Below are 1,153,433 nucleotides of genomic sequence, written 5' to 3'. Positions count from 1 at the left end.
CTGTGACTTTCAAATAAATGCATTTAAAAAAAAACACAAATCAATAGAAGGAAAACTTTTAAAAATTGTAAATTGCTCATGTATGTATATTTTTATTCTTCACAAGGAAAACTGTACCAATTTAGTGTTAGCTCCTAATAGTTTGAAATTTACATTAGAGCATTTTAAGTCATAATTTGGGGCCAGCATTGTGGCAGCACAAGTTAAGCCACTGCCTGTAACTCTGGCATACAATATCTGAGTGCCAGTTTGGGTCCTGGCTGCTCTATTTTCAATCAAGCTTTCTGCTGCTGTGTCTACAAAGGCAGCAGGTGATGGCCCAACTAATTGAGTCCTTGTCACCTACGAGGACAGCCAGATGGAATTCCTGACTTCTGCCTTCAGCCTGACCCAAACCTGGCTACTGTGGTCATTTAAGGATTGAACCAGTGAATGAAAGATTCTCTCTCTTTCTCTTTCTCTTTCTCTTTCTGTTTCTCTTTCTCTTTCTCTTTTTCTCTTTTTCTCTCTTTCTCTTTCTTTCTCTCACTCTCTCCCCCCCCCATGTGTATGTGTGAGAGTGAGAGTGAGTGAGAAAGAGAGAGAGAGAGATGCTGCCTTTCAAATAAATAAATATTTTTTTAAAAGGTAACAGTTTTGTTTTTTTGATTTTAGGCTCTTGATATTACACATCCATGTACTGGGATGACCACATTTCTATTCTACGATTTTTATTACTTTTGTATTTGCAGACTTTCTATTTATTTATTTGAGATGCAGAGAAACAAGGACAGGAGAGAAAGGAGTCCCCTTTACTGATTCACTCCCTAAAAGCCTGCAATGGTTAGGATGAGCCAAAGCTAAAAGCCAAAAATGTAATTCAGGTTTCCCACTTGAGTGGCAGGAACCCAAGTCCTTGTGTCATCATCATTGTCTCTCAAGATCTACATTAGCAGGAAGCTGAAGTCAGAAGCAGAAATGGAATCAAGCAGATGTTCCAGTTTGGGATGTGAGAATCTTAGGATACATGCATGCTCATTGTTTTGAGAGAAAGATTTCCCATTACCGTAAACCAATGTCTTTCTTTTTCTATCTTCTCGAACGTTATTAATTTTACAGGTGTCTCTGCTTTTCAATTATCTTTATAATCTCACCTTTTCAAAATACGTACTTCCTAAGAGTGTAGAACATCTGAAAATTTTTGCTATGCTTCCACATTTGTGGACTGTAGATTCTGCGACATCAGGAATGTCTCTCCTGTTCAATACCCTGGCTCTTGGCAGTGTGTCGTTGGAGTGGATATCTTTTTCTCCCCTCCCCTCCTTCTTGACATGAAATAAAACATTGATATCAAACCATATCTACAGTATCTTAGGGTTTTTCTTGTTAAAAATCAGTGTATAATTCCAAGTTCTATCTCTGCATTTGCTTGTAAAGTGTGCATGTGCGAACCCTGCGCTTCTTTTATCTTTTACATCTTTTAGGTAGGTAAAGATTAATGGAATTAACACTTCTTTCTCATACAGAAGTGAGATGAACTGCTCTAAAATCTTCCTGAGGGCCCCTGGTTTAGGAGAGAAAGGAGAATCCAGTCCATTGAAGACGTGGCTTTCAGAGTGTTCCGTCCAAAACCATTTATTGTCTGTGTTATCCCTGCCACGGAGACCTGGGAGGGGCAACAAGGCAGGGCCAGCAAGCAGCGCTATTATGAGATAATTGAGAGCGCACTTAACCAATTTCTACTCCTCTGGCCTTGCTATGAATAGGAAGAGACAGCCTCTGTCAACAAGGTTCAAGGTGAAGGGTGCCAAAATGTTCTCTGGACTGAACACAACTGCCAACATCTTGCTTTGTTTTGACAAATTCTCATCTCATTAACCTTTGTAGTATCCAAAAGTGCTCTCTGTCTAGCTTAAGACATTGTTTAAAATAATAATAAATTTCTTATCAAATTAGGCGAGATGGGTTCATCCAATTATCTGTAACTACCATCTGCAGAATAACCTTGGTGAAATAAGATAAGTAACGTTTTAGGTGAAAAATTAGGTAAGTTTCCTAGAGCACTGAACTTTATCAGATGAGGTGCAGATTCTAATTTCTAAACAGGGGAGAGCTGAGGTGAGAAAGTAAGGTTAGAAGTACTTGGGAGAGATTAGCACTGAATTTTCAGGAATGAGCTGGGTATTCCCGTTATCAGGTGATACTGTAGGCCTCTGTACCTTTATTTTAAAGAAGGGAGTGAATATGACAACCCAGTCTCTATTCTCTCTTGGAGAAGGAAGACAGAAGTTTTGACATATGCTTAAAGTAAGAAAAAAAAAAAAAAGAAGCCAAAAGTCTTTAATCCTTTCTGCCTCCCAACTGCCGCAACTCTAGCATGCGTATATTGCCACCTGTGCATGGCAACAGGCCATTGCAATCCTCAATGCACTGGAAACTTACTAAGCTGCTGATGTAAGGGATGGGAGCAGTAAGGAAGAAGAGGAAATACGGAGCACAAAGAGTGGAGGCTTCAGCCAGGAAATCCACCAACACCCGCAAAACACAGACAGAATTTGATTTTTCCTTACAACACCGAGGGAGAAATTACCTCCTAGGAGAATTCCATTTTGCTCTTTACTCTGAGAGCAGTGATTGTTTAGTTAGTGTTAAGTCATGTAAGGTAGCTCAGTAATACATTTACTTTAGAGAAAATAGAAAAGAAATGCTTGTTAAACCAAGGGAATGACTTCTAGAGAAAAATAATTCCAGTTTTCTTCAATTAGACTTTCTATTTGCTGAGTGCAACTTTTAATTACACATTTTTTGTCAATAGTCAGCATTCTTTCACCCAGATTTTTAAGCACAGTTTAAAGATAACAACATACTTACTCATGGGAGTGACATTTTGTGGAGCTTAGCTTTACGCACATAGATTTTAGGCTAGATTTAGATGCGAGTCTGTTTTCAGTGGACAAGAACAATCATAGTTCATCTTAATTCCCAATGGGTTTGTCATGCATAGAATTGTCACATCGACCTGAAGAGCTTGCATTAAACTTGTCTGTCTGACTTAGCTAATCGATTAACATATAGCCATCCAGTTATGTGCAAAGTGTTATCCCTACTTTACTGTTATACTATTTTTAATTTCTGCTAACCTGTACCAGGGAGATGGAGGAACAAAAATAAGCAAAAGCTCCTCTGAGCTTTAAAATCTCACTTTCTAGAAGGAAATTTGAACATGTAAATCTATCATTTTAAAATGATGATACAAATCACTTATCTGCAAAATAATAGAATTGCTAAAAATGGAAAAGCTAACCCTGCTAAAGAGGGAAAAACATGAAAAGCATGTAATATCTATTTCCTGGTTTATTTTATTAGCTTCTTTTTTTAAATCTTTTTTTTTTTTTTTATTTTTGACAGGCAGAGTGGACAGTGAGAGAGAGAGACAGAGAGAAAGGTCTTCCTTTGCCGTTGGTTCACCCTCCAATGTCCGCTCTGGCAGCACACTGCGGCGGGCTCACCGCGCTTATCCGAAGCCAGGAGCCAGGTGTTTCTCCTGGTCTCCCATGCGGGTGCAGGGCCCAAGCACTTGAGCCATCCTCCACTGCACTCCCGGGCCACAGCAGAGAGCTGGCCTGGAAGAGGGGCGACTGGGACAGAATCCAGCGCCCTGACCGGGACTAGAACCTGGAGTCCTGGCGCCACAGGCGGAGGATTAGCCTAGTGAGCCATGGCGCCGGCCTTTATTAGCTTCTTGGGCATAGTCAATGCATAGACAAAAGTTTAAAAAGATGCTGTCTGAACACTGTTGGTTACTAGTTATGTATGGAAGGCATTTGTATACTTATTTTTACTATAAATAAATTCATAAACGATAAAAAAGAAACATCTTGTACACAGTGCCTCCCAAATTTCACTTTAATAAGCAGTGAGGAGCTCTGGATGAGATTTAAGCAGGCTATGACCAGCCAGGGTTGCATCAAAGAAAATGCACTTTGAATTGGGATACAGTTCAAAGAGACACTCAGAGAAGGAAAAGTGTTGCTTATGTTTGATTTTAAAGGTTTTATTTATTTTTTTGAGAAGTAGAGTTACAGATGGAGAGAAGGGGAGTAGGAAGAAAGGTCTTCCACCAGCTGGTTCACTCCCCTAATGGCTGCAACTGCCGAAGGCAGGCTGACCTGAAGCCAAAAGCCAGGAGCTTCTTCGGGGTCTCCCATGCCAGTACAGGGTCCCAAGCATTTGGGCCATCTTCTATTGCTTTCCCAGGCCATAAGCAGAGATTTGGATCAGAAGAGAAGCTGTCAGGACACGAACTGGCGCCCATACGGTTGCTAGCTCAGCAGGTGGAGGCTTAGCCTACTATGCCACAGTGCCGGTCCCTTATGTTTGATTTAAACACATGCTGTGAAGCTTTTGTCAAAGGAAAGCTTTTCCATGGGAAAGTTGCCCTGCTAGGAGTACCTCACCACTGGTATTATTTGATTCTACTCTTGGTGTTATATTAATAGCTTTAATCATGCATTATCTTAGATGTAAAAACAAACTGCAAGGAGCTTATGAAACATTAATTAGTATTCTTGAGTAATGGATGCTGCTTTGTTGTGTCTTTTAGAAGAAATTAAAAGTGTTATGTGTCCATATACTAGAGAAAAACTTGTAATAAAAAATAAGGCGTCAGAAGAAGAAGGATTTTCACACTAAGAGTCCTCTGGAGCACCAGTGTTCAGGCAAGGGCAGGCAGGAGTTTCTGTTTATGTCTTGGTTTTTAGCTAGAATCAATGACTAAACTAAGTTTTATTAGCATTAACAACTTATATTAAAATCCCTGTTGTTATTAGCTTTAACACAGTTTCATTTATTGAACTCGTGGACCAAGAACTATCTAATTTATAGAATGCTCATTTCATACTTCCTATAATTCAATGAAGCAGGTAAATTTATAAATGAGTTTTTATAGCCTAAAGAAGTTAAATAACCCATCTGTAACCAGTAAAATAGAAGTGACTAAACCCACTTATGTTTCTCTCCAACTGGCAGTTTTATCCTGACAGTGGTAACATTATTTAAGATGGAAATACAGAAGGAAGAGCAGCTTTATGGATGACATCGGATGGCATCTGTTCAACAGGGAATATAGAATCTACAGTGCTAAGCGACAAGTAGGTTGCTATGTGATAGGGAAAGTTGGCTATAAGAGACTGAAGCTTGAGGACAAGGTGTCTACTCATGACTGTGTTCCCGAGACTCTGAACTGCTTGTTCCATTTTGAACTTGGTGTGGCTGATCTGTCTGTGCCTCTGCCAATGTTACCCCTTCTGCATTCTCTATGCTCTCTCCTCCTCATCTGGCTCATGTTGATCACTTTTAGTGCTCATTAGACCCTTTGTCTCCTTAGTAAGACTTCCACAGTTCCTCAAGGATCAATGTGTTCCTGTTCTCTGGAGTCACTGTACACAGTGCCTGCATTCACCACTGTCTTCCTCACACTGTGATTGAGTTATTGTATTTGGACTATGTGTCTGTCCACCTTTCGTAGTTCAGAGTAAATCCTTTGAGAGCAGAAACTCTACCATGGGTATTTTTGATGGTCTGGGATTAGCCAATTTTCAGCCTCTGCTAGAATGCGAAAACCAAGCATCCCTTGAAAGGAAGGATGGTGTTAGGATGATGAAGGCTGATAAATTGTATTGAGAAGATGATTTGAGACAGTTGCTCTCTAAGATAATTTTTGTATGAGTTTGAGTGATTGAAAGGTAGACTTTGGTTTGATGTAAGAAAAGTAATCTGATGTTAAGGAAAATATGTATTATTAGACATTATTAAGGAGCTGCCTAATGATCAATTATCAGATATTTAGGTATAAGTGGCTAGATTATATTATTTACTATGCATTCTCCTATCACAAAGATATCCCATTATAGTATGCTGGTTTAACAAGAATGGCGTTGAGAACACATCCATTTCTAAGAATTTCTTTGGCTAACAGTTCCACAAGGACCTGCCCTTATGTGCTGTATCAACAGAAGCATAGATTCTGGCATGACACCAGAATTTCTGGTCAGTCATGTGTTGACTTGGCTCTGTGAATAGTAATCACAGCCCAGGGCAGGGAAGAAGTGGAAGATGCATGACACATTTATCTGAATAATGGCCCCAAGTCCCTGGCAAGCAAAATCAGCAATAATCTCTATATCAAACAAGACAGGACACAGTCAAGAGATTCTTTTGACAATAAGCTTTTCCTGAAAGGAATCCCCAATAAATCCTACGAATGCAGGCAGTGTGGCCATTATGAATAAATACAATGATCTGGAAGGTTAAACTAGCTGGAGTCATACAATCCAAGAAGTGACCTGTAGGAAACCCTACCAACAAAACTTTCACGCATGCAAGAAGGGATTTTGCTAATACTGCACATTGCTATAGACCCCATGGCCTTGGTTCCATGTCATGCCCGGACTGAAATCTTGGGCATTAGCAGGACAGTACCTGAACCTCTGCATCTGTTATGCAAGGTACTCAGTAAAAGTCCTCATGGCCATTCTGCCTAATCAAGAACAAACATCACCTCCCCAGTATGGATCTTCTAGTAACCCTGCCCATCACTTCAGGTAATTATCCTATCTACTCCTCACAACAATCCTGACTTAGTCCGTAATGCTACTTCCATATCAAAAATGAGGAAAGCAATAAAAAATTGTGCTATGGTTTGTGTGTTCCTTAAAGGCCCATGAATTAAAGGACTAGTACCCAATGTGAACCACGGGGAGACGGGGGAAATTTTAAGAGATGGAGCCTGGTGAGAGTTTTTAGGTCATTGGGGGTATGCCCCTGGAAAGCAGTTCTCATGAGAAGATTGTTATAAATGCCAGAGTCTGAGTGTAGCTACTTTCTCTGCTTCCTTTTCAATATGTGATCCTTTCTTCACAAGGGCTCTGCCATTCCCTTAAAACTTCTAATTGTAATCTCAACATTCAATTTATTCTCTACAATCTAAGGACCTGCTTACTTTGTTGTTACAGCAGACATAATAGAAACTTAATTGAAAAAAATTTACTGAGGTAATGATGGCCTTCTGCTCAAGGGACTTCCCACTGTACCACCAAGGGCTTTATGTTGCACAGGGAAGTCCTTCTAGAACTACAAGGGAACTGCTGATGGACAGATAGAACTGTCCCACAGGAGATCTAGGGGTATTGAAGTGAGTCTTGTCATGGCCCCTGACAGTTCCCACCGGAGGCTGCCAGAGTTGACTGGAGGAGCAGATGGGGGAAGGCAAGTGTCACTCCATTGCATCCAGGGAAACTCAACAGTAAAAGAGCCTGAGAAGGAGATTTTTATGGTTTGATTGGTATAGACCATGACCAATCAGAGTAGTGTCCAGGTAGGAGTTGGCATAGAGAAAGCTTCTAGAGCAGCAAGTGAGTGTGTATCATTGAATGGTCTAGAATAGGAGCTATTTAATAATCAGCAATTATTTTAACAACCAGTACAGCTGTCTGGTGGTATAGGCTGCCTCTCTACTGTGTAGGCTACAGTGTAGTTCTGATATGAATGTCTAGGTCTTCTTTATTAAGGAGCACATTAAATCCTTAGCTGGTCTCTCTTTTGATAGAGTCAAGATGTATTTTCTTCTAGGTTTGACTTCTCTGCTTTCTCGCCTCTGAAAAACAGTCTGACTGGCACCTGATTCTCAGTATTCTACATTCTACTGTGAAACTCACCCCGTATATGAATTGGATCACAGGAAAGCTGTACTAACCCCTGGTTTCCTTCTCTATTAATTACTAAGAAATGGCTCCACTCTCTTCAACTTGGACCTGCACCTTTCTATTTATACATGCTTAATAGGCACTCTTCTAGGTTGCAGATGTAGGGAGATTTAAATTCTGCTCCTTTGGCAGAGTGATGTGGAATTACATTGGGGGAAGGGAAGCTTCTTCTTTACAGTACAGTCAGAAAACAGATTCCTTCATCAAGTGAAACGTGACCAACTCTACACTTCCTACATCACAGTCTTAACAAACCGTGTGTCCCCATCTTTGCAACAGCTCAAGGATTTTTCAATTCAAATTAATCACTGCATTCACTTTCTGTTGTGTGCCACAACAGCAGATCGTTTACGGGACTGAAATGCCCTTTCCTACAGCAGGTGGGACATGTCTGTGTTCCTTCTGAGTCTCCCCCATACTTCCATGGTCTGTTTCTTCATTGAACTACCTTCAGTCCTCATTCCAGTACATGGGGTGATATCATTTAATTTTCCTGCTTTACAAAGAAATGTTCTTTCTGGACTGTGATATAAATAGCCAACTTGCTTTGGTTTTGTCTGTTTCTTGGCCAGTTTTATAACCTCCTTTCCTCTTAGGTTCTTTTGCACTCTGTGGTTTCTAAACAACTTCTCCCACTTCATTCAGCTTGAACTTTTTCTTTGGGACTCTCCTTTTATCCCCTTCTCTCCACTTTTGTGTTTAATATTTCTCTTTCAGGATTTGTGTCTGCTGACATTTCAGGACAAATGCCACTTTCAGGAATTCATTGCTGATTTAATTATTTCTATTTTATTTAAGCAGGCACTTAAGACTCTCCACTGATATTTTAACACAAGCATATCCATGAAATCAACTGGTCTTAGAGAGGATGTCTTTGTTGTTCTTTGTTTTTATCATGAATTGGTTGAACAGGGATTTCACTCAACTGCAGGGCACCAGGTCAGAGGGAAAAGTACAAAGAAAGTATTCCTCACTGTAAAGCCTCCATCCTTTGACCTTGTATCTCTCATATCCAGCCCATTCAGAAGCATGTCATACACAGAAATTTAGGAACCTGCAGAATGGGACCACATGATTCATGAATGCTTATTTACTCCCAATAACTGCTAAATGATGAGGTTATCAGTTGGAATATAATTGTATAGGGAAAGGTGATTTCTTTGCTTTCTTAAATGCCCCTGCCACATAGCCAGGTCCACATGCTGGAGAGTAAGTTCAAGTGTTTCTCTGCCAGAGATTCCATGGTTGAACGCCCTCACCATAGCCACACTCCAAAACATTTAGGCCTTTGATGTGAAAAAGTTTTTTGAAAGTTTTTGAGGCATTTGGGTTTTCTAGAACACTCACAGAGTCAGCAAGTTATATAATACTTAATGTGACATCTGGCCTTAAATTTGACCAGAGAGAAAAGAAAAAGACAGGTTGCTTTCTAAGAGACAGTTCTTTGGCCAGCAGGACAAAAACTTCTTTCCACTTCAATTTTGCTGACTATAATAAATGTTATATTAGTTGCAGCCTCCTGAAAGGTTGCTTAACAGATGAGAAACTAGGACGCAGAAAGGCAAAAAAAAAAAAAGGCTGTTTGTCTGCCTGCCACAGCCTCAATGCATTGTGTGGAAAAGCCCCTCTTAGCCTGGTGGATGCATCAAGACACATTGGATGCTCACAGACCTACATGCGCTGACTCAATTGCATTTGGCTTTCAGATTTTGTATCCTAGCCTACTTCTCCTTGACTACTGGAGTTCTCTCCATAACCCAGGCTGAAGTGCTGAGTAATGAAGTTATCCTCATCTACTGGACTGTGTGTGTGCTACCTGAGATTGCTGTGTTGCAAGAAGCAACAGTGGAGCACTGGATAAATTAGTCAGTAACACAAAATCCCAGAATGGAGTACACCCCCAAATGTGGGCTCCAGAATCAATCTAGACATCCTTGAAACTATGCTTGACAATTCTGCAGGAATATCTGAGTTCCTCTAAAGCAGAGGTGGGGAATATCCAGCCCATGGGCCTTAAGACCCATGAAATCATTTGGTCTTACCCTGCCAAGGCAGCCACAGATGCAGCTTGAAATTCAATAAATCTAATTTTTAAGTTGACAATTTTGTATGGCCTACGAATGATGTTATAAATACCTTAATGGCCCTTGGGAGAAGTTTCCCCACCCTTTGCTCTAAAGAGACAGGAAACCAAACATCACTTACCAGGTGACTCATTCAGCTTGGTCTGATGTCACTTGGAGCAATCTAACAGACAAATAATCTAGGGGGATCACAGATCTAATATATCTAATTCCCATATAATTCAGTAACCAGAACCCAAAATTTTATGAACAGCAATTTAGTCTGATTTAAAAAGAGTATGTATAATAGGAAATGATAAAAATGTAAAATGTTCTTAAATTGTAGTTCCCCTTCAATTATTTTCACTTTATCAACATTGGAACATTCTAGCTATTGAAAGCTTTTACCAAATTGAGCAGGAATGTATCAACTTCCATAAGTCAGAATCAACTAATAGTTAGAAAAATGACTGTAATTGTGACTATATTCCTTTTTAAAATACAGCTACCTTATCAAACATATTTATAAAATGTAACAATTTTATAGAACATAATGAGTTCTTTTGACATATAAGATTTGAAAAAGTAAGATCTTTGAGAAATCATGCAGATCAACATAAGTTTATGTCAGATTTATAATTTATAATCAAGAAAAATACATTTCTGAGTGTTATGCATAATTTTTTTGGCTCTGAGTTATTCTGCTCCTGTGAAATTATTTGTATAGTAAATCTCATCCACACTTTCACATTTAAGCCTTTGTGACCACAGGAAACTTTGTGAGATATTTTAATTATTTAAATTGTGCCTCCTCTACATCATTTCTTTTTTCTGCCTTTGATATGTGGTTATCACATGCTTTAAATTATTATTTTTAAAAAGGTGCACTTTCTTTAAGGTAATTAAAATGTCATTGTCATATAACTACATTGTTAAGGACATTGTTTTATGTTCTTATCACCTTTATTGGATGCTTAACACATACCATTAAAATGCTCAGAGGTTATCTTCTGTGTATATTTTTCTCATCAATTTCAATCCTAATGATCAACATACATTATGACTTGAACAGGAAGACAGAGAGTGTTTTACAATGTGGCTGTGAAGGGGAATTACTCTACATCATAATTAACACTGAAAACCACCCTGAAATCAGAAGTCCTGAAAAGATATAAGTTCTTTGTAGAATAATCTGTAAAGGTGATATGACTATTCTGTGAGCAATATTAGAGGAAATCTGTACCCCCACCTCATTTTACATGGAATGTAATTTTACAGTAAGAAATTGTCAGTGTACAATGTTGCTTTCTTCCCGGCTTCATCTTCTGCCTGGATCTCTTCACTGATTTCTTCATGAACCACTGTCTGTGATAACATACATACTCTGTGTGCACTGAACTCAAACAATCTTCATAATTCTTGTGATGCATCATAGTTCTCGTCAAGCATCAGCTATTAGCGCTTTACAGTTTAATGTCTACAGAAAGTGTTGAGGATACACAGGATAAACCTGGGGATTCTCCCAGTCTACTTACAGCTTCCAAACAGATCAAATGTGAAAAGTGCCATCAAATGTGCAGAGTTTCTCCAAGACACTACGGAAGGAGAACAGAATACTGCACCCTGCCTGAGAAGCATCAAGGAGGGCTTTTTGAGAGAGTCTGCCCAGTATGTGATCTTCAGGAATGAAAGAAATTGCATCCGTTGAAGAAAGCCACTGGGTGACTTATCTACAACAGATGACAGGGGAAATCAACCAATAAAAAAGACTGTGTATTTAACAAGGAGCATTTCATAAAAGAAATAAATGATACTAGAGAAATCAACTAAAATATTCAGTATGTAAGGTACCTCCCATGACCAGATATTTCCTCTTTTAGGTAGTGCTCAATGTTTTATTTTCCTAGAGAGTAATATCAAGCAAAGTCAGCAGTCAGAAGTGAATATCAAGGTGTTGATTTAACAGTTTTACAAATATTACTTCCTTATGTCTCTCATAACCCCGCTGAGGCAGATGTTAATATTATGCTTATTTTACAGCTGAGGTAACTGGGAAATAGGGAGAATGTTTAAGTTGCCTGTCTAGGCTGTGATGGTGGTTTGATTCAAACTCAAGTACTCTCTCTTCAGCCTCTCTTATTATCAAACAAAAGCTTTAAAAATTAACTTTCTTTTTATGAATACCATTCTGTGACTCACAGTCCTGGCTGCATGGTGCCTAGTGAGGAACTAGACCATGATGGAATAGATGAATGAAGTACCAGGACGGGACGGGCTAGGAACGACCTGGGGCTGGACACCAGTTTCCAGGATTGGTATGACTCAGGCAAGTTGGAAGGAACTCAGCATGATGAAAGCAGCTATGCTATGTGCCAGTGAAATCAATCAGAATTCCAGTGCATCCAAGCACTTGGCTTATATGTGAAGCAAGAGTGGAGTTTGATAATCAAGCAGCCCCATTTTGTGACCATCCGTGACCACAAGTGGCCTCCACCTTCTTTGCAGCCTCTTCGAAACAGAGGCCCAATACTTGTCTTAGGCTTTCCTTTGACACCTGGTAGCATCTATTTCCGAAGCCCTGCATAATCTATTTCTGTATTGCTTTCATTCTTTCACAATTCAGTTGTACAATCTTTCCCACTTCAGTTACTTATTTCTTCCTTGAATATGTTTTCTCTCCAAAGAGCAAAGATGGCATCCTACATTTTATTTTTCTTCTCAGATTTTTGTTAACCATGTTGTTGATACACTGAAATGGTATCTGGTGCATGTGTAACATAGGTAAGTATAGCTCTATGTGAACAGAGAAGGGGGGTAGAAATTCAAATAATGAAGACTTTTGCCCTCCTTCTAATCTTTGAGCATCTATCTTAGAGTGATGATGAGTGGGAGTAACTGACTCACGGCTTCCCTCCACCATGCTTAGCTTCTGATGACTATTTCAACAGGAATATCTCACGCTTTGCATGGGATTCCATGGATTCAAGATAAGTGGTTTTTCATACCATACACTTCCTCATCACCCACATTTGCACACAGAGACTAGTTCACTTGAACAACACCAATTAGACAATTTTCAACTTTCCAAATATGAATTTCAAAAACAAAACGTAATAATGCTGACCTAGGTTAACCCCTTTTATTTGCATTAGAAGCATACTTTATGGCTGATCTGAAGAAATGGTGTTCAGTGTACCACAGCAGTGTAGGCAAAATGACTATGGATGAGCCGGCGCTGCGGCTCACTAGGCTACTCCTCTGCCTTGTGGCGCCGGCACACCGGGTTCTAGTCCCGGTCGGGGTGCCGGATTCTGTCCCGGTTGCCCCTCTTCCAGGCCAGCTCTCTGCTGTGGCCAGGGAGTGCAGTGGAGGATGGCCCAAGTGCTTGGGCCCTGCACCCATGGGAGACCAGGAGAAGTACCTGGCTCCTGCCATCGGATCAGCGCGGTGCGCCGGCCGTGGCGGTCATTGGAGGGTGAACCAATGGCAAAGGAAGACCTTTCTCTCTGTCTCCCTCTCTCTCACTGTCCACTCTGCCTGTCAAAAAAAAAAAAAAAAAAAAAAAAAAAAAACTATGGATAAGCTAACACTGTGACAAGGGAAGTTACCACAAACTTAATTTGGTGAAATTCACTCTACCATTCATTCATTTTTAGCTTAACCATACTTATTGAAACCACAGTTGTTTTATTTTATGAAAAATATTTAGTACTTGGAATCATCTACTTACTAAGTAATTTATCTTCAGAGATTTTCTCACTGATCATCTAACTTTTAAAGGTTCTGCAGTTTTGGTACATCCATGCATACCTTTTTTGTCTTTGTCTACCATTTACAGTTCACACCCTGCTGACTGCTAACTGCCGTTGTGGGTTGGTTGCCCAGGTATAACAGTTTCTAATGGATTAGCGAGTCTCACTTACTGGTAAATTGTAAGCTTATTTTGCAAGATGTTATGCTACTCAGGGAATGGAAGTTTAGTCCAATGCTTCTGCTGTCATCCTGACATCCACAATTGATGTCCTGCCCTTTGATGGCCCTTTGAAGTTCCAATAATGCTGTCTTACTACTCTCAATATGCAGAAAGCCAGGAACTTAAACATAAAATGAAAAAGTAGCAAAAAAAATGCTACTAAATTACAAGAGCTAAAGTTCTTTTCTTTCTCTCTTTCATCTCAAGCTCAATTCCCAGAGTAAAAGTGTTACATTATTCCTTTTTATGAGAGTTGGCTTAATAATTAAATCCTAAAGCATACATGTTATCTAGCTAACAGTTCTGTTCGGTGGACCAACCAGATCCAGTTTCTCTGTTCTGTCAAAAAAATCTATCCTAACCCATAAATGAAATATCATTTAACTGAAAAGATAGATTTTCAGTTTTATCGCAGTCTCCATTGCCACTCCGTAAAAAGCAATTGGATCACTCCTTAGATCACAAATTTACTTTCTAAGGAGTATTTTGTCTGGCCTTAGGAGAAAATAAACACGAAGGCTCTCTATTATATTGTAATACATTCGCGTTTATAGAGTTGCTTCCTCATTTTTTAAAATGAAGGGACTAAACTACCAAGTATTTATGTTTCCTTCCAGAATTAAAATGCCATGATCACATGATTTGGAAATTCAGTTTAACATCCCTCTTTAAAACAAAAATAAAAGAACTCAAGCAAAAAGTCAAACTTGGTAAGCAAGGTGATTTTTTAATCTCAGTTATCTAGCAAACGTTCTCCTCCACTTTCATGGACCCTATCATCGTCTTACAGAGCTGCTGGTGATCTTTCTCCCACAGCTTTAAATCATCGCTTCTCTCAGAGCCACACAATTGTATGGGAAGGCTGAAAACAGGACACCTTCAGCTTACCAAGTGATCAGTTACCTAAGGTGACATTTCAGGAAACTGTGGATAGTTCTTCAATTGACATAGCGTTACTTATCTGCTCACTCCTTCTGGGGTAAGCTTGAAATTTTGCTGACCTCTGCTGGGTCTGAGAACTAAGTTTTCTTGTTGTTCAAAGTGATAATCAGTTTAGCAAAAGAAGTCAAAAAATTTTATTTATTGATCAACATATCCCTGCCTCATATCCATTTTAAGAGCAGATAAAGCAAAGATAATGCATATAATATAATTAAATCTTATTATAGTATAAATTATGTGTATGTGTGTTGAACAGTGACTTCAGCAAGCAATTTGTCTGCTTTAAGGATAGTTTTATTAAAGCAATCATGGGGCTAACATTGTGGCAAGTTAGGATAAGTCACCCACTGTGATGTCCACATCGTATGTGAGTGCTGGTTCAAGATCTGGCTGCTCCACTTCCAATCCAGCTCCCTGCTAATGTGCCTGGGAAAGCAGTGAAAGATGGCCCAAGTGTTTGGCTCCTTGCACCCGTGTGGAAGTCCCTGAAGAAGCTCCAGGGTTCTGGCTTCAGCCTGGCACAACCCTAGCCATTGTAGCCATTTGGACAGTGAAGCAGTGGGTGGAAGATTTCAAGATATTCTCTCTCTCTCTCTCTCTCTCTCTCTCCCTCTCTCTTTCTCTGTGACTCTGCCTTTCAAATAAATAAAATAAATCTTTAAAAAATACACACACAATCATGGCTATTTGTTCTTGTGTTTCTTAGGTTGCATTTTTACTGCAGTAATAGAATTGAGTAGCTGCAAGAAACCATATGGGTACAAAACCAAAATACTTACTACCTGCTCTTTACAAAATATTTTGCTAGGGCAGGCATTGGGGACAATGGTTTAGATATTGTTGGTAGGTTCAAGTCGTGGCTCCACACCCAGTTCCAGGTTTCTCCCTTCCCTGGGAGGCAGTGGTGATGGTTTAAATATTTGAATTCCTGTCACCCATGTGGGAGACCTCAATCGAGTCTCCAACCCTGGTTTTGGCCTGGCCCAGTCCACATTGCTGCAGGCATTTCCAGAGTAAACCAGCAGATGGGTGATGTCTCTCCCTCTCTGATTTTTTTCTCTGTTTTCCTCTCTTCAAAAAAAAAAAAAAACTAAATTAATGTAATTTTAAGTTTTCTGATACCACAACTAGAATGGTAATAATTTTGGCTTTAAAATTAATTGAAACTCTGAATTTACAGTGAGGAAGAACTCAGCTGCAGCAAAATATGTCATTTGTAAGGAATGACACATCAAGCATGTTTTATGCATGGCTCACATCGTGTACAGGAAATTGAACTTAATGCAAAATGCAGAAAAGTGGCAAGTAAGGAAAATCACGTGTGATCAAATCACTAATTCAGCTGACACCTTTTCCTCGAGTTGGCTACAAGAAGATGTTGACATCACCTCTGATGTTGCCGCTAACCGTTTTCTCCATACTGCTTAGAGGAATACCCTACACTTTCCAACCTGAACATCTGCTTGAGATTGTTCAACACCAGGGAGCCAACCCACTGCTACATCGTAAGCACCGTTTCAATAAGATTGTCAGCAGTCTCCATCACAGTGACGTCAAAGCCCTGACAATTCCACCTGCCTACGACCACTACATTATTTTAGCACCCAAAATAGGTTAAAAAAGTTGAGGATTCTTTCCAGCAGGATTTCATGGATATTTTACTAAAAACAATTTCATTTGCTATATAGTTCAGAGATCACATAATATAAACTATATCTAAAAAATAAATCTCATGGTTTAGTACTTGCTGTATTTCAACTTTCTTATTAATCAAAGAAATATATGACATTCCAGGCAGGCTCTGTGTCATAGCTGGTAAAGCTGCTGCCTGCAGTGCCGGCATCCCATATGGGTGCCGTTTGCAGACCCAGCTGCTCCCCTTCCCATCTGGATCTCCGCGATAGCCTGGGAAAGCAGTGGAAGATGGCCCAAGTCCTTGGGTCCCTGCACCCACATGGGAGATCTGGGAGAAGTTCCTGGCTCCTGGCTTCAGATCCGCACAGCTCTAGCTGTCGTTATCAATTTGGGAGTGAACCAGCGGATAGAAGGCCTCTCTCTCTGTCTTTCTACCTCTCCTTCTTTCTCTGTGTAACTCTGACTTTCATATAAATAAATAAATTTAAAAAAAAGAAATATATGACATTCAATCAAATTGACTAAATTGCTTGGAGCAATTATACCAAACTGTGTTGATATAAATAAAATAATCAAAATGCGACTACTTGTGTTCACATGTAATTTGCTTAAGATTAAAATGTACTTATAGTATTATCTCTAACCCTATTTTAATATTCCTTAATAAATACTTAATTTTATTGAGATAAGTTTTTTGAAGTTTTTTGGAGCACATTCTCTATGTAAGGATTGAGCAATGTTAAAATATCATATGGTGGTTAAAATAGTACCAAATGTCTGATTGTCAAATTGCATTTAAAAGAATTACCAGTAATTCAAATACACAGGCAATTATAAACACAGTGAAAATATGCAGAAGACCAGACCATCACTGCAGCTAGTATGATGCCTCATCCTTGGACAAGGAAGCACTGTGGTTCACATTTGGCATTCAGGGTTCCAAGCTAGAGGATACTGTTGTCTTAAAAGAAGCCATCTTAATTATAAAGCATCTCCAATTTATACCTTCATTAATTAGAAGACAACTTTGACATTTTCCAGGAGGCCATGTCCTGCTGAATTAATAAATTCTAGTATTGTTTACAATGTCACCTAAGTAAACCAAGTTACATAACTAAAGTCACTATGTAGATAAGAAATCTCTTTTTTTCTGACAATAAACACCATTCATATGTTTGTTGGAAATATTCATTAATTTATGCATAAGAAAATTTGATTAGACATTTTTATTTTGTAACCCTTCGGACAGAGAAGAGGAATAAAGTCCTACTATTAATAGTTTCCATCACAGATATTATATGTGAGTTGTGTGTGTCATTTTTGACACTGGAAATAATATTTTGAACAATTATCCAGTGTCAACAGTCACACTACACAACTGTAAGCATGTAACACTAAAGGTACTTGATAGGCATGACAGAAAACAGACATGGAAAATTATTAAAGAGCCATATTACAACCTACACTTAGCTCAAAGCATACATTTATTTTTGCCTTAGCATGTGGGAGTTAAGACTGCCAAGGTGATGAGTTGAGAGTGGGCCTGTTCTTACTGTTCTTTTTTTAACCTTTCTTCCTTTTAAAAATTTTTGTCTACTGTAAAATCTCTATGGCCCGGAGGATTAAAAAGTTTTACTTTGTATTACCTGAATAAAATTTCCTGTAAATTATTTCAAAATTTCATGAGTTATTTTTCATTTCAGGGAAAAATAGGAAACGTATTCACTCTTTTCTTAAGTTGACATAGGCAAAGATTTTTTTTTGTTTTAAAAATTATGAATGTAAAATGAAAGTCCTTAAAAGGTATACTAGTGAACATAAAGCTCCAAAATAAAGGGTACGGATTGCTCCAAAATGTGGATGGACCACGTTCCAATAAAGATTCTAAAGGATCACTAGGGCTCCAATGTCTGCCACTTACATGCATGAGGTATCCTTTAGCACCTGCGCAATACCATAGTATTTTCATTAGGGGAAATGCATATATCCAACCACTAGTTGGTATTGCATTCAACATGTTACTGATGTTAGATTACTTGATTAAAACTAACTAAATGATAAGAACATTTATTATCTCTCTTCAAAATTCTACTGGTGAATCAAGTCCATCCTTTACCTAGGGGCTTTCTACTCCTGATTCCTGACTTTTATCCTATAACTACTTCCTATAGGAGTTAAAACAATCCAGTCATAACAGCTTCTAGAGTTTATTCAAATGCAGAGAGGAAGGAATTTCTTTTCTTCATGAACCTACTTTTATCATATGGAAAATTTTAAAAAGCAGCCTAGTAGCAGACTTATCCAATTTCATGAACCAACTGGGTCTATGCTCATCTTAAATCATTTGTCATCAAAAAGTATTTATATTGCTGCAATTATTTTCCCAATCATAAAATTGAATGGTTTAAGACCTGAATATATTTTCATCCCCAATACAGTGAAATTTTGAAGTTCTGCTAAAAAGAATAAATAAGTGGATAGTTGTTAAAGACATGGCTAAGACTCTTCCTGCCACTGTTTGATTATTTACAATATTCCAGACAACTTGAAGTGCTTTACATTTTACCTATCTGGGTCATCAAAAATTCCATTAGGTATGTTCAATTTTTTATTTTCAAGTAGTACAGCTGTAAGGTGTGAATATGTTTATAAATAATGATGGTGCATGTCAATCTACCCTTATATACCTGTTAGAGTTCTCTGAACTATAAGTTATTGTAGTAGAAGCAGAAATTGGTGAGTGAGTCCAACGAGGGGCAACACTTGCAGAGAGGTTAACTTTGTACTTAAGATATTCTGGGTGAGTTTTTAGAGAAAAATACAGCTGTTATACCCTAAAATAAACTAGTGTGTTGTTCCAAAGTCAGAAAAAGGAATGCATAGCACAAAAAAGTTGAATTATAATACAGAAAGTTGAATATTTATTGGAAAGGAAATTTTATTTCTCATGTTCAAAGCTGGCTACGGTGTTATAGATTTATTAAGATTTTCAAAAATAAAGCCGGCGCCGTGGCTCAATAGGCTAATCCTCCACCTTGCGGCGCCGGCACACTGGGTTCTAGACCCGGTTGGGGCGCTGGATTCTGTCCCGGTTGCCCCTCTTCTAGGCCAGCTCTCTGCTATGGCCAGGGAGTGCAGTGGAGGATGGCCCAGGTGCTTGGGCCCTGCACCCCATGGGAGACCAGGAAAAGCACCTGGATCCTGGCTCCTGCCATCGGATCAGCGTGGTGCGCCGGCTGCAGCGGCGGCCATTGGAGGGTGAACCAACGGCAAAGGAAGACCTTTCTCTCTCTGTCTCTCTCTCTCACTGTCCACTCTGCCTGTCAAAAATAAAAAAAATAAAAAAAAAAAAAGATTTTCAAAAATAGCTTTAGTGTAACATGGATTTGATCTCCAAATTAGAATGGTGCAACTTACAATTTTTTGGTTTCATAATGATGCAGCAGTGATACACATTCTGTAGAAACAATGCTTTGAATTTTGATCTTTTCCCAGGCTAGTGATATGCAATGTGGTTCTCTCTTATGATGCTGAACGATGGCAGTGAGTCACAGCTCCAACTCAGTATCAAGATCACAAAGGGAAACAACCAATCCTCTTCAGTAAGCTGAGTCACTAAGCTGCATGCAGCAGATAGGTGAAGTAAATGCATACTCGACTGATCATATTTGGACTTACACTGAGGTTTCAAAATGGAACCCCATTCTAAGTGGTAGAATATTTGTAAATCAGACTGGACCCTGTTTTCTTGTTCAACTTTTCAATCATCATGAAATATTTTATTCTTCTACCTTCATTAAAACAAACTCCTCTCAATACTGCAATACAAACTTGTACATGAATATCTCTTTTATTTAGTTTTGACATTCCTTTTTTATGATGCCTCATCCTCAGGACCCTAAAGCACCTGACCTTTGACACAAACTTTCTCCATAAGGTTCAATTGGTTTTCAAAGAAGCAAGCAGGGCAAGTGGAATCTTTGAGAGATTCTCTCTCTCTCTCTCTCTCTTTCTCGCTCTTGCTCTCTCTCTTTTTTACTTCATTCAAGAAATTAATGGGGGCTGGCGCTGTGGCTTAGCGAATAAAGCTGCTGCCTGCAGTGCTGGCATCCCACATGGGCACTGGTTCAAGTCCCAGCTGCTCCACTTCCAATCCAGCTTTCTGCTATGGCTGGGAAAGCAACAGAAGATGCCGCAAGACTTTGGGCGCCTGCACCCATATGGGAGACCTGGAAGAAGCTCCTGGCTCCTGGCTTTGGATCGGCTGAGCTCCAGCTGTTGTGGCCAATTGGGGAGTGAACTGGTGGACAGAAGACCTCTCTCTCTCTCTCTCTCTCTCTCTCTCTCTCTCTCTGCCTCTCCTTCTCTCTGTGTGTAGCTCTGACTTTCAAATAAATAAATCTTCTTAAAAAATGAAACTTAAAAAAAATTAATGATCATCTCTTGTTCTGTGATGGATGATATTCATTCATCTTGAATAAAAACAAATGCAACAAATTTGAATTTTACTTGACCCTATGCCCCCCAGGAAACAGAGATAGCTAAAATAATTTCCAGCATTTATACTCTGAGAATAAGCTAACCACAAAGACTCACCTTTTCCCTTCCGGTAAGAATGGCCGTCCACATTCACCCCTAAGTCCTGTATTAACCTCTCTACATAAGACCTTGGGCTCCTTTCCTCATTAATAAATGATCTCCCTGTACAATCGGAATAAATTAGTCTTACCTATACGCTCAATCATGTCATTCACACTTCAAAATGGATGTTTTTTATTACTTTTACAAAAGGAGGTAAACCTGCTATCCACTTTCAGACAAAAGTATATAGCTGTGTGGTCACTCATTCTATTGCGAACTCTGTTTTCCTCCTAAAACTTCACTACTTTTTTTCAATTTTTGCTTACCAGTTCATTTTTTAACGTTTTACAGTTTGTTTATATTGTAGACAGTATATGGTTTGCTTTCATTACAAATTACTTGTCTCTGCTTAAAAAGTTAACCTACCATAGCTTATCTCTTGGAGTCTCCTTTTTCCCTTTTGTCTTTTATTATTCATGTTGCTGTAGGCATTTATAGTTCATTTAATTTTACTGCAGTGAGTAAAATGACAAAATTAGTTAACCTTTGTTCTGTAAATATGCATCTGGATCATTTCAGTTTTTGCCACCACAAAGAGTGCTGCTCGGAGGTCTGAAAGTCATGCAGCTCCTAAACATTGATGCAAGAGTCCTGGAAGCCTGAAAATGGAGTTACTAGTTTGCAAAATATAAAGAAAATTAAACTCTATAATAGCATCTTCAATGCTCTTTTCAAAAAGATGCATTAACTTATAATTGCAGTAGAAATGTTTTCAGATTTTGTTAATTAACTCACTGTCTATATTGGGATTATGTTCTTAATTTCTGTTAATATTAATACAGAATTGAGTGATAACACTGTTCAGAATTAACAATGCATTATGTAGAATTATATTTCAGTAGCCCACAAAATTAAAATATTCAACCTAGGTATCAATAGAATAATGTGTCAAAATCTTTTACCACCTGTTTTCAATGATAAAGCATTTAGGACTGGGATTTTGTCACTGATTAGTAGTACACTTTTATTTAAAAACTGGGCAAACCCCCCCCCCTTTTTTTTTTTTTTTGGTGTTGATATACCAAGTGTAGTTCTGGCATTGAGAGCATATCCATTTTGTTTACTGAACCTCCCAGAGTCCCCCGGTCATTCCCATTGTAAGGAGACTATTTCAAATATCATTTTGAATACCATCAATCAAATTCAGTGTCAAAAGGGCTGAAGGTAAGCGGTGGTCTTTCAAAATTTATTAGGGAGAAATATCCCCTTTAAATCACTAGAGATGAAACACTGGATAAAAGAGGTAAAACTGTCTTCCTTTGAAGCAAAACTGCTTCCTTCCCAAAGGGAGCAAATTATCCCAAGAACTCAGGTCAACAGCGTGTGGATGCACGCAAGTGTCACAATCTTCTTCCAAATCCTGGAAAGAGAGGAACACGGGGTTGAGGAGAATCAACCTGAAGAAGTAGTTCTGGTAGCTAATGGAGAGAGACGTAGAGAACAGGACCAGAAATGACAGATCACAGCTTTTGAAAGAAGGCAACCGGATCAGTAATCTCCAAAAATTCAGGAAGCAAGGCCGAGGTGCATCCAGGGCTTCCACAGTCGCCAGTGAGGGGGAGCTGCTTGCTTCTGCCCCAGCCTCAGCACGAGGAAAGCGTTTGCTCAGTCTCTGATTCCTGATGCTGACTCACAAGCTCAGTGCTCTGTATCTTTTTCCTCCAGTGTTGATCCACATCACTCTACTAACACTATCATCATCAAGGTGCGCTGTTGCTCCACGAGCCCAAGGAAGCCCTCAAAGGCCATCTCTTATCAGATCTTGCTTTTATATTTGATCTTTTTAAATGAAATTCTCCTTAACATACACTTCTCTCTTGCAATATTTCGTTGTTTTCTCGTGGCTTTCTTACTTTCCTCTCTCTTGTAATTACCACACAAAGGTTGATACTCATTAAATCCCATTCCCCATTGCTTCCTAGTGTTCCACAGCCAAACTCAAGTTCTCAACTCTCACCCCAGTGTATCAGTACCTTTATCATTTCCAGCTTCAACTGCTGATCTGCCTTCAGTAATTGGCTGTTCCACAGGCACCTCCAATTTAGGTAACTCAAGACCTCCTTTATGTGCAAATTTTGTCCTCAGGAATCATTCCATACTGAAAGGCAGCACCATCTACCCATTCTCCAGAACAGAAAACTAGGATAACCTTTATCTTTTTATGTTCTTCATCAATGTCATCTGGCCTTCTCCTAAGTCATGTTAAATCAGTTTCCAAATTCCCTGAAATAAAATTCCTTGTCCATGCACCTTGCCTCACGTCTGTTAAGCTAAGCACCATTTCAATATGTATTAATGTGAAACGGTTTTGCAGGTTGCCAAAGCCAAAATTGCTCTGAAACACACACACACACACACACACAAACGAAAAAGGTAAACAGGTTAGATTTCTGATTTTACTCAAGAGAAGAGAAGTCAGTGAGCTCATGCTGGAGACTTTAAGAAATCAGGTTGAGGGGGTGAGGGGGTGGAGGGAGATCAGAGAACATCTGTGTTTGCCAACCGGCTTTATCCAGAGCAAAAGTAAAGGACAGAGAAAGGTCTCTAAAGTGAGTGTTCCAGAGAAAGGGATCCAGAAGGTACAGTCAGTCAGGAGCCTGTGTGGAGCACAGTCTAGCTGGAGGGGAAAAGGGAGAGCTAACACAGTCAACCAGCTACAGTCTTGCCTCTGTACTGAGGCTGCCCTGTTACCCCCAGGGTATTTCCAGGTCATAAATCTCATCATGTCATTTGCTGGCTGAGAACCCTGCATGGGTTTCCCACAGCCTCCACCATGTATCACACTCTTCTTCATTTCTGATGTGCCATGCACTCCCACAAGAGCGCCCGCCAACTACAATGAAGTAAACGCAGTCCTCAGATGCTCCCTGCTTCCACTAAGTTCTTTTGCCCACTCTAATTTTTCTTGCTAGAACATTTTTTCATTGCTACCATTCCTGGTTAAATTGTAAAGATCTCCCAGGGCACTTTTCTTGGCTTTTATCGCAGGTAAACACTCTGTGACCTTACTAAAGTCCAAATGAAAGTCCACGGCTTCTCCTTTCCCTCTTGGCTTGGGGAGACAGAATACTCCTCCCAAGGAGATGTGAACATCTGCTGTGAACTTGGTGTTAGGCCCTGGGACAAAGGTGAGTATGATAACACCTCTGCTATCTGTAATTAGGGACATATGACAACAACAGTTGACTCATTTAAAGAAAAATGTAAGGAATAAAGAAATTTGGCCTTCTTAGGGAAAGGTGATGGGAGAAAGCAAGCCCAATTTGATATCTGAAGGAAAGTAAGACCTAAACATTCGCAAATGTAAGAAAAGCATTCCAAAGAGATGGTGCATAAGAAATAAAGACTTAGAGCCATTGCAAAATCAGCTGTGAATGAGGTGTACTAAGTAAATCACCAATTACTGAAAACATGGAGGTCAAGGTTATGTGCCATGAGAAATCAGTCTGGTAAGGAGAGTAGGTTTCAGTACAGAGAATGAATTTCAGAGGAACAAGAGTGGATGCTGGTATGTAGGAGGCAGTTATAATAATCTATGAAAGTGTTTATCAAGACAAGCTCTGAGGAAATATATTATAAGGAAACTTTGGTATTTTCAAACATGTAATTTGTAATTTTCATTTTGATTATATATCCAGAACCATCCTGATGACCACCGTATACCCAACCTCTGACATGTAATTTCAGAAGCTGCAGTTGTGATTAAAATGACAAAAAGAAATCTTGAAATAGTACTATTTTTATTTCCACAAGCTATGGGGAGAAATGTGGCATATAAACAACCAAAATAATATGTTTGCAGTAAGCAAAGTTCAGGTAGTAAGGTACAAGTGAAAGTTTCAAATAAATTCCAATAAAATAAAACAACTGGGAGAACAGTATTGCCTGCTCCCACATGGCAGAATAGATATGGGGAATTTCAGACACTCAATGGGGGACAGTAAAGTATAAACCCTGGGGAGGAGAGGGTGTGATTCAGTTTCAGTAAAGCATCATTTAGCAAATAAAACAATACCTTTAATTGCAATTGATTTATAATTTTATTTCTTTTTCATGTATAATAAATTTTCATCTTTGTTTTATGCAATTCATATTCATGAACAGTTTAAACCAATGGTTATGTGTTTATATATTTGTACTAGTATGTATTTGTGTTTTATTCACTAGTGTTATGTTTGTATGTATTTTATATATTGTATTATATATTTGTATTTTATATATTTGTATTAGCACAAACTTAAATTAACACAGGAAATGTTGTTTTCCTCAGTGTTTTAGGTCTACAAGAAATGATTTTGTTTTAAAGAGGATTAGGAGTTTGTTGCTTTCCAAGCAGAAGGTGAACACTGAAGTTTTCAGGAGAGGATACAGATCTGAATAGATCTTAGCTTACGAGTGACATAGAGTCACTACTTTAATTACGAATGAGATGCTCCCTCGCGTTCTGTCTCTTGGGGCACTCTTTTTCATTCTTTTCTTCAAGCCAGGCTATCTAAGTTAGTCTGCATTTATATTAACTGTGTTTTTTGTTAACCTAGATGTGGACAATTCACTCTGTTCCCAAAATCTTGCCAAATTTTTATAATAATGGCCTATATTCTAGCTCCTGATGCACCTTGGAATTGATAACAGAAAACTGTTTGATATTTACAGTCTGCGTTTAGAAATATTCATAGGAGTTTAAGTTGGGGCCAGCATTGTGACGTAACAGATGAATCCACCACCTGCAATGCCGGCCTCCGGTACAGGCACCAGGCCAAGTCCAGGCTTCTCCACTTCTGATCCAGCTCCCTGCAAATGGCCTGGGAAAGCAGCACAAGATGGTCCAAGTGTTTGAGCCCCTGCCACAAAAGTGGCAGGAGCTCCTGGCTCCTGGCTTTGGTCTGGCATTACTCAGGCCATTGCGCAGATTTGGGGAGTGAGCAAGTAGATGAAGGATCTCTCTCTCTCTCTCTCTCTCTCTCTAACTCTGACTTTCAGATAAATAAATAAATCTTTTTTAAAACGTTTAACTTCACAAATATGTAATTCCTCCATTTCACAAAAGTAACTTAAAATTCATCTTCAAAGGTAATCTTCTCTTCCCAAGAGACTGGCTGGAAGCTAGAACTAGCGACTAGGAGGGCCACCGTGTCAGTGAGCGCGGATCTCTGAGCTTCTTCCCAGCAAGGCTGACGTCAGAACAGCAGCCTCGGGCATCTTAGTTCTCATTTCCCCAGCAAAGGCTCTCTTGAGTTTCCCCCTCTTCACACCAAGCAAGACCTTGCCCACAGATGCAGAGCGCAGCTCCCCCCAGACACACAGAATCAATAACCACACAAGCCGCTTGTTAAAGATACAAAGTCATATCTGTCTGTTTTTTTTTTTTTCCATCTCTGCTATCTTTTGCCAAGTCTCACATATTTTATTTATGTCCTCATAAAAGTACCTTCAGCCACTATGGCTGGTCTGCCCAGCCTTTTGGTGAAGAACTGAATACAATGTGGCTCAGATCTGGTTATACCTCTATGGTTCACTTTTCATAAATCCTAGAACTAGGATGCCAAATAGGGCCAGAAATCTTAGTTTTCCCTTGGTATATTTCAAGACATAATATCCTGAACTATCCAGGTGACAGTAGAGAATAATATATAGCAGGGGCTGTAGCCCAGCCTGCTTCAGTGCAAGCCTTGAGCAAGCTTCTTTGGGTTACAGCTGTAACATGGCGATGAAAATAAGATTGTTTGCTTCACTGAGTTGCAATGAGAGTTGAATGTATTAGAACTTTCGTGAAAATTATAGACATTTCCTGATATATGATAAGTGTCAGGTCCACTATTATTGTCCCATGGTTTCTGTGAAAAGTGAGTTCCACAAAAGAAAGAAAATAATTCTTTATTTGTTCCCATAGATATCAAAAATGATCACAAAGCTGGACTACTCAACAATGGGGCAAGGAATCAGAGGGATGCTGCTTTACCTAATTAAAAAGAGAAGAATAACTTGCAAAAGAGCTTAAAGACCAGACCTTTACTACTTAGCAGTACAGGTTCTCACCACCTACTGAAAGCTGTGATAGAGTAATGCTAACGTAGTTAATAATAATTTTTAAAATGAAAATAAAACAAGAAACACAGAGCTCACAAAGCCCCTTCTGGACACAGAGCAGCACTGGTGCACTCCCTCCCCAGCACTGGCAAGATCTAGGGATATTCTCACTCTTACTTTGTCCTCGTGGTCACTTGAAATAAAATCACTCAATTTCCCAATGCCAACCATCTCACTTGCAGCAACGTGGATGGAACAGCTTGTTAAGTGAAATAAGCCAAGCACAGAATGTATCACACGATCTCAGTCATATGTGGAGTCTAAGAATGAAAGGGGTGACTGCTTCCAAGTTAAAAGCATAATGATGGAAGAGAGGAGTCAAGATGGCGGAATAGGAAGGGAGCACACTGATAGTCCGGGGAGAGATAGTTTAATAAAAGTGGAGATACTGCAGGTTCAAGAAAGAGTAGGGGAGGAAACAGCAGAAGAAACTCTTCCGGAACGCGTGATTCACAGTGGACCTGCATGGAGAGCGTGGGAGCCCACAGTTCAGGACATCAGTGGCAGACTCAACACACCAGAGCTGGAACGCGAGGTGCGCCGAACCTCAATAGCCCGAGACACCGACAGGCAAGCAGAGAGAGGAGACTAGAGGGAACGACCCCCGGAGGGGAAAAGTTCACCATGCTAACTGGAAGAGAGAGAGAGAGAGAGAAAAAAAAGGTGACTGGTACGGACACGGGTTTCTCTCTCTCCGCTCACCTCTCAAGGGCGAGCAAGACAAAGAGCAGGCGCCATCTTGGACATACGTCATAAGCAGAGTGACCTCAGGTCTGCACTGGCCCTGAGTCTAGCAGAAAAACCTGACTCTGGGCGGGGCAAATTAACAGGAGATTAGGACCTAGTAAATTTGTGGTGCTACTGAACTGAGACTGTGAAAAAAGAGTCAGTGGGGGAGAGAACTCATGGAATTCACGTGAGTACTCTCCAGAGACACTACAATTCTGTAACTTTGGCAACCCAGTGGGAGACTGAAGGAGAATTTGAGCCCACTCTGAGGGCAAAACAGATTCCCTGTGTGGTCCTTGGGAAAGAGCTTCTCATCTCTGGCTCCTGTGGGTATATCATTTGCCTGCTAACTACCTCCAACTTCGTTCAGCTGTGTGGAATTACTTCCCTTTTGAATCAAAAAAAGAAAGAGAGAGAGAGAGAGAGATTTACCACGCCTAACCTGGGAGTGTCACCTTTGGCACACCAAACAGAGCTCTCAGGCCACACCCATCTCATTCCTCTAAGGCTCCATCAAAAACAGATAGTCCACTTAATCTAGAGTCATAGTATAACAAGAAAAAAAACCACAGTGAAGAAAGCAAATATCTCCAATATGCCAAATAACAAACGGAAAAACCAAGGTAATAAAAACAAGGAAGTCACCATGACGCCCCCAAATGAAAAAGACACCCCAATTCAAGATTATGAAGATGATGATAGAGAAGAAATGCAAGAAGCAGATCTCAAAAAATTGATAAGAACATTAAGAAGTTCTCAAAAACAAATTCTTGAACTACAGAAATCCTTAACGGACAAGATAGAAAATCTCTCTCGTGAAAATGAAATATTAAGGATGAATCAAAATGAAACGAAACAACTAGTACAACAGGAAACTGTGATAGTGACGAGAAATCATAATGAAGTGAAGAATTCAATAGATCAAATGAAAAACACAATAGAGAGCCTTACAAACAGAATGGGTGAAGCAGAAGAGAGAATATCGGACTTAGAAGACAGAGAACAGGAAAGGATACAGTCAGACCAAAGAAAAGAAGAGGAAATTAGAAATCTAAAAAATATTGTCGGGAATCTTCAGGATACTATTAAAAAACCCAACATTCGGGTTCTAGGAGTTCCTGAAGGCATGGAGAGGGAGAAAGGATTAGAAGGCCTTTTTAGTGAGATATTAGCAGAAAATTTCCCAGGTTTGGAGAAGGACAGAGACATCCTCGTGCAGGAAGCTCATAGAAACCCTAATAAACATGACCAAAAGAGATCCTCACCATGACACGTTGTAATTAAACTCCCTACAGTGAAACAGAAAAAAAGATCCTAAAATGTGCAAGAGAGAAACGTCAGATTACTCTCAGAGGATCTCAAATCAGATTCACAGCAGACTTCTCATCAGAAACCCTACAAGCTAGGAGGGAATGGTGAGACATAGCCCAGATACTAAGAGAGAAAAACTGCCATCCCAGAATATTATATCCTGCAAAGCTATCATTTGTGAATGAAGGTGAAATAAAGACTTTTCATAGCAAACAGAAATTGAAAGAATTTGTCGCAACTCGTCCAGCCCTGCAAAAGATGCTTAAAGATGTGTTACACACAGAAACACATAAACACGGTCATCAATATGAAAGAAGGTAAAGGAAGGAAACCTCACAGCAAAAGATCACAGGGAATTCAGAGCATATATTAGAACTTATCTTTGGCAAATGGCAGGGCAAAGTTACCACATATCATTTGTCACATTGAACGTTAATGGCCTGAACTGTCCAGTTAAGACACCGATAGGCTGATTGGGTTAAGGAACAAAACCCATCTAATTGCTGCTTACAAGAAACACATCTCTCCAACAAAGATCCATACAGACTGAAAGTGAAAGGCTGGAAAAAGATATACCATGCCAACAGAAATGAAAAAAGAGCAGGCGTAGCCATCTTAATATTGGACAACATATACTTTACCACAAAAACTGTTAAGAGAGACAAAGAGGGGCACTATATAATGATTAAGGGATCAATACAACAAGAAGATATAACAATTATCAATGTATATGCACCTAACTACAGGGCACCAGTTTATCTAAAAGATTTGTTAACGGACTTAAAGGGAGACTTAGACCCCAATACAATAGTACTGGGGGACTTTAATACTCCACTCTCAGAAGTAGACAGATCAATAGGACAGAAGTTCAACAAGGAGACTGTAGATTTAAACGACACTATAGCCCAAATGGATCTAACAGATATATACAGAACTTTCAATCCCACAGCTAAAAATTTTACATTCTTTTCAGCAGTACATGGAACCTTCTCTAGGATTGACCACATACTAGGCCATAAAGCAAGTCTCAGCAAATTCAAAAGAATTAGATTCATACCATGCAGCTTCTTAGACCATAAAGGAATGAAGCTGGAAATTAGGAACTCAGGAATCCCTAGAGCATACAGAAACACATGGAGATTGAACAACATGCTCCTGAATGAACAATGGGTCATAGAAGAAATTAAAACAGAAATCAAAAATTTTCTGGAAGTAAATGAGGATAACAGCACAACATACCAAAACTTATGGGATGCAGCAAAAGCAGTGTTAAGAGGAAAGTTTATATCAATAGGTGCCTACATCAAGAAATTGGAAAGGCACCAAATAGATGAGCTTTCAATTCACCTCAAGGATCTAGAAAATCCAAAGCAAACCAGACCCAAATCTAGTAGGAGAAGAGAAATATTAAAATCAGAGAAGAAATCAACAGGATTGAATCCAAAAAAATTACAAAAAACAAGGAGCTGGTTTTTTGAAAAAATCAACAAAATTGACACCCCATTGGCCCAACTAACTAAAAAAAGAAGAGAAAAGACCCAAACCAATAAAATCAGAGACGAAAAAGGAAATGTAACAACAGACACCACAGAAATAAAAAGAATCATCAGAAATTACTACAAGGACTTGTATGCCAGCTGTCGCTCCCCGTCTTCGTGGAGGAACGACACAGGATCCTGGGCTGTTCTTTTGTCTGCTCGGCCCTCCACGGGTTTGCTGCTGGTTCTTCCTGGGTTGGCTACCGACCCTTCCACCTCCGTGGAAGGGCGGTTCCCCCTGCCACATTCCCCACTTCCGCGGGGGAGCGGCACACCGCCGGCCGGCTCTCTCGGGGGCTGCACAGGTGTTCCTCAGGTGTTCCCCTTAGAAGTTCCTCGTGCATGATAGCCAGAGCTATTAGGCAAGAAAAAAAAAATTAAAGGGATACAAATTGGGAAGGAAGAACTCAAACTATCCCTCTTTGCAGATGATATGATTCTTTATTTAGGGGACCCAAAGAACTCTACTAAGAGACTATTGGAATTCATAGAAGATTTTGGTAAAGTAGCAGGGTATAAAATCAATGGACAAAAATCAACAGCCTTTGTATACACAGACAATGCCATGGCTGAGAAAGAACTTCTAAGATCAATCCCATTCACAATAGCTACAAAAACAATCAAATTCCTGGAATAAACTTAACCAAGGACGTTAAAGATCTCTACGATAAAAATTACAAAACCTTAAAGAAAGAAATAGAAGAGGATACCAAGAAATCGAAAAATCTTCCATGCTCATGGATTGGAAGAATCAATATCATCAAAATGTACATTCTCCCAAAAGCAATTTATAGATTCAATGCAATACCAATCAAGATACCGAAGACCTTCTTCTCAGATCTGGAAAAAATGGTGCTGAAATTTATATGGAGGCACAAGAGACCTCGAATAGCTAAAGCAATCTTGTACAACGAAAACAAAGCCGGAGGCATCACAATACCAGATTTCAGGACATACTACAGGGCAGTTGTAATCAAAACAGCATGGTACTGGTACAGAAACAGATGGATAGACCAATGGAACAGAATTGAAACACCAGAAATCAACACAAACATCTACAGCCAACTTATATTTGATCAAGGATCTAAAACCAATTCCTGGAGCAAGGACAGTCTATTCAATAAATGGTGCTGGGAAAACTGGATTTCCACGTGCAGAATCATGAAGCAAGACCCCTACCTTACACCTTACACAAAAATCCTCTCAACATGGATTAAAGACCTAAATCTACAACCTGACACCATCAAGTTATAGAGAACATTGGAGAACCCCTCCAAGATATTGGCACAAGCAAAGAATTTCTGGAAAAGACCCGGGAGGCACAGGCAGTCAAAGCCAAAATCAACTATTGGGATTGCATCAAATTGAGAAGTTTCTGTACTGCAAAAGAAACAATCAGGAGAGTGAAGAGACAACCGACAGAATGGGAAAAAAATATTTGCAAACTATGCAACAGATAAAGGGTTAATAACCAGAATCTACAAAGAGATCAAGAAACTCCACAAAAACAAAACAAACACCCACTTAAGAGATGGGCCAAGGACCTCAACAGACATTTTTCAAAAGAGAAAATCCAAATGGCCAACAGGCACATGAAAAAATGTTCACAGTCATTAGCAATCAGGGAAATGCAAATCAAAACCACAATGAGGTTTCACCTCACTCCGGTGAAATTGGCTCACATTCAGAAATCTACCAACAATAGATGCTGGAGAGGATGTGGGGAAAAAGGGACACTAACCCACTGTTGGTGTGAATGCAAACTGGTTAAGCCACTATGGAAGTCAGTCTGGAGATTCCTCAGAAACCTGAAGATAACCCTACCATTCGACCCAGCTATCCCACTCCTTGGAATTTTCCCAAAGGAAATTAAATTGGCAAACAAAAAAGCGGTCTGCATCCTAATGTTTATTGCAGCACAATTCACAATGGCCAAGACCTGGAACCAACCTAAATGCCCATCAACGGTAGACTGGATAAAGAATTTATTGGATATGTACTCTTTAGAATACTATACCGCAGTAAGAAACAACGAAATCCAGTCATTTGCAACAAAATGGAGGAATCTGGAACACATCATGCTGAGTGAAGTAAGCCAGTCCCAAAGGGACAAATACCATATGTTCTCCCTGATCGGTGACAACTGACTGAACACCAAAAAGGAAACCTGTTGAAGTGGAATGGACACTATGGGAAACGGTGACTTGATCAGCATAGCCCTGACTGTTAATGAACAACTTAATACATTATCCCTCTTAGTAGTATTTTTTTGTCTGTTCTACTTAATATGACTGGTTTAATTCTGTAATTAATACACAGTTATTCTTAAGTGTTGAAAATTAACTGAAATGTGATCCCTGTTAAACATAAGAGTGGGAATAAGAGAGGGAAGAGATGTAGAATTTGGGACATGCTCAAGCTGACTTGCCCCAAATGGTAGAGTTAGAAACATACCAGGGGACTCCAATTCAATCCCATCAAGGTGGCATGTACCAATGCCATCCCACTAGTCCAAGTGATCTATTTCAGTTCACAATTGATCATAATGAAAGGACTAAGAGTCAAAGGAAGCACATAAACAAGTCTAGTACCTGCTAATACTAACCGATAGAATAAATAGAGAGTGATCCAACATGGGAAGCGAGATACTCAGCAGACTCATAGAATGGAGGATGTCCTAAACAGCACTCTGGCCTCAGAATCAGCCCTTAAGGCATGCGGATCTGGCTGAAAAGCCCATGAGAGTATTTCAGGCATGGAAAGCCAAGACACTCTGGCAAAAACAACAACAACATCAACAACAACAACAACAACAAAAAAAACCCTAATTGAAACATCTTCGTGAGTGAGATCCCAGTGGAAAGAACAGGTCTTCAAAGAAGGAGGTACCTTTCTCTGAAGGGAGGAGAGAACCTCCACTTTGACTATGACCTTGTCTAAACAAGATAAGAGTCGGAGAACTCAAGGGGCTTCCATAGCCTTGGAAACTAATGACTGGTGCATAGGGAGATTACTGATGCCATAGACAGGAGTGTCAATTTGTAAAGTCAACAACAGGAGTCACTGTGCACTTACTCCTCATGTACGATCTCTGTCCTTAATGTGCTGTACATTGAGACTTAATGCTATAACGAGTACTCAAACAGTATATTTCACTTTGTGTTTCTATGGGGGTGCAAACTGTTGAAATCTTTACTTAATGTATACTAAACTGATCTTCTGTTAAAAAAAAAAAAAAAAGAAGAAGAAATTATCAGTTCCCAACTTGACTCTCACTGGGATTAAACATGACAATAGGTCTGATCTGATTTCATCATCATTTAAAAAATCATCTATTATTTTTCACTTTATGTTTCTGTGTGGGAGCAAACTGTTGAAATCTTTACTTAATGTATGCTAAACTGATCTTCTGTCTATAAAGAGAATCGAAAATGAATCTTGATGTGAATGGAAGGGGAGAGGGAGTGGGAAAGGGGAGGGATGCGGGTGGGAGGGACGTTATGGGGGGGAAGCCATTGTAATCCATAAGCCGTACTTTGGAAATTTATATTCATTAAATAAAAGTTAAAAAAAAAAGCATAATGATGATCACCAGGAGCTGGGGAAGAAGGGAAATGTTGACTGACAAGTACTAGGTGAGGAAGAAGTGCTGGGTTCCATAGCATAGCATGGTGAATACAGATAATGATAATGCGCTGTACGTTTCTACTGGCAGGTAGGATGTGGGATGTTTATGCCATGAAAGAATGTTAAATGTTTGAGGAAATATGTTTACCCTGACTGTACATTGCATAATGTATACATATATTGAAACATCACATGCTACCCTTATTATGTAAGTTAGAATTCATAATAAAAATGTTTTTCAAAGATTAGTCATGGAGGCAATGTAATGAAGCTTCTTAAATCGATAGGAGACATGCCATAGGAGAAAAAGTACTTAAATTCTTCAGCACTCATAAATAAAATAATTTCTACAATCAAAATAAATCCATTCCATCCACAATCAACAAGCTGGAGAATCCTAAGATGATTATTTTAGTTAAATTAACTCCTTAAGAAATTTAATCTTATATTTGAGAATTTGCAGTAGCGGAAGTGGAGACATTTCTCTTTAAATAAACCTAGATTAATTAAGATGATGGGTACATAGTGAATGTTTGTATTTGATACAATCTATCCTAATCAAGAAGCATTGGATAAAAAACAAAAGCAAAAATGTATAATTGTAACAATATTTTAATATCCGAACTACTCTTTTGTTTTTCAAATTAATGATTTATTGCTTCCAAAAAGAGCTTAGAAGTATTGTGATTCTTACAAACATATGTTTGCGGCATTTAAAATGTTTCCTTAGAGAACCTCTCATTTCATGAAGGAATTTTTGGAAAGATTCCCGGAGCAGAGACCCAAGAGGCAGAGGTGCTGCAGTTAGACTGGTAGGCTTCAGAGCGGTGAGTACAGGTAGAATTTGCGTGGTGATGGTCAGAGTGCAGGGGCTCCACAGAGAAGGGGCAGTGGCCTCAACCAGCAGCACTGGAGCTGCTGAGGGAGAACAGGTTTCTGAACCAAGACAGGTCATGAGCCTGCGGTTTTGAGGGAGAGCTCCAGCCTGAAGAAATGGAACAACGATTGCCCCCTTTTGTCCGTTCCCTGTGTCTGATCATTTACTGGGGTTGCCATTGTCCACAGGAAATACAGAGGAGGGTCTCTGTGCAGGGGAAGTGCAGCCCTAGAGCAGCATGAGGACAGGACGGAACACACACGGGATGCCAAAGACATCCAGCACACGTGTCTCCCTCAATGTTTAAAAAGACGGGAAAGACATTTTGCTGGCAATTATGAAGACCTCTGTGTGTGGTTTTTGCTTAAATGCATGTGGTTTCAGATAAAGAGGCAGACTAGCAGTGAATTATTTTTAGGAAACCAACAGTTATAAGAATTTAGCTTATTAAACTAAAAAAAGTTTCTTCTTCAAGACCACATTCATACTTAGAAAGAAATTTAACTAATGAGGGGATGAAAGCAGGAATGAAGCCAAGAAAGGGATAAAAAGATTAATTAGTCCAGGTACCAAAAGATCTTTATTTTTTTCAATAGTCAGTTTTAAAGCTTCTAATAGCAAAAGCCCAGATTTTTTAAAAAGTGGAAGAGATCAACATCCCTCCCCCACAACTTCCCACCCATTGGTTAAAAATTATTGATGTTTCTTTGTTTTTCTCAATCATACTTTCTGGTTTTGTATCTGAATATTAACTTCCACTTAAATTTTTAAAGTGATTAAAAAGTATATATTTGATAATAAAACTGAAAATCTATTGTTTTACCTTAATAGTGCTTGAAGAATGTTTTGTTGTTCTTTGTGGAACTAGTAGCACAAAATAGAGAATTTGCACCACAGCACAATCTAGCTTCCCACAGTATTTACATTTTTTAAATAAAACAAAGTAGATAATGCCTTATCTAAAAGCAACAGGCATTAGGATTGTCAATGAAGTGATTTAGAGCTAAATAGGTTAGAATTTTACAAACTGATAACACTAAAAATTTGCCTACAAACACAAAATTTGCCTATAAACACATCTATAGACTCTAACATAACATTATTTTATTTCATTCAGCGTTTATATATACTTTTAAAATATTCCCTAACATTGTTAACTGGTTGATTGAAGTTGAAATTTATCATTGAAATGGATACAAAGGAGAGGACCCAGGATGACTGAATAATGAGAAGCCTCCCTGGCCTCAGTCACAGATGATGCCGGAAGAATAAAGGAGGGACCACATTCCCAGGGTACTGAGTGAGAAAATAGGCACATGGATGCCTCCCACCCCAGAACTGCCATCTTCTCAGGGTAACAGGAGAGGTGGTTGCCACCCCTACATGGTCAGCTTTGACTGAGGGAGATTCTAGGGTCCCCAGTGGCCGGGGGTGGGGGGAGGGCAGGAATGGCGGGGGTCTGGTGACTCCTTCCTTCTGTGGAAGGAGGCCACGTCTCCTCCAGCCCCTTCCCTCACCAACATCAGTCAGTGAAGTCATAGCTAAACCCTGCCCTGACTTGGGGAACAGTGGCAGTCCTGCTGCCAGAGGGCACCAGGGACAGGAATGGGGCGGCTTGCAGGGTGGAGGGTGAACCCTTTGTGACTGTGGGAGTTCTGAGCACAGACAATGAAGCTGGGAGTGTTATAGGCTACAACTGGGTTCCCTTGCACATGCCTAGTCTCACTGCAGAGACCGAGTTCCCTGCACACGCAGGACAGACCTTGCTAAGGAATCAGGGGCTACACAGGCAGAGGGGGTCGGTGCACAGTCCTGGTTGAGTTAGGTATACTGGCACCGTGAGCACTCTCTAGGCTGTGAATCAGCTGGTTCACCCCGGCAAACAGATGGCTTCGCTGCTGAATTCTACCAAATTTTTAAGGAAGAACTAATCCCAATTCTTAAACTCTTTGATACAACTGAAAGAGCGGGAACCCTTCCAAACTCATTCTATAAGGCCAGCATTATCTTAATTGCAAAACCAGAGAAAGATATGACAAAAAAAAGAGAACTATAGACCAATATCTCTAATGAACATAAATGCAAAAAATCCTTTACAAAGTGCTAACAATTGAATTCAATAATCCATTAAAAAGATCATCCAACCAAATGTTATTTATCCTAGGATGATGCAAGGATGGTTCAGCATATGCAGATCAATAAATGTGATTCATCCCATCAACAAAATGAAGGATAAAAACTATATGATTATCTCAATCAATGCAGAAAAAGCATTTGATAGAATACAACATCCTTTTGTGATAAAAACCTTAAAAGAATTGAATATAAAACAAACATTCTTCAACACAATTAAGGCAAGACATGACAAAACCACAGTCAGCATCATACTGGACAGGGAAAAGTTGGAAGTATTTCCACTAAGATCTGGAATCAGACAAAATGCCAACTTTCACCACAATTATTCAATATAGTTCTGGAAGCTTTAGCCAGAGCTATTAGCAAGAAAAAGAAATAAAAGAGAAATGAGTATGTAATATTTTTCCAGTGCCCTCAGAAACTTTGGATTTCACTCCAGAGATTATTGTAGCTAAAATAAGAATTTGTAAAAAATAATTTAAAAAAAACATGTGAAATAACATTGGATTTTGTCACATTTTTCAAAGGATATATTTGCCTACACCTCCACAGCATGTATTCAAATATATTGCTCTCTGCCAGTCATAAGAAAATCCAAGAGAGACATTATGCCCTAGGTTTCCCTATATGAATTCCAAAGAATTTGACTGCTATTGCATCCAAATAATTCCTCCCAAGAGAATCACTTATAATAAATAATAACATTGGGACAATATTATTAGTATGATAATAAACAACATATTGCATTAAATGTGTAAAAGGATTTTTTATATCTAAATATAAAAACAAACTCGTAGCTCTAAGAATGACAATGATCAATATAAAAACTCTTACATAAAGACAGTATTTAATCAAATTAAAATTTAATTGAATACAAAAGCATGAAAAATATGATATCATTAGAAAATAAAGAGCTGAAGATAGAATTAACTTACTCACCTGTGACTCTACAATGAGCATTGTAGCTATAGCCAGTCTTTCAAAAATTGTACTTGGAATTTAGTGGCAAAATGAAAGACTTGTTCAGAACTTCATCTTTTTCCTCAGTTGTCGCAAAGATAACCTGATGAGAGACTCATTTCTCCCCTCCCAGGGTGTTGCCATTATCCAGAACACATGGAATTCCAAATGCTTAAGGACAGCCTGGAACATGGTCTGGTATAGGAGAGCAGAATATGTGACCAAGTTTAATGGAAGCGTTAGAAATATACATAAAGAGCACGTGAACTTGACAGACTATCAGCTTGGTTCCAAAAAGCATTTTGTGGAGGTTTCAGCTTCTCTTTCTCTCCAACTCTGCCTCTCTATGATGTGCAGACGTCTTTGTTATTGCAAGGGGCAATCCCGTCCTCCCCTGCCCCACCGCCTGCCTTGTTGAGGAACAATGTTTTTTCTTTGTGATATTTGTGGAACTCTTTTACTTAGTGTAGTACTTGTATGTATACATAGTACTTGTATGTAACCTACCCAGATCCTCTTGTACAATTTCAATCAATTCTAGGTAACTTATAATACCAAATATAGTATAAGTGCTATGTAAATAGTTGTTATACTATATCATAATGAAATGAATATGTGAGCATCCAAACATGAATAAAGATTTTTATTCACTGAAAAATGTTAAATCTCTGAAGACATGATTCATAATACCTCAAAAAGAAAAAAATCAACATAAAGCATTATAAACTATAGAACGTAGAACTGTTAAGCCTTTTCCTGCCTATGCCTTAGAAACTCATTAGGAACAATTCTGTCAGACAACAGAAGGGCTTTCATCTGTATAAACATTTGTTTGTAAATACCTATAATTTATAAAGTAAAAAAAGAATTTGTGCTTTTAAGATATTACTCCAACAAACAGACTACTTGATTTAGACTTAAAAGTAAATGATGATAAAATTTTATAATTTATAAGCAATATTGCAATGTCTAAGAGAACTTAAGCTCATTATAGTTATATGAATATCGTTAAATTCTTTTTTAAACTTTTATTTAATAAATATTCATCTCCAAAGTACAGCTTTTGGATCACAGGGGCTTTTACTCCCCATAACCTCCCACCCACCCATAACCCTCTAATCTATTTTAAAAATTGTTTAACATCCAGGAAATATTCAATTTTAAATTTTCTGTTTTTAATTTTTTTATTTTTGATATAACAAGTGTAATCTACATTATAGTCAAAGATTTATTGCTTCACTAAATAAGAAGTTCAACATACAAAAAGCAAAAAGATCACGTAGTTAAGCAGAAATATAGGAGAAAGCTATAAACAATAATTGAATTGAAAAATGTGTTTCACTCATATACAGTAAATTTTAAAATAATCATATTAACAATTTGTTTGACAAAGATTTAAAACAAATTTTGACAAAACATGATGCAGGAAAACTGATACACATAGGCATCTCTCTTTTTTAAAAAATGTTATTTGTTATACAAATTTCATATACTCAGATTTAGGAACATAGTGGTACTTTCCTCCCTCCCACTCACGCCCCGACACTTCTTCCTCCTCTCTTGCCTATTCCCACTCTGAATTTTTACAGAAATCTACTTTTAGTTTACTTAATGATCACAAGGCTAGCCCTACACTAAGTAAAAGAGTTCCACAAATATCATGAAGAGAAAACATTGTTCCTCAACAAGGCAGGCGGTGGGGCAGGGGAGGACGGGATTGCCCCTTGCAATAACAAAGACGTCTGCACATCATAGAGAGGCAGAGTTGGAGAGAAAGAGCAGCTGAAACCCCCACAAAATCTTTTTGGAACCAAGCTGATACGTCTGTCAAGTTCACGTGCTCAGCCTTAGCAGGTGTTTGAGGTTTGCTCCTTCACAGTTCCAGGTTCCCTCACCCCTCCCGCCTGTTCTACAAGCTGTCTTTCCTCATGAGTGTTACAGATCCATGCTCTGACACTAGGCAGTTTCTTGGGGGAGGAACTTCAGCCACAAATACTAAGGGACACTGAAGGGTGGCATTTGCCTCGGTTCTGGCTAAACATTCCCTGCATCTCCTCTCGGTGTGCAGATCAGAGAACACAGGCTGAACTGGGTTCCCAACCTGTGCGGATCTTCCCTCCCAAGAGTCTCAGGGCCGTCTCTGCATCTCTGACACTGCAGTTCCCAGAGAATCCTCAATGCGAAGCCGTAACCTGCCACCTGGAAGCTGTGGGTCAACCAGGAAATGCACTTATTTGTCTGCTAATTGTCATTGTCTGATAAATGAGGTTAATAATACGATTTCACAAAGTCAACTGAGATTGTTTATGGGAAGCACTTAGGCTACAGCCGATGCGTGTATAACTATTAGCAGCAGTTTTATTAGAATTATTGCACTATATTGCAATTTTTTTTTAACATTTCTGACTCCCCAGTGATAGTGAGATTACAAAAGATGGAACAGACTGTGCTTTTATTTCCAAATTCCCAGTGCTTGATATTGGGGTATTTAACATTATTCATAAGTGAAGGTGTTGGTAAATTAGCTAAATAATTAGCTGATAAAATTATCTCCCAATTATAGAATGATGTGACCTGTTGGTAAGATGACCACTTCAATTGGACAAATGGAAATTTTGGTTGCAGTCATAGAAAGAGCTCAAAAACCTTCAATTTCAAAGTAGCTTGTAATTTTCTGCCTCTCTCAGGAGCAGAATATTCAGCGTAAGGTTCTCCTAACCTTACGATGCAATCAAGGATATTAAATGAAGGAAATTTTTAAAAATTGTGTGGGTAAATGAAATGATATCTATTTTAAAAAGGACAAACTGGTGTAAAGTTGTAGAATATCATTCATATCTACCTACCTATCATTCTAAATATTTTTCTCTAAACATAAAGTTTGTGTAAAGAACAAATTTCATTCTCATGGGATGCAATTGATTTTAAAGGATATACAGTCAGCTCCCTACACTCTTGGATTCAACCCACCATGATGGAAACTATTAGGAAAAACTGTATCTGTTCTGAACATACATAGATCTTTATTCATTGTTATTATTTCCTAAATGATATAGTATAACAACTATTTACATAGCACTTATACTACATTTGGTATTATAAGTTACCTAGAATTGATTGAAATTGTACAAGAGGATCTGGGTAGGTTACATACAAGTACTATGCCATTTTATATAACAAGCTTGAGCACACAAGGATTTTGCTATATATGGAGTGGGAGAAGAGTCCTGGAACCATTGCCCTATAATAAAGGAAGAATCTGTGTGTGTAAACACACATTCATGCATAGTATATGCGTGTATGGGTATATGTGTGTGTGTGTGTGTACAGAGAGAGACAGAAAGAAATACAATAGGTAAAGATTTTGAGTAATACTGAAGTGAAGCATAGATCTTAAAAGACAAAAACATAATGATATAGTGTGTAGGTATTCTACCTGGCAGACCCTATGACTGTAAGGGACAATAGGTGCCTTTTTCTCAGCAGGACGAATAAAAAATGTCCAAGTGAATAGCTTGCACATTTAGTGTCTGTATTTTGCTTTGCTATTCATAGCTTCACATTTGAATTACTCTTCATTCCTCCTCTGAAATACTACTGAAATGATTCTCCAAACTTTTTAGAAATAAGCAGTACTTTCCTTCTGATGCTTGATGGGGTTCTTTCTCCTGAGAAAGTCAACATTTTGAGAAGATGGGCCATATTTCTCTTGATTAATACTGTTCCTCCTATTACCTAGCAAAATATACATGGGCACTAAATAAATGTTCATTGAAGGAGTTAAATCTATCCTAATATTTACATTGGCATTTCTGCACTGTTGTTTCAAATTGAAATATGTATTGTCTTCATTTCTGTTTTGAGTAGACCTGGATTTTTTTTTTTATTTAGGTTGGGAATCAATTAAAATTAGTTGACTTCCATGTGTTTTTCTTCTAATATATATTTTGCCATTGACTTTTTTCAGTATTTAGAGCTACAGTCTTCAATAACACTTAATTCTTCTCATTGTCAACCAAGCCCCAGTTCAGATTATCAGCCTCAGAAAATTTGAATACAGTTCTAGGATGAAGTCAACATTTAACTGGGGGATTAGCACATTTATTATCTATATATTCTACTCTGAATTCTGTCAAAAATGGATTAACTTTTGAGAAAATTTAATTGATTATAGGTTTATAATACCTTAGCACAGTAAAATCATTTACATCATAGACCTCGTCATAGCATAATTTGTTTGGAAAAAAAAATCCAGGAAATTTCTGTTCTCAAATGTATCTCAACTGCACCTTGATGATAAACTATCTCAGAATTTTAAATATGTTTTTAAGTTTTTCATTTATGTCACATGTTCATTATTATTGTTATTTAATCCTAGTATGAGTAGTATGTTAAGTATTAATTTTTGGCAAAATGCCCTCTTCTATTCTTCCTTCTTACAATGGCAATGACATGTGTCCTATATTTGTTTAATTCTAAAAAAGGGCTCCCTATTTGGGTTTCTTTACTCACAAAATGAACAATCACATTTTCTAAAGATTTATTTAAAAGGTGAGGAATAAATTTGAGCAATGGTATTTTATCTTTTACTCCTTGAATCCTCTAAACCTTAAGCTTGCCCAGTAGTAAATTCAGGATTTAAAAATGTTCTTTTTTGGGGGGAAATGTTAAATCACTTTATATGCTTTTTATGTTTTATTTTATCTTGGCTACAAATATATTTCTAAAATGGTTTATGTTCTAGGAGATGCATTCTGTGCCATTATGACAGGCTTTGCATTATAGATGATGTGGAGTGAAAGAAAGCCAAAACAAATAAAAGCATAAGGGACTTTAAATGCCAGGGGAAATAAAGTATATGTAACCTCTGCATTTCTCTTTAGAAGGAATTCAACTTGGTAATAATGTTTTTGGACAACCAACAATGATTCGAATAGTAAAGACTTGTATTACACAGTCTTATCCTCAAAACTTTTTGTTTCCTTCTTGGCATAAAAGGAAAGACTTAAATAAAGTTTTAAATTATTCATTTAAAATTAAACACCAAAGAATCTACCATTGTTGGGTATTTATACAATTTTTACTTATACATCTGTATGTGTTGTGGTAAGTTTAGAAACCTATTAAAAATCAACATTATTACCTTCCTTCTTTTAAAATACTCAGTTTCAGAGAAAAATTCCCTTCTTTAATGTTCAATAGCACAAGTCCTGTGGTTCAATTCAGTAGGTTCATATACACTCAGCTTCCTTTAAAGTAAAACATTATGAGTGACTATTACTTACAAATTTTCTTAGCCTAATGTATCCAATCTTTTGAAGCATGTCAACATTTTTAATTAGTGTAGAGTCATCTATGATGTGAGAGGAACTAAACCACTTACTTTTTTTTTTCCAATGCAGAAATTCTAAAAAAGGATAAAAACATACAGTGGTTGTCATGCTCCCACTGCCTGACAGAATTCTTGTCATCTAAAACTCCTGCTTTATTTAGAATTTGGCCTATGATGGCACTTACAAAGGATAATTTATAATTTCTTTTATTTAATTGCCACTCTAAGGAAAAAGAATAAAAGATCACTTTCTCCATTGGTAAGTGGTAATTGCAAATACATTATACTCAATAATCAGTGGTTTTACTTCACTTAGCCATTTTTATCAATAGAAATATGGAATTTATTCTGTAACCAAAAGATTTTTAATTAAACAAAGGTTGAAATCAACTATGTTTGTATATATTTGTGTGTTTATTGTGGGGTGGGTGAGGTTGTGTGTGGGGGTGTTTAAAACATTGTGTTGATCTTTAACAAACTAAAAAGTGTGAGAATATCATTAAGGTTTTTGTTTGCCTGTTACACAGTTTAATTGAAATATAATTTCTATGCCAGGAAATTTACTCTTCTCAAATGTACAATTTAGTGGTTTTTAGTATATTTACGAAGTTGCACAATTCTGTGATTTTAAAATATTTTTTTCACCAGGAAAATGATCAAGAAGCAGGTTTTCTGTGCCCTCATCACCGACTTGTGTGAGACTGAGACAGAACACACAAAGGTAGGTGGGCTTATAATCACAGAGAGGCATCAAGGGACAACAGAAGCCTGGGGTCCATGACCATTCAGTCCACCAGGGTAAAGGAAGGCTGTCTGGGATGGAATGGATCCTATTTTTATAGAATTCCCAAATATGGATCCACTCAAGCAATGTGAAGCGAACAAATCACAGAACCAGGGTGATGGAAGAAAATAAGAGTTCATGTTGCCAGGTACAGAGCAAGGAGTTAGCTACTGTTTGACTCTCAAACTCTTTGAGGGAATTAATGGTGGTGAATCTAATGGATCACAGTGGGGGCTGAGCAGTGCACGATCAACACCCGCACAGGTCTCTGGTTGGTTGGTCTGCAGTGCTTGTCGCCTCCCCTTGATTCATCAATGTGTTTCTGTTGCTATGGCAAAGTGGGCTCTGGTCTTTCAGCAGTCCATCAGCAGATTGGGTGTTACTTTGATCAGTGCTGGAGAGTTTGTGCAGAGCTCTTAGAATAGAGTCTAACATCGGAAATTTTAACTATAGAAATGATTGAATTCTGAGCCTTTGTACTTCAGCCACTCCTACGTGACTCCCTTAATTTTAGAAAGTTGCTCTTGTGCAAGGAGTTGATTTGTAATTGTCAAAGGGAAAACAGAACTGCAAGCTAGGGAGGAGATACAGGGCCGGATGCAGTGGACATCAAAGGCACTAGGATAGAGGCTCAGTTTCACTGGCTGCACCTGTCCCACGTGTGTATAGTTGAGCAACTCGGGGAAGCGGCTCCCCTGGGGTCTCACACCAAAAGGCCTTGTTACGTGCTGGGCAAGAGTGTTGAAGTGCATCCTGTTCTTGAGAGGGCTGCAGCAGAACCCAGACCATTCTGGCCCGTCCTCCTTTATCTCAGGATGTTGCATTCCTACCACATTCTAGAAGTATTCTGGAGAGCTATCAGCAAAAAGGGAGGAGAACTGGTTCAAGGACACCTGGAGAGCTATCCTGCGTTACCCGCCAGCTCATCCTCCATCCCCACCCCAGACTTGCTTCTTGACCTCAGTGCTAAGCAACCAGTAATCTATGGGTACGTTCATTGTTGTCGCCTGTCTCTAAGAACAAATACAGTTGTCGCCTGTCTCTAAGAACAAATACAAAATGTGTTTTAACAAAATCTACATGTTATTGGTCAGGGTATTAGTTTTCTACAGCTTCGTAACAAACTTCCACACTTTTAGACTTGAAACAATGAAAATGACATAAGCTGCCCAGGGACCCTCTCTAGAGGATCTATGAAAAATCATCTTCCAGGATTCTTCAGGTTGTTGGCATAATGCAGTTCCGCACGGCCAAGGTCACTGTTTCCTTGCTGGTGGTGAGCTACCATCATCCTCACCTTCTAGAACCGCTCGTATTCCCTGGCTTGTGGCTTCTCCAAGCAAATTTTGCCCCTGCAGCAGCTCCCTGCTTTTCTCTTTGACTCCAACCTGAATATCTCCTCTTCCAAGAGCTTAGATGATGACATTGCGTTTACTCGGATAATCCAGTCCCCAGTTGCCTCATTTAAAGGTGATTAATTTAATTTGGTCATCAAAGGCAAACTTTGGGAATTGGAATGAGGACATCTCTCAGGGGCCAATCCTTTTTTTTTTTTAAGATTTACTTTATTTATTTGAAAGAGTTACAGAGAGATAGAAGCAGAGAGAGAGGTCTTCTATCCACTGGTTCATTCCCCAGATGGCCCCAATGGCCGGCGTTGCACCAATCTGAAGCCAGGAGACAGGAGATTTTTTTCTGGTCTCCCACATGAGCAGAGGGGCCCAAGGACCTGGGCCATCTTGTACTGCTATCCCAGGCCATAGCAGAGAGCTGGATCAGAAGAGGAGCAGCTGGGACTAGAACTGGCGCCCATATAGGATGCTGGTACGTCAGGCCAGGGTTTTAACCTGCTGTGTCACAGCACTGGCCCCTCAGGGGCCATTCTACCTGCCATAGTGAGCAGTTAATCTTACTTATCATTCACAGGAAGATGGCATACAGCATTGACTGAAACATTAAACTTAATGTGGTTATGCAATAATGGGAGGATTTTAAAAGTCAAAAATGGAATTAAGATGCAATGCATTTAATTATTTGAGCTAATTTTCAAGTCTGATAGCTCTGTCTCCTTGACACTAGTTTGATATAAATACATTTTAATAAATTCAGTCCAATTCATGGTTACTTCTTGGTCATGTTAAAGCTGAATGTTTAATAAATTCTCTGCTTCCTTCTCCGGGTCCCTTCCTATAGTATCCCAGTCCCACACACCTTTCCAGAGAGAATTTTATTGCATGTGCCAAAAGAATGGGACTCCAGGGCTGGTGTGCACTTTCTAAATGTTCTTGTCGCCTTACTTTTCCCCTGGCCTCAGATACTCCTCTCTCCGTAGGTCTTTGCTTTTCTGTCCAAGGCTAGCGGACATTTCATTCTAGCTCAACAACATGCTGGTGTGATCAGCGATCTCTGATCTCTCAGAGATGGCAGAAGTTGTATGATGAGGCAGCCACTTGGGCTGTCAGCTTAATTTCCCAGCTGGTTTCCACACTTTTCATGGGATCTGTGTAAAGCTTACAGAATCCATTGATTATAATTGCAGGCTACTGAGAAACCAGAGTGCTTGTGAGCTCCTGGGGAAGCCAGTCCTCAAATTCATGGGACTTCCTGTCTTGTCTCTTTCCCTCATCGTCTCAGCACTTACTCTGCAGAGGGTATACGAATCATGATGTCGGACAAATGCTAGGCCTTTGTGTCTGTAGAGCTTCCCTTCTCCCTGACCCTAGCAGCTTTTACGTGGTGGAAAACACATACAGTAGTTCTTACTCCATTTTTTTAAAAATTTGTTTGAAAGACAGAGTTGCAGAGAGTGAGAGGCGAAGAAAGATCTTCCATCAGAGAGTTCACTCCTCAAATAGCCACGACAGCCAAAGGCTGGGGCAGGCGGAAGCCAGGAGCTGGGAGTGTCATCCTGGTCTCTCCCATGTGGGTGCAGGGTCTCAAGGACTTGGAGCGTCCTCCATTGTTTCCCAGGTGCATTAGCAGAGAACAGGATTGGAAGTAGAGCAGCCAGGACTCGAACCAGCACTCATTTGGGAAGCTGGTGCAGCAGGAAGTAGCTTAACCAGTGCACCACAGAGCCAGCCCCATTCTTACTCTTATACAGTCAGCCAAATCCAACAAAGTTCAAGGCCGTGCCCTTTGAGTTGAATTTAGAGGTGGTTCAGGGCTAGACAGCAGGTGACTGAGAGCACAGTGACGTCTCACGGTGACGTCTCATGAGTGGGGCGGTACCTGCAGCCTCACCAGGCCGCAGAGAGAAAGATCATGCACCTGTGTTTTGAAATATGGTAACCCAACCATATAGGAAATATTTAAATTTTAAAGATTACTATAGCTTCTCTATTTGGAATAACAAACTTTTCAGAAATGTGTGTTTATAGTTACTGTATGTATAAAATAAGTTAATCAAGTAGTGTACAAATGAATTGTGATGGTTATATTTAACTTAAGCATTTTAATGATATTTTCAAGTATTGTTTTTAATTGGTTTAATTTAAGTGCATGCCTCCATTTGCTTTCTTTTCAAAAGTTTATTTTTTGTTTGTCTTTTGTTTAATTTGAAAGAGTGACAGAGAGAGAGAGATAGAGAGAGAGAGAATTTCCACCTAGTGATTCATTCCCCAAATGCCTTCTAGGACTTTTGAAACCTCTGCTGCTTTTATTTTTTAATTTATTTTTTTTTCATTTTCAATTATCTTTATATCCAGAAGATCAATTCAGTATATATTAAATAAAGATTTCATCAGTTTGCACCCACACAGAAACACAAAGTGTAAAAATACTGTTTCAGTACTAGTTATAGCATTACTTCACATTGGACAACACATTAAGGACAGATCCCACATGAGAAGTAAGTACATAGTGACTCCTGTTGTTGACTTAACAATTTGACACTCTTGTTTATGGCGTCAGTAACCTCCCTAGGCTTTAGTCATGAGTTGCCAAGGCTATGGAAGCCTGTTGAATTCGCCGACTTCGATCTTATTCCGACAGGGTCATAGTCAAAGTGGAAGGTCTCTCTTCCCTTCAGAGAAAGGTACCTCCTTCTTTGATGGCCCCATCCTTTCCACTGGTATCTCACTTGCAGAGATCTTCCATTTAGGACTTCCTTTTTTTTTTCCCAGGGTGTCTTGGCTTTCCATGCCTAAAATACTCTCATGGGCGCTTCAGCCATATCCGAATGACTTATGGGCTGATTCTGAGGCCAGAGTGCTATTTAGGACATCTGCCATTCTATGAGTCTGCTGTGTATCCCCTTCCCATGATGGATTGTTCTCTCCCTTTTTGATTCTATCATTTAGTATTAGCAGACACTAGACTTGTTTGTGTGATCCCTTTGACTCTTAGACCTATCAGTGTGATCAATTGTGAACTGAAATTGATCACTTGGACTAGAGAGATGGAATTAGTACATGCCACCTTGATGTGATTGTATTGGGATCCCCTGGCATGATTCTAACTCCACCATTTGGGACAAGTCCGATTGAGCATGTCCCAAATTGTACATCTCCTCCCTCTCTTATTCTCATGCTTATATTTAACAGGGATCACTTTCCAGTTAAAATTTAAACACCTAAAAATAATTGTGTGTTAATCAAAGAGTTCAACCAATAGTACTAGAAAAAAAAAAAAAACAAAGAGAAAAACTAAAATGGATAAAGTATTACATTGTACATCAAAAGTCAGGACAAGAGCTGATCAAGTCACTGTTCTCATAGTGTCCATTTCACTTCAACAGGTTTCCCCTTTGCTGCTCAGTTAGTTGTCACCGATCAGGGAGAACATATGATATTTGCCATTTGGGACTGGCTTACTTCACTCAGCATGATGTTTTCCAGATTCCTCCATCTTGTTGCAAATGACCGGATTTCGTTGTTTTTGACTGCTGTATAGTATTCTATAGAGTACATAATTTCTTTATCCAATCTACTTTTGATGGGCATTTGGTTTGGTTCCAAGTCTTAGCTATTGTGAATTGAGCTGCAATAAACATTAAGGTGCAGATAGCTTGTTTGTTTGCCAATTTAATTTCCTTTGGGTAAATTCCAAGGAGTGGGATCGCTTGGATGAATGGTAGGGTTATATTCAGGTTTCTGAGGAATCTCCAGACTGCCTTCCATAGTGGCTTAACCAGTTTGCATTCCCACCAACAGTGGGTTAGTGTCCCTTTTTCCCCACATCCTTGCCAGCATCTGTTGTTGGTAGCTTTCTGAATGTGAGCCATTCTAACTGGGGTGAGGTGAAACCTCACTGTGGTTTTGATTTGCATTTCCCTGATTGCTAGTGATCTTGAACATTTTTTCATGTGCCTGTTGGCCATTTGGAATTCCTCTTTTGAAAAATGTCTATTGAGGTCCTTGACCCATCTCTTAAGTGGGTTGTTTGTTTTGATGTTGTGGAGTTTCTTGATTTCTTTGTAGATTCTGGTTGTTAACCCTTTATCTGCTGCATAGTTTGCGAATATTTTTTTCCCATTCTGTTGCTTGCCTCTTCACTTTCCTGACTGTTTCTTTTAAAGTACAGAAATTTCTCAATTTGATGCAATCCCAAATGTTAATTTTGGCTTTGACTGCCTGTGCTTCTTGGGTATTTTCCAAGAAGTCTTTGCCGGTACCTATATCTTATAGAGTTTCTCCAATGCTCTCTGATAATTTTATGGTGTCAGGTCGGAGATTTAAGTCTTTAATCCATGTTGAGTGGATTTTTGTGTAAGGTGAAAGGTAGGGGTCTTGCTTCATGGTTCTACACTTGGAAATCCAATTTTCCCAGCACAATTTATTGAAGAGACTGTCCTTACTCCAGGGATTGGTTTTGGATCCTTGATCAAATATAAGTTGACTGTAGATGTTTGGATTGATTTCTGGTGTTTCTATTCTGTTCCATTGGTCTATCCATCTGTTTCTGTACCAGTACCATGCTGTTTTGATTACAACTGCCCTGTAGTATGTCCTGAAATCTGGTATTGTGATGCCTCCAGCTTTGTTTTTGTTGTACAAGACTGCTTTAGCTATTCGAGGTCTCCTGTGTCTCCATATAAATTTCAGCACCATTTTTTCCAGATATGAGAAGAATGTCTTCGGTATTTTGATTGGTATTACATTGAATCTGGAAATTGCTTTTGGGAGAATGGACATTTTGATGATATTGATTCTTCCAATCCATGAACATGGAAGATTTTTCGATTTCTTGGTATCCTCTTCTATTTCTTTCTTTAAGGTTTTGTAATTTTCATCGTAGAGATCCTTAATGTCCTTGGTTAAGTTTATTCCAGGGATTTGATTGTTTTTGTAGCTATTTGTCACTCCCCCTCTTCATGGAGGAACGACACTAAACCCTGCCCTGGTTTCCTATCTGAGTCACGGCACCATTATGTCGCTCCCCCTCTTCGTGGAGGAGCGACACTGGACCCTGGGCTGTTCTTTTGTCTGCTCTGCCCTCCCCGGGTTTGCTGCTGGTTCTTCCCGGGTTGGCTACCAACCCTTCCACCTCCGTGGAAGGGTGGTTCCCCCTGCCACTTTCCCCACTTCCGCGGGGGAGCGGCACACTTCCGGCCGGCTCTCTCGGGGGCTGCTCAGATGTTCCTCCAGGTGTTCCTGGTGCATGTTGTCTCTCTCCTCCTTTATAGTCCTTTTCCACCAATCCCAACTCTGCTACCCACATGCCAAGTACGCTGCTCTCCTCCAATCAGGAGCAGGATCAGCTCCTGCAGGTCATCACTCAGGTTGGCGAGAGACAGCTGCGTAGAAGCTGTTTACTCCTCTCCCAGCGCCATATTGTGGGAGAGCAGATGTATAGAATAAGTCTTAATTCCAGTAACAGTCTAGTCCGAGTTGCTCCCCACAGCTATTGTGAAGGGTATTGATCTTAGAAGTTCTTCCTCAGCCATGGCATTGCCTCTGTATACAAAGGCTGTTGATTTTTGTGCATTGATTTTATACCCTGCTACTTTGCCAAACTCTTCTATGAGTTCCAATAGTCTCCTAGTAGAGTTCTTTGGATGCCCTAAATAAAGAATCATATCATCTGCAAAGAGGGATAGTTTGAGTTCTTCCTTCCCAATTTGTATCCCTTTAATTTCTTTTTCTTGCCTAATAGCTCTGGCTAAAACTTCCAGAACTATATTGAATAGCAGTGGTGAGAATGGGCATCCCTGTCTGGTACCAGATCTCAGTGGAAAAGCTTCCAACTTTTCCCCATTCAATAGGATGCTTGCCGTGGGTTTTTCATAAATTGCTTTGATTGTATTGAGGAATGTTCCTTCTGTACCCAGTTTGCTTAGAGTTTTCATCATGAAAGGGTGTTGAATTTTATCGAATGCCCTCTCTGCATCTATTGAGATAATCATATGGTTTTTCTTCTGCTAATTGTTAATGTGGTGTATCACATTGATTGATTTGTGAATGTTGTACCATCCCTGCATGCCAGGGATAAATCCCACTTGGTCTGGGTGGATGATCCTTCTGATGTGTTGTTGCATTCTATTGGCGAGAATTTTATTGAGGATTTTTGCATCTATGTTCATCAGGGATATTGGTCTGTAATTCTCTTTCAATGCTGCATCATTTTCTGGCTTAGGGATTAAGGTGATGCTGGCTTCATAGAAAGAATTTGGGAGGATTCCCTCTTTTTCTATTGTTCTGAATAGTTTGAGAAGAATTGGAGTCAGTTCTTCTTTAAATGTCTGGTAGAATTCAGCAGTGAATCCATCTGGTCCTGGGCTTTTCTTTGTTGGGAGGGCCTTTATTACTGTTTCAGTTTCTGTCTTAGTTATGGGTCTGTTTAGGTTTTCTCTGTTTTCCTGGTTCAATTTAGGTAGGCTGCATGTGCCCAGGAATCTATCCATTTCTGATAGGTTTCCCTGTTTGCTGGCATACAAGTCCTTGTAGTAATTTCTGATGATTATTTTTATTTCTGTGGTGTCTGTTGTTACGTTTCCTTTTTCATCTCTGATTTTATTGATCTGGGCCTTTTCTCTTCTTTTTTTAGTTAGATGTGCTAATGGTGTGTCAATTTTGTTTATCTTTTCAAAAAACCACCTCCTCGTTTGGCTGATTTTTTGTAATGTTTTTTTGGATTCAATCCTGTTGATTTCTTCTCTGATTTTAATTATTTCTCTTCTCCTACTAGATTTGGGTCTGGTCTGCTTCGGATTTTCTAGATCCTTGAGATGAAGTGAAAGCTCATCTATTTGGTGCCGTTCCAATTTCTTGATGTAGGTACCTATTGATATAAACTTTCCTCTTAACACTGCTTTTGCTGTATCCCATAAGTTTTGGTATGTTGTGCTGTTATCCTCATTTACTTCCAGAAAATTTTTGATTTCTCTTTTAATTTCTTCTATGACCCATTGTTCATTAAGGAGCATGTTGTTCAATGTCCAAGTGTTTGCATATGCTCTAGGGATTCCTGAATTGCTAATTTCCAACTTCATTCCTTCATGGTCTGAGAAGCTGCATGGTATGATTCCAATTCTTTTGAATTTGCTGAGACTTGCTTTATGGCCTAGTATGTGGTGAATCTTAGAGAACGTTCCATGTACTGCTGAGAAGAATGTAAATGCTTTCTGTGTAGGATGAAAAGTTCTTTAGATATCTGTTAGATCCATTTGGACGATAGTGTCATTTAAATCTACTGTCTCCTTGTTGATCTTCTGTTCTGTTGATCTGTCTATTTCTGAGAGTGGAGTATTGAAGTCCCCCAGTACTATTATATTGGGGTCTAAGTCTCCCTTTAAGACCCTTAACAAATCTTTTAAATAAACTGGTACCCTGTAACTAGGTGCATATACATTGATAATTGTTATATCTTCCTGTTGAATTGATCCCTTAATCATTATATAGTGTCCCTCTTTGTCTCTCTTAACAGTTTTTGTGTTAAAGTTTATGTTGTCCGATATTAAGATGGCTATGCCTGCTCTTTTTTCATTTCTGGTGGCATGGTATATCTTTTTCCAGCCTTTCACTTTCAGTCTGTATGGATCTTTGTTGGAAAGATGTGTTTCTTGTAAGCAGCAATTAGATGGGTTCTGTTCCTTAACCCAATCAGCCAATCGGTGTCTTTTAACTGGACAGTTCAAGCCATTAACGTTCAATGTGACTATTGATAAGTAGTAGCTATGCCCTGCCATTTGCCAAAGATAAGTTCTAATGTATGCTCTGAATTCCCTGTGATCTTTTGCTGTGAGGTTTCCTTCCTTTACCTTCTTTCATATTGTTGACCATGTTTCTGTGTTTCTGCGTGCAACACATCTTTAAGCATCTTTTGCAGGGCTGGACGAGTTGCGACAAATTCTTTCAATTTCTGTTTGCTATGAAAGGTCTTTATTTCACCTTCGTTCACAAGTGAGAGCTTTGCAGGATATAATATTCTGGGATGGCAGTTTTTCTCTCTTAGTACCTGGGCTATGTCTCACCATTCCCTTCTAGCTTGTAGGGTTTCTGATGAGAAGTCTGCTGTGAGTCTAATTGGAGATCCTCTGAGAGTAATCTGACGTTTCTCTCTTGCACATTTTAGGATCTTTTCTTTATGTTTCACTGTGGTGAGTTTATACAACATGTCGTGGTGAGGATCTCTTTTGCTCATTTTTATTAGGGTTTCTATGAGCTTCCTGCACGAGGATGTCTCTGTCCTTCTCCAAACCTGGGAAATTTTCTCACTAAAAAGGCCTTCTAATCCTTTCTCCCTCTCCATGCCGTCAGGAACTCCTAGAACCCGAATGTTGGGTTTTTCAATAGTATCCTGTAGATTCCCCACAACATTTTTTAGATTTCTAATTTCCTATTTTTTTCTTTGGCTTGACTGTATCTTTTCCTGTTCTCTGTCTTCTAAGTCCAATATTCTCTCTTCTGCTTCACCCATTCTGTTTTTAAGGCTCTCTAATGTGTTTGTCATTTGATCTATTGAATTCTTCATTTCATTATGATTTCTCGTCACTATCACAGTTTCATGTTCTACTAGTTGTTTCATTTCATTTTGATTCCTCCTTAATATTTCATTTTCGTGAGAATGATTTTCTATTTTGTCCATTAAGGATTTCTGTAGTTCAAGAATTTGTTTTTGAGAACTTCTTAATGTTCTTATCAATTTTTTGAGATCCATTTCTTAAATTTCTTCTATCTCATCTTCATAATCTTGAATTGGGGTGTCTTTTTCATTTGGGGGCATCATAGTGTCTTCCTTGTTCTTATTACCTGGGTTTTTGCGTTTGTTGTTTGGCATATTGGAGATATTTGGTTTCTTCACTGTGGTGTTTTTTCTTGTTATACTATGACTCTAGATTAAGTGGACTGTCTGTTTTTGATGGAGTCTTAGAGGAATGAGATGGGTGTGACCTGAGAGCTCTGTTTGGTTCCTCAGGGTTAAGGGTGTGCCAAAGGTGACACTCCCAGGTTAGGCGTGGTAAATCTCTCTCTCTTTCTTTCTTTCTTTCTTTCTTTCTTTCTTTCTTTCTTTCTTTCTTTCTTTTATTCAAAAGGGAAGTAATTCCACATAGCTGAACAGAATTGGAGGTAGTTAGCAGGCAAATGATATACCCACAGGAGCCAGAGATGAGAAGCTCTTTCCCAAGGACCACACAGGGAATCTGTCCTGCCCTCAGTATGGGCTCAAATTCTCCTGCAATCTCCCACTGGGTTGCCAAGGTTACCGAATTGTAGCGTCTCTGGAGAGGACTCATGTGAATTCCGTGAGTTCTCTCCCCCACCGTCTCTTTTTTCACAGTCTCAGTTCAGTAGCACCACACATTCACTAGGTCCTAATCTCCTGTTAATTCACCCCGCCCCCCAGAGTCAGGTTTTTCTGCTAGGCTGAGGGCCGGTGCAGACTTGAGGTCACCCTGCTTATGACGTATGTCCAAGATGGCACCAGCTCTTTGTCTTGCTCACCTATGAGAGGTGAGCGGAGAGAGAGAAACTCTTGTCTGTATCGGTCACTTTTTTTTTCTCCTCTCTCTCTTCTAGTTAGCCTGGTGAACTTTTACCCACAGGGTCTTTCCCTCTAGTGTCCTCTTTCTGCTTGCCTGCCGGTGTCTCGGACTATTGAGGTTCAGCTCACCTCACGTTCCAGTGCTGGTGTGTTGAGTCTGCTGCTGGTGTCCCAAACTGTGGGCTCCCACGCTCTCCACGCAGGTCCACCAAAGTCTTAACTCCAGAGACTGATGTTTGCTCAAGTTTTACTGAGGCAGTTTGAGCTTCTTCAATTTTCCTCCTCCCCTTCCAGTGCTGGCACACAGACTCTGTGGCTCCGGCAGCTCCCATGGCTCCGGCGGCTCCCGTGGCTGAGCTTCCACGTGGTGGGTGACCTTGCTCTCTCCGTAGGTCCTCCGAGTCACAGCCACTAGATCCGGAAGAGTTTCCTCTGCAATTTTTTCCAGATCCTTTTCTATTTTTTTAATTTAATATAATCTATTTATTATAGTTACCTACTCCAATCTTTGAATTTATTGATATCTTTAAAATATTAGGTGATAATTGCTGCTAATACATGAATAAATGAAGCTTTCTAATGAATGTTATTATATTCACCATTAATGTTTGATTAATTGAAACACTCATGATTCCAAAGGAGGGCAGAAGCCAGGAGCTCCATCCCATTTTCGTAACTGAGTATCAAGGACTGAAGTACTTGAACCATCCTGTGCACTGCCTTCTAGCATACGTGTTAGCAGGAAGTTGGAGTGAAAACGGAGGAGGGATTCAATCCCAGGGACTCAGATGTAGAGTGACACTTAACTTGCTGAACCCCAAAACCTCTCTCATTTGCTTTCTTAATCTCTCTTTTCCAAAAATTTTGTCTCCCCAAATCAAATCTCTGTCTCTTCCTCTCTCTGTGTAACTCTGACTTTCAAAATAAATAAATAAATATCTTTAAAAAAAGGATATAGACTTGCTGAATGGATAAAAAAGAAGTCCCATCTGTGTGCTACCTATGAGAAACCCACATTAGGAGCTGGTGAGGTAGTTTGAGCTGCATTCCACAGAGCCAGAATACCATATGGGTGCCAGTTCTAGTCCTGCTTATTCCAGCTTCCTGCTAATGTGCCTGGAAATGCCATGGAAGATGACGCAAGTCCTTAGGCCGTGTCCCCAAGTGGAAGACCTGGGTGGAGTTACAGGCTTCTGGTATTGGCCTGTTCCAGCCCCAGGCATTGTGCTCATTTAGAGAGTGAACATGCAGATAGAGGATTCTCTCTCTCTCTCTCTCTCTCTCTCTCCCTGTAATTCTGCCTTCCAAATAAATAAATAAATGTTTTAAAGATATATGTGTTCGCCATTATAAATGCCATAGAATCCCAATTCTTTGCAATTTAGGAACTACGTCTATAAATCTTTCATTGTTAAGTTACTTTAAATTTTAGACTTGCCCAATACATTACATTGTGAATGCTTCATATGCTTTTATTTTTTTATAGCACAGCTTAAACCATTTCTTCTTCTTAAGTGTCTGAAATACATATTGCCTTATCTTCAATATAGCACCTGAATGCAATCCCAGTTTCTAGAATTTTCATATTCTATATAAGAAATATTTATTCTGGACCCTTCTAGGACTTTTGAAACCTCTGCTGCTTTTATTTTTTAAATTTAGTATAATCTATTTTTATAGTTGCCTAATCTACCATTCTTTCAATTTATTGATGCCTTGAAATATTTGGTGTTAATTACTGCTAACACATGAATAAATGAAGCTATCTAATGACCAAATATATTGCTATATTCACCATTACTGTTTGATTAATTGAAACACACATGATTCTAAAAGAGGGCAGCTATAATGCAGCATGAAATTAGGACCCTGGGAAGAAACATCACAGAAGCCACCAAATAGGTCACATTGAGAGTGTGATTTTTTATAAATGTTCCACACAGAAGCTGCAAACATACTAAATATTATCTGCAGTGGCCTAATGCTTGGTAATCATTGTCTTATAATTTAATCAAGCACTCACAGCATTACTGTGAGCTTAAATACATAATAAGTTTCAAATGTGCATTTAATTATTCTTGCTTCATTGCCATTTCACCTCTTTTTTGAGTCCCTACGAACTGGGATAAGAGAAAATGAGAAAATGGTAGGATTCAATGTCAGAATGATTTATCGTAGGACACATATTCAACTGAGAAACATTAAAGAATAAGAAGTTTGAAAATGCACATATTCTATGGAAATGAAAAACAGTAAAATTGAAATACTTTGCTAAAGAAAAAAGCTACTGGGGAGGGTTTTATGAAAATTTTTTTTACTGTTTTTTAGTAAGAATTATTATAAATAGAACAAATATTATTTTCAATTCTGTGGCTGAATATAGCCTCCATTAAACTAATTAAAACGTTGTTATTCACCAGAAAAACTATTTTGTATACCACTTGAACAAATATATATAATTCACATAATAAGCCCTTTCAAATTTCATTTGCTTTTAACTACGTAAATGCTGTTTATTTAATCTGCAATTAGAATATATTTCATACAAGATACTTAAAATGCATATAAATATAATAGAAAATATATATTATATTGGTCATTTTCAAAATGCATGCTTATAAATTCTAAGTATCCACCTGTTACCTAATCATAACTGGGATATTTTTAGGGTTTCTATTATTTTGCAGTAAAGTAAAGGTCTCCAAATCATTCCCCTGACAACATTGTAAACAGATTTTGTTCAGATTCCTATTCTTTTAAAAACCTCACCTCACTAAGTTCTTCCCTCCCAGCCTGTCTTCTCCCCTGCCTCTCTCCCTCCCTCCTCTCCTCTCTTTTCCTTCCTTACTTCTTGCCTTCCTCCCTCCCTCAACCTCTTCCTCCTGTTCTCCCCCGACCCTTCTTCTCTGCTAGTATTAGAAAAGTTGTCCTAAATGGAGAAAGTAAATCTCAGAATTGGGCCGGTGCCGCGGCTCACTAGGCTAATCCTCCGCTTAGTGGCGCCGGCACACCGGGTTCTAGTCCCGGTCAGGGCGCCGGATTCTGTCCCGGTTGCCCCTCTTCCAGGACAGTTCTCTGCTGTGGCCAGGGAGTGCAGTGGAGGATGGCCCAGGTGCTTGGGCCCTGCACCCCATGGGAGACCAGGAAAAGCACCTGGCTCCTGGCTCCTGCCATCGGATCAGCGCGGTGCGCCGGCTGCAGCGCGCCGGCCGCGGCGGCCATTGGAGGGTGAACCAACGGCAAAAGGAAGACCTTTCTCTCTGTCTCTCTCTCTCACTGTCCACTCTGCCTGTCAAAAAAAAAAAAAAATCTCAGAATTTACCAGACTTTTGAAAACCATGTTTGTAATACAACTGTGCTTAATACCGACAAGCTTGTGATTCTAATGTATCTTTTGATCTTCACAACCATACAGAACTGTATTATTTCTATCTGAAAATTTAAGAGACATCTCAAATTCAAATGTCCATGATGCATCTAAAATAAAACTTTTACTTTGCAAACTTTCCTACCTATTCCCTCCTTGCTCTTTTATGAAGGTCATCCAAGTGATTATTTGAGCTCCCCAAAAAACCTGGACATTGCCACCAGCCCTCCTGTGAATGATCCTGTTCATTGACAACCAAGACTTTTCCCAATCCTGTTTTCTTGGTTTACTCTTCACTCCGTGGTCTAGAAAACCAGACACCCACATTTCCATTCTAGCAACCAGAAGTTGCCATGTGAACAAATTCTGGGCAATAAAAAATTGGAACTAAGAAGTTTTTAGGTTTTTAAGGGTGGCCTATGTGACCTTGATCAAAAGGAATAGATACAGTTTCTGCCATTAAATCTTTCTACCTATACTTTCTTTCAACAATTGAACTTTATGCCTACAATTGCTATTGCTTTCTTATAACAGAAAGCAAGGCATACATGAGTAAAATCCCTCCACTGAAGATTTCGAAAGCAGAAAATTATCTTGAATTTTTGATGGTGCTAGTAAACAAGAAAACATCACCACCAAATGTTGATTGACAGATTTCTTGTGAAATGGAGAAAATCACAACCGTTTGTTGAGCCTCTGAGAACAGGTATTCTGTTACTTGTTGCCGAGGGCTCTGCCACCAGTGGTATTTCTACTTCTACTATGCCAACCTTTCCATTTCCAAAATCTATCCGTCACTAAATCTTTGTCAATTCTACCTTCAAAACGCATCCTTACTCCAAAACTCCCATGCATTTGAAGGTTACCTTGTTAGCTTCCAAACTAACTAGTCAATATTTCCACTCCTAAATTCTATGTACCTACTCTCCATTCAACTTGAAAAATGATGTTTCCCAAGATTATTGTACCTTCTGTTCCTATTACCTAGAATAAATACTCTTTTGTGGATTTTAACATGGGTGGATCCTTTTGATTCTTCACTTATTACAAATATCTAACCTGAATGATGCCTTATTTATTTGAAGTTGCCCTTCACTGTCAATCACAGATTATAACATCCTGTTGACTTCCTTCACAGCACTGAAGGTAATTTGAAGTTATTTTTTTATTTGGTTCTTTATTTACTGTCTTCCTGAAAGTCATCTATAAGCTCCTAAATAATCTTATTGTTACCGTTATATACCCAGTGCTTAGAATAACATTAATTGAGAGTAGACTTTCAATATTCATTTGTTGGACAAAAATATTAGTATATGGAAATACAATCATATCTAACATTCAAATGTTTTACTATCAAAAGTCTCACTAATACATTAATCCATTAATATTAAGTCTCTTCTCTTTGGGAAACATATTGAATTTTATATATTAATTAGAATTGCTAAATTCCTGCTGATATATTCCTGAGTAGAAACATATCAATATATTTATTTATTTATTATTGGTGGCAAGGGGGAATATTGTAAAATGATGCATTGTGATGATTTCCAGTGCTAAATTAATATTTTGCAATAAGAAATAAACACTGGAAAACTAATATGAAGAAAGATCTTCTTGGGACAGGAATGAGATGCACAATGTTAAATACTACAAACACAGTCTTTCTCAAGATTGATATTATAGGATATGACATCACCAGGAAGAGACTCTACCTGTGTTGTTTCCAATTCCAAATGGGGTGAACTCTACTGAAAGAAAGTTTAGCACACAATGAATCATGACTTCAAAAACTTCTCCCCTTGTTTGCCACATCTACTCTGTTTCATTCAGGGCTGGTTCTTCTGAAGGCTGGGGTCTAACTATTCATTTAATTTTTATTGTAGTATAGAAAACCTACTTTTCTGCTTTCTGATTTTATAATTCAATTGAGAATGTATTTATGAGAATAATTATAAATAATTTTATTTTGCACATTTTAGAAGTCCAACCAAAATATAAAACCTGATTCAAAACTGGATGAAAAGTAGTTCCTGAAGTTTTCTTGTTTGCATTTAGTCTGAATAATAATGTCACGGATTCTAAGTTTAAGAGGGATCACTGTTAGTGCAAGGTGTTGGTAGAGGTGACAACCATTCCAAGGTCTGAGAGAAAGGTTCATTCCCTAGAGAATCTACGCATAGTTACTCTATGGCATGATATTTGGCCAAAGGATTCATGTGTGCCTACTTTGCCAGTGACTTCAGTGCTTTGGCCTCTCCTCAAGGCCCTGTGCCCAAGGAAACTTGGAGAGGGAGGCAACACCTGTGACATTCTCTAGCCCCTAACATATCTGGAGTTATGCACTGAAGCTAATGCACTGACATTCCCTCTCCGTGCTTCACCATCCTCTGAGGCCTATCTCCCTCATCTCTAAGTGCTGTGGAAAATGCAGCTCTGTTTCTCCCACCCTTAATCTTTTCCGCCCTCCGAAGTTTTTATCACTTTGTCTTTCCATTCCAGATTCAGTTCAAGAGTTGGGCACAAAGTTGAACAACACAAACCTCTCCGATGTCAACATAAAGACCCTTCCTACACTTGCAAAGCTCTATTCCATTTTCCTTTAAATATTTCCCACTCATTTAATTGCTAAGCATTTTGGCCCCAATTGTTGAAATGCTGAACAACTCTCCTGAGCAAAGGACAGCCCCCTTTGTTGCAGAGGTAGTAGTTGTGCGTGCATGGTCCATGAAATAATACCCGTGATAATTTCTAAAAATCTTCACCTCATCTGTACGATTTATGTCATTTTGTATTGAAGTGAAATGGTACAATCATTTTATATTAGCACCCACATATTTACTACAAAGGTAGTCTTAACATTGTGGAACCATAATATGCAATACTATCTCCTGACCTGTCAACTCACAAAACATCCAAAAATTGCTGGATGGAATGGTTGTGTATTCTCATTGGGAAGTTATCTTTCCCCCAAGAATTCAGAAAATAAATGCCTTCAATGTCAGCCTGTTGTTTATAAATCTCCCAGGAATGGATTACACATTAACTCATCAATAACCATGACACTCAATAATTGCACCATTGCCTCAGAGGCAGCATCAGTTGCATGCTAAGTCCTGATTCTCTTTTCTGCTTTTTCAAACTCTTCCATCACAGTTCAGGATCTTCACAATGATTGGGATAATTTTTGTCTGCACATGAACTCATATTCCAGGCAGAACGGACAATCTACATTCCACTCGAATTTACATCCAAGTTTTTTTTTCTGAGGTCACCCTTGTGAATGTCCAAATACTAAAATATTTCTTGGTAAAGCCTATGAATAAGCATAAATTTTCATTATTTTACCTCAGATGATCATAAGGAACTTTCTCTGAAACCACAGAATCTGTTTATTTGATGGACTTGGACTTTGGGGGCACATTTATATCTTAGGGTGTGTTCAAAGAACGTATAAATAATTATATGCTGATTTAGGAAACGTATTCAGGGACATTTAATGTTATTATACTTCTTCCATTTGATAAGAACATGTTTTGGAGAGGATAGATCACTTCTTGGGGAAAAATAACTTTGTTACAAGATGTATAACTTTCTGTCCATTTATCTTAGATTGAAAATTATCTGGTAATCTATGGTCAAGCATTTAGAGTCCTCTAGAATTTTACAGTAAGCCAAATTCTCTTTTTCAAAATAACACTTACTTGAACACTAAAGAAAGTATTGCTTTTCTCCAAATTCCCAGAGGCCTTTCTTATAATTCTCCTATTAATCTTGTCATAGGCCTCAATATGCACCCAGTCTGCTTCAGACTTCAAGCATTATAGAACAGCTAAATATTCCCCTTTTGTTGGAGTAAGTGGCTTTCCTCATCCTGTGATAAATGAGTAGATCACCCATCTGGGGTTTGCATGTCTTTGAAATTCAAAGAGTAACACGGGTCCTTCTACCTCGTTAGTGGTGAGATCTTGTCCTTCACATTGAAGAGGATAATGCCTGCTTCGGCTTGGATATGACTTGCATGTCCCCAGGCTTCATAGGTAGAAATGCAGTCCTCATTGAGAGGTATTAGGACAGCACAAACATTCTGACCACAGTGTTCTGCAGTGGGGCCTCTGGGAAGTGCTCTGAATCATTAGGGTGTGGCCTCCATAATTGATCCTGAAGGCCTCACAAACAGAGGGAAACAGACACACAGACACATGCGTGCTCCTTGTGTCTTGTCACTGATGCCTGTGTCACTCTGGCACACTTTCTGCCCACCAAAAGCCATGACCAGCTGAAGGCCCTAGACCTCGCATCCCCAGAACCATGACCCAGGATAGACCTTTCTTACTCCATAAGTAGATTGTCTTGGGAGTTTCATCACAGTAATGCCAAATGAACTAATGCAGTCACTGTGTGCCCAGACAGCTTTGAAATGTAGCATCCATTATATTCAACACATAAAGCACTTGTCACTTTGTCCCGGGCTTTAGAAACTTAGTAGGCAAGGACAATGCCCTCGGAGAGAGCAAATCCATGGAGTGGCCAAACGACTTTGGAGTACAGAAGTATTAACTTTACATAGCCATAAGGCAGATACCTACAAGTGTATTATTGCTATCATGGGTAAACATGTAACACTTTCAGTAAATTGAGGGAAAAAAAAACTGACTTCACCCTATCAGTAGACTTGGACCAAGTCTCGGGGTGGTGAACGTGTTTAATAACAGAATCACATTTGTAGTAGCTGCAAGTGGAGCTGCTCCTGACTAGGTTTTGGGTCAATGGAGCTGTCATTAAAAACCTCACTGAGAAACTCAACCAGACTTTAGAGAAATTACCATATTTATAATCTGCATATCTCAGTGGTGTTTATTGATATGAACAAAAGAAAGAGATTGCTCAGTAGGTTACTTTAATTTGAATGTCAGAGAACTTTTCTGTTAGATTGAATCTTTGATCTAAAATCACAGGGAGCCAAAGATTTCTGAAAAGATACATTTTCAGACATTGCAAAGAAAAACAAAATAATCCCCAGAGACACACAAACAGATCTACTAGAATGGCTGCCATTACTCTGATAAGATGACAAAATTATGGTCATGGGATGTGTGGAATTGAGAAATAATCAAAGAATAATTAATGTTGGGGCTGGCACTGTGGCACAGTGGGTTAAAGCCGTGGCCTGAAGCGCCCGCATCCCAAATGGGTGCCAGTTCAAGACTGGCTGCTCCACTTAGGATCAAGCTTCTTGCTATGGCCTGGGAAAGCAGTGGAAGATGGCCCAAGTCCTTGAGCCCCTGCATCCATGTAGGAGACCCAGAAGAAGCTCCTGGCTCCTGGCTTCAGATCAGTACACTTCTAGCAGTTGCAGAGTTGCAGCCAATAGGGGAGTGAACCATTGGATGGAAGACCTCTCTCTCTCTCTTTCTCTCTCTGCCTCTCCTACTCTCTCTGTGTAACTCTGACTTTCAAATAAAAAAAGAATAATTAATGTTATGAAGAGTTACTCTACAGAGTTGTTGGCATTTTCCTTTTTCTCAAGTTAAGCGTGGGATAATTTATGTAAAATGAAGCACAGAAAACAATGTGAAAGAGATAGGTTAGCCAAACTGGTAAAGGTAAAAGGCTTATCCTCCTGAAAACCATCAAATTAGTCTCATATCACCTGATAGACTGTAGTAAACTCCAGATAAATGCAGCAGGCGTGTGAAGCAGAAATTAAGACACTGGTTGGAATGCCCACATCCCGTTACAGAGTGCCTGGGGTTAAGGTCCAGCTTCATTTCCATCTCTTGTTTCCTGCTAACGCACACACTGAGGGGCAGTTCAAGTAGTTAGGTCACTCCCATCCTTGAGCGAGACACAGATTGAATTCCAAGATTCTGGCTTCCTCCTGACCCAGTCCAGGCTGTTGCAGGCTTGTGGAAAGTGGATCAAGGAACAAAAGATTTCTGTCCTCTCTCTGTCTCTCTGTCTTTCCATCTTTCAAATAAAAAATAATAATTTAATGAAAAAATTTTTTAAAAATCCAGGTGGGCTAAGAATTAAATGAATTAATTGGAATAATAAGCACTTAAAACTTGTCCACTCATTAGCTATCTTCTAAGCTGGCTTGTAGCATTAAATTTTGAAAACACAATAATATTTCCTTCTTTAGCTAAATGATGTAACTATTTAAAAAAGATTTATTTTATTTATTTGAAAGACAGAGTTACAGAGAGAGGTAGAGACAGAGAGAGGCCTTCCATCCACTGGTTCACTCCCCAGTTGGCCACAACAGCCAGAGCTGCGCCAATCCGAAGCCAGGAGTCAGGAGCTTTCTCTGAGTCTCCCACACTGGTGCAGGGGTCCAAGGGCTTGGGCCATCTTCTAGTGCTTTCCCAGGCCTTAGCAAGGAGCTGGATCAGAAGTGGAGCAGCCAGGACTAGAACCAGCACCCATATGGGATGCTGGCACTACAGGCGGCAGCTTTATCCACTACGCCACAGTGCTGGCCCCAATTATATAACCCTTGATCCAAACCATACCTTACCCACTCCTAGGTTTAATTGTAGAATTTATCACCTACATAGAAAGACAGCCATACTTTCAGACTAGTTTTTGTTCTTGTTTTTGTTATCAGAAGTAGCCATCACTGGCCAGGATTTCTCTGCTTGAGATGTCCTTCTAAATACATAAAATACAGAAACAAAAACTAAGAATTTTGAAAAGTAGAATTAATTCAGTATTATATTTAATTCCCCAAAAATATATTTCAAAAATTCTATATGTAATCCAGAAACTAAGCAACTCTTGATACTCATTCTCAGAAAGTTTCCCAAGGAAAAAAGACAATTCATGTGTGGTTACATAAATCACAGTGAGATGCTGAATGGCTATAGTGTAGACACTGAAAGGAGAAGCAGTGGCCTAAATGCTTTCCCACTGGAATCACCCTGATCTCAAAACCCTGACGAGCAGCCACAGGAAGCACAGGTTGGACGCACTGCCAATGACTGCTCTCTCCTGGGTAAGCCCTGGGGCCCAGCAGCTCCGCCACTCCCTCCTAGGCGTAGAGACTGCAACGCGTGGTTCTATCGATTAAGCTTTCTTCCTCATTCTCACTGTGGGGAGAGCAAACATTTACTTTTGAACTGTATGTGATTTTTTTCTCCTAGACTTTAAAAGTGTGTAATTGCTTTCCAGTTTCAAATTTTACTTGCTAATGTTATGCATGATTTATTTTATTGGGGATTGAAGAGATGCAGAGAAACATGTGGGAAATAAAAAAGAAATTTTACTTGGAAATAATTTACATAACTATGCATTTTTTAAAAAAAGACTTTTGTTTGTGTGTTCCTAGTATGTGTTTGATGTTACTGTAGGTGGAGGAGAAGGGGAAATTTACCACTCCCATTAACACACACGGGGAAAATTTACCAGATGGTTCTCTACAACTGTGTGTTGTGCAGATCTCTTCATTGTGCCCTCCGTAATCTGATGTTTGTCTTATATTTTCCTAAATTTAGACAAATTCAAGTAAAAATAAATTATAATTTTTTCTTTAATTTTTTTCTGAACCCTAAAGTTAATGGAGGGAAATCAATTTGAACTTAGTTGCAATGAACCACACTGAATGAAAAAATAGCCCTGATCCTTGTTGAAACTGAAACATTGCTAAACTACTTCTAAACCTGTCACACTCAGACAACCTTTACCTAAAAGACTTATGTGAAATAAGAGCTACTCCTTCACAGTTAAAATCTTCAAATCATTTCTGAAAGTAAAGAACTCATCACATCATTTTTTAACTTCTTGTCACTGGGTTAAGAGTGCATTTTTCTATCTATTTCATGGCCATGCCTATCCTGTGGTACTTCACCTTGACAATTAAACTCTCTGATGTGGAACACGGTTAAATTCATTTTAGAAAATTGAAGTACAGCTCCATCTCTTGAATTTTTCTTATTTATCATGACAGTAATATCTGCAAAGACTTTCATCAACCTGGTTAAGATTCACCTCTATGCAGCCTCAAGTTTCTGTGGTTGGCCCTTATCAAAATATCCTTTAAGGTGTTTTCATATTCTCTTCTTTAATATTTCATTATCAACTGACAGAGCTGATCTCTCTATATCATACCAAATGTCTTTGTACTCTATAATTCTCTGACTATATAATTTCAAACTATCACTTAAGTTTCCAAAGCAGTTTGGTTTGACTTTAAGTCTTCAATTTTATGTGTTTCTCATCTCCAACCTTTCTTCAAGTCATGGCTACATGACTGGATTCCCAATGATGTCTGCAATGACTAAATTAGAAAAAAGTCATCATCTCAAAATAGAAGATATTGTACATAAAATGTTTATACAGGATAAGAAAGATTTATAAGCCAAGGTAAAATACTGATTCATTCATCTATTAAGCTTTTCTTAGTTCTTCTGTGAACTGTATATCACTGCTATCAGTCACCTTTGATTTACACACTTGTTGTCACTCATAATGACTAACCAGTGTCTATGTCACAGGTTAACAGGACAGCCAAACACATCATTTTGGCCATTTGGAACACCAAGATCAACTTAGTTTGTGTGACTAAGCAAAATAAAAACCCTGAATTGAAATTATAGAGAGCATTTACCATAACTAAATTAAAATCAAACAGAATTTCACAGGACCCCTCCAAAAAATAATAATAATACTAGCTAGTGAAGCTGACTCTAAATAAGCAAGCTGCAATTGATAGGCAAGGGAATGGCTGACCTATGTATTTTCTGGAGAATGATACTGCTATGGTTTGAACAAGATATGGCCCCCAAACTCACACAGGACTTTACATCCCAAAGGGCTAAGTCACTGGTATTTAGAAGGTGGAAATTTACTCCAATTGTCCTGTTTAGGAGGTAGGCTTAGTGGGAGGTCTTTGGGTCTTGGGGCCCAAAGTGTAGTTTCCTTAAAGAGTCGACTATAAAAATCTTATGTCTACATGAGAATTGAAAATAAAACTTGTTCTGTGGGAAAAAGAAGTTATAAATAAGCAAAGTGGGAAGACCAAAGATATCTCCATGGTGTTGTGCTAAATGTATGTATGGTCAATAGTAACAGACCACAGACAACACAAGACATGAGAAAGAGACATATGGATGGATAGATGGGGTGGGGGTACTTCAAAAAGTTTGTGGAAAATGGAATTAAAGACAAGTTGATGAAAAAATATTTTAAATCCACCTATAATTTTCTCATAATACATGGTTTCCAAGACCTCCCCTATATAGTATTTATAGTCACAAAAATGTCAAGTTAATAATATTTGACTTCAGTTATACACAAAGCTGCAAATTCAGAGTTCCAGCGTCCAGCACTGTCCCTCATGAGAGGCTGTGGCTGTCACCTTCTCTCTCCCCATCTTGTGCTTATGAGAGTCCCGATGGTTCTGGGTTCAAGGAGAGTCAAGGAGGCACTCTTGCTGGCTCTAATCTTGTGCTTCCCAGTCTTTTAAAACTGCTCTTCTCCAGGGAACCAACAACTTGGGTGAGGGGGGATTGACAATCATCAACTCCTTCACTCTGCCATCCCTCTGCATGGCTTCCAAGCTGCTGGTACATATTTCTGCTGCTGCTGTTTTTACTCTTTCTTCTCCTCTTTCTTACACTTAGTGTAATTTTTATAGCTTTCACAGTGCCATGCTGGACAACTCCATGCTGGCCTCCTCTTACCTGTGGCCTCAGTCCCACAACCTTTGACCTAACATGGTCAGAAAGTGCATTGCTCTATATCTTTTTCCTGTGAATGCAAGACAGACTGTCAGTTCTTGTGGTCATTCCTCAGATATGAATTGAACATTGGTTCATTGTGTCTTTGGAACTCAAGAAAACAAATATTGGGGAATTAAGGTTGTCCCATTGAAACCCTTCTGGGCTTTGGGTTGAGAGACAGTACTCACAGTAAAGTATACCAATAGTTTGTTTAAGAAGTCTTCCTAATCTCCAAGTCTTCTGAGCTTTTCCATACTCTGGCTGGCTTACAATGTTTGCAGAGAACACCCTTGCAAGTTGTGGGGAGCAACTCGGACTAGACTAAGTTACTGGAATTAAGACTTATTCTATGCATCTGCTCTCCCACAATATGGCGCTGAGAAGGGAGAAACAGCTTCTACACAGCTGCCTCCAGTTCAACCAATAAACTGTAGGACCTGCTCCTGATTGGAGGAGAGCAGCGTACTCGGCGTGTGGGTAGCAGAGTTGGGATTGGCGGAAGAGGACTATAAAGGAGGAGAGAGACAACATGCACCAGGAACATCTAAGGGGAGCATCTATCTGAAGGAACACCTGTGCAGCCCCCGAGACAGCCGGCCGGCGGTATGCCACTCCCCCGCGGAAGTGGGGAATGTGGCAGGGGGAACCGCCCTTCCACGAAGGTGGAAGGGTCGGTGGCCAACCCGGAAAGAACAAGCAGCAAACCCGGGGAGGGCCAAGCAGACGAAAGAACAGCGCAGGGTCTTGTGTCGCTCCTCCACGAAGACGGGGAGCGACACAAGTCTTGCAAAGATGGCTTGGGTACGCCTATCAAGTGTAGAATCCATAGTGCTGGGTTTCAATTGAGAGTGAAAACTAAAGAGGCTTCATCCTAACAACGTATTTATTTAAGGTACATAATGAGATATTCTGCCTTTTGGCTATGACTTTGTTGAGGTCTCAAGTACCCTGAAACAAAGATATTGAAAGAAACACTACCTACTGTTTAGTGGAATTTGTAAAGGTAATTAATCAGACAAAAAATTAACATTATCATCAAAACTCAGTGAGAGGTAGCTAATAACCTCAAGCATTGCAAGATTCTCTAATTGTCTATGTTGCTCTGTTTGATCACTGTGACTAAGACTAGCCTACTGCAAATAGTGCAACACTTGTACAAAACCAACCTATATCTCTGTTCCTATCCCTTTTCAATCGCAAGACTATAAATGACTATTTTGCTTTTGCACTCAGTTTTCTCAAGTTTACTTCAAATAATCCAAACTCTTTCAGTATTAGAAATTGGAATAACTTCTAATTCAACAATTAAATTTATAATTAACCCCCAAAATAGAGTTTTCTCTAAAATGGATGGGAAAAAAGAAATTTATGAAGTAAAATATTGAGTAACATGCATATTTTGCTTACGACATAGTATTACATATCCCAGCATTTTTCCTAGGCAGTGAATCATTGCTGCCAAAGAGCAGTATAGAAATTGAAAATTTGAAAAATGACAAAACATTATAGAAGAGAATCATGAGGTTAAGTGAACTGGCAAATCTAAAATGAAATCACCTCAATCTAAGTGACAGACACAACTTTGCAAAAAATGTGAGCATTAATTCTGAACAAGTGCTATTCATCAAATATAGTTTTATAACTTGCATTGTAAAACTTCATGCTTTCATGAATTAATTTTATATATTTGTATTATTCTATCAGAAGACATTAGCCCCCTCATAGCTTTGATCCCCTCAAATATCAAAAGGTATCTTTTTCTGCTTATATTGTGATAGAAGGTGACAAGTAACAGGGAACTTTTTTATTGGTTGACTGGCATCCTTAAAAGATCTCATCATGCTTTAAAGACATGCTGATTAAATAGTAGAGTGACACTGATGTTGAAATACTGTGAAAAGGAATTTCATTATGAACTTCATTTTGCAAAGATAGGATACTGTCGCTCCCCCTCTTCGTGGAGGAACGACACTGAACCCTGCGCTGTTCTTTCTTCTGCTGCTCGGCCCTCCCCGGGTTTGCTGCTGGTTCTTCCCGGGTTGGCTACTATCCCTTCCACCTCCGTGGAAGGGCAGTTCCCCCTGGCCACATTCCCCACTTCCGCAGGGGAGCAGCACTCCGCCGGCCGGCTCTCTGGGGGCTGCACAGGTGTTCCTTCAGCTAGATGTTCCCCTTAGATGTTCCTGGTGCATGCCGTCTCTCTCCTCCTTTATAGTCCTCCTCTGCCAATCCCAACTCAGCTGCCCACATGCCGAGTACGCTGCTCTCCTCCAATCAGGAGCAAGTCCTACAGTTTATTGGCTGAACTGGAGGCAGCTGTGTAGAAGCTGTTTTCTTCTCTCCCAGCGCCATATTGTGGGAGAGCAGATGCATAGAATAAGTCTTAATTCCAGTAACTTAGTCTAGTCCGGGCTGCTCCCCACAGATCCCCCTTTCTTTTTATTTTTTGGCGTTGATACGCGCCTGTCTTCGGTGTCCCGTGGCACACACTCTGCTCTACTTGCTAGAGTTGCCACAGGTTCTTACAAGTCCTATCAATCAGGCAAACCGAATCCGGGTCCTCTCTTCGCCATGTTGTGAGGAGGTTTTTAGGCGCTGATGCGTGCCTGTGTTCGGTGCCCCGCAGCGCATGCTCTGGTCGAGACTGCAGGGGCTTACAAGCCCTATCAGGCAAACCGAATCCAAGCCTTCTCATTGCCATATTGTGGGGAGGCTTATTGGTGTTGATTCGTGCCTATCTTCGGTGACCTGCAGCTCATACTCTGGTCGAGCTGCCTGCTGGTACTTATCGCCCTAATCAGGCAGACAGAATCCAAGCTCTCTCACTGCAGTGTTGTGGGGAGGCCTTATTGATGTTAATTCGTGCCTGTCTTCGGTGACCTGCGGCGCACAAGCTGCCAGCCACCGCAGGTGCTCATCGCCTCACTTAATCAGGCAGACCGAATCCAAGCCTTCTAATTGCCATGTTGAGGGGAGGCCTTTCTATTTCTCTATTTCTCTATCTCCGGGCATTCCTATTTCTCCCATTTTACTTCTATCTTCCAGCATTCCTATTTCTCTCATTTTACTTCTAAACTTCTGTTTCTCTTATCCTTGCGGCTTCCCGGCGCCCGCCCCGAGACTGCTTCTCGGCGGCTTCCCGGCTCTGAGCCGCTTCAGCCCGCGCTTCTCCGATCTGCGCGGCTTCCCGGCTTTGCGCGGCTTCCCGGCGCCTCGCCCCGCGGCAGCTTCACGGCTCTGCGCGGCTTCCCGGCGCCTCGCCCCGCCGGCGGGTTCCCGGCTCTGCGCGCACGCTCCGCGGTCTCCACGCACTTCACGCCCGCACCACGGCCTCGCGCCAGCCCCATTCCCTATCTATTCACGCCCCGTGCTCTCTCTGCACGCGGCGGCTTCCGTGAATGTTTCCACCACCACCGGCATTCAGTCCAAGTTCCCCGGACTAACCTGGCGAATTCCAACCTGGCGGCCCACGTCTCTGCTTCCGGTTCCAGATCTTCGCCTCTTGCTCCCCGGGGTGACTTGAAGAATTCCAAGGTGGCTTATGTCTCCACCTTGGCCTGCACTCGCGGCTTCATCCTCCCTAACATTTTTCTCTACCCGGTATGTTTCCTTAAGTTTTCTTCCAACAATATTCCTCTCATTTCTCCTGGCTTCTCCCCACAGTCCGTATCCGAGTCCAAGCCTCCTCCAGGTTTCACTTTCGCTTTCAACCTGCAGTCCGTATCTGAGTCTGTTTCTTCTTGCTTTCACTTTAAATCCTAACTTCTTTCCCACAGTCCATATCCGAGTCCAAGCCTCCTCCAGGTTTCACTTTCGCTTTCAATCTCCTAGCTTCCCTGCCATAGTCCGCATCCGAGTCTATGAAAGCTTTCACTTTCGCTTTCAATCCTAACTTCTTTCCCACAGTCCGTATCCGACTCTATGCCTAGGCTTTTGATAGCTTCTTCCGGCACCTATTCCGTCCGGCTTTTCCCTAGGCTCTTTGCTAGTCTCTATCTCCGGTATTTTCCACTTCTTCCCGTTTCTTCTCTCCTAGGTTTTCTATCCGTCCTAGGTTTCCTATCCGAGTCAGGTTTCCTATCCGAGCTAGGTTTCCTATCCGAGTCACGGCACCATTATGTCGCTCCCCCTCTTCGTGGAGGAACGACACTGAACCCTGCGCTGTTCTTTCTTCTGCTGCTTGGCCCTCCCCGGGTTTGCTGCTGGTTCTTCCCGGGTTGGCTACTATCCCTTCCACCTCCGTGGAAGGGCAGTTCCCCCTGGCCACATTCCCCACTTCCGCAGGGGAGCAGCACTCCGCCGGCCGGCTCTCTGGGGGCTGCACAGGTGTTCCTTCAGCTAGATGTTCCCCTTAGATGTTCCTGGTGCATGCCGTCTCTCTCCTCCTTTATAGTCCTCCTCTGCCAATCCCAACTCGGCTGCCCACATGCCGAGTACGCTGCTCTCCTCCAATCAGGAGCAAGTCCTACAGTTTATTGGCTGAACTGGAGGCAGCTGTGTAGAAGCTGTTTTCTTCTCTCCCAGCGCCATATTGTGGGAGAGCAGATGCATAGAATAAGTCTTAATTCCAGTAACTTAGTCTAGTCCGGGCTGCTCCCCACAGGATACATTGGAACTTGGCTTATTTTCCAGGGTCAAAGACAATTCCTGTTCTGAAATGATGTCCTGAGTAACAGGAGTAACAAAGCCAGTCTCACAAGGACTCAGAATATGCTGCTGTTTAGGTAGTGAGAATTTAGAAAAGTAGATGTCTGCTTCCAGAGTATACCTTCCTGATTTTTTCAATGAAGGCTGGAAGTTTTCCAACATGACCAAATCCTTTAACCCCAGATCCAATTTAAAAATCCTAGGGGCCAGTCCTGTGGCATAGCAGATTAAGCCATGATCTGCAGCACCGGTGTCCCTTAAGGGCTCTGGTAAGTCTCATCTGCTCCACTTATAATCCAGCTTCCTGCTGTTGCTCCTGGGAAAGCCCAAGTCCTCTCTCTCTCTCGTCTCTCTTACTCTCTCTGTAACTCTGATTTTCAAATCGCTAAATAAATCTTTAAAAAAAAATTCTTAAACTTCAGGTAACCCTGATAAATTTGAACACATTATATTTAAAGACATGATTTTTTTTCTTGGCTTTGGTTGCAACACAGGAAGAATAGAAACATGGGGATTCTGGTCACTCTGGTGGAAGATGGTGTTTTAATGGGAAAGGAAAGAAATTCAGAAAGGAACCTGAAGCCTTGTTAGAATATCCATGCTCTGAATATTCTGCATCCTTGCATTGGAATTTTGGATTCTACCACAACCTTGTTTGAAGCATGGCCAAAGCATGACATCAAAATGGGCCAGAAGACCATAGAGTTATCCATGCCAACTGTGGATACGGAAAATTGACAAACCTTATGCTTGAATAATAATCATCATTACCATCTAGCATTTATTTATCCATCTTTTAGAAGGTACTCTGAATTGTACTGAAATACTAAAAACAAGAAAGGGACATGGTCTCCAGTTGCATCCATTTTGTTGCAAATGATAGGATTTCATATTTTTACCACTATGTAGTTTTCCAGAGTGTATATAAATCATAATTTCTTTATCTAGCCTTCAGTTGATGGAAACCATTATATTTAGTGATATAAGCCACTCACAAAAAGTCAAATACCGTATGTTCTCTCTGATCTGTGCTAATAGAGTCCCAAAAAGGTGATCTATGGGTGAAATTAACACTCTGGGGCCAGCGCTGTGGCGCAGCAGGTTAAAGCCCTGGCCTGAAGTGCAGGCATCCCATATGGGTGCCTCTTCTAGTCCCAACTGCTCCTCTTCCCGTCCAAGTCTCTGCTATGGCCTGGGAAAGCAGTAGAAGATGGTCCAAGTCCTTGGGCCCCTGCACCCTCATGGGAGACACAGAAGAAGCACCTGGCTCCTGGCTTTGGGTCAGCACAGCTCTTGCCCTTGAGGCCATCTGGGGAGGGAACCATGGATGGAAGATCTCTTTCTCTGTCTCTACCTCTTTCTATAACTCTATCTTTATAAAAAAAAAAAAAGAAAAAAATTAATACTCTGTGATGTGATGATTTTGAATAGCCATTTTCTTGGCTGTGGAGGGACAAACTTTTTTGTTTGTTTGGATTTTTTTGTTTGTTTGTTTTTTCTTCATACTTATTTGTTGAACTCTACTTATTGTAGTATTAATTTTATGAGTATAAAGTTAACTGAATAAATAAGAATTGGAATGGGAGAGGGAGGAAGAAGAAAAGTGGGAGTACAGGACAGGAGAGAGACAGGGTGGGAAGAATCACTATGTTCCTAAATTTGTATATATGTAATTCATGAATTTCTATTCCTTAAATAAAATTTTAAAAAAATAAAGGGACATGCTCATAGTTATCACCAAAATGAGAATGAAATAAGGTGACATTTATGGTAACAATGCAACATTCGCTCTGCATCACATCTTCTTTGCCTAAAGTCTTCTTTGCTATATGTAACTTTAAATATGAACCTAAATATTTAATAATAAATAAGTTAGTCAATATCTGCCACAGAGGAGATGAAAGTAAATGAGTTCAGATGGATCTCTACTGTCAATTATTCACCACACTGGTTGGGCAAGGGCTTTGACAAACAGGCTGCTACCTGCCATATAAAGCCTGATAATTATAAAACTATATCCACAAAGCGCTTTCAGCTTAATACTCAATTACACTGTCAAATTCACATTAATAACTACCAATAGCACAATTTTTCTATTTATAAGTCAGGAAACTGAAAATCAGATCAGCTAAGTGTTATCTCCAGGGTTTAAGTGGTGGCTTTTGTCCTAATGTCCAGGATCGTTGCTTTATGTGCTATAACAACTTTATTCACTCGGTCAGTAATAATTTGTTGAGTACCAAAATATGTCATGCCAACTTATAATTGGAAGCAATACATATTTCCTGGCCTAAAATTCATGATCCCTGGAAAAACGTCCATAAACAAAGACTCTACAGCACAGAGGAGGGCTGTACTGAATGAGTGCACAGGCCAAGATATCTTCGCAGCATGACATTTGTTTTCCATAGCTGCTGTGACAAATGATCAGAAAAGTCGTGGCTTAAGTTTACGGTTTACTATCGTTCAGTTCAGTAGATCAGAATTCCAAAGCAGATTTCACTAGGCTACAGCCAAGGTGCCAACAGGATATATTCCTTTCTGGAGACACCAAAGCAGACTCCATTTCATTTCTTTTTCAGCTCTGAAGGCTTGCCCGCGTTCCTGGGCTCATGACCCTCTTCCTTCATCCTCCATCCAGACAGGGTGCATCTCCTCCATCTGGCTTCCTTAACCAGCAGTCTCTGATTCTCCTTCATCTTCCACTTTTAAGGTCCTGATGATGCTGAAATAGAGTATCCGTATCATAAGGTAGGCGTTAGCAACTTAATTCCATCTACAACCTTAATTCCTGTTTGCCACACAACCTAACATATTCCCAGCTTCTGGGAAGCAGGACACTAACACCTTTGGAGAAACAATTCTACTGCTAATTGCAGGTGCCAAGGAGAAAGGAAAGATGATGGAAGTGCTTTTGAAAACCCTTACCATGATTAGACCTGAAATATGATCAGGAATGATGCATTATGGGAGTTCTCAAGAGGGAGAAATCAACCGCTGGGGTTAAGATCTTGAACTGATGAAACAGCAAAATATTACAACTGACAAAGCCTCCCTCAAAGTCAACCAAACATCCTCCAAGTCTCAGAGCTGGGCAGAAAATGTTCATGACGTGCCTACGAGAAACTTAAATTGTATTAGTAGATAAATTCCTCGGCCTTTCAAACTTGTATTCAAGTTGAGCAAAGTAATTGACACACAAATTTGACCATTTGAGGGGTGGTTTTAGCAACCTGTCAGAAAATAAAATTTAACTCTTCATGTTGCAGTGTAAGCAGGTTTGAATTAGGGTATTAATCACCGGAAAATGAAAATCCTAATTTTATCAGTTGAAGAAGGAAACAGAGGACACAAATAGTTTGAGCGCATGATTTTTTTATTACAGTTTTTTTCTCTCGATGTCTTATTGGTCTTCCCAGTTCAGTGTCCAAAAGAATTCTTATAATTAAGGGAATACATGTAATATTTTTTAAAACTTTTTTGAACAAACTTTTTCAAAATGAAAAAATAACTATTTTTAACAGTCTACAGAGCGGAAAGAGAGAGAGGGGTGGGGAGAGATCTTGCATCCTCTGGGTCATTCCCCAAATGGCCACAATAGCCATGTCAGGGTCATGACTAAATCCAGGGGCCTGGAACTGCATCTGGGCCCTCCACTTGGGTGATTGGCCCACAGGCACTCCGACCATCCTCTGCTGCTTTCTCAGGCACATCAGTAGGGACCTGGATCAGAAACGGAGCAGCCAGGACTCGAACTGGTGCTTATATGAGATATCAGCATCACAGGTGGAGGCGTAACCAGATGTACCATAATTCCAGCCCCTATATTTACAACAGTTTTAAATTTAAAGAAAAAAATGGGTAGGTAGTGCATATATCTTGCATCAAGTTTTGTTTTGTTAGTAGCTTTCATTCGTAATACATTTGCTAAAAATCATCCAGGAATCTGCATACATTAGTATTAACCAAAGTCCTTGTATTATTTGCATTTCCTTAGTTTATATCTGATGTTCTTTTTCTGTTCTATACCTTTGCCAGGGTACCATGGTACATTTAGTCATCATGTCTCTTTAGGCTCCTCTTCAAATGTAGCTTTCTTTACTATTCTTTAAAAAAAAATGTATTTTGATATAATTTGGAGAGTTATAAGGGATACTGGTAAGGTGTTGCTAGGGTGCCCTTTTACTGGAATTTGTCCGAGATTTTGCTCACAGCTAGGCGTGAGTTGTCTGTTTTGAGAGGAAGAACACAGAGGCAAAGGCTGTTTTCGCAAATGTTACCAAGGTCATGTTCACCAGCATCATTTACCCCTGGTGATGTTGACTTTGATAATCCGACTGGGGAAGGATTTGTGTGATTTCCCCACTGCCCAAGTCCTCTCTCTCTCTCTGTCTCTCTTACTCTCTCTGTAACTCTGATTTTCAAATAAATAAATAAATCTTTAAAAAATACTTAAACTGCAGGTAACCCTGATGAATTTAAAGACATTATATTTAAAGACATGATTTCCTCTTCCCACTGTTCTGCTGTGTGTGCTCTTTGAGAGGAAATCACCATTCCCTACCCATCTTTCAGAAGCTGGAGAACAGGCTTCTCCTCCCTATATCTACATAAATATTTGAAATTCTGAGCAGGAGATTTGTAACCTCGACCTTTATTTGTTTATTTTATTAATTTCTGATTAATAGTATTATGTACCATAAATATGTATGCAGTTCAATGGGTTATGATCTAATGATATTTTATTTGTCTTGTTCAAACTATTCAAATGAATGTGTATTAGAAGAAAATCAATGTTTGGGGCTGGCACCATGGCGCAGCAGGTTAACACCCTGGCCTGAAGTGACGGCATCCCATGTGGACGCTGGTTCGAGACCCAGCTGCTCCACTTCCAATCCGGCTCTCTGCTATGGCCTGGGAAAGTAGTGGAGGATGGCCCAGGTCCTTGGGCAGCTGCACCCACATGGGAGACCTAGAGGAGGCTTCTGGCTCCTGACTTCAGATCGGTGCAGCTCCGGCCGGCTGTTATGGCCAACTGGAGAGTGAACCAGCGGATGGAAGACCTCTCAGTCTCTCTGTCTCACCTATCTCTATGTAACTCAGACTTTCAAATAAATAGATAAGTCTTCTAAAAAAAAGGCAGAAAATCATGCTTCTTACATATTTTGATTAAATTATCAGTAATGATACAATGCAAAGGCTACAGCTATTAGAGTTATGTGCTGTATAAAATGGTTTTATTTAGATAAATAATATTAGATATTATGAATGCATAACTTCTCTCCTCATAAGTATAGTATTTAAAATTGCAAATTTACTATTTTGCAGTCATAAAAATTCACTTCTTGAACAATAGCATACATATAATATTATATTCAAGGCCACATATTTGAATAATAAAAAGTCTGCTTCTTTCCCTGTCTTTTATTATTTGACAGCTGGATTGACTAAGTAGATTTAACTAGAGAAGTATTCTTTATATGTGAACTAAATAAAAGATGCTGAAAGCAAATAACAACAGAATTGCTTTTAGAACTCAAAATTCTCTGTAGGTGTATTTTCCAGATTTTAAATGATGTAAAGTAAAGTTATTCTTACCAAGATGATGTCCAAGGTCCACATCCTAGTTCAAAAGTACTTTGATGATATGAAATATATGGATTTTGTGAACAGGAATGAATTTCTTTTCTTTGCTTGATTTCATTGGTCAAATGCATGATTTAATATTCTGTGCAGCTGTGTAAAGAGGAATTGAATTCTCAATGCTTAATGACTTTAGCTAGTTTCCATCTGTCAGCTGATTTCAGGCCTATTCTCCAACTTCAGGGGAGATAGAAATTCTGCAAGCAGGCCCACTGCATGATGGATATTTCCTGCTAACATTTCAACAGCCTTAATGTACGCCTTCACATTCATGGGACAAGCACCACGGCCTAATGTAACCTCCTATTTTATGAAACAAGCCTGAGTTCTGCAGTCTTCCTATCCCTTTTCCAAAGGCAAACCTAACATTAAAAAAGGATAATGCTAAATTACACTATTGAGTCATCTCTTTGCTCAAGTAAAATGCAGTTTTAAAGAATGTCTTATTAAAAGCACAAGCAGATTGAAGTCTGACAAAACCCACATGGTAAAAACCTTGTTTGGTGAAATGGCTCATCCATACTTGCTTTCTGCCCCTCTGCAGAGGGTCAGCTCAAGCAATGGTCAGGAGTTGAGCCACTGGCAAAACAAGAAAATGCATCCTTCATGCCAACATCTTGACATTCTCGCTCTTGTTTTGTTTTGTTTTGTTTTGTTTTGTTTTGTTTTTTACAGGCAGAGTGGACAGTGAGAGAGAGAGAGAGAAAGGTCTTCCTTTGCCGTTGGTTCACCCTCCAATGGCCGCTGCGGCCGGCGCGCTGCAGCCGGCGCACCACGCTGATCCTATGTCAGGAGCCAGGTACTTCTCCTGGTCTCCCATGGGGTGCAGGGCCCAAGTACTTGGGCCATCCTCCACTGCACTCGCTGGCCACAGCAGAGAGCTGGCCTGGAAGAGGGGCAACCGGGACAGAATCCAGCACCCCGACCGGGACTAGAACCCGGTGTGCCGGTGCCACAAAGCGGAGGACTAGCCTAGTGAGCCGCGGCACCGGCCAACATTCTCTTTTTTAAGATTTATTAATTTTTTTGAAAGTCAGAGTTAGAGAGAGGGAGGGAGAAATCTTTTATCCACTGGTTCACCCCCAAAATGGACACAATGATCAGGGCTGGGCCAAGCTGAAGCCAGGAGCCAGGAGCTTCTTCTGCGTCTCCTACATGCAGAACTTGGGCCATCTTCCACCACTTTCCCAGGCACATTAGCAGAGAGCTGGACATGAAGTGGAGCAGCTGGGACTCAAACTGGAACCCATATGGGATGTTGGCTCTGTAGGCGGCAGTTTAACCTGTTGTATCACAGCACCAGCCCTCTTCTTGACATTCTTAACAGTCTCAGTAAAGGCCAAAATCCAATAGCATAGCAGAATATTTGAAAGGAATTATTTCTACCCAAGAAGTTAAAGTTGGCTCACCATTATAAAATTTCATATTTAGTAAGTTAAAGAGTTAATAAAAAAGAGTATTCCCTTACTTTCAAATAGGATGTCCTAGGCCCCCTCTTAATTCTTTCAAAAGTCCTGCATAACACTAAAATATTAAAATTCACCTTCCAACAGATTGTTCGGTGTTTCTCAATAAAATATCCCAGTTTTAACAAATTTTAGGCATTTTTGTTTGTTTTAGAAAGGGACTTTTGCATGATTTCCAAACTGAAGAGTTGATACAATATCTTTTAAAAGATTATAAAGATTAAAAACCAGAAGAATACAGAGAATTGTTTTCTTAGTATAGAAATAACACTAATTTCTCAAAGCCCACCAACTTCTGTGGATGGGAGCATAAAGTTTCATTGACCCACAGCTGACACGGTTTTGCAGCCCCTCTGTCTGGTTCCATCTCTCCTTCCCTTCCTACGCAGACACTCATTCACGATTTATTCTTTGGAACCCCTTGGATGGTTACAAACCGACTCATTGCTGGTAGATGCTGTCACTGAGCCAACAAGTCTCACTGGTATTTTTCATCCATTCCTACTGCTGTCCTAGGAACCTTATCACTTTCCACTGAAGACCAGCACAGGTAGCTGCCACTGACCTGCTGGCATAATAGGTACTGACTCTGAACTCTGCCCCGACTCTTCAGACACTGCTTGCTCACGCTTCATACATATGGGCCCAGAAGGACTCTAGATTCTGCTATTAACTCAAAAATTCTCAACCCTATAGTATTGCTGTGTGTCATTAGATAAGTCTAAGTCAAGCTGGAAAACTATATTAGAACATGGAAGAATTTAACAAACTTGAAATTTCATAAAGGAAATGAGAGATCAATGTGGTTCTATCTTTTAGAAAGAAGAATGAGAATAGATGAGTATTAACATAATCTAAAGTATTTATGGACTTGATTATGTAGCTAAATGTAGTGATAATAGTGTGTGATTTTGTGAGAAATTTATACTTTGGGTTTTTTTAAAGAATTTATTAATATGTTAGATTCTTCAGGGCACAGCAATGCATAATAATTATTACAATACAATTCTCATCAATTCTCATTTTAATGTGATATTAATTCAAAGACAACAGATTCAACGTAGTTCATAGATACATTTCAAATAATATAGGGGCAAGCGCGGTGGCGTAGGTGGTAAAGCCGCCACCTGTAGTGCTGGCATCCCATGTGGGTGCCGGTTCAAGACCTGGCTGCTCCACCTCTGCTATGGCCTTGCAGAGCAGTAGAAAAAGGCCCAAATCCTTGGGTCCCTGCACCTATGTGGGAGATCCATAAGAAGCCCTTGGCTCCTGGTTTGGAATTTGCAGCTCCAGCTGTTGCAACAATCCGTGGAGTGAACCAGCCGATGGAAGACCCCTCTCCCTCCTCCCCCTCCTGCCTCTCTGTGACTCGGCATTTCAAATAAAATAAATAAATCTAAAAAAAAAAAAAAAACACAAAGAATATGATATTTTCCTTCCTCTCTACTCCCTTCCTAACCCTTCTTTATTTCTTTCAAATTTTTGAAGTAACATATTTATATTATATTAATTTATATTATATATTGCTTTTTGGCCTTTTGGCTAAGATCAAGTATAATTTATATTGTAATCAAAGTCTTAATGGTGCGCTAAATAATTCAACAAGTAAAATGTCCATAGTTCAGCAGGAATATAGGCAAGGGCTATAAACAACAATCAAATGAAAACACATCCATTTCATTCATATACAGTAGATTTTAAAATAATTACAGATAATTATTACAGATAATTAAAACTATAATGATATATCTGTAGATACTAACTACCACAAATAAGAGAAAATCTGATTTTTTTTTTCCTTTTTGGGTTTAGCTTATTTCACTTAGCATAATGATCTCCAATTGCATCCATTTTGTTACAAATGTCAGGATTTCATTGACTTTCATACCTGAGTAATATTCTATCATGTACAGGCCGGCGCCGCGGCTCACTAGGCTAATCCTCCGCCTAGCGGCGCCGGCACACCGGGTTCTAGTCCCGGTTGGGGCGCCGGATTCTGTCCCGGTTGCCCCTCTTCCAGGCCAGCTCTCTGCTGTGGCCCGGGAAGGCAGTGGAGGATGGCCCAGGTGCTTGGGCCCTGCACCCCATGGGAGACCAGGAAAAGCACCTGGCTCCTGGCTCCTGCCATCGGATCAGCGTGGTGCGCCGGCCGCGGCGGCCATTGGAGGGTGAACCAACGGCAAAAGGAAGACCTTTCTCTCTGTCTCTCTCTCTCACTGTCCACTCTGCCTGTCAAAAACAAAAACAAAAAAAAAAAAAAAAAAAAACAAAACAAATATTCTATCATGTACATATACCGCAGTTTCTTTATCCAGTCATCAGTTTATAAATATCTAGGTTAGTTCCATATCTTAGTTATTGTGAATTGAGTTGCTTTGAATGCAAGTAACTTTATCATATGCTGCTTTCATTTCCTTTGGCTATATTGCCTATTCATATTATTTGCCCATTTCTTACCTGTAGTTTGTTTTGCTGATGTTGAGCTTCTTATATTTTCTGATATTAATTAAAGTAGGGGTCTTGTTTCAAACAACAGAAATTAATCCACGCATATATAATCCATTTCTAATCACATTATTTAATTAATATTTTCATTCTTTATTGACTAAATTATTACACAGCTATCTAACAAGGGTATTTTTAAAAAGTTAATGGACTTGGGGCTGGCGCCATGGCTCTCTTGGCTAATCCTCTGCCTGAGGTGCCAGCATCCCATATGGGCACCAGTTCAGTTCCCGGTTGCTCCTCTTCCAGTCCAGCTCTCTGCTGTGACCCAGGAAGGCAGTGGTGGATGGCCCAGGTGCTTGGGCCCCTGCATCCACATGGGAGGCTGGGAGGAAGCACCTGGCTCCTGGCTTCAGATTGGCACAATGCCAGCCATAGTGGCCATTTTGGGAGTGAACCAATGGAAGGATGACTTTTCTCTCTATCTCTCTTTCTCACTGTCTATAACTCTACCTGTAAAATAAGTTAAAAAAAAGTAATGGACTTAAAATATAATTCTGTTTTGGTGTAAAAAAATCAGTGTGTTCATGATATGCATTTTCTATGAATATTTTCAGTACCCTTATGTGTTTCCCTTTCTACTCTTAGGTGGTGTGTCAGAGTACTTTAATAAAGCTCTTTCAGGCTGCTATTTTGCCTTAGTCACTTCTTATCCACAATAAAATTTAAATTCTTAGATAACATGAGGCCCTTCTTGATACAGTACTCTCCTTTATACTCTTCTGGACACACTGCAGAATTTCCCATTTCCAGAATGTGACGCTTGCCTGTATATTGCTCTCTGTCCTTACCTGTCCTCTAAATTTCCTCTTGCCACTGTCTGAGCCCTATCTTTCATTATAAATGTATTGAAGCAATCATCCTTTCTGTGCAATGTTTCCTGACCTTTTCCTAACTCTGTGTAGATGCTTCTCTATTTTGCTGTCATTATCTCTACTGCAGTGTTTGTCAAATTATCATGAAATATGTATTTATTTGTTTTTTTTTTTTGTATTTGGGTATCATAAATTCTCTGATAGCTGGCATGGGAAAATGCTCAGAAATGTGTTAAAATTATATCACTATTGTTTTCTTCCCAACTCCAAATCTCACGTGATGAATATGAATCAACTGATTGGAAATATTTGAGAGCTGGATAATTCAAATCCACCTTTCAGCAGAAAAATATATACCTGGGCTCCAATAATTTGTTTCCCTTTGCATTTGTAACATTGGTATGCCACAATTATCAGCATTTTTCTTTCAATTCTTATTTTAGAACTTAATTGTGTCTCTTTGTTCTTTCACCATGTAAGGAATACAATTTCACCAGTACATTTTGAATAGAAACCCTCTTCTATTATTCAAGTTTTCTTACATCTTTCTTTTCTAAGCTGATCAGATTAAACTTCATATTTCTCATTTTTTCACTGAAAATCATTACTTTTCCCCATTGAAAATTATAAAGTTCTTGAAGTCCATGAAGAATCTGTGACAATATTGACTTCATCTTCTCAATAAACATTAGTAAGTGAACTTAATAATTAGCTGAATTCTGTAACCAAAAGATCTCCAAGAGGGAGCAGTCATGTGGCTCGATGGTTAAGATGCTCACATCCCACATCAGAGTGCCTGGCTCAAGACCAAAAGCTGTGCTTCTAATCCAGCTTCTGGACATGTTCTCCCTGGGAGGCAGCAGTGAGGGCACAAATACCTGGGTCAGTGTCACCCAAGTGGGAAACCCAGGTTTAATTCTGGGTTCCTGGCTTCAGCCTGGACCAGACCTGGCTGCTGTGGGTCTCTCTCTCTCTCCTCTCTCTCCCTCCCTCTCTCTCTCTTTGTCTTTCTTTCTCCCCTCCCTTCAGTCTCTCCCTCTCTTTCTAGTTCTCCTCTCTCTCGCTTCGTAACTCTGCCTTTCTAATAAATTAAAACAAAACAAAGTTGAAGAATAAAAAAAAAAAAAAACTGTGACTAAATGATCATCTGAACACTCAATATTTTTTAAAGTATGTATTTTTTTTTACTTAAAGTTTATTTTAAGAACCATTAACTTGGGGCCAGCACTGTGGCATAGCGGGTAAAGATGCTGCCTGCAGTGCTGGCATCCCATATGGGTGCCAGTTTGAGACCCAGCTGCTCTTTATTCAAATATTGTCAGTGGTATTTTAAACATTATATTTCTTATTCCTACCTCTTTTAAGAATATATAGTAATTTTGTTTATAGATAGGAATGAAAGATTTTGGGCTTTGCAAAGAGAAATTATGATGCACATGTTTTCACATAGCACAAAGCATGACACACATGCCCAACAAATGCATTTACAAAATAATGTAAAAGTTGAAGCTTATGCATGAGAGGAAATTCAGATTAGCACATAATCATGTGAGGTTTCCTGTCCTTAAACATTTTAAAGGACTCCATTACATGAGCCGTTCTTTGTTCAGGAACCAAGACAGTGGAGGGAAAAACTACTAAAAATATTATAGGGTACCCTGATTTCAGAAGTGGCAGCAACATTAAGAGGAATGTAAATCTCTTGGCCTCATGAAGTCCTCATTTTCAGAAGAGATGTGAAATGAAATATTTGCCTTACTTCAGGGGCTTTTATGTGCATGAGTTTTCATACTCATCAGAGATTACTGCAGAGTAATGAAATTCAGCTCTGATCATCTAGAAAAATAATTTGAAGTTAATAAAACTCTTATTTGAGTCAATTGTGGCAACTGAATAACCAGAGGATATTGTGAGACGCTTTATCTGAGCTCCCAGGTCAAGAGAGCACAGGTGCATTGCCAATCATAGAGCCATCCCTGACAGGTTGTTCCTCCCACAGGGCCAATGAGACCCAGGAGAGTTGCAGACTTGGCATTAGCAGGAACATTCATTCCTCCAATTCAGGAAGTCCAACCTCTACCATAGTGAAAACTGCTCTTGGGGAGACCACCGACGTTCCCGACTCTCATCTCGAGGTGCTATGGAAGACATCAGCACCTATCATGCCTGCTCTAAGCACTCCTAATGAAAGGAAACCCCAGTGGTGCAGTGGTCTGGTACAACACCAGCAGTAGCACGTGGCACTAATAGGCGTGCAGAGGCATAGCTGTTGTAAAGCTGACATGCCTAGATTCTGATGGCCTCTCACTGCAAAATTCTAATATTGATTTATTTAAGAAAAGACCTCTTAGATAAAGGTATATAAACTGACTTTTAATATCAACTGAGCAATACCAACTGAGTAAGTCCTTTTAAATGAACACATAGCATTTTTCTTCATTAATATCCTGACTCTAGAGAATCAGAGCAAGGAGGCCATGACTGCATGAGGCCCCTAGACCTTGATCCCCTGAACCATGACCACAGTAAACCTGTTTTCTTTATAGGGTAGCCTTCCTCAGATATTTTGTTACAGTGATTGAAGACAGATAAATACAAATTTCATTTACCAATAATGTTCAATATTTACTTGGAAGTATCCATTTTTTGTAAAATTTTGCCATATAACAATATCTTAACCATGTTAAATAATATTGGGGAAATTTTCAACATTTAATTTTGATATTTTGATGAAACATATATTGATGTTTTAATCAAAATAAACATTATGCTAATATTTGCAAAAAATTGCTACTGTACAACTATTATATGTGTTTCAAGCCCATGCTGGATGTCATAGAAATCAAGGCAAGTAACATACAAGACTGGCTCTGAAGGATTCTTTAATCTTGTCTTCACATGAGGTTCCAATATGACAAAATTATGATGAAATATAATGTTATAATATATAATGAATAAAATGAGACAGTGTACCATTTGTCTCTGTAGAATTTCACTAAGAAAAAAGCACTTGTGCTGAGGGGGATGCTCACAATGAATCTTAAAGAAATTCCATGAATTCAGCAGGAAAGAGAAAAGAAATTATCTAGAGTAAAAATCAGGCACAAAGGCATGAAGGTTTGACAGCATGTCGTGGCCTGGTAGCACGATGAATGCAGGATTGGTTAGCTTTGCAAAGGCATAGAGTATTACTTGCATCACGTCAGACTTTTATTTAAAAGATTTATTTTATTTATTTGAAGGACAAAGTGACAGAGAGAGGTAGGGATAAAGAAAGAGGTCTTCTATCTGCTGGCTCACTCCCCAAATGACCGCAACAGTCAGTGTTGAGCCGATCCAAAGCCAGGAGCCAAGAGCTTCTTCTGGGTCTCCCATATGGGTGCAGAAGTGCAAGAACTTGGGCCATCTTCCACCACTTTCCTAGTTGCATTAGCAGGGAGCTGGATTTGAAGTGGAGCAGCTGGAAGTCGAACCAGCGCCTATATGTGATGCTGGTGCTATAGGTCAGGGCTCCAGCCCACTGTGCCATAGCACCAGCCCAAGGTTAAACTCTTTAAAACTCCATTTTTATCACTTGTAAATGGGAGGTGTAAACTGATAATTGATCACTGAGTTTATAATTATTAAGGAATAAATTAGAGAAAATTAATGAAACATTTGGCAATCTTATATTTTTACATATTAATTGTATTTGTAATGGTGACCATGAATGCCTATGACACTGGTATCATTTTTGGTATTAGAAGTGGTCTTAGGAGTTCCATATGTTTAAAGCTTAGAATACTAGGATGTGAGGACATTTAGCAGCATTTGAGGAAGTTGATTTTCACCAGATTTATGTTTTATGGTGATCCATCTAAGTGATAGAGTGGAAGTGTCTACTCATAAATGCACATTTCACTAACTGTGTCATGTCCTCACTTCCCTCATCAAGTCATTAATAATGCCTTAATCCTAAGAAATGATTTGAATTTTTCCTGTCAGCCACCCTGAAATGAAATAACCTTAAAATATCCCTGAGACTGAGGAAGGGAGGTCCTATACTTGGAAACAGTTTCCACATCCTTCCACTTACTCAAAGCTGCTTGCAAATTAGTACAACAACTGTAACAACCCTTGTTATATTGACAGAAGTGCAATTTCAGCAGCTAAAATTATTTCAATATATTATCGCAGAAATGCATTCAAAATCATAACTATTTTGAGAAGGTATAGAACAAATAGAAAATTTGATACTGCTTTGTATGATCAATTAAATTAAACCTAAAACTTAAAATGTAAGAAGCTCTAACTCTGAACTGAAACATTCTTAAACATGAAATGAATTAATAAATACTTGTTCTGTATTTAATTTGAAGTAAGTTTGAAAGATGAATTAAAGACAAGATCAATGAAGCAAAAATGTGAATTGCACATTTATAATATTTGAGGCCATGAATATCATAAATATTTACTTTGGCATACACCACTGAAAAGAAAAGAAAAATAACTGTTGCATTTGAGAATTCAGAAGGAAATCATCTAAGAACTAGCAGTATTGACTTTCCGTGTGTGTACATGTGTTTACATGTGATTCTCAATTAGGAAAACTTGACTTTGCTTTTTGTCAAAATCATGTTATCAGAAATGGACCTCTATCACACTCATGCCTGTCATTTATCACTGTAAGAATGTGTTGCAGAGGGCCGGCGCCGCGGCTCACTAGGCTAATCCTCCACCTGCAGTGCCGGCACACCGGGTTCTAGTCCCGGTCAGGGCGCCAGATTCTGTCCTGGTTGCCCCTCTTCCAGGGCAGCTCTCTGCTGTGGCCAGCGAGTGCAGTGGAGGATGGCCCAAGTACTTGGGCCCTGCACCCTATGGGAGACCAGGATAAGTACCTGGCTCCTGCCATCGGATCATCGCGGTGCGCCGGCTGCAGCGCACCGGCCGCGGCGGCCATTGGAGGGTGAACCAACGGCAAAGGAAGACCTTTCTCTCTGTCTCTCTCACTGTCCACTCTGCCTGTCAAAAAAAAAATAAAATATTCTAGTCCCGGTTGGGGCGCCGGATTCTGTCCCGGTTGCCCCTCTTCCAGGCCAGCCCTCTGCTGTGGCCAGGGAGTGCAGTGGAGGATGGCCCAGGTGCTTGGGCCGTGCACCCCATGGGAGACCAGGAAAAGTACCTGGCTCCTGGCTCCTGCCATCGGATCAGCGCGGTGCGCCGGCCGCAGCGCGCCGGCCGCGGCGGCCATTGGAGGGTGAACCAACGGCAAAGGAAGACCTTTCTCTCTGTCTCTCTCTCTCTCACTGTCCACTCTGCCTGTAAAAAATAAAATAAAATAAAATAAAATAAGAATGTGTTGCAGGGACTTAAGAACTTAAACCCTCATCTGCTAACCAAGTGAGCATTAGCAGGAGGGTGGGGCAGAAGCAGAGGAACCTATACTCCAACTAGACACTACAATATGAATTGCAGGCATCCAAGAAGCGTATTAACCATATACTAAATGTCTACCCCTCAAAATGTTTAAATGTTTATCTGAAGCAAAGTAATGCTTCAGATAAAATAGAATAAACATTATTCAATTTGTATCTATTTCATATAAAATATTGTACAAGTTGACAAAATAATAAAACCTATATTCTGTGCTTAATATTTTAATATTATATATGACTGTCAAAGAAAAATATGTCTTTGTTTTCCTTAATTTTGTTTTAAATATAAGAATGTAAATAACATTTCATTTACTCTAGTATACATTTATTCTAATATAAATACATTTATTCTAATATAAATATATTTTATTCTTAAAATATAGCAAGATAAAGTTTAACTTCTAAAACATAAAATATTTCAAATAATTTAAAAGCCATTTATTTTAACGATCCACATTTTACTAGTGAATGAAGAAAAATGGTACTTATAATATATACCTTTTTTACATATGATAAAATTAGCATAATATGTGGCATTTTTCTTACTTTAATCACAATAGCTATGCTGGTTCCTCAGTTAAGCTGGCCATTTCTTTGATCCTTGTTCTATGATCTTTCATTTCAATTACAAATTATGTAGGCGAACTGCATAGAATTAAGTTCTGTACAAACTGGGTAACGGGGAATAATTTTTCAAAAGTATAGTAGGTTTCTTTTATTCAAGCATTTTTAATAATGTGGATATTTAATATAACATTGAAGGGCTTGACTCAATTGTCTTACATAGAAACCATTGCCTTAACAACTACAGACTATTCTATCACTTTAAATATACCCCAAATAATTTATCAAAATAGACCATAGTTTTGGGATATAATCCAAGTCTCAATAAAGTTGTAAGATTGAAAATTATATACAATTTGCTATAACAATGAAATAGTCATAATGATTTATAACAGACAATTAGAATATTCCCAAATACTTTAAAATAAGTACCACACTGCTAATAATATATAGGTACACAAAATACCAATTAGAAATATTTTCAAATGATCATGATAAAAACACAGCAAAGCACAACATTTGCGGTGTAGTTAGAACAAATTTTCAGACAAAATAGAAAACATTAAATTCATATATGTCAAAAAATGGAAAGTTAAAAATGAATGACAGAGTGTTGTTTGGTGTAGCCGTTAAGGCACCACAGGGGATAGCTGTATTCTACATTGGAGGGTCTGGGTCTGAGGTCTGGGCCTGCTGCCAATTGTAGCTTCCTGACTTTGTGTATGTCGGGAGGGAGCAGATGAAAGGCAGAGCACATGACTCAACGCTACATGCATGGCTTCATCCTGGTCCTGCCTCGGCTGTTGCAGCCATTTGAGGACTAAACAAGCAACCATTAGATGGAAGTGGACTGAACTAAAGTAAAAGGCTATGGATATGTTAAACTGGATGCAAACAACAGTAACAGAAAAAGTTTAGCTGCATATTTTGGGTTTTATTAAAATTCAAAAGTTTTAGTTATCCAAGAACGCCATTATGATAATGAGTAAATAAAAATTTAACCTTTGATATGGATATTTACCATATAGATATATAGATATAGACATAAACAGATATAGATAACAACAAACCACATAAAGAATTTGGATAAAAGAAATTTGAACAAACATTTCATTTCCCAGTGAAGATTACCAAAATAGTCATTACAATTATGAAAACTGTCCCTAACAACATGAGCTCTTCAGAGAAATATTAATCAAAACCACACTGAGCTAAGCAAATGGGAAGGCTGGTTTCTGATTTGATCAATTTATGCTCTCTGGATGTTGAAATTTCACAGTGTGTTCCATAAAATGTGCCAGCATTATTTGCTATTAAAATTTTTTAAAAATTAGAAAAACATATTAAGATACCTCTAAAGTCACAGTATAATGTTTAACGTTAACAAATGTGACAGTACCAAGGATTGATTAAAATATCAAGCAACTTAAAATCTCTTCAACTGCTCATGGATATATATATTAGTACAATTATTTTTTAAAACGATTTAGCAATTTTTCCTACAGTTCAATAGTCTATCCTATGACCTACTATCATTGTTCACCTAAAGACAAGTACAATAATGTTTATAGTAGCTTTCTCAATAATAGTAAAAAAACTATATAGATAACCAAAAATTACAAATAATATAATATCAGAGTATTTTATATTGAAATATTACACTCCAATAAAAATGCACAAACTACCCGTACATACAACATAGTTGCATAGTATAAGATAATGTTGAATGAAAGAAAGAAGACACACAAATATGCATCTGTATTATATGAGCTTCACAGATGTGCAGAACTACTCTACAGTGACAAGAGGCAATGGGCATTTCTGGGGAGTAAATATTGACCTGAAAGGGACATACAGAACCCGCCTTGGTATGTGTGTTTACTGTGAGGTTTACACTTAAGGTACATTTATGGATGTACACACTGTGTCATATTTGTCTAATAGCTCAATGAAAATAAATGGTGCGCTAGGTCTGAGTCTTATATTTGTCAGGGTTCTTCAGGGAGAAAGAGAGAGTGAGGTGTTAATGGATTTTTCTGGAACAGTTCTGCAGTCTGCTATCTGCAGTCTGGCAAACAAGAAAACCGGTGGATCAAAGGCCTGAGAACCAGGCTCTGGTGTCTGAGTTCAGAAGATGGATATTCATTTAGGTTTTTTTGTTTCTTTGTTTGTTTTTTGCCAGAGTGTTTTGGCTTTCCATGCCTGTAATACTCTCATGGGCTTTTCAGCCAGATCTGCATGCCTCAAGGGCTGATTCTGAGGCCGGAGTGCTGTTTAGGACATCTGCCATTCTATGGGTCTGCTGTGTATCTCGCTTACCATGTTGGATCGTTCTCTCCCTTTTTTATTCTATCAGCTAGTATTTGCAGACACTAGTCTTGTTTATGTGCTCCCTTTGACTCTTAGTCCTATCATTATGATCAATTGTGAACAGAAATTGATCACTGGGACTAGTGAGATGGCATTGGTACATGCCACCTTGATGGGATTGAATTGGAATCCCCTGCTATGTTTCTAACTCTACCGTTTGAAGTAAGTCAGCTTGAGCATGTCCCGAATTGCACATCTCTTCCCTCTCTTATTCCCACTCATATATTTAACAGCGATCACTTTTCAGTTAAGTTTCAACACTTGAGAATAACTAACTCAAAAGGCTTCCATAGCCTTGGCAACTCATGACAAGAGCCTAGGGTAATTACTGATGCCATAAACAAGAGTGTCAATTTGTTAAGTTAACAACAGGAGTCACTGTGCACTTACTCCTCATGTAGGATCTCTGTCCTTAGTGTGCTGTACATTGTGATTTAATGCTATAACTAGTACTCAACCAGTATTTTTCACTTTGTGTTTCTATGTGGGTGCAAACTGTTGAAATCTTTACTTAATATATGCTAAACTGATCTTCTGTATATAAAGAGAATCAAAAATTAATCTTGATGTGAATGGAAGGGGGGAGGGGGAGAGAAAGGGGAGGGTACGGGTGGGAGGGAAGTTATGGGGGGGGAGCTATTGTAATCCATAAGCTGTACTTTGGAAATTTATATTCATTAAATAAAAGTTAAAAAAAGAAGAAGAAGACGGATATGCTAGCTTGGGAACAGTTGAGTGACTTCGCTCTTCTTCCTGCCCTTATGTTCTACTGGGTCCTCAATGATTGAATGATGCCTGCTGGTGTTGATGAGAATGATCTGATCTTCTTTAGTTAGCCTATGGATTCAGACACTTATTTCTTCCACAAACATCCTCAGAAATAGACACACTCAGAAATAATTCTAACAGCCATATGGCCATCACTTAAATAAATCCAGTTGACACATAAAACAATTGTGGGTAAAAAACATATTTGTGAAATTTGAAAAATTCAAGCAGAAACAAAATTCAATCAACCTTCAAAATATCAAGCACAGTGTGGGGAGGAGACATCTATCATTTTGGCATCATCCCTCTTCTCCCACACTGACTTTCTGAAAGTCAATAACTACGGTACAAAGTTTGAAGGAAAGAAAAATGTGACCCATTGTGATGTACTTGATCATTATTGCTAAAAGCCTCAAGCACTAACTCTCCAATTTCATGTTTGTGAGGAAACAGCCAATCAAAATACCAAACTTACTCCATAGTTCTCAGCACTGTTCAGTCCTTTAACAAACACCCCTAATGTCTGAGCTCATTGAGTTCTCCTTCCACTATTGTACATTGATTGGAAACTGCCCTTCCACACTTATTTCTTTCCCTGAATCTTAATTTTCTTAGTCAGCTTCTCCTCTACTACACTGAAAAATCCAAAGCATGTAACATTTATGCAGTCATAGTTGGGGAGGATCAAAACCCAAGAAGCTTTCTGCAGGCTCTGGCAAAGATGGATTGTGGATAGCAGAATGTGTATAGAGGATATATCACATGATGAGTGAGAAACCAGAGAGAATGACTGGGCTCAAACTATTTTCTAGTGAGAACTAGAGCTTGCCACCAATAACCCAAGGACCCCCCACTGGGCTCCACCTCCTGAGGATTCAGGCATCTTCCGATAGCACCACATTGAGAACCAGACTTAACACATGGATCCTCAGGGAGACATTCAACATCCAAAGTAATATCCAAAGAATCGCAAAAAGAAATTTAAGGCCACATCTACCATAAATTGTGCTTCAGAGTTGGAAGAGAGCTGTCAATGCACACTGTCAATCCTGGATCTTTTCCTCGTATAAAATGTCTTTTTCTTTGATAATCCTACCATTAGGCTAACAAACAACAGTCAGTCTCTTGTATTCCACCATCTACTAATCCCTGGTAACTTCTGTTCATTGATTGAAGATCTTGGTTTTTGGATCATAGCCTTTCTCTCTTACCAAAAACCAAACTTTATTCTGGATAGCTTCAATAGTCTTATGAGAAATAGTCCCCGATTTCTTCCCAATAGCTAATAACATATTCCAGGCAACTGCAGTTAGTTTCTTATATTGTAATATATTGGCTTACCATCAAGTTGATATGCTCATGGCTGTAATTATAGTATTTAAAACTTTTTGATCTCTATCCATGGTCTACATTCTGAGTCTTCTGTTTCATTACTTAAGTATTAATAATACTGTTCTTTTGTCTTGTCAGAACTTTGGATTTTTTTCTCATTGATCAATTTTCTCAGAATCAATCAAACATTTATGCTGATGAAGGTGGGCCAGGAAGATGAAAGGGAGATGAGGGGTGGCAAAGGCAGTGGATTGGCCAATATATAGCCATTACAATGGCAAGAATACAGACAACCCAAATGCTGATAAAGATGCAGTGATAGTAATGCAAAATGGTTCTGTCACTTTAGAAGATGCACGTGAAGTTCCTTATAAAACTAAGCAAACTCTCAGCACACATACAACCTAGTAATCATGTACCTTGGTATTTACTGAAATGAGTTGGAAACTTAAATTCACATTTCACATTCCTGAAAAGGAATATTTATACAAGCTATATTCTTAATTGCAAAAACTTGAAAGCAACCAAGATATCCTTCAGTATGTGGGAAGAGGTAAATTCTGACAATGAAATATTATTCAGTGCTATTTGGGACATCTGCCATTCTATGAGTCTGCTGTGTATCCTGCTTCCCATGATGGATCATTCTCTCCTTTTTGATTCTATCAGTTAGTATTAGCAGACACTAGTCTTGTTTGTGTGATCCCTTTGACTCTTAGACCTATTAGTGTGATCCATTGTGAACTGAAATTGATCACTTTGACTAGTGGCATTGGTACATGCCACCTTGATGGGAATGTATTGGAATCCCCTGGCATGATTCTAACTCCACCATTTGGGGCAAGTCTGACTGAGCATGTCCCAAATTGTACATCTCCTCCCTCTCTTATTCCCACTCTTATATTTAACAGGGATCACTTTTCAGTTAAAATTTAAACACCTAAGAATAATTGTGTGTTAATTACAGAGTTCAACCAATAGTACTAGAACAAAACAAAGAGAAAATACTAAAATGGATAAAATATTATATTGTACATCAACAGTCAGGACAAGAGCTGATCAAGTCACTGTTTCTCATAGTGTCCATTTCACTTCAACAGGTTTCCCCTTTGGTGCTCTCTGGCCTCAGAATCAGCCCTTAAGGCATTCAAATATGGCTGAAGAGCCCATGAGAATATTTTAGGCATGGAAAGCCAAGACACTCTGGGGAAAAAAAAAAACCTAAATGAAAGATCTCTGCGAGTGAGTTCGATCCCAATAGAAAGAACAGGGCCATCAAAGAAGGAGGTACCTTTCTCTGAAGGGAGGAGAGAACTTCCACTTTGACCAATACCCTGTCGGAATAAGATTGAAGTCAGTGAACTCAAGAGGCTTCCATAGCCTTGGCAACTCTTGACTAGAGCCTAGGGAGATTACTGACGCCATAAACAAGAGTGTCAAATTGTTAAGTCAACAACAGGAGTCACCGTGTACTTACTTCTCATGTGGGATCTGTCCTTAATGTGTTGTCCAATGTGAAGTAATGCTATAACTAGTACTGAAACAGTATTTTACACTTTGTGTTTCTGTGTGGGTGCAAACTGATGAAATCTTTACTTAATATATACTGAACCGATCTTCAGTATAGAAAGATAATTGAAAATGAATCTTGATGTGAATGGAATGGTAGAGGGAGCGGGGGATGGGAGGGGTACAAGTGGGAGGGAAGTTATGGGGGGGAGCCATTGTAATACATAAACTGTACTTTGGAAATTTATATTTACTAAATAAAAGAAAGAAATATTATTCAGTGCTGAAAATAAATCATTTATCAAGCCATCAAAAAATGTGGAGGGAAGTTAATTGCATGTTACTAAATGAAAGAATCCAAGCTGGTAAAGGCAAAGCTATGGAGACAGTAAAAAATTCCATTGTTGACAGGGTTTAGGGTTAAGGAGGAAGGGAAGAAGGAATGAATAGGAGGAAAACAGGATTTTTAAACCAGAAAATCTATTTTGTATGATAATATAATAATGGATACATAATATTATACATTTCTCAAAACTCATAGACTATGAACTACCAGGAATAAACCAATATCAGCTATGGATTGTAACAAACGAATCACTCTGGTAGGGGACATTTATTATGGAGATGCTTTCTGCAAGTCAGTTGGTCTGCGGGACCTTATACTTTCCACCAAATTTTGTTATAACCACGTCTGCTCTAAAAAGTTATTTTCTGTTGTTAAAACATGCAGTGAAGGATGACAATGTGTACCAAAAATTTACAGGTTTCCAAATATAGTGTTGGAAAGATTAAGGATCATTGAATTTCTTAATGTTATATATGCCACCCTTCCTCAAGCTGAGCATCATTGTTCTTTCAAAAATTTTTAGTTCTTGGAGTTTTTAAATTCATCTTCATAAAAAATACCTTCCCAGCAGTGTGATCACCAGGAAGTACTTTTATAAAAGTTTCAATGATCTAATTCTAAGTTGGAGAAACACATGATAGTGTAACCTTGTGTCATACATCAACAATGCTGTCTACCATACTAAACTCCTTAATCAGTCTGTGGTAGAGAATACTCCTTTACCGTCTAACAAAAGCCATCTCTGAGCTTATTTTAGCATGAAATTCAATTCAGAAAGAGCATCTCTAAAAAGCCTAAGGAGGACAAGCAAACACAAAAACAGAATAGTTTGCTATTTTTGTGCAAGCTACAATGAGAAAAATGCCCCCAGTTCCTTGAGTGGAAGAACTATCTACTTCGCTCTTAAAGTTAAAAATGAACTGGTAACATCTATCTATCAGCACCAATAATTGCCAAGGAAGTCATCTCAAGTAAATTCAATGCACTAAAAATTTTGTCTCCTGTGTTTATGTGGGTGTCCTTATATCCTGTGACACTTTCACGCATTAATTAATTTATCAATATATAAAAAAATTCTTGTGCTTCCAGAGAGAAGAGCAGGATAGAGAGGTTCAAGTACTTACACACTGCAAAGCCTGCAAATACTGCCTTAGTGAGGTGAACACAGCTCACATCAACAGTCATAAATCAAGCTGAAAACATGAGCCCTTGATGTGATTTGATGAAAATAGCACTTTACCTCTTGTAGTATTCTTTCCAGAAACACACATTCCTTGTCTGACCACAAGAAAAACATCCAACAAACCCAGACTAAGAGTCTGTCTACAAAATATCTGACACCAACACCTCAGAACCAAAGCCATCATAAACAAGAAAAATCTGAGAAATGAAAGGACGCCCAGGAAACATGTCAACTAATTGAGTTGTGGTATCTGTAAAGAATTCTGAACAAAAGAAGGATTTAAGATACAACTATGGAAATATAGACTAAGCATGAACTATAGTCAACAATACTATACCAATGTAGGTTCCTTAATTGCTATAAATCTACCATAGTAATAGATTATAGCAATGAAAGACACTGTGTGAGAAATATACTAGAATTCTCCACACTGTTTTTGAAAATCCATCAATCTAAAGCTATTCCAAAATTTAAAAGTTAATTTTTTAAATTACTTATCCAATTTGATTGATGCATCAATATCCCTTCCTTCTAGAAAGAAATGTGTTTTTAAGAGATATTATATTCCTTGACAGTTACGTGAGAAATAATGGTTTGAAAACTATCCTTTACTAACATTTTTTTTCAACTTGTCTGAAATGGCTTAGATTTCATAATTTTTGAAGTGTGGGTGAGAGTAACCTTAGCTATTATTTCTTCATTTTCCAACTGCTGTTTGTCAATAGGTATGGTCCCAGAATCCCATCTGCTCTTGTCATGGAAAATGCATTGCACACCGGCTTCCTTCCTGACAACGTTTGAGTAATTGCCTCATGTTCTCTGGCAAGTTGTGAGACCAACAGTGAGTGAGGATATGTATCAAAAATACAAGGCAGAAAATGCACTTTAGTAGGGAAACTGGAATAAATGTAGACAAGTCAGAAGTAAATAGTGATCCTCTTATCTGTGACACTCTCACAAAGGTTATCTTAATATTCTGCCCAGCAACATCTGTGATTGATTCTAGTACAATGGTGGTAAATTTGAAAAGTGTATAAGTAAAGAGCAGAGCACAGATTACAGATAATTTCTTGAAAGTGGATGGTCTTGATTTCTTAAACCACATTAAAACCTTGCTTACTTTTATAAATTATAGCTTCATTATTTGAGTTTTGCTGAATTTAGGAGGAAAAACAAAGTCATAGACATTTACCAGTTTCACATGAACGAGTTCACTTCATACCATTGAATAATAATATAAATATTTATTTATGTAAATAGTAACAAGACATGAACAAAGAGACTGTGTAACATATTCAACCTGCAGTCATAAAACCTGGGCTTTGGTTCCTTTTGTTTCACTTATTAACTGTTTGACATGACTACAACTTTGATCTGTTTTTCTCTTACCTAAAATTTGATAGTAATACCATATCTTATTTATCTTAATGCTTCTTTAAGAATAAAATAGTAAATAATAATATTTAGGGGTATAATGAGTTAGCTATTCAACTGTCTACTTCTCCTTCCTTAATATGGCTGTAATTGACTTGGTTCTCATAATTTCATATCTACATCATTGAAACACTTCCTGATTGAGTTCTCAGCCACCTGACTCCAAATTGCAACTTAGTATATAGTTCAACAATATGAACTATTGCAAAACAGATCATCTGATAAAAATACTTCACTGATTTGTAAGATCAAATCCAGCCACCTTATATGTTACTCCGTGAACCCACCTCTGTGTACCCATTAAAATTTCTCGTATGTCATCGTAATTAATAGAAGCAAGAAACTGCCTATGGTACCACACCTTTGTGTCAGTGTGTTTGCTCTGTTTTTATTCATCTGCTAGGAATAAAGTTTTAGGTGTTGATTTTTCCCTCACCTTAGTCCTATGACAGGCTAAGAACCCATATTGTACACATGCATAGTTCATTTTTTTATCTTAATGATTTAACATTCATATAGACTAATCTGTTATCCTACTCATTCTAGAGAATGACATTCTTACTGTTTTTGAGAAACTAATACAATATCATGCAAAGATTCATATTTAATAAAGATGAGAGCTACAGTTAACATTTAATATTATACAGTTATTATATTTCACTTTTAATTTGGTGGGAAAATTCTCTTGTGTTTTGAAGTCTATGTTCCAGGTTATGTTTCTGAGGAGACTGTGTAGTTAGAATGTGTTATGCATTACAAATACTTCATTCAGATGATATATTGAATCCTAACTCCCAGCAACTTAGAATACGACCTTATTTGGAAACAAGGTCAATTATGTTGTAGTTACAATTACTATAAAAATAAATATTAAGCAACAAAAATATAACATATTACCTAAATCATTAAGTTAGCAATTATAATGAAGATGATGAGACTGAGCCACTAGAATACATTTGTGCATGGACTCTTTGCTCCCTAGCGGTGAGATCTCACATGTGTTTTAAGACTGAGTTCCCATTAATGGGACCTTGTGATTAAATTATAAATCAGAGAATACAAAAAGTTAAAAAGCTTTCATAATTATATGATCAAAATTTTCATCCCTTTATCCACTATTTTTTCTAAAGCTAGCTCTTTTTTATGCCCTTCACTCCACCCACAATTGATGTGGTGTGAATAGGCATGCCATTAGATAGGTCCACAAGGTTAAAAGTGGCTGCAAGGCTCAAAGGTAATTCTATACTCCTATTTGTCAATCCCATGATGCAACTGCTTTATCTAAGGAGGGTGGGATGCCACAAAAATATAAAAATTAGATTCCATGTAGAACTTGTGCAGGTATCACAAAAATCCCAGGTTGCTTCATGCCTGTAGAGGCACCATACTCTACCCCCTACATCATAAAATAGGCCAACATTGGGAAAAGGCTCTCTCTCCTCTCTCTGTCTCTGTCTCTGTCTCTCTCTCTCTTTCTCTCTCTCTCACCATAGAAAACAACTGGAGGTGATACACAGGTGTTTTCTCTCCCTCCCTGTCGCGAGCGCCTATTGTCACGTAGCTCGACAGTAGCAAGTGCGACAAACAACTTGCCAGTCACGGGAAAGAAAGGAGCACCAGGACACAAGATGACCGTTCCTATAAAAGATTTTTATTGCTTACACACCAGGGACACGCCAGGGGTTTATTACATCACTCCACTGCTTAGCTATTAGGATCAATATACTCATGTATGTCAATATACTTATCAATCTATACTATTTAATACACTTATCAATAAACTTAACACCACTACTTAATGTGACTTAACTATTTAACTTAGCTACTTAGCTTAACGTAACTACTTAGCTTAACCACTTGGCCTAATCACCTAACTTAACATAACTACTTAACACACTTATCAATATCACTAATATCACTATCAATAATGTCAATAATATCACTTATCATAACTTGTAGCTGCCTTTACACACTTGCTGAATTACTCAGCTTAACATACCTACTTATCTTAATATATATACCTAGTCTTAACAACATCACTTATCGGCCAGAAAATCAATATTCTTATACCATAAGTCACAACAAACACTACTAAAACAATCTTAAGTACTATCACAATGAACAATACAAGCACAGCAAAAGATTCAATACATAACATTGGTTTGCTACGTATCTAGGCTTGTATCACTGTCAGGAATGTGTTTCTCCTGTGGGGAGTGTCCAGTGTCCAGGTTCAACATCCCAGCAGGGACAGAACTTGGATCAGTTGCTTACAGGCAGCAGGAAGTCGTGGGAAGGCTATCACTCTGGGCAGTAGGCTCAAAGTTCCCAGGCTGATGGCAAGGCAAGAAGTTGGAGAGGTCCCCTGCTGAGAGGCCTGGTCTGGCTCTGAGGTCAATTCTGGCAGCGGAATGATAAGGACTCCAGGCAAGGCAGTGAGGCAGCAGCTCCACTGGTCAGACACGGCAGCAAGGCAGAAACACAGTGGCTCTGCTGGCCTCTTGATCCTGTTGTCACCTTGTGCCGCATAGCAAAACTAGTGGCTGGCTCTTTGACTTCACATGCAAGGAGATCCAGAGGTTCACTCGCACTGGTTCCATGCACACACACACACACACAGACAGTTGGGTATTACAGCTCAGGGACAGCTTTGTAGGTTGGCTTGTGCCACTACCTACTCCATGCAGAGTAATGGGCTGCCTCTTCATCTCCAGATGTGTGGAGATCCAGGGGTTCACACACACGGGGCCATGATCCCCGAGAGGATGGAGAGTGGTGCAGGGGCTCCCTTTTTATCCTCATTTCCGGCAGTCCTCCAGCTTGCCATCCTCCAACTTGTCCAGTCAATGCTGGTTCTTCCTTGCTTGCAGTTGGACAGTCCAGTCAATACTGTTCCCGCCTTACTTAAGTTTGAACAGTCCAATCAGTGTGGGTAGGAGGGTATTGCCTTTAGCGCCCTGTTATCTGACTGACCAGAGACGTCCGCTTGGTCTGATTAGGAGCGTCTCCCTCACAGTTGTTAGGCATTGCCTCCGCTCCTGACTTGTAACTCCACTTACTTTACTTTTATTTTTGTTGCTAGTGGCAACTTCTTAACTCAGTGTTTTACTGTGGAGTTTCCGCAGTTCATCTCCTTTCCAGGTAAGTGGTGATCTGTGACTCTTTTTGAGATTCCTGTGGGATTCCCCACACCCCCTACCTCTCCTCCCCTTGGTCAGTCCTTTAGGCCATTCATAACGGGCATGTCTCCACGTGGGACAGTCCACACTTACACATGTATGTATATTCATTTTCTCAGCTTTTTAATGAATTTTGTTATCACTTGACATACCTTATGTGTATCTATACTTAGAATGCTTATCTTTGTGTGAGGCAGGAACCTACACCATCTGGGTGAACCAGCCAGGAGTTTGAGAAAGCAAGACTGTAACCTCCAGAAGCTGCTGTGAGTAAGTGAATTTCAATCTCTCTCAGTTCCATGTGGCTCCTGGTTGCTAGTAAACCAATCTTAAAATCTTTCTCCCCTTCTCACTATATCTATCTAGAGTTTTGGGCAGTTGCAAATCTTCCTGCTTTTCTTTTTAATGCTAATGGTTACGGTGGCAGGTTGTTGGTGTTGAGGGAATCCTGAATGAAACACAGAGCATGCCAGCTCTTGGCCACCCTCTGATAGTGTCAGAATGCCCACAATATGGCCAAGGAGTGTCTCTGCAATTAGCACCCACCGCAAGAGGTGTCAGCTCTTAGCAGTGAGACCCCACAGAGAATTTCATGTGGACAACGTAGGTGTCATTTCAGGTTTTGACTTGAGTTCCTTCCACTTTCGAGTCATTGTAGTTTGTTAACTCTGCCCCTTTGCCTAATGGGAGGAAGAGTCTGGTACCAGGAGACAGAATCCACATCTGGCTGAGAAGGGCTGGACTTCCTCTTTTGGTGGAAGATTGACAGCTCCCCACCCCAACCTCACCACCTGTTTTGATCTGCCGTAGATTTACTTTCATAGTGTGTCAAGTAGAGGATATTCTTATCTCTCACCAGTTTTTGATGTCTAAATGTCCTTTACTTGGAAGCAATTTGCTATCATCTCAGCTAGCTTCTCCCAAGTTAATCACTCCTAAGTTTAAGTCATTTATTATAATGTTAATGAGCCCTGAGGCAGACTCCAGTCTGGATGATTTCCTACTGAAATAAAAGAGACTAAATCCTAAAGTCTGGGATCAAGGAATCCCTGGACAGCTTACACATGTGTGTCTGTCAGAATTCTGCTAAACGATAAGACTACATTTCCTCATTCGCATTAGCTCCTCAATAAAACCAGAAGCTAGAGAGGACTTTAATTGTTGATTTATAAGTTTCTTAAACATGGAGTTCTCTTTCCATGTCAGTCTCCCTGTAATAATTCTGCCTGTTTTAAAGCAAAATGGGGAATAGAGACTAGTTCAAGAGAAAATCCTGCTATTCCTCCATGAAGCCACTTTTAAAACTCAGTCAATTTCCTGGGGTGACCTATCCCATGCTTCAGGCCAGCTTTTATGACAAATATTCAAGTCTGTGGATGCTCTAAGGTAGCCATGAATAACCAACTAGCCCTAGAATATATATGGATAGAGCAAGGTGGACATATGCAGTAATTAATCTATTACATTTGTTCTAGCAGCAGTATGTTCACCAAGAGAGATTTCACAAAGCTTTATACCCAGGCTAAATGGTTCTATAATCTGGGCAAGGAAAACTGATCAACTCCCTATGTTTGGGAAACAGTAAAACATAATCTTCCTTTCCCAAGAGGGATTCTACCTACAATTTGTCTTTTTTCCAATTATGCTCATCCTGATTGACAAATTTGTTTCCTTAAGAATGTTCAGCTTTTTAACATGATGACAACCATCCCGGGGCCACAACCATGGGCAGTATCTGATAAAAATCTTCTGTCTTATGAGACAGCACCATGAGATGAGATAGGTATAGATTTCTATATCCAGGATACGTAACTCCTATGACCCTCATCAGCAGGAAGTAGACATGGAAGATGGATCGCCATCCTTCTATACCTCCTAAAGATTAATGGACAGAAATCAATATGGGATGAATAGGCAGCAGCTAATTGCTTGCCAAGCTGGAAGTTATTGCAAGGCCCAAATATACTTCAAATTTTCTGCATACCCCCTCTTGCAGGATGTCTATGTTTCATCAGAGACCTCAGGCGGGACACCATGAAAATATGAAAATTAAGCTCCATGTGGAACTTGTGGAAGTACCATAAAATTCCCAGGTGGCTTCATGACTACCGAGACACCACCTCCTACACTCTATCTCCTAAAAGGAGTAACACTGGGGAGAGACTCTCTCTGTTTCTCACCGCAGGAGGTGATACACAGGTGCTCTTTTCACTCCACCCCCACTGCTCCTCCCTTCAGGAAATTCTCCAGCCCATTCACAACAGCTATTCTCCATGTGGGGCAACCCTTTCTATGTGTACATGTGTGTTCACTTTCTTGTCATTTTAATACATGCTGCCATCCCTTTGCACACCTTATGCATATCTGAACTTAGAATGCTTATCTTGTGTGAGTCAAGAAACCAGAAAATATGAATGTACCCAAGCTCACATCGCAATGGTCTCATGTTATAAAGTGAGTTATCAGTTTTGGGGAAAATATAATTAAAACATTCTCTCAACTCAGACAGCCTCCCCACAAATGTAGAAGGAAAACATTTGTGTACTTGAGAAGCATTAAGCTAGAATAGGATGGCTACACAGGAAATCTCTCCTTTTGATATAGCCAAGCAGATACAACCCGTTACATAGATGCTATCAGGATAAGCAATAACTAGTCTTCAAGGAAGGGGACTTGTCATTACGGTAAAACTGTGGCAAACAAAGGTGACTTCAGTTATCTCACTTGAAAGAATTTCCACGCAGACACGGCAGAGAGCAAAGCAAGATTTATTTATTTAGAACCCTCTTGCCCAGCAGTCAGCAGGGTGGCTGCATGACAGGCAGACCTGAGAAACTGCGACCAGTCATCTTTTAAGCATGATGTGGGGCAAACAACAAAAACAGAACAGCTACTAACAGAGACAAAACCCACCAAAGGCTGCATTTGTCATCTTGTCTGTCTTATCTAGCTTGTTTACAAGACAAAAAAAAAAATTGGATGAGTTGGATCAGTGACTTCTTTCTGTTCTCAAGGTAAATGGGAACTCAGAAGGGTGGAATCACTACTTCCTTGCTATTCTCATAATAAAACTGGAAGGAGTAGAATCCAAAGGAGTGGGACCTGCACTTTTGTCTTGCTAAAGGCAGCTTTTGGAGAGAAGCTGAAGTAGGGATTTGACACTTTCATCCTGCTAAAAGTACTTTCAGGGGGAAGCAATCATCTTGCACCCTCTTTTTTTTAAGAGGAAAGTTTTATTGTTGGGTGGGAGAAGCCCGACAGGCCAGGGGAGAGGGCAAGAGAGTAAGAGAGAGAGTGGGTTTGGGGGGTAGGGAAGTAAGAGCAGCAGATCCCATCAGGGTAGGGGTAGAACTGAAACTTGTGGTTGGGCCATCTGGTCACTTCCAGCAATGGCAGTGGGGGCTAGAGCCTAGGATGGTGTCTGGGACGCAAATCATGGCACAGACAAGACCTGTGCCATTTTGCTAACATTCCCCCTTCTGTTTTTTATAAAGCAGGTGTTGTATGGGATTACATCAGCCCCCAAAGGGTGGAGGGGTGATGGTTTATCTGCTATAGCTGCTTCCTGCTTACTCAGGGCAACAAGTCTCAAGCTGATGGGGCAATGTCTCACGCTGCAATCTCCTGGGAGGGGAGCCGAACAAATCCCTGTAGCAGCATTTGGCTGATCGCCTGGTTGGTGAAGGCTTTGGTTTGCTCCATTATCACCTCCTGTAAACACAGAGACAGACAAGACAGTATAAAAGACAGGATAGGAATAGTAGCCACTGGTCCTCCTAGTGGCATTAAATAAGTACTGAGAGGATTTTCTAGAGGAGAGGAAATGAGGGGAGTTCTCTGAACCCTAATGAAAACCATTAGATGGATGTGGTTGTACCTGGCCTGATTGGTTAACACAATAACAACACTGTTAAGGTCAGTCAGCCTGTTCTGCAGCACCACGCCTGTTAGAGAGGTGATTTGGCTTTGGAGACCTTGGATGGTGTCAGCTGAGGTCTCAGTAGACCTAATGACCTCCTCTTGTAAGTGTTGGGGTTGATCAAGATAACATTGTAGCCCAAAGCTATGCCTGAGATCATTACTGAGGAGAGAGGTCCAGGAGCTGATCCCAGTCAAGACTGGGAGAAAGGATGTTCACCTCTTGGTGAGTAGAGGGGTTTGTCTGTAGAAAAATTCTAGACAATCATACAACGTTAAGTAGGGGAGAGGACCATCAGTACACATGGGTTGGGAGTAGAGCCATTGATATGAGAGTATGAGTACAAAGGAATGAGGCCCCAAGTGAGCTAGCAGGATCTAGAACCAAGGACAGAAACATTATTGGAGGACCTAAGAAAAGTGTTGCCTAAACCTCGAATAAGTTTTCCGATTAAGAGGCAAATAAAAAATGACAGAAGGGGCTTGATAATGATAAGATGGACTTTTCAATGATAAGGCCCAGACCTATCTCTCTCTCCATTTGGGGTTCATCATAAGGGAGGTGTGAACCTCCTTAGGTTCCCTATTGACTTCCATTACCTAGCTGGCCAGCTGAAGGCAAGTGGCATCTCTAACAGAAATTTACAGTTCTGCCTGCAATGTTGCTGACCTTGCTTGGTCGTCCCCTCCGCACCAGTGGTTACTTTGGAAGCTGGGCCGACTGAAGGGCTTTTCAGCTTGCAGCCAGCAAGCTCTGTGGTTCTGACCTGGGCATCCGTCGACTCCAGCACAGTTCTGTTTCCAGTGATCCAACTCTTGGCTGGCAGAGCTGCCAGGGCTCCCTATATTGAAGGACTAGACCTTTAGATCTTATAAAGGGGATGAGCAACATTTTTTCTGTAATAGCATAGCTAAAAGGGCTTAAATTATGATTCCATGGCTAGATTCACTTCCCTATGGGCACAGTAAACAGGCAAAACCTCCCTCTCAGACCAAAAAAAGGGAGATAAATTTTAAATTGAGGACATAGCTTTCCTCATGGGCATTGTCTACCTCACAGAAAAACCACTATCAGAACATGCCTGTGACTACAGACTTCTAGTTTGGGCCACAAAGATTCAAGACGGGACTTGAATACCCCCTTGACTTGCATCCTCTGGTCTGCTTTAACAAAATCCAGGAGGAAAAGAAAGCTAGGCATCAGAAGCAATGTGAAGATAGGTGGCAGGACAATTAAATGTAGCTCAGTACAGTTATCTTCCTTCAAGGAGACCCAACAGGCCAGTGCACTGCAGTGGCTTTGGATGTGGAAAGCCAGGACTTCAGCAGAAGTCAGCTTGCACCCTCTTAGACAGACTTCCCCTTTCCTCATTCCAGCCGACCTAACTGCCTAGTATTTCATCTGTCTCCCCAAACACAACTCATCCTGAATTTACTTGTAGCCATATTGTTAGCTGGTTGGCTTTATCCAAAGGGAAGCACACTTGCCCTGCCTTTATCACAGGAGGTGGTTCTGCAGCTTCCAGGAAGGTGTCCACTGACAGAATCCTGCCCTCCCACAGACCCTGGGAGAGAGGTTCCATCCCCTTGATGTCTACATTTCAAAGCGATGACTCCCAGGTCCTTGAGAAATACATTTCAGGGTCATAGAGCTGACAAAAGACCTATCTAATTTTCAAAAGCATTTATATTCATTTCAAAGAGATGAGAAAGTACTTACAAATTTTCTGAAGTATATGCTTTAAGAAAAAGGAAGGGCAAAAATATTGTAATCCATACGCCGTACTTTGGAAATTTATATTCATTAAATAAAAGTTAAAAAAAAGAAAAAAAAGGATAATTAAACCTCTCATTTTTAATTTTTATTTGTCTTTATATGACACTGAATTTTCAACTCCTTTCCCCAAATTGAATTTTTGTACTTACTCAAAAATATATTTATCATCATTTTGTTTTTAAACTGCTCTTATTATTCAAAACATGTAATAAAACACATTTTATTAATTAAATTCAATGCATTCAAATTATTTTTGCTATATAAAATTTAAATTTCACAAAATTGATAAAAAGAATATTTTTTACTAACCTCTTAATCTTATAATGCTAGTCAAATTATCATGTTAGAATAATTTATGGAGGTAGTAATGTATGTTTTATCTAACTCTTTATCTCCCTTATTGAGGCAGTACCCAATATTTGACAGTTCCTCGAAACATGATCATTTCACCTACAGGACCAGAAACTGAATTCACTTGGATAAAATCCTTTGCTCGGTATCCTGCTTCTGGAGGTCGAAACATGGTCATTTCACCTACAGGACCAGAAACTGAATTCACTTGGATAAAATCCTTTGCTCGGTATCCTGCTTCTGGAGGCAGGAGAATGCTGTGAAAGAAAAAAGAACCATGGGGCTGGATGTGCTCACCATGGCAGTCAGCGTCCGCCCCTAACAGGGACTGACATCTGCTGTCTCACAGCTACAGCCCTGGGAAGTCTTGGAGTTGTGTTCCTGGGGAGACAGACCAATATACCCACCAGTGCCGGACAGGACATGAAGAAAGGGCAACTCTTGTACACTGTTGGGCAGGGGGAAGGCGAATTAGTACACCCCCTGTGGAAAACTGTATGGAAGAGTCTTTCAAAAAATCTGAAGTAGAATTGCTATAGGATCCAAAATCCTGCTACTGGGTATGCATCCAAAAGTCATGAAACCATTATATCAAAGAGATACTTACTGCATCGTATTTATTGCAGCGCTATTCACAATAGTCAAATACAGAGTCAAAGTTCCCATCATCAGATGATGGATAAAGAAAATGTGGTAAATACACACAATTATTCAGCCATAAAAATGGAATCCTGACATTTACAGTGAGACGGATGGGACTGGAGAACATAATGCTAAGTAAAATAAGCCAGGCACAAAAAGACAGATCGTTCATATTCTCCCGCATATACGGAAAATTAAAGGACAAAACTCAACCTGAACATAGCATAGTGAATACTAGGGGCTGGGGATGGTGGTGGTGGTGGGGTGATAGAGGGAGTTTGGGTTATAGGTACCAAATCAGAGTTACATCAAAGAAGTAAGTTCCTAATATTACACAGCACTGTAGGATGACTATAGTTAACGACAGCCTATTACATAACTTATGGAAAAATAGAAGAAATGAACTCTAAGCCTCCAATCATAAAGTAAGATGAAAGAATAAGAGAGTTGCTACCTGATTTCATAAGTACACATTGTATATGATGGAACAAAGGCATAAGCCTCCACCATTCTCCCCCATTCACCGATAGATAAAAATCAGAATTTATTCCTTGTCTCACACCCTGTTGTCTTTACACCCCTCCCACCCCCACTCCCTGCCCCTCATTCTTCTTCCCCGGGTTCTGAAGCCAGGTGGCCACTTGAAAGACCAGTATGGAGGAATTCACCTCCACCTGCTGCCCCCTGACTCTACCCCTACCGCTAACCCACCTAAGATATAAAAAAGCCCAGCCTAAGGGGTCTATCAATCAGTGTGCACCCCAGCAGCTGGCCACCCGCCTCTGTAGATTTATTTTCTCTGAATAAATTCGGTCTGGCTGTAGGTTCACACCCTGCCTTCTCTCTGTTCCACACCTCTTTTCCTCACATTTTGGTGCCCCCTGTGAGGAGGCACCAACCTACACTCTTTTCCTTACAGTACAGATGCATTGAAATTGAAATGTCACATATAGTCTATAAACTTATACAATTATTATTAACAAAAACATTTTTAAAGACCAAAAGCTTGGTTTCTGTTACTATTGCTAAGTAGCTGTGTGTCTGATGCACCCAAATTGCCCATCCCTTCCTTCCTCCCTCCCACTCTCCCTCCCTCCTCCCTGCCTCCCTCCCTTCCTCTCTCCCTCCCTTCTCCCTCTCTCTCTCCCTCCCTCCCTTCCTTCCTCCCTCCTTTCCTTTTTCTCTCCCTCCCTCCCTCCCTCCCTCTCACCCTCCTCTCTCCCTTCCTCCTTCCCTCCCTCCTATCCTTCCCTCCCTCCCTCCCTCCCTCCCTTCCATTACAGGAGATGGCTGATCAAAGGTTCTTGTCTTTACACAAGAAGACTCTCAGATGTGAGGCAGAGAGCAGCAGTAACTATGTTAGCCAAGTTTAATGGGAAAAAAAAAAAAAAAAAAAAAAAAAAAAAAAAACACGTGAGAGACCAGGCATGCATCTCAGGAAATAACTGAGAGGCCAGTCTGCATTGAGAGTGGAATTTCTATGAATAGTGGACATGGGCCTCTCCCCTCCCTCTCTGGGATATACAATGGTGAAGGGTTTTCTGGACGTGGAGTTCATAAAATTCCTCCTAGGACTTTATCGGCATAGTGTTATTGCATCTATTAGCCCCTTGGCACAGGGTTGGAAAGATCTCTCCTAAGCGACCCAGGAAGAAGGCTGGAACCCACCTAACAAGAGTATCAAACAAGGGCAAGACTTCTGATGAACAAATGTTAGTCTGCTTCCAAGGCTTGCTTCTATATCTCTTCCTTCATCCATTTGCAAAAAAAAAAAAAAAAAAAAAAATCCATTTTGTTCTGCAGCCCCTCTCACACACACAGGCTAGAATCTACCTTGCTGCTGAACTCCCTTCCCTTCCTGCCTCCCTCTCATCCTCTGTTTTCATTTTCCTTTTCTTTTCTTTTATTCCTTCCTTTTTTAATCCTTTTTTTGTTTTTTGCTTGTTTTTACAGTTTGTAAGGAGAAATTAAACTATAACACAAAGCTTGCAGTGTTCTCTAAATTATGTTAATATCTATCACACTTTAAAATGTTCTTTATAATTTGATTCTCACCAATTTCCTCAGTTAGGCTTAATACAGGTATTTTGCAATGAAGCAATTATGAAATAGAAATTTCTAGTAAATACACTCATACCAAACATGTACCAATCCAGAACGTTTTCATATTAATGTGAGGACTTTGCTTTGAAAAACTATTAAATAGAGACATTTTTGAAAATTAAATCGTATATGAGGACTTCATCCCAAAATGAGGTATTACACAAGTATAAAATTAACTAATTGGGTTTATTACGGCAGCTGACGGTGGACACAGCGTGCAAGTGAAGATGTTTAACCTTGTCTATAAGCTCTGTGTCCTGCTGAACCGCCTGCAGCAGTGAACATAACTGAATAGAATAATAGGACTCCAGGGGAGGTTAGGACAGCCTGGGGATGAGTCCTCACATGAGACATGACTCATTTCTCCAGTACCAGATCTCCTAAATGTCTTACTAATTAACAGTGAGACCATCATATATCATGATCCGACAAGCACCTAGGGACCAGAGAACCACTTTAAAGAGATTTCTTAGTTCATATTGCAACATTAAACTCTTTATATTCCTCCTTTTTCTTAAATAAAGACATTATTGATATCATACAGAATGATATTTTAAATTTCTACCCTACTATGAGATTAAGCACTACTCCTCAGGGATAAATTCCATGATTCTCTGAAATTAATTTATTTTCAAAACTATAATTAACAGTTCACTAAAATCTCCAGCACCATTATCGCAATAGAACAGCTCCTCAAGTTCCAACTACATGCTCATAAAATTTTGATTACTTCTTGTAATCGTGCCATCTGGTAGCTTGGTTATAGCTGCATCTTAAAACTTACTCAGAATTGGCTGATTTTCGAAGTATTTTTCAGTATTCTGATAATTGAACATCCTAGTTATAAAAATGTAATTTTTTAGATCTTTAAAAATTAAACAGTAAATCACTTGTTCATGTATAAAATACTAACAATTGAGCTGGTTTTCTTAGTATCAATTACTATTATACACTACGATTAACACTGATTAAAATACCACTGAGTTTGAATTTAAAAAGAATGAATGTAGGCAAATAAGGTACTTGAAATATTGCAGTATCATCCTCTGTCTGACAATTCCATTGTAAAGAAACTTAAACCTCGGTGTCTTATTTTTAAGAAGCTTAACATTTGTTCTACTCTTATGTGTCACAAAATAGTAAGACTGCCTGTTTAAGAATCCCGGCGCGTCTTCTGCACCCCGTCCTGCTGTTGGCGGTGCTACTGAGCCAGTAGCTCACCCACGGATCCCTACAGCAGACAGGGGCAGGACTGAGAACCGACTCAATGTGGATGTTTGGTGAGACTGGCCCTCCCACGACTGGGGGAGAAGTCTGACGAGGGTCTTTGCCAGTTGAGTCAAAACTGCCCCTCAACGTGTTTCTGAGTAGAGCGAGATCTCAACCTCCCTGCCGCTAAACCACCCGACCCGGGAACCGAGCCTCATCCCTGGCGTGCAGCCAGCTCTGCCTCGGGTGTCCCCACAGCTGCAGCAGCCCCAGGGAGCCTGCGAAGGAAAAGCATTATCTGTGGGCCCATTGTGAGAAACACAGGATACTCGGGCCAATGGGATCCCTAAGAAGACAGAGATAAGGGCCCGAGGGAGACACAAATTATAAGAAACTATTTTCGATTTTGGAGTTTAAAAAAAATCACATGATTTGGGGACCGGCGCTGTGGTGCAGCAGGTTAAAGCCCTGGCCTAAAGCAACGGCATCCCATATGGGCGCCGGTTCTAGTCCCGGCTGCTCCTCTTCCAATCCAGCTCTCTGTCGTGGCCTGGGAAAGCAGTAGAAGATGGCCCAAGTGTTTGGGTCCCTGCACAGCATTGGAGGCCCAGAGGAAGCTCCTGGCTTCTGATCAGCGCCGATGTGGCCACCTGGGGAGTGAACCAGCAGATGGAAGACCTCTCTCTCTCTTTGCCTCTCTGTAACTCTGTCTTTCAAATAAATAAAACAAATCTTTAAAAAAAAAAATCACACGATTTTAATCTTAAAATACCCAAACAAAGCATAGAGTATTCGGTGGGAAAATGCCTCGAACCATACCAAAAAATGTGAAGATAACACAATAGGGGGAAGTCCTTGAACTAGGTAGGTGTGGCCTGATGACTACCATTATAACACTCTACCTGGGAGATCATGAGAAAATGAAATAATGCTTATAGATGAAAAATTAATCTTTCCATGTTATGAATTTATACAAAAAATCCAAAAGAAAGTAAATTTTTTTAATTTAAATACTTTGTTAAAATGGCATAAAATAAAAAGAAATACTACAACACGATGACAACATAAACTAGGATGTACTTAGAAATACATTTATCAGAGCCTTGGATCTGAATAAAAGTTAAAAGTGTTCTCTGAAGAAACAGAATAACATTCTCTGGATGCAAAGACAACATCATGGATGTGATCCCAAAACTCTATAATTAAACTCAATGAAAATTCAGCTAAAATCCTGACAGGGTTTTCCTGAATATAAAAACAATGTTCACTTATTCCACAATATTTGTTGAATAGCAACACTATGTCTAGCATTAAGATTGCAAAGGTAAACAAAACAGATGGCACCACCTCTGCCCTCACATGGTCTACCTTCTCCTAGGAGAAATACTCACTTTCTTTCTTTTTTTTTTTTTAAGATTTATTTATTTATTTGAAAGTCAGAGTCACACAGAGAGAAGGAGAGAGAGAGTCTTCCATCCACTGGTTCACTCCTCAAATGGCCAGAGCTGTGCCAATCCTAAGCTAGGAGCCAGGAGCTTCCTCTGGGTCTCCCACGCAGGTGCAAGGGCCCAAGGACTTGGTCATCTTCTACTGCTTTCCCAGGCCACAGCAGAAAGCTGGATTGGAAGTGGAAAAGCCAGGTCTCGAACCGGCATCCATGTGGGATGTCAGCTCTGCAGGCGGAGGACTAACCCATTTCACCACAGTGCCGGCCCCGAGATACTCACTTTCAAACCACATGGCATCACATAGCCTGGGGAGGATAAGTGCTATGAGGGAAAAAAATTAAGAATAGTTATTAAATAAAGATTGTACTGTATACACGTGGTCAGGGAAACAACTCTGAAGAAATACATTCAAACAGAGGCACCGGCGTAGTGTGTTGAGCTATTAAATTCTGTCGATCTGTGGAGAAAAGAATCTAAGCAGTGAGCGCTAAGGCCTGCAGTAAAAACGTTGTCCCTGAAGAATAGCAAAGCAGCAGGAATAAGGGGGGGGGGGGTCAAGGAGCAGAGTCCCAGACACAGCCCGATGCTACCCGTGTAAGGTCCATGTGAAGGGATGGGGATTCGGACTCTTACTCCACGGGTGAGGGAGGAGTCGCGTCTCTGAGGACAAGGGCGAGGGACTGCTATGGATACTGAGCTGTGTGGGCAGTGGCAGCTGCAGAGCACGGGTGAAAACAGAAATGATGAGAAGGCCCTGGACCAGCTCACACAGCCTTCGGGAAACTGTGGGTGATGGGGGCAGAGAAAGCAAAGTGACTGAGAAAGTACGTTGAGAAGAAGGCCAGCAGGCCTGGCTTGTGTTGCTCTAAGTAAAATAGAGAAGTTGAGGATGATTTTGTGTGTTTTTTTTTTTAATTGTATGTTTTGTTGAGAAGTATAAAATTCAGGAAATATCCAGGAGGAAAAATGAATTTGAAGCATGTTGAGGAAGCATTTTTCGACAAGTCTAAAATCAGAAGTTAGTGGAAAATTAAATAGGACAATCAGCATCACACTGGCTCACCAATAAAAAACAGACGAATGGAGCATCCTCCAGAATCCAGAACTAACACTGACTGTATATGACAATGTACTGTGCAGCAAATGTGGTATTGCAAGTGTGAAAAGCATAGTACCTTCAACAAACTGTGTTGTCACAATCAGATACCCATCTGCATAATTATAATTTGGAGCCTGTCTTGCACATTATTAAAAGTAAATCCCAAAAGGTTTAATTATTTAACTAAGGCTGGAGAAGATTTTCTTTACCAAGATTAAAAATTTATAAGTTGTATGAGAAAAGACAGCTTTATTTTTCCATATGTGTCTATCCTACAAACACTGGTATAAATACACTTTTTAATACTGAAAAAAATATTGAAAAAATAATCAGGAAAATTTGTTTATAATTCACGACCAAAAATGCGATTATTATTTAGATAGTACTTGACAAAATGTATGTGAAAATATCAATCTGCAAATAAAACAAAGGGCAAAGGATAGGAATGAGCTACTATTAATATTAATATTGGGTTGAGGCCCCAAAAAATAATGCAGCAGGAAAAAGATGAAAATCAATTAAATCAATTTCTCTCTCTCTCTCTCTCTCCCTCTTTCTCTCTCTCTCTCTTTCTCTCACCCCCTAATGCTGGAACACCCTTCTTCTCCTGCCCTTGGACATCAGAACTCCAGGCCCTCTGGTCTTTGGATTGCAGGACTCACACCAGCAGTCCGTAAGTCTCATGCTGGGAGTTACACGGCTGTCTCCCCGGATCCGAGGCCTGCGCACGTGGACTGAGCCCTGCTACCGGCATGCCCAGTGTCCCACAGGGAGCCAGCCCGTCGTGGAACTTCCCAGACTCTGTGATCCTGGCCCCTAACAGATGCCCTCTCAAACAGCTGTATCAACAGGAATAGAATTGGCTCTGTTGCCAGCGCCTCGGATCACTAGGCTAATCCTCCACCTGCGGTGCCGGCACACCGGGTTCTAGTCCCGGTCGGGGCGCCGGATTCTGTCCCGGTTGCCCCTCTTCCAGGCCAGCTCTCTGCTGTGGCCCGAGAGTGCAGTGGAGGATGGCCCAAGTGCTTGGGCCCTGCACCCCATGGAAGACCAGGAGAAGCACCTGGCTCCTGCCATCAGATCAGCGTGGTGTGCCAGCCGCAGTGCACCGGCCGCGGCGGCCATTGGAGGGTGAACCAACCGCAAAGGAAGACCTTTCTCTCTGTCTCTCTCTCACTGTCCACTCTGCCTGTCAAAAAAAAAAAAAAAAAAATTGGCTCTGTCTCTCTGGAGAACTCTGACAAATACAATGAAGTCCTTTTCTTTTTCAAATTCATTTTGTTGATTTGCGTCTTTTTTTATTTATTTATTTTTTTGACAGGCAGAGTTAGACAGTGAGAGAGAGAGAGAAAGAGAGAGAAAGGTCTTCCTTTTCCATTGGTTCACCCCCCAAACGGCTGCTGCGGCCGGCGCGCTGCACCAATCAGAAGCCAGGAGCCAGGTACTTCTCCTGGTCTCCCATGCAGGTGCAGGGCCCAAGCACTTGGGCCATCCTCCACTGCACTCCCAGGCCACAGCAGAGAGCTGGACTGGAAGAGGAGCAGAACCGGCTCCCCAACTGGGACTAGAACCCTGGGTGCCACCGCCGCAGGCAGAGGATAAGCCTAGTGAGTTGCAGCGCTGGCTGATTTGTGTCTTTTAAGGAACTTTTTTGCATTAATCAAAATTACAGAATTATTTGTAATACTCAGTTGTCATCTCTTAATTATCAGAAGTCTTATTTGGGCTTTTGTTATATCTTCTCTCTCTTGCTTCTCAGTGCCCATGTTTTTCTTCCATAATTTGAAAATATTTTTAACACCGGTTTGACTATTTGCTAATTTACTTTTCTCTTTTTTTTTGTTCTGGATTCTTATCTACTAATTTTCTCATGTTATGGATCATACTTTTTAAAAAATGTATAGTCCGATTTTCATCAATGCTAGACATTGAGGTTTCCTTGTTATTAGGAATAAACAATTTATTTTTTCTTTAAAGGGTTTAGGATTTCTGATGACTGGATAAAGAAAATGTGGTATATATACACTATGGAATACTACTCAGCAATAAAAAAAAGTATGAAATCCTGTCTTTCACAACAAAATGGATGCTACTAGAAACTAATATACTTAGTGAAATAAGCCAGTCCCCAAAAGACAAAACTAATAGAGTAATGTGATAATTAATAGAGTACAAAAAACAGTAATGTATATGAGTGAAATTGACATTTTGAATTTGATTATTGCTTACAGCCCTCATCTTTACTATTAGGAATAGTGTTCTTTCTTCTTACTATTTGTTCAATTCTTCACTTTGTATAAAGTTAAGCTTAGGATTATAAAATAAACTGAAAGTGTGTCATTGGAAAAATTAAAAGAATAAAAGACAGGAAGGAGGAGGGAGGGTGGAAGTGTGGGTGGGAGAGGGGATAGGGAGGGAAGCATCACTGCTCTCCTAAATCTATATATATATGAAATAGACTAAATTTGTTCACCTTATATAAATAAAAAATTGAAAAATACTGAAAAAACAGGACAAAACAAAACAAAAGACTTTAGGATCTCCACCCGATTAAACGGTAAGTTTACCTCACTTGGATGGTTTGGAAGCTTTTCCAAAACCTTTGGCTGGTTACAGAGGAGCGCTTCATCTAGGGGAGAAGGGCATGTGTCACCATCGATGGCGCTCCGGTACCGCTACAGCTCCTCCAGAACAGGTCACTGGAACTGCAGTGCTTCCCGCCCACCAGTTCAGACTCACGCGCTGCACTTGGGATCCTGCTCTGTTGTGGCAGTCCCGAATTTCCTCCAGGAAGAAACCAAGACAAAAGTGAGATGATTCTTTTTTAATTTCCTGTTTCTCAGGGATCACAATCCTAAACAGCTTGTCATCTAATGTCTAAGAAAAAGATTTCATCTATTTTCACAGATTTATGGTGGAACAATTAATTTTGTCTCTGATTCCTTCATGGCAAGAAATTCAAATAAAATTAATTTTTGTCAAGGACTACATTTAGGCTATAAGAGGGTTAGGCTTAACAAAGTTTAAAAAGTTCAATCACATATTACCAAAGGTGAATACCCTACTGACAAATTTCTTATTTTAGAAAAATATCAAGAACAATACATTATTTTGTATTATTTGATTTTGAGTTGGAAAATACATTTTGTGTCTACTCTGTATGATATGATTTTCAGTGAGACTTTGGGAAGGTCCTTTGTGTTTTCTACTATAATGAAAACATAAATAATGTACATATTCTTATTGGAAAGATTTATGTTCTGAAATTGTTGATACTGGCAAAGAACGCCATAGATATTAATAGCTGGGAGGGTATCTTTATACACAAATATTCTACAAAATACTCATTTATATTTCAAAATGTGCTATGTCCTAGGGAACATTAATGTAATAACCTATTTGTTAATACAGTACCTAATGAGGCCGGCGCTGCAGCTCACTAGGCTAATCCTCCGCCTGCGGGTTCTAGTCCCGGTCAGGGCGCCGGATTCTGTCCCGGCTGCTCCTCTTCCAGTCCAGCTCTCTGCGGTGCCCCTGAAGTGCAGTGGAGGAAGGCCCAAGTACTTGGGCCCTGCACCCACGTGGGAGACCAGGAGAAGCACCTGGCTCCTGGCTTCGGATCAGCGTGGAGAGCCAGCCACAGTGGCCATTGGGGGGGTGAACCAATGGAAAAGGAAGATGTTTCTCTCTCTCACTGTCCACTTTGCCTGTCCAAAAAAAAAAAAAAAAAAAGAAAAGAAAAGAAAGAAAAAAAATACAGTACCTAATGAAGCACTGTTCTATTTCCTCACTACTATGCAAAAGTCTCGCTTTGATTCTACTCAAGACTAAGCCATAATCGAATATCACTAGATAGTAGCTCACAGTCTGACTTCTCAGAGTCACAAAAGACAGGATAAAATCTAACAGTGTCCTCTTATCTAGCAGGTAATTTGTGGTGTGAGAGGTACTGTTGTGCTTATGGACTTTCACTCATCATAAGTCATATATTAAATTTCACTCCCCACAGCCTTGTAATGTATCGTATATGGGCATCCACTACAAAATCGTGAGATGTGTAACTCACTTTCTCAACAGTCAGAAATTGAGATCAAATATTTCAAAACCAATACATCGAAATACTCAGAAGCATGTTCATTGAGGATTATGGTAAATTGTAATATTTAATCTGTGAACCTCAATGTAATTTTGCCAAGAAAAAAAAAGTCTTTTGATTTGTAGGTTGGCCCATAGCATTATTCATAGTAGAAATTTCACTCCTAAATCCTGTGTGTATGATTTATGACAGTGAGAAAATATTGTTTCCTTTCAAAAGAATATTTTAAATGGTGAATATAATAGAAAGGAAATAATTTAGATTAGGGGATTCTATGAAATACTGGAGGAAATGACCATCAAGTTTTACGCAACCATTGTCATGTAACAATTTCCTTAAGGTTACATTTTTTTTCTTTACCAACACTATCCCTACTTAATAGTTTAATTTAGAATTATGTTTAGTTCATAATTCTGAACTTGATAAAATCTGGCTCATCCTAAGAAAGATTGCAAACTTGGGGGCACTGTTTACTCTTGGAAGAATCACTGGAACTTCGTGAACATATAAAACTCTCACATTCAGCAGTCAGAGTCGGGGGTCATAATCATATGTGTGACAGATTTGTTCCTGCCAGTGGGTGAGCCAATCTGCTTTTTGCTTACTGCAGTTTTATTTGCTTGCTGTGTTAATGTTCAGATAAAGCACATTAGAATGGCTGGGCCTAGATATGATAAATATGTGGATCATCAAGGTTCATTTATCATCTTGACAGCCAACGAGTCACAGCCAGCTGCAATTGGACAAAAGCACTTGCCACTATTGAATTGGACTTGAAATCTGTCTGCTATGATTATGAGACTCATCTTGAGTGCCTCTCTTACCCTGATGTTCTTCAGAAACTGGTTGGTGTTAAGGTGAAGTTGTACCAAGTTCAATGGCTGAGCAGTGTGGATGAGGGAAACCTTTTCAAGATTCTTTGGTAACTTGCACGTGATTTACTTTCCTATTAGAGCAATAAAATGGCTCTGTAGTCCTGCATTACAATTCTTTTCTATTTCAAAGAAGAAACCAAGAAAAAATTCAGCCACTTATTAACCTGTATTCTCACGTAGCTTAAGCAATTAAGGTAAAGAAAGTAAGAGATAAAGTCAGCTCAGATGTCTGTGGCACTTGCTTGCCCAGTTGTAAGGATTTTGATGCTTTCTAAAGCACACTCCTATTACGTTACTTCTCAGTTTAAAGCCAGTTGATTTGTATCCTTTCTTGAAATCAAGTCCAAGTATTAAGAAATCATGTACAAGATTAAGTTTTTCCACAGTCTGTTTCTTCATGAATTTCCTGAGTTATATGTTTTATTCACTTTTAATACATTGGGGATATCATTGTGATTTATTATCTGCTCTCTATCTACACCTTGGTTTATTTTCCGTTTTTTTCCAATTATTGTTTGACTGGTTTTCTACTTCCTCTTTACCATTTTGAAGAAATTCAAAATCTTATCCCTTGGCTCATCATTATTGTTCTCAACACACCTTTCTAATTTTTTTCCAATTGTCCATAGTACTTTATTAATATTTCTTTCATGAATCATATTATTAGACATCTTGTACCATAATATGACCAAAATCCTTGCTGAGAAGAGAACAGAATCAGTGCCGTTTCTCTGTATATATTATCTATAATCTAGTATTGTAAACAAAATAAACTAAAAGACAAGGGAAATTTTCAATGTTATTTCTTAGTTATAAATCATCAAGGCAAGCTCACTGGAGATTTTCATATTTTGTTTCATATCCTAGTTAGTACAGTAGTTAGCATTCTTGTAATATGATTTGATTTTTTTTTCCCTAGGTTCATTTAAGCTAAGTCATCTGAAGGCTTTTGTACAGTATGGGGAATTTTCATTAACATGTTCAACTTGAAAACTTTTCAATAAATTTGCATTAAAGCACTTGAAGGCAACTTTCAGTAATCTCTAGCTGGTTACTCACTCCCATTTTTGTCACTTTTAGAAGAGTATTTCTAGTCAACAGAATATTCAATGAGAAATTATAATGAAAAACACAAATTTTCCAGCATTATTATGGAATAATTGAGTTCCTCATTAAAAATATAAATAACAGGGCCAGAATTCGTTTAGAATTTGAGCTTTAAAACATTTTACTAATGAAAATTTGTCTTCTGACTGTGACTCTCAGTTCATATTTGAAGTATATTCCAGTTAAAATGTGTACTTATATCTGTGCTGTGTAAATAAGTGTCCTTAAAGAGCAAGTGTATGTAAATTTGCATTTTAGAAGACGCAGTGAATAAAGGAGTAGCCCACTTTTCCCTTTTATGCTTCTATAGTAATAAGAATAATACATGCTCAGTAAAGGTAAATTTTAGGTAATATTAATAAACCATTATGTAACATAGTCACAAAACAAAAAAATTAATTTCACATCAAACATTGTGCAAGGATGTAAAGCAAAGACAAGTTGGTAACAAAGTAAAATTCACTTACTAACAAAGACATATTTAAAGGTATAGATGAACAACTGATTTATGAGCAATTTTCCCAAAATAAGATTTATGAATGAATAACGACATTCATAAAGCCAACGAAGAGAAAAGGTGTCTGATTCTTCATGGGGTGTTGTTTTAGTGGAAGAACAGTTACTTCATGCAGATAAAAAGAGTCATATTTGATACCAAAAACTACCCATATGGCTTAATGCATGGTCCCAACTTTTTTCTCAAAGGACTACATTAGAGAAATAAATAAAAAGAGTTATATTCTTCTAGTTAGTGATAATGAAAATGTTTTGGTTGACATCATAATAAAATATTTACTAAAAACTTGCCATTGGTAAGAATGAGAAAACAAATGATAAGGCTAATATTGCTTCCCATTGATCATCTTCACCCCTTTTGATCCAAAACTCTTTCCCCATCACATAAGTAAGTTAGATTTTATCAAATTCCTCTGGTGGAACGGCCATGGTTTATCAAAGAGCAGCAATGTCAGCATTCCCATAATTAGTCAGGTCTTCCTAAATTGATTTACACTTCATTTGAATTCCATTTCCAACTTTTTATCATTTTATATTTGCAGCATCTTCATGTTTGTTGATTGATTTCCTCTTTGGGTTCTCTTGCATTGTAAAATACCAAACAGGCTTATAAATGGGAGATACTTGGGGCACAAATACACACTTTCCTGGCTGTGCATGGACTGAATAACAAGTGCATGGGGTCCCTCACCAACTGCACAAAAGAAGGGATATGACTGGACCCTGATCATGTCTGTGATTCACAGAGTGACAGGTGCACTGAAGAGCAGGCAGCACGTTTGTATTTTATGAGATTACTCACAATGAATATACTGTTCTAACTGAAATGCTGCAGAGGGACTGGGGTGGTTGAACTAGACAATGGTAACTAAAATGTGTGCATACAGGAAACATCTTTAAACTACTGAATGAAAACTGCATTTGTCAACTTAGAATTGTGCATCTGGCAAAATTATTTATTTCAGATGAACAAAAACTTTGCAAGCTGAAAGAAAATGGAAAAATATGCTGTAAGTATTGTAAAGAAAGTAAATGCAATCAACTGGTAACTCTACACTTTGTGAAACATCATTAAGAAAGTAAGACCACATATTGACTCTTCTTGTAAAACAGCTACAGCGAAGACAACTTACGCCCACCATATTTTAAGTATAAGCAATGCAACATGAACTTTTCAGGAAGACAGAAAATGATACCATATGGAAATCCGGATCTAAGGAGAAACAAAGAGACAGTGGAAGCAGGCATTTGGCTTAGTGGTTAACATGCATGCATTTCACATCAGAGGATATGGATTCACTTCCAGGCTCTAACTCCTAAGTCCAGGAGAATAACAAGATATTAAATAATAAGCTTATTGAAAATGAGATTATTACATGATCTCAACAATTCAGTTTTAAAAAGATAGAGTACCATATTAATTTAAAAAGCCAAACAACTATTGGAAATCCAATTTAAATAAAATGACAGTCATAAGTGAAAAGTGTAAGGATTATAGAATTTATATCCCACAAATATTAATCAAATCAAAACTGAAGTGACTATACTAACATAAGACAAACTGGGTTTCAAAATAAGAACCATTAAGAGGGATAGGGAGGCCGGCGCCACACCTCAATAGGCTAACCCTCTGCCTGCGGCACCAGCACACCGGGTTCTAGTCCCGGTCGTGGCGCCGGATTCTGTCCCGGTTGCTCCTCTTCCAGGCCAGCTCTCTGCTGTGGCCCGGGAGTGCAGTGGAGGATGGCCCAAGTACTTGGGCCCTGCACCCCATGGGAGACCAGGAGAAGCACCTGGCTCCTGGCTTCGGATCAGCACAGTGTGCCAGCTGCAGCGCGCCGGCTGCAGCGGCCATTGCGGGTGAACTAATGGAAAAAGGAAGACCTTCCTCTCTCTCTCTCTCTCTCTCTCTCTCTCTCACTGTCCATTCTGCCTATCAAAGAAAAAGGGGGGGGGGATAGTGATATGCTAAGGTAAATTAACCAAAATGCCTTAGCAATTTTAGATATGTATACCCCTAATGTTAAAGTTTCAAAGTGTATGCAGCAAAACCAGAGAGAGCTAGGGAAAAAAAACCTCATAAATAGGGGCACATATTTAAATTTAATAATTGATAGTCAAGTACATAGAAAGTAAGTAGGAATAGAGAAGACTCAGAAAATCCTTTCTTTTTTTTTTTTTTTTTTTGGTTTGTGTGTGTGTGTGTGTGTGTGTGTGTTTTAACTTTTATTTAATGAATATAAATTTCCAAAGTACAGCTTATGGATTACAATGGCTTCCCCCTCATAACGTCCCTCCCACCCGCAACCCTCCCCTTTCCCTCTCCCTCCCCCCTTCCATTCACATCAAGATTCATTTTCAATTCTCTTTATATACAGAAGATCAGTTTAGCATATATTAAGTAAAGATTTCAACAGTTTGCACCCACATAGAAACACAAAGTGAAAAATACTGTTTGAGTACTAGTTATAGCATTAAATCACAATGTACAGCACATTAAGGACAGAGATCCTACATGAGGAGTAAGTGCACAGTGACCTAAAACTCAACTTGACCTCATTGACATTTACAGAAAGCTCAATTGAATAAGATCAGAATATATCTTTTTTTCAAGTGTGTGGCTAATTTACTGCATTGGAACATATTACAGGCCAAAATTTCTCTCAGTAAAGTTAAAGGAAGAAAATTTTCCAAGCCATTGTATGCCTACACATAAAGTTAAAATATAAATCTACAACAAGAAAACAGGAAAATCACAAAACATTGGAAAATTTAACAGCACACTTTCAAATAATGGCTAAAGAAAGAATCCAAATACTTTTTCGTCTTGAAGATAAACGAAAATACAAATACAAAATATTTTGAATGTATAAAAAGGATGATTACATGGCAATGTGAAGTATTAAAATTTTATATATAATATAAAGAGCCACCGTTCTAAAAAGATCTATATTAATCAACATGCAACTTCATTTTTTAAATGTAAAATTTTAATTTTTATTATTTATTTGAAAGGCAAGGGGAGAAAGAGAGAGAGAAAAAGAGAGAGATTTTACTTCCACTAGTTCACTTCCCAAATGCTCTGATCCACTTCTCAACAGTTGGAACTGGGCCAGGTTGAAGCAAGGATCCCAGACGCCATCTGGGTCTCCCACATGAGCAAAAGAGACTAAAGAATCTGAGCCATCACTTGCCGCCTCCCAGGATTAGCCAGGACCTGGAATCGAAATGGAGCCAGGACTCAAACCAGGTGCCCCAATATGGACTATGGGCATCCCACGTGACATTTTAACATCCATGACAAATGTCCCATTCCCAGAACCATCTTTAGTTAATCTCATATTTTACATTAAGATGCTAGAAATATTATATAAAATGAAACCCAATAGAAAAGAAATGGCGAGGATTAGCAGAACCCAGTGAAATAGAAAACTGATGAAACAATGAGAAAAGCAAAATCTTAAAACAACAATGTCTTTTAAAATAGCCTCAAGCTTCATTGACGTCCTGGCCACTCCCCAGATTAATTTTTTTTAAAAAGAAAGGAGGCATAAGCTGTCAATACCAACAAGAATGAAAGAAGATGCATCACTAGAGGTTACAAACAAATTAATGATAAATTGAAAATATTATAAAAATTTTAGGAAACTAGACCCGGTTTTTTTATAAATAGAATAACACAGTGAAATCATGGGGGTTTTTCAGGAGCTTATATGTGTTTGGTATTTCACATTCATCAAATGCAACTCATCATGTTAACATTCTTTCAGCAAACACCAATAGATAATCTCCTGAGTATTCAGTACCCTTTCATGAAAAAAACTCTCATCAAATTAAAAATAAAATGGAATTTACTAAACCCGAAAAAACTACAGCTCAAAATTATACTTAATGTTGAACAGTTGAACACTTTCCCCCTAAAAAGCATGAATAAGAAACAAGATTTCACACTAATTTACTTCTTTCTTAGTTTGCATTGTTTTGGATGTTATAGACAGTGCACCTATATATGTAAGTAAACACACTCACACTCAAATACAACAGGTTTTCAAAAAGATCATGAAAAACTATTCATGGCTTTCAAAAACTTTTTGCACCAAAATACACTTATATTCTAATTACATTTCCAAGAATAAATGTCTTTTTTTTTTTTTAATTTGACAAGTAGAGTAATAGAAAAGTGAGAGAGAAAGATACAGAGAGAAAGGTCTTCCTTCTGTTGGTTCACTCCCCAAATGGCCACAACAGCCGGCGCTGCACCAATCCGAAGCCAGGAGCCAGGTGCCTCTTCCTGGTCTCCCATGCGGGTGCAGGGCCCAGGCACTTGGTCCATACTCCACTGCCCTCCTGGGCCACAGCAGAGAGCTGGACTGGAAGAGGAGCAACCGGGATTAGAACTTGGTGCCCATATGGGATGCCGGCGCCGCAGGCGGAGAATTAACCAAGTGAGCCAAGCACCAGCCCCAGGAATAAATGTCTTTATTCACACATGAAACAACAATGTATATAGAAATACCTAAGGAATTGACAAGGAAGTTAAAGAACTTATGTATGATTTTAAAGTGTCAAATGATAGATTATCATAAAAATTTAATTAATAAACAATGGGAATTGAAATTAAAATAACAATAATATTTTAAAATACGAAATGTGAACAAGAAGTCTAACAAAGTGTATTCAAGATAAGTATCCAGAAAATTATGTTTCTCAGGAGAAAGGTACCTAAGCATAGCCATGTATCAAAAGACTTAATATTTTAAATAGTAATTTTAGCTAATAAAATTGAATGGACTAATTTTTATTGATGAGGTAATTATAAAATTACTATGAGGCAAAGTGCCTGTGGTATTAAAGCACTTTTTAAAAATATTTCAACATTTATTAGAAACTAAAGCAATTAAGACATTGTAATATTGATTCAAGGCTAGACATATAATTCAACTGGATAAGAATGTCGCATATATTCTAAATCAACTATGCTGATTATGTTTAAAGAACTTTTTGAAGAATCCCCAGTGAACAGAAACATTGGACCAAGAGAAAAATATGACTTCTACTTGTAGGAAATAAAATAACAAAATTAAAAAGAACAGCAATAGAGCAGAAAAAAAATCCAGAATAAAAGCATGGAATGGTAATGAGACAGAAAATGGGAAATGAAGACATGAATATGAGAATGACAGGTATTCAGATAAAGAGAGAGATTGACAAGAAGCAGAATCTTAATAGCTGAGAACTTACCGAACATAATGGAAAAAAATCACATACATCTTCCAAAAATGCAGAGAGAAGGATACCCTTAAACATGGAGAATTCCTTTAGATGTAAATTTTCTTTACAAAAAGATCTCAAAATGACCATTTAAAAACAGTCTTAATGCCAGAAAACCATATTTTGGAGTATAACTGAAGTAGATGAGTGGTCCCTTTGAAGCAGAGGACTTTTTGTTTTAAAGAGCTTTGAGAGAAAAACTAGAACAACGAAGAATATAGCAACCCAGACTTTAAAAGTAGCAAAGTACCACAAAGAATATGTGTAGAAACTTCAACTCAAAGCTTGATTATACACATTCTGTTAATTTGCAAAAGCTAGCCATGATGTGGTTTAAGCAAGTTTTGATAGCCAAAAGACTGCAGTAACATAAATCACATGGTCTCACAGGAATTTAATTATACTAGTCAATCAGTCAGGGTCCCAGCACGGTTCCAGGAAGAAACTGTACAAGGAAAACAGCTTAAGTAGAAAGAATTTTAATACACCAGGTTTAAAGTAGAGGTTGGTACTTGAGAGAATTCAAGGGTCAGGTTGAATCTATTTTAGATTTAAAGAATGATAGCCCCTGTTGCAGCTATTTCATTCCTGCAGACACAAAGCAGAAATAGCACTAGACAATTTCGGAAATGCACAAAAGGTGGCCCAATGAAATTTCATTTACAAAATGGGTTAGGCGGCTTATCTGTGCCCACTGACCAGAGCTCGCTGTTGCCTGATTTGGTGCATCAATTCTTGTAAACTCCTGCCTTCCTACCTGGTCGCTGTGTGATCTTAGATTAGTTAATCCATCTTGCTTTGCCTCAGATTCCTCATCTGTGTAATAAAACCAGTGATGCTTCTTGCCTCATGGTTTTGAATTGAAATTTAGCTGAGCTAAAATGTAAAATTCTTAAAATATCTTTGCATTTTTTTAAAAAAATGTTGAGGTTGGTTAACCAAATGTCTGACAATGTTGAGGGCAGAGAACTCATTCTTAAATGGCTTTTTAAAAATTAAAGTGAAAAATAAACAACTTACTACTTGTCCCATTCACCTCCATTCAAACTTTTCTTTTCATCCAGCAAATGAAAGCACCCCTTTCACTTCTTGATTTCCATGACCCAACTTATTCATGGAAAACTTTATGTTCATTTGCTTGTTCTTAATGTAAGCTCATGTTCATGTAAATGAATCACTTATCTTTGTACAAGAGAATGAGATAATTATTTCTGGTAGAAGTAATACTACTTCAGTCTCAAAGGCAACAATTCTCTGCTCATTGATCCATGACCCAATCACACTTTAGGGAGGATAAAAGATTTATATTGTTTGATTCAAATTTTAGATACCAAACCAATGAAAATATGTTTCTCAAAGAGACATCAAATTTCATATGGTGCAGTACACATTTTACTAAACTGAAGTTCAGCAATGCGAGCGGACTTAGTGACAAGGTCAAGACTGAAACGTTCTGAGGCTGCTGTTCTTACCAAAAGCACCCAACAACCAAGGTTAAGATTTACAAACCCAGGTTCCACCAGGAAAGCAGTCACCTCAGCTGTCCTGAAACCGAAGCTGCATCTTCTCCATGTAAAATGACTTCTTGATTAAAAAAAAAAAAAAAAAAAAAAAAAAAGGTAAGTTGTTTAGTGTATACAAACACACACACACACACACACACAATACTGCGAGTTCTTCCTTACAAGTGGGAACTAAAATTTAAAAAACAAAAAAGAACAAAAAGAAAAGAAAGGTCTGTGTGAATCGGTATTGCTGAAAATATAGTTTTGTAAAACTTTGTTTTATAACTTTATCAAACCAATGTTATGCTTCTATAGTTCTAATCATCTGTGATTATTTTAAAATGTACTATATATGGGTGAAATGGTCATTTTTCCATTCAATTATTGTTTATAGCCATTGTTGATATTCCTTCTAAACTAGGGTCTTTGTGCTTTTTACTTGTTAAAATTCTTACTCAGCAAATTATAAGCCCTTTCGCTGTAACGTAACTTTAAAATATGTTATTTCAAAAACTAAAAAAAGACAGAAAGAAAGGGAGAAGAAAAGAAGGTGAGAGGGAGAGAGGGCATGGGAGACAGGGAGGGAGGAAGGCAATATCTTTATGTTCTTAGAACTGCATCTACAAATCCCATTGAATCTGTTAAAAACTAGTTAAAAACTAAAATTAAAAAATTATTTATATACAAAGAAAATATTCATACACATTCAATAGAAGTAAGCCATGTTCAATGCAGAGTGATGCAGAGAGAGCATTCCAAGTCCCACGACTGAGTGCTAATTTCTCCAAAGACTATAATGCCAACATCGACAGTCCTGGTTCCATAAGGCACTGCCCCCAGTCCTCACAAGGCATGCAAAGATGTGTCTGGGGTTTGTGCCTGGAGTTTCCAGCACCATGAGCTGGGAGGTGAGGAGAGAACTTCCTGAGGTTTTCTCTGGATATTTTTTACTGGCTGTAGCAGGTGTCAGCCAAAGGAGCTGGTTTACATAGAGTCAGTGAGTACAGCTCTGGGGCTCACGCCCAGAACTCCCGCAGCTGCAGGATCCAGGGGGTTTGCTCTCTGCCCAGAAAGTTGCCTGCCTCTGGCTCTGGTCATTGCTAGTAGCAGCAAAAACAGATCAGCTGTGCAAACCAATGGAGACCTGCACTCCATGATGGAGAGAAGGGGAGTGAGGCAACGTGGCATCCCTCCTCAGAGAAATAAACTTAATGAAAAACGTGTGCAAGACTGAAACATTATATGAAAGCTAAAAACTAAAAGTACTGATGAAAGAGATGGAAGAAAACCTGTTTTATTCATCATCTTAGTTCTCTGTATGTCTTGTGTTCATACATGTCTTAGTCCATTTCCTGCCGCTGTAAAAGAACACCTGGCTAGTTCTTTTTGGTCCAAGATCTGCTAAAACTAATTATGACAGAAATCAGAATGTAGGAATTAACTGTAATTGACTAAGACGGAACCTTTGGGGAAGGTGGAAATATTCTATATCTTGAGTTGCTAATTGCTATGCAAATGTATGTTATGGCTAGGCACTAAAAGAAATGGCAAAAAATCACTCCCTCCATTTTTTCCCTCAGTATTAGTTGTAGATATGTCAATTAATGACCATGCTTAAAAGACTTTTCATATTCTAATAAATTTAATGGATGTTCAGAAATGCTATTACTATATTGGTCTAGAACATGAAGGCATTTCAGTAAAAGGTACTACTAAGTAAAATTTTATATTATACTCTCTGCCTCTGTAATAAATTTTGAGTCTTTATATTTGAAATAAAACTCTACACACAGTAGAACATATAGCAATCTAACCTAAAGGTGTTGATAATGCATATTAATTCCTAATAATCTTGTAATCAATTGTAATGATCAGTTTACTGATGAAGCTAAAATGAGTTATTCTTAAAGCATTAACTATTGTTCTAGTAAGCTTAATAAAATTTTACTAGAGTCCAAAGGTAAATGTTAATTTATATATCACTCATGAAAGTAATTTTAATTAAATTAGCATTGAAATTTAACTTATTGGTGTTAACATTACTGATTATAAATCTCAGTTGAAATAAATTTGTGAGATAGTGACAATTAAGCAGGTCAATGATGGTGCTCATATACTAATGATATAGGATACCTTTCAGCTGTGATAAAATATCACATTAAGAGTTCTATTAGCTTTCATGGATTTTAAACAATATGAATTATTTCTCAAGATTGTATTATGTTCAATATACTATGATGTATGATCATTAACCAAGACTTTTTGATAAATAATTTTAAATGCTTCATTTCAATGCCTATTACTTAATCCTTAATTCCAGTTTCTAAATGTATTACTAAGTAACAAAGAATAAGGTAAAAACTGCACTTTTATTAAAACTATTTAAAAATATCTGATGCCCCAATACATTAGAATGGTCATGATCTTTAACCTGTAAAAATTTAGAAATGAAACTAGATTATGAATTTTATATGTGAAGCTAATTTCAGGAGATAATTTTCAGGAGATTTTCTTGGGAACTGCAGTTTTTGCTCTTCAAGGTATAAACAATTCAGTAAACTGTACTGTATTATGGAGAGTAGTCGTTACTTAAAATTGACAGGTTATAAATTTTCAAACATTGTATACTTCATTAATTGACACATTTTTTGTGTTTAGATTATGTTCAACATGTTTACAATATGTATACATTGTGGAATGCCTAAATCAAGTTAATTAGCGTGGGAATTATCCTATCTACTTATGAATATTTGTGGCGGAAACACTTAAAATTTTCTCTCTCAGTAATTTTTAAGAATACAATATGCTAGTATTAAAAGTAGTCACCATTGTAAATGTTAAACATATCTGCAAAATACAATCACAGAAGCATCTTGACTAGCACTTGACCAAACAATGAGGCTCCTATTAACTTGGCCTTGCCAAACTGACACCCAAAATGAGTCGTCACAATCACATAAACACACGTGTACTTGGAGGTTCTCATATGCATGTCCACAGTTAACGGAGACACTGTATTTTAAGAAAACCAGTGCCTTAAAGTTTAGGTCATCAACCTCTTTTATTATTTGTCTACTATCTCCGCTTTCAAGAATATAGTGTGATTAAAGTTTTAAATTTTCACTTACCATATCTTAATCAGCAGTTCTGGGTCAAAATTATTTGGATTTTCCGTAATGGGTGGCTAGAACAAGCTCTCCATTTGACTATCTCAGTATGTTGATCCAGTCCATAGACATTACTTTAACAATCCTGATGCTAGAACAAATCAATATTGAAACTAACTGTATCAGTCAAGGACCTACCTCCATTTTATTAATGTAGCCATCCTCTATAGAAATTCCCAATTTTTAGACTTGTCCTGTACTTGGAAAAATTATGCTTTTTTCCGAAGTTTAATCTTCACCTGCCAACTACAACCTTTCCAGTCTTACCTAATCTGAAATCACCCCTCTATATTACATGGTCATTTTTTCGTTTTGTTTGTAACTAAATTATTGCCATTGACTTTTGCCATATTGAAATGGCTCCCAACTTTAGGAAACAACCTCCCTTGACCTCCATCTCCCCTCCGTCAGCGTTCTAATTCTCAATTCTCTGCTGAATTCACGTCCTGCCTCCCCTTTTCTCTGTATCCACTCCAATCAGGCTTTTACCTCTAACACTGACGAAAATTGTTCTTGCAGAAGTCTTAAATGACTTCCACATGGCCAAATCCAAATCAGACTTTATCTCATTAACCAATCAGCAATGCAGAACAGAAGATCATGCCTTCTTCTTTCAAACCCATTTCCTCCAGGAAAACACACTCTTGATTTTCCTCCTGAAACACTGGCGTTTTAATTTTTACTCTTCAAGGATTTGTCATCTTACAGAACGCTAAATGTCAGTCTTTGTACTATTTAACTCCTCTACTTCTTCTCCCTTCATGGGTAATCTTGTATAGTCAGATCAGCTTAAATTTCAGATATAAATGAAATACATACTGAATACTCTATGAGAAGGAAAAGATGAGCACCATGGCTGAAGCTGTTCCATTTCGCTTGGCTAGCTGGGAAACAATGTAAGACCTCAATCAAATATTTTCTTACGTCTACTAAAAATATCTCTTGGTAAACGTAGTGATAATATTTACTAGGGGAAAAATAATGGGAATTCCTAATGTATAATAAGTTTCCAGCAGAAGATAGCAGGTCTGAAAAGATTATTTACTGCATAAGCAAATTGAACATTATGGATTTATAGGGAAATTGTTGGATGAAAAATGTCAAGTAAACTGCATAATTCATAGGTTGCAGATGATGGGTTTTAGATGAGAATGTCCCACAATGAAAATGTCTTTCTCTGTGACAAATAACTATACATCCAATGCTCAAATACCTGCAAATAAATTGCATCTAAAACAAAAATCTTGGAAATTACTTTGCCAAGAGTGATTTTAGGTGGCTTCAAACTTTTCCAAGTAATATGTTTTCAGCAATTAGTTGTGATCCTTTTATTATTAGTGAAGTTTGATATTGAGTAATTTCCACCAATTTCCTGAGTCCGATTTTAAAATTCAGTCCTTGCGTATCACTCCCATACTTATTTTTCAGCTCAAACCCTTTCATCAAAACCCAGAATCAATTGCTTAATTCATTTGGCTGTCCAAGGACCCTTCCATTTCAGCATTTTAAGAGTGTTACTTTGAGAACAGATCATGGGTCCTTTCTCATTTCAATGAATGTTCATTCCATTCACCCACTACTAGGACAAAAAACTCAAGTTCAGAATTCAGTCATGACATAACATATGTGCAAATTGCCTCAATCTCTAGTCTGAAGCATTGTGATTTCTCTCTACCTGACCTTCCTGTTTTTCTCCTTATTTTAGTAAGGTACACATTACTCGTGGAGCACCCACTGTGTCTCTTGTCCTCCTTACGATCAAATCCCCCAATAGCTTTCCAGCTCGTTTAGAATAGTTCTTCATGCCCAATAGGATGTACTTGCTATGACCACCTGGTGCCTCCATTACCAGCTGTCCTGCTGCTCACGCATGCAATCCCTGGGATCTACAAACACTGACCTCCCAGAGTTCCTTGAAAACACTTAGCTGGTTCACAAACTCAGTGTCTGCCTATGATGCTTCCTGCACCTGCCACATTCTTCTCTCAGGCACCACATGACACATTCTTCCAACTTCTTTGGTGCTTGCCAAGATACCCCTTCATTAGTGAGGTCTTGCCTGGTCACCCTTGTGAAATATCACAAGGTGTTCCCCTGTCATCCTCTCCTAACTCCCTTCTTTTTTCCCACAGCATTTCCCACCATCTGACATATCATCCATTGATTGTTTATTTCTCTCTCACTAACTTGAATAGGGGTTTATCATGCATCTAGTGTAGTAAGCTCTTAACATTTTTCGGCTGTGTTTTAATGTAATGAGAACCAATTCCTGGTCAAACTCTCAGGTATCTGTGAAGTTAGAGAAATTATCTCAGAGTCAGCTTTTTGACACTTTCTTCCACTTTTGTTTCTTTCTGGAGTAAGTAAAGATGCTTGCTTCATGTCCATCAACTGATGACTGGATAAATAAATTATGGTGTATATATAGTACAGGATACTACTCAGCAGTTTAAAAAATGAAATCCTGTTTTTGCAACAACCATGCAACTGAAAACCATTATACGTAGTGAAATAAGCCAGTCCCAGAAAGACAAACATCATATATTTTCCCTGATGTGTGGTAACCAACAGAGTACCTAAAACGTATGGGAGTGAAATTGATATTTTAAGATTCGATGATTGTTTACAACACTTGTCTCTACAGTGTTTTTTTTCTTCTTCATACTATTTGTTTGACTCTTCACTTAGTGTAGGGTTGATTTTATGAATATAAAGTAAGCTGAAAGTAGATCTTTGTAAAAATTAATAGTGTGAATAGGAGACGGAGGAGGAAGAATTGAGAGAGCTTGGGCAGGAGAGAGGATAGAGTGGGAAGTATCACTATGTTCTTAAATATGTATATATGAAGTACATGAACTTTTTATACATTTAATAAAAGTTTAAAAAGATGCTTGTTTGAAACTATTACATTTTGGGAAATAATATAAATTCTTGGTTTTAACCATATCAACCAAAAGTGTGAGTGTGTGTGTGTGTGTGTGTGTGTGTAAGGTTTATTTATGAATATTTTCTGTCTTAAAAACCAAATATGAGTCCATACTGTGCTCACAAATGGGGTCCAATGAAAGCCATCATGCAATGAACTTGGTGACTTAATGACCTCATATTCCTCCAATAGCTTGTGGGGATAAGTTAATCAGCTCAGGTATCTTCTCATTTATTTAGGTAAATATAAAAAAACACGTTCATTCAGGTGACTGACAGATATTACCAATTAGCCTCCTATATTTTATCCATTAAATAACAGCATTATTGAAATATAATTCACATGAAATAAAATTCACTTGAGTGTCCATCCTTAGAGTGGTTTTTATTATGTTCAGAGTTGTGCAATCATTACACTATCTTATTTAGAATACTTTTGTTGAACTTAAATAGAAATCCTTACAAACTAGCAATACTTCAACATTCCTTCCCCTCCCACAAGAAATAATATACTTTCCATTTTTGTGCTTTGCATATATTGAGTGTTTCATATAAGTGGACTCCAGTGTGGGACTTTTGTGATGGTTTATTGTCATTTAGCCTCATGTCTTTGGGTCCATCCATGTTGAAGTATGTGTCAGTACTCTGCCACCTTCTTAGTGCAGGCATGCTATTTACTCTGCCACCTTCTTAGTGCAGGCATGCTATTTGAATGGCTGTACCACTTATCGATTATGCATTCATCAGTTGGAGCCCACTTGGGTGATTTCCACTTTGGAGATATTATGAATAATGCTTATACAAACACTGATGTAAGATTTTTTTGTGTGGGCATATGTTTTACATTCTCTTGTGTATATTCTCAAGAGGGGATCTTATGATAATTCTATTTTAACACTTTCAGGAACTTGCAAAATGTCTTCAAAAGTGACTGTACCATTTGGCAATCTTACCAACAAAATATAAAGGATCCAATTTCTCCATATACTCAACACTGAATGTTGTTTACATTTTTCATGTTAGCCATCCTGGAGTGGTATTTCGTTGTAGGCTTGACTTGTATCACTCTACTGACTAATGATATTGAATATCTCTTAATACGAAATAAGAATAGTCCACTGTAATTTTTTCAAAGTCCTCCCAAGGATATGATGATATACTAGAGAGAATCCATGAGTCTGAGTATAGGCATGGGCCCAGTAACACAGAAAAGTACTTCTAGACTTCAAGCTTTCCGTCTAGATGTGACAGATTCCAAGTACTCCAACTGTTATGTGATTTATATTTTATTTTATTCCTTTAAAACTACAAATAAATAAGTGAATTTTAAGGCACTGTGAAATTATGTTCATTCTCATTTTAGACACATCTGCATGCTTTTAGAAACAGATTAAGGCAAAGGTTGAGAATCTCAGCCATGAAAAATTCTTTTTGTCATTTTCTTCTTTCCACCAAGGGAATAAGCTAATTCATCATTTGTAATTCTCAGTTATTTATTCTGAAGTAATGAAAGTAATCATGTGAAAAGTCCCCTAGGTAAAGGAGTTCATAAATTTAACAGAAGCAAGCAGAAAATTTCCATTAGTGTTTTCCATTGTACCTTTCAAGAATGCTTTTATTGTTTCCATGTGTTTATTATTTTAAGAGGTAAAATTAAGGCTTCTTTATTGGCATCTTCTCATTCATGGGCAACATTTACATGTGTAGATACTCAAGAAAAGAAAAAGAGTTTTGAATTTATTTTTATAATAAGTCTAAAATTGGAAATACTATTTAAGCCCTGGTATAGGTAAATATTAGACTAGATAAGATTTTTAAGGTCATGTTATACAAATTGATAAAAATCATAGCAAAGAGTATATAATGTAATAATTTTCATATTCTTCAATATTGTTTGTTATCAATAAAGCAGTTTATTTTTAAGTTGTAAGCTATAAAGTACTTCAAAAATGTTAATTATTATTTTGTTTAAGGAATACTGGAAAGAGAATTTTGAAAACTTTTTATAAAATGTGTATTTTAAATGCGTTAATGACAATTTTTAAAATCATAATTAAATTGGATTTCTAGACCACTGTAACTAGACACATGAATTTCTGTTGTAGTGAATACTGTAAAATGTAGAATAAGACATCACAACAATGGAGTAGCAAAGAGCCCGAGAGCTCCTTGGAATGTTGGTAGATTTATGCTTCCTGGTAGTTTTGCTGTGCCATGTTGAGATGGCAGAATGAAAACAAACAGAAAACACAAGAGCGAGAGCAGTGTCTCTGCTTTGGGGCTATCTTTAACGATGTGAGATAGAACCTCACCCTTGAGTGCGTAAGTTAGCACAAGACCACATTGCCCAGTGAGAATCACCCACGCCAGAGATTTTCCCACCGTGGATCTTTTCTACGCCATTCCAGGAAACAACCAGAGAAAGGCCTGGAGCGTCACCTTCGCTTCCCTGCTCTTTGTTCCCACAGGGGCCAGAAGCTTTAGTGCAGAGTGAGAGATGTGACCTCTAAGGGAGGTGTTGACCTCGTGCATCAAGACATATTTGGGTGACAAACAACTGCATGACATGTGCAGAAAGGGAGACGTTCATCAAGAATATGGACTGTACCGTTCTGGTTACCGTAAGCACTGCTGAGAATGCCTTGAGAAAAGCGTGGCATGAGGAGGACCTCTCCTTCCTGCTTTAATGAGGTCCTATTACCCGAGCGTTGGTGAGGAATTAAATCTACTCAGGAGCCCATGAGTAGATGACTGAACCCACGGTAATTGGGACGAAGGGATACTGGGCCAATGGATTTTTATCTCTTCATTTTTTTTTTCAATAGCCATGTAAGTTTGGACAATTTACTTATCCTTGATACATGTTTCCTTTCTCATTTTTCACACAGAGAGTTGTATTTATTAAGTTGAAATGCAACACGGAGTTTACTGAGCATATGCCTGGCCCATATGAAGTGTTCAATGAATATTAGCTATCACCATTTGTAATGCTTTGTATGTGTTTTCTGCATGGAAAAAAGATGTTCTCCTTTTATCAGAAAAAATAAATGAGGGAAGGACAACCAGACAGGCAGACAGGCAGAGTGGACAGTGAGAGAGAGAGACAGAGAGACAGGTCTTCCTTTACCATTGGTTCACCCCTCAATGGCCACTGCGGCCTGCGCACTACACACCACGCTGATCCAAAGTCAGGAGCCAGGTGCTTCTCCTGGTCTCCCATGAGGGTGCAGGGCCCAAGCACTTGGGCCATCCTCCACTGCCTTCCCTGGCCACAGCAGAGAGCTGGATTGGAAGAAGGGCAACTGGGACAGAATCCGGTGCCCCGACCGGGACTAGAACCTGGTGTGCCGGCACCGCAGGCGGAGGATTAGCCTATTGAGCCACGGCGCCAGCCCCCGTACCATTCTTAAATTATTTTTTTAATTTTCTAATTTCTCATCCAAAAATGGTTTTTATTTCCCTTTAATCTATGGTGTTTTCTAATTATGACATTTAATTTCTAAATTTCTCGCTAGGCACCATAATTATGATATTCAGTGATTTCACTTATATTTGTTACTTAAAGATTTATTTGAAAGGAAGAATAACAGGGAGAAAGGGAGACACACATACATACAGAGAGAGAGAGAGAGAGAGAGAGATCTTTCATCTGCTACTTGGCTACCCAAATGGCTGTAACAGTCAGGTCTGGACCAGACCAAAGCCAAGAGCTCAGAACTCCATCTGGGTCTCCCACATCAATAGCAAGCACTCAAGTAGTTGGGCCATAAGCCACCGTCTTCCCAGCCATATTAGCAGGGGGCTGAAATGGAAACCAAATACTTGGCACTTAAACCAGCACTCCCAAGTGGATGTTGATATCACAAAAGGAGGCTTAATCCTCTGCATAACAACGTAGCTTTATTTTAATAGAATTTAATTTCATGTTTAAAAAGTGTAACTCAAAATATTTACAAGATTTTAAGTCTGGAATCTAAGATTGGAAGGAAGGTTGAATGGTTAATATTTGACAGATTTTATCTCACACTCAAAGGGTTAGATTCACAGAGCTTCACCACTTCAGACTTTCTGTGACTTTCACTATATGTAGGTAAATGGTCAATTGTTGCAAATCTCTTATGAGTGATGTGTTAATTATTATTTAAAGTTTCCTGTTTATAAAAAAGAATTTACAGTAAGTTAAAAAGCTGTTTTTCAACAGCAATTTATATTTAATAATATGGTTTTCCACTTTAAAAATATGCTGTGTTTTCTTTCTTATTTTAATTCTGCATAATTGCTACAGCTTTTTTTCTTTTTCCCAGAAATAGCGTGTATAGAATTTTTTTTTGCTTTAAATATATGAATAAGCCATTTTCCCATCCAATAAATATTTATTTGTAGTTAGAGAATGCTAGATTCTACATTTCCTCTCAGAATTCAATATTCTCTTTATTTTTCCTAGAAACAATGATAATTCTTATTGCCAAATAGTGACCAACACGTCATTGTGTATTTTTCCTTTAACACATATGTATCTTGGTGTTAATATTTCTTTTGCCCAAGATATTTATTTTCTTTCTCATTTCTTCCCCACACTTCTTTAAAAATTTTTGTTCATATTGGGATTTCTGGACCTCTCATGTCTCTAAAGCTTTCTCTTTTTTAAAAAAAAATATTTATTTATTTATTTGAAAGGCAGAGTTACAGAAAGAAAGAGGCAGAGAGAGGGAGGTCTTTCATCCGCTGCTTCACTCCCCAGATGGCTGCAACAGCCAGAGCTGCACTGATATGAAGCCAGGAGCCAGGAGCTTCTTCCAGGCCTCCCACGCGGGTGCAGGGGCCCAAGCCCTTGGGCCATCTTTCACTTCTTTCCCAGACCGTAGCAGAGGGCTGGTTCGGAAGTGGAGCAGCCTGGACTCTAACCAGCACCCATATGGGAAGCCAGCTCAGCAGGCGGAGTCTCCACCCGCTATGCTGCAGCACTAGCCCCTGTCTTCTTTTTAAAATGAGTATCTGAAAGCATTCCTTAAAAAAAAAAAAAAAAAAAAAAAAAAGAAAAGAAAATCAGCTTGATTGTGGCGATGTTGTCACAGGTGTTTCCATATATCAAATTGTCTTCTGTGTTACAAATTAGCATGCTTCCCTTTCAATGCATTTTCAGGTTAGTCAGCTTAGTCCTCCTTTATGGTATCAATGCATTTATGGAACAATTTTATGTTTCAGCAATCATATCATGCTTTTAACTTTCAAGAATATAGGTTCTGGGGCCAGTGTCAAGGCTCACTTGGTTAATCCTCCGCCTGCGGCGCCAACATCCTATATGGGTGCCGGGTTCTAGTCCCAGCTGCTCCTCTTCCAGTCCAGCTCTCTGCTGTGGCAAGGGAGGGCAGTGGAGGATGGGCCAAGTGTTTGGGCCCTGCACCTGCATGGGAGACCAGGAAGAAGCACCTGGCTCCTGGCTTCTGATCGGAGCAGCACCGGCCATAGCAGCCATTTGTGGAGTGAACCAGCAGAAGGAAGACCTTTCTCTCTGTCTCTCTCTCTCTCTCTCTCTCATTGTCTATAACTCTACCTGTCAAATAAATTTTAAAAAAAAATTAAAAAGAAAAAAGAATATAGGTTATTCTTCACTGCAAAAATTATTTTCTCTAAGATCATATTTTTTCAACTGTCTTGAAAGGTATTCGTTGTAGTTACTTAAAAATTCTCTCCTTTTTTAAAAGCCTCTCCATTTCTTCTGGGCTAACTTTTGGGTCTTCTGTGCATGCGGAGTCTGCGGTTCTTTTCTCTTCCTCTCTGCTGATGAGGTCTACGTTCAAAAGTGACATTTCTCAGCCCATGGAAGCATCTGAGCTCGGGTACTAAATGAAAATTGTATTAGGTGTAGCTCAGAGAGCTTAGAGGGATCCATGAATGCGTATTTGGGTTTCCCATAGAGTTCCACAGCTATCTTTACTGGGATTCGAGAATGAGACTGGAGGCAGACTCAAAGAGCGATTAGTTCTCTGAGGGTGAATAAAATAATTGGTAACATTTCATTACCTCTGTGGCTTCTGGGGGCATTATTTTGTCTATCCTTTCCTGGGTCTGATTTTGTGATTATCTCAAGACGAGCTGCATATGGGACAGTAAACTACTCCCACTTTGTCAGGTAGTGTCAGTCTGATTCTGTGTGCTTTTATGGAACCAAATATTTTTCACTGGTGTTCCACCCTGCTGTTATCCTGGATTTTCACCACAAAGACTTTTTAACTTATTTTGTTATCTCGTTGGAACTGTGGAAAGGAAGGTTCACGATTATGTTCAAGAAGTACAGATTAAATACTTGTATTTGGTAGCTTTGATGTAGGGTGAAGTGCCATGCATTTCAAGACCTTGAAAATAGGTAAGATGACCTATTGCATGTTAAATTACAAAATAAATATAATGTAAGACGAAATAAAACTTAGACAAACATATAAAATAATGGCCTAAAGAGTAACTTTAGCTTTGTACTGTTATTGGTGTGCATTAACATATTGCAGCTGTCTCTGTAAGTCTTTATCTTCTTTATGAACTCCATAACAGTGTAGCACAATATTTGCAAATGTGGAGGCCAGTGAAAGACGTTGCTCCATGTAAACCGAATACAGAGCATCAGAGAAAACAAAAAGATTTAAAGTGCTTCAGGTGCATCATCAACACTAGTAGAACCATTTCTCAAGATCTCCTCCCCCTGAAGAACTGCTGCAATATCATTAAACATTAAATATTTTATCATTTAAAGATTTTTGACTCCCTCTAAATTTGCCCATGCAGTGTTTACCATAAAATATCTTGTAAAGTAGATGACAGGGAGACAGCACTTTGTAAATCATAGACAAGCTTTGTAAATTACTATGTTGGCATTATTTGTGAACAATTTAATATGAATGCAGAAGTGATGCATTTTAAATAATGCAAAACACTCAGAAAATTTCCAAGCACACGGTGATTTTTTTGTAAATGTTAAATACTGATTTTATTCCTTTCTTATTTTGTCAAATTATATTTCTTTTGATGCCTACTGACCACCTACCTACAAATTGTCTCTTCCTTCAGTAGTAAGATGATAAAAGAAATGTCCATGGGAAAATTATATAAACCATCTGTCCTATTTCATTGAAATTCTTGGAACACTTGGGAAAAAGACAGGTCTACACTGTTGTTCTGTATTTAAGACATTTGATTTCAAACATCAAAGGAGATTGATTTTGTTTTTTATGTATTTAAAATATAAATGAAATATACAATTAAGAGAAAAATACACACATATACAAAAAATATTTTAATATACTGCCAGAGTTTACTGACCTGATCTGAATTTGTATTGATTTTTAATTAACTAATTTTGGAGGCAGAAAGAGAAAGAATGAAACAGACATCTTCCATTTGTTGGTTCACTTCCCACGTATTTGCAGTAGCTGAGGCTGGGCTGAGGCTCAATTCCAGAGCTACGAATCCAATCCCAGTTTTCCAGAAAGACAATCACTGGAGCCATAGCTACTGCCTTCCCAGGTCTGTATTAGCAGGAAGATGAAGCCAGGTGCTGACCTCAGCATCATGAACAGGTAGCATCCATTAGTGTCTTAATCACTACACAAATGCCCACCCCAATCTTAATTTTAGATAGTGGTGGGTATAATTTATTTAGAAACATCACTTTATATGCAGAGTAACAGAACCATATTTTTTTTAAAGATTTATTTACTTTGAAAGTCAATGTTACAGAGAGGGAGAGACATTGAGAAAAATTTTCCATCTGCTGGTTTATTCCCCAGATGGTCACAGGGTGAGAGCTAGGCCAGACTGAAACCAGGAGCCAAGAGCTTCATCCAGGTCTCCCAATGAGTGGCAGGGGCCCAAACACCTGGGTCATATTTTGCTGCTTTTCCTAGGCCTTAGCAGGGAGTTGGATTGGAAGTAGAGTAGCCAGTACACAAACTGGTGCCCAAAAGGGATGCCAACATTGCAGGCAGTGATTTACCTGCTACGCCACAATGCCAGTCCAAAAGGCGTGTTTTAATGATCAAAACTTTCATCATGTTTTGTTTTACTACTGTAATTGGAAATGCAAGGTGGGGGCTGGTTTTATGGTGTAGTGGGTTAAGCTACTGCCTGCAACACCAGCATCCCATAAAGGAGCCAATTTGTGTCCTGACTGCTCCAATTCCAATCCAGTTTCCTGCTAATGCACCTGAGAGAGCAGTGGAAGATGGCCCAAGTGCTTGGGCCCCTGCACCCACATGCAAGATCTGGGTGAAGTTCCTGGCTCATTCTTCTACCTAAACCAGCCCTGGCTGCTGTGGCCAATTGGGAAATGAACCAGCGGATGGAGGGTCTCTTTCTCTCTCCCTTTCTCTTTCTCTCTCTCTCTCCCTCCCCCTGCAAATCTGACTTTCAAATAAATAAATAAATCTTCAAAAACTTAAAAAGGAACACAACGTAGATCTCAGTCTTTTATTGAGATGCCCATCATTAAACTTGGTTAGCGTACTTAGTGCTGCCATCTCTCTCACATCTAAATTCTCTCCTGCATGAAGACACGAAGACACGAACCTCTGAGCCGCCATCTCCAGTGATGCATTTGACAGTCAGACAGGAGAGAATGAGAGCCGTGGTACATCCTCAGAATCTAGCCCTGAGGAATGCTCCATGGCTAGCCTTCTATCCTTACCTCTGTATTGTCCAGTGGAAACCACAATCTCTTTGCCAACGTCTCATGGAGACAGAGGCTGCCCATTCTCTTTTAACCCAGCCATCTTGGCCTTTCCCTGCTCCGTCTCTTTGCCACACTAATGCAGGAGGAGTATCCTACAAGACTGCCCCTGCCCGTCCCTGCCAGGCTTGCCTGATCTTCCCACTCTGTTTGCTACCTGCTCTTTGTCACCTCAAATTTTGGGAAGTAGGGGGAAATGTTACACCTGTTCAGGAGCAAAGGCCCAACACCTGGTCTCAGTCCACCCTCCACACTGAAGGATGCCACATACCTCATTTCCCCTGTATCCTTTTCCACCATTTTGGAAAAGTACTGGCAAGAAACGGCCTTAAGATGACTTGTCCTAAATTGCTATGTTTTACCAAAGGCCAGGCCCCCTACAGGGCCGTATCTTACAACTCTCTCTTAACTTTTTTTCTAGACCAGCATGCGTGCACCCTGGTCTCTCTGAGCCCAAGGGTCCTCATTTGCTTGCTTTGCTAAATTATTGGAATTTTTCCACCCACCCACTTAGGATGCCACTGTTCTAGGTTGGGGCTGATATGTTCTTTGTTGAATCTCTAGCCAAAGGGAAATCACAATCAAGTTTTCAGAGCATGCCAGCACAGGGCCCCCTCCTTTGGGAAACAGAACATAACACAGTCTTCATCCAATGACAAGCTAGGTGACTAAGGCCCCTGCAGGATTGCTAAACTCAGTCCTTCAAAACTGACAGGCAGTTACGTGTGCTAACTGCTGCTTGAGGGGCATCTATGCCGTGCTCCAAGGCTGTTTTGGGGTCAATCAGGTGTAAATATTTGCTACTTCTTGGATGAGGCCAGACAACTCCAGGTCCAGGCTGAACAAGCTTGGAATTTCTAGGCATATGCATGGCAGTGACCCAGAGACTTCGCCCATTATCTTTGCCTCCCAAGGTCTGCATTGACAGAAAGCTGGAGCCAGACATCTAACATGGACACTATGATGTGCAATATGAGCTTTTTAACCAGTCTTTACCACCAGGCAAAAAGCCCACCCTGTCATAGTCCTAGATGAGTGACCTTCATTTGATTTTCTTGTGAAATATCTTTGTTAAAGCTACCTCCTGTGGCCTGAATACAGGTTTCTGTAGGAAAAACTATTCCTGCTTGCTTGCTGGGAATGCCAAAAGGAGTTATTGGGGCCAAAGACAATATTTCTGTCTTCTAATAGTAAACATATTTTACTAAAATAACCAAATATGGTAGCTTCTCTTTCCACACTCATATTGTATCCTCTGGCCTTCAGTATCCCATCACATCTTCCCTTCAATTCTGTTACATCAGTATCTTATGATTGCCAAGTTTTTGAGAGGAAGTGTGTCTTTCTCCTCAACATATCTTTCATTAATCCTATCGCTTGCATCATTCTACTTCTCCTCTTCTGATAGTAGGTGTAATTCTCAAACTACTTGCCAATTTGCATACTTTGCTTAAATTATTTGTCCAATACAAGATGAAATATTGGTGCCGGCGCTGTGGCTCACTAGGTTAATCCTCCATCTGCGGTGCCAGCATCCCATATGAGAGCCGGGTTCTAATCCCGGTTGCTCCTCTTCCAGTCCAGCTCTCTACTGTGGCCCGGGAGTGCAGTGGAGGATGGCCCAAGTCCTTGGGCCCTGCACCCGCATGGGAGAACAGGAGGAAGCACCTGGCTCCTGGCTTTGGATCGGCACAGCACTCTGGCCATAGCGGCCATTTTGGGGGGTGAACCAGCGGAAGGAAGACCTTTCTCTCTGTCTCTCTCTCTCACTGTCTAACTCTGCCTGTCAAATAAAAAAAAAAAAAAGATGAAATATTATAAGGACCCTGATTCCTGCTTAGGAGTTGATAAAATGTGCTATGTTTGCATTGGCAAATGCAGTTGAAACCTTGAAAAGCTGTGGACTTAGGGCAGCTACAATGAACAAATCTCGACACTTCATTGTGGAGTGTGTGTGCACGGCCGTGTTGATGGGACCACCACACACACACAGTTTTAAGCATTGGTCAAACAGGGTGCAACTCCCCCTGGAGTTCCTGCCTTGTTGGTGACATTGAAATGTGTGGGCATTGTTTGCTTGTTGGACTGGGAGGCACGAAACTCTGGAAAGTTCAAGAAGTACTGCTGAAAAGTTCAAGCCTACCCTGGCTGGGAACTGCTGTAGTGCTGGGAAGTCGAGCCCACCAGCACCGTGCCACCTTTAACGAAGACATAGAAAGTAAGCCTAAAGGGAAGGCTGCGCTCCGTGAAATGCTAAGAAAATGCTATGAGAAACTGCAGCCCCCGGCTGTGCAGAGGAAGCCCTGCGTCTGACTCCAATCATTTCACCAGGTCACAGTGGTGGGAAGCTAGTTTTTCTGCAGCAAACTGCCACTTGGCACTATGTGTCTTCAGAAGTCCTTGGGTCAAATGTTCTGCCCGCACTCTGCAGCCTCCCGTCTCCACTCCGAGCCACACACAAAGCCACTCTGTGTGATTACGATGGGCTTCTGGATGGACAGTGTTTTTCCACCTTCTTACCAATGCATCCTTACTTAGACTTTCAAAGTGGTTATTAAAATTATCAAGTTTTGGCTCTGCTTTGGCTGCTTTTTTGGTGGTTGGAGTCTTACAAAGTGCTTGCTTTGAATCTATTAGCTTTGTTATTCTGTTAGTAATTGCATTTCTCATTGTTACGGTTTGCCGGTGCTTTTATTAATTATTTCATTTCACTTCTTTATGTATTTTTGTTATTCTTTCCTGAAATGATTTAGTTAATTGCTCATTTATATCTTGACATACTTTGCATGACACAGTACATACCAATAGAAAATATTTTTCACTGGGGAAAACACATTGCTCCTATAATGTAGCAATTTATAAAATAACATACTTTCATTTTGAAATTTGCATGAAAAGATTAAAAACTCGTCCAAAGCTGAAATACTGAAAATCAGGTTGGATTGAGAAAGAAAAAAAAAATGCCACCCTGGGCTCAGTGATAGACACAGATAAGGCTGGGGCAGTGTCCATAGGGACAAGTGTCGCCTGTGGTCAAGCACAAGTTCAAATGTGTGACAGCCCTCCTGCATGACCAGACTTCCCTACCAAGAATACCCCCAATATATTTTGCTGTTTACAGATATTCCAGGGATCCTCAGCCGATTAGAATTTCCCTCCAATGCATTATCCTACTGTTTTGATTACCATGTTAATGCAATTGTCTTCTAAGTATTTTTATTTTAAGAAGCATGAGTCCTAATTCAGATTGTGGAGTCCAAGAAGCTACTTTCAGAATGAAAGCTGGTGCTTAACATAATTGGTAACGCAATCATGTTTCTTGAGTTATTTTATAACTGTGTGCCCGGAATTCACTATTATAAACCTATGAATTACACAATGGCAGTTTTGGACATTGTGCATGGCCATTTAGATGCCTCTTGGGAATGCCCACATCCCATATCAGAGCGCCCAGGTTCCAGGTCTGGCTCCAATTCTAATTCCAGATTCCTGCTAATGCATACCCTGGGAGGCAGCAGGTGTTCTTTGAGGAGGCAAGGTCCTAGTCACCCATACTGGATACTTGGATTGAGTTTCTGGTTCTGACTTTGGCATGGCCTAGCCATAGCTGTTGTAGGCATTTGGAGAGTGAACTAGTAGGTTGAAGATCTCTCTAAGATGAAAAATAAATAAATCAAAATTTATCAAAAAGAAACCTGTTTTCTCTCCTCTGGGAGTTCTGAAGTATGAATAGTGTTTATTTCTTAACAACTGCATCGAATCTGGTTGTGGAATAGAGAGGTGGATCTGTAAGCCCAGTTGAGGCTGATTTTCTTTTCTTTTCTTTTTAATTTTATTTATTTATTTGAGAGGTAAAGTTATAGTCAGTGAGAGAGAGAGACAGAGAGGGAGGTCTTCCATCTGCTGGTTCACTCCCCAGATGGCTCCCAGAGCTGCGCTGATCCAAAGCCAGGAGCCTTTTCCAGGTCTCTCATGCAGGCTAAGGAGCCATCTTGGGCCATCTTCTACTGCTTTTCCAGGCCATAGCAGAGAGCTGGATCAGAAGAAGAGTGGCCGGGACTAGTACCGATGCCCATAAGGGATGCTGGTGGTGCAGGTGGAGGATTAACCCACTATACTTCAGTGCCAGCCAGAGGCTGATTTTCAAAAAAGTCTAAGGAGAGTTCAATTTTTCCAGCTTAAAAATCAACAGAAGCCTTTGAAAATAATCGGAATAAATTCTGTCAGAGGCCTCATGTAGCCTTCAAAGAAAGCTAGCAGAGAACTCAGCTGCAGAAATTATTCTCTTGGAGCCACAATTCTGCCCTCTGAACACTATGTTGAATCCACTAAAAAAGGACACTATCATAACCTTGCCTTTTATTTGTTTTCATAGTTTCCATGATAATCTTCCAAACTCTAATTTTAATCCTAGTCTGTAACCTGTCATTATAAAAATTATCAAATTAGAGGTTGTTTAGCTCTCATCCAGAAGCACTGGCTGAATGCCTAACATGAAACTGAAAAACAAAAACTCAACTTTACGAAGAAAAATGGCACCTCTACTGATAATACAGATGGTATCTGGGCTAACTATACATCTGTGCACAATCTAACCCCATCAATACTTAATGTAAAGAATAATCCTGGTTCGGTTTAGTTGTTCATGATTTACCCCATGCTGTATCTGAATGTGGCCCTGAAGTTCATGCTTGGAAATTGAACGCCCCGTGCAACAGCCTGGAGAAGCAGGAGCTTCAACACGTGACTAAGTCAGGAGGTTCTGCCCCATGAAGGGGACAACATCTCTGTCGTGGAGTGTACTCATTATCACAAAGTGGGTTCGTTGCAGACATGAGTTTGGCTCTCTTGCTCTCTCTGTCATGTGCAACTATTCTCTTACTCATGGCCTTCTGCCATGGGGAGACACACCAAGATGGCTCTTACCAGACATGGTGCCTCAAACTTGGACCTATTTGCTGGTATCCAGAGCCATAAGACAAATACACTTCCATTGTTCAAAAAATACTCAGTCTGGGATATTTTGTTGTAGTAGACACAAAGGACTAAAATACTACATAAAGAATTTTAAACTATATTTCCTCTGTCCATTTTGAGTTTTAATAAGCAGTATGTCACTAAGCTTTTTACTCAGCAAACATTCTTCGTTGGACTCAGGTTATTTCTTGTGATTCTTCTACTCCTCTTCTTGTCTTAGGATCTCAGTAACAATGACCACTACTTTACACTGTGTTGATCTTGGAATGAGTACTGCTCTCTCCATGAGCACAAACTCCACCTGGAGAGTAGGGAAGCCTTGCGGAAATAAGGGAGAAACCACGTTTCTAGTAAATATGATCTGGTGGGTATGACCGCCTCTCCTCCACTGTGACAGCTCTCGTCTCATCCAGTATCAGAAGTTCGCTCTGTTTGGTCCATTCTTCGATACCTGTACAAATGCAGTATAGAATCAGTCCCAAACATGTTCTAATAAATGTCAACAATGATATTCTTAGAATAACTTCCAGAGTATGTCACAAACTGATGAACATGTTTCCATAATTTCTTTTGCTTCATTAATTTTTACCACAACAAAGAATGTTTGCATTAAAAATTCTTGTGCATAGCTTTTGTTAGCAGTTCTGGTTTTTTCTACTTTGCTATAAATGAAATAATAGGTAAAGTGATTGTGTGCTTTAAATTTCAACTTAGGTAGTCAGGTTCTCTTCTCTAAATGTTAAAACTAATCACATGTCCTATGCCAGAGAAAGTGGCCTGGTATGACTAGAGAGAGATACATCCAAATCATGGAAGAGACTCTGTATGACAAAAGAACAGATTTGGGTTGTTTTAATTTTGATATCAAGGACTGACAATCTTTAAGCAGAAGAGTGAAATATTTTTAAAAACATTACTAAAATCATCCTGGTTTTGTTGTGGAAAATAATTTAGGAGGGCAAGGGTAGCAGCAGAAAGAAAAGTAAAATGAAAAAAATATTTTCCAATTATTTGGATCATGAAAATATTTTAAATGAATCCATAATATTATAGGGGTCCTCTGAGTTGTTTTTTTTTTTTTTAATCAGTTATACTAAACTGCGTGGGGGCCAGTGTTGTGGCGCGATGGGTTTAAGTTGCCAGCTGTGATGCTGGCATCCCATGTGAGTGCCAATTCAAGTCCTGGTGGCTGCACTTCCAATCCAGCTTCATGCTAATGTCCTTGGGAAGCCAGCCAGCCCAAGATAGCCCAAGTTTTGGGCCCCTACAATCCACGTGGGAGATCTGAATGGAGTTCTGGGCTCCTGGCTTCAGCCTAGCCCACACCTGGCTGTTGGGGCCATTTGAGGAATGAAACAGAATATGTAAGACTGATATCTGTATATCTCTCTCTGTCTCTCTCTCTCTCCCTCTGTCTCCCCTTGACTATCTGTAACTCTGCCTTTCAAATAAATTAATTAAACCCTTAAAAAAACAAGAAAATTTCTTAAGTATCATACACTTGTTTTTAATAAATTGATTCCAAAGTAAATGTCTATAAAATTTAAGGATGTTAAAATAAACAAGTAAAATGGATTTAACCATGATTTATAACATATTTTATGCAAATTAATGCATTATTCTTCGATTCATGCACTTGGATATTAGTCTTGAGAACTTACCAGTGGAGACTTATTTTATTTTATATTTTTTACAGTTTTTAGCACTTATTCAGTGAGAGCAATATGCAGGAAATTGAGGGATTTAGGGAAAAAGAAGTCTAACAAGAGGGCTTTCTTTAGAGGAGAAAGAAGTCTAGAAACCAAGTTGGGTCTGTATCAGGCAGAGAGCAGGCTGGGAGCCACAGGGAGCCCTGTGCGGCCCGGAAAGCAGAGCAGCGGGCAAAAGGCCACATGCCTGGAGGAGAGGGACAACAAGGGCAGCCCACCATGCTCCAGGCCTTGTATTCACTTCAAAAGGGGAGTGGCTACATAGTCTGATTGGCAGGTGAGGGTACAGGTAACGCCAGATATGGATCATGAAAGGGGGCAGGGCAAGGGCGTGGTCTCCAGCTCACAAACCTAATCAGTTTAATCCTCTCTGCCTGCCTACATCATTCCCCCCTCAGAGATTCCTGACCTTAATCTTAAGGTAAAGTTGAGAGGTGTAGAATCATCATATCTTCTATGGCCGCTTCCTGCGGATCAGGGGCATAGGCTCAGCCTGGGGGATTTACTTTAAACTGACAGTGTTTATGGTATATAGTCATTCCTTGATAATTACTTGGATATAGTTGGTCTATCAAAAATAACTTCTTTTCTAAATAACTTGTGCCTCTAGTTGGTTTCTTCTGAACAACTTGTCCAAATGGTTACAGATAGGTGAGAACTTATTACATTTGAGGATTAATTTCAAACCAAAGTGTATCAGAAATGGTATAAAATTGAATAAGAGGATGGAGAAAGAGTTCAAATGAATTTCTTATTTTGTTAAAATTAAAAGAGACTTCGGGTGTAGAACTTTGCTTAATAAAGTTGAAACTAACAGGTTGGAAAAGTTCACAGTATGCATGCATGCTGGCTGTTTAAACACCAGGAAATAAACTTAGGCAAGGTTTGCTAGTTATGGAGAAAAATCAAAGGAAAAAGAGTGTTGCTAAAGGGGGCTCTCTCTTTTACTAGAATCCACTTAAAGTGATTGAGATTCAAGTGATTTTCAGCTTCCCAGGACTGGAAAAGCCAACTCTTTGTGAAACCCAAAGAAAAGGAGATATAATTTTCTAAAATTCATCCCAATTGTCCCAATCTAATTAAGGGTATCTCCTTCCTACTCAAGTCTGTAATTTCTCATGGCCTTAAGGTAAGTGCCACTAAACTGAAGGGAGAGAGAAATGTGTAAACACACACCCCAGTAAGTAAAAGAAGAGATTCATGGGGTTTACGAACTGTATGTATGATTAACTTAATGTGGAACTTGCTGACAGAAGTAGACATTAGCCTGCCACAGCTTGACGAAGTCGTACTGCCAAAGAAATGTCAAAGTATAAAAAACCCTCTGTAACTGTTTAATTCTTAAAGTTTGCCTCTGCCCCATGCCTCTGCAGGTTCCCAGGCAGCATCTCTCTACCATGAGCCTCAGAGCAGACCCTGGGAGACTGTGGACAAGGAAGAAAATCTAAGTCTAAGGAAATAGTCAAGTAAGTGATTCACACAGAGCAGAATGAGAGAAACCAAGGAAGCAGTGTTTGAGGACTGCCACGGACTGTGAGCTCACCTTTATATACATACATGTGTGTGCTCCCAATCCATCACCGTGCCGTGGGTGCCATAGTTAGTTTCCACACACTCGTATAAACCAATGACAGTTCACCCCTCCTATTCATGACCAACTAAACACAATGGGAAAAATATTTTAAAATTCTAATTACTTATAGATTCTGAAAAAATAATCAAAAACAGATGTGAGAACAAGTCAAAACTTGGAAAACTGATAGCATATGTGAATTTTCCCGTTATTTTTTTTTCTCAGCTTTGTACAAAGGGTAAGTCCCATTAATAGAGTGACAGAGGAGTAGTGATGGCTAAAGCTTCAAGAGAAGTTCTGTGTTCTGGTCACAGCAACCAGAAAACAAAGGACCTTGTAGTCCAGAGAGTGCAGGATACTCCCAGAGCAGTAAGAAGCAGCGAAGGGGAGCTCAGATTTTCAATATGACTATGTTGAAGTCTCAGTTTCACCCTGGAACTGCACTAATACAAAACAGATGCAAATCAATATAGTCAAGGCTTTGAGAACTGATGGTTATTTGAAACACAAGGCAAGTATTAGGTTAACCCCTGAATTATGCATGTACAGAATACACCAAACCAAAACAGCAAAGGCTTGTAGAACTGGGATTTGAATGCTGACAAAGTCTCAGAATCTTTATGAATACACTAAACACAACCAAACAAGCATAGCAAAGATTTTGAGAACAGATCAGAAACTTGAACTACCACCCAGAAAATGGAAGAAGAAACTGTATTCTAAATATGACTTAGTTGATTTCATGCCAAAACAAAAGCATAAATATTTCAGAGAGGATTATAACAGGATCCATAATCTTAATAGACTAAGCTTTCAAAAGTATAGGTTATAATCCAAAATTATTCATCGTATAGAAAAATCTCAAAGGAAAAGACAATCAAGATGTTCCACCCATGGATGTATAAGATGTTGGAATTGAAAGACCAAGATCAAAGAAAGTTATAAAACTATGCTGCATAAGGTAAATCAGAACACAGTAGAAATTAATGACAAAATAAAATTTTTCAGCAGAGAGACAGAATCTAAAAGAATTGAAAATAATATAAAAACTGAAAATGCAATATCTAAAATGAAAGAATCTCCAGAGAATCTCAATAATAAATAATAGAGAAAAACATCAATGAACTCAAAGATAATGTGAATGAAATTATGCCAACTACATAACCAAAAAAGTGAACAGAGACTCATAGGCGTGCTTAACAACACTGGAAGGTGTGATACATGTGTCACTTTTGAGATTAGTACAAAAATCTTACCTAAGGAAACAACGTGGGGCCACTGTTGTGGTGTAGCAGGTAAAGCAGCCACCCGAGATGCCAGCATCCCATACGGGCACCAGTTCTTTTTCTGGATGCTCCACTTCCATTCTAGCTGCCTGCTAAGGGCCAGGGAAAAGCAGCAGAAGATTGTCCAAGTACTTGGGCCCCTGCCACCCACATGGTTGACCCAGACGAAGCTGCTGACCCTTGCTTTCTGGCTGGGCCCTGGCCCAGTGCTGGCAGTTGAAGCCATCTGAGAAGTGAACCAGCAAATGGAAGATCTCACTCTCCCTCTCTGTAACTCTGACTTTCAAAATAAATAAATAAATCTTTTTAAAAAGAAGAAATAAGCAATAACCAAAATTTTACAAACATGGTGAAACACATTCACTTACTGGTTCAGCAATCTCAGTGAATCTTTAAAAATTAAATAAGAAAATCTGTATGCATTTTAATAAAACTTCCGAAAACCAAAACACAGCAGCCAGAGAAAATGACACTTTCTATACTGCAGAACAATCTTTAATGATCACAAACTTCTCATAAAATACATAGAGGCAAAGAGACAGTAGGACACCTTTAAGAAAAGAAGAAGAAGAAATGTCAGTCCAGACTTCTGAATCTATTTAACTTTTTAAAGGCTTTAAGGGAAAGTAAAATCCTATTACATAAAATACCTGTGAAGTAAGTTTCCCAGTCACTCAGCCACAGGTTCCTACATTTAGGATGTAAACATTTCTCTGGTCCTTTATTTCATCTACCGCATCCACTCAGGAGGACTATGTGTTGTTCTTGATAAAGGTAGAGCCGCAGAGGAGGTAGATAGACTTTTGGACTTAAACAGGGACGCAGCAAAGGAGCTGAGTGTATATGCAAGTGTGCATTTACACGATTTACTTTGAAATTATTTCTGGGAAAATATGGTGAGCAGAATAAGTTATAACTTGGCCAGCGCCGCGGCTCACTAGGATAATCCTCCATCTGCAGCACCGGCACCCCCAGTTCTAGTACCGGTCGGGGTGCCGGATTTTGTCCCGGTTGCTCCTCCTCCAGTCCATCTCTCTTCTGTGGCCCAGGAGGGCAGTGGAGGATGGCCCAAGTCCTTGGGCCCTACACCCACATGGGAGACCAGGAGGAAGCACTTGGCTCCTGGCTTTGGATTGGCGCAGTGCACCGACCTTAGTGGCCATTTGGGGGGTGAACCAACGGAAGGAAGACCTTTTTCTCTGTCTCTTTCTCTCACTGTCTAACTCTGCCTGTCCAAAAAAAAAAAAAAAAAAAAAAAAAAAAGGAAAGTCATAACTCAAAAAATATATGTTCAAAATTTTGAGAGATATTATTATTACAGGAGTTATTTTAGAGTATAGAGGTGTAAATAAATATCATGGTATAATGCTGCAAGTAGCAGCAGAGTCAGGATTCTCACTGTGGCCCTACGAGTAGGAAGAAAGAAGAGGGAGAGTGAGTGCCAGGATCTGTGATTCAGTAGAGGTGGCATCCATGGGATACACAGGGACTTCTGTCCATTTGAGCTTGACCTACCTGGGAGCAAACTGAGAGTTAAATACCCTGACTTCAGTTTCTCCCTTTCTTAATATTTTCTGCTAGTATTGTCACTGGATAAGTCCAATCAGATGCCAGAGAGAACTAGAGCCTGAAGAGGTTAAGTTCGCTGGGCAGAGAAAAGGTTGGAGAAGGTAGAGATGGATCACGGTGGGCAGGAGGTGTTGTATGCAAAGGTTAAGTGGAAAACATGAGTAGGATCAGTGGAGGGAGCGATGGACATTGAAAGTGTGGCAGGTGGGGCCGGCGCCACGGCTCACTAGGCTAATCATCCGCCTAGCGGCGCCGGCACACTGGGTTCTAGTCCCGGTTGGGGCGCCGGATTCTGTCCCGGTAGCCCCTCTTCCAGGCCAGCTCTCTGCTGTGGCCCGGGAGTGCAGTGGAGGATGGCCCAGGTGCTTGGGCCCTGCACCCCATGGGAGACCAGGAAAAGCACCTGGCTCCTGGCTCCTGCCATCGGATCAGCGCGGTGCGCCGGCCGCAGCGCGCTGGCCGCGGCGGCCATTGGAGGGTGAACCAACGGCAAAAGGAAGACCTTTCTCTCTGTCTCTCTCTCTCACTGTCCACTCTGCCTGTCAAAAAATAAAAAATAAAAAAAAAATAAAAAAAATAAAAAAGAAAGTGTGGCAGGTTTATGAAAGGCAGGTCCTGGTAGGAACAGAGATTATTGGAGTGAACTTGATCAGGGCTGGTGATTAGTAAATGGCATGCTTTAGTTTGAGATGACTGTATTTAACACAATCATACTTGCATTACAGCATCATGATGTCATTCTATACACTTAAAACAAATTTTTTCATGGTTTTTGAAAAAAATGTTAATATGATGTGTGAAAATGAATTCAGACATTCTTCATATTTATATTCCTACAAATATGTGTGAATAACTTCTGATGAGCCTTTAAATTTTCAAGTATTAACACATAAGATCTCACCTGCATGCTTTTTAAAATTATGATTATAAATTTCCAAACCTCATGCGTGCAACCAATGTATGGTTCATTGAAGCCCATTGGATTATCTGTTTCCCGGCTCATTTCTGACTTCAAGGCTGTTGTTAACTCTTCACCTCTCCCTCCAGAACACCTTGAGTTTTGTCTTTCCTGGCCAACTTTATAGATGTTTTCATGTAGAGAGTTGCTGTAATACCCTTGCCTCTCTTGGGGTTAATTTTCCAATAGACTTAAAATCGTATTTTCCTTTCAAATGCTTTTCATTCAACATTATCTCCATAGTTTCTTCAACCTAACTCACAATTTCCTCCTTAGTTCCTTGAAGAACACTCAACATAAGTTATCCTAAAAAATGAATTGTTTTCTTGGTTATATATGCCCTTCCAGTAGTTTCTCCACACTAAGCACTTCTCCAGGGCTCAGGGTAATGTGAAACATCAAGTTAGTTCAGTTTTCATCTTGAATCTTATTCAGCACATATATCCACCCATTGAAATCTCCACTTAGGCATTTATAGTAGGTAAAGACTAATTAAATCAGGAAATACTGCTTGCCACCCAATATGTCAGCCACATGCCTTAAAGCCTGTTACTGAGGAATTTCTTATACCCAAATATTTTTCCTATAATGAGTACTTGATCACTCTACAGCCTATGGGGAAGGAGTGGGGCATTTGTTCTCATGGATCCCCGGCGTGTGAGGATTTAGACAGGTTGGCGATGGATCAGGAACAGTTGGGAATATGATTTGAAAGAGTCACAATGAAAATCATTGTGAGTACAAACACCTACCTACAATTTTGCCCAAATCTGAAGGAACAAATCTTTCTTTCAGAACTTCTCTTTTTTTTTCTTTTTTCTTTTCTTTTTTTAAATTTTGTTTAAGGAACACAAACATCATACTTTACATATATACAAATTTGGCAACCTGGTGATTCTTCCCATCCTATCTCCTTCCCACCCATACCCCCTGCCCCAACGCTTCCTCCTCCCTCTCCCATTTCCATTCTCATTTTTTACAAAGATCTATTTTCAGCTAATTTTATACTCAGAAGATTAACCTTACACTCAATGGAAAGTTTGCTGAAAAGTATGAAGAAAAAGGAAAAATAATAACAAAAACAAACAAAGGAAAATGTTCCTCGACAGTTAAGATAAGGACAGTGCAAAATCAGAACTTCTCTTGAATCCTCAATACGATAACCCCCATTTCTACCACTCCATCATCCTCTGACACATGTTCCAAAGTTCTTTATCTTAACATGACTTTTTCTACTTCTTATGGAGACAGAGTTGCGAGCAAAAGTATATTATGGAAAATAACTAAAAAATAGTGTTTTAGAATTTATTTTCCACATTGACTCTAGTGAAAGGATAAATCCCAATTTTCATAATAAAACCAAAAGCTGAGATGCCTTACTCCTTTTTTATCATGTTTTCATTTGGAAGAACAAGGCTAAATGCATTCACAATTTGCTGTTCTCTTTAAGAAAGCAATAATGGGCTTTCAGAATCAAACTTCAGAATACACTTACATATTTAGTAACATTAAAGCACTCTGCTTTTCCATTCTAATTTAATGTCCCTAGTATAAGTATTACCCACATAAAAATGCTTAGATACTGAATATTCCTACATTAGTCATCAAATAAAGGTTCAATTAAATAAATGTTTACAGAATCCTATTATGTGACAGAGTACTCCTGGTGTTGATTATAAGGCAAATAAATCATTTACAAATATAAAAGATCTACAAAGGCAATGAAGAATATAGTAACAGGAAAGCATGCCCCCTCCCTTCTCCCCTGCTGTTATCAAATGTCCCTTCTTGGGCCGGCGCCGCGGCTCACTAGGCTAATCCTCCGCCTAGCGGCGCCGGCACACCGGGGTCTAGTCCCGGTCGGGGCGCCGGATTCTGTCCCGGTTGCCCCTCTTCCAGGCCAGCCCTCTGCTGTGGCCCGGGAGTGCAGTGGAGGATGGCCCAGGTGCTTGGGCCCTGCACCCCATGGGAGACCAGGAAAAGCACCTGGCTCCTGGCTCCTGCCATCGGATCAGCGCGGTGCGCCGGCCGCAGCGCGCTGGCCGCGGTGGCCATTGGAGGGTGAACCAATGGCAAAGGAAGACCTTTCTCTCTATCTCTCTCTCTCACTGTCCACTCTGCCTGTCAAAAAAAAAAAAAAAAAATTAAAAAAAAAAAAATGTCCCTTCTTACTGTCCTAGCTCCTTATGGTTGTTCTACCATTTAGAGACTTCAATTCTCTTGTCTGACTTGGAAACATTTTTCTAATCTCTGCTATTATCACAAAAGTTTGGCTTCATGAGTTTGTGTAGCGATTATTGTCATTCTCTTTTCTCTGAAGTTTTCCCAAATATACAAATACTATTGCATTTCTTTTTCTGATATCGAATAATTATGCTACACCTATGATGCTTCTATAATTAATATTAAGCTTATTTTAAACAAATAAAGGTTTCTATTCAGTGAAAACTATCAAGAAGTTGATGAAATTCATGATTTATCACCAAAGAATAAAAGGGATGTAGCTAACTTACTACAGTAGAATATCACACACATGTGTACCAGGAGTCCAGTTGATTCATTTATCTTACTGGCTTATCCCAGGGTGAATGAGCAAAACAAAAATGAAGGAAAACCTTGTCCTTGTATTCTCCCTACACCAGCCCTTTACGGAGCTCAGGGCTAGCATCCTAATGCACCTGTTTCCCCCAGAGTTAATGTGCTTAGAAGAGCAGTGAGACAGAAAGGGCATCAAATAGTCCATAGTAAGATACACACGTTGAGACTTTGGCCAAATTGCTTCATCCAAATTTACCTTTCTGAATTAGTTTGAAAAAATAATGATTTCCTGGTAAGGTTTGAGGAATAACTGAATGATGGCATATGTGAAGTATCCAGGGAAAGTGGGCATTTCATTAATGCCAGCTTGACTGCTTTTCCTTTTTCATTTCCTGAGGAAAGTGACACTAAGTCCATCCCTTACTCTTATAAATGGTGTGAGTTTTCTCTATGTTGGCAGTAAAAGCAAAGAAATGAAGAAGAAGAAGTAAAACATTGAGACAGGGAAAGATATCTTGAGGCAACAGCAGTGGCTGCTCGTTAGAGACATGGACCTGCAGCCAAGAACAGCAGCTAAGATGCGGGGAAACACACAGGCAGCAAAGCAGCACCCCACTGTCCAGAAACGCACCACTGCTGAGAACTGGCAGCAGCAATGACACCTTGCACTGTGGGCAAGACTGCTGTGGTCAGTAGTGTGGCACCCGTGTGTGATAGACACTGACTGGCTACCAACAGGGGGAGATTCTGGCTGACACGCAGAGATGGGGCCCTCTTGTTGTCAAAACTACTATTTGTATGAGCTTTCTGAAAGACCATGAGGAGCCTGGTGGTTCCCAGCACCACTGGGACAGATGGGGACGTGCTCAGTCTCTACTCTGTGCACCGAGGTTTACAAAGAGATTCCAGGGTATTGGAAGTCAATGAAAACTCATTTTGAAAAACTTTGCCTTTGCTAAACTTAATTTTAACCAGGGAAAGGTTCTTGGGTTTCTTTGGTCTGTTTCTGAGTGGATATTTGTCAGTTTCTCTTGATCACCATTTCTTCTCCTTTCATAGTAGTACACCACATTTTAATGATGGAATTAATGTCCACTGTCAGAAGAAACCAGGATGCTTCTCTTCTTTTATAGATGTTGACAGGATCAGATCCTGAAGCTGGGAAAAGGAAAAAGCAGGCTGTGACGTCATCTTGTCTATCTTGATGTTTGGCAAAACACCAGGCTTTGAAACCACAAAAGCCAAAGAAAAGGCCTTATCAAAGGAGTCAGAGCTGCTGTTCCTGTTCTTACTAGAGCAGGGCTGTACTTCACATTGGAGAGCACCTGGGTTCCACTACCAGGACTCACAGAATTCTACAGTCTCTGCTGATCTTTCCAATGCTATCTTTTCCAATGCTATTATATTTTCAATTCTATTTCATTTGAGTCAGCAAGGAAGAATGCATGCTTGGGTTAGCACTGTGGCATAGCGGGTTAAAGCCCCAGCCTGCAATGCTGGCATCCCATATGGGCGCCGGTTGGTGTCCCGACTGCTCCACTTCCGATCCAGCTCTCTGATATGGCCTGGGAAAGCAGTGGAAGATGGCCCAAGTCCTTGGGCCCTTGCACCCATGTGGGAGACCTGGAAGAAGCTCCTGGCTTCTGGCTTTGGATCAGCTCAGCTCTGGCCGTTGTGGTCATTTGCAGAGTGAACCAGCAGAATGCAAGACCTCTCTCACTCTGGTCTACCTCTCTCTGTAACTCTATCTTTCAAATAAATAAAATAATTCTTAAAAAAAAAAAAAAAGAATGCATGCTGTTTGCCTTAAACATACCTCCTCTGATGCACCCTTCAGTACGGACAGTGAGGAAAACTCCTAGCAGAAGCAGGCGGGTTAGGGAAGAGAGCTTGCAGACATACTGGAGACACCAATGATTGAAAAATCAGTGCCTCATGATACAACCAGTTAAATGTTTGGATTTATCTAATTATTAAAACTCTCATCTCAGTGTTACATGGATTCTTCTTCCCTGTGACATGTAAATCAGTAAAAACTTATAAAACTGAAATTAATAGATAATTTATGGCTTAGGTATAGCAGAACGTCACTGAATGTCTGAGGCAGGAACCTAATTGGAGTGAGGAGTGACGTGGATTTGTGAGGAAGAGGATAATTGAAATAGAGATGGAGAAATGACATGCTTGGGGAGGCAGTGCCAGCCGCAGGGAATAGGCTTAAAGGCACTGGAAGGTCCTGTATTGTTATAGATGGAACGGATTGGGATGGTTGGGAACCAGTGGGGGGAGAGAGAGGATAATGAAGACTAAAGACAGAAGAAAGCCTTCTTAGAGAAGAGATCTTCGCCGTGGGGAGTACCTCAAAGGCTACATGAATGAAAATACAAGGTCCTCCAGGAAATTTGAGGCACGATGTCTTTGGTTTTTGTAAGGTGGTTCACAGATTTGTTAGGTCTACAAGTGATCGCAGAAACATCTAAAACACCTTTTGGTAAATGTATGCCTTTTTTCTTCTGTGTTCAGTAGAAAGAGTCAGACAGGGTTTTTGTTTGTTTGTTTGTTTGCTTGACACTTCTAGGGATAGGAAAATATTACCTCATAGGAAACAGGTTGTTTCTCTACAAGTGAAATGGTAATTTCCTTGTGACACCTTTCATAAACCTATTCCAGTTTAATGCTTTAAGACAAGAAATCCAATCTATTTTTCAAACATTTCTTCCAAATATTTCCTGAGGATTCTTACTTAGTAGTAGAACTCATACACCTTTTAAATAGAGCTCTCTACACCACAGTCTGAGAGCGGAGCCACTTCACAGTTCATAGCATCTATTGTTTCCCATCTGAGTGAAGCAGCCTCTCCTCTCTCCCCGCCTCCTCTCTCTTCTTTTTCTCTTTTCATTTCCTCTCCTGTTGCCTCTCTGTTCTCTCCCTTTCTGTGAGTCTGTCACTCTTTCCACTCCTCATTTCTTCATGTATCTTCCATTTCTCTCTACCCTGCCTATATTCTTTGTATGTGAATGTGTGCCTTTTACGATGACTTTCCTATTCAGGAAAATCAGTTGCTACCCCATTCTTTGTCAGGAATGTTTCTTTTGTACCATATAAACTTCTGCATTCCATCTATTAGATCTCGTGACTTAGTGACACCCATGATTGCTTGTCCATGTAGATTCACATCTCAAGTTCACGTTATCTCTGACCCTCACGTTGTGCCATTCAAAGTCATGAGCATGAGTTCTGACATAGCTCATAATAATTTCCCCCGGGAACTGCCGAGGACTCCTTTCTATTGATTTCCTTTATCCCTCTACAGAAAAAGGTTTCCTGAATTTCTTCAATATTACAGATATATCAGATCCCTTTCCCCTTGCTCCCTTAAGCTTAAATTCCTTATCACAAAATCAATAAAACTCAAGGAAAATACATACTTTTTAAAAATCTTCAAAACAATTATTTGGCTTTATAGCAAAATCTATGTATTCTACACTAAACTGCACAAGAAAGCCAAATCCTGTTGCATACCTTGAATTTAAAACTCTGTCATCTAAATTTCCTATGTGAATAAGAAATTAAAATCTAACTTTATCCTCAGAACTTTTCTCATGGACATTTTATATTTCTTTTCACACTTTTATTTTGGTCTATAAAACTCCCACACTGATTCAAAATGTAAATTTTTATTGAGGATTTATTATTTTCAAGTCACTGTTCTAAATTGTATATTTGAATTAGACAAAATAAATATATTGTATCACACATGTAAGTAAATGATTGCACCAGAAAATATTAAATCTACACAATAATAGCAACTGATTTATTACACAAGTTAATGAAATTACTGATTTTTGTCTGAAGATGTAGAGGTGTCAAAAACAACTTCAGAAAGATACAAAATTATAGGTGAGATCTAGGAAGGCACAGTGATTAGATTCTGCTATAACATTATAGACTGCCCTCTGGGGAAAAAAATGTATCTTCAAGTTGGACAGGTCATGTTGACACATAGATATTTTCCATATATTCAACAGTAATTTTTAATTATCAAAGTACAAAGTATCTTATGATCCTTTAGGCTTAAGAAAAATGTCTGGGGGGCTGGCGCCATGGCTCACTTGGTTAATCCTCTGCCTGCGGTGCCGGCATCCCATATGGGCTCCGGGTTCTAGTCCTGGTTACTCCTCTTCCAGTCCAGCTCTCTGCTGTGGCCCGGGAGGGCAGTGGAGGATGGCCCAGGTGCTTGGGCTCCTGCACCCGCATGGGAGACCAGGAAGAGGCACCTGGCTCCTGGCTTTGGATCGGCGTAGTTCTGGCCGTTGGGGCCATTTGGGGGGTGAACCAACAGAGGGAGGACCTTTCTCTCTGTCTCTCTCTCTCGCTGTCTAACTCTGTCAAATAAATAAATTTTTTAAAAAAAGTTCTGTTTCCTAATTTTCTATCTTGGACCTGATGTTATGCCATAAATATAGAATGCTTATGAATGATTGGCTACTTTAATCATTTTTGAATTGACAAGCTTTCCTTTCTTGGCCTAAATTACATGTTATATACTTCCTCTGATATTTCTTTACCTTTGAATAGAAACTCATTCCAACTGACATTGGAAGTTCAGAAAACATGAGCCAAAAGCCATGACAGTGTTTCTTGCTCTCTTTTGGTTGCATGAACTACTGTTACTAAGAGAATATCGAAGAGAGAAGACATTGACAAATCAAGGATTATGAAACTGTGATGAGAAATTGCCTGAGTCACAACAGAATCAGGCCCTTGTCTGGCCCCCGTGTGGTCTATGAAAATCTCCTATGATGCATCCATTCAGATTCTCTGTCATTCCACCTTAATGGGTGGTCAGAACATCCTCAGAGGGAAAAAAAGTCCTACCATTGTCTGTTTCCTGTTTAGTTAGGCATAAAACATGCAATAGCCCATTTATTTCTTTAAGACCAAAATCCCTTTTCTTTTTAAAACATGTTGTGTACACCCTCTGTAAATTGCTCTTGTTTCATTTCATTTAGTAATCATGTTTGCGTCTTTACACAGCTATCTATGTTTAGGGCTCTGTTCTAGATGTGGGTCTGCTACAGAGTCAAAGACTTTAGCATAATGAGCATTCTCTTTCCCCTCTCTAAATATTTGTCCTTCAAATAGCTGAAGTTATAGGTAAAACTTTTTTTTTTTGAGATTCTACTTATTCATTTGAGAGTAGAGTTACAGACAGAGAGATGGAGAGACAGAGAGAAAGGTCTTCCATCCACAGGTTCACTCTCCAAATGGCTTCAATGGCTGGAACTGGGCCCATCTGAAACCAGGAACAAGGAGCTACTTCTGGGTCTCCCACATGGGTGCAGGGGCCCAAGCACTTGGACCATCGTCTACTGCTCTCCTAAGCCATAGCAGAGAGCTGGACTGGAAGAGAAGCAGCCGGGACTCAAACTCGTGCCCATATGGGATGCTGGTGCTGCAGGCGGAGGCTTAACCCACTATGCCACAGTGCCGGCCCCCAAAATTTGTAATGTGCTTTATATTGCTTTCATTCAACTGTTATTTGATCATCACATCAGTTATTGGAACATTTGATTTGTATTGGATACAGACTTCATTTTATCAAAAATACTTAAAATCCAAGGAGATAAATGACTTTTCAAACTTTCTTAGTTCACTGAGCTTGTAGGTTGCATAATTTGTTTGCAGATTCTTAATGAACTACTACAGTAGTACTAATATAGAACACTATATTAAACCTTTACTCATTATATAATTGTATGTTATAATTGGCAAATATTATATACTATTAAAAGACATCATAAAATATCTGTGAATCAACTAGATTAAGAATTTTCAATGCAATTAGTAATTTTTTAAAGCAGGTTTATTTATTTATTTGGAAGGCAAAGTTACAGAAACAGAGAGAAAGTGAAATCTTCTGGTTCACTCTCCAAATGGCTTCAATGGTTAGGGTGGGGCCCAGCTGAAGCCAGGAGCTGGGAGCTTCCTCCAGGTCTCCCACGAGGGTGCAAGGGCCTAAGTACTTGGGCTGTCCTCTGCTGCTTTCCCAGGCCATAGCAGAGAGCTGGATCTAAAATGGAGCAACCAGGGCTGGCGCTGTGGCATAGTGAGTGAGGCCACTGCCTACAGTGCTGGCATTCCACATGGGCACCTGTTCAAGTCCCAGCTGCTTCACTTCCGGGCCAGCTCTCTGCTTTGGCCTGGGAAAGTGATGGAGGACAGCCCAAGTCCTTGGGTCCCTGCACCCTCATGGGAGATCCGGGAGAGTCTCCTGGTTCCTGGCTTTGGATCAGTGCAGCTCCGGCCCTCGTGGCCATTTGGGGAGTGAACCAGCTGACAGAAGACCTCTCTCTCTTCCTTTTTTTCTCTCTCTCTCTCTCTGCCTCTGCCTCTCTATAACTCTGCCTTTCAAATAAATAAATAAATCCTAAAAAAAAAAAAAAAGTGGAGTAGCTGGGATTCAAACAGGCACCCATATGAGATGGTGGTGTCACAGGCAATGGCTTAATCTACTATGCTAACATGCCAGCCCCACATTAATAAATTATCACTTTGATAATTAGATTGAAATAAATAAGTTGCTTATATAAAATAGTTTATCTGTTACCTTAGTCGAAAATTGATGACAGTTGTGAGAGAAGTAAATGGCATATTTTGTCTGTGATTCAAGATACAATGTTCCAAGAAATTTGGAGAAGATAAATCCTCCATCCTTGCCAACATTTTAATACAGACAAAAATAGCAGTTTGTTTTATATAAACTATGAGGTGGGTACTATGTAAAGGTGTCATATTACCTAATATCAATGGATATCTCTGAATTATTGATAGTCAATTTCATTAGTTGGGAAAAACTGAAGCTCATGGAAGTTATGATTTTCCTGTCTCTAATATCCTTGCTGTTTCTATAATAAATAAGTTTTCATAGAGGAAATATGAGTGGCAGAGATTAATGATGTTTTTAAAAGAGAGAAGAAATTGAACATCATAAGTAAAAGCACGAAAGATTTCTTAAGAAGCTATTAGAGAGAGCAGGAGTGTTAAGGAGTTTATCACAGCCTAGACAGCTCTGCAAACACAGTGTCTACCGTGTCCTGATGTGAAGTCAGCCTCGGGGTTGTGGGACTCCGAGATAGAAGCTTCCCCATCTGTCATTCTCTGTGCTTGTTTCCTGTGTGTTCTGCTTCCCAACTAAAGAAAGATCTGCCCTTAGCTTGGTTCCCTCATATCTGCTATATTTTATAATATCATTCCATTATAGAAAAACCTCAAGATTCAAATAAAGGATCAAAAACAGAGACTATGTGTTTTATGAAACCAGACATCTGGGGCTAAAAACTAACTCCAGCTGTCCAGTTTTATTTTTCTCGATTTGTATGTCTTTGTAGGTATGTCAACGAGTATCCTATATTAATGTTTATGCCAATTGATTAACACAGGTTTTTAAATCTCAAATTGAGTTGTATTATCTAATATTTCTTTTATATCTCAAGCCTGTTTATTTAATAGAAACTCAAAATGGGGACCAGCATTGTGGCATGGCAGATGCAGCTGCCACCCACAAAACCAGCATTCCATATGGGTGCTGGTTTGTGTTCTTGCCACTACACTTCCAATGCAGCTCCTGGTTAAAGGCCTTGGCAAATCAGTGGAAGACAGCCCAAGTGCTTGGGTCCCTGCACCCACCTGGGGGACCAGAATGAAGCTACTGGCCCCTCGCTTCAGCCTGGCCCAGCACTGGCTGTTGTGGCTATCTGGGGAGCAAAACTGTGCGTGGAAGATCTCCCTCTCTCTCTCTTTCTCTCTCTCTCTCTCCCCCTCTCTCTGTAACTCTGGCTCTCAAAATTTAAAACAAAATACATGTTTTAAAAAAAGCCTTTGGAAATTTATATTTACTAAATAAAAGTTAAAAAAAGGTTTAAAAAAGCTATTCTCGATATAGGAAATTTATAGTTGTAAATATATCTAATTATAGATATTGTAAACTTAGAAATGTGATTACTGATGCCGTAAACAAGAGTGTCAATTTGTTAAGTCAATAACAGGAGTCACTGTGCACTTACTCCTCATGTAGGATCTCTGTCCTTAATGTGCTGTACATTGTGATTTAATGCTATAACTAGTACTCAAACAGTATTTTTCACTTTATGTTTCTGTGTGGGTGCAAACTGTTGAAATCTTTACTTAATGTATGCTAAACTGATCTTCTGTATATAAAGAGAAACGAAAATGAATCTTGATGTGAATGGAAGGGGAGAGGGAGTGGATAAGGGGAGGGTTGCGGGTGGGAGGGATGTTATGGGGGGGGAGCCATTGTAATCCATAAGCTGTACTTTGGAAATTTATATTCATTAAATAAAATAAAATAAAATAAATAAGTCAAAAAAAGAAATATATAAAGAATTTCAAAACTGATAAAAAGGGAACTATAAAAAAAAGAAATTTTTAGTACAAATATCTTCTTACAAGATTTGGGAAGAATGAATTATTACATTTAAATTTTAATAGTAAGTCATATTATAAATTAGAATGAATGTCCAATACATAAGTGAAATATGTTGGAGATGACCAATACACATCAAATTATATTTTAAGTACTATTTTATTGAGAGAGAATAGGCTGGTAAAACTAAAAGTAAGTTAAATTATATCTTCAGTAGGACAAAATCAAAGATAGTGTTTCAGTTTATATCCTTTAGTTATATAAATACACCCTAGAATGCTTTTGAAATATTTGAAAGAATGAGCATTAATATTAAAGGAAAATTATGCCTATTCAAAATGCTGGTGAGGCTAATAGGAAAGAAATTTAAATAGTGTAACAAAATATAGAAAACAAAGGAAACTGCATGAAATGCTATTTTCTACTAATGTAACAAGCAGTGATAATAATTACATTAGCCACAAAAGAAAATGATTATTGGATTAGATCAATAAGAAAAAAGCTAACAATGTACAAAAGAATATTTAAAACATGCACCAAAGAACTTATCCCACACACATACAATAAAACCAAAAAGAGATTAATTTAGTCATCTTTGCAAGTGTAAAAAAAGATTTCTTAACAAAACCACCAAGTAAAAGATTTCTCAAAATAAAATATTAGCATTGGATGATTTCATAAAGAAGAAAATTAATACAAGGATAAATGAGACGCAACTTTATGTACTGAATGTCAATGCATGAACATGTATATGATAAAACAAATTCAACAAGACAATTAAAGTATACCTGTGTGATAGGCCTGGAAACAGTGTTACTCTACCATATAGTATTCAGAAGCCACTCGGCAAGCTACTAATGCTCCTAGTACTAAATAACAACATGTAACAACAAAGTTATGTCAGTCTCTGACTCCAATGCTCATGTCTTCTGTTCCATGGAAAATTCTTACAGAAATAAATGTATGTGGAAATATCACAGAAAAAAAAATTCAGTTAACATACTCAACTTTATTTGGTGAAAGTAGAAAAAGAATGTACAAGAAAATAGATTATTAAATATTATAATGAAAATCACTTTGACAAATGTGCAAATTTTGAGAGCATTTATCTGTTAAACCTACTTTTTTAAAGGTTTATTTACTTAAGTCAGAGGGGAAGAGAGAGAGCAAGGTCTTCCATCCGCTGATGCCCTCCCCAGATGGTCACAATGGCCAGTGCTGGCTGCACCACAGTGCTGGTCCCTTTAATCCATTGAAATAGTTTGAAAAAATTACATTCTTATAAGAGATAATATCAAATTTTATGGGATTATAATTATATAAGATAGCTTAATCATACAGACTCATTCTCTGAGATGATGTAATAAAATTTGAAATGAACATCGGTTCATTATCTAAAGCCTACATTTGTTGTTTTCCGTTTCATAAATAGGTCTTGGATCAAAACAGAAATCACAGGGACCCGCGTTGTGGCACAGCAGGTTAAGCAGCACCCCGCAACACCGGCATCCCGTACCAGACTGCAGGCTCCAGACCTGACTTCTCCACTTCCCATCCAGCTCCCTGCCTACGCACCTGGTGAAGCAGCAAAAGACCTCCCAGTCCTTGGGCCCTAGCACTCAAACGGAAGATCCAGATGGAACTCTGAGCTCCTGGCTTTGACCTGGCCCAGCCCTGGCTATTGCAGCCAGGGAAGCAACGCATGGAAGATTTCTCTCTCTCCCCCTCTCTGTCACTTTGCCTTTCAAATAAATACATTAATAGAAAAGCAAAAAAGCAACCACAATCTCAGTTTTTTGAGTATTTAGCAGTTATTCATAATGAGGACATCACATCCAATATAACATACTCGGGATGGTGCTGTGGCACAGTAGATGAAGCCTGGCTTCTCCACTTCTGGTCTAGCTTCCTGCTAATGCACCTGGTAAAGCAGCAAAAAAAAAAAAAAAAAAAAATTTCACCTGGTACTTGGGCTCCAGCACTCAACTGGAAGATTCAGATGGAGCTCCTGGCTCCTGGCTTGGGCCTGGCCAAGCCCCAGTCCTTGTGGCCATCTGGGTAGTGAACCAGTGGATGGAAGACCTTATTTATGCATTTTCTCTCTCTCTCTGCAACTTTGATTTCAAGTGAATAAATGAATCTTTTCAAAAAGTCAACAAATATACTCAAATTTATCATAAAGGAAAGCTCATAGCCATAAATGGTTTTATTGTTTTAAAAGCTCAAAAATGTTATTTAAGCATATGGTTTGAAAGGCAATAAATGGAAAAATTAGTACATCTAAAGAAGAAATAGGAAAGAAGAATAAATATTTCTTTTCAAAACATTGAAATGTACTTTGGTATCTCCATCATTTTTCTTCTGAAAAGAGTTAATATTGTAGGCTATAAATACAGAGTAGAGAAGACAGCTGGAGGGGATGTTATTGTAACTCTATTAGAATAAGAATATGGACAGAAAAAAAAAACCTGTTAAATGCAAAAGTGCAGCAGGGAGAGTTGTCATTAAAAATCAACAAGAACACATTTCACTGTTGAAAAGTAAACCTGCTTGGCTCAGCCTCTAAACGTCTCCCATGTTAATGGATAGAGCAGAATTTACAGTGGAAAAAGACGCAACAAAATTGTTGAAAGAACGCATAGGACAGTTCCCGCCTCTTCCACCTGCTAGCCTACTCCACTGAATTCAGGAAATCTGGCATCCAGACATAAACAAAAAGGTCTCCTTTCCAAAAAACAAAACAAAACTAACTGATTGGGAAGAGCATAGACCACCAGTGTGAGGGCTCATGGCTGAGTGTAGCTCTCTTTATGCTGCCATTAGGGATATTGACATCATGATGTCTCTTCCAGGCTCTCAACTCAAAGGCAAGCACTACTACATACTTATATCTGCCAATCTGTCTTCCTATTCCTTAAACTTTAAAAACTATGTATATTATATGGAACAATTGATAAAGAGAATGTGGATATTTATCATGGAATACTACTCAGAAATTAAAAGAAGAAAATCCTGTAACTTGGAACAACATGGATGGACCTGGAGGTCATTCCGTTAAGTGCAGTAAGCCAGAAACACGTCACAAGACCTCACACATCTCTGGGATCCAAAGCAATTGACCACACAGAATTTGAGAGTCCAATACTGGTTCCCAAAGATGGGGTGATGCAGGGGGCCTGGTGAGTGGGGACAGTCAGCCAGTGGGCGCAATGTTACAGCTGGAGCGGAAGGACGGGTACCGGGGCCCTTCTCCATCGTGACCTTGCTCTTGCTCATGCGTCTCTGCAAACTCAGGCAATCATGCGAGGCTTCAGCTCGCAGTGCTGACCTGGCTCTTTCTGACTTCTTTTTTGCTTCCTAATCTGAAAAAAAATCTTTAAAGAGCACTGATTTCTCTTCAGTTAATAATGTAAAAAAATATAGTGTTGCCTTGATTAAATCACCGGAATGCTCAGTTCTTCAGGAATGGACTAATGTTAATCTGATTCCATTTTTCATGACTTTATGCAGTATGAGGGATTTAAAAATGTTCATGCAAAGTGGAATAGAAAGATAACTTTATTTTAGGGACTAGATACTCATAATATGTATTCCCCATAAACTTTTTGAGACATTTTTGTTTATGTAGAGATGTTGACAATATTTATATTAAAACTGCATGAAATGTGTCAGAGAACGTGTCACATAAGTGTTAATTAGAAATAAGTTACTAAAAATGAATGTGTTCATCTAAAAATAATACTTATAGTTGGAGGGGCAGAGTGAGCAGAGGAACGAAAACCATTTGTCTAATGAGAGTAGTGAAAAACATATAACAGCAAATGGAAAGAAAACTGTTCTAAAGTTATTTTCTTTGAAGCTTAAGGAAAAAGTAGCATTTCTTGGTGGGGAAAATATTGGGTTTGATTAGAGGTGTTAGTAAATTAATGTGTGGTTGCCTAAGAGACAACAAAGAAGAAGGTATCCATTACTAGAATAGATTATCCACTACTAGGATAGTCAGTAGTAGGAGATAATGGAATAAATATAACATAGGTCAAAGCAGAAAGAATTGAGAAAATGAGAAAATGTGTGATATAAAAGATAAAATCTATCATAGCCATCATTATTATAAGCATGAATTAAATCAATTACCTCATTATAAGTCAAAAAATGTCAAGTTGAATTGAAATGTAAAGCTCAGGCCAGATGTTTGCTCTAGCAGTTAAAATTCTTTTTAGAGCTTCCCTGTCCCACACCAGCATGTCTGAGGTCAATACTTGTCTGTCCCACACCAGCACGTCTGAAGTCAATACTTGTCTGTCCCACACCAGCATGTCTGAGGTCAATACTTGTCTGCCCCTACCTGCAGTTTCCTGCTAATACAGATCCTGGAAGGTAGCAAGTGATGCCTCAAAAAACTGGGTTCCAGCCATGCACTTGGGAGACCTGGATTGCATTGCCTGGCCCTGATGTTGCAGGCATTTGAGGAGCAAATCAATAGATGAGAGCACACTCTCTCTCCATATACAAATGAAACTTTTTAAAGGGTTCAAAATCATCAGTTCTTATCCTCATCAAAAAAAAAAAATACATAAAACTCTTCTATGTTCTGTTCAAAGGAGACACACTTAAAGTAAATAAAAGAACAAAGCTAAAAGATTTAGAAAAGGGATACTTACATGAGGCAATAAATGGCCAGGAAGAATGATATGTCTAAAAGATATACAATAAGGGTGAGAGAACTAAAAAGCATACATGATATTAAAGGACTGTGAAAGACACAGCAAATGATGAGACATTCGAAACACTGAATGTAACAAACAGTACAGTTAAATACTTAAGCAACTTCTATTAAAAATGCAAGTAAAACAAACAAAAAATAAATTATAGTGAAGGAACTTATTATCACTTTCTTAAAACTATGTAAACATAAGAAAAATACAGATTCAGTTTAAAAGATTAGTCATTGTACTATCACCCCTTAAGTACTAAAAATGGATTAAATATTTAAGTATAAAAATTTGCCATCATAAATATTTTATAAAGACAAGGGATGCTTTTGTGCCCTTGATAACTTCTTCCACTAGTCATCAGGGAAATGCAAATCAAAATCACAATGATTTATCACCTCACAATAGTTAGAATGGTATTATCAAGAAGACAGAAAACCACTGCCAGCAACACCCGCATCTCAAGGGGCACTGGTTTGAGCCCCAGCTGATCTGCTTCTGATCCAGCTCCATGCTAATGTGCTTGTGTGAGCAGAAGAAGATGGCCCAAGTGCTGACGCTCCAGTCTCCTGACTTTGTCCTGGCCCAACTCTGGCCATTGTGGTCTTTTAGGGAGTAAACCAGTGGATGGAAGATTTCACTCTGTCTCTTCCCGTCTCTGTGTGTAACTCTCCTTTCAAATAAATAAGTAAATCTTAAAAGACAAAGAAGAGGAGGAGAAGGAGGGGGAGGAGATAAAAAGAATGAGGAGGAAAACTACAGAAAGCAACAAATGTTGTCCACAATGTGGAGAGAGAACTCTCATACACTGTCAGTGGGAATATAAATTAGTATAGTCACTGTGGAAAACAGTGGTGCATGCAAGTTTCCTTAAAAAACTAGAAATAGAACTTCCAAATGATCCAGAATCCCAATACTGGGTATATATCCCAAACCATGAAGTAAGTATACCAAAGAGATATTCATTTTACCACATTATTGCAGCATTGTTCAAAACAGCCAAGCTATGTAATCAGCCAAGGTATCCATCATCACATAAATTAAGAGAATGTGGTATATGTACACAATGAGATACTATTCAACCAAAAAAATGAAATCCTATCATTTGCTGCAAAAAAGTTGCAAGTGGAGGACATGTTAAGTGAAATAAACCAGACACAGAAGGACAAACGCTGTATTTTCTCCCTCATATATGGGAGCTAAAGAAATACTCAATATGGACACAGAATATTGATTACCAGAGGCTTGGGGGTCAGGCATGGAAGGGACAGAGAGAGTAAAGATTTTTAAAAATAGAACATGTTAATAACAGGGGAAGCTGTGTGTGATTTATTGATTGTAACAAATATACTAACATACAATGTTAAAACTGGGAGTGGTGTGTAGGGGAACTGTTTACAAGACTTCACAATTTTGTTCAGAAAACTTGAAACTATTTGAAATAAAAAGTAAAAAAAAAAAGAGGTAGGTGTTCTGTATGATCATACTGTTGTGGGTAGGAAACTATGAACACACTTCTAAAGCTTCACCTAAAATGGAGTGGAAAAGCAAGTGCATTGTAGTACAAAAGATGTTGAAATTCAATCATCTGAAATCAATGAACATTTTCCATGAACTTTGTAAAATCCTCTCCTACACGTGGATTGAAAAATTTTTTGCACCACAATATGTTCACCTTTTGATTTCACTTTCCATGGACTTTTTGAAGCATTCTCTTAGTTTCAGTATATCAAATCCTTTTACATAAACAAAGATGGCAGCAGGGATACAAAAGGAAAAACAAATCTGTACACAATTCCTTTATGGAACTTTGTGACAAGATATGCCACAGAATCTTCAATGAGAGCAGGTACAGCCAGTCACCAACAGAAACAAGAATTTCAGGGGAGGTTATGTGTATTGGGAAACAACATGACAAACACTGGACTCTGATCTCCCTAACAATCAAGAAACCCAAATGGCACCCCTTCAACAGGAATTCAGCACTCAGAGTAGAGGGGTAAGTAGATCAATGTGAGAATGACTGATGAAATGACAGACAAAGAGGTAGAGGGTTAGCCCTCCCAAATTTCAAGTGATTGCATTAAGACTGTAGAGACGTGTGAGCACGGTAAGTGCCCTGGGGCTTAGCACCCTTTGAAAGATGGAGCCTGACCTTCAGAGAAAACTAATGGGGATGGAATAAAAATGAACTAGTACAGGAACTCTACCTGCTCAGAAAGAGGATTCAGATAGTGGTGAGGGACTGGAGTCTCATAAGTGTTAAGAGGTGCTACACGGAGAGACCATGTTTCGACTGCTTCACGGTACAAGAGAAGGTGGATATCAAGAGTATCCTAATTCAGTCTCTCCTTCAGTCAACCAAACAAATCACTGAAAAGGAGCACCAGAAAAGGACTGGAGTGGACTTTGTATGTCTAATATTTTGGATTTGATACATGAGGTGCTTTCAGTGGCACTCAGGGAGACGGGGTATAATCATATTGCATATTAAAGGGAGGAGGGAGAGAACCAAGAGCCACTTTCACTGGATACGTGGTATTGGAAATGCTGTCCCATCACCTCTGTCTTACTGTATTCTTTCTTTAATTCATTCAATAAACCTAGCCCCCCACCAAGCAGAGTGGATTACAAGGATAGGAAGCTTTGCAATCCATGTTGGAAGTTTCCTATCATAGTCTGTGCTCTGGCCCCCAGTGTTTGTGTTCCTCACATGCAAAATATGTTTGCCCTTCTGCAGACACCAGTATTTCTCATCCATGATAGTATGAGCTGGAAGTACGGAATCTTATTGTATGATACGATCCCTGGTATAAATGAGGCTTCTCAAGTGAAATTCCACAGGCATAGTTTGTTGACTGTAGATCTTTTCTCAAAATGTAGACATTGTCCAAATCTTTGAAACTACAGAAACAAGTTACCCACCTCCCATAGGTCCAACATGAGATCCTGGAACAACAGTAATACTGCCAGGTACAGCACGCATTCCTATTTGAAGAGAGAAAACAAAAAGCATGCAGAATGACTGGTTCATAATAATTCTGAAATCTAAACAGAAGAATATTGGAAGTTCCTGGATTGATTCTCAAGCTCAGAGGATAATTGTCCATCGTTCCTTTCTCTGCCTTTTACACTCATGAGTCTCACTCTGAGTCACCTTTACTTTTTTCTTGAAAAATATCAGTTATTTTGTAGCTGGGCTGTTTTGTCAGCCTGCTTCCCACCAGGAAAATACTGAGAATTCAAATGACTGTCTTCTACTGGACTCTCTCTGACAATATTTCTGCGTATGCAACTCCTTTAAGAATGCTTGGGTTTCCTATGAACCTCCATTCTATTCACATAAAATTTGCAGCCCTGTTATGAAAACGTGTTATAAAGTCTAAGGGGGTGACTATAAAGTTGTTGATTTTCTTTCTTTATTTATTTTTTGACATGTAGAGTCATAGACAGTGAGAAAGAGAGACAGAGAGAAAGGTCTTCCTTCTGTTGATTCACTCCTCAAATGGCCGCCACAGCTGGCGATGCACCGATCAGAAGCCAGGAGCCAGGTGCTTCCGCCTGGTCTCCCATGAGGGTGCAAGGGCCCAAGTGCTTGGTCCATTCTCCACTGCCCTTCCGGGCCACAGCAGAGAGCTGGACTGGAAGAGGAGCAACCGGGACTAGAACCCGGTGCCCATATGGGATGCCGGCGCTGCAGGCAGAGGATTAACCAAGTGAGCCATGGCGCCAGCCCCTCATTTTCTGAAATATTAAAATATATATTTTATAGTCTATCTTTACACCTCAGTGTTTAAAAACAGATTGTTTTCAGAAGACATTTATAAATTTTCATGTCATTGTGGCTGAGAGTATTTAAAACCATCAGTTTCCTGCAACTTTTTGTTTGAAAGTCCTCAACTTCCCCCAACCCTGTAATATTTTACTAAGTAACAATAAGAAATGGGCTACACTACCATTGTCTTATCCAGATTATGCATTTTTAGGTCCATTTTCTGGTTTCCACACTGCTTCATGGAACAGTATTGCTAAGTTTCCTGCCATTACATAACCAGAATAATCTTTCAATTTTCAGAAATATTTTCTTCACTCTAATGTAAAAGCTCACTCACCATGCTCAACATTTACAAATGGTGCATTCAAGGTACTTGAAGCCTTTACTAATATTCTCTGAGCCACTGATGGATTTCAAAGCCATTCTGAAATTGTTGGGGTTTTGTTAACACAACACCCTCTCCCCACACAGGAAAATCAATTTTGTTATCAATTTATGAATAAGTAATCCTAACAGTTAGCAAGTGGAAACAATAGGCGTGATTTTACAGCTCATCTTGCTTAGATAGGCTGCAGACACAAGCAGAACTTTCCAAGACAAGAAGAATTTCTGAGGCCGGCGCCGCGGCTCACTAGGCTAATCCTCCGCCTAGCGGCGCCGGCACACCGGGTTCTAGTCCCGGTCGGGGCGCCGGATTCTGTCCCGGTTGCCCCTCTTCCAGGCCAGCCCTCTGCTGTGGCCCGGGAGTGCAGTGGAGGATGGCCCAGGTGCTTGGGCCCTGCACCCCATGGGAGACCAGGAAAAGCACCTGGCTCCTGGCTCCTGCCATCGGATCGGTGCGGTGCGCCGGCCGCAGCGCGCCGGCCGCGGCGGCCATTGGAGGGTGAACCAGCGGCAAAGGAAGACCTTTCTCTCTGTCTCTCTCTCTCACTGTCCACTCTGCCTGTCAAAAAAAAAAAAAAAAAAAAGAAGAATTTCTGGGCGCAGGGCAGCACAGCCCAGTGGGCCAGTACTGGCTCAGCGTCTCTCAAAGCGTCTGGAGAATACGTCCTTCTGAAGGCCTGGCGGGGGAGATCCATCCTGAGCTTACCTGTCTGGATTTCAGAGAGCCTGTAAATGCCAACCCCAGGGTTATCCCTATAGGCCTATAGGATTGCTTCCTACTTGTGACGGCTGGGCTCCCGGGACGAACAATCCATCCGGGATGAACAAAGACAGAGCCACCGTCTTTTTATAACCCAATCCAGGAAGGATGTTCCATTACTTCTGCACACTCTAGTCATTGGGAGGCAGTCAACACGTCCACTCTACACTGAGAAGAAGGAATTGAGCAAAGCAGGATTCTAGTGGTGGGGATTGTTGGGGCTCATTTTAGAGGCCGTGTATCAGAGGAATAAAATGTTGCATACTTTTTTTTTTTTTTTTTTGGTGAGGGTAGAAACAAACACAAATCTTAAACAAAATGGCCTCCTGCAGAAACAGAAAACAGAAAATGGAACAGAAATGAGAGCCGTATCTCTCAGTGTACCTTGTTTGATAGATCTGAGTCTGGAAACCTGTAAATAGTTCCTTTTCTTAAAGATTTATTTATTTATTTGAAGGGCAGAGTTACAGAGAGGCAGAGGCAGAGAGAGAGAGAGAGAGAAAGAGAAAGAGAGAGAAAGTCTGTCGTTCACACCCAAAATGGCCAATCTGAGGCCAGGAGCCAAGAGCTTCCTCCGGGACTCCCACGTGGGTGCAGGGGCCCAGGGACTTGGGCCGTCCTCTACTGCTTTCCCAGGCCATAGCAGAGAGCTGGATTGGAAGTTGAGCAGCTGAGTCTCGAACTGGTGCCCATATAGGATGCTGGCACTACAGGCGGTGGCTTTATTGCAATGCCACAGCACAGGCCCAGAAACTTATAAATATTTCACAAAGAAAATCTCAAAGGAGAAGAAACTGCAGTCTGTCAACATTAATTTGAAGTGGAAATACCCTTAAAATTGGGAATTTTTCTTTTAAGATGTATTTCTAAAATACAACTATTTCTTTGCTTTGCAACTGTAAAGCTTAGAACCAGTAAAAAAAAAAAAATACTTTTAACAACTACAATATGGGAACCATATGTCATTCCCCATTAAAATGAAAAACAAAAATGGAAGAAAAATCATGAATTCCAGGCCTAGAATGGGAAATGTGCAAGATAAGTCTGGACTAACTTGAAATTCATCCCAGTTGAGGAGAGTAAGGTCTTTGGGTAAACTGAAGCAGCCCCTGCTGTTCCAAGATGGAATAATTCAAGCACCAAAAAGACTAATGACTGAGACAGATTGAAATGCTTCAAATGTACAAAGCCACATTTTTGATAATGATACTCCATAGGAAGGATGATTCATTTTGAGTTTGCTAGAACCCATCCAGCATTTCTGAAAACAGCTGATAAAGTTTAAGAATCATGGGCCTGTGTTGTGGCACAGTGGGTAATGCCACTGTCTGCAAGGCAGGGTACCAGTTCAAGTCCTGGCTGCTCCACTTCTCATCCAGCTCCCTGCTAATGTGCCTGGAAAAGCAGTGGAAGATGGCCCAAGTGCACAGATAATGCACCCATGTGCAAGACCAAGAAGAAGCTCTTGGCTCCTGGCTTTGCCCTGGCTCAGCTCCAGCTGTTGTGATCATTTGGGGAGTGAACCAGCAGATCCACAACCTCTCTCTCTCAAACTGTACTTTCCAGGTAAATATCTTAAAAAAAAAAAAAAGACAAAAAAAACCCCACACCCTTGTTATTCAAATAAAATACAAATAAATAAACACTAACAAAAAAATGCAGAACATGTTCTGCGTTTTTTATAGCATGTATTTTAGGGCAATTCTCTAGTTCTCAAAACAGAGTTTTTTTGTTTTGTTTTTAGCAAGATAACACCAGCTTGTAAGTTCAGGAATAAAATAAACTTAGCAAATAACTACTTTACAATCCTTATGAAATAATGCATTGGAAAAACAGTCATGAGTGGATACAAAAAACGGTTAGATTCAAAGTTGGTGGAAATTTTCTGTTTTATCTACGTTTTATGAGATGTGTGGGTCAAGCAGATAACACTGTAAACTTCTAATCCATTGGACAGGAGACATTTTGCCCCTTCAACATGACTTGGTAGTATAGACATACCATCTCTCATGAACTGCTTTGGGGAATAGAAGAATGTCATCAAATTGCCAAATACCACTAATAGTTAATGCAACATGTTGGCTTAAAGGAATATTTTAAATGATGTCATGAGGATACAAACTATCAAATCCAGAATCGGGAGCACTTACAATGCAAAAAACCAGTACTTTCAAGTGACAAAAATAGCATCAAAAGAGGGAGACACATACAAAAACTAATATCTCAGAACTTTTACAACGATAAGTAAGAAAATATCTAAATTGTATTAGGGTGATACAAAGGCTTTCAAATACATGAGTGCAGGCACAACCATTATAAAACTATTAAAAGGCACAGAGACCTACCTCGCCTGAGCATTATGTAAGCACAACAGTTGTTGCTGGGACAAAATCAATCTGATTTCAAAGAACTTACCTTTGACTTAGGGGGAAACATTGCTAGGTAAATGAAGATGGAAGTTGATGACCCTGGAAACTACTGTAGATCCACACCCATCCTGACTCTGTGGTTGGGTAAGGGAACATCTGTGAATCCCAGTCTTATCCAATGAATACCATGTACCACATTTGGTTGCAAAGAGGCTGAACAAAATGATGAATTTAGAGTACTTATAGGTCTAATACAGTTTTCCCATATCAAAAAAAAAAAAAAAATTCAGTAGCCATGTAGTAGATGAAACAGTAACAGAGGAGCAGAGCAGACAATACATCCGTCTGTCCCAGGCATTTCAAGGAGGGAATTACATGGACATAATGTAGAGTTTATGCAAATACTCTGGGAAAGATAATTAGAGCTCACTGCAGAGTAAGAACCCAGCGGAGTGGACTCGGCCATGTTCTTCTCAGTATTGGTACTTGGTATTTTGCATGGTGGGCAGCCATTTATCAACAAAACAAATGGCTCCACACCTGAGTGAATACGTGCTGGGGCCCTGATGGAGACTCCCGCTGCGGATGGGACCAACACTGCCCTTGGGATGCTCACTCGGTTGGGGCAAAGGACAGATGACCTTGTCCCTAGAGCTTCCACATTTCCCTCCCCCTCAATCCAGTTGTTTCCTTTCCCCCAATGTGATTATGTTCCAAAGAGGGCTTAGAAATTTCCTGTGAGAACCTGGAAAAGACCGCTAGCCGTCCTGCCTGAGCACAAAAACCACGACATTTTGAATATTCATTAAACTCCACAAATGAGGGAGTCGTACATTTTCAACCTTTAAGCAATTTTTTGTGTATGGTTAATTAGAAATATCCGTAGCTCCTAAGTACTAAATGTTCCCGACGAGGTAAAAAGCCACCTATGTCCTCCAGCGCTCTTTTTCCTCCTTGAATCGTATCAAAACCAAATTATTTCTAAAAACTAGAATGTCTTTACGATAGAGTCAGACCGCTTTTATCAGCCTGCCTTCCTGCACTGGGGGGGAAAGTTCTGGGTCCTCCTGTGTTTACAAGTTGAGCATCTCGCGCGCCCACGGCCCACGGCCGCCCGCTCCCTCCCCGGCCGCGGCCGCCGGAGCGCACGCAACCACCCGGCCGCCCGCCGGGGCGCTCGGGCAGGCTTCCTGCGCCGCGACGCGGGGCCGGCGGCCTCGCCTGCCGACTCCGCTGTCTCCAGCGGCTGGAGCCTTAGACACATGCGCACGATCGGCCTCTTTGTGTGCACCGGGAAGGGCTTGGCGTCGCCTCGCACTTCCGAGCGGGGCAAAGCCCCGGAACGGCCGCGTGGGCTTCGGGATACACGCGCGTTGTAAACACGGCCCCGGCAGCGCACCGCGGCCTCTCGCCGCCCCCACCGCCCTTCCCACCCCCAACACCGGGCCCACCTCGGGAGAGGCGCTCAGTAGGAGCCCTGTCCTTAGGAATCCCGCCCCGGGGCGCGCGGGCCGGCGGGGGAAGCTAGCCACCCCGCGCCCACAGCGATGCGACGCGCCCTGCGAGCATCTCCCAGCCCCGCCGCCCCGCGGGCCGGGGGGAGGGAGCCGGGCGGCGCATCCGCCCGCCCCCCGCGCCGGCCGCCCCCGCCCCCGCGCCGGGGAGCCGCGGCGGTGCGCTCCGGCCAGCTGTGCGCCGCCGAGCCAGGCGCCAGCCCGTGGGTGCTGCTGGGGGCGGCGGCGCGCAGGGGGCGCCCGCAGCTGGCGGCGGGGGCGGAGGGGCGGGCCGGAACGCGGCGGGCTGCGCGGCTCGCGGCGCTGGGCCCCGCTCCCCGGCAGCGGCGGCCCTGCCACCGACCCCGCGTCCCCGCGGGCGGGAGCTCGTGAGCGCCGGGCGGCGGCGGCGGCGGCGGGCTGGATGAGCGAACCCGGCGGCGGACGGCGGCTCTGGACTCCGGGCAGCGGCTCGCGCCGCGGACGAGCCCCACCGCGCTGGCCATGGCCTCCAACTTTAACGACATAGTCAAGCAGGGCTACGTGAAGATCCGCAGCAGGAAGCTAGGGGTGAGTTGCACGCTTGGCTCGCTCCTTTCCCTGCGCTCCTGGGCGCCGCCGGGGTGGGGGGCGGGGAGAGGTGACCCGCAGGGGGCCACTGGGGCTGGGAGGAACCGGGCCCACCCGCCCCGCAGCCCGCTTGTTGCTTGGCGGGGCGAGGCCGCGCACCTGCCCGCGGGGCTCTGCGGGCGGAGCGTGGGGCTCCAGGACCCCCCCTCCCCAAGTGCGGGGGGCTGGTGTGTGCCACCCGGAGAAGTGCGGCGCAGGGAAGGGGTGGTCAGTTCCACAAATGAATGCGCCTGGGAGGAGATGCCCAAATGAGGCGATCCACGGCGGCTCTCCAAAGTGTGCGCCTTTCGCCTGGAACTGCTCCGTGTGCAGACGCCCGTGTGCGTGTGCGTGTGCAGGATCACCATTTTCTGGTTCCCGCTTCCCAAGCCTATGTCGAAATTGTCTTTGGATGCCCTCCCAGCGCCGCGCGTTCCTCGTCCTTTGCCGGCGCCTTGAATGCGCTCGGAAGTGGTACCCACCCGGGCTCCCCAGCCCTCTGCGCGCGCCCCTCCGTGTGCACCTGCGCCCGCGCGCAGGCAGGTGTGCGTTCCCGCACCCGCCCGGACACGCAGCGACAGCAAAGTTTAGGCGACCTTTCGCTACTTTCTTGAAAGCCGCTCCTCTGGGGGGGAAGAAGCAGTTTACACACGCACACGCAACGCACACACGCGCGCACACACACGCCGGGGAACGGGTGTCCAAACTTCTGTGCTGACCAGAGTGGGAGGAGAGGGGCGCCAACGGATGCGGAGGACCTGGGCGTGGACGGGCGGGGCGGCCGCTGCTGCTCGCGCTCGGTGCGGGGTTCCCCGGGGAGCGCGCGACGCCAGGCTGCGACCCGGACTCGCCGAGTGGGGCTGCCGGCTGGGAGAGGAAGTGCCGGTTTTCCGGAGCCCCTGGCAGTCTTTCTACCTCGGTGTTGCCACAAGTTCCAGTTCTGTGGAGCCCCGGGAACCTGGAGGCGAAGTGGCCTGGAGCTGGACCGTCCCCTGCGCCCCCCGGCTGTGTGAATTGCAAACCCCAACTTGGAGAGGGCCAGAACTTCGGGAATTTTCAGGGGGGGAAGTAAAATAGAAGAGAGAAGCAATGTATCGTCAGCGAGTTGAACCGAGGCACAGTCGGCTTAGTGCGGACTCGGCAGAGGCAGGTGTCGGGGGCGCAGGCGAGCTACGGGCTGCGGCGGCTGGAGGAGCCGCGAGGGCACACGGGGCCGCCCCGGAACGCAGCAGGTCTGCCTCAGGCTGGGGGCCCGCAAAGCCGGCCTCGGCCCGCCCGGGTCGAGGGAGAGCAGGCGCGGGGCTCTGACCCGCAGCCGAGCTCCGAGGGCTTCTCCTCCGGCTCCTCTCCAGGGAGATCAGGGCCGAGCCACGTGGAGGCTGCTGGACACGCAGTGCCCGGCTGTCAGCGGGGTGCGGACCCGGCCCTGGCGGAGAAGGCCGCCTTCCCAGCTTGACCTTTGCAGCCCTCCTCTGACACCTCGGACCGCGGCAGCCCACGCGTGGACGCGTGCGTCTTCCTTGACGCGAGAGCGCTGCACCCAGAACCCCGAGCATCGCCTGGCTGCGCGCTGGGTCCCCGACTCCCGCAGGAGCGTTCCCTAGAGCCGAGCTCTCCAGAATTTTTGTTCAATGAAAGCTAAACAGGCCACCCAGGTCCAAGACAGAGCGGAGGAAAGGGCCTGGCGTGCAGCCGGGGTGACCGTGGCGTGCAAGACCTCCGTGTGTGTGTGTGTGTGTGTGTGCACGCACACCGACCGCCTGCCTGCCAGCCGCCCCTTCTCTCCTCCTCGCCCTTCACCGCCACGCCTTTGTGGAGCACCCTGCAAACAGCAGATTAGTCCTCTTCCATTTCTACAGCATTTCTACAGCTTAGGCGTCAGCCTCGAAGTTTGGTATTGGAGAGGTTCTGTTAATATCAAATCAAACTACTAAATTAACCGTAGTCTTTTTTTAAAACCCCAGAGACTTTTTAAAAATTACTATTATTCAGACTGTTCTGGTATTCAGCTAAGTTAATTCAGAAGGTGCAGCTTCACGAAGATGGTTTTGTGAAGCTTAAGTTCTGAGAGGTCCTCATAGGATGGGAAAACTAAACAAGTATTGTAAGTCTAAAAAAAACCCAAAATGTGTAGTCATAGCAACGCATATTATCTAAACCTGAACATTTTAAGTTCATAGTTACTAATGCATAATTCTTAATCCATGGACTCAAAACTGGTAACTTTTCCAGAAAAGGTATTATATGTTAACTAAGGATGCATGATGATTTTTGTATAGTTCATGCCCAACACTGCATTTCAAAATATACTTAACTTTTCATGGATAATTCTTAGATATTTTATTTATTACAGACAGAACTCAAGAAAACTAATTTGATAATATTCTAAAGAGAAGAATGCCTGGGGTGGGGCCAGTTGCTTAGACACAATTATGACACCAAGCGCATTTTGTGATGGGTTGTGTGGGGAGCAACTGGGACTAGAGTAAGTTACTGGAATTAAGACTTATTCTACGCATCTGCTTTCCCACAATATGGCGCTGGGAGAGGAGGAAACAGCTTCTACACAGCTGCCTCCAGTTCAACCAATAAACTGTAGGACCTGCTCCTGATTGGAGGAGAGCAGCGTACTCGGCGTGTGGGTAGCAGAGTTGGGATTGGTGGAAGAGGACTATAAAGGAGGAGAGAGACAACATGCACCAGGAACATCTAAGGGGAACATCTATCTGAAGGAACACCTGTGCAGCCCCCGAGAGAGCCGGCCAGCGGTGTACTGCTCCCCAGCGGAAGTGGGGAAAGTGGCTAGGGGGAACCGCCCTTCCACGGAGGTGGAAGGGTCGGTAGCCAACCCGGGAAGAACCAGCAGCAAACCCGGGAAGGGCCGAGCAGACAAAAGAACAGCGCAGGGTTCAGTGTCGCTCCTCCACGAAGAGGGGGAGCGACATAATGGTGCCGTGACTCGGATAGGAAACCTAGGCAGGGTTTAGTGTCGTTCCTCCATGAAGAGGGGGAGCGACAGGTTGTTCTCATGTATCCATTCCTCCTTGCAAATTAGTATTCAGTGTTTCGCTGGGTGATGGAACGAAAGCATTTCCTGCCCACTAGCCAGTGGGCCAGCCTTTGCAAGGGTGGTTCTGGGTTTAAGTGGTTAAGAGGGCCTTTGTAAATCTAGTGCAACCTGTTGAACATGGTCCCTTGGCCAACACTTTGGCCAAAGCAGTAAGTAGCAGAGTGATTTTGACTATTTTGAGAAATAAATAGAATCATTTTCCTGAATTTTACTACTGCTCATTAAAAATATTTATGAAATCATGAAGTTTTATAGATATTAGCTATTAAAGGTATAATGCTATGACTCAGTCATTTCTTTAAACTTTATGTTAAGCTTTCATTATAATGTATCAATGTCTCTGAATATATTGTTTTTCTTTTGTGGGACATAAAAGTTCTGATAATTGTTTAATTTCTCTAGCCATCTTATCTCTTGCATAATTGCTATTGTAATTCACAATGTCATGGTTACCAGTCTTTTTTCTTTTAAGATAATGTTACTTTAAAAACCTAGAAAAATAAATAAAGCAAAAGTCATGTTGCTCAGCATTGTTTATCTCCTGTTCTTGATTACCTCCTTTCTTCAGACCTCTGGTAGATTAAATTTAGTGTGCAAGGCATATATTGCAAAATAGTCTAACTCTTCTTGATATGCAGCCAAACTCAGAATTCAGTCACTGGCACCATTAATAACCTAACACCTTGCTTATTGTCTCTATAAATTTATAAAAAAGAAATTCAGCATTATGACATGATATCAGTCATCGTCATCAACATCGTTGTAATACTCTACAAAGCTGTAATTGGACTTATTTTAAAATCAGACTTCACGCCATTGTTTTCCAGGAATTCCATTTAAATCCATCAATGCAGATGTTCACAGGCACATTGTACATGGCAAAATAGTATTCTGTAGAGACCTAATTTCTATTTCTTATTTAAAAACCACGTGAGAGAGTGGTATGAGTGTATGTGAGTGCCAAAGGAGTGTCTCAGGGTAGGGGTGTGTGTGTGTGTGTGTGTGTATACATATATGTAACTGTGTACACACACATATCAAAATATACATACATTCGTATGCACACCCACATTGGTTTATACGTTCAATGTATAAATGAGTGAATGAATGCTCAGTCTGTGGATACAAAGTACCTAGGGTTCATCACAAGGTATTCCCTGGAGGAGGGGCGAGGGAAAGAGAGAGAGAGATCATTTGATGGTAAGGGTTATTTACAATAACCTCCTCTGTCGTTACAATTCATAGTATATTGAGCCAGTATTAGTCATTTTGCCCAAACTTGGCCACAGGGAAGCAGCGGAAAGTGGAGGAACATATTTGAAGTATTTAACGAGCACTGACTTTATGAGTTCAACTTCTACACAATGTTCTCGATTTGTTTTAAGAACTCTTTGTGAATTCTTCTGCCTCTTGCCCCCCTTCTCCCCTTGATTGAAACCTAAGGCACTTCCATGTCTGGCTGTATAATTATTGGTATTCTCTTGGTAAACACTTCTCTCTCATCCTTTTACAAGCAGCTTTGCTCTGGTGAAGATAGGTGCAAGAGTCGACGTTCAGTAGAAGCAGCTTGTGAAAGTTTACGCTTTTATAGGCACTCACTCATTAGGTCAGCATCTGTATACTTAAATTTGCATAGAGTTTTAAAAGCATTTAAAATGTCTGTGGTTTCCCACATCTAAAAGTTTTTTTTTTTTATGATGAGAAGCTATATTTGTGTGACATGCATGACCAATTTGCCAATAATTAAATGCAATAAATATACCTCAGATAAAATGTATATTTCATAGTTTGGGTTATCCAAAATTTTGAAAGAGCTTTCAGGACCATTACCTCAGATATGAATTCTCAATCATCTGTCGTGGGTTTAAGATGAAGAAGTTGTTTTTGGTGTGTTTGTCTGATTCGTTCTGGAATGTTGTGCATCCTGGGCATGGCTTTCTGAAATGAATCATTAAGACATTTATTTATAATTTGTCTCTTCTTCATTCTGTGTGCTTGTGGAATGAATGAAAATTCCAATTACTGGAGTTCTCTATTGTTCTAGACTTATATTCATGATGACTATTACATATATTCTTAATATGTTTACATATGTCACTTACTCCCGTAAATGTGCCTGCAAATATTGCTGATTCTTGGTATTTTAGAGTAGAAATAGGTCTTACATACCATCTATGCAAACCTTGTAATATACTACAATCCTTGGAACTTGTATGTTTGCACGTGTGACATATCAAGCACACAGAAAACTATCTACATTGGTGATTTTTTTGTTAAATACATATGTGTGCGTATTGAGCACACATCATCTTTGAATTTCAAATACTTAAGATCCAAGCAAAACAAACAAACATAAAAGTCATCCTATCTATAAAGCCAAAACCAGATGTGTGGCTGGATTTTGATGTCAAATGCTTATTCCTGTGTAGTAACTGGGGGAAAGCTGGTAAATCATGGTGAGATAGGAAAATGCACATTTCAGTTGTTATCGTGATAAATTTAGGGAAGACTGCTGGCAAGGTGAACTTTAAGCACTGCATTCCCTTATCGGTAACAAAGAGTCATTCATTACTTGCAGAAATCTTTGAAATGACTGATATTAGTAAATTGTGAGCAGTGTAGACATGTAGTGGTCAAATATCTGTAAAATCTGTATTCTATTCCCAGTTTCCTTAGATGTTTTTCAGAAGTTCACAATAGTGATTGATTCTTTGGATAAGTATGAAATAGCTTGAAGAGATCAGTTGACTCTGAAGCTGAGTGCGACTTTTTTTGTGTGTGATTTGTGTTGCTAAGTGTTGCTGTAGATGCATCTGTACGCTGTTGGGTGCCTGCATCTTTGGATTGTATCTGTTTTTACGTCAGCTTCTTAAGAACCATAGAAAATAAAATGCAAGTAAAAATAAAATTACCTGCATTCCCACTGTTTGAAGATAATTGCTAGGTTTACACATTTTGAAGTGCTAGTTTTAAGGAAAAGTAATTTTATTAAATGAGATAAAAGAATTAAAAGGGAGTATACTATAACTCTTTGGCCTTGATTTTATTACTTTTGCCTCACTTTACACTATTTTCTTTAAGCTCTTGTAACTATACACAGAGCCTACAAATTCTAGGAGAATATTTTCACTAACTTTGTTAGTAAATATCCATTAGTTTTTATTTCAAAATACAGAGAAGGATTATCCTCTGAGTAACTCATTTTTATATTGTAATGTCATTTCTCAATAAGAACATTGCATCTATCAGTCAAATTGGATAGAATAAGAAATGATATTTTATTATAAACAGAACAGAAATTCTGTTAATAAACTATTGTTTCCATGTGTGTTTGCAGTTATTAGTGATGGCTGTAATCTTTGAACGTGCACAAGATATTCTGTCTACTGTTTTTATTGAATTCATTGTAGTAACAACCTTGTTTCATTCTGGCTTAAATATAAAATTGCTGGGAACACAAACACATTGATGGCTCAGTTTAATTTGAGATTTCAAAAATAATGTGATTACACTACATTTTGGGAGTACCATATATCTCACAGTTTTTAAAGAACATACATATATATCATCTTACTTAATTTTAGCAGCAGGATTTTGAGAGTATATTCAGTTTTAATCCCTACTTTATGCATAAATTCAAATTAAAAGGAAATAAAATGAGTCAGAATTACAGAGATGTAAGTTGGATTTAAGTGTTTGTGTACACTCAAATTTAGGTTTTTAACTTCAAGTTTAGTGTAACATTTATATTTAATAGCTACCATTTTGCAATACATGCACTCAAGTGTTAACACAGTTAGGCATACTTTTCAGTCTTTTCTTCAGTTGGTAAGTTGGTGCAAAGCTAGTAGGATCATTCACTTCATTCAGTTTTACATTAGATTGCAGGAAGTGGTGCTGTGTTGTTAAAGAATTTATGCCACAATAAAGAAGTACTATACAGATACCATCACTTTGTATGGATACACTTTCATTTTCATTGATACAGATCCCAAACTCACCTAATACCTCCTATCAATAAAAAGTAAGTTCCAAAATTTAGCTAACAGTATCTAGTAGAATCTTCTTATTTTAGCATTATCTAAATTTATGGAAAATTATCTTTTATTTAAAGTGATTATATAAAAGATTATTTTATTCAATGAAAAGCAGGTTTATTTAAAGAAAATTCTAAGTTAGAGGCACTGTACAGAATTACTGGCACTTGGCAAATCAAAAAAGTGATATGTAGTGAGGTCGTTAGGCAGCAAATAGTGTGGCACCATTACCTGAAGGGCTGAGCTTTGGGTGCTACTGAACTGTTCCATCTCTACCTGAGAGACTGCTTTGTTGTTCTTTGTTTTGTTACTTACTGCCTTTTAAACCTTTATTTACTTATTCGGGAGGGAGACATAAAGTGAGGGAAAGAATGAGTCAGTAGATTGGATCACTCCCCAAGATGCCTGCAATGGCCAGGGCTGGGCCAGGCTGAAGCTGGGAGCTGAGACCTTAATCCAGGTCTCCAACATGGGTGGCAGAGACCCGACTAAGGGAGCCATCCCTGCTGCCACCCAGGGTCTGTGTTAGCTGGAAGCTGGAGTTGGGACTCAGAGCTGGAACCTGGAATAGAATCCAGAAACTGGGATATGTGACATGGCATCATAACTTGCAGGGCCAATGCTCACCCTGCTTGCTGCATTTAAGAGGGAAGAAACTAACATAAAACTCTTTAAGTGATGTACTGTTTAAATAAACTTTCTCTCACTTTTTAAAAATTGGCTAAATGCTGCTCTCTTACTTATGTGTGTAAAGACCAGTCCCTATTTTTTAACATGTGTGTATATATTTATAATATGTAACAATTAAATATAACATGTGTTTATTTCCCAATGGCATGTTAGTAACTGTACACACAAAATGGTTATCTTTCCTGACTACATAACAATACCATTTCTCACTCCCAAGGAAATATTCATAAAATGTTTTACTGTGGTGTAATGAGTTTTTATTATATTAATTGTTATATTTATTCTTTATTTGGGAAAGCAGATGAAATAATACAGTTGAAAAAATAGTGTACTTTCTTAAAAACTAATTTTTACAGAGAGGCAATCTGTTAGGTTCTATATGTACTGTTTGTATAATTAATAAATTTTCTCACATGCTACCCAAGAATAACAGCAGACTGTTTTTGTATTTGAACATGCTTTGAAAAATATATTTTTTGATTTAATTTCCTAGTAAGTAAGGTTACTTTTCCCTGAGAGCTTTAAAAATGCTGGGCAACATGGGTGGTAGTATCCCTGCCATTTACTTATGTTTTTGTAGACTCCATCACACTTTGAATTTTTAAGTATTAGCTGTGTCTTCTGAGCAAATGCAAACCTAGTGCCAAATAATGATGTTGAGTTTAATTGTAAACCACCAAATCTATTAAGTATTGTGTATACTCTTCTATAGTTTGAAATAATGACAACTCTTTAGAACTCCAAAAGCTATTTAACAAACATTCCATGGTTTCTGATACTTTGCATAATTACCTACATTACATATTGCTTTATTTAAAAAAAAATCACTTTCAACTGTGACTATTTAACTGGAGTCATCCACAGAGCTTTCTGTTTCTGCTTGAGCTTGCCTTATTGAAACGCTCTGGCTGGAAGAGAGCCTGGGTATGTTTTAAAGTCTCCCCAAGTGCTTTCAGTGTGATGCCTGTGTTGATAACCATTACTATGCAATAATGATTTTTTAGGAAATAGAAAATGTGTCACATGTTGCACTACTGTAAACTGCTAAGCTCGATGTTGTTAGTGCGAAGACTTCTGAATAGCCCTTTGGAGACATAAAGTTCGTTATTCAGTCAATCAGTCATGCAACTGTAACTTGCTGACAGTCTATGTTTGATAATTGAGCATACTAAAAGGATACATTGAAATTGCTTTGAGATAGAGAGATGCACTCTTTAAACACTGTGATGAACATAAGTTAAACTCTCCTGTAGACTCCAGTCATGCTTTCTGTCAGTTCACGTGACACATGACTGATACTTCACCAGCCACCAGGCTGCCCAGGAAGATTTCCTCCTTTTAATCTGTACATCCTAATCTAAGTATTAGAGTATTTAGAATACCATTGGTATTTACATTGTACCTAAGACTCACGAAGTTCTGAGTGATGCAATAATGATTTTCCTAGTTGGACTTTCAGTGCTTTAGATTTTATTTTAAAAGTCTGGAATGGGCAATTGGCATTTGGCACTTAACTCATAGGTTGAGGCACCCACATTCCACACCCCACCTATGTTTGACACCAAGATCTGAATCTGATTCCAGATTTCTATGATCGTATCTTGCTGGAAGTCGAGTAGCTGGACTCCACTCCTCAGCCCCCATGTGGGAGATCTGTCCTGCCCATCGTGGGCATTTGAGGAATGGATGAGCAGATCAGAGCTCTGTCTCTCTGATGGCCGCTCCCTCTCTGTCTGCATCTTGAATAAAAAATTATCTGAACTCAGCATCACATTTGTAGTTTTCAAAGGTTCTAGGTTCAGGTTTCTAGAAGACAGTGGCTACAGCACAACATTTGCTTCTGGTATCTAATAACTTTCTTGGGTTTTATACCTGAGGAAATAGGACATAGATGGATGGGTGGATGAAGGGGAGAGAACTGACACAATATGGCACGCACATCCCAAGTCCACACAGATGCTATGTGCTGTTGGATTTTACAGAGAAAGTGATCAACAGATTGAGAAAGTATGAATGTGTATAGGTGTATAAAAATCCCCACAAAGGAAAAATAAGTGGCTGGGTGGGTGTGAAGTGTTGACTGAAGGCCCAGAATAAGGGGGTATTCTGTGAATCTGTGGAATGGGTAACATTTTCATCTTCAAAATTACAGGATTGCAGAGAAGCGGGACTCATGTCAAGGAGCCCAGCTGGAAGTGAGTTGCGTTTTAGTATTCTGGAAAGTCATTGAGCAACTGTGAGGGCTAGCCATGGCTGAGATTCATTGCTGTGGCAGCATTCTGCTTTTCCTGCTCTGGGAACGAGTCAGCCTTCCTCCTGCTATTGTTTGCATTGAGAAATCAGATCAAGGTCTTGTTTGCTATTGAAAATTGTTAGTCTTTTTCCTCTGGTGGCTTTTGACATCCTTTTTTATCTTTGGCTTTTAGGAGGTTTGATATGATATGTGGAGGTGTAGTGTTCATTCTATTCATCTTTCTTGGAATTTATAGTGCTTCTTGATTCTATGGTTTGATATATCTCTTCAGTTTATTTATTTATTTATTTATTTTTACAGGTAGAGTTATAGGCAGAGAGAGAGAGAGACAGAAAAGTCTTCCTTACGTTGGTTCACTTCCCAAATGGTCGCTACAGCCGGCACTGTGCTGATCCAAAGCCAGGAAACAGGTGCCTCTTCCTGGTCTCCATGTGGGTACAGGGCCCAAGCACTTGGGCCATCCTCCACTGCCTTCCCGGGCCACAGCAGAGAGCTGGACTGGCAGAGGAGCAACCGGGACTAGAACCTGGTGCCCATGTGGGATGCCAGTGCCATAGGTGGAGGATTAGCCAAGAGAGCCACGGTGCCTGCCCCTCTCTTCGGTTTTTGAGATGTTATCTGCTACTGCCTATTCCAATATGAATTCTGTCTGTTCTTTCTCAACTTCCTTTTCCATGTATGATGTAATTTCTACCACATCTTGTTTCTCTGTTTTGTTTCTTCTATCATCACCTCTCACAGCTTCAAAATGGATGTTTTTTCTGACATTTCTTACAATTCACTATTTTTGAAATTAGTTCTTGAACCTATGCATTGTTAATCCATTTTGATTATTTTCTTTCTGGGTCTAGAATTTGCTGCTTCTTTTTTTATTTTTCTGTAAAAATAAAGTATGGGTTCTTCCTTTAGTCCTATTCAGTGGATTACCTGTGTATTTGCCCATCACTTCTAGTCTGCAGCATGTGGGCTGGCTTGAATAACTCAGGACTCGCTTAATAGAAATGGAGCTTCATCAGCTGATTGAATTATGTAATGGTTTCCTTGTATAGATCATTCGGTCACATGATCCTCCGGAACCCAACCAAACAAGAATTGACTGGGAGTCTTCCCTCATTTTGATAGCTACTCCATGTGGTAATTCTGATTGACAATATTTTTCCAAAAAAAAAAGTCATCTGTTTCCATAGTAGACGTAGTGGGGAGTGGGTTGATAATGTTGAAAGCAAATGAAGATATTTGAGTGATAGGACCAACTGCTGTGGTTGAAGGGGTATGTACCTGTGTCTAACATGCCTCTGAGTAAAAATGGTGTGGAAATGAGACAAGAAGCAATTGCAAGCCTGCACTCACCCTGGACTTAATAAAGAAGGTCAGATGACGTCTTCACTTCAAGAAGTACTTCCTACTCCTGTATGCATACTGCAGTCACAGGAGAGTGTTTCTGAGGGTCCTCCTTACTGTTTGTTCGTTTTAGTAAATAGCAATAACAAGATCTGTTCCCAGAGGTTCTGGCTTAATTGGTCTTTTGGCAAGAGGATTATTTGCGTCTGGTTTGATTTTAATCCTTCCTAGTGAATATAGAATAAAGTACTTTTTACCAAAATAATTTTCAAAGCAAGTTGTTTATCAATATGTTTTATGCAGAAGTCTGATGATCTGGGATAAAAAAAGCAATACTACGTCTCCATTAGTAACTAAGTAAATTACTGGTTTGAATGCCTATATCGTTCATCTGTCTTCTGGTTGTTGTTTTTTTTTTCACCCAGCACTTGAGTTTGCAGAGCACCCCCACGTTATGGATGATGAATGTAGCAAATGCCCTGCATTATGGAAGATGAGAGGCCAAAAATATTATTTTCTCATCTCTCTTGCAGTAAGGGCATGAGAACACAAATGACGCTTTACCAATTACATGAACCTGGGACAGACTACAGGTTAATGGCAACAGAGGCAATTCAGTGCAGGGATTTTTCATAGTAAACAACAGAGCTGTCATTTCTCCTGCATTGGTTTATGGATGCAAAAGAATGAGCAGTGTGAATTGTTTTGGTAACTATTCAAAGGCAACACCCTCACAAATCACGTTAATGATATAGGGATCAGCTGTGGTTGCTTAGTTTTGAATTTGGTTCTCCAGGCCTCACTCCCTAATTTGAAATAATGAAAAATTTAATAAATTCCTTCTGTCTAAATCCACCAGTGTCAGCCTCTATTGCTTGCAACTAATACTTGTTACTGATAGAATGGAATTATTGGAATTGACCCAATTAAATTTTACAATACCTTATATAATAATTGATGTTTTAGAGTAGTGAATATTAAATAATAATTCTTAGCAATATGTAAGCCCGATAATTCGTTTTGTATTGTAGTTAACCCTACCTGGAGCATGAAAGCATCATTAGAAATTCTTTCTTTCACAAGTGGAGATTTGTAGATGTAATCATCCATGCAGATAATACGATTTTTACAAAAGTTTATTTCCAAGGAAGGACTTAACGCAAACACAAACACACATGGTAACAGATGTTTGACAAGGATTCGTAACTAATTCAGTTAAGGAGGGATACCTTTTCAACAAATGTTGGAGCAACTAGACACCTTACAGGCAAACTAAATTAGCCTCAGCATAAACCCCACATCTCTAATTCAGAATATAGCAAAGATTTAAAAGTAAAACATGAAACTATAATTTTTTTTTTATTTGTGAGGAAGACAGAGACAAAGAGACAGGGAGAGCTCAGATAATTGGTTCACTGCCCAAATGCTCATGATGGCTCTGGGCCAGGTCTGGGGTCAAAGCTGGAAGCGGGAGACTCAATCCAGGTCTCCCATATTCGTGTCAGAAACCCCATTACCTGAGTCGTCATCTCTATATTCAGGAATTTGGACTTGAATCCAGACATTCTGATACGGGATGCAGGAGGCTTACTTAATGTCTAAATCCTGGGACAAATCCCTGCTTCTAAAGCTGTAAAACTTCTAGAAGACTGTAGAAGAAAATCTTGGAATAGTCAGAGAGCTATTAAACATGACGCCCACCTCTCGGCTTTCGCGCCACTTTCTTGGAACCTTCTGTGCCCTGAGAGCCAAGTGGAGGAAGAAGAGAATGCACAGGCTGAAGCGCAGAAGAAAGATCAGAGGTCCAAGTAAACTCCTGGCTTGTGCGCCTGTGATGGCCAAAGGAGCAGGAGGAGGAAGTGCCGGACGCCAGGACACTGGTTGCTGGACGACTTGCTACTGTCTACAGCTTATCTCCAAAGATCTGGAACTTCCATCACCAACAGTTCCCTGAAAACACCCTAAGACCCACTTTGCTGACACCAATACAGTCCCTGATGGATCTTTGCCCTGGGCCTGTGACCTTCTAGACTAATCCTGTTCTCAGTTGTGGCCGAGGGTAACATGTGCACAACAAATCATCTCTTCTGCTGTGTTAGCTGAAGAATAAAAACAACAAAATAATAAACAAAAAAAAGCAAACAAAAAAACTGCAATGCTGAAAGTATGGTCCACAAATAAGGAAAACTGATAATTTCATCTCATTAAATTAAAAAAAAAATTGCTCTGTGGGAAACCCTGCTAAGAAAATGAAAAGAGAAACTATCAACTAGGAGAAAATAGTTACAAACTATATAGCACTGACAAAGGACTAGTGTTTTAAAAAAACTCCCAAAATATATAGTACATTTTCTAAAATCACAGAAAGCAGTTCAGCTATAAATATGAACGAAGGCATGAGCACTCTTTCAACAGAGTGGAAGTGTGCAGAGCCAGTGAGCTCGAGAGCAGAAGTTGCCTCCTGAGCTGCCAGGGATGGGAACTAAAGCCACCGTGAGACACTGCAGCACACCTATTTGAAAGGCTGGAATGGAGACCGCAGCAGAGCATGACAACACCCAGGCTGGCAAGAATGCAGAGGCTGGGTCACTCACAGGTTGCTGTGGAAATCTGAAATGGTCCAGGCACTCTGGAAACAATCTGGCAGTTTCCTGAACAATCTACATGGGTGTCTGCCATACGGCTTGGCAGTTGCACTCCTGGACATTTACTCCACACAAATAGCAACTTCGGCTCAGACACAAACCTATGCATGAATGTTCACAGCTGCTTTGATTGAACTAGTACCAGACTGAGAACAAACCTGATGTCCATCACTGGGTGATTGGATAAACCATCCGTATTGTGCAGTACAACTCAGCAATGGAAAGGAACAAACTGTTGACACAGCAATGGTGACTCTCAATAGATATAGGTTGAGTGAATGAAAAAAGTATCATTTCCCAAGGGTTATTTTCTATGTAGTTTGTTTCTTACAACGTTCTTGAAATAGTGCAGTTATAAGAACAATAGATTGGGGCCAGCGCTGTGGTGCAGTGAGTTAAAGCCATGGCCTGAAGTGCCAGCATCCCAAATGAGCGCCGGTTCTAGTCCCGGCTGCTCCTCTTCCGATCCAGCTCTTTGATATGGCAATGGAAGATGGCCCAAGTGCTTGGGCCCCTGCGCTCACGTGGGAGACCTGGAAGAAGCTACTGTCTCCTGGCTTCGGATCAGCTCAGCTCTGGCCATTGCAGCCATTTGGGGAGTGAACCAGTGGATGGAAGACCTCGCTCTCTGTCTCTACCTCTCCTTGTAACTCTGTCTTTCAAATACATAAAATAAATCTTTAAAAAAAAAGAACAATAGATTAATAGTAGTCAGAAGTTATGGATAGCAAAGAATGAGTGGGGTGTTTGTGAGAGGAAGGTGGTTGTAGAAGCACAATAAGGAATAACTTGTAGTGATGGAAATATGCTATATCTAGACTGGATTTGTGTCAGTATCCTGGTTGTGACATTTGTTGTTTTACAAGAAATTATCATAGGGGAAAATTGATAAATTGTGTACATCATTCTATTATATTTCACAACTGCATGAATAATTATGGTTATCCCCCCAGAAGTTTATTTTAAAAAGGGCACAAAGCACAGCCACATTTTAGAAACACGATAAGCAATCTGTTGGGGTACAGCTATAGTGAGAGTAGTGTGGAAAATTAGGAATCTATCTTTAGGATCACTAGCCTGGATCTGATTCACGACTCTTTCAATTATGAATTGTGCTACCTATGGTAATTTTAAAATGCTTTTGAACCCCTTTTCATAACTGTAGAATGGGGATAGGAATGCCAACCTCTATATAATTTCTTCTCATTGGGTGAAATAATATTTATTTGAAGTATATTTCTTTGAGGGTCAAAAAGATGGGCAAAATACAAGATTACTAAAAAAAAAATATTAATTTAGACCTTGTAGAATTGGGGGCGGGATTTAGGATTGAATGCATATTCATAGAAACATTCCTGATGAATGCACTCCTCATTTCTGAACTATCATGTTGTTGGCTTAATGAACACATAATCACATTTAATTATTAATTAATCACACTTTTCAGCGTCCTTGCCTATAGCCACCGTATTTCCCTATGCTCTCCAGATCTCGACAGGGAGTGAAGGAAGTTAGGAAACAACCAAGGCCTCATAATGAGTGGGTGTGTGACTACTGGGCAGTCATAACGACACAGCAACTGTCTGAAACCTAAGCCATGGCACAGAAAATCTAACTTTGTGTTTTCACATAAAATTTAACTATCTGGAAAATATGTAATTATGCAGATATGACTTAACAGGATAGCTATTTGTAATGCCACTTGTGAAAATTGGGCAGAAAAAGTCTCTTTTTGAAACAGTGAGAATTCTACCCCTGAGAGTGAAAACTTTCATCTTCTACTTTGAGTTTTTCCCAAGAACGATCTGCAGAATTGGGAGCCACAGCTGGCTTCTATTTTTAAAAGTTTAGGGCTCCAGGATGCCCTGTTTCAAAATTCCACCTATTTAAGAACATGCACAGATCTGCTGTCTCTAGAGTGACTCATGTAGCTTCCCAGACGTGGCAGTTGGCTTCTCTCTCTGATTCAGGACATTCACGTATGACTGTAAGGGTGGTGCAAAGTCAAATCTGAGAAAACTATTATCTGAATGCTCCTTGGGGATGGATATTTCATCCTGGCCTAGTTTGAATGTATTATCCCACTTCCATATATTCTGTAAACCAGTTAAGTGTATCGGAGGGATATAGCAATTATACTATTTTTATCTCCTAATTACCAAAAATTCATGAAGATCAATGAGTAGCTGTTGGTGTTTTAGAAGAGTGCTATTTTTCTGTGTCTGAATATTTTTGGCATTTGCTTATGTACTTTTGAAACTAATCCATGTATTTGTCTAAGATAAATGAATTTTATAATATCTGATAAATTTGATGTGCTTTTCTAAGTATGAAGAATTATGACAGTTTTTCTCAGTGAGTTCTCAGGAATACATAAAGTAGGACTTGTATTTAATGTTGAAAACTTTAAAATAAACACAGTGGGGATAATTTTTTACCACCAGTCAAGAAATAGCTGCTTCTTAAACTTAGTAAAGAAATAATAGTAGACTAAGAAATATGAGTGAGGTAAAGCCCTTCCTAGCCTGAGTAGAAATATTTCATTTACTAACTGCAACTTATTCAAGGCTTGCTCTCTTTCAATTGAGGAATATATAAATGTTCCTCATTTTGCAGTTGCAACTTGATGTTCTCTGTGCAATGAGGTTTATATAAACTGCATTTGCCTATAGAACACCTTAATTCCCAGGAGCTGAATGGGTTGGACACTCCATTGACTCCACAAAGAGCAGTGCAGTTTCTGTGCCTTCCATGTCAAACTCCAGAGCCATGTTGGCTAAATTTGGAAAATATCATCACTTACAAGAAGGTAAATCTCAACACCATTCTCATGAAATTGCCTTTTGTGCCTCTGGTAAAGGATAGGTCACTTAGCTACATTCCTCCCCCAAAAGTGCAGGTAGCTATATTAATGTTCATGGTGATACATCCCTGGTCACAACTCCTTTTTAAATGATAATAAAATGTTGCAGAATACAAGTTACATAAAGCTGCAAATAAAAGCATGGAAGAAATTTCAGTATTATGCTGTCTGCTGGTCATTTTAGTATCTGAATAGAATGTGAAGGGGACACAATAAAATCACTTTAAAAAATGTAGTAACACCTAAAGTATTTGAATATTCATGATTTAATCTAAGATTCAGAATCGGTGATGAAGAAAGTCACTTTTGTTCTGCAATTAGACTGTACTTGGTATATAGTGTACTTGGTATATTTTAAAATATAGTGTACTTGGTATATTTTAAAATTAGAAATATTAAGCATATGTTTATATATGAATAAATTGAGGATGTGATCATATGAAATATATTATGGATGAAGGAGTGAAAAAGAAGCCCCCAAATGGCTTTGATACCAAGTCCAGAATTCATCATACAAGGAAGGACACGATTGCCAGGCTAGTCAGCACAAAGGCGAGGTCTCTTGTACAAAGCAGTCAGATTGCGAGTACAAAAGGGAAGTTTTGGGAAGGAAGTTCCAGATGCCACTCTGGTGAACCCATACATGAAGAGAAAGTGAAACAGCTTTGTTGCTGATGGGCAGGAAGTTTTAATGGTCTGGCTCGAAGATCAAACATGTCCTTAAGCCAAAACCTCACCTAGAGCATTCCCTGAAGTCGGTCCTAACTCTCGGCAGTTCTCTGAAGGGTGAAAGAGGGGAAGTTAGGAAGAAAAGCCTGAGGCCAGCAGACGTTCCTTCATGAGAGCTGAGGGAACCATCCCCATAACCTGACAGCGCAAGCTGAAGCAGTCATGTTGAGGTTGCGGTCGCAGCACAGTACTCAGAAGGTCCAGCAGAGCCAGTGGAATTCCAGTACACACGAAACAGCGCTGCAGTGGGAGAGGCTGATATCTAGGACTTCCACGCGGCGGGGAGTCCGTGATTAGCTGCAAAGCTTCAAAGGTCAGCTTGACCTCTTGTTGGGGGCTACCGCAGCTGAAGACTTGTTGAGAGACAGTGCTCACCACCATCTGAAAATCCTGGAGTCCTGAAGGAATACACTCTCTTGCAACCCGTGGATCAAGGAGTAAGTTCAAGTCTTATTACTTAAGAAATACGTTTTGTAAGGATAGACTTGCCAGGGATAGTGGTTCCTCTGATGGAACTGTGCAAAGTAGCCTTCTCAAAAGGACTCCTCATTCAAGATGCCATTAGGAACTTTTGTGATTCACGGGAAAAATTCAAAACATCAAAATTAACTGGCGTTCAGAAGAGATTGATTCCAAAACTCATGGGTGACTTTGAGAGGATCAAGACATTGTTGGAGGAAATGACAGCGGGTGTCATAGACATGACAAGAGAAGAAGAATTAAAAGCAGAGCCTGACTGTGTGACTAACTGGCTACAGTCTCGTGCTAAAACTTTCATTGGTGGCGAGTAGCTTCTTCTGGATGAACCAGTCAAGCAGGACCTTGCAATAGAATCTACTCCCTGTGATGGTGCCGTGAACTCTGCCGAAATGGCAGTAAAGGAAATGCCATTTACGTAATATTACGTAAGCTTGGTTGATAAAGTAGTGGCAGGGTTTGATGGAATTGACGTGAATTTTGAAGTTCTATTGTGGGTAAAAATTCCTTTTTCACACACCATTGCATCTGTAGGGAAATCTTGTGGCAAAGGAGGAGTCAACTGATGTGGGGAACTTTGTTCCTGTTTCAAGAAATTGCTGGAGCACTTGCACCTTCAGCAATCACTACCTGATCGGTGAGCAGCCACAAGGTTGAGGCAAGATCCTCCAGTGATAAAAAGATTATCACTTGCTGCAGCTCATGTTACTATCCTTGTTAGCAACAAAGTCTTTTAAATGAAGGGATCTGCGTTGTTTTAATAGACATAAAGCTATTGCAAACCTCATAGACTACAGTACAGTGTAAATGTAATTTTTGCAAGCACTGGGAAACCAAAAATTCACATGACCTGCTTTGTTTCACAGATCTGGATTTCAACCTGCAGTATCTCCAAGGCATGTCTGTATCAGCATTTTGGAATATTTTGGATTTAATTTCACCTCTTTGCAACATCACTTCTCTCTTTGCCTTGGGATAAATAACATTTTGCTGATTTGTGTTTGACAAAGTGAGAAGGTATGTTGGAGTTTTAAACCAGAGCAATTACTTGATTACATGCAACTTAGATGTATTAGTCTTGCACGTCTGTGCTCACACATTGAGACATGTGAAGGCACAGGAACAGTGTGGAGGCTGACAAGGTGGTGGTATCTTAATCACACCCTGGTTCCAATCTCCCTTGCCTGGAGTGCCGCACCTCCTGACCTTTGCCTGACTAGCTCTTCTCTGTCATTCAAAAAATATTTTGTTTATATCTCACTTCAAATTGCGTCAGCTGCAAGTAGTCCAGCCAGTCACCTAGAGAGCCCTCCATTTCTGGAGGGTGAAATGAGTTTATTTTAGTACAAACAAATTTTGAAATCCATGTATAGTTTCTTCACAGTACACATTTTTCACGAACTTTCTGAAGACCCCTGTACACCCTTCCATTTCCAAACCTGAATGCGTCTCCTGTGCTTCTGGCACCTGGCTCTCATATGCCTGGAGGGCCAGGAGCCCGCGCTTGTGCCCCCCAGACCCTTCCGCAGCCTTTCTTCTGCTAGCTGCTCACTCCCAAGCCTTCCGCCAGCCCTCACTGCAGGATTGCTCCAAAGGGTCTGCTTTTAAACATCTTCTTGCCCTTGGAATCTTTCATTCTCACGTCTCAAAAGACTTCTCAAAAGACATTTTAAACTTTGATCTCGCTTTCAGTCTCTTGCATTTACATGCCCAAATTTCTATGAAATTAGTCTTGCTTAATTCTCCTTTTACAGCTCAAGCCCATGTGTTTAAATAGAACGTATTTCCTCCTGTGTCAGCCATTTTGTCACATATAAATATTTCATTTCACATTGTAATTAGATATTTCAATTAATATTGCCACTCTGTTGAAAGTTATTCACTATCAGACATCAGGGGCAAAGCTGACTCTCCCCCCTCTCCTCATTCAGGACATCAAAGCAGATGCCATAACCTCAGAATGTCTGCTTCTGTGACTTCTTCCCGATCAAAAATTCTGCTTCTCTCACTTAAGGCTCAAGTGCTGCTCTGACTTTCCCATGGTCCTCTTTACTGTCTGCTCAGTTATCCTCGTATTCCTGCTAGTTTATTTTTTTTTCTAAATTTCAGTTTGAAATATGGAATCCCCCTTTTAAAATTTACCAGGATTCCTCATTATGTAGAAAAATAATTAAACACTGCTACTTCAAAGCTATCCACAAGACCTATCACTGTCGCAGTTAGTTTTTCTATACATTATTTCAAACACATTGGGAATTACACAGAATTGTATTACAGCCTTCCAGTGTACCCACATTTTACCAATATTATCCAGTACTTATTGTCTGATTTTCTAAAATTGAAAAATGCTGAGAATTGAGGATTCATTCGAACCTCTTCCTATTGTCACATTCAAGAGTTGTATTCAGTATTTATCTGAATTACTACATGAAGTTTGTTCATTTCAGTCCTTCAGTTATTCTCTGTTGCACAAATAAATCACTCTTCTTCTATTAATAGACATTATGAGACTTCACTGTTTTTTTGCTTTTAAAAACCATGCTTCAACAAACATACATATGTAATTCTCCTTGATTGCTTGTATGCACATTTCTCCAGGCTATGAGGGTAGAAGTACAGCTGTTATTTTTAAAAACATGTCCATTTTCACTCTACTAGTTTTTCAGATGATTTCCAAGAAATCCTTGCTGTTAATACGCCCAGAACCAGTGAAATGGTAGGGCCTATTTTACCACATTCTTAGCAACAATGCTATTATCAGATTTTTAAATTGTGAAATATTTCAGGCATACAAGAAGCATAATTTTTTAAAAAAGATTTTATTTATTTATTTGAAAAGCAGAGTTATGGAGAGAAACGGAGAGAGATCTTCCATCACCTGGTTCACTCCCCAAATGGGTACAACAGCCAGAGCTGGACCAGGCTGAAGCCAGGAGCTTCTTCCTGGTCTCCCACATGGTGGCAGGAACCCGAGGACTCTGCCATCTTCTGCTGCCTTTTCCAGGTACACTAGTAGGGAGCTGGATCAGAAGTAGAGCAGCTGCGACTGGAACCAGCACCCTTGTGGGATGCCGGTGTTGCAGGTGCAGGGTTTGCATGCTACCCACAATGCTGCCCCCGACAAAGCATACTTTTCATAAAATACACACAACTGTAGACCAGTAGTTACTTCAGAAGAAAATCCAGGTTTATAAATCTGCACAGTTTTTCTACATTTATACATTTGTATTTTCTTTAAATATTGCATGCTGTTGCTTTGCATAGTTTTAGCTATCTAATTCGAAATAAGTGTTTTGATGTATAGAGTCCCAGTTCGCTCATTTTCTACTTCTGTAAACTAATGCTTATTATAAACATTTGATAATTTGTTTTTCCTAGTGCAATATGTAATCATTGTATTAGGTTATGTGCTTAGAAGTGGATTCCTAGCCGGTGCGGTGGCTCACTAGGCTAATCCTCCACCTTGCGGCGCCGGCACACCGGGTTCTAGTCCCGGTCGGGGCGCCAGATTCTGTCCCGGTTGCCCCTCTTCCAGGCCAGCTCTCTGCTGTGGCCAGGGAGTGCAGTGGAGGATGGCCCAGGTGCTTGGGCCCTGCACCCCATGGGAGACCAGGATAAGTACCTGGCTCCTGCCATCGGATCAGCACGGTGCGCCAGCCGCAGTGGCCATTGGAGGGTGAACCAACGGCAAAAGGAAGACCTTTCTCTCTCTCTCTCTCTCTCACTGTCCACTCTGCCTGTCCAAAAAAAAAAAAAAAAAAAAAAAAAAGAAGTGGATTCCTAGAGCATGGGTTGGCCACATGTCTACTGCTGGTTTGCTAGATGCTCTGTGCAAAGTGTACCCCATATGCCATGTGATTCAGCACTCTTGTTCTACCTCCTTGCCACATCTAATAGTGTGCGCCTTATGTGCCTTATGGGTAATTGGGTGTTTTAATAGTCCACATTCAAGTTGCATTTCTCTGAACTTTGAACAAGTTCATATGTTGGCTAACTAGTTGATTTTCCTCGTTTGCAAAGTATCATTTCTAGTTCTTTGACTGTTTTTCTATGTGATACTTTCTTAATGGTTTATAGCAGTTCTATCTATATGTCTATATTTGAAATATTAATACTTTGTTATGTATTTGTTGTCATTTGTTGTAACAAATGCAATTATCTTCTCAATATGAATTTTAAATTTGATTATGATATTTTATGTCTTACTAATATTTTAAATTCTAATAAAATCACACTTATCTGTTCTCTAAATGGTTCATACATTTTGTGCCTTATTTAAGAAGTCACTAACTACTGTAACAAGCACACTGTTTTCCATTCTAATAATAGATATTCTACACTAATTATTTTCACATAGATCTTTAACTATATTATTGTTATTTTTAAATTTTTTTTGACAGGCAGAGTTAGTGAGAGAGAGAGCCAGAGAGAAAGGTCTTCATTTTTCTGTTGGTTCACCCTCCTAATGGCCGCTACAGCCGGCGCACTGCGCTGATCTGAAACCAGGAGCCAGGAGCTTCTTCCTGGTCTCCCATGGGGTGCAGGGCCCAAGCACTTGGGCCATCCTCCACTGCCTTTCTGGGCCACAGCAGAGGGCTGGACTCGAAGAGGAGCAACCGGGACAGAACTGGCGCCCCAACCGGGACTAGAACCCCGGTGCCGGTGCCTCAGGCGGAGGATTAGCCTAGTGAGCTGCGGCACTGGCCTAACCATATTATTAATCTCTATTTTACATTTTGAGTTTTGGATATATTCTTTCCCATACAGTTATCAACTCTATTAATTATTCTTATTCCTGAGCTTACTAAATAAGTCCAACTTCTATGCTTATATATATATTTTTTTTCAGTATTTTTGCTTTTCTGAATGAAACCTTTTTTTTTTTTTTTTTTTTTTTTTTTTTAATTTTTTACAGGCAGAGTGGACAGTGAGAGAGAGAGACAGAGAGAGAAAGGTCTTCCTTTGCCGTTGGTTCACCCTCCAATGGCCGCCGCTGCAGCCGGCGCACCGCGCTGATCCGATGGCAGGAGCCAGGATCCAGGTGCTTTTCCTGGTCTCCCATGGGGTGCAGGGCCCAAGCACCTGGGCCATCCTCCACTGCACTCCCTGGCCATAGCAGAGAGCTGGCCTGGAAGAGGGGCAACCGGGACAGAATCCGGCGCCCCGACCGGGACTAGAACCCGGTGTGCCGGCGCCGCAAGGTGGAGGATTAGCCTATTGAGCCACGGCGCCGGCCAGAAACCTTTTTAAAAAGTAGATTTCCTTGAAGTGGGCATTTGGTCTAGCAATTAAGGCCAGTTAGGATGCCTGCATCCCATATCAGGGGACCTGAGTTCAATGCCAGGCTCTGGTCCCAATTCCAGCTTCTTGCTAACGCATATCCTGGAAGGCAGTGATTATGGTTCAGGTAGCTGGGTTTCTGCCAACCACATGAGAAACCTGGATTGGTTTTTCAGGTGCTGGGCATTTGGGGAGTGAATCAGCTCTCTTCTCTTTCAGATAAATAAATACATAATTTAAATAACAAAAATCAGATTCTCTGGTGGGATTCAGCTGCTCTTTATAGGAATACTGTTGTTTCCACATCACTTTTATCTATCATTAAATCATTAACTGTATATTGATTACGTTAAAGATTTACCCTGTGCAGATAATGTGTGGGTATCCAAGCAAAGAGCCTTAGGATCTTCTTCCTAAATTACATCAAATATCTTGCTGAGATTTTTCATAAAATGTATTGAGCTTTTTTATTTGTATCGACTTTTTAAATTAGAAATGCAATTCTAATTGAACATAGAGGTTATGTGGCTCAGCTTCTTAATTTATAATTTCAGAAACCAGAGCCCATAAGAGTTGATTCAGATCATCTGTGCAGACCATTTTGGGTCTGATTTTTCTGAGGGAGACACAAGTGACTAAAATTTGTATGCTAATAGTAAACACGGTAGAGTATGAATATATTATTAAGGAATAATAAAGTGGAAAATACAGATAAGTCTATGAAAGTCAGTCAAAACTTAATTGTTTTTAAAAGTGTCAGAGGTTGTAATTTTCGTTAACGTTCACACTAATGTTTTTACTTTGTAGAATATGAGATATATCACATTGTGACTATTTAATACCCTTTCTTGACTAGTTGTCTCTCATCTTCCAGTCTAATGTCTTTAGCCTATTTTTAAAGTTGTATGCACTTTATCTAGCTTTTGTCATGGCCTCAACTTACTCTACTTTGCATTGCACTGCTGACTAGGTTATACAATGCAGGAAGTATAGTTTATACAGAGAAAAGAAATATATTATAAAACATAGACCACATAGTATATTTCTCTCCAATCCACTGCACTGCCTAACTCAGGGCATTCCTGTTTTTGATATTGTACACACAGTTGATCAGTTGAAACAAATGTATTTAAAATCCCATAGCTTATGTGTTTGTTTATTTATACAACAGTATTGATTTAGCACGCACTTTGTGTCAGAAATAATTCTAACCATTATCATAGACTTAATTCTTATCCCAGTTGCTCTTTCCTGTTCTTTAAAGAAAGATTCCTACTTTCAAATCTGGAGTTTGAGTTTTAAACGCAAATTAAATAATTGATTTTAAAAGTATTCATTGTAGCCCCAATAAAAAACTAAGTCTATAACCATAGAAAATCTTCATGTAAGAAGTGTCAGGCTAGACAGGTCAAAAACAAAGAAGACAATATATGTCTCCGAAATCTGCTTTGCTGGATAAGACACCAAAACTAATAAAATGCAAATTAATTGATGTCCCAAATTAATTAATATGTCCCCAAAACAGATAAACTTTTAGCAACCAACAAGCACTTCATTCTTTTATATACCCTAACAATTTTTAAAAATATAAATAAAAAGGATTAACTCAAACAAAATACTAGAATGCCAATTTGATGGTATGTTTTTGCCTCGATGATGAATAACTGTCAGAACTGTTGCCTTTTGTGGAGTCATCACTCATACGTATAAGCAGTGTTTCTTTATAGATACCCATAATAATATACAGAGAAGGCATCTGTGAAATGAGAGCTTTGGTGTGTTAGCTTTTGCTTTATGCATATGAATGGAGTCATAAGAGAAGATACAACATTACTTGGCCAAGTGCAATCTGGGATAAGAATACAGGTTACCTATTAAAAGTAGCCACAAGGTAATTCATTAATTGAGGACTTTGGAATTTTTTCTATTTGCTTCTATTATTATTTATTCTGTTTTTTTTTGTTTAAAACTTTTTTGGAATATATACCTACATTTCCTCCTGTGACTATAAGGAAATTGTGGGAGCATGTTAGTGTTCTGGATAAATCCCTGTTAATTGGAGATTTAATGAGATTTTATGACTTAAAAGCCTTTAAAATTTGGGGGTGATATGTGATTGTGTCCTATTTAACATATATTATAATGATTTATTTTGCTAAATGCTGTTTACCTAAAATTCTAGAATTTTAAAAGGATTTGTTTTCTCATATTTATTACACATAGATTGTTTATATTTCTAACAAATATATTGGAAATACTTTCTTACAATCCTCTTTGTGACATTCTGTGCTTAAAATATGTTGAAAAACCATAATTTATTCAACCAGAGTTGTGTTTGACACAAACAACTATATTCATGTTGATTTTGTTTCATGGGAAATATTGAATAGTTCTGTTTCTGTTTCTACACACACACACACACACACACACACACACACGCACACAGAGTCTGTGTGTCCTTATTCCCTATAAAGAGAACACATGCTTCTTTATTGCACTTAAAATTCAACGTCTGTAACTCTGTTGATGGTTGATGATTGTGTTCTCATTGTTGTAATTTTTGAGCTTTACCAGAAAAGGTAAAACCTGTGAAGAGAGAACCCATGGTTCCCATTTGGATGTAAGGTATGAGATTCATTGCTCTTATCTCTGAATTTGACGAGTAAGAAATAGGTTCAACTATGATTATGAAACATTCATTATTGCTGATTATAAAATACTGAAATATTGACATTTTAATCTGATAAAAATCTCATTTTTAAAACAAGATTCATAAAAATTATCTCAGTCCATAGATGGTGTTACAATTGCTTCTCTACTAAATTTGTAAGTATTAAGTGGACTAGGTTGTCTACCTTATTTTTACAACATTAAATTTTAGAATATTCATTAAGCCTGTGTCTTCATTCCAGCAATTCTCAAATGAGCATTACTTAATGACAAGAAAGTTGACTGTTTTTGTTTTATTTGGGTTTAAATTATATAATATTCTTTGTACTCCTTGACATTTTTCTGAGCAAAGGTCTCTTCAAAATACAAAAAAATTTCTTTGATTATAAGAATGAGCTGTTCATTATTTTAAAAATCACACAACATAGACAATTGTAGAGTGACTATGCTCACTAATAATCTCCCATCCTTACTCATTAAGACAATAAATTTTCAATCATTTAGATTGAAGTTATTTATGCTACTTTTTCTTCCTCCTAAATGGAATTCATTAATATTTTTTATTTTACAAAAACAGCAAGTAAGCCTTATTTTGTAGGGATTTTTCCATGTGGAAATAGATCTTTATATTTAATGCCGCTTGTCCTAACTCCATCAGTTAACATCATCAGTGGAAATTATTCTGGCAACATCAGGTTTATTTACTCACTGCCATGAAGGGAACCTTGGCGGATCCCTCACCAAACGAGGGAAGGTGGAGGCTTCTGACCATTATTTCAGGGAATGGTGAGTGCATGTGAAATGTTCCTGAAGCAGCACTTCTGACAGGCTCAACTAATGGCTATTTAAAGAGGCCAAGTTCATGTCCGGATTGCAATGTTAGGTTCTTTCGCCTTGGGAACTTCCAAGATGAGATACTTATGGAATGGGCACCCAGCCTCTGCACCTGACTTGGAAATCACCAGTGCTTTTGTGAGTCGCAGTGACTGAGCAACTGCAGGCATGAGTGGACGGTTTCCTTTTATCGGTATAATCTCAAACGTCAAGGTTTCTGATGGCAAACAAAGCTTTTCAGGACATACTCACAAGAGAAGCCTTTTGCTAGTCTTGGTTTTGTGTATCCTTGGGCTAAGTGGTGATCATTTAGTGGTGATCACTGTCAACCTTGGGTCTGGCTTTATCTTTTATTCCAGCCTAATGAAGTCAGGGTCAGTTTTTACAGGCCCAGATCACTTGCGCTTTTTCACAATAAATATAAGGGAAGACATATTGTTGCACCATTCCCAATAAGTGCAATGGTTGGGTCAAGTTACATATTTGTAGCTTTTTAATTTGCGATTAATTTAGATTACAAAGATGGTATAAGGACTATACAGAAAATTTGGCATATACATAATCCATCTTTCTCTTCTGTTAATAAATTACATAGGCATAGAATTATTATCTAAATTTTAAATGTTTTACTACACATATTAAAATAGCATCCCACATTTAAGCATATCACAGCTACTAAATTACAGGAGCCTATGTTACATAATAGCCAAAAGGAGTGAAACAAAAACAATTGGGGAATTACAGTTAAATAATGTGATGTTCCACAACATATTTATAGTTAGTGAACATTTTCTCTAAAACTTTTTACATGGGTTTTCATTCTGATTCTTCTGAAATGGGTAACATTTCAGATAAACTGATGAAAAGAGTGAACCTTTAATTTCATTGTTAGCATAATGCTGTGTTGAAAACAGAGAGGGAACAGATATTTTAGAAAGGTTTTCACATTTATAATTAATTTTATTCACAGTTTGACCAATTATATAATAACCGATGGCAACAGTAATATATTTGGTGATGTTAACACAAAGAAATCAGTGTTCAAAGTTTAAACTCTTCCCTTAAAAATAAAAAAAAGATAAGGAAAAATTGTTAATGGAAATAAAATTTTATTTCAACCTGAAAGCAATATTATTTTTAAAAATATTTCCTTAAGCAAAACTTATTTATGTTATTCTTAAAATATATAAAATTAATTAATTGAACAAAAGGATGGTCCCCTGAGATTTCACAATTAAGGATAGAATGTGCATATTTTCTGGCAAATTCAGGGTTCCTATATCAAGGCTTTAGGGATATAGATATGTCTGCTTGACCTGTGAGTATGTGGCTTGCTTCTTATAATGATTTTGATTATTGCAAAGTCACAGAGTGGCAATTTGTGAGAACTGTGGTGTAACTAAAAACAGAAGCTGCCCTTTCTCTTAATTAGTCTCATTAAGGAGCTTGATCTCATGCTCTGTAAAGGGCTTGGATCTGGTTTAAGTCAACATATTAGGAAGATTTGAATTAATTTTCAAATTAAAATGGAACAACCCGAGGTTCCTAAGAGATCTGTTAGCACTAGGTTGATCTTGATTGAACATTATCTGTGCTTGAGAACAAATGGTGACACAGAGGCTGGTGTGGTGATGTAACAGGTTACACTGCCACTTGCAGCGTAGGCATCCCACATCAAAGTGCTCCTTGGAGTCCTCCCTGCTCAGCGTCTCATCCAGCTGCCTGCTGATGTCTCTGGAAAAGCAGCAGATCCGAAAGGGCCCAAGTGTTTGGACCCCTGCTGCCCACTGGGAGACGTGGTTGGAATTCCTGGGTCTTGACCTCAATTTGATCCAGCCCTAGATTTGGTGGTCATTTGGGGAGTGAACCAGTGGATGGAAGATGTCTATCTCTCTGTCTGTACCTGTCTCTCTGTTTCTCTGCCTTTCAAGTAGACAGATCTTATAAAAAGTACAAATGATAAAACACTCTTAGAAAGCAAGTTCCACTGTTCTTCCTTTTGTTTTACTGAGATTCAGAGAAGTACTATTAAACATTTTATTGTTTAATTCAATGACAAGAACCTAATAGTTTGATTTCTGAGCTGTTTTCATTCAGATATTTTGCAAGAATCACCAGCACATTGGAGTAGAAATGGCAGGAAAATTTAGGGATGTGAAAATATTTTCTCTCAAATTTTTTGAGTTAATTGTAGTGCAACGAATACATATTTTAAAATATTTGTTTGAAAGGCAGAGTTACAGAGAGAGATGGAGAGACGGAGAGGGAGGGACGGAGAGCTCTTCTGTCTGTTCACTCCCAAAATGGCCACAACAGCCAGGGCTGGGCCAGGCCAAGGTCAGGAGCCTAGAACTCCATCCAGGTCCCCACAGGCTGCTTTCCCAGGCTCATTAGCAGGGAGCTGGATCGGAAGTGGAGCATCTGGAACTCGAACCAGTGCTCATATGGGGCACTGGTGTAGCAGACTGTACCATAATACTGGTCCCTAAAAACACATTTTGACAAAAAAACAGCCAAAGGTTACCTCCAATAGGGGTAAAACTCACATACATCCCAGCCTTGTTCAGTGCTTGAAAATATAATATAATCCAGTGAGTCACATGACTGGCTGCGCACTCCAGGTAGGACTGAATGCTCAGTATGCGTTCAGTTCTGGAAGCTTTGCTTTGTCCCACGTGTGTATAGGGATGAAGAAAACCCTGATATTCTTTTCAAGATTGGGATGTAACAGTTTGGGAAGAAATGTGCAATGCTTTTTTTGAGGAACTGTTTAAACATATAATCACTTCCCTGGTGCAAAAATCCTCAGAAAGCACATAGAATAATATGATTTTTTACGTGTAGTTTGTCATTTATGTACGTTTTCACTTCGTATTTTCTATATACTGTATAAAGGTCTGTCAGAGCATGGTCAAGGTAAGAATAATACATGCACTAATTTTACAGCACCAGCTACAGCCCGCTTTTCTATTCACATACATTTTCCATTGAGAATAATCACTGCACTTTTCATCATGCTTTTTAACTATTTCTTACTGACCTCTTAATTATTTTTGAACGTTAATAGGTGAGGTCATGCCTGGCTGGGGGTTGAAGCATTGGCAGGATCCGGAAGTCCTCATGCAGTGAGAGGAAATAAATTCTTTGGCCAGGCAGAGCTGTGTTTGAAAAATTTTCCAGTTTTTCAGTCATTCCATAAATACTACTTTCTTGTGTCCCTCCTTGCATTTTCCTTGATTAACTCTCCTGCCAGGTGTTCCCTGTGTGATCTTGGACACGCTGCTCAAACATTTTGCCCTTTAAACTCTTTTGATAATTTTTTCCATAATGCTTTTATTTAAAATAAATTTAGAAACAAATTTAGGAACATAGTGATTCTTCCCACCATACCTGCCCTCCCACCCTTCTTCCTCCTCCCTCTCCTATACCCACTCTTATTTTTTACTAAGATCTATTTTCAATTAACTTTATACATTTAAGGTTAACTCTATACTAAGTAAAGAGTTCAACAAACAGTATGAAAAACATTTCTCAACAGTGGAGACTCTTCATTCAAAAAATGAAGAAGATAATCGAGCCCATGGGAGTGTTGTCTCACTCAAATAAAGTGAAGAGGGCTCAAGTGTGCCCCACAGGATAATGTGCATGTGAAAGGTGTGCTGGGATTGCTCTTGAGAGATGCTTGTGAGAGAAGTGAACCAGATAGGATTCGTAGAAGGAGAAGCCAATCTAGGGTGGGGTGGCGACAGTGGCCTCAGCCTGCCCCAAGTGATCTTGAGCTGCAATGGCCCTTGGAAGTCATTGAAACTGAGGCCAGCATTGGGTTGGCCTGGTAAACAAACCAGTTCATGGAGTCTTGTAGCGCTCACAATATAAAAGTTCTGTACCTCTCTGGGGACACTTAGAAAAGGTATTTCCCTAAGAGTGTAGACATGAGTGGGAAAGTATTCCTAAGGCTGTGTATCTTGAACTGGGAATTGGCTTCAATAATCTGTGGATGGATGATGAAGTTGTAACAGATTCAAGCAGTAAAATCGGATTGCATTATTATCCTTCAGTTTAATGAATGTATATTTAAAATCATTGGCTTATTTTTACCCTAAAATATTTCCCAGTTTTTAAGTTTAAAAATGTATATTTGGGCCGGTGCCTCAGCTCAGTAGGCTAATCCTCTGCCTGCGGCGCCGGCACACCAGGTTCTAGTCCCGGTCGGGGTGCCGGATTCTGTCCTGGTTGCTCCTCTTCCTGTCCAGCTCTCTGCTGTGGCCCGGGAGAGCCCTGCACCCGCATGGGAGACCAGGAGAAGTGCCTGGCTCCAGGCTTCGGATCAGCGCAGTGCGCCGGCCGCAGCGGCCATTGGGGAGTGAACCAACAGAAAAGGAAGACCTTTCTCTCTGTCTCTCTCTCACACTAATTCTGCCTGTCAAAAAAAAAAAAATGCTTATTTGTACATAAGGAAAATGGTATTAATGTATTTTTGCATATTTCCTCTTCTCCCTTTCAGTTTGATTCTCATGAGATGTAGCCACTCTTTCTCTTGGTACATACATGGTTTTCATTAGATATATGGAAAGACATTAAAATAATTTATGATAATATCCTTTTATTCATGTCATGAAAATTAATAGCACAGTTTTAATTCTTATCTTTCTAATTTTTGTGTACTTTTCTGACTTGTTAGAGCTTTTTCATTTGTCTTGTGTCTCATAAGTATACTTCTTACACCTCTTAGAGCCACAGTTCTGTATTTAAATTCAGGTGCTTCACGACCATAGCCTCTCCATTCTTGAGGTGTTTATTTGATCCATATATGATTTGGCTGGATTCATCGTTAGATACTTGTTTTCAAGAAGCTGTTATGAGGGGCAGGCATTTGGCACAACAGTTAAGTTGCCACTTGCGACACTAGCATCCCAAATTGCAGTGTCTGGTTTAAGACCTAGCCCCTCTACTTATTTTTAAACATTTTTTATTAATATAAAGAGAACAGATTTATGCAATCCGGAGGTACAGTTCCTAGAAAGCAACCACATTTCCCCCACTCCTCTGCTTCTCCCAGCCCCCTCTTTCCTCCCCGCTCTTCATCAGTTTTTGCAAGCATAATTTTAATCTATTCTATATTCACAGGCTTAACTCACCTGTAATATTCAACAAGTAAAAAGTAAAAGGACCACGGTTCTACAGGAGTATAAACAAGGACTAAAAATGACAGTCATCCCCAAATGACCATTTCATTCCTGTGTATTTTTTGGTATTCTATATTAACTGTCACACATGAGAGAAAACATATAAAAATGGTTTATTTCACTAAAAGTGATGGTTTCCAGTTGCATTAATTTTGTTGCAAAAGGCAGGATTTCATTCTTTTTAATGGCTAAGTAGTATTCCATCACACACACACATATGGCATTTTTTCAACTTTTATTTATTTAATAAATTTATTTAATAATATAAATTTCCAAAGTACAACTTTTGGATTATAGTGGCTTTTCCCCCCATAACCTCCCTCCCACCCACAACCATCTCATCTCCCACTCCCTCTCCCACCCATTCTTCAAGATTCATTTTCAATTATCTTTATATACAGAAGATCAACTTAGTATATACTAAGTAAAAATTTCAACAGACTGCACCCACAAAAACACAAAAAGTATAGAATACTGTTTGAGTAGTAGTTTTACTGTTAATTCACATAGTATAACACATTAAGGACAGAGATCCTACATGGGGAGTAGGTGCACAGTGATTCCCATTGTTGGTTTAACAATTGACACTCTTATTTATGGTGTCAGTAATCTCCCAAGGATCTTGTCATGAGCTGCCAAGGCTATGGAAGCCTCTTGACTTTGCCAACTCAGATCTTATTTAGACAAGGTCATAGTCAAAGTGGAGGTTCTCTCCTCCCTTCAGAGAAAGGTACCTCCTTCTTTGATGGCCAGTTCTTTCTGCTGGGGTCTCATTCACAGAGATCTTTCATTTAGGTCATTTTTCTTGCCACAGTGTTTTGGCTTTCCATGCCTGAAATATTCTCATGGGCTTTTTAACCAGATCCGAAGCCTTGAGGGCTGATTCCGAGGCCAGAGTGCTGTTTAGGGCATCTTCCTTTTTATGAGTCTGCTGTGTATCCCGCTTCTCTTGTTGGATTGTTCTCTCCTTTTTAATTCTATCAGTTAGTATTAGCAGACACTAGTCTTGTTTATGTGATCCTTTAGACATTTAATCCTATCTTTTTGATCAATTATGAACTGAAATTGATCACTTGGACTAGTGAGATGGCATTGGTACATGCCACCTTGATGGGATTGAAACAGAATCCCCTGGCACATTTATAAGTCTACCATTTGGGGCAAGTCTGATTGAGCATGTGCTGAACTGTGTATCTCCTCCCTCTCTTGTTCCCACTCTTTTATTTAACAGGGATCACTTTGCAGTTAAATTTAAATGCTTAAGAATAATTGTGTGTTAGTTAAAGAGTTCATCCAATGGTATTAAGTAGAACAAAAAAATACTAAAAGGAATAAAATAGTAAGTTGTTCCTCGACACTCAGGACAAGGGCTTATCAAGTCATTGTTTCTCATAGTGTCCATTTCACTTCTACAGGTTTCCTTTTAGGTGTTCAGTTAGTTGTCACAGATCAGGGAGAACATATGATATTTGTCCCTTTGGGACTAGCTTATTTCACTCAGTAAGTTTTCCAGATTCCTCCATTTTGTTGCAAATGACCACATTTCATTTTTTTTTACTGCTGTATAGTATTCTATAGAGTACATATTCCATAATTTCTTTATCCAGTCTTCTGTTGAAGGGCATTTAGCTTGATTCCATGTCTTAGCTGTTGTGAATTGAGCTGCAATAAACATTGAGGTGCAGACAGCTCTTTTATTTGCCAATTTAATTTCCTCTGGGTAAATTCCAAGGAGTGGGATGGCTGGGTTGTATGGTCGAGTTATATTCAGGTTTCTGAGGAATCGCCAAACTGACTTCCATAGTGGTTTTACCAGTTTGCATTCCCACCAACAGTGAATTAGTGAGCCTTTTTCCTCACATCCTCGCCAGCATCTGTTGTTGGTAGATTTCTGTATGTAAGCCATTCTAACCAGGGTGAGGTGAAACCTCATTGTGGTTTTGATTTGCACTTCCATGATTGCTAGTGATCCTGAACATTTTTTCATGTGTCTGTTGGCTATTTGGATTTCCTCTTTTGAAAAATGTCTATTGAGGTCCTTGGCCCATCTCTTAAGTGGGTTGTTTGTTTTGATGTTGTGGAGTTTCTTGATCTCTTTGTAGATTCTGGTTATTAATCCTTTATCGGATGGAGGATCTCTCTCAACCCATTCTGTTGGTTGTATGGCATTTTCTTTATCCAGTCATCAATTGTTGGACATCTGGATTGATTCTATAACTTAGCTAATGTTTACTTATTTATTTATTTATTTGTTTATTAAGCTGCAATAGTTGCAAGAAACCTTGGGGTACAAATTTTCATATGTAGATTACATTTCTTTGGGTAAACTCCTTGGAGTGAAATGGCTGGGTCATATGGTAGATCTATTTTCAGATTTCTGAGGAATCTCCATACTGTCTCCCACAATGTGTGTGCTATATTACATTCCCATCAACAGTGGATTAGGGATTTGAGGAGAAAGGCTCCTCCACTTCTGATCCAGTTTCCTGCTAATGTGCACCCTTGGAGGCAGGAGATGATGTCTAGTAAGTCCCTGCCTCTCACATGGGAGAGCCTGATTCAGTTCCAGGCTCTTGGCTTAGACCTGGCTCAGCTCTGGCTGTTGCAGGCATTTGGCGAATGAACTAGTGGATGGAGAATCTCTCTCTGTATACCTCTTTGTTGTCTCTGCCTCTCTACCTTTCAAGTAAAATTTACAAAACAAGAATTAATAAGAGGAATTTCATAGTAGACATGACTCTTCTCTGAATTACTATACAGAATATCTGCTTGGTACATTTATATATAATATATAATATAATATAATATATATACACACACTTACACAGGATGACTGGAACCTGAGTGTATTTCTGGGATTACAGTCTTTTTCACAGAGACTCTTGTACACTTGTTTCATCATTTTCTAGCACTTACTGTTCCTGTGATAAATGTTGATCTCTCATTACCTCATTTTTCTATAAATTGATTTTATTCTTCGGTTTCTGGCTTTTTTAATACTTGGCTTTCTTTGATTATGAAAAATGTTGAACATGAGAGAGATTTAAAAATGGATTTATGTAGAGTTGCATTGTAGAAGACGGAAACAGCTATGCATTGTGGGATTGAAGCTGCAGCATTGTACCGAGCAGGTGGCCAGTGAATGTCAGTGTCTTCATGGACTTCAGATTTCACTGTGCAGCACTCAGTAGGCTAATTTAACAATCACTTGAATACTTTAAGTTTTTGAAATTACAATAGAAGAAAGTCGTTAAACTTTTGAAATCAACTTTCTGTATTGCCACATTCCTGGTAAATTTTGTGTGTTTTCATTTTCTTGGATTTCTATTAGTACCCATAGCCAAAGAGAGAGAGAGAGAGAGAGGCCAAAACTCCCTTAAATCCATACCAAATAAAGTTAAATTGACATTTCATTACAGTTATTATTAGTATAGTGTGTCATTGCCAAAATAGTATAAAGTTTGCCAAATATTCAATAACAGAGCCTTATTTTTCAATATTAGGTTATTACTCTGCTGTCCATCTGTTGTACAAAGATTGTATTTGTTTTATAGGCATTTTCCTTGAAAGGTCTCGTTATTTTATGATTTTGGAAACATTTTTGCAATTGAAGATATTGGAAGACAGCAGACTATAAATTCAATAGGATATGTTGTACGTAACATCTATTGTAGACACCGATTGGCTGATTGGCTCAAAGAACACAACCCAACTATTTGTTGCCTACAAGAAACACATCTCTCTAACAAAGATGCATGCAGACTGAAAGTGAAAGGTTGGAAAAAGATATTCCATGCCAACAGAAACCAAAAAAAAGCAGGTGTAGCCATATTAATATCAGACAAAATAAACTTTAATACAAAAACTGTTAAGAGAGACAAAGAGGGACACTATATAATGATTAAGGGTTCAATTCAATAGGAAGATGTAACTATTATAAATGTATATGCACCAAATTACAGGGTACTGGTCTATTTAAAAAATATGTTAAGGGACTTAAAGGGAGATTTAGATTCCAATACAATAGTAGTGGGGGACATCAATACTCCACTCTCAGAAATAGACAGATCATCCGGACAGAAGATCAACAAGGAAACAGCAGATTTAATTGACACTATTGCCCAAATGGATCTAACAGATATCTACAGAACTTTCAATCCTACATCTAAAGACTTCACATTCTTCTCAGCAGTGCATGGAACCTTCTCTAGGATTGATCACATACTAGGCCATAAAGCAAGTCTCAGCAAATTTAAAAGAATTAAAATCTTACCATGCAGCTTCTCAGACCACAGCTGAATGAAGCTGGAAATTAGCAACTCAGGAAACCCCAGAAGGTATGCAAACACATGGAGACTGAACAACATGCTCCTGAATGAACACTGGGTCATTCAATAAATCAAAAGAGAAATCAAAAACTTTCTGGAAGTAACTGAAGATAACAACACAACATATCAAAACTTATGGGATACAGCAAAAGCAGTATTGAGAGGCAAATTTATAGCAATAGGTGCCTATATCAAGAAATTGGAGGCCGGCGCCGTGGCTCACTAGGCTAATCCTCCGCCTTGCGGCGCCGGCAAAACGGGTTCTAGTCCCGGTTGGGACGCCGGATTCTGTCCCGGTTGCCCCTCTTCCAGGCCAGCTCTCTGCTGTGGCCAGGGAGTGCAGTGGAGGATGGCCCAAGTGCTTGGGCCCTGCACCCCATGGGAGACCAGGAGAAGTACCTGGCTCCTGCCTTCGTATCAGCACGGTGCACCGGCCGCCGTGTGCTGGCCATGGCGGCCATTGGAGGGTGAACCAACGGCAAAGGAAGACCTTTCTCTCTGTCTCTCTCTCTTACTGGCCACTCTGCCTGTCAAAAAATAAATAAATAAATAAATAAAAAGAAATTGGAAAGGTACCAAATAAATGAGCTTTCAGTGCATCTCAAGGACCTAGAAAAACTGCAGCAAACCAAACCCAAATCTAGTAGGAGAAGAGAAATAATTAAAACCAGAGAAGAAATTAACAGGATTGAATCCAAAAAAAAAACACTACAAAAAATCAGCCAAGCGAGAAGCTGGTTTTTTGAAAAAATAAACAAAATTGACACCCCATTGGCCCAACTAATTAAAAAAATGAAGAGAAAAGACCCAAATCAATAAAATCGGAGATGAAAAAGGAAACGTAACAACAGACACCACAGAAATAAAAAGAATCATCAGAAATTACTACAAGGACCTGTATGCCAGCAAACAGGAAAATCTATCAGAAATGGATAGATTCCTGGACACATGCAATCTACCAAAATTGAACCATGAAGACATAGAAAACCTAAATAGACCCATAACTGAAACAGAAATTGAAACAGTAATAAAGCCCCTCCCAACAAAGAAAAGCCCAGGACCAGATGGATTCACTGCTGAATTCTACCAGACATTTAAAGAAGAACTAATCCCATTTCTTCTAAAACTATTCAGAACAATCGAAAAAGAGGGAATCCTCCCAAATTCTTTCTATGAAGCCAGCATCACCTTAATCCCTAAGCCAGAGAAAGATGCAGCACTGAAAGAAAATTATAGACCAATATCCCTGATGAACATAGACGCAAAAATCCTCAATAAAATTCTCGCCAATAGAATACAGCAACACATCAGGAAAATCATCCACCCAGACCAAGTGGGATTCATCCCTGGTATGCAGGGATGGTTCAACATTCGCAAATCAATCAATGTGATTCACCACATTAACAGACTGCAAAAGAAAAACCATATGATTATCTCAATTGATGCAGAGAAAGCATTCGATAAAATTCAACACCTTTTCATGATGAGAACTCTAAGCAAGTTGGGTATAGAAGGAACATTCCTCAATATAATCAAAGCAATTTATGAAAAACCCATGGCCAGCATCCTATTGAATGGGGAAAAGTTGGAAGCATTTCCACTGAGATCTGGCACCAGGCAGGGATGCCCACTCTCACCACTGCTATTTAACATAGTTCTGGAAGTTTTAGCCAGAGCCATCAGACAAGAAAAAGAAATTAAAGGAATACAAATTGAGAAGAAAGAAGTCAAACTATCCCCCTTTGCAGACGATATGATTCTTTACTTAGAGCATCCAAAGAACTCTACTAAGAGACTATTGGAACTCATAGAGGAGTTTGGCAAAGTGGCAGGATATAAAATCAATGCACAAAAATCAACAGCCTTTGTATATACAAGCAATGCCACGGCTGAGAAAGAACTTCTAAGATCAATCCCATTCACAATAGCTACAAAAACAATCAAATACCTTGGAATAAGCTTAACCAAGGATGTTAAAGATCTCTATGATGAAAATTACAAAACCTTAAAGAAAGAAATAGAAGAGGAAACCAAAAAATGGAAAAATCTTCCATGCTCATGGATTGGAACAATCAACATCATCAAAATGTCCATTCTCCCAAAAGCAATTTATAGATTCAATGCAATACCAATCAAGATACCAAAGACATTCTTCTCAGATCTAGAAAAAATGATGCTGAAATTCATATGGAGGCAAAAGAGACCTCGAATAGCTAAAGCAATCTTGTACAACAAAAACAAAGCCGGAGGCATCTCAATACCAGACTTCAGGACATACTACAGGGCAGTTGTAATAAAAACAGCATGGTACTGGTACAGAAACAGATGGATAGACAAATGGAACAGAATTGAAACACCAGAAATCAACCCAAACATCTACAGCCAACTTATATTTGATCAAGGATCTAAAACCAATTCCTGGAGCAATGACAGTCTATACAATAAATAGTGTTGAGAAAACTGGATTTCCACGTGCAGAATCATGAAGCAAGACCCCTACCTTACACCTTACACAAAAATCCACTCAACATGGATTAAAGACCTAAATCTACGACCTGACACCATCAAGTTATTAGAGAACATTGGAGAAACCCTTCAAGATATTGGCACAGGCAAAGAGTTTCTGGAAAAGACCCGGGAGGCACAGGCAGTCAAAGCCAAAATCAACTATTGGGATTGCATCAAATTGAGAAGTTTCTGTACTGCAAAAGAAACAGTCAGGAGAGTGAAGAGACAACCAACAGAATGGGAAAAAATATTTGCAAACTATGCAACAGATAAAGGGTTAATAACCAGAATCTACAAAGAGATCAAGAAACTCCACAACAACAAAACCAACAACCCACCTAAGAGATGGGCCAAGGACCTCAATAGACATTTTTCAAAAGAGGAAATCCAAATGGCCAACAGACACATGAAAAAATGTTTGAGATCACTAGCAATCAGGGAAATGCAAATCAAAACCACAATGAGGTTTCACCTCACCCCGGTTAGAATGGCTCACATACAGAAATCTACCAACAACAGATGCTGGCTAGCATGTGGGGGAAAAGGGACACTAACCCACTGTTGGTGGGAATGCAAACTGGTTAAGCCACTATTTAAGTCAGTCTGGAGATTCCTCAGAAACCTGAAGATAACCCTACCATTCAACCCAGCCATCCCACTCCTTGGAATTTACCCAAAGGAATTTAAATTGGCAAATAAAAGAGCTGTCTGCACCTCAATGTTTATCGCAGCACAATTCACAATAGCCAAGACCTGGAACCAACCTAAATGCCCATCAACGGTAGACTGGATAAAGAAATTATGGGATATGTACTCTTTAGAATACTATACCGCAGTAAGAAACAATGAAATCCAGTCATTTGCAACAAAATGGAGGAATCTGGAAGACATCATGCTGAGTGAAGTAAGCCAGTCCCAAAGGGACAAATACCATATATTCTCCCTGATCGGTGACAACTGACTGAACACCAAAAAGGAAACCTCCTGAAGTGAAATGGACACTATGAGAAACGGTTACTTGATCAGCATAGCCCTGACTGTTAATGAACAACTTAATACATTATCCCTCTTAGTATTTTTTTTTGTCTGTTCTACTTAATATGACTGGTTTAATTCTGTAGTTAATACACAGTTATTCTTAAGTGTTGAAAATTAACTGAAATGTGATCCCTGTTAAACATAAGAGTGGGAACAAGAGAGGGAAGAGATGTACAATTTGGGACATGCTCAAGCTGACTTGCCCCAAATGGTAGAGTTAGAAACATGCCAGGGGATTCCAATTCAATCCCATCAAGGTGGCATGTACCAATGCCATCTCACTATTCCAAGTGATCAATTTCAGTTCATAATTGATCATAATGAAAGGACTAAGAGTCAAAGGGAGCACATAAACAAGTCTAGTACCTGCTAAAACTAACCGATAGAATAAATAAAGGGGAGAGTGATCCAACATGGGAAGCGAGATACTCAGCAGACTCATAGAATGGCAGATGTCCTAAACAGCACTCTGGCCTCAGAATCAGCCCTAAAGGCATTCGGATCTGGCTGAAAAGCCCGTGAGAGTATTTCAGGCATGGAAAGCCAAGACACTCTGGCAAAAAAAAAAAAAAAAAAAAAAACACAAACACCTAAATGAAAGATCTCTGTGAGTGAGATCCCAGTGGAAAGAACAGGTCTTCAAAGAAGGAGGTACCTTTCTCTGAAGGGAGGAGAGAACCTCCACTTTAACTATGACCTTGTCTAAACAAGATAAGAGTCGGAGAACTCAGAGGGCTTCCATAGCCTTGGAAACTCATGACTGGAGCATAGGGAAATTACTGATGCCATAGACAGGAGTGTCAATTTGTAAAGTCAACAACAGGAGTCACTGTGCACTTACTCCTCATGTAGGATCTCTGTCCTTAATGTGCTGTACATTGAGATTTAATGCTATAACGAGTACTCAAACAGTATATTTCACTTTGTGTTTCTATGGGGGTGCAAACTGTTGAAATCTTTACTTAATGTATACTAAACTGATCTTCTGTAAAAAAAAAAAAAAGAAGAAATTATCAATTCCCAACTTGACTCTCACTGAGATTAAACATGACAATAGGTCTGATCTGATTTCATCATCATTTAAAAAGTCATCTATTATTTTTCACTTTATGTTTCTGTGTGGGAGCAAACTGTTGAAATCTTTACTTAATGTATACTAAGCTGATCTTCTGTATATTAAGAGAATCGAAAATGAATCTTGATGTGAATGGAAGGGGAGAGGGAGTGGGAAAGGGGAGGGTTGCGGGTGGGAGGGACAGTATGGGGGGGAAGCCATTGTAATCCATAAGTCATACTTTGGAAATTTATATTCATTAAATAAAAGTTAAAAAAAATCTATTGTAATATGTATTACCTTTTTAAAACTATATTTCTTTTTCTTAATGATTTATTTCTTTGAAAGCCAGAGTTTATAGAGACAATGAGAGAGAGAGAGAGAGGGAGATAGAGAGAGAGAAAGAGATAGATGTTCCATCCATTGATTCACTCCCCAAATGGCACAATGGCTGGAGCTGGGCCTGTCAGAAGTCAGGAGCCAGGAGCTTCTTCTGGGTCTCCCATGTGGGGCAGGGACGCAAGCGCTAGGTCCGTCCTCCACTGCTTTCTCAGGCACATTCACAGGGAGTGGATTGGCAGTGGAGTAACTGGAACTCCAAGGGGTGCCTAAATGGGATGCCAGCATTGGAGGTGGTAGCTTTACCCATTAATGACACAGTGCCAGCCCCTAAACAATATTTCTTATAAAGAAAAATTTTCAAAGCTCTACTGAACTTACCCACAAGGACTCATTCAAGCAAGGTGACATAGATAACTTAAATTTACAAGGTATTTTTTAATCAGATAACTGTAGATATTTTGCCTCAACAGACCATACATTTGACAGTATAGCGACAACTCTAGACAAAAATGCATTCTTCATTTTTATAATAGAAAAACCAATGGCTAGGGGATATATAGAGTAATTGTTCATGCAACAGCTGTTGCATTGTGAAAAACACTACAGGTGTTCTGTGATACAGAGAGGTGGCTTGGTGGTACAGGTAAAACACTGATATGCATAATGTAACACAGAACGTGAGGTGCACCTTAAGGAAGATACCGTAAATTATTTGAGAGAAAAGAACAAAGTGTTCTGGCTTGAAGGAGGGCAGAGTTCAGAAAATACTTCAGAAATGAGATAACATTTAAGCTGAGGATTAAAAATACAGTTACCCTGGAACATGCAGAGGTAGAGTAAAAGAACAAAATAAAGGAGGATTTGGAAAACAGTGGATTATGTATAAATCCTGTATAATTAATCAGCCTTTCTTCTACTTTGTGTTTTCTGCTTTTTTTTTTTTTTAAGTCACCATTAATGCTGTCTTTGATTTGGTTTATTTTGTCTTCTAAAAATAGGGTCAGTTTGCTCGTCTTACAAATAATAACAGCAGTGCTTGGAATTTTTATGTTCTTTTTATTTCTAAAGATCTTTAATGCTTCTTAATATGTTTTGCAAATTATTTTTCAGCAGTAGAAACTTAATTTCTGTTTGCTACTTTTTGACACGTGCCTATTATCTTGAAGGCACTTACATTTTCCCCTCACAGTACAATACAGATCACAATGTTGAGTTATATGTTAGTGTAAATATTTTATTAATGTGTCTCTACCTCACCAGCTGTGAGTTCCATGAAGTTAGACACCATTTTCCTTTTTTCCTACTTACGGTCTCATATCACAAAGCTGACACTAAGCAGGTGCACAATAAATATTGTTGGATTAATATATATGTAAATTAAAACTGAATGTTCTTCACCCTAGTTTTATTTAAAAATGACAAAGATGACTCAAATAATGAGGATAAAAAACAGGTCACTCTACCTCACAATGATTACATCAGTGTATCCAGTGTCTGAATGAGTGTCTTTCAATTTTAAAATTTGCATTTATATGGCATCTGTACATTTCTGAGCATAATTTTCCAGGTTGTTGATTTGAAGAGAAATCTAAATGTGAAGAAAGATCTTAGTATTTGGAAATGAAATTTGACTACTTTTTATTTATTTATTTGACAGGTAGAGTTATAGACAGTGAAAGAGAGAGACAGAGAGAAGACATTTGACTACTTTTAATAACTGTGTCTAGCTGCTCCTTAAGAGATCTTGTGAGAGAACCTCAACATTGTGGTGTCTCGGTTTGAAATCCAGTCCAGCACTTACTGACGATGGGATCTGGGGAAATATGGCTCCAATTTTGTCTGAAGTTTTCAGCTTTCCATGTGCTGCTGGGGTTATGATGAAATGAGGTAAATAATGTAGTGTAACAACACAAGTGTTACATTACAGGGACCAGGGGACCCTGTTCCGTGACCCCAGCTGGTTTGAACAAGAGTTGCTCTTTCTAAGCTCCCCTCCCTCTGTATGTGCACACACACACAACATTTAGACATAATACATATACACGCGTACATATACACAAAAACACATACATACACATATACATATTGAGAGCATATGCATATTTTTGCATATGTATAACTAATTTTATCCAGTTTATCTCCAGTTTCAAAGCAACTAGGGAATAACATCAAGCAGGATATAAAAAATGTACTTTTTCAGATAACTTCGGATGAATTCAGGAGAATGGTTGGGTTCAGGGAGGATCAAGGTCAGCAGCTGATTCAGACTTCTTGAAGCCCTTTGATGTTGTGGAGGCATGGCACGCACCACTGCAGCCTTGGCCAACTCACTTGTAATGAGTGAATGGCAGCTGGAGAAAGTGCCCTGGAGATACATGGCTATGGCTGGAGATCTGAAGAGAGCCAGCAGACAGTGTGAATTGTGAACTGCTAGCAACTCACTCTGTTAACAATGGGGCCAAAGGGCAAAATATCCAGTTGATTCAACTTGAGGTTGTTTTCCAAGAATGTATCTCCCAACCACACAACCCCCACACAGGAGCTATGCCTCTAGCATGTTTTTGAGATTCATCTGTGTTTTAGCATGTATCAGCACTTCCTTTTTATTTCTTTTTGAATGCACATCTCTGAATGGAATCCTTGGACTATGTGGCGATTCACTTGTTCCTGTGCTTGAGGAAACTGTATCAACCATATCCACCCTTAAGACATAAAGTTTCAGTTTGTATCCTCACTAACACTTAGTAGTTTCACAGCTAGTATTGTTATCATCCTAGTTGATGAGAAGTGACATTTCACTGTGGTTTTGATTGTATTTATCTAATGACTAATAATGTCCAGCATCATTTCATGCCTGGTTTGGGCATTTCTATATCTTTGGAGGAATAGCTGATCAAGTCCTTTGTCTGCCAGGGGAGGACGATAGTAGTTTTTGTTGCTGTAAATCTGAATTGTAGATATTCTTTTTATGTTCTGGATACTAAACCATCATCAGATCTATAACTGACAAATCTTTGTCACACTGTGCAGGTTGTTTGTTCACTTTAATGCTAATATGTTTGATACACAATCTTTATTTTGAATAAGTCAAACATTATCTATATTTCTTTTGATATTCTTCTTTTGATATTACATCTAAGAACCCAAGACCAAACTCAATGTCATTTTGATGTACTCCATGTTTTATTCCAATCGGTCCATAGTATCCACTTCATATTTAGGTATTTTATCTAAGCCAAGCTTAATTTTCCATACACCATGAGGTTGGAATCCAGCTAAATTTTTTTTCAAGTGTATTTCTAGTTGTCAAAGCATTATTTATTATAGTGAATATTTTTATTTCAATGAATAATCTTGGCACCCTTGTTGAAAATCAGTTGACTAACTATATGTGCATTTACTCCTAGACTGTCTGTTTTGCCTTTTGATGTACATGCTACCATTATGCTGCCACTACACTGTTATAATTATTATAGCTTTGTAATACATTTTAAAATGAGAAGTCTGAGTTGTCCAACTTTTTTATTTATTATGATTGTTTTGATGATTCTAAGTTACTTACAATTCTGTATGAATTTGGGGTCCAGTTTTCTTTTTTTTTTTTTTTTTTGCTAAAAGCCTTTGAGATTTTGATTACAATTGCATTGCTTTTATAGTTCATTTTAGGGGATGAGGTATTTCCATCTTAAACATCATGCTGAGTGAATTAAGCAAGTCCCAAAGTGACAAATATCATATGTTCTCCCTGATCGGTGACAACTAACCAACCACAAAAAAGGAAACCTGTTGAAGTGAAAGGGACCCTACGAGAAACAGTGACTTGATCAGCCCTTGTCCTGACTGTTGATGTACAATTTAATACTTTATCCCTTAGTATTTTTTTTTCTACTTAATACTATTGGCTGAACTCCTGTAATTAACACACACTTATTCTTAGGTGTTGAAATTTAACTGAAAAGTGATACCTGTTAAATATAAGAGTGGGAATAAGAGAGGGAGATGTACAATTTGGGACATGCTCAATCAGACTTGCCCCCAAATGGTGGAGTTAGAAATGTGCCAGGCGGCCAGCGATGCAGCTCAATAGGCTAATCCTCCACCTGCAGTGCCAGCACACCAGGTTCTAGTCCCGGTCGGGGCGCCAGATTCTGTCCCGGTTGCCCCTCTTCCAGGCCAGCCCTCTGCGATGGCCCGGGAGTGCAGTGAAGGATGGCTCAAGTGCTTGGGCCCTGCACCTGCATGGGAGACCAGGAGAAGCACCTGGCTCCTGGCTTCAGATCACTGCAATGTGCCGGCTGCAGCGCACCGGCAGCAGCGACCATTGGAGGGTGAACCAACGGCAAAAGGAAGACCTTTCTCTCTGTCTCACTCTCTCTCTCACTGTCCACTCTGCCTGTCAAAAAATATTAAAAAAAAAAAAAAAGAAATGTGCCAGGGGATTCCAGTATAATCCCATCAAGATTGCATGTACCAATGGTATCTCACTAGTCCAAGTGATCAATTGCTGTTCACAGTTGATCACAGTGATAGGTCTAAGAGTCAAAGGGATCACACAAACAAGACTAGTGTCTGCTAATACTAACTGATAGAATCAAAAAGGGAGAGAATTATCCAACATGGAAAGTGGGATACACAGCAGACTCATAGAATGGCAGATGTCCTAAATAGCACTCTGGCCTCAGAATCAGCCCTTAAGGCGTTCGGATCTGGCTGAAGAGCCCATGAGAGTATTTTAGGCATGGAAAGCCAAGTCACTCTGGAAAAAAAAAAAATGACCTAAATGAAAGGTCTCTGTTAGTGAGATCCCAGTAGAAAGAACATGCCATCAAAGAAGGAGGTACCTTTCTCTGAAGGGAGGAGAGACTTGCACTTTGACTATGACCTTGTTTAAATAAGATCGAAGTCATCGAACTCAAGAGGCTTCCATAGTCTTGGAAACTCATGACTAGAGCCTAGGGAGGTTTCTGACGCCATAAACAAGAGTGTCAAATTGTTAAGTCAGCAACAGGAGTCACTGTGTACTTACTCCTTAAGTGGGATCTGTCCTTAATGTGTTGTCTAGTGTGAAGTAATGCTATAACTAGTACTGAAATAGTATTTTACACTTCATGTTCTGTGTGGGTGCAAACTGATGAAATCTTTACTCAATGTATACTAAATCAATCTTCTGTATATAAAGATAATTGAAAATGAATCTTTATGTGAATGGATTTGGAGAGGGAGCGGGAGATGGGAGGGGTGCGAGTAGGAGGGTTGTTATTCAGGGGGAAATAGCCATTGTAATCCATAAACTGTACTTTGGAAAGTTATATTTACTAAATAAAAGTTTTAAAAAAGATACTATATTCATGAACATGATCTGATTTCATTATTTTAGCATTGTTTTTAGTTTCAGTATGCAAGTCTTTCATTTATTTTATTCCTGAATATTATTTTTATGCTACTGTAAATATAATTGTTTTCTTAATTCAATTCTAAGATTATTCACTATTAGTGTATGAAAATGTAATTGATCATTATGTTTTTGCCAGTCGGCTAAATTTGCTTTAAGTTGTAATAGCTTCTGTGTGGGGGAGAAAGGTGTTTTAGGATTTTTCTATATATATGATTAGGTCTCCTGCAATAAAAGATAATTTTACTTTTTTTCTTATTTGGATGCCTTTGATTTTTTTTTCTTGACTTACATTTCTGGCTGAGAGTATTGATAGATTGTTGAATAGCAGTACAAAAGTGTTCATCATTCTCTTTTTCCTAACCTTAGAATGAAAGCTTCAGAATATTGCTAGCTGTGGGTTTTCATAGTTGCCTTTTATCAGGTTGAGGAAGTTCTCTTCTATTCTTTGTTTATTGTGTGCTGTTTTTTATTATGAAGGAGTTAGGAATCCATTTTCAAATGCTTCTGATGCTGATTTAGATGGTACTGCAGAGTCTTCCTTCAATCTATTATGATTACTTTACTTTGATAATAGATTCAATCTATTATGATTACATTACTTTGATTTTCATATGTGGAACTTTACTTGCATTCGTAAAAGTAAGTTTCACTTGGTCATGGTATATATTTTCAAATATTTAGTAGTGAATTCAGTCTGCTAGTAGTTTATTTAAAATTTTTTCATCTATTTTCATGAAGAATATTGATCTATAGTTTTATTTTCTTATTATGTCTTTATTATCAGGGACATTATTTTAAGAAGGAAGTAGAAATGTTCTCTTTTCTATTTGGAAGAGTTGAGAAAGTACTGGTGTCACTTCTTGTATGACAATGTTACAGAATATGCTAATAAAGTCCTTTGATTCTGGGCTTTTCTTTTGGGAAGGGTGTTGGTTATTGCTTCAGTCACCTGAACAGTTATAGTTCTGTTGACATTTTCAGTATGTGTACTGTTGACATTTGGCAATATGTGTACTTTTTAGACATTTGTCCGTTTCATCAAGGATCTCTGAAGTTTTGGTGTATAATCATCCATAGTATCTCTTATAGTTGTTCTTATTTCCTTAAAGTTTGTATTAATGTCTGTATTTTCATTCCCAATTTTAGTAATTTTAATCTTTTCTCCTTTTTTCTTAACCAATCTACCTGAAAGTTTGTCTATTTTATATTTTTTCAAAGAACTAACTCTAGGTTTTGTTTATTTTCTCTGTTGTTTTCTGTTATCTGTTTCACTTATCTCCACTCTAATATGCAGAATTGTCTTTCTTCTGCACTCTTTCAACTCTTTACTTGGCCATTTACAACTCTGCCTTAGCCTTCTCTTCTTATATGTCTGTTATCTGAAGATGAGCTAGTGGTGAGAGCTAAGGATATTCGCTGTTCTTTTCCAAAAATGTGCACATCCTTGGGCTTATTATTCTTCATCCCCAAGGACCACAGATGTTTTAAACATGCATCTCTTTTCTAAACCTCTCCACCCCTGGTTTGTTGTATGTTGCAGGTCCTGACTCATTATTTGACCCAGGCTTCTGTGTTTTTTTTTTTGTTTTTTTGTTTTTTTTTTTTGGAAAATGTTACCCCTGGCTTGAGAATTCTGTGGTTCAGATTAACTGAAAATTCTCAGGCTGGTCGTTCAAGGAGCCATCATACTGTCAGGACAAAACCAAAATTCTTGGATAATAGCATCTGCCTTGCTTTCTGTGGCACAGAGCTTTCCCTAGGATTGCGTTTTCTTCTGGACACCACCCTTCTGTAGAAGGGAAATGGTAAGCAGGTGACTAAAATGCCACAGTGCTTCTTACAACAATGCACAGCTCCTTTCTTCATTATGTTTCTGCCTGGTTCTTGTACGTTTTTGACTACATTCCAAAAGTTCCACAAAAGTTGACTCCGAGATTTTTTTTTTGCTGGTTTTTCGTTGCTTTTGTGCAAGGACGGTGTCTAATTATCTCACTCTGGTGTGATGCATCTCCATATCCCTTCTTAATGGTTGATTACAACATTCCTGATTTTTAACATTAGTATTATTATCATTTGGAAGGCAGATAAATGTGTAAAATGCATGTACACACCACACACACACACACACACACAGAGAGAAAGAGAGAGAGAGAGAGAGAGAGAGAGAGAGAGAGAGAGAGAAAGAGAGAAAGTGTGCACGCGCGCACCGTCGGTCGCATTCCCATTAACTGTTTCCTTCCCCGAATTCCTGCAGCAGCCATGGCTGAACCTGATGGAAGCCAGGAACTCAAACCAAGTCTTCCATGTGGGTAGCAGAAACCCAAATACTTTATGTGTAATTTACTGTCTTTCAGGGTCTTTACTGACAACTAAAAGAAAAATCAGGACAGAGCCAGAATCTAATCCAAGGTACTCTGACATGGAATGTGGTTTTCTTAACCAGTGTCTTTCAACCACTAGTTCAAAACTTGCCCCACCATGCTTGATTCTTAATAAAATATAACTGAATCCTTTGGGGGTTCTGAGTAATAAGAAAATGTTGTTATCCTTAAGTAAAACATAACAACCAAAGGTTTCATGATTAATATTCATTTGGCAAGTGTTGAGGGTCTAGTATGTCAATTGCTGCCTTTAATAAAGTAGAATATAGTGAAATGGAATCTCTTTATAAAGCAACAAAAATACCTGTTACATAAGCCTGGATACTTTGAAAAGAAAAAGAAGATATAACCAGACATGAAGTCAGGATTAAGCTATAAGATGGACTGTGTTTGACTAATCAGTTATGATCATCCCAGTACTAGCATTCATTCTTTTTGGTAAATGGTAAATATGTGGCCTAGTCACTGAAAGCCTTTCATTTCCAGATTTTCTTATTCCCATGAAGCTCTGCAAAGAGCTTTTTGCTATAGAATTGGGTACAAGGTAAGTCTGCTTTTAGTGTAGCCCATCAGTGAACAGTACTTTCCATCCTCACTGAAGAATATTCAAATTGATAACAGATATACATTAGAAACTTTTGCATCCCTGTGATAGAAATGGGATCCACCATGTAAGAACAAGGAATGAAGAGCTTTTTCTGAGTTGTAAACTTTGATATAAATGTATAGAGTAAAACCAACAAATAAAACAAGCAGATAATAAAACTAAGGATTCTGTGATTGATGCCGTGAATTGTTATGAAAGCAAGGAGATGATAAAATATTTAAGAATATTTTCTAAAAAAAGAATTTTAGTATAATAAAATATTGAAATACTTTAGTATTTGAAAGAAGAAATCAGGTAGTAACTAATAGTTCAAAAACTCCATTGTTTCGTAAATAATATGGAATTAACTATGAAAACAGTCATAGAACATTTGGAATCTTGCAGGTATTTCTGCTGAGTGGTTGCATTAAAACAAAACACAAATGAAGCTGAAATTAATATGCAAATGTAGGGAATATCATGGAAGAAGAAACTGTGACTAGCAGATATGCTTGAAAGCAGTAATTGTAACGCCTCACAGGATTGCCGCATATCCTGGAAAACTGTTCTTGCTGTTCAAAGCCAACTGATCTACACTGTTTCTAAAACAGTAAAAAAACTGTTACCACAATGAGAATCTGTAAATTTATTCTGTGTTTTTTATTATATAAATAGTGACTGAGTTATTTTAAATAAATGCATGTGTATGTATATATGAATGACTCAATCTTTAAAATATCTCAGCAAGTTATTTTCCCAATTGTGTGTTCTCTCTCTGATATTGTATGTGGCATATGAATTAAAACTGGGTGGAGTCACAGTTGTATGGTGACAGATATTTGATCAATGTGGTAATCTTTTTTTTACATAGGAATGTGAAATAAGATGCACAGAGACTCAGGATTTTATCTGACAGCAGTTAAGAAGCATAGAACATTTTGAGGGTAAATGTCACAGCATAAAATGTAAAATATTGGCAATCCTTCTCTTGTAGTAAAATTACCTGCAGCTGTATTGGCAAATGACTTGTCATTTATATTCAAAAAGCTAAATTATGGGCAATTGGAACTCATTTATCTTTTTTTAAATTCATGCAAATAATGACAACATTAATCTTTTCCCCAAAAAAGCATGAACAACCAGTTTGAAATGTTAATTCTCTAGAGAGACTTCTACTGGCTACAGTTTATCCAGATTAAAAAACAAAATTTAAAGAAAGAAATAAAAACTTCAAATTTGTTTGAAATAGCAGAGCTATAAGATTTCAAACTTGTTTGTACTATATACATACTTACCATTCAGTCATTGTAGTCAAAAGTCATATTTGTCACATCAACATATGCTGTTTTCATTACATTGAACTTTTGATTTATTCCAGCAATGCATTTTTTGCAATACTGAGTTTTAATATCCTCATTTACTTAAATTTTTATACATTCATTTTTCGTAGGTACCTTATAGATTTTGTTACATTTCTGAATCGAATCCTTTTCTCTGTTACATTTCTCTCTCCTCCTGCCTCACCCTCTGTGTGTATGTCTTAGCATTTTATTTGGAAAAGTTTTAAATTTAATCCCTCTATGTCACTCCATTTCTACTATTAATATCCCATATTAGCATCTTTGTCACAATTAATGAGCCACAGCCAGTTCCCCTTGTGTGTTTTTATTCAACACATTCTGTGTTCAGATTGTTTTTTTTTATTTTAGCTTCCACATATATGAAAGATTATTTGTCTTTCTGTACCTGCTTATCTCAATTACCATAATATCCTCCAATTCCATGTGTTTTTCAGCAAGTACTACTTCATTTTTTTATGTCTGAATTATATTCTGTTATGTGAATATACTACATTTTCTTTATCCATTCATAGATACCTTGTTTGATTCCAGATTTTGGCTGTTGTAAACAGTGCTACCATAAACATGGTGGAACAGATACCTCTTTTGATACAGTGAGTTCATGTCTTTTAGGTATATGCCCAGTAGTTGGATTGCTGGATCACATGGCAGTTCCATTTCTAGTTTAAGAAATCTCCATACCCTGGCTACACTAATTTACATTTCCATCAATAGCATATAAGTTCCCCTCATTTTCCATCCTCACCAGTACTTGTTACTCTGTCTCATTTTGATGATAGCCATTTTGACAAGCGTGAGGTGAGCATTTCTTCATATATTTGTTGGCCATTTATATTACTTCTTTTGAGAATTATCTATTCAGGTCCTTTGTCCATTTCTTGACTGGTGTTTCATAAATAAATTATTTTATGAAAGTCGCATGAATTTGTTGTATTTAAAACTAAATAATTTAAACTTCAGTAGCATCTATGATTAATCTTTTATGCTTTCTAAGGCTCATCAGTTTTCTTAAATGGTTTTCATTTTTTGTTTTTCGTAATTTCTTATCAAAGTTTCTTCTGGGTCTTTGGCCCTTCTATTACTTACTGGGCAATAATAATGATATCTTTATTGAATATTTAAAATGGGTCAATGTTCTTGACATTTTACGTTTTAAATAATTCAGTCTTCTTGTATGAGGAGAGCAGGTGGCTCAGGTTGGTGGCGGGCTGCTCTGTCTGCTTCGATGATGATTGTCGTGCAAAGCACTGTCTTCTGTTCCTGTATGTATACGCTCCACGACTAAGCTTCTGTCACTGTTGATGGAACTTTGCTGTCATTGACTTCAGTGGATAATATTCCATAACTTACCTTCAGTGAAGAATGCAAAAATACATGTGAAAGCAATATACTGACTGCATCTGGCACTTGTCTTAAATATACATATTGATATAAGATACAGATTTCAGATAATTTTTGCTAAAGAATATAACTCTTATATGTATGGACAAAGGTTGTTAAAGATGTTACTTTTGGGGGTGCATGTTTGGTGCGGTGGTTAAGATTTTGAGAGGCCATTTGAGAGGCCACATACTCTATTGGAGTGTCTGGATTCCTGTCCTGGCTCTGCTTCTTATTCTAGCTTCCTGTTAATGCACAGCCTGGGAGGCAACAGGTGATGGCTCAAGTGCCTGGGTGCGTGCCACCCATTGGGGGAGACCCAGATTAAGTTCTAGCTTCCTGGTTTTGATGAGGCTCAGACTAGATATTGCAAGTATTTGGGGAGTGAACCTATTGACGGAAGATCTCTGTCCATCTATCTGTTTCTTTCTGTCTCTCTGCCTTTTAAATAAGTAAAAGAATTTAAAGGGTAACTTTTCTACTAGTATGTTGTTTGTGTTTAAAAATTATTTTTTCTTACTTCTTTAATATCATTACAGATATTTTCAAAACTTAATTTATAATTAATCCTCTCATTCAGTCTTTTAAGATTTATTTATTTATTGAAGGGCAGAGTGACAGAGCGAGAGGAAGATACACAGGAAGAGAGTTTGATCTTCCAGCTGCTGGCTCACTCCCCAAATGCCTGAAACAGCATAGTCTGAGCCAGGCCAAAGCCTTGGGAGCTGGAAACTCCATCCATATTTCCCACGTGGGTGGCAGAAACTCAAGTACTTGAGCCTTGAGCCCTGTCTGCTGTTTTCCAGGCACAACAGCAGGGGGCTGGATCAGAAGCAGAACACCCAGGACTCAAACAGGCACTGTTATGGGATGTTGGTGTCCCAAGCAGTAGCTTAGCCTGCGGCTGCACATGCTGCCTGCCCTCATGGCTCAGTGACAGCTTTTTCAAGCTGGAGTCTGTGTGTCTCCTGAAAGTCTCTCCTTCAGTTTTTAAGCATGCCCTTACGTCTGGCATGGTATGCAAGGGACATACAGGAGAAGAGAAAAATTCTTATTTGCCAAAGGAATAATTAATAATATTGCAAAATGGATCATTGAAACTTCTTACTTAGCTAACCATAAAGTATCTGCCAACTAACCTCTTTCTGCCCCTTCTCTCCCCTTACTCTCCTCGGCGCTTGGATCCACCATCCTACTCTCACTTCTATGAGTGACATCAGATGTTACACAGGAGTGAGATCTTCTGGTGTGCTATGGCACAGTAGACAGTTGCAGGTGCATAGCTATAATGTGCTATGTGTTGTTCTAAAAAGGAAATAGAAAAGGGGATTTTTAATTTTTTCACCATAAAAAATGATAAATGTTTGAGGAGGCAAATATATTTACCTTAACTAGGCTTTATACAATGTATACATGTATCAAAACATTTTATGGTACCCCATAATTTGTACAACTTTTGTGCCAGCTAAAATTTAAAAAAAAATTAAATACATGATGAATGATAGAGAAGAAAACATTTTTCACAACTATTAAAGTAATCATTGAATTATTCAGGCACCATCAGCCATTGAGTGAGAAACAGGAAATGGGTCATTCACAATTTAAGTGGCAAAATTTAATGTCAATAGCAGGCCAAGAATATTTTTGTATCCTGATGGGATTCAGTAGCAATAAAGTACATATGATAATAAATCATATGCCATTAAAATATAAATACACTAATTTATACTGATATTAAATTATTTTTAAAGTTCTTTTTTTATTTGAAAGGCAAAATGACACAAAGAGGGAGAGACAGAGAGAGATATTCCATCTTCTGGTTTAGTCCCCAGTTGGCTACAGCTGCCATTTCTGGGCCAGGTTGAACTCGGGAGCCCAACACTCCACCCTTGTCTCCCACGTGGCTGGCAGGGGCCTGGACTTGGGCCATCTTCTGCTGTCTTCCCCAGCACATTCACAGGAAACCGAATCAGAATGGAGCAGCTGGGACTTGAACTGACACTCCGATAGCAGATGCTGGCACCGCAAACAGTGGCTTAACCTGCTGTGCCACAACACCAACCCCACCCTGTTTTTATGCAAGTAAAACTGAATACACAACAGTTTATTTATGCTTTCTATACAACTGCTAGATGATTCATTCAATGTATTTGTACGTGATACATTAGTGTTTCCACACACACACTGCAAATCCTATAATACAATCATTAAATATCAAGTCACACCTCATTTTTCATGGTCAGTGAAGCAATTGTGGCAAACACATTGACATCTAGAAAACTCATTAATATGAAAAATTTATATTAAGTCGCATGATTCTACTTTTATTGTATAATGAAACTACAGAATTTATTACTTTTTAACTTCTTCAGAACTGACAAAATAGCCGCATGTATCCTGAAAAAAAGTGTTGCCCTGTGTTTCTGTTTCATAGGCTTTGTTTTAAAAGCCCATGCTCTGTCTTTCCTGCATTTTCACCCCAAGTCAGACTGTGCTCACTTCTCAATCCCCAGAGCAGCACTGCTTCCGCTTCACTTTGCATCTTCAGCCTGTCTTGTTTTTGTGTGAGCGGAATGAAATTGTGTTTGTTGTCTTTGAGGAAAACCTTAGACCAGCGTCCGTTTCTCAAAGTGCCTTCCTCACAGCCTTGCTGCTAAGGCTGAGCTAGTGTTTGTGCAGTGGCATTGCTGTCATCGTCTTCACTCTCGCTATCGAGTGGTACTGCTACTGTGTCATCCCAGCATCTTCTCTGAGTTCTAATGCGTACTTCAGACATTCTTTCTCTCTTTCTCAGATATTTTATCACAAATCTTTTCACCCTCATCTAGATCCCAGAGGTGCACCCAGGAGCTATTTTTGTCTTCTACTAGTTTCTTTCCCCTTGTTTTGGCACTTTTCTGTTTCCTTTAGCTTCCGACCTGCCATCTTCCTCAGCACTCAGCAGACAGCGTCGCCTCCTACTGCAGCGCGGGGATGTTAGCTGTTCCTCAGCCTCCTGACAGGTGCCTGAGTCACGTACCCTCGTCCTCATCCAGGACACCTACTGGTTCTGTAATTCTCCCAAGTTGTCTGTGAACCACACCGCCTCTTGGGGGCACTGTTGAATCTCTTGTTACGCCTTCCCTCACTCCATCTCTCAATCGGCTTGCATTCTCACTGCTATAAGCATCTAGTTGAGACCATCTTTCAAAGTAAATTAAAAAACAATTTTATCCCACATCCCCCTCCAGCTGTAGTCCTATCTGGCCTCAAGGAGCAACTTTTGATAAGGATTTGACGTATGCCCATGTGGCCTAAGAATTGAAGAGGAAACAGCTTTAGTTTGTTTGCTTGCTTTAGTCACCTGTGACTTAGCCTTAGCTTGCAGACCAAATCATTCTGTAAAACACAGTCTGTATTCTCTCTTGATCCTTTGGGAATGGCTCAGAATTCCTTAATCTTTGCCAAGACCTGTAAAATCGTTTCTGATTTGCCTTCCGCATAGCTCTGTCCCTAGCACTTGTACCCGTTCTTCCTCCCGCCTGGAGCGTCTTCCACGCACTGTCCTCCCCTCATCTGGTCAGTTGCCCATCGTTTTCAACCACGCATTGTCCTCCCCTCATATGGTCAGTTGCCCATTGTTTTTCATGCAGGGAGACGTCTCTACCGCCTTCTAGAGGTCTTCTTCGATGTCCGCCTGTGCTTTCATACCTCTGACGTAATATATTATAATCACTTGCTTATTTGTCTGTATTTCCCCAAATCATAAAGGTCATGAAAATAAACATCCTGTGTATTTTTTAAACCATATTCCCTCAAAATCTAGAATAAGTTATGTCAGATGGAAGTCATCGTTGACCAGTGATTAATAAAATGTAGTCATTTGGCCTCTTGCACAGACTTTTAATCTGTGCAGTGTGTGTGAGTGCATGCATGTGCGCATGTGTGGCTGTGTCCTCAAGCTTCCCCTTGGGCTATGGATGGTCAGATTGTTTACAAAAGGTATCACCAGACATCAGCGTTCCATAAATGTTTTGATGACATTTTTGCTTCTTTCCATTTTGCTATTAACAATTCCAAATGTCATGGGTGTTTAAAGGTATATTTACTCAGACATACTTGTGAATGATAGAAATCCTCTGCACTGTTTGTGCTACATTTTCAGTCTTTATTTTTATAAAAAGCTTCGATGAATTGCATTGGCTTTAGAAAATGTTTTTATAGAGCATTCATGTAGGGTATTAGCTGATTAATCCTTCTGCTAGAAGATTAAGAAACTCTCAAATCTGTGCAGAATTCCACAAATCCAGATTAATAGCATTTAAGCCTTGGAAAGGTAGATTCTCTTGGGAGCTTGAGCAATTATTTTAACTGAATGCCCAAGCAACTCAAGCCATTAAGAATTGTCCTGCCTTTTACGTTCTTTGAGCCAGGAGGGATGACTGGCAGATTTGCCTGTTTTTCATTACCTTCAAAAGAGGTGTTTTGTTTTTTTTTTTTTTTGGTTTTTGTTTTTTTTCCTGGCCTGTTACTTTGAATTTGGTCTGTGGCTAAGCATTTTGGGATATTTTATCCACTGTTCTATCCATTTGGATTTATAACTAAAAACCATACATTGGGTGGTTTGTAAGCAGCAGAAATTTACTTCTAGAGATTGGGAAACTTCTGGGCTCTTCCTGTGGTGGATGGGGTGAGGTGTCTGTCTCAGGCCCCGCTCGAGGACACCCCCCACTTCCCAGGGCTGCTGCTTTGACCAAATCACGTCCCAGCACTGGCACTCTAGGGCTTAGGAGTTTGAGACCGAAGCCTGTGGTATACAGCAGTCTCCCACTGCCTGCCAGCCTGTGAGCACGCTTCATCAGCGCTCAGAATGTCGAGATGGAGGGCAGAGTTTTTTCATTGCTCTTTTTGGTAGCTTCTCCCATCCCTGCTCCCCTCACGAATGCTTTCTATAGGATGAGACCCTAACATTTTGTCATTAAACTATCTGGGACATGAAATCAACTTATTCCTGACTAAGACACTTCAGAAGGAAGTCTGCTGAGCCTTTGGTTCTTACAGGCTACAAGCAATTTGTCTTTTGTCTTGTGTGTTTGTGACTGTGTGTCTGTGTGTATTCATATCTGTATGTACATGTATGTGGCCCTGTGTCTTGTCTGTGTGTGCATGTGTGTTTGTGTTTGTGAACGTGTGTATTTGGGTGTGTGTCTGTGTATGCGTGTACGTGTCTCTGTGTGCACATGTGAGCTCACATGTGTTTGTGAATGTATGTCTGTGTGTCTGTGTGTGAGCACGTCTGTGAGTGTGCCTTTCCTTAGATCCCAAGCACCTCTGTCTTGTCAGATAATGATTAGCATTCTACTGACATCAGATAAAGTTTAAATTGCAATCATTGCAGTTACTGCTGTTTTTGTTAGAAAATAATATTTGCTGTAGACTTTTGTCATTACTTTGTCACTTAATTTACTTCTAATGTTTCTAGCATTCATAACTCATAACTCTGAACCTAAAAGCAGAAAGACTTGGGTCACCTAAAATGTTGGCAGTCTTTAAAGTGCACATTTTGTCCTGGGATTCAGACATAATTGTAAATTGTAGCACACTTAATGAGTATAATGACCTAACAGCATGCATGTTGTTTTCATAAACATGTTCACATAATGATAGACTCACTTTTGAAAAGAAATCATCTAATCAATGTGAATTCCAGTAATTTGTCACATACCCTGATGTAGGATTGACATTTTCTAAAAGCCTTTCTGGGTAAAAGCTTGTCTCGGGAGATTGTAAACAAGATGTACATCACAATGGGGGAGGGGAGGGAGGTTTATTTCTTCTGTGTAAATTTCCATGATTATACTCCATGTCCCTGTTCTTTAAAGAGAGACCTAGTCCCAGTGTTGTCTACATCTTCATCTTCAGGATGTGCTGACAGTTGGGTGACAGCAGTAAAAAGCAGTATGCTTTGATTTCATCATCTCCAGGGTAGGACAGAGGTGTTCAGGGAAGAGTTTTGCTATGACAAATTAATAAGGAGTAAATATTCTATATAAAACAGTGTAGATAATCATCTGTAAAATTCTGTGGCTCACATACTGTAGGTGGCTTATATTTGTCAATAAAATGTTTGCATTTTGCGCAGATTGTGAGCAGAGCCGAGCTGGATCCATGAGCAATGCAAGTGACAAAATATGCTGAACAGAGTTCAACATTATCTTCTAAAGTGAGTCAGGGTACTTCAGATTAGTCTGGGAAAGCTTTGTTAGTGGAAGGACTTGAGGGATGTGCCTGCAAGAAGACAATCAATAAAAACGAAACCTCTATTATTAAGTTCCAGACCACATTTTTTAAAATAAATGCTCTTCGAAAGTACTTCAGATTAACTTTTGTTTCAAATTATGTGTTTCCTTGCAGTGCCTTTATGTAACTTAATTGGTGGTTAGATACTTTTGTTAACAGAAGAAGTAAAACCGTAGTTCCTTCAGTTCAGTTCCATGTTCTTGAAATCTAAAATTTGTTTAACGCAATTGTGGGGAAAAGGTTGTTCATGCACACATCTGGAAACCGACTCCTGGGTTGTCTTGGCACAGTGTGGAATGTTTGCTTTCTCTCTGGATTGGCAAGACTTTAGTTTTCTTAGAATATACAAAGTTGAAAGCATAGATTGATGAATTTTCATCTTCATTTAGGTCAGAAGAGATTTAATTTATCTCTTTTTGGTTTTGTGATGTATCTGTAAAAATAAGCAAAAATCCTAACAAAATTATTTCATTATGTTGCTATTAAGGCATTGTGAAAGTTAGAATCGTGTCTATTTATGGTCTGCACTGTGATGCTTTCGTACGTGCATACATGTGAAATGGTTCTATCTAGTTCACTAAAATGTCCATCACTACACACACTCATTTGTTGTCCTGAAAACTCACATTTAAGATCTGCTGTTTTCCCAGTTCTCAAGGGCATGATATGTTCTTTCGTGCTGTTCCAAAGCTCTGTTGGCCTTATTTCTCCTAACTGAAACCTCATCCTATCCCACCACTCCCTCCCCAGCCCCTGGGACTCACCAGTCTACTCTATGTGTTTAAGAGTTTGACTTTTTTAGATTCCACATGAATGTGGAACGTGCATCACTGCTCTTTTTATGCCTAGCTTATTTCATTTGTTTGTCCTCCACATTCATCCATGTTGTTTCGAATGACAAGATTTCCTACTTTTTTTTTAACTATATTTAGTAAATATAAATTTCCAAAGTACAGTTTATGGATTACAATGGCTTCCTTCCCCCCATAACTTCCCTCCCACTCGCACCCCTCCCATCTCCCGCTCCCTCCCCCATTCCATTCACATCAAGATTCATTTTCAATTATCTTTATATACAGAACATCGATTTAGTATACATTAAGTAAAGATTTCATCAGTTTGCACCCGCACAGAAACACAAAGTGAAAAATACTGTTTCAGTACTAGTTATAGCATTACTTCACACTGGACAACACATTAAGGACAGATTCCACATGAGGAGTAAGTACACAGTGACTCCTGTTGCTGACTTAACAATTTGACACTCTTGTTTATGGCGTCAGTAATCTCCCTAGGCTCTAGTCATGAGTTGCCAAGGCTATGGAAGCCTTTTGAGTTTGCCGACTTCAATCTTATTCCGACAGGGTCATAGTCAAAGTGGAAGTTCTCTCCTCCCTTCAGAGAAAGGCACCTCCTTCTTTGATGGCCCTGTTCTTTCCACTGAGATCTCACTTGCAGAGATATTTTATTTAGGTTGTTTTGTTTTGTTTTGTTTTGTTTTTTTTTCCAGAGTGTCTTGGCTTTCCATGCCTAAAATACTCTCATGGGCTTTTCAGCCAGATCTGAATGCCTTCAGGGCTGATTCTGAGGCCAGAGTGCTATTCAGGACATCTGCCATTCTATGAGTCTGCTGTGTATCCCGCTTCCCATGATGGATCATTCTCTACCATTTTTATTCTATCAGTTAGTATTAGCAGACACTAGTCTTGTTTGTGTGATCCCTTTGACTCTTAGACCTATCAGTGTGATCAATTGTGAACTGAAATTGATCACTTGGACTAGTGAGATGGCATTGGTACATGCCACCTTGATGGGATTGTATTGGAATCCCCTGGCATGATTCTAACTCCACCATTTGGGGCAAGTCCGATTGAGCATGTCCCAAATTGTACATTTCCTCCCTCTCTTATTCCCACTCTTATATTTAACAGGGATCACTTTTCAGTTAAATTTAAACACCTAAGAATACTTGTGTGTTAATTACAGAGTTAAACCAATAGTACTAGAACAAAAAAAATACTAAAAGGGATAAAGTATTAAGTCACTGTTTCTCATGGTGTCCATTTCACTTCTACAGGGTTCCCCTTTGGTGCTCAGTTAGTTGGCGCCGATCAGGGAGAACATATGATATTTGTCCCTTTGGGATTGGCTTAATTCACTCAGCATAATGTTTTCCAGATTCCTCCATCTTGTTGCAAATGACCGGATTTCATTGTTTTTGACTGCTGTATAGTGTTCTATAGAGTACATGTCCATAATTTCTTTATCCCGTCTACTGTTGATGGGCATTTAGGTTGATTCCAGGTCTTAGCTATTGTGAATTGAGCTGCAATAAACATTAATGTGTAGACAGCTTTTTTGTTTGCCAGTTTAATTTCCTTTGGGTAAATTCCAAGGAGTGGGATGGCTGGGTTGAATGGTAGGGTTATATTCAGGTTTCTGAGGAATCTCCAGACTGTCTTCCATAGTGGCTTAACCAGTTTGCATTCCCACCAACAGTGGGTTAGTGTCCCTTTTTCCCCACATCCTCTACAGCATCTGTTGTTGTTACTATAGCCCAAATAAGATTTCCTTCTTATTAAAGGTTTAATAGTATTTCACTTTATGTGTATGCCAGATTTTCCTTGTCTACTCTTTCATCTATGGAAATATTGGTCAATTTCCAATCATAATGCTGCAATGAACATGGCAGTGCAAATATCGCTTTGATATAGTGACTTTATTTCCTTTACACACATAGAATTAAAAATTTTTAAAGTAAAAAACAGTAAAAGCTAGATGAAATAAAAGATGAGAATACCCCACTTATTCAATGATTAGTAAATTATACATGAGATATAAAATCAAGATTCTAAGAAGAAAGGAAGGGACAATGAAATAACTTTTTGGTGGATAATCTTAGTTACTTTTTTTAAGATTTACATATTTATTTGAAAGACAGCATTGGGGGAGGGAGAGGGAGGGAGGGAGAGAGAGAAAGAAATATTAAGAGATCTGCCATCCACTGGTTTACTCCCCAAATGGCTGCAACAGCTGTGGCTGAATCCAAGAGCCTGTAACTCCATCTGGATCTCCCATATGGGTAGCAAGGGCCCAAGCATTTAGGCCATCCTCAATTGCCTTCCCAGGAGTATTAGCATATAGCAGGGAGCTGGATAGGAAATGGAGCAGCTGAGGCTCACACCCACGCCCATAGGGGATGCAGGCATTGCAAGTGGAAGCTTAATGCTCTGTACCTCAGCAGTGCCCCTAGTTACTTTTATAGTGATACCTGGAAATGATGGTTTTTACTTTTTTTTTTCTTAAATGACAAAGGAAGAAAGACCATGAAGGCACTCAGTGCTTCGAAAGTAAATAGGTAATAAAGTCAAAGGGCCATAGCCTTCCTGATTTTATTATTTTGATGAAAACACAAGCTGTCTATAATAATGCATAATGCAGGACATGTTAGTAAGTCCATTAGCTTCTTTAATAATTTTATAAAGTAAAAGGAAAACCAGATTCAGAAATGGCAGAAAGAAAAGTGAGAACATACCCTATTCTTCTGTAGTTGATAAAAGAGACGAGATCATGTGAAGAACACAATTTTTAGAGTTACTGAGAATTCACGTAGATCACTGGACCACTTTAAATGAAAAAAAAAGTGAATCGTGTTAAATAATTACTTACTCTACCATGTATAAAAGTTGATAATGAACTAAAGGAAAAATTATTTTGAATCAGGACTGTGAGGTATGAGGTAGCCCCTCTCCATGAGAAGTAGGAAGAAGGAGTATGCATGTCTAGTCAGAATTCCAGCAAATTATATTTGGCTCATATATTGTATTAATTAATAATTTAGCATGACCTTTCTATAAAATTATCTAGATATTATGAATCATTTTATTTCTTATTATCCCACATGTAGTGAAGAATATTAGTGCTTTTTGAAAGAAAACACATTCTTTTGTGTGTCACAGGATAATCAGTCTCTACAGCAGAATAACCCGTAAAGTCTGTGTAAATATGCAGTTCCTGTATCATTTGTGTTCATTATGATTGTGAGGTGTGTTACCCATTAGCCTTGGCATTTGCAATTACTGTTATTGTGGTATCTGCGTTAGAGGTGATGAGCACCGTAGTTATCAAAGGGATCTAAGGGGGAGAGGAGCTCCTCAACTGTGCTATGGATAATCCCACTATGCCATGTGATAGGCAGTGACTTAATTTTGAAGTATTTTTTTACCTTTTCAATTGAAATGGAAAACCCCCTTGTTTCCTACTGTGTGCCTCATCATTAATTTGTCATTTATCCTCCTTAGGTGGTAATCATGACTCCTGTATCATGCTCTGGATTGTATTATACACCATTAACCATTATGTAATTGCAGCAACTTGATAACTTCTTATTAACAATGGAATTATTTTCCTTGTATACACTGAAGAAAGTTTCTGGATTTCAGGAGCAAATTATGATTACTTATTTAGCAAATAGAAATGCACCACTGAGCAGATTGTATCATTAAATTCTGCTCCACCTAGAATTTGAAACACATGGAATTTACAGCTCAGTTAAGCTTAACAAGTCAATAACACACACATAAATTTGATTGCCTTCTATGAATCAAGTCTTATGTGAGGTACTAGACAGCATATGCATCCTTGATAAGTGTATGGCTTGATGATGTATGGGTTTTCTACATATTTCTGTCAGTTTATCTGTCCTCCATTTTCTGGGCTCTGAGAAGCAGGGAAGTGGGTGGATACAGACATAGAAGACTACAAACCTTAAATGTTTCATATTTTGTGCAATATGCGGTAAGATCTGGGATCATGGTAGTTTTCAGACTTAGAAAATGGTTTGGTTATAGTTATAGATTTAAATGATTTAATTGCCACTGCACACAAGACGGGTGAGAGCAGACAGTCTGGAGTATAACAAGATCACCTTGCAGACTGTTAGGGAAATACAGCTCTGGATAAAAATGAGGTTTAAAAAAAAAAACAAAGGAAGAATATGACACGTTTTAGAGCGAGGAGCATCAGGATTCTATACCTATTTGAATCTTTGGGACAAAGTAGGCAGGTGAGGAATTTTTGGCGAGCTCATCTCTTGTATTTGATAGGTCAGAGGATAATGATGCTCCCTATTGAAAGAAGCATGAGTGTGTGCCAGAAGTGAACAGTTTGATGATGTTTATCCTACTTCAAAAGAACAAAGAAAATAAAAATGACATGGACAGCCAGAAGTGGGGGACAAGAGTCCAGTGAATCAGAACTAGAAATGATAATTGCTTCATTTCCAGCGTATGCTGAATACTGATAATTTCATACAGCAAGATTTTTCTTCAATTGATTTCTTATCAGTTCACTAATTAGATTATCAGATTTATGCACTCAACTTCATTTTAAATAATAAACTATTTTAAGAGCAAGTCATATTAATATTGTGTATTTGGTTTGCAGATTTAAAATCTCAGAGCTGGTAATCAGTTTTAATTTTGAAGCATTTATGATGTATGAATTACTCCAGCAAGTTGTATGGACCTGATGCTCATAAAGGAGTAGAAAACATAGCAAAGAACACTTTGATTCATTTAACTAGTAGTTGTTGACTTTGTCTATGTGCTGGGGTACAGTGATCAGATTCTGTTATGAGGCTTTCAGTTTTGAGAAGAGAGGCAGGAATCAAATACCTAACACATTAGCAAAGAAATAAGTGGAGGCAAATACTACAAAGGATAATTTTAAATGTGACACAGCAGGGATGAATGCTAGCTCCTTGGGAGTAGGTCCTCAGCAATGGCTCCTTGGAGAAGGCAGCAGCCCATGGACCAAGGGAAGGACATTCTGAGCTCAGGGAACATAGTTGGAATGTTTGAGAAGCCAAATGAAGCCAAGATGGAGGGTAGTGGGTGGAGGTGCAAAACTGGAATTGTCAGTAGCAGAATAGTCACGGAGGGCTTGGTAAGCGGTGGCATGCTGTTTGCATTTTATCCAACTTGTCTGAGAAGATGCTTGACTGTTTGATGAGAGAATTTGTCCTTACCTAATTTATACACTTTTTTTAAAGGTCAACATTGAGGTGGAATTGCAGGGAGTGGAGGGAAAGGGAGACCGTTTAAGATGCTTGTCTGCTATTGTATTGGAAAGTTCTAATCAGTATGTATTGAATCAATGAGTGAATGAGTGAATTGTCTTCTGCTTCAAGAAAATTATCTTTTGTTTTCTTCAAATAGAGAACAGTCCTTGGTTGAGGGACAAATATAGAGAAGCCGTTAAATCACCAGTGAAGCTTGCCTGTGCTCTGTCTGATGAATTCTGCCTTAACCTGTTTTCCTTGCGTGTTTCATGAAATCCAGTTTCTTATCTTGTTGCCTCCACTTTTCACATACGTTATATTCGATAGTGAAGATCAGTGTTATTATTACACTAATACACTTATTCAGCAGAGATTGTGGTCAGTGCATTATCTCATGTAATTTTACATAGATATTCTCATTTTACACAGAAGAAAAGCGAGACAAAACCCCAATAGGAAGTGGTTCCTCCTGTTCTTATTTAGGAAAAGCCAGAAACCAAGGTCAGCAGCCCATTGTGAACACTCTTTGCTTGAAGTGAAAGTGAAGTGGCAGAAATCAGTTGGGCATGCCTGATTATTTCAGGCTAGGTGAGTGCTACTGCTAACAGAATGGTACTCCATCCAGTACCTCCATGAGGAGAGTGCTCCAGGACACCGAATCCTTAAAGAAAAAGTGGCCCACAGGGGCCAGTACTGTGGTACAGTGGGTTAAGCCTCAGCCTGCAACAAAGGCATCTGATATGGGTGCTGGTTCGATTCCTGGCTGCTCCACTTCCAATCCAGCTTCCTGCTAATGCACCTGACAAAGCAGTGGAAAATGGCCCAAGTGCTTGGACCCCTACACCCACGTGGGACACTCGGAAGAAGCTGCCGTCTCCTGGCTTAGATCTGGCCCAGCTCTGGCCCTTGCAGCCATCTGGGGAGTGAACCAGCAGATGGGAGAACTCTGTCTCTCTCCCTCTGTCTCTCCTTCTCTCCCCCCCCACCACCTCTTCCTTCCTTTTTTTAAAGAAAGGTTTTTTTTTTTTTTTGACAGGCAGAGTGGACAGTGAGAGAGAGACAGAGAGCAAGGTCTTCCTTTGCTGTTGGTTCACCCTCCAATGGCTGCCGCGGCCGGCGCACTGCGGCCGGCGCACTGTGCTGATCCAATGGCAGGAGCCAGGTACTTATCCTGGTCTTCCATGGGGTGCAGGGCCCAAGTACTTGGGCCATCCTCCACTGCACTCCCGGGCCACAGCAGAGAGCTGGCCTGGAAGAGGGGCAACCGGGACAGAATCCGGCGCCCTGACCAGGACTAGAACCTGGTGTGCCGGCGCTGCAAGGCGAAGGATTAGCCTAGGGAGCCACGGCGCCGGCCTAAAGAAAGCTTTTATTTAATGAATACAAATTTCACAGTGGTTCTTCCTCTCATACCCGCCCTACCACCCCCACTCCCATCCCACCTCCTACTCCCTCTCCCATCCCATTCTTCATTAAGATTAATTTTTAATTAACTTTATATACAGAAGACCAACCCTATAGAAGTAAAGATTTCAACAATTTGTACCCCCCCCACACAAAGCATAAAGTACAGTTTGAAAACAAGTTTTACAGTTAATGTTCATAGAATCTTTAAAAGAAAAAATAAGGGGAAAAAGTGCCTTTGTGTCTCAAGTTTCTCAGAAAAGTCCACTACCTGTGTTCTCTGATCTCTCAGGTGCCTTGGAATTTGCACTTGTTACTCTCCATGGTCAGCCATGAATCAGGTGGCGTCCCCCTGCCCTGCCCAAGGTCTCTGGGACTGTGCATCCTAGTAATCATTTAGGCCCATAAGGAAGAAGATTCTTCAGCTGTTTATAGGCTTTCTCTTTAGTCATCTTTTCCAATCCCTCATAAAGATAATAATTTGAGAAAACACAAACATGCACACATACACACATGCACATACATTCATACTCATAAACAAAGACACACATACACACACATATGCGCACACCTACAGTTATACACATTCATACACACACAGTTTAATCCCATTATAACTTCAAAGAAACATTTTTTTCATTTCCCCACAGTTGCAAAGACTGGCTTAGAGGGAAATTACCAAATTAAAGAACATCCCTACATGAAGCAAAGAGTTAACGTGGGGCTTTTTTTTGTTCCTCTTCATGTGAAAGAATCTCTTTAGAAGACAAATGTTGGCATTTGCTTCTTTTGTTTTACAGCAATGTTAATATATGCAGGAGAGGGAAATGTATATTTTATATTTACCTCATATTGTAGAATAAAAATTTAACAAGTACAAACTTGGTTGGGAGAAGATTAACTTTTCTTATCTCATGTAACTAGTGAAGTCATCCTTTCTAAGGCGGAGAAAAACTTCAAAGTGCCATTTAATTATACGCAGTGCTTCCAAACAGGATATAGCATACCTAGCTGAATTGGGTTTCAGGTGAAGAACGAATGAATTTTGAAAATATTTCACACATACAGTTTTTATTTTTATTTGTTTTATTGGATCATCCTAGTTATAAACCTAATTATAAGACTCTTAATTAAAAGATAGAAATCCAGCTAATGTAAAGGTATTAAAATGTCTCAAAAGTCAGTTACATAATAACGATGACTAAATGGCGCTCCCTTACATATCTCCAGCAGATGCAGTGAGCATTTTGCTTCTGGCTTCCTTGGACACACGACTGTTTGCCTACTATGCATACTCTGCTTCTAGACCCACCATGGGAGAACGCCACATCCTACTGTGTAGGATGCAGGGAAGTTTGAATCCTTCACACATCACAAAAGAAAGAAAGAGATTCAAGATCACTGTTTCCGTCCCTTCTCTACCTAAATATTCTATAGAACTAAGTGTTTGAATATATACAAAAGCTTTTAATTGTATTTTGGGTGCTCTCACCACCAGGAAATATTAAATGCTTACAAGGATAAGCATGATTACCCTGACTACACATTACACAATGTATGCACACAGGAAACATCACACAGCACCCCTTAAATATGTACACTTTTTCAGCAGAACTATTTTTTTTTTTTATTTTTTGACAGGCAGAGTGGACAGTGAGAGAGAGAGAGTGAGACAGAGAGAAAGGTCTTCCTTTTGCCGTTGGTTCACCCTCCAATGGCCACCACGGCCAGCGCACTGATCCAAAGCCAGGAGCCAGGTGCTTCTCCTGTTCTCCCATGTGGGTGCAGGGCCCAAGCACTTGGGCCATCCTCCACTGCACTCCCAGGCCACAGCAGAGAGCTGGCCTGGAAGAGGGGTAACTGGGACAGAATCTAGTGCCCTGACCAGGACTAGAACCCGGTGTGCCGGCGCCGAAGGCAGAGGATTAGCCTAGTGAGCCACGGCGCCGGCCCTATTTTTAATATATTTATATATATATATATATATATGTGTATATATATATATATATATATATATTTGACTGCGTGTCTTGCAATGGAATCCGCTGGGGAAAACTAATCCTACAGCATCAAGAAACAGGGTGTTCCCTTCTTGTGCTGCCTTGGCTTTTAGCTTCTCATCCACCAGAGTTTGTCTGTCACAAGAGAATCCTGGGATCCTGTCCACCTGTTCCCCCGCCTTCTCTTTTCTTCCAGTACTCAAGAGAACTTCCTAAAAGGACTAACAGCCTCCCTGTCTCCCAATAGTAGCTTAATGCTTTGCTCTGGAGTGTAAAAAGGGCTTTTGAAAATGAGGAATGCTTTTCTTTCTTAATGCTACCAGGCTCTCATCACTCACTAAAACCTCAAGAAAGTCAGCTTTCAGATGGAGTGAATGCTTTACCCCAGGAAGTACAACCCGTCCAGTTGGAGACACACACTGTGCAAGGCCACTGCATGAACAAAAAAGGATTTTCAGGAAATGAAAATGTAGTGCCAAATGATTTTTACATCTTCTATTATGTTAATATGGACTGTATTATGTGTGTGTGCTGGGGTAGTGGGCTTTCATCCTCTTCCTGTCCATCCCCTCCCCTCTCCATCCTGTCCTCTCTCTCACACTCTCCTGCCCATTGTTTTTGTTCCCTTCTTATATCTTCTTAAACCATATAATTATATGTAAAGAATTATAAAGGCAACAACCCCCCCCCCCCCACAGATGGTTTTTTGAAAGACTACACACACCTGATGCTCAATTTTGAGTAAAAGGGACATTCTAGGCCAATCTAATTTTTTTCTTTTTCTTTTTTTCTTTTTTGACAGGCAGAGTGGACAGTGAGAGAGAGAGACAGAGAGAAAAGTCTTCCTTTGCCGTTGGTTCACCCTCGAATGACCACCGTGGCCGGCGCACTGTGGCCGGCGCACTGCGCTGATCTGATGGCAGGAGCCAGGTACTTATCCTGGTCTCCCATGGGGTGCAGGGCCCAAGCACCTGGGCCATCCTCCACTGCACTCCCGGGCCACAGCAGAGAGCTGGCCTGGAAGAGGGGCAACCGGGACAGAATGCGGCGCCCCGACCGGGACTAGAACCGTTGTGCTGGCGCCGCAAGGCGGAGGATTAGCCTAGCGAGCCGTGGCGCCTGCCAGGGCCAATCTGATTTAATTCAAATAAAATTTGTTTATTTTATCTAGACTCATTTAGGTAATAATATTCTTAGATCATTAAAGTAAAATTTGTTCGATGAGAAGCAATTTCAGTTTGACTCTTTATGTGATCCCTGTAAGATTTTTAAATAGTCCAAGTTCTTATTCATTGGAAAATGTGTCAAAACTTTTAAATGCCACTTTCCATTTTTGAACCAACTGATGTGCAGCTCCCTGGGGGAACTGTCTGTGCCTTCTTCTGTAGGAAATATTTGGCCATCGCATCACTAAAATAGTCCAAAGGCTTTCTGAGGCGACGTTTACTACTGTGTGTTCAGAGCGGGGGCAGTTCTTGTCAGAAACAGAAACTAATGCGCTCTTCTAATTCTTGTCAACAAGTGGAAATAATTTCTTTGAAATACCACAGCCTCTGATCCATCAGCAAAGACTTACGTTTAAAGGTATCACAGTGCTATCCTGATTTAAATGTATCTGTTACAGATATTATTTTCTAATGTTATTAATAGAAAGGTAATGGATTTCATAGGTACAGTTCTAAGAAGATAACCATCTTTTTCCTTCCCTCCATCTCCCTCCTTCTTTCCTTTTTTTCTTTAATTTTTGCAAAGACTTCATTTCAATCCATTCTATAGTCACAAGCTGAATTCACCACTAATCATAATAATCGACATGTAAAAAGTAAGAAGACCACGATTCTACAGAAGTATAAACAAGAGCTAAAAATGACAATCATAGCACAAGATATCTGTTTCATTCCTACACATTGTTGTACTCTAAAATGCCACCTATCAGATAAAACATTTATCTATCTTTTTGGTACTGGTTTATTTCATCAAGTGTAATTGTTTCCAGTTGCATTTATTTTGTTGTCAAAGACAGGATTTCATTCATTTTTATGGCTGAGTGGTATTCCATGGTGTATATGTACCACATTTTCTTCATCCAGTCATCAGTTGATGGACATCTGGGTTGATTCCGTAACTTAGCTCTGTGGATTGAGCTATGATAAACATGGGGTACAGATCACTATTTCATATGCTGATTGCATTTCCTTTCGGTAAATTCCCAAGAGTGGAATGCCTGGGTCGTATGGTAGATCTACTTTCAGATTTCTGAGGAATCACCATACTGTCTTCCATAATGGTTGTACTACTTTAGTTCCCCACCAACAGTGGATGAGGGAGCTTTTCTCCCACAGCCTCACCTGCATTTATATTTTTATTTATTTCGATATCTTCCATGATAGCCACTAACTGTGTTGAGTTGAAACCTCATTGTGGATTTTATTTGCATTTCCCTGATGGCTAGTGATCCTAAGCTTTTTCCATGAGTCTGTTAGCCATTTAAATTTCATCTTTTGAAAAATGCCTGTTTAGCCGGCGCCGTGGCTCAATAGGCTAATCCTCCACCTTGCGGCGCCGGCACACCGGGTTCTAGTCCCGGTTGGGGCGCCGGATTCTGTCCCGGTTGCCCCTCTTCCAGGCCAGCTCTCTGCTATGGCCAGGGAGTGCAGTGGAGGATGGCCCAGGTGCTTGGGCCCTGCACCCCATGGGAGACCAGGAAAAGCACCTGGCTCCTGGCTCCTGCCAGGATCAGCGCGGTGCGCCGGCTGCAGCGGCGGCCATTGGAGGGTGAACCAACGGCAAAGGAAGACCTTTCTCTCTGTCTCTCTCTCTCACTGTCCACTCTGCCTGTCAAAAAAAAAAAAAAAAAAAAAAAAAAAAAAAAAAAAAAAAAAAGAAAAATGCCTGTTCAGTTCACAAAATGCAAATGTCCTTGGACCATTTCTTAACTGGATTATTTATTTTGATGTTGAGTTTCTTGAGCTCTTTGTGGATTCTAGATATTAATCCTTTCTCAGTTGCATAGTTTGCAGATATTTTCTCCCATTCTCTTGGTTGCCTCTTCATTTTCTTCAGTGTTTCCTTGGCAGTGCAGAAGCTTCTTAGCTTGATGTAATCCCATTTATCTGTTTTTGCTTTTATTGTCTTTTGCAAGAAGTCTTTGCCTCTTCCAATGTTTTGCAGAGTTTACCTGATGTTTTCTACCAGTAATTTGATGGTATCAGGTTGTAGATTTAGATCCATTTAGATACTTTATTTAGATCCATTAGGTGCTTGATCCATTTTGAGTTGATTTTTCTGTAAGATGTAAGGTAGGGGTCTTGTTTCATACTTCTGCATGCATAGATACAATTTTGTTGAAGAGACTGTCCTTTTCCAGGGGGTGATTTTATCACATATGTCAACAATTATTTGTTTGTAGGTTGTGTGGATTAATTTCTGGGGTTTCTGTTCTGTCCCTTTGGTCTACATGTCTATTTTTGTGCCAGTACCAGGCTGTTTTGAATGTTACTGCACTCTAGTATGACTCACAATCTGATGTTGTGGGGTCTCCAGCTTTGTTTTTGTTGTTGAAGATTGGTTTAGCTATTCAGGGTCTCTTGTGTTTCCATATAAATTTTAGCATCATTTTTTCTAGATCTGAGAAGAATGTCCTTTGTATTTTGATTGGAATTGTATTGAATCTGTAAATTGCTTTCAGTAGTGTGGACATTTTGATGATGATATTGCAATCCTTGAACAAGGAAGATTTTTCCATTTTTTGTGTCTTTTTATATTTCTTATTTAATGTTTTGTAATTTTCATTGTGCATCTTTCACATACCTCATTAAATTTATTTCAAGATATTTAATTTTTTGTAGCTATTGTGAATGGAACTGATCTTAGAAGTTATTTCTCAACCATGGCCTTGTTTGTGTTTACAAAGGCTATTGACTTTTGTGTGTTGATTTTATAGCCTTCACCTTTACCAAGCTCTCTTATGAATTCCAATAGTCTTTTAGTGGAGTCTTTTGGTTTCTCTATAAATAGGATCATGTCAACTACAAACCAGGATAATTTGACCTCATCCTTTCCAATTCGTATCCCATTGATTTATTTTTCTTGCCTAATGACAGAAGAAAAAAAAAAAAAAACCTTCCAAATCTATATTGAGTAGCAATGGTGAAAGTGGGCGTCCTTGTCTGGTTTCAATTCTCAGTGGGAATGCTTCCAACTTTTCCCTATTCAATATTATGCTGCCTGTGGGTTACTCATATATTGCCTTGATTGTGTTGAGGAATGTTCCTTCTATACCCAATTTGATTAAGATTTTTATCATGGAAGGATGTTGCTTTGTATCAGATGCATTCTCTGCATCTATTGAGAAAAAGCTATTAAAATTCATTTATCTTAAAATCTACATATTATAAACAGTCCCAAATAATTTCTGAACCAGATAAATATTTTACTTCTGAGTTCTAGGTGGGTACATTCCCACTGGTTTAATCACATTGAGAAAAAACTCAGTTAATCACTCCTGAAGTGGTAATGTAAGTTAATATAATAGCAAATGTGTACCTTAGTATTTTAATCTAGTTAGCACAACAGAAAAAGCATTTATATAATATATTCCGTCATTTTAGATAATAAGAAAGCAGCTGTGGTTAACTAGAAGATAATATTGGAAACATTTTCACAGAGGAAGTGTGGGTCTTAGGAAGAGTACCTGGTTTCAAGGACATAAAGTAAAACTGAGCATTAAGATTAGATCCTGTTAGAAATGCAGTCACGGTGATTGCAAATTCCTAGTTAATATTTGGTAATTTGCCTTTAATTAGGTGGTAAAATACTTTGATGTAAAGGCATAAAACAAAGAGCGGACAGGAAATTGTGTCACAGAACTGGAAGATAATTTTACATTTTGGAGAAAGAAGCTCAGCACTGTCTATGGGGGTGAATCTTGCCTCAGACATCATCTGTGTGAACCCTCACCTAGATCACCCTCGCTTTACCTGGAGCTGTGTCCTTGATAATGCAAAACCTTTTTTCTTACTGGCATTGTACTGAGCTGTGTGTCTGCTTGAAAATTAATTGTTTACTTTCAATATACCAGTCCTTCTAATAAATATGCAACAGTTATTTCTATCCCATGCTAACTTGAAAACTTTTATTTTCTCCCTTCTATTGTAAATATGCTGATCTTTCAGTTTCACTAAAGAAACATAGAAATATGAATTATTTATCATAGTTCTCTAACATTTCAAATACAATTCCTTTATTTGTTTTTGTGACTTTATTATTGCTGTTTTAATCTATTTATCAATTATAAAGTAGATATATCTTTTAAACTTTTTTTGGCATGTTGAAATAAGGTTTTCTTCTGGATATGTGGCTATGTGTAAGATTTTTATATATGAATATTTCATGTAAAAATAAGAGATTTCTAGATAGTCCTAAAATCTTTATCTTGCGTTGAATGGAAGTACCTGAAAACATCATTTATGTTTGTCTTCTCAAGAGTAGAAGAGAAATCAGGGATCCTAGGAAGATAGTCACACATAATCATGCCTTCATAAGTTAGAGTCCCTGGAGGAGACTGAGGCACTGTCAAAAGGAGGGATTAGAGAAATCTTACTACAGGCATGGCAGTTCCCAGATTCAATAATATAAATTAGTGGGAGTCAAACAAGTCAGTCTTTCCCACCCCAAGCAAGACCTACAGGATGCGAGAAGGAATTAGTGACTAGCATTGGACTTGACTTTCAAGGAAAGGTTGACCATGGGGTTTCAGTCTTTAGGAGAGAAGATAGCAGGTAGCCTTGTGGTGCCCTCTGCCTGCCACGAGAGGGACTGAGGAAAAGGCATGCATTTCTGCCCCTTGTTTGCTCCAGTTCCTGGTTGGAGCTGTCCTTTGAAGTCAACATAAATGCACAACTAGAAGCACAAGAACTTGCTTATAGACTCCATGAAGATTAGTGTCCAGGACAGAGCAGGCCAGACAAGAGTGAGAGCAGAAGAATTCAGGTTGGCTAGGGGAATGCATAATATAAATTCAATATTTAGGGACACGGTGAAATATGACTTGGATTAGTCAGTTTATGGACACTTTATCTGAAGTCTTAATTATGTGACTACTGAATTGACTTGCATGCTAGGCTTCATAATATGCCACTTGTAGCATAGAAATCGTGTTATTTGTAAAGATGGATTTGGTGTAGTGATGGCTGTGTATTGTGGTGTGTCTCTTGGAATGCACAACAGCCATATGATGACAATACTAGTTGAAATATAATTTAGAAAAACATTCATTTTGCGTGATCCTATCAGCTCTTGAGAGTGAAAATAGTTTTCATGAATCCATTCTAAACCATAGCATCAGTTCCCAGGGTGTGGAGTCCAGTTCACCCTATTGGAGGGTGCGCTGAAAGTACGACTCATGGGAGCAAGGACATGGAGTCAGCATTGTAAAAGTGCTGTGGACTGAATGGTCTGAAGTTTCATCCACACCAAAAATTATGTTTTATGTTCCTTTTGTAATTAAATAAAAAGAAGCTTAGAGTAAGAGGGTATAAACTACATCATTCACTTTATTCAACAGATATTTATGAAGTTCCTGAATGCTCTAGAATTCTAATCCCTGAAGATGCAACAAACAGCATCCACTTCTCTGCTCCTCTAAAGCCCTGCTATTAGTTTTATATTTGAGTATAAGCTAGTGTGTATTGGTATAGGCTAATCTATATATGCTTTACAGTTCAAAGCTGACCCCAGTCCCTGTTTTTGATACATTTCATGTGGCTGTACATGATACAGTTAACTTTGGGGTGGCATTGGCACTGACCATCAGGTCCACAGCCAAGATGACAACACCACATGTCAGCATATATTTGACCTTGAAACCACATTTTGATACCTGCTATGTTCATTCTGTATTTGGCTTTCTAAAACATAAATGTGGAAAGGGAGACTGCTTTAGTATTTGAGGCTTTTACTTTAATTTCATTGAGCATAATATTGTCATAAAATTAGTCAATTATGACTGTAAGTAAATAAAGATTTTTGTTAGAAAATGATAAAGAAAACATATATTCCCAAGTGAGTAGTTTCACTAATATTACCTCAGATTGAGTGCACAAATATGTATGCTTCTCATGTATATAGAGTAACCTATAATTTGCAAAGCACACAGAATTCTCTTAGGCACCTGTACGCCATACTCACAGTCAACTCAGTGTGGTGGAAGAGAGACCAGGTTTTCCGAAATAAATTTAGCTGTATTTTCTGCAAAACCAAAAAAGAAAATTATCAGTCTTCTATTAACCCAGGACATTTGCTAGGAAGACCCTATCCTTTATCCCAAGGTATTTTCTTGTACCTTGAACACAAGTCCATGCGTTGGGCTGCAGTTTATAACCTGCTCTTGACCTAACTTGGACTTTCTCCCTGCCATGCCTCCCCTTCTTTGCTTTTTTCCTCTTTTTTAAAGAAAATTGCTGGGAAACAACCACTTTGAACTTTCTCTTTCCAATCTAAAGAGCTGAGCCAATAATAATAAATACCCTTGTTTCTCAGTTACAGTTTCCTCAGTCAGTCACACCATTTTCTTGGAGGAAGAAGTTTATTGTAGGCCACTGTAAGATTAAGGTATTTTTTTTTCTTTCTCAATCTACTAACACATACTACTCAGATAGCAAATATTGCTGTCACTTTGCTTTGTCTGTCAGTTATATACCTAGTTTGGGCCGTAATTCCAGTATTGTAACTGAGAAAGCTGTGTGTATTTTTAGCACAATGATTTTAATGGAATAATCTTTGAATTTACAGAACAGTCCTGAAGACAGTAAATATAATTTTATCATTCATCAAGTTTCTTCTCATGGTAGCATCTTACATTATCATGTGTACTTGTGAAAACTGAAAAGCCAGTACTGGACACTTTATTTAGACTTTTATGGGTTTTCCCACTGATTTTCTTTCTTGTTAATTTTTTTTCAGATGCCACTTTATGATACTAAATTGTGTTTAGTGATGTTTATGTTTGGTACTTGTCCTCAATTACAGAAAGACTACTAGACTGTAGTATCAGTTTAAATTAAGATAAATTAAGGCACACTTTGGGCCTTATTCAGTTTAGATATTTTGTCAGTCTCATTTTTGGCCATCTCTTATTGAGTGCTCAGCAGAGGAAATAATGCTTGTATTGTGATGGAAGGAAGAATGTAGATAAAAATGTAGATAAAATGTGTGCTGTCTATCCTCAGAATCTAGTAGTTCTATGAACAAAAGTAGAATAAACAGAGAAATGGATTCATCAGCTAGAGGGGGGAAAGTGGGACCATCAGATTTAAGTCAGAAAGCTTGGTACAGATAATTCCAGCAAAAAAATTAAAATATTAAAATGAAAGTCAGTAAGTTGTTCTGGGTGGCAGAAAGGACGGGAGAACTTGAGTATTAAACCCGGCAGCACGTGGTAGTTCTAATGGGACAAGCTGGAGTAGGGGTGCAGTAGGACTCCATGCCTTGCTCTCACCAGGAAATGCGTGATGAGCCAGCTGATAAACGAGGAATACAGAAGCATGCTTCTAGGGTTCTGGGATTGTGGGCCCTCAGCTTTAATTTTGCTACAGGTGTTTTTTAGTTTGGCCATCATAATGCATTTTGAGAGATTAATTATGAGTTCTTTGGATGGAAAATGATCCATTAAAAGTTAATGTCATGTAACATAAAGTCTTCCTACTCAGTAACATTGGCACAATTTCACCAAAAAAGAAAAAAAATGCCCTTTGTCACCTATGGTCTCAGAATGGAAATATTTCTTCCTATGAGGAGAAAAATGTATTTAAAGCTCTTAAGCAGAGATATAAAATAATTTATTGAAATGCTTAAAACCCCATGAAGTATTTTGAATGAAGGATGACAGTAGTGTGGTTAAATTTTTTTTTTTGCGTCTACTCATTCTCTTTTTGAGTATGTGGTAGTGGCCTGATTTTAATTTAATTATAAGAGCCGCTAATAAATTTAGATATAAATCAAGAGGGAGCAGGTCAATTTCAAAAGTTAATAAATTGGCATACTCAAAATTCATTTAATTCCTCAGCATCTAAACCAGGGAGGTGTTTTCGGTCCATTTGTTGACATACTGATATAGCTGGATGTCTTTCTACTAATCAAATATATATTGCGTGAAGTGGTAAAATACATATAATTTAACAGTAGAGCCAACTTACCTGGAAATAATTATAAACAACTTTAAGATAAATGTAAACCAGTTTTAAGTAATCATTTATGTGCTCTATACAATTTTAAATATGCTTATTCATGTGCGATTTATGAGGTTTAGGCTAACTAATGATACACCTGGGAAACTTTCATTTTTTTAATTTAAAAATTTCATTCACGTATTTGAGAGGCAGAAGGAGAGCTCCTACTTGCTGGTTTACTCTCCAGAAGTTCCTAATGCCCATGGCTAGGACCTGAGAACTTAATCCAAGTTTCCCACATGTGTGTCAAGACCCCAATTACTCGAGCCAACACTGCTGCTTCCCGGGGTCCGTACCAGCAGGAAGGTGGCCTCAGGAGCCAGAGAGGGACTTTGGTGCATCAGTGTGGGGCGCAGTCGTCCTAACTGGAGTCCTAACCAGTGTCCTTGGTGCTAGGCTAAATGTCTGCCCTTTTCCCAAATTTCATCCAGCTTCTGAGATGGTAAAATGTGTGTCAAATATATGAACGTTAATTCACTATAGCAGTGTTAAAATGCCTAGTAAAATTTTCACTTATTAGCTATATATACTTACTTAATTTATCCTATGAAAATAGGATATCCAATAGAACTATCTAAAATAATTTAAGATTTCTATAATTAAAGAGAGAAAGACAGTGGGGACGGGATACCAAGGCTGGGCTAGGCTGGAGCCAGGAGCCTGGAACTCCATCCTGATCTCCCATGTTGGAGTCAGGGGCTTAAGAACTTGGCCATCTTTCACTGCCTTCCCAGGCACAGTAGCAGAGAGCAGGGTTGGAATCAGCAGGTGGGACTCCAGCCAGTGCTCTGATATGGGATGCCAGAGTCACAAATGGTAGGTTAGCCTGCTGCATGACAGCGCCAGTCCTGATACCAGACTATTTAACAGTACTACCAAGTCTAATCTGTTTGAGTTAAGATGGATCTATCAGAGAAGGTGCTGGCGTCAGACAGCAGCTTTGTGTTGTATTGTTTGAGGGCATCTTGTTCTGGTAAATGTCTTAGCCGTGTGGGCAGGCAGCGTGACTTTGTTATAACTGAAGTCACTGCATAGTGTGAAAGTTCTAACCTAGACATCTAGGATTCTGTATGGAGAGATCCAAGTCAGTGGTATTGGCCATGGAAGGCTCTTACTTCTCAGGCACTGGAAATGGGTGGAGCATGTCCTGCATCAAGGAACCGTGCCTGGGGAAGGCCAAGGACCCTGAAAAGAACTCTTACAAGGCCTTGGGACGGCTGGAGAGCCAGGGGAGAAATTCAGCTTCCATGCTTCCAAAGTGGGAAGAGAAAAGAAGAGACAGTTTCCCCTTCTGCCCCTGTGTCTACTCCAATTCAGCAGAGAGGAGTGGAGACATCACACAAGACTGGGGACCCCAGCCCAGACCAGCACACACCCTCACCCAGAAGGCAATTGAAAGAAGTGGAAGGAAACAGCCAAGGCCCTTGTCATTCATGTCCCCCAAGGCCCTGCTTGATAGTGGAGAGGAGGAGAGACATCAGTCAAACATGAGGCGGGCTTTAAACGGTGCTTGGCTCAACTCTTCACAGTTAACAGTTACCAGAAAGCAGGGGCTCACCCAAGTGTTACTAATGAAATGGGATGTGACAGTTTTAACACGGCACATTGAGGGCAAGAAGTGAAGAAAAATTAAACTCAACTATGATTTTATGTCATGGAATTTAGAACATTAAATCCACTCGTTGTGTATATCTTGGAAAAATAATTCCATTCTTGGACTGAAGCTATCCATTGACAACATGGGGGTGTACATTAAAAACAGAAATGACAAAACAGGTTAACATTGCATAGCAGCATGGAAAGAAGCGATTTTAAGAATTTTAGTTTATGTAGCACACATATATCTCTCTGCTAGCTAGGTTCTTTCTGTTTTAAAAACTATTTTAGAAACAAATGAAATTTATGAAGCAGGATGACATCAAAGTATTATATAAGTAACATGAATAATTTAAGTGAACGAAGTGTCTGCCTACCTGCTCTTTTATGCTGTAGTGCAGCCCTGGAGTCCTGAGGTGGACTCTGTCTTCAGAAACTCACTCTCTTTACAAAATGAAATCTTAGAAGCTTCTTCCCCTGTGGCTGTGTTCGATGCTCGGAGGGAGCGGGCCTCCATCCTCGCAGTGTCTGAAGAGACTATGGAGTAGTCACTTCCCTGTTGACTTTCTCTGCTGCTCAAGTGTTCTGGTAAGCCCCTCTCTCCCCAGTAGCTGCAGTGCCATTCAGACTTCAAGACACTCTTCCCTCTGGCTTGTGACAGAGGTTGGGCAGGGTAGATGTGTTTAGCTAAAATAGGGCCTTGGCAGGATTGTAAACTCTACTCATGCTGGCCTCAGCAAAATGTAACAAAGCGAGGTGTTAGAAAGACCAGGATCATTGTATTTCATTCATGCTTTCCTGTAGTATCTCCTTTTAGAAATGAATTGTGTTCCTTGAGTAGTTAAATAATTTTTCTATCCATTAATCTGCATACCAAGTTAAGTTTGTTCATTGGATTTACTTAAATATTTTCTGTTTGTTAATTAATAAGCATATTAGCTACATAACAATTGAATTTTCTGTATCTGCTGTGTCAAAAATGAGCAACTTGAGGGATCCTACTTTTTACTGACATCTTTCTGATTTTAATATACATTTAATTGCTGTTCATCTATTTTATTAATCCCAAGGCCTGATCTTTGCCATAAAGGTAAATTAAATGTTCAGTAGGAAACTAAATCCCAAGATTGGGTGAAATATTATTCTTTTTTTAAGATTATTTATTTATTTGAGAGGTAGAGTTACAGACAGTGAGAGGGAGAGACAAACAGAAAGGTCTTCCATCCACTGGTTCACTCCCCAAATAGCTGCAACAGCTGGAGTTGAGCCAACCCAAAGCCAGGAGCCAGGAGCTTCTTCTGGGTCTCCCACATGGCTGCAGGGGCCCAAGTACTTGGGCCATCTTCCACTGCTTTCCCAGGCCATAGCAGAGAGCTGGCTCAGAAGAGGAGCAGCCAGGACTAGAACTGGCACCGCAGTTGGAGGATTAACCTACTGCATCAGGGCACAGGCCCCTGAAATATTATTCTTATAAGGCACTTTAATCAACTGATTTATGTGCAATCTGTATATTTGTTTTAAAAGATTCAACACCATTGATTTATTTGAGAAACTCACATTTATTTCATAAAAGAAACCCAAGCAAGTATCTGAGCTTTGTAAGTGGGAATAGGGATATTCAGCTTATTTATTTTTGGTGATGGGAACAAAACCTAAATTTAGAAGCTGCCTTCCTTTTATAGCTCAGTCCTAAATGCTTCTGGACACTCTGAGTCTCTGTGGTTTGTATTTGTTCAGTGGACTGCAGAGTTAACATGGCAGAGTCGAGAGGGGTTTTTAGGTGCCTGGAGTCAGGTGACACTGCAGCACTGCTCATCGGAGAAATGCGGAGTTGAGTGTTGAGGGCCTCTAGTCACATTCTGTCAACTGATCAATACTTAAATTTGCTCTAAGTGTGTTTTTGTTAAAGACATCTTATTTAGTGTATATCCTGAGTCATTAACATTGAACTCACAGCCAGCAGCCCTGTAGCTCATCCCTGAACCAGGCAAATCTAGTATGCATTTCTCCACAGGCACCTGACAGTGTTCTCAGGCTCAGGAACACTCGACATCACTGCTGCAGTACACTTGGGAGTCACATCAAACAGTGAAACCACCAACAAAAAGCACAAAGGAGAGAAACAGTAGGCCGGCGCCGGGGCTCACTAGGCTAATCCTCCGCCTGCGGCACCAGCACCTGGGGTTCTAGTCCTGGTCGGGGCACCGGATTCTGTCCCGGGAGTGCAGTGGAGGATGGCCCTAGTCCTTGGGCCCTGCACCCGCATGGGAGACCAGGAGAAGCACCTTGCTCCTGGCTTCAGATCAGCACAGTGCACTGGCTTCAGCGGCCATTGGAGGGTGAACCAACAGTAAAGGAAGACCTTTCTCTCTGTCTCTCTCTCTCTCACCGACTAACTCTGCCTGTCAAAAAAAAAAAAAAAGAGAGAGAGAGAGAGAGAGAGAAACAGTGGCTGATCAATAGACCTCCAGAAGGGACACATTTGTAGTGAGAGAAATGCAACGAGAAGACAGAGCTGGCCCACTGGGCGTCTGCTGCAGAACCTGCAGACCTGAAGACTCAACTTTCTCCCTACTCGGTGTCTGCCCACTAAGTGATGGGAGACGTTCAATGAGGATTGACTGTGGGACTAGAAACATGCATGACCAAGTACATGAATTTGCAAGTACATGGCGCCATAGCAGTACTCAGGTTCTCAGAGCACAGTGAGCCAAGGCCAAAATAGAGAATGTGTGAGTCTTTGCAGAGAGTGGTTCCAGTGGTTTTAGACATGTGGAAACTAATTTCATATATATATATATATAGATAGATAGATAGATAGATACACATATACACATATATACATGTATATATAAACATGTATGTACATAATAGGTTTAATTATAAGTATATGATCATATATATTTAATAGATTTCTGTATGTAGTTTTAGGAGTCAATTTTATTTACTTTATATTCCTATTTTATTTACACTTTTATTTGGTGTCATAATACTTTATAAAGTTTCTTAGAGGATAGGAGATACAAAAGAAAAATAAAAAAGTTCTCTGTCCCAGAAAGTAATGAGGCTCCATGGATGTGAAACACAAAGGTGAACATATGCAACTCTGTCCCATGGATGTGAAACACAAAGCAGAGGGGCTGTCGAGTGATGCTGCCGTCTCGTCCCCTCACTGCCAAGTCTGTGCCTGAGAAGAGAGAGCTGCCTGCTTTTGCATGCCTTGGTACTGAGGAGGAGTGAAGAAGTGGGTGTGAAGGAAGGCCTGCTTGGCTGTAGGCTCATCTGTTTTCTCCTTGTTAGGGAGACAGAACTGGTATTGCTGTAATCATGAAAATACCTGGTCAGCTTTAAGTGACCAGACAAAAATGCTTTTTGGTTTTGCTGTATTTTTAAACCAAAATCAATGATCTATCTTTCCCTAAACATGGTCAGAATAATCATTACATTTATCTATTTCTCTACCTCCTCTAGCAGAGAAAAAGTAATCCTAACAATATAATTTTGGGGAATATTCCAGTAACAGACTGTGCATTTTTTATTTTCTTCTAGAATGAAATTATCACAAAAAATGGGGAATTTTGTATATATCACAAGCCTAAGATCATCTCATAGTCACTTCCACTCATTAATTTCCAACAAATATTTAATGATGATCTTCTGCTTTTCAGACGTTGTTCCCTATGTAATTTTTCAATGATTTTTTATTAATTATGTGCTCCAGAGCTGTTTTATACATTTTAAAAGTCACTCATTTTCTGCTAAGGATCATAGTCATTATATCCTTATCTATATATCATCTATTGATCTGTCTATGCATCCTCCATCTATCTGAAAGATAATCTGTATAACACTTGGAAGAGGAGATAAATGTCTGAAGCAAATTATTAGATGAGTCATACTCTTGAAAAATTCTGCCAGATAGAGCACTGATGATCAACCCCTGGGTCACGCTGTCAAAGCACCAGGGGAATTTCGTTTGGAGAGGAGATTCTGCCTCTATGTATTTGAAGAAGTGAAGCTACCGTGTAACATAAATATCTTGGGTTAGTTGGGGTCCGTGCTGCATATGTTCAAGTGATGGAAGTCCCACCGTGCTGAGAGCACGTCATTAGAGAGAGGTGACCTCCTTGGCTGCCATCACAGAAGATTGAGAGACTGCAGGATCTTACGTGGACCTTTTATCAACTGAGCTGAAAGTAACACAGTCGCTGGTAGAGATTAGTCATGATCTGGCCCCTCCTAGGTGCAAGGAAAACATGGACAGGTGGTGTGCTTGGTGTACTCTCTCTGCCATACCCAGTGAGTGGTGCTGGGACTGGATGCTGCTTACCACTGGAACATGTCTTGTAGGCTAGTGCTTAGATCAAGCTGTCTCCCTGTAACTTGCTTTCAGGCAGAGCAGGCATGGGTGGCTTATTTTGGGGGGGTGTGACACTCCATAAAATACACCGACTTAGGACAGTTATCCTAACTGGTGTTTGAGTGGTATGCTTGGAACTCTAGACATACGCAGAGGTGCTTCGGAGCTATCTCATCAGGAAAGGGGCGCAGGAATACGGCCAGTCCCCAGCCTCTTCCCCTAGGAAGGCGATACCTTCATTTTTTTTGTTTCACTGAAATTATGAGGAAGGTTTTATTTCCTAAACACACACACACACACACTCTGCTACTGAGAATCATTTGAAAATCAGTGATAAGGGCAAGCATTTGACATAGTATTTAAGACAACTTTGGGGGCTCCAGTGCCCCATATTGAAATGCTTGTGCTCAAGTCCCCATGAGTTTCACATCCAGCTTCCTGCTACTGAAGACCTTGCAAGGCAGCTGGTAACAGGTAAACCATCAGGGTACCCGCCACCCACATGGGAGACCCAGATGGAATTCAAGGCTCCTGGCTGCCAGCTGGCCCTGCCCAATCTGTTGCAGGCATTTGGGGGAGTGAACCAATGCACAGAAGATCTCCCTGTCATTCTCTCTCTCTCTCTCTCTCTCTCTCTCTCTCTCTCTCTGCCTTTCAAATGAACTTTAAAAAATGAATAAAACTCTAAAAAAGAAAACCAATGGTACCTGATAGAAACTCACTTCATATATATCACAGAATTAACTTTAAGATTCATATAGTACAAAAGAATAAAATGTGAGGTTCCTGACAATCTAGCTTTTTGAAATTTCAACAGAGGAATATGGTAGTTAATATCATAGTGTAAATAAAATTTGCTAAGAAGGTAGTTTTTAGGTGCTCTTACCACACGTAGTAAAGTAGTTATATGATGTGATAGGTTAGTTTTCTTGACTGTAGTAATAATTTCGTTGTATGCATCACAGCATGTTATACATCTTAAAATAAGCAATGGGAATAAATATAAAAGTAACTGTTATGTTTATTTGATGTTGGAGTATATTAGCCATCAAATTCTAATCTCAAATTTGTTAATTTTTAATTTTATCAACTTATGTATGATAAATACAAGACTTAATCACAAAGCATAAATTTATAACAGTATTTCATAGTAATATTTATCATCACGGTAAAATTATTATAAAATTTACAATCTATAATGTAATAGACTATAATAGAAGAATCCAAAATGATAAACTTTTGGGCAGAAAAGTATGTCTTTTAAGATACAGAATGTCTTCCAGCAACAAGGAACAGAAGAATTGAAATAATGAAATCTTATTAAAGCATTTATAATACATTTTGAACAAGCTTTTACAGAGAATTATCCTTTGGAAAAATGCCACTTTATTCAGACTAAATACATGGTTTTTACTTCCATTTAAACTATGTTATGTAAATATTTGACAGTGAAGTATAAATCATTGACAGAAATTACTGAGTGCTATTTGAGACTTTGACATTTATTTCAATGATGAAATAATGTTTCCATTATTTAATATTTACGATATATTGAATTAAATATGGTAGAAAATAAATTAGTTAGTAAATACTGCCTCCGGTTTTGAAGAAAGCAGTTTTATGGTCAATACCTAGTAGAATGCTCTTATTTTTTTTCTCAGGTATGATTTAATGTATTCAATGACAAAAATGTCTAGAAGTGAACTCAGAATATATTATAAACAGAAATTCTGAGTAACGAAGTAGATTGATAACTTTGGTAACCAAAGACTCAGATGTTAAAATATATATGTATATACACATATAAGTATACAAATATATGCTTTTTTCTTTTCCATTTTGATCAATAAGCAATTGACCAATGCCTTTTCTTCTGGCAACCAGGAAAAAGGCTTAAATTGTCAAGGCCATGTGCTTGTGAAATTAACACATAAGAAATCTGTTTATAGCTTTCATGTCTGAACAAATCAAGGCTCTAAAAAATTAACGTTTTCTTAAATAATGCAAAATCATTAGACATAAAAATAGACACATGAATACCTGTTCTGTTTACCTACTGCTTCTACCGGTTACCCCAAAACTTAGTGGCTAAAAGCAATCGTTTTACTTTATCCAAGATTTATGAAGATTGAAAGGCCCTTTGCTAGGTGCCTTGTCCCAGATGTATGGGGTGTCAAGAGATTGGATGATTGATGTCCGTGATGTTGGGTTCCCTCAGTCAAGCCTGCCTCCTGGCTGTGGCTCGATGCTCCTCTCCTCTCCTCACCAGAAGCCCTACCTGGGGCTTTTCTTAGTGGAGTGCCATTCTTCATGTGCCACTGGTGCTCCAGAACAGAAAACAGGCGGTCTCTGTCCATGTAGTTCCTGGGATTGGGACCACTTCATTCCTTTAGTCTGTCAGAGAGGCTAGTCAAATTCAAGGGGTTGAAGAAGTAGCCCCTCCAGTTAAGGAGTGAATGCCCACATCATATTTACCAAAAAAATTAGGCAGGAGTGGAGATAGCATTGTGACTTTGTGAAATAAAAGTTGCTGTAATTCTTAAACTGAAACTGAAAAGTATATGTCTTAGTCTGTTCTCTGCTACTGTAAAAGAAGACCACAGAATGGGTACATTTTATAAACAGCGTTAGTTTATTTCATTCATTCTGGAACCTGGAAAGTTAAGATCTAGAGCTTCCTTGCTCCATCCCAGTAGGACAGAAGGTCATAAGAAAAGGCGGAGAGAGAGAGCAAAACTGTGGCAAACCCATCCTTTTTGTCTAGAACTCAGTCCTACAATAAAGACAGTCTATTAAAAGGCCAAAGCTCTCATAATCTAATCACCCCTCAAGGCTCCACCTCTTTTTTTTAAAGATGTATTTATTTATTTGAAAAGAAATAGAAGAAACATACAGACAGACACACACACACACACACACAGAGAGAGAGAGAGATGGATCTTCCATCGCTGGTTCACTCTCCAATTAGCCGCAATGGCCATGGCTGGGCCAGGCGGAAGTCGGGAGCTCAGAGCTTGGGTGCAAGGGCCCAAGCACTTGTGCCGTCCTCCACTCTTTCCCAGGCGCATTAGCAGGGAGCTGCATAGGAAGTGGAGCAGACAAGACTCGAATCAGTGCCCACGTGTGGCCCAACACCTGCACCACAGTGCTGGCCCACTGGTCCAGAGGTCTCAGCTCTTAACACCATCACCATGGAAACTACATTTCAACGTGACTTTGGAGGGGACACTCAGACCACAGCAACAGATACTTCAGAGAATTAAATCTTGCAGACAGATAAGTCAAACCATCAACTGACAAGAACTTTAAAATACCACATAATGAAGCATTTTCGATTACTGTGTCCCTTTACTGATCATCCTTAATTTCCTCCTGTTTGTTGTTACTGGAAATACTGAAGTTCTAGTGATAAACTCTAACTGAAGATTAGAAAACAGAGGGGAGAACCCCAGGTATGGCTCTCAGTTTGAGGAGAGAAGATGCTTATCTCTCACAGATTCTAGAATGCAAAATACATTTATGGGAATTGTGGAAACAAGTTTTATACTAAATGTTTTTAGCAGTTTTTATCCTGCCCACTGTGGTAAGAAGAAAATTCAGTAAAACCACTTTGGGTATGATTTTCTGTCCCATTGCAGACTTTGGAAATTTCAAAAGTTACACATACTACTGTCTCCCAAAACTAAGTTTTCCCTATAAATATGTGTTCTCTTTATTAAAATATGCCTGGTCTTCCTATGAATATGACTCATTCATCCTCTGTTGGTCTTAAATGCTACCTCTTGGATGAAAACCCCACATGAATCTGAGAAAATAGACTATTTCATAGATAAATGATCTGACTTCTTTTGCAAAGTATAGGACATTTCTCGTGCCTTTATTGAGGGCTCTAAACATTACATGCTACTAAGAACATATTTTTAATTAACAATAAAATAAGATATAAACTGAACAAGGTGTTGAAAAGATACACTCTCTAAAATATGGAGATAATTTGTAAAATATTAGGGGAAACACTTTTAAAGTGCATTAGAAGTATCATATAAAGAGTGATAGTAAGACCCAATAAAACAGTAGTTGTGTTTGTTTATTTATTTTTTACCTTGACAATGCAGTAATTTTCATACAAGTCTACTTTGTTTACCTTGGACTAGAAATCTGATCCAGATGGAGCCTTAATCTCTTTTGGGACCTTACATTGTGCACCTTCTAGAATTGAAGTGGGTGTTCATAATCTTTATTTTATTCATATCTTTTTTTAAAAAAAGATTTGTTTGTTTTTATTTATTTGAAACAGAGAAAAGTGGAGGGAGATAGAGAGATTGGTCTTCCATCTTCTGGTTCACTCCCCAAATGCAACACAGCCAAGGCTGGGAGAGGCTGAATCAAGAGCCAAGAACTCCACCATGGTGTCTTACATGAGTGGCAGGGGCTCACACTTGGGTCATCATCTGCTACCTTCCCATGCACATTAGCAGGAGGCTTAATGGGAAGTGGAGTGGCCAAAACCTGAACCAATACTCCGATATGGGATGTGGGCATCCCAAGCAGTGGCTTGGGATAAGTGGCTGTGCCACATTACCTGCCTCATATCCCTCAAATCAAATGTGGAAGTATTATAGTAAAACCTGAAAGTATTAATTTTCATTCAACACAAAAACCTGAAAGTATTAGTTTTCACGCAACACAGCTGGTGTTTGGGTATCTCAGGGTTAATTTTGAATTCAATAATGAGATTTTTACTGGCAAATCTTAAACTAGCTGCTGCATACATTTTTTCATAGCCCATTATGTTAAAGAATTTTGCTAAAAATAGCTTTGGTTTCATTTTAAAGCTTACATGTTGGTGAGTGTTTGCTGTAGAAATGCCATCTGCAGTTTATACACACCTGTTTTCTTGTTTGACATTTTGTCTTTTGTCTTCATTATTTTTCTCTCTCTTCTTTCTGTTCTGTGTCATTAATGATCAACTCTCTGCGTGGGGTTTCAGTGTTCACAGCTCTTTCTGTTAAGACACAAATGTAGGGAAGGGAGGAGCATGAAAGAGTAGGGTTCTTGCTGTCACAAGTGTCACTTGCTGTTCTTATCTTAGGAGATGCATGCTCTTTCTGATTCGTGATTCCATGACTATCTCAACCACGACACTTATAGAATGTGTGTATATATGTATGTGCATAATTATTACTTTACTAAAGTCTTCCAAACTACCTATAGATTACTTTTTCAATTTTTGTAAAGCTGGTGGTCATGAGCTGGTGATCTAAGACTGAAGACGATCTATTGCCTGGTTTTAGGAGTTCACTAAGACCAGAGGCTGTATTTAGAGCATTTAGGAAAACTGAGGCAAAAATCTGCCTCACTTCTGCACCCTGAATCTTTCAGGAACTGGAAGGAATCCAACTGATGTTTTACTTTCTCCCAGGTTTATAGGTTGATGTGACTACAGTATCTCCAATTCTTTGTGTTAATATGAAACTGCAAAAAGAGACTGTCAAACTTTAGTGCTGATTCTGGATGCAGTCATACTTCTGGGAAAATGATCTTTTCATATAGAAGTTATACAAGGAAAATTCTGGACAGAGTCAGGAAAGATGAAGTGAGTAGAGGCTAACAGGTTGCCTGAACGATTGGAAGGCCCTGGAGTCTGGAACTCAGCCAGGGTGAGGATAGGATATTACTCCACGCCCTCTTTGATGATCTGTGCCTTGCCGGTATCTTACGCAGTTTCAAGGAGCACCTAACTCTATGGCATTTGTAAATCAGTTCAGTCACTTTTTTAAAAAAGAAGATTTATTTGAAAGGCATAATGATGGAGAGGGGTAGAGAAGGAGACAGGGGGATAGAGGGAGAAAGGAAGAGAGAGAGACATTCCATGTCTCTTCCATTACACAAATGGCCATAACCTGGGCTGAGGCCAGGCCTGAAGCCAGGAGCCTAGACCTCCATCCAGGCCTCCTGCATGGATGGAAGGGGCCCACGCGCTTGGGCCACCTTTGCAGCTTTTCCAGGTGCATTGGTAGGGAGCTGGATTAGGAGTGCCACATCCAAGGCACAAACAGGTGCTCGCTCATGTGGGATGCTACATTGAAGGCAGTGGCTTAACAAACTGTCCCGCAGCACTGGCCTTCAGTCCAGTTGAACCACTGGCTGGGGTGTTGCATGAACACACTTCAGTGGCCACCACCGTAACTTGTATTTGTCTCCATTCTAGTGAAGCTGGCCTGGGGGCACCTCCTGACTGTTTTATCTCTGTGCGTTAGACAACTTCCACATGGTTTCACCAAAATTTCTTCTCCTGTCTGCATACTCTGTGCTCGGGGTTGGGGGGCGCAAATAGGCTAGATGGTCCCCACATACTGTAGTCAGCTCTGCCTGTCATGACACAACACCAGAGACTGATGGCTTAACCAACAGAAATTTAATTATCACAGTTTTGAAGGCTGAGATGTTCTGGAACAAGGTAGGTGTCAGCCACTCCCTGTTCCTAATGGGTGCAGAAAGCCCAGTTTAGATTTTCATGAGTCTTGTAATTTGGTTGCATGTGTTTTGGCATATCTTGTGCAGATCTTATTAATTCATACAAGTTAATGTTCCTTTAGAGGTATAGGGAGAAAGCAGCAATATATTTTTTTGCATATGTTACCGCTAAAATACTTCAGAGGGAGCAATTTGAGGCTAAGAATATTTTGGGGAAAAAATCTAGAAAGCCTGTCTCTACATAAATACAATTTCTAGACAAATGTTTGCATATCAGATGGAGTATTATAGGCTACTGTGTCATAGTTTTAAATATTCAGAGAACATGCTAATTAGCTCAAAAGTAGCTTCTTGGATTGCCTGAGAATCAGATTTCAAAAAGCAATTTTCCTATATGATTATATATTTCTATTTCAAGGGGCTAAGCACTTCTTAAAAAAAAAAAAAGACTTCCTGCTCCAGGGTGATCTGTGGGTTTCTGTTCATGATCACTTCCTCTTTTGATGAAATACCAGACCTCCAGCGACACCACTAGACAGCAGCTCCAGCTCAGAGCACCATCAGGAGTCTGCTGTGTCCACGTTATTTTTATCTGCAAACTTGATACCCAACAAGGGAAAAGAGTAGTTTCATCAACACTGAGTCACTGCATCTCTAACAGAATATTCTAAAGTCATGAACCAAGGAATAGTTTCCAAGGGGCCGTTTGGTGCAGTGGGTATTAACCACCTGGAATGCCCATATCCCTATGAGAGTGCCTGGGTAGAAGCCTTGTGTGTGCTTCCGATTTAGCTTCCTGCTTAAGTGCCTGCAAGGCAGAAGATGATGGCCCAGCTGTTTGAGCCCTGCCATCCGTGTGGGAGACAAAGACTGAGTTCCTGGCTCCTGGCTTTTTCCTGGTCCAGCCCCAAGTATTGTGGGCAGCTGAGGAAGAGAACCAGTAGATGGAAGAAACCTCTCTCCCTCTCTCTCTCATTTCTCTATCTCTGTCACTTGGTCTTTCAAATAAAAATAAATAGTTTTCATTTAAATTTCACACTTGTCTTTGGAAACTTGACAGTAGTAATCATGAAAAGAAGTTGTGAGTGAAAAAAGTGGTTCTTTCGAGTTCTTTTTTTTTTTAAGATTTTATTTATTTGAGAGAGAGAGAGAGAGAGAAATGTCTCCCATCCACTGGTTCACTCCCCAAGTGGCCACAATGGTCAGAGCTCAGCCCATCTGAAGCCAAGAGCCAGGAGCTTCTTCCAGGTCACCCACGTGGGTACAGGGGCCCAAGCACTTGGGCCATCTTCCACTGCTTTCCCAGGCCATAAGCAGAGAGCTCATTCCGAAGAAGAACAGCCAGAATTCAAACCAACATCCATAAGGGGTGCTGGTGCCACAGGCAGAGGCTTAACCTATTACGCCACAGTGCTGGCGCCCTTCAATTACTTAAAAAAAGATTTATTTATTTATTTGAAAGAGTTACAGAGAGAGAGAAGAGGCAGAGAGAGAAAGAAATCTTCCATCTGATGGTTCACTTCCCAAATGGCTGCGACTGCCAGAGCTGCGCCGATCCGAAACCAGGAGCTTCTTCCAGGTCTCCCACGAGGGTGCAGGGGCCGAAGGACTTGGGCCGTCTTCTACTGCTTTCCCAGGCCATAGCAGAGAGCTGGATTGGAATAGGAGCAGCCGGGACTAGAACCGGTGCCCATTTGGGATGCTGGTGCTTCAGGCCAGGGCGTTAACCTGCTGTGCCACAGTACCGGCCCCTCAATTAATTTAATTAAAGCTATTTTAGTGCATAGTGAAGCTAAATTTGGTGTAAGTTAACTACATAAATAATAGAACAGCTAATTGTTACCATATAACTAAAAATTACATTTTGGAGCATTAATGAAAACTGTTAAAAGAATCTTCAGTCTGCGAAGTGAGATACACAGCAGACACATAGAATGGCGGATGTCCTAAACAGCACTCTGGCCTCAGAATCAGCCCTTAAGGCATTCAGATCTGGCTGAAAAGCCCATGAGAGTATTTCAGGCATGGAAAGCCAAGACACTCTTGCAAAAAAAATGACCTAAATGAAAGATCTCTAAGAGTGAGATCGCAGTGGAAAGAACAGGTCATCAAAGAAGGTGGTACCTTTCTCTGGAGGGAGGAGAGAATTTCCACTTTGACTAAGACCTTGTCTAAATATGATCAGAGTCGGGGAACTCAAAAGGCTTCCATAGCCTTGGCAACTCATGACAAGAGCCTCGGGTGATTACTGATGCCATAACCAAGAGTGTCAATTTGTTAAGTCAACAACAGGAGTCACTGTGCACTTACACCTCATGTAGGATCTCTGTCCTTAATGTGCTGTACAATGTGATTTAATGCTATAACTAGTACTCAAACAGTATTTTTCACTTTGTGTTTCTGTGTGGGAGCAAACTGTTGAAATCTTTACTTAATATATGCTAAACTGATCTTCTGTATATAAAGAGAATTGAAAATGAATCATCATGTGAGTGGAAGGGGAGAGGGAGCGGGAAAGGGGAGGGTTGGGGATGGGAGGGACGTTATGGGGGGGAAGCCATTGTAATCCATAAGCTGTACTTTGGAAATTTATATTCGTTAAATAAAAGTTAAAAAAAAATAAAAAGAAAAAAAGAATCTTGAGATGAAATGCTAAAAGTGTGACCATGTTCATATTAATTTAATGCTTCCCCAAGTGAATCAACTACCTCCCTCTTTAAAAAAAAAAAAAAGCTTTATTTATTTGTTTGAGAGGTAGAATTATAGAGAGAGGGAGAGAATGGTTTTTGATCCACTGGTTCACTCCCAACATGGCCGCAAGACCCAGAGCTGGGCCGATCTGAAGCCAGGAGCTTCTTTTGGGTCTCCCAGGTGGGTGCAGGGGCCTGAGCACCTGGGCCATCTTCCACTGCTTTCCCAGGCCATTAGTAGGGAGCTGAATCGTAAGTGGAACAGATGGGACTTGAACCGGTGCCCTTATGGAATGCCGGTGCCACAGGTGGAAGCTTAACCTACTACACCACAGTGCTCGTCCCAACAACCTCCCTCTTGTACAATTAAAACAACAACGGAAAAATCTGTTGACTCTACTTAAATTTATTTTATTCTCTCTTTCATAAAATGAAAACATTGTCTTGAGGTCAATTTAAAGTAACAAAGTCATGAAATAAAATTTTTGAGGAGTTAATGCCTTGTGCTTGCATTCACATTCAGCTTTACACATTGAATCTGCTCGCTCCCAGGTGGGTTGAATTTTGCATATGGCACGCGGGCGTGTGCTCCTTTCTGTAGTTGATTGTATGGCAGTAGCTCTTATCCCTTTTTAACTGCCCAGGGAAGCTGCGCAGCTACTTGCCCAAGCAGTCAGTAGTGCATGAGGGCTTGGAGCAGGAAGAAAGGCCCTCAGCATGTGCCCCTCCTCTTGGGGGGGAGGCAACAGTGCGTCGTAGGAAAGGAAGCTTCTCGGCCTTTCTCCGCACTTTTACCTTCAGCACCCAGGAAAGGCGCGAGGAGATCTGGAGTGCAGGTCTGCAGAGCAAGTGCACAGGCTGTTGTCAGCTGCCAAGAGGCCGCAGAGCAGCAGTGACCGAGAAGCAGAGAGGCGAAGGTTACTGGGCAGCACATCCCTCGCGCTTCCTTAGGTGATCAGTGAAGGCTTGACTGGCTAATTTCTAGAGGAAATGTGTGAATTTTACACTGTGCTCTCCTGATTGGCTCAAACGCTCTTCACACCACAAAGAAACTCCATTGAGAAATTATGTTTCTCATCATTTCCTGACATAATAAATAAGCTTTTAATGCATTGTTAGCTTCTTCCTGGGGGAAAAAAGCTGTAGGCATTAAAAAGGTGTTTCCCAGCTACATTGAGCTAAATTTGAGGTTCTAAAGTGTTGTTCCATTGATAGCATTAATATATGTTCTTTTTAAGTCATAAATCTGATTATATGTTGGCAAAATATTTAGCTTAGTGCATTTCCTAAGGAAGAACCAAAAATCTGTGCTAACTATTAATTCCACGGGTGACTGAGGCTTTTCTAAATTGCAATAGTCATGTAGCAGATGATTCCTTTGAGTGAGACAGTAGCCTTGTATGTTGATTATTGTATCTGATTTTGAATTTATTTGCAATAGTGTGTTTCTGAACACACTCTCTAAATACATAAACTGTCTTTTTCTTAACCATGACATCGAAATATAAAAATCAATTTTTTTTTTTTTTTTGCCAACTGGCTAGACGACTCTCGTGAGTGTCAATCTGTGTGCAAAGAACAAAAGGAATGGGAAATGCAGGCATCTCCAAGTTGAGAACTCAGATAGTCTTATTATGGTTACATTTGTTTAGAAAGAGTTCACTTCCAAATCTGTCTTCTTACAGAGATAATCATATACCAGCAGCACATACAAAACTGAAGCAATGAGTGGTGTGAGTCTATATTTCTAATTATCTTATTTGGAGAGAAATATAACATGCAGAAAGACTAATGTGTTGCCTTACTGCAAATACGCAGTAGGAACTATAAAAATCACAGTATTGTTTAGATGACAGCGTGGTGTCTTACAATGTTTGATGTTAAACTTGTGGGTAGCATGCATAATGAAATATAATGTTAGACAGGTTGCTTCCCTGAACAGCCACGAGCATTACTTCCTCTTCAGGGGTCGTAGATACTGTGTCTACAAGTTGTAATTGTGTTATGTTGTAACTTTGGATTTTTGTAGAACTGGTATAGGAAATAGTCAAAGGTTTGTTTTCCTTTTTGAGATTATTTGGCTTCAAAGCAAGTTCTTCCATTTACTTCTGTGTTTCCTCCTCTTAAAACGAGAATAGTGATAGTACCTAGTTCATGGTGGCATTAAGAGTCCTAAATGAAGGCAGAAAATGATCGGCACAGTTAATGCCCAGTGAGCATTTGCCATCATGCCCATAAGAGCACCATGACGATGTTGCTACACTGTGCTCCCAAATAATTCTAAAGATCTTTCCAGTATCTCTGAGGTGGAGTCTGTATCCTTTTGAATAAATATAAAGGTATACACAATTTTAATATCTAAACTTTGAGTAGCACTTTGAAAGAGTACAGTTTTTAAAGAGTTTATTTAATATCCACTGTAAGTTCATAAGAAATGTGTGATGTGATGACTGTGCTTTTTGCTAAGAAGTGGAGGTGCATGCAAGCAAGACACAGCACGTCCCACAGCACGCAGCTGGTTGTGGCCACGGCACCAGCATCTGTCCATCAGTTGTTCTCAAGGGGTCCCGTGACTAGCAGCCTTGGGCTTACATGGGATCTTGTAGGAAATGGAAATTGTCTGCCCCACCCACACCTGCTGAATCCCAAGTTCTGAGAGTAAAATTCCAGAATCTGTTACATATTAAGCACACCGGATGATTTTCATGCATGCTGACATTTGAGAGTCATTGCACCAGACAAAGCAGTTACAGATGGTTATCTAAAAAATATGCCGCAGCCAGTTAGTAATTGTCAACTTTGTCAAATTCACAGACATGCATCTGTGACATCAACGTGTACTCCTGTTATAGACACTACAGCCAACTCTACATGAATAATCTGCTGAGTATTGCATGGTGAATGTATCTACAAGATCACTTGTAGCAAACAGATAGTAAATAATCCTTGTGTCTCTCTCATAATGATTCTTTTGAGATATAATTGGCAAATAAAATGTATATATTATACAGCAAGATGAGTTGATATACACACACGTAAAATGATTGTTAAAAATCAAGATAATTAAGACCTTCATCACCTCACATCATTTATGTTTTAATTTTTTGTGACTTTTTTTTTAAAGGATGCATTTATTTATTTGAAAGATGGAGCTACAGAGAGAGAAGAGAGAGAGAGAGAGCACTTTCATCTGTTGGTTCACCCTTCAAACAGCCTCAACAGCAAGGGCTGGGCCAGGCCAAAACCAGGAGCTGGGAGCTTCTTCCAGGTCTCCCACGTGGATGGCAGAGACCCAGATACTTGGGCCATTCTCTGATGCTTTCCCAGGTGCATTACCAGGGAGCTGGATAGGAAGTGGAGCAGTCAGATCTCAAACCACTGTCCACATGGGATGCCAGCATTGCAGGCGGCAGCTCAATCCCACTACACCATGATGCCAGTCACTGTGACTGATTTTTTTTTAAATATTCATTTTATTTATTTGAAAGGCAGTGTTAAGGAGAGAAGAAGACACACACACACACACACATACAGAGAGAGAGAGAGATACAGGTAGAGATAGCGATGATAGAGATGGAGGTGGAGGAGGGAGATGTGGAGGCGGAGGAGGAGATAGAGATGAAAGAAATAGAGAGAGCTTCTGTTCACTGGTTCATTCCTCAAATGGCCACAAAGGGCCTGGAACTCTATCTGGTCAGCTTGTGTTTCCTAAGCTGCAGGTTAACAGTAACCTTGTTCACCCTATCCCCAGGGTGGGCCCAACACCGTTGGAAATAGCAGATACTCAGTGCAACGTTGTTGAATTGCAAAATCAAGGGAAAGATATTAATTCTACTTGCATTATTTGCAAATTCTGGTGAAAATTAGGTCACGCATCAACCTGATGTTAAAAGTTTTTCTTTTACGTAGCAGAAGGCATTCAAATTATAATGTGTGATGCATTACTTTATTTAATACCTTCAGGAGAAAAATATTAACCTTCCCTAGATGTTTTGTGAATGCTTGTGATGCTTTAAAGATTTCTGTCCTACTGTGTGAATAAGAGGCTAGCATACTTACGAAATTCACTTTAATTGAAGAAATTAACTTAAAATAATGTATAATAGGATGTCTGTGGATTTCTAATTGGTTTTGTACAATTCAAATTCAGTTGTTTATACTCCTATAAAATTGGGTATGATAACATTGGCATTCTGAACGTTTGGGTGCTGTCAGTGAATTTTAAACGATATCTTAAAATGTATGATACCCCAAATGGAGTCACAAGGAGTTTATATTTTGCTACTTGTTCAGCCCACCTGTTCGATGTGAGTTTATGACTATTTTTAGATCCAGGGTAATTCTTCCAGAAGCTGCATTGGGCAGGGATGCCCATCTTCAGAGATGCATCTGCCTGGAGAACACAATGCCGACACTTGGTAGCTCTTAGAAAATACATACTGCCCGCCTGAAGGCGCATCTTCCCTGTGAGTTTTTAGGCTGCTCTCACAATGGGAAGAAGATGCTTAAATTTCGGGAGAGGTATGGCAAAGTAGCCATTTGCAAAGTCTTCCCTTGTCTAAGGCTTGATAACTAGAAAGCTTTGCCACTAAGTAACTGGGATAATTGATTCCTATGTTTATTATGTTATAGTGTTTTGAAGATTTCCTATAGCAGTAGTGCATGCTACATGTAAACTTTTATCCTACACAATTTTACACAGAAATATAGTTCAAAGTAAAATAATCAAGGAGATAAAGTTTCTCTCCAGAATTTAAAGCTTCAGGATATATATATATATAAGTGAGATAACAGATTTAGGCACACAGAAAAAAAACAACGATGAGCTGAGAAAGAACACTGATTATTTGTTTAATTCTTTAACTAATTGTTTTATCTAGGAAAATAGAAAACAGTTTTTCTCTCTTAAATAAATTAATCAATAGATGTGAGCCAAAAATAGTACTCCTTGTGGGAAATGAGTTAGAATTAATGTGATAGAATTAACCCAATCCAATCTACATTTCTCCCTATAAAACGGGCAATTTACATAAAAATGCTTAATTTTAGCAAAGGGCAATATTTGCTTTAAAATTTTTCTCTCCAAAATAATAGCTGTGGACGTCTACAAACAGTAATTTGGCAGGTGGATTTTATTTCTGATGCACAGAAATATAGTTACCCAAGTCCTCAGGTTTGTTAGGAGTGATGATTCTGGTATTTGTGTCTCCAGCCTGGACTTCGGCTGTGCACCCTGGAGTCCCCGCCCCCTCCCTGCTGAACATCTGCATTTGGACGTCTAATAGGCAGCTCCAGTGTGACAGCTTCAAAATCTAACTTCCTCTTGCCCTCAGTAAACCTGCTCTTTCTTCTAATTAATGGCAATTCCACACTCATAGGTTAAAATCCTTCTCTCTCTGTCACATTTCTAATCCCTAAGAAAGTACTTCAAAACACATCCTGAGTCCTAACTCTTTCATCCCTGCCACCTGCCCAAGCCACTCTTCGGGACTACTGACTTCTGTAATGTGGTATCCGTACAATGGATAACACCAGCGCCATCTGAATTCCTTTCTTCTCTTCATATTGTCCACACCCCAGCCTCATTTGCCTCGTACAACAGCTGGGATGAGGCTTGAAGATGGTATGTGAGATTGTGGAAGCTCTTGGTTCACAGCCTGCCTGTGGTTTCCATCACTACATAATATACTTCCCTTATGACAGCTTCCTTCATGCTGCTTAGACACATCACACAGGTGCCCAGATTAGAAGTTTTATACTTGCTGTTCCTGCAGCCTTCCTATTCTTCCCCAAGACAAGTTCTTGGCTTGGACTCTGTGTTCATGCAGTTCTGTGTTCGGATGTCACCCTCTCAGTGAGGTCTCCCTTAGCCATGTACCTAAGCTGGTGCAGTTGTCTACTCTCCTGGCTCACTTGCCAGAGGCCCCCTCTAACAGCTCATCTTCATGAGGCCACAGACTCTGTCTCCCCTGTTCCTGTCTGTAAATGATTGTACTTAGGGGTCCAACAATTCTTCCCTTCCTCAGTGACCTATCATTTTCGTTGCTCTTCAGTGACAGTTTGTTCTCCTTATGGGTAAGTTCTGCACCTGTTGATCAAATCAACTGTGAATCAAAACTCTTTGGAATAAAAAACTGTGTACTGTATATTTCTTTTTTCAATATTGTTTATGTATGAAATTCAGACATCTTCCAAAATCTTAACAAAATATTTTGTCAGGCATCGCTAAATTGAGTTAAAAAGCCAGGCTATTTGTTCATCCCAGGAAAGTGAAGCTTGTTTTTTCCTTCTCCATAGTAACATGTCCCCCAAAACTGTTCGTTTAGTATGTAAACTATGTCTTTGACTGCTCATGTTTAAATAAAATAATCCCCACAGGATTTTATTCCTGGATGAACACAAATTGTAATTGTACCATTGTCGAGTTTATCCGGGTGATGTGTACTTATGCAAGAACAAATGAATATGAAATACTTTCAGCCAGCGCCGCGGCTCAATAGGCTAATCCTCCACCTGCAGCGCTGGCACACTGGGTTCTAGTCCCGGTCGGGCCGCCAGATTCTGTCCCGGTTGCCCCTCTTCCAGTCCAGCTCTCTGCTGTGGCCCAGGAGTGCAGTGGAGGATGGCCCAAGTGCTTGGGCCCTGCACCCGCATTGGAGACCAGGAGAAGCACCTGGCTCCTGGCTTCAGATCAGCGTGATGCACCGGCCGCAGCATGCCGGCAGCAGCGGTCATTGGAGGGTGAACCAACGGCAAAAAGGAAGACCTTTCTCTCTCTCTCTCTCTCTGGCTATCCACTCTGCCTGTTAAAAGAAAAGAAAAGAAAAGAAATACCTTCATGATTTCCAATCCCTAGTGCAGAAACAGCAATGGAAGTCCTAGGTTTCTGCTGGTAATATTCAGTTTGATCCAACTTCCATGTCTGGATGGCAGTTTAATTAAATCAATATTGAAGCGCATATGACTAATGGAAGGATGATGATTAGATTGCGTTTTTACCCTGCGATTATTCTCCTAAGGGATTAGCACTCATTCTAATTTGTGTTTCAGGAACTTGTTATTATTTTAGAGTCATTTTACCTAAAATTTGAAAATCATTTGAAATGAACTAATCATAGTATTCTTACTAAGCACAGAAAGCAATAATGTAAATTTATTATACTGAATTGGAGCTGCTGGAAATTCCCTGTTTAATTCTTCATTACTCTTGCTACTGAAATTGTATAATATTGCTTTTAGGTACTATTGATTATTAAATTATAAAAATATCTTTAATCACTGAACAGGAAAACTTAGCACTCACTGTTAATTCCATCAATTTTTGCTTGAGTAAATATGGACCATGTATTGCATACGTATATTAAATTTTTGCTGATTGCTCCTTTTTTTTTACAATGACTTAGTTTGTTTATTTTATAATCATAAGCTTAACCTTGCACTAAGTAAAGAATTCAGCAAATAGTAAGAAGAAAAAACACTGTTAAAACACTCATGTCAGGGGCCAGTGCTGTGGTGTAGTGGCCTGCAGTGCCAGCATCCCATATTGGCGCCAGTTCAAGTCCCAGCCACTCCACTTCCAATCCAGCTCTCTGCTAATGCACCTGGGAAAACAGTAGAATATGGCCCAAGTCCTTGGGCCCCTGAACCTGTGTGGGAGACCTGGAAGGAGCTCCTGGCTTTGGATCAGCACAGCTCCAGCCATTGTGGCCATTTGGGGAGTGAAGCAATGGATAGAAGACCTTTTTCTGTCTCTACCTCTCTTTGTAACTCTACCTTTCAAATAACTATAAGTCTAAAAAACCACTCATGTCAAATACTTTTTAAAAAAAAAGTTTGAAGGAAACTAACTGTATTTTTGTTGTTTTTACATTTTAATACCAAATATGGATTCGGTTATGTTAATTCTGTCTGTGGTTTTCTGAATGACCATTAACAAAATTAATGTCATTGTTTTATTTTATACAAACAAATCTATATATCTGTATATGGGCCATAGTATAAGACTGGAGGTAGTTAAAGTAATCTTTACTACAGTGTATAGAAAGTGTTTCTGTTCTCAGCTGTTATTTTTAAGAAAGGAAATCATGTTAATGCTAGTTTGGTCAGTCATTTGGGGAAATGTGTTTAATAGCTAATTCCAATTTGTGGTTTTACATTATTTCAGTAATTTAAGTATCACTTTAATAAATTTTATTTATTATGTAAATTAGTTGAAAGGCAGAGGAGGGGTGGAGATTTTATCATTGGTTTGTTCCCCAAATGTTCGCAACAGCTCAGGCCAACCAGAAGATGCGAACTCGATCCTGGTCTCCCATGTGTATGATGGAGACCCAAGTACTTGAGCCATCACCAGAGTGTGCATTAGCAGGAAGCTGGAATTGGGAGCAGACAGACCCTGGCATTCCAATATGGCATGTGGGTGTCCCAAGCAGTGTCATAACTACTCTCCAAATGTCCACACTGGGAAATATACTTTGAAAGGAGCAATGACTTGAGTGAACAGAGGGTTCCATCCCTGTTGTTATTGTTTTCTTATTGTTTTCTTTACATGAAAATTATTTTCCTCATATCCTATAGCCCCATTATTACAGTGTTATTAGCTTAGAGTCATAGAACTCTTGAATACCTTGAACAATTTTCTCCCATATGATCTGCTGTTTGTATATATTAACACTTCGCTGTCACATATTATAATATTATTTTTTAGAAGTATATAAAATTTGGCACTAAATTCATATGTATAATATTGTTATTGTGTGACTATTTCTAGTCCTCCATCCCTTCTCTCTCTCTCTCTCTCTCTCTCTCTTTCTCAACCTAAACTTGCTTTGGAAGTTAATATTTAATAAGTACTTGCTTAGAAATTTAGAATGAATATTTGAAGCACTAGGGTATTACAAGAAGTAACATTCTCAAAGCACACAAAACCTTCCTTCAATTTTGTCATCCAGATGCAGAGACTCATTAAGCGAAATGGTTGCTGTTGTACACATGAATGGTCATTTTGTAATTTATTATGATTACTTTACAACACAATAAATAACAAGTAAGGAAAGGACATGGGATCATTGTTGGTACATTAAAGGACTTTCATTGGTAGATGCTATTAACAGTTAATGCAAATGAATCTCATCCCACATTTAACATGACAGTCAGTAATGTATCATGAAAAATATTAAACAGTTTGCTTTGTTAATTATAAAATTTAAGTATCTTAATAGCACCATTGAAATTGTACACCTCTTCTAGATAATGAAGATTTACAACAGTAAGTGGTTTCCAAAAAATAAAAGAGAGAACCCTCAGTTTTCTAGCCAATCTGACATTGAAGATGGATTTCTCTTTGGGGTTCAAAACTAGGTTTCACTCTCTGGTAAAATATGTAAGGGTCTTTGTATTACCTGAAAAACCTTCAAAAACAGGAAAGATTTTTGGCAATTATGCATTTTGATAAAAGTCTTCAGTCACAGAGCTATGCAGTGTGCAGTTCATTATAATGAGATTTTAGTTGGGCTAAATTCCTTAGCAATGAATAATTGTAACTCTTTTTTGCCAGATGATCAGCATATTTCATGGTATTATAAAACTGCAACATTACATGTTTATCCTAAAGGCTAAATTCATCAAAGTACAATTTATGATTTAAATGATACTAAGTGGCATTTAATACAATTTTTTTGTATATCACAGTATTTGATAGATTAAATGAAGTATTAAAAATATTAAAGTGATAGATCATTCCAAAGGATTAAAATACATATGACCTCTGGTTAGGTTTTATTCTAACTCTTCATAATGCATATAACTTACTGAATTTATATTTAAAACATTATGCAAAGCTAATTCCAGAGTCAATAGGGGCAATATCTTTTTGCACTCAGATTTATCCTCTTAAAATCTTCTAGAAAATATTTGATTACTTACTCATATTTATGCATTCATTATCGCAGAATTGATTTATCATTGTGATTTCTTACTGATCACATTGCGATCAAACTATTGATTCAAATTTGTAAGAGTGCAGATGAATGACAATAACATAGTAGAAATTAAGAAAAAAAGAGCAGGAATGAAGGAAGCAGGAAGGAAGAGACCACTTGACAATATTGTCCTCATTTGTGATGGTCTTGATACATTAATGATAAGCATTGCCTTAAATGAGGGGTTCTTCAAAAAGTTCATGGAAAATGCATGTGTATGTTGTATCTGTTTTCAGATATCCTCTATGTACAGAATTCAAGATGGGAGAAAGCAACATTCCCGAAAATTTTAATAGGATATTATGCTGTAAAAATCACTTGTGAGTGATTCCTAAAATATAATGAATAACCTGTCTGATTTATTCAGAAACTTTAAAATGAAAAATAGATAGTGTAATAACTCACAGAGCTCATAAGCAAGTAAGAGTTGGTTCATTAATTTATATTGTGAACAAAATCATGATTGACATCATCTAACCAGCAAGTGTATTACTTTCTCCCATATCTTTCATCTCAGAAGCACAGATAGCTATTTTTAGACCATTTTAATTTTAAAATCAGGCCATTTTCCTTGCTAGCATGACAGGTAAAGCCCCACCCACTATGCAGTGATCCCCATTTTCTTGGAAGACACTGACCATTGGCATTTTGTGCTTGGGCTTTGTAGGCATCACCTTTCAGTTTAACACATGGTTTTGCCTTCTTTCCACAGCATCAGATCGACAGGATATTTGTTAAATGGTCAGTGGCTTTATATCTGCTATACTGAGGTGGGATGCTCTTGGCTAAGGTTGTAAATTTTTTTTTTGACAGGCAGAGTGGACAGTGAGAGAGAGACAGAGAGAAAGGTCTTCCTTTGCCGTTGGTTCACCCTCCAATGGCCGCCACGGCTGGCGCACTGCACTGATCCGAAGCCAGGGGCCAGGTGTTTCTCCTGGTCTCCCATGGGGTGCAGGGCCCAAGCACTTGGGCCATCCTCCACTGCACTCCCGGACCACAGCAGAGAGCTGGCCTGGAAGAGGGGCAACTGGGACAGAATCCGGCGCCCCGACCGGGACTAGAACCGGTGTGCCTGCACCGCAGGTGGAGGATTAGCCTATTGAGCCGCGGCACCGGCCAGGTTATAAATTTTTAAACTCTTTAAACCATAGATTAACTTCAACCAATTCTCACTTTGAAATATACTGTTGTGGTTTCATTATTTAGAAAATGCTAATCAATTCTTGTTCTTCTGTAGCTTGGTAATTCCTGACAAAGTTTCTATTCCATGAAGTTGGTGAGAAACTTGCAAGTGTATTGCAAGCAGAGACAATATCTGGTATACCTTAGTGTGCCAATAATGGCCCAGGATGTTTTACAAAGAATGTTTCATCCAGGCATTGTTCTATATGATTTGCGTTTAAAAGTTACCTCTTTAGGATTTAAAATAAGACTTTATCTACTCAGAATGTCAGAAATACAAACACATAGCTGTGATATAAAAAATTGTGGTATTTCATCAATGAAAATAAATCCTTATTTCATAATATAGAAGGCCAGCCAACACTGCCTGAGGGAACTGAACAAAATTTGTATAGCAAATGAGCTGAGTCTTAAAGAATAAATTGTTATTTCACTCAATAAAGACAAAAGGAAAACACTCTTCTGGTGTAGGGTATATGCAGAGACATAAAACACTTCATGTGCAAAACCCAATGAGAAACTCATTAAGACTATTAGGCAATAATTTCTCTGAAGGCAAAGGTTTTTGGATATTGACATTTTATTCTGTAACTTAATATACCATCTTTTTAATCTTCTTTATTGTTGTCCTAACTGCCTTAGGTAATTTGCATTTTCACGTAAAAAGTACACTTCCTGCCTCTCCTTCCTAAATCTCCAAAAATATGGGAGTTGCATAATTTCAAAAAGCAAAAGCTTGAAGATACAATTTTTGAGTCATCATATTCTTCATTGTTCTGTTTATGGCTATGAACATGAAGGAGATTCTTGAAAATAAGTGAGACTTTAAAGAATATCTGAAATTCTTTTGTAGGTCATGGGCTCAAATCAAAGATTAACGAGTGGCATTAAGCTGCAGTGGATTATACACTTGTATTCACTGTGTAGATATAACGATTGAGTGGATGACATCTCTGTAAAACCATATGGGATTACCTGACTGCTGAATAAGGAAAGAAAACCTTTGTCATCTCACTTATGAATTATTTTTTTGGTTTTAGTCAGTTAACTCTACAATCCTCATCATTTTTTTCTAATTAAAAGAAAAGTCCTTGATTATGTTCATTAAAATTAAAATGCTCCAGGCTGTGTCTGAATGATTGACTGGAGTCAGGAAAAGTCTTTTTTGCATACCATGTCATTGGAAGTTATTTTTGGTCAATATGTATGCATGCTGTATGTGTTGACTAACTGAAACTAGGAATTGGATTGTTTGGCTTTTATGTATTTTGTTTTACAATATTGCTTTCAATTCTGTATGTTTAATCACCTTGTCCCTCACTTAGAAGTACCTGCATTAATTACAACATGTATTTGAGGACCATGTGATACAGCTTGCGTCTTTATTTTGTTTAATTCCCCTTAGCCTTTTCTGAGACACTGTATTTTGAGCAGTAAGTAGCATGCATGTGCAGATTCCATTCCACAGAACTGCTTTGATTATGTGAGCCTGGGCTGTCTTCGTCCTGATTTAACTTCTGCAGGGGCGCTCCACATGGGAGACTAGCGTTCCTCTGCATCTGCTTTTCACACTTTAAATGTCAGCAGCAGGAGACTGCCTTCCTTGGGGCAGATTGCATCTTTCTATGTCAGTTGGCAGGGTGTGTCCCTTAGTGCTCCCTCACGGTTCTTCATGCTGGCTGCTGGAAGCTTAGTCGCCGTTTGTGCATTCCAATGAGTTTCTCAATAATCTGGAGTCTGATTATTACTATCATAAACATTGCAAGAGTGACTTCGAAAGAAAGGTTGCTTATAAGCACTCTTTAAATTGAGAGCTTGTTTTCACTAGATTGCAGTTTTGAAAGAATATATTGTTAAAATTGTAGACTTTAACACCAAAATACCTAGAATGTTCCCCTCTGTCCCCTAGCCCTTCTTTGCTTCCTTCTTCTCTTCTCCTTTTCCGCTTGTTCTTCCTCCCTCCCGCCATCCATATGGATTGAGTTCTCTGCTCTTAGCTTTGGCAACTGGGCTGTTGAGGACAGTAGGGGAATGAATCAGGAGATGGGAACTCTCTCTGTCTCTGTCTGTCTCTCTCTGTCTTTCAAATAAATAAAATGTGAAATTTTAAGAAAACAGTTAAAAACACAGAAAGGCTAAATTATTTATTTAAGATTTTCATTGACACATAAAAACTATGCATTTTATGGCTACAGAGAACTGTGTTCATTGTGTAATAAACAATAAAGGTTATTAGCCTATGCACTGTCAGAAAATGTGTCATTGCTTTGTGGTAAGAACATTCAAAAACCTCTCCTTCAATTATTTTTCAGTAAATCAATTCATTTCAATTCACAAGGATGAAATATGGTAGGCCCTATCTAAATTGCTGAAGATACAATAAAAAAAAAATCCTCTTAACTCAGTTGTATATGTTTTCATTATTAGGAGGATGCTGAAACAATGAACAAAAAATGGAAAAATGCAATGGTTACAGCAGTAAAGATGCTGATTTCTTGAAAGACATCAATCCCTAAATACTTAGTCTTTAATAGGTAATTCTGGTCACTATGAGATATCTATATACTTGCCAAATGGTGTTCATTATTTTCTTATTTTACTCAAAATATATATAATCAAATTCCATTTAAAAATCTAGAATAGGTGGGCTGGCGCCGCGGCTCACTTGGCTAATCCTCTGCCTGTGGCGCCGGCACTCCGGGTTCTCGTCCCATTTGGGGTGCTGGTTCTGTCTTGGTTGCTCCTCTTCCAGTCTAGCTCTCTGCTGTGGCCTGGGAAGGCAGTGGAGGATGGCCCAAGTGCTTGGGCCCTGCACCCGCATGGGAGACCAGGAGGAAGCACCTGGCTCCTGCTTTCAGATCAGCGCAGTGTGCCGGCCGTAGGTCCATTGGGGGGGGGAGGTGAACCAGCAGAAGGAAGACCTTTCTGTCTGTCTCTCTCTCTCTCACTAACTCTGCCTGTCCAAAAAAAAAAAGAAAAGAAAAATCTAGAGTAGTACAACTAGATTTTCAATCATGAATCTGAGTTTCTTATTTTACTGTCACATGTTTTATGTAATATATATTTATTATAATATGTAGCCTGTTTCCCACAGATAATTCACGGAAACCCATAAGCGTGAGGACTGAGTCAGTGGAGTTCTGCCTCGCCCGTGGGAGACACAGAGGGAATGACAGAAGCTGACCAGGAGACCCATGTCCTGACCCAAGGAAATGTGTTTATTCAAGAAATATGTTTAGGAATGAGACAAAGTCACAGGACCTGAAATATTTGAGTGTTTTTTTTTTTTCAAATTTGCTTCAAGTTGACAGGAAGCATGTATAAATTTATTATTTCATGATGTTTCGAATTATATATACATTGTAGAATGGTTAAATCTACCTAATTAACATGCTCATTACCTCTCATAGTTACCATTTTTTGTGATGAGGACACTTACCAACTCTCATTATTTTTTTAGGAATACAGTATGTCCTCGTTAAGTACAGTAACCCTGCTGCACAACGGATTTCTTGAAATTATTCTGCTACCTAAGTGTAAACATATACCCTTTGACAAACTCATCCCCAGCCTGGGGTAACCACCAGTCAACTCCCTGCTTCCATGAGATCCACTCTTTCAGATTCCACATATGGGAGTAATTCTGTAGTGCTGATCTTGTACTCGGCTTGAATTTATTTCTATTTTTAATGAAAGACAACAGATAAAACATTTACCTCCACCGAAAAATAATTACCTTAACAACTTAAGAAACAAATCTAAATTCAAACTCTATAAAACTAGTTTAGTGTAAGGTGTATCACAGATGTGATGTGTTGAATTTATCCATTGTGTTTCTATATGATTTCAAAGCATTTTATTTAATGGCTATAAATGTATTCACTTTGAGGCACTATAGATATTGATCTGTCACCAAAGAAAGACCCTTCTATTTTTGTCTAGAAAGCCTCTTGATGTTATTTGTTTTGTTTATGTATTTTTGTAATTGCTTGGGCCTAGCTCTAGCATCAGAGAGCCAAGAAAAAACTGCTTCATCAGCACCAATAATGTTTCTGCTGCTGATGACCCCATAAAATTCCTTTTACTTAGAATAATTGTTACAACTGTCTGACCTACAGAGAATGCATGAGCATAATCTGCAAATGCATTAGGTAGACATGATCTAAAAGCCAAATATTGACTTAGAAATTGATTTAAACCTTTTTTAAGTGTCTGTGTTCATAGTCCCAAATGTTTTCCAACTTCCATTTCATATTTTCAGAAAGTGGACTAAGAGAAAAGATGTGTAAAACCATGCAGGTCAAGAGTGCAAATCGCAGCGAATTTCACCCAAGTGTGTGTCCTTATGCAATGACTTGTACTCTGGGTGGATGAAATGCTTTTTGTTTGTTTTGTGTTTGAGAGACATTAATTTGGTGGTGTTTGTCATTGCTTTAATCAAATTGGAAAATTCTGCATAGGAATTGAAGTCATGAAATGAATTAATTTTAGAAGTAAGAATTTAAGCATTCTGTGAGATTTAGCAACCTACACCTAAAATGAAAAGGCAGTATATTCCACAAGTTTTGTTGCATACTTGAAATATGTTGCATTAAACATTATTCAGCTTTCAAATGATAATTTGTGCAACTTAAAGCTTTGTTAGCAATAGTTTGACCGGGACTTTAGTGAAACATAGGGTGTCACTTCTGTAGTGGACACACTCCTGAATATAATGATGCATCAGGTGGCACAAGAGACAGGAGAATGTGGACAACAGCATGAAGTGTCTTCTAGATATTCATATAGCTTCTAAGCAGAGTGTAGACAACTACGGAAACCACAGATGTGCTAACTACATCTGCTGTCTCAGTTATTTATCTATTCAGAGACTTCAGATTTTTAACTTTTATTTTGCAAATATTACTTTGATATAGAAAATGCAGCAGCCACTAGAAACAATGATTTTATTTGTGTTATGAAGGATTTCAACCTAATTTTTCAGTCAAATGGTTAACCACCTAGTAGCCTGAAACTAATAAGATTTATGAAAATTAAAATTAATTCAATTATTTTCATTTTTGTTCTTTAAAACAATGGAAATGTTTTTCTTACATCAATTAGTATTGTTTATTTTTTTCTTCTCTTACAAATCATATACTCCTTCAGATTATTAGATCAGTCAACTTTAATTGCTGTGCTTATGAATTCACTAAAGAAAAGTACTTTTAAATAAATTAAATGGGGCCGGCTCTGCGGCTCACTAGGCTAATCCTCCGCCTAGCGGCGCCGGCACACCAGGTTCTAGTCCCGGTCGGGGCGCCGGATTCTGTCCTGGTTGCCCCTCTTCCAGGCCAGCTCTCTGCTGTGGCCAGGGAGTGCAGTGGAGGATGGCCCAAGTGCTTGGGCCCTGCACCCCATGGGAGACCAGGAGAAGCACCTGGCTCCTGCCATCGGATCAGCGCGGTGCGCCGGCCGCAGCGCGCCGGCCGCGGCGGCCATTGGAGGGTGAACCAACGGCAAAGGAAGACCTTTCTCTCTGTCTCCCTCTCTCACTGTCCACTCTGCCTGTCAAAAAAAAATAATAATAATAAAATAAATAAATTAATTAAATGAGGATTTTCAGTGAAAATAGTTCTTCATTTTCATAGTGGAGTGCATTCACATTTCTGGAGGATTTATATTTCATATTGAAGGCTTGAATGATCACTGAAAACCTTGAAAGTGGTAACTGGGAGAGAAAGACGATTCTGGCAGTGGTGAGGAGTAGGGTAAAGAAAGACCGATGAGTAAGCGTTCTAGCATCACCCTACTTGATCTGCACCTGCCTTGGTTCAGATATGCACTCGGCTCCCCACTTCCCTGTTTCAGACTACTCACCATGAGTAAAAATGTTGACAATTTTATTTCTGCAAAAAGCCACAAGGCAAATACTTCCAGGCTTTATGGACCGTCACCTCTCTTTTACAGCTCCTTCACGCTACCCTTGCTGTGTAAAAGCAGCCACAAACAATGCACAAATGAATGAGTTGGCTGTATTCTGATAAAAGTTTAATGGACACAGAAATTTGAACTTCATGTAATTCTTACCAGCCATGAAATACTCTTCTTTTTGACCATTTGAAAATAATAGCCAAACCCAACTTGGTTTGTAAGACATAGATAAATCTTTCCTATGCCCTGTTTTCACTGAGAAGCACTGATCTACAGAATTTAAAATGTGTTCATTATTAGGTGAGTATTTATAAAAATATCACTTTAAATCTATATGTCTGCTTACTTTATTAAAATTTTACAATTGCTTCATTGATACATATCTTACATACCATATAATTTACCCCTTTATGTATGCAGTTCATTGTTTTTAGTATATTCACAGGATTGTGCATTTGTCACCACAGTCAATCTTAGGACACATTTATCACCCTAAAAGAAGTGCCATAACCCTTAGTCCTGACTCCCCATTTCTCCCCAGTCTCCTCAGGTGATTCCTGGTTAGAGGCTTCTATTGATTTGCTTATTCTGGGCATTTCATATAAATGGAATCATACAATATGTCATCTTTCATAACTGACTTGTTTCACTGAGCATGATGTTTTTAGGGTTCTTTAGTCTTGTAGCACTTGTCAGTCACTCCATTCCTTTTATATTGGTGACTAATATTGCATGACATGAGTAGCCCACATTCTCATCATCTGTTATCATGTACGGGCATTTGGATTGTTCCCCTTTTTAGCTAGTATGAATAATACTGATAGAAGTATTCATCTGCAAGTTTTTGTGTGCACCTACATGTTAACTTGTCTTCAGTGCAACTCTAAGAGTCATATAGAAATTTGTCAAAATCAGCTCTTGTCCTGACAGTTGATGTACAATGTAATACTTTATCCATTTTAGTATTTTTTTTTTGTTCTAGTACCATTGGTTGAACTCTGTAATTAACACACAATTATTCTTAGGTGTTTAAATTTTAACTGAAAAGTGATCCCTGTTAGGAATTTGGAAAACATTATGCTGAGTGAAATAAGCCAGTCCCAAAGGGACAAATACCACTTGTTCTCCTTGATAGGTGACAACTAACTGAGCACCAAAAAGGAAACCTGTTAAAGTGAAATGAACACTAGGAGAAACGGGGACTTGATCAGCCCTCACCCTGACTGTTGATGAGCAACTTAATATGTGTCGCTCCCCCTCTTCGTGGAGGAACGACACTAAACCCTGCCTAGGCTTCATATCCGAGTCACAGCACCATTATGTCGCTCCCCCTCTTCGTGGAGGAACGACACAGGACCCTGCACTGTTCTTTTGTCTGCTCAGCCCTCCCCGGGTTTGCTGCTGGTTCTTCCCGGGTTGGCTACTGTCCCTTCCACCTCCGTGGAAGGGCGGTTCCCCCTGGCCACTTTCCCCACTTCCGCAGGGGAGCGGCACACCGCCGGCCGGCTCCCTCTGGGGGGCTGCACAGGTGTTCCCTCAGATGTTCCCCTTAGATGTTCCTCGTGCATGTTGTCTCTCTCCACCTTTATAGTCCTCTTCCACCAATCCCAACTCTGCTACCCACATGCCGAGTACGCTGCTCTCCTCCAATCTGGAGCAAGTCCTACAGTTTATTGGTTGAACTGGAGGCAGCTGTGTAGAAGCTGTTTTTCTCCTCTCCCAGTGCCATATTGTGGGGGAGCAGATGCATAGAATAAGTCTTAATTCCAGTAACTCAGTCCAGTCCGGGCTGCTCCCCACAGATCCCCCTTTCCTTTTATTTTTTTGGCGTTGATACGCGCCTGTCTTCGGTGTCCCGCGGCACACACTCTGCTCTGCTTGCTAGAGTTGCCCACAGGTGCTTACAAGTCCTATCAATCAGGCAAACCGAATCTTGGTCCTCTCTTTGCCATGTTGTGAGGAGGTTTTTAGGCGCTGATGCGTGCCTGTGTTCGGTGCCCTGCAGCGCATGCTCTGCTCGAACTGCCTGCAGGTGCTTACAAGCCCTATCAGGCAAACCGAATCCAAGCCCTCTCATTGCCATATTGTGGGGAGACTTATTGGTGTTGATAACATGCCTGTCTTCGGTGACCTGAAGCTCATACTCTGGTCGAGCTGCCTGCTGGTGCTTACTGCCTTACTAATCAGGCAGACCGAATCCAAGCCTTCTCATTGCAGTATTGTGGGGAGACTTATTGATGTTAATTCGTGCCTGTCTTCAGTGACCTGCGGCGCATAAGCTGCTAGCCGCCCGCAGGTGCTCATCACCTCCCTAATCAGGCAGACCGAATCCAAGCTCTCTCATTGCCATGTTGAGGGAGGCCTTATTTTTCTCCATTTCTCTATCTCCGGGCATTCCTATCTCTCCCATTTTACTTCTATCTGCCAGCATTCCTATTTCTCTCATTTTACTTCTAAACTTCTGTTTCTCTTATCCCTGCGGCTTCCCGGCGCCCGCCCCGAGGCTGCTTCTTGGCGGCTTCCCGGCTCTGAGCCGCTTCAGCCGCTTCTCTCATCTGCGCGGCTCAGCTTCGCGTGCTCCGCGGTCTCTGCGCCCTTCGCGTCCGCACCACGGCCTCGCGCCAGCCCCGCGTTCCCTATCTATTCACGCCCCGTGCTCTCTCTGCACACGGCGGCTTCCGCGAGTCACACAGCCCCAGCTCACGTTTCCGCCACTAGTATTCAATCTAAGTTCCCTGGGCTAACCTGGCGAATTCAACCTAGCTCACGCATCTGCGCCCTTCGGTCTGGCTTCCCGTCCTTTGCTCCCTGGACTAATCTGACGGATTCCAACCTGGCGGCCCACGTCTCTGCCTCTGGTTCCAGATTTTCGCCTTTTGCCCCCCAGGCTGACTTAAAGAATTCCAAACTGGCTTACATCTCCGCCTCGGCCTGCCCCCCGCGGCTTCAATTTCCCTAACATTTTTCTCTACCCGGTATGTTTCCCTAAGTTTTCTTCCAACAATATTCCTCCCTCATTTCTCCTGGCTTCTCCCCACAGTCCGTATCCGAGTCTGTTTGTTCTAGCTTTCACTTTCGCTTTCGACCTTAGATATTTCTCCCAGCTTCCCCCGTAGTCCATATCCGAGTCTATGCCTAGACTTTCAATAGCTTCTTCCGGCACCTTTTTCGTCCGGCTTTTCCCTAGGCTGTTTGCTAGTCTCTCTCTCTGATATTTTCCCACTTCTTCCCGTTTTTTCCCTCCTAGGTTTCCTATCCGAGTCACGCACCATTATGTCGCTTCCCCTCTTCGTGGAGGAACGACACTAAACCCTGCCTAGGCTTCATATCTGAGTCACGGCACCATTATGTCGCTCCCCGTCTTCGTGGAGGAACGACACAGGACCCTGCGCTGTTCTTTTGTCTGCTCGGCCCTCCCCGGGTTTGCTGCTGGTTCTTCCCGGGTTGGCTACTGTCCCTTCCACCTCCGTGGAAGGGTGGTTCCCCCTGGCCACTTTCCCCACTTCCGCAGGGGAGCGGCACACCGCCGGCCGGCTCCCTCGGGGGCTGCACAGGTGTTCCCTCAGATGTTCCCCTTAGATGTTCCTCATGCATGTTGTCTCTCTCCTCCTTTATAGTCCTCTTCCACCAATCCCAACTCTGCTACCCACACGCCGAGTACACTGCTCTCCTCCAATCAGGAGCAGGTCCTACAGTTTATTGGTTGAACTGGAGGCAGCTGTGTAGAAACTGTTTTTCTCCTCTCCCAGCGCCATATTGTGGGGGAGCAGATGCATAGAATAAGTCTTAATTCCAGTAACTCAGTCCAGTCCAGGTTGCTCCCCACAATATGTTATACCTCTTAGCATTTTTTTTGTTTGTTCTACTTAATACTTTTGGTTGAATACTGTAATCAATACACAATTCTTCTTAAGTGCTGAAACTTAACTGAAAAGTGATCACTGTAAAATATAAGAGTGGGAATAAGAGAGGGAAGAGATGTGCAATTCAGGACATGCTCAAGCTGACTTACCTCACACGGTAATGTTAGAAACATACCAGGGGATTCCAATTCAATCCCATCAAGGTGGCATGTACCAATGCCATCTCACTAGTCCCAGTGATCAATTTCTGTTCACAATTGATCGTAATGATAGGACTAAGAACCAAAGGGATCACAGAAACAAGACTAGTGTCTGCAAATACTAGCTGATAGAATCAAAAAGGGAGAGAACGATCCAACATGGGAAGTGAGATACACAGCAGACCCATAGAATGGCAGATGTCCTAAACAGCACTCTGGCCTCAGAATCAGCCCTTAAGGCATGTGGATCCAGCTGAAATGCCCATGAGAGTATTTCAGGCATGGAAAGCCAAGACACTCTGGGGGGAAAAAAAAAAAAAAAACCTAAATGAAAGATCTCCGTGAGTGAGATCCCAGTGGAAAGAATGGGTCATCAAAGAAGGAGGTACCTTTCTCTGGAGGGAGGAGAGAACTTCCACTTTGACCATGGCCTTGTCTAAATATGATCAGAGTTGGTGAACTCAGGGGGCTTCCATAGCCTTGGCAGCTCATGACAAGAGCCTAGGGTGATTACTGAGGCCATAAACAAGAGTGTCACATTGTTAAGTAAACAACAGGAGTCACTGTGCACTTACTCCTCATGTAAGATCTTTTTCCTTAGTGTGCTGTACATTGAGATTTAATACTATAACTAGTAGTCAAACAGTATTTTTCACTTTATGTTTCTGTGTGGGAGCAAACTGTTGAAATCTTTACTTAATGTATGCTAAACTGATATGTATATAAAGAGAATCGAAAATGAATCTTCATGTGAATGGAAGGGGAGAGGGAGTGGGAAAGGGGAGGGTTGCGGGTTGGAGGGACGCTATAGGGGAGAAGCCATTGTAATCCATAAGCTGTACTTTGGAAATTTATATTCATTAAATAAAAGTTAAAAAAAAGAAAAAAATATTTTTGTTAATGAATTTTCATTTCAATCCCTTGCAGTGTGGAACATATTTTGTATAATTTTAGTCCTTTTCTGAGACTTGTTTTATGGTCCAGCGTATGGTCTATCCGCCAGAGAAGGTTCCATGTGTATGTACTTGAGTAGAATATGTAGTTTATACAACAAGTTACTGAGAAAGCAAGAAATTGTATGTGTACACTAACCCATGTATATCTACCTATCTGTACATATTGCTGTATGTGACTGTATCCTATAATATGCTGACTTGAGTTCTTGCTGGTGCCTCCATATCTCATCCATTATCACAGGGATTATTCTTGCTTCTCTGTAGCCACCTGCCCCAGCAATGAGAAAGTTAGTCCCCCCACCCATCATTCATTGCTTAATTGTTTAATTCAAGTACACATGATAGTGTTTCAGAATTGGTAAGCTGTGCTCTGTGGACAGCAATGTTATCAATTAAACTGTGTTATCAGTTAGACTCAGTGCATTTGCAATTACTTTTCCTTTATGCTTATACCCTCTACTAATTTCCAAAGTTACTTAATTTATCACAAGCCTTCCATCCACTTGTGTGAGGTTGTTTCATATATTTGTAACAGGTAGTTATTTGGGCACATTCTGCCTTCCATCTTAGAGATGCATACTTTTAGCTAACATCATTTGGCTAATACTGATTGTACAAAAAAGGAGCCTACCAAAAAAGACAAGGACTGAGCTTTTCCTGATTTGACTTGATATATGTAAAAACTAGCGATTCTGGTTGTTTACCTAGCTGAATGGCAGTCACTATTTGTGAGCTTTAAACTTTGGTGGTAAGCATGATCCAGTGCCAGTGTGCCTTACAGTTGCAGAAAATGAGGCTGAGATGCTTCTCACACTGTCAGTTTCACTTCTAAAGATTACCTTTTAGGTGCTCTATTATTATCACAGATCAGGGAGGACATGTGGTATTTGTCCTTTCTAGACTGACTTATTTCACTAAGTATGATGGTTTACAGTTTTTGTCGCAAATGACCAGATTTCGTTTTTTTTTTTAAACCATTGTATAGTATTCCATGCGTACATATCCCATAGTTTCTTTATCCAGTCTTCAGTTGATGTCATATCTTTGCTATTTTGAATTGAGCTGCAATAACCATGGAGGTACAGATAATTCTTTCATATGCTGATTTCATTCCCTTGGGTAAATTTCCAGAAGTGGGATGGCTGGGTCATGTGGTAAGTCTATATTTGACACTTTGAGAAGCAATGAATTTGAACAACCTTTGTCTCAACTGTTGAGGAACATCTTTTTTTTTTTTTTTTTCAATATTATTTGTTGAACTCTTAACATAGAGTTAATCATATGTGTATAAAGTTAATTGAAATAGATCTTAGTAAAAATAAGAATGGGAATAAGAGAGGGAGGGGGAAGAGGGTTGGGAGAGTGGGAGGGAATGTGGGTACGGTGGGAAGAATAACTATGTTCCTAAAGTTGTAATTATGAAATGTGTGAGGTTTGTATTCCTTAGATAAAAGGTTTCTGGGGAGAAAAAATAGTGCAAAAAAAAAAAAGACTAAACCACACACACTAAAAAAATAAGGCTGAGATGCATAAAAGCATTTATGAATATCACGACAAATGGGTGATGGAATCAGTCCAGCATTCAGGCCATTTTAGAAAGAGTGATTTTCACTGTATTCTATTCTATACAATTATTGTGATAAACCTAATGCTAATATTATCTAATCATATTCCTTTCAGAATTTTAAATTTTCTAAAGTATGTAGATTTAGTACAAGCAAGGAAGTGAGTTTGAAATAAGCAAGTACTTAACTCTCCAATAGGCTTTAATATTAACATATCAGACTTCTGAGTCAGGGTGAAGTAGTGCAGGAGAACTTAGCTTTCTGTGATTGGCATTTATCCAGGACGTTCCCTGAAGTAAAGTCTGACTCTCCCTGCTGGTAAGGACACTTCTCCCAAGGAAAGTGCCAGCCTCGCCATTTAGACAGTGCCCAGGAACACTAAACAGTCCTGCCTTTCAGTATGTGCTCATTTAGGCTTTCTATTTAAATGTAAGGCTTAATAAAATCAGATCTCCCCACACTGAGTATCTATTGTTCATGCTATGTTTCTTGTCCCGTGTCTTGGTTAGGAATTAGTAGAACTGTCCATTTTAGTCTAACTGGAAGTGCTTCTGTTGTGCAATATCACCTTTTTCAAAAAAAAAAAAAAAATAAGTGTGGGGAAGAGAAAGCCAAAGTGAATTTCTATTGCAATTGCATGTTGAAAAAGCAAAACAGTATGGAACTGGCAGTATGAGAGGGATCAATTACTGAAGGGCATCAGTCTCTTTGTCTCACTCACTCGGTGTGTATGTACAAGTTTCCTCCTCACTACCTACAAATGAAGTGGCACAATGAACTTATATGGTAAATTAGGTTATTCACTGCCTAACATACATTGCAGTGGAACTCCAGGCACTACTGAAAACTCCGTAAATTCCATTTCAGCCTTTATTTAATAATTGAACTCCCTTAAACCTTTCCCTCTTTCACTCTCCGATTCAATTAATCAATAATTTCTCAATTACTTTATGACTTTGCTGCTGGCTACTTCTTTCAAATTCACATAGTCAGCAAGTGCTGTTTTATACCTTCAACTCTTTTCTTGACTCACTCGTCCATGGCATCCAAACTGTTCACCAGACAGTTTCTTGTGTCCACAACATCCACAATCTTCATTTTTTAATAAAATGAACATTTCCTTAGTGCATTGTGCCATCTGCTTGCAAAAGTATATGAACATTTGCCAACTTGCAGCTCTTCCTTTGCTAAATAAGGGTTGCAAAATAACATAATGGGTACTTCATATACACTCACTGCACCCAAATATCTCTTGTATTTTCTCTAAGTATTTGCTGAAATTGTTATTACTGTAAGAAAAGACCTCTTTTCTTACTTACTTATTAAAATCCAGCACATCTGCCCTTTACGATTTAATGTTCCCCTATTCCATGGAATCTTCAGTTGCAATCCAGACTATAATAAAACTTGTATTCTGAAAGTCCCATATTACCATGTTTTGGTACCACTATATTTAAGATTTCACAATTACCCGGTATTTCATATAATGTATAATAATAACATGCTACACACTACACATATGTTATCTCAGTGCAGCTTCAGTATACCACACGGGCATCCAAGAAGCCTTAGTCTTTCTTTGTCTTGGCTACTTGCTAGTTCAGTATCTTTGGGCAAGTCTGTTACCCATGACTCATTTGTCAGATTAGACTCACTATGTTTCCTCATGATGCCATTTTGGGAATGAATAAGATTGTGCATATGATTATATGAAAAGCATTCAGAATTGTTGCTATTAATATGATTACCATTTTGTAGAGTATGAAATTGGTGTTCAAATGATGCAATAAATGGAACAAGATCACCCCATTTTAATAAGCAATAGATTCAGGTCTCTAATTTCAAAGCACACTGCTTCTAAACATCCTGTTTGGTTGCCCATTCTGTATCCTTATTTTTCTAGTGACTGAGGAGCTGTCTCTTATATTGTAAGCACTAGACAGACATTAGTTCTATTTGAATGCGAATCTCGTTTTATGGAGCCAGCATTGTGGTTCAGCAGGTTATGCCTTGGCCTGCAATTCCAAGGTCCCAGATGGGCTCCATTCATGTCCTGGTTGCACAACTTTTGATCCAGCTCCTTGCTCATTTGCCTGGGAAAGCAGCAGAAGATGACCCAAGTGCTTGGGCCTCTGCACCTACCGGGGAGACCGGATGAAGCTCCTGGCTCCTGGCTTCAGCCTGACCCAGCCCTGGCCATTGTGACCATCTGTGGAGTGAACCAGTGGATGGAAGATCTCTCTCCCTGTCTTTCCCTCTCTGTCTCTGTAACTCTGCTTTTCAAACAAAATAAATAAAACTTAAAAAAAAAACATTTTGTGTGTTTTGTATGCTTTGTTTTGGGTAACATTTTGCACCCAGTAAGACAAACTGCTCTTAGTCTATACTTCAACTTGGGCCTATTTTTTTAAAGAAACTTTAATATAATTTTATTTATTTATTTGGGGGGTAGGCAAAGACTGAACTCCACATGTCTGAAGAGGACTATGAGCGGTTTGTTAAGGACGGGGTGAGCTTGTGTGGAATCTTGGAGGATATCAGACTGCAGGTTTATCCGTGTGACTGGGCCTCTGTGTTCATTGGTGCTGACACAGTTGGGTTAGACTCCTCCCACAGAGGCTGGGAGATAGAAACTCTGCCTTCCTTGATGACTGTGTTTCAGAAGAGTGGCTCTCAGGCCTCGGAGAAAGACACTCTAGTTCTGTAAAACTGCCAAGAGAGTGGGGGAAAATCTGCCTCTCAAAGAGAAAGAATTTGCAGGAGAAAAATTTATCAGGAACTCTGTTTTGGAGAAGGAAGGTCAGGGGCCTGTGGTCAGGAAGAATCCTGTTTGAACTTAGTCAAACTGAGGGACTTATTTTTTAATGTTTGCTTATTAATTTGTAATATATTTGGAATGCAGAGTGAGAGAGAGAGAATCTTCGTCTGCTGATTTACTCCTCAAATGATACAGCAGCCCCTCCTGAGCCCAGGCTGAAGCCTGAAGCACCATACAGGATGGCAGGAACTCCCACATGGATGGCAGGGGTCAGGCACTCCGGCCAGCATCTGCTGCCTCCGAGGACACATTGGCAGGAAGCTGGATCATCAGCAAAGGGGTAGCTGGGATTTGAACCACCACTCCATATGGCAGCGGGTGCCCGAAGCAGCAGCTTAACTCATTTCAACGCTATGCCCACCCCTGAGGGGGAACACCTAAGTCTTTTGTCAGAGCTCACCCTTGTCCAAGACAGAACCTGAAATCAGTGCACTCCTATGCCTCAGTATCGGCTAGAGGGCTTGTTAAAGCACAGCCTCGGAGATTCATGTGAGGCTGCACCTGCTCCTCTGTGGACCACACTGCCCCAGAAGCCGGTGCGTCATGGCTGGCTCAAGAGATTACTTCATTGCCCTTGATCTGGCTGCTAGACTTCACTTCTTATTCAGATTAGGGGGAAATTAATCATCCAGGTTACATGTAGAACCATTTCAATGGGAGATGATGACAATAAGTAAAAATGCTGTGAATGCTTTGGTGGGTTCTTACACATACCTCTACATTCAAGAAAATAATGTTAGCGTCTTAGTAACATTTTCATCCTTATTTTGGCTGAGCAGTATTGAAATACACAATGAAGTTTCTGAAAAATACAATAGCTGCTTTGTAGAACTTTTGCTTCAGAAATTACAACTGGCTAGTTTTTCCAAAGCAGAGTCTGCAACCAAGAGGTATTTTACTAATAAACACACACATCGGTTTATTTGAGGCTTTCCTAAGTCATGGACAAGGAGAGCCAAATCTGCCTCAGGAATTTCAGCACCTGCAGAGCGTTTTAGTTCGCACCTGCTTCCTTTTGCTCCTTTGTATTCTCACTCCTGTTGTTCTCATGTAAGCGCCATCAGTTCAGAGTGTAGGCCTCTGGGTATCACTCAGTCGTATTTCCCCCCTCTGACTTACTGATGCCATGGTGTTTCATTTTCATTGAATTATTGACATTTAGATGATCCTTTTAAAAGGACATCTCATAGATTTCTTTTAAAATGAGAAAATATGGCTGAGTATCCTGTCTTTTGCAACAAAATGGTTGTAATTGCAGATCAGTATGCTTAGTGAAATAAGCCAGTCCCCAAAAGACAAATATAATCTGTGTTCTCTGATTTGTGGCTACTAATACAGAGAGTACAAAAATAAGTAACTTGTATGACTGAAATTGACACTTTGAGTTTTGATTATTGCTTATAGCCCTTTGTCCGGTGGTTTGTACTACTTGTTGAATTCTTTATTTAGTGGAACATCAAGCTTGTGATTATAAATTGGATTGAAAGTGTGTCTTTGCAAAAATTAAAAGAAAAAGTAAGAGACAAGAGCAGGGCAATGGTCAGAAGAAGGGAGGGAGGGTGGGAAGTGTTAGGTTCAGGTTTTTTTTTTTTTTTTTTGGGGGGGGGGACAGGCAGAATTAGACAGTGAGAGAGACAGAGAGAAATGTCCTCCTTCTGTTGGTTCACCCCCTAAATGGCCACTACAGCCAGCACACTGCGCTGATCTGAAGCCAGGAGTCAAGTGTTTCCTCCTGGTCTCCCTTGCGGGTGCAGGGCCCAGGCACGTGGGCCATCCTCCACTGCCTTCCCAGGCCACAGCAGAGAGCTGGACTGGAAGAGGGGCAACCGGGACAGAATCTGGCACCCCAACTGGGACTAGAACCCGGGGTGCTGGCGCCGCAGGCGGAGGATTAGCCTAGTGAGCCGCGGCACCAGCCGTGTATATAGTTTTAAGAACCTAATACTGGCCGGCACCACAGCTCACTTTGCTAATCCTCCACCTGCGGTGCTGGCACCCCAGGTTCTAGTCCCAGTTGGAGCGCCGGATTCTGTCCTGGTTGCTCCTCTTCCAGTCCAGCTCTCTGCTGTTGCCCGGGAGTGCAGTGGAGGATGGTTCAAGTGCTTGGGCCCTGCACCTGCAAGGGAGACCAGGAGAAACACCTGGCTCCTGGCTACGGATCAGCACGGTGCACCAGTGGCAGCAGTGGCCATTGGTGAGTGAACCAACGGAAAAAGGAAGACCTTTCTCTCTATCTCTCTCTCTCACTGTCCACTCTGCCTGTAAAAAATAAATAAATAAATAAATAAATCTATATACACAATACATGATGACATGATGTGTTCCCTTTTATAAATAAGTGAGATGAAAGAAAACATAAAGCCAGCCCCCCAATGTGATAGTATCCGGAGGTGAGTTCCTTAGTGAGGATGAGGTTTGGAGGAAGCTGTGAGGATGGGGTCCCCAGGATGGGCTGAGAGCCCTTGGAAGGGGAGGAGAGGTAGTGCAGTGAGAGAATGCCTGACTGCAGGCTGCGAGGAAGGCCCTTCACAAAACTGAACCTGCAGGCAGTTTGTTCCTAGGTTTGCTGGCCCCCAGAACTGTGGGGAACAAATGTCTGTTGTTTAATTTACCCAGGCTATGGTGTTCTGTTATGGTAGCCTGAGCTAAGATAAGCTCTCTTTTCTATTTGGACAAAGAGCTCTGGTCCTGCCTCCCAATTTTACAGTGAATATCCTGGGGAGGAAGGACAATTACCAGAAAGCATGAGCAGAGTTCTCAATATCGTTTTCAGTCTACACAGCAAGACATTCTGCTTTTATGATTCTGCACGGGACAATATCTGTTAACCAAATGAGGGTTTTTTCATTTTATAAATAAAACAGAAGTTTTTTCTGCCAGTTCTCTGGTCATAATGTACTTATGCATTCAAAAATCTAATTGGATAAGTTAGGTAATAGTTTTCTAAATAACTTAGGTCATATTTTTCTCTTTTTTTTGAAGATTTATGTATTTTATTTGAAAGAGTTACACAGAGAGAGAAGGAGAGGCAGAGAGAGAGAGAGAGAGAGAGAGAAAGGGAAGAGGAGGAGAGAGTCTTCCATTTGTTGGTTCACTCCCCAAATGGCTGCAACAGCCAGAGCTGTGCCGATCTGAAGCCAGGAGCCAGGAACTTCTCCTGGGTCTCCCACATGGGTGCAGGGCCCAAGGGCTTGGGCCATCTTCTATGCTTTCCCAGGCCATAGCAGAGAGCTGGATCAAAAGTGGAACAGCTGGGACTCAAACATGAGCCCATATGAGATGCTGGTACTGCAGGCAGCGGCTTTACCTGCCAAGCCACAAGCACCAGTCCCAGGTCATATTTTTCTTTCAATGAATTCACTGCCAATAGCGTTAAGATATTTATGGAAACAAAATTGCTTTAAAAATCAAATTTCAATGGTAGTTAAATATTCATAAGAGCAAGGGTTGTTTCTCAGAGAGCAGCTTTATGAGAGGCCATCAATTTTGATGTCTTATTTGGGGAACAGAAACAGTCGTTTTGAAAAGTGACTATCTGGGCCGGCGCGACAGCTCACTTGGCTAATCTTCCGCCTGCGGTGCTGGCACCCCAGGTTCTAGTCCCAGTTGGGGCGCCGGATTCTGTCTCGGTTGCTCCTCTTCCAGTCCAGCTCTCTGCTGTGGCCCGGGAGTGCAGTGGAGGATGGCCCAGGTCCTTAGACCCTGCACCCGCATGGGAGACCAGGAGGAAGCACCTGGTTCCTGGCTTTGAATCAGCGCAGCGCACTGGCTGTAGCTGCCATTTGGGGGGTGAACCAATGAAAGGAAGACCTTTCTCTCTGTCTCTCTCTCTCTAACTCTGCCTGCCAAAAAAAAAAAAAAAGTGACCATCTGTGATACTCTGAAAGAGATAAGGAGGAGTAACAGTAAAATGTGTTCTTAAAAAAAAACTCCTGTTTTGTTACAGTGGCTCAACGTCTTATTTTCCTGCAGTAAAAACAGTTAACTACTGAAACAAAACACTGTCTTCTGCATGATATGGAATCAGCTTCAGATGGATTTTAAATTGCAAATTATGTATCTTTAAAATGAATTTATATATAATATTTCTCATTAATAACATGATTCCAGTACTAATTCAAAATTAGTTCTGACAAGTTTTCTACCTTTTCAGCCATTTCAATTGTGTCCTCATTATCCTTCAAAAATTATTTTTGTGTGGCCTGTCATGCCTTCTCCAATATCAAATAAGTCATGTCTAAGGTTCTGCCAACAGATTTTTCTATTCAATCAAATTGAGTAAAAATAAGCTATTAAGCATCATTAAACTGAGAAGTATAAAAACAGAATGATTCATATTATGCAAATATAATTATCAACCTGATACCTACAGAAAAGGAAATTGAGTAATTGTTTACTTAAATTACTAACATGGAAAATTCATATCAGAATATGTTATATATGAACAGTTATTTTTAATTCAGTATTCAGTAGGAAATTACATAAATTAATATAAATTATAATAAAATGAATTCTGCATTTTATAAATGTTGATCCTTAGTGCATTAACATTACTTATAGTGATACTACTGTGCAATAGAATCCCAAAACTTCTTGCTCCTATCTCTCTATAAGCCAGTAGCCATTAATCAACCTTCCCCAGTCCCCCACCCATTCCCTGCACAGCCTCTGGCTACAGCGATTATCCTTTCAGCTTCTATAGGATCTCTTTTTTTCTTTTTTTAATATTCCACGTATGAATGAGATCATGTGATACTTGTCACTATATGCTTGGCTTGTTTCACCTAACGTAATGACCTTGAATTGCATCCATGTTGTTGCAAATAACAAGACTAGATCGTTTTTGCTGTATTATTCCATCATGTGTAGGTTCCGCATTTTCTTTATCATTCACAGTCATTTAGTTCTCTGAGGTACAATGAAATGAGCTCCTAGAGGCCAGCCAGCCACTCTTTATTGCTGTGTGACCCCGTTGCTACTTTAAGGGCTACAAGAGATTCTCCTACTGCTTTCATACTCCCTTCTATCTCTAACCTTGGGTCCCCTTTAAAGACTTATCTGCACCTAGAGTAGTATCGCTTTATATTTAACCCAGAGTCAACTGATTAAGCACCTTTACTACAACTGAAACACTCCTTTAGCTTTGCAATATAACTAATCACTGGAATAGCATAGTTATGTCTACCAGCTGTACACAGAGTAATGAGGAGGGCATTCATTACACTGGGCATATACAACAGGGGTCCATGAATTTCGGAGGGGCAGCTTAAAATTATGCCTGTCATATAAATCGGTGCTTTTCTACCCATGAATCAATTAGAAATTATTTGCACTGGCTGGCGCCGCGGCTCACTAGGCTAATCCTCCACCTAGCGGCGCCGGCACACCAGGTTCTAGTCCCGGTCGGGGCGCCAGATTCTGTCCCAGTTGCCCCTCTTCCAGGCCAGCTCTCTGCTGTGGCCAGGGAGTGCAGTGGAGGATGGCCCAAGTGGTTGGGCCCTGCACCCCATGGGAGACCAGGATAAGTACCTGGCTCCTGTGCGGTGCGCTGGCCGCAGCGCACCAGCCGCAGCGCACCAGCCGCGGCGGCCATTGGAAGGTGAACCAACGGCAAAGGAAGACCTTTCTCTCTGTCTCTCTCTCACTGTCTACTCTGCCTGTCAAAAAAAAAAAAAAAAAAGAAGAAATTATTTGTACTTTCCTACCCTCCTGCATCAATAAGAAATTATTAGAACTGTATTCCTTGTTTTAAAATAATATGTATTTTGACAATTTTCAAACTCCTGGATAGCTTAAAGATACAGTATAATGAACACCTGCAAACACTTTTACCCAGACTCATCAACTATTAACACCTTGACCCTGTGCCCCGTCTTCCAAACTATGTGAACGCACCTACTGTTATACCATATTGCTTTTAGACACTTCTGTAGCCCTCTCTTCAAAACAAAGCTATTCTCCAACACCATGCCATTATCATACTTAATATAGTGTGTGGTGTGAAATGATGATATTTAATATTACATTCCAACATACAGTCTCTAATCACACCCAATGGTTAAAAAATCCTTTATAATTAATATTGTTTTTCCCATTATTCAGGGATCCATTCAAGCTCAGATATTGCTTGTATCTTAATATATCTCCACCCAGAAGAACACTCAGCCCCACTGCCTCTTGAATATTCTTGATAATAAATGCTTTGAGGAATCTAAGCCAGTTTCTCTGTAGAGCAGCCACATTATGGGTACCCAGGCATGTTCTCCAGTTGTGTTTCATTCAATGGTATTAGCATCAGCTGATGGCATGATTCCTGCTGAAGTCAATTGTTACATGTGATTTTATGCAGTAAGCTTTCTAGTTTATTAGTTCTTCTACTTTTTGATGTGACCTTTTTATGTAAAAACTTTTCCCAGTTATTTTCCTTGGGAGAGACAGAGGATAAACACATGGAAGATAGACAGACACGCATGCGACCTGCCCTCTAGTACTTTCAGACAATAACAACGTCAGCCTTTTTGGGCTACTACTTCTGTGCTGGGCGCTGGGCTAACTGATAGCTATCAGCTCACTGAGCAAGGAAGCTGTGTCTGAAGGCAACATTATAGTCTGCAGCACCGAAGGACAGAAAGAGTAAGTAAATGTCCTCCATGGCATTGCTGTCCAGCAGCAGTTTTAACCCAAGTCTCTGATTTATGTAGGGAGAGGTCTCACAGGTAGAGCTCCATTCTGTAAAACAACACTGTTTGGTAACAAAATAAAATGTAATGCTTATACAGCGACTCAGACGTGTGAGATAGTAATTATGCAAAACAGCTAGATGAATTTTCTGTAAGTTAACACTTTGAAGTTCTAGTGCTCTTCAGCTAGGCTCATTCACACTGCCCTGCAACAAATCTGAAAGGAGCATATTACGTGACGCTTGCCATCGGTTCTGCCATGGCTTGAGAGACAGTGAAAGGGTTCTTCCTTTTGCTCTTTCGTAAATATCGAATCACCCTGAGTTTCAGAGTATATCAATTATGTGAACAGTTATTTTCTCACTGAAAATTCTTGACTTTACCCTAAGCAGTTATTTCCACAAAAAAGCATCTAAAACTAAACTGTTTCTTCATTCCTGCTTTTACAATGTGGACATTTTATTGTGCAAAGGGAAATAATCATGTATGTTGTGAATCAGTAGGTTGGTGTTTTATAAACAAGGAAACAAAAACAGCTTCAAGTCGGAGGTGGTGTTTTATACATTAGAGACCGTGTTAAAGAAAGGAGCTTGCTGTGAAATACTTATATGCGAGTTCCCCTTTTCTTTCCCCAGTTCTAACAATAGGCGTGACAGCAATTACATTTGACGTGATAGGGGAGTATGTTCTTGGCTATGCATGAACATTGCCTAATCTTACTTTTTGCACCTGGGCATTAACAGGATTACAGTATAACTTTATTCCTTAGGTTGAATTATATGTTAGTTTGTTTTATAAAGGCGTATTTTCCTTGTATATAACTGTATACATTTTAGACACATAATTATTTCAAAGAAATCCTTCTCAATCCCAAGAGACTAAGTTCCTTATTGCATATGTGATTGTAACATTTTTAATGCTTTTATACTTAAAATATTTATTCAAGGAAAATGATTTTGCATACAGTAGAAGGTTAGAATAAACTAACATTGTTTTTCCCATATGAATAACACATTTTCTCAATACCATGTGAGTAAGCCTTTACAGTATTCTGAAATGTCAGCTCTGTCATATAAAAGCATCGCAAATAAGAGAGAACTTCAAAAAGTTTATAGAAAAATGGAATTAAAAGATGAGTTTATTTTTGGGCAAAAAATGTCAAAGACTCATATAGATTTTTCCTACTATGCATTATCCATAATTATTTGAAGTTCTCTGATATGTGTGTGCCAGTCTGTGTGCTCCATAATAGTTCACAGTATACCCTTTATCTACCTCTGTATCAAAACAAACTAGTTTTAATCACTCTGCCATCAATGTGAGTCTTCATTCCAAAAAGAGAAAAACCTTTATTTCATTTCCTTTAATATCTGCCATGATTTTACATGTGTAAAGTTATGCAAATTACTTAGTTGGAGCTTTGGATGAAATTGCATTCATTGATTAGTATAAGGAGAATCTGTGGGAATCATTGTTTGCTCATACTTAGATTTATTTCTATGCTTTAGGTTTTCAGTGTCATTATGAAAACATATTTTATAATTTTTCTATATATTTGCTGCTGCTGAAAAGGAAATCAATTGATTTCTGTACATGAATATTTTAGTCAGCTAACTTGCTGACTCTGTGATTCTCATGATTTTCTATGGATTCAATTGCTTTTTTAAAAATGTAAACTATGTAATTTCCATAAATAATTGTAGTTTTGCTTTCTTTTTGACATTTTGAAGCCTTATACATATAATTTTTTTCTTCTTTCTTGATTAACAGACTTGCTAGGAATTTCCAGAACATGATCCCACATATTCAGTATGGATGTTTATGGATATTCCCATGTTCCTTACTTTAAGTACATTACTTTTCATGGTTCTCATAAATAATAGTCTACTATTTCTTATGCTATATTAAAAAACAAAAATATAAAGATTTTAAGACTTCCAGAGAATAAAGTGAGCCAGAGTAGCATCATTCTCATGAGACCCCAGTTTCATCTTGAAACTTCAGGGTTCAGAAAATGCAACGTGCTGAACAGTAATTGTTAAAGTTGAATGGCCCACCCCATGGCTCACTAGGCTAATCCTTCACCTGCGGCGCTGGCACCCCAGGTTCTAGTCCCAATTGGGGTGCCTGTTCTGTAAATGAGTACAAAGTGTGCATGGAATGTGATTATTTTCATAGTTATGGTGATTTCCCATGGTAAAACTGTGTGGATCACTTGTCATCTTCTCTGCAATTTTGTATGTTTGAAATCTTTATAATTAGTATAAACATCATTTTATAAGAATTGTCACATCATTTTTTAAAGATTTGAGCAACATATATAGAGATGCAGCCTGAGTATTCATATTTTGATATATCCACGATACATCACAATATTATTTGTTTTAAAAGGGAATTTCAGCAGTGATTTCGTTCAGTTCCCTCATTTTACAGGAAGGAATAAGAAAATTCAAGTGACTCACTCAGTAAGCTGTCCAATGCCATGGGTTGCTTAGTGATTAAATAACTAAGGACTCAATTTAATGTCTTAAAGTCAATTCTAAGTTTTTCAAAATTATTCAGACAAAATAATATATACCTTAACATAAAAGATAATAGATTTAAATTCTATTAAAATAACACTAGATAAAATTATTCATTAGAAATAGTCTACTTTGATTTTGTAAAGACTTCCAAACCTTGAACTTCTTCTGTCTACCTCTGCTATTGTCTGGTTAATTCAAATTCACTTGTCTTCTCTTCCTCTGGGCAGTTTTCTTTCATAGAGGCTTTCCTCTTCAGACTATGTCAGCACCTTGAGAATATCATCATGATCCTTTCTTCAGGGATTTGTTTTACTATTTTTTTTAACTTTTTTAAAATAAGTATAAATTTCCAAAGTACAACTTTTGCATTATAGTGGCTTTTCCCCCCATAACCTCCCTCCCACCCAAAACCATCCCATCTCCCACTCCCTCTCCCATCCCATTCTTCATCACGATTCATTTTCAATTATCTTTATATACAGAAGATCAACTTAGTATATACTAAAGGGAAGATTTCAATAGTTTGCACCCACACAGAAACACAAAGTATAGAGTACTGTTTGAGTAGTAGTTTTACCGTTAATTCGCATAGTACAACACATTAAGGACAGAGATCCTACATGGGGAGTAAGTGCACAGTGATTCCTGTTGTTGATTTAACAATTGACACTCTTATTTATGATGTCAGTAATCACCCAAGGCTCTTGTCATGAGCTGCCAAGGCTATGCAAGCCTCTTGAGTTCACAGACTCCAACCTTATTTAGACAAGGCCATAGTCAAAGTGGACGTTCTCTCCTCCCTGCAGAGAAAGGCACCTCCTTCTTTGATGGCCTGTTCTTTCCGCTGGGATCTCACTCACAGAGATCTTTCATTTAGGTCACTTTTCTTGCCACAGTGTCTTGGCTTTCCATGCCTGAGAAACTCTCATGGGCTTTTTGAAATGACGTTTGCATGTTGGTCTTCCCACTAGAACTACAAGATCTTTCAAGTTGCTGTCCATTCATTACCATTTGCTCTAGTGCCTCATACACTGGTAAATATTAAGTGCTCCATGAATATTTATTTAACTGACTTAATTGCATTTAGGAATCTATATGCTTATTAATTAATCTAGTATATTTATTAACTAATCTATAACTTAACTAACCATTAATCACTTATTATGAGTAAGACACGTTGAAAATACCTGGATTACACAAATATGCAAAATTCTACTCTTCTGATTTTATGTGAACATGGAAACATTTATGACCTCTGTCTAACAAACATTATTTAAAGGTGTCATCAGTACCTGGCTAACATCCTGATAAAAATCTCTTTTGCAGAGGGTGTTCTCTTTGCTTTTATGTGATTGTAATAACTGTGTCTTAAAAGTGTATTGATAGCAAAGTCCAAAATGTCCAAGATATATCAGAGATACGGTTTCCAGTAAAAATAACCTTCTTAGAAAGTTCTCAGTCTGCTACTTTTCCCTAAAGATAGGATTCAAGGATATTTTTCACAAGGATTTGTATCTAAGCAGAGATTTAAAATAAAACTGTCATGCTCAATGTGATGTTTTATGGCTGTGACATATGAAAAAATATAAAGTTGCAGGGCTATCATTATTTTACTGATATGTAAGGCAAATAGCCTCATTTCCTATGTATCTGCTTTGTCAGAACAATTGCAGTTCGATAACAGAAATGTTACTTTGATATATGATCACCTATGTGGAAGATAAACATGAAGACTGAGGAGAGACATAAATCTTACAGGAAGTTCCATAGTGTGTAGACTACAACTCAGATTACATAACGTCCAATCTTTGAGTCATTTAAGTAAGCTATCCATTACTTTTTATCCCACTAAGAATATTTAAAATATTTTGGGACTCTAATGTTTCATATCTCTTTGACTACGAGAGAGTTATAATTATAATCTATGGTGTTCATTGTGTTTGCGTTTTCACATCCCATTAAGTCATATAAATATGTAAATATAATTATAGATGTATCATATACTTAAGACTTCATTATAAATAGCCTGTGTTAGATAATATTGCCCAACCCTAGGTTAATGTAAGTGTTCTGGGGGTGTTTAAGGTACACTAGGCTAAGCTCTGATGTTAGATAGGTTAAGTGTAATAAATACATTTTCAGCCTAGGATAGATTTAGTAGGACTTAACTGCATCATAAGAAGAGGAGCTTCTGTATCTGCAATTGGTTTAGCTTTTACCTTCTAGTATTTCTAGCTCTGTTCTCTTTTGTGTATTTCTACTGTCATGTAAATCGTAGAGCTGCCAAAGATAACCTTTGCTGCGACACTGATGGTCAGAAGCTGCCCATTATATTTCTCTGTTAAGTATAATGCTGATTCTTGGGCTCACTTTACTGCAAGAGGGAGGGAAGAGTATGTAAGTCACCTAGTGATATGTTTGTGTGTTTCTCAAACTGCTTGTTCCATGAAGGAAAATATGTTTCATTCTTCTTTATTATAAGTATGATTTTCCCCATCATCACTATGTATTTGCTACATAATATGAATTATAAATTAAGCTTCCAAGATTGTAACTTACTGAAATTTGCTCACATGCTCTGGAGTCATTCCTAAGTAGAAGCATCTACTTACCCCTTGAGGGACTAATTGATAATTTTTCATAATGGCTGAATAAGACTCAGGACAAGGAAGCAGGAGTAGGTGTCACAGGTGCACAGATGATGAACACTGTTCACAGAAATTGAATAAATAATTATGTAGATATAAAATAACCACCTCCAGTCATTTGTTGAAGTCATTTTCTTTTTTTTAAGATTTATTTATTTGAAAGGCAGAGTTACAGAGAGAGGAAAAGACAGAGAGATTGTCCACTCCCAGTTCACTTCCCCAAATGGCTGCAATGGTTGGAGCTGGGCCAGTCTTAAACCAGGAGTCAGGAGCTTCATCAGGGTCTACCAAATGGGTGGCAGAGTCCCAAGCACTTGGATCATCTTCTGTTGCTTTCCCAGGCATTTTAGCAGGGAGCTAGATCAGAAGTGGGACAGCTGGGACTCAAACCAGCACCTACATTGAATGCTGGCGTCACAGGCTGCAGCTTTACCCACTAAAGCACAATGCCAGTCACAGAGAACATTTTCTTAGATAGCAGTCCAGGGTTACTGAAGTTTATAGATACATTTATTGAGTTTGGAATCAGTGTTACTGGTTCTTTAGAAATGTAAGGCATGCATTTGTGTTTTCTTCAATGTATAATAAACCCTTATGGGACTATATTGTGAAGAAGCTATTTTACGTACGAAATTATACTTTCAGCAACCATGCACTCTAACAAGAGAAAGGAAAATTTCTATATGATGGTTTACAGAACAAAGAAGCATTTGATAAACTATTCTGTTTGTGACAAATAAACCATAAGGAAATGGAGACTTGGAGTCAGAAAAGCTTGACCCGCCCAAGAATTTCTTCCTTAAAAACTGTTATATTGATGGGGAAAACTAACAAGATTGACCAAATATCAGAACACCCAGAAAACACAAGAAAAGAGTATTGGCAAGTAGTTGCCAATCTCTATAGAGAGCTTCATTTGGAGCAAATGAAAGTTTCTCTCTTTCTCTCTCTTGCTCTCGCTCTCTCCTTTCTCTCTCTCTCCCCTTCTTTTTTTCTGTCCTTCTCCTTCTGTAACTCAGACTTTCAGATAAATAAAGTCTTTAAAAAAATGGGGAAATGATCCCAGAAGGCAGAATGGGCATGTGTGGAAGGCCTTGGATCGTAGATTTAATGAAGTTAGAAATTTTCTTTATTATCAACCAGGAGCTCCTAAATGTACCATAGAGGTTCAAAGCACTAATGTGATTGTTTTGATGATGATGAATAGAACAGAAGAATAGAGATGATGAATAGAATAGAATAGAGTAGAATAGAATAGAAGGGCCAGAGCTGTGGAGCCGTGGGTTAACGCCCTGGCCTGAAGCGCCGCATCCCGTGTGGGTGCTGGTTCGAGACCTGGCTGCTCCACTTCCTATCCAGCTCTCTGCTATGCCTGGGAAAGCAGTAGAAGGTGGCCCAAGTCCTTGGGCCCCCACACTTGCATGGGAGACCGGGAGGAGGCTCCTGGCTCCTGGCTTTGGATCGGCGCAGCTCGGGCCATTGTGGCCAGTTGGGGGAGTGAACCATCGGATAGAAGAGCGCTCTCTCTCTCTCTCACTCTCTCTCTCTCTCTGCCTCTCCTCTCTCTGTATAACTCTTTCAAATAAAATAAATCTTAAAAGAATAGAATAGAATATAGAGAAAGCAAAAATAAGAAGATTATTTAGTGAACTATAGCAATGTTAGTGTTCTAACAAATTTTGTATAACTTACTTTTCTGCCTGTGGGCCCCATTTTATAAGCTGCCTACCTGATTGCTTTTTGGTGTGCTATATATTATTTTGTACACTCTGAGCAGTAGGAAATCTAAGAACTTATTATACTAGTTATTATTCTTGGAAGTCAAGTAAATCTTTCATCCAGGTTGGGTTGATTTTTGTATGTGATGAGAGATAAGAGTCTAGTTTCACCCTACAATATGTGGACATCCAGTTTTCTCAGCACCATTTACTGAATAGACCATTCTTTCCCCATTGTGTACTTTTGGCACTTTGTCAAAAATCACTTGGCTATAAATGTGTGGGCTTATTTCTGTTCTCTGTATTCTTTCCTATGCCTCAGTGTTTCTGCCTTTAGGCCAATGCCATGCTGTTTTGCTTACTATAACTTTGAGATATATTTTGAAGTCAAGTGATGTGATACTTCTTGATTTTTCTTTTCTTAAAATGAAGATCCTTTGGCTATTTGGAGTCTTTTTGTGGTTCGATAAAACTTTAGGAGGTTTTTTCTGTTTCTGTGTATAATAGTAGAATTTTGATAGAGATTATAACCAAAAGCTATGAAACTACTAGAAGAAAATATTTGGGAAACTATTTGACATTGATCAAAAGAAGTGTTTTTCTATAGAAAAACCTCAAGAACTCAGATGACAAGCACAAATAGGCACATAGTATTTCATCAAAATAAAAAACTTCACTACAAAGGAAGCAACCAACATAATGAAGAAATAATCTATTTATTAGTAGAAAATATTTCGAAAATGTGCTGTATTTGACAAGGAGTTATTATTCAGAAATTATAAGGTACTAATTAGTCCAAAATAATTCAGTCAAATGAGGTAAAGTTATGAATAAACATTTGTTAAAATATGCAAATATCCAACAAATATATGAAAATTACTCAACTCCACCATTACAGAAATGCAAATCTTTGATAGTACTATATCACCCCAATTAGAATGGTTGATATCTAAAAGAAAAAAAAATAACAAATGCTAATAAGAATGTAGAGACTGAGGAACTATTATATGAATGTGTTGCTGATAGGAATATAAAATTAGTGTCATCATTATGGAAAAGAGTATAAGACTACTCAGATTCACTGAAAATGAAGCTCCCATATAATCCAGCAATCCCAGTGTAGGGCATATAGCCAAAGGAAATAAAATCAATATATTTAAGAAACATCTGCATTTTTAGGCTTATTGCAACACTATTTGCAATAGCTAAGAAATGTAATCAACCTCAATGTCCATCAGCCAATGAATGGATAAAGAAAGTGTGGCATATAAAGTAGAATACTATTCCCCATAGAGACGATGAAAGCCTTTCATTTGCGACAACAAATGGATGGCGCAACATGGATGGACCTTGAGGACATGTTAAATAATGAAATAAGCTAGCCACACAAAGACAAACACTGTATGATTCTACTCCTATGTTGAAACTAAAAGCTATCTCATACAAGTTGAGAGTAGGACAGTGGACACTGAAGAAAGTGGATGAATGAGAGATGAGGAAATTTGGTCAGTGGGTGCAATGTTACACTTAAATAGGAGAAAGAAGTTCCAGTGTTCTGTTGCACAGTAGAGTGAATATAGTTAACCATAATCCATTGTCTGTTTCAAAACAACTAAAAGAATGTTGTCATTTCATCAACATGATAAAAATGTAAGGGGATGGAAATGCTAATTATCCTGATTTGATCATTAGGCCATGTATATGTGCATATGTATAATGACTATGCATCAACTAAAAGAAAAAATTAATTAATTACTGATGCCACCTCATGGAAGTTATTTCCAAAACGTTTAATTTGGAGGAAAGCCTAGGTTAAACCATAAAATTATAGTAAAGTGGAACAAACATAGAGTCCCCAAATCCATTTATGTAGCTCTGAACAGCAACCATGCTGATTTGGGAAAAATAAGAGAAATAAAACTGTAACGTAGGAAGGAAACACTGCACTTTTTGCAGAAAAGTTGACTTTTTTTCCAAGTAATAATGACTTGCTTGAGACGTTTCACTTCAAGGAAGTTTTATACATTTGGAATCAGTCACAGTTTCTACTATCTCTGCCATGGGCTTTCAGACTTCTAAAGCTTTTGTGTCTCATTCACGCTAGGAGGTGAGAAGCATGGGTAGTTAACAAGATGGCAAGGGCATATACTCCCAAATGCCATTTCAATTAGATCTTGATTTTTTTTTTTTTTGAATTTTTAAAAAGTTCCTTGTTACTTCAGAAGAAGTCATTAAAGTGAGGCGGACAAAGTTTGCCCAAAGGAGTATTTTTTAGAACACTCTAATTTCTAAAGCTCACCTACATAATGATCTAGAAAGGATTAGTTTTCAAAGAACATCAGTAAACAAATTACAAAGAGAAGTTTATAAATACTAAAAATTGAGAAATGTTTAAAAAAACAAAGTAGGATGCTGATGTATTAAAATATATTAGTGACCACAGAAGTGTAATAATGCACATTCATATTAATGAAATGTTATAAATCAAAATTCAGCCATAAAAGAAATAACTGATATATTTCACTAAGATAAGATTAAAATTTCTAAATGAAAAATTAAGTTATAAAATCATGTAAAGTCATAATACAGAAATTATTCATAGTATATCTGCTTAATAAAGAATTTGAAACTCAAGTAAAACAGTAATTCAAACATTAATTTGTCATTTATTATTAATGGAGATATATAACATTGTTTGTTAATCAGCTTTTTTGCATTGTGCTTTTTTCTTTTGAGGGCTATTAATGCAAAATATTTTCCTATATTTCTTTAGATTTTTTTGCTTATTTTCTAGTATTTATAGGAATAACTCAATATAAGGATACTTCAAAATGTTCATGCCCCATAATTTCTTTATCCAGTCTACTGTTGATGGGCATTTGGGTTGGTTTCAGGTCTTAGCTATTGTGAATTGAGCTGCAATAAACATTAATGTGCAGACAGCTTGTTTGTTTGCCAATTTAATTTCCTTTGGGTAAATTCCAAGGAGTGGGATGCCTGGGTTGTATGGTAGGGTTATATTCAGGTTTCTGAGGAATCTCCAGACTGACTTCCTTAGTGGCTTAACCAATTTGCATTCCCACCAACAGTGAGTTAGTGTCCCTTTTTCCCCACATCCTCTCCAGCATCTATTGTTGGTAGATTTCTGAATGTGAGCCATTCTAACTGGGGTGAGGTGAAACCTCATTGTGGTTTTGATTTGCGTTTCCCTGATTGCTAGTGATCTTGAACATTTTTTCATGTGTCTGTTGGCCATTTGGATTTCCTCTTTTGAAAAATGTCTATTGAGGTCCTTGGCCCATCTCTTAAGTGGGTTGTTTGTTTTGATGTTGTGGAGTTTCTTGATTTCTTTGTGGATTCTGGTTATCAACCCTTTTACAGTTGCATAGTTTGCAAATATATTTTCCCATTCTGTCGGTTGTCTCTTCACTTTCCTGACTGTTTCTTTTGCAGTACAGAAACTTCTCAATTTGATGCAATCCCAAATGTTAATTTTGGCTTCGACTGCCTGTGCTTCTGGGGTGTTTTCCAAGAAGTCATTGCTGGTACCTATATCTTGCAGGGTTTTTCCAATGCTCTCTAATAATTTGATGGTGTCAGGTCGTAGATTTAAGTCTTTAATCCATGTTGAGTGAATTTTTTGTAAGGTGAAAGGTAGGGGTCTTGCTTCATGCTTCTGCACGTGGAAATCCAATTTTCCCAGCACCATTTATTGAATAGACTGTCCTTACTCCAGGGATTGGTTTTGGATCCTTGATCAAATATGAGTTGGCTGTAGATGTTTGGGTTTATTTCTGGTGTTTCAATTCTGTTCCATTGGTCTGTCCATCTGGTTCTGTACCAATACCATGCTGTTTTGATTACAACTGATATTATGGGACATGTACTCTATCGAATACTATACAGCAGTCAAAAACAACAAAACCCGGTCATTTGCAACAAGATGGAGGAATTTGGAGAACATCATGCTGAGTGAATTAAGCCAGTCCCGAAGGGACAAATATCATATGTTCTCCCTGATCGGCGACAACTGAGCACCAAAGGGGAAACTTGTTGAAATGAAATGGACACTATGAGAACCAGTGACTTGATCAGCTCTTGTCCTGACGGATGATGTACAATGTAATACTTTATCCATTTTAGTATTTTTTGTTCTAGTACCATTGGTTGAACTCTGTAATTAACACACAATTATTCTTAGGTGTTTAAATTTTAACTGAAAAGTGATCCCTGTTAGGAATTTGGAAAACATTATGCTGAGTGAAATAAGCCAATCCCGAAGGGACAAATACCACTTGTTCTCCTTGATAGGTGACAACTAACTGAGCACCAAAAAGGAAACCTGTTAAAGTGAAATGAACACTATGAGAAACGGTGACTTGATCAGCCCTCGCCCTGACTGTTGATGAACAACTTAATATGTTATCCCTCTTAGTATTTTTTTTTTGTTTGTTCTATTTAATACTTTTGGTTGAATACTGTAATCAATACACAATTCTTCTTAAGTGCTGAAACTTAACTGAAAAGTGATTGCTGTTAAATATAAGAGTGGGAATAAGAGAGGGAAGAGATGTGCAGTTCGGGACATGCTTAAGCTAACTTACCTCAAACGGTAGAGTTAGAAACATACCAGGGGATTCCAATTCAATCCCATCAAGGTGGCATGTACCAATGCCATCTCACTAGTCCCAGTGATCAATTTCTGTTCACAATTGATCATAATGATAGGACTAAGAACCAAAGGGATCACATAAACAAGAATAGTGTCTGCAAATACTAGCTGATAGAATGAAAAAGGGACAGAATGAACCAACATGGGAAGTGAGATACACAGCAGACCCATAGAATGGCAGATGTCCTAAACAGCACTCTGGCCTCAGAATCAGCCCTTAAGGCATGCGGATCCGGCTGAAATGCCCATGAGACTATTTCAGGCATGGAAAGCCAAAACACTCTAGGAAAAAAAAAAAAAAAAAAAAAAAAAAAACCTAAATGAAAGATCTCCGCGAGTGAGATCCCAGTGGAAAGAATGGGTCATCAAAGAAGGAGGTACCTTTCTCTGGAGGGAGGAGAGAACTTCCACTTTGACCATGGCCTTGTCTAAATATGATCAGAGTCAGTGAACTCAGGGGGCTTCCATAGCCTTGGCAGCTCATGACAAGAGCCTAGGGTGATTACTGAGGTCATAAACAAGAGTGTCACATTGTTAAGTAAACAACAGGAGTCACTGTGCACTTACTCCTCATGTAAGATCTTTTTCCTTAGTGTGCTGTACATTGAGATTTAATGCTATAACTAGTATTCAAACAGTATTTTTCACTTTCTGTTTCTGTGTGGGAGCAAACTGTTGAAATCTTTACTTAATGTATGCTAAACTGATCTGTATATAAAGAGAATCAAAAATGAATCTTGATGTGAATGGAAGGGGAGAGGGAGTGGGAAAGGGGAGGGTTGCGGGTGGGTGGGACGTTATGGGGGGGAAGCCATTGTAATCCAATTTCTGTACTTTGGAAATTTATATTCATTAAATAAAAGTTTAAAAACTGAAAAAAAATAAATAAAAAAACAAAAAACAAAACAAAACAAATGTTCATGCAAAAATAGAATTATTTTTTTGGTGCATAAAATTTTTTTGAAATCATATATATGTATAAATATATATAACAATTCAAATTTTTAAATTATTTATTTATTTATTTGTCATCTTTTTTTAAAAAATGTATTAGACAGATAGAATTAGAAAGTGAGAGAGAAAGAGAGAAAGGTCTTCCTTCCGTTGGTTCACCCCCCAAAAGGCCACCACGGCCAGTGCTGTGCTGATCTGAAGCCAGGAGCCAGGCGCTTCCTCCTGGTCTTCCATGCAGGTACAGGGACCCAAGCACTTGGGCTAACCTCCTCTGCCCTCCCGGGCCATAGCAGAGAGCTGGACTGGAAGAGGAGCAACCGGGACTAGAACCCGGTGCCCATATGTGATGCCAGCGCTGCAGGCGGGGATTAACCAAGTGAGCCATGGCGCCAGCCCAACAATTGAAATTTGATCTTGTCATCTGGATAATAAAAAGCAAAGGAAATTAAATGATTTCTTTTAATCTCATAGTTATGTGGAAATCAAGACTCCTTACTTGTATATGGAATCAACAAATAAAAATTGATGCAAAAACAATAATGACATCAGAAATAAAGACTCATATATGCTAATGTGTTCTGCTTTATAATAATTAAAAATTTGACAAACACCTATTGAAAAATAGATCTTTTAAATGGATTTGAAAATTAGTAAATATCAAGTTAGAAGAGACACTATTACCTATACCTTCAGAAATACCCACAAAATCTGGGAAATTTCTGAAAAACCAAATTCCTATGCAAAATATATGTGAATGGGATGGGAGAGGGAGTGGGAGATGGGATGGTTGCGGGTGGAAGGGAGGTTATGGGGGGAAAAGTCCACTATAATCCAAAAGTTGTACTTTGGAAATATATTTATTAAATAAAAGTTTAAAAATATAACCTTAGCATTTAGAAGTATAGTATTACAAATTATTGGAAGAATCATGATGTGGGGAACACATTGATACAATTGAAAGAATAGTGTTGATTGATCCTTTATCAACTACTGTTCATAAAGCAAAATAGATTTCATTGACTGACCACTGTACAAGCTGAGGAATTTCTTTTAGATCATTAAAAACATCTCACTTATAATTGGCAGTTGTTAAATTCATTAACAAATCTGGTATGTTGGGGCCGGCGCCGTGGCTCACTTGGTTAATCCTCCGCCTGTGGCACCAGCATCCCATATGGGTGCCGGGTTGTAGTCCCGGTTGCTCCTCTTCCAGTCCAGCTCTCTGCTGTGGCCTGGGAGTGCAGTGGAGGATGGCCCAGGTCCTTAGACCCTGCACCCACATGGGAGACCAGGAGGAAGCACCTGGCTCCTGGCTTCAGACTGGTGCAGCGCGCTGGCCATAGTGGCCATTTGGGAGGTGAACCAATGGAAGGAAGACCATTCTCTCTCTCTCTCTCTCTCTCTCTCTCACTGTCTAACTCTGCCTGTCAAAATAAAAAAAAAAGAATAAAAAATACTGGAATGTTTTTATGGCTAATTGAAAAACAGACAATAAGTTATAATGTTTATTACAAAAAATTCATATCAATCAAAACCATAATATATGTCCCTCATTTGAAACTAACATCTGAATACCATCATTAAATTTTAAAAAGAATGAATTATTAAAGGCATTCAATAATTCCATTTTAGATTTAAACATTTGATTCAAGGCAATTCAGAAAGCAGACAAACCAAGCTGATATACTAAATTGGAACAGAATTAACTGAAAATGTGTCACTTATTTGGGATTGGTATTTTGAATATGTTAGCGTTATGGATCTACCAAGGCAAAGGAGGCACACTAATTGGGGGATACCAGAGGAGTATGAGAAGTTATGTCAAGGAAATCAACGTCAATAATGTTTCACAAGGCAGATGTGGTTTATAGTGAGGAATTATTAGTAGTGGTAGCCTGAAGAACATCATTTAAGGGGAAGGCTGAATTTTGTAACTTTTTCTTCTTTTTATTTAACTTTTATTTAATGAATATAAATTTCCAAAGTACAGCTTATGGATTACAATGGCTTTTCCCCCCCATAACTTCCCTGCCACCCTCAACCCTACCCTCTCCCGCTCTCTCTCCCCTTCCATTCACATCAAGATTCATTTTCAATTATCATTATATACAGAAGATTAATTTAGCATATATTAAGTGAAGATTTCAACAGTTTGCACCCACACAGAAAAACAAAGTGAAAAATACTGTTTGAGTACTAATTATAGCATTACAGCACATTAAGGACAGAGATCCTACATGAGGAGTAACTGCACAGTGACTCCTGTTGTTGACTTAACAAATTGACACTCTTGTTTATGGCGTCAGAAACCTCCCTAGGCTCTAGTCATGAGTTTCCAAGGCAATGGAAGCCTCTTGAGTTCACAGACTCCAACCTTATTTAGACAAGGCCATAGTCAAAGTGCAAGTTCTCTCCTCCCTTCAGAGAAAGGTACCTCCTTCTTTGATGGCCTGTTCTTTCCAATGAGATCTCACTCGCAGACATCTTTTATTTAGGTTGCTTTGTTTTGTTTTGTTTTGTTTTTGCAACAGTGTCTTGGCTTTCCATGCCTAAAATACTCAAATGGGCTCTTCAACCAGATCCAAGTGTCTTAGGGGCTGATTCTGAGGCCAGAGTGCTGTTTAGGACATCTGCATTCTATGAGTCTGCTGTGTATCCCACTTCCCATGTTGGATCATTCTCTCCCTTTTTTATTCAATCAGTTAGTATTTGCAGACACTAGTCTTGTTTATGTGATCACTTTGACTCTTAGTCCTATCATTATGATCAATTGTGAACAGAAATTGATCACTTGGACTAGTGAGATGGCATTCATACATGCCACCTTGATGGGATTGAATTGGAATCCCCTGGCATGTTTCTAACTCTGCCATTTGGGGGAAGTCCGATTGAGCATGTCCCAAATTATACCTCTCTGTTCCCTCCCACTATTGTATTTAACAGCGATCACTTTTCAGTTAAGTTTCAACACTTTAGAATAATTGTGTATAATTACAGAGTTCAACTAATAGTATTAAGTAGAACAGAAAATACTAAAAGGGATAAATATTAAATTGTACATCAACAGTCAGAACAAGGGCTGATCAAGTCACCATTTCTCATAGTGTCCATTTCACTTCAACAGGTTTCCTTTTTGGTGCTCAGCTAGTTGTCACCGATTAGGGAGAACATATGATATTTGTCCCTTTGGGACTGGCTTATTTCACTCAGCATGATGTTTTTCAGATTCCTCCATTTCGTTGCAAATGACCAGATTTCATTGTTTTTGACTGCTGTATAGTGTTCTATAGAGTACATGTCCCATAATTTCTTTATCCAGTCTACCGTTGATGGGCATTTAGGTTGATTCCAGGTCTTAGCTACTATGAATTGAGCTGCAATAAACATTAATGTGCAGACAGCTTGTTTGTTTGCCAATTTAATTTCCTTTGGGTAAATTCCAAGGAGTGGGATGCCTGGGTTGTATGGTAGGGTTATATTCAGGTTTCTGAGGAATCTCCAGACTGACTTCCTTAGTGGCTTAACCAATTTGCATTCCCACCAACAGTGAGTTAGTGTCCCTTTTTCCCCACATCCTCTCCAGCATCTATTGTTGGTAGATTTCTGAATGTGAGCCATTCTAACTGGGGTGAGGTGAAACCTCATTGTGGTTTTGATTTGCGTTTCCCTGATTGCTAGTGATCTTGAACATTTTTTCATGTGTCTGTTGGCCATTTGGATTTCCTCTTTTGAAAAATGTCTATTGAGGTCCTTGGCCCATCTCTTAAGTGGGTTGTTTGTTTTGATGTTGTGGAGTTTCTTGATCTCTTTGTAGATTCTGGTTATTAACCCTTTATCTGTTGCATAGTTTGCAAATATTTTTTTCCCATTCTGTCAGTTGCCTCTTCCCTTTCCTAACTGTAACTTTTGAAGTACAGAAACTTCTCAATTTGATGCAATCCCAATAGTTAATTTTGGCTTTGACTGCCTGTGCCTCCCGGGTCTTTTCCAAGAAGTCTTTACTGGTGCCTATATCTTGCAGGGTTTCTCCAATGTTCTCTAATAATTTTTGGTTTTGAGTCGTAGATTTAGGTCTTTAATCCATGTTGAGTGAATTTTTTGTAAGGTGAAAGGTAGGGGTCTTGCTTCATGCTTCTGCACGTGGAAATCCAGTTTTCCCAGCACCATGTATTGAATAGACTCTCCTTGCTCCAGGAATTGGTTTTAAATCCTTGATCAAATATAAATTGGCTGGCTGTAGACGTTTGGGTTTATTTCTGGTGTTTCTATTCTGTTCCATTGGTCTATCCATCTGTTTCTGTACCAGTACCATGCTGTTTTGATTACAACTGCCCTGTAGTATGTCCTGAAATCTGGTATTGAGATACCTCCGGTTTTGTTTGTTGTACTACAAGATTGTTTTAGCTATTCGAGGTCTCTTTTGCCTCTATATGAATTTCAGCATCATTTTTTCCAGATCTGAGAAGAATGTCTTTGGTATCTTGATTGGAATTGCATTGAATCTATAAATTGCTTTTGGGAGAATGGACATTTTGATGATGTTGATTCCTCCAATCCATGAGCATGGAAGGTTTTTCCATTTTTTGGTATCCTCTTCTATTTCTTTCATACGATTTTGTAATTCTCATCGTAGAGATCTTTAACGTCATGGATAAGTTTATTCCAAGGTATTTGACTGTTTTTGTAGCTATTGTGAATGGGATCGATCTTAGAAGTTCTTCTTCAGCCATGGCATTGCCTGTGTATACAAAGGCTGTTGATTTTTGTGCATTGATTTTATATTCTGCTACTTTGCCAAACTCTTCTATGAGTTCCAGTAGTCTCTTAGTAAAGTTCTTTGGATCCCCTAAATAAAGAATTATATCATCTGCAAAGAGGGGCAGTTTGACTTCTTCCTTCCCAATTTGTATCCCTTTAATTTCTTTTTTTTTTTTTTTTTTTGCCTGATGGCTCTGGCTAAAACTTCCAGAATTATGTTGAATAGCAGTGGTGAGAGTGGGCATCCCTGTCTGGTACCAGATCTCAGTGGAAATGCTTCCAAATTTTCCCCATTCAACAGGATGCTGGCCGTGGGTTTTTCATGAATTGCTTTGATTCGTTTTTTTATTTTTTTTATTTTTTGACAGGCAGAGTGGACAGTGAGAGAGAGGGAGACAGAGAGAAAGGTCTTCCTTTGCCTTTGGTTCACCCTCCAATGGCCACTGCGGCCGGCACGCTGTGGCCAGCGCACCACGCTGATCCAATGGCAGGAGCCAGGTACTTCTCCTGGTCTCCCATGGGGTGCAGGGCCCAAGCACTTGGGCCATCCTCCACTGCACTCCCTGGCCACAGCAGAGAGCTGGCCTGGAAGAGGGGCAACCGAGACAGAGTCCGGTGCCCCGACCGGGACTAGAACCCGGTGTGCTGGCGCTGCAAGGTGGAGGATTAGCCTAGTGAGCCGCGGCGCTGGCCAAATTGCTTTGATTCTATTGAGGAATGTTCCTTCTATACCTAATTTGCTTAGAGTTTTCATCATGAAATGGTGTTGAATGTTATCGAATACTTTCTCTAAATGTATTGAGATAATCATATGGTTTTTCTTCTGCAATTTGTTAATGTGGTGTATCACATTGATTGATTTGCAAACATTGCAGCATCCCTGTATACCAGGGATAAATCCTACTTGGTCTGGGTGGATGATTTTTCTGATGTGTTGTTGTATTCTGTTGGCGAGTATTTTATTGAGGATTTTTGCATCTAAGTTCATCAAGGATATTGGTCTGTAATTCTCTTACAATGCTGCATTTTTTTCAGCTTTGGAATTAAGGTGATGCTTAATATGCTGGCTTCATAGAAAGAATTTCGGAGGATTCCATCTTTTTCGATTGTTCTGAGTAGTTTGAGAAGAATTGGAGTTAGTTCTTTTTTAAATGTCTGGTAGAATTCAGAAGTGAATCCATCTGGTCCTGGGCTTTTCTTTGTTGGGAGGGCCTTTATTACTGTTTCAATTTCTGTCTCAGTTATGGGTCTATTTACGTTTTCTATGTCTTCATGGCTCAATTTAGGTAGACTGCATGTGTCCAGGAATCTATCCATTTCTGATAGGTTTCCCTGTTTGCTGGCATACAAATTCTTGTAGTAATTTCTGATGATTCTTTCTATTTCTGTGGTGTCTTTTGTTACATTTCCTTTTTCATCTCTGATTTCATTGATTTGGGTCTTTTCTTGTTTTAGTTAGATGGGCCAATGGTGTGTTAATTTTGTTGATTTTTTCAAAAAACTAGCTTTTTGTTTAGCTGATTATTTTATAATTTGTTTTTATTCAATCCTATTGATTTCTTCTCTGATTTTAATTATTTCTCTTCTCCTACTAGATTTGGGTCTGGTTTGCTGCAGTTTTTCTAGATCCTTGAGATGCGTTGAAAGCTCATTTTTTTGGTGCCTTTCCAATTTCTTGATGTAGGTACCTATTGCTATAAGCTTTCCTCTTAACACTGCTTTTGCTGCGTCCCATAAGTTTTGGTATGTTGTGCTGTTATCATTTACTTCCAGAAAGTTTTTGATTTCTCTTTTAATTTCTTCTACGACCCATTGTTCAATCAGGAGCATGTTGTTCAGTCTCCATGTGTTTGCATATGCTCTAGGGATTCCTGAGTTGCTAATTTCCAACTGCATTCCTTTATGGTCTGAGAAGCTGCATGGTATGATTCTAATTCTTTTGAATTTGCTGAGACTTGCTTTATGGCCTAGTGTGGTCAATCCTAGAGAAGGTTCCATGTACTGCTGAGAAGAATGTAAAATCTTTAAATGTAGGATTGAAAGTTCTGTAGATATTTATTAGATCCATTCGGGCAATAGTGTCGATTAAATCTGCTGTTTCCTTGTTGATCTTCTATCTGGTTGATCTGTCTATTTCTGAGAGTGGAGTATTGAAGTCCCCCAGTACTATTGTATTGGAATCTAAGTCTCCCTTTAAGTTCCTTAACATATCTTTTAAATAAACCAGTGCCCTGTAATTAGGTGCATATACATTTATAGTAGTTCCATCTTCCTGTTGAATTGAACCCTTAATCATTATATAGTGCCCCTCTTTGTCTCTCTTAACAGTTTTTGTGTTATAGTTTATTTTGTCTGATATTAATATGGCTACACCTGCTTTTTTGATTTCTGTTGGCATGGAATATCTTTTTCCAGCCTTTCACTTTCAGTCTGCTTGCATCTTTGTTGGAAAGATGTATTTCTTGTAGGCAGCAAGTAGATGGGTTTTGTTCCTTAATCCATTCAGCCAGTCTGTGTCTTTTACCTGGACAGTTCAGGACATTACTGTGACTATTGATAAGTAGTAATTTTGCCCTGTCATTTTCCCAGAGATATTTTCTAGTATATGCTTTGAGCTTCCCATGATCTTTTGCTGTGAGGTTTCCTTCCTTTACCTTCTTTCATATTGATGGCCATGTTTCTGTGTTTCTGTGTGTAGCACATCTTTAAGCATCTTTTGTAGGGCTGGATGAGTGGCGACAAATTCATTCAATTTCTGTTTGCTATGAAAGGTCTTTATTTCACCTTCATTCACAAATGAGAGCTTTGCAGGATATAATATTCTGGGCTGGCAGTTTTTCACTCTTAGTACCTGGGCTATGTCTCGCCATTCCCTTCTAGCTTGTAGGGTTTTTGATGAGAAGTCTGCTGTGAGTCTAATTGGAGATCCTCTGAGAGTAATCTGACGTTTCTCTCTTGCACATTTTAGGATCTTTTCTTTATGTTTCACTGTGGTGAGTTTATACGTGTCGTGGTGAGGATCTCTTTTGGTCATGTTTATTAGGGGTTCTATGAGCTTCCTGTACTAGGATGTCTCTGTCCTTCTCCAAACCCGGGAAATTTTCTGCTAGTATCTCACTAAAAAGGCCTTTCTCTCTCTCCATGCCTTCATTTCTGCTAGTATCTCACCAAAAAAGGCCTGTCTCTCTCTCCATGCTTTCAGGAACTCCTAGAACCCGAATGTTGGGTTTTTTAATAGTATCCTGTAGATTCCCCACAATGTTTTTTAAATTTCTAATTTCCTCTTCTTTTCTTTGGTTTGACTATATACTTTCCTGTTCTGTCTTCTAAGCCAATATTCTCTCTTCTGCTTCACTCATTCTGTTTCTAAGGCTCTCTAATGTGTTTGTCATTTGATCTATTGAGCTCTTCATTTCATGATGATTTCTCTTCACTATCACAGTTTCCTGTTCTACTAGTTGCTTCATTTCATTTTAATTCCTCCTTAATATTTCATGAATGTTGTAACTTTGACAATGGCAGCGTGGGTGATGCACATGCTTTGATGTCCTATTAAATGCTTATTTACTTGCCTAAACCGAGAACTAGTTTCATTTCCCAGGTTTCATGATCATTGCTTAAATACCATCATTTGTTTAGTTATACATGTAAAAACTCAGATCCTCTCTCTCCCAAGCTCATATTGAAGTTACTGTGAAGTTCTAAATATCACTTTTAATGCTTTTCCTCTCAGGCTCATCTCCACTCTGTTGCTGGGTGAGCTGCAATTCTGTTTTCTGGTGTTAATGTACTAATTGTGTAACAAATATTGTTCTTTTTTCTTTTCTTTCTTTCTTTTTTTTTTTTTTTTTTTTGACAGGCAGAGTGGACAGTGAGAGAGAGAGAGACAGAGAGAAAGGTCTTCCTTTGCCGTTGGTTCACCCTCCAATGGCCGCTGCAACCAGCGCACCGCACTGATCCGATGGCAGGAGCCAGGTACTTCTCCTGGTCTCCCATGGGGTGCAGGGCCCAAGTACTTGGGCCATCCTCCACTGCACTCCCTGGCCACAGAAGAGAGCTGGCCTGGAAGAGGGGCAACCGGGACAGAATCCAGCGCCCCGACTGGGACTAGAACCCGGGGTGCTGGCGCCGCAAGGCAGAGGATTAGCCTAGTGAGCCACGGCGCCGGCTATTGTTCTGTTTTCACTGTTAATCCTTCTGTTCTAATGTCCTTAAACTATAATTTTCATGCTGTCACTCATCAATAACATTGACTGTTGAATCTGATTTTTGCCAAATCAGGTTAAAAATTCCGTTAAGATCTTCTCTGAGTTTTGTGTTTGTTCTTCATTTCCTTCCTAGATCCACTTTTCTCCTCTATTCTAGCTGTCCTCACTGTATCATAGGAAAGTGTTTGAGTTTTGCCTGTCGATTTTTGAGATGATTTAGGCAAAGCAAAGTCAAAGGTGACACCCAGATTTGAACTTCGTGTGACTACAAATATGACTAACAAATGTAGGAAATGCTGAATTCAGGAAACAAACTAAACTGGAAATGGTTTGAGCCTTAATTTGGCCCTGTGACTTTTACTTACTAGGCAAGATGTCAGTTTGAAAGCATGGCTCGAGGGGCCCACGTTGTGGCCAAGTGGATTAAGCTGCCACCTGCAACACCAGCATCCCATATGGATGCTGTTTTGATTCTGAGCTGTCCCACTTCTCATTGCACTCCCTGCTATAGAGCCTGGGAAAGCAGCAAAGGAAGACCCCAGTTCCTTCAGCCCCTGCACCTGCACGGGAGACCCAGGTAGAATTCCAGGCTCCTGGCTTCAGCCTGGCCCAGCCCCAGCCATTGTGACCATTGTGGGTATGAACCAGCAGGTGAAAGAACTCTGTCAGTCAGTCTGTCTGTATCTCTCTCTTCCCCTCTATAACTTTGCCTTTCAAATAAATAATAAGTCTTTAAAAATGTGCTTTCTTTAAAAAAAAAGGAAGAAAAGAGAGTGTGATCCTAGAGTAGATGTTTGGATTAATGTCTGTGTCACTGCTTGGAATGCACTCATCCCATATTGAACTGCCTGGTTCACGACCTAAATACTCTGCTTCTGATGCAGCTTCCTGCTAATGCGCATCCTGGGAGACAGTAGGTGATGACTCAAGTACTTAAGGAATTCAGTCCCTGCCTCTCATGTGGGTGACCCAGATAGAGTTCCAGGCTTGGGCCAGACTGTGTGTGTGTGTGTGTGTGTGTGTGGAGAGAGAGAGAGAGAGAGAGAGAGAGAGAGAGACTGTCTTTCTCCCTCTCAAATAAAATGCAGATAAATAAGGAGACCTGTGATGGGTGGGTCTGGTCTAATGGCTCCTCAGTTCCAGAAACATCCCAGCTGTGGACACCTTGGTGACAACTGCAGTCTTACAGATCAGAAGAGACTTGTGGCTCAGAAAGTCTAGGCAGCCAATAGTGGCCAACCTGAAATAACCAGTCACCTACTGACCTGGCACATTCCTAGTCATTAAGGCCACTTTCAAATTTGGATTCTATCTAACCTAAATATTTAGACTTCAGCTTCCTTAAGGACTTCTACCTTAAGGTGCAGAAAGAGTTAATGCTACTTGAAGTTCTGAATCTGATTTAAATCTTAATGAAACATTTGCTTCTTAGATGCATTTGGAGATTTTCACAAATGCATGAGAGATATTGGAGGAAAAATGCTATATAATGTGAAATATCATTATTCTAGTCATACTGTTCGAGAGTTGCCATGTTTAAAGGAAGCTATGTGTAAGGTTCTTGAAATTGGACATGTGTTGTTTTATTAATTTAGAAGTTCCAGGATGTAGAATTCTTCCTTTGATACTGCCATAATCAGATGGTTCAGAAATGCAGAAGATTGTGTGTTAGAGATTTTAGGCATCCTCTCTATTCTTACAATGAAACTCGCCTTTTAAATTTTGTAATCCAATATTCTATTAATCCAGTCCTTTCCTAGTTCTTGACCAAGGGTTATAGTTTGAAAAATTAAATAACTTATTATGGGGGTTATCTTTGCACCCCCACTTTTTGGGTTAAATTTACATAAATTCAGCTTATATCTTAACTCATCATGTCATTTTGTTAAGTAAGTGAGAGTTAATTAGCTATCTTTATATGAGAATATTTAAGGAAAACTGGTAGCCACCAAGGATGAATAGTCCATTTTATAATTAGGGGATCAGTTCTTAACACATTCACAGTGTTTTTAGCTCAATGAAACCAAGATCATTTTCTGGAATTAATTTTTTATATTTTTCAAAGGAAATATGGAGAACAGATTTTATGGATAAAAACATGTCCATTTAATCTAGGAAATTAATCCTACTGTCTAACATTTCTTACAGGTGTACTAGTGGGTAAGAATGCAAAATCACTATACTTGGTTTTAATTCTTGCTACATCATGATACTTTGGAAATACCAATTGTATTAAGTTTAAAGAACTAATCATCATGCATTGCATTCTGGGAAATAACCACAGCTCCAACTGACCACTCCAAAATTTTGTAATCATTTTTGGACAAAACAGTAATTACAGATTATCTAGATTTACTTATTTCCTTGATCATACATAAAGCTTTAAACATCAATCTCTCAGGCATCTATGAAATTCTGCTCTTTTGGACAGAGATTTTATTTTTAGTGTATAAGTAGACAGCAATCTTCAAACATTTTTAGACACTAATCATGCCTAAATGAAAGTTATTCATGGAAACTGCACTGGTGAAATTTCTCATTCTTTTCAATCCTATATGAGACTGAATAACATAAAAAGCATCTATGGGCAGAGGTAAATAAAATGAAACAAAGCATAAAACAAAAACAGGATGCTACGTCTAATTAATTTGAAAAACAATATATATTTTTTCTCCTTTATAAAATCAATTCATATTTTAAACCCTGAGTAAAAACAACAGCTTAATGTTGTTTAATCAAGTACTTAAGAAAGTCATTTCTAATGAAATTTTGATTTCTTTTTTTAAAAATTTCTTTTTAAATTTTATTGATGCGGGCCGGCGCCGTGGCTCAATAGGCTAATCCTCCACCTTGCGGCGCAGGCACACCGGGTTCTAGTCCCGGTCGGGGCGCCGGATTCTGTCCCGGTTGCCCCTCTTCCAGGCCAGCTCTCTGCTATGGCCAGGGAGTGCAGTGGAGGATGGCCCAGGTGCTTGGGCCCTGCACCCCATGGGAGACCAGGAAAAGCACCTGGATCCTGGCTCCTGCCATCGGATCAGCGCGGTGCGCCGGCTGCAGCGGCGGCCATTGGAGGGTGAACCAACGGCAAAAGGAAGACCTTTCTCTCTGTCTCTCTCTCTCACTGTCCACTCTGCCTGTCAAAAAAAAAAAAAAAATTTTATTGATGCATTTATTTGTATATTTATTTTTGAGAGAGAGAGAGAGAATGCTTCTCTCCATTGGTTCACTCCCCAGTTACTCAAAACAATGGGGGCTGGACCGAGCCAAAGCTGGGAGTGAGGAACTCAATCCAGGCCTCCTGTGTGGATTTTAGGGACCCAACTATCCAAGCCATCACATGCTGCTTCCTAGGTGCACATTAGCAGGAATTTGGAATCATGAGTAGAGCAGAACTTGAACCCAGACACTCCAGTGTAGAACGTGGGTGTTCTTAACAAGCATATTAACCAAATATATGTTAATTTTAAGGGTACAGAATAGTATTTCAGCACATGTGTACAGTATGTACTGATCAAATCAGATAATTAGCATTTCCATTTTATTATCATTTTTCTGTTTGGAGACTTGGAGTCCTATTCTAGTTGTTCATGAAATATATATTCATTATTGTGAGTTTTAGCCATTACAGTATGCCATGAAACACTGGGACTTACGCCGTCTATCTAACCTAAGACCCATCACCTAGCCTCCCTTTATTTCTCCTCCTCAACACCCTCCCCAGCCTCTGGCAATCACTCCTCTATGTTCTCATCAGTTTATCTTAGCTTCCACATATGAGGGAGAACATGCAGTGTTTTCCTTTCTGTAACTGATTTTCTTCAGTTAACGCAGTGTTCTTCATTTCCATCCATTTGCTGCAAATAACACGATTTCAATCTTTGCCATTGCTGAATAATGCTCCATTTCATATATATAGTTATTTATATATGTATAATTTTCTCTTTTTGCTTATTTGAGAGAAAGGCAGATAGAGATAGGTCTCATTTTTGCTGGCTCACTCCTCAAATGCCTGCAACAGCTCAGGCTGGACGAGACCTAAGCCAGAGTCTGGAACTTAATCTGAATTTCTAACGTGGGTGAAAGGGACCCAAGTGCTTGAGTCATCACCTGTTACCTCCCAGATACACAATAGCAGGAAACTGGAATTGTTAGTGGTGAGGGATCTCAAATCCAGACACTCAAACGTACTTTACCAAACTCTTTTATGAGTTCCAATGGTGTCTGAGTGGAGCCTTTTGGATCCTTTGTATATAGAATCATGTCAGTTGCAAAAAGGGATAGTTTAATTTCCTCTTTTCCAATTTGTATCCCTTTGAGTTCTTTTTCTTGCCTGGTGGTTCTGGTTAAAGCTTCCGGGACTATATTAAATAGCAATGGTGAAGTGGGCATCCTTGCCTGATTCCAGATCTTGGGGAGAATGATTTTTGCTTAAGGTTTTCATCATGAAAGGGTGTTGTATTTTATCAAACACTTTCTTTGCATCTATTGAGTTAGCTATATGATTTTTGTTCAACATGTGTACACAAATAATTGGCATAGATAGGATAGATAATATTTATACTCTCACATTTGAAAATCAAATCATAATTAGGAAAAGAATGGCCCCGTACAATAGAATATGCTGAAGTTTTCCCTGAGGAAATGCAAGATGAGTCAATGAAAAAGACAAAAAAATGCATTGCTTTAATGCATTGCACAGAGTAATAGAAACTCTTCTGTGGTTACAAAAACAAAATAACTGCTAGTTTCTGAGTCAATGGTTTTTAGAAAATTCATAAATTGAAGCAAAACTCTGAACTCCATTGTTAGCAAATGTGTTTGATTTTATAATATATGTATCCTTTCCAAGTTTTCACTTTTTTCTGAAAAAGACATTGATGTTATAAAATTTTCAAATTGGTTATTAATATTTCTTTTGTTTGGACAATCACTTCTAATATATATTAGGCTTCTTAAAGCAAAATATTGAAGAAATACAAAATGTATCACACTCACACTCACTGTGTGAGTCGTGCACTCTTCGGGAAAGCTTAATCTAGGCGAGGCATACAGAGTTGACTACAGTTTGCCAAGTTTCCAGAAGATTATTTCTTGGATGATTCTTGGATGAATTAAGCAGACATTTAAAAAATCAGTCTCCTGGAACTAATGAGGATTTAGTATTTACTGACTGAAAGGATCAGTTTCTAGACTTGACAAATCAAGTAGCAAATCAAGCAGAAAGATTCTTATGGATTTTTGCCTAGTAAGCAAGATGTCAAGTATTAGAATAGTTTGGAAAAGTAGTCTTCATGTTCTAAGAATTCAGTTTAGGACTTTGTAAATGTAAACTATATAAATATTTATTTTATAATATGTAATCATATATTAAAAATATAATCGATGTGGTAAGCATTTTATTTCATGAATATTAAATGTGAAATTCATATTATCTATAGATGACTTATCTTTTACAGAGGGAACAATAAAATTCACATTCATAAATTCTACTCTGTAGTAACCTGCTTGGAAATATTTAATTCCTAAAGGCATTTATATGTTACCCTTAAAGGATATTTTACATGTGTCTCTGTTGATAAAGTCTGAAATCCAGAAAATGCGTTAGGTTAAAAGGTTGATCAGTGTGGGCAGGAAGGAGAGTAGGATGGGAAGAATCACTGTGTTCCTAAATCTGTATATATCAAATGCATGAAATTTGTATACCTTTAATAAATTTTTTTAAAAACTGGTCAGCTCCTCCAGAACATCTACTTTACTTCCCCTTCTGCTTTCATACTTGTTTTACTGTATTTTACTTTTCACTTCATTCAGTTATTTTGTATTTGGTATTTGAACCTTTACTGAGAGGCCAGCTCCATAGGCACAAAGATGACAAAAGTTTGTTGGTTTTATTCACTGTTTAATGCAAGCAACTGGAAAGAAATGTACATGGCAAGTGGCAGATACTCAAGGTGTGTTTGTTGAATGAATAAATTACAAGAGTGAAGTATCCATGGAAAACTGGATTCGTATACTAAAGTGTATGTGTGCATATGTGTAAAGAAAGAGAGATCTTGTTCTACAAGGGCGTCCATCAGAAGTTAGCAGTGACCACACGTTCTCCCTCATATATGGAGGAAACTAAAAAGAAAAAAAAAAAAACAGACCTTCAATTTGTGTGAAGAGTAGTGATTGTTAGTGACTTGGAGGGGTAGGGAGTTACAGAAAGAGTTTGGAAAACAGGTGCCAGATCAGTCATGTCAAAGGAATATGTTCCCAGTGTTACGCAGCACGATGGGGTGACCATAGCACACAATAGCCTACCATAGATTTTCTGAGCAAGTGGAAGAAAGGAGCTCCCGGGTTCCAATCATAATGTTACCATCAAGCCAGCAACAGTACTGATTACCCTGCTGTAGTCAGTGCACACTGTATACATGTATTGAAATGTCACCTTGTAAGTTCATGGCATATGTACAATTGTTGTTAATAAAATTTATTAAGAATCTTAAAAAACGATATCGGTGCTTTTCTCTGAATGGTGGTAGTATTCTAAATTATTTATAAATATTTTAATAAGCTTTTTGGTATTATAGGTCATTTTCACATGAATAGGAAAAAATAGAATTTATAAATTATGATTTTAGATGATATTAAAAGATTTAAAAAAATTTTAATTCTATATAGTAATCCAAAACAAGGCTGTATTGATACAAAGAAGGAACAAATTGCTGTTCCTGCTGTCTAGTCAGTTCATGGTTCTCCAGAAAAGGTAGTAAAACATTAACTGGAGAACAAAATCAAATGCAATAAATGTTGTAACAGTTGTGCACGATGTAAGGATATTCTAAAGAGTAATTACTGAAAGTAAGTTAATTATCTCACACAAGAATAAAGAAACCTAAGTCATAGCTCCCTCTCTGTACATCTGCTGTTCAGTTGTGTATTTAATTATACTTCTGGTATGTTGCAGGTTAGGTTAGAGACCATATGACTGGAAGTAGAGTGCACCATCGAGATGGTCTGAGAGCACAAGTTTTGAAGCCAGAGAGATGCTTTAGAGTTTCGGTTGAACCTCTTGGTTTTGGGCTCTTCACCAAGTTACTTGAGTTAAACTGACTGGTCGTATTCTCTCTTCTGAGTCACGCCCAGAAGTATCCTGACTGTGTGAGAAGCCTCCAGTGCTCTGTCTCCCTCTTGGAAACTGCTCAACATGAGTTGAAGTATCTCCTCTCCTAGTGAGAACCCCACCTTTGCCCCTTTCTGAATCACCAGCCACACACTTTCATATTCACCCCAACTCTGGTTCAAAGTCTAGACTCTGTGACTTTTTTTAAAAAGATTAATGAATTTATTTGAAAGTCAGTTACGAGGCCGGTGCCGCGGCTCAATAGGCTAATCCTCCGCCTTGCGGTGCCGGCACACCGGGTTCTAGTCCCAGTTGGGGCACCGGATTCTGTCCCGGTTGCCCCTCTTCCAGGCCAGCTCTCTGCTGTGGCCCGGGAGTGCAGTAGAGGATGGCCCAAGTACTTGGGCCCTGCACCCCATGGGAGACCAGGATAAGTACCTGGCTCCTGCCATTGGATCAGCACGGTGCGCTGGCCGCGGCAGCCATTGGAGGGTGAACCAACAGCAAAGGAAGAACTTTCTCTCCATCTCTCTCTCTCACTGTCCACTCTGCCTGTCAAAAAAAAAAAAAAGAAAAAGAAAAAAGAAAAGAAAAAAGAAAAAAAAAGAGTTACACAGAGAGAGGAGAGGCAGAAAGAGAGAGGTCTTCCATCCACTGGTTCACTCCCCAATTGGCCTCAATGGCAGGAGCTGCGCCGATCCAAAGCCAGGAACCAGGAGCTTCCTCCTGGTCTCTCGTGTGGGTGCAGGGGCCCAAGGACTTGGGCCATCTTCTGCTTCCCTCCCAGGCCATAGCAGAGAGCGGGATCAGAAGTGGAGCAGCTGGGTCTCGAATCAGCGTCCATATGGGATGCTGGCACTGCAGGGGTGGTGGCCTTACCTGCTATGCTGTGTCACTGGCCCTGTGACTTGCAATTTAATGGATAAACTAAACCTATCAGGGCTTTTCATCAACTTGAGTACATTAGGTATAAGTACTTCTGAAGTCCCTGCACTTTAACCAAAGCTATCTGGTGTTCACCTGCTTCCTCATGGCATTCAATTTAATTAATGTTCATCCTAACGCCTTTCCTAGCACACTTACTACAGACTGCTATCTGCTATCATGAAAAATACTAGGGATGGTCAATTCCTTGGTCTCTATCTGTTACTCTATTTTTTTCTTCTTAAAAATAAAATCCCCAAATAAGAAAATGAATATAGGTTTTATAACATCTGTGTAAACTTCAACACATGTGGTATTTTTAAGTATTCTTAAAAATTGTGAATGAAGACAACATAGACAAAAAAAACATAAATTCCAGTTGGGCAAGTCTAAGCAAATCCTGGTAGACACACATAGAGCATTATTAGAACCCAGAAACAACCAACATGTCCCGTCCTACTCACATTGCTACCTTCTGCTACATGAACCACTATGCAATTCACAATGGAAGCCACTTGCTTGCTCTTTATACACCTAGAAACTTAGTAAAGCTAAATTTTCAGTGCATTGCACTTAATCTTGTTTGTTGGAGACTTTCCACGAAAGACAAGTGGTTTCCAGTGGAACCGTAACCAATTTGGCCAAGGATCAGGAGCAAGGTCTTAGTCATTGAAAATGCCCATAGTGTAAGCTTGCAAAAACTATCCCTGGATGAACTGACCGTATTTGTTTGTTTGTTCACTTCTTGTTTTGATACATTTCACTGGTATACAGCTACCAATAATCAATACCTATACCCCAGAGTGTCATTTACATATTATCTTGCCCTCAGAAGGGAACACAAATAAGACATTCGTGTACTGTTTTCAAATCTAGATTTTTTTTTTAAGATTTATTTATTTGAAAGTCAGAGTTACACAGAGAGAGGAAAGGCAGAGAGAGAGAGGTCTTCCATTTGATGGTTCACTCCCCAGATGGCCTCAATGGCCGGAGATGCGCCGATCCGAAGCCAAGAGCCAGGAGCTTCTTCCAGGTCTTCCATGCGGGTGCAGGGGCCCAAGGTCCTGGGCCATCTTCTACTGCTTCCCCAGGCCATAGCAAAGTGCTGGATAGGAAGAGGAGCAGCTGAGACTAGAACCGGCGCCCATATGGGATGCTGGTGCTTCAAGCCAAGGCATTAACCCACTGCACCACAGCGCTGGCCCCTCAAATCTAGATTTTTAAAATCTCTAGACAAAGCTTCTGTGATGCCCTTTTGTTGCTGTGGGTTCTCAGGTCTAAGGCATCCAGTGATCAGAAATTCCTCCAAGTTTACAGCCAAAATCTTACATGAATATTAGGTCAACAGCTTGTGATGAAACAGGCCCATTGAATCCAACTTCGGTTTAAGTTAGCATTTGTGAATGATTCTTTCTAAATAACATAATTGGAGCTGTGAAGTAAAGCCAAGAAATATGCCATAGGCTTCTCAGTAAATCTCAAATGGAAAAGGGTTTCCTTTGTGTAAAATTATCTTGAAAAAGAGAAAGCACTGAGGGAAGGAGATTGCCATGAGGTAGAAGGGCTTTCATCCCATGAAAGAGGATTAAGAGACTCTCTAATTGTGGCTGACTGGCTGGGTCATGCAGTGGAAAACTGAGGGTGTGCACCAGCCGGGTATCTGGGGGTTGCCGCAGTCTTGGCAACAGCATGGATTTTCTAGAAGGAGAAACTGAGAGGCAGTGTAGGGCCTAACTATGAGATGACTGGCATTTTAGGAGAGCTCTACGGTGATTAAATCATTGAGTTTCCCAGGATGGAGTGGCACCGCCTCCTGAAACCATGATGGGGCAGACGGGAGGTCACGGAGGAGGAGGACCGATTGCTGCCAGGCCAAGTGGGCTCTGCAGCCTGAGATGCCCTTGAAGCACCCTCCCAGCTCCTCCCACCTGCTGCTAGCGAAGGCCATTAATTTATGTGCCATTCTCTTGGAATGCAAATCAAAGTCAAGGTACAGAGTTTTATAAATGTGCTGCTCCTTCATGTACCCACAGAATTGGTATCTATCATTTATAAGCAAATAGAATTCATTCTCTGGCCGGCGCTGTGGTTCAATAGGCTAATCCTCCGCCTTGCGGCGCCGGCACACCCGGTTCTAGTCCCGGTCGGGGCACTGGATTCTGTCCCGGTTGCCCCTCTTCCAGGCCAGCTCTCTGCTATGGCTCGGGAGTGCAGTGGAGGATGGCCCAAGTGCTTGGGCCCTGCACCCCATGGGAGACCAGGAGAAGCATCTGGCTCCTGGCTTCAGATCAGCGCTATGTGCAGGCCGCAGCGCACTGGCCGCAGTGGCCATTGGAGGGTGAACCAACGGCAAAAGGAAGACCTTTCTCTCTATCTCTCTCACTGTCCACTCTGCCTGTCAAAAATAAAAATTAAAAATTAAAAAAAAAACTCATTCTCATGTAGAGCTCCAGTTCTAGGGTCTGCGTAGATTCTAGTCCACTACTGATTTCCAGTTAGATGAAGAGGATGTGGGGTGCAGATGACGTTTGGTGGATATACCCAAGCCTAATTCGACCTCATAAGGACACAAAATAACTCCCCACCAGGGCCCTTTTTTTAAATCTCATTCTTATTTAAAAATATTTTTGAAAAAATGTGCCTAAATCTGGTGAAGGAGGAAACTTTGAATTTATGAAATGATTCGTTTGCTACTTTAATAAGTTCAACTAGAGATCTGATCAAAACGTAACAGCTCTTCTACCACCAGATTGATTCTGTGTTATTTGCCCCAACAAATTATGTTGTAATCATGTTATTGGGAGCTTTTTCATTAGACTTGAAATATCAAACATATTTGACGGAGAAATTAAAGAGCGTAATGCAAAATACTTGATCAGTACTCTTGAAATTGTTAAAGTCATGGAAAAGAGAAAGATGAAGAACTCGTTAGAGATCAGAGGAGACTAAGGACACAGGCAACTAAATGCAGCTTGATAACAGACAGGATGCTGAAACAGGTCACGACAGGAAAACTGGTGGACTCTGAATCTGGTAGAATTTGTAATTTGGTTCCTGTTTTTACCTTTTGTTTGGGTATTTTATCAATGTTAAAGTCTTATTTTGAAAAATGTGTCGTGGTTACAAAGGATGTCAGTATCAGTAAACTTGCAAAAGTAGAAGCCAGGCCAGCGCCGCGGCTCACTAGGCTAATCCTCCGCCTGCAGCACCGGCACCCTGGGTTCTAGTCCCGGTCGGGGCACTGTTTCTGTCCCGGTTGCTCCTCTTCCAGTCCGGCTCTCTGCTGTGGCCAGGGAGTACAGTGGAGGATGACCCAAGTGCTTGGGCCCTGCACCCGCATGGGAGACCAGGAGAAGCACCTGGCTCCTGGCTTCAGATCGGCACAGTGCGCTGGCAGTAGTGGCCATTTGGGGGGGGGGGGTGAACCAACGGAAAAAGGAAGACCTTTCTCTCTGTCTGTCTCTCTCACTGTCCACTCTGCCTGTCAAAAAGAAAAGTAGATGCCAACTCACTGAATTATTTTTGCAATTGTTTGTAAGCCTGAAAGTGTTTCAAAATAAAAAAGATAATAAAATAATAATGGTAACTTAAGGGCCTCAGCCTGGTAAGCAGTCTATTACATCTGGTCTTTAAAAATCAATCTTATCTCTGTATGGTTTTTCTGTTAATGTAATAGCAAAATGATAAGACACTATTGAAAATCCTAAATCTGCTTTCCTTATTATATGTTATCAGATTCAATGTACTACAATATTGAGTGCCTAACTGAAAATACGTATGCTTTCTGGTTTGTGTTTAGCTCACTATTTAATAGAAAATAACTCTAGTTACAGTAGAGAATAGGTGTGTTTGCATGTTTCAGTGGTGATGCCCCAAGCTATGAGATGAAGTGAAAAAGGAAAAGATTTCTCTGTAGGAGAGGACAAAAATCTTACTACCGTGGATTTGGATAGCATTTCTGTTCACAAAAAAACTTTCTTGCCTCAACCAGGACTTTAAATTCATCAGTGAATAACTGGGAGACATCTCCTGGTAACTTATGTACGTCCTCCCTTACAAATAATATTCTTATTTACTTCCTTACAATCCCTCAAATTTCTGCTCAGATTCGTGTAATATTTGTTTTACTTCCACAATATTAATACTGCTACAACTATCAACATCAGCACAACCTCACCTTCACAGCTAAGTTTATAATTACAATTTTAATTCTACACACATATTTATTTAAAAATCTTGGCCAGCAGAGCTACTATTACAAAATACCGTACACTGGGTGCCATGAAACACAGAACATTGTTTTTTGCTGGAAACCGCAGATCTGAGCTCAGCAAGCCATCAGAGTCAGGTTCTGGTGCGGGCTCTCTCCCTGGCTGTGGGTAGGTCGCCTTCTCCCTGGCTGCTCACTTTGTCTTTCCTTGGTAAGAAGCTGAGGGAGAGAAAGGAAGCTCTCTAGCATCATCGTCAAGGCTGATCTTTCTGGACCTTGTTGAACACTGTCTCTCAGAAGCACTATCTGCATCACATTGGGAGCGAGGGCTTCAACAGATAGAGTTCAGGGCCACAGTGCAGTGCATAGCAGTGTCCAAAGCCAAGAATTCTAGGTAAGGGTGTGTGGACTTTGGAAGCATGTGTGCCAGTTGCTGTGTGATATCTCTTGTAATCCTCAAATAATAGTAAGTCATGGAATCAGCACTGATAATCAAACTGGTTTGATTCAAAAACTGTGATCTTATGCATTATAATGCCTTGACAAAGGTATGAGTTAGATTAGAAACTGAGTGAAGTTATTTCTTTTGTGCAGTTACTTAATGCTATCTGTTTTGTATTTCTGCACATCTACTGTGGCATGAGATTTATGCCCTGAATTTCTTCTTGCCATCATGTTAATCCTATGATCCAGGCATTATTCTCCCTGAGGTAATTTAAAGACACAAACTCAAAGAACTCTATAACCAGCCTGAAGTTAAATGGCTCTAAAAGGGGGCTGAGCTGAAATTTCACATCCAGGCTTTCTAGTTCCACAGTCCATGTTTGAGAAATCACTAATTTTTTTTTAATTTTTAAAAACTCTTGCATAGTATTTTATTTTTTGTGGATGTAGAACATTTGTTGTTTTTTTTTTTTTAAGATTTATTTATTTATTTGAAAGAGTTACACAGAGTAGAGGCAGAGAGAGAGAGAGAGAGAGAATCTGAAGCCAGGAGCCAGGAGCTTCTTCTGGGTCTCCCACATGGGTGCAGGGGCCCAAGGACTTGGGCCATCCTCTACTACTTTCCCAGGCTATAGCAGAGAGCTGGATGGGAAGAGGAGCAGCCGGGACTCGAACCAGTGCCCATATGGGATGGCGGCACTGCAGGCCAGGGCGTTAACCTGCTGCACCACAGCGCCGGCCCCGGATGTAGAGCATTTGTATCTGAATATTCTGACTCTGAGTTATAATTGTGTCGTTCGAGAAAAAGTCTCCATACATGTGGACTGATCATGCTGCACAAATTGTACTGGCTCTTTTCTGTAGGAAAAGAGGGTCTGGAAAATGAGCCAACCTTGGTGGAGAACATTTTGTGAGGTAGAACATGAGCCTGCCATGTAAGTCCTCCCTCCAGCTTGTAAGATACCCCTTTTATTAGCTGAGCCACTACATACCATGTCTGAGTTTGCACGGCTAGAAAGTGGCGTATCTACAATGTCGACACAAGTCTACCTGATTCCAAGCTGTTGATTTCAGTTATACCAAATATCTCTTCTTATATGTTTGCATTTTCTGCATCTTTTGCTACTAAAATATAAATGCATTTTATTTAAAAGTAGAATTCTATATTACCAAAGAAATTCACACAAAATGGAGTTAAAGCTAAGCAAACTATATACCTATATGATATTTCTAATCATTACTTGCATCTTGTTAGATGCTGATTCACTTTGGGGTAGGAGCAGTGAGAAAACAAGAAATAAATAAAGAACTTCAACATACTGTACTTAACACAAATGTGTGGGGAAAACAGCAGGTGCTCTCAAGGAGTGATTTCTCTCCTGGTTTCCAGATGATTAGGAACTGTTTGATGGTGCATCTGATCCCAGCAGAGGTGGAGAGATGGGTTCATGCATGCAGGCATTCAGGTTGTACTTAGCAGACCACCAGTGAGAAGCTAGAAAGACAGCAAGAGTGAAATCTAAGTCTGTGTTTATATTGCTATTCCACCTGTTCTGTCTTTTAATAACAGTCTTTATGTGATTGTACTAACAGTGTTTTTCACACAGAAAATACTGTCTTTCAGCAAATAGCAAACAATGCACACTTCAGAGGACTCACATCTGGCCTATATTAGTAAACAGCAGTGTGACAACTTGTAATTCAAGTAAAGATGCAAGAGAGAAATGTAGTTTTCTATGTTTCTGAATTTTCTTTCTATGAATTTCCTCATGACTATAGAGAAATTATACTCTATCAAAAAATAGGCCAAATTTTGAAATTTAAAAATTATGACTGGTCAAACGTTTGGCTTTGGGTTTCTGGTGCCAGTTAGGAGACATGCACCCCACATCAGAGTGCTGGGCTCAGTCCGGTTACCCACTCCTGGTTCCACCTTCCTGCTCATGGGAGACGTGTGTTGTGTTCATTCCCGGTGCCTGGCTGTGGCCCTGGCCAGCCAAAGCATTGGAGAAGTTAACCAGAAGATGGAAGCTTGCTCTCGCTCGCTCTCTCTTTGTCTACCCTTCTCACCCTCATTCCCTCTGTGCCTCTCAAAATAAATAAATAAAAAGTTGTTTAAAATTTTTAAAAACTTGGTGGCCAATCTTAGTTTCCAAATATTTTCTTCACTGGACAGAAAAGCTCACTATACTAGATTTCTTTCAGACAAACCTGTGGAGAGTGTGTGATTCTCTGGAAGTCTGGTGACAAACATCTAAATGTGTGACACTAATTACTTCTATAAAGTAAGGATAAGACCCAGAAATGGTGGGCTTTTTTTTTTTTTTGGTAAAATTAGTAGTCCTGATTTTTTTCAATGTTTTACATTTATATGAAGTGAACAAACCTCATGTATGTCCCATATACAGATTTAGGAGCATAGTGGTACCTCCCACCCTACCACCCCTCCTTCCCTCCTCCCCTCCCGGCATTCTTCCTCCTTACTTTCTTAATTTTTCTTTTAATTTTTACAGTGGCATACCTTCAGCTTATTTTATCATCATAAGCCTAACCCTCCACTAAGTAAAGGATTGCTTACTTAGTAAGGAGAAAAAAAGATTACTTACTTAGTAAGGAGAAAAAACATAGTAGTCCTGATTTTTTAACAAAGCTTAATAATCAGACAGATGTGGGTTCAGGTCCTGACATTATCAGTAACTTTATCATAGAAGAAAACCATACCTGTTTTACACAGTAGTTAGAATAAAATGCATACTAATTTTAAAATTTATTCCACATAATAGGTATTGAATAAATCCTAACTATTGTAAGCATCTAAATGAATGAGATATGCCCTTTAAAACATGCTTTTGTTATTTTTCTAATTGGTATATGAGCATATGTTTAAAAAACAAGCAACTAAAACCTGGGCTGGCATTGTGGCATAGTAAAGCCACTGCCTGCAACATCACATCCCCTGTGGGTGCCCATTGGAGTCCTGGCTGCTCCGCTTCTGATCCAACTCCCTGCTAATGCACCTGGAAAGCAGCAGAAGGTGCCCCAAGTGCTTGGGTCCCTGCACCCATGTGGGAGACCCGGAAGAAGCTCCTGGCACCTGGCTTTGATATGGCCCAGCCCCAGCTGTTGAGGCAATATGGCAAGTGAACCAGAGGATGGAAGATCTCTCTGTCTCTGTCTCTCCCTCTCTCCCTGTAACTCTGGCTTTCAGTTAAATAAAACAAATCTTTGAAAAAAAATAAAATCATACAAGATGAATTTTAAATGTGATATTTTATGAAGTATGGAAAACAGAGCATTAGCAAATGCTTATTTGCTTAACCTTATTCATCCAGTACTGGCCCAGTGTGGAAAGTCAATTGTCTGTTACTAGGATGGTGAGATAAGCACATTATATGATACTCAACCCACAAGACTGACGTATGTTACAGGTTACTGAGATGGGTCTGGCACTGTGGTGTACAGGGTAAAGCCACGACCTGCAGTGCCAGCATCCCATACAGGTGCTGGTTCTAGACTTTACTGCTCCACTCCCGATCAGGCTCTCTGCTATGGCCTAGGAAAGCAGCGGAGGATGGTCCAAGTTCTTGGTCCCCTGTACCCTCATGGGAGACCCAGAAGAAGCTCCTGGCTCCTGGCTTTGGCTCAGCTCAGCTCTGGCCATTATGGCCATTTGAGGAGTGAACCAGTGGATGGAAGATATTCTCTCTCTTTCTCTCTCTCCCTCTTCCTCTGCCTCTGTAACTCCACATTTTAAATAAATATAATAAGTCTTTCTAAAAAAAGATTATTGAGAGCAAAGCTCTAAATTACCTCATAACACAACCTTTTTACAACATATTTTATGTGAAATATTATACTTTTAATATTTGCTGTAATTTTAATTGATAACGTGCTTATCATTCAAAAACAAAGTCACTCTTTGCAAGATAAATACATTTTTAGAAATTATTACAAGTGGCTTAATTGAATACACAAACTCCTGATGCCAGGAAGCACTTATAGAGTGGTAGATAACAGAATCCCTATATTTGCTTGCAGATTTTTCGGCGATGCTGGTTGGTTTTCAAGAAGGCTTCTAGCAAAGGACCCAGAAGGCTAGAAAAATTTCCAGATGAAAAGGCAGCTTACTTCAGGAACTTTCATAAGGTAAGTCACAGCCCTGGGTGCCCCTGGGGCCAGACTGGACTCTTGACAACTTGTGGAGACATTGCTTTGATAGATGAAAAATGCACCAGGAAAAATTCATGGCCAGGATAAAATGTCCCTGTTCTGATAAAATGAAGAAGTTATTTTTCTCCTTTATTTTAATCATCTGCTGTAAATGCCAGTAGCACCTCTGCGGAAATGAAGGGCTCATCTTTATTACTACTTTGCAAAATGAGATGACTCATAATTCAACCAGATCATTTCCCAAGGTGCTGAGTGGGCATTTCCCTCTGTTCAGGTTAATTGTGCATTTTTCACTTTGATTTAAACCCTGGGAAATACTTAAGAGATAGAACTTTTAACAGAGAGCTGGATCAGAAGAGGAGCAGCCAGGACTCGAACTGGCACTCATATAGATGCTGGCGCCACAAGTGGAGGCTGAACCCATAGGTCACAGCCAGATTTTTTGTTTTTCTCTTCATACTATTTGTTGAACTCTTTTACTAAGTGTGGGGTTAACTATAGGATCGTTAACTAAATGGAAAATAAATCTTTGTAAAAATTGCAAGTGGGAGTGTGAAAGGGAGGAGGAGGAAGGGACGGAGCGTGGGCAGCAGGGAGGGTAGGGGGAGGTGTCACTGTGTTCCTAAATCTGCATATATCAAATACATGAACCTTGTACAACTTAAATAAAATTAAAGAAAAGGAACCTTTGAGGCTGGCTCTAGCAGTCTAATGACTATGTAATGCCTGTAGCATTTGCTGTGTAGTCAGCTCCTTAACAGAAAATGATCAGCTTACTGATGTGTTGAAATATAGCCTAAGTTCCATGAATGAATATCAGTTTCCTAATGATCAAAATGTAAAATATGATCAAAACATGATGCTAATATGCTGCCTAAATTTATCATTGATGATAACATCAGAGCACCATTATATATCCTATAGTAATACAGAGGATTCAGTATGGCCTGTTGGTAGAATCTTGAAATAAGTGGAGTAAAGTGATAACTCATTGGTCATAATACAGATCAGTTGCCGGGATAATGTAATGAACTTTTGGAATTATATTTTATGTAATATACAGTTCTAATTTATCTTTTTATTAAAAGTAGATTGTTTGACAGTGATGTGCGAACTAATCTTAGAACTAGCAATCATTTGTAATATATTTGAACCAGAGAGATTCAAATTTGAGTTTCCGTAACTCTCTGTGAGACATTCTATGTCTTAATATAGATTTACTACAATAAAATGAAAGTTTACATTTCTGCCCAGCCACTTCCTAGCTCACAGGCACTTGGTTTTCCCATGAGTGGATATATTTTAAAATTGTTTTATTACCTATCTCTCAAGATCGAGATAAGATGTCATAAAACAACCAGTACACTACTGCCTATTCTTTCTATATGAAAAATGATTTGTATTCTGTCTTCCTGGTATTTCTGTGGTATGATTATAAATTTGATTGTGATTCTGGCACTAGTGTTGAACCTGACTTACGGAGGAACTGCCAGGTGTGGAATGTTGACGGGATGAGCATACCTGTGTTCTGTGGGTCCTTGGCCAGGGCCCCTGTCTGCTGGAGTGCTCTCTTCAGTGCCTCTGGGCTGATGTTTACTTACAAATACAACTGGCAAAAGCTTAAAGAAGAGTTATGTTACAGTTGGGCCCAGCCATATTTTATCTGAAAAATGGACACACTTAAGTGTTCTAACGTACTGAAAAGCTTACTAATATGAACACAGACAAGGTGCCTGTCTGTTCCATTCCAGGCACTCTGCTCCTGGGTGGGGAACCAAGCAAGGTGCATGAGACAACTTTGCTTGAGTGTATGCCTTGTTGCCCTGTCAGAGCTGGTATTCTAGTGAAACAGAGACAGATAACTTCCGTTCAACATGGCATGTCCAGGTAGGGAAGTATACGTAGTTTTCTGTGAAAGCATTTTGCCCAATATGCAATTTAGGATAAATTTCTTAGCATAGATCTTATTTGAAAAGCAGTTCTAGCAGTGTTGATGGGTTAGTCAAATGAAAAAAAAAAATTACCACATCTGAAAGGCATCTTGAACAGTTCTTTTTTCTTATAATCTCTTTCCTTTTCTTACCTTGTTCACTCCTTTTTGTACAGTGGCAATCCATAGCAGTGCTCAGAGCGATAGGCAGTGCTAATTCCTATTTGTCTTAGAGATTATCTCACTGAAATTATTTGCCTTCTACTGTGAGCACTGCATTTCAAAAGCAGATGTCTTTGAGTTATTCTGTGAATTATCAAAGTAAGTACTAAGAGCCTGGTATAGACCTCCAGTTGATGCATATTCATTATTAATGTGATTATTACATAAGTATCATTGTTTCATGTACTAGGGATATAGTAATGGAAATAAAGATGGTAGCCTAGTCTAATATTGATCTTACCCTTTAATAATTTAAGACATAATAACCAAAGGCCATGGTAATTGTTCTTTTGGGGGGAGAGGAGTGAAAGATGTAATATTAGGAAGTAGTAGCAGGGAATGCAAAACTACTATAAATAGAAATAGCCTAAGAGGTAACTAGAAAAAAGTCATCTCTTAAAAGATTCAAAAGTATAGATGAAGAGCATTCCAGGAAGGGGAATGGAGAGGAGAAGGAGGGAAAGTGAGATGGCAGAGCGGGAGGAAGAGAAGCATAAGAAAACACATCTTCCCCAAAATTGAGGTGTTGGCATTTGATGTGCTTGTGGACTGAAAAGAAGGCTGTTGTGGCTGAAGTAGAAGGAGAAGTCGAAAGCACTGAATGATATCTCAACAATGATGGGAATATTAGAAGAGTTTTAAGCAGAGGCCTGGTGTTGTATGACTGGTGTTTTAAATGCCATTTGGTCTTTCTATTTGAAGTATGCAGAAGTGATCCCATAAAAATGTAATTATCCCATAGATGCTACTAAAAACTCTGGAAAACTGCAGACAAAACGGTCACTGAAAACCAGGAATAGTAAATAGAAGAGTGTCAGCTGTCCAAATGCATGACCTGCGCCTCCCTTTGCTGGCTGCAGCTTTCTGCTGAGGTCAGCAACACTCACAGCTGCTCTGCTAATGGCCATGGCAATTGCGGGACTCAACCTGCTGTTGAAAAATGTGCCTTTATTCACAGACCAAGGCAGCTGGCATCACGGGAACCTAGGCACTGGAAAGTGAAGAAGGGGTCTGTGGGAGTCAGCAGAGAAGGGAAGGGCGTAACTGTGTGCATCAACTCAGCACAACACTGTGGTTGACACTGGAACCATTTGTGAAGTGGAACCTGAAAATTAACTCGCAGCTCCGGTGTGAGCATGTCACCTGAAGCCAGAGCCAGAGCCACAGCCCACCACAGGTGTAGCAGTCGGCAGTTAAGTCAAGCCAAGACAATCGTTTTTTGAAACAAAACGGTGCTCACGAGACAGAACCCAGAGTACATATGACAGTCACAGTGTCCAACACAAAACCCAAATTCTTCAGCATGAAAAGCCTTAAAATGGGATGCAATCTAAAGGGAAAAGAAAACTGGCTGATGTTAAATCAGTTGAACCCAGATTTTGAATTACCAGATTTTTTTAAATAGTCATTATACCTAATAATGGATTAAATGAAGATACATTCATGCTTATTAAAAAAAAAACTCTCAGCAAAGAAATACAGATTATTTTAAGATCCTAAATGAGAATTTTAAAGCAAGTATTTTGTTTGAAATCAAAATGTTACTAGATAGGATAAATGCTAGTAGAGGAAATAGTAAATTTGAAGATAGAACAAAAAATTGTCCAAAATAAAAAGAGAAAGAAAAATATTATTTTAAAGGAAAGAGAACAACAGAGCCTCAAGAAACTGAAAGACAATTTCAGAGCCTCTGACATGGGGGTCATTGCTCTCTCCACTGCAGAGAAAAATGAAATGTGGCAGAAATAATATTTGAAAAAAAAAGACTAAACATTTTCCAAATTTGGTGAAAGAGATGAATTTACAGATTCGATAAGTCCAGTAAGCTTCGAGTGTGATATTTTCAAAGGAACATGCCAGGTATGTACAGCAATAAAATAGTTAAAACTTGAAATGCAAGAAAATTTGAAAAAAAAAACAGAGAAAAATGACAGCACAAATCGAGGGCAGTGAACTTCTCATCAGAAACCTTGACAGGCGAAAGAGACAGTGAATCAGCATCTTTAAGTGACTGAAGAAAATTTACCTTCCACCTGGAATTCTGTATCCCCCGACAAGTCCTTCAAAAATGAGAGTGAAGAGTCGGTATCTGACCGAGCAGATGAGCCCCTGGTTGGGATGACACAGCCTATTCCAGTGCCTGGGTTCAGGACTTGGAGTCTCCGGCTGGGCTTACTGTAGCATCTTCATTAAGATTACAGGAGAGCAGGATTTACTAGAAGCAAAACAAATGTGTAAGCTTAAGAACCAAGTTGTGCATGAGCAAACAGCCAAAAATATAAGGGCTCCAAAAGCAGAAGACTCAAACGCTCCATGAGGAAATAGCATCCAACAATGTGAAAAGGAACAGGTCCTGTCAACAAGGCTAAGCTTCTATACCCTCCAGGGGCATAGGGTTGTGTATGGGGTGGAGTCCAGGTGAATACCCAAAGAGGGCGAGGTTTGGGGTGGGGCTCGAGCACCACCCATTTCCATAGCCTTTTCAGGAAATATAGGAAGTGCCATGGCCTGAGGCTTGTGATGGGAGTGGGCGTGCCCCATGGTAATTTTATTATAATGAGTCATGGTACGTAGCCTGCGGCCCTGTTGTCTATTTCCAGCCAGTACTGCTTGCAAAGTGGCATCATTGCAGGCCTTGTGATTTCCACCTGATGCTCAGAAAGGGAGGCTCGGGTTTGGACGGTGCACAGATGATCTTTATTTATATAAGGTGAACAAATTTTTTGTATTTTGTATCTATAGAATTAGGAGCATAGTGATACTTCTCACCCTACCACCCTCCGTCCCATGCTCCAACTCTCCCTCCTCCTCCCTTTCCTAATCTTCCTTTTTATTTTTATAATGACATACTTTCAATTTCTTTTATTATCATAAGCCTAACCATCCACTAAGTAAATAATTCAACAAATAGTAATAAAAAGCAAAAAACAAACCTCGCTGTTCCTCAACAGTATTCCTACACTCTTAACTAGCTCAGTGATACTGATATTTGCTTCTTTATCCCTTTGAATGTAGATATCTTAATTACTGTGAAGCAATTGCCATGATGCTACCAAGGAAAAGGGACCTGCCCTTTTTATTGAAAAACTTTTAGTAAGCCCAATTCATATATAATATATGCGATGTGATTGTTAATATGGTAGATATTTTTGTGAGACTACTATGTCTAGTAAAAAGACACCAAGGTTTATAAGGTGAGATTGTACACTACTTGTTTGCAAACATCTTGACCTACCAAGACTAATATGAAGGGTAAATAAGACATACTTATTAAGAGTTTAGAAGAACATTTGGAGTAGCCAATAAATGCTGAGTTTTTTTTATTATTTTAAAATTTTACAGTTCAATGAAGTAAGATTTATAAATCCTATGCATATTGAAATATGATAATGAGTAACGTGCAGTGATGACTATGTAAGAGAACAGTGAAGTCACCCTCTGTCAATTAGGACTTTACAAAGGAGGTGCAGGGGACTTCTTAGGATTACTCTGCTTTGATAGAACAAAATCATCTAGCGAAGTGCATTCTATACAAAGTTACATTGTATGGTGACTTGCAGAGAAGTTGCTGTGTCTGCTGTTGGCAATCTCTGCAAGAAGGGCTACAGTAGAGGGCGATGAGCCCAGAAGAAGTGAATGACTCCAACTTCACTCTTAAGTTTAGTTCTTTTCCTTTCAGGGATGGCGAATGTTTTTTCTTCCAAGGGCCATTTGGATATTTATAACATCATTCATGGGCCATACAAAATTATAAACTTAAAAACTTAGACTGCTGTAGGTTTATTAAATTCCAAGTCTTACCTGCTGCTGCCTTGGCAGGGCCAGAGCAAATAATTTCAGGAGCCTCCTATGGCCCACAGGCCAAAGGTTCCCTACCCCTGCAGCAACAGAGTTCATGAATGGTTTAAAAGGATTTGTCATACACTCCAATATGTTCTGTTTGTTAACTCCAAAATAATTTCGACTGGTAATTAGTCAGTTATTTTTATATGCTCTAAAATACATTATGAAGCTCAATAAGATTAAATTAAAATAATCAGATGATTGATAGGCTTCCAACCAAAGTGAGGGGTTTATAATAAGCTAAGGACACGATTTTTTTTTTTTTTACTAACTTTCACTTTTTCTTATGTCCTGTATGGAGCACAGTATTATAAGCTTATGAGTATTAATGGCTTCATTTAGACATTTGATATGTTTACTGTGAGAGAGAACCTGCTACATAAATCAATTTTTATATGAAACTGCTAAAAAATGATATGTACATTTTTACTTCTTGGTAGAAAGAAATTTGAAATTCAAATCACTAGTTGCTGAAGAAGTTATTAAAAATGCATTAGAGTTGAAAATGTAGCTGTATATAATTGTCATAACAGATATTCAAAACAGATTTATCCCCAATGAAAACTGAACGAGAGCAATTTACATAGAACCAGCTAATAAAGTTTTCTTGATTTACCAAGCAGATGAAAAAGAAACAATTTATAGAAATTTTAATAAAATAAATATGAACATTGTCCATTGGGAGGAACATATAACTAAAATGTCTTCTAAGGATGAATGGAGATAGAATGATGGAAGTGTCAGGTATAAAAAGCACATGATGTCTGAAAAGGAGTACCTCTCATGTCTAATTCCACTAAAACATGACAGTGAAAGCATAATTTCATTCTGTGTGCTTTACACCTGTTTGATGTTAGCAGTATTTGTGTAAAGCAAACATCTGGGAGATGGAGCATGGATGAAGGCATCTTTGTGAAATATAGCTGTCTATAAAATAGCACACCGTTGGGTTTAGAAGTAAATGCTTGGGAAATATGTACATCTAACATTTATGCAAGGTTATGTTGAATGCCCTCATCCTGATTCCATGAAGAAAGGGCCCTAGGCTTGGGTGAGTGCGCATTGGATGTGATACGTAAGGTATCCAAAATCCTGGACTCTTGAAATACTCTGGAAGTTCCAGTAGTGACCATTGTTTATTTGGATTAAGGTATCCATTCCACTTGTTCATGCACTCATTAATAGATTCAGACATCTTCAGTCCTTGTCTGGAAAGGCTGTTTCTTGAGTATTTTCATTGTGGCCACACACATGGGCTCCTGGGGCAGTCACACCTTCCTTAATCCATGATCATTTATTTTTGGTTTTATTCCTATTGTTACTCACTGCTTAGGAAAGAATCAAAGAAATGGGATGTGAAAAGTTAGTTTTTAGAAGGAAAATGCCCAAGGCAGAATGTGCCAGCTGTGTAAAGCGTCTCTGAGTGGGTGACTCTAAAACCAGACGTCAGCCACAGAGTGTTAAGACCTTTAGATAGATGGGATCAGCAAAAGTCTGATCGCCAAATAACAGAGACCTTCCAGTGCTAAACATTACTTTGTGTCAGTTAAAATCTTAGAAAATATGAGATATTTCCAAAAAGAATAATTCTGTGTAGCTTGAAGATACCATAGAAAGTAGATTACAAAGGAATTGGCATTTTTATTTATAAGTCATTGCTTTACAGCTGTTATATATAGGAATTGGACTGTTATCTGTACGATTGATCTGGGCTTGACTTATGGTAGTATGATTTGTGTTAGTAAAATTACTGTCTTTATTTTACTTTTTTTCTTTTCTAAGCCAATAATCCATAATGGCACTATATCAGAAAAAAAAAAAAAAAACAGTGTAATTTAAACAGCGCAATTCTCTATCTGTAAGATGCACATAATTTCACAATGAAAAAGTGAAGTGATAACTATTTGTAAGATACAGTAAAATGTAAAACAACTATTGTTATGAAATTCAATTCTGTCTCAGATTTCACAATTTTGAGATCAGGAAAATAATTCATACCAATTTTAGAAAATGTTTGAGAGTGATTTGGATGACAAAGTACCTTATAATTTTAAATACATCATTTTTCATGATAAATTGGACACAATGAAAGAATATTTGGTACCACAACCTTGTTTTGACATTATTTCTATCATTTCTGAAACTCTTTTACATTTTTTTCATAGATTTTTACCCTGTATCCTTAATTATCACTTCAGAATATCATCAGTGAGCTTTTGGTTTTGAAAAATCATTTTTAATCTGTCAACAAAGTCTGCTGCATTGTACAATATCTGACATATGCAGCAGCAGGAATGTTTACTGCATAATGCTCATGAGGCTACATTGTTTTTCACCATTAATGGAAAATCACATGCCATACCCCAAGCGAAAGATACATATTCATTTACAATTTATATTTTGAGGAATATGTAAGCTCTGAAATTTATTCTTGAATACACCTCACTAAAAATATCAAAATGTAAATATTTTGTAAATTACAGGCTAGTTCATATTTATTTCAAATGTACCTAGTATTTCAATATGTTAAAGATTTTAAAGTTAATATTTCTATTAAGAAAACAGTGAAATTTTAAATGACCATTGAACAATCCTTGTCTGTAGACCAAGAGCAACCACTAAACTATGTAGTTGAAGACGCTGGTATGAGGAGACTACCATTAACAGAATTCAGTTCCTTGACTCTGTAGGACTAAGTTCCTGCTTTCTCTCTTCAAGGAGCTGCTCTTAGCAATGGGTAGCTGCCACAGTCCTTGAACCTGTGACTCTCCCTCTTCAAGCCAGCAGGGCATATCACATTCTTCTCCTGCCTTGAATCTCTGATTTCCTCTTCAGAGACTAACTGAATGAAAGTCAGCCTTGGGAAGGCTTCAATTGTGATGTCAGGTATGCCTGAGGCATCTCCTTTCTTGAAAGCACCATGTACCATAACCTACTTCAAGCATCTACAGCAGGGCACACCTGGAGTGGAGCTTAGGAAAGCTAATCAGCTTTATTTAGTTCTTTGTACCATTTGGAATTGATATGTATTAATGATTGCATCAATATTCATTTCTACTGTGTATCCTATACTAGAGGAACATGACTGTGTCCATTAGCTGTGTTATGAACCTTGTGAGAGCTGTTATATAACAGGCCATAGGCAGTCGGAAGTGAAGACTAATTCGAGCATGTAATTGTTAATAGTGATCGATTTGTTGGAATTCCAACTTATTCTTTAGGAAATGAGTCATCTTTATGACCTTCCTTCCCTCCCTCCCTTCCTCTCTCCATCTTTCTTGTTCTGATGTGGTAGAACTCAGCTACAAAGTTTGAGTTAATCATATTGCTCAATTAATGGATACTGTTATAACTGGTTTCTATAATATTAAATTAATCAATTTTATTGTTATTTCTTTATCTGATTCATCTCCCCTACTTCCCAGATATGAGTTTATGGGAAACTTTGTATGATCCTTATAAATGTGCACTGATTTATTCATTTTTCATTTGTGTTTGTGCAATTGTGTTATAACCCTAACTCTATTATTTTCATTCATGCTGTGTTACAGCTTTTAAGAAATATTTGATTTTCTTTCAGGTAGCCAGCTGTTTCATTCTGCCACTTTATAACCCATGATTTCCATCCACTGTGTTTTACTTTGCAATTTTCCTAGTGATAGAAACTAGATCACTGGAAACTTCTCATTACTTCAAAAAATGCTAGAACACTAACTTTTTTTCACTATAGTCATATTGTCCAATGTGAAAGAGCTTGGGGTGTATCTAAAATGAATAATGTAATAAAATATGTGAATTCTTAATTTAAATATATATCACCAAATGACTGTCCAGGATGTAAGGTCTGTTCTACAAAAGGGTTCCTGTAGTCTCAAGATCTCATTGGTATTTCTTATTGGCTTTTACAAAGCTGGTGAGTGTAACATGATATTCAATTGTGGTTCAGTATGCATTTTCCTATTCCTAATGAGTTTGGGTTTTTTTGTTTGTTTGTTTTGTTTTGTTTTGTTTTGTTTTGGATAGGCAGAGTGGACAGTGAGAGAGACAGAGAGAAAGGTCTTCCTTTTCGCCGTTGGTTCACCCTCCAATGGCCGCTGCAGCCGCCGCCCTGCGGCCGGTGCACCACGCTGATCCGAAGGCAGGAGCCAGGTGCTTATCCTGGTCTCCCATGGGATGCAGGGCCCAAGGACTTGGGCCATCCTCCACTGCACTCCCGGGCCATAGCAGAGAGCCGGCCTGGAAGAGGGGCAACCAGGACAGAATCCGGCGCCCTGACCAGGACTAGAACCCAGTGTGCCGGCGCCGCAGGCGGAGGATTAGCCTGTTGAGTCCTGGATTGTTTCTATACATGTTTACTAACAGGTTTTATTCATTCAGAATTGCCTGATATCATTGGTCTATTTTCTTCCTGGAGTGTCTATTTTTTTCTTGCCTTATGAAATTACTTTGTCTTCTTTAACAATGACTCTTACTTCAATTTTACAAATTAGTTTATCATCTTTACCATCTGTCTGTTGGTTCTCTAAGGATTTCTGCATAAATGGAAATCCAGAGCTTGGTAACACTCAAATTTGTCAAGGGTTGAAATTAAACTTTTTTATTATTTTCCAACCCTATACACTACAAAGTTATCATCTGATATTGACAATATTAAATTGATAATATTAGAATTATAGTTTTGCTTTTAATATCTTGCATTTCAAGTATCTGATATCCCTATATATATATATATATATATATATATATATATATTAGTTAGGGATTCTTTTTTTTTCAGCCTTAGAGAGCCAGTTTTCACAAAGTGGTTTATTTAACTTCCCTTTCAATTGGAAAACTAGAATTAAAAATATGTTTACTTTTGCTGCAAAAAGTTCTGGAAATCCATGCATAGCTTTTTATAATACATATTTTCCATGAATGTTTTGGAAAGAAATTTTGTATACCACACACACACACACACAAAGTACACACACAAGTTGGTCTCTGAGTTCTCTGTTCTCTGTGCTCTGTTCTAAACTGTCTGCTTGTTTGTTCTTATACCACTATGCTCCATTTACTTTAAATTACCATGTCATCATGTGTAACATTTGGTAGGACAAGTGTTCTGTAAACACTCAGTTGGATCTTTCTAAAGTTTTTGTAGCAATTTATCTAAGAAAAGGGGTGCCTCTACTTTGATTTCAATTTCTATTTTTAGGGTTGAAATTTCTCTCCAGCAAAATCTTTAGATACTTTTTTAGTTTTTCTTGTTAACATGAATGTACTATTCAATTTTCTGATATAGAATTATATCAATTGCTAGAATAAAGAAACCCTGTTTATTTTTCAAGTTAACTGTGTATCTGACAATGTTGCTGAATCCTCTTGTTGTTCCTAATAGTTTTTCTGTTGACTCTGCGAATGGTTCTATGTCAGTGACCATGGTTATGAAAGGTCCTCAAAGAGCTCATGGAAAAAGGACTGGGCATTCATTTCAAAAATATTTGCTCCAAAATAATATTATCTTTCAGTTTTTTTTTTCTACAACCTTTTTAAGCACCCTCATACACAGCATACTTAGAAAAAGAATCTGGCTTCAAGGTTGGTTGACTCTTACTCAGCAGTTAAAATTATGGACCTGTTTTCTCTATCTGACCTGTGTTGGCCTTCGATTGCCTCCATCCTCCTAGTGTAGCAGGATGACAGCTAAAACATTTCTGAGTGATGAACGGGACAGGTCTTGCAGAGAAGAGGGTTGGTTTCATCCTGAGGCTGGGTTCAGATCAGGAAACATTGTTGACCAGTAGCCACTAGAAGACTTCTGATCAGATGTACTTAGCTACATTTAGACTATACTCTTTTCTAAACTAATCACTTCCAGAGACTGACTCTTGGAATAATGAGCGTTACCCTAAAACAATAGTTGTGATATTCCATCAGGGCACTTGGACTGTATAACGGAGTGGTGAATAACTGAAAAGAATCCAGTTCTAGTAAGAAGGAAGGAATTGGAGCAGGCTGCTGAGTAGACGCTGAACGGTAATGAATAAAATTCATTCCCATTCTAACATAGTTATATCATAATTAGTCATTTCTAAATGATAAATTCATAATATAATTTAATATTTGAGATTCCTGAAGTCCTTCAAAGGTAAAATACTAAGTTTTAAAATTATTGATATGGAGCCTATTGTCATAGTTAAATAATGAACATGGGAGGAATGTGTTAGAGCTCATTCTGTCACATAGAGCTTTAAGGATGAATTATATTGATTTCTGCAACAGTGCACATTCATTTTTATCAGTGACAGAAGGAAAATGTAAGGAAGAAGCTGCAAAATGGATGTAAATTTAGTTGGAAAAATGTATAGTAGAATTTCTATGAAAATTTTATTATCCAGGTACTGAAGCACATTGTGTGTAGGTTAAGTAGTTAAGTCATCATGAAAATGTAGGAATCAAACATAAGTTGGTACATTCTCATTGTAATAACAAAAATAATCAGTAAAATTCTCATTTTCTTTTCTTACTCAAAAACTTATATTCTCTGTGATAATAAAGTCAAGTTTTATTGAACTCCTCACAGAATGTATATTTTATTTGGATGAATAAAAACCTTCACGTAATTAGGAAAACCACAGATTAGTAGAGTACCAGGATTAATAACAATTATTAATAAGGTTAATTAAAAAGAAAAGTTCAATCTATGTTCTAATTCATTTGAATCTACTTGGAAAATTGCAGTTTTTCTTTCACTTTTGAAAAGATACTTTGGTTGAAAAACATGGAGCACCTTTTAGGCCTGATTCTAATTTCAGTTGTCTTAAGTAAAACCAAGAGTCACTTGGAAACTAATAATAATTGTAATAAAACTCTTTTCACCTATTTGTACATGTGGTAAATAATGCAAATGCAATTTTGGAGTAGTAATATCAGAATTAAATGTTAACATTTAGTTTAATTTGCAAATTTAGACTGAGGGGAAGAATGTATAACATAGAAAGCATGACTTTTAAATTGTACAATTAATCTTTATTCTAAATGTTGCAACATTTTCAAGTAAAATCACTGAAAATTGTGGACTTAATTGGAGGAAATGTCACTATATTCTCCAGCCTATCCAAGTTATGTTCTTTCCGGCTACTAGAAGTAATGGCAGAACAAGAAAAATCTAAATGAGCATTTGGAACAGCAATGAAAGCAGCTTCTCTCTCTGATGTTTGATAGTGTGATTATAGCTCCTAAAATGTCTGAGGATGCCCTTGTATCAGAGGATAAAGCCTAAAGTAGAAACTCCTATTCTTCAATCTTTTACTCTCCCTTAAGACACAGAATAAATAAGCACTTGATAAACACACAGTGGTATCCTTTGTGAAAAGCATGGTCAGAACTTCAAAAGTACAAAGAAATAGATAAATCCCATGTCGAAGTCTAGCTCTGCAAAGAATTAATAAATGGCATGCATTAATGAAAGGATAATTTTTTACTTCTTGATTCCAGTCTAAGAACACAAACAGGTTTCATAATGAGCCAAGAAGTCACCTGAGTTCAGATGAAAATCTCAAGGTCTCAAGAAGAGGCCCACACAGGACTGACTTTCTAACTCTGAGTGAGTCACTCAAGGGAAGGCTTGGCCATTGGACCTGAAGAGTGACAGTGATTTTGACAGGAAGATGCAGGAACAGGGCGCTGCAAGCGAATTATTATGTGAAGTGCTGTATGACCTTGACATTGCATGCATCTTATTTGGGAAAATTGAAATCTTTTGTATATGGCTGAAACTTAGCTTGCACTCAATATTTGTGTAGAAAAAGATCTGATTGAATGTGCAGGCAGGAATTTAATTACTGGAAATCTCCAAGTCCTTGCTGAACAGTGAAAACTTCATTTTTGAAGGCGTTGATAAGTGACTTTAAATCCTCAAGGGCCAAGTTAAATGCTGAGTTTAGAAGCAGCATGGAAAGGTCAATGAAAGATGAGGAGTATGTAGGCTGATCGGAACTTAAAGGAAATATTTCAGGTAAAAGAGAGTGAGAGTTTGAACAAGTCATGAAATTGTGGCCGGGGGAGGAAAACATTGGAAAATATTCAAGAGGTAGAATTGCTGAAACTTTGTCAAATTTCATGTTTCTGGATGAGAGCCACATGTGAAACATGGGTCCCAGTGTGATCCTTGAAAACAACTCTCTTTTCATCACAATAGTGATGTCTTTAATTGTCTTTGTCATTCATTTTCATTTTCATTCTATTTTGGTGCAATGCAAGAGTTGGTAAAACCAGAACTAGTTAAGGCAGTGGCTCCAAACAAGAGTAGCAGTCAATGTATTTTTTGTTTTACAACCATGCAGTTGCCTAAGTAAGTAAACAAATAAGCTGTTTTATTTTCATTTTGCCTAAAAGTGCCATTGATGAGGCAGAATGCTGTTTATTGAATGTACACCCTCAAGTAATCCTTTTTCATATCCCTTTTGACAAAATGGGAAGAACTCCCAGAACACTCCCACAGGGTTGTGCAGTGGTCCTCTCCAGCAAAGCACCTGTATGATGGTGGAAGTTGCAAGCAAAATAGCTACTATTTTCCCTTTAAAGAACACCCATTTTAATGAAAGAGGAACTGATAAATTATGATCATTCAGATTTTGTTACTTGTCAGATATTTTCTCAAAAATGGACCAAATTTGCCATGTCCTCAAACCATGCACCTGACAGTGTTTATCAGAAATTGGAAAATGTGTTTTCAAAGTAACTAAAATTTGAGATATTTGTGTCTGAATTTTTAAGATTTTATTTAATAAATACAAATTTCATGTATACAGCTTTTAGGAATAGCGTGTTTCTTCCCCCCATTTCTGCCCTACCACCCCCAATCCCATTCCACCTCCTACTCCCTCTCCCATTCAATTTTTCATTAAGATTTGTTTTTAATTCACTTTATATACAGAAAACCAACTCTATATTAAGTGGAGATTTCCACTGTTTGTACCCACACAGACACACAAAGTATAAAGTACTGTTTGAAGACAGGTTTTACCATTAATTCTCATAGTACACCTCATTAAGGACAGAGGTCCAACATGGGGAGTAAGTGCACAGTGACTCCTGTTGTGGATTTAGCAATTAACACTCTTATTTTTTATGTCAGTGTGTGTCTGCATTCATAAGCTCAACAATTTTCCAAACCTAGGAATTTTCCTGGAGAGATTAAGGGTGATGGTGATTTTTAGGTATTATATAATGAAATGTATTGTACTTGGAACACCTGCATAACTCAGGTTGTTTTCTTAATATTATCTCAATGGCCAGTCCAAGATGGTACAAAACCATGAGTGGGTGAAAGATTTGTTAAATGTTGCAGATAGAGGTAGGCATTTAGCCTAGCAGGTGGGACACCTTCAGCCCATATTGGAATGCCTGGGTTCAAGTCCTGTTCCAACTTCCTGCTAATGTGCACCCGTGAGGCAGTAGGTGATGGTTGCATTTCTGCCACCAGCATGGGGACCTACATTGAGTTCTCTGTTCTTGGCTTCAGTGTCACCTGACACAACCTACTGGGGACAACTGGGGAGCAAACCAGCAGATAGGGAGATTCATTCTCTCTCTGTCTCTCTCTCTCTCTGTCTCTCTCTCTCTCTCCCCCCCTCTCTCCCTCTCTCTCTGTCCCCCCTCCCTTTCCTTCTCTCCGCCTCCATACTCCCCCCTCCCTCATTTTCAAATAAATAAAATGAATTTAAAAAACAGGGCTATGGATTTTACTGTAACAGAATAGAAAATGTTTTTGACATGATGTCAAACTCCCCATTGCAATAACCTTTTAAAAGTGTTTATTGGAGTGGGCATTTGGCTTGGAGGTTAATACTGAAGCACCTCGGTTTGAGTCCCAGCGTACTGCTGCTTTCTATCCTTTGAGGTAGCGTCCTTGTCGCTCACATGGGAGACCTGGATTGAGTTACCAACTCCCGACATTGGTCTGATCCAGCCCAGCTGTTGCAGGCATTTGGGGAGTGACCCAGATGATGAGAGATATTTTCTGACAATCTCTCTCTGTTTGAATAAAGAACTCATTTGTCAAGTTTGGAGGAAGAATCGAAGAAGAATATCCACAGTAGTCAGAAATGCTCTTAAATTTCTTTACAACTCTATGTCATGTGAGGTCTTATTTTCTTCATATGTGTAATTAAAACAATGTATTACAACAGGTTGAAATCAGATACAGACATGAGTTCCAAGGGTCTTCTATTAAGCCAGCCCTCAAGAGCTTTGCAAAGAAGTAAAGACACTGCCATTCTTCACACACAGCTATTTGGGACATAACTTAATTTTTAAATGTTATTTGTGTTATTATGAAAATAATTTATTATTACTTTTCGGAGTGGGTGCTGTGGCATAGTAAAGCCTCTGCCTGTGATGCCGACATCTCATATGGGCGCCAGTTCATGTCTCAGCTGCGCTAATTCCAATCCAGCTCCCTGCTGATGGGCCTCGGAAAGCATCAGAGGATGGCCCAAGTGCTTGGAGCTCTGCCACACATGAGGGAGACCCGGAAGGATCTCCTGGCTCCTGGTTTCAGCCTGGGTCAGCCCTGGTTGTTGTGATCATCTGGAGAGTGAACAAGTGGGTGGAAGATCTCTCTCTCTCTCTCTCTCTGTTTTCCCTCTGTTTCTGTAACTCTGAGTTTCAAATTAATAAATTATTATTTAAAAAGAAATAATTTATTGCTTTTAAATAAACAATAATGTACATTTTCTAATATTTCATATGGTAATCAATAACCAATATAAGCTACATGAATAATATTGGTGAGACAGTAAGGTTTGGCACTTGTCTGCTTTTTTACTTATTATTTAAAATCCAAATGTCATGCCTGTTAAGTGGCTGTAGAATCCATAAATTAAAATACAGATCTTCCTCCTCATATTGCCTTCATTCTTTTTCTTTCCATTATAGGGCTTGTCACTGTCCTTTTTAATCTTGTCATCTCAAACTAAATTATGATGTTCTACAGAAAAAGGTTATGTTCTTCATCTTTGGCTTGTCTGTACTTAGAAATTGCTCTTTAAAATAAAAATCAAATAGCATCAGTTAGCAAGGTCATCATTTAGGTGTGTTTATATCTTTGAGTTAATTTTGCCACTTACAAGACTTTAGTATTTTAAATTGTTGATCATGACACATTGTTCTGGACTTGAACAACGTGAATTGTTTTTTAAGATGTATTTGTTTATTTGAAAGTCAGAGTTACAAACAGAGAAGGACAGAGAGGGAGAGAGAGAGAGAGAGAGAGAGAGAGAGAGAGAGAGAAGAGAGAGAAATAGCTTCCATCTGCTGGTTCACTCCCGCAAATGACTGCAATGGCCAGGGCTGGTCCAGATTGAAGCCAGGGACCAGGAGCTTCATCCAGGTCTTCCACATGGGTGGTAGGGGTCCGGGTACTTGAGCCATCTTCCATTGTTTTCCTAGGCTTATTAACAGGGAGCTGGATCAGAAGTAGAGCGACTAGTACTTGAACCAGTGCCCATATGGGATGCTGGCATCACAAGCAGTGGCTTAACCCGCTATGCCACAATGCTGGCCCCATCCTGAATTATTTTCAAGTCATTTTTCCTTCAAATCAATTCTGCTAGTTTTGTATTATTTAAAGTAATTTATTTTAATGCTCTTATTTAACTTTAATCTATACTTTGTGCTTTTATAATTATGTGAAAAGTCATTATTTTAGAAATGTTGCTTTTTTAAAGATGCAATAATTTATTATATTTATTATGGAAAGCCTCTAGGATTTTACAGTCTTAGTAAATGTGGATAATTTATGTCACACTGACAGGTATTAGACTAATGAAACATTTCCATTTTAAAACATTTTAGAAATGATTTTCAAGCTTGTCCAGGAGCAGGCATTTAGCCTAGTGGCTTCGATGCCCACAGCTCACATCATCGTGCCCGGTTCAATTTCTAGTCATGGCTGTGAGGCTTCCCGTAACATTTAGGCCCTGGGAGGCAACGGCAATTGCCCGAGTAATTGGGTTCCTAACACCCATGGGAGATCTGGATTGGGTTCCCACATCCAGGTTCTGACCTGGGTCCAGCCCCAGCCATTGTAGGCGTTTGGGAATTCAACCAGAGGACAGGAACATGGAATCTCTCTGTCTCTGTCTCTGTCTCTGTCTCTGTCTCTGTCTCTCTCTCTCTCCCTCTCCTCTCTTCCCCTTAACAAATAATTCTGAAAAATGTCCTCATCTAAATAAATAAATAGTTTCCTTCTGATTGCTAAATCCACATGACCTTGAAAATGAAAAACAAATGAGAACAGGAGATTCAGATATATTAGATAGTGACAAATTTTATCAATTCACATCATTTTTAAAGCAAAATTTTGCACTTCCCACACATTTTCCTGTGCTGCTTTGTCTGTAATTTCTCAGGGCACACACTGCAGTGGGTGGCATCACACTGCTGCTCACCAGCAGATGCCACCGTGCGGTATTCTGGAAGCCACCAGAATAACGTCTGCATGTCCAAGCGTGAATTCTACAGAGGCCCAGACCCTTTATTTGAACTATATCATTATGTCAGATCCCCCAAGGTACTGCAGTTAGACAATGCCTACTGGTTCCTGTTACAATATCCATTTTGCATATGTTGTTGCTTTGTGCTGGAAGAGAACACAGAAGTATCTACAATATCTGTTCTAAGTAAATGAAAATGTTTGACAAAGTCATTCAAGTAGGATCATAAATATTTTCATGATATTACTTGGTAAACTAGGTATGCCATGTAACATATAGCATTAAATTGCTTTTAAGCCCACTTTTTAAAAGACTTTTTATTTTATTTATTTGAAAGGTAGAGTGTCAAAGAGATAGGGGGAGGGAGGGGGAGAGAGAGAGAGAGAGAGAGAGAGAGAGATAGCACTTTCATCTGCTGGTTCACTCTCCAAATGGCTGCAATGACCAGGGCTGGGCCAGGCCGAAGCCAGGAGCCAGGAGCTTCATCCGGGTCTCCCACATGGGTGCAAAGACACAAGGACTCTGCTGCTTTCCCAGGAGCATTAGCAGAGAGCTAATGTATTGGAAGTCGAGTGGCTGGGACTTGAACTGGTGTGCAGTGGAATGCCAACATCGCAAGCAGCAGCTTTACTTCCGATGCCCCAGTGCTGGTCTCATAGCCTACTTTTTCAAATAAATTCTTAAGTAACATATTCATTGCTTTTATTCTCAAATTGTGTAAGATACTTTCTTTTAACAAAATTAATATGTGAAAATAATACATACATCTTTTTAAAACATCAATTTACTATATTGGGCTAAAGTTTGATTTAAATGTTAATCAGTTAATCATTTAAAGTTCGAGTTAACTTTGAGAACAGGCTTTAATGTGTTCAAAATATCAACATGTGAATAATAGTTGTAAAAGTTCTCTTTCCTTGGGGTATAAGTCCTCAGAAATTGTAAGACATTTTTGTCTAATTTTTCTTTCCTGGAAAAGGCAATGAATATTTTAAATAGATGATAGATAGGTGACAAAAAGAAGGTTGAAAGATAGATAGATAGATTATTGCCAGAGGGGAATACACACATTTACATAAAAGTATTTTTATATAAGAAGCAAACCTCTTTGTAGTTAAATTAAAATCTTTCATGTTACGTATTTTAATTTTAATAATAATTTTAAGTGAAATCATTACAAGTAAGGAGAAAAGCAAATATTAAATCATTTTTCTTTTTAAAACTATTTATTTATTTGAGAAGCAGATAGAGAACAGGGGAGAGAAAGAAACAAACAGACATACTGGCTCTCATCTCCTGGTTCACTCATATGCCTGCAGTGGTGGGGACTGGGCTAGGCTGAAGGCAGGAGCCAAGAACTTAATCCAGGTCTCCCACATGGTAGCAGGGATCCAATTACTTGAGCCATTACCTAATGTCTTCTAAGGCATGCCTGAGCCAAAAGCTGGAGTCAGAAGCTGGGGCTGGGACTCAAAATTAGGCACTCTGTGCTGAGAATGTGGGCAGTTTAAGTCCTAATCATAAACTCTTGCCCCTAAAACTAACTTTCGAGAAATATGATAGAAGTATAGTTTCTATGTGGCAGAGAATAAAAGGGCTCTTTGGCTCAGCCAAGACAGCAGCCCTGAGTAATTGGCTGGTTCTTTTATGAGTCTAGAAGTCTAGGCCACTAAAGATTTTTGAAAGCAATTTTTTATGATCAACATCAACCCCATAAAACTGTGTCTATTTTACTTTGCAGATTTTATTTTACATGACATGGATACAATTTTTGGCCATGAGTTTACCATTTTTAACCACTTCTGTGTTCCCTTATCTTAATCAATATCAGAGGTCCCATCTTCAAAAACAAAGCAGAATCTGAAATTCAGACATCTATCCCATCTTATTAACTTTAATACTTTTGTATGTACGTGTGTGCAAATGAGTAACTGTAGTGTATTGTTTTATGAATAAAAGTTTGGAGTGACAGAGTAAGTATATATTGCAGCAAATTAAATATCTTTTTTTTTTTTTTTTTGACAGGCAGAGTGGACAGTGAGAGAGAGAGACAGAGAAAAAGGTCTTCCTTTTGCCATTGGTTCACCCTCCAATGGCCGCCGCGGCCAGTGCGCTGCGGCCGGCGCGCTGCGCTGATCAGAAGCCAGGAGCCAGGTGCTTCTCCTGGTCTCCCATGAGGGTGCAGGGCCCAAGCACTTGGGCCATCCTCCACTGCACTCCTGGGCCACAGCAGAGAGCTGGCCTGGAAGAGGGGCAACCGGGACAGAATCCGGCGCCCCAACCAGGACTAGAACCTGGTGTTCTGGCTCCGCTAGGTGGAGGATTAGCCTATTGAGCCGCGGCGCCGGCTAAATATCTTAAAATTGAATATTTGCTATTCCATTTACCAAATCATTAACTATCTAATAATAAGAATTGCTCAGTGGGAATTCATGGAGAAACTGACAAAAATACAGCACGAGGGGAAAATTTAACATACCTTTTCCAATATTCAACATATTAAGGAGAAAAAATATAGAAAATATACCATTTTGCAAGCAATTTTATGGCTATTTATAATAACCAAAACCTCAGTGTTTACAATAATAATGGGATTATAAATGACATAAAACAACTAAAAGTGACTTCATACAGTTTAAAAATCTAAAACTTCCTTTCTAATCTTGTTTTTGGGTAATGTGACGAGGTATTCTGAAAACCTTTCTGTTGCAAAACACCAGAGGCTTCATTCCATACTGAGGGGATGGGGAAGACAGTCTCCTGCCCTGCCAGGGCACAGAGAGATCTGTCCTCTCAGGAGGAAGAGAACTCCAGCATTCCCCATCCTGCCCCCAAATACCTGCTTCTTCGAGCAAATTTCATTCAAGTGCAGGTCTCCCTTCTGTTGGGCCCTCACTCAGGGGACTCAGGGGGGCATCGCTGAAACCTTTGTCCACTGCCCGAGCTGCTAAGGCTCAGTTCCACACTGAGTGAGGCAAGTCAGGAGGACCTGAGACTGATGCACCCACCCTCTCCCCAGCGCTCAACTCCCAAAGTCGGAAGCCTGAACATCATTGCCTTGAACCTCAGCCCCAGAGACATGGCTTAGAGATTTTGCCCTGAGAGAATGAATCAGGCCACAAAACATCGAGCTCTAAATCTTTTTCTGAATAAGCTGATTCCATATCCAACAATATAGGGAAAGATTAAGCCTTAGAGCACTAGCAAGAACCACGGAGGCTATGATGCAAAGTCTCGGGAGGAAACGGCAGATTTGTTGGAAATGTGAGTTACACCAGAGGTCAGCCAGTTTGCTGGGGAGACTCTGGGAAAGAGACCTCGGCATTCAGAAAAAGTCTCAAACAATGACTTCATTACTAGGACAGTAAAAGAGCCCAAATTGGATGGGATCGTTTGTGTTGTAGTGAGTTAAGCCGCAGCCTGGGAGGTGGACGTCCCGTCTGTGTGCCAGTTCATGTACCAGCTGCTCCACTGCTGTCTATGCACCTGGCAAAGCAGCGGAGGATGCCCCAAGTGCTTGGGTCTCTGGCACCTACGTGGGAGACCCAGAAGAAGCTCCTGGCTCCTGGCTTCTGTCTGCCCCAGCCCTGGCCATTGTGACCACGTGGGGAGTGAAGCAGCTGATGGAAGAGCTAGTGCTCTCTTGAGCTCGCTCACTCTTTCTCTCTCTCTCTCTGTCTCTCTCTTCCTCTGAAACGTCACCTTTCAAATAAATAAAATAAATCATTTCTTTAAAAGCATAACAATCAGCCTGCAAGTGGAGGAGCTAAACAGTTGGGTGTGATCATGGAGAGAGGAAGACCTAACCACTGTCATCTCACTTCCAGAAAGCTCCATGAACTCAAAGTTGATCAATGCAAAGTGATGTCCAGCTGCAGGACAGGCAAGTAGCTGAAAGTAGGAGAGAAATAGGATAGTTTCGAAGTGGCAGAAGAAAAATCACTCTTCACATGCAAAGAACGCGACTAAGATTAAAATCTGATGTCTCATCAGAAACACTAGAGACCAGAGGAAGTGGAAAATTTATTGAAAATTCTTAAAGAATAAAAAGCCAACCAGAAATCTTATTGCCAGCAAAGCTATTTCTCAAAATAAAAGGTGAAGTAAAGACTTCTCCAAACAGGGAAAACAGAGGGAGGCTGGGGCTAACAGAGTTGACTTACAAGAGATGCTACAGAAAGAACATGATCCTAGTCAAGCCAAAAAAGCAAAGAACAGCAGTAAAGTTAATTTTGACATTATCAAAGTGAGTATAAATGCCTACTTCTTCCTTTAACTGATTTTAAAGTCAGCTGCATAATAATTTGTGTTTAATATACTATTGGGTTTATAGCATCTAGAACTCAAAGAGATTTACCAATAACAGCACAAAGGTGGGCAAGGCAAAACTGTATCAGGCTAAGGAAATAACTGGAGATAGTAGCTCAAATCCTTAGGAACAAACAGAGAATCCAGAAATTAAAAATAAATGGCTAGGCCGGTGCCACAGCTCACTAGACTACTCCTCCACCTGCGGCACCAGCACCTCGGGTTCTAGTCCCGGTCGTGGCACTGGATTCTGTCCTGGTTGCTCCTCTTCCAGTCCACTCTCTGCTGTGGCCCGGGAGTGCAGTGGAGGATGCCCCAGTTCCTTGGGCTCCTGCACCCGCATGGGAGACCAGGAGGAAGCACCTGGCTCCTGGCTTCGGATCAGCACAGCGTGCTGGCCGCAACACGCTGGCCATAGCGGCCACTTTGGGGGTGAACCAACGGAAAAAGGAAGACCTTTCTCTCTGCCTCTCATTCTCTCACAGTCTAACTCTGCCTGTCAAAAATAATAAATAAATAAATAAATAAATAAATAAATAGCTAATATAAGAAACACAATAAACATTTAGTAGCTCTCCTTTCTTTCTCTGAGTTTCTTACACACAATAATATTATTTAATAATTATATCAGGATGACTGTCTGGCCTAGTCCAGTTCCCACATCAGATTGCCTGGTTTCAATGCCCAGATTAAGCCACTGACCCAAGCTTCCTGCTGATGCAGACACTGTGTCAGGTAGTTTGGTTTTATCATCCACATGAGAAATTTGAATTGAGTTCCTTGTTCTATTGCTTCTCGGCCTTTTGGCTAAGATCAAGTGTGGAGTTCCTTGTTCTGTGGCCAAGCCCCAGCCATTGTGGTCACTGGATAGTGAACCAATGAATTGGAGATCTTTATCTACCATTCTCTTTCTCTCTCTTTGCCTGCTTCTCAAATGAATTAATTAAAAATTTAAAAAATACTGTTATAACATTTATATATGCACAAACAAAAATGACAAAAGAGTACAAGAGCTATGTAAAAATGACATTTCAATATCTATTATATTTAAATCAGTATCATCAACCTGAAGTTGATTCTAATAAAATATTTATGATAAGCTCTGGAATGATCACTAAGGAATACAGTCAGTTCTTACTATTCATGGTGGTTATGCTCTATAAAATCTTGGCAAACACTGAATTAGCAAATAATAAATTAATGCCCTTGAGAGAGATACAGGTTTAGGTTCCTGTCCACCTCTTAGTCACAGCAATTTAGTCAATTGATTAATTCCTAGTTTTGTTTTATATGTATTGTGTGTTTCTGTTTCAAGATATCTGATTTAATATATTTTGTTGATTTGTTAACAACACTTGAGATAAACAACATTATAACTCATGCTAATTAAGGCTGATCTAACATGATTTATTTTATTTTTACTTGAAAGGTAGAGAGAAGAGTTACAAAGACAGACAGGCCAGCAGACTCTACTTCCATACTCTGTTTCACTCCCCAGATGACCGCAATTCCTGGGCTGGGCTGAGCCAAGCTGAGCCAAAGCCAGGAGCTTGGAATTCAATCCTGGTTTTCCAAGTGGTGAAAGGGAACCAGCGATTTGATTCATCACCTGCTGCCTCCAGGGTGCACATTAGTAGGAATCTGGAATCAGGAGACAGAGGCAGGTGTAATTCAAGCACTCCAACATGGAGGCAGGTTCCCAACCATGAGGTTGAATCAGGCCAATTGCTCATCCCTCTAGGACGGGCATCTTCCCCATGAGGAGTATTGCAGCCCCCTTGTATTCAGGAACACGGGACAGCACTTCAGCACTGCACATCAAAGACATTTTGAAAAGTGAACTCACCAACAAAAAAATCACAAAATGTGAAAAGCATGACCCTAAGCAGACCGTGGAAAGGACACTGGTCTGCTGTACAACTGAAATAAGAAGACGAGAGATTCTCCCTGTTCAACTTCCAACAGTGATGCGAATGTCTGGAGGCAGCATTTTTCACCTTTCTGTACATGTGCCTGCCAGTGACTGAAAGAGTGCCATAAGTATTGATTTGGGAGTTCCAAATGCATTTTAGCAAGTGGATCAATTCGCACACGTGGAAATCATGAATAATGAGCATTAAGTGTAATTCAAAAAAAAAAAAACCTGATAAGGTGCAGTTTTCCCTTGACAAGAGACTTTTACCAACTGTCTTTAGCCGCTATTCCGACACATACCCTTGCCTGTTTCCATTATAGCTTTAACTTGTTTTCCTTGCCTATGATTTTCGGTTTGTGTGCGTTTTTCTTAGAGGAGGTCACTATTTAAATCACATATTGCAATGTAAAATACATATATATATATATATATAATTACTGTATTCTTACCACATTAAACATGATTGAATCCTTAGTGAATATATGTAAATATGTGTATATATCAACAGAGACAGATTGTTGCAGACAGATGATAGATAGATAGTAGAGATAGATAGATAGATAGATGCAGTTGACCCTCTGAATCTGTAACTTTCACATCTTCAGATTTAACCAACAGTGGAATGAAAATATCTGTAAAAAATTATACCTATTCTGAACACATGGAGACTTTTTTCTTGCTATTGTTCCCTAAACTATGGCATTTCCAATTTATTAGATGTTACTAGTAATCTAAAGATGATTGAAAGTACACAAGAAGATGTGCATTTTGATTGTGCAAATTCTATACCTCTTAAATAAGACTCGAACATCTCCCTGTTTGTGTGTCTGTGGGCCCCTGCCACCCACTTAGGAGACCCAGATGGAGCTCCTGGCTCCTGGCTTTGGCCTGGCCCAGCCTTGGGCATTGCAGCCGGTTGGGGAATGAACCGGCAGATGAAGCTCTCCCTCTCTGTTTCTCTCTGTCTCTACATCTCTCTCTGTAACTCTGCCTTTCAAAGAAATAACTTTATAAAAACAGTGAATTTATCATAAGCTCTCATAGGATCATATATATGATATCATAGGATGCCAAACAAGAGCAAATTAATGGCCTGCTTGTTATATTCCTGTTAATCCTTCCTGCTTTCTGCTAACAACATTGATCTATAAATGATAAATATCATATGTGAGAAACAAAACCAAAATTTAGCATGCTGGGAAATGAGTTAGAAAAAACCTCATACACTACTATTGCAATGTTGTATTTGCAGATCAGTTGAGGAAATAAACATTTGCCCATTTCTGTTGACTATGAGAAACAATAAAAGATACATACATTATAGTGGAAGAACTTGTAACAATAAAGAGATAACGAGCTACAATATGTAAGTTGCCTAAATATTTATTAATTGCCAAATGAGTAAAGCACTGTTAACGTGATTCCTTGAGTCATGCATGGACCTTGGTGGGAAATCTGACAGTTGGGTCTGTGAGCGCTGTTTCAGTTTTCTGGGGAGTAAGCCCATCACTTACGTGTAATAACTCCAAACTTGGAGAATGAGCTTTCAGTAGACCACTGATGCCAGCTGCTTCATGGCTGTAATCCCACCAGGAATAAGCGAGATACGTGGGAGTTAACAGAGAATGAGATACTCAGTCTAATTGAGATTCAACAGAGAGTTAATTAGAATCTGCTCTGTAGCCGTGACTGCTATTGTTTTGGGGGATACAATTTTAATAAAATAGAGTCCATGGATCTATCCTACTTAATTTGTACACTATTTCAAAATGCAGCAAACAATATCATCTGCAGCCAAAACTGATAATGTAATGGAAGATATTTTCTTTCCATCTTTATTGATTTCTACCAGAGTTAATTAGAAATGAGTACAAATATCAGTTGGAAAGTGGCTTAAGACTGTGCTGATTTGTTGAAGCATCCAGTAGAGAGGCCATGGTATACACTAAGCAAATATTATTTTTTCTTTTAAGGTAACTGAACTGCACAACATCAAAAATATAACCAGACTGCCTCGAGAGACAAAGAAGCATGCAGTGGCAATTATCTTTCATGATGAAACGTCTAAGACATTTGCCTGTGAGTCAGGTAAGCAATTATGGGCCCATCTACTGCTTGAGGAAATTGGGTTGCTTCTGACACAGTGGCCCAGATGGATTAAGATCACTACTGAACGGGGTGGCATATGGTAATGAGAAGGTGCTGCAGAAGGAATTCAGCATATCAATTTCTACAGAACGTCTTTGGTGCTTGTTATTGTCTGTCTGTGTCTGAGTTTGCTCCCAGGTGGACAGAGGTCTCTGGAGGCTGCTTAGCAGCTTTGAGATTCAGTCAGCAATACTTGGGAGATGCTGTGAGGGCTGAGTGTGTGAGCTGTGTTCTGAGTGTAGCTGTGATATTTACATGGTAGGGCAGTGTGCTGCCACGCGAAAGTGTGACAGAGCACAACTCAAGTCTCCAGACATCACAACACAGGACTTTAAGTAATTGGTTGCATTTGCATTGTCTCAGTTCTACAAGTAAATACATTTCACAGTGAGTTTTAGCATCCACTTCACAAGAACCCTGGTATTATTGAGATGCAAGCAGCTTGTAGTTGAAATTTGCAGTGTGTGTCTTTATGGTGGCATCTGTGCTGTGTAGTGTATTGATTGCTTTTATCACTTTTTAAAGATTTTGGACAATGGAATTGTGCATTTATTTCGTAATGGATGTTAGTAAAAAAGTACTAGGGGTTTAAAAGATGTTAATTTAAATAATAGTGAAATCCTTTGAAGAAACTTTATTCAACATTTTTAAAAAGAAAATATAACCTCTGGTTTTATAAATTGAAAAGCATAGGTATAGCTAGTATAAATTTTTGTTATTCTAAAACTGATAATATCACTTTGCCTAGCTAAAACTGCTTACATACCCTGACCTGTACTTATCTAAGGTTTTTCTACACTGAATTGGAATTTATCAGTCTTTTTCTTTCCTTGAATGCCTTTATCCACCAGTCTTTCTGGCACATCTCTGTTCACTGACCATGCTTGACTTCTTCCTTTATTTGAAATTGACTTTTGGGATCTCTGTTAAATATAAGAGTGGGAATAAGAGAGGGAAGAGATGTACAATTTGAGACATGCTCAATCGGACTTGCCCCAAATGGTGGAGTTAGAAATGTGCCAGGGGATTCCAGTACCATCCCATCAAGGTGGCATGTACCAATGCCATCTCACTAGTCCAAGTGATCAATTTCAGTTCACAACTGATCATACTGATAGGTCTAAGAGTCAAAGGGATCACACAAACAAGACTAGTGTCCGCAAATACTAACTGATAGAATCAAAAAGGGAGAGAACGATCCAACATGGGAAGTGGGATACACAGCAGACTCATAGAAGGGCAGATATTCTAAACAGCACTCTGGCCTCAGAATCAGCCCTTAAGGCATTCGGATCTGGCTGAAGAGCTCATGAGAGTATTTTAGGCATGGAAAGTCAAGACACTGGCAAAAAAAAAAAAAAAAAAAAAATTAAATGAAAGATCTCCGCGAGTGAGATCCCAGTGGAAAGAACGGGGCCATCAAAGAAGGAGGTACCTTTCTCTGAAGGGAGGAGAGAACTTCCACTTTGACTATGACCTTGTCTAAATAAGAGTGAAGTCGGCGAACTCAAAAGGCTTCCATAGCCTTGGCAACTCTTAACAAGAGCCTAGGGTGATTACTGATGCCATAAACAAGAGTGTCACATTGTTAAGTAAACAACAGAAGTCACTCTGCACTTACTCGTCATATAGGATCTCTGTCCTTAATGTGTTGTTCAATGTGAATTAATGCTATAACTAGTACTCAAACAGTATTTTACACTTTATATTCTGTGTGGGTGCAAACTGATGAAATCTTTACTTAATATATACTGAATCGATCTTCTGTATATAAAGATAATTGAAAATGAATCTTGATGTGAATGGAATGGGAGAGGGAGCGGGAGATGGGAGGGTGGGAGGGAAGTTATAGGGGGAAAAGCCATTGTAATCCATAATCTGTACTTTATAAATTTATATTGACTAAATAAAAGTTTAAAAAAATTGACTTTGTGGAGTGCATAAAAATTTATTAATTGGTGATATAAATCCCCATTTTTAATTGAACCTATACCAACCTTGCTGACATAACTTACTATTATTCAAAATTACTTCTGTCTTCTTTTTCACTGTTTGAAAACTGTTGACCTACTTTATTTTCCCCCAGAGTTTTTAAATAATTATTCTTACCAAAACCAATATCAATCAGAAAATTGGTTTTTCAGAAAAGATAATTATTGTTACCATTTTGATTTTTAATTCTTCACTATTGTTTTATGTTTTTGAAACTGAACTGAGAAATGGTGTAGATGTATAAGTAATAGTAGAATCTGTTATTTCAGAAAATCTTATTTAGGTGTCTTTGGGAAAATATCAATGTAAAATTAATATTTATTTGGAAACTTAATATTTCAATATATCATTTTTTCCAATCTGATTACGTTTTTTTTTACTTTTAACTTCACAAACTTGTACGTACTCAAAATCCTTTCTTCCAGCTTTTTTTTGATTTTTTATAAAACTTTATTATTATTTAGAAATTAAGTTATATACATAAAACAATTAAAATTAAACTTTGTACAAATATTAAAATATTACCTTCACACCCACTGCAACATACAGAATACATACTTTACATATGTATTTGTCAAGTGACCCAAACTGAGTGCTGAGTGACATCCCACACAGAGTCAATTATGCATGTATTGTTTTAAGCCATTATGAGCGTCCCATTATGAAAAGGATTCCACAGTGGTGTGATAACCTTAAGAAGCCAGGGCAGGTGGGGGAGCTGCCACTCAACCCATGTCCCTCTCTCCTCCCTGCTCCGTAATCTGGGTGCTGTGCCCCACATCCTCTCCTGCTATGCTAGCCGCTTGGCAGAGGGCTCATTACTGGAGATCTCATTCGCAGTCCTGCCACGCTGCTACTGGAAATCAAGGGTCACTTCCCAGAAAAGCCGAGACTGTCACTTTTCGCTTTCTGGGAAACCAGCTACTGCATCACCAAGCCCCGACATCTGCCAAGCGAAATATTCACTCAGCCCCTCCTTGGGGCCCCACTAAGGACTGTCCCCATGCCAATAGCAAGGAGACCCAGCGGGTCCCTCAGGATAAGTACTGACCTTGCAGTGGTCCTTGGCCAGCACACCTGGAGTTGAACTGAATCTGACGTCACTTCCCATCCAGGCTCCTCTTGCCCTTGTTGGGGAGGGGGCAAGGGTGTAGAAAAGTTTGCAGCAAATTCCATTCTCTATACAATGATGTTCCAGGAAACAGGTCACACTGTGGTGTGGAAGCGAGTGGTTGAGCTGGGATGGGGATGGGTAGGGAGACGTCCAGGTGCCACCTGCCCTGTGCCACCATCCATGAAGCAGGAGGAGGATGCCTTTGTCTGGCCAGAGGCTCCTCCACACAGCTTCCAAGCTGGGGAAGGGGGGAGGAGGGCAAGGTGAATGGGAAGGGCCTTTTTGTTTATGCTCTGTTTGCAAATGGAGTGCTTGTCAAACACACTGGAGTGCCTTATAAACCAGACTCACCAAGTGGCCAGGACATGGCTCATGCTACAGTTCCCACCCAGTGAGTCAGGAACACGGCGAACAAAGCACAGATGTGGCAAACAACAGAACCCACCTGCTATACTCAGACATGGAATGACAGAAATTCTAAGTGATTTTCACCAGATGCTGGCCCTTGAAAATCACTAGAATACAACTGCACATCACCAGAATATAAAACCCACACTGAATCAGCTCAAGCATGCAAAGGAAAAAAAAATCCTTGTATAGAAGTCCTTGGTGCTGCCCATTTCTTTTGGACCAGGCTTCTGTTCCCCTGCAGGTGAGCCCAGGAAGGCATGGCAGCTGTCGGTTTCTCCCACCTGCTCCAGGCTCCTGAGGTGGCGTCCTTCAAAAATACACTGAGTTATCATTTCTGTAACCATCCTGTTGTACAGCTTCCTGCTCCCATCTAAGTGTGATTCAGTGTCTGTTAACTAAGCTTTCCCGCCCTCCTCTCCCCAGCCTCTGGTAACCAGCGTTAGAGTCTCACCTCTAAGGAATCCACTCAGTTAGTTTCCACACGTGAGTGAGACCATTCAACGCTTGTCTTCCTGTGCTGGACATGTCTCACTTAACATACTGATATCCAGTTGTTAGTCTTATTGCAAATGACACTATTTCATTCCTTTTTTTATAAAAAAAAGATGATTATAATCTTGAATCTCATATTACAGTAATAACACTATCTAATGTAATTTTATGACCTTTCTGATTTAGGTTGTCATAATCTAGTATTCACTTAACTTCCTATGAGTTTTCAAATTACCTGCAGTTGAGAATATTACAAAGCCTATGAGAATGAACCCATTAAATTTGTGTGTTGTAGGAAGTTGGGGAAAACATGTATAAGCAATTTTTTTCTAAGTTTGTTTGCTGCTTTATAACACTTTTGTAGCTCATTTGTCCTGAGATTATGTGTCACAGGCCATAGGACAGGCCACAAGTTATATCCCAATGGGCCAATGGAAAACAAAGTTTTTATTGATGTATTTATAATGAAAGACATGTTAATTGAGATTAAATAGACACTTTTAGACACTGGAGTTGAGCTTGTGTTCACCTCTTTCTAAGAATTCACTTCAGAGATGTTTGCCTCTACAGCGTATTGATGCTGATGCAGTAATTCAGAAACTCTCAAGCAGTGCGTGGATGTGAGCGCTGCCATAAATTATAAATGTGACTTGATGAATGCTGACCCGTGCACAGCAGAGGACCTTAGTGCACAGACAGTAGATGTGACAACAGCCGAGACATCCCCAAAACCCTCAGTCCTGGTGCTACGTAAGTCACAGCATCTCCTCTGTGCAGATGGCTTAGCACAAACAGAACACGCTCCTCACTGGGTCAACTTCACAGGTGCATCTTTAAAATTTATAGGAAGGTCATACAAATTTAGAATTTTGAAATAGAATCCCTGAGTACACCTAGCATCGGATAATTTTTTCTAATAACAGGAATCAGGTCTGTTGAAGAAATGCCTCGTTCTAGCACTGGGACATGAAACACACAAGTTGAATTCAGGGTCCTGTAGTGGCAGAAAGAGAAGAAGTACTCAGGGAAAAGGTTGTCGGGGGCACAAAGGCGCTTCCAGTGGGCAACACTGGATTTAGTTCAAGCAACAAAATAAAACAGTAAGAGATTACACCAACTTATTAAAACAAAAGAATGAGTGCATGATGATATAAAAATTGGTTGAATAAATAAATAAATGAGAGAGAATATACTAATCTCTCATGCAGAGGATTCTAAATAATACATATAGATACTCTGCTCTCAAAAACGTGGAGCCCCATAGCTCCTCAGATGTGGGCTGTTCATAATGACTTCCTTTCAAAGAGGACAGGATAGAAGTGGGTAGGGGAGGATAGAATGACCACAGTGGAGAAAATTGAAAGACAGGACTGCAGCCAAGTGACCAAGGTCAATATCCACAGTGACAAGTGGATGGAATCTGCTGTTCATATGGTATAATAAAAATGGCACTTTTACAGATGTGGTCTTCTTCCCCAAAGCGCACAGCCCCCGTGGTATCATAAGAAAAACATCTAATTTCAATTGAGGAACATTCTAGCAAATACCTGACCAGTATCCCTGAAAATTCTCAAGCTCACGAAAAACAAGGAAAGTCCAAGAAACTCACAGCCACGAGGAGACTAAGGAGATGATGCATGGATCCAATATGGTTCCCAATAGAATCCTCAACCAGAACAAAGGGCACCAGTAAAAACTGAGGAAGCATTAATAAATCATGTTTATTAATTAGTAAGAACATGCTAAAATAACTTACTAATTTTGACTAATCTATCACATTAATGCAGGATGCTAATAACGGGGACATACATGGGCTATGTGAGAACTCTGGATTATCTTTGAAATAAATCTTTAAAATGATACCAAAATAAGAAGTTTGTCTTTAAAAATTAAGGTGGGGAAGGGGTGGGCACGTTTGGCTAGTGTTTAAGATGCCCACGTACCCCATCAATTACCTGTGTTTGATTCCCTTTTCCAGCTTCCTGCCAATGCATACCACTGATAGGCAGTGGTGATGGCTCAAGTAATTGGGTCACTGCCACCCACGTTGAAGACCTGGCTTTAGGTTCTGACTCCCAGTCCAACTGCTGCAAGTGTGTAGAGAGTGAACCAGCAAATGGGAATTCTCTATAGATCTCTGTCTGATTAAAAATTATTGTAAGCCGGCGCCGCGGCTCACTAGGCTAATCCTCCGCTTTGCGGCGCCAGCACACCGGGTTCTAGTCCCGGTTGGGGCGCCGGATTCTGTCCCGGTTGCCCCTCTTCCAGTCCAGTTCTCTGCTGTGGCCTGGGAGTGCAGTGGAGGATGGCCCAAGTCCTTGGGTCCTGCACCCGCATGGGAGACCAGGAGAAGCACCTGGCTCCTGCCATCGGATCAGCGCGGTGCACCGGCCGCAGTGCGCCGGCTGCGGCGGCCATTGGAGGGTGAACCAACGGCAAAAGGAAGACCTTTCTCTCTGTCTCTCTCTCTCACTGTCCACTCTGCCTGTCCAAAAAAAAAATTACTGTAGAAGTTACATTAAAATATCAGTGAACAAGTCTCAAGTATAATGGAAATGCAGTGTATTATAAAGGATATATTTAAAATTAATAAGCAAAGAATGAATCTTAGAATAACTGTTATCAAAAAGTTTATACTTTTACATTGTCTTACCTCTGTATGATTTCAGACTGATGAACTGATATGTATCACTTCTTAACTAACAATAGACATCACAATACTAAAATCACTGCTATCATTCAGTGGGTTGATAGAAACTATCAGATATTTTTATAGTGTCATAAGCACTTTTTCAGTGACGAACCAGATTTAAAGTTGCAAGATGAGGGTCCTGTTATTCAAAACAGGTGATTCAGCCGAAGGTTGGAGACCTGGGAACTCTCTTCAGGGTCACTCTAGAACAATGCTCTGTGGCCAGCTTTGAAATAGTCATCCTGATTCTGCTGAGGAACCCCCAACACACCTGCGTGGCAAAGGCAGTGGTCCAAGAGGACTTCTTTCGCCGCACAGATTCATACAGCAGAAAACTGACATTGATGCCCCTGAGCCCACCACTCTGCCTTCCTGCCCTGCAGGGAGTGCTCTCTGGACATGTGTTACTGGTGTGTGAATGGTGTGAAACCCGCAGTTGAAATACTGCTTCAGTCATACCCCTGTCTCATAGCTGATGCCGCCATGTTGGTCTCTCCCATAGAGTTTGTAGCCTAAAACGAGGGTGTCTATAGACAACTTTATTCACTTTTTGTTGAGTCAAAAACTTGGAGTTGAGATGGATGTGTGAGTGAAGCATAGCTTTAGGGAAAATACTTTGTAAGTTAAATTGTTATACTGTTTTATTTTCAAGAGAAAAACATTTATAGAGAAATGGGACCATAATTGTATTTTAACTTAAAAAATTTCAAATATAGGTATTAAATTAGAGTTACCAATATCATTCTGAATTGAAACTGACAAGCAGTGATCTCACTAAATCAGAGTCAAATCTTTGAATATATGATTTAAGCTGAGTGCTGTCGGTTATTTTTAAGATAACCAGAGAATTTCCACATCTAGGACTTTGAATCTTCCCATTACAAGTGAAAAAAATGTTCATTTGAAATGCTTCCAATTAAAGCACTAGCATCAGTATAACCATAAAAGATAATTCTATCAATTTTAAAAGATTTCTTGAATGCAGAGAATCGACTTGAGACTGCTGCTTGTCATGTCTGGATTCTACACTCACGGTAGAAATCCACAGTTCTGGAATCTGAAGATTTTTAATGATGGTTTCATAGGACTTTTGAGAAATGAGGGGATCTTCATGAAGAGAAAATGCTGTTAACTTTCAAAGAGAATTTCCTGATGATGTGGCTGAAGCTAAATCCAATGTAAAAATAGAAGAAAGCTCTTATTGTCATTTGTAACAAAGAATTTTCAAGTAGTTTAACTTAGTTAGCTGAAAGTATTTGCTTTTTAAAACCACTTTTCACGTGTAAATATAGCAATCTGCTTGAAGCCAGTAATTAAAGTGTTTGAAAAATGGCATGCCTTTTTAATTGTCAACTTCATGTCACATCCTGGTGGAAAAAAGAAGCAACTTGTAATTTACAAACAAGAAACTTTATTATCTTTTCATGCATTTTTTTAAGGATAGCTGTGACTTCTCAGTAGTCCATTTCTGTTGATAAAACTTTATCTACTAGGAAAGTGTTGTGTCAAGGAGGCAATATACAGATTATTAATACTCAAAGAAATTGCCAAGGAGTGATGAGAAACCCGTATTTTAAAGTTTAAATATGTTATCTCAAAAATTATGAAAGGAAGGGAGGGAGGGAGGGAGGAAAGAAGAAAGGAAGAGGAAAGGAGGGAGGGGAGTACCATTATATTCTTAGAATTGTAACTGAGCTACATTGACTCTGTTGTCTTTGTATTAAGATCACATTAACGTGAGAATTGTGTTGTAGTAATTATCATGCATTTACTGTGACCCTGAGAATCTAATGTATTAGTAATTTCCTTTTAAAAATAGACTCTTATAGTGAAATAGAAAATTAAGAAAAATTTACAAAACTTTAGCATATATCTTACTTTAAAAAAGACAAGAAATTCTGGTGAGGTTGTGAATAAATTGGATTCTTTGTACATTATTCTTGGGAATGTAAACTATTGCTACAGCTGTGGAAAACAGTACAGAGGTTCTTCAAAAAGGCTACAAATAGAGCTCTTATATGATCCAGCAACCATCTTCTAAATGTTTATTCAAAAGTAACCAAACTTGAATTTTGAACAATACCTTCATCCCCAGGCTTATTGCAGCACAGTTCACAGTAGGCAAGATATGGAAAGAACCAAAATGTCCATCACATGTGGTAGATGCATACAACGGAATATTAGTCAGTGTTAAAGAAGAAGGAAATAGGCCAGCGCCGTGGCTCCACAGGCTAATCCTCCGCCTTGCGGCGCCGGCACACTGGGTTCTAGTCCCAGTCGGGGCACCAGATTCTGTCCCGGTTGCCCCTCTTCCAGTCCAGCTCTCTGCTGTGGCCTGGAAGTGCAGTGGAGGATGGCCCAAGTCCTTGGGTCCTGCACCCACATGGGAGACCAGGAGAAATACCTGGCTCCTAGCTTCAGATCAGTGCGGTGCACTGGCCGCAGCACGCTGGCCGCAGTGGCCATTGGAGGATGAACCAACGGAAAAGAAAGACCTTTCTCTCTGTCTTTCTCTCTCTCACTGTTCACTCTGCCTGTGAAAAATAAAAAAAAAAAAAATAAAGAAGAAGGAAAGTCTGCAATATGCAGCAACATAGATAAAGTTTGACAACATCCTACTAAGAAAAATAAGCCAGATACTCCAAAGTCATGAATCAAAGGTGGAATGATGATTGTCAGGCTGAGAAGGGGAAATCAGGAGTTACTAATTAACAGGTAAAGTTTCTGCTAAACAAGACAAGCTCTAGAAGTCTGTGATACAACACTGCACCTGTAGTCAACAATGATGTATCCTCTATAACATTTGTTGAGATGATAGATGCTGTATTTAGTGTGCTTACCACAATAAAAAAAAAGCTTTTCCAAAAATAGAAATGGAGTCATAATATTTATTTCCAGTGAATATGGAGCAAAAATGTAAGACATGTAAAAATTGCTAATGGGAATGTGAATTATTTCAATTATTTTTTCAAGAAAACTGACAAGTTCTATTTAATGAGTATGCATACCCTTGATTCATTGAGCTCTCTGGGAATATGTCCCATATAAACATACATAATAGTACATGAGGATGTAGAGTAAGGTACATTATGTATAATAGCAAAAATCAGAGGTGAATGCCTATCAAGTGAATACCTGAAGAAATTATGGTCTACTTTTATCATGCAATCTTATGTAGTCACCGGAAATAATTTTAATAAATCTCAAGATTTATATGAAGTTCAGTTCTTTGTACAAAATAACCAAGAGAATATATATATATATATAGAGAGAGAGAGAGAAGAGTTTTAACGACTGTTACCTAGGACGAAGGGAGATGGAAAGTAAATTATGAGATCAATGGAAAAGGAAGATGGAGGGAAGAACAAGCAGAGAAGAAAAAAAATATAAGAAAATAAAATTAATAGAACACCCAGAATATATTTTGTTTTATTTATATTTATATGGAATTATGAATATGTGATTGTGTGCCTGTGTGTTTTCCACTTTTTTGAGTAAGCCAGTCATCAGGAAGTACAAATTGAAATCACAATGAGGCGAAATAAGTTTATTTATTTATTTTTTAATTTTTTGACAGGCAGAGTGGACAGTGAGAGAGAGAGAGACAGAGAGAAAGGTCTTCCATTTGCCATTGGTACACCCTCCAATGGCCGCCGTGGCCGGCGCACTGCAGCCGGTGCACCCCGCTGATCCGAAGCCAGGAGCCAGGTGCTTTTTTCCTGGTCTCCCATGGGGTGCAGGATCCAAGGACTTGGGCCATCCTCCACTGCACTCCCTGGCCACAGCAGAGAGCTGGCCTGGAAGAGGGGCAACCGGGACAGAATCCGGCGCCCCAACCGGGACTAGAACCCGGTGTGCCAGTGCCGCAAGGCGGAGGATTAGCCTATTGAGCCACGGCACCGGCCATAAGTTTATTTTTTTAATAACAAAACCACCCAGTGCATATAAGGATGCAGAGAAACTGTATCGTATGGGTTGCTGATCAGAATTAAGGGAAAACTCTATCTTATACTCTGCTGATGAAAATGAAGAGTGGTGCAATCACTACGGACAGTTTGGTTGCTTCTTAGGAAATTCAACATGCAACATACAACCCAGCAATTTCACTCCTGGTCATTTAACCCAGAAAAGCAATGAAAACATAAGTATAATACATGTACTCACACACACACACACACACACACACACACACTTAAATGAATGTACATAGCATCTTTATTTGTAAGAACTCAAAACTGAAAAGGACAGATGCCCTTCAAGAAACCATGGTATATTTACAAACATGTAACACTGCTCAACAATAAAAAGGAACCAACAATTGACACAAACAGCAACATAGTCAAATCTAGAGTGAAATTACCCTTAAATTCAAAGTGCCAATTTCAACCTCTCTCTCTCTCTCTCTCTCTCTCTTAATTAGCATTTTCAGCCTCACTGCGGTATAATGGACAAAAAATTGAATTTATATAATTTGTACAACTTGGTGTTTTGATGTACATATAACCAAGAAAATTAACATATCTGTCACCTCATGTATTTGTCATTTTCTTTTTCTTGTATGTGTTTGATAAGATCCTTCTCAGCAAATATATGCAAAAAAACCTATGTTGACTCTAACATGTGGAGAGTGTAAACATTTTAGAAATTAATTTGTTTTACATTCATGTTAAAACTTTAAACAGTACACAACAATTATGTATTTGAACTTAAATAAATGGAGCCTACTCTCAAGTCTAGATGTTATCCAGTGACATTTAATAGAGACGTATATATTCACACACACACGTGCCCACACAAGGGTGCTTCAAAAGATTTGTGGAAAAAGGAATCAAAAGATAAGTTTATTTCGTGCAAAAATTGTTGAAATCCATGAACTCTTTGGCAACACATCATAAATGTGTGTGTGTTACGTGTTACTTCACCAAAAACACTTTTACTTGTTTTTTTTTTTTAAGCATTCAGATTTACTTTCCAAGAAATCCTTTAAATTTTTTGGATTTTTTTAATTTGGGGTTTCACTCTCTGCTTGAGAATCAGGACAGGGTTCCTCATGTAACAGTTCCATACTTCAAGTACTCACCTCAGATTATAGAGTTTTCCATGTTTGTGGAAATAGAGCTGATTTAATAAAAGCCAGAATGTAAAATCACTAATGGATCTTAATGTTAACCAGTTGTATAGTCAAATAGGACTTTAAGTTGTTGCAGACACAATTTATATGACCCAAAAAGAACAGCTGGTATAAATCCAGGACAAAAGAGGAACTCAATTTTATTGCATTTAAACCAAAGAAGGGTGTGGAAGTAGAAAAAATATTTACTAACTGCTGCCCAGAGCTATATGGTCTACTTTGGTTTCGAGTGATGTCAGTGCAGCACTTTTACAAGTAGTGAATTACTTTGAACATAATGGGCAACACTTCTGTTTATTGGTTGTTCAATACAAAGTGCAACTTGAAGGAAGTTGGAACAAAGTATATTTTAAGCTGTCTCAGTCACTGTGGGATAGAATTGCTGATTATAAGCATCTGCTTCTTATCTTTCCTGCTAAGAAATGTGGAAGAAATCATTAAAAACATAATGTAGTGGCCTTATGTGATCTGAAATGTGTTGGGATTTTGAAGTGCATTCTTTAGAGGAAGTGCAATGCTAGTGTAGCAATGACAGCGCAATGAAATTTAGAATTTCTAATGCTCTTCACAGACTAACGTGGAAGAAAAACAACAAATTTTAAGTTGCACCCTATCATAAAAGATTAAGTTATTTTTATAAAATTTGGGCATGATTTTGTCATGTCGGTATGACAAAAAACAAGTCACAGAAATAATTTTCAGCAAAGTTTGATACAACTTGATTACATTGCAGCGTCCAGGCTCTGATATATAATGATGTCAGTGAAACAGCAACTTTAGTCCCTACTAGGCACCAAAATCATAACCAAGTTTAACTGATTCAGCATAGGGTGAGTTTGCCTATTACAACATTCCATGGAAAGGGTCTTTGATTTGGGACATTGAGAACAACAGAGAAATGAGTTTCCCTTGACAGGCAAATATATAGCTTGATGAACAATTGATTTACATGTGTACAGCTGAGTATAACAGATAAAATACTGATGTATACTGGTTTGCTAACTCACTAAAGACTGTTAAATTCTAGAAATTAATGGCCTGAGAAAACAAATCTAGTACATAATCTCAAAATATTTTTCTTTCATCAACCACAATGGTTTACTTTAAAGTTTCACCTAGTGCTAATTTGTCTTCTTGCATCTCAACTTTGCAAACAGTAAAAGGAGCTATGACCTGTGTCAGTGCTGACCTCATCCCATCACACCCACCACGAGGCCCTCAGGCTGGACTGCCTCTGCTGGTCCTCCTGTCATCGCACACTGAAGCCGAGCTCACCCACGTGCCCCTCTCTAAGCCAACCAAGTATATTGCCCCCAAAGTCAACCAGGCTCCAGAAAGTAATTTTAGAGCTATTATACATGTATGAATGTAGAAGCCATTTTTTAAGTTTTATGAACAATTAAACACTTAGTGTCAGCTGGAAAATGGTTGATGTGAGGCGTCATCATCATTCCTTATTTTGGCACATTAAGAAAATGTACTTTCGCTCCATTTCCGGAATTTATATAGAGGATATTACCTTTGATGTGTCACTACAAAGTTTTACCATATGCTGCTGTTACACAGAATTATGCTTTCCTATGAAATCAAGCCATCTATAATTGGGTGCCAGACTTTTTGAAATCTTCAAAGCAGAAAAATGGTTTTGACTATTTATATGTAGAAAAAAGCACCTTCATTTGAAGTGTTGAATGAGAATTTAAGAAATACTGACTATGCGTCTTAAAGTAGCAACCCATCTCAATACACTAACAAGACTCAGTGTAAGTTTGTTGTTTAAACTTTCTAGGAAGTGTTTCAAGCAGTGACTATTAATAATGCAATTGTCTTCAAGACTATGTATATTTTTTGCCAACTTGTCCCTTATGTATCCATATATCTGTAAAAAAATTAATCTGAAACAGCTAACAAAGAAGTCTTCAAACAAAGTGCTCTGTTAGCACAAAATAGTCATTTGATAAACAGAACTTGTATTGGGTGGAATTGTATTCCCCAGAATTATATGTTCAACTCCCAGGATCCGTGAATGTGACCTGATTCAGGAATAAGGTGCTTCCGGATTCTGTCCCGGTTGCCCCTCTTCCAGGCCAGCCCTCTGCTGTGGCCAGGGAGTGCAGTGGAGGATGGCCCAGGTGCTTGGGCCCTGCACCCCATGGGAGACCAGGAAAAGCACCTGGCTCCTGGCTCCTGCCATCGGATCAGCGCGGTGTGCCGGCCGCAGCGCGCCGGCCGCGGCGGCCATTGGAGGGTGAACCAACGGCAAAGGAAGACCTTTCTCTCTGTCTCTCTCTCTCACTGTCCACTCTGCCTGTCAAAAAAAAAAAAAAAAAAAAGGAATAAGGTGCTTGCAGACAGAATTAAGTCAAAATGAGCTGATAGTCAATTAGTGTCAGCCCTAAATACAATGACTAGCATCCTTATATGAGAAAGGAGAGGGAGATTTGAATACAGAGACACTGAGGAGAGCTGGAGAGGGGAAAGCCATATGGGATGGGGAAGATTCAGCTAAAGCCGAAGAATACCGCGCATGGCCCCCACCCAGAGCTCCCACAGCCTTCAGAGGGACCAGCCCACCCGCCTCCTGGACTTAGCACCTGCAGCCTATGGAGCTCTGCAGGAATGACCTTCTGTTGCTCTGAACCACCAATTTGCAGTCATTTGTTACAGTAACCCTGGGAAACTAATACAGGGCTCTCTCTACTCCACCTTTTTAAAAAATTGCATTTGTAGAGGTCTTTAAATGAGTTCCAACAGAAAAAGGCACAGAAGAAATTACAAAATTCCTCCATTTTAAAGCAGTGGTTTGGGGAATGAGGGCAGGAGAATGGAAGTAGCTTTGAAGGGTCAAGAGTTTGAATTTTATTTTGAACACAGATGGAGCAAATTAAGATTCTTTCTTCTTAAATAAAAATGACCCTTTTTTGATTATCAAAATTATACAGACTTTCTGTCTCCAAAACTATAGCTAATTCTTTGCACTAAAAAATCATGCAATTCCACATACCTAAAATTAAGTCCCAAGTAAAATGCAATAAACATTTAATTAAATACATAGATCAGCTAAGACAAAAGAAAAGGTGTCACAAAAATCTAAATGAAGAGAAGACCTTCAAGGGAGTGAACTGGCAGGGGAAGCTGGGGCTTCTCTCCGTAATGACCCCGGAGTAGGGTGCATTTAACCACTGCAACCACAGAACAGCAGACATGGCTTCCATAGGTTGGGGAAACAGAATCGAATGTGTTCATTAGAGTTGATGAAAGGGGGGGCCTCCATTTTTATGGTCTAGGTGGTTAAACTGCAGCTTGAGTTGCTGGCATCCCATATTAGACTCCTGCTTTGAGTCCCAGTAACTCTGCTTCCCATCCAGTTTCTTGCTGATGCACCTGGGAAGCAGCAGATGATGGTCCACGTACTTGGTACTTGGGCCCCTGCTACCCACAGATGTAGTTTCAGGCCTTTGGCTTTTGCCTGGCCCAGCTATGGCTTTGGTAGCTATTTGCGAAGTGAACCAGTGGATGGAAGGTATCTGTGTGTGTGTGTGTGTGTGTGTCCCTCTCTGGCACCCAGCCATTCAAATAAACGAAGATTTATCTATTTATTTGTTGTTTATTTTTTAAACTTTTATTTAACAAATATAAATTTCCAAAGTACAGCTTTTGGATTACAATGGTCCCCCCCCCCTTAACTTCCCTCCCAACCGCAACCCTGCCATCTCCCGCTCCCTCTCCCATTACATTCACATCAAGATTCATTTTCAATTCTCTTTATATACAGAAGATCAATTTAGTATAAATTAAGTATAGAGTTCAACAGTTTGCACCCACATGGAAACACAAAGTGTAAAATACTGTTTGAGTACCAGTTATAGCATTAATTCACATTGGACAACACATTAAGGACAGAGATCCCACGTGGACAGTTAAGAGCACAGTGACTCCTGTTGTTGGCTTAACAATTTGACATTCTTGTTTATGGTGTCAGTAATCTTCCTAGGCTCTTGTCATGAGTTGCCAAGGCTATGGAAGCCTTTTTTTAACTATTATTTAATGAATATAAATTTCCAAAGTACAGAATATGGATTACAATGGCTTTCCCCCCCATAATGTCCCTCCAACCCGCAACCCTCCCCTTATCCACTCCCTCTCCCCTTCCATTCACATCAAGATTCATTTTCTATTCTCTTTATATACATAAGATCAGTTTAGCATACATTAAGTAAAGATTTCAACAGTTTGCTCCCACACAGAAACATAAAGTGAAAAATACTGTTTGAGTACTAGTTATAGCATTAAATCTCAATGTACAGCACACTAAGGACAAAGATCCTACATGAGGAGTAAGTGCACAGTGACTCCTGTTGTTGACTTAACAATTGACACTCTTGTTTATGGCATCAGTAATCACCCTAGGCTCTTGTCATGAGCTGCCAAGGCTATGGAAGCCCCCTGAGTTCGCCGACTCTGATCATATTTAGACAAGGCCATGGTCAAAGTGGAAGTTCTCTCCTCCCTTCAGAGAAAGGTACCTCCTTCTTTGATGACCTGTTCTTTCCACTGGGATCTCACTCGCGGAGATCTTTCATTTAGGTTTTTTTTTTTTTTTTCCCCCAGAGTGTCTTGGCTTTCCATGCCTGAAATACTCTCATGGGCATTTCAGCGGGATCCGCATGCCTTAAGGGCTGATTCTGAGGCCAGAGTGCTGTTTAGGACATTTGCCATTCTATGGGTCTGCTGTGTATCTCACTTCCCATGTTGGATCGTTCTCTCCCTTTTTGATTCTATCAGCTAGTATTTGCAGACACTATTCTTGTTTATGTGATCCCTTTGGTTCTTAGTCTTATCTTTATGATCAATTGTGAACAGAAATTGATCACTGGGACTAGTGAGATGGCATTGGTACATGCCACCTTGATGGGATTGAATTGGAATCCCCTGGTATGTTTCTAACTCCACCATTTGAGGCAAGTCAGTTTGAGCATGTCCCGAATTGCACATCTCTTCCCTCTCTTATTCCCACTCTTATATTTAACAGCGAACACTTTTCAGTTAAGTTTCAGCACTTAAGAAGAATTGTGTATTTTTTTTTTTGACAGGCAGAGTGGACAGTGAGAGAGAGAGACAGAGAGAAAGGTCTTCCTTTTGCTGTTGGTTCACCCTCCAATGGCCGCCGCGGCTGGCACGCTGCAGCCGGCGCACCACGCTGATCCAATGGCAGGAGCCAGGTACTTATCCTGGTCTCCCATGCTGGTGCAGGGCCCAAGGACTTGGGCCATCCTCCACTGCACTCCCTGGCCACAGCAGAGAGCTGGCCTGGAAGAGGGGCAACCGGGACAGAATCCGGCGCCCCAACTAGAACCCGGTGTGCTGGCGCCGCAAGGCAGAGGATTAGCCTAGTGAGCCGCAGCACCGGCAAGAATTGTGTATTGATTACAGTTTTCAACCAAAAGTATTAAGTTGAACAAAGAAAAAAAAATACAAAGAGGGATAACATATTAAGCTGCTCATCAACAGTCAGGGTGAGGGCTGATCAAGTCACCGTTTCTCATAGTGTTCATTTCACTTTAACAGGTTTCCTTTTTGGTGCTCAGTTAGTTGTCACCTATCAAGGAGAACAAGTGGTATTTGTCCCTTTGGGATTGGCTTATTTCACTCAACATAATGTTTTTCAAATTCCTAACAGGGATCACTTTTCAGTTAAAATTTAAACACCTAAGAACAATTGTGTGTTAATTACAGAGTTCAACCAATGGTACTAGAACAAAAAAAATACGAAAATGGATAAAGTATTACATTGTACATCAACCGTCAGGACAAGAGCTGATCAAGTCACTGTTTCTCACAGTGTTCATTTCACTTCAACAAGTTTCCCCTTTGGTGCTCAGTTAGTTGTCGCCAATCAGGGAGAACATACGATATTTGTCCCTTTGGGACTGGCTTAATTCACTCAGAATGATGTTTTCCAAATTCCTCCATCTTGTTGCAAATGACTGGGTTTCGTTGTTTTTGACTGCTGTATAGTATTCAATAGAGTACATGTCCCATAATTTCTTTATCCAGTCTACTGTTGATGGGCATTTGGGTTAGTTCCAGGTCTTAGCAATTGTGAATTGAGCTGCAATAAACATTAATGTGCAGACTGCTTTTTTGTTTGCCAATTTAATTTCCTTTGGGTAAATTCCAAGGAGTGGGATGGCTGGGTTGAATGGTAGGGTTATATTCAGGTTTCTGAGGAATCTCCAGACTGACTTCCATAGTGGCTTAAAAACTAATTTTTAAAAAAGAACTGATGAGGCTGGCACCGCGGCTCACTTGGTTAATCCTAGTCCCTGTTGGGGCGCCAGTTCTGTACTGGTTGCCCCTCTTCCAGTCCAGCTCTCTGCTGTGGCCCGGGAAGGCAGTGGAGGATGGCCCAAGTGCTTGGGCCCTGCACCCCATGGGAGACCAGGATAAGTACCTGGCTCCTGCCATTGGATCAGCACCGTGTGCCAGCCATAGTGGCCATTTGGGGAATGAACCAATGGAAAAAGGAAGACCTTTCTTTCTGTCTCTCTCTCACTGTCTAACTCTGCCTGTCCAAAAAAAAAAAAAAAAAAAGAAAGAACGAACTGATGAAAGGAAAACAATTCAGATGCCAGCCAAGCAGAATGACAGGTCATTGTGTACAGAGTAAGTTTCCATTTAAGAAAGCACCCACCTCACACCTGCCTAGCTGTGTGTGTGTGTGTGTGTTTTAATTTTATTTATTTGACAGGTAGAGTTACAGACAGTGAGAGGGAGAGACAGAGAGAAAAGTCTTCCTTCTGTTGGTTCACTCCCCAAATGGCTGCAACCGCCAGAGCTGTGCTAATCCGAAGCCAGGAGCCAGGAGCTTCTTCCCGGAATCCCATGTGGGTGCAGGGGCCCAAGGACTTGGACCATCTTCTACTCTTTCCCAGGCCATAGCAGAGACCTGGATTGGAAGAGGGGCAGTCAGGACTAGCACTGGCGCCCATAGGGGATGCCAGTGCCACAGGTGGGGGATTAACCTGCTGCGCCATGGGGCTGGCCCCAGCTGTGGTTTTTATGCCATCACTTCATGATTCCAGAAGTGGCAGCTGAAGAATCCATCTAGCACCACCCAGGCTTGCAGCTCACCTTCCGTGCCACATGTGTCTCAGAACCCCTACCTGCAGCTACTAAAATACGAATTTTTCTGTGAAGGTGACCAACATCACGAGTGAATAGGCATCTTGGGTAAAGTTAGAAAATAGACAAATAATATGTAATGATGACCACTGAAATGCTTTTTATAAAATAGACAAATTCATGAATTCATTGTCCATTGGTTTCTCATTGATGTAAAAGGCAAAGTGAGTTGCAGCAATTAAAGTGGATGATGTAAATTTGTATTTATTTGTGTAAAAAGATGCGCATCATACATTAAGTGAAAATTGCAGTTTGTAGTACATACCGTAGTTATTCTAATATGTTGCACATGTGTGTAAATTCTCACATGTATGCAAGTGCACAGGCATATGCACGCATGCGCATATGTACACAAATATGTCTGTGTCGTAAAATATAAAGTACTGAAAATTCATTATCAATGCTTTTGACTTGGTAGGAGGGTTTCTGTGGTGGTTCTTTATTATTTTTATACCCTACAATTAGTAGGTCTGTATTGATGTAATTAATTTATGTACTTTTTTAAAAAAATTATTTCTTTATTTGAGTGGTAGAGACAAAGAGAAGGAAAGACAGAGAGAGATCTTGCATCCTCTGGTTCACTCCCCAAAAAGCCACAACAGCCGGAGCTGGGCTGATCTGAAGCCAGGAGCCACAAGCTTTATCCCTAACCTGCTGCCTCCCAGGGTTTGCATTAGCTGGAAGCTGAAATCGGAAGTGGAGCCAAGACTCAAATCCAACACCATGGGATGTAGATGTATTATGCACAAAATACCAGTCCTGAGATTCACTCTTGATGTATAAATGATAATAACGTTACTTATCATTTATTCTATGCTTAATGTAGGCCAGACATTGTTCTTTTGATATCATTTCTTCATTAGAAACCCATGAGGTGAACTTGCTATTGGCTCCCTCCACAGAGGAGGAATCTAAACTCATGAGTATGCTGGAAACAACAACCTTGCTTCTAAAAGGTTCAGTATGAAGAAAGTTGTTAATACAATTCATCCAAGTAATTGTCTAAGGGAAAAGTACCATGTAATTTTACTAATGGATGCCAACTTTGATTAAATATATTTTAAGAATATAATTCAGGTATCAAAAATATATAAGGGTCTAAACCTAGTAAAATTTACCAAGATAGAAGTACACAAATATAACCTTGAGAGAAAAATGACAACTTCCTGAGGAATGGAGGAAGATAGACATGAATGAATAAATGTCCAAAAATGCAAAGCAGTGAACTGTGGGATTTAGTGCTCTGCTACTATTACTGTTTGCCTTGTTATTTTAACTCCTTTTATTTCTCTCCTCTGTTCATTACTCACAATGTGTCCTTGTTTTCCTTTTGTTTCACTTTTTCCTAACAAGGTAGGATTTGCAGGAATGTGTGTTTATTGTTCTGTTCTGGCTAGCAGGTGTGAGAAGCAGGGTGAGGTCAGGGTGAGTGCAGCCCAAGCTGGGTAGAAGGGGAGGGAGCAAGCTAAGGAGGGGTTGCATTTGGAAACACGGTGGGATCAGCAGTGGACCGGGGTTCTGAAAAGGTTAATAGAGTCTTGGAACCTAGACACTCCAGGGAGTAATCTGCAAGGGTAGGAGGTGCTCATCTGAGATTAAGATGTAGGAAAACAGTTTTAATGAGAGATGGGAACTTTGTTTATGTGAATATCTTCCTTACAGAAAAGTTAGTTCCTTATAAAGTATTAAAAAAATGATGCCCAGGGAATGTGTTTAGCTGGGCGGTTAAGATGCCAGCCTCCTACATCAGAGCGCCTGGGTTTGATTCCTGGCTCCTTCTCCAGCTTCCCACCAGTGGAGATGCTGGCAGTCAGCAGGAGTGACTCATGAATTGGGTTCCTGCCACCTGCCTGGGAGCTGTGGCTTGTGTTCCTGGCTCATGGCCCCATCTAGCCCAGCTGTCAGCTGCTTCAGGCATTTGAGGAGTGAACTAGTGGATGGGATCTCTCTCCGTCTATCTGTCTCTCTCTCTCTCTTTCCCTTCAATCTCTCCCCCTCACTCCTGCCCCCCTCAAAAATAAATAAATAAGATAATGCCTTCCACCTAGTAGACACACACACACACTAAGCCAGTTGTTGACTGCTATGTTTTCAAAGAGAAAAAGTGTATTTAATATAATTTAGAATGTATTTAATATAATACACTGAAAAGTTCATCAGTATATTTGTTGTGCTTGCTTCTTGGGAGGATCTAATACTTACAAAGAAACATATCAACCTAATCTGCAACTTCCAGAAACTTCAGGTACAGAGACAGATTTTGGGTTAACTTCCCTTTTACATTTTCAGTTTCCGCAAATCAAGTGCAGAATCCTGTATAGGCCCGCAGTGTGTAACACTAAGAAGCAGCACCACATGGGAAATCCCTTTTAATTTCCAAAGGAAAACTGTGTTGTGTTTCCTAGACATCTACGAACTAGCTTAGAAGCTTTACTTTTATGACTTTCTGCAGACTCTTAGGCAGGTCACAGATGGGTCACCTTTGTCTCCTGTGAATTCAGGTTTTGTGTTATGAAAGCACATCACATCGGCATCTCCAGGACTTCTTTGTTTTGATAACCATCATTTCATGTGCAGGATGTATCACAAAGCTGCCTCTTAATGTCTGCAGCCCAAAGCACCGTTTTTAGTGTGTCCCTAGAAATGCTTTGAGATATAAGCAATGGAATTTTACGTTTAAGTACGCTGTCGCCATTTGCTTCAAGCTATATTTTGCTGTCTTTAAATGTGCTACTGAAGAAGAAAGCAGTGGCTTACTAACTTGTACTTTTTGTTTATAAATAGGGAGGCAGATGTCAGCAGAAAATTAGAGTTAATGCAGGTCACTGTGACCTCCTTAGATAAAGAATTTGCAGGCATTAAATGGAAATTTGCAGAATGACATGAAGAAAATTGAAATTCAGAGATCTGAACAATTGATAGGTGCAACAACTATTATTGTCTGAGGGAAATAAATAAAACTTAAAAAATTACTGACCTTGAGATGGTTCCTACTTGGGAATTTCAGGAATGTAAGAATATATAGGAGTGTACTTGACTGGGAACATAAAAATAATAGATTGTGTCTGCTGCTGTCACTCCTGACTCATGTGAAATTGAAAAAATCCCATTTGAATTGGAATTGTCCTTTCACTATTTTCATACTTTGGTGGCATTTTTTGAAGATTTATTTGCTTATTTGAAAAGCAGAGAGACGGAGAGAACAGAGACAAAAAGAGAGAGAGAGCAAGACAGAAATCAGTCTTCCATCTCCTGGGTCACTCCTCAGATGGCTACAATAGGCAAGTCCAGGCCAAGCCAAAGCCAGGAGCCAGGAATTCCATCCTGGTCTCCCAGTGGGGGATCAGGGACCCTAGTGTTTGTAGTACTTTGCACTGCCTTCTCAGATGCACTAGGAGGAAGCGGAATCAGAAGCACAGCAGGTGGAAAGGAACCCCTCACTCTGCTCTGGGACGCTCACATTACAAGCCTGCCTGACCCACAGTGCTGCCCCTCCCCCCACATACTTTGTTTTTACACTATGGTAACTATTTTGGACACACTATGCTTTACAATCAGGGAAATTTTTCATTGTACGGGGGGAAAAAGATGATAAAATTCACTTAAAACATAAATTTAAAAAGCCTTAAATAATATTTTGTATTGTATAGATGATACTGACTCATTCTGTGCATAATCAGATTTTTAAGAAAAATGCTTCTAAGAAAGTAAGGCACTGTGGCATAGTGGAAACAGCTGAATCCAGTTCAGCCAGCTGTCAGCCTCATGACTCCAGGCACCTGCTAACTCCCACTAATGATGGTTACTGACATTTTTTTATTATTATTATTTGACAGGTAGAGTTACAGACAGTGAGAGAGAGAGACAGAGAAAGGTCTTCCTTTCATTGGTTCACTTCCCAAGTGACCACCATGGCCGGTGCTGTGCTGATCCGAAGGCAGGAGCCAGGTGCTTCTTCCTGGTCTCCCATGTGGGTGCAGGGGCCCAAGCACTTGGGCCATCCTCCACTGCATTCCTGCGCCACAGCAGAGAGCTGGACTGAAAGAGGAGCAACCAGGACTAGAACCCAGCATCCATATGGGATGCCAGTGCCACAGGCAGAAGATTAACCTAGTGAGCCACTGCACTGGCCCCCACTGACATTTATTGAATGCTACTGTGTGTGCAGGGGCCCAGATACTTGAGTTGGCACCCACTGCCACCCAGGGTGCACATTAGCAGGAAGTTGGATTAGAAGCAGAGCCTGAGCTTCAACCCTAGTATTCCAATATAGGATACAGGCATCCCCAGGGATACTTAATGGCTACCCCGTGTAGCCACTCCTATTTTGTGAATTCTTGATAAAGAGTAAGGAACAGTAACATTTTATTATTCAGGAGTTCTTAAACTGAATAAGCCTGAAAACAGTTCCGAAATTCATTTGTTTTATTCTTTGCCCCTGATGTCTCCCTCTTTGTCAAACCTATCTTAAAGTCAGTTTAAACACATTATTTCATTAGCACCACCCTCGTCATCACCATCAGTCATCTTTATCCTCGCCATCTCACAGGGCCACTCAGATTCAGGAAATCATGATAATTTGTATTTCTCTCCTGCCAGGTGAAAAAGACAAATACTTTACATAATTTTTAAAGGTAGCAAGACTGATGTCAGCATTCTGGTGTAGCAAATTACACTGCTTGGGAGACCTGGCATCCCATGGCAGCGAGCTGGTTCAAGTCCTGGCAGCTCCACTTCCAAACCAGCCCAGCTTCCTGTTGAAGCACCTAGGAAGGCATCAGAGGATGGCCCGAGTGCTTGGGGCCCTGCCACCCCTGTGGGAGATGCAGATGGGAGCCCTGGCTCCTGGCTTTAGCCTGGTCAGACCTGGCTGCTACCGTCATTTAGGAGTGAACCAGTGGCTGGCAGATCTGTCCCTCTCACCCTCTCTCTCCATCTCTGACTGTCACTCTGCTTTACAAATAAAAAAGATATTTTTTAAAAAGCCTAATAAAGATTTCAAGACTTGTAGTCACTTTTATAAAACCTGGCTGCAAGAGGACTGTATCAAACCAATGAGTGATCCATTGCTATTATCAGTAATCAGAGAACATGAAAAAGCAAACAAACTCTCTGCTGAAAGTTGTTTGGTGTCACCTTTCACAAATATGAAATCTCTCCCTTTAATTATTTTATCATCCCCTTTGATCCTAAACCACATAAAATTATCTGGTTCTTTTTAAGGGTGATTTTTTTTAATTCATTAATAGATTCCTAGGTGTGTTTTTTCTCTAACAATTTAATTTTTGTCATTCAGTATATCATAAATCCTCACTTTTGAATCACTTCATCACATATCAGAAACCGGTTCCTTCCCAGTTTGAATGTGTGCGATAGTATTTTGTACATTCTTTTACTTTATATTGCAAAAGTTACTGTCGCTCCCCCATTCGCAGAGGAACGACACTAGACCCTGCGCTGTTCTTTTGTCTGCTCGGCCCTTTCCCAGGTTAGCTGCCGTTCCCTCATTTGCGGAGGAACGACGCCATCCCGGGTTAGCTGCCGGCCCCTCCACCTCCTTGGAGGGGTGGCACCCCCTGCCGCTTTCCCCCGCTTCCGCGGAGGAGCGGCACACCGCTGGCCGGCTCTCTCGGGGGCTGCACAGGTGTTCCTTCAGATGTTCCCGGTGCATGTTGTCTCTCTCCTCCTTTATAGTCCTCTTCCACCAATCCCAACTCTGCTACCCACGCGCCGAGCACGCTGCTCTCCTCCAATCAGGAGCAGGATCAGCTCCTGCAGCTTGTCAAACTGATGAGGCAGCTGTGTAGAGGTTGTTTGCTCCCTCAGCGCCATATTGTGGGAGAGCAGATGCATAAATTTAGTCCTAGTTCCAGTAATTTAGTCTAGTCTCAGTTGCTCCCCACAAGTTACACTTAATCTTATGAGATATGATCTTTTTCCTTATATAGCTTTTCAGTTGTTTTTGAAGATCCATGGTATCTTAAGGCTCTTGCACTGCTCTCTCTACTGGGTGTCACCTACAAATTTTTGTTTTCTTGAGTATCACTGTTAAACTCACTAAAAAATATTTTGAAAATTGAGATACATTCCAGGGAAGATAAAAAAAAAAACAAAAAACTAGTTTTCTCAATCTCTTCCAGCATCGTTTGTGTCCATGTCATGTAGTTAAATGTTCAAAATGCCAAAAAGGCTGGAAAGCAACAGGGAACCTAAGAATGCTGTAAGCTCTTTATTAGTGTCAAAACCAAATTAGGATTCATTTTTAAGGTCACAAGTTGAAATTGTTTTATTAAATTTTCATGAGTTAAAATCCTGAGAGGAGTCTGTTTTATGGCCAGGGAGCAACTTTGTTATACAATTTGTCAGGGAAGTAAAATCTATGCCTTGATCAAGTTTCTAGGTAGTGCGTCTTGGGAGAGCAGCTAATATTAAATAGCCTTGGTTGAGACTTCTGCTTTCAAAGATAAATTTCACAGTAGCCCATAAATGTAATGAGGTCCTGTCTACATCTAACCCAGACTTGCACTGAATATATAAAGGCATACAGTCCATGTTTATGTGTGTAAATTGAAATCCTGAAGATAGGAAAAAGTTCAAGCCTACTGAAGTAGTGTTTTGTTTTATTTTGTCTTGTTTTGTTGTGTTTTGACAGGCAGAGTGGACAGTGAGAGAGAGACAGAGAGAAAGGTCTTCCTTTGCCATTGGTTCACCCTCCAGTGGCCGCCACGGCTGGCGTGCTGCGGCCGGTGCATCGCGCTGATCAGATGGCAGGAGCCAGGTGCTTCTTCTGGTCTCCCATGGGGTGCAGGGCCCGAGCACTTGGGCCATCCTCCACTGCCCTCCCGGGCCACAGCAGAGAGCTGGCCTGGAAGAGGGGCAACCAGGACAGAATCCAGCGGCCCGACCAGGACTAGAACCCAGTGTGCCGGCGCCGCAAGGAGGAGGATTAGCCTAGTGAGCCGCGGCGCTGGCCCCTGAAGTAGTTTTACTCCTGATTTTCACTTTATTTGAAAGACAGAGAAAGAGACAGGAAAAGATCCTCCATCTGCTGGTTCACTCCCCTAAAATGCCCACAATAGCCAGATCTTTTTCAGCTGAAAGCTAGGAACCCAGAACTGAATCCAGAGTTCCCATATATGTGGCAGTAACCCAAGTACTTGAGCCATCATCTGCTGCCTCCCATGGTAGGCGTCATCAGGAAACTGGAATCAGAAGCAGAGCCAGGGCCAGAACCAAGCACTGTGATATGGGGTGCAGGCAGGCCAGCAGGCTTCTTAACCACTGTCCCGAATGCCTGCCGCTGAAATAGTTTTTAAAAACAGGCACCTTGTTTGTTCTGTAGAGATTCCAACTCTGCTGTCAGTTCCTTATACCAGCAGCAGCACTTTCACCATTGACTGTGTGTTTTCCTTGAACCAGGCCCAGGACTCATTATTTATATAAGCTATTGGAACACCATCTGAGAATCTGATAAATTCCAACTCAGGCATTCTAAAACCTGGGCATTTTTTTTTCCTTTCTAAATTTTAGTTCATAAATGTTCTCTCTAGGAAAGAACACTTACTAACAGGCAGCTGATAAGCCAGTGAATTCTGAGATATGGAGAAGGAAATGTGACCTGCCCACCCTTCATTCCTGGATGGGGTAAAGGCAGAGCATCCAGGCTGCATCTCCCTCACTGGCCTGGACAGCTCCTGAGGGCACTGCTGCCTTCTGGGTACAATGACCTGGCAACGTTGTCTGAGCCTCCGTAAAATTGTAAATCCCTTCGTGGTTGCTATATGATATCGGAGATGACCCCCTAAAATCTATACAAAAATGTGGTCCCTTAAAGTCCCCCAGAAGTGCCATCTGGAGTGCCACATATGTTACTGGAACTTGGGGTGCCATATGATATCACCATATGCTTATTAATAAATCCCCAATATTAATAAGCCCAAGAGGGTTCTCGCCTAATATCTAGAGAAGAATTCTAAATACCGGCATAAATAAACAAGGCAGCATGGTACATTCTAGGTTTTTATTTAGTGAGAAAGATGCAGAGGAGAGTGAGAGCTTTATTTAAGAGAGAGAGAGAGAGGGGTAAATCTGGGTTCATACCAAGCACCAGAACCAGCCACGTGGAAGAGCATCTAGGCCAGGAAGCCTATGGTGGGTGGCCAGAAGGCCCCGTGCCCTGGAGGCGCAGGGCTGCAGCAAGCCCTGTCCTGGCAAGAGGCCAGGGAAGAAGAGCAGGGGCCTGGGCACACTGTGCCGCAGGCTTTTAACCCACTTCCAAAGGGGAGTGGTTAATTAACCTGATTGGCTGGTGGGCACCCAGGTGTGGCCAGGTAGGGGGATGAGGTCACACGGGGGCATGGCGAAGGCATGGTCTTCCAGCTCACAAACCTAATTAATTTGAACCTATATGCCTGCCTACTTCACATCCACATTGGCTTTTGCTGATTCCCAGAGAGAAGGATGTATGCGCCTTTCTGTCTTCCCTTCCTTAGTTGTCAATTCAAAAAATATATCCTAAATGGCCACCACGTAAAGGCTGGGTTCAAGACAGGAGCCTCCTGGAAGCCAACAGAGACATTCACGCAGCAAAGAGCTGTGAGCATGAAAGTTCACAGTTCTACAGGACGAGACAACAAATACGTAGAAAGTCTAATAACTTGATGATAAGTGTTGGGAAAAGAGTTGCAGATGGGTGCCTCCTCACAGGGGTACCAAATGTTAGCAAAAGAGGTGCAAAATAGAGAGGAGGCAGCGTACGAATTTACAGCCAGACCGAATTTACTCAGAGAAAATAAAGCCGTAGAGGTGTGTGACCAACTGCCTGCTTGTACATGATGGAGCGTGTGGCAGAAGGCCCCGACCCCAGGGGCTGGGCCTTTTTAAGGAGGGCTGGGGGTGGGGGTGGGGGTGGGGGTGGGGACAGCAGGCAGAGGGAGGGGAATTCCAGGAACTGGGCGAGGCCTTGGGAACCTGGAAGAGAATGCAGGGTATGAAGGCAATAGGGTGTGAGACCCATTTGAGATTCAAGGGCAAGGATGTATTCCAATCTATCTCTTGGGTAGTGAGCAAGAATGGCTGAGGCTCTGTCTTTGTCCCATCAATAAGTGCTACCAAGAAAATGTAAGCAGGAAAAGTGTTCCTAGCCGAAGGAAAGTCAACTTCCTCCTGTCATCCTATAGGAAGTAGTTTCAGGTGTTGGAGTGAGGTGCCTCCCCTCCCACAGAGTCAGGGAATTGGGGGAAGGGCATCTTCTTTGATTATCCCTTTCAAAGAAATGACTCCAAGGTGTTCGAGAAAGACAGTTCTGTGCCATAAAACCGGCAAGAGCCTTTTAAAATGATTTACATCACCAACCGGCACTTAAGAGCTACTTTGCAAAAGTGAAAGCTCTAAGGAAAGGGAGGGGAGGCCAGCTCGGCGGCTCAACAGGCTAATCCTCCGTCTGCGGACCCGGAACCCCAGGTTCTAGTCCGGTTGGGGCGCCTGATTCTGTCCCGGTTGCCCCTCTTCCAGGCCAGCTCTCTGCTGTGGCCAGGGAGTGCAGTGGAGGATGGCCCAAGGACTTGGGCCCTGCACCCCATGGGAGACCAGGAGAAGTACCTGGCTCCTGCCATTGGATCAGCGCGGTGCGCCGGCTGCAGCGCGGCGGCCATTGGAGGGTGAACCAATGGAAAAGGAAGACCTTTCTCTCTGTCACACACTCTCTCTCTCTCTCTCTCTAACTCTGCCTGTCAAAAAAAAAAAAAAAAAGGAGAAGATCTTCCTCTGGGTTAGATATCTGGATTCCTTGCAGGCTGCAGGAGGCAGTGCAGGCCTGGAAGCAGAATGATTCAGTCAAGTCCAGGGAGAGTTAAGGCCTCAGAGCTGAGTGAAGGTCTGGGCTTGGTATGGTGACTGGGCAGCAGAGGACGTGAGGCTGCAGTCCCATGGCACGATTCACACTTCCACAATTAAGAAAAGCAGGGCACAGGAGCAAAAAGGGAGACAGATAAGGGGTTAGACTAGCTGAAGAACTTCTGGGGGTGAGTGGTGGTCATGTTGGCAGCCAAGGAAAGAAATCTCACTTGGCAACAAACTGGAAGACAGAAGATACAGCTCCTGGTGACAGCCCAAAGGAAGGAATGGAGATACTGAAAATGGTTTTGCAGGTACATTTAAACCAAAATTGGAGCAAAATGCACAGGGAGCTGGAGAATGTGCCCACTGTGTAGGAAGACAGAGAGGACACTCTGTGAATAGTCAAGCCTCCTGATATCGGACTGTGGGTACCATACGCTATCAGCGGGTGCTTATTAACAAATTCCCAATATTAATCAGCCTGTCTGGGTTCTTGCCTAATATTCAGAGAAGAATTCTGAGTACTGGCATAAATGAACGAGGCAACACGATACCTTTGAAGCTTTTTATTCAGTGAGAGAAATGCATGGCAGAATGAGGGCCCTATCTAAAAGAGAGAGGAATCTGGATTCATACCAAGCACCAGGAGCCAGCCATGTGGAGGAGCATGTAGGTCAGGAAGCATGAGGCAGTGGCCTGATGGCCATGCGCCCTGGAGGCGCAGGCCAACATGGCAGGCAATGGCAAAAGGCCAAAAAGAAGGAAGAGGGGCCGGGGACTCCATGTCCCAGTCTTTTAATCCACTTCCAAAGGGGAGTGGTTAATGAACCTGATTGGCTGGTGGGCACCCAGGTGAGGCCAGGTAGGGGCATGAGGTCACATGCGGCGTGGTGAAGGCGTGGTCTTCCAGCTCAAAAAGCTGGTTAACTTCATCCTGTATGCCTGCCTACATCACTCCCAGAACATTTCTGTGGCCTTCAAGTACAAATATTCTGGGTGTGAAATCAGTCAAGTATGAGGGTGAAGCGTTTGTAAAAGTAGCAACCCTGGTATCCATAGAATTAATCTGTTGAGACAGCACTCTTGTATCAGCACAGTTTTCCACAACTTACATTTGTATGTAAAATACACAGATGAGACTTCATAAGACAGAAAAATTAAGATGCTCATTGTGGGGCCAGGGGCTGTGGCATAGTGGGTAAAGCTGCCTCCTGCTGTTCCAGCATCCCATGTGGGCTCCAGTTAGAGCCCAGGCTGCTCCATTTCCAATCCAGCTCTCTGCTATGGCTAGGAAAGCAGTGGAGGATGGCCCAAGTGCTTGGGCCCCTGCACCCACATGGGAGACCTGGAAGAAGCTCCTGGCTCCTGGCTTCAGATCGACCCAGTTCTGGCCATTGCAGCCTTTTGGGGAGTGAACCAGCAGATGGAAGATCTGTTTCTCTCTGCCTCTGCCTCTGTAACTCTGCCTTTCAAATAAGTAAATACATCTTAAAAAAAAGCTCATTGTGGCTTTGAAGTTGACTTTGTACGTAATGTACAAAAATGCTGCAGCCTAAGATGATTCCTCAAGAAATGATTTTTATTTCTTTGTAAATGATATTTGAAGAATGTTTTACCTCAGCATGGTGTGCCCTCGAATTGTGAGCTGTAGACTATTTTTGTAGAGTAAATATGCTTTGTGAGGGGACTTCAACCATTTGTGGAAAAATTGAATTAAAATTTTTATTTTGTTGCAAAAGGCTTTTGAAATGGATGCATGCCTTTTTTATTACACACATTTTGCATAAACTTTTTGAGATCTCTCAAATATGAAGAGAGGGTAGTTGAGTGGTCCAATAATTGAAGAATACAGAATTACATAGAATAAAGCCACTTTAATATGTTATGACATCTATATCTGTCCAAAGGCAAAAAAGGTATAAAATGCTACATAAACATGTTTTTATGTATGGATGGATATTTTAAATTCCTGAGCACATGTGTAAACTGGAGTTTTGTAGAAATGAATAAGAACAATGACTCAATTTATTAACTTGAGGGTTGCCTAACAGCTAGGTCTAAGTAGGATTATAATTCATGCCTTTATGCAGAAAAATTGTCTTAAGTGGATTGGTGTAGGACTGTGCTATGAGGAGTTGTCAATGCTGCTGTGAATTGTGGCTGGTCCTGGAACAGCCTGCAAGCCAGCAACATGAAAAGTGCTTACCACAGAGACCTGCTCCCCTGAGATACAGAGGGCGCCTAGCCCCTGCTGGGAGAGGTGATCAGATGACAGTACCTCCACTGAGTCTGGAAGGTTGAAAGATTTCACATCTCACAGCCAAGCAGAGAGAGAAAGAGTTAGGGTCCTGCCAGTTTGAGGATCAGGGTTCCTGCCAAATTAACCCAGCATCTGTTCTCAGAGTATCAGGCAGTTCCAAATCGATGCAGTAACTTCTTTTTTACGGTGTTTATAGCCTGGCATCATTGGAGCAGTCCAGAAGACTGTAGTCTTTTTTTTTTCTTTTTTTGGACAGGCAGAGTTAGACAGAGAGAGAGACAGAAAGAGAGTTATAGACAGTGAGAGAGAGTGACAGAGAGAAAGGTCTTCCTTTTCCAATGGTTCACCCCCCAAATGGCCACTATGGCCAGCGTGCTGTGCTGATCCGAAGCCAGGAGCCAGGTGCTTCCTCCTGGTCTCCCATGAGTGTGCAGGGCCCAAGCACTGGGGCCATCCTCCACTGCCTTCCCGGGCCACAGCAGAGAGCTGGACTGGAAGAGGAGCAACCGGGACAGAATCTGGCACCCTAACCGGGATGAGAACCTGGGGTGCCAGCGCCGCAGGCGGAGGATAAGCCTAGTGAGCCATGGCACCGGCCAAGACTGTAGTCTTTAGAGACAGCAAGTGGCAATGTTTCTGTAATTTGCTCAGTGTGTAAGAAGAGTTGAGATGGGGGTTCGCTAAAGTTTACGATAAGATATGAGACATAATTGCAGCTTGTTTTTGTTGATCATACTAAATGGCTATGTATTCATTGTATTACTGGCATGCTTCAATCCCCACGTATTGTATCTAATTAAAAGAGCAACATACTGACAGAGACATTTGTCCCCACATCTTTCTCTTTTTGCATCTATCACTTTTTTTGAAAGATGAATCTGCAATATAAATATATTTTTTATTTTGAGCTTGGTTTATTTGCAAGAAAGACAAAGACATGCAGAAACAGAGAGACAGAGAACTTGCGTCCTCTGGTTCACTCCCCAAATGCCTGGGCAAGCAGAATCCAGGAATCGGAAATTCAATCCAGATCTCGCATGTGAGTGGCACGAACTGTTTCTTGAACCATCACTGTTAACCTCAGGGGTATGCATTAACAAGACTCAAATCAGGAACTAGAACCGAGAATCACATTCTATCTGATGTGAGATGAACATTGTAATCAACATCTTCATCATTTTTTAAAAGAGTTATTTATTTGAAAGTAAGAGTTACACAAAAAGTGAAAGATAGGCAGAAAGAGAGAGAGACAGAGAGAGGTCTTCCATCCACTGGCTCATTCCCCAGTTGGCCGCAACCGCCAGAGCTGTGCTGATCAAAAGCCAGGAGCCAAGAGCTTTTTCTGGATTTCCCAAGTGGGTGCAGGGGCCCAAGGACTTTCTGCTTTCTGAGGCCACAGCAGAGAGCTGGATCAAAAGTGGAGCAGCCAGACTCGAATCGGGGACCACATGGCATGCCAGCACTGCAGGCAGCGGCTTTACATGCTATGCCACAGTGCCAGCCCCTCTTAATCATTTTTAGAAGCAGAATGGAAGCATGATTGAGAGTTGGCAATGAGTAACTAGTTAATGAAATTCAAATAATCTTATTTCTGCAGTCACCACTCAGGAGACTGTTTCCATCTTGAAGTCTCAGGACTCCACACCCCAGCCTAAGCCCTCTTCTGCCCTGTGGGCTCAGTGTGCTATCAGAGCTTCCACACGCTTTCAGTAGAAATGTCACATAGGTGCATTTGATAGTCAGCGTGATCATTTATTAATTATTTACTAATAGACGATACGAGTTTGCCCTGTACACATATTAACCTAGTACAAAGGCTAGGTTAATGCAAATGGCAAGTTTCCAGGAATGGCTTAAGAGGTCTAACTTGATCTTTGAAAAGGTGTTCGTTCCATAGCCATTGGGCAGTTTCTGAAGGTTCTGACTCTTTTTATTATACCATGCTTCCTTGGAGTTAAAAAGTGGAGAGAGGGGGGAAGAAAAATTAAAAGCAATTTCCCACCTTGTCAAATTTTAATTCCCTTGGATTTAAAAAAATTAGCACCTCTATGCTAAAATACATTTTACTTTAAAACTTTTTGCATGAGTGAGAAAGCTGTTATTTCTTCTCTTTCAGTCATTCATTATCCGCCAAATCAGAACACAAATAGACTGTCAGAATATAGCCAAAGGGCTGAGTTTAGAGTAGGAGGTTGCTAGTTACCATGTAAAGCACTAAAAAAATTGAAATCATAATAATAGAGGGTAGATATATGATTCTTCTTGAGGAAAATGCACCCCAAGTTTCACAAAGCATTAATCATTATATTCATTACTATTTTCAAAGCCCCAGGCATTATTTTGGATTTCTTTGTTCTCTGTTGAATGGTCAAATTATACTCTGACTGCATGCGTTGCATTGTATATTACAAACTTTTATTGAATTCCCATGAAATACTTTTGTAAAATGCTTTTGGTTTTGCTGAACACTTTTTCTGCTATTGGGGAAAATATAAATTTATAGACCTTTTCTTAAGATAGTTTCTCAAGAGTCTAAATAGTGAGTGCCCCAAGGAACTTTGAATGTTTAGAAATTCAAATACCTGAGAGGCAACTTGGCACTCTGAGGGCTCAAAATATCCAATAATCTATGTTTAAAATGTTATATTTGGTATTGGATTAGGATACCTTTATTGTCCAAGAAATTCTTCCAGTTCTATGTGGGTATGTCAACCTATGTCTACATTTTTAAAAAAGTGTGGCTCTCATTTTCCATTTAAGCACATTATGCTGCAGTTGTGTAGGTTCCAATGCCAAATAAGGAAGCATACAGAGGAGGTAGACAATGTGAGGAAACAGGAAGTTCTACAGATCCACTGGGGGTCTGGAACTCCATTGGGGGTCTGGAGAAGACATAATTGTTAATGTGGAAAACTGGTGTTTTCCTTGGCTTCCGGCCAGCATAATCCTAACAGTAATGTGAAAGTAGAATTGGAGACACTGGTAGACAATGTGTAACTGGCTGATACCCAGAGAACTTCAGTGCACAGCTTAGTAATTTATTACACCTAAACCAAAATGGCTTTATTCACTTGTTACCGTTCAGCCTTGGTTTGGCCAGCAGGATCACATACATCATTTTATTCCATAAACAGAACACACATTGCCCTCTCCTTCACATGTTGGGGCTTAATCCTTGCTGAGTGCAGGACTCACTCTACCAGTGCAGTGGGTGAGTGCATACCCATAAAAAAGGGAATGGTTCATCATACAACCACCTGACTTCAAAACTACCTCTAGGAATTGTAAGTGTGCACATCCTTTGTACAAATTGTCAAAACCCGAAGCACTAGTCTCTAGATTTTACATGGTTCTTTTCAAAAATACTTTAATCTCTATAAAACCCACTTACTTTAAAAAATATTTTTATTACATAAAGTGAACAAATTTCATATATTTCATATATACAGATTTAGGAGAGTAGTGATATTTTCCACCCTACCCTCGCTCTCACCCATGCTCCCTTCCTTCCTCCCTCTACCTTTCTAATTCTTTTAACAATGACATACCTTTAGTTTATTTTTAATAAGCTTAACCCTCCATTAAGTAAAGAATTCAATGAATAGTAAGAAGAAAAAACAAAAACACAGTTGCTCCACAGTAGAGACAAGTGCAGTAAACCATAATTAGTTCTCAAAATGTCAATTTCACTGATATATATTACATTTTTGTGCTATGTTGCCACAGATCAGGGAAAGCATAAGATATAAGTCTTTAGGGGACTGGCTTATTTCACTAAGTATAATGGTTCCAGTTGCATCCATTTTGTTGCAAAAGGCAGGATTTCATTCTTTTTCATGACTGAGTAATATTCTACACTGTATATGTGTCACGTTTTCTTTTTCCAGTCATCGGTTGATAGACATCTGGATTGATTCCATATCTTAGCTATTGTGAATTGAGCTGCAATAAACACAGTACAGAAAATTCTTTCACATATTGATTTCATTTCCCTTGATTAGATTCCCAGGAGTGGGATGGCTGGGTCATATATTAGACATATTTTCTGATTTCTGAGGAATGTTTAAAAAGTCCTCCACAATGGCTGTACTAATTTACATTCCACCAACAGTGGACTAGGGTATCTTTTACCTCACATCCTCACCAACATTTATTGTATATTGATTTTGTGTGAGAACCATTCTGACTGGGGTGAAGTGAAACCACATTGTTATTTTTATTTGCATTTGTCTGATGGCTAGTGATTCTGAGCATTTTTTCATGTGTCTGTTGGCCCATTTGCATTTCATCCTTTGAAAAATGCCTGTTCAAGCCCTTTGTCCATTTCTTAACTGATTATTTATTTTGTTGTTGTTGAGTTTCTTGAGCTCTTTATAAATTCTGGATATTAATCCTTTATCAGTTCCATAGATTATAAATATATTCTCTCATTCTGTCAGTTGCCTCTTCACTTTGCTGAGTGTTGACTGTGCAGTGGAGGAGCTTCTTGGCTGGATATAAGCCCATTTGTCTGTTTTTGCTTTGATTGCCTGTGCTTCTTGTGTCTTTTCCAAGAAGTCTTTGCCTATGCCAATGTCTTGCAGAGTCTACAAAATGTTCTCCTCCATTTTGAGTTGATTTTTGTATAAGTTGTAAGGTAAGGGTCTTGTTTCAGACTTCCATACATGGAGATCCAGTTTTCCCAGCACCATTTGTTGAAGAGACTGTCCATGCTCCAGAGAATGATTTTATCTCTTTTGTTAGATTAGTTGGTTGCAGATGCCTGGATTGATTTTTGAGGTTTCTATTCTGTTTTATTGATCTACATGTCTGTTTTTGTACCAGTACCAGGCTGTTTTGATAATAATTTTCCTGTTATATATCTTGAGTTCAGGTATTGTGATGCCTCTAACTCTGTTTTTATTCTTTAAGATTGCTTTAGAAATTCAGGTTCTCTTGTGTTTCCATATTATAGCATCATTTGGTTTATTTTTTTTTTTTTTAGAGGTGGAGTTACAGAGAGAGGGAGATGTGCGAAGAATGTTGTTGGTATTTTGGTATTTTGATTGTAATCACACTGAATCTGTAAATTGCTTTTGGTAGTATGGACATTTTGATATTAATTCTTCCAATCCATGAACATGGCAGATTCTTCCATTTTTTGGTATGTGTCCCCTTTAAAAAATTTTTAATGTTTTGTGATTTTTATTGTAAAGATCTTTCATGTCCTTAGTCGAATTTATTCCTAGTTATTTAAATATTTTGTAGCTATTGTGAATGGGACTGATCTTACAAGCTCTTTCTCAGTTATGGTATTGTCTGTGTGTACAAAGGCCATGGATTTTTATGTTTTGATTTTATATACTGCAACTTTACTAAACTCCCTTATGAGTTCCAATAGTCTCTTAGTGGAGTCTTCTGGTTTGTGTATGTATAGGATAATGTCATCTGCAAACAAAAATAATTTGACTTTTTCCTTTCTAATTTGTATCCCTTTGATTTCTTTTTCTTGCGTAATGGCTCTGGCTAAAAGATCCAGAACTATACTCAATAGTAGTGGTGAAAGCAAATGTTTTTATCTGGTTCCAAATCTTAGTGGAAATTCTTCCAGATTTTAGCCATTCAAGATGATGTTGGCTGTGGGTTTGTTATATAATGTCTTAATTATGTTAAGGAATCTCCCTTAACACAATTTGCTTAAAATTTTTATCATGAACTGATGTTGTATTTCATTAGTTGTTTTCTCTTCATCTGTTGAGATACTCATATGGTTTTTATTCTTCAAATTGTTAATGTGATGTATCATTTATTGATTTGCATGTGTTGAACCATCCCTGTGTACCAGGGATAAATATCCCACTTGGTTGGGGTGAATGATCCTTCTGATGCATTGTTGGATTTGATTTGCTAGTATTTTGTTGATGATTTTTTGAATCTACATTCATCAAGGATATTGGTCTATAGTTCTCTTTACTTATATCTTTTTCTGGTTCTGGAATTAAGGTTATGCTGTCCTCATAGAAGGTTTTTGGGAGGAATTCCTCCTTTTCCATTGTTTTGAATAGCTTGAGAAGTTGAAATTCATTCTTCTTTAGAAGTCTGGTAGAATTCAGCAGTGAAACCATCTGGTCCTGGAATTTTCTTTTTTGGGAGGGTCTTTATTACTAATTCAACCTCCATCTTGGCTATTGGCTTTATTTAGATTTTCCAGTTCTTCATGACTTTATTTTGGTAGAATGTCTGTGTATAGAAATCTATTCATTTCATCTAGATTTTCCAACTTGTTGGCATATAGCTGGCTGTAGTAATTCCTGATGATTTTTTTATTTCTGTGGTATCTGTTGTAACCCTCCTTTTTCATCTCTGCTTTTATTAATTTAGGTTGGCTCTTTTTGTGCATTAGTTTGGCCAATGATATGTCAATTTTGTTTATTTTTTTCAAAAAACCAACTCTCCATTTCACTAATGTTTTGAATCATTTTTGTTCTCAATTTAGCTTATATCCTCTCTAATTTAATTATTTCTTTTCTCCTAATTTTGGGTTTGGTTTATTCTGGCTTTTCCAGGTCCTTGAGATGCATTGATAGATTACTTATTTGATATCTTTGCAATTTCTTGATACAGGCAGATTACTATAAACCTCTCTCTTTACACTGCTTTTGATATGTTGTGTTGTCATTTTCATTCATTTCTAGGAATTTCTTGATTTCCCTTTTGGTTTCTTCTATGACCCACTTTTCTTTCTGTTCATTCAAGAGCATGTTGTTCAGTCTCCGTGTGTTTGCATATTTTTGGAAGTTTCCTTCCATTGTGGTCAGAAAACATACATGGTATGATTTCAACTTTTGATTGTTGGGACTTGCTTTGTGACCTAGCATCTGATCTATTCTACAGAAAGTTCCATGCACTGATGGAAAGAATGAGTATTCTGCAGCTGTGGGATGAATTGTTCTGTAGCTATCAACCAAGTCCATTTGATTCATAGTGTAGATTAGTTGTGTTGTTTGTGGTTTTTTGCCTAGTTGATCTATCTATTGATGCAAATGGATGTTGAAATCCCCCATTACTATGGTATTGGAGTCTGTGTCTCCCTATTACATTCATTAACATTGCTTTGAAATAGCCAGAAACCCTGGTATTGAGTGCATATACATTTACCATAGTCATGGTCTCTATTGAATTGATGCCTTAATCATTACATAATGCCCTTCTTTGTCTGTTTTAACAGTTTTTTTTTTTTTTTTGGTTAAAGTCTATTTTGTCTGATATTAGGATGGCTACTCCTGATCTTTTTTGTTTTCCATTACTTTTTCCATTCTTTCACTTTTAGTCTATGTGTATCCTTGTCGGTGAGGTGTTTCTTGAAGGCAGAAAAAATATGGATCTTATTTTTTAATCCATTAAGCCAGTCTGCATCTTGGAATTAAAGCATATAGACCATTTACATTCAAGATTTTTATTGATAAGGAACTACTTGGTCCTACCATTTTTCCATAAATATTCCTATCATTTGCTTTGTATTTCCTTTGTGCTTTTACTAGAAAATTCTCTGCCTTCACATCCTGATGATGATGACTATCTGTGTTTCTATCTTTAGCACATCCTTAAACCTCATTTGTAATGGTGTTTATCTTTACCTCTACACCTTTTAATCATAACTCACAATTAATTTATTTGAAAATATATATATGTTCAGTACATGATTAAACTTTGATTCATTATATACTTTCATTCAACTAGTAATATCTTTTCTTTACCCCATGACTCTTGAATAAATACTGTTTCCTATGACTGTAAATATTTGTCCTTGCAATTGAGAGAAGATATTTTCCTCTTAATGACCATGCAATAAAATGTAAAAACCTGCTGCACACTTTATGACTAAAAAGGCAGAATTTGTTCACCTGCTGTGGGAGAAGTATTGGCTCAGCTAATAAATGGATTGAAACTTTGACAGGGTAAAATTTGATGTTACATCTGAAGATACTACAAAGAGCTCATGAACAAAAGAATTACAAGATGAATTCTGGGAGGTTTTCATGCTAGTGGTTAGGACATTTCATGGTACACTTCTGATCCAACTTCTTGAAAATAATGTACATGCTTGGTGGTACCAGATGATGACTCAAGTACTTGGGTCACTGCCACTTTTATGGAGGATACACATGGAGTTGTTATTTGCTGTAGGGCTTTGGGGAGTAAACCAATGAAAGATGGCAGATCTTTCTGTCTGTATGTATCCCTCTCTTTCTCTCTGTGTGTATCTATCACTCTGCCTTTTAAATTAATATAAACAAATAATCTTTTAAAAATTAATCAGAAAGATGTTTATTTATTGTTAAAAATTTTTGGAATCCACACATAACTTCATAATACATACTTTCCATGAACTTTTTGAAGACTACTTGTACAGATGGATTTCAATGTTTTTACACCAAAATGAACTTATCTTTTGGTTCTATTTTCCATGAACTTTTACAGGACTCATGTATGATATGATCCAATCTAATAGGGGGCTGGTGAATACTTACATGTGTTTTCTAGGCTTTTAATGGAAGTATCTCTCCTTTTGTTGTGAGTTTTCCATTTGAGAACTAGAAATTCTGTTCACATTTTCAAAATTATTTTCTCATTTTCAAAAAGTCTGTGTTCAAGTAACTTCCCTCTAAAATGTTATCAAATAGTCTTTCAAGTTGTCAGGTTACAATATTCTATAATCTTATAGATAAGAACCGTATATCATATCCCAGTATAAATTTTAAAGATTAAAGTCATCTGGAGTCCCTTGGGAACTAAATGAGTGTTCAGTAGAATGTATAGTTTTAATTGGTAGCAAGATGTTTGAAATAATAGTCCTAGATATGTTTAGCTATATTAGAAATGTACAATGAACAACTTAATACATTATCCCTCTTAGTAGTTTTTTTATCTGTTCTACTTAATATGACTGGTTTAGTTCTGTAATTGATGCACAGTTATTCTTAAGTGTTGAAAATTAACTGAAATGTGATCCCTGTTGAACATGGGAGTGGGAATGGGAGAGGGAAGAGATGTATAATTTCGGACATGCTCAGGCTGACTTGCCCCAAGTGGTGGAGTTGGAAGCATACCAGGGGATTCCAATTCAATCCCATCAAGGTGGCATGTACCAATGCCATCTCACTGTTCCAGGTGATCAGTTTCAGTTCACAGTTGGTCATGGTGGAGGGACTAGGAGTCAAAGGGAGCACATAGACAAGTCTAGTACCTGCTAACGCTAACCGATGGAGTAAATAAAGGGGAGAGTGATCCAACATGGGAAGTGAGATACTCAGCAGACTCATAGAATGGCAGATGTCCTAAATAGCACTCTGGCCTCAGAATCAGCCCTAAAGGCATTCGGAGCTGGCTGAAAAGCTCATGAGAGTATTTCAGGCATGGAAAGCCAAGACACTCTGGCAAAAGATCTCTGTGAGTGAGATCCCAGTGGAAAGAACAGGTCATCAAAGAAGGAGGTACCTTTCTCTGAAGGGAGGAGAGAACCTCCACTTTGACTATGACCTTGTCTAAACAAGATAAGAGTCGGAGAACTCAGAGGGCTTCCATAGCCTTGGAAACTCATGACTGGAGCATAGGGAGATTACTGATGCCATAGACAGGAGTGTCAATTGGTAAAGTCAACAACAGGAGTCACTGTGCACTTACTCCTCGTGTAGGATCTCTATCCTTAATGTGCTGTACATTGAGATTTAATACTATAACGAATACTCAAACAATATATTTCACTTTGTGTTTCTATGGGGGTGCAAACTGTTGAAATCTTTACTTAATGCATACTAAACTGATCCTCTGTAAAAAAAAAAAAAAAAAAAAGAAATTATCAATTCCCAACTTGACTCTCACTGGGATTAAACATGACAATAGGTCTGCTCTGATTTCATCATCATTTAAAAAAAAATCATCTATTATTTTTCACTTTATGTTTCTGTGTGGGAGCAAACTGTTGAAATCCATACTTGATGTATACTAAGCTGATCTTCTGTATATTAAGATAATCGAAAATGAATCTTGATGTGAATGGAAGGGGAGAGGGAGTGGGAAAGGGGAGGGTTGTGGGTGGAAAGGACGGTATGGGGGGGAAGCCATTGTAATCCATAAGTCGTACTTTGGAAATTTATATTCATTAAATAAAAGTTTAAAAAAATAAAAAATAAAATAAAAAAAATAAATAAAAAATAAAAAAAAGAAATGTACAATTTCAGTAAGCCTTTTTTAAAAATATTTTAAGAACAACTTTTTTTTGCACTATGACTGCATACATTCTACAAATCCCCATACAATAAATAAAAAAATCTGATAATTGGGAATAAGACAAAACAAAAATTGGAATTCAGCCAACTCAAGAAGCAACAGGAATCTGTTTTTTTTCTCATACTGCTTTGGGCATTATTTGTAATGATTAACCATCAAAGCCATTCTGCTTAGAATCCATCCTCTGTGGCTTCCATTTAGTGCCCAAATGGGATGCCCTGGAGCATCACTGATTGTCGGGGTCTCAAGCCTGAGGCTGGCTGACCAGCAGGGGCCAGTACAGACACTCCCCAACAAGGCAAACGGGAAGGGTAAGGTCAACGGGTGATGAACACACCACAAACACCCATGAGTTCTGTCGAAGCAGGAACTGCTTTATTGAAGAAGTGTGCAGGCTTATAAAGCTTACGAAGGACATGCGCAGTAGGGGAGCCAATCAGAGAAAAGGTCACACAGGGATGGGTGGACCACGCACAGGGGCACCGTAAGCAAAGTATAGGGATCACGCACTGTCCATGTGTCCAGAACTAAAACAGACCTATCCCTGCAGGTGGTCTGATCTCACGTAGCTTAACCTCAGCAGCCGCAGACACGCCCCTCGAACATCTGCCAGGTGCCATATTGTCATGGAGATTTTAGGCAATGCCCAATAACTGATCTTGGCTGAGTGTCCTGCACTCAACAGCAGTGACTGGGCTTACAACTCTAAGTCAAAGAGATTCCTCATGTTCGGTCCAGGCCTGGATTTTAAGGAACTCAAGTTCCCCAGTCTTTTGTGCTTCTATGATTTTCATTGATTTATCAAAAACTATTATTTCAGTTAATAGTTTTCTTTCTCAAGTAGGTTCTATTCCCTTAGGAGACTAATAATAACTATAACTGTTCAGCATATACTATTTGTCACTATGTTTATAAGAACTTTATTTGAATTAAACTTGATTTTCCTCACAAGGATCATATGTTTCCTATTTCCTCCAAATTTATATAGGAGGAAGTGTGGTAAGGCACTTTAAGAAATTGCCGAAGTTCATATATCTAACAAGTGACAGAGCCAGAGTTCAAACCCAAAGTCTCCTGGGAAAACTTGTTCTGATAGCTGAATGCTGAGCTGCCTTAACACAGAGCTGGCTCTGTTTTGAAGAACATGTTCTGCCTGTGGCTTTCCATGTGTCTCTCTCACACTACTCGCCCTGCAACCAAGATGTAATGCATTATTTTGGCCACAATACAGAATTATATATCAAATTCTTATTTTGGAGATTTTAAGTTTAATCAGACTATTAAAATGCATTTTTCACTTCAACCCCATTTTAAACTAAGCAGAAACTACCTAATATGTTTTAGCTATTGAAATAGTAGCTAACTTAGAGGAAAAGCCACACCACTGGTATCCAGTGTGTCTGTGCTAAGTGGAGCCATGTAGTAGTGAGCACTTTATGCTGAAATTATTGAGAGACCATTGAACAAGTATGTTAATTCTAAATAAAACGTAAAAGTCCTATAGTGAACACTGAGTATGGGAGAGAGTATTTCTGATGGCAATTATTGACTCAACAGTGGCTTTAGGGTTAAGGAAACAAGAGAGTATAAATGTGGGAAGGTAACATATGAAAGTACTGCATGAGGAGACAGATAGAAAAATAAATTATTGCTGGTGGTTTCTATCTAATCATAATTTGAGGACTATATGGATTTTTCTAAAATCAAGGGAGGCCGGCGCCGTGGCTCACTAGGCTAATCCTCCACCTTGCAGTGCCGGCACACCGGGTTCTAGTCCCGGTTGGGGCGCTGGATTCTGTCCCAGTTGCCCCTCTTCCAGGCCAGCTCTCTGCTGTGGCCAGGGAGTGCAGTGGAGGATGGCCCAAGTCCTTGGGCCCTGCACCCCATGGGAGACCAGGAGAAGCACCTGGCTCCTGGCTTCGGATCAGCATGGCGGCCATTGGAGGGTGAACCAATGGCAAAGGAAGACCTTTCTCTCTGTCTCTCTCTCTCTCACTGTCCACTCTGCCTGTCAAAAAATAAAAAAATAAAAATAAAGAAAGATAGATTTTTGTGAGTTGGATTAACCACATCCCCCCACATCTGACAGCAGTAATTATTTATTTCAGGTTGTAAACACAGGGCATAAAATCTTAGCATGCAATTTTGTTACAGTTACCAAGATTTTCTCTTGTTAACTGGGATGAGGTGCAGGTGGAAGTGCATTGGGATCCAGAGTAGCTGCATGACCCAGTTCATGGCCTTTATGGAGATCTCCGTTTTAAAAATAGCCTTCTGGGTGAGTGTTTAGCTAGCAGTTAAGATGCCCTGCTAGTATGTATCAGATTGCCTGGGTTCTACCCTCAGCTTCTGTTCCTGATTTGAGCTTCCTCCCATGTTATTGCATCATGTTACCACATGGGAGACTTTTGTAGAGTTCCCAAATCCTGGCTTCAGTCTTGGCTGAGTTTTGGCCATTTGTTGGCATTTGGGAAGTTGAGACCCTCCCACCCTGCTTTTGTGTGTGTATGTGTGTTTCTGTGTTATATACCTCTCAAATAAATGAATAAATAAGTCTAAAAATAATATAAATAGCTTTTAGCATGACCATGACGCTGCTTGGCTATGGAGTACCAAGGGCCTATGTGACACGAGCTGCCCTCTGTGACCTGATGTTGATAAACCTGCCCAATCTGAAGGTGAGGAGGCCCAGAAGCAGTCCACATTACAAAGAAAACATTCAGGATCAATAATTAAGACAGTACAAAACAGGTGGCATGGGTGCCCTTCTAAGATCTCCTTAATACCCTAGCATGTCTCTCCTGTCCAATGCATAGATCTTTATGATGCATTCCCCTTGAACCACTAAGAGAGAAAGACACACACCAAGCACAATTTGCAGGTTAGCTAGCAAGATGTGTCTGTACTAGCCAGAAGTGGGCTTCGCCTCATTGAGCTTCACTCGCAGATGTCCCTGAGGGCAGTGATAAAGGAAGTTGGACTCTGGCTCTGCTCTGGGGGTAACTGTGGCTTGTCTGCTGCTTCTACTGGCTACTACTTCTTTTTCTCTTTTTCTTTTTTTAAGATTTTATTCATTTATTTATTGATTGATTGAAAGGCAAAGCTACAGAGGGAGGGAGAGACAGAGAAAAGGTCTTGCATTTGCTGGTTCACTCCCCAAATGGCCCCAACAGCCAGAGTTGTGCCAATCCAAAGCCCCAGGAGTTTCTTTTGGGTCTCCCACATGGATACAGTGGCCCAAGTACTTGAGCCATCTTGCATTACTTTCCCAGGCCAAAAGCAGAGTAGCTACTACTTCTTCAGCTATTTTACCATTCCTTGCAATGGCTAGTGCTTAGTATAAATCACATGGACACTGTGACTATGTCACATTTTGTGTACCATTACTGCAAAACATATGTATGTATGCAAATGAAGTCTGGTTCAATAAAGTGCTAAAAGTTAACAAAAAAATCAGAAAGGCAAAAAAGGCAGCCTAGACAGTGGGGGTAAGAAGATGAGAATTAACTTCAGTGGAATAGATAGTACATATATAGGGGAGGTGTATGTGTTGGTGTGTATGTGTCTTAAACAGTTTGTCTTTAGTCATAAATAACCGAGTTCCCTCTTCATCTCTGTGCCCCACGTCCCACTGTGGCATCAGGAGCCTCAAGGAGAGGGCACCCCAAGCATGGCCTCCCCCACTGGCCATTCACTTGTCATGAGTCTATGTAACAACGGCCCACTGATGGCAATTATTTAACAGTATTTTCAGTAGGAAAGAGGTCACAAGAGATGTTCAGGAAAATGAATTTTCACAGTCATGAGTTTGGGAAATACAATATAATGTGTCTCCTCTTTTGAAAATTCATTAAGCACATTTACATATTAAAAGCTTTAAAAGAGTAGAAAGAAATAAAAAGACACTTTTATCTTTATTTAATTCAGTAATTACCAAACTTATGAGCTTTCATAACTCCATTTTATCTTTGTTTTAAAAACTACCCCCTCCTTCTCTTGCAAATGTTTCATTCCCTTCTGATCATTCAAGAAGAAAGAAGTGATCATAATAACTTTGAAGTATCCATGATGGTATATTTGTAGTCATAGAATTGTAGAGTTCAAAAGGACCTTGGAGAATATCTAATCCACTAAATCTCAAACAATTTATCACCAAAACCATTTTACTTTCAGTTCTCCCCATATATACAAGTTTTGAAAAATGTATTCTATCAAGTACTTAGTGAATGATAACGGTTTTCCCCTTTTTTTTCCAGCAAAGGATTCTACAGCTGAATTTTTTAAATATTTGGTTAACGTTGAGTTGTGTGTTGATTTTGATAGCTGAATGATATTTTCAGCAAAAAAAATTCAAAGGACCTTGACATTTTAGTTGGCAACCTTCTAAAGTTTGTTTTAATGATTTCTTATTTCCAGAACTCCTAAGGTTGGGAAATTCTCATTTGTCCACCCCCAAATACTTCCTGGTCACCTACCTTGGTTTCCAAAAGTTGAACACCTTACCTTAGACCCACTGCTATTTAGTAGAATTCAGAACTCCTAATTCCCTGACCAATAAATCTTTCTATTGCTTCTGTTTTTCATAGCAGGGGCTGGCAAACATTTTCTGTAAATAGCAGATAGTAAATAATTTAGTACCTGAGAGTCTTATACTATCTGTTAAAACTATTAATCTTTGCTAGTATAATGCAAAAGCAACAATAGACAATGTATAAACATATGGATATGACTGTGTTGCAGTTAAATGTCATTGACAAAAAAAAAAAAAAAAACGGGCATCAGCTGGATTCACACTATGAGCTTTAATTTTCAATCCCTACCATGGAACACTTCACAGAACAGTTGCTTGAGTGTAAGAATTGCCTGTCTTTGAGACAAAATAGAAATCCCATTGTCTTGTTGCAGATTTTTCTCTCCACCAAATTTTTATAGCTATTTTATGTTAACAATCCTTATGCAAGAACAACAGTGTTCTAATCAATTGGGTTCATGTCCCATGACCCTGAAAAATGAGGAGCACTGACAAAGAAGAATTTGTTGAGAAAAGCAGATAAAGCTCCCAGCAGCCAGGAGGGGTCCCTGAAAGAGGAACCCATTGAGGGCTGATTGTCTAGGGATTTTTATAGGCTACAAAGAGGAAGTCCTCATGATTGGTCTGGGAGAACCATCAAGAAGTGACAGTTTTGATTGGTGAATTGGGTGAGAGGTAAGTCTTCAATCACAGACATAGCCAGATGTTGCCACAGGGTTACTTTGGTGGCTTCGGAGAGTAAGAGGGTGATAGCTGCCACCATTCTGAGGCATGTGGCCTCCCTATGGCCACCAGGTCCAGTTCCTTGCTGAGACACCCTTCAGACTGTTGCAGTAATCCCTTAATCTGGGTTAGTTACCACTGAAGTCAAGTCATCCCTTTTCTTTTTGCTACATATTGAGGACTCTGCTCATGGGGAGGCTTAAGCCAGGGCCTGTAGTAAGCCCTGTTTAAGTTGGATAAAGGCCTGTTGGGCCTCTGGGTTCCTTATTGACTTATGGGTCCCTGCCCTTTGCTATCCTTGATCAGTCAGTACAATGGATCTATAGTGAGCAGAATCCTATGACTCCCAGGAAACTTGAAAGCTGTTTAAGGATTTGGGAAGTGGAAAAGTGACTGTGGGTTTGATAAGGTTAAGCCTAGGTACTTTATGGAAGGCTGGCAGAGTTGGGTTTTAGATTTTGAGACTTCATAGCCTCTTTTTGCCAGAAAGTTGTGATGTGCCTTGCTACACCCTTGGGAACTCTCCTCAATTTTACACAGAAGAGGATGCCATCTATGTACTTTAGGACAGTAGTCTGTGGTTGGAAAAGCTCCAACAGGTCTTTTGACAAGCCCTGTCTAAACAAATGCGGGCTGTTTTGAAATCTTTATGGCAACAAAGTCCAAGTTATGAGAGTGGACTTGAGTTGAGGGGTCCTCAAAAGCCAATATTGGGAGTCAGAGTGTAAGGATTTAAAGAAAGGGCCCTGTTTAAGTTTAAAACTGTAAGCCATTTAGTCCTTTTGAGAATTTGGGATAGCAAAGCATTAGGCTTAGGCATCACCAAGAGAGTGAGGATCAAGATCTCTGTTCTCTGTTTGGGTTTGGATACCCAGAATTAGGGACTCACGCATGGTTTTAAGTGCCTCTGTGACTTTAAATTATCTATTATCATATCCAACCCTTGTCAGGTCTCCAACTTTAAGGGATATTGTTTTTAATGTGAGAAAAAGGAGAGATCCATAAGATGAATCCATACAAGTTGAGTAGTTAAGACACATCAGTATTTCTCTGGGTTTCCCAAGTCTGTGGATTAATATCTGTCTCAATTAGAGGTAGGCACAAGAGTTGCTCTGGGGCCATGAGAATGGTCATTCCCATCTGGTCTATGACATCTCTTCCTAGATTATGTGTAGGGCTTTCCAGCATAATCAGGAAAGCATGGGTTTTTTTTTAAGTTAGCCAAGTTACTTCTTAGGGACTGAGTAAACTTTCTAAAGCTTCCCTAAGACACATTTCATGGCCATACTATGGGAAGAGGGGAAACCCAGAATTGAAAGAATGACAGAAAAGTGGCTCCAGTATCTAAGAGGAAGTCAACTCCCTTCCCTTTTATAGTTAAGGCCACCCATACCTCCTGAGGACTGATGGTGTTGGGGTAGGAGACCATGAGAGAAGCTCTGGGTCCCATTCATCCTGTTGGGTCATCCAAGTAAGGATACTCAAATCCAAGAGGCCTTGGTCTCCACAGGCAGCCAACCCTCCAACGATCTGCATTGAAAATAGGATAGAGCCATGGGGGGTTTCTCTGGTGACAGGAATATGGACATTCTTTCTTGAAGTGCCCTGCCTGACTACAGCCATAGCACTCTGGGAAACCCTGGGGATGGCCATGAGGCTGCTCCTAGACTCCTAGAGTTGCAGCCTTTTTCTTATCCCTTCTCTGTCATTGTTGGATTTCCTCCAGGTTACAATTGTAGAAGCTTGAAGTGACATTCAGGAGGTTTTCTAATATACTCTCACGTCCAATAGCTGGGTTTTTAAAAAATTTTTTTTTAATTTATTTGACAGGTAGAGTTATAGACAGTGAGAGAGAGAGAGAGAGAGAGAGAGAGAGAGAGAGAGAAAGGTCTTCCCTTGTAGGTTCACTCCCCAAATGGCCATCATGGCCAGTGATGCACCAATCCAAAGCCAGGAGCTAGGTGCCTCTTCCTGGTTTCCCACGCGGGTGCAGGGCCCAAGCACCTGGGCCATACTCCACTGCCTTCCTGGGCCACAACAGAGAGCTGGACTGGAAGAAGAGCAACCAGGACTAGAACCCAGTGCCCATATGGGATGCCAGTGCCGCAGGCAGAGGATTAGCCTAGTGATCCACGGTGCCAGCCCCCCATTAGCTGGTTTTTGAAACTCTCTTCTAATATCTGAAGATGATTTAGTAGTAAATTTATCATGTAAGGTTGTTTATCCCTCCGTGGAGTTGGGAAGTAAGGAGGTATGGTTGACCAAACCCTTGCTCAGTCTTTCTAGAAGGGCTGAGGGATTATCTTCAGGGCATTAGTCCATCATAGATAGCTTGGAGTAATTTAAACTTAGTCCTGGGAATCCTCAAGTCCCTAGGACACTAGCAATGAAGTGTTTGCATTTCCATTTATCCACAGAATCATCTGGTGCACATTGAATGTGAGGACATTCCTGAGGAGCAGCCTGTTTTCCTATAGACTAAAATGGCCCCTGGTCTCCCTGATCAGATGCAGATATAAATGCCATGTAAAGTTTATCCCCCAAGGTCTCTGTTGCTTTAGGAGTAGCTTTTTGTTCAGCCTCAGTTAAGGTCTGTTTTAAAAGTAGTGTTACATCTTTCCAGGTGAGTTCATAGACTTGAGTCAAATTCTGGGAACTTTTATGTGTTTATCAGTATCATCTGAAAATCTACCCAAGTTCCTCTCTATCTGGCTAAGATTCTGCAGAGAGGAGGAGACCTGGACATGAGTGAGGTCACTGAACCCTATGGGAATCTCCTGGAAGGGTAACACAGAAGCTGGTGGTCAGAAGTCTTGCTTGATTGCAGGTAGTCCCATATAAGGGGGCCTCAGGGAACAGGAGTGATAGACTGATCAGTACAGACTCTGTGCCAGGCCCTGTGGCTGGTAGGGAGGGACAAAAAGGACCTTGAGGATTACTGCTGCAAAAAGCACCAGGTCTTCCTCACAGAATCGACAAAGTCTGACTTATCTTGAAGGGCAAAAAATCTCAGGCCATTTCCCTGCTCTGTGACTGAAGAGGCCCAGTTGGAAGATGAAGTTATACTTAATACTTCCCTCTGGGGCCAAGTTTCTGCATCCTCCAGCTTGTATCCTGGCTGTGAAGTGGTACAGAAAAAGACCAAGGATTCTTTCTTCAGTGTTTGAGGGTCCAAAGTATTGGAGGTCCCAAAGATGCACTCCAAGGGTGCATGCTTGCAGCAGATGGCTTTTGCCCATTTGAAACAAGAGGACAAGAAACAAAGATGTCCCTTTGTGTTTTTTGTTGTTGTGGTGGTGGTTTTTTTTTTTTTTTTTTTTTGTGTGTGTGTGTGTGTGTGTGTGTGTGTTTTGTTTGTTTTTGGACAGGCAAAGTTAGACAGTGAGAGAAACAGAGAGAAAGGTCTTCCTCCCGTTGGTTCCCCACCGAAATGGCCACTATGGCCAGTGCGCCACGCAGATCCGAAGCCAGGACCCAGGTGTTTCCTCCTGGACTCCCATGCAGGGGCAGGGGCCCAAGCACTTGGGCCATCCTCCACTGCCCTCCTGGGCCACAGCAGAGAGCTGGCCTGGAAGAGGGGCAGCCAGGACTAGAACCTGGCGCCCATATGGGATGCAGGCGCCACAGACGGAGGATTAGCCAAGTGAGATGGCCCTAATGTCCCTACATTTTTGCCTCTGCCCGTTCAAGTCCCTGAAGTTCCTGGGCTGTGGGAGCATAGTGCCCTGGATCCCTTAGCAGGAGGAGGTTGGGGAACAGGATTAGATGCTCCTATGTGCAATTCTACTTCTTGCCTTGCTCCTCTAGGATCCTGGCCTCATATCCTAGATCTCTAAGTCTTACCCATATATGGCATAATGCTATGGGGGATGGGCCCACTCTGGAACCATTTGTCACTGACCCCAAGGCAAAAAGTCAGACCTTTATATAATTGCAGCCTAAATTTAACATCATTTTATAACCTTACAGTGCATTTTATAATCCATTTACTCTGAACATTTTGACCAAAGCTCTGGGCCAGATCTAATCAGAGTTACAATAATCGCTTAAAAATAGATAATGCTAACCCTTTTAAAACTCAGTTCTCCCATACAATCAAGACTCAATAAAGACAACAGAAAACACATGAAACTTTCCCAGATGCATTAAATGCTAGCTACCTCGTTCATTTACAGCTCAGAAAAATATTGATTAAAACAACTGGCACAGGATGTCAACATATGATCCCCTTACTTAGGGCAGCCAACTGCATCATGGGACAAAGAGATAGAGAATCAGATAATCCTTTTGTGCAAAGCTGAAGAAAAAAAATTGTCAACAAAATGTAAACTGCACAGAAGGGAGGAAAAAGTCTTTCACGTTGCAAAGGGTTAATGAATTAAGGCCTTTCTTGCTAGCTCAGGTGGACAAGCCTGTGAGGGTAGTTGTAACCACTTTTAACTGGTAAACAGAGACCTGGTATTTTTAATTGATAGTGGACTATGGTGGAGTTTAGAATCTCTGGAGGAAAAAAAAAAGACAAAAGTGGTCTGTTTCACTCACCCTTCTGATGATCCTTGAGAGCCCCCAGGAAATATTACAGATTTTCCTTTCTGCGAAATTTTTACAGCTCTTTGATGTTATAATTCTTATGCAGGGACATTGGTGCTCTAATTGCTTGGGTTCATGGCTCATAACTACAAAGAATTAGGAGCAAGGACAAGGAAGAGTATGGAAAGCAGTAGTATAAGGCAGAAGTGGTTTACTGAAAGAAGCAGAGAAAGTTCCCAGCAGCCAGGAGGGGTCCCTGGAGGAGGGAGACATTGAGGACTGATTATCTAGCAGTTTTTAAAGGCTGTGGAAGGGCATTGGTCTTGGAGAGGCATTGAGACGTGATGGTTTTGTTTGGTTAATTGGGTGAAAATTAAGGACTTGGTTGACGTTTTTCAGGTCCTCTGAGACTCATCTCTGGATGGTGAAGGGGGGCTCCTTCTCTCCCTCTCCCTATCCCTTTTCTAGTTCTGATTTTAAATGAGGTCCGTAAATCTGTGTTTTCTTTGAATATATCATGTGGTTTTTTATAGAAAATTTGGGGAAAAATTTACCCAGGGTATATTTATTCTTTGCTTTATCATGTTGGAAAACCACCTAGGCGTCTTTTCAATATTAACTGATTAATAGTAACTTTCCCGATTGGTACCAGGTCAAGACTGAGTCAGAGAACCTAAATATGTGACCTCAGCTTGGTACAGCCAGTGAATTTGATTCACATCACTGACTTCTGATTTAGCTTATGACGTCGGTTCTTATATGAACTCTTAAATAATTCATTCCTGATCCATTTGTGTTCCTTCAATTGGAATACCTTAAGGAAGGATCCAGAATAATCATCTACAGGCCCAGATGCCTGTTTAAGAAAATGTACATGTATACACACATATATGTAAACTTTATAGAGAGATTTCCCAACGTATAAATAAATATATACACATACATGTAATCTCACAAGGGAGATGATGGCTATTTAGAAGCAGGATTTTACAAAAGAATTAAAAGATAATAGGAGCTGGTGCTGTGGCGCAGCAGATTAAAGCTCTGGTCTGCAGTGCTGGCATCCCATTTGGGTACCGGTTCTAGTCCTAGTTACTCCACTTCCTATCCAGCTCCCTGCAAATGTGCCTGGGAAAGCGGTAGAAGATGGCCCAAGTGCTTGGGTCACTGCACCATGAGGAAGACCTAGAAGAACCAGTGGATGGAAGACCTGTCACTCTCTCTCTCTCTGTATCTCTACCTCTCTCTATAACTGTGTCTTTCAAATAAAAAAAAATATTTTAAAAGGTAATAAATATCAGTATTCTGTTACGCAGTTGAGAAGGTACATTATTGTCATTTTATAATTCTGGGAGGTAAATGTTTCATTTTCATTATATGATTCAAACCACACTGCTGGTGAATGGAACTGAGATATAAATTCAGGAATTTAAATTTCAGCATTGTGATCTTTTTCGCACAGTCCACAAGGAAGGAGCGAAGGAATCATGGTACCAGAATCGTGAAGACACTTTTTATTGGTGTCCATCTCTCAGGGCTTCCTGATCAGAAGGGGATCCTAGACTCCTACGAGCTGCTTCTCCACTGACTTGAAACAAAGCCTGGAAAACATCTCTAAACCTCTTCCAGTCCTCTGACTCTCCCAGAGAAAATTCTTTACAGCACTGAAGGGCCCTCTGCAGCTCTAGAAATCGTGACCGAGAGTCCACACTTAGAGGGTGTGGAGGAGTCTTGGAGAGGAAAACTGGGTCAAGTAGGGGAGAATGGGATTCCTGGCGCTGAGCAGAGCTGGGCTCACCTGCGTTGTTGCTAAAGCCTTGTCCAGCTGTCCTTTTCATAGCTTTCTGCAGACCTGGTCAATTGCCCCTTAAGTCATTGCACAGACTTCTCCTTATTCTTACAACACCTTTCCTAACTACCCCTCATAAGACACTATAGAATTAGAATAAGATGCCTCCTTTGTTCTTCTTTTCCCAACAGTTAAGGCCCAAACAAAGCACAGTATCTAACATGAGGTAACTGAATGAATACAAGAAGGAAGAGGGAAAGAAAACAGAAAGACAATGGAAAGAGGGAAAAAGCTGAATGCCAAGCAAACATAAGACCCCAGCACTACTAAGTGGCTGAGCATATCTGATTTAGAATTCCCACACATTATATTCCTGTGCTTTCCTGTCCCTAAGCTAAACTGGATTGGAATTCTCTCACCCCCAGCTTCCTTGTACTCTGATTGTGGTAGTTGAATCATGGCCCTAGTAATTGATGATAAGAGTCAATTGCATGTTTTCCTAGGTAACCATGAGCACCTTAGTCTAAGGACCATTTTCTTAGCTTTTTTTAATTCTTTTTTTAAAGAGTTATTTATTTGTTTGAAAGACAGAGTTATAGAAAGGCAGAAGCGGGCCGGCGCCGCGGCTCACTAGGCTAATCCTCCGCCTTGCGGCGCCAGCACACCGGGTTCTAGTCCCGGTTGGGGCGCCGGATTCTGTCTGCCCCTCTTCCAGGCCAGCTCTCTGCTGTGGCCCGGGAGTGCAGTGGAGGATGGCCCAGGTGCTTGGGCCCTGCACCCCATGGGAGACCAGGAAAAAGCACCTGGCTCCTGGCTCCTGCCATCGGATCAGCGCGGTGCGCCGGCCGCAGCGCGCCGGCCGCAGCGGCCATTGGAGGGTGAACCAATGGCAAAGGAAGACCTTTCTCTCTGTCTCTCTCTCTCACTGTCCACTCTGCCTGTCAAAAAATTAAAAAATAAATAAATAAATAAATAAATAAATAAAAAAGAAAGGCAGAAGCAGAGAGAGAGAGAGAATCTTCCATCTACTGATTTACTCCCCAAATGGTTGCAACAGCTAGAATTGGGCTGAGCCAAAGCCAAGAGCCACGAATTTCCTCCGGGTCTCCCATGTGGGTGCAGGGTCCCAAGGACTTAGGCCATCTGCTGCTTTCCCAGGCCACAGCAGAGAGCTGGATCAGGAGTGCAGCACCCGAGACTCGAACCGGCGCCCATAAGGGATGCTGACACTGCAGGCGGCGGCTTTACCCACTACACCACAGAGACAGCCCGTGTTAGCTATTTTTAATTGGTTCTTCTGGCTCCCACCTCTGCTTTTTTATTTTTTTTTTCTGCACACACAAATGCTGGGTTAACCTACATTATAGTTCCAATAAACAAAAGTGTGTACTATGTCTATACTGCCTAACAGAGCTTGAAAACTTTGGCAGGACTCCATACCCTTTACATGCCACACAAGACATGCCTATTTGCCCTTATCCAGTACTGATCTCTTATTGCCAATATACTGAAAATTGTAATCCATGATCCTGTGCAAACTATAATCTCCATCTGTTTTCCTACTGTTTATCTTCTGAATTCTCTGTCTCTGAAAATGATGTCTCTAAATTGTACATCAGAGAGGATCTCTCTGCGTTGTAACATGTTTAGAAGTTCCTGCTTCCCATGTTTATTTAATTCTTACCTCGTGAGAGGTACAGTTATATGAAGACAGCACTTGGGAGTCTGAAAGATGGAGCTGCTTTGCTACACTCAGCCCTAAGCCTTAGACAAGTGGCGCATCCAATTGGGGCTTCAGTTTCAGTAGAAACTTACAGATCAGCTTGCTGAGTGACAGAGGAAGAGGATCAAACTCTGGGGGCCAGAGAGTCAGGATCTAAGGAATGAGAGGGAAGGGGCTCTCAGGATTATGATTCCCACTAAAGGAAGTAGCCGGGTATCTTCATTTGGTGTCATGGATAATGAGATGCTAAAAATCCTTTCATTACTCCAAGACAGCAAAAGATATATAACCATTTAGCAATCAGCTGTCTCTTTCAGAATGCTTTTCACAAGATGGTATAGTTCTTTCTTAACAGTGGATTCTTCACTTGCTTTTAGCATTGCCATTAATGGATTAAGAAAAGTGTATGTCTTCTCTACTTGCTTCAAGATGTTTGTGTTTATATTCATAAAAACTGCTTAATGATAAAATACATATGAAGTAAGGCTAATGCTGTTCCACAAATATTTTCTACTTAATCACCGACTCAACTTATTATAAAAAATGTTCAATGGGAAAATTTAATTGCATTTTTTAATATCTAAACAATAGCAATAACACCTCCTGCCAGCTGCCCACAAATCTCAGTTGACTAATGTCATTAGAAGAATTAGAGAAGAATTTAGATTATGTAGCCACCTATGGAGTTTTTAATTCCTTGAGTCTGAAACCAGATCTAGGAATTTCCATTTTTAAGCAAACAGATCCTTAAACCATGACAAAAATGCGAGCTTGTTTTCATTGTGTTTTTTAACACTTCACATAATCATGGCCTGACATGGAAGATCAGTTTCTGCTGCCCATACTAATTAAATTGCTGAAGAATCTCTGCAATGAGCATGATGTCTATAAGTGACTGTTATTTTAAAACATGATCTCTTGACTTGAATTTTCAACCAGCTCCTTAAAGATAACAGGTCCTAGAGATAGAAGATCCACAGTCCCCAAACAACTGACAGTTACAAGAGCCATCTTGCTGTGCACAGACAGCACATGAATATCATGGAAGGTGTTCTGCGGAAGAATGATCTCAGGGGGAAACTGTCTGCTCTTTTCTCCTGGCTGTGCAGAGATTCTGGTTAAGGATGTTGGGACAATAGGCCACTGTGTTTCATTTCATTAACAGTGTTTAATAACAACTGGAGTATTTTGCTTGAAGCATTATATACTTAAAAAATTTGTGTAACAAAGAAGTATAACTATTCATTTTCATTTGAACTCTGTAGTTTACATTTGGCAATATTTATTTCTCTTTCCTTCTTCCTGTCTCCATCCACATATCTTTCCTTTTTTTTTTTTTTTACCAAATCTGTTCAAGTAAATTGCACACATCGTATTTATTTCAGCATGTATTTTTTAATTAAAGAGTCCTCTCTTACATAAATATAGTACTATTATACATTCAATATAGTTTTTCGTAAGTTTTTCCCAATATAGGTCAATAGCTAATTTTTTAAAAAGATTTATTTTATTATTCTATATGCAGAATTACAGAGAGGCAGAGACAGAGAAAGAGAGAATCTTCCATCTGCTGGTTCACTCCCCAAATGGCCTCAATGGCCGGAGCTGGGCCAATCCAAATCCAGGAGTCAGGAGCTTCTGCTGGGTCTTGCACGTGGGTGCAGGGGCCTAAGGACTTGGACCATCTTCTGCTGCTTTCCCAAGCTCACTAGAGCAGGGAGCCGAATAGGAAGTGGAGCAGCCGAGACTCAAACCATATGGGATGCCGGCACTGCAGACTGCAGCTTTACGCGCTATGCCACTTGTTGGCCTGGTCATTACTGTTTTTATAACAACCCATTGCATTTGGCTGCCGTAAAGCAACATACTCACCTGCTTTTTTTCCTTTTTTCCCAGAATGTTGAAATTTTGGAAGAGTACAGGAACTTGACATTTACAATATCCACCAACCTGGATTTGTCATATTTTCCTTCTCCAATTAAACATGTTTTCAAGAATACCTACCTAAGTGCTAATCTGTCTCTCTCAGAGCCAGGTGTTAACAACTACACTTGCCAATGTGTTCCCTTACAGGGACTGATAACTTTGGTCACTTGGTTGCAGGATCTTGGCTAGATCCCTATGGTAATAGTAACTGTTTTCTTTGTAATTAATATTAGATTTTCACAAGTTTCAACCCATGGATCAAACACTTACTGGTTACTTTAACTGAGACATCCCATCATTACTTCTGTATGTTTTCACACAGCTCTCATATGTAAAGAAGAAATTTCCTTATTATACATGTATATTTTTCTGTGATTATTTTCTTATCTTAGTATTAGTATGGACTCATGGATTTTCATACTGACTGGATAATAAACTGTATATATTATTTTTAATAGGATTTTCTATTAAAGTGATCATACATCCAGATGCAGTTGTAAGAAAGAGAGATCCCACATTAGTAACATTTTGCAAAACTATGGCATATTATCACAGCCAGGATAGACAACTGGTATAACCCACCAGTCTGGCTCAGATTTTCCTGCTTCGCTTTTTATTCATTTGTGTGTGTGTGCTTGTCTATGCCTCTATAAACTTTTGTCACCTGGTGAGGTGTGTGTTTACTGAAACGCAGCCAGGGCACTGAACAGTCCCAACACCACAAGGGTGCCTCTTGTGGGTGCTTTGCACCCACGTGCACCACCAACTCATCTGCCCAACCCCTCCCCTGACCCTCAGCATAGGTCCTTCTTTTCTAAAACTTTGTCATTTCTGAAGGTTGTGTAACTCCGCGGGACTTGCATCCTTCCGTTGAAATCCACCCTTGTGTGATCGATGTTTGAGTCTTCCATGCTGTGTCTGCACCACTGTGTTTGGTACTTTCCACCCACAGAAGGACACCTGGCTTGCTTCCAGTTTGGGGCCTTTACAAATAAAGCTGATATAAATATTCATGCACAGCTGTTTTAAGTTTATTTATTTTTATTTATTTGAAAGGCAAAGTGATGGGGGGTTGTTGATGGGGGAAATCTTCTGTCCAGTGGTTGATTCCCCCAAATGCCAACAATAGCCTGGACAGGACAGGCTGGAGTCAAGAACTAGGATTCCATCTGGGTCTTCAATGTGGGTGGCAGGAACCCAACATCTGCGGCCCCCCAGGGTGTACATTAGCAAGAATATGGATCAGAATCAGAGGCAGGACTCAATCTCAGGCACTCTGATGCAGGAGGGGTGTGTCAAATGGCACTTAAACCGCTGCCTCATGACACCTACACCCATGTGCAGGATTTTAGGTGGGCTTAAGTTTTCATTTGTCTAGCATAAATTCTCACGAGTGGGTTAAAGCCCTGGCCTGCAGCGCCAGCATCATGCATGGGCACTGGTTTGAGTCTCAGCTGCTCCACTTCTGATATAGCTCCCTGCTAATGCACCCAGGAAAGCAGTGGAGGATGGTCCAAGTGCTTGGGCCCTTGCCCCCATGTGGGAGACCTGGATGAAACTCCTGGATCCTGGCTTTGGGGCCATTTGGGGAGTGAACCAGCAGCTAGATGACCTCTCTCTCTCTCTCTCTCTCTACCTCTCTGTGAGTCTGCCTTTTCAAATAAATAAAATAAATCTTTTTTAAAAAATTCTCAAGACATCAATTTCTGGTTCATTTGGTAGATTTTTAAAACTTTTGTAAGAAAGTGGCAGAATACTTTCCAGACTAACTATCCATTTTGCTTTTCTACTGGCAGTTCAGTTTTCTACATCCTTACCAGCACTTAGTGTTGTCACCGTTTATTAATTCATTTCAGCCATTTTAATAGATATGTCGTGATATTTAATTACATTCTTACTTTTGTGATATCAAACATATTTTCATGTGCTTATCTGCCATTCATATTTTTTTCTTCAAGTGTCTATTCATGTCTTGCCAATTTTGTTCTTGACTTTTTGTTGAGTTTTGAGAGTTCTTTGTATATAACAGGTATTAAGTAGTTTGCAAATATTGTCTCCCAGTCTATAGCTTGTATTTCATCCTTTTATCATGAAATTTTTTTTTTGACAGGCAGAGTTAGACAGTGAGAGAGAGAGAGAGAGAGACAGAGAGAAAGGTCTTCCTTTGCCGTTGGTTCACCCTCCAATGGCCACCACGGCTGGCGCGCTGCGGCCGGCACACCGCGCTGATCCGAAGGCAGGAGCCAGGTGCTTCTCCTGGTCTCCCATGGGGTGCAGGGCCCAAGCACTTGGGCCATCCTCCACTGCCTTCCCGGGCCACAGCAGAGAGCTGGCCTGGAAGAGGGGCAGCCGGGACAGAATCTGGTGCCCCGACCAGGACTAGAACCCGGTGTGCCGGTGCCGTTGGGTGGAGGATTAGCCTAGTGAGCCGCGGCACCGGCTATCATGAATTTTTACACAACAAATGTTTTTAATCCTTATGAGATTCAGTTTATCAGTTTTTGGTTTTGAGTCTGAGTTATTTTCTGGTCTAAGTTCTGAAAGATTCTTGTACTTTCAATGAGCGTGAGGTGTGAGGGTTTGGCCTAGGAGTTAAGACACCATTTGCTTGTGTCCACACCTGAGTGCCTGTGTTCAAATCTCTGGCTTTCTCCTAATGCATTCCCTAGTAGGCAGCAGGTGATGGCTCAGTCTGTTGAGTCCCTGCCACTCACATGCATGAGCCAGACTGAGTTTCCAGCTTTTGACTTCATCCTGTCCCAGCCTTGGACTTGCAGGCATTTGGTGAGTGAACAGACAGAGGTGAGATCCTTTTTCTCTACCTTTCAAATAAAATGAAAATGAAGAATTTTTTGAAAAAAAAATAATTTGGATGTATTTCTGAGGACCTATTTCTAGATTCTCTCTTCTGACTCATGTATCCATTTATCTATCCCCTGCGAAAACCATGCTATCTTGATTACTGCAGCTGTATTATGAGCCTTAATATTGTGTAGAGTGATTTTTTCCCCACTCTGTTATTCTTCCTTTGAGTTTCCTCAATGACTGGTGATAATGAACATATTTTCATGTGCTTACTTGCCATTTATATATTCTCTTCATTCTTCTATGCCTGTCTTTGGTCCATTTTGGATACTGATTATTTTAGCTATTGCTATTGATTATTTAGCTATTCCAGACCTGTTGACATTCATGTCATTTTCTGTGTCTTGAGTAACAGAGTATTTCTTCTCTGAACTTGGAACCTCTTGTCATCTGCCAGGATTTATGAAAGCATAACGGGTGGAATTGTTAGCTCTTAAGGAAGCCAAATGTCAGGTCCTTCATGATTTTTGACACGTATTTTCCTTTCTTATGTGAATGTTTTGGAAGGACCAATATCAAAACAGTTCACTGAAACTCTTCTCTGGAAATTATTACAGGAAATTTTAAGTGTAGTACAAACAGCTCTTGGGAATCTTTGATATAGTTTCCCCCAATGGTTGCATCTTACGTAAGTATGGAACAACACCAAACCAGGAATTTAATATGGGCACCATGTGTGTATGCTGACTTGTATTTTATCATTTTATTTCATGTGTGCGTTTCTACTTTCATCATTGCAATCTAGCTGTAGAATTGCTCCATCACCACTAAGGCATCTCTTGTGCTAATCTTTGATAACCACACCTGCTTCCCTTTGTGAACCATTCCAACTGCTGGCTACCATTGATCTGTTCTCCATCACACAGGCTTTTGAGGCTTGTGTTTCCACTCAGCCCAGTTTTCTGGACATTCATTCAAGTTGTTACATGTATCAGTAGTTCATTCTTTTTTATTGCCGGGTAGCAGTATCCCTGGTGTAGCTTTACCAGAGTTTAGCCAGGCTTCTATCGAGGGACAAGTGGGATGTTCATAATTTGGAGCTATTACAAATAAAGCTGAGATGAGAAGTAATGTAAATTTTTTTCCATTTTCTGGAAACAAGTTCTTATTTTTCTGAGATAAAACCTCAGGAGTGCCATTTCTGGATCATATGGTAATTATGTGTTTATTTTTTATGATGGAGAGACTGCGAACACTGTTTTCCAGGGCATCTATACAATTTACTTTCCCAGCAGCATACAGACTAGTCTGATAATCTTTGCTTTAATATGTGAGTTTAACCTTTTAAAGATCATTTCTATGTATAATGTAGTTGGTCTCTCCATCATCTTATTCAACAGAGTTACATCAAGATGTTCATGGGTAATGAAATTAAAAATAAAATCACTTTGGTACAAAATTTTTTTGGAAATCCATGCACAGCTGTTTGTTAACACACATTTTCCATGAACTTTTTGAAAACTTCTGTATGGATGGAGTTCAAATTTTTTCCACCAAAGTATACTTACTTTAATTTCATTTATCATGAAGTTTTTGGGGTACCCTTGTTTGATTGATATATATTATATATATATATATATATATATATCAACCTGTTTATTGCTGGCTTTTTTGTGAGTGTGTCTTTTTGGTGAGTAAGGAAGTTGTAATTAGAGAGCTTTTCACTTGAATTAAATTTTCGCTATTGTACCAAATGCTCAAAATCAGTCTTTTATCTGATATGTATCACTGTTGTTTAAAGCTTCTCCTCTGGAAGATTCCTGAGGACTGCATTTCCTGAGTTTTTTTTTTTTTTTCCATGTTTAAAATGCATTTCTATGGCTTTAGAGTTTTAAAAGTCTCAACGTTCTCTCCTCAATTATTTTGGAAATTTCCACCATTTTCTTATTTTGTATTTTGTGGGTGAAGAGTTTGAATCAAGTCTTTCTCTTTGCTTTATAAGTAACTTTGTCTTTTATGTCTAGAAGCTGAAAGAGCATCTTTTTATTTTTATAATTTATTTTTATCACAGCCGATCTAGATATTGACTATATTTTCAAATTTTGCCAGAGCACAATGAATTCTTTCAATACATATATTCAGGTTCCTTAGTTGTGAGCAAGTTTCCTTGGATTATTGTTTTAAATACCATTTCTGCTTTGTTATGTTGTTATTCTTCTTCTGGTGTTCCAATAATGAATCCTTTAATTTTTATTTATGTTTCACATTTTCCCACTTTAAATCGATTCCTTGGCATTGTTATGTAGAGTGTTTGTTTCATGTCTGCAATGGCCTGTTGAGGGTGTTTGATGCAGATATGAACATTCTGTTAGAGTTCTCCCCTGCTTACTGTTATTTTTTAAACATCATTGTCACCACTTGATAATTTTTTCTCTTTTTTAAATTCCTTCCTTTTATAACTGTGTATGGAATGGACCTTGTATTTATTTTTAAACATTGTAATTTCAAAAGCAAATATGGGTAAATGCAGAGACCGGGGTTTGAGTGGCTCATATAATTTGATTCATGAAGGACCCTCCTGTGGTTGCCTATTGGTGAAGGCGAGGTGATGGCTGTTCATTGTAATTTGCTTTGCTTCTCTGGGGACATTACTTTTCACTACTTGCTTACCTGTCTTCCTTGACCACCAAGACACTACTCTAAAGATAGGGAGATCATCAGACCGGCCCCTCTCACCTCATGCCTTTCATGGCCTGTCTTTTTGATTCCCAGGAACCAGGATTCTGTCCATCAGGTCTTGAACAAATTGCATTTTTTCCTCGCAGTGGTCCTCCTATATCCAGAAGTGAGTTGATCAGTATTCCACCTTGCTAACCAAGTGTTCCATCCTCTCCTTTCTCCATATTCTATCACCTGCATCTTTCTGTATCTGTGTAATCTACCATTGTCTCTGTGTCACTATCTTCAAGTCATCTTTATGTCATAATTATCTATCATAATCATATATCAATCTATCTATACATTTATGGTTCTATTGAATGTAAAAGTGTCTCCACCTCCATGTCTCTCCATCAAGTGGCTTTTTGTTGAAATTCCCTATTGTAATAATCTATATATCGTAATTATCTTTTTCTCAATCTATCATATTTCTGTTATAGTGTCTCTCTCTTCTCTCTGTTGTGAACTCCACAGCTGGTTTTCTAGTTCCGTATTTTTTTCTTTATGCACTTACAAAGTAAAGTTTACAGTGTGTTGTTTTCTGGTTACACCAGAACCATTGGTTTGGGAGGCTTTCACTATGCTGGTTGAGGGGTTTGTCTTTGGGGAAATGTGGTGAAACAAGGCAGCCATTATCATCCTACAGGACACCAGAAGTCCCAAAGCTCCCAGATTCTGAATTTCAAAAACATCATTTCCAGTGAGTAACTTAATAATTACACAAAAATGTAAAGTTGACAGATGTCACCAGGCTAAATGAGACACTTCAGATCTTAAGGAGAGACCATTGTTTGTGGGTTGTAGCAGGCATGTGACATATTATACCCTCAGTTCTTAAACATTCCACTATCTACTCCCAGTATTTCCAAGCATTTATGGGCAGAACACGGGAAAGAAAGCATGCAAATCCCTACTGAGTCTTCAGTAGTATAGGAAGCTTTGTTCCCTATTTATCTGTAGACTTTTCTGAAAACAGAAGTGTCATCGATCTGTGTGCCATCGGGATGGGAGCAGGTGACAGAAGTGGCAGCAAATTGGGTGCGAGGCTGAGAGAAACACCCTCTCCCAGGGCAAGCAAGGACCTTGCAGCTGTGTGAAGCAGGACTCTGCTCAGGAAGGCTGAAGTTTGAGCTTCCCCAGGGCCTGGCAGTGAATTTATTCCTTTTCAATTTGCTGCTTTATTTTAGAGCCAGCTTACAGTGACTAGGAGGCAGTCACATATTTGCTTATTTTAACCATCATCATGAAGCTTAGTACATCCTTTTTTGGTTATTTCTTATTAAAAAGTATGTTCAAAATTTACCTTTTGCATTTTATTACATGTTTGGAAAGCAAAACTATGTCATATCTTCTTAAATATTTCAACTCCTAAGTTATTTACTATAATAGTTGAGGTGAGTATTAAAAAGAAAATCGAAATATTGTGTTTAATTTCACAATATTTTTAGGTGCACACGAAGGTTATAATGGATTTGCATCTGACCAAAACAAAACAAACACAAGAAAAACACAATTTCTTTCTTGTTCTCATTGCAGAGGGTGTTTTCAGTATTCCACTGTTCAGAGTTCCTGTAAGTGAACTTTTACCAGCTAATTTAAAAATCACAATAAATGGCTTTTAATCCCTCTAGAATAAGGTCTAGGAACTAGAGGAGGTGAAGCTATGGGCGTGTGGCACTGGAGAGCCTCTGTCAGCTGGTAGGTGTCTTGGACTCAGCAGTCAGTCCTCAAGCTTTCTTTGGCTAAGTGCCAGCCCACTTTCTGCTCCTGCCTAGAGAAGTTTGTAGAAAATTATCTGAACAACCCCCTGTTCCCATCAGCAGTAAAAGAGCTCTTCATGCAATTGGGAGCAGTAGTAAATTCTTTTTTGTTTCTGACTCCTATGCAGAAGGTCAAATCCCTGGCCAATTTCAGTTGTAAAAATCAATGAATTAAGAGCAAGAACATGAGCTGAATCTTACACTAAAAGAGAATTCTTTGTTATTATTAAGCTCATAATCCCTCTGGATGTGCTGTTATTGGGGCACAGCATCCAGATGGCGTATTCTCCAGTCCTGAGCATTTCCCAGCAAGGAGATTTTCTGACTTCTCCTACTACCCACACAAGTGCCCTGTGGAGGGAGTCTGCAGATACACCCATCTCCAGGAACACGCACACCCCAGGCACAGGAGGTACGCTCATATTTTTTCAACAACTATCACTAACTGTCGCTCCCCTTCTTCGTGGAGGAACGACACTAAACCTTGCCTAGGCTTCATATCCGAGTCACGGCACCATTATGTCGCTCCCTGTCTTCGTGGAGGAACGACACAGGACCCTGCGCTGTTCTTCTGTCTGCTCGGCCCTCCCCGGGTTGGCTGCTGGTCCTTCCACCTCCGTGGAAGGGCGGTTCCCCCTGCCACATTCCCCACTTCCGCGGGGGAGTGGCACACCACCGGCCGGCTCTCTTGGGGGCTGCACAGGTGTTCCCCTTAGATGTTCCTGGTGCATGCCGTCTCTCTCCTCCTTTATAGTCCTCCTCCGCCAATCCTAACTCGGCTGCCCACACGCCGAGTACGCTGCTCTCCTCCAATCAGGAGCAGGTCCTGCAGCTTGTCAAGTTGGTGAGAGGCAGCTGGGTAGAAGCTGTTGCCTCCTCTCCCAGCGCCATATTGTGGGAGAGCAGATGCATAGAATAAGTCTTAATTCCAGTAACTCAGTCCAGTCCGGGTTGCTCCCCACAGATCCCCCTTTTTTATTTTTTGGCGTTGATACGCGCCTGTCTTCGGTGTCCCGCGGCACACACTCTGCTCTACTTGCTAGAGTTGCCCACAGGTGCTTACAAGTTCTATCAATCAGGCAAACCGAATCCGGGTCCTCTCTTCGCCATGTTGTGAGGAGGTTTTTAGGCGCTGATGCGTGCCTGAGTTCGGTGCCCTGCAGCGCATGCTCTGCCAGAACTGCCTGCAGGTGCTTACAAGCCCTATTAGGCAAACCGAATCCAAGCCTTCTCATTGCCATATTGTGGGGAGGTTTATTGGTGTTGATTCGTGCCTATCTTCGGTGACCTGCGGCTCATACTCTGGTCGAGCCGCCTGCTGGTGCTTACCGCCTTACTAATCAGGCAGACCGAATCCAAGCCTTCTCACTGCGGTATTGTGGGGAGACTATTGATGTTAATAACGTGCCTGTCTTCGGTGACCTGCGGTGCATAAGCTGCTAGCTGCCCACAGGTGCTCATCGCCTCACTAATCAGGCAGACCGAATCCAAGCCTCTCATTGCTGTGTTGTGGGGAGGCCTTTCTATTTCTCTATTTCTCTATCTCCGGGCATTCCTATTTCTCCCATTTTACTTCTATCTTCCAGCATTCTTATTTCTCTCATTTTACTTCTAAACTTCTGTTTCTCTTATCCTTGCGGCTTCCCGGCGCCCGCCCCGAGGCTGCTTCTCGGCGGCTTCCCGGCTCTGAGCCGCTTCAGCCCGCGCCTCTCTCATCTGCGCGGCTTCCCGGCTCTGCACGGCTCGGCTTCGCGCGCACACTCCGCGGTCTCGCACTAGCCCAGCGTTCCCTATCTACTTGTGCCCCGCACGCTCTCTCTGCGTGCGGCAGCCTCCGCGAGTCACACAGCCCCAGCTCACGTTTCCGCCACTAGCATTCAGTCCAAGTTCCCCGGACTAACCTGGCGAATTCCAACCTGGCGGCCCATGTCTCTGCCTCTGGTTCCAGATCTTCGCCTCTTGCTCCCCGGGCTGACTTGAAGAATTCCAAGATGGCTTCCATTTCCGCCTCGGCCTGCACTCGCGGCTTCATCCTCCCTAACATTTTTCTCTACCCGGTATATTTCCCTAAGTTTTCTTCCAACAATATTCCTCCCTCATTTCTCCTGGCCTCTCCCCACATTCCGTATCCAAGTCTAAGTTTCTTCTAGGTTTCACTTTCACTTTCAACCTGCAGTCCGTATCTGAGTCTAAGTTTCTTCTTGCTTTCACTTTAAATCCTAACTTCTTTCCCACAGTCCGTATCCGAGTCTATGCCTAGGCTTTCGATAGCTTCTTCCGGCACCTTTTCTGTCCGGCTTTTCCCTAGGCTGTTTGCTAGTCTCTCTCTCTGGCATTTTCCCATTTCTTCTCTCCTAAGTTTCCTTATCCGAGTCACGGCACCATTATGTCACTCCCCCTCTTCGTGGAGGAACGACACTAAACCTTGCCTAGGCTTCATATCCGAGTCACGGCACCATTATGTCGCTCCCCCTCTTCGTGGAGGAACGACACAGGACCCTGCGTTGTTCTTTCGTCTGCTCGGCCCTCCCCGGGTTTGCTGCTGGTTCTTCCCGGGTTGGCTGCTGGTCCTTCCCGGGTTGGCTGCTGGTCCTTCCCGGGTTGGCTGCTGGTCCTTCCACCTCCGTGGAAGGGCGGTTCCCCCTGCCACATTCCCCACTTCCGCGGGGGAGTGGCACACCGCCGGCCGGCTCTCTCGGGGGCTGCACAGGTGTTCCCCTTAGATGTTCCTGGTGCATGCCGTCTCTCTCCTCCTTTATAGTCCTCCTCCGCCAATCCTAACTCGGCTGCCCACACGCCGAGTACGCTGCTCTCCTCCAATCAGGAGCAGGTCCTGCAGCTTGTCAAGTTGGTGAGAGGCAGCTGGGTAGAAGCTGTTGCCTCCTCTCCCAGCGCCATATTGTGGGAGAGCAGATGCATAGAATAAGTCTTAATTCCAGTAACTCAGTCCAGTCCGGGTTGCTCCCCACACTAACAAAATTTAAAAACTCATCTAATTACAGGGAAGAAAAAGAGTAAGGTTATATTCATTTAACAGCAATTAAAATAAAGCCTTTCTCAAAGCTGTTGATTCTGTAGCCAATACCTCCTTTCACAGAAAGGGGTCTGTTCATCTGTGGGTTTCCAGGTTGCATCTTTTTCATTGCCAGGGCTTTCCTCACTTTTTCTCAGGTTACCAAAATTAACTTATCAGCATTAATAGATACCCTCAGAATCTGCAAAATTAATTTGTATTTCTATGAGGACATTTGTTACATGTCTCTTTTTTTTAAAAAAGTGGAGCCATTGAAACTCAAAGATTATATAAACAGAAAGTGCAAATGCAAAATAAAATCAATGAGTATATTAATATCTCTTGATGTAAGATCAGTATGCAGAAATCAAGGACTTTTCTGTAAAAACAGTATGTATTTAGAATAAGCAATAGAAAAATTACTTCACTTTAAATACCAAATATTCTCATAAGATTGCTTTATGTTTGAGAGAACTTCAGACAGTTCATGGAAATGAAATTATGGATAAGTTTAGGAGCCGACACCATGTCATCATGGGTAAAGTCACCACCTGCATTGCCAGCATCCCATATGCGCCCCCATTCAAGTTCTGGCTGTTCCACTCCAATCCAGCTCTCTGCTATGGCCTGGGAAAGCAGTAGAGTATGTCCCAGGTCCTTGGGATGCTGCACCCACATGGGAGACACAGAGGAAGCTCCTGGCTCCTGGCTTAGGGTCAGCCTGGCTCTAGCCATTGTGGCCATTTGGGAAGAGAACCAGCAGATGGAAGACCTTTCTGCCTCTCTGTCTCTGCCTCTCTGCAATTCTGCTTTCAAATAAATAAATAAATAAATACATCTTTTTTAAAAAATATTCACTTTGCGACAAAAACATTAAATCAATGCATATACATTTATATTTATACACACACATATATATAACTCTTATAGAATGCAAAAGATGTCAACACACCCTATGTTCATCTACCAATGCGATGTAATCTCAAGCCAGACCCAAAAAGATAAATATCATGTTTTCCTTGTTTTGTGGTAACTAATAGAGTACAAAAAATGTAATGTATATGAGCAAAACTGGCATTTTGAGGTTGGATTATTGTTTGCAGCCTTTGTCTCTACTGTTGAAGAATAGTGTTTTTTACTTCTGTTATTTTCTTCTTACTATCTGTTGAATTCTTTACTCAGTGGAGAGTGAGGCTTATGATTATAAAAAAAAGCTGAAAGTGTGTCACAGTAAAAATTAAATAAGAAAGGAAGAAGGAGGGAGGGTGGGAGCATTGGCGGGGGGTGGGTAGAGTCAGAAGTGTCACTGTGCTTCTAAATCTGTATCTATGAAATACATGAAATAGTTCACCTTCTATAAATTAATTTTTAAAAAAAGTAAAACTTGACCCACTGATCAATCTCTCGTGTGCCACTCTTTTTAGAGTCCCCTACCTGAGGTTTGATGCCCAGAAACCACAATGCAATGATTTCTTTATCCACGAGCTGGTACATGGGATTAACGCTCACTGCATATTGTCTATTTTTCTTAGATAAGATATGCCAAGGTGACAGGCAGAATGTTTGACAAGAATTTGTGAAGATTCTAGAATGTTTGCAAAATCACTATAGTTGCCTTCTTTTTTAAAAAATGGTTGCTTAATTTTATAAATTTTTTAAACCAGGGATTATTGCATCTCTCTGGGTTGAAGACCTTAAGATAGTTGTAAGTCAGGGTTTCCGTCTCCGAGCTAGCACCCAGGACTTGATGTGCCAAGATCCTGGAGAGATGGGAGCAGAGAAATCTTAGTGAGTGACTATGCTTTGCTCTGTGAGGTCCTTATCGCCAGTGTGCTAAGACGCCAAGGGGAAGTGGTGGTTCAGAGAGCCTTCAGTGGCCTCAGGATACTGAAGATCACGTTGGATTTCAGGATCCACCAATAAAGAGAGTGGGGAAGAGAGAGAGAGAGAATTTCCAAAGAGCTATACCCCAGGGATAAGGACAGACTGAATATAAGCCAATCTTTGTAAACATTGAATCTCAGATTTGAATCAACTAGTGCCAGACCGAATAAAACTGATATGCTTCTAACCACTTACATAAGGTGGCAATTCACCTTAGATTCACAAAGATAACATCATTCAGATCCTCAAGTTATCTCTGTAATTTTTTTTTGTACTTACTTTTAAGTATTCAATTTTATGTTACCAACCAGTCCAAGAGAAGAAGCCAAGAAAAATATAGTCACTAGAAACAAGACTATACTTATTCATATCAGAGTCATCCAAAATGGGAGTTAAAGTAACTGTGACTAATATGTTCAAAATATGAATGACAACAAAGAGAACTTCAGCAGAGAACTAAAATATAAAAAAATTAATTGAAGAGAAATTCTGAAACATTCTATAACCGAAATTAAAATTTAATAAATGGATTTAATATGTGTCAAACCCAGCATATGAAAGAGTACATTAGTAAACTTTAAAAATAGGCTATCTAAAATACACAGACTAAACAGAGAGGAAAACACCAAAAATTAAATGTGTGAAAGACGGATAAGCTGCGGTGCAAAATTGAACACAACTGTAATTGGAGTTCCAGAAGATGAATGGAGAGAAGAGTTGTACAAAGGAAATAATTGAAGAAAACGTGGCTGATAATTTTCCAAATCTGACAAAGAATGTGAAGAAATAAATCCAAGAGTTACTATAGACCAGCACCAGAGAAACACCTACACACAGGCCCACACACAAAATTATAAACTTCACTGAGGCAGAAATAGATCATTGGTAGTCAGTCAGTATGGATTAGGGCTTCCAGCTTGAATTTTTTGTATAAAATCTGTCTCTTGAAGTGCTCTGCCATTTTTTAAAAGGCATAGCAAGACTTGGCCTGTCACCGTCAGAAAGCAAAGAGAAAGGCTGCCATCTGTCTCAGCATTAGGTAGACAGTTCTCATCCCAACTAGGACCTGTCCCTCAAAGGAGTATAATAACCCAGTGGAAATGACTTGCCTAATGAAAGATTCCAAACTGATTTTAAGCTCAAAATTTGTTCAGAATCACTGCTTGCTATAGGGTTTTGAAAGGGCAAAGATGAAAGAGTTTTGCTGAGAAAGTTAAAGAATTTCAAGTCATGAGATTTATAGAGGAAAGAAAAGCTATCTGAAGATGAGCTTATAGTAAAACAGTACAAACTATATGAACAAATTAAAAAGAGGGAAAGTCAGCTGGCACCAAGGAAATAAATATATAAAAGGCAGATTAGTATCCCAAGAACTATAAATTATAAGAGACGCTTTTAAAAGACTATAAAAATATACTTTAAAAAACATAAGTAGACATGATATTCAAAGAGCATAATATAAAAATAGCATGTAAATAACATAAACCAACAGATCTTTGAGATATTTTTAAAAACCATTGAAACAGGGGCTGGCGCTGCGGCTCAGCGAGTTAACGCCCTGGCCTGAAGCACCAGCATCCCATATGGGTGCTGGTTCAAGACCCAGCTGCTCCACTTCCGATCCAGCTCTCTGCTATGGCCTGGGAAAGCAGTAGAGGATGGCCCAAGTCCTTGGGCCCCTGCACCCGCATGGGAGACCTGGAAGAAGCTCCTGGCTCCTGGCTTCAGATCAGCGCAGCTCTGGCCATTGCAGCCATTTGGGGAGTGAGCCATCGGATGGAAGACCTCTCTCTCTCTCTCTCTCTCTCTCTCTCTCTCTGCCTCTCCTCTCTCTGTGTAACTCTGACTTTCAAATAAACAAATAAATCTTTAAAAAAAAATCAAACAAAAGACACTGTAAAATTAGACCTAAACTATTGCTAGTTTAGAAGATAAATCCAAGAAATAGTTAAGAATGAGGATATAAACTATGGAGATATAAAAAACTTATTATAAAAAGTAAGACATGATACTAATACAGGAAAGACAGAATTAGACTATCTAAAGTACATCTGACAGGGATTTTTTGTAATGAAAGAAAAGAGTGGAGAGGAGAGAGGCAGAATTCAAAGCAATGATAGCTGGAAAAAAAAAAAAAAAAACAGAATTAAAGACGCGTATTTTCCAGAGGTACATCGAGCCAACAGTTGGACACATTGTGAAAATCAAAATCAAGTATGAATCAAAAAATCTTACAAGCAACACCAGGAGAAAAAAAAATCAGTCTACTCTTACAAAAGATGACAGCGGAATACAAAGTTCAATATTCAAATAATGGAAGACACGAGAAAAATGTTTTTAAATTGCTAGATAAAAATAACTGTCAAGATAAATTAACATTTGAGATTTAGAGTAAAAAGAAAGACATTTTCATAAATATAAAAGTGAGAAAATTTATTAACCTAGAGCTTTGCAGAAAGAAGTGCTATGCCGTCTGTGACAAGGAGAAAAAATTAAAAAAGGGAGTTTGGGGCTGGAGTCGGCTCTGCCTGTAGCTCAGTGAATTATTTCAACTCTCTGTGCCTCAGTCTCCACATCTGCTCAATGAATATGGATATCAGTAATAACAGCACTTGCATCAGGCTTGTTTTGAGGAGCAGACAGTCAGTACTTGCACAACCCTGGCACATAGTTACGAGTTAAATACATGCTGATTGAAAAACAAGTAAATAAGTTGCTAAAGTTAAATTAGCGTTGATTTAAAAGCCAAGGTAACTGTTTTAAGACTTTAAATGCATTAAAAAGTAGACATACACGGCCGTGCCGGCTCAATAGGCTAATCCTCCACCTTCGGCACCAGCACACCGGGTTCTAGTCCCGGTTGGGGCGCTGGATTCTGTCCCGGTTGCTCCTTTTCCAGTCCAGCTCTCTGCTGTGGCCTGAGAAGGCAGTGGAGGAGGATGGCCCAAGTGCTTGGGTCCCTGCACCTGCATGGGAGACCAGGAGGAAGCACCTGGCTCTTGGCTTCGGGTAGGTGCAGCACGCCAGCCGTAGCAGCCATTTGGGGGGTGAACCAAAGGAAGGAAGACCTTTGTCTCTCTCTCTCTCTCACTGTCCACTCTGCCTGTCAAAAAAATAAAATTAAAAAAAAAAAGTAAAGGCCCAGAATGATGGAAAGTAAAGGGGTGGGAAGAATGAATCAGATGTGGTGGGTTGAATTCTCTTTTCCAATTACTGCCTGCCTCTCGTTGTTAGGATGTTAAACCTTTCCTTCCACTCACTTGCTTCTGGCGCTGGAGCTTGGGAGCAGTGACACCTGCCATGGTCTGAGTGTTAGCAGCATCCTGGGGTCTTGGATTGCTGTTATCCTCTTTGCCATGAGCCTGAGCCAGAGGCTGCCCTTCCAGCCTGGTCCCAGGATGAGAAAGCCTGGAGCAGCATTGAAGCTGGCCTACATCCTACAAGGTCAGGAGCAAGAAAGAAGTACTTTCGAAATATGAGCCCTGTGAGAGTGCAGGGTCGTTTCTCACCAGAGCCTAACCTGAGCAGAAGTTGATTAATACAGAAAAATGTAACAGACAAAAGCTAACCAAAGCAGGCTTAACATTGTGAGAGTTTTGAATTTAAACCAGGTGTTAGAAATAGGCACTAAAGGCCGGCGCCACGGCTCACAAGGCTAATCCTCCATCTGCGGCTCCGGCACCCCGGGTTCTAGTCCCAGTTGGGGCGCTGGATTCTGTCCCAGTTGCCCCTCTTCCAGTCCAGCTCTCTGCTGTGGCCCGGGAGTGCAGTGGAGGATGGCCTGAGTGCTTGGGTCCTGCACACGCATGGGAGACCAAGAGAAGTACCTGGCTCCTGGCTTTGGATCAGCTCAGAGTGCCAGCCGCAGCATGCTGGCCGCAGCGGCCATTGGACAGTGAACCAACGGCAAAGGAAGACCTTTCATTCTGTCTCTCTCTCTCACTGTCCACTCTGCCTGTCAAAAAATTAAAAAAAAAAAAAAAAAGAGGCAGATAGTCAAAATAGTCCCCTAATAAAAACCACACACTGATGACTTCACAAGAAGTGGATTGTCCCAACACATGAAGGAAATGATAGACTTCCGGAAATATTCTCAACTCCTTCTCTTTCTGGAATTATGTGGGAAATATTTCCAGACCTTAGATACAAATTAAACCATAAGGGATGGAGTAATCCTCCGTCTGCGGCGCCGGTACCCCAGGTTCTAGTCCCTGTTGGGGCACCGGATTCTGTCCGGGTTGCTCCTCTTCCAGTCAAGCTCTCTGCTGTGGCCTGAGAAGGCAGTGGAGGATGGCCCAGGTGCTTGGGCCCTGCACTCGCATGGGAGACCAGGAGGATGCACCTGGCTCCTGGCTTCAGACTGGCGCAGTTCACCAACCATAGCTGCCACTTGGGGGGTGAACCAGCAGAATAAAGACCTTTCTCTCTGTCTCTCTCTCACTAACTCTACCTCTCAAAAAAATTTTTTTTTAATTTTTATTAATATAAACAGAATGGAATTCACGTAATTCATAGGTACAATTCCATATACAATATAACCATATTTCCCTCCCCTCTCTCCTTGCTCAATCCCCCCTTCCTTCCTTTCATTTTTTTAAAATTACTGCAAAAACATAATTTCAGCCCACTCTGTAATCATAGACTTAATGCCTCACCAACCGTAATATTCAACAAGCAAAAAGCAGAAAGACCACAGTTCCACAGGAATATAAACAAAAGTTAAAAACAACAGTCAAATCACAAGATGCCCATTTCGCTCCTATACATTTTTTGTAATGTATACTGACCACCACATATTAGAGAAAATACATACTTGTCTTTTCGGACTGACTTGTTGGACTGTTAGGGTTTACCTGCCATATGCGTGATTTGGCCGTTATTTTAAACTTTCAGGCCTCAGTGATGTCATCTGTAAAATTTGGAGCCCTATCAACTAATAGGGTTGCTAGGATACTTGACTGGGTTATGCATGTAATACAAGTTTCTTGCAATAGTACCTGGCCCGCTGCAAATATTTTTAAATAATCGCCATTGTTTTCACATTTAGAATGATGACAACAGTCACTACTGTTGTTACTGTTGCTCTTTCTTGTTTATTGTTTCCATTATTAAAGTTCAAGCTCATTTCATTTTAGAACAACATGGGAAGGACAACACAGCCAAGAGCTGGACTTATTCACAAATTCTCCCAGGTGCGAGGGGTCCCCGCGCTGTCCTGGATCTGAGTAGAAGCTTTCTGTACTCCCTGTTATTCTTTCAGTAATAGAAACAAAGCTTTTCCAAGCATCTTTTTTTTTTCTCAATATCATACAATACAGCACAAGCTAACACAGAAAACTCAAAATGCTTTATTTTTACGCATATAGCTTTCTTTTCCAATAAGGAAAGAAGTTCATGGTGAAACTGCTTTTCCAGTACTTCATTCTTCTCCGTATGCCTGGCTGAGGCCTACGGCGGCTGTAAGAGTGAGCCTGCACCTGGCGGTTTAACACTGTCCTTCAACACCCTGCAGCGGCACAGCGGGTCCCTCCAGGCTCACTGCAGGTGTGTCTGGCTCCCTGGGGAGGATGCTTTTTCCTATTCTAAGACATTTGAAAACACATTAAAACCAAGTAGACACAGTTTCTTCACACTGTACAATCGAATGGGAGAGCCATGGACGCACCGAACCCCTGGATCAGATTTCACTGCCAGACCTGCAAGGCACAGGGGCCTCTGTGTTCTCTGCTGCTGCATCACTCAGCCTCCTGGTGCGTGGAGGTTGCCTCCGCTTTCTGACTTGTTCAAGCACCACGCGCGTCTTTCCCATTACGTAAGGTGATCTAAAAAGTCCCTTCTCTCCACATCCACAAGCAATCTTCAAATCACTCAAAGTGTGAAACAGTAGCAGAAGCATAAACTGACCAAGAAACACTAGAGGAAGGCTTCATGCTGCTATTTTGCAAAAAACAAGGAAGTAATCACATAACAACATGTGTTTGCAAAACAAACATCTTTTTTTTTCTTTAATGTAGGAATTAATCCCCTGAGAAAATGGACATTACTCCCGTTTACCAACAGAATCTGGTTAATTAAGCAGCGCAGGGTAAAGTCAAGGGCACTGTGGACATGGGCAGACGGGTCATTAAATGCAGTGACTGGAACGGAGACTGGGGCCCAGGAGCACACACCAACTGCTGTTTGACAGCTGTGATGTGTTAGGAATGTCTAAGAGAGTGGCTAAGAAGGACGTGAATCTGAGTGGACCTGTGGTGATTCGTGAGGACATCACGTCTCTGAGTGTTGAGTCGATGCTAGCATTGGGGGTTGCTGGGTGGACAGTCTGAAATCCTGGTGTTCATGATGAGCAGTGAACTGTAAAACTGCTCCGTCCACGGATGCAAGTGAGTGGGGGCGGGGGGGTGCCCTGGGAGCTTTGCACCAGGCGCCCTGCAGAACCGTCTGTCTCACTTTAGGTGCGTCCTCAGGTCCATTTGCAGGAGGCCACGATGCGTGTCATAAACAAGCAAACCTATCGCTTGCTGAAAAGGCCCACTTCCCACTTTCCCGGAGGCCACTTTTCCCTCTGATTCTGGTTTCTGTCCTTCAACATCTGTGCCTGGCACCCCGTGATGTGCATCTCCTGTTCATGCTGGGGACACAGCCTCTAGTCAATTGCTAAACGTATTACCCTTCAAAGAGAAGTAGGGTGTCTATGTCTCTCTATATTTTATTTGAATAAAAATTAATGACTTTATATTTCCAATCATCTAGACATTTTTTATCTAATACATTTCCAAGAAGCTAGCCACTCTCTCTTATTCTGTTTTTATTAAAGTAGAACGTATTTGAATTCATTTTGTAAAACTGAATTAAAATATAAATGCAATGCAAAGGAAAAATAAAAGACTTACCTGAAATATGTGACTTGCTCGATCATCAGTCACACCCAGAACTCCAAATACACCTTCAAATCATGTCCTTACATGGCATTTTGAGTCAGAGACCTGAGCTCTACCCATCTGTGTCTACTCTGAGAAGCTATCCTCCTGCACTGAGCACAGAGATTAACAGTAAAAGAGGCAATGCGGGCCGGCGCCATGGCTCACTAGGCTAATCTTCCGGCTGCGGTTCTAGTCCCGGTTGCTCCTCTTCCAGTCCAGCTCTCTGCTGTGGCCTGGGAGTGCAGTGGAAGATGGCCCAAGTGCTTAGATCCCTGCACCTGCATGGGAGACCAGGAGGAAGCACCTGGCTCCTGGCTTCAGTTCAGTGCAGCGCCATTTGGGGGGTGAACCAACAGAAGGAAGACCTTTCTCTCTGTCTCTCTCTCTCACTGTCTAACTCTGCCTGTCAAAAAAAAAAAAAAAAAAGAGGCAATATGAATCTCTTTTCCACATTTGGTCTTCTAAATAACCCTAGAATTAATCTCGCCTTCAGTATTCTTCCTCAGATTCTAGAAGCTAATTATCTTCTTGAATCCCTCTTCTCTTGCATCCACCACAGCTGGCCTGAGACTTGCATTTCAATCCAGGTATACGTATATCCCAGAGACTTTTGGAAGACCTGCTATCAATGCGTTTATGACACTCTACCCCATGTCTAGTAAAGAGAGCTCTTTTTTGAAAATGTTTTTCTCCAACCCTAACTCTGGTCTCAGTAGTTTAATAATACCTCCTCTAAATTCTAGGTTATTTCTTCTTCATTTATTTTTCTCTTTTTATCTTAAGACTTTTGTTGTGAAATGTCCTTAAGCAAAAAATATTGAGCACAGGTTTTTAATTGATCCACTTCAATCAAAATTTTGCATGAGTGTGAAGTAATAGATTTCCAACGATATTTGTTTATAGTCAGTTGGGAAATCTGTACCTCTGCCTATAAAAAAAAAGGTAGTGACTGAAAATTAATTTCTTTGTTAAAAGATTTATTATATTTATTTGAAAGTCAGAGTTACACAGAGAGAGAAGGAGAAGCAGAGAGCGAGAGAGGTTTTCCATCTGCTGGTTCACTCCCCCAATTGGCCTCAACAGCCAGAGCTGTGCCGATCCGAATCCAGGAGCCAGGAGCTTCCTGTGCATCTTTCCTTGCGAGTGCAGGAGCCCAGGGACCTGGGCCATCTCTTACTGCTTTCCCAGGCCATAGCAGAGAGCTGGATCAGAAGTGGAGCAGCTGGGACCTGAACCGGTGCCCTTATGGGATGCTGGCACAGCAAGTGGTGGCTTTACATGCTAAGCCACAGTGCTGGCCCCTGAAAATTAATTTCTTGTGCCATGTTGATGAAATGCCATCCAGTTGCCAACTCACCAATGATGTTTAGCTATATTACACTTGTTGCTCTAAAACTGATCTTCACATCGAGTTAAAGTACTTGCTGCCATAAAAATACTTAGTGTGGGACAAGTGATTTTTTTTTTTTATTTTTTGACAGGCAGAGTGCACAGTGAGAGAGAGAGACAGAGAGAAAGGTCTTCCTTTTCCTGTTGGTTCACCCTCCAATGGCCGCCGCGGCCGGCAGCGCGCCGGCCGGCGCACCTCGCTGATCCGATGGCAGGAGCCAAGTACTTATCCTGGTCTCCCATGGGGTGCAGGGCCCAAGGACTTGGGCCATCCTCCACTGCACTCCCTGGCCATAGCAGAGAGCTGGCCTGGAAGAGGGGCAACCGGGACAGAATCCGGCGCCCCGACCGGGACTAGAACCCGGTGTGCCAGCACCGCTAGGCGGAGGATTAGCCTATTGAGCCACGACGCCAGCCGGGACAAGTGATTTTAAGCAATAGGATGGATCCAACCTTCAAAGAAACACTTATTCCTCCTACCTCTAAGAACATCTAAGGAAAACCAAAGGACACTTGATTTGAACCATCCCTAAACCATTTGAAATTACTTTATGCTCTGTCCTTGGAGCAGTGTTTCCGTTTTCAAATACCCTGCAGTTACCAACAATGCCAAGGAGGTGAAAGGTAGCTTCTAAGTACAGATCAGATTCTGCTACCACCTGTCACTCTTACGGATACAATGAGCCACTGGAGAGCTAACCAATTCCTTTGGTCCCAGGGCAACCCCTAATTGAAGCTATACTCTGTAGCAATTTTTTAGGGACCTCACCCTAGAAGTTCTACTCTGCTCCAAGGCCAGGACTTCCACCTCTAAGGGAAATAAGAAATCACATATCACTGAGGGTGGCGTCGAGGCATCGTGGGTAAAGCCAGTGCCTGTGATGCTGGCATCCCTTATGGGCACCAGTTTGAGTGCCACTTCTGGTCCAGTTCACTGTTATTGGCCTTGCAAAGCAACTGGAGATGGCCCAATTGCTTGGGCCCCTGCCACCCGTGTGGGAGACCTGGAAGAAGCTTGTGGATCCTGACCTCAGTCAGGCCCAACCTCTCCCCAGCCATTGTGGCCATTTGGCAAGTGAACCAGCAGATAGAAGATCTCTCTGTCTCTCCCTGTGTCTCTCTAACTCTGCCGTTCAAATAAATAAATAAAATCATAAAAAGAAAGAAAATAAAGCACTTAACTCTGAGTACAGAAAATCACCTGAGCCTAAAATCCACCACAAGTATGCAAACAGGTCCCAGCGAGAGATCATTAAATGGCCCATCACTGACTGTGACGGTACAGTCAATTGTGGAGAACCGCTAATTGGAAATTTTTTTTAAAAATACTGAAGATGTATTCTTCTAAGAATAATTGAAAGTATTTATGCCCCTTTCCCCTAGAAACTACAGAGAAAATTTAATGAAATGACTCCTTAGGGGGTGCTGGTGCTGTGGTATACCTGGTTAAGTCTTTGTTTGCAAAGCCAGAATCCCATATTGGGGCATTGGTTCAAGTCCTGGCTGCTCCACTTGCAATCTAGCTCTCTATACCTGGGCAATCAGCAAATGATGGTCCAAGTGCCTGGGCCCCTGCCACCCAAGTGAGAGACCCACATAGGATTCTGGGCTCCTGGCTTCAATCTGGCTCAGCCGCAACTGTGAAGCAGTAGATAAAGATTCTCTCTCTCTCTCTCTCTCTCTCTCTTTTCTCTCTGCCTTCCTCCCTCCCTCCCTCTCTCTCTCCCTCTTCCAGTCTGCTTTTCAAATAAACACAGTAAATAAATTTTTAAAAATTCTTTAGGGTTGGACAATATTTCCCAAACATTTTTGTCTGGTAAACCCCTTTATTCTCATATGTAATCTCCTAGACCTCTTAGTAATTTTTAAAAAACCAGGTTCACGTATTTGCATAGTATATGTTAAGGAAAAGATTTTTTTTGACAGATAGAGTTAGACAGTGAGAGAGAGAGAAAGGTCTTCCCTCCGTTGGTTCACCCCCAAAACGGCCGCTGTGGCCAGAACTACGCCAATCTGAAGCCAGGAGCCAGGTGCCTCCTTCTGGTTTTCCATGTGGGTGCAGGGCCCAAGCACCTGGGCCATCCTCCACTGCCTTCCCGGGCCACAGCAGAGAGCTGGACTGGAAGAGGAGCAACCGGGACTAGAATCCAGTGCCCATATGGGATACCTGTGCTGCAGGCAGAGGATTAACCAAGTGAGCCATGGCGCAGGCCCCCAGGAAAGGATTTTAAGGAAGAATATTTCCTTTTTTTAAAGAATGCTTTCTTCTACTTGTTTGTGTGTGTTTTTTTTTTTAATTTTATTTGAAAGGCAGAGACACAGAGACAGACTGACTGACAGAAGATTTGCATCTGCTGGTTCAGTCCTCAGATGCCCACAATGTCTACGACTGGGCCAGCTTAAGTCAGCAGTCAGAACTTAGTCCAGGTGTTAGGTAACCAGTCTGCTGCCCGCAAGGTTGCCCGATAGCAGGGATCTGGATGGGATACAGAGGTGGTATTCAATCCCAATCACTCTAGTATTGTATCCCAGTACATCCCAATTGGTGACTTAACTGTTGAGCCCCAGGAATATCTTATTTTTTTTTTAATCAAAATGTGATGAAAGAGTATGAAGCCAGAATAGTGAAGAGTCTACATTAATTGGGTTTGGTATTTTCTTTCCAGTTACATTCAGCTATGTCTTGTCAAATTGTCCTTTCCTACTGCTTAACCAAATCATGTTTGCCTGCTCCCTTTCTGGTCTTTTTTTAAAAGTCAGTCCCATTAAACTCAGACTTGTATCTCAGATTCAGTCGAGTCTCAGAGCTGAGGGAGGTGGGGCTTAATCTCAACATGATCTGCCTTCCCCGTGAATTCTGGCCTCTCTGGTGTGTTGAGTCTCGAGGAGAAAGTGGTGGAGAGAAGATGCGTCACCTCTGGTGAGCTAGCACAGCTGCCGTTCTCTGGGATTCCCCTGTGCCCTGTGTGGCAGCTCCGCTTCTGGCAGGACAGGTGAGCCCTTCGGAAAGTCATGAGGATACCTCAGTGCACTGCCCCTAGGACAAGGAGAGGTGCTCCTCAACCAGTGACCTCTGCTGGGCTCCGCTGACCTCTCTCTAGCGTTCGGTACCTGGGGAAGCCAGTACCCAGGGGAAGCCAGCGTTTCCCTGGACTGGGGTCTTCCTGCCAACCGAAGCATGGGAATTGATGCCACCCTTGGTCCCTTTGCAGTCACGCCCTTCATCCTCGAATTGGCGAGAATGCAGGACAGCCTGAGTGCAGCTCCAGTTCAGGAGTGAAAGCAGCAACCACCCCTTCTTACAGTCACCTCTGGAGAAGTTTTCTACCTCGCCCCTCTCCTCTGCGCATACACAGAGAGACACACAGAAGCACACACTCCTTGTCTTGAGGGATGGGAGAGGGAGTTCCACATCTTTGCCGTTAGAATTACAGAGAGGAGGTCACAACCCCTACTAAGCTACTGAATCAAAACTCTTACAATTGCCTTTGGTTTTTGTCATTGTTGTTTATTTCAATATATAAATGAGAAGGAATTGGAACCAGCAAAGCCAACTAGTCTATTTCCCAACCTTCTGGGTGTAGATATTTGGTCTGGTAACCCTTGTTACAATGTTTGTAGAACTTGGGGATATTTAGTGCCCTTTGTTTCAAAGAAGTAGCTTTGGCTGAATCCAAACACAAAAGAACAAATGCCACTCAACTATACTGTATGACTTTAATAAAATTTCTGAGTGGCGAAAATATGAAAATAATTTTTTAGTTTATCTCATCTAATAAGCTAAATATATAAAGAGGAAGTCATCAACAAATACATTTTTAGCAAAATGTTATGTGTTGTTTTGATTGGTGCAGAAAGGTAATATAAAATAAAGGTTGAAATGTAAAATATCCCTAATACATCAAAAATTTATACTAGCTAATTTCAGATTCTAGTGTTTGAAATTCTTGTAGCTTTCTTAGAATCAACAGTGGGTTTATGTTCACAAATTTCTGTATTTCATAAATTTCAGTGCCAAGAAATAATTTTAAGACCTACTGTAAGTAATTTTCTATAACTGCATATTATCTTTATTCCCATTGAGTGGAAAATTATCTGAGTATAATATTTATTATATGTTCTCATTTTGATACAGGCTTTTCAAAAGCCATCTTTATGAACTATACTCATATAATACTTATAATCATATAAAGAGCATGTTAATCTTAATGATCTTCTTTATGCAAATTATCAGAATAATTATGATTTTTATGCTACTCATTAATTACTTCTGGTTCAGTGTCAGTTGTACTTGTACTTCCTTTTTTGTGTATGTATAACTAGCAGAATTCCAGGTTGTTGGAGAGTTCAAAGCAGTGGTGCTGTTGTTCTCAGAGGTAAACAAATCCCATTCATCCCCTGCACCAGCTGCAAGAGATGCTCAGCCTGTAGGCACTCAGCACCTCTCAAATTGTGTATATGTAAAGGGAATGGGTATGGAAAACACTTTATTAATTTTTCATTCACTGACTGTCAACACCTGCTTCCAAGGGGGAGAAAATGCCATCTTTCCTTGTCCCCAGCGAAGCAGCTCGTGATCCAGCCAACCAAATGACCTGCACAAAGGCTCTGCCGGCCTCACTTCTCACCACCGAGCATCCATTGAATTTTTCTTCCTAAAAACAAATGCATTCACTCTTCCCCAAGAGACGCAAACGTATTGTCTCCTCCAATTCTAATGTCTAGGATTCTGGGAGACGCATGGTTGTACCTTCAGCAAGTCCACATGTTATGATCCGGAAATTGAAGACCCCACACTCTTTGCACACTTGTAGAATGACAGAGGGTAAGCACTGTGGCAGTGACCCCACCCCCACTACGTGGAATGGGGTCTGTCACTGGGTTAGCTGTCACGTTTGAACACTACAGGAGTGTCACATGTCCACTGTTATCTGAAATCCATGATGTTGCTTTCTGGGAGTTCCTGGTTTTCTGTTATCTAGCTTAGCTTGCATTTGAAGTGAGAAAAGCAGCTTACACCTTCAGAGGCTGAGAGACTCTCACAGGTTCCTCCCTCTCCTGGACGTTCCTGACGCCAGAAGCCAGTCGGACGTATTTGGCAGGGTGACTGTTTCAGAACCCAGGAGTTTTGTAATCTGTCTGTTTCCTTAGTTCTAGGTGGGAGAATCTACACCCACAGTTCTGTTCTGGAAATTGTTCTCTCGAATGCACGCCTCCTGCAGCTTCTTCATCAGCCTTGAGCTCTTCTCCCTGAGCCACGCTCCCCACAGAACAGATGCACTGGGCCTCTCACCTCTGGGTGGCTCTTCACTCGGAGACACTTTCTGCCTTTCTCGGAGGTTCTAACAAAGGGGACGCAGTGCAAAGCTTTATCACTTTTGTTGTATGGGCATGACTTGAAGTTGAGAAGTAGTGGCCTTCTCCAACCCTGCCAGGCTTTATTTCCCTTTAATCCAACGTACAAACAGGCTGCTTCTTTTTCTGCCTTGCCAGATGCAGCCTACAGTAGCTAATACATACTGGTAACAAAATATTCTGTTTTCCAACTCCTTTTCCTGATTCATATTATTTTATACCCATTACGCCAAGTTATTATGAATGACAAAAAAAATCTCATCACTGTGTAATAAGGATCAGTATCTTTCCCGTATCCAGTTACAATTTCCTGACCAAGACACTGATACGTGTTCTAAGTTTGGGAGATAGCATCACCCCATTTCAACTCGTTTCTTTCATCTTTTTTTCTTGAATTGGTCAGAAAATGACAGACTTGTAGCTATAAAAAAATCCCTAAATCTCAGTGCCTTAACCCCACAGGGATTTTTTGTTGTTTTTATTTTTGCCTCAGTTGCTTTTGGTCTGCAGAGTGGTTTTGTTCATTGTCAGCATCAGGGATTCAGGCTGATTCAAGCAGCATTTTTGTTACTTGCTATTATATCCCCATGTGGAGAGTGTTTTGCAAATAGGGTAACTCAAGAAATATAGAGTGAATTGCAAGATATGAGGTGGGAAGTAGGGAGTTATTTGATGACACAAGGTAACTGTAACTTCAAGGGTTCTTTTTAGACTGATTGAGAGAAATAAGTGCCCCCAGATACTCCAGCATCTCCTTTAGCAAAAGTCAGGAAGGAGAGATGGACTGCAGGATGCTTGCAAGAGGGACTGTGGCCATGCACGTGTGCATTCAGCTGAGGCCACCCTGTGAGGCCAGAGCTGCAGAGATGAGGTTTGGGAATATGTTTGCATTTGTGCAGGCTCCACTCCCATCAGTAGCAGCCACCTTTCTGGGTTCCTGAAAAACATCAGACCCCTCTATCACCTCCATTCTCACGGTAGCCCCATACCAGCAGCACGAGACTCTTGAAACGAATTTCAACATGCCCTTTCTCTCCGTCTGTGTCCATTACCACTCAAAGCTTGTATTACTAGCTCCTTCTCACACCTCTGTATAAACCCTGTGCCTGTTCCTTACACCACTAAAGTCATTAGCAAACAGTACCATCGGCACTATTCTTGATCTCACTCCAGCTGTTATACAGACAAATGACTTCTGTATTGAATTGTCTATACTTACTGTATGAATAATCACTGACTCCAATGTCTAACTCTTTTTCCTTGTTTTTCTTGCAACCATTCCAGCAGTATTTTGTTCCTGCAAGCCTAGTAGAAACTTTCCTTAAAAGAAATGACTTTGTTGGAGTCCTATGGTTGGTTTTTGGACCTCATTTCCTTTGAGCTTTGCTGGCACATGAAACAGGTGGTCACTTTCTCCTTGGAACATGTTTTGACCTTGTTACCAGCAAACCATTCTCTTTTTGGTTTCTTCTTACTCAATTAAATGTTCCTCAGCTGCTTTTCCTGGTGGCATCCAGATCTCTATTCATGAGAGTCCCAGGCCCTAGCTGGTAAATGTGTGTTTTTCTCTATCTACGCATTTTACTTGGTGATCCAGTTTGGTTACTTGACTATAGATAGACTCTCTATATTGTTGACTCCCACATGTAGAAGTCTATTCTGAACCTCTCTCCTGAATGCCAGAGTTCAAATTCGTTTATCCAACTACCTACTCATCTATCCACTCCAGCTGCTAATAAGAGCCTAAAGCTTATTTTCAAACTGGGCTCCTATTATTGTCCTCCAAATCTGCTTCTCTCAGTCTCCATCAATTCACCATGACAAATCCATTCTTCCAGTTCCACAGGCACAATAATCTGTGTTCCTCCTGAATTTCTCTCTTTCTGTCACACTGCAATTGCAAACCTCATCCTTCTCCTGAACACATCCTAAATCCAAATATTCTCATCACCGCTGTTCCCTCACCCACTGCCACAGGGGTCCACAGGCTGTGATGGCTTTTTCTGCTACCCATTTCCACTACTTCTTTCTGATCCTTTCTACTTCTCTGTAATGAAAATTCTATTTTCTTGCTTTTATCAGTGATTCTTAATATGTTCATTGGTGTTTGCTTTTCCTTTGGTACCTTGTAACTTCTCATTGCTGGGTTACTTATTACTTATCTTCATTCCACCCTTTCCATTTCTCCTGCTTTTTTGCACATTTATAGTCACAAGTTTTTAATTTCTGATTCAAGCTGATGTTTTATACCCTCAAATGCTTGTTCAAAATTACTCAGTTTTTTCCTGCTTCTTGTTTTGTGTGTGTGTGTGTGTGTGTGTGTGAGATGGGATGAAAGGTAACTTTTCTTTTCTTTTTTTTTTTCAAAACTCAGAAAGGCTTTCTTTTCTAGGCAAAACAGATACCATAAACATGTATCAAAACAGATATCATTAACATGCATCCAAACGAGAATGCAAGAGTTCAGTTTCACTGAGTTTTATAAAATAGAAAAACACACTTCAGTACCAGCTAAAAAGCAGAACTACTGAAGAATGACCAGAGCTTCTGGTGACATGGGCACCACGAGTGCTTGCTAAGAAGTCATTCGGTGTTTGCCTCATGTGAAATGCACAGCAAGAGCGAAGCATGACAAGGCAAATGGCAGGTGGGCAGTGTCAATGGGCTCTTGTTCTGATTTTAAGAACTTAAGTAGTCACCAGGTTATTTTACCAAAAATTTGAGTATCAAAGAGCACTTTCAAAAGTCTGAAATGAGCCGGCGCCGTGGCTCAATAGGCTAATCCTCCACCTTGCGGCGCCGGCACACCGGGTTCTAGTCCCGGTTGGGGCGCCGGATTCTGTCCCGGTTGCCCCTCTTCCAGGCCAGCTCTCTGCTATGGCCAGGGAGTGCAGTGGAGGATGGCCCAGGTGCTTGGGCCCTGCACCCCATGGGAGACCAGGAAAAGCACCTGGCTCCTGGCTCCTGCCAGGATCAGCGCAGTGCGCCGGCTGCAGCGGCGGCCATTGGAGGGTGAACCAGCGGCAAAGGAAGACCTTTCTCTCTGTCTCTCTCTCTCACTGTCCACTCTGCCTGTAAAAAAAAAAAAAAAAAAAAAAAAAAAAAAAAAAAAAAAAGTCTGAAATGTAGCAGAGGCCATGACCAAAGTTACACAGGAAGGTCAATGGGAAGTTCTAAGGTTGCTTCCGAAAGTTCATGAGATGTAGAATCAACTGTTTTTTGATCTTCAAAGAGTCCCTGAAAATGCTTTTTGGAAAACCCCTATATGAATTTCAAAGTTTCTATTATCACAAAATAAACATCTTTTTGTTCTATTTTTCCAAGAATACACCCCTTATTTGAATTGGTAGGGATTTATGCTATAGTTCTCTATAAATTCATATTTTCTTTGCTGATCTGTATTATATCAGAGAGTCTTCTAAGGCCTAAGTCTAATACTGTCTTATTCTTTGAGTTGAACGAGGCCTAAAGAAATTAAAGTTTACTTTATTTGCTATGGTGATGGGAAGGAATTGTGACTTCTCTTGTACTTGGCTACTCTTTTGCCTTACAGGACCCTAGATTTCCTACTCTTCCTTCTCTTCCTATCCTTTGCCCAATTGGTGGAGGGAGTTTCTTCCTCCTTTTTGTCTTTTTCCTGCTCAGAAGTTATGCAACAGGAAGACTGATCCTTTTAAGACCGCTGTGTCTTTTAAATCGCAGGTTGTATGACATCAGTCCTTCACCCAAAGTTCTTGAAAATCCCTTCCTTTTCGATCATTGGATCCATGCTGTTCATTTCCAGTATTTTTCAGATTACAGGTAGAGCTGTTCTTTCAGGTGTCTTCTCCAACCCCCTTCAGACTCTCCATCTAACTCCCATGATGCTTTTCTTGGGCAACTGTTGTGTACCCAACATTTCTTTTTTTTTTTTTTTTTTTGACAGGCAGAGTGGACAGTGAGAGAGAGAGACAGAGAGAAAGGTCTTCCTTTGCTGTTGGTTCACCCTCCAATGGCCGCCGCGGCCAGCGCATTGTGGCCGGCGCACCATGCTGATCCGATGGCAGGAGCCAGGTGCTTCTCCTGGTCTCCCATGGGGTGCAGGGCCCAAGCACTTGGGCCATCCTCCACTGCACTCCTGGGCCACAGCAGAGAGCTGGCCTGGAAGAGGAGCAACCAGGACAGAATCCGGCGCCCTGACCGGGACTAGAACCCTGTGTGCCAGCGCCGTAAGGTGGAGGATTAGCCTAGTGAGCCGCGGCGCTGGCCACGTACCCAACATTTGAATCTTGAGCTCTTTCCCCCCTCAATGTTAATAATCATGAACTTCCTGATTATTTAAATTATTAAACTTCAAGTAGATTTAATCATGTCCTGGTTCTTATATATATTCCTAATTTTTTCGTAGATCACTTCCTATTAGGTTTATTGCTTTGCTTGGAGACTTTCTTATTAGGGAAGAATAGAATGTCTAACCTTTGATTTGTTTTGATGTTTTATAGCTGATATAACAAATTGCCATACACATTAGCTTAAAACAACACAAATTTATTATTGTGTTTGTTCTGAGGAACTGAGCCCAGCAGTGGTTTCACCAGGAAAAATTAAAGGTGCTCATTCCTTTCTGGAGGTCCAGTGGATTAATGTGATCCACACTCATGGGAGTTGTTGGACAAATTCAATTCCATGTTCAGTATGGGCCCAGTCAAAATGTTTTTGTAATACATTTTGCTGTGTATACAGAGATAGTTTTAGATTGCTACGATTCTATACTTTAATTTAGATAGCCATGCGTTGCTGACCGGTTCAGATTCCAACAGGTAGCTTTCATCTTTCTGGTTCCCCTTCCACTCCCCAGTATCCTGAGAGTCCCACAGCCAGTCATCACTCCTAGGTCTTATGAGAACACGAGTGAAGTGAAGACTTCCATAGTGCCTCTTCTCCAAAGGCTCCCTGCTTGGTAACGACTCAAGTATTTTTGCCCCTGTCACCCACATGGGAGACAGGGATGGAGTTCCAAGACCCTGGCTTTAGCCTTTCACAGTCCCAGCTGTTGCAGGCATTTGAGGAGTAACTGATGACTAAAAGTTTCTCTCGCGCTCGCTCACTCTCACTTTAAAAAAAAATTGTTTAAAACTCAATGTGGCAGGCGCCATGGCTCACTAGGCTAATCCTCCGCCTTGCGGCGCCAGCACACCGGGTTCTAGTCCCGGTCGGGGCGCCGGATTCTGTCCCTGTTGCCCCTCTTCCAGGCCAGCTCTCTGCTGTGGCCAGGGAGTGCAGTGGAGGATGGCCCAAGTGCTTGGGCCCTGCACCCCATGGGAGACCAGGAGAAGTACCTGGCTCCTGCCATTGGATCAGCGCGGTGCGCTGGACGCGGCAGCCATTGGAGGGTGAACCAACGGCAAAGGAAAACCTTTCTCTCTGTGTCTCTCTCTCTCTCACTGTCCACTCTGCCTGTCAAAAAAAATTAAAAAATAAAATAAAATAAAACTCATTGTTTGGTTACCGTTTTCTTGTGTGAAATCTAAAACGTGTCCAGTAAACACTCTGCTGGCGCCTGTTCAGAGCTGCACAGATTGGAAAGCTCACCACTCCACTGCTGCCCTTCCTCCACAGAATTCCGCTGACTGTAAGGTGAGTTCCCGGGTTCTTGCCAGGGTACTCTTTTGTCTTACTCTCTTGTAACACTTTAAAATCCTAACCTCATCTCCAGTGCACACACGTGTGCGCGCACACACACACACACACACACACCCCGAGATTATTTGTAGGCACTGATTTCTATTCTTTCTGATTTTCTCGAAATTGTTTTAAGCTCTGTGTCATTTTCCAACCTCTGTATTAAAGCTTTTTGCAATGAATTCTTGTCAGGCAAAAGAGCAGTGCATTTGATTGTTCTGTCAATTGCTGCTATTTGTCATGTGTTACTTTGGAAAATAGGAAGGAGCAGTGTTCTATTTGACCATGTCTGAGAGTCTAATCTTAACTCCTCCAAGTCACAAAAGGACAGAAGTAACAGAATAATGTTTTCCATATTGAATCCAAAAATTTGATTTATCGTTCTGCTATTAAGTCAAGGAAAATAAGCTATGATTGTCTTCTTAAAAGATGGAAGAACGTGTGTAGTAACTCATTTCCTTAGCTCTATGAGAACTTTTTTAAGATTCTACAGTCATATCTATATTTAAAATAAAAATTGGATTAAATGTTTAGCACATAAAGAATCAAAGGCAGTTTATACAAGGTTCTGTGTTGGTATAAACATCCCTAACGTTTTTTTAAAGGTAGCTAGTAAGTGGATGGGTGATCTTTTTAGCATAAGTAAAGGTCAATAGAAAACCATGTTTGATACTGCTGCCTTTCTTCCCCTAATCAAACCTCCCTTTGATCTGGATAGCCAGCAGTGAACAGCAAACCTTAAAGCTTCACTTAAATGGAGATCAATAGAGACCTCAAGACATCCAGCACAAGACTGCTTCCCAAATGATCTGAATTTGTCTTCAGCTTCTGAAAATTAGCTGCAAATTACTTCTGCTTTCTTGTTTCACATTTACTTATCAGTTTGCATGTAGAGGCTTAGAAACACTAGATAAAGTAAGTCTCCCAGACACCTGTTTCTTAAAGTACATTGCCTAGGAAAGGTAGAAAAATAACTCAGCAATATAAAGGGAGTATGATAGAAGTGTCTACAGAGTGTATAGAAGTTTAAAGGAGTAATGTCACATCCAAAAGTGGGTCTGAAAAGCTAAAATAACGAGGTTATATTTGAGCCAGATTTTAAAGGATTCTTAATTGTAAGTGAATTTTGAAAAAAGGGAATAAATGAGAGACAAGCCATAGATGAAAATAAACTCATGTCCTACTTAGAAAGGTAATTGTTATCCCATCTCTAAACTCATCAATCATACAAATCTCACTTCAAATGGAAAAGCTCTTCTCTGTGGACTGAATGCACGTTGTTTCAATCTTTGCTGAAGCAAATGTTTGGGTTTTAAATGATTTCTTGTCTTCCTAATAACAAAAAAATAAGGAAAAACAAAAGTCCTTAAAATACCACCAGTGTCAGTTAAGTTGCAAGTAGATAGCCAATATTAAGAAGACAGACATCACAGATGTCTTATATTTTTAAAGCTTCATACGTTTTAAATGACAATGAGTAGAAGCTTCATATTCTCTATGTAATATTGTAGAGGGAAAATATTTTTCTTCCTTCAACAGCAAAACATGTATTAAGACTTTAATAAGCATGAAAATAACCATTATCACCAAGATTTAAAAAGTCTGTACAGAAGGTAAGAATTATATATAAGTAAGAATAACTGGTTTATACCAAAGACAAAACAAGATTGCATTACCTACATTTTTCTTAATAAAAGCTAAGCCCAATAATGACTAGATACAATGATTTATTATTTCCACACAAAACTAATCTTTCCTGGATTTGGGTTTTTAAAGAAACTCACATTCTTTTCCACAATGGATATAATAATTTATATTCCCACCGGCAGTGTACAACAGTTCCCTTTTTGCCACATCCTCATCAACACTTTGCCAATCTTACTAGAGTGAGATGATATTTTCCTATGCTTTTGATTTGCATTTTGGTGATGATTCATAAGGCTGAGCACTTTTTTCATGTACCTATTGGTCATCTGTATGTCTTCCTATGAGAAATGTATGTTTAGATATACTACCCATTTTAATTGGATTATTATGATTATTGTATTGAAGTGTTTTTTAGTCATTATATATTCTGGATATGGACCCCTTGTTAGATATATAGCTTGGAAATATTTTCTCCCATCCTTACTTTATCTCTTCACTCTGTTTATTGTTTCCTTTGCTGTGCAAAAGTTCTTCAGTTTGATGAAATCACTTTTGTCTATTTTTGCTACTGTATGACCCGTCAATCCCACTTCTGAATATAGAGCCAAGGCAAATGAAATCCATTTGTCAGAGACATCTGCATTCCCATATTTATTACAGCACTATTCACAATAGCCAGGAAAGAGAAAGAACCTAAGGGTCCATCCACTGATGAATGGATAAAGAAAATATGGTACATATACCCAATGGTACTCAGTCATAAAAAAGATGAAATCTTGTCATTTGCAGCAACATGCATGGAACTGGAGATGATTAAGCCAAGGACAAAAAGACAAGTATCACATGATCCCACCCATATGTGGAGTGTAAATATTAGGTAATCTTTTAGAATAAAGATATATAATGGTGATTACTTCAGGCTGGGGATGGAAGTGAGGAGGGAGGGATAGGGAAAGGTTGATTAAGAGGTATAGGTAGGTGGGTTAGAGCTGTATAGAGGTAAGAAGTTTCCAGGGTTCTATTGTACAAGACAGCGAATACAGATAATCTTTATATACTGTACATTTCTCTACTTAAAAATTAAAAGCTTGGGTTTGGATGTTTTCACTACAAAGAGATGTTAAATGATTGAAAGAATGAATGTATTTACTGTGATTGGATATGAAATTGTGAAAACAGGTAACAAAATATCACATACTATGCCATAAGCATATTCAATTTTTCTGTATCTGTTAAAATTTTTGAACAGTAAAAATCTAATAAGTAGCCTTGCTTTCATCTTACAACAGTCATTTAAAAATAACGCAGTTTTTAATTCTGCCATGTGACTTTGGATGATAGCGCATGAAAACATTTTTGCTCCACTTTTTTTTTAAACTTTTATTTAATGAATATAAATTTCCAAAGTACAGCTTTTGCATTACAATGGCTTCCCCCCCATAACGTCCCTCCCACTCGCAACCCTCCCCTTTCCCACTCCCTCTCCCCTTCCATTCACATCAAGATTCATTTTCGATTCTCTTTATATACAGAAGATCAGTTTAGTATACATTAAGTAAAGATTTCAACAGTTTGCTCCCACACAGAAACATAAAGGGAAAAATACTGTTACAGTACTAGTTATAGCATTAAATCTCAATGTAGTACAGCACACTAAGGACAAAGATCCTACATGGGGAGTAAGTGCACAGTGACTCCTGTTGTTGACTTAACAAATTGACACTCTTGTTTATGGCATCAGTAATCACCCTAGGCTCTTGTTATGAGCTGCCAAGGCTATGGAAGCCCCCTGAGTTCACCGACTCTGATCATTTTTAGACAAGGCCATGGTCAAAGTGGAAATTCTCTCCTCCCTTCAGAGAAAGGTACCTCCTTCTTTGATGACCCATTCTTTCCACTGGGATCTCACTCGCGGAGATCTTTCATTTAGGTTTTTTTTTTTTCCCCCAGAGTGTCTTGGCTTTCCATGCCTGAAATACTCTCATGGGCTTTTCAGCCGGATCCGCATGCCTTAAGGGCTGATTCTGAGGCCAGAGTGCTGTTTAGGACATCTGCCATTCTATGGGTCTGCTGTGTATCTCACTTCCCATGTTGGATCATTCTCTCCCTTTTTTCTTCTATCAGCTAGTATTTGCAGACACTAGTCTTGTTTATGTGATCCCTTTGGTTCTTAGTCCTATCATTATGATCAATTGTGAACAGAAATTGATCACTGGGACTAGTGAGATGGCATTGGTACATGCCACCTAGATGGGATTGAATTGAAATCCCCTGGTATGTTTCTAATTCTACGGTTTGAGGTAAGTCAGCTTGAGCATGTCCCGAATTGCACATCTCTTCCCTCTCTTATTCCCACTCTTACATTTAACAGCGATCACTTTTCAGTTAAGTTTCAGCACTTAAGAAGAATTGTGTATTGATTACAATTTTCAACCAAAAGTATTAAGTAGAACAAACAAACAAAAATACTAAGAGGGATAACATATCAAGTTGCTCATCAACAGTCAGGGCGAGGGCTGATCAAGTCACCATTTCTCATAGTGTTCATTTCACTTTAACAGGTTTCCTTTTTGGTGCTCAGGTAGTTGTCACCTATCAAGGAGAACAAGTGGTATTTGTCCCTTTGGGATTGGCTTATTTCACTCAGCATAATGTTTTCCAAATTCCTAACAGGGATCACTTTTCAGTTAAAATTTAAACACCTAAGAATAGTTGTGTATTAATGGTACTAGAACAAAACAAAAAAAATTACTAAAATGGATAAAGTATTACATTGTACATCAACCATCAGAACAAGAGCTGATCAAGTCACTGTTTCTCATAGTGTCCATTTCATTTCAACAGTGTCCATTTTATTTCAACAAGTTTCCCCTTTGGTGCTCACTTAGTTGTCGCCAATCAGGGAGAACATATGATATTTGTCCCTTTGGGACTGGCTTAATTCACTCAGCATGATGTTTTCCAAATTACTCCATCTTGTTGCAAATGACCGGCTTTCGTTGTTTTTGACTGCTGTATAGTATTCGATAGAGTGCATGTCCCATAATTTCTTTATCCAGTCTACTGTTGATGGGCATTTGGGTTGGTTCCAGGTCTTAGCTATTGTGAATTGAGCTGCAATAAACATTAATGTGCAGACAGCTTGTTTGTTGGCCAATTTCATTTCCTTTGGGTAAATTCTAAGGAGTGGGATCGCTGGGTTGAATGGTAGGGTTATCTTCAGGTTTCTGAGGAATCTCCAAACTGACTTCCATAGTGGCTTAACCAGTTTGCATTCCCACCAACAGTGGGTTAGTGTCCCTTTTTCCCCACATCCTCGCCAGCATCTGTTGTTGGTAGATTTCTGCATGTGAGCCATTCTAACCGGGGTGAGGTGGAACCTCATTGTGGTTTTGATTTGCATTTCCCTGATTGCTAGTGATCTTGAACATTTTTTCATGTGACTGTTGGCTATTTGGATTTCCTCTTTTGAAAAATGTTTATTGAGGTCCTTGGCCCATCTGTTAAGTGGGTTGTTTGTTTTGATGTTGTGGAGTTTCTTGCTTTCTTTATAGATTCTGGTTATCAATCCTTTATCAGTTGCATAGTTTGGAAATATATTTTCCCATTCTGTCGGTTGTCTATTCACTTTCCTGACTGTTTCTTTTGCAGTACAGAAACTTCTCAATTTGATGCAATCCCAAATGTTAATTTTGGCTTTGACTGCCTGTGCTTCTAGGGTGTTTTCCATGAAGTCATTGCCGGTACCTATATCTTGCAGGGTTTTTCCAATGCTCTCTAATAATTTGATGGTGTCAGGTTGTATATTTAGGTCTTTAATCCATGTTGAGTGAATTTTTGTGTAAGGTGAAAGGTAGGGGTCTTGCTTCATGATTCTGCACGTGGAAATCCAATTTTCCCAGCACCATTTATTGAATAGACTGTCCTTAATCCAGGGACTGGTTTTGGATCCTTGATCAAATATGAGTTGGCTGTAGATGTTTGGATTGATTTCTGGTGTTTCAATTCTGTTCCATTGGTCTATCCATCTGTTTCTGTACCAGTACCATGCTGTTTTTATTACAACTGCCCTGTAGTATGTCCTGAAATCTGGTATTGTGATGCCTCCGGCTTTGTTTTTGTTGTACAAGATTGCTTTAACTATTCGAGGTCTCCTGTGTCTCCATATGATTTTCAGCATCATTTTTTCCAGATCTGAGAAGAAGGTCTTCAGTATCTTGATTGGTATTGCATTGATTCTATAAATTGCTTTTGGGAGAATGGACATTTGATGATATTGATTCTTCCAATCCATGAGCATGGAAGAATTTTCCATTTTTTGGTATCCTCTTCTATTTCTTTCTTTAAGGTTTTGTACTTTTCATTGTAGAGATCTTTAATGTCCTTGGTTAAGTTTATTCCAAGGTATTTGATTGTTTTTGTAGCTATTGTGAATGGGATTGATCTTAGCAGTTCTTTCCCACCATGGCATTGCCTGTGTATACAAAGGCTGTTGATTTTTGTGCATTGATTTTATACCCTGCTACTTTGCCAAAATCTTCTATGAGTTCCAATAATCTCTTAGTACTGAGTTCTTTGGGTCCCCTAAAGAAAGAATCATATCATCTGCAAAGAGGGATAGTTTGAGTTCTTCCTTCCCAATTTGTATCCCTTTCATTTCTTTTTCTTGCCTAATAGCTCTGGCTAGAACTTCCAGAAATATATTGAATAGCAGTGGTGAGAGTGGGCATCCCTGTCTGGTACCAGATCTCAGTGGAAATGCTTCCAACTTTTCCCCATTCAATAGGATGTTGGCTGTGGGTTTTTCATAGATTGCTTTGATTGTATTGAGGAATGTTCCTTCCAAACCCAGTTTGCTTAGAGTTTTCATCATGAAAGGGTGTTGTATTTTATCAAATGCTTTCTTGGCATCTATTGAGATAATCATATGGTTTTTCTTCTGCAGTCTGTTAATGTGGTGTATGAGATTGATTGATTTGCGAACATTGAACCATCCCTGCATACCAGGGATAAATCCCACTTGGTCTGGGTGGATGATCTTTCTGATGTGTTGTCGCATTCTATTGGCGAGAATTTTATTGAGGATTTTTGCATCTATGTTCATCAGGGATATTGGTCTGTAATTCTCTTTCAATGCTGCATATTTTTCTGGCTTAGGAATTAAGGTGATGCTGGCTTCATAGAAAGAATTTGGGAGGACTCCCTGTTTTTCGATTGTTCTGAATTATTTGAGAAGAAATGGAGTTAGTTCTTCTTTAAATGTCTGGTAGAATTCAGCAGTGAATCCATCTGGTCCTGGGCTTTTCTTTGTTGGGAGGGCCTTTATTACTGATTCAATTTCTGTCTCAGATATGGGTCTGTTTAGGTTTTCGATGTCTCCTGGTTCAATTTAGGTAGGTTGCATGTGTCCAGAAACCTATCCATTTCTGATAGGTTTCCCTGTTTGCTGGCATACAGTCCTTGTAGTAAGTTCTGATGATTCTTTTTATTTCTGTAGTGTCTGTTGTTACGTTTCCTTTTTCATCTCTGATTTTATTGATTTGGGTCTTTTCTCTTCTTTTTTTAGTTAGTTGGGCCAATGGGGTGTCAATTTTGTTTATTTTTTCAAAAACCAGCTCCTCGTTTGGCTGATTTTTTGTAATTTTTTTGGATTCAATCCTATTGATTTCTTCTCTGATTTTAATTATTTCTCTCCTCCTACTAGATTTGAGTCTGGTTTGCTGTAGGTTTTCTAGATCCTTGAGGTGAATTGAAAGCTCATCTATTTGATGCCTTTGCAGTTTCTTGATGTAGGCACCTATTGATATAAACTTTCCTCTTAACACTGCTTTTGCTGCATCCCATAAGTTTTGGTATGTTGTGCTGTTATCCTCATTTACTTCCAGAAAATTTTGATTTCTCTTTTAATTTCTTCTATGACCCATTGTTCATTCAGGAGCATGTTGTTCAATCTCCATGTGTTTGTGTATGCTCTAGGGATTCCTGAGTTGCTAATTTCCAACTTCATTTCTTTATGGTCTTAGAAGCTGCTTGGTATGATTCTAATTCTTTTGAATTTGCTGAGACTTGCTTTATGGCCTAGAATGTGGTCAATCCAAGAGAAGGTTCCATGTACTGCTTAGAAGAATGTTAATGCTTTCTATACAGGATGAAAAGTTCTGTAGATATCTGTTAGATCCATTTGGGCTATAGTGTCATTTAAATCTACTGTCTCCTTGTTGATCTTCTGTCCTGTTGATCTGTCTATTTCTGAGAGTGGATATTGAAGTCCCCCAGTACTATTGTATTGGAATCTAAGTCTCCCTTTAAGTCCCTTAACAAATCTTTTAGATAAACTGGTGCCCTGTAGTTAGGTGCATATACATTGATAATTGTTATATCTTCCTGTTGAATTGATCCCTTAATCATTATATAGTGTCCCTCTTTGTCTCTCTTAACGGTTTTTGTGGTAAAGTTTATGTTGTCCGATATTAAGATGGCTACGCACGCTCTTTTTTCATTTCTGTTGGCATGGTATATCTTTTTCCAGCCTTTCACTTTCAGTCTGTATGCATCTTTGTTGGAAAGATGTGTTTCTTGTAAGAAGCAAACAGATGGGTTTTGTTCCTTAACCCAATCAGCCAATTGATGTCTTTTAACTGGACAGTTCAGGCCATTAATGTTCAATGTGACTAATGATAAGTGGTAACTTTGCCCTGCCATTTGTCAAAGATAAGTTCTAATATATGCTTTGAATTCCCTGTGATCTTTTGCTGTGAGGTTTCCTTCCTTTACCTTCTTTCATATTGATGACCATGTTTCTGTGTTTCTGTGTGGAACACATCTTTAAGTATCTTTTGCAGGGCTGGACGAGTGGCGACAAATTCTTTCAATTTCTCTTTGCTATGAAAAGTCTTAATTTCACCTTCATTCACAAATGATAGTTTTGCAGGATATAATATTCTGGGCTGGCAGTTTTTTTCTCTTAGTACCTGGGCTATATGTCGCCATTCCCTCCTAGCTTGTAGGGTTTCTGATGAGAAGTCAGCTGTGAGTCTGATTGGAGATCCTCTGAGAGTAATCTGACGTTTCTCTCTTGCACATTTTAGGATCTTTTCTTTGTATTTCACTGTGGAGAGTTTAATTACAACGTGTCGTGGTGAGGATCTCTTTTGGTCATGTTTATTAGGGGTTCTGTGAGCTTCCTGTACTAGGATGTCTCTGTCCTTCTCCAAACCTGGGAAATTTTCTGCTAATATCTCACTAAAAAGGCCTTCTAATCCTTTCTCCCTCTCCATGGCTTCAGGAACTCCTAGAACCCGAATATTGGGTTTTTTAATAGTATCCTGAAGATTCCCGACAATATGTTTTAGATTTCTAATTTCCTCTTCTTTTCTTTGGTCTGACTGTATCCTTTCCTGTTCTCTGTCTTCTAAGTCCGATATTCTCTCTTCTGCTTCACCCATTCTGTTTGTAAGGCTCTCTAATGTGTTTTTCATTTCATCTATTGAATTCTTCACTTCATTATGATTTCTCGTCACTCTCACAGTTTCATGTTCTACTAGTTGTTTCATTTCATTTTGATTCCTCCTTAATATTTCATTTTCACGAGAGGGATTTTCTATCTTGTCCATTAAGGATTTCTGTAGTTCAAGAATTTGTTTTTGAGAACTTCTTAATGTTCTTATCAATTTTTTGAGATCTGCTTCTTGCATTTCTTCTATCTCATCATCTTCATAATCTTGAATTGGGGTGTCTTTTTCATTTGGGGGCATCATAGTGACTTCCTTGTTTTTATTACCTCGGTTTTTGCGTTTGTTATTTGGCATATTGGAGATATTTGGTTTCTTCACTGTGGTGCTTTTTCTTGTTATACTGTGAATCTAGATTAAGTGGACTGTTTGTTTTTGATGGAGCCTTAGAGGCTTGAGATGGGTGTGGCCTGAGAGTTCTGTTTGGTGTGCCAAAGTTGACACTCCCAGGTTAGGCGCATAGATCTCTCTCTCTCTTTCTTTCTTTTTTTGATTCAAAAGGGAAGTTATTCCGCACAGCTGAACGAAGTTGGAGGTAGTTAGCAGGCAAATGATATACCCACAGGAGCCAGAGATCAGAAGCTCTTTCCCAAGGACCCCACAGGGAATCTGTTCTGCCCTCAGAGTGGGCTCAAATTCTCCTTCAGTCTCCCACTGGGTTGCCAAAGTTATGGAATTGTAGCGTCTCTGGAGAATACTCACGTGAATTCCATGAGTTCTCTCCCCCACCATCTCTTTTACCACAGTCTCAGTTCAGCAGCACCACAAATTCGCTAGGTGCTAATCTCCTGTTAATTCGCCCCGCCCAGAGTCAGGTTTTTCTGCTAGGCTCAGGGCCAGTGCAGACCTGAGGTCGCCCTGCTTATGACGTATGTCCAAGATGGTGCCTGCCCTTTGTCTTGCTCACCTTTGAGAGGTGAGTGGAGAGAGAGAAACCCGTGTCCGTATTGGTCACTTTTTTCTTTCTCACTCTCTCTTCTAGTTAGCCTGGTGAACTTTTCCCCCCGGGGTCATTCCCTCTAGTCTCCTCTTTCCACTTGTCTGCCGGTGTCTTGGGCTATTGAGGTTCGGCTCACCTCGCGTTCCAGCGCTGGTGTGTTGAGTCTGCCGCTGGTGTCCCGAACTGTGGGCTCCCATGCTCTCCACGCAGGTCCGCTGTGAATCACTCGTTCCGGAAGAGTTTCTTCTGCTGTTTCTTCCCCTACTCTTCCTTGAACCTGCAGTATCTCCACTTTTATTAAACTGTCTCTCCCCGGACTATCAGTGTGCTCCCTTCCTATTCCGCCATCTTGCCGCTCTTTTTGCTCCACTTTTACATATAGTTCATTTGACTAATGTAACTTTAATATAGTTATTCCAAGCTCTACATTTAGTGAAAGCAGTAAAACTTGGATCTAATCATTTAATCAATAGGCATCTGTTTATTTTTTTAAGATTTATTTATTTATTTGAAAGTCAGAATTACACAGAGGAGAGGCAGAGAGAGAGAGAGAAAGGTCTTCCATCTGCTGGTTCTCTCCCCAGATGATTGCAATGGCCAGAACTGTGCTGATCTGAAGCCCGGAGCCAGGAGCTTCTTCCTGATCTTGCACATGGGTGCAGGGGCCCAAGCACTTTGGTCATTTTTTACTGCTTTCCCAGGCCACAGCAGAGAGCTGGATCATAAGTGCAGCAACCGGGACTAGAACTGGCACCCATATGGGATGCTGGCGCTTCAGGACAGGGCGGTAACCTGCTTCACCACAGTGCCTGCCCCTAGGCATCTGTTTATTAAGAGCCTTATGTATAAAGACTTTTCTCTGATTCAGTGGGTTCTAGCAATACTGTCCCCTGATTCTGTAACAGAGACATGTAAAGAAACTGAATCCCAGGCAAGATCCATCTGTCTTTATTTTATTTTGCACTATCCCTGATCATCATTTCCCTTCCAATCAATAAACCCATTTATCATATAATTCATTCACTTAATTTAGTCTCTTATCTGCACTTGTCTCGTTATTTCCAAATACCTTTCAATTTTCCTTTTGGGAAGTACTGAATTTCTTTATTTAATCCTGTACATAATTTAAAAATTACTTGGGTTTCTGATGGAGAGCAAGGTTACCTACCTGAGTTAAGAATCTGAAGTTAGCTACAAGCTATTTGAGAAAGGCATCTTAATGAAAAATTCTTTGATCTTGAAGAGAAAAATATAGAAAACTGTATAGAACATTTTAATATCCTTATTTCCTCATAAAGAAATTTAATTCAGTACACAGTATGTATCAACTCAAAGGAGTGAAAAGAAAAACAAATGGTATAAGGTACTTTGTCTATAGAAGACAAATTGTTTAAATGCTGCCAGTTCAGCTTCTTGCATTTATATTTAATCTCAGTTCTGTAAATATCTAAGAGGAAGAGATGAAAAATAATTCAGAGAAAATACTAGTTAAATAATGATAAGACACTAGCATGCAATAAAAGATTAAAGCACTTCAATACATAAACACTGCCAAGAAAGAACAAATAAAAAACACATTTGTGTTTCTTTGAAAGATGTAATTATTTGAAAGGCAACTATCAAAAATAGATTAAAGAAACCAAATCCTTTTATAATATTCAAAAATTTGCAGCTTTTCTGCAGCAAAATTCTTAGACCAAGTGTGCCGATTACTCTACAGTCATGAAAAGAATGGACTGAGTGCTGTGCCCCACATTTCCTGCAGGCATTCAGGGCTCTCTGCAGCCGTCAGATGGTGCCAGTTTGCTGTCCTGCCAATACCTTTGCATTTCTGCCATCTTCCTCGATGCTCCTTGACCTGTTGCACACATCCACACACAGACACACACTCAAAAACACATGAAGGCCGTTGCAGCATCTCAATAGGCTAATCCTCCACCTGCGGCGCCGGCACCCCGGGTTCTAGTCCAGGTTGGGGCGCTGGATTCTGTCCCGGTTGCCCCTCTTCCAGGCCAGCTCTCTGCTGTGGCCCGGAGTGCAGTGGAGGATGGCCCAAGTCCTTGGGCCCTGCACCTGGCTCCTGGCTTCGCATCAGCGCGGTGCGCAGGCTGCAGCACGCCGGCTGCAGCGGCCAATGTGGGGGTGAACCAACGGAAAAGGAGGACCTTTCTCTCTGTCTCTCTCTCTCACTGTCCACTCTGCCTGTCAAAAAAAAATACTTAACATTTCAGTCTTTATTGTTGACTGTATGTACTCTACTTTTATTACTCTTATTATTTGTATTTTTCTATGCTACTGCATTACTAAGATGCTGAAGCGCTGTGGTTCTATCTTGACCTGCTGATGGAAGTCCTTGAGAGTCTCTCATTGCCTTGATGAGAGACCACTCCCCTTCTGTCTTACAGAAATTTACATTTAGTTCTGCTGGCAGGGTGAGCTCCAGTTTCACAGAAGCCTTCAATTGTATGATTGCTGTGTTTGTATCATTAAACCTAGGACAAAAAAGTTACCTGTGCATGGCCTGAACCTCTTGAAGGGACACCGCCATCAAGGTGCCCTGCCGTGGTTGACATTCTTCTTTTTGCCCCAGTAGCACCTTAAATATCCTCGTCTCCAGGTGTGGAGAGCTGAAAAGTACTATTAGGTAGAAGAATACAGCTGGGATGTTAATTGCCTGTGGTTTTATTTACTATTATAAATTGTGGAACTCTGAGAGAAATTCAAAACATTGAAAGGTGAAAGAAAAATTATAATAGTATCTTCCTTAGCAGAAATTCTGTGAATTTCTAACTATACAGTATGTAAAATGGTGTGAAGTGGCCTAACCAGTAATATTTTGCTTTGTTGTTAGAAAAGCTTTTTACTGTTTAAGAATTAAAACTCCTATACTGATAAAAACTGTTTTCAGTGGATGCAATGGTTGCCCTGGTAAATTTTTCTTTGAAACCTGGCATCCCATCCTTCAAGAAAAAAGTTGTTTAGTTTTGTTACTGAGGAAGCCCTGAGCCTCCCAAATGCGCAGTCACTGCATTAGTGGCCTGCTGGAAAGGATTCTTTTCAGGCTCCCTGAGGAAACAAGAGCAGCCAGTACCAGGCCTCAGACTGCCCGTGGAGGAGCCAGGCTCTCAGGAACCTCTGCCTGCTCCTCCAATCAGGTTGATTGGAACCAGCAAGGAGGCGTCCTGAAATACGCAAACCACGCCTTTTGTAAAGGAAATACCTCTCCCTGTTGGAACATGGGAAGCACTGTTTTTATTAGAGTGTCCTGTGGGGCACTTAGTTTGCTCCTTTGTCTTTGTTTTCTAACAATGTGTTTTGGTCTTGATACCAAATAAAAATCAAAATGACAAATTTGTCTTGACAGCTCATTGATCAAACCTATTTTTGAGGCTGAGGCCTTGTGACAAAGCACAGGAAGAAAACATCACCAGGTTTAATGGTGCTGACTGTTGAGCCCTGCTGTTGGTATTCAAATCCCTGGAGTCAGGAGAACCTGTCATAGGTAACTTTTTATGGAGAGTTTAAAATGTCAGGGTACAGGCTGGATTGTCATCCACAGAGAGCAACGAGAGATTTGAAGGAAATCTCAACTGTTGTGGCACAGATTTATGCTCCATGGAAAAGTCTGAAACAAGTTCTGAACTGGTTTCTGTACAGTGATTCTTGAGCTTGATCCAAAATATCAACCCTGGGGCCGATCAACAACACAATATGGAACACAGGAATGACCTCACCCTTGGCCACCTCACTTGAACACAGGAATGACCTCACCCTTGGCCACCTCACTTGAACACAGGAATGACCCTCACCCTTGGCCACCTCACTTGCTGTTCGGCCTATCAGAGTCAAATTCATTAATGTGAATGGAAGTGAAATCGGACAAGACCCCCTAAAATTTACACTAAAATGTGGCCCTTTAAAGTTCCCTAGAAATGCTATCCTGGGTGCCACATGTGCTACCAGAATTTGGGGTGCCTTACGATTTACCATGGACTTATTACTAAATCCCCAATATTAATAAGCCCAAGAGAGTTCTTGCCTAATATTTAGAGAAGAATTCTAAATACCGGCACAGATAAACGAGGTAGCATGGTACGTTTTAAGCTTTTATTTAGTGAGAAAGATGCATAGGAGAGTGAGAGCTTTATTTAGGAGAGAGGTGAATAGGGGTTCATACCGAGCACCAGGAACCAGCCATGTGGAAGAGCAACTAGGCCTGTATCTGGGCCAGGAAGCCTAGAGCACATGGCCCGAAGGCCATGCGCCCTGGAGGCTACAGCAAGCCCCCTCCTGACAAGAGGCCAGGGAAGAAGAGCCCTGCACTGGGCCACACCATGTCCTGGCTTTTAACCCACTTTCCAAAGGAGAGTGGTTAATTAACCTGATTGGCTGGTGGGCACCCAGGTGTGGCCAGGTAGAGGAATGTGGCCACACAGGGGCCTGGCAAAGGCATCAGGTAGGGGCATGAGGCCACACAGGGGCGTGGCGAAGGCGTGGTCTTCCAGTTCACAAGTCTAACAATTTTAGCCTGTTTGCCTGCCTACTTCATTCCCCCTCAGAGACTTCAGACCTTAATCTTAAGGGGATGTTGATGGGCGTCGAGTCTCCATCTTCTGTAGCTGCTTCCTGCTGATTAGGGGCGCAGACCCTGCCTGTTCTCGGTCTGGAAGTCTCTGCCTATCTCATCTAATGAGTTCACTTCATGAGCCGGAGCTCTCTCAGTCACCAGCATTCTCAGTGTCTCCTGCATGGTCATCATTATTCTCAGAAGCTGCTGGGTTCTGCGGGGTTCTTTTAGATATAAATGAAGGTCCATTGTCACTCTGGAGTGACCGTGGGAGTCCAAAGTATGGCACAATGTCTTTCAACACGGCTTTAAGCATCGCATGTGCTTTCTCCGTTCGGGTCGAAAAGGCCTCTATCCATCCTGTAAAAGTAACAATAGACTAGAAGGCACCTATAATTGCTTGTTGGGAGCATATTGGTAAAATCAACATGCCAATCTTCACCTGGACATGTTCCCCTCCTCTGCACAGGAGTCAGCAGGGGAGGTGGCCTTATGTGGCCAGGGTTATTCTGTAAACATAGAGGCCAGGAGCGAGTCACTTCCTTTATGACCGTATTTAGTCCCTTTCCTCCAAAAGCTCGGGAGACCAGTTGTACTAAGGCATCTCTTCCCAAGTGGGTAGAGTTGTGTATCTCCTTAATAATTTTCCATTAAGTGGCCATTGGTAGCATAATTCTATGATTTAGCACCCACCATCCATTTGTGTTTTTAGTATAGCATCTCTGTTGGGCCCATTCATTCTCAGGCTCTGTTTAGTGAGGTTCCTTAGCCGCTTCCACAGATTGACGTATAAGGGCCATTTCCAAACTCTCCTGTGTAGCTGCTCTATCTGCTAGTGCAGTTCTCTGGTTAACATAGTTATCTCCCTTCTGATGTCCCTTGCAGTGGATGACGGCCACTTCTAAAGGCTCCAGTACTGCCTGAAGTAGAGCCAGTATCTCTTTTCCATATTTAACAGGGGCCAGTAAGCCCCTCTCTCTCCAGATGCTGTATGTGTATGTAACACAAGGAAAGCATATCTGGAATCTGTAATATATATATATATTAACTCGCTGGCCTTTTCCCAGCTGTAAAGCCCTAGTCAATGCAATAAACTGCGCCTTTTGGGCTGAAGTATTGTGTGGTAGTGCTTGGGCTTCTATCGTCTGCCTTTCTAACTCCTTCCTTCAGATAGCTGCTGCCATCAGTAAACCATTCGGCATCTGGACTTTCCAGAGGCTCATCTCGTAGGTCTGGCCTACTAGAGTACACCTGCCTACTTCAGAAGCATGTGAAAACTTTTCATTCTGTGTGGATAGAAGATACTCTAATGTTTCAAGCAAAGATGAAAATCTCCATGAATGTAAAGAAATGGGGGGGGCAGGTAATAATAGTAAAATGAATAATAATCTAAGAAACATCTTTGTTTTAATTGGAACTTTTGAAAGCAAAGATACTTGTAATATCCTACACTAATTTTCTTAAAGGATAACTGATTTTTTTGATGTTTGCAAAAAGAAAAATGATCCATTGCAGCTCAGAATGAATTGAAGATAAAACCTTCAACCAACACAAATTAAGTCAAATTCAGGAAAATATTCACTTGCCTGATTTAGTTTGACATTTTTCAACTATTAATTTTTGCTTTTCTCAGCAATGTCTTCCCAAAATTTAAATCAATCTAGTTAGGAAACAAATGTTTTCAGATTGATTTGTAAATGAGAAAAGTACCGTGGACTAACTTAAAAGCACTTGAAAATATGTTGCCCACCAACAAAAAATAATTGTGGGGTCATTTTTCACCTCCTGAATATGTTTTTATTGTTGTCCTAAGGCAGATGTTTGACTGGCCAGTTGCTGGGAGAGGACCCTGGCAGCCTCCCTCCCCGTGCCCTGTGGAGCGTGGCTGACTCGCTGCTGTGTCTCCTTTTCAGAGCTGGAGGCGGAGGAGTGGTGCAAGCATCTGTGCATGGAGTGCCTGGGGACGCGGCTCAACGACATCAGCCTCGGGGAGCCCGACCTGCTGGCAGCAGGGGTGCAGCGGGAACAGAATGGTAAGGGCGGGCTTGCGTTCCACCGCTGCAGAGTACTCCAGTAGTTGCCTAGCAAAGAAACTGGGAAAAACCTCAGGAATGCTTTGTGCTCGTCACTTTTTCTAGAGAAAATAAACTGATCAGTTATGAAATGACTTTCCCATGACAAGGTGGCACCTGGAGAACATGCTAAGGGATAACTCAGGTCTCCCAACTTCTTGTCTCTGCCTTTGCCATTCAGGCAAATGAGCATCTATCATGTTAACCCCTGCATGTGAGGCTTTGGAAGTCTAGCATCCCTAAATATTCTTCTTGAGAACTGTTACAAATTTAGTGTGTATACCAACACATTTGACTTATCAGGTTATCAATAACTTTCAGGGGATTTGGTTAATACTGCAAGCACAAAAAATGCTTCAGATGGAATCCCAAGATATCACAAAATTGAGATTTATGTGTCTAACACTGTTTATTTATCACACAATGCTCCAGTTTAGCAGACATTTCCAATGTCTCAATAATTCATGCTGCATGTTTGTGCCCAGCATAGCCAGATAATCAAATTGACCAAATGTAATCATTATTCAGTGTGTCAATATGTGAGCTCATAATTCTCCTTTTTAAAAGTAATTATTAGCAACCCATGATGATCTAGCAGTGTGAGACTAGGCACATTTCAGTGTTTCTCATTTCTAAGTGTCAGTGTTCAGAAAGAATGAAGGATATTGGTAAAACACCTTTGCCATTTATTAAAAAGAAATTCTGGAATATAGATAGATTAGGTTCCACAGGTAAAAATACACTTGTGCACGGTCGCTTTGATAATTATCATCTTGTTACCAGTAACATTGTTATTAACAACCATTATTCTATTAGCCCATTCAGGTACTATTATTTGAGGGTTTTTGCTGCCATTCAGATACTGTATTAGTTTTTTGCTAAAAATAAAAAAGCAAGTTTTTTCCTGCTAGTTGACCGCAAACACACGTAAGCACTAAGCATCGCCTCCACGAGAGTTTTTAGAAAGTCTCAAAAGCTTTCCTGTTGCTCTCTTGCTGGCTTCGTCTTCCTGTTCCAGTTCCTCCCCTGCACTTGCTCAGATTTCCATGCCCTGAATTGTTTTCTGAGAACTATGCTAAGCGGAGAATGTCCAAGACCGCACTGCTTAAAATAAGCTGCTCGTTCACAGTTTAAGACAAGAAGGGGAAGCTCTTACAGATAGGGACTTCTCGACCACTACATAAAGGCAGTGTGACAAAGTGAGAAGAAAGCAGGTGGTGGGTGGAGCACCATGTGCTGTCCGTGCAGGGTGGATGCTTCCACTTCACAGATTGGGAGTTGTACACTGTTTCCGTCCATAAACACTCTTCTTAGATCTGTTTTAGCAATCCTGACTTTATACAAAAGAATACACGTGCTTTCAAAAATGCAGTGAACAAACCTGTAAGTAATTATTTAGCTGCAGCAGGTACAGAAGGTATTATTTAAATAGTCCCTTAGGCCGGCGCCACGGCTCACTGGGCTAATCCTCCGCCTGTGGCGCTGGCACCCCAGGTTCTAGTCCCGGTCAGGGCGCCGGATTCTGTCCTGGTTGCTCCTCTTCCAGTCCTGCTCTCTGCTGTGGCCCGGGGAGGCAGTGGAGGATGGCCCAAGTGCTTGGGCCCTGCACCCACATGGGAGACCAGGAGGAAGCACCTGGCTCCTGCCTTCGGATCACTCGGTGTGCCGGCCGCAGTGCGCCAGCTGCAGTGGCCATTGGGGAGTGAACCAACGGAAAAGGAAGACCTTTCTCTCTGTCTCTCTCTCTCTCACTGTCCACTCTGCCTGTCAAAAAATAAATAAATAAATAAATAAATAGTCCCTTAAAGGTACACAGAACCCCATCAGGAAACTGGCACTATTACTTCAGTATAATTGCAGAGAAACACACACACGTTCCCTAAGGATTCTCAATGGGCAGTGCTGAAAGACAGATTCTTAGATGGGGAAAGCTGTGGTCTGCATACAGTTTGGCATGGTCCCCCAGGAGTCCGTGAGCTGGGAGCCTGGCCTTCCATGTGGGGGTTTCGGGAGGTGGTGGTACGTGTAAGAGGCAGGAAGTATTAGGCATGGGAAGGGCTGCCTTCAGGAGGCATTGGTGAGGCTCTCAGGTGACCCTGGTTAGTTCTCAGGAGAGGGTTGCTATGAAGGAGCAAGCCTGGCCCTGCCTCTGTTTCCTGTCTCACCGTGTGCTCTCCCTCCTGCACATGCCCCCACTACATCACCATGTACTGTGATGTCGTGCAGCCAGAGGGGCCCTCACCAGAGCCAGTGCCCGTGCTGGTTGGATGTTCAAGGACCATGAGCTGACAGTTTCTTTACAAGGCACCCAGCCTCAGGTATTTCCTCATAGCAATGGTAAACAAACATGGGGAGGGTTTCCTTTTCCCGGAAACACCTTTCAGTTGAGGAAGGTTCTGCCTTTGACTCCCAAGGCCATGGATCCCAGCACAGCCCAGGGCTCCTCGAGTCTGTGCCCTCTTTCTTTAAAGTAGGAAATCTAGTTGATACCTTTCCTCTTCTAATTTTAGCCCATTAGAGCTAGCTGAAACTTACAAAAGTTGCCATTCAAATTACAGGAGAACAATAAAAACAGACCTCGACAGAATGTGGAGATTTCAGATTCTATAATTGCTAGCTCAGTAATCTACTTTAGATCTATTTATTTATTTATTCCAAAGGCAGAGTTCACACAGACAGACAGGGAAAGACAGAGAGAAAGAGGTCTCCCTCCACTGGTTCACTCCCCAGATGGCCACAAAGACCAGGGCTGGGCTAGTCCAAAGCTAGGAGCCTGGAGCTTCTTCTGGGTTTCCCACGTGGGTGGCAGGAGCCCAACACTTGGGCCATCTTCTAGTGCCTTCCAGGCACATTAACAGGGAACTAGATCAGAAGTGGAGCAGCCAGGACTCGAACTGGTGCCCATATGGGATGCTGGTGTTGCAGGCACCAGTCTTACCCACTATGCTGCAATGTTGGCCCCATGCTAGCTCAGTGATTTTGCTGTATGTGTGCAGCTGGGAAAGAATCCCACATGTAAATTGGCACACTTTCTTACATGCATGGGTCAATTTTCCTACTTCCTAATCAAGAAGCTTCCTCATACCTGTGATAATTCCATGGTAAGGGTCTCTGAATGCCAGCAAGCTGTACAACCTCATGGCCAAGAGACTAAGATTCCCTTTAACCAGTTTTGCCCAACTCCAATGTCGGGTCTGGTGGTTGCCTTGGACACAACACCTCCTCCCTGGAAATTATACCCACTTACCTAAAATATGTAGGGGAAGTATTCATTGTTCCAGCTAGCCAATTAAAGTCTTAAAAAGTAAAACCTGTCCTTCTACTGACTCTCAAACACTATTCAAGCATAACATTTTTAAATAAAATCATTAAATTCCTAAATGCTAGTTTGAAGTCATTCTTATGTACAAATTAAATTATTGATGAAAGATTAGTCATTATAGATTGAAGTTTTTTTTCTTTAAAGACTTATATTTTATTTATTCATCTGTTTGTTTGAAATGCATAGCAACAGTGGAGCCAGGGGATGAGACAGAGAGATGGAGACAGAGTCTCCCATCTACTGGTTTACTTCCCAGAGGCCTTTAACACCAGAACCAGGCCATGCCAAAGTGAAGAATCAGACTCCATCCAGGTCTCCCACTTCAGAGTGTTGGCCGGAAGCTGAATCAGAAGCAGAGGTGGGACTCAACCCCAGGCACTCTGATTTGGGATGCAAGCCTCTCAAGCAGTGGCTGTGCCATAACACCTCCTCAGAACGTTATTTTATTACTTTGTCAGTCATGTGTTTCGATTCAGCTTTAATGTTTTCTCCTAAGAGATAAGATAGCTGTGCATGCAGAGTTGCTGAGACAAATTACATTAATGTGACTGGTGGGATCCTGCAGTATTCTGTCATCAGGGAAACCCCCATGACTTGGTCTTGATCACAGACTTCGCTTGACATTCAAAATTGCTATTTCTCCTCTAGTGTTTTCCTGACTTCAGACAGCTTGGTCTTTATTTACTCTGAGATTAGCTAAGAATAGACATTTATGCAAATCATTTTCAAAGGTGAAAGATAATGTGTGTTGCTGAGATAAAAGTGTTATTGATTAAATTCTTTGCTGTAATCATCTTTATCTAGTGCTGTCAGATGCTTTCATATTGACTCAGAATCTGTGTTTAGGGGAAAGTTAGAAAGTAGAAGTTTCTCTCTCTCACTCATACACACACACACACACACTTCTTCTTAGACTTACGATCTAAGTGCATTATGCCATTAGTGATAATGCCATCAGTGCATTATGTATATATTTCATACTTCAACTACTTAACAACTTGTAGGATCTCCAGTTCTTTCAGTATTTAAGATGGTGTACACCGACCTTGGAAATTATTAACCAATGGTGTTATAGTCGGTTATTTATAAAAGATTCATGGCCCATAATTGCAATTCTGGAAAACAAACATCGTGTATTAATCATTAATAGCAAGAGTGAACATCACATTCAAGAAGTAACTGACTTGCAGGAAACTCCAGCATTTGCAGTTGGAAGTGCACACAGAGGATGTGTCCAGTGGGCTATTGATGCAAGAGATTTCCATCTGGCACCAAAAAAGTAACCTGGGACTTGTGAGCGTGCCTTTTTGTTCATGTACAGGTGGAAGGACTAAAACCTCGCTGAGGTAGACTGGATTCTTGTGAGACTGGCTCTGAACTGCAGATGGGATTCATGACTGCTCAGTGACTCTCCCATCCTCCTACTCTTGCAGCTGCCCAAAGCACATTTTCAGAACAAAAAATGGTAGTAGTGCAAGAGAAGATGCTCCAACTTGCAGTACCAATTAAGCCCCTATACATTTTGTATCTACTAACATCCTACTGGTTAAAGATTTCTGTATGTTGAATTTATGTCCTACAACTTTACTGAATTCTCTTATGAGTTTTAATAGTATCTTTGTGGAATCTTTTGGTTCCCCTATGTTAAGGATAATGTAAAATGCAAACAGGGATAATTTGACTTCCTCCTTTCTAATTTTTGTCCCCTCAATGTATTTTTCTTGCTTAATGTTTCTGGCTAAAACTTCCAGAACTATAGTGAATAATGATTATAAGATTAGGCATCCTTGTCTAATTCTGGATCTTAGTGGAATGCTTACAGCTTTTCACCATTCAGTATGATGCTGGCTGTGGTTTGTCAAATATTGCCTTGATTGTGTTAAGGTATGGTTCTTCTATACCCAAGTTTTTAAAGTTTTTCTCATGAAGGGATGTTGTGTTTTACCAAATGCCAAATGCTTTCTCTTCATCTATTGTCATAGTCCTGTGGTTTTTATCTTTGATTTTGTCGATGTGAGGTATCATGTTTATTGATTTGCATATGTTGAACCATCAATACATGCCTGGGATAAATCCCAGTTGGTCTAAGTGGGTGACCTTTTTGATATGTTGTTTACATTCAATTTGCTAGTATTTTTGAGCACTTTTGCATTTTTCTTCTTCAGGGATATTGGTCTGTGTTTCTCTTTCTTTGCTGTATCTTTGTCTGGTTTGGGAAATAGGGTAATATTGGACTCATAGAATAATTTTAGAAGGGTCCTCCTTTTCACTTGTTTTGAATACTTTAAGAAGAATCAGGATTACATCTTCCTTAAATGTTTGGTAGAATTCAGCAATGAAGCCATCCGATTCTGGGCTTTTCTTTCTTGGGAAATTCTTTGCTACTGATTAAATCCCAGTCTTGGTTATTGATTTGTTCAGGTTTCTATGTCTTTGTGCCTAAATTTTGGTAGATTGTATGTGTCCAGAAATCTATCAAAATTTTTCCCATTTATTTGCATATAGTTCTTTGTAATAATACCTAATTACTCTTTGCACTTATGTGGTATCAATTATAATATCTCCTTTTTCATCTCTGATTTTATTAATTTGGGTGTACTCTCCTTTGGTTAGTTGGGCCAACAGCTTATCAATTTTGCTTATTTAAAGAAACCCAGCTTCATTTCATTAATATTTTGTATAGATTTTTTAGTTCTATTTTATTTATTTATTCTGTAATTTTTATTATTTCTTTCCTCCTTCCAATATGGAGTTTGGTTTGTTCTTGTTTTTCTAGCTCCTTGAGATGCATTGTTGCAACATTCATCTGATACCTTTCCAATTTTTTTGATTTAGGTACTTGCTGCCATAAACTTTCTTCTTACTGCTTGTGCTGTCTGCCATAAGTGTCGATATGTTGTGTTTTCATTTTCATTCATTTCACAGAGTTTTTATTTACCTTTTGGTTTCTTGTATGACCCAGTGTTCATTTAGGGGCATGTTGTTCATTTTCTATGTGTTTGTATATTTTCTAGAGTTTCTTTTATTGTTAATTTCCACCTTCATTCCATGTGGTCAGAAAAGATACATGATATGATTTCAATATTTTTTAATTTGTTGAGACTTGTTTTATAGCCTGGTTTATAGTTCGTCCTTGAGAATATTTTATGCATTGATGAAAAGGATGTGTATTCTTTAGCTGTAGGATAAAATATTCTGTTATCTATTAGGTCCATTTGGTATGTTGTATAGATTAGCTCTGTTGTTTCTTTGTTTAATTTTTTAGTCTGGTTGACCTATCCATTGATGAAAGTCGTGTGCTAAAGTTCCCTGTCATTAGTATATTGCAGTTTATGTGTCTCTTTAAATCCATTAATATTTGTTTTATTAAACTGGGTGCCCTTGGGTTAGGCATATATCTGTATTTACTGTAGTCAAATCTTCTTGAATTGATCCCTCAATCATTATATAATGACCCTCTTTGTCTCTTTAACAGTTTTTGTCTTAAAATCTATTTTATCTCACATGAGTATAGCTACCCCTGCTCATTTTGATTTCCATTTTATGGAGTATTTTTTTTTACCATCATTTCACTTTCTGTCTGTGTGTATCTTTATTGGTGAAGTGTGTTTCTTGTAGGCAGCATATAAGTGAGTCTTGTTTTTATTAAGTAATTAGCCAGTGTGCATCATTTTATTAAAGAATTTAGTCCATTTACTTTCAAAGTTATAATTGAAGACCAATGATTTGGTCCTGTCATTTTCACATAAATATCCCTATTGTTTGCTTGACTCTCCTTTGTGCTTTTACTACCAGGTCTTCTGCCCTGGCATTCTTTTGTGATGCTGATTATCCTTCTCTCCTTCTGTATATAGTACCTCCTTAAGTATCCTTTGTCAGGTTACCTGGGTTGTGAAAAATTCTTTCAATTTTGCTTGTCCTGCTTGATACTCATTTCATCTTCATTTATGAATGAGACCTTCACTGGCTAAAGTCTTCTGGGTTGGCAGGTTTTTTTTTTTTTTCTTTTAGGACTTGGACTATTCTCATACATTATTTTAATTGAGAAATCTATTATCAGTCTGATAGGACTTACTTTAAAAGTGTTCTGGAATTTCTCTCTTCCAAACTTTAAAGTATTCTAAATTTGGCTGTAGTGTGGTGGTGAGGATTTTTTTCTGATCATGCTGATTTTGGATTATATATGCTTCTTGTATTTGGATGTCCATATCTTTCCCCATATCAAGTGAATTTTCTGCTGTTATTTCACTGAATAGGTTTTCTAAGACATTCTTATTTTCCATAGCTTCAGGAACTCCTAACACTCTTATATTTGGTCATTTATTTGATTGTATCCCTCAGATCTCAAACACTGTTTTGGTCTTTCTAATATTCTTCTTCTTTTTTTTTTTTTTTGTCTGATTGTGATATTTCAAAAGAGCTGTCCTCTATATTGGATATTCTTTCCTTTGCCATACCAAGTCTGTTGTTAAGACTTTCTATTAAATTTTTATTTGATTTTTTAACTACTTCATTTCTAACATTTATTTTATTTTTTCAGTGCCTCTATCACGTTTCAGAATTTCTCCTCCACACCATGTACTGATTTCCTTATCTCATTGAACTGTTTCTCTATGTTTTTGAGTAAGTCTACAATCATTCTTTTGAATTATTTTTCTGACATTTCACCAGTCTCCCATTCTTCACAGCCTAATTCAGTGAATTAATGTGCTACTTCTGTGGAGTCATATTGCCTTCCTTGTTCATGGTTTTGTGTTTCTACACTGAGCTTGGCATGTCTGTGAAATCAGTCACTTGTTCTATCTCCTGGTGGTAGAGCAGTGTGAGGGAGAATTTGAGTACGAAGTTGCAGTGGTTTCTGTCTTCACTATGATGAATCTGAGGTGTGGGTGCGAGATGGGGCTGATAGCCAAACAAGCAGACATGAGCCAGCATTTGGTCCTACAAAGATTGGTGAGTTTGTGGACCAAGAGAATATCTTACACTCAGCTGACTTAATCCTCTTGAGACTGCCCCACAGCAGGGCAGCGTTGAGAAGAGCCTCCAGAAGAGGGCGCTGCAGTGCAGACAGGGGCTCCCGGTGCTGAGGAATGATGTGTGGTCAGGGCACCTCCTCTCCAGAGAGCAGGACGACATGGAGATCTGGGCTTGTGAGTGGTTCTCAGGAACATAACGTACGTGCCCAAAGGGAGAGTCAACATCTGAGTGCCATCCTTGTCTTTGCCATTCACATTCAAGAGGAAATTTCTAATAATCCCCACTAGTCAGAGGAATGTTTTTACTTTTGCCTCTCATTCCTCTCATCCTCAAGAAACCAGAACAAAAACAAGGGAAATTATGCAGGAAAGATGGGCTGGGACCAGTGAGAAACAGACTACTGTGCCTTTCTGGATCCTGAACAATGGACCCGAGGTGGAAAAGTGGAATCTTCAATGTATATGACCCTTTAAAGTTCTCAGTTGCACCAGTCAGTTAACCTGACACAGCTGACAGTGAATTAGGCACTAAGGCATCAGCCTGGCATGCTGCTGGGGGCAAGAAGAAAAAATTTCATAGTTAGTTGAGAGCAGCGGTAGAAGAAAAATCACCCTTTGTCCTAAATTCCACCCTACTAAGCCTGGGTCTTCAAAGAAACCAGCTGCATTAAGAAATTTAAACAATGTTTCCCATAAATATTGGGTCTTCTGATCAAATTTGGAAAAATATCTGCTTGAATGTTCTTTCCATTTATAATCTTAGTTAATCTTTGAATTTATTTTGACTAGTCAGTTTTTGGTTTTTTGTTTTGTTTTGTTTTTCACAGGCAGAGTGGACAGTGAGAGAGAGAGAGACAGAGAGAAAGGTCTTCCTTTGCCGTTGGTTCACCCTCCAATGGCCGCCACGGCCAGCACGCTGCGGCTGGCGCATCACGCTGATCCGAAGGCAGGAGCCAGGTGCTTTTCCTGGTCTCCCATGCGGGTACAGGGCCCAAGCACTTGGGCCATCCTCCACTGCACTCCCGGGCCATAGCAGAAAGCTGGCCTGGAAGAGGGGCAACCAGGACAGAATCCAGCACCCCGACCGGGACTAGAACCTGGTGTGCCGGCGCCGCAAGGCGGAGGATTAGCCTATTGAGCCAAGGCGCCGGCCGACTAGTCAGTTTTATGAATATAGAGTGAGTTTTACTTTATGGAATCAATGACTAATGGAAACAACTAAGTGAAATTCAAAATTATAAGTAAATTATCCAGTTAATAGCAGCTTACACTAATCATTACACAACCAGTTTACATATATAAATACATGCAGGGGTCAAATCAATTTAAATTACTTAAGAATGCTTAATATTTTAATTAAAAAGTCTTAGCAAACATTTAAGTTTCTACTCAATGGAAGACCCTGGAATTGAAAATCTGGAAATCAAGAAACATAGAGGAGCCAGTGCTGTGGCATAGCAGGTAAACCCACCACCTGCAGTACCAGCGTCCCTTATGGGCTCTGGTTCATGTCCCAGCTGCTCCACTTCTGAACCAACTCTCTGCTATGGCCTGGGAGAGCAGTAGAAGATGGGCCAAGTTCTTGGGCCCCTGCACCCACGTGGGAGACCCAGAAGAAGCTCCTGGCTCCTGGCTTCAGATTGGCCCAGCTTAGGCCATTGTGGCCCTTTGGGGAGTAAACCAGTGGATGGAAGACCCCTCTGTCTCTCTTTGGCAATGCTTCTCTGTAACTCTGCCTTTCAAATAAATAAATAAATCTTAAAAAAAAAAAAAAAAAGAAAAAGAAAGAAAAGAAACAGAGAATGCAGTGGGAGTGGTTCAATGTCTAAGTCCTCATGTCACCAAAACCCTCAAGAATGCCTCTCTCCCTGTGGGGGGCTTTCCATTTTGAATCATGCTTGGATGTTAAGAGGAATAGAAGGTAAAAGTGTAAGCTCACCTCGCTGAGCTGAAGTTATTGTTAGATTTAATGCCCCTCCTTGATGACTTTTTGTGTGCATTGATCTCCTGGTTTCCAAATATTTAGGTGTAATACTTCATTCCACATTCCATCCTTTACTTTTGATCTAATCTTCAAACCTATGACTTCTAACACCTGGAACTCAGCAGGACTCTTCACTGTATAAACAGTGCATTGGCTTCTAAATCCCAAATGTGTTCTGAGAAAACTATCAGGCAGACGATGAACTTTGTTCATGTGGTCACAGGGCACCGAATGGTCACCATGTGTTTGATCATCTGATAAGTAAATTCCAAAACCTATTTTTAAAAAATAGTCTCATTTATTATGAGGGAAACCTTGCTCAACATATATGTCTGTAGTCCAGTTTACTTTTTTAAAAATGTTCCCACTTGTTCTACAAAATACGAGTTAATAAGAAACTGTTTGAAAAGCTCATCACTCATCTACTCATTAACTGGTGTCTTGCTTCATGTCAGAAACTCCCACTCTGATCCTTTGCCTTTTACTTCAGCCTCAGACTTGCCTTACCTCCACCCTGTAGGCTCAGACTGTTAGCTGTGCATTCATATGGCCACATACAAGTGTTTCAGCCAGCGACAGACAACATATACAGTAGTGGTTCCATAAGATTCTATGAAACTTTCCTATTGCCTAATGAAGTCTCAGCCATTGTAACATCCTAGTGCAATATATTATTCACATGTTTGTGGTGATGAAGATGTGGAAAAAACCTACTGTACTGCCAACCCTATAAAAGTAAGACACATGTAATTATGTATAAGACATACTACTTGGGGCTGGTGCTGTGGCTCACTTGGTTAATCCTCCACTTGTGGCGCCAGCATCCCATTTGGGCACTGGGTTCTAGTCCCGGTTGCTCCTCTTCCAGTCCAGCTCTCTGCTGTGGCCCAGGAAGGCAATGTAAGATGGCCCAAGTGCTTGGGCGCCTGCACCCGCATCGGAGACCAGGAGGAAGCACCTGGCTCCTGGCTTCGGATCAGCACAGCACACTTGTCGTGGCAGCCATTTGGGGGGTGAGCCAAGGGAAGGAAGACCTTTCTCTCTGTCTCTCTCTCTCACTGTCTAACTCTATCTGTCAAATAAAAAAAAGACATACTACTTGATAATGATAATAAATAACCAAGTCACCATTTTGAGTTTGCTACTCTACACTTTTGACATTATATTGTAGTGTATGCCTTCCACTTATCAAAAACGTTCTCTGTAAAATAGTATGTCTTAGGCTGGCAACAGCCATGCTCATCTTGGGTATCTTATATCTTGATTTCCCTTGTTCTCATTGTAATCTTTCATTGTTTTGTCCATTATGGCCTATATATATATATATATATATAAACACTAGCTAACCTCAGTCTGCCATGGGCTTTTCTATGTACGCTTATGTAAACAGTCTAAGAAGTTTGCACAGTGTTTGTGTGCTATTAAAAGTGCCTGACCCATTATCCATCATTAAGCAGCAATGATATTTGGGTTAGTTTTTGCGTTAAACTACATCTATTTAACAACTCATAGTCGAGAAGGGAAGATTTCAGTCTGTCTCAGGGCTGGTGACCCATTCAGTCTCCCCACCCTCTGCCTGTGGTCTCACTGCCCCTCTTCCGTGTCAGTTTTTCCTCAGTATACTACCCTGTGTCTCCAGTCCTGCATCTACTCTAACATTCCTACTTCCTTAGTGATATTTTACAATGAGTTTCACAAATCAATAGTTCTCAAAGTGCGGCCCCCAAAGCAGCAGTGTCAACACCTCCTAGGGCTAAGCAGAAATGTGCATTATCAGCATCTAACGCAGACCTGCGGTGCCAGAGATGATGGAGAAGGCCACGCTTAGCACAGTAAAGTTAGACAGTACAGACCAAAGAATGTTCATAAGTCTAAAAAGTGACGTGATTAGAGAGTGATTGAAAATGTGTGCCTGCTACAGTGATTTCACTAAGACAAACATTTTTAAAAAATCATTTTAGTGGAGTCAATTTTAAACACTGCATATTGAAATGATCTTTCCAATGAAAGCCTTAACAAATTTTAGTAAAACAATGTGTTTTATATTACCAAAGGAATAAAATAGTGTCTTTGAAGCAAAGGCAGAACGCTTCCTCATTCCAGTAGAATTCAATGAAGCATTGACAGGTATTGTGTATCCTCCTCTGCAGGTGCTTAGTTTTCTGAAGGATTAAATTAATCCACTTTTTAATTGAATATGAAATCCTTTGAGTTTGACCTTTAGGTGATAGTGGATTTTTGAATATTTGAAAATTAAAAATATTATTCCATTAGGTATGCACCCTGTATGTTGTAAGAAATAGCATCCAAAGGAAGATTGCAGATTTCTAAACCATAGCAGAAGGATTGAGTTGCTAGGTTAAAAAGAGAAGTAGAGGGACAGGCGCTGTGGCGCAGCAGGTTAAAGCCCTGGCCTGAAGCGTCAGCATCCTGTATGGGTGTCAGTTCTAGTCCTGGCCTCTCCACTTCCCATCCAGCTCTCTGCTATGGCCTGGGAAAGCAGTAGAAGATGGCCCAAGTCCTTAGGCCCCTGCACCCACATGGGAGACCCGGAAGAAGCTCCTGGCTCCTGGCTTTGAATAGGTGCAGCTCTGGCCATTGCAGCCATCTGGGGAGTGAACCAGTGGATGGAAGACTTCTCTCTCTCTTTCTGTCTCTATCTTTCTCTGTAACTCTGTCTTTCAAATAAATAAAATAAATCTTCAAAAAAAATAAAGAGAGAAGTATAAGGCAGGTGAGAGGACAGGAGCACCATAGACAAATTCTCCTGGTTTATATTGCATAGGGATAGCACCTCTGGTCAGGTTATTCAATTATTTTTATTTGTTTATAAACATGCCTAAATGATTTTGATAAGTAGAGCCTTATATTTTATAAGTATTATTAAATTCACTTATTTACCTCTTTCTAGGCTTCGCCAGTGTCTAGTATGATATTTGAGCTCTTTCCCTGTTTATTATCTTAGAATATTGCACACACGGATATTACAGTGAAAATATAGAGGTTCTTCCGTGTTCTCTGCTAAATGGAAGGTTTAACACACCATTCATTTGAAGAACACTCAGTGTCAAGGTTATTTTTTCCTGTATACTTTTTAAATATCAAACCATGGGCATGAATATCAAGGGTCAGCACAGCCTTAGGCAACAGTAGCACTGGTTAATGATGTTTATTTCCATATTTTGTAAGAAGTGTTATTTCAAGGCATTTTGGCAATAATTCCTTGGTTTCTATCTTCATTCTAAAACTTAAGTAAAAGAAAGAAGGTTGAAAATATGATTTACCTCCTCCCTTTAAAAAATTGTATGTTTTATTGCCATGTCTTGATTAATTAATTAAATAATTTCTTACCTGAAATGCAGAGAGAGACCAAGACACAGAGACAGACGGAAATCTTTCATCCACTAGTTCATACCCCTTTTGGGTATAAACACAACATCACTGGCTATGTCAGGACAAAGCCAGGAGCCCAGAATTCAGTCCAGGTCTCCAATGTGGGTGGAGCTGACCCAAGTAATTGGCCCATCATCTTCTGCCTCCTAGAGTTGGGACTTGAACCCTGGCTCTCAGACTGGGGGTTCAGACATTGTAAACGTCATCTTAACTGCCGTACCAAATGCTTACTGCTGCTTACATTTTTATAACAATGTAGTTCCTTTGCACAAGGAATGTTGCTGACCTATGATTAAATTCCAATGTGAAGTTGAACTTCATCAAATGGTCTTGACATGCATTGTCTATATACCTGAGCCACCACATGGGGTCTAGTTTTCATTTACACTCTTAGATGAGATCATGCTTCTTTGCTTTGTTACCTCTAATCCCATTGGAGTGGAATTATGACAGGAATTTGAGTGATGTATTTAATGTTATATGTTGATACTTGGTTGCACACAAGAATTTTAATGATACAGCTATTTGGGCTTTTTCTTTGCAGATGATTAGTGGAACAATGTTCTTTCTTCGTTTTTCAGCTACAAAATTGATCTCAATGTCATTTCTTTAGAAAATAAATGTAAAATCCATACATACTAACTTCATAGGTCAATAATCTAAGTAGAAAATCAAATCATCACATTATCTTTTGTCCCAAAATATCCAGATACATGATTATAAATATTGTCTTCATGGTTACTAAATTTTAAGCTGTCATGCTTAAATTAATTTAACCCACTTGAAATCTGAATCTTGATTTTTGGCATCATAGAATTTTTACTGGGTAAAATGCCTACCAGAGCAGAGTCTTATCACACAGAATATTCTAGCTCAGTACCAGAAAGCATTTAGCACAGAAGACCATGGCACTTTGATGGATAATAGCACATTCCTAAGCCTGTTCCTCTCCCAGCTGCAGCTGCACTATTACATTTCTCAAAATAATTAATTTGACAGCACTGCCTTTAAAGAAGTCTTCACAATTAAATTCCAACTCACAGAGATATATCCGGCAGTAATTCTTGAACTTTTGTTATCATGACCCATTATTTTTTTTTTGCAATTCCTCAATTCTTGCATTCTCTAGTCACCATGGTATATATTTATCTCCTCACAGTTAACCAATATTTATTGATCCCTTACTATAAACCAAAGGGACATTTTGCTGGGCACTTTATGGGGCATACCACATTCTTTACTTCCTGGAACTTGCAAACTAACTTTATTTTTCAAAAATGAAATGCATTGAATAGAACCAAGGGCTGCAGAATTTTAGAATAGCCTTTGAGATGCCCAGAAAGTTGCAAAGCAAAGTTTAGAATTGTTGCTTCAAAATCAGATTTTTCAAACACAGAATATCCAGACATGAAAAACAGTTCTGTATGTTTATTTCGCTTACCAAGACAATGCCTTAAGTTATGCAGAAGGTGTCAATAAATACCAGCTATTATCATAGGCTGAGTAAGACCATAATACAATTGTGTATAGATTAAAACAATTATTTTTGCAGTGTATAAATGCTAGTGAGTCAGTCGGAGCCTACATTAGATATCACCTGTCACAAAAGTGAATTTGAGTAAGTTCTTGCTTAACTAGAATAAATAAGGCATTTCTCACATCAGTTGTGTCTATGATGTCCACTTAAATTAGCTGAAACTGCAGAGACAACACCATCTGTGCAGAGACTGCACCTCATGTTTACCCTATTTTTCCATCATACAATTTAATAATTGAACTCTCACTATAGAGAATGCATGCCAGGAAAAGTTGAAAGTGAGTGAATGAATGAATGATTAAGAATAATGAATCCCTATGTTCATACATAGAATGGGAAGAGGGAATGTTTTGTGATCTACATCGATGTCACCAAGGGAGGCAACAATGCTTTCTGAAGTCTGAAGACACAAAAGTCAATGCAGAGCTGCCTTGGTCACGCCTCCTGTACTTAATTGCCTGCATTCTTTGTTTCTCTGTAGAACGATTCAATGTGTATCTGATGCCAACACCAAATCTGGATATTTATGGTGAATGCACAATGCAGATCACTCATGAGAATATCTATCTCTGGGATATCCACAATGCCAAGGTCAAATTGGTGATGTGGCCTCTTAGCTCGCTGAGAAGATATGGTCGAGACTCAACGTGGTTCACCTTTGAGTCAGGAAGGTAAGTTCTAACGCAGTGACCTACTGCAGGAGGAGGGGGCAGACTCCTAAAAGGAAGTTTCTCTCTGCCATTACAGACAATGGGATGACCGCAGGTTGTTTTTGTTGGTTTGTTTTATACAGAGTAGAAGTTAACATGTATATAATTTTTTCAGGTTCTTGTTGATACTTTGGATACAGTGGTGCTAATTCTGTGGCAGGTTAATTACCCCATTCAAAATGACTTCCTTCTCTTACAGTAACATCGAATTAGTTTCATGATTATTCTAATAATGTGATACACTTTGCAGTTTTATTACAATACGTTTTTTGCATGCAGTAAGATTTCCATGTTAAATGTGTCCCTGTTCACATTTGTTTCTGAAATTTTCATTAACAAATAATGTTAAATTTAATATAAAATTATATATATATTGCCACTCCGGTTTGAGATAAGGTAATGTATTTCTCATTCATACAGATGTTTATGTTAATAACATTAGTTAAGTTTAATATTAATTAAGAATGACTGAAGAAATGTTGGCAGATCCATAACTTATGAGACATGTAACTCAAATTTTAAACCTAGTCAAGAAAGGCAAATATGTCAGTTTCTTCAGCACAGCATATGGTTGGAACCCATAAATGTTTGAAGTGTACACTTGATTCACAGCCATTATTCATGAATATAGATTTAGACATGAGCCACAACCAATCAAATGTATGTCTTTATGCTGGGTCACTTTGTGACATTGTCACACAAACAAGATAAGCCTGCTGTTTGGGGGCTCCATATAAGAAAGAGATGTTTGATACATCAGTCTTCACACAGGTATATAATTTATCACATTCTTAAAATGCATCTGCAGTCCTAGAAGATAATTATGAGGTGTCACTGCATTTCATATAGCAATTTTAAAATTCATAATTTTCCTCTTAAAAACTGTTAAATATTTATTCAAGGTCAGATTCTATCACTGTCTAAGGTAAGTTGTGTGTCCCTTAAAAATCTAAGAAAAAAAATCCTGACCTGGATGATTTTACTAGTTGGAGCCAATTTGCAGTAAGGAAAATTGCCTCCACCACACTGATTTCTCTGCAAACTCTTGGATCTTGTGTTTACTTAACAGTTATGAAATCATTCAACTACCTATTTCCATCCACCTGGATGTTGAGAGTCTAATATCCACACTCTGGATAAATAATGAGGAGGAAAAGTTTTCATAAGAAAGTAAATATTTTTAAACATCTTCACTATTTTAAAAAATTTTTGTTTATGAGAAAGGGACTTTTTTAGGGGTTCACTGACCTAACAATCTGATACATTTATTTTACTGGCCTTAAAGTGACTATCCCTATGAAAAGCAACTGAATATTTTTTCTCCTCACTGGGCAAACTTTGAGATCCTCTCCTGGGCATCTTTGTGTGCATACCTAACATCTTTTCTTACGCAGAATAATTTTTCTTGTGTGTTCATCATTTCAATAGGTTTCCTTTTTTTAGAGAGTTTTTATTTAATAAATATAAATTTCATAGGTACACCTTTTGGAATATAGAAGTTCTTCCCCCCCCCCATACCTGCCCTCCCATCCGTATTCCTGCCCCACCTCCTACTCCCTCTCACATCTCATTATTACTTAAGATTCATTTTTAATTATGTTTATATACAGATGACCAACTCTATACTAAGTAAAGATTTCAACAGTTTGCACCCACATAGACACACAAAGTATGAAGTACTGTTTGAAGACAAATTTTACCATTAATTCTCATAGCACAACTCATTAAGGACAGGGGTACTACATGGGGAGCAAGTACACAGTGACTCTTGTTGTTGTTTTAACAATTGACACTCTTAATTTTGACATCAGTGATCACTCGAGGCTCTTGTCATGAGCTGCCAAGGCTATGGAAGCCTTTTGAGTCCACAAACTCTGTCAGTATTTGGACAGGGCCATAAGCAAAGTGGCAGTTCTCTCCTCCCTTCAGAGAAAGGTACCTCCTTCTTTGATGGCCCCTTCTTTCCACTGGGATCTCATTCACAGAGATCTTTCATGTAGGTCATTTTTTTGCCACAGCATCTTGACTTTCCATGCCTGAAATTCTCTCATGGGCTTTTTAGCCAGAGCTGAATGCCTTAGGGGCTGATTCTGAGGCCAGAGTGCTGTTTAGGGTGTTTGTCATTCTATGAGTCTGCCGTGTGGTTTCTACTCAAATAACAAGTATTCTTTCCTTTTCAGTAACTTTGCAGAATTTTCACCCCATTTGTACCTGTCCACATTAGTCTTTGTCAATTTCTTGTTCCTTTAATCTTTAATGAGAGTGAACTGAACCTGCACAGATGTTTGAATCAACATTCTCAACCAAAACAGCAAGTTACTCAATGTACAACTTGTCTTATTGAATAATCAACATGAATTGGTCTTGTACAATCTTGATTTTTAAAAGCTTTAAGACTGGGGCCAGGGCTGTGGCACAGCAAGTTAAAGCCCTGGCCTGCAATGTCGGCATACTATATAGGTGCTGGTTTGAGTCCTGGTTGTTGCACTTCTGATCCAGCTCCCTGTTAATGTGCCTGGGAAAGCAGTAGAAGATGGCCCAAGTCTTTGTGCCCCTGCACCACATGGGGGACTCGGAAGAAGCTCCTGGCTCCTGACTTCAGATGGGCTTAACTCTGGCTGTTGCAGCCATCTAGGGAGTGAACCAGCGGATGGAAGACCTCTCTCTCTCTTTGTCTCTACCTCTCTCTGCAACTCTTTCAAATAAATAAAGTAAATCTTAAAAAAAAAACTTTAAGATACATGAAAAACATAAACATATTGGAATCAATAAGGTCCATAATCTTCAAAGGTTTTTATTGTTGTCTTAGGAGATATTTTTCTCTTTTTTATTTGTTTTGGCAGAATAACATCTTAAAACATCAAATATCCTAATATCTAGAAATCATCTTAATACCCATACTCCTACGTGCTCTGGATATGAGAGCATTAGATTTAAATAAGAACTCTTTCACTTAATGCCTCAATCCAGGTCATTTGCAACCTCTGAGTTTCAGTTTTCTTTTCTTTTTTTTAACTTTTATTTAATGAATATAAATTTCCAAAGTACGATTTATGGATTACAATGGCTTCCCCCCCATATCGTCTCTCCCACCCGCATCCCTCCCCTTTCCCACTCCCTCTCCCCTTCCATTCACATGAGGATTCATTTTCGATTCTCTTTATATACAGAAGATCAGTTTAGCATACATTAAGTAAAGATTTCAACAGTTTGCTCCCACACAAACATAAAGTGAAAAATAATAGATGATTTTTTAAATGATGATGAAATCAGATCAGACCTATTGTCATGTTTAATCCCAGTGAGAGTCAAGTTGGGAATTGATAATTTCTTCTTTTTTTTTTTTTTTTTTTTACAGAAGATCAGTTTAGTATACATTAAGTAAAGATTTCAACAGTTTGCACCCCCATAGAAACACAAAGCGAAATATACTGTGTGAGTACTCATTATAGCATTAAGTCTCAATGTACAGCACATTAAGGACAGAGATCTTACATGAGGAGTAAGTGCACAGTTACTCCTGTTGTTGACTTTACAAATTGACACTCCTGTTTATGGCATCAGTAATCTCCCTATGCACCAGTCATGAGTTTCCAAGGCTATGGAAGCCTTTTGAGTTCACCGACTCTTATCTTGTTTAGACAAGGTCATAGTCAAAGTGGAGGTTCTCTCCTCCCTTCAGAGAAAGGTACCTCCTTCTTTGAAGACCTGTTCTTTCCACTGGGATCTCACTCACAGAGATCTTTCATTTAGGTGTTTTTTTTGTTTTTTTTTTTTTTTTTTTTTTTTTTTTGCCAGAGTGTCTTGGCTTTCCATGCCTGAAATACTCTCATGGGCTTTTCAGCCAGATCGGAATGTCTTTAGGGCTGATTCTGAGGCCAGAGTGCTGTTTAGGACATCCACCATTCTATGAGTCTGCTGAGTATCTCGCTTCCCATGTTGGATCACTCTCCCCTTCATTTATTCTATCAGTTAGTATTAGCAGGTAGTAGACTTGTTTATGTGCTTCCTTTGACTCTCAGTCCTTTCATTATGATCAATTGTGAACTGAAATTGATCACTTGGACTGGTGAGATGGCATTGGCACATGCCACCTTGATGGGATTGAATTGGAGTCCCCTGGTATGTTTCTAACTCTACCATTTGGGGCAAGTCAGCTTGAATAACCTATGCTTTTTAGCTGTGTTTGGAAACAATGAGTGAGTTAGTGTGTATAAAACAGCATACCACATAGTATGGCCATATATTGGCATTATTTTTTTAATATTTATTTATTTGAAAGGTAGAGTTACAGAGAGGCAGAGAGTGAGATTTTTTATCTACTGGTTCATTCCCAAATGGCCACAACGGCCTGAGCTGGGCCAACCCGAAGCCAGGAGCAGGATCTTCGTCCTGGTCTCCCATGTGGGTGCAGGGGCCCAAAGACTTGGGCCATCTTCCACTGGTTTCCCAGGCTATAGCAGAGAGCTGGACAAAAGTGGAAAAGCCAGGTCTCAAACCAGCACCCATATGGGATGCCGGCCCTGCAGGCAGCGGCTTTATCCCATATGCCACAGTGCCAGCCCCATAATAGCATTTAAGAAATCATGATCGCGTACTGTTTCTCAGACATTATATAATTTGTTAGACTCTAGTATCTGAATTAAACTGCTTGTTCAGTGTGAAGAATTCTCTCCATGGAGCACTCTGCTAAAACATATCCTGAGACCAAAGCACAGGACGTGAAAAAGGGAGTGAATGCAAGCTTGGGAGAAGCTTGCATTCAAATGCCAGAGAGATCCTTGTCAATCTGTGTCTAGGAATCGTCAGTGTCACTGGTGAGTCCAGAACTTGAGGCCCTATTTGTGAAAATGGGACCTGGTGCCTCAAGACTTACAGAATAAAGGAAATGTGGAATAGTCACATGCATGCTAACTGGTGCTTTGGGCATAGCTACAGTTAATAGATTCCTATCTCTTTGAAGAGTCAATAGGATATATTAAGAACCTGCTCATTTATAAGGTGTCATTCCTTAGATGAGTATGTACTCCAATATTGCTGTCCACTATAATAAATAAGGCCACTCATCACATATAAAGACATAAGCAATTCTCGAGTTATGTTCTTAGCAGGACCTGTTTAAAGAATTTCTAGACAAAGCTTGCAGACATTTGAAAGCTTCTTCACAATACAGTAAGTTGCTTTCATGGAAAGTGGTATCCGTTCATAAAATCTCTGTAAGTACAGATAGAGTGCACCCTTCCCCCATAGATGGTAACATTACAATGACGATTTAAGATCCATTTTCTTTTAAGATTTATTTGAAGAAAGAGAGAGAGAGAGAAAGAGAGAGAGAGAGATCTTCCATCCTCTGGTTTACTCCCTGAGTGGACAATAGCCAGAGCTGAGCCAAGCTGAAGCCAGGAGCCAGGAACTCCATCCAGGTCTACCACACGGGTGGCAAGGACCCAAGTACTTGGGCCGTCACCTGCTGCTTTCCCAGGTGCGTTAACAGGAAGCTGGATCAGAAGCAAAGCAGCTAGGAGTCCAACTGGCACTCTGCTATGGGATGCTAGCCTTGCATGTATGCCATGACGCCAACACTGAGATATTTCTACTTTGGCAGAGGAATCTGTTACATCAGTTTTGTTCTTTGCTATTTTATTCTTTGTCATTGAGGTTGGAGTCTGTCCTTCTATGCACAGTTTATTTTTATTTTTCCCTCTCTGAATTTTGGGTGTCATTTACCCTTTAATGATTGCTGTATTTATTATACTATTGTGCATCTGACTTGTAAATTCCAAGTTCTCTAGCGCTTGTTAAAGGGAGTCCAGGGCAGAGTGTTATGTTGAGGACTGACCCGAGAAGTAAAAGTGTGGGTCTGGCCTGGTGAGAGTGCTGGTGTTGAGATTGGGGACAGTTTAAAGGTCTGACTGGCAAGTCATCTTAGCATATAGGAGCCTATCATCTAAATTTTCCACATTTTATTTCATTAGCTTGCTACACAAAGCATATTATTTAGTATAAAATTTTAGCCATTCACTTATATTTCTGTGTTTACTGGAACGTTAAAATAGGATATGGCAAAATGCTCTTTTCTTTCTGCCAGACTTGTTCAGATGCATTGTTAAGTTCTGTTGTACCACCGAGATATAAAGTGAACAGCAGGGACGGCTCTAGATCACCTATTCGGGAGGAACATACCCTATTCACCCTGGTCATTAGAGTCATGCGCTGTGGACCAGCTGAGGGGAAGCAGTGCGAGTCCCCCTCAGTTGGCCCGACTATGAGGAATTAATAGTCTCCCCTCAACTCACAGCAATTTCCCTTTTACCATAATGATCATAAATTTGCATTTTAAGAATAAAAAAACAGCCAATTTGCCATGCAAGCTCATTTGCCCCTCAAAAACTAAAAACAAACAAAACCCCACAGAAGGTACCAGATCTGCAGAGGAGCTCATGGGATTCTTGCTTGATTTTGTGCAGTCTTACCCTATGAAAGGCAAAACTACTTTCCCAACTGCTGGTGTGGCATTTTCGCTTCATATAACCTCATAAATATTGTAAGCAGAAATCGCATTGAGTTCAAATGCCTGTAGGACAAAATCCAAGTAAGCCTCCAAACCGTTTTGTTTTTTTTTAGTAAAGTGTTCAACACCTAACACCCCATATTTAGCACAATGTTTAGTATCACAAGATTGATATTAAAATATATACTGATGTTAAAATTATTTGTCTCTGGGGTGAATGGTTGGTGTAGTGGTTAATGATACCTACATCCCATATCAGAATGCCTGGGTTTGACTCAAAGCTCTACTCTCTACTCCCTAACAATGCACACACTGGAAGCATCTGGTGATTGCTCAAGTACTTGGGTCCCTGCCACCCATGTGAGAGAACTAGGCTGAGTTCTTGACACCTGCCGTAGGCCTGGCCCAGCCCCACATATTGTGGGCATTTGGGAAGTGAACCAGCAGATGGGCGTTCTCTCTCTCTGTCGCTTTGTTGACTTCTGTGCCATTCAAGCAAATATAAATATATGTTTCACTGACTTTCATAGTTAGCCTCTATTTAGAAGACTAGGAAAATTCTAGTTATAGATTTTAACGACTGGAAATGTGAAATAATACTAAATATTTTTTTCTTTTTTTTTTTATTTGACAGATGAAGTTAGTGAGAGAGACAGAGAGAAAGGTCTTCCTTCCGTTGGTTCATCCCCCAAATGGCCACTATGGTCAGAGCTACGCCAATTCGAAGCCAGGAGCCAGGTGCTTCCTGCTGGTCTCCCATGCGGGTGCAAGAGTCCAAGCACTTGGGCCATCCTCCACTGCCCTCCCGGGCCACAGCAGAGAGCTGGCCTGGAAGAGGAACAACCGGGACTAGAACCCAGCGCCCATATGGGATGCTGGTGCCACAGGTGGAGGATTAACCAAGTGAGCCACGGTGCCAGCCCCAATACTAAGTATTTTAATGGTTCCTATGAGATGAGGGTTAATAGAAACAGTTGCTCTATAAGGTGTTAATATATGGTGTATTAAGGATTCTGTGATATCATAGTTAGCTTAATTCATCTTTAAGTCTTCCTTCACCAGAATATAGAAAGGAAGCTTTCCTCCACTCATGCATGACCAAGTAACCAAGTACATTTTAGAAAGAAGTTAAAAAGAGAAAGAAAAGGAGTTATAAATGGAAAGATAAACAGGGGATAAATGTGACTCAAAGCTTGGAAAATATATAATGTGGATATATAATGTAAAAAACACCTATCTATGTTAAATAGAATATTAATTATACAGATTGTGTGTTCCTTATCCTAAATTCTTGGGCCAGAAGTATTTCAGAGCTTTTCAGACTTTGGAGCATTTACCAGTTGAACATCCCAATCTGATAATCCAAAATTTGAAATTCTCTGAAATCTACAACTATTGCTTTAGATTTTTAAATTTTGTATTTTAGGATTAGGGTTATTCAACCTTTCTAAGGTACAGGTTAGTGCAGGAGTTTCTAAAGCTTTCTCACATACAGAGTCTAATTCTTCTGAAACAACCCTGAGTTATTAGTGCCCTTGGTTGTTCTTTTTTCACAAAATATTTTTATTTGCCATCAAGAGTGTTAGCAGCACACATTTCTCCATAAAGGAGTGGGCTGTTGTCACTCTAGAGTTTCCTTTTGAGGTATCTGCTCTACAAGTTTTAGGGTGGTTGATGCATAGTTTGTCTTCTAGAAGATGTTCGTAAGAGGTTTTGAGACAACAGATAGGACTCTTGTTCCCAAACAGTCCTACGACAGGTCTTGATTGAGACCTTTCAGAGTTGCAATTGGGGCCGGCGCTGTGATGTAGTGGGGGAAAGCTGCTGCCTGCAGTGCTGGCATCCCATGTGGGCAGTGGTTCGAGTCCTGGCTGCTCCACTTCTGATCCACTCTCTGCCATAGCCTGGGAAAGCAGTGGAGGATGGTCTGGGTCCTTGGGCCTCTGCACCCACGTGGGAGACCCAGAAGAGGCTCCAGGCTCCTGGCTTCAGATCAGCTCAGCTCCAGCCATGTAGCCAGCTGGGGAGTGAACCAGCAGATGGAAGATCTCTCTCTCTCTCTCTCTCTCTCTCTCTCTCTCTCTCTCTCCTTGTCTTTCTGTGTAGCTCTGACTTTCAAATAAATAAAACTTTTAAAAAAGAGTTGTAATTGATTAAACTGGAATATGAGTAAATTCAAATGAATCACCAACACTGAGATAAGTTCAGTAGAAGTGGGAAAATCTTGAACATGTGCATGTGGAGTGTCCTCATTACCACATGGCAGCAAGCTCTGACTGATGCTATTCAGAACAAGGTGACATAAATCATTATAAAATACACTTACAGCCGGCGCCGCAGCTCGCTAGGCTAATCCTTCACCTGCAGTGCCAGCACCCCGGGTTCTAGTCCCGGTTGAGGCGCCGGATTCTGTCCTGGCTGCTCCTCTTCCAGTCCAGCTCTCTGCTGTGGGCCAGGAAGGCAGTGGAGGATGGCCCAAGTGCTTGGGCCCTGCACCCGCATGGGAGACCAGGAGAAGCACCTGGCTCCTGGCTTCAGATCGGCGCAGCACTGGCCATAGTGGCCATTTGGGGGATGAACCAACGGAAGGAAGACCTTTCTCTCTGTCTCTCACTGTCTAACTCTGCCTGTCAAAAAAATAAAATAAAATACACTTACTTCCCGAAATGCTAAGTGTAAAACTGTGTGTATCTGAGAAATGAATGAATTAATCAATGAATAGTGTGATTGTTCTAATAAATCCAGGAGCAGTGAGTTCATGGGAGACGAGAGTCTCGGGGTAGAGTTGGTGACCATTTATCAGTCCAAGGGGGTATCAAATCAGAAGTTCCTTTCTCTCTCGGTGCATTTTGTCCATTTGATTCCAGATATCCTTTCTTGATAAGACTATTAATAAAGTTGGAAAACTTTCTGAAGGAGAATAAAAAGTCCTAAAAGGAAGGCTAAAACTGTCGTTGTATCCCTATAGACCAATTAGTGAAAAGCAATTCTCATTAAAGTATGTGTGGGTTCAATAAAAATGTATTGAACTTTACAGTCAATGGAGCAAAAACTAAGATCAGAGCCTCCATTTCTTGATAAGAACAGTTTCCTAAGGCATTTAATTAATGCTTTCTCCTGGGGGAAAGTTGGTCTTAGTATCATTATAGCAAGATTTACTAAATTAGAAAAGGGGGAGTTGGGAGAAGAAAGAACCTAAGTCCTTAAAGGTTTTGTCTTCACACTATTTTTTTGGAACTAGAGGAGGGATTTTGGGTAGACCTCTCTTTTTTTATATTGCATACATTGCTGGTATAAAATTTCACAGCCTTTCCTAATTACATTTATCATATAATTAAAGCTCAATTAACATTATGATTTTTATCTTTTTGTGACATCAGAAACCCCATTTATTCACTGAACTTAGTTCATTTTTCAAATACTACAGTAAGGACTAGAAAAGTGAAGATTGGGTAATACATAATCTCTCCCATTAATAGCTCAAAGGTACTGGAGAGACAGATAAACAAATGGTTAGGATAAAAACAGAAACACAGGAGGTTAAGTATTAGGAATATAGGTTACGTTATGCTGTATAATTTCAATGATAATAATAATATCAACCCCAAATCCCAAAGGCCGAACATAACGAAGATTTACTTCTCACTTAGGCTATATCTGATGCAGGCCTAGACATGCAGCTGAGCCTCAGGATTCAGGACCACGGGCTGCTGCAGTCTGGTGACCCAGACGTCTCAGTTCTCAGCCGCCACCTGTTGTCAGAGCAGTGGGAAAGGATTGGAAGGTTCTCCAGCAAGCACATTACGGATTGACTAGTGTCTCCCCAAAATCCATGCGTTAAAACCTTAACCCCCCGATATAACTCTGGATGGAAGTCGGGCTACTGTGGAGGCAAGAAAGGTGAAATGAGCTCATAAGGGTGAAGTCATAAACGAAACAGAATATGGGCTTTTTGAGAGAGAGAGAAAGAGACCATTCTGCCCCTATGCAAAGGAAAGACCATACCAACACGCAGTGAGAAGGTGGCCATTTGCAAACCAGGAGAGCCTTCACCCCAACCTGACCATGCTGTCAGCCTCATCTCGAGTCTGCATTTTTTATGAGAAAATAAGCGTCTGAAGTTTAAACCACCCAGCCGGCTATTTTGTTACAGTAGGCTGAACACAAACCATTCAAATAGTGTGTGTAGAAATAATGCGTGTTACTTCCAGACAAGCCAGAGCACTGGTCGCATCATCCCACCTAAACAGCACAGGAGCACGTGGACTACTCAGTGAGCCCGCCTGTCCGCCACAATCTACCTCTAGTCAGCCAGACTCCTGTTCGTGCCTTTTCCCTACACAGTGGCCACTGATTCTAGAGTCAGCAGATGATTTATAGCTGGTCTACCTCACGCCCAGCTGTGACTTCTCTTGGTCCTGAACGAAGGATCTAAAAAAATTTGATTTTGCGTCTGCCCACTCTTACCCAGTGAACAGTGGTTTAGGAGATTCAGGAAGCCTACCACCGCAAACACCCCCGTTCAGGGAAAGAGGAACTGACTCTGAGATACTTGCTTCTTAGATATCCATGAACAAGGGTGAAGGAGGATTCTCATTGCACTCTGGGAGGAGCTTTCTCACTGTGTTCTCCTTGACTCTGCCCTCTGTCCCTGGATTTCCCTTTATCCGTATCCTCCTTGGCCATGTCTGAAGCAGACATTGAGAAAATGTTCCCACTGTGTTCCAAGTTTCTCAGCCTTCTTTGTGCCCTGAGGGGCAACAATCACCTAATCAATTTTTTGCCCAGGTTGTTTTTTTCCAGTTAAAGATTATGTTGCATAGAGCACCCTGAGACTGCTTTTTACCTTGGTACACCTTAATCAACTGAGAGATTTTAAAAGCAAAAGGTGTGAAGATTGCACACTTAATCTGCTCTTCTCTTAAGACTTTAACTTGCAATTGTCACCTAAAAACTTTATTAATTTTATCTCCTGCTATTTGGTGTCTTAACATAGTCACTTTATCCAATTTTGCAGGGATCTGAAATCTTCAAATCTCTTTTGTTTCATTGCAAATTCTCAATTTCTTCCTCAGGCTTAATTTTATTTTGTTTTGCTTTGGTAGTAATAGTTTGCGAGTCAACAAAAACTATTGACATTTTCTTACCCAGTGTCTTCCACTGAATGTTGGGGAGATGTAAATTTAGAAAAAGCTCTTCTCAGTGCAGGACACTATTGACAAGTGTAAGAGGGAAAGCAAGCATTCTTATTATTGATTAAGGTTAAACCAGATGTTACAAAGACAGAAAGAAAATCTCACCCTTTTATATAGTGAAGCAGACACAACCCATCACATACGTATTTCCAGAATAAACAGTAACTTCACGGAAGAGAACAAGACGGCACCATTTGTCATAGGTAGCTCGTTCTGGTAATTGGGGTGGCCACCTGTATTAGCTGATTTGCAGAACATCCAGAAGGGGGCAAAAACTCTCCTACCTTATGACAAGAGGAGGTGGCTGGTTCTTGAGGTTAGGCTCCCAGGGCTGTCAGAAGCTGAGTGATAAGGATGCTATCTCCCTCAAGTTTACATGTCAAAGAGAGCTCCTGATGCCAGGAGAGAAGCCTTTCAGGGTCTTTAAGCTGACCAAAGAGCGATCAAGTTTTTGAAAGAATTATGTACATCTCAAAGAGAGAAGAGAGGGCTTACAGTTACAGGGTTTCTAAAGGAAATGTGGTAAGAAAAGTGATAGGAAGAGCAGGCTTTTATCCCCTCCCCATGTCTTAGCTGAGAGAATTAATCCTCTTGTTTTTAATTTGTTATTTGTTCTTACAACCTAGAAGCTCATGAGTCATGCAACTGGCCTACCAAGTTACCACAGATTTCACTATGAGGCAAGCATTTCACCAAATGTCTCATTGCCAAATATAATTTTCCCAGCTTCCATATTATTTTCCTTTATCCCTGGCTCAGTCATTGTTTCAGTGCCACATATTTGAGAGATATTTATTTATTACCACAGCATTATTAGAATTAAATAGATTTATTCTGAAATAAACACTAACTCAGTAGCTTAATGCAAAGGAATTTATTTCCCACTTACGCTAGCCCACTTTGGATCTGGGCAGTTATCCTGGGCAACCACAGTGATACTTGCTTCAAGAAATAAATTCTTTGGCTTAAATGCATCCCTTCTGTTCCCAGCTCTTTATCAGGAACTAGTCATCTGGCTCCCAGACTGCAATGGGTGTTGGGAAATGTAGGGGAGCAGGAGACATTTGGAGAACAGTGCTGTTTAGGCAAAAGGGGCAGCAAATCAGTTTAAGGATTTAGGGAAGGTTTAATGAAGCAAATGAGCTGCAATGAGGACCCTAAAGAATGAGCTGGATTATTGAAGGTAAAGAAGGAAGTTGGCACGTGATGGGGACATCAGAGCATTCGCAGTGGGAGAACAGGATGGGTGAAGGATGGATGTTCCATACTAGAGCTTTGCTGCTGGGGGTAGGGTAAGAAAGAGCAAGGGGGAAGTTTCTCAGAAAGGCAGATACAGCCTAGGACCAGGAATGTTCTCCAGGCCATACCAAACAAACAAAACTGGTCTTTGATATAAGTAGCAGATAGTTGCTTTTAATACAAGAAAGTAAGCATAGATTTAACTTTTAGATGTGTCTCTTTGGTGACTTCACGGAGGCTGTCTGTATAAGGAAATCTTTAAATAGTTTAATAATTGTTAATAAATAGAGTACATGGGTCATTGTTCTCCAGTATGAGAGTGAATCAGACATATGAAATGCTGTTGGGAGAATGAATAAGAGCCAAATGGGTGGAAGAATGACAGCTCAGACTGGACTTCTTTATCTGCCAGCCACTTACTTTCCCCATGACTCAAGCTACATCCTATTAACCTTTCTGAAGTTTGATTTCCTCATTCATGAGAACTTGGTAAAAATATATATTCTGCTGTGTCTACCTACAGTGCTGATATGAGGGTCAAGTGAAATAATGTGCTTTGAACTAAGGGCTTTGAAAGCTATCAGATGTAACAGATGTAAGAGATGATTAAAGTCGGAAATCACTTGTTTTAGTACACAGTACAGTAAAAGGCAATTCAGAAAATCAGAAAGGATGTTGTCCAACAATCAACACTCTTAGAAAATAGAGACTGTATTTTAAGAAATGTGGTGACTATGAACACACAGAGAGGCTATTTCTGGGAAAGTAGCACCTATGCAGGCAGCACATATATCACTGTTTTGTTGAAGTCTCTGAGACCATTAATGAAGCCTGCTTAAAAAGAGCTTTCAAAGCTAGCTAATGTGCACCTCAAGATCCATCGCATGATTTGGGGTTCACTTAAGTTCATGGTGCTGTTAACCACATGTAGAAATCCACCAATGAATCCTCGGGACTTAAGTGCTAAAATGATAGTTTTAAAGCTAGAGAGCTGTAGTCTTGTCAAAATTCTATACAAATGGAAATATTTGAGTCCTTAAGTGGTCAGAGGAATTTTTATCCTTGACTCCAAAGTTATTTTCTCATATTTTTATGGAAATAGTTTAGTTTTTTAAAAAAGAAAAAAAAATATGTGAGCTCAGCATCTGGTTTTGTTTGACAAAAGTGTGAACTCCCACAACAAATTCTAAGAGGTGAATCAAAATGGTGGTTACTTTTGTATTTACTAGGGTTTGTTTTTCTTGTTGTTGAATACAGTCTACATAAAGATTGTGATAGTATCAGCATCTTGATCTGTTAAAGATACACACCACATCACGTACACGTGCTCATGGTAGCATTTAATTCACAGTATTTTAAGCTTGCCTTATATTTCACTAAACTTTAAAGTTCAAATGTTCTGAGCTTTTTTAGCATTAGCAAAAAAGTGAAGACAATATGACACAATAGTGTTGTCAAAGAAATTGAAGCTGTGTCAAAATCAGCTTTTCAAAATGTATTTTCGCCTAGATTTTCATTATCTTAAGCCCCCATTTAATTTTTAATTACAAGTGTTATAATTATTATTCAATTCTTACAGTAAATCATAGCAAATAAGTTAACAAGGGAAAAAGCCTAATATTTTGAGCACTGGATATATTTCAAATATTGGTAAATTCTCATGTATTTTTATCATAAAAGTCATATACAGTAGGTATTCTGATTCTTATTGTCACAAAGGAAGGGAGTGAACCACAAGAATGAAAATAAACTTGCTCAAAAGCATGGTAGAACCAGTTCAAATCTAATAGTGCTGCAAAGCACTTGTCTTCTAATTATAAATTTGCTAATACTTCTATGGTGTCATGTATGTAACTCAGAGGACGTGATTTGTGCTTTGAATTCATTGTTTCCAGTGGTGATTACTCACAGATGATGAATAGACACCATAGTATCTTTTGGCACAAAAATAGATTAGATTATGAGAACAAAAATTAGTGTTAAATGTAGAGCAAAATGCATTTCAGCACTTCTGGACACTGGATTTCTTCATGAACATGTCCAGGTGGATCGTGGATTGCTAATTTCCTTAAAGCCTATTTAAGGCTGTTCTGTCATGAAAACCGAAACTGATTAAACTACATATGAAGTTGGATATTGTTTGTTCTTTCTTATTTTAGCATGAAGAACTGATGTAGATTAAACCTGCAGCCTTGTTGATTCAAACCGACTCCATTTTCACCTGACCCAAGGTTAGTTATTGCCAGAGATGCACAGATGCCAGGGTTACTGGGAGCACCAGGCTCAGCAGTTGCTGCAGGGTTGGATCTGCCCTCTGACTTTTTGTTTTTTCCAAGGTAGCCCCTAATTCCAGAGAAATACTGTAGCATTCAAGTGAGGAGGAAAAAAAGTTTGCAAATTCATTTTCCAAATACAGAACCTGGAGCATGGCCTTTATACAAAAACACTTCAAATTTCTATCATTTGAGAAGATCAAAGACAAATGCACAAAGCACATCCCCACCAATAGTGTATGAGTTCCCCTTTCTCCACATCCTAACCACTGTCTTTTCAACAATACCCATCCTGACAAGGGTGAGATGATATCTTACTGTAGTTTTGATTTGCGTTTCCCTGGTGGTTAGAGATACTGCACATTTTTTTCATATATTTGCTGACCATTTGTGTATCTTCTTTTGAGAACTGTCTCTTCAGATCCTTTGCCCATTTCTTAATTGGATTGGTAGTTTTCCTGTTGTTGAGTTTTTCAAGTTGCTGATATTGTCTGGATATTAATCCTTTGTTGAGCAGGTAGCTTACAAATATTTTTTTCCCATTCTGTTGTGTCTTTACTATATTGATTGTTTCATTTGTTGCACATGAGCTTGTGAGTTTGATATAACCCCATTTGTCTAGTTTCACTTTTATTGTCTGTGTCTTGGGGGATCTTATCCAAGAATCCATCACCTACAACAATGTCTTAAAATGTCCTCCTACATTTTCTTTTGACAACTTTGTGTCTCAAGCCCTAAATTTAGGTCTGTGATCCATCTTGAGTTGATTTTTATATATGATGAGAGATGGGATTCTAATTCATTCTTCTGCATTCCCAGTTTTCCCAGCATCATTTATTTAAGAGATTTTTTTTTTCTCCAATGTGTGGTCTGGGAACTTTTGCAAAAATTAGTTGGCCGTATGTACATGGATTAATTTCTGGGCTGTCTATTCTGATCTGTTGATCTAAGTGTCAGTTTTTGTGAAAGTACCATGCTAATTTAATATAGCTTTATAGCATGCTTTTAAGTCAGTTATTGTGATGTCTCCATCTTAATTTTTTTCCCTCAAGATCACTTTTGCTATTCTGCAATTTTGTGATTTCACATGAATTTTAGATTTGTTTTTCTAATTCCAGAAAAAATGTCTTTGGTGTTTTGGTAGAGTTTTCATTGAATATGTTGATTACTTTGGGTAGTCTATACATTTTAATGAAATTAACTCTTCCAATCCATGTGCAAGAAATATCTGCATTTTTAATGTGTCCTTGATGATTTCTTTTTTTGTTTTCATTGTGGAGATATTTCACTTCTCTGGTTATATTTATTCCTAAAAATTTGATTTTTTGTGACTAGAAATTTTATTACATTTTATTTTTCATATTGCTTCATAGCAAACCAATGTACTATGATGTATCCTCTGAATCATTTTTGAGAAGTAGCATCTACTTGAACTAAAAATTGGATATGGAAAGTAATATTGCATTATTCTTTAGAAAATATATTTGTTCCTTGAAATTCAGAATGATCTTTTTTCACGTGTTGTTTGTTTATCCAAGGAACTCCTTAATCTTCACATTTACCTTCTCTTCCATAGCTTGCTCTGTTTCAATCATTCATCAATGATGCAAATAACAATTTTATCCTGTGATGTGAGATCAGTGACAAGTCACATAGAAAAAGAAATGGAATATCTCTTCAGGTTGGAAAGAAGTGTTTCTGGATTTTAGTCCTTTGTGGATTCCGTAGACTAAACTATTCATGGCAGGTCCTGTGAAATTCTGTTTCTATAGAAATTCAGTTTATGGCAATGAATGTTATTTGTTTATTTTAAAGAGTGAAAACAACTCAAAATAAAATTAGAAGATTCTAATTTATAACTCTTCACAAAATTAAAAGAAAAGCAAGATTTTCCAGATGAAACAATTTCTCAAACATACAGTATATAAATAACCAACCAACCATTTGGATGTACCAATTACCTATGAATGTACATAAGAAATGTCTCCAAAAATCCCAAATAAATGAAGTGTTAAATTTTCTACTCTTCTTATTAAGGTAAAAATATCTTTAAAATTGTATAAGCTTTGACACCCACCAAACTTGCCTCAGTACCTACTCATTTTTGTATCTGTTGAATTATTTCGCTGATACGAGTGCTGGATTTGGGTATCTACCTTCCTCATACACCCCCCTGTTCAAGAAGAATCAGTAAAAGTCACTTTCAAGACAGGCCTGCACTGCTATTAATTCACCGTGAAGTCCGATGCTGCCTGTACCATGCAGGAAGGAAGCCCTGATCTGGTCTCTAAACCTCATCAGCACCCCAGTAAGACCATACAAATAAGTTGTAAATCAGCAACTTATCCCACCACAGAGAAGAGTTAAATCTGTGAGATCTGTTTCTCTCCCGAGAACCACTGGGAGGTCCACAGTGAGAGGAGGAGAGGAAACAGAAGGAAAGCTAATCCAATCTAATCATCTTGTAGCCGTTTTTCCTAGAAAGAGTTTCTGTGTTGCTGGAATACTTTTAGCAAAATGCTTCTAGTTCAGGATTAAAACTATGGTAAACAAACCTATACTCTGTAGACTCATGAGGCAAAGCTCCCTGGAGAACGCCTGCTTGAACTAAACATTTGGGATGTAGAACAGACATGTCCTAACTCAAACACTCCTTTTTGGGGGTACTAGCCAGGCACCTCGCTTGGCGACCTCATGTAATCTGAAGCAGAAAATGCACATCCAAAGCCAGAAGCAAGGTCCTGTGTGCTACCTTGCTGGTCCCAGACTCTGTCTGTGCCTCTTGGTTGTTTCTGTCAGTGACAAATTCGATATTTAGTAAAATCATTGTAATCAGTTTTCATTGACTCACTCATCAATATGCTCAAAACACGGTTGGCAAAGAATAAGTAAAATAATTTTAGAACAAAAACTGTGATTCATTAATATCCCTATTAATATCCTTATAAACTTTTACCACTATATCTGGATTAGAAAAACAATGAATGTCTCAAATACATGTTTGTCAATACTAATGTACCATAGTATCTGAATAAAAAGAGATTAGAAGAACATTTTGCAAGACAATTCACCATGATTATTAAATATTCAGCAGTATTTTCACGTGATAAATATTTTATTTACAGAATGACATTCTACAGAATAGAATGAGTGCACTCATCAATATGTAAAGAATTTAGATGCATGGAATTATGCTTTCATTGGCTCATAGAATTGTTCTAAAAGTACAAAAATCAAGAAGTATTTCATACAAAGAATATATGTACATACGTATCAGATTATTGGCATTTTTGTATTTTTATGATAAATGTAATATGTAAAATACATTCCTTAGGAAAAAGCATTAGAAGAACAACTGTTTGATGTCTGACCAAGTTGGCACTATTACATCATAGGTGTCTCACATTACTGTCTTGTAATGAAGAAGTTTAGACTAGAATATGATGTGAAGAAGAGAGTCAATACAAGTTGAAATTCCCTTGTGCAAGACATTTGACTTCTTTAAGCATCCATTTCTTCATCCGGAAATTGGAGATTAATTTTTCCCAGGCCGTGTGGTTAAGAATGAAGTGAGACGATACAGATGTAAATCAGTCATCACAGTGTCTGACATTGGGTAAGCACAGAGTGCATGAGAGTCACAAGTGCATTAGTTACTTCTGATTAATTAGATGTCTTCTGTAAGATCTTAAGGCAATATTGAACTTTCAGGACATCAGTGTTTTTTTTTTTTTATTTTAAAAGACAAAGTAGACATCAGTCCCAGGGTAGCGTGCACATTTGCTAAACTAAATAGCCTATAGCACGGCAGGTTCAGACTGCAGGAGCATCAGTCCTCTTCTTTCATGTACCCTGTCCTGGGTGTCAGAACTGTCAGTCAGGTTCGTTGTTAACCACATGCCTGCTGGGGAATGGGAAACTCAACTTTGACATTTGATTCTGTGGGTGAATGAATTCTTCCAGGCTTACCGTGTTTGAAATAAAGGGCTCTCTCAAGTTACACTTGACTGACCTGTGTTGCATTACTCTGTAAAGGGATTGTGTTTGAAACACATCAAATCAGGATCTGAATTGGTTGTGTTGGCAGTAACTCCTCCCCATGGACTTTCTATTTGCTTTCCTATTCCCATTCTGAACCCAATCTGCTTGTGCATTTGGGGATTTTTGAGGCATTTTTGAGGTATTTGGTGATTTTTTGAGGTTGCCTTCGTTATATCAGTGTTAAGAAAATTGGCAGAAACTAGTTCATTCATCAGAGAGTTGAGGAAGAAAAAAGATGCTAATTTTGCTGGAATTAGCAGCGTTATGTGTAAATATAAAATCTAATCAAAAGAACAAGGAATGCTTAGACAGCATCATTTCGTCAACTGAGTCCAGATCTATTCAAATAGATTCACTTATATTCTTCTAACTATGTTAAGCAGGCTAAGATCCTAACCTACTGCTCCTGGGTAGTCCAGGGTATAACGTAGACCCCTCCCAGATGGAAGTCTGCCTCTCCAAGAAGTATTCTTTTCTGCCGGCCAGGTCACTGATGGAACTGATTATTTGAAACCCACTGAGTCCATATTGTTCTGCAGAAGATCATTCTCCAGAAGTTAACTGGAAAATTTTAGCGGAGAATGTCACTATAGAATGAGAACTATTGGGTCATGTAGTATGCAGCTTAGTTCATTAATGAAAAACTGTAAATGTGCTGCAATGAACTACTAATACCAGTGCCTCTGTTTTCTCTTCACTATGGAAATGGTACAAATCTTTACCTGAAATCACTGGGGTTTTATTGTGGTTTGTATCTATTTGTACAGATTCTGCTGACCCTTTACTGTATCAACACTGTTCTTAGCATGTAACGATCTTCCTTAAAGTGTTCCTGCTTTATCTCAGGATCCTTACTGCCTTCTGAAGAAAAAATTCTGAGTGGGACTTAAGCTACCCAATGTTGCCTTAGCTAACAGACTCTGCAGAACTGACAGAAAAATGTCTTCCACTGGTTACCTACAGCCAGGAACTATTTCCTGTTGTGCTTTGTCCTAAAGTGTTTTGAATTATGATCCTTTTGCTAAAAATAGCTTTGTATTATTTTTAGTTTTCAAGTAGACACCCACGTAAGCAACCCTGTCCACCCTACACCAGCCTTTGAGAAATATTGATCTGGTTTATATCGCATGACAGGTTTCTACACTTTAGCATAAGCTCTTTCAAAAAAAATGATTGATTTGAAAGGCAGATTTACAGAGGGAAATAGAGAGAGAGAGCGAGAGAGAGAGCTTCCATCTGCTGGTTCCCTCCCCAGATGACTGCAACACACAGAGCTGGGCCAGGATGAAGCCCAGGTCACCTGTCATGCTCTGCTTTTCCAGGTGCATAAGCAGGGAGCTGGACCAGAGGCAGAGCAGCTGGGACTCACACGGGTGCTCATGTGGAATGCTGGCATGGCAGGGGGATGAGCCCACCCTGCCACACTGAAGACCCCAGAATAATGCGTTTCAGATTCTTTCATAATGTTTCTTATATAAGAATTCATTCATTTTTATTGCGATGTGAATAGTCCACAATTCCTTTACCTACTCACCAATGCAAAATTTTAACCTACCTTTCTTTCTTTTTTTCTTTCTTGCTTTCTTGCTTTCTTTTGAGATTTAAAAGCAAGATTTATTAGAGTCAGACACCTATAGCCAGAGTGGCTTGGAGGACGGCTCCAAGGGGGAAAGACCTGAAGGGGTCGCTGGTACTGTTTTTTATTTTTTTGGAAAGATTTGTTTTATTTATTTGAGAGGTAGAGTTATAGACAGTGAGAGGGAGGGACAGAGAGAAAGGTCTTCCTTCCATTGGTTCACTCCCTAAGTGGCCACAATGGCTGGAGATGTGCCGACCTGAAGCCAGGAGCCAGGTGCTTCCTCCTGGTCTCCCATGCAGGTGCAGGGGCCCAAGCAATTGAGCCATCTTCTACTGCCTTCCCAGGCCATAGCAGAGAGCTGGATTGGAAGAGGAGCAGCCGGGACTAGAACCGGCACCCATGTAGAATGCTAGCACCACAAGCAGAAGATTAGCCTACACAGTGCCTGTCCCGGTACTGGGGTTTTTAAGCACAATTTTGGGGGAGAAAAAAAAACTTGACATTCAGTCACAAGGCAGGGATAAAATCCATCAAAAGACATGATTTGCAATCTTTTATCCTGTCTGGTTTGCTCATAATAAAGCAAAGAGCCACCAGAAGGGTGGGGTACCTAATTTACTCTACAATAAACTGGGAACTCAACAGGAATTGCCACTCCCTTGCTATTCTCAGGATAAGTTGGAAACTTTCAAGGAGTGGACAGGCAGGCACTTTTGACCTTGCTAAAGAGTTTGCCCCCTTGATTTCCACTGGGACCACTCCAACTGCCTGTTAACCCATCTGACTCCTCACATTCCATCCCCCAAGAATAATGGACCCTAACTTCTGTTAGGGGAACTGGGTGATGACCTCTCTGGCTGCTTCATGCTGAAAAGAGGTGTCACTGGGAGTGACAGTCAAGACAGGGATCCAGCAGGAGGGGAACACAGCGCCACCTTGCAGGAACTGCTTCCATCCCAGGTTTCATGTGCTTGGCCATCTAGAATTTCAGTTTCAAGTCTGGAAAAAGTGAATCTAAGAAGCAGATTAAACTGACAGGGGCTAAAACAAAGGACAGAGTCATTATTAGAGGACCTAGGAAAGGTACTATCTAAACCACAAGCAAGTTTTCCCATTGAGAGGCAAATAGAAACTGAAGGGATCTGCTACTAATCAGGTAGGCTTTAAGGCCTGGCTACACATATCTATTTCTTCATGTGGGGAGCAGCTCGGACTAGACTAAGTTACTGGAATTAAGACTTATTCTATGCATCTGCTCCCCCACAATATGGCGCTGGGAGAGGAGAAAAACAGCTTCTACACAGCTGCCTCCAGTTCAACCAATAAACTGTAGGACTTGCTCCTGATTGGAGGAGAGCGGCGTGCTCGGCGTGTGGGCAGCCGAGTTAGGATTGGCGGAGGAGGACTATAAAGGAGGAGAGAGACGGCATGCACCGGGAACATCTAAGGGGAACATCTATCTGAAGGAACACCTGTGCAGCCCCCGAGAGAGCCGGCCGGCGGTGTGCCGCTCCCCTGCGGAAGTGGGGAATGTGGCCAGGGGGAACCGCCCTTCCACGGAGGTGGAAGGGACAGTAGCCAACCCGGGAAGAACCAGCAGCAAACCCGGGGAGGGCCGAGCAGACGAAAGAACAGTGCAGGGTCCTGAGTCGTTCCTCCACAAAGAGGGGGAGCGACATAATGGTGCCGTGACTCGGGTATGAAGCCTAGGCAGGGTTCAGTGTCGTTCCTCCATGAAGAGGGGGAGCGACATAATGGTGCCGTGACTCGGATATGAAGCCTAGGCAGGACTTAGTGTCGTTCCTCCATGAAGAGGGGGAGCGACATAATGGTGCCGTGACTCGGATAGGAAACCTAGGACGGATAGAAAACTTAGGCGGGAAGAAGTGGAAAAATATCAGAGAGAGAGACTAGCAAACAGCCTAGGGAAAAGCCGGACGAAAAAGGTGCCGGAAGAAGCTATTGAAAGCCTAGGCATAGACTCAGATATGGACTACGGGGGGAAGCTGGGAGAAATCTCTAAGGTCGAAAGCGAAAGTGAAAGCTAGAACAAACAGACTCGGATGCGGACTGTGGGGAGAGGCCAGGAGAAATGAGGGAGGAGTATTGTTGGAGGAAAGCTTGGGGAAACATACCGGGTAGAGAAAAATGTTAGGGAAATTGAAGCCGCGGGGGGCAGGCCGAGGCGGAGACGAAAGCCACTTTGGGATTCTCAAGTTAGCCCGGGAATGGGGGGCGAAAAGTTGAAACCAGAAGCAGAAACGTAAGCCAGATTGGGATCCGTCTGATTAGCCCGGGGAGCAAAGGACGGGAAGCCAAATCGTGGGGAGGAGACGTGAGTTGGGTTGAATTCGCGAGGCTAGCCCGGGGAACTTGGATTGAATGCTAGTGGCGGAGACGTGAGCTACGCTGTGTGACTCGTGGAGGCTGCCGCGCGCAGAGAGAGCGTGCGGGGCACAAGTAGATAGGGAACGCTGGGCTAAGTGCGAGACCGCGGAGTGTGCGCGCAAAGCCGAGCCTCGCAGATGAGAGAGGCGCGGGCTGAAGCGGCTCAGAGCCGGAAAGCCGCCGAGAAGCAGCCTCGGGGCGGGCGCCGGGAAGCCGCGGGGATAAGAGAAACAGAATTTTAGAAGTAAAATGAGAGAAATAGGAATGCTGGCAGATAGAAGTAAAATGGGAGAAATAGGAATGCCCGGAGATAGAGAAATAGAGAAATAGAAAGGCCTCCCCACAATACTGCAATGAGAAGGCTTGGATTCGGTCTGCCCGATTAGTGAGGCGATGAGCACCTGCGGGCGGCTAGCAGCTTATGCGCCGCAGGTCACCGAAGACAGGCACGAATTAACATCAATAAGGCCTCCCCACAACACAGCAATGAGAGAGCTTGGATTCGGTCTGCCTGATTAGTAAGGCGGTAAGCACCAGCAGGCAGCTCGACCAGAGTATGAGCTGCAGGTCACCGAAGATAGGCACGAACCAACACTAATAAGTCTCCCCCAAAATACGGCAATGAGAAGGCTTGGATTCGGTTTGCCTGATTGTTAGGGCTTGTAAGCCCCTGCAGGCAGAGCAGAGCATGCGCTGCGGGGCACCGAACACAGGCACGCATCAGCGCCTAAAAACCTCCTCACAACAGGGCGAAGAGAGGACCCGGATTCGGTTTGCCTGATTGATAAGACTTGTAAGAACCTGTGGCGACTCTAGCAAGCAGAGCAGAGTGTGTGCCGCGGGACACCGAAGACAGGCGCGTATCAACGCCAAAAAATAAAAAGAAAGGGGGATCTGTGGGGAGCAGCTCGGACTAGACTAAGTTACTGGAATTAAGACTTATTCTATGCATCTGCTCTCCCACAATATGGCGCTGGGAGAGGAGTAAACAGCTTCTACCCAGCTGCCTCCAGTTCAACCAATAAACTGTAGGACTTGCTCCTGATTGGAGGAGAGCGGCGTGCTCGGCGTGTGGGCAGCCGAGTTAGGATTGGCGGAGGAGGACTATAAAGGAGGAGAGAGACGGCATGCACCGGGAACATCTAAGGGGAACATCTATCTGAAGGAACACCTGTGCAGCCCCCGAGAGAGCCGGCCGGCGGTGTGCCGCTCCCCTGCGGAAGTGGGGAATGTGGCCAGGGGGAACTGCCCTTCCACGGAGGTGGAAGGGACAGTAGCCAACCCGGGAAGAACCAGCAGCAAACCCGGGGAGGGCCGAGCAGACGAAAGAACAGTGCAGGGTCCTGAGTCGTTCCTCCACGAAGAGGGGGAGCGACACTTCACATGGGGAACCAGAAGAGACATCCTAAGGGAGGTGTGGACCTCCTTAGGGAAGCCATCCTGTTGACTTCCATTGCCTAGCTGCCCTGAATAGAAGGTCAGTATAAAATAGGCAGGATCTTTAAAGGCAGATCCACAGCTGTGCCTGCAACGTTCCTGACCCTAGGCTGTCCCTGTGAGGGCAGTGGTTGTTTTGGAAGCTGGGCAGAGTGAAAGCTTCCATCAGCTTAGAGCCAACAGGATCTGTGACTCTAACTCAGGAGTCCTTTAACCCTTAGGCAGTTCCATTCTTAGTGACCCAGTTCTTGGTTAACAGATCAGCCAGAGCTTTCCAAAGGTGAACTTCTATATCAGCCCGAATCCCTGGCTTTTCACATCAAAAACCAACGCCATTTGCTGTTGACTAGCCTGTTGGATCTCTTTGAAGGCAGATCACTGTGTAGAGAAGCCACTGGTTAGACTGCCACCTACCTTTACATTGCTACTGCTGCCTAGCTTCTCCTCTTTCCTCCTGGTTTCTGGTAAAGGAGGCCAGAGGAAATCCTTAAGAGGATGCAAGTCAAGGGGGTGCTCCATCTCATTCTCAATCTTTGTTGGCCTAAGCCAGAAATCTAGAGTCACAGGCATGTTCTGACAGTGGCTTTTCTGGGAGGTAGATAATGCCCATGAGGAAAGCTATGTCCTCACTTTAAAACTCTCTCCCTTCATTTGGTTTATAAAGGGAGCTTTTACCTGTTTACTGTGCCCATGTCAAAGTAAATCTAGCTGGGAAATCATAATTTAAGCTCTCATTTTTGGCTATGCTATTGTTACAGAAAAATGTTAGCCATCCCTTTTATAATATCTAAAGATCAAACTGTACATCCTGGAGGGTGAAGATTAGTATAGAGTCAGTTTCCCATCTTGAAGAGAACAGAGAAATGAGGGAACAAGTCAGCCTTCCCAGATTGCTTACTGTCAATAACTTAATATCACATGAAAACACAGCAAGCAATTTTAACTGTTAAAGAACAACTTATGAAAGCATTTACCATAAAGTCCAACGCCTTCTATAAATTTCAAGACAAGAGTACGTGTATTTGGAAACATCGCTTAAATATCTAACAGAAGTGTAAATTATTTGACCAGCAAACCCAAGTAAAACATGTCAATGACTTTTAGTTTCTTTCTACCAACAAATTTAAAACATCTGATACAGAGATTTATTTAGGTCACGTGAACCAAAAAAGGTACCTTTGATTAATGTAGCAGTTTAAGTTTATGAGTGCTCTTATCTATGAGTAAACTGTCAATAAACAAAATTTTCCCATGTAGACATATGATACATAAACATGTATAACATACAAGATAGAAGAACAAAACAGTTTCAGTAAGTTTCTTAAAATCTAACTTTTAAATTACAATCAATCAATTAGAATTACTTCCTGCTCTTAGTAACCTGAATTAGCCATACTTTATCTCAGTTGGAACTTGTAGTCCATTATTGGCTTTATCTGCTTACAAAACTGTCCCAAAATATTGAATACAATAGAGGTCAGGGAAAAAGAGGTCCTTTGAAACCTAAAAGAAAACACATTTAAACACCGAACCAACAATGTTTTAACTTCATGAGCAGTAAGTCTGATTTTTAGTGTTTAGAAAATATGAAACTGTGGATGACAAAAAACTTTAAATAGCCAAGTTTAAAATTATAAATTCATTAACCAACAAGAAGAAGCACTTGCTTACTCCATACAGTATTTTGAAAGCACCTGTAAGATTTTATAAAAATACTTATCCTCTTTAGGCCTCTGGGCCTATCTCGTTAAGATGTCCATCATATTTGATAAAAACACAACAAGATCATTACATTATCATAACTTAAAATTCTGTACAATTCACTACTTGAAAGTATCTTTAATATAATCCAAATAGCCTTATTAGTTGGTATCTCTACAAGATGTGAGATGTACTTTTTGTTATTTCCAGGGGCCCAACTTGAAATATCAAAGTCCAAAGAATTTGGAGCTTTGATTTTCTTAGATGCCTGTCAATGAGGCCAAGAAGGCTTAAAATATCTGCTTGAAGTAGGATCTCTTAATGTAATGACATAATGTAAACCATATTTGATCATTGTTACAAAATGATTATTCAGGGAGGAGAAGTACAATTTGAGACATGCTCAAGCTGACTTGCCCCAAATGGTAGAGTTAGAAATGTGCCAGGAATTCCAATACAATCCCATCAAGGTGGCATGTACCAATGCCATCTCACTAGTCCAATGATCAATTTCAGTTCACAGTTGATCATACTGATAGGTCTAAGAATCAAAGGGATCACGTAAACAAGGCTAGTGTCTGCTAATACAAACTGATAGAATAAAAAAGGGAGAGAATGATCCATCATGGGAAGCGGGATACACAGCAGACTCATAGAATGGCAGATGTCTAAACAGCCCTCTGGCCTCGGAATCAGCCCTTGAGGCATTCGGATCTGGCAGAAGAGCCCATGAGAGTATTTTAGGCATGGAAAGCCAAGACACTCTGGTAAAAAAAAAAAAAAAAAAAAACCTAAATGAAAGATCTCTGCGAGTGAGATCCCAGTAGAAAGAATGGGCCATCAAAGAAGGAAGTACCTTTCTCTGAAGGGAGGAGAGAACTGCCACTTTGACTATGACCTTGTCTAAATATGATCGAAGTCGGCAAACTCAAAAGGCTTCCATAGTCTTGGCAACTCATGACAAGAGCCTAGGGTGATTACTGATGCCATAAACAAGAGTGTCAATTTGTTAAGTCAACAACAGGAGTCACTGTGCACTTACTCCTCATGTAGGATCTCTGTCTTAATGTGTTGTTCAATGTGAATTAATGCTATAACTAGTACTCAAACAGTATTATACACTTTGTGTTTCTGTGTGGGTGCAAACTGTTGAAATCTTTACTTAATTTATACTAAATTGATCTTCTGTATATAAAGATAATTGAAAATGACAAAAAAGATTGTTCAACTATTTTAGAATAAGTATATAGTCAAATCATAACTGTTTACAAAAAAAAAAAAACCTGAGTTGTTTTTAAACAATTAGAACTTAACAGACACATTAAGAAAACACAATGAATTACTTCAACAGAACACAAAATCTCTGTCTCTTTGGTCATCCCCAAGAATCAGAAATAAAACTTAAATATAAGAGCACAGAGAATCATCCCATAACTTAGAATAATTTTAATAGAGTCAGAACTAGGGGAGAGAAGATAGCTTACTGGAGCTGGCTAGAAAACTAACAGAGAGTCACCAATTAAACAAAAACTATTAAAAGGAGATGCTGAAGTTTTTAAACAGGTTTTTGCAAAACAAAACCTCATGGCTTTAACAAAGGATCAGATTCTATTCTACTTTCAAGCACCATTGAACTGTTTTCGTATGGACAATTTATGAAAACATGTTAGCAAACCCAAATAGCTTTTCCGTAGAGTATAAGGTGCTAAGAGTACCAAAGTTTACATTTGGACACATGTGTCTCATTTGCCTTTACCCAGTTTATTTCTTGTTTCACATAAACCCATGAATTCTGTTTTATTTTAATTGACAAATTCATCTTACACGTATTTATGTGGCACCAGGTTTCAGTTCATATATATGAGTTCTTGTTTGCTCTCACCTTTTTTCACAATGAGCAAAGTTTAGCTCATTTTGTTCCATAAATTCTAGAATCCAATGTAGATATACTGCTGAATTTTTACATAATGTAATATTTCTTGTCAAAAAGCTTTCATAACATAAAGAGTAATATGTGAAAGTATCCCTTAAATCTCATTTGTAATTATATTTCTCGGTAAAACATAAGCTTTTGAAATGAAAAATGGCATGGAAATGATGGAAAAATGAGAAGTTGTATTTTATATTGCACTAAAAAAGTGTTTAAAAACAATAAAACATAGAGTACACGGGTAATGTTTTTAACAGGCTTTATTATTATTCGGGAATGATGAGATCAGACTCAGGATATGATTGCCATTAATAGAAGCACTTTGTTACTCACAGTTCCCAAGAGAAAAACTTAGGCCAGGGTGGGCACGGGAGGCACTGAGAGAAGTACTCACAGCAGTCAGGAGGCCGAGGAGGGAAGCGCCAACCCACAGTTTCTGTGGTGGAACTGGTGAACCAGGAAAATCTGGTTGAGGACTGCCTTGTTTGAATAGCTCCAGTGAATATGGGGCCTTTGGGAGACCATTATTGTCTGGTGTCTGCCCGGGGTAAATAGGAGAAACAGAGTCCCAGAAGTGCGAAATCTCAATAAAGGAGGTGAGTGGAACTGTTGGCTCTGGATTGACTGCACCCTTGCAGGTGAATTGTTTACCATCTCCTGGGATTGGCTGTCCCATCAGAATCAGCAAGATCTAAAATCAGAATACAGAAAATAAAGAATATAACTGGTACAGAAAGATGTTCTCTAAGTATATTTCTTTAAGAAATGTGACTGCCTCAATGCTTTTGTAAAAATCAGCAGAGGAGCCAGCATTGTGGCATAGTGGGTAAAGCCGTTGCCTATGATGACGGCATTCCATATGGGTGTCAGCTTGCATCCCACCTGCTCCACTTCTGATCCAGCTCCCTAAGCAGCGAAAGTTGTCCCAAGTGCTTGGGCTCCTGCCACCCACTGTGGAAGATGGGAAAGCCAAATGAAGCTCCTGGCTTCTGTCTGGCTCCACCCTGCCCGTTGCGGCCATCTGGGCAGTGAACCAGGGGATGGAAGATCTCTGTGTGTCTCCCTTTCTGTATAGAACTGTATTTCAAATAAATAAGTAAATCAGCAGAAAGTTGCCTCTAACCCTACGTGGCACAATTCCATGTCCCCACATCGGATGGGAAAAAAGGCAGAGAAACTGTAGTAAACACCTTGAGTCTTGTAGACACTGTGGGGTGAGTTTGTCTCTTGCATTTGAAATTCACTGGCCAGCCAAAGTGCTTTTGGCTGGAAGGAATGGAAGAGTTTGGGGAAGAGCACCATGCAGTTAACTGAAAGCTGAGGGAGACACAATTTCTAAGCAGCAAGAGGACACACTGAACAGAAAATTCTTAGGTGAGTTGAAAAATAACAATAGAGTACCTTTATCAAGAAATTGGGAGGCAGAGGCTGAAAATAACAAGGTAGTAAAATTGTTAGGGAAATTGCTTCTCTACTGGTATAATAAGGCTCCTGTTAGCTTAAAGTGGGATGTATATCTTGTGTAGTGCCTGTCAGAGTGAGTACTCATTTTCTACTCTGTTAATTGCCTTACCTCTCCTAAATAGGAGAGAACTTGCTTGATGTTCTTAGACTAGTCATGAATTCTACCACTCAAATAAGGCCAATAATACTCACAAATGAATGCCTGCTTCATCTCCAGTCAGCTGAAGATTTGACCTGGATAAATCCTGGAAAGGAGAATCAGGACAGCCATCCTCACTGATGGATGAATACGTTAGATTCTGACATGAAGGAATACTGGGATCTCTGCTCAAAATCTAAATAAAACTATTGCAGAGAATACAACATGATGACTTAATGTGTTCCTAATATAGTAAGATCTTAATATTTCTGATCTTAGAAAAGGAAAGAGCATAGCTAAAATTGTTGAAGACAAAATGTAATCAGTATCTCAAAAATCTAGGCCTCATTTGATTTAGAACTGGTTTATATTAATTCTTCCCTAAAAACAGGCTTTACCGATTAAGGATGGAACCTTAATTTAGCAAGCACAGACTTGCTTGATGATGTTCACATATATGGACTTTATTATCTAATATCCATTATTAAGTAAACTATAACTATTTATTTCCCATATGTCATAGTTTTATGATCTTTTTAATAATCTCTTTATCTGCATATTATTATTATAATTAATTGGAATGATAAAAGAAGTCACAATAAAAATAATTGTTAGTTATAGTGAAGTATAATATAATGTTTATTTATGTATTTGTTATTTACTTATTTTTCTTGCTTTACATTATTATTCAGAAGTCAACCCATTTTTGTGGCCCAAGACCCTCCCAGTACATTTCAGCATTCTTTTTTTAAAGATTGATTGATGATTGATTGATTTGAAAATAAGAGTTACAGAGAAAGAGGGAGAACACAGAGAGAGATCATCCATCCACTGATTTACTCCCCTGATGGCCACAACAGCAGGGGTTGGGCCAAGCCAAAGCCAGGAGCCAGGACCTTCTTCTGGGCCTCCTAAGTGAGTGGCAGGGGCCCAAACCTGGGGTCATCTTCTGCTGATCTTCCCAGACTCATTAGCCAAGTGCTGGATCAGAAGTGGAGCAGCTGGGACTCGAACTGGAGCCCTTATGAGATGCGGGCATCTCAGGTGGCAGCTCTACCCACTCTGTCACAATGCCAGCCCCTCAGCAGTCTTTTGTACTCTCCTAATGTGGGATGTTAATTTTACTACAAAGCTAGTTATTTTAGTTCTTTTCAATAGTTACTTATTGTTGCCTTTTTTGCTGGTGAGACCTTGGAATTTTGATTTTATAACTTATTTGTCCCAAATATTTCAGTGTTTGTTCACATTAATTAATTCTGGAATTAATGGATTTTCAAAGTGATATGATTTATTTAATTGCAAAAATATAATCTTAATTTCTATTACATTTATTTCTCAAAATATTTAAGTTCAAGTCCCTATCTTAAGTTAAAGATAACATTTTGATAACTTTAAATTTGCTCAAATTTCCTTCACCTACTAAGTCATTCTGCCAGCAACTGTAACTCAGTGTGGGGAATTTATTTACAAAGGCAGGATCTTGGGGAAAATGAGCATAAATAATTTCAAAATGAAGAAAATGTACATTTTAAAAGGTTTTGATTATTTCAATAAAAACCTGTTAGACTAACATAAAATGTAACATAGAGAGACGAGACTATATAAGGAACAACAGGAATAAACAATGGACACTAAGAACAAATCCAAAGAAATACTAGGTCCAAGAGTTACCATATTCAGCCTTCAAAATAAATATGCTTACAATAAAGAGATAAAAATGAGATTTCATTATAAACTGAACTTTTATAAAAGTGAACAAATGAGAATTTCAGAATGAACAAATACAATGTTTTCATTACTTAACTACTGTCTGAAACTTGGTGGTATAAAATAAAAAAATTATTCTTTTTAGTAGTATTACTATTAACATAATCATCATCTCAATTCTCATATGACTGGATTTGGCTGAGCAGTTTCTTCTCACTTGGTTCTCACAAGCATGTACAGTCAGATGGCAACCAGGGGTGGAGTCATGCCAAAGGCATCCTTACCATGGATGGGAGAGAATGTCATCTCTATGTTAACCGGGAAGTGGGCTAGAGCACGGCACAGAGTCCCCTCCATGCAGCCCACATGTCCACAACAGTCGGGGCTGGGTCAGGCTGAAATCCAGAACCTGGAACTCCATCTGGCTCTCCCACATGGGGGCAAGGACCCATGTACTAGAGCCATCATCAGCGATCTCCCAGGGTGCACATTATCAGAAAGCTGCATCAGAAGTGAAGCCCAGACTCAAACCCACAAGTGCAGGATGTAGGCCATCCTAAGTGGTGTCTTAATCACTGCACAAAATCTGTGCCACTTCATGAACTTTTGAGTTAGCCTGTATCATTAATAAATGGCTCATATAAACACTAAATACTGAACTTCTAAAACAAAGCAAGAAGGAAAAGACAACTCAGTACAGAAACGAGCGAGTAACTTGAATAGGCACTGCACAAAAGTGGGTATCAAAATAGTAAAAATAGTAAGCCATTAAATCTTGTAATTACTAATAAATTTATAACTTCAAGTTAAATGAGATAAAATTATCCACACTTAATATTGGTTAAAATTAAAAGAACTGATAATATTTTAAGTATTAATGAGGATGTGAAACAACTAGAATTCTCATATGAAGTAGTAAGTAGTAGAAATTTGAATAATTACTTGTCATTTCTTAATAAATAGGAAAATACACATACTCCATAACCAAACAATTTCACTTCTAGATATGTGCCCAATAGAAATGCTATACATAGTCCCCAGTAGATATGTACACAGTATTTATGTATTTGGTAGGAGACCCAATATGGGAAAAACCTCAATGTGGTTCTGCATAGTATGGAAAAATGATTTAGCATAATTAAACAACATAATTAATAGCTTAATAAAAATTAATTATCAATACACAAAACTACTTGTATGAAAAAGTGTAATTTTTTTGACAGGCAGAGTGGACAGTGAGAGACAGAGACAGAGAGAAAGGCCTTCCTTTTCCATTGGTTCACCCCCCAGTGGCCGCTGCGGCCGGCTCACTGCAGCCGGCTTACCGTGATGATCCGAAGCCAGAGTGTAATTTTTTTAAAAAGGTTTTTTTTAAAGATTATTTATTTATTTGAAAGTCAGAGTTACAGAGAGAGAGGAGAGGCAGAGAGAGAGAGGTCTTCCATCCACTGTTTGACACCCTAGTTGGTCGCAATGGTTGGAGCTGCACCAATCTGAAGCCAGGAGCTAGGATCTTCTTCCGGGTCTTCCACGCAGGTGCAGGGGCCCAAGGACTTGGGCTATCTTCTGCTGCTTTCCCAGGCCATAACATAGAGTTGGATCAGAAGAGAAGCAGCCAGGACTAAAACTGGTGCCCATATGGGATGCTGGCACTTCAGGCCAGGGCATTAACCCACTGTACCACAGTGCTGGCCCCTAAAAAATATTTTTAAATTTATCTGAAAGTCAGTTACAAAAGGGAGAGAGAAAGAGAGAGAGAGAGAGAGAGAGAGAGAGAGAGGTCTTCTATCCACTGGTTCACTCCCCTTGTGGTCACAAGGCAGGAGCTTCATGTGGATCTCCCCCATGCATGGTAGGGGTCCAAGCACTTGGGCCATGCTCTGCTTCTTTTCCCAGGGCATTAGGAGGTAATTGGATAGGAAGTAGAGCAGCTGGGACTTGAACCAGTTCCCAAATGGCATGCTAGTGTTGCAGGTGGAGACTTTATCCGACACGCCACAATGCCAATCCCCAAAAAGCGTTAATTCTCAATGAACTAAAGAAGCCAAATCCAAAGGAATGAAGTTGCAAAATCAGCAACACTAAACTACAGTGTTATTAGATGTATAATGATATGGGAAACTAAAGAAAATCAAGTAAGCTGTTGTCCTAAACATCTGGTTACATCAGAGTGGAGTGGAGAGGGCAGGAAAGTGGAGTGCAAAATCCAAGGATGCTAACTATAATTTTTTACTATGGGGTAGCAGTTATACTATCACTATAGTTTGCTTTCTCCTAAAAGTCTTTGAGCAGCTAATTTATATTTTATTTTATCTTATTTTCTGTAAGCATTTCTCACAACTGTGGTTGAAAATGAAAATATGCCGTCGCCGCGGCTCACTAGGCTAATCCTCCGCCTAGCGGCGCCGGCACACCGGGTTCTAGTCCCGGTTGGGGCGCCGGATTCTGTCCCGTTTGCCCCTCTTCCAGGCCAGCTCACTGCTGTGGCCTGGGAGTGCAGTGGAGGATGGCCCAGGTGCTTGGGCCCTGCACCCCATGGGAGACCAGGAAAAGCACCTGGCTCCTGGCTCCTGCCATCGGATCAGTGTGGTGCGCCGGCCGCAGCGCGCCGGCCGCGGCGGCCATTGGAGGGTGAACCAACAGCAAAGGAAGACCTTTCTCTCTGTCTCTCTCTCTCACTGTCCACTCTGCCTGTCAAAAAAAAAAATGAAAATATTTAAATCATAATTTTAAAGAATGTGCTTTTCTCATACATCAAAACTTTCTGATTGTCATTTCAGAGCACTGAGATGTAGAACACATTGAGAAATGTAATAATTCTATTGTGCATATCTGCTTGTATTTTGCTATTATGATGTTAGGCCAACTTTCAAGTCATTACTTTTACCTTCCAATTTCTGAACTGAAAGAAATGTTTACTGAATAATTAGATTATGATAAGTGGTCATTATCAGGAAAATACATGTTTAAATTTCCCTTTTGATCATGTATGCTTATTTTAAATTTAAATTTGCTTAATTGAGACAATCAAGAAGTTCACAAAGAATTGCAAAGGTGATAAATGGAAAATATTAGCTCAAAATGCAGATCAGTTATAGTTGCTAGCACTGACACAGAATATCAAAGATGACCAATCTCTTGAGGGATGCTCAGTTATGAGTTCATATAGTTACAAGTCTTCCATCTAATTTTTGTCATAATTTATGTGAACATAATGCCTCATTGATCCACTTTTGTCTTCATACAGTCACAGAGTTCCGCAGCTGTCAGGTTCTGGTTTTTGAAACATAGTTAGCATGCTGATAGTATTATCATGTTCTCTTGAAAGACTATTTCTTAAAATCAAAGCCAAACTTTAAAAGATCTCCTATAAAATAGTTCAATAGTGACAAATTTAACCAAATGTAGATACTTTAAAATCTGAAGAAGTGGAATATGTGAATTCCTACATAAAGGACCGAATGCAACCAGAAAGGAGGGAATTTTTCTTTGGTTCTTACAACTATGTTATACATAGTCAGTCCCAAAAGTGTAATTGTAAGTGGAACCTTGACTTTCCTATCATTCAGGCCTTACCGTTGCGCATGCTCACTAGCGGGAGGGCTGCATGTAAGTTACAAGTCTTTCTTTCCTCAGGCTATAAGAAGAAGAACCTATCCTCGTGTCCTACCTGTGCTGTCACACAAATGACTTAAAAAGTTCCCTTTTTAACTCAATAGGTGTTACAGAATGCATACCTAAATACTTTTCTGAAAGTTGCTTCCTCCAGCCAGCAGATGAATTCATATCATATCCTGGATTCCTGAGAAATATTAGCTTCACCTCTTGAAGACATGTATAGCCTACATCAGATATTTACTTGAAGAGATATTATTTAATTTATTAATTTATTTATTTTTGGCTAAACTTGCCTTCAAGTAACAGGGGCTTAATGAATTACTTGGAAACATTCCAAGATAACGGAAACACTGCAGTAGACTTCACCAAAATCTAAAAAAGAAATAAGCATTAGGTTACCAATAAAAATGCACCTATCACAATGTAAATTATAAAACTAGAAATGGTTGCATATTCTAAAACAAAAATATTTTAAATTTACTTTCTGCATTCAAATTGTGCTGTGGTATGCATATACCTTCAGAAATATTCTTCAACTACAATAAGCATTTTCATCTCTGTGGCTTGACACCAGTCATCCATCAAAAAATGCTAATTACATTACTTGCTTCCTAAGCCTTCTCGCTTGGAAGGGATTTTTAAATGCAGTGGAAGCATTATCATGAATTGACTTAAAGTATGTATTTCATACATTTATTGATGAGAACTGAATACAGAGAAAATACCTTACTAAGGAATTATTTTTCTTGTGGTTTGAAAACACAAACTAAAAAATACAAATAAATAATGTAAGTAGTGCTGTCCTTTTAAATAGACATGAGACCAGAAGATCATTGAAAGTTTATTCTCTGCCATGTGAACTATGACTGTGCTGGATAAAACCTGTTTGATTTGTCTTTGAACAAAGAGGCTTAATTTGTGAGAGAATTTTCAGATTGCAAAGGGTCAGTTCAAGGGTATGTATGGATTTGGAATATTATAATAACTCAAGGGAAATTGAAACCTCACTCAGAAAAGATATGGTGCTATTTCAAACCTCTTTTCAATGGAGATCTTAATTTAATTCCATAATATAAAATGAAATCATGTGTTTGGGTCTATGTGCCACTTTTGATCACTGTCGAGGAGCTTTGATATTCTTAATCCTTTCTTCAGGGAAGAAAATGATGCTAATACTATTCACATTTACACCTTTGAACCTTTGGTTCATATTTATCAAAGAGGGTATTGTCCAAGTAAATTATTATTCTTACCTTCAGATGAGTGCCTTCAAACAGCCCGGAAACTCCTCATTAATATGGAGGGCATCTGCATTGCCTATAAGCCCACATTCTCAGCCTGGTTACCTTTCTCTTTTGATCTAATGCTAGGAGGACATTAATGATCAATTTTTAAAACATCTATATGTCCTCTCCCCAAACAGGCAACCCTTTGGTGCCTCTCCCTCATACTTAACAATAGACTGGACGGCTCATTGTCCAAACCAGCATACTTCATTTCTAGTTAACCAAACACCCAGTTAAAAAAAATGTAGCTCTTTACTCTTTCAGTGTAGTCACATCACAATTTTCTGGACATCTTTAAGGAATAAACACTTTGGAAGAATATTTGAGTAATGTTTATCGTCATATTCTGTTTGATTTTGCAAAGACTAACCCTCCTGTCCTAAACACAAGGCTCTGTGACCTAGTTTACAGCTAGATTTACTCTCTGATCAAGCCTGAAAAGCCCTTTTAACTAAGATCTGTCGTTCTTAAATTCTGTGTTCTCTCTCTCTCTCTCTCTCGACCATGATCCATAGAAATTATTCCTCTTTATTCCTCTTCTGCTATTTATTTCCCTTTTATGTTGTTGTTCTCATTATATAATTTTTTATATTTTATAATTTTAATTTATATGCAACGTGCAAAATCATCTTTTGACACTCATGGCCAACATCCCTTTCGAGACTTTTATGTTAGAAAATACCTCACTGTTTAATTTCCAATGTACAAACATTGTACCCTCAGCAAAATTGCCCCAGATTCTGCAGAGACTCCAGAAAGCACATTTTTGGTGCACATTTCTCTCCCATAATGACATTTATAATAATAATATTTTCAAAAATTTTGTATATTTTATGTGCAGAGAATGAGTCTACCAGTCATCCATTGCTACGTAACAAGTCACCCCAGAATTTAATGATTTAAACAGCAGCCATTTGTTTTCATGAGTTTCCAAGTTATCTGAGCAGTTCCAATGAACTGAACCTGGTCATACTTCTGCAGTCACTTAGCAGCTTGGTGGGCACAGGACAACTGAACACAGTGCCCCCTACTGTCTTGGTGGCTAGCTCCATAAGTAGCTGAGTACAACCAAGAAGCAAGATAGCATGCTGATAGCATGATCATTTCTTTTTTTAAACTTTTATTTAATGAATATAAATTTCCAAAGTACAGCTTATAGATTACAATTGCTTCCCCCCAATAACGTCCCTCCCACCAGCAACCCTCCCCTTTCCTGCTCTCTCTCCCCTTCCATTCACATCAAGATTCATTTTCAATTCTCTGTATATACAGAATATCAGTTTAGTATATATTAAATAAAGATTTCAACAGTTTGCACCCACATAGAAACACAAAGTGAAAAATACTGTTTGCGTACTAGTTATAGCATTAAATCACAATGTACAGCACATTAAGGACAGAGATCCGACATGAGGAGTAAGTGCACAGTGACTCCTGTTGTTGACTTAACAAATTGACACTCTTGTTTATGGCATCAGTAATCACCCTAGGCTCTTGTCATGAGCTGCCAAGGCTATGGAAGCCTTTTGAGTTCACCGACTCTGAAGCATGACATTTCTTAAAGTCAAAGCCAAACTTTAGAAGATTGCCTACAAAATAGTCCATCCATAGGGACAAATTTTTTTTTCATTTTCTTTTTTTTAAAGATTTATTTATTTATTTGAAAGTCAGAGTTACACAGAGAGAGAAGGAGAAGCAGAGAGAGAGAGAGGTCTTCAATCTACTGGTTCACTCCCCAATTGGCCACAATGGCTGGAGCTGCGCAGATTCGAAGCCAGGACAGGAGCCAGGAGATTTCTTCTGGGTCTTACACGCAGGTGCCAGGGCCCAAGGACTTGGGCCATCTTTTTCTGCTTTCCCAAGCCATAGCAGAGAGCTGCATTAGAAGTGGAGCAGCCGGGACTCGAACCAGTGACCATATGAGATGCCGGCACTGCAGGCGGCGGCTTTACCTGCTATGCCACAGCACCAGCCCCCAAATAGTGACAAATTTAACCAAATATAGATCCCTCATCATCCAGCAGGCTACCTAGTCTTGTTCACATGGTAGCAAGAGTCCAAAACTACAATCAAGCCCAAGTGCCAAATGCTTTCTAATTTGTAGATAGATTCCCATTGCCTAACTGACTCAGAGCCAAAGGACAGAGAGAAATGCCACCTCCAATGGGAGGGCCCTTGTCAGCACGTGGCAAGGGCATGCATGCAGGTGGGAAGCAGCATGTGACCATTTTGCATTCCCCAGAAATCGGTATTATGATCAAAGGGTGAACTTTGAAGTCAGATTCATGATGAACTTCAGGTGTTGTTATCATTAGACCCATCCTTGTTACCATTCATCATGGCAGCCTCGGGAAAGATACTGTTTTCTGCGTTTTGTGAATGAGAAAAATGAGACCTAGAAAGTTTACGTGGCTCGTTAAAAATTAACTTTAGACCCAGAAGGAACAACGTGACCTCCTTGGAGTTTACCTGAAGAGAGTTCAATGTGGGCATGGCATAAAGAGATGCGGGCCTGACTGGGGAACAGTCGCAGCATGGTGCAGCAAGACTGGCAGTGGAGCTGAGCTTGTGCCCCATCGCTGCTTCCCAGCCCCAGGCCTGAAGGCACGAGGAAGCCAGAACCCAGAGAGACTGTGAGTGCTTGGGAAACGAGACACTGTCCAAACGACAGAGCTGAGTGGAGGGACAGGCTGAGGGAAAGAGCCTCAGCTGCTCACGACAATCCTTCTGTTCTCTGTTAATGCCCCCTCTTTGGCCAGAACCAAAAGGCAAGCAAGGCTGGGATGGTAGAAGTCAGTGGGGTACCAGAGACGAGACAGGAGCGGACAGAAAATAGATAGCAGAAACAAACAAGCCAGCAGTACCTTCAGGATCCCCTGTGCATCCTTAGCAGTATAACCAGAGGAAAAGCCCTTCTCCACAGGGACTGCATTCAGGGCTCCTTTATTCAAGTAGAAGCTCCAAGTTGGAAAATACTGTGTTACTTCCTCTGGCTTGTGTTTGTATTAACAGCAGAATGCTTTATATCTGTAAAATAGAATTCAATCGTATATGTGTTAATTAACAAATATTCAGCACCGAAATCTACCATGGCAGTATAGGATCCTGAAAAACTAGCATTGCTCCATTGGCAAACAAATCTGGCTCTAAATGAGCCATACAACAACATAGAAACTGTAAAGAAATAAGAAATATTCACTTAAAAGGAAGTATGTCCTCTTCCTCTTTGTACCAAAGTAAATGGACAGATTTTAAAGAAAAATAAAGTCACCTAAATCCGAAATCTGAACCAGCCTTTTCGATTTATTCTGATGCTGATCAACTACAAATACTTCTCACGCTGCATTTCTATTAACTATGCAGAAAGCTGACCACAGGTATAAGAATGGATTATTTCACTTGCAGTTCTAACTACATCATTTGCATGCTCTGCTGACCAAGTACAATAAAACTTGGCATAGGAGGAAGACAGTGCAAACCCCAAGAACAAAATGAATTCCAAAAAAGGCACGATTGCTGGATCTAGACACTCCCAGCCTTCCACCGCAGAAGAAACAGGTGGGAATGTGAGGGGTGGAGACATGCCCAGTGTATTTCGTTCCATCCTCAAACTTTGTTTCTGTAGAAGCTGCCATTTTACCAGGGGAGCAGGCACAATGGCTCCTTTGATGGAACATACAGGAGGCTGCATGGGACCTGTCAGAGGTGTTGTGTGTCACTGAGTGGGTCACCCCCTGGGGACAGGAAACCCATCTCCAGACATCACCGAGGGAGGTGGCAGAGGCTGCGCACCCTCACAAGCACAGCAGGAGAGCATTCGCAAAGGAGGATGGTTGGGCCCTGCAGATATGCAGTGACGTGGACACGTCTCTCACAGTCGCTGACTCAGCCTTTCCCAGTGCCTGACCCTCCCAGCCGTCCGCCAAGGGGCACAGGGCAGATAGTCTCAGAGATGCAGGGAGGCAGAGATCAGGTGGCTTCTCCAAGGCTTCCTAGCAAAGCCCAGGCCCTTTGGCGTCTAAGCCCTGTGTTTCCCCAGGAGGCCTTAAGCCTCTAAAGGCATCATCTTAACTTTGCAAGTTCCCCTTAGCACTGTCTGTGAAACCCACAGCTTGGGTCTTTTAACCCTTGTCTGCAAACCCTTACCAACTCCTTTGATATAACCATAATTGACAAGAAACATAGGAAATTGGCTTAGCAATTCTCTCTTGTTTTCCGCCTTGCTAATTCCTTCTCCTCTTTAATTTTAGGAAAATAGCAAGGCAAATAGTCACTGGGAATGAAAATGTAAATCAGCCCTTGGACGGAGAATTTAATGTGAACTAGATACATATGAGTGGCCTTCAAAAAGTTCATGGAAAATGCATATCCTGAAAAAACTGTTCCTGGATTTCAAAAATAATTTGCACCAAAATAAGTCTTTACAAAATAACTTCACATTTAGAATTAGACATAAAAGCACCACAAGACTTTATATCATTGAGATTCTATAACTCATCATTATAATACACAATGAAAAAAATGAAAGCTTATAGATACTACTTTGCAGTAGAAATTCTTTTGTTCATAGAGAAGACAGCATTTAAAATGAACACTTCAGGGCTCGGCACTGTAGCATAGTGGGTTAAGCTGCCACCTTTGATGCTGGCATCCCATATGGCATCCCATATTCTGGATGCTCCACTTCTGATCCAGCTCCCTGCTAATGGCCTGGGAAAAGCAGCAGCAGATTGCCTAAGTGTTAGAGGGCGAGGGCGAGGGCGAGGGCGAGGGCGAGGGCGAGGGAGAGGGAGAGGGAGAGGGAGACCTGGAAAAAGCCCTCTCCTTCTCCCCTTCCCTCTCCCTCTCTCTTTCTGTCCCTCTGTGCAACTCTGACTTTCAAATGATAAATAAAGCTTAAAGGAATAGCATTAACATTTCAAGGATCCTTAACAGTAAGAAAACAGGAGCGATATTTTTTACACAGATAGCTTCATCCATGATTGGTATTTACAGTATACAGCTCACAGCTTTGACCATTAAGAAAAATAAAATAAAATGTATACTTCTTGAATTTCCTATTAGGCCTCCAGGGTAAAAAAGCATATTTCTCTCAACTATTTTCCTTACGGCATTTTCATTCCACGCTTTACAGTAGTTGATGCTGGACTGAGAACAATAGAAAGGATCCAGTCAACTCCTACCTCCCTTATATTTCCGGTGGGTGTTTCATCTGGGGCAAGGACAATAGCCAGGGAGGAGGCAAAGCCGTTGGCTCACTCTCTCTGCTCCCTACTTGCCCTGCTGCTTGTGAAGGGGGCTTTGAAGAGTCCAGAGGATGTAAAATCAGCTGGATAAAGTGCCTAAACCAGCTCTTGCGAACATTGTATGGAATGCTAAATTGGCATCATCTGCCACTTACGAATGGTGTCTCCTTTTCTCTTCCTGGTACTTTCTTGCATCACAAGGGCTTGCACAAACAACATTTCTAAATACTTGAAATTATCCTCTCCAGAAAATCCAAACTACAATTCTACTAATGCTTCTTAGTTTCAGAAGCGATTCATCAATGCCTACCATGAGCTTCTCAGCTCTCTTGGAGGTGTTTAATTAATAACTGAAGATATTCCTAGAAACATGGAAGAAATTTGAGTTCAGTGATGATGACGCAGTGAGCTGAAGAGAGTAGAATAAATACTACTGCAAGGAAGCACCGGGATCTTAGACAGGTGGTTTTCCAATTCGCCACCCACCAGTGTGCAGCCGCTACTTGGCTGGGCAGACTGTCTTGCATAGAATGAATGACAGATTATTGTTTGCTGAATAAATAAACAAGCTAATGAGAATTTGGGTTTGGGAGAAGGCTCTCTGGAGTCCTTGGCTGTCTCCCATGCTTGATGGATCAAAAAACCATCCTGGGATGCTTTAAAAGTGTTTGTTTCAAGTGTAAATATGAAGGAAAAATCACTGGGAGTGTTTATGCAAAATATGGATACTGTCTTTATGATGAGAAATCATATGGAATGCAAATATATAAAATGAAGTACACAGGGTATAAGACGAAGTAGAAAGAAGAGCTGAACTGCGGGAAGAGACCACACCTTCCCTAAACTGGTTTCCCCTTCCTCCACTTCTCTCCTTTCACAACTGAACATCTAACACTGTGATTGGTACCTGTGTCCTACGGCGTAAGTCTCTCAACAGGGAGAACTGGATTGTCTCCTTCGCACCTTGACCTGCCAGAGAAATGCAGCTGGTATCCCAAGCTGTGTGGGCCGGATGAGAAATGAGAGAGGAATGAGGGCAGGCCTTGTATTTTCAATTGGACAGTGTTTCCTCTCCTCGTCCTTCCCTTCACTCCTTTGACCTTTGCTGTCCTCAGCGCACAGCCATCTCAGTCCCTGGAAAAGGGCTGTTTTTGAATAATCACTTTCTCCTCGCACTGCTGCTGGTTTTTAGTTTGACTAGCTGAACCTTCCCACTCATTGTTCCGTCTTGTAACGTCTTGTTTTTGCTGCTTCTCCCCTGCTCCCTCTCTCATCCCATCATTCTTCCAGTGTCTTATCAAACATTGATGTCATCCAATACACTGTTTTTAGCCTGCTGATTCATACTCTTCCAATTTCCATTGTGAATAACAAAAGCAGACAGGACTCCAGTGCCCAACCACGCCTCGACCGTCCTTGGTCCTTGTGACCTTCCATACTTTTTCTCACTTTTTTTATTAATATATGTGTACCTTTTTATGGGGTACCATAAAGTATTTTAGCACAGTATACGGTGTAAATTGATTAAATGAAGCAATGATCATTTCGATTTTCTTGTGTTTTCTTTGTGTTTGGAGACTGTAACCTCCTCTCCTCTGGTTCTGTATTTAATACTTAAGGAATTGCTGTCAGCTACAGTCGCCTCTGTGCTGTGAACCCTAGAACCTATAACTTCTACCTAAATGTTTCAGTGCTCAGTTTCCAACCTTCTGTATGACCCATTCCACCTTCAAGCCTCTGGTAATCACTATTATAAGTTCAATTTATGAGAGAGAACATGTGGCATTTGCTTTCTCTGTCTGCCTTCTTTCAGTTAATATACCGACCCTTTATTGCTGGACCCTCTCTTACCCAACTTGGGGAACTTTAATGTAATAACTGTAACTTCCGCAGAAGAGAGGGCATGCGGCATGTCTCTCTCTGTGTCTGCATTATTTCACGTCCTTTATTGTTGGACCCTGTCTTAATCCAGTTGGGCCACTATCACAAAATACCTTAAACTGGGCGGCTCGGAAACAGCAAATGTTGCTCTTCATGTCGGTGACCTTATTTGATCTGTAAAATGTTTTACTATTCACTTGACCCCCCAAAAAACCACAAAATTATGCAAATCAAGAGGTTCAAATCTTCATGTGCACTTTAAGAACACAGGAGAGGCCGGCGCCGCAGCTCACTAGGCTAATCCTCCGCCTTGCGGCGGCAGCACACCGGGTTCTAGTCCCGGTCGGGGCACTGGATTCTGTCCCGGTTGCCCCTCTTCCAGGCCAGCTCTCTGCTGTGGCCCGGGAGTGCAGTGGAGGATGGCCCAAGTGCTCGGGCCCTGCACCCGCATGGGAGACCAGGAGAAGTACCTGGCTCCTGGCTTCAGATTAGCATGGTGCGCCGGCCGCAGAACGCCGGCCGCAGCGGCCATTAGAGGGTGAACCAACGGTAAAGGAAGACCTTTCTCTCTGTCTCTCTCACTGTCCACTCTGCCTGTCAAAAATAAAAATAAAAAATAAAAACAAAAAGAACACTGGAGAAACTTCCCAGGCCATCAAGGACGTGAACATCCAAAAAGCCACCAAGAATCTAAAAGATGTCACATTAAAAATGCAATATGTGCCAATCCATCAGTACAATGGTGGAGCTGGGGGGTGTGCCCAGGCTAAACAGTGGGACTAGGCATAGGGTTGGTAGCCAAAAAGTGTGTTGATTTTTCATTGCACTTGGTTAAAAACGTGGAGAGTAATGCTGCGTGCCAGGGTTTGGGTGTGGATTCTCTGCTCACTGAATATATCCAGGTACACAAGGTGCGCCACATGTCTGCAGAGCTGTTGGTCGGGTTAACTCATCCCGAGTTCCCTGTGCCCCTTGAGATGATCCTCACTGAAAAGGAACAAACTGATCCTAAAGCAGAAAAGGAGAATGCGCAGACGAGAAAGCTATCCCAGAAGAAACAGAAAATTATTATGACCCAGCAATAAATTTAGCATAAAATAAATGCAAATAGAAAAAAGAAACAACAAATATTTCTTTCTAGTTCTGGAAGCTGAGAAGTCACAGATCAGAGTGCCTGCGTTTCCAGGGTCTGGTGAGAACCCACTTCAATAAAACAGTGCTTCACGCTGTCCTCAAATGGTGGACGGACAAGCAAGTGCCTTGGGGGTCACTGGCAACAGCGCTAATGCCATTCAGGAAGATCTGCCTGGTGACCCAACTACCTCCCAGTGACCCCAGCTCCCAACACCATCACCTTGGAAATCAGATTTCAACACATGAATTGTTAGAGGGCTCAAAATTTCAGCACACCATGGATTTTTGCCTGATGTCATGGAAATCTAAATTGTTAGACCCCATTCAGGTATATACAAGGGTACTTCAAAGTGTTCCCGGCTGCTACACTTCTGATCCAGCTGTCTGCTATGGGATGGGAAAGCAGTAGAAGATGGTCCAACTCCTTGGGCCCCTGCACCGATGTGGGAGACCTGGAAGAAGCTCCTGGCCCCTGGATTCGGATCAGCACAGCTCTGGCCGTTGTGTTGTCTGGGGATTGAACCAGGAGATGGAAGACCTCTCTCTCTCTCTCTCTTTCTCTCTCTCTCTCTCTCTCTCTACCTCTGTCTCTCTATACATAAATCTCAAAAATAAATAAATAAATAATTAGACCCCATTCTGGTATGTACAAGAGTACTTCAAAGTGTTCATAGAAAATGAGAATTAATAAATAAATTTATTGTGGTGCACAAAATTTTGAACATCATGCAGTTTTTCCATAATGTGCATTTTATGAGCTTTTTGAAAACCTCTTATATTCATGGATTTCAAAAATTTGCATCAAAATGAACATCTTTTCATTTGATTTCTCTGGTGAACTTTTGGAAGTACCCTCCTGTCATTGTACATGCTCAGCATATAATATAATAGATTTTTGGTATGGGTGCTTTATCTGGCTTTTTGACAATGAGGAGAGCCTCTTCAGTAACACAGCTAATGTAACAGGATGCACTCAGTTCATTCCAAACCATGTCGCGGCCGTAGAGGCCAGGAGGGCTGTATGTGATGGATATTTCCAAAGATGTGTCAACAGAATTTTAGGAAGCATGTTTTCCTAACAAGTTCATGGAGAAACTGTAGATCTGACCAGAGAACTCTATAAATGTGAACTCACAATAAAAGGAGAACTTTGCCAATTAATTTTCATAGACGAGGGGGCGGAGCCAAGATGGCGGAATAGTGAGGGTGCGCACCGAGAGTCCGGGAAAATTTAGTTTAATAAAAGGGGAGTTACGGTAGTCGCAGAAAAAAGAACCAGGAAAAAATTGCACGGGAATCGTGAATCGGAGGACCTACTGGGAGAACAAGGTCGCCCACCGCGCGGAAGCCAAGTCGCGGGACCGAGCCGCAGAAGCCCCAGTGCTCCAAGGGGAGTGCATGCCACACAGACAACAGCGGGGAGACTTGGGACGCTCAGGGCTCCGAGTCCACACATCGGCGCTGGAAGGGGAGGTGAGCTCAATAACCCGAGACATTGGTGGGGAAACGGGGGTCAGAATCTAGAGGGGGGCCGGAAAGTGCAGCAAACTCACTACCGGAAAGAAGGAAAGAAAAAGCTTCGGGGTTTCTCTTCCCCCTAACCTTGCAAAGGTTACAAGGCTGCAACCCTTGAAGAATTCACAAGAGACAAAGAGCAGGCCTCCTCTTTGGATTTACATATCAATGGGGGAGAGTTAAGGAACTGAGTCACTACAATTCAGTAGCCTAGGCAACCCAGTGGGAGTCCAGAGGAGCCAAAGACTGGAAGCTAAATACCATCAATTCTGCACAGCCCTGCCCTGCGGTGTCACTTACCCCCTGAATAAATAAAATAAATAAGTAAATAAAAAGAGAGAGATTTACCACGCATAACCTGAGGGTGTCACCTTTGCACACCCTTAACCAGGAAGAACCAGGCAGAGCTCTCAGGCCGCACCCATCTCAAGCCTCCAAGGCTCCTCCAACAGCAGGCAGTCCACTTAACACGGACACAGTATAAAAAAAAAAAAAAAAAGAAAGAAAAAAAACGCACAGTGACGCAAGAAGAATAAACTATGCCGAGTAACAAACACAGAAATAGAGGGAGCAAGATCAACGATGACACTATGATGCCTCCAAATAAGCAAAACACCCCAAGCCAAGAGTATGAAGATGATGAGATAGAAGAAATGCAAGATACGGATTTCAAAAAATTTATGATAAGAACATTTAGAAGTTTTCAAAAGCAAATCCTTGAACTACAGAAATCCTTAATGGACAAGATTGAAAATCTCTCTCGTGAAAATGAAATTTTAAGGAAGAGTCAAAATGAAACTCAGAAACTAGTAGAACAAGAAAGTGTAATAGTCAAGAGAAATCAAAATGAAATGAAGAGCTCAATAGATCAAATGACAAACACATTAGAAAGCCTTAAAAACAGAATGGGTGAAGCAGAAGAGAGAATATCGGACTTAGAAGATAGAGCACAGGAAAACATACAGTCAAACCAAAGAAAAGAAGAGGAAATTAGAAACCTAAAAAATATTGTTGGGAATCTACAGGATACTATTAAAAAAACCAACATTCGAGTTCTAGGAGTTCCTGAAGGCATGGAGAGAGAGAAAGGATTGGAAGGCCTTTTTAGTGAGATACTAGCAGAGAACTTTCCAGGTTTGGAGAAGGACAGAGATATCCTAGTACAGGAAGCTCATAGAACCCCCAATAAACATGACCAAAAGAGATCCTCACCACGACACGTGGTAATTAAACTTACCACAGTGAAACATAAAGAAAAGATCCTAAAATGTGCAAGAGAGAAACGTCAGATTACTCTCAGAGGATCTCCAATCAGACTCACAGCTGACTTCTCATCAGAAACCCTACAAGCCAGGAGGGAATGGCGAGACATAGCACAGGTGCTAAGAGAGAAAAATTGGCAGCCCAGAATATTATATCCTGCCAAGCTCTCATTTGTGAATGAAGGTGAAATAAAGACCTTTCATAGCAAACAGAAATTGAAGGACTTTGTGGCCACTCGTCCGGCCCTGCAAAAGATACTTAAAGATGTGCTACACTCAGAAACACAGAAACATGGCCATCAATATGAAAGAAGGGAAAGGAAAAACATCTACCAGTAAAAGAGCATGGGAAGCTCAAAGCATATACTAGAAAATATTTCTGGGAAAATGGCAGGGCAAAGTCACTACATATCAATTGTCACATTGAACATTAATGGTCTGAATTCTTCAGTTAAAAGACACCGTTTGGCTGACTGGCTCACAGAACACAACCCAACTATTTGTTGCCTACAAGAAACACATCTCTCTAACAAAGAGGCATGCAGACTGAAAGGGAAAGGTTGGAAAAAGATATTCCATGCCAATAGAAACCAAAAAAAAGCAGGTGTAGCCATATTAATATCAGACAAAATAAACTTTAATACAAAAACTGTTAAGAGAGACAAAGAGGGACACTATATAATGATTAAGGGTTCAATTCAACAGGAAGATGTAACTATTATAAATGTATATGCACCTAATTACAGGGCACCGGTCTATTTAAAAGATATGTTAAGGGACTTAAAGGGAGATTTAGATTCCAATACAATAGTAGTGGGGGACTTCAATACTCCACTCTCAGAAATAGACAGATCATCCGGACAGAAGATCAACAAGGAAACAGCAGATTTAATTGACACTATTGCCCAAATGGATCTAACAGATATCTACAGAACTTTCAACCCTACATCTACAGACTTCACATTCTTCTCAGCAGCGCATGGAACCTTCTCTAGGATTGATCACATACTAGGCCATAAAGCAAGTCTCAGCAAATTTAAAAGAATTAGAATCATACCATGCAGCTTCTCAGACCACAGTGGGATGAAGCTGGAAATTAGCAACTCAGGAAACCCCAGAAAGTATGCAAACACATGGAGACTGAACAACATGCTCCTGAATGAACACTGGGTCATTCAAGAAATCAAAAGAGAAATCAAAAACTTTCTGGAAGTAAATGAAGACAACAACACAACATATCAAAACTTATGGGATACAGCAAAAGCAGGATTGAGAGGCAAATTTATAGCAATAGGTGCCTATACCAAGAAATTGGAAAGGTACCAAATAAATGAGCTTTCAGCGCACCTCAAGGACCTAGAAAAACTGCAGCAAACCAAACCCAAATCTAGTAGGAGAAGAGAAATAATTAAAACCAGAGAAGAAATTAACAGGATTGCATCCAAAAAAAATTACAAAAAATCAGCCAAGCGAGAAGCTGGTTTTTTGAAAAAATAAACAAAATTGACACCCCATTGGCCCAACTAACTAAGAAAAGAAAAGAAAAGACCCAAATCAATAAAATCAGAGATGAAAAAGGAAACGTAACAACAGACACCACAGAAATAAAAAGAATCATCAGAAATTACTACAAGGACCTGTATGCCAGCAAACAGGAAAACCTATCAGAAATGGATAGATTCCTGGACACATGCAATCTACCAAAATTGAACCATGAAGACATTGAAAACCTAAATAGACCCATAACTGAAACAGAAATTGAAACAGTAATAAAGGCCCTCCCAACAAAGAAAAGCCCAGGACCAGATGGATTCACTGCTGAATTCTACCAGACATTTAAAGAAGAACTAATCCCATTTCTTCTCAAACTATTCAGAACAATCGAAAAAGAGGGAGTCCTCCCAAATTCTTTCTATGAAGCCAGCATCACCTTAATCCCTAAGCCAGAGAAAGATGCAGCACTGAAAGAAAATTACAGACCAATATCCCTGATGAACATAGACGCAAAAATCCTCAATAAAATTCTGGCCAATAGAATACAACAACACATCAGGAAAATCATCCACCCAGACCAAGTGGGATTCATCCCTGGTATGCAGGGATGGTTCAACATACGCAAATCAATCAATGTGATTCACCACATTAACAGACTGCAGAAGAAAAACCATATGATTATCTCAATTGATGCAGAGAAAGCATTTGATAAAATTCAACACCCTTTCATGATGAAAACTCTAAGCAAATTGGGTATAGAAGGAACATTCCTCAATATAATCAAAGCAATTTATAAAAAACCCACAGCCAGCATCCTATTGAATGGGGAAAAGTTGGAAGCATTTCCACTGAAATCTGGCACCAGGCAGGGATGCCCACTCTCACCACTGCTATTCAATATAGTTCTGGAAGTTTTAGCCAGAGCCATCAGACAAGAAAAAGAAATCAAAGGAATACAAATCGAGAAGGAAGAGTCAAACTATCCCTCTTTGCAGACGATATGATTCTTTACTTAGAGGATCCAAAGAACTCTACTAAGAGACTATTGGAACTCATAGAGGAGTTTGGCAAAGTGGCAGGATATAAAATCAATGCACAAAAATCAACAGCCTTTGTATACACAAGCAATGCCATGACTGAGAAAGAGCTGCTAAGATCAATCCCATTCACAATAGCTACAAAAACAATCAAATACCTTGGAATAAACTTAACCAAGGACGTTAAAGATCTCTATGATGAAAATTACAAAACCTTAAAGAAAGAAATAGAAGAGGATACCAAAAAATGGAAAAATCTTCCATGCTCATGGATTGGAAGAATCAACATCATCAAAATGTCCATTCTCCCAAAAGCAATTTATAGATTCAATGAGATACCAATCAAGATACCAAAGACATTCTTCTCAGATCTAGAAAAAATGATGCTGAAATTCATATGGAGGCACAAGAGACCTCGAATAGCTAAAGCAATCTTGTACAACAAAAACAAAGCCGGAGGCATCACAATACCAGACTTCAGGACATACTACAGGGCAGTTGTAATCAAAACAGCATGGTACTGGTACAGAAACAGATGGATAGACCAATGGAACAGAATTGAAACACCAGAAATCAACCCAAACATCTACAGCCAACTTATATTTGATCAAGGATCTAAAACTAATTCCTGGAGCAAGGACAGTCTATTCAATAAATGGTGCTGGGAAAACTGGATTTCCACGTGCAGAAGCATGAAGCAAGACCCCTACCTTACACCTTACACAAAAATCCACTCAACGTGGATTAAAGACCTAAATCTACGTCCTGACACCATCAAATTATTAGAGAACATTGGAGAAACCCTTCAAGATATTGGCACAGGCAAAGAATTTCTGGAAAAGACCCGGGAGGCACAGACAGTCAAAGCCAAAATCAACTATTGGGATTGCATCAAATTGAGAAGTTTCTGTACTGCAAAAGAAACAGTCAGGAGAGTGAAGAGACAACCGACAGAATGGGAAAAAATATTTGCAAACTATGCAACAGATAAAGGGTTAATAACCAGAATCTACAAAGAGATCAAGAAACTCCACAACAACAAAACCAACAACCCACTTAAGAGATGGGCCAAGGACTTCAATAGACATTTTTCAAAAGAGGAAATCCAAATGGCCAACAGGCACATGAAAAAATGTTCAAGGTCACTAGCAATCAGGGAAATGCAAATCAAAACCACAATGAGGTTTCACCTCACCCCGGTTAGAATGGCTCACATACAGAAATCTACCAACAACAGATGCTGGCGAGGATGTGGGGAAAAAGGGACACTAACCCACTGTTGGTGGGAATGCAAACTGGTCAAGCCACTATGGAAATCAGTCTGGAGATTCCTCAGAAACCTGAAGATAACCCTACCATTCGACCCAGCCATCCCACTCCTTGGAATTTACCCAAAGAAGTTTAAATTGATAAACAAAAAAGCGGTCTGCACCCTAATGTTTATTGCAGCACAATTCACAATAGCCAAGACCTGGAACCAACCTAAATGCCCATCAACGGTAGACTGGATAAAGAAATTATGGGATATGTATTCTTTAGAATACTATACCGCAGTAAGAAACAACGAAATCCAGTCATTTGCAACAAAATGGAGGAATCTGGAACACATCATGCTGAGTGAAGTAAGCCAGTCCCAAAGGGACAAATACCATATGTTCTCCCTGATCGGTGACAACTGACTGAACACCAAAAAGGAAACCTCCTGAAGTGAAATGGACACTATGAGAAATGGTGACTTGATTAGCATAGCCCTGACTGCTAATGGACAACTTAATACATTATCCCTGATAGTATTTTTTTTTGTCTGTTCTACTTAATATGACTGGTTTAATTCTGTAATTATCACACAGTTATTCTTAAGTGTTGAAAATTAACTGAAATGTGATCCCTGTTAAACATAAGAGTGGGAATAAGAGAGGGAAGAGATGTATAATTTGGGGCATGCTCGGGCTGACTTGCCCCAATTGGTAGAGTTGGAAACATACCAGGGGATTCCAATTCAATCCCATCAAGGTGGCATGTGCCAATGCCATCTCACTACTCCAAGTGATCAATTTCAGTTCACAATTGATCATAATGAAAGGACTAAGAGTCAAAGGGAGCACATAAACAAGTCTAGTATCTGCTAACACCAACCGATAGAATAAATAAAGGGGAGAGTGATCCAACATGGGAAGTGAGATACTCAGCAGACTCATAGAATGGCGGATGTCCTAAATAGCACTCTGGCCTCAGAATCAGCCCTAAAGGCACTCGGATCTGGCTGAAAAGCCCATGAGAGTATTTCAGGCATGGAAAGCCAAGACACTCTGGCAAAAAGATCTCTGTGAGTGAGATCCCAGTGGAAAGAACAGGTCTTCAAAGAGGAAGGTGCCTTTCTCTGAAGGGAGGAGAGAACCTCCACTTTGACTATGACCTTGTCTAAACAAGATAAGAGTCGGAGAACTCAAGGGGCTTCCATAGCCTTGGAAACTCATAACTGGTGCATAGGGAGATTACTGATGCCATAAACAGGAGTGTCAATTGGTAAAGTCAACAACAGGAGTCACTGTGCACTTACTCCTCATGTAGGATCTCTGTCCTTAACGTGCTGTACACTGAGGCTTAATGCTATAACGAGTACTCAAACAGTATATTTCACTTTGTGTTTCTATGGGGGTGCAAACGACTGAAATCTTTACTTAATGTACACTAAACTGATCTTCTGTAAAAAAAAAAAAAAAAAAAAATTATCAATTCCCAACTTGACTCTCACTGGGATTAAACATGACAATAGGTCTGATCTGATTTCATCATCATTTAAAAAAAATCATCTATTATTTTTCACTTTATGTTTCTGTGTGGGAGCAAACTGTTGAAATACTTACTTAAGGTATACTAAGCTGATCTTCTGTATATTAAGATAATCGAAAATGAATCTTGATGTGAATGGAAGGGGAGAGGGAGTGGGAAAGGGGAGGGTTGTGGGTGGGAGGGACGGTATGGGGGGGGGAAGCCATTGTAACACGTGAGTCGTACTTTGGAAATTTATATTCATTAAATAAAAGATAAAAAAAAAATTTCATAGACGAGGGGGTGAGGGTGTTAACTATTTGAAACTGCATGTTTAGTATCCACAGCATGTGTCAGCGTTTTACACAACTTGTTAGAATTGGAGAGCCTTTATCTCTAATATTGCTCAATTTAAAATTGCTCTTTCCAGGTGTCTCACTTCGGTGCTACACAGTTTTCTTTCCCTGCTCCCAGTTTTTCTCAGTTTGATGCTTGAACACACAAAAACTTTTCATGACCTTGGAGTGACAGGAACCTCAGACCTTGGACTGGCTGGTCTGGTTGCTTCCATCCTGGCATCTGCTGGCAAGCAGCTGTGCTCCATGGCCCTCAGGAGGGTATCACTCAGTCCCCACTGTCACCACGGGTGTATCGCGGCAGTCCCCGCTGTCACCACGGGTGTATCGCACAGTCCCCACAGTCACCACGGGTGTATCGGGGCAGTCCCCGCTGTCACCACGGGTGTATCCCGCAGTCCCCGCTGTCACCACGGGCGTATCGCGCAGTCCCCGCTGTCACCACGGGTGTATCCCACAGTCCCCACTGTCACCACGGGTGTACCAGGGCAGTCCCCACTGTCACCACGGGTGTATCACGCAGTCCCCACTGTCACCACGGGTGTATCGCGGCAGTCCCCGCTGTCACCACGGGTGTATCACGCAGTCCCCACTGTCACCACGGGTGTATCGCGCAGTCCCCGCTGTCACCACGGGTGTATCGTGCAGTCCCCGCTGTCACCACGGGTCTATCGCGGCAGTCCCCACTGTCACCACGGGTGTATCACGGTAGTCTGCACTGTCACCACGGATGTATCGTGGCAGTCCCGTTGTCACCACAGGTGTATCTTGCAGTCCCCGCTGTCACCATGGGTGTATTGCAGTAGTCCCCACTGTCACCACGGGTGTATTGCGGTAGTCCGCACTGTCACCACGGGCATATCGTGGCAGTCCCCACTGTCACCACGGGTGTATCGCGCAGTCCCCGCTGTCTCCACGGGTGTATCTTGCAGTCCCCGCTGTCACCACCGATGTATCGCGGCAGTCCCCGCTGTCACCACAGGTGTATCGCGGCAGTCCCTGCTGTCTCCACGGGTGTATCGCGGCAGTCCCCACTGTCACCACGGGTGTATCGCGGCAGTCCCCGCTGTCACCACGGGTGTATTGGGGCAGTCCCCACTGTCACCACGGGTGTATCGCGGCAGTCCGCACTGTCACCATGGGTGTATCGCACAGTCCCCACTGTCACCACAGGTGTATCGCGGCAGTCTGCATTGTCACAACGGGTGTATCTTGCAGTCCCTACTGTCACCACGGGTGTATCGCGGTAGTTCCCGCTGTCACCATGGGTGTATCGCGTCAGTCCTGCTGTCACCACGGGTGTATCGGGGCAGTCCCTGCTGTCACCACGGGTGTATCGCGCAGTCCCCGCTGTCACCACGGGTGTATCAGGGCAGTCCCCACTGTCACCATGGGTGTATTGTGCAGTCCCCACTGTCACCACAGGTGTATCAGGGCAGTCCCCACTGTCACCACGGGTGTATCGCACAGTCCGCACTGTCACCACGGGTGTATCGCGGCAGTCCCCGCTGTCACCACGGGTGTATCGCAACAGTCCCCACTGTCACCACGGGTGTATCGGGGCAGTCCCCGCTGTCACCACGGGTGTATCGCGCAGTTCCCACTGTCACCACGGGTGTATCGCGCAGTCCCCGCTGTCACCACGGGTGTATCGCGACAGTCCCCGCTGTCACCACGGGTGTATCGCGGCAGTCCCCGCTGTCACCTTGGGTGCTGACCCCTCCTGTAGGGCCCTTGTGCCATTCGCTTCTCCATTCCGGTCCTGCATGGAGGAATTTCTGGGTGCCCTACACCAATATTTAGGCACCAGTGGCCACACTTTCTAACCCTTCCCTCACCACTTCTCAGTCACCCAGGACCACAGACAACAGAGTCATTGCTTAAATCAACTCCTAGCTTCCCTCTAGTCGTGATTTACGGAAAATTGATACAGTTAACTAGACCCAGCTTTTGGAAATTCGTAAAAATCTGTTGGGCTAGTGACTCAAACCCTACTCTCAATTTGAGAAGCAAAATACAGACTGCATGTTTATTTTGCTATAATATTTCCCAAAGTTAAATAAAAACTCTTGCTGGATTAGGGGGAAAGTGCACAGTGTTTTCTTGGTAGGGAAAAGTACTTAATATACTGACAAAAAGTTAATCATCATACCAAATAGCTCTTCTACCTGATTACTGAAGTCCACCTGTGCCTACAGCCATGTTTGGGGAAGAGAAAACGGCTCACTGGCTCTGGTGGACAGGATTTTTCTTACTTTCTGTGTTGTCCATTTTCTGTTACTATCACAAAATATCTGAGGCTGGGTTACTTTATAAGGAAGAGAAGCTGATTAAGCTCAGAATTCTGGAGGTTCACGTGTACAATACTGGCATCAAATCAGCTCTGGGGAGGGCCTCCTAGGAGTGGCTCCAGGTGTAAACAGGTGGAAGAGTGAGAGATCACCTGGTGACACAGGAGCCAGAGCAGGGGGAGGGCCAGCCTTGCAACCTCCCTCTGGGCCCTTCCTTGATGTCCCCACCCCTTGTCAACATTACCACACTGAGGACCAAGCTCCTGACACATGAACCCTCAGGTGCATATTCAAACCATATCCAATACTAGCTCCATCTTTGTGTAAGCTGTCTCAGAGGGAGAGTCCAGGGGAATCTCAGCAAAAGAGAATTTGATGATTTGTGCTCGTGTCTTTTTAAAATATGATTTTAAAAATATTACAACTCCCATTGAAAAATAATATAATCGGGGCTGGTGCTGTGCCATAGTGGGTAAAGTGGCTGCTCCACTTCTGATCCAGCTCTCTGCTATGGCCTAGGAAAGCAGTAGAAGATGGCTCAAGTCTTTGGGCCCCTGCCACCATGTGGGAGACCCGGAAAAATCTGGCCTCTGGCTTCGGATCAGCACAGCTCTGGCCAGTGTAGCCATTTGGGGAGTGACCCAACAGATGGAAGACCTCTCTCTCTCTGCCTCTGTCTCTCTGTAACTCTGCCTTTCAAATAAATGAATAAATCTTTTAAAAAGAGAGAAAAATAATATAACCAGAAAATAAATAATATAGTACCTGATTCATGTTGACCAACAAATAAGCAAAACCTATTTTTGCTTATGTAAATCATCAGTATGATGATATATTTAGAGAGGTTTATTTATTTATTTGAAAGGCAGACTTACAGAAAGAGAATGATACACAGAGAGAGAAAGAGATCTTCCCTCCACTGGTTCCCTCTTCAAATGGCTGCAATGGCCAGGGCTGGGCCAATCTGAAGCCAGGAGCCCATCACTCTGTCTAGGTCTCCCACATGAACAGCAGGTGTCCAAGCATTTGGGCCACCTTCTGCTGCTTTCCCAGGCATATTAGCAGGGAGCTGGATTGGAAGTGGAGCACCCAGGACTCAAACTGGTGCTCGTATGAGATGCTGGCATCATAAGTGGTGACTTGCTGCACAACTATGCCAGCCCCCAAAGTACAATGTTAGCTTTCCTATTTTGGTTATAATTGAAAATTTTGCAAAATAATGAGTTAAGACACTGAAAGGATCTTTTTTTATTTATTTATTTTTTTTTATTTTTGACAGGCAAAGTGGACAGTGAGAGAGAGAGACAGAGAGAAAGGTTTTCCTTTTGCCGTTGGTTCACCCTCCAATGGCTGCCGCGGCTGACGCGCTGCGGCTGGCGCATCGTGCTGATCCGAAGCCAGGAGCCAGGTGCTTCTCCTGGTCTCCCATGCGGGTGCAGGGCCCAAACACTTGGGCCATCCTCCACTGCACTCCTGGGCCACAGCAGAGAGCTGGCCTGGATGAGGGGCAACCGGGACAGAAACAGTGCCCCGACCGGGACTAGAACCCGGTATGCCAGCGCCACAAGGCGTAGGATTAGCCTATTGAGCCACGGTGCCGGCTTGAAAGGATCTTTTAAATAACCAAAAAATACTTTAATTAACTCTACTTAAAGGAAAAAAATAGGATTTTTCAAACCGTGATTACTTGTTCTTGTACTCTGAGGGAATATAGTGATCTTATTTTTAGGTCCTTCTTAAAAATAGCAAGGATATGCACAACTTTTTTAATTCAGTGACGAAATGTTAGTTGCATTTTAAACCGTAGCAATTTCCTAACCATAAGCTTGAGTTGTTATTAGTCCATCCACAGGAAAATAGATTTTCATCTGTGTCTGCAGCTGTTCCATACGATATACACACAGACTCCTTCAAACAATTTAAAAATAGAACAAGTGTGGATGAGCTGGGAACATGAGAATGTATCAGTTATCTGTGCTTTTTATTATTATTATTATTATTTTGTCTACTCAGATGAATATACTGACACCATAAAATCATTTTTCAAAAAAAGTTCCTCTCTTTACAATTAATTTTGCTTTTTCATATCACATGCTATCCTGTAGTAAGCACATGAATAATTTTCAAGTCATTTAAGTTAACAAACATTCATGGAGTGCACTGGATGCTTTTTGTCATCGACAAAGAGGTTTAAAGATATTGAAAACCCTAATCTTCAAGGGGGATCCAGTATATGTACTTTTTTTTTTTTTTGACAGTCAGAGTGGACAGTGAGAGAGACAGAGAAAGAGAGAAAGGTCTTCCTTTTACCATTGGTTCACCCCGCAATGGCTGCTGTGGCCGGTGCACCACGCTGATCTGAAGCCAGGAGCCAGGTGCTTCCTCCTGGTCTCCCGTGGGGTGCAGGGCCCAAGCACTTGGGCCATCCTCCACTGCCCTCCCGGGCCACAGCAGAGAGCTGGCCTGGAAGAGGAGCAACTGGGACAGAATCTGGCGCCCTAACCGGGACTAGAACCCAGGGTGCCAGCGTCGCAGGTGGAGGATTAGCCTATTGAGCCGTGGCGCTGACCCCAGTATATGTACATTATATCCTACAGGCAATAAGGAAGAATATAAAATTAACTGTATGACCTTTAGATTTTTTTCTATTAATACATTAACATATAATCTAACCATGTAATAATAACTGTCATGGTAATTTGTGGACATGTTTTGCAGTTGTTAGGGAACAACTGAAGTCTTGTGATAACTTTTCGTCCTCAGTGAAATGTCCAGCTCTGAATTTTAGAGCGTATTTTGCATGGATATCTTTTCAAGTGTCTGTTAAAGCAGAACTTCAGACTGTTTTGGTGAAACTCAGTTGTCTCTCTGTCTCAGGGAAAAACAAGAGAGGCAGGTGTTTGTTGCTTGGGACACCTGCATCCTGTGTCAGAGTGCCAGGTTGGAGTTCCAGCTCCTCTGCTTCTGATCCGGCTTCCTGCTGTGACCCTGGGAGGTGGCAGGTGATGGCTCAGGAGCTCAGGCCCCTGCCCCCGTGTGGTTGGCATGGATTGTCCTCCAATCTCCTGGCATTGGCTGCTCTGTTCTGGCTTTTGACGGCATTTGGGGGGATGAACAAGCAGATGGAAAGTATCTCTACCTATCTCTCTCTGACTCTCTGCTTTTCAATTAAAATGAAAATAGTTTTTTTAATATCAAAGAAACGCTAAAAGGAAATTTGGAAGTAATAATTGAACCAAGTAAAAAACTTGGAAATATCTGAAAAGATAAAGATGTAGTTTAATTACTATGGTTGTGACTCTGTCAGCACTGGGTCATAGGGGGAGGAATCATAGATTTTTGCAAGACATGTGTACCTTAGAAATCATTTAAGTTAATTCTTTCATCTAAAAACTTAACTTTATAGAGCACCACGTGACATTTAGTGCAACTAATTTATAGCAGAGCTTGGACTAAAATCAAGATTCCCTCCAAAATTTGGGTTTCTCAACTTCTTTAGGTGAAATCAACCAAGAACAGCCACCCTGTCACTGAGCATTTGAGATCAAACATTCGCACAAAGGACAGAGACAATGTTCGGGGATACCTTCTTCCCCACAAAGGATTTGAGATAAAGTTGGGTCTGCAGGGAAGATTTGATTCCAGTCACTGACCTTCATGGGCTTTTCACTGGGTATTTGTCTTGGTAACCTGCCTTGGCAAGGGGAGAGAGAACCTTGAAAATATTTTATCCCAAGTTACAACCCGAGCTGTCTCTCTACTACAGAAAGTTCCATAAGGACAGAACTGTGCGCATTTCTCCGCTGCTCCAATTGATGGGTGCAGTGTAGCTTAGTGATAATGAGTTAACCCTCCAAAACCCCAGTGGCTGCAGTCAGGCCAAATATGAATGAACCTGGTCAAATTTTGTAACATCCTTAAGACAGTGCTGCAGGGCCAGTGCCGCGGCTCACTAGGCTAATCCTCCGCCTTGCGGCGCCGGCACCCCGGGGTTCTAGTCCCGGTCGGGGCGCTGGATTCTGTCCCGGTTGCCCCTCTTCCAGGCCAGCTCTCTGCTGTGGCCAGGGAGTGCAGTGGAGGATGGCCCAAGTGCTTGGGCCCCGCATCCCATGGGAGACCAGGAGAAGCACCTGGCTCCTGCCATCGGATCAGCGCGGTGCACCGGCCGCGGCGGCCATTGGAGGGTGAACCAGCGGCAAAGGAAGACCTTTCTCTCTGTCTCTCTCTCTCACTGTCCACTCTGCCTGTCAAAAAAAAAAAAAAAAAAAAAAAACAGTGCTGCAGAGGGAACCGGGGCCTTGAGGTTACTGTAAGGCTCTAAGACATAATGCACATAACCTCGCCTCTCACTGTGGGTGTCCAGAGTCTGTTCCATGAGCGCTAGCTGTTGTTATGATTGTCATTGTTGTTATTTCAGTATATTGCAAACCACAGCTCTGCAAAGTGGACCAGATGCCTGTGCTACACTGGAAGGAGTTTAAGGGTGTACTTATCTATAAGTGCATATGCTGTGTGTGTGTGTGTGTGTGTGTTTAGACCACAAGCGAGGCCCTAATGATGAGCACAATATTTTATAAGTCTAACCATAAAAGTGTTCTTGCCAAGTGACAGAGACTGAGCTAGGCATATTATAAACACCAAACTTTCAGGACCGGCACCTTGGCTCGCTTGGTTAATCCTCCGCCTGCGATGCTGGCATCCATATGGGTGCCAGATTCTGTCCCGGTTGCCCCTCTTCCAGTCCAGCTCTCTGCTGTGGCCCGGGAGTGCAGTGGAGGATGGCCCAAGTGCTTGGGCCCTGCACCCCATGGGAGACCAGGAGAAGCACCTGGCTCCTGGCTTCGGATTGGCGTAGTTCTGGCCGTAGCAGTCATTTGTGGGGTGAACGAACAGAAGGAAGACCTTTCTCTCTGTCTCTCTCTCTATCTGTCAAAACAAAAAAAAATCACCAAATTTTCATGACAGCCTTGTGAGAACTCTGTAAAACCTTGCTATAAAATGTGATGTGTTAATTTAAATGCATTCAATTAAGTTAATAAATCAGTAGTATTGTTCTCTCTCTCTCTTTTTTTTTCTCACTACGGAAGAGGTACTGTGAACAGTGTCTTCCCATTCTTTTGCCTTACCTGTTTTCACTTCACCCCCGTGAGACAATGCCAACTACCACCCTCACGTGCCTTAGTCACCATGCTGAACGATATATTCCTTGATCTTTTCCCTCCTATCTAACTGCAGTTTTGTCCCACACATATTTTATACAAATGTTAGCACACTATATGTGTTGTGTCCACCTTGTCCTTTCATTTGGCAATAAATTTTAGACATACAACTATTCCAATAATAATGTTAATAATAATGGCACATATATTTAATGAATAATGGTGTTACTGACATTGTTTTAGGATTTACATACATTAATCCATTTAATGCTCGGACAGTCCATTCAAAAAGGAAATAAAAGTACTGACATCAGACCTATGTAAGGATTAGAAATGGTCAGTGTCGTCAGTGTCAAGTGTTTGCCTATTTTTATTTGCCTCTTGATATGATGATTTCTTTCTTTTCTAAAAAAAACTTTTCACAGGCAAATTTATTATCTGTCTTTTCTTTTACTACCTTTTCATTGGAATCCTGACTTAAAATGCCTTCCCCTATCTGAGTTTATATAAGAATATGGGAATTCTATATTTTATTCTAGTGGGTATTGCTTTCTCTAAATTGTATTCGCAGAGGTGGAGATACAGATTGAAATTTGTTTCCAAATAGCCTGCACACAATGCAGTTTATTAAAGACTCCAACTGTCCCCCACTGATTTGAGATTATACTTTGATGGCATATTTAACTTTCACAGGAATTGTGCCTATTTATGGACTTCCTACATGGTGGCTTCAGTCTGTATTTTGCTCAGTTTCTTTTTTTTAAATTTTATTTAAAGAATATAGATTTCCAAAGTACAGCTTATGGACTACATTGGCTCCACCCCCATGGCTTCCCTCCCACCCGCAACCATCCCCTTTCCCGCTCTCTCTCCCCTTCCATTCATATCAAGATTCATTTTCAATTTTCTATATATACAGAAGATCAGTTGAGTATACATTAAGTAAAGATTTCAACAGTTTGCACCCACACAGAAACACAAAGTGAAAAATACTGTTTGAGTACTCATTATAGCATTAAATCTCAATGTACAGCACATTAAGGACAGAGATCGTACGTGAGGAGTAAGTGCACAGTGACTCCTGTTGTTGACTTTACAAATTGACACCCTTGTTTATGGCATCAGTAATCTCCCTATGCTCCAGTCTTGAGTTTCCAAGGCTATGGAAGCCTTTTGAATTCTCCGACTCTTATCTTATGTACACAAGGTCATAGTCAAAGTGGAAGATCTCTCCTCCCTTCAGAGAAAGGTACCTCCTTCTTTGAAGACCTGTTCTTTCCACTAGGATCTCACTCACAGAGATCGTTCATCTTTCATTTTATGGGCTTTTCAGCCAGATCCGCGTGCCTTAAGGGCTGATTCTGAGGCCAGAGTGCTGTTTAGGACATCTGCCATTCTATGAGTCTGCTGTGTATCTCGCTTCCCATGTTGGATCACTCTCCCCTTTATTTATTCTATCGGTTAGTATTAGCAGGCACTAGACTTGTTTATGTGATCCCTTTGATTCTTAGTCCTTTCATTATGATCAATTGTGAACAGAAATTGATCATTTGGACTAGTGAGATGGCATTGATACATGCCACCTTGATGGGATTGAATTGGAATCCCCTGGTATGTTTCTAACTCTACCATTTGGGGCAAGTCAGCTTGAGCATGCCCCAAATTGTACATCTCTTCCCTCTCTTATTCCCACTCTTATATTTAACAGGGATCACATTTCAGTTAAATTTTAACACTTAAGAATAACTGTGTATTAATTACAAAATTAAACCCGTAGTAGTAAGTAGAACAGACAAAAAAAATACTAAGAGGGATAATGTATTAAGTTGTTCATTAACAGGGCTATGCTGATCAAGTCACCGTTTCTCATAGTGTCCATTTCACTTCAACAGGTTTCCTTTTTGGTGTTCAGTCAGTTGTCACCAATCAGGGAGAACATATGATATTTGTCCCTTTGGGACAGGCTTATTTCACTCAGCATGATGTGTTCCAGATTCCTCCATTTTGTTGCAGATGACTGGATTTCACTGTTTTTTACTGCGGTATAGTATTCTAAAGAGTACATATCCCATAATTTCTTTATCCAGCCTACTGTTGATGGGCATTTAGGTTGGTTCCAGATCTTAGCTATTGTGAATTGAGCTGCAATAAACATTAATGTGCAAACAGCTTTTTTGTTTGCCAATTTCATTTGTTTGGGTAAATTCCAAGGAGTAGGATGGCTGGGTTGTATGGTGAGGTTATATTCAGGTTTCTGAGGAATCTCCATACTGACTTCCATAGTGGCTTGACTAGTTTGCATTCCCACCAGCAATGGATTAGTGAGCTTTTTTCCTCACATCCTCGCCAGCATCTGTTGTTGGTAGATTTCTGAATGTGAGCCATTCTCATCGGGGTGATGTGGAACGTCATTATGGTTTTGATTTGCATTTCCCTGATTGCTAGTGATATTGAACATTTTTTCATGAGTCTGTTGGCCATTTGGATTTCCTCTTTTGAAAAATGTCTATTGAGGTCCTTGGACCTTCTCTTAAGTGGGTTGTTGGTTTGGTTTTTGTGGAGTTTCTTGATTTCTTTGTAGATTCTGGTTATTAACCCTTTATCTGTTGCATAGTTTGCAAATATTTTTTCCCATTCTGTCGGTTGCCTCTTCACTCGCCTGACTGTTTCTTTTACAGTAAGGAAACTTCTCAATTTGATGCAATCCCAATTGTTAGTTTTGGCTTTGACTGCCTGTGCCTCCCAGGTCTTTTCCAAGAAATCCTTGCCAGTACCAATATCTTGAAGGGTTTCTCCAATGTTCTCTAATAATTTGATGGTGTCGGGTCATAGATTTAGGTCTTTAATCCATGCTGAGTGGATTTTTGTTTAAGGTGTAAGGTAGGGGTCTTGCTTCATGCTTCTGCACGTGGAAATCCAGTTTTCCCAACACTATTTATTGAATAGACTATCATTGCTCCAGGAATTGGTTTTAGATCCTTGATCAAATATAAGTTGGCTGTAGATATTTGGGTTGATTTCTGGTGTTTCAATTCTGTTCCATTGGTCTATCCATCTGTTTCTGTACCAGTACCATGCTGTTTTGATTACAGCTGCCCTGTAGTATGTCCTGAAATCTGGTATTGTGATGCCTCTGGCTTTGTTTTTGTTGTACAAGATTGCTTTAGCTATTCAAAGTCTCTTGTGCCTCCATATGAATTTCAGCATCATTTTTTCCAGATCTGAGAAGAAGGTCTTCGGTATCTTGATTGGTATTGCATTGAATCTATAAATTGCTTTTGGGAGAATGGACATTTTGATGATGTTGATTCTTCCAATCCATGAGCATGGAAGATTTTTCCATTTCTTGGTATCCTCTTCTATTTCTTTCTTTAAGGTTTTGTAATTTTCATCGTAGAGATCTTGAACGTCCTTGGTTAAGTTTATTCCAAGGTATTTGATTGTTTTTGTAGCTATTGTGAATGGGATTGATCTTAGAAGTTCTTCCTCAGCCATGGCATTGCCTGTGTATACAAAGGCTGTTGATTTTTGTGCATTGATTTTATACCCTGCTACTTTGCCAAAATCTTCTATGAGTTCCAGTAATCTCTTAGTAGAGTTCTTTGGGTCCCCTAAATGAAGAATCATAGCATCTGCAAAGAGGGATAGTTTGACTTCTTCCTTCCCAATTTGTATCCCTTTAATTTCTTTTTCTTGCCTAATAATTCTGGCTAGAACTTCCAGAACTATATTGAATAGCAGTGGTGAGAGTGGGCATCCCTGTCTGGTACCAGATCTCAGTGGAAATGCTTCCAACTTTTCTCCATTCAATAGGATGTTGGCCATGAGTTTTTCATAGATTGCTTTGATTGTACTAAGGAATGTTCCTTCCATACCTAGTTTGCTTAGAACTTTCATCATGAAAGGGAGTTGTATTTTATCAAATGCTTTCTCAGCGTCTATTGAGATAATCCTATGGTTTTCTTCTGCAGTTTGTTAATGTGGTGTATCACATTGATTGATTTGCAAACATTGAAGCATCCCTGCATACCAGGGATAAATCCCACTTGGTCTTGGTGGATGATCTTTCTGATGTCTTGTTGCATTCTATTGGCCATAATTTTATTGAGGATTTTTGCATCTATGCTCATCAGGGATATTGGTCTGTAATTCTCTTTCAATGCTGCACCTTTTTCTGGCTTAGGAATTAAGGTGATGCTGGCTTCATAGAAAGAATTTGGGAGGACTCCCTCTTTTTCGATTGTTCTTAATAGTTTGAGAAGAATTGGAGTTAGTTCTTCTTTAAATGTCTGGTAGAATTCAGCAGTGAATCCATCTGGTCCTGGGCTTTTCTTTGTTGGGAGGGCCTTTAATACTGTTTCAATTTCTGTTTCAGTTATGGGTCTATTTAGGTTTTCTATGTCTTCCTGGTTCAATTTAGGTAGGTTGCATGTGTCCAGGAATCTATCCATTTCTGATAGGTTTCCTTGTTTGCTGGCATACAAGTCCTTGTAGTAATTTCTGATGATTCTTTTTATTTCTGTGGTGTCTGTTGTTACGTTTCCTTTTTCATCTCTGATTTTATTGATTTGGGTCTTTTCTCTTCTTTTTTTAGTTAGTTGGGCCAATGGGGTGTCAATTTTGTTTATTTTTTCAAAAAACCAGCTCCTCATTTGGCTGATTTTTTGTAATGCTTTTTTTGGATTCAATCCTGTTAATTTCTTCTCTGATTTTAATTATTTCTCTTTTCCTACTAGATTTGGGTCTGGTTTACTGTAGATTTTCTAGATCCTTGAGGTGAATTGAAAGCTCAACTATTTGGTGCCTTTCCAATTTCTTGATGTAGGCACCTATTGATATAAACTTTCCTCTTAACACTGCTTTTGCTGTGTCCCATAAGTTTTGGTTTGTTGTGCTGTTATCCTTATTTAATTCCAGAAAATTTTTGATTTCTCTTTTAATTTCTTCTATGACCCATTGTTCCTTCAGGAGCATGTTGTTCAGTCTCCAAGTGTTTCCATATGCTCTAGGGATTCCTGAGTTGCTAATTTCCACCTTCATTCTGATGTGGTCTGAGAAGTTGCATGGTATGATTCTAATTCTTTTGAATTTGCTGAGGCTTGCTTTATGGCCTAGTATGTGGTCAATCCTAGAGAAGGTTTCATGTACTGCTGAAAAGAATGTAAAATCTTTAGCTGTAGGATTGAAAGTTCTGTATATATCTGTTAGATCCATTTGGGATATAGTGTCGTTTAAATCTACTGTCTTCTTGTTGATCTTCTGTCTCGTTGATCTGTCTATTTCTGAGAGTGGAGCATTGAAGTCCCCCAGTAGTATTGTATTGGGATCTAAGTCTCCCTTTAAGTCCCTTAACAAATCTTTTAAATAAACTGGTGCCCTCTAATTAGGTGCATATACATTGATAATTGTTATATATTCCTGTTGAATTGATCCCTTAATCATTATATAGTGCCCCTCTTTGTCTGTCTTAACAGTTTTTGTGGTAAAGTTTATGTTGTCCAATATTAAGATGGCTACGCCTGCTCTTTTTTTCATTTCTGTTGGCATGGTATATCTTTTTCCAGCCTTTCACTTTCAGTCTGTATGGATCTTTGTTGGAAAGATGTGTTTCTTGTAAGCAGCAAATAGATGGGTTTTGTTCCTAAAGCCAATCAGCCAATTGGTACTTTTAACTGGACAGTTCAGGCCATTAATGTTCAATGTGACTAATGATAAGTGGTAACTTTGCCCTACCATTTGCCAAAGATAAGTTCTAATATATGCTTTGAATTCCCTGTGATCTTTTGCTGTGAGGTTTCCTTCCTTTACCTTCTTTCATATTGATGACCCTGTTTCTGTGTGCAACACATCTTTAAGCATCTTTTGCAGGGCTGGACGAGTGACAACAAATTCTTTCAATTTCTGTTTGCTATGAAAAGTCTTTATTTCACCTTCATTCACAAATGAGAGCTTTGCAGGATATAATATTCTGGGCTGGCAGTTTTTCTCTCTTAGTACCTAGGTTATATCTCGCCATTCCCTCCTAGCTTGTAGGGTTTCTGATGAGAAGTCAGCTGTGAGTCTAATTGAAGATCCTCTGAGAGTAATCTGACGTTTCTCTCTTGCACATTTTAGGATCTTTTCTTTATGTTCCACTGTGGGGACTTTAATTACAACATGTTGTGGTGAGGATCTCTTTTGGTCGTGTTTATTAGGGATACTATGAGCTTCCTATACTAGGATTTCTCTGTCCTTCTCCAAACCTGGGAAATTCTCTGCTAATATCTCACTAAGAAGGCCTTCTAATCCTTTTTCTCTCTCCATGCCTTCAGGAACTCCTAGAACTCGAATGTTGTTTTCTTTTAATAGTATCCTGTAGATTCCCAACAATATTTTTTAGATTTCTAATTTCCTCTTCTTTTCTTTGGTCTGACTGTATCCTTTCCTGTTCTCTGTCTTCTAAGTCCGATATTCTCTCTTCTGCTTCACCCATTCTGTTTTTAAGGCTCTCTAATGTGTTTTTCATTTCATCTATTGAATTCTTCACTTCATTATGATTTCTCGTCACTATCACAGTTTCCTGTTGTACTAGTTGTTTCATTTCATTTTGATTCCTCCTTAATATTTCATTTTCACAAGAGAGATTTTCTATCTTGTCCATTAAGGATTTCTGTAGTTCAAGAATTTGTTTTTGAGAACTTCTTAATGTTCTTATCAATTTTTTGAGATCTGCTTCTTGCATTTCTTCTATCTCATCATCTTCATAATCTTGAATTGGGGTGTCTTTTTCATTTGGGGGCGTCATGGTGACTTCCTTGTTTTTATTACCTCAGTTTTTGCGTTTGTTATTTGGCATATTGGAGAAATTTGGTTTCTTCACTGTGGTGCTTTTTCTTGTTATACTGTGACTCTAGATTAAGTGGACTGTCTGTTTTTGATGGAGCCTTAGAGGCTTGAGATGGGTGTGGCCTGAGAGCTCTGTTTGGTGTGCCAAAGGTGACACTCCCAGGTTAGGTGTGGTAGATCTCTCTTTCTTTCTTTTTTTGATTCAAAAGGGAAGTAATTCCGCACAGCTGAACGAAGTTGGAGGTAGTTAGCAGGCAAATGATATGCCCACAGGAGCCAGAGATTGGAAGCTCTTTCCCAAGGACCACACAGGGAATCTATTCTGCCCTCAGAGTGGGCTCAAATTCTCCTTCAGTCTCCCACTGGGTTGCCAAAGTTACGGGATTGTAGCATCTCTGGAGAGTACTCATGTGAATTCCGTGAGTTCTCTCCCCCACCGTCTCTTTTTTCACAGTCTCAGTTCAGTAGCACCACAAATTCACTAGGTCCTAATGTCCTGTTAATTCGCCCCACGCAGAGTCAGGTTTTTCTGCTAGGCTCAGGGCCGGTGCAGACCTGAGGTCACTCTGCTTATGACGTATGTCCAAGATGGCACCTACTCTTTGTCTTGCTCATCTTTGAGAGGTGAGCAGAGAGAAACCCGTGTCCGTATCGGTCACTTTTTTTTTCTCTCTCTCTCTGTCTTCTAGTTAGCCTGGTGAACTTTTCCCCCCGGGGTCGTTCCCTCTACTCTCCTTTTTCCACTTGCCTGCCAGTGTCTCGGGCTATTGAGGTTCGGCTCACCTCGCGTTCCAGCACTGGTGTGTTGATTCTGCCGCTGATGTCCCGAACTGTGGGCTCCCACACTCTCCACGCAGGTCCACTGTGAATCACTCATTCCGGAAGAGTTTCTTCTGCTGTTTCTTCCCCTACTCTTCCTTGGACCTGCAGTATCTCCACTTTTATTAAACTGTCTCTCCGTGGACTATCAGTGTACTCCCTTCCTATTCCACCATTTTGGTACCTCTATTTCTTTCTTTAAGATTTTGTAATTCTCATCATAGAGATCTTTAACGTCCTTAGTTTATTCCAAGGTATTTGATTGTTTTTGTAGCTATTGTGTATGGGATTGATCTTAGCAGTTCTTTCTCATCCATGGCATTGCTTGTATATACAAAGGCTGTTGATTTTTGTGCATTGATTTTATATCCTGCCACTTTGCCAAACTCCTCTATGAGTGCCAATAGTCTCTTAGTAGAGTTCTTTGGATCCTCTAAGTAAAGAATCATATCGTCTGCAAAGAGGGATAGTTTGACTTCTTCCTTCCCAATTTGTATCCCTTTAATTTCTTTTTCTTGTCTGATGGCTCTGGCTAAAACTTCCAGAACTATGTTAAATAGCAGTGGTGAGAGTGGGCATCCCTGTCTGGTGCCAGATCTCAGTGGAAATGCTTCCAACTTTTCTCCATTCAATAGGATGCTGGCCATGGGTTTTTCCTAAATTGCTTTGATTGTATTAAGGAATGTTCCTTCTATACCCAATTTGCTTAGAGTTTTCATCATGAAAGGGTGTAGAATTTTATCAAATGCATTTCTGCATCTGTTGAGATAATCATATGGTTTTTCTTCTGCAGTTTGTTAATGTGGTGTATCACATTGATTGATTTGCAAACATTGAAGCATCCCTGCATACCAGGGATAAATCCCACTTGGTCTTGGTGGATGATCTTTCTGATGTCTTGTTGCATTCTATTGGCCATAATTTTATTGAGGATTTTTGCATCTATGCTCATCAGGGATATTGGTCTGTAATTCTCTTTCAATGCTGCACCTTTTTCTGGCTTAGGAATTAAGGTGATGCTGGCTTCATAGAAAGAATTTGGGAGGACTCCCTCTTTTTCGATTGTTCTTAATAGTTTGAGAAGAATTGGAGTTAGTTCTTCTTTAAATGTCTGGTAGAATTCAGCAGTGAATCCATCTGGTCCTGGGCTTTTCTTTGTTGGGAGGGCCTTTAATACTGTTTCAATTTCTGTTTCAGTTATGGGTCTATTTAGGTTTTCTATGTCTTCCTGGTTCAATTTAGGTAGGTTGCATGTGTCCAGGAATGTATCCATTTCTGATAGGTTTCCCTGTTTGCTGGCATACAAGTCCTTGTAGTAATTTCTGATGATTCTTTTTATTTCTGTGGTGTCTGTTGTTACGTTTCCTTTTTCATCTCTGATTTTATTGATTTGGGTCTTTTCTCTTCTTTTTTTAGTTAGTTGGGCCAATGGGGTGTCAATTTTGTTTATTTTTTCAAAAAACCAGCTCCTCATTTGGCTGATTTTTTGTAATGTTTTTTTTTGGATTCAATCCTGTTAATTTCTTCTCTGATTTTAATTATTTCTCTTCTCCTACTAGATTTGGGTCTGGTTTGCTGCAGTTTTTCTAGGTCCTTGAGATGCCTGAAAGCTCATTTATTTGGTGCCTTTCCAATTTCTTGATGTAGGCACCTATTGCTATAAACTTGCCTCTCAATACTGCTTTTGCTGTATCCCATAAGTTTTGATATGTTGTGTTGTTATCCTCATTTGATTTCTCTTTTGATTTCTTGAATGACCCAGTGTTCATTCAGGAGCATGTTGTTCAGTCTCCATGTGTTTGCATACTTTCTGGGGTTTCCTGAGTTGCTAATTTCCAGCTTCATTCCGCTGTGGTCTGAGAAGCTGCATGGTAAGTATGATTCTAATTCTTTTAAATTTGCTGAGACTTGCTTTATGGCCTAGTATGTGATCTATCCTAGAGAAGGTTCAATGCACTGCTGAGAAGAATGTAAAGTCTTTAGATGTAGGATTGAAAGTTCTGTAGATATCTGCTAGATCGATTTGGGCAATAGTGTCGATTAAATCTGCTGTTTCCTTGTTGATCTTCTGTCCAGATGATCTGTCTATTTCTGAGAGTGGAGTATTGAAGTCCCCCACTACTATTGTATTGGAATCTAAGTCTCCCTTTAAGTCCCTTAACATATCTTTTAAATAGACCAGTGCCCTGTAATTAGGTACATATACATTTATAATAGTTACATCTTCCTGTTGAATTGAGCCCTTAATCATTATATAGTGTCCCTCTTTGTCTCTCTTAACAGTTTTTCTATTAAAGTTTAATTTGTCTGATATTAATATGGCTACACCTGCTTTTTTTTGGTTTCTATTGGCATGGAATATCTTTTTCCAACCTTTCACTTTCAGTCTGCATGCCTCTTTGTTAGAGAGATGTGTTTCTTGTGGGCAACAAATAGTTGGATTTTGTTCCTTAAGCCAATCAGCCAATCGGTGTCTTTTATTTTTATTTTATTTTTTATTTTCATTTTTTTTGACAGACAGAGTGCACACTGAGAGAGAGATAGAAAGAAAGGTCTTCCTTTTTGCCATTGGTTCACCCTCCAATGGCCGCCGCGGTCGGCGCACTGCGGCCGGCGCACCGCACTGATCCAATGGCAGGAGCAAGGTACCTATCCTGTTCTCCCATGGGGTGCAGGGCCCAAGTACTTGGGCCATCCTCCACTGTACTCCCTGGCCACAGTAGTGAGCTGGCCTGGAAGAGGGGCAACAGGAACAGAATCCGGTGCGCCGACCAGGACTAGAACCCGGTGCGCCGGCGTCGCAAGGCGGAGGATTAGCCTAGTGAGCCGCGGTGTCGGCCCAATCAGTGTCTTTTAACTGAAGAGTTAAGTCCATTAACGTTTAATGTGACTATTGATACATAGTGACTTTGCCCTGCCATTTTCCCGGAGATATTTTCTAGTATATGCTTTGAGCTTCCTATGCTCTTCTACTGGTAAGTTTTCTTCCTTAACCTTCTTTCATATTGATGGCCGTGTTTCTGTGTTTCTGAGTGTAGCACATCTTTAAGTATCTTTTGCAGGGCCGGAAGAGTGGCCACAAAGTCTTTCAATTTCTGTTTGCTATGAAAGGTCTTTATTTCACCTTCATTCACAAATGAGAGCTTGACAGGATATAATATTGTGGGCTGGCAGTTTTTCTCTCTTAGTACCTGTGCTATGTCTCGCCATTCTGTCATAGCCTGTAGTGTTTCTGATGAGAAGTCAGCTGTGAGTCTAATTGAAGATCCTCTGAGAGTAATCTGACGTTTCTCTCTTGCACATTTTAGGATATTTTCTTTATGTTTCACTGTGGTGAGTTTAATTACAACATGTTGTGGTGAGGATCTCTTTTGGTCATGTTTCCTGGGGTTCTATGAGCTTCCTGTACTAGGATGTCTCTGTCCTTCTCCAAACCCAAAAGTTCTCTGCTAGTATCTCACTAAAAAGGCCTTCTAATCCTTTCTCTCTCTCTATGCCTTCAGGAACTCCTAGAACTCAAATGTTTTTTTTTTTTTTAATAGTATCCTGTAGATTCCCAACAATATTTTTTAGATTTTTTAGATTTCTAATTTCCTCTTCTTTTCTTTGGTTTGACTGTATGTTTTCCTGTGCTCTGTCTTCTAAGTCCATGAAGAGAGGGAGCGACATAATGGTGCCGTGACTCGGATAGGAAACCTAGGAGGGAAGAAACGGGAAGAAGTGGGAAAATACCGGAGAGAGAGATTAGCAAAGAGCCTAGGGAAAAGCCGGACAGAAAAGGTGCCAGAAGAAGCTATCAAAAGCCTAGGCATAGACTCGGATACGGACTGTGGGAAAGAAGTTAGGATTTAAAGTGAAAGCAAGTAGAAACTTAGACTCAGATATGGACTGCAGGTTGAAAGTGAAAGTGAAACCTAGAAGAAACTTAGACTCGGATACGGACTGTGGGGAGAAGCCAGGAGAAATGAGAGGGGAATATTGTTGTTGGAAGAAAAGTTAGGGAAACATACCGGGTAGAGAAAAATGTTAGGGAAATTGAAGCCAGGGGGGCAGGCCGAGGCGGAGACGTAAGCTAGCTTGGAATTCTTTAAGTCAGCCCGGAGGGCAAAAGGCGAAAATCTGAAACCAGAGGCAGAGACGTGGGCCGCCAGGTTGGAATCCGTCAGATTAGCCCGGGGAGCAAAGGACGGGAAGCCAGACCGAAAGGCGCAGACGCGTGAGCTAGGTTGAATTCGCCAGGTTAGCCCGGGGAACTTAGATTGAATACCAGTGGCGGAAACGTGAGCTATGCTGTGTGACTCGCGGAAGCCGCCGCGTGCAGAGAGAGCGCGCGGGGCATGAACAGATAGGGAACGTGGGGCTAGCGCGAGGCCGTGGTGCGGGCGCGAATGGGCGCGGAGACCACGGACTGCGCGCGCGAAGCCGGGAAGCCGCGCAGATGAGAGAAGCACGGGCTGAAGCGGCGCAGAGCCGGGACGCCGCCGTGGGGCAAGGCGCGGAGAAGCAGCCTCGGGGCAGGCGCCAGGAAGCCACGGGGATAAGAGAAACAGAAGTATAGAAGTAAAATGAGAGAAATAGGAATGCTGGCAGATAGAAGTAAAATAGGAGAAATAGGAATGCCCGGAGATAGAGAAATAGAGAAAAATGAGGCCTCCCCACAACATGGCAATGAGAGAGCTTGGATTCGGTCTGCCTGATTAGTAAGACGATAAGCACCTGCTGGCGGCTAGCACCTTACCCGCTGCAGGGCACCGAAGACAGGCGTGTATCAACGCCAGAAAATAAAAAGAAAGGGGGATCTGTGGGGAGCAACCTGGACTAGACTAAGTTACTGGAATTAAGACTTATTCTATGCATCTGCTCTCCCACAATATGGCGCTGAGAAGGGAGAAACAGCTTCTACACAGCTGCCTCCAGTTCAACCAATAAACTGTAGGACCTGCTCCTGATTGGAGGAGAGCAGCGTACTCGGCGTGTGGGTAGCAGAGTTGGGATTGGTGGAAGAGGACTATATAGGAGGAGAGAGACAACATGCACCAGGAACATCTAAGGGGAACATCTATCTGAAGGAACACCTGTGCAGCCCCCAAGAGAGCCGGCCGGTGGTATGCCGCTCCCCCGCAGAAGTGGGGAAAGTGGCTAGGGGGAACCGCCCTTCCACGGAGGTGGAAGGGTTGGTAGCCAACCCGGGAAGAACCAGCAGCAAACCCGGGGAGGGCCGAGCAGACAAAAGAACAGCGCAGGGTCCTGTGTTGTTCTTCCACGAAGACGGGGAGCGACAAGTCTGATATTCTCTCTTCTGTTTCACTGACTCTGTTTTTTAGACTTTCTAATGTGTTTGTCATTTGATCTATTGAGCTCTTCATTTCATTTTGATTTCTCTTCACTATCACACTTTCCTGTTCTACTAGCTTCTGCATTTCATTTTGATTCCTCCTAAAATTTCATTTTCACTAGAGAGATTTTCAATCCTGTCCAATAAGGATTTCTGTAGTTCAAGGATTTACTTTTGAAAACTTCTAAATGTTCTTATCATAAATTTTTTGAAATCCGTATCTTGCATTTCTTCTATCTCATCATCTTCATAATCTTGGCTTGGGGTGTTTTGTTTATTCGGAGGTGTCATAGTGTCATCGTTGATCTTGTTCCCTTGATTTTTGTGTTTGTTGCTTGGCATTGTTAATTCTTCTTCCCTGACTGTGAGCTTTTTTTTTTTTTTACTATGTCTGTGTTAAGTGGACTGTCTGCTGTTGGAGGAGCCTTGGAGGCTTGAGATGGGTGTGGCCTGAGAGCTCTGCTTGATTCTTCCGGGTTACGGGTGTGCAAAGGTGACACCCTCAGGTTATGCATGGTAAATCTCTCTATATTTACTTATTTATTTATTTTATTTTATTTTTTATTCAGGAGGTAAGTAATACCACATGGCTGAGCAGAATTGATGGTATTTAGCTTCCGATCTCTGGCTTCTACCCAAAGAGTCTGTGCCAGCTCAGTTTCTCCTGCGGACTCCCACTGGGTTGCCTAGGCTAATGAATTGTAGCCTTAGCTCTCCCCTTTTGTTATGTATTTCCCGAGTGGGGCCTGCTCTTTGTCTCTTGCTGGCCTTTGCAAGGTTGGCGGACAAGTGAGAAACTTGTTTATACCAGTACCCCCCCACCCTTTTTTTTTCTTTTCTTTTCCTTCTCTCCTGTAGTCAGTCTGGTGAACTTTCCCGCCTCAAAGCCCGCTTCCCTCTAGATTCTGTCAGCCGTTTCCCTGCCAATGTCTCCGGTTACTGAGCTCACCTCCCCTTCCAGCGCCGATGTGTGGACTCAGAGCCCTGGGCGTCCCTGCTCTCCCCGCTGGTGTCTGTGTCACTTCCACTCCCCTTCCCACACTGGCCTTTGCTCAGTTTCTTAGCACAGATCAACGTCTGACCAGAGCTCCTGGAGAGTAACCAATCTTCTCAAAGCTGATTTTTTTAATAAAGGAAAGTAGGTAGCATTATTAAATGACACTAAAGTACAAACTCTTAACAGAATAAAAGTATTAATTGACTTTAACTTCCCTGCAAAAGAGCTGTGATTTTTTTAATTTTAGTTTTAGTTTTTTCGTTTTAACACAGTGTAGTTCATAGATACAATTCTAAGAATATAATGATATTCCCTTCCTCCCTCCCTCTGCCTTTCTTTCTCTTTTTAGTTTTTGACAGTATATTTTTTAATTTACATTACAACCAAGGGCTTAATTATCCACCAAATAAAAGTTTAAAAAATAAAACTCAAAGTCTCTGGTTTACCAGAAATATAGACAAGGGCTATAAACAGTAATGAAATGGAAAGATGACCATTTCATTCATAGCATATTTTAAAGTAAATACAGATCATTAAAGAATTTCATTACTTTCTATAATTACACGTTGGATTTTAAATCCTGAATAGAAACAGAATTGGGTGTTCAGGAATTGATTCCCACTCTACTCCACTGTGAGAGTTTAAAATTTCTGTGTGGGGTTTGTGCCGTGACAGCGGGTAAAGCACCACCTGCAGTGTCGGCATCCCACATGGGCTCTGGTTCAAGACCCGGCTGCTCCACTTCCAATCCAGCTCTCTGCTATGGCATGGGAAAGCAGTAGAAGATGATCCAAGTGCTTAAGCCCCTGCACTCACGTGGGAAACCTGGAAGAAGCTCCTGTCTCCTGGCTTCAGATAGGCCCAGCTCCGGCCATTGCAGCCATTGGGGGAGGGAGTGAAGCAGTGTATGGAAGACCTCTCTCTCTCTCTCTCTCTCTGCCTCTGCCTCTCTGTAACTCTGCATTTCAAATAAATAAATAAATAAATCTTTAAAAAATTTCTGTGCACATGAAGGGTAAATATTTGGTTATCAAATATGCACACAATACTGCAGATGTTACAGTGGGAATGAAATCATACAGCTATGAAATGGACAAATTTGTCAGTGGTCAATTAATTCATCTGTAGCAGAATTTTATCCAGAGATTTACAGAGAATTGTTTTATAGTAGCCATTTTTACTTTGTGAGAGTGAAGTGTCTCTATAATTTTTGTGTTGGTAAATTTCTTTTGCTTGTCACTTGGGAGGATGCCTGGCACTTTGAAGTCACCTCTTCATAAAAAATGAGGCTTGAGGCTTAAGTGCAGGAAAAGGAGGGCATGGTCCAGCAGTCATATGGTCGTTTCGCTTTCTCCAGCTAAATTGCTCCAGTTCACTGTCAGCTGGGGCTGTTTCCCTCCTTGAAGGCAGGAATGAGAGTGGAGCGTCTGATGTAAAGTTCAGTTTTTTACAAGGTCTGCATCTGCATACTTTTTCATTCTTCCTTATTTATTAGTTTGCAACAGAGACAAGACTAACTCTGCTGTTATTTCAAGTGCTACTGGCAGCGAGCAGTGATGGAGGATAAAGTTAGGACAGTGGCAGATTCCCCAGGAAAATGGAATTCACAAAACAGCCATGTAGGGAAAAGACGAGGATGCTTAGATTCTTGGTGTAGTAAGATACCTTGATGCTCTACCATGTGCAGCTGTCTCCAGTGGAGGGCCCCAAGACCACTCTCAAGCTCAGTGGTTCTCCGTAAGAACTGTAAAACCCAGGAGATGCTGTTACACACACAGTAGGCTCAGTGCAGTAAGAGTACAGGTAGAGTCAGCATAAGGAGATGGCACACGGGAGGGAGAGCAGGAGAGGCCAGCACTGCTGCGGTTCCGTGGGGACACTTAACCCTCCCGGCAGTGGTGACTGCCAGCACATGCGAGGTGCTGTCAATCAGGGGAACTTCCCCATACTTTGGGGCCCAGGGTTTTTTATTCGGGCTCTCCCTGTAGGCACGCAGCACCTCCAAGTCCCACCTCAGTCCTCAGACTCCACCCTCCGTCCGCGTAGAGGCAGGCACTTAGTCTAAGTCACATTGTTGGGATCAATTTTGCTGGTCAAATCCTGCAGCGTGGCCCACGGCCTCAGTCCTACAGAGACAGACTGAAGGTTTCAAAGGCTGGGAAGCGCTGTTCCAGGTGCTGGCTGGGGGCCCTTCCCGCAAACAGGGCTTTCCTTGCCTTGTGCAGGGTTAGAGGAACCTGGGCTCAGCTGAATTCCCTTGCCTGCCTGTGATCACATGTGTTACTTTATTAAGTTTTTTTTAAAGGGGGAAAAAATCTAGGACAAAATCTTGTAGCTCCAGTTTCCCAGGTGAGGAGCCAACAGGTAACACATTTCCCCATTGACTGTCCAGTTACCTTCTTCATGGCTCCATACCGCCCCCTGGTGGCAGATCAGTGGTTGTCTCCCTCCAACATCTGGAACGCCTTGGGGTAATGGACCATGACATTTTCCACTCCTGATTTGTAGTGCCTACTTGAAACATAGGTGGTAAATCTATATGACGGGCTGTGTCATAGTGATCGAAGTTTGTGCTATGACAGTCTTTTGAACCCTATACTGTTAAAGTTCCCCTTATATCAAAGTGTCAAAAAAAAAAAAAAAAGGAAATAAGTGTGTCAGTCCTTCTCATCTCCTGGAATTTTTATGAGTCTCTAGGCTGTTCTTCAGAGTGGAGCAGGACCTCAGAGATTATATTCTTCAACAGTTTATTCTACTGTTTAAGTTGTTAATCTCTAATTTATTTGAGAGGCAGGCAGACACAGATATACAGAAATATAGACAGAAACTCAGAGGAGGGAGGAAGAAGAAGTAGTGGGAGTGGAAGAGAGAGAGAGAGAGAGAGAGAGGTCCCAATCCAGGGGCTCACTTCCCAAAGGCCCTCCTGGCACCAAGAACTTAGTTCATGTCCCCCATGTGAGTGACAAGGACCAAACCACTTAAGCCATAACCTGCTGCCTGCTAGAATGTGCGGGATCTGAACCCAAACACTGATAAGGGATGCAGGCGTCCCAACCAGCATCAAGCAAATATATTAATATTGCACAAGTATATTGTTAAGTCTGAAGAAAAACATTTGTTACTGTCTGTAAATATCAACAGAATTCTAGTTTGGAGTCAGAGCAAACACACATCCTCTATGTTATCACTTTTTCACAAAATAAATGCAATTGAAGAATGTGGCAAGAAAGACTTAAGTGAAATTGCCCCTTTGTATTAGCTCTTCCCAAATTAAGGGAAGGATTCTTGTGGTTATTTCCCCCTGTTTGTCTTATTTCACCCTTTCTAGCCTTTGATTTCATATTTCACAGTCTTTTAAAAGCTGCATAAATATGACTTCTAGTTTGTCCTCATTTGGGTTCCATGTGTCATCTCTCACTCCCTTTACTGAAATGGTTCCCTCAGGTTTGCGACTCACAAACCACCCTGCGCACATGAGCCACACGGAGCCTTGAGATTCAACTGTCAGGGACAACCTCCCAGTGACACAGGTGCAGCTCCGCTGTGGACCAGTCCTTGAAGAGCCATCAAAAGCAGCTACACCTGTGTTTCCACTTGTCATCTTCCCTGGCATTGACTTAGGACCACACATTCTAGACAGATAAGAAAAAGCCTGCATAGCTGTTCCCTAGCAGCCCCCAAAGAACACCTTTTAAACCACAACCAGAGAAACATCCACTGTTTATCCCAACCTGGCTGATGGCTGACAAAGTCATCAGCATGAGCCCATGGTGCTGACGACGTTTGACCTTCAGCTTGGCTCAGGTACAGACACTGAAGAAGGAGCACCTTCTGCTTAAGATGTCAATGCTTTCTGTGTGATATTTTTAAAATGTGTTGTTTCTTGATTAAAGGATAAAGTTTATAGTTTTTATATCAGAAACTGGAAAAAAAAAAAAACTCTTGTAAGCGTTCAAACTGCCCCTGGGCAGCTGTCAGCCCCAGGAAATGGACAAGCCCTGGCACCTCACACGCAGGGACAAAGCATGAAGTAGCATTTGCGTGTTCGTTATCTCATTTCCCAAGGCTAGCAGCCAGTGCGGTTCCCAACGAGGAGCCCTTGCGACGTAGCAATGGCGCCGCCGCTGCTGCTGCTGGATTTCCTTGCTCCTCTGACTCAACAAAGCAAGCTCATTTGTTTCACTTTGTGAAAACTCTTCATTTTCCCCCCAGATTTCCATTTCACGCTGTGTGAATTTTATTAAGATCTCTCTCACAGAAGCTAAGTGCTGGCTCGATGAGGCCCTACGGGATCCCAGTTGCAGCCTCTGTAATGTCTGGAGCCTCTTGAGACTTTTTCTACTGAAAACTCCTTTGAGACCAATAAGGAAGAATCCAGAATCTTTCTGGTGTTTGAAGAAATAGTGTGGCCTCATGAATATGCTAATATTGCAACCTGCGAACCTTTTGAGGTTAGACCTTGAAAGCCAGCAACCTAACAATTATGATCCAGTATCTAAGTATTGATATCAAATTGATTTTGAATGGTTCTTTCTTTCTGAAGGCATTCAATTATTTTTAAAAGCTGGTTTAAATAAATGATAGTTAAAAATAAGTTTTTTAGGGCAGGCTTTTGGCACAGTGATTAATAGATCACTTTGGGCAACAGGATTCCTCAGTGGAGTTCTTGGGTTCATTTCCTGACTCCGCTTCAATTCTATCTTCCTGCTAATGAGCACCCTGGGAGGCAGCAGGTGATGACCCAACCTCTTGAGTCCCTGCCACCCACATAAAATATCTGAATATTGCGTTTGGGATGTGAACTAGCAGATGGATGATCTCTGGTTCTCTCTCTCTCTCCCTCTTCCCCCCTTCCTCCGCCTCCCTCCCCCTCCCTCCCCACCCTTGTTTTTCAAATAAATAAAAATAAATTATCCAAAATTAAAAATATATTTTTCATTTCAGGATAAATCCTTGTTAATAAAATTTGTCTATAATCCTTTTGTCTAACAACTTGTTAGTGGATTTTTTACAATAAAATTACTTCATAAAAAGATAATAATTAAGTAATTAAAATAGTTTGCATACTGATTTTCCTCTTGGATTTACATAATAAAAATTTTAATACTGTTTGTTGCATAGTAGTTGCTGTGCAGTAGTCATCTGAAATACTGTATCATAATAGTGTAACAGGGGGCCAGCGCTGTGGCATAGCCAGTAAAGCCACCTCCTGCAGTGCCAGCATTCCATGTGGGCACCGGTTCAAGTCCTGACTGCTCCACTTCAATCCAGCTTTCTGCTATGGCCTGGGAAAGCAGTAGAAGACGGCCTGAGTCCTTGGCCCCTGAACCCGTGTGGGAGACCCGGAAGAAGCTCCTGGCTCCTGGCTTCGGATTGTTACAGTTCCGGCCGTTGTGACCAATTGGGGAGTGAACCAACAGATGGACGATCTCTCTCTCTCTCTCTCTCTCTCTCTCTCTCTCTCTGCCTCTCCTTCTCTCTCTGTGTAACTCTGACTTTCAAATAAATAAATAAATCTTTTTTAAAAATAGTGTAACAGTCTGTATCATAATAGCAGATGAAAATGGTATTAATCCAGCCTTTTCGCTATAGTGGATATTTAGATTAGTTGCAAACTTTATGATAAAAATGGTGAACATTTTGACCACTTAATAAGCAACACTGTATGTATTTGTTGCATCAACTCTTTTAACGTTCAGAACAACCTAACAACTTGGTCTTATCATCACTGCTGTTTTAGTAATGTGAGAAGGAATTCTAGGCAGGTTGGACAGCTTGCCCAGGGGTACATGTGGTAAGTGCAAGAGTCAAAGTTCAGGCCGAAAATTCTCATAGTCAAATAGAGTCTCCATTATACTGCGCTAGACTATACTTTATACCAAGATTTACTTAAGAATTCTGAGAATTAAATGAAATATTTGGCTTATGAATGCAAATCCATAAAGTTAAAAAATGTGTAAAACTAAAAATGCATTCTCTTTGATTCCAATAAGTATAAATTACAGATTTATCCTGAACTCTTTACATTTCAAGAGAGGTTGAGTCACATGTGCTATTGCTCTTGTATCACAAACATGAAAATCCTTAAACCACTCTGAGTAGTTGTTTCTATTTTTAAAATATTGGTAAGGTACACAGTATCACTTTTACCTGTTCCTTAAACTGTCTTGAATGCCTCACCTGTAATGATCCAGATGTGCATGGATTTCCACCTCTGTTGCATTTTTGTGCGCCATTTGCCCCGAGTCGGTTGTGTGGTCCAAGACCAATCTGCCTCACTAACTCCTGTGGAATTCGAGGAGGAGGGAACCCAAGGGCGAGGGCGTCTTTTACGTGGAAAACTGTTCCGCACTTCAGCACGTGAAGACCCATCTCTTTCCCTGTCTCTGTTCTCACAGAATGTGTGACACGGGAGAAGGACTATTCACGTTTCAAACACGGGAAGGAGAAATGATCTATCAGAAGGTCCATTCTGCGACACTGGCCATAGCTGAGCAGCATGAAAGATTAATGTTGGAAGTGGAGCAGAAGGCCCGGGTAAGGCTGCCTCCGTGGTACCCTAACAGCTTGGGAATGAAGGTCACTGAGGTCCAGTGTGCAGCGTGTATATGTGGGTCCTTCCGTGTCAGCACCTCGGTGTCCACCCCTCCCCTGGCCCAGAAGGCCCACCCCAGTTACCCTACCTCCACGCCCAACCTCTTGTCCCTGTAATACCTACTCAGTATGTCACAAAAGCTGTTATCTGTGGCCACTGTGAGCCCTGCACTCCCTGTATCTATCTATGTATGAGGGCTTCCCTTGGTTACCCAGAGAAGAGTGGAGTGTGTAGAAAATGAAATAAGAAGCAATTTTGTGCGCATATTTCCACCCACAGTTGAACATTTGGAGATTCCACTGTGCACCCAAAATAACCAGGAAAATTAAGCTACTACCAAAAAGAATCCTGCCTTTATTTTAATCTCTGTGTTTATCCTAGGTGCTCTGACATTCCTAACTCTTTATTTCCATTTCAGAGCCAATAGTACAATGTTTAGCAACAGAATAATTTGTTTGATGTTCTGTCCTGGGACTGTACAAGAGTACTCAAGTCAAGCCAAGAAATAATTTGGTAAAGACTGAACTAACGAATTTTACTACTAGCTGAAAAAAACGATAAACTTTACTACTAACTTGTTTGAATGCAAACAATGGAAAGGTGATTGCTATCATCTTAACAGATGAATATTCCCTCTTTCTTCAAGATTTACAGATGCGTTACAGTCCCCATCTGAATGAGTAGTGGTGCTTGGGGAAATGCCCACCATTCTCCTTGGGAAGCATCAGTATGTCTATGGCAGTTCTGGATGATAGAGTTTTATATTGAGTATTACATTAGTTTCAATGTTTAAAATTTTACATACTATTTTGAAGTAGAAAAGAAAATGTCTTTGAACAAAAGCAAGGTTGCTCTTAGTGCATACTCGTAATCCAGTTCTAGTTTTTTCACTGCTACATTATACAGGTCTATCTTTGCATCTAGGATGTGGCTGAAGAGCCTCCCTAACACTGTTGGTGGACAAGAGAAAGTCAGGCTTATCCGGGACACTGTTCCCTCCGTGAGATGGATGAGCAGACAGCATTAGTAGGAGTATTCATATGCAAGTGAAGACTGATTAAGAATCATCAGCTGGGAGGTTGGAATGCTTCATATTCAAGATAATTTGGGTCAAATTCAAGCTTTGCAACAGTTACCTAATTAATAGACCATTTTTCTAATTAATTCATGTAGGTGAAAAATATAACTATCAAATTTAAATGATTTCAAAGCCTTGAACATTCATTATTATCCCGTATTTACAATCGATTAGGGCTCATTTTCAATGAAAATACTATTCAGAAGTGTAGTTTCTTTTACTTGTAGTTGTTCTAAATGGGCAAATGCTCATGAGCAAAGTGATTTAAATTATATGTTCATAAAGTAAATTCCAAAAGCTTTTGTGCTACCATAACCATGTGCCCTAAAGAAGAACAAGTAATTTGTGTCCTGGGCTTGCATCCCAACACTGCCACTTACTGGTTGTGTAATCTGGGACAAATTAGTCACTCTGTGTCTTGTTCTCCTGTACCTATAACATGGAACTGTAATGGTTGTCATTTAGTTGTTAGGCTGTGTCTGCATTAATCTATAGAAAGGGCTGAGAATTTGACCAGGCACATAGAAAGTACCATGAATGTGTTCAATGCTGTGATGCTGGTGTAGGAGTGATTTTGATCATAAGATTCACAGTCTTTTATTGTTATTCTCAACTCTGGCTGCATAATACCTTTCACACTCTTTCTTTTTTTAATTTTTTATTTAGTAAATATAAATTTCCAAAGTACAGTTTATGGATTACAATGGCTTCCCCCCCCCATAATTTCCCTCCCACTCACACCCCTCCCATCTCCCACTCCCTCTCCCATTACATTCACATCAAGATTCATTTTCAATTATCTTTATATACAGAAGATCGATTCAGTATATATTAAGTGAAGATTTCATCAGTTTGCACCCACAGAAACACAAAGTGTAAAATATTGTTTCAGTACTAGTTATAGCATTACTTCACATTGGACAACACACTAAGGACAGATCCCACATGAGAAGTAAGTACACAGTGACTCCTGTTGTTGACTTAACAATTTGACACTCTTGTTTATGGCATCAGTAATCTCCCTAGGCTCTTGTCATGAGCTGCCAAGGCTATGGAAGCCTTTTGAGTTCGCCGACTTTGATCTTATTCAGACAGGGTCATAGTCAAAGTGGAAGTTTTCTCTTCCCTTCAGAGAAAGGTACCTCCTTCTTTGATGGCCCCGTTCTTTCTACTGGAATCTCACTCACAAAGATCTTCCATTTAGGTCTTCTTCTTTTTTTTTTTTTTTTTTTTTCGCCAGAGTGTCTTGGCTTTCCATGCCTGAAATACTCTCATGGGCTCTTCAGCCAGACCCCAATGCCTTAAGGGCTGATTCTGAGGCCAGAGTGCTATTTAAGACATCTGCCATTCTATGAGTCTACTGTGTATCCTGCTTCCCATGATGGATCGTTCTCTCCCTTTTTGATTCTATCAGCTAGTATTAGCAGACACTAGACTTGTTTGTTTGATCCCTTTGACTCTTAGACCTATCAGTGTGATCAATTATGAACAGAAATTGATCACTTGGACTAATGAGATGGCATTGGTACATGCCACCTTGATGGGATTGTATTGGAATCCCCTGGCATGATTCTAACTCCACCATTTGGGGCAAGTCAGCTTGAGCATGTCCCAAATTGTACATCTCCTTCTCTTATTCCCACTCTTATATTCAACAGGGATCACTTTTCAGTTAAAATTTAAACACCTAAGAATAATTGTGTGTTAATCACAGAGTTCAACCAATAGTACTAGAACAAAACAAAGAGAACTCTTTCAAGAATGTATTGCAATCTTGTGCCAAAAACAAGTAATCACTGTTAAAGTCACGGAGACCAGGCTCTGTTCACCATGATCCCAGGAAGTCTAAACTGGATGTGTATACCACAGGTGTGTGGGTCAATGCTCAGAGATAGAAGGAAAGTGCAGCAGATGTTCAAACAGCAGGCTCAACAGAGAAACCCAAATCAGAGAGAGTCCATCACTTGGTGCATATATGTAGATGAAATATTTTGTTTAATTTAAAAAACAATTTGATAACTGTGCCTTTCTGTGAAGGTTACTGCTTGTGAAAATTACTGCATACCTCAACCATCTCCAAGGTGAGCTGAGTATGTGTGGTTCTCAGCTTGTGTTGCCTCAGCTCGGCTGCCATATTCCCAAAGGCCAGGTCATAGAGAAAGGTGTCCAGGTGTTCTGTTTCAAGGACTTCCTCCATGTGCACAGAACTTTAAAAAGAATATCCAAAAATATGAAATCGCACTTAACTAACCTCTATCTATTTGCTGATTTAAAATAAATTTTTATTTACTTGGAAGGCACAGAGACAAAAAGAGAGAGATTTGTCTCCTACTCACTGGTTCACTGCCCCAAATGCCCACAAAAGCCAGGGCTGAGCCAGGCAGAAATGAAGATCCCAGAACTGAATCCAGGTTTCCCACATGAATGGCAAGGACTCAAGTGCTTAGGCCATCACCTGCTTCCTCCTTCTTGCACATTGGCAGGAAGCTAGAATCAGAAGTGGAGCTAGGACTCAAACCCAAGCACTGCAATATGGGACACAGGCATCCCAACTGGCATCGCAATCAGTACTAAATGCCCTCCTTCATTTGGTCAAAGTTTAAAAATGAAATGAACTTATGCCAGCAGGTTGAGCTGCCTCTTGGGACAGCTGTGCCCCATATAGAGTGCCTGGCACAAGTCCCAACTTCCTGTTAATGTGTCTGGGAAGTAGCAAATGATGGCCAAAATACTTGGGTTCCTACACCCATGTGTGAGATTGAGCTCCTAGCTTTGGCCTGTCCTACTTCTGGCTTTTGTGGATATTTAGGGAGTGGACCAGCAGTTGGAAGAAACCTCTCTCTCATTCTGTGTGTGTGTGTGTGTGTGTGTGTGTGTGTGTGGCTCTGCCTTTGAAATAAGTAAATAAATCTCTACAAAGTTGGCCAATGCCACAGCTCAATAGGCTAATCCTCCACCTGCGGCACCAGCACACCAGGTTCTAGTCCCGGTCGGGGCACCGGATTCTGTCCTGGTTGCCCCTCTTCCAGTCCAGCTCTCTGCTGTGGCCCAGGAGTGCAGTGGAAGATGGCTCAAGTCCTTGGGCCCTGCACCTGCATGGGAGATGAGGAGAAGCACCTGGCTCCTGGCTTTGTATCAACGAGGTGCACTGGCCGCAATGCACTGGCTGTGGCAGCCATTGAAGGGTAAACCAACAGTAAAGGAAGACCTTTCTGTCTCTTTCTCTCACTGTCCACTCTGCCTGTAAAAAAAAAGTAAAATAAATGCTTCTGCTTAAACTATAAATAAATATATATATATATATATAAAATTATAGGCAAAGTATAATTTGGGACTTGGAATGATACCAAAAACTCTTTCTAAGGTATGAAAATGTTGCATTCCATTTATCATGCATACTGCAAAATAGGATGACAAAAAAGTTGGCTTTCTAGTTTTAAAAACCAGTCATGTGAGATTAATATTGATCTGATAAAAATGTTTATTTATTTAAATGTGATTGAAAAGATTTTATAGGAATAAATTACAAAAGAAATATGTAAGCAAGGAATGACCAAACAGTTCAGAAAATTATAGCATTTACTTTCATCCTTTAAAAGGAAGATAATTTAAGAGTATTTCTAGCTTTATAGAAAAACAAACCTGAATAAGATATAATGTGTTTTACTTTTTTTTAGATTTTATTTATTTGAAAGGTAGAGTTACAGAGATAGGTAGAGACAGGGAGAGAGAGGTCTTCCATCTTCTGGTTCATGTCCCAAATGGCCACAATAACTAGGGCTGGGCCAGGCTGAAGCCAGGAGCCAGGAGCTTCTTCAGGGTCCCCCATGTGTATGCAGGGGCCCAAGCACCAGAGCCATTCTCTGCTGCTTCCCAGGCCATTAGCAGGGAGTTGGATTGTAGGCAGAGCAGCTGAGACTCAAACCAGCGCCCATATGTGATGCCGCTGCTACAGGCCAGGGCTTTAACCTGCTACGCCACAGTGCCAGCCCCAGACATAATGTTTTTACAACCACTTCCACCACAAAAGAAATGCTTCCATATGATCTTCAACTTCATATATTTATAAAACCTTGTTTTGTGCTTGTTTATAACTTTCCTCTTGGGGGGCCACATGAATAAGTGTATTTTGATATATCTCTGTCATCTACACTAGGCCATATCTATTCTTGCTTGAGGAACCTGCTATCTGGAAAAGTGTCCCAGGGTTGTAAATGATTCTGTGCATCTCCCATTAAACAATACTAACAAAGAATCATTAGTTGGTAAGGCAATTAAAAAAGCAAATATTTTTTAAGATTTATTTTTATTTATCTGAAAGGCAAGAGTTACAGAGAGAGAGCACACTTCCATCCCCTGGTTTACTCCCCAAGTGGCTGCAACAGCCAGAAGTGGGCCAATCCAGAGCCAGGAGCTAGGAGATTTTTCCAGTTCTCCCAGATGGGTGCAGAAGCATTTGCGCCATCTTCCACGGCTTTCCCAGGCACATTAGCAGGGAGCTAGATTGGAAGTGGAGCAGCCAGGACTTGAACTGGAGCTCATATAGAATGCCAGCTGTACAGGCAGCGGCTTAATCTGCTGTGCCACAGTGCCAGCCTGGTAAGAGAATATTTTGATTTCCCTTACTGTGAAAGATAATGAAGGAGCCAGTGATTACTGCTGGAATCAATTAAGATGGCTTTCAGTGGAGGTTAGCTATTTATCGGCAAGAGTTTTCCATGCCTTAAGGTAACTATGGGCAAGACATCACCACCAGAAAATTTTGATGTGATCATGAAAATACTGATTGAGTGGATGATGATGGAGCCCCATTGGTTCTTTTTTTAAAAAATATTTATTTATTTTATTTGAAAGGCAGAGCTACAGAGAGGCAGAGGCAGGGGAAGACAGAGAGAGAGAGAGAGAGAGAGAGAGAGAGAGATAGGTCTTCCATCCGCTAGTTCACTCCCCAGTTGGCCTCAAAGGCCGGAGCTGCACTGATCCAAAGCCAGGAGCCAGGAGCCAGGAGCTTCTTCTGGGTCTCCCATGCCGGTGCAGGGGCCCGAGGACTTGGGCCATCTTCTTCTGCTTTCCCAGGCCATAGCAGAGAGCTGGATCGGAAGTAGAGCACCCAGGATTAAAACCAGTGCCCATATGGGATGCCGGCAATGCAGGTAGCAGCTTTATGGGCTGCACCACAACGACAGCCCCCTCATTGGTTCTTAAAGAATGAAGCAGCTCATTGGAAGTTCCTCAGTCAATCCTCCTTAGAGAATGACTTCTGTAGCATAGGCAGACAGCTTCCATGTAAAGTTACAGCCCCTCACTCTCACATCCAAGTGACAATCAGGAAGTGCTCTGACAGCAATCCTAAGAAGCTCCCAAATGTACTTAATTTCTTAACCCAAAACCAGTCTCCTTTTAAAAGAGTTTTGCATTCGTGGGTGCATGAGAGAATTAACCCAGGGTAAAAAATTTTAAACTGGAATTATTTCTGATAGAATATTAACATTTGAGTAATTGAAGGAATGACTGTAGATGGGTATGTAAACAGAATGACATCTCTAGAATTCATTTCCTTTTCACAGAGATGATTCTGGTTCTTAGAACCAACAGAGTTCCTCAAATTCTTTTGCCAAATATACTCTGCCATGCATGTGCAACTTCAAAGAAAGCTTTGACTTTCTTTGTAGTAAGAGCCGTTTATCCAAAACTGCATTGCAGATGCTACCATGGGATTTAGTCTGTTGAGTCTGAGTTTCAACTAAAATCACCATAGACAGTAAGGCTGCAAATGCCCTAAATTAATTGAATGTGGGTTTTCATCAGTCCATGATGCACACAATATGGATGAAGTTCTCTTTTTAAATTTTCTTTTTAGACTGTTAAGCTTTATAAAGTACCTATAAGTAAAGAGCAGCTGAGAAAACACAAATGAATGAAAAGAAAACCAGCTTATTTGGCTATTTTTTAAATAAATGGAAGGGAGAATTTTCATTAGTAATTGCCAGCTTTCGAACATCACAAGTAATTTAGAAACATGTGTGTAGGCGTGGCCATTTTGCCCAGCTGTTCAGATGCCAGCTGGGAAGCCTATGTCCCATACCCGAGTGACTGGATTGAGGATTCGAGTAGCAGTCTCTTTCCAGTTCCAGTTCCAGCTTCCTGTTAACGCGCATCCTAGGCAGCAGGAGATGGCTCAGGTTTTGAATTCTTCCAGTGTGGATGATCTGGATTGAGTTCCAGGCTCCTGGCGTTGGCCTGGACCATCCTTGGCTGTTGCAGGTATTTGAGAAGTACACCAGTGGATGGAAAATGTCTCTCTATCTCTGTCTCTCTGTTTCTGTGTCTTTCAGATACATTGTTTAAAAAGAAGCATGTGTATATAAACAGCCTCAGGTAGTAAAAATTACATTGTATCCCTTTTAAAAAGAGCAATTAAGGTGCTCATATTGTCCTAAAAATCCTGTTTCCTGGTCACCAGAAAAACCGTGTATATATTTTAAGGACAAGTAGCATCAGTGCTGTTGAAATACCACCAAGAGGGCAAAATTGCATCTAATGCCTTCAAAACACCATCCGCAGGATTTGCACAATGGGCTGCTTTCTGAGCTGTCAATCCTGTGGTTTTCCTAAACCAGGCTAGATAGTAACGAGCATTTTCAGAGTCTCACAGAAACTCCTTTTTTTTTTTTTTTTTTTTTTTTTTTTGACAGGCAGAGTGGACAGTGAGAGAGAGAGAGAGAAAGGTTTTCCTTTGCCGTTGGTTCACCCTCCAATGGCCGCCGCGGTCGGTGCTGATCCGATGGCAGGAGCCAGGAGCCAGGTGCTTTTCCTGGTCTCCCATGGGGTGCAGGGCCCAAGCACCTGGGCCATCCTCCACTGCACTCCCTGGCCACAGCAGAGAGCTGGCCTGGAAGAGGGGCAACCGGGACAGAATCCGGCGCCCCAACCGGGACTAGAACCCGGTGTGCCAGCACCGCTAGGTGGAGGATTAGCCTAGTGAGCCGCGGCGCCGGCCCAAAAACTCCTTTTCTTAAAAACAAATACATGTTTGCTCTCTCTGTTATTTGCTATTTTACATGCTACATTTCCTATTATTAGAAATACATGGAATAAACTCAAGTCAAATTCAAATATTTAACAAACTAAAAAAACTATTGTTCCAACAACCATAAACATTTTGAACAATACCTATTTTACAATAAATTATTTTACTTCCTTTTATAATACAATGGTAAAGGAAATTTCTGATAAAAGCAACACGGATTTGCTCCTGGCTGCCCACATTACCACATAAAAATGTGTCACACGAGGTCTGCATCTCAGAGGGAGACAAAAGGAAGAGAAACATAAGAAGAGAGGACAGATAGAGAGGAGAGCTCACTTTGTGTACAATACATTGAAGTAGTGGCTACAAATTAAGTAAATTTGCCTTTCTACAGTTATACTTATCATAAAGTGCATCAAACTATTGACTAGTGTCTGCCTATGGAAATGTTTCTTCTAAATGGCTTCATGAACTGCATGAAAAATATTTCCATGACGCACATGTTTTCCATATTTTTATACCTCCTAAGTCAAATGTTAGTTACAGTTTAATCCGCAGCACTACTTTTTCGTAGTGCTACATAAAATAATGCTTTGTGTTATAATTGATGACATCTTACAGTCTATAAAATATGGTAATACTTTTTATAGCCAGAGACCACACACTCATTTATCATTTTTGAAAGAGTAAAAAAGCCTTCCAGAAGTATTCTATTCTCAGCATTTGGCTCCCATTTCTGAGAAAACATTCTTCTTAACCACATTTTACAGGAATCTCTATCAGCCATGAAAAAAATAATAACCCATGCTCCTACCCTAAAAATACAAAGAATTTGGATGTATCACACTCTTATGAGGAGTATACAGAAAATTTTAACAGTTTTTGCAACTTCTTTTCTGGATATATTTTGAGTGTATTTCTGAATATATTCTGGGAATGTCATTTGAGACATTCTAAGAAAAGTTTCAATGTGTGATTTGTGATTGAAAGTGGCATATAATGTCTAATATATAAGAATAACTGCAAATAAATTCATTATTTGAAGTTCTATTCATGATCTACTGCTTAATATTATCAATAATAATCATAAAACAAGAACTTTCATCATCAGTGAGAATGGCTGAGATCCTGTGGGGAATTCATTTGCGTATTTGTGAAACTTTTCCTCATTGGTGGACATTGATCGTAATGAGCCAACACAAGCTCAATTAAAATAAATTACTAAGCTCAGTGATGAAGTGGACTGTGATCCAGCTTAACCAAGTTGCTTACTGTTGTCCAGTACCAGAGCATCAAGAAAGCATAGTCTTCAAACAAACAAAAACCCATAGAAGAAAACACACACACAATGAGATGAAAATGACGAGAAGACAAGGTATGATTTGTCTAACAGAAGTGTCTGATAGAGGTGTCAAATGGAAATTTTAATTTATTTTTTTAACTTTTAATGAATATGAATTTCCAAAGTACAGCTTATGGATTACAATGGCTCCCCGCACCAATAACTTCCCTCCCATCCGCAACCCTTCCCTCTCCCGCTCCCTCTCCCCTTACATTCACATCAAGATTCATTTTCAATTCTCTTCATATACAGAAGAGCAATTTAGTATATGTTAAGTAAAGATTTCAACAGTTTGCACCTACGCAGAAACACAAAGTGAAAAATACTGTTTGAACACTAGTTATAGCATTAAATCACAATGTACAGCACATTAAGGACAGAGATCCTACATGAGGAGTAAGTGCACAGTGACTCCTGTTGTTGACTTAACAAATTGACACTCTTGTTTATGGCATCAGTAATCACCCTAGGCTCTTGTCATGAGCTGCCAAGGCTATGGAAGCCTTTTGAGTTCACCGACTCTGATCATATTTAGACAAGGTCATAGTCAAAGTGGAAGTTCTCTCCTCCCTTCAGAGAAAGATACCTCCTTCTTTGATGACCTGTTCTTTCCACTGGGATCTCACTCACGGAGATCTTTCATTTAGGTCATTTTTTTTTTTATCAGAGTGTCTTGGCTTTCCATGCCTGAAATCCTCTCATGGGCTCTTCAACCATATCTGAATGCCTTAAGGGCTGATTCTGAGGCCAGAGTGCTGTTTAGGACATCTGCCATTCTATGAGTTTGCTGTGTATCCCGCTTCCCATGTTGGATCATTCTCTCCCTTTTTGATTCTATCAGTTAGTATTTTCAGACAGTAGTCTTCTTTATGTGATCCCTTTGACTCTTAGATCTATCAGTGTGATCAACTGTGAAGTGAAATTAATCACTTGGACTAGTGAGATGGCACTGATACATGCCACCTTGATGGGATTGTATTGGAATCCCCTGGCACGTTTCTAACTCCACCATTTGGGGCAAGTCAGCTTGAGCATGTCCCAAATTGTACATCTCCTCCCTCTCTTATTCCTCCTCTTATATTTAACAGGGATCACTTTTCAGTTAAGTTTCAACACTAAAGAATACCTGTGTATTAATAACAGAATTCAACCAATAGTATTAAGTAGAACAAACAAACAAAAAAAAATACTGAAAGGGATAAAGTATTAAGTTGTTCACCAACAGTCAGGGCAAGGGCTGATCAAGTCACCGTTTCTCATAGTGTCCATTTCACTTCAACAGGTTTCCCCTTTGGTGCACAGTTAGTTGTTGCCAATCAGGGAGAACATATGATATTTGTCCCTTTGGGACTGGCTTGTTTCACTCAGCGTGATGTTTTCCAGATTCCTCCATTTCGTTGCAAATGACCAGATTTTATTGCTTTTGATTTCTGTATAGTATTCTGTAGAGTACATATCCCATAATTTCTTTATCCAGCCTACTGTTGATGGGCATTTGGGTCCATTCCATGTCTTAGCTAAGTGAATTGAGCTGCAATAAACATTAATGTGCAAACAGCTTTTTTGTTTGCCAATTTCATTTCCTTTGGGTAAATTCCAAGGAGTAGGATGGCTGGGTTGTATGGTGAGGTTATCTTCAGATTTCTGAGGAATCTCCATACTGACTTCCATAGTGGCTTGACCAGTTTGCATTCCCACCAGCAATGGATTAGTGAGCCATTTTCCTCACGTCCTCGCCAGCATCTGTTGTTGGTAGATTTCTGAATGTGAGCCATTCTCATCGGGGTGATGTGGAACCTCATTATGGTTTTGATTTGCATTTCCCTGATTGCTAGTGATATTGAACATTTTTTCATGCGTCTGTTGGCCATTTGGATTTCCTCTTTTGAAAAATGTCTATTGAGGTCCTTGGCCCATCTCTTAATTGGGTTGTTTGTTTTGTTGTTGTGGAGTTTCTTGATCTCTTTGTAGATTCTGGTTATTAACCCTTTATCTGTTGCATAGTTTGCAAATATTTTTCCCATTCTGTCGGTTGCCTCTTCACTGACCTGACTGTTTCTTTTACAGTAAGGAAACTTCTCAATTTGATGCAATCCCAATTGTTAGTTTTGGCTTTGACTGCCTGTGCCTCCCAGGTCTTTTCCAAGAAATCTTTGCCAGTACCAATATCTTGAGGGTTTCTCCAATGTTCTCTAATAATTTGATGGTGTCGGGTCGTAGATTTAGGTCTTTAATCCATGCTGAGTGGATTTTTGTGTAAGTGGTAAGGTAGGGGTCTTGCTTCATGCTTCTGCACGTGGAAATCCATTTTACCAGCACCATTTAATGAATAGACTTTCCTTCCTCCAGGAATTGGTTTTAGATCCTTGATCAAATATAAGTTGGCTGTAGATGTTTGGGATGATTTCTGGTGTTTCAATTCTGTTCCATTGGTCTATCCATCTGTTTCTGTACCAGTACCATGCTGTTTTGATTACAGCTGCCCTGTAGTATGTCCTGAAATCTGGATTGTGATTCCTCCAGCTTTGTTTTTGTTGTATAAAATTGCTTCAGCTATTCGAGGTCTCATGTGTCTCCATATGAATTTCAGCATCATTTTTTCTAGATCTGAGAAGAATGTCTTTGGTATCCTGATTGGAATTGCATTGAATCTATAAATTGCTTTTGGGAGAATGGACATTTTGATGATATTGATTCTTCCAATCCATGAGCATGGAAGATTTTCCCATTTTTTGGTATCCTCTTCTATTTCTTAATTTAAGATTTTGTAATTTTCATTGTAGAGATCTTTAACGTCCTTGGTTAAGTTTATTCCAAGGTATTTGATTGTTTTTGTAGCTATTGTGAATGGGATTGATCTTAGAAGTTCTTTCTCAGCTGTGGCATTGTCTGTATATACAAAGGCTGTTGATTTTTGTGCATTGATTTTATATCTTTTATATCCTGCTACTTTGCCAAACTCTTCTATGAGTTCCAGTAGTCTCTTAGTAGAGTTCTTTGGATCCCCTAAATAAAGAATCATATCATCTGCAAAGAGGGATAGTTTGAGTTCTTCCTTCCTAATTTGTATCCCTTTAATTTCTTTTTCTTGTCTGATGGCTCTGGCTAAAACTTCCAGAATTATGTTGAATAGCAGTGGTGAGAGTTTGCATCCCTGTCTGGTACCAGATCTCAGTGGAAATGTTTCCAACTTTCTCCATTCAGTAGGATGCTGGCCATGGGTTTTTCCTGAATTGCTTTGATTATATTAAGGAATGTTCCTTCTATACCCAATTTTCTAAGAGTTTTCATCACGAAAGGGTATTGAATTTTATCGAATGCTTTCTCTGCATCAATTGAGATAATCATATGGTTTTTCTTCTGCAGTCTGTTAATGTGGTGTATGATATTGATTTGCGAACATTGAACCATCCCTGCATACCAGGGATAAATCCCACTTGGTCTGGGTGGATAATCTTTCTGATGTGTTGTTGTATTCTATTGGCCATCAATTATTGAGGATTTTGCATCTATGTTCATCAGGGATATTGATCTGTAATTGTCTTTCAATACTGCATCTTTCTCTGGCTTAGGGATTAAGGTGATGGTGGCTTCATAGAAAGAATTTGGGAGGATTCCCTCTTTTTCGATTGTTCTGAATAGTTTGAGAAGAATTGGAGTTTGTTGTTCTTTAAATGTCTGGTAGAATTCAGCAGTGAATCCATCTGGTCCTGGGCTTTTCTTTGTTGGGAGGGCCTTTATTACTGTTTCAATTTCTGTCTCAGTTATGGGTCTGTTTAGGTTTTCTATGTCTTCCTGGTTCAGTTAAGGCAGGTTGCTTGTGTCCAGGAATCTATCCATTTCTGATAGATTTCCCTGTTTGCTGGCATACAAGTCCTTGTAGTAATTTCTGATGATTCTTTTTATTTCTGTGGTATCTGTTGTTATGTTTCCTTTTTCATCTCTGATTTCATTGATTTGGGGCTTTTCTCTTCTTTTTTTAGTTAGCTGAGCCAATGGTGTGATTTTATTCATTTTTTCAAAAAATCAGCTCTTCTTTTGGTTGATTTTTTTGTCATGTTTTTTTGGATTCGATCCTTTTGATTTCTTCTCTGATTTTAATTATTTCTCTTCTCCTACTAGATTTGGGTCTGGTTTGCTGCAGTTTTTCTACATCCTTGAGATGTGTTGAAAGCTCATTTATTTGGTGCCCTTCCAATTTCTTGATGTAGGCACCTATTGCTATAAAATCCCCTCAACACTGCTTTGCCGTATCCCATAAGTTTACTTCCAGAAAGTTTCTGATTTCTCTTTTGATTTCTTGAATGACACAGTGTTCATTCAGGAGCATGTTGTTCAGTCTCTATGTGTTTGCATACTCACTAGGGATTCCTGAGTTGCTAATTTCCACCTTCATCTGCTGAGGTCTGAGAAGCTGCATGGTATGATTCTAATTCTTTTGAATTTGCTGAGACTTGCTTTATGTCCTAGTATGTGGTCAATCCTAGAGAAGGTTCAATGCACTGATGAGAAGAACGTAATCTTTAAATGTAGGATTGAAAGTTCTGTAGATATCTGTTAGTTCCATTCGGGCAATTGTGTCGATTAAATCAGCTGTTTCCTTATTGATCTTCTGTCTGGTTGATCTGTCTATTTCTGAGAGTGGAGTATTGAAGTCCCCCAGTACTATTGTATTGGAATCTAAGTCTCCCTTTAAGTCCCTTAACATATCTTTTAAATAGACCGGTGCCCTGTAATTAGGTACATGTACATTTATAATGGTTAAATCTTTCTGTTGAATTGAACTCCTAATCATTATATAGTGTCCCTCTCTGTCTCTCTTAACAGTTTTTGTGTTAAAATTTATTTTGTCTGATATTAATATGGCTACACCTGCTTTTTTTTTTTAGTTTCTGTTGGCATGGAATATCTTTTTCCAACCTTTCACTTTGAGTCTGCATGCATCTTTGTTGGAAAGATGTGTTTCTTCTAGGCAGTAAATAGATGGGTTTTGTTCCTTAATCCATTCAGCCAGTCTGTGCCTTGTAACTCGAGAGTTGAGTCCATTAACATTCAATGTGACTATTGATAAGTAGTAAGTTTGCCCTGCCGTTTTCCCAAAGATATTTTCTAGTATATGCTTTGAGCTTCTTATGATCTTCTACTGGTAGGTTTTTTCCCTTTACCTTCCTTCATATTGATGGCCGTGTTTCTGTGTTTCTGTGTGTAGCACATTTTTAAGAATTTTTTGCATGACTGGATTTGTGGCAACAAATTCTTTCAATTTCTGCTTGCTATGAAAGGTCTTTATTTCACCTTCATTCACAAATGAGAGCTTTTCAGGATATAATATTCTGGGCTGGCAGTTTTCCTCTCTTAGTTCCTGGGCTATATCTCGCCTTTCCCTTCTAGCTTGTAAGGTTTCTGATGAGAAGTCAGCCGTGAGTCTAATTGGAGATCCTCTGAGAGTAATCTGACGTTTCTCTTTGCACATTTTATGATCTTTTCTTTATGTTTCACTGTGGTGAGTTTAATTACAACGTGTTGAGGTGAGGATCTCTTTTGGTCATGTTTATTAGGGGTTCTGTGAGCTTCCTGTACTAGGATGTCTCTGTCCTTCTCCAAACCTGGGAAATTTTCTGCTAATATCTCACTAACAAGGCCTCCTAATCCTTTCTCCCTCTCCATGCCTTCAGGAACTCCTAGAATCCGAATGTTGGTTTTTTTAATAGTATCCTGTAGATTCCCAACAATATTTTTTAGATTTCTAATTTCCTCTTCTTTCCTTTGGTTTGACTGTGTACTTACCCGTTCTCTGTCTTCTAAGTCCAGTATTCTCTCTTCTGCTTCACTCATTCTGTTTTTAAGGCTCTCTAATGTGTTTGTCATTTGATCTATTGAATTCTTCACTTCATTATGATTTCTCGTCACTATCACAGTCTCCTGTTCTACTAGTGGCTTCATTTCATTTTGATTCCTCCTTAATATTTCATTTTCACAAGAGAGATTTCCTATCTTGTCCATTAAGGATTTCTGTAGTTCAAGAATTTGTTTTTGAGACTGTATTAATGTTCTTATCAATTTTTTGAGATCTGCTTCTTGCATTTCTTCTATCTCATCATCTTCATAATCTTGAATTGGGGTGTCTTGTTCATTTGGGGGTGTCATAGTGTCTTCCTTGTTCTTGTTTCCTTTGTTTCTGTGTTTGTTGCCTGGAATTGTGGAGATATTCTTTGGTTTCTTTGCTGTAGTGGTTTTTCTCATTATACTATGACTCTAGATAAAGTAGACTGTCTGCTTTTGATGGATCCTTGGAGGCTGTGATGGGTCTGGCCATAGAGCTCTGTTTGGTTCTTCAGGGTTAAGGGTGTGCCAAAGGTGACTCACCCAGGTTGTTTTCTCTCTCTCTCTCTCTCTCTCTCTCTCACTAGCGCTCTCTCTCTCTCTTTTTTTTTTTTTTTGACTCAGAAGGGAAGTAATTCCGCACAGCTGAGAAGAATTGAGGGTAGTCGATGTACGAAATCTGGCCCCTGTGGATATTATATTCGTCTGCTCTACCCCAAGGACCACACAAAGTGTCTATGCAGCCCTCAGTGTGGTCTCAAATTTCTCTGCAACTTGAAAGGCAGAAACACAGTATGTGTGTAAGGGAGAGAAAGAGAGAGAGTGTGTATGTGTTTCCACCTGCTGGTTACTTCTCAAATACCTGTAACAGCCAGAGGTAGGTCAGATGAAGCCAGTATCCAGGAATTCGTCTGGGCCTCCCACATGGGTGGCAGGGTCCCAGGTACTTGAGCCATCACCTGCTGCCTCCCGGGCACATTAGCAGGAAGCTGGATCAGAAGCAGAGGTGCCAGAACTCAGTCCATCACTCCCATATGGGATACAGATATCCCAGCAGTGGCTTACCCCACTGAACCACAGCGCCTGCCCCAGTAATAATTTCTAGCATTCTTCTGAAGCTCAGCTTCTTTCATACTGCTTGAAAGTATTTAGGTTGATATATAGTTTAAAATATACAATAATAACAAATAATAATAATAGTAATTTAATGAAAATACACCACAAAGTCCAATTAAAATGGCATCTAGCAACTTCCATAAAATGTGAAAAATCATATTTCTTTTGTTATCTTGGTACAGATTCAGTGAATTATCTTCTAAATCCTTTTCATTTATTTTGAATAAAATGAAAGATTAAGTATGAGATGTCCTCAGTTGAAAATTAAGCCAAGTCTGGGAGAAACTGATTGCCCATAAACCTTCAGAATTTCAGAGCACTCGTTGAACAAATCCAAGCAGTGCCAAACATGGCTGGCAGTCTCTGGGGTCTCTTTTCCCATACACTTTTCAAGTTCATGAGCTCTTTTCCAAGAACAAATAAAACGAAGTGTTCTCAACTGGTAGTACACTTGTATGCACTTCTTTATTAAACAGAATGGCATTTTTACAACTGGCATCCAGTCTACTTCGTGATTCCTGCCACTTGTCCCTTGGCAGTGCTTTTTGATTCCAATGAATTTCCCTACCCAGTCCCTCTGGTGTCAGTCATACCAGGGAACACATTGACATATGCACCAGCTGGCATTTCTTTAAGAGAAAGCTGTGACTGTGCTTCCCTAGCTTTTGTTATACATGTGTACTCACACACACACACACACACACACAGCCTACACACAGCATTGCTCACCTGCCTCCTAGCTGTCGCTCACCTTTCTCCACTCACCCACATGGACCAGCTATTTTCTATGTTCACTTTGGGGGGTTTTGTACTTCTATTTGGCTCTTAGGCTTATAACCAAATACTCATGTGTCTCTGCCTTTACTGTCATTCCTTTGATCACTCAATTTTGACAAATTTCTGTGTTTTGACCAAATACTCACATAGGAATCCCTAGCCTAACAGCACTAACAATGTACGACCCTGTGCTTCAGGTGTGACAAGTGCTATATGTCTCACTCTAAATGCACATAGTACATAATATTTATAACAACACTTAACATAGATTACTGTAGCTTAAGCTCAGAGATAAGGAGAAACTGAATTTTTATTAAAAAAAAGTTTAAGAACCTTTCTAAGGTCAGATGACTAGACAGCTATGGAGTCAATATTTAATATCAGCCTACAGCAACTCTGTTATTCTGTTGCACATACTGTGCTGTTCTCTCTTTAAACATGGGGAAGAGGCACTTGCATTCCTGCCCTGGTCCTGTGGAATTGGCTCATTTGTGTAAGTCTCATCTTGTGTGTTCCCTAGAGAAGGAAACAATAATTTACTTTACGATGAGTTGCAGTGAAGAGAGAAGAAGATTACAAGCTGTGAAGCTCCGGGTCATTGTTCAATGGCTGTGTCATTGTGAGCCTCCGGGCTGCATTGTCATTGTCTGTGAAGTTCAGGTGGCATATTTTTGACAAGTTACGTGAATATTCAGAGAGGCAGCAGATGAAACCAGTTTGCACATTGCCAGGCGCATAGAGAACGGATCATAAGTGCTAACTCACAAATGCTGCATTTCTTCTCTCCTGACCGACAGACCTGTGTATGAAGTGGTAACACAACTTTAAAATTTCTAGACAAGCAGTAGGGAGGTACAGAGCAAAAGTAAGGCGATTTTGTTAACAGTTTTTTATATCAGTGTATTTTATGCAAATGAACACAGATAGCATTACTATTCATTAAGGGAGAGACGAGGTGTCAATACAGCAAAAGGAGAGTACAAAAGGCAATAAAATGAACTAGATGACTTTTGGTAAAAGGAGGAAATGTTTCTGGGAGCCAGTATCTTCATAAAAGTCCCAGCAGTGGCCAGGCCCTTCCTGCCTTTCCCAGCAGCTCGGGTCCTCTCAGAGTCTGGGCTGGATCAGCATTCAAATCTAAAGAGCAGTAGACTCAGAGCCCAGAGAACTGTGTTTTATTAGAGCCTCTATGGATGGAATCTTAAGCAAATACTGAGTTTTTCTGGATATTGATTTTCCTTCTACAACAATTGATGGACTCTGTAGAAGATGTAAACCTGAGTTACTTGGTCTGTCCACGTGGTTAGCTTGGACTTCCTCACACCATGGCAGCCCTCCATGTGGTCAGACTCACACAGTGACTCAGAACAAAGGAAGGGAAGAAGGAACTGGTTCCACGGTCTTAAAAGTCATGCTTAACAAGAGATACAGTGTCGTGCTCCTCGTATGTTGATGGTCAAAGCAGTGACCAACCAGCCCTGATTTAAGGAGTGAGAATACAAACTCTGCCTCTGAAAGCCACGCTTTTCAAAGAATTTGCAGCGATCTTCAGTCTTTCAGAAAATAATGAAAGATTTAATACTACATAAGATGCAAATTCTTTTGAAAGGCATTACATAGAATTTCCTGATGTCCCAAAAAAGCAGAGAAGTGTGGAGCACAGTTCTGTGTCTAGTATCAATGCTTCCACAGTATATTTGGCTTTAAGAATGTCAACTAATTTCTCAACGCCTCACCTCCTTTCCTTTTAAAGGGAATGTCATCCCTTTCCAATCTTCTTGGAATTATTTTAGAATTTAAATGAATAACATAAGTGATTTATGGATTAGGTTCCAGATAGAATGACTAAAGGGATATAAAAATATAAGCTACTTGAATTGGGCTGAAATTAAAGAAATATTATCTGTATGTTGGAAATGCCCAGTGACTTGTACTAGCCCATATGGAGGTGAAACAGAGAAGACAGAAACAGTTGATGAACAGCACAGTTTCTTCAAGAAGAAGCCCAGGCTTCTTTGGAGATTATTTACCTTTTTATCTGGAAGAGCAGGAGCTAAAAGATGCAGGTGCAGTTGAACATTGGGCCAGGGAAGAACTTTAATAAGTAGAGTTAACAACTAAATTAAGGAATAGAAAAGCAAGTTATAGAACCAAAAAACAGGAAGTTTTATGTGTCAAACAAAACATAATTTTCGTGTATAAAAACTACTTTAATAAACAATGCACAGCCGGCGCCACGGCTCACTAGGCTAATCCTCCGCCTTGTGGCGCCGGCACTCCGGGTTCTAGTCCCGGTTGCAGCACCGGTTCTGTCCTGGTTGCCCCTCTTCCAGGCGAGCTCTCTGCTGTGGCCCGGGAGTGCAGTGGAGGATGGCCCAGGTGCTTGGGCCCTGCACCCCATGGGAGACCAGGAGAAGCACCTGGCTCCTGCCATCGGATCAGCGCAGTGTGCCGGCCGCAGCACGCCGGCCACGGCGGCCATTGGAGGGTGAACCAACGGCAAAGGAAGACCTTTCTCTCTGTCTCTCTCTCACTGTCCACTCTGCCTGTCAAATAAATAAATAAATAAATAAATAAACAATGCACAAAGAATCCAAGCAGACATTTCTCAAAAGAAGACATACAAATGGCAAACAAGTTCATAAAAAATGCTCCATGTTGATAATCATTAGGTAAATGCAAATTGAAACCACAGTGACATATCAGCTTATGTCTATTAGAATGGTTATTATCAACAAGAAAATATTAACAAGCATTGGCAGGACGTGGAGAAAATAGAATCCTTACACACTGTCACTGTTGGTGGGAATGTAAATTATTATAGCCATTATGGGAAACTAGATAAGTTCTTCAAAAAACTGAAAATAGAATTACCATGTGATCCAGCAATCACTGGGTACTTAGCCAAGATTTGAAATGAGTATGACAAAGGGAAATCTTTAAACTGTGTTAATATCAATGCTATTCATAATAGCCAAGGTATGAAGCCAGCCAAAGTGTTCATCAGCAAATAAATGGACAAAGAAAGAGTGGTGTATTTCACAGAGGAATACGGTTTGGTCTTTAAAAAGAAGGCAACCCTATTAGTTGTGAAAAAATGGGTAGACTTGGAGAACATTATGCTAGGTGAAATAAGCCAGAAACAGAAAGAAAAATGCTGCATAGTGTCACTTATATGTGGAATCTAAAAAAATCAAACTAACATAAGCTGAGAGTAGAATGGTAGTTACTGAGGCTGGGGAGTGAGGAGAAAGGGGAGATTATGGTTAAGGTATACAAAAATCTAAGACAGGAGGGATCAGCTTTTTCCTTGGGATGTTTTGTACAGCATGATGAACATAGTCAATGATTATATTTTAAAATTGCTAAGAAAATAAATTTCAAATGTCCTCATCACAAAAGTATTCATCAATAAGTTAATTAGCTTGATGTAATCATAAATCATAGCCTCACAATGTACCCATAAATAAATACAATTAAAATTTATTGATTTATGATAAAACATTTTAAATAGTACTTAAATATACAAAATCATGCAAAATAGTCATTAGAAATCAATGCTTTCTCATCTTAATAGAGTAAACAAATGTTGATAGAACAAATAAATGTTGAGAGAACAAAATATACATTGATGAGTGTGTGTGTAGATTCTATATCAATATATTTTCTATATATATATATATTCTATATCAATATATTTTCAAGTACCCATAAAATATATACAGAAATTGATCACATCTTCCATAAAAAATTTAAAAATAAACTTCAACCTATGGAAACTGCTCAGCCCATGCTCTGATTATATGACTAAATGAACACTAGTATTAAAACATGTATAAAAGTCAATGCTTAATGAAATGCACAAGGAAATATTTTATATATAAAAAGGAACTAAGACTATAATAATAAAATTTTGGAAAACAATTATTTTATTTATAAAGATACTGGGAGGTGGACTAAGTGAAAATGCAAAAGCAAATGCCTTCTTTAAATGAATAAGATTATAATTGCAAATAGTTAACATAGGAAGATAAAGAAGAGTAAGAAAACAAGAGAAGGAGCAGGTGGACATTAAGACAAGAGCAAAACATAATATATAAGAAAAAATTGAAAAATATAAGTTCTTTACACAAATGAAAGCCCAAAGTCTTTCTAAAAAATAAAAATATAGAAAAATTGTCCAAAAGTAAATATAAGTAGTGTCTGTAAATTGGAGATACAAAAGGCTTTGTAAAAACAGGAAAAATTCTTCTTAAATTCTAAAAGAATTTGCTGCTTTTATATAAAAATGTAAATACCAAGGAACTTTAAGAGAATTGATGACTCTTTGAGAAACAGTGGTGATAATTCTTATCTACACTCAAACTGAAGTCCCTAGATGGAATTCTGACCTTTATTATTTTATTTTTATTTCTCAAAACCCCTTAGTACTCATATTGGGATTTGTTTTTGTTTTGTTTTGTTTTTAACTTTTATTTAGCAAATATAAATTTCCTAAGTATAGCTTATGGATTACAATGGCTTTTCCCCCCCATAACTTCCCTCCCACCCACAACCCTCCCATCTCCCGCTCTCTCTCCCATTCCATTCACATCAAGATTCATTTTCAATTATCTTTATATACAGAAGATCAATTTAGTATATATTAAGTAACGTTTTTAACAGAACATAAAGTGTGAAATACTGTTTGAGTACTAGTTATAGCATTAATTCACATTGAACATCACATTAAGGACAGAGATCAGAGATTGGGATTTGTTAATTTTAGCATCAAAAGAGCATCAAAAGAGTGGATATACTAAAAAAATTGGAGACATAATGGGATGGCCCCTTGGGTTACTCAGGGCCCATGTAATGGAGTCTGTGCTAGACAGCGCAACAGAGGAACTTCCGTAAGTCACTTTACATTCAAGGTATGGGAAGAGCTGAGCCAGTGATCAGAGATTAGAAAAGCAGGCAAGAGTCTACCACCCCTGCTTCCATTGCCTGCAACAGTTTAATGGATGCTGGCAAAAAAACGTGAAAGACTTTTCAGTCAGAGACAAAGACTTTAGGACACAGCAAGCATCGTGAATTTCATGTCCATCCGACTCACTGTTCCGTATTCCCGTGGGGCCATGTGCAGCTGCCCAGATGGACACTCAATGTGGACACAGCTGGAAACCTGGCTTCAGGAGGTTCCCAGTCTTATAAGATGGCTGCTAGCAAACCTTGCCAGTGTTTGTCCTAGAAGACATTATCTGCGTTTCCCTGGTCAAGGAACAGTGTGCCCTCTGGCCTGGAAGAAGACACCATATTTTCAAATTCTCTGTGTAATGTAAGCGTACTTGGAAAGATAGTAAGGGACAAAAGCCGTCACAGGAAATGCTAAGTCACGAGTGACTCAGGAGGAATTGTTTTCTGAAATTGCCCTTTCAACCAAATGTGTTCAAATGAGTTTTATAGTAAGGAGAGATGAAGATTGCAGCAGGAAATGGCGTTGCGAGCTCCCTCTGACATCAACTACAATTTCAGATGCTTACAAATAAAAATTAAGTTTGTTTATTTACTGCCTTAATGGGAGTGAGTGGAGGCAGCCAACCCTTGTTTATTTATTTATGAGATTCCTCTCAATATAAGGCTTTTTTCTTTGGGTTGTTCCTTTTCATCAATTTGAGGGTAGCATAACCCTTATCCATAAATAAATAAAATAAATAAATAAATAAATAAAATTTTAGCGTGTGTCCTATGGCACACTTTGAGTCTAAGTCATTTTCCTAGGATGTGGGATTTCTGAGATTTGTGGATGCAGTTCTCAGATAGAACACAAGCATTCTCATTCCTCTCCAGACTTGGTTGAGCTGTGGTCTTTACTTTTTCCAGATGCTAACAGCAATTTCTGATTCACTGCTTAGTATCTCAGTGAACTGACTGCTACCTCAGAAAAATGGAACCAAGAGTCAGGTAGAACCAAAACGATAGATGATACCACAGGTGTCTCCAAACCTGAGTGCACTGCCTCCATGTCCAGTGGATGCTTGTTACACTGCAGATCCTTTCCAAATCCTGCCACGTGTGAGAGGAAGAGCAGGGTTTCTTGCCAGCAGGAGACCACAGGTAACTGCTGAGGGAGTTCTGGCACAAACATTTGCAGAATTTTGAAGCTCATTGAAGAATTTTCCACTAACTCTACATAAAGCACAGCAGATCCTCATACATGATCTAGAAGATGTGGATCCATCCTAGTCAACTTCTTAAAATACAATAATTGCGGCCAGCGCCATGGCTCAATAGGCTAATCCTCCGCCTTGCGGCGCCGGCACACCGGGTTCTAGTCCCGGTCAGGGCGCCGGATTCTGTCCTGGTTGCCCCTCTTCCAGGCCAGCTTTCTGCTGTGGCCCAGGAAGGCAGTGGAGGATGGCCCAAGTGCTTGGGCCCTGCACCCCATGGGAGACCAGGAGAAGCACCTGGCTCCTGGCTTCAGATCAGCACGGTGCGCCGGCCACAGTGCGCCGGCTGCGGCGGCCATTGGAGGGTGAACCAACTGCAAAAAAAAAAAAGGAAGACCTTTCTCTCCGTCTCTCTCTCTCACTGTCCACTCTGCCTGTCAAAAATTTTTAAAAAATACAATAATTGCTTACAAATGATGCCACGATATAATTTTCTCTTTTATATATGTGAAAACAGATTTTTCATTAGATATTTATTTGCAATATAAATATAAATATGCTTTTTTGGTATATACAATTTTGCGATCCTGAAAGCCCTCCTTGTTAAGTTGTTGTATTATATATAGTAATTAAGAAATTTGTATAGTATTTTCAAAGTTACTGTTATCTTAGTGCTTTCAATTGTTATAATATTATAACACTTAAGGGTAGTTTTTGTATATCCTTTTTTAAAATATTATTTATTTGAAAGAGTTACACAGAAAGAGAAGGAGAGTCAGAGAGAGAGACAGAGAGAGAGAGGTCTTCCATCCACTGGTTCGCTCCCCAACTGGCCACAATGGCCGGAGCTGTACCAATCTGAAGCCAGGAGCTTGGAGATTCTTCCAGGTCTCCCATGTGGGTGCAGGGGCCCAAGGACTTGAACCATCTTCTACTGCTTTCCCAGGCCATAGCAGAGAGCTGGTTCGGAAGTGGAGCAGCCAGGACTGGAACAGGCACCCATATGGGATGCTGGCCCTGCAGGCAGTGGGTTTACCCACTGTGCCACAGCGTCGGCCTCGTATTTCCTCTTGTTGAACCTTCCCATCAAGAAAAGTTTTAGCAGGAGCTTAAAATCAGAACCAACAAAGTCTTCTAATAAAGTGTGTGAAATACTGTCACATTGTTTAGTCATTGTGGACATCAAGAAGACCAAAAAGACTAGTTTATAACATACTGCTGTGGCATAGTAGATGAAGCCTCCACCAGTGGCATCAGCATCCCATATGGGCACCAGTTCCTGTCCTGGCTGCTCCACTTCCGATCCAGATCCTTCCTTATAATGGCCTGGGAAAGCAATGGAAGACATCCCAAGTACTTGGGCCCCTGTACCCACAATGGCACACCTGGAAGAAGCTCCTGGCTCCTGGCTTCAGATCATCTCAGCTACAGCCATTGCAGCCATTTGGGGAGTGAACCAGCAGATGGAAGAATTCTCTCTCTGTCTCCCTTCTCTCTGTAACTCTGCCTTTCAAGTAAATAGATAAACCTTTTTAAAAAATAATATGTTGCTTAAAGTTAATACACAAATTAGAAGTCACCGGATAGCTCAGAGAGATCCCACATCATTTGTTAGATTGTCCATGGCCCAGATACTTGTACTAACTTCCTAGAGCTGCCATAACAAAATACCACAAATAGGGTGGATAAACAGAAATTTATCTTCTCACAGTTTGGGAGAATCAAAATGCAGGATCAAGATGCTGGCAGGATTGTTTGTTCTAAGATCTCTTTCCTTGGCTTGCAAATGGCCACCTTCCTGTCGTGTCTTCTTCTCTGGGGTCTCGTACAAATTTTGGAATTAGGATTAGATTTTGGATTAGGATTCCACTTTAATAAACCCCTTTAACCTATCTTAGCCTCTTCAGAGGCCCTATCTTCACATAAAGTCACAGCAGGGGGTTGGGGTTCTCCCTATGAATGTGAGAACAATCCAATCCATAGCAGTACACAACCCTTGATTATGAGATAGCCAAGACACACTGGACAAGATTTGTATCTGTGGCAAAGATCCTGAGAAAATCTGTGATCAGGTACAAACACAAGTATTCCCGTTTTCTGCAATTAAATGTGGAGGTAGAATGAAGGAAAAGCAAAGAAACAAGTGAGGGTAGAGACGCTGCTGAAGGCAAACTAGCACTGGAAAATGGGGATGAGTGAGAGCTGGAGAGACGTGAAGAGCAGACGGCTGCAGGGACTCAGCTGGAGATGGCTCACAGGTGTTCTCCTCTTGCCTCCGTTTCCAGCAAACAAAATGCGTTTGCTCCATTCCTGTGGTGCTTAAGACTAACCATTTGGGAGGCAAAGTATTTCCCAGAATAAAAAAGAAAATTCATTTTTGTCAAATTTTGGAAAGACTTATTATAAATAGATCTATTATAAATATTAATAAACAAATTATATTAGAAAAAAGAATGAAGAATGGTGAATACTACTGTAGACAGAACTATAACTAATATGAGACTCATTATATGGAGAAATTGATGTTATTAATGAGATTGCTAACACGAATTAAAGATTTATGTGTTTAATTAAGTTTATGGTTCATGAGGGAAATTGGCTTTAAAGACAAAAGCCCTCTTTTTTCAGTAACAATTTCATAAAATGAGCCTTGTCTGCACTGCCTTGCAGCAGATGAGAATATTTTACATATTCTCAACATGCGTAGTCCACCCATGAGTTCTGCCCTGGCGAGGTGGGGAAGTGGAAAAGTGCAGAGCACATGCTGGTAACAAGCATCCAGATTCTGAGAGCTCTGCTCTGTTCCAGCCCAGAAACGTGTCTTTTCTCTCTTCACTTCCCCTGCCACACCCAAACTTGAACATGTCAACTACAGGATGCAGGAATGGACAGGAAAATTTTGAAATATGTTAAATATAGAAAAATATACAATTGGGTTGCCATATTGCTGTTTGGAGACATCTTTTTTTAGTGTAAGTATATGTTTTATTTTATTTAAGTTTTATTTAATAAATATAAATTTCCAAAGTACAGCTTTTGGATTACAGCAGCTTTTTCCCCTGTAACCTCCCTCCCACCCACAACCATCCCATCCCCTACTCCCTCTCCCATCCTGTTCACATCAAGATTCATTTTCAATTATCTTTATGTACAGATCAATTTAGTAAAGATTTCAACAGTTTGCACCCACACAGAAACACAAAGTGTAAAGCACTGTTTGAGTACTAGTTATAGCATTAATTCACAATTCACATAGTACAACACATTAAGGACTAAAAAAAGAAAAAAGAAGGAACTTCAGCAGTGCCAGATTTCGATGTGGCACTTTCATGTTAAGAGAGCAGTTCTGGAAATGCCTCCCTAGAAAAGGATAAGTGAAGTGTGTTCAAGCTCCCCCACTGCACCTTCTGTTAAAATGTAGACAGACCTTAGCCTTCTGCAGGGTCAGAAGACCTTTTACATCACGTCAGTTGGAACAGGCATCCTGATGTAAAGAGTAACAAGATTTGAATCCAATGCTGGATGCAGAAGTCTGTGAGATACTCATGGGAAGAAGCACCGAGCAGAGTTCACACTGCAATGAGCAAAAGAGGACAACAGGGCTGTACCCAACACAGTCAAGGCTTTGTCATGCCCCACTTTCACAGAGTCAGGAATTAAATGGGGGAAATGTAGAATTTTATTTATTAGGGGATTGTCCATTGTCTGTCAAAACGTGAATTCTTGCTCAAGTTGTGTAAGGGGAATGTATACTAAGATGCAATAAAGCCGTTTCTGTGTGTTTTAAAATCCTGGTGTGACTCAGAGATGAGAACAATGTGAACTATTGTTTTACATGAACTGGTGCCCGAGCCAGTGATCTGATGTGGCATGGGGCTCCTCAGCTAATTCTAAAATAGATGCTTCAAGTAAGACAGTGTGCCACACTTTCATCACAGTTTCTCAGAGAAAACGCTGTTTTAATATGCATAAGGTTCTATCCCAAGAGCAGCAGAAAGCTACTAGAGGCAGTAGCCGCTGGGTAAGGGTGTGAGGAGGTGTCAAGGAAGAGGCTCAGGGGACTCCAGGGGCCGAAACACTGTGCGACCTGTGCCTGGCACCTGTCTGGGGCACCAGCTTCTGAAGAGTTTCTTGCAGTCTCCTTTTGAGCTATTTACCATGCTGAATGCTGCAGAAAGCTGAGAGTAATGCAAGTAATCCTCGTCTGTAGGAATGCAAACCAGGGCTATGAGTCTGTGCTCCTGAGGAGCAGTGGTTTTTAGTCCTTGTTGATTTAGTCCTTGTTGATTTCTTTATTTAGTGGTGGATTAAGTTTCTGATTACAAATTGAAAGTAAGTCATTGTGAAAATAAGTTTCTGATTATAAATTGAAAGTATGTCATTGTGAAAATCAAAAGAAAAATCAAAGGAGGAAGGAGGGAGAGAGGGTAGGATGGGAAGTATCATTATGTTGTTAAATCTGTATATATGAAATACATGAGATTTGATCCCCTTATATAAATTAAATTGTTTAAAAATTCCAAACTCTGACTAGGAAAAGTGTTTTTAAAGTACACTTTCAGAACTCAGTACCTATTATGTTACTGTCAGAAAGATTTCAAGTCATCTTTATTATAACCCTGTGTGTCATAGCAATGGTAATAAAGTAACTACAGTTAAATGCAAAATCAAAGCCAAAAAATGCAAACAAATTTATCTGTGGAATCCAAGTGATTATGGCCTGAGATATCTGCCAGCAATGCAGATTAGTGATAAGCCATTGGAATTCTCCTTAGGATCATTAGTACCACCTTAATGTTCCCCTTTTTTTTTTTGATTTTTTTAACTTTTATTTAATGAATATAAATTTCCAAAGTACGACTTATGGATTACAATGGCTTCCCCCCAATACCGTCCCTCCCACCCACAACCCTCCCCTTTCCCACTCCCTCTCCCCTTCCATTCACATCAAGATTCATTTTCGATTATCTTAATATACAGAAGATCAGCTTAGTATACATTAAGTAAGGATTTCAACAGTTTGCTCCCACACAGAAACATAAAGTCATCTTCTGTAAAAAAAAAAAAAAAAAGAAATTATCAATTCCCAACTTAATGTTCCCTTTTTAATAAGTTAGATTAAACTGATTCCAAATATTTATCTATGAGAATTAACAGTAAAACTACTAGTCAAACAGTACTCTATGTCTTGTGCGGTTGTGTGGGTGCAGTCTGTTGAAATCTTTGCTCAGTATATACTAAGTTGATCTTCTGTATATAAAGATAATTGAAAATGAATCTTGATGAGGAGTGGCATGGGAGAGGCAGTGGGAGATGGGATGGCTGTGGGTGGGAGGGAGGTTATGGGGGGAAAAGCCACAACAATGCAAAAGTTGTACTTTGTAAATTTACATTCATTAAATAAAAAAGATTTATATTTATTTATTTGAGAGGCAGAGTTACAGAGAGGGAGAGACAGAAAGAAAGGTCTTCCATCGCTGATTCACGCCCCAGATGGCCTCAACCACTGGAGCTGGGATGATCCGAAGCCAGAAACCAGAAGCTTCTGGGTCTCCCACCCACATGTGTGCAAGGGCCCAAGCACTTGGTCCATCTTCTACTGCTTTCCCAGGCCATAGCAGAGAGCTGGATAGGAAGAGGAGCATCTGGGACTTGAACTGGAACCCATATGGGTTGCTAGCAGAGGCTTAGCCTCCTATGCCACAGTGCCAGCCCCGGAAAATTATTTTTACTTTTAAAAAAAGTTATCCTTTAAACAGGAAACTCTGCAGGTATCTAAAACGCATTCTATTATGTGTCACCCAGATTAAACCCTCAACATTTAAAAGGACAGATGTCAGTTTCATATTTTAAATAAAGCCTAAGATATGTTTTCCTTTTTTTTTAGCTTCAGACAAGCCTGACTGAGCCCATGACGTTATCCAAGTCGATCTCTCTTCCTCGTAGTGCGTACTGGCATCACATCACTCGTCAGAACAGTGTTGGGGAAATCTACAGTTTGCAAGGCAAGTAACCTTAAAATAATGAAGTTGCTTCAGGTGCACCAGGAGTCATGCAAATCACTGTGTATTTACACTGCTGCATTTTCCTCCATTTCCATTTGTCAGCTGTCATCGGCCACAGTGGGAGCTTGGCAATTTACAGTGGCTTTTTAAAAGCTATCATTTCATACATCAAGGATAAAAAAAAATTATTCTGAACATTACTGTGAGGGCCGAGGACCCAATTTGGCACAAGACTTTGACTAAAACATGATACAAAGCGCATTATCACAAGCTAAAAGCTAATGCTGAGGTCTGTTTCATGCTGTGTTTTAAAAGGGGTTTCTTTCTTAGCATGGTTTTTCCTTAATCAGATTAAGTATCAGTTGAGAAGGCTGACTTCTGACTCCGCAATAACCTGCTGCATAGACCTAATCACTAAGGTTTTAAGGTTTAGCCAAGGCCTTGACAGAGATAGCATATGGAGAAGAGATTGTAGGGTAGACGAGGTCAAGTGTAAACACTTTCTTTGCTTCTGTGTATTTCCTAACAAAAAATGGGCGAATAACGAGTATTGAGTTGGCTTGGCAGGTGGATAAATTAATAGGTAGAAGGATGAGTTCAACATCAGCAGAAGCCTCACCATCAATAGTTGTCTTCCTATTCCTTCCCTTCTGATTTAAAATGAATTTCCTTATCCTTCAAATAAAATATTCAGTTAGAAGCAAATAACTAAGAGCTGAACCACACTGGGGGAAGCCAGAAGCTAAGAATAAGACTGAAGCATACATACCTGAAAGCAACTTAGCGTCCAACAAAAGGAATTGAGCACCACAGGATGGAATGTGATAGGTGTCCAATATGGTCAGGAGTGAGCAATTGTGACCTTGAGCATAGCTGAGCATTCAGAATGCTTTTTTCCTTTAATTCTCTAGCTGTTGCACACAATAATAATGCTAGGTGTTTAAACAAAGAAAACAACCTCTCTTACAAGCAAACTGAAGTCACGTGAGGATCTTACAGCAGCAGTATTTCCTTTCCAGTGTTTCAGTCTTATGGTAATGGAATTTGATTGATGACAATTAATGGTTGAAGATATAAGCTGCAAGGAAAAACAGTGAAACAATTTTAGTCACTTACTGAAGGCAATTTAGGTTTATTCTGTAAAGGGCCACTTATATTTATATTTTCTATTAACAGATTGGCTGATTTCAAAGATAGCGGTTAGCTTTTTGTGTTATTTATTCGTATGATAAGATATTTACTAGAGTAAGGATTAGAGGACTGAGAAAAGCAAGAGTTACTTATTTGACAATTTCAAGAATCAGAAAGAATGGTGAGGGTCAGGTGTCTGGCCTGGTGGTTAAGATGCCAGTTAGGAGATCAGCGTCCTGTATCAGAGTACCTGAGATCAGCCTTGGCTCTGGCTCCTGAATCCCACTTCCTGCAGACTACGGGAGACAGAGGCATTAGCTCAAGTAGTTGGCTTCCAGGCATCCATGTGGGAAACTTGGATTGCTTCCCACTCGTTTTTTTTTTAAGGATTTTATTTATTTATTTATTTATTTATTTATTTATTTATTTGAAAGTCAGAGTTACACACAGAGAGAAGGAGAGGTAGAGAGAGAGACAGAGAGAGAGAATCTTCCATCTGCTGGTTCACTCCCCAGTTGGCTGCAATGGCCAGAGCTGTGCCAGTCTGAAGCCAGGAGCCAGGAGCTTCTTCCAGGTCTCTCATGCAGGTGGAAGGGCCCAAGGGTTTGGGCCATACTGCTTCCCAGGCCATAGCAGAGAGCTGGACCGGAAGTGGAGCAGCCGGGACTCAAACTGGCACACATATGGGGTGCTGGCACTGGAGGCGGCGGCTTTACCCACTATGCCACAGTGATGTACCCCCCCCCCCACTTCAGTTTTCACCCAGCTCTAGCTTTTGGAGACATTTGGAGAGTGGATCAGTGGATGTGCGCACTCCCTCTTTCTCATAAATTAATATTGTTTTTCATTTTTTTAACATGAGAGAGCAAGATATGAGCTTCTCCTACTTTTGCTTCTCTCCACAAATGCCAGTGACCATGTACCCAAGTTGCTTGAGCCATGATCTTATAAAATTAATAATACCTACTCCTATGATTAGAATTAGAGAATTGGCTACCCATATTTGGTTATGTCTAATTGAACATAATCATATACATTTAAAATTGATATTTGTTTGAGGAAAACTAAGACTATATTTAATTGGGAAAACGAAAACCGTCACAATTTCCAGTGAAAAAAAAAAGGTGAGATGTTAATATAAATAGTTTGGGAAGATGTTGAAAAGCTGTATAATGATAACTGTGGATTTTGTCAAACATGTTAATCTGTACATACAGAAAATAAAACACTGTTGCTCTCATTTGGTAGTATAAGTCACATGCTTCTCACAAGGGAGTAATAACATTTAGACTACACACACCTCATAAACAATGTGTGTGTCCAACAGGAAATATTAGAATGAATTGAAAATATGAAAATATTGCCAAACTCTTTGAAGGACAATATTAAGTTACCTCATCAAATACATATAATAATTGATTGGAATACTCTGATTTATCTCATTAATATTAATTCTATCAAATTTAGAGCTTGAAATTGCTTATTAATTACAATGAATAACTTACTTACATGGTCTCATATCACATTCCTTTCTGGTCAGTTGGTTATTGTCTGTGCAACAGCAAATATACATCGACTTAGGTAATTACTGTAAATCCAATATGCAGAGAAGGTATTCAGTGTAAATTCCATTTTACTGAAATGCTGTGGGCTGACTTGTTGCACTACATTCTTCTTAGACCAGCATATTATAACACTTCAACTCCCTTCATTGTATTGTCGCATCATGTATGAGGGTAACTCAGAAGAGCTGTGGCTGGGTGGACATGTAGCCTATCAGTTAGGACATCACTTAGGATGCCCATACCCCAGATTAAAGTACCTGTGCTCAATTCCTGGTTCTGGCTCCTGGGCAGTAACAGCGATGGCTCCAGTAATTGGGTTCCTGCCACCATCCCAGGATACATGGCTTGTAGAGTTCTCCCCCTCTCTTTCTCTCTGTCTCTCCTCCTCTCCCTTCTCCTCCCCTCCCCTACCCCTCCTCTCTATCCAAAATAACCAAGACGTGAAACCACCAAGGTGTCCATCAATAGATGAATGGATAAAGAAATGTGGTATATATACACAGTGAAGCATTAGCCTTAAAAAGGAAAGAAATTCTATCATTTGTGGAAAAATGGATCAATCTGGAGGACATGATGTTAATGAATAAGTCAGACAAAGAAAAGTACATACCACATGTTCTTCCTCATATATGGATTGCTTAAAATCTCAACTTAAAAATGGAACAGCATTTACTAGAGGCTTGGGGGGGTGTTGAAGGGGGATAGAGAGAGTTTGAATAACATGAGTGTTAGATTGAAAGAATAAGTTCCTCATGTTACACAGCATAATGAGGTGACTATGGGTCATAATAACCCAATGTATGTTTATTAAACAAATAGAAGAAAAGAGCTCCAAGCTTCCAGACATAAAATATTGTCAGTGAATGAGAAACTGTGATTTACCCTGACTGAATCAGCACACATTTTATACTTGTATTGCAATGTCACACTGTAGCACAAAAATATGTACTTATTGTGAAATAAAAATAAAATATTTGTGTAAAATAGAATTAAAAGGTTTATGTTGGTGCAAAAAATTTTGAGATCTATGCATACAAAGGATCTTCAGTGAGTTCTTGGAAAATTTGTAATATGTGAAACTAACCATAGGCTTCAAATTTTGCACCAAGATAAGTTTATTTTTTAATTCCATATTTCCACAAAGTTTTTGAAGTACCCTCATATGTAGTAATATAATATCAATAACTGTATATCCAGATACATAGATAACATATAAGTAGATACAGATATAAACTTAGTGATACATTAACAATGATGATTTATTTAATTATCCTTTTGTCTTGTTGGAGTGGTCAAAATTAAACAGAGGACAAGGAACTCAATAACTTTTTACTGGGGCTATGTACTAATGGATCAGGACAGAACAAAACTACTAAAACAAGGAAGAAATGAAAACAGGAACAATGAACTTCAGCACCCTTCCATGCATGTACATATTTGTCCCACAAAACTATATTTAGAAGTAAGGTTCATTTGTGTATCACTTTCCATTGTGCTCCATGGAATGGCATCACTTTTTTTGATAAACAGGAAAATACACTTAGCCAACTATCACCATCAATGTTACAGTAAAAGTAAAAACCTTGTAATGCAGGTGTTACATCGCAGAGTTAACTCCAGGACATTGAGGAATGTAAGTGCATCTTTGTAATTTTCTCATCATACTTTTCATTCTGACTGTGAAGCTGAAATCAATATGAATTAAATTCAGGAGGCTCCACTCAATAGATAAGGGGAGGATTATATCTATTTAAGGTTTAATAGATTGGGAGTCATTAGTAAGTGGCACAAGAAGTAGAATTGAAAAAAAAATCGTCGTGTGAAAACAAATCCATTCTGTATACTAAGCCTTACCTGTAACTTTGACTGCCAGTTACCCTCAAAGCTTCACACTTAGCTCAGTTTCTCTGTATTTGCTCTGTCACACATTCTGGATGCAGTCTTAAGTGCCAGATACTGAAATCCTGCATCTACCTTAATATTTGGAGAATAAGTGCCATAGAATTTGTTCCTCTCTTTGGGCTACTCCCAAAAGGGTGCTCTGACAGAACGAGTTATTATAGTTTCCCTATTGTACTCCTGTAATCTGAAATTAAAGAGAAGCACTAATTAGCTTTCAGCAAGTGCATATTATTCCAAGTAATAGTCAGTTTCTGTTTAAAATCTCTACCCAGATGTGGTTTGCAATTGGTTGAATATGCTACCTCTTCTTGCAGAAGTGGTAAATACTTTTCTTTTCTCTTTTTTGACAAATAAGAATGATTGATATGTATTATAAGATAATATTCTATTTGCATTTCTCTAACTTACTTTTCATTTATGAATCTTTTCATCTTCAGATTTTAATATTAAAGTGTTGTTGTGTTCCATTGTGAGAAAAGGGGTCATTTTTCCATCCTTATTCTTGTTTCTTCAATTTCTGCATTTGTTTTTAGGTATTTGTGGAAATATTTTTTTTTCCCTCCGATTGCTTTTTTCTTTGAACTATGTCTCTGTGGCTTAGTGGATTGTCTGTGCTTTTAGTGAATACCCAGAGGCATGTGCTGGGTGTGGCCAGGAAGCTCTGGTTAGTGCTCCAGGTTGGAGAGAGTATCTAGGGTGACACCCATTTTGGGCATGGTCTCCTATTTTTATCACAAAGGCGAGTATGATCACCTCTGTTGGAATAATCACGCACTCTCCTCCTCTCTTCTAAGGTGATCAGTGCCCGGATGTTAGTCCACAGTGAGCTATACTCATACTGCACGAAGGATCTGTGCAGCACCGATTCCATTGCAACAACCCACCCCAGGCAATCAGGGAGCTTTGTTCATATGGAGCCACTCACAGTGATTGCCCAGACACCTGGATACACCCTGCACCCTGTCCTGCAGTCAGAGTCCCCACAGCCTCAGCACACAAGGTTCCCATGGTCTCAACACACAAGATTCCCACAATCACGTGGTGCAGAGGATCCACTCCACACCACTAGACTGTCCATTCACAGAGGGACAGAGACATTCCCAGAGCCAGCTGCCTGTGGGTGCTCCGCCTAGGCGATTTAAGCCCTGGAACCTGTAATATTTGAGAGGCTGAGGACACCTTACAGTCCTATGTGAGTGCCCAGCCTGCTGTCAATCCTCCCAGCCGGACTCAAAGTCAGTGGGGAACAAAGTTTTTTCCCTCTGGTAAAATCCATGGATCACACACATGCACAAGAGCTGCCAGTCGCAGCCCATTCTCGTTTCACAATGATGTTTTCTTCCAACTGGTTGCTGCTGCAGCTAAAGCTGACAAGATGATGTCTTGTGTCGACCAGTTGCTGGGCACGTGCACAAGAACTGGCACAGCTGCTACGTATGTCCAACATGGCCCCTCCCTCTCTCAACCAGTTTCGGGTACCATTGTAGGGGGATGGAGAGGGAAATCTGCCTCTTTTTTTCCGCTAGGTTAGGAGGTACCTATCCTGCATATGACTCCAAGCTGGGCTCAGACTAGGCTCTCCCTGCAGCTGTATCACCAGTGGCAACAGCTCCCATAATCTGATCTTGCCTCACTCCTCAAAGCTGGTGCTCTCTCAGGCTCTCAGCTGCTGGGGTCCTGTGTTGTGTCTGTGCTCCTGCTGCATGTCCACACCCTCCCTGTGGATCCAGTGCCCTTCTTCCTTCCATACAATCTCCACGGTGGTCTTCTCTCTGACTCTCCCTGAGAGTGCACTCCCTCCAGTTTTTTTACCATCTTCCCCTAGCCTAGAACAGTACATTCCCCCTATTCTGCCATCTTGGAATTCCACTCCTTTTCACCATCTCTAGTATGTCACCAACATACTAGAGATATGATGGCTAGACTTTGGGAAACCTAACTGCTAAAGGGAAGAAAATATGAGTATGAATTCTACACGTTCATCACTTAGAAGTGAATGCTTCCCAGGGCAGGCATTTTGGTGCAACACGTTAAACCACTGCTTGGGATGCCCACATCCCATACTGGAGTGCTGATTCGAGGCTCCTTTGCTTCCAGTCCAGCTTCCTGCTAATGTGCCTGGGAAGCAGTGGCCAAGTACTTGTGCTCCTGCCACCCATGTGGGAGATCCAGATAAGAGTTCCTGGCTTCTAGTTTCAGCATGGCCCAGTCATGACTGTTGCAGGTATTTGGAGAGTGAACTAGCAAATGGAAAATCTCTCCCTGTAACTCTCCCTTTCAAGTAAATAAATATTTTCTAAAAAAGAGAAGTAAATGCTTTTGATATAGTATTTGTTTTAGTATTGATACAATTATGATTTTACTTCCAAGGCCTTGGAAAATGTGTTGGAAGCATGATGAACATTCAGAAACTCAAAAAGGAGAGAGAGAGAGAGAGAGAGAGAAAGGGGGAGGGGGAGGAGGAGGTAAGAAAAGGGGGAAGGGGAGGAGAAAGAACAGAAAGTATGAGAGAAAAAAAAAAGCATAGGGAGAGGAGCTGGTGCTGTGGTGTAGCGAGTAAAGTCGCCACCTGCAGTGCCGGCATCCCATATAGGTGCCGGTTCGAATCCTGGATGCTCGACTTCCAATCTAGCTCTCTGCTATGGCCTGAGAAAGCAGTAGAAGATGACCCAAGTCCTTGGGCCCCTGCACCTGCATGGGAGTCCTGGAAGATGCTCTGGCTCCTGGTTTCGGATAGGCCAGCTGCGGCTGTTGTGGCCAATTGGGGACTGAACCAGTGATTGGAAGACCTCTCTCTCTCTCTGCCTTTCCTTCTCTCTCTGTGTAACTCTGACTTTCAAATAAAAATAAATAAATCTTTTAATAAAAGCATAGGGAGGTGAGATTACCAAGATTTTCTTATATTAGGACTCTCATCTTGGTTTTGAATCACTACTGGACATATTTAGGTGACAGAAAATATAGTGAATTCTTTAACTTAACAGTTTGTAAAGATGACAATGCATGTTTTGAAAATGACAAATTACTAAAAACCTCTGATGGTACCAGGTGCACTGCAGGCACTCAGTGAGTCTTTATTGAATGTAAAAAAAATGAATGAGCAATGCTTTAATGGGACACACAGTGGCGATGACATCTACACCAGTGCTCCTCCGTGAGGGTGGGCTTAAGGAGCAGCATCCAGTCCCACCCTTGGCCCAGTTCAGGCAGCCCATGTTCATCTGTGCATGGCTGGGTCTTGATCAGCATGTCTGCTCCTTGCCTTAGGTACCTGCTACCACTAGTCTTTATTTTGGTAGGCAAAGGAGGTGCTGTGAAATCCTGTGGAGCTGTTCCTCTAACCTGGTTAACTTCATTTATGTCCCTCTCCACCTACTGCTTTCACGCTGCACCTATTTCCTTATCAATAAACTGAAATGATGAGAAGGAGAGCCAAGAATGTGAGCTGAAATTGGTCCCAGTGAGCACATTTTTATGGGGCTATGTACTGTGCTTAAACCTTCTTTGATATATGTCATTACTTACTTTCACACAAAATTATATGGGATACACTTTGGTTCATACTTTTAACAGCTTGAACAACTTCACGCTTTGAATCAAGGATGACTGGGTATCCCTTTATAAAGGTGACACCTTCTGGAGTCCTGCGTTCCCTAGCACCAGTTAACACCCAAGTGCCAACACCGCATTGTCTACTTCCCTTCGCCCTCTGTGCATCTGTAAGTATGCTGCAGACCACTGGTGTCAGCACCGAAGCATACCTGATTACACAGGAGGCATTTATTGCTCCCAGAAAGGGCATTTGAGACTCCAGTTTCTCAGGACAGGATGCAGACAGCAATTAGAATTAGAGATAACCTTCAGGAACCAGTAAATAGAGCTCCGCCTTGGATTAGCGTGGTGAATCAAAGGGTTTATTTACTCTACTCGGCTGTGACCACCGTCCTTCATGACTACCCATCAGTGTCAAGTCTGCATTGGGTATCATTTGCTTCCATCAAGATGTTCTACTTAAGTTTTCCACGATATGATGCTTTGCAAATTGCAAAGTGAATAAAGTTCTTCTGTAGCAAGTTGAAAAATTACAGAAGTTTGCAAAGGAAGTGAAAAGGAACCTGGATGCATTTGAGCTGCCCTCTTCCCAGCATTTGGTGTGTGCATTTTCAGGTGTGTCCATCATAACAAACTCCCTGCAGGCGCAAGCCTACTCTTGGCAATTTGGCAACAGTCCTGAAAAGCATGAGCTGTTTCCTAAAAAGAAATACTTTATTAAACTTTATTTATGAATAGTTAGGACATGTCCTTTCCTTAAGAAAAGGAAGTCAACAGAGGAATTCAGTTTTCAGGGCCGAATAAGTGAATTAGCTGCTTCCCCAAATGGACGTCATAAAAAAACACTAAACTTCTGCACTATGAAAGCTTCGTCACATCCTGCAGTCAGTCGATCACCCCGCCCCCACCCAGATCTGCTTCTTCCACTAGATTGTAAGGTGGTAACTTTACAAGTGATTTTCTTAGCCACATAGCTGAGCCAAACTTTGAGACTCAGTTGTTGTGAGAAGCCACTTTCCATAATAAGTTGACATCTTGAGATTTGGAGCCAAATAACTTGAATTTAAGTATATTCAACTACAGCTGAGTTACGTGGTTTGGGGCAATTTACTTAATGTTTCTAAGCCTTATTTTATTCATCTCTACCTTGCAGATAATAGTATCTGCCATGGTGATTAAATAAGATCAGCCATATAAGCTACAAATGTTCAATAATATTAACTATGGCAGATACATTAAATTAAATTTACATAGAGGTGTTTCTTTTGCTGGCAGAAGCAGGTATGCTACTCTATTCCAATTTAACCTGGTATTTTCTTCAAAAATGTTATAAAGATTCTACCATGAATAAAAATTTGTTTGACTCTAAGGTTCTAAGGACTTTTAAAAATCAAAGAAATGATTTCTACTTCTTAAAGTTCTAGAAAAATTAAATCTAAGCCCAATACTCTGTTGTTAATACAAGAAAAAATATTCAGTCTTAAGTCTTCCTTACACCTTAGACAAACCACTTCTCCCGAGCTTTACATCACTTCATCAGTAGCATAAGGGACACCAGAAACCCTTCTTCAGGTTTGTGATTTGCAAGCCCCAGGAAGGATTTAATTCTGCTCAGTACGGAGGAGGTGGCCCCTCCCACCCACCATCCACCACAACTCAGTTTTGCGGATTTGCTTGCCCTGACTGCCGGGAAGCATTTCCAAGAGGCCTCCTTCTCCACTGGGCACCACCCTCTTTCCTGATGTGGACATGCTTTGCTTGAGCCAGGTGTGCCCAAATCTGTTCTCTCAGATGGTGCATTCTACTGGCCACTGCAGCAGTAAAGGAGCATTTAGATTGCTAATTAAGTTCTCCTGACAAGGCACAAAGCAAAATCAGACGACTCGCATTGGAAGATATACCAAATCCTCCATTGTATCACCTTTACAAGATATATAAAAGTAATTACTGATAGGTAAGGAAGTTTGCAGATGCTACCATGGGTTAGTATAATCCACCTATACTATACTATACTCTACTATACTATACTACTCGTTAGAATAAATTGCTTCACCCTCTTTAAATTAAACCTGAAATTAAAATTTCTATTTGGCCTCTAGATTTTTCTCCAACAAGCATATAATATACAACATATTATTCTACAATAATTCTACTTTTATTGAATATTTTATGTATGTATATATATATATATATACATTCCATTTTATTCAGAAAGGAGTAAACACAGAACATATCAGTTCAAAGGGATTAATATTGCCAGAATAGTTAATACAGATATTAACATAGGCAGATGCTCAGATGTCTTTGTCATATGTATTTGCAAGTGCACACACACACACACACACACACAAGCACTGGTTCATTGCTATCTCACTCTCAATTGTGTCATTGTGTCCCTCAAAATAATTTCTGCTTCACAATTGTGAATGACATGTATAAACCTAAGGGGAAAATGTTTAAGTCTCTTTCTTCTCCCAACACCTCTGCTTCCTGTTCTATTTTTTAAGACCTCATCTCTAACTCTGGTCCTGCAGCCAGATGTACCCTACCTCTAGGTATGGGCTGCATGAATTTTGTACATTTTCCCTTTATTTTCCTGTGTCTTTCAGACAGGCAGTGTGTTTTCTCAGAGATTTGACAATGATTGGAGAATAAGATGAGAAATATCAGGAAATTAGCATCATTTTAATTCTACTGTTCATGAATGAACCACAGAGTTGATGTAGATTATGTGAATATATTCTCTGAAGATGTTCTTGCTCCTGCCCCATAATCTAAAATAATAGATGCTGATGAAAAGTGTGCTCCTGCAAACATCCCATTTCAGCACTTCAAAACTTGGAAGTATAGTTTTATAAGAAGAACTTATGTAAAGAATTAAAGCCTTGTGTTTACATGCATTTAATATAGAAGAATATAGTTTGGATGTATCCTTAGAAATTTTTGGTTGTCATTACTATGTTATATTGGCTTCATCGAGAGTTTAAACCCTTTGTTTTATCATTCATAGTATGAGAAGGGGAAATTGGATATCAGATTTTCAATGACGCAGTATGTTTTTACACGTACATTCAATGATAAAACATGCAGGATTTTAGAACAAAATCTCCTACTGACAATTTAACTCTCTGGCAGATACTGCACATATCCTTTCGTGCATCAGAAAATCCCATTCTTCCAAACAGATTAGGAAAGCTTACTGTAAACGGCCCTGTCATACCCATCTCAGAATTCTGTGTATGCTTGTAAAGGGTGCCAGCTGCGAAACACCCTGCACTTGTATCTGCACAATAGGAGCCCCCCTGCTACCTGAGGCTTTTCTTTGAAATAGTTTTTCATTCATGGATTTCTTGGTAAAATACTTTAAAAGTTGTCAAAACTTTCACTGGTAAAATATACCATTGTTCTTAAATTCATAAAAAGACCACTTTTTGCTAAAAAAGAAAATAAATTGTAGCATGACCAGTTTTATTATTTAAGCATGTCTTTAACATTAACTTTACAGTTTCCTTGGGGATGAATTAAATAAATTGAAACATGTAGGAAAATGGAAGTGACCGTGTGTTATTTCCCAATCTGCTTACATCCTTTATCCCAGCTCTGCATCCACAGTGAGATCCTAAGAGTCAGAACGTCATCCTCGTTCACAATTGAACCATCACCCAGTTTCATTGACCCACGTGTGGTCTCTCCGGTCAGTTAATGTTTGATGGTTGACCCTTTACCCGGTTTCTTTTTTTTTTTTTTTTTTTTTTTTTTTGACAGGCAGAGTGGACAGTGAGAGAGAGAGACAGAGAGAAAGGTCTTCCTTTGCTGTTGGTTCACCCTCCAATGGCCGCTGAGGCCGGCGCACCGCGCTGATCCGAAAGCAGGAGCCAGGTGCTTCTCCTGGTCTCCCATGGGGTGCAGGGCCCAAGCACTTGGGCCATCCTCCACTGCACTCCCTGGCCACAGCAGAGAGCTGGCCTGGAAGAAGGACAGAATCTGGCGCCCCAACCGGGACTAGAACCCAGTGTGCCGGCGCCGCTAGGCGGAGGATTAGCCTAGTGAGCCGCGGCGCCAGCCTCTATACCTGGTTTCTAACGGAGCTGGGGATAGTCTGAGTAGAAAATGAGGATAAGCGTAACATGTTTAAAAGTCCTTTACAGGGAAGACTGAGGTGTTTTATTGACAATCTCTATGACCAAGATATTATGCTAGGAAATGTTACAAATACAGTCTCAGGTAAACCACACAAGCTCCTCAACAGGGACGTGGTTATGAGTTCAGCTGTCACAGATGGGGAAAGGCAGTATCAACGTGGCTCCCGTCTGGTGATCTGGTCACGCTGTTCGTGATGTTTAATCTTCCCAACAATTCAAAATGTAAGTGCAGTTATTATGATCATTTTATAGATCAGGAATTTGAGGAACAGAAATATAAAATAATTTGCCTCCGGACAAAGAGCAGGGCTATCAGCGCGGGTTGTCTTCATTTTCCTAGTCAGTTTGCTCTCTGTAATTGTTCTGGGCTGGGACAGAGCAGGTATGTTCCCTGATCGTCATTCTCCTTGAAACATAATCAAGGTTTAAAAGAACTGTTCCTCTGAACGCAGGCAGCTCTCTCCAAAGTGCAGTAAGTGAGGCAGCCCAGCTGGGGGCCCTCTGGACAAGTGGTGGAAAATATGGGTTCTACACGGTTTGGGCACTGCTTTAAAATTCCATACAGCAGCCTCTCCTGGAATGATTTAGAGCGCATTGTAGAAGTGCATCAACCGGGTTAACTGGAGGATTTCCATTACTTTTCAAGCTTTTTAGCTAGGCTTTACAGCAAGTTCAAATGTGTTCCTTACTCATCCCAATTTCTTTATAAATGTCTCATTTTAGAGATTTCTTTTTCAAAAAAAAAAGAGTTTAATTTATTTATTTGAAAGACAGAGTGACTGAGAGAGAGAGAGAGGGAGCAACAGAAAGATCTTCCATCCAATGGTTTACTCTTTAGATGTCCACACGACATCACCTACTGGCTTCCCAGGCTCATGAGCAGGAAACTGGTTGGGAAAGTGAGCAACCGTGACTTGACCCAAGACTCCAATATAGGAAGTTGGCATAGCAAGAGACAGCTTAACCTGCTGTGCCACAATGCCAGCTCCCATTTTAGAGATTTCAAAACCACTTTCCTAGGAGAAAATCCTTCTTACTTTGCTCCGTGTGCATCAGTTTCGTCTCTGCTTTAGGCTGAAAGGTTGAGAGCACCATTGTAACTTCATGTAACTTCCCTCACAAAAATTCTCAGCCCTCAGAATGACTTTCAATGTTGCTTGAATAAACCATGTTTTTCTTGCATTGAAAAGTGATTTTTTTAACTTTATTTTTTTTAAAGATTTTTTATTTATTTGAAAGTCAGAGTTACACAGAGAGAGAAAGAGAGGCAGAGAGAGAGAGAGAGAGAGGTCTTCCATCTGATGGTTCACTCCCAATTGGCCGCAACAGCTATAGCTGTACCAATCTGAAGCTAGGAGCCAGGAGCTTATTCTAAGTCTCCCATGCCGGTGCAAGGGCCCAAGGACTTGGACCATCTCCTACTGCTTTCCCAGGCCATAGCTGAGAGCTGGATTGAAAGTGGAGCAGCCAGGTCTTGAACCAGCACCCATATGGGATGCCGGCACTTCAGGCCAGGGCACTAACCCGCTGCACCACAGCACCACCCCCCTTTTTTAACTTTAGATAGTCTAATTTCTTAAAATCTCAGAAAATTTAAAATGGATAAGTACACAAAGTTTTACTAAGGTTAATAATCACATTTATAAACTGTAGAATAAATATACCTTAGTTGAAAAAGCTCAAGACATAAAGAAACATGTGAATAAAAGTATTGTATTCAACACTAGTACTGCCATACATTGTTAACCTTTTAGAATGAGTGTAGATCAATATAAAATTCATCTGTATTTATAAAATTGAGACCATACTTCATATGCATTTATTTTGGTGTTGAATATATTAGAAACAAACTCTAATTTATATGGTAGTTGAGGACTGCATGATATCTCATGGAAAAGGCTAATTTATTTAACCATTTCTCTATGGTTCAGCAAAACCATCTCTATAGTATTTGCTGGCTGCCAGTGTTCGGAAGGGGGTTAGTCAGTACAGGCATGTACAACTCATTCTGATGAAATATTCTTATAAAGTCTGCATAAGATGTGACACCAGGTTCTTCACTCCTATTTTAATTATCATGGTTATTTTTTAAAGGTAAATTTGACTTCTCTGAAGCATCAACATTCCAGCACTCACATTGTCGCTCCCCCATTCGCGGAGGAACGACACAGGACCCTGCGCTGTTCTTTCGTCTGCTTGGCCCTTCCTGGGTTTGCTGCTGGTCCTTCCCGGGTTGGCTGCCGATCCTTCCACCTCCGTGGAGGGGCGGCTACCCCTGCCACTTTCCCCACTTCCGCGGGGGAGCGGCACACCGCTGGCCGGCTCTCTCGGGGGCTGCTCAGATGTTATCCGGATGTTCCCCTTAGATGTTCCTGGTGCATGCCGTCTCTCTCCTCCTTTATAGTCCTCCTCCGCCAATCCCAACTCTGCTACCCACACGCCGAGTACGCTGCTCTCCTCCAATCAGGAGCAGGATCAGCTCCTGTAGCTCATCAGTCAAGTTGGCAAGAGGCAGCTATGTAGAAGTTGTTTACTCCTCTCCCAGCGCCATATTGTGGGAGAGCAGATGCATAGAATAAGTCTTAGTTCCAGTAACTTAGTCTAGTCCGAGTTGCTCCCCACATTACATGTTAATTTTTTTTTTCTGTAAATAAGCTTTCCTTGACATAGTTATTTTCATTAATATTTAAAAAGTGCATTATAATACAACAGTATTAGCAGGAATTTTATTTTAATAATCCTTAAAATTTCAGAATTCTTTCATGAAGGTAAAATGTTGTTGAATTGTCATAATGGGGTATACTACTGTCACTTAGTCCTACTATTTATGGTAAAATTACCCTTTGGGTTGTATGGACATAAAATACTTAACATAGCACTTTCTCGCCTGTCATTCCTTAGCAAAGTTCTTCACTTCACCCACCTCTTTAATTCAGGTTTGCAAGCTGACAGTCATCGTCAGTTCTTTGTTGCCCTGACAATTGACCTAGTTCTGTTCCATAAGCATAAATGCCAAAGAAGCACTGTGCCTGGTCTGGGCAAAGGTGAATGAGAGGCGCTCACAGCTGTGCGTCTGCCTTGTCCTTTACTGAGGTCCACATTTCCAACAACTCAGTTGTCCGTCTGCAATGCACTTGCTCAGCCTGCTCCCGCCCTTTCTCATGGTTTCCCACCTGCTCTCTTTCAATACCCTCCAAGTGCTGGCTTCAGTTCTTCCTTCCCTTTAGAGTCAAGGAGATCTTCGTGATGGACAATTCTTTCTCCATTATTCTTCTGCTAAAAAAAATTCCAATTGCAGAATGTCGACAGAATTTAACCAACTAATGCCTTGAATAGTTTTTCACTAACTTGAAATCTATCAAAATGAAGATTCCATGTTCAAACAAGGGAGCAAAATTTTCTCTTTGATAAAAACAGGAAACAGAAGCATACTTCTTAGATTCATAACAATATCTGATAAATGGAGTAAACTTTGCACTGAGATTTAGTAGAAGAGACTAAAATCTGGCACAGATCTCCACAGTCTCGGTACAGGTTGTGGAATCAGTGAAGTGTTCCCAGACTTATCAATAGGGTGTCGTTTTAAGGAATTGTACAAACTCACAGGAAAGAGGGGAAAACTGAAAAACCAGGCCCTGGGAAAAAGAAGAACTGAGCAAACTCCAAGATGCAGGGAGCAGCCACGTTCTCAGAGCATGGTAGCTCCGGGCATGACTACTGTCTTATGCTGCCGTATTCAGTAAGTGAGACCCAGGGCCTCCCCAAGAGGTGTAGTTTGACTTATTAGGTTATATGGCTTGTAGGGCTTCTAGGTTAAATGCATGGGCACAGCGGCTTACTTCCTCCAGGGCCTCAGCCACAGGACGTTTCTGGGGTGAGTTAGAAAGAAGGGGAAGAATGGTGGGTTTTGCAGTATTTAACAAAAGACCATCAAATGGCAGAAAACATTGATCACCCCTTAAAGATCTTGGAGGCTTCAGGGACCACCCCAAGCTGCAGACCTGTCCATTATCTCGATCAAGGCAAGACCCGGCCTGTCACAATGGAGCACCAGTTTTATGAGAGTTTTTTTTTTAAGTTTTTATTTACTTAGTTGACAAGCAGAGAAACACAGGGAGACACAAACAGAACTCACATCTGCTGGTTCACGTCCCAGCTGCCTGCTGCAGTTGAGGCTGCACGAGGCGGAACGAAGGAGCAGGGAGCTCTCTCTCCTGGTCTGTCTCCTCTTTTACCGTTGCTTCCACCCCATCGCATTCCTGCCTCTGGTTTTGATGTTTCAGGTACTGAGAGGTCCAGATAAGAGTGAATTAATCTGGTCTTTCTCTGTATAAGCTCCCACCTGCTCACTAGATCCTCCGAGTAGAAAACAGCATCGCTTTCTGCAGTCTACCTAGCATAATGTCTGTGAAGCCTTAGGTGATGGATGCCATCGCAGTGAAAAGCGGCTGAGTGCTGGAGAGAAGTGTCAGTGCTGCTAGGCTTGCTACTTATTAATACTTAACATCAGACTGCCTTGTTTCAAAGAAATTGTGCCACAGAGAGATGTGCTCAGGTCATTTGTCTCTGATGTATATGTTTAATTTATTGCCATATCATAGTTAATTTGACTTCCTATTTAGGTAGCTGTTAATTGATTTTCTTGTGAATATGCAATGCCTACAATGTCCTTTAAACCTTTTCTGTCTTGTGAATAAATATTTTGTGTAGTTTTCATATATTCCTATCCTTGTAAAAAGTAACTTGAATCCAACTTTAGTATTCTATTTATTGTGTTTTGTTGGGAAAAGAAAATATTTGATGCTGAATTATCTGCATCAGTTTATAATTATATAAATAATTAGGCATGAAAATAAGGACTTAGCTTCACATGTGAAGAAAACAAGTCTGAAAAGAGAATTAGGAATTAGGAAGATTATATATTTCAGTATCATAGAATATAAAGTTTTGGTGGACCTAATTTATCTTTACATGCAGAATAGAATATTAAACAACCCGTATCTTCTACTGTGTGTGAGAGTTATTACGCAGTTGAATCCTCGGTTCAGGCAAATTATGAAATGGAGTTAGTATTTTAAATGCAGTTCATAGAGTCCTGATATACATGAGTGCCTCCCTAAGTGACTGGATGAGAAGAGCTCTGTTTCTGGTCTCCTTGTATTTCAGTGGACTTGGAATGTGAACATTTACCGGCTGTCCACTGGACGACTGTGTGCCATAGCCATGGGATTGCTTAATGGAGCCCACGAGAGCTCCGTTGATATCTCTGTTCACTGCATGGCAGGCAGCCATTTGTTGGGCTTGCCCTGTATCTTTGTGATACATGCGATTTCAGCTACCAAGGGAAAGACTCTGAAAACAGTTTCAGAATTCTTACGGATCTGTTTGTCCCCTGAAGATTTTCCAGAGAAACTGTCAGAGGATAGTTTTTCTTGACTTTATTTGTGCTCTTAAATAGGAAAGGATCTTTTTCTTCAGTGTTATATAAGGTTGTTTTTTCCCAAAGAAAGAGTGGAGAGGATTTAGTTGGCAAGCTTGACTGTTAGATGTTTTCTCCTACGACATTTCCTAGATTTCTTGAAGAAAATACTCCCGTGGTTATGTAAGCTGTCACTCATCCTCTGCTCATGTCACTTTTACATGCAAAAGCTCTAGTTTTATCATCAGTGCTAACAAAAATCACATTGTGATGAGAAGTAAGTGTCACTGATGTCGTGTTTACATACAATGACACGGTTTATTTGTCACCTAAATATATGATTTTGCAGAGAAGGTGAAACTGTTCAGCGTAAAACTTTTGTAAAATACTCTGACTACTACACAAATTCTTCTCTGAGTAATTGTCTTGACTGCAGTTGGAGAAGCTAGGCTTAAAGGTACTTTTAGGGGCTGGCACTGTGGCGCAGTGGGTTAATGCCCTGGCCTGAAGTGCCGGCATCCCATATGGGTGCCTGTTCGAAACCCAGCTGCTCCACTTCAATCCAGCTACCTGCTATGGCCTGGGAAAGCAGTAGAAGCAGGCCCAGTTGGGCCCCTGCACCCACATGGGAGACCCAGAAGAAGCTCCTGGCTCCTGGCTTTGGATTGGCACAGCGCTGGCTGTTGCAGCCAATTGGGGAGTGAACCATTGGATGGAAGACCTCTCTCTCTCTCTCTCTCTCCCCTCTCTCTGTTTAAATCTGACTTTCAAATAAATAAATAAATCATTTTTTTAAATGTACTTTTAAAATAGTCTCCCCTGGTTAATATAATAATGGTAATTTAAATTAAATGTTTCAGATATGGGGCCAGTGCCGTGGCTCACTTGGTTAATCTTCCGCATGCGGTGCCAGCATCCCATATGGGCACCAGGTTCTAGTCCCAGCTGCTTCTCTTCCAGTCCAGCTCTCTGCTGTGGCCCAGGAGGGCAGTGGAGGATGGCCCAAGTGCTTGGGCCCATGCATCCACATGGGAGACCTGGAAGAAGCACCTGGCTCCTGGCTTCGGATTGAATCAGCGCCGGCCGTGGCGGCCTCTTGGGGAGTGAACCAACAGAAGGAAGACTTTTTCTCTGTCTCTCTCCCTCACTGTGGCTCTACCTGTCAAATAAATAAAAATTAAAAAAAATAAAAAAGTTTCAGATAAAAGTGATTGAAATCATCATATCAACTTATGCAAATTAGCTTGGAAGGAATATTTCTGAAATTTTGGATTTTCTTCTATCAAAATAAATCAGTGAAGTACCAATAGCCTTTTGATTCACATAACTACCTTGATTTTTTTTAATTTTTTAAGACGTATTTATTTATTTGAAAGGGAGAGTTACAGAGAGGCAGAGGCACAGAGAGAGAGAGAGAGAGAGGTCTTCTATGCCCTGGTTCACTCCCAAAATGGCCGCAATGGCCAGAGCTGTGCCGATCCGAAGCCAGGAGCCAAGAGCTACCCCCAGGTCTCCCACACGTGTGCAAGGGTCCAAGAACGTGGGCCATCATCCATTGTTTTCCCAGACCACAGCAGAAAGCTGGATCAGAAGTGGAGCAGCCAGGACTCAAACCAGCATCTATACAGGATGCCAGCACTGCAGGCAGCAGCTTTATCCCCTATACCACAGCACTGGCTCCCCTACCTTCATTTAATATTTACTTTCTAAAAGAAAATTTTCTTATTTAAGTAAACATATATTTTATTATTTTTGGAAATCTTTTATTTAATAAATATAAATTTTATAAGTACAGCTTTTGGAATATAGTGGACTGTGGGGAGCAACTGGGAGCAACTCGGACTAGACTAAGTTACTGGAATTAAGACTTATTCTATGCATCTGCTCTCCCACAATATGGCGCTGGGAGAGGAGGAAACAGCTTCTACACAGCTGCCTCCAGTTCAACCAATAAACAGCAGGACCTGCTCCTGATTGGAGGAGAGCAGCGTACTCGGCGTGTGGGTAGCAGAGTTGGGATTGGTGGAAGAGGACTATAAAGGAGGAGAGAGACAACATGCACCAGGAACATCTAAAGGGAACACCTGAGCAGCCCCCGAGAGAGCCGGCCGGCGGTGTGCTGCTCCCCCGCGGAAGTGGGGAAAGTGGCAGGGGGAACCGCCCTTCCACAGAGGTGGAAGGGACGGTAGCCAACCCGGGAAGAACCAGCAGCAAACCCGGGAAGGGCCGAGCAGACAAAAGAACAGCGCAGGGTCCTGTGTCGTTCCTCCGTGAAGAGGGGGAGCGACATAATGGTGCCGTGACTCGGATATGAAGCCTAGGCAGGGTCTAGTGTCACTCCTCCATGAAGAGGGGGAGCGACATAATGGTGCCGTGACTCGGATAGGAAACCTAGGAGGGAAGAAGCGGGAAGAAGTGGGAAAATACCGGAGAGAGAGACTAGCAAAGAGCCTAGGGAAAAGCCGGACGGAAAAGGTGCCGGAAGAAGCTATTGAAAGCCTAGGCATAGACTCAGATACGGACTGTGGGAAAGAAGTTAGGATTGGACGTTAGGGTTGAAAGTGAAAGTGAAACCTAGAAGAAACTTAGACTCGGATACGGACTGTGGGGAGAAGCCAGGAGAAGTGAGAGGGGAATATTGTTGGAAGAAAAGTTAGGAAACATACCGGGTAGAGAAAAATATGTTAGGGAGGATGAAGCCGCAGGGGCAGGCTGAGGCGGAGGCATAAGCTAGCTTGGGATTCTTCAAGTCAGCCCGGGGAGCAAAAGGCGAAAAGCTAAAACTAGAGGCAGACACGTAAGCCAGGTTGGAATGCGTCAGATTAGCCCGGGGAGCAAAAGACAGGAAGCCAAACCAAAAGGCGCAGACGTGAGCTAGGTTGAATTCGCCAGGTTAGCCCTGGGAACTTAGACTGAATACCGGTGGTGGAAACGTAAGCTAGGCTATGTGATTCGCGGAAGCTGCCACGCGCAGAGAGAGCGTGTGGGGCATGAACGGGGAGAGCACACGGGGCGCTAATAGAGAGAACGCGGGGCTAGCGCGAAGGCCGTGGTGCGGGCGCGAAGGGGCGTGGAGACTGCGGAGAGCGCGCGAAGCCGGGAAGCGGCTCAGAGCCGGGAAGCCGCCGCGGGGCGAGGCGCCGAGAAGCAGCCTTGAGGCGCGTGCTGGGAAGCCGCGGGGATAAGAGAAACAGAAGTTTACAAGTAAAATGAAAGAAATAGGAATGCTGGTAGATAGAAGTAAAATAGGAGAAATAGGAATGCCCGGAGGTAAAGAAATAGAGAAAAATAAGGCCTCCCCACAACACGGCAATGAGAGGGCTTGGATTAGGTCTGCCTGATTAGTAAGACGATAAGCACCTGCGGGCAGCTAGCAGCTTATCCGCCTCAGGTCACCGAAGACAGGCACGAATTAACATCAATAAGTCTCCTCACAATACGGCAATGAGAAGGCTTGGATTCATTTTGCCTGATTGGTAAGGCTTGTAAGCACCTGCAGGCAGTTCTAGCAGAGTAGAGCATGCGCTGCAGGGCACCGAACACAGGCATGCATCAGCGCCTAAAAACCTCCTCACAACATGGCGAAGAGAGGACCCAGATTCGGTTTGCCTGATTGATAGGGCTTGTAAGCACCTGTGGGCAACTCTAGCAAGCAGAGCAGAGTGTGTGTCGCGGGGCACCGAAGACAGGCGCGTATCAACACCAAAAATAAAAAGAAAGGGGGAACTGTGGGGAGCAACTGGGAGCAACTTGGACTAGACTAAGTTACTGGAATTAAGACTTATTCTATGCATCTGCTCTCCCACAATATGGCGCTGAGAAGGGAGTAACAGCTTCTACACAGCTGCCTCCAATTCAACCAATAAACTGTAGGACCTGCTCCTGATTGGAGGAGAGCAGCGTACTCGGCGTGTGGGTAGCAGAGTTGGGATTGGTGGAAGAGGACTATAAAGGAGGAGAGAGAAAACATGCACCAGGAACGTCTAAAGGGAACACCTGAGCAGCCCCCGAGAGAGCCGGCCGGCGGTGTGCCGCTCCCCCGCGGAAGTGGGGAAAGTGGCAGGGGGAACCGCCCTTCCACGGAGGTGGAAGGGACGGTAGCCAACCCGGGAAGAACCAGCAGCAAACCCGGGAAGGGCCGAGCAGACAGAAGAACAGCGCAGGGTCCTGTGTCGTTCCTCCACGAAGACGGGGAGCAACAGTGGTTCTTCCCCCTCATACCTGCCCTCCCACCCCTACTCCTTCCCCACCTCCTACTCCCTCTCACATTTCATTCTTCATTAAGATTCATTTTTAGTTATCTTTATATACAGAAGATCAACTCTATACTACATAAAGATTTCAAAAATTTTCACCCACACAGACACACAGAGTATAAAGTACTGTTCGAGTACTAGTTATACTGTTAATTCTCATAGTACAACTCATTAAGGACAGAGGTCCTACATGAGGAGCAAGTGCACAGTGACTCCTGTTGTTGGTTCAACAATTGACACTCTTATTTATGATATCAGTGATCATCCAAGACTCTTGTCATGAGCTGCCAAGGCTATTGAAGACTTTTGAGTCTACAAACTCCGACCTTATTTAGACAAGACCATAATCGAAATGGAAGTTGTTTCCTCCCTTCAGGGAAAGGTACCTCCTTCTTTGGTGGTCTCTTTTTCCACTGGGATTTCACTCACAGAGATCTTTCATGTAGGCCATTTTTTGCCACAGTGTTTGGCTTTCCATGTCTGAAATGTTCTCATGGGCTTCTTAGCCAGATCTGAATGTCTTAAGGGCTGTTTCTGAGGCCAGAGTGCTGTTTAGGGCATTTGTTATTCTATGAGTCTGCTCTGTCACCTTCTTCCCATGTTGGATCATTCTCTCCTTTTTAATTCTATCAATTCTTATTAGCATACACTGGTCTTATTTATGTGATCCCTCTGACACTTTATCCTATCTTTATGATCAGTTATGCACTTAAAATTATCACTTTGACGAGTACGATGGCATTAGTACCACCCAGATAAATGGGATTTGGAGTCCTATGGCAAGTTTTTAGCTTTACTCTTTGGTGTAAGTCCGTGGGAACGCGCACCAAACTGTACATCTCCCCCTCTCTTATTTCCACTCTTATTTTCACAGGGATCAATTTTAAATTGGATTTAAACACCTAAGAATAATTCTGTGTTAAGTAAAAGGTTCTACCAATGGTATTAAGTAGAAAAAGAAAATACTAAAACGAATAAAATAGTAAGCTGTTCCTAAACAGTCAGGACAAGGGCTGATCAAACATATATATTTTCTAATAAAAAAAAAAAAGCAGATTTCAGCAAATGAAAAGAATTCTTTGGCCAACTTTGTGGTACAGTAGGTTAAGCTGCAGTTTGTATGCCAGCATCCCATATCAGAGCACCAGTTTTGAGTCCCAGCTACTCTGCTTCTGATCCAGCTTCCTGTTAATGTAGATGAGAAGGCAGTGGAACATGGACCAAATTCTTGGGCCCCAGATTCACACCCACATGAGAGACCAGGATGAAGCTATGGGCTCTTGACCTCAGCCTGGCCCAGATCTGCTTGTTTTGCCCTTTGGGGGAGTGAACCAGTTAAGGGATCTGGATTGGAAGTGGAGCAGCTGGGACAGGAACCAGTGCCCATATGGGATGCTGGCATTGCAGGAGGCAGCTTTACACGCTACACCACAACACCAGCCCCAAATCTTACTATTTATGGAGTTTGGCAAGCCATTCATTTGTGATATAGAATTAGCATAGGAGAAATAATAAATCTGAAAGGATGACATAGAGAACTGTTATGACGTATATAACTATTATGGCCCACAGTTAATGTAACTTCTTAATTAATGTAAAAATGGAAGAATTATGGAGAGAATAAATGCAGAGGCTAGAAAGAGTGGATGTTTTGAAGAATTCAGTTATTCTTTCTCTGTCCATGACTGGGGAGTTTTGAAAATCTGGAGCTATCTGGCAATTTCATGTCTAAGATTTTCAAAAGCTCTATACATCTTCCTGAAGAAACTATCTTAGGAGTTAGCTGTACAAAGGTGAACGATCAACTTGTGTTTTATCAAATCATTGCCCCAAAATACTAATTTTGAAGACACATTAAAACAGATCATAGATGGTTTAAAATGCAAGCTTTCTGTTCATTCCCACTTTCTACTCCAAAGTATAGGTCCTCTTTTTGTTCGCTATTGGTATCCAGACTCTCATTCCAGTAGCCACCTACGTGCTGTGTCGCTCATGCAATTGGGAGGAATTAGACAGCATGCTGATTACAGCAGGAGCCACACTGGTGGCCTAAATCGTGTGTTTCACTTGCTCAATCAAAGGCACTGATTCAGAGATGGACACTGAACCAGGTAGGGACCTAAGCCTGCATCTGACACTTTTGCTCGGCAGCAATCCTCCTCACCCACCTCGTCTACTGAGAAACCAGATAGCTCCTACCATGCTTGCTGGCAGCCGTTCTGCTGCCACAGGAGGGGTCCAGCTACCGTGAAGTTCTGCAGTGCCTGGCTACTGTGACATGTGGCTTCAGAGCACTGGAGTTCTGAGTAGTCCAAAGTGAGTGGGGTGTACTATCAGTGTGATACGTACATAAGAGCTGAAGAGGTCAAGTGACGGGTTGAACTGATAATATTTTGGAGAATTGTGTTAAAATATGCTATCGAAATTAACTCTACCCTTTCCTTTGAAGAATTTTTCAAAGACTTACTTATTTGAAACTCAGAGTTACAGAGAGAGGGAGCAAGAGAAAGAGGGAGAGTTCTTCTGTCCCCTGGGTCACTCCCCAGAAGGCTGCAATGGCCAGAGCTGAGCCAAGCCAAACCAGGAACCAGGAGCTTCTTCCAAGTCACCCACATGTGCAGCAGGGGCCCAAGCACTTGGGCCATCTTCCACTGCTTTTCTGAAGCTACTAGCTAGATGGATCAGAAGTGGAGCAGCCAGGACTCGAACCAGTGCCTATGAGGGATGCTGGAGTCACAGGCAGCATCTTTACCCACTATGCCATAATGCCTGCCCCCACCCTTTCCTTTTAAAATTTTCCTATTCATGAGCCACAAGTACGTTGGACATCACATGTGTGGCTCACAGATGGTCTGTCTGTAGTGTCCAGCAGTGTTCAGGAGCAAGCCACACGCTAGTGACATCCTTGAGTGGCCACACCAAGCAACCCTGAATTCCACCAACCTCTGCATTTCCTACAGACGTTTTCAAGACATCTCTTTATTTTTGAAATCACTTTAGGTTTGTATCTCTCACTATTTACAATCAAAAGTGTCTAGAGTAATACTTTATAATTTTATGTTTAAGTACTTGATTTATCTGAAATATATGAAGATTTATTCTAAATTTCAAGATTGTTACAACTTTTAATTATATTTACTATTGCAAATAACATAAAATTAATTTAATGCAATCTTGTGTATTAATTTATGTTTAAGATATGTGCTCAAAAGTGATGTATTTCTACCATATTGTTAATATTACAAGTATTACTGTCACAACCGATTACAAAATAAGTTTGATGTAAAATTATATGAATATAAGTGGATATCATAAAATCTATATTATAAAGAACTCTGTACTTCTGAGACATGAAATTAATCAATTTGAAGTTAAAAATTAAACTTTTAAATGAATAGTTAGTTTTGCCCTTGACAAAACATCCTGCATTTTTTATAGGTTTTGTTATATATAAAAATTACTGTCACAACATTAAAATGTCAAAGAGCATATTTGATTTTATAAATCCAAAATGAAGTATCATGCATTTGTGTCTTATTATGCATGTAAGATTGTGATTAATTTCAAAAAAGTGCATGTAATTAAGTGAAAATGCTATTAGTCATCACTTTATGATGAACTACATTTTATTCCTGTCAAAAAGTTCATTGGTGCATCTAATTGTATTTCTAAGATATTCCTGAACACCTATCAAATATGACAACCCAGTTATTCCTAGGGGGAAAATGTATTTCTACCAGATAGATCATTCTTGCTTTTATATAAAATTTTCACATCATGTTTTTGAAAAGTTAATGGACATTCATCAGATTTTTATTTTCTTGGTCATGGGTCATTGACTTTAAGAAATGCAGGTAAATTGACTTCCCTATTATGTTTGTATAATTATAAATCCCAAAGTCATAAATCCCAAAGTCATAAATCCCAAAGTCATAGAAACTATTATCAGCATGTTGCTGCTGAAAATGCAATCCAAACCTGATTCCGTGGACAGTAAGGCAAATCTCTAAACTGAAAACCATAATCTCACCTTACTCACTGTAATTGAAGTACATTCAGTGTTCTTTTGATGGGATGGCAAATGACAGGCTTTGGTAACTTGCTTTTCCTGTTATTGCTGTCATACAGTATATGTATCTTAGCTAGTGCTTCCGTTTCACAGAACTCTAATGTTTACAATGACAGCCCAATATCAGCAATGTCTTGTAGATGTATTAAAGGAGATAAGATTACCTGTTTGGAGCTAAAAACTATAAAGTTCATTTTGACAATGTCTTCGTGAGTATCTCTTTCATCCACTGGAATTTTATTAACTATAATATGTAGGTCAGCATCTAAGTGTTTTGGTCGAACTAAAGCATTTTTATATGCTGGAAACAAGTTCTATTGACTCTGTTTTGCCTAGTCAGCTATAATTATTTCTTCTGACTATATGATTATGATGGTCTCCATTCAGATTTTAATTTAAAAAAAGTTAGTGACCCTTGCAGCAAAGGCCACTGTTGTCCAACAAAGAAAAGAATATTCAAATAAAAAACATGGAAAAGTAAAGACATTAAATAAAAGGCAGGTTTTGGTCTCCTAAATTGTGCAAGTTATTGGTAATTGGGAAACTTCTTTCAAGAATAGTTATGATTAGTGCAAGGTTATGAAGATCTAGAAATCTCTAGAATTCTCCATTTTACAAAAGACTTGAAACGCATTCACAGCCTTCTTTTTAATCACATTGCTCATTTCTGCATATTTCTGACATTTCTTTCCTCATTCTTGATATTACTTTATTCATTACATCACTCGTTTCTCAAGGTTTGTATCGTGTTACCTCAAATGCCTTTATGTACAGTTGCTAAATATGTGTTAATCAAATATGATAAAATACTTTTCCAGCTCATTGTTAGAAGAATAAGCTCTCTGAGTCAATCCCTGAAACTAAGTTATATACACTCAGATACCTAAACGTCATTTAAAATATCTTCAGGATAAAAAAATAGAACTGGGGAATTTAAAACTTTTAGTTCCAAGATTTCACATACACTCCACAAACTAAAAGAGAAAAAATATTTAGTAAGCTTCATAACCTAGGTACTTGAATATTTTTAATGCTTTTATATCTATGGTGATTATAAAAACTACTGTTGAGGCCGGTGCCGTGGCTCACTTGGTTAATCCTCCACCTGCGGCGCCAGCATCCCATATGGGCACAGGGTTCTAGTCCCGGTTGAGGCACCGGTTCTTTCTCGGTTGCTCCTCTTCCAGTCCAGCTCTCTGCTGTGGCCCGGGAGGGCAGTGGAGGATGGCCCAGGTGCTTGGGTCCCTGCACCCGCATAGGAGCCTGGAAGGAAACACCTGGCTACTGGCTTCGGATTGGCGCAATGTGCCGGCCATAGCGGCCATTAGGGGAGTGAACCAGCGAAAGGAAGACTTTCTCTTTGTCTCTCTCTCACTGTCTGTAACTCTCTCTCTCTCTCTCTCACTGTCTAACTCTGCCTGTCAAAAAAAAAAAAAAAACCTACTCTTGAGTACATATTGATGTATACATATAGCCATTTTTGATACGTATGTTTAACCCTATCCTGATGTCCAAACTTAAATTTTTCCCAACTAATTCTAATTATTGCTTTCTCTTCTGATACTTGAGCCAGCACCACTGTCCATCATTGGCTCACCTCTAAGCTAGTCTCTGTGCTACTGAATAGTACTCTCAGTATTTCTATAAGCACTGTCGTTTGTGAAATTTGTGAAGGTTCCCTGACTTACCTTGCCTGTCTTGTTTCCAGAAACTAGGATCAGCTATTTTTTAGAAAAAATTTTTCCCTTGAGTAGGGAATAGTTTTACAGAACAACTGGCAGGGTACACATTAGACTGTTGTAAATGATGGCAAAATGGTAATTTAATAAGTGTATGAAGTAATAGAATTAGAATTTTCTCTCACTTGTCTCTCTCTATCACAGAAATGTGTCTTCATTTATTTCTTTTCTGGTTCAACTTTTTTCCATTAAAACTGCTAATTTTAGTATACCATTTGTGATATAACATGATACAAATATATTTCTTCAGTGTTGCACCATCCCAATTACATAAAACTAGTCAAAACTTTTGGAAAATATTCCCACATATGAGATACATGTATTTTAAGTTCATTTTTCTACAAACAATTTGAAGTGCACACATCTCTTTATTTAAGCATATTTCAGCTTGTTGGGAATAAAATGAAAGCAATTTTAAAGCATCGTCTTACTAACAGATAGCTTGTGTGCTTTGAAATATCCTGGTCTAATATGTTCTGCTCCTGTGGGATAGACAGAAGAAAGGACACCAGCACATGGCAGGATTACTCATGTCCACTTCCCTTTTATTTCTTCTTCAAGAACCACTCTAATTTACTGTCAGAAGAGGCTCAAGTGTGGGCATACCTGTCCCCATTGTAAACCTTGAGCATGCATTAGAATCAACACCAAACCAACCAGACCCATCAGAATGGCAAACATAAAAAACACAGTATCAACTATTGTCAAGGATGTGGAACAACCAACACTCTCATGCTGTGTTTTGTGAAGTAGAAATTGACACAGCCACTTAGGAAAAACGGATCATCACTGTCTAAGAAGGCTGAACCCATGCATATTCAGTGATCCAGAAGTTCCATTCCCAGGCTTATAATCAACAGAAATTTGCATATATTTATTTATAAAAGATATGGAAAGAATATTCTTGGCAGAACTATTCATAATAGACAAAGGTGTGCCTAATCCTAATGTCCACTTACAGTGCAATGGATAAATAAACATGGCACATTCAAACAGTAGAACCCAATATAGAAAGCAGAATCAACAAACTACAACTACATGTAAACACGAAGACAAATAACCTTATTGAGCAAAAGAACCCACATATAAAATATTACACATTGGCCGGCGCCGCGGCTCACTAGGCTAATCCTCCGCCTTGCGGCACCAACACACCGGGTTCTAATCCCAGTTGGGGCGCCGGATTCTGTCCCGGTTGCCCCTCTTCCAGGCGAGCTCTATGCTGTAGCCAGGGAGTGCAGTGGAGGATGGCCCAAGTACTTGGGCCCTGCACCCCATGGGAGACCAGGAGAAGCACCTGGCTCCTGCCATCAGATCAGCGCGGTGCGCCGGCCGCAGCACACCAGCCGCAGCAGCCATTGGAGGGTGAACCAACGGAAAAAAAGGAAGACCTTTCTCTCTGTCTCTCTCTCTCACTGTCCACTCTGCCTGTCAAAAAAAAATTACACACTCCACATTTGCATTTATATACAGTCACAAACAGAGCAAGCTAATCCATGACATGACAGTTAAGGTAGAGTTTTTCTAACCGTAGTGTGGGCAGCAGTTACCAGATGATCTGCGAGGACCACTGGCTTTCTGGCTATATTCTGTTCCCTGGTTTGGGTGATGCTGTGGAAAGTCATTGACCTACACTCAGGGTTGTTCACTTTTCTATATCTAAATTATACTATAAAATTTACAAAAAACAAACAAACAAAAAAAAAAAACAGTAGCTCAGCTCCAGGATTCTTAGTTGAGGTTGGACCTTGACTTGGCCATGTTTTGTTTTAACAAGTGTGAGATCCACTGTCACAGACTTAGCAAAGCACGCACTGCCCTGCACTGCCTCACCCCGTGTGCCCTCAGATCAGGGGCCCTGGCTATTCCTCCACGTCCCCCAGAAGATGTGAGAAAAACATCTTTTCTTTTCTTTTTTTTTTTTTTTTTTTTTTGACAGGCAGAGTAGACAGAGAGAGAGACTGAGAGAAAGGTTTTCCTTTGTCGTTGGTTCACCCTCCAATGGCCGCCGTGGCCGGCGCCTTGCAGCCAGTGCACCGTGCTGATCCGATGGCAGGAGCCAAGTGCTTCTCCTGGTCTCCCATGGGGTGCAGGGCCCAAGTACTTGGGCCATCCTCCACTGCACTCCGTGGCCACAGCAGAGAGCTGGCCTGGAAGAGGAGCAACCAGGACAGAATCTGGCGCCCCGACAGGGACTAGAACCCAGAGTGCCAGTGCCGCAAGGCAGAGGATTAGCCTAGTGAGCCAAGGTGCCGGCATCTTTTCCTCTTTTTTTTTTTTTTTTTTTTTTTTGACAGGCAGAGTGGATAGTGAGAGAGAGAGACAGAGAGAAAGGTCTTCCTTTGCCGTTGGTTCACCCTCCAATGGCCACCGCGGCCGGCACACCGCGCTGATCCGGTGGCAGGAGCCAGGTGCTTATCCTGGTCTCCCATGGGGTACAGGGAATCATAGCTAACCTCTGATAACTGCAGTCAAAAACTTGTTGGCTCTTAAGATCTATTTTCAACATTATTGCAGAATTTATCTCTGGCTTATGTAGCTATATGACAGTAGTTGCTTCCTACATACCCAATATATATGTCCTGTTGTTACCTGTATGACATTCTCTGAACACTGGGCCTTAGTTAAGACTCTTGATAATTTGGCCCTCCATGTAACCCCAGCAGGTTTTACTAGTCAGAGGAAACTTGGCAAGATCCATTCGTCAACCTTTTACTTGTGTTTTTCTAATTTTCGTATTTCCATGTGAAAGGAAAATCATTTCTACATACTTCATTTATGTACTCCATAAATATGTACAATTATTGTGTGTCAAAAAACAATCTAATTTTAAAAAGGATTGTTTCAATAAATGGTACTGGCAAAATTGGATAGTCAAATGTGGAAAAATGAACTTAGAACCTCATCTCTCACCACATATAAAAATCAACTCAACATGGATCCTAAATGTAAAATCAGAAGTTATGAAAGCATATGTTCAGCCAATTTTCAGATAAGATCCTGAAAGCACAGGCAACAAAACCAAAACTAGACAAATGGGATTATATCAAACTCAGAAGTTTCTGCACAGCAAAGAAAACAATCAAGAGTGAAGAGCCATTTGACAGAATGGGAGAATATATTTGCAGGTGACTTGTTTGACATGGGATTAATATTCACAAACATAGAAGTAACTAAAAAAATTCAACGTTTAAAAAAGCAATTCAGTTAAGGAATGAGCAAAGGCTCTCACTGGCATTTCACAAAAGAAGAAATATATTTTATTTTTATTTTTTGAGGGCAGACACACATACAGAGAGAGAGAGGAGAGAGTTCCTATCAGCTGGTTTACTCCCCAAATGTTCACAACAGCCCAGGGATGGGCCAGGTCAAAGCGAAGAACTGGGAACTTAATCCATGCAGGAGGCAGGCTTCCCAGAGTCAGGAAAATGGAGTCAGGAGCCACGGCTTGGAATAGAACCCAGGCATCTGATGTCGGATGTGGACATATTAACTCAAGGCTAACTGCCTGCTCCCTGTCTTCCACTTCTGTGTACTCCACTCTTAAGAGTGAATGGGATTCTAGAGCAACCAAGGATAATCTAAGTCTGTTCTATATTGAACTGAGTGCCCCAATATTTTTCACACAAAGCGGGATTAACAAAGTCACAGCATCAGTGCACTGCTGGTTGTATGTGCAAATATCACTGAGAATCTGGGACTCTCCTAAGGCTTCCTCTCACTCACCCAGACAGCTCTGTAGTTCACAAACAAAGCAATGACTGATTTACTTGCACAGTGTAGTCAGAATTTATAAGCATAAATGGGAAGAATTGTAAAACAGAAGAAATTAAGGAGCTCAGTCCCATTTTCATTGTGTAGACTCATCAAAAGTGTAGAATTCAAGTTTCCAATGTTATATAGCAGATTTAAAAAATTAAGGAATAGGTGCATTAAGATAATGTCAAGCATGTGACTCATTTAAACTTGGCAAGTAAAGCTATCCAGTGGGTCCTGACTGATCATTTGGAAGCCCGGCAAAAGTGGCTGGCATAAAACAATATGCATTAGTGTAATCAGAATGTGTAAATTGTAATCATAATGCCACTTAAACATACCCACGTCAGTAACAGAATCACCCGGTAATGAAGGCAGAATGCCTGATGATAAATAGCTATATCATTTACTTCTTCAATATGTTCCAATCTATAAATGAGCAGCATAAAAAAATTGGTTAAGCTGCCCCATGTTTTCTTTCACATTTAACAAGGCTATCTCATGAAATAATGGAAGTGTTTTCCTTGGATAACTAAAGTACAGAGATAATGTGACTCATTAAAATACAATAGAGTATACATCACTCCAGCTCATTTTTAACATGGATGGTGTTCCCAATAAACATTTCCCTAAAATGTTAAATTAGTGACATTTATTGCAGTTCCTTAAGGATGAATAATGTCTTAATATTACTTTTTTTAAAATGCTGTCAAATAGAAATAACCAAGACTATATATTTGGATTGCAAATATGATGAGTCCAAGTATGCATGACCATGGTGAAAAATGAAGGCAGTACAATTTTGATCCCCCTAATTTTGAATTCTTTCTTTTCCAGTACTTATCCATTGGGTTTATATAAATCATTAAATATTTTCTAATGAAATAATGCATGGTAAATGTGTGTGTGTGTGTGAGAGAGAGAGAGAGAGAGAGAGAGAAAGAGAGAGAGAGAGAGAAATCTGGCTTTAAAATAATTGGAGTCCTGTATTTCCCTTTACTTTTGTTTTATTCTATTTTGTTCTTTGTATACCAAAATTAAATGCTTACATTACATTGGTAAAGCTTCCTAAATTCTCACAAAACAACTATACTCTAAACAGAATGGATTTTTGATCATATATTGATCAGGTGTATGTGTATATTTGTGCTATAACCACAATTTAAAAACAGAGAAAACTATATTATCTCTGTAAGTTGTAATAGTTCAACACAAGATAAGAAACTGCTATAATTGACTTTAATTGTACTCTTGTTTTATATTGTGGTAAACAACTGAACACATGGAATTGTCCATGTTACTTAACATAATATTTTTTAAAGATTTATTTATTTATTTGAAAGGCAGAGATACAGAGAAGAGGGAGAGGTAGAGGGAGAGGGAGAGAGAGAGAGGGAAAGGGAAAGAAAGGGGAGAGAGACTCCATTCATTGGCTGGGCCAGGCCAAGGCCAGGAGCCAGGAGCTTCTTCTGAGTCTCCCATATGGGTGCAGGGGCCCAAGTACTCAGGCCATCCTCTGATGCTTTCATAGGCACATTAGCAGGAAGCTGGATTGGAAATGGAGCAGCCGGGACTTGAACCAGCATCCATATAGAATGCCAACACTGTAGGCAGAGGCTTCTACGCCATAGTGCTGGCCCCATACCTAACAACATTTTAATAAAACTTTTTACAAGAGTACTTGTCAATATTCTTTCAAAATTATATCAATGTACCAATCACATCCTAACAGATTAAATATAGGAAATACAGTGTTTTACAAATCTAACTATGGCTAACCATTCAGAGTTCAGCTGGAAGTATTTGAGTCTCGAGTTCTGAATAAATTTTTTTTCCAAATACATTTTAAGTGCTTTTTCTTCTTAAGTTGAATTTCTGGCAGGTGTCCTGCTACCAAACCCTCTACACCACCGTGAGGTCCTTAGGGGAGACTGCAGTCTGATCTCAGGGGATACTCACTCTTTCTAGAAAACAAAGATATCCCTTGCGACTCCCCATGCACGTGAATGAAAAGGCACTGCAGATTCCTCTTTCCACTGCAGGGAAGTTACAAGATAAGAGCCTCAGAGACGACGGAGAGGCGCTGCTGAGCTCCCAAGTCCTCTATGACAGAGATTTTCTCAAAGGGGAACATGTCCCCTATTCTAGCGGAAACTTTAGGCACGTCTGCCATTTAAAAACAGTGTTTTTGAGAACCACTGAATAATAAAATTTATAAAATGTTTATAATTAATTCTGCTATTGCATTAAAGAAAGATTGTAAGGCTTTTTAAATTTCTAAAATCTATAGGAGATGGGCCGGTGCCGCGGCTCACTAGGCTAATCCTCCGCCTAGCGGCGCCGGCACCCCGGGTTCTAGTCCCGGTCGGGGCGCCAGATTCTGTCCCGGTTGCCCCTCTTCCAGGCCAGCTCTCTGCTGTGGCCAGGGAGTGCAGTGGAGGATGGCCCAAGTGCTTGGGCCCTGCACCTGCATGGGAGACCAGGAGAAGCACCTGGCTCCTGGCTTCAGATCAGTGCGGTGCGCCGGCTGCAGCGGCCACTAGAGGGTGAACCAATGGAAAAGGAAGACCTTTCTCTCTCTCTCTCTCTCTCTCTCTCTCACTGTCCACTCTGCCTGTCAAAAAATAAAAAAATCTATAGGAGATGTTCAGATCCTAGTTTTCAGTCATTGGCAATATTTGAAATAATGCACGGTTGGAGTCCAACTGTGAACCTTATCCTAGGATGTAAGCAAATCTCTCCCAGCAAGAATAAGATCACTTGATCCTTCAGGCTTTAAATTACAACATATTACATGCTCTTCCAGGTTTTTTTGTCCTAGATCACTCAGGTAAATAATCTTTCAGGAAATAGTAAAAACCTGTGCAAATTACAGAAAAATAAGAAACAATTGTTTCCAGAGAAAATTAGTATGATCTATTAAAATATAGACTGCATGACTGAAAATGAGAAAGTACTTAAAGACAAAATATATTCATCTTTATAGCCAGCCATCTTCTATGAAATATTGAAATAAATATCCAATACATTAGAAACAGTTAGTTGTATCATCACATTACTTTGTATTTATTAAATCTCCTATTTTTGGCAAAAAGAAAATAGCACTACAGTATTAAGCAGTTGTGTCATTTGTGAACTGTTTTGCAGACAGGAAGCATAACTCATCACAAGGTTGACTTAAAGCTCTCAGGTGAATTTTCAAATTTTGACTGTAATCTTTGGGTTACAGTTTCTAGAAGTTTAATACAAACACAAAAACATCATTTTATTTAAAATAGAATCAGCATATAAGTTTATTATCTACAAATGCAAGGCACTATCCCAGGCATACAATATTTTCTACCTATCTTAAATCCAACAGGTGGCACAGTCATAAATCGATAATGAATTCAGGCTGTAGACAGCAGAGTCCAGCTGACTGATCCCTGCACGAGATTCTCACTAAGTGGCGTCCTGCCCATTCCACACACTGCCAGAGCCCACTTTGAATTTGTGGATAGGGTTGCCTTGGCAAACATTGTTCACAAAATAGTGTTTTATTTTAAATACAGTGTCTTCTAAAGGGCATGTTAGACTATATGAGGGCCTGCGGAAGGATATGGAGGTCAGAATTAAATTATTTAACTGTGCAGGTGCAGGTAACAGCAAGAATTTAAACCCAAGTTTTCTGAGTTTCTCCCACTACTAGAGAGAAAAGGGAAGATTTCTGAGAAGCATTAACAGTTCCCAACATCTTTACCTTTTCTGGGGGAACATAAGGAATCAAGGAAGAAATTAAATTTCCATGGTTCCTTGAAAAAAAAGAAACATCTATACTAAGAACTACAGGACTAAAACTCAGTGGGATTGAAAGGTAAAAGCCGCTCTCAGTGAAATTGAGGCATTTTCTATGGTTTTGCTGAGATGCTGTGATATCATGGGCATTGAATTTAACCAAATGCCATCTCATGTTTAGCACCCCCAATATGCCCACCACTTACTGGTTGTGAGTAGTTGTATTGACTATCCAGAGATACGGCAGCTTAGTTCCTACAAAAGTAGCTCCTTCTTGTAATGTTGTGAGCAAGCAGGGCCTCCCTGGCAGAGATTCGCATTCATGCCATTAGCCAACGAAAAGCAAGTTTCCAAACCTACCAAATACATTTTTGCATCATTAAGACTTTTCAGCTATAAAATCTAATACTGTGTTTTTTAGAATGAAGTGGCACTGGGGCTTGGGAAAACTGGCAGCAGTATCGGTCACGTGTCATATTTCAGGAACTGACATTTCAAAACAGGTAACTAATAATTTGAGGAATGTTTTCATCTTCATCATTCCCTATTTTTTTTTTTTGACAGGCATAGAGGACAGTGAGAGAGAGAGAGAGAGACAGAGAGAAAGGCCTTCCTTTGCCGTTGGTTCACTCTCCAATGGCCGCCACAGCCGGTGCGCTGCGGCCGGCGCACCGCGCTGATCCGATGGCAGGAGCCAGGTGCTTCTCCTGGTCTCCCATGGGGTGCAGGGCCCAAGCACTTGGGCCATCCTCCACTGCACTCCCGGGCCACAGCAGAGAGCTGGCCTGGAAGAGGGGCAACCGGGACAGAATCCAGCACCCCGACCGGGACTAGAACCCGGTGTGCTGGCGCCGCTAGGTGGAGGATTAGCCTGTAGAGCTGGGGTGCCGGCCCATCATTCCCTATTGACAGATACGATGTAAAGGGCACCACTGTGGGTGTTTGGACACTTGGGTTTTTATTCCACTCTGGTCATCCATCTTGGAACAACCCTGGACAAGCTGATTACTCTTTGGGCTGTACGGTTCTCATGTAAGATGCATACCACATGGTTAAAGGTCATCGAGGCTTGAAAATGCTGAGCTCTTCAATCTCTTCCATTTGGACTATGTTTTACCACAGTCATTGAAATCCTCATTCAAAACACGGGATGAACGGTCCAAAGGTATTTCTACAAAGCTAAGAAGCTATTTATATAGTAGACATGGACATTTTGTGAATCTTAATAGGGATACTCTAAAACATAGCATAAACCAGTGACCAGAAAAAGTTGACAGAAAAGACAAAAATCTCTCAGAACAGTGCTTAACGCAAGATCAGGGTCCAATTCTCTGATGTTTGTATTCTTTAACAAATGTGTCCTGAACACCGACTGTGTGTTATTCAAGGTGCCAGTGACTCTTTTATTACAAAGTTCGTTTTCATTATACAGACGGAATTCGCTGAGTGACAGGCTGTGTGGAAATGTTATCCACTGGGCCGGCAGGATAAATAGGATGCATTGCTGCACTGAGAGTAGTGATCTTTAATGAGAAACTTTATCTGCTTTGAGCCACCTCCTAACAAGTGGGAAGGAGAGCAACAACTCTATGTATCTGCCCAGCGGATTTTTCCTCTGAGTAATCACGCTGTGCAAGCAGCCCTCAACCGTGCAGGCAAGGAGCTGGCCACGGGCTGGTGAGCTGCAATCATCCTGTAACTGAGGGCCTGGGGCTCTCTCTAGAAGAATGAGCTTTCTGCCTGAGTGTTTCTTCAGAGAAGAGAGAAATGAAATGTCGCAGCAATTATCTGGGCCGTAGACAGGGCAGGGAGCGCTGGCTGTGGCCCGAGTCTCAGTTACTGGATTAGGCAGAGGTGGCTCCCAGCCACTCCTGTCACTTTGAAGGGAGCTTAGAAACAGTACGGCGGCAGGAATGAGGAGTCCTGAAAACACACAAATAAGCCTGACTTGCTTTGTAGGAATGCCTGGGGATCCACAGTCACAAAGAGTTCCTGTAAGCCCGACTGCTGTTAGCCCACATGATGAAAAATTGCCGCTGAGAATTTGCAATATCAGCAGAGCCACCTCTCATTCCCGTACCCTGCAAGTCTAATCAATTTCTTATCAATATTTGTGAGTCCAACACATAGGTCTGACGAAAATAGCCTTGTGAGAGCCTAAGAGAGCTTGGGCACTTTCTCTGGAAATTGCACTTGTTGATCTAGTAATTTTGCAGAAATTAATCTCTAATTTCCAGTTCTTCACTCTGGAAAGACAAAATTGCTATATTTATCAGGAAAGAATCAGATACCAGTGATTGATGCCTGTACAAAACTACCACAGCTGATAGGACATCTCAACCGAAAGGAGAAGTTATAATTTAAAAATTCACTGCCCTGAAATAGTTCTAAGATTCTTTGAAAAAAGAGATGTAGGCTTTTTATGGGAATGAACTTCCATCCTCACTGTAGCCAGATAATTTGCTCACTGCAAATGCATATAAAATGTGGAAAACACAAGACAAATGATTAGGAAAGTGTATCTCACAGCCTTAATTTCATATTTTAAAATTCTTGTTCCACTTATCTGAGATTACTACATGCTATATAAGCTGTGTCTCATTTACTGGGGTGTCTCTTAAAAGTGGCTTCCTTTCATTTAGGAAACATAGAAAGTTGTCAGAATGGTGCCTCAGGATGTGAGCATCTTGAAATGACATTAACCTTTACAAAATACCTCTATTCATTAAACCAGAACATAAAACAGAAGCAGGAATCTATTTTGCTAGTGCTAGGGAAAATGGCTTTAATGTACTGTGTAATTCTGAATATAAACTTGATATAAGAAACTGCTATTGTAAATATCTTCCCATAGGTTAACTTCTACCTCTTCTGTTAATACTTTTTCAAGTATTGTCTTAACAGCATGTAATTTTTTGCTCTCTTGGACTGCCACAACATTTCTTTCTCCTTATGATTTTTTTTTTTTTTTGATAGACAGAGTGGACAGTGAGAGAGAGAGACAGAGAGAAAGGTCTTCCTTTTGCCGTTGGTTCACCCTCCAATGGCTGCCGCGGCCGGCGCACCGCGCTGATCCGATGGCAGGAGCCAGGTACTTCTCCTGGTCTCCCATGGGATGCAGGGCCCAAGCACTTGGGCCATCCTCCACTGCACTCCCTGGCCACAGCAGAGAGCTGGCCTGGAAGAGGGGCAACCGGGACAGAATCCAGCACCCCGACCGGGACTAGAACCCGGTGTGCCAGTGCCGCAAGGCGGAGGATTAGCCTACTGAGCCGTGGTGCCGGCCATCTCCTTATGATTTTTACCACTCTACAGTAGTTATTACAGGGATGTTACACAGAATTTAGGTTGAGGTGCCCCTTTCATCCTTCACACTGGCTATCACTTAGTGTTTTGTTCTCTTGTCAGATGTTTACAAAGGCAGGCAACAACGTGCTGAAATGCAATTTTTGTCTCCAAATCTGCTTCTTCAGATTTTTACCAAAGTTTATACTCTGAAGTTTTATATAGATGCGCATGAAAGGCCAACTTGATTAACCTATGTTTTTCCATACAATTTATTTTTTATAATTGCACTTAATTCACAAACCTTTAGTCCAGGTCTTTGAGTTCTGAAAATATACTCATTAAGCAACCACCTAAAATGAGATACAGAATTTACATTGCCCAAAGAAAGTTCACTTGTGTCTCCTTCCAAATTTCCATAGGATTCTGATTTATAGCACTGTAGAATCTCTTAAGCATATACTTGGACTTCTATAAATACAGTCCCACTATGCATATTATTTTGTGTCTGAATTCCTTCACTCAATGCGTTTTTGAAATATATATTGTTGAGTTGTTTAGTACTTTATTTCTTCCTACTGTTGCTCCATTACTGTCTGCAACATTGAATGCTATTCCATTGTGTGATTCCACTACTATTTGTTTATCTTCCCTCTTTTTCATCATCATATGGATTCATGCCAGTTTCCATTATCATTAATAAGACTTCCAAAAGCAACCTTGTGCAGGTTTTTGTGAAATATGTTTTCATTTCTCCTGGGTAAGTAATTGGAGAAGAATCACAAGGTAATATGTTGGATATATGTTTAACTTTATAGGACAACCTCAAACATTATTTTACATCTCCACAAACAATGTATTAGAGTCCCAGCTGCTTTTTCAACATTTAGTAGCATCAGTCTTCTCAGTTACATCCACTGAAACAGTTGGCAATTCCAGTTACCTCACTTTCTATTTAATATTTGGTATTATTGGATTTATTAATTTTAGCAATTCCAGTGTTTTATTTATCTCACATTTCACTTTTCATTTGCACTGATGTGATGAATTATAATGTTGGATATATTTTCATGTGATTATTGTCATCTCCAAAATGCACATTCAAGTCTGTCACTCTTCAAGATTTGGTTTTGGGTCTTGTTGCATTTATTTTTCAGGCATTCTTTGTTTTTCCTCAGACAAGTTATTTCTCAAATATACGTATTGAAAATTTTGTCTAATTTCTTTATTGTGGCTTTGCTTTATGCTTTCTTAATCATGTCTTCATTTTGAAAATGCTTAATTTTACATTTTTTTTAAGATTTATTTTATTTATTTGAAAGTCAGAGTTACACAGAGAGGTGGAGACAGAGAGAGAGGTCTTCCATCCGCAGGTTCACTCCCCAGATGGCCGCAACGGCAGGAGCTGTGTCGATCTGAAGCCAAGAGGCAGGAGCTTCATCCAAGTCTCTGATGTGGGTGCAGGGGCCCAAGGACTTGGGCCATCCTCTTCTGCCTTTCCAGGCCATAGCAGAGAGCTGGATCAGAAGAGGAGCAGCTGGGACTAGAACTGGCACCCATATGGGATGCTGGCACTGCTGGCCAGGGCGTTAACCTGCTGTGCCACAGCACTGGCCCCTAATTTTACATTTTTTATGATTTGTGCTTCCTTAAGTCTTCTCAAAAAAAAGTTATTTGCTCAAGAAGGTGACTTCCTGTGTCTTCTTCTAGAAGCTCCACAGTCCTTGATGGTCTTTGGTCCATCTCAAATCTGTTTTTCTAGATGGAGTGAAGTCAGGATGCAGGCTCATTTTTTTTTACCAATATAAATATTAACTTGTTCCAACACAATTTGTTTCATAGAATTTGTTTTTCTGACAACTGATGACATCTTAGTAAAAAATAAGTTGATGGCTTTTTACTATGGTTGAGTGAATAATTAAGATAATCAATCCTCCTGCCACTAAACTAACTATAATTACATAAACTTGAAGAGAAAAAATATTTAACACTCTAAAAATAAAGAAAAGCTATATAAAAATCTGAGAAGCATTTATGTTGAAATATTGCTGAGCCTGGGGTAAGAACAATAAGAATCTGCGGCATTGTTTCCTGTTCTGCTTTCATTTGGCGTTCTCTGCCAGGTAGTTTAAAATCTCAGTGGGCAGTCAATGACTGTACTAGACCAAGCTCAGGTTCATGGCGGAGACTGAGCACATCTCAGCAAAGAACAGCAAGGCCTGTTACCCACACACTCTTGGCTGACCTGAAGCTGTATGATAAGCAACAGAGAAAGAAAAGAGCCCATTACAAAGTAAAATCCAAGACAGACTTGGAAACAACCTGACCTTTTTTCTTCCTAGCTACACATATATCCACCCATAGAGAACAGAAGCCTCATTAAAGTAAAGTGGTTGAGTACTACCACTGCCCAGTTATTGATGATCACTAAGCTACACAGCAACATAGGCAACCTCTAGGAAGCCATTCAATAACAATTGGTGTCCTTGAACTTTCCATTAGCACTTTTAAGTATCCATACTTTTGATTCAACCATGTACTGACAGAGGTTATAAGAACATTGCAATCCTGCAGAATATTTTACTGGAAATGACAAAAAATCATCTGGAAAATAATGAAATGGAGAATGGGAAAAATACTGGGGCCAGAAAACAAGCTACTTTGTATTTTCATGTGACAGAAACAAAATAGTAATCTTTACAAAGTTAAGAAGCTGTCTAGGGGCCAACACTGTGGGATAGAAAGTTAAGCCTCCACCTGCAATCCCAGCATCCCATATGGTCACAGGTTTGAGTCTTGGCTTCTCCACTTCAAACCAGCTCCCTGCTAATGTACCTGGGAAAGCAGTGGAAGATGGCCCAACTACTTGGGTCCCTGCACCCATGTGGGACAAATGGAAGAAGCTCCTGGCTCCTGGCTTCAGTCTGGCTCAGCTTCACCATTGCAGCCATTTGGGGAGTGAACCAGCAGATGGAAGATGTATCTCTCTCTCTCTCTCTCTCTCTCTCTCTCTCTCTCTCTCTCCTCTCTCCTCTCTCTTTTTTTCTCTCTGTGTATCTCTACCTTTCAAATAAATAAATATTTTTTCAAAAAAAATTATCTATACTTGTCTTCTTATATAACTTCAAGAAATTACATTAACAGAAAGTAAACACTAGAAAAAGCTTTAGGCCTGCCTAAAGCTTGTGAAAATTACTATTAAAATGGAAAAAAAAAAAAACTTCTACTTCAAAATGAGGTAAATGAGGTTAGTAAAATAATTTATGATTAGAAAAACATGAAAATTAGGCAGCATAACTAGAGAATTAGAAATAAAAGAAATCATTTTTGAAGAGAAAATTAAAAGAACGTAATAGAAACTAAATAAAGCAGATAATATCTTGTGAAAAAGAAAAGATAAAAAGGAAAAATTTTAAGCCAAAACCAAATAAAGATAAAACAGACAATGTCTTATGAAAAAGAGGAAAAAATTTAAACCAAAATGAAATAAAGAGATAAAAAGTGTTAGAGAGTGAGATGAATATTGAAGATAGTAAAGGAATATCCAACATACAGAAAATAGGATCCTTGAGAAAAGATAATCAGGAGTGGGTGTTCAGCTCAGCAGTTAAGACAACTGCCTCCTACATTTGGATACCTGTGTTCATTACCCAGCTTCTGACGGCAACTTCTGATAATGCATTTTCCTGAAGGCAGCATTGGTGAGTCCAGTGATTGTGGGAGATCTGGATTGCATTTAGAGCTCCTGGCTTTGGCATCAGCTCAGCCCCAGCCATTGTGGGCATTTGGGAAGTGAACCAGAAGATGGAGCTCTCTCTTTCTCTCTGTCTCCTCTCTTTTCTCTCTCTCTTTCTCTCTTTCTTTTTCTCTTTCTCTCTCTCCCAAATACATACATAAATATATAAAAGATTGTCAAAGAAAATATAAAAAGTAACCTATAAAAAATTCCAAAACTTAAGAACTATGATAATGTTTTATTTCTTATATTTATATGAAAGAAAATTTGAAACAATACACAGAAATCTACTCATAACAACCAACAAGGTGAAATATTTTATTAAAATTACTACACCTTTAAATAAAAGTCCTAAAATAGGCAAAAATAATTTTTTCAATGGTACATGTTTTAATGGTACATGTAAAAAAATTAGATTGCCTTTCAAAATGCAATATTTTTTACAGAGGAAGATAAGCATATTTTAACATACTTCAAAGCAAAGTTTTACCTACATATATATATATATATGTAAAAGCACATAAAAGGACTTCAAAAAATTAATGAAAGATGGAATTAAAAGCTAATGCACATTTTCCATTTACTTTTTGAAGACCCCTGTATAATCTCCAGGAAAAATGACTTTCAATTATAAATGAAACTGGCAACCTGGAAAAATTCAGGGGCTGTGGTTCCTGTAATCCTTTAGCTACTGGAGGGCAAGATTTAAACAATTAAAACGACAAGAAAGACTGAAATACAATCACTGGTAGTGACTTGTTTTAATAAAAGCAACTAAATGGGAGTAAAAGAGGAAAACATATATAAAGGCAGCTTGGTTTGATGATGTAAGTTCAATACAACATTTTTAATGGCTGGAAATAAGGGTAGCATGTGAGAAAAAGCTTTATGTTACCAACAACTAAAATTCCTGCTGGAAATATCATATTTTTGGCTGTGGAATATAGAATATGGAATAATACAGAATTGTAGAATGTTCTAATTCCAGCATCCACTGTCTCCATGAGAACCAAGATTTATAGTCTGGAAGAGAGAAATTTGTGTCTAAATAAATACTTAGAAGTCTGTGCATTATTAACAGTAAATAATATAAGAAGACAAATAGAGCAGTTTAACCATTGTAAAAATTGGCTTGATTCATTGAATAGCATTTGTGCTTTAGGATATATTTTCAAATCTCTGTGTAAGTTTAGGTTATCTAACATGCCAGAAGTTAATCTTACCAAAGTTTAGGAGAAAATACCGTTTTTATTTTTTGTTTTGTGTAACTTTGAAATTATTAAATAAACTAAAATATTAGTGTCATGTTATTATTTTCAGTGTTACAAAGTTTAGGCTTTTTTGCCATGCATATGTCTGCAGGTAAGATAGACAAGAATTTTCACTTAGAATACATTGTTTAGCTTGAACGCATTCCTACTATTATTCTTACAGATAGAATGGTTTTAAAACAAGACCAACTTTGGACAGTAAACTAGGATGACAATATTGACCTGTAAATAAGAAATTAAAAAAAGTAAACTTAAATTCAGTGCTGTCATGATTTTTGCTATTATTATTCCCAATTATTACTACTATCACAAATATATATACCTAAAAACAAGAAATTGTAGTGAGTTAAAATACTTCTTCACCTGAGACTATGAATGCTTTTACATTGGTTTTCCATAATCCATTTATAGTTAACAAAATTAGAAACACTTGATTTTTAAGGAATTTCTTGATACATTAGATTCTCAGGGTCACAGCCACAGCAAATTCGTGATTATTACAACACAGTTCTCATCAGTTCTCATGTTAATGTGATATTTATACAAAGGAAGAGATTCACTGTAGTTCATAGAGGCAGCTTTTTTTTAAAAACTCCAGTCTAAATGCAGACTGGGCTCTCAGTTCTTAACCCTTTTTACATTTATTTATGTAGTTGAAAGGTAAAATTAGAGAGAAAGACAGGCAGGCAGACAGATCTTCAATCCACTGGTTCACTTTCCAATTGGCTGCAGCCATCAGGCTTTGTCAGGGCAAAGCCAGGAGCCAGGAGATTCTTCCAAGTATCTGACGTGGGTGCAGGGGCCCAGGGACTTAAGACACCTTCCACTGCTTTCCCAGGCACATTAACATGGAGCTGAATCAGAAGTGGAGCAGCTGGGACTTGAACTAGTGTCCACATGGGATGCCTGCACTGCAGGCGGCAGCTTAACCCACAGTGCCACAGCACTGGTTCCCACAGATAAAGTTCTAAGAATAAATATAGTGATACTTCATTTCTTCCCTTTCTCCCTCCCTCCCCCTTTCTTTATTTCAGTTTTTGAGATGATATATTTTTACTTTACATTGTAGTCAAAGGTTTACTGCTCCATTAAACAAAAGAGTTCAACAAGTAAAAAGTAACAAGACCATGATTGTTCTTATTTTTAAGATGTTTATTTTCAACAGCAATATTCTGAAAACTAGCTGAGAAAGGAGATTCAGTATTTTAAATTTGGGAACATCTAACCTTATTTTTAAATAAATACAGTCATTAACTCTGACTTGCCTGTAATCCAAAAATCCAATGAACGGGCCATGAAAATTGCATATCATCCTGAAACCACTGAAATTATCCAGTGTTGGAAAAATGAAAAAAAAAAAAGTTAAAAAGAAGGAAGTGTTTCTCCATAAGTTTCCATATAAAGAGAAATATGCATTTACTCCTTTAGCATTGCCTGATGGGCATCCATGATTATGAAATAGCCCTAGCTAGTGAGTAAACTCTAGAATGAAATTACTTTCACAACAAGTTCTGGCCGTGGGATATAACATAGTGGTTTTTACATGCAGAATCAATATGCAGAGTAATTAGGCTTCTCTTATTTGTGGAAGACACAGCGTAATAAATCTGAGGTGTGGCTTTATCTGAGAATCAATCATTTCCACGGTGCCCTCCGTGACCGAGCCAATCTATTAGTTATCTCACACTTCAGTGGCCCCAGTCTCAGATGCCATCAGCTGAGAAACCCTCTAAATTTAACCACACAACTTGATTCTCCAAGCCATTTGACTTTAATATAAAGGCAAATAAAAGTAATTATAATAGCTATCTTTCAAGGGGTGGGAATTGGTTCCCAGAATATACGATTTTGAGGCATCAAATAGAAATCAGCAGGAAAGAAACATTTGCAGTTCAGCTTATCTCCATGGAGTTATTTTTACTATTTTTGTTTTCTTTATTTCTTTTATTTCTATAAAGTCACAAAAATAAGGGCCGTTCAATTTGGCTTTCCTTCTCTATTGCACTGAAACATACATGAAACCTGAAGCCATGATGTATGGGTTTCCCTGATTTCAGAGTATTTTAAATCGCTTCTCGGCTTTTTGGCTAAGATCAAGTGATAATACAGTATTTTAAAATATTCCTTTAGATACCTTACTTTCCAAATTGCCTCTCACTGAATAGAATTTTTTAAAATTTTTTTATTTCAGTTAGCTTCTCCTGTTCTCCATTATATTTTCAAATTGTTTATAGCAAAAAGGCTACATTATTCTACATTTATTTTGCTTCTACTTAGTTTCTCTTTTCAGAAACCATTAATGCTTCAGAAATTACTCATGTTTTGGGGAAAGATATTAGGTGCTAGGTAATAAACTATATCTGGTACACATTTTGGACTGCATAATTTGAATATTATAAATTCTCTAAGAATATTTATTTAAACAATTTACTATTTAAATCAGATATACTTCATTAAAATATGTATGGCTATTGAAAAAAATTTGGAAAGAGAAAAGAGAACCAAGTATAAAATGAGAAATTTTAATTTAATTTTAAATACATCTTCCAGAGAAAAATGTGTTGGCATTTTGCTTTAAGCATAAGTCCAGTCTTTTTCTTTAGTCTGATTTTCTAAGTCAGTCAAGTCATGCCTTCATTACTATTTTCCAGTTAGCCTTGCCTTAGCAATTTGTCCTGGGCCTTTTCCCACATAACTAGTGTTCTTATACAATATCATGTATAATGTCTCTATGGTATCCCCTTCAGTTTGTCTGTAGCTTATTGAGATAATCAGTCAAAGTTATGCTGCTTCCTATTTTGTTTTCCTTTTGCAAAACAACAGAAATTAATTTAATACAGTTTTACCCAGTCACATAACTGTTTTTCCTAATTCCAGGTCTCCTGTCTATGACTTGCTATGGATTCATGTTATTTGTTGCAGCAAGTGCAAGTTTAATAAAATTGACTGTCAGGACCTGAGGATTTGACACAATGGTTAGGCTGCCAGTTAGGGTGCCCACACCCTAGAACAAAATGCCTGGGTTTGCATGCTAGCTCTGCTCCTGAATCCAGCTTCCTGCTAATGCACACCTTGGGAGGTGATGGCTCAACGACTTGGGTCCCTGTCACTCATGTGGCAGATATGAATTGAGTTCCTGGCCGCTGGCTTTGGCCTGGCCCAGCCCCAGCTTTTATAGGCATTTGAGGGGTGAACCAGCAGATGCTTTGTCTCTCTGTTTTTCTCTATCTCTCAGTCTTTCAAGTTTAAAAAAAAAAGAAAGAATGACTGCTACACCTCCAGTTTAAAACCCATTAATGATTCACTGTGGCACTTGTGTGAAAGTCTAAGCTGCTTTCTGGGACTCCTGAGGCCCTTAAAACTTTGTGCTCCGTTGTCTTTCTACCCCAAGCTGGCCAATCTTCTCACACACCCACCTCCTCCCCGGGTGCCAGCCACAGTCGTCCTGATCTCTTCATTGCTGAATCATTATTCGCTTACTCGCATTAAAACATCCTATGTGTTCTTTATTGCCTCTGCACCTTGACACAGCCTTTTTTATCCACCCCAGCTAAAAAATAATCGGGATATCTTTTTAGCTATAATATTATAGTTACACGTTATAGCTAAATACATGATTTAAATAACACTGGGGAAGAAAGCAAGGAAAACTCAAACTTCTGGTCTCTTTTTAGAACCTTTCTCTGGGAATCCTTTATAATACACTATTCTCCTCTTCCTTGTACCTGCACCATGGCCGGACCTGGCCAAGGGTGCTCTCATATCATCTGGAACTCCCCCGTCACAAGACACATCATGCTTTATATGAATCTATGTTTAGTTGTGCAGTTTTCTACATCTACAGCGGATCACAGCTCCATAACAGTAGGCACTGTGTCCTCTCCTCCCTGTTAAGAGCACCCACAACAATAAGTACTTACCCAAATAAGACTCACTGCAAATTTCTAAAAATGATTATGTCTGCTTTATTGAAACAAAAATTTTAAATGGAATATTTTTCTATAAAAATGTTTAAGCCCAGAAAGTAAGAATTTATTTAAGACACAGTCCTTGAAAGGTAGGAAGATGCATAGAAATCTGAGGATGTGATGGATGGAAAGGAGCTCAATGGAAAGCAAATTTACATTGGTCACGTTCAGAAAAAAGTCAATGCCAGATGGACTTTACCTGCAGATGTTAACAGATGAAGCAAGATATGATCGCCAGATACCATGTGTTAACCTTTATGTGAAAAGTCTTGATGATGGCATTGGCGATGGACATCTCTAGAGTTTTCTCCATTTCGTACAATCACTAGTGCAAAGGTTATGATGGAGGGTGGTTAGATCAAAGAGGTTGGTTTTCTGTGTTTCTCCTCCCCAGAAGCCACTAAAGCAGTTACAGAAATGAACAGTAGAATTTGGGCCACCAAGCCCTTATATGTAGCGTTAGCTCAGTGCAAAGTAGAGCGCCAGGCTCACCTCTCTAACCATTACATGCAGAGAATGGCAAGAGTAGGAGCTGTACCCAGCCCTGTGATAAACCCTAACAAGCCAGCGCCTCCTTGAGGTCACTTCATGGCAGCTATCCCGCAGCCTCAGAACCATGCTGCACACAATCCTCGTAGCCAAACTGCTCAACTAAGACCAAGTTCTTGCTGGACTTCTTGGTGTGACAGACCTCATCCATTCCAAAGTGTGCCCACTGCTATCCACCCAGCCTCTCCTAGGCCACCACTTAGTATATGCCACCGGCTTCCTCACAGGTTCCACAAGTCAAGATCCAACAGTATGCTGCTAAGACATCAATGCAGACAGTGGGCCCACATCCTGCAGCTGCTGCTGCCCACACTGCTCCACCATACAAGCATGCTGCAGGAGTTCACAGTCCTCAACAGCATCTTAATGCACAGCCGTAAGTTACCACGCAACAGCCTGCTGTTGATGGACAGAGTCAGGAACCTTTGTCTGCTTCCATGCTGGTATCTGCCCCAAAGCAAATGGTGGGTGAATGTTTGGTTCCTCTTATTCAAACCATGCACCATAGTGTTGCTGGCAGAATCCCTGGCACGTTGCTGGATACTGATGACTCAGAACTTCTTCACATGCTTGAGTCTCCAGAGTCTGTGCATTCCACAGTTGATGAAGCTGTAGCTGTGCTACAAGCCTACCAACCTAAAGAGGCTGCCCAGAAGCAGTGAACGGTGCCACCGATGTCCCAACTGCTTAGAACCAATTGGGAACCATGAAAAGATGCTCGTGCTTCACCAAAGAAAAGTATCTAAACATCGAAAAACTTAAATATGGTGGAAAAAGCTGCAAAATATAAAATAAATTTTAAAAGGAAAGGAAACTTTGAATCTTAGGTATCAAGCAAACTTCAGGTCTAATAAGCTTAATGCTAGTCCTATATTACTTGTTGATTTTAAAACAACAAAAACAGTAAAATATAAAAACAAGTTAATGTTTTATAGATCTTAGAAAAAAGAATTTTGAGCAAAGTACAAAAATTTAAAGCCTTCATTTCTTTAATTTTGTAATTATTCACTGTGGAATAGCTCAGAATGTCAGTTGTGTTTTAAAGAACAGAATTGATAACTGAGCAAGGAAATATAATTTAGACTATAAAATCTTGCTTTAATAAAAATTCTTTAAACAAAAATAAAGCAATCTGCTTTGCTTTATTATTAGTAACATCGATGAATATGGGATAATTAGTGGCTGTCAAAGAAATATAAGATCAAAAGATTAAAGGTCAATGTTTAAGAGTCTGCTTGGTTTTATTATGTGATGTTTAATATTTTTGTGCTAATTTATCTGATTACATATCATTCTTTTTTATTTCCCAGCAGTATTTTACTATATCATTAACAATTTGTCCAATTTAAAGTATATTGTTGAATTAACATTTCTAGAAGTTTCCATGTATATTTGGTAATCCATGGTCATGATTTTATGAAATGCTCCTTTGTTATTACCATAATGCTAGAAATATTTTAGACATCTGATGACCATTTTCTGATAATTAAATAGGTATTTTATTCAGCATTGAGAAAATTCCCCATGAATACAATGTAAAACTACCTGCAGATGAGAATAATATATCAAACACAAGAAAACTAGATAAAAAGGCACCAGGCAGGAAAATATGACTCAGAATATGACAGAGTCTGTTACTCTTGATTTCCTGATGAAGAAAATTCCAAAGGAAGGATTCAGTGAGAAACCAAAAGTTAGAGACAAAATGACTGTGATCTACTCTGCAGAAGGGGTGCAATGCAGACAGAACAGAGGGAAGACTCCAAAAGGTATTTTTTTAATTCTCCACAGATCTGCCTCGTTCTCCACTTCATGTGAGTTTATTCATGAAACAAAATCATCCATTCAAACAGAACCAGAGGTAATTCAATCTAGAAATGTCAGGAAGAAGCCTGGTTTTCTCTGATCACAATTTTTCAAGTTGCTTGTCTACAGGAGACTGTATTTGTTGTTTTCACTTTGTGGAGGAAGGTTCAGTTTCATGGAACTTGACTAGTCTCACGGAGAAGTTGTTTTCTTAGAGACTATGAACGAGTAAGACTTTTAATTTCCTAATAAATTACCCCAAAGCGGCTTAGATTTCTAAGCAGGTCAGTTGCTCAGATAGATGAGGTAGATTGTATGCTGTTGTGGTTTAGACAATTTCCTTTCAGTTGTATTGACAAATGTTCAAATCCTCAATCTACTTAGGTATTGAGAAGGAACTTTCATAATCCATGAAAATAAAAAATATGTAGACATACAATCGTCAGTTATTACTGTCCTTTTAATTCTAATTAAAAATAGAATTTCAAAAGAAATACTGAAAAGTGTTACACACCGTACAAGCTAAAGTGTTACACACTGTACAAGCTCTCCTTATTTTGTCTTTCTAAGTCTGTTGGCAACATAGACTCAATCTGTGATTTTGCTTGCTGACCTGCACACTGTGAGATCAGAGTTTTTTTTTTGTTGCCGTTATTTCTGTTTTCAGATTATGACTGGGATTACGCCACACAGACTGAGATTCAGTACCAAACCAGTTCAACCCCTACCCAACTACTTTGTAAAACTCCCCAGAAAATCTTAAACCACCCTTTTCTTTGTATTTGCAAGCCTGCTTGCTCCGTGGTCTCCGATTTTGGCACAAACTGCCATTGGCTTCCAGTGCTGTGTGTGAGTTTGAATTTTCTCCGACTTTGACTTTGGTAGAAGTATCTGCCAAAGGAAGTATCTTCAGGGCTCAATAAAAATAAAGAATGGAGGAGTTTAGCAACAGGGGAAGGATGAAAATAAATTTCTGTTCAGAAAGGAAGATGGAGTCCTTGTACTGTGGAAGCAAGGACAGCGCTTGGGAGCAAGCTGTATTTCACATAATTTCACAGTCTTCTGAAGGAGAGGTTTGAAACCCACTCACTTAACAGCTATTATGATTAAGTGCCATCAATAAGCCAGGAACTGCACCGCACATAAAGAGACACAGTTCCTGCTCCTGGAGTTTATAATCTAACAGGGCATACAGACTGCTGAGACATTAAACTCATCGTGAAGATAGTATTTTCATCTCAGAGGGTGAAAGTTCACGAGCACTTATACAGGTGGTTTTATTTCCCCTTTATAGCCTTTTATGGAGGGTGAAGATGGGAAGACAAGGGTATGAAGGTCGTTGCGAGGTTCATGGAACAAGTGAATAATGAGAAGTAATGATGCAGGAGATAAGAATATTGATGAAATAATCCATGCAAAATAAAATAGATGTGGTCCTTTTAACATATGCATAGCCACATGCAAAATAAGTATAGCCATAATTTTATTGAACCTGTTTCTACAGTTCAGTATTCTTCATTCAGTATTCCGTATTCCGTAAAACCATTACACTGGTAAGAGGCCTCTTGTGCATGTGTGGGGAAACAAAACAGAAAAGCAAATAAGCCTTAGTATTCCAGATCTTTTCCCAAACATACCCTGATCTGATATAAAATATATATGAAAGTGCCTCAAAAAAGACCATGGAAAAATGCAGTTTTAAAAATGGGCTTCTTTTGGGCCAGTACCGCGGCTCACAAGGCTAATCCTCCACCTGCGGCGCCGGCACACCGGGTCCTAGTCCTGGTTGGGGCGCCAGATTCTGTCCCAGTTGCTCCTCTTTTTTTTTTTTTTTTTTTTTTTTTTTTTTTGACAGGCAGAGTGGACAGTGAGAGAGAGAGACAGAGAGAAAGGTCTAGAAAGGTCTTCTTTTGCCGCTGGTTCACCCTCCAATGGCCGCCGCGGCTGTCGCGCTGGGGCCGGCACACCGCGCTGATCCGATGGCAGGAGCCAGGAGCCAGGTGCTTTTCCTGGTCTCCCATGGGGTGCAGGGCCCAAGCACCTGGGCCATCCTCCACTGCACTCCCGGGCCACAGCAGAGAGCTGGCCTGGAAGAGGGGCAACCGGGACAGAATCCGGTGTGCCGGCGCTTCTAGGCGGAGGATTAGCCTAGTGAGCCGCGGCGCTGGCCTCGGTTGCTCCTCTTCCAGTCCAGTTCTCTGCTGTAGCCCGGGAGGGCAGTGGAGGATAGCCCAGGTCCTTGGGCCCCTGCACCTGCATGGGAGACCAGGAGGAAGCACCTGGCTCCTGGTTTCGGATTGGCGCAGCGCGCCACCCGTAGCAGCCATTTGGGGGGTGAACCAACAGCAAAGGAAGACCTTTCTCTGTCTCTGTCTCTCTCTCTCTCTAACTCTGCCTGTCAAAAAAAATGAGCTTCTTTTGGTGCAAAAAATTCTGAAATTATGAAATTTTTTTTATAATACACATTATCCATGAAATTTTTGAAAACCCTGTATGTATAGATTTCAAAAATCTTTCCAACAAAAGAAACTTACCTTTTATTTTCATTTTCCGTAACCTTTATCTACTTATTTATTCATTTATTTATTTATGCATTTTGAGAGAGAAAGCATGACGGAGACAGAGCCTCTCATCCAGGGCTCACTCCCCCAGTGCCCTCAACCACCAGTCACAGAGCAAAAGCTTGGATCCAGAAATTCAATCCAGGCCTGTTTCGTGGGTGGCAGCAACTTGAGTACTTGAGCCATCACCTGCTGCCCCCAGCCTACGCATTAGCTATAAGCTGCAGTTGGGAGCAGGGCTGCGACCTGAACCCAGGAACTGTGGTATGCATTGCAGACACCCCAGCTGGATGGACAACTGCTAGCTCCACATTTTCAAGATGGTTTTAAAGTACGTTTGCATCTGAGAATGTCTGAAAATTTCGGATAACATAGGGTACACATTTTTTGAAACTTTGAGCAAAGCTTTGGGAGTCTAACTGAAACTTTGTGTAAATGTATGAATAATCCGTATGTGTTTAACATGGTAGTTAAGACAGCAGCTCCCCATGCCTGCGTACTCTAGCTTCCTGCTACTGCAGACCCTCGGAGGCAGCGGTGATGGCTTAAGTAAATTAATTGCTGCTATCCATGTGAGAAGCCTGGGTTCTGAGAAACCGGGTTGCATTCCCGGCTGGTGGCTCCTGCACCAGCCCAGCCCTGGACCTTGCAATCCTTTAGAGAGTAGCAGATGGAAGGGCTTTCTCCTCTTCTCTCTCTCTCTCTCTCTCTCTTTCAAATAACTTTTTTTGAAAAGGAAAACTAATTTGAATTGTATCTGCATTTTTCAAAGAAGTTTTTCATCATATTATGAAGGCAAAAGATATAATAATTTATATTTCTTATTGTGTGATAATATTATGTGTGTGCCTGCATGTCCATTTGTGTAGGGGGTACATGTGTGTTTAAGTTACTATTGAAAGATCAAAATAGGTTACGCATCATATTGTTTGCTTTATCTTCAAAGTTTCTTGGGCATATTTCCAAGTTTTAAACTGAAATTTTTATTGTATCCAATTAAATGCCTTTCTTATCTGAGTACTTTTTAATCCTTTAGCCTAGTAGGGTCTCAGAGAGAATTACTTGTTTTATTACAATTAGTAAAATAAATTATGTCATTAATGGTATCCATGCAGTTTAGAAAATTAGTTTTATTTATGTTTTCTTAGATGGCTTTGCTGTCTAGAAATTCTTATCAGAAGGTAGCTGAATAAAATATAAAAATTCTCAGGATCCTGTTAATTCTAATTTTGGATTCATGCTGTATGTTGAATTTTAGCCCATTCCAACTTTTATTAATGCAAAAGGTCAAATACTCAATTCAAATGCACTTTGGAATGTCTGTGCTAAATGCCGCATTAATCTCACTGTAATTAATGAGCTTCCTTGTATGTATTAAACAGGAAAATAGGATTATTTCCTTCAGAACTCATGAACCTTGCAAAATAATAGATAAGAAACATAAATTTTGCAGCGGCTGCCCTGGTTAGAAATAAACTGTAAGGTCCAAAAATCCATTTTGGTTTGATTTTCTGTAACCCAAAATCACAGCTTATATGAATACAATTTATCAATCACTGTGGTCCATTATCATCAGCCTTAAGGGTCAATATTTTACCAGGCAGGCTGGGTAATCAGAAATTCATGCCACTGGGCTGGGAATTATAGAACATCATTAGGTTAAGTGGCAAGCTTATTCAGGAATTGGACTGCATGCAAATAGGTTGTTGTGCCTTTACAAATTTCTAAAATATAAACACTTGCCAGTCAAATCCATCATATATTCAAATAGAAAATAAAATCAATATTGAATTCATTTCAAGCCTTATGCAGACTGAGTCAGGAGCTGTTAGTGGGTGTATTATGAGCACCCTGCATTTCAGTTGCTCATTGTCAGAAGTATGAAGTGACAGTTTTATTTGCAGTTTCCTGATCCTGACCGCTATTGTGACTGAAGCACAAACTGTTCAGTCTTAAAAAAAGCTGGTAGTCCTCAGAGTGTGGTCCCCAACTGATCAGCATCGGCATCTCCAGGGAACTTGTTAGGAGTATAAGTCCTTAGGTTCCACCCAGACCTACTGAATCAGAAATTCCAGGAATAGAGCCCTGGCATCCACATTTAGCAAACCACTGGAAGAGTCTATGCATCCTTCAGTCCCAGACAACGTGGTCTCATTTTCTCAAAGCAGTCGGCTTCATTTCCCCCTTCTTGTGAGTCACAAGAATACAATGACTGGACAGCAAAGTTTTAGGAACTTCAGGTCTCCTGACTTCCCTAAGAATACCTTACTACCATGTAAATCCCCTTGACTATGTTATCTCTCAAGATAAAGTAAGTATTTCTTAGGCATCTCCTATGTGGCATACTAAGTTTGACTTCTTACCTAATTTCATGAAGAGCATACAAGCAACAAACAAATATGCACAATAATATACTTAATAGAATTTTAAAGAATAATACTCCTGTAAAGAAAAATAAAGTAGAGTTAAAGGAAAATGAGATACAGAGCATGCAGTTTTAAGGAGAGCTGTCAGAGAGACCCAGCCTTTGAAGGTGTTTCTGTGTTTGTCATTCCAAGGCTATGCACTTTCCCTCATGGTTTTTGTCTCGGTAAATCAATTCAGTTGCAGAAGTTTTTCATCCTATACTGTGTTCCAACAACTAGCTGTGCCTCAGTTAATAATAAATATCAGGATACTATTGCGCCATCTCTCTGCCATCAGAGACGCTTTTGTGATTTAAAAAAAAGTACCACACTTAGTATGATTTTGCCTTAAGAAGAAATTACCATCTGAATGTGAAGAACCGTCACACCCAGATGACTGAGACACTGACAGCAGACTACTGTCAGCTCTCCAGGGTCCTAAGGCAAAATCCAGCTGTCCTTGGATGAACAGCTCCTAGCCAGCATCCATCCTATAGGGCCTGCAAGATTGATGACCAACACTATCCAGTGTGAAGCACCAGAATGAGTAAGCCCTACTTACTAGGTCATCATGGTGTCCTACATTCTTGTTCTTGCATTGACACATAAAGAACAAAATTGCAAGATACAGAGATGACACAGAGGCATGCATTTCACTAGATTGATAGGATAAGGTAGCATCATCTTACACAGCAGACAGTGCCAAGTGCAGCATCTACATCAAGGCTACGTGACTTCAAGTCTTGTTCCTGTACCATGGGCACTACATGATTTTACAGATGAGGAACCTGAAGCCTGAGAGACGTTACAAGACTCAGGGAGTTTCATAGTTCATGATTGTTCCTATCAACTGTCATTTCAGTTGGCAATACAGAGGGGCCATAGTAAGGGGAAAACATACAGGTAATTAAGTGAAGTTATCTTCTGGAACTGAAAAGGTAGCTGGGATGTTAGAAATAATGATCAGTGGGGCCGGCGCTATGGCGCAGCGGGTTAACGCCCTGGCCTGAAGCGCCGTCATCCTATATGGCTGCCAGTTTGAGACCCAGCTGCTCCACTTCCTATCCAGCTCTCTGCTAGGGCCTGGGAAAGCAGTAGAGGATGGCCCAAGTCCTTGGGCCCCTGCACCCGCATGGGAAACCAGGAAGAAGCTCCTGGCTCCTGGCTTCGGATTGGCACAGCTCCGGCTGTTGTGGCCATCTGGGGAGTGAACCATCGGACGGAAGACCTCTCTGTCTCTCTCTGTCTCTCTCTCTGTCTTTCTCTCTGCCTCTCCTCTCTCTGTGTAATTCTTTCAAATAAATAAATAAATAAATCTTTAAAAAAAGATATAATGATCAGCGAAAGGCTGTGCAAAGGCTAGGTACATTTATTTTGGTGCAAAAAAATTTTTTAAAGATTTATTTACTTGAAAGTCAGAGTTACACAGAGAGAAGAGAAGCAGAGAGAGAGAGAGAGAGAGAGAGAGAGAGAGGTCTTCCACCTCTGGTTCATTCTCCAATTGGCTGCAACTTCTGGAACTGAGCCAATCTGAAGCCAGGAGCCAGGAGCTTTTTTCAGGTTTCCCACGCAGATGCAGGGGCCCAAGGGCTTGGGCCATCTTCTACTGCTTTCCCAGGCCATAGCAGAGAGCTGGATAGAAAGTGGAGCAGCTGAGTCTCAAACTGGCGCCCATATGGGATGCCGGTGCTTTGGGCCAGGGCATTAACCCACTGTACCACAGCGCTGGCCCCGTTGTTTATTCATAATACTTACTTTCCATGAGCTGTTTGGAACATCCCTCACATGTGAAAATATTGTGTGTCTAAAAGTAACATATATATATATATATATATTACTACTTTGGTCACTTTGGAGTGACCAATGTTGGGCAAGACTCTGGCAGTCAGAGGAGGGGTAGGAAAGAGGCACAAGGAGAAAGTAAAGAAAAGCCTAGGAAATCGAGTTTGGAGAACTTGAGAAAATCAATGAAAATAGAAAAGTAGGGAGGAAATACAGAGATCAGTAGTCATAAACAAAAGCCAAGTGGCAAGAGGAGTGAAAGAGGTAGGTAGACCAGATGTTCCTGACCTGTGGTACAATAATAGATGTGTCCTGTTGGCCTTGAATAGAGGGGGAGGGTACAGGGAGAACAAATGTTCTATGGGGCACACCCTTTTTGGGCAGCATGCAAGGAGCAGGGTTAGAGTGACCAGATAGGAGAACAAAGTCAATTGTAGGGGCAGGGAGGTAATCCCTCATCTCTGGCATTTTTTCTGATTTCATGTAGTCAAATCTGGTACCCATAAGGATGAAAGGGGAAATGAGGCAGCTCCCTCTGATCCCTTTCATGCAAGCACAGCTTAGGTGCACTGATCAGAGAGCCTCGGAGTGAACACACCTGGGAAAAGCAAGGCAAAGCTGGAAGAACACAGCACAAGGAAGAAAGCAGGGAGGCAGGCAGCCAGACATCAGCAAGCCAGACACGATGCTCCAAGGGGAAAGTGCAAATGGAGCAGATATGCCTTTGGGGTGAGATTGCGGAAGGTGGGACAAAGAGAGATTAGCGCCTTTCCTCACCTTTGTGTGACACTGGCTCGCTTGTCGTGACACATTTATGTTTCTTGTTTTATTTAAACTCATCAGACAAAAAATTAAGAACAAAGCAATAAAATATGATAGAGGAATGTACTGAAACCCGCACTGAGGCAATTAATGGGGCTATGAATAGAGCTTGACACACCTGTGATGTTAATGTGATTAGTGCTGCAAATATTTATTTATGCTCAGGCTGTGCTTTGACATAAGGATAGAGCTGCAGAAATAAATTATTAAATAAAGCAAATGAAGTGGCAAGTGACAGTCCTCATAACAACTGCATTTTCTTTATCCTTTATATATGTGTATGTATTTTATGTTGAACCCTATGACACTTTTGACATTTTACAATTGTGATCCACAAAGTGCAATTTCACAAGCTTCAATCAGGTAAATGGATGGTATGTATATGAGTGAATAGATCAGAGAGACATTTATATGTAATTTGAAGTTTTTAATATTTGCATAAAATTGATTATTTGGGTTTTATTTTCTATTTCATTGATTAAATACATTTATAGGAGAAATAACCTTGTGTTGTAAGCTTATCCATGAGTTCTCTAATATTTATGGAAAATACTAGTTTCAATGGATATGATTGTGCTTCCCAAAAGTAAACCATTATGATTTAAGAACAGATTAGGAGTAGAGCCAAAAATATACATTTTAAAGTCAGTATTACAAAGAGATAAATCTCCCAATTAGTAATATTTTAAAAAGTTAAAACAGTTTCATGTGGAGGCCCTCTCCACTCCCATTACTTCTAATTGGTTGAAGAATCAAATTTCACACGCAAAAGGTCTATGGCATTGCCAGGCCTCTTTCCAACTCCCCTGAGCTAATGGGCATTGAAATGACAGCAGCTGCTCCTATATTTCTGTCAATAGAACCTACCCTTTCATGTCTCTTGCACAAAAACCCAGATAATAGGAATGGTGCATAATGGAATCTGTGACCACACATATCATATCAAGTAGACCACAATCCCTATGAAAAGACATAGTGAATTAACTACAGGGCCTTATTTACATGGTAGAGATTGTTCTGTGACTTGAAAGGTTAGAGATTTATTTCTTGCAGTATCTTCCTCCAAGGCAACACATACAGACAACTGATATGTGCATAACATTTTCAAGAGTAAGTACTAAGTGAAGAACACCATATGTATTACCCATTGTAAATACTTTTTACTTACTATAAACCATGCAGTAGGCATTATGTTCTCTGTTTTCAAAACGCAAAACCCGAAGACTTAAAGTAAGTTCCCTTTAAGAAAGGCAAATAGGGTTAAAACCCAGATCAGTGTACGTGAAAATCCTGTGCTCTATGTTGGACTTTGTTTTAGAAGTCAGTTTTGAAGCTGCTGGCATTGGAACCGTGAACACTAGGCTAACAGGACAGAGGAGGAGGCTACAAGCAAAGCCTGTTAGCAAGAACTGAAGAGAGACGTCTCAGTTAAAAAGCCAGCAACATCTATCAGTAGCAACTTGAAGGAAAGCCCAAAAAGAAACATTCTGCATTTAACGCTTTATATGAAGAGCAGAATTCTCACACGTTCCTTTGGATAGTCAGTAGAATGATAGTATCAGCGAACACTAAAGGATGGGGGAATTAAACTTTAAACACTCTATCTTCTAACAGTTTTTGCATAGTAAGTATTACTTCTTTTAGACCCCAACTAATCTGTTTCTTTCTACTTTCTTGTGAAATACCTTATGCAACTGGAGGAGCTGTTCCATACATGTTATGTTTTACTTGAACAGTTCATATGCTGGCCAGTGCAGTTGATCTGTTCAGATGTATCCTGCCATTACTCTATGAAAAAAATCCATCTCTCTTCTTAATTAAAAAAAAGTGATAAGAATAATCCCTAAGGATCTTTGGCCATAAAGTCAATAACTGAAGTATTTACCAAAGTCAGCCCTTGCTTTGGGCTGCTCAGGCTGTCATAACAAAATACCGCAGGCTACATGGCTCAAACAGCATACATTGATTTTCTCATAGTCTGAAGGCTGGAAGCCCAAGATCAGGCTGCTGCTAACGTGGCTGTGTTCTGGTGAGGGCTCTCTTCCTGGCTTGCAGAGCAGATGCCTTTTCTCTGGGTCCTCACAGTCCTTTCCCCTGTCTCTGTAGGTGGAGAGGAAGAGAGACCCTTTGCCTACACCTTCCTTCCTATAAACTCACCAGTCTCACAGGATTAGGACTCACCTTTATGACCTCGCCGAACTTTAATTACCTCCAAATAAAGTCAACAGGGGCTTGGAATTCAACATGTGAATTTTGGGGAGGGAAACAGTTTAGTCCAGATCAATCTTCTGATAGTTGAGTTCCGATCAGCATCCCAGTAGTCACATGACAGAAGAAATGTCAGCACCATGGACAGGCCCTCAGGAAGCCAGGCTGGGAATCCAGGACAGGGTCAAAGCTGCTACCCACTGGCAGGTTTTCTTCACCAGGAAGTTCTCAGAGATACTCCTGAGGTCTTTGAAGTGATTGATTCAGGCCCTGGCAAGTTATCTAGGATAATCACTGAAGAACTGATGACTATAGCCTTGCCTGGTTCACAGATCAAAAGACCATCAGCATATAAACCCTCCTGTGACACTGGTGGTGCTGACAGTCACCAAGGAAAAGCTGGAGCCACTTACAGGCTAGAGTGTTAAATGGCCCCTGGTTGCCTCCTAAGGAAACAGTGAAAAGAGTGAGTCGTGACCTGGGCATCTGCATGATAAGCACAAGTATTTGCAGCAGCCTCCAGTTGTCACCAGCAGAACCTGGGGGATAATTCCCCTCCGGCCCTTACAGGCTATTGAGACAGTAACAGCAACGTCATACATGTCATACATACTGACAAGAAGGACAACCAAAGTCTCACCCACATATATGGAAGTTTTCGTTTTTGCTGTTGTCATTGGTCTCTGCAGAGAGTGTCTTCCTTTTCTCTAGAAGCAAGGACTACTCTCACAAGTACAGAAAAGTATTAGGCAGCATCATGTCCCCAAGAGTAAAGTCTTTTTTACTCTTACTGTCTTCAATGAATTACTTGTAAGCAATATCAATAAATCTAATCAATGCATTATCTTAATTTTAGTGTAATATTTATCTATTTTAGCATGTATTTCTCTCAATGTATGAACAGGATGTATATAATAAACCAAAGCAGAGAGACAGAGAGAGAGAGTTGGTGCTGAAGTGAACATGTATTGAGCTGATACAGATGGTAGCTGGAAAGAAAGGACCAGTCCTAGTACACCTAGTACAAGTTCCTGCAGTCCCCAGCAGCAAGGCTAAGCAGCAAGAAAAGTCTGCTGGATGTGAGCTAAGCCTTTTCATAATGAAAATTTGGCAAAGGGAGGTGTAATTGTTTACACTGAATATACATTGTCTGTAGATAAGAGGAATGGGGTGATTCTGAGTTGGGAAAGCTTTGGGTTAAGGAGGCACAAGAAATACCCCACAGTTTGTGGTAAGGAAAAAATATGAGGGGCCTTCAAAAATTTCATGGAAAATATATATTATGAATATGTATATTATGAAACATGCATGGATTTCAAGATCTTTTGCACTTAAATAAGCAAATATTTTTAATTCTTTTTTCCACAGTTATTGAAGTACCCTCGTGTCTGTCGTTTTTGCATTGATTGGGGTTGTAAGATGGTGGTGGCACCTAGCTGGTAAGGAAAGGATTTGAGTTAGGGCTTAAATGCACTTCAACAAATGTGAAGTTGCTCTCGTTCCTTCTGGCCTATAGCTTATTCACTGGCTGGCTTCACCTGTTTCTCCTCCCTTCCATCCTCCTACTGGTGTAATTAATTTAGGACACCTCAGAATTTTTCTCTTATCACATACACTCAAGAAAAAAATATAGGCTAAAATATTTCATCAGTGTCATTTTCAAACCTAAAATGCTTCACTGTCCATCAAGCAAGCTCCAATTTCATTCCAGCACACACAATCACAGAGATGTAATGGGACTTCAGGCAATAGTCTTTTCTTGTTATTCCAGGAATGCTTCCTATGATCATCCTAACAAACTTTGAGGTGCACAACAAAGTGTTATGTATAGGTACAATGCTGTACAACAGATCTCTAGATCTTATATTGTAAAACAAAAACTGTAAACTTGCTAAATGCAATTCCCATGTTACCCCACCTACAGCTCTGGGCAAGCACCATAGTACTCTCTGTTTCTGTGAGTTTGATGATCTTAGCAACCTCTTGGAAGTGGAATCATACAGTTTATGTCCATATATTCCTGGCTTATTTCACTTGGTCTGATGTCCTCAAGATTCATCCACATTGTAGCAAATGGCAGGATTTCCACCCTTTATAAAGTTGAATAATATTCCACTGTGTGTAGATGCAGTATGTTCACATTCTCTTCATCTAGTCATCTGTTGATGGACATTCGAGTTGTTCCTATGTCTGTCTATTGTGTATAATGGCCAAGCCATGATCTTAGCAATCAACTAGTTTCCTACAGTAATTTCTATGCTAATATTCCCAATCAAAACTACCTGAATGAATAAAAATCACTGTGCTTTGATGTTTCTGTTATAGGTTTTCATATATGCAGACTTTATTAATCTTTTGAAAGTAGGAATTGTCAGTAGGAAGCAAAAGGCAGATACCATGCATAATTTTGCAACTCATTAAGGAGTTTTTCCCAATAATACACATGTCAGTGCACTCAAGCAAGAGTTAATAATCCATGCATGGGATTATCTCCATAGGGTACATGAATTAACACAAAGATTGAAGAGTAGGAAAGATGTTTAACTTTAAATTCAGTTTTTATGTCATATATTTCCATTCAGAAATTTAAATTAGTATTAATTTGTATTGTAAGTTTAAACATGCAAATGCAATATGTAAACATCAACAAACATATCATTATTAAACCAAAAAATCAAACCATTCAAAAGTTTCTGAATATGAGAAGACCATAATCATTGACTAGTTACTATATTACCACATTTTTGTCAATAGAATCATATGCCAAGGCCAGCGCCACAGCTCACTTGGCTAATCCTCCACCTGTGGCGCCAGCACCCTGGGTTCTAATCCCGGCTGGGGCTCCGGATTCTGTCCTGGTTGCTCCTCTTCCAGTCCAGCTCTCTGCTGTGGCCCGGGAGTGCAGTGGAGGATGACCCAAGTCCTTGGGCCCTGCATCTGCATGGGAGACCAGGAGAAAGTACCTGGCTCCTGGCTTCGGATCAGCGCAGCGCACCGGCCTCAGCATGCTGGCCGTAGCAGCCACTTGGGGGGTGAACCAACGGAAAGGAAGACCTTTTTCTCTGTCTCTCTCTCACTGTCTAAATCTGCCTGTCAAAAAAAAAAAAAAGAATCATATGCCAAGCATGCCATGAACGTCATGTGTGGTGCTTAAAATGGTCTAGCATCATGAGGTAAGTTAATGATTGAAAGGTGTCAATAGCACAAGCATATCTACTTCTCCAGCTGCAGTTCAAACCCTCTGCATCACTCTCCCTAGGAGGCCACATTTCTCTACTTCCCATCACACATTCTAACAGTCAGTAACAGGATACTTTAGAACACACAAATCTGCATCTTTTCTGTTCAGTTTAACTGTTACAGGGGACAAAAAGAATCATTTTAACAAAGGAACTCTGATAAGAGATATGTTCACAGTGAATCATCCTCTGAATGTTAACCATCACAGCTTGTAGACTATTTACCATATAATCTCTTTATTTTCCATCTTTAAAAGTACCCTATTGTGGAATAGCAATAGTCTCTTAGAGTAATTTTAAGGGACAGCAAATCTTTGAGAATAATTTTCCTTATTCAGAATTAAAACATGCTTCCCTCGTTTCAACAATGGGTCTAACAGGATCAAAGCTTGATTCTAAAACCGCAGGAATCATCCATTTTCTCTGCTTTGTGTTTCTTCTAAAATAAATGTTTCTTTCTTCCTTGAGAAAATCAAATGAGTTCTCTGATTTGTTTTCATTTCATCTTTATGTTGACAGCATGCTGCTATTTTAAAAAGTCTTCTAAAGAAGAGATTCCCTCCAATAAGACAATAGCAGAAACAAAAATGTGTATGTCACGTAAGAAACAATGTGAAACAACTCTTTTCAGATGACTGAACTGACTTTACTGAAATTAATTATGATTAATAGTCTATTCAAATCCTGTGAATTTAATTAGTAAGAGGACCACTTACCTAATTTTCTTTACCCCAATGAACCAACGTTGTCTACACTCATTGTTTCTCATGTCGTGGAATTATTCAGCTCTCACTATGAAACCATTCAACTGGTCCGCTAGGATGTAAATTATCTCACTGAGGCATGATGTGCATTCAGATCAAGAAAGGATTTCACTGAAACTTAGTAAAACCTGTCTAAATAATGAGTAAATGTAAAATTCAACAGAACTATGAAAGCACTGTTCTTATAATGGGAACCACTAAGTATCACTATTTATTAACATCATCAAGTATTGTGAAGGGCCTAAGATTTTACTCTCCTTGCAAGTTAGCAATTTCAAGGATGCTAATTAGTAGAAGATATGAGATTCCTGAGTCAGAGGCAATGGAAAGCTTATTACTCATAGCAACAGCACTAACTAGAATATCAACATTTGTGATGGTTTCCTGAGTCCCAATTCCCATAGGCCAGTGCAAAGAGAGTCAGTTGGCACCTGCAAATGAAGTAGGCTGTGCTACACAAGAGGACTCTCAAGTTCCGGGAAGCCCAGTATTTTAGAATGGAAAAAATCCATCCTGTCCTTGCCGCAGAGGGAGACACCGTTGTTCTGGGCTGAAAGAAGTAGAGCGCCCTTTGCTCCAGAGGGGGATGTTATCTACACACTTCAGTCCTACATTTTCACAAATTTTTAAAAATTATTTTATTTTAATTTATAACTCATTTTTAACAAATTCAATGTGATCTGTAGATACAATTCCAAGACATGATGATGTTTCCTTCCTTCCTCCCTTCCTCTCCCTTTCTCCTTCCCACAAATATTCTTAAAAAGATAGCCCAGAACAAAGGCCAGTGTTTTTGCTCACAAAACATGCAGAAATTCAAGAGAAGCACAGAGAATTGCCTACCAACACTTTCACAGCACAGAACAGATCTTATTTCCTCCTCTTCTTACTAAATCCACATCTGTCTAGATTGTATTAAAAAGCAATATTTTAAATCATCACATGTGTTGGGGTCAGTGCATAATAATAAAGCCAAAAATAATCATTTCTTCATTCTCACATTTGTGTGTACTGCATTTATTTGAAAGTCATATTTACCTGCATATTCTTATCAAATTTTTATTTTTAAATTATTGTCATTTCCCCATTAGTTAGGGCCAGGTCATATAATTAAATTACTTTGATTTAACAGATAATTATTGATGATCAAAGATGTGCAAGAAAAGATCTGAGATAGCTGTACATCTCTCTACATTCTGTTCTATTTGTACACACACGAGTGAGCTGCTGCATGCATTTTTAATAGTTTTATTCATTAATATTTATTGAGTGCCTGCTGTGTGCCTGGCATTTTCAAGTTTCAAAAGACACAAAGGTAAATAGGCTTCCTCTTCTCAAACTTGGTGTAATTTCATGGGGGAAACGCAAAAGTAAAGAGATGGAGGTGAAGAGGTACATAGAAAGTGCAGAGACAGCACAGTGGCATGGCCCCATCTCTGGCTGGGCAGGATGCTGGGAGGAACGTGTAAGGCTTCACAGATGAATTCTTTGTTTTTTTTTATTTGACAGGTAGAGTTACAAACAGTGAGAGAGAGAGACAGAGAGAAAGGTCTTCCCTGCATTGGTTCACTCTCCAAATGGCTGCTACAGCCGGCACTGTGCCAATGCGAAGCCAAGAGCCAGGTACTTCCTCCTGGTCTCCCATGTGGGTGCAGGGCCCAAGCACTTGGCCCATCCTCCACTGCCCATCCGGGCCACAGCAGAGAGCTGGACTGGAAGAAGGGCAGCCTGGACTAGAACCCGGTGCCCATATGGGATGCCGGCGCCACGGGCAGAGGATTAACCAAGTGAGCCACGGCACCGGCCCCCACAAGTGAATTCTTAAAGAAAAACATAGGGATTCATCTGGTAAGACTTGAAATCCAGATGGTTGAGGATGGCCTTCCTGGTAGAAGAGGAAGTCTATTCCAAGGCTGAGAGCGCTTTCTTCCTCTGGGAACCATTGTAACCTGAGATAGTTGTTAGAGCAGAAGATGTGAGGGAAAGATTGGAAAAAGAGGAAGGTGGAACAAGCACAAACCACATTTCCTTGGGAGACAGCTATGAGGATAAAAGAGTTTAGGGGAAACAATATGATGAGACGGTCATTCTCTAGGCTTTGTCTTGAGCCATTATTTGCAGGGAAAAAAAAGATGTTTTCACACAGATACTTACTTGAGAAGAATGATATGGATGAATTGTGCATGTGGTAATTAACTAAAGAACCCCAAAGTCACACCATTGGCACCACCATTAAGAACCTTGAACACTGTGCTAGGGGACTTTTCATTTCCACTAAAATGGTACGGGAGGAGAGATCATTAGATGTGCACCATCATTTTGATAAAGAACAGATTAGGGAAAGTGGATGCTGTTGGCAGTGAGAGCAGTTGATTGGCTGTAGCCACAAACCCAATGAGAAAGTCAGGGCAGACTGTGAGCATGACACAGGAGGACGGGATCCACAGGACTTGATAACGGCTGGTCTGAGGGGAGATTCTGGGAAAACAAGAAGACCAGATGGCCCCCAGGTCTTTGACACTGGCTGTTGATGGAAGGGAAACACGCAGTGCCAATGAAAGTGCTGGGGAAGAGGGAAATTGGTTAGGGAAGAATGATGGGCTCAGTTGTGAAATACTGTTTTGACATAATATCCAAGTTTCTATTTCCTGATTATGTCCTACAGTTCAGTTGATGAATGCCAAATTGGAGAGGAAAAAGGGCTTTCATTAATTTAAAAGTCACTCATTCTTTGTCAAGAGATGGTAGAGAATGTTACAGGTATTAGAATTTAGTTGCTGGGAATATGTAATCAAAGTCACCAAAGAAACTCACTTTCTCTTGTCATTCTCTGTTCTGTGGGAAATTTTTTTCTTCAGTTTATCAGAACCTAGTTGTTTACTAGATTAAACAGCATGCAGACACACATTTTTGAATAAAAGGTAAGTGAATAGGCATTATTAACACAATATATTGAGCTCTGCTATGTCCATTGCTCTAGTTATATTAACTCACTGAATCTTTGAAACTCTGGGATCGTTACTGGTATTATTCCCATTTTACATATAGAAGAACCTCGGGGTTACATTACACAGTCAAGGCTCAAACTCAAGTCTACCATCTGCCAAGGTGTATTCTGTATCTTTCCTGTTTCCTATGGAATTACTCTTCAGAACTTCCCAAAAGTATACTGATCTGCCATCCCAGTGCTGTTCCTACAGCTGTTTGTGGCCATTTATATTGTCTATATCATAACTTAGCTGCAGTCAAAGTCTGGGAAGTCTGTACATCTGGCATAATTAATAATGGTGAGATATAAGGAGCTTGGGAGCTATGCCACTGAGCGTGGTGGCCTTATTTACAAACACTAATAAGTGAAATTTTGTCTGTGGTCATCAAAGTACTTCTAGATCTCTGAGAGACCAGTGTCATCAGTTATTCAAAGCAGAGATCCTGGAAAACTTTTGCTTTGATAATCATGTATCAAACTTCTCGATAGATGAAAAATCTTTGTCAAGTAAAACAAATTTTTTGATAAGTTTTCAAAGTCACCTCAGAAGACCTTAGACTAAATGCAAGCTGAATCTTATATCTTTGTAGAGTAAAACTGTACTACTTATGTGAAAAACTCATAGTAAATTTTAACCAATTTCATTATGTCCCTCATACTTCTTTTAACTGAGTTGTAGGACATAAACAGATGTTTCAATAAATCTTTAAGTAGTTCAGTTTGAAATGTTTGTAGTTTAAAAGCTAAATATCTGAGTGTTGGCCGGCGCCGTGGCTCACTAGGCTAATCCTCCGCCTAGCAGCGCCGGCACACCGGGTTCTAGTCCCGGTCAGGGCGCCGGATTCTATCCCGGTCGCCCCTCTTCCAGGCCAGCCCTCTGCTGTGGCCAGGGAGTGCAGGGGAGGATGGCCCAGGTGCTTGGGCCCTGCACCCCATGGGAGACCAGGAAAAGCACCTGGCTCCTGGCTCCTGCCATCGGATCAGTGCGGTGCGCCGGCCGCAGCACGCCGGCCGCGGCGGCCATTGGAGGGTGAACCAACGGCAAAGGAAGACCTTTCTCTCTGTCTCTCTCTCTCACTGTCCACTCTGCCTGTCAAAAAAAAAAAAAAAAAAAAAAGCTAAATATCTGAGTGTTTAACTATAGAATAGTTCCCTTTCCTCTTGGCAACCACATTAATGAACTTTCACTTCATGTCTTCTCCGCTAGTCTTGTTATGCTTCAACATAGTAAGTGGTGGAACTGGAATTCAGACCAAGTCGTCTTCTTTCGCAACTCACACTGCTCCTTTTTTTTTTTTTTTTTTTTTTTTGCCAGGCAGAGTTAGACAGAGAGAGAGAGACAGAGAGTTATAGACAGAGAGAGAAAGACAGAAAGAATGGCCTAATGGCCGCTACGGCCGGCGCTGCGCTGATCCGAAGCCAGGAGCCGGGTACTTCCTCCCGGTCTCCGATGTGGGTACAGGGACCCAAGCACTTGGGCCATACTCCACTGCCCTCCTGGGCCACAACAGAGAGCTGGACTGGAAGAGGAGGTACTGGGACAGAATCCGGCGCCCCGACCAGGACTAGAACCTAGTGTGCTGGCGCTGCAGGCGGAGGATTAGCCAAGTGAGCCACGGCGCTCACTGCTCCATTTTATTGACTGGCACAGATTGCCTGTAAACTCCACAGGTATTCAAAAGAATTTTCTGTCTGCTCTGGTGAAGTGCTCAATTAAGTTTTTGTAAAGAAATCACTGTTATCAAAAGCTAATATCTTTTTTTTTTTTTTTAACTTTTATTTAATGCATATAATTTTCCAAAGTACGACTTATGGATTACAATGGCTTCCCCCCCATACCGTCCCTCCCACCCACAACCCTCCCCTTTCCCACTCCCTCTCCCCTTCCATTCACATCATGATTCATTTTCGATTATCTTAATATACAGAAGATCAGCTTAGTATACATTAAGTATGGATTTCAACAGTTTGCTCCCACACAGAAACATAAAGTGAAAAATAATAGATGATTTTTTTAAATGATGATGAAATCAGAGCAGACCTATTGTCATGTTTAATCCCAGTGAGAGTCAAGTTGGGAATTGATAATTTCTTTTTTTTTTTTTTTTACAGAGGATCAGTTTAGTATGCATTAAGTAAGGATTTCAAAAAGCTAATATCTTAATAGTAACTACAAGGAATAGAATACAAACAAATTAAAAGTAAGCAACAGAAATAAATGATTTCTACATCAACTAGAATAATAAATATGACTTTTATTATGAAGAATTTCTGTTTGAATCAAATCAAACCATCTTCAAGGCTCAAAGTATTATAAGCTATATTGTAGCTTATACTTTCAGTGTTTCAGTGATGTTAACCCATTAGTCTTTTCACAGCTGTGGGTGACCATTACATACAACTAAATGATACCAAGTTCTCTCATTCAATATCTAAGTTTTAAAAATATGAGAATGAAAAATTTGATGTCCATTTCTGAGATAAACAGAGTTCATAGTTTCAGGTGTAAAAGTCCCATTAGTAGCAATAGGTATATGTGCATGTATTATTCTTGTAAATGACAGAAAGAAGAGGGGGAAAAAGAGGAAAGGGAAGAAAAACTTTTGCAAATTAAAATTAAAGTAGAATTTTTTATAATTTTGTAGGTCTGAAGGTGAGATTAAGTCAATCATAAATCTTCCCACAAAGTAAAGCAGCTAAAAAGAGAATGAAGCTAGACAAGGTTAAAAAAACACAAAACTGGGGGCTGGCCTTGTAGCATAAGGGATTGAGTGGTTATCTGCAATGGCAGCGTCCCAGATGAGTGCCTGTTCAAGCCCTGGCAACTCCACTTCTGATCCAGCTCCTTGCTAATGTGCCTCGGAACACAGGAGAGGATGGCTCAAGTGCATGGGCCCCTGCACCCACATGGGAGATCTGGATGAAGCTCCTGGCTTTGGCCTGGCCCAGCCCCAGGCATTTCAACCATTTGGGGAGTAAACCAGAAGATCCTTCTCTGTCTCTCTCTCTATATAACTCTGCCTTTGAAATAAATAAAATAAACCTAAAAACAAATTACAAGATCAGAACAGTACTTGAACATATAAATAATACAACAGGGGTAGACCATGGGGCCTAGGGGAAGGAAGGAAGAGAAAGAAACTGGAAGGGAAGTAATTAACAGAGAATTATAATACTAATTGAGAAATATTTCCTTGAAATGAAAGACCTTCTTTGTTTCTTGATTTAGAAAAAAGATAAGTAAAGAGTCTTTGGGAAAAATACACTCACCAAGCACATTGTGAAGCTCATAATACTAGGAACAGAGATAAGTCCTCAAACTTCCAAAGAGGTCAAAACCAGGTTACATTCAAAGGATCAAGGTCAGTGTAAACACTTCACCTCTGTCTCAGCAGCAGCTTGCTATGAATATTAGATTAGTTAGCACAGATGGGGCCACTTGCCACAATGTAGTTCCCTTTGCTCAGTACACCACCACTCATTTAATACACAGTTCCAGTAGTAGGAACAGTTACGATTGTTGTGTTACAGTCGAGTAACTCGAGGGACAAAGTAGTTAAAGAACTTAGCTAGATGTCGCCCAACAGTAAGTAGCTTGTTGGAATTCACATTATTAGCCATTACGCAGTATAGGAATCTTTAAGTTAGTGCATGAACCAATATAAATCCCCAATGAATAAAGAGTTAAAGATAGTAAAAGAAATTTGTGAAAACATAAGAGAAAATATTTTAATATTGTTGTCATGAAGAAAACATTTTTATCAAGACACACAAAACTTTTTATCAAGAAAATACAGATTTGACTACAAAAAGGGAAATATATTTCAAAAAAGGAACTAAGCAAAGAGATTCTACTTTTTATACTTCAACTTGTAATAAAAAAGATTTCAAACCTCTAATAACATCCAGATCTATCTAATGTTAAGAAAGAATATTTATACCCTCTAAGTGGAAATGTAAATTAAGGCAATGCAATCTGACAACTTATATCAAAAATCTGTGGCATGAAACAATTATTAAATTTAAGAAAAACTTTTTTGATAATTTTAAGGATGAAAAATTGCATGTCATATTTAAACTAAATATCTTAAACCAAATTCTGTAGTTTCACAAATATAAATATCTCCCAGAGAAAAGATGAGAATAACAATTTTTATGTTCACATTTACAGAACTGTGTGTTACTTATGTTTAGATTTTTTGCATGTTAGTCATACCTCAGTAAAGCTAGGGGAAAAAAAGAATCTTATTACATAAACAAAAGCATCACATTCATTATTATAATTTAATGTCTCTTTGTAGGGCTTATTTTGAACTCTGAATTGTATTCTCCCAAAATACATAGGTTGGATACCCAACCCCAAGTATTATTGTTTTTGGAGAGTGTATCTTTACAGATGTGATTAAGGCTACATGAAGTCATCCATCTGGGCCCTCATCCAATACAACTGATGTCCTTATAGAGGAAGAGATTCAGACGTAGACATGTGACATTCTAGGGAGGACAGAAAAAGATGGCCATGTGAAACCCATGGAAAGTCTCTCACAAGCAGAGAGGCCTCAGAAGAAACTAATCCTGCCAACACTTTATCTTGCATTCCTCCAGGTCTCTAGGACTATGAGGAAATAAATGTTTGTACTGTTTTGTTACAGCATCCTCACCAGATCAAGACGTAACACTACTTGTCTGAATTGAGATTTGTTCTTCAGCAACAGTCAAGTCTGTGGGATTGAGCTGTGAAAACTGATATTTCTTCTCCTCGGAATCTGTGCTTTATTCTAACATGAGATGTGTTTGAAGAGCTTTGATGAGGAAATGTAGCAAACTGTTAAGAACAACACCATGGCTTTCCTTTCCCAGAGACTTAGATCTGACTCCTGCTCTGTCACCTACTTGAGTCATTAAATGCCTCCAGGCTTCCATTTTATTTTTTCCATGGATGGCATGAGGATGTGTCTGCAAGGATATGGGTTGTACAAAGAAACAGAACTAAGAGGATACCTGTAGATATAGAAGAGATTTACTATGGGAACTGGGTTACACGATGATGGAGGGCTACCAGGCCCTGCTGTCTGGGGGCAAGAGAAGGAGGACCAGCTCAGAACAGAGAGAATTCCCTTTTTCCTTTTGGTTCTGTTGAATGGATCAGGTGATGCCTACCCACACTGGTAAGGGCAGATCTTGTTTCCTCTGTCTGCTGATTTTAATGGGAATCTCTTCCAGAAACACCATCGCAGACAACACTGAGAAATAATGTTTTACCAGCTATCCTGACATCTTTTCTTCCAGCAAAGTGAACACATAAAATTAATCACAATAAGCAGCCTCACTATATAAAGTTGATATGAGGATTCCTAAAAGCACTATTTCTAAGCTACTTAGCACACAGTTTGTGTGAAATGTGTGCTCAATGAACAGTGGTTATTATATTACTTTTTTCCCAAATTACTCTCTTTACTCCCTGTTGGCTCAATGTGCTGAACCTGAGCCTTCATTCCCCTAACGCAGCTACTAAAAGTCATGAAACTACTGGACTTCTGGAATCCTCAAAGGCATTTTTGGAAGCCCCTAAAGAGAGCACAAAGATCAAACCAAAGCAAAGTCTGGTTGAATCAGAACTAAAACAAATTGAGTAGAATTCAAAAATAGCTTTTAGGAGATGTTGAGTCACTTCCAGGTCTAGTCTGATTTCAGCGAGATTCAAGATTAGCATACCGAGCCACAGCCACAGGGTCTGCGCGCCAGTGCAGGAAGGGGAGTGCATGTCACACAGACGCCAGCGGGGAGAGTTGGGACATCCAGGGCTCCGAGTCCACACATCGGCGCTGGAAGGGGAGGTGAGCTCAATAACCCGAGACATTGGTGGGGAAATGGGGGTCAGAATCTACAGGGGAGCCGGAAAGTGCAGCAGACTCACTACCTGAAAGAAGGAAAAAAAAAGGTTGGGGGTTTCTCTCTCCACCAACCTTGCAAAGGTTGCAAGGATGCAAGGCTTGAGTTTGCAAGAGACAAAGAGCAGGCCCCCTCTCTGGATTTACATAACAACAGGGGAGAGCTCAGGAACTGAGTCACTACAATTCAGTAGCCTAGGCAACCCAGTGGGAGTCCAGAGGAGAAACGGAGCCTACACAGACTCTTTGGATAGAAGCCAGAGACTGGAAGCTAAATACCATCAATTCTGCACAGCCGTGCCATGCGGTATTACTTACCCCCTGAATAAATAAAATACAATAAATAAATAAATAAATAAATAAATAAATAAAAAGAGAGATTTACCATGCATAACCTGAGGGTGTCACCTTTGCACACCCGTAACCAGGAAGAACCAAGCAGAGCTCTCAGGCCACACCCATCTCAAGCCTCCAAGGCTCCTCCAACAGCAGGCAGTCCACTTAACACAGACATAGTATAAAATAAAAAAAAAAATAAAAAAAAAAAACGCACAGTGACGAAAGAAGAATTAACTATGCCAAGCAACAAACACAGAAATCAAGGGAACAAGATCAACGATGACACTATGATGCCTCCAAATAAACAAAACACCCCAAGCCAAGATTATGAAGACGATGAGATAGAAGAAATGCAAGATACGGATTTCAAAAAATTTATGATAAGATCATTTAGAAGTTTTCAAAAGCAAATCCTTGAACTACAGAAATCCTTATTGGATAGGATTGAAAATCTCTCTCGTGAAAATGAAATTTTAAGGAAGAATCAAAATGAAACGCAGAAACTAGTAGAACAGGGAAGTGTGATAGTGAAGAGAAATCAAAATGAAATGAAGAGCTCAATAGATCAAAAGACAAACACACTAGAAAGCGTTAAAAACAGAATGGGTGAAGCAGAAGAGAGAATATCGGACTTAGAAGATAGAGCACAGGAAAACATACAGTCAAACCAAAGAAAAGAAGAGGAAATTAGAAATCTAAAAAATATTGTTGGGAATCTACAGGATACTATTAAAAAAACCAACATTCAAGTTCTAGGAGTTCCTGAAGGCATGGAGAGGGAGAAAGGATTAGAAGGCCTTTTTAGTGAGATACTAGCAGAGAACTTTCCAGGTTTGGAGAAGGACAGAGACATCCTAGTACAGGAAGCTCATAGAACCCCCAATAAACATGACCAAAAGAGATCCTCACCACGACATGTGGTAATTAAACTTACCACAGTGAAACATAAAGAAAAGATCCTAAAATGTGCAAGAGAGAAATGTCAGATTACTCTCAGAGGATCTCCAATCAGACTCACAGCAGACTTCTCATCAGAAACACTACAGGCTAGGAGGGAATGGCGAGACATAGCACAGGTGCTAAGAGAGAAAAATTGGCAGCCCAGAATATTATATCCTGCCAAGCTCTCATTTGTGAATGAAGGTGAAATAAAGACCTTTCATAGCAAACAGAAATTGAAAGACTTTGTGGCCACTCATCCGGCCCTGCAAAAGATACTTAAAGATGTGCTACACTCAGAAACACAGAAACACGGCCATCAATATGAAAGAAGGGAAAGGAAGAACACCTACCAGTAAAAGCATGGGAAGCTCAAAGCATATACTAGAAAATATCTCCGGGAAAATGGCAGGAAAAGTCACAACGTATCAATAGTCACATTAAACATTAATGGTCTGAATTCTTCACTTAAAAGACCCCGATTGGCTGATTGGCTCAAAGAACACAACCCAACTATTTGTTGCCTACAAGAAACACATCTCTCTAACAAAGAGGCATGCAGACTGAAAGGGAAAGGTTGGAAAAAGATAATCCATGCCAACAGAAACCAAAAAAAAGCAGGTGTAGCCATATTAATATCAGACAAAATAAACTTTAATACAAAAACTGTTAAGAGAGACAAAGAGGGACACTATATAATGATTAAGGGATCAATTCAACAGGAAGATGTAACTATTATAAATGTACATGTACCTAATTACAGGGCACCGGTCTATTTAAAAGATATGTTAAGGGACTTAAAGGGAGATTTAGATTCCAATACAATAGTAGTGGGGGACTTCAATACTCCACTCTCAGAAATAGACAGATCATCCGGACAGAAGATCAACAAGGAAACAGCAGATTTAATTGACACTATTGCCCAAATGGATCTAACAGATATCTACAGAACTTTCAACCCTACATCTAAAGACTTTACATTCTTCTCAGCAGTGCATGGAACCTTCTCTAAGACTGATCACATACTAGGCCATAAAGCAAGTCTCAGCAAATTTAAAAGAATTAGAATCATACCATGCAGCTTCTCAGACCACAGCGGAATGAAGCTGGAAATTAGCAACTCAGGAAACCCCAGAAAGTATGCAAACATGCTCCTGAATGAACACTGGGTCATTCAAGAAATCAAAAGAGAAATCAAAAATTTTTTCTGGAAGTAAATGAAGACAACAACACAACATATCAAAACTTATGGGATACAGCAAAAGCAGTATTGAGAGGCAAATTTAATGCAATAGGTGCCTATATCAAGAAATTGGAAAGGTACCAAATAAATGAGCTTTCAGCGCACCTCAAAGACCTAGAAAAACTGCAGCAAACCAAACCCAAATCTAGTAGGAGAAGAGAAATAATTAAAATCAGAGAAGAAATGAACAGGATTGAATCCAAAAAAAAAACACTACAAAAAATCAGCCAAGCGAGAAGCTGGTTTTTTGAAAAAATAAACAAAATTGACACCCCATTGGCCCAACTAACTAAAAAAAGAAGAGAAAAGACCCAAATCAATAAAATCAGAGATGAAAAAGGAAACGTAACAACAGACACCACAGAAATAAAAAGAATCATCAGAAATTACTACAAGGACCTGTATGCCAGCAAACAGGAAAATCTATCAGAAATGGATAGATTCCTGGACACATGCAATCTACCTAAACTGAACCAGAAGACATAGAAAACCTAAATAGACCCATAACTGAAACAGAAATTGAAACAGTAATAAAGGCCCTCCCAAGAAAGAAAAGCCCAGGACCAGATGGATTCACTGCTGAATTCTACCAGACATTTAAAGAAGAACTAACTCCAATTCTTCTCAAACTATTCAGAGCAATCAAAAAAAAGGGAATCCTCCCAAATTCTTTCTATGAATCCAGCATCACCTTAATCCCTAAGCCAGAGAAAGATGCAGCACTGAAAGAAAATTATAGACCAATATCCCTGATGAACATAGACGCAAAAATCCTCAATAAAATTCTGGCCAATAGAATACAACAACACATCAGGAAAATCATCCACCCAGACCAAGTGGGATTCATCCCTGGTATGCAGGGATGGTTCAACATTCGCAAATCAATCAATGTGATTCACCACATTAACAGACTGCAAAAGAAAAAACATATGATTATCTCAATTGATGCAGAGAAAGCATTTGATAAAATTCAACACCCTTTCATGATGAAAACTCTAAGCAAATTGGGTATAGAAGGAACATTCCTCAATATAATCAAAGCAATTTATAAAAAACCCACAGCCAGCATCCTATTGAATGGGGAAAAGTTGGAAGCATTTCCACTGAAATCTGGCACCAGGCAGGGATGCCCACTCTCACCACTGCTATTTAACATAGTTCTAGAAGTTTTAGCAAGAGCCATCAGACAACAAAAAGAAATCAAAGAATACAAATTGAGAAGGAAGAAGTCAAACTATCCCTCTTTGCAGACGATATGATTCTTTACTTAGAGGATTAAAAGAACTCTACTAAGAGACTATTGGAACTCATAGAGGAGTTTGGCAAAGTGGCAGGATATAAAATCAATGCACAATAATCAACAGCCTTTGTATACACAAGCAATGCCACGGCTGAGAAAGAACTGCTAAGATCAATCCCATTCACAATAGCTACAAAAACAATCAAATACCTTGGAATAAACTTAACCAAGGACGTTAAAGATCTCTACGATGAGATTTACAAAATCTTAAAGAAAGAAATAGAAGAGGATACCAAGAAATGGAAAAATCTTCCATGCTCATGGATTGGAAGAAGCAACATCATCAAAAGGTCCATTCTCCCAAAAGCAATTTATAGATTCAATGCAATTCCAATCAGGATACCAAAGACATTCTTCTCAGATCTAGAAAAAATGATGCTGAACTTCATATGGAGGCACAAGAGACCTCGAATAGCTAAAGCAAACTTGTACAACAAAAACAAAACCGGAGGCATCTCAATACCAGATTTCAGGACATACTACAGGGCAGTTGTAATCAAAACAGCATGGTACTGGTACAGAAACAGATGGATAGACCAATGGAACAGAATAGAAACACCAGAAATCAACCCAAACATCTACAGCCAACTTATATTTGATCAAGGATCTAAAACCAATTCCTGGAGCAAGGACAGTCTATTCAATAAATGGTGCTGGGAAAACTGGATTTCCATGTGCAGAAGCATGAAGCAAGACCCCTACCTTACACCTTACACAAAAATCCACTCAACATGGATTAAAGACCTAAATCTACGACTTGACACCATCAAGTTATTAGAGAACATTGGAGAAACCCTTCAAGATATTGGCACAGGCAAAGAGTTTCTGGAAAAGACCCGGGAGGCACAGGCAGTCAAAGCCAAAATCAACATTTGGGATTGCATCAAATCGAGAAGTTTCTGTACTGCAAAAGAAACAGTCAGGAGAGTGAAGAGACAACCGACAGAATGGGAAAAATATTTGCAACCTATGCAACAGATAAAGGGTTAATAACCAGAATCTACAAAGAGATCAAGAAACTCCACAAAAAACAAAACAAACAACCCACTTAAGAGATGGGCCAAGGACCTCAATAGACATTTTTCAAAAGAGGAAATCCAAATGGCCAACAGGCACATGAAAAAATGTTCAAGATCACTAGTAATCAGGGAAATGCAAATAAAAACCACAATGAGGTTTCACCTCACCCCGGTTAGAATGGCTCACATTCAGAAATCTACCAACAACAGATGCTGGCGAGGATGTGGGGAAAAAGGAACACTAACCCCCCACTGTTGGTGGGAATGCAAACTTGTCAAGCCACTATAGAACTCAGTCTGGAGATTCCTCAGAAACCTGAATATAACCCTACCATTCGACCCAGCCATCCCACTCCTTGGAATTTATCCAAAGGAATTTAAATTGGCAAACAAAAAAGCGGTCTGCACCCTAATGTTTATCGCAGCACAATTCACAATAGCCAAGACCTGGAACCAACCTACCTGCCCATCAATGGTAGACTGGATAAAGAAATTATGGGATATGTATTCTTTAGAATACTATACTGGAGTAAGAAACAATGAAATCCAGTCATTTGCAACAAAATGGAGGAATCTGGAACACATCATGCTGAGTGAAGTAAGCCAGTCCCAAAGGGACAAATACCATATGTTCTCCCTGATAGGTGACAACTGACTGAACGCCAAAAAGGAAACCTCCTGAAGTGAAATGGACACTATGAGAAACGGTGACTTGATCAGCATAGCCCTGACTGCTAATGAACAACTTAATACATTATCCCTCTTAGTATTTTTTTGTGTCTGTTCTACTTAATATGACTGGTTTAATTCTGTAATTATCACACAGTTATTCTTAAGTGTTGAAAATTAACTGAAATGTGATCCCTGTTAAACATAAGAGTGGGAATAAGAGAGGGAAGAGATGTATAATTTGGGACATGCTTAAGCTGACTTGCTCCAAATGGTAGAGTTAGAAACATACCAGGGGATTCCAATTCAATCCCATCAAGGTGGCATGTACCAATGCCATCTCACTAGTCCAAGTGATCTATTTCAGTTCACAATTGATCATAATAAAAGGACTAAGAGTCAAAGGGAGCACATAAACATGTCTAGTACCTGCTAACACTAACCGATAGAATAAATAAAGGGGAGAGTGATCCAACATGGGAAGCGAGATACTCAGCAGACTCATAGAATGGCAGATGTCCTAAATAGCACTCTGGCCTCAGAATCAGCCCTAAAGGCATTCCGATCTGGCTGAAAAGCCCATGAGAGTATTTCAGGCATGGAAAGCCAAGACACTCTGGCAAAAAGATCTCTGTGAGTGAGATCCCAGTGGAAAGAACAGGTCTTCAAAGAAGGAGGTGCCTTTCTCTGAAGGGAGGAGAGAACCTCCACTTTGACTATGACCTTGTCTAAACAAGGAGAACTCAGAGGGCTTCCATAGCCTTGGAAACTCATGACTGGAGCATAGGGAGATTACTGATGCCATAAACAGGAGTGTCAATTGGTAAAGTCAACAACAGGAGTCACTGTGCACTTACTCCTCATGTAGGATCTCTGTCCTTAATGTGCCGTACATTGAGGCTTAATGCTATAACGAGTACTCAAACAGTATATTTCACTTTGTGTTTCTATGGGGGTGCAAACTGTTGAAATCTTTACTTAATGCATACTAAACTGATCTTCTTTAAAAAAAAAAAAAGAAGAAGAAGAAATTATCAACTCCCAACTTGACTCTCACTGGGATTAAACATGACAATAGGTCTGATCTGATTTCATCATCATTTAAAAAATCATCTATCATTTTTGACTTCATGTTTCTGTGTGGGAGCAAACTGTTGAAATCTTTACTTAATGTATACTAAGCTGATCTTCTGTATATTAAGATAATCGAAAACGAATCTTGATGTGAATGGAAGGGGAGAGGGAGTGGGAAAGGGGAGGGTTGTGGGTGGGAGGGACGGTATGGGGGGGAAGCCATTGTAATCCATAAATCATACTTTGGAAATTTATATTCATTAAATAAAAGTTAAAAAAAGTAATAGATGTTAAAAAAAGTTAAAAAAAATAAATAAATAAAATATAAATAAATAAAAATTGAAAAAAAAAAAGATTAGCATACCAGTACTAGACATTCCTTAACACTTTCTGGCCCCCGATGCACTGTGGTAGGAGCCTGCAGGGACCTCGCTCTGCACCTCAAGTTCTTTGTTCCATTTGCTCCTCCACCATCCATGCCTGAGTCTGGAGTCGGCCCACTCCTTCCTCTAGTGGCTAGAAGCTACTCGGGAAGGAAGGCAGCACCTTCACTGCCTCTATGTAGGCCTGATTGTTTCTTGTTTCCACATTTCTACTCCAGGCCACTCCCTTTCTCCTGAAGATATTTTTTTGGGGGTGTGGGGGATCTTATTTATCTTGTTTGTTTGGTTTTATTTGCCTTGTTTTATCATTTAAAGGGTCATTGCTCTTTCCATTTTCCCCAGATTTGCAGAAGCTAATAAATTAACAATTTCAGATCATCCTCAGGCCCTTCACTTTCAGACAGTGACTATCCACACTTTGTAAGTTTGAGGATCCTCATGCATTCCTACAAAAACAGCTTAGTGTGTATGATATGTCAAGAATAACCTGTATTAGTAAGAGTAGAAAGCCAAGGCTAGCAGACAGGGAGTGCTTCGTGGTGAGTCTGCGCCGGCAACAGCACCAGGCGTTGCTCAGGAGGAGGGAACAGGCACAGCGTGCTGCTGTCCGCCTTTGCTGCTGTGCATGACGGGAGTCTCTGCTCCTCTCTCAGGTTGTTATTTTCAGCCGCATTTCTGCTCCTTCTAGTTCATTACTAGTTTCTTTTTTTTTTTTTTTTAATGATACAGCAGAGAAATTTACCCTTAAAGTTAAAGTGGTTTCACCTTTAGTGTTGTGTTGCGCTCCCATGACTGGGGAGGAGAGCTACAATTTTAGAAGGAAGAAAATATTCTAAGTGTTTCGATAGCCAATATATTTCCTTATTTATGAAGTGGGACTATATTTCTCGGGCTTCTGTGAAATACTTCAAAAAGTTCAAGAAAGCATGGAATTAACAGATAAGCTTATTTTGGTGCAAAAGTATTTCAAAATCCATGCAGTGTTTTCATAATATATTTTTTATTTATTTATTTTTTACTTTTATTTAATGAATATAAATTTCCAAAGTACGGCTTATGGATTACAATGGCTTCCCCCCCATAACGTCCCTCCCACCCGCAACCCTCCCCTTTCCCACTCCCTCTCCCCTTCCATTCACATCAAGATTCATTTTCGATTCTCTTTATATACAGAAGATCAGTTTAGCATACATTAAGTAAAGATTTCAACAGTTTGCTCCCACACAGAAACATGAAGTCAAAAATGATAGATGATTTTTTAAATGATGATGAAATCAGATCAGACCTATTGTCATGTTTAATCCCAGTGAGAGTCAAGTTGGGAGTTGATAATTTCTTCTTCTTCTTTTTTTTTTTTTAAAGAAGATCAGTTTAGTATGCATTAAGTAAAGATTTCAACAGTTTGCACCCCCATAGAAACACAAAGTGAAATATACTGTTTGAGTACTCGTTATAGCATTAAGCCTCAATGTACGGCACATTAAGGACAGAGATCCTACATGAGGAGTAAGTGCACAGTGACTCCTGTTGTTGACTTTACAAATTGACACTCCTGTTTATGGCATCAGTAATCTCCCTATGCACCATTCATGAGTTTCCAAGGCTATGGAAGCCCCTTGAGTTCTCCGACTCTTATCTTGTTTAGACAAGGTCATAGTCAAAGTGGAGGTTCTCTCCTCCCTTCAGAGAAAGGTACCTCCTTCTTTGAAGACCTGTTCTTTCCACTGGGATCTCACTCACAGAGATCTTTCATTTAGGTGGGTTTTTTTGGGTTTTTTTGTTTTTTTGTTTTTTTTTTTTGTTTTGTTTTGTTTTTTTTTTTTGTTTGTTTTTTCCAGAGTGTCTTGGCTTTCCATGCCTGAAATACTCTCATGGGCTTTTCAGCCAGATCGGAATGCCTTTAGGGCTGATTCTGAGGCCAGAGTGCTGTTTAGGACATCCGCCATTCTATGAGTCTGCTGAGTATCTTGCTGCCCATGTTGGATCACTCTCCCCTTTACTTATTCTATCGGTTAGTATTAGCAGGTACTAGACTTGTTTATGTGCTCCCTTTGACTCTTAGTCCTTTCATTATATATTTTTCCTTGAACTTTTTGAAGACCCCTCCATATGCACACCCCGGGGAGAAGGTAGAGAAGGGGGGGTGAGTGTCACCACCAGGTATAAGGAAATATGATGGCTCCTCCCACATTCTCACCATCATCTTAATAGAAAGCTAAATAATATATTATTTTCTACTAAAGTAAACATGAATAAACAATGGAACAGAAACAAAAATTTAAGGGGACTTTAAAATAGATCAATAGCTATGAAAAGGTATATTGAATTTAAATTGTAGCAGCTCTTCCCTCTGACCCCACAGGCTACATATTCTTTAGGGAGTGATCTAGACAGAAAGTTTAGGAAGTATCTAACTTCAGGCCTTGTGCATTGGGACAAACGGATCTGTAACATTAAGTTTTTAATTTAAGTCACAGACTTGATTTTTTTGTTTTATTTTGTTTTACATTCATTAACAGTGCCTAAGGGCATAGATCAAATGAACATTGAGAAATTGCTTAGTTATTTCTCTTTTGCTCTCATATTCATTGTTGTCAATATCAAACATTTATAAAGTCTTCATATACACAGTTCTGATTGAGGCATGGGTGTTAAGATTTAGCTATTTATTTGAAAACCAGAGTTACAGAGAAAGAGAGGGAGAGATTGAGGTGTGCTATTTTTACGATAAGGTTAAGTAACATCATTTGTGAACTGTCTGTAAATAAATGGTTGGAGTAAAAAATTGTCCTTAATTTTCAATAAGACTATGGAACACTACAGATTCATAGTGGAGGTGAGGCAAGTGATGTTGACTTTGAAGGAGAATAATATTCAAAGCACATTACCATGAAGAACAGCATAGAGAGATGGTAGAGAAGGAACAGACATTGAACAAAAACAATGAGAAGAATATTGACCCATTCGATGTAGGAAGAAATAAGATAACTAACATATATTGCATACCTACTGCCCATTTTTGATTTAATCCCCTGAACACCTTAGGGTTCCTCGGTGCAGGAAAATAAGACCCAAAAAGGTGCAGTGGAACCCAAATGTTTCAGAAGTCTGTAGGGGGCCGGCGCTGTGGCTCACTTGGTTAATCCTCCACCTGGGGTGCCTGCACCTCGGGTTCTAGTCCTGGTTGCTCCTCTTCCAGTCCAGTTGTCTGCTGTGGCCTGGGAGTGCAATGGAGGATGGCCCAAGTGCTTGAGCCCTGTACCCACATGGGAGACCAGGAAGAAGCACCTGGCTCCTGGCTTTGGATCAGCGCAGCTTCTGCCATAGCGGCCATTTGTGGGGTGAACCAACGGAAGGAAGACTTTCTCTCTGTCTCTCTCTCACTGTCTAACTCTGTCTGTCAAATAAATAAGAAAAAAAATAAAAAAGAAGTCTGTGGTAGTGGTGGAGGGTTTGCACACACTGTGTGTGTGTGTTGAGTGTCGTTGATTGCTGAAGTGCCGTGTGCAGTTGGGTTGCATGGTTCTTCAGAGCTCTGCTGGCTTCCTTCTCTGGCCCTGTGTAGCACTGGCTGTGTGGACCTTCATTTGGGGTCTGCTATTGTCTGCCCTTGTCCAGTCATCATTTCCACAGCAGCTCGGAAGCTCCATAAGCCAGGGACCATTCTTTCTATTCTGTGTCTTTTGTCTGGGGTTTTAAACTCTTTTAGTAGATGACTAGTAAATATTCTTCATGGGATTGACTTGTTATGCCCAAGATTCTAGGAGAAAAACTTGTGTGTTCACAAAGTCTCTTCTGAAATCTCAATTGAAGTCATAGCTTTCAGTCCACAAAAAAATTGTGAATTAACAATGTGCCCCAGAATGTTTCTCCTGCAGATATTTCTAGATCTTTAGTTTCATAACACAGTGGGGTGACTGTAGTTCCTAGTGATATATTCCATGTACAGAACTGGAGGAGAAAACCTGGTAGGCTCCAAGCACAAAGAAAAGATAAAGCAATGGAAAGCCGGGTTGCCTGGTCTGATTGGTTTATGCTGTGTTTATGTGCTAGTAAAAAATATTTAATAATTTTAAAAATAAAACATTTAAGAATAACAAGATAAAAACAAGGCCAGGAACATGGTCTTAATATTAGGCTTTCCAGCTGGCTTATGCTGACAAAGGCCAGTATCCACACCTACAGGAATTGTGAATTATTGTCTGGAGTCAGTGATAGGATAAGGAGACAAATGTTGAATTTTTAAGTTCCTTTTCTCATATCAGATGAGTGTATTAGAGCTTTGTCATATAAACATCGTGTCAAAATGCCACCTCCTTGGAGAGATCTTCGCTGGCCACCCAAGTTAACAACCCTGCTTGGAGACGCCGTGACCTCGCGTCTGCTTGCTAGGGTGACAGCGTTTAGCACAGTTTAATGCCTGACTGAATACTCCAAAGAGCCACATAAGCTCAGTACTTTCATCACCATCCAGAGTTTGCAGATAAGGAACTAGGAATCCAGAGGCAAACCCCGGGCCCTGGAGTCCACTACAGGCTGGTCAGCAGTAGAAGCAACCTGCAACCTCCAACCTCTCACCCCGCTCCTCCCTAACCTCTGGCCCAACCCCTAAACACCCCTCCCCCTTGACCCTCTCTCCCAACCCTTCTACTAGCTTCCAACCTCTCCCGACCCCTGCCCAAACCCTCCCTAACTTCTAACCCCCTCTAACCACCAGTCGAACCACACCCCTATCCTCCACTAACTTCTCACTGACATCTAAACACTCCTTAAACGCCCCACTAACCATTTCTCTCTCTTCTCTCCTAACCTCTCCCCCAGTCACTCTGCTAACCTCCAAGCACTCCCCCAACCTCTTCCTAAGCCCCTCCCCCAACTTCTGACCTCTGCCTAGCCACTCCTGTAACTCCTCGCCCTAACCTCTCCCCTAACCACAGCTCTAACTTTAACCTCTCCCCTAACCACAGCTCTAACTTCTCCCCTGGCCTCTCCCCAGTCCTCTGACACTCTGACCCCTCCCTTCCTCAGCTGTCAGCTGCTTCAATTTCCCTTCTTACAGGCGCAGAGGCCCACGGGAAAGAGATTTTAGCAGAATTGAGCGAAGGGGCTACTTAAAAAGCTGTGGGCTCACTTGGTTAATCTTTCACCTTGCGGCCCCGGCATCCCATATGGACGCCGGGTTCTAGTCCTGGGTGCTCCTCTTCCAGTCCAGCTCTCTGCTGTGGCGCGGGAAGGCAGTAGAGGATGGTTCAAGTGCTTGGGCCCTCCACCCGCATGGGAGACCAGGAAGAAGCTCCTGGCTCCTGGCTTTGAATCGGCACAGCGCTGGCCATAGTGGCCATTTGGGGAGTGAACCAATGGAAGGAAGACCTTTCTCTCTGTCTCTCTCACTGTCTATAACTCTACCTGTCAAATAAATAAAAAAAAAAAAAAGCAAGCTGTGGGCTACTTTAAGGAGGAGCCAGTAAGGAGCTGTGATAAATGCACAATAGGGGAAGCGTGACCGCCCTCAGGCCTGAAGGCTCAGAGAGAAAATGGGGTTACAGGGTCCAGGGAGAGGGAAAACGGCAGGCGCTGTGGTGGCAGAACGTTCTGGAAGCTCAGAAGGACTGGGCTGGCTGTGCCCGCTGCAGGAGGGGAAGGGGAGATGCCTGCTCTCCCTTTCCCCTGAGCAGCTCGTGCTGAGTCAACCAGAGAATCAAGCAAATAGCAAATCGAAAATGACCTGAATCTAGAAAGCCAGACTTTCCTCTGGACATTTTTAAACGTTTCTTTCTCAGTTCCTTTGGGTTTCCTCCCCGTATCCCAAGCTTCTCCCAAGCTTCCCACACTGCAAGCACATTTTCGGAGTCACCAGACACAGCTGACAATGTCACCACGCTCCGTGTGTGACATTCAGGACAGGGCCGCTGAGGGCTCCCACAGGGAGAGCTCCATGTTTCTGTGTTCACAGATCGTGGTCTCTGGGTTCCGCGCCCCAGAGAGCAGATGAAATACAAATCACACTAAATGCCTCTCTTCCTTTGGGTAAAATATAAGCTCCGAAAAGACAGAAAGGCTTTTCTTCTCTCCCTGCCAAGCTCATCCATTAGATGCAAATCATTCTCAAGTAGGAAGAATAATTACTGGTTAACAAAAGGACGCAGAGGCCGCTAGGAGTTCAGCTGAAGCCGTGGCATGAATGCTTTTCTCCTGAACTGCTAGGGTTCTGATTGGTTTCCAGTAATCACTGCTGTTTGGTTTCGTTGGAAAATTGCTCAACACAGTGTGGTAGCTGTGTGACCAAAAGCACAGATGGAATTTTCTTTAAATATATTTTGCATAAGATTCAATTTTAGGTTATCTTAGTAACCACCAAGGTTGGTCATTTCGATAAACCACATCATGAAGTGGATTTTATTATAGGGATTCACAAACCCACTAGGATAAACCAGAGCTGCTGAGTCTATCATTGTAAAAGCTTTTTGCTGATAATTGATGGTTTGCTGGTTAAGATACTATGTAGTTTGATTTTAAGAAAGTGTGTAATTTGCTTTTATAAACTGAAAGTGAGTGAAAAAGAAAAGAAAGTAGCTTATAGGCTGTCCAGTGAAAAGAGCTTGATTGGGAAAATCTTTTCCAATTCTGTTCCAAACATTGCAGAATAGAAGTTGGAACTGTCTAGAGCATTTACCTACCCTACACCCAAAAATCTTGGCAAGATGCATTTGGGGAAAACTGAGCATTTACCAATTTTATAACTCATTAAGTTACCAAAACTTCTCAGTGTTTAGCAGCTTGCTTACCTTGAGCTCAATATGGAGGACTTGAAGGTTTCTGCTGTTTATTGTTTTGTGGTTTTATCCTATCTGTTTCCTCTCCTGGATCTGTTTCTTAATACGGCTCTCCTGTCTTCCTCCCTAGGCCATGGGTTTGGCCCGGCAAAGATGTCCCGGGCGCAGACGTTTCCCAGCTACTCCACGGAGCCCAGTGAAGAGGCTCAGCAGCCTTTGTCACGGTCCAGCAGCTATGGATTCAGCTACAGCTCAAGCCTCATTCAATGACACCCAGAGAGCCAGTGCTGACCAGAGACAGTCTGTCCTGGACCCGCCTGTAGGGTCGTTGCACCCTCTGCCTCCCGGAAGACCTATTGCAGTACAAACTGACATGGGTCGGATCTAGCCCCAATCCCATTGGAAGGTTAAAAACTGGAGTTCTACTTCCTTGGTTCAGTGGCTAAGTCCTTTATTTATTGAATTTCTTTGGGGGAATCTATGTTTTACAACAGTAGAATCGAACAGTCATTTAAATAAACAAAATTCTTTGGGTCTGAGAGTAGCGGGAGCCTTGGCTTGGGGAGAAGCTGCCCACCCTGGGTCAAGCCAGAGTGGTGGGTGCCCACTCGTGCCTCATGGATCTGTCCTCCATGAGCACAGCCTCTGTCCTTAGACACAGTGGTACAGGCTCTGTGGCTTTTAAAGTTTTGACAGGGACAAACCCAGTAAATACTACAAATGGCATCGTACTCTCCATATAAATAAGCCCAGTGGCAATTAAGGGGACGCACTATTTAGCAGGGCCCTGTAGCTCTACTCTGTGTGTGTGTGTGTGTGTGTCTGTCTGTCTGTGTAGACAAATATAGATATGGATACCACCATATCCATCTATATATAACAAGTATATATTAAACGTGTGTTGAGGGTGACAGGACATGCTCACTTAAGTTATTGAAAACTGTAATTTGGTACATTAAAATTAAGGTTGTTATGTTGAATAGCTATTTTTAAAATAGTGCTGTAAAAAAGGCTTCTTATTAGCAAATGTATTCATGTAGTTCAGTCTACTCCTAAGACAATTGTAAGCAAAACTCAGAAGGCGAATGTTGTGAATGCAGAGGAGCCAGTCTAGCTGCCCCACCTGTCATGTTGTTGGCTGTCCGTCCGGTCAGCATTCTCTTGTTGCTGATGTTCTTCCTCCAGCCATCCCTCTGAGCTACGGAAGGAAGATGCAGTGTGATCACTGATCAGCTTCCACTTAGCCTTCAGAAAAAGGAGACACTCCAAATGAGAAACCGTTAACAAGGAAGTAAACGTAAACTTAGAAAAACGGCGCAGTTATTCTGCAGTCAAGAGGAGAGTAGATGAGCACAGGACTGTAGATGTTTACATTTAAAATTTCATAGATGCCATTCTCAGAGAGCCATCAGGGGCCTGTAACTTCATACTGGGCTTTATTTTTTACTTTTACTGGACACAGGTTTTCTGGGATTATAAGAGAAATTATGAGTTTTTTTTCATCCCTACACTAAGGAGAAATCCATAACATTTCAAGGGAACTGAAGAACTGAGTGAAGTTTGGCTAATTTAGGTCAACATAAATGTCTGCCTTTAATTCTGAAATTTACTCAAGTGAATGTAAATATTATTTTGCCTGAGTTGCTGGATGCCGTGCACCCAACTGGTTCTCTCTTGAATCCTCTCTGGTGGTTTAAACAACAGTGAGCCTGGCCCATGAAAGCTTGATTCTTTTCCTTACTAGGAAAATTTTTTAAACTCTCAAAGTTAGTCTATTGAAAGGGTACCTTTTGTGCTGATCTTGGATAAGATTTTTTTTCATCCCTATCTATAGCTTGAGTCCAGACTGACAATTCATTTCCCTGAATGACTACTGGATCAAAGTGGTTCCAGGTCCATCCTTGGTAAATGTGCACTTAGAGCAAGTACCTAGCCTCTTGGAACACTGAGATAGATATGAAAACCCCATCAAGACACTAATCTTAAGAGTTAACGTGGCTGCAAAAAATAATTATCCTAAGCTTCCAGAGATAAAAAGAAAATTATCCAAACTCTCTGTGCTGTGAATTTCGCTGACATAGCAGAGTAACTGGTGACTGATTCCCTGCAACCTACAACCTTCCCTAGAATCCAAGCTTTCAGGGTTACACACCCCTGAATTTCTCTAGCACATGGCATTGGCCATTGAAATGCTGCTAGTCAAACACACCAGAGCAACTCCCAGCTGAGACCATGTGAGCACAGTTCCTATCGGGGCCCCCTCAGAGCAAGCCTCTCCGGCCCCTCAGCCGAGCTGTGGCTTCCACACCGTAAGTTTACACAGTGGACTTATGGTGATAGGCCCTCAAGGGCCCCACTTCACGTCTCTGCTTTATTAATGTGCGGAAAGCACAGACAGCGAGTCCAAGGGGGATTCTGCTAATTAGATGAGTCTGCTCTTGTGTCTATTTGTGGGAGACAAACAACTGCAGGAAGTTGCTTCAGGAACATCATGTGGTTCCTTCGTTACCAGGCAGCACAACGAAGGAGGCACCAAAGACCAGGCATAACCTTGGGCCAGTTGTTCATTCTGAAAATAATGTCATAACCCTTTCTCATTACAGTGAGAATAAAGCTATACAATATCTCATGGTACATTTTTGTAGCTTAATTATAGTATACTCCTCCAAGCATATTTACAACTGCAGCAAAATCAAAGCTGCTAAACAAACAGGAGAATTTGCATTAATCTAATATACTTGGCATGGGCAGTGTTTATTATAATAAGAATTGCAAACAGATAAATCTTCTACAAAAACCAAAGATGGAAAGTTACTGTACCCATCACCTGGGACTTGGTAAGATCAATTCCACTGGATCAACCAGAATGGTCAAGGACGTGTGCTCAACCCACCTGAATGTGTAGAAGATGCCACTACCCTTTGCAAGTCATGCCCCCTCCCCCAGAGTATGTACTCTGTCTATAATATTTGACACTTTTTCGTCGAGAAGGAGGGATTGTTATGAACCAAAGACATCTTTTGGCTCCTTCTAAAAGTGACTCATCTGGGGTTCTATCCAGATCTGTACAGATGAATGAAAAGATTGATGATGAAGAATCCAACATAAATAATAAAGGCTCTTCTGACAACAGAGAAAGCCTGGAGAACGTACACATCTCACAGAAAGATTACATGAAGGGATTAATTTTGTGTCCCTAATTGTTTCTGATAATTAATGTACACATAACCAACACATGACATTGTGCTAAAAATGCAAAAGTAAACATGACCTAATTGTTTACTATTCTGGTGGGAGGAGCAAAAAGCATATCTTTCACTTGTTCAACAAACAATAAGCACTGAGAACTAATTTATTTATACAGGTTGCAAATATTATGAATCAATAGATTCTGGCAAACTGCCACAATTTGAATTTAATGAAACAAAAGTATACATTTACTTGTATATTAGGGAAGATGCTGTTTGATAAAGCATGTGAAATAAAGTGAAATACTTATTAAAATTAAGCCTCACCTTTTTCACCAGATAATAACTAGAGTACTAGTTCTAGTATCTTGTATATTTCTTCTCTGTCTTCATTGGGCAATTATGTTTTAAAATCATCTCTCTCCTATAAAATGGTCACCCACTAGTTCTTTCTGTCCCATTTAGGAAGAGTAGCCTGCTAAATAACTTTGCACTCTTAGTAGTAGCTTCTACAGATCCAATTTATTGCATGTAGTATCTTTACAATAGCTATCATACACATCATAAAAATTAATGTAAGCCCCTCATTCTTTGGCCAATATCTCAGAAAACTGTTTACAAGAGCATGAAGACCCTACTTCACAAATTATTTGAACCATTTATGAAAATCAACCATTACTGCCACAGTAAAAACAGGCTAAGGCAATTATATTCTTATAGAAAAATTATAGTCCACTTTTGGCTATTACAACACAGCACAATAAATGGGCAATGTACATTCAGTAGGGCTGAGCACTGGGTCCTTGACACTTCATGTTTTGTAATGAATATTATACTTAAAGTGTTCAAGGTGAAAATTAAACATTTAACCCAGTTCTATTAACATGTTTATCAACACTTTGCAATGTAAAATTACTTAATGGTACTTTATAATCTCCCAACCACAGCCTTCTCAAAATGGGTACAGTTTTGTCACTGGGTATGCATTAATAGTTATAATATTAGACCACACACATTAATTTCTAGCCAACAAATTTGTGAAGTATGTATTTGTTGGCTATGAAATTTTGGAGTGCAGATTTCCTTGGAAAGGTGAAGAAGGAAGGTGGTGACCAGTCAGGTGGACTGCAATTTAGATAAAATGATGAAGAACCCAGTGAAATGTCCAGAGTAACCATGCTACTTGCTTGGGATTCTAACCCTGATTCTGCATCACAGACTTGGCCTTCTTTACTCTTGTCACCTAGTCCTAAGTATTTAATTTGAAGAAGATATCAGTTGTGTCATGGCTTGACATAACCCCAAAAAGACGTTACCAAGAAATATGCTTCTTTTAGTTCAATGAAAAAAAAATTTAACACAAAGAGTATGTACCAAAATCTCCATAGTAAAATATATCCTCAGTAATATGAGAATCATTTTTGTATGGCCAATCTTATTTGCGTTTCATAGTGAAACTATATTACCAGTGACCTACACTGGGGTCGAAATAATCGAGATCAACAACCTCACATACGCATTCTCTTTAGACATAATTTAAAGACTGACTACCTTGCTTTGGAGAACGACCACAAATCCTTCCTCATTTCTACAGTTATCCCGACAGAGGAGGCTCTAGTCTGTAGTCTGTCATGGGCATAACTTGAGATCTTGGGCACATTTCTAGACAGGTGGAATATAGTTCTGAATATAATATTAAATGTCATGCACGATAAAGGTCCTTCTTTATGTGCTTCTCATGGGAGGGGAAAGCTGAAATCTAGGGATGCTGTAATTTGTTTAAAGGCAAAAAAACAGCCAGGAGTAGTTTCACCTAGTCCAGGCTCCTGACCCAGGGATATTTCTTTGGCTCCATCTCATCTCCCAGTTAAATATAGCAGGAATTGAGAAACGCCACATGGTTTTGGGATAAATAAGCCCTTGTACATTTAAGTGCTTTAAAAGACTTTCAGATTATTCTTGCTCTTCCTAAATTCATCACCAACTCTGTCTATAGAGAGGCTTAATGGGGCTGTTCATCAGCATTGTTGTAGGTCATGAACAATTGGCATACACTCTATTACTCTTCTGTTGTCAGCCTGTTCTTTGTTAGAATTTCAAATCAGTATATTATGGAGTAATAGTCAGACAAAAACACTTAGATGTTTGTGTTTTTCAGTCCTGATAATTCATCATATTGGTGTCATTGTTTATGGCTTTGTCACAGTTTTGTTAGATAATTGCCACGGCTACTTTTTTTTACATGTGAATTTTGAAAGCTTCCATTTTCAATAGAAATTTTGGAATTTTTGCATTGAAATACCTTATACGTCAAGGTTTTCCTTTTGAACCTCATTAGACAATTATTTAAATTAACTGGGTTTAGATAAATAGGTTATAATTACTAACTTACAAGAAAACCACATTTTACTTGTAATTTTCAGATGCTTTTCCCTTATTTTGAGATTTTAACATCTTGTAAATATTTGAAGGAAAGGAAAATGCATTTGTAGTAGAAGTATACATTTTTGTTTTGTTTTGTTTTGTTTTAACTTTTATTTAATGAATATAAATTTCCAGAGTACGACTTATGGATTACAATGGCTTCCCCCCCATAACGTCCCTCCAACCCGCAACCCTCCCCTTTCCCACTCCCTCTCCCCTTCCATTCACATCAAGATTCATTTTCAATTATCTTAATATGCAGAAGATCAGCTTAGTATACATTAAGTAAGGATTTCAACAGTTTGCTCTGTTGAAGTATACATTTTAATAATTATGTTTAAATAGTAAGTTTTATTTTAATTTATCTTCTATGCTGCTTCCCTAAGTCCATGTCCCACATTCTAGTTGTCTGAAGAATGAGCAACTTTAAATTTTTAAATTATAATTTGGGGCCAATTTCAGTAGTTGATTCATTCACTTCCTCAGTATTCCTTTAGGGTGATTTTAGGCTTAGAGCACAAAATTGACCCTTTCTGTAGCCACAGAATCGCGCATCCAATGGAGCAAGTATGTATTCTGTAGTTGTGAAAACGTTGGGATTTAATTCCTACCTTAACTCACTCAGGAGACCTACAGTCTCAAAAGAGTCATTGATCATTCGTCATCTAAAATATAAAGACCCAAATTCAGGCAAAGAAGATTGAGATGATCTGCAATTTTTTTAAGTTCCTGCAGGATTACTGTAAAAGAAAGCACCTTAAGAGAGTTTTTATGGTAGTTCCACATTGTTGACTGTTCAACAGAGCAACTGAAAGGCAGTCAAATGGAAGAACAAAATTGTGATAGTATCTTGGTATAAAACATCAATCAGAAATTAACATAATATGGGTCATTATGAAATAATTTGACCAATCATATCCACATATCATATTGCATAGTTCAGGAAACAGTGTTTACTCCTGTCATAATAAACATACGCACATAGCAGTTGGCAGCGTGGAGGCAATGGAGAGCTTCATTTTGGCGAAGGTCTACAATGGAGTATAATCCTCTCCAGTGATAACTCTTTCGTTTCAGTTAAAGCAGAAAGTGCACAAATGATCCCAACAAATCAGTCTATTTCCTGACAGACGAGCCAATACCAATCCTTCCTGCAGGCAGCCGAGAACCTCAGTACTGCAATGGCTCCCCGCTCCCTTTCACCCGGCCTTCTCCACACACACACACACACACACACACATTCATTTTTGACCCACTCTGTGTGTTACACTGACGTTACCTTTTTTTTACACAGAATTATCCCACCTTGTAAAGCTCTCTCATCCCTGTGACCCTCTAAACTATATTAATTATGTGCTATGTTTGCTTCTTGTAAATCTTTATTTAATTAATTTATATATACTTTGTGAAGTCTTATACTGTACATTATAAAGGGATGTAATTTGTAGTTGATCAAATACAATGTTTATGATTGTTTTGATGAAATTAATTTTGGACATTAGGCTCTTGTTAAGAAATTGAACACCTATTATAAATTCGCTTCTATTGAAAAATATATGATCTGGCATACTTTCCTTTTAGTTACAATTTATTCCAGATAAATAAAAACTTGGGGACATCTGTACTTAAATACTAGTTGAACTACTTTTTGGAATAAAATGCAAAGGAATAGCTGTCTCTGGAACTGAAATGTGAATTTCTGGCAGAACAAAATATTGCAACAATGAGGCAATAATAAAATTAGGAAATTAAATTATTTTAAAATCTGTCTGTGTGATTTTTTTTCCCTTGGTAGAAATACAAAACAGAAGAATTCTCTTCTTCTGGATTTATACTTTTTATATATTATTCCCTAATAAATAAATCTATCATATATATCTTCTCCATAAATGATTCTAAGAAATTTACAAGTGATATTCTACAAGGAATGCATTTTATACCTGTGTAATATTGAAATTTTTCCCATCACTTAAGGTAGACATTTTTTAAAAACACTACTTTACACCACAACTTGCTTTACACATGAGTTATTTAATATTATTAGTGCTGTAATATTATGATTTCCTTACATTTTTGTTATGTGATGTAATGTAACTATGTAATTAAACAGAATTATGACAATCATATTCTGCCAACCTCTAAAATGTTATTTATTCATTTACTTATTAGTTTGTTCTTTTCAAAATAAAGTAAAAGTAGGTCCTTTATTGAATGTAAGGTTACTGAGATTTTATGTATTTCCAGTGTTTTCCTAACCCTATCTTATAATGGAATTTAATTCTTTTATTTATTGATTTTAAAGATTTATTTTATTTATATGGAAGGCAGCGTTAGAGGGAGGGAGGGTGGGGGGAGAAAGAGAGGAAGAAGATCTCCTATCCTCTGGTTCACTCCCCAAATGAGCTGGACTGAAGCCAAAAACCAGGCGCTTCTTCCAGGTCTCCCACATTGGTGCAGGGGCCCAAACACTTAGGCCATCTTCCACTGCTTTCCCAGGCACATTACCAGGGAGCTGGACTGGAAGTAGAGTAGCAGGGACTCAAACCAATGACCATATGCGATGCCAGTGTCACAGGTGGAAACTTCAACCACTGTGCCACACCACCAGCCCCCAGAATTCAATTCTTATTAAGCTGACTGTGGTTTTCCAGTTTCATAGAATGTTATTGATAATGGCAATAGAGATTAACATTTTTATTTTCCAGTGAAAATATACTTGGAGGGTTTAAGCGACTTGTTCATTGTTAAACACTTGACAATAGCCTTTTCTCCATCATTCTGCTCACTTCCTAATAACCAAAGGACATTAGTGAAAATGAACTTTGGGTGGGCAAAGATTCAACATAAAAAGAGAAGTGCATATCCTAGGACTATCGTTCAATGTGGTACTCAATGGCCTCCTTCGTTACTTTCCATTCCACGAGACAGGGGCTTTCTTTTAGATCTTTCTTGGGTTTAGATCTTCTAGAAGTACTGTCATAGAATCCATTTCTTGGTTTTTATATAGTATTTTAATATATTATTTGGTTTACTAGATTAATTTGCTACAAGAATTTTTCTTTTTAGGTACATATGCCTTTAAGGAGAATGATAATATCAGAGAAGTCAAAATAAACTCCTGAATCAAGCAGTCAATCATGTTAAGACCCTGGCCTTCTGGGAGACGGACCAGCCAAAGTCACTAATTTGTAAAAGCAGTGAAAAATATATGAGATCTTGCAGTTCCATGCAATGCAGAAGTTTGAAAAATGCTCAGGAGTGGCCATGGTGATGAAAACACCCATTCTTTAAAAGTTGAATGAAATGCAGTTTATTCTAACTGAATGTTTTTGTTCCACTTCTAAAACAAATTCACGGCTTAAATTGGTGGATTTCCATTCCCTTTTTGTCACTAGGAAAATCACGAGGATTCTATTTGCCAAAGAAAGTGGCTTTAGGGAGAGTGCAAAGGTGTGTATAACCTCTGAAATATGAGTCACGAGACACAGTCCTAGAGCAATTACTTTGCTGTTTCTGTAATGTACAAAGAAAATCTGCTATTTTATTTTCAAGCTATTCAAGAAATATACTTATCTAATTTTGATAGCCACATGGGGAATTGTTAAATATTTTAGCATATTATTTTCAAGCTATTCAAGAAATATACTTATCTAATTTTGATAGCCACATGGGGAATTGTTAAATATTTTAGCAAGAACAGGATAGAATATCTAAACACTCGTGGAAAGATGAATTGTCCTAATATCTTGTTATTTGAAAGCATCAGGATGCTGATTTAGTTATGATCTCAAAGACCACTGAGTGCTTCCCACTTCCAAAACATGAGTAAAGGGCATGAAATGTTTACTGATCTTTGTTCTCTTCTCCTCTAATTCTTTTTGATACATATCCATGTCAGGAGGGAGTTCTGACATCCAATGGATACATGGCTTTCTGTGGGGATATGGAGATGGCAGAGAAATAAGGGTGTAAAGGAAGGCCAGAGAGATCATCCTCACTAGCTTCCCACATTATTTTCTCAAAGCTGTCTCTGAGTTTCTCTCCTCCACCTACTCTTCCCCTCCGTCTCTCTTTTTCCCTCCATCTCTCTCTCCCTGATTAGACATAAAATTATCAGACTCCAGAATTATCTCTTGTCATATGAATTATTTAAATTTTTCCCTGTATTTGAAAGGCAGAGAAGGAAAGAAAGGCAGAGAAATCTTTCATCATCTGGTTCACTTTCCAGATGCCACCGCCAAAGTCAGGAGCCCAGAAATTCATCCAAATCTCCCACATGGGTGTCAGGAACCCAAGTAAGTACTACACTTCTTCTTCTGCCTACCAGGGTGCACATTAGCAATAAACTGGATCAGAAGCAAAAGAGACAGGACTTGAGCCAGACACTCCAGTGCAGCTGCAGACAGCCCAAGAAGCAACAGCTGAACCAAATGCCTGCCCCTGAATTCTTTAAATTTGTAGTCTCTGTTTTTAATCAGGAAATTTGTTAGATACATTGTCTAACCTCTAGTCATTTGAATTCTATACATGTTTCAAATCTCCTTTAAAAAATCCTTCATTCCTCCCTTGACAAATTTGCATATAAGACAAATACAAAATTATCATCATTTGCTATATATGTATAAACTGCAGACATCTCTTCTAAAAATCTTACGTTCTTCAGACTACTTTTAAGTTTTGAGTATAAGGTAGCCAAAGGGAAGGGATAAATATCATTTCAAATTCAATTTTACAATCATGAATTAAATATAATAGCTAGGAATTAAAAAGAGAGTAAGATGGGGCCAGCACTGTGATGTAGTAGGTGAGCCTCCACACGCAGTACCAGCACCCCATATGGGTGCCTGTTCAAGTATGCGCTGCCCCACCTCCGTTCCAGCTCCCTGCTAATGGCCCGGGAAGGCAGTAGAAGATGCCCAAGTGCTTGGGCCCCTGAACCCCGGGGGAGACCTGGAGGGAACTCCTAGCTCCTGGCTTCAGCCTGGTCCAGCCCAAGCCATTACAGCCATTTGAGCAGTGAACCAGCAGATGGAAGACCTCTCTCTGTATCTGAAACTTTGCCTCTCAAATAAATAAATAAATAAATCTTTGAAAAAATAAAAGAAAGAGTAAGATTTGGTCCCTCCTTTAAGGATCTCTCCGTCTAGGGAAGAACATGCCCAAGTCATAAGCAGGTGTGCTTAGTCTCCTCTTATTCTCTGAATAGCCCTTGAGTTCCATTTGGCTTCATACATGTCCTTGTTATAATACCTACTAAAAATCGTATTTTAGGTAGCCTGCTGCTTATATGGTTCATAGTTTTGTTATGTTTTTTAACAAATCTAGTTATATTTGAGAAAGCTAAATAGTTTGACATTACCACCCCACCCAAAGAAAGAAATATCAAAGCTACCACCCAGAAATGCCCATGTCAAACACTGTGGGTTATTACCTTGTTTGCAGCAGCATACAAAGATGCTACCAGGAATGTATTCTGAGTGTTCCACTCAGCTCGCCTCTCTAACCTGTCTTCACCCCCACGTCTGAAGCTCTTTCTCAGTAGTGAGAAGGGATGGCATTCCCAACTGAACTTGCATAGCTCATTGACAGATCAGGATGTAACTGAAGTGGAATTGCTTCCAGTTCAGAATTTACAAATAGGATGAGTCAGCATTCGATGGGAAACAATGTCCACTGTTATTTTTAATATTGTGCACAACTTAGACTGCTTTGGGCTGACATTTGATATCTCAGTTAAATTCAAGAACTCACTTAGTACAAAATGTTCACTTAATCATGAACAAAATGTAACTCGATCCTTCAGGAGACATTTGTACATTCTGACTCTTCAAGAGGTGTAGAATTCATGAGTAAATAAATATTGTACTTCTAAGAGATGTTACTGTGATGCTTGATGTTATAAACAATAATATTTTGATGCTATCTTTAACCATGCATTTAAGTGGGTTTATGAATGGGGTTTGGAGCATGATATTTAATCTATGAGAATACTACGATAACCCAAATAGTTCCAATCACTGCTGTTAACCACTTAGTGAGAGAAATTATATTTATCTTTTTCATTCCTTTCTATGTGTGATATTCTCCCTGTAGCTTAAATGACATTTGAGTCTTACTGCTTGGGTGTTTATAATGCTTTTTCCTAACTTGGAACAGATAGTAAAATTCTTTTGGCAGTAGTGGGTTTCTTTTGTTTTGTTTGTTTTGTTTTTTGCTTGTTAGCATAACCAAATAGAAATGTTAACTTCAATACTATTTCCACTAACCTGTAAAGAAAAGGAAGGTACATCTTAAGAAGAAAGAATTAAATGTTACATTTACAGTCTCTGCAGTGTTTTGAACACATGACTATATAAAGTGAACAAACAATGGAGTGGGTCCATATTTTATGTTAAAATGAATCATATTCATAAAAAGATACTGTACTCACAAACATTGAAGCATTGAAGGTGCACAGGATATGTAGAAACCCCCGCCCTTTGTTTTGTTCATCTTTCTGTCATGTATTCTTTATATTAATACTTAATATTAATATTTAAGTATATACATAACACTTGACCATGCTATTATTTCTTTTTTTAAACTTTTATTTAGTAAATATAAATTTCCAAAGTACAGTTTATGGATTACAATGGCTTCCTCCCTATAACGGCCCTCCCACTCACACCCATCTCCCGCTCCCTCTCCCATTCCATTCACATCACGATTCATTTTCAATTATCTTTATATATAGAAGCCTTTTGAGTTCACCGACTTTGATCTTATTCAGACAGGGTCATAGTCAAAGTGGAAGTTCTCTCCTCCCTTCAGAGAAAGCTACCTCCTTCTTTGATGGCCCCGTTCTTTCCACTGGGATCTCACTTGCAGAGATCATTCATATTTAGGTCTTTTTTTTTTTTTCCAAGAGTGTCTTGGCTTTCCATGCCTAAAATACTCTCATGGGCTCTTCAGCCAGATCCCAATGCCTTAAGGGCTGATTCTGAGGCCAGAGTGTTATTTAGGACATCTGCCATTCTATGAGTCCTGCTTCCCATGTTGGATCGTTCTCTCCCTTTTTGATTCTATCAGTTAGTATTAGCGGACACTAGTCTTGTTTGTGTGATCCCTTTGACTCTTAGACCTATCAGTGTGATCCATTGTGAACTGAAATTGATCACTTGGACTAGTGAGATGGCATTGGTACATGCCACCTTGATGGGATTGTATTGGAATCCCCTGGCATGTTTCTAACTCCACCATTTGGGGCAAGTCCGATTGAGCATGCCCCAAATTGTACATCTCCCCCTCTCTTATTCCCACTCTTATATTTAACAGGGATCACTTTTCAGTGACACTATGAGAAACAGTGATTTGATCAGCCCTTGTCCTGACTGTTGATATTCAATGTAATACTTTATCCCTTTTAGTATTATTTTTGTTCTAGTACTATTGGTTGAACTCTGTAATTAACACACAATTATTCTTAGTTGTTTAAAGTTTAACATGCTATTATTTCTCTGGCTTTCTTATCCAGGTCTTCTAATTCTCATTTGACTTTTGTGAATCTAAACCTTAAAATAAATTGAGTACATGTGATAGGTGAAACACTTCCCTGTGACTCATGTTTCATTTGAACGGAGTTCCTAAAAAGGTTATAAATCTGATGCCTCAGACTGACAGTTGACTCTGTAATGAGTGAAAATTACTGGCAGTTTATCTTCTTCGGCTTTTGCTAATTGGGTAGACCTGACACACTGTCGTCTTATGGGTTAAGACGTAATTCCTCTTTGTTATCTTTTGCTTCCTTTTTCAACTTAAAATTTTTTAAAATTTTTAAAAATTGGATTTGTTGCTGGCGCCATGGCTCAATAGGCTAATCCTCTGCCTGTGGTGCCGGCACCCTGGGTTCTAGTCCCGGTTGCCCCTCTTCCAGGCCAGCTCTCTGCTGTGGCCCGGGAATGCAGTGGAGGATGGCCCAATTCCTTGGGCCCTGCACCCACATGGGAGACTAGAAGCACCTGGCTCCTGCCATCGGATCAGCACATTGCACCGGCCGCAGCACGCTGACTGCAGCGGCCATTGGGGGGTGAACCAACGGTAAAGGAAGACCTTTCTCTCTGTCTCTCTCTCTCACTGTCCACTCTGCCTGTCAAAAAAAAATTGGATTTGTTAAACAAGGTTCATGTTTTTCATATATACAGATTTAGGAACACAGTGATATCTGAAAATTTTTATGAAGCCCAATTTTGATTGTAGCATTGTCAGCGTAGCAGAGTAACTTAAACTTTTAAACTTAAATTTGTCTTCTACTTTTTATCTCATATTCATTTTACACATTTTAAATAAATTATGACCAATTTATATATGCCATAAATATGATATAATTGGTTCATAAAATGGGCCAAAGAGTAATACAGACCAAAATTAGATGGGAGAGAAACAAGTGTCACACCACCCTAGTGAATAATCAGGAAAGGCAGGACAAGAAAGAGGCCAGAAGTAAAAGTACCACACAACATATGATGAAACTTCAAACTCTTTGAGACAAAATGAAATGAAAAGATAAATTTATGTTGGAACAAAAAAAATTTTGACATTGATGCATAGTTTTTTACATGCATGCACTTTTGTAGGCATGCACTTCAAAAATTTTGCATCAAATAAATCTATATTTCAATTTCATTTCCCACAAACTTTTTGAAGTACAACAACAACAACAAAAATACAAAGCTAAAAGGCAAGAAAAGGCATGGTCTGAAAGGACTGAATAATTGTTCTAACACTTGTAACATCCTGTTCAGAATTACCAGACAGCTTATTTTTGGTCACAGGCTGAATATCCTTTATCTGAAAGGCTCAGGAGCAGAAGTGCTTTGTTTGAGAGATTTTCAGATTTGGTTTAATTGTGTATATTTTATGAGTTTGGCATCCTTAGTCCAAAAATTGTGAAATGCAAAATGCTCCCAAACCTGAAACTGTTGAGTGTCACGTCAGCAACTGCAGCATCTCACATTCTAGATTTTCAGATTAAGGATGCTCAATCTGTATTATGGGGGAAAACAGACAGTAAGGAAGAACGATGGCAATTTGGATGCAGGGATGGATATTATAAGAAGGAATCATAAATAAATGGTGGAAACACAGTAACAGAAATGAAGAATGTGTTTGATGGGATCATCAATAGACTTGGCATAGCAGAGGAAAAAAACTGGTGAACTTGCAAATTGGCCAACAGAAACAAACTAAAATGCAAAGAGGGGAGAAACACAGAACATCCAAGAACTGTGGAATAATTTCAAAATGTGTAACATGCACATAATTGTGATCCAGAAGGAGAATGTATCAAAAGAATATTTGAAGCAATAATGTATGAGAACTTCCCTAAGTTAGTGAAAGACTCCAAACCACACAAAAAAGGGGCTCAGAGAATATCAACTGGATAAATACCCTCAAAAAGAAGAAAATATAACAGCACAACAAACACTAGACCACCGCTGAAATATATGCTGAGAGAAAAATGCAATAAATAAAAATGGATAAAAAAGAAAACAAATGCAATAGTAGAAAAGAGTTATATATATGAAAGATACTAGTTCAACTATGTCAATAATCACTTAAATTGGAATGGTCTAGATATACCAATTAGAGGACAAATATTGTCAGAGTGGATATAAAAAGAGACACAAATAGGACAAGGAAAAGAAATAAAGGGCATAAAGACGAAAAGGAAGAAATAAAATATATTGTTTCATAGAAGATGTGGTTAATAATGTGGAAAACCACAAAGAATGACCCAAAAATCTATTTTTTTTTCCTTTTTGGTAATACATTGACCTTCTACCATGTTACTGTGAAGTGAAAGGGAAAAAAAATTTTTTTTTAATTTATTTATTTATTTGAAAGTCAGAGTTACCCAGAGAGAGAAAAGAGGCAGACAGAGAGAGAGAAAGAGAAAGAGAGAGAGAGAGATTGATTTCCTTCTAATGGTTCACTCCCCAGATGGCTGCAACGGCTGGAGCTGTGCTGATCTGAAGCCAGGAGCCAGGAGCTTCTTCCAGATTTCCCAAGTTGGTGCAGGGGCCCAAGGACTTAGGCCATCTTCCACTGCATTCCCAGGCCACAGCAGAGAGCTGGATCAGAAGTGGAGCAGCCAGATTCAACCCAGCTTCCATATGGGATGCAAGCAGTGGCTTTACCCACTATGCCATTGCACCGGCCCCAGGGAAACTTCTTTTTTTTTTTTTTTTTCAGGGAAACTTCTAAGAGCTCTCTGTGAGGCTATTTCCACTGGGAACCTATTACCTCCATGGTCCTGAAACCAATACAGAGTGATGACTAGAACTGCAGTTAGCCAGCAAGATCATCATTCGGGAAGACCTGAACGTGTAGCACAGTAAGGACAAGCTGTAGCTCTCCATCTGCCCATCACTTGTAGACTACAATGACCTGCCGGGGATAATGAAAAGTATTCCACATATATTTTCCAAGTCTCAAATAAGTCTTAGTTTGGCTAATTCTAATCCAGACCACACAGAAAAGGATATTCCAAGAATTTTGAATTCCTTTCTTAATCGAACTGACCTAACAGTCTGGCACACAATTTCTCTTGATGTAGTTTTTTTCAGTTGTCATTTAAGATAATATCTATTTTGTCACCATAGATTTCATAATTAAATGACAAAATATAAGAAATTGCTTTGAAAATTATAGCACATACTATACACACTTTTTGTCAATAGCCCAAATTTATTCCAAGACTACCAATTAAGAGTGCTGACATAGACACTAACATATTCCTTTATTTACCAGTCTATTTAAAGATTATCTTGGATGTATGTAGACTCGTCTGCAAATAAAGTCAGGTATTATACAGGGCCCTGATAAAAATGAAAGACGAGTTTTATACCATAAAGAGATTTGTCAATTGTACAAGTTCTTTAGGAATCTTGGAGGGATTACCACATTGTATATTATTTGGAAAGTAAGTCAAATGTCAAAGGTTCTGAGGAAGATGCAGGGATAGGGAAGTTGCTTGCTGCTCAAGTCCAGGAGAAGACAGTATAAGAAAGTGGAAAGAGTAAGGTCTCAGGGAAGAGTTAGTGAGAAAGCAGCAGAAGAAATCCTACATAAATTGGAGGAACACAGTGGACCCACGTGGAGGGTGAAGACACGCACAACTTAGGACCCCACCAGTTGAGAGCCCCCACACCAGCATTGAAGAGTAAGGTGAGACCAGACTGCAGCAGCCCAAGCCACTGGCAAAAAAAGCTGCAGGAAGAGCCTAGAGGGAACCCAGCTTGGAGCCCCATGGGGGATAGTGTACCCACCAAACCAGAGGGGGAAAAAACAAACGCCAGCGGGGGTACATTTTCTCCATCCTGGATCATCCAGCAAAGACATCCTATAACAAGCTGACAGAGAGCAGGTGCCATTTTGAACATATGTAACAGCTGCACCAGCTCGTGTCCATGCCCAGCAACCAGTGAAGCAGAGACCCCTGAGGGTGCTAGGTGCTCATGACTGTAGGAGGCTTGTGTACTGGGAGGCTGCATGGGAGGATTCAGGGTGTAGCTAGGACACTGGGAAGTCACTATAGGAAGCTCCACACAATCAGGGCTCCCTCGTTACCTGACGAGAGACATTGCTGGGGAATCTGAGCTTACACTGAGGACTGCACAGATCCTTTGTGTGGTCCTTGTGGCAGAATGGATGAATAACATACTTATGGGGGCTAGTATCCAGGCACTGATCTCCTTTGAGGAGAGGAGCTCAGCTAAGTCTATGCCAGCAGACAAGAAGAAACCTCCCCTTTAATTAAAAAAAGGAGATTTACCATGCCAAACCTGAGTGTGTCACTTCCGACAAGCCCTTCACCCTGGAGCATTGAACACAGCTCCCTGACCACTCCCACCACTCGATCTAGGTATTCCCTGAGAGCAGGCACTCCACTAATTCAATCAAAGTCCAAAGATAAAAGCCACCAGAGCAAAAAATCAAAGAATAGAAACCAATAAAGAGCTGGTGTAGCCATGCTAATATCAGACAAAATAGACTTTACCACAAAAACTTAAAGAGACAAAGAAGGACACTATGTAATGATTAAGGGATCAATTCAACAGGAAGATGTGACCATTATGTCTATGCACCTAAATACAGGGCATCTGGCTATTTAGAAGAAGTGTTAAGGGATCCAAATGGAGACATAGATTCAAATACAATAGTAATGGGGGATTTCAATACCCCACTTTCAGCGATGACAGGTCAACCAGACAGAAAATCAGCAAGGAAACAACAGAGTTAATTGACACTATAGACCAAATGGACCTAACAGATATCTACAGAGCTTTTCATCCTACAGCTGCAGAATACACATTCTTCTCACCAGTGCATGGAACCTTCTCTAGGATTGACCACATACAAGGCCATAAAAAAAAGTCTCAGCAAATTCAGAAAAATCGAAATCATGCCATGCAACTTCTCGGACCACAATGCAATGAAGCTGGAAATCAGCAACTCAGGAATCTCTAGAACATATGCAAACACATGAAGACTGAACAACATGCTCCTGACAGTGGGTCATACAAGAAATCAAAAGAGAAATAAAACATTTCTGGAAACAAATGAAGATGACAATACAACACATCAAAACTTATGGGATATAGCAAAAGCCGTGTTAAGAAGAAAGCTTATAGCAATTGGCACCTACATCAAGAAATTGGAAAGGCACCAAATAAATGAGCTATCAGTGCATCTCAGGATCTTGAAAAACAGCAAGCCAAACCCAAAACTAGTAGGGGGGAAAGAAATAATTAAAATTAGAGAAGAAATCAATAAAACTGAAACAAAAAAATTTAAAAGATCAGCAAAACAAAGAGTTTTTGAAAAAATAAACAACATTGACATACCATTGGCCCAACTGACCAAAAAATAGAGAGAGAAGATCCAAATAAATAGAGATGAAAAAGGAAATTTAACAGCAGACACCATAGAAATAAAAAGAATCATCAGAAATTACTATATATATATATATATATATATATATATATGCCAACAAACTGGGAAACCTAGAAGAAATGGATAGATTCCTAGACACATACAACCTACCTAAATGAGCCATGAAGACACAGAAAACCTAAACAGACTTATTACCAAGATGGAAATTGAATCAGCAATAAAGACCCTGCCAAAAAGAAAAGCTCAGGACTGGATGGATTCTTGCTGAATTCTACCAGACATTTAAAGAAGAACTCCTTCTCCTTCTCCTCAAGTCATTCAAAATAATTGAAAGGGAGGGAATCTTCTCAAATTCTTTCTACGAAGCCAGAATTGCCTTAATTCCTAAACTCGAAAAAGATGCAACAGAGAAAGAGAACCATGGACCAATTTCCCTGATGAATATAGACACAAAAAACTTGACAAAATTCTGACCAATCAAATCCAACAGCACATCAGAAAGATCGTTCACTAGGACCAAGTGGGATTTATCCTTAGTATGCAAAGTTGGTTCAACATTTGCAAATCAATTAATGTGATACATCACATTAACAAACTGGAGAACAAAAACCATATGACTACCTCAATAGATGCAGAGAAAGCATTTGATAAAAATACAAGACCTTTTCATGAGGAAAACTCTAAGCAACCTGGGTATAGAAGGAACATTCCTCAACACAATCAAGGCACTTTATGACAAATCCATAGCCAGCATCCTATTGAACGGGAAAAAGTTGTAAGCATTCCTCCTGAAAACTAGAACCAAACAGTATGTTCACTCTTGCCATTGCTATTCAATATATTCCTGGAAGTTTTAGCCACAGCCATTAGGCAAGAAAATGAAATCAAAGAGATTTATTTGGGAATGAGGAAGGAAAACTATCCCTATTTGCAGATAACATGATTCTATATAGGGGATCCAAAATATTCCACCAAGAGACTATTGGAATTCATAGAAGAGTTTGGCAAAGTAGCAGGATATAAAATCAATACAAAAAAATCAATAGCCTTTATATACAAAAACAATGCCATGACTAAAAAAGAACTTCTAAGATTGATCCTATTCACAATAGTTACAAAAAAATAAAATACCCTGGAATAAATTTAACCAAGGATGTCAAACCTCTCTATGATGAGAATTACAAACATTAAAGAAATAAATAGAAGAAGATACAAAAAATGGAAAAATCTTCAATGTTCACGGATTGGAAGAATCAAAATCAACAAAATGTCCATTCTTCCTAAAGCAATTTACAGATTGTGATACCAAACAAAATACCAAAGACATTCTTCTCAGATCTAGAAAAAATAATGCTGAAATTCATATGGAAACACAGGTGATCTTGAATAGATAAAGCCATCTTATACAACAAAAACAAAGCTGAAGGCATCACATTATCATATTTCAAGACAAACTACAAGGCAGTTATTATTAAAACGTACGGGTACTGGTAGAAAACCAGATGGATAGACCAATGGAACAGAATAGAAATGGCAGAAATCAATTCAAGTATCTACAACCAATTTATATTTGACCAAGGAGCTAAAACAAATCCCTGTAGCAAGGACAGTCTCCTCAACAAATGGTGCCAAGAAACTGGACTTCCACATAAAGAAGTATGAAGCAGGACCCCTACCTTACTCCTTACATGAAAATCCATTCAAAATGGACTAAAGACCTAAATCCAAGATCCAATACCATGAAATCACTAGAGAACATTGGGGAACCCTGCAAGACATTTGCACAGGCAAAGAGTTCTTGGAAAAGACCACAGAGGCAAAGACAATCAAAGCCAAAATAAACAAATGGGATTATATCAAGTTGAGAAACTTCTGTACTGCAAGAGACACTCAGCAAAGTGAAGAGGCAAGCAACAGAATGGGAGAAGTTATTTGCAAACAATGCAACTGATAAAGGATTAATAACAGGAATATATAAAGAGATCAAGAAACTCCACAACAAAACAAACAACCCAGTTAAGAAATGGGCCAAGGACTTAAATAGACATTTTTCAAATGAGGAAATCCAAATGGCCAACAGACACATGGGAAAATGTTCAGGATCATTAGCCATCAGGGAAATGCAAATCAAAACCACAATGAAGTTTCACCTCACCCGGGTTAGAATGGCTTTCCTACAGAAATTAACAAACAACAAATGCTGGTGAGGATATGGGGGAAATGGTACCCTAATCCACTGTTGTTGGGAATGTAAACTGGTAAAACCACTATGGAAATCAGTTTGGAGATCCTTACAGATCTGAATATAGACCTACCATATGACCCAGCAATCCCACTCCTGAAAGTTTATTCAAGGGAAATGAAATCAGTAAATAGCAGAGTTATCTGCACTCTCATGATTATTGCAGCTCAATTCACAATATCTAAGACATGGAATCAACCTAAATGCCTGTTAATTGAAGACTGGATAAAAAAATTATGGGATATATACTCTATATATACTCTATGGGATACTACACAGCAGCAAAAAAAAAAAAAAAAAAAAAAAAAAAAAAAAAAAAAAAAAAAAAAAGAAAGAAAGAAAAAAGAAAAGAAATCCAGTCATTTGCAACAATATTTGGCAACATTTGGAAAACATAAGATTTAGTGAAATGAGCCAGTCCCAAAAGGACAAATATCACATATTCTCCCTGAGAACTAACTTATCATTCAAACAAGGATGATAATTAATAATGGAATTATCCCAGACACTGATCACTCTTATCCCCCAAACCATACCTTTTCTTATACCTTACAATGTATTTAGTGCTTTGAATCTGGAAAGCTGTAAAATGTAAACTGCCCTTAAGGATTTATAAAATTGCCTTAGAAAATATGGCCATTAATTCTAGAAACTACTGCTCTGCCTATTGTATCATTAATAATAGAGTTTAAAAACAAATAAGCTTGTTTTGAGATTTTAGACAAAAATCACAAGAACTCAAAGACTTGACTAGAGTAATCCCAATGAACAGACTGAGAAAATATAATTTATGCAAAGGCCTGAATGTGAAGGTAAACACTTTTTAGGCCTCATATTTTAATAGTAGCTAAACGATAATGTTTTGATTTATATCATTTTATGTTTTTTAAACATACTGCTATCAGTATTATGGAAAAAAGATGAATTTTTTACTCATAGTTTGGCATCTTGGAGCCAGCATTGTAGAGTAGCTGGCAAACCTGCAGCCTGTGAGGCCAGCATCCCATTTGGGTGCTGGTTCAAGTCCTGGCTGCTCCACTTCTGATCCAGTTCCTTGCTGGTGGGCTGGGAAAAGCAGTGGAAGATGACCAAGTGCTTGGGCCCCTGCACCCATGTGGGAGAGCCAGAGGAAGCTCCTAGCTCTGGGCTTCAGCCTGGCTTCAGCTGAGCTTCAGCCTGGCTGTTGCAGTCATTTGGAGAGTGAATCAGTGGATGGAAGATCTCCCTCTGTGTGTTTTTACCCCTCTCTCTAACTCTGTCTTTCAAATAAATAAATCTTTTTTTAAAAGGCAATAATTTAGCATTTCTGCTTATACTTTATAAGCATTTTTATCCTATCAAATCTTCAATTTTCCCAAAGTTTCATACAAGCAATAGTACATTATTATAAACCAAGAAGAAACATTTTATTACAGTGATCACTAATTACAGTGTGGACTCTCCCAGTTTGTTAAATTACTAAAATTCAGCTATGATTTTTATTTAATACAGTCCTATATAAATCAACATAACTTGGACATTTATAATTTTAAAAATCTTGCAAAGTTATTTTTGTTTTATCTCTTAAATTGATGGTCAATTCATTTTAAATTTATATGGATGAACTTTTAGTAAAAAGCTGAATGAATTAACTTAAAATGTTCAATAAAGTTGAATTTTTATTAACTGAAAATTACTATGCGTCTATCTCTCATCCATAAGCATGATTACAAGTTAATGAAATTTCTATTCTATTTCCTCAGCATACATAAAGGCTTGTGGATCACTCTGCTGAAATATAGCCAATACATAGTCATTAGAGATTAATAAGATGTGTTCTTTTGCTGATAAAACTGTGTACCCTATAATGTCATTTAATAAACTTACCTGCCTTATTATCACACAGTAATTTACTTCAACTGTTTAATTTAAATATTTAAATAATAGCATTTAAAGGAAGCATAGATTTGCACTTAATGTTGCATTAAATATCAATGTAAATTACAATTTTTAAAAATCTTAAGCAACATCTTGCTTCTAAAGAAGCATCTTGCAAAAAAAATTCAAAAACCTAATTAAGTCTAATTCTGACCTTTTATTCTGTGGTTCTGTTTTGATCTGCTCTTTTATTAACAACCAGAAAAGTAGGCACAAATGATGGTGGTATGGGGAGAGTAAAGAAACCATTGTAGGCAGATTCCAAAACTTCAGTGAATTAGGCATAATATTCAGGAGATGACAATGCGAGTGCTCTGACAGACACTCAGAGAAAGGAAATGAGCTAAGGCAGCTTCCTCAGCCTGACACTGCTAAACATTCAGTAGGAGCAGCAGAAGCGGGTAGAAGACCCTCAGAGGACCTAGGATGGTGCCAAAGTCCTGGAAAACCCTTGAACTCAGCAGAGAACAAATATGTAGAAGAGAGAAGGAAAAGTGTAAATGGCTTTCATTAATACTCTGAGCAAGAGTTAGAAATGTAAACACCCATGGAAAGAGAGCCTCCAAACCTCCTGGAGACTCTCCAGCCCATGGACAGCACCCTCGTGGCTATGCTGTTCTGCCCTCAGGAATCGTTTTCTGTGTTGAAATGGGATTTCCACTTCTCCATATCACAAGTGTAGAAATGGTTTCCTTATCACCTGTATGAATTGTTAGACTATTCTAGAAAGTAATACTTAACTTCCGCTGGTTCACGCCCCAAATCGTTGCAACAGCAGGAGCTTGGCCAATCCGAAGCCAGAAGCCAGAAGCTTCTTCTGGGTCTCCCATGTGGATACAGGGGCCCTAGCACTTGGCCCATCTTCTTCTGCTTTCCCAGGCCTTATTAGGGAGATAGATTGGAAGTGGAGCAGCCAGGACTCGAACTGGCGTCTATATGGGATGCCAGCACTGCAGGGGCAGCTTTACCCTCTAGGCCACAGTGCTGGCCTCAGGAAACATTTTTTTAAATGATGCTTATGTCACTATCAAACTGATAAACTTAGCTACAGAATATTTGGCAGACTGGCAGATCATTTCCTGATAAATTGCCTTTCAACCTTTGTATACCAATATATCCATAGAAACACTTCATGAATACATACATAAAATCTTTACACAAACATTTAAAAATGAGAGTTTGTTTTTGCACATACGTAAGTTTAACTAGGAAACAGTCATTTTTATTATTTTTCTTTCAACTAGGAAATATTCATTTTTATCATTTTTCTTTTAGACAGTTTACAAAAACCTCACAATTTCTATAATTCACAGGCATGTGGGCAATCATATTTTCTGTAAATCACAGAATAATTGCACTATTTTGCATGTATGATATTTAAGGCTCAAATAAAAATTTTCACTGACTAGCTCAAAACTGCACACTACAACCTAGAATCTGTTCAGATAGCATGAGAATTTTAACTATGTTCACTTAATATTTTCATGAAGCTACAGCTTTGGTAATTAAATACAAGTTTTAATCAATCATTTTAAAATAATAATCTTTTAGAGATTTTCAGAGATAAGTGATAAATCTTCAGACATGAAATACTCACTGTACTCAAAAATGCTAATAATGGTTTCAAGGTCTCCAGGACATTTTTATTTAGTTTCAAAAATACTTGCTGTGGTTTGCCTACCTCTAGAATTTTTTTTAACAATCTCAGATGTGATAGGTATGATCTTGAATGGCTTTGACTATCAGTTATGTCACTAGGACTGTTTTGTCCAAACCGTGAAGCAGGAGAAATTCCCCTTTGTATCTTCCTATTCTTTGACTCCTTTGCCCAACCTCCTATTTACCCTTCCCCTTAAAATTTCTACCCTACCATCCTATATTGCCACTTCTCTCATTCTTTTTCATGTATTAAAGTTTTATATACTTATTTTTTAAATTGAGTTATGCTTCAGTGCCTGAACCTTTTGAAAGAATTTATGCATTAAAGATAATTCTTAAAAGTAGAAAAAAATATCAAAAATGTTATTTATTTTTGGTCCATCTTCTACATTTGCTCATAAGGTTAGGCCTGGGATGGTGGCAAGAATTCTACTTAGAATGAGACATAAATTTGAAAAGAGGAAAGGAAGTGATATTGCTGTCTTATTTGTCTTTCTCTTGGGTATTCATTTATTTACTGCCAAGTACTCTTCTAAACTATTTTGATATAGCAGATTCCAGAATGGGGGAGGGAGAACTAACCTAGACCCACGTATATTCACAATTTAGGAGTTGGTAAGAGACATCTTGCATTCTGTGTTTGTTGGTAACCTCCTCAACATTGAGGCTCCCTTTCCCACTGAATTGTAAGCAATGTACCTTGACTACAGCTATTTCATCCCTTCTGGGCCTGGTACGTGCCTTGTGATGGACAAATACCCAAATCCATTTGCGATTCTGGAGAAGCAAGCCCGTTACCAGACAACAGGAAGAATGTATGAATTACCAGGAGTTACTGGCAGCCCTCTGGAAGCCCAAGAAGAAAGTCTGTGAGAGTTATGCCTACATCAGGCAAGTGAGCTCTGCACTAAGGAAGGGGACCCAGACACTAGCTCATGTCCACACTTAATTCCAGACACAGTTAAGCCCTAGTTAATGATCTCCCCTAGATCATTCTGGTACATGATTCAGTACATTTTCTTTTACATACAAGCTAATTATTACAGTCAGATTTTCTGAAGCATTTCTGTTCATAACATTCTCTAAATGATGCAACACTTTTCCTGTCAAATGGAAGAGGTGTGATGAGTTGGTATCCATGGGAGATGCTGGGTGGTGGGAGGAAGTTGTATGAAGGTCCATGCATTTAACAGTCATCTTGAATTTTCTCAAGCAAAGGGAAAAGCTTAGACTCTAATCTTCGGTCTGCGAGAAAAGGTTGGGTAGTTGACATAAATATCTTCTTTTGCACTGTCCAGTGGCTGACTGGTAGAAGTATGACTTCTATAGTTCTTGGCTGCCTAGAAAGACAAACAGCAGAAGGTATGGATAATTCACTGCAATTCAAAAACTAGTAAATATATATAAAATGTAAGTCTCTCCTCAATTCAACCACACTACAGGAAAAACATCCATTAGAAGTAATTTTGTGAAACATTTTTTTCATGATATAGAACTTCTGTCAAAACTCATATTCTCAATTTGCAAGAGTATGAAAGAGAAGCAACAGAAATCTAATCTACGCTGTGTCTTGATCTACTGTGTTATGTGTTACCTGATTTGATGTAGAAATCCCTTTCCCAGTGTTGAGCTATTGAAATGCCAACAATTATTTTTATTTCCATATGTAAAGTATATTATATTTTCTCACAGTGAATATCCATTAAATACTGTTATGAATGTTTTAATAAAGGTTTTTAAAATGCATGGTGCCCAAGCCTTAAAAAAAAACAAACTAAAAGCAATTTAAAAAGAAACTGGCATTCTCTTTTCAAGATGATGTTATGCAATCATTAATCTTCTCTCCCCTGATGAAGTCACTTTGACCATCTATATGTATTTATGTGACAGAAAATAAGCAAGTGTAAGAAAAAAGAGAGAAGAGGGTAAGAAGGACTTTTGGTGAGTAGTTTGGAAATTTGGTGTTCTCAAGGAGAAAGTAAAAGGAAAATTCAAGTTTCATTGTTCCTTATATAACCTGTGTGAAAAACACAGAAGAATGAAGTAGGTTCAACTTACTTTCTCTTTCACATTCCGAATTACTCTCTATTTGTTATCATCCTTCAAAAAATCATTATTCTACAAAGGCCTGGAAAAGTTGGATAGCTAATGTAGACAGCTGCAAAATGTCTTTCCTCCCTCAAGTTTCAAAACAATAAACGTGGCTTGAATGCACGAGCGGCTAAGGACAAAAAGGAATAAAAAATACAAGCAATAGAACACTGTTTTATTGCACACTGAGGTGGCAGATGAATAAAGGCAACTTTTTGATTCTGCAGCTGATGCCAAGAACCAAGCCATGAGTTAGGGAAAAAAAACCATTTTGCAAAAAATAACTACTTAATAAAAGAAAAAAGTTAAAATGATAAATTATTAAGAAATCTGAAGCACACACATTACATTTTCAGATTTTTTCCTCAAATTTTAGTGCTTGATTTTTGATCATGTAGAATTCAAGTGCAAGAAATGAAGTGGAAGAGAATTTGGTGCAGTTTTGGATAGAACTTGAGGAAATATTTGTCTTGGTCAGTTTGAGCTGCTATAAAAAAAAAAAAAAAAACAAAGACTGGGTGGCTTAAACAGCAAACATGTATTTCTCACAGTTCCAGAGGCTGGCAAATCCAGGATCAAATGTCTGCTGATGGCACACTTCTGGGTTTGCACAGGACCATCTTTCCGTATCCTAACACAGCCCAGAGCAGACAGAAGCAACTCTTAGTCTCTTCAAAAAAGGGCACGAATCCGGTTCTTGAGGGCTCCATCCCCATGACATAATCCCCTCTCAAAGACCTCACCTTCTATGGGGAGGGGAGAAGCAGGTAGAGGCACAACCACTGCATCTATAGAAATACTTTGTAAAATCTTATAAACAGAATGTGTTAAGGAGAGATTACCATCCCTACAGTAGAGACAACGAAAATGGGCATCTCTCTTATCTGCAAATTCAGAAGGAAGCATCTACTCTTTTAACTAATCAGTAAGTAAACAATAAAGTAAGGAGGAAATTTTTATTGTTCATCAACTCCTGCAGCCCACTGAGAACGGTCTTTGACTTTTTAATCTAATTCAAACAACCATTAATTAATAACTTAATTCAAAGGTAATGATGATGATGAACGCCATGCATTGTGTCCCTCTATTTCTTTAGTGTACTTCTGAGTCTTTTATATAGCTCAATTTAATCCTCAAAACAATGGCATGATACATAAATAACTATGCTTTGTACTGGGTTCAATAGAGCCTTCCAAAACTCTTGTCCTTCCCAGAACCTCATTATGTGCATTTATTTGGAAATAAATCCCTTCAGTTAAAATCAGTTAAGATGAAGTTGTGCTGGAATAGGGTGAGTTCCTGTCCCATATAACTAGCATCTTTGTAAGAAAGGAAGAAACACAAATACACACTAGGGAGATGCTATGAGGACAAGCAGAGATTGGAACCATGTGTCTATAAACCAAGGACCACCCAGGATTGCAGGGTGCCACCAGCAGCAGGACAGAAACATGGTGCAGGAAACAACCCTCCAGAACCGTGAGAAAATGGATTTATGCTGTTTTTTTTTTCTTTTTGACAGGCAGTTAGACAGTGACAGAGAGAGACAGAGAGAAAGGTCTTCCTTCCATTGGTTCACCCCCCAAATGGCCGCTACTGCCAGTGCACTGCGCCAATCTGAAGCCAGGAGCCAGATGTTTCCTCCTGGTCTCCCATGTGGGTGCAGGGCCCAAACACTTGGGCCATCCTCCACTGCACTCCCAGGCCACAGCAGACAGCTGGACTGGAAGAGGAGCAACCAGGACAGAATCTGACACCCCAACTGGTACTAGAACCCAGGGTGCCGGTGCTGCAGGCGGTGGATTAGCCTTACAAGACGTGGCGCTGGCCCAGATTTATGCTGTTTTAAGCCACCTGTCACACATCCCTAGGAAACTCACACAGATTTCAGTAACACATAGTATTGACTGTTATTATGTCAGTATAATTGCTCCTTATGTACATTAACATAAAAAGATAGTTTCAAAGGTATCAATAATAGGAAAATAATTAAGAAAAATAACTGTTTACTCAAGTAGTTGACAATTGAATAACTGGCAACTACATGCCCAAGTTATTAAAGGAAGAATTTAAAAAAGATCACTAATTCACTAATTGCAAAATCAAATGACTTATAAAACATTCATGAATCATAAAAGTGAAAAAATGATAGTTCTGAGTGTACTCACCTTATTCTGTGTATCCCTAGATTTTTCAAATAGAACTCTTTTCTGTCTCCTTCTCCTCCTGGAACAGAGATTATTAAGACATTATACACCAACACTAGCATTATTTTGAGTATTCTGTACCCTTCCAGACCCTCAGAGTATATTCCAATTAAAGTGGCTGTCCACAACTGCCTTAGGCACACATCTAACATTCTAATGACCTCAACTTCTTTCATCTTCCCTAACTTCTCCATGTGCTCACAGACCGTAAGGACAACTATGTGACATCCAGCCAGTGTTCATTAGTAATTAATCTCAGTGATCTTGCTAAATAACAATTCATAGTTTGTTATAGAAATGGCTTGGCACCTTCTTCAACCTCAAACTTAGATATTTTTCATAATTCAGATATTTTTAAGTGATGACTGTGATTTCTTAGATGACGATGATAATATAGTTAAGCTTTACAAAATCTGCCAGTATTATCATCATCTATACAGATTATTTAGACTTCTTTGAATCTGTACTTAACAGGTTGGGAAACCGAGGCATGGAGAGGAAGAACAATTTGTGAATTGGCACGGTTCATTAGTGGCAGTGTTGGGAGTTGAGTCCACTGCCCTGCCCCGTCACTAATCAGGACTTTCTACATCTGGAATCACTTCGCTGAGGCCAAATGGCCATGTGGAACCACCCCATTCAATCAACTCTCCACAGCGCCAAGGAAACCTATGACGACTTAACTTTAGCAAGAATATTAAACAACACAAGAGAAGAGGAAGTGAGCTACTGTAACTGAATGTCAGAGATGAAATCACTGCGTCCGAGTTCTGTGTGTGAGAATAGTTATGGGGAGACAGTGACTATTTCTGTTTCACCTTCCTAAAGAAAAGATTATCATTAAACAACAGAGTAGATGGGCTAAATGCAAAAATGCCAGGTTCCTTTAAAGATGAAGCTGCAATTCTTTTACAGAAATCTTGAAAACAAGGTAGTGTCTCTCTCTAAGGAACAGCTATTTGGGTGATGGATGTTGACATTGCCTGTCTCTTCTAGGCTCCCTGAAATCCTTTCAGCTGCCAACATCATCTCACCTATTCTGTGGGCATGTTTTTTTTCATTTATTTATTACTTAAACAAATTATTTCTTAATTTACTTACTTATTCTATGTGTTAATTTAACAAATGTCTACCATTTTTCTCACCAAATTTCTTCCTACAAACAAAAGTGTCAGTCTATAGCTTAAATTTTGGCTCCTTTCACACCTACCAGTACTGTACACCTCTCCCGGCCATGTTCATCTACTCATGTAGTTGTTCTTATCTTTACATGAAAACAACACAAAACAAGTACAGATAAACTGCTCCCGATGTTGCAGGACACTTATGCCACTAGGCTAGGCACAGAGGGTGAAGCAAGATAGTCAAGCCAGCCCGTCAAAAGCTGCAGGATTTTTTTAAATAGTCGGACATTGTTTGAGGGTCATTATTGAAGCCCTTGATAATTTTTCAGAACATTTCCATGCGAAGTAATAACCACAAATTGATACTAGCTACAAAGTAGAAAGAATAAGTGGTTTTTCCTTCATGATGTTCGTGCATGATTATACATTCAAGTCCACTAATCTTTCTATCATATTTAACCAAGTGGGACAATGTACTCTGCAGTTCAATTTAGGTATTCACATAAAAAATGATGCATTTTCATGAAGCAAAATCCATCATGTCCAACATCTGTGACCCTCCAGAGGTCTGCTCTGTCACTCACTCTCTCTTAGTCATGTTGCCCATGTCCCTGTGTGCTCTTCCTGCCATCTCTGCCCTCAGCACATTTTTTACGAACCAAGGTGAAGCAGCAGAGAAATTTTCAGCGACAATCACCCCTTGGCTGTTTACTTCAATTTTCTAATTTCTGGGCAGGGAAAGACTTGAGGGCAGCCTGTCATGGCAAGAAAGGTAAAACAACTGTCTTGTGTTTCAATTTAATTAGACAAATGCTTATTGAACATCCATTATTTGGACAGATTAGTGTTAAATGCTATCAAACACTTAAGAATGAATACAATAGAATCCCTGCCATTACAAATATTGTAGAAGGGAAGACAAGCATGAAAGTGAGTAAAATACAAATCAGGATGTGGGTAGCAGTAGATAGAAAAGTACAAGGTGAATTTAGAGAGTGACATCATGTCTATTTGCAGGGGCACAGAGAGAGGACAGACCTCTGAGAGGGGACAGGTGCTCTGCACACTGAATGATGCACAGGACTAAGGTCACATATGAGGGAACATACTTTGGTAGCATAACAAATGGGAAGAGATTTGGGTGTGCTGAGAGAATAAAAGTTGTGGTTTTAACAAAATTTGTCAACATTCATTGTAGTTAGATAGAAAATATGAATAAATATTGTGCTAGGTCAGAAAGTAGGGTAGCCTCAACAAACAGGTTAGTGAGTTTTAAGATGACTCTAGTCGCAGTGAGAAGATGAAATGTGTCCAACAGACAAATGACATGCTCAGTTAAGTTTTTAGAAGAGGAACCAGGAAAAGTCAGGAGATCTGAAAACAGGAGAGCAGACTGCTGAGTATCACTAAAGTCAAGAGTGGTAATAAGAACCTTCACAGAGGTAGAGTGCAAAGGTATGGAAATGAAATAGAAAAATGTGCTGAAAATCCTACTGAAAGATATGTGTGTGTGTGTGTGTGTGTGTGTTTATGTTCCTGGGAGAGAAAAGTGGAAATGAATATATTTATTTACTAAACAAATACATAATAGTGTCTATAATATACCATGTGAATAAAATATAAAAAATCAAAAGCATAGTCCCTCCCCCTGGTTAAAATAGCACTTCAGTTGGAACATTGTATAAGCAGTAATTCCAACCCAATGTGTTATAGCTAAGAAGTCCAACAAACCTAGACAAGTGGGCTGATGAACATAGGAAAGCTGGAGGAAGAGAGGGTCAACCAAGAATATACTAGAAATTTTGCAACTGTACCACAAGACAGAAAAAGGCAGGAAACTCTAGCAGAACCCAAGAGCTACCACCATCTATATGGAAGCCCCTTCCAATCCCTTCTTCATCAATAATACTTAATAATAGCACATAGATTGCTTATTTCTGAAGACCTATAAACACTTTAATTACATTGTTTGAATGTGAACATTACTGCATTTTATTGACCATTTTGTACAATGAATATTTGGTGAATGAATAAATTAAGGCACCGTCACTGACAAACCTTGTTCCCCTTCTCTGAACCTCTCTCTTCCTCCCTCATGCAAACACACACACACACATGCACACACACACCCCTCAGTGACAGCCACCTCAGACAGAGGTAGGAGAGAATGTAGAGGTATCAGAGGAAAGGGGCGAATGGTCAGCCCCTACTAACTTCCATGACTGCTCCAGATCTCCCCCTGTAAAATCACCAGTGCTACTTCTTCTTTGTGAAAGAAAAGTACTTTAAAGAGTATGCAAATGCTAAGATAGCTTGATAAGTTGTTGAGTTATGGATGGGGAACCTCTAACATTAGAATTACTTAGGGTAAACAACATTCAGAGGATGTTATCCGACTCACCTGTTGTAAGAAATGACAATGATGGTGGTAATTAGAATAACAAACAACAACACAACTGTCCCTCCAGCCACGAAATGGACATATGGGATATCACTTTTACCTAGGAGAAAAAAATATATATAGTAAGAATTAGGAATCTAACTAAATCTGGGGAAAAAGATAGGAAAATGAAGAAAGTTTATGTTAATAATTAGAGCATAATAATGAAAACCAAAGAGAACAATCAAAAGATAAGATAAACTAAAGGAAAAAGATGTTTTCTTTTAGAGTCTCCTGAATATTTGAATCCTTACAGACTTCTTTAGTTTCTTGATTGAGTTGGGTTTAACACTTTAAGATGAGTAAGAATACAAGGAGATTTCAAAAAGTTTGTTGAAAATGAAATTAAGAGATGTATATTTTATTGCAAACAATTTTGAAATCCATGCATACTGAGGGACTCCAAAAAGTTCTTGGGAAATGTGTACTATGGAAAGAATATACATATATTTAAAAATGTTTTGCACCAAAATAAACATAACCTTTTAATTTTCTTTCCCATGTACTTTTTTAAGTACCTTCATAAAAAGGGCACATTTTCAATAGCTACAGCTTGATTCCATTAAGTCCCTCATCACAAATGCCAAATCTTCTGTAGAAAATAAAGCTATTTGGGGCTGGTGCTGTGGTGCAGTAGGTTAATCCTCTGCCTGCAGTGCCAGAATCCCCGGTTCTAGTCCTGGCTGCTCCTCTTCCCAACTAGTTCCCTACTAATGGACTGGGAAAGCAGTGGAAAATGGCCCAAGCACCCACGTGGGAGACCTGGAAGAAACTCCTGGCTCATGGCTAGGATGAGCTCAGCTCTGATCATTGGGCCATTTGGGGAATAAACCAGCAGATGGAAGACCTTTCTCTCTCTCTCTCTCCTTTTCACTGTCTCTAACTCTACCTCTTTAATAAATAAATAAATAAATAAATAAAAATCTTAAAAAAAAAAAAAAAACTATCAGCCGGCACCGCGGCTCAATAGGCTAATCCTGCGGCACCGGCACCCTGGGTTCTAGTCCCGGTCAGGGCACCAGATTCTGTCTCGGTTGCGCCTCTTCCAGTCCAGCTCTCTGCTGTGGCCCAGGAGGGCAGTGGAGGATGGCCCAAGTGCTTGGGCCCTGCACCCTCATGGGAGACCAGGAGAAGCACCTGGCTCCTGCCTTCGGATCAATGCAGTGCACTGGCCGCAGCGCACCAGCTGTGGCAGCCATTGTGGGGTGAACCAATGGAAAAAGAGATCTTTCTCTCTGTCTCTCTCTCTCACTGTCCATTCTGCCTGTCAAAAAAAATTTTTTTAAAAAACTATCAAAATAGCACAAAATGATAAATCAAGTATATTTATCATAAAAGCCTAGAACCCTGATGCTTATAAGGATAATTTTGCTTGATTTTACTCAATTTGAGTTAATGATAAAGAATAATCAGGAGAAACATGCCATTCCAATTCAGTGAACATGAGATTTATAATCAACGAGGAATGTGGAAATTTTATCCTGGGCCTTTCACCGTTGAACTGACTGACCTCCAGACAAATCCTCAGGCTTCCACGCACAGGTCTCTCTCTGCATCTCTCGAGTGTTGACAATGACACAGTTCAAATTACATCACAGACTGTGGTAAGAATCTGATGAGTCACTGTACACAAGAGCAATGAACCAGAGGACACAGCCTGCACAGCCCGAGCCCAGCGGGGACAGAGATCATTTTGCCTTTGCTGCTTCCTCCAGCCAGCCCCCTGCACACTTCACCCTTCGCCCGCCCGCTGTGAGATGCATCCCAGGGAGAAGCAGTCCCATCAGTATCTGCTGCAGGAACACAGGGGACTGAATGGAGGCTGAGGGTTGTCTTTATGGCTCGCTCGCTCTCTCTCTCTCTTTCTCTCTCGGAAGAATTGTGCCAATCTCCCCTCACAAGGAGAGGAGAGACAACAACACAACTTGGGAAATGTGTACTGAAAGTGAAGCTTGGACATTTGTTCCATGATTTCCAGGCTGTCTGGAATCCCATTGCACCCTGAAAATCACATTTTCAGCCAATGTTCCCCACTTTTCCCTCAAGTTGTTCTTCTCCTTTCAAAATCTATATTTAGCTGCACTATTTTGGAAGAAAATACTTGTAAATTATGAAACTGATGAAGGATTAATATCCAGAATCCATGAAGAGCTCAAGAAATTCAACAACAGCAAAACAAAAAATCCAGTAAAAATGGGCAAAGGTCTTCAACATACATTTTTGAAAAGAGGAAATTCAAATTCAACAGACACATGAAATATTGTTCAGGATCACTAGCCATCAGGGAAATGCAAATCAAAACCACAAAGAGGTTTCACCTCACCCCAGTAAGAATGCCTCTCATATAGAAATCAACAAACAATAAATTCTGGTGAGGATGTGAGGGAAAAGGTTCCCTAATCCACTGTTGGTGGGAAGGTTAACTGGTGCAGTCACTGTAGAAGGCAATATGGAAATACCTCAGAAAGCTGAATATAGACCCACATATGACCCAGACATCTCACTCCTGGGAATTTATCCAAACAATATTAATTGCAGTTCAATTCACAATAGCCAAGATATATAATCAACCCAGATGTCCATTAACTGATGACTGGATAAAGAAATGATAGCATAAATACATTATGGAATACTACTCAGCAGTTAAAAAAATGAAATCCTATCTGTTGCAACAAAATAAATGCAACAGGAAACACTATACTTAGTGATATAAGCCAGTCCCAAAAAGACAGATACCATATGTTTTCTCTGATTTGTAGTAACTAAGAGGACCTAAAATGTAATGTAGTAGATTGAAATTGACATTTTGAGATTCGATGATCATTTACAGCCCTCGTCTCTGCTGTTGAAGAACAGTTTTTTCCTTCATACTATTTGTTGAACTCTTTACTTAGTGTAGGGTTAATATTATGAATATAAAGTAAATTGAACATACATCTCTGTAAAAATTAAGAGTGGGAATAGGAGAGGAGGGCCGGCACTGTGGCTCACTAAGCTAATCCTCCGCCTGCGGTGCCAGCACACGGGGTTCTAGTTCCAGTTGGGGCACCGGATTCTGTCCCGGTTGCTCCTCTTCCAGTCCAGCTCTCTGCTGTGGCCCGGCAGTGCAGTGCAGGATGGCCCAAGTGCTTGGGCCCTGCACCCACATGGGAGACCAGGAGAAGCTCCTGGCTCCTGGCTTCAGATCAGCACGGTGCGCCGGCCTCAGCGGCCATTGTGGGGTGAACCAATGGGAAAAAGGAAGGCCTTTCTCTCTGTCTCTCTCTCTCTTTCTCTCTCACTGTCCACTCTGTCAAAAAAAAAAAAAAATAGGAGAGGAAGGAGAAAGAATGGTGGGAATGTGGGTGGGAAGGAGGGTAGAGTGGGAAATATTACTATATTCCTAAATCTGAATATATGAAATTTGTATACCTGAAATAATTTTTTTAAAAAAAGAAGCACAAAGACAAAAACAAGGAACTCAAAATGTGACCTACTCATTCTTTCAGAAACTTCATTGCAAAGGGAAACTGAGACAAATCATAAGTGTCACATTTATATTTGTTTCAGCTCAATTCCACATGTAAGTGAGATCATGTGGGATTTGTCTTCTGCGTCTGGCTTTTCCCCTTAGCATGATGTCTTCCAGGTTCACACATGCAGTCACACACCACAGGATTTCCTTCTCTTTCATGGCATAAAAATGTCCCATTGGGCTTATATTTCACATTTCCTTTATCCATTCTTCTGCTAATAGATACTTAGGTTGTTTCCATATCTTGATTCCTCCTTAAGACTTCATTTTCTCGAAGGAGATTTTCTATCTTGTCCAGTAAGGACTTCTGCAGCTCAACCATTTGTTTTTGAAAACTTCTAATTGTTCTTATCATATATTTTTGAAATCCCTATCTTGCATTTCTTCCATCTCATCATCTTCATAATCTTGGCTTGGGGAGTCTTGTTCATTTGAGGGTGTCATAATGTCTTCCTTGTTCTTGTTTCCTCGGTTTCTGTGTTTGTTGTTTGGCATTGTGGAGATATTCTTTGGATTCTTCTTCCCTCACTGTGGTGTTTTTTTCTTGTTATACTATGACTGTATTAAGTCTGTTTCCATAGCTTGACCACTGTGAACAAAGCTGGATGAACACAGGAGTGAAGATATGTTTTTAAGATATTAATTTCATTTCCTTTGTATATATATATATATCCAACAGAGGGATTGTTGGGTTATAAGGCAGCTCTATTTTCAATTTTTTATCAGCCTGCATTCTGTTTTCCACAACAGCTGCACTAACTTACCTTGCTACCAACAGTGTATAAGGGTTCCATTTTCTCCATATCCTCACCAATAATCATCTTTTTTCTTTATGGCTACATAAATTCTAACAGGTTAGAAGTGATGTCTGATTATGGTTTTGATTTGCATTTCCTTGTGACTACTGATGATGACCATCTTTTCATATATTTTTCAGCAAGTTTTAGTCTTCTTTTGAAAAATGTCTATTCAAGCCCATTGCCCATTTTAAAATCAGTCATTTGGTTTTTGGAATGAAATTCTGTCATTTATGATGGCATGGATATACCTGAAGGTTATTATTCTGAGTGAAATAAACCAGACATAGCAAAATAGATTCCCTATCTAAGTGAGATCATGGAGTATTTAAGCCAAATGCATAAAAGCAGAGAGCAGAATAGTGGTTGCCAGTGTTGGGGGGAGTAGAGAATGTAGAAAATGAAGAGATATTGGCCAAAGTGTTTCAACTTTTGGTGGTAAGATGAATAAGTTGTTGGCATCTAATGCACACATAGGTTAGGATGGATGTACTAACTTGACAAAATGTGGCAATCATTACACAATGTTTACGTATATCAAACCATCATGTTGTATACCTTTAATATACTCAGTCTATATCTGACAACTACATATTTTAAAACTTTTTATTTAAAATTAATTGCTTCTTTATACTTTTTTATGTTTTCTAAATGATGTGTTACTTTTGAATTAGGAAAAAACTAGTGAAGAAAAAAGTCTGCATTAAAATAGATTACTGGGGGCTGGTGCTATGGCATAGAAGGTTAAGCCTCCACTGGTGATGCACTGGCATCGCATATGGTCGCTGGTTCAAGTCGCAGCTGCTCCTCTTCTAATCCAGCTCCCTGCAAATGGCCTGGGAAAGCAGTGGAAGATGGGCCAAGGGCTTGGGCCCCTGCACCCATGTGGGAGACCCACAGAAGCGCCTGCCTTTGGATCTGCCCAGCTCTGGCCGTTGCAGCCACTTGGGGAGTGAACCAAATGGATAGAAGACCTTTCTCTCTGTATTCCCTCTCTCTGTCTGTAACTCTGCTTCTCAAAAAATAAATAAATGTTTTTTAAAAAACAGATATTTATACCAAACTTTAGGGTTGGTATTTTAAGTGTAGAATGTAGAAACTTTCTTTTTAGAAATAGACTCAGTTCCCAAGAATGATAATGACATTCTTTATAGTGCTCTAAATTACATGAATTTAGAAGTAGAATCCTATTGAAATAAGACTGTTTATGTCATGTTGCTCCATTATGAATCCAAATTTCAAATACACTATTTGATATAAAACATGTTACCTACTTTTAACCTTTTCTAGTAGTGTTTGGCCTGATGGAATCAGATCCATTTATTTATTTTTTCAACACATAATATTGCAAGGTTTGTTGTGTACCTGGTACCATAGATATAGAATGGTAGGTAAAAACAAATTTGATAACTGATTTCATTGTTTTGAAAAATCCTAGGTAATTTAAAACAGGCTTGAAACAAAGATTTCTGCTTAAGCAATCTGGATAAAGCTTGGGGGTCAGATAGGGATTCAGTCCCAAGACATCCCAATCTAGACTGTTCTACCCAACCTAAGTCAAAACTACTTCCCACTCTGCCCTCTGTCACTTTATCCCAGGCTCTTGTGTGATCATACATTTTGCTGGGGCCTGTATGGCTGGAAAAAAAAAAGTAAAAGCAAGTAGTTATGAACTTTCTGGGGTGTTAATAAACAATTCAAATATTTCCTTTTTTCCTCAAGTCCTACTAATAGATTCTAGGTTGAATAATGTCAGTTCTCAAGCCCTTCTCCTAAAGAAAGAAAAATTATTGTCTGTTTTTAGCAGCTACTTTTTTGCTGAGTTTTTTGACTTACATCCCAATGTTGTGTTGATTCATAGGAGGACAAAAATGTCTTGAACCATAAAGCCATTATTTTTCCTTCCGTCACAGAAGATAAATACAGTTAAAACAATTTAAAGAAGTCAGTGAAATTTATAAATGAGTAATTTACTCCAGGCCTGCAACCCTCCAGGCTATTTCTGCCATTGACAAGTATTTATGGATGAGCAGCAAACCCCTAAAAATGGCTCACGATAGAAAGCTGCCAGGTTCTTCCTCAGAGTCAGGCAGGCAACAGCAGTCGGTAATTGTCGCTCCCCCTCTTCATGGAGGAACGACACAGGACCCTGCGCTGTTCTTTCGTCTGCTCGGCCCTCCCCGGGTTTGCTGCTGGTTCTTCCCGGGTTGGCTGCTGGTCCTTCCCGGGTTGGCTGCTGGTCCTTCCACCTCCGTGGAAGGGCGGTTCCCCCTGCCACATTCCCCACTTCCACAGGGGAGCGGCACACCGCCGGCCGGCTCTCTCGGGGGCTGCACAGGTGTTCCCCTTAGATGTTCCTGGTGCCTGCCGTCTCTCTCCTCCTTTATAGTCCTCCTCCACCAATCCTAACTCGGCTGCCCACACGCCGAGTACGCTGCTCTCCTCCAATCAGGAGCAAGTCCTACAGTTTATTGGCTGAACTGGAGGCAGCTGTGCAGAAGCTGTTTACTTCTCTCCCAGCGCCATATTGTGGGAGAGCAGATGCATAGAATAAGTCTTAATTCCAGTAACAGTATAGTCCGAGTTGCTCCCCACAGGTAATGTCTATTGTTTATCCTTTATTAGAGTTTGAGGTAGAACTAGGGAGTGAAGAAACTGAGAAGGTTAGAGTTTAAATAACTGGGCCAAGAAAAAAATTCTCTAGGAAAGGAGCTCAGATCCCAAGCCCCTAGTCAGCCCCTGGTAAGACAAGTCAGCACCAGTTAGAATGATTCTCGCTGTCTTACCTCATTAGAAAGAAGAGCGAGGATATTAGATCTCATTCTGTGTGCAGATGGGCTAGACACAGTGAGTGAGTTCACACAGAGTGGATGTGCCTGATTCAGCTCGATCACTGTATGATACAAATAGCCAGCCTTCACCTCAGATTAGACATTGGTGTGTTGCAAACCCAGGGAGTGAGAACGAAAGCCATGTGGCCTAGTCCTGTCTTCCAATTTCTTTCCTGGAAGATCTCACATAGGACACTTAATACATTAGATTTTTTTTTTAAGGTAGCTCAAGGATTTGAATAAAATACATGGAGGTGCTGTTAAATATTTTAGGCACCATATGTTCTTAATAGAGCGTGTTCTAGATACACTTACATTTGCTGTACAGACCTTTAAAATAGGGTTAAATAAATAACTATTTCTATCTTTTCACATTGAAAGGTCATGTTGAAGTGGTCACATGTAAAAGAGGATGCTCCCTCCCATGGCTGGATTCACCTTCCTGGGGAAGGGGCGAAGGTCTTTAGAATCACGATAGCTTTGGAAAACTATGAGAAACGATGGTCGCCCAAAGCGTGTCCATCTTTCCTGGATGTCTGAAGTGGGTATTTATATGGTAATATTACTACAAGTTCTCAATGTGAACTTTCTGTAAATCAGTTTTATATTAATTGTATGTTAGAAACCTTTCCTCATTTCATAACAAGAAGGTCCTAGGAAATAAATGCTTTTCAGAGGATTAAAAGACCATGACATGAACCACTCATCCTTCTTCTGAGGGAATAGCAACTCCTCTTCCTCAAAATAAGAGCATCAGATTATAACTGAGAAACACAAGACACAGAACACCTAAATAAGTTTCTCGTCATCAGAGAAACCAATCAAAGAACCAATCAAGTTTCCAACTGGACGTACAAGTGATCCCACCATCTGCCTCTCCTGATAGAAAAGGGTTCCCCAGATGACCTAAGAACTTTCAAACTTTCTGTCAGTTTAGGAAGACACAATCCAAGGCAGAGTTCTGCCTACATAACATGAGATGACTGTACCATTTACTGGCAGCATAAGGCCAGTAATGGCTATGGCATTGACAGCAGTTGGTGTAGGGCAAGGGTATTTAAAGTCCACAGAGGAGGACAAAGGGATGGTGACTGTCTCTGATTTGGTACATTCATTGAGAAAAATGTCAAGACCGAATCCATTTTATTAACTGCTTCATCATTTTACCCAACTATATCCTCGACTTCTGTTATACCTGTTGAGCAATTACCTCAATTTTTATTGAAACACACTATTGAAAATGAAACTGTATAGAAACACCATAACTGAGAATGTCAAAAACTGTGTATTTTGCTCATTTTCCTAGTAAATTCTTGTACAAAGTACAACTAGTGACCTGGGGCCTGTAATCCTTTGAACCACATGTTTCCAAGGTTGGCTCCCAGCTGGCAAGGGGAAACTTGGATTTTTGAAGTCTTCCTATGACTATCCAACTGACCAAGTACTTTATTGTGTCCCAACAGTTTATAGGGCTTATTTATGCTAAATACCTGCTTTTCTCTTGGTATGAGTCAGTCCCTCCGACTCGGCCCAGGAGCTTTTTTCTTTTGCTGATTTTACTGTGGGTCCTTTTGCTGCAGGTAATAAATCACAGCCATGGTGGGTACTTAGCCTAGTGGTTAAGATACCCATGTTCCAAATCAGAGTACCAGGGCTCAGTACCAACTCCAGCTCCTGACTCCAGCTTCTGCGAACATGGACCCTGGGAGGCAGTGGTGATGTCTCAAGTAATTGGATTCCTGCCACCCACGTTAGATACCTGGATTCAGTTTCTGGCTCTTGATTTCAGCCATTGCAGGAATTTGAGGAATGAACCAGTGAATATAAGCTCTCTGTCCCTGCCTCTCCCTCTCCCTCTGTGACTGCTTTTCAAATAAATTATAAATCCTAAAACAAAAACAAAAACAAAAACAAAACAAAACAAAACAAAAAAAAAAACAGATCTCTAAGAGTAAATAAACCCAATCAGGATTGAAAGACATTTTATGACTCAAAAGTGAGACTGTGTACATGATGCATATTAAAATTAAACTTATCCTTTCTCTCTGTCTCTCTATCTATAACTCTACCTGTCAGATAAATTTAAAATAATTAAGCTTTCCTTTTTTTTTTTAACTTTTATTTAATGAATATAAATTTCCAAAGTACAGCTTTTGGATTACAATGGCTTCCCCCACATACCGTCCCTCCCACCCACTACCCTCCCCTTTCCCACTCCCTCTCCCCTTCCATTCACATCAAGATTCATTTTCGATTATCTTAATATACAGAAGATCAGCTTAGTATACATTAAGTAAGGATTTCAACAGTTTGCTCACACAAAAACAAGAAGTGAAAAATAATAGATGATTTTTTTTAAATGATGATGAAATCAGATCAGACCTATTGTCATGTTTAATCCCAGTGAGAGTCAAGTTGGGAGTTGACAATTTTTTTTTTTTTTACAGAGGATCAGTTTAGTATACATTAGGTAAAGATTTCAACAGTTTGCACCCCCATAAAAAAACAAAGTGAAATATATTGTTTGAGTACTCGTTATAGCATTAAATCTCAATACACAGCACATTAAGGAGAGAGATCCTACATGAGGAGTAAGTGCACAGTGACTCCTGTTGTTGACTTTACCAATTGACACTCCTGTCTATGGCATCAGTAGTCTCCCTATGCTCCGGTCATGAGTTTCCAAGGCTATGGAAGCCCTCTGAGTTCTCCGATTCTTATCTTGTTTAGACAAGGTCATAGTCAAAGTGGAGGTTCTCTCCTCCCTTCTGAGAAAGGTACCTCCTTCTTTGAAGACCTGTTCTTTCCACTGGGATCTCACTCGCAGAGATCTTTTGCCAGAGTGTCTTGGCTTTCCATGCCTGAAATACTCTCATGGGCTTTTCAGCCAGCTCTGAATGCCTTTAGGGCTGATTCTGAGGCCAGAGTGCTATTTAGGACATCTGCCATTCTATGAGTCTGCTGAGTATCTCACTTCCCATGTTGGATCACTCTCCCCTTTATTTATTCCATCGGTTAGTGTTAGCAGGTACTAGACTTGTTTATGTGCTCCCTTTGACTCTTAGTCCTTTCATTATGATCAATTGTGAACTGAAATTGATCACTTGGAATAGTGAGATGGCATTGGTACATGCCACCTTGATGGGATTGAATTGGAATCCCCTGGTATGTTTCTAACTCTACCATTTGGGGCAAGTCAGCTTGAGCATGTCCCAAATTATACATCTCTTCCCTCTCTTATCCCCACTCTTATGTTTAACAGGGATCACATTTAAGTTAATTTTCAACACTTAAGAATAACTGTGTATTAATTACAGAATTAAACCAATCATATTAAGTAGAACAGACAAAAAAACTACTAAGAGGGATAATGTATTAAGTTGTTCATTAACAGTCAGGGCTATGCTGATCAAGTCACCATTTCCCATAGTGTGTTCTGTCCTTAGTGTGTTGTACAATGTGAAGTAATGCTATAACTAGTACTGAAACAGTATTTTACACTTTGTGTTTCTGTGTGGGTGCAAACTGATGAAATTTTTACTTAATATATACTGAATTGATCTTCTGTATATAAAGATAATTGAAAATAAATCTTGATGTGAATGGAATGGGAGAGGGAGCGGGAGATGGGAGGGGTGTGAGTGGGAGGGAAATTAAGGGGGGGAAGCCATTGTAATCCATTAACTGTACTTTGAAAATTTATATTTACTAAATAAAAAATTTAAAAAAAAAATAATTAAGCTTATCCAAGATAGAGCTTGTTGAATCTACCTCATTGGCTATCATGGATTTGTGATTTGATTTCTAATTAATGATTTTGTTCAAATATGATAAAATAAGTACTAGGATCCTAGAAATAAAAGTAAACAGGAGTAGCTTTGGCTAGTCTCCTACTCTAAGACTCAACTTCAAGTGTTCAGAGTAACAACTTGAAGCTTTCCTAAAAGTCACTCTGTTCCATAGACTTGTGGTCAAGGGCTGGAAATCCACACCAGATGGTTCCGATGCTGCCGTTCCACATAAATGGCTTCGAGAAGCACTGCTCTACTCCACCAGATACAACTCCCTGGAGAGCTCGGGAAGCCTTCCAGTTGTCTTCTCTTCCCTCTCTCTTTCTAGACCAAATGGGAAATTTATTATCTGTCTCTCTTTGATCCTTTGAAACAAGTGTAAATATTTTAAAAAGCTAAATAATCCTTGGTCAGCTTTATGACTGAGAAATGCCTTCTCATCCCTTAGATGTAGCTGTTGTGTAAGACAGAGCCCCCACTTCCCAGTTTCCATGGGAGGGTTACAGCCCCTCTTCTGCAGGCACGACTCCAAGGTGCAAAACCACCTCCTGTCATAAAGACATGAGAAGTTTGCTTTTCCTTTGGGCAAAGGTAATTAGCTAAAATGATGGTCACCCCAATGACCAAGTGAATCTAAGATGAACAACATAGGACAAATGTGTATCAAGCCTTGTATTGTTACCACTTACCCTTAGAACACATGTGTAGTTAATAGTATCTATTGGAATATTAGATGGCGAGATTTCCTTTTGCTTTTGCTATCTCTTGGTGGATTGCCTGTGATATATAGTGCATTATGATTTAATGCATAGTCTACAATAAAAGTGATTCTCTTCTACCTTTGTGGAGTAGTTGTTTCTAATTTTACTTCCTCAGCACGTTGTTGCTATTCCTGCTGTTAATTGAGATATAATTCTATATTACATTGTTACTATTATCCTTATCCTCAAGTATATACTAGGAAATATTTCAAATACTCTCCTGAAACAATGATAAACAACCTGCTGTCCACATTTTGCAGTAAGAAACCCATTGAGAACACCGAACCATTTAAGTATTTTATATATTTAGCTACACAATGTAGAATTACACAAATCTGACAGAATAAACGTATTCATAATGCATTAATTAGATAATAAATTTGTTTTTTCTTGGGAGATTCTGGAGGTTAAGCCCTTGGTGCTGGCGCCGCTGCTCAATAGACTAATCCTCTGCCTACTGCGATGGCACCCCAGGTTCTAATCCCAGTCGGGGCGCCGGATTCTGTCCCGGTTGCTCTTCTCCCAGTCCAGCTCTCTGCTGTGGCCCGGGAGTGCAGTGGAGGATGGCCCAAGTCCTTGGGCCCTGCACCCACATGGGAGACCAGAAGCACCTGGCTCCTGGCTTCGGATCAGCACGGTGCACCGGCCGCAGCGGCCATTGTGGAGTGAACTAACGGAAAAGGAAGACCTTTCTCTCTCTCTCTCTCTCTCTCTCACTGTCCACACTGCCTGTCAAAAAAAAAAAAAAAAAAAAAAAAGCCCTTGGTGTCTCCAGCGATAGATGAATGAGTATTCTGATTGCTAGTTTTTCAGCTTTCATTTTAATAGTCATTAAATCATTAAAGTATATTGTACAAAAACAAGAGGAAAGCAGGATTTGAGAAGAAGGTGAAGGAAGGATCTTTAAAAAGAAGGCAGGGGTGGGGGCGGGGACAGCATTGTGTCATAGCGAGTAAAGCTGCAGCCTGCAATGCTAGCATCCCATATGGCACTGTTTGGAATCTTAGCTGCTCCACTTCTGATCCAGCTCCCTGCTAATGCACCTGAGAAAGCAGCAGAAGATGGCCCAAGTGCTTAGACCTCTGCACCTACATGAGAGACCTTGGAAGAAGCACTAGGCTCCTGGCTTCAGCCTGGCACAGCCCTGGCAGTTAAGGCCATTTGGGGAGTGAACCAGCAGATGGAAGATTGTTTCTCTCTCTTTCCACCCCCTTCCTCTGTAATTCTGCCTTTCAAATAAATAAAAGCAAATCTTACAAAATTAAATAAAAATAAAAAGAAGGCAGAGTATGGGTGGGAATTCTAGCAGATTCCTGGGAACTTGTTCAAGGGAACAGACTTTTTCATAAGGAGAGAATCTTGTGGAGGAACTCGCAAAGGGATGGCAGCAGGTGCTTTACAATACCCAGGATGCATGTACCAGCTGAGCTCTCACCTGAACTCTCCAGCAAGAACTTGGATCGCCTTTGCCCAGAGGCTACTCCTATCCCCTGCTTTCATCTGTGTTCTGCTGCTGGAATAGAATACCACCTACCAGACAATTTATAATGAACAGAAATTTGCCTCATGGTACTGGAGGCTGAGAAGCACACTATCAAACAGCAGGCTTCTGATGAGGGCCTTCTTGTTACATCATCCCATGGTAGGAGAAGGAAGGGCAAGAGAGGGTGAGAATGAGTGGGTGACAGACACATGCAGAGAAAGGGAGAGAGGGAGAGGAAAAGGGAGAGGGAGAGGGAGAGAAGGAGAGAGGGAGAGGGAGAGGGGGAAGGAGAGGGAGAGAGAGAGGGAGAGGGGGAGGTAGAGGGAGAGAGGGAGAGGGGGGATGGAGAGGGGGAGGGAGAGGGAGAGGGGGAGGGAGAGGGAGAGAGGGAGAGGGGGAGGGAGAGAGGGAGGGAGAGGGGGAGGGAGAGGGAGAGAGGGAGAGGGGGAGGGAGAGAGGGAGGGAAAGAGGGAGAGAGGGAGGGGGAGAGGAAGAGGGGGAGAGGGAGAGAGGGAGAGGGGGGAGGGGGGAGGGAGGGGAGAGGGAGAGGAAGAAGGGATGAGTGAGAGAGGGAGAGGGGGAGAGGGGGAGGGGGAGGTAGAGGGAGAGAGGGAGGGGGGAGGGAGAGGGGGAGGGGGAGGGAGAGAGGGAGAGGGGAAGAGGGAGAGAGGGGGAGGGAGAGGGAGAGGGGGAAGGAGAGGGAGAGAGGGAGAGGGGGGAGGGGGAGAGGGGGAGGGAGAGAGAGAGAGGGAGAGGGGGAGAGGGAGAGAGGGAGAGGGGGGGGAGGGGGAGAGGGGGAGAGAGGGAGAGGGAGAGAGGGAGAGGGGGAGGATTGGGGGAGAGGGAGAGGGGGAGAGAGAGAAAGCGTGCCAAACTCATTCTTCCATCAGTAACCCACTCTGGTGAAAACTAACCTATTCCTGAGATGACAGCTTTAATCTTTGCATGAAGTTTGAGTTCTCAAAACCTAATTAACAGGGCTGACACTGTGTGGCACAGTAGGTTAATCCTCTGCCTGCAGCGCTGGCATCCCATATGGGTGCCAGTTCTAGTCTCGGCTGCTCTTCTTCTGACCCAGTTCTCTGCTATCACTTGGAAAAGCAGTAGAAGATGGCCCAAGTCCTTGGGCCCCTGTACCCACATGGAAGACCTGAAAGAAGCTCCTGGCTCCTGGCTTTGGATGGGCCCAGCTCTGGCCGTTGCAGCCATCTAGGGAGTGAACCATACAGATGGAAGACCTTTCTGTCTCTCCATCTCTGTAACTCCACCTCTCAAATAAGTAAACAAAATCTTTTAGAAAAGCACAAGCAAATCTAATTACCCCTTAAAGGTCCCAACACTGTTGCACTGGGGACTACACCTGTAACACATGAACTTCGAGGTTACACACTCTGATCATAGCATCCCTTAATCTGTTTCTGGTGTGGATTCCACTTCAACCAGCACCTCCCCTCCAGACCCTAACACCTGCTACCTGACTTTGCTTACCCCTCATATTTCTGCATGGAAACCCTGCATCACACAAGTCTGTGATACACAAATGCCCATGAGAAGTCAGTAGAGAAGAATGTCTCCATAGCACACCTGTAATGATGTGGCCCCTTGAATGAGTTGAGGTAACCAGAGCTGGAAGAAAGTTGTGGGAAATCATGTTCCCATTCTTTAGTCTGCACTTGTTCTTCATGTGGTTCAGCTTAAAACATATTATTTATAAAAACATCCTAAAAGTAAGAAAACAAGACTCTGTAATTCTACAGTCACCAGCTTCTGTTGTGAGGGAACTGTTGATAACAATGGCATTTTTCATCCACTTGGAGCAGAAATATAGTATAGAGGTTAAACGCAAGAACCCTGAAACCAGTCTGCTGGACTCTGAATCCCAGCTCCTCCACCACAGAGCACAGAATGAGTTACTTAAAGGCTCATATATCTCATCTGTAAAAAGTAGGAGAATAAAAGAGTTGTGAGAAGAAAATGAGTATACATAAATTTTTAGAATGGCGCCTGGCACATATAGAAGCACTGTATATATGTTTACCCAAGCAGCCAAGACAAAGCCCTGTGACACCTAATTCATACATCTCCTACTTGTAAATTTTTCCTGGGAGTTCTTAGAAAACCTCAAAATTCCAACAATATGGTATAAATGTGTTTCAAATGTCACACAGGTCTTTTCAGCAACCTTTAGGCTATTTGCAGGTGTATTCTTTTCCACTTTAGATCATTTCATGCATAAAACTCACTATGTGCCTCACAAAACATATGAAAACCAATACCTGTGTATAATAAATAGGATCTGTTGAGTTTAATTATCCATCTGATATCTCCTTTTCTAAAGGAGCCAGTGATATTTAAAAATCCCCAGAAACAAACTGCAAAACTGATACCTCTATTCACTGGATGAAGGAAGACAACAGTCAACATAAAAGCAAAGTAACCTGTTTTCTTAATGTACAAAGGACTTCAAATAGTTTGTGGGAAAATGGAATTAAGAGATCTGGTGTAATGGCAAGATGGCGGAATAGGAAGGGAGCACACTGATAGTCCGGGAAGAGACAGTTTAATAACAGTGGAGATACTGCAGGTTCAAGGAAGAGTAGGGGAAGAAACAGCAGAGGAAACTCTTCCGGAACTAGTGATTCACAGTGGACCTGCATGGAGAGCGTGGGAGCCCACAGTTTGGGACACCAGCAGAAGACTCAACACACCAGCACTGGAACGCGAGGTGAGCCAAACCTCAATAGCCCAAGACACCGGCGGGCAAGTGGAAAGAGGAGACTAGGAGACTAGAGGGAACGACCCCGTGGGGAAAAGTTCACCAGGCTAACTAGAAGAGAGAGGAAAAAAAAAGTGACTGATACAGACATGAGTTTCTCTCTCTCCACTCACCTCTCAAAGGCAAGCAAGACAAAGAGCAGGCGCCATTTTGGACATACATCATAAGCAGGGCGACCTCAGGTCTGCACCAGCCTTCAGCCTAGCAGAAAAACCTGACTTGGGGCGGGGGTGGGGATGAATTAACAGGAGATTAGGACCTTGTGAATTTGTGGTGCTACTGAACTGAGACTGTGAAAAAAGAGACGGTGGGGGAGAGAACTCACAGAATTCACGTGAGTACTCTCCAGAGACGCTACATTTCGGTAAACCTGGCAACACAGTGGGAGACTGCAGGAGAATTGGAGCCCACACTGAGGGCAGAACAGATTCCCTGTGTGGTCCTTGGGAAAGAGCTTCCGATCTCTATCTCCTGTGGGTATATCATTCGCCTACTAACTACCTCCAATTCCGTTCAGCTGTGCAGAATTACTACCTTTTGAATCAAAGGAAGGAAGGAAGGAAGGAAGGAAGGAAGGAAGGAAGGAAGGAAGGAAGGAAGGAAGGAAGGAAGGAAGGAAGGAAGGAAGGAAGGAAAAGAAAGAAAAAAAGAAAGAAAGAAAGAAAGAAAGAAAGAAAGAAAGAAAGAAAGAAAGAAAGAAAGAAAGAAAGAGAGAGAGATATTTACCACGCCTAACCTGGGAGTGTCACCTTTGGCACACCCTTAACACTGAGGAACCAAACAGAGCTCTCAGGCCACACCCATATCAAGCCTCTAAGGCTCCATCAAAAGCAGACAGTCCACTTAACACAGTCATAGTATAACAAGAAAAAACACCACAGCGAGGGAAGAAGAATCCAAAGATATCCCCACAATGCCAAGCAACAAACATAAAAACTGAGGAAACGAGAATAAGGAAGACATTATGACACCCCCAAATGAACAAGACACCCCAAGCCAAGATTATGAAGATGATGATATGGAAGAAATGCAAGATACGGATTTCAAAAAATTTAAGATAAGAATAATTAGAAGTTTTCAAAAACAAATGCTTGAGCTACGGAATTCCTTACTGGACAGGATAAAAAATCTCCTTCGAGAAAATGAAATCTTAAGGAGGAATCAAAATGAAACACAGAAACTAGGAGAACAGGAAAGTGTGATAGTGAAGAGAAATCTAAATGAAATGAAGAACTCATTAGATCAAATGACAAAAACATTAGAGAGCCTTAAAAACAGAGTCAGTGAAACAGAAGAGAGAATATCGGACTTAGAAGACAGAGAACAGGAAAGGATACAGTCAGACCAAAGAAAAGAAGAGGAAATTAGAAATCTAAAAAATATTATTGGGAATCTACAGGATACTATTAAAAAACCCAACATTCGGATTCTAGGAGTTCCTGAAGGCATGGAGAGGGAGAAAGGATTAGAAGGCCTTTATAGTGAGATACTTGCAGAGAACTTCCCGGGTTTGGAGAAGGACAGAGACATCCTAGTACAGGAAGCTCATAGAACCCCTAGTAAACATGACCAAAAGAGATCCTCACCATGACATGTTGTAATCAAACTCACCACAGTGAAACAAAAAGAAAGAATTCTAAAATGTGCAAGAGAAAAATGTCAGATTACTCTCAGAGGATCTCCAATTAGACTCACAGTAGACTTCTCATCAGAAACCCTACAAGCTAGAAGGGAATGGCGAGACATAGCCCAGGTACTAAGATAGAAAAACTGCCAGCCCAGAATATTATATCCTGCAAAGCTGTCATTTGTGAATGAAGGTGAAATAAAGACCTTTCATAGCAAACAGAAATTGAAAGAATTTGTCGCCACTCGTCCAGCCCTGCAAAAGATGCTTAAACATGTGTTACACACAGAAACACAGAAACACGGTCATCAATATGAAAGAAGGTAAAGGAGGGAAACTTCACAGCAAAAGATCACAGGAAATTCAAAGCATACATTAGAACTTATCTTTGGCAAATGGCAGGGCAAAGTTACTACTTATCAATAGTCACATTGAATGTTAATGGCCTGAACTGTAGAGTTAAAAGACACAGATTGGCTAATTGGGTTAAGGAACAAAACCCATCTATTTGCTGCTTACAAGAAACACATCTTTCCAACAAAGATGCATACAGACTGAAAGTGAAAGGTTTGAAAAAGATATACCATGCCAACAGAAATGAAAAAAGAGTGGGCGTAGCCATCTTAATATCAAACAACATTAACACAAAAACTGTTGAGAAAGACAAAGAGAGGCACTATATAATGATTAAGGGATCAATTCAGCAGGAAGATATAACGATTATCAATGTATATGAACCTAATTACAGGGCACTGGTTTATTTAAAAGATTTGTTAAGGGACTTAAAGGGAGACTTAGACCCCAATACAATAGTACTGGGGCACTTCAATACTCCACTCTCAGAAACAGACAGATAAACAGGACAGAAGATCAACAAGGAGACAGTAGATTTAATTGACACTATAGCCCAAATGGATCTAACAGATATCTACAGAGCTTTTCATCCAACACAGAAAGCATTTACATTCTTCTCAGCAGTACATGGAACCTTCACTAAGATTGACCACATACTAGGCCATAAAGCATGTCTCAGCAAATCCAAAAGAATTAGAATCATACCATGCAGCTTCTCAGACCATAAAGGAATGAAGTTTGAAATTAGCAATCAGGAATCCCTAAAGCATATGCAAACACATGGAGATTGAACAACATGCTCCTGAATTAACAATGGGTCATAGAAGAAATTAAAAGAGAAATCAAAAATTTTCTGGAAGTAAATGAGGGTAACAGCACGACATACCAAAACTTATGGGATCAGCAAAAGCAGTGTTAAGAGGAAAGCTTATGTCAGTAGGTGCCTACATCAAGAAATTGGAAAGGCACCAAATAAATGAGCTTTCAATGCATCTCAAGGGTCTAGAAAATCTACAGCAAACCAGACCCAAAACTAGTAGGAGAAGAAAAATAATTAAAATCAGAGAAGAAATCAACAGGATTGAATCCAAAAAAAAAAAATTACAAAAAACCAGCCAAACGAGGAGCTGGTTTTTTGAAAAAATAAACAAAATTGACACCCCATTGGCCCAACTAACTAAAAAAAGAAAAGACCCAAATCAATAAAATCAGAGATGAAAAAGGAAACATAACAACAGACACCTCAGAAATAAAAAGAATTATCAGAAATTACTACAAGGACTTGTATGCCAGCAAACAGGAAAATCTATCAGAAATGGATAGATTCCTGGACACATGCAACCTACCTAAATTGAACCTGGAAGACACAGAAAACCTGAACAGACCCATAACTGAGACAGAAATTGAAACAGTAATAAAGGCCCTCCCAACAAAGAAAAGCCCAGGACCGGATGGATTCACTGCTGAATTCTACCAGACATTTAAAGAAGAACTAACTCCAATTCTTCTCAAACTATTCAGGACAATCGAAAAAGAAGGAATCCTCCCAAATTCTTTTTATGAAGCCAGCATCACCTTAATTCTACACCGGAAAAAGATGCAGCATTGAAAGAGAATTACAGACCAATATCCCTGATGAACATAGATGCAAAAATCCTCAATAAAATTCTCGCCAATAGAATGCAACAACACATCAGGAAAATCATCCACCCAGACCAAGTGGGATTCATCCCTGGTATGCAGGGATGGTTCAATGTTCACAAATCAAACAATCTCATACACCACATTAACAGACTGCAGAAGAAAAACCATATGATTATCTCAATAGACGCAGAGAAAGCATTTGATAAAATACAACACCCTTTCATGATGAAAACTCTAATCAAACTGGGTATGGAAGGAACATTCCTCAATACAATCAAAGCAATCTATGAAAAACCCACGGCCAACATCCTATTGAATGGGGAAAAGCTGAAAGCTTTTCCACTGAGATCTGGTACCAGACAGGGATGCCCACTCTCACCACTGCTATTCAATATAGTTCTGCAAGTTTTAGCCAGAGCTATTAGGCAGGAAAGAGAAATTAAAGGGATACAAATTGGGAAGGAAGAACTCAAGCTATCCCTCTTTGCAGATGATATGATTCTTTATTTAGGGGATCCAAAGAACTCTACTAAGAGAATATTGGAACTCATAGAAGAGTTTGGCAAAGTAGCAGGATATAAAATCAATGCACAAATGTCAACAGCCTTTGTATACACAGGCAATGCCATGGCTGAGGAAGAACTTTGAAGATCAATCCCATTCACAATAGCTACAAAAATAATCAAATACCTTGGAATAAACTTAACCAAGGATGTTAAAGATCTTTATAATGAAAAGTACAAAACCTTAAAGAAAGAAATAGAAGAGGATACCAAAAAATGGAAAAATCTTCCATGCTCATGGATTGGAAGAATCAACATCATCAAAAGGTCCATTCTCCCAAAAGCAATTTACAGATTCAATACAATACCAATCAAAATACCAGACATTCTTCTCAGATCTGGAAAAAATGATGCTGAAATTCATATGGAGACACAGGACACCTCGAATAGCTAAAGCAGTCTTGTACAACAAAAACAAAGCCAGAGGCATCACAATACCAGATTTCAGGACATACTACAGGGCAGTTGTTATCAAAACAGCATGGTACTGGTACAGGAACAGATGGATAGACCAATGGAACAGAATTGAAACACCAGAAATGAATCCAAACACCTACAGCCAACTTATATTTGATTAAGGATCCAAAACCAATCCCTGGAGTATGGACAGTCTACTCAATAAATGGTGCTGGGATAACTGGATTTCCATGTGCAGAAGCATGAAGCAAGACCCCTACCTTTCACCTTACACAAAAAATCACTCAATATGGATTAAAGACTTAAATCTACGACCTGACACCACCAAATTATTAGAGAGCACTGGAGAAACCCTGCAAGATATAGGTACCAGCAAAGACTTCCTAGGAAAGACCCTGGAGGTGCAGACAATCAAAGCCAAAATTAACTGTTGGAATTGCATCAAATTGAGAAGTTTCTGTACTTCAAAAGAAACAGTCAGGAAAGTGAAGAGGAAACCAACAGAATGGGAAAAAATATTCGCAAACTATGCAACAGATAAAGGGTTGATAACCAGAATCTACAAAGAAATCAAGAAACTCCACAAAAACAAAACAAACAACCCACTTAAGAGATGGGCCAAGGACCTCAACAGATATTTTTCAAAAGAGGAATTCCAAATGGCCAACAGAAGACACATGAAAAAATGTTCAAGATCACTAGCAATCAGGGAAATGCAAATCAAAACCACAATGAGGTTCCACCTCACCCCGGTTAGAATGGCTCACATTCAGAAATCTACCAACAATAGATGCTGGCGAGGATGTGGGGAAAAAGAGACACTAACCCACTGTTGGTGGGAATGCAAACTGGTTAAGCCACTATGGAAGTCAGTCTGGAGATTCCTCAGAAACCTGAATATAACCCTACCATACAACCCAGCCATACTACTCCTTGGAATTTACCCAAAGGAAATGAAATTGGCAAACAAATAAGCTGCCTGCACATTAATGTTTACTGCAGCTCAATTCACAATAGCTAAGACCTGGAACCAACCCAAATGCCCATCAACAGTAGACTGGATAAAGAAATTATGGGACATGTACTCCATAGAATACTATACAGCAGTCAAAAACAATGACATCCAGTCATTTGTAACAAGATAGAGGAATCTGGAAAACATTATGCAGAGTGATTTAAGCCAGTCCCAAAGGGACAAATATAATATGTTCTCCCTGATCAGCGACATCTATTTTATCAAATGCTTTCTCTGCATCTATTGAGATAATCATTTGGTTTTTCTTCTGCAGTCTGTAATGTGCACCAAAGGGGAAACCTGTTGAAGTGAAATGGACACTATGAGAAACAGTGACTTGATCAGCTCTTGTGCTGACTGTTGATGTACAATGTAATATTTTATCCATTTTAGTATTTTTTGTTTTGTTTTGTTCTAGTACTATTAGTTGAACTCTGTAATTAACACACAATTCTTAGGTGTTTAAATTTTAACTGAAAAGTGATCCCTGTTAAATATAAGAGTGGGAATAAGAGAGGGAGGAGATGCACAATCTGGGACATGCTCAATCGGACTTGCCCCAAATGGTAGAGTTAGAAACATGCCAGGGGATTCCAATGCAATCCCATCAAGGTTGTGTGTACCAATGCCATCTCACTAGTCCAAGGGATCAACTTCAGTTCACAATGGATCACACTGATAGGTCTAAGAGTCAAAAGGATCATACAAACAAGACTAGTGTCTGCTAATACTAACTGATAGAATCAAAAAGGGAGAGAACGATCCAACATGGAAAGCGGGATACACAGAGGACTCATAGAATGGCAGATGTTCTAAAAAGCACTCTGGCCTCAGAATCAGCCCTTAAGGCATTTGGATCTGGCTGAAGAGCCCATGAGAGTATTTTAGGCATGGAAAGCCAAGACACTCTTGGAAAAAAAAAAAAAGACCTAAATATGAATGATCTCTGCAAGTGAGATCCCAGTGGAAAGAACGGGGCCATCAAAGAAGGAGGTACCTTTCTCAGAAGGGAGGAGAGAACTTCCACTTTGACTATGACCCTGTCTGAATAAGATCAAAGTCGGCGAACTCAAAAGGCTTCCATAGCCTTGGCAGCTCATGACAAGAGCCTAGGGAGATTACTGACGCCATAAACAAGAGTGTCAAATTGTTAAGTCAACAACAGGAGTCACTGTGTACTTACTTCTCATGTGGGATCTGTCCTTAATGTCCAATGTGAAGTAATGCTATAACTAGTACTCAAACAGTATTTTTCACTTTGTGTTTCTGTGTGGGGGCAAACTGTTGAAATCTTTACTTAATATATACTGAATTGATCTTCTCTATATAAAGATAATTGAAAATGAATCTTGATGTGAATGGAATGGGAGAGGGAGTGGGAGATGGGAGGGGTGGGAGGGAAGTTATGGGGGGGAAGCCATTGTAATCCATAAACTGTACTTTGGAAATTTATATTTACTAAATTTAAAAAAAAAAAAACATGAAAAAAATTAAAAGGTGAATCCTTAAATGCTGGGGAAAAAAAGAGAGAGAGACCTGTGCATTTCCCATGAGCTTTCAGAAGCACTGCTGCATTTGAGAGTCGGTGTATGTGCATGTGTTGAGGACAGGTGTAAAGCCGCCCACACGATCATGTGTGTATTCATTGACTGTTTGCCATATGGCAGGTTGAATGATACGCTCACTGCTCCTCCTAACAAAGATTCAGATAGCTCAATTCACAAAGACACACACATACATACACACATTAAAGAATCTACTCTAATGTTCAACACAAGATGTGGAGAGCTCAAGGCACATTAGCATCTGGACAACTACGTGGGCTTGCAGTTTTTCTGTATTTCTGAACTTGCCTCCTATGTGGACCCAGTTTGAAGATCACTTGGCCTTCAGGTCTCTGAGTGTCTCTGGTCTGAAGCCGCAGAAAAGACCCCAGCCCATATCATGTAGTCTTCTCACCTCAATAACTACCCTTCATTAGGTCCATGTCCATCATCATCATGATAGGGTTTTTTCTATTTCATTCACTATTCAGCATTTTCCACCAATCCAGAAGAGAGGATTAACATTTTAACTTCATGCATGTGAAAGGAAGATTATCTTCTTGTGAGTTAACCAAAACAACACTCATCTCTAAAAGATTATGAATAATACTATGGCTGCTTTGAGTCCTGACAAAAGTGAAGTACATTGAATTAAAGCTGGAAATAAATTTTAGAGAGGCCAATGAAGATTGCAAAAATATTTATTCTACAGATTTTGTACAAGAAAAATATATTTCTCTGCTGAATAAATGCCTCTAGAAATCTCTGAGTCATTTCACTGTAAATAATGACTTTTTTAAAAAAAAATCATGTTTTATTTATTTTAAAGGCAGAGTTACAGAGAGAGGAGGAGGAGGAGAGAGCGAGAGTGAGAGAGAGAGAGAGTGCAAGCCCTCCCATCTGCTGGTTTACTTCCCAAGTGGCTACAGTGGCCAGGACTGGGCAAGGTCAAAGCTAGGACCCCAGAGCTTCTTCCAGGTCGCCTATGTGGATGCAGGGGTCCAAGCATATGGGCCATCCTCCACTGCTTTCTTAGGTGCATTTGCAGGGAGCTGGATGAGAAGCGGAGCAGCTGGGTCTTGAACCAGTGTCTGCATGGGATGCCAGCCTCACAGGTGGAAACTTAACCAAGAATGTCACAAAACTGTCCCCTAAATAATAAAATTTTAATAGAAATTGGTGAGTCAAAGGTTTATCTCTATAAGTGACAGATCCATATTAATTCTCTATTTCCTATCCTTTTTTTTTTTTTTTTTTTTTTTTTGGACAGGCAGAGTGGACAGTGAGAGAGAGAGACAGAGAGAAAGGTCTTCCTTTGCCATTGGTTCACCCTCCAATGGCAGCCGCAGCCCGTGCGCAGCAGCCGGCACACCGCGCTGATCCGGTGGCAGGAGTCAGGTGCTTATCCTGGTCTCCCATGTGGTGCAGGGCCCAAGCACTTGGGCCATCCACTACACTCCTGGGCCATAGCAGAGAGCTGGCCTGGAAGAAGGCAACCGGGACAGAATCTGGCGCCCCGACCAGAACTAGAACCCGGTGTGCCGGCGCCGCAAGGAGGAGGATTAGCCTAGTGAGCCGCGGCACCGGCCTATTTCCTATCCTTTTAAAAAGCATAGTCCCCGGTAAATTCCCTAGTTACCTTTAAGCATTTGTAGAGTCAAGACAGTATGTTTGAAATACTTTAGAAGTTAGAAATCTCCCTCTGATGAATTAATGTGTACTACTTGAAACTAGAATTTCTATTAGAAATGAAGTATCATTAATCTTACATGAAGAATTTTTTTTTAATTTTAAGTACTTTTCTATTTGCCTTTGGAGAAAATTTCAATCACTTATGTTCAGTTTCTAATCAAGCTCTAAGGGAAAACACAAGCAGTTACCAATTCACAAGTGCTTTGGGAATGAAATTCCATCATGACGAAAAGGTACAAATGGTCATTTTGCAGCTGGAGGCACTAAAGGAGTCTCTTAAGTCAAGGCCACTATACATGTGTTTTAACTGGAAAGAAAATCGTACGTTTGTCTGAATTTGAACCCCTACCAGGGTTTCAGTTATGAGGGAGAGAAAAGCTCCATGGAGAGGGTTTGAAACTCAATCTAAGAATGACAGCCCATAGCAAAATAACAATTACTGGGTTCAGTAGCTTTGTAATTCTATCAGCTCACACTGTCTAGGTAATGTTCAATTAGAACTTGCTTTATTTACATGAGATAACAATATACACTCAATAATGTTCCTTTTATGATGGTGTCATCAAATCAATTTAATGTGTGACCTCTCAGAATTTCCTGGTCACTGATATTAACTCGTCACTATTTTTCAATTTAATATCTTACATATGTATATATATATATATATATATATATGTGCAAAAATATAGTATTTTTTTAATGATGGCAGGCAAACATTCTAAGATTTTGTGCCTCAGGAAACATGGATAAATCAGTATGTGTGGCCTGAAAAACAAATTAACTGACCAGTTGTGTTTTTTTTTTGTTTTTTAATGCATTGTCTCGTAAAAGAACTGATTTGGGAAGACGCAACAGCAAAGTAAAGATGCAGTGGCATAATAGGCCATGATTGGGTAATCAACTCACTTGTGATGCTGGAAACAGAATGTTTCATCTGGATGCCCAGTTATTGCCCAGAATTTTTAAAACAAAACTAAATTGGGCTGAAAATTGTGGTTGATCTGTTTCAGTCAAGGCTATTTTAATTCATGGGTAGTGACACCAGTGCTGTGGAATTCTGGGTGTGTGGTTCTACCATAAATTAACTGCCATGGACGTTTTATTCTCCATGTAGATTAAGATAATAAGACATTGATCACACTATGTCATGGGGACGGACACATCTGTCGCACAGTGCGTACCAGCTCAGACGTTCTCCACATCTGCAATCTTCACATATGTTGTAAATTCACAGGAGTAGGATGGGCACTTCCTGATTCACAAGATCCTTTTAAAACAAACAAAAACCATGTCTTGTCTATAGCCTGCAATTGTTCTAGAATCCAAGTTAGTTGGGGGCCAGTGCTGTGGTATAGCAGGTAAACCTGCCGCCTGCAGTGCTGGTATCCCATGTGGGCACCGGTTAGAGTCCTGGCTGCTCCGCTCTGATCCAGCTCCCTGTGTGACCTGGGAAAGCAGTAGAAGATGTCCCAAATCCTTGGGCCCCTGCACCCACGTGGGACACCCGGAGGAAGCTCCTGGCTCCTGGCTTCAGATGAGCGCAACTCCTGCTGTTGCAGCCATCTGGGGAGTGAACCAGCGGATAGAAGGCCTCTCTCTCTTTCTCTGCCTCAGCCTCTCTGTAACTCTGCCTTTCAAATAAATAAATAAATCTTTAAAAAAATAAAATCAAAAAACCAATTTAACTAGGAGCAAATTCCTTCAATTTTAGCAGAAACTAACAGCCAAAGAAACAAATGAAATATATTTCTCTTCTTCAATATTCTCATAGTCAAACTCAGGAGCACAGAGTGTCAAAGTCAGTAAACTTTACCAGGCCATATACCGACAAGATTGACAAACCTTAGAACACTTTCTCCTCTAATCCTGCCTCTTCGTCAACTTAAAGAAGATGTATGGGAAGATTCTCTTGTGTGTGGCATCATGATTTTCTAGTTAATGTTCTGCAATCTAAATTTGCAAACCCCCTCCTCCAGTTCTAATTTATAAAACTCATAATTGGCTAGCAATTATTCACTATTTATATTACAAAATATAAAGAAAATAAAAGTTAAAAAAGAAATATGTTCCTGAAAGCCACAAACAGGTTCGTGAAAATTTTCCCCACAAACATTGCAACAGTCCTTCTGAAAGTTTAGTTTCTTTGATCAGCAACACTAAACCTCAGGTGTTAAGTACTGATGAGGAAAAACTACAAATAATTCAGCTACTAAACATAAAATGGAAATCGGCATAACCACTACCAGAGTAAAGACAAATATTAATATAACTAATTGATCAAGAACACTTGTTAAACATATTCTAGAAAGATACTTTGGCCACTTTAAATAGAGGTGCCATAACCTAATCTGAAGTGAGAATAAGAGTCTAGCCATTACACAAGAAGATGTAGTTATTAAGTAACTTGAGGGTAGTAATTGTCAAGCCACAAAAATTTGAGTAAGATACTTAATGATTTAGTGTTGAAGAAGTATTTTGGGCTAATACAGGAAAAACATGAAGGAAGAAAAACTTGACCAAAATTTTACAGGAAAGAAGGTGATCATGGTAAAAAAAAAAAAAAAAAAAAAAAAAAAAAAAAAGCCATCTAGGGAGAAGAGACAATCCTAAAGTGTGAGTACTATGTCAAGGCAGTAGCAAGCACAGACTGAGATTAAAATCACACTGCCCTCTGACCTCTACCCTTGCCTTGGCCACCATCTTGCCCAAACAAGAGGAGTTAGGGGTTGTGGCCCAATGCCCACGCCAGGTCCAGGAATTTCACATATGAATTAAAAACTTTTCCAAAAAACAGAAGGAGAGAGAACATTTCAAACTCATTTTATGAGATCAGCATCACCTTGCTACAAAAACCAGAAGAAACACAAGAAATTATGGACCAATACCCTCTTAAACAGGGATGGAAACTCAACAACAAAATACTAGAAAACTGAATTGAACAGCATATTCAAAGGATCCCACATTGTGATCAAGTAGGAACCTGGAAGCAAGGATGGTTGAGTAAGTTTAAATCAAGAAAAGCAATACACCATGTTAACAAAATAATGTAGAAGACTTCACAATTAACTCAATGACAGCACAAAACGCATTTAGCAAAATTCAGTATGGTTTCATGATCTAAAACTCTCAACAAATTAGGTACACAAAGAATTTATGTCAATACAACAAGGACCATAAATGGAAGGCCCATAGCTAACATCATAATCAAATATAAAAACTGAAAAGTTTTTCCTCTAAGACCAGGGACAAGACCAAAATGCCCACTTTCATCACTTCTGCCCTGCATAGGCCTGGGCCAAAGCAATTGGCAAGAAAAAGGCAGAGGCCTGGAGGGATTGGGAGGAGAGACAGGCATAGTGGGGGAAGGCACTTAAATCAGAAAGAAGTAAAATTACATGTTTGCAGATCATAATATGTATAAAACCCTAAAGACCCCACAACAAGCTGTTAAAACTAATAACTGAATTCAGTAATGTTGCAGGATATAAAATCAATATACAAAAATAGTCATGTTTCTGTGCACAATCAAAAAAATGAAATTCAGAAAAAAATCTCATTTGTAATAACAAAAAGAATAAATTTAGGAATAAACTTAGCCAAGGAGGTGAGACTTATTCACTGAAAACTGTAAAATACCCCGCTCTTTCCTGAATACTATTTTGCCGTCTTTTTTTTCTTTTGCAGGGGAGGGTGGGGGAATCCTATCATTTGTAACATGGATGAATCTGGAGACATTTTGCTAAATGAAAGGAGGCACAGGAAGACAAACACCATATAATCTGATCTGTGTGGAATCTTAAACTGAACTTCTAGAAACAGAGTACTACGGTGGTTTCCAGAGGCCTGAAGAGGAATGGGAAGGGGGAGGAGAAGAGGTAGAACAAAGGACACAAAGTGTCAGTGGATCCATTCATCTATTGCACAGGATGGTGACTTTATTAAATAGTGATGCACTGTATGTTGATTTCAAAATTAATAAGAACACATTTTAAATATTTTCACTGCAAAAAAAATGGTAAGTATGTGAGGCGACAGACTTGTTAAACCACCTGATTTAACCATTTCGTATTGTAAGCATATATCAAAACATCACATTGTACTCTATAAACATAAAGAACCATTTGTCGGCTGGTGCTGCGGCTCACTAGGCTAATCCTCCGCCTGCGGCGCCGGTACCCCGGGTTCTAGTCCCGGTCGGGGAACCGGATTCTGTCCCAGTTGCTCCTCTTCCAAACCAGCTCTCTGTTGTGGCCTGGGAGTGCAGTGGAGGATGGCCCAGATCCTTGGGCCCTGCACCCGCATGGGAGACCGGGAGGAAGCACCTGGCTCCTGGCTTCGGATCAGCATGGTGCGCCGGCTGTAGCGGCCATTTTGGGGGTGAACCAATGGAAGGAAGACATTTTTCTCTGTTTCTCTCTCTCACTATCTAACTCTGCCTGTCAAATAAAAAAGAAGAGGAGGAAGAGGAAGAGGAAGAGGAAGAGGAAGAGGAAGAGGAAGAGGAGGAGGAGGAAGAAGAAGAAGAAGAAGAAGAAGAAGAAGAAGAAGAAGAAGAAGAAGAAGAACTACTTGTCGACAAGAACTAAAACAGAAAGAATCAACACTGCTTTATTTAACCGACCTTATTCCATATTAATCCATAATTCAGACTCTGCCATTTGCCTGCATTCCCTTCACACAATTTCCGACTTCCCCACGTGTGTTCTGTGGCATTGCTGTGGCCTGTCTGCCCCTACTTCCTCAGCTCTAGTCCTCAAAGCCTCGTTGAGACGTGGTGATTCAGCATACTGTTCTAGTTGGTGGCAGAACATTGTAGAAGGCAACAAGTGGCCGGCTCAGTGGCTCACTAGGCTAATCCTCCGCCTTGCGGCGCCTGCACACCGGGTTCTAGTCCCGGTCGGGGCACCGGATTCTGTCCCAATTGCCCCTCTTCCAGGCCAGCTCTCCGCTATGGCCAGGGAGTGCAGTGGAGGGTGGCCCAAGTGCTTGGGCCCTGCACCCCATGGGAGACCAGGAGAAGCACCTGGCTCCTGCCTTCGGATAGGCGCAGTGCGCCGGCCGCAGCACGCCAGCCGCGGCGGCCATTGGAGGGTGAACCAATGGCAAAGGAAGACCTTTCTCTCTGTCGCTCTCTCTCTCTCACTGTCTACTCTGCCTGTCAAAAAAAAAAAAAAAAAAAAAGAAGGCAACAAGTGAGCATACTTCTCAGAAGCAAACAAAAATTGGTCCAAACTCAGTCTCCTTCCACTAGAGTTGATTTCATAACTTTGTTCTCATTCGTTTTGTTTTTTTTTTTTTTTAATTTGACAGGCAGAGTTAGGTAGTGAGAGAGAGAAACAGAGAAAAAGGTCTTCCTTCCATTGGTTCACCCCCGAAATGGCCACTACGGCTGGCGCACCATGCTGATCCGAAGCCAGGAGCCAGGTGCTTCCTCCTGGTCTCCCATGCGGGTGCAGGGGCCCAAGGATCTGGGCCATCCTCCACTGCACTCCCAGGCCACAGTAGAGAGCTGGACAGGAAGAGGAGCCATCAGGACTAGAACCTGGTACCCATATGGGGTGCCGGCACCGCAGGTGGAGGATTAACCAAGTGAGCCACGGTGCCAGCCCCTGTTCTCTTTCCTTTTACAATGAATAGGCTCGGTTTAACCCAGAGTTGTCTAAGTGCTACTTAGACAAATTCTTTTGGTGGCACTTAAAATACTTCTCACATAACTAAAGAAAATCCGAAGGATACCGAAGACCAAAAATAATTTTTGTCTTTCAATAAACACACATCCCTGTCTCTATGATCTAGAAAATTTCCACATTCAGACACGTCAGTCTGTTATTATGAGGGTGCTTCAGAAAGTTAATGTAACTTAAAAACAAGTTTATTTTGGTGCCAAAGATATCTGAAACCTCTGCATATGTGCTGGGGGGCCAGTACTCAGAAAAGCTCATGGACCATACATATCAGGATAAAACTACGCATGATCCTGCTTAATCCATTTTCTCTCTGTTCAAATCATAGCCAGGCTCGGCTATGACACATTGCTTGGCATTGTGTAATCTCTTGCTTGACCTCTGACCACCTGCTCCTTATTTAAAGGTGAATGTAGGCAGACAGAAGGGAAGGGAAGGGAAGAAGCTGTGCTTCCTGTGTGCCCATGTCTGTGTGTCTATGAGTTCTGAGTCTGTGTGCTATAGGCGGGCAGACAACATAAAGTTGATTAGATGTCTAAGCTGGAGACCATGCCCTCCACCACCCCCACCATGTGATCTCATGCCCCTAACTGACCCCACCAGTATACCCACCTGCCAATCAGACTACATAACCACTCCCCCTTTTGGAATAAATAAAAGGCCTGGAACACGGTGGGCCCACCCTTGTTGCCCCGAGCCTTTGGGGTGCGCGGCCCATTGGCCTGCTCTCTGCCTTTGCTTCTCTGCAGGGCAAAGCTCCCTGTAGTTGCTCAAAACCACATGCCTGCTCCCCGTGGCTCGTTTGTGGCCTGCTCTCTGCCTGGTATGGACCCAACTTAGCTTCTAGACTTCTTCCCCCAATAAAGCCCTCAATCTCCTGCACATCTCTCTTACTGAATAAAAAGCTTAAAAATTCACCATGTTGCCTGGTCTATTTGAGCCAGTATTCAGAATTCTTTTCTGAATACATGGCAAGAACCCACAGATTATTAATATTGAAAATTATTAATAAGCTGGCCAATAACGTGGGCGGATGTGCTAAGAACCTCTTTTTGGGATCCTGTACTAAATTCTGTAAAAGGAGCTGCTAGGAACCAAGAAAGTAATATATAGCAGTTTATAAAAGTTGTGTCACAATCACCTTCCCCTTGACAGTTGAAATAAATTAAATCTGCTCCCCATAGTATCTCTCCCTCTCAGATTTAACCTCTACATTGATTTTTGACCAAATAGCCTTAAGACTTGAAATAATCAAACTGCATCAGAGAAAACACAAATGATGTATTTTTATTTCTGATTTTTACACTCAATCTTAATCATTGAAAACAGGAATTAAGCCAAAACATATACTCAGCAGCTGTCACTTTTTGTCAATTAGGACTTCTCACTAATAGACACAAAGTCTAGCTGATAGACTTTCAATCTACCAAGTGAACCTCAAAAGCCACTCTGCTCAAAACACACAGACACCAACATGAACACTGACAGTGGCTACCATCACATTCAGTCACACCCATTCCATTGGCAGATTCTTGACATTGTTTAAAACATATGTACAAAGAAACAGTTCTGTACAAGAACTTGATCATGTTTGGACAAAAATGAACTTTTTATTAGTTAGTAAGAGTAAACAACAAAACCTCCTAAAATTGTTATTACCTTCATTTTAAGTTATTTGCATGATGTTTATAATTATTTTTTCAACATATAATGGACAATATCTCAACACATATGTGTTTGAAATTGATCCTATAAGACATTTTTCTGGGTAGAACATGCTCTTGATTTGGTCTCTAAGAAACAGGTTAGTGCCTTTTTTTTTTTTTTTTTTTTTGACAGGCAGAGTGGACAGTGAGAAGAGAGACAGAGAGAAAGGTCTTCCTTTGCCATTGGTTCACCCCCCAATGGCCGTCGCGGCCAGTGCGCCTCCACTGCACTCTGGGCCATAGCAGAGAGCTGGCCTGGAAGAGGGGCAACCGGGACAGAATCTGGCGCCCCGACCGGGACTAGAACCCAATGTGCTGGCGCCGCTAGGCGGAGGATTAGCCTATTGAGCCATGGCACCGGCCCGTTAGTGTCTATTTTTACACTTTCTTTGTCCTGGCCACTTCAAAAAACACTTCCATAATGCAATGTTTTTAAATAAATGTCTTCTATGTCTGAAGGAATGGAGTCAACACTTAAAATGATGTCCCTAATTTTTCCTTCCCCAAATAGTCTATCAACCATTCTTTTGCATTAAGTTCTAAGTCCAGTGTGCATCTCACCCATGGCTCCTACTGCCTTTAAGAAGAACAAGGGCTTTATGTGGTCCAAGGAAATGGTGTATGAAAATTGCCATCTATACAGAGTTCTAGGAGGCTGCTGTTTATTCACAACCTTTCCTTCACATCCAATGCAAGAAGAAATACCCACATGCAATGTAAGCAGAGACTGTGAAGGCACAGTGAAAGACTAAGAAGCTTTGGCTCTGAAAGTCTACACACAGACACCGGCATTGTGATGCAACAGCTGCTTGGGATGCCTGCATCCCTATCACATATGCTGGCTCAAGTCCCAGCTACTCCACTTCCAAACCAGCTTCCTGCAGATGTTCCTGGAAAGCAGCAGAAGATGGCTGGAGCCCTTAAGTCCCTGATATCCACACAGGAGACCTGGATGGAGGTCATGGTTTCTGGCTTCAGCCTGGCCCAGCTCAGCAGTTACAGCCATTTGGGGAGCGAACCGCCAGATGAAAGATCTCTGTGTCCGTCTCTCCCTGTCTCTGTCACTCTGCCTTTCAGCAAACTAAATAAATATTTAAAAATAAATAAAAATAATACTCTAAACATGGGCCAAAGTAAATCAGTTAACACATAAGACAGAGAGGAAGGACAAAAGGAAGGGAGGGAGAAGAAGGGAGAACAATGTAAAACAAAATCTCCATCATTAGTACAATAAATTCTTTCCTCTCACATGTCCTTGGTGTGAAGAAGCTTGCCCCTAGGCAGAAATGGGACAAACTGAGATGGCCTTGCTCCTAATCAGCAGCAATACGGGCATCTTTTTGGACCTCCATGTGGCCTCTCCACTTTTTCACTTCTGGATGGGGGAGAGAAATCCTTTTTTCTCACTGCAACACAGGGGTGGACTCAGGTTTTCTGTGCCCTGACTCTTTACACAATTCAGGGCTTCATTACAGCAAAGAGACAAATCACTAACAGAGTTAGTGGAGTCTCTGCTCAGGCAGAGCCCTGAAAGTCTGCTTTGTCAGCCTGGTGACTGCCCTGAAGGTGAGTGAGGGAAGCAGGGCTCTGATGTGGCAAACAGCGTTAATGAACACCTGCCGCACCCCACACAAGTCAAGGCTGACACAGGACCTTCCACCCAGCACAGTCTTGTTACTGCTGGGGACACCGAGATTCCAACTCCTTGTCACCACCATCAAAAATCTGAACGTAGGGGCAGGAGTTTGGCTCACTGATGAAGACACCATTTGGATGCCTGTACTCCACATCAGATTGCCTGGAATGGAGGTGGCTCCATTTTCAATTCCAGCTTCCTACTAATGCATGCCGTGGGAGGTAGCAGGTGTTGGTTCAAGGAGGGGGGTCCCCGCCACCCCCATGGCTCAGCCCTGGCTGTTGCAGGCATTGGCAACATTTCCCTCCAAAGAGGGAAGTGCTTGCTTTCTCTCTCTCTCTCCTCCCTTTCTCTCTCTTTAACATAAACAAACATATTTTTTTAAAAAGATTTATTTATTTATTTGAAAGTCAGAGTTATAGAGAGAGAAGAAAGGCAGAGAGAGAGGTCCTCCATCCGCTGGTACACTCCCTAAATGGCCGCAATGGCCCGAGCTGAGCTGCGCTGATCTGAAGCCAGTAGTCTGGAGCTTCTTCTGGGTCTCCCACGTGGGTGCAGAGGCCCAAGGACTTGAGCCATCTTCTGTTACTTTCCCAGGCCATAGCAGAGAGCTAGATCAGAAGTGGAGCAGCCAGGAGTTGAACTGGTACCCACATGGGATGCCAGCACCACAGGCAGCAGCTTTACCCACTATGCCACAGTGCCAGCCCCAAACATAAGTTTTAAATATTCAAATAATTGGGTTGATGGAAGTTACATAATTGATATATGTACACTGGAATAAAACATGTTTTTCAGATCCTCGTTGAATTTTTTTAATTTTGAAGTGTGGCAGATTAAAAATGAAAATATTTTTATGTTAATTCTGTGATTGATGGGCTAGTGAGATGAAGAAATGTTAAATACTACAATTTAATAATGGCCAACTTACCTAAATTCAACCATTAAAAATATAGTGGAATAACAGAGTTACATTAGAGAATGTACTTTTAAAAAATATTTATTTATTTGAAAGTCAGAGTTACAGAGAGAGAGAGATAAGGAGAGGCAGAGTGAGAGAGAGGTCTTCCATCCACTGGTTCACTCCCCAACTGGCCGCAAAGGCCGGAGCTGCGCCGATCTGAAGCCAAGAGCCAGGAGCTTCTTCTTGGTCTCCCATGTGGGTGCAGGAGCCCAAGCAATTGGGCCATCTTCCACTGCTTTCCCAGGCCATAGCAGAGAGCTCGATCAGAAGTGGAGCAGCTGGGACTCGAACCAGTGCCCATAAGGGATGCTGGCATTGCAGGTGGCGGCTTCACCCGCTATGCCACAGTGTCAGCCCCAGAGAATATACTTAATACAAATAGCTCCCTGCTAATGTGCCTGGGAAAGTAGTAGAGGATGGCCCAAGTACTTGGACCCCCATACCCACTTGGGAGACCCAGAAGAAGCCCCTGACTCCTGGTTTCAGTCTGGCCCAGGTCCAGCTGTTGTGGCCATCTGGGGAGTGAACCAATGGATAGAAGATCTTTCTCTCCATTTCTCTATAACTCCAGCTTCAAATAAATCAATCTTTTGAAAAGAAAAAAATACAGAACAACTGAGACAAATCTACAGTGATTAACTTCTGCCAGTTTTTGATATCAGAAGATGTCTGTCACTCACCATCAGTTATGGTCAATCGTATCACAATGGTTTCATTTTCTCCTGTGCTGGCGTGGAAGCGGCAGCGATACAGCCCTGAGTCTGAGACTGAGGCGTGTGGAATGGTGATGGAACTCCGCCTGCTCCCCCGGCTGCAGTTGGTCAGTATTTGCCTTTGGTACTTGGAGGCATAACTTCTCCCTTGGAGCAAGTTGCATGAAGTTAGGAGGTCTATCTGATGGGGCTGGACCTTCTCCCATGTGACTTGTTGCACTGGCCACTTCATCTGAAGCTGATGGGTGAGTGTGATATTTTTTCCAGATTCTGACATGATGTGACTACTTGGTAGCACAGCAATCTCAAAACTATCTGAAAAGAAGTAAATGAATAGACTTAGGTTGAATTTTTGGAATGAAGGTGGAAGTTACCCAAAAAGTTCCTCTGTAGTGACTGGTGATATTACTTGCTATAGCTCATCAATTGTAGATGATATCTTTATATCATATTTTTATAAGAGAAGGGAATTTTTAAAGGCTAGTAGATGACTAGACGAGAGGATACAATTGTTCACACATAGTCCTTTAAGAATTCCTTGGTTAACCATAGAAAGAGAAACATAACCGAAACCCTTGGTGCTTTTCTCAGTTGTGATCACAGGAAGAGGTTCAATTTCGCAACAAGACTGCTCTGCACTACTGCATGAGTGGTGACTCCCTTCGGGTGTCAAATTTGCAGCTAAGATTTTAATGACCATGAAGAAGACACCAATCATGTCACTGGATGCATGCAGGAAGTCATTTTTAGATGTCCAAGATTGCCTTCTGTATAGGTAGGGAAGGGGCCCACATTCAGTGTGAATTCCTGGTACCAATATTCTTCCACCTTCCCACCAGCATTTCTGGAATTACCAGCACAGGGTACTGCATAAATCATCAAATATCTCAATTGGTGGTTCCTAGAGTGTGTCCTGGGAACCCCAGGAGTGGTCCAATACCTTCCCAGCAATATTAAGATGTTACTGATGCTCTTCACTTTCATCCTCTTGTAAGTTTACAACAGATCTTTCCACAGGCTTTGATAGCCAATGGGATGTTTGCTTAAAAATTCTCGGGTTTCAAATTCTGCTCCATGTTAATTTCTAATACAGTGAACACCAAAGATAACATACATAAACAAGTAGGGAAATTTTGGGGACCTCCATAATTTTCAAAAGTTATAAAGGGGTCCAGACACACACACACACACACACACACACACACACAAATAGGAACCTGATCTGAAAAGTAAACTTCAGGAGATGGTTCTCAAACTTAAGTTAGCCCAGAGTGGTATCACACAGATCTGTTTTCTAGTGAATACGTCTTCTGTTGTCTGATAGCTGTGCTGCTCCCACAGAGAATTGCGACCTACTGTTTAAGGGGAGAGGAGGCTGAGCATGAGGATGTCAGAGAGCTCACGGCACTAGAGGAGGGTGGAAGAGCAGAAGAGCATCTGTCACTTCATCTGTGCCCCCACTGCACTTGGGGCTGGCTTACAACCCAACGGAGGAGGGGAGGGAGGGACAGCAGAAGACAAAAAAAGAGATACCACATTTGAAAGACAGAGATTGAAATTGAAACCAAAATCCAGTATGATTCCCCATCTGTGTGTCTACTTTAATGTAATGCATACTATAATCGGGTTTTATTCCTCACCAAAGACCAACTTCTTATCTTTGACAAGTGGGTTCATGTGTCAAAATTTGCTGTAAAGAGAGAAACCACTGCCCTGCAGTTTTCCAGTTGGCACACAAACAACTACTGACCACAGTTAACCCCACCTAACAACCACACAGAAGACATTTCATCTCATGGTAATAAGCCAACACAAGAAAGGAAAGAGAGATAATCCACAAGAAAATGAAAACATAAGAAAAGTAAAATTTTAAAGGAAACAAAGGAGAAATTGAGATTTTTTTTTTAAAAAAGAAGACAGGGAATGAAAGATGTGAGACAGAGCATAAAGGATTAAGGACAGCCTAAAGAAAAAGCCAAATCAGCCACTGGCTCACTGTGTTGGGAAATCAAAAGCACATGAAAGAAATGAAACAAAGGAAAGAAACACATTTTCATGCAAGTTACCCTGGACCCCGGAAATAAGAGGCAGGCGAGAGTTTTAGGACAGCCCTCAGTGCCCCTGCTCACCACCGTTTCCTTTTTCCTGTCCCTCTACAAGTTGCCCTTACACAGGTAAGCTGCCCTGGATATCTGGTGATGCAGACAGAGTCCCTCTCTGCGGAGTGTCTGCATTTTCACAAACGACGAAACTGTGAGGCAATGGAGAAAATGTGCAGTGATGAACGGCCAGGCTTTGGGGTCACGAATGGAGCTGCCTTGGGAGGAGGATGATATGGGGAGGTCACAGCTCTGGCTCCAGCCTCACACTAGAATTGAAAGAAGTACAACTGCAGCCCCAGGAGCAGGGGGCTTGCAGCAGAGTTTCCCCCCATTCATCTTTTCTGGCAAACAGAGTAACTGGTTGGCATGAGAGGAAAATCCAGGCTTATAACAAGGTCTGAAGAACCTGCCTTGTATCAGTAATTGCCCATGGCTGCTTGGATCCCCCAATCCTTCTGCACAACGCTGAAAACTACCAAGAAAACCCCACACAAAGAAAAGGCCCCCATCATCCTGATGCACTTGGAACCGGAAAGTGAATTAATTTTAAAAAGGGACCAAATGTTACAGTTAATAGGGAAAACTGTGACTCAACTTTAACCCTCCAAATAAAAACTAAAGTAATACAAATTAGTTTAGTCTATACTTATTAGAATAAGCATAGAACAGTGTGTTATTTTTACATGCTTTTCATTGCAGGATATCCTCCTGAAATACATGACTTTTCCAAATGACAATAGATGACTGTTGAAAATTATTTCAGGGGCCAGTGCTGTTGGCGTAGCAGGTAAAGCCGCCGCCTGCAGCACCACGATCCCATCTGGGCACTGGTTCAAGACCCAGCTGCTCCACTTCTGAGCCAGCTCTCTGCTATGGCCTGGGAAAGCAGTGGAAGGTGGCCCAATTGCTTCGGCCCCTGCACCCACATAGGAGACCTGGAAGAAGCTCCTGGCTACTGGCTTCAGATTGGCTCAGTTCCTGCCATTTCAGCCATTTGGGGAGTGAACTAGCTGATGGAAGACCTCTCTCTCTTTCTGCCTCTCTGTGACTCTATCTTTCAAATCAATAAATAAATATTTTAAAAAAATTATTTCAGTGCCTTATTGCCTTTTCCAAGCACCAGTTAGTACCCAAGTACCCCAGGCATTTCTGGTTGCACCTGTGCCTCCCGCACATTTCCTGGCTGCCCTGTCTACCTCCACCATCCTCACTGGTAAATGGCACTGCATGAGGTTTGAGAAGCTCTGCAAAATCACCCAGCACCTTCCCAAATCCCTTTACCACCAGCTTTGTAAGCTCAACCCTTTGTATAAATAGACCTTTTCATACAACTTGACCTTAGCATCTAAAATCATGCTTGGCATAAGAAACAGATGTTAACTTTTGAATGAAAAATGAATTTGTAATTTCACTTTTCAGTCAATACTCAATAAATTTCCATTTAATCAGAATATTTAAATCCATAATAATTTTAATATTAAAAAGAGGTAAAAATATTTGTCAGAAAAAATGAATTGAAAGTGCTGGGGAACAATCATCAATGTCTGCAAACTTTGCAAAACTGTATTAACGTTTCCAGAAAGTCACCATGCAAGTACTCATCTTGTCCAAACTACCAAACCTGGAGCTGATCAGGCCTCTGACCATGACTACTGGCCTCCAGAACCACATAAAGTAGAGAAATGTGTTGAACAACACCAGGGTTTTGGCATATGGAAAACTCAAAGTGACAACAACAAACAAAAATGAGAGAGAAGGAGGAGGAAGAGAGGAAGGAGCTTGTAGTATAAAAGATTTAAGAGACACATTAACCAATTACAATGTGTAGAACTTGTAGAGTTCATAGAACTGGAGACACATGAAGACACATTTAATAATTTTAAGGAGTCACTGTTGTTTTCCTGAGAATGAAATACATGAATTTACATTTGAAATTATATAACATGACATCTGGAATTTGCTTCAAAATGATCAAGGGAAAGAGGAAATGTGAGACATACAACACAACAATATGATCCCAACCGTGTAGCTGGTGCAGCTACTTGAGGGACACACAGCACCTGTTATACCATTCTTTCTCCTTCTGTATATCTCTGAACTTTCATAATAAAAGATTTTGAAGTATTTGTACAGTAAGATTGGAGAAGCAAGAGAGCTAACCCTGAACTGAAGCTCCTGCTTTTTGAGAGACTCCCAATCTCTAATCTCACAACAAAACAGTCAGATTGGAATTAATGCTCCTGTGACACAGATGGAAAGAAACAATCTCAAGTAGGCTTCCGAAGGCCCAAGCTTGCAAGCAGCAGGATCAGAAATGAAACACGCGTTGGGCTCTAAAGCCACCTCTACACCCTCTACACCCTCCCTTGGATCTTCAACCTCTCCTTCCATATGGACTCTTCTTTTATGTTTGAGTAGGGTCTTTCTCCCACCCAGGAAAACCATACTTTGGACCCTTATAGGGCCATCAGGTCCCACTCTTTCTCCCTGTTAGTTTAAAGCTCTAGAAGGAGTAAGTTCCTCCCCGACTCTACCTCCCCCTTCCTCATGGGTGCTTCAGAACTACCAAGCATCCGCTTCTACTATTCCACCCACACTGCAACTGTCGCCCGTGCCCTTGACCCTGAACACTAGACATTCAGCCCTCCTGGAAACTCCACTCCGTGGGCTCTGTGACAGCGCATTTCCTGCCCGACTCCTTTTAACCTCCCTTCACTCTCTCCTCTTGCACTGCTGGTCCTTTTAATGTGTGTTGTGACCCCAGGATCTCATTGCTCCTCCCTCTCCATGCCCCTCCCTGGATGGTCTTATCTGATCTCATTGGCCAACCATCTGTCTCGTGCAGGTCAGGTACAAAGCAACAGCTCCTGTTCAGTCAGACCCTCTCCTCAAGCTTTCTAGTAGGAGACCACAACTTGTTACTATGATGTTTAAAATAAATGAAAAACTCAACAGCCCAGATTTGCCGTAAGCCAACTGAAGGAGCACTTTTATTACCATAGCTGAGAAGTGATGATGGTAGTAGCCACACCATGGATGTGCTCAACTGAGAACTTACAAACAAACAAACAAAAATTCTAAACAACAGCCCACATAAACGCAAAATATTGGCTGCATGATGACTAAGAAAGTGTTGTAGAGTGACCTGAGCTAAAGCTCTGAACAGTAAGCAGGCCGTGGACACAGATACCCGGATTCTCAATTACAAGAGGCCACAAAGTCCAGAAAGATGAAAAATAGCACTTTGGAGGGGCTCACAGGGCAATCAGTGCAAGGGATGTACTGAGAACAGAGGTGCAGGCCCAAAAGGCTGAATTTCCCTTGGAATCCTGCCATCACCACACACACAAAATACTGAAAACGTCAGTTGCGGTGGGCAGTGGACTGAAGTGTCAGGCAGTTTCGGAGCAGAGACAGAAGCCTTCACCCGAGACGTACCATGCACGCTCCCACCCAGCCTGTAACTCCCTGTGATGTGCTCACTGCAAACACAGAAGGTGACGAAAGCACTGGATAGCATTTCTCTAAAAATCTGCAGTGCCTCCCATGGCCAAGTCCAGGGTATGATGGGTTGAACTGTGTCTCCAGATTCATATAGTAAACTCCCAAACCCCAGTACCTCAGACCATGATCTGCTTTGTAAATAAGGTTGCTACAGATGTAACTAGTTCAGATGAGGTCATCCTGGTGCACAGTGCACCCTAATCTGATACGACCAGTGTCCTTATGCAACAGGGAAGTTTGGACAGGGACATGAACACTGGGAACACCCTGTGAACATAAAAGCAGAGATCAGGTTATACTCTTGCTGGCCAAGGAGCGCCAAGGAGCCCCCCAGAAACTGTCAGAAGCTTGGGGAAGGCCTGGAACAGACACTTCCTCACACCCCAGAAGGAACCAGTCCTCCCAACCCCTTGATCTTGGACTTCTAGTCAATAGCTTTCTGTCATTTAAGCCACTTAGTTTCAACAGTGCTGGGATCCTAAGGCAGGAGCAGGGCTTGATCAGGACACTGCCGGCAAGTCTGGACCTCACAGGGACCAAGCAGCAGCAGCAAGGCCACCTGTCAGGAAGATCAGCTGTCTTCACAACCCTTCTCTCTCATACTGCCATTTTCTGTCCTTCATTTAAAGTGCAGATAACAGGTAAAGGAAGCAAACAAGATAAAAAAAAATAAGCTAAAAGACTGCTTGACTGAAAGGCTCAGATAAAGCAGGAAGAAGGAGAGCTACAATCAAGAGATAAAAAGACAACCTGACAAAGCCATCATGAAGGCAGGCTGAACAAGGCCATGTGTTTAAACAAACAAACAAAAAAAAGGAATCAGAATCAGGCAAGCATGCCCTGCATGGCAAATCGGAGATTTAGCCCAGAAAACACACATTAAGGAAAGGTTGCACCATCCCCAAAGTATGATGTCCCTGTCCAAGCAACAAAAGAGCAAACAACTCACAAGGCAGTGCTGGGAAGATTTTTGAATCAAATCACAAGGTTCAAAGCCACTGCGGAGATCACCTGTCCCCGGCCCCAGGTGCCCAGGGCGCCTCCCACCCAGGTACAGGGAGCTCACCATGGCTTGAGATTCTCTGTCTGTAGGGTAACCATGGATCTCCCTCTTGTAACTATGGCCAGGTCCAAATTGTTAGAAAATAGTCTCCAGGCAGGTATTAAGCTAAGATATGGAGACACTACTTGAGAAACCCACATGCCACACTCAAGTCTCTGCTTTCCCCTCCCAGCTCCACACTGGAGTGCCTGGATTCTACTCCCAGCTCCACACTACAGTGCCTGGATTCTACTCCCAGCTCCACACTCGAGTGCCTGGATTCCCCTCCCAGCTCCACACTACAGTGTCTGGATTCCACTCCCAGCTCCACACTCGAGTATCTGGATTCCACTCCCAGCTCCACACTGGAGTGTCTGGATTCCCCTCCCAGCTCCACACTGGAGTGCCTGGATTCTACTCCCAGCTCCACACTGGAGTGTCTGGATTCCACTCCCAGCTCCACACTGGAGTGTCTGGATTCCCCTCCCAGCTCCACACTCGAGTGCCTGGATTCCACTCCCAGCTCCACACTCGAATGTCTGGATTCCCCTCCCAGCTCCACACTGGAGTGTCTGGATTCCCCTCCCAGCTCCACACTCCAGTGTCTGGATTCCACTCCCAGCTCCACACTGGAGTGTCTGGATTCCCCTCCCAGCTCCACACTGGAGTGTCTGGATTCCACTCCCAGCTCCACACTCGAGTGTCTGGATTCCACTCCCAGCTCCACACTTGAATGTCTGGATTCCCCTCCCAGCTCCACACTGGAGTGTCTGGATTCCCCTCCCAGCTCCACACTGGAGTGTCTGGATTCCACTCCCAGCTCCACACTGGAGAGTCTGGATTCCCCTCCCAGCTCCACACTGGAGTGTCTGGATTCCACTCCCAGCTCCACACTCGAGTGTCTGGATTCCACTCCCAGCTCCACACTGGAGTGTCTGGATTCCCCTCCCAGCTCCACACTGGAGTGTCTGGATTCCACTCCCAGCTCCACAATGGAGTGTTTGGATTCCACTCCTAGCTCCAGTTTCTGACTCCAGCATCAATGCAAATCCTAGGAGGCAGTGGTAAACACTCGAATAATTGGGTTCCTACTACCCTTGTGGGTGACTTAGGCTGAGTTCCTATAATGAATGGAAACTGTGTGTGTGTGTATGTGTCCCTTTCTGCCTCTCAAATAATCAATAAGATAAAAATATAAAATAAACCCCCTGGGGCTGGTGCTATGGCGCAGCAGGTTACGGCCCTGGTCTGCAGTGCCAGCATCCCATATGGGCACCAGTTCAAGTCCTGGCTGTTCCACTTCCAATCCAGCTCTCTGCTATGGCCTGGGAGGACAGTGGAGGATGGCCCAAGTCCTTGGGCCCCTGCACCCATGTTGAAGATCTGGAGGAAGCTCCTGGCTCCTGGCTTTGGATCGGCATAGCTCCAGCCATTGCAGCCATCTGGGGAGTGAACCAGCATAAGGAAGACCTCTCTCTCTCTCTCTCTCTCTCTCTCTCTCTCTCTGTCTCTGTCTCTGCCTCTCTCTGTAGTTCTTTCAAACATATATACATACAAACAAACCCCTTGAATGAGTCCTTACTAGGTGGCAGCAATAAATATGTGCAGGTGTTAACCACTTAGTCCCCACAGATCAGTCACCCAGCGGACAGGGAAATGGCAAAGATATCTTGCCTAGGTACGAGACTCATAGGGTCACACCAAAACCATCCCTGCCATCACTTCTCCCTGTGAAGAGACCACAGTGACACTTTGAGTTTTCCTGGCTACCCTGCAATAGGACTAGTTTTCACTTAGGCAAATAGGCTATAAGGAAACCCCTGCTCTTAAACACCTTATTTTCTGATGCCTTAAATCCTATCATTAAAAATCAATTTCTATACTTGTCCTAGTTGAAATGTATACAGTAATTTCAATTCCTGGTAGGCACCAACACATTACTGTGAAATTGTCCATTAGATTGTTCTCCAAGTGAAAGGAAAGGAAGCAGCTTCCCACAGACGAGCAGCCCAGAGCAGACCTGCTGCAGCAAAGGAGGGAGCGAGGGGCAGCAGCCAGCCTTGCAGAGCTGCTGCAGTGGACGGCGGTGGGGCAAAGGCAGAGAAGCAGTGAATGCCTGCAGGTGTGCAGGGGTGTCGCTCCCCCTCTTCGTGGAGGAGCAACACTGAACCCTGCGCTGTTCTTTCGTCTGCTCGGCCCTCCCCGGGTTTGCTGCTGGTTCTTCCCGGGTTGGCTACTATCCCTTCCACCTCCGTGGAAGGGCAGTTCCCCCTGGCCACATTCCCCACTTCCGCAGGGGAGCGGCACACCGCCGGCCGGCTCTACTCGGGGCTGCACGGGTTCCCTTAGATGTTCCCTGGTGCATGCCGTCTCTCTCCTCCTTTATAGTCCTCCTCCGCCAATCCCAACTCGGCTGCCCACACGCCGAATACGCTGCTCTCCAATCAGGAGCAAGTCCTACAGTTAATTGGTTGAACTGGAGGCAGCTGTGCAGAAGCTGTTTACTTCTCTCCCAGCGCCACATTGTGGGAGAGCAGATGCATAGAATAAGTCTTAATTCGAGTAACTTAGTCTAGTCCGGATTGCTCCCCACAGATCCCCCTTTCTTTTTATTTTTGGCGTTGATGCGCGCCTGTCTTCGGTGTCCCGCGGCACACACTCTGCTCTACTTGCTAGAGTTGCCACAGGCTCTTACAAGTCCTTTCAATCAGGAAAACCGAATCCGGGTCCTCTCTTCGCCATTGTGAGGAGGTTTTTAGGCACTGATGCGTGCCTGTGTTCGGTGCCCTGCAGCGCATGCTCTGCTCTGCCTGCAGGGGACTTACAAGACCTATCAGGCAAACCGAATCCAAGCCTTCTCATTGCCTTATTGTGGAGGAGACTTATTAGTGTTGGTTCGTGCCTATCTTCGGTGACCTGCAGCTCATACTCTGGTCGAGCTTTGCTGGCGCTTACCGCCTTAAATCAGGCAGACCGAATCCAAGCCTCCTAATTGTTGCATTGTGGGGAAGCTTTACTGATGTTAATTCGTGCCTGTCTTCGGTGACCTGCGGCTAGCCGCCCAGGTGCTCATCGCCTCACTAATCAGGCAGACCGAATCCAAGCCTTCTAATTGGCATGTTGAGGGGAGGCCTTATTTTTCTCTATTTCTCTATCTCCGGGCATTCCTACCTCTCCCATTTCACTTCTATCTTCCAGCATTCCTATTTCTCTTCTACCTCCAAACTTCCGTTTCTCTTATCCCTGCGGCTTTCCGGCGCCTCGCCCCGCCGGCGGTTCCCGGCTCTGCGCCGCTTCAGCCCGCGCCTCATCTGCGCAGCTCGGCTTTGCTCGGCTTGGCTTCCCGCGCTCCGCGGTCTCCACGCTTAACCCTTTCGCGTCTGAACCACAGCCTCGCCAGCCCCGTTCCCTATCTACTCACGCCCCGTGCTCTCTCTGCACGCGGCGGCTTCCGCGAGTAACACAGCGTAGCTTACGTGTCCGCCACTAGCATTCAATCTAAGTTCCCCGGGCTAGCCTGGCGAATTCAACCCAGCGTACGTCTCCGCCCCACGGTTTGGCTTCCCGTCCTTTGCTCCCCGGGCTAATCAGACGGATCCCAACCTGGCTCACGTTTCAGCTTCTGGTTTCAACTTTTCGCCCCCTATTCCCGGGCTAACTTGAGAACCCCAAAGTGGCTTCCGTTTCCGCCTCGGCCTGCCCCCCGCGGCTTCAATTTCCCTAACATTTTTCTCTACCCGGTATGTTTCCCTAAGTTTTCTTCCAACAATATTCCTCCCTCATTTCTCCTGGCCTCTCCCCACAGTCCGTATCCGAGTCTGTTTGTTCTAGCTTTCACTTTCGCTTTCGACCTTAGAGATTCCTCCCAGCTTCCCCCCGTAGTCCGTATCCGAGTCTATGCCTAGGCTTTCAACAGCTTCCTCCGGCACCTCTTTCGTCCGGCTTTTCCCTAGGCTGTTTGCTAGTCTCTCTCTCCGATATTTTCCTGCTTCTTCCCGTTTCTTCCCTCTTAAGTTTGCTATCCGACCTAGGTTTCCTAATCCGAGTCATTTCTTCCCTCCTAAGTTTCATATTCGTCCTAAGTTTCCTATCCGAGTCACGGCACCATTATGTCGCTCCCCCTCTTCGTGGAGGAGCAACACAGGACCCTGCGCTGTTCTTTCGTCTGCTCGGCCCTCCCCGGGTTTGCTGCTGGTTCCTCCCGGGTTGGCTACTATCCCTTCCACCTCCGTGGAAGGGCAGTTCCCCCTAGCCACATTCCCCACTTCCGCAGGGGAGCGGCACACCGCCGGCCGGTTCTCTCGGGGGCTGCACGGGTTCCCTTAGATGTTCCCCATAGATGTTCCCTGGTGCATGCCGTCTCTCTCCTCCTTTATAGTCCTCCTCCGCCAATCCCAACTCGGCTGCCCACACGCCGAATACGCTGCTCTCCAATCAGGAGCAAGTCCTACAGTTAATTGGTTGAACTGGAGGCAGCTGTGCGGAAGCTGTTTACTTCTCTCCCAGCGCCACATTGTGGGAGAGCAGATGCATAGAATAAGTCTTAATTCGAGTAACTTAGTCTAGTCCGGATTGCTCCCCACACAGGGGGGCACCTAGGAAGAGGGATTGCAGACAGGAAGTGGTGGGCTTTTCTTCCCTCCTTCCCTTCCTCACTCCTTCTCTCCGGTTCCTGCCTTTCTGACTTCACCACTCACGCATCCGTTCCACAAGGTTTACTGAATTTTGATGGAAAGACAAAAGAAGGCACTGTTCTGAGTTAGGGGAGAAATACACAGGCAGGGGATTGTGCTATAAGGATAAGTCCTCCATGGAATGCACAGAGGCTCTGGAAATTCCTCTTAGGGGCCCTGGGAGAATGAGCCATGCTGATGACTGTGCCAAAGGTGTCAAAGGTACTGTTAAAGAGTCTCAGACCACAGCCAAGAGGAAATGTGTTTCGGTCCCCAAGTTGAGATTCCCGGCCGCCTATGTGCACTCACTGCATGTAGAGCATCTACTTGAATTTCAACCTCCTTCCTCTCCTTATGTTTCCTGCCCATGTCTGTTTATTTTAGTATCCATTTCGCTACAATTCTTTTGTATTTCCAGTGTTTCCTAGAGAACAAATAAGTAGCATTTCTGACGTGTAGCATTTGAAAATGGCTGAAAAGCAATTACTATGTTAAAAATGGGAGAAAAAAAATGAGAAATCACATACACACACACACACATGCCCCACAATGTATTATACACATATTATATACATGTATATATGTGGAATTACATACTGCAACTTCTATAGAAGGAAAAGATTTAATAAAGTTATGAGAGCATGGTTTTTAATATACCACTCAGAAAATCAGGGCTCACAATTTTTACCAACATGATCCCTATCCAATTAATTTTACTCTGAAATATTGGAAAATTTTTCTGCAAACTTCTGCAGGCAAAAGACCTGACATATGAAATAGAAGACATTTCTCTATAAGAAAAGTAAGCTCTCTGGTCTCACTCAGCATTGCATAAATCTCCAGTCAGTAATGGTGATAGCCTTAAAGAAAAGCAAGCTAAAAATTCACTCTATGGGCTCTCTCCTCAAAATTTGAATTTGAGCCATATCTCACTTAATAAAATACCTGATGCTAACTGGACACAGTTAAGAAACTCTCGGATTTCTTGAAGGGCTTAGACTTCCAGAAAATATTTGTGCTCTCTGTACAGGATCAAGATAGGTGATGAATGGAAATAATTCAAAGAGAAAAACCCCAGTTTGGGGTCTCTCCATGCAAATATCCTGCAAAACAGGAAAGTTGCAAAGAGGCCAGGCTGGACATGGACACAGCAAATGCTTCCAGGGTCCATGCAGGCCCTGGGCTCTCGCCCTTATTAGGCACACCAGCATCTACAGATTCCTCTCAGAGCAGCCAGCCCTGCCGCTCTCTGAGGGAGGACTGCCCAGGGCCACCGGCATCTGCAACCCAGAGTGGCTCTTATCCCATGTCCCATGTAGGATGGCCTCAGGGGTCTCCACCAGATTGGGCTGGGGCTCACCTCCCTGGACTTTGTGCCTGGCCCCTTCCCTTCCCCAAAACTTCCTAAGGTGCCCCTTGCTTCTGGGGAGAGCAGTCCAGGCAGTCACAGTTCTGTAACTTACCAAATCGTGATTGGAACCTAGAGATGGGACTTAGACCCGTGTGTCTAGAGGAGCGGCCCCGTGAGGCCTTGGGAACATCTGGATTACAAGCTAGTGCTGGTTCAAACCTCTGTCTGTGACTCTCTCATGCTGTCTTACCTCTCTCGCAGGACCTGCCCACAGCAATCTCTCGGCCCCCAGGCCTGCAGCTCCGACTTTTTTCCTTTCACACTTTTCTGTAATTGTGTCTAACAAATTACTATACTTGCAAAGTACAAACTGCTGTGTTTTCTATTTTTTGTGGATATATCTTTCTTTTCTCAATTATGCTGAACTCCTTGCAGGCAAAAATAATTCCTGAAGTAGTTATTTGTTTCTGTTACTGCTGCATGGCCCAGAAGTTTTCAAGGTATTTATTTTAATCTTGGGGAAACCATTATGTTGTACCTTGTGCGTATCTGCTGATCAGTAACTTGTAATGCATTTCTTTCATCCGTATAGGTTTATAAGCTGTATCAGAGCAACTCACAGAACAGAAAGAATGGCTTCTAAACCAAACAGAAGGAAATCGTGAGACTTAGTTACTAGTTTCCCTATGCTTTTCTTTCTTTCTTTTTTTTTTTTTTTTACAGGCAGAGTGGACAGTGAGAGAGAGAGACAGAGAGAAAGGTCTTCCTTTACCATTGGTTCACCCCACAATGGCCACTGTGGCTAGCACACCACACTGATCCGAAGCCAGGAGCCAGGTGCTTCTCCTGGTCTCCCATGCGGGTGCAGGGCCCAAGCACTTGGGCCATCCTCCACTGCACTCCTGCGCCACAGCAGAGAGCTGGACTGCAAGAGGAGTGACCGGGACAGAATCTGGTGCCCCAACCAGGGCTAGAACCCGGGGTGCCGGCGCTGCAGGTGGAGAATTAGCCTAGTGAGTCGCAGCGCCGGCCTCCTATGCTTTTCAACTGAACTAGGAAATGATCAGCTAAATGAATGCACTACTTCTAACCCTAGTCCCTTGCAAACCACACTGCATACAAAACTACACAGCTGAACGCACATCTGACCTTGCTCCATGTCTACTTCTACAGGTTTAGAAGCTCCCTTCTATGACTTCAGGACATTCTTGAGCAAAAGCCGGCATGATTTCATCTCTGCCCTTGTCTGTGGCCTCATCTCCCACTGGTTTCCCCGGGCTTCTTGACACTGCATTGGTCATCCCTTGTCCTGGAGCATCTCATCAGTGCCTTTCACCCCCTTCTAAGAAAACTGCCATTCACTCTGCTAAGCATGGTTTTGGTACCACCTACTTCGAAGAAACATTTTCTTACTCATCGCAAGATAAGCTGTCTGCTCCCTCCTCTCTTATTCCTGTACCTTCTATGATATCGTCTTTTATTTGTTGCATTTCTCCCTGCACTGAGAAATTATCAAGTCCTTAAAGATAATGTCCCTCCGACATGTCTAGGCTTAGCACAGTGCCAAGCACATGAAGATGCCCCATAAATTCTGTGGACTAAATGGATGAGAAACCATCTCCAGAAATGACAGTGTGTCATAAACCAGATCCTGTGTGAGTTCAGGTCTTCATTCCCAGGTTTGCCAGATGGAAACTCACACAGAAGCTGTCCCCGCTGGTACTGCATCCCCCTGAGCTGCAGCTAGCTCTGCAGTATTTATGGTTTTAATACCATCTCCGCAAAGAGCTCCAGGTGCTTTTCAAACCACAGAAAGATAGGCAGTAATTCTCACAACCCTCCGAGGTAGGAGAAGCTGAAATTATTTAGCTCAGTCGATAATGAAGTTAAGTGAAAAATATAACAACACCGAAAAACCAGTGTGAGTGGGGCTGTTGGCTCGGATAGTCAAAATAACCAGACCTTTCCAGAAAAGAGACAGAAAGAACTGACAGCAAGAGAGAAACAAGGAGTTGTCCATGTTTTATTTTGAATGTGAAAAGAAACTTTATATGTTTATAAAATAAATAGGTATGGCCGTGTAATCAAAGGAAACAGTAATATATTTAGCTTTAAGCATGGTAAGAAATGTTCATAAGTCAATCCCAGGAAACAATGCCATTGTTAAAAGCACAGTATGCAAATATGGCTATGAAGCATTAGTTGAAATGGTGAATGTTGAAAACTATCTAAATGTTAACAACATAATCAAGGTAGGTAAATTCTGAAAAACAAAGTTGGCAGTAAGTCATCACTGAAAATGTTTATAATTAAACATGCAAAAGCAGGGGTGGGGGGGTCACCATTGTGGCACAGTGGGTTAAGACTCCACCTGCAATCCTGGCATTCCATATGGGTGCCCCTTCAAGTCCTGGCTGCTCCACTTTCAACCCAAGTCACTGCCAATGCATCTGGGAAAGAAGCAGAAGATGGCCCAAGGATTTGAGCCCCTGTCACCCACATGGGAGACCCAGATGAAGCTCCTGGCTCCTGTGTTTGGCCTTCCCAGCTCCAGCCATTCTGGCCATCTGGGGAGTGAACCATCAGATGGAAAATCTCTGTCTCTCTCTCTTTCTCTCTTTATTCCCCCTCCCCTGCAACTCTACCTTTAAAATTAAATATTTTTTAAAATATACAAAAATAAGGTCAATGATATCTACACATTACTAACAGTCAAAAACTGTCTGTGCTTTTGAGTAACAGCTGGGAAGGAAACAGGAGAACTAAACGGTATCCTGAGCTTTTTCTTTTATTTGTTTTCAAACTTCAAAATCTCTGGTGTGGTTTTGACATTTTTGGTGTATTGTGCTAGGTGGGGCGACCTTGGTGACTCAAGTCCAAAGATGAGTACGGAAAGGACAAATAGGAGTGAACAAAGGAGAAATGTGGAAAGCGCCCCATAATCCAAGTGGTGGATGTCAGTGTCCCCAGTGACACTGTGTGGGTATCAGGAACACTTCTGTGATGTGGTGAGTAAGGCTTCATTTCTGCAGGGTTCTTTCCCGAACCCTAAATCCTAATGTAATCATGAGAAAAAGTTAGACAAACTCTAGGGAGGAACACTGGTCAGGAAACCAGGCTAGAACTCCTTGACTCATGAGTTCATCAAAAACAAGGAGGGTCCACATTGTGGCGTATCAGGTAGAGCTGCTGCCTGCGATACCAGCATCCCACTTGTGCACCAGTTCATGTCTTGGCTGCTCCGCTTCCAGTCCAGCTCCATGCTAATGGCCTGGGAAAAGCAGCACAAAATGGCCCTGGGCCCCTGCACCAACATGGGAGACCTGGACGAAGCTCCTGGCTTCTGGCTTTGGCCTGGCCCAGTGCTGGCCATTGTAGCCATCTGGGCAGTACACAAGTAGATAGATTCTCTCCCTCCCCTCTTGTCCCCCCTCCCCCTCCCCTCCCCCTCCCCCTCTCTGAGTAACTTTGACTTTCAAAATGAATAAATAAATATTTAAAAGAAAAAGAGAGATAGAAAAACAAGGAGATACAGAAGCTGTCCTATCCATAGGAGACTGGAGAGAAGGACAACTCAACTCAATGTGGTGCTTTGAAGCAGATCCTGGGACTTAAGGGTGTGGATGTAATCTTCCATTTGATTATTGTTTATAGCTTTTGCCTATATTCCTAAATAAAGTCTGAAGCTTCATTAACAATGTTAGAGATGCTAACAATGGGGAAATTGGGCAAGGAGATCTCTCTTATCTCTACAACTTTTCTGTAAACTAAAAATATTCCAAATTAGAAGTTCATTAGAAGGGAAGGGTATAGGATTTGGGAGCATATAAGAAAGAAATAAGACAGGTGACAGGGAAGGAGTGTTTTTGCAACACCATCCTGAGAGACATGAGGAAAACTGAGTAAATACCATGGGATGCCAGTCCCACAACAAAGTCACTTGGGAGAGAAGGATCATAATGAGCTATCATGGTGGAACTAGAGCCATGGATATCGAATGGAGTGTTTTTTTATGTTAGTTAGCTCTGCAAACTGGTGGACAGAAAACGAGGTTATCTGAAATGGACCAGTATTTTGTTAGCTGAAAAATACAAGAATCTCTGTGTCCCTTGAGACAGGTCTACACTGACTACACTTTTTTCTTTTTTTTTTTTTTATTAGGCAGGCAGAGTTAGTGAGAGAGACAGAGACAGAGAGAAAGGTCTTCTTTCCATTGGTTCACCCCCCAAATGGCTGCTACAGCTGGCACGCTGTGCCGATCCGAAGCCAGGAGCCAGGTGCTTCCTCCTGGTCTCCCACGTGGGTGCAGGGCCCAAGCGCTTGGGCCATCCTCCACTGCACTCCCGGGCCACAGCAGAGAGCTGGACTGGAAGAGGAGCAACCAGGACTAGAACCTGGCGCCCATATGGGATGCCGGCACCACAGGCGGAGGATTAACCAAGCGAGCCAGGGCGCTGGTCCGAGTTAGCCCTATTTCTTTAAAGAGAGGAATCGATGTCAGAGAAGTCAGAGAAAGTGTCACTGCGAGGGGGTTGTTTGCTGGAGAAGCAGAAAGAACACAGTAGAAGAGCAAAAGCTACAGAGCTTCAGTGCCCTTTCTCCGAATGCTGACATACAATGAACTGGAATACTGAGCTGTTAGAGTCTGTTAGCCCATCGTGTCACTGGGATTATCTTCTTCTTTTTGTTAGTTGGAAACAAACAGATTGAAAGTGACTCCTAAAATGTTGCTCCAAACTGTGTGCAAAGGGTAACCCTAAAGGCAAAGGTCATAAAGCAGGGCCAGTCACTCAATACCGCACTTGTTCCTTCAGAGAGCTGACAGTCTTTCTGGGATTGATGAGAATACAGATGTTCCTGTAAGTTTAGGGAATCACCCAAGTCAGCAAAAATGAGGCCCGGATTCTCAGCGGTAATCTGAAGCAGCTCTCTCCTCATCACTCTTATCTGCCACTCATGTTAATTTATCTTCTAATCGCTAGATTAACATAAAGAACTGAATCCTTCATCATGTTTTTTTAAATTGTTTTTAATTCTTTTTTTCAGAATAGAGTAAAATATACTCATTATATGCTCTTTGCCCACCAAGAGATATCTCCTAATCAAATTTCCTGGCTGTAAACTTAACTTTTTGTTCAATTGAGTGCATTAATTTCTTCATTTTCTTATGACTACTCAGATTTTTTAATTTCCTTATTTAAACCTAAAATGCTAAAACCCTATTCTGGGAAGAATATTTGCAAATCCAGGAAACCTCAAAATCAGCAAGACTGTCATGAAGCCAGTGATTGACAACATTTTAAATAGTGCCCATTCTATGCTTTTTGTTTCTTGTTATCAACATGTCTTTTTCTTCCTTTGTCTTAAGAAAGCATAAATAAACTCTCTAAGTTTTGAAACAAATGTCTAACCTATATAATTGCTTAAATTCATGAACATAACACGCCTCTCCATGAGGGCTAGAACAAATGTCACCCTGATGTGTTGAGGTTTAGGTTACACTCCATGATCCTGATCAAGAAGGATGATGATGATCTAATCTTCAGATCTGCTCTAATAATAGCCATACTTTCTTGACTACTTATCTGCTTGTCGCCATGTTAAATGCTTTGCATAAACTATTTAACATTTACAATAATCCAGTGAGGTATGGATTCTTACATCATTTGATGATGAAATTAGGACAGAGAAGACACTCATAACAAATAAGCTGTATGAGTATTTCTCTCTCCTCAGCTGTAGATGGGAAAAGACACACTGAAACAAGAAGCCAGCAGATGGAGAACATTTAGGGAACTAATCACAGCAAACAATGACTTAAGGCTAGAATAGGGAACTCCCAGACCTACACATCGCTCTGCTCAATGCAAGTAGAGGCAGTAGGAAGGAGCACCTCAGCGGGCAGATTCCTGGACCACCTGAATCAGGTGTGTAATGAACCAGGCTGGAGATGTGCCCTCAGACCTGCTGGGCCCAGCACCCAATGGCAACATCCTTCTGGAATGTCAGGGCATCTTCTCTGTTCTACCCTTGATCTTTCCAAACACCAGTGGGGAGCAGGGGAGGGGAGACGGAAGGAGGAGGAGAAGGAGGAGGAGAAGGAGGAAGAGGGGGAGGGGGAGGAGGAGGAGAAGGAGGAGGAGGAGGAGGCGGAGGGAGAGGGAGAGGGAGAGGGAGAGAGAGGATATCACGGATATCATGGAAAGGAAAAAGAACATGGCAACATTATGGAAAATAGATTGGCAGAGCTTTAAAAACAAAACAAATATCCTTGATTGAGGCAATAAATGTTTCCAGAGAATTTGTTACTGACATAGATTGGATTATTTTGCCATTGAAGTTTCTGATTTCACAAAGAGAATAAAGGACTGCTGTGATAACTTCTAGAAAAAAAAGTGAATGTTTTGCTGTCTAAACATGCGGTACTTTATCTAAGTGAAAAACTGCCCAAAACAACTCTGGAATTTCATTAATCTATGTTTATGCACTGAAGCATGAATATTCAAAAAGTAAGTGGGTCACTTTACAGCAAATTTAGTAAATATATATCTTGCCTTTCAAAAAGGTGGCAGTCTCTGCCACTTACCATTCCATTCAAAGTGTGGGTAAGTGGCAGCAGCGGTGGGAAGGACGGGCAGTGGCTCCCTTGCAAGGACAGACCTCACAGGCAGGCAGGAGCCAGTGTGGGTAGGACACCCCTGCAGGGCTCAAATGTCCTGGTCCAGTGATGGACCTGCAAGTGCTAGAGAAATCTCAGACATGCTAAGGGAACCAAAAAATTACGGACCAGTTCATAGGAGAGTGAGAAAAGGAGAGACGTGCCTTACGGAAGTGAGAGGGAAAATTGGCCTCCAGCCCCTTTGCTGTCATTTCTATTGCTCCTGAGGAGGGCTCCTGATACAAAGTGACCCCTTCACTGAGCCATTTCCAAACTCGGGAAGGCTGTTTCATGGAATCCTACTTTCTTAGCATTATTTCACAGAAGTGATCTAAAATGTCAAGTATGTATATTAGCATCCAGGAATGTGGTTTGTGTATGTTACATCAGGACATGAAAATTTCTAGCTCTGAACTTCTTTCCACACAACATTCCATACAGCACCTGCAGAACAGCTATGTGACTTTCAGCATATCTGATGAGTTTGATAAGACCTTCTTTGGTTGCTTCCAATCAACTGTCTCCTATGAGTGTCACTGGCAATATGAGAAAGAACAAGAGGATCTTTGCTCAAGTCCACTGCACTACTAGAAGAGAAACAATGCACACCCTATGCCAATAAACCCATTCTGTGCATGGAGCAAAGGCAGAAAGTCTTTTCACATTTTTATTTGAACTTGTGGTTGGCAGTTCCGTGGGATGGCTCTGCCATTTTCCAGTTTCCACACTGAAGAGTCAGAGTTCTGCATTTCTGCTGGGTCCTCTATATTGCTGTTTTAGAAAAGCATTTCTACTGGAGGAAATTGGAAACAGAAGGAATGGCAAGACAGACCAGCCTTTTGGCCCTTTGTCTAATTGGGAATGACAACCAAAGCCATTTCAGTGCCATTCAGCTGTCACTCTGTAACTCCCAATAAAATAGAAATGTCCGTGCTCTAACGTAACTAACACACCATCAACTGAAGACCTACTACACTTAAAGATACTTAGAGTTCTGGGCCAAACTGAACAGCCCTCAAAGGATTTACAATAACATTGTAGTAGGTCTTGCCTCATGTCCAATTTCATTGGTGCAAGGAAAAAATAACTCCACAAAATGTTTTTGAACTATTTTAGCACACCCTGGCTTTCTTGGAATTCTGCTCCTATTATGTTTAAATTGGGGGAAGATTTCACTCTGAAATGCTAGAGCTTTTCTAGGAGTTGTTCATTTTGGAAACATCATCATTGATGACAATGACATTCAGAGTAAGTGACTGTGTGTGGAGTCACAGTTCATGGTAATACTAAACGGAGGTGAACATATTTCACCCCTTCATTTTGTCTTCTGACATAATAGTGCCTGAATATTTATATACTGAGATGCATGCCATCTTATTTAAACTGCTTCTTTGTTCTTTCTTCTTTACACAACACTTAGAGCGCATATTTATTCTTCTGAAATTATACTTGTAGTTTTCATCTCTAAATATGATTTCAAAATAATTAAGGGATTTATAAGGTGTTTAATATGAAAGAGAAAATTGGACCTGATAGAGTTGAGAATCACTGCTATTTGCTTTAATAAGTGTGTTGTAGAATAAATGGAAATGCACAGAAATGCATAGACATTTTAGAAACTGATAAAGAGTCTGTAGGATGTATTTTAATCTGATAAATGAATCTCATATAAGTGTAAGTGAGCACAAAAAATGTTTATGCCCAGCTATCCATTTGCTGGAATTCATTAAAATTATAAACAGGAGAAGCAAAGATGAAATAGAAAAAACAGAATTTTTTCCAGATTACAGTGAGTTCTCACACACCCTGTGTGAAGTTAGGTCAGAAAGAGCTTAGAGAAATAAGCTTTCTGAGAATTGGTATGTCCTGTTGCTACATGTCATTTTTTAAATGCAGAAACTAATTGAAATGGTTACTTTTGAAATATTTAAACTCTACATTTGCCATCCTCTCTGGCTTTTTTATCTCCCTATAAACTCTTTCTCTAAATCAGGGATGACTTCCATTTCCCCTGCATGTTACACACTTTCCTCCACCGTCTGCAATTTAATTTCCACCTCCATAATTTTAAATATTTTAAAGTCATCATTTTACACTCTCCATTTTCCTCTAAAATTGCCTTCAGTAATGGCTTCCTAACTCCATTATCTTGAAATTACATTTATCACATTTATGGGTTTGCCTTTTAAAAGCAAAACAAAACAAAAAACCATAAAATGGGAGGGATCTGAGTCTAATCACAGGATGTGCCTGAGCCAGTGGTAGTGATTACAAATATACTCTAATGTGCTTCAATCAAGGTGAGCTTTATCACTGTTATGCTATTCCATTCCCGAGGCATATTGCTGTAGAGTAATAGTTAGGAGAACAACGCATCCTTTTTGCCTGTCAATACATTCAATTGTATTCAACAGCAAAAATAATTTACTACCAGGCTGAAATTAGACATTTAAACAATGCATATAAATAAGTCACTGATGGCTTAAGCAGCCAGAAATAACCACCAAGATGATGATTTGTGATTTCTTTATGAAATGCCAAAACAAAACTAAAAACTTCACTGCATATTTCAGGAAAAAATAGATTTGGTGCAGTTACTTATAAAAACATATAAGATAAATAAAACAAACCCAATTTTAAATAATAGAATTTAAGGATATGCTAGCCCTGGGGAATGATTTAATGTCACTGTCCATCTATTCATCCCCATTTTCCATTTCTTACAGAATAATTGAGATCTTGAAAATGAATTGTATCTTGTTTAAAAAATTAAAAATAAAAGCCAAAAATAGGCTGTCAGATTAATTCAAATGAAACATTTTCCAGAAAGCTATGACTCAAAACATTTATTTTCTTAACAAGCAACAGTGATATATCAGATTCATAGAGTAATAGAAAACATATATTTTCCTGATGTTCAGACAAGAGCCTAAGCACAAAATATTTTGTAATGAGTCATTGGGCTTAAGATCTTAGCTTCATCTTTTATAGTGAATAAATGGCTCACTAGACTGTAAGCCTCATAAGGGCATGAACCATAGTTTTTAAAAACTTACCTGATGCATAAAAACTATATATTTTGATGGAATACCATGTGGTGTTTTGATGGATGCATACATTGTGTTATGTTCAAATCAGGGGAAACATATCTATCTCCTCAATCATTTATCATTTCTTTGTAGAGAAAATATCCACATCTTTTCTTCTTGCTTTTTAAAAGACATTATCTATGTCCATCTTACTGTGCAATACAACACCAGAATTTCTTTTTCCTATCTAACTATGACTTCGTACCGATTGATCAAATTTTCCCCATTGTCCACTTACCCCTACTCCCCCAGCCACTGGTAACCACCATTCTACTCTGAATTTCTATATAATCAACTTTTTAAGATCTCAAGCATGAATGAGATCATGCTGTGCTTGTCCTTCTATCCCTGGCTTATTTCACTTAACATACTGACAGCTCCATCCATGTTGTCACAAATCACAGAATTTTCATTGTAACAGTTAAAACATGTCCCATTGTGTATACATGCCACATTTCTTTATCCACTCAGCAGCTGATGGACACTTAGGTTGTTTTCATTTCTTATCTATTATGAATAGTGCTGCAATAAACATGGAAGTGCAAATGTCTCTTCAACAGACTGGTTTCACTTCCTCTGGATAGACAAGTACATTCAGCAGTGGGATTGCAGGGTCATACAAGATGAACCAAACTTTTCACATCTTTTGTGTGTAAAAGAACATGCCCTGGAATATTTTTATACACAATATGCACAACCAATGAGTGCCTATTCTCATCAATGTTGCTATAGGCAGTGTTGAAATAACTCTATCTTCCTACATATAAGTTCTGAACCTTTTGCTACATAGTGTCCCTTTTTTAAAAAAGATTTATTTATTTGAAAGGCAGAGAGGTAGAGGTAGAGGTAGAGGTAGAGGTAGAGGTAGAGGTAGAGGTAGAGGTAGAGAGGTCTTACATCCATTAGTTCACTCCCCAGATGGCCACAATGGTTGGAGCAGCACCTATCCAAAACCAGGAGCTTCCCCTGGGTCTCCCACATGGGTGCAAGGGCCTAAGGACTAGGACCATCTTCGATGCCTTTCCCAGGCCATAGCAGAGAGCTGGATTAGAAGAGAAGCTGCCGGGACTAGAACTGGCGCCCATATGGGATGCCGACGCCACAATTAGCCCCCTGTGCCACAGCGTTGGCCCTGAGTTCACTTTTCTAAATTGTTACTTTTACCTGTAGTTCATCAACCAAAATTCAAGATTACTGTGAGTTATGTGTATAAATACATCTTTAATTTCTCATACCACTTCTTTTGGTGAGAAAATTCATTCAAAATGATCAAAGAGTGAGTCACCAATCTAATAAATAACCCAATGATCACCATCTTTTGAGACAACAAGGAGAAGGCTCAATGAAGGAAAATACAAGAGTAGTTTGGATTTACTCTACAGAACAGCAAATGAGCATTATAACTGCCAGCAGCCCTTGAATCAAACCTTGGAAACAAGTCAAATGCTCACTAAGCCTGACAAAGCAGTATCAAATGAAATATGAATGTAACATGCCAAGCCAAACACAGAGAACAGCAACCCCAATGCAGTTCCACATATCACATAATATTCACGGTTTTCAACACTGGGGTGAGTTTATGTCAATTAAACAAATCAATATTTAAAGGTCTTTTGTAAAAATATTTTGGACAATAAGTATGGGATACAAAGGTGAGCAAGGTGTATGTCTGCCTTGAAAACAGTTTGCAAAAAGAGTCACTTGCTTAAATCACTAATTCTGTTTTAAAAATATTTAGTAAGGGCCTGATGTACAGGACTGAAGGAGATATGAAGGACAGAGTGAATAATGGGACATGCACAGCCCCATGAAACCTACAAAGAAAGCCACACAACAGCACAGTTACAATGCACATTGGGATAGGAACTTTGTGAGGGGACGTGATCTTGGCGGAGTCATATCCCAGGTAGAGGAGTGAAGTCTTGACTTACAGAACAAAACCACAGAAGTAGCAAGGATCACGTACAATTACAGACATCCCTGCACAAATGGGGGATTCACTAGAAATTCAAATAGAAGGTGGAAGACCTAGATGTTGGCAATATGCAGACTTAACTTTATTGATTGAATGTTTGGGGCAGGATGGTGACAACTCTTGGGAATGGGTGGGTTGCTGTGCTCTAACTGAACATGGAGAGCAAAGGAGGGGGCAGAAGGTCACAGAACTATCTGGAACCTAGAAATGGGAAGATGAAGGAGAATTTAAGAAGTAAAGTATCCACTGAGAGATCTGGCTGCTGAAATTAGATAAAAGAGCAAAAGAAAAAGAAATGTCAACCATAGGAAAAAAGTAAAAACTCAAACAAAATGTTGGGACAAGTGAGGCTTTAACCACCACATCAAATGAATCCTGCATATTATCTCAGCTAATCTGCCACTTTGTTACTCAAGGACAACCAAGAACTGGCTGTCCCCTCTGTTTCCCTTATGTTCAAGGTGAGAATATGAAGGAAACTCGGGCAATTCGAACATTCCAGGAAAGCCGTCAGGGAGCTTTTTTCAGACACAGGAGGGGAAAAAAATGACCTTTAAATAGCTAAAAAGAATATGAAGAATATTGCAAAGGAAGCCTAGAGCCAGAGAATTTTATCACCTAAGACAAAACATTTCATTTTCACCATAATATTTAAAGGATCATCTGGGAGGTAGATAAAACCATTCACACAATGTCTAGTATCAAAAGAAAGCTAATAACTCTACTTTTTGGAAGAACTAAGGGCAAGAAGATTATATAAATTTTAAGAATAAATAAATGCCAAAGACAGAAAGTGTATTATCTCTGTGTGAAATAAATGGCACTAGGCAAAGCCCATTTTCTTCTTATTTCACTGAACAATGCAGGATATGCTTATTAAGTCTGACAAAATGAATTGTTTATCACAACTGATTCATAACTACTCATAACAAGATATGTAATTTACTGAATTGTACCAAATATGGAATCAGAATTTTAAAAATGAAGTTCTTTCACAGAAGTGTCTGTTAGCTACCTAAGGAACCGAGCTCTGCCTTCTTTCACTATTGTTCTCATCATTCCACTGAGGCTCAAACCCAGAACTGGAAATGGGGAAAATGGAAGATTATCTTAACTGTTTTGCTTACCTTAGGAAAGCTATTAAATAAAATTTCTTTCTTTCCATTCACTTATTCTGATAAAGCTCACCTGTCTCGTTGTTTTTCTCATTTATGAATATCATTTCATGTTTTTTGAAACATGGGAGTTTCCCATAGAAAGCACATCCCCTACTATCTCCAAGTGTCCATTTAAATGTAGGTAATATGATGCTTTCTGCAGTTTATAAAATATAACCACTCCTTTTCTCAGCAATGCCTCCCTTTCTCCATTTTTATGCCTCTTCTTTTTACTTTCATGAAAGATATGCCCTCTGAATATCTTTTTCCCTGGTGCTATGCATGATTCTTCTCTCACAAAGAAAACATTTTTGGTTCATTCTTCTTTATGGTGTTATTTTTTGCCAACTAATAATAATGATATTTAAAATACACTAAGTATTGTAACCTGATGAGAGGTGTGATAAATAGTTCCCAGGGAATGCTTCATTGAATCTCAAAAACATCCTACATTTTGTGCAACATTATTATCATGTTAAACACATTGTAACAAAAGTCCTGGCTAGTGGAGGAAAGTCAGTATTTGAAACCAGGGATTTGATTCAATTTCCTAACAGAAAGAATCAGACTCCTTCTACAGGTGTAAGCGCCAGAAGAACAGATGTGAATCATGCAGCACACCATGACTCCTGAGATGATGACTACAAACCACTAATTCTAGAGTTCTTTATGTAAAATTGCACTGTAACTCATACAGTATAATTCACTCCTGTGTCTGTCCCTTCCCCATCTGCATATAACTGGTCACTGCTATCTTAGATTGTAATTCCTGTCTTCTGTGCTGAGGCAATAGAAATTTCTATCCAATCCTTCTGTGAGAGGACAATACTGTGTTTAGAGCTGGTAAACACTGGCATGAGAGTGGTTTTGAAGGGGAAATACGGTAACAAAATGGTCAAATTCAGCAAAATGTTAGAGAAGATCATGTTGCAGATCAGTACGGGACGCTTGAAGGTTGTGCTGGATGGAATCCCACTAAGTCTTTCAGCACCAACTGCTCAAACCTTGCCCCATAAGCTCTGGCCTTTTTCAAATCTTGTTTTTTCATTCATGAAGTCTATATTACAGTCTTTATCTGGAATCTGACCAATATAAAGTCATTACCTTACCTCTGCAGAATCAAGTCCAAAAATAATTAAGAAGAGTAATGGAAAACTTGTAAGAAAATGACAACCTTGATACAAATAACACATCAGATTCAGAATGGAAAAAGGTTAATCAAAAAAGATCAATGGCACTTTGTGTCTTCATACTTTAAAAAAGTGGTACCATACCACTTGTAGAAGATAATCTACACAAAAATCATATCTAAATAACAACTACCACAGAAACCTTAAAATTTTACATTATACTATAGACCACCTAGCTAATACCATAAAACCAATATGGAAATATTATGCCAAATGAGGTAGACTAAAAAGTCCCACTAGGAAAGGTGGTGGTTGACTTTTGCATTCTATTCCCCCACTGAAAAATATACAGACGCAGTACATCTGGATTACACATATAATGGATTCCTGAATCCACAGAAGCAAAAATATATTGAAATTTATATTGCATTGAAGAATGAAATAGATACATACATTTTATGCACTTTGAAACACCTGCCATGATCAAATGACTAAAAGCAATTCTGACTAGAAAGGCAAGTCAGAAAGCCCACTGGAAATTTTGCATAATTGCAAATGGAAATGACAACAAAATGCAAATATTCTAGTTCAAAAAAAGGTACAGTTAAAAAGGTAAAAATCCCAAAAGAAACCCAAAACCACTTAAAATTATATTTCTGAAAGTCCACAGGAAATATATGCTAACAGAACCAAAGGGTTAGGTGTGTAAGATAAAACTCCTCGTGGTAAACTGGCAAAGTCAAAAAGGGTCACAGTAGGATGACAGCATTGCAAACAAAACCCATAAAGACCATTCAACTGGGGAGAGTTATATACCCCAGAGTCAAAAATGATTAATGAAGTCAAAAGAGTATTTGGAAAATATATTGCAAAAGACTCCAAAATAAATGCTGAAATGTTTTTCAATACGTCAGAGAATAAGGGAGTCAAAGAAACTTGAGAGCCTTTGAAAACAGCAGGTACAACAAAAATTTTTCAGTGACTAAAGATACAATCCCCAAAATGCTTATGGGACAATTTTGTTCCATCTTTATGGACGAAACTAGTCAAGAATTTCCAAACTTTTCCATCAGAACAGAGAGGTAATGTATATTTAAGAAATGATGAGCCTTAGACTTAATTCATTAACTGGACAAGACTACCTTGCCTGAACTGGAAACCACCTGCTCTGCAGGAGTATGAGACAGTCTACCTGCCACAACACACATCCAATAATTGCAAATGGTTGCAATGCCTTAGGACAAGTATCATTTCAATGGGTTCTATCCAAAAGGGAACTCTAGTTAGGTCATGAAATTAGACTCATTGAGTCTTACTCCTTTGTCAAACATACTGGGAGAATGTTCTTGTATTTAATACTTAAGGTATAACCCAATGCAAACTAGGATAAGAATTGTTGCATGATCTCTGCAAAGAAAAAGAATGTGTAACTCACTGCCTAGACCATCCTACGTAGACGAATCATACAGCAAAGGAGAACCCAAAGACACACCTGGTTGAGATGGTCAAACTCTTTTCTCCACTTACTATTCACAGATACTCAAAGCCATAGTCCCCTCTCAAAACTGACCCTTTCTCATTCTCTCCAGTGTTTAAAACTGGGTGTCATTCTGAACTTCTCTTCCCCAAAACATTTACCCAATTAGTTGCTGGATTCTGTCAATTCTTCTTTCTAAATATATCAAATTTGCACCCTGTACTGTATCCCCATCACCTCCACTAAAATCCAAGTTGCACCTGCACTACTAAAGTAGACTTCTAACCAAACTTCTTCATGCCAATCTTACCCCCTTGGAACCACTCTCCACAATGCAATCATTCTGATGCCCTTCTCCTATTCATTAACCATAACCTTTCAACACAGGTGATATGCTATAAATCTTCATTACCATCCAGAATATATTTCTCTTCTTGGAAAGTATTCATGACAGGCTGTTCTGCTACACATAATAGTGCATGAAATCCACGCCTTTCCTGAGTACTGATCAGGGGTTAATGCTAATGACTTTCTGAGGCATCATTTCTCCCCTCCTTTCATCTCCATTATTTCTCTGTTTTATTAAGTATGTCTCCTAAGTCCGAACCACTGTTCCACACACCATATTCCATTCAATGGAATGGGTTATGGTCTATCTTCAATCAGAAGAGGGGGCAGTGAGGGAAATGGGCATGGTAAGTACTAGGTGCATGCAAGGAAAATTAATTACCCTCAATAAAAACAAGATCACAAACACAGTCTGAGAGAGTAAAGGAGACAGTGATTCCCAATTTTATTGTTTTAAATATTTATTTGGAAGTCTGAGTTGCATAGAGAGAGGGAGAGAGGGAGAGAGGGAAAGAGGGAGAGATCTTCTATCTGTTGGTTCACTCCCCCGATGGCTACAACAGCCAGGGCTGAGCCAGGCTGAAGCCAGGCCCCAGGAGCTTCTTCCAGGTTTCTCACATGGGTGGCAGGACACAAGCACCTGGGCCAGCATCTGCCATCTTTCCCAGGCCATTAGCAGGGAGCTGGATATGACTTGAAGCAGCCAGAACTCAAACTGGCACACATAAGGGATGCTGGCATCATAGGTGGCAGCTTAACCTACTATACCAGGACACTGGCCACATGAGTCCCAATTTTAGTAAAGAAGCAAGGCTTCTTAAGCTGTGACTTGGAGGATAACTGGTATTTGGAATTAAAGTGTTTATAGGGGAGAACAACGCTAGCAAAGACATCAACATTCATAAATACATAGGATGCTTAGGGAATTAAACTTAGCAGTGGGGTAAGAAATTAACCTAGGAATTAAGACACCCACATTATAGAGCCTGAATTCAGTTCACAGCTCTGGCTCATGACTCAAGCTTCCTGCTAATGTGGACACTGGGAGGCAGCAGTGATGACTCAAATAATTGGGTTTATGTCAACCATGTAGGAAAACTGGTTTAAGTTTCCAGCTCCAGGCTTTGGACCTGAGCTAGCCCCAGCTGTAGCAAGCACCTGGGGAGTGAACCAGCAAATAGGAACTGTCTGTTTGGCTGGCTGCCTTTCAAATAAATAAACACTTTTTTTAAAAAAAATAAACACAGTTTGGCTGAATATACAAAAGCAAATTTGGAACGTATGCAGGGACTAAGCACTAAGATGGCTTTGAATAGCACTTTTAAGTATTTAGGATTAATTGGGTAGATTAGGGTTGCAAAAGCAAATTCCCAGATGGTCCAGGAAGATAATAGAAATGAGTGAATCCAGAAGATATTAAAATGAGGAATGGAGGTTGTGGGGAACTCTAGAATATATTATACATAAAAAAGCAAGTGCCACTCAACCTGGAAAATGTTGCCAACAGAGAAGCAGATCAACAATGACTGGATGATCAACTCCATCCAGATGTGTCTGAGTATTTTCAATTTTCCAAAAATGCAGCAGTCAAATGGGAGGGTATTAGGGCACTGGTTTGCAGCACTGATGTGGTTAGAGAGGAGACACTGGGTCTAATGGTAATGGAATCCCTCTCCATGTTGATTTCTATAGGAAGCATCACTCCATCAAGTCACTTCAATGCATTAAGTTCTTTTTCTCCCTACACTTTCCAGTTTGTCCTCCTTATATTTTTTACTGTAGTTTCTAAAACTCTGTATTAATATTATATACCTCATAGGAATATTGTGAGGATTAAATTAAATAATCCAGGTAAAGCTTTTAGAACTTTGCTTGGGATGTCAAAAAGTAGACATTGCATGTGGAGTAGCTACTAATGTGAAAGCTCATGAGCCAGAGCTCTCTGCATACATTTGCACCCATCCGTTCCTTTTCCACACTTACATCTCCGATCTGATTTCTCTCTTGGGCTCTGACTCCAAACTCCTCCTGCCTATAGTGAGCTTCACTTGGATGTCTCAAACTCAGCCTCAGCCCCAGCCCAGGTCTGCCTCTCACCTCATTCTCTCTAGTTCAATAAATCATAGCATCACCTTCCCAGGATCCCAGTGAAGGCCTGATGCCTTTATTCTATTCCACATCACTACACCATTGTCCTATTCTATATCACTGTATTAAAATCCTTCTATTTTATATCCAATGTACAATGAAATATAAGTTCTCAACTCTTTTTGTGTAGTCAATTGTCCGGGCTCATTTCTAGAAAGGCAGAGGCTCAGCACACTGTCACACCTGAAAGTGACTGAGAAAGAAGGATGGGCATCTCTTTTCTGCCCTGTGGACACAGACAGCTGGAAATGCAATCTCACCAAAGAATCCAAAGTTGGGGCATATTTTATTTCTGGGAAGATAATGAGCTATATTAATCAGATAAGATGCTTGGGTAAAAAAATCTGGATGGTGAGCAATTTTTAAAATACAAAAATATGAGAATCAATAGTGCTGTGAACTAAGGTTGCTACCCTGTAGACAGAGATAAATGGATGGGTACAGGTAAAATGTGTCTACTATCTTTGAAAAAGACTGAAAGGAGAACAGATTTGAGGAAGGAGTGGATTTATGTTTTAGAAAGCAATTTACAGATTCAATGTGATCCCAATTAAAATACTGATGACATTCTTCTCAGATATAGAAAAAAAGACATTAAAATTCATACCAGTGATATGGCATAGTGGGCTAGGCCTCCCCCTTCTGTGCCAGCACCCCATACGGGTGCCAATTCAAGTCCCAACTGCTCCACTTCTAATCCTGCTCTTTGTCTGGGAAAGCCGTGAAATATGGCTCAAGTGTTTAGGTCCCTGCACCTGCATGAGAGACCCAGAGAAGATGCAGGCTTCTGGCTTTGGATTGGCCCAGCTCCAGCTGTTGCGGCTGTTTGGGGAATGAAGTAGCTGATGGAAGACATTTCTCTCTGCCTATAATTCTGCCTCTCAAATAAATAAAATCTTTAAAAAAATTCATATGGAAATAGAAGAGACCCCAAATAGCTTAAGCAATCTTATACAACAAAGGGGGGAGACTCCAAGCTGTTGGAATAGAGAATGGCATACTGCTCTGGGCTAGGGCTAAATACCTTTTCTAAAAGGTGTGTAGGAAGTACATTCTCAGGGAGACTTAGAAAAAAAAAATTGCAGTGCAAATTCTATGGAAGGAAAACGAATGCCATGGATTGGTATGGAAGGTATGATGCACAGCACAAACACAGATATGACACAAGACCACAGTAGCCTAGAGCTGAAGGAAGTGCCAGCTTTGGAGAGTAAGGCGACATCAGATTGCAGCAGCCCATGCTACTGCTGTTACAGTCAGCGGGAGAGAATTGCATGAGTCCGGCCTGGAGCCCTAAGTGGGATAGGGTACCAGCTGACCCAGTAAAATAGGTGCCTGGTAACTGGCTGAGAGAGGGCAGGTGCCCTTTTGGGCATAAGCAGCAGCTGCCTGCAGGAGCTCTCGTGCACACAACCAGCAACTGGCTGAGACAAGATGCCGTCTTCTCAGCAGGACCCAGCACATACCAGCAACCGGCCTGGAGAAGGCAGTGTTCAGCTGGCTGCTCTCGTGCATGCGTGTGACCCAGAGGTTATAGCAAAGAGAAAAATCCACGTTCCCCACTGACCTTGAGTCTAGCTGGGAGGACTGACAGGAGGCTGGGCACCCATGTAGGACTGTGAGGTGCCCCAGCCTCTCAACATGTCACAGGCTCTGGGGCTCAAACTACCGGGACAGCTGGCTCTGGGAAGGTCTCTCTCTGTGGATGGGACACTCCTGTGGGCACAGCAGATCCTATGAAACCTGAGACTGTGGGAACACTGTGAATGCACGAGAGGGTACAAGGGAATAACTGGATGTCTGGGAAATCACTCTGAGTGGCTCACAGGCTCAGAGCTCCCTGATTACCTTGGGTGATCACTGCAACAGGATCCATAGCCACAGTGAGGACCACGCAGATCCTTTGAGCAATGTGGATGAGTGCTACACCCACTGTGTAATACAGACCTGGCCACTGACCACCTTGGAAGAGAGAGGGTGAGGGTGTGCTTATGTCAACACAGGCAATTGTACCTTCCCTTCTGCTAAAAATAGATCATACCACGCCCAACTTGGGTGTCACCCAGGATACTCACCTCACCCTGGAACACTAACCGGAGCTCCCTGGACACACCCAGCACGCATCTCTGGATATTCACTGAAAGACCAGGCACTCCACTAAGCCACAGTGGGTTTTTTTAAGCTTTTTTTATTATTTAGTAAATATAAATTTCCAAAGTACAGTTTATGGATTACAGTGGCTCCCCCCACCCATAACTTCCCTCCCACTCGCACCCCTCCCATCTCCCGCTCCCTCTCCCATTCCATTCACATCAAGATTCATTTTCAATTATATACAGAAGATCGATTCAGTATATATTAAGTAAAGATTTCATTAGTTTGCACCCACAAAGAACATAAAGTGTAAAATAATGTTTCAGTACTAGTTATAGCATTACTTCACATTGGACAACACATTCAGGACAGATCACACATGAGAAGTAAGTACACAGTGACTCCTGTTGTTGAGTTAACAATTTGACACTCTTGTTTATGGCGTTAGTAATCTCCCTAGGCTCTAGTCATGAGTTGCCAAGGCTATGGAAGCCTTTTGGGTTCGCTGACTTCGATCTTATTCCGACAGGGTCATAGTCAAAGTGGAAGTTCTCTCCTCCCTTCAGAGAAAGGTACCTCCTTCTTTGATGGCCCCATTCCTTCCACTAGGATTTCACTCACAGAGATCTTTCATTTAGGTCTTCTTTTTTTTTTCCAGAGTGTCTTGTAAGCCACAGTGTTCTAAGATAAAAGCCATCAGAGGACAAAACCAGCAAGTATGTCCACAAATGCTTAAAAAAAGATGCGAAATTCAAGAACCAAGAATAAGGAAGAAAACATGACCCCCTAAAGGAACACAAAACAATTCAATATAAGAATCTGAAGATGAAGAGATCAATGAAATGTCTCAAGCAAAATTCAAAAGATTAATCACAGGATTACTCAGAAAAAATGAGAGGCAAATTTATGAATTAAAGAATTCCATACATGACATGAATAAAAAGTTCTCCCATGATTGAGGTTTTGAAGAGAAATCAAAATGAAATATTAGGAAGGAAGAATTCAATATGTCAAATAGAAAATACAGTGAAAAGCCTTAACAACAGACTTGGAGAAGCAGAAGAAAGAATATCTGAGCTAGAAGACAAATCTTTGGAATTTTTTCAGTCAGACCATAAAAAAAAGAAGAAGAAATTTGAAAAATTAAAAAAAAACAGTGTGGGAGATTTATAGGATACTATCAGATGACACAACATACAGGTCTTAAGAATTCCTGAAGGTGCAGGAAAAGAGAATGGATTAGGAGGCCTATTCAGTGAAGTAGTTACAGAACATTTCCTTAATTTGGAGAAAGAAACAGACATCCAAGTACTCAAGGCACATAAAACTCCTTATAGACATGACCAGAAAAGATCTTCAACATGATACTCTATAGTCAAACTTTCAGTGGTAAAAAAATAGAGAAAATATTCTAAAATGTGCATGAGAGAAACACCAGATTACTTTCAGAGGATCTCCAATTAGACTCACAGCTGACTTCTCATCAGAAACACAACAGGCTAGGAGAGAATAGAGAGAGACTTAGTCCAAAGAGAAAAAAACTGTCAACCCAGAATACTGCATCCTGTAAAGCTCTCATTTATGAGTGAAGGATAAAAAAAAGACCTTCCATAACTAACAGAAATTGAAAGAATTTGTCACCACTCATCCAGCCTTACAAAATAAGCTTACGGATGTGCTAAACACAGAAGCTCAGTAAGATAATCATTATGAAAGAATGTGAAGGCAGAAAACCTCCCAGGAAAAGTACAAAGGAAGTCCAAAGCAAACAATATTTAGGAGAAAATGGCAGGGCCAAGTCGACATTTATCAATAGTCACATTGAATGTAAATGGTCTAAACTCTCCAATTAAAAGATATAGGATGGCTGGCACCACAGCTCACTAGGCTAATCCTCTGCCTGTAGCGCCAGCACACCGGGTTCTAGTCCCGGTCGGGGTGCCAGATTTTGTCCCAGTTGCGCCTCTTCCAGTCCAGCTCTCTGCTGTGGCCCGGGAGTGCAGTGGAGGATGGCCCAAGTGGTTGGGCCCTGCACCCCATGGGAGACCAGGAGAAGCACCTGGCTCTTGGTTTCGGATCAGCGCAGCACACCAGCCGCAACGCACTGCCCGCAGCGGCCACTTGTGGGGTGACCCAACAGAAAAAGAAGACCTTTCTCTCTGTCTCTCTCTCTCACTGTCTAACTCTGCCTGTCCAAAAAAAAAAAAATATATATATATATATATATAGGAGGCTGAACGGATTAAAATAAACAAGACCAATCAATTTGCTGCCTACAAGAAACACACCTCATTAACAAAGATACTTGCAGACTGAAAGTAAAATGATGGAAAAAGATATTCCAGATTAACAGAAAGCAGAAACAAACAGGTATAGTCATCCTAATATCAGACAAAATAGACTACAACATAAAAACTGTTAAAAATAAACAAAGAAGGGCACTATGTAATGATTAAGGGATCAATTCAAAAGGAAGATATGACTATAATAAATGTATATGCACCCAATTTCCGAGTGCCTGGCTATCTAAAGTAAATGTTAAGATCTAAAGTGACACAGACTCTAATACAATAGTAATGAGGTAATGAAACATCCCAATTTCATCAATGGATGATAACCTAGACAGAAAATCAACAAAGAAACAGAGTTAATTGACTCTATGGGCCAAATGGAACTAACTGATATATATAGAACCTTTCATTCCACAGTTGCATCATACACATTCTTTTCATTTACTAGACCATAAATCAAGTCTTAGCGCATTCAAAAAACTCAAAATCATATCATGCATCTTTCCTGACCACAGTGGAATGAAGCTGGAAATTAAAAACTTAAGAATCTTGAGAACATATGCAAACACATGGAGACTGAATAATGTGCTATTGAATGAACAGTGGGTCCAGAAGAAATCAAAATAGAAATAAAAAAAATTTCTGGAAATTAATAAAGATGACAATATAACATATCAAAACTTATGGGATATAGCAAAAACCATGTTAAGAGGGAATTTTATAGCAATTAGTGCCTATATCTCTGAGCAGAGAGTAACACGAGGGATCAAGAGACAGGCAGAAGATCCACAGAAAGATAAGGACATTGTGAGCACCAAGAAAATGAGAACCAGAAGGCATTGTGACAATGTTTAGCGATGAAACTGAAGCAAGGAAAATAAAAAGTTAGTTTAGTGAAAATTTTAGTATAACTTTTGCTATCTATGTAAAATGAATTCTGTAAGTAATGCTATTGATCTGTTTAAGAGAAATAAGGGTGTAATTTTCCAGTTCAGTGATCTTCAGAAGATCATGAAGGGGATTTCTGGATCTCCTAGAGTGATAAACATTTAAGAAGTGCAGGGTGGGAAGTGGGGTTGGGGCCACGGTGTGGCCTCTGCATTACAAAATAAAGCCCTGGGTGTCCTCATTTCTCACTGTGAATCTGTAGGGTCCTGAACTGTCATTGTTGCCACACTGAAGTCGCTTCTGTTTGTTCATGTCCTTTATCCGAGTGTGAGAGGCAGATCTTCCATCCTTGTAACCGTAACGCTGAACAGTCTCAGCAAATATTAATAGTGGATAAATGACAAGAGTAATGCAATTTACAATGTTACAAATGATATGATAGGGATGGGCATTTGGTCCCCACTGTAGGCTATTGGCCATCTGTAAAAAATCTTTGGTGTCCTGTCCCTTTAGAGAATAAAAATGATTTGAAGGAAAAAAAAAGTGGAAAGGTACCAAATAAATGAGCCATCAGTGCATCTCAATGACCTAGACAAAGAGCAACAAATCAACCCAAAAATTAATAGGAGGAAAGAAATAATTAAAATTAGATCAGAAATAAAAAAAATTGAAATAAGAAAAATACAAAAGATCAGTGAAATGGCTGGTGTTGCGGCTCACTAGGCTAATCATACGCCTGTGGCGCTGGCACCCTGGGTTCTAGTCCTGGTCGGGGTGCCAGTTCTGTCCTGGTTGCTCCTCTTCCAGTCCAGCTCTCTGCTGTGGCCCAGAAAGGCAGTGGAGGATGGCCCAAGTGCTTGGACCCTGCACCCGCATGGGAGACCAAGAGGAAGCACCCGGCTCCTGGCTTCGGATCGGTGCAGCGCGCCGGCCGTAGCAGCCATTTTGGGGGTGAACCAACGGAAGGAAGACCTTTCTCTCTGTCTCTCACACTAACTCTGCCTGTCCAAAAAAAAATCAGTGAAATGAAGAACTGCTTTTTTGAAAAAAATAATCAAAATTTGATACACCATTGGCCCAACTACCATCCCCCCAAAAATGATAAGAACCAAATCAGTATAATCGAAGATTATACATACCACACACAAAAAAAAGAATCATCAGGAATTACTACTAAGGGTTATATGCCAACTAATTGGAAAACAGAAGAAATGGATGGATTCCTGGACACATACAATCTACCAAAACTGAGTCATAAAGACATAGAAAACCTACACAGACCCATAACAAAGACAAGAGATTGAATCAGTAATAAAGACCCTCCCAACAAAGAAAAGCCCAATAACTGGATGGCTTCACTGCTGAATTCTACCAGGCATTTAAAGAAGAACTAATTCCAATTCTTCTCAAGCTATTCAAAACAATTGAAGGGAGGGAATCCTCCCAAATTCCTTCTATGAAACTAACATCACCTTAATTCCTAAACCAGAAGAAGATATAACAAAGAGAACTATAGACAAATATCCCTGATGAACATGGATGAAAAAATCCTCAACAAAATAGTACCTAATGGAATCAAACACATCAGAAAGACCATTCTTATGCACCAAGTGGGATTTATCCCTGGTATGCAGGGATGGTTCAACAATCACAAATCAATCAATGTGATACATCACATTAACTGTCACTCGCTCCGCAGGCTCGCGGAGGAGCGGCAACGGATTTGCTGTTGTCTCTTTCCCCGGTCCTCCCCGGATTAGCTGCCAGCCAGCTCTCTCAGGGGTTCCTCAGGTATTCCCCCTGCATGTTGTCTCTCTCCTCCTTTATAGTCCTCTTCCACCAATCCCAACTCTGCTGGCGTTCTCTCCCCACGTGCTGAGCATGCTGCTCTCCTCCAATCAGGAGCAGGATCAGCTCCTGCAGCTTGTTAGTCAAATTGGTGAGGCAGCTGTGTGGAAGTTGTTTACTCCCTCTCAGCACCATATGGTGGGAAATCAGATGCATAGAGTTAGTCTTAGCAGTTCCAGTAGTTTAGTCTAGTCTCGGTAATCTCAGTATTTGTCCTCAATATTTATTTGTCCACAGTCTTAGTACTTATTTGTCTCCCAGGCGATGGGCCCTGCCATGTTACGGGAGATGGGCCCTGCTCCCCACAGATCCCCCTTTCTTTTTATTCTTTAAGGCGTTGATGCACGCCTGTCTTCGGTGCCCCGCGGCGCATACTCTGCTCTACTAGAGTTGCCCACAGGTGCTTATCGCCCTACCAATCAGGCAAACCGAATCCGGGTCCTCTCATTGCCATGTTGTGGGGAGGCTTTTAGGCGCTGATGCGTGCCTGTGTTCGGTGCCCTGCAGCACATACTCTGCTCTGCTCTGCTAGAGCTGCCCGCAGGTGCTTATCGCCTTACTAGACAGACGGAATCCAGGTCCTCTCATAGCCATGTTGTGGGGAGGCCTTTTTTATTTTTCTCTACTTTATTTCTCTCTATCTCCGGGCATTCCTATTTCTCTCTTATTTTACTTCTATCTCCAGGCATTCTTATTTCTCTTATTCCCACGGGTCCCCGGCGCCCCGCCCCGCGGCGGCTTCCCGGCACCACGCGGCTTCCGTACCCTTCCACTTCTCGCGCCCCGCCGCTTCTCATGCACGTTCCGCAGTCTCCGCGCCCTTCGCACTCACCCCGCGGCCTCCATGCTCCGCGGCTTCTCCAAATCACGGCCTAGCTTACGTCTCCGCTTCGGCCTGGCTTTCCGTCTTTGCTCCCCAGGCTAATCTGATGAATCCCAACCTAGCTTATGTCTCTGCTTCGGCCTACCCCCGCAGCTTCACTTTCCCCTAGCTTATATTTTTCTCTCCCCAGTACTTTTCCTAGCTTTCTTCCAGCAGTATTTTTCTCTCTATTCTATTTCTCTTTACCTCTCTCTAAGCTTTCTTCCAACAGTATTTCTCTCTCATTTCTCCTAGCTCCTCCCTGCAGTCCATATCCAAGTCTAAGTTTTTTCTAGCTTTCACTTTCGCTTTCAATCTTAGATTTCTCCTAGCTTCTCCCCAGCACTTTCCATCCGGCTTTTCCCTACACTCTCCTTAGTCTCTCTCCAGTATTTTCCCGCTTCTTCCCTCCTAGGTTTCATATCTGAGTCACGGAACCATTTGTCGCTCCCCCACTCGTGGAGGAACAATACCGGACCCTGTGCTGTTCTCTTCCAATCAGAGGATGAATCGGCTCCTGCAGCTTGTTAGTCGAATTGGTGAGGCAGCTGTGTGGAAGTTGTTTACTCTCTCTCAGCACCATATGATGGGAGATCAGATGCATAGAGTTAGTCTTAGCAGTTCCAGTAGTTTAGTCTAGTCTCAGTAATCTCAGTATTTGTCCTCAGTATTTATTTGTTCACAGTCTTAGTACTTATTTGTCTCCCGGGTGACGGGCCCTGCCATGTTATGGGAGACAGGCCCTGCTCCCCACAATTAACAAACTGAAGAACAAAAACCATATGATTATCTCAATAGATTCACAGAAAGTATTTGATAAAATACAACACCCTTTCATGATGAAAACTCTAGACGAACTGGTTATAGAAAGAACATTCCTCAACACAATCAAGGTAATTTATGACAAACCCATGGCCAGCATCTTATTGATTGAAAGCATTCCCACTAAGATCTGGAATGAGGCAAGGATGTCCACTCTCACCATTGCTATTCAATATAGCCCTGGAAGTTTTAGCCAGAGCCTTTAGGCAAGAAAAAGGAATCAAAGGGATACAAATTAGAAAGAAGCCAGTCAAACTATCACTATTAGTAGATGACATGATTTTATATATAGAAGAACCAACACACTGCACTAAAAGACTTTTGGAACTCATAAAAGAATTTGGTAAAATGACAGGATATAAAGTTAACACATAAAAATCAATAGCCTTTATAAACACAGATAATGCCATGGCTGAGAAAGAACTTCTGAGATCAATCCCATTCACAGTAACTACAAAAAATTAAATACCTTGGAATAAATTTAACCAAGGAAATCAAAGATCTCCACAATGAGAACTATAAAACATTAAAGGAAGAAATAGAAGATGAAATAAAAAATGGAAAAACCTTCCATGTTCATTGATTGGAAGAATTAATATCATCAAAATGTCCATACTACACAAAACGATACACAATTCCAGTGCAATCCAAATCAAAACACCAATGACATTCTTCTCAGATCTAGAAAAAGTGATGCTAAAATTCATATGGAAACATAAGATACCCTGAATAGCTAAAGCACATTTGTACAACAAAAACAAAATCAGAAGCAACACAATACCAGATTTCAAGACATACTATGGGGCAGTTATAATCAAAATAGACTGGTACTGCCAATAAAAATAGATGTGTGGACTGATGGAACAGAAATAGTGACTCAAAAAATGAATCCATGAATATACAACCTACTTATCTTTGATCAATCCATGCATATACAACCAACTTATCTTTGACAAAGGAACCACAATCAATCCCTTGAGGAAGGACAGTCTCTTCAACAAATGGTTCTGGGAAAATTAGATCTCTATGTGTGGAGAAATAAGACCCCTGCCTTACACTTTACACAAAAATCCCCTCAAAATTGACCAAATACCTAAATCTATGACCCAATATCATCAAATTACTAGCGAACATTGGGGAAACTCTGCAAGGCATTGACATGGGCAAAGACTTTTTGGAAAAGAACCCAGAAGCACAGTCCAGCCAAAATAGACAAATGGAATTACATCATGCTTAGAAGCTTTTGCGCTGCAAAAGAAACCCTCAGAAAAGTGAAAAGGCAACTGACATAATGGGAGAAAATATCTGCAAACTTTGCAACAGATAAAATGTTAATATCCAGAATCTATAAAGAGCTCAAGAAATTCAACAAAAACAAAACAAAACAAAAATCCAGTTAAGAAATGGGAAAAGAACTTGAACAGGCATTCTTCAAAAAAGGAAATTCAAATGGCCAATAGACACATGAAAAAATTTTCAGGATCACTAGCCATCACTGAAATGCAACTCAAAACCACAATGAAGTTTTACTTCATCCTAGTTAGAATGGCTCTCATACAGAAATCAACAAACAATAAATGTTGATGAGGATGTGGGGGAATAGGTACTTTAATCCACTATTGGTGGGAATGTAAACTTATTCAGCCACTGTGGAAGACAGTATGGAGATACCTCAGAAAGCTGAAAATAGATCTACTATATGACCCAGCCATCCCCCTCCTGGGAATTTACCCAAAGTAAGTGAAATCAGCATATGAAAGAGTGATCTGTACCCCATGTTTATTGCAGCTCAATTCACAACTGAGCTAAGACATGGAATCAACCTAGATGTCCATCAGCTAATGACTGGATAAAGAAATTATGGTTTGTATATATACATTATGGAATATTACACAGTGGTAAAAAAAATAATGAAATTCTGTCATTTTCAACAAAATGGATGCAAGTGGAAAACACTGTACTTAGTAAAATAAGCCAGTCGGCACAAGACAAATACCACCACATGTTTTCCCTGATCTGTGGTAATTAATAGAGTTCCTAAAAGGTAATGTATAGGAGTGAAATTAGCATTTTGCGATTCTATGATTCTTTACGAAGCCTCTCTGGGCTTCCACTGGAGGTTGGAATGAAGTGGTCTTTTCATACAGGAGTTGAGTACCTAGGTTATGGATTACTTTGAACTTGAGGCTTCATGGAGTTGTATGCTATGGAAGTTAGCCTATAAATCCACAGGAAGACTGACTTTTATTTATAACGATACTCAAGAATTTTCTTTTTTTCTCTTAGTTTTGTGGGGATGTTGGTGAGGGCACATTTATTTCAGTTCACCTGTCCCTTAAATAATATTCCACAGAGTTCTCACTACACACACACACACACACACACACACACACACACACACTGCCATAACCATCCTCAACAGCATCAGTACCTGTCCTGTGCAACCAAATTATAGCAAGCTTCAAATTGCACTGTCACTGACACTTGGGCATGAGATCAGGGTGGGGATATTTATCCTGTGTCCTTCTAAATTCAGAGTCCCGAGCGTGTGATGAACACTCAATAAATACTCGTGGAAGTAAAGAGGAGAAAGAGATGGGAAGGAGGAACTTGCAGAGGACTGAGGAAGGGGAACAGAGATGCCGTGAAGACTGCATTGTGGAGGCCACCCTGGAGGCACTGCCCTGCTTTGGTCAGGAGTGCACTCTCCCCTTTGCCTCCCCTGCTTCCTCACCTCCCGTTATTTCTGCTTCCTGCCTCTAAATCATCCTACATGATATTGCTAGGGTAATGGTTCCAAATCCTGGCTGACACCTGACTTCCACTTGACAAACCACCAAATAAATCTATAACTTCTATCCTCTGCTCTTTCCCTAAGGTTCTGTCCAAGCACATTTTCTGTATGTCTCAAATGCTAAGAGTGTTTCCCTTCCGTGTGATGCTTTCTGTGTCTTCTTGAAGTTCCTCTTTCCACAATTACTCATCTTCACCCACCCAAACCATACTGACACTTCAGGGCATGGGTCCCCCAAACCGGAAGTAATCCCTTTCATCTCTCAACTCCTAAAACCTTGTTTTATTCCACTGACCAAGTTCCACCCTACATTATGGTTACTTCGCCCACATGTTAACATGGTGTACAAGTCCATACCTCCTCACTTACATTATAAATTTCTCAAAAACAAAGACTTTCTCATTCATTTATTCTTTTCCTCACAGCAAGCAATAAATGTCCATTCAAAGAATTTAGAAAAGAGTGTACATTGATTTTTAAATTACTATTATGAGCATTCATCCAAAAAAACAGACTTACAAACCTGAAAGTATCATTTAAGCAGCAATGTTTTATAATTTTCCTTTGATTCAATTCTGCCTTTTTAACTGAAAACATAATAGACTATGCTAAAAATAAAAATTCAAACGGAGTGTCAGCTCAAAGAAACACAGGGCCAGTAGTTGGCAATGTTTCCATCTTTGTTCATTTTTTGTTCCTTTTTTAGGAACCATTTCTAGGATTTAAGAAAAATAGAAGAAAAAAAGCTATAAGCCCTATGTTGAATGAATGCTTTTTATTTTATTTCAGTAGACGACTACGTTACTTAAAAGGTAATAGAAATTTGAGAAATCTGATGTCAGGGGTGTCATTTGTAGACTGTACTAACATTGCCTATCTCAAAGACAATTGAATTCCCTGCCTGTTTCTCAGATGAAAAATAGTAAATGCCAAATTGTATCCTCCAGTGTGTAAATAAAAATAAATGCACCGTACACATTAGTGAAATCAGGTATATGATCTAGAATTTCCTTTAATCTCAGGACTTTATATGCTGTGAAGGTAGTAACTCTATACACACAGAGGATACAACACACACACACACACACACATTCACTAAACTATTCTGGAAATGTCAGGCGTTGCTGACATAGAGAATTTTATGTAACCTACCAAGAAATGGGACAAACACGTGCTTAAGGGCCAGTCTGCTAAACTGAGAATGTTAAATTTCTCCAGTATTCGGCTAATTGAACAGAGCATTGAAATGCTCAGAGTTCACACCCAGACGTCACTCCTGTTGGCCATAAGCACTTCACTTGATTTAGCAGGCGTAATGCACATAGCTACTTACATATTTGCTAGCACGTGTGCATATTGATTTTCTCCCTTAATTTTTAGAAACGTTCTTATATCAATCCTCTATGAAACATAGGTCTCTCTTCCTGGGAAGATTATGAAAAAGACTTTTTTTTAAAAAGTAGGTTGGTTAAATAGCTGAAGTCAGGGAAAATTTTCTCACAATGAGATTTATTGGATTGTGAACAATCTCTCCAGGGAAGTGCCAGAGGCCCCATCAACTGAGTTATTTAATTAAAACTATTCCAGAGTAAGTAGAAGAGATGTTGCCTCAGGGAGTAATTTTGCATTGATCCCTGAAGGATTGACTTGATGGTCTTAAAATTCTTAACAGTTTCAAAATCTTCAATGCCTTCAGAAATAATCTCCTACCATTTTCTCAAAGGAAAGGAAAAGCTATCCCTTCTGCAACCTCCAGTCCCTATAAACCACCACCACCACCACAACACTGCAAACAGAAGCAAAATCCAGCAATGAAAAGCACAGCTTAGAAACCAAATCTTTTTTATCACAGCCAAAGAAATTGTCACAGGACAGCATTAGCTCAAAGAGAAAGCAAACAAAGGAGCCCCAAACATCCAACACACTTATTTTCTTATTTTGTTTGTTTGAACCTCCAAAACCCAGCATTATTATTTTATAAAATGCAACATGTAATTTGACTTTTGGTCAACAATGAGATCTGTCAAGGGGTCAACTCCTTGGAAGCTTCTCTGACACCTGCCTACTAGTCCTGCTGGGAGGTTTCCAAGAACAAGAGGTGGAAAGCAAGCTTGGCATCTGTAGTGCTCAACCTGCGATGAGAGGATTTTAAAGAACACAGAAGCCTGGGTGGTCCCAGGGAGGAGTCTGAGGTGTGGGCTGAACACGTTCCATGGTTACTCTGCTGGCCACTGAAGACTGTAGGATGCCAGCTCTTACTCACGGGTGCAGCCACAATCCCCACCCTACACAAGCACCCACACACCTCCCACACCCACCAGAAGAGGAAATGTGTTCCAGATACGGTGGCTGGCAGCGCAGTGGGGAGGCAGTTGTGGTAAACAGCAATGGGAGAGGTGTGAGCTGTTGTGATCACAGAGTTAAAGGAGGAAAAAACCAAGAACTGAGGGGTCTCCAGTTATGCTAAAAAACATTCAGGGTTCTTAAAAACTGTTTCAAAATTTTAGCTGTTGCTCATTCTCTAGCAATTCAGTCAAGTTTCCCTTACTCTACAGTCATCTTAGAAATAAAAATATCTGCTAACAGAAGTTTGTGTTAGTAAACAAAATAGCTACACATGAAGATTTCCTGCTCTGGGTTGCTTGAGTCCATTTTTTTTTTTTTTTGACAGGCAGAGTGGATAGTGAGAGAGAGAGACAGAAAGGTCTTCCTTTTCCGTTGGTTCACCCTCCAGTGACCACTGCCACCAGCGCGCTGGGGCTGGCACATCACACTTTTAACAAGTGTCAGGTAAAAGTTTCCTCCTGGATTTGGCTACAGCTAACAGATATAAAGACCAGGTTGTCCAACCACGCATACAAGTAGCATAAATGGAGAGGTGACTAGGTATCAGGACGAAAAAACAGAAGGCATTACTCAAAAAATAAATCATGGGGGTCGGTGCTGTGGTATAGTGGGCTAAGCATCTGCCTGTGGTGCCGATTCATGTCCCGGTTGCTCCTCTTCCGATCCAGCTCTCTGCGATGTCCTGGGAATGCAGTGGAAGATGGCCAGGTGCTTGGGCCCCTGCACCCACGTGGGAGATGTAGAATAACCTCCTGGCTCCTGGCTTCAGATCCACCTAGCTCTAGCTGTTGCAGCCATTTGGGGAGTGAAGACCTTTCTCACTGTTTCCCTCTCTGTGTCTGTAATTCTACCCCTCAAATAAATAAATAAAATATTTTTTTAAAAAAAGATATTAAAAACATAGCAAGGCCGGCGCCACGGCTCACTAGGCTAATCCTCCGCCTAGCGACACCGGCACACCGGGTTCTAGTCCTGGTCGGGGCGCCGGATTCTGTCCCGGTTGCCCCTCTTTCAGGCCAGCTCTCTGCTGTGGCCAGGGAGTGCAGTGGAGGATGGCCCAGGTGCTTGGGCCCTGCACCCCATGGGAGACCAGGAAAAGCACCTGGCTCCTGGCTCCTGCCATCGGATCAGCGCGGTGCGCTGGCCGCAGCATGCCGGCCGCGGCGGCCATTGGAGGGTGAACCAACGGCAAAGGAAGACCTTTCTCTCTGTCTCTCTCTCTCACTGTCCACTCTGCCTGTCAAAAAACAAAAAACAAAACAAAACAAAACAAAACATAGCAAAACAAAATGAAAAAACAAAGCATGTACCTTGCCTGTACGTTAATTCAACTTTATCCTGCATTTGAGTGCTGAATTCAATTACATGTATTCATAGAGCAATATCTTGTTTTAGAGGTTTTTTTTTTACATTCCTCTCTTTGATGACAGAGCTTTACCCCAAAACCTGAAAGTTGAATTTCAAGGTGACTGGCGCACTTAAGTGTGCTCCTCCCTGGGCTCGGTCCCCCAAAATTAAGCCAATTAAAACAACTTTGGCAGGTTTCGGTAACTATCCTCCTTCTAGATCCCCAGTACCTCACCCTCGAGAGTGCAATGACCACAAGCTTGCTTCCCAGCAGCTTCACATGCTATTTATCACCTACCTTCTCTCTGTATTACTATATTTCATTAAGGAGTGAGATCTATAAGTCTCTAAAATGTTTCTGTCTAATCTCTTGACCACTTGACTCTTTGTTATAGAGACTATTTAATATATTTGCTCTTTCTTAGGATGAAAAACTGCTAAAAATGTAACACACAGGGTCACATAAAGTTTTTAAAATTTGATTTCACTTATACAAGTTTCGTATATTTCATATACACAGATCTAGTAACATAGCGGCACTTTCCCCTCAACCTCCCCCCAGCCCACACTCCAACCCTTCCTCCCATTCCCTCGCGGATTAAGGGGAAAGCTTTTATGGCATTTCTGAGATTGCTACTATGGGCCTCAAGAGAGTCAATGGTTTAATTCTTTAACAATATATTTGAAGCAGTTTTTCCTTATTTCTTATCCCACTTCAATTAAAAGCAATAGGGATGCATTTGATGGGCACAACTTGATGACGAAACAAGCTGGTGACCCTTGGAAAAAGAGGCAAGATTGATCGTTTCTCTGTGGCCCTTTTGTCCCTTTGTGGAATTTCTTTTCACAGGTAAAAGCCTTTAAGACCAAGTCCTGACCTCCATCACTTTGCACCCATCACTAATATACAAAGTAGTGCCATTTTCATGTTTGTTCATCTTTCCTTCTGACTTTGGGATAGGCAAAACAAAAGTACGCAAAAGCTAAAGATAAGTCATAAACTATGATTACATAACATGAGGGGATCTTCAAAAAGTCCATGGGAATGTGCATTATATTTTTTCCTGTAATTCTTTTTTTATTTATTTTTTTTAACTTTTATTTAATAAATATAAATTTCCAAAGTACTTTTGGATTATAGCAGCTTTTGCCCCCCCATAACCTCCCTCCCACCAGCAACCATCCCATCTCCTACTCCCTCTCCCATCCCATTCACAACAAGATTCATTTTCAATTATCTTTATATACAGAAGATACTATATATACTTAGTATATACTATGTATACTAAGTAAAGATTTCAATAGTTTGTACTCACACAGAAACACAAAGTGTGAAGTACTATTTGAGTACTAGTTATACCATTAATTTACATAGTACAACACATGAAGGACAGAGATCCTACATGGGGAGTAAGTGCACAGTGATTCCTGCTGTTGATTTAACAACTGACATTCTTATTTATGGCGTCACTAATCACCCGAGGCTCTTGCCATGAGCTGCCAAGGCTATGGAAGCCTCTTGAGTTTGCCAACTCTGATCTTATTTAGACAAGGTCGTAGTCAAAGTGGAAGTTCTCTCCTCCCTTCAGAGGAAGGTACCTCCTTCTTTGATGGCCTGTTCTTTCCACCGGGATCTCACTCACAGAGATCTTTTATTTCGAATTTTTTTTTTTTTTTTTTTTTTTTTTTTTTTTTTTTTTTTTTTTTTTTTTGCCACAGTGTCCTGGCTTTCCATGCCTGAAATACTCTCATGGGCTTTTTAGCCAGATCCTAATGCCTTACGGGCTGATTCTGAGGCCAGAGGTGCATTATATTTTTAATTCCATTTCAATTCAACTTGTACATCAGGTCTCCTAAGTAACATGGTTACTTCATGTTCTGCTTTATCACATTCAACAAATTGGAACAAACCAAGCCATGGATTATAAAGCAAAGTAAATTATATTAATTTGTTGATCAATTCTATTTGTTCAAGTTTAGAGGTTTTGTCATTGCTATAATGCTTTTCCAGAAAATGAAAATTATCTTTCCAAAATAGGTTAAATTAGAACAAAAGCTATTTTCTAGATAACTTTCTAAAGCAATTTTCCTGGAATGTTATTCCACCACATCTCAATGTCCATATACTCTGACTTACCTCATTCCGGGTAAAGTTCAAATTCCACTTGTTATGGATTGGATCTATCCTGAATTTCCTAGTTAAAAGTAAATTCTATCCTCTGAATTGCAACAGCCCTTAAAATTTTTGGCCTTAAATTATACTTTATGATACACAACTTTCATCTCCCCTAATACTCTACATACTGTGGAGAGTTAGATCCATGTATTTCTGTCTTCCAAACCACTGGGCTTCAGAAGTTACAGGTTCTCAGTGAAGACTTAATGGATGAATTAATGGATGAATTCACTTCCCACAAATCAGCATACCAGTGTATGAAAGCTGGAACTGAGACACTGCTCTCTTCCCAGCTTTAAATCAAATTCAATCCTGACATTACCCCTGCATCAGAAAACAAATATGTTGATCCTGCTGCTCCCACCAAGATACAGAGGTCGGCACGGTCTATTGAATTTCTTCTGTTCTGGGATCCTCAGAACTGCCTCTATGCTGGGATCTTCCAGTGCCAGAAACCAGCAACATACATGTGAAAGCATGAGCTGCTGTGTCAACTGCTAGAAACTGGGTGAAAACACATGGCCCTAAAGGAAGCAGAGGTGAAAGACCTTCTAAGAATGAGCATGGACGACACATAGAGCCTCATCCAACTCCAGAAGATAAATGCTTCCAGGGAGACGATGAGAAACACCTCCATGCCCAAGTTGATATAAGTGGACAAGAATATAGAAGATCACAAAGTCAGACAAATATGAGAAAGACCCAACACAAGCACCTAATTGTGTGGAGCAAGAATTCATAGTCCTCAACTGTATGTGTGTGCTACATGCATTTATGCCCCAACAATAATTCATCCATTCTGCATCTCCCTTCTTCCCCATCCTGCCTCTCCCCATATCCCCATATCCCCTGTGTTCTTTATCATGAATATCCTTATACACCTAGATGTGACCATCATCCAAGATACGGCTTTTCCATTAGCACTTTACTAGTTAATCATTTTTTTCAGACATACTGGGTGATAATTCATATGACTACAAAACTGGTATTTCCAATCCTAACCCTTCTTCTGGTTTATCATCCCCTAATTTCAGCTGTCAGCTAACCAAAGGCTACCTGAAAACAGAATGCAAATGAAGCCAGATCTACTCCCTCTCTTCCAAACCAAGGTGGTCTCCTAATTTCCCATCTAGTGATACAAAATCATCTTTCTGCAGATATCAGATTACAGACATTTGAAATCATTCTTGAAGCTTCGCTCTCTTTGAGTACCAAGCCAAATGAGACTATCTTTGAGCTTCTCAAAAATCACAATTGTATCTTCATTCACCATTTTTATTAGAAATCTAGTAGATTTAAGAGGAAACTTTTTAAAGTATTTTAAGACAAATTGAAAATAAAATTTCTATATATGGAGAAACACCATACTTTGAATACCCTTATGGCCTCTCCTGATCTTCCCTTCTGCCCAAGCTGCAGAACTCTGCTTTCTCTATGGTTTGCCACTATGCTATAAATAACACACTTAGGTTTGCATGTTTCTAAAGGAATTATACCCTGTGCATTTTCCTGCAACTTGCAACATGATGTTCCAGGGAATTATCCCTGTAGATAAGCATAGTGATCACTTAAGCGCCCTCAGTGATTCAGAGCATTCCACTGTATGAATCATCCCAATGTATTTGCACATTCTACTAATGATGAGTATTTGGTGTGTTACAAAAATTGTGCTACTACAGATGTGATAGCTAACTTTATTGGCCTACTTAGTGGGTGATATTGGATGAGATTTATATATATATAATCATAATATATATATATATCAGTGAAATTTTTAAACATGTTTATTTATTTGAAAGTAAGAGTGAGAGAGAGAGAGAGAGAGAGAGAGAGAGAGAGAGAGAGAGATCTTCCATCCACTGGTTCACTCCCCATATGGCTGCAATGGCCAGGGCTGGGTCAGGCCAATATCAGAAGTCAGGAGCTTCATCCACATTTTCCATGTCGGTGGCAGGGGCCCAAACACTTGGGCCATATTCCACTGATTTTCTCAGGCCACTAGCAGGGAATCAGATCAGAAGTGGAGTGGCCGGGATATGAACTGGTGCCAGTATGGGATACTGGCATCACAGGTAGTGGCTTTATATGCTATGTCACAATGCTGGCCCCTACCAGTGAATTTTGAGCAAGAAGATTGCCTTTCATTATGTGGTGGGTCTCTTTCCGTTACCTGAAGTCCCAATAGAACAAAATGTCTGGCCTCCCCTAAGGAAGAGAGAATTCTCCAGTAGATGTCTTTGGACTTAATCTGCACCACTGGGGCCTCCAGCCTGCCAACCCACACAGCAATTTGTACTTGCCAGTCTCTAAAACTACATAAGCCAATTTGTTATAATAAAAGTCTCTGTGCATACGTCTATATCCTATTGGTTCTCTTTCACTGGAGGACCCTGATTAATACAACTGATATATCAATTTATACTCCTACCAACAGTTCATAAGTGTTCCAATATACAGAATTCCTCTTGTCGACCCCATTCTTGAACTGTTTCCCTCCTATAAGGCTGCAACTAGTTTAGTCTTTCAGGTAGTGAAAAAAAAAAAAAACTGGTTTATTGTGTATCTCACAGAGGAACCCTAAGGTCTACATTACAGAATGAAGTTCAAACTCCATGAAGCATATGAAGATCTGGGCTGCCCAACTTTCCAAGTGTATCACTAACAATTTGACTGCTCCAATGGGCTGAAATTTCCTTCTTTAAATACACATTCTGCTGTAGGAAGACCATATATGAGACTCCCACGTATCATTCACTGAACCCCTTTGCTGGTGTGGGCAGGAAGAAGGTCCCACCCTCACGCTCTTTCGTTCCCCCTTGACGCAGACTCTCAGGCCACTTCTGGCACTGAAAGGCCTGAGAACCCTGTGGAGAACCACATCCTTCTCAAACCCAGCGCCCCAGTCAACAGGGCCATCGCCCGCCCTGCATGAACTTCACAGTCCTGCTGCATCCTCCCTGCCATCTTCCCCTCTGAGATTCCCTTTTGTCTTCATTCTCTCTCCTCCCCTTAACCCAGCTGCTCTACCTTTAAAAATCCTTCCTAATTCCTCACGGTCAAACATGACTTTCCATCACCCTGAGCCGCTCTGATTCATTTTGATGGGGACACTTCTGGCACTTCCGAGACATTGACTGGGTTCACCCTGGTGCTGCGATGTGAATCAGCAGACTGGCAACCTTGGATAAGGTAGCTAATGACTCCGAATCCCACTGCCTTCAGATACCTGATGGGAAACGTTACCTCTCTTGGTCCTGAGTAAGTATTAAAGTATCAATTACTCCACATAGTTGTCACCCAATGAATTTAGGTAGCAGAGTACTTTGAGTAGGTTGTAAGTGTAACTACATTTCCTTTAACTGACTAGAAGGGCCAGAGACACGTGGATGACAGTGACGTTTTCCGTGACCCCACTTCCTGCCCAAATCCCACCATGAAAGGACAGATTTTGAAATGTTACCTCTATGTCACCTCAGCATATTTTTCTCTGATAGATAAAATAAGGAGAGCCATTATTACCATTAAATCCCCTACACCCATTGCTAATTAAGAAACATCTGTTGTGAAGCTAACATAATTTTAGAATCATTTTTGTATTAATAGCACCATTTGTGCAGAATAAGATGTCAAATCTGCTCTTCAGCTTCAGGCTGAAATCTAAAGGGGTAGGAGGAATGACAAGTGTGAGCGTCGGTGTCTTCCCCTTGGAGGGCCCTAGTGGGCTCCCGTGTTCCCCAGGATGTCATTTTACATCTAGATACCACATTCCCTGATGTAAAACATACGAAGCTGAGGCCATGGAAAAATACTGGGCTCACTACCCTTCATTGCCCTCATCTGTAAAATCAAAGGAATCTCTATATCCAAGTGTATACAGAGGGTTAAATGCGAAAATCTATGAAATGAATATGTAAGATTCTTTACACATAATAAGCCATCAGTAAACAGCAGAAAAAAACAGGAGATGTGGCTCAATTCATTTAGCCTTTTGAAATTCTTACAAACAATTATAGAAACTAGAATGTCTGGATTTCTGGTCCTTTTTTGTTAAACAGATCACCAATTCTCTATTTACATAATATAAAAATGAAATAAATATAGATATTGGCATGTTATTAATACAGCACATAAAATTAAGTACTTTTTTAAAAAAAGATTTATTTATTTGAAAGAGTTACACAGAGGAGGAGAGGCAGAGAGAGAGAGAGGTCTTCCATCTGCTGGTTCACTCTCCAACTGGCCGCAACGGCCAGAGCTGCGCCAGTCTGAAGCCAGGAGCCAGGAGCTTCTTCAGGGTCTCTCATGCGGGTACAGGGACCTAAGGACTTGAGCCATCCTCTACTGCTTTCCCAGGCCACAGCAGAGAGATAGATTGGAAGTGGAGCAGCCAGGTCTTGAACCGGCGCCCATAGGGGATGCCGGCACTTTAGATCAGGGCGTTAACCCGCTGCGCCAGAGCGCTGGCCCCAATTAAGTACCTTAATACATGGCTTAAACTCACTATCGTTCTTGTTTTAAAATGATGAAGCCCTCCAAATATCAAAGTAAGGTAGACCACCCACATGGTCCATTACATCAATCTGTTCTTTCAAAGTATAAGTGATCAGAAATAACAGCAATGATATGACTAGATGCATCATGAAGAATTAAACCCGAGGAAGAATGGGTTCTCCTCTGTTGACAGGAAACTGACTGAAACACCCCACTGGTTTTGAAAAGCTCTCGTGAAGTAGGATGTCCTCTTTCCTAAATAGAAAAAGCAAAAACCCCAGGTGATGAAAAAAATAATAGAATATTGCCCATGGTGAAACAAGATTTAAAAGTCCTCCTTGGTGTGGCCACCATCACTTCCTTCTCTACAGTTTGGTTCCATCCTCCATCCTGAATTTCTGGAAAAGGTCAAGCTCCCCATTTTCAATTGAAATCAATATCCGATCTGCAACCCAAACTGCAAGTGCTTACCATGCGAGGCAGAGAGGGGAAGCCCATCTCATTCTAGCCTTGAAGGCTCAGGCCTTGTGTCAAATAGTTCACTGTATTTTAAGACCCTTACAAATTCTCTCCTTCATTTGCATGACTGATCAGAAGTAGACCATAGGGACCTGCATTGTGGTACAGTGGGTTAAGGTGCTGCCTTCAACACTGGTATCCTATGTAAGTGTCAGTTTTAGCCCAGCAGCTCTGCTTCTGATCCAGCTTCCTGTAATGCATTTGGGAAAGCAGTGGAAGATGGCTCATTCCTTGGGCTCCTGCCATGTACATGGGAGACTCAGATGGAGTTCCAGGCTCCTGTCTGGGCTGGTCCAGCCCTGGCCTTTGAAACCATTTTGGGAATGAACCAGTAGATGGAAGATCTCTTGCTATTCTTGTCTTTCCTTCTGTCATTCTGCCTTTCAAACAAATAAAATTAATCTTCAAAAAAGAATAAGTGGACTTCACACTGAAAACTGTCAAAGATCAGTTTAATGGAAGATTGCACATAACAACATGTAAGAAATTGAGTTGCAAAATGCAGACTTTAATAAATATGTGTTTAGAGAGAGCTTGCCAGTTGATGCTCTGTGTCAGCCATACCCACAAAATCAACCTTGCATTAAGTTATACCCACTGGAAATGGGAGAACTAGTCGTGGATAAACCTTTCTTATTTCCGGAGCATTTGATATTCCTAGCACTAACTGTTGTTAGAGAATACAGACTCCGTAAAAGTAAAGTACGACATCTGACAACATAGTGTTCCACTCTACACACCCATGGGGTATAATTTGAGAGATAACAAAACAGAGCTGGTTCCAAAATATTCCCTGTTTTGGGCTGATCCCTAAAAATTTTATCATTAGCCATGTTGTCTCAAAAGAACAGAATATGATGATGATGATGAAGATGATGACGACGACGACGACAATGATGATACCTAGTATTCTCTGATTACCATGGGCCAAATTCGTTAAGTATATTATCCGTAAGTCATATAAGAATGAGAATAGTATTATTAACTCAATTTACTCTCCAGAAATCTGACGTTGAGGGAGATGCAGCAACCACCACAAGTTTATATGAAAAGTAATGCTATAAAATCCAAGTTTTTCCAATATATCACACGCTCCATGTTGCCACCCCTGGAAGGATCAAACCACAATCCAGTAGACAGAGCAGAAACACTCCAAGAGACCATTAGATTCTTTCCGCCAAGACAACTGACAATTTCTGAAGAAATATCCTCTCTAGCTAAACTTGGATGAGGCAAAGGGTAGAGCCAGTGTTTGAATGCGTCCCAGGAATCACTAACTCTGGATTAAATGCTGTAGAAAGGACCTGGATGTTCAAGTGGAAGGGAATGGAACACACTGTTGAGATAAAGCACCGGAAGGGAGGTGTTCGGTTCCTGAATCTACATCAGTGTAACCTAGACTCAGATTATCATGAAGACAACATAAAATCTGGGCTTCAAATTTGGGAGATGCTTCTGCTCGAAAAGAAAGCACATTAAAAAATTAAAATTTATTCATAATATTACTTCTTTAAAACAATAATATAGAATCTAAAAGTGGAATTGGAAAAAGCCACAAAAATGGGATGAAACATTTTGTAGCTTTACTCAGGCTTTCTATAATCAAATGCCGTAGACGAGTAAAGAGGAAAATAAAACTGGTCCTTACCTGACTGCACCACTTGTAACATCTTTTCCCAAGATCCAAGTGGAAAAGTGTGAAGAAAGCAGGAATAGGAGCCAATATCAGCTTCAGAGGCATTATGAAAGGAAAGGGTCATATCATTGGATGCCATTGTTGAATTCAAAAAGGAAACCCTATCAGCATAGGGCTCTCTTATGACCACACCATAAGTAGGGTTGAAAATGGCTATGGACTCTTTCTGGAGTCCATTGATCTTGAACCACTCGATCTGGGTCAAGTTGTCCGTTGATGGATACACACATTCTAGAGTCATATTCTTGGCAAATTTAACAGTCGTGTCCCAAAATATCTCTTCACATAGAGCTGAAAGAGATGTCATCACATAAATAAAGTTATCTTCAGTGACAAAGACATTGAATAAATATCTTGACCAAGCAGGATGTTAAATTCATGGAAAAAGCTAATGATTTCTAATTTTTCCCAAAAAAATTTTTTCACTGCCGATAATTGGCATTTGTAACTTTTAGTTTTCCTTAACAAGTGGGAAACTATTTAAGTCAACTAAAGTGCATTATAAATTCTGACCATGGCACACTGTAAGACCAGAAAAAGGAGCAAGCTTTTTAAATGAATACATAAAGATTATCTTTACCTTTGTATACAAAAAGAGTAGCCAAGAGGAAAGCAGGATAATCCATCTCTGGAAACTATTTGGGAGGTGGTCTATAAAAAAAATTTGTATAATGCTACATGCAGAGGCCCAGCAAGACGCACCACTTCCTTCCTCTCAGATATTATCAGTTGTGTCTTCTTTTTCTGAAGTATGAACACAGGAAAAAGGTCTTAGCTTCAAAGACAGGTTTGCTCTTGTACAAGAGTGGGCAGATTTGAGTTACTTCTCTCTCGGGGAAACAGTTTATTTCAAGGCCTCATTTTCTACAACGATTCATTCATGCAACAGACATTTATTCAGCATGTTCTTTTCCCAACTCTGCTCAGGCAATGAGGACACAATAATACATTAAAAACAAACAAAAAACTTGCCATCATTCAACTTGCATTCTAGTGAGAGGAGACAAAAACTAAAATAAAGGTGAAAAAACATATATGGTAAGTAAAAGATGATGAGTACACGAGGAAAAATAAAGCAGGGGAGTGGAGATAGGGAAAGTGGGGGATACGGGAGGTGAGGGGGTAATGTTTCCTTTTAGGTAGAAAGTCCTAACTGGGAAGGTAAGGTTGGGCAGATACCAAGGGCACAGGATAGGGGCCTTGTCGCTCTGGGAGTGGAATCTCCACCCAGCACATGGCCTTCCTTCCATGTCTGCGCTTTGCTGACCTCAGGCATTTGTTTGGGGTGATGAACAGACCACTGAAGGTTCCATGGTAGCCTGGGGCACGCAAAAAATCACCATCAAAATGAAGGTGTTTTTCCAACATTTATTTAGAAATAATTTCAGAGTCACAGGAGGTTTCAAAGACAATAAAGAGTTCCTAGGTACCCTTCATCCAATTTCCCCAACTAGTCACATCTGACATAATCACAGTACAATATCAACAAATGATTTAAAATTTTTAATGTTATTTTATTTGTCCCTATTTATTGGATAAAGTGAGACATACAAACAGAAAAATAGACTTCTCCCATCTACTGGTTCACTCACCAAATGTGGCTGGGCCAGGCTGAATCCAAGAGCCTTCAAACTGGGTCTCCCATGGAGTGGCAGGGACACAACTAACTGAGGTGACACAACTGCCACCTCATAGGGTGTGAATTAGCAGGGAGCTGGAAATGTGAGTGGAGCTGGGACTCAGACCCAGGCACTCATATGGGATGCAGTTGTCCCAACCAGCATCTTAACCATTATACCAAATGTCCAACCCTCAACACATGATTGATTTCTTCCTTCTCTTCTAAAATAACAGTTCAAATTCTTAAGCCCTTGTTAGGAACATATTAACATAGCAGTATAAAAAGATTATTTCCATGAAAAGAGGAATTGTAGGGGCCAGCGCGGTGGTGTAGCAGATAAAGCCACTGTCAAAAGTGTAGCATCCCATTTGAGCGCCGGTTCTAGTCCCAGCTGCTCCACATCCAATCCAGCTCTCTGCTATGGCCTGGGAAAACAGTAGAAGATGGCCCAAGTCCTTGTTCCCCTGCACCTGTGTGGGAGACCTGGAAGAAGCTCCAGGCTCCTGGTTTCAGATCAGTGTAGCTCTGGCCGTTGTGGCCATCTGGGAAGTTAACCAGCGGCTGGAAGACCTCTCTCTCTCTCGACCTCTCTCTCTGCCTCTGCCTCTGCCTCTGCCTCTCTGTAACTCTGCCCGTCAAATAAATAAATAAATCTTTTAAAAAAGAGGAATTGTATAAATGCACTTGGTCCCAATGAAAGTGTCAAAATAAAGGTAAATACAAATTGAAGAGAGGAAGAGTAGGACCCACAGAGTTGCCTGATGCCAACTCTGAATTTCATATGTGATTCAATCTAAATATTTATCAGTAGGTGTCAACTACTCAACAATAGTATGCACTGTGGGAACTTTCTCAGGAAATCTGAAATTAACAATGAATTAATAGAACAAAGTAATGCATACATATAGCAATATACTGCCACTTTATGTTTCCACAACATTCTATGTTTTTAAGTTTTTACATCTATGATATGACTTGAGCCCCTAATTGTTGTATATATAGTCGGTAGAGGGATCTGTTACCTGTTTTGTAAGTAATTCAAGGAAACAATAGCCCTACATTTTACTGAGTTATGCTAGGTCCATTTCTTAGTCATTTGGGAACACAAGCAGGGGGAGTATCATCTCTTCTCACAAGTCATGCATAATAGAGTGGGCCAGATAAATAAAGTGATGTATTATAATAAAACCTGATGATTTCTACACAGATTATTTGAGTTTTATGGTACCCAGAGATGGAACAGTGCATTTTAATATATTTGAAAGAGGTTTCATAGGAAAAGTGGGAAAATTTTGAAAAGGAGATAGAAGTGTGACCATATAGTCTTTTCAGAAAGTAGTGGGATCATAGTATAGGAAATGGGGAAGTAACCAAAAGCAGTATGACTATGGATTGAAAGGTGCCTTGAATGATACACATGAAAGAAGTGAAACTTTGCAATCAGAAATCATCGTGTCTCGCTTATGTTTGTAAGTTCAACACTGAACATAATTCTATTTACGCAGCTTCCGAAATAAAAACCTACCTATGAAAAAATTTAACCAAACGGTGGAAGAGTTTATAGTGAGTAACAAAACATTGTTAAAAGAAATTCAAGAAGACATACTTAGGAAATATGTCTGAAAGACATCGCATGCTTATGAACTGGAAAATTTAATATTGCTAAGGTGAAATTTTCAGTGGTCTTTTTTTACAGAAATGGAAAACTGATCCTCAAATTCATATAGAATTTTAAAAGGCCTGAATATCCAAATAAATCTTGAAAAAAATTTAGATGATTCACAGTTCTCAATTACAAAATTTAGTATGAACTCACAGTAATAAAAACAGTGTGGTATTGGCATAACAACTGGCAAAAAGACCAATGTAATAGAGGTGAAAATAAAAAAATAAACCTACATTTCTATGGAATGGGTGCCAAGACCATTCATTTGGAAAAGAAGTCATCCTAACAAACAGTACTGAAATAACTGAGTAATCTCAATCAAAAGAACAAAGTTGGACACCTACCTCCCATCACATACAATGCTTAACTCAAAATGGACTGAGTTAAAACTATAAAATTCTTAGAAGAAAACAAGGCAAGTCTTCATGACCTTGGAGTTAGCAATGAATTATTAGCTATGGCATCAAATAGTATATCGTAATCAAAACCAAAAACTTTTGTACATCAAATAATGCTTCTTAAGAAAGTCAAACAACAGCCTACAGAATGGAGAATATACTGCAAATCATACATCTGATTAGGGTGACATATCTAGAATATATAAAGAATTTTTACATTTCAGAACCAAAAGAAATAACCCAATCTAAAATAAGAATGACAAAGTAAAAATGGATATGTATTTCTCTAAAGAAAGTATACAAACTGCTAACAAACATATGAATAGATGGTGAACATCACTAGTCCTCAAGGAAATGCAAAGACGAATCATAACAGAAATCACAATAAAGTCACCAGGTTGGTTATAATCAATAATAAGGAAAATAACTAGAGAGGAGGATACAGAGGAACTGAAACTCTCATACATTGCTGGTTGGAATATAAAATAGTAAAAAAATAAAATGCTGCAAAAACTAACTCGTTGATTCCTCAAAGAACTACTCAAGAATACCACATGACCCAGCAATCCCACTCCTTAGCATATATTCAATTTAAAATGTACTCACAAGAATACTGTACACCAACGTTCACAGTAGCATTATTAATAACAGCCAGAAACTGCAGGTGTTTACAAACAGATGAATGAACTAAATTCCTGTTTATCCACATGGGGGAATACTATTCAATCATTAAAAGGAGTGAAGTATTAACTCACGCTAAAAACATGAATGCTTAGGTGATATGAAAGCAGACAGACACAAAAGGTTACGCATTTCAGGATTCCATTTTACATGAAATACCCAGACTAGGCAAATCCACAGAGACTGGGTAAAGTGTGCTACTGGTGCAGGGGGGAAGGCAAGAGAGGAACAAGGGGCAGAGCTGCCATCTGTGACAGGATACTGCTGGGATCCTGAAAGAAATCTGGTGTAACGTGCCATCCTGCACACTCAGGAGCTCCTGAAACCAGGCCCTAAGCAGACATCTTCCCCACAGGAGTAAGGAGTCAAGGACGTGGGAGGAGACGTGGGAAAGAGGACCTGATGGTCATGACGTGGCGTCACCTCTTCATTCCCGGGGCACTGGAAGTGCACTTGCATTCTGGAATTGAGGGAGCTGGCGGTCACAGATTCAAACGAAAGGTCCAGAAAGACTGGTGGCTGGAGATGGAGTTCAGCGGCACAACTTTGCTAAGGATAAGCCCTATTTATCAACATCTAACCAAAGACAAATAGAGACTGCACTTGAGCTATTTTTGTTGTGTTGGCAGCCATTTTTTGCATGATTTATGAAGGGATTTTGGCTTGAGGTTTCTTACTAATAGAGCTGTCTGTATAGAAGAGCTTTGTCTTCAAGGAAGTCATTAATCAAAATATTACTGGAATCCTTTACTATTAAAAACGTCTCAGCTAGCCACATGTGCGTGCATCCAGTTCAAAAGCTTGCCTCTGAATGCAGACTGGTAGATGACCTGAACTGAGAAGCAACCTCAGACAATGCTGTTTTCCTTCTCTTGGGCTGTCCATGAGGGAAGAAACTTCAGTATCTCCTGAGTTTCCCTGCTTCTGGTAATTTGCAAGATTTTCTGCTTTCCCAGATGCATCTACTGTTTCTGAACATTGGAAAGATTCTGATATCCACTCAGTTACGCCTACCCCAGCTTCCCCAGCCCAGGCTGAAATACTTGATACACACGCTTGGACAAATATTGACGTTCTGGGAAGCAGAGGACGCAAGACAGAGAAAACGGAGAGCCTGTGCTGAACTCAGGACAGACGACAGGAAGATTACAGGCGTGAGGTCCTTTGTTGCCTCCCCTTTTCCCCAGATGCAAGGGTTTCACTGTGTGCCTGTTGCTAGGATGCCCTGTTACAAGGCTCATTTTCCCAGGAAGACTCTGACAAAAATGTTACTCCTGCTCCAGTGACTCTCAGTGAGGGACATGTGGTCTCCTCTGGACAATGCCATCCTCAGGACCTTGGCTAGTCATAGACCTGCCCCTAGAAGTTCCACTCCCTGAGCGACAATAAAAACCCTCCTGCGTTCATAGCCATCTTCAGCTGAGGTTCAGCAGGGATCATCTAAGACAGCGTTCTGCAAAGCATGGCCCAAGGGCTGAATACAACTGCTGTCTGATTCTGATCTCTGTGACTAGCTTAGTTGGAACACAGCCATGTTTATCTATTTTTCTACGTGATTTACATGTTCTTTATGCTGTTTTTTTTCCATAATGGTAGAGGTAAGTGGGATATAGTCATGACAGATGTAATATGGCTTACAAAACCATACATATTAACTATGAACCCTCTTCAGAATAAAGTATGACAGCCCTTGTGTAGGAAAATGAATCTTCACACAGTATACATTTAAGTTCATCCTTGCTCAGTCTTTCTCGGGATAGGGAAGGTTAAGGCTGATATCCCCAGAAAGTTAGTTCAATTTTCTTCTTCTCAAGGGCTACATTACCACATATATTATAAATACAATTATAGAAATAGAGAGCACAATAGGTTTTAAATAGCATCCTGTCATTAAAAACCATGCCCATCATTAACATTGCAGGACACACAAGATTCTCACAGAGCACCAACTATCGAACTCGTTATAGCTGGTCCCTGTGGCTCCCTTTTCCTGCTAGGTCTGCTTGTCATACAGTTTTATTGGTGACCCCTACCGTTTTGCACACTGTTAATTTAAAATGTGTGGCTCAGCCATGTCCAGTCCCTTTTCTGAGAGAGGTACTAACCTTGAGATGTGACTGCTGCTTGCTCTACTGTTGCCGGACCTGTGTCTTGGTTAAGGCCTTCCTGTTTCCTGTGGCCACTTTGCTGACTCCCTGTCTCTGCCAGCTCTCTCCTCTTCTGGTCCTTAATGTACACAGCGGAGAGCTTCCATGCTCCTCTCTTCACCAGAGCTTCATCAGGTAGCAGCTGACGCGAAGCACTAATTCTGTATGAATCCAAGAAGTCTTCCACCTTCTGGAAACATCTTTACCATTTCAGGGACTCACTCATCCCAAGCTCAGGTACAGTTCTGTTCCCCTTTACCACCTTAGATTTGACAATTCGAAAGGATGCACTTCTCTTCCTCTGTTCTCTCTCACTACATGCAAAACCTTGAAGTTGGTTTCTTGGCGTTTTCTTCCCCTTTTTTTCTGCCAATCAAAGCACCTCATACTCAGTAGTCTCTTAAATTCAGGAAGCTTTCTTATCTTTGCCCATATCTAACCATATTTCTGTTTTACCTTCTAGACTTATTCTCTCCCTCTCTCCTTCTCTCCCTCCCTCCCACTCTCACTGCCTGTCTCCCATTCTCTGACAGAAAAAGCACCCAAGCTGGTGTTTCTGGATTACTATCCTCACATGCTTAGCAGCTTGTGCATCTTAGAACCATCTTAATTTCTTAGCTGTATCAGAGGCCATCAAAGTTTGTTCTATTTATTCCTTTAATTGACTAGGTTTCAGAGGGTGGTTAAACTACCATGAACAGTCACAGCTGTGGCTTGAGATTGTGCAATTCTTAGAAATACTAGGAAGTCACCCCATGTGACAGATGAGAAGGCACATACAAGCTCCGACCTGCCCTGCACATTTAATCATCACCAGGTACAGGACTGCAGTCAACACACACATGTCTGAAAGCATGGAATAAAATACAACAATGCCATTTATTTTTTAAAAAATATTTATCTATTTATTTGAAAGTCAGAGTTACACAGAGAGAGGAGAGGCAGAGAGAGAGAGAAAGGTCTTCCATCCGATAGTTCACTCCCCAACTGGTCGCAATGGCTGGAGCCAGGAGCTTCCTCCGGGTCTATCACATGGGTGCAGGGTCCCAAGGACTTGGGCCATCTTCTACTGCCTTCCCAGGCCATAGCAGAGAGCTAGATTGGAAGTGGAGCAGCCAGGACTCAACCCGGTGCCCATTTGGGATGTCAGCTCTGCAGACAGCGGCTTTACCCGCTAAGCCACAACACTGGCCCCAACAATGCCATTTAATACACAAAGGCTTACAAGCACTTACTATGGACCAGCGTAGTTTTATCAAAACACCTTTCTGACTCATATTACTGCTTTTACTGCCTCACTGTCTTCCACAGAATATCCAAACTTCCTGTTGATTTACAAAGCCATCATGATTAATCTTTGCCATTTTTTGCAGTCTTGTAACTTAAAATGTTTTTGTTCACTCACAGCCTACACTCTAGACCTGCCAAATATTTTCTGTTTTAAGGACCATGTTCTGATAGGGTGGGGCCTTTGCACATTGGATTCCCCTTGACTTGACTTGTCTTACTCCTCTCACAGACACTAGTTTGTAGCTCAAAATCCTTTATAGGATAGTCACCTTGGTCTTCCCAAAAGTGGGTCATATATTCTCCTGTGAGTTCCCTGAGAATCTCAAAGAAATCCTAACTGAAATATTTATCACCTGCTATTGTGATTGGCCATTTATCCACTGTTTTTCTTATTATAGCCCAATAACCCTTCAAGGCACAGGTAAAATGTCCACTTCTCTACACTTGGAACCTTACATAGTGTTTGCTTGTGGTAGGTTCTCATTCCATATTTGTTAAATGAGGCTAAAACAATGACTTCCCTCTGTTAGGTTTTATGGCATGTATCATTTATAGTAGTCACAATCCAAAATTCCATCTTGTTTCCAATGTGTGGTTTTTATTTTGCCATCCTATTTACCCAGTGAATAAGACAAAAGAGGCATCTAGATCCAAAATACACTGATTTGGCAGGACAAACCCAAAGACATACTTTCCTTTCTTGGGCAAATTTTCCTTAAATGACCCAACCAGCTCTAAAAAAACTTCAAATGGCCGAAATTGTCACTGTCTACCCACATGATTTACAATACATTGAATGTCAGCATCTATTGTAATAATATATGCTACGTACACGCATCGAATCTAGCTGTTTTGCTTACTTCCTGATTCCAAATTCCACATTTACATAGGCCAGGCACATTTCCCAGATTACTCTTTTATAAAAACTTCCTAACTCAGTATACATAAACCAACACACATACCCCACTGCCACCATCCTCACCCTCATTATCCACCATGTTCCATAAGAGAGTCATGGTTATTACTATTTAGGAAGGCAGACTGGAGACAGTTTCTGTTGTTCTATCTATAGGGGTCCATCCTAAGCTGGTTTCTTTGCCTTTTTCTTGTGGGCTGTTGAACCCTTTAATATAAAAAACCCCAACAGTTACATTCTATAGAGTCCGAAGGAGCACAGGCTCCCCCTGTGGTGGTCCCAGGGATAAAACATTACTCTCCCTAATGTGAAGCTACAGGATCTTACTCGGCAAATATGTGGAATGTTGACACATTCCCGAATTACAAAAAATAAAATAAAATAAAGCCATTCTGAGACCAAGGCGTCTGCTCCATGCCTGCAGAGCCCAGTCCTCCTAAATGTCTCAATTAGGAGAGCAACTGGAGGTGATGGTGCAAGAACGGGTATGGCAGGGTGAAGACCATCTGCCCTCACAAAAGTAAACAAGATTCCTCCCTAAGTATCCTCTCATCTTTCATGACCCTTATGAACAAGACTTCTTCAGCAGCTTAAAAGCAAAAATACCTCTTTAACACTGCCACTTGTTGACAGAAATAAGAAGCACTGCAAATACCATCACATCACAGCACTGGTTAGAGCATGACATTAGCTACCTCCAAGGTTACCACGGCACTAGCTCACTGCTCAGAAAAGGGTAAGGAAGGGTAAGGAACAGAGCATTTGTCCTGCTTTTCTCATACAAATTGCATTTCAGGGTGACTGGAGTTCTCGTTATAGGAAAATTCAGCTACTAGGAAAAAATAATCAGAGATAATTTTTAAATTACTATCTTGCAATCCCTATTAAAATAACAGATCAAGACGATTATTAATATGCATTAAAACCACTGGGTGAAAGGTTAATGTGGAACTTTACCATGAAAGGTAATGCTGATTGACATCGTCTGAGCCCTAAGCTCTCTAAAAACGGTCCAGCCAGGCTGCTAATGTGACAAAGGAAGAACACAGCGCCACCCGGCAGGTATTCTCACCAAAGTGGCTGAGCCCAAACCCAGCCAAGCCTCCAGAAGCAGCAGTGTGTAGAATAGGAAGGCGATGCAAGACTAAGCCAAAAGGCACCACAAGGAAGCAATGAACTCAACACAGAAAGCAAGAGCCACTACAGAGAACAAATGTTAAAAAAGGGAATGGGGAGATGGGGATGGGTGTTTGGCCTGGCAGTTAGAACATTGCTTAGGATGCCCACATTCCACAGCAGAGTAACTGGCTCAATCCTTGGCTCTGGTTCCAGCTTCCTACTAACGCAAACTATGAAATACAGAGGTGATGGTTCAGGTACTGGGTTACTGTAACCCACACTGGAGACCAGGATTAAGTTCCCAACTCTGGGCTTTGACCTGGCCCAAATCTATCTATTGGAGACAGGGTTGAGAGCCAACAGATAAGAGCTTGTGTTTTTCTCTCTCTCTCTCTTTCTCTCTCCTTTCTCCTTTCTCCTTTCCCTTCTCAAATACAAAAATTTTTAAAAAATAGGAACTGTAAACCTTAAAATTATTTAAAATATATTATTTATATATAATCAACCTAAAGAATACACAGAATCAAATAAAAATAAAAGAAATAAAACATCTAGCAAAACAATTTTCTAAAACTTAATAGCTTTATGTCATATCCAAAAGTAGAGCAAAAAACTCATAGCTATGTATTTGGAAGGCACTATACCACCAATGCTTAGCTATGTATTTGGAGGCAAAAGTATGCATGGGGGCCAGTGCTGTGGCTCAGCAGGTTAAAGCCCTGGCCTGAAGCGCCAGTATCCCATATAGATGGCCAGTTTGAGACCAGGCTGCTCCATTTCCAATCCAGCTCTCTGCTATGGCCTGGGAAAGCAGTAGAAGATGGTCCAAGTCCTTGGGCCCCTGTACCCATGTGGGAGACCCAGAAGTTCCTGGCTCCTGGCTTTGGATCAGCGCAGCTCCAGCTGTTGCAGCCAATTGGGAAGTGAACCATCGGATGGGAGACCTTTCTCTCTCTCTCTCTCTCTGTCTCTGTCTCTGTCTCTCCTCTCTCTGTGTAACTCTGACTTTCAAATAAATAAATCTTTTAAAAAAAATGCATGTGAGTGGGAATATTTGCATTTACCCAAAGTATTTGTAACAATTAAGCCAAGAAGCATGTGAAAACTGTCAAAGGAAATAAATTTTGAATAAATGGAGGAGTGCGTTATGTTTCTGTATGGCAAAGCCCAATTCTGAGAACAGATCAGTTTACTTGGAACTTGTAATCTCTTAAGGCTCTTTGCGAGACACTTTTGACCATACACTACACAAAGGCCTCTGGAAGAAGTTGGTCAAGCAGTACTTACCCTCATTTTGTACTTAGTATGTTTGCATCTATTAATGTTCACATAATAAGCATGTTCTTAATTAGTACATGCTCTATTTAAATGCCTAAGAATAGCGAAGCACATTTAAAAAAAAAAAAGAAAAAATGTGCTGAGCATCCTGTGCCATCAGATATTAAAGTGCATTGCAAAGCTGCAATGGCATTTTATTCTGTTACAACCAAGATTCAGAAGAAGGTTTAAAGAACTGTGGACTTCCAACGTATTGTGAGAAACTCCCAGGTCAGTAGGGAAGGAACTGTTTGGCTGATGCTCATCCCCTGGGAAACCTGAAGCCAGCTACCACTCCACCATGGTGGTCTTGGGCAGTGCAGCCTCTACACACCCATTTCAGGGCCGGATACTCCCCCTCAGTACCCTCCCTTATAGTGTGGGTTTGGGCATGGGTCCCACTCCCTGCCTAATACATTTATGGAGGTACTTTAAAAAGTTCATAGGAAATGGGGTTAGAAGATAATGCACTTTTTCCATAATTTTTTAAAGTATCATCATATTCCTTGAAATTCAAATCAGAAACAATGAACTGAAGCTGGGCAATACGGGTGCATCCTGAAATGAGGGTTGCAGGGGCTACAGCTCCACTGAGTCTCCAAGAACCCCATACACACTATACGGCAGTGTGGGAACCTACTGACGCCATGTGAGCAATGGGACACAGCAGTGTTTGCACCAAGCCAGACTGGGCCCACTGCAGGCAGTGCTGCGGATACGGGTGCAGCCTGATCTGCATTCAGCAAGCATCTGCCCCAGCCCACATTCATTCTGTGACCTCGCCCCTATCCTTCTACAAAGCTTCTTTACAGAGGCATAGGTAAGATTTTTAAAAAGTGCACATACCTAATGTACACAACTTAATGAGTTTGCAGATAAATATACAGCACACCCACAGTACCATCACCCTAATCAGGGTCATAAATATCCATTACCTTCAAAATTGCACCAAAATAAATTCACCTTTTAATTCCATTTTCCTTCAACTTTCTGAAGTTCTTCATATATATTTTGTGTTGGTCTTACATAAATAAATATCCCAAAACCAGGCAAAATGTGACACTTTTCCAACATAAAAAAATCTAACAATGTGACATGGAAACATATACTAACAAAGCAAAAAGGCAAGAGCATCTTTATATGATATTTTCTAAATGTAGCAACTACATAGGGGCCGGCACTGCATCATAGTGGGTAAAGCCGCCACCTGCAGTGCCGACATCCCATATGGCTGCCGGTTCAAGTCCCAGCTGCTCCTCTTCTGATCCAGCTCTCTGCTACAGCCTGGGAGAGCAGAAGATGGCCCAAGCCCCTGGGCCCCTGCACCCACGTGGGAGATCCACAAGAAGCTCCTGGCTCTTGGCTTTGGATCAGCCCAGCTCCAGCTATTGCCAGCCATTTGGGAAGTGCACCAGCAAGTGGAAGCTTGCTCGCTCGCTCGCTCTCTCGCTCTCTCTCTCTCTGCCTCTCTGTAACTCTTTCAAGTAAAATACATAAATCTTTAAAAAAAAAAAAAGAAACAACATAAACTATCAATGACAAATCTCAAATACTCCAAGAGAAAAACAGACAATAGATGTTCGATATCAATTCACAAAAGGATTACTCACAGCAATATGTTAAAACATGTAATCTCTTCACTAGTAACCAATGGAAATTAAAATCTTGACATACTAGTTTTTGCTTATCAAATTGGCAAATACATAAACAAAAAGAATGATATTTACCATTGTTAATGAGCAAATGGAACAGACTGTCAAATGCTGTCAGAGACAGTGATGAATTGGTACACACATTCTATCTGCATATAGGAGATAAGTTGTATAAATTAAATTTCATATCCTCAGACTCAGCAAAGCCACCTCAGGATATTTGTCCCATGGAAGGGTAAATTTAACAAATTTAGCAAAGATAGAAACCTAAAATCTTTAAATGTATTCCAGCATATTTTTACTAGAAAACTTGAAGCAACTGCATGCCCATTTCTAGTGGACTAACGGAGTTATGGTAAATCCATTGATAGATTCAGTGATGTGCAGACCTATTCTTAAAGAAATTTCTACAATACCCTAAGTAAAGAACTTTACACAGCACGCATATCCTCATGCAAATAAGACAGTAAACCACTGTGAAAATTACCACCTGGAGGAGGAATCCACACCCTCCTCCTTACCTGGTCTTAGCACTGCCAAGGGCCCAGCAGGCTTCATATACTACTCTCAGGGCCCCCCTCTTCATCATCTATTTTTAAATTTCCCTCTCTTGATGGTCTTAAGGTTTCAAGGAAATAAGTGCCTGCACTTACCTCGTAAGGGCTCCAGATCTTAAGTACTGGGCACCAGAAAGGGTAAAGTTCTTTGGGAATTTTTTTCTAAATGAAACCAGGAAGCAACGGCCAGTACAGCAAGATGGACGGACAGGGGTTTGCAGACATCTACTATCTGTTTCCTGCAGACCAGTCCCCTGACGAAGCTCATTCCCTTGTCCTCTGCATTCCACATCTCTGTGCTGCCACCATTTGATGACATTGCATGCCGCATATGGCTACTTAATAAGCAACAGCTGCCATCCTAGTGTGGGCTTTGCAGAGACTTGAGTCCAATCCTACTCCTTCTCTCGGCAGCTGTGGGCCTCCAGTCCTCAGTCTGCCGATGGCAGCGGCCAGGAAGGTCAGCCCACACCTGTGTTACCCTTGGCCAAGAGTGCTCTCCCTTGGCAGAGTTCTTTTGACACCCTAAGTGTTGAAAAGATCATTTTTGCTTCTTGTATTATCAATATTGCTGCAACCCAGGTTATTAAAGAAGTTCTTACTTTCCACAATGCCAGAAAATCTGTATGTGTCTAAGATAGGTTGTTCATATAATTTTTACTGTACATTTTTTAACCTTGTTGCTTGTTCCAACCTTTTTGTTGTTCCCATTCTCCTGGAACCCTGAGAAAATGTTTGTCTCCAACTGTGCAAATATTTTATAATGGAAGTATTTAGTTAACATTAACACCACTGTCATTATTCCTGTGCCCACCACCTTAGCAAGGTGCCTGACTAAGGGAAGGCCTCTAACCTCAGCCACACAAATGCACCACATGCCCTGGAATTTGAATCAAGTGCAAATGTAGTTGAATGCATTTGGGTCATGTCTTTTGGGCTCCCAGGGCCATTGAAATATACGCCTGTTGAACTGATGTATTTGTTAACAGCAATCTATTTCACATTCCAAAGTGTCTTGATGTGCAGAGTAGACTCCATGGCCACTCTCAGACCCACCTTAGTGGGCAGTGGTTTTGAAGTCCAAAGTCCCAGGAAACCCTTTAGTTCTAGAAAAACCAGGATGCACTGGTCGTCACTGCTATGGTAGTGACTAAGAAGGCCTGACTGCAGCCCACCTACTGTACTTCCTACCAAGAAGCAATGGCCAGCACAGTGACATGGATGAGTAGAGAAAGCACCCCTCAGTCAGGATCACCCTTACCTGACGCTTCTATCAACGCTGGCTTCCAAGGATGCAGGACCAGAGTCTCCACCCTCCTCTTCTTGGTTACATTTGGCCTCCTTGAAAACTTGCCTACCTTGTCCCTAAAACTATGAGGTACTAGGAAGGGCAGGTGGGCCAGCCAGAAGAGCCCTTCTACAGCTTGCTCTCAGGGCAATGGGAGCCCACCCAATTTTATACATATCAACCCTGAGGGAGCAAGCAGCAGTCACTCTGAAAACCAAATGATATCCTAAGAAGCTTCTTTCTCATCGCTACATATAAAAGAAGTCAGCTCCTTGTACAGTAAAAGTAGGTGAACAAATACACAAATAATTCCAGTTCTTTCCAACCTGATACCCTACTTTATGTAAAATTGTGCATTTTGTCTTATTTCTAAGTGCTTTGTTCTGTCTCTGGATCCTCCGATTGGAATATGAATTCCTTGAGAACAAGGCTGCCTTGTTCACTGCAGTATGAAAAGATGACCCATTGTGCTGGTTTGCCTGGGACCAAGCAGCTGCCCAGGACACAGGTCTTTCAGCGCTAATGCCAGCACAGTCCCAGGCACATCTAGGTGTTGGCCAACTTAGCTGTATCTCCAGTGCTAAGAGCACTGCCCAACATACAGCAGCTGTTCTCAGAATTTGAAAAAAGAAAAGAAGAGGGGTAGGGGCAAAACGTTCAACATCTTCATAAATGCAAGTGTTGGCTCACAGGGAGAGTGTAGGGCTTGTTCCTAAGGTGTTCTCGCTTCATCCCAGGAGACAGGTCGCTGTAGTTGACCAGATGTCTTCTTCTAGGTTGTCTCCTGTATTCCAGGGCTGGAACACTGGATGTTGCATTTATCAGAATTCCTGCCAGCAGGATTCCAATCCAGCTGCTGTAAACAAAAGGCACTTGTATGAGATCTAGAAATCAAGAGAGAAGCAGGATTTAATTTCTGTCAAGCTGACACCACACTATTTAAACATAAATTTATGCCATTTAAACATAAATTCAGCTGGTGTGAAGGCTTCACACCTACACAATGTAACAACCTTCTTCTTGGAGCCTTCCCCGAAATCCCCCTGCGCGGGAGATGGAGAGGACAGTGTTTGGGCCAGTGGATTCTTGCAGAGTTGGAAGATCCTGGAAGCCTTGCAACCCGCCTGATATCAGGAGACCCCTCCAAGTCTGTGCCCTCAGGCCACAGCCAAATCCTCCTCTTAGATCCCTGTCTGCTTAGATGTTTAGGTTTATTTCCATATTCCTAACTGATACCTTAGATCTAATACCTTTTGTTCATGAATGCTAGAGAGGGAAACCTGAGTGAGGATGAACGCTTCCCCGGGAGTCCCAGCCCACAGCTCCTCTCACCATGCCAGGAGTCTGAATCATCAGGTCCTCTTCATCTTCTTTACTGGGACAGTGGAGAACATTTTGGGACAGTGTCCTCAGGAAGGTAAAAACAGGAAATGCTGTGGCTTCCTGTAACTCCTTTGCCAGCAAGGGGAAGCTTTAAAGATGTCCTGGTATCTCATGGGCCAGAACTGAGATCATCCATTTTTGTGTTTTACCTGCTGTTAAATCACAAACTACCGCCAAGCTTAGTAGCTGAAACAGTTCTGTGCACTGGCTCTATGTCCAGCTCTGCTGCTCTGCTCTCTTACCTCTTTCTCTTCGTCTCTGTCTTCTAGAGTGGTTTCTGGTCTTGTTCTTGCTCTCTCTCAGAATAATTTTGAGGGGCCAGTGCTGTGGCGCACTAGGTTAATCCTCCGCCTGTGGCACCCGCATCCCATTTGGGCGCTGGTTCTAGTCCCGGTTGCTCCTCTTCCAGTCCAGCTCTATGCTGTGGCCTCGGATAGCCTCGGAGGATGGCCCAAGTGCTAGGGCCCCCGCACCTGCATGGGAGACCAGGAAGGAGCTCCTGGCTCCTGGCTTTGGATCGGCACAGTTCCAGCCATTGTGACCATTTGGAGAGTGAAACAACAGAAGGAAGACCTTTCTCTCTGTCTCTCTCACTGTCTATAACTCTACTTGTTAAATAAATTAAAAAAAGAAAGATGGAAAAAATTTTAGAAAAAGAATAATTTTGATATTTAAGTTTCTGCATTCATTCTCTGTATGCTACTCTAAAATATTACACAAATTTAGGGTTTAAAATAACATGGATTTTAAGGCAGAAGTTCAACAAAGGTCCCACTGAGCTAAAAATCCAAATAGTGGCTTGGCTACATTCCTTCCTGGAGGCTCAGGACAAGAAACTCCCAGTCTTCTCCAGTTTCCAGAAGCAGCCTGTTTCCTTGGGTCGTGGCCCTTCCTCCATCCTGGAGGACGGCAGTGCCACATCTCCTACTCCTGACTCTCCTCTCTGGCTCTACTTTTTCTTTTTTTTGACAGGCAGAGTGGACAGTGAGAGAGAGAGAGAGACAGAAAGAAAGGTCTTCCATTTCCATTGGTTCACCCCACAGAGGCCGCTGCGGCCAGCACACTGCAGCCGGCGCACGGCGCTGATCTGAAGCCAGGAGCCAGGTGCTTCTCCTGGTCTCCCATGCGGGTGCAGAGCCCAAGTACTTGGGCCATCCTCCACTGCACTCCCGGGCCACAGCAGAGAGCTGGCCTGGAAGAGGAGCAGCCGGGACAGAATCCGGTGCCCCAACCGGGACTAGAACCCGGTGTGCCGGCGCTGCAGGTGGAGGATTAGCCTAGTGAGCCACAGCACCGGCCTCCACTTTTTCTTTTAATACTCTGTGGTTACACTGCCCCCCCCCCCAATGATCATGTTAAGCTCCTCACCGCAAGGTTCATGGCAAAGTCCCTCTTGCCATGAAAGTTCACATCCTCACGGTTCCAGGACCTAGGACGTGAACATCTTGGGGGGGAGCAGCGTGATGCTGCCTGCCACACCAACCAAACACATTTATTTTCTTCCCTCTTTCCAAAAACATTCCCTAGTGCTTGACATAGAAATGAGAAGAATCATCTGCGAAAACTCCCTTGCCCGTCATGTAGCAGTGCAGCTTCCTGTCCTGTGGCTGAAGATGAAGAAGTCATCTTAGGGCGAGCAAGTGAGCGAGCGAGCGAGCGAGAGATCTTTAAAAAAAGAAGAAAAAACTTTAAAGCTGAGTGATAGACACACAAACACACACATTTAATATGTTAGTAACAGAAGATATATATTCATTAGGATATTGCTTGGTTATATCTGTTTAGACTTATTATTCCCTGGTAATGGTATTCTGAGCTGTTGGTTCCTCCCAAAGGTTAGTTAGTACCCAAGGCAAGAAAATAGAACAAAATGAGAAATAAGATAAAAACAAAATTGAGCTAAACTCTAACTCAAGGTAAAGTCCTTGATTATATATGCAGAGTGTGTTAACTTTTATACATTTAGCTTATTTTAAGTCATTTTACCAGGTTTCCCATTTCCTTAAATCTTCTTGGCTCAAGTGCAACCACATTTTTCCTCTTCTCGCTTACCTTAATTTATGCACATTGATTTCTCTAGGGACTTTTTTCAATTCTTCCTTCTTGTATTGTTTCTCTTTTTCATTCCAAGCACCAGCATGCCTTTCTCTTTCTTAATTTCCTCTCAGAGGAGCTATTCCACCATTTCAATGCCCTAAATAAAAAGCTGAGATGTCCTCACATTCAAAGTTGCATCTCAGGCATAATTGTCCTTGTATCACAACTGTATGATCAGGTTGTTTCTTCACCAATATTGATAGGGTTTTGCACTTTTGCATAAACAGACTGAAATTCTTTATTTTCTTGAACTTTTTAAAACCAGAAATTAAAAGACCTATCATTTTTTGACCAGAATGGTAAAATCCTCTGGCTTACCCACTGATACGCAGGCAAGTTCATTCATGGGAGCTACAAAAGCCCCTGCCCCAGTGCCAGGGCTCAGCCTTGATGCCAAGCTTGAATTGTCATTTTCAGCCCTTCACATTCAAACACAAAATACTGAAGATTCTTCATAAAAATATTCATAACAGCAACTTTATCTTCCCTACCTCTATTCTCATGAAACTGGTCCTCAAAACATTCACTGTGGGGCCTGAGGATTACCTTCCTCTAGCTCATCCTACAGTGGTCAGTAGGTCCACTTCCTCAATGACGGCTTTCTGAGTGATAATCTTGAAAGTCAGTGTTTTGCAAATCATCTCACTCAATTCTGCAACTATCAATGCCCCAGATGATAATTCCTGAGCATTTGCTATGTGCCTACCACTTCTCTAGTGCTTCACACATCTTTCTTTTAATTGTAGGAACTGTTACTATTCTCACGTTTACACTTGAGAAAATTGAGGCATAGTTCTTTACCCAATGTCCATCTAGGTAACATGCCAAGAGCTGAACTCAAATAGGTGACTGTAGAGCCCTCACTCTTACCCTCAACACCCTAGTGCCCACCCACAGGAGTTGGGTTTTTGTCCCCACTCAGTAGATAATGAACTGAGCATCACAGCAGCTAGCGGGCCCCCTAAAGTTCCCTGGGTGTCGCCACAGTGTACCTCCTTCCTTCTGTAACGCTCCCCAGACCAGGAGTGCTGATTAATAAAGTAAATGATTTCCCAAAGCGCATCCAATTGCTACAGACCTTCTAGAAGATGTGAGTTTTTATGGATAAACAAGACTGGGAAACTCAATATCCGTTAGTTCCACTTTTAGAGATACAGATCTCTCTCTAGACAACATATTAAGACTCTGACAAATCCAGAAGCAAATCACCTTATTTATCTTGGTTCATCCCAGTGTTTATAAAACTAATTTGAACATGAAATCATATTTTTATGCATCATTTGTCAACATATACTACAGAGCACACTTTGGAAAATGTTACACAAATCTAAACACCCCACCTTTGTTTACAAAGTCTTACACAGTCTACTCTCTTCTTCTTTTTTTAAAAGATTTATTTATTTATTTGAGAGGTAGAGTTATACACAGAGAGAGAGAGAGAGAGAGAGAGAGAAAGAAAGGTCTTCCGTCTGCTGGTTTACTCCCAAATGACTGCAACAGACAGAGCTAGGCCAATCTGAAGCCAGGAGCCAAGAGCTTCTTCCGGGTCTCCCACGTGGATGCAGGGGCCCAAGCCATCTTCTACTGCTTTCCCAGGCCTTAGCAGAGAGCTGGATCAGAAGAGGAGCAGCCAGGACTAGAACCAGCGCCCATATGGGATGCTAGTGCTGCAGACAGGCTTAGCCTACTATGCCACAGCACCAGCCCTACTTGCTTCTTTACCTGCTTACTGTCACCTCTCATTTGAAAATCAATGTAATTCATGAAAAATCGTGTAATTATATTAGTGGATACAGAAAAAGAACTTGACAAAATCTAACACCTGGAACCAGCATTGTGATGCAGCAGGTTAAATTGCCACTTGTGATGCCAGAATCTATCAGAAACCAGTCGGAGTCCCAGCTACTCTGTTTTCCATCCAGCTTTCTGCTTCTGAGCCTGGGGAGGCAGCAGAAGATGGCCCAAGATGGGAGATCAGGATGGAGTTCCTGGCTCCTGGCTTCAGCCTGGTGCAGCCCTGTTGCAGCTATCTGGGGAGATAGAAGATCTCTTTCTTTCTCTGTCCTCTGCCTTTGAAAATAAACAAATCTTAAAAAACAAACACAACAACAAAGCAGTTCCTATGTTGTTTGGTATTTGTAGAGGTATATGATCAGAACAAATTTCTAGAAGCTGAAGCCTGAAGCAGAAACTCCACCCCAATCTCCCACATAGGAGGCAGGGACCCAGGCACTCGGGCCATCATCTACCACCTTCCCAGGCATGTTAGCAGGATCAGAAGCACAGCAAGTGGGACTCAAACTGGAGTTCCCATATGGGATTCCGACATCACAAGCAGCTTAACCTGATGACCCATAAGGATAGCCTTGTAGGAACAGGTTTTAGTACATTTGGCACTATTTATGATGAGGAAATCAAATATAAACCCACACACACAAACACACATTTGATTAGTTTTGATCTCATAGAAGTGAAAAGTAAAATGATAGTTACCAGGTGCTGAGTGGGGACGGGGGGTTAGGGAAATGTTCATTAAGTTGTAGTAGTAGTTCTAGTGTTCTACTGCACAGTATGTTGACCATAGATAATGTTATACTACTATGTATTTCCTAGAATAAGAAAAAACCTACAAGGTAGGATTTTTGATGTTTTTACAATACAGAAGTGTTAAACGTTTGAGGAAATAGGTATATTTACTCTGACTGGACTTTACACAAGGTCTGGAACATCATGTGCTACGTCATAGTTACACACAATTCTTTTATGTCTGTTAAAACTCCTTAAATAAAAGGATAGATCATGATCTAATCATAATATTTACATGTAGTAGTTGGAGGAATAAGAATTTACTAAGTATAGCTCTTTATATGACACATGAAAAAATTAAATGAAAGCATAAAATAAGTAAAAAAGAATTGACCACAGAAAAATAATGGACTTGAGTATACATCAAATAAATAACTGTATAGAAAAAAAGAACTAACTCAAGTTACTTTGTACAGTTCTCTGTATATCACTAATACCGGGGCTATACTCTAAGCACCAAAATAATTGCAAAAAAATATCTTGAGCTTAACTTAGTAGTAAAAGAGTACCACCTTACTATTGGTAGTAGCACTCACATAGTGATTCTAAAACTGTTCAGTGGCAGGATAGAGGAAATGAGTAGATCGATTTACTCTGGTGTTACGGGGAACCGGGGACTCACTGTGGGGAAGACATGCAAATGGAATGGGGAAAGGAGAGGAAGAACTCTGCTACTGAACTAAAACTGAAGTCACTGGTATAAACTCATGAACTTATATATATTTATGTATGTGTGTACGTGTGTGTATACACACTTACATATTTCCTGGCACCACCCCCCACCATGGCTTGGTTTCCAGATGCATTCCTCTGCAAGAGAAACCAGAGTCCCTTGTAGAAACTGCTGACAGAAAATGCAAGACCACTCTGCAACCTTTGTTGGCACAAAGGAACGCAAAGCAAAGGCCGGGTGCGAGCCATGCCAGTCACCAAACATTGCCCTCTCTCCGCAGCGGCTCTGAGCAGCAGCTGCTTCTGTTTCACCTGCCGCAGCGTTAGCCTGGCTTCCTTTCCCTCCCCACCTCTCAGGAGGCAACCCAGAGGCACTCCACATCCTTGACCCTTCGCCTACAACTCGCAACACAAGTTAAATGCTTAACATCAGGCCGCACTAACACTTCTCACTGTCCTGCCCTTCTGTGTGTGTGGCTGTGTGAACTCTTCATGCAAGCATCGACAAGGCCCAGTACAAGCTGCACTTGTGGTCCACCCACAGCAGACAAATAAAGCACGTTGTAGGTAGGTTTGCCGAAACTCTTTCTGTCCACAGCTGTGTTAAAATACCTTTCTAGAGTGCTCGCTTCGGCAGCGCGTATACTAAAATACCTTTCTAGAGCATATTAGAAGTATGACACATGAAGCCAGAGCAGCGTTCCAGAAACTCACTCCTCTCTCTGCCTCTGCCCGTGCTCTGCTGCTCCCCAGAAACAACCGTTTTCAAATCTTCTGGTGGTTTATATTTAAATGACATATTCCTAAAAACATGTCCTTTCTGTTACATCTTGATTTCATCTTTTTTTTTTTTTAACAGAGTTAGACAGTGAGAGAGAGAGACAGAGAAAGGTCTTCCTTCCGTTGGTTCACCCCCCAAATGGCCGCCACGGCCAGCACTGCGCCGATCCGAAGGCAGGAGCCAGGTGCTTCCTCCAGGTCTCCCATGTGGGTGCAGGGCCCAAGCACCTGGGCCATCCTCCACTGCCTTCTTGGGCCACAGCAGAGAGCTGGACTGGAAGAGGAGCAAGCGGGACTAGAACCCAGTGCCCATATGGGATGCCGGTGCTGCAGGCGGAGGATTAACCAAGTGAGCCAGGGAGCTGGCCTCGATTTCATCTACCTTAAACATCATTGCTTTCCTCCCTTTAGCATATTGTCTCTCTTGCATAGCTGAGAGACAAATTTACTCACATTCAGAAGAAAGCAAAATGGTGACAGTCTGATTGCTTTGAAGCCAAAACCTGTTCATCCTTATCTGACACTCAGGAAATGTAACTTTACTTGTTCAGAAAATATTTGTTTGATGATCTGCAACAAATGAAGATTTTTTTTTTCACACATCCACATTCACTTCCTCTTCTCCCTATCCTACAAATACATTATTTAAAAAAAGATCATCAGTTCTGGCATCTTCATGACTACATAAATGCTGACCAGTCCCGTACTGAACAATTTCTTCAGACACCCACCTCTTCTCAAACATGGAAGATCCCATTCTTTGGTCCATGGTGGCCTCGCTATGAAGCCCTATGCCCTGGATTCCCCCTGAAAATATCCCAACTTGGTTTAGTGGTCAAGCACTGCATTTGGAACAGTGTGATCCCCACTGATGACAGGGAATGGTGGCACTCCCCAGTGACACAGGCAGCAGCCAACAGCATCTCTCTGAGATGCTGGTAAGTGGATCTGTTAAGCAGGAATGGGATTTCAAATATCTGCCCTCATTATTTTATTGAAGATTTATTTATTGATTTGAGAAAGAGAGAGAGAGAGAGAGAGAGAGACAGAGACAGAGACAGAGTCTGTCTTCCATCCAGCTGGTTCTCTCCCCAGATGGACACAACAGCACTGGGCCAGACTAAAGCCAAGAGCCAGGAACTTCCTGCAGGTCTCCCACATGCCCTCACTATTTAAGGAAATCTGATATGAGACATAAGTTAATTCCTTCCCTTTTGTGTTGTCAATAGATGAAAGAAAATAGTCCACACCATTTTATGTGAGTTATGTAGATACGGTGTTATCTTTATTTTGGAGTTTCAAGTACATTAGTAGCTTCATGTATTTGATTACATAATTGAGAATTGAGGCTTCTTTTACTTTATCAACCCACAGACTAGGATGAGTGAATTATCTGAGTCTAATCATCTAAGTCCCTCAAAGGGGAAATGAGAGTAGGAAGTGAGAGGCCATTATTGAGAGTGTTCTAGGAGCCACACTTCCAATGTACACTTCGTTATGCTCTCATTTCGAGAAGTTCTGTACATACAAGAGGGCAAAATCGGTGCCCATTTAAGAGCTAGAAATATTTTAGAAGAGGGTCTAAACACAAACCTCTACCAGTATATTTGATTCTTTCATTATTTCTTAATTCTCACAACTCCTTATAAAATCTGTGAATAAGAAGATCCAAAAAAATTCTCTAAATCCTATCTAGGAACCCTCTGGCAGTCCCTGCACATTCTGCTGCATTGCTGTATGTCAGCTGAGTGAGTGATAATTCCAGAGGAAAGAGAGGAGGCAAATGCCTGGCTGATTCTAAAAGTTACTGCACCGGCTGTGAAGGAATTCGGGGGGGTGATGGTGTCCGGTTTAAAAGAAGTGAGAAATCATGTATACGAGGGGAGAGAGTAAAGGAGCTGTCAGGAATGAGAGAAACCATTTACAGGTGGACCTGGGGTCTTCCCAACAGAGGTGATAAGTGAAGGGGTAATATGACATCTTGGGGGAAGTACATAGAGGAACAAGAGACGAAGAATACTGACAGTAAAACTAAACCAAAAATAACACAAACCAAACCATAAACCTCACATTTCTAAAGGGTCCTTGAAAGCTCGGAAGACACACTTTACAGTAAGTTCAAATTCTCAGAAGTCAGAACTGGGCCATAGTAGGATGGAAGTAAAAGAGCTACACCAGATGTTGTCAGAAATGTTCTCAATGTAGCCAGCATTCTATAACTAACAACTAATCATACTACCACTCTTCTGTAAGACACAGCACCAACAGGGTATGCTAAATAAGATCTGCAGTCTAAATAACACCATTTACCCAATTTTAAATGCTGGAAAAATATTAAGGCTCCATAGGACATGTACATAAATATATAGAAACATACCAAATTCAAATAAATGGAATATGTTATCTACTAAATCAAGCCAAGGGAAGGAAAGTAGTAACTATGATCAGAATACATGGGTCCAATAATTCTCTGAGATAGAAAAAACAGATCTGCAGTCATTTTCTTTTTAATTGAATAACTGTATTACCTTGATCTCTGTTTTTGTCTGCTCCACACAAGTGGGAAACAGACTTCTAACTTTTGTCAGTCTGTAGTATAGTAGCCACAATTCGAATTTTTCAGTAATTGAGGTGGTGATTAAATATTTCTCATCCTACTGTCAAATTAGCTTGAGAACCACTTTTTTTTTAACTTTTATTTAAAAAAAATATAAATTTCCAAAGTACAACTTCTGGATTACAGTGGCTTTTTCCCATAACCACCTGCCACCATCCCATTTCCCACTCCCTCTCCCATCCCATTTACACCAAGATTCATTTTTGGCCAGTGCCACGGCTCACTTGGCTAATCCTCCACCTGCAGCTCTGGCACCCCAGGTTCCAGTCCCAGTTGGGGCGCCGGATTCTGTCCCAGTTGCTCCTCTTCCAGTCCAGCTCTCTGCTGTGGCCCAGGAGTGCAGTGGAGGATGGCCCAGGTCCTTGGGCCCTGTACCCGCATGGGAGACCAGGAGAAGCACCTGGCTCCTGGCTTTGGATTGGCACAGTGCGCCGGCTGCAATGCACTGGCCATAGAGGTCACTTGGGGGGTGAACCAATGGAAAAAGGAAGACCTTTCTCTCTGTCTCTCTCTATCTAGCTCTGCCTGTCAAAAAAAAAAAAAAGATTCATTTTCAATTATCTTTATATACTTTATATATATATACATTTATATACTTTATATATGTACATTTCACTTCAAAACAGAATATCAACTTAGTATATACTAAGTAAAGATTCAACAATTTGCACCCACACAGAAACACGAGTATGCCGTTAATTCACATAGCACAACACAGAAGGACAGAGATCCTACATGAGGAGTAAGTGCACAGTGACTCCTGTTGTTGATTTAACAATTGACACTCTTATTTATGACGTCAGTAATCACCAGAGGCTCTTGTCATGAGCTGCCAAGGCTATGGAAGCCTCTTGAGTTTGCCAACTCCAATCTTATTTAGAGAAGGCTGTAGTCAAAGTGGAAGTTCTCTCCTCCCTTCAGAGAAAGGTACCTCCTTCTTTGATGGCCCGTTCTTTCTACTGGGATCTCACTCACAGAGACCTTTCATTTAGGTCATTTTTTTTTTTTTTTTTTTTTTTTTGCCAGAGTGTCTTGGCTTTCCATGCCTGAAATACTCTCATGGACTCTTCAGCCGGATCCCAATGCACTTAAGGGCTGATTCTGAGGCTAGAGTGCTGTTTAGGACATCTTCCATTCTATGAATCTGCTGTGTATCCCACTTCCCATGTCGGATTGTTCTCTTCCTTTTTTATTCTATCAGTTAGTATTAGAAGACACTAATCTTGTTTATATGATTCTTTTGACACTTAATTCTATCATTATGATCAATTATGAACTGAAACTGATCACTTTGACTAGTGAGATGGCATTGGTACATGCCACCTTGATGAGACTGAATTGGAATCCCCTGGCACATTTCTAACTCTACCATTAGGGATAAGTCTGATTGAGCATATGCCGAACTGTACATCTCCTCCCTCTCTTATTCCCACTCTTATATTTAACAGGGATCCCTTTTCAGTTAAATTTAAATTCCTAAGAAGAATTGTGTGGTAATTAAAGAGTTCAACCAATAGTATTAAGTAAAACAAAAAAAGACTAAAAAGAATAAAGTATTAAGTTGTTAACAGTCAGGAAAAGGGCTGATCAAGTCATTGTTTCTCATAGTGTCCATTTCACTTCAACAGGTTTCCTTTTGTGCTCAGTTGTCACAGATCAGGGAGAACATATGATATTTGTCTCTTTGGGAGTGGCTTATTTCACTCAGCATGATGTTTTCCAGATTCCTCCATTTTGTTGCAAATGACTGGATTTCATTTTTTTATTGCTGTATAGTATTCTATAGAGTACATGTCCCATAATTTCTTTATCCAGCCTTCTGTTGATGGGCATTTAGGTTGATTCCATGTCTTAGCTATTGTGAACTGAGCTGCAATAAACATTGAGGTGCAGACAGCTCTTTTATTTGCCAATTTAATTTCCTTTGGATAAATTCCAAGGAGTGGGAGTGCTGGGTTGTATGGTAGGGTTATATTCAGCTTTCTGAGGTTTGCCTCCTCTCTTATCTCTGGAATTGTCATTTACTCAGTCGACATAGCAGGAATACAGCAGAATGTACAAGGATTGCCAAAGGGTTCCTGGATTGTTTTTTGAAAAATAGACAAAATTGAGGACCATTTTATTATCAGAAGGACCCAACTTGTGGGAGCCACTGGGTATCTAAGCTGAGGATGAGCAGAGCATGGATCAGGATCAAGTGATGGGATCCAAGTAAGGACGTCTGTCGACAAGAGAAGCCCTGAGTGTGCCACCGGGGAGAAACTTCTGCACAGGAACATGGTGTGACCCAGTACTGGGTACAGAGCCCAAATGACAAGGTGTTAAGGCGGTGTTAAGTAGTTTGTGCTTCTTGCTATCAATCTCTCTCTGCCTCTTGGTATCTTTGCTAAACTCCTATTGTATATGAGTGTGTGTATTTGTTTAAATACAAACTCAAATTATGCTATTTTTCTAGTTTCTGAAGTTATTCACATGTAACCATAGGCTGAACTACTTTTAGGACGTCTTCTGAGCCAACATTAGCTATAAGCTAAGTGACCCTCTGAGCACTACAGGTTATGCTTGGGTATAGTCACTTGCCTCAGCCATTGCAGTCTCTTATCTTGGTCATATTGCCTAACAATTGATGTGTATATATATCTGTTTGTCCTGCCCTTATGGCAACTCCATGTTTTGTACCTCTGGAGCTCAGGCTTGAAACACAACAATCGTTCAGTAACTGTGAATTAATGTATGGCCAAACCTGAAACATGCACAGCAACTTAGCATATAGCAATGTTTTGGAAATTTTATACCATGATTCTCAGAATTCCAGCTATGTCTTAATAACAATAGAACCTGGGGCCAGCGTTGTTGCATAGTAGCTTAAGCTACCACCTGCAACATCAGTATCTCATATGGGCACCAGTTTGAGTCCCAGCTGCTCCACTTCTGATCCAGCTCCATGCTAATGCACCTGGGAAGGCAGCAGAAGATGGCCCAAGTCTTGGGCCACTGCACCCATGTGGGAGACCCAGATGAAGCTCCTGGCTCCAGCCTGACCCAGCCCTGCCTATTATGGCCACTTGGGGAGTGAACCAGTGGATGCGAGATCTCTCTGTGTCTCTCCTTCTCTCTATGTAACTCCTTCAAATAAGTAGATAAATCCTAAAAAATAAGAAAATCTGAGAGTTATTTTTTTCCTCAATTATGCTAACAGATTAAAGGATTTTTATTTTTTTTTTCATTTGAGAGGCAGAGAGGAGAGTTCTTACATTCTGGTCCACTTCCCAAATGCCTGCAATGCCCCCCCTGTGCCAGGGGGTGGGGTTGTTCTGCTGAGATCTAACAGAACTTGTACATACTGTTTGTCAGTTCCAAGGAAACCACCCCGAGGGCTGGCCGGAAGAGACAGGGACTTATTTTACTCACAGGTGCCCGATGTTATGGTAGACAGGCCTAATCCACGCATGGTCAGAGCAGCTCTCAGTGTTCCACAAGAACGGCGTTCCAGCTCTATGACACAAGCCACTGCTGTGTCAGTCAGTCTTTCCCACCAGACTCCGTAAGATGTTTACGGCGTGGATGGGAGTTGGGGGCGGTGCTGACGCCCACCACCCCCAGGCATGGGCGAAGGGCAGTATTCCGAGACTTCCCCTGCTTGGGAGCAATGCTGGGAGCTGAAGCAGGGAGCCAGGAACTCCATCCAGGTCTCCCAGTATGAGTGACAGGAAACAGTCACGTAGGCTCCCACCTCAGCCTCACAGAGTCTGAAACAGCAGGAAGTCAGGAGCCTCAGCCAGGTACGGACCCTGCTACTCTGGTATGGGATGCAGGCCTCTTAATCGCCAGGCCAAACGCCGACCTCAATTTTTTTTTCAAAAATAATTTAACTAAAAAAGTTGGTAACTAGAGCTCTTTTTTCAGAAGCCTACATTTTTCATCTTTCTTATTATTCAACCAAATGAGTTCTCAGTTTGCTTCTATGTTCCACATCAAATAATGTTTTTTTTCCTATGCTGTTCATACGTACCTGAAATAATCAGGTATTCTTAAATAGAGTATACAGAAGAGAGTTACAGACTACACAGGTATATTTTATCAGGTTTCATTCTGTGCATTTGTGATATCAACCTTTTTAAAACCCAACATAACATTATATAGTTTGAAAAGGTAAACTAAAAGATCAATTCTACAAAAATCAATGCATGAAATAACAAACTCTAAGTGACTTGTTTTATAGTTTGCAATTGAAAAGGAAACAGACACTTCTACTATGGGTGAACAGAAATAAAATGCCCCCAAAGACTCTGCCCAGGCCCAGAGCACAAAGAAGTGGGATGTAGCCCACCCCTCCGTCACTGGAATCACCCTGGGAGAAGACAGGAGACGTTTCTTACGCAAACAGCTGAGAAAATCAACAAAAGGCATCTACTAGACGTGCTGTTGGAGCTTGGATATCATGACTGCCCTGGAATTTATTTTTTAAATTAAGTTTTTAATTTAATTTTCCATGATATTTTTAAAAAATATTTTTATTTGAAAGGAAGAAAGAGAGCAGGAAAGAGAGAGAGAGAGAAATCTCCCATCCTCTGGTTCACCCTCCATGTGTCCACAACTGCTGGGGTGAGCCATACTGAAGCCAGGAGCCCAGAACTCCCTCTGTGTCTCTGATGGGTTGGCAGGAACCCAAGCACTTAAGTCATCACCAGTGCCTCCTAGCAAGTGCATCAGCAGGAAGCCAGATTAGAAGCAGAGCAGCCAGGACTCAAACCAGGCACTAAGACATTGGTTTGGCCATCTAATGAGTCCAGAGGATGCCAAACGAGAAGTGTGTGCAAAGGAACAACCACGTGGAGAGTGAGGAAGCAGAGACAGCAAGCATGCTAGCCATCAGGTCAATGTTGTCTCTCCTTATAAAGGCACCTTGACTTGATCATGGGAGCTCCAGCCCACCAAGGTGATCCAGTCTAATCCTTTCCCAAATACCCCACCTTCAGATTAAGATACCTGGATTAAGTTTCTGACTTTGGGGATGAAGTCTGTTAATACATGGGCCTTTGGCGGGGGGAGTGCCCACATTATTACCTATTCTACAGTAGCTTTGAAGCTAAGAAAATCTAACCCCCCCTCCTTTTTTTAATACATCATTCACTTTAGGATTTTTGTCTATTCTGGAGATAAATGGAATGATAATTTTCCACTTTTATTCCATCTTGATTTAGTTTTGGCATAATGGTTACAATGACATTACAAGTTGGTATACTTCCCTCCTTTAATCTCAAAAGAATTTGTATAAAATCAGGAAAGTCTGTTATTTGAGTGTTTATTAGAATTTGCTTGTAACAACACGTTTTAGATTTTCTTTGTGAGAAGATTATAATTATTGCTTCAGTTCCTTTAATAAGAACAGGACTATCAAAGCTTATTATTTTAATTATTTCTAGTAAATCATATTTTCTCAAAAAATTGTGTATTTCCTTTATACTTTTCAGGTTTAGTCATACAGAACTACTAACATTATAGTAATATCGTCACCATTTTTTAAATTTCTTAAAACAATTCATTAATTTTGATACTTTCTTCTTTTATGCAGATTTAAAACTAAAAAACGTTTTTGAAGATAACAAAAAAAAGGCAAAAGAACATTCATGTTTGCTGCATCCCATAGGTCTTCAGGCAAACTGTTTTCATTATCATTCTGTAAATTTCCACTGTGGATACTGCTTTAACCATTGGGGTACTTAGAATTATGTCTTTTAATTTCAAGGTATGTGAAAATATTTATCTTTTTGTTATTAATTTTAACTCAGTTACATAGTGGTAAGAGTTTTTAGTCTATGCGGACCTATTCTTTGAAATTTATTGAGCTTTCTTGGTTGCCTAATACTTGATCAACTCTGAATCTCTCATGTAGACTGAGGAATAAATGTGTTTTCTCTAATATTTGATACAGAACTCTGTACATATTCATTACAGCAAGGTTATCAATTATGATTTTCAGAATTGCTACATCCCTTTAAGTTTGTGCCTGCCTGGCTATCAGTAATTCAGTGTGCTGAAACCTATTCCTGCGATGGTAGATTTACTCATTTATCTTTGTACTTCTGTCACTTTTTGCTTCATGTATTTTGACGTTATTTTATCAGATGCATGCATGTTTAAAACTGCCATATCTTCTTGGTGAGATGAGTCTTTTATCATTATAGCAATTTTTATCTGTATTTCATTTATTTTATCATAAAGCCAACTGTAGTCTACATTAATATCAGTTGGTGATAACTAAAGTGGCAGGGAACACAAGAACCTAACAGAGAGTGAGACCTACCGGTTGTCTCAGCTCCTTGTAGGCACAGGGGTTTTGTTGCTGCCCAGTTTGCCCACGAGCACACTTAGGTCTGCCAGGGGCTGATTCTTTTCCCCAAGGTAATAGCTCGAAAAAGTGGCCTTTCAAGACCTTCTGTCTTCCCTCACAGGGACTTACTGGGCTGTCCCTGCCCATCAAAGCTACAGCCACCACTCCCAACACATAGGTTTGCAACAACTCTCCTGTGACCCAGGTGGAAAGACTCTCATAATTCTCCTTCCTTCTAGGAGGGAATTTTTGGAGAGGGATCAACAGTTCTGATAGCTCAGCACCTTGGTCAATCCCAGACCCCATATCCTTAAACCACTTCAAACCTTTACATTATACACAGCTAATGCTTTTCATGTTGGATCTACCATATGTGAATCTGATTCCTATTTAGAGCTTCCTCATTTGAGCCAAACAGAATCACCCCACAGGAGCTGTTGTAGCCTCATTCTTTCAGATGGAGCTGTGTGTTCTCAGTAGCTGCTAAGAAAAAACCATGACAGGTTCAAGGTGATGCAGTTACAGTTGTTGTTCATCGCAGCGGCATTTTATCAATGTGCATCGTGGGAAGCTGCTCTTTCCTGGCCCCTCCCTTCCTGTGCAAAGAATGCAGTGTTCACCCGGTCCTGCTGCTGCCAGGAGCACCGGGAACAGGCCCAGGTGGGGGTTGACAGCTCATCTGTGGATCTGTGCCTTCGACACAGCGTGGGGGGTGCAAACTGGCTTCTATTTTTTCCCATGCTGCTGGAGTGAGTGGCAGCTTATACAATTTTCAGATCTTACTGATCTATTTTTTTTTTTTCAAGAAGCTGATAACTATGCTGCACTCCCAAACAGAGTATCTCAGGCAAGATCCTAGTAAGAACGAATCCCAGGAGTCAGCATTGTGGCACAGTGGGCGGAGCCGCAGCCTGCAGAACCCGCATGCCATATGGGTGCCAGCTCAAATCCCAGCTGCAGTCTACTTCTGAACCAGCTTCCTGCTAATGTGTCTGGGAAAGCCGCAGATGATGGCCCAAGTGTTTGGGCCTCTGCACACATGTGGGAGACTCGGATGGAGTTCCTGACTTCTGGCTTTGGCTCAGCCCTGGCCATTTGCTGAGTGAACCAGCAAATGAAAGATATTGCTGGGGCTGGCGCTGTGGCATAGTGGGTAGGACTGCTGCCTGCAGTGCCAGTGTCCCACATGGGTGTGGGTTCAAGTCCTGGCTGCTCCACTTCCAATCCAGCTCTCTGCTGTGGCCTGGGAAAGCAGTGGAAGACGGCCTAAGTCCTTGGGCCTCTGCACCCACATGGGAGACCTGGAGGAAGCTCCTGGCTCCTGGCTTCAGATCAGGGCAGCTCTGGCCGTTGTTGCTACTTGGGGAGTGAACTAGAGGATGGAAGACCTCTCTCTCTCTGCCTCTGCTCTCTCTGTGTAACTCAGGTGTTCAAATACATAAATAAATCTTAGAAAAAAAAAAGAGAGAGAGATCGCTGTCGCTCGTTCACTCTCTCTCCCCCACCCCCTTTCTCTGTAACTCTGCCTTTCAAATAAATAAATCTTTAAAAAAAAAAAATGAACAATGAGTGTTTCATGTTGGTGCTATGTTTTTAGATCATAGCCAAATTACTGACTTTTCTCTCTCTTTTCTACTGAACTAAAATATAGTTTAAAAATTTTGAAGTGTCTTTTAAAATTTATTTATTTATTTGAAAGAGTTACAGGTAGAAAGGGAGGTGGGGGGGAGAGAGAGCGAGAATCTTCCATCTGCCATTTCACTCCCCAAATAGCCGCAACAGCAGGGGTCAGGCCAGGCAGAAGTCAGGAACCTGGAGCTTCGTTCAGGTCTCTCACAAGGGTGCAAGGTCCAAGTACTTGGGCCATCTTTCGCTGCTTTTCCCAGGCCATTAGCAGGGAGCTGGCATGGAAGTGGAGCAGCTAAGACTTGACCTAGTGCCCATACAGGCTGCCAGCATCACAGGGGGCAGGTTAACCTGCTGTGTCACAATGCTGGCCCCGCTAACCGTCTTAAAGCGGCGCTTCTTCCTGCTTCTTTGTTTGCTCTATAGAATGTTAGGAACCCTATTCTCAAAAAGCAAGCATTCATGGTTCTACATATTTTGACAAAGTCAATAGAATTATGAGCTTAACATGAAATTCTGAAGCTTTTTCTAATAAAGCACTTTTCATATCATCCACTCCAATAAATTGTGCTCCTGCCTCGTTCCAGGCATCATGAGAAACAGGGATTTCCATGCCGAATGAATCCAAGGTCAAGTCTTAGGGAGATAATGGGAACAATGGCTGTAGACAGATCAGCGTAAACATGAGCAAAAGGGCTCAGTGATGTAAAAGGTTGAAACACACACACACACACACACACACACCCCTAAAACAGTTATGGAAACTCAGGACACAAAGAATTTCCCCTCAGCTGGGAAATCTGACTCAACTTCATGGGAGAGGTGACATTTCAATGTGGCCTTTTACAAAGAGCAGAAGAGGAAATGCAATGGTGGGTGGAGGCACACTGGGGAGGGAAGGTGAAGAATTAAACCAAGGAGGACAAGGAAAGGACAAAGATAAGCAAATCAGACAATGTGAGGAAAGGAGGAGGGTAAAGATGAGTTCAGAATAACCTCCAAGCAAATACACCAATTCCCAGACCACCTTTTCATAATAGTGAGCCAGGCAAGGAGCAACCACAAAGACAAAGGGAAGTTCAAAATTTCAAGAAATTTCAAAAGCTCATCAAATAGTACAGCTTCTCATCATTGATCACCATAGAATGGATTTGCTAAGACTCCATTCTCCAATGAAAACATACTCGGGGGCTGACGTTGTGGTGCAGCAGGTTAAGCCACCTCCTGGCATCACACTTGGGTGCCAGATCCTGTCCAGGCTGCTCCACTTCCAATCTAGCTCCTTTCTAATGTCCCTGGGAAAGTAGCAGATGATGGCCAAGGACCTCGGCCCCTGCCATCCACTTCGGAGACCTGGAAGAAGCTCCAGACTCCTGGCTTCAGCCTGGCCCATTTCGGCCATTTGGCGAGTGAACCAGTGGATGAAAGATCTCTTTCTTTCTTTCTCTCTCTCTCTCTGTGTGTGTGTGTGTGTGTGTGTGTGTATGTGTCTCCCTTTTTCTCTCTGAAACTCTGCCTTTCAAATAAATAAATAAATAAATCTTACAAACAAGAACAGAAACAACCATACTGGGCAGTACCAGAGCACATGTCCAGAGCAGGTGAGTGGCAGAGATGAGTGGACTCTAGTAGGCAATCATCATACTTAATGACACAAGGTTGCACTTGTTCTTAAACCATTTATACCACTTGGACTCATATTCCAATTCTACATTTGGTAAAACATTAATGACAGAAGTGAGATGAAAAATAAGAACTAATTTAAATGTTTTACAAACAATTGGTAATGAGGAGTCACCCAAATATTGCTGCTAAATCTGGAATGGGAACTTAAATACAAAAGAAATCAAACACATTGAAATCCTACACTGTTTCCCAGAAATATATAAAGCTATTACACATTAGTCAAAAAACATTCCTTTAATTATTTAAGGAAATGGTGATGCTAACTACCCTAATTTGATCATTATTCATTGTATACATGAATAGAAGAATTACATTGTGCCCCCACAAAGAGACAGAATTTTGAAAAGGTCATAGTCAAGAAGAATTTCTGAAGAAAAGAGTAAAAAACAGAGAAGAATCCGGAAGAGGTTGGTTTGGATTGCCCAATAAGTGCCCTACTAGTTTTTGTTCCACATTCAAAAACTGAAACTGAAAGTTGTCTAAATGCATAACATGTGATTTATGACCAAAAAAAAGAAAAAAAGTACCAGTAAAGGAACTACATTCAGAAGAGGCCTGTGCCCTTAATCAAGATTGGAGAAGAGACACTTTTACACATTTGAAATAAAGTGTACATTTTTTAAAACTTCAGTTAATCTTATTTCTTAATTTACCAGCCAGTTTTAATGCTGAGTGTCTGCTCAGATCAATTGCTCTGTCTTCCCAGCCTGCTAGAATTCCTGACAGCTGATGCCTCTGTTTCACAGGGGTAAGCTGCACACAGCGCACTCAGTGTCACACTGGAAAGTCACCTTCCTGATGCTGAAGCTCTACACACAGCCAAGACTGATCAACAGTCTAAACGCAGATTGAATAAACTCAATAAACATCTAATCTATTTTTTATTTAAGGGTATTTTAGTTTTTCATCTCTGTGACAAAATTCCTCAGATTATTAGTTTTATAAAGACAAAAGAATTTATTTGGGCTCACCATTCTGGAGGTTCACAGTCCAAGATCCAGTGGCCCCACTGGTTTGGCATCTGGTGAGGGCATTAGTGCTGGCAGAATCTTGAGGTGGCAGACAGCATCCAATGGAAAGAACAAGTGCAGAAAAAGGATCATATGGCAGGCCAGGAAGCAAAGCGAGAACAGCTGTGCCTGACTCGTTTATATATTCAAATCTCTCATGTGAACTACCTCCCAAGGGCATGCCTGAAATAACCTAAGGACTTCCCACTAAGCCCAATTCTTAGATACCAAAATTGGATGACATTTCTACCTTCTTAGTCCCATCAATTTATGATCTTGAGATTTAAATACATGCATGAGATCGGGAGCCGTATCCTAGTCGAACCATAGCAAAGAAAATGTACTTTTGCTCCTCATTATATAGCATTTTTCTCTTAAATCAATTGGAAAACTGGCCCAAGTAATAGAGCCTGGTAGCTGTCTAGCCAACCCCACCTCCCTTTGTTTCCTAGCAGGAACTGTTACTGAATATGGCAACAGTGTGCAGGAAACAACAATTCTTAGCCTCCTTTGCAGCTGGGAGTGACCATGTGCAATGTTCTGTCGGAGATATGAGTGCAAGTTGTTGAACCAGTCTTTTGGACAGACTCCTTAAGCAAGAAACAGACAGTGGGATAAGTGCTTTCCCATCTTTCTCCTTCCTTGTGTTCATAAGGACATTTACTGAGGAAGTGTGCAAAGAGAAAGGTAAGCAATTGAGGAAGCTGTTAACTATGGACAGCCTACCTGTGGGTTTCCTCAATGTGTAAAACAAAGCAAACAAAACACAGAGGGGGAAAAACCTTCCTTACTGAAGCCACTATTATTTTGGACTTTATACCCTAAGAAATATCATAGCTATTTCTAACAGATTAAAAAAAAACGGTTACTTTAAAGCAGGTATTATAATGGATTCTTTGCTAACCAATCTTTATGAATAAGATCATAAAACACTTATACATATTGTTTCCATTTTAAAATCTGTTTCTTTCCATGGTAAGCCAAAAGAAGAACATTCTGATAAAGAACTCGAATAAATAACGTTTTGGAATTTACACATCACTGTGTGCAATCTGCTACCAGCATGCTGAGTTCCACTGCCCGGAAGAACCCAAAAGGGACAGACAGTCCAAAGGCACAGCCATCAGCAGAGGTAAAAACAAGTGTAGGGAAGAATTCTTCTACAAGGTCTATGTTAAAGCACATTTTTTTTTCTCTTGGCTTTCATGCAAAATTAAAGAGAAATTTATTGAGCTTTTGTGAAACATTTTTCTAAAAATGATTTTTTTTTCTGAAGCAGATTTTCAGGCACAGAAAGGAGCCAATGAAATGTGAAGATGAACTAGATGGGAACATTTAAAGCAGTATCACACTGAGATCCTCCTGTGCATTGCTGCCAAGTCTCAGAACTCCTGGGGTCTGGGCACAGCCTTTTCTACATCTTAGCCTCCAGGCCCAGCATACAGTCCCACATGACTTATTACTGGAGTTGCATAAAGAATGTCCTATGAGGAATAACTTCTAACTTAGAAAAATAAACTCTAATTTCCCAAAAGTAAGTCTCCTAATTCACAGGAACAATAGCATTTTATCATCTAGCCCTTTTGTCAACAACAGAAAGAAGAAAATAGCGACTTCCAAACTGAAGGGTTCTTTCAGCTAAGATATTCTTTTGGCTCCTAAGATTACTATTTTTAACTTTCCAGTTTGATAAGTCAAATGGAGAAAGAGCAATATTTGGCCAACTGACATTCCATTAAGCTAACTTGAAAAGCAGAATAAAACACACCAAATGACTCAGGTATATTACAAAATTCAAAAGGTTCATGAAGGGGCTGGCGCTGTGGCCCAGCGGGTTAACGCCCTGGCCTAAAGTGCCTGCATCCCATATGGGCACCAGTTCTAGTCCCGGCTGCTCCTCTTCTGATCCAGCTCTCTGCAGTGGCCTGGGAAAGCAGTAAGAATATGACCCAAGTCTCTGGGCCCCTGCACCCACGTGGGAGACCCAGAGGAAGTTCCTGGCTCCTGGCGTTGGATTGGCGCAGCTCCGGCCATTGTGGCCAATTGAGGAGTGAACCATTGGATGGAAGACTCTCTGCCTCTCCTCTCTCTGTATAACTCTTTCAAATAAAAAATAAATCTTTTTTAAAAAGGTTCATGAAAAAAATTAAAAGATAAAAATTAAAAAATGCAAACCTTATTTCTCAACATAAGCTCCATCAAGTTCAAGACACTTTAGGAAGCACTGATATCAGTCATTTTGCCCATTCCCAAAGAACGGAGGGTCACGTGAATTTGTGTCAATGCCATCTTTTTACATGATTAATTGAGGAAACTTGGGCGCTCCTTAAAGATTGTATTTTTTAAGATTAGGAAAGAAAAACCTCAGGAGGAGCCAAACCAGGAATGTATGATGGATGCCTAATGATTCACCATCAAAATCTTCTCAAGACTGCCTATGGTTGGTGAAAGGAATGAGCAAGGGCATTGTGGTGGTGGTGACTCTCTCATGAAGCTGTGGCGGACTTTCTCAAAACACTCCTAATAAACACATGTCACCTTTCTTTGGTCCTCCAAAACTTCAACAAAATGCTTCTCTAAAACACCATGACCTCTGCTCCGACAGTCTGCTTTTGCTTACGCTGAACCACCTCTGCTTCTTGGTAGCCATCGCTTTGTGCTCTGTCTTCAGGACTGTAATTGTAAAACCATGTTTTATTTTCTGTTAGTTCTTCAAAGAAATGCTTCAGGATCTTGATCCCTCTTGTTGAAAACTCCCATTGATAAGAGCTGACATTGTGGCACAGCAGGTAGAGCCATCACTTGACACACTGACATCCCATATCAAAGCGCTGGTTCAAGTCCCAGATGCTCTGCATCTGATCCAGCTCTGTTAATGTGCCTGGGAAAGCAACGGATGACAGCCCAAATACCTGGGCCCTTACCACCCATGTGGGAGGCCCAGGTGGAGTTTCAGGCTCCTGGCTCCTGCTCCAGTTCCAGCCATTGTGGCCACTTAGGGGAGTGATGGAAGGTGTTTCTCCTCGCTCTCTCTCCCTCTCTCTCTCATATGTTGCCTTTCAAATAGATACATTTCAAAAAAAAAAAAAAACTTCCATTGAAAACTCAGCTTTTTCTGAAGCTGACCTAGTGCAATAGTTTCTGCACTCATTGAATGGAAAGTTTCTTCAAATTTTTCAGTCAGAATTGTTGAACAAGTTGAAATTTCTATGGTATTGGCTATTATTTCTGCTATTTATTGTCAGGGCTGTACAATTATCACACTGTTTAATTAGGGCACAAACAATTTTTTCCTTGCAAACTGATATGGAAAGCCACTGTAGGAGTCATCTTTAATACCATCTTCTCCCTTCTTAAAATGACTCATCCATTTATAAAATACTGATTTCTCTGGGGCATTGTCACTGTAAACTTTTGGTAAAGCATCGATGAATTCAGCAGCTTCACCATAGCTTTGATGTTTTTTCTTGCTTCGGTTTTAGAATTCATGTTGCTGTGAGCCATAGGGATTTTTGTCAAACTCTGTAGTTCTTAGTGCCTCAAACTAGATCTTGTTCAGACGTTTTTCAGTAGTAAATAAACTTTGTTCCTCTGAGATGACATTGTGAATAGTCACAGATTCCCATACAATACAGTTATGTGGTTTCAGGAATGTTATGACAAGGTTTTATTACAAGAATTAATTTATTTTGGTGCAAAGAAATCTGGAAGTCCATGCACTGCTTTTCCATAATATGCATTTCCGTAAGATTCCTGAAAACTCTTCCTACCTACCCTGTGAGCAGTGCTTTGTAGGACTTATAGGTTCTCAGAAAGGACGTGGCACTTATCTCCACCACCAATCTTCTCAGGACTGCGGTGCATCTCCTCCAAGAACCTGCGATCCTTTGGCATTTCCTTCCCAGCACCTTCCCCTCCATGAGGGAATGTTTTCAAGGAAACAGAAGACTTAATATTTTATTTAAAGTTAGGTGATTTTTAAAGAATTTTTGGACAGTGCCGCGGCTCACTAGGCTAATCCTCCACCTAGTGGCGCCGGCACACCAGGTTCTAGTCCCGTCGGGGCGCCAGATTCTTTCCTGGTTGCCCCTCTTCCAGGCCAGCTCTCTGCTGTGGCCAGGGAGTGCAGTGGAGGATGGCCCAAGTACTTGGGCCCTGCACCCCATGGGAGACCAGGAGAAGCACCTGGCTCCTGCCATCGGATCAGCGCGGTGCGCCAGTCGCAGCGCGCCGGCCGCGGCGGCCATTGGAGGGTGAATCAACAGCAAAGGAAGACCTTTCTCTCTGTCTCTCTCTCTCTCACTGTCCACTCTGCCTGTCAAAAAAAAAATTTTTTTTTAAAGTTAATCACTGACAAATCTAAGGGACAATTAACTATGGTCCAGGTCCTGTGCCCTGTGCTCAGTGCTTGCACCAACTCCACAAGTTAGCATCTTTACCCCCACCCCAAGTAACTGAACAGAGCCCCAAACTTGAAATTGGGTCCCCACAAGCACACTGGGGTAGCCAGGCCAGGGGACTCCAGCACCCTCTACTTTTTTTTTTTTTGCCAGGCAGAGTTAGACAGTGAGAGTGAGAGAGCCAGAGAGAGAGTTATAGACAGTGAGAGAGAGAGAGAGACAGAGAGAAAGGTCTTCCTTCCATTGGTTCACTCCCCTAATGGCCACTATGGCCAGCACTGCACCAATCCGAAGACAGGAGCTGGGCACTTCCTCCCGGTCTCCCATGTGGGTGCAGGACCCAAGCACTTGGGCCATCCTCCACTGCCTTCCCAGGCCACAGCAGAGAGCTGGACTGGAAGAGGAGCAACCGGGACTAGAACCCGGGGTATCGGCACCGCCGCAGGCAGAGGATTAGCCTAGTGAGCTGCGGGGCCGGTCCAGAGCCCTCGACTCTTAACCGCTTTCTTAAGCTCTTTCATTTATTGAAATAACTACAGTTATCTTTGCTACCATTCTGTAAAATCTAAGGAACATGATGGCTCAAGTAGGAAGCTTGAAACTTCAGCAACTTGAGAAAATGGGGGCACAGCCAAGGTGCAGCCACAAACACTAATGATGGAAAATTACTGCAAGTAATGAGTTTACCACCACAAAGGAAATTGGTGACCTGGAGTTAAGTAAGCAACATTCTGTTTTCACTTGATTCTTTACAGAACACCAAACAAGAGTACATCCATTATTCACCTTCAAATGTTTTTAGAAAGAGTAGGAAAATACTTCAGCTAGGTCTTCTAACTATCCTTTTATTTATTTCTTGTTTTCAATATTAATGGCCACTCTCTCCCCCACCTTGCTCAAGGTCTTCAATCCAGAAACCTCACCATCAATGTGTAAACTTAGGTTCCACATGGAAAGCTTTTAAATGCTTCCACACAGACAGACATACACTAACCCAATCAAGTAAAGATGCTAGGAAACTGAAAAAGGAGATGATGTGTACAAAGTAGTCAATATAGGCCAGCGCCGGATTCTAGTCCCGGTTGCCCCTCTTCCAGGCCAGCTCTCTGCTGCGGCCCGGGAGTGCAGTGGAGGATGGCCCAAGTGCTTGGGCCCTGCACTCGCATGGGACACCAGGAGGATGTACCTGGCTCCTGGCTTCCGATTGGTGCAGCATGCCGGCCGTAGCGGCCATTTGGGGGGTGAACCAGCAGAAGGAAGACCTTTCCTCTCTCTCTCACTGTCTAACTCTGCCTGGCAAAAAAAAAAAAAAAAGTAGTCAATCTACTCATATCCTGGGCACTTGTCAACACTGGGACATGTGAGAGAGAACCAGATGCAGGTGCTGATTCTATCACCAAGTAAGCTTACTGATAGTTTCATGTTCTAGGTTGTTGTCAGAGAATTAACCAGTGTTTTTCAATTTATGCTGAGCACACCTGAGGAAGTTGCGAAGAATTCTACTGGACACATCCCCGAGACTGTCCCAGGGGTCCAGTTATCTGCATTTCACCAGCATCCCAGAGATTCAAATGCTGCTGCCACCAAGGTGGATGCATGCCAGCTGCTCACACAGTGGGTCATTTACCTCAGGTGACTTCTGTCTAAGCATCTTCCACACGGGTGGACTGGGCACAACATGAAGAGGCCCAGCTGTGAAGACCACCACCCAGGACCTGCACCGTGCAGGTCTCTGAGTTCAGTCCTGGACACCAACAGACCCAAGTTTAAGCTTTCCTGAAGCCGTTGCCATCTCCTTTACCCGTGGTCTGCAGTCCTACTGGCTTCAACAGGTAACATCCCTTCCAACGTTAGTGCATGTGTTGCCGAAGCGAGCACAACAGGTAACATCCCTTCCAACGTTAGTGTATGTGTTGCCGAAGCGAGCACAACAGGTAACATCCCTTCCAACGTTAGTGTATGTGTTGCTGAAGCGAGCACAACAGGTAACATCTCTGAGTGGTTCTGATACCTGCATTACAAATCCTCCTATGATACTACCATGAATGCCAGGAAAAATAATTACAGCTCCTCCTGGTCCAAAGAGAAGGCACAGTGTACTCAGATACAGAAACCAACCCAGCCATGAATCATAAAGGGAAGGATCATTTCGCTGGAGAGAGCAAATTTTTAGTAGAAAAATGGTGGTTGTCTTTTAAGATCAAAATACAAAGACATATATTTCAGTGGGGAAAAAAATAAAAGACAGCATAGCATAGTAATTAAAAACATTTTAAAGATTTATTTTAATTGAAAGGCAGAGTTACAGAGAGAGGGGAAGACAGAATCTTCCATCTGCCAGTTCATTCCCCAAATGGCTGCAACAGCCAGGGCTGGGCCAGGGCAAAACCAGAAGCCAGTAGCTTCATCTGGGTTTCCCACATGGGTGCAGGGGCCTAGGGCCTTGGGCAATGCTCCACTGCTTTCCCAGGCACATTACCAGGAAGCTGGATTGGAAGTGGAGCAGCAGGGGTTCAAACTGGCACCCATATGGAATACCAGTGTTGCAGTCTGTGGATTAACTCACTATGCTACAGCAATGGCCTCAGAAATTAAAATTTTTAAAAATCAAGGCTTATTAGCAGTTATCCTGGGTTCCAACCACAAATACTTACCAGGCACAGACCATGAGCAATTCACTATCCACTCTGACCCTCTGTTTAGTTATCTCTAACACAAAGATAATAAAATTTTAGAGGAAGACAAAGTGAATAGTAAAAGTTTTCAGACTAGTACCCAAGACTTAGGATAAAGAATTCCTAAGACTCCTGCTCTTAGTATTGGTGAATACTCCAGAACACTGGTATGATTACTGCTTCAAATTAATTTGGGCTAGTCATAAAAATCTGGGCTTCCTAGAATTTTTCAGACCTCTAGTCACTAATTCTCAGATACCACAAACTACCTGCTGTTATTATACAACACACATTTTGTCCTAATCCATCCCACTTAAATAACATCACATGGCTTATTCTGACATTAGCAATTTCCTATAACCACTTAATAAAAAAGATGTTTTTCTCTTCTCTTGTGAACCATAATCCAGTTAGAAAAAATAATTTTTCTAAAACACTTCTCTAAGTAATGTGTATCTCTGTACGTGTGTGTATTCGCTTTTACTTTTCTTAGACACAGTTTTCTCTTCTTTCAGAAGTGCTGGGAGAGACTCTGAAAGTGACTGCTACATGCCGAGATGCCTTTTCACACGCGCGCGAGGCCAGAAGAGCTTCAGATTCTGCAGCTGTCCAGTTGAGCATCTCTAATCTGAAAACTCATAATCTAAAATGTGCTGAAATCTGAGAGCTAGTTTGTTCTTCCTGTGCTTTTCACAAGTATAGCAATACCATTATACTAAGTTTAGTACTACACTTTTTCATTATAATTTTTTTAACATTTGCCACACTGACTTCAAATGTAGACATTTACACATATACACTGTTTTTTCTTGACAACAGAGATATCAATATCAGCATGAGGGATTCTTGACAATGATCATAACATGGGGAAAGAAGAATATATTGTCATTTACATGGTATGATTTATGAAGCCCTATTTATAACTAAATACCAAGTAAGATCACACTAAATTATTATACTCTGTATATATTAACTTCTATAAATAAGAGAAAACATGTGTTTCTGGCTCTGGCTTCTTTCATTTAGTGTAATGACCTCCAGTTCCATCCACTTTGTTAGAAATGTCAGGGCTTCATCCTTTTTTATGGCTCAGCAATATTCCATCGTGTATATATACCACGTTTTCTTTACATAATCACCAGTTGACGGACATCTAGGTCAATTCCACGTCTCTGCTACTGTGAACTGAGCTGCTATAAATGTGCAAGCACAGGCATCTCTTTCAAATGCTGGTTTCATTTCCTTTGGAAATATTCCCAGGAGTGGAGCAGCTGGGTCATTTGGTAGATCTATTTTTAGTTTTCTGAAGAAACTCCACAATGTTTGCTGCAATCTGCATTCCCAACGGTGCATTAGAGTATCTTTTTCTCCACAACCTCACCAGCATTTGGTGGTGGTGGTGGTGGTGGTGGGGTTCTGGATAATAGCCGTTTTAACTGAGCTGAGGTGAAACCTCACTGTAGTTTTTAATTGCATTTCCCTGATGGTGAGTGATCCTGAGCATTTTTCATGGCCATTTCTATTTCATCTTTAAAAAATGACAGTTCAGGTGTCTTTCCCGTTTCTTAACCAGATTGATTGTTCTGTTGTTGCAGAGCTCCTTGAGCTCCTTGTATACTCTGGATATTAATCCTTTATCAGATGCATGGTTTGCAAATATTTCCACCATTCTGTCTGTTGTGTCTTCTACTTTGTTAGTGTTTTTTGTGCAGGAGCTTCTCAGCTTGATGTAATCCCATTTGTCGACTTTTGCTTTTGTTCTAAATTTAAGAACGGTCACATTGATACAAATATAAGAGTAAGATAAATATAATTATAAATCAGTGCTCAAAATGTTTTTGATTTCAAAGCATTTCAGATTTTCAGATTAGGGATGTTCAAAGTCTACTTGAATTGATTCAGGTTTAGATACTGGGTTCAAAAATGCATGCTGGTTAGAGTTACGCACTGAAGTACTCTACACAGCTTGTTCCTCCTATATTTTTCATGATGTTTGGATTGAGCTAGAATTTGAACCCAGGCCTATAGGACTATAACTCTTCTTCCTCTTTCTTAACCACGTAGTCTTTCAGAAGCTCTGAGGTAAAAACTGTAAATAGAACTGTTTTACAAATGATTTAGAAAAAAGTTATAATCACTGAAAATTGCACGAGGAAGCTACTCACAAATTTATACACTTACACAACTATATTCTTTCAAACAAATGCATGCTGAAGGCAGTCCAAAGGTTTGAAAACCAGGGATTTGTATTGACAAGGGCCAAATTTCATGGCAAAATTTTTTAAAAAGAGTAAAAACAAAATGCAATACTTTTCTCCAATTCTAAAAATTAATATTCATAAGGTTGATAAAAGTCTTCAAGTAGTAATTAGTGAATTTTCAGTTTCTAAAAATATTTTTATTAAATAACTTAAATAGGATTTATACAAAGAAATTGCATAGAAAAGGGTAAAAAATGTTTATGTTCCCAGAACTTTCTATCCCCTTTTTAACATCCCGTCAGCTGCTATTACTTCTAGAGAGCTGCCCCAAGTGAACAGATTCGGTGTCACCAATTCTACTTCTTCCAGGGGTGCCCGTTCTGTTTCTCATAGGAAACGAAGGACGTCAACACCTTGCAGTCAGCATATCTTCAGGAGACAGTTGCTACACAGCGCTGGCTTCAAGTTTAGTTCCCTGTTGGTGGCGGTCAGTTTTAGGGAGCATCTCTTGGCACTTAGGAAGAGTTAAGGTGTTGCACAAGGTTTTCAAGACATTTCAAATAATAGGCATTTAGTGAGTTTTCTTCTGAGTTTGAGAAAGCTGAGAAAGAAAAATAAGAGTATAAAACTACTAGTTTCCTAAAATCAGCATTCCACTTAAGAGTGGCTACACACAAATATATCGATTTATATATAAAATTCCATACATATTTAAGCTCTTAATTTACGAACATCGTAAAGATATTTTACACTTAAAAATCAGGAAACTATAGAATTTGTGTTTATTTCTAATTAATGGTTTACCCAAAAGAGTATTTTAAAAATATACCTCCATAATAGGTACTAGCTAAATAGATTATTAACTACAATTTCAAATGAATGCCATTACTTTTTAAAAAATGTCTATCCTTCCTCAAGCACAAACTTCAATGTAACTCAATTATATACAACCTCTAGAAACTTATGGTCACAGATAAAAACAAACCAAAACTTCTCTCTCTTAAAAAAATCAGACTATAACAATACAGATTAAAGATCAATAGATCCATTACAGTAAATACACAGTTTATTGTGGTGAGAAAAATATGATTCAGAAAATGCTGAAAACTAGTATCAGCTAAAACGAGTAAAGCACTTTGAAAAGAACATCTTCTCTCATACCATGACCAGATCACACAAGGACACAGGGGTAATGACATCTGTTCTTGGAGAACCAAAATTTGACACCCTTTTGCTAAATCAAAGTTTTTTGTTCAAGGTTAATGCTAATTGGGTCCAGTTCTTATCACCTAAGAACACATATTAGCACAGTGGTAGCCACTGGCAAAAGAAATTTAATAAAGAAAAAAAAATGACTTGGAGAAAGATCAAACACACATTTTAAGAAACTATTATATCTCAAACCATCATCTATAGAAATTTATTATTTTAATGTTACAAAGGAAATCAAGAAACAAATATTGGCACATTTTACAATGTTTTAACATTTTGGCAAAAAATTTCCTCAAATCCTAGCAAAAGAGTGTAAAAACTATCATTTTGCTACAGCTTGTCCAAATATTTCAATAACCAGAGAATTCACTTAATAGCCTCCAAGTTTAACTGTAATCTCTCTAATAAAACTTACCTTTCTTTGCTAAAGAATATGCTTCATCCACTCTTCTTTTTATTGATGGATTCCTCAAAGTTGTTTTCGCCTAGAGATAATAATGAACAAACCAAATATTAGATTTATTCACACATGTTAAGGACTGGGATATCAGAATATTAATTCTGCCCATTGCTATCTATATAGTCTTAAACAGGATATTATAAAACATAATAAACTATAGAATTATGTGAGCATGTTCTATTGTGCCATCCTATAACGCAACCATTCTACACATCCTGAAGTCTCACCCATAACCTTTCTTATCTAATTTGATTGTTTCTCTACTACCCATGTTCCTTCTTTTTTTTTTTTTTTTTTTGACAGGCAGAGTGGACAGTGAGAGAGAGAGACAGAGAGAGAAAGGTCTTCCTTTTGCCGTTGGTTCACCCTCCAATGGCCGCCGCTGCAGCCGGCGCACCGCGCTGATCCTGGCAGGAGCCAGGAGCCAGGTGCTTTTCCTGGTCTCCCATGGGGTGCAGGGCCCAAGCACCTGGGCCATCCTCCACTGCACTCCCTGGCCATAGCAGAGAGCTGGCCTGGAAGAGGGGCAACCGGGACAGAATCCGGCGCCCCAACCGGGACTAGAACCCGGTGTGCCGGCGCCGCAAGGTGGAGGATTAGCCTATTGAGCCACGGCGCCGGCTCCCATGTTCCTTCTTCTCCTTTCACCCCTAAAATCAATTTATTGTCTGAAACTTTAGTTTCAGTGTTTAATAGTCTTTTATAACTCAGATTTGAGAATCTCCAGACTGATTTCCATAGTGGCTTGACCAGTTTGCATTCCCACCAACAGTGGGTTAGTGTCCCTTTTTCCCCATATCCTCGCCAGCATCTGTTGTTGGTAGATTTCTGTATGTGAGCCATTCTAACCGGGGTGAGGTGAAACCTCATTGTGCTTTTGATTTGCATTTCCCTGATTGCTAGTGACCTTGAACATTTTTTCATGTGCCTGTTGGCCATTTGGATTTCCTCTTTTGAAAAATGTCTATTGAAGTCCTTGGCCCATCTCTTAAGTGGGTTGTTGGTTTTGTTTTTGTGGAGTTTCTTGATCTCTTTGTAGATTCTGGTTATTAACCCTTTATCTGTTGCATAGTTTGCAAATATTTTTTCCCATTCTGTCGGTTGTCTCTTCACTCTCCTGACTGTTTCTTTTGCAGTACAGAAACTTCTCAATTTGAGGCAATCCCAATAGTTGATTTTGGCTTTGACTGCCTGTGCCTCCCGGGTCTTTTCCAGAAATTCTTTGCCTGTGCCAATATCTTGAAGGGTTTCTCCAATGTTCTCTAATAACTTAATGGTGTCAGGACGTAGATTTAGGTCTTTAATCCACGTTGAGTGGATTTTTGTGTAAGGTGTAAGGTAGGGGTCTTGCTTCATGCTTCTGCACGTGGAAATCCAGTTTTCCCAGCACCATTTATTGAATAGACTGTCCTTGCTCCAGGAATTAGTTTTAGATCCTTGATCAAATATAAGTTGGCTGTAGATGTTTGGATTGATTTCTGGTGTTTCAATTCTGTTCCATTGGTCTATCCATCTGTTTCTGTACCAGTACCATGCTGTTTTGATTACAACTGCCCTGTAGTATGTCCTGAAGTCTGGTATTGTGATGCCTCCAACTTTGTTTTTGTTGTACAAGATTGCTTTAGCTATTCGAGGTCTCTTGTGCCTCCATATAAATTTCAGCACCATTTTTTCTAGATCTGCAAAGAATGTCTTTGGTATCTTGATTGGTATTGCATTGAATCTATAAATTGCTTTTGGGAGAATGGACATTTTGATGATATTGATTCTTCCAATCCATGAGCATGGAAGATTTTTCCATTTCTTGGTATCCTCTTCTATTTCTTTCTTTAAGGTTTTGTAATTTTCATCGTAGAGATCTTTAACGTCCTTGGTTAAGTTTATTCCAAGGTATTTGATTGTTTTTGTAGCTATTGTGAATGGGATTGATCTTAGCAGTTCTTTCTCAGTCATGGCAGTAAGCACAACAAACATTCCAAATTGGTCAACAAACATGTATTGAGTGGCTACAGACTGTCGAGTCCTGTGCTGTGCCCTGGGGACCGCTGGGTGGACAGGACAGCAGCACCTCTCTCCTCGTGTCGGGAGAACCACCGGCACAGACAGGTTGGCTGACAGCACCACTTCAGGAAGGTTGTCTACCTTGGCACTTGCGCTGTTTAATCACTAGGCACAGTTACCTCTTAGGAGTGATTAAAGACGAGAGGCCAGAGGAAGAGCAGACACAGTACCCACTTGGTCTCGGATTCACTCTGGGCAGACCGTACATGGAAGCTCCTAAGAACTGAGCAGACCTCAAAGCTCAGTGCTGATGTGCACTAGGGAAGGGGAATCCTATGACTGCATAAAAGTTCATCATCTGGTTTTACTTCAAGATGCATTTTTCCTTGACATAAATTTTAGAAGAAATGATCTTTCCTAAATTGTATATGGCAAATCCATTTAAATTACAGGAAAACTAACTTAAAACAGAGATACTCTTCTGAACTGAGACATTCAGTGAAAATAATTCAATAAAAATATTGACTGATAATTTCCTAACTGTATGCATGAACAAAGGAAATGTGTATCTGTGACTTCATTTGTGTTTATTTTACTAATACTCTCCTGAAATGGTTGGCAGTATCCTGGTCACTTGCCTGCCAGGTATGTCAATGATTTAAAAAACTGACCTTCTGATAATTGTAAATTAGAGCCCAAAGCGCAGCTGCTCCAATCCTCTGAGCATTTTGATTCTCACTTTCCAGACAGGCAGCTAGCACAGTAATGACTTTTTCTAAAAATAAACACATTAAAAAGAAAGTCCAGTTCCAGACATTACACTGTATTCTTACCTTCAACTAGTTGAGTTCCCACATTCCCCCACTAGAATATATATATAAAAATGGTATCAGTAGACCATGGCAAACAATCTTTTATAATTCCTAATACAATGAGAGGCCAGCTTCAAAACAACTTGATTTCCTGACAGGTAGTAGAATGGTCAGAGAAGCTGAGGAGCCTACATTTTGTAGCACATTCAACAAAGGCACATTCATTTTATAACTCTAAGAATGCAAAAATAAATACACACTTACATTAACTACTTTTTCAATTACGGCTCACAATTCAGAATACAGGAAAATAGATTTGCTATCACAAGAAATCATAAAGACCATTATACAAACATACCAACAGTATGGCTGCCATATACAACAGTAATCAAGAAATACAACACAAGTTGTATGGCTGCTGTATAAAACAGTAATCAAGAAATACTATACCAGTTAAATCTTCTCTCTTAAAGATTCTTATTTATTTGAAAAGCAGCAGAGTTACAGAAATAGAGACAGACAGACAGACAGACAGATCAGGATCTTCCATCCAATAGTTCCCTCCCCAGATGGCTGCAATGACTGGGACTGGGCCGGCAGAAGGCAGGAGCGAGGAGCTTCATCCAGGTCTCCCATGTGGGTGCAGGGGTCCAAGCACTTGGGCTGTCTTCTACTGCTTTCCCAGGCAAGCAACTGGGATTCAGACTGGTACCCACATGGGATGTCAGCATTGCAACAGTAGCTTTACCTGGTACTCCACAACTCAGTCCTCTAAATCCTTTTAAAAAGAACATTGGGGGCCAGCACTGTAGCACAGAGGGTTAAGAGTCACCAGCTACACTGGCATCCCCTATGAGCAACAGTTCATGTCTCAGCTATTCCACGTCAGATCTAGCTCCCTGCTCATGTGCCTGGGAAAGCAATGGAAGATGGTCCAACACTTGGGCCCCTACCACCTACAATGGAGACCTGGATGGAATTCTGGTTCCACCTGGCCCAGCCCCAGCCATTGTGGCCATTTAGGGAAAGAACCAGTGGATGGAAAATCTCTCTATCTTACTGTAAATCTTCATTCAAATGAATAAATATTTTTCAATTAATAATTTTTAAAAATTAGAGTATTACAAATTATATCTATCTATTTGAAGAGAGAGAGAGAGAGAGAGAGAGAGAGAGAGAGAGAGAGAGACAGCTCCCATCCAATGGCTCCCTCCCCAGACGTCTGCAATGGCCTTGGCTAGGCCAGACTTCCGGAACCAGGAAGCAGGAAACTCAATGCAGGTCTCCTACATGGGTGGCAGAGTCCCAACAACTGGAGTCATTACTTGATGCCTCCCCGGGTGTGCATTAGCAGGAAGTTAGAATACAGAGCAGAGCCAGTGTCAAAGCCAGGCACATGGGATGTAGGCATCCTAAGCAGCCACCTTTACTACTACACCAAACACCTGTCCCACAGCCATGTTTGCGTCTATGTTTGCCTGTGTGTGTCAGAGGAAAAGGTGATTTAAAGTCTTATCAATAAAAAATATATGCCTTTTTATATTTTTCACAAAACTAAAGTATAAAATAAAGACATTAATTATCTACTAATTTTACATGAAGATTCACAGAAGTCTATTTCCAACAAAATGGTCAAGAAGTTTCAGTATAATATTTGAACATATTTTATTATTATTTTTAAATATATTAAATTGTATCAAACTATTTCCCTCTAAATTATGTAATTTTAAAAACTTGTTGCATCCCTAAAGTTGAAACATTACTGGGAGCTCTCTCTAGATGCATACATTAGCCACCTCCAGCCTGAACACAATGCGTAAAGTAACCTGCTGAAAACAAGGCCTGATTCTGCTCACTGGTGAGAGAGGACTTCAAAATGTTCCAAGAAGAAGGGAAGTAAAAGGGAAGGTTACTTTGGTGCAAAAATTTTTGAAAACCATGCATATGAGAGATCTGCAAAGAATCCCCAAAAATGTGTCTTTGAAAAACCTATAGATGAATCTCAAAATATTTTGTACCAAAATCAATGTATATTTTAATTCCATTTCCATAAATGTTTTGAAGTACTCCTGTACATATTTTAACCTCCAAGTTAATATATATTACAGTTTGAATAAATACTAGTTGCAGAAAATATTCCATAACTTAACTTACTTAATTGATTCTATTTGTTGTTGTTTTTTTTTTTTTAATTTAAGGAATTTTACATACTTTACAGGGAAAAAAGCTGCACAGTCACATCCATTGTGCAGTGGGAGCACGGTATGACAGGTGGGTGTGCATGCAGCAGTGCTCCTACCACAGGGCGCCCCACTGCCTCAATGCCTCATGTGCGCTGTCTGGTTCTTGGACTACCTTGTATCACAACCTATCTAGAACTAGCTCATAAAAATCATTAGACATATTTTAACGTGGGAGGTAAAAAGTGACACCTAGTACTCATTAGGATACATCATCAAGTGGGAAGGTTATTTCCTTTGTGTTCATCTGAGTACCACCAAATTTTCGCATATTGTACCAAATACTCAGAATATATAACCCTTGTGACCTAAGTAGGTTTATATAACTCCTTATGGATGCTGGTTTGAGTCCTGGTTGCACTAGCTCTCTGGTAGTGTGCCTGGGAAGTCAGTGGAAGATGGTCCAAGTCCTTAGGCACCTGCCCCAATGTAGGAGACCCAGAAAAACTCCTGGCTCCTAGTTTTGGCCTGGCCCAGCCTCGGCCATTGCTGCCATTTGGGGAGGGAATCAGCAGAGGGAGGCTTGCGCCTGCTTGGTATCTCTCTCTCATCTGTAACTCTTTCAAACAAACAATATATAAAAAAATTTTAATTGTGTGTGTATGTGTATGTGTGACAGAGAGAAAGAGGGAAAGGGAAGAGAATCAATATGGCAGCACCCTCTCATAATGCAAGTGAATTAATTTTTTTAGTCATATTTTATTGTGGAAAATTACATACAAAAAAGCACATAAAATACAGTTTTATGTTTGAGCTCCCAAATAAATGTATAAATAAGACAATATATATCAGTAAAATGCAGTTAAATAATTAGGAAAGGATGAGTTTTATATATTTATTAACTTTCTTAATAAAAACTGTCTAATTATAAGCTCAGGGATATGTTCTAAGTGGTCTGAAGTCAGCTCTAGTGAGAATATTTCCACCACAAAAATCAACAAACACTAAATATCAAAACTGATTCAATGGTCAAGCTGAAAGAAATTTGTTTAATGAATAGACATGTACCTCAAAAAGTTTGTGGAAAGACAGAATTAAAAAATAAGTTTACTTTAGTGTAAAATAAAAGACCTTTTGAAATCCATGCATTTTTTTTGTAATACACTTTTTTTTTTCATGAATTTCTGGGGAGTTTATTACACAACTCTCTACTTTGGTATGCCTGCAATTTTCTCTAACAGAATATTTTTAAAAAGAAAGAAAATATGAAGAGGAATCTCAAAAGAAATCAAGTCCCATCTAAGTGACAGTGTGGAGATCAGTCTTGTGTCATCGCAAGTTAAACAGCCACTTGGGACACTGGCATCCTTCTGCTCCACTTTGGATCCAGCTCCCCTCTAGTGCACCTGGGAAAAAAGAGGAAGATGGCCCAAGCACCTGGGCTCTTGCCACCCACATTGGAGACTGTGATGGAGTTCTTGGCTCCAGCTCCAGCCTGGCCCAACTTCAGCCATCATGGCCACCTGGGGAGTGAACCAGCAGATGGAGGATTGCTCTCTATGTCACTGTGCCCTTCAAATAAATAAATGAATTTTTAAAAATAATAAATGATAGGACAAAGAAATTATTTTAAATTTCTTGGGAACTGTGAATTAGATTTGGTAACCACAAAATCTTTAAGAAATTAAACAGAACAGAAAAATAGCAGAACGCAGCCTTCTAAGTACCGTTTTGTAAAGTATTTTACATTATATATGCATGTGTGTACTCAATGAAAACTTTTTTTACTGTTATTGATAAAAACAAGTTTGAAAAACATAGACCTAATAGATAGAAACATAGCTTTGTGCCAACATAATTTAGTAATGAATTTTAAACTACTGAAAAATACACACAGGAACCCAAGTATCCATAGTAAGAAACAGATAAACAAATGGGAGAAGGAAAAAAGGTTTTGACTACCATTAATGTCAAGCGCTAACTGGTAAATGTGGAGAGTGCCAGAGTCGGCAAATTAAAAGCAGCAGTGAATGCTAAGTCCAGGAGGAAATGTTGGTGAGAAGCTGTGGAATTATAATTCCATGGTCTCTAGGCATCTAAAAAGCATCCAGGGGAGAACCTGGACAATATTTTGTCAGGATGATCGAAACATCACCACCATTGTAGGCAAAGGATACGCTGTGCCTCTATGTATGTCACTCTGAGGACACAGCATCCCTCACGTAATAACTCTACCCCGGCACACAGTACCTGAAGCTACTGACTCAGAAATAACGGACAAACTCACATGAGAAACACTCCAGTTTTTAAAAGACACAGAGGCAAGGACTACCACAATACACACTTTCCCATGAACCTTTCAAGGACCCCTTACATATTCATCAAAGGAGTTAGAAATCACTTTAACAGTACATTATTATCATCAAATTTAATGACAATAAATACATTTATCTGGAAAAAAGAAGATTGGGATGCAATTCCTTTTGTCATGTCACTACTGAATGCCAACTATAAATTGGCTACTGATACTAGAGTTTAGCCAAAATCAGTGAAAGTACTCTGTGAGAATAAATTAGCCATAGAGAACTTAAATAGAGTACTGCTTATCATACCACTATCTGTGTGTTGTACACTCTAGCAAAATTTATATATATAAATATAAATGAGGGTTTATAAAAAGTTTGTGGAAAATGGAATTAAAATATTAAAATGTAAGTTGATTTTGGTGCCAAAGAATTTTTTAAAGATATATTTATTTACTTATTTGAAGATGTATTTACTTACTTATTTGAAAGGCAGAGTATGCAAGTGAGAAGGAGAGGGAGGGGAGGGGAGGGGAGGGGAGGGGGAGAGATGTTTTTCTATTTGCTGGTTCACTCACTAAATGGCCACAACAGCCAGGACTGGGCCAGACAAAGCCAGAAGCCTCCAGGAACTCTGCCCTGGTCTTCCACATGGGTGGCAGGGATACAGGTACTTGGGCCATCATCCATTTCTTTGCTAGGCACGTTAGCAGGGAGGCAGATCAAAAGCGGAGCAGCCAGGATTTGAACCAGCACTCCGATGTGGGGTGTCTGCATTACAACATCAACTCCAGTGCGAAAAACTTTGAGATACAGGAATAATGGTATTATAATATATATTATCCATGAGGTTTTTAATGAAAAAATTATGCATGAATTTCAAAACTTGAATCCTTAATTTCATTTTCCCACAAAGTACCCTCATATATGCTACCCCTTCATTCTCTTAGATCTAAAACACTCTGTTCTTAACAGATTTTGGTAACAAGTTTTACACCAACTTCAAAAAAATGAAAAACTATTCCCTCTTTGTCTTCTCTCTGTAACAGGCTATGTGTGTCTAGAATTACTTTTTCCTTAGTATTTGGGAGAATACACTGGTGAAGTCATGTGGGCCTAAGATTTTCTGTGTGATCAGATTACTGATGAATTCAATGTCTCTCATAATTGTTGTAATTTTTGGTTTTCTATTTCCTCTTGAATCAATTTTTCTACGTTGCCTTCGTCAGACACACTTAATTTGTCTTTTTAAAAATTTTCTGCAGATTCTCTACGATGTGTCTAGGAAATAATTTATGTACCTGTTTAGAATCACCTGAGTCTATAAATCTGCATTTTAGAACTTAAATTTTGTTAGGGGTTGGAGCTGTGGCACAGTAAGTTAAGCAGCAGCCTGAATATCAGCATCCCATTTCAGAGTGCCAGTTTGAGTCTCAGCCTGGCTAACTCCATTTACAACCCAGCTTCCTGTTAATGTGCCTGGGAAAGCAGAAGCAGATGACCAAGTAGTTGGCCCCTGCTACACATGTGAGAGACCAGGATGGAGTTTTTTGGCTTCAGCCTGACCCAGCTTTGGCTGTCGTGGCTATTTGGGGAATGAAGCAATAGATGGAAGACTTCCTCTGCCTTTCAAATAAATGAATAAAATGAAACTTAAAAAAGAGTTGTTAGCCATCATTTATATATTTCCTCCCCAAGTCTTTTTCTTCTCTGTTCTAGGACTTCACTAAACATACACCTAGACAATCTCAATGTATCTACTACGTCACCCGCCTTTTAATCTTTTAATTCTTACACATTAGCTCCCTCTGCTACACTCTGGGTGTGTTTCTGATCTATCTTTCTAATTTCCAAATTCTCTCTTCTGCTATATTTAACTTTCTGTCTGACATGTATAGTGATTTTTGAATTTTGCTTACTAACATCCTAGAACAATGTTGTCCAACAGAACTTCCTATAATTACAAATTTATAGTTGTGCTGATAGGACAGCCACAACCACACACAACTAGACTCATAAAATGAATTATTTAATTATTTAACCAATTTATTATTTAAAATAAATAGCTACATGTAGCTGATTATCATATTGCTAAGGGAAATTCTGTTTGGGTCTTGTTTCAAATCCTCTAATTTTCCAGTTTACTATTCCCTGAAATACTGTCAAACTATCAGTTATTTATCTAAACATGACATTAGTAAATTCATTTTATAGTATTAGTGCCTGAACGCTGGGCACATTAGTCAGTATTTTTTTCTTCTGCTGGTTCTTATTCACGTACTGGTTAACAATTCAGGAAGGCTCACTTGGCTAATCCTCTGCCTGCGGCACTGGCACCCCGGGTTCTAGTCCTGGTTGGGGCGCTAGATTCTGTCCTGGTTGCTCCTCTTCCAGTCCAGCTCTCTGCTGTGGCCCGGGAAGGCAGTGGAGGATGGCCCAAGTGCTTGCGCCCTGCACCCGCATGGGAAACCAGGAGAAGCACTTGGCTCCTGGCTTTAGATTAGCACAGCGTGCCGGCTGTAGCGGCCATTTGGGGGGTGAACCAATGGAAGGCAGACCTTTCTCTCTGTCTCTCTCTCTCACTGTAACTCTGCCTGTCAAAAAAATTAATAATTCAGGAAAATTATTTGTATAGGACTCCTGAGGGTTAGGATGAACTTAAGACACAGCTGCTGTCTCTTAGCTTATCCCTGCCTTAAAAACCCACTGATGTCAGTTTGTAGCTGTCAGGGAAGCTCCTTCTCACCAAAACTTTGTCAATGTGCTTTAAGTTAGTGAGGGAGAGAAAGCATTGCTGCCTACAAGGAAATAAATCCAAAGGAATCTACAAGGAAAATGCAGGCTTCTTCAGTTCCCTAAAAGCTTGCCCTTTTTCCAACTCTCCCAATGGAAGGCATTATTTTCCTTCTGCTAAGCACCCACAGGCACTGTCAGTTGAGTATGACCTCAAAACAAGGTCACAGTCCATGATTACTGTGCAGTTCTGTGGTGCCCATTCTAATATTTTTCTTTCTTTTCTTTACAGTCACCTGAATAAGGGTTGGGAGACCAATTCATGCTTCTCCTAAGACGACAGTTTTTTGGAGGTTCAGTCTAATATATCAGTTAAGAATCTCCAACATGCAGGGTCTTGACTTCTGTTTGCTCACCACGTGGCACCCCTTCTCTTCTGCAATGAAGTGTCTTGGAGATTAAACAGCTGCCTTCCTACTAGTCCAGGCACAGGCTTTCAATCTAAAATCTCTTCAGGTCTCTATTTTGAGGTGAATTATAATAGAGCTTCTTAGCATTTGTTTGTTTTCAAGGGAGACTTTAGTCTGACATGACCCCTAACAAGGACAGTTCTGGATCTATTTTTAACAGGAAAGTCGTGTAACCACCAAAATTGGAAGTTTGGATGCTCCTGCTTAGAGGCAAGCAGCCCGACCTTTAGATTTTTAAGCCAGCCAACTCTGCTAATGTCTCCTGCATGGATCCCCAGGTGGAAAGGGAGGCAATGCCTGTTAACAACCCCCAACAGCTCCTTATAGAAACTGCACAGCTGCTGTCTCTTAGCTCATCCCTGCCTTGAAAACCCACTGATGTCACTTTGTAGCTGCCAGAGAAGTTCCTTGTCACCAAAACTCTGTCAATGTGCTTTAAGTTAGTGAGGGAGAGAAAGCATTGCTTTGTACAGGAAATAAATCCAAAGGAATCTACAAGGAAAATGCAGGCTTCTTCAGTTTCCTAAAAGCTTGCCCTTTTTCCAACTCTCCCAATAGTAAAATTGTGGTACGCAGTCATCAAAGACAAAATTATTCTGAGAAAGGTGAATAAATATATGAGAAACTATTGAATGGCTATTATGTACCTGTAATGGAAACAGACAATTCATACACTGTGTTGCAGCTCAGAGGTAAGGCCTATAGTCATCCACATTTTACAAATGGGAGGATTCAAAGCCGATACCGTAGAAGAGAACACGACAGGCAGGCTGAAGCGGATTTCCAAGCAAGAGACGGCAGTGTCAGCAAGGAGTTATGAGAACACAGAGTAAGATCCACTGTTAATTTAATTCAAAAGCTGACTGGACTTTAAAATTTTTTCACATAATATTCTGGCAATTTAGTGATTATCAAAAAGCTAGAATCACTACTATATGCCTAACGATGTAAGCAGAATCACTGCTATTCACTTGGAAAACCATGTGTTTTAGAGAAAAAAGATAAAGTGAAAAATATGAAAGGAAAAGAGAATGCATACATCTTATATATCTAGCATGTAGCAAAAGTGATGCAAGACATTTAATGTGTTCATAAACTGATTCCTACCAAAATCAAGAAAAAGAAATGTTACAGATGAAGACACTGAGTTCAGGGAAGGTATCCTAGGGACACTTAAGTGAGCACACATGAGGCTGGAATTCAACATATGTGGGGGCCTACAGCCACCTCCATTTTATTTCTTATTCTAAGACAATGTCTCTTAAAAAAAAAAAAAAAAAAGGCAATGTATCCTTATGCAAGTGTTTGACACAGCTGTTAGGAACCTACTTGGGGGACTGGTGCTATGGCGCAATAGGTTAATCCTCCGCATGTGGCGCCGGCATCCCATACAGGTGCCGGTTCTAGCCCTGGCTGCTCCTCTTCTAATCCAGCTCTCCACTCTTTCTCTCTGGGATAGCAGTGGAAGATGCCCAAGTGCTTGGGTCCCTGCACCCAAGTGGGAGACCTGGAGGAAGTTTCTGGCTCCTGGCTTTGGATCGGCAGTGAACCAACAGAGGGAAGACCTTTCTCTCTGTCTCTCCCTTTCACTGTCTGCAATTCTTCCTCTCAAATAAATAAATAAAATCTCAGAAATAGACAGATCAATAGGACAGAAGATCAACAAGGATACAGTAGATTTAAACGACACTATAGCCCAAATGGATCTAACAGATATATACAGAACTTTCAATCCTACAGCTAAAGATTTTACATTCTTCTCAGCAGTACATGGAACCTTCTCTAGGATTGACCACATGCTAGGCCATAAAGCAAGTCTCAGCAAATTCAAAAGAATTAGAATCATACCATGCAGCTTCTCAGACCATAAAGGAATGAAGTTGGAAATTAGCAACTCAGGAATCCCTAGAGCATACACAAACACATGGAGATTGAACAACATGCTCCTGAATTAACAATGGGTCATAGAAGAAATCAAAAGAGAAATCAAAAACTTTCTGGAAGTAAATGAGGATAACAGCACAACATACCAAAACTTATGGGACGCAGCAAAAGCAGTGTTAAGAGGAAAGTTTATATCAATAGGTGCCTACATCAAGAAATTGGAAAGACACCAAATAGATGAGCTTTCAATTCACCTCAAGGATCTAGAAAACCTACAGCAAACCAGACCCAAATCTAGTAGGAGAAGAGAAATAATTAAAATCAGAGAAGAAATCAACAGGATTGAATCAAGAAAAACATTCCAAAAAATCAGCCAAACGAGGAGCTGGTTTTTTGAAAAAATAAACAAAATTGACACACCATTGGCCCAACTAACTAAAAAAAGAAGAGAAAAGACCCAAATCAATAAAATCAGAGATGAAAAAGGAAACGTAACAACAGACACCACAGAAATAAAAAGAATCATCAGAAATTACTACAAGGACCTGTATGCCAGCAAACAGGGAAACCTATCAGAAATGGATAGATTCCTGGACACATGCAACCTACCTAAATTGAACCAGGAAGACATCGAAAACCTAAACAGACCCATAACTGAGACAGAAATTGAAACAGTAATAAAGGCCCTCCCAACAACGAAAAGCCCAGAACCAGATGGATTCACTGCTGAATTCTACCAGATATTTAAAGAAGAACTAACTCCAATTCTTCTCAAACTATTCAGAACAATCGAAGAAGAGGGAATCCTCCCAAATTCTTTCTATGAAGCCAGCATCACCTTAATTCCTAAGCCGGAAAAAGATGCAGCACTGAAAGAGAATTACAGACCAATATCCCTGATGAACATAGTTGCAAAAAATCCTCAATAAAATTCTCGCCAATAGAATGCAACAACACATCAGAAAGATCATCCACCCAGACCAAGTGGGATTTATCCCTGGTATGCAGGGATGGTTTAATGTGCGCAAGACAATCAATGTGATACACCACATTAACAGACTGCAGAAGAAAAACCATATGATTATCTCAATAGATGCCGAGAAAGCATTTGATAAAATACAACACCCGTTCATGATGAAAACTCTAAGCAAACTGGGTTTGGAAGGAACATTCCTCAATACAATCAAAGCAATCTATGAAAAACCCACAGCCAACATCCTATTGAATGGGGAAAAGTTGGAAGCATTTCCACTGAGATCTGGGACCAGACAGGGATGACCACTCTCACCACTGCTATTCAATATAGTTCTGGAGGTTCTAGCCAGAGCTATTAGGCAAGAAAAAGAAATTAAAGGGATACAAATTGGGAAGGAAGAACTCAAACTATCCCTCTTTGCAGATGACATGATTCTGTATTTAGGTGACCCAAAGAACTCTACTAAGAGACTATTGGAACTCATAGAAGAGTTTGGCAAAGTAGCAGGGTATAAAATCAATGCACAAAAATCAACAGCCTTTGTATACACAGACAATGCCATGGCTGAGGAAGAACTTCTAAGATCAATCCCATTCACAATAGCTACAAAAACAATCAAATACCTTGGAATAAACTTAACCAAGGACGTTAAAGATCTCTACTATGAAAATTACAAAACCTTAAAGAAAGAAATAGAAGAGGATACCAAGAAATGGAAAAATCTTCCATGCTCATGGATTGGAAGAATCAATATCATCAAAATGTCCATTCTCCCAAAAGCAATTTATAAATTCAATGCAATACCAATCAAGATACCAAAGACCTTCTTCTCAGATCTGGAAAAAATGGTGCTGAAATTTATATGGAGGCACAAGAGACCTCGAATACCTAAAGCAATCTTGTACAACAAAAACAAAGCCGGAGGCATCACAATACCAGATTTCAGGACATACTACAGGGCAGTTGTAATCAAAACAGCATGGTACTGGTACAGAAACAGATGGATAGACCAATGGAACAGAACTGAAACACCAGAAATCAACCCAAACATCTACAGCCAACTTATATTTGATCAAGGATCTAAAACTAATTCCTGGAGCAAGGACAGTCTATTCAATAAATGGTGCTGGGAAAACTGGATTTCCACGTGCAGAAGCATGAAGCAAGACCCCTACCTTACACCTTACACAAAAATCCACTCAACATGGATTAAAGACCTAAATCTACGACCTGACACCATCAAGTTACTAGAGAACATTGGAGAAACCCTTCAAGATATTGGCACAGGCAAAGAATTTCTGGAAAAGACCCGGGAGGCACAGGCAGTCAAAGCCAAAATCAACTATTGGGATTGCCTCAAATTGAGAAGTTTCTGTACTGCAAAAGAAACAGTCAGGAGAGTGAAGAGACAACCGACAGAATGGGAAAAAATATTTGCAAACTATGCAACAGATAAAGGGTTAATAACCAGAATCTACAAAGAGATCAAGAAACTCCACAAAAACAAAACCAACAACCCACTTAAGAAATGGGCAAAGGACCTCAATAGACATTTTTCAAAAGAGGAAATCCAAATGGCCAACAGGCACATGAAAAAATGTTCAAGGACATTAGCAATCAGGGAAATGCAAATCAAAATCACAATGAGGTTTCACCTCACCCCGGTTAGAATGGCTCACATACAGAAATCTACCAACAGATGCTGGCGAGGATGTGGGGAAAAAGGGACACTAACCCACTGTTGGTGGGAATGCAAACTGGTCAAGCCACTATGGAAGTCAGTCTGGAGATTCCTCAGAAACCTGAAGATAACCCTACCATTAGACCCAGCCATCCCACTCCTTGGAATTTACCCAAAGGAATTTAAATTGGCAAACAAAAAAGAGGTCTGCACCCTAATGTTTATTGCAGCTCAATTCACAATAGCTAAGACCTGGAACCAACCTAAATGCCCATCAACGGTAGACTGGATAAAGAAATTAAGGGATATGTACTCTTTAGACTACTATACCACAGTAAGAAACAACGAAATCCAGTCATTTGCAACAAAATGGAGGAATCTGGAACACATCATGCTGAGTGAAATAAGCCAGTCCCAAAGGGACAAATACCATATGTTCTCCCTGATCGGTGACAACTGACTGAACACCAAAAAGGAAACCTGTTGAAGTGAAATGGACACTATGGGAAACGGTGACTTGATCAGCATAGCCCTGACTGTTAATGAACAACTTAATACATTATCCCTCTTAGTAGTTTTTTTGTCTGTTCTACTTAATATGACTGGTTTAATTGTGTAATTAATACACAGTTATTCTTAAGTGTTGAAAATTAACTGAAATGTGATCCCTGTTAAACATAAGAGTGGGAATAAGAGAGGGAAGAGATGTATAATTTGGGACATGCTCAAGCTGACTTGCCCCAAATGGTAGAGTTAGAAACATACCAGGGGATTCCAATTCAATCCCATCAAGGTGGCATGTACCAATGCCATCTCACTATTCCAAGTGATCAATTTCAGTTCACAATTGATCATAATGAAAGGACTAAGAGTCAAAGGGAGCACATAAACAAGTCTAGTACCTGCTAACACTAACCGATAGAATAAATAAAGGGGAGAGTGATCCAACATGGGAAGTGAGATACTCAGCAGACTCATAGAATGGCAGATGCCCTAAATAGCACTCTGGCCTCAGAATCAGCCCTAAAGGCATTCCGATCTGGCTGAAAAGCCCATGAGAGTATTTCAGGCATGGAAAGCCAAGACACTCTGGCAAAAGATCTCTGTGAGTGAGATCCCAGTGGAAAGAACAGGTCTTCAAAGAAGGAGGTACCTTTCTCTGAAGGGAGGAGAGAACCTCCACTTTGACTATGACCTTGTCTAAACAAGATAAGAATCGGAGAACTCAGAGGGCTTCCATAGCCTTGGAAACTCATGACTGGAGCATAGGGAGATTACTGATGCCATAGACAGGAGTGTCAATTGGTAAAGTCAACAACAGGAGTCACTGTGCACTTACTCCTCATGTAGGATCTCTGTCCTTAATGTGCTGTGCATTGAGATTTAATGCTATAACGAGTACTCAAACAATATATTTCACTTTGTGTTTCTATGGGGGTACAAACTGTTGAAATCTTTAATGCATACTAAACTGATCCTCTGTAAAAAAAAAAAAAAAAAAAAAAGAAATTATCAACTCCCAACTTGACTCTCACTGGGATTAAACATGACAATAGGTCTGATCTGATTTCATCATCGTTTAAAAAAAATCATCTATTATTTTTCACTTTATGTTTCTGTGTGGGAGCAAACTGTTGAAATCCTTACTTAATGTATACTAAGCTGATCTTCTGTATATTAAGATAATCGAAAATGAATCTTGATGTGAATGGAAGGGGAGAGGGAGTGGGAAAGGGGAGGGTTGTGGGTGGGAGGGACGGTATGGGGGGAAAGCCATTGTAATCCATAAATCGTACTTTGGAAATTCATATTCATTAAATAAAAGTTAAAAAAATAAATTAAAAAAAATGGACATAAAAAAAAAAAGAATCCACTTGGGAACTCCTATATGTTGTATCACAGTGTCTGGGTTCAGGTCCCAGCTCCACTCCTGATTCCAGCATCCACTAATGCATACTCTAATAGGCAGCAGGTGATGGCTCAAGTATTTGGGTCACTGCCACCCATGTGGGAGATCTGAACTGAATTTTGGTTTCCTGGTTTTGGCCTGGCCTGGTCTTGCTGTTGAGGTTTATTTGGGGAGTTAGCCAATGAATGAAACATACACCCCACCTCTGTTTCCTCCCACCCCCCACCTTTTAAATAAAATAGATAATTAAAAAAAAAAAAAAACTCTTCACATGAAATTCACACAATCCTTACAGATATAGCACATGGCTGGCAAAAACAGATCTTTCCAATTCTTTTGGCTTCAAAATTTTTCCGAATCCTCACCAGTCCTTGCCTCCATCTGTCCTACATCTCAGAACATTGAGTCTCTGTAAGGCCAAGCTTTCCCTCTGGTCTTCCTGGGACCTGAACTCTCCTGCCAGCTCAGAATTTCTCTCAATCATCAAATATTTATTGAGTGCTCACTACTGACTGGCACAATTCTAGGTGCTATGGATAAACATAAACAAACACCGCTTGTTTCTGTAAGAGTTTATGTGCTAGTGCTGGAAGTCTAGGAATGAACACAAAAACTGTTTCACATGGTGATTAATGCTATGGGGGGGGGGATAAAGAAAAGAGTGAGAGGCAGAGAACAATGCTGCACTAAGTGGTAGAGGCTTCAACTTTACTAGGTTAATAGCAAGGTAAGTGACACAGCAGCATTTTCTCAGACACAGAGGAGGCAAGGAAGAGCAGAAAAGAGGAAAGAGAAGTGGGGTCAGAGGGCTCCTCCCACACCAGTGTGTCCACTGGGAAGAGAAGTGAGGTCAGAGGGCTCCTCCCGCACCAGTGTGTCCCCTGGTAGGACACGTTTGTTAGAGAAGTGGGGTCAGAGGGCTCCTCCCGCACCAGTGTGTCCAATGGGATTACACGTTTGTTAGAGAAGTGGGGTCAGAGGGCTCCTCCCACACCAGTGTGTCCACTGGGAAGACACGTTTGTTAGAGAAGTGGGGTCAGAGGGCTCCTCCCGCACCAGTGTGTCCCCTGGGAAGAGAAGTGGGGTCAGAGGGCTCCTCCCGCACCAGTGTGTCCACTGGGAACAGAAGTGGGGTCAGAGGGCTCCTCCCACACCAGTGTGTCCACTGGGAACAGAAGTGGGGTCAGAGGGCTCCTCCCGCACCAGTGTGTCCACTGGGAAGAGAAGTGGGGTCAGAGGGCTCCTCCTGCACCAGTATGTCCACTGGGAGGACACATCTGTTAGAGAAGTGAGGTCAGAGGGCTTCTCCCGCACCAGTGTGTCCACTGGGAGGACACATCTGTTAGAGAAGTGAGGTCAGAGGGCTTCTCCCGCACCAGTGTGTCCACTGGGATGACACGTTTGTTAGAGAAGTGGGGTCGGAGGGCTCCTCCCGCACCAGTGTGTCCCCTGGGAGGACACGTTTGTTAGCCGCGGGAGGCTCAGGGCAGCTCAGGAAAGCTGCAGCCATGCTTGCCTCACTTCTACAGCCCTGCCTTCCATGGTGCCTGGGTTACAAAGAGTGCTGGAAATTTTTTATAAAACTGTTTTGTTTGTATTACATCAGCTGGTGTGATCACTGCCTCACCTCCTCTCTGCTGAGGTGTCAATACCTATGGGGAGCCCACAGTGGCTGCACACCCCACCCACACATCTGCAAGAACCACACAAAGGATCTGTGCAGTCTTCAGTGTATGCACAGAACCCTCTGCAATGACCCGCCCAGGCACTTGGGGAAATCACAGTGATTGCCCAGAGACCTAGCTACACTCAACACACTACCAAGTCGTCACAGAATTCCCAGTCACAGCACGTGGGGCTCCCACAGTCATAGGGAGCAGGAGATCCACTCAGCCCTGCAGGCTGCTCTGTCCTCGGAGAGACCCAAGGCATTCCCAGAGCCCGCTGCCTGTTGCTGTTCTGCCTTGAAGTCTGAGTATAGGCGCCAGTGATATAGACAGTAATAAAAGAGTACAAAAAATGTAATGTATCTGAGTTAAACTGACATTTTATGAACTGATTGTTTTTTACAGTTCTTGTCTCTACTGTTGGGGAACAGTATTCTTTTCTTCTTCTTCTTCTATTTGTTGAATTCTTTACTCAGTGGAGGGTTAAGCTTACGATAATAAAATAAACTGAAAGTACGTCACTGAAAAAATTAAAAGAAAGAATAAGAAAGGAAGGAGAAGGGAGGGTGGGAGCGAGGGCAGAAGGGAAGGAAGAGTGGGAAGCATCACTGTGATACTAAATCTTCTCATGAAGTACCTGAAATGTGTTCACCTTATACAAATAAAACATTTTAAATACAATCTATTAAAAACTAAAAGATTGTTTTGTGTTCACCTGAGCCAAACAGTCCATTAATAACTACTTATGTGTGCATCTATGTGGAGTCTAATGTGACTACTTACCATTAGCCAGGATCTTGGGCTTATTAGCAGGACTAAAGCAAATATTGTGAAAGATGAGAAGCGGTATATAAGGACTGCTCTTGTGCTTGTACTGGCTCATTTCAGTCAGCAAGTCTAAACAGCCGTCAAGCCTCAGGATCATCTGCTGTCCATCCTCTCCAGACGACATGTTCAGGAGAAGCTTCAGCCAGAGAACAGTCAGATTGCTGAGATGTTTATTTCCTCCTTTTGGCAATGTTAGGGAGAGAAAGTTCTGTAGGAAGTTACTCTGTGGGTAAACAGAGAGAGTGTTATTTTCCTCCGGAGTCTTCTTCATTATCTTCCTAGTCCCTTAGTGACCAATTAACTACCATTCTGATACATTTTTCACCAACTTTAATTTTTTTCTCCCTCCTAATACTTCCTAAATGCTCCATATATATTATTTCTGAGTGGATGTGGGAAAGGTAAAGAGAAAAACACATTGTCCAAATTTTAACTCTTGCTAATTCTTTCCTGATGATGGCTAAAGTAAACTATAGTGAAGTCTTAATTATTTAGGATTTTAGGATTGATAATTCAGTTTGGAGAACTGTATCCGGCCTCTTGAGTTTTCTCTTTTTGTCTGCCTTCTGGCAATTTTGCTACTCATTAAAAGCTATCCTACTGAGAAGAAAAAGAAATAAACCTCAAATCAATCCTGGATACTAGTTAACAACTCCAATGTTAGGGTACCTTGAATCATTATAGCTACAACATTGTTTTTTATAATCTGTGGTACATTTCATGTAGCAGTTTTTATATAGCAGTTGTTTATCATTGCAAATAACTTCTCATAGATACATGTCATTCTGATATATTTATAAGAATAGTAATACAGACAATACAACTCTCCTACTTGAACTGTAAGAGTCATTTCAATCTCCCAATGAAGTCTCTTCCACAAAAATCTCACCTAACCCTAAACCATATGAAAGATAATAGGTTACTGCATAGAATAACCTACATGAAAACCAAGTACAAAAAGACTACATCCAGTGCAAGCCCATGATAGTATGGAAACTGTAGTTGGTCAGGTATTTCAGAAATGAGATGCAATCACTTAACATTTGTAAGTACACAGAATAGTTCATTTCTCTCTCTCTCTCTCTCCTTCTCTTCCCCCACCCCCACCGCCTCCCTCCCTCCAACAATCTACTCTAGTTTATCTCTTGGATTCTCCAAACCTAAATCAAGATATTGGCCATAACTTATAAATTTAATACTTTCACATAAAATGATTCTGACTCTAAAAACTACAGAAATATTAGAAATATTACCCAAGTAACAACTGTAAAAGTGCATGACCACTGAACTGTACTCACTGTCATTTATACCTACTTTTCATCTCTCAGCCCAGACTGATGCTTTTTCTAGATTCTTCCTTTTCTTTTCTATTTGGCTACCATGATCGTGGAAATTTTAAGCTTGACAATGGTGATAAAATATATAGGTCAGTGCTTTAAAATGTAAACGTGCCAGGGCAGCCCAGTGGCATAGCAGGTTAGGCTACCACCTGTGTCACCAGCATCTCATATGGGCAATGGTTCAAGTCCTTGCTGCTCCACTTCCAGTCCAACTCCCTGCTGATGTGCCTAGGAAAGCAGCGGAAGATGACCCCAGTGCTTGGCCCCTGCACCTATATGGGAGACCCAGAGGAAGCTCCTGGCTCCTAGCTTCAGCCTAGACCAGCCCCCCACAGTTGTGGCCATCTGGGGAGCCAATGGATGGAAGATCTCTCTCTCTCTCTTTCTCTCTCTCTTTCTGTAACCTTGACTTTCAAATAAATAAATCTTAAAAAAAATAAAATGTAAATGTACTGTGGGCATTCCTTCTCTTTGCTGGGCTTAAAGATGATTTTAGGTAATTTCCTACTAGGCAGAATATATATAAATTCACCACTAGGAAGAAATGGAATATTTAGAACCTGAGTTGTACAACAAACTAGCTACATTTTCCAGTATGTGTAGATGAGTAACGGACAGGTATGACTGCAAGTAACCAGGCTAATTCTCACTTAACATAGTAAAGGGAGTCTTCATTAAATCAAAGGAAGATGACTTTGTAAGCATATTGTATCAAAATATTTTAAGTATAGTACTAGAGCCATAGATTGTGAATTGAAGACACCTTATCCCAATTATTGTAAAATTGGAAAAAAGACATAAAAAGAGAAGAAGTGTCCAGGTCTAAGTACAAACCAGACTCAAGATTAGCACTGACATTCCATTTGAGGGTGCCCGCTCTGCTTTCTACCTTTCATTTTGAGAGGCAGAGATCATACACATCCATATCAAAATGACTTCTCTGTACATGCACGTGAATACACAGATATGTATATGTAAATATAAGTACATTCTAATATATGTGTATATGGGACACACACATATGAGCATTGGTCTGAAGAAAACTGTGTGCTATGTGCTGGTAGGTAACAACTGTTCCACTGGGGGTAGGAGGGATCTCTGATCTGTAGCATTTGTGGATTACATGATGTGAACATTCTCACCACTACTGCTTTCAAGGCACAATATTGTGAAAACATAATGATGGCACTCGTGAGGCAGTGGGAGCTGGCTCTAGCACACAACTGAAAACATCCTTCCTAAGACAGACCCATCTTTCCATTTCCTTAGTGAGAATGATCTTTCCACTTATTTTGTGATTGCACTGAAAACATCTTTGGGGAATTCAGAAAGATCTACCAAAGGAGACTCAATTTTCATAAGTAGTGTCAATTTTTGCAGTTGATCTGGGCCTTCACATAAAATAAATGGAAGCATTCAAATGACTATCACTAATAAATAACAATAATCTGATAACATCCAAATGTCAAGGAACGTCCCCAATTATGGCTTCTGTTTATACATTTCTAAACCTAGACCCTGCACACTGCACTAATTTAACTCCTTCCATCTATTTTAAGTTCCATGTTAGAATCAATGATAAGAAGTCTTGGAAATGAAGTCCCAGATAACTAATAAAATTTCATATTATGTCATAAAGAAGTTAAAGGCCTAACTAGAGGAAAAGGGGCTGTGATTTCATAAGCCATTTTATCAATGTAAATTGAACTGAAATTGTTACTGCTCAATTTGGTCTGTTAAAGGACCAAATATACTACTTTTATGATCTCCAATAAATGTAAGCCAGCTGTCTTGCTAAAACCCTTGCTTTTGACAGAGACGAAATAATCCAAAAACTAAGAGGATAAACTAAAAAGAAATGGCATGATCATCATATTCTAGCTTCTGTCATTTTCCATGTATCATCTATCAACTGGCTTTAAGCAAAGCAAATCTCTTAAACCTTTTACAATCCTTTAAAATGTCTTGAAATCATAATAAATTAATTTTAGAACTTGAGTCCTAAATTTTGATTGGTGGAATTATTTTAGGGGCTATCTACTTTATGATATGTAGGAGAGACTAAGAACATACCTTCTGAATGACTCCTTTGCAGTCATGAGACAAGGCCAGGTTTGAAAGAAACATGAAAACCATCTGCTGAACTGTGGTGTTCTCGAGAGGCACCTGGGAAGCCAGCTTTAGGATGCACAGCATCAGAGAGCTGCTGGGGGCTCCTCTGTGTGCAGCCTGAACAGGGTGCTGTCCGTAACTTGACCAACAGAGAGAGCTGCAACCTTCAAAAGTAACAGCGCATGACAACCTTTTTCCAGTGTCACCATTCAGTTTAAAAATACCAAGCGGTAAAGCATATCTGTCTATCAAAATGACCTGGTCATTAACCTGTGAACCGCCAATTAACCCTGAAGGCTAACGTTGATGTCTACATTCATTCAACCTAATACATTCACTGTGCTCATGGAGGGCCTAATTTGTGGGGAGCAACTCGGACTAGACTAAGTTACTGGAATTAAGACTTATTCTATGCATCTGCTCTCCCACAATATGGCGCTGGGAGAGAAGAAAACAGCTTCTGCACAGCTGCCTCCAGTTCAGCCAATAAACTGTGGGACTTGCTCCTGATTGGAGGAGAGCAGCGTACTCGGCGTGTGGGCAGCCGAGTTGGGATTGGCAGAAGAGGATTATAAAGGAGGAGAGAGACGGCATGCACCAGGAACATCTAAGGGGAACATCTAAGGGGAACACCTGTGCAGCCCCCGAGAGAGCCGGCCGGCGGTGTGCCGCTCCCCCGCGGAAGTGGGGGATGTGGCAGGGGGAACCACCCTTCCACGGAGGTGGAAGGGTCGGCAGCCAACCCGGGAAGAACCAGCAGCAAACCCGGGGAGGGCCGAGCAGACGAAAGAACAACGCAGGGTCCTGTGTCGTTCCTCCATGAAGAGGGGGAGTGACATAATTAACTCAACAGAACATTTTTAAGACATCAGGTTTCTTTCTTTCAAAGTAATAAGCATAAGAGATTTTTGATAGTTTCTAATGCCATATAAAGGCCTCCACAGCAGTTAAGATATGGAAGGTAACATGGTCTAATGACTTCATTTTGTAGAAGAAACTGAGGAACCTACCATCCCTGAGATACAGGGAGCAGTACAAATACTGCTTTCCACACCAGGTAGACAGAGCTCAGAAAGCCAGTGAGTCACTCAAGGTCACACAGCTCACAAGCACAGGACCCAGCAGACACATCTACTGCCCATCCAGAGTCTAGTGTTTCTTCAATAAATTAGGTAACCACATGAGATTTATTCAGGGAGAAAAATAATCATAGAAGAATTAGAAATGTAATTTGAAAAAAAAAGAAATTTATTTTATTTACTGTTCAATCAGTAAGACTATATTGTAACATAAACTTAAGGCATAATTCACTTGTAAAGTTCACATAAGGAGGTCAGCTTAAGTATAATTAGAATAGAAACCAATATAATATGCAAAATAAACTCAAAGATAAGTAAACAAATAAAACATAGTGATCTTTCTTGTATTCATAACTTTATAGCAGTATCGAAATACCAAAGTTTCCATTAACTGTTACACAAAACTGACATTAAATGATGCAGTTTTGTTTAGAATCAGATAGGAAAATAAAATGTCTTTGTCAATTTTATATAACCTAACCATTTCTAATATTCACAATGATTTTCAGTATGAAAACAACACAAATTAGTTTCAAAAGACTTGTATTAAAGTGTATATTTCCCTTGCTTAATTCTTAATGACCAATTCCTTGTTCCTCCTAACTCCCCTATCTCTGAATAACAGACAGAACTCAGTAAAGGAGGACAAGGCACAGACAGATGCCACTGGCTCCTTCTCATCTCCCTTTAGTGCTGATTTCTCTTCTTTGATCAGCTCCAACAGGTGATGTACTCCAGAGCTTAGAAATGAGGCTCTCCCTCTGTGTCTAGGTATTCTCTCTAGATAAACTCAAAGAGCCCCATGGCTTCCAGTTAAATGCAATCTCTTCGGACAGTGACTCCCAAGGTAGGCAGCCTTCAAAACGGCTCCAGTGGCCTTGCCTCAGACCTTTCCCTCCCTGAGCCAGGCCTGGTCTGTGTGACCGGAAGACAAGAGTGCGGTGTGTCCCTCCTGCACTGGATGACAGCAGACTATAGCCCAATCACTCAAGAACTTGCCTGCAGGGAAGCCAGCCTCCACAGTGCAAGGGAGCCTGTGGAGAGGCCTAGTTGGCAAGGAACTGAGGCTGTCAACAGCCATCCTTTACCCACCCCCACCCCCCAAAACAGGCAATGCACAGCCCAGTCAACACCTTAACTGAAACCTGTGAGAGAATCAGAGTATGAACCACTCAGCTAAGCTGCCTCAGACTGGTGAGTCACAGAAACTATCAGACAATTCGATGGCTGTAGTTTACAGGTGCTTAGTTTTAAGTACTTTGCCATTCAGCAATAGATAACTAATAAAACTCCCAACACTTTTATCTTCATTTTACCTCTCTGCTGAATTCAACTCGAACTTGGTATTTTCATTTTAATGAACAGACACCTCATATTTAACATGACCAAACTGAACTCGTGGGTTCTTCTTTTCCACATCAAATCTTCCCATATATTCAAGCCAGTTTCTCCCTATTTCCTATCTAGTGACTCTCCCATGTCAAGAAACACAGACTATTTGTCTGCTCTTATAATACCTAGAATAAAGTTCACCTGTGATCAACATATGCTCAGCATCCAAAAGAAACACTTCACAACAGCCATTAGTTTTTCTAATCCACATTAACAGCACTATGTAAAATCAAGATTTCAGTTTATCATTAAAAGAAAATACTGGATTATCTTACCATTTGGAAAATTTGCAGTATAGACACAAAGTAGCTGCAAGGCAATTTGTATCAGTGAATCATCCATCAAAAGCCAAGGCCAGAGAGAGTGCAAGACAGGGACAAGGTGAGCACCGAGAGCTGCTTCCTGTAGCGGAAGGAAAAAGTGACAGATTAGTGTGAAGATATGAAAATATAAAACTGAAATCAGATCCACATAGAGTTGTCACCAAAATAAAGGAAAACTGAATTTATCTTTGTTCTGATTGGTGTGAGAGGCACCAAGGTTCTGCAGATGGACTACTGCCTCAGGTTCAGCAGGCTTGTGGCGAGGAAATCTCAGGAAATCCCTTGAACACGAGGGGACTAGGACATGCCGCTTATGTGAGAAACGTAGAAAATTAATGCTGTCGTGTATAAACAAAGCAGGAGAGTGAGAGCTCACAATACGAATACACACTCTGATAAATGCTCTGCTACAGTCAAGCAATGGCAACTTGTGGTTAAGTAAAATCCTTATCAGCTCTGAGTAATCCTCTCTCACCCTGTTTCACCTCCTTCCTGCGCATCAAAAGTAAATTAGTTTGTCAATAATTTAAAAATAGTAAAATTCAGTTTAAATGTTATGTTAAATAAATAAATTCTTAACTCTTATCACAGATTAGTTACTACCAGGGCAACATATAGATAAAATACTTGAGTCCAGCAATATCTTTTTTTAAATAATTTTTATGAGCCGGCGCCGTGGCTCAATAGGCTAATCCTCCACCTTGCGGCGCCGGCACACCGGGTTCTAGTCCCGGTCGGGGCGCCGGATTCTGTCCCGGTTGCCCCTCTTCCAGGCCAGCTCTCTGCTATGGCCAGGGAGTGCAGTGGAGGATGGCCCAGGTGCTTGGGCCCTGCACCCCATGGGAGACCAGGAAAAGCACCTGGCTCCTGGCTCCTGCCAGGATCAGCGCGGTGCGCCGGCTGCAGCGGCGGCCATTGGAGGGTGAACCAACGGCAAAGGAAGACCTTTCTCTCTCTGTCTCTCTCTCTCACTGTCCACTCTGCCTGTCAAAAAAAAAAAAAAAAAAAATAATTTTTATGTAATTAATATTAACAGATTTAGGAGCATGGTGATACTTTGAAGTGGCCAAGGCAACTTCCACTGTCTGACAAGGTCACAGCAGGATGTCTGCCTCCACAGGGCTTGAGAACTACAAGCTGCGGTCCTCTTGTTGGTTTTAGATTTATTGATATAAGAAAGCCAGAGTTTCCTGGTGATCTCGCGGCTGATCTCTATATTCTTGGAAATCTGCGAGAAACGAGCTCTGCTCAAAATGACCTCACTGACGGTTGAGCTGTTTGATGGACTAGATCCTCCTAGAGTAATTCAACCCCTTCTGATGCTTCAGTTATCTACAATAAAAGCCTAGCGGGAACTCCAAACTGTAGGGTGTATGAAATGCAGTTAGACCTGATTTAGGGACAAGAGGATCCTTGGCACTCTTCAGTCTCCTGCCATAATCCACTTAGAGCATGTCTTATCATAGACTAATGACCTGTAAATACCTTAGTTTGTGTGGCTTGGTGGAAAGAACATAAAGTAATTACCAAAATCAGGGAGCGAGTCTTAAATGAGCTACTAAAACTAAATAGTAATGAAGGGTTATGGAAAGGACATGTGTAATGAATGGGTTTGTTTGAGCAGGGTGTTAATGGTTACTAGTAAAATTAAAAAAAGGTAGATGTTCCAATCTTAGTAATCAATTGTTACAAGTAGTTGTTCTGATTCTTTGCAAAATAACCACTGCGTTTTTTGTAATGGGTTATTGTATAATTTAGAATAATTTTGTGTCTCTGTTCTATTGTATCTCAAATATTAAGTAAATCTTTAAAATCAAAGAAATTGTTACATGGCTATGGAAATCAGGATTAGGTAGGAGTTACACATAACATAAGATCAGTGGTTTAAAGTGGATGGGAAACAGACTTTGTTATTGTAAGGAAGAATCATTAACTGTTAGGATCACTAGTGAGCAGACATTTGCAGAATTTATGAGAACAGTAAAGAATGTGTAAAATGAACAGTGGATGTACCTTAGGGTATAGATATAAAGTCTGGTGCTCCCTCATCGGAGCCATGCCATCAGCCTTGCTGTGTGTCTCTCCTCGCCACATGGATGCCTCCCAACCTTCGGGAACTCCTGGACCTGCTGGAGCTGGCCTCCAGCAATACTTTCCACCCTCCCTCTTCCTCCTTATTCTCTCTTTTAATTTTTTACAGTGATATACTTTTTTTTTTTTTTGACAGGCAGAGTGGACAGTGAGAGAGAGAGAGAGACAGATAGAAAGATCTTCCTTTGCCGTTGGTTCACCCTCCAATGGCTGCGGCGGCCGGCGCGCTTCGGCCGGCGCACTGCGCTGATCCGATGGCAGGAGCCAGGAGCCAGGTGCTTTTCCTGGTCTCCCATGGGGTGCAGGGCCCAAGTACCTGGGCCATACTCCACTGCACTCCCTGGCCACAGCAGAGAGCTGGCCTGGAAGAGGGGCAACCGGGACAGAATCCGGCGCCCCGACCGGGACTAGAACCCGGTGTGCCGACGCCGCTAGGCGGAGGATTAGCCTAGTGAGCCCCGGCGCCGGCCACAGTGATATACTTTCAATTCATCTTAACCCTCTACTAAATAAAGAATGCAACAAAAAGAAAAAAAAAAAAAACCTGTTCCACAACAGTAGAAAAAAGGAATGTAAACAATAATCAGTTCTCAAAATGTCCATTTTGCAAATATATACTTTTTTTGTACTCTATTGGTGACCACAGATCAGGGAAAACATATGGTATTTGACTTTTGGAGAATGGCTCACTTCACTAAGTATAACTGTCTCCAGACAGGATTTCATTCATGTTTATGGTTGAGTGGTATTTCACATTGCATAAATAATCATATTTTCTTTATCCAGTCATAAGTTGATGGACATCTAGGTTGAATCCATATCTTAGCTATTGTGAATTGAGCTGCAATAAACATAGGAGTATAAATAACTCTTTCATATGCTGATTTCATTTCCTTTGGGCAAATTCCTAGAAGTTGGATGGCTGTGTCATATAGTAGATCTATTTTCAACTTTCTGAGGAATCCCCATATTATCATCCACAATGGCTGTACTAGTTTGCATTCCCACCCACAGTGGGTTATGGAACCTCTCCCCACACATTCTCACTTGTATTTATTGTTTGTAGATTTCTGTATGAGAACCATTCTAACTGGAATGATGTGATTTTTATTTCTCTGAAGGCTAGTGATCTTGAGCATGTTTTCATGTGTTTGGTGGACATTTAAACTTCATCCTCTGAAAAATGCCTGTTCATATCCTTTGTCCACTTCTTAACTGGATTGTTTGCTTTGTTGTTGTTAAGTTTCTTGACCTCTTCATAGATTCTGGGTATCAATCCATTGTCGGTTTCATGGTTTGTAAATATTTTCTCCCACTCTGCTGGTTGCCTCTTCACTTTGTTCAGTGTTTCCTTTGCAATGCTGAAGCTTCTTAACTTGATGCAATCACATTTGTCTGTTTTGCTTTTGCTGCCTGTGCTTCTGGCATCTTTTACCTATGCTAATGTCTTGCAGAATTTCCCCAATGTTTTGCTCTAGTAATTTGATAGTATCAGGTTGTATATTAGATTATAGATCCACTTCGAGTTGATTTTTGTATAAAGTGTAGCTAAGGGTCTGGTTTCATATTTCTGCATGTGGAGATCTAATTTTCCCAGCACCTTTTTGTTGAAGAGACTGTATTTTTTCCAGGGATTTATTTTAGCCTGTCAAAAGTAAGTTGGTTGTAGATGCATAGATTGATTTCTGTTATTCTACTGGTCTACATGTCTATGTTTTTTTGCTGGTACCAGCCTCTTTTGATTATAACTGCCTGGTAGCATGTCTTGAAATCTGGTATTTTGATGCCTCTGCTTTGTTTTGGTTGTTTAAGATTGCTTTAGCTATTTACAGGGCTCTTGTGTTTCCATATGAATTTTAGCATAATTTTTTCTAGATCTAAGAATCTCATTGATATTTTAATTGGGATCACATTTAATCTGTAAATTGCTGTGAGTAGTATGGACATCTTGATGATATTAATTCTTCCAACCCATGCACATGGAAGACTCTTCTACTTTTATTTTTTCTCTTCTACTTCCTTCTTCCATGTTTTGTAATTTTCATTGCAGAGCTCTTTCATCTCCTTGGTTAAATTTATTCCAAGGTATTTAAACATTTTTTTGTAGCTATTGTAAATGGGACTGATCTTACAAGTTCTTTTTTAGACATGGCATTGTCTGCATGTATACAAAGGCTATTGATTCTTACGTGTTGATTTTGTATCCTGTCACTTTACCAAACTCTCCAATGAATTCCGATAGTCCCTTGGTGGAGTCTTTGGTTTCTCTAATTTTAACATCATGTCATCTGCAAACAGGGATAATTTGAGTTCCTCCTTTCCAATTTGTATCCCCTTGATTTCTTTTTCTTGCCTAATAGCTCTGCCTGGAACTTCCAGGACTATATTGAACAGTAATGGTTGAAGTGTACATCCTTGTCTGGCTCCAGATCTTAGTGGAAATGCTTCCAACTCTTCCCCATTGAATATGATGTTGGCTGTGAGTTTCTCAGATATTGCCTTAAATGTGCTAAGGAATATTCCTTCTACTCAATTTGCTTAAGGTTTTTTTCATGAAAGGATACTGTATTTTATCAAATGCTCTCTCTGCATCTATTGAAATAATCATATGGTTTCTAGTCTTTAATCTGTTAATGTGATGTATCATATTTATTGATTTATTTATGGTGAACCATCCCTACATACCATGTATAAATCCCACTTGGTCTGAGTGAATGGTATTTCTGATATATTGTTGGATTTGATTAGTTGGTATTTTGTTGAGGATTTTTACACCTATGTTCATCAGGGATATTGGTCCTTAGTTCTCTTCCTTTGTTGTATTTTTTCCTGGTTTTGGAATTAAGGTGATACTGACCTCATAGAGGGAGTCTAGGAGGATTCCCTCCCTTTCAATTGTTTTGAATAGTTTGAGCAGAACTGGAATTAATTCTCGTCTGGTATAATTCATCAGTGAAGCCATCTGGTCCTGGGCTTTTCTGTTAGGAGGGTTGTCAGGAGGGAGCAATATCTTTTTTAATGAACAGGACTTACTGGGTTATATGCAGACCTATGCGCACACACGTGAATGCACATAAGTACACACACCTATGAAATGTAATGGGGTATCAAATGGCAGACCAGGTGGGAAGTTACTCCCAGTGTTCAGCTTTCTCCACAAGCTTTGATGCCATTCTCAGTGTTCTTTCCCAAGGTCTTTCTCATGTCACCATTCTGTGTAAACTTGGCACACACACCGCTATTTGCAGCAGATAAGCTTACATGCTATTTCATAGAGAAGAGAGCAGCAAATTACATGCAAATCCTATCTATCCTGCCCTTCTGTCCACACAATCTCTAGTTTCATCCATTCATCCTTCCTGCCTGCCCAGCAGTGAGCACATGCATTCCTCTTTTTGTCACAGATTGATACATCCTCTGTGTTCTGCATATTCCCCTTCCACCTCCTAGGGGTTCTTTATCCATGGATTATTTCTTTTCTTCCTGTTTCTTTAATAACTGCTTGCCAACTGGTTCTTTTTCCATTTGTATTTAGGCAGTTTAAATGTTGAAAAACAAACACTCTAACTTCCTTTAATGCTATGTGCTCTAAGTTATTAATGGCTTTTCATGACCAAGCTTCTAGAAAGAGCACTCTTACTGCTGTCATTTCTCCACCTTACATTTAATCTTCAACTAACTCCAATTTATCTCTGTCCTGATGATTTTATTGAGGCCACTTCAGCAAACACTCATGCACTGTGGCATTTACTACAGCTCTCTTTTTTCTTTATTTGCATGCTATTGCTCTGTACTGAATCATCTCCAAATTATGTCTTCAGCACTCTCCTTGGTTATTTTCTGCTTTCTCTGAAATAAGTATTTCCCAAAGATGGGACCTAGGCTTTCACTATACATTCTCTTGGGAAATTTCAACCACAGTCACCGCCATAGCAACATCTACATATTCCTACTATCCCCAACCTACATGACTCTTCAGAGTCCCAGATTCAAGTGTTCTGCTGACTACAAGTGTCCTCAACTAGACCTCCCTGTAGAGAGGCTGCCTAAGTGCCTCTCCAGGTGGGACACACCCCCTGAAATTAGAGGCATAGCCTGCTCAAACAGGCTGGGGCTGGGCACACCTACCCCAAAGGAATGTGCAGCATGAGCAGCAGGGGGCTAATGGACAGGAATTGGTACCTGGAGTATTTTCGGAAATTTGTAAATTTGCATGAGCTTCTAAACAGGCCTGTCTCTGAAGATTTACAACACAGCTCTAATCCCTATGTTAGTCCACCAGACCGAATTTCTTTTCCCAAATCCTGAAGTGGATGTATAACCTTGCCTATGTGCCTGCCGGCTTGTAGACTTGCTGGTACCCTCTAAATAAAAGTGGGAGCACATAGCTATCCAGTGGCGTGCTCTTAGAATGGACACTCCCATGTCCTGTCCCCTCATCTGAAAAACCCCACACGTCCCAAAGGGATCTCCACTAGTATCTGCACAACTGAGCACCTGTCTCTCAAACCTACGCTCGACTCTGCCACGTGATCTTGCACTGGGAATCACTGGATCTGGAGTCTGGAAGTCATTCCACATTTCTGTTTTCTCCTCAAGACATCGAATCTATGCTCCACTTCCTTCCCTTTCCTGCTTGCCAAGGTTAAGGTCTTTTACCCGGCCTATCACAGTCCTTTCCTTCTATCCATAAAAATGTAAACTCCATGCTTGTAACTAGTAGCCAGGTTGGCATTTCCTAAATCTCTACACGTAGATCCTGTCTGGGAAGTATTTCACAGTATTCCCTGAGTGAAGGATCATCAATGAATATTGACTGTACCAAGTCACAATGATACGATTTGGCATTATAAATTCAGTAAACACCTCTATTTTGAGAAAAAGTTCATAAAATTCATATACTGGGAATCTTAATAAAGTATATAAATAAATACTTCCATCAGATTGTTTCAAAATATAAATTGTTAGTCATGAGTCTTGTTATTTAACATAGCCTATGGAATCTGTGTTTAGCATGTTCATGTCCCAGACATATTTTTTCCAGTTTTACTACAAGTAAGGGCCAAAAGCTAAGGAATTAGAAAACAAAGAAGCTTCTATAATTTAACTTTGCTTTACTCATTTTCCACAGTACTTCCACATTAAAGAATTAATCCAGTGCTTCAAAAGTGTTGTACCAATACAGATCAAGCAAATCAAAATGATCAAAAGATTCTATCCTATGCAGTACTAACACAATAGTTTAAAATGACAGCACTCATGCTTACAGAAAAAGAAAATACCTCAATGGTTTTCAGATGGGGAGCTCTGTACCTGTCACAGGGAGTCAGCAGAACCATTCTAGGCAGCAGCTATAAATACTTTCTACTCTGAGGCAGGAAACATACTCATCTTCTCCCCTTATAGCTACAAATACCGCTACTTATGCTTCTAGAGAATAGCTCTGAAAAGGCCCCTTTAAAGAATCTACCTTATAAGGCACACATTCATTCATCCTAATTACAAAAAGACACATTTAGCAGAAGAGTACAGAATGAAGCTGAAGTCTGTGAAGGTGAAGTTTCAGTGATAAGATTAAGGTTAAACACTGATGTAGCCGAGAAATGTAAACTGTATTGAAGCATAAAGAAATCTGGAGCATCTATGTCTCTGAATTAATACTGAGCTTAAGTACCAATTGATTGTTTAATCTAAAAAAAAGAAAAGAAAATTCTAAGAGTTTTCCATTTTTTCTAATTATCTCATATAAAAATTAAACTACTTAATACCAGCACTGTTATCACAATTTTGAAAAGGAGTTCTACTTACTTTACATTCTTCATTTTGGTAAAGACAGTTTCTTAGGAGCTGCATGGTAATGCTCAATTCTTTAATAAAAGCATCCTCCTGTTTAAACAAAAAGCAGTGAAAAATGTGAACACAGCCACACAGAGCAACTGTATCCCCCTGGTGGCATAGCACAATGCAGCCATGCTCTAAGATGCCTGACCACCGTAACTGAGGGGCTGACAAACTAACAGGCTCTGAGCGGTGACCATTTCTCAAGGAGACCATCCACCACGTAGAAGCTATTTCTGTTCTATCAAGCACAGAGGAACTCAAGCTATATAATAGCCTCCATGTTTCATCTCCATAAAGTGAAGCAGTACTGACTGGTCTTCAATCATATCAGGTGTTGACTGACTTTCCCAGTGAAAGTCAGGGCCTCTGGCTAAAGAGGAAAAAGGAAAAGAGGCAAGAAAAGAAACTGACAAACACAATCAATCCCCTGCATCAATTAAATTGTTAGATAAGGCTTTGTCTTAATATCTTATCAAATGCCATGGACATAGAGTGTTGCTATAATGAATGGTCTTCCTATACACATTTACTATGTGTATGAGAGTACTTCAAAATATGGAAGATAAATTAAAAACTAAGCTTATTTTGGTGTAAAAAATTAGAAATCTATGCTTAGGTTTTTCACAATATGCATTTTCCCTGAACATTTTGAAGAACCTTCCTATGTATATATTTATACATATACACAAATTTATTTTCTGAATAATACTGTGTGGCAGATCTTACTAACTACCGTTATTATTATTATTAACCACAGCTATGATATAACTATGTTATTACAAGTTCATCTGAATATAAGTTTAATCATGAGCCCAACAGAGTCAACACCAGAAAGATATTCAAAAGTCTCATGAAGAGATAAACAGAGACTTGAGTACCAGCTCTATAACCACTCAGATACAAAGGCAAATTCTGGCTTCATCGATCACCAGTTGTGTGACTATGCTGTCGTGAGTGTTTGTTCATGAGGTAATTAATATGAAATATTTGAACACTACCTGGCATATAGTAAACATTTAATAAACTGTAGTTTTTATAGCTCTCATTCTCTCATGAGCCCATGTTTGTACTAAGAAAAAGATCTTACTTTGGAGCATAAAAAATTCATGCCACAGTATTATCTGCCCATGTAGGTATTTCCAAATATTTATGACAAATATACATCAGGAAAAATATCATTTAAAGATCTTCAAGTGAGAATTTAGAAAAATAAAAGCCAACCACCTGCTACTGTAGAAATCTCTTTAATTTTTCTTACTGTATATATCAGACATTAATTTGAAGCCTGTACCCATTTGTAGGCACAAGGGCACTGGAGATAAGTTCTCTATATACAGCCATTCCTTTACCCAGAATTTCAGAATTCACAGTTACCTTTTTTTTCAGTGCTGCTTTTCCAGGCCTCAGAGAATCTAGGTTCAGTTGTGCATGAATGTGCTTCATCTGCTCCATGCAGTTCTCTATGAGATTAGCTAAAAGACAAAGTCTGCAATTGTCAAAAGGATACTCCCTTTCCAAATAAGTGAAAACCACATATAACAGATTCTCAACAACAATAACAAAAGAACTTTATACTCCTTTCTTTATAAAGATTATTTATTTGAAAGGCATTGTGATAGAGGGGACAGTGGGGAGGTAGGGAGGTAGGGAGGCAGAGAGAGAGAGAGAGAGAGAGAGAGAGAGAGAGAATGAATCTACCATCCACTGATTCAGTCCTCCAAATGGCTGCAATGGCTGGTCCAGGAAGAAAACAGGAGCCCAGAACTCCATCCAGGTCTCCTACATGGGTGGACCCAAATACTTGGACCATCCTTCACTGCCTTCCCAGGTACATTAGCAGAGAGCTAGACAGGAGGTGGGGCAGTTGAGACTTGAACCAGTGCTCCAGTATAGAATTCCAGCATTGCAGGCCACAGATTAGCTCACTGTACCACAACGTTGAATCCAACACTTTTTATTTCTGACTTGCTTCATTTTAACGTTTTCACAGTGAAAGATTACTGAGAGTAAACAAAAAAGTGAACTGAAATGATGTTTTCAGTTCCTGGTATGATACTCCCCAAATCCAACTGACGTTTTGAGGCATGTATAATTTGTTTTAGTAGCAAATCACAATTGAAGTTAATGAATTTGATGATGCTGTTATTCCATTTTAATTGTCAGACCTGTGTTTCCTGATGTCAAGATGGGAAATTACAACACTCTAGAAAGGAAATTTATATGAAAATATAGGATCATCTGATGCTGTCATTTTTAACATCAAAACTGAGTGTTTCTTTGTCCTCAGGTATGCAGTGTATGTTTGTGGGTATTAACACTAAATTATCACAAAACTAAGTAACGTGTCACTTTATTTTCGCTGTTGTAATACGCACATAGAGTAAGTATCATTACATATTAAATAAGTAACCTGATCATAATCTGTTTTATTTTGAAAGTACTGCTTGGGCATTGGCATAGCAGTTAAGATGCTGTGGGGGATGCCTGCATCCCACATCAGAATGCAGAGTTTGAATTCTGGCTCTGTTCCTGATTCTAGCCTCCTGCTAATGCAGATCCTGCAAAGCAATGTTTGATGGCTCAAATGCTTGAGTTCCTGCTACTACATGGGAGACCTGATCTGGCTGTTGGCCATGGCCTGCTCCAGAACTGGCTTTTGTGGGCATTTGGGGAATGACCAAAGGAATGAGAAAGTGTTCATTCTCTCTCAAATAAATAAAATAAAATACATTTTAAAGAACTGATTAACACACTAGATTCTCAGAGTCACAGTAAATGCATGATAATTACTACAACACAATTCTCATGTTAATGTGATGTAAATACAAAGAGAATGGATTCAATGCTATTCACAGAAACAATTCTAGGAATATAATGATACTTCTCTTCCTTCCCTTGCTCCCCTCTCTGTTTTAGTTTTTGGGATAACATATTTTTAATTTACATTAAAATCAAAGGCTTGGGCCAGCGCCATGGCTCACTTGGTTAATCCTATGCCTGCGGCACTGGCATCCCATATGGGTGCTGGGTTCTAGTCCCGGTTGCTCCTCTTCCTGTCCAGCTCTCTGCTGTGGCCCAGGAGGGCAGCGGAGGATGGCCCAAGTGCTTGGGCCCCTGCACCCGCATGGGAGACCAGGAGGAAGCACCTGGCTCCTGGCTTTCGGATCAGCGTAGCTCCGGCCGCAGTGGCCATTTTGGGGATGAACCAATGGAAGGAAGACTTTTCTGTCTCTCTCTCTCACTAACTCTATTTAAAAAATCAAAGGCTTAATTCCCCACTAAACAAAGTTCAACAAGTAAAAAGACCCTAGTTCAGCAGGAATATAGTCAAGAGCTATAAATAATAATCACATCAAAAGATGACATTTCATTCACATACAGTACATTTTAAAATAATCACAAATCATTAAAACTATAGTAGTATATCATTCTTAACCATTGATTTGACAAAGATATAAAACAAAGTTTGATAAAACTATATTTGCAGTAATACTAACATATACAGGCATATCTTTTTTTGTTTTCTCTCTTTTTTTTTTTATTTTAGCTCCCACATATAAGAGAGAACATACACCTGTCTTTCTGTGTCTGGTTTAGTTCACTCAATATGAGGTCCTCTAGTTGCATCCATCTTGATGCAAATGGCAGGATTTCATTCTTCTTTATAGCTGAATAACATTCCATTATTACTCACACACACACATATTCTTTATCCATCCATTTAATGACAGACACCTTGGTCGAACAAATTTTAAGAAAATTTTCTATATAATGAATGTTTACTCTGTTTCCATATGGGTAAAAAAACTATTGTTCTAGTGACACTGATATTGTACCATACATTCTCTAAATTTGATTCCAAGGAAATTAAAATGAACTAAAAGCAAAACGTGAGTTGACAAAATGCCATAAAAAGTACCTGACACGCCTGTGACTCACCTTTCAAAGCATGTTCCTGTGCTCTTCTACTGACTGCCAGAAGTGACATCAGTGCATTTGCAGCAACTCTTTTTAGGACATCGTTGGAGGATTTTCCTTCATAGCACTGCAGAAATATACATCAAACTGCCTTGAAGACAAATCTAATCTGGAGCAAAACTATTGTGAACAAAAAAACTATTCTACCTAAAAGGTGTTTGCAGATTTCAACTGTCACGTGAAATGCATTAAAATTTGGTAAATCACTTGAGAATTTGATAAATCATCTAAGAATGCTCTTTCTGAAAAAACTACATAAAATAATATGAACAATATTAACAACCATTCTCAAATAGGTCTACAGAGGAAAAAGCTTTATTTCTTTATTTAGCATTAACAAATACAAGCTCATGCATTCAATCAAATTTGCCAGGCTATAAATGTAAATATGTGTAACTTATTAAAACACGTCCTTAGAAAACAGTTAGACTGGGGTCCAATTCCTACTTTCTCCTCCTGGGGATACATTCCCATCCCTCTATTCCCACTTAACATACTCCTGTATCTCAGGAGATGTGGTTCTCTCCATCTCTCATTTCTATAGTAACATGTATCTGTCATATAACCTACTCTCCTCCACACCCCCACCCCCAACTCCCACAGCAAGATCTAGGTGTAAGCATTGGGGTGCAGCAGGTTTATGCTGCTGCCTGGATTGGCCATATCCAAGATCAGAGTGCCTAGTCCAAGAGCTGGCTGCTCTGTGCTTCTGATCTAGCACACAGCAGATGATGGCCCAGGTGCCTGGGCTCCCGCCACCCACGTGGAAAACCTGGATGGAGTTCCAGGTTCCTGGCTTTAGTATGGCATAGCCCCAGCTGTTGAGGGCATTTCAGGAGTGATCAGCAGATAGAAGAGTTATCTGTCTGTCTGTCTGTCTGTCTCTCTCTCTGTCACTCTCTCAAATAAATGAATGTCTCTTTTTTTTTTTTTGACTCTTACAGAAAGCAATTTTTAATTTTGAAAATACTAGTATTCATTTGTGGGCTGGCGCTATGGCATAGCAGGTAAAGCCGCACCTGCAGTGCCAGCATCCCACATGGGCTCTGGTTCAAGTCCCAGCTGCTCCACTTCTGATTCAGGTCTCTGCTACGACCTGGGAAAACAGTAGAAGATGGCCCAAGTCCTTGGGCCCCTGCACCCATGTGGGAGACCCCAAAAAAGCTCCTGGCTCCTGGTTTTGGATCAGCATAGCTCCAGCTGTTGTAGCCAATTGAGGAGTAAACCAGCGGATGGGAGATCTCTCTCTTTCTCTGCCTCTCCTCCTCTGTTTAACTCTGACTTTCAAATAAATAAATAAATCTTTTAAAGAAAGAAAATACTAACACTCAAATATATTTCTTTTACAATGAATTTATGAGTTAGAAAAAATTTTCATTATAAAGTTTCAAACATATACAATAAGTACAGAAACTGAGTAACAAATCCATTCTAAGATTTTAAAGAAAATACTAGATATCATAGAATGTTCTATCAATATATATAACCATAATGATCATCATTCCTAACATAATTAACAATAATATTTTGGCATCAAGTAATACTGCTCCAAATTCACATTTTCTCTTTTGTGTCAAAAATGTCTTGCAGTTGGTCTACTGGAGTCAGGATAACAGGAATCCTCATGTGGCACCTGCAGCCACAGCTCCTCCGTCTAGAATGGCATCCTCTGCCCCATGGCTCCAGCAGCACTGTTTGGTTGCTGTTGTTCCTGTGTCCCTGGCTTGCTGACCAAGCCAGACCACTCCTCCTATAGAATGCCCCACATTCAACATCTGTCTGCTTGCTTCCTCAGGATGCTTCACTGTCTTCTCTCTTCTGCATTTCCACCTACTGCATCTTTTAGCTCTAAAGCCTTGACTACATTTATGTTCAATATTTGGCAGTAAGATTTCATTTAGCTATATGCACATCATTTTATAATTTCCAAGAACTCATGAATTACATAAGATTCTAGAAGCTTCTCATTTGTAATTATTAGATAAATTCAAATTCATAACTTTTTATTCTGTCAGTAATTTTCAAGATGATCTGACTTCACAATACCTTTATTGGCCAGCGCCGCAGCTCACTAGGCTAATCCTCTGCCTTGCGGCACAGGCACACCGGGTTCTAGTCCCGGTCGGGGCGCCGGATTCTGTCCCGGTTGCCCCTCTTCCAGGCCAGCTCTCTGCTGTGGCCAGGGAGTGCAGTGGAGGATGGCCCAAGTCCTTGGGCCCTGCACCCCATGGGAGACCAGGATAAGTACCTGGCTCCTGCCATCGGATCAGCGCGGTGCACCGGCTGCAGTGCGCTGGCCGTGGCGGCCATTGGAGGGTGAACCAACTGCAAAGGAAGACCTTTCTCTCTGTCTCTCTCTCACTGTCCACTCTGCCTGTCAAAAAAAAAAATAATAAAAAAATAAATAAAAATACCATTATTAACATTAAACGTAAGGCTATATAGTGTTACATAAAATATATACAGCCTGTCTAAATGCAATTCCACTCAGAATTCCTGTGGGGCCTGTGCTTGAAAATATGACAGTACAGAGGCCTGCACGGAGGCCTTTCCCTGCCACGTGATCAGGACCAGGGGCATCTTGGACACCTCCAATCAGGCAGGATCCCATTAGTCAAGAAACTATATCGTAAACACCCAGATCCAGAGATGCTTGTCAAAGATCACACTGATTGCGACCACGAAGATGGAGGCAGAAAAGGGTAGGGGCTGTAAGGTGCTGAATACACGTGGAGTGTAGCACATCCACTGCAGTTACCCAGGAGACTCCTAGCTCATTTATAACTGTACTCTCCACCATTAAAACAAAAATCTTTTTAATATACTTATTAAATTTCCATGTATTAGTAATTTCAGAAAAATCAGAAAAATAAAACGTAGTAATACATATGCAGCAATTAGTGAGGAAAAGAGGTAAAACCTCTAAGGAAACAGCTGTATGCACAGATTCCCTCTTGAATTCCCATTAAAATTACAGAAATGGAATTACTTACACACACACACACACACACACACACACACACACACACAGGTCTGGAGACTAAAAGGCAGGCATACAGGTAGCCAAAGTGCTAGCCTGAGAATGCTGACTCGTTACAGGAGGAGTGGGGAAAGCTACACTGAACGGCTGAAAGCTGAGGAAGCTTAGCACCAGGGGCTCCTGGAAGCAAGGGAGTAGGATTGTCTGGGAAGGCCAGATTCTGTGTGCTACCCACCAATTCCTGTGCAGCCAAGCCACTGCTCTTCCCAGGCTCTTGCAAAAACCTGAAGGCCTATTTTCTGGAGAAGAGAAGTTAGAAGGATTCTGAACTGACAAAGACCAGGCACATTGTGGGTTAGGGTATTCAACTGAAAACAGGAAGGATTAAAACTACAAAACACGTTGTAGTTGGGTTTCCAGCTCCAGACAAGGGATCAGAAAACTCTTCTCTAGCGAATCTAAAAGCTCCAGAAGGCAGGCCCACAACAAAACCCTCACAAGTCCCCCTCGCACAGTCTAGCTTACAACTGCCAAGCTCAACTCACATGCTCAGAGCTGTCAACTGCTTTACGTCTCCCAGTCTTAAACTGAGCTGACAACCAAGACTTATCAAGCACCTAGTGAGAAAATACACTAAAGCAGACAAAAACAGAGAGAGAACAAAGATTATGTAGACAGAAGAAAACTTAATAGAAATTACAACTCACAGAGGACCCAAAGTGGAGAGAACGTCCACTAACTATTTAAAAATATGGATTTAGAGGTGAAAGAGCAAACAAGAGGGCCCAAAACAACTGATAAAATATACATCCTGGGCAGTACATAAGAAAAACTTAGAATAGTAGAGAAAAGGGAAACAGTTTAAAAACTTCCAGGGAGAAAAATAGCAGGAATTACAGTAGCTTCAGAATGTCTACATTAACACTGAGAGTTAAAGAAGGTGATGATTTCGAAATTATGAAGTAAATGATTTCCAAACCAGAATTCTCATTAGCCAAAATATTAGTAAGGTATAATGGCAAGTGGGATAAAGACATCTGGAGTTCAATAAAATCCCTCCTGTACACCTTTGTTGTTAAAGATATTGGACAACAGACTGCACAACAATAGGAGGGCATCAAACCAAAAAGGATGATATGAGGAAAGGCAACGGAACACAGGAAGCAGACTAAACATAGCAGAGATGTCAAAAACCCAAGACCAACGTGAATAGAGATCACAAAATGACACTGGGCACCAAAAAAATTAGAAGGAATTTGGAGGGGCCGGCGCCGTGGCTCACTTGGTTATTCTTCCGCCCGTGGCGCTGGCATTCCACATGGGTGCCGGGTTCTGGGCCTGGTTGCTCTTCTTCCAGTCCAGCTCTCTGCTGTGGCCCGGGAAGGCAATGGAGGATGGCCCACGTGCTTGGACCCCTTCTCCCACATGGGAGACCAGGAGGAAGCACCTGGCTCCTGGTTTCGGATCAGTGTAGTTCCAGCCATGTGGCCATTTGGGGTTGAACCAACAGAGGGAGGATCTTTCTCTCTGTCTGTCTCTCACTGTCTAACTCTGTCAAATAAATAAATAAATAAATTTTAAAAAAAGAAGGAATTTGGAGAGATGTTTTTCCAGTAGATGAAACCATGTAAGTTCAGAATTTTGAACACACTGAGAGGGCACTGCCTACTGGCAAAGAAAATGGAGCTTACAACTGATAAGACAAAACTCAGCAAATTAAAAAGTAACAATGACTGCTAAGGAAAGCAAAAGCTGTGCAGGAAAAGAAAGTAAACATCATCTGCAACATGTGTTTTATAAATATATATACGAACAGTATTTACTTAACATATATTATTATATATAGAAAAATAAACATGTTATTTAGACACAAGGGAGAGAAACTATAAAATAATTAGCTAAATGAGGTATAAGTGGTCACTTCTGAGAGGAGGAAAAAGAGGAATATAGAAGTTCCCTACTTTGGGTAAAAGCTTCAGAATTGTTTGGTGCTCTAAAATGCATGCATGGTAAAACTGATATGAAAAGCCCCAAACCAACAACAACTAAGACTGATTAATAGGAAGTCCACATACTTCACACTAAGAAAGGCCAGGGTAAAGGATTTAACTCCTGTGTGTGTGTGTGTCCATCCGTGTGCACGTCTGACTTTCTGGAGACTGAAAAGTGGTCTGAATTTCCGAACACAGAGCACATAGATGTCATGGAACTGTGAAGAGCCTGGAGGGAGGAAGGCTAAGAATTGCAAGTGAAGAAAACTAGCTACCAGATGATGAGACAACCACCAATCAAGAGGACACAGGTAATATGTCTTCTTTCAACTGATTTAAAAAGAGAGAGGATTCAATGAAATGTTTTAAAGCTTATACTCTTTTTTTAGACCTTCCATACATATGTAATGTAAAGAACAGATTTTTTGGGGGGTAGCCAGCATTGTGGCACAGCAAGTTAAGACACTGCCTATGATTCCACCATCCCATATGATCCCGGGTTCAAGTCGGGACTGCTCTGCTTCCGACCTAGCTCCCTGCTAATGTACCTGGAGAAGCAGCGAAAGATAGTCCAAGTATCTGGGTCCCTGACCACTGACTAGGAGACCTAGGTAGAATTTCAGGCTCCTTGCTTTTGTCTGGCTCAGCCCCAGCTGTTCCCACTATTTGAGGAGTGAACCAGCAAATGGAAGATCTCTCTCTTCCTCTTCCTCTCTCTATAGTTCTCTCTCTTGAACATTCATCAACACATAGTATCTCAAATAAGTAAGCCTTTTCTTCAACAGTTACTCTTTAATTTTACCATTTGCTAAACTCAGGTACAAAACACTCACATATTTCCTAAAATATGACTTGAGAATTTGTTGTTTCTTTACATTTCTATCTTTATATTAGACTAAATATAAGGAATAAATTAATTCAATATATCAATTACACAGTCTATTACAGAGAGGTTTTCATTAGTTTCATTATCTACCTGTTTTTGAAATGAAACATACTGGGGCCGGCGCTATGGCACAGCAGGTTAAAGCCCTGGCCTAAAGCATGGGCATCCCGCCGGTTCTAGTTCCAGCTGCTCCTCTTCCGATCCAGCTCTCTCCTATGGCCTGGCAAAGCAGTAAAAGATGGCCCAGTACTTGGGCCCCTGCACCCATGTAGGAGAACTGGAAGAAGCTCCTGGCTCCTGGCTTCAGATCGGCACAGCTCTGGCCATTGTGGACATCTGGAGAGTGAACCAGTGGATGGAAGACCTCTCTCTCTGTCTCTACCTCTCTCTGTAACTCTTTCAAATAAATAAAATAAATCTTAAAAAAAAAAAAAAAAGAAACATGCTGTGTATTTCTATAAACTAAGGAAGATAAAAATCCTTTAAGTAAAACAGGTTCAATATTTTATGGACAAAAGACAGATAATAATTTCTTATAAAATATTCAAACCCTAAAACCAGCTCAAAATGAATTTATAAAATAAACTTACACATATTTATGACTTAAGTATTTATAATTTCCAAATGTATCCCTTATAAAGTAGTGCTATGAATCAGTCATTGAAAAGATACTCTGCTAAGCCATTTAAATGGAAATTCTAATGTAATAAGTGATTAGTAGGATGGAAAATTTTAGAGGTCACTGAAATTTAGTAATAAAGTAACACAATCCTCTCATTTTGCATTTCAAGAACTAAATCTCAAAAGGTTAAATGATTTGCCTAAGGTCCAACATCTAATAATATTTTTTGATACAGTCTTACACAGAATTTAAATATACCTTTAAAGACATCAATTTTAGAATAATATTTCTTCTGATAATTTAAAGACTGTAGTTTATTTTTTAAGATACAACTCTTAGCACAACTCCTAGCCTACACAGACATCTGAGTAAATAAGACACATATACTATTTATGATAATGTGTGGCTATTTAATGTATTCTAATATTTTAATTCACGTATCATCTTCCTTTAGGGAAAGAAAATACACTGCTTGCAGCTTCATAGGCTGACTGATAACTGCCCCACTTCACACTGGTATATGTTCTCTTGCAAGTGTGCCATATGTGCCACTCCTCTCTTCACTTTTTGCACTTGGAGCTAACTAACCTGTATTCATTCTACTGTATATATAAGCAAGAAGAGTCTGGTCTATTAGGAAACACAACTTAAGTAACTGTTTAATGTACCACTAACCACGTGAAATATATCTTTCGTATTTTGGAAGAAATGGAAATGAAAATGAGCTAGTCATTAGGAAAATTATGGAGATATGCTGTGGCTACAGAATACCTTATTTTCTTTGGCCAAGAAAGTAATATAAAAATATCATAAACAGTAATTCTTATAATGAATAGGATTACAAAGTATTAGATAAAAGTAAGGGCAAGGTAAATTTCACAAACTGTTATAGCATAGAGTTTTCCCTATATACACTATTAAAAGCTAGCACATGGGGCCAGTGCTGTGGCATAGCAAGTAAGGCTGCCACCTGCAGTGCCAGCATCCTATATGGGCGCTGGTTTGAGTAGTCCTGGTTCCTCCACTTCCGGTCTGGCTTTCTACTATGGCCTGGGAGAGCAGTACAAAATGGCCCAAGTCTTTGGGCCCCTGCACCAATGTGGGAGGCCTGGAAGGAGCTCCTGGCTTTGGATCGGCGCAGCTCCAGCCATTGTGGTTATCTGGGGAGTGAACCAACAAATGGAAGACCCCTCTGTCTCTCTGCCTCTCCTTCTCTCTGTGTAACTCTTTCAAATAAATAAATAAATTAAAAAAAAATGCTAGCTCATGGGGGCCAGCATTGTGGCATTGTGGGTAAAGCTCACAGCTAATGGTCTGGGAAAAGCAATGGAAGATGGCCCAATTGTTTGGACCCTGGCCACCTATGTGAGAGACCCAGAGGAAACTCCTGGCTCTTGGCTTCAGCTGGCCCAGCATTAGCTGTTGCAGCCATCTGAGGAGTGAACCAGTGGTTGAAAGATCTCTGTCTCTCTCTGTACCTCTATCAAATAAATAAATAAATACTAAAAAAATAAATAAATAAATAAATAAATACTAAAAAAAAAAAAAAAGCTAGCATATCACCATCACCTCACATGGATATTTGGATCACAGCACCACTCACAAAGGGAAAATAGATGGGAAATGAAATAGCCCTAGGTTGGCCTGGCTGGCAGTCTTCAAATTTCATAGGTTCAGCAGGCTTGGCTGCAGGAGCCACAACACTCATGAAGAACCAGGCTCCCAGAGTTATTTGGCATTCTGGCCTTGGCAAGGGAGGGCAGAGTGAAGAACCCTTCCTCACTGAGAATACCCCGTCCTGTCTTCTCTGAGGAAAGACATTTAAATTCCCTGAAGAAGAAATCATGTGGGCCGGTGCCACAGCTCACTTGGCTAATCCTCCGCCTGCAGCACCGGCACCCCGGGTTCTAGTCCCGGATGGAGCACTGAAATCTGTCCTGGTCGCTCCTCTTCCTGTCCAGCTCTCTACTGTGGCCCGGGAAGGCAATGGAGGATGGCCCAAGTGTTTGGGCCCTGCAACTGCATGGGAGACCAGGAGGAAGCACCTGGCTCCTGGCTTCGGATCGGCGCAGCACTGGCCACAGCGGCCATTTGGGGGGTGAACCAACGGAAGCAAGACCTTTCTCTCTGTCTCTCTGTCTCTCTCTCTCTCACGGTCTAACTCTATCTGTGTTTAAAAAAAAATGCTGGTTCAAGCCCCATCTGCTTCAGATCAGCTCCCTGCTAATGTGCCTGGGAAAGCAACAGATCACTCAAGTGCTTGGGTCCCTGCCACCCATGTGGGGAACTCAGTCGGAGTTCCTGGCTCCTGGTCTCAGTCTGGCCCTTCCCAGCTGTTGTGGTCCTTTGGGTTATAAACTGGTAGGTGAAAAATATTTCTCTGCCTCTTCCACTCTCTTTCTCTCTGTCACTCTACCTTTCAAATAAATACACATATAATATTGAAAAATATAGAAGTAATATTTATAAAAAAACAATGTTCAATACTAATGTAGGTAACATTTCTAGTTTTGTTTAAATTGTTAGTCAAGATAAAATATAGTTTAGTGATTTTACAAATTTCATGACTAAAATTCTTATTTCATTTTTTTGGATTGTAAAAATAAGTTTACAAGACAAAAATAGACAATGGGGTTTGGAAAGAAATTATTTGCTCACAGTGTACAAATCAAGTCCATCTTCTATATACTTCACTACTGACAAAATTATATGGCCACTCACACAAAAAAAATGTTGCTTAAGATGTATTTTCACAAAGAGATAATCTTTCAAATGTCAATTTGAATTATACCTTCATTCATAAAATATGCATATTTAGTCATGACTTGGAACACTTTTAATAAACTGCTGGATTTAGATTATTAAAATTTCAATTTTTACATCATCTTCATCAGGGAAACTGGTCAACACCAGGACATCAGACAGGAGAGGAGACAGTTCATTTATCTTTGTATATTTCTACATTTTTTTAAACAGTCATCACAAACATTAATTATTTTTTAATTCAAATGACTGAAAAAAATTTACAAGACTGAAAATCAATTCATTTAAATACTAAACAACAGTTACAGACAATTAAGAAACGACATACCTGAAGAATTACTTCATTAAATCGTTCTAGACGTTTCAGATTTTCCTGAGTTGTATCAAGAAGTGAGGTGATTGTTGGACTGGGGGATGAACTTCTTTTACCCTTATCCTGGAGATGTCGTTTTGCTTCTTCAGTTAAAAGAATAGAAAGGAACTGCAGGCCAGCAGTATATAGAGTAGGGCTTGTGAGAGACAAGTCCACACATTTGCAGAACATATCTAAATGAAAAAATAATTTCATTTTGTATGTTTGAATATTAATATTGGTTTTATGACTTTCTTATTTAAAATCAAGTAAAGCTATCAATAGGTTCAGTGTAAAAAGACTGACTCTAGTGTTTAAAAATATTAACTCATATTTAGAAAACATACTGAGCTAAGCAATCTATTTAATATTCAGTACATGCTGTTTCTTTTTTATTTGAAAGACAGGATGTGTGTGTAGGGGAGGTCTATAGACACCTATATACACAATATCTACTAATACACAAAACAGGAGGATTGCTTACATGTAAATGGGTATTAATTTTTTGGTGTCTACTGGGATACATGAAGTCTCAGGAATTTTTTTTAAGGTTTTTTTTATTTATTTGAAAGGCAGAGTTACAGAGAGAGAGAGACAGAGACAGAGACAGAGTGAGAGAGATCCTCCATCTACTGGTTTACTACCCAAATGGCTGCAATGGCTGGGACCAGGCCAGGCTGAAGCTAGGAGCCTGAACTCCAGATAGTTCTCCTACATGGGTGCAGGGGACCAAGGACTTGGCCGATCCTCTGCTGCTTTCCCAGGTGCATTAGCAAGGAGCTGGATTGGAAGTGGAGCAGCCAGGAATACAACAGCTGCATATGGGATGCCAATTCCACAGGCAAAGGCTATACCCACTATGCTACAGAGTTGGCCTCAAGAATTTGTAACTTTAAAGTTTTGATTTTAATATTAACCTTAAAAAATCTACTATATTCTTGATCATCTAGAAAAAAATCTCATGAGTATGATTATGTCTCTGTTTTCAAACAAGTTAGTGTCAGGCTAATCCTCTGCCTTGCGGCGCCGGCATACCGGGTTCTAGTCCCGGTCGGGGCGCCGGATTCTGTCCCGGTTGCCCCTCCTCCAGGCCAGCTCTCTGCTGTGGCCTGGGAGTGCAGTGGAGGATGGCCCAAGTGCTTGGGCCCTGCACCCCATGGGAGACCAGGATAAGTACCTGGCTCCTGCCATCGGATCAGCGCGGTGCGCCGGCCGCAGTGGCCACTGGAAAGTGAACCAACGGCATAGGAAGACCTTTCTCTTAGTCTCTCTTTCTCTCACTGGCCACTCTGCCTGTCAAAACAAAACAAACAAACAAACAAACAAACAAACAAAAAAAACAAGTTAGTGTCAAACAGTATTTAAGACTGACTTAGGGGGCTGGCACTGTGGTGTAGTGGGTAAAGCTGCTGGCTGTTGTTCTGGCATTCTATATAGGCGCTGGTTTGAGTCCCAGCTGCTCCACTTCCGATCCAGCTCCCTGATATGTCATGGGAAAGAAGTGGAAGATGGCCCAAGTCCTTGGGCCCCTGCACCCATGTGGGAGACCGGGAGGATGCTCCTGGCTTCAGATAGGCAGGCACAGCGCCAGCTGTAGTAGTGGCCATCTGTGGAGTGAACCAGTGGATGGAAGATCTCGATCTCTTTCTCTTTCTCTCTCTCTCTCTCTGCCTCTGCCTCTCTCTAACTGCCTTTCAAATAAAATAAATAAATCTTAAAAAAAAAAAAAAAAAGACTGACTTAGATGCCATGCTGCCATACAAAGATTTCATGGTAGAACAAGAATGCATTTTTGGAAGCTCCTCAAAATTCCTCAAGAAAAGCACCCTGGTATCTCCTTGCAGTGGCACAATTACAGGATTTTGGAGAATTTCCATATTTAACTGGAGTAATGACTGTCAAATCAAATGCGACAGCATCTTCTTACCAAGCACGGCCGCCCAGTTCTTAGCCAAAGCCATGGTGACAGAAGGGAGACAGACAGCACCAGCTTTCCTCAGAAGTGTGGCCAGAAGGTTAAACAGCTGTGTCCACGTATAATGAAGAGTCGGTATAAGCTCTACATCTATAAAATTGATCAACACATTTCAAGTTATTAACACAAAGACAGATAATCCTTTAAAATACAAAACTCATCACATTTTATCACACCTAAGAGGGTCACATTCACCAAATGAATTTCAGCACTATACAAAATTTATTTCAATTAATCACTCTTTTCCCTTCCCTCTGAAAGATATCTCCCTTCCACCCTCCTACAAAGACACACTCACAAACACTCCCTTTACTAAAGCACACCAGACAACAAACACAAGTGTGGCAAACTGAGCTGTACTTGGTAACTTAAGAACTGCATACTGGGAACATTATAAACACATGTCACTGCACTATTCCATGAACATAAGGTTTCTCCTATTTGCTTTATCCACTCTAGCAGCTTTGTGCAGGACTGGAAAGGAAACATTAAGGGCCGAGGTTAAGAGAAAATAAATTATTTTTTGAAGAACCAAAAAGAGTATTACCCCACATAGAAAACTATGATACAAAATGTGATTCTGCAGTTTTGTCTATGACTAAGAACATATTTATTAACCTTTCAGATAAGGACACCCTGTGCTTCCTTTGTGTCTGGGTAAATGGCAGCTGGAGAGTGGGGCTATCTACTGTGAAACTCCCTGACTACGTCGCCAGCAGTCGTCACCTTTTGCACACACGCATTCCAAGTGGCATCGTAACTGCCAGTCTGAAGAGCTACCCCGAATATTGTTTTTGTTTGTTTGTTTGTTTGTTTGTTTATAGGCAGAGTGGACAGTGAGAGAGAGTGACAGAGAGAAAGGTCTTCCTTTGCCGTTGGTTCACCCTCCAATGGCCGCCGCGGCCGGCTTGCGCTGCGGCCGGCGTACCGCACTGATCCAAAGGCAGGAGCCAGGTACTTATCCTGGTCTCCCATGGGGTGCAGGGCCCAAGCACTTGGGCCATCCTCCATTGCCTTCCGGGCCACAGCAGAGAGCTGGCCTGGAAGAGGGGCAACTGAGACAGAATCCGGCGCCCCGACTGGGACTAGAACCCGGTGTGCCGGCGCCACAAGGCAGAGGATTAGCCTATTGAGCTGCGGCGCCGGCCCGAATATTGTTTTAATGTATCAAAAGATAAGCTGATAGAATGAATTTTGTGTCATTCAAAATTATTTATTCAGAAAAGAATATTTTAAAAACTTAATCTCTTAAAAAATATTTTGTGAACTTTCACCTTATGCTACATATGAAAAAACAACTTTTAACTTAACCAGTTGCTAAATATACATCCAAAAATTGTTGGAATATTTTATTTCCAGCACTTAAAATACTTGATGGGTTAAATAACTTTCAGATAACTTAATAATAAAGTATATACAATTTTTTTGCTTAATTTTCAAAGCCCTATTCACACACAAGCAAGAGAATGGAAAACACCCAATGGAAAGCACCCAAGGCAACCAAAAGGAGCCCACACGTCTAGTACCCCTCTTGTCACATGACTTTGGGACCAAGCAAGTGATCAAGTCTTCAGTTGAAGTTATTTTTCATCACTGTTTTAGGCACTAACTTCGACAACTTGTGTATCTTCCATTAACTCAATGTCAATACTTCAGGGATGCCCAAGAAAATCCAACCAGAGAAATGAAATGCTAAGTGGTAAGATTTTATCAGGTATGGATGAGTTTTGGGGGCCCCAAACCACTGTAATATCTAAGAATTTTTCACCTCATCCGCTTCTCCCAATAAATAATTTTCACTTCTTGTTGACAGTACACAGTCTAACCTAACAAACTTGGGCTATTACTGACACAGATTTTCCAAGCGACAAGACTCTGCACCTCTAGAACTAGATAACTTCAACAATGCTGAGATGCTAAGTACTAATTTACTGGATATCAGAACACACTTAAAAAAATCAAGCTAACATTGTAATAGAAAGAACTAAAAAGAATGAATGGGAAAACAAGGAAAATTATCAAATGATCAATTGCTTCTTTATAAAATATTATTTAAACTTTCAATTATATTTGATTTTTTATTAATATCCTACATTGATTTTCCACTGGGATCTCGCAAAGATCTTCCATTTAGGTCTTCCTTTTTTTTTTTTTTTTTCCCCAGGGTGTCTTGGCTTTCCATGCCTAAAATACTCTCATGGGCTCTTCAGCCAGATCCCAATGCCTTAAGGGCTGATTCTGAGGCCAGAGTGCTATTTAGGACATTTGCCATTCTATGAGTCTACTGTGTATCCCGCTTCCCATGATGGATCGTTCTCTCCCTTTTTGATTCTATCAGCTAGTATTAGCAGACACTAGACTTGTTTGTGTGATCCCTTTGACTGTTAGACCTATCAGTGTGATCAATTGTGAACTGAAATTGATCACTGGGACTAGTGAGATGGCATTGGTACATGCCACCTTGATGGGATTGTATTGGGATCCCCTGGCATGATTCTAACTCCACCATTTGGGGCAAGTCCAATTGAGCATGTCCCAAATTGTACATCTCTTCCCTCTCTTATTCCTACTCTTATATTTAACAGGGATCACTTTTCAGTTAAAATTTAAACACCTAAGAATAATTGTGTGTTAATCACAGAGTTCAACCAACAGTACTAGAACAAAACAAATATTTAATTTTATCTGTTACTAAGAATTATACTCAACTTTTTATCATAGAATATCTTCCAATAATTTAGGACCTGAGGAAATTTTGGCATTATATGCTAGGTTGAATTATACATGTCACTGCAAATGATTTATTAGGGTGTCATTTGACCTTAGCCACAGTTTATAAGTTTAATTAATTCCCAAAACTCACTGTGCTTTCCAACATGACAGAGAGCTTTGCCCTCACTTAACCTGGAAGCACAGGGATGGCCCTTTATCATATGACACACTTGCCTCAAGTGATCTCCTGGAACAACTTAAAAGCATCCAAACCACAAAACACATCACCAAATGCTTCCAGAATACTGGCAAAACAAACAGAAAACAAATAAGTAACTTTGAACTGAATGTCTGGAAAAGAGTAAAACTTTCTTCCCTCAACATTATTCAATCCCTCCTTAATCTAAAAGAATTAAGGTTGCCTAACATACCTTTGGTGCATATGGTAAGAACGCCAACAGCATTAGTGATGAGAGGTTTCAGAATCTTGTCCTGAATCACAAGGTTGGGATCTACCAACAAACATGACTGCAGAAGTCTGGACAAAGAGGACAGATATTCCAGGAGAAAGAAAACCTATTTGAAAAAGGAATAAAGTACAAAGAACATACCATATGAAAAGCCTGTTTCAGTGATACAATATTTAATTTTTCTATGCATGATTATAAATCACTTCTTTGTAAGGTAGTAAAATTATCAAAAATAATTGTGCAGACATGAAACTAATACATGGCAGGCAAAGCACTAATTTTTCTTTCATTTTACAAGCACATAATGGTCACATTAATACTTTCAACTATAACAACATGAAACAAAGCAAGATTTTTTCAACACCAAATAATATGGTCCATAGAGATAAGCGAGCCGTAGAGCAATCCTGCAGTCAGTCTCTTTCTCTCTCTGCATACACACACATTTTTCCCTCTTTCTAATGTGTACAAGAGAGTCAGAGACACTTCTACATACAGGCTGTATCTCTAATGTTAATACTCTCAGACTGGGGCCGGCACTGTGGCACAGCGGGTAAACGCCCTGGCCTGAAATGGTGGCATCCCATATGGGCGCCGGTTCTAGTCCCAGCTGCTCCTCTTCCAGTCCAGCTCTCTGCTGTGGCGTGGGATAGCAGTGGAGGATGGCCCAAGTCCATGGGCCCCTGCACTCATGTGGGAGACCCAAAAGAAGCTCCTGGCTGCCGGCTTCAGATAGGCGCAGCTCCAGCCGTTGCGGCCATCTGGGGAGTGAACCAGCGGATGGAAGACCTCTCTCTCTCTGTCTCTACCTCTCTAACTCTGTCTTTCAAATAAATAAAATAAATCTTAAAAAAAAATACTCTCAGACTATTTCAAAAATAGTTCTTCTGTCCTATCTCTCTTAATGAAAATATACTTCCTTTATTTAACCCGCTAAAAGCACAGGTGGCTATACTATACACTTCTTATACTCCTCAGTTTGTCAAACTTATATTGCTTATTACCGTGAAGTCTTTTCAGTCCCTTCAAATTGTTCATTTAAAGTAAATTTTGTTTATTTGAATGCTAGAGAGACAGAGACACACAGAGAAATATGTTCTTTTGTCCACTAGTTCCCTCCCCAAATGTCCACAACATACAGGGCAAGGCCAGGCCAAAGACAGGTGCCTAGAACTCAGCCAAGGTTTCCCACATGAATGGCAGGGACCCAAGTACTTTGGGCTATCCCTGCTGCCTCTACAGGTGCACATTAGTAGCAATCTGGAATCTGAATCAGAGCCAGGGCTTGAACACAGACACTCTCATACAAGAAAAGCCGAATTGTTCGACTGGTTTATAAATTATTATATTTAAGACTGAATATAAAGTATCAATCTAGTAGTTCATAAAGTAAATCTTCTTCAACGAATGGCTCATCAAAAATTATACAACCAGAGGGCCAGTGCTGTGATGTAATAGGTTAAACTTCCATGTGTGATGCTGACATTTCATATAGGCACCAGTTTGTATCCTGCTGCTCCACTTCAGATCCAGTTCCCTGTTAATGTGCCTGAGAAAGCAGCAGAGGATGGCCCAAGTGCTTGGGTCCCTGCACCCACGTGGGAGACCTGGAAGAAGCTCCTGCCTCCTGGCTTCAGATCAGCCCAGCTGCAGGCATTGCACCTATTTGGGGAGTGAACCAGTGGATGGAAGATTCTCCCTCTCTTCTTCCTCCCTCCCTGTGTCTATAGCTCTGCCTCTCAAATAAATAAAATCTTAAAAAAAAAAAAAAAAAAAAAACAGGGGCTGGTGCTGTGGCACAGCAGGTTAATGCCCTGGCCTGAAACGCTGGCATCCCATATGGGTGCCAGTTCGAGTCCGGCTGCTTCACTTCCAATCCAGCTCGATGATATGACCTGGGAAAGCAGTAGAAGATGGCCCAAGTCCTTGGGCCCCTGAAGCCACGTGGGAGACCTGAAAGAAGTTCTTGCCTCCTGGCTTTGGATCGGCGCAGCTCTGGCTGTTGCGGCCAATTGGGCAGTGAACCATCGGATGGAAGACCTCTCTCTCTCTCTCTCTCTCTGCCTCTTTCTGTGTAACTCTGACTTTTAAATAAATAAATAAATCTTAAAAAAAAAAAAAAAACCCTTCCACCCTATTACAACCAACACAAACTTCAACAACCTTTTGCCTTTATCAGACTGCAACCCAACCACTCAAAGTTCTACTGACAGGCTCTTGCCTAGCCACCCATAGCCTGTTTCCTAACTCCCCTAAGGTCTCTGCTCAAAGGCCAACTCCATGAGGTATTTCCTGAACACCTTACATGACCCTACATAAAAGTGTAATGTCTCCCCCTGCTGACACCCACATTTGCCCATTTTCATTTAGTTTTTTTCATCCAATAAAGCACTAGACAGTTTATTTACTTGTTTGCCACAGGCACTGTCTCCCACAGGCACTGCACTAAACATTCAGGACACACACAATACATAACAGAAGCCATGGAACTGCCTTCATAGAGCTGACTGCGCCCATCTGCCCTTGACACTCTCTCATAGGTTCTGCTCCAGCCTCTCTGGCCTCCTTGCTGTTTCTGGTATAGGCCAAGCAAACGCTGTTCTCAGGAGCCTTGCTACTTCCTTGGGACTAGCTTTCTCACTTACTTATGTCATAGCTCATAGAACGGCCCTCTCTGACCACACCAAATTGAACAACCCCACTATTCCAATGCTGACATCACTTCCTGTAACCCATTTTGTTTTTCTTCTGAGATATCTATTATCATCAGGCATATATGGATTTGCTTAGTATCCATTCTCTTAGAGGGAAAGGGTCATTGTCTTTTTATTTCCTTAGGGAGGAGTCTGGTGCATTATAGGCAATAAATAAAGATTTTCTGTATAGACAGAAGACAGAGGAGACAATCATTATGAAAATAAGTATGCTCAAATGAAAATACTGCACTGGGACAAGTGTTTTGAAGACAATGTTCACAGTGTCCCCAAACCTTGTAACAGACGTCTACCCTTTTAACACAGCTCAACAAACACATCTCAAAGCAAGGGCTACTCCTCTACTTCACATTACTTCTTCACCCCTTTACCCCCAAAAAATCTTGAAGCCAATATTAAAAATTTAAATTTGAGATAAAATTTCTATCAGCAACAACGGCACAAGGAATCATTAAGTATACTTTACATACAGACTTTATCAACAGCAAGAACTTAAAATATTTTGTGCTTTGAAGGAACAAAAACAAAATTATTTATATCAGATTGGGCTTTGAAATGTTTAGCCACCATGTATCAGCTTCAATTTAGGTGAAAACAAAGGATATGACAGAGAGACTAAAATCACAGGAGAGAAAAGTGGGCCATGCTCCCTATGCACCCCCCCCCCACTTTCTAAAACAGACTTATTTATTTCAAAGGCAGAGTGACAGAGAAAGGGAGAGACAGAGACAGATATTCCATTTATTGGTTTACTCCTCAAATGCCCACAATAGCCAGGAATGGGCCAGCCAAAACCAGGAGCCAGGAACTCCATCTGGGTCTCCCATTTGGGTGGCAGGGACCCAAGTATTCAGGCCACCATCAGTCACCTTCCCAGACATATTAGCAGTAAGCTGGACTGGAAATGGAGAAGCTGAGACTGGAACCAGCACTCTGATATGGGACTTGAGTGTCCCAAGCTATGGCTTAACCCACTGTGAGACAATGTGCACCCCCCAAATTTCCTTTCTGAAAGTGTTACAGAAATATGGATCCAGATACTTGGGTACACATTGGTAGCTGATTAATGAAGGAGTCAGGAATGTGGGGAGCAATCCGGACTGGACTAAGTTACTGGAATTAAGACTTATTCTATGCATCTGCTCTCCCACAATATGGCGCTGGGAGAGAAGTAAACAGCTTCCGCACAGCTGCCTCCAGTTCAACTAATAAACTGTAGGACTTGCTCCTGATTGGAGGAGAGCAGCGTACTCGGCGTGTGGGCAGCCGAGTTAGGATTGGCGGAGGAGGACTATAAAGGAGGAGAGAGACGGCATGCACCAGGAACATCTACGGGGAACATCTGAGGGAACACCTGTGCAGCCCCCGAGACGAGCCGGCCGGCGGTGTGCCGCTCCCCTGCGGAAGTGGGGAATGTGGCCAGGGGGAACTGCCCTTCCACGGAGGTGGAAGGGATAGTAGCCAACCCGGGAAGAACCAGCAGCAAACCCGGGGAAGGCCGAGCAGACGAAAGAACAGCGCAGGGTCCTGTGTCGCTCCTCCACGAAGAGGGGGAGCGACATAATGGTGCCGTGACTCGGATAGGAAACCTAGCTCGGATAGGAAACCTAGCTCGGATAGGAAACGTGACTCGGATAGGAAACTTAGGAGGGAAGAAACGGGAAGAAGTGGAAATTACCGGAGAGAGAGACTAGCAAACAGCCTAGGGAAAAGCCGGACGAAAAGGGTGCCAGAAGAAGCTGTTGAAAGCCTAGGCATAGATTCGGATACGGACTACGGGGGGAAGCTGGGAGAAATCTCTAAGGTTGAAAGCGAAAGTGAAAGCTAGAACAAACAGACTCGGACGCAGACTGTGGGGAGAGGCCAGGAGAAATGAGGGAGGAATATCGTTGGAGGAAAGTTTGGGGAAACATACCGGGTAGAGAAAAATGTTAGGGAAAATGAAGCCGCGAGTGCAGGCCGAGGCGGATACGAAAGCCACTTTGGGATTCTCAAGTTAGCCCGGGAATAGGGGGCGAAAAGTTGAAACCAGAAGCTGAAACGGAAGCCAGATCGTGGGGCGGAGACGTATGCTGGGTTGAATTCGCCAGGCTAGCCCGGGGAACTTAGATTGAATGCTAGTGGCGGACACGTAAGCTACGCTGTGTTACTCGCGGAAGCCGCCGCGTGCAGAGAGAGCACGGGGCGTGAATAGATAGGGAACGGGGCTGGCGTGAGGCCGTGGTGCAGACGCGAAGGGCGTGGAGACCGCGGAGCGCGCAAAGCCAAGCCGCGCAAAGCCGGGAAGCTGCGCAGATGAAAGAGGCGCGGGCTGAAGCGGCTCAGCCGGGAAGCCGCCGAGAAGTAGCCTCGGGGCGGGCAGCGGGAAGCTGCAGGGATAAGAGAAATAGAAGTTTAGAAGCAAAGTGAGAGAAATAGGAATGCTGGAGGACAGAAGTAAAATGGGAGAAATAGGAATGCCCGGAGATAGAGAAATAGAGAAATAGAAAGGCCTCCCTACAACACTGCAATGTGAGAGCTTGGATTCGGTCTGCCTGATTAAGTGAGGCGATGAGCACGATGAGCACCTGGGCGGCTAGCAGCTTATGCGCCGCAGGTCACCGAAGACAGGCACGAATTAACATCAGTAAGGCCTCCCCACAAAAAGGCAATGAGAAGGCTTGGATTCGGTTTGCCTGATAGAGCTTGTAAGCCCCTGCAGGCAGAGCAGAGCATGCGCTGCGGGGCACCGAACACAGGCACGCATCAGCGCCTAAAAACCTCCTCACAATGGCGAAGAGAGGACCCGGATTCGGTTTTCCTGATTGATAGGACTTGTAAGAGCCTGTGGCAACTCTAGCAAGTAGAGCAGAGTGTGTGCCGCGGGACACCGAAGACAGGCGCGTATCAACGCCAAAAATAAAAAGAAAGGGGATCTGTGGGGAGCAATCCGGACTGGACTAAGTTACTGGAATTAAGACTTATTCTATGCATCTGCTCTCCCACAATATGGCGCTGGGAGAGAAGTAAACAGCTTCCGCACAGCTGCCTCCAGTTCAACTAATAAACTGTAGGACTTGCTCCTGATTGGAGGAGAGCAGCGTACTCGGCGTGTGGGCAGCCGAGTTAGGATTGGCGGAGGAGGACTATAAAGGAGGAGAGAGACGGCATGCACCAGGAACATCTACGGGGAACATCTGAGGGAACACCTGTGCAGCCCCCGAGACGAGCCAGCCGGCGGTGTGCCGCTCCCCTGCGGAAGTGGGGAATGTGGCCAGGGGGAACTGCCCTTCCACGGAGGTGGAAGGGATAGTAGCCAACCCGGGAAGAACCAGCAGCAAACCCGGGGAGGGCCGAGCAGACGAAAGAACAGCGCAGGGTCCTGTGTCGCTCCTCCACGAAGAGGGGGAGCGACAAGGAATATATTCTAGGACTTCAAAGCCATTGCTCTTTTCTATCATCCACACATATTTTTTATTTTTATTTATTTTTTTATTTGACAGATAGAGTTAGACAGTGAGAGAGAGAGACAAAGAGAAAGGTCTTCCTTCCATTGGTTCACTCCCCAAATAGCCGCTAGGGCCGGAGCTATGCCAATCCAAAGCCAGGAGCCAGGTGCTTCCTCCTGGTCTCCCATCCGGGTGCAGGAGCCCAAGCACTTGGGCCATCCTCCACTGCCTTCCTGGGCCACAGCAGAGAGCAGAGAGCTGGACTGGAAGAGGAGCAATCGGGACTAGAAGTCGATGCCCATATGGGATGCCAGGGCCGCAGGAGGAGGATTAACCAAGTGAGCCACGGTACCGGCCCCTATCATCCACATATTAAAGTGCAAAGTAACCTAATTCAAACAACCTCACATAATGTATTTTCTGAAGCATTTCCATCTTTCTCCTATGGTTTGTATCTCCTCAGCAGAATGTACATTTTGGAAAGTAAAGCAAACAAACACCAACGGATAGACATGAGGCAAGGGATAGACCTGAGACACCTACCTGAGCTTGAGTGTGCTCAACTGGAGGAGACGAAGGCAATGGGGTCTTGAGGTCCTGAACACACGTCTCAATGAGGGTAGCATCAGCAATGCTGTGAAGGACAAGCAAAGAAAACCCTTTCGATGGTTAGAATGCTTCACATGGATAAGACTGATAAATCAGAACTTGAAGTTTGAAGGTATCCCTGAATATAAATGAAGAGAAAGAAGTTTTATAAGAAAATGTTTGTGAAAAAGTATTCTACTCTATTTCAGAAAAACGGGAAAATATCTTGTCAGTTAATGTGAGAGTAAAGAATTCTGAAGAAAACAGTATCTAAGGAAGCCTTATTAAAAGCTAAATAAAATATAATGCAGCCCATCCAGGAAAAAAAAAAAAAAGCAAACAAAAATAAAACTTTGGGGCCAGCATTGTGGCATAGCAGGTAAAGCCACAGCCTGCAAAGACGTCATCCCATATGGGTGCTGGTTCATGTTCAAGCTGTTCCACTTCCAATTCAGCCACTTACTAACACTCCTGGGAAAGCAGCAGAAAATGGCCCAAATCCTTCAGCCCCTGCACTGACGTGGGAGTCCCAAAAGTTGTTCCTGACTTGAGCCTGACCCAGCCCTGGCTATTATGGCCATTTGGGGAGTGAACCAGAATATGGAAGATATCTCTCTCTCTCTCTGTATGTCTCCCTCTCTAACTATGCCTTTCAAATAAATGAAAAAAATCTTGAACCCAGGCTTTCCTAAGGGCAAGTCTAATGGGATGAGAGATGGGTTTTTTCCCTATGTTGTCCAAGGAAAGGAGAATCCCAGGGGGCATTGGTGATTAAGAATGTGTTTGGTGCTTTTTCAGCACGTACCTACCTGGCAGACCCAGTACAACCCAGCAGTTTGGGAATGGCCCTGAAACGGGTTCTTCTAAAAGAGCATCTAAACCAGGGAGGGTAAGGGGCTGAGGAAATTAACAAGGACAACGCCAGGGACACTGCAGGCTTTGGAACAGAATAGTCTCCACCATTGCCATCACATCACCTACATCTTCCATATCTTTTGTAAGATTTATCCCTAAGTTTTCCCTATCATTCACATTTTTGTAAGTGGTATTGCTTTGTAATTTCAATTCCTGGATATTCGTTGCTAGTATATAGTATACATCTGGTTTTTATGTATGCATTATGTAAGCTACAAAACTCACATATTGGTTCTGGTATTCTTTTTATTGATTCCATAAGACTTTTAATAGAGAACAGCTTGTTGCCAGCAAATTCAATTTCCTTTGCAACATGGATGCTTTTTACTTCCTTTTTTGATGTTTTTTACCAAGCTAGAGCCTTTAGTACAATGCAAGGGTTGAATAGAAGCGGAGATCCCATCACCAGGGTACTTCGTTATGTATATGCAGGTATTCCAAGTCTGAAACGGGTCCAAGCATTTCGGATAATGGAGTCAGCTGGCAGCTGTCAGTGGCAATGGCCTGAAGTCTTCTGGCTTACTTTTTTTCCATGAGAAATCTGTTGTCATTCTTCTACCTCTGCAAGTACATTTTCACTCTATTTTGAAGATTTTTCTTTATCACTGGTTTTAAGTAATTTATGATGAAACTTGATACATTTTGTTCATATTTCTTGGGGTTCATTGAACTTCTTGGATTTATGGGTTTACTGCTTTCATTCATTTTGGAAATGTTCTACCTGTTATTGCTTCAAATTTTCTGTAACCCTTCCTTCATTTCAGGGACTTCAATTACTTGTGTATTTTGAAACTGCTACATTTTTCAGTGATGCCCTGTTATATGTTTTTCTCCCTCCTTCTTAAATAAAGAAAAATTGTAAAACTCAAAATAAAAAAAAAACTTTGGTAGTTACTTTCCTATTCAAATAGTAAAAACACTGTCTAGGAAATATACTCATATGTAAGAAGTAAAAAGAATACATCAAGTAGGAAATTATTTTTCAAAGCTTGAAATAAAAACCAGGTACAGAAATATAACAAGCCTATGCTACAAAAGATCTTGTATCATCTCTGTGGTCTCAGCTCCACATCAGGCGCTTGGCTGACCCTAGGAAGAAGACTATTACTAGAGTTCCATTCCAGTCACTCTTAAGGCAGCAGCATACAGAAATGATAGTCAACTGACTGACTGCCAGTTACTTTCCCAACCCTCACAGGCACTACAGTAGAGAAAATGACAAACAAACTCATACTTTTTGCATATTATAAATGCTTAAGGAGTAATTACAATTGAGTGAAGTCAAACAAGAAATAGTTCAATAGCTCATTCTTTTTAGAATTTTAATATATCTATAACAAAGAAGACATGATTCAGCAAAGAGAAGGAAGACATTTCAGACAGCAGTGTTCAAAGGTAGAGACAAGACAGGCAATGAATATGGAGCTAAAAGACAGTACATAGACTTGGTAAGAATAAACTAGATGTCAAGAAAAGAAGAAAAATAACACTTCTAAATATAAGAAACTATCACAGACATCATCACTTTTAATCCATGTGCTAATCCCCTGAAACAGGTATTATTAATGACACTCCAGAGACTGAAGTAATTTTCACAAGGCTGCCTTGCTACAGGGCAAATGAACTATAATTAGACCTCAGATCAGCCTGAACTCAACATGTAGGCCTTTTTTACTATACTTTGTAATAAGACTTTTAAAAAAATGGAGAGACTCAATAATGCTAGGTTGAGTAAGTAATAAAAATTCAAAGAATCAAATTATGATTTCTCTAAATTTTATCAGAATACTTTTTTTTTTTTTTTGACAGAGTGGACAGTGAGAGAGAGAGACAGAGAGAAAGGTCTTCCTTTGCCATTGGTTCACCCTCCAATGGCCACCGCGGCCGGCGTGCTGCAGCCGGCGTACGGCACTGATCCGAAGCCAGTAGCCAGGTGCTTCTCCTGGTCTCCCATGGGGTGCAGGGCCCAACCACTTGGGCCATCCTCCACTGCACTCCCTGGCCACAGCAGAGAGCTGGCCTGGAAGAGGGGCAACCGGGACAGAATCCGGCGCCCCGACCGGGACTAGAACCCGGTGTGCTGGCGCCGCAAGGAGGAGGATTAGCCTAGTGAGCCGTGACGCCGGCCCAGAATACTTTTCAAAGAAAAGTCTATATTCCAAATCACTCCAGTTGAATTTCAATTGTGACTTTTCAACTCAAGGACACTTTTCTGCTATGACCACTAATACCCAAATCCTTGTACATCCATTAAAAATAAGAGGATTGTACCATATTCCTTGAGTGTGCTGGAAGATAAAGTTTAAAATTCCTGAATTTAAAAACTTGGAACTTTTTTCTATTGGTCTTTAGGGTCAACATAACAAACTAGTACAAGTGCTATGATAGACCTCAAAAAAAAAAAAAACTGTCAAGAAAATTCTGGAAAAAGCAAAAAAAATAAAGCCTAATGAGCCTAAAATGCTAAGAATCTATTTCCAGCACACACAAGTCTCATTTCCTGTCATGCATAGTGTGCAAATCCATCTCTGCTATCACACCTGCAAGGGGGTACTTATCTCTTACCTACAGAGCAGCTCTATGAGGTGGGCCTGTCGAAAGGCATTTGCAGTGTCTCCTGGGGCAATCGCCAAGAGGTTGTCTAAGAGGCTGCACATGGCAGACAGAAGAGATGGAGTAACAAAAACACACTGTTTGGGGAGGGGAGCAGAAAAGGAGGAATCACGAGGAGGTCGTGGTGATGCAGTCTCATGCTGACCTATTATTGAAAATAAGCAAAAAAATTATTTTTTACCTTGTGGTTAAGCACAATATTCACAATATATTCTTTTTGAAGTACTTTTATATATATTGATGCATATTCTAAATTAGCCTTCCTTATAGGAAAACTACATATCTTCAAGAAAGTTTTGATCAACTATTTCAGGGAAATTTTTCAATATTCATAAGATATGTATTGTGTGTCTTTAGCATAGGGCAAGCAAGAAAAAAATATCCAAAAAAGGGAAGGAGGGAATTCAGCATTTAAGAATTTTCAAACTCCTTGAATACACTCAATAAAATTTTATATGTTTTATTTGTACATAATTCATATTAAAATATATGTTACTTAGGAAGGTAGAAATTAGCCTATGTGTGTGAGAGAGGCATAAGGAAAACAAAGCATCTGCCGGTCATCTGGGGAGCAGCCCCACACTTTATCCTACAAAGTCCTGCCCTTGCTCTGATAACAGGTGGTCTCAGCCTTCCTCCTGCAAGGAAAGCTCCCAGGAGAATCCTTTCTCCGCAGCACAAACGAGGTACCTGGCCTGGAAACACTGAGCAATAAAACCTTTACATCCTTCCTCCAAAGCAGACTCCCTAAAAGAAGATCCTCTGCCCAGCAGAGAGGGCTCCACAGTCTGATAGCACTGCATAGTGAAACCTTGGGAGGACTTCTACCTAACTCACACTCAGCAGAAGGGTTGCAGAAGGAGGAAGAGGGAAGGAGAAACAGTGGAAAGAACTGGACTCCTTTCCCTTATAAGCCCCAGTCTGAATACAGACTGCATGCTCAGCTCTCAGCTCTTCCCTGAGCCACCAGCCTGGTCTGTCATGTGTATTCTCTCCCTTAAGCCACATAACCTTGCTTTCCCCAATCTGAACGATTAGGTACTCTTGAGGATTCTATTCCATCTGTTAAAAAGGATTCCCTACCCCATTAAACCTTGCTACCTTGCTTACCACTGTTCTGTCTTACGTCTGAATTCTTTCTTTGTGCGAAGACAAGAACCTATCCTACCCATCGCTGCTAACATGCATAGTACTCAAATGTACAATACTAATTAATTTTTTTTGAGAAGAGAAATGAAGATAGAGAAAGTCAGACAGAGAAGCATAGCCCCCACTCTTTGGTTCACTCCCCCAAATGCCCACAATGCCCAGGGCTGAGCTGAGCCAAAGTCAGGAGCCAGGAATTCAATCCAGGCCTCCCACTTGAGTGGCAGGGACCAACTACTTGAGTCATCCCTTGCTACTACCCAGGATACACATTAACAGGAAGCTGGGCTGGCGCCGCGGCTCACTAGGCTAATCCTCCACCTTGCAGCGCCGGCACACCGGGTTCTAATCCCGGTGGGGGCACCGGATTCTGTCCCGGTTGCCCCTCTTCCAGGCCAGCTCTCTGCTGTGACCAGGGAGTGCAGTGGAGGATGGCCCAAGTGGTTGGGCCCTGCACCCCATGGGAGACCAGGAGAAGCACCTGGCTCCTGCCATCGGATCAGCGCGGTGCACTGGCCGCGGTGGCCATTGCAGGGTGAACCAACGGCAAAGGAAGACCTTTCTCTCTGTCTCTCTCTCTCACTGTCCACTCTGCCTGCCAAAAAAAAAAAAAAAAAAAAAAAAAACAAGAAAAACAGGAAGCTGGAATTTGAGAGCTGATCTGAGATTTGAATCAAGGCAATATAGAATGTGTTTTAACCACTACATCAAACACCAGTCCCTAAAAATTTCATTTTTTAATAATGACTTTTAATTTTGTATATCACATATAGACTTACAGATATTAAGAGATCCGTTTAATGTTTTATTTCTTATAACAAAAAAGGTTATATTTCTGGAGTAGTGATCAATGGGCAATACTTGAAAATAAATTTAAATTGAGAGTAATAAAACAAAACTGTATATCCTCACAAAACTTTACACTGACAGTGACAGCAGTGTTATTTTTTTTTTTTTCACAAACACATCTGAAATTTGTATTAGTAAAAGCAATGTCAATGTCAAAATCAAAACCAAAGTATTTATGAAAATCAATTTGTTTGAAGCAGTGTATATTTGAACATCCAATGGAAACATGGAAAAAATCCAAATGACTATCAAACAATGAATGGGTATATGCGATATACATGTACAATGTATATCAATGTACAATGGAATATTATTTAATAATATTAAAAATGAAGTTTTAAATTTATTTGACAGGTAGAGTTATAGACAAGTGAGAGAGAGAGAAAAAAAGGTCTTCCTTCTGTTGGTTCATTCCCCAAATGGCTGCTACGGCTGGCACTGCACAGATCCAAAGCTTGGAGCCAGGTGCTTCCTCCTGGTCTCCCATACAGGTGCAGGTGCCCAAGCACTTAGGCCATTCTCCACCACCCTCCTGGGCCACAGCAGAGAGCTGGACTGGAAGAGGAGCAACAGGGACTAGAATCCAGTGCCCATATGGGATGCCAGCACCGCAGGCAGAGGATTAACCCAGTGAGCCACAGCGTCGGCTCCAAAAATGAAGTTTTGATACATGCTGTAACACGGAAGAATCTTGAAAATGATATACTAAGTAAAAGAAGAAAGTCACAAAAGACCACATATTATAAGAGTCTATTTCTAAGAAATGTCCAGAATAGGCAAACCTATAGAGAAGGCTATGGAGACTGGGGGCGGACATCATTTCTTTTTGAGATTCTGTAAATGTTCTAGGACTGATTGTGGTAATGGTTGTACATTCCTAAATATATGAAAAAAAATCAATGAATTATGTACTTAATATGGATGAATAGTATGGTATATGAATTATATCTCAATAAATCCATTTTTAAAAAGAGCAAAGAAGTATGCTTTTATAGGTAAATATTCATGAAATTCATGATCAAGTTTTATTTCATGCTGGGTTCTTGGTCATAAAAACAGTGTGAATTTGTTCCTTTTCTTCTTGGGAGGATGAAGTGAATATTTTCTAAAATGAAAAACTTTTCTGCATTGTTAACATGAATTACAAAAATAAAAAAGGGGCATCATTTAGTAAATTATTGGAACAGAAATTAAAATGAATATTCCATTTTTAATCAAGTATTGCTAAAAGCTTTAAAAAGCATTTCTTCTGCCCATGCTTATTGTGTCTGTGTTTAAATTACTTTATTTTGGTGGTAGTATATTCATTCCATGTTATGTACGTAAAGCTACTGCATAAGGTCTACATACTCTCTAGAATTAACCAAAGCTAAGTTGTAATCTTTGGAATATATAAATATATTGATCCTAAACTTATAATTTTAGCATGTTCCATGAGTCATTTCATGAACATTTTTGTTCTCAGACATTTAATTTCAAAGTAAATGTCTGGATCAAGCTATCATTTTTATCACGGAAGTAGAAAGCCTACTGGAAAGGATACCTTGAGCCACAAACTGGTCATGGGAAGGTTCAGGCAGAAGCGCTGTTGATGGCGAAAGTGGTTGAAATTCAGCACTCCCCAATGAGGGTGCCACCTATGAATCAGTAAATAAAACTACTTTACTTATTATGTTACAAATGGGAAATGAAACATAAGCAACAAACATATAACATATCCTTAAATAAGAAAAATTATAAAAACATATAGTAGGTAGTATAACATATGGTAGGTAGTATAACTAAAAATATCTCCATATCTGGAGGGTTAACAGGATTTTTTTGAATGGCATTTTCTACTTCATATAGAAATTGTTATTATTTAAATATATTGGTAATTTGAAAGAGCATTTTTTAATTTGAGGCCCACTGAGGATTTTAAGGCTTATTTCCTCATGGTATGGCCAAAATGGTGAAAGAATAAGATTACTTAAAATAAAATGCATCGTGTTCCTGAGATATTTTGCATTTTTTGATTCATACCTTCTAAAATATTTCAAATGGCATAGTTTTAATAGTACTTATAAAAAAAGTTACAGATTTATTATTTTTCTCTATCTTACTTTATGTCAAAAAATTGATAATATACTATTTTGCAGTATTTTAAAAAAATAACAAATTCTGTAAAAAAGCAAACACAGTTTCACCCATAAGTTGATAAAACAGCAAATTGTGTTGTCTCCTAAAATTGAAAAACTGAAAGCTGGTCTGTCTGCCACCTCTGTGTGAAAAACACCTTAGGTAGGGAGGTCAGGTAACTTTTTGTATGAGAGCTCTGAAATGCCCCCATATGGACAGCCTCCAGGTCAGTGCACACAAATAGTAAAGCTATTAACAGAACTAATAAATCAATACTACTTCAGGAACAAATACTCCACAGCTCACAATGTTTGCACACTGATGGTGTATATTTTATCCTAATACTTAAAGTAGAATACTTTAGAATTAATAGGATAAAATGAAAGCAAATAAGGCTATTTTCATTATTATCATTCTGGCTCTAGGTCAGCTCAGCTACGGCTATTGCAGCCACCTGAGGAGTGAACCAGCTGATAGAAGACCTCTCTCTCTCTCTCTCTCTCTCTCTGTGTGTGTGTGTGTGTGTGTTTGCATGTGTGTCTGTCACTCTACTTCTCAAATAAATAAAAATCTTTAAAAACAAAAAAATAGAAAAGGAAATCTCCCAATCAAATTAAGACTTTGATCATCTTAAATATGATAGTTACAAAAACAAGAAATAAGTACAAAGCACTTATTTTATAGTTGGTTATCAGAGGTGTTTAAAAATATGTTCCTCTCAGCATATATCAAGAAAAATGTTAACAGCTCTACAAAAAAAGGAATCAAATACTCCACCTGATTATCACAAACTATGCAGCCAAATTCCTTTGGTTGCACAAGTTAGGTGGCCAATGACACTGACTCCTTTATCACTTCACTTAATATTCTCTGAATTAACAGAGGCTCAAGAAGTGCTATCTGTTCTACCTTTTAGCATTCAGTGCAGGACCAGAAAATGCATACGGACCCACTAAGCACCTGGCTCATAAGAAGAAAGCAAAGCTGTGATGAAAGGTCAGGCATTAAGAAAACCCACGATTTTTCTGAGTACAGTTGAGGGAAAGGTCACAGAAATTTAGAAAAGATGCTAAAAGCATCTGAGGAGATTCTGTCTGCAGGAGAAATCCGCGGTCCCCGCTGACTTGGAGTATGATTTGGAGAGTGCATGGAGGGCAGGAGGCCCACTAAGCACCATGACAGAGGGGCATGCTGCTCCCTGACTGCCCCTCACCCTCCCTTCAAAGCACCAGATTCCGCTTGCCAAGGCAGAGCACCTACTATTGAGCAGGTGGGTGGCTCTGGGGACAGGGAGGCCATCTCTGTGGACTGCGAGGCTCACTGGGCAGACAGTAGATCCCCTATACCCTGCGAATGTGGGGTAGGCAAAAAACTGTGAAGGGCATGGGGTGTCGCTAGGTCTTGGGAAATCACTGGGTCTGACTCCAGAAGCTGAGAACTCTGAGTGCTGGGAAGGGTCATCAGGGAGTGCTCCACACACACATTCCAGAGCACATAGGTTTTATTTGATTTGTGTGCCTGAGTGGGCTGGGTATACAGGCATGGGGAGCTCACACTAGGGAGCTGGTTCACCTCAGCTCAGAGAAAGATTAAGACTGTGAACATAGAAGCCAGGACAATCATCCCCTGCTACCAACTGATGTACAGGAGATCTGCCCAGCCCAACACGGGTGTCACTCTGGACACTTACCCACCCACACACTGGCACTAGCTCCCTGGCCCCACCTACTACACAATTCTTGATATCTGATAGAAGTACAGGCATTCTAGTAAGCCACAAAGGCACATTTCCAAGAAAAAAGACTTCAGAGGAAAACCAACAAGTTTTTCCCCACATGCATAAACATAAAAATACAAGAAAAATGAACATGGAAGACAATAGAACTCCCCAAAAGTAACAATAAGACTTAAATACTAGACTGTGAAGACTAATACTGGCCAGCGCCGCGGCTCACTAGGCTAATCCTCCACCTTGCAGCACCGGTACACTGGGTTCTAGTCCCGGTTGGGGCGCCGGATTCTGTCCCGGTTGTCCCTCCTCCAGGCCAGCTCTCTGCTGTGGCCAGGGAGTGCAGTGGAGGATGGCCCAAGTACTTGGGCCCTGCACCCCATGGGAGACCAGGATAAGTACCTGGCTCCTGCCATCGGATCAGCGCGCGCACCAGCCACGGCGGCCATTGGAGGGTGAACCAACAGCAAAGGAAGACCTTTCTCTCTGTCTCTCTCTCTCTCTGTCCACTCTGCCTGTCAAAAAAAAAAAAAAAAAAAAAAAAAAAAAAGACTAATACTGAAGACTATGAAGAAGTATTAGACGGGGGGGTAGGGGTAGGGGGGGAGGAGGAGGAGGAGGAAGAAGAAGAGGAGGAGTAGGAAAAAGAAGAAGAAGAGGAAGAAGAGGAGGAAGAGGAAGAGGAGGAGGAGGAAGAGGAGGAGGAAGAGGAGGAGGAAGAGGAGGAGGAAGAGGAGGAGGAAGAGGAGGAGGAAGAGGAGGAGGAGTAAGAGGAGGAGGAGGAAGAGGAGGAGGAGGAAGAGGAGGAGGAGGAGGAAGAAGAGGAGGAGGAGGAGGAAAAAGAAGTGGAAGAGGAAAAAGAAATTATTTGGAACCTACAGGATACCATCAACTGACCCAATACACACATGTTAGCAGTTCCTGAAGGAATGCAAAAACAAAAATGGCTTAGAAGACTTATTCGGTAAAATATTAGAAAATTTCCATAATCTGGGGAAAGACATAGAAATCTAAGTTCAGGAAGTACATAGAACCCCATATAGACATGAGCACAAAAGATCTTTACCATAACATTCAAGTCAAACTTTAAAAAGTGAAACATAAAGAAAAAATCCTAAAATGTGCAAGAGGGAAATAACAGATTACCTTTAAAGGAACTCCAATTATATTGACAGTAGATTTCTCATCATAAATCCTACAAGATAGGAGAGAACAGACGAACATAGTACAAGTCCTAAAAGAAAAAAACTATCAACTCAGAATACCATACCTTGCAAAGATTTCCTTTATAAATTAAGTAAAACATAGACCTTCCAAAACAGACAGACATTCAAAGAATTTGCCACCACCTGGCCTTAAAAATGATACTTAAGGATATGCAACACACAGAAATAGAAAAAAGATAATCAGCATCATGAAACAATGTAGGCAGAAAACTTCCTATCCAAAGATATCCAAAACAAACAATGGGATTATGTCTGGAAAAATCACAGGCCCAAGTCATTACTTATCAATAATAACTTTGAATCCAAGTGGACTATGTTCTCCAAATAAAAGATACAGACTTGCAGAATGGATTAAAAAATAAGACCCACCTTATGCTGTCTACAAGAAATACACCTCACAAGCAAAACACACACACACTGAATGTGAGAGTATGGAAAAAAATATTCCATGAAGTTGAAATAAAAAATGAGCAGCAGTAGTTATCCTACTATCTGACAAAATAGACTTTAACACAAAAACTGTTAAAGGGGACAAAAAAGAGTATTATGTAATGATTAAGGGATCAATTCAACATGAATAATTAATTATAGCAAATGTATATGCACCCAAGTCCAGGGCATCTGGTTATTTATGACAAATGTTATGGATCTAAAGGGAGACATAAGCTCCAATATGATAATAATGGGGGACTCAACACCCCACTCTCATCAATGGACAGATCAATAGAAAAAAACAAACAAACAACAAAACAAAACCAACAAAGAAACAAGTATTGACCAAATGGATCTAACTGATATCTATAGAACACTTCAGGGAAGAAATAATTAAAATTGAAAAAGATCAAGGAAATTAAGGTCTGGGTTTTGGCAACAAGATGGAGGAATCTGGAACACATTATGCTGAGTGAATTAAGCCAGTCCCAAAGGGACAAATATCATATGTTCTCCCTGATCAGCGACAACTAACTGAGCACCAAAGGGGAAACCTGTTGAAGTGAAATGGACACTATGAGAAACAGTGACTTGATCAGCTCTTGTCCTGACTGTTGATGTACAATGTAATACTTTATCCATTTTAGTATTTTTTTTGTTCTAGTACTATTGGTTGAACCAATAACCAATTATTCTTAGGTGTTTAAATTTTAACTGAAAAGTGATCCCTGTTAAATATAAGAGTGGGAATAAGAGAGGGAGGAGATGTACAATTTGGGACATGCTCAATCAGACTTGCCCCAAATGGTGGAGTTAGGAACATGCCAGGGGATTAAAATACAATCCCATCAAGGTTGCGTGTACCAATGCCATCTCACTAATCCAAGTGATCAATTTCAGTTCACAATTGATCACACTGATAGGTCTAACAGTCAAAAGGATCAAACAAACAATACTAGTGTCTGCTAATACTAACTGATAGAATCAAAAAGGGAGAGAACAATCCAACATGGGAAGCAGGATACACAGCAGACTCATAGAATGGCAGATGTCCTAAACAACACTCTGGCCCAGAATCAGCCCTTAAGGCATTCAGATCTGGCTGAAGAGCCCATGAGAGTATTTTAGGCATGGAAAGCCAAGACACTCGGGGGGGGGCGGGGGGGGGGACGCCTAAATGAACGATCTCTGTGAGTGAGATCCCAGTGGAAAGAACAGGGCCATCAAAGAAGGAGGTACCTTTCTCTGAAGGAAGGAGAGAACTTCCACTTTGACTATGACCCTGTCTGAATAAGATCAAAGTCGGCGAACCCAAAAGGCTTCCATAGCCTTGGTAACTCATGACTAGAGCCTAGGGAGATTACTGACGCCATAAACAAGAGTGTCAAATTGTTAACTCAACAACAGGAGTCACTGTGTACTTACTTCTCATGTGGGATCTGTCCTTAATGTGTTGTCCAATGTGAAGTAATGCTATTAACTAGTACTGAAACAGTATTTTTACACTTTGTGTTTCTGTGTGGGTGCAAACTGATGAAATCTTTATTTAATATATACTAAATCGATCTTCTGTATATAAAGATAATTGAAAATGAATCTTCATGTGAATGGAATGGGAGAGGGAGCGGGAGATGGGAGGATTGCGAGTAGGAGGGAAATTATGGGGGGGGGGCAGCTAATGTAATCCATAAACTGTACTTTGGAAATTTATATTTACTAAATAAAAAAAAAATCTGTTTTTTTTTTTTTTGAAAAAATAAAAGTGATAAATCACTGATTGGTTCAACTAACCAAGAAAAAAAAAGAACTAAATTAACAAAATCAGAGATAAAAAGGAAATGTTACAACAGATACCATAGAAATAAAAAGAATCATCAGGATTAGCACAAACAGCTTTATGCCAACAAATAGGAAAATCTAGAAGAAATGGACAGACTTCAGGACACAGTTTACCAAAATTTAGGCATGAAATAATAGAAAACCTAAGTAGACCTATAACCAAGATAGAGATTGAATCAGTAAAAAAAGATCTTCCCAATAAATAAAAGCTCAGGACTGGTTGGCTTCACTGCTGAATTCTACCGAACTTTTAAAGCAAAACTAATCCCCAAAGCCTCCTAAAATCTGCAAAACAATATAAAGAGAGAAAATCCTCCCCAAATCCTATGAAGACAGTACTACTTTAATTACAAAACCAGAAGAAGTTACAACAAAGAAAGAGAACTATAGATCATTAACCTGAAAGAAAATAAGTGAAAAAACTCTCAATAACATAATAGCTAATCGGATTCAACAACACACCAAAAATCATCAAGACGAAGTGAGATTCTTATCAGGGATGCAGGGATGCTTCAACATATGCAAATCAATAGTTGTGATACATTTTATTAACAAAGTGAAGAAGAAAACCCACAATAGATGCAGAGAAAACATTTGATAAAATACAACATCCTTTCATGATAGAAACCTTAAAAATATTGGGTATAAGAAGGAACATACTTCAACATAATCAAGGCTATATGTGACAAACTCACAGCCAGCCTCACAATCAAGGGGGACAACCTGGATGCATTTCCACTAAGATCAACAATCAAACAAGGATGCCCACTATCATCGTTACTACTTATGTCTAGAAGTTTTAACCATAGCCTTTGGGCAAGAACAAGAAATCAACAGGATACATATGGGAAACAAGGACATGAAATTATCCCTATCAGCAGATGACATGATCCTATATATAAGGGGAACCAAAAGACTCCACTAAGAGAATATGGAACAAATAATAGAGTTTGACAGAGTTGCAGGATATAAAATCAACACACAAAAGTTAACAGCATTTGTAAACACAATGAGAAAGAATTTTTTTCCTTTTTTTTTCTTTTTGACAGGCAGAGTTAGACAGTGAGAGAGAGAGAGAGAGAGAGAGGGAGGGAGGGAGGGAGAGAAAGGTCTTCCCTTTTCCGTTGGTTCACCCCCCAAGTGGCCGCTATGGCTGGCGCGTTGCGGTTGGTGCGCTGCGCGGATCCGAAGCCAGGAGCCAGGTGCTTCCTCCTAGTCTTCCATGCGGGTGCAGGGCCCAAGGACCTGGGCCATCCTCCACTGCACTCCCGGGCCACAGCAGAGAGCTGGACTGGAAGAGGAGCAACTGGACAGAATCTGGCACCCCAACTGGGACTAGAACCCAGTGTGCCAGTGCTGCAGGTGGTGGATTAGCCTAGTGAGCCACGGTGCCAGCCAAGAAAGAACTTCTAAGAACAATCACACTCACAAAAGCTAAAAAAAATTTAAATATCTTGGAATAAATTTAACCAAGGATGTGAAATATCTCTACAAATAAAATTGTAATCTTAAGAAATGAAATAGAAAACAAAACAAAAATGGAAAAACCTTCCTTGTTCATGGATTGAAAGAATTAAGACCATCAAAATGTCCACACCACCAAAAGCAATTTACAGATTCAATACAAAAATCAATCAAAATATCAAGGATATTCTTCTCAGATCTAGAAGAAATTATCCTAAAATTCACAAGGAGAACAAACATTAAGCAATCTTAAACAATAAAAACAAAGCCATGTGCATCTAAATACCAGATTTCAAGACATAGTACCAGGTAGCAATAATCAAAACAGCCTGGTACTCGCACAAAACTACACATGTGGACAAACGGAACAGGACAGAAACCTCCAGAAATCAATCCACATATCTACAAAAAACTAATTTTGACAAATGAGCTAAAATCATTCCCTAAAGAAAGGAAAAGTGTCTTCAACAAGTGCAGTTGGGTAAATTGGGTCTCACATACAGAAGAAAGAAATAAGACACCTACTTTATATAAAACAACTCACAATGGATCAATGATCTAAATCTATGACCTGATACCATCAACTTACTAGAGAAAACATAGGGAAATACTGCAAGACACTGTTATAGGCAAAGACTTCTTGGATAATACTGCAGAATCACAGGCAATAAAAGCAAAAATATAACAACTGGAATTACCTCAAACTAACAAGTTTCTGCACAGCAAAGGAAACAATCAACAAAATGAAGAGACAACCAACAGAATGACAAAACATGTATGCACACAGTGCACCTGATAAAGGATTAATATCTAAAACATACAAGGAGCTGGAGAACTAAACAACAACAAAATAAACAATCCAATTAATAAATGGGCAAAAGATATGAACAGGCATTTTTCAAAGGATGAAATATAAATGGCCTACAGACATATCAAAAAATGCACAAAATCACCAGCTATCAGGGAATGCAAATGAAAACCAAAGTAAAGGAAGTCTCTAAATTATGCTTAAGAATTAAGGTGGCAGAGTAGGGAGGGAGCTTGCAGCTCAAGTCTAGGAGAAAATAGTTTTAAAAAAGTGCCATGAGTACAGTCTCAGGGAAGAGTTAGAAAACAGCAGAGGCAACTACACAAATTGGAGGAACACAATGGACACACACGAAGGGTGAGGACATGCACAACATAGGACCCCAGTAGCCGAGAGCCAGCATTGGAAAGTGAGGTGAGATCAGATTGAAGCAGCCCAAGCCACTGGTGAAAAAGCTTCAGGAAAAGCCTAGAGGTAATCCTGCTTGGAGCCCTAGAGGGGATAGTGTACCCACCAAACTAGAGGAGAAAAACAACAGAGAAAGAGAACTACAGACCAATCTCCCTGACGAACATAGATGCAAAAATCCGTAACAAAATTCTGGCCAACTGAATCTAACAACAAATCAGAAAGATCATTCACCCAGACCAAGTGGGATTTATCCCTGGTATGCAGGGATGGTTCAACTTTCACAAATAAATCAATGTGATACACCACATTAGAAACTAAAGAAAAATAACCATATAGTTATCTCAATAGATGCATTTGATAAAATACAGCACCCTTCCATGATGAAAACTCTAAGCAAACTGGGTATGGAACATTCCTCAACACAACCAAGGCAATTCATGAAAAACCCATAGCCAGCGTCCTATTAAATGGGGAAATATTGAAAGCATTCCCAATGAGATCCAGTACCAGAAAGGAATGCCCACTCTCTTTTTTTTTTAACTTTTATTTAATAAATATAAGTTCCCAAAGTACAACTTTTGGATTACAGTGGATTTTTTTCCCCCATAACCTCTCTCCCACCCACAACCATCCCATCTCCCACTCCCTCTCTCATCCCATTCACATCAAGATTCATTTTCAATTATCTTTATATACAGATGATCAATTTAGTATATACTAAGTAAAGATTTCAACAGTTTGCACCTACACAAAAACACAAAGTATAAAGTACTATTTGAGTACTAGTTATACCGTTAATTCACATAGTACAACACATTAAGGACAGAGATCCTACATGGGGAGTAAGTGCACAGTGATTCCTGTTGTTGATTTAACAATTGACACTCTTGTTCATGGCGTCACTAATCACCCTAGGCTCTTGTCATGAGCTGCCAAGGCTATGGAGGACTTTGAGTTGGCCAACTCCGATCTTATTTAGACAAGGCCATAGTCAAAGTGGAAGTTCTCTCCTTCCTTCAGAGAAAGGTACCTCCTTCCTTGATGGCCTGTTCTTTCCGCTGGGGATCTCACTCACAGAGATCTTTCATTTAGGTTTTGTGTGGTTTTTGTTTTTTGTTTTTTTGCCAGAGTGTCTTGGCTTTCCATGCCTGAAATACTCTCATGGGCTTTTTAGCGGGATCCAAATGCCTTAAGGGCTGATTCTGAGGCCAGAGTGTTGTTTAGGATATCTGCCATTCTATGAGTCTGCTGTGTATCCCAGGAATGCCCACACTCACAAGTGCTATTCAATATAGTCCTTGAAGTTTTAGCTAGAGTCATTAGACAAGAAAAAGAAATCAAAGGGATACAAATTGGGAAGAGGAAGTCAAACAAACCCTATTTGCAGATGACATGACTCCACCAAGGGATTATTGGAACTCACAGAAAAGTTTGGTAAAGTAAGCAGGATATAAGTCAATACACAAATCAAGGCAGCCGATGCATACACAGACAATGCAATGGCTGAGAAAGAACTTCTAAAATCAATTCCATTCACAACAGCTACAAAAAGAATCAAATACCTTGGAATAAATTTAACCAAGGACCTCAAAGATCTCTATGATGAAAATTATAAAACATTAAAGAAAGAAATACAAAAAGATGCTAAAAAAATGGGGAGGGGAGGGGAGAGGAGATGGGAAGAGAAGAAGAGGAGGGGAGGGAAGCAGAGAGGAGAGAAATGGAGGAGAGGGAAGAAGCAGAGGGGAGGGGAGGGGAGGGAAAGTTTATTGACCATTAACTGAAATATAAAAAGACAACAATTTCCATGATATTAGCAAATGCAACAATGTTAAAAAATGAGTTTCTCTGTATTCTACCTCAGAGAAACAAATGGCTTCACTGAATACTTTGAATATTTTTGAAAGTTATAAATTGGATATTTGGACATGTGATTTTATTATGTTTTTCAACTTCTTTCAGCAAAAGCAGTATCACTACTTAAACAGATTATTTAAGGAAAAAAAGTATAAAAGAAGAAAATAAGGAATTGTGGTATAAGAAAAAAGAGTGCAAATCTAGTAAAATTTTAAAAAATTACAAAATATAAAGTATGGAAAGTTTTATGTCTACTTAATCCTAGAAGACAACGATATAGACAAACATTTAAGCTTATCAGCAAGAATCACATCATCTAACTTATATCACAATTTCTAACTTCAACATTTTCCTATATTTTTGAAAATGTTAGTTGCTCAGTACTGACTGATTTGTTTTAAAGTGATACTGGCATAATGAATAAACTCTACAGATTATTCTCCTGTTGTAACATAGATACATATAATCTTAGCATTGTAAGGAAAACATAACAACTAGTAGAATTAGGTTATTAGATTATTATCATCAGATTATTTTTATAAATAAAAGCCAGCAAATCCAAAATCTGTTTATAACCACCCTCTAGCCATCAAAAAAAGAAAAGAGCTAAGTACATAAAAGTTCTAAAAAATATTAGTCTCCAAGGAAAACAAGAAATAAATGTTATATTGGACTATATAACAATCCTTCAAAAAAATCTCTTTGGTTTTATTTCTAAATATTTGTGTGACTTTCAAACAAAAACAACTTAAAGACCTACATGTTAAATGAAGTGCTCCTACTTTTAAAATGATTACGATAACATATTTCCAAAGTTATTCTCAGAGAATCACTAATTGTGGCCCATCCTGTATCGTGTGTTATCATAAAGGAGAGGAATACACAACTTTGATTTGCTTTTCATTCTTACACTTAGGTCTTCTTGTATAGGATAAGCACAACTTGAGTGATGTCTATAAACTACCTAAGACAATACAGAGTTACAGCAATCACTATATTTTTTTCTGCATACCAATATAAGCAAAGGACAGCAAGCTGCAAAGATTTCTAGGCTAGTCTACAGCCTTTTATCAACAGGATAACTTAAGATCTACTTTTAAGTACATATTGATGCCATCCTACTGGGACTTAAATAACCAATTAGTACAACTCATATTGCCATTTAAACATTATTAAGATACACACTATCTCTAGCTTGGAAAGCATGACATCTAGTGGTACTGAAATAATTATCCTATTTTCCACTTGACAGTTCAATCAAGCACTGAACACAAACTCTTCTCTCTTAAATATGAAAAAAAAGACTTAAAACTGAAAACTACTATGAACCATCATTTATAAATACTTAGTGTCTCCAACTTTCATGCAACAAAGTAACTGCTGCAGAAAGGCCGGCAGATAGGCAGCTATACATGACTTTCAGGAATTTCAGATAATCAAGAGAAGCTTCCATCATCATCAGTACCACACTGGAATAATTCACATGCGTCAGCTTTCTTCATAGTGCCTTGTCCTTAAGCAAAATTTCAGGGTAATCAAACATGTGTAACCATTTGTTAACATTTGTTCCTTCCATTACTCATGATAAATATTCTGATATTTTGGTATTCCTGGTTGTATCATAAAAGGTAGAAAAGGGGTAAAACTCCCAACCAAAAGGAAATTCAGTGTAGCTATTCTAGAGTGAGGCAAACCCTAGTTCAAATTCCAACTCTGCTACTTACGGCACTATTGATCACAGTTATTAAATTTTTCAGTGACTCCCTCACAGAAAAGTGAAAAAGTATCTGCTACACACAGCTGGTATATAGGTTAAATATAAAGGATTTAAGGTAATAGCTAGAAGAATTCTACACAGATAGTACTTCAATCCATAGCCATCACAATCATAACCTTAATCTTGGTATCTATCTTGTCTCATTTTTTCAGAGTTAAAATACAGCACTTAAGCATTCTGTGAAAGGTACCATTGTTTCCGAGGTGGACAGAGAACTGGGATCACGATCTTGACTGGACATCCTAGATGAAGCCATCCAAAACTTCAATGAGTCATCTAACCCTGTGACAGCAAGAACACTGTTAATGCGGACACTCTCCTGGGTACAGCGACAATTAGCAAAACAAATAAATAAATAAAAACTAAATACTCGTTACAGGAAACCAATCAGGATCTAAGGAATGAGTTATTTTTTAAAAATATAATTTTTATTTTAATGGTACATAGTAATTGAATATATTTATGAGGTTCTTTGTTGACATTTTTCTACATGTATACAACAAGTAAGGATCAGATCAGTGTAACTGAGCTATCCTTTACCTCAGAAATTATTATTTCTTCTTTGGAGGAAAATTTAAAAATCTCCCTACTAGTTATTTTGAAAGACTGACTTAATTGGTCTCAATCACAGCTATTTGTGCTACAGAAAATTAGAAGTCATTCCACTTATAACTATATTCTTTTACCCAATAACCATCTTCTCTTCATGCCTTCTTCTCTACACCCTTCCCAGGAACAGGTAACTATTATTCTACTGTCTCCTTCTGTGATATCAACATTTAGTTTCCATATTGAAGTAAAAACATGTGGTATTTGTCTTTCTTTGACTGATTACAATTAAAATAATATGTTCCACTTCCATCTATTTTGAGGCAAACAACAGAATCTCATTATAATTTTATGGCTGAATACTATTTCATTGTGTATAGGAAGGTACTTCACAAAGTTAATGGAAGTTCAATTAACAGATACATATATATAGGTACAAATTTTGGGGGGGATGTCACATTTTCTTTACCCTTTCATCCATCCATGACAACTAGGTTGATTGAGTATCTTGCCTATTAGAAATAGTGCTGCAACATGGGAGTGCTGGTTTTTCTCTGACATACTGATTTCAATTCTTTTGGATACATAGCCAGTAGATGGACTGCTGGATCACATGGTAGTTCTATTTCTTATTTTTTTAAGGAACTTCCATACTATTTTCCATAATGGATATACTAACTTACAACCTCACTATCACTGTATCAGAGTTCTCCTTTCTCTACATCCTTACCAACATCTGTGATATTCTGTCTTTTTGACATCTGTTCTAACCTGGGGTGTTTTCACCTTGTTGTGGTTTTGATTTGAGTTTCCCTGATGAATAATGATGTTGAGTATTTTTTCATAGACTTCCATCAAATACTTTGTGTATTCTCTTTTTAAAAACATCTATTTAGGACATTTTTCCATTTTAACTTAGTCTTTGTTTTACGATGTTCAGCAGGTCGTCTCTTCACTCTGCTGTTTCCTTTACTATACAGAAGATCCTTAGTTTGATGTAACTCCACTTGTCACTTTCCTTTTATTGCCAGTACTTTGGGGGCCATATCCAAAAAATCAATGCCCAAGCGAATGTCCTAGAGTGTTTCCATCAAGTTTTTGTCAAGTAATTTCAGAATTTCAGGACTTAAAGTCTTGGATCCATTTTGTGTTTATTTCTACATATGATTATAGCTAACTGTCTAGTTTCTTCTACCAGTGGATATCCAATTTTTCTAGGTGAATTTTGAGGGTGCTTTTTCTTTTTCCTGTTCTTGCTGTCTCTGTTGAAAACAAAGGTAGCTATAAATAGGCAGATAGATTTCTGGGTTCTCTATTCTGTTCCACTGGTCTACATTTCTGTTTATATGGCACTACCATGCTATGTGGGTTACTGTAGCTTGGTAGTTGGTTTTCAAGTTTGGTATTGTAATGCCTCAAACTTTGCTGCTTTTGTTCAAGACTGCTTTGGGTATTTAAGGTCTCTTGGCTTCAAACACATGTTATAAGGGTTTTTTTCTGTTTCTGTGAAGAGTGTCATTGGTAATGTTTTAAAAGATGCATTTATTTGAAAGATGGAGTTAGAGGGAGGCAGAGGCAGAGAGAGAGGTCTTCCGTCCACTGGTTTGCTCTAACACATTTTCTATAATTTTTTTGAGGATTCCTCTTTTCTTTATATGCTGTTTACTAATATTTTTCTAAGAATTTTGCATCCATGTTATCTGGGATGTTGTTCTATAGTTTTCTTTTTTGTTGTTCTTGCTTTTGTGTCTTTGGTTTTGGTTTCAGGATAATACTGGACTTGTAGAATGAGTTTGGGAGAGTTCCGTCCCTTTCAATTCCTTGGAATAGCTTGAGAATTGGCATTCTTTACATGTTTGGTGAAACTCAGCAGTGAAGTCATCAGGCTGTTTTCTAAGAGACTTTTGATTACTGATTACATCTCCCTAATTATTGGTCTGTTCAGGTTTGCTCTGCCGACAATGGTCCGAGGTGGATACAGCATAGTATTACCATCTAGTAAAGGGGCAGGGTGCCTGTCAGTGTCTGAGGGCCACATGGGGGCCATTCATACCAGTAGAGCAGAAAGAGCACTCATGCTTGTCCAAGGACTGCACAAATGATGACTCAGAGCCTCCAAGGACCTACCTGGCTCAGGGCAAGATGCCCAGTTGCTGCTTCTCAGGGGCAAGAGTGGGTACACATCTGGTTCCTGTGGCCTCTATGAGTCATGATATTCAGGGTAAGCTGCCTATCTACTTCCAGGATGGAGGGTGAGCAAGTTGAGATACACTGGCTGCTTTGGAGAATGCAAAAAGGTGGACAAGACCGGTTGACTGTTTCCTGAGAACCTCTGTAGACCAAGTCACTCAGGGTGAGCTGCCCAGGTATCTTCTGGGAGTGTGGGAGGCTACACAGGGTCACTCACTGGTTCACAAGGCTGAGTGTGTTGGGGACAGTTGCTCAGCTGCTTCACTGGAACTCTAGTGAGTAGGGTCTCAGGATGGTATCCTGCAGCAAAAGCCTGGCTGGTACAGAGTACAACATGGGCCAGAAACTTTCTTGAAGGTAATGTAGCAGTGTGACGACCCAACGAGCTCCCCAAACTGGGCACAGGACCTAAGAGGTCTACAAGTTTCTCTGGTAGCATATGCTTCAGGTATCCATGCTGGGAGTAGGGTCTGCTGGGGACCTCCTATTTACCCTTTACCTGCTAAGCAAACTCCCTCCTAGTTCAGGGTTAACCTTACGACATCAGACCATGGACACTACGTGCTTAGTTCCCTTTCTTTATGAGGCCATCTGAATCTCCCTGCTCCAGCTCCACGACATCTCTCACACATCCCTACTCTACTCTGGCACTCTGCCTCAAACACTCAGGTGAAGTCACTGTTTTTTTATTTGTTTGTTTTGTTCTTTTTTTTTTTTTAAAAAAAAAAAAAACATTTATTTTATTTATTTGAAAGGCAGAGTCACAGAGAGGCAGAGGCAGAGAGAGAGAGAGGTCGTTTATCCACTGGCTCATTGCCCAGATGGCCACAATGGCTGGAACTGTGCCAATCCGAAGCCAGGAGCAAGGATCTTTTTCTGGGTCTTGCACGCAGGTGCAGGGGCCCAAGGGGTTGGGCCATCCTTTACCACTTTCCCAGGCCATAGCAGAGAGCTGGATCAGAAGTGGAGCAGCTGGGACTCAAACCAGTGCCCATATGAGATGCTGGCACTGCAAGCAATGACATTACCCACTACACCACAGCACTGGCCCCGTAGTCACTGTTTTTTTCTTTCTTTTGGTCCACCATTATGCAGGGAAATGTGCCAGGTACCTCTCTAGTCAGCCATGCGGCTGATCAGAAAGATTTTTCAGTATGCATAACCATCAAGGACATGTTAAAACAGTTTCCTGAGCAATGATCTGAGATTCCAGTGCCCAAATTCAGGATGGGTCATGAATGAGCATTTCTAACAAGCTCACACAAGATGCCAGTATCACTGGATCTAGAGCCAGACTCTGCATAACACAGATCCAAAGGACCACAATTTTTTTTTTTTTTTTTTTTTGACAGGCAGAGTGGACAGTGAGAGAGAGAGACAGAGAGAAAGGTCTTCCTTTGCCGTTGGTTCACCCTCCAATGGTTGCCACGGCTGGCGCGCTGCGGCCAGCGCACCACGCTGATCCGATGGCAGGAGCCAGGAGCCAGGTGCTTTTCCTGGTCTCCCATGGGGTGCAGGGCCCAAGCACCTGGGCCATCCTCCACTGCACTCCCTGGCCACAGCAGAGAGCTGGCCTGGAAGAGGGGCACCGGGACAGAATCCGGCGCCCCGACCGGGACTAGAACCCGGTGTGCCGGCGCCGCAAGGCGGAGGATTAGCCTAGTGAGCCACGGCGCCGGCCCAAAGGACCACAATTAATTAGATCAGTTACTTTCCTAACAGGGACATTTATTTAGAATATTCAAAAACTTTTCCTAATGTTATTTTACTCTTAATTTCTCTGAAAAGTAAACACAAAAGTAAATTACAAATTCACCCTTAAATATTTGGGAGTAAAAGAACTTCTGGTTTGTGACTTATTGTTAAATAGCTCAGAAAAATACACAGACATACATACATATAAACAACTAAATTTTATATGTATCTATATACATACATACACACATGGGATAGTTAATAAGCAAAAAATATTATTAACATTTTCAAATTTTTGTACTATTCTTTAACTTAAATATCTAAGAAATTACTTGCAAAAAATTAATTTCAAAATAGAAGCTATTTTTAAATTATTTATTATGAAATATATTATTATTTATATGTTTTAAGATCTTATGCTTGGGGTCAGCATTGTGGCACAGCTGGTTAAATCGCTGCCTATGATGCCAGCATCCGTATCAGAGTACTGGTTCAAGTTCTACCTTATCTGCTCCTGATCTAGCTCCCTACTGATGTGCCTGAGAAAGCAGCAGAAGATGGCTCAGATGCTTGGGTCCCTGCCACCCACATGGGAGACCTGAATGGAGTTCCCGGCTCCCGACTTCAGCCTGGCTCAGCCCCGGCAGTTGCAGTCATTTAGGGTGTGAAACAACAGATTGAACATAAGATTGCTTGCTCTCTCTCTCTCACCTCACCTTCCAAAAAAAATAATAAAAATATTTTTAAAAATCTGATGCTTTGGCTGGCGCTGCAGCTCACTTGGCTAATCCTCCGCCTGCAGCACCGGCACCCTGGGTTCTAGTCCCGGTTGGGGTGCTGGATTCTGTCCAGGTCGCTCCTCTTCCTGTCCAGCTCTCTGCTGTGGCCCGGGAAGGCAGTGGAGAATGGCCCAATTGTTTGGGCCCTGCATCCGCATGGGAGACCAGGAGGAAGCACCTGGCCCCTAGCTTCGGATCACTGCAGCACACCGGCCGTGGAAGCCATTTGAGGGGTGAACCAACGGAAGGAAGACCTTTCTCTCTGTCTCTCTCTCTCTCTCTCACTGTCTAACTCTACCTGTCAAAAAAAAAAAAAAAATTCTGATGCTTTCAAATAAAATACAATCTATAAATAGAAGTAAAAATGTTTTAGCAAGAAATTTTAATAAAGGAGTAATATACCAAAAAAGTACCTTTAAATATTATCAAAATGAATTAGAAAATGTAGTGGGAAAAGGTTTCATTCAAAAGAGTGAGTAGTAGACTACCCAGGAGTTGACATTCCCAAAGAGTTCAATACATTAGTAAAGAAAAAAAATTATAAAACTTTACTGAAGGGCATAATATAAATTATGAAACACTAATATGGTATCAAAAATAGCTTCTATGAAGAATTTATATCATAAAAATGATTAGGCAACATTCAAAGTAGAGAATACAAAAGTGCACATAAGATATGAACACCCTATGTAAAATAAGCAAAAGCAACAGAGAAAGAAGACTGGAAGAAAATAAACTCTAACAAGGGTATTATCTAGGTAGCAGGACTAGAGACACATGGCTTTGCTGTATACTTTTCATTAATTTCCAAATACTCTTAATAAACACATGTGTTTTCAAGATAATTTGTGAAACCAATGATGTCGAACTTACCATTTGGATCACTGCCTTCTGAAGTTCCATCAAAAGCAGGGAAATTTGAATCAAATACGTATTGTCCTAGATAACAATGTTTTATCATCTGATTCACATGCTCATAGAAATGGCAGTGATACAAAAGCGCCTGAAGGGCAGGTTTTCCTGTGAGTGACAGGCCAGAGTCTTCATCATGCACGGAGGGGCCCTGGAGGAAAGTGGGAACAAAGAAGAGGCACACCGCGCTTCATCACCACGTTCTTCAGAAAGACCCAGTGTGCTCGCTCAAGGAAACAAATGGTTCCCAGACTCCAGCATGCTCTTGCCACTGTGCCTTGGTCCTTCACCAGGAACCACCACCTAACCAAGGGCCAATTCCTGTACAACACTTTAGGTCTCTGCTGCCTAAACACCTTCTGAAAGCAGAGGATGATCTACTCTCTCACTGACAATGCTTCAGCCACGTAATTACATACTTGAGCCACAAACACAATAAAAGCAGTGTTTTCAACTACATGAAAGGTAAGATAATAAATATTAAAACAAATGAAATAATGTGGGCCAATCAATTATGTTCAAAAGTATTTTGTCCCTATTAGAAAACCAGATAAAATTAATATACTCAACAAAACCCACAGCAAAATCTGTTTGCCATGTTACTTACCACTGAATTAATTCTGACATGGAAAAAAAAGTGCATAACACACAAAAATCTCCCACTAGGAGACTAAGAAGAATCTGAAAAATACATAATTTTATTTCTTTGTACTTTTCTCCAATAATTTTTGCATTGCCACTCAGTAATTTCCCTGAAATCTCCAATGGCAAAAACCAATCAGTGAGGATTGGATTCTGATTTTATAAATAATCTCATCATAAGTTTATAAATGTCTATTTTGTGAAAATGATAATCAATAATCAATAAGTAATTATCAATGAAAATAAAATATAAATCTAAGTGGCAAAAGGAAAGGAGCATATTGTCAAGATGCTCAAAGTTCACCTTTAACCACAAGATTATATGTGTCTCTTCTCTTACCCTTCCCATCAAGAAAGAAAGCAGATATCAAAAGTTACTCTTCAAGAAGATAAAGCAATTCACAAGTGAAAAGTATAATTACACTAAAATATTAACAATTCTAACCATATTAACACTTTTCATTTGACTTCTTTTAAGACAATATCATTACAATTAAAACTTATACTTCAATATTAAATGCCTTTTATGATTATGAAGCTGTTAATTGTTATGCTCTAATAATTCTACTCAACACTATGAGCTTACTCTTCACAAACAGTGGATTTTACATAAGAAGTAAGACTGTCAACCAGGGAGAACACAATGGTGACTGTCATTTTAAATGCAAAGGTCTACAGAAACAGGTAAAATGGGAATCCCAAAGAACAGCTTCATGCAGTTCCTGTTTATCAACCAAGGAATAAATTACAGACCATGTGGTCCTTTAATGCATTACTTTATTTCATTATCCATGGTGAAATATTTGTCCAAAACCACAGATGTTATCTTAATATTCATAGTTTTAAAGTGTTCTGAAAGTAGACGCTGTGGCACACCAGATTAAAGCCCTAGCCTGCAGTGCCGGCATCCCATATGGGTGTGGGTTGCAGTCTCAGCTGCTCAACTTTCAACTTCCAATCCAGCACTCTCCTAATGGCCTAGGAAAGCAGTGGAAGGTGGCCTAAGTCCTTGGGACCCTGTGCACCCATGTGCGAGACCCAGAAGCTCGTGGCTCCTGGCTCAAGATCAGCTCAGCTCTGGTAACTGCAGTCACTTAGGGAGTGAACCAGCAGACAGTAGCCCTCTATCTCTGTAACTCTCTTTTTCAAATAAATAAATCTTTGAAAAATAAGTAAATAAATACAAAATATTCTCTATTTTAAGCAAATTTAACATTATTAAACTTGAAAATATGTCAAACGCACAACAGATTTATCATAACTGCTTAATATCACAAATTAAAACCCTCAATATGGTAATTCAGGAAGGAATTACCAATCAAGAACAAAATTATAATTTAAGTTTACTAGATTAATTTCAAGCTATCTAGTAAGTCCAATAAATCAATAAAACAATTAGTAAAGTAGTATAAAAATGATTTGTCCAAGTATATTTAATAATGATCAGCACAAATTTAAAATATTTTACTATATAGATTGTACAAAATTATTATTTTTGCAAAATTATGTCCATATAATTGTTTCCTTATCAAAATTACACTCATAAATCCACAAAGGTCTAATGAAAATAGGGGAAGAAAAGTAAACTATATAAATCTGAAAAACAGAAAAAACTTGAGTATTTACAGCTCTTCAAAAGCTATTAAATCTACGAATTCTTTATTCCATTAAAGAGCCCTCTAAGGCCTATGGCTATACCATCTTCCAGGAGGGTAAGGGTTACAAACCAATCATGTTCTAAAATCCAACTTTTATTTAGTCAGAAGTATTTTCAAAAGTTATAAATTATCTGCGTAAATGTGACATCGGAACTCTGGCAATTCTTCTCTAAATTGTAAAGTTGTCAGAGTAATAAAGAATCTAACCCAATTATATTTATCCTTCAATTAATACATTTTATTGTGGTTTTTTTTTTTTTGGTTTTTTTTTTTTTGACAGGCAGAGTGGACAGTGAGAGAGAGACAGAGAGAAAGGTCTTCCTTTGCCGTTGGTTCACCCTACAATGGCAGCCGCGGCCAGCGCGTTGCGGCCAGCGCGTTGCGGCCAGCGCACCGCGCTGATCCAAAGGCCGGAGCCAGGTGCTACTCCTGGTCTCCCATGGAGTGCAGGGCCCAAGCACTTGGGCCATCCTCCACTGCACTCCCGGGCCATAGCAGAGAGCTGGCCTGGAAGAAGGGCAACCGGGACAGAATCCGGCACCCCGACCGGGACTAGAACCTGGTGTGCCAGCGCCGCAAGGCGGAAGATTATTAGCCTGTTGAGCCACGGCGCCGGCCCAATTAATACATTTTAAAACTTCATTTTCTCTTCTAGTTCTCCCTAATATAAAAGGAAAAAACAGATCTGGAAAACAAAGGAGTCATTAATAACAGATATAAAATTATAATTAAATCTATCTAATAAATATTAGAACCTGATTTATTTCCTCTACCTATAAGTCCTGGTGAAAATTATTCAACATAGCAAGACTGAACAAGCTAAAGGCTATGAAAAAAGAACTACTTAGGAAATAATGTAGGAGCCTGCGCTGTGGTGTAGTTGGTTAAGCCGCCACCTGCAGTGCCGACATCCCATATAGGCGCCAGTTTAAATCCCAGCTGCTCCACTTCCAATCCAGCTCTCTGCTGTCATCTGGGAAAGCAGTAAAAGATGGCCTAAGTCCTTGGGTTCCTGCACCCTCGTGGGAGACCCAGAAGAAGCTCCTGGTTCCTGACTTCTAATCAGCTCAGCTCCAGCCACTGTGGCTGTTTGGGGAGTGAACTGCCAAATAGAAGACATTCATTCATTCATTCATTCTCTCTCTCTCTCTCTCTCTCTCGAAAAAGTGTAAAGACTAAGACACAGAAATATAAAACATATGACAGTGAAAATCAGTTCAAAGGGAATAATATGAAACTGTGTTCTCTGGAAAGAGAAAACCTAACAGAAAAGTAGCAAGTCATTTTCAATATATATGTGCAAAAAATTTGTCAAAGCCAAAAAATACAGAAGGTCCAAGTCTTCAAATTGAGTTCAGTAAGTGCAAAACAAGAGAAATAAGATGCACAATCATAAAATTGTAGAATACCACAGAATATACCATAGAAAAAAAAGAAGATGGTAAAAGAAAGGTCATAAAGAATCAGGAAACATTATATGGGAATTATTCTTTCCAACAGCACCAGATGCTAAAGACAGTGAGGCAGATGTGTAGGAGGGATGATTGGTATCCAGCCAAACTATCGATCCAATGCAATTTAAGACATTTTCAAACATGGAGGCACTCATGAAGTTTGCCTCTTATGTACCTGTTAGGTAGGGGCTCAGCCATTTTGAGGATGCTCACTAGGTAAAGGGGTGCTAGCACAAGTGAAAGGATGATAAAGAGCTTAGGGATGATACGGATTTACACAGCAAGAAGACACAAATAAGGAATTCAGGGCGGGAAGGGGAATAAATCAATTTTAGAAATCATGACACTCACAAATGTATGCATACATAGAAACATAAAAGAATACTTCAAAAGTCTATGGTAAAAACTGAATTAAAGCAGAAGTTTATTCTGGTACCAAAAATTTTGAAATTCATGCATAGTTCTTTCAAAATAGGCATTTTCCATGAACTTTTTGAAGATCTCACAAATGCATGTATTTCAATTTTTTGCACCAAAATAAACAAATATTTTAATTTCATTTTCCACAAACTTTCTGAAGTATCCTCACATATACAAACATCCAGGAATTTTTCCTTTATGTATTCAACAGCCCAGCTCTGAGATAAGGGAGAGCAACCAGAGACCACCAAGTTGCTCTGCAGTGAGTTACTGGCTTTCAAAAATAAAAAAAAAATTAAAAGTCAGACTGCCAAATAGAATGTAAACATAATCAACTCTCACAAAGCACAAATAAGAAAAAAAACTAGCAAAGATCAGCATTAACATTAAAAGCGAGGCAGAAAAGACTGAGGAAAGAGTGAAAATATCCTAGCCACCTCTTACTCATGTTCTAAATGGGGCCAGGAGACACAGCACTAAGTTGAGAAAACCAGCAACTGCAGAGAACACCAATGAACCATCCGAAACCAACAACACAACTATATCTACAGGAGATGGAATAAATGAACTAAACCTTCATGTATCAAGGTAGTAGAGGAATGAATACATTATTGCAAAAATACTATTTAGATACACAGGAGTAACTTACTTAAGAATTAAAATCAGAAACAAAGCTGCCTCTGTGAATGGAGAGGCAGTGAACTGCATTATAAGCTATATTAGCTTTTTTAACCGTATGTATTTATTGCTAAAAATGTCTAACATTTCATAAAATGAGTACATTCATAATATTCTCAAAAGAAAGCTAAATGATCTAGAATAGGTAGCCATTATTTTTTATTGATTTATTTAAACATTAAGCCTGAAACCCTATTCTCTACATGCCAAAGCTTTCTAGTGGCAATGGTGTATTGTCAATAAAATTTCACTCCTGGCAAGGGAGCCAAGGCCGGCAATAAACACAAAGGAAGGCCTGACTCAGGCTCTCCACAGATGACAAATGGTACGGACAAAAACAGGGGAGTTTTCCAAGCATGTACCAGGCATGCTCCATAGACACGTCAGTGATTGGCAGGGTGGACTTCTGAAATAGGAGGGAAATTAACACAGCCTAACTGCCTTGTCTGGAAATGTCTGCATCTTGCCAGTCTTGCCTCAGGTGAGTGCTGGGTCAGCCAGACCATCTGCTCAACTGCCAGGGAGTTGGAGAAGAGCAGGACACAAGGAAAGAAAACAAATCAAGTCCCAGATGCCATTACAAATAAACTTGCAAAATAAAATTGCATATTACATCATAGAAAGTTCAAATTAATTTGAAAAGTGTTCAAGGATTCAATAAACTAGAATTTTAATTTTCAAACATAATTGATTACTAGTGTCATAGTGCTAAAGTGCCCATTTAACTACAACTGAAAAGGAACTAGAGGCAAAGAAACATTTAGGAAGAACAATAGAAAATTAATTTTTCAAGAGGGGATTATTCTGATATATACTAAATTTTAAAATTCTAATTATAAAATTCTAATTCTAATTATATAATATCTAACTATAATAATTCAAAATAACCCCAAATACACTAGAAATCCTTAATTATACACAAATTACAAATATCATTAAAATACTACCACTTCACCAAGTAATCAATACTTCGTGAAATTAATACACATAATGCTTCATGATGAACACATTAAAATTTGCTAGATAGGAAAATAATTCATAGAAACTACAACTACATACAGGTCAACTGTCTAAAACATACACACACAAACACATTTGCAGACTGAGAGGGCATGGAAGCAAAGACACCCCAAAAACAAAGCAAATCTAGAACCCACATCTCATCTGCTAAATATCAATCTCCATGAATTGAAATCAGGGTGCTCTGAGAAAATTCACAATTCTAAACTAGGGCTGAAAAAGTCTAGAATATCTTGCTATTTCAAAAAGTAAGGAAATATTCAAAAATTGATAAAGATATGTTTAAAGCACAAAGAAACTTCCCAGCTTCTCCTGACTAAAGCCAGAACAATTCGAACTTCTAAACAAATCACAATAAAAACAGATTATAGCACATCAAATAAACTGAGAATCCTTGAGTCCACAATTGATGTAAGTAAATGAAGAACAAAGGAAATTTCTTCCTTACAAAAGAATATAATAAATGTCAAAAATAATGATGGAATTAGAAAAGCAGTTGACAACCATTCTGTAATCACTATTTCAGATGGGAATAACAAAAAGAAATTAAACTAATAAAAGAAAGTTTTATGAGAACTTATTTACATGGTCTTAAAGGACTTCCTCGTAAATGAAAAAACTCCACAACATAGACAACAAGCCGATTATATTTTAAGTAACCAAGTTATTACCACCAATAATGGGAAAAAGTGATACAATATCTCCCATATGATACTCTAAGCTCATATCATTTCTATCATTTTTCTGCCCCCCAAAAAAAATAATCTGTAATAAATGATGAATAAAGAGACAAATTTAATTGAAGAACATTACAAAAAATAAGTAGCTAGCACTCTTAAAAATGCTATGATTGGGGCTGGCGCCGAGGCATAGTGGGTAAAGCTGCCGCCTGAAGTGCTGGCACCCCATATGGGCACCAGTTCAACTCCTGGCTGCTCCACATCTGATCCAGCTCTCTGCTATGGCCTGGGAAAGCAGAAGATGGCCCAAGCGCCTGGAGACTCAGAAGAAGCTCCTGGCTTCGGATCAACACAGCTCCAGCTGTTGGGAGTGAACCAGCGGATGGAAGAGGAAGACCTCTCTCTCTCTCTCTCTGCCTCTTCTCTCTGTGTAACTCTGACTTTCAAGTAAATATATAAATCTTTAAAAAAATGCAAAGATCATAAATGTTAATGATTTAGAAACTATGTGAGATGAAATAGACTGAATAGATATGGCAATGATATCCAATGTGTTTTCTTGAAAGCTAGATCCTGGATTAGATTGTGTGAGTGCAGGCACACACATGAGCACATGCTATGAAGGACAGTAGTGGGATAACTGGAAACACTTGAGTAATTTTCTAATTTGAGGAATTAGGCAATAGAATATTCTTGCTTTTAGAAACTCACACTTAAATGTTCAGAGGAAAAGATACATTATGTCTATGACTCTCCTAGTAGTCAACAAAAAAATTGCTAGACAGAATGAAACACAAATGTGGTAAAGTAACATTTGGGGAATCTGAGTGAAGGGTCTATGAAATCTGTACTATTTCTATAACTTTCTTATAAATTGAATTTTTCAAAATAAAGGTTTTTTCAAAGATAAAGGATATGTACAATCCAAAGTCCTATCAGAAATGCAGAAAAGAGCTAAAGCAAGACCAACTGTACTTGTATTGCACACCAACAACCCATTATTACCTTCACATTTAAATTTCAAGCACAAAGAACTTTAATATTATAAAAATTATGTATAATTTACCATTATTAAACAAAATAATAGTGTAATAATGTTCCCTGGGTATTTGTCTTTCCCGGCAGGCCTTAAGTCCTAGAACACTAAAAATGATTATCTGTGAAGCCCCAACATTTAGACACTCAAAGAATGTTTACAGAAATGAACTTAAACAAACTACACAGACAACCCTTTTTTGATCAATAGGTATGTTGCTCTAATTAACTCTAACATTTGCCATGATGTGGCTTTGTGACACACTCACCAAACTAAAACCAACAGCAGAACCCTTACATTCAGCAATACTCATTCCTAGTCACACGGTGGAGTTTACAAATCTATGGACAGCTGGGAGCCACAACCCAGCTTCAGGACACTTGGATACTGACCGCTATCTCTCTTCAACAGAGGGAGGTAGCTCAAGAACACGATCAATATTTACAGACGTCCCCCTTAAAAGGTAGTGATCCAAAAATGAAAGAGCTGTGATGTACTATGGACTGATATAGCAAGAACAGAGCGTCACAGACTCAATGAGCAACAAGGAATCAGATGGCAATGTTAAAGAAATTACAAAGAACCAGTGGGAAAGTGGCTGACAATTTACAATAAATTAACTTGAGTTTGTAAAATTGGGAGAAGCTAATACAACCTGGGCCTTTGACAACCACCTGGATTACACTTTAGGCAATGCCCCAAAAACTACCTTCACCACAGCTCACTTGGTCCAGTAACTCCACTAAAGGTATGAAAGCTCAAACATAAACCTTAGATTCATCTAGGACTCTGGAGAGTGAGGTACAGCATTGTGATAAATATACACTTGTAAGTGATCTCCCCCAAGGAGATCACTTTTGTATCCTATAAATTATTTGAAAATCATACAAAGGTAACTACCAATAGAACATAAAACGAAAGAATTAACCCAATAGAAACCAAAGAAAGACAAATTATGACCCAAACTCCTCTGTGCTCAAACAAGGAACCATTAACAACATTGTTAACACCAAAATATGTTTAGCTATAAGAATTTCAAATCCAAAAATCTGAAATGCTCCAAAATCCCAGACTTCATAATTATCAACATGATACCACAAGCAGAAATTCCAAACCTGAACTTAAGTGCTGAGCTGCAGTCAAAACACACAAAATTATAAACAAAAACAGAAACAAACTACATAGGGGCCAGGGTTGTGGCGAGCAAGTTAAGCAACCGACTGCAATGCCTGCATCCCATATTGGAGCACAGGATTGAGTTCCGGCTCCTCTGATTCCGATCTAGCTCCCTGCTACTGCACCTGGGAAACTGGCAGAAGACGGCCCAAATGCTTGGACCCCTTCACCCCCATATGGAGAACTTATGGAGATCCTGGCTCCTGGCCTCCACCTGGCCCAGCCCCAACCATCACAGCCATTTGTCAGTGACTCAGTGGATGGAAGATCTCTTTCTTTCTGTCTCTCCTTCTCTGTCACTGTCCCTTTAAAATAAATTAATCTCTAAATAATAATAAATACTATACAAAAGTACATATAGGCCATATGTACAAGGTATATATGAAATATAAAAGATGTTTTTGTTTAGACTTGGATCCTTATTCCTGTAATATCTCATTATGTATATGCAAATATTCCAAAATTTTTAAAAAATCCATTATCTGAAATACTACTGGTTCCAAACATTTTGGATAAGGGCTGCTCAATCTATGTAAGCAAATGCACTATTATTTAAATTAGAGAGATAACACACTGAAGTAGGTAACAAACACACTGCCTGGAATCAAAGCACTGGCTAACTGTGCTAAAGTTTCTAACCCTACAAAATAAGACTGATAACACTTCACAACTGAAATAATTACAAAATTTAAGATATGGTCAACGTCTAGAAGAATACTTACTACACAGTAAACACCAGTATAGGTATTATTTGTTTAAAATTACTGTAACACTGAAGTTTTAAAATATGATCAAGCATAAGGTTTCAGATTCCTGCAGCTCAGTATATAGTTTCAACAGTAATAAAATATACATATTCTGAAAATTTATCAGCAAGTAATCTCAAGTACAAGGGTACTTCAAAAAGTTTGTGGAAAATGGAATTCAAAGATAAGTTTGTTTGATGCAAAAAACTTTGAATCTATGCATAGTTTTTTCATAATGTACATTTTCCATGAACTTTGTGAAGACCATTCATATCTACTAGGCTGATAATTGTTTAAATCACCCACCTGCCAAGTAGAATCCTTTATAATTTCTGTAGGCATTGGAATTACAAGGAGATTCTGAAGAATAAATGCAGCCTGTAAATTAAAAATAAAAAAGAGTCAATACTGCCACCTTGTTGTGATCTCTGAAATAACCAATACAATGTAATTGAATAACAAGAAAAATATCTGGTTAATTCCACATGCTGAGAGGTCACTATGAAAACTGCCAAACTGCATTTCTTGCTAGGCGATAAACTTGTTAATTTTGTTAGGTGATGAACTAACTGTCTGAAATTATTTCATCAGGAAATATATTCTTTGTATTTCAGAATTTAATTTTATTGAAAAACTAATCTGTATAACACAAACTGTTCTAAGAAATAAATTTCATATATATTCAGCACACATTCTCGATTAAGAACTTCCAGGTTTCCACTTCCCCTTTAAAGTGCATCCACACCCACACACCCACACACACCCACACACAAACCCCCTTACTCACTCTTTTTCCCTCCCTCACACAAAGTCCTCTCAATAAAAACTTAACCGCAAGTTCAAATCACAAACACCCAACTTAACCTACTTAGAACCTAAAGATGACCAAATTAAATGATCACACGAATGTGAGCAATGATCATCTATTTAGTGATATAATGATGATATAATTATAATGGGAAAATAATAAAGATGATGGAGGATTCTGAGAGTGAAATTTCTAATGATCTTAACTGGACGTCAAAAGAAAAGCTTTATTATTGATGAATCAAGAGGAAATTGTAAATGCAATCATTACACCTAAAAACACTGAGGCATGTAACAAGATACCAGCCATTCAAGTTAGGAACTCAGAATGGCTAATGGTGGATCCAGGAACTGCTATTTTCTTCCTAAGTCACAAAGTACTATTTGATTATTCTTTTTAAACTCTTGGCATAAAATTCACTATGATAAAATTAGCAATAAAAAAAATCACAAACTATTTAGAGAGAATTAAAATAGGGTTCACTTTTCCTCTCATACATTATATAATAAGTACCACAAAGAGTTATTTTCACAGCCCCTCATATTTACTAAAATGTTATAAGCATGAGAGACCCATAAATGCTTAGGTAATATAAAAGTAATCTTTTTGAGGAACTATTTTCAATGCTAATAAAATGTAAGAGATGACATTAAAATGCACTACATTCTGGGGCAGGCATTCGGCACAGCCACTAAGATGCTGCATCCCACACCCAATGCCTGGGCTTGTGTCCCAGCTCCATGTTCAGCCCAGTTCCTGCTACTGCACACCTGTGAAGGCAGCAGATGAAGGCTTAACTGCTCAGGTGTCTTCCACCCTTGTGGGAGACTGGAGTGAGTACAGGGCTCCTGCCTCTGGACTGGCCCACTCCCAACTGCCGTGGGAATTTGGGGAGTAAACGAGCAGATCTCTCTCTGTCTCTGTCTCTTTGCCTTTCAAATAAATAAAATGTAAGTCTTTTAAATATGCCATATCTGATTCATCTTATCAGAATAAAAGACTCTTTTTTTAATTTTTGCTGTGAATTTGCACCATTTTTATTTTCTACTGCCGATTCAATTAGGTTTGTTACAAGCAGAAGAGACACAGTCAGTGGTCAGTTCACTACGCTAAACAGTGAGTCAGTGTTTTCGGTTTTCTGACTTTTTTATGGACCTATAATATTTGCATTTATTTAAGGGGTACAGTGTTGTATTTTGATACACAAACAAAATGGTTTATAAACACTATCAAATTGTATTTCTAAGGAAAAAGGAGGGAGAGAATACTAAAAAGACACACATACCTCCCGACGCACCATGCTACATTCTGACTGGTCCAGAAGAATGTTCACTACAGTTCCCCAGAGCCCACCAGAAATGTTCTGACAGCTGTTTGCCAAGGCCACACAGCCAGTGTCAAGGGTGGTCAGAGCTGCTCCTAATGCCAGGGAAGTGAACCTCACCTGTTCAAAGTAAAGAGAAACATCAAGTCAAAGAATCCTACTTCCTAACATAAATTCTAAATTCTTCTGATATATAAAATATCCTTCTATAAGTAGGACATTGGTTTTATATATATATTTTTTTTTTTTGACAGGCAGAGTGGACAGAGAGAGAGAGACAGAGAGAAAGGTCTTCCTTTTGCCATTGGTTCACCCTCCAATGGCCGCCACGGCCGGTGCACTGCGGCCGGCGCACCACGCTGATCCAATGGCAGGAGCCAGGTGCTTTTCCTGGTCTCCCATGGGGTGCAGGGCCCAACCACTTGGGCCATCCTCCACTGCACTCCCTGGCCACAGCACAGAGCTGGCCTGGAAGAGGGGCAACCGGGACAGAATCCGGCGCCCCGACCGGGACTAGAACCCGGTGTGCCAGCGCCGCAAGGTGGAGGATTAGCCTAGTGAGCCGCAGCACCAGCTGGTTTTATAATCCTAAATTACAAAATATAATTATAAAAGGCACTGTCCTGTAAATTTATGAATAAAACTTCTATTCCACAATTCAAATAATACTTGTAATACAGAAAAAGTTAAATATAAACAAAAGATCCACACAAATAAAATCAGATATAAAGAAGCACAAAAATTATAGTTTACAAGTTTGTATTCTTTAAAGGAAGATTAGAGCACTTATACATCTTTAATGATACAATTTCTATTGATTCTCCATCCTTAAAAATGGTACCTAATATTTCGTTCAGCCTTTCCTAACTTCAATGGTTTCTTCCAAATATAAGGTTTTTTAATTTCCTTCAATCATCTTTTTAAAATAAAGAAGTGAACTATCTTTTTATAAAGCATTTTAGTATATTCTCAAAAATTAAATGACAAAAATGTTTTAAATATGGTAGAATATGTTTGCTGTAGTACCATTGTTATTCAATCCACACATTTTGAATTTCTGAATTCTAACTCAAAACCAGTTTCAATGATAGTTACATAATAAAAAATAGTGATGACAATAGTGCAGTCATAACATAGGTAATAAGTCTAAGTTCAATGTACCTCAATGTACCTTAAGTTCAGATTTGATTACAAATCAAAGTTTTTACTGTAACACACAATCTAATGATTTCTTGCTCTAAATCAGTGTGAAAATGGCTAAAACTGGAAAGATATTTAATCATATAAAATTGTGCGTTATAAGAGTTCTATTTCATTAAATGATACATCTGTGTCAATAAGCTTTATAACTCAAAATTTTCAACTATGCTTCTAAACCGCTCGAAAATCACTGGGCTTCTCTCAGTAATTTTCAACTGCCCTTTCTGAAAATCATAAATTTTATCACCTTTTTTATATTTTCAAAATGTAACATATGAATTAGATTAAAATGTACATCTATGCACTTAAATAGATACCCCCAAAATTCCTATGTTGAAGCCCTAAATCCCAATGTGACTATATTCTGAGACACAACATTTAGGGAATGCGGCATCTTTTGCCAAATGCATGCACCAAGAAGGTGCCATGTGAGCACACAATGAAACGGTAGCCTTCTAAAAGGAAGGAAGAGGGCTTGCACCAGAGACCAACCATTCTGGCACCCTGATCTTAGACTTTCAGACTCCAGAACTGTGAGAAAATAAATGTGTTGTTTAGGCCAACTAGTCTCTAGTATTTTGTTATGGCAGCCTAAGTTAAGACACAGTTCAAATAAAAAAGGGATAGTTACTAAAATAACCCCAAATAAGAACAGGTACAAGCATGTGTAGTTTGTTTCAATCGTTTTTAATATAAACACGGCGGGCCTGACTTTCCTTCACACTCACCTCTGGATCCCGGTCAACCCACAGTGGAATCAACCAAGTCAAGCCTCGCGGAGCAGCAGCAGCAGCATGCTCTTCACAGTGACTACCTAAAGGCAGGAACCAAAGCGACATCCACTCCTACAGCAAGCAAAGAGGAAGCAAACACCTTAGAAAATTTAAAATAACTGAATTTCCAAATGTCATAACAACACACAAATGAATTTTAAGACTTGGTTTTTATCCATTCACCAAAACAAATGCAAACAAAAATCTTAGCTTCTCCTAAAAAAGTTAACAATTTTTATACAGAAGCTGTTTTTCCATGAATTAACAAACTGTAATTTAATAGTGATTACACAGTTCAATCAAAATAAATTTCAAATACAATTCAGATTTGTATAACATCCAATTTGTAAGAAACGTGTCAGACAAAAATCACTTGTCTCCTAAAAAGAAAAATCAAAAGAATCATCTACATTTAGCAAACAAAGAAGCTCGAACCATGTTAGGAACAGCGCATTCCTTTTCAAGCAACTGTCAGAAGAAATGCAGCTTGCAATGCTCTCACCGAACTCTGCGCCTGGGCCATCATCTCATGGGATAAGTGAAGCAAGCAAAGAACTGTGCTCTTTGTAACACCTTTTCCCATGAAAGACATGGCATTTCCTCCACGTTCCACATAAAAAGAAGTAATAACCTGAAAATCAAATAGAAACAATTTTATGTGGCTTTATTCTTCATGGTGTGTGTGTGTGTGTGTGTGTGTGTGTAACTTTCTGCTAACATGCCTGAATTGAAGCCTAACCATGTTAAGATACAACAGTCTTACTTTATATTGAACAATGGTCAAGATAGTAAATTTTATGTTATGTGTATTTAACCAGAGTTTTAAAAAATATTCTTGGTTTAAATATTTTCCCAATGAGATCTTCCTTCTGGGCACCTCCATTCTGTGCTTTCTGGCTCTGCCCTCATTGTGGCCCCATGTGGCTCAGCCTCTGCAACTCTGAGAACCTCACTCACCACAAAAGCCCTCAGGAGGCCTGGACTCCTTACAAACTGGAAAATGGTGTAAGAAAATAAATACACCTCCATCCAAAAAAGGAAGAGGAGCTGATGCTCATAAAAAAAAAAAAAAAAAAAAAAAAAAAAAAAAACAAATAATATATATATACACACATATATATATTATATGAGAAATGTCACTCAAAAATTTTCAGGAGCGTATTGGCTTCAGTATCCAAGATGACAGAATAGGGAAAAGACGTGCTGCTTTCCAAGAGAGGATAACAGAAGAAAAGCAGAGTAAATGCATTCTCAGGAGATAGTTGGAAAGAAGTTTACAGTGGAAATTCTACAAAAAGGAGAGTGATGCCATGCAGCAGCATGGACAGTACAAACACATTACATCCAACAGGGGCACCAACGGACACTGTCGATGGAGAACACATCATCCTCACGGAGCGTGGAGCAAGGTGAGAGGAGTCTGCAGCAGCCTGTGTCATTGCTGACACTGCCTGAGGGAGAACCTAGTGGACCACAGACTTGCAGTCTGGCCTGGAGCATCTGCAGGGTACAGGGAGCCCACCTAACCCCATGAAGGGAGAGCTCATTGCTTTCTTCCCATTCCTTGACAAGGGCCCCCAGAGACTAGTAGGGAGGAAGCACCACCTTAATAAGGCAGGTAGAGGCTGCTGCCACTCCCACACACACAAAGAACACAAATCCATGATCCCTACTGACTTTTGAGTCTGAACTGGAAGGTTGGCAGGGGGCATGGCATCCACTTGGGCCTGTGAGACACTTCCCTCCCTTCACTCTATTATTGGAACCTGGAATCAAACTACCAAGATGGACATAGACAGGCAGTTGGCTCTGGGAAAGCCTTGGCTCTCACTGAGAATGAGGCAGGCTTGTGGGGCTGAAAAGTGGATCCCCTGCTCCCTGTGACTACATGAGCCCTGCATGGTATGACTATGGGAATTCTGTGACTGCATGATAGGGCATGGGGTCCAGCAGGTCTCTGGGCAATCACTGTGTCTGGAATCAGACTCAGAGCTCCCTGAGTGCCTGGGGTAGGTCACTGCAGAGGGTTATGGGATCACACTGAGGACTGCATAGATCCTTTGTGTGCTTGATGCACCTGCCTGGGTGCAGTGTAGCCACTGTGGGCTCACCCCAGGCACTAATCACCTTGGCAGAGAAGTGATGTGATCAAACTCCTGGTGCTGACAACAGAGGAGATCTACCAGGGTGACACCAAACTGGGTGTCACCATGGACTCTTACCCTACCCTTGAGCACTGATCAGAATTCCTTGGCCCCATCCAGCACACACCTCTGGATACCCACTGAAGGAACAGGCAGTCCACTAAGCCACAGAGGCATATTTCAAAAATAAAATCTATCAGAGAAGAGAACCAACAAGTGTTTCCACAAATCCCTAAATATAACGTACAAACACAAGAAACATGAACAAGGAACACAATATGAATCCCCAGAGGAACACAATACTTCACTATTAGAATGTGAAGACAATAAAAAAAAAAAAAGATTGTGAAGACAAAGAGATTGATAAAACGCCTGAAAAGGAATTCAAAAGAATAATCATAAGATTACTCAAAAACACAGAGAAGCAAATACATGAGTTAAAAAAATCCATACATGACATGGATGAAAAATTTTCCTGTGAGATACAGATATTGAAGAGAAATCAAATTGAAATACTAGAAATGAATAATTCAAGATGTCAAACAGAAAATACAACACATTTAGTAAAGCAGAATAAAGAACATCTGAGATAGAAGAGAAATCTTTGGAAATATCTCAGACCCCCCCAAAAAAGAAGAAAAAATTAACAAAACTGAAAACAATGTTCAAGATTTCTTTGATATTAAAAATGACCCAATCTACAGGTTTTAGGAGTTCCTGAAGGCGTAGAAAGAAGGGATTAGAAGGGCAGTTGAGTGAAATAACAGCACTAAACTTTCCTAATTTGGAAAAAGAAAGGGATGCCTAAGTACACAAGGCATATTGAACTCCTAATAGACACGATCAGAAAAGATCTTCACCACAACACACTACAGTCAAACTTTCAAAAGTAAAACATAAAGAAAAGATTCTACAACGTACATGAAAAAAATGGCAGATTATCCCTTCAGAGCATCTCTAATTATACTGACAGCTGATTTCTCATCAGAAACCCTATAGCTAGCAGAGAATAGAGAGAAATAGTCCAACTCCTATAAAAAAAAAAAAAAAAAACACTCATCCCAGAACACTGAAACCAGCAAAGCTCACATTTATGAATGAAGGTGAAATATAAAGACCTTCCACAACAAACAGAAATTGAAAGAATTTGTCATCACTCGCCCAGCCTTACAAATGACACTTAAGGATGTGCTAACACAGAAAAAAGACAGTTATCATTATGAAAAAATGAGAAAGCAGAAAATCTCATAGTAAAAGTACAAAGGAAATCCAAAACAAACATTTATGGACAAAATTTCAGGACAAAGTCATTACTAATCACTAATAACCGTGAATGTAACTGGCCTAAATTCTCTGATTAAAAGATACAGCCTGGATGAATGGATTCAAAAAAAAGACCCATCTATTTGCTGCCGAAAAGAAACACTCCTCACCAACCAAGATTCACACAGACTGAAAGTGAAAGAATGGAAAAAGGTACTCAATGCTAACAGTAAGCAAAACTGGGCAGGAGTAGCCATCCTAATATCAATCAAAATAGACTTTAACATAAAAACTGTTAGAAGGGACAAAAACAGGATTATGTAATGATTAAGGGATCAATTCAACAGGAAAATGTGGCTATAAAAAATGTGTGCATACCCAGTTACAGGGTACCTGGCTATTTAAAAGAAATGATAATGGATGTAAAAAAAAAAAAAAAAAAAAAGACATAAACTCCAATACAACAATAACAGGGAACTTCAACACCCCATTTTCAACAATGGACAGATCAACTAGATAGAAAATCAAAAACAAAGAAACAACAGAGCTAATCAACAGTATGCACCCAATGGACCTAACTGATATCTACAGAAACTTTCATCTCACAACTGCAGAACACACATTCTTTTCACCGATGCATGGAACTTTTTCGAGGACAGACTATATGGTAGGCCATAAATCAAGTCTCGACTAATCCAAAAAAACTGAAATCATACCCTGCATCTTTTCTGATTACAATAGAATGAAGCTGGAAATTAAAAGACCTGAGACTCTCCAGAAAACATGCAAACACATGGAGACTGAAACATGTTCTTAAATGAAGAGTGGTTCACAGAAAAAAATAAGAAGGGAATTTTTTTTTTTTTTTTTTTTATTTTTGACAGGCAGAGTGGACAGTGAGAGAGAGAGACAGAGAGAAAGGTCTTCCTTTGCCGTTGGTTCACCCTCCAATGGCCGCCGCTGCAGCCGGCGCACCGCGCTGATCCGATGGCAGGAGCCAGGATCCAGGTGCTTTTTCCTGGTCTCCCATGGGGTGCAGGGCCCAAGCACCTGGGCCATCCTCCACTGCACTCCCTGGCCATAGCAGAGAGCTGGCCTGGAAGACGGGCAACCGGGACAGAATCCGGCGCCCTGACCGGGACTAGAACCCGGTATGCCGGCGCCGCAAGGTGGAGGATTAGCCTATTGAGCCACGGCGCCGGCAAGAAGGGAAATTTAAAAATTCCTAGAAATGAATGAAGATGATAATACAACATATCAAAACTTGAGCGATGGAGCTGGCACTGTGTAAGCTAAGCCTCCACTTGTGGTGCTGGCATTCTATTGTCGGTGCTAATTCATGCCCTGGCTGATCTTTTGATCCAGATCTCTGTTTATGGCCTGAGAAAGCAGTGGAAGATGACCCAACTTGTTGGGCCCCTGCACCCATACGATACACCCAGAAGAAGCTCCTGGCTCCTGGCTTTGGATTAGCTCAGCTCTGGCAATTGCAGCCATTTGAGGAATGAACCAATGGATAGATGGCCTTTCTGTCTCTCTGTCTCTCCCTGTCTCTCTCTCTGTGCCTGTACCTCTAGCTCTCAAATAAATAAATAAAATATTAAAAAAAAAAAAACTAATGGGGTACAACAAAAGCAATGTTGAGAAGTTTATAGCAATTGGTGCCTATATCAAGAAATTGGAAAGGAATCAAACAAATGGCCTAACAATGCATCTGAAGTACCTAGAAAAGAACAAACCAAACCCAAAATTAGTAGGAGGAAAGAAATAATTAAAATTATAGAAGAAGGAGCCAGTGCTGTGGTGCAGTGGGTTAATGCCCTGGCCTGAAGCGCTAACATCCCATATGGGTGCTGGTTCAAGTCCCAGCTACCCCACTTCCAAACTAGCTCTCTGCTATGGCCTGAGAAAGCAGAAGATGGCCCATTCCATGGGCCCCTGCACCTGTGTGGGAGACCCAGGAGAAGCTCCTGACTCTTGGCTTTGGAACGGCACAGTTCCAGCCATTGCGGCCAGTTGAGGAGCGAACTATCAGATGGAAGACCTCTCTATTTCTCTTCTCTCTGTATAACTCTGACTTTCGAATAAATAAATAAACCTTAAAAAAATTATAGAAGAAATAAAATGGAAACAAAAAAAGATACAAGAGATCAGTGAAATGAAGAAATTATTTTTTGGAAAAATAAAACTGTTACACCTTTGGCCCAAATAACCAAAAAAAAAAAAAAAAAAAAAAAAAAAGACTTGAATTAATAAAATCAACATGAGGGGCTGGCACTGTGGTCCAGCAGGTTAAAGCCCTGGCCTGCAGCACCGGCATCCTATATGGGCACTGGTTCGAGTCTCGGCTGCACCATTTCCGATCCAGTCTCTTCTATATCCTGGGAAAGCTGCAGAAGATGTCCCAAGTCTGTGGGCCCCTAAACCCATGTGGGAGACCCAGAAGAAACACCTGACTCGTGACTTCAGCTCAGCTCAGCTCTGGCCACTGCAGTCATTTGAGTAGTGAACCAGTGGATGGAAGACCTCTCTCTCTCTCTCTAGCTCTGCCTCTCTCTAACTCTGTCTTTCAAATGAATAAAATAAATCTGAAAAAATAAAATAAATAAAATAAAATCAGATATGAAAAACGAGATGATGCAATGGATACCACAGAAATAAAAAGAATCTAAGGAATTACTACAAACAGCTATATGCCAACAACTTGGAAAATCCAAGAGAAACAGATTTCTGAACACATACAATCTACCAAAATTGAGTCATGAAGACACAGAAAGCTAAATAGACCAATAATCAAGAGAGAGACTTAACTAATAAGAGATTCTCCCCCTAACCCCACGGGGACCCAGGACTGGACAGCTTCACTGCTGAATTCTACCATAAACCTTTAAAGAAGAACTAATTCTAATTCTCAAACTATTCAAAACAACTGAAAGGGAGGGAATCTTCCCCAACTCCTTATATGATACCAGCATCACCTTACTTCCAAAACCAGACAAAGATACAAGAAAGAGAACTATAGACCTATAACCCTGATGAACATAGATGCAAAAAATCCTCAACAAAATACTAGTTAATTGAATCCAATCACGCATTAGAAAGCTCATTCACCCAGCTCAAGTGGGATTTATCCCTGATATGCAGAAATGGTTCAACATATACAAATCAATAAATGTAATACATCATACATTAAAAACTGAAGAATAAAATCATATGATTATTTCAATAGATACAAAGAACGCATTTGATAAAATACAACATGTTTTCATAATAAGAAAGCAAAAACACCTTAAGCAAACTGGGTACAGAAGGCACATTCCTCACCATGAAAAAAGCAATGTATGACAGATTCACAGCCCACATCATATTGAATGGGGAAAAGTTGGAAGCATTTCCACTAAGATTTTGAACCCGACAAGAATACACACTTTGACCATGCTTGCTCTATATAGTTCTGGAAGTTTTAGCCAGAGCCATTAGGGAAGAGAAAGAAATCTAAGGGATACAAAGTGGAAAGGAGGAACTCAAATTATCTCTGTTTGCAGATGACATGATCCTGTGAATAGGGGAACCTGTGGGGAGCAACTCGGACTAGACTAAGTTACTGGAATTAAGACTTATTCTATGCATCTGCTCTCCCACAATATGGCACTGGGAGAGGAGAAAACAACTTCTACACAGCTGCCTCCAGTTCGACCAATAACCTGCAGGAGCTGATCCTGCTCCTGATTGGAGGAGAGCAGCGTACTCGGCGTGTGAGTAGCAGAGTTGGGATTGGTGGAAGAGGACTATAAAGGAGGAGGGAGACAACATGCACCAGGAACATCTAAGGGGAACATCCGGATAACATCTGAGCAGCCCCCGAGGGAGCCGGCCGGCAGTGTGCCACTCCCCCGCTGAAGTGGGGAAAGTGGCAGGGGGAGCCACCCTTCCACGGAGGTGGAAGGGATGGGCAGCCAACCCGGGAAGGACCAGCAGCAAACCCGGGAAGGGCCGAGCAGACAAAAGAACAGCGCAGGGTCCTGTGTCGTTCCTCCGCGAAGAGGGGGAGCGACAGGAACCAAAAGATTCCACCAAGAGAAGCTTGATAAAGTTGCAATTTATAATATCAATTAAAAAAAATAGTCTTTGTATATACAGAAAATGCCATTGCCAAAAAAGAACTTGTAAGATCGGTCCCATTCACAATAGCTAAAAAAAAAAATTTAAATATCTTGGAATAAATTTAACCAAGGATGTAAAAGGTTTCTACAATGAAAATTATAAAACATAAAAGAAATAAAGACACAGAAAAATTGAAGGATCTTCCATGTCCATGCTCCATTAATTGGAGGAATTAATATCAAAATGTCTACACTACCCAAAGCAATTTACAACACTCAATGTGATCCCAATCAAAATATCAATGACGTTCTTCTCAGATCTAGGAAAAAAGGATACTAAAATTCATATGGAAACACAGGAGACCCTGAATAACTAAAGCAATCTTATTTTTTTTTTTTGATGCACAGTTATTCTTAAGTGTTGAAAATTAACTGAAATGTGATCCCTGTTGAACATGGGAGTGGGAATGGGAGAGGGAAGAGATGTATAATTTGGGACATGCTCAGGCTGACTGGCCCCAAGTGGTGGAGTTGGAAGCATACCAGGGGATTCCAATTCAATCCCATCGAGGTGGCATGTACCAATGCCATCTCACTGTTCCAGGTGATCAATTTCAGTTCACAGTTGGTCATGGTGGAGGGACTGGGAGTCAAAGGGAGCACATAGACAAGTCTAGTACCTGCTAACGCTAACCGATGGAGTAAATAAAGGGGAGAGTGATCCAACATGGGAAGTGAGATACTCAGCAGACTCATAGAATGGCAGATGTCCTAAATAGCACTCTGGCCTCAGAATCAGCCCTAAAGGCATTCGGAGCTGGCTGAAAAGCCCATGAGAGTATTTCAGGCATGGAAAGCCAAGACACTCTGGCAAAAGATCTCTGCGAGTGAGATCCCAGTGGAAAGAACAGGTCTTCAAAGAAGGAGGTACCTTTCTCTGAAGGGAGGAGAGAACCTCCACTTTGACTATGACCTTGTCTAAACAAGATAAGAGTCGGAGAACTCAGAGGGCTTCCATAGCCTTGGAAACTCATGACTGGAGCATAGGGAGATTACTGATGCCATAGACAGGAGTGTCAATTGGTAAAGTCAACAACAGGAGTCACTGTGCACTTACTCCTCATGTAGGATCTCTATCCTTAATGTGCTGTACATTGAGATTTAATGCTATAACGAGTACTCAAACAATATATTTCACTTCGTGTTTCTATGGGGGTGCAAACTGTTGAAATCCTTACTTAATGCATACTAAACTGATCCTCTGTAAAAAAAAAAAAGAAAAAAAAAAGAAATTATCAACTCCCAACTTGACTCTCACTGGAATTAAACAGGAGAATAGGTCTGCTCTGATTTCTTCATTTAAAAAGAAATCATCTATTATTTTTCACTTTATGTTTCTGTGTGGGAGCAAACTGTTGAAATCCATACTTAATGTATACTAAGCTGATCTTCTGTATATTAAGATAATCGAAAATGAATCTTGATGTGAATGGAAGGGGAGAGGGAGTGGGAAAGGGGAGGGTTGTGGGTGGGAAGGACGGTATGGGGGGGTAAGCCATTGTAATCCATAAGTCGTACTTTGGAAATTCATATTCATTAAATAAAAGTTAAAAAAAAATAAAAAATAAAAAAAATAAAGCAATCTTATACAACAGAAACAAAGCCCGGCGCATCACAATACCAAATTTCTAGACATATTACAGGGCAGTTAAAATCAAAACAGCCTTGTATTGTATTAGAACAGAAACAGACAAGGGGATCAAAGGAACAGAATGGAATTCCCACAAATTAATCCATGAATCTACAACCAACCAATTTTTGACAAGTGAGCTAAAACCAATCCCTGGAACAAGGACAGTCTCTGTACTTACATTTGGTTTACAAGTCTCATTTTACTACAGCAAAAAACAAATACTCCTATTCAAATTTCACTTTGCATAAATTAAATAATTAGGAATATGACTGCTTTCCATAAAGGAATCAGCTTTAATTACTGAGAAATATATAAAGGATATTACTTGGGCATACAACTTTTTTGGATATCCACTCACATAAGTCTTACTTTACTCTTTAAAAATATGAATTTAGTCAGTAGTAAAAAATAGAGACCTGTTTACCTCATTAATAAATTAAACAGAAAATCCCAAGACTTTGTGACTCTGCTACAATTTCTAACAAAGGTGATGGATTTCTTCACATTGTTTTCCTGTCATTTACTATAAAGATTTTCTTCTCAAGATGTTTTATGAAGTATGAAACGACCTGTTTGTACCAAGTTAATTATCTTTTTCATAACCATGAAATATCATAAAACAGACCACATTTTTTATTCCTTAGTTAATAAACTATGCTGATTTTTACTACCTCAAAGACAACTGAACTTAGCATCAGATAGTTTCTTTTTGCCTTGACTTTACCTAAAACTAAGCCTTTTGTTCTCCAATACCATAAAAAAAATCATTTTATTTTCTGGTTCTCGAAATACAGGTTTGATTTCAAACATCTCACAAAGTTTAAAAAAAAAAACCTTATAATTTCTAGCTATAAATAATAGAACCTCTAGCTTCTCCTTGAAGCAGCTCAAACATCCCTGATGTGATGCAGATGAAGCTCACTTTATTAAGGGATATGCTCCATAATGTTTATCAATGGAGGATTTGTAAATTAGGAACTTGAGGGTTGAATTATACTTAAAATGCAGTAAAGGAGCTGACATTTTTAACAAAGTATCATGGTTAATTTCATAATATATCTGTTTAAAAACTCATGCATGGGGCCAGCGCCGTGGCTCACTTGGTTGATGCTCCGCCTAGGGCCCCGGCATCCCATATAGGCGCCGGGTTCTAGTCTCATTTGCTCCTCTTCTAGTCCAGCTCTCTGCTGTGGCCAGGGAAGGCAGTGGAGGATGGCCTAAGTGCTCGGGCACCTGCACCCACGTTGGAGACCAGGAAGAAGTACCTGGCTCCTGGCTTCAGATCAGCATAGCTCCAGCCATGGCGGCCATTTGGGGGGTGAACCAACGGAAGGAAGACCTTTCTCTCTGTCTCTCTCTCTCACTGTCTAACTCTATCTGTCAAATAAATTACACACACACAAAAAAAATCATGCATTTTTTTTATCATGTACACCTTGTAGTATGGAAAAACTAGTTACACTAACAATGTGTCCTTTTTCAATATTCAATATTATTTAAGAAAAATAAAACAATTAAAAGAGCTAGCATAAAATTCATATTAAATTTTACAGAATAGCTAAGAATATTTAGAATTTTGAAATCTTAAAAAAAAATTGCTCTGAAAAAAATAATCTTGGCAAATCTTTACCCAAAGGAGAAGCAGGGTAAGTAAGGAGGTCTTTATACCATCGCTCGTATAAAGCAGAATGCCTGCAAATCCACTGGCGGTAAAGCACCCAGGAGGAAGCAACTCGCTACAAAAGCCGCCTGCAAGAATGCACCTTCTACTGGAAGGGTGAAGAAGTCTCATCATTGCAGGCCTGGTACTGTGGCACTGAAATTAGACGTTATCAGATGTCCACTGAGCTTCTGATTCACAAACTCCCCTTCCAGCATCCGGTGCAAGAAATTGCTCAGGACTTCAAAACAGATTTGCACCTCTAGAGCGCAGCTGTTGGTGCTTTGCAGGAGGCGAGTGAGGACTATCTGGTTGGCCATTTTGAAGACACCAACCTGCATGCTATCCAGCTAGCTCACCACATATGTGGAGAATGTGCTTAAGAATCCACTATGATAGGAAACATTTCATTCTCAACAAAATTGTTTTCTCTTTTTCCTGTTATTGGTAGTTTTAAACATTAGAATTTTTCCCCCCATAGTGTCAAACGGTACTTAAATATATGACTGTGACTGGATAAACAGGGGATAGAAATCAGGTATTGGAGGAGGCAAGATGAGCATATGCAAACACATGGAGATTGAACAACATGCTCCTGAATGAACAATGGGTCATAGAAGAAATCAAAAGAGAAATCAAAAACTTTCTGGAAGTAAATGAGGATAACAGCACAACATACCAAAACTTATGGGACGCAGCAAAAGCAGTGTTAAGAAGAAAGTTTATATCAATAGGTGCCTACATCAAGAAATTGGAAAGGCACCAAATAGATGAGCTTTCAATTCACCTCAAGGATCTAGAAAACCTACAGCAAACCAGACCCAAATCTAGTAGGAGAAGAGAAATAATTAAAATCAGAGAAGAAATCAACAGGATTGAATCCAAAAAAAATTACAAAAGATCAGCCAAAAAAAGAGCTGATTTTTTGAAAAAATAAACAAAATTGACACCCCATTGGCCCAACTAACTAAAAAAAGAGAAAAGACCCAAATCAAAGGAAATGTAACAACAGACACCACAGAAATAAAAAGAATCATCAGAAATTACTACAAGGACCTGTATGCCAGCAAACAGGGAAACCTATCAGAAATGGATAGATTCCTGGACACATGCAACCTACCTAAATTGAACCAGGAAGACATAGAAAACCTGAACAGACCCATAACTGAGACAGAAATTGAAACAGTAATAAAGGCCCTCCCAACAAAGAAAAGCCCAGGACCAGATGGATTCACTGCTGAATTCTACCAGACATTTAAAGAAGAACTAACTCCAATTCTTCTCAAACTATTCAGAACAATCGAAGAAGAGGGAATCCTCCCAAATTCTTTCTATGAAGCCAGCATCACCTTAATTCCTAAGCCGGAAAAAGATGCAGCACTGAAAGAGAATTACAGACCAATATCCCTGATGAACATAGATGCAAAAATCCTCAATAAAATTCTCGCCAATAGAATGCAACAACACATCAGAAAGATCATCCACCCAGACCAAGTGGGATTTATCCCTGGTATGCAGGGATGGTTTAATGTGCGCAAGACAATCAATGTGATACACCACATTAACAGACTGCAGAAGAAAAACCATATGATTATCTCAATAGATGCCGAGAAAGCATTTGATAAAATACAACACCCGTTCATGATGAAAACTCTAAGCAAACTGGGTTTGGAAGGAACATTCCTCAATACAATCAAAGCAATCTATGAAAAACCCACAGCCAACATCCTATTGAATGGGGAAAAGTTGGAAGCATTTCCACTGAGATCTGGGACCAGACAGGGATGTCCACTCTCACCACTGCTATTCAATATAGTTCTGGAGGTTCTAGCCAGAGCTATTAGGCAAGAAAAAGAAATTAAAGGGATACAAATTGGGAAGGAAGAACTCAAACTATCCCTCTTTGCAGATGACATGATTCTGTATTTACGTAACCCAAAGAACTCTACTAAGAGACTATTGGAACTCATAGAAGAGTTTGGCAAAGTAGCAGGGTATAAAATCAATGCACAAAAATCAACAGCCTTTGTATACACAGGCAATGCCATGGCTGAGGAAGAACTTCTAAGATCAATCCCACTCACAATAGCTACAAAAACAATCAAATACCTTGGAATAAACTTAACCAAGGACGTTAAAGATCTCTACAATGAAAATTACAAAACCTTAAAGAAAGAAATAGAAGAGGATACCAAGAAATGGAAAAATCTTCCATGCTCATGGATTGGAAGAATCAATATCATCAAAATGTCCATTCTCCCAAAAGCAATTTATACATTCAATGCAATACCAATCAAGATACCGAAGACCTTCTTCTCAGATCTGGAAAAATTGGTGCTGAAATTTATATGGAGGCACAAGAGACCTCGAATAGCTAAAGCAATCTTGTACAACAAAAACAAAGCCGGAGGCATCACAATACCAGATTTCAGGACATACTACAGGGCAGTTGTAATCAAAACAGCATGGTACTGGTACAGAAACAGATGGATAGACCAATGGAACAGAATTGAAACACCAGAAATCAACCCAAACATCTACAGCCAACTTATATTTGATCAAGGATCTAAAACTAATTCCTGGAGCAAGGACAGTCTATTCAATAAATGGTGCTGGGAAAATTGGATTTCCACGTGCAGAAGCATGAAGCAAGACCCCTACCTTACACCTTACACAAAAATCCACTCAACATGGATTAAAGACCTAAATCTACGACCTGACACCATCAAGTTACTAGAGAACATTGGAGAAACCCTTCAAAATATTGGCACAGGCAAAGAATTTCTGGAAAAGACCCGGGAGGCACAGGCAGTCAAAGCCAAAATCAACTATTGGGATTGCATCAAATTGAGAAGTTTCTGTACTGCAAAAGAAACAGTCAGGAGAGTGAAGAGACAACCGACAGAATGGGAAAAAATATTTGCAACCTATGCAACAGATAAAGGGTTAATAACCAGAATCTACAAAGAGATCAAGAAACTCCACAACAACAAAACCAACAACCCACTTAAGAGATGGGCCAAGGACCTCAATAGACATTTTTCAAAAGAGGAAATCCAAATGGCCAACAGGCACATGAAAAAATGTTCAAGGTCATTAGCAATCAGGGAAATGCAAATCAAAACCACAATGAGGTTTCACCTCACCCCAGTTAGAATGGCTCACATGCAGAAATCTACCAACAACAGATGCTGGAGAGGATGTGGGGAAAAAGGGACACTAACCCACTGTTGGTGGGAATGCAAACTGGTTAAGCCACTATTTAAGTCAGTCTGGAGATTCCTCAGAAACCTGAAGATAACCCTACCATTCGACCCAGCCATCCCACTCCTTGGAATTTACCCAAAGGAATTTAAATTGGCAAACAAAAAAGCGGTCTGCACCCTAATGTTTATTGCAGCTCAATTCACAATAGCTAAGACCTGGAACCAACCTAAATGCCCATCAACGGTAGACTGGATAAAGAAATTATGGGATATGTACTCTTTAGACTACTATACCGCAGTAAGAAACAACGAAATCCAGTCATTTGCAACAAAATGGAGGAATCTGGAACACATCATGCTGAGTGAAATAAGCCAGTCCCAAAGGGACAAATACCATATGTTCTCCCTGATCGGTGACAACTGACTGAACACCAAAAAGGAAACCTGTTGAAGTGAAATGGACACTATGGGAAACAGTGACTTGATCAGCATAGCCCTGACTGTTAATGAACAACTTAATACATTATCCCTCTTAGTAGTTTTTTTGTCTGTTCTACTTAATATGACTGGTTTAATTCTGTAATTATCACACAGTTATTCTTAAGTGTTGAAAATTAACTGAAATGTGATCCCTGTTAAACATAAGAGTGGGAATAAGAGAGGGAAGAGATGTACAATTTGGGACATGCTCAAGCTGACTTGCCCCAAATGGTAGAGTTAGAAACATACCAGGGGATTCCAATTCAATCCCATCGAGGTGGCATGTACCAATGCCATCTCACTATTCCAAGTGATCAATTTCAGTTCACAATTGATCATAATGAAAGGACTAAGAGTCAAAGGGAGCACATAGACAAGTCTAGTATCTGCTAACACTAATCGATAGAATAAATAAAGGGGAGAGTGATCCAACATGGGAAGTGAGATACTCAGCAGACTCATAGAATGGCAGATGTCCTAAATAGCACTCTGGCCTCAGAATCAGCCCTAAAGGCATTCGGAGCTGGCTGAAAAGCCCATGAGAGTATTTCAGGCATGGAAAGCCAAGACACTCTGGCAAAAGATCTCTGCGAGTGAGATCCCAGTGGAAAGAACAGGTCTTCAAAGAAGGAGGTACCTTTCTCTGAAGAGAGGAGAGAAACTCCACTTTGACTATGACCTTGTCTAAACAAGATAAGAGTCGGAGAACTCAGAGGGCTTCCATAGCCTTGGAAACTCATGACTGGAGCATAGGGAGATTACTGATGCCATAGACAGAAGTGTCAATTGGTAAAGTCAACAACAGGAGTCACTGTGCACTTACTCCTCATGTAGGATCTCTGTCCTTAATGTGCTGTGCATTCAGATTTAATGCTATAACGAGTACTCAAACAATATATTTTACTTTGTGTTTCTATGGGGGTGCAAACTGTTGAAATCTTTACTTAATGCATACTAAACTGATCCTCTGTAAAAAAAAAAAAAAAAAAAAAAAAAAGAAATTATCAACTCCCAACTTGACTCTCACTGGAATTAAACAGGAGAATAGGTCTGCTCTGATTTCTTCATTTAAAAAGAAATCATCTATTATTTTTCACTTTATGTTTCTGTGTGGGAGCAAACTGTTGAAATCCATACTTAATGTATACTAAGCTGATCTTCTGTATATTAAGATAATCGAAAATGAATCTTGATGTGAATGGAAGGGGAGAGGGAGTGGGAAAGGGGAGGGTTGTGGGTGGGAGTGACGGTATGGGGGGGAAGCCATTGTAATCCATAAATCGTACTTTGGAAATTTATATTCATTAAATAAAAGTTAAAAAAAAAAGAAATCAGGTATTGATAATTCTTCCATTTTCATTTCTATGTGAATTTTTCTTAAAAATAGAAGGACATAAAGCACTAATGCAAGTCAAATGTTTCAGTGAAGTTTCAGCAGTTCAATTTTATTTATAACTATTATAAATAAATCAGTTAAATGATTCTGGACAATGTCTAACCTTGAAATGTTAGAAAGAGAGTCATAAACTAAACAAAAAGTAGAAAAAAAAATACTAAATAGGAAAACATTAAAGAGAGCATCAAGACAGTTCATTCTTTGATAAGACTAAAAAAACACAAACTCTTACTGAGTCAATCAAGAGAAATGAAGAAAAGAATTATTAAACCTGGAATAAAAGACAACCTCACTATAGACGCAACAAAAATTATTTTAAAAGGATTATTTTATGATTAAATTGAGAAATACAGATAAATTAAAAAAAAACTTACTAAGCCACACACAAACACACACACACAAACAGCTGAATAATATTCACTTAAAAATGCAACTGATACTTTCCAAGCTTCTCAAAAACAAAACTCCCTGTCTGGATTGCTACACCATCAAATTCCATCAAATATTTAGGGGAAAATTAACACTAATTCAAATCAACAACTCCAAAAAAGAAAAAAAGACAAAGTTACAATAGCAAAAAATTTTAAATTGCATGGATATAAAAAATAGGTAGAATGATTTTATTGTTAAGATGTGACAAAATCTTTATCAGACAAAAGATAATCCTAAAAACACACTTTGTACATAAGAAAACACGTAGATTCATTCTAAAAACATTAAAAAACTAAATAGACTAATATCTAAAAGGTATGCATCATAACACAGTTCAAATGTTTCCAGTTATGCAAGGTAGTTTAACATTTTAACTTAGTCAAAATAATATACCACCTTGATGGAAGACAGGAGGGAAAAAACACATAATTATCTTGAAAAAATACCAAAAAATATCACACATTTATGATTTTTAAAAAATCAAAATCCACCTGAAAAGTCGAACAGAAAATTTCCTTAATTTGATTTTATTGACAAAATTTACCACAAACGACATATTAAAACATGAAAACTTACAGGCCTTTGTTGTGAGATCAGAAACAAGAATTGGGGCCTGACACTGTGGCACAGCGGGTTAATGCCCTAGCCTGAAGTGCCAGCATTCCATACGGGTGCCAGTTTGAAACCCAGTTGCCCCCTTCCAATAAGACTCTCTGCTATGGCCTAGGAAAGCAGTGGAGGATGTTCCAACTTCTTGGGCCCCTGCACACACGTGGGAGACCCGGAAGAAGCTCCTGGCTCATGGCTTCGGATCAGTGCAGCTCCAACCATTGCGGAATATTGGGGAATGAACCATTAGATGGAAGACCTCTCTCTCTCTGCCTCTCCTCTCTAACTCTCAAATAAATAAATAAATCAAAAAACAAAACAACAACAACAAAAAAACAAGGATTACCAGGTGGATGGTCAATATATAAAAATATATTTCCATATACCAATAAGTGTTACAAAACATCAAAAGCATACAATATACTCATTTTCACCGAAAGACAAGTGTTCATAGCAGCAGTATCCAAAACTGCCCTCAACTGGAAGAAAAAGAAAAACCAACATCCTGCAGCACTGCAGAACAAAACATACTATACAATAATAAAACTAAACTAACACCATTTACCAGTAACAAAAAGAATAAATCTCTTAAGTATGGTGGTGAAAGAAAATGGACATATGATTCATTTACACAACATTTTTGAAAAACATTATTGCATAGATAGATATATTCTTAAGTAGTAAAACTGTCAAGAAATGCAAAAATTTGATACTTGGAAAGATGTAGAGATCCGGAGAGGTATGATAAATCCTTCCCAGGTGCTGGCTGGGTTCTAGTTTCGGATCTGGGGATAATGACATGGACTTTCACTACATAATAATTTACTGAACTCTGTATTGTTTTGTATTTTATGCATATGTGTTACCTTTCACAATTACAAAGGTAAAACAAAAAATGAATAAACAAATTACCCTAATTACCCTAATGCAGGGTCTTAATTGGAAGCCCTAGTTTTACTTGAAAACGATCATGCCAAGTCTGATCATGTCACCTCCTATTTAAAACTCAAGACATTGTATGGCTATCAGAAGAAAGTCTAGGCATTGGATTAAGATGGCATAATAGGGAGGGAGTTTACTGTTCTAGCCTAGAAGATAGTTTTAAAAAAGTGGAGAGAGTGCAGTCTCAGGGAAGAGTTAGAAACAAAACAGGTGAGATATATTCCAAGTCTTAAGAGAAAAACATTCTCAACCCAGAATACTGCACTATGCAAAGCTCTCATTTATGAATAAACTTAAAATAAAGAAATTCCACAATAAACAGAAATAGAAAGAGTAAGTCACCACCCGTCCAGCCCTACAAAAGATGCTTAAAGATGTGCTATTCAGAGAAACACAGAAACGTGGTCATCACACAAAAGGTGAAGGCAGAAAATCTCCCAGTAAAAATACAAAGGAAATCCAAAGTAAAAAATAAGAATATTTATGTAAAAATGGCAGGGAAAACTCGTTACTTATTAATAGTCACCTTGAATGGCCTCAACACTCCAGTTAAAAGACACAGACTGGCTGAAGAATTAAAAAACAAAATCTGCTGCCTACAACACATCACACCAACAAAGATGCAAGCAGACTGAAAGTGAAAGGATGGCTTTTCACCAAGATGGCGCCGAAGGCGAAGAAGGAAGCTCCTGCCCCTCCTAAAGTCGAAGCCAAAGTGAAGGCCTTGAAGGCCAAGAAGGCAGTGCTGAAAGGCGTCCACAGTCACAAAAAGAAGAAGATCTGCACGTCCCCCACCTTCCCGCGGCCCAAGACACTACGCCTCCGACAGCAGCCCAAATACCCTCCGAAGAGCGCCCCCAGGAGAAACAAGCTTGACCACTATGCCATCATCAAGTTCCCCCTGACCACGGAGTCGGCCATGAAGAAGATAGAAGACAACACCACACTGGTGTTCATTGTGGATGTCAAGGCCAACAAGCACCAGATCAAACAAGCTGTGAAGAAACTCTATGACATTGATGTGGCCAAAGTCAACACCCTGATCAGCCCTGATGGAGAGAAGAAGGCGTGTGTGTGCTGGCTCCTGACTATGATGCTCTGGACGCTGCCAACAAAATTGGGATCATCTGAACGGAGTCCAGCTGGCTAATTCTAAATATACGTTTTTTTACCATAAAAAAAAAGTGAAAGGATGGAAAAAGATATTCTGCTCCAACAGAAACCAAAAAAGAGCTGGTGGAGCCATCCTAATATCAGATAAAATAGACTTTAACACAAAAACTGTTAAAAAAGACAAAGAAGGGCACTATGGAATGACTAAGGGATCAATTCAACAGAAAGACAGGATTATTATACACATGTATGAAACTAATTACAGGGTATCTGGCTATTTAAAAGAAATGTTGGCCAGCACCATGGCTCACTTGCTTAATCCTCCGCCTGAGGCGCCGGCATCCCAAACGGGTGCCGGGTTCTAGTCCCAGTTGCTCCTTTTCCAGTCCAGCTTTCTGCTGTGGCCCGGGAAGGCAGTGGAGGATGGCCCAAATGTTTGAGCTCCTGCACCCACATGGGAGACCAGGAAGAAGCACCTGGCTCCTGGCTTCGGATCGGCGTAGTTCTGGCCATGGCGGCCATTTGGGGGGTGAACCAAATGGCCATTGTATCTCTCTCTCTCACTAACTCTATCTGTCAAACAATTAAAAAATAAATAAATAAATAAAAGAAATGTTAAGGGATCTAAAGGGAAACACAGACCCAAATACAATAGTAAGGGGGACTTCAATATCCCACTTTCAGCAACAGACAGATCAATCAGGCAGAAAATCAACAAGGAAACAACAGAGTTAATCGACAACAACTCAGGAATCTCTAGAACATATGTAAACACATGGAGACTTAATAACATGCTCCTGAATCAAGAGTGGGTCACAGAAGAAATCAAAAAATTTCTGGAAACAAATGAAGATGGCTACACAAAAATCAAAACTTATGGGATACAGCAAAAGCAGTATTAAGAGGAAACTTTACAACAATTGGTGCCTACATCAAGAAATGGGAAAGGCACCAAATAAATGAACTATCAATGCATTTCAGGACCAAGAAAAACAACAGCAAACCAAACCCAAATCTAGTAGGAGAAAAGAAATAATTAAAATTAGAGAAGAAATCAACAAAATTGAAACAAAAAAAACAAAATACAGAAGATCAGCAAAATGAAGAGCTTATTTTTGAAAAATGTAAAACAAAATTGACACACATTGGCTCAACGAACCAAAAATGAGGGAGAAGACCCAAATTAATAAAATTAGAGATGAAAAAGGAAATCTAACAAAGACAGCACAGAAATAAAACAAATATTGGAAATCACTACAAGGAGCTGTATGCCAACAAACTGGGAAAACTAGAAGAAAAAGTATAGATTCCTGGACACATACAACCTACCTAAATTGAACCATGAAAACATAAAAAACCTAAACAGACCCATAACTGAGACATAAATTGAATCAGGAATAAAGACCCTCCAAAGAAAGATAAGCCGAGGACCAGATGGCTTCATTGCTGAATTCTACCAGACATTTAAAGAAAAACTAACTCCAATTCTTCTCAAGCTTTCAAAACAACTGAAAAGGAGGCAATCCTCCCAAATTCTTTCTATGAAGCCAGCATCACTTTAATTCGTAAACCTGGAAAAGATGCAACAGAGAAAGAACTAAAGACCAATTTTCCTGATGAACACAGACGCAAAAATTCTCAATAAAATACTAGCCAATGGAATCCAACAACATATCAGAAAGATCATTCACCTGGACCAATTGGGATATATCTCTAGTATGCAGGGATGGTTCAACATTCATAAATTAACATGATGCATTACATTAAAAAACTGAAAAACAAAAAAACCACATGATTATCTCAAAAGATGCAGAGAAAGCACTTGATAAAATACAACATCTTTTCATGATGAAAATTCTAAGCAAATTGGATATAGAAGGAACATTCCTCAACACAATGAAGGCAATTTATGACAACTCAGGCCAGTGTCCTATTGATTGGGGAAAAGCTGGAAGAATATCCACTGAGATCTGGAACCAGACAGGGAAGCCCACTCTCACCACTGGTATTCAATATAGTCCTGGAAGTTTTAGCAGAAGCCAGAGTGCAAGGAAAAGAAATCAAAGGGATACAAATTGGGAAAGAGGAATTCAAACTACCACTATCTGCAGATGAAATAATTCTATATACAGGAGATCCAGAAGACTTCACCAAAAGACTACTGGAATTCAGAAGAGTTTGGTAAAGTAGCAGGATATAAAATGAATACACAAAAATTAACAGCCTTTGTATACACAGTCACTGCCACTGCTGAGAAAGAACTTCTAAGATCAATCCCACTAACAACAGCTACAAAAAAAAAAAATCAAATACCTTGAAATAAATTTAACCAAGAATGTCAAAGATCTCTACAATGAGAATTACAAAACACTAAAGTAGAAATAGAAAAAGACACTAAAAAATGGAAAAATCTTCCATGTTCATAGATTTGAAGAATCAATATCAAAAAGAATCAATATCATACATCCAATAACAATTTACAGATTCAATGCGATACCAATAAAATGTGCTTAGGTGATCATATAAATAGGATTAAGTGTTTGGTAATAATAATAGATAGAATTAAAATGGAGTGAACGCTTCAACATGGGAAGTTGTCCATATAGCAGATTCACAGAATGACAATCACTTTAAGTAGCACTCTGACTTCAGAATCAGCCCTTAAGGCATTCTGGTTTGTCTGAAACGCCCATGAGAACATTTCAGGCATGCAAAATCAAGACACAGGGCCAAAAAGTGTTCTACATGAAGGACCTCTGTTTGTGAGACCCCATTGGAAAGATGTGGTCATCAAAGGAGGTACTTTTCTCTGAAGGGAGGAAAGAATTTCCACTTTGCTTATGGCTTTGTCTAAATACTGACAGAGTTTATGTATTCAAAGGATTACATAGCCTTGGAAGCTGATGTCAAGAAACTCAGGTGATCACTGACATCATAAATAAGATTGTTAATTGTTAAATTAACAACAAGAGTCACTATGCACTAACTTCCCATGCAAAACCTCTGTCCTCAAAGAGCTGTATTATGAGAGCTAATAGTAAAACTTCTTCTCAAATAGAAAAAATCATAAAAGTAATCTTACATATTTATTAGTAGAGCCATTATAACATTTTTACATTGTGAGTTATATAAATACTGTATAATAATTTACATTAAAGATAAAATATATAGCACATTTGGGTCTGGCACACAGTAAAAGTGACCAATAAATAGGCAATAGCTATTATTTGTGGAGTTATTTTTACTTACCTCCAGGAGACCTGACAAGTACTTCACACAAATTTCAAGGGGCTTTGTAAGGGGAGAATGTGAGCTCCACCCTGGAAACGCTGTGAGTTGAGCCATCCCTCGTAATGTGCGCTCAAGGGAAGGCAGGCCATAGAAATGAGGAGCATTCGTGACTCTCAGACACTGGAGCAATTTCAGAGCCAGTTGCGTTTGGAAAACGTAAAAAAGTTCTGAGCATTTCCTATGTATGTAAAAGGGAGAAAAGTCAATCACAGAGGAAGTATAATGGGCTTATGGGCTGTGGAGGGTTACTTAGTTTACTATACTACAGAAGTATGAACCAGACAAAATGATCCAAAATAATCGCTTTTCAAAGCAAGATTTTACAAGGAAAACATAGCTGAAATACCAACTAGGATATCAGATGTAAAACACAAGTAACAATTACATTGAAAAACATGTAAGTGAATGCTAATGGTGAAATAATGAAACTAAACTTAAATAATGAAGTTGAATGATGAAATTAAAAGTTAAAAATGAAAAATTAAGTGCTACTTCAATGATTTTAATTGGTATATATTAAATCTATTTGTTAAAGTCATTAGGTGACATGAAAATATTTAATTTTAATTGGCTAAGGTATATTGCTTTTTCCTAGACAATTAAAACTTTTAATGAGTTTGACACATGTTTAAATAAAATTTTGAGAAAAATAGAACATTTCCTATTAGAAAACAAAATTTCTAAAATTAAGTAGCTAGATATGCATTCAAAGATGTAATTCTTGGAAGAACAAATATCTTTGTACAAAGAATAAAATAAAATCTGAAACTACTCAATCTTATGGCTTTTTGGACTACATTAATACCTGTGCAATCACAGTATTATAGCTATATCGGTATACAAATTTTAAGATATATAATTTTTATATATTTGGCATTCTCTGCTTCTAAAGATTTTAAAAACACAAAGCACTTAAACTAAAATCTAGAAGTTACTTGTATAAATTCATTTATTCATAGATCAACAACAAAATAATCTAATTAATACCATTAAAATGATCTTACTATTTTTTAAACAAGTAATACATGCTATCATACAAGTTGCTATGTCTTTAATATTCCCACCAAACTCATGTTGAAATCAAATGCATGTTGTGAAGTGTTAAGAGGGTAGAAACTTAATCTGAAGTATTTGAAATGAGACCTGTGGGAATAATTAAGATTACATGGGGAGGGGCTAGCACTGTGGAGTAGCGGGTAAAGCTGCCACCTGCAGCGCCAGCATTCCTTATGGGCGCCAGTTTGAGTCCCGGCTCCACCGCTTCTGATCCAGCTCTCTGCGATGGCCTGGGAAAGCAGTAGAAGATGGCTCAAGTCATTGGGCCCCTGCACCCACGTAGAAGACCCGGAAGAAGCTCCTGGCTCCTGGCTTTGGATCGACGCAGATCCAGCCATTGCAGCCAGTTGGGGAGTGAATCATTAGATGGAAGACCTCTCTCTCTCTCTCTCTCTCTCCCTCCCTCCCTCCCTCCCTCCCTCCCTCTCTGCCTCTCCTCCTCTCTGTGTAACTCTGACTTTCAAATAAGTAAATAAATAAATCTTAAAAAAAAAAAAAAGATTACATGAGGGCATTAGGGTAGGGCCCAATCCAATGGGACTGTGACTAGATAAGTAGAGGAGACAAAGTAGGATATTCTGCCTTACTTCTACCAACAAAGACCTTACTGGTGCTGGCTGTGTAATCTTGAACTTTCCAGCCTTCCAAACTATGAGACAAAATAAAACTTCATTTTTTATAAATTATTTGGTCTGTGTCATTCAGTTATAATAGAAAATATACTAACACACAAGTCATTTTCATTTTCCATTATGCTTACCTTGATCCCTACACAATCAAAGGAACTGGTCTGACCTCAAATGTCTGACCTCTAAGCTCAGTTAAACCCTGGTATATCGTCTGTCAGCTCCTTCTCTTCATCCCTGCCAGCTTGAAGAACAGTATGTCTTATCCCTATCCAGTTCCCCTATGCAAACAGCCTTTCACAGAGAAAAATGAAATTATTAGAAGTTAACTCCCCAGAGCCAGTGCTGTGGCATAGCAGGTAAAGCTGCCGCCTACAGTGCTGGCATCCCACATGGGTGCCAGTTCAAATCCCAGCTGCTCCTCTTCCAATCCAGCTCTCTGCTATGGCCTGGGAAAGCAGTATAGGACGGCCCAGGTCCTTGGGACCCCGCACCTGCATGGGATACCCAGAGGAAGCTCCTGGCTCCTGGTTTCAGATCAGCACAGCTCTTGCCATTGCCCGTTGAGCCATCTGAGGAGTGAACCAGCAGATGGAAGATCTCTCTCTCCCTCCCACTCCCTCCCTCTCCCTCTCTCTTTCTCTCCCTCCCTTTCTCTCTTACTGCCTCTGCCCCTCTGTAATTCTGTATTTCAAATAAATAAATAAATCTTTAAAAAAGAAAAAAGTTAACTTCCTCAACACCCTTCTCTCATACTATACAGTGACCTATTTTAAATCATATTTATTTACACCAATGTTCTCTTCAAATACACTGCTCATTCAATTCTGTCTCACCTTAATATACCTCTCTTCGCCTTTTGTCTTTTTATTACTATCTGTTCCCTTTCTCAATGTGATTTCCCCTTAGGAGCACAAGTACAACAACCCGTAGTACGCATATCTCCTATCCTAAAAGTAACAAAAATACTAACCTGCTCTTTACTCTGATACACATAAAAGAAAAGTCTCACACATAACTTCTCCTTAATCTCGCAACTCACCTACACCACACCACACACACCTTTTGTTTTCAAAGCCTGAGGCAAAAACCATCTTCCACAGAATCACCTGTGGTATTTACTTAATCATGCAGAATTCTGAGCTATTAATGATATTGTATCAAGCTGCCCATAAGATTCTTATGCAGGTATCAGTTTGGTAATCACTTGCCCAGCTGCACAGATTATACCATCCTTGGATTCACATGGCTGTTATTTTGTTCAGTACTTTATTGAGGTATAATCTGCATGCAGTACAATCCACAGATGTATATAATACATGACGTTTGTGTATATATATATATATATATATATATATATATAAAATCATAGAACCACCAACCATACAAAACATAAAACATCCTCAGCACCTCAGTGAGTTCCCAGGTGTCCCTTTCCTAGTAAATATCACTCCCAATCCCTGTGTTCTGTTTAAAAAATTTCTACTCACTTAAGTACACTAATGCTCTCCTCTACTGTGTCTAGTCTTCTATGCAATGAATTATGTAATTTAGAAACTTTATTCTTCAGTTATAGAATTAATTTGGACATAGGTTTTTATTTGCAGTCTCCATTCCTCAATCTTGTCTATCTTGTCACTAATTTCCATTATATTTATTTTTATATTTATATTATATATATTATATATTTATATTAATTAAAATATCACTACTACTTAAAATGGTAATTTAAAAATTGTTGCTATATTTGACATTTGATACCCATTTCTAATGACTTTTTTCTTAATAATGGATATATTTTCATGCATCCTCACAATTTTCTACACATATGACTGAATGTTAATCTTTTATAAAAGTGACTGAATGTGAAGTATACAGTTTCTCACAGAAAGGGCTTCCCTTTTGATAACACAACTGGGGTTAATAGCAGACCTTCTGGATCTAATGAGGTATTGAAATAAATTAAAGCTGTTTGTCAGTTTAGTTTTTTCAAATGTTATGTGCGTGGGATCAGGTCTTTGTTCACAACAGAGCTTTGGAATCTAAGCAAGACAAGACCAGGAATGTTTTCCTGCTTTCCAGGGTCAATGCCAGGAAATCACCTTCAGCACAAAGCTGAATGAATTATGACAGATCTCAAGGACCCTGGGTATTTGCTTTGTTTTGGTATTATTTTTAAATCTACGTTGCTGTTAACTTTCTGGAGAAACTTCTTGTTTTGGAAGACATGCATTTTAACATGTGAAATAGCTTGGATTTATCTAAGAAACTAACAGTGTTTCAGCTATCAAAAGAAATCAGAAGGAACAGCAGCTAAAATGCTGGACTACGAGACTTCACAAGAGTACCATGTCATAAAGCAAATAAAAGTAATTGGCAAAAGTTGCAGACTCAACATTTTTGGAACTCTGGGAAGTAATCAAAGCCTGCAGCAATCATGGGAACATTTTTCAAGAAAAATGGCTGAATATCAGTCACAACAGCAAGTTCTGTGATGTTTATATCTCATCTTAGTCCCATCCCCATGCCTCGGCCAGTGACAGCCTTGAAAAATCACAGCCCACATTCTCAGGATCTGTTCCAACAGGAAAAGAGCAAAACCTCAGTGCAACAGATAACCTTTGTAGTGGTTCCTTCAAAGACAGGATCAAAGAGTGACAATCAATACTAGAGAATATCCGTCGACAATGAACTTAGTTTTAGTTGTTGCTATCTGAGCAATGGATAGAAGCTGGACTGAAAATGTAGACTAATGCGAAAGCTCAGAAGGAAAGCCAGGGACATGAAATGTTTTGCCACATAAACAACCACAATGGAATGAAATTTGAATCAATAACAGAAAAAATTGTAAAATCCATCAACATATGGAAATTAACAAAAAAACGCTTAAACTACCCATGAGTGAAAAATGAAAACCAAGTAAAATTAGAAAACACCAAGCAGAATGAAAATGAAGACACACACACACCAAAAGATAGGAGATGCAATAAAAGCAGTGCTCAAAAGGATTATCTGTCAGCACCTGTATCTAAAAGATCTAAAATTCACATCCTGTAACTTTAGAACTTAAGGAATGGGTCCAGCATTGTGGTGCAGAGGGTTAAACTGCCACCTGTGACACCAGCATCCCTTGAGAACATCTGTTCAAGTCCCAGCTGCTCCACTTCTGATCTACCTCCCTGCTAATGCCCCCAGGAAAGAAGCAGAATACAGTCTCTCCAATAAATAAATAAACCTTAAACAAAAAATCTTAAGTACTAAACAAAAGAACACTAAACACAAAGTAACAGAAGGAAGGAAATAAGGTTAGGGTAGAAATAAATGAAATACAAAATAGAAAACAGTAAATAAAATCAACAAAATCAGGGGTCAGCGCCGTGGCTCACTTAGTTAATGCTCCGCCTGCGGTGCCAGCATCCCATATGGGTGTTCGGTTCTAGCCCCGGTTGCTCCTCTTGCAGTCCAGCTCTCTGCTGTCGCCCGGGAGGGCAGTGGAGCATGGCCCAAGTGCTTGGGCCCTGCACACGCAATGGGAGACCAAGAGGAAGCACCTGGTTCCTGGCATTGGATCGGCGCAGTGCGCCAGCGGTAGACCATTTGGGGGGTGAACCAGCAGAAGGAAGACCTTTCTTTCTGTCTCTCTCTCTCTCTCTCACTGTCTAACTCTGCCTGTCAAACAAAAAAAAAATCAATAAAATCAAAATATTAAAAAAATTTGCAAATCTTTAGCAAGACCAACAAACAAGAGAAGACTCAAAGATTTAAATTACTAAAATCATAAATGAATGTGGGAACATCATCACTACTTTAAAGAAATAAAAAAACTATGAAGTATACTATGAGCAACTACAAACCAACAGGTAGATAACCTAATTATAATGGGCAAGTTCCTAGAAACACCCAAACTATAAAAACTGAATAAATCAGCAGCAACAGAAAATCTGAATAGACATAAGCAACCACAGAGTCACTAATAAGAGTTTCCCAGCAATGAAAGTTAAGGACGACATGACTTAACTGGTAAATTCCACCAAACTTTCAGAGAATGATTAAAAACCACTCATAAGCTTCCAAAAACTGAAAAAGAAGGGAACACTTACCAATTCATTTCGTATGGTAAGTACAATCTTAATACCAAAGCCAAACAAAGACATTGTAAGAAAAGTTCTCAAAAAGTACTAACACACTAAATTCAGTAGCATATTAAAGATTTATACATCATGAACAAGAGAATTTATCCTAGGAAGACACCGATGGTTCACATTACTAGAACACAGGGGGAAATGGTTACATGATCATCTCAACTAATGCAGAGAAGCCATTTGACAAAAGCCAGCAATCTCTCACAACAAAGGCAGTCAGAAATCTAAAAGCAGAAGGAATTCCTAGGGCCAGCACTAGGGCGCAGCAGGTTAGGCTGCCACCTGCAGTGCCAGCACCCACGTGGACGTGGAGTCCAGTCCTGGCAGCTCCACTTCCCATCCAGCTCACTGCTGATGCTCCGAGAGGGCAGCAGAGGATGGCCCAAGTGCGTGAGGCCTGCACCACATGGAGGATCAGATCGGGCTCCTGGCTCCTGGCTTCGGCCTGGCCCAGCTCTGGCCGTTACGGCCATTTGGGGAGTGCACTAGCAGATGGAAGATCTCTCCGTCTTTCTCTGTAACTCTGCCTTTTAAAAAAATAAAATACATCTTTAATAAAAGGGAGGGGGATTTCTTCAATGTTATAAAAAGCAAATATAGGGAAAGCAGGGAAGCACTACGGCCTAGCAGGTTTGCTCTCTGCTTGCAATGCTGGTATCTCATATCCAGCACCGGTCTTAGTCCCAGCTGCTCAGCTTCCTGTTAATGTTCCTGGAAAGGCAGTTCAAGAAGGCTCAAGGACTTGGGCCCCTGCCACCCACATGAGACATTAGCATGAAATTCCTGGCTCTCAGCTTCAGCCTGCATCAGAACTGTTTGTTTCGAACATTTGGGGAATAAACCAGTGACTAAAATCTCTGACTCTCCTCTGTGTCACTACACCTTTCAAATAAGTAAATATTTTTAAAAGCATATATGCAACTCACATATCTAGAAAAACTGCAGCAAACCAGACCCAAAACTAGTAGGAGAAGAGAAATAATTAAAATCAGAGAAGAAATCAACAGGATTGAATCCAAAAAAAATTACAAAAGATCAGCCAAAAAAAGAGCTGATTTTTTGAAAAAATAAACAAAATTGACACCCCATTGGCCCAACTAACTAAAAAAAGAGAAAAGACCCAAATCAATAAAATCAAAGGTGAAAAATGAAATGTAACAACAGACAACACAAAAATAAAAGAATCATCAGAAATTACTACAAGGACTTGTACGCCAGCAAACAGGGAAACCTATCAGAAATGGATAGATTCCTGGGCACATGCAACCTACCTAAATTGAAACATGAAGACATAGAAAACCTGAACAGACCCATAACTGAGACAGAAATTGAAACAGTAATAAAGGCCCTCCCAACAAAGAAAAGCCCAGGACCAGATGGATTCACTGCTGAATTCTACCAGATGTTTAAAGAAGAACTAACTCCAATTCTTCTCAAACTATTCAGAACAATTGAAAAAGAGGGAATCCTCCCAAATTCTTTCTATGAAGCCAGCATCACCTTAATCCCTAAGCCGGAAAAAGATGCAGCATTGAAAGAAACTACAGACCAATATCCCTGATGAACACAGACGCAAAAATCCTCAATAAAATTCTGGCCAATAGAATGCAACAACACATCAGAAAGATCATTCACCTGGACCAATTGGGATATATCTCGTATGCAGGGATGGTTCAATGTTCACAAATCAATCAATGTGATACACCACAGTAATAAACTACAGAAGAAAAACCATATAATTATCTCAATAGACGCCAAGAAAGCATTTGATAAAATACAACACCCTTTCAAGATGAAAACTCTAATCAGGTATGGAAGGAACATTCCTCAATACAATCAAAGCAATTTATGAAAAACCCACAACCAGCATCCTATTGAATGGGGAAAAGTTGGAAGCATTTCCACTGAGATCTGGTACCAGACAGGGATGTCCACTCTCACCACTGCTATTCAATATAGTTCTGCAAGTTTTAGCCAGAGCCATCAGGCAAGAAAAAGAAATTAAAGGGATACAAATTGGGAAGGAAGAACTCAAACTATCCCTCTTTGCAGATGATATGATTCTTTATTTAGGGGATCAAAAGAACTCTACTAAGAGACTATTGGAACTCATAGAAGAGTTTGGCAAAGTAGCAGGATATAAAATCAATGCACAAAAGTCAACAGCCTTTGTATACACAGGCAATGCCACGGCTGAGGAAGAACTTCTAAGATCAATCCCACTCACAATAGCTACAAAAACAATCAAAAATACGATGAAAATTACAAAACCTTAAAGAAAGAAATAGAAGAGGATACCAAGAAATGGAAAAATCTTCCATGCTCATGGACTGGAGGAATCAATTTCATCAAAATGTCCATTCTCCCAAAAGCAATTTATACATTCAATATGATACCAATCAAAATACCAAAGACATTCTTCTCAGATCTGGAAAAAAAATGATGCTGAAATTCATATGGAGAAACAGGAGACCTCAAATAGCTAAAGCAGTTTTGTACAACAAAAACAAAGTTGGAGGCATCACAATACCGGATTTCAAGACATACTACAGGGCAGTTGTAATCAAAACAGCGTAGTACTGGTACAGAAACAGATGGATAGACCAATGGAACAGAAGAGAAACACCAGAAATCAATCCAAACTTATATTTGATCAAGGATCTAAAACCAATTCCTGGAGCAAGGACAGTCTATTCAATAAATGGTGCTGGGAAAACTGGATTTCCACGTGCAGAATCATGAAGCAAGACCCCTACCTTTCACCTTACACAAAAATCCACTCAACATGGATTAAAGATCTAAATCTATGACCTGACACCTTCAAATTATTAGAGAACATTGGAGAAACCCTGCAAGATATAGGCACAGGCAAAGACTTCTTGGAAAAGACCCCAGAAGCACAGGCAGTCAAAGCAAAAATTAACAATTGGGATTGCATCAAATTGAGAAGTTTCTGTACTGCAAAAGAAACAGTCAGGTGAGTGAAGAGGCAACCGATAGAATGGGAAAAAATATTTGCAACCTATGCAACAGATAAAGGGTTAATAACCAGAATCTACAAAGAGATCAAGAAACTCCACAACAACAAAACAAACAACCCACTTAGGAGATGGGCCAAGGACCTCAATAGACATTTTTCAAAAGAGGAAATCCAAATGGCCTACAGACACATGAAAAAATGTTCAGGATCACTAGCAATCAGGGAAATTCAATCAAAACCACAATGAAGTTTCACCTCACCCCGGTTAGAATGGCTCACATACAGAAATCTACCAACAACAGATGCTGGCGAGGATGTGGGGAAAAAGGGACACTAACCCACTGTTGGTGGGAATGCAAACTGGTGAAGCCACTATGGAAGTCAGTCTGGAGATTCCTCAGAAACTTGAATATAATCCTACCATACAACCCAGCCATACCACGCATTGGAATTTACCCAAAGGAAATTAAATTGGCAAACCAAAAAGCTGTCCGTACCACAATGTTTATCGCAGCTCAGTTCACAATAGCTAAGACCTGGAATCAACCTAAATGACCATCAACAGTAGAGTGAATAAAAAAATTATGGGACATGTACTCTATACAATACTATACAGCAAAAAAAAAAAAAAAAAAAAAAAAAAAAAAAACCAGGGCGCCAGATTCTGTCCCGGTTGCCCCTCTTCCAGGCCAGCTCTCTGCTATGGCCAGGGAGTGCAGTGGAGGATGACCCAATTGCTTGGGCCCTGCACCCCATGGGAGACCAGAAGAAGCACCTGGCTCCTGCCTTTGGATCAGCGCGGTGCGCCGGCTGCAGCATGCCGGCCACGGCGGCCATTGGAGGGTGAACCAATGGCAAAGGAAGACCTTTCTCTCTGTCTCTGTCTCACTGTCTAACTCTGCCTGTCAAAAAAGAAATAATAAATAAATTAAAAATTAAGAAGCAAGACAAGGAAACCTACTTTCACTACCTGTCCTGAAAGTTCCAACTAGAGCAAGTAAAAATGAAAAGCAGTAAGTATCCAAATTGGAAAGGAAGAAGCAGAATTGTCTGTATTTGCAGATGATGATTTTATAACGTAGAAAATCCTTAGGTATCCAAAAGAAATTATTACAGCTGAAAGGTTAACATGCAAAAATCAGTTGTATTTCAATACACTAGAACAAAATGAGTAATTTGTTCTTTTTCAAAACACTTTTTATATTCAGAGACAAACTTCTATTTCTGCAAAAAGACCATTGAAATTTTGATAGGGATTACATTTAATTGGTAGATCTCATTGGCAAATACTGCTATGTCAACAAAATTAAGTCTTTCAATTCATGGACATAGGATGCCATTCCATTTATTAAAGTCTTCTTTAATCTTCTCAACAATATTTGGTAGTTATCAGCATACAAGTGTTCCATTTCCTTAGTTAAATTCATTTCTAAATATTCTTTCTTCTTTATGGCTTTTGTAAATGGAAGTATTTTCTTAATTTCCTCTTTTCTTTAAAGACTTTTCCAAAGCTTCAGTAATCAAAATACTGTGTTATTGGCATAAAGGTAGGCATATAAATCATGAAATAGAATTGAGTCCAGATATTAACCCAAACATCTATGACCAATTGATTTTCAACAGCTATTCAATGGGGAAAAGAGTCTCTTCAACAATGGTCCTGGCACAACTGGGTAGAACCATAAGTCTAAGGTTAGACCCTAACCTTGCACCATATACAGAAATTAACTGAAAATGGATCAATGACCAAATGTAAGAAATACAACTATAAATTCATAGAGGTAAATGGACTAAATCTTTATGACTCTCATTATGTAACATTTTCTTGAGTTTGATGCCAAACATACAAACAACAGTGACTTCAGCAAAATAAAAAACTTTTCAGTTTTTTTTTTTTATTTACTGACTTATTTCACTTGAAAAGGAGAGAGAAACAGAGAAAGTCTCATTTGCTGGCTCACACCCCAAATGCCTACAAAAGCCAAAGCTTGGCCAGGCCACAAAGCCATGAGCCAGGAGCTCATCCTGAGTCTTGCATGTGACAGAGATGCAACTACTTAAACTATCATCTGGTGACATTCGGGGGCACACTAGCAGGAAGCTAGACTCCATAGCAGAGCTGGAAATCAAACTCACGTACTTCAATATGGGATATGGACACCTCAAGTGGTATCTAATCTACTAGGCCAAACACCCATCACAAAAAAACAACTTTTATGTATCAAATTACACTATAAAGAGAATGAAAAGGCAATCTACAAAATGGGAGGAAATATTTACAAAGCACATATCTTATAAGGAGTTAACATCTAAAATATGCAAAGACCCTATACAGCTTAACAACAATAAAGCAACCTAGTTTGAAATAGGCAAAGGACTTGAATAGATATTTCTTTGAAGATACATAAACAGCCAAAAGGAAGTAAGAAAGTAGAAAAAATGTTCAACATCATTTTTATACCTATTAGCATTGTTACAATAATTGCTGGGAAGGATATAGAGAAACTGGAACACTCATGCCTGGTTGGTGGGAATGTCAAGTGGTTTAGCTACTATGAAAAGTAGTTTGGCACTCCCTCAAAATATTAAACATAGAGTTACCACATAAATCAGCAACTGTACTCCTACTTATGCCCACACAAAAATCTTTCTATGAATGCTCATAGCAGCATTATTCACAACAGCCAAAAGGATAAAAAAATTTAAATGTTCACAAATGGATGAATGGAGAAACAAACTGTAATATTATCTATCCACAGAATATTCTCATAGAAATTATTAAGTACTCATATTTGCTTCAACATGGATGGGTCTTAAAAACACAATGCTAAATGAAAAAAGCTAGACAAAAAAAGACACATATTGTTAATTCTTTTTATGTAATATATTTTAAATGAGAAAATTCATACAGACAGAATGCAGATGACTAGTTGCCAGGGCTGCAAGTAAGGGTGAAAGGGGAGAGACTCCTTCATGGACACAAGCTTCGTTTTTGGGTGATAGAATTTTCCAGAATTAGATCGTGGTGACAGGTACACAATGCTGTCAATAGTACTAAAAACAACTCGACTGCACACTTTTTAAAAGTATGGTTAAAATATTTTTAAACTTTTATCTTAATTTTTAAATTAAAGAAAATCAGAAATAAGCATTTGAAAATCAGCAGTGTAAAAATACTCATCAAGCTATAAGAACAGACATAAATGCTGAGGTAGAAGTGTGGAGAATGAAAGAGAATACCATAAAATAAACTCTAGAGAACAACACATTATCTGTGTGTACAAGTGTGTGCACATGTGCATGTGTGTCCGTGTGTGTGCAATGAAGGAATCTGAGAAGTTACAATCAGGTCATACCAGAGACTCAACTGAAACAGAAACAAAGAGACGACCGTAACTGATTATTACGTAAGTATTTTCACTTCTTAACTGTAAGGAAGTGAAAAGTGTAAATATGGAAATGAAAGGAAAACTACCCAAACCTTCAATGCTGAAACAGTACCTGTCAGTGACAGCCATGAAGCTGAGGAGCAGGGTATTGAAAAGAGCAATCAGTTCCTTCTGCAGCTGTTGCCTGACAGCAGCGCGTATATCATCTGTTTCTTCTCGTGCCTGCGACTCCGTCAGCACCAGCAGGTCTAACAGTGGGGCTGAACTCTAAAACACGAAATTTGTAAGAAATGTATTTATTGTCTAATTGGGTCATATACTGCTCCTTGTAAAGATTTTGTTGTAACCATGTTCTAGATTAACAAAGAGTTACATCACCCAACTAGTAAGCATGGACTTTTACTGTATTAATAAAGAGGTTCTAAACTTAAAAGGTGCTTAACATGTTACCTCCATAAAAGGAAAGCAAACCTATTAGAGAAAACTGGGAGAAGCACAATCAGAAAAGCACAGCCACACCTATCTCACAGAGGCTGCCATTATTAGACACTGGTACATCTCTCATCTTTGTCTGTGAATACAAACATGAATGTAAACAGCACTATAATTATATACTTTAGATAAAGTTGTTATTGAGAAAATGCACTATTGAATGAAATTCTCTACATCTTATTACCAATATTTCTTCAAAAAATATATTTTAAATAGCTGATTAGTTTTCAACTCTAAGGATTTAGTACACCAACTAACAGGCAATGGTTTATAGTTTCACTGAGCTCCAACAAGTGGGCTCAACTCTGATTACATCTTATAAACTCTAAAGCATGAATAAATCAAAACTTTATAATAGTTTTGATCCTTTTGATAAATATTATGAAACTGTCCCAGAAAAGGTATCTAAATATTCATATGCAACTAAGCAACATATAGGAAGAAGCCCAAAGAACTCAAATGAGGATTATTACTGCTGTAATCTTTACCAGTATGATAGCCTAATAAACAAATACAACAAGTGTTCTGTAAAACTTTTCATATGTCTTTCCAACCAAAAAAAAAAAACTGCAGCTAAAAAACAGTCCAAGTGATTAGGACCCTGTCACCCAAGTGGCAGATCTGGATGGAGCTCCAGGCACCTGACTTTGGCCTAGCCCAGTCCTGGCTGTTGCAGTCATTTGGGGAGTGAGCCAGCAGACAGAAGATATCTCCCTCTAGTGTCAATTGTTAAATCGACAACAGGAGTCACTGTGCACTTGCTCCCCATGTTGGACCTCTGTCCTTAATGAGTTGTACTATGAGAATTAACTGTAAAACATCTTCAAACTGTACTTTATACTTTGTGTGCCTGTGTGGGTGCTAATCATTGAAATCTCTACTGAGCATAGAGTTGGTCTTCTGTATATAAAGTCAAAAACGAATCGTAATGGAAAATGGAATGGGAGCAGGAGGGAAGGTGGGATGCGAGGGTGGGTATGGGGGGAAAGAAACACTATATCCCTAAAAGCAGTACATATGACAATTTGTATTCATTAAATGAAAACCTTCAAAAAATAAAAAAGAAGATCTCTCTCTTTCTTTCTAATTCTGCCTTTCAAATAAATATATTTTTTGAAAAAAATGGAACAGAAAAGGATTATTTCTCCTTTGCTTAAGATTTTATTTATATATTTGAAAGAGCTCTAGAGAGAAGGAGAGAGAAAGAGATCTTCTAGTTGCTGGTTTACTCCTCAGATTGCCACAATGGTCAGAGCTAGGTTAGGCCGAAGCCAGGACCCAGGAGCTTCTTCTGGGTCTCCAATGTCAGTGCAGGGTCTCAAGTACTTGGGTCATCTGCCACTGCTTTCCCAGGTGCATTAGAAGAGAGCTAGATTAGAAACGGAGAAGCTAAGATTTAAACCAGTGCCCAGATGGGATGCTGGCATCCCAGACAGCAGTTTTACCCGCTACGCTACAACACCGGCCCCAACAGGTTTATTTCTAATAACGCTGAAAGCATAGCACAAAAATGTCACATTAACACATTAACAGCAATATTAACACATACACAGACTATTTATTAATCACATTTATCACAGGCATTGTGCTAAAAACCAGAAAGAATAGCAGATTTCATTTAAATTTTTGACTAAACTAAGCACGTTCACTCTTGTTCCACAGATGGGCAAATAACAACTCGAAAACAGGCTACACAATATGTCTAAGTCACCCAAAGGCACAGCAAGAAGCATCCTACTCCAGAAGTAGTTAGTCTGTCTTCAGTGGTGTGTCACCTTACCAGCACATATAACAACACACAAAAAAAGAGATGAGCAAAATGCAACTGCTATTGATAGCAGTTGCCTTAAAGAGCTCAATTCTAAATTAGCTACATCCCTTTTAATAAAAGAAAATTTTAAAATGAAGAGAAAAAACCTTCAAATTGCTTATACTATATAGTACGAAGAGCATACTTTAATCACGTACAAACAATTAAAAGCAATTTAATTGAGAGCTTCGGAAAAGTATTGGGGACGAATGGTTTGCTTTTAGCTTACTCTACCATGTTTTACAACTAAACAGAATTTTTCCCAACTTCCCTACACCTTGAGCAAGAAATGCCTCTGGATCTACTAAAATTTTCTATAAAATAAGGGCAACTTCTGTGTTACAAGATTAAAAGAATCAAGGTAACAACACTGATAAATTACATAAATAAAGACAATGGTTGTCCTAGCCATAAATAATCAAATGTTGACACAAACACCCTCCGACTCCCTTAAATACTAAAATATGAACAATCTCTTCATAACAACAAGCAAACACCATTTTTATAAAATAATGTTATCAATTATTAACTCTTAATATACAAAAATTAAGTAGAAACTAATAGCACATGAATATACTGATACAGCATATCTAAAATTAAGATATTCCAATGAATCTCATCCCATTCACAACTTGTTTCTGCCTGTAGATTTCTGAGACTGTTTCCCTTCACATCTTCTATTCCCATGTAAAGATTCAGTAAACTTCAGCAACATCACTTCTAAAATATGGGATGAATTATCACTCCTCAAGAACAGACAGTACGGTAGACATCTCTACTAATGCCTATTGATCTCAAGTGCTTAATCAAACCTGAAGTTTTTGTCCTTACATTAGTATTCAGTCCTAACTTTAAACCAACTACTTATGACATTATGTTGTCACTACAGACCTCAAAAAGGCAATGACTTCTATATTAACGGATCACTTTTTTATGTACATATGGTTATAACTCATCAAATCCAATTTTAGATTCATCACAATCTATGCCAAAAGATCAACACTGAGTGTACATGAACTGTTATGTGAAAGTCAGCAAAGTATAAGTATACTGTGGAGTTCTCAATAGACTCAAAAAAGAACAAAAAAAATTATAGCATTGCTTTTACAAATTTCTATCAAAACATCTCATTCTGAAAAGGAAGGTATTCAAATTCATTCCATGTAGAGGGTTGGATATACAGAACACTGGCATTAAAAGTTTCTGAAGCACCTAAGAATTCAGTTTCTAATGTTTTGATAAAATATATAGCAAAAACTTTCAGAAATTTCCTAAATCCTCTCTCAGGAAGTTAGATGATGTTTCTTTTTACTTCCTACTAGCATTTTTTTTTTTTACTTAATTGGGTATTCATATACCACACATTACAATTTGTTTCTGCAACCACAGCTTTTGCATATCATTTGATGTATGTCAACACAATCAAAATAATTTCTTATAAGTAATATATTACTGAACTACTTCAATCATTTCATACTTATTTTATCACTTTTAAGTGTCATAAAAGGCACTTGCTTTTCAATCTTCAGGTGTCTCTTATCATAAACACTGATTATCACGTAATACATAATTTACCTTGAACATGATACTTAGAGAGTATGCTCTCTCTCTCTCTCTTTTTTTTTTTTTTTTTTTTTTGACAGGCAGAGTGGACAGTGAGAGAGAGAGAGACAGAGAGAAAGGTCTTCCTTTGCCGTTGGTTCACCCTCCAATGGCCGCCGTGGCCGGCGCGCTGCGGCCGGCGCACCGCGCTGATCCGATGGCAGGAGCCAGGAGCCAGGTGCTTCTCCTGATCTCCCATGGGGTGCAGGGCCCAAGCACCTGGGCCATCCTCCACTGCACTCCCTGGCCACAGCAGAGAGCTGGCCTGGAAGAGGGGCAACTGGGACAGAATCCGGCGCCCCAACCGGGACTAGAACCCGGTGTGCCGGCGCCGCTAGGCGGAGGATTAGCCTAGTGAGCCGCGGCGCCGGCAGAGAGTATGCTCTCTTAACATCCCATTAAAATAGTTATAGAAGACAAAGATAAAAGCCACCACAGAAAAAAAAAAAAAATCAAAGAAATCAATGAGTATCTCCACAAATGCCAAAACAATCCAAGAAACAAAGACAATGAAGACAACATGACACCCCCAAAAGAACACAACATTTCAGTATTAGATTATGAAGATGATGAGACTGAATAAATGCCAAGAAACGCATCTCACTAACAAAGATGCATGCAGACTGAAAGAATGGAAAAAGATATTCCATTCCAACAAAAAACAAAAAAAAGCTGGTAGAGCCATTCTAAAATCAGACAAAATAGACTTTAACACAAAAAATGTTAAGAGACAAAGAAGGATACTATGTAATGATTAAGGTTTCAATTCAACAGGAAGATGTCACTATTATAAATGTATATGTACCTAATTACAGGGCACTTGACTATTTAAAGAAAATGTTAAGGGATCTCAAGGAAGACATAGACTCAAATACAACAGTAAAACGGGATTCCAATATCACACTTTCAGCAACAGACAGATCAACCAGACAGAAAATCAGCAAGGAAGCATCAGAGTTAATTAACACTATAGACCAAATTCACACTATAGACCAAACAGATATCTACAGAACTTGTCATCGTAACATTACAGAATACACATTCTTCTCACCAGTAAATGGAACCTTCTGTAGGATTGAACATATGCAAGGCCATAAAACAAGCCTCAGCAAATTCAAAAATATCGAAATCATATAATGCACCTTCTCAGACCACAATATGACGAAGCTGGAAATCAAGAAATCTCTAGAACATATACAAACACATGGAGCTTAACAACATACTCCTTAAACAAACAGTGGGTCATAGAAGAAATCAAAAAATTTCTGGAAACAAATGAAGATGACAATACAATTTATCAAAACTTATGGGATATAGCAAAAGCAGTGTTAAGAGGAAAGGTTACAGGGCTGGCGCCATGGCTCACTTGGTTAATCCTCTGCCTGCGGCGCCGACATCCTATATGGGCGCCAGGTTCTAGTCCCGGTTGCTCCTCTTCCAGTCCAGCTCTCTGCTGTGGCCCGGGAGTGTGGGAGCAACCCGGACTAGACTAAGTTACTGGAATTAAGACTTATTCTATGCATCTGCTCTCCCACAACATGGCGCTGAGAAGGGAGAAACAGCTTCTACACAGCTGCCTCCAGTTCAACCAATAACCTGCAGGAGCTGATCCTGCTCCTGATTGGAGGAGAGCAGCGTACTCGGCGTGTGGGTAGCAGAGTTGGGATTGGTGGAAGAGGACTATAAAGGAGGAGAGAGACAACATGCACCAGGAACATCTAGGGGGAACATCTATCTGAAGGAACACCTGTGCAGCCCCTGAGAGAGCCGGCCGGCGGTGTGCCGCTCCCCCGCGGAAGTGGGGAAAGTGGCAGGGGGAACCGCCCTTCCACGGAGGTGGAAGGGACGGTAGCCAACCCGGGAAGAACCAGCAGCAAACCCGGGGAGGGCCGAGCAGACAAAAGAACAGCGCAGGGTCCTGTGTCGTTCCTCCACGAAGAGGGGGAGCGACATAATGGTGCTGTGACTCGGATATGAAGCCTAGGCAGGGTTTAGTGTCGTTCCTCCATGAAGAGGGGGAGCGACACGGGAGGGCAGTGGAGGATGGCCCACATGGGAGACCAGGAAGAAGCACCTGGCTCCTGGGTTCAGATTGATGCAGTGCTGGCCGTAGCAGCCATTTGGGGGGTGAACCAACAGAAGGAAGACCTTTCTCTCTGTCTCTCTCTCTCTCTCTCTGTCTATAACTCTACCTGTCAAATAAATTTAAAAAAAAAGAAGAAGAAGAATGTTACAGCAATTGGTGCATACATAAAGAAATTGGAAAGACGTCAAATAAATGAGCTATCATACATCTCAGGATCTTGAAAAACAACAGCAAACCCAAAACTAGAGTAAAAGAAATAATTAAAATTATAGAAGAAATCAACAATATAGATATGAAAATAAATTAAAAAGATCAGCAAAATGGAAAGCTTGTTTTAAGAAAAAATAAACAAAACTGATATACTACTGGCTGAACTAACCAAAAAAAGGAGAGAGATGACTCAAACTAATAAAATTAGATATGAAAAAGAATATGTAACAACTGACACCACAGAAATAAAAAGAATCCTAAGAAATGACTACAAAGAGCTTGTGCAAACAAACTCAGAAACCTAGAAGAAATGGAGAGATTCAAGGGCACATACAACCTATCTAAATTGAGCCATGAAAGCACAGAAAACCTAAACAGACCAATTACCAAGATGGAAACTGAATCAGTAATAAAGATGCTCCCAAAAAAGAAAAGCCCAGGACCAGATGGCTTCAAGGCTGAATTCTACCAGACATTTAAAGAACTCCAATTCTTCTCAAGTTATTCAAAACAATGAAAGGGAAGAAATCCTCCCAAATTCTTTCTATGAAGCCAGCAGCATCTTAATTCCTAAACCTAAAAAAGCTACAATAGAGAAAGAGAACTACAGACCAATTTTCCTGATGAACATACATGCAAAAATCCTCAACAAAATTCTGGCCAGTTGGGCTGGCACTGTGGTGCAGCGGGTTAACACCCTGGCCTTAAGTGCCACCATCCCACATGGGCAAAGGTTCAAGACCCAGCTGCTCCACTTCCGATCCAGCTCTCTGCTATGGCCTGGGATAGCAGTAGAAGATGGCCCAAGTCCTTGGGCCCCCGCACCTGTGTGGGAGTCCTGGAAAAGCTCCTGGCTCCTGGCTTCAGACTGATGCAGCTCTAGCCGTTGCAGCCAACTGGGGAGTGAACTGTCGGATGGAAGCTCTCTCTCTCTCTCTCTCTCTCTCTCTGCCTCTCCTCTCTCTCTGTAACTCTGACTTTTTTCAAATAAATAAATAAATCTTACAAAAAAAATTTCTGGCCAGTCGAATCCAACAACACATCAGAAATATCATTCACCCAGACCAAGTAGGATTTATCTGCGTTATGCAGAGACGGATCAACATTCACAAATCAATCAATGTGATACCTCACATTAACAAATAGAAAAACAAAAACCATGTGATTATCTCAAAAGATGCAGAGAAAGCATCTGATAAAATACAGCACCCTTTCATGATGAAAAAAAAAAATTTTTATATGACAGGCAGAGTGGACACTGAGAGAGAGAGACATAGAGAAAGGTCTTCCTTTTCCATTGGTTCACTCTCCAATGGCCGCTGCAGCTGGTGCACCACACTGATCCAAAGCCAAGAGCCAGGTGCTTCTCCTGGTCTCCCATGCAGGTGCAGGGCCCAAGCACTTGGGCCATCCTCCACTGCACTTCTGGGCCACGGCAGAGAGTTGGACTGGAAGAGGAGCAACCAGGACAGAATCCGGCGCCCGACCAGGACTAGAACTCTGGGTGCCAGCGCTGCAGGCGGAGGATTAGCCTATTGAGCCAAGGCACCAGCCTCATGATGAAAATTCTAAGCAAACTGGGTACAGAAGGAACATTCCTCACCACAATCAATGCAGTTTATGACAAATCCACAGCCAGTGTCCTACTGAATGGAGAAAAGTTGGAAGCATTCTCACTAAGCTGCAGAACCAGACAACGATGCCCACTCTCACCACTGCTATTCAATATACTGAAGTTTTAGCCAGAGGCATCAGGCAAGAGAAAGAAATCAAAAGGATTCAAAATAGGAATGAGGAAGTCAAATTATCCCTAATTGCAGATGACATGATTCTATACATAGGAAATCCAAAAGACTCCACCAAGAGACTACTAGAACTCAAGGAAGAGTTTGTTAAAGAAGCACGATATAAAACCAGTACACAAAAATCAACAGCCTTTGTATACACAGACAATGCAACAGCTGAGAAAGAATTTCTAAGATCAATCCCATTCACAATAGCTACAAAAAAAATCAAATACCTTGGAATAAATTTAACTAACGATGTCAAAGATCTCTATCATAAAACTACAAAATATTAAAGGAAGAAATAGAAGAAGAGGCCGGCGCCAAGGCTCACTAGACTAATCCTCCGCCTGCACCGCCAGCACACCGGGTACTAGTCCCAGTTGCTCCTCTTCCAGTCCAGCTCTCTGCCTTTGCTGTGGCCCGGGAGGGCAGCAGAGGATGGCCCAAGTACTTAGGTCCCTGCACCTGCATGGAAGACTGGGAGGAAGCACCGGCTCCTGGCTTCGGATCAGCGCAGCGCCGGCTGTAGCAGCCATGAGAGGAGTGAACCAACGGAAGAAAGACCTTTCTCTCTGTCTGTCTCTCACTGTCTAACTCTGTCAAATAAAAAAAAAAAAAATAGAAGAAGATCCACGAAAATGGAAAAATCTCCAAGTCATGGATTGGAAGAATATCATCAAAATGTCCATTCTTCTGAAAACAATTTACAAATTCAATGTGACACCAATCAAAATACCAATACATTCTTCTCAGATTTGGAAAAATTATGCTGAAATTCATATGGAATCATAGGAGAACTCAAATAACTAAAGCAATCTTAAACAACAAAAATAACAATAGAGGCATCACAATACCAAATTTCAAGACATAGTACAAGACAATTATAATCAAAACAGCCTGATATTGGTACAAAAACAGATGGATAGATCAATGGAACAGAACAGAAACACCAGAAATCAATCTAAGCATCTACCAACTTATATTTGACCAAGGAGCTAAAACCAATTCCTGGAGCAAGGACAGTCTCTTCAACAAATGGTGCTGGGAAAACTGGATTTCCACATAAAGAAGTATGAAGCAGGACCCCTACCTTACACAAAAGTCCATTCAAAATGAATTAACGACCTAAATCTATGACCTGATTCCATCAAATTATTAGAGAACATTGCAAAAACCCTGTAAGACATTGGCACAGGCAAAGAGTTCTTGGAAAAGACCCCAAAGGCACAGGCAACCAAAGCCAAAATCAATAAATGGGATTACATTAAATTGAGAATCTTCTGTTTTGCAAAAGAAACACTCAGGAAAGTGAAGAGGCAATCAACATAACAGGAGAAATTATTTGCAAACAATGCAACTGATAAAGGATTAATAACCAGAATATAAAAAGACATCAAGAAACTCCACAACAGCAAAACAAACAACCCTGTTAAGAAATGGGCCAAAGATTTAAACACACATTTTTCAAAAGAGGAAATCGAAATGGCCAACAGACACGTAAAAAAATGCTCAGGATCACTAGCTGACAGGGAAATGCAAATCAAAACCATTATGAGGTTTCATCTCACCCCAGTCAGAATGGCTTTCATACAGAAATCAACAAACAACAAATGCTGGCAAGGATGTGGTGAAAAAAGTACCCTAATCCACTGTTGGTGGTAATAGGAACTGGTAAAACCACTATGAAAATCAGTTTGGAGATACCTCAGAATTCTGAATATAGACCTACCACCCCACCCCTGAGAATTTACCCAAGGGAAATGAAATCAGCCATTAAAAGAGTGATCTGCATCCCCGTGTTTATTGCAGCTCGATTCACAATAACTAAGACCTGGAACCAACCCAAATGCCCATCAACTGAAGATTGGATAAAGAAATTATGGGACATGTACTCTGTGGAATACTACTCAGTGGAAAAAAAGAAAGAAAATCCAATCATTTGTAACAAAATGAGTGAAACTGGAACACATTATACTTAGTGAAACAAGCCAGTCCCAAATGGACAAATACCACATGTTCTCCCTGACCTACGATAACTAATAGAGCACCTAAAAGGAAATCTTTATAAATGAAATTGAGACTTTGAGAAGCAATGACTTGAATAGACCTTCTCATGACTGTCAAGGAAGAGAATTTTGGTTTTTTTTTTTCCCTTAATGTAGAATTATATTGGGAATGGGAGAGGGAAGAGGAGGTGGGGTGGGAGGGCAGGAATGACGGGAAGAATCACTATATTCCTAAAGTTGTATTTATGAAATTTATACTCATTAAATAAATGGTTTCTTTGGGAAAAAAAAATAGTTACAGAACATGAAATACATGAGAATAAATTTAAACAAGAAGGTGAAATACTTGTACACTGAAAACATTAAAACACCAATAAAAGAAATAAAGAAGGCACAAAGAAAAGTGACAATAACCTATATTCATGGATTGGTTAATTACTTTATTATAATGCCCATTATACCCAGTTTTGAGATTCAATGAAATCTCTATCAAAATTCCAGACATTTTTCACAGAAATAGAAAAAAAATTCTAAAATTCATACAGACCCAAAAAAAAAGACTTCAAATAGAAAAAGTACACTGAGCAAAAAGAAGAAAATCTAATATAACATACTAGCTGCCTTCAAAATATACTAAGTATATCTTAAATATATAAAATATACCAAGTAACAGTAATCAAAACAAGCTAGTAATGACATAAAATCAAACACCTACACCAATAGAACAGGACAGCCCAAAAATAAATCCATAAATTTATAGTCAATTGATTTTTAACAAAAATTCCTAGAACGAATTCCTAGAAAAAGTCTAACAATATGTATAATGAAGTCAAACAAGTCTGTTATAACAACGTGATTAAAAAAATATACAAAGCACCTGTGTCAGTATTTCTTTTTTCTTTTTCTTTTTTTTTTTTTTTACAGGCAGAGTGGACAGTGAGAGAGAGAGAGCGAGAGAGAGAGAGAAAGGTCTTCCTTTTGCCGTTGGTTCACCCTCCAATGGCCGCCGCGGCCGGCGCACTGCAGCCAGCGCACCGTGCCTATCCGAAGGCAGGAGCCAGGTGCTTCTCCTGGTCTCCCATGGGGTGCAAGGCCAAGCACTTGGGCCATCCTCCACTGCACTCCCAGGCCACGGCAGAGAGCTGGCCTGGAAGAGGGGCAACCGCGACAGAATCCAGCACCCCGACCGGGACTAGAACCTGGTGTGCCGGCGCCGCTAGGCATAAGATTAGCCTATTGAGCCGCGGCACGAGCCCGTGTCAGTATTTCTTAAAAGACATATTTGTGGCCAAGAGGTAAATGAAAAAATCCTCAATATTATTAATCATCCGGAATATATAAATTAAAACTATAATGAGATATCATCTTACATCTGACAAATATGTATAGCTTTTTGTCTACTAATCAAATAAGTATATATTGTTTTAACTATCTAGTTTCAGTTACATACAAAGATACTCCTCAATGTTCCTGGGAAAGTAGAATCATAAAGATAAGCTTGTTTCGCAGGAAAAAAAAATTAATTCATGTAGGTTTTCGTAAAGTACATTTTCCATGAACTTTCTGAAAACCCCTCACGTGCATGGATTTTGAACACTTTGCACCAAAATAAGTTTATCTTTTAATTCCATTTCCAACATAGTTTCTTAAGTATCCTCATCATTTAGGTAAATATATCTAAATATGCACAGTGATTTTTCTATTGTTATGTACTGTGTACACAGCCTTTTAGTCAAACAAAATTAATTCAATTATTGCACAGATTTTTCAAGAAAAGGTCCTAGAACTAAAGCCACGCTACTCATCTCTGCTATTTTCAGAGCAGTCGTAATACCCAGCAATTTAATACCCAGGATATAAGAACTCTGAGCAAGATCATTTTAGGGACAATGCTGTAACGTATTGGGTTAAGCCACCTCCTACAATGCTAGCATCCCATATGGGCACTGGTTCAAGTACCAGCTATTCCACTTCTGACCCACCTCCCTGCTAATTCAACTGGGAAGGCAGCAGAGGAAGGCTCAAGAGTTTGGATACTTGGAACCCACATGGAAGTCAGAAAGACAGGCATGGAGGCACGGCATTACATAAGTAGCCAAAGTTTCTCTGTTTAACATTTGAACGGAACACTGAATAAAAAGTATAATCATCAGCTATATGAACAATTAAGGGAAGAGCATTCCAACCAGAAAGAAAAGGAAATGCAAAAGCACTGAGGCAGCTGAGAGCGCCATGTTTGAGAACATCTAGGAGACCAGTGGGCAGAAACAGGAGCAGAGTGCAATGGTAGGAGATGGTGTCAGACAGTTTCAAACTCAAACATAGCCTTGTGTGGTACACTGAGTACTATGAAGCTTAATATGAATGACAGAGCTGGTGCTAGAGAATTTGAGCAGGTGAGTGGCATGTGACTTAAAAGATCACTATGGCAGCTGTCTTGAAAGCAACAGGCAGCATGAGTGGAAGGCCGAGGGCAGATAATGAGGGGTGGCTGTAGCTCAGCATAGGGTAGTAATGATCAACAGGATCACTAGGTTTTTTGGTTGATTGGCTTGTTTAAGATAACTGAACAGGGGCTGGCGTCGTGGCTCACTTGGTTAATCCATGCCTGCAGCGCTGACATCCCATATGGGCACCAGGTTCTAGTCCTGGTTGCCCCTCTTCCAGTCCAGCTCTCTGCTGTGGCCCGGGAGTGCAGTGGAGGATGGCCCAAGTGTTTGGGCTCCTACACCCGCATGGGAGACCAAGAGAAGCACCTGGCTCCTGGCTTCGGATCAGCAGGGTGTGCCAGCCGCAGCACGCCGGCCACAGCGACCATTGGAGGGTGAACCAACAGAAAAGTAAGACCTTTCTCTCTGTCTCTCTCTCTCACTAATACTCTACCTGTGAAATTAAAAAAAAAAAAAAAAAATTTTAAAAAGCCAAAAAGATAACTGAATAATATGCAGAGAACTAAACTTGCTTGCTTTTTTTTTTTCCTTATTTATTGGAAAAGCAAAGTGACAGAGAGAGATAAACACAGATATATACTCCATTCACTGTTTCACTACCCAAATGCCCACAACAGCTGGGGCTGGGCCAAAGCCAGATGCCAGAACTCCATCCAGGTCTTCCACATGAGTGACAGGAACCCAATTTACCTGCTACCCTCCAGGTCTGCATTACCAGGAAGCTGCAGTCAGGAGCCAGAATCAGGTATTAAACCCAGGTATTCCAATAAGGGACATAGGCATCTAAAATGGCATCTTTTTTTCTTTTATTACCCCTGCAACAGCAAGGCTCTCAAAAAATTGAGTAATGACTTAGAATTGTTCCTCTAAAAATATGGAATGGTTCATGAATTTGTGTGCCATCCTTGTGCAGGGGACATGCTAATCTTCTCTAAAATGGCAGCTTAACCACTAGGCTAAACACCCACTCCATGAGAACTATTTCAAAAAGCATGGGATACATAAGGATTATTCATTCCATAACACAATATTAATAATTTCTACAAATACATCACTTCTCAAACAAAAATGCAAACTCCTTAATAACACTTACATGTCTAAGAAATAATTCCAGAATCCAATTTAGAAGCTCTACTGATAGATTTCTTCTCTGTTCCTTCATTAGCTTATTTAAAAAATGTATGATGTCTATTAGCAGTTTCTCATCTTCAGTACTAGCAGGAAGCACTTGTAAAAACCTGTAAGAAAATAATTATGGTACTTAACTCTTTAAAATATACATACTACTGATATTCATAGATATGTATACTAGGAGATTTCTTGTGAGCATGCTATTTTATGAGACACTACTCTAAGTGTTATGAAAATGCAAAGATATGGGAAATAGGGCTTCTGCATTCAACACCCTGAGCCTATAGTAAAGAAAACATATAGACATGTAACTGAAAAAACTGAGAAGAGACAAGATAATAGAAAAATATCAAATTCAGAAAAAGTGCCAAAGAAATGTAAAAAGAAAAACATTGCTTCTAACTGACCGGGGAAAATTGCTTAGTCACGGTAGTCATGCTTCACTAAGAATCAGGATTTCTTTTTTTTTTCATTTTCAATTCTCTTTATATACAGAAGATCAGTTTAGCATATATTAAGTAAAGATTTCAACAGTTTGCACCCACATAGAAACACAAAGTGAAAAATACTGTTTGAGTACTAGTTATAGCATTAAATCACAATGTACAGCACATTGAGAACAGAGATCCTACATGAGGAGTGAGTGCACAGTGACTCCTGTTGTTGACTTAACAAATTGACACTCTTGTTTATGGCATCAGTAATCACCCTAGGCTCTTGTCATGAGTTGCCAAGGCTATGGAAGCCTTTTGAGTTCACCGACTCTGATCATATTTAGACAAGGTCGTAGTCAGAGTGGAAGAAGAATCAGGATTTCTAACCTAATCTTTCTGACCAATTAGGAAGAGCATGATAATGAGGGGGAAAAAATTATTGCCAAGAAAGCTACCAGAGTTTGTAACAGGCAAGGAAAATGCTGAGGGTAAACTTAGGACTTTAGGAAGGAAATCTTTTAAGTTCAGAGTAAAAGACTATGAACCTATTTTTTTTTTTATTTGAAAAGGAGAGAAAATGGAGAGAATAAAGTGTCTGCTGCTGGTTTACTCCCCAAATGCCTCTGACAGCAGAACTAGGCTGAAACTAAGAGCCAGAAACTCAAACCAGACCCGGCACATGGATAGCAGGAATCCAATTATTTGAGTCATCACTACTTCCTCCAAAGGTCTGTCTTGGTGGGAAGCTGGAGTTGGAAGCCATGCCTGGGAGCTGAAACCAGTCACCCTGAGGTGAGAGGAGGTATCAGAACTGCTATCTGGCTGGCACCGTGGCTCACTAGGCTAATCCTCCGCCTGCGGCACCGGCACACCGGGTTCTAGTCCCGGTCACTCCTCTTCCAGGCCAGCTCTCTGCTGTGGCCCGGGAGTACAGCAGAGGATGGCCCAAGTGCTTGGGCCCTGCACCTGCATGGGAGACCAGGAGAAGCACCTGGCTCCTGGCTTCAGATCAGCACGGTGCACCAGACACAGTAGCCATTGGGGGTTGAACCAACGGAAAAGGAAGACCTTTCTCTCTGTCTCTTTCACTGTCCACTCTGTAAAAAAAAAAAAAAAAAAAAAAAAAAGAGAGAGAGAGAGAGAAAGAGAGAGAGAGAGAGAGAAAACTAATGGGCAAGGAAACTTTTTATTAAAAAAAAAAAGTCATTTGGAAAACTGTTTTCTAAAAAAATGCAATCAGGAAGAAATACAATGAGATTCAATTTTATCTATAATGTTACATTTTTAATTCTGAAACATCTAAAACAACTATTTCAAAATGTTAGTAAGAAACCAGTAATACCATAATATCCAACATTTCTTAAGCATTGACCTTATGCCTGACTCTGTTTTAATACCTTAAAACTAACTTTTCAATCTTCATTACAACTCTATGAAGTGTGCAGTTCTATTTCACAGGTAATAAAACTCAGAAAAAAAAACAGATAGTTTGTCAGTGGTCACAAAGCCAGAAAATTTGAGTATAACTACTAATCAAAGCTGTCCAACACCAAGGCCAGTTAGAATGGCTCTCATACAGAAATCAACAAACAACAAATTCTGGCAACGATGTGGGGAAAAAGGTACCCTAATCTACTGCTGGTGGAAATGTAAACCAATATAGCCATTGTGGAAGACAATATGGAGATACCTCAGAAATCTGAAAATAGATCCACCCCATAACCCAGCAACTCCACTCCTGGGAATTTACCCAAGGGAAATGAAATCAGCATATGAAAGAGTTATCTGTACCCCAATGTTCATTGCAGCTCAATTCACAACAACCAATGTCTACCAACTGATGACTGGATAAAGAAATTATGGCATATAAACACAATGGAATATTACTCAACAGTAAGAAGAAATGAAATCCTGAAACACACTCTTGTCGATAGTGGTAAACAGTCATCCTTAGAGTAGTACTCATTTTACTATCTCTCGCTCTCTCTCTGTGCATATATATATATATAATATATATATGTACACACATATATGTACATATACATATATATATATATATATACACACACCCTTTTAAACTTTAGGGTAGTATTGGTTTTTTAATCTTTCTCTAGATGGCTAAATTTGATGTTATTTTTTGATTAAACAATTAAATATGATTTCATAACATAAGACTTGTTTACACCTACTGTTTAAATAACCAAGGAGGACAATTTCAAAAATATCTGAGCAAAATCAGAATTACTATAACACACATACTTCTTCCTAAAAAGTTTCCTTTTGGGGGGACATTCATTTGGATATCTCATATCTTTTTTTTCTTTTTCTTTCTTTTTTTTTTTTTTTTTTTTATAGGCAGAGTGGACAGTGAGAGAGAGTGACAGAGAGAAAGGTCTTCCTTTGCCGTTGGTTCACCCTCCAATGGCCGCTGCAGCCGGCGCACCGCACTGATCCGATGGCAGGAGCCAGGTGCTTCTCCTGGTCTCCCATGCGGGTACAGGAGTCCAAACACTTGGGCCATCCTCCTCTGCACTCCCGGGCCACAGCAGAGAGCTGGCCTGGAAGAGGGGCAACCGGGACAGAATCCGGCGCCCCGACCAGGACTAGAACCCGGTGTGCCAGCACTGCAGGAAGAGGATTAGCCTATTGAACCGTGGTGCCAGCTTCATATATCTTTTAAACTAGCCTCAAATTATTCACTCTCATGGAAAATGGCCAAAACATAATGCTATTTTTAAAATAACATATACAAGATGTCTCTTCATATTGTTTCATCTAGAATGATAGTTTGAAATACTTACATAATGTAAAATTTTTTAAACTAAGCTTGTAAAAAATAATTTCAAAAATGTTTGTTGTTGTAACTTTTAGGAAATTTTCTGTCTCCAAACATTTCCTTTAAAGAATTAATCTATCTTAATCAGCCAAAAAGGTGATGTTCCTTCAACTGAGTGGCAACGAAACTTCCCAAAGTCCCATACATTCATATATTTATGAAAGTAAAATTATTGTTTGGACTTTTCCTCAAAACATGTGCATTCTGTGATACACAGTTCTGATAATTACTTAGCAAAAGATAATACAGGAGAAATACAGGAGTAGATTTTATTTTAGGCAATACAATCTATGCTGTAATGAACAAACATGAGCCTTGAAGTCAAATAAGACACAAATAGTGGTTCTTCAACATCCTTGGGGGATTGCTTCCAGGACACTCATGGATACCAAGTTCTGTAGATGCCCACATTCCTTACATACTCACATCACCTATACACATCTCTATATATACTTTAAATCTTCTCTGGCTTACTTATAAACTAATACAATGTAAACAGTAAGTAAATAGTTTCTATACTATACATTGTTTAGGAAATCATCACAAGAAAAAAGTCTGTACATGGTCAGTTCAGATGCAATTCTCTTTTCTCAACTATTTCCAAACTGCACTTGGTTGAATTCACAGATCCAGAACCCCTGGGTACAGAGGGCTGACTATACATAAAATAATTTCACTCTGCACTCTCCACTTATGTTAGTACTAGAGAAAAATCCCACCATAACAGTTAATGCTGCCCAGTAGCAAACCATGATTTAGTATTTCAATAAAACATATATAGTACAAACAACCTCAAGATCACTGATAAAAGTAAAATAACTAGAAAGTGATGACTTTTATATATTCATTACCCTAATTTTCATATAATTCATTTAATTATAAGTTCATATAATGTTTAAGAAGAGCCATGCTGCTGTGGTGCAGCAGGTGAAGCTGGACTTGGGATGCCAGCACCCCACACATGAGGGCCAGTTCGCTTCTCATCCAGCTCCCTGATAATGCACCCAGAAAAGCAGCAAAGGCTGACCCAAGCACTTGGGTCCCTGCCACCCATGTGGGAGATGCAGATGGAGTTCTTGTCTCCTGGCTTTGGCCTGGGCCAGCCTTGGCAATGGTGAGCATTTGGGGAGTAAACCAGCAGACAGAAATTCTCTCTCTCTCCCTCTCTTTCTGTTTCTCTTGTATACAAACACACTCTGCCTTTCAAATAAACAAACAAATCCTTCCTTAAAAAAAAAATAGAAGGCCTGATTTAACAATCAATTTGAAAAAATCCTGAAAATTCAAGCATCAGCTTTCTCATAAGGCACTACTGACTGCTTCTAACCCACCACTGGAAAATCTAATTACATGTCCCAATTATTAAAGCAAAACTAAATAGAGGAGTTCACATTTTGGAAACTCATTTAACCAAGCATTCTGAAAATGATGACTTTATGTTTAATAAGAAAGTTATACATTTTATACTAAAGTCACATGAAAACCAAAATGAAAAACTGCTAGCAGTATTTGCTTATCAGTCTTGTTTCAAATGCGGCCATCTGCTACCAGTTAAATTGTGCTAAATTTATAAGCTAGAGCCTTCCTGTAACTATTAAAGGACTTCCACATGCCAATCAACTTCATGAAATTCAGAAGAAGAAGAAAAATGAGATAATTATTTAAGCACAAAACAAATGCAAAACAAAACAGCCTGTGGCAGGTGTACTAAACCTATTAATCAACCTGCTGATATCTCAGCTCATTTATAATAAGGACAGGAATAAACATTCAGTTTACTTCATCCACATCTTATCCTAACTACTTTTGTGAAATAAAACAAGATTTTCTCAAACAGGATAATAAATGTTTATAAATTTGTTCATAATTCCTTAAAAAAATGCAGTGACTAAGTTAACATTTTTCTGTTTTGCTACTATTATTTGTGGTAGATAATAAAAATCCTGGTGTTTTTCTTTCCATAAACAATATTTCCTTCATGACAGCAACAATAAGAATACATACTCTGATCTTCAAAGGTTTGAAGATGAGCCCAGATACAATTCAATACAGGTCTTTGAAACTGGCAGCCTTGAGCTTACACTGACCTGTTTAGTGCAGTGTGCCAAGCCATGGACTTCAAGGTGAGCCCACATGGGCCAGTGCCACCCTTTAAAGACAATCTGTCATTCAGAAGATAAAAGCTCATCCTAGCAACAGCAGCCCTGACATCCCTGTGGGATGCAGCCTGAACGATGGAATGGAGACAGTCCTGCAGCCCGCTGGCCATGTGTGTTATCTTCAGAATAAGGGTGTCCTCTGTGGATAACTCCAATGCATCTAAAAATCTAGACAAAAATAAAAAGAACAGCAGAAAGCTATTTAAATTACAGCTCACTCTTATTGCTATTATGAATTCTCTCCCCAAAATTCTGTTTTATATTTTTTTTTTAAAATTAAAGGTTGACCTTCAGCCAAAAGAAAAGTGGGGTATAATATTAGGTTTTACACAAGAATCTCAAGGATTTACATTGATTTAGTCTTCCTTACAGAAACATATTTGTATTCATATAAAAAGACTGACAGATTCAAATATTAAGATATTCAAAAGTAATCATAATAAAATATAGTTCATACATACACCGTTGAGCTTTTACTCTAATCCAGAGGTCTATTCCTAGCAATGTACATCTATTATTTAACCAAACTTCATTATGAGGGTACTTGAAAAAGTTCACAGAAAATGGTATTAAAAGATAAGTTTATCCTAGTGCAAAAAAACTTTTGAAATCCATGCATAGTTTTTTCTTAATATGTATTTTTCACCAAGTTTTTGAAGATCCCTTGTATAATCTCTAAATATTTTTTAAAGTTCCTTATATGATAGATTTTTATAAGTAATGAGCATTACTATGCTTAGGAAAATAAGCCAGTCCCAAAAAGCCAAATATGATGTTCTCTCATTTGTGGTAACATATACAGAGTACAAAACAAATGTAACATATATGAGCTAAATTAACATTTTGAGATTTAATTATTGTTTAAAGCCCTCTGTCTGTACTCTTGAGGAACAGTGGTTTTTCTACTTACTACTTCTTGAATTCTTTATTTCATGGAGGGTTAAGCTTGTGATTTTAAAGAAAATTTAAAGTATGTCATTGCAAAAATTAAAAGAAAAATAAGAAAAGAGGAAGGGAGGTGGGAGGGAGGGAGGGAGGGAGGGAAGAAGGATAGGGCGGGAAGTATCACTATGCTCTTAACACTATATATATGAAACACATGAAATGTGTTCCCTTTATAAATTAAAAAATGATAAGCTTCAGTTAAACAGTAGAATCAAATGACATAAAGTGAAAAAGCTACTCAACCTAAAGAAAACCTAATTAATTACAATTAATTAACTAGAAATGGTTTTTCAAGTAAATGCAACAGCTTACTCATGGATTTTTGTTTCAGAGTTCATCTGCTTCAAAAGATTATCACTCCCATGATACCATGACAGGTTCCAAGCTATTCTCAGCATGTCTGTCACAGGTTTCAAGGCCAAACAATCAGCAGACAATGGCAAAACTATTGAGTAAGGACTCACAGCATGATGCCCAACGACATATACTGGTAGATGATACCTGAAGAAAACATTTACAAATAATTACAAACTTCCAAATCCTTAAATACTACTCAAGAGACGACAAGCAAATAAGCACTTGGGTAGCACGCCTCCCATTCCACAATATTAAACCGTTATCACAGCGCACACAGTACCTCACTTTCATTCTACTCTAAACTCCCATAAACATCTCTTCAGACTCCTTCCTGCAGACTCACCACAGTGTATGTCACCTGAAAGTCACTGCAGAGGTAACTAATGCTCCTCGAAGCCAGAGCTCATGACCATAGTGAATCAAATAGAAAAGGTGCTCAATTAAAACACAAATACCAGGGCCAGTGGTATGGCATAGCAGGCCAAGCCTCCCATAAGGGCGCCAGTTCCTGTCCCAGCTGCTCCTCTTCCTATCCAGCTCTCTGCTACAGCCTGGGAAAGCAGTGGAAGATGGCAGAAGTGCTTGGGCCCCTGTACCCCGAAAGGAGACCTAGAAGAAGCTCCTGGCTCCTGGTTTTGGCCCTGCTCTTGCCATCGTGAACATTTGGGGAGTGAACCAGTGAATGGAAAATCTCTCTCTCTCTCCGTATCTCTGCCTTTCAAAAAAAAAAATCTTCAGAAAATAAGAAGGGCCAGCACTGTTGTGTAGCAGGTAAAGCCGCCGCCTGCAGTGCCAGCATCCTATAAGGGCACCAGTTCAAGTCCCGGCTGCTCCACTTCTGATCCAGCCTTCTGCTGTGGTCTGGGAAAGCAGTAGAAGATGGCCCAAGTACTTGGGTCCCTGCACCCGCGTGGGAGACCCGGAAAATGCTCCTGGCTCCTGGCTTTGGATCAGTGCAGCTCTGGCCATTTATCTAAAAGATTTATTAACGGACTTAAAGGGAGACTTAGACCCCAATACAGTAGTACTGGGGGACTTCAATACCCCACTCTCAGAAATAGACAGATCATCCGGTCAGAAGATCAACAAGGATACAGTAGATTTAAACGACACTATAGCCCAAATGGATCTAACAGATATATACAGAACTTTCAATCCTACAGCTAAAGATTTTACATTCTTCTCAGCAGTACATGGAACCTTCTCTAGGATTCACCACATACTAGGCCATAAAGCAAGTCTCAGCAAATTCAAAAGAATTAGAATCATACCATGCAGCTTCTCAGACCATAAAGGAATGAAGTTGGAAATTAGCAACTCAGGAATCCCTAGAGCATACGCAAACACATGGAGATTGAACAACATGCTCCTGAATGAACAATGGGTCGTAGAAGAAATCAAAAGAGAAATCAAAAACTTTCTGGAAGTAAATGAGGATAACAGCACAACATACCAAAACTTATGGGACGCAGCAAAAGCAGTGTTAAGAGGAAAGTTTATATCAATAGGTGCCTACATCAAGAAATTGGAAAGACACCAAATAGATGAGCTTTCAATTCACCTCAAGGATCTAGAAAACCTACAGCAAACCAGACCCAAATCTAGTAGGAGAAGAGAAATAATTAAAATCAGAGAAGAAATCAACAGGATTGAATCAAGAAAAACATTACAAAAAATCAGCCAAACGAAGAGCTGGTTTTTTGAAAAAATAAACAAAATTGACACCCCATTGGCCCAACTAACTAAAAAAAGAAGAGAAAAGACCCAAATCAATAAAATCAGAGATGAAAAAGGAAATGTAACAACAGACACCACAGAAATAAAAAGAATCATCAGAAATTACTACAAGGACCTGTATGCCAGCAAACAGGGAAACCTATCAGAAATGGATAGATTCCTGGACACATGCAACCTACCTAAATTGAACCAGCAAGACATCAAAAACCTAAACAGACCCATAACTGAGACCGAAATTGAAACAGTAATAAAGGCCCTCCCAACAAAGAAAAGCCCAGGACCAGATGGATTCACTGCTGAATTCTACCAGATGTTTAAAGAAGAACTAACTCCAATTCTTCTCAAACTATTCAGAACAATCGAAGAAGAGGGAGTCCTCCCAAATTCTTTCTATGAAGCCAGCATCACCTTAATTCCTAAGCCAGAGAAAGATGCAGCACTGAAAGAGAATTACAGACCAATATCCCTGATGAACATAGATGCAAAAATCCTCAATAAAATTCTCGCCAATAGAATGCAACAACACATCAGAAAGATCATCCACCCAGACCAAGTGGGATTTATCCCTGGTATGCAGGGATGGTTTAATGTGCGCAAGACAATCAATGTGATACACCACATTAACAGACTGCAGAAGAAAAACCATATGATTATCTCAATAGATGCCGAGAAAGCATTTGATAAAATACAACACCCGTTCATGATGAAAACTCTAAGCAAACTGGGTTTGGAAGGAACATTCCTCAATACAATCAAAGCAATCTATGAAAAACCCACAGCCAACATCCTATTGAATGGGGAAAAGTTGGAAGCATTTCCACTGAGATCTGGGACCAGACAGGGATGACCACTCTCACCACTGCTATTCAATATAGTTCTGGAGGTTCTAGCCAGAGCTATTAGGCAAGAAAAAGAAATTAAAGGGATACAAATTGGGAAGGAAGAACTCAAACTATCCCTCTTTGCAGATGACATGATTCTTTATTTAGGGGAGCCAAAGAACTCTACTAAGAGACTATTGGAACTCATAGAAGAGTTTGGCAAAGTAGCAGGGTATAAAATCAATGCACAAAAATCAACAGCCTTTGTATACACAGACAATGCCATGGCTGAGGAAGAACTTCTAAGATCAATCCCATTCACAATAGCTACAAAAACAATCAAATACCTTGGAATAAACTTAACCAAGGACGTTAAAGATCTCTACTATGAAAATTACAAAACCTTAAAGAAAGAAATAGAAGAGGATACCAAGAAATGGAAAAATCTTCCATGCTCATGGATTGGAAGAATCAATATCATCAAAATGTCCATTCTCCCAAAAGCAATTTATAAATTCAATGCAATACCAATCAAGATACCGAAGACCTTCTTCTCAGATCTGGAAAAATTGGTGCTGAAATTTATATGGAGGCACATGAGACCTCGAATAGCTAAAGCAATCTTGTACAACAAAAACAAAGCCGGAGGCATCACAATACCAGATTTCAGGACATACTACAGGGCAGTTGTAATCAAAACAGCATGGTACTGGTACAGAAACAGATGGATAGACCAATGGAACAGAATTGAAACACCAGAAATCAACCCAAACATCTACAGCCAACTTATATTTGATCAAGGATCTAAAACTAATTCCTGGAGCAAGGACAGTCTATTCAATAAATGGTGCTGGGAAAATTGGATTTCCACGTGCAGAAGCATGAAGCAAGACCCCTACCTTACACCTTACACAAAAATCCACTCAACATGGATTAAAGACCTAAATCTATGACCTGACACCATCAAGTTACTAGAGAACATTGGAGAAACCCTTCAAGATATTGGCACAGGCAAAGAGTTTCTGGAAAAGACCCGGGAGGCACAGGCAGTCAAAGCCAAAATCAACTATTGGGATTGCATCAAATTGAGAAGTTTCTGTACTGCAAAAGAAACAGTCAGGAGAGTGAAGAGACAACCGACAGAATGGGAAAAAATATTTGCAAACTATGCAACAGATAAAGGGTTAATAACCAGAATCTACAAAGAGATCAAGAAACTCCACAAAAACAAAACCAACAACCCACTTAAGAGATGGGCCAAGGACCTCAATAGACATTTTTCAAAAGAGGAAATCCAAATGGCCAGCAGGCACATGAAAAAATGTTCAAGGTCATTAGCAATCAGGGAAATGCAAATCAAAACCACAATGAGGTTTCACCTCACCCCGGTTAGAATGGCTCACATGCAGAAATCTAACAACAACAGATGCTGGCGAGGATGTGGGGAAAAAGGGACACTAACCCACTGTTGGTGGGAATGCAAACTGGTCAAGCCACTATGGAAGTCAGTCTGGAGATTCCTCAGAATCCTGAAAATAACCCTACCATTCGACCCAGCCATCCCACTCCTTGGAATTTACCCAGAGGAATTTAAATTGGCAAACAAAAAAGAGGTCTGCACCCTAATGTTTATTGCAGCTCAATTCACAATAGCTAAGACCTGGAACCAACCTAAATGCCCATCAACGGTAGACTGGATAAAGAAATTATGGGATATGTACTCTTTAGACTACTATACCACAGTAAGAAACAATGAAAGCCAGTCATTTGCAACAAAATGGAGGAATCTGGAACACATCATGCTGAGTGAAATAAGCCAGTCCCAAAGGGACAAATACCATATGTTCTCCCTGATCGGTGATGACTGACTGAACACCAAGAGGGAAACCTGTTGGAGTGAGGTGGACACTATGGGAAACGGTGGCTTGATCAGCATAGCCCTGACTGTTAATGAACAACTTAATACATTATCCCTCTTAGTAGTTTTTTTTTATCTGTTCTACTTAATATGACTGGTTTAGTTCTGTAATTGATGCACAGTTATTCTTAAGTGTTGAAAATTAACTGAAATGTGATCCCTGTTGAACATGGGAGTGGGAATGGGAGAGGGAAGAGATGTATAATTTGGGAGATGCTCAGGCTGACTTGCCCCAAGTGGTGGAGTTGGAAGCATACCAGGGGATTCCAATTCAATCCCATCGAGGTGGCATGTACCAATGCCATCTCACTGTTCCAGGTGATCAATTTCAGTTCACAGTTGGTCATGGTGGAGGGACTAGGAGTCAAAGGGAGCACATAGACAAGTCTAGTACCTGCTAACGCTAACCGATGGAGTAAATAAAGGGGAGAGTGATCCAACATGGGAAGTGAGATACTCAGCAGACTCATAGAATGGCAGATGTCCTAAATAGCACTCTGGCCTCAGAATCAGCCCTAAAGCCATTCGGATCTGGCTGAAAAGCCCATGAGAGTATTTCAGGCATGGAAAGCCAAGACACTCTGGCAAAAGATCTCTGCGAGTGAGATCCCAGTGGAAAGAACAGGTCTTCAAAGAAGGAGGTACCTTTCTCTGAAGGGAGGAGAGAACCTCCACTTTGACTATGACCTTGTCTAAACAAGATAAGAGTCGGAGAACTCAGAGGGCTTCCATAGCCTTGGAAACTCATGACTGGAGCATAGGGAGATTACTGATGCCATAGACAGGAGTGTCAATTGGTAAAGTCAACAACAGGAGTCACTGTGCACTTACTCCTCATGTAGGATCTCTATCCTTAATGTGCTGTACATTGAGATTTAATGCTATAACGAGTACTCAAACAATATATTTCACTTCGTGTTTCTATGGGGGTGCAAACTGTTGAAATCCTTACTTAATGCATACTAAACTGATCCTCTGTAAAAAAAAAAAAGAAAAAAAAAAGAAATTATCAATTCCCAACTTGACTCTCACTGGGATTAAACATGACAATAGGTCTGCTCTGATTTCATCATCATTTAAAAAAAATCATCTATTATTTTTCACTTTATGTTTCTGTGTGGGAGCAAACTGTTGAAATCCATACTTAATGTATACTAAGCTGATCTTCTATATATTAAGATAATCGAAAAATGAATCTTGATGTGAATGGAAGGGGAGAGGGAGTGGGAAAGGGTAGGGTTGTGGGTGGGAAGGACGGTATGGGGGGGAAGCCATTGTAATCCATAAGTCGTACTTTGGAAATTTATATTCATTAAATAAAAGTTAAAAAAAAAAGAATATGAAATAAAAAAAATTAAAAAAAAAATTATAAATAAATAAATATAGATCAATAATAACAACAAAGAAAGAAATTAACAGCAGCCAGAAAGAAAATAAAATAATAATCCACATGTGAATAACCGTTTCAATAATAAATGTAAAAAGTGCTGTGGACATAGAGGAAGGAACTTCCTAAGAACTAAAGGAACACATTTGCATCAATGAAGCAAAAACAAAATGGACAGCTATTCTTCAATAAAGAATGGACTCCAATCGCCAATCTAAAATTCTATACCTAGTGAAAACAATCTTTAAAACAGAAAGCAAAATAATTTTTAGATTAAAAAAATGGGAGTAGGGGCCAGCACCGTGGCACAGTGGGTAAAGCTGCTGCCTGCCATGCCAGTTCAAGACTCAGCTGCTCCTCTTCCTACCCAGCTCTCTGCTAAGGCCTGGGTAAGCAGTAGAAGATGGCCCAGGGCTTGGACCCCTGCACCCATGGGGGAGACCTGGAAGAAGCTCCTAGCTCTGAAATGGCCCAGCTCTGTACGTTGTGGCCATTTGGGGAGCAAACCAGTAGATGGAAAACCTCTCTCTCTTTCTCTCTCTCTGCCTCTACCTCTCAAATAATAAATCTTAAAAACAAAACAAGAAAAAAAGATATCGTTGCTAACATAATTCCACTAAATTAAATAATAAAGGAAACTCTTCAAAAACCAGGAAGATACCTCACATAGGAAGTGGGCATTTGGCGTGGTGGTTAAATGGCTACTAGGAATGTCTGCACAGAGTGTCTGTTTCAAGTCCACTTCCAATCCTGATTCCTGCTAATGCTCTTGGGAAGAAGCAGCTGATGGCTCAAGCACTTAGGTCCCTGTCATCTTTGTGGGATATCCAGAGTTAAGTTCTGGGCTCCTGGCTTTGGCCTGGCCCATTCCTAGCCTGCTGTGGACACACCAGTGAATGAATGCTCTCTCCGTGTCTGTCTATTTCTGGCTGTCTGCCTTTCAAATACAGAAAAAATAAAATCAGAGATGAAAAAGGAGATGTTACAATGGATACCACAGAAACAAAAGAACTATCGGGATTTACTACAAATAGCTGCATGTCAACAAACTGGAAAATCCAGAAGAAATGGATAGATTTCTGGAAACATACAATCGCCATAATTGAGTCATGAAGACAAAGCCAAAATAGAACAATAAACAGAGACTGAGTCAGTAACAAAGACCCACCCAATAAAAAAAGCCCAGGACTGGATGGCTTCACTGTTGAATTCTACCAACTTCCAAAGAACTATTTCCAATTCTTCTCAAACTATTCAAAAACAATTGAAAGGGAAGGAAATATCCCAAACTCCTTCTATGAAGCCAGCATCACCTTAATTCTAAAGCCGGGAAAAAAAAAAAAAAAAAAAAGAGAACTATAGACCAATATCCCTGATGAATACAAATGCAAAAGTCTTCAACAAAATATTAATCCCATCCAACAACACATCAGAAAGATCATTCACCTACACCAAGTGGGATTTATCCCTGGTATGCAAGGATGGCTCAGCATTCACAAACTAATCACATTAACAAATTGAAGAACAAAAGTTATATGATTATCTCAACAGATGCAGAGAAAGCATTCGATAAAATACAACACCCCTTCATGATGAAAACTCTAAGCAAACTGGGTATAGAAGGAACATTCCTCAACATAAGCAAGACAGTCTATGACAAACCCACACTCAGCATCCTATTGAATGGGGAAAAGCTGAAAGCATTCCCACTGAAATCCAGAACCAGATAAGGATGCCCTCTCTCACCACTGCTATTCAATATAGTTCTGGAAGTTTTAGCCAGAGCCATTAGACAAGAAAAAGAAATGAAAAGGGTACAATTGGAAAGCAAAAAGTCAAATTATCCCTGTTTGCAGATGACATGATCCTATTTATACGGGCCAAGAGGCTCTACTTAGGGACTATACTGCAGCTCATTAAGAGGGTTTGGTGAAGCTGAAGAATATAGAATCAACACACAAAAATCAATAGCATTTGTATACACAAATGATGCCACAGCTGAGAAACAACTTGTAAGATCAGTCCCACTCACAATGGCTACAAAAATATTTAAGTATCAGGGCCAGCACTGTGGCGTAGAGAATAAAGCCACCACTTGCAGCACCAGCACCCATGCGCTCCAGTTCCAGTTCTGGCTGCTACGCTTCCAGTCCAGCTCCCTGCTAATGTGCCTGGGAAAGCAATGGAAGATGGTCCAGGTACTTGGGCCCTTGCACCCACAGGGGAGACCTGGATAAAGCTCCTGGCTCCCGTCTTACCCTGCCCTGGCTGTTAAGGCCATTTGAGGAGTGAATCAGCAGATGGAAAACCTATCTCCACCTCTCTTTCTCTCTGTAACTCTGCCTTTCAAATAAATAAATATTTTTTTTTTTTTGACAGGCAGAGTGGACAGTGAGAGAGAGAGACAGAGAGAAAGGTCTTCCTTTGCTGTTGGTTCACCCTCCAATGGCCGTTGCGGCTGGCGCGCTGCGGCCGGCGCACCGCGCTGATCCGAAGGCAGGAGCCAGGTGCTTCTCCTGGTCTCCCATGGGGTGCAAGGCCCAACTACTTGGGCCATCCTCCACTGCACTCCCTGGCCACAGCAGAGAGCTGGCCTGGAAGAGGGGCAACCGGGACAGAATCCGGCGCCCCGACCGGGACTAGAACCTGGTGTGCCGGCGCCGCTAGGCAGAGGATTAGCCTGTTGAGCCGCGGCGCCGGCCAAATAAATAAATTTTTTTTTTAATTTAAATATATCTTAGAATAAATTTAACCAAGGATGTGAAAGATATCTATAATAAAAATTATAAAATATTAAAGAAATAGAAGACAAAAAAATAGAAGAATCTTACAGATTTGTAGAGTGGAAGAATTATCATTAAGATATAATATCATTAAAATTATCTTATCATTAAGATAGAATATCATTAAAATGCATATCTTATCCAAACCAAAATACATTCTTCTCAAATCTAGAAAAAAACAATGCTAAAATTCTTATGGAAACACAAGAGAACCTGAATAGCTAAAATAATCTTAGACAACAAAACAAACCCCAAGGCAGCATAATACCAGGTTTCAAGTTACACTACTGGACAATTATAATCAAAATAGCTCGGACTGGCACAAAAATAGATATGTAGACCAATGGAACAGAGTAGAAACCCCAGAAATTAATTCACACATCTACAACCAACTAATCTTTAACAAGCTAAAATCAATCCCTGAAGCAAGGATAGGCTCTTTAACAAACTGCGCTAGAAAATTGGATATACGCATACAGAACTATGAAACAAAACCCCTACCTTACACCTTATACAAAAATCAACTCACAATGAATCAAGAATCTAAATCTATAACCTGATACCGTCAAATTACTAGAGGAAAACATCAAGGAAACTCTGTAAAACATTGGCATAAGCAAACTTCTTGGAAACAACCCAGCAGCACAGGCAGAAAAAAGCAAAAGTTGAGAAATGGGATAACATCACATTAAGAACCTTCTAAACTGCAAAGGAAACCCTCAATAAAGTGAAGAGGCAACCAACAGAATGGGAGAAAATATCTGCAAACTATGCAACTGATAAAGGATTAATATCTTAATCTATAAAGAGCTCAAGAAACTCAACAACAACAAAACAAAAATCCAATTAAAAAATGGATAAAGGACATAAACAGGCATTTTCAAAGGATGAAATGCAAATGGCCAACACACACATGAAAAAATGCTCAGCATCACAGGCCATCAGGGAAATTCAAATAAAAACTACAATGAGTTTTCACTCACTCCAGTTAGAATGCCTATCATCCAAACATAAAAAAAAAAAAACAATAAATACTGGCAAAGATGATGGGGAAAAGGTACCCTAATATAGGAATGTAAACTAGTATAATTATTACGGAAAACAGTATGGAGATTTCTCAAAAAACTGAAAATAGATTTACCATATGACCAGGCCATCCCATTCATAGGAATTTAACCAAACTAATATGAAATCAGCCTATGAAAGAGTTATCTGCACCCCATGTTTACTGCAGCTCAGTTCACAACAGGTAGGATATGGAGTCAACTCAAATGTCCATCAACTGAAGCTTGGATAAAGAAAATGTGGTATATACATATATATAACTTTGTTCCTATGGAATACAACTCAGCCATCAAAAGGAATGAAAGGGAGAAAGGGAGGGGGGAAGATGGTTATCTTCTTTGAATTATACCTATAAAATACATGAAATCTGTTCTCTTTATATTCATAAAAATTTTTAAAGAAAAATATGAATTTATTTTTTCTTTTTTTTATTTAGTAAATATAAATTTCCAAAGTACAGTTTATGGATTACAATGGCTTCCCCCCCCATAATTTCCCTCCCACTCGCACCCTTCCCATCTCCCGCTCCCTCTCCCATTCCATTCACATCAAGATTCATTTTCAGTTATCTTTATATACAGAATTTCGATTGTTCTGAATAGTTTGAGAAGAAGCAGTACATGGAACCTTCTCTAGGACTGACCACATACTAGGCCATAAAGCAAGTCTCAGCAAATTCAAAAGAATTAGAATCATACGATGCAGCTTCTCAGACCATAGGGGAATGAAGCTGGACATTAGCAACTCAGAAATCCATAGAACAGCCGGCGCCGCGGCTCACTAGGCTAATCCTCCGCCTAGCGGCGCCGGCACACCAGGTTCTAGTCCCGGTTGGGGTGCCGGATTCTGTCCCGGTTGCCCCTCTTCCAGGCCAGCTCTCTGCTGTGGCCAGGGAGTGCAGTGGAGGATGGCCCAAGTGCTTGGCCCTGCACCCCATGGGAGACCAGGAAAAGAACCTGGTACCTGGCTCCTGCCATCGGATCAGCGCGGTGCGCCGGCCGCAGCACACCGGCCGCGGCGGCCATTGGAGGGTGAACCAACGGCAAAAGGAAGACCTTTCTCTCTCTCTCTCTCACTGTCCACTCTGCCTGTCAAAAAAAAAAAAAAAAAAAAAAAAAAAAGAAATCCATAGAACGTATGCAAATACATGGAGATTGAACAACATGCTCCTGAATGAACAATGGGTCATAGAAGAAATCAAAAGAGAAATCAAAAACTTTCTGGAAGTAAATGAGAGTAACAGCACAACATACCAAAACTTATGGGATACAGCAAAAGCAGTGTTAAGAGGAAAGTTTATATCAATAGGTGCCTACATCAAGAAATTGGAAGGGCACCAAATAAATGAGCTTTCAATTCACCTCAAGGATCTAGAAAATCTGCAGCAAACCAGACCCAAATCTAGTAGGAGAAGAGAAATAATTAAAATCAGAGAAGAAATCAACAGGATTGAATCCAAAAAACATTACAAAAAATCAGCCAAATGAGGAGCTGGTTTTTTGAAAAAATAAACAAAATTGACACACCATTGGCCCAACTAAATCAATAAAATCAGAGATGAAAAAGGAAACGTAACAACAGACACTACAGAATTAAAAAGAATCATCAGAAATTGCTACAAGGACTTGTATACCAGCAAACAAGGAAACCTATCAGAAATGGATAGATTCCTGGACACATGCAACCTACCTAAATTGAACCAGCAAGACATCAAAAACCTAAACAGACCCATAACTGAGACCGAAATTGAAACAGTAATAAAGGCCCTCCCAACAAAGAAAAGCCCAGGACCAGATGGATTCATTGAATTTATTTTTCCAAAGTCTAAAGAGACTGGAAAATCAAATGCAATACATGACCTTGACTGAATTCTACAATTTAAACAAAATTTTAAAATTCAAAAGTTAAAATTTTAAAAAAAATTTTTTAAAAATTTAAACAAAATTATATCTGAAATTTATTTTCACCTAGTTGGAGGTGGAGGCTAAATATAAATTTAAAAAATATACTGGGAACAAGAAAGCAATTAGAACACATGTTAATAATTGACGACTTTAGGCTGAAGAGAATACACAGGGGTATACTGTATAGTTCATTCCAACTTTTCTTAGATTTGAATGATATCAAAATAAAAATTTAATGATGGGATGGTATAGCTACTGAAATCTCCAAAGTATTAATGTGAAGAAAACATGAAAGCACTGTAAGTTATGTGATTTAAATATAACTAAATGTTTAAAAAATATAAAGATTAGGCTTTGTGAAACATTATTTTATCCTTCAAGAAAATCAGAGAAATAAATTCCTTACCTTCTAAAAACTGAAACAGGCAAACTGAAGACTGATGACAAAGTAGGTTTACTGGAAGGATCTTCAGACCTATTTCATTAAAGAAAACAAAAGAAACAATTGAGGAGATTACAGCTTTGTCTAATACAGGTTGCTAATTTCTTTGCCTAAAAATACAATCAAGAGTTGAAATTGGGTTTGTCATTTAGTATAGTTACAACATGTCTGCTACATGGATTTTGCTCTTGCAGAATAAGTTACGCTTTTCTTTAAAAATGCAATATCATAAATGATTCATATAATGCAGTGGTTGCACTGGCAAGTGGATTCTTCTCCCACCACTCCCACTCAAGTTCAATGGTAACCAGAAACTATCATCCTAAACATCTGCCTGATGATTTTTTAATAATAAAACATCAAAGAAAAAATACAAAGTTGAAGGTATATACTAAAAATGTACTATAGACAAAAACCACTATAGTGATTTTTAATTTTGTACCTAGTTATGTTCAAAATAAAATATCAGGGTGACTTTTTGAACCAGTGGGCTTCTTAATACTGCTTAAACTAAATCATACCACATATATCTAGCATGGATAGCAAAAGCCTCTCATGTCAGAATGAATTGCTATAAGACTGTATCAACACCCTAGGATAATTAACAGTAAAAAACATATAAATTCTTATATCTTACCACATATCCATTCTTGATACCTCATCAAATAACAGAAGACAAAACAATGCGCCAACTTCAGTCACAACAGTACAGTCTTCATGAAATATCAAGGAAACTGAGGAATAAAAAGAAAAATAAATAACTATGAAATATTTTTACTTCTAATAAGAATGGACCTCAAATTAAAAATGCCTTTTTAATGTGAAGGGAAAAGAATGTATCAACCCAGAAAAACTGACATCACTGAAATACTGACTCGAACTTTTGAATATTTTTTTATATTTATAACTTTTTATATTTATAACTTTTTTATATCTTTTATTCCTAAGACCTACATTCAACTTATATAAAAATACATTCAATATATTTTTCAGTTAAAATCTTGAAGTATATAATAGGAAAAATATAGCATGTTTACAAAGAAAAGATCATTCCAGATAATATATTCCAAACAATAACTAGGACATTATTTATTTATTATTATTTATTTTCTGGAAAAATCAAAGAGAAAATGAAAACTTTTAGGATTTTACTTTATATAGTTCTGTACTTTCTGAATTTTTTCAATACAGATGTGTAATTTTGCAATTATGTAAAACAAAACAGATAAAAAAGGACCTGAAGTTTGGATTCTTCTCCTGTTACCATTGTGTGTCTGGTTATGACTTACACCAGATAAAGAAGTCTTTCTAGACCTCATTTTCCTCTACAATGGCATAATAAATGTCTATGTTAGTTTCCAACCCTGAAATACAGTACAGGATTCTGTTATATAAATCTAGTAATTCAAAGCAATGCGTCTAACAGGTTATCAAATTATTGTATCCCTTTGACCTACTCACCTATGGACAGAACGATCTTTCTAAAACATATGCTCCCCCATTTAGCAACCTCACATGACCCCTCACTGCCATTTCATCAGTCCCTCCAGGCCCTGCAGGACTACTCTCCTTACAACACCCCACCATTTCCCCTTCACCCAGCATCCCCAGATCCGGCCATCCTTAACCCACCACCATCTCAAATACACCATTCTCTCTCACCCATCACTGTGGCTCACTCTAGCTGGAAGTCAATCCTCTCTGTATTTGAACTCCTACTTACTTCTGCAATTCCAGCTTAGTGGCATACCCCCTGGAAACATTCTCTGATACTTCCCCACACCTCATCTATTCAGCACTTCCTCTGGCACCAGAAATCCAACTATAAATATTACTACACTGCATTTTATATTCACTTGTCAAACCTCTGACTCTACCATAAGCTGCCTGAGGGTCATTCACCATGTGCTCCACAAAGGACAAAAAATTAATTTTGGTCTGAAACCAAATTGTTAATCAGAGATAATATATGTTCACACTGAAGTAATTTTCATAAACAGTGAGACAGGAAAATTCTTTAATAACCAAGAAGGTATAGATTATGTTGCCTTGGAAAGTACCCCAGCAAGTATTCATAAGTTCAATCACTGAATAATTTAAACAAAAATTATAAATGAAAAGGTAAACTGGAGACCAAAGTAAATTAAACTGAGGTTAACAGGAAGATAATTAACAGGATTAAAGAAAACTGGAAATCTAAAACTGCTGCTCTTTCGAATGAACAGTCTGTGAGAACTTATAAAAATTTTACATTCTACTCAAAATTTTATGAGTCTAAACATACTTACTCTGTTTAGAACTTTATCTGATTTGGACCTCAACTAATGCTACTGCATCCTATTCACTCAGCAAGCAGAAACTATTAGGAAGGGGGGAAAAAACTAAAACAAAATGACTATAATCTAATAATAAACTTTGAACATAATTTCTTTTCACTTTTATATTCCTGATAATAGACAAGGTTAAATATACTGAGATATCTCATGAGGGCACATCTTGTAAAATATGTCAAAGCACTGACTTAAACCTCTAGGAAAGAAAACAGAATAAAATATTAAACACAGTTGCTATAAAGATAGAGAGGAAAGAAGATAAAACTACAGGAGATTTTTCCATTAAAGACATTACTAAATTAGAATCAACCTAAAATGTGTTTTAAAAAATACTACAATGTTTAAATGTAATAAATGTATGCTCAGTCATTCATAAAGACCTGGTGTCCATGCCTCACAGGTCAGGCCTGTATCTTTAATGCCAGTCAAATGACGTAAGCAGTGTACTACAAGCAAAGGAAGAGACAGGTCCTGGAAAGAAGGCTGCAGTTTTCTCTCTCCCTAGATAATAGTTTACCTTTGAGTACCAAATGATCAAGGTGCAAAAACACTCATAAACTTTAGCTTTTCTTTTTTTTTTTTTTTTGCAGGAGCCAGGTACTTATCCTGGTCGCCCATGGGGTGCAGAGCCCAAGGACTTGGGCCATCCTCCACTGCACTCCCTGGCCACAGCAGAGAGCTGGCCTGGAAGAGGGGCAACTGGGACAGAATCCGGCGCCCCGACCGGGGCTAGAACCCGGTGTGCCAGTGCCGCAAGGCGGAGGATTAGCCTAGCGAGCCGCAGGGCCGGCCAAACTTTAGCTTTCCTTAGCACTAAGGCCCAGTCAGTATCAAGATTAGAAAGAAATATCCATAAAAATATTGAGTGTTTTCCATTAGCAAATTCACTAGTAAACTCCACTGTCCCACTAGTAAAATGGAAAGTAAATATTACCTACAATTAATGAATGAATACTTAAAGCTTAAGACTGATCTCATTATTAACAGAATTTTTGTTCACCTCTGAATAACAGGATCAAGAGAGAAGACTGTTGCGAGAGGGAAACACGCACAACTGGATCAGCACATAGAACCTTCCTCAAGAGCGTGAGGCATGGCTGGGTCAAGCACTCTACCACCTGGCCAGGACAGAAAACACATAACTATTTATTTTCAAAAACTTAAGGTCAGATAAAAGATATCATAATATTATCTCATTTTTAATTTTATGCCTTTCAGTCAAAAACATGTGAAACAGAAAAGCACCATGATGCAGCAGGTTAAGCTACCACCTGAAAAGTCCACATCCAGTACCAAAGGGTCTGGTTCAAGTCCAAGCTACTCCACACTGCCAATCCAGTTTTCTGCTAATGGGCCTGGGAGGCAGCAGATGATGGTCCTAGTACTTCGGTCCCTGCCAAACACTTGAGAGCTGTGGATGGAGTTTTAGGTTCTTGGCTTCAGCCTGGCCCAGCACGAGCTGTTTGCAGGCATTTGGGGAGTGAACCAGGGAATGGAAGATCCCTAACCCTCCCTTCCCTCTCTCTCTGTCACTCTGCCTTTAAATGAATGAATAAATAAATCTTTTTAAAAATATATGTGAAACTAAAATGCAGATAAAATTAGAAATGACCACTGAAAATACTTCTATGCTTTCTTTGTATTTCTGCTTACACATCTAATAGAACTCTTTTTTAAGATTTTTTATTTATTTATTTGACAGGTAGACTTACAGAAAGTGAGAGAGAGAGACAGAGAGAAAGGTCTTCCGTTGGTTCACTCTCCAAATGGCCACAACAGCCGGAGCTGCACCAATCCGAAGTCAGGAGCCACGTGCTTCTTCTTGGTCTCCCATGTGGGTGCAGGAGCCCAAGCACTTGAGCCATCCTCCACTGCTATCCCAGGCCACAGCAAAGAGTCGGACTGGAAGAGGAGCAACCAGGACTAGAACCCGGCGCCAATATAGGATGCTGGTGCCACAGGAGGAAGATTAACCAAGTGAGCGACAGCGCTGACCCCTAGAACTCTTAAGATTAGTTTTTCTTTATAGAGATTGCAGTTGAAAAAAAGAAAAAAATGAATGAGACATTGGGTGTTACTTAGAATTTAAAATCCAAGTACTCACCCAATTCAGCTGAATTCAATTTCAAATCTGATTAATAAGAACACTTAACCTATAAAAAACACATCTAGATGTACTTTAGTCTTACCTTACCATGCTGACCCACACATTCATTTAAGTATTCAATTATCTTGTCAATTAAGCATAACTTTTTCACCACAGCATGCATTTTAATATCTGTAAAGAAAAAAACTAAAAGTTACCAAAAATTAAGAAAGACAGCCCAAGTTCTTGGGTCCTCGCACCCATGTGGGAGACCTAGAAGAAGCTCCTGGCTTCAGCCTGGCCCAGTCCTGGCTATTGCAGTCATTTAGGGATTGAAACAGTGGATGGAAGATCTCGCTCACTCACTCTCCCACTCTCTCTCTGTAACTCTTTCAAATAAATAAATAAATCTTTAAAAAAAATGCAATGAATTTCAATGGACTCTACTTATGAAGAACATAAACTTCAAAAAATATATTCACATTACATTTGTAATTACAAGACAATTACAAAATTATACACATATACATATATAGAAGCTGTTTGAGGGCATCTGGGGAAGGAACCAGGGAACAGAAGAACCCTAACCCTCCCTTCCCTCTCTCTCTTGTCACTCTGCCTTTGAATAAATAAATAGTTAGTTACTTACGTATTTGTTGCAAGTATTTAACAACTTGAAATTTTCTCCTATATATTCAGTGAGAAAAACGCACACATACATACACATTAACACACACACACAGATACTGAACTAGTGGCTATCGGTATAACTAATTCTAACTGCCACGTTTTAAAAAAGGCTTCCATTACTACCTAGTAACATGCAAATGTGTAAAGAACCAGGTAGTCAATACATTGGGCTTTGTTGGCCACATATGGTCTCCACTGCATATCCTTTGGATACTGAGGGTGTGGGGGATTTGTTTTGTTTTTTTTTTTAACAGCTCTGAAGATGTAGCCCTTAATTTGAGGGCCATGTAAAGAAAAATAGGTCACAGGCAAGACCTGGTCCAACACTACTACACACAGCACTGTAAAATTCTGTTACCAATAGGACGGCAATTATCACCCTTAAAAGACATCACCTTGCATAATCACAGCTAACTGTTCAGCAGCTGACTTTCTCAAAAGAAGATCAACATCATCTGAGGTGAAAATTTCATAAACCCTTTCAACTGTCTCCAACTACAAATCAAGAAAAAAGAAAAATTACTGTTATCATATGTTCCAAATTATCCAATAAAATCATACAGTTCATGGCATAAAAATAAAATAAAAGCTCAAAAAGTCAACTTACTTAAGTAACCACTAAATTTACATGTAAATTTGCAACAGCGCTGTGCCAGGTCAGGAAGGAACTTGGATTCTAAAGGAGAGCTATCATGTCAAATAAGCATGTCATCATAACACACATTTCTGTTAGAAGTCATTCGTAACCCAGCAGTCCATTAGCTACCCTAAGAGCATCACAGAAAATACTTGCTTTTAAAAGTCATCACTAAATTTCTTTCCATCAAATTGTATTAACCTAATATTGTAATCAAAAAAATTTACATTTCTAGTGCATATAGTAAATTAAAAGGCATATAATGTCTGACATATGGTGGGCACTCAACATTGTCGCTCCCCGTTTTCGTGGAGGAACGACACCAAACCCTGCCTAGGCTTCATATCCGAGTCACGGCACCATTATGTCGCTCCCCGTTTTCGTGGAGGAACGACACCAAACCCTGCCTAGGCTTCATATCCGAGTCACGGCACCATTATGTCGCTCCCCCTCTTCGTGGAGGAACGACACATGACCCTGCGCTGTTCTTTCGTCTGCTCGGCCCTCCCCGGGTTTACTGCTGGTTCTTCCCGGGTTGGCTACTATCCCTTCCACCTCCGTGGAAGGGCAGTTCCCCCTGGCCACATTCCCCACTTCCGCAGGGGAGCGGCACACCGCCGGCCGGCTCTTCTCGGGGGCTGCACGGGTTCCCTTAGATGTTCCCCATAGATGTTCCTGGTGCATGCCGTCTCTCTCCTCCTTTATAGTCCTCCTCCGCCAATCCTAACTCGGCTGCCCACACGCCGAGTACGCTGCTCTCCAATCAGGAGCAAGTCCTACAGTTTATTGGTTGAACTGGAGGCAGCTGGGTAGAAGCTGTTTTCTCCTCTCCCAGCGCCATATTGTAGGAGAGCAGATGCATAGAATAAGTCTTAATTCCAGTAACAGTCTAGTCCGAGCTGCTCCCCACAGAGGAGAGCAGATGCATAGAATAAGTCTTAATTCCAGTAACTTAGTCTAGTCCGAGCTGCTCCCCACAAACATAAACAAATGTATCCTATCCAGAAGTTGGTTAAAGCCAGAACATAATTTCAAAATGGCTCCGAATCACCACACCTCTTCTCTCTTCAAGATATACACAAATTAGAACGTCACATAAAATATGAGATATACAAATGCATCAAATAATCATGAAGTAATAAACTCAAAAGTTACAGTACCTTAATAACCAGTTCTCTTCTGTCATCCAATTTGAGTTCAATAGGTTTTTTCACAATAAATAAATTAGTAACTCTGGAGAGAACTCTGGCATCTATTAAAGGGCGCTTTGTGTCAGCCCCTTCTTCATTTGTAAGATGAAATGCTAAAAGCTTTAATGCTAGTGAACGAACTCTAAAAACACAAAGTATTGAAGTCAACATTTTCACATTCAGATGTCTATAAGAAAGGCCCATAGTCACAAATAATTATCTATCCAAAGTATAATTATCAGTTATACTTATATTGACATTAATAACATATTTTACTTGTTCCATTAAAAAATCTTTCCTCTATAACTACATTTATTCAACTTTATAATATTTATAAAATGAACATCAGAAACAAAGAATAAGCAATATAATTATAAATGAGACTCACTGAGACTAAACATCACAGTCAACTTCAAGAAGTAGATCTGAAAAATCAATTCTCTAACTCTTGACTTCAACTCTAGTGATCTTTCTCAACCATAAAAAGTATTACAGTGGCCAGCGCTGTGGCACAGTAGGTTAAAGCCCAGCCTGCAGCGCCAGCATTCCATATGGGTGCCAGTTCGAGACCCAGCTGCTCCACTTCCAATCCAGCTCTCTGCTATGGCCTGGGAAAGCAGTAGAAGATGACGAAACTCTTTGGGCCCCTGCACCCACATGGGAGAACTGGAAGAAGCTCCTGGCTCCTGGCTTCAGATCAGCTCAGCTCTGGCCACTGTGGTCATTTGGGGAGTGAACCAGGGGAATGGAAGACTTTCTCTTTCTCTCTTTCCCTCCCTCTCTCCCTCTCTCTCTGGCTCTACATCTCTCTATAACTCTGTCTTTCAAATAAATAAAAATAAATCTTTAAAAAACAAAAGGTATTACAGACCCCTAACCAGAGTCCAAATATTAAGTCAAACCTCAGTACAATGACTATACTAATAACTAGTAGTAACACTAAAATTATGAAAATCTTCTTATATTAGGGGTCAGATTCTTCTCAAATATGAAAACACACATAATTTAGATTCCCATCAGAATACTTCATTTGGAACAGATTAGGATTAAGGTCATTTGAGTGGTGAGCTGGGAGATTTTCAAGAAAAGTTTAAATGCTGCATGCCACTAGATGATGAATGGGAAAAATAGAAAAACCTTCAAGTGGACAAAATTCACTAGAGGTGTGAGATACTGAGACTATTACGTATCTGTCACTCCTCTGATAGACTCGTGAACTACATGGAAATGGGGCAAATGTCAAGCAGCAATGCATGTTGCCAGCATATGCATAAAGCAACAATTAAAGCATGCATACTAAGGGAGGCCTCTCTGCTACAGATTAGATTGGATCAGCTGCCTTGCTATGCATGGACCTGCCTCCATGAAGTTCCTCATATCCTAACACTTATGTCCCTTTATTACAATTAATAGTAAGATGTAACTGATAATAAGCTCTAATGTCACAATAAATGCCAGATTCTAGAAAGGCAGAACACACGTCTGTGCTGAGTGTTGCTACATTCCGACAGCTGACCACAGCTTGTAGGTACACAGTAGACAATAAATACTGCATCTAACAAGAAGCAGATATTCACTGCAATGTAACTAGTCATCGGATGACTGATATTTACTCCAAGATGGCATCAAGAGTTAGGCAAACGTTCTCCTCCCATTTGCTGAGACACTTCATGAAAATAAGAGAAGCTAGACACCTACCTAATGGTGTACTTTTGTTCCTTTCATACCATGCCAATGACAGCAAAACTGGAGCTGCCAGTTTAGAGGTAGTTACAACCCTGGTAAGGAAGGCTACAGATGGGATACGAAAAGCATATATTTATGCATCTCCTCAGGCATGTAAATTTAGCATCTTTAAATACATATATATTTAAATATTTATATACATATATATACACATATACATATATCCTATTGTAGAGGGAGAGCGAGTGAGCAAGCATCTCTCTTATACATTGGTACACTGCACAAATGCCCACAATGGCCAGAGCTGTCATGAGCCAAAAACGCAACCCAGTTATCCAATGTGGGTGGCAAGAACTCAATTACTTAAGTCATCATGGCTGTCCCCAGAATCTGCACTGGCGGGAAGCTGGGGTCAATCAGGAGCCTGAGCCAGAAATCAAACCCAGGTACTCCAATAGGGGATGCAGGTATCTTAACCACCAACCACCCCTTAACAAATATTTTATGAGTATATTTAATATACTCCATGAAGTTCTTAAGACAAAGATTAGCCAATGCACACAGCTCCTGTCTACATGGAGTTTATGGATAGGATAGGGCAGAATTAATCAAACAACAACAACAAAAAAAAAAAAAGAAAGAAAGAAAAGAAAAAATTCTGCATAATAGAGGATTGCCTTACTCAAGAAGAGGTCAGGCCTGGCCCTCAGTTCCTGGGAAGGTCTACCTGATAGGAATGTCTGTTTTTCCTGGGGACTTGAACAAGAAGTGAACCACGGAATCAGGGTTTGTAAGAGTAAGGACTACTAACCAGCCCACTCATACACACACCACTGAGGGACTATGGTTAATACGTGTGGAAGACACTCCCTAAGGGGCAGGAGCACCATGAGGCCATGTGACCAACTTCTTTCTGCAGTATCCACAACTTTACCTTTTACAAAATACAGATATTTCCAGTTTGTTTCTTTGACTTTCCTCCTCCCACTCTCAAGTTTTACTTTATTCCTACCTAATTATTTTTCAGTCTGATCATCTGAAGTGAGACTGGGGAAAACAAATTAAACTAGTGTCAAAAAACATCTGTATGCTCCCCTTAGCCTTTAAAGCAGACTATGCATCATTGCTTATCTATTTTGACTCCAAGCTTGCTTTCTCTTCTCAGTAGGAAAAATCTAACCACAGTTACCTAAAGAGAGTAACAAAGATTCTTGTTGCACTGACAGAGAGAGAAGAAAAACAATGTATTTCTCCTTCTGTTCCTACAGCTAAAATGATCCCTATATGTCACTCTGGTATCTGAGGAGATTGGGGATCTACATTTTATAAAAATAATTTTCAGAAAAATGGTTAGAAGAGAATCACTCAGGAAGGCAAATATTTTCTAGAGAAGAGAAGATGGGAAAACATCATACCTTTTGTAATGTGTGTATCACTCTCCAGCTTGCCTGCAACACTACTGAACAGTCCCTAGTACGGCTCTTTAACATGGACTGATCTGCCTAGGGATAAGCAGGCTATAATATGGATGAAATACTTCAGGAAAGCATCCAACAGACTTTGCTTAATTCCATGCATTACTTTCCTCTCTCCCTCTAAAAATGAAGGATCACCTTCCTTTATACTCTTTAGTTCTACTGCTTCATACTGATGTCACTATTACACTTAAGCGTTTTCATTAATCTTTTACCCTCAAAGGGTCACCGAGTACTCACGATGGTTTTTTCACAAGCAGAAGCCGCAGCATGGACTTTAATCGAGTAGTACAAGGGAGAATCTCCTGCCCTGCCTCAGGACCCGCTTTGCTTAGCAGGAGAATGCAGTTACCCAAAGGGTCTTCTGTGTCGGCATAGCCCTAATAGACATTTTTAAAAGAGAAATTTGTGTGCAATTTTATACATATTGACTTTCAACTAAAAAATTATAATGTATTTGTTGAATAACTCATACATTTATTTCAATTCAGTAAAAGTCACTTTCTCAAAATAACCTACAAAAGGTAAAAAGCCTAAAGAAAACTTCATTTGAAAAATAATACTGCAGGTGCCAGTGCTGTGGCTCAGTAGGTTAATCCTCCACCTGCTGTGCCAACATCCCATATGGGCGCCAGTTCTAGTCCCGGCTACTCCTCTTCTGATCCAGCTTTCTGCTATGGCCTGGGAAAGCAGTAGGAGATGGTGTCAGCAGATGCTTGGGCCCCTGCACCCAGCGGGAGACCTGAAGAAGCTCGTGGCTCCTGGCTTTGGATCAGTGTAGCTCTGGCCAATGTGGCCATTTGGGGAGTGATCCGGCAGATGGAAAAGACCTTTCTCTGTCTCTCCCTCTCACTGTCTGTAACTCTCTCAAATAAATAAAGTAAAATATTTTTTAAAAAATAATAATAATATTGGAGGGGCCAGCAATGTGGCATAGCAGGTAAAACCACCACCTGTAGGGCCAGCACCCCAAATGGGCACCAGTTTGAGTCCCATATGCTCCACTTCCAATCCAGCTCTCTGCTATGGCCTGGCAAAGCCGTGGATGATGGCCCAAGTCCATGGGTCCTGGCACCCATGTGGGAGACCCAGAAGAAGCTCCAGGCTCCTGGCTTCAGATAGGCCCAGCTCCAGCCATTGTGAACACTTAGGGAGTGAACCAGAGGATGGAAGACCTCCCCCTCCCTCCCTCCTTACCTCTCTCCTTCTCTCTCTCTGCCCCTACCTCTCTGTAACTCTGTCTTTCAAATAAAGAAATAAATCTTTAAAAAAAAATAACACTGGAGGCGTAGTGGGTAAAGCCACTGGCTGTGACACTGGCATCATGTGGGAGGGTTTGGGTTCTGGCTACTGTACTTCTGATCCAGCTTCCTGTTAATAGTCCACGAAAAACAGCAGAAGATGGCCCAAGTGTTGGGTCCCTGCTACCCACATAGGAGACCCAGATGAAGTACCTGGCTTCAGTCTGGCCCAGCCTTGGCCATTGCAGTCATCTAGGGGAGTGAACCAGTAGATGGAAGATCTCTCTCACTCCCCCTCTCTCTCCCTCTGCCTCTCCATCCCTCTCTCTATATGTAACTTTTTCAAATAAATAAGTCTTAAAAAAAAAAAAAAACCTCTTTTCCAAGGTTCTAGTAGTAGTACCTCTCCGAGATGAGGCACTTCACAGATTTGAAGCCTCTCCCCTCCAGAATACAAAAATGAAGTACAACAAACATTATATGCATGAACAGAATTGTAGGGCGTTAGGTTGTGACACAGGCATCCCATACAGGTGCTGTTTCATGCTCCGGCTGCTCCACTGCCAATCCAGCTCCTTAATGAACCTGAAAAAGCAGTGGAGGATGCCCAAGGACTTGGGCCCCTGCACTTATGTGAGAGACGCAGAAGGAGCTCCTGGCTCCTGGCTTCTGGCTGGCCCAGCACTAGCCATTGCAGTCATTTAGGAAGTAAATGAGAGGATGGAAGCTCTCTCCCCCCGCCCCCACCTTGTTACTCTGGCTTTCAAATAAATAAATAAATCTTTTTTGAAAAAATCAAGGCCTGGGCTTTCATAACAGAGAATTATACCTGTTACCTGGCATTGACTAATTGACTATCTCTGTCTTTCATCCAAGTTCAGGACTGCTAAAAAGGTTTTCTTTCCAAGAGCTTGTAAATCAAGGTATCATTCTTTTTTTTTTTTTTTTTTTTTTTTGAAAGAGTTACAGAGAGAGAGAGAGAGCGAGAGAGGTCTTCCATCCACTGGTTCCCTCCCCAATTGGCCGCAATGGCCAGAGCTGCGCTGATCCAAAGCCAGGAGCCACGAGCTTCTTCCAGGTCTCCCATGTGGGTGCAGGGGCCCAAGGACTTTGGCCATCTTACACTGCTTTCCCAGGCCATAGCAGAGAGCTGGATTGGAAGTGGAGTAGCCAGGTCCCGAACCAGTACCTATATGGGATGCTGGTATCTCGGGCCAGAGTGTTAACCCACTGCACCACAGCACCGGCCCTTCAAGGTATCATTCTAATCATATATATATATATGCATGGACAGATTTCCTGAGGCAAGCTAGTTTTATAATGTTTAATGTAAAAGCACTGATTGCGTTGCCTGAAAGCCTTTTTATAAGGTTGAGTTCTATTTTTCAGTCAATTTCAAGTGCCTGCACCTCACATTTTAACCTCCCACCCAGATACATAAAGTACAATCTAGCTGTCCTGGTTCAACCATCTTCCGGCAATAAGACAGTCACCCACTTCCTGTTAACTTATCCACAGTGCTTTGATGGCTTTTCCCCATTTTTCTCACATCAACTTTCTGCTGTAAGTACGCTTTTAAATCAACCACATTTAGCCAAAGATAAATGGTATCCCAGAGATGAACTGCACAGAGTACCTGTAGTACTGGAATGACAGGACAGAGAGACTCAATAAACTTGTTCCAAGTCAGTGCTGTCATCATCAGTCGTCCCTGAAGCAGATACAACAGGATGGCCTTGGCAGCTGCACTCACCTACTCAACAACACAGAAACAACAATCTAGTAAACAAGATGTCCACTAAGTCACCTTACATACACATAGCAGTTCCTAAAACCTGAAGGACACTATCATTAACCTCTTTCCTCAGGTGCTCCCATTTCCACAGTATTATATTTTAATTTTTCAAAATTATATTAATAAAAAGAGAACAGATTTCATGTATTTCATAAATAATTCTATGGAGATATACAGTATCATCTTATATCCATTTCTCAAATAGTTTCTCTCCATTAATGACATCCACAGTTTTATGTTTAAGATGTATTCTCCCACTGAATAAAAACTTCCCTTACTGAAATAACCTGCTTATAATGACTATTGTATAGTTCTTCATATCTCAGATGAAAAACATTAGTAAACCATTTGACCTGAACTCTTAATCAAGTGTGCTCTATATTTTGTTTCCAACACTTTACCATTCCTTTTTATTTAAATAATAACTCAACTGGATCAATATATAAAAGATGTTTAATTTATTAGGACATGATCATGACTTGGCTGAATATCCAGTTGCAGTAATCTCTTGCACTTATTTCTAACACGTTATACCTCATTTTTGGGTTCTTGTATGCCAAATGCAGAGATTTCATATAGAACTTTTGGATGAAGTAGAAAATTAATTCCATTACAAAGCGAAGACACAGGTTTAGTGACATTATGGACACCTAAACATTCCTGTAAAATTATACAAAATATTGTTAGTTAGCGACCGATTTTTCTAAAAAAAAATCTCTCTCCTATTCAGAATTCAATTCCAATTTTAGTGCTCACTCCAAACTTTTTTGCAACTAATAGAAGACAAAAGATTCTCTGCCTAAGAGTTTTTGAGTCTGTATGAAATATATGTTATATTACCTTCTGCCAACAAGTATAGTCTTGATAATGAAATAACCAAACTGCTGAAATAACGATAACCTCTTAAGGTTGTTCATAATAACAATAAATGATATAAAACACATTTATCCTGGGGCTGGCACTGTAGCATAGCAGGTAAAGCTGTCACCTAAAGTGCCAGCATCCCTTATAGATACTGGTTCGAGTCCAGCTTGGTGCACTTCTGATCCAGCTCTCTTCCTGTGGACTGGGAAAGCCAAAGATGATGGCCCAAGTCTAGGTGCCCCTGTACCTGCGTGGGAGACCCGGAAGAAGCTCCAGACTCCTGGCTTCAGATCAGCACAGCTCCGGCAGTTTGGGGAATGAACCAAAAGAACCTCTCTCTCTCTGCCTCTGCCTCTCTATAACTCTCTGCCTTCTGAATAAATAAATAAATTTTAAAAAATACATTTATCCTAAAGTGCTTGCATTTTACTTATCAAGGTTTGAAAAACAGAAAATAAATTTTATCAAAATACTTAAGTTATGGGCGAAGAGAAAATGACATGAAAATTAAGTAGTGACTATGCCATATCTCAACTATCACAAATTCTTTTCTCAATTATTGATAGAGAATAATATTTTAGAGGCTATTTCAAGTGAGAAAGAAAAAAGCTACCTGAAATAGTAATAGAATTTAAAAATAATATACAGGGTTAATATGCAATCAATAGTGAGTTAGAAACATAATATTTTTCATCTTGCAAATTACTTCCTAACCACTACCAACAATTCAGAGGTCAAAGATTTACATACACAGAAACTCACACAGAGAGCCAGCGCTGTGGCTTAGCGGGTAAAGCCACCGCCTGTAGTGCCAGCATCCCATATGGGCGCGGTTTGTATCCCGGCTACTCCACTTCCAATCCAGCTCTCTGCTATGGCCTGGGAAAGCAATAGAAGACAGCCCAAGTCCTTGGTCCCCTGCACCTGCATGGGAGACCCAGAAGAAGCTCCTGGCTCCTGGCTTTGGATCAGCACAGCTCTGGCCATTGTGGCCAATTGGGGAGTAAACCAGTGGATGGAAGACTTCTCGCTCGCTCTCTCTATGCCTCTCCTTCTCTCTTTTTTTTTGTAACTCTTTTAAATAAATAAACCTTAAAACACACACACACACACTCATATTTAATCTTTTCTTTTCATTTGTTAACTTCATGACATAGACAATAGTTTAATATTCCACACTTTTGCAAGAGCTAACCTGTCAGCCCTAGGTTTAAAACCAGCTGTAGGGCTGGTGCTGTGGTGCAGCAGGTTAAGCCACCACCTGAAGCACTGGCATCCCAACTGGACTTCAGTTGGAGTCCCAGCTGCTCCAGTTCCCATCCAGCTTCCTGCTAATGCAACTGGGAAAGCAGCAAAGGATGGACCCCGTGCACCCATGAAGCTTCTGGCTCCTGGCTTCAGACCAGCCCAGCCAGATGGCTCCAGCCATCGCAGCCATTTGTGGAGTGAACCAGTGGATAGAATCAATCAATAAATCTCTCTCTCTCTCTCTTCCATCTATCTTCTAAGTCTTATTCTATGAAACTAGCTGTAATTTGCTTCCTAAAAATACTTTTAAAATCTGAGTTTCAATTTACTCACCCATAAAATCAGAATGATTCTGACTCCTTAATGAAACACCTTTCTTTCCTATTACTAAATATACCAACCTGTTTCTATTAGCCTTCTTAAAAGAGAAAAAGTACTGTGAATCTTATCAAAGACTAATCCCTACTCGATAAACTTCATTCTTAGTAATACCAACTTATCACTCACCTCTCCTCCATGGTCCAAGTACTTGTAGGAGTTTACCGTCCTTGGACATTACTTCCTCATTCCTCAGACTCTCTCCCACCCACACCAGTGCAGTTTCTTTCCCTACCACTCCACAGAAGCTTCTCAACTTAGACACCAAGTTCCTCTCTAAAGCCAAACCCAGTGGGGATCATCCCGTCTGTCATGTGACTCTATCTCACCTCACTGACAACTCCTGTCTCCTTTTCTGGCTCCACTTGCCATTCACCCCCTCTACCTGCAATCTTTCCTTCTCTGCAGGTTCTTTCTGTTGTTGTTGTTGTTATTAATTTGAAAGGCAGAGTTACAGAGAGAAGGAAAAACAGAGAGATCTTCCACTCACTGGTTCACTCCACAAATGTCTGCAAAAGCCAGGAGCTCAGAACTCCACCTGGGTTTTCCAACCAGGACTCAAACTGCTGCTCCAATATGGGATGCCAGCATCATAAGCAGTGGCTTAACCCAATATGTCACAATGTTGGCCCCGTCTGCTGGTTTTTTCAGGAGGATTTCAACACATTAAGATGAAAATACACCTTCATGACAAACCTCTGCAATGAACAGATGAATGGGTAAACAAAATGCGGTGTACACATACAATGGTGTACACTATTAAGCCTTAAAAAAGAATGGAATTCTGATACATGCTACACATGGAAGAACCTTAAGGCCATTAAGAACCTTAAGGCCATTGGGCTAAGTGCAACAAGCCAGACACAAAGAGAGAAATATCTTATGATTCCACTTACATGGGTTTCCTAGAGTAGTCAAATTCCTAGAGACGCAAAATGGAATCCTGGTTGTCAGGAGCGGGGGACAGAGGAGATTGCTTCCTGAGTACAAAGTTTCAGATTGGGAAGATGAAAAAGTCCCGGAGACAGGCAATGGTGATGGTGGTATAAGACTGTGAAAGTATACTTATGCCACTGAACTGCATATTTAATAATAGTTAAATGGTAAATTTTATGCTATGAATATTTTACCACAATAAAATCAGATTCACATAGCTAAGAAAAATTAGTGTACTAAGGAATTCTATCCAAATTAACTAAAAAAAGATGTGAAAAATATGGAAGAGGGTTTAAAAGACACAAACTCGTAAGATAAAAAGGCCTAATAAACATCTGAATTCCACTTGGGGATCACAGCAAGAATGAGAACAAAGCAATATTCAACTAATAATGACTGACAATTATTCAGAGATGAAGGTAAATATTAGTGCTCAGATTAGAGTCCTAAACAAGATAAAAATAAGATGTACATGAAAATAGACAAAAACAAATTGTAGAACACTAGAGACAAGAAAAAGATATTAAAAGAAACTAGAGTGGCCAGTGCTGTGGTGTAGTGGGTAAAGCTGCTGCCTGCAGTGCCAGCATCCCTTATGGGCGCTGTTTAGAGACCCAGCTGCTCCACTTCCGATCCAGCTCCCTGCTATGGCCTGAGAAAGCAGTAGGAGATGGCCCAAGTCCCTGGACCCCTCCACCTGTATGGGAGACCCAGAAGAAGCTCCTGGCCTCTGGCTTCGGATCAGCGCAGCTCTGGCTATTGTGGCCAACTGGGGAATGAACCAGCTCTCTGCCTCTCCTCTCTGTGTAACTCTGACTTTCAAATAAATAAATAAATTTTAAAAAAGAAAAAGAAAAAAAACTAGAGGGAGAGGTCACAAGATGGCACTGTAGCAACAGGACGATCCGAGTCATGTGGGGCAAAATAGATAATTAAAAAGGAGAAGATTTACGCCAGAGATAGAGCAGTGGAAAATTATCAACGTGAAGCCCAGGAGAGCAACTGACTGGGCAAGTCTACACCAAAGGAGCAAATAAGAAAGGGGACAGCGAAGACTTGCACTGGGGAGGTTGGCGCCAGCCCCCAGCAGACCAGGTGAGACAGGAAACCGTGGGTCCATGGAGCTGGAAATAGCAGCAAGAAGGAGAGCTAGGCGAACTGCTTCTGAAGTTCCCCACAGTAAAAAAGAGAAGGTATAGAGGAACAGAGAGGTCGGGCAACCCACTGCCCTCTCCCCTCCCCACCTGGACCTGCAGCCAGGTGGAAGAAGCCATTTTGTTAGCTCACATTTTCGAACTTAAGCAGGGGACTGCTGCCTTTCCCTCCTAGCACACGCCCATCAAGTGCAGGGGTCACCTCACCACACACCCCACCCAGAAACGAGGACCACAGCATTTCTGAATTTCTTCCTCACCAAGCAAGTATTAAAAAGGAGAATTCTTGAATACCCACCCAGACCAAGTGGGATTTATCCCTGGTATGCAAGTATGGTTCAACATTCACCAATCAATGTGATACAACATAAACTGAAGAACAAAACCATATGATTATCTGAAAAGGTGCAGAGAAAGCATTTGATAAAATATAACAATCTTTCATGATGAAAATTCTAAGAAAACTGGGTATAGAAGGAACATTCTTCATGACAATCAAGGCAATTTATGAGAAAGCCATGGCCAGCATCCTACTGAATGGAGAAAAGCTGGAAGCAGTCTCACTGAGATCAGGAAGTAGACAAGGATGCCCACTCTCACTACTGCTATTCAATATAGTCCTGGAAATTTTAGCCAGAGCCATTAGGCAAGAAAAAAAAAATCAAAGGGAAACAAATTGGAAAGGAGGAAGTCAAACTAACCCTATTTGCAGATGACATGAGTCTATATATAGCTGATCCAAAAGACTACACCAAGAACTACTGGAACTCATAGAAGAGTTTGGTAAAGAAGGATATAAAATCAACACACACAAAAAATCAATAGCCTTTGTATAAACAGACAATGCCATGGCCTATTCACAATATCTACCAAAAAAATCAAATACCTTGGAATAAATTTAACCAATGATGTCAAATATCTCTATGGTGAGAACTATAAAACATTAAAGAAAGTAACAGAAGATACAAAAAAAATGGAAAAATCTTCCAGGTTCATCAATTGGAAAAATCAATATCATCAAAGTATCCGTTCTTCCAAAAGCAATTTACAGATTCAATGAGATACCAAACAAAATACCAAAGACATTCTTCTCAGGTCTAGAAAAAATAATGCTGAAATTCATATAGAAACATAGGAAACTTCAAATAGCTAAAATGATCTTATACAACAAAAACAAAGCCAGAGGCATCACAATACCAGATTTCAAGACATACTACAAGGCAGTTAAATCAAAACAGCCTGGTACTGGTACAAAACAAATGGATAGACCAATAGAAGAGAAAAGAAATGACAAAGCCGGCGCTGTGGCTCAATAGGCTAATCCTCCACCTTGCGGCGCCGGCACACCGGGTTCTAGTCCCGGTCGGGGCACCGGATTCTGTCCCGGTTGCCCCTCTTCCAGGCCAGCTCTCTGCTATGGCCAGGGAGTGCAGTGGAGGATGGCCCAGGTGCTTGGGCCCTGCACCCCATGGGAGACCAGGAAAAGCACCTGGATCCTGGCTCCTGCCATCGGATCAGCGCGGTGCGCCGGCTGCAGCGGCGGCCATTGGAGGGTGAACCAACGGCAAAAGGAAGACCTTTCTCTCTCTGTCTCTCTCTCTCACTGTCCACTCTGCCTATCAAAAATTAAAAAAAAAAAAAAAATGACAGATATCAATCCAAGCATCTACAACCAACTTATATTTGACCAAGAAGCTAAAAGCAATCCCTGGAGCAAGGACAGTCTCTTCAACAAATGGTGCTGGAAATATTAGTTCTCCACATGTAGAAGATGAAGCAAGACACCTACCTTACACTTTATACAAAAATCCATTCAAAATGGATTAAAGACCTAAGTCTACCACCAAATTATCAAATTATTACATAACATTGGGAAAACCCTGAAAGACACTGGCACAGGCAAAGAGTTCTTGGAAAAGACCCCAGAGGCACAGGCAATCAAAGCCAAAATTAACAAATGGGATTGCATCAAATTGAGAAGCTTCTGTACTGCAAAAGAAACACTCAGGAAAGTGAAGAGGCAACCGACAGAATGGGAGAAATTATTTGCAAACTATGCAACTGATGAAGGATTAATAACCAGAATATATAAAGAGATCAAGAAACTCCACAACAACAAAACAAACAACCCTGTTAAGAAATGGGCCAAAGATTTAAACACATATTTTTCAAAAAGGAAATCCAAATGGCCAACAGGCACATAAAAAAATGTTCAGGATCACTAGCTGACAGGGAAATGCTAATCAAAACCTCAATGAAGTTTTACCTCACCCCAGTTAGGATGGCTTTCATATAGAAATCAACAAACCACAATTGCTGATGAAGATATGGGGAAAAAGGTACTCTAATCCACAGTTGGTGGGAATGTAAAAACTAAAACCACTATGGAAATCAGTTTGGAGATACCTCAGAATTCTGAATACAGACCTACCATCCCACTCCTGGGAATTTACCCAAGGGAAATTAAATCAGCCATTAAAAGAGTTATCTGCATCCCCATGTTTATTGCAACTCAATTCACAATAACTAAGACATGGAATCAACCTAAATGCCCATCAATTGAAGACTGAATAAAGAAATTATGGGGGGCCAGTGCTGTGGCACAGCAGGTAAAGCCACTATCTGCAATGCCGGCATCCCATATGGGTGCCAGTTCATAGTATCCTGGCTGCTCCATTTCCCATCCAGTTCCCTGCTATGGCCTGGGAAAGCAATAGAAGATGGCCCAAGTGCTTGGGCCCCTGCACCCAAGTGGGAAACCAGAAGGAAGCTCCAGGCTCCTTCCTTTGGATCAGCACACCTCTAGCCACTGTGGCCATCTGGGGAGTGAACCAGCAGATAGAGACCCCTCCCTCCCTCTCTCTCTCTCTCTCTCTCTCTCTGCTTCTGCCTCTCAGTAAATCTGCTTTTCAAATAAATAAATAAATAATTTAAAAAAAAAAAAAAGAAATTATAGCGGTCGGTGCTGTGGCTCAGTGGGTTAACGCCCTGGCCTGAAGCGCTGACATCCCATACAGGCGCCGGTTCTAGTCCTGGCTACTCCTCTTCTGATGCAGCTATCTGCTATGGCCTGGGAAAGCAGTAGAAGATGGTTCAAGTCCTTGGGCCCCTGCACCCACGTGGGAGACCCGGAAGAAGCTCCTGGCTTTAGATCAGTGTAGCTCCAGCCGTTGTGAGTGAACCAGTGGATAGAAGACATCTCTCTCTGTCTCTACCTCTCTCTGTAACTCTTTCAAATAAATAAAATAAATCTTAAAAAAAAAAAAAAGAGTAAGAAATTATAGGAATATACTCTATAAAATACTACACAGCACTAAAAAAAAAAAATGAAATCCAGTCATTTGCAACTTTTTAAAATAGATGAATCTGGAAAACATCAGACTTAGTGAAATAAGCCAGTCCCAAAGGGACAAATACCATATATTCTGCCTGATTTGTGATAACTAATAAAATAATAAAAGGAAATCTGTAGAAGTGAAATTGACATTTTGTGATGCAGTGACTTCAACAGCCCTTGTCTTAACTGTTAAGGAACAGTATTTTTTTCTTTTCTCTTCCTTATACTCTTTGTTGAACTCTGCACTTAACATAGAGTTAAGCATATGTGTAGAAAGTCAACTGAAAATAGATCTCGGTAAAAAATAAGATGGGGGGGAGCATTGCTGTGACGTAGCAGGTAAAGCTGTACCTATAGTGCCAGTATCCCATATGGGTGCCAATTCAAGTCCTGGCTGCTCCTCCTCCAATCCAGCTCTCTGCTATGGCCTGGGAAAGCAGTAGAAGATGGCCCAAGTCCTTGGGTCCCTGTACCCCCATAGGAGACCTGGAAGAAGCTCCTGATTCCTGGCTTCGGATCAGCCCAGCTCCAGCCATTGCAGCTACTAGAAAATGAACCAGTGGATGGAAGACCTCTCTCTCTCCCTCTCTCTCTCTCTCTGACTCTGCCTCTTTGTAACTCTGCCTTTCAAGTAAGTAAATTGTTTAAAAAAAGAAAAATAATGAATCACAAGTAAAAATGACAAAATGAAAACTTTGTAATATACTGACAGTATTTATAAGAGTATTATATACAAGAGGATTCTTTGAAGAGCACATGGGAGAGTATATACACATTTCAATACTGTCCTACATAAGATGTGCTTTTCAGTACTGATATATTTAATATTCTGTGCTGAAATATTTTATCAATATAAAAGATGGAAAATAAATATATTTAAAAAGGAAATAAAAAGTATTAAGAAAACAGACCCAAAGCCATAAAATCTAAACTTTTCCTGAGCATAGAAATCAATTCTGAATACCCAGAAGTCAAATTTTCCTTTCAATGTTTCCATAATTAAAAAGCACAATATAAATGTAATGATTAATAAAACTAATAATAAAGCATTTCATTTGCTGGGTTACTGAGTTGAGGTAATTTAGTAGCACAAACTTTCTAGAACTGATTAATTATAACCCTCTATTTTATTGGATATTTCTAATACTTTAATTTTGTAGGTACAATAAAAGAATCCACTATTTGTTCTCAAAAACCAAATCAAACCAAACCAAACCCTACCTTAACAATTTCCAGACAGCAGTGGTAAGTCTCAACTTTCACTTGTGGCACCGGGTGAGACAACATACGTAGGAACACCTTTTGACTTTCTCCTTGTAATAATGGACTGGCCTGTGCAGACTTCCAGCTGGTAAAAAGGAATAACAACCAAGACATTCAAGGCAAGTCAGTCACTGAGCAAAAGCCTGTAAAGCATATTAGAAGGGATTTCTTCCTATTCCAATTTCTGTAACCGATGAACCAGTGGATGGAAGTATTATTATCAAGTACTTAACTAAACACACATTCGTTTCAATGCAGACCATGTTTTCTCTTAAAAGAGTGAAAAAAAAAAAAAGGGTCGGTGATGCAGCACAGCAGGCAAAGCCTCCACCTGAGATGCCCACATCCCATATGGGGCCAGTTTGAAATCCGGCTGCTCCACTTCCGATCCAGTTCCTTGCCAATGGCCTAGGAAAATCAACAGAAGATGGCCTAAGTCCTGGGTCCTCAGCCACCCATGTTCGAGACTGGATGAAACTGCTAGCTCCTGCCTTTGGGCTGGCCCAGCCCTGGCATTACAGCCATCTAGGAAGTGAACCAGTGGATGGCAGGTCTCCCTCTCTCTCTCTCTCTCTCTCTGCCTCTCCGACTCTCTCTGTAACTCTTTCAAATAAATAATTTTTTAAAAAAAAATAAAAGTGTCAAAAATTCATACTTTGATGTTTGCCATATAATGAAAATTAATTTTTTTCAAAAGCAATGAAGATACTAAGTTCTAAACAGGAAATCTGCTTTGATATCTTCAAAGTATATTAATGAATACACAGTGCTTTCCGAAAATCTAAGAAAAAGGTGTAAAGTCATGAAACTTTCAAAATAAACCCTAACTTTAGGCTATTAATTAAAACAGCAAAGATAAATAAAAATGCTTAAATAGTTTATCTGAATGGATACCAACAATTTTAAATAATGAAATGTATAAAAATCCAAGAATTATTCATTTTGAATATAAGCATATTTCTGAAGTCTATCCTTAAATATAATAGCTAACTGTACTAAAGCAATTATGTATGTATTTACATACATACATACACAAATACGTACATGCATACATACATACACATGGTTAAAAGTCAAGTGTATATAAAAGCAATCTTAAGGGATGGGTGCTGTGGCATAGCAGGTTAAGCCACCATCTGCTCTGCACCCTCATGAGAGACCAGGAAAAAGCTCCAGACTCCTGGCTTTGGATTGGCCCAGCTCCGGCCGTTGCAGCCATTTAGGGAGTCAACCAGCAGTTGAACAGACTCTGTTTCTCCCTCTCTCTGTAACTCTGCTGTTTAAATATATAAATCTTAAAAACATTGGGGCTGGCATTGTAGCACTGCAGATTGGGCTGCCACGTGCAGTGCCAGCACCCCATACAGGCACCAATTCAAGCCCCAGCTGCTCCACTTCTGATCCAGCTCCCTGCTAATGCACCTTGGAAAGCTGCAGAGGATGGCCCAAGTGCTTGGGCCCCTTCAACCACTTAGGGGACCCGGAGGAAGCTCCTGGCTCCTGGCTTCAGATCGGCTCAGTTCCGGCCATTGCAGCCATTTGGGGAGTGAACCAGTGAATGAACGATTCTCTCTTCCTCTCCCTCTCTCTCTCTAACCCTGCCTTTCAAATAAATAATTCTTTAAAAAAATTTAATTTGAGGGAAAAAAGGCAATTTAAACTAAAAACAGTAAGAACAAAGATTTAAGATCAGCCTCATTTCCACTGTTCCTAAGTTTACATACATACACATAAACACATATACAATGTATCCTACAATAATATAATCACAGCAAGAAAGAAAATATTACATCTTTGAACAAATGCAGATGATTTCCTTTATCAGGGGGAAATGCTGATGATAGGAAAAGCTACGCAAGGCTTGGTCTGCCAGCTCCACTAATTCCAAGAGATTCTTCTCTCCCTAAAAAAGAAACACAATGGAATAATAAATGTCAAGTTCATATGCAATAAGATTCTCAACAGCTAACAAAGCAGCCTCATGAAATTAGACTGTCAAGAGACCTGGAGATTGTTCACATTTGTTTAAGTTCATTTTCTTAAATCCACCTAAACATGTCACCCCAGCAGAAAATATTGAAGGAAAAATTCCTAAGTAAATGCCACATTAGACTTTTTATTATTGAACTGAGTAAGCTTAAAGGTACAATCAGTTGTCTGGTTCTCTGATTACTTGTCCCCTATAAAAGGCAGGGACAGTGTATTTTCTTATCTCCCTCCCACTTCTAACATCCTGACCACTTCTGGGAACATCAATTGTGATCAACAGGCCACATATGACGCCACAGAAGTAATTCAACCAAAAGACACATTTCAAAATTCTATCACACAAGAAACAAGAAGCAAATAGTATCAACATTTGTGTCAAAAAAGAAAAGAAATGAAACCACAGTGGGTAAATAAAGGAAAATCACATATATGAGGAAAAACTCTACTGTAGGAACCAAAAAGTGAAAATTTTATCCCTAGTTCTTCAAGATCTTCATGATCCATTTTGATATTTTCAGACAGTAAACAACTACAGTAGTCAATATCTATAAGACCCATTTAACCCACTTATTAATAACAGTAAATAATATCATAGTGGTATTTTAAAAGATGTTAACACTATTACACAGCTGCTGTAACACTGCACTTAAAGTCATCCTGTTACCTTACAGAAAATGTAGTTCATGACTGTTTAATTTTAAAAAAAATCAGACTCTGCCATTTCAGGCACTTGGGGAGGGAACCAGTGAAATGGAGATCTCTCTCTCTCTTCCTTTCCCTCTCCCCCTCCTTCTTTCCCACCTTGTGTGTCTTCCTCTCTGCCTCTCAAAATTAAAAAAAAAACAACTCCAAAATAAATGTGTCTACATGTCCATATATTTATGTCAATGTATAGAGAAAGGACAAGAAAGTTACGGAGCAACTTGTTGACTCTGGATCATCTTGGGAGGGAAAGCTGAATTGTAACATTGGAAAAGAGAACTGCTTTTATAGTTAACTAACTCCTTTAGTTTCAAAGTTTTTCAGTTATCATATCTTCTGAATAGATAATTAATAAAATAAAACCAATGCTTTCTTGAAAAAAAGATCAGTATCTCTGTGAGTATACAGTAAGTACCTATAAAAAATTAAAGCAAAAATGTGGCCACAAATAAGCATTAAAACGATCCTTATAATTCTAGCTATGTCAGCTGTCACTCAGTTCATATATTAGTCACTTCATAAAAGTACTTCCTTTTAAATATTAAGGCTTTTATTAAACCACTGATTTTATGAATACCCAACATTCGTTAATGTCTTTGAGTTACTTTTATAAAAATAATGATCTTAATCTAGTAACTAACCCACTATGTAATAACGTATCCCACCTCTAGCAATTCAATTGTTTTATATATATATACACACACACATACTTGAATACAAATTTTCTAAATATTTCATCACCAGAATTTAGAAGACATATTAGCAAACGTCTTTTACCTCCTTCCCAACCTCAGACAGGAAATTACAAGTACATTCGATTGAATAAACAGCCTCTGCAGTTCGTTTGTAAATACTGTAGTTTTCAGAATTCAGCTGCTCCAAATAGGCCACAACAGCTTCATGAATATTTGGATACTCCAAAGAAACAGGCATGTCCAAAGAAAGAAGAAACAACGCCGCTGACATCGGCTCTGGTAAAAACTCACTGGCCTTGATGAATTTAAGAGAAAAAAATTAAAATTTTGTTATAAAAAATTTTCAGAAAGTTTTAGAATATAATCTTAAACTAGTCTAACTTCCTTTTTAGTAATTCTCTATCACAAAGTCCATGCTTTTTCCAAAGAAAATTCTATTTCTCAATATACCATCCACTTTATGCCTTGGTTCAGTGAAATCTGTCCGCATCTAAAACGTCTCAAGTGCAAGTATCGATATGTTCTTCCCCACATCAATACCAGTATTCTCTCTCAGCCTTACACCTTGTTTATATATCTGCTACTTAAGTAAGACATGAGGCCTTTTTCTTTAAGTATTTAGGGCACTTGCATAAAAATCTCCGCAATAACCCAATAATCCCCTGAAGATAGGAACATATTCCCATCCCACAAACACATAACAAAGCTATTACTAATTACATGTTAAATTGAATGAAACCAAAGCAATATAACTATAGATTGAAGTGAACAGAAACTGATTTTTGGTTTTGTCTTTTAGAGGGGAAAAGGGAAATTCAGCATAATATTTGAAATAGTTTTAGGGGCCAGCACTGTGGTATAGCACATAAAGCCACCACCTGCTGTGCCAGCATACAATATGGGAGCCAGTGAGAGAACTGGCTGTTCCACTTCTGATCAGCTCTATGCTATGGTCTGGGAAAGCAGTAGATGGCCCAACTCCTTGGGCCCCTGCACCCATGTGGGAGACCCAGAAGAAGCTCCTGGCTCCTGAATTCGAATCGGCCCAGCTCCAGCTATTACAGCCATTTGGGGAGTGAACCAGCAGATGGAAGACCTCACTCTCTCTTTCTCTCTCTCTCTCTCTGCCTCTATCTCTGTAACTCTGCCTTTCAAATAAATAAATAAATATTTTAAAAAAAAGTTTTATAACACTCAGAAAAGGTTGCCACTTAATTTACATTACACTATACATTTTATAACCTTAAATCAATGTATTTAAAACTTTAATAGCAGTCTGTTTTTTGTTAAAGATTTACTTATTCATTTTAAAGGCAGAGTTACAGAGAGGCAGAGGCAGAGGCACAGAGAAGTCTTCCATCCACTGGTTCACTCCCCAAATGGCCACGACAGCAAGAGCTGCGCCAATCCAAAGCCGAGAGCCAGGAGCTTCTTCTGCGTCTCCCACGTGGGTACAGGGGTCCAAGCACATGGGCCATCTTCCACTGCCTTCCCAGGCCATAGCAGAGAGCTGGACTGGAAGTGGAATAGCCGGGTCTTGAACTGGTACCAATACGGAATGCTGGTACTGCAGGCAGTAGTTTTAACTATGCCACAGTGCCAGCCCCTAACAGCCTGTTTCTTAAGGGTTCTAGCTTTGAGATAAGATTATACACATAAACTAAAGAAATAAAAACAGTGAAAAATCCATTGTTCAGAGAAAATCATTTAATAGAGCTCACTATCACAACTGAAATGCTATCTTTACTAAAGTAGATTTAATCTTAATATATTTCATGGGTCACCTATATTAAGAATAATCATTAATTGCCTGGAAAGCTAAAATTAAGAGCTGAATTAGCTAAATACCACCCTTAAATGAAATAAAGTTGTCAACTAAATACTGGAAACTATAGGAATCAAATTTTTAGGTTACTAAACAGAAAAAAATCTCCAGATTTCTAAGACAGCAGCTATTAGAATTTTGAGAGAATTACATTATTCTGTGAAGTACTCTCCTAATGGAGAAGAAGGGAGAGGAGAGAGGAAGAGAGAGGGAGAAGGGAGAGGGGAGAGGAGAGGGGGAGGAGAAAGAAGAGAGGAGGAGAGAGGGAGAAGGGAGAGGGGAGAGGAGAGGGGAGAAGGGAGAGGGGAGAGGAGAAAGGAGAGAGGAAAGAGGGAAAAGGGAGAGGAGAGAGGACTGAGAGGAGAGAGGGAGAGCGGAGAGGAGATGGAGAGGGAGAGGGGGAGGGAGGAGAGGGGAGAGAAGGAAAGGTAGGGGGAGAGGAAGAGGGAGAGAGAGGGTAGGAGAGAGGGGAGGAGAGAAGGGGAGAAGAGGAAGGGGGAGGAGAGGGGTGAGAAGGAAAGGGAGAGGGAGAGGAAGAGGGAAAGAGGGTGGAGGAAAGAGGGAAACCAAGTATCTGCTTATCTATTATCCACTCCCTCAGTAAATATTGACTGGACCCCGCTGTAGTCCTCTACTGTGTGGCAGGCACTGCCCCAGATCCTAGTAACACAGCAGTGAGCAAAGCAAACCTCTGCTCTCATGAAGCTGATACTCCACTAGAAAAGAAAGCAAGTAAGCAGAAACACTTCATGTCAGTGTAGTAAGAAAACTGTTACTTCATAGGAAAGATGGAGAGGAACAGAGAAGGATGAGGAGTAGAGCCAGGGAAAATACTCTTCCTGTAAAGCAATAGAAGGCCACTCTAATAATGTGACATTGAAGTAGCAACATGGAAGAGCCAGGAGCCATGTGGACTGGGGGCTAGGGGAGGGATTCACAGAAGAGGGAGCCAAAAGAGCAAACATTCAGAAACAGGGTAATTTGGTAGTAAGAGGTCACTGTAGCTAGCACTGAGGAATAGAGTCAGAGGGGTCTGGTAGGCCAGATCACCTAAGGCTCGGGTCATGGTAAGGACTTACTCTCTGATGGAAGCCATTAAAGGTTTCAAACAAGTATAAAAGTCAATCTGCAAAGAACAGATGCAAAGGTGGAAACCTAGAGACCAATGAGGAGTTCAAACCTCCAGACAAGATCAGATGTTAGACTGAAAGCAGATTGCTCAGATCCTAGATGGATTCTCAAGGGACAGGAACTAGATCTGGATGTTAAGTGAAAGACAAGAATCGAAGCTGACTCTAAGGTTGTTGCCCTACTGACTATTAACTAAAATAAAGTCATCATTGACTGAGACAGAGAAGACTACATAAAGAATATATTTGTGATAGGAGACAAAAAATTAGGTGTGGGACTTTTTTTTTTTTTTTTTACAGGCAGAGTGGACAGTGAGAGAGAGACAGAGAGAAAGGTCTTCCTTTGCCGTTGGTTCATCCCGCAATGGCCGCTGCGGCTGGCGCACCGTGCTGATCCAAAGCCAGGAGCCAGGTGTCTCCTGGTCTCCCATGTGAGTGCAGGGCCCAAGGACCTGGGCCATCCTCCACTGCACTCCCGGGCCATAGCAGAGGGCTGGACAGCAAGAGGAGCGACCAGGACAGAATCCAGCGCTATTGCAGCCATCTGGAGAGTGAGCCAGTGGATAGATGATCGATCAATTGATCAATCTCTCTCTCTTTACCACACCACCCCATAACTCTGTCTTTCAAATAAATTTTTAAAAATATTTTTAGAAAATCATTTAACAAATTCAAGATTTCTACACAGATTCACATTCATTTTCCTACATCCAAATTACATAAGGTAAAAAGTTTCAGAATCCAAATTCGACTTCAATTGTTAGTGAGCTAGCAACAGGCAGAGGGCAGCACAACCTTACATTTATATAAACCAAAGAACAGCAATGAAACAACATAATGTTTAGAATCGATTCCGAGTTCATTAATCAAACCAAGAACCATCTATATACAAACACATTAATTACAATCTCCTATAATGATCAAAATCGTTATAATACATAGTTATGTATTTTAAAGTGCCACCAAAATTACAGACATTGCTTTCAAAAACAAAAACAAAAACAAATAGAAATAACTATCTTCCACTGTTGATGCAATTTTGAACAGTAGAGCAAAAAAAAAAGACACACGTACATGACACTAACATATGCTAACTAGGAAATAATCCTCGAAGTACTGCTGGAAACTACTGTTTGTTTTCCATATGCCAAGGAACTTGTGAGATGGTAAATGAGTGAAAACTCTACTTAATTGTAAAGAAGGAAAAAATAACTTGGTATTAAGAGGATCTAAGACAGACTCCCTTGAAAAAAAGGAGATCAGTAGGTTTTCAATGAACTTCATTCACTTAAAAGGCATATTAAATGCATAAATCATATATGTATATATACACATTCATAAATTTATAAGTTGATTTCAAAAACTTCATAGAAACATGAAATTAAAAGAAAAAGTGAGTTTTCCAAAAACTCTTGGAAGCCTCCTTGTAAATATGGGCATATATGAACACATATATTAACATATATATAAATATTAAGTATTTACAAGGTTTTCCAAGTGCTAAACTCAGAAACTGACATAACAGGGAAAAATGTATTCATATAAAAGATATAATTTCTGCCTTCAAAGTATTCCAATTCTGTTAAAAGTTCAACAAAGTTAGTGAAGCATAATATCAGGTCATTTACACAGGTTCTCAGAATCCATGAACCAATTCTAACTTAGTTTTCTATCCTGAATCTAATATTGTTAGCATACTGTAGGCAATCAATTAAATATTCACTGATGAATAAATGAAGGAATAAACAAATTTTTGTACATAAATACAATAAGACACGTGCAATAAAAACTGTTAGATTATAAAGCAATTTTCTATCAAATGCTTTGTGAAGACTATTCAAAAGGTTAGACATTTCTAAATTTCCACATTTCACATATAATCTCTGTACCTATACTTCTTTTGATACAAGTCTGAAGTAGAGAACCATCACACCATGAAATGATCAGAAGAAACTCCGAGCAGAGCACTTGTTTGTAATAGTCCATAGGCTGCAAGTAGGCAGCAGCTTCCCGCTTACCTTTTCAACAGGGAGAAGCATTTGCAACAGGCGGACTGCAAACAGTGCAGTGCTGACAAAGGCCATTCTGTGGTGCACCAGCATTGCCTCTGGTTGTTCCACACTGACACTGCTTTTATGGTAGCATATTGTTTCTCCAAGAGATCCCAAAATCAGGAGCAGCTTCTCTTTCTGAAAACATTTAAGCAACACGAAACTGGGAAAACAATAACTTTCAGGGACAGGCCCACATGCAAATGCCTTTGAGAACAGTTTAAATAGTGTTATTACACGGCAAAGGAAACCAAGACAAAAATTTATTCTTCTCTGAGAATAACCACTATCTACTGAGATAATAAAAAGTGATAAGCATACCTACACTTTAAAAAAACAATGTTAAGTACTTAATATGATAAATCCTAATGGATAATGAATAAAAAACAAGCATTAAAATACAAAAGCTTAATGAACCAAAAATTCCTCCTACTTTGTAGTGTTTAATAGTTCCAACTTGGAATATTTGCATATAAATCTGCAAGCATTTATTAGGCTTAGTGCATGCCTAATATATGAGCAGGCATACTTGGGTGGGTGTGGGGATGTATTAGAAAGTAACTTAAGAAATGAAATAAGAGAAGTCAAATAAGCAAAAAGCAATTAAACATCACAACGGTATAAATGCTCTCTCTTCAGGTAATTAAGTAATTTCAAGTGGAAAATGTTCTGCCAAAAGAACCTAAGAGTTTCCAAAAGAGATTTGAATACACACATGCAGCAGTCCTAGTGACAGCAGCCAAAAGGTAGAAACAGTGCACTGGCAAATGGATAACAAAATGTCCTTCTGTGGTATATACATACAACGAACATTACTAAACTGAAAAAAAAAAAAAAAACTAAAATTTCATTTATGCTACAATACCGATGAACCCTGAAAATATTATATACTTAATATGACACACACAGGGGCTGGCGCTGTGGCACAGCAGGTTAATGCCCTGGCCTGCAGTGCCAGCATCCCATGTGGGTGCTGGTTCAAGACCCAGCTGCTCCACTTCTGATCCAACTCTCTGCTATGGCCTTGGAGAGCAGTAGAAGATGGCCCAAATCCTTGGGCCCCTGCACCCAACATGGGAGACCCGGAAGAAGCTCCTGGTTCCTGGCTTCGGATATTGGTGCAGCTCCAGCCACCTAGGGATGGAACCAGCGGATGGAAGACCCCCCCCTCCCCCGCCTCTCCTCTCTGTGTAACTCTCACTTTCAAATAAATAAATAGATCTTTTTTAAAAAAAAGAAATACAGGGCCAGCGCCACAGCTCAGTAGGCTGATCTTCTGCCTAGCGGTGCTGGCACACCGGGTTCTAGTCCCAGTTGGGGTGCCGGATTCTGTCCCGGTTGCCCCTCTTCTAGGCCAGCTCTCTGCTGTGGCCAGGGAGTGCAGTGGAGGATGCCCCAAGTGCTTGGGCCCTGCACCCCATGGGAGACCAGGATAAGTACCTGGCTCCTGCTTTTGGATCAGTGCGGTGCGCCGGCCGCAGCAACCATTAGAAGGTGAACCAATGGCAAAGGAACACCTTTCTCTCTGTCTCTCTCTCTCACTGTCTACTCAGCCTGTCAAAAAAAAAAAAAAAAAAAAAAAAAAAAAAAAAAAAAAAGACACACAAACACATATAGATATAAATTATGTGACTGCACAAATATGAGGAAGCAGGGGCTGAGGGAGGCAAAATGGGAAACTGTGGTTTAATGGGTACAATTTTCAAAAAGTTCTGGAGATAGATAACAGTGATGATGGTACAACAATGTGAATGTACTTAACACCACTTAAGTGTACATTGCAAAAATGGTAAATTTTGGTTTTTACATTTTACCAGCAAAAAAGTTACCTAAAGGAATAAGCTTTGTTTTGTATGCACATGTATCACTTCATAAATCTAAGTTTTAAAATAAGCACAAATGAAATTAAAACTATAATGCTTACTATCCAAATCATTACAGATGTATATATATATATATATACACACATACATATATATGCATACACACACACACACGTATTTCCCCAAAAAAGAAATGAGACAGCAAAAATTTTTGAGAGAAGATCAAACATACTACAAAAAGTTGAAATACAGTAGTCCCCCCTTATCCACAAGGGGTACATTCCAAGACTACCAGTAGATGCCTGAAACTGTGGATAGTACCAAACTCTCCATATACTATGACATTTCCTATGTGCTTGCATAGATTCCAAATGGTATCAGAGTTCATCTATCCTTCCATATTTCATTTCCCAGTGCCTTCTTAATGAATGTAAAGATAAAGAATATAACTATTCTTGTGCCTCAGGTAAAATAAGGATTACATGAAAACAAACACTGCAAATGTACCAGCAGTCACTCTGATAATGGCAATGGCTACTAAATGATTAAAAGGCAGGCAGCCTTTACAATATGGAAATGCTAGACAAAGAGGTGCTTCATGTCTTGGGCAGGAGAAAGTGGGAGGGCAAGAGACTGTATCATGCTTTTTAGAACAATGTACAATTTAAAATTTATGGATTATTTCTCGAATTTTCTATTTAATATTTTCAGACTGCAACTGATGGCAGGTAAGGAATTTTACATGTAAGCAAAAAACAAAAATTATACCTATAAAAAAGACAGCTTTTTCTTTGTGTAGAACAGGTTAAAAATTAAATGTGTAGGGGCCAGCATTGTGGCGTAATGGGTAAAAAGCCACCACATGTGACACCAGCATCTCATATGCGTGCCAATTCAAGTCCCTGCTGCTCCACTTCTGATCCAACTCCCTGCTGATGGCCTAGGAAAAGCAATAGAAGATAGCCCAAGTGTTTGGGCCTCTGCCACCCACATGGGAGACCCCTGGCATTGAAACAATCTGAGAAGTGAACCAGCAGATGAGAGATATCTCCTCTTTTTCTGTAATTCTGCCTTTCAAATAAACAAATCTTTAAAAATTAAATGTATAGAATATAAACAAAAAAATCTAAGTAACATGATTAACAAATAATTTAGGGCAAAAAATCAGATAAAGAAGACAATTTTCCATTGACGAAACATGTAAAAAAATTAGAAATAAGTCTTTGTGATCTGAACAACGTAAAATATCAAGTAAAACTTGTTACTGATACAGACAGACTTTAACTCTGTCATTCTGAACAAATTAAAATAAACTTCCTTTTTTTTTTTTTGAAAGAGAGCTCCTATTTGTTAGTTCACTCTCCAATTGCCCCCAAAAAAGCCAGAGCTGGGCTGAGACCAGGGTCAAAACCAGAAGCCAGGAATACAATTCTTGTCTCCCCCATGGATGACAGGAACCTTTTACTTGAGCCATCACTGCTGCCACCCATGGTCTGCAAAGGTGGAAAGCTGGATTCAGGAACCAGAATCAGGAGTCAAACCACACGACTCCAACGTAGAATACAAACGTTTTAACCACAGGCTACACACTCCCTCCAGCAGTGAACTTTGCATGGTACAAAGAATACAACCTTCCAAGTTTCAATTAAAATTGACAAAAACTAATAATAAAGGTACTCACAAAGAAAACATCATTGAATATTTAAGGCTATATTCTCTGATTCCAAAGAAATAAAACTGAAAATTAATAAAAATTTGGAAGGCGGAGCCAAGATGGCGGAATAGTGAGGGCGCGCACCGATAGTCCGGGAAAATTTAGTTTAATAAAAGGGGAGTTACGGTAGCCGCAGAAAAAAGAACCAGGAAAAAATTGCACGGGAATCGTGAATCGGAGGACCTACTGGGAGAACAAGGTCGCCCACCGCGCGGAAGCCAAGTTGCGGGACCGAGCCGCAGAAGCCCCAGTGCTCCAAGGGGAGTGCATGCCACACAGACAACAGCGGGGAGACTTGGGACGCTCAGGGCTCCGAGTCCACACATCGGCGCTGGAAGGGGAGGTGAGCTCAATAACCCGAGACATTGGTGGGGAAACGGGGGTCAGAATCTAGAGGGGGGCCGGAAAGTGCAGCAAACTCACTACCGGAAAGAAGGAAAAAAAAAAGCTTCGGGGTTTCTCTTCCCCCTAACCTTGCAAAGGTTACAAGGCTGCAAGGCTAGAATTCCCAAGAGACAAAGAGCAGGCCTGCTCTCTGGATTTACATATCAATGGGGGAGAGCTAAGGAACTGAGTCACTACAATTCAGTAGCCTAGGCAACCCAGTGGGAGTCCAGAGGAGCCAAAAACTGGAAGCTAAATACCATCAATTCTGCACAGCCGTGCCCTGCGGTGTTACTTACCCCCTGAATAAATAAAATAAATAAATAAATAAAAAGAGAGAGATTTACCACGCATAACCTGAGGGTGTCACCTTTGCACACCCTTAACCTGGAAGAACCAGGCAGAGCTCTCAGGCCGCACCCATCTCAAGCCTCCAAGGCTCCTCCAACAGCAGGCAGTCCACTTAACACGGACACAGTATAAATAAAAAAAAAAAAAAAAAGAAAAAAAAAACGCACAGTGACCCAAGAAGAATTAACTATGCCGAGTAACAAACACAGAAATAGAGGGAGCAAGATCAACGATGACACTATGATGCCTCCAAATAAGCAAAACACCCCAAGCCAAGAGTATGAAGATGATGAGATAGAAGAAATGCAAGATACGGATTTCAAAAAATTTATGATAAGAACATTTAGAAGTTTTCAAAAGCAAATCCTTGAACTACAGAAATCCTTAATGGACAAGATTGAAAATCTCTCTTGTGAAAACGAAATTTTAAGGAAGAGTCAAAATGAAACTCAGAAACTAGTAGAACAGGAAAGTGTTATAGTGAAGAGAAATCAAAATGAAATGAAGAGCTCAATAGATCAAATGACAAACACATTAGAAAGCCTTAAAAACAGAATGGGTGAAGCAGAAGAGAGAATATCGGACTTAGAAGATAGAGCACAGGAAAACATACAGTCAAACCAAAGAAAAGAAGAGGAAATTAGAAACCTAAAAAATATTGTTGGGAATCTACAGGATACTATTAAAAAAACCAACATTCGAGTTCTAGGAGTTCCTGAAGGCATGGAGAGAGAGAAAGGATTGGAAGGCCTTTTCAGTGAGATACTAGCAGAGAACTTTCCAGGTTTGGAGAAGGACAGAGATATCCTAGTACAGGAAGCTCATAGAACCCCCAATAAACATGACCAAAAGAGATCCTCACCACGACACGTGGTAATTAAACTTACCACAGTGAAACATAAAGAAAAGATCCTAAAATGTGCAAGAGAGAAACGTCAGATTACTCTCAGAGGATCTCCAATCAGACTCACAGCTGACTTCTCATCAGAAACCCTACAAGCTAGGAGGGAATGGCGAGACATAGCACAGGTGCTAAGAGAGAAAAATTGCCAGCCCAGAATATTATATCCTGCCAAGCTCTCATTTGTGAATGAAGGTGAAATAAAGACCTTTCATAGCAAACAGAAATTGAAAGACTTTGTGGCCACTCGTCCGGCCCTGCAAAAGATACTTAAAGATGTGCTACACTCAGAAACACAGAAACACGGCCATCAATATGAAAGAAGGGAAAGGAAGAACACCTACCAGTAAAAGAGCATGGGAAGCTCAAAGCATATACTAGAAAATATTTCCGGGAAAATGGCAGGGCAAAGTCACTACGTATCAATAGTCACATTGAACATTAATGGTCTGAATTCTTCAGTTAAAAGACACCGTTTAGCTGACTGGCTCACAGAACACAACCCAACTATTTGTTGCCTACAAGAAACACATCTCTCTAACAAAGAGGCATGCAGACTGAAAGTGAAAGGTTGGAAAAAGATATTCCATGCCAACAGAAACCAAAAAAAAAGCAGGTGTAGCCATATTAATATCAGACAAAATAAACTTTAATACAAAAACTGTTAAGAGAGACAAAGAGGGACACTATATAATGATTAAGGGTTCAATTCAACAGGAAGATGTAACTATTATAAATGTATATGCACCTAATTACAGGGCACCGGTCTATTTAAAAGATATTTTAAGGGACTTAAAGGGAGATTTAGATTCCAATACAATAGTACTGGGGGACTTCAATACTCCACTCTCAGAAATAGACAGATCATCCGGACAGAAGATCAACAAGGAAACAGCAGATTTAATTGACACTATTGCCCAAATGGATCTAACAGATATCTACAGAACTTTCAACCCTACATCTACAGACTTCACATTCTTCTCAGCAGCGCATGGAACCTTCTCTAGGATTCACCACATACTAGGCCATAAAGCAAGTCTCAGCAAATTTAAAAGAATTAGAATCATACCATGCAGCTTCTCAGACCACAGCGGGATGAAGCTGGAAATTAGCAACTCAGGAAACCCCAGAAAGTATGCAAACACATGGAGACTGAACAACATGCTCCTGAATGAACACTGGGTCATTCAAGAAATCAAAAGAGAAATCAAAAACTTTCTGGAAGTAAATGAAGACAACAACACAACATATCAAAACTTATGGGATACAGCAAAAGCAGTATTGAGAGGCAAATTTATAGCAATAGGTGCCTATACCAAGAAATTGGAAAGGTACCAAATAAATGAGCTTTCAGCGCACCTCAAGGACCTAGAAAAACTGCAGCAAACCAAACCCAAATCTAGTAGGAGAAGAGAAATAATTAAAACCAGAGAAGAAATTAACAGGATTGAATCCAAAAAAACATTACAAAAAATCAGCCAAGCGAGAAGCTGGTTTTTTGAAAAAATAAACAAAATTGACACCCCATTGGCCCAACTAACTAAAAAAAGAAGAGAAAAGACCCAAATCAATAAAATCAGAGATGAAAAAGGAAACGTAACAACAGACACCACAGAAATAAAAAGAATCATCAGAAATTACTACAAGGACTTGTATGCCAGCAAACAGGGAAACCTATCAGAAATGGATAGATTCCTGGACACATGCAACCTACCTAAATTGAACCAGCAAGACATCAAAAACCTAAACAGACCCATAACTGAGACCGAAATTGAAACAGTAATAAAGGCCCTCCCAACAAAGAAAAGCCCAGGACCAGATGGATTCACTGCTGAATTCTACCAGATGTTTAAAGAAGAACTAACTCCAATTCTTCTCAAACTATTCAGAACAATCGAAGAAGAGGGAGTCCTCCCAAATTCTTTCTATGAAGCCAGCATCACCTTAATTCCTAAGCCAGAGAAAGATGCAGCACTGAAAGAGAATTACAGACCAATATCCCTGATGAACATAGATGCAAAAATCCTCAATAAAATTCTCGCCAATAGAATGCAACAACACATCAGAAAGATCATCCACCCAGACCAAGTGGGATTTATCCCTGGTATGCAGGGATGGTTTAATGTGCGCAAGACAATCAATGTGATACACCACATTAACAGACTGCAGAAGAAAAACCATATGATTATCTCAATAGATGCCGAGAAAGCATTTGATAAAATACAACACCCGTTCATGATGAAAACTCTAAGCAAACTGGGTTTGGAAGGAACATTCCTCAATACAATCAAAGCAATCTATGAAAAACCCACAGCCAACATCCTATTGAATGGGGAAAAGTTGGAAGCATTTCCACTGAAATCTGGCACCAGGCAGGGATGCCCACTCTCACCACTGCTATTTAACATAGTTCTGGAAGTTTTAGCCAGAGCCATCAGACAAGAAAAAGAAATCAAAGGAATACAAATCAAGAAGGAAGAAGTCAAACTATCCCTCTTTGCAGACGATATGATTCTGTACTTAGAGGATCCAAAGAACTCTACTAAGAGACTATTGGAACTCATAGAGGAGTTTGGCAAAGTGGCAGGATATAAAATCAATGCACAAAAATCAACAGCCTTTGTATACACAAGCAATGCCACGGCTGAGAAAGAACTGCTAAGATCAATCCCATTCACAATAGCTACAAAAACAATCAAATACCTTGGAATAAACTTAACCAAGGACGTTAAAGATCTCTACAATGAAAATTACAAAATCTTAAAGAAAGAAATAGAAGAGGATACCAAAAAATGGAAAAATCTTCCATGCTCATGGATTGGAAGAAGCAACATCATCAAAATGTCCATTCTCCCAAAAGCAATTTATAGATTCAATGCAATCCCAATCAAGATACCAAAGACATTCTTCGCAGATCTAGAAAAAATGATGCTGAAATTCATATGGAGGCACAAGAGACCTCGAATAGCTAAAGCAATCTTGTACAACAAAAACAAAGCCGGAGGCATCACAATACCAGACTTCAGGACATACTACAGGGCAGTTGTAATCAAAACAGCATGGTACTGGTACAGAAACAGATGGATAGACCAATGGAACAGAATTGAAACACCAGAAATCAACCCAAACATCTACAGCCAACTTATATTTGATCAAGGATCTAAAACTAATTCCTGGAGCAAGGACAGTCTATTCAATAAATGGTGCTGGGAAAACTGGATTTCCACGTGCAGAAGCATGAAGCAAGACCCCTACCTTACACCTTACACAAAAATCCACTCAACGTGGATTAAAGACCTAAATCTATGACCTGACACCATTAAGTTATTAGAGAACATTGGAGAAACCCTTCAAGATATTGGCACAGGCAAAGAATTTCTGGAAAAGACCCGGGAGGCACAGACAGTCAAAGCCAAAATCAACTATTGGGATTGCATCAAATTGAGAAGTTTCTGTACTGCAAAAGAAACAGTCAGGAGAGTGAAGAGACAACCGACAGAATGGGAAAAAATATTTGCAAACTATGCAACAGATAAAGGGTTAATAACCAGAATCTACAAAGAGATCAAGAAACTCCACAAAAACAAAACCAACAACCCACTTAAGAGATGGGCCAAGGACTTCAATAGACATTTTTCAAAAGAGGAAATCCAAATGGCCAACAGGCACATGAAAAAATGTTCAAGGTCACTAGCAATCAGGGAAATGCAAATCAAAACCACAATGAGGTTTCACCTCAACCCGGTTAGAATGGCTCACATACAGAAATCTACCAACAACAGATGCTGGCGAGGATGTGGGGAAAAAGGGACACTAACCCACTGTTGGTGGGAATGCAAACTGGTCAAGCCACTATGGAAATCAGTCTGGAGATTCCTCAGAAACCTGAATATAACCCTACCATTCGACCCAGCCATCCCACTCCTTGGAATTTACCCAAAGGAGTTTAAATTGATAAACAAAAAAGCGGTCTGCACCCTAATGTTTATTGCAGCACAATTCACAATAGCCAAGACCTGGAACCAACCTAAATGCCCATCAACGGTAGACTGGATAAAGAAATTATGGGATATGCATTCTTTAGAGTACTATACCGCAGTAAGAAACAACGAAATCCAGTCATTTGCAACAAAATGGAGGAATCTGGAACACATCATGCTGAGTGAAGTAAGCCAGTCCCAAAGGGACAAATACCATATGTTCTCCCTGATCGGTGACAACTGACTCAACACCAAAAAGGAAACCTCCTGAAGTGAAATGGACACTATGAGAAATGGTGACTTGATCAGCATAGCCCTGACTGCTAATGGACAACTTAATACATTATCCCTCATAGTATTTTTTTTTTGTCTGTTCTACTTAATATGACTGGTTTAATTCTGTAATTATCACACAGCTATTCTTAAGTGTTGAAAATTAACTGAAATGTGATCCCTGTTAAACATAAGAGTGGGAATAAGAGAGGGAAGAGATGTATAATTTGGGACATGCTCGGGCTGACTTGCCCCAATTGGTAGAGTTGGAAACATACCAGGGGATTCCAATTCAATCCCATCAAGGTGGCATGTGCCAATGCCATCTCACTACTCCAAGTGATCAATTTCAGTTCACAATTGATCATAATGAAAGGACTAAGAGTCAAAGGGAGCACATAAACAAGTCTAGTATCTGCTAACACCAACCGATAGAATAAATAAAGGGGAGAGTGATCCAACATGGGAAGTGAGATACTCAGCAGACTCATAGAATGGCGGATGTCCTAAATAGCACTCTGGCCTCAGAATCAGCCCTAAAGGCACTCGGATCTGGCTGAAAAGCCCATGAGAGTATTTCAGGCATGGAAAGCCAAGACACTCCGGCAAAAAGATCTCTGTGAGTGAGATCCCAGTGGAAAGAACAGGTCTTCAAAGAGGGAGGTGCCTTTCTCTGAAGGGAGGAGAGAACCTCCACTTTGACTATGACCGTGTCTAAACAAGATAAGAGTCGGAGAACTCAAGGGGCTTCCATAGCCTTGGAAACTCATAGCTGGTGCATAGGGAGATTACTGATGCCATAAACAGGAGTGTCAATTGGTAAAGTCAACAACAGGAGTCACTGTGCACTTACTCCTCATGTAGGATCTCTGTCCTTAACGTGCTGTACACTGAGGCTTAATGCTATAACGAGTACTCAAACAGTATATTTCACTTTGTGTTTCTATGGGGGTGCAAACGACTGAAATCTTTACTTAATGTACACTAAACTGATCTTCTGTAAAAAAAAAAAAAAAAAAAAAAAAAGAAAGAAAGAAATTATCAATTCCCAACTTGACTCTCACTGGGATTAAACATGACAATAGGTCTGATCTGATTTCATCATCATTTAAAAAAAAATCATCTATTATTTTTCACTTTATGTTTCTGTATGGGAGCAAACTGTTGAAATCCTTACTTAAGGTATACTAAGCTGATCTTCTGTATATTAAGATAATCGAAAATGAATCTTGATGTGAATGGAAGGGGAGAGGGAGTGGGAAAGGGGAGGGTTGTGGGTGGGAGGGACGGTATGGGGGGGGAAGCCATTGTAACCCATGAGTCGTACTTTGGAAATTTATATTCATTAAATAAAAGATAAAAAAAAAAATAAAAATAAAAAAAAAATAAAAAAATAAAAAAATAAAAATTTGGAGTAACTGTTCAGCGTAGCGAGTAAGATGCCTTCATCACACACTGAAGTGCCTTGGTTTGATTCTCAGCTCTGGCACCTGACTCTAGTTTCCTGCCACTGCAATCTGAAGAGGCAAAGCAATGGCTCAAAGGACTGGGTTCCTGCCATTTAGGGGGGAGACCTGGACTGTGTGCATTCCTGGCTCCTGGCTCCAGCCCCTGTTCAGCCCTGGCCACTGCAGGTGCTCTCTTGCTCTTGCTTTCTCTCTGTCTCTCTCTGTCACTTAAATATACTTTAACTTTTTAATAAAAATTTAAACCAAAAGTAGGGTAACACAAAACTAAAACAAAATTAAAAAAACTAAAAAGTTCTGGCCGGCACTGCGGCTCACTAGGCTAATCCTCCGCCTAGCGGCGCCGGCACACCGGGTTCTAGTCCCGGTTGGGGCGCCGGATTCTGTCCCGGTTGCCCCTCTTCCAGGCCAGCTCTCTGCTGTGGCCAGGGAGTGCAGTGGAGGATGGCCCAGGTGCTTGGGCCCTGCACCCCATGGGAGATCAGGAAAAGCACCTGGCTCCTGGCTCCTGCCATCGGATCAGCGCGGTGCGCCAGCCGCAGCGCGCTGGCGGCGGCGGCCGTTGGAGGGTGAACCAATGGCAAAGGAAGACCTTTCTCTCTGTCTCTCTCTCTCACTGTCCACTCTGCCTGTCAAAAAAAAAAAGTTCTAATATGAGTAAATATCATCCCAGAGAAAACAAACCCAAAACACAATGACCATCTTCCATTGACAGGTAACTACTCCATACAGTGACTCCTTACAAATAGTCCATACATTGACAGGCATACTTCTCCATTAAAATAACAACTTTTATATACACCTAAGGATAACATATCACTACCAGTTAAGGTTAATTTTGACAATTTACAATTTAAATCAATACAAGTATTTAAGAACTCAGCATAGTAGAGCTTTTTCTAAAAGCCTATTTGTGAAATTGTTTCAAAAACCTTTGGAGTGCTTCACAAAACAGCATGAAAAGGAAAGATTATAAAGACCAGGTTTTTTTTTTTTCTGTTTTCAAAAACAGCTTTATGGAGATGTCATTCCTATAGCAAACATCTCACTCATTTAAAGCATACAATCTGATGGTTTTTCATATATTCAGGGAACTGAACAATCATCACCAGAATCTAATTTTAGACCAGTCACTTCCCATCCAGCCACCTCCGCTCCCAGACCCAGTCAAAGGCTGATCTACTGTCTTCGCAGATGTGCCTATTCCGGACCTTTTGAATCAGCGGAATCACACAACGTGCGGCCTTCTTTCTTGTAATTGGCATGTTTCACGACGGTAGCACGTCTCAATACTTTATTCCTTCTCACAGTTGAGTAACACGTTTTATTTATCCATTCAGCACGTTTTATTCCGTCGCTCTTGGGCATCTAGCTGTAGTAACACTGCTGGTTGTACATGGCCGTGCTGCTGAATCTCTCGAGAAACTTCAGATTGGCTTTCGAAATGGCTGCACCGTTTTATGTTCCCACCAGCAGGATCTGAGCGTTCTCATTTCTCCACACCCTTGATAACACTCGCTTTTTCTGTCTTTCGACAGCCTAGTGGGGATGAAGTGGTCCCTTTCTTCAGGTTTACATCCCGAAGCAGCCGAATCCAAATCTGCAATCTACCTGGCTCCAGGGCTCATGCTCTTCACTCCAGCTTTCCAGGGGGAACATGCCTGGTGTTTGAGGAGGGGGTGGCAGAAATGAAGGGGAGTTTGCAGGGGCATCTGGGAAATTCCCGAGCTCCCCGCGCGCTGACTGGCTGCGCGCGCCGCCATCTGGCCGGGAGGCGGGACCGGCCCAAGGCAAAGGGAGGTGGGAGGCGGTGGCCGGTGACTCCTGCGACCCACTCACCATAAGGACCAGTTTTACAGTTTTCACTATCTGCAGCATTTATTCTAAGGAAACAAAGTGGCGATTTTTTAGATTTATGGGCTTTCAGGAAAAAAGGTGTGAAAAACTGTCTGATAACTTTAATTTTTGGGGCTAAAGACGTTTAAACAGCCCTGCAGGAGCTGATGGTGCTAAAAATTCTTAAAGGTCAGTTTTCAGAGGATACTCATAGTTTACATGCTACCTAGAAATAAGATATCAGATTAGCAAAATATTTTTTAAAATACTCGATAGACACAATTTCTGCACTATAAATATCTCCAACAACCTAAATCAGGTGTAACACACCTGAAATGGTGAATGTGGTGTGCTCTCCCCCATATGCTTCCACTGGCTGTCAATTTCTCATCAGCCACACTTCCCTGCTTAAAAGCAATCTCATCCTGCCTTCAGAGTAAAAGCCACACCACTCAGCATCACACCGAAAGTCTTTTCCAAGCAAACCTTCCTTTAACCACCAGCCCTCTCCCAACATTTCCATCTCACATTTTAGGTCCTAGGTTCTTGTGTTCCACCATCAGCCCTGGCCTTCACCACCCCACAACCATCCACACTATCCACACCTCCTTGTCATGGCTCATTCTCTTCTCCGTCAGATGAAAAAAAACTTATCTTTATTTGCTTGGCCAAATCATATTCAGCTTATTCACAATGTACTACAAATCGTTACTAAGATCTTAGGTTGGAACTGATTCCAGTGCACCCAAGATAATAATGATCACAAATACAAGATCTCAAGTAACTTTAAAAAAGAAAATATGACTCATTTATCTCATCTGCAAATGGATTACCTGTAACTTACCTGGTCATGAAGATTAAATGACATCATAAGGGTAGTCCCAAAAGGACAAATACCACATGTTCTCCCTGACCTGTGATAACTAACAGAGCACCTAAAAGGCAATCTATAGGAGTAAAATTGCCACTTGGAGAAGCAACGACCTTGAACGGCCCTTGTCTTTACTGCTGAGGAACAGGTTTTTTTTAATACTATTTGTTGAACTCTTAATATAGAGTTAATCATATGTGTATAAAGTTAATTGAAAATAGATCTTAGAGGGGCCGGCACCGTGGCTCACTTGGCTAATCCTCCGCCTGCAGTGCCGGCATCCCATATGGGCGCCAGGTTCTAGTCCTGGCTGCTCCTCTTCCAGTCCAGCTCTCTGCTGTAGCCCGGGAAGGCAGTGGAGGATGGCCCAAGTGCTTGGGCCCCTGTACCCGGCATGGGAGACCAGGAGGAAGCTCCTGGTTTCGGATCACGTAGCTCCGACCATAGCGGCCATTTGGGGGGTGAACCAATGAAAGGAAGACCTTTCTCTCTGTCAAAAAAAAAAAAAAAAGAAAGAAAGAAAGAAAAAAGAAAATATCTTAGTAAAAAAATGAGAATAGGAGAGGGAGGGGGAAAAGGTGTGAGAGAGGGTGTGGGAGGGCAGGTATGGTAGGAAGAATAACCTGTTCTTAAAGTTGTAATTATGTAATATATGAAGTTTGTATTCCCTAACTAAAAGTGGGGAGGGGTTTATTTTAAAAAAGGGGGATAGGCATTTGGCCTAGCAATTTCACCACCAGTGAGGATACCCATGTCACACATCCAAAGTCTAGATTTGATTCCCAGATCTGGCTCCTGGTTCCAGCTTCCTGCTTGTGCAGACCTAGGAGGCAGCAATGATGAGCCAATTAATGGGTACCTGCCACCCATGTGGGAGACCTGGATTGAGTTCATGCCTCCTGGCTTCCATCCCCTGGAAGTTGTTACAAGCATTTGAGAAAGTGAACCAGTGCATCAGTGTGTTCACTAGCATGTACGCATGAGCATGCAATCCTTGTCTGGCTTTGTCTCTCAAATAAAAAATATAAATTTAAAAAACAAAAGTGACTTCAAAAACACTGCCCAGATAACCGGACACATAGTAAGTATTATATTTAAACTACTTTTAACTGCTCTTCCTGTAAGGTTAACTCTGGTGTTACTAGTGTCACATTTAAAGTATCTGCCACAAGAGTAAAAAGATTAGGGCCCAGGCTGTGACACAGCGGTAAAGCTGCTGCATGCAGTATGGGAACCCCATATGGGCACTGGTTTGAATCCCGCCTGCTCCACTTCTGATCCAGCTCTCTGCTATGCCCTGGGAAAGCAGTAGAAAATGGCCCAAGTCCTTGGGCCCCTGCACCCACGTGGGAGACCTGGAAGAAGTTCTGGCTCCTGGCTTCAGATCGGCGCAGCTCTGGCCATTGTGGCCAACTAGAGAGTGAACCAGGGGAAGGAAGATCTCTCTCTCTGCCTCTCCTTCTCTGTGTATCTCTGACTTACAAATAAATAAATAAATCTTTTTAAAAAAAGAGTAAAAAGATCTACATCTTATCCACATTATACCCCCATTACCTCAAAAACAGCATGCAATCAAGAAATGTCTGAGGGGCTGGCAATGTGGCTTAGCTGGTAAAGCCACCACCTGCAACACTGGCATCCTATATGGGCGCCAGTTCAAGTCCTGCTGCTCCACTGCCAATCCAACTAATGTGTTTGGAAAGCAGTGGAAAACAGACCCTGTGCACCCACATGGAAGATCCAGAAGAAGCTCCTGGCTCCTGGCTTTGGATGGACCCAGCTCTGGAGATTGCAGCCATCTGGGAAGTGAATCAAAGGATGGAAAATCTCTCTCTCTCTCTCTCTCTCTCTCTCTCTCTCTGTAACTCTGCCTTTCAAATAAATAAATGCATCTTTAAAAAAAGAAACAAAGAAATGTTTGGGAGGGGATAGAAGTTTGTTGCAAGTTAAGATGACTTCTGGACATGCACATCCCATGAGAGTGACTAGGTTCAAGCTCTGACTCTGTCTCTGATTCCTGCTTCCTGCTAATGCACAACCTGGGAGGCAGCAGGTGATGGCTCAAGCAGTTGAGTCCTTGCCACCTATGCTAGACCTGAATCGAATTTTGGACTCCTGGCTTTGGCCTAACCCAGTGTCAGCTATTGCAGGTGTTTGGAAAGTGAACCAGAGGTTAAACAATTAATATCTGTGTGTGTGTGTGTGTGTGTGTGTGTGTGTATTTGTGAGAGTGAGAATGAGAGTGAGAGAGAGAGTGAGAGTCAGAGTCAGAGAGAAAGAGAGAGATTTGTTTTCAACTAAATAAAAATTTAAAACAAATATTTGGGGACTAAACTTTCTGTCTTTCGGCCGGCGCTGTGGCTCACTAGGCTAATCCTCTGCCTTGCAGCGCCGGCACACCAGGTTCTAGTCCCGGTCGGGGCGCCGGATTCTGTCCCGGTTGCCCCTCTTCCAGGCCAGCTCTCTGCTGTGGCCAGGGAGTGCAGTGGAGGATGGCCCAAGTGCTCCCATGGGAGACCAGGATAAGTACCTGGCTCCTGCCTTCGGATCAGCACGGCACGCCGGCCACAGCGGCCGTTGGAGGGTGAACCAACTGTCCATTCTGCCTGTCAAAAAAATAAAATAAAAAAATGTCTGTCTTTCCACTGGTGGCAGCAGAAGGGAAGGCCTATACTAATTAGAGCTACTACTACCCTAATTATGAATTTACCATCTGTTTAAACTCTCCCTATTGAGCCATTCTTCCTATACTCTTTCACAATCCTATCAGGCCCACTTGTACTCCAACCAGCAATACTGCCAACATTCGTGATATCGCAGTTACCAGCTTACCACAGTTCAGAGGGGAATTTAAAAGCCATAGTAACAAAAAAGAAGACAAGACACTGTGATGACAAGACTGACACAGAGAAGAAATACTAACAGAAAAAAATGAACAGAAAACAGCCCCAGGAGTCAAGTTACCTGGCACAAGGTAAAGTCCTCATTCCTTGACTCTAACTTACCATATGAATAACAAAAAAACAGACTTGATTTCACGAAGGTACCATGAAGGCCATGGATGACACACTTCAGGTCAACCTAACTTTACAAATCCTTATCAGAAATTTTTTTATTTTAGCAAAAATTAATATTTTTGGTAAGCAATAGTTTTTTTCTTTTATTTACCTCAGATAAGATAAAAATAATTTTAGGGAGAAAATTTCTTTCACTATGCTTACTAAAACTGAGTTATTTGGTTCCAGATGTGACTGATGTTAGCAATATTTGGATATATCTAGAGATTTGATTATATGTCCTCAGGTAGTTAATTTCTGAAATGTTAACATATTTTGTTCCTTTAATGAATCAACAAACTACTGCTTCTATTTTTCTTCTTAAAATTGTCAAAAGTGGGGACATTAAGAAATTTCATTTGTCTCTTAATATACAAAGGAAAGAAACTGTCCCCAATAGGGATTTATTCCCTTTAAATAAGTGAGTCAAATATAATTTCAAGCAGTACTGTTTAATTTAGCATTTCTAACATACCGATTGGCACTTGTACAACAGATTTAACCTTTAAGTAAAAATAATTCATTGAATCATAAAAGATCAGCAGCCAAAAATCAAAAGAGAATGACTAACTTTTACAGATAAATGTTCTGGCCAAGAAATTCAAGTTAATTTAAGAAGCAACTGATAAAGCATTCTTCACACTTCTAAGGAAAAATTCATTTGTTGAAAAGCTTCAATATGTAAAAATCATCTAAAAGAACTGCAAAACTTCATGATAACCTTAAGGAATAAAGAAAAACCAAGATTAAGAACTACCATCAGAAGGCCGGCGCCGCGGCTCACTAGGCTAATCCTCCGCCTAGCGGCGCCGGCACACCGGGTTCTAGTCCCGGTCGGGGCGCCGGATTCTGTCCCGGTTGCCCCTCTTCCAGGCCAGCCCTCTGCTGTGGCCAGGGAGTGCAGTGGAGGATGGCCCAGGTGCTTGGGCCCTGCACCCCATGGGAGACCAGGAAAAGCACCTGGCTCCTGGCTCCTGCCATCGGATCAGCGCGGTGCGCCGGCCGCAGCGCGCCAGCCGCGGCGGCCATTGGAGGGTGAACCAACGGCAAAGGAAGACCTTTCTCTCTGTCTCTCTCTCTCACTGTCCACTCTGCCTGTCAAAAAAAAAAAAAAAAAAAAAAAAGAACTACCATCAGAGGCTGGCACTGTGGAGCAGTGGGTTAATACTCCACCTGCGGTGCCAGCATCCCATACGGGTGCCAGTTCTAGTCCCAGCAGCTCCTCTTCTAATCCAGTTCTCTGCTGTGGCCTGGGAAAGCAGAAGATGGCCCAACTTCTTAGCCTAACCCAACTTCATAGTGACCCAGTCCCAGCATGGAGACCCGGAAGAAGCCCCTGGCTCCTGGCTTTAGACTAGCACAGCTCCAGCCGTCACAGCCATCTGGGGAGTAAGCCAGAGCATGGAAGACCTCTCTCTCTCTGCCTCTGCTTCTCTGTAACTCTGCCCTACAAGTAAATAAATAAATATTTAAAAAAAAATTTTTTGATTCTTCTGCCCTGACATATTAAGCAAAAGGAAGAGAAGAAGGGAAAAAATGGGGGCCAGCACTATGGTGTAGCAGGTAGGCCCGCTGCCTGTGGTGCCAGCATCCCATATGGGCACGGGTTCGAGTCCCAGCTGCTCCACTTCGCTTCCAGCTCTTTGCTATGGCCTGGGAAAGTGGAGGATGGCCCAAGTCCTCAGGCCCCTGGACCCACAATGGAGACCCAGAAAAAGCTCCTGGATCCTGGCTTCGGATCAGTGCAATCAGGCTATTGTGGCCAACTGGGGAGTGAACCAGCGGATAGAGAACCTTTCTCTCTCTCTCTCTCTCTCTGCCTCTCCTCTCTCTGTGTAACTGACTTTCAAATAAATAAATAAATCTTTAAAAAAAAAAAAAAAAAGAAGGGAAAAGATGGTAGGAGGCAGGAAAGAAGGAAGGAAAAGACAGACCACACATTACCAATATATATTAACAAAACAGATAGAATATTAATTCTTCAAGGAAGGTAGACACATCAGATGATAAATTACAAATAGAAGGCATAAATTGACAAATGATTTGGAATAATACTGAAGTGTCAAAAATATACAATTTCCAGTTACATGGAGACACTAATAGTCCATAGATCTCTTAAATATTATGCTGTAACACAGAACTCCAGAGGCCACTGTACATGTCTTGATTTCGCATGCAAAACTGTATCAAAACACTTTCACAAAAAGAAGTGGGTGGCATTTTCCATAGCAGTCAATATGCCAGCTAAGACATCATGGCCTTCAAGACTACAGTTATTTGGGTTTGACAGCTGGCTCCAGCTCCTGACTCCAGTTTCCTGCTAATGTAGACTCCGGAAAGCAGCAGTGAGGGCCCATATACTCGGTTTCCTGCCATCAACATGGGAAACCTGCATTAACTTCCCAGTTCCCAGCTTCAGCATGGCACACTTCTGGCTGCTGTGGAATCTGGGGAGAGAAACAGCTGAAAGGAGCTGTCTTCCTCTATGTCTTTGACTCTCAAATAAAACACTGGCATGGTTGGAAAGATGTCAGTTAAGTTTTTTAAAAATAATAAAAGAAAAATAAAGTATAATGGCCATGTTTTAAAAATGATCTTCCCTATTGAAATACAAACAACAAAGAACAAGGCATCCTTCTGATGTCTCAACATTTTGAATGATTATTCTAAGACTGATGCGCAATATTCACTACAGAAACTGTACATTTAAATCCTAGTAACCTGGGGCCAGCGCTGTGGCATAGCGGGTAAAACTCTGCCTGCAGTGCCAGCATCCCATAAGGATGCCAGTTCATGTCCCAGCTGTTCCACTTCTGATCCAGCTCTCTGCTATAGCCTGGGAAAGCAGTATAAGATGGCCCAAGTCCTTAAGCCCCTGCACCCACATGGGAAACCCGAAGAAGCTCCTGGCTTCAGATCGGCACAGCTCCGGCCACTGCGGCCAGTTGAGGAATGAACCAACGGGTGGAAGACCTCTCTCTCTCTCTCTCTGCCTCTCCTTCTCTCTGTGTAACTAACTTTAAAATAAATAAATAAATAAATCCTTAATAAAATCCTAATAATTTACCAGTTGTTTAAATTACATAATTATAAACCTTAAATAAAAATTCCACTTCTTCCCATGAAGTAGCAACAAGGACTGACTCTGTCCTTCCCAAGAAATCAACTAGAAAACTGCACAAAATATATTTTTAAAAATTTTTGTTAGATAAGGGACAGGAGACAGTGCAGACTGTGATACCGAAGAGAAAGAAAACAAGCAATGACTGCATGCTATGCTCAAAACAGTGTACAGAAAACAGCAAGAGAAACCCAAAGAGACCGGCAGTGTCGATGACATAGATAAAGACACTCGCAGAAGCTGTGATGATCACAAGTTGTGGGACAGAGGACCAGACACGTGGGAGCTATGCAACAAAAGAGACCCAGAAAGTTAAATAGGGTGCCATTCAGTCCTTGCTGAAGCTGGGTAGCTCATGTTATAGACAGAAACTCCATAAATGCCAAAAATGACCACTGTGATTTAAAGAGAACAAGTCCCAGGGCTCGCACAGCACAATAAGAGACTCAAGCTTCAGTCAGCCAGTCAGCAGACGTCCCAGAGGGTCACACTGCAGGAAGAGTTTAACTCCCAGTAAAAGTTACTTGAGATCAGGGTTTCTCAAACTAAACATCACTGACATCTTGAACCAAAAATTCTTTATTGTGAAGAGCTGGCCACTACATGCCATTGCCAGCACTCCAAGTGTGACAACCGAAACTGTCTCCAGACAGTCAAAATGTCCCCAGTAAAAGTGCTCCCAATTGAAAAACACTGCCCTGGATCCACACCAACAAAACTTAGACTTGAATAAATGAAACTGTTCCACAGGTACTTCAGAACCTGTCAAAACAGAACCCAGGAACAAGTGTGATGCTGTACCTTAAGTTGTCACCCTGCTAGGGATAACCACATCCTATATGAGAGTGCCTGGTTCAAGTCCTGGCTACTCTGCTTCCAATCCAGTTTCCTGTTAATGTTCCTGCAGGCAGCAAATAAGGCTCAAGTCCTTGGATACCTGTCACCCACATGGGAGACCCAGCTGGGGTCTGTGGCTCCTGATCCAGCCCCAACTGCTATGGGCATTTGGAGAATAAAACAGTGGGTGGAAGATCAAGATATTTATCTCTTTCTCTCTCTCTCTCTCTGCCTTTCAAATAAACAATTTTATTTCATGAGAGGTGCAGCACCTTTCCCAGAAGACTAGCCCAGTCAGCCAGCCCAGCTCCAAGGTAATCAAGTGTAGGAACCAACTGCAACCGCAAGGTGATGACCAGAACAGAACACAGCAGAACAGACGACAGTACGGTGGAGTGTGCACCTCAGGCATCAGAGAAACACAAAAGGATGCTGCAGCCCCTGTTAAGAATTAAGTACAAGACAATAAGCACAACCCCACTTGCACTACATTGTGGGAAGGAACTTTGGTAGTTATGACACCAAACCAAACACTTCCTCTACTACTACCTGGGCCAGGTGGCCATTCTTTCGTTCAAATCAGGTTTAAAGCCTTGCCTCTGCCACAAACCCAGTGACCCAACCAAACACAAGGACTGCAATCTAAATTCCAATCACCACAGAAGAAAATTTTCAGCCTTGCTAAATGAGCACCTAAATCTTTGAACCTTTATTGTATTTTGTACACAGCACCCTTTGTACTATCGTGTTGCGGTTATAAAACAATTACCCAAAGAGCTTATATTTGTATTTATTTTCTATTCTATTCTCGTCTGCCCTTTTGTTGTTGATGTTGTTAATTCATCCTTTGAAAAGTAAATCTGGGGTAGGTGTTGTGACATACCAGGTTGAGCCATTGCCTGTGACATGTACATACCATATGGGAATCAGTTCTAGTCCTGGCTACTCAACGTCTGATAGAGCTTCCTGCCAGTGCACCTGGGAAAGAAGCAAAGGATAGCCCAAGTTCTTGGGCACCTGTCACCCATGTAGGAGACCTTGGGCACCCGTCACCCATGTAGGAGACCCAGATGGAGTTCCAGGCCTTTGGCCTGGCCCTGCCACAGCTGTTGCAGCCATCTGGGGAGTAAACCAGTGGATGGAAGATCTGTATCTCTCCCTCTGACTTTCAAATAAATATATTTTTAAAAATAATTTAATAAATCTGCTGGAGATCCAAAAAAAATCCAATTGTAAAAGAAGAAAATTTAAAAAGCAATCATTTAACAAATTAATATTCAGAATGGCTAGAAGTTAATCAGAAATTACTAAAATATCAAATATGAACATCTATAAACAGTAGGAAAATCCAACGAAAAAGACCTAACACTGAAACACTTAGAGAAAACTTCAAGATACTGCTCAGGGAAATTAAAGAGCTAAATATGTAGAGATCTGGTGTTCATGGATCAGCAGACTCAATATGGTTAAGCTGTCAGTTCTCTCCAAACTGATATAGATTCAACGTAACTGCATTCAAAATCACAGCAGGCATTTTTGGTAGAAACTGACAAGTTGATGCATGTTGGAAATGTAGGGGACCTGAAACAACTTTAAAGAGGAAGAAAAAGTTGAAGAATTTATACTACCTGACTTCAAAACTTCTAAGCTACAATAATTATAAGAGTTGAGTATTGGTATTCGAGAAAATGGACCATTGGGATACATTCCAGAAATAAAATCATATATAAGCAGGGCAGTTGGTAGGAAATTTAGGAACAAAAGCACAGTCACTTGAATAAATAGTGCTGAAATAATTGTTTATCTATATTTGAAAATTTTTGAAAAAAATTTGAATTTTGGCCGGCACCACGGCTCACTAGGCTAATCCTCCACCTGTGGCGCCGGCACACCAGGTTCTAGTTCCGGTTGGGGCGCCGGATTCTGTCCTGGTTGCTCCTCTTCCAGGCCAGCTCTCTGCTGTGGCCCGGGAGGGCAGTGGAGGATGGCCCAGGTGCTTGGGCCCTGCACCTGCATGGGAGACCAGGAAGAAGCACCTGGCTCCTGGCTTCGGATCAGCGCAGCGTGCCGGCCGCAAAGCGCTGGCGGTAGTGGCCACTTGGGGGGTGAACCAACGGAAAAAGGAAGACCTTTCTCTCTGTCTCTCTCTCACTGCCTAACTCTGCCTGTCAAAAAAAAATTTTTTTGAATTTTTACTTGTACCATATATTAACAGGGGCCAGCACTCTGGTGTAGTTGGTAAAGCTGCTTCCTGCAATGCCATCATCCCATATGGACACCAGTTCGTATCCCAGCTGCTCCACTTCCAATCCAGCTCCCTGCTAATGGCCTGGGAAAAGCAGTGGAAGATGGCCCAAGTGGGCCCTTGCCACCTTCTGGGAGACCCAGATGAAGCTCCTGACTCATGGCTTCGGCCTGGCTCAGCCCTGGCCATTGCAGCCACTTGGGGAGTGAACCAGCAGATGGAAGATCTCGCTCTGTGTTTCTCTCCCTCTTTCTCTGTAACTTAGACTTTCAAACAAATAATCTTTAAAAAAACATTGCACAAAATTCATCATAGAAGTAAATGTACCTGGCAGGTCGACATCCCGTATCAGGGGGCCTGGTCTGAGTCCCAGCTCCTATATTTCTGATCTAGTCCCTGGCTAACACACAAGCTAGGAAGCAGCAGATGATGGTTTAAGAACTTGGGTCCCTGACACCCACCTGTAAGACCCAGACTGAGTTCTAGGATCCTGGCTTGGCCTGGACCCAGCTATTGCAGGCATTTGGGGGAGTGAACCAGTGGATGGAAGATTTCTCTCTCTCTCTCTCTCTCTGCCTTTCAAATAAAATGAAAATAATCTAAAAAAAAAAAAAAAAAAAAAGAAAACATCTATATGCTCCAGATGGCAAAGATTTCTTAAATATAATATCAAAAGCACAATCCATAAAAAGAAAACTGAGAAACTGAACCTTGACAAAATTCAGAACTTCTGCTCTTTGAAAAACTAAATGATCATCTCAACAGATGCAGAAAAAGGTCTGACAAAATCCAACATCCATTTATGATAAAAAAAAAAAAAAATTCAACAAATTAAGAATACAGAGAGGGGACAGCACTGCAGCTAGCAAGTGGGGCTGCCGCCGGCAGCGCCGGTATCCCATATGCGTGGCGGTTCAAGTCCTAGCTGCTCCACTTCCAATCCAGCACTCTGCTGTGGCCTGGAAAAGCAGTGGAAGATGGCCCAAGTCCTTGGGCCCCTGCACCCACATAGGAGACCAGGAAGAAGCTCCTGGCTCCGGGCTTGGGATCAGCACAGCTACAGCCATTGGAGCCAACTGGGGAGTGAACCAACGGATGGAAGACCTCTCTCTCTCTGCCTCTCCTCTCTCTGTATAACTCTTTCAAATAAATCTTAAAAGAAAAGAAAAAAAGAATACAGAGAATATCTTCAACTTCACAAAGACATCTATAAAGTCCTAGACTCAATATTACATTTAATGGCAAAAAATTAAATGCTTCCTCTCTAAGATCAGGAATGAGGTTCTTATCATATCTACCCAACATTTTACTATAGGTTCTAGACATGGAAATTGGGAAATAGAAAGAAATTAATGGGTATCCAGATGAATAGGAAGAACTAAAACTCTTTATTCACAGAAAACAAGGCTAAAACTGTTTTAATTCAAAGATTACATGACTCTCTATGTATGAAATCCTAAGGAATCTACCAAGAAAAAAAGAAAATACTACCACAATTAATAAGTTCAGCAAAGTCATAGGACAGAAGATTAAAACACAATTATTAACTGCATTTCTCTATACTTGAAATTAAAAATTCAGAAAATGAAATGTTAAAAGGATTTTCATCCACAACAGTATTAAAAAAAAAATACTTAGGGATAAGTCTAAAAAAAAAGACAATTGTGACAAGCTACCCCTTTATTTTCAATATCTAAAAAAATACCTTCGTGGGAAGACAACAATGACTTTACCACCTACTCCCCTATAGCTCTTTGTTCGTTTTTATGTTTCTTCTGTTGGCGTCTTTTGCTAATAAGACTTCAATAAATGATCTTGTAAATAAGAAAAAGAATACTCAGATTTGTTCACTGAAAACTACAAGGCATGTTCAGTATCTTTGGTCACTAGGGAAATGTTAATTAAAACTAGAGATACCCTTACACATATATCAGACTGTCCGACAAGAAAAAACAGAAACCTGAACATACTAAATGTCAGAGGAAATGTGGAACACTCCATAGGATCCTACCTGTAATAACTAAAATCTAGAAACAACCCACATACATGTCCATTAAAAAATGAATGACTGAACAAGTCGTGCAATCAGAATTCTGGAGAATGGCCTGTTTCAGAACATGTCCAAAATAAGCCTGAAATAAGCGTTTAAAAAAAAAAAAAACTCCTTTGAAGACTAATGAGACAATGAAACCATCTCAAAAGAACAAAAATATGCTAAAATAATAACACTATTATCCAAGAAAACATTAATTCTTACCATATCTATAGCAAAAAGGCTGCTGTCATCCCAGATATCTGATGAAATTGCTTCACCAATAAGTATCATATCATCTGCAAGCAATTCCAGAACTCTAATTATCATCTGTCTACTACCTAGGAAAACAAACAGGAGGAAGATAAGGGAACAAAAAAAGAAAGCTACTTAACTTTCAAATAATCAGCTCAATTCAATACTCTAGTTAGATATATCCCAAAATTCCCCTCTCCTTCCCTCTCTCCCTCTTCAGTCATATTACTAATTGATTACAACAAATCAAATTCACTCATATCCAGAAAAGATACTCAAGAGTAAAGCAGCACAACAGGCATTTAGCTAGCAATTAAGACACTGATTAAGATGACCACATCCCATATCAGAGTGCCAGGGTTCAATGCCCAGTTCCAGCTCCTGACTCCAGATTCCTGCTATACAGACCTAGGAGGCAGCAGGTGACAGGCCGAGTAACTGAGCTCCTGCCACCAATGTGGGAAACATGGATTACGTTTTCAGTTCCCAGCTTCAGCACCAGGAGAGTCCAGGCCATTGCAGGCATTTAGGGAGTGAACCAGCAAACAGCAGTCTCGTACTGGTTCATTCACATTCATATTCATTCATTCATTCATTCTCTCTATCTCTCTATCTCAAAGAAAATTTTTTTTAAAAAGATAGCAGCAATAACCTATCTAAAAAAAACAAGACCTAGTGGCCAACGCCGCAGCTCACTAGGCTAATCCTCCACCTTGCAGCGCCGGCACACCAGGTTCTAGTCCCGGTCAGGGTGCCGGATTCTGTCCCGGTCGCTCCTCTTCCAGGCCAGCTCTCAGCTGTGGCCCGGGAGTGCAGTGGAGGATGGCCCAAGTGCTTGGGCCCTGCACCCGCATGGGAGACCAGGATAAGTACCTGGCTCCTGGCTTCGGATCAGTGCAGTGCGCCAGCCATAGAGGCCATTTGGGGGATGAACCAATGGAAGGAAGACCTTTCTCTCTGTCTCTCTCTCTCTCACTATCTAACTCTGCCTGTCATTAAAAAAAAAAAAAAAAAAGAAAGAAAAGAAAAAAAAAGAAAGAAAGAAAAAAACAAGAGCTAGATTAGATTAAAATAATTTCTCAAATTCAGGACCATCTTGTTATACTTAATATGTGACAAAGCACCTAACAATTGTAGAAAATGCATTATAACAATTACTATTTAGTACCTGAAAGATTAAGACTCATCAGAAATTAGTATTTTCCGACCCAGGAATTGCCTAGGAAACAGCTTTCCTGGAGTAACTAAAGCAATAAATATCTACACTGGCATTTGCCAAAGACACTTCAGAAATTCCATCTGCATTTGTCTTAAATTCAAAAAAATTCCAGAAGAACTCTGCTGCCAGAGTCACAGCCACCAGAGCACCCCTCCAGACAGAGTCACCAGGAACTCCAGGCTTCACTACTCTGCGTGAGGTGAACGTTCAGACAGACTTCTGTCTCCCATCCAAAAGGTTGATTTCTAATGAACAGAAGTGAAACGACCAGATCATAAGGATCCAGATTAATTCTTTCATTAGAACAGCTGGAGCAAGTTCTCTAGAAACCTCTTATGATATTGAACAATTACAAATTAGGCAATAATTTAACAGAAAAGGGCAAGAGAACATTTAGAAATGTTTATGTACCAAGAAATAGCTTTCTAATTATCAATCTGACTTTTCACAGGAAATTAAGAAAAGGTTAAATGCAAAATCATTAAGTCTAAAACAGTGCTTCTCCGTACACCAGGCAGATAAACATATACTTCATGATACCAAAGTTCAGACCTTCCTTCATTTCACATTATTAGCATGTGAATTAATATGTAGTCCTAACTCCTGGAAGCAGTCATTCACTTGGTGAGAAGTAAGGTATACATTTTTCCTCAGTACAAAAAAATGTTCAACATTTTTCAAGTACTTCATCCTGCTTTTCTTTCCATTACCTACCAAGAGGCAAAAAATAGCCACAGGACTTACACAACCATTAACATGAAATATATTTTTTATTTTACCCATATGAACTAAGAAGGGCAAAACGTGCTTGCTTACCTGCTGCTGGAAATGTGTACATTTAAAAATACAAAGCATCACTGCTTCTAAACTTTTGCCTTGCTAAATGCTGACGTACTCAGAAGCCCAGACTTCAGAGTCAGAACTCTGGTTCAAGATCTTGCTCTCAGCTATTTCAGTTTCTAAAACACTCTAAACCTCAATTTCCTCACATGTAAAAAGGGGACCAGAACTAGTAACCACCACTATTTAGAAAGATAAAATCAATCAGTGTGAGAAGTACATCAAGCAATACCCAGAAAAGTATGACAGTGGAACACAGCAGGATTCAATACATGGTAACTGCTATTTACCTAGCACACTGAGTAACCCCAGAATCTTTGAGGGTTCTTTTTGTTGAAAAAAAAAACCATATCACTACAAAGAATTCTGGTTTGGGGATTTGCTCTTAACATGTTTCATGACTTAAGCAGGAAATAAATGGGAAGAGTAAAGAACTGAGAGCAATTCAGAAAGTTTCTAAACAACAAAAGCCAATGATTTTTTTAAAATTCTGGTCAACTCACGCCAGTCAACCTTCTCTGGTTTTGTCCAGTGCATTATGTTTTCTGGGTTTACGTTGAAAACTGCTATACAGGGGCCAGCACTGTGGCGTAGTGGGTAAGGCCACCACCTGCAGTGCCCGCATCCCATATGGCCACCGGTTTGAGTCCCGGCTGCTCTGCTTCCCATCTAGCTCTCTGCTATGTCCTGGGAAAGCAGCAAAAGATGGCCCAAGTCCTTGGGCCCCTGTACCAGTGTGGGAAACCAGGAAGAAGCTCCTCGCTCCCGGCTTCAGATCAGCAAAGCGCCAGCTGTTGCAGCCAATTGGGAAGTGAGCCAGCAGATGGAAGAACTTTCTCTCTGTCTCTCCTTCTCTCTCTGTGTAACTCTGACTTTCAAATAAATAAATTAAATTAAAAAAAAAAAAAAAGCTATACAGGAGCTGGTGCTGTGGCACAGCAGTTAAAGCCACCACCTGCAGCACCAGCATCCCATATATGTGCTGGTTTGAGTCCTCGATGCTTGACTTCCAATCCAGCTCCCTGCTAATGCACCTGTGAAAACAGCAGAAAACGACCCAAGTTCTAGGGCCCCTCTCCTGGCTTCCCATGGGCCCAGCTCCTACCATTGTAGCCATCTGCGGAGTGAACCAGCAGAAGGAAGATCTCTCCCTCCCTCTGTAACTCTGCCTTTCAAATAAATAAAATTAAAAAAGCCACACAACGAGGAAACCTGTGCCAAAGAAAACCCTGATTGAAAATCAATACCATTTGAACAGCGTTCCATGGCATAAATGTTTAATTAATAATAAAAACCTTATTGAGTTCTTATAAATTTTTATCCCAAAAGGTAACAGACTTCAAAGGACCTAATAAGGGTGGACATCCACACAGTGCTTAAGACACCACGTGGGACACCCACATCCAGTGTGAGACTGCTGACGTTAAAGTCCTAGCTGTGTCTCAATTCCAGCTTTCTGCAGATGTGCACTATACACTAAGAGGCAGCAAATAATGACTCAAGTACTTTGGTCCCTGCTACCCAGGTGGGAAACTTAGACTGAGTTCCCAGATCCTGGCTTTGACTTGGCCCAACCCCCGCCATTGCAGGCATCTGGAAGGTAAACTAACAGGTGCAAGATGTGTGTGTGTGTCTGTGTCTGTCTGTCTGTCTACTTTTCAATTACATAAATTCTAAAAGTATGATATAGGCCCTAATATAGGAAAGAAAAGTCTGAGAAAAATTTTAAACAAACACAAGTGTGTAAGAACTACAATGTCAAAAGACAACTAACCTGTTCTTAAGAGAGGAAGTGCTGATTCCAGAATGGAGATGCAGAACTGGGGAAGACTAAGCTGCTGGAATCGTAATTCCAACGTGTCCTCAGTTTCCAGCTCTGGCAGATCTATGTGTCCCGCATCCAAAGGTGAATGGACAGATATCCTGGAGTTTATGTGAGCATGACTACTACCGCCACTGCAATTTTAAAAATGATAAAACCTTGAACATGGAAACAACCCTCAAACAGATTATCCTCTGTCTGCTACTTCACATATTAAAAGCCTCATACTGATCACAACCACACTTTCATGCAACAATTCTTGTCAGATTTGTAAAAATCCTGATTTTATGAGATTGAATGCCATAGAGATGACTCAAATGTATTTGTTTACTTTTAAGATTTATTTATCTGTTGGAAAGGCAGTTACAGAGAGGCAGAGGCAGACAGAGAAGTCTTCCATCTGCTGATCCCCAAATAGCCACAATGGCCAGAGCTGGGCCAATCAGAAGCCAGGAGCCTGGAGCTTTTTCCGGGTCTCCCAAGTGGGTGCAGGGGCCCAAGGACTTGAGTCATCTTCCTCTACTTTCCCAGGGAGCTGGATCAAAAGCGGAGAAGCCAGGACTCGAACCAGCACTCATATGGGATGCCAGCACTGCAGGTGAAGGCTTTTACCAGCTACACCACAGTGCCAGCCCCTCAAATACATTTAAATTTTGTTTTTCAAACTGCTTTTCCCAAAATGTGTCAATGTTCCTTTAGGAGCAGTTAGCATTAGTGATGATAACATATTTCTAAATGAAAACAAGCAGATTTATAATAATTTATAATCAACATGTATATAGTTTGTTGGATTTTCTGTGATTTTCACCAAACATTCTAGGGAGGCCACATGGATTACTTTATTCAGTACACTTGACAACACACAATTACTTTGAAAATGCTTCCAAAATATGGAATATCTCATTTTCCTTGGCTTCTTCATTAAGAAATTTTTGCCTTGGGTGTAAAGTGGTGGGTTAAAGATGAAACTGGCGGGGCCAGCATTGTGGCATAGCGGGTAAAGCTGCTGTCTGCAATGATGCTGGCCTCCCATATGGGTGCTAGTTCATGTCCTGGGTGCTCTGTTTCTGATCCAGCTCCCTGCTTATGTGCCTTGGAAAGCAACAGAGGATGGCTTGGGTCTCTGCACCCAAGAGGGAGACCTAGAAGAAGCTCCTGGCACCTGGTTTCAGTTTGGCACCTCTCTGGCCATTGCAGCCATTTGCAGCATGAACCAAGATCTCTCTCTACTCTGCCCTTCAAATAAATAAAATAAATCATTAAAAAAAGAAAAAAATTAGCATAAAGGGCTTAACTTCACATTTATAAACTCAAAAATGTTTATGCTTTAATTGGCATCTTTTTAATTTATATTTTTACTAATATAAAGAAAACAGATTTCAAATAGTTCATCAATACAATTTTGAGAATATAATGATAAACCTCCTCTCCCACCTTCCCTCCTTTCTTAATTTTTGCAGTAACATTTTTAATTTACTCTATAGTCAAGGCTTAATGCACCACTAAATAAAGAGGCAAACAAGAAAAAAGTGGAAAGACCATTGTTCAGCAGGAATGCAGACAAGGGCTATAAATAATACTCAAACCCCAAGATGTCGATTTCACTCATATTCATTAAATTTTTTTATACTCTATATATTGGCTACCACAAATCAGAGAAAACATGTGATATTTGTCTTTGGGGGTCTAGCTTATTTCACTAAGCATAATGATCTCCAACAGAAACTAAAAATTTTTACTTTTGATGTAAATGCAAATAAAATTGAATACAAAGATATACTAATGCTATTGAATATTTAAAATTCCTCAAATCTTATATCTATCTTGTCATTTCTTCAAATTCAAGATACCAAGAATCCCAAGAAGGGAAATGATCCCAGCTTCTCTCAAACTCTGAAAGTGGGCCATTCAAGAGTGAAAACTTAGGGCCCGGCATTGTGGTACAATGGGTAAAGCCATTGCCTGCCAATGCCAGCATCCCATATGGGCGCCGGTTTGTGTTCTAGCTGCTCCGCTCCAGACCCAGCTCCCTGCTAACATGCCTGAGAAAGCAGTGCAAGATGGCCCAAGTGCTTGGGCCCTTGCACCATGTGGGAGACCCAGAGAAAGCTCCTGGCTCCTGGCTTCAGACCAGAGCAGCTCCAGCCATAGTGGCCATTTGGGGAGTGAACCAGCAGATAGAAGATCTCTCTCTGTGTAACTCTGCACTTCAAAAAAATAAATCTTAAAAATGAGAACTTCCAAACATGTAATCTACTAATGGGGGAGAAAGGCATTAAAAGGGCCCAAAACTGATCAATTAATGACAATATAATAGCACAGCCTCTCCTATTATATTACTCAAAGCCAGCTCCACTCTTTCTTTTTTTATAAATTTTTTTTTTTATTCAGTTGAGAGTCAGAATTACACAGAGGAGAGAGAGGAAAGAGAGGGAGGGAGACAGGGAGAGGTCTTCCATCCAATGGTTTACTCCCCAAATAGCCACAACAGCCAGGAGCTGCACCAATCCGAAGCCAGGAGCCAGGAGCTTCCTCCAGGTCTCCCACATGGGTGCAGGGGCCCAAGGACTTGGGCCATCTTCTACTGCTTTCCCAGGTCATAGCAGAGAAGCCAGCTCCACTCTTAACCAACGGTATTGCTTTTTTTTTTTTTTTTGACAGGGAGAGTTAGACAGTGAGAGAGAAAGAGAGAGAAAGATCTTCATTTCCATTGGTTCACCCCACAAATGGCCGCTACAACCAGCGCACTGCGCTGATCCGAAGCCAGGAGCCAGGAGCCAGGTGCTTCCTCCTGGTCTCCCACACGGGTGCAGGTGCCCAAGCATTTGGGCCATCCTCCACAGCACTCCCGGGCCACAGCAGAGAGCTGGACTGGAAGAGGAGCAGCAGAGACAGAATCGGTGCCCCAACCGGGACTAGAACCTGGGGTGCCAGCGCCACAGGGGGTTTAGCCAAGTGAACCGCAGCACCGGCCCTGTATTGCTCTTAATCTCTCTAAACTTGTGGCTTTTCTGTAAAATGATGATGATAACAATGCCAGGCCTACAATAGAACTGTGATGAGCATGACTAAAGGAAACAAAGTGTACAAAGTACATAGCATAACACTACCCAAAGCAAGCACAAGTCAGTTAGCTTGTAGTACCACAAGAAAATATCAAGCCAAAAGACAACTGTTCATCTTACTGAACATTTTTTAGAATGACAGTAAGGGAGAAATTAATATGTTTCTAGTATATTTGTAGCCTAGAATAAAGTAACACACAAATATGTCAATCCCTTTACGAAATAAGAAAATTTGTATTTACACAATAACATAAATTATACATACATCTTGAAGAAGCCCTTGTTTCATAAAAATGTTCTCCAATTTTTCATCTTAGTAGTAGATACATATGGGTCTAATCATGATTAGATTTACAAAAATGTGTTTAAATACCATAAAGCCGGGGCCAGCACTGTGGCATAGCAGGTAAAGCCACTGCCTGCGGTGCCAGCATCCCATATGGGCACCAGTTCAAGTCCCGGTTGCTCCACTTCCGATCTGGCTCTCCGCTATGGCCTGGGAAAGCAGTAGAAGATGGCCCAAGTCCTTAAGCCCCTTGCACCTATGTGGGAAGACCTGGAGGAAGCTTGTGGCTCCTGGATTTGGATTGGCACAGCTCTGGCTGCTGCAGCCAATTGGGGAATGAACCAGCGGATCAAAGATCTCTCTCTCTCTCTCTCTCTCTCTCTCTCTCTCTCTCTGCCTCTCCTTCTCTTTCTGTATAACTCTGACATTCAAATAAATAAATAATTCTTTTAAAAAATACCATAAAACCTTATATGTCTCTTAAAGCTATGATTTTAAACTAGATCATATTCCATACAATTGGTAAAAACTCAGTGGTCAGAATCATCATTCCTAGGAAGGAACAGAAAATATAGTTCATTATATACAGCATGGAATCAGAGTACTATTTTGTGTTGGCAGACAAACACACATATATACATAGACACATAGAGTACCTATATGTGTGTATATTGAATACTGAGTTACAATGTAATACTTATTGATACTTACTATGGGTCATAGTCAAAAAAGTTCAAAAGCCTTGGTTTAACCAAGGCCTATATCCCTACGGTAATATTTCAAAAAAGAAGGCAGAGAAAAATAATTATCTCCTTCTGAAATCATGAAACACACAAGTTAACTAAGCGCTTCTAATTCCCTGCAGACGCAGTCACTAGTCACCTGGAAGACACAGCATCCCAGTCCTGGCCATCTCCTCTGGGTCGCTGGCCTGTACGCCCAACCACGGAGGGCCGAGGGCTGCTGCTCCCTGGGGAGGGATTCTGGGAATGGTGAGTACCTCGTGCTTCATGACCATAAGACAAAGAAGAATTCTGGGAAACTGTGTCTGGGAAAAAAGAGAATTAACATTATCAGTTAGTAGAAACAGATTTGTGATTACATAGTAATTGTATAGATGTGTCATTCTTCCAAAAAATTACGAAAGTAAAACGCAGAACTGCTTCCACAGAAATAAAAATAAAAGTAGATCAACCTTTCCTACAAGTATTCATTTAACACATTTAGGTTTTATCTCTAACTGATCTAATTATGAGGAACCTCCTGGCCATGGTATTCACTTAGAACATTACAGACTCCCAAAGCAGAACAATACCAGTTCATGTACTTCCAAGAATCCTGAACCCTTACTTCAAGCCAAATGCAAAATCTGACTCAAAATGCATCAACAACCTAAATATAACCCATGGGGCTGGCACTGTGGTGTACAGGTAAAGCCACCATCTACAGTGCTGGCATCCCATATGGGCACCGGTTCAAGTCCCAGCTGCTCCACTTCTAATCTAGCTCTCTGCTGGGGCCTGGGAAAGCAGAAGATGGCCCAAATGCTTGGATCTCTGCACCTGCATAGGAGACACAGAAGAAGGTCCTGGCTCCCGGCTTCAGATTGGTTCAGCTCTGGCCATTGCAGCCATTTAGGGAGTGAACCAGCGAATGGAAGACCTCTCTCTGGCTCTACTTCTCTCTGTAACTCTCTCAAACAAACAAATCTTTTCAAAAAAAGAAAAAGACAAACTTTATATAACCTCACTTACACATGGTATAAAATCAACGAATTCAGATTCTGAAAGTAGACTAGAGGTCATAAAGAGCTTTAGAAAACAGGAAACGGGGAGTTAATTGCTTAATATTACAGAGTTTCTGTTTAGGGGAATGAAAAGGTTGCAGAACAATGATAGTTAAACAACAGTGTGAATGTTTAATTAATGCCACCAAATGGCACACTTAAATATGATTACAATGGCATATTTTATGTTATATATATTTTACCACAGTAAAAAAAAGTAAATGCATTTGCAGAGAAAAAAAGGAAAAAACCTCACTGTACTGCAAAGCAAGCACAAAGTGCTCTGGCCCTGACTATCACTCTGACCTCACGGCACTATTCCCCACCTCACCATACTCTCCTTGCAGGGGCCGTCATGCTGCTGCTGAAGCCCATCACTCTCACTGCTGCCTTGAAGCCTCTGACCTCCCCTGGAAGATTCTTCTACTAGCTCTCTGAGTGGCTGATTCCTCATCACCTTCATGTTGCCTGCTCCGAGAGGCTTTTCCTGGTCCTCCTATAAGCTACATCTTCCTAGTCGTGTTCTGTCATATCACCCTTTCAATTTCCTTCAACACTGCTCCTTATCTGAGGATAACTTGATTGTGTGTGTATTACCTGCCCCCAGTCATCTAAAATACAGCTCATAGGGATGGGACTTTATCAGATACCTTTATCTGTTATGCCATCTAAAGGGTAGAATATCAGCTGGTAAATAGGTGCTAAATATCTGTTTAATACATGAATAAATCTTCATGGAGAATTTTATCAACACTAGAACTCTTTTCCTGCTGAAGTTTGGGGTACCCAGAAGCTCTCTATTATCAATCATTTGCAAAATGCCATACCTCAAGAATGTTACTGAGGAAACACCATACCCTGTGAAATCTATATTAAAGCCAATGGGGGGTGGGAGGGACGGTATGTGGGGGAAGCCATTGTAATCCATAAATCGTACTTTGGAAATTTATATTCATTAAATAAAAGTTTAAAAAAAAAAAAAAGCCAATGGGGCCAGCACCGTGGCACAGCAGGTAAAGCTGCTGCCTGCAGAGTCGGCATCCCATATGGGCACCAGTTCAAGTCCCGGTTGCTGCACTTCTGATCCAGCTCTCTGCTACAGCCTGGGAAAGCAGTAAAAGATGACCCATGTCTTGGGCCCCTGCACCCGCATGGGAGACCCAGAAGAAGCTCTAGGCTCCTGGTTTCAGATCAGCCCAGCTATGGCCATTATGGCCATTTGGGGAATGAACCAGAAGATGGAAGACCTTTCTCTCTCTCTCTGCCTCTCTCTTTGTAACTCTTTCAAATAAATAAATAAATCTTCTAAAAAAATAAACAAATAAGTCACTGTATAATACAAATATTCAAGTAGTGTAGCATCAGTAGAAACCCCAACAAAACAGGGATTATCTGTGAAACACAATGACAGATGACTATAATTTAATACTGGACATTCACTGCATATTATGTAAGTTCACAGAAATCAGAGTTTGTAGATATTGTTTTGTCAAGACTAGGCTGGTATTCCATCGGCCATTAGGTGGTGCTTTTTCTCTGAAAAGTCTTGACATTGCTATCACGCAATACTGACTACATCACAAGCTGCATGAAAACAGTTTTCATAAAATACAAATCAATTATTTTCAAACCAAACAATGTAGTAACTCAATTTATAACTTGCTAAAACCCCCTGAGGTCCTACATGAATAGCCATATTCAGAATCCTAGTCTCTAAGTCCCAACAACACTGTTTACAGAGAATCTAAATGTGTGGGAGAAAAAAGAAAAACACTTTCTAAACATCCCTTTCCAAAAATAAATACATTTTTTAAAATATTAAAGAAGCACGAAATCATGGTGGTCTGTCATTCAAAGTTTGTATTCAAAGATGATAATCTGATTACATTTAGGAGTGGGGAATTAATGTCGTGAACAAGTACACATGGTAACCCCTAACAGTAAGGATAATGGGGAGTTCTTGCATGAATTTGTGAATAATACCAGTGGCTAATGAATAAAAAATATCAGTACCTTGTTTACTACAGAAAAAACCTGGATCTCGGTGAAAGTTCAGTCTGTTTCTTAAATACACACACAGCTGCTGCAAGCAGGACACCGACTGCAATGCCAGACGATGCTTTCCATCGCCTCCAAAGGCCAGTTTCAACAGAGACAAAAGGCTCTGAAATAAAGAGCAGGGAAAATAATCAAAGGGACAAAAGTCTCAAGTTCAAAGAATGTGGAGAATAAGGGTAAGTGAATAGTCAAAGGATATAAAATAAGGTGCCAGGTATTTATAAAACAAAAAAAACAGAAATGGGCAACAATGACTTAGCATAATGGAAAAAGATTAATGAAAATGAGACAATACAATTTAAATACAATGGGCAGTGTTTCTTACTTCTAAAATCTGAGAGAGGGCAGGAATTATGTCCCATTCTGGACGATATATTTCACAGGCCTTTTTTTAAAAAGCAACCGCTGGGGGCTGGTGCTTTAGCATAGTGGGTAAAGGTGCTGCCTGCAGTGCCAGCATCCCACCTGGGCACCAATTCAAGTCCCAGCTACTCCACATACGATACAGCTCCCGGCTAATGTGCCTGGGAAAGCAGCAAAAGATGGTCCAAGTGCTTGGGCTCCTGTACCTACATGGGAGACCCAGAAGAAGCTTCTGCCTCCTGGCTTCACCCTGCCCCAGCACTGGCCACTGCAGCCACTTATGGAATGAACCAGAAGTTGAAAGACCTCGCCCTCTCTCTGTAACTCTGCTTTTCAAGAAAATAAAACAAAGCACACACACACACAGCTGATCCTTTACATCTCAAACATCTAAATTGTTTTACAACATTTTAGCAGTTAACAGTTGTCTCTCTGTTATCAGAGTTACAGAGAGAGAGAATGAGAAGCAGAGAGAAAGAGAGACTTCCATCTGCTGCTTCACTCCCCAGATGGCCGCAATGGCCGGAGCTGCACCGATCTGAAGCTAGGAGCCAGGAGCTTCTTTAGGGTCCCCAACATGGGTGCACGGGCCCAAGGACTTGGGCCATCTTCCACTGTTTTCCCAGGCCATAACATAGAGCTGGATCAGAAGTGGAGAAGCTGGGACTTGAACCAGTGCCCATATGGGATGCCAGCACTGCAGGTGGTGGCTTTACCTGCTACAACACAGTGCCAGCCCCTCTGCAATCATTTGTCAGCTGCAATACTATGTATTAATATTTGCTGTTCGGGGCCGGCACTGAGGCGTAGTGGGCTAAGCCTCCACCTACAGCATCAGGATCCCAAATGGTTCAAGTTCAAGTCCTGGCTGCCTTCTTCGGATTCAGCTCTCTGCTATGGCATAGGAAAGTAGCAGAAAATGGCCCAAGTCCTTGGGCTCCTGCAGCCACAAGGGAGACCTAGAAGAAGCTGCTGGCTCCTTGCTTCAGATCAGCCCAGCTCTGGCCATTGTGGCTATTTGGGCAGTGCACAGTGGATGGAAGACTTTTCTCCATGTCCCCCTCTGCCTGTAACTCTACTTCTCAAATAAATAAACAAAAATCTTTATATATGTGTGTGTGTGTGTGTGTGTATGTGTGTGTGTATATATTTGCTGTTCACTGGAGTCCACCCCAGCCCTGTGAGCAAGGAGCAAAAATGCTAGGGCCCTACTAGTTACAGAGGAGATGTCACAATCCCCAAATCCCATCCCTCTTACCCTATTGCCTAAACAATAAACAAGAGAAAATAATCCACCACTAACCACTATTGCTCACTGCTATAGAAATCCGATATCACTAGCATCTAACACTATGCCTTAAACATACTAGATATTCAAAAACCAATGAAACTCTTGCTGTTAATAAAAGTACTTCCTAATCTCAACATTCAGAGTCTATTCTCCCTTTAGGTTATACATAAATGGTAACTTACGGTGGTCAACCTAAATCTAATGAGAATACCACCTGTCGGAACAACCATAACCATAGAAGTCAGAGAAAAGGTAGTTGAAATAATCAAATATTTCATTTTTACAAAGTGTATTACTACAAACTTCATTCTCAAGGATTCCTACAGTGAAAAATCTGTTTTACTGCAAAAAGTTCTGTTTCAAAATACTATGGAAGGTACTCACCTGAACAATTTTTGGCCTTTGAAGGAAAATCTCAGCAGGAAAATCTTGCATGATAACATCCTTCAATAATTCACAAGTGTTCCATATTAAAGTGTGGTTACTACTTCTCAAAGAGCTGCAAAATAAAATATTATTCATTTTTGAAAGAGTTCACCTAGACCAGATTCTAAGCAATATACAGGCATAATGACTACTAACAATAATTGAGCTCTTGGCTGAAACATCACATCTCCTGAGAAGCCTTCCTAGGTCTTTTCCCTAATCAAAAACAGCTAAGGAGGTGTCCCTTCCATATGCTTCTATTTCCAGATATCATAAATGTTTGTTGAGCTTGTATCCCCCACTAGACTCTGCTCAGAAGCAGGACTTATATGCTTAGAGACGATATGCCTAGAGACTACATTAATGCTACAAAATGAGATCAGTGAGTTTAAAGGTTATAGGGTTCAATGACATCTGCTAAATATATATAACAGAAAAAAATAGTAGTAAGTATGGTAGTAAATCACAGGAAATAGATTCCTTACTAATTTGTCCTACTCCAAGGTGAATCAGGTTAGCACTCCCCTACTCCCATGCATAGGACAATCCTCAACTTCTGGTAAGCTAGGTATCTAGCAGTTGTTCAGTCTCACCCAAAGAAATCAAACCCCTCTCTCACACCAGTTCCAGTCTACCATCTCCCACCCAGAGGTGTGCACTAGAAATTACTGCTGTCTCTTACTGGGGATGGACTCAGATCTGGCAGAGCAAACAACCCCCCTTACTGTTTCCCCATGTGCACGCCACTTCTTGAATATTCTGTTTCAAGACAATTTACTAATAATGCCTTAGAAGCACCATCATCAAAATCCTTTAATAGGGTTGGCACTGTGGCTTAGCAGGTAAAACCACCACATGCAGCGCCGGCATCCCACACGGGCACCAGCTCAAATCCCAGCTGCTCCACTTCCAATCCAGCTCTTTGCTATAGCCTGGGAAAGCAGTAGAAGATGGCTCAAGTTCTTGGCCTCCTGCACACACAAGGGAAACCTGGAAGCTCCTGGCTTCGGATCAGCCCAGCTCCAACCCTTGCAGCCATTTGGGGAGCGAGCCAGCAGATGGAAGACCTCTCTCTCTCTCTCTCTGCCTCTGCCTCTCTGTAACTCTGCCTTTCAAATAAATAATTAAACCTTTAAAAAAATTTCTAACATACACTTGTATCTAGCCCTAACTGTAGCAAGTTGGTCTTGATTTTCCAGATTTATATCCAAAATAGGCTAACAGCTCATATATCGCAGCATTCATTTAAACTGCACAAAGTGAATTTGGATATTAAAACACTCAAATTTCTATGTATCAGCTATCTATTTTTGAAGGTAATAACCAACTAGTATTCATAAAACTATATCAATAGTCCCAAATATTCTCAATAGGCCATAATTTCTCTCCTAATAGAGCCTATGTTTTAAAGTATATCTTTTACTAAAAAGAAGATGGCATTTGTGTTTAACTTTTTCATTTTTATTAATCAAGGGCATAAGCAATTAGAGAATCTGGTCCATAACAAATACTTCACATCACCAAGATCTTCACAAGTTCCAATTACCAAAAAGAAATAAATAGAGGGGCCAGTGCTGTGGCGCAGCTGGTTAAAGGCTGGCCTGAAGCACTGGTGCTAGTCCCGCTGCTCCTCTTCTGATCCAGCTCCCTGCTATGGCCTGGGATAGCAGAGGATGGCTCATGCACTTGGGCCCCTGCACCCGCCTGGGAGACCCAGAAGAAGCTCCTGGTTCCTGGCTTCGGATCGGCACAGCTCCGGCCACTGCAGCCATCTGGGGAATGACCCAGCAGATGGAAGACCTCTCTTTCTCCTCTACCTCTCTCTGTAACTCTGTTTTTCAAAATAATAAAATAAATCTTTCAAAAAAAAAAGACAATAGAAATCATCTGGCTTTTTTGAAATATTAGAAATCATTCAGGGGGACCAGCGCCATGGCACACTAGGTTAATCCTCCACCTGTGGCGCCAGCATCTCATATGGGTGCCAGTTCTAGTCCCAGTTGCTCCTCTTCCAGTCCAGATCTCCACTATGGCCTGGGATAGCAGTGGAGGATGGCCCAGGTGCTTGCGCCCCTGCACCCACATGGGAGACCAGGAAGAAACTCCTGGCTCCTGGCTTCAGATCGGCGCAGTTCCAGCCATTGTGGCCATTTGAGGGGTGAACCACCGGAAGGAAGACCTTTCTGTCTCTCTCTGTCACTGTAACTCTGTCAAATAAATTTAAAAAAAAAAAACTTAAAAAAAAAAAGAAATCATTCATATATGGCCACTTCTACCTTTCACAGCCACTCAATCTTTTCCTGGTGAAAATGGATAATAATAACTATCAGACTTAATGGCTATAAAGGAACAAAAATAAAATACATCAGAGACTGTACCTTTCATTAGAGGAGAGAACATGTCTATCTGTTGTGGTGAGGGGTAGCCAAGGAAAAGTAGAAAACTTCAAACACTTCACATTCTGATTCACTGTTAATGGAATATCAAAACTTAAGGTGTCAAAGAATAAAACGATGACAGATTGACGTTAAAAGTGAAGTTTCACCTTTAAAGCAAGTCCCAAAATAAAGGCTGTATCTTACAGTAACCTAAAATATTCTAAAGAGGTCAGCTGCAAATCTGTTCTACTAATGGATAAATAATAGGCTCTTTCTTTTCATAATTTAAACAAGTCATATAATATTAAAAGAAGTGTTAGTAGAAAAGCATTAACTACAAACCAATACTGAATGACATTTAAAGTTTCAATTTTACCCTTTGGCTGACGAGACCATCAACCTTAAACATAAAAGGAAACAGCATTTGGAGAAAGCCTTTACTTCTAGAAATTAAAAATGATATAAATATAATTACATACTATTTCTAGTCATGTTCAAATACTGTATACAACTGCTATAATCCAAAAGTTGCACTTATGAAATTTATATTTATTAAATAAAAGCTTTCTATAAAAAAAAAGATGATAACCAGCAGGAATTTGCAAGAACATTCTGAAGGGATATACTGATATTGTTGCTAATGTTCATGATGCTGTTGCTAAATAAGAAAATAAATAAAAAATACCATATAAAAAAAAATACTGTGTACATATTAGATGTTTAAACCTCTATAAAGACGAATTGAGGACCATAAGGTTGAAAACCAAATATAAGTGCAAAAACAAGACTGAAAGAAATCTCAGAAACCAACACAATTTTAAAGTAACTCTATTCAAATTTTTTAACAGACCTTATATTTTACAAGTTACCATGACAACACAGAGAAATGGTATCTATGGGCATATAAGAACTTCCAAATAGCAAATGATCTTCCCACCAAATGCTTTGAAAAAAACATGGAATAATTAAATTCAAATAACAATACCATCAAATTGTCAAACATGGTACAGCTGCTTCTTCAAAAGTGATAAAAAGAAAAAGTAGGGCTTACTTTCTAACTACTATGAGAGGCGAATGGAGGAAGGGACAGACTGCACACGTACAGACGTGTCCAAAACAAGCACACCATCACTTCAGACACACTTGCATAAAACTGTGTTAACCATCCCAATTCACCTTGATACTTTCATCAGGTTCACTCAACACCCATCTTAAGGCCATGGAGATTCCCTACTCCCTTTACATGTCTTGTCATCAATTAAGCCACTGGGTCACAAACACAAAATCTACCATCTTACCTCAAAAACAAATTCTCCCATCAGCCTAACAAAACTTTTCTAAAATAGAAGGGTTAATTATTTTAACAGCTTAACAAGTTTTCTGTTCTTTCTTATTCTGTTATTCATCCTATGAATTTCCACTAAAGCTTTTTAATAACAGGCCTCCAAATTTGAGTTTATTTGAATACCCGACATCAGCAAATAAATTCTTGGGTATACTTTTCATCTCAACTATGCAGGCAATAAAATGTTGAGTACATACTTACTGGTTACTTAACCATTTCCTAACTGCTTTCCCTGGAACCACGTGTTTTTTTTGTTTGTTTGTTTTTAGTTAATTTATATTTTAAGTAATATAAATTTCATAACTACAACATTAGGAATAGAGTTATTCTTCCCATCACACCCGCCCTCCCAACTTTCCTCCTCCTCCCTCTCCCCTTCCCAGTCCCATTCTCCATTACGGTTTATTTTCAATTAACTTTGTACACAGAAGACCAACTCTATACTAAGTAAAGGTCTCAACAATTTGCACACACACACACAAACTGTTTGAGAACTAGTTTTACAGTTAACTCTCACAATACAACTCATTGAGGACAAACATCCTACATGTGGAGTTAGTGTACAGTGACTCCTGTTGTTAATTTAACAATTGACACTTTTATGGATGACGTCAGTGACCACCCGAGGCTCTCAACATCAGCTGCCTACAGGACCAGGTCTTTTTTTTTTTTTTTTTTTTGGACAGGCAGAGCGGACAGTGAGAGAGAAAGACAGAGAGAAAGGTCTTCTTTTGCCGTTGGTTCACCCTCCAATGGCCGCCACGGCTGGCACACTGCGGCTGGCGCACCGCACTGATCCGATGGCAGGAGCCAGGTACTTCTCCTGGTCTCCCATGGGGTGCAGGGCCCAAGCACTTGGGCCATCCTCCACAGCACTCCCGGGCCACAGCAGAGAGCTGGCCTGGAAGAGGGGCAACTGGGGCAGAATCCGGTGCCCTGGCCGGGACTAGAACCCGGTGTGCCGGCGCCGCAAGGTGGAGGATTAGCCTAGTGAGCCACGGTGCCAGCCAGGACCAGGTCTTTAACCTCACTAAGTCTCAGTGACCTCATCAAAAACATGGAGATGATAATAACACTAATCTCACCAAGACTCCAGGAAGATTCATTCATTCCTTCAAAGACTAGCTACTGAGTGCCTAATGCATCCAGACACTGGGTATAAAAGCAGTGGCCACAGCCTTTATTGTACATTCAATAATGGAGATACACAAGAAATAAATAATTTCAGAGCATGTGATGTGTTAGGAAGAAGTCTAAATAAAGAAACTGGTCACTGATTAGAACCATGAATCAGGTCTCTTTGGAACTGGCATGTGGGCCCCAGAGACCAGACATAGCCAGAAAGACAAAGACCTACAGATAAAATTCCCGGAAGGGCCTCCGTAGCAACTGGATGTTGAGAAAATAGCAAAACAAGAAACTACGATGAACCTGATCTCAGGTTGGAGTCCCTGGATACAAGGCACCAGTTATTGAGCTAAAGAAAACTTGAGATGACACATGCATAATGGCCGGCACAATGCCTGACAAGGAATTTACATTCAATAAGCACTAAGTACTACTGCCATCAAATACAGTTAGAGGGGCCAGTGCTGTGCTGTGGTGCAGCGGGTAAGGCTACCTCCTGCAGTGCCAGCATCCCATATGAGCAGCCAGTTCGAGTCCCAGCTGCTCCACTTCTGACCCAACTCTCTGCTGTGGCCTGGGGAAAGCAGTGGAAGATGGACTAAGTCCTTGGGCCCCTGCACCCAGATGGGAGACCCAGAAGAAGCTCCAGGCTCCTGGCTTCAGATCAGCCCAGCTTTAGCTGTTGCAGCCATTTGAGGAGTGAACCAGCAGATAGAAGACCTCTCTCTCTTTGCCTCTGCCTCTCTGTAACTCTGCCTTTCAAATAAACAAATAAATCTTTAAACAAGAATACAGTTAGAATAACATGAGCTTTTACCATTGTACATTCTCCATCCTGAACTAATTTGTGGCAACAGAAGAATTTATTTTGGTGCTAAAGCACTGAAGTTTGACCACAATGTCTTCACAGCAATGAGGGAAAGTATATTAATTTTTGACTTACCAGGTTAACAGGTCTTACGTCCCTACACATACACACCTATTGGTCGTGAAGGCCCTTCCATCTGCTGGAAATTACTTTTGTCTTGGGGAAAATATCCTGTTAAGGTTACAGGCTGTTGTGACATTTCTGAAAAGAATATATATATGTTTACGTATTACTTTATTACTGTCTCATTATCTGTTAACAGTGAAACTTACTCTTCCAAAATAGTAATGTTTTAAGTTTCTGAATCATTTTAAAAACAAAATAAACAAAAAAAAGTTATTTTTTCTCCAAATGGACTATCTTCACTAAAGTGGGGGGAAATGTGAATGTTAAACCAATTTCCAATTGAGGGGTTGTTTCTCCTCTCTCTCTCTTACTGTTAAGCAAACACAATATATATCAGAATGAAAGCGTCTGACAGCCAAGAAGCATCTGCAATGAAGCAGTCGAGGGCTGTTCACGCACGCTCCTTAGTCCAGCCTTCTCCTGCCTTCTGCTCTCCTCAGGTAGTCCCTACCAATATTCATTAGTACCTTAAAACAACTTGTCCAAAACAGAAGAGTCAAACATCATCTTTCAAGACATATTTAGCACTTCAGTTACAATAAGAATGATAAAAGGCTAAAATCTGATTTTATGCTGGAAGTTATCATGCCAGAAAATCCTAACATTAACACAGACACCCAACAGAACATTTTGCTAACCTTACCTGTAAGAAATTCTGTGAAAATTCACAGTTATTTGTAATAGCTTAGAAACCATAAAAACAGGGGGCCAGAGCTATGGTGTAGCTGGTAAAGCTGCCACCTGCAGTGCCGGCATCCCGTATAGGCACTGGTTCAAGTCCCGGCTGTTCCACTTCCAGTCCAACTATCTGCTATGGCCTGGGAAAGCAGCAGCAGATGTTCCAAGTCCTTGGGCCCCTGAACCCATGTGGCAGACCTGGAACAAACTCCTGGCTCCTAGCTTTGGATGAGCCCAGCTCCAGCCATTGCGGCCATGTAGGGAGTAGACCAGCAGATGGAAGACCTCTCTCTCGCTCTCTACCTCTGCCCTCTCTGTAACTCTGCCTTTCAAATAAATAAATAAATCTTAAAAAAAGAAATCCTAAAAAGAACTTAGAAATCACACAGGTTTTGGTGCCAGACAAAGCAAAGTTAGAATCCTGGCTCTGCCTCAGATTAGAAAACAAAGTAATTTTGATTAAGTTACCTTAAATTTCTATTCTCATCTCTAAGATTAATAGCATCTCAAAGGACAGCCTTAAAATGAATGAAACAATGTGTTTAAATTGATTATTTCAGTGTCCCCACAAGAAAATTCAACAGCTGGCGTAAGCTGTTGCGCTTCTTGCTGCTGTTAACAATAGCAGTGACAGCTGAAGCAGCAGCAGTCCTGCAGAAGTATAAAGAAAAATGTGGGGGCTGGCACTGTCGTGTAGCGGGGTAGGCCACTGCCTGCAGTGCCAGCATCCCATATGCCAGTTCAAGACCCAGCTGCTCTACTTCCCATCCAGCTCTCCGCTATGGCCTGGGAAAGCAGTGGAAGATGGCCTAGGTCCTTGGGCCCCTGCACCTGCCTGGGACACCCAGAGGAAGCCCTGGCTTCCGGCTTCAGATCGGCTGGATGTTGCAGCCAATTGGGGAGTGAACCAGTGGATGGAAGACCTCTCTCTGTCTCTCTCTGCCTCTCTTCTCTCTCTGTGTAACTCTGACTTTCAAATAAATAAATAAATCTTCAAAAAAAAAAAAAAAAGAAAGAAAAATATGATTTAACAGATTAAGCAGTCAAAACAATTCTCACTTAATCATGTAAACTGCATGAGCACTGTATTGCTTCTAATCTGTTCAAATGCCTTGCATATACACGCCACTCTACTGCACATTAAAATTAAATAACAGCAAGAACACAGAAGGGGCAGCTAACATGACTGCACTGATACACTCTAGGCCTACGGGCTGTCGCATTTAAGCCTCATAACAATCCTATGAGAATTCCATCTTTTCACAGTATCCTAATTTTGGGATTTGAACCCTGAAGTCTGGAGGGATTGGGTACCTTACCCAAAGTCACACAACTAGCAGCAGAACTGGGCCTTAAATCCATGCTGTGTACTACAGCATGTAAAACACTTGCCTCACATCACTTTAACCTGTCTCCACAACAGAAACAAACCGGGGCAGATAACAAAGCATTCAGTGGAACACTGGGACCCGAAACGAATGCTTGGTGAGAAGTCTGTTGTTAGTGTTAAAGAAATAACTATCAAACTAGTAACACAAAAAACAAGGTCACTGGCATCTTTTAAGCATGACCACAAAGCAATAAATACAAATGTATCCTCTGAATAACAGCGCCGGGGAGAGGGATGTCACAGACAGGTAACATAAGCAAAATTAGTTTGGGAAGGGTGGAAGAAATTTTCTTCTTACTCTAATGCCTGTTTCCCGAACATTTACCATGACAACCAAAGTATTCTACTCTGACAGCCTCCACAAACTGACTCCCAAAGAGTTACCAGTGTCATTGGTTTGGTAAGCGGCAGCACACAGCGCAGGAGCTTCCGCGGGAAGACTAAAAAGCCCATCCAGAATGCCATCGATTTCAGCCTGTAGACTGGGCTCCACATGAGGACGAAGCGTGGACAGGAACTCCACTGCGCCGAGGTCGACCAGATGCTGGACCGCAGCCGGAAACTGAAACGAGAGGGCAGCGCTGGGCGTCGCGGCGGGGACCGAAGTCCGCACACTGGACAGCAGCGGTCGGGACGTGAACTTACCGCTGCGTACCGGGCGCCCCTCTCGGGAAAAACAAACCCTGCGTGAGTGCGGCCTTCACAGCGTCCGTGAGCAGGACCTTTAGGGAGGGCTCCGTGACACAGCGGTGGTCCCAGAAATGCACACCTCGCTCTCTGCCTTCACTACGTGGGTTCCCTTCCCCACCGGCCCTCGCCTCTTTCCTCCCCTGCCCCCAGTCAACCTCCCACCACATTGACGGGCTTGGAAGCTGAAGCTGATGCTTTGACCTCTGACCCTAACGAGGAACTCCTGGTACCTGCACAGGACCACAGCGTTAAACAAAACAGCCCAGAAACTAACACCAAACCTGCGGGATTAATTAACCACGCCCTGCCACGCCGCTGTTCTTATAATGGGCGCTCTTTCGTGCAGAACACCATGTGAACGCTCAACACGCAGATACCGGAAAATAAACAGAGAGTGGCAAATGCCAACCGGCGAAGAGGCCTCCAAGCATCTAGGGCAGCGCTGGGCTCCGAAGTGGCTCCGAGCTCACCCCCGGCCCGGCGGCAACCACGCGAGACCCGACGCCACGAGTGAGAGAACGGCCCGACCCCCGCCGGCTCCGGTCGCTCAGCTCCGACCACCGGCCCCTCCGCACTTCAAGGCCTGCCCTACCTCCACCAGCCTGCCGAGCAAGCTGAGCACCTCGGCCCGCAGCGGCACGGCGGGGAAGTTGAACCACTCCAGCAGGTGCAGGAAGAGCAGCCGCTCGTGAACGAGGTCCGCGTAGCCGACCAGGCCGTGCTCCACCTTGCACAGGATGCTCCGCAGCGCGCGCTCCCGGATCTCCGCCAGCTGGTGACCTGACGAGGAAGGGGGCCCCCACAGCGCTCCGTCACCCAGGAGCCAGGCCTTCGGGACGCTAACCACCCAGCTCACACCGAGCACCCCAGGGGTCCCCCCGGGACTGCTCTGGCCCAGCGCGGACGACAAAGAGGGAACCCTGACAGGACCCCTCTCGGCCAGCGGCCTCGACGAAACCGCGCCTCGGGCGAGGGGCGTCTCCAGACTGTTACCGAGTTTCCTGATGAGCCCGGTCAACACCATCTCTTCCCCTTCACTCTGCCGCCACCGGAGAATTAAACTGCCGCGCCTCAGCGTCCGGCAACAATTTATGTCCCCCCCGGAAACTCTGCCGGCGCGACGGTGGTTCCGCGGCTAACCACCCAAAAACACACACACACAAAAGGGGACATTCAGCGAGGTAGAGCAGGCCTCGCGTCCCCGGAGACGCTGACTGCATTTTTTAGAAGCACTTCTATGCAGTTCCTAAACTTGGTGGTCTGTGTAGTAAGAGGCAAGCAGAGGGTTAGCGCTAGCTGCGGCCGCCTCGCACGTCGGGAGTTGTAGTCCGTGCGCAGTGGTGCTCCCTGCACGCAGTTCCGGACTCGCCCCCGCGGCGTCCCGCCTGAGGTTCCGGCGTGCAGGCGCGGGCTCCGGCGCGGGCTCCGGGGCGGGCTGCGGGGGTTCGGTTCTGTGCCTGCCCGCTCCCAGAACGTTAGCCCGGGGCCGCAGGTTGATGCTGTGTTCTGTGGGGTTGTCCCCGGCGACTGAATGACCTGCCCTGCTTAGCTGAGGTCAGGTTACGTCCTCGGGTGCCTGCACTCCGGTATAAGCGGACACCGAGTCGGGAAAGGGAGCAGCGGGGGACGCCCTGAATGACTGCAGCTTAACGCCGCCAAGGTTGGCCTTTGTTGTCCTGCGCACCGGTGGAGTGGAACAAATAGGGGGGAAAAGCTCTGAGACACGTAACATCAACAACAAAACTGAATTTGGCGAAGTAGTGGCCTTGCCCTGGAGAGAGCGTTTTGTCCCGCCGATCCATGTCAAAGCAGACACCCTCGTCTTCAATTCTGCGTTCACTCTGAATAACCACAGTGCACCGTGTCGACACAGAGCCACGGCTTCAACCAGACACCCGGCTCCCATTTCTGCATCTTTTCCTGTGTTTGGAGCCTGCCGGCGCCTCTGTTCCAGTTCTTTCTGTAGAATATCATACCGGTGAGCCGGCGCCGTGGCTCAATAGGCTAATCCTCCACCTTGCGGCGCCGGCACACCGGGTTCTAGTCCCGGTTGGGGCGCCGGATTCTGTCCCGGTTGCCCCTCTTCCAGGCCAGCTCTCTGCTATGGCCAGGGAGTGCAGTGGAGGATGGCCCAGGTGCTTGGGCCCTGCACCCCATGGGAGACCAGGAAAAGCACCTGGCTCCTGGCTCCTGCCAGGATCAGCGCGGTGCGCCGGCTGCAGCGGCGGCCATTGGAGGGTGAACCAGCGGCAAAGGAAGACCTTTCTCTCTCTGTCTCTCTCTCTCACTGTCCACTCTGCCTGTCAAAAATAAAAAAAAATAAAAAAAAAAAAAAGAATATCATACCGGTGAACCCCGGGCACCCCACAGTGCTGCAGAACACTGGAAGCTGTTAGGTTCACCCCACTGTGTTTTAGTGCCCATTATCCAACCTCCCCCCTCCCCCAGCCCTTCTAGAAATCACTCTTTTCAGTTTGGATTGACTGTACACATAATGGTCACTTGGAACGTCCAGTGTGAGAACGTGCAGGATTTGTCTTTTTATGTCTGGTTTATTTCACTCCTTTTAAATATTTATTTATTTAATTGAAAGGGTGGAGTGCCAGAGAAGGAGAGGCTGAGAAAGAGACAGATCTTCCATTCACTGGTTCTCTCCCCACCTGGCTGCAATGGACAGAGCTGGGCCAGGCTGAAGTCAGAAGCCTAGAACTCCATCCAAGCCTCCCATGTGTGTGCACGGGCCCAAATACTTGGAGTATCATCCACTGCTTCCCCTGGCATGTTAGCAGATGTGGGATGCTGGCGTCACAAGTGGCAACTTAACCCACTGTGCCAGAACCTGTCCCTCACTTGATTTAAAATCAGAGAAGGGGGCCGGCACTGTGGTGCAGCAGGTTAATGCCCTGGCCTGAAGCGCTGGCATCCCAAATGGGCACTGGTTCAAGACCCGGCTGCTCCACTTCCAATCCAGCTCTCTGCTATGGCCTGGGAAAGCAGAAGATGGCCCAAGTCCTTGGGCCCCTGCACCTGCGTGGGAGACCCAGAAGAAGCTCCAGGCTCTGGATTGGCACAGCTCGAGCCGTTGCAGTCAATTGGGGAGTGAACCATTGGATGGAAGACCTCTCTCTCTCTCTCTCTCTCTCTCTCTCTCTCTCTCTCTGCCTCTACTCTCTCTGTGTAACTCTGATTTGCAAATAAATAAATAAATCTTTAAATAAAAATCAGGCGCCGGCGCCGCGGCTCACTAGGCTAATCCTCCACCTTGCAGCGCCGGCACACCGGGTTCTAATCCCGGTCAGGGCACCGGATTCTGTCCTGGTTGCCCCTCTTCCAGGCCAGCTCTCTGCTGTGGCCAGGGAGTGCAGTGGGGGATGGCCCAATTGTTTGGGCCCTATACCCCATGGGAGGCCAGGATAAGCACCTGGCTCCTGCCTTCGGATCAGCGTGGTGCGCGCAGGCCACGGTGGCCATTGGAGGGTGAGCCAACGGCAAAGGAAGACCTTTCTCTCTGTCTCTCTCTCACACTGTCCACTCTGCCTGTCAAAAAAAAAAAATCAAAGAAATACACCAGTCCCCCTAAGGTCACATCAACTAGGAAATGGCATATTGAGAACCTGGTCTTCTGTGTAACTGTGCCCTTCTTGAATACTGCTATCTCTGCATGTGGTGAATGGAAGAGAGTGTTGCTATTTCAGTTGGATCATGAAGAACATGTAGGAGTTTTCCAGAAAAAAAAAAAAAGGGAATTCTTGCCAGAAAAAATAATACAGATGGAAAGACCAGGACTGAGAAGCACCAGGAAACTCAGTGTGGCCATATTACCTTGAGGAAGCAGAAAGAGGCGAAGGGGACAACTAGCATGTGGGGTCTTCTCCAACTGGCCCTCCAGCCACCTCCAAGATCATCCACCTTACAGCAGCCGACCTGTGAAGATGAAAGATTCACCATCCAGGCTTCTTGGGCCTCTGACTTTCTTTTGACTGTGGACAACAGAAGACAGCAGTGGGAAATTGGAAAACCAGAGGAAAGAGGGCGGAGAAGTGTGAATGTTCAACCGAGACCCCACAGCCCAAAATTCCGTCACTGCATGGCTCAACCTTGAGCTGCTGATGGATAGTGCACCGCGTGGACCAAAGTGTGGAGACTGGAGCCAGGAGTTTCAGTAGTTATCCAGGCATGAACATTTTAGTAGTGGATTATAAGTCTGAAGTTCCAAATATACATGTTAGTCCAGAAAAATATTGGAAATAACTTCCTAATTATATTTCTAAGCTGAACAGTCTTAGATGATGAGAGACTGGGGATACAGTGGGTAAGGGGTGATAATACTGTGGGAGAAACATAAATTAATTTTTAATGTGTTATACAGAAAATGGGAGTCAAACTATGAATGGTTCTTATTTATGTTGTACCCAAGGTCAACATCAACACTTTATTTTCTAGTTTTTATCATTGAACATATATTACTTCTATAATTAGAGAAAGATCAGGGCCGAGGCTGGGGCTCAGTAGGTTACTTCTCCGCCTGCGGCAGCAGCATCCCATATGAGTAACAGTTCTATTCCTGGCTGCTCCTCTTCTAATCCAGCTGTCTGCTATGGCCTGGGAAAGCAGTGGAAAATGACCTAGACACTTGGGCCCCTGCATTCACATGGAAAACTCCTGGCTCCTGGCTTCAGATCAGCACAGCTCTGGCCTTTGCGCCATTTGGGGAGTGAATCAGCTGATAGAAGACCTTTCTCTGTCTCTCCCTCTCACTGTAACTCTTTTCTTATAACTCTTTTCATATCTCTCAAATAAATAAATAAAAGCTTTTAAAAAAAATTCGGCCATTGGAGGGTGAACCAACGGCAAAAGGAAGACCTTTCTCTCTGTCTCTCTCTCTCTCACTGTCCACTCTGCCTGTCAAAAAAAATTTTTAAAAATAAAAAAAAAATTAGAGAAAGATCATTAAGTCCAACTTACTGCATTTTTAAAATTATCATTTTTCTATTGGGCTAAATATAGATTTGGCCTTTTTTCTCTCAGAGAATCAACCTTCAATTTATTGATTCTGCTATTTTAAAAATGCACATACATTCTAATGTATTAACTGTGATTTTGTTATTTATTACTTTCTGGTTCCTTCTTTAGATTCATTGTGCTGTTCCTTTTCTAACTTCTTGAACTTGCTTTGTTTTCATTCCCCCTTAAGTACAGAGAACTTTAAGTACATTAATTTGCACCTAATAAAAACTGTAATCATATATCATCAGTTAGATCTATAATGTTCCAGCTATTTTTATTCTCAACCAATCTGAAAGGTTATTTTGATACTTTCCATGATACACAAGATCCACTTAGAAGGGTGGTCCTTAGTAACCAAGTCTTTCTTACATATACTTTACTTAATAATGCCTACTTCTAGTTGATCATAGTCACTAACTGGGCCTTTTGCAATTTTGAACTTTAACTTTTTTTTATTAAGATGTGTTTATTTATTTGAAAGTCAGAATTATACAGAGAAAGGAGAAGCAGAGAGAGAGAGAGAGAGGTCTTCCATCCGCTACTTCACTCCCCAATTGGCCACAACGGCTTGAGCTGTGCCAATCCGAAGCCAGGAGCCAGGAGCTGCTTCCAGGTCTCCCACATGGGTGGAGGGGCCCAAGGACTTGGGCCATCTTCTACTGCTTTCCCAAGCCATAGCCGAGAGCTGGATTGGAAGTGGAGCAACCGGGACTCGAACTGGTGCCCATATGGGATGCTGGCACTCCAACCAGTGGCTTTACTGGCTATGCAATAGCGCCGGCACCCCTTGAACTTTAGCTTTTAAGTGTTGCCTGAGAACTTGAAGAATAGGCAATAGAAGTCGGTAGATCTTTGGAGAACCATATGTGTGTGAGTGTCTTTGTATTTTTCTCCTATATTTACAGCAGATTTTATTATACTTACTTAAATGGTATCATAATGAAGCTTAAATGAGCCATTCCACCGGTGATGAGCACATGGGTCAGGAGAGTGGTAGAGGTGGAACCACCCTAGGTTTGTCAGTTGTGACTCACTGGCAGTCACGCCACAGCCTTCCGTATCAGATTGCTTAAATCAAATGAAGATACTTACACTCGCATTATTAGTTACAGTGATTTACTCTAAGAGAAATAAAACGTTTTTATGGAAATCACAAGCAGTTTTACTCTTCCTCACACTTTGGACATGAGGGCTTTGTTGGGCGAGTTATATATAGTAGTTCTGTCTGTTTTGGTCATATGTACTTCATATCCTTTCTTTCTGTTAATATTTGACCAACTTCAAATATCTGGCACTTAACCATCAACTGAAAATATTGCCTGGAGCACACAGGCTTGGGCGCCAGGCAGTCCTGGGTTTAAAACCAGCTTTGCAGCCTTCCTAACTGCATAATTGTAGACAATCTAATTCTTGAATGCACTTGTTAAACTCTAACAAGGAAGCCTGAAAGAGATATTTATTTTTTGCGTTCTAGACATAGACCTACCCTCAGAGACTCAAAAAAAAAAAAAAAAAAACATTATCTCTCTCCACCTTTTTTTTTTCTTAAAGATTTATTTTATTTGAAAGTCAGAGTTAACAGGGAGAGGTAGAGACAGAGAGAGAGGTCTTCCATCTGCTGGTTACTCCCCAGAAGACTGCAACAGCCAGAGCTGCGCCGATCCAAAGCCAGGAGCCCACACGGGTGCAGGGGGCCCAAGGACTTGGGCCATACTGCTTTCCCAGGCCATAGCAGAGAGCTGGAAGGGAAGGGGAGCAGCCAGGACTAAACTGACACCCAGATGGGATGCCGGCGCTTCAGGCCAGGGCGTTAACCCACTGCGCCACAGTACCCGTCCCTCTCCACCTTTTGATATTGCTTCTGAAACTGTGTTTGTCTTGCTCTCTTCTATTACAGGCAGAATTCCCTCAAAATACAGAAAAGGGAGGATCGTGATCCAAACTTTCATCTTCCCATGTAATGACTTTAGGAGAAAAAGAAAGCTCCTTTGTCGATGTGCAGGTAGAAAATCTACATAAAAACCCCAGTAAGAATCACTAAAAGGAGGTTCTGTAATCCTAGGTTACTTGTTCACATTCTTTGAACACAGGGCAAGATATAACTATTACACCAGAGTTACAGGGAGTGGGCAGAAGACTTCCACTAAGAAATGAGTATTGTTAACAGAAAATTTGGGAACAGAAACTTGAAGGCGGGTGGGGGGACTCACTTGTCTATTCCCTCTCAGCCTCAGCTCCCACCAGTAAAAATTGGGATTAGTAGTAGTACCTACTGATAAGACTGTTTGCAGACCAAAGAAGGTACGTTAGAGAAAGCATCTATTTCATGCATCTTCCATAATAGGTAGTTATTAAAAATAATAGCTCTGTTTGACATCTGTCAAACGTGGGTACTTTCCTTTTCAGCAATCCAATGTAACATCAAGCCATATGCAAGAACCACCTGTGAGTAAACTACAAGGAGTCCTATATCAGAGGGATCCTATGCCCCAGAAACGGGCCAGCTGCCTCAGTGATGACCGATTGACTGTAAGGGCAGAGGGGTGTGCAGGCTACAGCCATTCACACACACCCACATCCAGGTAACAGTTCCAGCAAAAGTAAGGCAGTCCTCTGACCCTTTGTCCCTTATTTTCTTTTTTAAGATTTCATTTATTTATTTGAGATGCAGAGTGACAGACCAAAAGAGGGAGAGACAGAGAAAAAGGTTTTCCATCCACTGGTTCACTCCCCAAATGGCGTAAACGGCCGGAGCTGGGCCCATCAAAAAGACAGGAGCCAGGAGCTACCTCCAAGTCTCCCACTTGAATGCAGGGGCCCAAGCACTTGGGCTGCCATCCAGTGTTTTCCCAGGCCATCAGGAGAGATCTGGATCGGAAGAGGAGCAGCGCAAACCAGCATTACAGGCAGAGGGTTAGCCTATGCCATAGCGCCAGTTCCATGTGCCTTATTTTTCAGAGGGAAGAAATTACCTAAAGAAGAAATCTTTTTATAGAATGCTTTTACATTCATTTAGATCCTAATTTATTTATGGAAACAATATATAAAAAGAGCAAGCAAGAAGGATTCCTAAACAAAATGAGCTCAGATCAATAAATGTATGGACATTATTCATTGTCCCCAGGGCAAGCATTCTGTGTGTCTTCCAGGAGTCATCTGGACCCCAGGCTGCCTTGTTCAAGATGAAGGTCATATTTTATTAATACCTCTGATCTCTAAAAAGAAAAAAAAATGGGTAAGAATGGGGGTTTTACCCCCCGCCTATGAATTCTCCTCATTATGCCTCCTGGTTTAGTCCTACGAATTCACATAATGTTTAATTTTTAAGAGGGTCATCAAATTCTAATTTATCCTCCCAATATGAAAATAGAAAATTAGTAAATGTTTTATACCATTTTAAAGTGGGAGGCTTGAAAGAAGATATTTTTATATTTCATTTTGAATATCAGAGCAACATGTATTTGAGCTCTGCTTTCCTCACACAATTTAATATAGCGGGGGCTTAATTATGGAAATGTAGGAGCAGAACTGTTGTCTGTTCTCACCATACCTATTCAACAGCGTACCAGAAGTCTTGTCCAGGGTAAATATACAAAGAAAGGAATAGAAATAATCTGGATTAACAAAGAAGAAGTAAACCTATTCCTATTTGCAGTTGACCTTATACTTACAAATAGAAAATCTTTGAATCCACAAAGAAACTACTAAAGCTAAAAAAAGGATTCAGTAAACTTGCATAATAGAACAGCAATATGAAAAATCAAATCTATTTTCTTAAAGATTTATTTATTTATTTATTTGAAAGTGTCAGAGCTACAGAGAGGGAAAGAAAGGTTTTCCATCCAAAATGATTCACCCCCCAGATGCCTGCAATGGCCAGCCCTGGGCCAGGCCAAAGCCAGGAGCCAGGAGCTTCTTCTGGGTCTCAGATAGTTGCAGGGGCCCAAGCACTTGTGCATCTTCCACTGCTTTTCCCAGGCCATCAGCAGAGAGCTGGCTGGGAAGTGGAGCAGCCGCAACATGAACCAGTACCCATATGGGTTGTCAGCATCACAGGCCCAGTACACCATAACACCAGCCCCTCAAATCTATTCTTTTTTTTTTCTTAAGATTTATTTGTTTGAAAGTCCTGACTTTGGATCAGCCCAGCTCCGGACATTTCAGCCATTTGGGGAGGAAACCAGCAGATGGAAGACCTTTCTCTCTGTCTCTCCCTCTCTCTATCTCTAACTCTCTAATAAATAAATAAAATATTAAAAAAAAAACTCAGGAAAAAAAATATGGGTGGAAACATTTGTGCTTGTGGTGGTGTGGTGCAGCAGGGTAAGCCATGGCTGGAAACACCAGCATCCCACTTCAGAATGATGGCTCAAGTCCCAGCTGCTCCACTTTCAATCCAGCTCCCTATTACTATGTCTGGGAAAGCAGTCGATGATGGCCTAAGTACTTGGGCTCTTGCCACCCATGTGGGAGACCCAGAGGAGTTCCAGGCTCCTGACTTCGGCCTGGTCCAGCCCCAGCTGCTGCAGCCATCTGAAAACTCTCTCTCTCTCTCTCTATCTCTCACTCTCTCTCTCATCACTCTACCTTTCAACTAAATAAATAAATCTTTAAAAAAACAAGAATTCATTTTGTAAAGGTGAAAAACAGTCTGCTGAGGAAAGTCAGTGTCCTTTCCTGGGAATTTGTGAGCGTGATGATTTTTGTGTCCTGGTGACCTTCAAGGGCAGCCCCGCTGCAGTAATGGATGGGCAGATGGCCCTTATGTGAACCTGAGCACACAAGTTATCTGCATTATTCAGCAGATGTTTCTGTCCCCCTCCAGTGGGCGTCACCGTCCACTCTGTCATTGCAGCCCTCTACGACTTTCCCTTTGATGAAATGAGGTAGAGATGTACTTTCCCTTCCAAACTGTGCTGTTTAATTAGCTAATGATGGGAAGCCTGTGGGTAAAGAATGCAGGGTAATTTCAAAGTAACAGGGTGATTATGCTTAGACTCTTTTGCAGACTCATTATTATACTCAGTTCCATGATTCTGGACAGGGGTCACTTCCAGGAGAAAGAACTGAAAAGCCAGCCCTTGAGATGTCCAGCACAAAGACATCTTTTCTGGTGGTCCTCAGATGGCTCTCATGTGAGGAGTCACTTTCTACCCAACTTGAACAGTAACTCCATTTATCTCGAGCTGGATGCAATCTCTCCAGCTGAAGTTTAGAACCGGGTCCTGCCTGCCAGCAGTGCCTTGGCTGATGACACAGCAGTGCTGACTGTCGGTTGATCTGGAGGTGAGAGGCAAATCCCAGTCACTTCCACAGAATGAAGCTCCATGCTGTGCGTGTCTTTCAGCCCAGGCTGGATTTTAAAGTCAGCTACTCTAACAGAAAAGGCAGTCAGCGAAGTCAATCAGTTAAGACCAAAAACAAAAGAATGTGTCACCCTTTGAAATCAAGTGTTTGGACTCTCCTCTCAGTGTGTGAAGGTCACCTCGCGCAGTGCTAACATAGATTTAAACATGATGAAGGCAAAGTTCTTGGAATGTTCACAGGGAGGGTCTCCAAAATCCATTTAAAATATATATCATATTTTTTATCTGTAGCATTTCTGGTCACCTCAAAATGTCCTGGCCAGGCTGGCCCTTGATGGGGCCCATATCTCTTGAAGATGTCTCCATCTTTGCTTTTCCATAGAAATCCAGCCCATTGTATCTGCTTTGTAAATATTCCAGCTGAATAAACAAATGAACTTCCACAGGTGCTGCACATCATTGTGCACGTGGCTTCTGTTAGGAACTGAATGACTAAGTCATGAATCACAAGAGAATTAATCTCTTCAAAAAGAGATTTTATAAAATTGAAAAAATAGGTTGGATTAAAATAAATAAATAAATAAATAGGATTGTTTTAATACTTTATCTCCATCCTAGCACTAAGGGTACTTCTCCTTCATAAACTGGTAATGGTGCACGTTCCGAAATTCCCAAGCTGAGGCCCATTTTATTTGCTGTCTCCTCCCAATCTTTTCACATCCTTGGCTTCGACTCACACCAAACACAAATGACTCACGCGTGTACAACTCTAGTTCTTTCCCTTATGGTCCTGGCCGGGGTGCCCAGCTGCCTACTGCACTATCTCAGTGACATCTCAGGCGCAACACAAAACAACGAAGCATATGGTCTGTCTCCCAAACATCTTCCTTCAGTTTCATATTTCAGTGAACAGCAGTGTGGCTATCCAGTTTTAAAAGCCAGACACCAGAGGGAATTCTTGTTGTGCCCCTCTTCCTTATTACTAAATAGAAATGGTCTCCAAATATTGGTAAATGCTATTACTTTCGTCTCTAAAGCACCTCTCATTTAAAATTCTTTTTTTTTTTAAGATTTTATTTATTTATTCAAACGTCAGAGTTACACAGTGAGAGCAAGAAAGGCAGAGAGAGAGAGAGGTCTTCCATCTACTAGTTCATTTGGCAATTGCCCGGAATGGCTGGAGCTGGGTTGATCTGAAGCCAGGAACCAGGAGCCTCTTCTGGGTCTTCCATGTGGGTGCAGGGGCCCAAGTACTTGGGCCATCTTCCACTGCTTTTCCAGGCCATTAGCAGGGAGCTGGATTGGAAGTGGAGCATCTGGGGCACAAACCAGGACCCATATGAGATGCTGGCTCTGAAGCCGGGGCTTAATCTACTACACCACAGCGTTGGCCCCCATTTTCTCTTTCAAGCTACCTGAAACACAGAAAATACCATGTAAAATTTTTGTCTTTTAGTTCCAATGCTGCATCATGGTGTCATTTTTGAAGGTATTTATTTCATAATTAGTGATCCAAATAGTAATTAAAATGTAATCCCATGAAATATTTTTTAAAAAAATTTTTTGACAGGCAGAGTGGACAGTGAGAGAGACAGAGAGAAAGGTCTTCCCTTGCTGTTGGTTCACCCTTCAATGGCTGCCGCGGCCAGTGCACCCCACTGATCCAATGCCAGGAGCCAGGTGCCTCTCCTGGTCTCCCAGGTGGGTGCAGGGCCCAAGCACCTGAGCCATCCTCCACTGCACTCCCGGGCCACAGCAGAGAGCTGGCCTGGAAGAGGAGCAACCGGGACAGATTCTGGGGCCCCAACTGGGACTAGAACTTGGGGTGCCGGCGCCGCAGGCGGAGGATTAGCCTAGTGAGCCGCAGCGCCGGCCCTATAATCCCATGAAATATTATCTATGGAAATAACTAAGCAAACTTGATAGCCAGGTGACAAAACCATCTCAGCGTGGCCACGTGAACAGGTGGGTTGGTGACAACAGCATTTTATGACTAACAGCAGGCAGCAGAAAAAAAAAGCAGTTTCTTTTATTTTTTTCTTAAAGATTTATTTATTTGAAAGGCAGAGTTACAGGGAGGCAGAGGCAGAGAGAGAGGTCTTCTATCTGCTGGTTCACTCCCCAGGTGGTTGCAATGGCTGGAGCTATGCCCGTCTGAAGCCAGAAGCCAGGAGCTTCCTCCGGGTCTCCCATGTGGGTGCAGGGGCCCAAGGACTTGGGCCATCTTCTACTGTTTTCCCAGGCCATTGCAGAGAGCTGGATTAGAAGTGGAGCAACCGAAACTCAAACTGGCACCCAAATGGGATGCCGGCACTTGCAGACCAGGGCTTTAACCTGCTGCGCCACAGTGCTAGCCCCAAGTTTCTTTTTTTATCTTTTTTATTTTTAAAGATTTATTTATTTAATTGAAAGGCAGCGATACAGAGAAAGATAGAGAGAGATCTTCCATCCTCTGGCTTACTCTCCAAATGGCCACAATGGCCAGGGCTGGGCCAGGCCAAAGCCAGGATCCAGGAGCTTCTTCTTGGTCTCCCATGTGGGTGTAGGAGTCAAGGACTTGGGCCATCTTCCCCTTCTTTCCTAGGTGCATCAACAGGGAGCTGAATCAGAAGTGGAGAAGCAGGGACTTGAACTGGTGCCCACATGGGACGCTGGCCCCACTGATGGAGGCTTAAATTTACGCCACAGCACCGGTCCTACTAGTTTCTTTTGATGTTGTTTGAATATTCACTTCAATTCCAGAAGCATAAATGCGCTACTGTACTATTAATAAATAAAAAAAGCAGCAATTGTCCATTTTTAATAGAAACTCTACTACAAAATTAAATTATGCACTTCACCACAAATAAGCAAAAAGTCTACAACAGAGAAGAAGAAAAGGGAGAAAAAATATGGGGGAAAATTGTGTCTTAGCCTGGGCTGGTACAACCAACAGCCACATGCTGGGAAGTTTGTCTCTCACAGTCCAGAGTCTGGAAGTCTGAGATCAGGATGCTCTCTGGGCTCCTGAGCTCAGAGATAAGGGAGGGCACTCTCTCTGGTTTCCAGACAGCCACTTCCCCTTGTATCCTCACATGGCAGAGAGCTCTCTGGTGTCTCTTCCTACAAGGACAGTAACTCCATACCAGAGGGCTCCACAAAAGGCTGTACCCCAGATACTCTAACACTAGAGGTTAGGACTTTATCAGAGGAATTTGGAGGGCGAGGGTGTCAGAAAACCGCTGTCCATATCAAAATGTGAATGTATGGATTCATAGAGGTCTCTCCAAAGATACTGAAATGGAAAATAAGGACATGGAAGGATGCTCATCAGTACTCATCAGGGAAAAGCAAATCAGAACCATACTGTGATACCAGGTCACACCCATTAGGATATGTACTATCAAAAAGATTAAAAAATTAATAAAAATAGAAAAAAATAAGTAAATAAGTTTTGGTGAAGATGTGGAACAGCTGAAATCTTCGTGCACTGTTAGTGGGTGCAGGCACTATGGAAAACTATAAACATTCCCCCAAAACTTAAACATAGAATTACCATATGACCCAGCTATTCCACCTCTGAGTAGCTACCTAAAAGAATCAAAAGCAAGCACTTGAACAGATATCTATACACCCACGTTCGTAATTCTTTTCTTTAGAAAGATTTATTTATTTATTTATTTATTTGAAAGGCAGAGTTACAGAGCGGCAGAGAGAGAGATGTCTTCCATCCACCAGCTCACTCCCCAAACAGCCACAGTGGCTGGAGCTGAGCTGATCTGAAGCCAGGAGCCAGGAGCTTCCTCCGGGTCTCCCATGTGGGTGTAGGGCCCCAAGCACTTGGGTGATCCCCCCCTGCTTTCCCAGGCACACTAGCAGGGAGCTGGATGGGAAGCAGAGCAGCTGGGATCTGAACCGGAACCCATATGGGATGCCGGCACTGCAGGTGGTGCTTGACCTGCTATGCCAAAAGCTGCTCAAAAAAGAATTCTTCTTCTTTTTTTTTTAAGATTTATTTATTTATTTACTTGAAAGTCAGAGTTACACAGAGACAGAAAGAGAGGTCTTCCATCCGCTGGTTCACTCCCTAGATGGCCTCAATGGCCAGAGCTGCGCCGATCCGAAGCCAGGAGCCAGGAGCTTCCTCCAGGTCTCCCACATGGGTGCAGGAGGCCAAAGACTTGGATCATCTTCTACTGCTTTCCCAGGCCAGAGTAGAGAGCTGGATCGGAAGTGGAGTAGCCGGGACTTGAACTGGCGCCCATATGGGATGACAGCACTGCAGGCACTATGCCACAGCGCGCCGGCCCCAGAATTATTCTTTTTTTTTTTTTTTTTTTAACAGGCAGAGAGGACAGTGAGAGAGAGAGACAGAGAGAAAGTTCTTCCTTTGCCCTTGGTTCACCCTCCAATGGCCGCTGTGGCCTGTGTTCTGTGGCCGGGGCACCCCGCTGATCCGATGGCAGGAGCCAGGTGCTTATCCTGGTCTCCCATGGGGTGCAGGGCCCAAGCACTTGGGCCATCCTCCACTGCACTCCATGGCCACAGCAGAGAGCTGGCCTGTAAGAGGGGCAACCAGGACAGAATCTGGCGCTCCGACCGGGACTAGAACCCGGTGTGCCGGCGCCGCAAGGCAGAGGATTAGCCTAGTGAGTCCCGGTGCCGGCCCCCAGAATTATTCTTAATAACCAAGATGTGGATTCAACCTAAGAATCCACTGACAGAAGAAATGGTTAAACAATATATATATATACATACACACACACACACACACACACACATATATATATATATAAATGACATACTATTGAACCTTAGAGAAATGCTATAATAAACCTTAAGGGTATAATACCTTAAGGGTATTGTCCTAAATAAAATAGGCCAGGGCCTGGCGCTGTAGTATAGTGGGTAAAGCCACCGCCTGCAGTGCCGGCATCCCATATGGGCACCAGTTCGAGTCTCTGCTGCTCTACTTCCGATCCAGCTCTCTGCTTTGTCCTGGGAAAACAGGGAGGATGGCCTAAATGCTTGGGCCCCTGCACATACATGGGAGACCCGGAAGAAGCTCCTGGCTCCTGGCTTGCGATTGGCCCAACTCTGAAAGTTGCAGGGTTTTGGGAAGTGAACCAGTGGATGGAAGATCTCCCTTCCTCTCTCTGCCTTTGCCTCTCAAATAATAAAAAAATCTTTAAAAAATAAAATAAGCCAGTCACAAAAAGACAAATATTGTGTGATTCCACTTCCTGTATATGAAGGACTTAGAGTAGACAAATTTACAGGCTCAGGAAGTCGAATGATGGTTACCAGAAGCTCAGGAAAGGCGGGATGCAGACTTTCAGTCTACAATATGAAAAGAATTCGGCAGATCACCCCTGTGTGATCTCATCCCCCTACCTCACCCCACGTGTATGCCCACCTACCAATCAGGCTATGTGACCAGGCCCCTTTGGAAGTGGATAAAAGCCCTGAAACACAGTAGACCGGCTCTTGTTTTGCCATTATTGACCTTTGTTGCCCTTGTTGCGCCATGCCTTCAGGGTGTGTGGCCTTTGGGGGCACATGGCCTTCAGGGCGTGTGGCCTTTGGGCAGCCCACTATCTCTGCCTTCCACTTAGCTGCCCCTGTCTGTGATAAGCGGCTAGTAGCTGCTTAGAACCCAACACTTGCTGCACCGGGCTCTTGGCCTACTCTGCTTGGAATGGATCTAGATGTCCCTTTCTCTCTTAGATAGAGCCCTCACTCTCCTATGCATTTCTCTCACTGAATAAAAAGCTTAAAAACTTACCATGTCATCTAGTCTGAGCCAGTATTCAGAATTCTTCTCTGAAATCGTGGCAAGAACCCACACAGCTTAATTTCAGAAATATTGATAAGCAGATTGCTTTCAGTACATGTTATATGTATTTCACCATAGGCTTTTTTTTTTTATTTAAGAAAACAGAAAATAAATCCCAAAAGCGAAAGGAAAGGGCTAATGTTAGGGTCCTATATATGTAGTGTCTCATTTACAGTTTCATGGGTTTGCCCAAAAGAGACCCTTTATAATTAACCAATGGGAAAACAAACATGTGACAATATCCAAGAAATGAGGCACGAGGGACACATTTGGGTCAAGAGCCTTGACATGGAGGTTGGAGTCACAGAAGGTGAGCCTTCAGCAAGGATTTAGAGACTGCATGCCCGGTTTCCTTTGCTTGTCTATGTTTTTAGCAGGTGGACATGGGCCTCCTGAGTGCCAGTCATTTACTACTTTGTGTATGTAATTTTTCTGTATATTTGCACATGTTCACTATTCTAAGGAGAAAGCCCATGGCTGCCATTGGATACTGAAAGCATTCTATTAACCTGTAGAAAATAAAGAAATGAATCTGAGCCACTTTCACCTGTTTCAGATCTGGAACCTCAAGAAATGCAGCCTCAAGCCCAAGATCACAGAGTTACCCACAGCGGCATCTGCTTCCTTCCACTGAGGAGTTTGAGTTTCAGGTGACTTTCCCTTTGGGAGTAGTTCCGTTTTCCTGGGAGTGCTGCTGTCCCCAGAACAAAGGGACAGATTGTCCCCCAACTCCAGGCTGTGCTGGTCCTGCCTCTAGCAATTCCGATGGGAGTTCTTTAATACGGGGGCAGGGAGGGTGACTAGAATAGAAGCAGAGGAAAGGTTCAGGGTTTGCTGACAGCAGCGGGTGGAGGGGGAGGTGCAGACTGTAACTCTGGATGTCCTTGGAGTTAAATGACTCCCCTGGGATGGGGCCGGAACTGGAACCATTGTATTCATATCACAGCACAATCTAGATGCAGAACCGGGCACAGCACGAGCCGGCCTCCACGGGGAAGAATGGAAAGCAGTTCACAGCAGGAGCTTTCCAGAACAAAAGGAGAAGGAAGAAATTTGGGCTGTGCACAGTGATCACAAAGACCAAACAGGCAGCCTGATGGAGGCTCAAGCCAGCCAGAGAAATGGAAAACCTTTTCTTGGCAAGAACCAGCCATGTGTTAGTAATCAGATACTTTCACAGGAAAGCAGGTGCTCTGTAGACAACCGGTCTTACTGCACACACGTCAGTGGGCTTGGCTGAAAAACCTGCAGTGCCCAGGAACAGACTAGCTCTATTGCACGTGAAGGTGCTGCGATGGTTCCGTAAATGAGGACACGGCGTTCAGAAACTGTGGGGGTTTTGTTACGTTTCAAAATGTTGTCACAATTCTCGAAAGAAGTGCTCATTAAGTGAGTGGATTGGAATCATCAGCTAATTACATTATGCAGCTCATCTTCCAGCAGCAAAGAGCCCATTGCAGGGGCATTCCCTCAGGCAGAGCAGCAGGTGCTGGGCTTGCCCCAGGATCGGCTCACACCATTCACGTTTCACAGATGTGCAACGTTCCAGCAATAAATCATTTTCTTACTGCACATCTACAAATTTGGCTCTTTCAGGTGACACGGACAGCAAATATAAGATATGTTAGTTTGTTCTTTCTTGGAATAAACGTTCAGGAAGTACGAGGCACAGTAGTTTAGACTATTCTGATAGTGACCTGTTTACCATACCTAGAATTTGAATTGTTTATCCGTGAAAAATAAACTTTACTTCTTGTAATGTCGCGTGCAGAGTCTTCTGTTGCTATGCTTCAATGCCAGATAGTGATTGTTGTGCTATCCATCATAATATAATATGACTAAACTTTAATGGGGAATACAAAAGGAATTAAATATCTATATGGCAAAATTACCTAACGAGTAGAATGGAGATTTGATTTGTAGATAAACATCATTTAAGTGAATGCTATGTGAGTTTTATGCTAAGACTGCAAAAAATAAACCATATATAATTAACTGGTATCAATTTGACATCAATTGTAGCCACTTGACTTTTAGCATCTTAAAATAAACTTGCAATGAACTCTCAAAAAGATATCATAAACAGCCCAACACAATTTTTATAAGCACCCTAATAATTCAAAACCAATGGGCTTTTATAAATTATATCTTTGGAGTTTTTACTATAAAAGTAATCATTGTCATTAAAGACATCTGAAACCATAAAAAAGTGAGAAAAATGTAAGACTTCTGTGAATATATGTCTTGGCTTATTTGCTAGTCATTTATAGTTACAATTTTACAATGCATTTGATTTCAAATTCTTATTTATCTTAAATCACCTTCCCATGTCATTTTTTTTTTTAAGAGAGAGAGAGAGGGAGAGGCAGAGATAGAGGTCTACCATCCATTGGCTCACGCCCCAAATGGCCACAATGGCTGGAGTTGAGCTGATCTGATGCCAGGATCCAGGAGCTTCTTCCTGGTCCTCCACATGGATCCAGGGGCCCAAGCACCAGGGGCCCATCTTCTACTGCTTTCCCAGGCCATAGCAGACAGCCGGATCAGAAGAGGAGCAGCTGGGACATGAACTGGCATCCAGAGGGGATGCCAGCACTGCAGGCAGTGACTTTACTCACTGTGCCACAGCACCGACCCCCCATGTCATTATTCTTTACTTCCATAAATAGCTTTTTTTTTTTTTTTTTTTTTTTTTTTTTTGGACAGGTAGAGTTATAGACAGTGAGAGAGAGAGACAGAGAGAAAGGTCTTCCTTCCTTTGGTTCATCCCCAAATGGCCACTACAGACAGCGCTGCACCTATCTGAAGCCAGGTGCCAGGCGCTTCCTCCCGGTCTCCCATGCGGGTGCAGGGGCCCAAGCACCTGGGCCATCCTCCACTGCCCTCCCGGGCCACAGCAGAGAGCTGGACTGGAAGAGTAGCAGCCGGGACTAGAACCTGGAGCCCATATGGGATGCCAGCGCCACAGGCGGGGGATTAGCCAAGTGAGCCACGGCGCCGGCCCTGCATAAATAGCTTTCAATGTAATTATACTATATACCAGCTAAAATGTACTTTTAATAATTACATAGTATCCTGTTGGTTGGTTGTTATTTTCAATAGCATCAAAAGGAACTAAATACTAAGGGATAAATTAAAAAGTGTAAGACAAATATAAGAAAGTTATAAAATGTTATTGAAAGAAATCTTTAAAAACAAGTAAATGGAAAGACATTTTGTGTCATAGACTGCAAGACTTAATATTGTTAAAATGGTATGCTCCCAAATTGATCTTCAGATTTAATGCCATACTAACCAAAATCTTAACTGCCTCTTCTATAGAAATAGACAAAGTTGACCCTAAAGTTCATGTGAAATACAAGAGAATCGTATGGCCAAAACCATCTCAAAGAAGAACAAACTTGGAGAATTCATACTTTCTGATTTCAGAATATATAAAACTATGTAATCAATACAATGCGATGTTGGCATAAGGAATAAACTAATCTAGGTCCATGGGGCAGTGTTGAGAGTCTGGAAATGAATCTACAAACACATTGTCAGTTGATTTTTGACAGGATGCCAAGACCAGGTAATGGGGAAAAATTATTCTTTCAAATGCTGTTGGGACACCTGGGTATCCATATGCAAATCATGGATTGGGCCCACTACCTCATGCCATACACAAAAATTAACTAAACGCAACAGCTAAAAATATAAACTTCTTAGAAGATAACATAGATGTGATCTTTGTGACCTTGGATTAGATAAGGTTTTTTAAACAATGCTAAAAGCTACACTGATTTCATCAAAATTTAAAACCTCTGTGTATCAAAGGCACCATCAAGAAATGAAAAGAAAACCCTCAAAATTAGAGAAAATATTTGATAATTAGATAAAGGTCTAGTATCCAGAATACATCAAGTACTCTTAAAAATCAGCAGTAAGTAAATAAGCCAACTGAAAAACAGCAACAATTACAACAAGTATCAAAAGAAGATATACAGGGGCCGCGCGCCTGCAGTGCCAGCATTGCAAACCGGCCTGGGCTGCTCCACAGCTCTCCGCTGTGGCCTGGGAAAGCAGTGGGAGATGGCCCAGGTCCTCGGGCCCCTGTGCCCACGTGGGAGACCAGGAAGAAGCTCTAGACTCCTGGCTTCGAATCAGCCCGGCTCTGGCCATTGTGTCCAATTGGGGAGTGAACCAGAGGATGGAGGACCTCTCTCTCTTTCTGTGTAACTCTGACTTTCATATAAATAAATAAATCTTAAAAAAATAAGATATACAAATGAGTAATAAGCACATGGAAAGATGTCCGGGGCAATTAGTATTAAAAACAAATGCAAATCAAAACCACAATGTGGTATCCCCTTCGTTGTGGGTATAGCAGGACTAATTTCCCCCAAACTCAGTGTAGATGTTTAAAACACTCTGATTTTAAAAACTATAAAACTCTGATGTCTTAATGTTGTTGGATTAAAGGTGATCTAATTGTGGTGGCTGGGAGATGGGGTTGGTGGGAGGTCTGTAAGTCACTAGGGTCATGCCCTCAGGGGTAGTTCTCGTATGGGTTAAAGTCTCTGAGTTTAGCCTCAGTTCTATCTATTTCTGGCTTGCCATGTGAGCTTTCCTCTGTAACCACCCTGACTAGCCTCCACAGATGCCTGATAGGGGCCATCAGATCCTGAACTGTAAGCTCAAACTGCAAACTCTAATACGATTTTGCATTTCTAAGAAGGTCCTTTCCAATATTTTAGGTAAAGCAACAACAACAACAACAACAACAAAAAAAACCAGACTAATACCACTTCACATTCGTTATTATGGATTTAATTTTAATTTTTTTAAAGACTTATTTTATTTGAAAGTCAGAGTTACACAGAGAGAGAAGGAGAGGCAGAGGGGGGGGGGTTTTCCATCCGATGTTTCGCTCCCCAGTTTGCCACAACGGCCAGAGCTGTGCTGATCTGAAGCCAGGAGCCAGGAGCTTCTTCTGGGTCTCCCATGTGGGTGCAGGGGCCCAAGGACTTGGGCCATCTTCTACTGCTTTCCCAGGCCATAGCAGGGAGCTGGATCGGAAGTGGAGCAGCCGGGTCTAGAACGGTGCCTATATGGGGTACCGGCACTGCAGGCGGTGGCTTTACCCGCTACACCACAGCGCTGGCCCCTGGATTTAATTTTTAAAAAGTGGAAAATAAAAAGGATGTGGAGAAATTGGAAACATTATACATTGCTTCTAGGACTGTAAAATGGTATAAGCTCTGTGGAAAATGACTTGGTGGTCTGTTAAAAAGCTAAATATGAGGGCTAGCATAGTGGTGCAACAGATTAACCTGCCCCCTTGTGATCTCAGATCCAAGTTCTAGTTCAATACTCAGATACTCTGCTTCTGATCCAGCTTCCTGCTAATGCACCTGGAAAGGCAATGGTTGATGGCCCCATGTTGTAGACCAGGCTGGAGTTCCTGGCTCCTGGCTTTGATCTGGCCCAGACCTGGCTGTTGCAGCCATTTGGGGAATGAACCAGCAGATGGAAGATATTCATTCTCTCTCTCTTTCTCCTCCTCCTCCTCCTCCTCCTCCTCCTCCTCCTCCTCCTCCTCCTCCTCCTTCTTCTTCTTCTTCTTCTTCTTCTTCTTCTTCTTTTTCTTCTTCTTCCTCCTCTTCCTCTTCCTCCTCCTCCTCTTCCTCTCTCTGTCACTCTCCCTTTCAAATAAATAAGTTTATTATAATAAAAATCAGTTTCTATATGACCCACTAATTCTACTTCTGTGTTTACAGCCAAATTAAATGAAAGTATGTTCATACAAAAGTTAGTAACCAGATGCTTATAGCAGCAAAGCCCTAATATCCTAAAAGTGAATTCCATGCAGATGTCCGTCAACTGACAAATAAATGAATAAATTAAGTGTGGTATAGCCATATGTACACAATTCAGTCATTAAAAATGAGTGGGTATTAATATCTAATATATCATGGATGCATTTTTTAAGATTTATTTATTTATTTGAAAGTCAGAATTACAGTGAGAGAGAGGGAGGGAGACAGAGAGAATCTTCTATCCACTGGTTCATGCCTGGGCCAGAACAAACCCAGGAGCTTCATCTGGGTCTCCCATGTGGGTGCAGTGACCCAACCACTTGGGCCATCTTCTCTGCTTTCCCAGGCACTTTAGGAGGGAGCTGGATTGGACGTGAAGCAGTCAGTAATCAAATTGCCGACTATATGGTATGCCAGTGCTACAGGTGGTAGCTTGACTTGCTGCGCCACAGCGCCGACCCCTATCGGTGCATCTTGAAAACATTTTGCTGATTTAAAGATGCCATACCAAAAACACCATATATCTAGAATATGCAAAGCCATAGAGATATAAAGTAGATCCTTGGTTTCCAGTTACTGGAAGGATTGGGGTGGGTGGAGACTGGACATAGGAGAATGGGAGAGGCAGCTTTTGGGGAAAAATGTGGAATTATATGGTGATGACTGCATAATCTTACAAATATACTAAAGCCCACTATGTTATACACTTTAAAATGGCAAGTTTTATAGCATGTGAAGCGTATCTCAATACAAGCAACTGATCTTAAAGCAATTTTTTAAACGGATGGGATGGTTACTTTTGTGTCCAACATGAGTAAGCCACAGTACTCAGCTATTTGGTCAAACATGATTCTAGATATTTCTTTTAAGGTGTTTCAGTAGGCTCTGAGTAAAGCACATGAAGCTTCAAAATATGGGGAGCCTCATCTCCTTCACTGAGGTTTTGAAAGAGGAGTGACTGAGACCCTCAGGGAGAGAGAACTCCACCTTTAGAACACCTTCAGACGCAACTGCAGCATCGGCTCTTTAAGTTGCCAGCCAGTCCTCAGAAGTCAGCCTGGCCTGTCTCCACAGCTACATGAGCTGGTTCCTCTCTAGGCACTCTCCCTAGGGGCTGGTGCTGTGGGCTAAGCCTCCGCCTGCAGTTCCAGTGTCCCATATGGGGAGTGCTTGGGCCCCTGCACCCACATGTCCCATATGGGGAGTGCTTGGGCCCCTGCACCCACATGGGGGACCCGGAAGAGCTCCTGGCTCCTGGCTTCAGATCAGCTCAGTTCCGGCTGTTGCGGCCATTTGAGGAGTGAATCAGCAGTTGGAAGACTTTTTATCCATCTCTTCCTCTCTGTCTACAACTCTGCCTTTCAAATAAATAAACAAATCTTTAAAAAATCTCTCTCTACCTGTGATCTCCACTTCCACTTCTGGGTATGTACCCATGATAACTGAAAAAAAAAAGTCTTCTTGCAAGAACTTGTATACAAAGGTCAATAACAGCATCATTCATATCAATAAAATAAATAGATACAACCTCAATATCCAACAACTGATAAATAGATCAAACCGAACGTGGCATTATCCATACAATGGAATGTTATTCAGCAGTAAAAAGAAACTACCGATATATGCTTATAACGTGAATGAAACTGGTGAAAGAAGCCAGATACAAAATGTTGTATGATTCCAGTGTGTACAGAACACCCAAATCCATAGTGACCGAAAGTAGATCAATGGATGGCAGGAGTTAGCTGGGAGGGGTGAGGAGTGACAGCCACTAGTACAAGAGTGCCTCTTGAGTTGATGATAATGTTGTGGCATCTGGTTGCTCAACTGTGAAAATACTTTCTAAAACACTGAAGTTTACTTTAGAAAAGGTGAATATTCTAGTGCATAAATTGTATTTCAGTAGAATTTAAAAACACGTTTTTTGGGGCCGGTGTTTGGTGTACTTTCCAGTTTTTCCAGTCCCATACAAACTAAACTCATGGAACCTCCTCAAGAGACATCGCCGTAGCTGAGTCCTGAAGTCTGGGTGCCAATGCACAGTCCCTAACTCTGTGCTGAGCCATCAGTACCAGCTAAGCCTCGCCCCATTCTCAGAGGTCTTGGCTTCAACTCTGAGACCTCTCCTCCAAGCTTCTCATTAGTCCCTAAAGGGAGACAACAGTCTTCTTGCCACACATCTGTGGTTATTTAGTGTTCCATCCCCACCCTTTTTTTTTTTTTAATTGTTTCAGTGCTTCAAAATGTAGTCAACAAATTTTTAGACCCAGTTACCTGTCCTTTATATTAAGTTGTCTCTGTTAGAATGACTCAAGGATTTCTGTCATCTGTCCATTACAGTTGTATCAGGAGGAAAGGGATGGAAGCAACTCAGCTATAACCATCAGCCAAATAACAGGGTTGGAACTCTACGGAGAAGCATATTAACTTAGAAGATGAAAGAGCTAAAGTTTACAGTATTGTATAAAGACAGAGATCATGTGAAAGTACTCTAAAATTTGGCTGAATCCAGTGGCTTTCCTAATACTAGTAATGTGAGTTTGCTCTGTTATTAATGAATATTCAATTCTACTACAGAGGATGAGACAAATGGAATGAATAAAACACATGTTAAATCAGTAGCTATAAGTTATGGGAGAAACTCATAGCATGTGTTAAAGATAGAAAATGAATAAACAATGAGCTTGAGAAGCATCAGTAGAATTCACAAGGCACATTAGATATAAATAGTAAGTAATATCTTCAAGATATATTATATGGCAAAAACAGTGAAACAAGGAAACCATTTATAAAGATGAGGATGGCCATGTGACTTTCAGATGACAGCTAGATCATCCCTAAGTCACCTCCTGACTTGGAGCCATCCTGGCCTTTTTTGTGCTCTAGTTAAGTTGTTCAGTAGGCCAACCGGCAAACTCCAGGCTAGGAGTGCTTGCCTCTGTTGTTCTAAGGGGGAGAGTGTGTCTTATCTTATTTGTCTTATTGACAAATACACTCCCTGCTCAATCTCAGCATGGGTTCTTTTTTTTTTTTTATTTATTATTTTTTTTTTTTGACAGGCAGAGTGGACAGAGAGAGAGAGAGACAGAGAGAAAGGTCTTTTGCCTTTGGTTCACCCTCCAACGGGCGCACCGCACTAATCCGAAGCCAGGAGCCAGGTGCTTCTCCTGGCCTCCCATGTTGGTGCAGGGCCCAAGCACTTGGGCCATCCTCCACTGCACTCCCCGGGCCATAGCAGAGAGTTGGACTGGAAGAGGGGCAACCGGACTAGAACCCAGAGTGCCAGCACCACAGGCAGAGGATTAGCCTATTGAGCTGAGGCTCTGTCCAGCATGGGTTCTTGGAACAACTTCCTTAGTAGGAAGCTGATGGGGTTGGAGGAGAAACACACACACACACACACAAATACAAAGTGAAAGAGAGAGAGAGAAATAGATGAACATTGTGCAACCTTAGTTCAGGGAAGTAGGCGTTTCATTCCACTGTACCCTGTACTGTGTTACACTAATCCCATCTTTCCCCTACTCTTGTATCCTACTGTGAATTTTGAGTTGACTTAATAAACCATGTAATTCGAGTATCTTAAATGTGTCTGCAAGCCTCTGAGATGGCCTCCACGACGGTGTATCTGGAGGTCACAGCTGCATTAGGATAACTTTATTAAGGAAGCAATCTGTTATGGATTTGCTTATGCAAACAATAATCTTGGTGAGTGTGTGAATTCCCAAAGTAAATAAGCATGGAAAAGTGTCCAGTGATCATATCTAGTAGGCAGTAACAAATACCAGAAGCTGTGTGACATGATAAGATTCAACTGTACCACAGTAACAGTCTGCTGTTACTGGAGTGGAGAAATATTGCTGGGCATTGCTCACAGCTAGAGGAGCAGATAGGAAGTCCACGAGAAGGAGCAGCTCCTTACTCTCCTGGCCTAGGATCCTCCTTCCAAAACTTCCCGCAGACAGGACCAACAGGGCACCAACTGGCAAAGCATAAAGGCAGTTTGTTGAGACTCTCCTCCTACACACTGCCGAGACTGGAACAAAAGATGGTTTGGAGCTGAGGACAATGACTTAATAACTGGTAAACAGCTGTGTCAAATGTAGTGAGACAACTTGACGGTGTAATTATTATTGAAATATGGGTAGAAAGTCCCCATTGGCATCAAAGCTAATATATGAACCAAAGGTGTGAGAGACAATTTTCATTACCATGTGAGATAAACTGTCATTCTTCTCTATGAAGCGGTGAGAAAATCCCCGAAAGAAGTAACTGATCTTTTCTCTCTTGAATGGGGAATTTATCCTGAATTTTCAGCTAAGACTCAATACTTTATTCTCCCAAATGTATAATTTATAACCCCTATTTCTTTCAGGCTTCAGAAAGACTTATGCAGTAGTTCCTGCTTGGATATAATGATGAGTTATTTCTGAGCATTAGGTCTCTGGTAATTGCCCTCATCTCCTACAAATCTAGAAAGGGTGACTCTCACTTGTCATGTGAATTTTTATCTCTACCCCACTGGGTATAAGATTGTGCTGTAATTTCATTCCTCAAGTCCATCCCCTATTGAAATACTCAAACTATGACTGATAATGAGCTCCAATCAGGGTGTTGTGAGTGCGTTTGGTCATTTCTGAGGAGCAAAGTTCAGGTTTACTATCAAGAGAATTATATCAATGTCATTAATCACAGATATATAGCTTGATTGTTTTTAAATATCAGCAGAAATTAAAGACTATATTGAAGCTTTAATAATTAACCAGAAATATGCAATGTTAATGAAGCCTGGTATTACTTGTTAACACAGTATGGGCACAGAAAACCCTAGATCACAGTATTTCAGTGAAAGACAGAGTAGGAGGAACACCTAACACTAACTGAGGTAACATCCCTCCTGTTCTAATTTTAAATAAGTTGCACCTTATAACTGAAAGCAATGTAAAACCACATATGGCCTTGGATGCAAATAACTATTAACCAGGTACTATGTTGGGGCTGGTGCTGTGGTGTAGCGGTTAACGCCCTGGCGTGAAGAGCCGGCATCCCACATGGGCACTGGTTCTAGTCCCGGCTGCTCCTCTTCTGATCCAGCTCTCTGCTATGGCACCCACGTGGGAGACCCGGAGGAAGCTCCTGGCTCTTGGCTTTGGATTGGAACAGCTCTGGCCGTTGAGGCCAACTGGGGAGTGAACCAGTGGAGACCTCTCTCCCTGCCTCTTCTCTCTCTGTGTAACTCTGACTTTCAAATAAATAAATATTTTTTTTAAAAAAGGTGCTGTGGTTATTAGAGATTCTATCAAACTAATATTAACATCAACAATTACACTCCTTAATTTTATAAATCTGTTAACTAAAATAATAATGATGAAAAACCTTTGTGGTAACAGAAAATTTTGCAAGAATTTAAACAATGTTTTTATCTAATAGCCAGGGCTGTACCAGGCCAGAGACAAGAGTCAGAAACTCAGTCTGGGTCTCCCATGTGGATGGTAGGGACACAAGTTCTTGCTGTCTTCCAAGGTGTGAATTAGTGGAAAGTTGGAGCCTTGAGAGGATCCAGGACTGGAACCCAGTCACTCTGACATGGAATGTGTGCATCCCAAGCTCTGTCTTAGCTGCTGTGCCAAATGCTAACCTTGGAAAAATTATTTACTATAGAAAACACAATTTTTTTATGAAGACTATAATTTTAATAATGATATTAAATTTTGTGAAAATAGTTTCATGATCCATCTTTGTGTTCATATTTTAACTATTTTATGTATTTGAAATAATAATCATTATGCACTCAATAACTCAACCATTCAAAACATATTTTCCAAGACACACAAAAAGAAATCAGTTTTTGCCCCTGCCACATGGAATGTAGAGTTTAGTAAAATCTGAGGTTTTTGCTCTTAGCCCTTATGTGCTTTCATATTTTTTATGCAATTCTTGAATAGGATTATTAGCCTGAGAAAGTATCTGATTTCAGACTGGCATATAACATTTGCAAATCTTGTCACAATGTCACTCATTTGGTTCAGTCTTTGCATTTTTCCTTAGTTTATACCTGTGACATGTATCTATCTAAGTAGCATGGTCAACCACCCTTTGCGGAATATCCATAGCATCATATAAAAGGTGAAAATGCTTTTCCAGGTAGATAAAGCCTCACAAGAATTTTGTGGTCAGATTGTGTCATTGATCAAATTTATCAGATCATTTTCACCAGATAACCTACTTGATAATATAATTGAGCTTCAAGAATAAAGAAAACTTTTCTCTTTCATTGGTAACTATTCATTTTAATTAGCTTTTTATTATTGTGGTTGCTACTTCCAGGAATTTCTAAGAACTTGATACTGCTGGTTGCAGTAACTGAGTCAAATTAAGTTTTGTTTTAAAGAGAAAAATATACACAATGAGGTACCAACAATTGAAAAAAGATTTATTTTTGGTTACTTTAAAGATTATGAACCCATCTCTTCCTTTCTATGGGGGATTGGTTCCAGAATGCCAGTGGATACAAAAAAAAAAAAAAAATTGGAGGATGCTCAAGTCTCTTATATAAAATGGTAGAGTGTTTGCCTATAATCTATACAGTCCTCCCATATACCTCAATTCACCTCTGGATTACTGGAGGAAGCTCCTGGCTCCTGGCTTTTTTGCCTTGCCTAGCACAAGCTGTTGTGTATCTGGGAAGTGAACCAGATGGAAGATCTCCCTTTCTCTCTCTGTTTCTCCTTCTCTCTGTGTAGTTCTGACTTTTAAATAAACAAAGTTTTTTTTTTTTTTAAGTGAAGGCTCAAAGAAACATTTAGATTCAAACACTTATATACTGAATTTGGCACAGTACAGCAGATTGTGGAAACATAATGAGGCATCAGGCTTAGGGTGGAAGAGTTAAGGGCAGGGGCCAGCGCTGTGTCATACTAGGTTAAGCCTCCACCTGCGGTGCCAGCATCCCTTATGGGTGTCAGTTCAAGTTCTAGCTGCTCCTCTTCTGATCCAGCTCTCTGCTGGAGGGCTGGGGAAGCAGTGGATGAAGGCCCAAGTGCTTGGCTCCTGTCCCCACATGGGAGACACGATAGAGGCTCCTGGCTTTGGATTGACCCAGCTCTGGCTGTTGTGGTCATCTGGGGAGTGAACCAGTGGATGGACGAACTCTCTGTTTCTCCCCACCTCTCTCTATAACTCTGCCTCTCAAACAAATAAATAAACCATTTAAAAAAAAAGTTAAGGGCAAAAGAGAAGTGACTCATAAGATTAGGGTTGTTCTTTTAAGGTTTGCTTGTGAAGGTTTGTCTTTCATCTTTGACTTCCTTGTCCCTGAAGGAAATAATGCTACTCTCGTCGTGGTATAGGGAGAGCATCTTCCACGAGACAGTTTTGTCTCCTGCTTTCAGGAAGGAAGAGGAGGTCAGAGTGATTCTCCTGCACCTGCTGCTACCTTAAGTGCATTTAGCTGAAAATAACCCTTGTGCCAAAGCGGGATATTTGGGATGGAATATTCTGAACTCCTTCGAATCATTTCTCTATATCCAATGTACATATGAGAGTTCCAAAAATTCTTCATTACCTTTCCTGCCAATCACTTACAGAGTAAGAAAGGAACCAGGCCTCCACGGTTGCTGTCCATGTCAATATTCCTTCCAGTCAGAAGCACATTCACTGATTTAGGAGGAACAGATTCTTGGAGTCAGGACTGGATTCGTCCGGCACTGCGGCTCAATAAGCTAATCCTCCACCTGCACCGCCGGCACACCAGGTTCTAGTCCGGGTCGGGGTGCCGGATTCTGTCCGGGTTGCCCCTCTTCCAGGCCAGCTCTCTGCTGTGGCCCGGGAAGGCAGTGGAGGATGGCCCAAGTGCTTGAGCCCTGCACCCGCATGGGAGACCAGGAGAAGCACCTGGCTCCTGCCTTCGGATCAGCGTGGTGCGCCGGCCTCAGCGCGCCGGCCGCAGCGGCCATTGGAGGGTGAACCAACGGCAAAAGGAAGACCTTTCTCTCTGTCTCTCTCTCTCACTGTCCTCTCTGCCTGTTAAAAAAAAAAAAAAAAGAAAGAAAAAAAGAAAAAGGACTGGGTTCTTGATCCAGCTCAGCCACCTCTGGGCTAGGACGCTGTGTCTCTGTACCTCTGAATCCATCTGCACAGCAGAAATGATGTGAGCACCACTTGCTTCCTGGCACAATGGAAATCCTAAAAGGGGTCATGCGTGGGGAAAGGCTTGGTAAATATGTTGCTTTAGTATTTACCACTGTGTCCCCCAGTGAGGAAAAGCAATGTGTTCAAAATAGACCATCAGAAAGAACAAGCAAGACAGCTTGTTGTTAATAAAATGATTATGAAAGTACATTGATTTCCTATTTTGAGAACTGACCACGGAGGAGATTATCAAAATATGATAGATCTGTTTGAGTCTAATATCAGCTTTAGATCAATTCTTGTCAAATACAGGTAAATAGTAGTAACCTCTTAGATGCTTCTGAATTTTACAAAAATGAGTTTATTGGGGCTGTCACTGTGGCGTAGAAGGTTAAACCTCTACCTTCAGTGCCAGCATCCCTTATGGGCGCTGGTTGGAGTCCCAGTTGTTCCACTTCCAACCCACTCCCTGCTAATGTGCCTGGGAAAGCAGCAGAGGATGGCCCAAGTGCTTGGGCCCTGCATTCACATGGGAGACCCAGAAGAGGCTCCTGGCTCCTGGCTTTGGCTTGGCCTAGCTCCCACCATTGCAGCCATTTGAGGAGTGAACCAGCAAATAGAAGCGCTCTCTCTCTCTCTCTCTCTCTCTCCTTTAAAAAAAATCAGCTTACTAAGAATGATGGTTTTTGACATTGTGACTATGGATCTATTATTCTCCACAATTACTTATATTTTTAGTTTTGAAAACATCACAGAAAGTAGCCCAAGGGAAAAAATGACTAAGGTTAAAAAAAACTCTGAGGAAATGTGTATTGAATAATGCATAAGTTCTTTTGTGGCCACATCTACTGTTTAATCGTACCGCTTTACACTGAAGACCCAAGGCCCCTGGATTTCCCAGTCACAGTCACTGAACTCTGTGGCTGTTTCCAGATAAGCTTTTCATGGCTGATTCTCATTTCTTTGCACAGAGTAATAAGGTAATGAACAAGTGTTATTCTTAATTGAAAAGTTGTCCCTCAAAACAGTAATGCACTGAGTTGCAATTAAGAATTTGTGGAAGGATAATGATTTTCTTTTTAAGTTTCAATGATCCTCTTTGTTTCATTAAACTGGGTTTTCCACTTGGAAGCATTTATCAGTTTGGGCAGGAATTCTATTGTGCTAGAATGTTTATTTTACAGCAGAAAAACACACCTTTCACTTGGAAATTGTTAGCCTGTTTGCCAAAACTACCCTAACCAACGTGTGGTAAAATTAAATTCATTTTGTAGAGTTAGTCACATACGTGAGTGCTATGTTTTACAAATTCATTGCTGCTCATTTTAATGGCCTTTCCTTGTTTTCTCTACTCCAGCATCTAGCACCACAATGCCCAGCTAATAAGGTCCGATAATATAAATTTTTTGAATGAATATCAAAGTTGATTAGTCTATGAGTGAAAATATTGATGTTTTATTTTTTACCAGATGGAAGAAGTGCATGCATTATTATGACGAACACTGTTGGGTGCCGCCTCCCCCCACTCTTGTCCTTGCTTCCCATCTTGGTTTCTGTTGTCAGGGAGATGAGCACTTCTCAGGCCTACATGGGGCTGTCCGTGGAACCTCCAAGAGTCATTCTGCTGGACAGGGATTGGGGAGGGGCTGGTGTTGCAGTACGAGCCAATGAGACAGAAGGGGGCCTCACAGGATGCTGTGTCTAAACACAGGATAGGAGAAGGCATGTGCCCCACTGTCCCTCAGCCTCTGTGTGAGCACATGACAATCTGAAGCTGCTGCAGGTGACTTGTGACCATGAGAGGTGGGAAGCAGTGGCCCATGTGCTTGGAGGATGGCAGAGTGGAAAGATGAAGAACAGAAAGATGAAACTTGTCCCTGGATGATGTCCTAAGCCTGTGGCTTAATGACACTCAGCATCAGTCTCCTTCCAGACTGCTTGTTAAGTAGGAAGCTCCCCTTCCCTATGAGCTGGGAGTTCTATTATTTTTTGGCCAAAGTACTGTAGTTGATACCTGATCCAGCCAACAATTCATTAGTTGATTGATTTTGGAATTGACTGCCAGAATGGTCAGAGTCAGCTATTTTAGAAGTTCTATTATTTATTTATTTGAAAGGCAGATTGAGAAAGAGAAGAGAGAGAGAGACTTGGAGAGATTTCCCATCTTCTGGTTCACTCCCCAAATGCTCATAACAGCCAGGGCCTGGGCAGGCGGAAGTCAAGGGCCCAGATCTCAATCTGGGTCTCCCTATGTGGGTGACAGGGACCCAAGCACTTGAGCCAGCACTGCAGTCTTCCAGGGTGCCCATAGCAGGAAGTCCGATTGGAAACGGAGCAGCCAGGACTCACTCCCAGGCACTCTGATTTGGGACGTGGGCAACCAAGTGGAATTTTAACTGCTGCACCAAACGCCTACCCTCCAAGAGAACTTTCATGAGAAAGCACCACCATGTTCTATTCCCAGCTTTAACAGAACGCCAGCAAACATCACGAGTGATTTTTCTTTCTTTCCTCAACCAAGTCTAGAAGATATATACCAACAGCCTTCACCGTGCAGATAAGTACAAACAGACACAATTTTCCTCCTCTCTTCTCTGCTAAGTGTCTGCTCCAAACTGCTTCTAGTCCTCGATGCAGGTGGCTTGGGGGTCTGCAGTGCTGGTGCCAACCTCACCCCTCCTAGGGAAGGGAGACGGGCTTTGCTTGCCTCAGCCATGGGGGGTGTTCCTGCTGCACACCGACCTCCGTGCCTGTGCCCCCAGCCCTGCACCTGCCCCCATTCATGTCTGCCTGTGTCTCACATGAAATCCTGGGTGGGCCTGGCATCTGGCTGGCACACTTCCCATTTCCCCTCTGTGTAAATGACATTGAAACTTCACATCCTGGGGCCGGCGCTGTGGCATAACAGGTAAAGCCGCCGGCTGCTGTGCCAGTATCCCATATGGATGCTGGTTCAAGTCCCGGATGCTCCACTTCTGATCCAGCTGTCTGCTATGCCCTGGGAAAGCAATGGAAGATGTCTCAAGTCCCTGGGCCCTTGTACCCACGTGGAGGACCCGGAAGAGGCTCCTGGCTCCTGGCTTCAGATGGCCTCAGTTCCAGCAGTTGTGGCCATCTGGGGAGTGAATCAGTGTATAGAAGACCTCCCTCTCTCTCACTGTCTCTCTCTCTCTCTCTCTCTCTAAGCCTCTGGCTCTGTGTAACTCTGCCTTTCAAATAAATAAATAGATCTTAAAAAAAAAAAAAAAAAAGAAACCTCACATCCTTTATCTGGACTGGATTTCTGTTGAGACTCTCATAATCAGAGAAGGTGAAGAATATGAAAAAATAATTAAAATGGGGTGAAAAGCCACAGGGTGGTTTTAAACAGGAACCCACCAGCACAGTAGCTGATTCCCAGAGCTCTGAGTCTCCCCACCCAGTGTTCTCATCCTTTACCTGTGGCTCCTGCTGAAGATGAAGTCGCTGTGCAGTCAACCTGAGGCAGCCAGGGAGGTAGCTAATGAAGAGGAGATGAGAATGGCAGGTGCTGTGGCCCCAAGTGCACCACTCAAATCCCATCTGCTTGTCAGACACAGCTGCTGGGGTTGTGCTGACTGGAAATATCCCACACGGCTGTAGGCTGAGTGCCTGGATGATAATGGAATTACCATAAAGGGCACACCCACTCCCATGAGGCACCTGAACCCCACTCCCATCATGTACCTGACACCATGACACTTCCAAGACTTCCCACACAGGGCACAGCTCGAGCCCTGCCCTAGATACCACCCTCTGTCCTATAAAAGGAGGACTATGTCTCTTATAAATTGCAATTCCCTGGTTCCTTATCTACTTTCACTTTAAAAAATCTTGTTTTCCAGCTCACCTTTATCTATATCCCTCTCTTGAATTCTTTCCTTCAAGGAGACAAAAACCCAGAACAAGCCTAGCCAGGGGCCTCCCTAAGAACAAAAATGGGTGTCAGGTGCCAGCTCTAAAGCACTAGTGACACCTGATCTGGGCCACAGTCTCGAGGTAGGACAGATAGGGACGGGGAGGAAGTACTGGCAGGAAAGCAACCAGCTCACAGATTCCTTCCCTTTCCCAATAAAAAGCAAGAGGGAAAATTAGTTAAAAGGAAAAGGCAAAATCACACCAACAGCAACCAGAAAGGGCTTTGATGAAAGTAGCAGGTTGGTTCGCAGCAAAAGCTAGAGATTCCCCATTCCACTGAGTCACCCAGATTTAGAGGCAGGTCCTGAATAGATCCCCATTGCAAACAACTGCATTCTGAGATGGCTTGTCTTTCTTCCCCAGTGTGTCTCTGTGTGAGTGACAATGGCCCTGGGGAGGAATTCCTAAAAGAAGGGGCCTGGCTTTTGTGCTGCACTGGGGTAGGGATGGGGGTGACCACCTGAACTTTGGGGTGTGAACCCAGAGTCACAGCATGCATCCTGTCTACTCTCTCTCAGTTAAGGGAACCATTATGTGACACCTTTGGCAAAACCTGAAGGAGAAAGACTCTACCACGTTCAGTTTGGACACATTCAATAAGCTCAACTTATTAGTTCAGAGGAAGCAAAATAAAAATGCCTTGGAAGCACATGTTCAGAAAATGTAAGAAGCTATTAGGGGGCTGGCACTATGGCGGGTAAAGATGCCTTGGGCATCCTATATGGGTGCCGGTTCAAGTCCTGGCTGCTCCACTTCTGATCCAGCTCTCTGCTATGGTCTGGGAAAGCAGTGGAAGATGGCCCAAGTCCTTGGGCCCCTGTACCGGTGTGAGAGACCCACAAGAAGGTCCTGGCTCCTGCAATTGTGGTCACTTGGGGAGTGAACCAATGGATGGAAGACCTCTCTCTCTCTTCTCTCTCTCTCTCTCTCCCTCTCTCTCTCTGCCTCCATTTCTCTGTAACTCTCTTTCAAATAAATAAATAAATAAATAAATATTTTTAAAAAATGTTATAAGAGGGCCGGCGTCGCGGCACACCAGGTTCTAGTCCCGGTTGGGGTGCCGGATTCTGTCCTGGTTGCTCCTCTTCCAGGCCAGCTCTCTGCTGTGGCCCGGGAGGGCAGTGGAGGATGGCCCAAGTGCTTGGGCCCTGCACCCACATGGGAGTCCAGGAGAAGCACCTGGCTCCTGGCTTTGGATCAGCGCGGTGCGCCGGCCGCAGCACTGGCCGCAGTGGCCATTGGGGGATGAACCAACGGACAAGGAAGACCTTTCTCTCTGTATCTCTCTCTCACTGTCTCACTGTCCACTCTGCCTGTCAAAAAAAAAAATGTTATAAGAAAATATTGGGGGCCGGCGCCGTGGCTCACTAGGCTAATCCTCTGCCTTGTGGCGCCGGCACACCGGGTTCTAGTCCTGGTCGGGGCGCCGGATTCTGTCCCGGTTGCCCCTCTTCCAGGCCAGCTCTCTGCTGTGGTCAGGGAGTGCAGTGGAGGATGGCCCAAGTGCTTGGGCCCTGCACCCCATGGGAGACCAGGAGAAGCACCTGGCTCCTGGCTTTGGATCAGCGTGGTGCGCCTGCTGCAGTGCGCCGGCCGCGGCGGCCATTGGAGGGTGAATCAATGGCAAAGGAAGACCTTTCTCTCTGTCTCTCTCTCTCATTGTCCACTCTGCCTGTCAAAAAAAAAAAAATATTGGGTGAAGGACTATTCATATCTGAACATATATACGTGCTCTGGCCATTTTTAACAATTGCTGATTCATTAGAATAAGCAAGGAGTTATTCTTTCTTCATTTATTTAACTGCCTCCACAACAAGCACACCATGGTAAGATTTTATAATGAGGAAAAAGTGACGGTGCATCCTGCATACTTTCGGAAGGTGTGCCTCCGTTGGTAACGACCAGCTAGGGCGTGGTGGAGCCCACAGTCAGCTGGAAGTTTCAGGCTTGTGAAAACAAAAGCAGCAGAGGAGGCTCACAATGGAGATCTCACAAAGGAGTGTGCTGCTTGCACTGGCTGATATTCAGATTGCCGTCAGAAACCACAGCAAACAGTCTTATTGAGAGTATGGAGGTAATTCTTTTTAAAAAGACATGTTCGGTTCCCATTTAACAATAATGTATTGCTGTACACAGCTCCGTAGGGCACTACAATACACGGCAAAACATTGGCCAAGCTTGAACACATACGGAATTCCAAATAGTACAATTGCTAGGATTTGTGTGAAGACTGATAATTAACAATGAATACCAACAAATGACGTGGTTTGCTAATTTGGGCAAGCAGGAAAGCTTCATGGAATCTGGCTCAAAACTGTAAGAGGAACTGCCCTATTTACCTTTCCCATCATCAGAAACAAAAGATCCACACATGATTTAAAACTGTGGTTACAAATAAAACACTTGGTGCTTTACATCTTTGTTTACTCAAAATAATTTTTCTCAGAGTTTGAGTACAATAGTGCATAAAGCCAAGATCTACATCATGAAATTCCTCATTTTTATACTAGCAAAAAATAACTTTAAAAAAGATTATCACAAAAATTGTTGAAAATGTTTTGGTAAAAAACATGACATTTTTGGAGAAGCAATGGAATTTTTTTTTAGTGAGTGGAAACAGTAACAACAGATACTTGGAAACATAATATGATTTTTTTTATTGAATGGAAAAAAATACTTTCAAACATATTGCAGTATATCTATAGAAAAACCAGTGGACAGGAAGGTGAACTATATTGCTGGCTTTGGAAATCATAAAAAGCAGACAAAAATGTAAGAAACTTTATTTGCATGTGAAATGTGAATTTTTTAAAAATCTAAAGTAAAAAAAATGTTTAAATAAAATTGTGTTAAGGTGGTGAGGTTACCAGTGTTTTTCTTTGTTTTTACAAACATTCTGCAATATGTGTGTGTGAAATAAGGAAACTATATATCAATGGCTTCCCATACATACATTTTGGGTAAGGGAGTACATATAAGATCTCATTTATTCAACGTGAAGCCATATTGCACTGTGTAGTCTACTTGCTCAGGATCACAGCCAGAATGTTGATTTAATTATCAATATTTCACAGCACTCTATAAACAAGTACCCAGGGGCCAGTGCTGTGCCATAATGGGTGGAGCCATGGCCTGAGGTGCCAGCATCCCATACTGACACTGGTTCAGGTTCTGGCTGCTCCACTTTCGATTCAGCTCTCTGCTATGGCCTGGGAAAGCAGTAGAAGATGGCCCAAATCCTTGGACCCCTGCACCCACATGGGAGACCCGGAAGAATCTCCTGGTTCCTGGCCTCAGATTGGCACAGCTCTAGCTGTTACAGCCCTCTGGGGAGTGAACCAGCAGATAGAAGAACCCCCCCGCCAACCTCTGCCTCTCTGTTTCTCTGCTTTTCAAATAAATAAATAAATCTTTAAAAACAAAAACAAAAAAAAACAAGTACCCAGACACTGTTACACCAAAAATGCAGTAAGTGAAGGAAAAAATCCAAGCTTAGCATCTCTCTTATGCTGTTCCCACTTCCCACAGCCTCCTGCAGGAAGACCTGCAGAACTTCTCTCATTTGGCCACGCAGGCTTTGCTAATTTTAATTTCAATATTCTAATGTTGGGGGGGTACTGGTGGTGGTGGTGCATAAATAGATACTGGCCAGCAGTTCCAAGTCCGGGCAGCAGTTACACTGAGAGCTGTTTGTGAAAATCGTCATAAAAGTTACATTGGCTCATGGGGCGGGGAAAGTAGGGAGTCATAAACATCGGATATCAAAAGTCCCCAGTGCTTTCCTTCTCCCCACAAACCATTACCTGGAGATAATCCTTGCTAACAGTCCCTATGAGCTGTCCAAAAACAAAATTTCAACAAATTGAGTTCAAAGATCGCCTTAGTCTACTTTTTGTTCCTATAACTGGTGACCTGAAACTAGATGATCATTTAAAGGGGAAGTTTATTCAATTCCGTTTTGGAAACTGGAAGCCCAAGATGGGGCAGCCACATCTACTAGGCTTCTGGGGAGGGCCTGAGCGTGGTGGGAAAGCAGCAGTGTGCAAAGAAACAACACCTGCAGGTAACTTTGCTTTTACCTTTTATTTTTTCAGATTTATCTCTTTATATGTAAAGGCAGTGTTTACAGAGAGAGAAGTACTTGGGCCATCCTCTGATGTTATCCCAGGCACCTTAGCAGGGAGCTAGCTCAGAAGTGGAGCTAGCCAGGACACTAACCGGTGCCCATATGGGACGCCTGTGCTGCAGGTTTGTGTGTTACCCCACTGCGCCACAGCGTGAGCCTGGTAACTTTGCTTTATAACAGCACAGGGATCCAGCCCTGTGAGAGCAAGAACTCACTCCCCGCTGGAAGATGCACTAGTCTATTTGTGACAGCTCTGGCCTCGCCACCCAAACACCTGCCATGAGGCCCTTCTCCCAACACTGCTGCTTTGAGCAGTGAAATCCCTATGCAGGCCTTGTTGAGGACCACCGTATTCAAACCACAACAATGGTCTTATTGGGCTTTTGTGAACAGTGCATGCATTGGGTAGCATCTCATCCATGAAATAGAAAGGTGTTCCGATAAGTGGAGCCTGCATGGGATGCAGAGCACACTATATAGACCATAAAAAGACTGAAAACAGCAGAAACAAGAAGCAAACTGTCGCTCCCCCTCTTCGTGGAGGAACGACACAGGACCCTGCGCTGTTCTTTCGTCTGCTCGGCCCTCCCCGGGTTTGCTGCTGGTTCTTCCCGGGTTGGCTACTATCCCTTCCACCTCCGTGGAAGGGCAGTTCCCCCTGGCCACATTCCCCACTTCCGCAGGGGAGCGGCACACCACCGGCCGGCTCTTTCGGGGGCTGCACGGGTTCCCTTAGATGTTCCCCATAGATGTTCCCCGGTGCATGCCGTCTCTCTCCTCCTTTATAGTCCTCCTCCGCCAATCCCAACTCGGCTGCCCACACGCCGAGTACGCTGCTCTCCTCCAATCAGGAGCAAGTCCTACAATTTATTAGTTGAACTGGAGGCAGCTGTGCAGAAGCTGTTTACTTCTCTCCCAGCGCCATATTGTGGGAGAGCAGATGCATAGAATAAGTCTTAATTCGAGTAACTTAGTCTAGTCTGGATTGCTCCCCACAGATCCCCCTTTCTTTTTATTTTTGGCGTTGATACGCGCCTGTCTTCGGTGTCCCGCGGCACACACTCTGCTCTACTTGCTAGAGTTGCCACAGGCTCTTACAAGTCCTATCAATCAGGAAAACCGAATCCGGGTCCTCTCTTCGCCATTGTGAGGAGGTTTTTAGGCGCTGATGCGTGCCTGTGTTCGGTGCCCTGCAGCGCATGCTCTGCTCTGCTAGAACTGCCTGCAGGTGTTTACAAAACCTATCAGGCAAACCGAATCCAAGCCTTCTCATTGCCGTATTGTGGGGGAGACTTATTAGTGTTGGTTTGTGCCTATCTTCGGTGACCTGCAGCTCATACTCTGGTCGAGCTGCTTGCTGGCGCTTACCGCCTTAAATCAGGCAGACCGAATCCAAGCCTCCTAATTGTTGCATTGTGGGGAAGCTTTACTGATGTTAATTCGTGCCTGTCTTCGGTGACCTGCGGCGCATAAGCTGCTAGCCGCCGCAGGTGCTCATCGTGCTCATCGCCTCACTTAATCAGGCAGACCGAATCCAAGCTCTCACATTGCAGTGTTGTAGGGAGGCCTTTCTATTTCTCTATTTCTCTATCTCCGGGCATTCCTATTTCTCCCATTTTACTTCTATCTGCCAACATTCCCATTTCTCTCACTCCACTTCCAAACTTCTGTTTCTCTTATCCCCGCAGCTTCCCGCTGCCCACCCCGAGGCTACTTCTCGGCGGCTTCCCGGCTGAGCCGCTTCAGCCCGCGCGCCTCTCTCATCTGCGCAGCTTCCCGGCTTTGCGCGGCTCGGCTTCGCGCGCTCCGCGGTCTCCACGGTCTCCACGCTTAACCCTTTCGCGTCTGAACCACAGCCTCGCGCCAGCCCCGTTCCCTAACTATTCACGCCCCGTGCTCTCTGCACGCGGCGGCTTCCGCGAGTAACACAGCGTAGCTCACGTGTCCGCCACTAGCATTCAATCTAAGTTCCCCGGGCTAGCCTGGCGAATTCAACCCAGCGTACGTCTCCGCCCCACGGTTTGGCTTCCCGTCCTTTGCTCCCCGGGCTAATCAGACGGATCCCAACCTGGCTCACGTTTCAGCTTCTGGTTTCAACTTTTCGCCCCCTATTCCCGGGCTAACTTGAGAACCCCAAAGTGGCTTTCGTATCCGCCTCGGCCTGCCCCCCGCGGCTTCAATTTCCCTAACATTTTTCTCTACCCGGTATGTTTCCCCAAGCTTTCCTCCAACAATATTCCTCCCTCATTTCTCCTGGCCTCTCCCCACAGTCCGCATCCGAGTCTGTTTGTTCTAGCTTTCACTTTCGCTTTCGACCTTAGAGATTTCTCCCAGCTTCCCCCCGTAGTCCGTATACGAGTCTATGCCTAGGCTTTCAATAGCTTCTTCCGGCACCTCTTTTCGTCCGGCTTTTCCCTAGGCTGTTTGCTAGTCTCTCTCTCCGGTATTTTCCCTAGGCTGTTTGCTAGTCTCTCTCTCCGATATTTTCCCAATTCTTCCCGTTTCTTCCCTCCTAAGTTTGCTATCCGTCCTAAGTTTCCTATCCGAGCTAGGTTTCCTATCCGAGTCACGGCACCATTATGTCGCTCCCCCTCTTCGTGGAGGAGCGACACTAAACCCTGCGCTGTTCTCTCGTCTGCTCGGCCCTCCCGGGTTTGCTGCTGGTTCTTCCCGGGTTGGCTACTATCCCTTCCACCTCCGTGGAAGGGCAGTTCCCCCTGGCCACATTCCCCACTTCCGCAGGGGAGCGGCACACCGCCGGCCGGCTCTTTCGGGGGCTGCACGGGTTCCCTTAGATGTTCCCCATAGATGTTCCCCATAGATGTTCCCCGGTGCATGCCGTCTCTCTCCTCCTTTACAGTCCTCCTCCGCCAATCCCAACTCGGCTGCCCACACGCCGAGTACGCTGCTCTCCTCCAATCAGGAGCAAGTCCTACAATTTATTAGTTGAACTGGAGGCAGCTGTGCAGAAGCTGTTTACTTCTCTCCCAGCGCCATATTGTGGGAGAGCAGATGCATAGAATAAGTCTTAATTCGAGTAACTTAGTCTAGTCTGGATTGCTCCCCACACAAACCATGATAAGAGAGAGAGTGAGAGAGAGCAAGAGAGAGAGAGACACATGTTCAGGAACAGGTTCTCTTAAAACTTTGCTGGGGGGGTGCTGGCAGGGAAGTAGGAGCAGTGAATCCCATTAGGGTGGGGGTGGAGCTGACACAGGTGGTTGGGCCACGGGGCTTAGGACCAGAGCCCAAGATGACAAGTGAGGCATAAGTGGTGCCACATAGATTGTTCCATTTTACTAATATTCGCCCCCCCCCTTTTTTTTAATTTTTGACAGGCAGAGTGGACAGTGAGAGAGAGACAGAGAGAAAGGTCCTCCTTTTCTGTTGGTTCACCCCTCAATGGCCGCTGTGGCTGGTGCACTGCGATCAGTGCACCCCGCTGATCCGAAGGCAGGAGCTAGGTGCTTTTCCTGGTCTCCCACGCGGGTGCAGGGCCCAAGGACTTGGGCCATCCTCCACTGTGCTCCCGGACCACAGCAGAGAGCTGGACAGGAAGAGGAGCGACCAGGACAGAATCCGATGCCCCGACTGGAACTAGAACCCGGTGTGCTGGAGCCCCAGGCTGTCGCTCCCCCTCTTCGTGGAGGAGCAACACAGGACCCTGCGCTGTTCTTTCGTCTGCTCGGCCCTCCCCGGGTTTGCTGCTGGTTCTTCCCGGGTTGGCTACTATCCCTTCCACCTCCGTGGAAGGGCAGTTCCCCCTGGCCACATTCCCCACTTCCGCAGGGGAGCGGCACACCGCCGGCCGGCTCTCTGGGGGCTGCACAGGTGTTCCTTCAGCTAGATGTTCCCCATAAATGTTCCTGGTGCATGCCGTCTCTCTCCTCCTTTATAGTCCTCCTCCGCCAATCCCAACTCGGCTGCCCACACGCCGAGTACGCTGCTCTCCAATCAGGAGCAAGTCCTACAGTTTATTGGTTGAACTGGAGGCAGCTGTGCGGAAGCTGTTTACTTCTCTCCCAGCGCCATATTGTGGGAGAGCAGATGCATAGAATAAGTCTTAATTCCAGTAACTCAGTCCAGTCCGGATTGCTCCCCACACCAGGCGGAGGATTAGCCCATTGAGCCCCCTTTTGGTTTTTATAAAGCAAGAGTTGCATGGGATTACATCAGCTCCGAAAGTCCAGGAGGGGTGGAGGGACGATGATCTGTCTTCAGAGCTACTTCCTCCTGATACGGGGCGACGAGGTACTCTCTGCTGTCATGGGGCGATGTCTCAAGCCGCTGCCTCCTAGGTGGGGGAGCCGAGTATATCCCTGTAGCAGCATTTGGTTGACCGCCTGTTAGTGAAGGCCTTGGGCAAAACACGATTTCTCATTTCAAATGCACTTTCCTTACAGGGCGAACACAGGGGAGACTTATCATGCTGGCTCAGACTGGCTGTGCCCCTATAGATTGATGGCTGTGAATTTCCTTGCTTTGCAAAACTGGCTCAGTTTCACTGGTGGCACCTAGCAGGAGGCACACCATTCTAGTTTCAACTAATCTGCTGAGGCCTGGTACAGGAGCACATTCCAGGCAGTGGCCTCCCATAAACTTTGTTTAACAAAACATAGTGGAGGCATGTGGAAGTTGAATTGTGTACACCATTCTAAATTACTTAACTCACACTGTGCAGATCATTGTTCTGCAGTTAAAAAAATTGTTTCCTCGCTTAATCTAAAGCAAAGACTTAGAGGTTTATTCATAGAATAAACTGAACGAGAAGGCTCTGGACCAGAGATTTCTGGGACACTCAACAGCTTATCGGGCAAGATTTTGGCAGCCAACAGATGGCACATTTCCCCCCATACTGAAAAGAGAGGAATGACTGAAAGTCTTCATTGTAAACAGTGTGTCTTCAGTTTCACTGCCAAGTACACAGGCAGCCACATATTCCTCTCTAAGGAAACTGACCATCCAAAAAAGAAAAACCAAACTCAAAGATAGACCTGTGTCACAGTATCCCTTCACAATACTCATTGCCTGAATACACAAGGCTTCCAAATCTCCCAGAGCCGCGTTTAAAAATAGGAACAGCCCATTAGGGATCACTGAACATTTGAGGGAAGGCAGATATGAAAAGGAAAAACAAAGAGAAGAAAGAAAGTTGCCGGGGACAGAGAAAGCTCAGGAAGCAGAAGGAACTATATATAGATAGATATAGATACAGATATAGATGTTCTCAAAGTTATACGAGGATATATTTCCTCCGTGAAGCCAGAACTGATCTTATAACAAGAGAGAACATTCAGAGACCAAAAACAACTCTGGGAAGTTAATATTACGATAGCAGAAATAAAACATTCTATAGGATTGGGAGATGAAGCTGAGGATATCTCTAAGAAAATGCAATTGAAAGGAAAGAGTGAATAAGACAAAAAGAATGTAAAAATAAGGTCAGAACGGAGATCAAAATTCCACTGGCAGAAAACAGGGCAGAGAGAAGAAAGAGGGAGACAGAATACCAGAACATTCCCCCAAATTAAAAGATAAGAGTTCGCAGAGTAAAGTTTCCTATCAACGGCTCAGCACAGGGAGTGGGAAAAGACCAGCTTTCTCCTCCTATTTTCCCCCCCGATGCCTCAATAGGATGTAAATATTATTATTTCATCTGCCTCATCACATGGCAAGAAGCCCCTAAGTGGGGGGAGGTGAAGGGTGGAGTACTTCTCTGGAACAAAGCATGAGGCCAAATACCCTCCAAATAATGTCTACTGACTGGCTCAGTTTAAAAGTCTTCAACTGCGTTTAAAAGTCTCCAGCTGGCTAAGATCTAGGACGTGAGCCCACACTACATCCTCTAAACTTACTCTACATACTCTGATTTGATTACATACACATCAGTTCTGGTCAGAGGTTTATTCTGATTGATAGGGGAAGCATGCATACACATTTCAGTGGATTCTTAAAGGGGATTTTATGGTATCATGGCCTTTGCTATTTAAATTTTTTTTAATTTATTCATTTGAAAGCAGAGTTACAGAGAGGCAGAGGCAGAGAGAGGTCTTCCTTCTACTGCTGGTTCTTTCCCCAAATGGCCACAATGACCAGAGCTGGGCCTATTCAAAGCCAAGAGCCCATGTGGGTGCAAGAGTTCAAGGACTTGGGCCATCTTCCACTGCTTTCTCAGGCCATAGCAGAGAGCTGGATTGGAAGAGGAGCAGCTGGGACTTGAACTGGCCCTGTAGGCCACAGCTGTACCTGCTATGCTGCAGAGCCAGCCCACTATTTAAAATTCTCACATCTCTTATTTATTTGAATGGCAGAGAGATAGAAACAGGCAGAGAGATCTCAGTCAGCTAGTTTACCTCCCAAATGCCTGTACAACAGATAGCACTGGGCCAGGATGAAGCCAGGAGTCAGGAGGGTGTCCCACAAGAGTAGCAGGGACCCATGCACTTGAGCCATCATCTGCTGCCTCCCAGATTGCACATTAGCAAGAAGCTGGAATTGGAAGTGGAGCCAGGACTCAGATCCAGGAACTCAGAGATGGATTGCAGGCATCCCAAGTGATATCAACCGCTGCACTGAATGCTACCCTCTAAATGCTTTTCTGTCTTCAGATCGGTTACTATTTAGCAAAAGCTAACAATATTTTTGTAGATCTAGACTGTTTTCCTAAATTTATTTTTGGTTGGATTTCTGTTTTTGTTTTCTGTTTCCATTTCCCTTGTTTTATCTTCATCTTTTGAACACAGGAGCTCACTGGAGCCGATTCTGAGCATCCACAGTTTGGAGCACTTTCTATAGCCATTCTCTCGTCAGATTCACTGAAGATTACGTGGATGTCAAGCAGTTTTTAAGAAGCTTTGTAACAGCCGGTGCTGTGGCTCAATAGCGGAGGATTACTCCGCCTGCGGCGCTGGCACACCGGGTTCTAGTCCCAGTTGCCCCTCTTGCAGGCCAGCTCTCTGCTGTGGCCCAGGAGTGCAGTGGAGGATGGCTCAAGTACTTGGGCCCTGCACCTGCATGGGAGACCAGGATAAGCATCAGGAGATCAGCACGATGCACTGGCCGCCACTGCCATTGGAGGGTGAACCAACGGCAAAGGAAGACCTTTCTCTCTGTCTCTCTCTCTCTCTCTCTCACTGTCCACTCTGCCTGTCAAAAAAAAAAAAAAAAAAAAAAGAAAAAAAAAAAAAAAAAGCTCTGTAACAAAGTGTTAACTGTTATTCATACAGGCTGCTGCTCCACCTGCAGTCTGGGGGATGATGCAGGCTACCTGCTGGCCGTGACAAGGGCATGGATCTGGCTCCCCCGAGCAATGGTCTTGTTTTATTGTTTTTCATATGGGTCATAGGTAGCCTGGAGCCACTTGGAAGTTTAGGATCTTCCCTCTGCTGCACTGGCTCAGGACCCTGGCTGCCTGTTAGAATCACACAGGCAGCTTTTAAAGCACACCTGTGCTGGGGCTCCCCCTTAGATAGAACCTGGAATCTCTGAAGGTTAAGGCTACACTAGAGTACCAGGTAGGTCATTGCTCTGATGACTTTGTGTTGAAAGAAGCAGCACCAGGGCATATTTCTTGTAACTAATTACAACTTTAGCTCTGGTTAAATTAAATATTTATTGTTAAGATTTATTTATTTGAGAGGCAGAATTACAGAGGGAGACACAGAGAGAGAGGTCGTCCATCTGCTGGTTCATTCCCCAAAGGGCCACAATGGCCAGAGCTGGGATGATCCGAAGCCAGGAGCCAGGAGCCTCCTCTGGGTCTCCCACACTGGTGCAGGGTTCCAAGCACCTGGGCTATCCTCCATTGCTTTCCCAGAAGAGCAGCAGCCAGGACAGAAACTGGCCCCCATCCAGGATGCCAGCGCCGCACATGGAAGCTGACGTACTACACCACAGTGCCACAGAGCTGGCCCCTAAATTAAGAATCTTGAGACAGGGAAAATAACCTGGATTGTTTGGGTCATTCCAATATTGTCCCAAGCGTCTTTGTAAGAAGGAGACAGGCTGATCAGAAATGAGCAGCGGATGTGATGTTGGAGCTAAAGGCTGGGTCGCTAAGAGGAAAGCAGTGGGCCTCCACCTGCTGCAAAATTCACCCTTCCCTGAAGCCCCCAGAAGGAACCAGCCCTGACAAACTCAATTTTAGCCTTGTAAAACTCATTTTGAACTTCTGACATCCAGAGCTGTAAGATGATAAATTTGTGCTGTTTTAAGCCACTTTGTGTAATTTGTTCTAACAGCATCAGGAAACTAATGCATTTCCCTGAAGTCAAGGAGAATGAGAAGTAAAAGTCTCCATGGGGACTGGCACTGTGGTTAATTCTCTGCATGCGGCTCTGGCATCCCATAGCGGGTTCTAGTCTCAGCTGCTCCACTTCCAGTCCAGCTCTCTGCTGTGCCTGGGAAAGTAGTGGAAGTGGTCCAAGTGCTTGGGCCTCTGCAGCCACATGGTAGACACGGAAGAAGCTCCTGGCTCCTGGCTTTGGATAGGCCCAGCTCTGGCCGTTGTGTCCATTTTAGGGAGTGAACCAGTGGATAGAAGACCTTTCTCTCTCTCTCTCTCTCTCTCTCTGTCTCTCTGTAACTCTGCTTCTTAAATAGATAAATAAAATCTAAAAAAAAAAAAAAAAAAAAAAAAAAACTCACGATGGGTGAGCCATGGATTGCTTGTAGGCACAGCATACTTTAGACCTTTGTTTATCACTCTTCACTTTTCTTCCAAGGTAGGACATGAATTAATAGAAAGAATATTGAGTTTTTAGTTATTTCAAGAAAGAAAGAAGTTACAGAGTCAACTAAACAAGTATTTGTTGAGGAGTGAGTCTATGCAGAATTGTGTATATGTATTATCTTCTAGAAGTGAAACTAGATAATAAATATTATATTTTTACACAACAGAAAATTTCAAGGATATAACCTGGTTGTCTCAACAGCAAGATATAAAATGAAAATCAATGTTGTTTCTTGGTACCTACCAGTATAGTAGGTGTAATGCAAGATTATATGGATGGGGCCAGCATTGTGGTATAGCAGGTAAAACTGTCACCTGTGATGCCAGCATCTAGCATTGGCACTCATGTCCCAGCTGCTTCACATCCAATCCAGCTTCTTGCTAATGAGTTGGGAAAATCAGAAGAGGCCCAAGTGCTTGGGCCCCAGCTACCCACATGGGATATCCAGAAGCAACCCCTGGCTTCTGTCTTGGCCTGGTCCAGCCCTGGCCACTGTAGCCAACTGGGGAGTGAACCAGCAGACAGAAGATGTCTCTGTCTCTGTCTCAACCTCCCCCCCCCCATAACTCTGACTTTCAAATAAGTCATTTAAAAAAAGATTATATAAATAAGGCTACTTATATTTAATACAAAAATTTGTTGACTCAATTTCTAAAATTACTTTGAAATAATTATTATTATTTTAGAAGGTGTTCATGGTAATAATGGAAACCTTTGCTGAAGATAGGCAATTATGTAGTTGTTTTGACTTTGTATGTATATACAATGTTGCTAGATTTAATAAATCAAAATACAGAAGACACATTGAAGTTTGGGTTTCAGAAAACAAGTCACTTTGTATATGAGTACTCATACAATACTTAGGACACAGTCATACTAAAGTAAAATCATTGTTTTTCAGAAATTCAAATGTAATGGGGCCTCCTATAATTTATCTGGCAACTCCAGTTGAAAGGCTATTGGCAAAACTAGGTAATGTAGAAATAATTTTATTAATTTCTTAAAAGATTTACTTATTTTATTTGAAAGGCAGAGTTACAGAGAGACAGAGGCAGAGAGAGAGAGAGGTCCTCCATCTGCTGGTTCACTCCCCAAATAGCTGCAACAGCAGGAGCTGGGCCGATCCAAAGCCAGGAGCCAGGAGCTGCTTCTGAGTTTCCCACGAGGGTACAGGGGCCCAAGGACTTCAACCATCTTCCACTGCTTTCCCAGGCCATAGCAGAGAGCTGGATCGGAAGTGGAGCAGCCGGGACTCTAACTGGAGCCCGTATAGATGCCTGGCACTGCAGGCAGTGGCTTTACCCACTGCGCCACAGCACGGACCCCTAAACAATCTTGTTTTTTCACTTTAGTGCATTGAAGAAAATCACATCAAAGAAAAGAACTGTAAAATAAAGATCATTTTAATCTTACTAAACATAAACGTCTAGATGAGTAGAAATCACCATTTCTGTTATCAGATGGATACCAGTGCACATTGGTCAATTAAAATGCAAATTGGGACTGGTTTTTTTCTGTTGAACATACTTCAGAGATGAATAAAACTCATGAATAACTGATTAATGTTGAAAAATGATATGTGCGTTTTAATGACACTATTAGATAAGTAAATCAGTAAAATTCAAAGCAGGAAAAGGGACAAATGGTTTTATAATTAAAGGATGCTGCATGGATTATGTAACAGCACGGCATCTCCTTAGGGGAATCTGGCACACAGGGCTATTTCTAGGAAGTATTGGGGCACACATAATCTCATCATGTGCTTCCTTCCCTTCCTAGCCATCAATTTGGTCCAGCTGAGATCTAGTTAAATAAATTTCCAAGACTCCCTGGAGGAAAAAGGAAGGTCACAAGAGGGCAGAGGGGAAATCGTTTCCTCTTGTGCTTTAGAAATTTGGGAAGAGAGTATAGAGTGAGGGTATGTGCTGTGCAATTTAGCCATAATCAGTGGAGAGGAAAAATGAGGGAAAAAAATAACCTCTTTATTCTCTCCTGCATTTCTCTGACATGGGCCCATCTAAGACAAATGAGTGAGACCATCTGCAATGTAGGAATGGAAGCTTTAAACGTGAAATCAAGAAACCATAAAGTATAGCCAACCGTAATTTATAACTGAGATGTCACAATTGCAATAGTTATAGATTTCAGGGTGCAACAGATCAGTCATTCGGTACTTAAAAATAATAGACATATATTGAGTATCAACAATGTCCAAAAGAATTATCCCCAAGGTGTTTCTATCCATCAGTCTGTGAAATGCATTTCTCTCATGGCCTTTTCAACATGGCCTCCTAGTCTTCACCTTTTTGCTCTAAGGACCTGATCCCAGACATGACAAGCCCAGGGCAGCCTGAGTCACAGCCCTTAAACTGCAGTCTGCCTGTTTGAACACAGCCATACTTCACACCTTCCTTCCAATTTTTCAGCAACAGTGCTGAGAACCTACAGTCTGTCCTCAGCCCCATTTTCTCATTATTCTTCCCCAGAAAAATTAATTTTGCTCTGGTCTGTGGCTCTGTGAGACAGCAGTCAAATGAAGTCCTTAGTATGCAAGTCCTTAGTAAATCATATTAGAATATAACAACATATTGCTCATCAATTTTCAAGCTTGAGAGAGAACCTTATATTTAAATGGTCTTATATTGATGCAAATAAAATGTACTTCCTTCCCTTTGAGAGAGCCAATGTAAAAGATTAATGATTTGAGGAGAAGACAAAGCATAGAAAAAGCAAAGCCTACACATGGTTAGGAGCCGTATAGATGACACTACAGATGTACAGATGACTGTAGTGTCATTACAGTTGATCACCATGGTTCCAAAGCTAAAGCTAGCATAAAATCAGATTTATATAATATATTGTATTATTTATATGTGAAATCTATATAATAAATACCCTATAAGTGATATTCCCATCATAAGATTGTCTTTTTTGCTACATAAAAATAATCCATTTTATTAAAAAATTGAAATTATGTTTACCTAGAATAAATTTGTATGACAGTAGTTTCTCTGACATAACCCCATGTGAGAGAGAGGTGACCAAGGAGCAGAGTGGTAGGGTAAGACTGATGTGTTCACATCTAAGAGAAAATTAGTAGCAGAAAGACTTCTCAGTTCTTCTCTTGGAACTAATATTTGTACAAATATACATAGATTTTATGTTTGTTTTACTTCATTGGCTTGTTTCTAAGAGTGCTTGATCATTATTTTACTTCAATGCTGTCATTCCTTAGAATACCCTTTTCACCTTTTTAAGTCATTTTATCATCGTAGGATGCACATAAATAAATCATTTCTTTACTTCATTGCCTTCCAATACAATTTCCTGAAGCCCATTATTCAATGAAAGGGGGCTGTATTTTTTAACACTAAGCACTTTAATATTGACTTGACACTAATTAGTCTATTTCTTCCTGGTAAATAGATTTGGATTGATAAACCTACAAAATTTACATGGGCATTTTAAACATGAGTGGACCACAAAAATTATTTTATTCTGAAGATGTCTTTAGCAATAATATCCCCTTCCTAATATTCCTATTCACCTTTTAATTTTTTTACAATTTTTCAGTTTTTTGTGGCTAAATTTTTGAAACCTAAGTTTGAAACATTTGTGTGATGAACACACATATTGCAAATACTATATTTTACCTTGACTTCAGGAAGCATCTTTTAAAATTGAATTTTTCCTGTATAATCACAATATCATTGTCATATTCTAGGAAAATACATAACTCCACATTATCATCCAGTATACAATTTATTTTCAAATTTTCTGAAAGATTTTTATGTATGGTTTTATTTTAGGTTTTACTTTCAAATTAAATGTAACATTTGTGCTAGTTGAAAATTCTCTGCCAAAAATGTACATGAATATATAAACATATATCCTATTTTTTTTAGGTATGAAGGTTTGCCTAGATTCTGTTTACACATTCCTAGCCCTTTTATAATTTATTTGTGTACTTCACATAGCATGCCATCAAGAAGTACGTATTGTCAGATTAATGATCTTTTCATATAAGGGAGAGACAGCAAGATCATTCTATTGTGGGTAATTTTAAACCTGTGATTAAGATGTATAATAAGTCTACTGTAACTCTGCAAATGTATACTAAAAATCATCAGATTTGCAAAATTGCAAAATAAAAACCACAAGTCACTGGTGAAAATCAGGGTGGAGGCACTCCATTGCTGTGGTTTGGGTGTGGTTTGAGTGCTTCCGGGGTTAGGTACATGCCTCAGAAACTTAGTTCTCCGTGTGGCAATGTGGGAGGTGGTGGCACTTAAAGAGGCGGGGGCCGAGAGGCAGGTCCTTAGGTCACTAGGGCACATTTTGCCTTGCAGGGATTAAGGTAGCTTTGATAGGACCCCTGAGGTCTCACAAAAGCCGGCTGTTTCAAGAGCAAGCCTGACTTCTGAATCATTCTCTGGCTTCCTGCTATGAGGGGGATTGGCTCCCCCTGCACAGGCTCCTGCCATGATGCCATGAAGCCCCTATCAGAACCAAGTTGATGATCATGTCTTTGAACCTCCAGAGCTGTGAGCGGAATAAACCATTTTCCTTAAAAAAAGTTAGCCTTTCTCCAATATTTTGTTTTAGTCATTAAAATGGACTCATATACATGATAGAAAAATAGAAACTCAATAAAAATGGTAGCACATTTTATGCTCATACATGTTAAATGGCCAAGAAATGCACAAACACTGTAGAAGTCAGGTATTTTCTCCTGAAAAGACCTGAAGTTTGCATGTACAAGTCATGTCAGAAAGATGATTCTTCTGTATTAAATCATGTATAGCAAGTACAAAATTTATATTATGTTAAAAAATGTTCCCTAGTCTATTAGTTAAATTAGAACCAAATTGTGGTTTCAAAACAAGATATACCAGAATGTAACATAGGGGTTAATGCTTTGACACCATGTGAAAATCCTATTGCTCACCAATCTTTCACTTATTGGTTAAAACACCTATTGATTGTTCCTGCTCAAGTCAATTATTTCAATGGCAGGTGAAAAATTATGACTTTGTAATTCCATCAGGGTTCTTACATTTTATAAGCGAACATTGATCTGCACAAGTTTACCTCTCTATCCAGCGGATGGTCTGGCGTTAACCCTTGGACGATGCCCTCATCTAATCTTTCTTTTCCTTGCTGTCCTTTCAATGTTTTAAAGCCATGATTTTGGATTTTTCTTGTCTCCTAGTTCCTAAGTATTTCTGATAGCACATGCTTTGGAATCCCTTCATCGTCCTGGTCACTTTCTTTCTTTTCTTTTCTTTCTTTTTTTTTTTTTTTTTTTTTTTTTTTGACCGGCAGAGTGGATAGTGAGAGAGAGAGAGACAGAGAGAAAGGTCTTCCTTTGCCCTTGGTTCACCCTCCAATGGCCACTGCGGCCGGCGCGCTGCGGCCAGCGCGCTGCACTGATCCGAAGCCAGGAGCCAGGTGCTTCTCCTGGTCTCCCATCGGGTGCAGGGCCCAAGCACTTGGACCATCCTCCACTGCCTTCCCAGGCCACAGCAGAGTGCTGGCCTGGAAGAGGGGCAACCGGGACAGAATCCGGCGCCCCCACCAGGACTAGAACCTGGTGTGCCGGCGCCGCAGGTGGAGGATTAGCCTAGTGAGCCGCGGCGCCAGCCCAGTCACTTTCTTTTGAATAAACTCCAATTTCACATCAAAACTTTAACTTTGCAGGCGGGGTTTCATTGGATTGAGGTAATTACCTTCATCACTCTGGACATTACAGTCTCCAGGGACGCAGCTGGAATGAGCTTTTCAGGAGTCACAGCTTATTGCTGGACTCATATTTTCACTGAAATTGCTAAGCTACCTTTCTTCTGACAACACGTCTAATTTTTTTTAAAAGACCAGCATCAAGAAAACACTGTTCTATCTCATCTAGTAAATTCAGCTAAGATCTTTCTGCTGTTTGGATTTCTATGCCAGCTATAAATCTAAGGGACTTCATATTTTCATCCAAGACATAAATAAATTTGACCAGCACAGGGCCAAGGACAGAGCATGCCCTTGATTATGATCATTCTGACATTTCTTGATTATGATCATTCATCCAGGGCTTAATCTATCAAACTGTCCTTGCCTCCAGCTAACGTTTCTCCATCTAATCCTCAAAGCTGTGAGTTGAGAGACCTTGTCAAATGCATTGAGGAAGTCCAAATGCCCTGGCTCTAGAACATGCCCCTTAATTACCCCTTTAGCCACACTGTCTGAAAAATAAACAAGGAAGGTTTGTCTGACATCACATGTTTTGGATGAAACTGTGCTATAGTCTTGTGATGCTGGCTTCCCTTTCAAGAGACTCACAAACTGCGGAATGTCCAGTAACTCATTCCTCAACATAGCAAGAACCACTGTTTTGAAAAAGTAAAAATGAAATATCTTTAGGGAGAATTACCCTAAAATTCAGATAATGCTTGCTTGTATTAAAATTGCCCAGATTTCCAATAGGCTTTGACCATGGGTAAATTTTATGAAAGCATGAAAATACAATAAATGGTAATAAATATGGTTTTCATTTTCATTTCTTCCCAACAGAGTACCTTTCATTTAAATGTTTGATAGTCTATATTTTGAACAAATTCTCATTATTTTAAAAGACTTGCAAATTTTTAAAGGATAACATATTCAAGTCAGTAATATTCTCCAAACTTATAAAAATTTATCATCATTAGTTAGTAACACTGGCTGTGAAGCCTCATTAAATAACATTTCAATATTACTAGCTTCATGTGATGTTTGACAGGTCTGTAAATCTACTGAAACAAAGGAAGGTGGAATCAATCAACAGGCTCCACCTAAAGCGATCAATCAGTCATTTCACAGCAATCTTGTAAATAGATTCCTCTGTGTTAAAATTCGAGCATTGCAGTTATAATCTGGAGTAACATTTCATGCAAGAAAGTCTACGTAGCATTTACCTCATAAAATTAAAATACGAGTGAGAAAAAGTCAGATGACTATTTTTGTGTAAAGTTAGAACACTAAAGAAGTGTTTCTGGCGGTGCGTTTTGCCAGACCTAAAACAACACCATCTTTGTCTTCGAATTCATGTAGCAACATCGGTCTACAGTACAATTCCCAAAATGGCTCATGGGAGTTAATGCTGCTGAAAACCAACTGAGTGAGGC

At 40.4% G+C, this 1,153,433-nt stretch overlaps 3 protein-coding genes, 1 long non-coding RNA gene and 2 pseudogenes across 14 annotated transcripts; 2 read left to right on the top strand and 4 right to left on the bottom strand.

The window, feature by feature from the left end:
- Positions 1-179,202: 179,202 nt before the first annotated feature.
- On the top strand, positions 179,203-694,048 carry DOK6 (docking protein 6). Its single transcript, XM_008261454.5, has 8 exons — positions 179,203-179,408; positions 343,355-343,462; positions 370,160-370,274; positions 475,026-475,145; positions 490,878-491,067; positions 572,136-572,274; positions 601,535-601,652; positions 688,103-694,048. The coding sequence occupies exons 1-8, from the start codon at positions 179,343-179,345 to the stop codon at positions 688,240-688,242; spliced, it is 996 nt and encodes a 331-aa protein (XP_008259676.2). The 5' UTR covers positions 179,203-179,342; the 3' UTR covers positions 688,243-694,048.
- On the top strand, positions 613,930-650,606 carry LOC149123680 (polyadenylate-binding protein 1 pseudogene; annotated as a pseudogene).
- A 17,824-nt stretch (positions 694,049-711,872) lies between the features above and the next one.
- CD226 (CD226 molecule) lies at positions 711,873-817,734 on the bottom strand. Of its 2 annotated transcripts, XM_002713640.6 has the most exons (7): positions 817,009-817,734; positions 811,118-811,281; positions 810,490-810,828; positions 755,677-756,024; positions 720,159-720,258; positions 716,595-716,652; positions 711,873-713,675 (listed from the first exon to the last, which is right to left on the bottom strand). In XM_002713640.6, exons 2-7 carry the CDS (start codon positions 811,161-811,163, stop codon positions 713,562-713,564), a joined length of 1,005 nt encoding a protein of 334 aa, XP_002713686.4. In that variant the 5' UTR covers positions 811,164-811,281; positions 817,009-817,734; the 3' UTR covers positions 711,873-713,561. The 2 variants fall into 2 exon arrangements, with proteins under 2 accessions (XP_002713686.4, XP_089161113.1); XM_089304987.1 differs by lacking the exon at positions 720,159-720,258.
- Positions 817,735-855,279: 37,545 nt separating this feature from the next.
- On the bottom strand, positions 855,280-1,100,691 carry RTTN (rotatin). Of its 9 annotated transcripts, XM_008261459.5 has the most exons (49): positions 1,100,423-1,100,691; positions 1,100,022-1,100,209; positions 1,099,124-1,099,301; positions 1,096,657-1,096,746; positions 1,093,205-1,093,295; positions 1,090,785-1,090,899; positions 1,088,702-1,088,852; positions 1,085,785-1,085,950; positions 1,081,504-1,081,685; positions 1,077,641-1,077,756; positions 1,052,493-1,052,663; positions 1,047,602-1,047,814; positions 1,045,924-1,046,036; positions 1,044,092-1,044,218; positions 1,035,488-1,035,613; positions 1,034,795-1,034,911; positions 1,032,158-1,032,297; positions 1,028,727-1,028,898; positions 1,027,325-1,027,424; positions 1,026,343-1,026,431; positions 1,025,154-1,025,271; positions 1,022,458-1,022,554; positions 1,021,785-1,021,853; positions 1,009,719-1,009,907; positions 1,008,390-1,008,629; positions 1,002,995-1,003,139; positions 989,571-989,725; positions 977,224-977,443; positions 955,436-955,564; positions 954,889-955,005; positions 952,922-953,080; positions 951,135-951,206; positions 941,280-941,469; positions 935,384-935,475; positions 923,076-923,169; positions 919,490-919,682; positions 915,965-916,055; positions 909,241-909,385; positions 906,050-906,187; positions 904,099-904,316; positions 894,490-894,595; positions 891,925-892,022; positions 890,518-890,595; positions 882,571-882,697; positions 879,786-879,988; positions 876,328-876,595; positions 859,601-859,704; positions 856,884-856,953; positions 855,280-855,857 (listed from the first exon to the last, which is right to left on the bottom strand). In XM_008261459.5, the coding sequence occupies exons 1-49, from the start codon at positions 1,100,451-1,100,453 to the stop codon at positions 855,772-855,774; spliced, it is 6,687 nt and encodes a 2,228-aa protein (XP_008259681.4). In that variant the 5' UTR covers positions 1,100,454-1,100,691; the 3' UTR covers positions 855,280-855,771. The 9 variants fall into 9 exon arrangements, 6 of the variants coding, with proteins under 6 accessions (XP_008259681.4, XP_051707844.3, XP_089161111.1 ...); XM_051851884.3 differs by lacking the exon at positions 1,009,719-1,009,907; XM_089304985.1 differs by lacking the exons at positions 935,384-935,475; positions 941,280-941,469.
- Positions 1,002,770-1,002,866, bottom strand: LOC127492534 (U6 spliceosomal RNA; annotated as a pseudogene).
- Positions 1,100,692-1,110,800: 10,109 nt separating the features above from the next.
- LOC138843941 (uncharacterized) lies at positions 1,110,801-1,133,111 on the bottom strand. Of its 2 annotated transcripts, none has more exons than XR_011379164.2 (2): positions 1,132,924-1,133,111; positions 1,110,801-1,111,157 (listed from the first exon to the last, which is right to left on the bottom strand). It is a non-coding gene; the product is annotated as an uncharacterized LOC138843941 (long non-coding RNA). The 2 variants fall into 2 exon arrangements; XR_016213880.1 differs by lacking the exon at positions 1,132,924-1,133,111 and adding an exon at positions 1,112,204-1,112,460.
- Between the last annotated feature and the right edge of the window lie 20,322 nt (positions 1,133,112-1,153,433).

The sequence above is a fragment of the Oryctolagus cuniculus genome, chromosome 10 (genome assembly GCF_051225735.1).
Source record: "Oryctolagus cuniculus isolate XC-2025 breed Fujian yellow rabbit chromosome 10, ASM5122573v1, whole genome shotgun sequence".
NCBI lineage: Eukaryota > Metazoa > Chordata > Mammalia > Lagomorpha > Leporidae > Oryctolagus > Oryctolagus cuniculus.
The sequence above is the reverse complement of the archived record's forward strand: the minus strand, read 5'-3'. Positions and strand labels throughout refer to the sequence as shown.

Coding starts and splice junctions, on each gene's coding strand:
- DOK6 (XM_008261454.5), top strand. CDS start 179,343: ATGGCCTCCAACTTTAACGACATAGTCAAGCAGGGCTACGTGAAGATC. Junction 491,068..572,135: donor TTCACCTTTGAGTCAGGAAG/GTAAGTTCTAAC, acceptor CTGTTCTCACAG/AATGTGTGACACGGGAGAAG. Junction 572,275..601,534: donor AAGTGGAGCAGAAGGCCCGG/GTAAGGCTGCCT, acceptor CTTTTTTTTTAG/CTTCAGACAAGCCTGACTGA.
- CD226 (XM_002713640.6), bottom strand. CDS start 811,163: ATGGATTATCCTGCTTTCCTCTTGGCTACTCTTTTTGTATACAAAG. Junction 756,025..810,489: donor GTTACAAGTGGTGCAGTCAG/GTAAGGACCAGT, acceptor ACTTCTTTTCAG/ATAGTTTTGAGATTGCTGTG. Junction 720,259..755,676: donor ACGATTGACCATAACTGATG/GTGAGTGACAGA, acceptor TTTTTCTCCTAG/GTAAAAGTGATATCCCATAT.
- RTTN (XM_008261459.5), bottom strand. CDS start 1,100,453: ATGGTGTTGACCGGGCTCATCAGGAAACTCG. Junction 890,596..891,924: donor AAGCAGCACTGAAAAAAAAG/GTAACTGTGAAT, acceptor TTGTTTAAACAG/GAGGATGCTTTTATTAAAGA. Junction 879,989..882,570: donor TACTGCAAATTTTCCAAATG/GTAAGATAATCC, acceptor TTACTTTTGAAG/GTTGCAGCTCTCTCTGTTGG.